The sequence below is a fragment of the Microtus oregoni genome, unplaced genomic scaffold (genome assembly GCF_018167655.1).
Source record: "Microtus oregoni isolate MIOR12 unplaced genomic scaffold, Mior012 000001F_ref0000356, whole genome shotgun sequence".
NCBI classification, from domain to species: Eukaryota; Metazoa; Chordata; class Mammalia; order Rodentia; family Cricetidae; genus Microtus; species Microtus oregoni.
The window spans coordinates 75,433,979-76,587,411 of NW_024543060.1; the positions used below are offsets into that span (position 1 = coordinate 75,433,979).

Sequence of the window (1,153,433 nt, forward strand, 5' to 3'; positions counted from 1 at the left end):
AATGTGTTCTCTACTATTTACTTGAGATACAACAGCATTTGAATATCATAAGATATAAACAGCTTTTAGTTTGCTTTGCCAGTTTACAAAGAATGATGTGATGACTTACTATTAATTATGAAAGCTTGGCTTTAGCTTAGGCTTGTCTCACTAGCTCTTATAATTTAAATTAACCCATTTTCATTAATCCACATTCTGTTACATGCTGTCCATCCTGCTTCTTCTGTGTCTCCTCTTAGTGTCTTTTGACGACTCTGACTTTCTTATTTCCAGAGTCTTATTTGTCTCCGTAAGTCCCACCGAACCTTTTCTTGCCTAGCTATCTGACATTCAGCTCTTTATTAAACAAGTCAGAAAGTGCCCTGGTAAGGACACATCACAGTCTAAACAAATATTCCACAACAATAAGACCATCGCTGAGCTAAGATAAAAAAAAGCCTTTATCACCCCCTGGAAATGAGGTATGTGGCTTAGCCCACTTTTAGAAGATTTAAAGTTTTGTGCTCTTATGTTGGAGAAGGGACGCTTGTTGGTTCCTGGCCACCTGGCTAGCTTAGACTCAAAGTAATCATACAAAAACTGTATTAATTAAATCACTGCTAGGCCCATTAGTTTTAGCTTCTTATTGGCTAACTCTTACATTAATTTAACCCATTTCTATTCATCTATATATCGCCACATGGCTGAGGATTACCAGATAAGTTCCCAGCGTCTGTCTCCAGTGGCTCCATGGCTTCTCTATGACTCTGCCCAGCCTGGTCTACAAAACAAGCTCCAGGAGAGCCAGGAATGTTACACAGAGAAACGCTGTCTTGCAACCCAGCCCTCCCCAGCAAAAAAGAAAATGCCACAATGGAATGCATCACTTTGTGTGCTTTAAAAATAATTTTTAAAATTTCCTGAAACTAAATCGTAGACTACAGAGCATGCAGTGTGATATTGCTTATTTATGTATGTCTCAGTGTTGATGTAAGTTTTTCAGAATAATAATTTTGTAATGTAATGGTTTTTATGTTCAGTGTAGGAGCCATATAATTGCAAACTACTTTCTTCAATTTGCATATTTTTGACCTATTCAACTGTGCAACCAATTAAGAAAGTGACACACGGAGTGGGAGGTTGGGATGGGTGATGCACTTTGCAAATCATCATATTAATGAGTTACAAAAATAGTTACTCAAGTAACTTCAGAAATCAGGAATGTAAAGAGGATCACTGCCTCTTTTGAGGGGGGGCTGTGGGGTGGGAAAGCAATAAAAAGGGGAATCGCATGGTACTAATGATCTCGTGGAAGAATTGGAATAATAAAAGGGTTCTAATTTAGTGGGGAGAGAGAGAGAAAAGCACAAAATGGCAAAGTAGCAATAAGAATGTTTGAAAAAAATCTTAAGAAATCTTACTACAAACTTTTAAGCTAAAAAAAAAAAAACAACCTGTCTCTCTTACAGACAAATCTGTGTATAAATATACATATATACTTTAAATAAAAATTTCCCCGTCTAGGTTGGTGATTCTTCCTTCAACAATCAAAGGCCACCTAACAAAAATCCCATTACCAGGCAAGAGAATACTCTTTTTTTGTTGTTGTTGTTGTTGGTCAGGTTGACCAAGATATTCCGCAAACACTACAGATTAATGCTATTGCCCTTGATTATCCCTCAAGAGATATTCCTGAGGGTTATCCCTCAGTCACTTTTGCTGAAGACACTATGTATTTCAGAAACAGGGCCAGAGACCTCTAATCCATAACAGATTTGAAAGCCTCCTCCTTGGGGATTAGCTTTCATGGTACCAGAAGACACCACACAAGTTCCAAAGGAGAGAACAAGCAAGCTAAGCCTACGAGCCATAATAAATTACAGCCTGGAATGATAGCACTAAAAGTACAATAGTGGCTTGCATACATTGGCAGTGACCAACAGATCTCTAATTAGAATTAAGACCCACTCAATAAGAGAAAAATCATGTCTGGTACTGGAAAACTAGTCAACAACTCTGGTCTAGTGAAACCATGAGTCCTGGAGGAGAATCTACAACCTACATGCTTTTGAACCAAAATAATCCCTAACTACTAATTCTAAACACATGTCTTTAAATCCACAGATAAATGTAGTTCCCAATCCCCATCAAGGAAAATCTCTTTTCAACCGATAGAGAGCATTGTAGAAAACTGAAATCAATTAAAATGCAGAGCTGTGGAGCCCTCCAATGAAAGAGAGGAGGTCTAGGCAGTATGCACAAATCTCTTTGCTAAGGAGAAATAGAATAGATTTTATTTTTCTATACACTTCAGATCTCATGCTGAAGGAATCTTCCTACCTACCATCATAGCCTGTCTTCCCACAATAACTAACATCATTATGATAATACCTCCAGACATTCTGAAAGGCTCCCTTTAATTTGGATAAATTTTCACAGGTGCATCCAGGGACTTGTTTTCTACGTGTCTAGATTCTATCACGTTGGCAATTACCACTAATCAAAGCATATGGTATCTTACAAAAGCAGATATCAAGAGTGGAATAGTTCCAAAAGAGATTATTGGAGCATAGAGTTAAAGAGAAGATTAGCAGAGAATTCAGACTTGTGGTGATTGGAATGAGAATTATAGAGGGAAGGTTCTGCTCCACCTGGTCCCACAGTCATTCTGTCCCAAATAAACACACAGAGGCTTTTATTAATTATAAACTGGTTGGCCTATTGCTCAGACTCATTACTAACTAGCTCTTATGACATGACTTATATTAACTCATAATTCTTGTCTATGTTTAACCACATGGCTTGTTACCTTTACTCCGTGAGGCATTCTCATCTTGCTTCCTCTGTGTCTTGGTGGCAACTGACTCTGTCTTTCCTCTTCCCAGAATTCTCTTAGTCTGGCTGCCCTGCCTAAAATTCCTGCCTGGCTACTGACCAATCAGCATTTTATGAAACCAATATGAGTGGCAAATCTCTACAGTGTCCAAGAATATTATCCCATGGCAGAGAATGTCCCCATAAGCTTATATATATGAATGATTTTCCTCTTGGCAGAGACATTTGGGAAGCTTTAGGATGTGTGGCCTTATGGGAGGAGGCATGACACCAAAGGCTGGCTTTGAGGTTTCAGTAGACAACGGACAACACCATCCCAAAGTGTCTCTATACCTTTCTGTCTCCTATTCAAAACAAATTATGAGTTCTCAGCTATTGCTCCAACACCATGCATGCCTGCTATGATGGTCAAGGGCATTAGCCCTCTGCAAGCATAAGCCTCAAATTAAATGTTTTTTTTTATCATTCCTTGTTCATGGTAGTTTATCACAGCAATAGAAAATTAAGACACCCCAACTCCCCAAAGATTGAGCTTAATATCTACTGAAGAGGAGGGAAGAGAATTTGGTTAAAAGCTCCAAATTATAACACAATTCCAAGAAAGGTTTGTTCTGGTTGATGAAGTAAGTACTTGTCTTTAAGCCAAAGCTATCAGAAAGAAGAAGCAGGTCCCTGATTCTCACTGGGATGAGTCACCATACCCATAATTAGCTACAAACAACCAAAAGGGAGGTCTGAAAGGTTCACATTCATGGCTGATGTACCACAAAGATTGATATTATTGGTTTATACTTGAAAAGGTTTGAATGGACAAATTAGAAATTCATTAGAGTTCTCATTGATTGCTTGACATTACATTTTCATATTATTTTGATTATTCCTTTGAGACATTGATTTTCATTTTAATACTCCTCTACCTTTTCATTACCACATATGTCAGCAACAATTGAAAATTTACATGATTCTCAATCATCAGGTAGAGTTTCAGGTTTGTGATTCTCTAATTATGGAATTGGCACTATCATTTATATTCATAAACATATCCTAAAGGTGTAAATTATAAACTCATATAAACTCATAACCCTCACATCTTGGATTTATTTAATCTAATATCATTCCACATGCAGATAAGGAATAGGAATTTGTGGCTTGTCTGTCATAAATTACATCTCTCCATAGCAGCACACTAAGGAGCCTGATATCCAGTCTAGTACTACAATTATATCAATTCATGGATTATTCAAATCTTAAAACTCAAGATGAATATTCTTTAAACAGTTAACTATGTCACAGCCAATTCTATATTCTCCTGGAATTTATATATATTTGCTAAAATCTTAGTACATTTGTGTTTAACTGCCTAGAGGATATTTCAAAATATACCATTATAAAGAATAAAAACATTTTTTAAAAAAAGCTTATTTTTAAGATCTAAGTGGTGACTTAGGTCTTAATTTTGTCACATTAGATTAGAATACTTTCATATTATGAAGATAAGGAAAACCTCAATGTAACATTTTTTGGGAAAAATGTATACATCATAACAGATGAATGAATGATGGCAGAGATGATGAAAAGGTCAATTAGGGAGAGAACTGCTCTGATGTCATGGAGACAGTAGCTTGAGAAAAGACTATCTCACACATATAAATATTTTCTAAATCTGAATGGTAGTGCAGGAGACTTTACTAGTGAAATGTGTAGAAACAAAAGTGTTTTTGAAAAATGAATTAGGACTGGGACATGTGTTAGTGGTATACTGCTCACTAAGCATACAAAGGTTTCTCAATTCTATCTCCAATGGTAGCACACGGAACACAAATGAAAACTTAAATTATTTGATCATTGATTATGTCTAATTAGTTATAACAAGGAAGTCTGTGTAAATAACTAGTTAACTGTTTGTAATTGGAGGTGGTGGGACTTTGAGAAGTCTTTATTAATTTGATTCGATTCTATTAGTTGGAGACAGTGAAGAGATTTGCACTTAATGAAGACTGGAACATGCACTAGAAAAATTCCTTAAAAGAGTAAACTTAAGCAGAGTGGTAGTGGTGCATAGCTTAATCCCAGCACTTGGGACACAGATGCAGGTGGATCTCTTTGAGTTCAAGGTCAACTTGGTCTACAGAGCGAGTACAAGGACAGCCAAGGCTCTACTGAAAAAGTCTTCCTCAAAAACCAAAAACCAAAATAAAACTAAAACCAACCAACAAATAAACAAACAAAAACAAAGAAAAGAATGTGAATTTATCAAATGTAGTACAGATAGAGTCTAAAAGTCCTTTATCTGTTAAAGAATTTGAATTTTTAACATTAAAGCTTCAATGTTAAGAGATTAGTTCTTATTCTAAGTATTCTAACTATAAAAGAGAAACACATACTTATATACAAGAATCCGAAGCAATTTGTGGCAGTGATTGCTATGTCTATAACATTGATTGTAGTATGATTACACAGTATAGGACTATACCGAGTGTAAAAATCTGAATACAGGAATATGCATGATTCATTACCTATAAAATTTAGTCTAACAAAACTGCTTGAAATAAACACAGTATTTACAGAAATAAACTCCAGACTTTTATTGACGAACTCTTTTAAACACACAAGAAAAATAATATCAAGATTAAAATAAACACATTTTCTAGGCAGTTAGTACTTTGTATTGCATTTTATGAACTTGAAATAGAATTGGCACTAAAGCTTGACAGGAACCATAAAGAAAAATTGCAGGCCACTATTTCCCTTGACACGAAGGAAAAAAATACTACCATGTCAATAAGGTAATATATGAAATAAACAATGTGCTGTGTAACAAGGAAGGATTTATTCACTAAGGAAGTATTTACTCTCAGAAAATTTATCATCATGACTATCCATATAAGAGAATGGTGAATAAAAATTACATGATAAACTCTATTTGACTCATTAATGACAAAATTACTTTCCAAATTGAAGGAAGAAACCTTCCAAAGTCTGATAAAGCATATTCATTAAAACAAAAAGCAAAAAAATCTACCCTCAAAGGTGCCGGGAAAAGTTCAGTGGTAGAGCAATTGCCTAGCATAGACAATGTCCTAGGTTTTTTTTTTTTTCAATCCATCTGAGCTCCCTCTAGAAACCTCAATATTAGCATAATATTTAATGCTATTAATATTGAGTGCTCTCCACTAAGACTAGGAACATGGCAGGGATGCTGCTCTGGCACTTCTATTATGCCTTAAACTCTAGGTTATATACGGTGGGAAAGTCCATAGATAAGACAAGGTGAAGAAGTAAAGTGAAGCAGATACCATGATTTTCATACATACAGAAACTTCTAATTTCCACTGCTAAGCTATTACAATTTATTTAGCAACATTGCTATGCTCCTGGTTCATATATATTTGTCTCTCCGTGTTAAAGAGGACATTATAATGTCACTTATTGTAGCTTTAAAAATTCAAATTTCTAGGAAGAAATATTTCAAGAGATTCAGGAATCTGATATAAAGGTAACTGCAAGATAAGCAGAGAGAAGTTTAAAGTAGTGTATGTACAGTGTGGTGTTTCTCCATCGGGAGACTACTGCGTTATAGTAGGAAGAATTTAAAAATAAGTTGAATGATTCCTTGCTCTTTAATATGGACAGTGTGTTTGAATTGACCTTACTTGTCAGAATATGGCAAAGATGAGGGCTATATGAGAAATGGTTAAGTTATGTTATATAGTAATAGTGTAGGCACCCTGCAGACATAATAAAGGCTTTAAGGAGATTAAGCACAACAGAGAGTTAGTCTAGATATGAGTTCTTCCAGGACTACTTTGATGGCATAGAACAAAGTCAGAAAGTTTTGACTCCTCATCCTGAAGCTGCTGTGAGTTCCATACACACAAAGTACAAATGCTGACAATAGATTCTGAATGTTCGCAGTCATTCAAACCCTGCTAATAGTCTCAATGCCGTGCATGAACTATGGGCACAGAAGCCAGACAACCCGTGCCTAGAATTCTGAGTGCAGAAAATGTAAGAAAACAAATGAATATTGTTTTAATATTTTACTTGTTGTCATTTGTTTTTACTGTATTAGAAAATTAAAACACTAAATATTAAAAACCCTTCCCCAAATAATTCATAAACTATATGCAATACAAATCAAAACCCAAGCAAAATTAGTTTTTAAAATTATTAACAGTTTAATTCTAAAATTTGTAAGAAAAGACAAGGGATCTAAGGAACCCAGAGAAACTTTGAACAACGAAGTTGAACTATTTATAGCACCAAACATGAAAGCATCACAAAACTACTTTAATTGTATGTGATATCAGCCTGAACACAGGCTGGAATTGATGATATAGAAGATGTAGATTAATCCAACACATGTGTTCATCTGTTTTGCGACACACTACAAAACTGTCTTATGAAAGCATTATCTTTTCGATAAATGATGCAAGTTCAAATAGATAAAGAAAATATGGATATCCATTATAACACATAAATAGGAATTTTCTCAGATCATTGCCCTACATATAAGAGAATAAATTTCAAGAATAAAAATATGGACAGGTTCCATGTGTTTTGAGGTTATATACATACACATAAATACACACAAACATATATACGTATATGCATATTTATATATCTGAAACAATTAAATAAAACATTATATAAGAGAAAGGATTGATAGATCCTCTTTGAGATTAAGAATATATCCTCTATAAAGGAGAATTAATGAGAGTATAAATAAATATAAGCCTTTGGCAAGGAGATAATGACTTCACAAAATGAAACACAGAACTCATCTACAGAATACAACGGATAATGAGTTTAAGACTATCAACAAACAAAAAGATAAATATCAAGTATAGAAGACAATGGGTCAACAAATTGTAAGATTTGGGTGGTCAAATGCCATGAAAACCTGTTCAGCATCACGAGTTCTGAGGGAAATGCAATTTGAAACTGTAATGAGATCTCAGTGCACAGATGCTGCAACTGTTGACTAATGATACCAATTCAATATTCTTACACATATTTTCTTTGCCTTTTTCACTGTGTATGTGTGTGCGTGTGTGTGTTGGGGGGAGAGTCAGAGAGGTAGGGAAAGACAGGGGAAGAGAGAAAGAGATTGTATGTTCACAGGACATAGGACATTCTCAGGTGTTATCCCAAGACACACCATCCACCTTTTCCAGACAAGGGCTTACTTTGTCTGGATCTCACCAATTCGGCTGAACTGGCTACTTAGTGAGACTCCCCTTTGCTGAGATTACAATGGGGTACCCCATGCCTCCATTTTTATGTGGGTTTTATGGCTCAAACTTAGGTCCTTATTTTTGAGAGTCAAAAACTATCCATTAATCTATCCCCCCTGTCCATTAACACCCCTTTCAAAGAAACTGTATATTAGGGATGATTTAGGTCCTTGATTTTAGATTGAGTTTGAACTGGTAATAAAGATTTAGTATTCACAGATCAGATAGTACAGTTGGCTCCCTGAAAGAAACTCAGCCATTCTTCACCTTAACAAGAGACACCGTGGCACTCTTCAGAGTAATAAAGAATAGCCAAGAATAGCAGGTACATCTGGGCAGGCACAGGTCACAGAAAAGCCACCCACAGTCTAAGTTATCTTTTATGAAAGAACTTTTGTGAATATTTTGTCCTAGGAACTGACTAAAATACTTCTGAGTAAAATTCAAAGCATTATGGTTGCTGTTTATTTTTATTCTCTTTCGTGTGTTTATGTGTTTTAAATTAATGAGTATAACAGTAATGTTTCCATGCTTCTACAATACTCCATCTCTCTGTAGTTGTGTGTGAATGTGGCCACTTACATGATCTTCACTCTGCTGAGCAGAAGAATCTGAACTCTTGCCCATAAAAGTCCCCATCCTGATATAATGCAATAATCACGGAAAGATTCCTTTGATTCAAAGGATAAGCAGCTGAATGAGAATGATTCAATTGATTCCGAAGCAAAATTAATTAATGAACCATAAGTAATTTATAGATTTCTTATGCTCATTACTGAAGCATTTGCTGAGGTCTCCAGACATTAGCTAAAAAACTGTCTGTAAAAGAACTTGCTTCCTTTGTGTCTGACATCTAATCTCGGCATGTCCCCTTTATCTCCAAACTTCTTAAGCTCTGATGTGATATCCCTTCTTTTTATCAGAGACCTTGTACCAGCAAAATAACACCCTGTAATATGCTTTATTCTTTAGTTATAAAGTATAAGATTCATCTTCTTGAACATAGATTAGTGAATCACTCATGAACACTTAACCTCATCTAAAGTAATCAAATTTTCTTTTCTTGGAATTTGAAACTATGATTCATGGAGGTTGGCAGTCTGTGTATAATTGAGTCTCAAATTCTAAGCCCTGGAGATGTGGGGTCTCTATATATGGACAATCATAGACGCGCTAATTGAAGAACTCCAGATCTCCAAATGTAGAATATAGTGGGAATGTGCGTGTTGTGTGTGTGTGTGTGTGTGTGCATGCATTCTTTTGTGGCAAATATTTAAACTGAAAAAAAGTAATTATGAAAAATGCCTTGCTGTAAATGATGGAATTGTTCAGTGTTGCACAATGATTGGTGTACATTGTTGTGCACTTCAAAAAGACAATAAATGTCACTATCAGGATGAAAAGAATTAATGCATATGAGAGACTTCAGACAGTCCTTGACAAATAACAGATGTTATAGAAACTGGAGTTGGATGAAGGGAAACAGAAACCCTGGCAATGAAAATAAGAAGAGAAGGAAGAAATAAAGGGGGGGGGGAATATAAATGACGTTCATCAGAACGTTCTTGAGAATGTTCTCAGAACAGAAAACAGAACCCCAAGGTAGCCCAGGCCTTAAGTGGATGATTGAGTCGTCACAGTCCAGTAAGGAGTTTTCTTCCTCTCAATTGTCTGAAATATGCTTTTTAAGTTGTTGAGAAGTGCCCATTTTCTTTTAAGAATGCGTCTCAAAATTGTTGCAGTGAAGGCAGCTGTGAGCTACACCACTTGAGAGTGAAGGCAGAAGCTTAGGCAATGTCTGGAGTTGCAACTGACAAGCCAAGTGCTGCTGAGTGATTAGATTTCATCTTTCATGGAAATGGAATGATTGTGCTGTAAGAAACCACTTGAACTGATATTCATAACTTTTTATTGTAAACCATATTCTGGACATAAAGCAACACCATTTAATTTAGTTTTCTTGAGAAAATATTCCACAAACATTATTTTTCACATGGAGCATAATGTATTGCTTTGCTGTCACTATTAAAACAAATCCAAAGTGAACTATCAGAAGCCTATTTAATGTTTATGAAGATTCATTGTGTCATAGAATCTCATCTAGATGTCAGACACAGTGTTTTTGTTTGCTTGTTTCATTGTAACCGTCCTCTGAGGTGGCTTTCAGAGGACATTGATTTCTGCAGGTGCCATGCCATTCCTGTCTCTTCCACGGTCATTAAGGCAATATGCAGTTCAAAATTAAGCTTACATGACCAACAATAGTCCAAGCTGATAAGAATACTCTCTCATTTCCATTCTGCCATTAAAATGTTTTTACGGGCACCTGCCTCTAGACCAGTGCTTCTCAACCTTCTTCATGATGCAATCCTTTAATGCAGCTCCTCATGTTATAGTGACCACCAACCACAGAATTATTTCATTGCTACTTCATAACTGTAACTTTGCTACTGTTATGGATAGTAATGTACATATCTGATATGCAGAATATCTGATAGGAGACCTCAAAGGGGCCATGACCCACAGGTTGAGAATCACTGCACTAGACAATTCTATCTCTATGCTTTTATTTGACAGTTGAGCAAAAATCAATTTTTCTTATTCTACAGAGAGTACCATAAGATGAAAGCCTCAACACAATTACTACCGTTGGACTGCTTTGATGACAGTGAGGAATCAGAGAGAAATCTAAGAAAGTAGAAGCAGATAAAGAAAGTAGAACCTGATAATCTAAAAAAAAAATAGTTAAAACTCCTGAAATTTTTATTTACATGGTCAAATGTATTTTGGTTAAGGTTGATTTGAGTTGGATTTTGTGATATAATTAAGTATCACAGATTACATATTATCCTTAGTATGCAGACAAGGAAATGAAAATTCAGAAGTGTTAGGTGATCATCTGAGAAATTAGTCATAATCCCTAGATTTAATATTTTTATTCTGGAAAACAGTTGAGCTGTGGTATCTGATTAGAAAGATGACATGTCTAGGCCATTAGACACATTGTACTCTCAACGTATTTAAAGAACTCTTTTCCATTTTTCAATATACTTGAAATAAATTTTATTTGTTCTTAAGGTAACATACAAAATAATAGATTCCATTATGATATTTTATACATAGATAGTAGTGTCCATTGTCACCATTTTCTGTATTTATGTTTAGTGTGTATGCTTTAATCTCGAGTCTAAAGATAGATGGAATGTGATATACATCTTGTTTTTGTCCCCTAGTACACTCTGTTTTCCTCCTTGTTAGCCTTTTCCAATAACTATAGTCCCCGGATAGTACGCCTTCTATTCCTGTGTCTTATATATGCACATATTTTATATTTACATGTAAACACACCTGTATATGTGTGTTCTGTATATTCTAAATTACTCATATGAGAATAGACATTTATATATGATATTCTGCATTTGAAAAGAAATGTTAATTTTTTTCTGAAACTGACTTATTTTGTTTGAGATTGTCATCCCTAGTTCTATCAATTATCCTATAAATGTCATAATTTGTTCTCCTTTGTGATTGAACTAAATTCTAAGGTGTTTATTTGCCAGTTTGTTAGTAAGGCAAGTTTTAATTTGTTGGAAAGTGAAAGAAATGGATATTGGATATTTTGAAATTCAAACACATGGTTGAGTCTGTTTTTTAAAAATACAATTTATGTAAAACATGAATAATTTTTCAATTTCTCTAACTGGAAATCACTGGTATGCTCTAAGTGTCCTCCACCATACATGCGTCAGGCAGACAGTTTTATTTTTTTATTTTTTTAAATTTATTTATTTATTAAAGATTTCTGTCTCTTCCCCACCACCGCCTCCCATTTCCCTCCCCCTCCCCCAATCAAGTCCTCCTCCCTCGTCAGCCCAAAGAGCAATCAGGGTTCCCTGACCTGTGGGAAGTCCAATGACCACCCACCTCCATCCAGGTCTAGTAAGGTGAGCATCTAAACAAGCAGTCTGTTTTAAAAAATTGGAAGATGTGAGTTCAGTTTTTATGAAGTTTGGAGACCTCTATGTGGATGAACAGTCCCTGAAGGGTTCCATGGTACCAATAGGCTTTGAACTTCAGAATCTCCCTCTGTTATAATTAGTTAATAATATTCAGTTGCTTGTTGAACCACTGAGACATGATAATACAACTCCAAGTAGGAAAAAAATAATACTTCAACAAATAGGATCTAAATTATAAAATATTTTATAAAAATTTTGTAATAAGGCCCTACTGAGAGCAGTATTTTTAAGTCCCTAGGCAATAATTTTTATAAGTATAAACATTTATGTAAATATCGTATTTTATAAATATTTAGATAAACATTGCTGACAGTGTAAGTGTGATTTCTCAGCAAAATAGAAGAACACACAGAGCAAACTTACTTTGGACATATATGCACATTTTTGCCTATCTCTCTGTTGCATGGTGTATGCGAAAGGATTTTGCCTGTGTAGACACTCTCTACAGAGTTCCATCCTTAACTCTGGTAGCTATTGAGTGCACAAGTTGCTGTTCTCTCGCGCGTCATTTGCCAAAAACAGAAAGTATGATTTTGTGGAATAAATGCAAGGATTAGAAAGAGATAACAGGTAACTTTAAGTGCTACTGTGGCATAAGGAGAATATGCAAAGAGCCTTGCATACATCAAGAATTGCTTTGAAGTCTGTTCAGTTCTCTCTTCTTGCCTGGCTCTCTCTGTCATCCCTGCAGCATCACACCTGAATGTTTTTTTTTTTTTTATCTGTAGAAAAGCAGCATGCATTTAGTGACTGAAATTTATTTGGTTTAAAATTTGAGAAATGTCAGGAAACAGAAACATCCATCTGGAAACCTAGTTCAAAGAGAAGTTTAAAATGAAATCAAGAACTAGGTCTCTTGTGCTTCTGATACACTAATGAACTTCTGGATAGTACCAGAAATTGGTGGTTCAAAAACTTCACCTAACCTATAAATTTAGGGCTGTTTGTAAGCCTCTGCAGAATTTTTTTTCCTGAACATTTAAAGTCAAATGTTCTAAGCAGTAAACTGCATGCATAATCATTTCATGCGGTTTCACCTCATGTGCATGTTTGCATGCAACCACACACAGAGACATTCCATAAATTAACAAAACTAAATCACACAGATCTTAAATATCTTTTCACACACATACATTTTAATATATATATATACTGGAATATTTCATCTTAATAACATAAATAATTGCTTTAGGTTTCCATTTTTCATGTGCTTCAGTCAACCTTTGATTTCACTCTTTTAAATTAACTTTGTTGGTTCTCCCTGCAGATTATGATGCAGCATATATTAATATGTAAAAATGATACTTTATAATACATTTTCTGCGTCAGAGTAAATTAAAAACCTCTCAAATAGACAGAAGGTATGTACAGAATGCTAAGAAGTCACATGTTTTGTTTTCAGAACTTTGAATTTCTATTACCAACAATACTGATTTTTTTTTTAAAAGCAATAAAGAAAAAGATAGGCAGAACAAAGCAGTAGCTGAAAAGAACATGTGAGCAGGTGCAGAGCACCACAGTATTCAGGGCAGAGTTATGGCAAGCTTTTCCTGTGGGCATTTGTGGTTTACATATTTAACATTAGCAAAGTGTCTGTGGAAAACTGACTTGAAAGATAACCAAGCTGGAGGTACAAGCTCCTGCAAAACAGAGGAACAGCGTGTGGTGACTATCATTTGGCACGTCCAAGATCAGCTCTCACAAGGGGCCGAATTAGAATGCAGGCTCTTATGTTTTCTTTTTCCAGTTTTTGTTCTTGGAATGAGGTATCCCCATGAAGCTCATTAAGTCTCCTGTCTCTGCAGCTGACACGCCACTCAAGCATGAATAATCAAAGGGGTAAACAGAATGTTGATATAAATATGCAAGCATTTTTGATGAAACATGATATAATAGGTAGCTTGGGCAATAAAAAAAATACAGGAACAAAATGAACATTGTGCTATGATTACATGTAATTTGGGGAAAATGCATTCGGTGGCTGAAATGCTTGTTGAATTGCATGTTAGGACTCATGATCTGTCAGGCATCATAGAGGTGCCAGGTATTAATCCCGTGAATATTTACAGCAGAGAACTGAGAAGATTCAAATGAATAGATGTAAGTTTCATTTCCTTTATTAGTGTCTGTCTCAGTCCTAGCAAGATATTTGGATGCTCTCATGAAAGAAATGGTCTTGAGTTCACAAATTTGTGTACACTCTGAGCAGCAACTATTCATTCTGACAAACAATTTTGTTATTTCTATCTTTTTTTTTTTTTTTTTTCGAGACAGGGTTTCTCCGTAGCTTTTGGTTCCTGTCCTGGAACTAGCTCTTGTAGACCAGGCTGGCCTCGAACTCACAGAGATCCGCCTGCCTCTGCCTCCCGAGTGCTGGGATTAAAGGCGTGCGCCACCACCGCCCGGCTTGTTATTTCTATCTTAAGGAAACAAAATAAAGAATGACTTCATACAATTGATACATATTTAATATTTGATAACAATTGTTGTTGAGTAGAATTCAGAGTCTATACATAAAAATATCAATCGGAGATTTTCCTCAGAACTACTGGACAGTTGTTAACGGATTTGAATGTAAGTATGGCCTGTACTCCCACAGATACTTTCATAGGTGAAACCAAAAAAAATTTGTTCTTGTGTATATAAGGATGTCAGCTATTTTTTTGTGCGTGTATGTGTGTGTGTGTGTGTGTGTGTGTGTGTGTGCATTTGTTTGTTTTTTTGAGACAGTGTTTCTCTATAGCTATGGAGCCTGTCCTGGAACTAGCTCTTGTAGACTAGGCTGACCTCGAACTTACAAGGATCTACCTGCCTTTGCCTCCCAAGTGTTGGGATTAAAGGCATGCGCCACCATCATCCAGCTAAGGATGCCAGTTGTAGAGTTGCTTGTATTAGTAAAGATTTTCGTACAATGTATGTAGTATTTCAAAAAAAAAACCAGATTGACTCATTACTCACATTGTTTAAAATCTGTTCCTCATGAAGGTTCGTTTGTAGAAGCATTCATTGATAAGTTGCTACATGATAGATATACACATACATTTTTTTTATCAGGCAGCAAAGAAAGTGTACAGAACACCGCAAATATTAAAACTTGTCAAAACATACATCATTGATTTTAAAGGGTTTTGTTTTTGAAAGAAACAGTGAAAGAAAAACTACACCCTACACGAAGGGCTGGAAACATCATAGAAGAACCAATATAAGAACCAGCGGGTGTGGAGGTTGCTCTACAGGATATGACATGACATAACATGACAGGGCTCTTGAACTCAGAGCAGCTGTAATTACTTGGACTATACCTGCATAATATCAAGCTAGTCAATTTTGGAGCACACGCATCTGTTTATTTGGGTGTGGTTGGCTTAATTCTGAACTTTTCTAAACCAAGTCTTATGTAGTCATTTATATCTTTATTGCTTGATGTTAGCTTGTTTCAAAATAATAGGTACAGTTTGGGGATTTGTTCTTGGCAAATGTGTGTATAAATGTGAACATGTATGTATCTGTCCAAAGGACATCTTCCTTGAGTCCCTTCATTGTATGGACAGTACATTGTGTGGATAGTTCCTTAGAGTTGTCATTTATATTTTTATGTGAAATTACCTTTCTCAAAACCTTGTCTGTTTGCAACTTATGTTTTTCTCATTTTGCAGAGCTCCCTCTGCTGTTTCCTGTAGGAGCTTGCTTCCTAGGATTCCTGCCTCTAAGACTTGCTGAATTTTACCTGAACATCCTCTTTCCTCCCTTTCTTTGATCTAAGTGGTGCATTACTTCCTGGGCCCCTGTCCTGGAATTCTCAGCAGATCATTGTCAAACCATAGGGCGGACTACTGCTCAGATCACTGTGGACTTCCTTACTACAAGCTCCTGTATTTACCTCCACTGGGCCATAGCAAACTCCTTCCAGAGTAATTTCTGATGGTTGCTTGTCTCTCAGTACTTTCAAGTGAAAACCTATTGGTCTCAAGGTTGTTTTCCTTACCTTAATCCTATCCGTGAACTTATTGCTTTATTCTCTTTCTTTCTCCCAGTGCTCATCTTTTCATCCTACCTGAAAACACAATAACACCGAAATTGTATGCATCCGGCTTTTTATAACCTTCCCCGGTAAATATTTGAAAGACATACCACAGAAATATTTGTATATACATGTTTATTACTTTACCATAAAGCCAATAGTCAAGATATGGAACCAACCTATATGTCCATCAACAGATGGATGGTTAAAGAAAACTTGGTATATACACACAATGGAATTTTATGGGGTTTTAAAGCAGAATTAAATTATGACACATGTTGGAAATGGGTGAAAATATAGATCCTTGTGGTAAGCAAAGTAAATTATACTTACATAGACAAATGCATATTTGTCATATATAGAATCCAGATTTAAATGTGTGGACATGAAATTAGAAATAGGAGGAAGCAAGGAATTTAATGTAAGGTTGAAGGATGAGCCAGAGAGGATTTTTGAATATAAGTAACATGAAAGCACAAGACAGAGGACCATCAAAGAGCAGAGAAATTGGATGGAGGAGAACAGTGGAGGAATGAATTAGAACAACGTATAATGATTACATGTATGAAAATGTCACAGTGAAACTCATTACTTTGCATGCGAACTTTAAAAGGTAATGAAAGCATATATACACAGATCTTTCAACCCCATCTCGTCTCTCTCCTATTCATTTGTATTGGGAGTATTGCATACATCTCGTCAGAGTTTATTTTTATTTCAAAAGTTGCCTTTAGTTTCCCAACATACACTTTTCCTGGTTTTCCTGCTAAGAATTTGAGAAGACTGATAAACAAAGCCAGCATTGCAATTACTAACTCCTCACATATGTTTTAAATAATGCAACTTTAAAACGATGGAAACCTTCAGTAAAGAGAAGGCTGGGTTAACAGGTTACAATATGCAGAGACTATTGCAACAGTTTAAAAGAATGGATTAACTAAAGTATTCTTAAATCAACACAGAGACCTCATTTTTAAAGGTTGATCTTTTAATATCAATATGCCTGAGTGAATCATCATCGTTTTCATCCGTTCCAAGGATGATTTAAAAGAAAAAAAAAAGAGAAATTTGAACTAATGTGCATCTTTTATGTCCATGGCAACACAGAACTCAGTGGCTTAAACTGGCAATCAGTTATGATTGCGCCCATACCTGCCTGCTACCCAGGCTCTTCTGGGTAAGTCTGCTTCCTCCTCTGTGGCTGTGACAGCTGTGCTTCACACTGCAGGTGCCACACGACCTTTATCTGCTCTATCTGACCTTTATCATTTTCTTAAATATCTATCATTCTTAAATAGCTCTCAAGCCAGGATGTAGCAGCGACTGGCTTAAACAGTAGAGTGTGGGATGCAAAGAATGTGAAGATCTCAGTTTGGAGCTAGCCGACCATGCCTTTTGATCTGACACAGTTAATGAAATCAAGCACCATAGCTGAACTCCGGGTCAATGATGCAGTAATAATAATGAGAGGATGAATGTGGGAAGAGGAGAATAAGTGAAACCAGATACAAAATGTACCAAAGACATACTCTATTTTTGGTAAATCTGTGATATAAAAATAACCCATTTATTCTGCATTTCCTGTAAATCTTCCCTCAGCAACTGGGCTCACATAATAAAATTAGGAAATGAACTGGATAAAAAGCAGTATTAGAGAATACAGTAGGTCTCGTGTTACTAGATCCTAGAGTTCATATATATATATATATATATATATATATATATATATAATCTAAAATGAGATTTATTCACAGCTTTAACAGTCAGATCCTTTATTTCCCACCATACGTGCAAACAGATGTCTCTATAATTTTAAGAAGTTGAAGCATAGCTTCAAAACAAATTCCCCAAAGTACCAACAACCGGATCAAGATTGCTGTGGTTGTACCACTGGGAGTGAACCATTCTGCCACTGTAGACACTAGAGAGCCTACGACTAAAGATTGGCAGACATTTTATCCCAAGATGAAAGTTTACTACAAAAATGTTAATATAGGTCACCTGAAGTCACAAGTTAACCACTCATTCCTTATTCAAAAATGAAAGAGCGTGACTAATGTTAGCATTACAAAAATATACATTGGGAAACATTAATATAATATATTATTAATATATATTACATTAACATAATATAGAAATGACAAATGACATATCATAACTGTAAATCAAAGTAGATAAAAGATGAGAAAATATCAAGAGAATAAAAGCAAACTAAGAGGACAAAAGGAAAGATAGAAATCCTGGTCAACTTGGGGAAGAATAGAAGCGAGAAACATAAATATGACAGACACTGGGAGACACAAAGGACTAAGGAACAAAACATAGGGCAGGACTTTGTATCAGGTTGAAACAATGTTCAGTTTGAGAGACATCTCTGATGATCCTAGATAGCAAAACAATGAGTAGAACAAATACAAGAATGTAAAACTCAATGGAGTATTATTTAACCATGAAGGAGAACAAAATCTCATTATTTGAAGGAAATCTATGAAACAGTACTTGTCAACCAAAGTAAAAATAAAACTAGACCTCATTAAAATAAAAAGAGTAGCAAAACAAAAATAAACACATTTTATGGAACATATTATATTACCTGATTATTCTCATCTGTTAAGAAATGCTCAAACATTCAATATTGCCTTTTTATTGATATTATATGTCGATAGAAATCAGTCTGAAATTTTAATTGTACAATATAAGAAGAACCTATAAATGCTAGTGAGAAATATACACAAGACAGAGATACTAGTTCAATATATTAATTAGTCCTATTATGACATGAACTTCTAGTGATATATTTTATGTACACAAGACAGAGATACTAGTTCGATATATTAATTAGTCCTATGATGACATGTACTTCTAGTGGTATTTTTCTTTGAAATTTTTATGAAAAGGTGAACATGTTGTCTGATTAATTTTTCCGGTAATAACTGAGATGTGAACAGACATGTGCTCACCCCACACTGCGCACCCAGAACAGAGAGAAAGGAAAACTGAGTACAGCTAGCTGTGCTAGTGAAGGAAAGACTATTTAGAGGTGAGCAGACAATGTGTAGACAGCTGCACCATCGAAGAAAATTAGTTCTCTCTTTTAGTAACAATTATCTTTAAACTCTTGGGGAGCAGTGTGGTTTCACAAACCTTTTTTTCTTTTTAATTCTTGATTACCTGGTAAGAGTTAACCATTTATAAATCCTTGGTGGGAGATCAAAATTAACAGAGGTGTTTATTGTAATAGGCAAGATATGAAGTCCATGAAAAACAATGTATTATTCAGGAACTGTTATAGCTAAAAACTAGCATTGGGTGTTCTCTTTCCCTTCATGTTCCAAGTAAGTGAAAGATGAAGCGCCATAAAAGGAAATGATAAAAAGCAAGAGATGATTTTTATATGTGACATTTTTATTAGGATCATAATAAACACTTTGATGTTTTAAAATATTGAAAATAAAATCCTCAAAGTAGAAAAACAAGCAAGTGAAGCTGAAGGGCAGATGATAAAGTGAGAAAACTTTTTGTAGCGCTCACAATATTCACGACCTAATAAATATAAAAACCCTTTATTGTAATATGCCAAAAAAGTGATAGTTCAAAATAATACAGGACAGTGTTGATAGGAAAAATACAAATGGGTGTTTAAAATATAAAAATACACAATCAAGGTTGTGCTAAAATAGGGTGAATACCTGAAGTTCAATAATGGATCAAATGCTCATGTAGAAATGAACACTTTCTTATGTTCTTTTTGAGAATGTAACTTGCTATACCCTGAGTTAAGAAACTTAGTGATATAACTTGAATGTGAAATTGAACAATTGTCAGTCTAAGGACTTTTATCCTGCAGATACAGCCATACTTCAGTTACAAAGATTCCAGGGCTCCTGCTCTGAATAGGCCCTATGTAATCAAAGCACTGCAACGAAGATGAATTCTCTGACTTCTCACAAGTCACAAGGGGTGAGAAAGTGATGACATAGAAATTCAAACCTAAAAATCCTCTCTCTCCCTCGTTTCCTCACTCTTTTATCTATCAGTGTATTATCTATCTATCTATCTATTATCTATATTCTATCTATCATCTATTTATCTGTCTGTCTATCACCTATCTATTTATCTATCTATCTATCATTTATCAATCTATCTATCATCTCTATCATATATCTCTCTCTATTTATCTATCATCTCTATCATTTATCTATCTATCATCTATTTTTGCTCTCTCTAGCATACTTATTTTTGTTCTGTAAATTCTTTCAACAAACATAATTAATTCAACAACAGATTTTTGCCTTGGTCAAAACTTTAGATTAAAACACAGGCCTAGTCAATCTCAAATTACAACCAGATAGGTGTTACTAAAATAGAAAGAGTCTAGTCATACTTTCCTGGATTCTCAGCTAACAGAATTATTATATCACAGAAGGTTATTAGTACACATAGGTAAAAAAGTATGTGTTTATACCATCTGCATTTTTTAATAAATTATATTTTCTTCTAAAGAAAATGAAAAGAACCTAACATTCAGTCAAAGGAAATTGAATTAAATATTGTATGGCCCATTTATCAAGAAAGTAGGAGGATTGTGTAGAATAAAGAAAGGGAATTTGCTTTATGTACTGAAATGAAAAGATAACACACTAAGTATTAAAAGCCATGTGTTGAACAGAACACATGCCATGCTGCCATTTGTTCACATGTTAAAATGGCTTCAGAAGAACACACAAGACATTAGTAGAAATGGGTACCTATTTGGGAGGATGAAATAGGTAGTTGAGATACAGTGGTCAGAGGACTTTTTTCTCTGACATTTCTTGCTTATTTATTTCAGAATCATATGAATGGTTTAGGTGTTCCACAAACTGTTGAAATGTTTAGACAAGGAAAGAAATACCTGGAAGGCATTTGCTGTTTTGAAAACAGAAGTAAACTTTGACTAAGAAAAAAGCAGCTGAATGTTGTGTGGTACATATACATTTACTGGTAAGCAAATTGGAAAGAAAGGTGAGTGGGTTGGAGGAGAGCCCAGGTGGCTTCAATTACATATTTTTATATTTTTAATTTCAAATTGGGTCAGATAGAGAAAGACCTGGTGCATGAGTGAAAATATTGATGATTTGAGGTGGAGGAATTAATTTAGCCTAGTCATTCAAACGTCTTTAAATTTTTATTCAATTTGTTTACCTATCCACCATGATCAAGTACGTGTGTGTGTGTGTGTATGTGTGTGTGTGTGTACGTACATGTTTCCTCCCATGGTTTCCATGTGTAGAGGTCAGAGGAAAACTTTGTAGAATCTGTTCTTCTTTTCACTATGTAGATCACAGGGATTGGCCTCAAGTTGTCAGGTTAGTGACAAGCATCGTTTACCCCCTGAGTGACATTACCATTCTCATTCGAGTATATTTTCTGACTCAATAACTTTAATATTAATGTGGTTGCTTTAAAAAATCCATATGAAATTTAAAGTAGCCGATAAACTAAAGTCATTTTACTGATTTCGAAAGAATCATACAGAGAAACATGGACGGTCATGGAAGGGTCTTCAGTCTTGGCAACTGTGAGAGTAAAAATGTTATCATCATTAGGACCCATTAGTTACAAATTACACTAACAAGAGAGTCACCTTTCATGTTTATAATAAGCACATCAATTTCAAAGATAATTAGAGTTGACTTGGTAAAAATGAAACATTGTCAGCTCACTATAGAGGGAAGGAAAATGAACAAAGATTGTAATTTCCAAACATAAAAGAGCTAACAACACACACAGATTCACTTCCACCAACTGGATAAGCTGCCTGGTATCAGGGGCTTTGCTGTGCAACGTACTAACCCCAAAAGAGAGCACCTAGGACATTGCTGAATGATGTTTTTCCAGCTCTTATTTCTTCTTAGTTGATTCTAATTATGCCTTCCAGAACCATGCAGAGCAAATTCCGTTTTTCTTCCAGCAGTCCTTTAAACATTCTGGACTCCTTAAAGTGTCTTCTAAATATTCTATTTAGATAATGGTTCGCATCATTCTTAAATTGTTCTTTTTATGATAAGTGCCCCAGCCTTTGGTAAATTGCTTTTGAGAGGCCTAATTTTCTTATAAAATTGTCACGAAGAACATAACTGCCATTGAGGCATGATTTCAGAGTAAAGTATCTCGTTTTTGTTAACTGAAAACAGATTCTTCTCTCATACAATATATCCCAACCACACTTTCCCTTCCCTCCACTCTTCCCAGCTCCCCCTACTACCTCCACTGTCCCTCAGATCTCCCCCCCCCCCCAGTTTTCCTTTAGAAAAGAGCAGGCCTCTAACAGGCAAATGGATGGAAATAGAAAACACTATCCTGAGTGATTTAACCCAGACCCAAAAAGATGAACATGGGATGTACTAACTCATAATTGGGTTCTAGCCATAAATAAAGGTCAGTGAGTCTATAATTTGATATCCTAAAGAAGCTAAATAAGAAGGTGAGCCCAAAGAAAAACATATAGCTATCCTCCTGGTTATGGGAAGTAGACAAGATTGCCGGGCAAAAAAATGAGATCTTGGGGGTGGGGTGGGAGGGGGGTAAGGGGAGATGGTGAGAGAAAAGTGAGAAGGGTAGGATGGGGAGAACTTGGGGCAATGGGATGATTGGGATAAAGGAAGGTTGGATAGGGGAGCAGGGAAGCACATATCTTAATTAAGGGAGCCATCTTAGGGTTGGCAAGAGACTTGGACCTAGAGGGGCTCCCAGGTGCTCACGGCAAGGTCCCCAGTTAATTCCTGGGGCAGCTGAGGATATGGAACCTGAAATGACCCTATCCTATAGCCATACTGATGAATATTTTGCATATCACCATAGAACCTTCATCTGGCAATGGATGGAGATAAAAACAGAGACCCACACTGGAGCACCAGACTGAGCTCCCAATGTCCCAATGAGGAGCAGAAGGAGGGAGAACATGAGCAAAGAAGTCAGGACCACGAGGGGTGCACCCACCCACGGAGACAGTGGGGCTGATCTATTGGGAGCTCACCAAGGCCAGCTGGACTGTGACTGAAGGAGCATGGGATAAAAGCGGACTCTCTGAATATAGCGGACAATGAGGGCTGCTGAGAAGCCAAGGACAATGGCACTGGGTTTTGATCCTACTTCATGTTCTGGCTTTGTGGGAGCCTAGCCTGTTTAGACGCTCACCTTCCTAGACCAGGATGGAGGGGGGAGGACTTTGGACTTTCCACAGGGCAGGGAACCCTGACTGCTCTTCAGACTGGAGAGGGAGGAGGAGAGGAGTGGGGGGAGGGAGAGAGGAGTGGGGGGAGGAAGAGAGGAGTAGGGGGAGGGGGAGAGGAGTGGGAGGCTGGGAGGAGGTGGAAATACTTTTTTCAATAAAAAAAATAAAAAATTAATAAAAAAAACTGAGAAAAAAAAGAAGGCGCACTTTGGGTTGTTGAGAGAGAAAAGGCATCAATGGTATTACTCAGCTGTAGATCCTTGGCATACAAAATTGAATTGTCGGGTGATTTGTGTATACTGGTACAATAGTACTTGAATATTATGACTGTATCATATTTTTTAATTGAATTTGAGGCCTATTACACAGGAGAGCATTGTTGCTTGGTACTATGAACCTGGACAAAAGTCTTGAAATATAACCTACTACTATTGCTATGCTAAACAACTGTGTTGTGCTCAGGAAACTGCCTTATAAATATTTTTGGTTTTGCTCATAGACTAGTGATATACTCAGCCTTGGTCAGAGAACCAAAGAATATGTGTCTAAGTTTCCAGCACAGAACAGGACGTCTATATTTCCTTGCCTAAGGCTCAGGGAACATCACGGAAGAAGGCTCAGAAAGTAGGTAAGAGCAAAGAGGTGAAGAGTGCTTCAGAAACATGTCTTCCAGACATGACACGGCTTTTGAAAACAGTAACTTCTGATAGCTATGGCTATCACCATAAAGCTTCCACTCAGATGTGCTTGGCAACACTTTATCACGGATGGGGATCGTGAACGTAAGACCCCACTCCACCATGAAGTATTATATGTAAGTAGCTGTTGATTGCTGAATTAGTGGGAGATATTTTCTTCAGCTGTATTGCTACTGATAATTTGCCCGGACCCCGGCAATAACCCTTCACCTCATAGACGCGGAAGCAAACCTAATTAAACTGAATGGGTCACAGTCAATAAAACCGAAACTACATGAAAGTAGATGGAATCTAGTTGAGAGAAGAAGGGGTTTTGCCGGAGAAGGGGGTGGATAGGAGAAGGCAAGGCAGTGAGCATGACAAATTACGTTATGCGCACATATGGCATCGTAAACATGAATCAATAAAAGACATTTAAAATGAAAAGAAAACTTAAGTATGCCCACACAGTCAGTGGAAGAGTAGTTAACAAAAGGATGGGCAGGAAGCTACAGTAACTTTAAAGATCTTCCCTAACTAGTTCCCTGCGGCTATAGGCTGCTAATTATTTCTCAATCACCATTCACCTCATTTTCAACTTTAGCTAGATATATGGCTATGATTACCTTTCCAGTCAATCACCTGGTGGAATCCTAGCTATTAATAATAAATGGAAGAACAAGGTATTCAACATCCAGGGCATTCAGACATTTTAACCTCTGTTCTTGCTAGCTAGAATGGGCAATTAAACCTAGAACTTGAGCAGTTACCAAGGGTTATGGATACAGCATTAAACCCAGAACCCTGACAGCTATCCCCATAAAGCTAAAAAGCTTGGAGCAGAAACCCGTGATCCCTCGAATGGGAGAGGTATTGCCTACTGATTATTCCGTAGCTATTCTTTTTATTGTTTTCTCTTCTTAAACTCTGAATAAATTACTCTAATTCCTTCCACCAGAGAAATGAAGGCAGGTTTCTATATTATCTAAAAGATGTTTTTGAACTTTATTATTCTGTAGCAATCAGCAGAAAAATAATTGAAAATCTGTTTGAATAATTGTATTATGTCATAGTTGTTATAAAGACCTTATGTAAAAATATGATAATTCATCCACTTACTCGAGTATTTTTTAAAGATATTTCACTCTAAAAAATATGATATTCATCAATCTTAAAATGGAATATATTTCAATAGGAACGGAAGTGCAAAATTCTCCCAGTTTTATTCACTGAATGTCACACTTAAAATCCAAAAGTAAACTTTTTATAACAATACAGAAACTTTAAAATAGGTGACTGACATTAGCTCCCACTATGCTAGTATTTCCCATAGTGTATTCCTTTAAATTCAAGCCTTAGATGCAAGTGAACAAAATACACACACCAAGATAAAAGAATCTGTGTATGTCTATGGCGTATTCTGTGATGTTGATTTGTGGTTCTGCTTCTTCCTCAGGATTTTTGGCTGCCTTGGCCACTATGCTGGAGGGAGCGGAAGTAGGGACCAGGGTTCCGATGGCTGTAGGTATGACATCTAATGTCTGTGGGTATGACAGAAACATCCTTCCAGGAGAGAAACTTGGGTGAATTGGCCCAACTTTATTTTGGAGTATAAGGAATATATAGGATTGGGGAGCTTGGGTACCAAACCTATTTTGCACTAAGTGGTCGGTCCTATTACAAAGGCGCCTCGTACAAGTCTTAGTTATCCTATTTGCAGCAAGGAAGGCTTCTAGCAGGAATCTGTGCCAAGGGTCAAGGTAAAGATAAATCAGGCCTCTGGTTTAAAGACAGATTTCAGATAAGGTCAGTCCTCCAGGCTCAGGGATATTCTCCAGAAAAGGACAGGTAGAGAGCAGGAAATTTTTCTGGGGAGGGAGGGAGTCTCCACTTTACCATGCTTTTGGAAAAAAGGTGTCAGGCCATGATAGACTGCAACCTCTGACCAGAAAGCAACAGCTTCCAAGATTGGATGTGAGTATACAGGGCAGAATAATTAAGCTTTTGCTCACATTTTCTTCAGACAGATACACAAAATGCATCGGTGGAGGAATAGCCTTGAGACATCTCAAAAAGCATTTTCCCATTGCCTAGTCAGATTATTTCTACAGCTCATTTATCCACCACAATATTTTTCTTAGAAGAAGACTTGGGAAACGATGTTATATAGCAAGCTTTCCCAGAACCTTCTTTTAAATCTTTTCTGCTTCTCCACTTGGGGAAGTAAACAAAGCCCCAAGGTATTAGCTACGTTTAAATCGGTTTGTGATTTCACAGCACATTCTGCAAGAAAACTGTTTGTAAACCACAGCTTGAGGCTGTCAGAGGAGAACAAAGATAATGAGCAGGCTCCCTTCAGGCATCACATGCTCTTTTGCCTTTGGGGCTGGGCTTCTTCTTGGCGATGCTCTCCCATTGTTACTCAGAAGTCTCATCATCATTTTATGAACCATGGTCATCATTGGACACACACAGTTTGTGTCTTTATGTGTATGGATAGATGTTTTAAGAAGGAATTTTAGTAATTGTCTTGGGCCTTTCCTTGGCCATACGTTCTTACATGAACAATAAATTTTTTGGTTTTCTTTGCATCTGTAAAAAAACAAAAGGAGCAAGAGTCTAACTCAAATGAATAAAGAGAAGCACAGTTCCAACATAGACTCAGTGCTTGTAAGCGTGTTGTTTTTGGTATGGTACCATGATTTTTGTTCTCTTAAATGTTTTGTCTACCAAGAAAACAGAAGTTTTCAACAGAGACTAGGAGATACGATCTGGTAATTTAGTACTATATTACTATAAGAAAAAAAAGGTCTCTTTTTCTCAATTGTTAATGTGTTTAAAGACTCATTCTTCTGAGTTTTCAGATATTATGTCCATGAAACCAGGTTTTTCTCTTTTCTGGTTTTGTCTGTTTGTTTTGGTGTTTTAGACAATAGGCTAAACCACCAGGAAGCTAGGACATATTTGTAATTCAAAGTAAAGAATGAACAGAAACTAAGACACATACCCAGAATCATAAACTCATAGAGTTGCTCATAGTCCAACACCTTTGAAGAACTGTTGTAAAAATGATGATAAACAATTTTTTTCTTTGGAATTTATGCTACTAAAGATCATTCTACCGACACATGTATTTTGAACAGATGGGAGGGTTTCATCTCATCTCATTGAATTGTTTTACAAATCAGCGAATCAAACATCTAGTAAAATTTTTATTTTACTCTAACTTGCACTTATAACTACAGTGGAGTGTTAAGAACAGTTAGCAGAGCACCTTATAGAAACAACAACGAGAATGTAGGATTATTAATTCAAAGATATTATTACTAGGAAGACTCAGAATTCAGTCAATCATAAGAATATAAATTTTTTTTCTCAGAAATAATTGGTCAACTTCATGTTTTAAAATACCTGGGATGAGTTATAGATATGTTTGTTATTGTAGACATTGATAAAATCTGACAGTTAAAATATTGAATGTAGAAAACAAAGGAGAGAAAAATACCTGTAAGAAATCACATAGCAGGCCGCCCCCTATATTTTTAGTCAAATTGAATTCCATAATAACTTGAGAGCGATGGGACACTTTGTATTATTTCTGACACTTCCACATTTTACACAAGTACAAAACGAGATGATGCATATATAACCCAGAGTGGAAAATACATTCTGCCCTGGACCACAGGGCTACAATTTCAGACTGAATTCGAATATTACCTTGCCAATAGCAATACTTTGTGAAGCCCTTGAATTTAGGAACCCATCAGTCTACTTGGATGATTTAGCATGCACAAGATTTGATTGTTGTCCTGAATAACTGCTTATGTTAAGGCATGTATACACTTCAGAATATTCTATTTTGGAGACTAGTATAATATTTCATGTCAATATTTATTCTTAGCTCTCTAGGAAAGATAGAGATCATTACAGTTTCAAAGCTTCTTACTGTCTTTACTATATCTGGTAGAAATAACCAACTGAAAATTCCCTCTTCATGTATCATCAGGGGGTATAGCTGTATGCTATTCTATACTGTCCACTTTCTGAGAAATTATACAATCACAATTAATCTTAGTTAGGCTTTAATACCTCTGTAGTAGCCTTTGCAAACTATCGTTTTAAAGATATAAGAACCTAAAGGATTCTAAAGATGCAATTGAACTCCTCTTACGCTCATGTGCCTGATGCTGTAAAATACATTGCTTTCACTAAGTATAATTTCATACATAACAAGTTATTGATGCAAATGTCAAATATAATATTTAATTGTATCTATGCTACATACAAATCCCAATGAATAAAAACAAAATAAATAAAATAAAATCCCTACAAGGATAGATACCTATTGTCTTGCTTTCATAAATCGAAGAAATATCAATTGTAAGAATTCAGTATACTGACTGGTATGCCTTTAGTGACAACTCAGTGGACAGAAAGGTTGAGTGTCCTGATTAGGAGATAAGAGAGGACAACAGATGAATGTGTAGCTTTCTTCCTATCTTGCCTGTATCATAACTTGCATGAAACTATCCCCAGATCTCTGTGCCTTAAAAGTAGACACTGTTTCTCATTCATATTACATAAGACATGGCGGCTGTTATGACTGTGCTCTCCATGGAAATGCAGTCACCCAGCTCTTGCATAGAAGAGTTTCTCATTAAATTCTCTACAGCTAGAGAAAAGGCAGGAAACAGAGGATAAATATGGTCTTCAAATCTTATTCAAGCTTTAGGGAACAGTCTCAGAGATGGCACACAACTCAGGTGCACATTAGATTGACTGCAACTTTATGAATCAGCATTTTGCATAGCTAGAAAAAATACTTTATTGGCAAACATAGAAAAGAAGAGAACATGGATATTTGGGGGGAAATTTTAGGCCCTTATTCATCTCTATAGAAATTTAGGAGACTTGGTTCAAATTCTTGGATTTTTCTGATAAAGAAATAAGAAGATATTATTCTTTGTGAATGTTTTGACTGTATTCACTCTTTATATTTAATCACACTTGATATGAAATTATTTCTTGTTAGCTACATGACAACTTTTACAATCTTGTGTACATATTGTTCTAATACTATTATGATAAAGAACTTGATTTAATTTTAGTAAAATCAGTTAAATAATTGGAATTGTATTTAAATCCTGTTTCTGAAGAAAAAAGAAAAAATATCTCATGTGATTGATAAGATGTCAATCATTTGGTAACAAATTTAACAAGATAGGGCTTCACCCAAGCCTTGCTGGTACTGAATCTGACTTATAAACATATTTTTAGCCTTCTATTCTGTTACATAGCAAAATAAAATGCCTAGATGGTTCTAAATTTTCAACATGGCACTTATGTTAATCAAGATCTGCATGGAAAATCTAATTTCTTAAATTTTATATTGTAATAATTCATTCTTGGCATTTTTCTTTATATTTATACCTTGTAGTAATTAATTTACTAATTATACCTTTACTTTGACTGATCTGGTCTTTTTTGAAATACATCAAAAAATAGCATATCAATGAGAGGTTCACACCATTAAAAACAGTCTTCTTTCTTTTCTTTTATAAAATTAACTTCACATACCCATTATGAGTATTTATACCTTTTTGACAGTCATATTTTCATGACTATTTGGATTAATAACTAATTATAAAAGATAAGAAAGTCTATTGTGTACACCCAGAACAGTAAAGCTGTAATCATGGGACTGTTGGAAACCTTGGGTCTTCTCAGACATCCTCAGAAACAGAAAAGCCAATCTGAGGAAAAGACAAGCTTCAAGTCTCTATAGAGAGAGGATAGAATCTCTCTCTCTCTCTCTCTCTCTCTCTCTCTCTCTCTCTTTCTCCCCACCCTGTGTGTGTGTGTGTGTGTGTGTGTGTGTGTGTGTGTGTGTGTGTGGTCAATCTTGACTGTCAACTTGACTGATTTTGGGATCACCCAGGAGACACACTTTTGGGTGTGTATGTAAGGTGTGTTCCCATAGTCCTTTAATTGAGGAGGAAAGATTGCACTGAACATTGGTGGTACCATTTCATAGGCTAGGGGTCAAGACTGAGTAAAAAAGAGGAAGAGAGCTGAGCTCCAGCAGTATTTTCCTCTGCTTTCTGATTCTGGATGCACTGTGAGCAGCTGCCTCCCACCGCCGCTGCCATTTCCCCACTAAGATGAACTGTGTTCTCAAACTGTGAGTCAAATAAACATTTTTTGTCAGTAACAAGAAATGTCAGTAGCACAATATATCTCTGTCATTTGTTGACATGCATTTGTGTGTTCATGTTGTGTTTTGAAGCATAAATGTTCCCTATAGGCTCATGCATTTGAACATTTGTTTCCCTGTTGATAATGCTGTTTGGGGAGGTGATGGAGCCTTTACGGAGGCAGACACCCCTGCTGGAGGAAGCACATCACTGGGGCAGGCTTTGATCATTTTTAACATTTCCCAAAATTGTGTTCTCGCTTTTTCCTTCCTGAGTGAGGGTGAAATATGGTCTCTCTACATCCTGTTCCTACTGTCATGCCATCCTTGCCATGATAGACTTTCTCCCCCTGGAATGCTAAGCTAAACTAAACCCATTCTAAAAAAAAAGCCCTATATAAATGTGAATAATTTTGATTATTAATTTGAAATCCATTACACATCAAAATGCCTAGAAAGGTTTAATACTATTACTGCAAAAGTTACTATTTAGAATTTCATAGGAATTGAAAGAGTTGATAATAAATTTACAATTATGTAATTGCAAGTTACTTAGAGCAATCATTACTTCCTTTTAATCAGCATGAATGCATGTACATTGTTGAGCATCAATATAGTTTTTCCTGTATAGAATCTTGAACTGTCATCATAGGCAACATTGTTAAAATTACTGGGGAGTTCCTGTAACATATACTGCACACAACTACGTAATAAGTCTTAGTTGATTTTCTATTGTCTTGTGTAATTTTCAAAAGGGAAACATTTTATGTTAATAAAACATTCTTTTAATATTAATATTTTATTCTCTTATTAGTGTGTTTCATATGGCATTCATATCCTCATTGCTCTAAGACCAAAGTAAGGGCTTTTTTCTATTCCTATTCATTTAGTCCTAAGAAGATATACTGTAAAGGAGGTGAACCTTTAGCTAACTTTCTGCCTCTTTTTTACTTATGGCTTCCTGTTTATACTCAATATTATCCCATTACAGGGGATTCATATTGATAAACCATTGACTTTCTAATAGTAAGGGAAATAGATATTGGGGTGGATGGAGAAGGAAAGGACATCTTTAACTGGTATTTTTATCTAAGATTAAGATCTTTCATAAGTAGGCTGAATGTACCAAACCTAGAATGTTCATTAAGGGTACTTCAGATTGCAAAACAATTAACAGTATGACAGTCAATGAACTCAGTCATTAAGCACAATTTGGCCGCTGTTCTGGTTTTTACCAAACCCAATACATCTAATCTTGAAACTTCAAAAGGTCCCAAATTGGGTCTGAGGTATTAAAAGATCTTCTGTGGATGATCGTTTCCTGTTAGCTCCCTATTGTAGGCATGAAAAGGAAATTATCAAAGATTAAGAATGTTTGAAGTATTAAGTGCTTGTCTAGCCAGTGGGTCAAAAGACAAGTCAGGGAATAGAAGAAAGGTTTCCTGTTCTTCAGTTAAAGTCAAGTGGGAAAGCAAGTTTGAACTTCTATGATATCAGAACAGATTAAAAAGAAAGAACACAGCATGATTAAAAAAAATGTAATTTGAGAAATAGGAACAGCTGAATCATGAAAAGTATTAGGTAATGGAAAATATTTCACCTTCTATATTACCTGTAATTAAGAGTGGATGTGTAAACTTTAGCCTGGCTATTATACAGTACTTTATTTATGTTTGTAGAGCTTTGGGATTGTGACAGACTTCATTCTGGCCCTTACCATATGCATTTGTTACTAATTTTAATATGTATGATCTATCCATTCAACCTAAAGATAATTTGAATCTGCTAGCAATATTGTCCTTTTAATCTATATTTTAATTTTGTAGAAGCTCAGAACTGGTCCTAACCTGACTTTGCCTAACATTCAGAAACCACTCTCAGAATTCATTAGCCTGCCTACTAATCATGTGAATGGCTGAACATGTATTTGAGGACAGAGTTCTAATCTCTTAAATCTAATCCTTGTCTTTTGGTATCTCATTTTAGAGATTAAATTTCAGTGAGTTTTAGAGGTGAATACTGTATTCAAACAATAGCAGAAGATAAATTTAGACTTCAGTAGGAAAAAGGAGACACACACAGAGACTCTTCTGGGTGATGGACAGTTTGGACTGAAGTGTATTAAGTCAATCCCTATTTCTTCTTCCTCTTCTTCTTTACAATATATTTTGAAATTCACTTTTCTATGACAAGAGTCTTATATAAGTACATTGTGATGGATTGAATGATAATATTTGAATGCTTGGGCACCAGAAACTGGAATTGTTTAAAGGATTAGTAGGATTAGGAAGTGAGGCCTTGTTGAAGTAGATGTGGCCTTGTTGGAGGAAGTGTGTCACTGGGGGTGATATTTGAAGTTTCCAAAGCCCATGCTGGGTGCAGTCTTTCTGTCTCTGTCACTGGAAAAGTGACAAAGAGATGAACTTTAGACATGTTAATGAAAAAGAAAATTATCATAAATTAACCGTTATATATATATATACTTTATTATATATTTTATGAATATTGTGTATACTATATACATTTTATTATGATATAATATATACACTATTTATAAACTTTTACAGTTAGTTTTGAAGGTACAACAGTTTTCTTTCAAAAAATCTTCACATTACATCATGTTACTATAATAGAGAGAAAAAGAGGTGATTCCAACATCTGGAACATTCTGTCAGAGTCTAACGACATTTCTTGAAATTCAGAGTTTAAAAAAAAGAAGAAGGAAACATAAGATTGTTTGTTTACTGGTAAGGTATAATTAATTGGTTTTTAATAGGTGTATATAGCTAGTTTATAGCCAGCTTCAATGTAAATCATAGTACAATTCTGTAGTCAATTTCTATGCACACATAACTCTTGAGAAAGAAATCTCATACTCATGCCAGCATATGCTACTAGACGAATTAAGAAGACAAGTGAAAGCACCATCAAAGGAAAAAGATGTGATATTCTGCTTTAAATGGAAGGAATTTACTGGAAATTTGAAAGTACCCTGTACCTGTTGATGAACTTCACCAACATCTCCTATTGAAACAACAGTCTTTAGTAAGCTACTAGTGGTTAGCTGCTCAATTCTCAGACAAGCAGGCAGTTATATAAGCAAGAAAATAATAGAGGTATCTCAAGAGCCATCTATGATAGCCACTCTTCAAGTGATTGATGGGCAAAGGCACCCACAGTTCTCTACACTTCAAGTTTTTCCAGCAAGCTACTTTCTTGGGATCCAAGATGTGGTAGAATAGTAATTGTTGAGATACGCAAACCCCAAGGATGCAGGGGTGGCACTAAAGCCTTGGCAGTAACCAACAACTCTTTCCATGGACTTACGACCCACTCAACAAGAGAGAAATCATGTGTGGTACCAGAAATCTAGACAACTACTTATGGATCCTGGAGGAGAACCTACAACTGACTCTACCAAACTAGAATAATCCATTATTATATTTTAAATCTCTATACTCATAGATGATGTTGTTCTCAGCCCTCACCAAGATAGCTTATTTCAAACAGGCAGAGACTATTCCAGAAGCCTACGGCTGGACAAAATGACTGATTGTGGAGTGTAGTCACAACTGAGACATCTAAAATGCAACTCCTGCACCTAAGGATCAGGATCCCTGGAAGCAAGAACAGAAAGATGGTAAAAAGCTAGAGGAACAGGAAATTTGCTGTGAGATTGCGTTGCCTAGAAATATTTGAAGCTGCACATCTGAAATCTCCCCCACATGGCCACCTCAGCCTGATCTGAACAATAGTGACAGGAATAGAGAAACTAACAAGGAATGAGGAAAGCTTAGGGGTCTCAACCTCAGACAAAACACCAGCGGCAATCCAGGAGTGCTGAAAGCAGAAGCAATAGTCTTCACCAGGGAAGAACTGTTGGCTGTCTAATACCAAATGATCATCCTGAAAGCACACACATATAAGTAATATTCTTTAGACTGAGCAGCTTGTATTTGTACATTAAGAATACATACATACACACACCTCCACAACAGCAACAACAATGACAAATTTTAAAAGGCCATGAATTTGAATGAGAGCAGGGTGAGGTATACCTGGGAGGGTTGGAGGAAGAAAAGAGAAGAACAAAAGGATGTAATTATAATTTCAAATATATTATTTTTAAAAAGAACAATAACGGGGAGGAACATATAAATCTTGGCCGGGTTTCATATCATCCCAATACCAAATATTTACTCATTTAATTTTCCTTTTCTTTTCCACAGTATTTCCAGTAAACGATGCATCTACTTCCATTTACAGCATAAACTAAACTTCATTCTCCCTACACTTCCTCAGATTTGAACTACATTCAGCTCAGTTCTTTGTGTTGTCTCTGAAATACCCACACTCTTGCCCAATTTCTTGTTACAGCTCTTGTTTTGGGAGACTGGTCTCAACCTTCAATTTATCTTTTAACTTCATGCATATCCACCTGACCATTCAAACACATGGACACACACACTCATGCTCACACACACATATGTAATATGTATGTATACAAATTACTGCTCAGCTATGATTATACTTTACAAAAAATTATATTAAAGGATGCTCATTTTCTTCTTAATTATTTGCTACCAGGACTGTCAGATCATTTCTTAGGATTACAAGCAGTTTAATGTCACACAGAAATTTTTCTTTGGAAATATGCAACAGAAATAGTCTAATTCTTCAGGAATTATCCTTACAGAAGGATTTAAAGGGACCCTTGATGATTTCAGTGGTTTGATTAAAAATTTATAACTATTATTGGCCTTAACAGCTTCATGAATGAGAATTCTTTTTGCAGTAGCAAATTGCTGAGCACAGGGAAAAGAAAACAAACAGAAAACATGGATGCTAAAAATGGTTGGAAATGATACCCAGATGACGCTCGGCTCCTCACGTTTTTCTCAAATGGAAACATCCCTATATATTTCTTTTTTTAATATGTATTTATTATGTATACGATATACTGTCTGCAGGCCAGAAGAGGGCACCAGACATCATTACAGATGGTTGTGAGCGACCATGAGGTTGCTGGGAATTGAACTCAGGACCTTTGGAAAAGCAGGCAATGCTCTTAACCACTGAGCCATCTCTTTAGCCCCCCTATATATTTCTTATGCACAAATGTTTTTATTGGATACTTTACAGAAATCTAAATAAGGATGGTAAGTATCCTGGGTCTTACTGTTAGGAATGTTTCGCAACCGAGCCACTCGGCCAACACAAAATAATTCCCATAAAACCAAATCAGACCAAATTAAAAGATATACAGTTTAATTAGACACCTGAGCTCCGGGTATCCCCGAGGGAAACTGGGAAGCCACTAAATGGGACCACCAGAGAGGAAGAGGGAAAACCACGTGTTTATTTACTGGGGAGCAGTTTAAATAGCCTGTGGGAGTGGTGGTCTTGACGATTCCTGGGGAAGGGTCAAGGTTTGGAGGGCTACCATGACCCTCCTGGGGAGGGGTCAAGGTTCAAGGGGCACCGGGGACTGGCCTCTAAAGATGGAGGTCGAAGGCCCGGATTACACTTAGTTTATTTGACTGAACGATGAGTTGGGGTTTCAGAGTGTCTTCCCTTGCCTTGGAAGCTTTCTTGTGAAGTAATTCGTATTTACTTCAATGTCTTTAAAAAATAAGGCTTTTATTAATTCTTTGGGAATTTCATACAAGATATTCTTACCATATTCACCTTCCCTTCAGCAGCTCCGAGATTTACCTTCTCCCTACCTATCCACCAAACTTATGTTCATGCTCTCTCTCTCTTTCTCTCTCTCTCTCTCTCTCTCTCTCTCTCTCTCTCTCTCTCTCAACCCCATCCTGTCCAGCTTGTTTTGGCAGACCACTGTTGGGTATGGAGCCTCCCTCCTATACCAAGGTCCCAGCATTGAAAAAAGCTGGATCTCCATTTTCTGGCAGTTATCAGGTGCTAATAGCTCCTCAGCTAAAGGCAGGAATTCGTGCCCACAACCAACCCACTCTGCTAGGTGCAGTGGTTAATATTTTGTCAACTTGACACAGGCTCATGACCTCAGTTGAGGTTCATGACCTCAATTGAGAAAATGTGCCTCCATGAGCTTTATCTGTTGTTAAGTCTATGGGGAAGTTTTCTTTATTAATGATTGAGGAAAGCCCAGGCCACTGTGGAGGGAGCCATTACTGGGTTTTATAGTCTTGGGTTTTATAGAAAATCTGCCTGAGCAAGCCATGGGGAGGCAACAAGTTAGTAAGAGTTATTCCTCTTTGCTTAAGTTCCTCTCTCTAGGTTTCTGTCCTGTTTGAGTTACTGGACCTTTAACTGTGAGTTCTCTCTCTCTATGCCCTCCACTACCTTACCCTTCCATTCCCCACCCTAGAAAATCCAGCCTGTTTTATTTTCTTTAATGTCATTGCTACGGTGGAGAACAGAAGAAACATTCAAAACTTAAAGTTTAAAATTTCATTATATACTCTGTTTCATTTTAGACATTTGAAAGCTGCTTTAGTTCACAAATATCAGCATTATTTCCTAAAGATGCTTTGGCGAGTCGCGATAAGCCTTCAGTGTCCCTCCAAGTTTTGATTGCAGCTCAGCTTGTCCCTACTTCACAGATAAGTGCTTTCAAGAAACGCTTCCACTCACTGAGTTTTCAGTCTCTCCAGGAAAGTAGGCATGTAAGAATCACAGGATGAATGTTTTCTAGCTCTGATGCTTGCTCTAGTCACACATTTTGTTTCTGGCAAAATTGGGCAAAGGTGATTCGTGTGGTCTAGAGATAACGTGTGGGGTATGGAATGATAAAACTGCAATCTGGATTGTCCTTTCCCCTCCCCATTGGGTTGTGAGTAATCCATGTCTGAGCTGTCTGAGGCCTAAGTATGCTGTTTCTTGGCTCTTTTCTTTTCTTGTTTCCTTCTGTGTTTTCTTGTTGAAGATTTCTTTCTTTCTTTCTCTCTCTCTCTCTCTCTCTCTCTCTCTGTGTGTGTATATATATATATATATATATATATATATATATATATATGATGGAGGAAGGTCATTGGCTAATAAAGGCACTGCCCTCGCCCATTTTATTGGTTAGAGGATAGGTGGGAGGAGTAAACAGAACAAAATGCTGGGAGGAAGAGGAAGTGAGCTCAGAGAGACTCCACAGCTCGCTCGGGAGCAGACGCCTCAGAGAGAGAGACGCCATGCCCCGCTGCTCCCAGGATGAAGCTCTGACCCAGGATGAACTAGGCTAGAATCTCCCCGGTAAGCGCACCTTGGGGTGCTACACACAGATGATTAGAAATGGGCTAAATTAATATGTGAGAATTAGCCTAGAAGAGAATGGGCCAAGCAGTGCTTAAAAGAATACAGTGTCCTTGTAATTATTTCGGGGCATAAGCTAGCCAAGCAGGCGGCCGGGGTGCTGGGAACGCAGCACCGCCACCGCTCTTATTACTACATATATATATATATATATATATATATACACAAATATATATGTTTTTCAAGACAGGGTATCTCTGTAGCTTTGGAGGCTATCCTGGAATTAACTCTTGTAGATTAGCCCAGCCTCGAACTCACAGAGATCCACCTGCCTCTGCCTCCCGAGTGCTGGGATTAAAGGTGTGTGCCACCACCGCCCAGTCCTGTTTATATTTTCATTTAGTTATTTTTATATTTTAGAGTATTTATGAGTGTATGAGTGTTTTGCATGCAAGGATATTTGTGTACCACATAAGTGCTTGGTGCCCAAGGAGATGGTGCCTCTCCATGTGGGTGACCATGGGACTTAACCAGTGAGTTTACTCTCCAGTCAGTGTCCTGGCTCTCAAGCTCAGGGTCTTCTCAGGGTTTGAGTTTTCACTGCTCTTCTTGAAGGCCTTGAGTCCAGTACTGAGTTCTCCTATTGCCAAGCTTCTTTGGGAAACATGAGGATGATAGACACCACTTCTTACAGTCTTAAAACTCTCAGTACCTTACAGTTCTCAAAAATGGTAAGCCCAAGGTATACATGCAAGGTGTGCCAGCAACAGTCAATTCCTCCCTTCATAGCGCTTCCTTCAAGCCATCTATATACATAATGTAGGCACTCACACACCTGTTACGTGTTTGGAACATGGGGATAATTGGGGATTTACCTAATCTGTATGTCAGAAAGCAGCATTGAGTAGAAAGGAGGGGCAAAGAGGTAAAATGGCCTTTGAGGTAAGTGACCTACAGTCTTCTGCTACCAGATACCGCTTGATCTAAGAACTTTGAGAGGATGGAAACTACGGTGGCTATGTAGGAAAAGTGTCGTTTTTTGCTTCTCAGTTAAAGAAAATAGCTGAGGTGAGCACTTAACGTCATTTTTTTTTTCCTGTCTTGCATTAGATGAATGCCTGCTCTGTCTAGCCTTTGTCTCCACATCATATTCTGCCTTCAGGATCATTTGTTTTACAGCGTTAATTTATTATCCTTTCCAGGGTCAAGGGCCTCCCGCCATTTCTCACCTAAGACTTGGGAATACATTATCTTTACATCTGAAGCTTCGAACAGTGTGGCAGGAGGTCAGAACGTGTTTGGCATGACATTAAAGCAAAAGATTGTGAATTTCACGGAAGTGGGCATGATGACAGATAGAGCCTGAAGAAAGTTAAAGCCCAGCAAGGAATTCCTGCCACCTGTGTGTCTTGGATTTTCTCAACTTCCTCCTTCTTTGGATTCAGTTCACCTTTTGATTTGATTTAGAACAGCTACCTGAGGCACAACCCACACACTGCACAATTCATTCACTTGAGGCGTGCGCTTCAGTGGCTCCTAGTTTCTTCAGAGTGAAGGAGTGGTTGTCACATTCTGTTTTAAAATAGTTTAATGAACTCAAAGAAATTTCACAACCGTGCGTTCTCTGAGAGAATGTCATCAAAACTCAAAATGGGGCAAATTAGAAGGGAAGAAATAATCCCAAGTCCTGTGTGCTCCTGCCTCTGGATCCAGAGGTGTGGACTCGCAGGTGCCTCCAGATCCCAGCTGGGCTACCTTCCCCAGTGGCCTGGCTGTCAATCACTCTTGGAAGCACTCCCCCAACCCTGCCGAGTAACCCTCCTTCCACCCCTCCTCTCGGCTGCCAGGAAATCCTGGAACCAACGTGGCCCCGGAGCTGCTTGTGGTTTTTATTAACTAGGGTTTGAGTTGAATTTTAAGCAAAGAAATAAATGAGTAAAGGAAAATAACACCCCAGGGATCCAGTGTAAATGCCAGGGTTATGTGATTCTGCTGTGGGCCGGAGGCACACATTTTGTTTAAAATAAGCCATTTGGCCCTTTGGCCTTGTTCTACTCCTGCTCGGGCACCTAAATCCGGAGACGCTCTGCTAAATGGCAAGTGACCCTCTGTCATGGGTTGAAAATTCGCACTAGATTGGAATTTAAGGGGTGACGGAACTCAACTTCTGTAGCGTCCTGCCCCTTTTTCCCCAGGTCTCCGCTCCAGCCTGTTGCTTTCCTGGTGGATCCAGGTCGGTTTTTATCGCGGACTTCAGTTTGACTTCCAAACTTCAGGGCTAGGGGTTCACTTCGGACTTAAGCCCCGCCTCCAGCAGGCTCCCCTAAGGGGCTGAGTCTCAGCCTTAGTGACAGCCAGTTCCCGGGCCTGCAGCTGTGGACAGAGAGGAAGAATGAAGCCATCCTGGCTGCAATGTCGCAAAGTAACAGGCGCCGGGACGCTTGGGGCGCCCCTGCCAGGTTCCCCTTCAGCAAGAGGAGCCAGTGCTGCCCGAAGGGCTTTGGTGGCCGGTCTTGGGGCCCGGGGCTGCAGGGCCCTGGCCACCTGCAATGGTGGCGAGTACAAGACCCATTTCGCAGCCTCTGTGGCTGACCCTGAGAGATTCTGGGGTAAAGCTGCTGAGCAGATCAGTTGGTACAAGCCCTGGACCAAAACGCTAGACAGCAGATATCCGCCTTCCACTAGTTGGTGAGTGACTATTTAGTCAATTCCAAAATCTCCTAACTTCTTGGATGCCAAGGTCTTGGATCAGGACTGACTGGAGTTCTACCAGGAAAGAAAATCAAAATTTATGATGCCTTCGGCTTAAATTGTTCGTTGGTTTCACTCTTTTAGCTGTCCTACATTCTCCTTTTGAAGTACTTGGTTATCTAGAACAATCCCAATTTTGCAGGGGCATTAACTTGCGGTAGCTCTGCTTGGCCGCAGTGGGGATGTTGGGAGACCAAAACAAAGGTTTTCCAAAACAAAGACTTGCTGCAGGACTGCGCATTCTGGAAGTGACACCGTGTAAACAAATAGAGAGCTCGGACTAGGCTAGGGGATTAGGGACCTGCCTCTGGCGGGGAGGAAGAGAGCTGAAGAAAGTCTTCAGGAAAACATAACTGAGCGGGGGTTTGGAATGATGGGATGTTACCTTCTTAAAGCTGACATGATCTAATTATCAAAGTCCAAGGGTTTAGGAAAACAGCTGGAAGTAGCTGACACTGTAATCCTGTTAGCTGGAGAAGTGAGTGAAAGAGGCTCTTGGGTACGAAAAGACTTAAATAGTGGGCCAAATAGATGGTAGTAAGTCAGAAGCATAGGCCTGTTTTGTTTAAGACACTCAAGCAAGGATAGCCCAGGGACAAGGTTTTGTTAGGAGTCTTGATGGGAAGAAAGGCTTCCCCTTGAAGTTTCAGTTATGAAAACTCACAAACCTTATTTGTTTTATATTACAATACATCAATACACCATAAGAGACATTGTTAGGCTATAAGGAGCAAGGCCCACAGTTTGTGGGAAATCAAGTGGGAATTTCTAGGTATCTGGCCCTTTAAGGATATGGTTGGCTGCCATCTGCTAACCATTAGAAAAGGATAGTATCTGGGAAATCTGGAAAAGCACTACTTGGCAGACAAGGGCAATGCCCTGGTCCTGCTGACATTTGGCCTTTTGGAGGATGTCTTTCTTCTCAGAGCAGAGAAGCTGTAGGAAATTGGGTGGAGGAGTCTGTTCTGTATCCTCATCTTGCCTCCTCTCCTCCTGCTTTTGTTTTATGGGGGTGTTTCCATGATGTTTCTTTCTGATGTGAGTACCTTGCCCCTCCAGTTCAACTTCGTTTTCCAGTAGTATTTGATTGACCCACATTTAATGATCGACCTGACATCCAGTACGCAGCAATGGGTAAAAAACAGTGATTGCTCTCGGGAACAGTCTGCCTGGTTTCGAGTTCTTCCCCTCTCAGTTCCTGGACTCTTGGTCAAGCGACGACACCTCTTTGGTGCATCATTTTCTTTTTACTCCTCAAGATCAATCATTAGTTTGAGGGTTGGCTTATTAAAAGACCAAGGCCGAGGGATCTAGTGGATTAGGCCCTATAATTGTTATTAGAGGAAACACTATCTTTTTATTTTCATATTATAATCATTTTGGGAACAGGAAGCGTTTCTAGTGTCCTTCATATCACAATAGAGATTATCATCTGAGGTTGTTATGAAAGCTCAATGTTCATATATCTGTCGTAAATACTGTTCTCTAATAATCTTATGTGGCTACCTTTACCACAAAACCAATATGCAGAGATTTCAGTTAAGAAGTCACTGGGGGCTGGTGAGATGGCTCAGTGGGGAAAGGCTCTTGATTCCTATACTGATGGTTTAGGCTCAGTCCTGGGGACTCTTATGGTAGAAGGGGAAATCTGACTGCCAAAAGCTTCCTCTGATATCTGTACCCATGCTATGACACTCACACACACTACACACACACAAAGAGAAGCACACAATGTACATGCACATACACACACAGAAACACACAGAGAGACACATACACACAGACATTCACATTCAGATATACATACACACAGACACACATACCACACAAATACACAGACACAATAATTCAGGAAACACAGTTAAATAATTTTACGAAGAGACCACTGGGATACTGTAACTAAAAACTGAAGATAAGCAATGAAGTCTAGGGCAATAACAATGAGGGAAGAGACATTCCTGAGGGCTCATGTGGGTCAGCGAAGGCAGAAGAGAAAAGAAAGAAAAAGTGCTTGCGTATGACCCAAGGTCACTTAAGATGTCAGCTCTTCTCTTAAGTAAATATTTTTCTTATTTTAAACTCCAGGTTTTAGCCTAACTTTTAAAAAAGTTGTGCATAGAATATACTGGTTGTTCCTCATTTTTATTAAAAATTTTACTTTTCTTTTCATTTTACCTACCAACCCCTGTTCCACCTCCCTCCCCTTCTCATGCCCCCTCCCCCACATCCCCTTCTCCTTATTAACTCCTCAGAGTGGGTAAGGTCTTTCTTGGGGAGTCAACAAGGGTTCATATACCAACTTGAGGTAGGACCAACCGCCCTCCCACTCCCACACCAATTTCAAGGCTGAGAAACATATCCCACCATAGGGAATGGGCTCCAAAAAGCCAGTTTATGCATCTGGGGTAGGTCCAGCCAACCGCCACCCCCAACAACAGCTCAAGGTACATGATCTCTCACCCACATTCAGAGGGTCTAGTTTGGTCCAATGAAGGTTCCCCAGCTATCCGTCCATAGTCTGTGAGCTCCTACTAGCTTGGTTCAGTTGTCTCTGTGGATTTCCCCATCATGCACTTGACCCCGCCCGTTGATTCATCTGCTTTTAATGAGAACCTTGACAAAGGTCCTTGTATGTAAATAATTTCTATACACTGAAGGCACCAGCATTTGCTAATGCTGCTCCTGAATTATTCATCTCTGTAATCTTAGAGTCACGCTTTCTTACCTTTTTCATGGCATTCTACAAGATCAATATGAATAATAAAATTTTTATGCCGAGTAAGCTCGAAGATCTGATTCAGTCTTATGAAGACATTTGGTGATCAGAGCAGACTCAAGGTAAAGACAGTGGTGGGATGCCAAAATTCATTTCATTCAATAGATGGTTTGTGCTTGAGTTACTATCACTATCCCATATTGTTGTAGCACACAATCCTGTTGGACTAGTGATTTCCAAGAATGCCAATCACAAGGAAAGGTGAATTTCTATGCCCTCCTATATATCTCTGTGCTCTAGGGCACAGCCAGTATAGACCTTTAAAGATGATAGTCAAATGGCAGCCTTCTTGGGCGAGAAGAGTTCTATTGATGTCTTGGAATGGCAAATGAATTGATGTGAGGCACTTTCAGCTAAGTTCTTCAGCAGGACCGAGAGGGGTTGCTACAGGAATCTGCATTTCCCCAGTGGGAGTTGGCGAGATGGGCAGAACGCTCTCTGGTTCTTGTTGACTTCCTACAAAGCAGGTGCATTCTCTTTCACTGCAAGGCCATCTTTTCATTATTCTAATATGCAGGCTTTCCCAAAAATCTGCAGGCTTATCAAAGCCCCAACACATGTGGCATTTCAGACTGGTTTCTAAGATGGCATAATGTCTCCAATATCTTACATGCACAGGACTATAAACGTGGGACTGAGGTCTTAAGGATCGCATGTAGACTTTGCAACCTAAGGGAGTGGCCAGATCACTTCTCTAGCCTGGTACTCTGAGGTCTCTGAACAGAAAAGGCCGATATTACATTCTCGCTTTAAGCTTGCAAAGCACCAACTCTCCTCAGGGTTTGGTCATCACTTCTTATTGACTCCCCACTTTCTGGGGAGTAAAATCTCTATTTGAAATACTCATGGGAGAATTGCAGTGACAACTGGAACAAGTAGAAGGTCAGTCATTTCTTTAATCTTGGAACACAGCAGTGGATATTCTTGGTTATTATGTTTTTTTTTCCCAATGAAGAGACTTTTTTTTTTTTTTTTTTTTTTGCTTATCCTGAAATTGAAATTCAACTGTCTCTCTCTCTCTGAAGAATTAGGAAACTCACTTTTCTCATTTTGAATTGTACTCTACTTCCTGGGCCGTCAATCAATTCCTTTCTATAGAAGCACCCGCGACATACAGTCTTATATAAACAACAATCAGTATGAAGATTCTCAGTATCTGGGAGCTGATGATGGTGGCTCAGTAGGTAAGAGCACCTGTCACCAAATGTGACAATCCGAGTTCAATCTCCAGGACCCATTTGGTGGGACCCTGCAACGTCGTCCTCTGGTCTCCACAGATACATCTCAGCATGTTCTAAACTCAGAAAATAATTATAAAGATTCTTGGAATTTGAAACAAAATCCATTATGTTTTATTATAAACTGAAAATGAAAAGGCTAAATCTGTATTACTAGAAAAGTACTTAATCTAGATTAACATTCCTGTAGTGGAAATAGTGAGGATTGAAAAGGTACAAGATCTATTTCTTGCTCAATTCACAACTGTTGAGTCCTGCCATGCCTTGAGCAGGCCCCGAAGAATTATAGACTATCAATCTCACACTCATTATATCTACACCCTGTAGGCAATGATGGAGAGATGGTGAAAGTATTCCAGATAAGGCATGAAGTATGTCATTACAAAACTGTACTGGCAAGCGCTGGGTATGATAACATTCAGAGTGCAGGGGCGCTAGTATGTGCCAAGAAGGGCTTAAGGGGAATGATAGCCCTGGGCCTCTAAATCTAGGAGAATTCTGATTTGCAGTAAGACACTTTCGTGCTGCTAGCAAAATCCACAGAGAGAAGAAAGTCCCGAGGTCCTCAGAGGATAGTTATCAGTGCGCCAGTCGCTGACAGAGGGTTTTTTTTTTTTTTTTTTTTTTTTAAGTTGACAGTGTCTGAGTGGAGAAGATAGCCATATGATGCCTTTGGAAGGTCTGGAGTAGGTAGCCAGCAAAGACATTTGCAGCTTCCTAAGTTTTCGGTCCTAATCACAGCGAAGTCTATAGACAAGTGTGACTTGCTCAGGTGATATGTTTTTTATGTGTTTGTGGGCATGTTTGTTAATTTATCCTTTGGCAATTTTGTATATGTGTGTTATAAATCCTGATCATGATCATCTCTCCATCATCTCTTATCCTTTCCTCACCTCCGTGAATCCCTGTTTCTTCCCAAGCCTCTCCATTCTACTTTCATAAGTTCATTTTTAAATTTTATTCTATAACACTTGCTTTGTGACCTACTACATTTAGCCAGGGCGTGGGTTATGAAGCTATATCCTGGAGCATCAGTGACACCAGTGTCTACCTCACTGAAAGCAGTGACTTCTCCTCCTCCTACGGTACTCATGGCATTAGCTCCCCCAGGTGGATCAGTCCCTTCCTTACCTATGATGGATTGTTTGTGTACTGGCTCAGTCTTGTCCTGACGCTGTACACACAGTCAGGGCATCTGTGAGTTCATGAGTGTGTGGCCATGTCCCATTCACAAGACAGTGCACCATCACACTCCTCCCTACCATCTGGCTTTTACTGTCCTCTGGTACTATGTTCACTGATAGTTGCCAAGCCTTCAAGGTGGCAGTGGTTGTGTGGATGGTGGTGCCAGTGGTGTGTTTAAAGTTAGTTTACAACACTAATATATTTTGCTCTTTTATCTGAAGTTAAACATTTGGAAACAGGTCAATGTCTGAGCCTTTCCTATAAGCACCCTCAAACTCTGCCCCTAAGAGACAAAAAGAGACAAAGAACGAACAGGGGTAGAAGGATGGGTAGGAGGAGGGGAAAAGGAAGAAGGGGGGAGAAAGGAGGGAAGAGAGAGAGGAATAGGAGGAAAAGATGGAGGGAGACACACACACACACACACAGAGAGAGAGAGAGAGAGAGAGAGAGAGAGAGAGAGAGAGAGAGAGCATTTGGCTGACCTTTTTGCCTATTGTCCCCAACACTGTTGCATCCCTAACACTATTGCAACATGCTCTGCCTGTTCTGGTCATTCACTTTGATCATGGTGAGCATTTTTATTTACATTGCCTGCTAGAATGGAGATTATCTGTGCCAGTGGGATAAAATCATTCTAGGTCAAGTTTGACTTCATAGTTCAGTAGTTCTTGTGTGGATGATGACTATAAGAGTTAGAGCAATCAAAGGAACCTTGACACAAAATGGTCTACCTAGTGAACTCGAGAAAAAAAAAAAACAGGAGGAATGAAAATAGGAACTTCAGTAAGGTTAAAGAGAAAAGAACCCCAGGAATGGGAACAAGTTATGGTAGCATGAGAAATTGAGTAAAGGATCAAAATGATTTGGTAATAAAAGGTAATCACCTGAAACTATGAAATAATCTAGAATTTTAAATTTGATAATAAATTGCAAAGAGGTGATATTCAAACCATTTAAAGAGGTAGAGAGAAGAAAGGGCGGCGAGGGAGAGATCAAGAGATAGACAGAGGAAGAAGGAAGCAGGATGGAAAGGAAGGAGAAGAGCAGGGTGGAGAGGAAGGAGGAGAGCAGGGTGGAGAGGAAGGAGGAGAGCAGGGTGGAGAGGAAGGAAGAGAGCAGGATGGAGAGGAAGGAAGAGAGCAGGATGGAGAGGAAGGAGGAGAGCAGGGTGGAGAGGAAGGAGGAGAGCGGGGTGGAGAGGAAGGAGGATGTCAGAATGGAGAGGTAGGAGGACAGCAGGGTGGAGAGGAAGGAGAAGAGCAGGATGGAGAGGTTGGAGGACAGCAGGATTGAGAGGAAGGAGAAGAACAGCACACAAGGTTAAACTTTGTGGAGAAGTACAAGAAAGAAATCCTGTCTATGCAAATGGATGAGGCCTGTTCAAGAAAGTCTTAGAAAAACAGACATGCATTTTAATTTAATGATGTATAAAGAAGGGAAGAAACTTTAAAAAGTGGGAAAGTTAGTGGTGGTCAAATGCTCTAGAGATGTTTTAAGGATATTAAATTTTAAAATTAATTATTACTCCAAGAAACACTCTGTGAATTTTCATCAGGTGATGCCCGTGGAGAGACTGCTGCCGAGGGTAGAATAATACATTATTCCTGCTAGCAGGAATAAACATTCTGTGGACTTCTTAGACAGTGACAGGAAAGAGAGAGAGAAAGAGAGAGAGAGAGAGAGAGAGAGAGAGAGAGAGAGAGAACTCTTAGAAGTTCCTGTCTCAAAGGAACATTAGTTTCTTCACTTGGTAGTCTTTCCCCTCTCTTCTCTTGTAAGAGAAATGAGTTTTTCAAGGCTGAAGTGAAGAAACCAAGAATGAAGAGAATTTTGTTTATTTTGAAACCCATTGCTTCAGAACTCACTGATTTTGCAAGCTGAACTTTTTGTGGTTTGTTTTTGTTCTTTTCGGTGCTACATGTTCCTGGAACAAATAGGACAGAAAAATCTACAACGTGGAATACAGAACTTCTTAGAGGATTCATAAGTTTATTACTACTACTCCTGCTGTTGCTGTTGTTATACCCTGTAATACTGATGAGCTACATAGCTAAACATTCCATGATAATCTTGACAGAAGTTAAGAAATAGAAATAAGAGGAAATGAATTTTTATATTGCTCTCCAAGTCACGAACCTTGCAAGACAATTCTTGTTTTTTAATTATTGCTTCCCTGAATGCTGCAGGGTTAGTGATGCCCATGTGCTTTTTACATATGAAGGGAAGAAGCCTGTCTTCCTAGGAGAGCATGAAGCCAGTTAATGGAACTTCAGTGGTCCTAATTTAGAGTCCAGAATCTTTCTGTACAAGTTCTTAGGCAACCGCTGTCAAGCCCAGTGCCAAATCTTGAATCATTTAAAGGAGACATTACACAGAGAAGTTATTCTAAATTAAATCAGAGTAAAGAGACCTGAACTTCTTGCAATAGGTCATCGAGAATTGAATACCTTTTGTTATAATTAACACTTTTTAGGATAATTAAAGAACCTAAATGGGAGTTGAGGATTATGGGATTGTCATACTTCAGTGTGAGTTTCCTGAAATTGCTGGTCATATTGTGGCTCTCAAGAGGCATATCTTTGTTTGTACTAATGAGGCAATAAATTATTCTGGAGTTATTTGGCATTGTGTGTGAAAGTCATTGGGTGGGAAGCAAGTTCTCTTGTGCTTGCAACATTCCTGTGAGTCAGAGTCTATTGCACAGCAAAGCAGAGTATACTTCTTCAGGAGGTGATCTGTTCTTGCTAATGAACTTTGGTTGTTAAAACAATTCTGATTGCCATTAGTGTATTTGGGAAATTCGGTCATTTATTTTATGTTTTAAATTTAGCCTCATATTAAAGTCCCTCCTATTTATCAAATTTATCTCCCTTTTATATAATATGTCTTTATCGTGTGCACAATTTTCTGAATAATATACAGATTGCTGAGTGACTAAATTTAATTAACATAAATGTTGTTTGGGTTTTATTTGACTGTGCTAGGTCTACATGATATCCACTCTCAACATTTTTTTTCAAGAAAATAATATTTTCCATTATTGTCAAAATCATTTTCAATTATATCTCGAAGTGAGAGTTTTATCTAAAGATGAGACATGTGCCCCCTTTTGACAAGCTTTAAATGAAGTGGATTCCTCCATAACAGTACAGGTGCACTCAAATTTGAAAATGACCTGTCTTTAGAGATATAAATATAAGTTCCGAAGGCACATGGTCAGCATGAAAAATCACCTGTTAGAAATAATGTCCCTCCAAATAACCTCATCAAGAAAGACCAATTTTAAAAGATGGGCCTTATTTGGTATTCTGAAGGTCAGCAGCTCGGAATGTGTGGTATCTAATTTTCTCGGCCTGTCACACTCCCCAACCTCCAGGACAGAACGGGGCGAACTCCAGGAGCGCTGCAATTACATAAGCAAGGATGGATTGCCTGGCAAATGGCACAATCAATGAACAATGGAAATTCAATCAACTGTGACGGATCAACTCCCAGGTGTTGGGAGAAAATCCAGGCTTTAGTGCCTCCTGCTTATTTTCCTTTGTTCTGCCTCTGTATTGTTCGCTGGAGAAAATAAAAAAGAAAAGTGTAGTGGTTGGAGTAACTTGTTTGGTTTAAACAACAAATTCACTTTCATAAACAATGCGGAGCCTTTTGATAGAGGAGATCATTGCTTTCCACTGGGATGAGTCATTGTAAGAGAACGTGGGGGAGGCTAATGGATCTTGGCAATAAATATATATGAGCACAATAAACTCTAGAAATTAGAGTGGTAAGAAGAACATGTGTGTGTAGGACTCAAATCCTTTATCTAAACTGTATAGCACAATTGCTATACTAAGAGTGCTAATTATGTTTGCTTTCTCTGGTATTGATACTGAATGAGGTAAGTGATGGCGTATAAAAAGAAGTTGCTGTTCTTATAATACACGGGAAAATTAAGTGCAAGAGCTCTGGGTGTGGAGTCCAGTTGAAGACAATAAAGAAACAAAAAACCCGATCAAAAACATCAGGACTTTCACACACTAAGCTTGAGAGGGACGGAGTTTAATTGTATGACTTTTAATTAAGTAACCAAACTTTACTAATGGAATAATTAAGTTAAATAAGTAATTAACAGTACTAAATAAATAAATAAACCAAGCAGCTACAAAACAACTAAAATTGTAAGTTTTGGACAATAGAAATACCTTCTCTTAATAATTGGTTGTTAGAGCAATAAAACTTTCCTAGTATAATCTTTTAAGATATATCTTATAAGTGTATTTAATTCACTGATGAATTAATTCAATTCATCAGTGAATTAAATATATATACACACACATATATATATACATACATATATACATATGCATGTATATGCTTGATAACGCTAAAAAGGATATTCAAAAGTGAAAGAAAAGGACTTTGCAGTCTCTATGTAGATCAATATAGAAACTTGTAAAAATTTACTAGGATGGAATGATAACACTATTCATTGTTGAAGAGACATAAAATCTGTTTCATTGATCATTTGCCAAATAACTTTGTGCTAATGAATGCATGAGCACTGAGGATTAAGTCAACATTTTGTCCAATGTCACTTTATGTTCTCCCCGTCCTCTTTCTTATTTGATTTTCAGTTGAGAGCTAAGTACTATTCTAAACTAAATGCTCTGACTCTTCATTCAATCAATGCAAGATAGAGTGAGCTCATCATACCAATGGGGGTTTCCCAGATACCCTAATTTACGTGGATAGCAGAAATTGGAAGTGAGGGCCATTAAGTGGTTTAGAATTTGTGATAGAGAACCCTGGATCAATTCTTTCAACATTAATTTGTCCCAAATAATTATGAAATGGGAAAATGGTAAATTGCATATGCGATGCACCTCCTTGTTTGATATCTTTCTTTCTCATGTGTTCTTTACCTTAGACTACACTGAATGTGGGCAAAAGATTGGGTTCTATGGACAAGTGTGGTTGTGTGATAAACTTTGGCCCATGTAATAAGTGGAGCAAGATTTGTCACTCCAGTGCAAAATATTTCACGGTGACATGTTCAAGCCATATGCCCAGTCAAGCCAGGTTTGCTGCGGAAGCATATGTAGGACTGCATAGATGTGGCGACCTAGCAGAAATGAATAGAATGTATTACATTGGAGAATGTACCCAGAACTACAGTAGGTAGCATGAATAGCAAACAAATATCTTGTAAGCCACTGGGATTTTGCAATTGTTACTATGATATAACCTATCTAATTCTTGTTGATTGAGTAGAAATAATTTATAGGACTGTTGCCACTATTAAATGTCTTAATGAACACAATTTTACACTCACATTACGACAGTCCACCTTTGGAGTCACCCACGAGCCGGGCATAATACAGAGTGATTCAACATGTTCAATGTTATTAAAACCATATGATGTAAGAAGTACTTTTGTTCTCTTAAATGCATGTAGAAAAGGAGGTACAAAGATTGCCAGAAGTCTGACTGAATGTAATAAGCTATTAAGTAAATCACAAATCTAGGATTTGAATCCAGACTGGTTTTTGTTCCAAATATACTATATTGTTTCTGTGATAATTTTAATTAATTTTAGGGTTTATTTCTTATTGTGCCTATTTTCTACTGAAATGGGATAGTACTAATTTATTTATGTACATAAAATATATTTGTGTATATAAAAATGAGTGGTATAGGAAGAATAAAAAATCTGGATTTGTAGCTCAAAAAACCTTGATAAACATCATATTAGTTGTACAATAATATGTACATTCTGATAAAAAAAAACTGTACTGAGCAAAACATACCCAAAGGCAGGGAGGGAACTTTAAATCAGCTGACAATTACTGTTTCTTGAGCAGGCGAAAGCAATATTAATCTTCTTCCTAAGAATTCCCCATTAGTTTCTGGCTTAAGGAAAATCTATAATGACCACATTATTCATCATGTGCAGTGTGCTTTAATGTTGTTTTTATGAGAAGATGGTGATAAATAGCTTAATTAATTCATCTACTTATGAATATTTGAAAATTTTTCTTTCTTCTAAAATCTCATTAAAATGCTAGGACCGGTAGCACGTTTGTAGTTCTGAAAGTTGTTGGTTTGGTTTAATTTTAAATACACTTATATGTGTCCTTCTTGCCACCCACCCCCATAACTCTTTATCTTGATCCAAGCTTTTTTTATGCACATACAAGAAGAAAGGATTTAAGCAAGACAGATCTTGATAAATGACATGCTTAGTTAAGTGCAGAAAGACATTTCTCATGGATCTCATTACATTCAGTTCTTTTAGCTACAGGAATCTCTATCATCTCTCTGTCTATCTATCTACATCTATCATCTATCAATCAATCTATCTATTATCTATCTATCTATCTATCATCTGTCTGTCTGTCTATTCTATCTATCTATCATCTATCTATTATCTATTTTCTATCAATCTACTTTCTATCTATATATGTATCTTTCTATGTACCTATGTAGCTATCATCTATCAATATTCTATCAATCATCTATCTATCTATCATCTATCTATCTATCTATCTATCTATCTATCTATCTATCTAGGTAGCTGCCTCTCAGAAAAAAATTGTAGCCTCTATCAATTTCATATGTTATTCAATCAAAATTGTGGCAGTTCTGGGGAAACGAATAATCTAAAAATGGTTAAATGCTCCATTTCAGGGTGTTAGGGATGAGCCCACATGAGAAGTAGGTTAGTAGAGTCCATAATCAATTGAAAAGGATAACTCATATGCAATTATTGTCTGTTTTATGCTGAGTCTGCTGAATCACTCCTCTGTGCTGATGTGTTACCTCTCAATCATGACACTCATCACCCCATAATTACAACAACAGACAATAGCAAAAGTAGCAATTATGGAGCACATGTTTTGATCAGCTCCTCGCTAGGTCTGTGCTTTTGTTTTCTTAGAGCTGACTCCCATGTTCTCTTCCTTTCACTTCCTTCTCGTGTGACTAACGATTTTAGCCTGAGATCTCCAGCAGCTATTTCCTAAAAAGCACACAACCTTGTTACCCTTTGAGCTAGTTAGGCAAAAAATGCTTATTATATTTATCTTTATTTAGCCAGTAGACATCTGCTGTGTAAGCTCATGCCTCTTGATGCTCTTCTCACATAAATAATTTAACAAATTAATACCAGGAAATAGGTGGCAGATTCAGATTCAGGTCTAATCATTTATATATAGATGCTATTTTTTTTTTTAAATCCACACTGCAAAATGTTCAGGGTACATCAGTCGAAATGATCTTAAAATATCTTATGTGTATATTTACCTCCTTTATCATCTCGGTCACTTGAGCTCCAGTATAAATTTCATGCTGACAGTGTTTGCATTTTCCATTCAACCGGATTTTTCAAATGGTTTATATACCCTCTTGAAAGGTATCGAAGTCTGAAAGTTATGTCTTCTTCATGGGTTTAATCTTTATTCTGACTCTATCGGCTCACTTTGCTCACTACCCAGCTGGGTTTTAATGGAGAGGGTATTTTACAATCAACATGTATTTACATTCATCAAGACCAAAACATACCTACCACCTCTCATTTATGACATACAGATGTGGTAAAAAAAAAAAAAAAAGGCTTTGCTATAGCGATTCTCTGCCTGTAGCTCACGACTCCCTCTTACTCTACAAGTCAGATATTTACATTATGATTCAAAACAGTAGCAAAATCACAGTTATGAACAACAATGAAAATAGTTTTATTTTAGGGGGTTACCCCAACATGACACACTTTTTTAAAGTGTCCCAGCATTAGAAAGGTAGAGAACCACTGGTCTAGTATGATAGAGCAAAAGGGTTTCAGCTAAGAGATTAGTTGATATTATGTTATTAGATCATTCTAATATAGAAAATAAATGATTAAAACATATTCAATCTTACTTTGTTTATAAAATGATTATTAAAAAAAATCTTTGCTAGGTGATGGTGGTGCACGCCTTTAATTCCAGCACTCAGGAGGCAGAGGCAGGCAAATCTCTGTGAGTTTGAGGCCAGCCTGGTCTATAAGAGCTAGTTCCAGGACAGCCAGAATCGTTACGCAGAGAAACCCTGTCTCTAAAAACCACAAAAGGGTTAAAAACTTTAATAAGGGATAGTACATTTTTTTTATTAGATAACCAATTATTCCAAGGTCCATAGTCTAGGGAAATAATAGCATTGCTCAGCTAAACTAGGTCAGGCATGATGGTGCACAACTTTAATCCCAATACTGAGGGTACAGGGGCAGGAGGATCTTTGTGAGTTTGAAGCAGGCCTCGTTTAGGATAGCCAGGGCTGCTACACAAAAAAAAAAAAAACAACCCTATCTTGAAAACCAAAAGACAAAGAAAAATCTCTTAAGCCAGCAGACTTCAATCTTGCTAATGCTTCAACCCTTTAATAAGTTCCTCATGTTGTGGTGATCTCCAACCATAAAATTATTTTTATTGCTACTTTATAACTGAAATTTTGCTACTGTTGTGCACTGTAATGCAAATATCTCAGTTTTCTGATGTTCTTAGGTGACCCCTGTGAAAGGGTTGTTGATCCCCAGAGGAGTTGCCATGCACAGATTGAGAAGCACTTTCTTAAACCATAAAAGGGAATTTTCTATATCCTTATGTATTTATGTGTGGGCTTGTGTAAGCCCATATGCGTGTTTGTGAGTGTACATTAAAGTCTATGGGATTCAAAGCAAATGCTAGGAAAACAGCAATGTGTCTATAGTTCTTTAATTTCTCAAAACCATACTACGTTAAAAAAATAAATCAGGCCTTTTAGCTAGCTTGCTAGTGATTTCAGCACACAGACAGCAGATCTAGTCTGCATACTCACGTTTGTTAGGTTCCAAGGTGCATCAGGTTTACTTTGTGTCAGACTTGACCTGGGGTAATCCTATTTTAGCCTTATAATAACAATATCATGATTTGTAAAGTCATGTGCACACATGTGTGTATACATACACGTGTGCTTATATTTGTGTAATATTTATGGACATATTTATGACACTATTTTCCTTGGCTCTGTAATTTACTTATGCCTTAATTCATCTCTTCTTTTGTTTGTACTCTTCCTTTCTTAAGCTGCTCACTCATCAAATATTTATCAAGCCCTTTTATGAGTCAGGTAGTATCCCGGGTGCTGGATCAAAGTCCAAATAGAGTATAAATTTAAAGAAACAATCTCATATATCTAGGAAAAGTGGTTTGTTTATAATAAGGCAGCTTAACAGATAAGCCGTTTAATAAGAGAAGTATATCATGGTTTATAGGGGCTATCTAGCCATTAGTTTGTGAAATTATGGGTAATGAAGTCCGTTTTGTTTTATAAACAGCTCTTCTATAAATTACCTTTGACTGTTGAAGTGTGGATAATGTACACAGATTTCGTTCTGTTGAGCAGTAGCTGTTTCTGGACTAATGAGTCCTTCAGTAGAAACAGAATCAAGTCGTTTTAGTCTTATCCTTCTGGGGAGCCTCTCCTTTTTAGGTAGAGGTACTAACAAAAAGTAGGAGGTGAGAAAGGAAAGTAACAAAATGGAGACTAGAAGAAATAATGGCCTTGGTTAGCACCAGCTGGATAATGACTTCTTGGATGATTATGTGGGCTGCACTGTATCTAAGCTTCAGGTTATTGACATGTTAATGGAAAGTCTTTCCTTTAGGAACCTAGTGTGTGAACAGTTAGCAAACATGTAGCAGAGTCCTGCCTAGAGTTATTCTCTGATGATTTCGAGGATGAAACTAGTAAAAACGGCATGATACAGAATTTATCTATTTTGCTTAGCAATTTAACTTACAAACAGTAATTAATCCGGTTGTCGTTGTAATTTGGTTATGTTTTTAATCCGTGTAGAAGGACAGTTCTGTGAGAGGTAGCAGCTGAATGGAAATGTCATGGGGTTTAATTAAAAGAGAGGAGGTTTTATAAACATAATCTCTTAGGTTTTATTGCTTAGATTTGACTTAATTCTTATTGACATTTCTTCACTTAGAAGTAATCCTGGTTTAAATTTATATCCTTGACTTTTATTCAAGTTTAACTTTAGTATTATTTTAAAATCTATGCAGACAATCACGAGAAATAAAAAAGTGTTGGGAAAATCCATGATGCTTTAATATAAAAAATACTATATATAGTGTGTATTTATTATAATCCTACTCAGTCTTTTTGTTTGACTTGTGACTTTTTATCTTGAAGTAGCTATAGACTCTCAAGAAATTTCAAAAATAGTTCAGATAAGATAATTGTAGCGCCACTCAATTTCCTTCATTAGTAATTACAGTATATTATTCAAACCCAGTGTGATTTTGGGAGGAACCCAGTCGGTTTTCTACATGTTATGTAGTTTCGCCCATTTTTCCACTCATTCGTCTTTTCACATGTATATGTTTAAGATATATTTTTTATGTGTGGTTGCAGTGTTTGCTTCTTTCTCTTTCTGTTGATCCCAGAATTATTGGAACGATATAGTTCTTATCATCTGACAGCTAAACTTTCTACCTCTAATTAGTTTTTCTATCCCATGAGTTGAGTAAGTTTCTACTCCAAAGGTTTTGTAAGATGCTGATCTATGAGTATAGCAATATGTCATTAAAAGTCATTTTTTTTGGTTATGTTCCTTTAGCAGAAAAATAGTATTAGATTTTCTCCTAGGCCCATGGCCTATCTAGTTGTTTGCATCCATCACCTCTGGCTCTTATAATCTTTCTGCCTCTTTTTCTGCATAGCATCCTGAACCCTAAAGGGAAGGGTTTGATGAAAATATCCTATTTAGGACTGAATGCTACAAAGTCACTCTCTGCAAATTGCCAAATTATAGGTCTCTGTGTTAATCCCCAATTACTGCAGACATAAGCTTCTCTGAGGAGAGTTGAGAGTCGAGTTCTTACTGATTGATGGGTATAGCAGTAAGTCAATAAGAGTCTTGTTGTTACATTCCTTTAGCAGGATTTTGCTTAGGCTATGCATGACCTATCCTCAATGTCTTGAACCCTATTGCAGTGTCAGGTATGGGTTCTAGCTCATTCAGTAAATTGCAGGGTTGGTAGATAGAGATATTGATGATTATCGTTAGCCATCTGGTAGTGTACAAAGAGCCTTCTGATACAGTGAATGCTAGTCTTAGGGGTGAAGCTTCTAGTTAGGCATAAGCTTGATTTCTGTGTTTGATGACAAGAAAGTGTTGCCTTGCACAGTAAGAGTCTTCCCATCAAGTTTTTGAGAGCAGTCAATGGCTTTGTCAATAGCCTGGGATGTATAGGGGTTCCATTGACCAATGCTTCAACAGATTATAATTCCTTCCTGACACTGGAGGTCTTATTTTGTGGTTTAAAAAATGTGTAGTTGGGATATTGTCTGTCCTTATATTTGGCGACTCTATTTAAATTCTTAAAATATTTCAGAAAGCTTCTACAGTAATAGGTTTCCATATGGCTTTTGATATGACCATTATTGCCCTTCTCCATATTCCGGCCTTTACCCTTCCCTTCCATCCCCATTCCTATTTCATCTTTCCATTTCAGTTTTTCCTTTATTTCTCAATTTCATCATTCTATTTGGCTTTTCTTGAGAAATTGTCTCCTACTCATAATACCGCACTAAGCACCTAACCTCTAAGGTTATTCAGATTGTAGTACTCATATCAAAAACTTAGAAGCTAACATCCATATATAAGAGAAAACATAATACTTCTTGGGAATATATAGGTTCCCTCACTCAAGATGATTTTTTTTTTCTAGCTCTATCCATTTACCCTAAAATTTCATTTTCTTTTTTAATGATTTATTTTTATTTTATTTACATTGGTTATTTGCCTGTATGAGTGCCTGTGTAAGGTTGTTAGATACCCTGGAACTAGAGCTATTGACAGTGTGAGCTGTCTTGCAGGTGCTGGGAATTGAACCCAGGTCCTCTGGAAGAGCAGCCAGTGCTCATAACCATTAAGCCACCTCTCCAGTCTGAAAATTTCATTTTGTTTAACAGCTAAATAGTTTTCTATTGTGTAAAAGTCCCACATTTACATTATGAATTTGTCAGATATTAATATGCAAGATAAGCTCTCACCATCTTTTATAAAGTATTTAGCTATTACAAAAGCAAGAAATCCTGAATGAACAGCATGGAAAATCTTCATTCTGTCATGTTTGCCTGGATCTTTTTACTGCAGACAATGAAACAGTGTAGCAGCAAAACTCTTTGTGAATCTTTTCTAATTCTCCATTTTTTTTTTTGGACCAATCACAGAATAAAGTATAAGGCTCAAGGGAAAGAGCCATCCCGAGGCATTTGAAATTGATGGGTCACATTCTTCTTCCTTAATAACATCTTGCACTCAGCATCTCTCTGGATTTCTCTAAGTAGTGAGCAGGATGAGTTAATGAATAGGGTTTGCCTCTGGGAGCTTTGGGTGTAGAAGACAGCTTCATCAGAATATTGCACTGTTTCCAGGAGCATCCTGACCAGAACCATGGCATCTAAAGGAACACTGTGCCCTCTCTTTGAATATCACACTGTGCAAACAATGTATCTTCCATATTAGAATTTCTTTGTGAATCTTACCCTGGGAGAAGGACAAACCTGGAGACTGGATCCAGTTATAGGGGGAGTGCACTCTCTGAAAGGGAGTTAACATAATTTTGAGTGTGTATGAGATCAGTTTTACAAGAGACTAGAGCTGACCTGATCATGAATCAGCCCATGAGAAAGACCCCGTCTTGATTGAGACCATCTTTTACTTATTTGTTCATTTGTTTGTTTTGCTTATTTTTATAATTTATTTTACATACCAACCATAGTTTCTCCCCCTTTCTCTCCTCCAGTTTCCTCCTTCTACTTCCTTTTTACCCACTTTCCCCACCAACCACTACTCCTCTGTCTCCACTCAAATAGGGTATGGCCTCCTATGGGACTCAACAAAGCAAGACATATCAAGTTGAGGCAACAATAAGCTCCTCCCCCTTGAATCAAGCCTGAACAAGACATCCCACCATAGGGAATCGTTTACAAAGAGTCAGCCCATCCATCAGGGACAGGTCTTGGTCCCACTGCTAGGGGCCCCACATAAAAACCAGGCTATAAACTGTCACTCAGATGCAGAGGGCCTAGGTCAGTCCCATACTAACTCCTTGACAGTTCTTCCTGAGTCCGTGCACTCCCACAAGTTCAGGTCAGCTGTCTCTGTGGGTTTTCCCGTCATGGTTCTGACCCCAGCTTGTTCATATAGTCCCTCCACTGTCTCTTCAACTGTACTCCAAGATCTCAGTCCAGTGCTTAGACTGTTTTGTATTCAAAATGCAGCCATATGTCATGATCTAAAAGATAGATTTCTGGCAGATATACTCTAGATCTCTCTTTTCTCTTCCTAGTGTGGATATATTGAATAAATTTCTTGTTTCTACTTTTCTCTGTTACTTCTCTGCTCAATTGACCTTAATTTCCAGGGTCCCTACTTACCATAACAACTGTGGGTCCCAGTTTTTCATGAGTTAAAACCTTCGAGAACAAACAATGGTAGGAAAACTGTACATTCCTTAGTAGAACATTTATTTCCATCTCTATATATCTGCCCCTTCTCACTCCCACGTCTTAAGTAGAATATTATAACAACCTGTAAATACACTGTGCTCCTCTTTGGTGCCATTGTTATTGTTTTTTTCATTTTTTTCCTTTCCCTCTTTCCTTCTTCTTCCCTCATTGTTTGACGATTCTTACTGGCACTGGAATTAAATGCAGGATGGCATCTTCCTCCAGCAAATGCTAGTCAATATTGATCAACTAATCTTACCTTCAGACCACTTTCCATTTCTCTAGATTATTCTGCAGTTTCTTGTACTCCCACCTTGGAACCTCTGTGGTATCCTGAGTTATTGCTCTGGTTATCTAATAACTTCTTGTTTGCCCATCGTCAGCTCCTTGTGTCTTTTTTTCTGAGTTAGTAGGCAGAAGACCCTTGTTCCTCACACATCATACATGCTATCATGGAAAAGCTGACTAAAGGAAAAAAATTGCTTGCCCTTAAGAAAACTACTATGTTCATTTAGCTTATATTCATTTTAATAAACAAGCAATTTAATATTTAATTGTATTTGGTCTTATTTACTTCTGACCCTTAATATCAAAGTAACTATAATTTCTTTTTTTCACATTGAACTTAATCTTCTTTCTCTTCAATTCTCAGTCTGATCCTGCATTTATCTGTAGAATGCAAATAAAACATGAGAAATTTGTGCCCTCCCCTCGTCTCTGAATTTACTGTCAGGTGTGACTCACAGCCTGAGAATCTTGAAGATCATCCATTCATGCCTTTTCTCTCCATTGGCAGTGGCTTCAGGTCAGATAGCAGGTATTGATTTCCTGAAAGCCTTTCTTTCTTTTCTTTTTACTTCTGGATGCAGAGCTCACCATTGGCAGTTCATTCTGCTTTAATCTGATATGATCTGGCTGGGGTGCGGATGTGCGCGATTTCCTTTCATGCTGAAGCAGTCCAGTCCACGCTCAGAACTTAGGTGATGGAGCCTGAGGAGAGAGACTCATGCGCAAGGGATCGGAATAAAAAATATCACTCTATTTGCACTGGTTTCTTTGTTAAAATAATTATCTGCCTTTCAAAGGGAAGCACTTTCCAAACAATTTCCCACAAACAATATCCCTAGTGGTTAAATTAACATAGAGTTATTACTCTGCTCCAAGTAAGCAATTACCCAATTTGGAGAGTTTCCTGGAACAGCCAGTTGATACTGCCCAAAGCCAAGAGTCTGCCATTTGGATGGGATGTCACCGTGTGAATAGAGCCCTCTCAAATCTGCTTCAAACGCTCTCTGTTTGTGTGTGATTGTAGTCTTTTGAGCTGGCCATTGTTTCCCCTCAACATCAAACTTTACCTTGTGGGACTCTTTTCTTACTTGTGTTAATGTGTCAGACTACTACTCGATTCACACTTGTAGGGCTTACTTAAAAATAAGTGTGGAACATGTAATTCGTGCCCTGGATGGGCCATCACAGGTCTCTGCTTGTAGGAAGCTAAGGATCTAGCAGGATACCACGATTACCCAAATCAATACCCAGAGACTTAAAACAGATAAACAACCATAACATTGCCTTGAAGTCAGAAAACGTATTTCCTGTTCTAGAAATTTATTTGATGTCTTTGAGCTCCTTCCTCTCAATGGTAAATTGGGGAGACCATTGTCTATTTCAAGGGGTGTTATGTACGTGAGATAACATAGTATGCATATAAATGGTAGAAGTCAGAACCTATCACATCAACAACATTAATAAAATACTTGTTTCGCCTCTACTTCTAAACGGTTGCTTTGTATCCTTGTTTCTGGTCCGAAAAAAGCATATCAGCTTGTCATTTGCAGGCCATAAAACCTCTCTGTCTTTCACAGTCGCCTTCCTTATACTTACATTTCCTTTTGATTTGCCTCCCTCACACCCAGGCTTTTATTTCTCAGTATGACTTTCCATGCTGGTCAATAGATCCTTCCAGATCTCATTTCCTTATGGAGCTCCCGAGTCTTACGTCCACACAGCTCTCCAGGAGTTGGCCCTCAAATCCATTTCTGAACAGCTTTTGCTCCCTGCAGAAAGTCCTTTGGTGGCTTTCTGTTTATTAACAGAGTGCTTGGGCTTTGGAGAGGAAGCTCACATATATCTATCTTGTCCCAGCATGAGGACACCAGTCTCAAACAAGAGCCTCTGCTTCAGAGCCAACTTCCCATCCAGAAGCGGTTCTTTGCCCTATTTATACTGTTGTCTCACTAGATGTCGCCACGAAAAGCAGCCCATCCTGTTAATTTTCAGGCCCTAGCAAGGACATCGTTTCAGTTCCCAGCACCCACGTGGCTCCTCACAGCTGCCTGTAACTCAGTTCCAGGGGTCTGATTCCCTTTCCTGGCATCCACAGGCACCAGACACACACATAGCATTCATGCATATATGCCGGAAAACACTCATGCAAATTTTAAAAAATATTTTAAAAAAAGAAAACTACAGAAAGAATTTCAAGGGCTTTCTCTTTTGCCCTCTAGACACAGGGCAACACAGGTTTCTGCAGTGACCGCAGGCTTGCCTGGCCTGAGATTTCACTTTCGTGTTTGATGATTTCCTCTTAAAGTATAAAGTATTGCAAATGAAAGCTTCTTTCAATTTGGCAAACGGATACACTTTAAGAGTTCTGTACTTTGACTAGAGAAGGCGTCACTGCGAGAAATGAAGCAGCCTCCGGATCTTCCTTGTTTAGAATCGCTAAGGCATGGTTCATTTATCCTCAAGTTTATCTCTGGCTATGGAGAGCTCTATGCCTGTCATTTATCCTAACTGGAAAACTGGTTGATGACACAGATGCTCTCTCTTTACTCGCACAACATTGACATCTCATTATTTTAATGTTCACCTACCCGATTGACGCTAAAATAGGAAAATCGTATTTTGTACTCATTGTTAGTATTTTTTCAAGAAATATTGTTTAGACGTTCCATTTTTTTTCTTTTTTAGTTTTTTGTGGGTTTTTTTTTTTTTGAGAAAATTTTTCTCTGTGAAACAATTCTGGCTGTCCTGGAACTTACTTTGTAGACCAGAATGACTTTGAACGCTCAGAGATTCACCTGCCTCCGCCTCCTGAGTTCTGGGATTAAAGGCACGTGCCACCACTGCCCAGTGGAGGTTCTAATTTTTAATTAATTAATGTATACAGATGCTGTAAATCTTAGTGAAATTACAAATATATCTTTTCTCATGCAATTTATTTTGAAAATGTTTTCCTCAAACCCAGTCTTTATTTATGTGTGTATGTATGTATATTTTATTTATGGATCTATCATCTGTCTGTCGATCTATCATCTACCTGTCTGTCTAATTTATCTATTTCTCTAATATTTTAATTATCTATGGACATCTATGCATATATTCATATGCGTGTCAAAATGCACACTTCAATATATTTCAGGATCTTAGTGAAGTTTGGACTTAATGACTATACTCTGTTCCTGTGATTGTTTGAGAGAAGATTTTAGATGGCCATCTTGCTTGTATTACTGTTATATTTTATTTATATATGTTAAGTTATTTTATAGCTTTTCGAATTCAGAAATTCCTGTATTTCATAAATAAAGCCCTGCTCCATGCCAGAAAACATTTATGTGATATGATATGATGTGTGTGTGTTCACGTGTGTGTGTGTGTGTGTGTGTGTGTGTGCGTGCGTGTGTGCGCACATTGGAGAAGGAGTCAATTATCCTTAAATATTTATCCAATATCCATCTGTCTGATTTTGGAGTTGTTTTGAGAGGGTTATTGAGATGCAGTTCTTTTTTGTAGCATTTTAGATCTTTTTCTGTTTTAAAGAAATAACCCATACATTTCCACGTGGAATTGTTCTGCAGTATGAGATACTGTTTCTGTTACATATGTCACGAATTTTGGATTTAACAATGTTTTTCTCCCATTTAAATCAGATATCAAAAAGCTACCTCTGACCTGAACTAGTGCTGCCAGCATTACTAATTATACCACTGTTGTTAGCAATCTCACATATCCCTTCTTGCTACAGAAAAACCCAGGACACTGGACATTTGAAGTAAACCCGGCAACACCAAACTAAACTTTCTAATCAATATTAATTTAGTGTCAGTTCTATACTTTTTTTTTGACTCTTCAGTTTTACTACGACGCACATTCAGATTTCTGTCAACTTTCTCTGCAAGGAATTTGGGGTCAGTAATTATGTATCATAAGGATATGGAAGCCTTCTTCCTTTCCTCAACAGAACTGAAAAGCTGAATCAGTGTAAAACAGAGATCAATTCCAAAATCCCTACTGAGAGAACATTCCAGTAGTTGGGTTAGAAAATTTATGTAAGTAAAAAGACTGATGCATGGGAAGAGAAGGGGACCAAGAAAGAGTACTTAAGGATTATTTAAAAAGTGATGCTTGGAAAACAGTTATTGACACGTAAAATAATGGTTTCCACATGTATGTAAGGCTATGCAGTATGTGTACATATATATACAATAAATAATATAATGCATAGGTGGCATGTAACATATATTGGCTATCATGTACAAATTGCATCTTTTCCATATTAATAAATACTGGGCAATTTGGATTTATATCATATATTAAATAAGAAGCATAGTGTATGAATCATCTTAGCGAAATGTCACAGACGATATGACAAAATTATTTATTTTATATATACAAGTATAAAATGCTTTTGTGTTAGAAAACATCACATATTAAAATTAATCAATGTGCTGAAAAAATCATCTAGAGCAATGTCAAATGGAAGTTGAATATTCTATAGAAAGTACTTTCAAAAATCACTATGTTGATCTGCTTAAGTCTAGCAACAAATAAATAATTAAAATTATTTTTAAATTTTTGTATGAGCAGGCAGTGGTGGCGCACACCTTTAATCCCAGCTCTTGGGAGGCAGAAGCAGGTGGATCTTTGTGAGTTAGAAGACAGCCTGGTCTACAAGAGCTAGTTCCAGGACAGGTTCCAAAGATACAGAGAAACCTCGTCTCAAAAAACAAAACAAAACAAAATTGTATTAAAAGAAATTGAGAATAAGCTGTATTTGCAGGGATTTGATGAAGTGAAAATGCAGGTAATGTTGGTGATGTAAACCGATTTGTCATTTCCAGAAACCAATTGGATTATCTGACTTTTATGTACGTATACACACGCTGTATTATAGGACTCCAACCAGAAACTATAATTTGAAATAAACAGCATGACTAATATGTCTCTACAGGATACTTCATCCTAAGATAATTTACAATAATGATGATTTTGTGCAAGGCAATTTTCAGGCTCACAGTTTTAGCTTTATCATGGAGTAGTGATTGAATAGATTATGCCATTATTCAACATGTTTTAAAAAATTTCATATCTTTGGGAGGCTCATGGTGCAATGCTAAATACTAAGTTGTAGTAACCCATTATCTGTACAGTGAGCCATATTTACACACTGAAAGAGAAAAAAATACTCTAAAGTGTAATTTTTTGAGCATTAGTAATCTGGAGAGACTCTCATTTAAAATCTCCCCAGGGACTTAGAAGTGACAGTAGAGAAACAGCACATAAGTTTTCAATTGACCTTTACTGAAATGATTTGATTTAAAGAGAAATAAGCATCTTGTCATAGTAGGCTAATCAAATCTTCGAGCTGAAAAGCCTCTCGCAGTTCACTTGGTCCAGTCATTCACAGTCTATCTCTGTGTCTGGCCAGTTTGTGTTGAAGGACTCAGTAGCTGTAACTCCTAAGAGTCATGGGCTTCTTTCACCTCTGCAGCTCAGTCCTTCCTCATTTTTGGATTTCCTCCCTAACTGCCCCAAAGGACCTTATTCTTCCCTAAATTTCTTTAAGCATATTCTTCAAAGAGCAGGGTTAATAATGCAAATATCAAGCTATTCATAAGTTGTGAACAATAGGCAAAAATCCAAATTCTGTGAACATTATATAAAAGTCAGGCGATGTTGAAGGGCTTGGTTTTCTTCAAGCTGCTACCAGTTCCCTTTTATGTAAAATGTGATTAATAATGATGGTGCCTTCTTCATAGGGACTTTTATAATTTTTATTATTAGTGTGTTTGTGTGTATGTATATGTGTGTGTCTAAGTTTGCACATGTGTGAGCACACATGGTAATTTTTAGCAGCTGGTTCTCTTTTTCTACCTTACTTATGTTTATGAGACAGGAGTATCTCATATAGCCCAGAATGGCTTGAACTCAGTACGCAGCCGAGGATGAACTTAACTTTCTATTCCTCTTGTTTCCGCCTCCAGAGTGATGAAATGACATGAACATGTCACCATGCCATGTTGGAGATCTAATCAAGGACCTTTTGCCTGTTAGACAACCATGCTACCAAAGGAGCTATACCTCAAGTCCCTCTGCCTTGTCGATGAGGCAGGATTTGTCTTATATTTGCTTTTCCCAGGCTTGCTGGCCCAAAAGTTTCTGGACAGTCCTACAGTCTCCACTTTGAATCTCCCCTTAGGAGTACCATGATTGCAGATACACGACTGTCTTGTCCGTGTGTGTTGGGGACTAATAGGTTATGAGGCTTTTATTTCCCGAGCCATTTCACCAACATTTAGATGTTTTAATGAGTTTGTGCATGTGAAGAATTGGCCCGAAGATAAAGATTAAATAAAACTAGGGCCTTCTGGTTTTGATTCCAGGTAGAAAATATACTCCTTTTCTTTATGTTAAACACAATGCCAAACATAGAATTTTATATTTCAAGTGCAGATAAGAAGAACGCTGACAGATGAGGGCAGCCAACTAAGAATTCAGGGAACATGAGAAATGACATAGAAATGAGGTCTCTGGGTTTTCTTAGTTCTTCTATAACCCAGTCCGGATGCTGGAGAAGCTGACAATCTGGAAAAACTATGGAACACACACTTAAAAATGAGCTACAACCAAAGATTTTCTCTTGGGAAAAAGCAGCAGGAAAAGGAAAGCCTGCCTGTACAGAACATGCTAAATGACAAGTGTCCTAATCCTTCCCAACAACATAGAAAACACTGGTTCTAACGCAGTTCTCACCAGGAAAAGCAGAGCACGGCAGGCATCAATTGGTCATTTTTGGGGGTGGGGAGGGCAGGCGATAAGGTAACTACCCAACAGGCCTGACTTCCCAGCTGATGTCTGATAAGTTTTGAGCTAGTTAGAATGTTCATTCTTGTTCAACTAAGGAGGTCAAAAGATGAAAAGTACTGTGGAAACTCCCATCTGTTCACTGTGGATGGAGAATGAGAACATGGTTGAAGCTTGACCTTTTACCCCAGCTCATCTCCCAGGGGTATCAAGAAACCCTAGTATTAATCAGAATTTAGACTTAAGATGGGAATGAAGTGTCTGCCTTTCCACCCACACTGTGTCAGCAAAACCCAGAATATTGAAAATTATATTTAAATAGGCTACAGAGAGATATAATATATACAATGACACCAGTCTAGATGTCTTAATATTTTGATTTCAAATGTGACTTCCTGACATTCCTAAATAAATGCCCTTGGTGTCCCCAAGTCACTGTTCACTTGATTTTTAAAAGGGGGTAGTTAACCTGGATCTGTAATGTGAAGAGTTACTGGTATTTTAATTCACTCTTTTGTCAGCTGTTCACTGAGCCCATAGTGAATTGAAAACACACAGGAGATCATTGGGTTATGAGGATGCCATCGTCTCAGCTCTCAGGTAGTTTATAGTGTAACAAAGGAAAGATACAGCAGATCACTGTTAATATAATGTGGCAAGTACCATTATAGAAGAACAGATGTAGAGCTATGGAAATCCTTGCTGTTGGTTGGTACTAAACGAAGTGCAGACATGGAATTAATTGATGACTGGTTTTAAGGAGCTACCTATTTTTAAATCAATTTAATTTGATTGCATAAAATCAGTTGAAGAAAAATGAAGCAGGGTAGACAAGTCAGTTATTATGTCATCTAAAACACACGATTTTATCCCAAAACTTGAGGAATGATATTTAATTACTTTAAATATTACTGCATATACAACTATGGGTGGACTGGCCCGTTTGAAAATACTTTTAATGCCTTCTATATAAATTCAACCTTGAAACATATCAAACTTTTCATACACAACACCAATACTGTTCAGTGTTTTCAAAATGTTTGCCAAGTCCACATTTTGCTCACTTGGACACTGAAGTTTCCGCCTTGTGTCTGCTGACATTGTGATAGGCTAAGCACACAATCCTATGAATGACAAAACAGTCCCTGCTAATTTCCTGCTTTTAAGTAGCCTGTTTCCCCAGTGGCACTTTTTTGGAGAAAGCCAAATATTCATTTTCAAGCGACTATCCACTTGGAGATGGTTCTGGGTTAGTGATCAGAGCATGTGTCCACTTCTTTCAGCTAAGGACCCCTTCTGGTGCAGACTTTCCTTTTAGAACCACCTTTACTGTATCCCATTAGTTCGGGTATGTTTTGTATTCATTTCTAGAAAGTATTTACTTTCCTTTTTTATATCTGTTTTGTCTCATTTTTTTGTTCAGTAGTGACTTGTCCAATTTTATGAGTTTGTAATTTTTCGGTTCTTTATCCAGCCATAATCCATGTTCATCATATAGAATGCAGGGTATTATTTCAATTTTTTAGTGAGACTTTCTTGGTGTCTGATATGTGGTTAATTTTGGCGAAAGTTCCATAAAGTACAGAGAAGAAGGTATACTCTATTGGGTTTGGGTAAAATGTTCTATAAATATCTCTTTGGTCCAGTTGGCTTATAATGTCGGTTAGGTCCTGCATTTCTCTATTTAGTTTCTCTCAGGATGACCTGTGTCTTGGCAAGAGTGGAGTATTGAGGTCTCCCACTATCAGTGTGTGAGAGTTAATATGTGATTTAAGCTGTAGTAGTTTCTCTATGAACTGGAGTACCCTTTAGTTTGCTGCATAGATTTTCAGAATTGCAATGTCCTTTTGGCGGGTTTTCTTTTTTTTTTTTTTTTTTTTTTTTTTTTTTTTTTTTTTTTTGATTTTTCGAGACAGGGTTTCTCCGTAGCTTTTGGTTCCTGTCCTGGAACTAGCTCTTGTAGACCAGGCTGGCCTCGAACTCATAGAGATCCGCCTGCCTCTGCCTCCCGAGTGCTGGGATTAAAGGCGTGCGCCACCACCGCCCGGCTTGGCGGGTTTTCTTTTGGTGAGGACGCAACATCCTTTTATATATCTTCTGATTAGTTTGGGTCGAAGCCTATTTTGTTGGATATTAAAATGGCTACACTAGCTTCCTTCTTAGGCTCATTTTCTTGGCATATTATTTCCATCCTTCCATTCAACAGAGGTGACGTCTGTTGAAATTCCTGTTTTATTTTTTCACTTTCAGCTTTCTCCCAGTTTAAGTTTTCTTAATTGATTCTATTTTTACATGCAAGTCTTGAGCTGTTTTCATTTCATCCTGCTGTTTGTCTGTGTTTTCGTGAACTTCTTTAAGGAATTAATCCATTTTCTCTTTAAGAGCCTTTAACATGTTTTATTTATTTATTTATTTATTTATTTATTTATTTATTTATTTTTGGTTTTTTGAGACAGGGTTTCTCTGTGGTTTTTTTTTTATTTTGATAATTTTATTTATTTATTTATTTTATTGAGATCTTAAAGGCTACTGGGAAAACCTTGCCTTGTGTTTCGTCTGTGCTGTATTTCCCATGGCCTGCAGCAGTAGGGATGTTGGGCTTTCCTGGGGGACATTCTGTCCTAGCTGTTATGCTTTTATGCAGCTTCTACGCATCTGGGTTTTTATTGGTTGAAAACTAGGTGCTGATATCTGGTCTTGTTTTGGTTGGTTTGGTATCACATTTCTTTGTTACTCTTTCCTTCTCTGGATCTAAGTAGCGTGTGGTGACTGTGGATTGCCAGGTAGAGAATGATTCTGAGATTCCGGCAGGTGTGACCACTAGAGTTTTAGTTAGAATGTTTCTTTGAGTTGGGAGCTGACGCTTAAGTGGGGAGATCGGCTAGAAGGGGGTTCCTGAGGGGGTCCACAGGAGGGAGGAAAGCCAGTTGTGACACCTGGATCTGTTTAGTCCCCTGGGAATGAAGGCAGAGAACAGGAAAAGGCCACAGCTAACAGCCTTCCACAGAGCTGAGCATGAGACTGGGGGATTGGGTTTAGAAGAGATGAAAAGGAGTGAAGGGTCTGAAGATCAACTACCTGCCTCACTGGCCATGTGGCCTCTGGAAAGGCTTGGATTGATATAGGTTAGAGTCCATCATGTAGAGAGCCAAGGCAGGAACTTGCAGCTAAGAATTATAGCAAAGACTGCAGAAGAATTCTACTTATTTGCTTGTTTCCCCTTGCTTATTTTTGTATACAGTCCAGGCCCATGTGACCAAGAATGGTACAGTCCACAGTGGGATAGAAACACTCCTGCTAATTAATAATTTATAAATGTCTCAAAGACATGTAAATAAGACAATCCAATGGAAACAATGCTTCAGTGAATTCTCTCTCTTTCAAGTTGTGTCAAGCTGACATACGAAGCTAACTATGACAATATATTTCAAAGAACTAGCTTTTTAAGTGTTCGTCCATTTGTCACAGCTAGCAGAATGTCCACCAGACATCTTCCAGCTCCCTTTTCATAATCTCTATTGCCTCAACACTCCACTTACATAGGATTCATTTTACCTCTATAAATATGTTCCTCAGGTACTGTAGACTCCCCTTTCATCTTGGGCAATAATATCCACAGAGCTGTCAGTTGAAAGTGCAAAGTGTGTTTTTTCCATTATACATGACTATAAATCCATATTTATTAAAGTACAAATGTTCTCTGGGTGTCATTTTAAATATGTTCTCTACTGTCATCCTTTTCCAGCATGAAGGGCTGTAGGAAGCACTGTACCAAGGACATCTACAGCAGCTAGGTACAGAGCAAAGTAGTTGACAAAAAAATATCTTGTGAAAAGAGTCACTCATTTTTCTTTCCAATGTGTTTCAGGTTTGTGGAAGGGATGCTCAATATTTGTTACAATGCTATTGATCGACACATTGAAAATGGCCAAGGGGATAAGATTGCAATCATCTATGACAGCCCTGTCACAAACACTAAAGCAACTATCACCTATAAGGAAGTCTTGGAGCAGGTAATGTCACAAACTTTCTCGCCATGTTGGTTAGTGTATAGAAGTTATACAGCTACCATATGTTCTCATTATATAGCCATTTTAAATATCTTGGCATGCACTAATGATTCTTTATAATCTTAGAATTAAACACATATTTGTATGTGAGCAAATTTTGATTATTTTTATCCTTTAATTCATATTTTATAGTACTGAAAGGGACTCATTTTACTTGGGAAAGCAAGCAAATGTGCAGAATACTTTTAAATGCTCTTCTGTCTTTTGCTGTCTCTTGTTATTGTCACCACGAGAACTAAAGAGGCCACTTCTCACGGTTCTGTGATAGATGGTCCTGCTACACGCACTCCTTCTCACTTAGCTCTGTCCATTTTAGATCATCATCCAAATTTTCTTCTTTCTCCTTTCCCTTAAAACTTCAAGTTAGTTTTAATTTTCATTTCTCTAACTGCTAAGGTTGTTGAAGTCTTTTAAATTTATTTCGTAGCCATTTTTATGTTTTCCTTTGAGAACTCTCTGTTGAGTTTGGTAGCCTATTTTTAATTGGCTCATTTGTTTTCTTGCCTCCTTGTTTTTGAGTTCTTTGAATATTATGAATATTGATCTCCCATCAGATGTATAAACTGACAAAGATGCTCAACATGGGTTTCTTCTTTAATTGGTTGATTTGGAGAGGCTGAGGGACGAATGGGAAGGGAAGAAGTGATGTAATTATATTTTAATTAAAATATATTTATAAAATATTGTCATTTGGTGAGTAAAACCCTGATTCCTATGGCATACAAGACACTTTGAAATCAAGCCACAGCATCATGTCAAACTTTTATTTTCTAATATTCTTAGCCATTTGTACAATGTTTTCTTTTTTTCACCTTACTCTTTCGTCTTGTATGTGGTGTATAGATGTGTATGCACATGGGTTGTAGGTACACATGCATGTGTGGAACCCTGAGGTTTCTTTTGGTGTTTTCCTCTGTTCTTCACCTTATTTTTTGAGAGGGGAATCTCGGGATGTTCCTGAAGATCACTGTTTTGGCTAGAATTGATAGTCACGGAGCTTCTGGGATCTGCTTATCTCCTTTCTTCTGGTGGTATGTCCTAGACATGACATATGCCAACATACCTGACTTTTAAGTAGTTGCTGGGGACATGAACTCAAATCATCATTCTTGTGTTGCTAATATTTTATATGCTGAGCCATCACCATTTGTGCCTTTGAAGCTCTTTGCAAATCTTCTTTCCTTTCTCCCACTTACTCTTTTTTTGTGTGGTTCTACTTCGATGTGTGGTTCTTAGGTGGACCATAATGTTGACAAATGGATGGTAATACATTTTTATGTTATCATCAAAGTAGACATAAAGTCCCAGAAATAATTACAAAGATATTTGAGTGGTGCTAAACTTGCCTAAAGTGAGATGGTCTTTAGGGGTTCCTGCTTCATGAAAGAGTCTGCCAGACATCCTGCAGAAGAAAGTGACTGGCAAACTGCCAATATAGGCAGAACTGTCTTTGAAATTTCCTGCTTCTTGGAAAAGTCTGTCAGATACTATGGGCCTGCAGGCTGAAGATGGATGCTATAATGGTACAGAAGAACTTTGGATGACAGTTCAGGCAGCGAGATGTCTCTGTCAATTCTAAAGTTTTGGAAGTTTCTTACAATGTACTTCCTGTTTACTTAGGTAATAATATATCCTTCTGGAGTCTTTGATGGAGTTGAAGAATAGTTATAATTATAGTTTTTCTTAGTTATAATAAAAGATAAAGCAGATATAAATATTATAACTGTAATTCTTGCTTGATACCTGTTTTGTTCCATGTAATTTTTCTGTGTTAAAGTTAAAACCTTCCTTTTTATTTAAACAGAAAAGGGGAAATGGTGTGGTAAGTCCTTCTGTATATTAATAAATAAAGAAGCTTCTTTCAGCCAATAGCTTAACAGAATATCGTCAGGCTGGAAAAGATTTATACAGAGAGTAGGCAGAGTCAAGGAGACTCCATGTAGCTACCACAGAGAAAAGACATGGGCTGCCAGCTAAAAACTTGCTGGTAGACCACAAGCCTTGTGGTAAAATATAAAATAATGGAAATTGGTTAGTTCTAGATGTCAGACCTAGCTAGAAATATGCTTAATCTATTGGCCAAACAATATTGCAAATAATATAGTTTCTGTGTGATTATTTCGGGTCTAAGTGGCTGGGAACAGATGAGCAGCCGCTCCCAACATTTGAGTAAGTTAGGTCAGTGGAAAATTACTATAGCTTTGTAGGCATTTCACTGTATATGATCCTTTAAGGGGAAATATAACTGAAGGACATATTTTTTTATGTCACTATTGGCATTTTGCATCAGAAAATTCTTCAATGGCGGGGGCTTCATCATCACAGTGGAATATGTTTAGGGATGTCCTGACCACTACTTACAAGTAGCAATCCTATCTGGGCTGTGATGAATAAACATAGACCCAAACATTGCTGTGTTGGCAAAATTTCCCTAGATTGTACAGTGCTGGATGAGCCCTCCAATTGGCCAAATTTAGGTTTCATTAATGGAATATCAGGAAACGGGAACAAAACATTTCATACTCTTGGTTTTATATTATCAATTAAGAGTCTGCTTCATAATAGTACAATGGTTCTCAACCTTCCTGATTCTGCAACCCTTTAATATAGTTCCTCGTTATGTGGTGACCCCAAACCATAGAACTGTTTTGTTGCTACTTCATAATTTTGATTTTGCTGTGATTATAAATTGTGATGTAAATATCTGATATCCAGGATATTTGATAAGCAGCCTATGTGAGGGGTTGTGACTCACAGGTTGAGAACTACTACTCTAGAACTTAAAGGAATTTCAGTCTAGCTAAAAAGACATTTCAGGCTGAGTAGCCCAAGACATGGCCAAAATTAAAACCAAAAAGGAGTGCTGTGCTATATGGTTTGGTGTATTGGTTGTTGTTCTGAAAGTAGAAAAATCTGTATTTGTGAAATGAAATTCCATGCAGGGTTGACACTGGAGTCGATGTGTGCATAATTTATGAGTCACGGTGCTAATGTAAGAGGAAATAGAAAGTGTCTGAAGTACTGCACTTTTTATTATAGGTTTGCATTTCCACATTTTGGAAGAGGCATTATCTGTGGCTGAAAAAGTACTCCTGAGATTCTGGCACACTGCCACACGCTCAAATTTGCAAATTTGAAAGCCTACGATAATTGCACATTTTAATTGATGTTAGATTGTGCAGAATACAATGTGTATTCATGCATTGTTAAAGCATTATCTCTGTTAGCATATTCAATTTAATGAGCATATAAACATTAGAGTCAAAGAAATATCTTTAAGGAAATCTTAAGCAATAAGCGTGGTTTCTGTTTCTGCTGCTTTCTCTTTAAATTACGTAAACTGTATAAGATCGTCACGTGCACATGTTTTTCTCAGAATCTTTCTGCTAACTCATCTCATTTCCACATATCGAGTCTGGACTCTGAGACTCTTTTGACTTCTGTGCTAGTTCACGGGTTTCAGTTCAGCCTGACATGAAAGTACTTAAGAGGGCTGTTCCTCTCAGCTGCTGTCGGCCTCTGATTCTCTGGGCTTTCTTCTCCAAAGTATTAAAGGAAGAACTGTTCCACCGAGACAGAGAGGCATTGTTCTCTTGCTTTGATTACCTGCTCCCAGCTCCCTGCAGTCTCTATTTTACTGAGAAAGACAGAGAAAGGTTTAATGAGCAATGCCATTGAGAACAAACAGAAGGAACAATCACACCAGGACTCATTTCATCTACCTTGATTCATTTTCACTTGGCATTTTGAATAGGTAAAACTTGATTCAAGTGTCTTAATGTTTTATTTATTTAATTAATAAACTGTAAATTTTAGGCTGACGCTCCTCAGTGATAAGAAAGATTGATAGTTTTAAAGGTAGGGTCAGAGCCTTTCCAAATGGCTGTTATCTGAACGTCTGATTAATTTCAACAGCCCTTTGCTAAAGTATTTGTCCAGGGATGAGAGCCCTGTTTAAGGTCAGGCCTCCATTCAGTAAATGTTTACCTTCGTATTGTCAAATTTTGTTTGGAATAAAGGATAACATAACTGGACAAATGTCTTACTGCCCAGTGCTGGGAAAACATACAAATTAAAATTCAACTGTTATACAAGAGTCGGAGTTGGCCTAGGTTCTGTTCTCTGTGGGGAAAATGTGGAGAAGCATTGGTGTTTACTATTGATTTCTCAGTAGTATCAATTACCTGTGCTAACTAATTTATTATTTTTTATTTTTATCAAGCATATGGGGGTGCACATATATGCCTTCTGAGGCTATAAGAAGGCATATCCAGTCCTCTTGAACTGGAATTGGCAGGCCATTGTGAGCTACCATTCTTGTAGTAGGAGTTGATCCTGAGGTGTCTAGAAGCTTGGCCAGGGCTCTTAACCACTGAGCCATCTCTCCAGGTAGACACTGTGATAACTAATTCATAAAGACAAAAGGTTTATTTTGGGCTACCATTTAAGATCACGTGGGCCTATTTCTTTGGGCCTGTGTGGCAATGACAGTGGTGGAGACTGTGGTGTGGTGAAGCAAAGTGCTCACCTCATGGCTGGAAAGCAGAAAAAAGGGGAAAAGCCAAAGTGCAGTCACCTCTTCTGTAGACGCAAACCTTAGTGACCCAAGGAAGCCCTGCCTCCTATGAGTTCAGTTGCTTCTATCAGCACTGTTCCAGAGGCTCAGTCTTGATGCGGATATCTTTGACAGACACTTTTCAAAACCACAGTATTACCTAATGTGGTCAGGAGTAAATAGGGTCTAGTAAAAGTTCCTGGTTAGTTCAGGTGCTTCTTTTATACTTGAAATGAGTTTTACCCTCTCCGGTGTCTTTTTTTTTTTTTTTTTTTTTTGATTTTCGAGACAGGGTTTCTCCGTAACTTTTGGTTCCTGTCCTGGAACTAGCTCTTGTAGACCAGGCTGGCCTCAAACTCACAGAGATCCGCCTGCCTCTGCCTCCCGAGTGCTGGGATTAAAGGCGTGCGCCACTACCGCCTGGCTTCCTCTCCAGTGTCTTAAGTCTCACGTTATGTCTGTTCTATTTTATCATCTTTAAGATCTTCCCTGACCATATTAACTGTGCGTGTTCTTGTCCACACTGCTTAATAGCCCCCTCTTGATTTCATTTTTATTACTCAATATTGCTCCTTGGGTTTTATTTATATGCTTTTGAATGATGCTACTACGTGTAATATGTAAGGTTTATAAGGAGAGACATGTTTGTTTTATATGTAGAATGTTGCCAGGCACATAGGGAATATTTATTGAACTATGAATGAATCAATGAATGAACGAATGAATGAATGTACTACCATTTGAAATCTTCATGTCTACTATATCTATTTGAATGGAATTCTTTAGTGTACATTACTGGTGGAATTTGGATTTCCTAACTTAATTATGTTTGCTTGATTCTCCAAGATGTGTAGATTCTTTTTGGGTTCTTCAAAATAAGCATCTGAAAAATTTGCATGCCACCAAACATGCATATGTTTATTGTACTCTTTTCATTTTAACTATGTTCAAGTTAACAGAGTATCATATTAAGCCTCAGTGAAATCAAATGCATGTGTGTTTGTATGAGCACACATATATTATGCAGAATGTCACCAATTTAACGTCGAATTCATCTCTGTGTGTGGATTTTACTTTTTGCTATGCTAGCAATTATGAATTTTTATGTGTATTCACTGTGTTAAAAAGGTGACCTTCCATGAAGGGCACCTGAGAATCTTTTCATGAACACTGGTATATGAGGGAAATTGATAAAAATAGAATGTGTGTTAAATTTTCCAGATCTAATCCACCTCAAAGTGCCTATTATCTTTATTAAAGGTAATTTTTGCAGTAATTATAGCAGTAGTTGTAATTATGAAGGCTTAATAATTTAGCAGAAAAAATTACTCTGTAATCATGGGCTGTGTTTCATGAAAAGTCCACTTCCAATCTGTGCTCTTCAGAACACTCTCTTCAAAGTATGAAATCCATCTTCTCAGAAATAAGTCAGGGGAAAGCAGTCTGATGTTCCCTCATCATTGACACCAATATTATTCTTATGCAGACACCCTAAAGTAAAGGCACAATATCATACGTTCACATCTCTCCCTGCTGGTGATGGTCTTGTTCAGGAGGCAGTATTTCATCTCTTTTCTATCTCAAGGTACCCAAGTAAACACTAAAAATCAAATCTATACTAAAACGACACAAAAAAGTATATGTCTAAAAGAGAAATGATTGTTTCCATCCTTGATAGGTAGATAAGTAAAGCTAATTTACGTAGAAATTGTAGTCACTCATGTATTTCCTCCCATTGTGCAGTGCATTCAGTTTTAGGTAATGACATATATAGATTCAAATAAAATAAGATGGTATCCATATACACCATTACATTTTTTATAAGTAGTATTTGTATATAACTAGATCAGGAAGCCCAATATTCCCAAACTACCAGAAGACCTCATTATTTCTCCTTCAGTTATTTCTCATCCAGTTCCTATATGAGTTATGAGTTCATCTCTGATGCATGCAGACCATTCATGAAATAAGCCCATGCTTAAACTTTATACAAATTGAATGATGTAATATTTTACATATAGAATTTTTCTTTCCCAACTTTCAGTTCATCTCATCCCCAGAGGTCATGATTTGGTTATTTGAGAAGTTCGTGTTTGAGAGCATTGCCAATTTTGATGATGATATGTATTCGTTTTGATTGGGATACATTTAGGAATGAGGTGTTTGTTTCAATTCTGTCTCAAGCAAAGGGTGATTTGTTGTTTTACAGTGGTTGTAGCTATTTCTCTGCCTCTATGCTGTGTGAGAATATAATTTTCCAACACTGTTGACAGTTGCATGCCTATGTGATTTTGTCCTTTTGGTGAAGGTTGTGTGTGTGTGGCAATTGCACGTTGTGGTCTTAGGTTATTTTTTCCAAAAGTTGATGATGCTAAGCCTGCTCGTCCAAGATGACCCACCCTTGACATCCTCTTTTCAAGAGATTTCCCTCATAGTTTTAACCTATTCACATTTGTACACTATTGTTGGACTGCCATGTTTTCAGATCGGGGGAACAAATATTTTCAGAATTAAGGGAAAGATTCATTAATTTTTTAAGCTCTTAGAACAAAAGATAAAAATATTTAAAACAAGTTTTATAACTGACATGATTTTATGAATCTGAAGCTGAGAATCTATTTTTCTCTATTTTTAAAGTAAGTAATGAAAAAAACTACACAATGATAGTTTTTTCAATTTGAAAAAAAGTTGAAATAATTTTGACATGAATACTTTCCAACAGACTATCTTAAGAGAGGAAGCAAGGGTTCCAGTGTTTAAGGTAGAGAAAAACAAAAATAAAGAACCCACAATGGTAATTCTGTGTTGATCCTTTCATTAATATTAAAGGGCAGCAGATAATTAATTTTGAGTGATCAAATCCAAAAATTTTTCATGTCCTTTTTGTCTTTGTGTGTTTATGATGTAGTGTTTTACACACACACACACACACACACACACACACACACACACACACAAAATTACTTTTAGCAGAAGCACTTGTATTTAAATTAAGACAAGTTATAGCAAGCTAAATACTAACTTGAATTTCTCCAAAACGCATTAAAACTAAGAAAAATTGTTAGATTTGGAAATTATTCAAAAATAAAGGAAACAATTATAAGTACAATTTTACTAGACAACACAGGAAACAACTAATAAAAGGAATAAAAATGGTTTAATATTTGCCAGTTTTCCATTTTCAATATTTAGAATCACTTTTCAAAATGAAAGCTGCCTGTTATTTTTACATCAATCTAAAATAGCAGCAATACAACAAACCCCTTTGATTTTCTCAGCTTGGTTTTTGAAGATGACATTATCTGTGAAATCAAGATTACTGTTTGGAATAAAAATCATCTTCTTTGCACTTACTGCTGCATCAGATGCTATTTTAGCAGTGCAAGACCAAAAGCACCTTCCTCATAATTTTCTCCAAAGAATATTGCATAATTATAATTCCATAATATTCCATAATATTCTCCGATTTTTACTCCACTTGTTAATGTCCCAGTGTGATCTCTTGAATGGAGAAAAGAATTCTGTAGGTCTGGGAGTTCGAGACCAGCCTGATCTACAAGAGCTAGTTCCAGGATAGGCACCAAAGCTACAGAGAAACCCTGTCTCGAAAAACCAAAAAAAAAAAAAAAAAAAAAAAAAAAAAAAAAAAAAAAAAAAAAAAGAATCCTGTAGGTAAGAGCAGTATTTTATTATTTTATTCATCTTTTAACCTACACAGTAGCTGGAATAGCCCTCCCACAAGGAAGGATCATATCACACACTGAGAGAGTTCAGGAATAGAGCATTAAATAATGTTCATTAAAAACTAAAGACAAATCTAGTCTGTGACTAAGAGAATTAATTATTTCTAAAAATATCGTGTTCCTCCCACATTTTAATTTCCACATGAGGGTTTTTATTTTTAATGGGGTGAACACAGTCCCTGTTCCCTAACTTTGAAGATCTATAATATCCTGCCCTATTTAAAGCTCTGCTTATGACATTTCCTTCGTGTTAGCATCTTCGAAACCTGGAAAACTAGTACCTAAGTCTCTATTCTTACATTTTCTTAGTGAATTTATCCTATTCATTGGTAGACCTTACTACATGACTTATCTACAGGATGGCTCACCTCTGAGCTACAGACAACTCAATTCAACAAAATCAGGGGGAACTTTCCTTTGGATTTATTACTCTGGACTAAAATGGTGAACTAAATGTATTTATGCAAAGCACACATGAGGTATCCCGTATAGTGGCAGTTTGGATACATGACGAGTTCCAATAGTGAATGGATACTGCCTTTGTACACAAGGTAAACACATTATGGTTGGGAAAATACATTATGAAGTAAAAAGATAAGTCACTGTAACAAAATAAAAGAAAAACAAAGGCTAGGAGGGACTTGGGCTGCTCCTTTAGAGAGTTATTTCCAAAGTAGAGGCTTGTCAGCGGCCAGATAAACCCTGAGCCAAGTCATGAATAAAATGTAGTGAATAACATTTGAATATTTACATGAACATTTTGTTATGCAGAGACCCTGAAACTAAAGTAGACCTGGCCTATTGGGAAATCTAGAGGAGAGTGGTAGAAGGTCATGATTGGAAAGCAGACTATATAGAAATGTACAGACCAGGATTAAAGCTGTGCTTATTCCCAGGAGAATGAAAAATTTCAGATTGCTTAAAGGACTCATTTTATCTTCTCTGTAGAAGTATGCAAGAAAAATGGGATAGGAAGAGATTACAGTGGTTCAGAAGCATACCTTAAATAACCCCAGAACAGTAGCATTAATAGACCTAATGGGGAAATGTCTGCGACATGACTTTCTGGTCTGATAATGCAGAGACAGCCTGTGTCGTGGCTTTCTGGTGACTCTTCCACACTTATATATCAGCTTGGATTTCTGACAATATCTGCTACATTTGCAAATATCTCTGATTTATCAGTTACTTGTATGTGCCCCCATTGCTCCCATATGTGAGTTCTTATTTTCCACTCTAAAGGGTTGATTGTTTTTAGGTAATTTTTCGTGTAGAACCATTGGAATAATGACTTATTAATCATTTGTTCTTTTTCTGTCATATGTATCTATATCTATGATAGATTCATCATCATAGACATATAATATGCCTAGTTACAATACTTTAAAATTTTTCTGAGCATTTATGCAATCCTTTGGCAAAAAAAAATCTCTTGAATGTTGCTGTATGAAGGCCAAGCTTTCAAAATTTTAGTACTCAGTTTTCCGTTGTATTTGATCCTGAACTCAAACTCATGCTTACCCTGCCGGGAGACAATCTTGCAGCCATGCTTTCCCTACCATGCTCTCAAACAGTGAGGCAGAAGCAATCTTTTCTCCCTCATAAAAATGAAACACTCTTAATAGAGTGGTTGAGTTTCTTTTAATTTAACCCACCACCATTACAATAAATCCTATTGTACCTTCATCCTGTTCTTGATGACTGCCATTTGCATCATTGAAGCTGGAGTGAAAGAACATATGCCCCAGCTCTAAAAAAAAGTGAGAAAAGATATAAACTGTTGGGAGCAGTGAGACCCCCAGATCCTGAATTTCTTGTAATCCCGTGATCTGAGTGCCTACAGCTGCTCTGAGCACAAGACCTTCAGGAGTTCCTGATGGCAGGAGAGTGGTTTCTGGTGGGTTTGGCTGGGGCGTGGCTATCTCTATATAATCTGCCCCTTAACACAATAAAGGGTTCATTCTTGGGGAATTCAAGCATGACCCGTGTCACTGTCTCTCTGTCTGTATGAGTCTGTGTATTTTAACCTCCAGCCCGCTTGCCCGAAGCTCGCGAACTGGGTGCCAGCGCACAGAGCACAGACACAGGGCGTGGTGCACGGCAATAAACAGACATAGAAATATTACAGATGGCCTTCCTAGATCTACCATTTGACAATTATCTATAAAGAAAGATGGGAAATAGATTACAGTCAGGTGGTTTAGATAAACAATTATATGTATCAACTTCAGGGAATATTTCATTAATAAACTAAATATCTCACATTTAAATAATTATATTCTATTAACATCAATAAATAATGAGTCTAAAATTAGGGGGTTCTGAATATAGTTTATTATTTGATGGCTAGTTACAAATAAGCAATACATTCTTTGGTGCAATAGTACTCTGAGTTATAGTGCAAATTGATTTTATATCATAAATTATTGTAGACAAAGAGATTATAAAAATGGTTACATTATAACTCCTTAACCAAATTATTTTATTGTTTTGCTGGTGAGAATTACACAGAAACAGTTGAATATATTGTGATACTCCTTAACAAAGCCATATATAGTAAAGCATGAATACATTATTACCATGAAGAAAGAGCCAACTGAGGTTAGCAGCCCCCCCCCCACAATGATACATATACTATTTGAATAAAGAAAGGTAGATAGAAATATGTGCTTCATCCCTAAAAGTCTCCTCTGCAACATTGTGTTCAGAGGTTGTGAAGATCCTGCCAAGACATGCCTTTGTCATGTTTAACAATGATTTGCTACATACACTGAGGTATAAAAAAAACTGCCCTTGCTGGCCATGGATCTAGGTCTACGAGTACAAGAAGTTTAATGGAGGAGGAAGATGTATGTGTGGTTGCTAGAGAATAAAGGAAGAAGATAGGCTGATGTTCATGTTAAAAATGAGCAAAAAAAAAGAAAAATACTTTTATTAGCAGAATTAGAGAGAGTTAGGGATAATTATTCCTTTTTCTGTTGAATAGCACATGTATCTGCTCCACACTCAGCAACAGTACAGCTGAACACCTCAATAACTCAGCATCTGACCTTTAATAATTAACATGGGAAATTAGAGAATCATTTTGCCTGACATAAATGTCATAAGAAGTACAGGATAAAGCTCATTATCATATATTCAGCAACACTGAATGGCTAAACTTAAGAAAATAATGGTGCCTTTTGAGGATATGAATCAAAGAATTTTTCATGAGCCTTTTTTAATTAGATAAAATAATAACACAGTGGAGATGATGTTCTTAAAATTATTTGAATTAATCACACTAAATTATGTATCACTTTTTATGTTCATATTTATGCACTTTGTAGAGATGTAGCATAAAGTAAAATAAATTTGACTAAAGTAATGTAAAGTCACAGTAAATTGAGTTATTGTCAAGATTATAGATCAGGGGAAATTGATGGCTTATTTTTCATGTCATACATGATATTACAAAACTATATAATCATATGTGTTTTATATGGGAAATTTAGTATATAAAATATTTATGGTAAGTTCTTACTATATCTACTTTATTAGTTGCTATTTTGTGTTTTATACCTGTACTTTTGTCTTTTAATTCTACACAGAGTCTTTGCTTGGGTGATGAAATGTTATTGAAATCATTTGATTACTTAAGTGATACCCTTCACAGTTCCATTCCTTATTCCTTATTTTTTTTCTGATAATTTTCTATGAATACTTCACATGTGTTGATTGACTTTTTGGACTTACCAAGCAACAAAATCCTAGGTTAATGGGAGCTAAGTCTAGTGCTGCAAAATGTAATTTATGTGCACAAAGAAATTGCCTTGTTGTGGAAGTGCTGGTGTTTGTTTAAATAAATAGTCAGAGCAACATTGACCTAAACGAGAATAGTTTCTGATGATGTCATTTGTTTGTTTTATGCCAACCTTTTTAAAAAAAAAACACAAGAAAAAAATAAGGGAATGAATCTTTTAATTGGCAACCTTATCAATCTTTTTCCTTCAAAACTGTGAGACACACAATTTTTTAAATAAAATTTGTACATTCTTTTCTATCAGATTCAGTGTGGTTGTATTTATATTGAGGTCTTTTATCCATTTTGACTTGAGTTTTGTGCATGGTGATAGATATGGATCTATTTTTTATTCTTCTACATGTTGATATCCAGTTATGCCAGCACCAATTGTTGAAGATGCTTTCTTTTTTTCACTGTATAATTTTAGCTTCTTTGTCAAAATTCAAGTGTTAATATGTATGTGGATTAATATCCTGGTCCTTGATTCAATTCTATTGGTCAACATCTCTGTTTTTTTGACAGTTCCAAGCTGTTTTCCTTACTGTAGCTCTGTAACAGAGCTTGATGTCAGGGATGGTGATGCCTCCGGAAGTTTCTTTATTGTACAACATTGTAATGGCTAGCCTAGGTTTTTGTTTTTCCATATGAAGTTGATTATTGTTCTTTCCAGGTCTGTGAAGAATTGTGTTGGGATTTTGATGGGGGTTTCATTGAATCTATAGATTGCTTTTGGAAGGATTGCCATTTTTATTATGTTGATTCTACCTATCTAAGAGCATGGGATATCTTTCCACTTTCTGGTATCTTCTTCGCTTTCTTTCTTTAAAGACTTAAAGTTCTTTTCAAACAGGTCTTTCACTTCTTTGGTTAGTGCTATTCCAAGATATTTTATGTTACTTGTGGCTATTGTGAAAGGCGATGTTTCTCTGATTTCTTTCTTGCTTTCTTATCATTTCTAGGAGGGCTACAGAGTTTTTTCAGTTGATCATGTGTCCTGCCATATTAAAGAAGGTATTTATTAGCTGTAGGAGTTCCACGGTAGAGTTTTTGGGATCACTTATATGGTGGGAATTAACCTTCAATGCATGGGCCATAGACCACTTTCTAAATAGAATTCCAGTAGCATAGACACTGAGAACAACAATAAATAAATGGGACCTCCTGAAATTGAGAATAAGACAAAAAGGCAGCCTACTGAATGGGAAAAGATCTTCACCAACCCTACATTAGACAAAGGACTGATATCCAAAATATATAAAGAATTCAAGAAATTAGACATGAAAATTATAAATAATCCAATTAAAAAATGGGGTACAGAACTAAACAGAGAATTCTCAACAGAAGAATCTCAAATAGCCGAAAGACACTTAAAGAAATGTTTAACATCCTTAGAAATCAGGGAAATGCAAATCAAAATAACTCTGAGATACCATCTTACACTAGTCAGAATGGCTAAGAGCAAAACTACCAGTGATAGCTTATGCTGGAAAGAATGTTGAGTAAGGGAAACACTCATCCATTGCTGGTAGGAATGCAAACTTGTACAACCACTTTGCAAATCAGTATGGTGGTTTCTCAAAAAATTGGGAATCAACCTATCTCAGGATCCAAAAATACCACTCTTGGGCATATACCCAAAAGATGCTCAATCATACTACAAACACATTTGTTCAGCTATGTTCATAGTAGCATTATTTGTAATAGCCAGAACCTGGAAACAACCTACATGTCCCTCAACTGAAGAATGGATAAAGAAAATTTGGCACATTTACACATTAGAGTATTACTCAGCAGTAAAAAACAACATCCTGGATTTTGCATGCAAATGGGTGGAACTAGAAAACACTATTCTTAGTGAGGTAACCCAGACCCAAAAAGATGAATATGGTATGTACTCACTCAGAAGTGGATAATAGCTATAAACAAAGGATGTTGAGCCTATAATTAATGATCCTAGAGAAGCTAAGTAATAAGGTGAACCCTAAGAAAAACATATATAGATCAACCTGACTCTAGAGAAATTCCCAGGAATCCACAAGGATGACTCCAGCTAAGACCAAAAGAATTAGAGGAGACAGGTCCCAAACTTGCCATGCCCTGAGGTCATACTGATGAATACCTTAAATATCACCATAGAACTTTCATCCATCAGCTGATGGAAATAGATGCAGAGACTCACATCAGAGCACTGAACTGAGCTGCCAAAGTCCAGTAGAAGAGTGGAAAGAATGAAAATATGAGCAAAGAGGTCAAGATCATTATGGATTCACCCACTGAAAAACAGTCTACCTGAGCTAACGAGAGTTCACTAATACCAGCCAGTCTGTGAAGGAACAAGAATAGGACCAAAGTAGTCCCTTTGTATGTGGTTGACAGTTGCATGGCTGGGGGCAGACAGAGGAGGCACTGGAACTGGCACCAGGATTTATCTCTACTGCTTGTTCTGGCTTTTTTGGAGTGTATTCTCTTTGGATGGATACCTTCGTCAGCCTAGATATAGTAGGGACCTTCCTTGGGCCTTCCCCAAAGCAATGTGCCTCACCTTCTCTGATGAGTGTATAGGGGTGGGGTGGGGGCATACGTGGATGGAATAGGAGGAGGGAAGTTAGTAGGAACTTGGATTGGTATGTATAATGAGAAGAGATTGGTTTTTTTTCTCTTTTGTTTTTTTTTTAAGAAGTTGTCCATGACAAAAAAATGTACTTTCTTTTGGTATTGCCTGGCTTGTTTAAATATACAGTTAAATCTCTGTCTCTTTTTTCTCTTTCTACACACACACACACACACACACACACACACACACACAAATCAAGCTGATAAATACGATAAAAAATAAGAACTATAAACCATTGAACTACTTGCTATATTAATATATTAATTTACCATCGTGAATAATGTCTTCCTACAACTACACAACTGAAAAAAAGAAAGCAGTGAGCTTTGATTTCCTGACATGCTCTCTTTAAAGTTTCACTTCCTGAATCACATATTGGAGACTTAACATCAATAAAACTTTTGATGATGCAATGTTTCATGACATCATCATTGTCCTAATTTACATGATACAATAGAAGTAGCACACAGTTAATTTAAATAATTTTCCAGATAATACATTCATTTTTAAAAAGCTTCAATGTGGATGAAAAATGAAAAAAATTAATATTCTTCTAGAAAACTGAACCTACATTGCTATAGATCCCAGTTAGAGAAACTCTCAATTGAATATTTCATAAGCTCAAGAGAAGAGGGATTTGGCCTCAACTGACAGCATAGGTTACTGGTTTTATTGGTCTGCATTAGTTAATGAAAGCAGGGTATGCAGAGATAGAATGTGTTAGGACAATAACTCACAGAGGGTGTGAAGATGATTCAGTAGATAATGTGGTGTTTATATTAGAATGAGAACTTGGGGTGACAGCCTGGGCTTTATAACCCTAGAATTAGGGAGTAGAGGAAGAAACAAGAAACTTAGGGATTGCTGGCCAGCCAGCCTAATAAATTAGGCAAAATATTTAGCAAGCTACTCATTCAGTGAGCCACTTTGTCTCAAAGAAGTAAGGTGGAGAGTGATAGAGGAGCCATATGTCCTTGATGCTCATACACATGACCATTATATGTGCACATGCCTGTGAAGAACACACAGAAATAAAGTAGATAAAACTCTTTACCACGTTGGTCATATAAAGTAACCCTCCACAACCACAAGGCCCTGATTAAATGTTTTATTTTATAAGTTGCCTTGGAGTGACTATATATCATGAGAACCACTTAAAAAGTTATTTTAAGAGTACTGTGTCTAAGAATGCAAATTGTTTGAAAATATGATATGGTTTTATTACTTAAGAACCACAGAGTTTTAAAATCAGCATATTAAAAGCTTTGAATGCCAGTTTTAAATTTTCTTCATGCATTTTCTAATTTCAATTTGTCTGCTCCAAAAACAAATTCTGGGATTCTGCTATGCCTCAGGCTACAGAGTATATTCATATGCTCAAGCCACACTAGTGTCTTAGTTCACTTCCTGTTGTCTTTGTCTCAGATGTAGCATTTTCAGCTCCTCCAGCACCATGTCTGCCTGCATGCTGCTCTGTCCCGCCATGATGATAACGGACTGGACCATTATAAGCCACCCCATTAAATGTTTGCCTCTATTAGTGTTGCAGTGGTCATGTTCTCTCTTCATAGCAATAGAATACTAAGACACACTGCCTGGCAAAACTATAGACTTGGATCAGGCCTATTATTTTCCATCTTCGTCCAATGTGTTTAATACTTTGGAGGAAAAATAAAAAAGTTTCAGAAGTCATTTCTCTATACATTTAGGCTCCAAAAGCTCCAGGACCTTGTTGCTTGTCTTTTAATATTTTTTAAACCCCCCTCTAATAAATTTTACTTCTTCCTTCAAAAATCATTTAAAATTTCTGACCTTCTACCTCAGGCCCTCAAGCGTAATAGGGAAAACAACTTCAAACCTGGGAGCTGTGATTGAAACTTTTTATTATCAAACCTGAAGATGTTCTACCTTCCGACTTTCCTATGCCCACATGACTCTTCTAATACTTTCTCTTCACCATTAGTCCGTCCTTGAAACCAGGAGAGCAGTCTTTGAGATCTCTCTCCTCTGCTGTTCTGTTGGACCCTTGTAACCTCAATCAGTGCTGACTCTTTTAAAACCAGACTTAATACACAGGGGGTTGTGCCACGGGCACCTACCATATAGTGTGCAGCTCTCAAAGTGAAGAGATGATGGATTTTTTTTTTCACCAGAAAGAAACAGTAAGTGTTTGAGTATTTAGAGGCATAACCTGTCTTTATCAGTACACAATCTCCGCATGATTGAAATATCATATGAAATGTAGTTAGGAAGCACAATGTGTATGTTTTTCTATATCAGTTAAAATTCAAATTTTAAAAATAACGAAACAAAAATATCTTTCTGCTACTCCTTTAATTACTATTTAATTTTGAAATGATAGACAGCTTTCTTTTTCCTATTTTAATCACATACTTCCCTAAAACTCTCTAAAATATGCTCCTTCAGATAAAGTAATCACCATTCTATTATTATTAATGCCAGTATATTGTCAATATTTTCCATCTTTTCTTCATACTATCTTACAGTCTTGGAAACTCAGCTCTCACTTCTACGTCCTCCCCTTGTTGACTGGACATACTTTTCCCTCTGGCCCCTCTTTCCCCCTCTTCTCGGTGTTCTTCTTTTGGCTTTACACATTCTACCTCGGTGTTTACTCCTGCTTCCATGACATTTGTTGACACCATGTGATGTGTGAAAGTTGTTGTGTCCAGCTCTTTCACACTTCCCTGTCCCTTTCTCCAAATGCTGAGATAATTTACATGATGCTGAGAAAATATCCATGCTCAGTAATTCATCTTCACTCAGACTTAAACATGCCAAGCCCATGTTCTCCCTTTGCATCCAAACTTTGGGATTGTTTCAATTTGCATGACGTAATTAAAAGTGAAATCTTTCCTTCTACTTCCCTGAATTCATCAATTCCCTTTTCGCATACTCTGTCATGGACATTTCTCATTAATTTTTAATCACAAATCACACTAATATAATTTATGAAATAATAATTACATTTTAAGGATTTGAAATTATTTTTTCTACAGAGTTAGTAATTTGCAATTATTTTACCCTTGTGTGGTTTGAATATACAGTATGTAAAAGCTTGGAGCCCAGAATGGCATATTGGAAGATTATGTATATATTGAGATTGTAAGGCTTAATGGGAGACAATTGGGCTTTTGAAAATATGCCCTTTAAAAAGTTATTAAACCTTAATATCTTCCTGTTTCTCTGTAGCTTTCTCTACCTCATCTTCCCAACATGATATACTATCCTGGCTAGATACCCAAAGCAAAGTGTCTGCATATTCTTGGACTTTAAGTTCCAGAATTCTGAACTGAAATGAACTTATTTATTTATTTAATTCCTCAGTTATTTAGTTTTAGTAGTTGAAGCTGACTAACACTGTGTTGTTCTTAGGACAAGTCGAAACTCAAGGGTGCTTTAACAAGTTGCATATTTGGTATATTCTCTGAGCATTTTGGCCCTCTCATATCTTCGTGATGAAGAATTGTCGTACCCATTGAGAACTGCTTTGACTTTCTCATTCAGATGATGCGTACAAGGACAATGCTTTGGCAGGAGTTGTCATGTGAGCAAAGGTGCGAGAAGGTCATAGTTCTTCAATTACTGACACCTAGAATTCATAGATGCCAAAATGGTTAAAAAGACAGGGGAAACAGATGACCTGAATCTGTCCGTACCTTTCCTTTCATTTTTGTTACACACACTGTAGTCACGCTGTGTACATGACAGGCATCAATGACCCTTCCCAATCTTTAGACTTGGACTTCTCTTTGGTGTAGCATTATTTTCTCTGTCAATGATGCCCTGCTATGTAAGAGCATTGTTTGAAAATTAACAAGGTCTTGTTTTCAGGAAGTGCTACGTTCTCATGCTGTGAGTGTAGGTTTAAACATGTGACTATTAAAGAAATGGGAAAATATTACTTTCCAAGATTGTGAGCATGTAAGCCACAGAAATATGAGATTGAACTAATTTTCTGTGAAATATAGTATGGAATTCACATTAGTGTTGAAAGTACACAGATTATTAAAATTGTAGTTATTTCAAGCTTGAATAAAATGAATTAAATAGTTCTTCATTACACTTTACTTCCAAACACATAGTATTAAAATGACTAAATATTGATAGAAACTCTCATATGAGAAAAGTAGAAATGAGCAAAATTGTTATTATCAATAATGATATTTACTTCTTCACTGGGGAAAATTACTCTACAAGAGGAAACCTCACAGTAAATGTTTCTATCAGTCAGGTAACTATTTTAAATGTAGGAACATATTTTATAATTTTTTTCTTTCAAAATTGAACAGTAATATTCTTAAATATAAAATATTTATTATTTATGCTTTAGAAAAGTAACAATAGCCGGGCGGTGGTGGCGCACATCTTTAATCCCAGCACTCAGGAGGCAGAGGCAGAGGCAGGCGGATCTCTGTGAGTTCGAGGCCAGCCAGGACAGGAACCAAAAGTTACGGAGAAACCCTGTCTCGAAAATCCAAAAGAAAAAAGAAAAGAAAAAGAAAAGTAACAATAAACTTCACTCTTGAACATATGTGGTATGATATTATCAGTTAGAAAATTGTTATTTTTCTTTATTTAATAACATGGTATTATTTCATGTTTGTTTGAAAATTATTTCGCTGTTGAATATAGTAAATTCCCACTATATTCAAAAACTACTTTTCTAGAAACTTATAAGAATAGATGTACATGTCTGAAGAATATGTTAAATAGTTTTGGTGTAATTCTAATTTGAGATAGTTTTCCAATAATGATTTTTATAGATATTTATATGTATACTCAGTTGCCACATGGTCAAATGGAAATTATTTGTTAAAACTTAATGCTTATGAATGTGCCCCCTTGTGTGTAGTAATGCAGGAGCCATGGTCAATGGAATGTACAAATGGAAAATGTGCAGAGAGTAAGAGACTTTGGAGTCCTCACTGTTCAATGGGATCTCTTTGTTATACCCATAACTTTAAGGCTCAGAGATTTGTGCGGAAGAGGGAGGCAGAATCATTGTACGTACTAGAGATGGTGTAAGACACCAAGAAACAGCACTCATCAAATACAACAGGGCCGATACCCACAAGAACTCACAGAAACTGTGGCAGCATGCAGGAGACTTACCCTATCTCAAATAAGACATATTCCCAACACCAAGAATGGGAAATGAGAACCCAGGTCCCATCCTTATCCAAGAAGCTATTTTAATTCTTAGCTGCTAGAAGAGGGAAAAATCAATTTCTTTTCAATGGTGTATATTGACACTGGGTATATTAACCACACTCTAGGATATGCCTCATTCTCAAGAATCGTTGACCAACACAAAATATATTCACTTGATGTGTTTTGTCTGCTTGGTTTTTTTTTTTTTTGACTTTTAAGAGAGAGAAAGACATGAAGTTGGTCAGGAGGGAGGAAAGAAGTGTAAAGAGTTAGAGGGAGGGGAAAGAACATGATCAAAATATATTGTATGAAAATTTAAAAAATAACTACAGATAGAATAAATAAATAGGCTTGGCCAATTCATATCACCACAAGGGGACAAAATTCCTTTAAAGGGTACACTAACTCACACTCAAACAAAAACATATATGAAGTCTAACACATTTAATAGTTGCCTACTTGTTAATACCTGACCAACTTAAACTCATTTTGATGTCGTATTTGGCCAATGACTTATCTCTATGAGATCTTAGTTTTAAAAGGAAGGCCTTGGGTCTCCTGATTTCATTGCTCTCCATGGACAGAAGCACTGTGGGCTGCTTCCAGTCATCTGTGAGTGAGACTAGAACATACAACTCATGGCATTGTTCCTAGATTAGTGTTCGTTTAAAGAGTATTTTAATTCAGTAACAAGTGTTATTCAAAATTTTAATGTTAAAGTTGTAAACAGGTGATTTTACTCAGAACTCTCCACTAAATGGTTTATTGGGCAGTGTAATGACATGGCACAGTGATTTCTGTAGGGATTACATGCTGAAATGTTTGCCTATAACTCCCTAGTATTTACTTCCATTTCTGAGCTGTGTATGGAATTTAAGTTTGTGATATATATATTTCCTATATTTCCTTTGTGTATTTTTTCTTATGACTTTCTTCTGGGCAACACTCCACTATACAGTTTGTAGTATTCAGAAAAATAAAACACAAAGATTTTTTTCTTTTCTTTTCTATTTCTTTTACCAGAGACCTTAACCTTAGAGAAAAATGGTCAGAATTCAGAATTGTTTGAACTCATCAGAAACGAGAGGTAGAAAGACGTGAAGAAACCACTAATAGCCTCCTGCTCCCTCTGTTCATTTTCTTGAACAATCAGTTTCAAAAGGCCAGTCACAATTCTTGTGGTTGCCCACTGGGCCCTGGTGCCTTGACAATGACCACTCTAATTTTCTGTCTTAAATAGCATATTCACAGATATCTACTTATTCTTAACCTTCTACAGGTCTCTGCTAAAATGTGACTTCCTTAGAGATGGCTCTCCTGAGTATCATTGGCAATTACATCTATCTCTCTCTAAGATTGATAGTATTTAAATAAAACCCTTGTACTTATCTTTGAATTACAGGTACACCTGCTGCTAAAATAAAATTAAAATCTAATAGGGTAGAGATTTTTGTCTGTCTTATTCGTCTTATTTTATTTACAGATCTGATCAATCACATAATGGAGAGGGATAGAGACACAGAATATATGTGTGTGTGTGTGTGTGTGTGTGTGTGCGCGCGCGCGCGCGCGCACGCACATAGATACTGCTCCTGTTTTGGGAGAAATAATATTTTGTGTGAAAGAACAGTTTTAAAGTGATAGAATATTGAAGTTTTGTGAAGTCTGGGCACACAGCCTGCTGTAATTGGGTGTCGAAAGGTTTCTTGTAGCAAATTATCTTATGTGTGTGCTTGAGATCTGCTTTGCTATATTTTCACTAGAAATTGCAAAAACATGTGTTAAGAGGAAAGACATTTTTATATTTGATCCCAAAATGTATGATAAAAGTGAAAAGAGGCTTGTATCCTTGGTCCAAAAGGATATCACTCTGTAATTATTTCATATAAATATTTAGTTTAAGAAGTATAATGAAAAAATTGGCTTGAGGTATTAAAAAGAACAAAGAAGATGAGGCCAGTAAACGTGACAGTTTTCTTGCTATTTCATTTACTAGTCGTGTGATGTCTGATTAGCTGTTTCTTACCGCTGAGCCTCATTCACCTAGCCTATGAAAGGGAGAAACAGCATAGTAAACTCTGCTTCATTTGATTTTACACATATAGCCATGCTTTCCCTCTCAATGTATTCATTTTCATAGTTAATCCACCATATAGCTTAATTTATAGGTCTTTCATTTTCCCTTTGGTTGCTTAACAGAGTATTAGAATATAAGCTCTGTATGGCAAAAATCTAGTTTTCCTTTGTATTATGCATCACCAATTACACAGAGCAAGTCAGACATGGTAAGTTGCTGAGTCAATGTGCTGTGTATGAATGGGTAAGCAATATAAGCCATGGAGTTTATCTGATTACTTGGTGGTAAATTTTCATGTGCAATCATTTAATGTGGAGAGACACCCTTGTAATCATGTCTAAACCGTTATCTACGTTGTTAAGTACATTCTCCATGCTTCTTTAATTTACCCCAATGTAGATGGAGGCCTTCTAGGTTTACTATCTCCACTTCAAATTTAGTGAACTAATACAGAGTTCTGATGATCTCCATAACAGGTCTCTAGGCTGGCTGGTGTCTTGGTCAAGCAGGGTGTCAAGAAAGGTGACACTGTGGTCATCTATATGCCCATGATCCCACAAGCAATATATACCATGCTGGCGTGTGCAAGGATAGGAGCCATCCACAGCCTCATCTTTGGAGGGTTTGCTTCCAAAGAACTAAGTACCCGCATTGATCATGCAAAGGTAAGTGCGGTCTTAATGGTCAAGTCTTACAGCTGCCTATAGCACACCACTTAACAGTGGGGGATCCATGAACTATTTAAGCATTACTTTATGATTTGGTCTTCCTTTCACATGGAATACTCAGATTTAATCAATCCTTCCTTCCTTCCCTTCCTTCCACCCTTCCTTCCTCCCTCCTTTCTTCTATTTCTCTTTACTCCTTCCTTCCTTTCTTTTTTGCATGCATCTCTTCACCACACATTAATTTTGAAGCTTTTGCCATACCAAACATCCTGCTAGGTATTTAGAGGAATACAAAATAGGAGATGAAATGTGTGCTTTCTATTTTATCTTGTATGTATGGACGTGGATAAGACACCCAAGAAAAACAAGTGATAAATAATGTACTCCTCAGACATCTCTGCATCTCTGAAACTTTCCTTGAATCTGGGTAACAAATATCCCTTTATGCGTATTCCTTGGAACTGGGTAATAAGTTATTATTCCCCAGATTCTTCCCCAGAGAGATGGACACAAAGGTACAGGGTTAAGAGTGAATGCTTGGAACATTGCTCTCATATGTTTGAATTGGGTACTATGATAACAAGTTCCATAAAACTATTGTGAGAGACTCTTGAGGTATGACCTTAAATCATCTAGTACATGATTTATGGCTTTCTATGATACACTTCAAAATGTTGGCCATTGTCATTTCATGAGTTCAGCACATAGGAGATACATGCTCTCATAAACAAAAAGATCTTTGTGTATGTGTGTGTGTGCACATGTGTGTGTGCATGCATGCGCATGTAGGTGCATTTGGTTCTGTAAGTATGTGTATGACTGTAACAGAGGCTAGCATTTCTCTGGATCAAGAGAGCTTTACTTAGTTTAATGAATTCTTTGGAAGGTATTTTAAATAGCTCTACTTATGAGCCCTTAGCATCATTAAGGCTATGATTTTGAATAGGTAAGTGAGATTTTATGTGTTAGCGTTTTAAAAAGAGGGCTTGCTGGTTTTCAGATCGTTGTTTAATAGTGAACACAAACCATTCGAACATTTCTTTCAAAATATTAAACTGACCATCTAGACTGAAGTTTTGTGATGGCTTTAGCTAGGATTTTTAAAACCTTTCTTTTCTTTCACTTCTTCCCATTTTAGCCCAAGTTGGTTGTGACGGCATCATTTGGCATTGAACCTGGAAGAAAGGTAGAATACATCCCGCTTATAGAAGAAGCCTTGAGAATGGGACAGCACAGACCAGACAGGGTTCTCATTTACAATCGTCCAAATATGGTAATTTGAAACTTTAACTTTCTTCTTGCAGAGAGTATTGTGCCAAAAATAATTTTAGCCATTTGAAAACTATAGTTGTAAACTACTAAGTATGCTGAAAATGATTGTAATTAAAGAAGCAAAACAAAAATATGCAGATGATAGTGTCTATGGAAAACTAGTTGAGAAAAACAAGTAATAAGGTATACAAAATGCTGTGTTTATGACTTTAGGTTTTGTGATAATATTAGCAAATACAAACTACCTGCTTACTGCTTGGTTTTCAAGATACTATGGATATCTTCTCCAAGATTCAAGCATAATTAAAAACAATCTTCTAAGAATTGTATGAGTTAGAGGGTACTGTTACTTCTCTTTGAGGAAAAGGAATCATTGTGTATTAAGTTAAGTAACCTGCCTCATTAATGACAGACCTGATATGGCCTCCATCACTTGTGCTTTGAATGTGTACGTCATCATCACCTATTGGCAAGGTCTGATTAGTCATATGAAAAGTATCTTTCAAAAATTAAGGAAAGTGTTTTTTTTTTCTTATCCAGAGATAGACTATGTTCGGAAAAACCAAACTTGACTATTCTATACAGATGAATTGTTCTATCATCCACGAAGGATGAAAGATTATAGCAATGAAAATATTTTATACTTTTTCTTGTAACCTTGACCTGATAGCCACCTTGCTTCTATACTCATAAATTCTGCAACTGCATACAGTAGGACCAAGTCAAGTTTTCAGTAGATCATCTTTCTTTTTGCAAGAGATAAATTACAAAATCGCAGACACTGGTGTGTTGCCTTTTAGACCTCTTGTGAGGATCTCATCAGAAAATACTTAATTGACAAGTTTGGGGACTAGAGTCTTAAGACTGTCATTTTGATGAGCATATAACAAGAATCATTGCCACAATAAATTCCCTTGTGTAGCTTCAGAGCTATGGTTCATGAACTGTTGCACTCAGTGAATTTAATGCTCCTACTGTCTCAGAGAAGAAGGCCAAGATTCTTTCCAGCACATTTTTCTTAAAGAGACATGACTGCCACATAAGTCAAGGAACACAAAGTCAGCATCTGAGCAGAGTGTAGGTGAGGAGAGGGATAGGACAAGCAGAAATGCTCACTCAGAAACGTTCATTTGATTCTACTGTTTATACATAGATAAATGCTCACTTAGGAGTTGTGGAGGCCTTGTGTTAGCCTGGGAACAATGTGAGTTGGTTTCCAGTGCCTTTACTTCTTTAGTTCTCGCAGATCAGTGAGTTGGATCTTTTTCCTGGCTCCATTTTGCTGCTGGAGACACTGAGCCATGAACCTCAAAGTGAATACTCAAAGTCTAGCAAATGGATATAGCAAGGTTCGAACTGTGGTTGAATAATTTTTAAACAACAAGATATATGCTATCTATTCTGCTCCATAAACACATGCTGTTTAAATATTCAGCCTCTTTATCCACATTTTAGTGTTTTTCTCTTTTCTTGATAGAATTGTTTTATCTCTTTACCCCACCTAACTGGCTCCCTTTTTCCCTTCTGACCTTTCCCCAACTTGCCTCTCCAGTGATACGGATGAAGGCTTTTAATACATCTTGTCTTTTTACGAGCCCTAATATTTAGATAGTAATTAAACCTGGTGGTTGGGTTTGCTTCGAATTTAGAGAGAAACAAATGGTGAGGACAGGTATTGTGTCTGATTAACTAGTTGCACTTTTGCCCAGTGAGGTAAGTTTGGCTGCTCCTCCTAAGGCTCAAGCAAACTATGACAGAACCAAAGGAATATCACTTGTTTTCATGGTGTTCTCTCAATGCTGTCTGTTAAGAATTTTAGTATCTAGGGAGGACTTGCCTACACACACACACACACACACACACACACACCTCACAACACACTCACACCACGCACACATATACCATATTCATACAGACAACACCACACCACACACACAACATACACATACACCATATTCACACATACACTCACACACACATACCATAGTCACACATACACACACCACACACACACAAACAACACACACACACATATATATGCACACCACACACACGCTAACATATCACACACATATCCACCCTCACATACACCCTCACACACACATACACACACACACACACACACACACACTCAAATACACTTTACACAGTAAATGCCAATATTGATAATTCCTCTTCATTCCCTTGGAATCTTTTACACATCCATTTCTTCTTAGCCTAAAGAATAACCATTTTTTCCTAGTCCCCATTTCATTAGGTGCTTGTAAAAATCAAAGATGTTTGCAATCACAATTCAGTTTTCGTTTTGCAATGTGATGATTTTTACAGTTCTACAGTTATGATGGTAAAGCTTTGATAATTCGGAATTGCTTATTTTTATCTCAGGCATAAAACAAAATGGAAACACAATTTGCTTACAGTTCTCTGTTCTGTTTATTTAAATGGTATCAGCTGCTGCCCTATCCGAGGGCGGCAAGAGATGTCAGCTGTGCTTAAAACACACAAATGGCGCTCAGTTCAGATGTTTATCTACAAATGAATTTACTCAGACATATTGTATTCATGCTTTTGCCTCGATGTATAATTTGTAAATGTGCATATGTAAATGAATTAAGAGTGTTTATAGACCTGGATAATAGTGGAGATTCTGGAAAGTTTGGAAGTGATCTTTCTTTTGGGAGTGCCCTGAAGCCTGGGAGCTTAACCCTGACATTGTCTTGATAAAGTCAGTGGCCACAGACATGTCTGGCTGTGTTGGTCATTTACTCCACTAAACTCTGCATAATTAGGTTCTGCCTGTGTTTATGTATTTCTTCACTATAAACTTCCTGATACACCACGTGTCAGAGTGCATGCCTTTAACCTTAGAACTCTGGAGGTCGAGGCAGGCAGATTGCTGTGATTTTGATACCTGCCCAATCTACATAATGGGTTCCATGCCAGTCAGTGATATAGACTATCAAAGCAAACAAAGGACTCTTCCTAATAAGGATTCTTGATTTACGGTTGTGAGAAACAGTCAACATGATGTCTTACCTACATGACCGTAGTTTCTCATTAAACTGATTTTTGCCCAATCCTACTCCCTATTTATTATATTTCCTCCCACTTAATGCCCCCCTTTTTTTTGTTTTTCAAGACAGGGTTTTTCTGTGTAGCTTTGGTGCCTGTCCTATAACTGCTTAATTTACGTAAGGTTGTATCATTTTGATGACATGGATGTTATCACAAAATTTACAAAACAAAAACCTTGCTCTTGAGGGAGAAAAACAAGTTTTTTTTTGATCATATTAATGACTGAGGAAGAGGAAAACATTTTTGGTGTGTCACCTGTTCTCTTAGATTTTGAAAATAGGTTTCTCTCATGAACAAACACACATGGAACTCACTCTTATCCCTGAAGTGACTTGAGGTGGCCCACTAGAAAGGCAGCTGTAGTGTGACTCCCAAATGTCTCTGGATGAAAAATATTTGAAGCATTACGTGATATTTCCTGGTGAGGACAGACCTTCTAAGTTAAAGGTCAATTAGGACTTAGTTTTTAGCTACTTGTACACATTCATGTTTGGAAACCTGTATGTCTGAGTTAGTTAAGCTCAGGGACTCAGGAAAACACGACAGCATCACATTGAATTCTTTAGGGTAGCCTTCGAATGCAAGAAAAACGTGGTTTTTATCCATGAGACGGAAAGTAACATCAAACCACTGGATTGTGTAAAGATAGCTTATTAAAGAATCTACCTTAAGTTGTAAGTTTGAGATTTATTCATAAATTGAGTGCTAGTGTCATGAAGACACAGGTTTCTAATGGATGCTCACACTTACAGATGTATACGCTCCTTGGCTGTCCTGTAACTCAATGTCCTATATTCACTGTGCACATTTTTACATTTTTGCTGCTTAGGAGAAAGTTCCTTTGAAGCCAGATCGTGATCTTGATTGGGAAGAAGAAATGGCCAAAGCCCAGTCACATGACTGTGTGCCTGTCCTCTCGGAACACCCTCTGTACATTCTCTACACCTCTGGGACAACAGGGCTGCCTAAGGTATTGGCTTCTTTTCAGATATCCACCACGGCGACAGATTTCTATTGCAGCGAATCTATGTGATTATGGAACGAAAATTTTGCAGATTGTAGCTTGATGATTAGTCACAGTTCCTTTGTTCCCTCAATAAATTCTGTCCAAATATTCTTTAAAGGGAAACACTTTGACCCTCTTTGTTCAAATTTTTCACTGTCAACAGTAAATAGCTGGTTTGGTGAACTGATAATTTCAGTATGTTGTTAGTTGAATATTGGTCTAAAGATATTTTGTTATACACACACACACACACACACACACACACACACACATATATATATATATATATATATTCACTTACTATGTTTAACTTTGTGGCACTGTGGTTGAGCCCAAAGCAAAAGATATGTTTGAAAAGATAAGTTTATCTTTGAATATGTGTGTGTATGTATGTAAGGGGTGGCCCTGTGTGCCATAGCATACATGTAAAAGATAAAGGATAAGACCCAAGAGTTGGTTCTTTCCTTCTGTCATGTGGGTCCTAGTGATCAAACTCAGGACTTCTCACTGGGTAAGAAACACTTTGACCAACTGATCCAGCTTCACAGCCCTAAAGTAGACAGTAAACTGAAAATAATTTAATATGTTACTAGAAATTTGAGGTTGAAGTCTAGATAGTTTGAGTCAGAGACTTTTTATCCAAATTATTCAACTATTTGATTTATAAAAAGGAGGTACTTGACATCCTTTCATTCATCTGTCATGAAAAGTATTTTTGCAAAGCAAACAATAAAAGCATCAATATTCACAAATGTATCTGGTATCAACAAATGACCGATTAGGATGATGTCTTCAAGGAGACATCCTCCAAATAACCTCACATTTTCTTTGTGTGTGTCTTAATTAGCTGGCTCACTATTCATTAAATCAGCATTTCATAGGGAGATCGATGTTTCAAAATCCTCTTCATCTCTTAGTAGCATTTCTTCGTTATATTTAGGTGTGTGGAAAATGTAATCTCAAGTATATTAAGATAATGACTCCATTAGCTTTACTTTTAAAAGGAAACTTGAGGTAGTCCATGGAAAAGTTGTGTGTGAAATAGAAAATATCTGGTATGAGAATATATCCATAGATATGGCATGTTTTGTTGTATTGTTTTCTTTCATTGTATACTACATGCAGTTGATGCTCAGTAATCTTTTGTTCCTTGTTCATTGTCAAACTAGATATGTGCATGTGCAAAATGATATTTTTATTGAATTAGAATCTAGTACTTTTGTTACAACTCTAGTCATTTGAAAAGTTAATATTTCTTCATTATTGACGACTAAGATTTTTTGGTTGTTTTTTAAGCAGTCCATGTGATTTATCCTCACTTCATTTTTTTTATTCACAAGCTCCATGCAGTTCAAATGGACATTTCTCCACAAAATTAGACTGGGTTCAGCAAAGCTATAATTTTATATAGAAGTCTTAATATAACAGAAAAACCCTAAGACTGAAAATGGCATAACCTTATTAAACTCATGACAGATGATGACAAATATCCCACCTTAGTTTGTCAAAAACATCTAATACACACACACACACACACACAGACTTCAGATCACCCTGCAATTCTCTGTTACCTGGATCCCGACTGATCAGTGGAACAGAAGAGCTGTTTCCAACAGCCCAGCCAATATAAAAGAAAGGCAGTAAACTTAGTACATAGGGCACTAAGTTTGAAAAGCACAGTTTGTAGCTGCCTCATGTTTTCTCTGGGTTATAGACTTCCCTTCTTGATTCCTCTCATGCCTAAGATGAAAATAATCCTTGGATATTTCTTCTATATTCTCTCTTTTCCTACCTCATAGACTATCCTCAAAGCAATTTATTTCAGTATGTTGGAAGAAGCTTTGATTATTAGATTTTTGCGCAGTTGAGTGCAATACGTGCATTGAGTGTTCATTCTATGAAAAACAGATAAAATATAAGTAATTCATAGTCCTAATCTAGGAGGGTGGAAATATGCATGGATATGAGCAATACGATACAGACAGTAATCAATTTGTGGCAGAGATATACGACAAAGACAAGATTGTTTTTCAGGCTCTATGGCTTAGCATTTTACTTAGGACAGTACTGTGGAATAATCCTCTGTATACTGTAAAGATTTCTCACTCAAATTCATATGATAGAATGCTGATTGACTAGTAGTCAGAGAGGAAGTATAGGCAGGGCATGAAATTAAGGATGATAGGAAGGAGAAGGTCAGAGTCTGGTATTGCCAGCCAGCTGCCAAGCAAGTAGGACATGTTAAAAAATGAGGTACCAAGTTATGAAACATGTGGCAAAGCAAACCTAGAAATATGGGTTAATTTAAATATAAGTGTTAGCTAGTAAAAAGCCTGAGCTATCCGCCTAGCATTTATAATTAACTTAAGTCCCTGAGTGTTTATTTGGGACCAGGTGGTCAGAACAAGAAACACCCGTTTACAGGACAGCACAATTAATTGGCACGAATCAAACTTGATTCAGAGTTAGGAGTGAGACAAAAGAAACCACGAGTTTAAATTTGAGTACAGATGCAAAGGAAAATGATCTTGATCTGGTTTCTGGGGTTGGTGTTGAACATATTGTGTATGGTGTATGTTTGGGATATTAATACTAGTACAGTCAGTAATTGGAAAAGAGCCTGATTCCAAGAGCTACCCTGGGTGCTGGATATAGGCCTTTGTGAATCACCAGTGTGTAGGTCTGGCTTGCAAATCACAGAGTGGGTGGATTTGCAAAATATGCTGTTGTGTTGTTTTTTTTTTTTCTGGATAGAGGTGAATAAACATCGATTTGCCCCACCTGGGGCACTGAGACAGACACAGAAATTACTCCAGTAAATCTAGAGATTGTACTGACATTACTTCCAGGAACAAGGGATTATAAGAAAGGGATTGCTTCAAGGAACATGATGACTCACAGGTAGTTACATCTCCAAAATTCTCATATCTCACCCTCTTCGTAGGAACTCCTCTGGAAACTTCCCACTTCTCTAGCAATTGATGACTGTTTTTCTATCACCTGAAAGAGACACCTTGCTAATTATATAGCATTCCAATAACTCTAAGCTTTGTAAGTTTCATCATTCGATGAGCCTCTTTCTACAACAGGGAATATTTCAGTTTGGAGGAAATAACAACATAGCACATTGGTCCTTACTGATGCTCTGGCACTTTTGCTATCCACTCTTCCATCATGTATGCTAAGCCTTGGATGGGCTGATATGCTGCTCTGTACTAGCCTGGCTATTTTATTTCATTTATGCTTGAGAATCGGGCCACTATGTCGTGACAACAATCACTTATTTTCTAGAGCATGACTTGCTATGAAATTGCACAATCACCATCTACTGGGGAAATAAAGAATTTTCCCTTCATACCCAACAAATGTGTATAACAATCTGTGAATAAAAGCCAAATATTTATAAGGCAATTAACAGACACCTCACATCCGTTTAACAAAATAGTGATCAATCACTTTCATGCTCCGGAGACATAGTTATTTGTCTTGGAATGCAATTTTAAGAACAAATTATTCTGTAGAAGGATCCCAAAATTGAATTAGAAAACACTTCATTGAACTTATAACACTCAGGTCAATAAACACATAATGGTTTGTATATTGATAGTTTCATATGCATGGTCCACACCAAACAGAACAATAGGGGACAATAGGTGACAAAAGCCACCCAATGAGGAAGGAACTTGCACCGCAATCTCATTGATTTCTCCAAGTCTTATAACCAAAACATGTAATATGTTTAGCTTTAGAGAAGTACTTTCTAATTCTAACATAAAATCACACCAGAAAAAGCCCTTCTTTAGCACTGGTCTTTAAAAAAAAACCCAGAGAGCAGGGCATTGGTGGCGCACGCCTTTAATCCCAGCACTCGGGAGGCAGAGGCAGGCGGATTTCTGTGAGTTTGAGGCCATCCTGGTCTACAAGAGCTAGTTCCAGGACAGGAACCAAAAGCTACGGAGAAACCCTGTCTTGAAAAATCAAAAAAAAAAAAAAAAAAAAAAACCAAAAACAAAAAAAAAAACCCAGAAACACTGTAGAATTTTGGTATAGCTTCACCACCTACATAGGAAGGATTCTTTCTTTTTTTTCTTTCTTTTCTTTTTTTTCTTTTCGTCTTTCTTTCTTTCTTTCTTTCTTTCGGCAAGTTTCTCTGTAGCTTTTAAGACTGCCTTGTCCTGGAACTAGTTCTTATGGACCAGGCTGGCCTTGAACACACAGAAATCCACTGCCTCTGCTTCCTGAGTTCTGGGATTAAAAGTATGTACTGTCACCACCCAGAAAATACTTTTTTATAAAATTCTTGACAGCTCTTTATCCTGTCATTGCAAATATTTCCCCAACACTCAAGAATTAAAATAAAATAGTGAAACTATTTTTCCATGTGTTGGGCAGGATTTCTGAGGGCCAAAAGCCGTCTCTTTATGCCACTGTCCATCAGTCTTAGATGGCTAAGGAGACAAAACACACAAACACATACACACACACACACACACACACAGAGAGAGAGAGAGAGAGAGAGAGAGAGAGAGAGAGAGAGAGAGAGGAAGAAATTCCCTGCATTTGCATCATTTGTTTCATCAAGAGTGAAATTTGTCATTGATGGATGACATCGGCCCATCCAGCCTTCCATAATCTACACATAAGTGTCATCTGGCATTCAAATCTTGAGTTATTGCTATACTGCTTCCACTGAGTGTATTCCCAATCCAGATGATCTTGATGGGGTCAGTTTGTACCTTTGGGTCTCTTCTTCTTTGCAGAGAGAGAGAGAGAGGGAGAGAGCTGGCTTCCAATTCTTATCAATCAATACATTTTGGAGAAGCACTATAGTTCTTGCCTTTCAATTATCTACACCTGGCTATTGAAAGGGCCCTGGGCAGAGGGGGAATCTCTATAGCCCCAGTACAAGCAAGAATTGTACAGCACATGCTGTAATTACCCACACCTAGAACAAGTTTATTCTCTCCAAATCTTTTTTACTTACACAATTTTATCACCTTGGTCTCCCATGAATCATTGCTAAAGATTTAAAGCCTTCCTGATGCTCATTACCATGGCACCTAGCTTTCTGTTATTATCTTCTCTAGGACTGGCTGGACACAGAATTGCCACATCTTTTTCGCTGGCCTGGGCTGAGCTCGTTTGTTTTGCCTTTTGATCATTTTTCTCTTTCTCGGTTGCTTCAGCACTTTGGGAACCTGGTTTGCATGCCAGCCTAAATCATTTAGATCTGTTAGAGCCTTCTTACGTCATGAAGCTCAAGTCCCAACATGAGACTCAGCAAATCCACTTAAAGCACCACATTAGTTTGTCTTATTGGTACTACAAAATCCCTGACCACTCTTCCTCCCTCCCCCCCCCCAAAAAAATAAATTCTAAGCAAACCAAACCAAAATAGAACATAAAATATAAAGAAGAATAGGTTCTGAAAAGCCAGGCAAAGCATTAGGGGCAGGCCTTGCTCCCACTGCTAGGAGTCCCAGAAGTAGACAAAGATACACAGCTATCCCACATATGTAGGAGGCCTAGGTTGGTCTGCTATAGGCTCCCTAACTATTGGTCCAGACTCTATGAGCTCCTATGAGCAGGCTTGCCCAGCCTTAATACAGGGGAGGATCTTAGTCCCACCTCATCTTGGTATGCAGTGCACTGTCGACACCATGGGAAGCCTGTCCTTTTCTGAACAGAAACAGAGGAGGAATGAATTGGAGAGGCGGGGGGGGGGGGGGCGCAAAGAAGAGGTGAGGGAAGAGAATGGGAGGAAAGGATGGAAGGGAAACTGCAGTTTGGATATAAAATAAGTGAATAAACTTAATAAAAATAAAGAAAAAAAGTTTGATTTTGGCTCACACTTCAAAGCTACCATTCATCATGATAAAAACGAAGCAGAATTTTGAGGCATCTGGTTACGTTGCATTCATAGAATGTACATGCCATTGGACGTTTGTGCTCGAAGGACAACCTAAGGTATTAGTTCTTGTCTTCTCACTATTTTTTTTGAGACAGGGTCTCTGGGAATCCCTCTATCTCTACCTTCCATTTCTGTGGGACACTGTGATTACAGACACGTGCTTTTTAGTGGAGAGTTCTGTGAATTCTACCTATCGCAAGTTAGGTCTTTGCTTGCATGACAAATACTTTACCTACTGAGCCATCACTAATAGATAACTTTTAAGCCTTTAACCTTTACCTCTTGTCCCCTTAGAGCTTTAGTCATTGTCGTGGTGGAAAATAAATTTAGTCCAACATCAAAAGGCCATATAGTCTTTAGCAATCCTAATGGTGTTTAAGAGTCTGAAGTCTAAGTCTTTTCTGGGAATCAGAGCAATTGCTTGACTTTGAGCCTCTATCAAATTAAAAACAACAAAAAAAAATGTAGCATTGTTTCTATTTACAATGTCACAGACTAAGTATTCCCAGTCTCACAGAGAGTAATGGGGGCAGAACAAGGAAAAGGGAAACAAGAAGACTGAACCTTTGTGGGGCAAACTCCATATCCTGCAGTACCATGCCAGGTACCAGAGATTGTCATGGAATCACTGGGAGGCCTTGGCTAGCTTCACTCCTCTAAATCTGCCACCTGCTCCACACATAGCCTCTCTCTTGGGCCCGCTCCACTCGGTGTAACCAGTTTTTCTTGGCAGGCTCTCCATGGTCTTGGCATCCCTAACATCCCGATATCTCCATTTCAACTTGGACGTCACCATCATTGCTTTGTACAATGACCTCAGGAATTTGCACAGGATACATCCCTGGTTCACATGGCTTGGTTGCCATGACCTTATAGAAACTTGGCACATGTTCTATGATTTCATATTGCCTTCTTGCATCTTTTATGCCTGTACACAAATACCCTGTATGTAGCACTGTCTAGATTTGGTGACATTTGGGGGTTGAGTCCATCCCCATGGAAGCATTTTCTTTGACAGTTGTTTTGAGCATGGAAACCTTTGTATGGTGGTCTCAGTCTAGGCTGTCTCTTTTTAAATCCATTTCTATTTTCCATAGCGGGAGCCTTGCAAATATAGGATCTTGTCCACAGGAAACCTATTCTGTTGCATCAGTGCAGAGCAGCAGATTTCGCTTTAACAACACTGAATACAAGCAAGTGCTTTAGAACATGATTTGTTTGTAACTTTGAATTCAGTAATACATATTTCCTTGACCAACCACACATTTTAAGTATCTTCTTGTTTTATCTCCCCCCTTCCCCATTTCCTACATGTTTCTGTCTTTGTTTCTTTCTTTTTCTGCCTCTCTTCCTCTTTTTCGTTAGTGTGGATAAGAGCAATGATCAGTACATATAACATAACCCAAATGATATCCTGTCTTGAGATTTCTTGTTCAAGACATTTACTTAACTTTTGAATTTAGTCTTGGTAGAGTTCTCATGGAACTGGCAGAATGCAACCAGATTGTCTCCCAGAGCATAACACTGGTCATCTCTAGCCCAATTTCTGATAGCTTCTGGAACCTCATGAATGAGGCCACCACTAACTGAATTTAGCATGACTTTCTGTCCTTTGAGACTCCCACAAGACAGCTTATTAAGCTATGTCTGTGGTCTTCAAAACCTCTTCTAGCCAATGTTTCAGACTCTCCAACATCTCTCCGAAGGCCAAAGAACTGTGTTAGGTTCATCACATTCAACAGCTCCAACCTCAGGGCAGATTTTCTGTTAGACACCTTTCCTGTTGCAGTGATAAAATATCCTATTTTTAGAAGCAAATGCTTTTTATCTTTTTCTATTTTTTTCCTCAGAGTTTAAGGCTACACTGACCTTAATCCCTCTTTATTATGCAGTCCAGGACCCTCATCCATGGAATGGTAAAAGACACATTTAGATTCTTCCCATTTTAATTAACCTAGTCTAGAAACTCCTTCACAGGCCTATGCTGAAGTTTGTGTTTTAGACAATTATGAATACTGACTAGTTGTCAATCAACGTTAGCCAGTTCAAAGCCCATGCCAGCAGTCTGGTATCTGGTGAATCAACCTCTTCCTTAACTCTGCTGATGAACATGATCCTATCCAGCCCAGTGACCATCAAATATATCACCTCTTTCATAATTAGTTCCATTAGTAATAACTGTCTTCCTCTCTCGTCTTCTTGCCTGTGATATTTATGGAGAGATCAGTCAGCGATAACCAAGGGTCTCTAATAGCTTAGTCCAAATGTGTCAGTTCACCAGAGACTGATTTCTTCTGTCTTGCCTCTGGTTATGCATTCTTTTTTTCTCTAGGAGTGAAGAAAAGTTATATCACTTCATTTCTCTACTGCCACAGCAATGAGACCAATCCCATTAACCCACATGCCCCAGAGCCTATAAACCAGGCTATAAGAGGTGCTTTCATTCTTTCTTTGAAATTCTTCACTAATTCAAACTGTTCCAAGACAGAATAGTCCCTGATTCTAATAGTTTCCTGTCCTGGACCATTATCAAAGTCCTCATCTACATATGGAAAGGTGGAGTTTTCACTTCCTTGTGCGCAAAGGGCACACAACAGGCACTATAGCCTGCTTACTGTCCAGGTAGAGATATGATACTTTCAGGGATTGCAATGTCTTTCATAGTCCACCAGGTGTTATAAGGGCATCTCCATGCTCCTGAGGGGGACTTCACTCATGAAGGAGGCATGTTACCTCACAACATATAGAGAAAGCTGGCTGTTGTGCGATCCCCTCATTGAGACTCCTTTTGAAGAACTGACTAATTGGCTTTGATTGCAAGATCTATCATTTATCGCAGAGATCATGCAGATTTTAGTTCAGCAAGAAGGCACACCATTCTTTTTTTTTTATTTTATTTTTTATTATTGAGAAAAGGAAAAAAAAGTTTCCCCCTCCTCCCAGCCTCCCATTTCCCTCCCCCTCCTCCCACCCTTCTCCTCCTCCCCCACTCTTCCACCCCTCCCTCTCCAGTAAAAGAGCAGTCAAGGTTCCCTGCCATTCTTTATAACAAACGGAAGTGCAGCTATACAAAAATTGCCTTCGCAAATATCTACCCACAGATGAATCAGCTTGCATAGCATGTGCAACGGACCATGCGAGGACCATACAACTTCTCCTCAACAGCTGACCTTTGGTTCTGTCAATAACTGTCCAGGTACCAATTCCATGATGTAACTCTTGGGAAGAAGATGTAAACAAAGGCTTATTTCCTGAGACAGGGCACCGATGACGAAGCAAAGAGTTCCGGCCAAGCCTACGCTGTATAACTTATGAGTTTGTTGGAGCTTGCTTATTGGAGCATAATTGATGCAAAGACAGCTAGCTATATCCTCACAAGCCCACTGCCACGTGAGTCAGTGACAAACCCTGAACTCTGCAACCCTAGAGTTCACTGCACAACTTGTAGGCAGCTCTACTAGAGAGTATCCTTTTCCCTAGAAGTTGCTTACTGCTTATCACTTTAGGGAAAGCCTTGTGACAATTATAAATTCCTAAGCTCTAGGACCCTTTAAGTTTTATTAGTTTTTCTAATGTTATGATCCCTCCCTTCCCCATGGGAGAAATTGTTGCAATTAGGAGGTAACTAATCTACAACAAATAGCAAGATATTTATCTCTCAGCTCCTCAAACATATTTTCTTCCCTTAGGAAGACTGAAGATTTGCAAATGTCCAATGCCCAATCTCCAAGTTTACCCAAGATACTTCTTCTATTTTTTCCTTCCCAGGGAGATATATGTGACCTCCCTTGGGACTTGAATGTTATCTAGCCTCTCTGGGTCTGTGGATTGTGATATGGTTATTCTTTACTTCACAGCTAATATCTACTTATGAGTGAGAACACACCATGTTTGTTTTTCTGGATCCAGATTACTTCACACAGGATGATGTGAATTTGAGGGTCCAGGCTCGGGGTGTGCAGAGGAGAGAAGGCTGAGAGTGATTACTGAAAAGGGATGCTTTACTGAAATGGGTAGAAACCTGATGCAAGGAAAACTACCAAGAGAGCCTACAAGCTCTAGCTAAGTCTCCTGGCAGCAGTGAATGCATAGCTTAAACTGGCCATCCCCTGTGATTGGACTGGTGACTACCTGGGTTGTCATTGGAGAGCTTGCATACAGTCACTGAGTGTTCACACAGGTTTCTGTCCTGCCCAGTCCCTAGGTCATTTAGTCCCAAAGAAACACACAGAGGTCTACATTAATTATAAGCTGGTTGGCCTATTAGATCAGGATTCTTATTAACTCTTACATCTTACATTAACCCATAATTCTTGTCTATGTTAGCCATGCAGCTTAGTACCTTTTATCAGTGAAGCATTCTCATCTTGCTTCTTCTGTGTCTGGGTGATGACTGCAGACTGACCCTTTCCTCTTCCAAGAATTCTCCTAGTCTGGTTTCCCCACCTATAGTTCCTGCCTGGCTACTGGCCAATCAGCATTGAATTAAACCCATACAAGTGACAAATCTTTACAGAGTATAAGACCATTGTCCCACAACCGATGGAGGCAGCTTCAGAGACATATGGCCAAACCTTGGGCCAACCTCATAGAGTCATGCTGTGGAGGAAGATGAGGAATTTTAGGAGCCAGAGAGGTCAGGGACATCTAAAGAAAATTCACAGAAATAGCTAGCCTGATTCATGGGAACTCAGAGTCTGAACTAACAACTAGGGAACCTGTTAGGGAATAACCTAGGACCTTTGCCTGTATGTGACAGTTGTATAGCTTGGTCTATTTGTGGGACACCAGGCAACAGGAGTAGGAGGTGTCCCTGGTGCTTTGACAGGCTCTTGGGAACATATTTCTCATACTTTATTGCCTTGCTCAGCCTGAATACAGGGGGAGGTGCTTGGTCTTCGGATAGCTTGAAATGCCATGCTTTGCTGATGCCCACAGGAGGCTTGCTCCTTTCTGAGAGAATGCAAAGGATGGATAGATTGAAGGGGGAGGAAAGGGGAGGTGGGGGAAGGGAATGGGAGAAGAGGAGGAAGGGAGGGGATGTAAAATAAATTTATTACATTAAAAAAGATTTGCAATTGTTTGGTACGCATTGACATCAGACTTTTATGCCATTTACATTAATGTTCTTTTTGTATATTAGTGCACATTTTAAAACATATCTCAACTGCTGTCATTGCACTCTGGCACTAATCTTAGAATCTGACCAAGGCAGGCCTTCAGATTATTTGTTGAACAAATTTTCTGTAGTTGGTGTCTTCCCCAGATTCCATTTTCATTCCTGTAATCATTATTTCATTTTAAAAGGTATTGGAATTAATTGTTTTAAAAACATTGAACACAAGGAAGATTTTGTAACATGTATATGAAACATGGATATATTATTTATTTATTTATTTATTTATTTATTTATTTAAGATTTCTGTCTCCTCCCCGCCACTTCCCATTTCCCTCCCCCTCCTAAATTTTTATGGCACCACGCAGTTTTGTTACTTAGAAAACCGATACTTCAAAGTACTTGAAGTGTTTTTAAACCATTCTTTCTTGAATTGGGGGAAGGACTCAGTGGGTGAGTCACTTATCAAATAAGTTTGAGGACTTGAGTTCAATCTCCAGAATACACATAGCAAAGATACCAGGAGAGCACTTGGGTTTGAAATCTTGGGGTTGCTTTTATCTGTAGGTGTGATGCAGACAGAGTTTACAGAAAACATCAATGAACAATAGAGTTGTGTATCAAATGAGGCAGAAGGCAAGAACCAACACCAGAGACTTTCCTCTAACTTCTACACGTTCTGCATCTCATCCATGTCTACAGCCACATGCACGGGCACACACATCATACCCTCCCCCATATTGTTTCCTATATGCATATGTAAGGTATAAATGAATTTGTCTGTTCCTTGGTCAAATTTCCAGCTATGTGTAAGGGGTATTTGCATCAACTATTACTGTTGGGGGTGGCTGGGAGCTGCATGAGAGGCAAATCTGTTTGCCGTTGCCAACATTCAAGCATCTATGCCTGAACTACTTCACATACAAGTTAGTTTGGTTGTGGACTTCATATTCTGTCTGCTGTGCCTGACTATATTCAATAGTGTTTAATAATGATCATTTCTATTCTCATTCACTTTTACTACCTCAAAAGGAATCTGGTCATCAGAGAAGTATGAAAACATGTTCCAGTGCCATAAAAATAAAAATAAAAGTGTACAATAGAAGAAAAAGCAGAAGGAAAGGCTGAAATAAAGGTGGGGAAGGAAGGCCACAGATAAAGGGTTTCATGTATTTAGAACACTTTTGTACCTTTTGCTCCTATTGTGTAGACTTAGTTTTCTTCCTGGCCCAAAGGGAACAAGAGAGAAGGAACAAGAGTAATACACACAAGTGAGCATTTATTTTTCCATCTCTGGTACAATTCTTGCTGGTAAAATGCTGAACTTGCTACATCTTAGCCTCTTCTCTCAAAGTTGTACAGATCAATAGGATATTACATAGCTTCTAAAGAATCTTTTGCAGAGGTAGTCCCTATGTCCTCAAGAAGCTGTAGAAAGAGATTTTGATGAAATATCTCAAATGTAAACATTTCATCTTCTCTATGGTGCTCCACTAAGTTCTACAATTTTGAAGGCATTCTCCTGAAAAGGAAAAAAAAAAAAGCCCTTTTTTTCAAACCATTGTCTCTTTGATACAAGTGCTTTCTCACTCCCTTTTTATTTTCTTATTCAGTCAGCAATGAACTAAATGTTCCCTCTATGGTATACACAAAGCACTATCCTTCCTGCACTCACTGTGGAAGAGGAACCACACAGAAGGTGATGTCAGACCCTCACCCCAGCAGGAAACTGACTCTTCCTCCCTCAGCAACCATCAAGTGCCAATAGCTCCTCCAGTGGGCATTGGGCCTCATGAACCCAGCCTCCATCCAGTCTAGAAGGTTGAATAGCTTGATGTGTGCAAGTCTTGTTCAGGCAACCACAACTCTTGTGAGTTTGTAAAAGCAAAGGCTAGATGGCACTGTTTCATATCAATCCTGATAAATCTGTCTCTTACCAAACTCCGCTTTCTTCCTCTAAGTTCCCTAAGCCTTAAGGGAATGAAAGTTGATATAGGTGTCCTATTTTGAGGTGAGCACAGCACCACCACTGCATTTGAATAGTTGTTGAGTCTCTTACTCATTGATGTTGACTGAAGAGAGAAACGTTTCTATTGAGGATTGAAAGACACTAATCTCTTGTAAACCAAGTATCAGTACTTAGAAGACAGTTCTACACTTTGTCCATTTAGCAAAATAATAGAAGTAGATACTTCTTTTGAGCTCATGACTGCAGCAGTCATGGGTTCTTGGCTAGGTTTCTGGTGCCAGACACAAGTTTGATCCTATGTAGCAGCTTTAAATCCAATCAGAACTTGGTTGTTTACCCTACAACATCCATGCTGTTGTTGAACCAATGGGTGTATCTTGCTAGGATTGTTGTTGTTGTGACTCCTGAGGTACACAGGTGGATAAAATAATGATGGTACAGAATTTTTAAGTTAACCAGAGCTATTTCTTTGGCTTATTAATTCTCCATCTTCCTTCACCATTTGCAGTTGTATTTCTTTTAAATACAACATGTGTTTCCCAGTGCTTTCTTGTCTTAGGTCAGTACTTAGCTGTGTTTGTGGGCAGGCATGCTTGCGCATGCAGAGGCCGAACAAAAGTGTCAGATCTATTAGAGATGGGTTTACAGGGATTTATAAGCTCCCTGAAATGAATTCTGGCAATTGAACTCTGGCCCTCTGGATTAACACTAAGTGGTCCCAATCACTGTTCCACCTCTTCAGCTTCAGGCCTTCAGATATTTATAGGACAACCTTGTACCCCCACAACAGACACAGTATATGGGATGAATATCCTATACACTTGGTCTTCCTACACGTCTCAGACTTCCTTCTTCTCGCCCTTCAACACCCTTGTTCCATGTGCATGTTTCTTTATCCAGCTGTAGAAAGAGAACTGATGGACATTTCCTACAGTCTCATTTTCTGTCTCCATTTAATGTTACGGTTTAGACTCTGTGGCTTTTCGTATGATAAAAAGCATCCCATTAAGTTGTAATTATGAAGGTACTTTCTGTGATGACTCTTGTCTCATTTCTGGGAGATAAGTAACCGCCCTTGACTTTTATGGAGATTGAGTTTGAATGTTTTCAGTTCTTCATGGATTTCTATGTGGTCAAAAGTACCTGTAATTTTAGACTTCCCATTCTGAAACAGAATTCCTTCCTTGTTTTCTTTCTGGGCACCAAGCACTGTAATCACATAAAGATTTTTCAGCTTCTCCATATCTCAAGGATTATGTCTGATCCTGTAGAGCCCAGAATGTTGGTACTATGTGGGGCTATTCTGAGATTTCGTTAGATCACTAAACCTTTTAAACTTAAGGTAGAGTATAAGCACAAGTGGGAAGTGGTAATAGACGCCAAAAAGACTGAAATACCTTAAACTTGCATTTTAAAGGGGAAATGTTATTTTTGAATAAGTACTTTTAGCTTAACCACAATATTAAATATATACTTTAAAATTATTCTCTTTAGAACCAGGTTTGGGAGACACATCTGTAGTTAAAATTACTTGAGGCTGAAGGCAGAGGAGAATTGCTTGGGTCCAAGTGTTTGAGGCCAACCTAGGCTATAGAGCAAGAATCAGTTTTTTAGAAATAACTATTTTTAATTTCTGATTAATTTTCCTTACATAGAATGTAATTCGACACTTGGTTATTTGAGAATGATTTCTGTGTTCTGAGACTGAATGAGCTTTCTCCTTCACAGTCCATTATCCTTACCTGCAAACCATAGTTAACAAGCAAGGAAATAAATACTTCTTCTCCTGTTTTATTAGCAAATTAATATTTATAATAATGTCTTTTAAGACCTAATATTTCTTGCTTCTTTTACTTCTGAACTTCTCATAAAATATCCACATGGAGAATATGAGTCTGTATAGTTCCATATTTTTACATCATTTAAAATGCTCAGATGCTTAAAGCCTATGATCTGAATATTTTAGCAGGCCTGGCCAAATTGCACAACTATGGTTGATTAATGAACTGGTGTTGAATACATTTTTAAGGCCCATTTTTAAGGGGAGGACTGAAGAACAATTAAAGCAAAACGTACGGCCATTGACTCGTGTTCAGATCCATTTCTGTTGTTTGTAATAAGAATATCTGATGATAGTCTCTAATTATTTGGCATTTCCAGCCATGTGAATTAAACCAGCGTAGGTTAAAATAAAAAAAAAATGTCAATTTCTAGAATGAAGGATATAATATTTAAAATTAAATTGAGGCTGGGAGTGTAGCTCAGTGGTAGAGTCCATGTTTACATATGCAAGCCTCTTTACACACACAAAATAACCAAGTCCATAAACATTAGCCATTACAATGTAAATGCAATTTTATGTATGATTTGATTAAATGGATCAGATTCATAACTTTTTTCTTTTTTGGTAGTATAGGCTTAAGTATTGAGTAATTATAAAATAAATTCATAAGCATCATGTCAAGAAGTAATCATTTGATAATTAGAAACTTTAAATAATTCATAGTTTAAATCTGCCTTCCTTCTAGACCAATACTTAGTTGTGAATCCCAAGTCTTTTTTTCTTCATGATTTCTAATCAGTACTTTTGACCATCGAAAATTTTACTTTATTATGATAACAAATAATTCCTTGCTACAATGCAGCAACACTCAGATGATAACCCTTATGTCTCCACACATGGAGAATTCTTGTTGGTTTGTAACTACAAGCTTCACTGTTGTGTGTTGTTTTTTGTTCTTTTACCTTTTTGAGGGGCCCACCACCGAGCTCCCAAACAAATCACATACAGAGGCTTATTCTTAGTTATGAATGCCCAGCCTTACTTGGCTTGTTTCTTGCCAGCTTTCCTTAAATTATCCTGACTACTTTTTGCCTCTGGGCTTTTACCTTTCTCTATTTCTATATACCTTTCTTTTCTTCTTACTCCATGACTGACTGGGTGGCCCTCTGATATCCTCCTCTCCTTGTTCTCTTCTTTGCTCTCCTCATTCTCAGTTCATATATATATCACATACATACTCTCTGCCTGCCAGACCCTCCTATACTTGCTCTTACCTTGCTATTGCTCATTCAGGTCTTTATTAGAACCATCAGGTATTTTAGGCAGTCAATGTAACACAGCTTCACAGAGTTAAACAAATGCAGCGCGAACAAAAGTCACACACCTGAAAATAATATTAATATTCCTCAACACTTCACACCTTCCGACCAGTGTGAATGATGCCGAAGGTACTCTGAATGCTACCACAGGAGAAAGGAAATCATTGGTATCAACAGCTATAAACTCTGTGACCTATAGCAGTGATCTAACTGCAAGTTTTACTGATGCAGTATCAGAATAAGGGTTAGGGGAGTAAGCATCGAGTTTTCTGTTTGGAGATAAGGTCTATTCCACAAGATGGATCCCGTAACTGACAGTGCTAACGTGGTTAAGAACCTGGGACTAGATATATCATGAACCTAGGAAAAAAAACCAATATGTTATTCTGCTAAAAAAAAATACAGCAATATAACAAAATGTTACTAATGGCATTCTGCTATATCGTAAAACAGTGCTCTCTCAACCCACATCACAGGAGCTTCTCCTGCACTAGGTGGCAATTAACATAGAGACCCACAATTGGGCCATATGCAGAGAAAGAGTGAAGAAATTTGGGCTACGTAGTTCTAAATAGGATAGCACCATCAAAGCCCTCCTCTCACAGATGGACGATCTATGCTGGAGATGGAAAGACTGTGAGAGCTAGAGGTAGTGGATCACTACAAGTAAACAGCATCTCCCAGACACAACAGGACTGCTACACATAGGAACTCACAGAGACTGTGTCAGAATACATAGGACCTGCACAGGCTCGAGCTGAACAGGGCTCCAGCACTGAGAGGGGGAATGGACACAGGGTCACACAATAAGCTATTTGCGATCGATACCTACTGGCAAAGGAAAAATACGTTTTCTCCAATAAGTCTCACTTGGTATTAATTACCAACCACACTCCAGAACAGGGCCCATGCCTACATGAGATTGAGCAACACAAAATGAACTCAGTTTAATTTTGCAGATGTTTTGATTTATTTTTCTTTGTTTTGACTCTTTTTTAAATTTTATTAGTCTTTTGCTTCTTTTCTTTGATGTTTGTTTTCATGTGTGTTTTTCTTATTTTTCTTGTTTTTTTTTATGCACTATCTGAATGGGAGAGCGAGAGAGAAAACAAAAATTGGGTGGGTAAGTGGGTGGGAAGCATCTGGGAGGAGATGGGGAAAAATATGATCTAAATAAATTGTCTTCATGGAATTCAATAAGATAAAAAAGATTTCCAAGACTAAGCAGGCAAAGTACTAGGTTCCACATATGGATGCTTCTTCAGATAGAGGAAGAAGAAAAATAAAAGACATTTTATGAACCTACTGTGTTCAAGAATCGCAGAGTACCAACACCGCTCTCATAAAGCATTTCTTTCCTAGTAAATAAAATGCTGCAAGAAGTGTTGTGAAAAGCAACCTTTAACACATCATAACTGAAGTTGTTGCTGACTGAAATAGTGCTCTCTGCTATGATATATGAAAACACACAGGATCCAAAAGAAACTGTATAGGTGTTTGCATTCCCACAGACTGAAAGATTTTTAGGAAACAGTGTTTGAAAAACTATTAATACCAAATACAGTGAGTTCCTGGACCAGATTAAAACACGTTTTAATTAGCAAAGGGAACTAATGAGCAAAGGAAGATAGGATGGAATTCATCTAGAGTATTTGAATTTGGTGACTAAGTGTATATAGAAAGCTTGCTGGAAAGAGGCTTATAATAGCTAAGATTTCCAAGGTGAACAAGAGAGCCACTTCTTGTTAACCGTATCACAGAACATAGAAAACAGCTCACATGTGCCAGTAAAATTGCTCCTGATGCTGGCCAAGAGACCAGGTGTTGGTGCAGGATGCAATATGTTCTCCAATTTGATGCTTATGTTTCATTGGAGGAACCCGAGGAGAGCAGCCGTGGGAGCAGCTATTGCAAAGTCAGTGATTCGCCCCCCACCTCCCATTCTCCTGAATCACGCACTTGTGATAAAACTACAGAGTGGTACAAAAATGTGCAGCTAAGAGAACACCCATTAATTAGGGCATGCTTACCCTTCTGAGTAGAATACTCTTTTGAAGAGAACAGTTCTAATGGTGTGCTCAGAGAGGCTGCAAAGGGCGTGCAAATTTCATATTACTGTTATTACTCAGTAGGCATTTGATGGCTCCATTCAAAAGCCATGTCTTATTGGCACTAATAACCACTGATATTGATAATAGTGTAATAAACAGACCTAATTATTGTATTTATCATCCTTTCTTATCTTGGTGACTCACATGCCCAGTGTTCAAATATTAATTTTCCATTGAGTTTGGATAAGTTTCCAGTGTAACGGGAAGGTACTGGAAACAGATTTGTGTAATCTATGCATAATGATGTAGTAGTGCCTTGATTTGCCCCAAATGCAACATAAAACACATCTGTTAGCCTGAAGGCTAGCTCATCAGGATTCATTGTTCAGACTTCTAGAAATCATCTTTAGAGAATTGTTCAATTCCCATATCGTGCCATGTGATTCCCAGTTAGCAGTGTAATCAGGCCTTAATTAGAGCATAACTTTCTTTCTTCTAAGCAGCCTATTGTTATCACCTTTAGGAATAATGTTCTTTAGGATTCTCTATTTTAGGCCAACTTCATTTAACTTTCGGTAAAATTTAATATGGGTACTCTCCATTTTTGTTCTGTTAATGCATTTGTAGCTGCAACATTGATACTCTGTGCGACCATTAAAATTGCATTGTAACCTGGCGGAGGTGGCACACGCCTTAAATCCCAGCACTTGTTAGGCCGAGGCAAGTGGATCTGTGTGAGTTCAAGGCCAGTCTGGTCTATAAGAGTTAGTTTCAAGACAGACTCCAAAGCTTCAATGAAATCCTGTCTTGAAAAAGCAAACAAACAAACAAAACACTTCATTGTATATTACTTCATGAAGTTGTATGTTTTCATATATTGTTAAGGAAGTTATATAACAATGGTTTTCTATAAATGGAAACAATGAACACAGCCTCTCTGGTTTTTCTATTAGAGAATTCAAAGAAACGAAACTTCAAATACAATTATATGTAAGACTACATATGTATGAGTCAGTGTAATTTGCTGTTTACAGAATAGTGGATGATCTAAATCTGTAAATTTTATAGTAGAGTGAAGACAGTGAATCCTTTAGCATATTTTGTAAATGTTAACTTAAGTTTTTCCCCTCTCTTTCAGGGTGTGGTTAGACCCACTGGGGGTTATGCTGTGATGCTGAACTGGACAATGTCTTCCATATACGGCCTCAAACCTGGAGAGGTAATTAGAATTTTACACTTCTGCCTTCTGGCCTTTCTCGACGAAGACATGCAATTTATTATCCTTTTATTTATTTATTTTTTTTAGGTGTGGTGGGCAGCCTCTGATTTAGGCTGGGTTGTTGGACATTCCTATATTTGCTATGGGCCTCTTCTCCATGGAAACACAACGGTTTTATATGAGGTAACAAAATACAAGTGTTACTCTGTATGGAGGTCGTTGATTTTAGTGGGGTCCAGTTCTTGACCGGTAGTCCCAGGTAGCAATAGTGAAGTTTGCATGGTAGCAGAAAACATTGTTACAGCTTCTTTTGTTTTAAAAGTTATTTCAAATAGAAAAGGATATAAGAGAAATAACAGTTAACTGTCTTAATTGTGTTGAAGAAACAGGTCATTAAAAACAAAATTCCGGAGAAAATAAAATAACAAGCTTTAAATCTATCCTAGGAGATTTCTAGGTGGTGATATCACAGGGATATGAGTTTTAGAACCGTACAAAGCATTATCATAAAACAATCAACAGAGAATCACATTTTGTTATTTTGCAGAATTAGTGAATTTACAACACTCTTTCTCTTATTTTAAATAAATGTTTTCTATGGCTTCTAATATCAAGTATGAATATAAAAAGAGACAGAAACCTGGAGCTCCTAGATGAAAAGCTGAATCGTTAACCACTTAAAGACTCTGATGTATTAATAAACATCACCCTGAAATAAGGTTTCTATATGTGTATTAGAGAATGCCCTTGTATGTCTGTTTTCTATAATCCTACTAGCAACTTAACACAAAGACATGGCAACAAACTCAGTTTTACTGTGGTTCTCAACCTGTGGGTCACGACCCCTAAAAAGCATTGGAAAACACAAATATTTACACACTACAATTCATAACAGTAGCAAAATTACAGTTATGAAGTAGCAGTGATTCATGGTTGGGGGTCACCGCAACAATGTGAGAAGCTGTATTACAGGGACAATGGTTAGAAAGTTGAAAACCACTGGATTTTAAAATGGCTCTTGTATACATGTATGGAGTACTACACAGCAGAAAAAGTAATGGTATTTTGAGAATTGCAAATGGATGGATCTAGAAAACATCATATTAAATGAGGTAACTCAGACCCAGAAAGACAATTATCATAGGTACTCACTCATAAGTAGCTTTTAGCATAAAGCAAAGAAAACCAGCCTACAATTTACAATCCCAGAGAACCTAGACAACAAGGAGGACCCTAAGAGAGACATACGTGGATCTAATCTCCATGGGAAGTAGAAAAAGACAAGATCTCCTGAGTAAATTGAGAGCATGGGGACCAGGGGAGTGGGGAGAAGGGGAGGGGAGAGGAGGAAACAGAAGCAATGAAAAAAATGTATAACTCAAGAAAATCAATTAAAAAATTTAAAAAAGAAGATGGCTCTTAGGGAAGGTTGCTTATCACTCTGTCTGATGACCAGAGTACAGCCCATAGAACCCTCCTGATAGAAGTAGAGAAGCCCATAGAACCCTCCTGATAGAAGTAGAGAAGCCCATAGAACCCTCCTGATAGAAGTAGAGAAGCCCATAGAACCCTCCTGATAGAAATAGAGAAGCCCATAGAACCCTCCTGATAGAATTAGAGAAGCCCATTGAACCCTCCTGATAGAAGTAGAGAAGCCCATAGAACCCTCCTGATAGGAGTAGAGAAGCCCATAGAACCCTCCTGATAGGAGTAGAGAAGCCCATAGAACCCTCCTGATAGAAGTAGAGAAGCCCATAGAACCCTCCTGATAGAAGTAGAGAAGCCCATAGAACCCTCCTGATAGAAGTAGAGAAGCCCATAGAACCCTCCTGATAGAAGTAGAGAAGCCCATAGAACCCTCCTGATAGAAGTAGAGAAGCCCATAGAACCCTCCTGATAGGAGTAAAGAAGCCCATAGAACCCTCTGATAGAAGTAGAGAAGCCCATAGAACCCTCCTGATAGAAGTAGAGAAGCCCATAGAACCCTCCTGATAGAAGTAGAGAAGCCCATAGAACCCTCCTGATAGAAGTAGAGAAGCCCATAGAATCCTCCTGATAGGAGTAGAGAAGCCCATAGAACCCTCCTGATAGAAGTAGAGAAGCCCATAGAACCCTCCTGATAGAAGTAGAGAACTGACCCCTACTGTAAGTGGCCCTCTGAGCACATGCACAGCACAAGATAGGCATAAGCAACACTTGTATATGTGCTCTTGGGGAAAATGTAGTTTTTAATAGTTTTTAAACATCTGGGTGTGATAACAAGCATGATTTGTTCCTAAATTATCACTTAATATGATATTCAGTTTTTTGGCAAAATCTAGTAAGATGAAAAATATAGAAATCTTTACATACTCCTATTTAAGTGGAAGCATAATGAAGTAAGTGGGCCTACAGAAATGACTCAGCAGTCAAGAGACTTTAATGCTCTTGCGGAAAATTAGAATTTGCTTTCCCAGCAACCATGGCAAGCAAGTTACTACAGCTTATAGCTCCAGTTCTAAGGTGTCTCTCAGACCCTCTGGTCTCTATAGGTACCTGCACTGCAAAAATACACTTGAATATGCTTTCCTTTCTCCCTACCCCCACATAAGTAAAAAGTAAAAAAAAAAAAGATTAAAATGCTTTCAAAATTTATGATAGAGATAAAACAGGATGATCATTAGTTGTGTATAGCTTTTGCCTCACTTCTTGCCATATAACCTCCTATCACTTGAGCAAGCTATTGATACATTGCTTCCAACGTATTCCCTGTATGAGGTGGCACAATCTTACTTTTTGAATTTTTTTCCAGTTCACATAAGAGAGACAAAGTAATTAATTAACTTCCAGAAAAGAAATGGAGGATTTTCAAGCAGTTCTTTCAAACAACATGCTGAATTTTTGCATATCTTAAAAGCATCTTTTGATGTTTGAAGAGCTGCTGCATTTTTATAGTACTACATATATACTATGAAATCCTCATGATACAATGATGGGATGTATATTTTAGGAATAATTAGACATAAATTTTAATATCTGACAGTGTAGTAGAATGGACAGTTTCTCAATCTGAGGCTGCCTTCCATGCTGCCTGTGTCTCACTATGGAATGAGCAATATCCAACTGAAAAATGGGGCATGTAGAAAAAGGTATCAGATTTTCTCGTCTAGATATGTTGTTACTTTAAGAGCGGCCCATTCAACAATTGTAAAACAAACAAACAAACAAACATGTGAGGCCATTCTCTACTCTCATGAGATTCTCCTGCACACCACATCATTTTAAGACTCTCATCATTTTTGGTTGGTTAGTTTACTATCTCTGAAAAATCAAATAGACTTTGAGAGAAGTGTTAAAACATCTCACACTCTTCCACTTTCCTTACAAGTGTTTTCATATCCTGCAGACTTGAGAGACATTCCAATGTTTGTAATATAACACATGAAATAATCTTGACACATCTGCTCCATACTAAAGTCCTTGCAATATTAAAAAGTTTTTTTATCAAGATCATCATTCCTCTTGAAGAAAACAAAATAAATCCTAACAACAAATGTTTGCAATGAAATGTGACATTGCCTATTCAAATGTGACAAAACAGAATTTGTTAAGTTTCTGTGACTTTCAAGCTGACCTTAGACTTGAAACACTTAGAATAAGCAGATCTGATTTTTCTATCAGCTTTCCATTATTTTTCTGATTTATTTACAACATGTGCTAACTCTGTCAAGAGTGCTTGTCTGTTTATCTTGGAATGATGTTTTCTAAAACAGGACAGAGGATCAATAAACTTCTGTATGACTGACCAGAAATATTTAAATTCATTTTTGGAAATTCTGAATTTTTCTACTCCTTTCTTATATGGTCTCATGTTTTTCTGACCTCAAAATAAAACCTCTTTTGGCTTTTACCACTTTTAACTCTTGGATCTTCTTTTTCTTCTGTACAAGCAAGACTCTTTGAGAAATGGCCCTCTCCACACCAACTCTGCTTTATGCTCCTTGACCCAGGCTTCAACTTACTGTACTCTGGTTTCAGTCTGTGATACTTCATGGAAGCTTCTGTCATCAGAGTCACTGTTGACTTCATAAGTGGCAAAGTCAAAGAAAAATGCCATTCTGGTTTCATCATTCTTCTCAGCAGCCTGCAGCCATCACGACCAATATCTTTCTTCATTCTTATTTATTTTCCCCTTCACTACTTGTGCAATTTCTTTTGCCTTGTGTGATTCTTCCTTTGTTGCTTCTTCCATGCAAAATATTTTGTGTTGTGTGTGTGTGTGAACCAATGCATTTATTAAAGTTACTAACCAGATTATGTGTGAGAAGTTAATAGTATAAGCAAAGGCGATCCAAAGGCAGCTGCATCACAAAAAAATGCCCATCCCAGCATGGTTGACAAGGTAAAAAACCGCAGCCTTCCAGTTCCTTGTGTGATTTTCATCCAAGTCAGCTGGTCAGAAATCTCTTCCATCAGCGTATTTTTAACTGCTTTACTTTCTTTTTCTCTTTTCATATATATATATATATATATATATATATATATATATATATATATATTTATTTAAAATAGATTTTTTATACACTTTATTATGGTTTCCCCCATCAACTTTCTTTAAACCGTCCCTTCTTTCCCACCCCTTCAAACACATACTCAGCTGGAATGGTGTCATCTCTTGAAAACTGTCTCTATCTTCCTCTGTGCCTTGTATGTGGTGTAGCTGCCTACTGAGCTGTATTGATTGCAGAGTTGGCCACACTGCACTCCAATATTCTGATTACATTTAGAATGGTGTAAAGGCATTACAAAGTAGTCTTGGCACAGTGCACATTGTGTATTAAAGATTTGTTTATACTTTGAAAATTAAATTGAATTCTATTTCTCATTTACATCTTTTTTTTTCTCTAAAAACTGTTATCATTTTCCAGTCCTGGTTTCTCTCCCTTTGACCTAAAATTGGAACTATTAATATTATTTGATAAATATTATGTTTTCATTCTATTTTTTTTTTTTTTTTTGGTTTTTCGAGACAGGGTTTCTCTGTGGTTTTGGAGCCTGTCCTGGAACTAGCTCTTGTAGACCAGGCTGGTCTCGAACTCACAGAGATCCGCCTGCCTCTGCCTCCCGAGTGCTGGGATTAAAGGTTCATTCTATTTATATTTCTTAGACAATCTCCTTGCAGATTGGTTTAAGGATTACTATTTTAACTAAGTTTCCCAAATCACTTTTATTCTTTCAGACTAACCTTTGTATTTTCAATTTCTTGTCAGACAACTGTAGATGATCCATAGTACATTATGCTCATACAATATAACTATTAATTAAATTCTCTTAAGTTCCATGCTTCCTGACAAAGCATGTTGCCTTCAATATCTGCAGTAGTTCTGATAAGGTTACCTTTGTCTCTGCATTATTCTTTCTCCTCATAGTCTATTTAATTGATTCTACTCTTTGTGTCTTTCATTTCTTGGAAGTGTTTTCTCTTGCCCATGTCTTTTGTAATATATCTAAAATTTCTTTTCATCTGTGGTGAGCAAGTATGTTATCTTGGCTCATACTATGTTTGGGATTCTAATAAAATTTGTACCTGGGAATTTAGTTGCATATTTTAAATAATCACTCTTCTGGTGATGGTTCAGTAAGATGGCTCAACTCATCACTATACTCTAGGCTGTTTCTACCCTAGTTTCTCTCTTCTTCGCTTTCTATCAAACCCTTACCAATAATAATTAAGATAAAGAAATTAAATCAGCAACAATGTACAAGTAAACATTCCCAAGTAAGAAATGAGCAATATTTACTAACTACCTAACCCAAATACATTTTACATATTTTAAGTTTCCAACAGAACAAGATGTTCATTGTCTTGTGACACATAAACACGTGCATTCACATGGGCATATACCTTCACTATTTTTTAGCTAATTTAAAGTTGTTGAAATTATATAGAAAAGCTTTTCTTTTATCATGTTGGACAATACAAAATCAGTAACAAGATAAGTTGAAAATAAAACCATTGAATACTAATAAATGTACTTTGTGAATAATCCATAGATTGCATAAATGTGCTTAAGGAAAATAAAATAAATGTACAACTGAATGAAAAAGATGATATAGCTATACCATGCCACTATTTGTAGGACACAAAGCAGTGCTGAGAGGAAGTTCATCATACTAATAAGATATATTAGGAAATAGAATAACTCTCAAATGAAAACCCTAAGCCCCTATCTCAAGAAATAGGAAACAAAATAAACCAAAAGAAATAGAAGAAAGGAAATCATAGAGATAAGAGCAGACAATAATGAAATTGTAAAGAGGAAGCCTGGAGAAAAAAACCCACTGAATCACAGAGTGTTTTTTGAAATCAAATCGACGGACCAATACAAGTCTAAATGAGAAAAAGAAGACACAAACTAGCAATACAAAAGAAAAATATATCACTAATGATACAAAAGTTACAAAAAGGATCATAAACTCTACGGCCAACTTAAAATATAAATTTCATGACTCAGATGAAAAGAGCCAGGTTTTTCCACACAATTTACCTACCAAACATGAAATCAATCCTTGTAACATCATTATTATTAAGAAAATAAAATTTGCAACTGAAAAATACTTGTAAGAAATCTTCAGTCACAAATGGCTTTCCTGAAAACTGTACCAAATGTTTAAATAATTAATAATTCTTTAAAACCCTATCCAGGATTTAGTAAGAATGCACAAGATGACTAAGTTGAATTTGTTCCAAGGTACAAGTCTCTTTTAATTCTTGAAAATCAATCAAATATGATTTATTGTATATGGCTATTAGAATCATTAGCTAAAGGGTAAGACTCATACAGTCATGCCTAATACTATAGAATCATTTGACAAACTCAATATCCATTTATAGTTGAGAATCCCAAGGGATAGCAATTGCATCCTTAACCCGAAAAGAGTCATTTAAAATACATAACAATTTTTCTAATTAAAAAGAGATTGGAAGATTTTCCCCATAGTTTTGGAAAAAGCAATCTCCATGGTCTAGTTGACATAATTATTGAATTTATAGCTAGTTGAGTACAACAATATGAAGAAATACAGGGAATATATATCAGAGAGGAATGACAAAAATCTGCATTTACAATCTGTATGATTATGTAAGTGAAAAGTTACACACTGAATAAAAATTCCCTCAGCTAATGAATTCAACCCAAACTTGGAAAACATGTAACACTACAAATACTTGCTGGGCTGCTACCTTCTAGCAGTGAGTATTTGTGACTGAAAGGGGACAACACAGATCCCAGGGGAGGTAACTTTGATCTTCACTTCACCACTATTCTGATTAGATGCGGCAATGTAGTTTTTATAAGAACTTCATTACAAGAGACAATGGAAGAAAGGGTCATTGTTTATGTAATATTTTCTGTAATTGCTGGCGACTCTACTGTTTTATGAATCGTTGATCTATAAGCTAAAATATAAACCCACAGCTTCAAAGCATCCCTATCCCTTTAAGAACATAAGTCATTTATATAATATAAATGATCCATCAGCACTTTCTCACCTACGTTTCCAGTCTTTTCTTAGGTTCCGGGCATCCTACTTTCCTCCTCCAACACCCCATAAAGCCATGACGTAAATGGGCAGAAATCTGCGAGTAGTTGAATGTTTCCCTCTGCTAAGGCTCCACGTTGATCGTGCTCTGAAAGCCCAATTGCCCTTTTCTGGAGGGACTGGCTCTTAAGTATTCTGTATTAAATGCCACAGCTTCTCAGTATCACATCTGCTCGGAGATTTCAATTTTTGCTTTTCTCGGCCTGACTGAAGTTATTTTTACTTTATACTTCCATTAAATCATCCGCATCCCTTCAGCTTTGCAAAGGCAGTACTGTCATTCTGTAAATTCTGTGGGCAAGGGACATTTGTCATCTCTGCCTGGCACAGTGCTTTCTGGGAGGTAGAAAAAAAATGAAACATTAAAAATGGTTAACTGGCTCCACGGACAAGAAAAATGCAGGGATAGTTTTTAACTAATTGAGTAATTTAAACTAAAGTTATTAAAGTAAAAGGAATTGTGATGTGTCTTTAGGACAGCAAATGAAAACACAAAGATTTGAACAACTTGTGCCGCTCTTTTTAAATTCTAATTACCAGTTTTATAACATATAGTCTCATGGTGCCTGTGGTAGAGTGGTTCCAGGATCCCTTGCGCATAATAAAACCCACAGATTCTCAGGTTTCTATAAATAATGGTGACATGTATGTGTGAAATAATCCTATCCTTCCATATATTTCAAATCACATTTATATTTTACACAGTAAATAATATAGTATAAATTGTGCGTAAATAGCTATTATTGTATTATCTAGAGAATAGTGATAAGAAGATATCAGTATATACAGTATAGATATTATTTCTAACATTTTTGATCCATGGTTATTTGAATTAATAAATGCAGAATCCATGGAGATGAAAAGAGAATTGTATTTAGTATTAGTTTCTTTTTGTATTATAAGAAGTATTTTGCTTAGGAGCCCATACTCCTATGTTTCAGTACTAAAACTATAGTCTTTATGCAGAAAGCATAATTTATTAGATCACTGTCATAGTTTTCAGAGTGCTAACTTTTCTTCAAAATATGGATCTATCAGCATGATCAAAATTTCACTTTTATGCCTAGTAAGCCATAATATTTCAAAGGCGTATTGTTACAGTGAATTAGGGTCCTGGTATATTGTTCTCCCTTAGGGATGAATGCTGATTTAGCAAAAGTGATGTTCCAAAGTACTAGGAGATTTGCAGTTCATTATATGGCAAATCATCTGGCGGACAAGATTCAATTCACAAACAAAACCTCTTTTCTAATGCAAATAGCACATGGCATTTTACAAATGAATAAAATGAATAATCAATGAGCTCTTTTATTTCAAAAAAGATAATCTACCATGCTCTAGAATTTAATTAAAATCTGTAAGTACATTAGCTGATGAAATTTTTAAGAAAGAAATAGTTAAAGCTACATTGGTCCTTTAACATCTAGATACAAGACTATGATCATCTAGAAAGAAGCCTGTTTCAACAATGACAAATGCAATAGACATTAAATAAGATTTTTTTTTTAATTCAGTAAGTGGACTTATCATTCTATAGCGGCAGGGTGAAAACATAACTGGAAATTTCAGCATCCTGTTGATATCTACATTCAAAATGCATTAATAAATCCCTCATTAAAATGAACAAATCCCTATCAATTTCCCAAATAGAATTCTAGGAGTAGCAGTGGGTACTACTGCTTTCTGCTCTCTGTTCATCTCTCAAGGACTGTCTACACTCACTTGCTCGTTTTCACATCCTCCCCCTTGTAGTTTGACTTTTCCCACCGTTGCTCCACAATGACTGTCTCTTTTTTGGTATCTCATCGTCTTCATTTTCCACAAGCTTGTGGGTATTTCCAATCACCACCACTTTTGGTAACGATATAATTTCAAAATGTCATCCTCATCCCCTCTCTTTAAAAGGTATTTTTACTTTATTTTTAATTATATGTATGGGGAAGTCACAAGAGGGCCCTGGATCCTTTGGAGCTGGAGTTTATAGATGGCTGTGAGCTGCATGACATAGGCATTGGGAGCTGAACTCTTTTTTTTGTTTGTTTGTTTGTTTGTTTGTTTTTGTTTTTGTTTTTTTTCGAGACAGGGTTTCTCTGTGGCTTTGGAGCCTGTCCTGGAACTAGCTCTGTAGACCAGGCTGGTCTCGAACTCACAGAGATCCGCCTGTCTCTGCCTCCAGAGTGCTGGGATTAAAGGCGTGCGCCACCACCGCCTGGCCTTGGGAGCTGAACTCTTATCTTCTGCAAGAGTAGTTGGTGCTTTTAACTGTTGAGCCATCTTTCGAGGCCCCAACCATCTCCTCTTGGTTTCTCTTTTCCTTTCTAAGGCCTGACTCCATATCTCTTGTTATCCTTATGTTCATTCATGTCACAGAAACTCACGAATCTGTCCTTTTTTCCCTCAAAATATTTTCCTCTTATACGGCAGATTACATTTCATGTACACTTCCTCTTTGATTTCTTGAATGAGATCAATCCCAATGTGTAGTAGTCCAGTAAATGTATCATGCTGACTTGTTTCTTTGTTGCAGCCCCATTCATGTGTATGTTCTTTTAGAGCGTTTGCTTGTTCCTTTCTGTTCTCATGGGGGCTGGGAGCAGAATCATTTGTATTTTGCATAGCATCAGTTCAAACTTCAAAGCTAGTTCTTCAAGTCCGTTTGTTTTCCAATAGATAGTTGTTAATAACATTACTGAGAAAAGATATAAAAAAATTGACTTAAAAGTTTTTTATTTCCCTGTAAGAGAAATGTATAATTTTAACATTTTTTGTCTAAGCACTTCATGAATAACTTATTCAGATAGATTGCATTTTTATAGAAAAGATTTGCTCTTATTAGTTCATCTGAATATATTTAGAATACTCACTTTTGCATCAAATAGTTAAATCAGTTCTTTACAATCCATTTTCATATTCTTGAGAGTAAATAAATAATTTCATATTCTTGAGAGTGAATAAGTAACTTCTTCAGATTTCTAGTTTATTAATGGAATGTTGATTGAAACAGGCTTAACTCCAGCATCAAATGAATGAAGACAGATTATTTTTTTATGGTTGCTCAATAACTGGCCTTCTGTCTCTGTGACAAATTATCTAAGGTAATCTACCTAAAAACAAGCAAAGAAATGTTATTTTTGGCTCATGATTTCAGAGGTCCCAGTCCATCATTGTGTGGTTCGTTGCTTTGTGCCTTTGGCAACACAATACAAGATGGCAGTGTTGTTTCTATCAGTTCCTATGACAAACATCAGGAGGCAAATGAACCTTTCTCAAACACCAGACCAAACCATAATAACTTAGTATTTTCATATAAGAACTTCCATACCTAAGTCACTCTAATAAAAAGTAGCAGGCATAAATATATGTATTGGCACATGTTGATTATATACGGACATATGTTTTGGTCTGTGTTCGATTTATTGTTTGCCTACTTTTCCAGGCTGCCATCTGCAGAATCAAACCCAAGATGATTTATCAAAGACAAACAGTCCTTGTAGACCTTCATCTTGGCTATGCATCAGTTGCAAATGTGTGTCTTATACACACATTTCCATTGCAGAATACAGGGCACCCATGGATCGTCTGTGGCAGCAGCAGTTTTGAGGAGAAAGTCAGTTGACAATTCACTGCCTAAATTATTAGTTAGGTTTAGTGGATAGTACTAGTTACTGTTTATGTTAAATCCATCTTGAGGTTAAGCCATAAACTTGTTAGTATACTTGCTTTTGACAGAATAATTATTATTTCTGTATAATTAAAAATCTTTTTTTGGAGACCTTGAAACAGCTGGAGATATAGTTTATTTGATATTATATTTATATAGCATGAAAAAAAGCTTGGGTTTGGATCCTCAGAACCACATAAAGCCATTATCCTTAGATAAAGGAAGACAATAATATCAATGTTATTCTCAGCTTCATAGTGTGTCTGAGGCCATCCTGGGCTAGCTGAATCTGTTGTGTAAGCAAATGAACGAAAAAAAACCTGAAAACAGAACGGCAATTCGCAAAACCCAGTTTTCTCTTGCTTTGCATCTGCTTACATTCCACAGATTAGAGATCTGCAAATAGCAAGCCATCCTTATAAATTTCTTCAAAATTCCCTTCAGGCTCACTTGAGTGGAAGGCTATTATTGTTAATAATTCAATAATTAACTTTAAAGGAATGCACTGTACTCTGCCTTGTTGGACAAAAAATTGCTTGCAAAAGGTAAAGGACTTAATATTCTGAATTATTATTTATTATTATTATTATTTCTTGTCTGGAAATTTTAATATTTGCCTTTATTTATCAGTATGAACCTGGTTAAATTCACCATCTTTAAGAATCCATTTCTCATATATGACATGAAAAAGTTGGTACACACTCTCCAATTTCCATTTCTGCAACTCTTTTTTTTTAAATCATTGTGTTTTTTTTTTTTCAGAATGAAATATATTATTTGGTAACATGTTTCAACCTTTATGTCTGCCATTCACTCTAGTTACTTTTCTGAAGTCACTGATACTGATATTTGAGAAACAGCTTTTGCTCGTTACAGCCGGATGGTGTGACTCCTGAAATTCCGTGTTTGTTTGGCTTCAGGCAAAAGGCTTACCTGCTGCGACTCGGGGGTTTCTCATTTATAAGGATTAAGAGTAGCAAGCACTTTGATCACTTAACTGATGAATCCGTGCAAAGCATGTAGAATAACTGGGAAATCGTAATAATAAAATTAAAATTCAGGTGGGTCTTGTAAGTCATTACTCAAAAATACCAAGTGCTTTTCTCTATGACAGAATACTAAAATTAAAACATGAGCCATTTATTCTTCTGCATTCCAGCCATTATAAAATGTGGAGTTTTTAAATATTCCACATATCTTCCTTCGAAGCCTGTTTGTCCTCACAGAGTCGTACTGGTCCCCGGAGTACTGGAGGCAACTCCCTTTGGATCCCATTAATTCTCCTCTAAGCCAACCTAAAGGAGCAGCATACCAGGCAATGCAAGTTCTTGTGCTACCACCAACTTTGAAGAAAGGGGAGCAGGTGTGGAAAACATCCCAGTGGTCGCCCTGCTCAAGGATCTGTTCTTTACGGGTAGAACTTTTGAGGGAAATAAGCATATCTTTGAAGCTTTTCATCTAAGAATAACAGCCCTTTGCATGGCTCACTACTACCCACATTTTTATAGCCTCCCACTTCCAGCTTTATTTCTAGTTTGGAGGACTTCGGAACGCTCTTGTTAGCCTTTTTATTGTATGCTCTTTTCTAAACTCACAGAAGGAATTGAGAATTGTGGGGACCCTGTATCCTCTTTTTATAGACAGACTAGCATGAAAATGAACTCTGCATTTTCCCATATTGCATAGGACACCCCTGGGATAGTGTATGTGAAAGCAATTTAAAACTTCAAAGAGCCGGGCGATGGTGGCTCACGCCTTTAATATCAGCACTTGGGAGGCAGAGGCCTGCGGATCTCTGTGAGTTTGAGACCAGCCTGGTCTACAAGCGCTAGTTCCAGGACAGGCTCCAAAGCCACAGAGAAACCCTGTCTCGAAAAAAAAAACAAAAAAAAATTCAAAGAAATATCATTTATACATGAATATGATAGCATATACATGGACAGGTAATTTGTGAATAAATAATGAATAATTCTAATCATTTTGTAGACAATGACTTCAGGTTATTTTCAAGCATAAAAATTTCATATTTAAGAGTATTCAAGATGAGAACTACTGGACAGAAATTTTAGTAGATGATAAACTTAGTAGCTCTCTCTAAAGTCTCTTAGAAGACATTCTCTGGGATATCTGTGCTGTCCCGGATTTATAATTTCCATGAAGTTATGCTATGTGGTATTTTGCAAAATACTAGTGGTATTTCTTAATCCATCATCCCATCCTGGCCCTTAAAAATACAATTGTTATCTGCTTGTGTAGTTATATTTCTTACCCATAATATGAATTTTCACATATATTCTCATTTTTAAGTTTTTCTCAAAGATAGAGCATGTTACTTCGCTTTAACACGAGTAGCTGTTATTTAACTAACTAACACACTTAGTAAGAAACATACAGGCTTCTTTTCCACTCATGTAATGGAAAATTCCTTTTTTTAAATGTAGCATGTCAGTATTCTGTTTTTCTGAGTGTGAAGTAATGAAAACGACTCAGTCGTTACTGTGACTGGGTTTGTATAAGATCTTCTCAAATGAAAAAAAATATACATATAAATCTGATGCCAGCATCTTTTAGAGTCTTCAAATGGCAATTGGAATAAAGATGTTTGTTTTTGCATTTATTTTTTTATATATACCTGTGTGGCATGTATGATGAAGCAAGCGAAACATTGTTATAACTCAACGGGCAATATTTATAGAAGCATATCAACACTGTTCTAGAGGCTGAAGGGGAGACAGAATAGGTATCAGATATGGTTTTTGAATTATAGGAGCTGACAATATAGCCAAGGAATTAAAATCAATCTAAAGAACTTTATGACAAGAATTATGGACAATTGAGGGATTGGTGGGTTGATTTTACTTATGAATATGGGGAGATATAAGCACATTGGAGGTTGTCTGGGCAATGTTGGATACAGTGAAAGAATGTGGCATTGTACAACCTCAGGTATTTTATACATTGTGCTGCACTGCTCCGATAGAAGTCAGAAAGCATGATTAGTAAGGAACTATTAAACTTCTTTGTTAATTGCATAGACTCGCTGATCACTGTGAATACAGAAAAATATTTCAATGTTTCCCTCTAGTCCATGATAGCGGAGTGATTGAAAATCAATTAGCACAGATGAACACAGAGGTTTAAAAAAAAAGTCCTAGTAGAAGCTGTGAACGACTAGCTGTGCCAAGGATAAATGCTCTCTGTGAATATTGAGCATGCTAAATATGTCAGCCCTCTAATTAGTTTAGCACTGGGGTTACAGAGTTGCCAACTGCATGCTCCGTATCATTTACTTCATGCTAACACTTCCAGAAGTAAGATTCTATTTCTGGAGATTTGTAGATGCTAATCACCTAGATGGAAGCAATGGCTTCTTTCCTGGGGATTAGTCTCATTTTAAGACTCAATGTGCTTAATTCCAAGAGCTGAGAAAGGCAGGTAAAGAGGCAAATCGTAAAGATTAACAGTGGACAGCTACAGCTATAGAGGGTACGTTTACTTAGGGTTGCTTTAACAGTATTCCACAGACTGGATAATATGAAGAAAGCAGATTTCTCTTTCTCACTGTTTTGAAGGCTGAAGAATATGATCAACTTCCTGGAAGGCTTGCTGTTTATTTCCAACATAGCACCTTATTGTTATACCATAAAGGGCAGAGAAATACTGTCCTCAAGTGGCAAAAAACAGATAGGTAAGGGAACAAATCCACTCCTCCAAGCTCTTTGGGTAGCAACATTAATCTATTCATGAAGGTGAATAGAGCTTCTACCGCCTAAAATCTCTTCAAAGGTCCCTTCTGCCACAGTCTAAATTAGGTATTACATTTCTAATATCCGGCTATTATTCAGATCACACAATACCCCATGTATTTAACATACATGAATGTCTCTCTCATTCTCTCTCTCTCTCTCTCTCTCTCTCTCTCTCTCTCCCTCTCTCTCTCTCTCATACACACACACACACACACACACATGCATGCACGTACCCCGCACGCACTCAACTACTTCTACATAGAGATTTATTCCAAAGCCCTCAGTGTATGCCTGAAGCCCTCAGTGTAAGTTCTGAACCCTGTGTGTACAATTTTTTTCCTATAAATAAACATCTATAATAAATTTAAATGTATTAGTTAAATAAAACAAGAAATCATCAATAACTAGAAGACAGAAGTTCACTCAGAAATAGTGACATAAACAAGATCCAAAACATGACAATATATCAATAGACATCCTGATGTGGAAATGGGAAAATTTGATGGGGTTCTAACTCTAGACAAAGAACAAAAGGCAACTAATGACAGCTGGGAGAGGAAGAAATAGCCTCTCACAGGGATAAATCCTGCCATGTTATTCAATAAAATATGGTCAGCTCTGAAGCTACAGAATGATATCCCCAGTCATTAAAGCTCTTTATTTTGCTTGTTTCATGTTTCAAAACATAGAAGACAAAGAAAAAATTATCACTTTACCATTTCCATATTTTCAAATAATTCTTCTGTCTTGAAGGAAATTTTAGTGTGTGTGTGTGTGTGTGTGTGTATACAAAAGTTAATTAATGCATTAGCAATATCTTTTCTATTTTATACACACAGCATTGTAAAAATTAGATAACCTATTCTACATTCTGACGTTTCCCATTAAATAATAGATCTTGGAGATTTGTTTATGTGGTAGAAAATCTCAAGCTTAAATGTTGCAGGCTCAAATCCTCATGCTTTGGTAATGGCATAGGACATGAAGTAGAAACTTAACAAATGCTGTTGCCAGCTCCATCACTGTTCCAGAATAAACAAGGCAATACTCTGCAGCACCTGTCTGCCGAAATGAAATTCACACTGGCTGGTGAAGAATGCCACTCTCTTCCCAAAACACGCCTTGGGTGACATTCTCAAAAATAGTGTTCAGAAAGAAACTAGACATATTTCTCATTCTGCAAAAACAGAGACAAGCACTGGGCTCAAAAATATTTATGTCAAAGCCAGAAAACCACAAGTAGCAATGATCTCCACCAGCGAAATCACAGGATTTGTAATAAAGGGCTTCATTTTGTTTAGGGTTCAAAGATTTGACTTGGATATTTATCTTTATTTGGAAGAGGGTTAATACTTTCTCACATCCCTGTTTAAAGACTTAATATCAATAGTAAACATGTCTGCACTTGTATGGTTGCTTGGTTTTCAAACCAGAGCATCCTTATGTGTAGTACATTAATAACAGACTGAGTCCCAAAGTAGTAAACAAAATTATACACGGAAGTTAATTTCAAGGCTTTTTTTATATAACTGTCTTGGTTATTGGACTGTGAAATGTTACTAACCACATTATAAGTCTAGCTAATAATAGTAATTGCTGCTTTGTAAAACTCATGTTAAACTTTATGCTGTCTGGGCTGGCAAGATGAATCAGTTGGTAAAGGTGCATGTGTGGATTCCTGAGGATCTGAGTTGGACCCTGAGACCCCACAAGGTAGAGGGAGAGAAATGACTCTTAAGGATAGTTTTCTGATTTTCACATGTCCTCAAGCACCCCTCTCTCTCTCTCTCTGACAACCTAAATCAATCAATCCAATCAATAATATATACATGTAACAAATGAAGCTGTAGAATCTCTTCCTTAAACAAGTGTCAATAACAGTATTGTTTGTCTTAAGCCATTTAGGCAGAACCCATAATGCAAACTTTATTTTGGGGTCATTTAAAAGCAAACAATTAAGGAGTATTGACATTGATTTGAGCATAGGCAGGTTTTACATTGTGGCCTTCTGCTGCATTTTTGCTTGTTTGCTTTTTCAACAGGCCAATCTTAGAATTGCATTTTTAAATTGAGTGCTTGGGTATTGCTAGTCACTTAAATATAACCTGTGGAAGTGGGGTCCTTTTGTACTGTCAGATCAAATTGGGTACATTCGAAAGCCAGATGATAGATTGCTTATGTGCACTTGCTTCTCTATGTGTGTGCATGTGCAGAAGGATGTGAGGAAAGCATGCTCAATAAAATCAATAAGGTACTGAGGTCAGTTTTATTTAATGTTTATAAAGAAAAATGCTCCTGGGTTTTGCTTCAGTGTTTTGAACCTACTAGCAGTGATGGTCCTGGCAACATGACACTTCTGAACTCCACCCATTTATTGTGAACACAGCCTGAAGCATCTTCTATACAATTATTTATGATATATATACATTCTTCCATGTCCTTTTTGTCAGATTACAACTTATATTAAAGCAGGACCTTCAGTGGCTTGTAACCATACTAACTAACCCATAGTACCTGCTCAATAAATATTTATTAAACTATGATTAATCTAACACTATTTACCTAGAAAACATACAGCTGTGTTAGGTTTCCCAATGAAATGTCTAGTCAGGTCCTGTCTGATATTCACAGAGATATTTACTTAATTAAACTCTTAGTATAATAATTTGAGTCAAGCTATGTACATGTGTGGCTTGTTTGTAATAGGTAGCTTTCTGTTCTATTTGAATTTACTGACTTATATATAGTATTGATATAAATGGAGGTTGACTTCTATAGGATAGCTGGGGTTATTACAAAGAATTTCAAGTCATAATGGGTGACATTTAAAGTATGAGATTAAAAGCACTTGAATTCTATAAGTGGTCTAAAAGGTTACTTTTATTAAAGAAAAGAAATATAGTTACATAAAAGAACAGTAATGATGATTGTTTAAAAATAAAAACTAAACCGTAATTGTGTCATGTCAAATACTCATTGTGTAGTAAGAACTGAATCTAAATTATTGTCCAGCTATGATCTCCCTCGATATGGTTGTTTATGTTACTGTTTTCATGATAATACATCATGATCCAGACAAGTCATGGAAGAAAGAGTTTATTTGGGGCTTATAGTTTCATAGTGTTAGAGTCCATGACCATCATGGTGGGAGCATGGTTTAGGGTTGGTAGGCATGATGATAAAGCAGTACTTGTTAGCTCATATCTTGAGGTATGACCTCAAAACAGAGAAAGTAAATTTGGAATACTGTGGGTTTTTGAAACCTTAATGCCTTCCCCCCTTTGACTCATCTCCTCCAGCAAGGCCACACCTTTTGATTCTTCCCAAACAGTTCCACCAACTGAGGACCAAGCATTCAATCAATGAGCCCATGGCATTCATTATCATTCAAACCACCACATTGACAGTTCTTTTTTCATTGTCTGTTTAGAAAAAAATTTTGAGTTGGCGGTAAATAAATTCTTTCCTCTACCTGCCTAAATTTAGAGCTTGCCATGTGAGTTTTCGAGAACTATGGGAAGCTACAATGAGATTTAATCGGTAGAGTTTCCATATGCCAAGAATGGTCCATCTTTTGGGAATCTCTGATACACTTCAGCATATTCAAAGCATCAAAAAATAAATTAAGGCAGCTTCCGTCTTTTATTTATTTCAATCTCTACTCCTTTTGCTTTACCCTGGGACATGTTTACACTTTTATTTAGCATAAACTAATATTTCCAGCACCTTTCTCTAAGCATAGAGCATTTTAACCACGATGAGAAGAGATGGACAAAGGAAGGCATAGTTTAAAAATGACTGTTTTAAACTTATGATAAATTGTTCTTTATTCTTGCAAAAGTCTCTATTAAAGTGTTTTGTGCTTCTGAGCTTTAAAATTTCCAGCATTGTTATGATTTATGCATTATTCTTCAATTGATGTGTATAGTATCATTTTAAGATATATTGGTTCCTAGTCTGTGTGATTTTTTTGTTTAATTTATAGAGGTTTCTGTCAGATATTTAACTGAAAAGATCATTGCTCAGGAATCATTGTGATTTCAACTTTTAATTTTTCTCAAACATTTGAGAATTGCACTCATTACTTTTAATATTTTAATTAAAACATGCTAATGCCAATAACAGAGCTATATTTGTTTAATCTTTTACAAAAAAATCTCTCTAAATAATATAATATATTATGTAACATAAATTTATATTACATATTCACATATATATTATACATACATAGTTAATACATAATATATATGTAATTTCTTGACATGAAATATTCTATTATGCTTCTAATTTCAATGGATATATATTTCCAGTTCTTAATCTTTCAACATTTTGAAAAAGACTTAACTGCAATTTAAAAGCTTCCAAGATCGATCCTAATTGGGAGAAAATAGCCTGGATCTTTTTCTTTTATAGTTTTAAATCATAACAGAACAAGGTACAGTTTTGAAATTAAGATTTGTTGCGAAGCTATCCTTGTTAATATTGCTGTGTTAAATATGTAGGCACTGAACTGTCGATGAAATGCGGGACATTTAGCCAGTGACATTTTAAATGAATCTCATCATAGGGAAAGCCTGTGGGAACACCAGATGCCGGAGCTTATTTCCGCGTGCTTGCAGAGCATGGAGTGGCTGCCTTGTTCACAGCACCAACTGCAATTAGAGCCATCCGTCAACAGGACCCTGGGGCAGCCTTGGGGAAGCAGTACTCTTTGACAAGGTGAAGTAGAGACGCACAGGGCAAATTACATCAGAGCCTGCAGTCCAAATATAGCTGAGCATTAGGTTTAGGTTTTGTAATGCCTTCATAGAAAGATGAAAATATTAAAATGTTATTAAGAATGGATCTGTATTTGTAACTCAGCTGAATTAGGAGCCGCAATACACATATTTTTAAGCATGATAATCTTGTTTGTTTTAATTTAACTTAAACCATAGGACTTCTCTTTTTTTCCTTCTCCTTCCTTCCTTCCTTCCTTTCTTCCTTCCTTCCTTCTTCCTTTCCTTCCTTTATTCCTTCCTCCCTCCCTCCCTTTCTTTATCCCTTCTTTCTTCTTTCCTTCCTTCGTTCTTTCCTCCCTCTCTCCTTCTTCCCTCCCTCTTTCCCTCCTTTCTTCCTCCCTCCCTCCTTCCCTCCCCCCCTACCTTCCTTCCTTCTTTATCCCTCCTGTTATTCCTCTTATTATCCCAGTTACATTTGTTTGTAGTGGGAGCAATTATTCCATTTTGGTTTGTAAGAACATGCTGTGGATACCTAAGATGTTTCTGTGTTATTTTGTTGATTTCCTTAGTTTAATGATAGGTATCTCCAGAAGTAATTATAACAATTTTTACCCTCAATGTTCTTCCCCACACGAGTTCTTACAGAACTTGCTGCTATAGGTCTCTGCTGTCATACGCTAAAAGAAGAGGTTTTGATTTTTCTTCAATTAAAAGGATGAGCTTGATTAAGAGAGTGAATATTTGATGTCAAATGGTGTGGTATTTGAATTTTATGTTTCTGTGGTCTCAAGTAATTAAAATAGGTATCATACACTTAGATGATTAGATAAACAAGAAGGTTTCTGTTTGGGCAGGTTCTTTAGCTTTGTGTATTCATTTTTAAAATACTTTTTTTATTACGAGACAATAGATCTAGATTTACTAAAAATAGATAATGTATATAATATGGTTTCCTTTTTAGAAGTTGCATAATATGACTATTGCACCACGATATTCTGTGTCTTCATTTTGTGCCTTCATTTATCATACTTCAGTTGTCCCTAGATCAATACAGAAAATAGAAAATTGATTTTGGCAAAAAAATACTCAGTTAGTTATATAGTATATCTTATCTTAAGACAACCCTCGAGGCTTTGAGAAAGTGTTAATTCAGTTTCTTAAATATCTTTTTACTGACATAAATATACTGTACTAAGTGTAAGTGTAGGTCGTGGAGTTTGTCAGTAAGCTGCAATGTTTTTTGTTTTCCCAGAGTACTACTACTTACACATGGATTTTTTTATATGTCATCTTTCACACCATAGTGATCACTAAAATCAGCACTTTTTTTTTGAAATGAGTAATTATTCATAGAATATGAGAATTTATCATAAGCCTAGTGAACAATCTTTCTCCTCTTCATCTCTGTCTTTAGGAACCTAAGGCATCCATGATGGCAATTTATCTGTTTTGAGTTGATACGTAGGAATGATTAAATGCTTAGTATACTTTATAAACTCCCTGATCTTCAAAATGTTTGTATTGGTGAGTGAACACACTGTACAAGACACAAGTGGTTTATCATCTCATTTAGCAGTAGCATCATCACAGGTAGAATCTGCACACATTATCCTTATTTTAAAATTGAGTAAACTTGGGACCCAAGGGCTTAAATATCTCTTCGGGAAGAAACTTATTTGGGCAGTCACAAAAGGGCTCATACACTTATATTATCCACACAGGTATAGTGTTACTATTTAGAAAAAGTATCACCTCTCACAAGGGGTTTTGACATTCATGTAATAAAAGGATCTTTTGCTTTTCGTATTTATATGTTACACAAATAATGCCACTATTGAAGCATTTTAATAGATTATCACATGTCAACTGAGAGTCCAGTGAAACCAGACAAGTTTAAGAAATTCCAACTGTTTATTGCAAACAAAGATTTTATTTGAGGTCCACAAAGGTTAAGTTTTAGTTAAAGACTGAATGTAGAAAACTCCTTAAATATTCTCATACAACCAAATATGTGACATTAACACCATGTTAAAGACATTTAATACATACTGAGTAGGTTAAAGGTAAAATAGAATACTCTTGGGGAACACTAACAGAGCTTTTAAAGACTTTCATCAGGGAAAATTATGCATATAGGATGATGGCTAGGGAACCCAAAGCAAGCAGTGTCACAGTGAGAAGAAACATTAGTGAAGTTTTGGAACCATATGTGATTCTGTGTTTGAGGGGAAGTCAACATTAAATAAGTAAACATTAAAAATAAATAATGGTTAAGAGTTATTTTCAAATGCAATGATCATCTTTGTTGATACTGAGAAATCACAAGAGGCTCTCTTTCACTGTGGGGATGGGTTTATGACCTATGAGATATTGCATTCACATTAAATCCCTTCAAACTTAAGAAAAAAAGTATTGTGCTGATAATATGTTACGTTCCTACATTATTAAGACAACTTATTCACTTGACAGACAAGTGAAATAGCAGTTAGATGAATGTCATAGTGTTAACTTTTTTTTATTGATTTTATTGAGCTCTACATTTTTCTCTGCTTCCCTCCCTGCCTCTACCCTCCCCTTCAACCCTGTCCCAAGGTCCCCATGCTCCCAATTTACTCAGGAGATCTTGTCTCTTTCTACTTATACAACAATGAGGACACTAAGAGAGACATACATAGATCTAATCTACATGGGAAGTGTTAACTTTCTTAAGTACAAAAGGTAGTTTATCCCATATAGCAAACAAAAAATACATTTAAATTAGTTTAATACATCAAAGTAATAACAGGAATAAGCTTTTGATGCCTTTCACATGTAATAATTTTTAAAAAATAAATCATAAACCATTAAGGAAAATTTTAATAAAATTTGACAATAATTTGAGCAATTGTCCATCAAAAGAATAAAGATTTATAGACTAGCAGATTTTTATGACATATATAACTGTTAAATATATAATTTATAAACCCTCTCACTAAGGAATAGGCAACTCAATAAAGAAGTGGGTGGGTAATAAAATGAGTTCATGAAGAAGGATGCTGGAGCATGACAAGATTTTCACTTTCATAAATACTTATGAAAATCCAAAATTAAATGAAATTGTATTTTATTCCTGTCATAAATTGAAAAGCTAAATTATATATCAGTGGCCTTTTTGACAAGGGTCTTATACATCAAAGCTGCTCTTGCGTTGCTGGTGAGCGTTTAAACAAGGATCACTAGTAATATGTTTATACCCTGTGGTCAAACCTTTGCTAGTATGGAGGGATGACTGTGAGAGAAACAGAACGCTGTTTCCTGCCTCAGAGAATAGGCTGTTGCCAAGGGATGCTATTCCAGGGCCCAGAGTCAACGCCATATGTTTGCTCATCTCCCCAGAGTCTAAGCTGCCACTGTGTCTTGTTAGTATTTATACCTGCTTTGTAGCTATGCCAGACTCTGCATGACACAGGCTTTGAATCATTTTCTTTCTTTCCTGTGCCATCCCAGGGCTGTGCTTTAGAACACCCCCTAACACCATTATCAGAACCACAATTCCATGCTGTCTCCCAGAGTCTATACTACTGAGGTATGCCACAGACCTACACTGTAGTGAGTGTGCTGTAGTCAGTTGCACAAGAAGAGGCAACTTGTGCCTCCTTCAAACGTGCTACTGCAATTTACAATATTCTGATTCAAGGAATCTGGCTTCACAGCCTCTTTGTGTGTTTGGATCCCAGTGCTGTTAGGAATGGCTGTAAGCCAAGTCAGATTCATCAACAAAGCGACAAGAGACCACTAAATCCTTTTGCCTAATTACCTATGCAGCCAACATCACTGCTAACAACTACAGTGTAAATCATCAAAACATTCACAACCATTGCTAACATAATTCTGACCAACCAACCAACTTCCTCAGGCTGCAAGGAGCATTCTCTCTGGAAGCCACCCTGTAATGTTTATGCAAGGTAATTGCAGTTCTTTTTTTTTTTTTTTTAAAAAAAGATTTATTTAGTATGCATTCAGTGTTCTGCCAGCAGGTATTCTTACATGCCAGAAGAGAACACCAAAGCTCATTTATAGATGGTTATGAGACACCACATGGTTGCTGGGAATTTGAACTCAGGTCCTTTGGAAGAGCAGCCGGTGCTCTTTACCTCTGAGCTGTCTCACCAGCCTCATTGACGGCAGTCTTAAACACAGACGTAATGAGCAGACACAAAGAACATGAAAATCAGATACATGACAGTACCTATAGAATACAAGATTCTCCAGCAGGTGACCTCAGAGAAACAGAAATGCATGAACTGCTACAGAAGGAGTTTAAAATGAGTCCTGTAAAAGAAACTCAACAAAAATTAAAAAAAAAGAATAGACAGTTCAATAAAAGTAGGAAACAGTTCATGACGTATGGCGTGTAATGGAAAGGTAGATTGCAAAACAGAGAAACAATTCTTGAGGCTGAGTAATTCAATTAGATAGAACAAACAATTGAGAGTTTTAGCCATGAATTAGACAGAACAAAAGAAAACTTGAAACTGAAGCTGTGTTTTCTTTAGTGACTTGGAAACTAAAAAGAAAATAAGAATCAAGAAGAATAAGGGTTAGTAGATGGGCACGGAGAACAGAGTGTTATGTGTTAGCCAATTTTAAATATTTGCCATTCTTATCATCTTATGGTAACAGCATATTAATCCCTCAATTTGCATCTCAGAATGTTAATAATTTTTATTGGCCATTTGAAAAAAGCTTCCATTGTGATGGAGGAAGGTCATTGGTTAAAAAAAATAAGGAAACTGCTTGGCTGGCCCTCATAGGTTAGAACACAGGTGGGTGGAGAAAACGGAACAGAATGCTGGGAGGAAGAGGAAGTGAACTCAGATTCTACAGCTCCCCTCTCGGGAGCAGACGCCTCAGAGAGACGCCATGCCCCGCTCCCGGGCAGACACACGCAATGAAGCTCCGACCCAGGATGGAATAGGCTAGAATCTTCCCGGTAAGACCAGTGCTCACAGATTATTAGAGATGGGTTGATTGGGATATCAGAATTAGCCAGTAAGGGCTAGAGCTAAAGGGCCAAGCAGTGTTTAAATGAATACAATTTGTGTGTTGTTATTTCAAGGCATAAGCTAGCCAGGTGACTGGGGTGCTGGGGACGCAGCCCCGCCGCTCCTATTACTACACCATTGTTAAGTAATAAAGAATTTTCAAAGTCTTTCAATGAATTTCTTTATCTATCTATCTATCTATCATCTATCTATGTATTAATCATCTAAGTATCATCTATATCTATCTATCATATCTATCTATCTATCTATCATCTATCTATCATCTATCTATCTATCTATCTATCTACTATCAATCTATATATCCTCTATCTACCTATCATCTATCTATTCCTACTATCTATCTATCTATCTACCGATATCTATCTATCCTATTTATTTTCTTTTTTAATTTGTAGTTGAGTTCCCCTTCAATATCTTACTGATAGTTTTGAGTCCATGTATATATTTCCCCAAGCTTTCCTTTCTGTTTAGTGTTTTCTTGGACAATTTCATACATTTTATACAACCTGATGCCAGGAGGCATTTTTCAATGTAGCTGCTCTAGGCACTTCTGATTTCACTTTACCAATTTACATTAGAATCTTTCTTTCCTCAGTTGACTTTTGTAGATGGCATGAAGAGGAAACATCATATTTTCCCTTCTGTTCAGTTAAACCACTTATTTCAGTGATTATTCTTTGCCTCCAGCTCTGCGTTCTAATGCTGGTTGTGCTAGTGCCCACTTATTCATAAATAATTGGCTTTTAAGTATTTTGTTCTGACTTACTTAACAGCATTTTGACATATTCACATTGTCGTGTCTGTAACTGCAGATTTGTAACAGAATGGTTATCCTTCAACTCTGTCTTTCAAATTTGATGTTAATATTCTTGGCCCATTTTATCTGTATTGAGATTTTAGTTTAATCATTGAGAGAGGAGTGAGCGACAAAAAAAAAAAACAAACAAACAAACAAACAAACAAAAAAACCAGAGACATTGACAAAGACACCCACAAAGACACACAGAGAAACAGAGATGAGAAAGGTTTCCTACTGAGAATTTGCTTGGATTCACATCAAATTTATACATGGATATAGTGAAAAAATTTCATACTAACACATTTCTAAGTCATGATTCTAGTGTAACTACTCATTTTGCACATCTTTTCTTAATTGTATCTAAGAAGCTTATTTTGCTTTTTTGGTCAGTGGTAATTGCTTTGTATTCTCACTTTGTTTAATACTGAATTAAAATTGGTTTTCTAAATTATCTAGGTTCTGATGGCCTTTTTCTAGTTGCTTATTAATTTTAATCATTCATCTATATTTGAATTTTTACAATAGAATTATGTGCAAAATACCTTTGAATCTTGAATGACATTGCAATTTTATTAAATGCTACACTTTCTAAATTTAGCTGAATCCAGTTTTTGTGGCACTTGGAAAGTCAATCATTACCATTTATTAACACAGAGAAGAATGATGGTCATCAAAAGTTAAAGAAAAATATCTGATGAAATCTCAAATCTCAGTATAGAGAGGAACTTCGTTATTAAATAGATAACTCTATACAAAGAATACTCATAATAAAACACTAAAATTTTGAAGGTTACTAGTATATTTTCCCCTCCTCAGCAATATCATCCTATGTTTAGAAAAGGTCGCTTTGTCAATCCTGGATCATATAAAACCTTGAATTCACAGTGATCTGCTTTGCTTGTGTTGGAACTAAAGATGCATCGTTACCATTAGACCTTTTAATACCGATGATACATTATGGCAAGGTACTGTTCCTATATGTCTCTGTCTCCGCATGCGTTGTATGCATCCTTCACCAACAACACATCACACCAAACTGCTAAAAGCTGACAAGCAAATCTCCATTGATTCATAGCCACCATCATAAGTTTATATTGAGGCTTATTTTTGGTAAATATTCTATCTATTTTATACATGTCTACCATTTTTTAGTTTGTCCTTCATTGAAAACCTTCTTTGTCTTCTATTTTATTTTATGTCTCTAAAATCTGGGAGATTTTTATTTTTAAGTGAATTATTAACTTTGACCTTTAGATATCTTAAACGATCATAGGTTTAGGTTTCATCGACATGTCGGCTTTATAGAGGAATTGGAAAGTAATCTTTTCTCTCTCCCATCTATAGATTTTATGAAACGACAATTTTGTTTAAATGTTTATGAAACGACAATTTTGTTTAAATGTGGGTTTTGAAATAATGACAAATATACTATTCGGGCTTGTGGCATACATTAGGAAAAATTTTTAAATTATGAATTCAGAATTTGTGTGGCTCAAATTACTTTGTCAATCTGCAGCTTCTTTAATCTGCTACTGTAGTTAAATGTCCACAATTTCTCTGTTACTGTCCTCTAAACACTGTCCCTACTTTATGCTTTCTTCTAATCACTGGCACACTAATGACATATGTTTGAATTTTCAAATTATCTGTTATCTCATCAGTTATGGTTTTTTTCTGCTTTTTTCTTTCCTATTACAGTTGGATGATTTGGGTTATCAAATCCTCTTTTCAGTTATGTCTAAGCTTCCATAGAGTTTTAATGTTTTATATTCTTTCGATTTCAGGAATTTAATTTTTTTTAATTTCCAGCTGTATACTAATATTATGCATACATTTTAGGAATGTATTATTCATCAAAATTATTTTGAATATATATTCAAAATAACATCTGCATCTGATAATCAGAGGTAAATTTTCGTGTCCTTTCCTCTGTTCCCTTTCTCCTATGTTGGTTTGGTTCTAGGATTGTTTCCCTGATACAATAAAAAGTAATCAGCTACAGCTGAAAATGTGAATTAGGCTGTCCCCCACCTCCAGAAGAATCCTTACTTGGCAGGCAACTATCCAAAGGAGAAACACTTGTATCTATTCAGACATTAAGTGGTTGGAAGCAGGGCTAGAGCCTCCCAGGGAGGGTTTTCTTTGCAGTTTAACTTTCTTCTTAGGGAATACCTCATCATGTGCTCAAGCGGCACACCCGGATGTCTTACAGCACCCATTTCCACTAGAGGCTTGGAAGTATCATTCCATTTTTCCAAGACAGTGTGATATTTGGAAGTGTATGAAAATTCTGAGTCTGAGCCTCACGGTTCTCTTACAGTTTCTGAACTTTTGAACAACCGTTTCCTAATCGCCAAAAGTTGAGCAAAGAAAATCACAAAGTCAGTAACTGTTTAGTCTTTCTTACCCTCTACCCCCACTTTTCCTTTCCATTTCTAATGTCACCACTGTTCATTGCCCTTTATTTGGGGATCCAAAAGGCATTTCTAAAAATAACCTCCTTTTCCAGTTGGGATTCAGAGAAATTGTTAGTTAGGCGGAATACTAGTTGGTCACTGAGAGAACTTGCAAAATGATGAGGGAAATCAACAGGGTGTCTGCATTGCAAATGTGAACTCTAGTGTTAAGCGAAGAAAAGGGAAGGCAGATGTATGAATACAATTAGTAATTGTGAGTACAATAAATGTAAGATTAATTAATACAACTATAGTGGTGATCTGACAGGAAATGTGGAAGCTGATATGATGGCACTGAGATAATCTATTTTTATTTAGTTTCTCTTGGCACAGAAGACCAATAGTTTGCACTTATTTGGTAGTTGGCAGATCTTGAAAGAAATAAAAAATATACATTGTTTTCTTTTGCTTTTACTAGTTACTTAAGGATTCTTCACCATAACTTTTTAGTATCCATTTCTACTAGGCTATTTACTCTCTATTGCAACTACACTTTATTTGGCAACACGCCTTTCCTTTTATTATGGTTCAAGGATCAAACCCAGGACTTCATTTATACTAGGCAAGGTCTTTACACATGGATGGTAAGGTCAAAGCCCACATCTTATAGTTTGTATCTGTCATTTTTTAAAGGAACTCATTGACTGCTTGTATGATTATATGAATATAATTTTAGATAAAATTTATGCACACAGTCTATGAATTCATATATATATATATACATATACATATATGTACTCTCGCATATTATTGGTCCCTGTAGCTCAACAATGGCAGTGTTATTATAAAGGTGGAGAATGCAGTAATTACTCAGTCCTTAAAGCTAGATATCTCAGCAGTTCCAAACTGCTGCTTAGATCCTGAGGACTCCTGGAGAACTAACTTCTGGTCTTTAGTTTGCGTTAATAGCCAGATGAAGCTGGTTCTAGTGTTAGCGAGGAGACATACAAGCAACAAGATAGATGAACTTGCCAGAAATAATTAAGGAAAGCAAGCAAAATCCAGTTTTCTTTTCCATTTTCTTTCATCTGGGCTACCACCAGAAGGTGCTGCCCACCCTTAAGGTAGGTTTCCCCTAAAAGCAATCCGACAAAGAAAATTCTTCACTGAGGTGCTCAGTGTTAGTTGATTCCAGATCCACCAAACAGATAACCAAGATCAGCCCTTGCTTGTTTCTGAATACATCACTCAAAAGTAAAATATCGTGGAGAGATAATCTTATTCAATTAATATCTTTACTTCAGTGGATAAGGAACTTTTAATTTCTCAAAGGGCATCAGGAGCAATGAGAGTATAAGGAGCCTTTTATACAATTTAACTCAACTCTCCTTACCCTTCATGTATAGATGGACTGATTTGGAGATAGAGTTAGCATGCAGATACAGAGGGGACTCCTTCAGGTCTAGACATCATGTATAAGATATTCAAATTGCTTAGGTGTTGATTAGCATGCATTTTCAGTAACATATCTCCAACTAATAGTTTCTTCTTGAACATTTACTATTTTGCTTCCTGTGAAGGCCAAGCTACAGTTTTGGGGTCAAGATCAGCTATAAATGTTAAGGAGGATAGTATAACATGAACATTCTGTTTAATAATCTAGTTTTAATTAATTTCATCTCATTTATTTGGTTTTCCCCCTTTTCCCCAATCACCCGTTCCCCCCAGCCCCCTTCTCCTTTCATTCAGGGACTTCAGTCAGCAACAGTTTTACTCTATAGTTATACTTCAAAGACAATTTTTAGTATTTACCAACACTTTCTTCAATCAGCCTACCTTCTATCAACACTACCATATTTCCATCAGTGTTTTTTCATATTAAAGTTTCTTCAGCTTCCTAAACACTATATCTCTTCATTATAGACATACCAATAAAATTTCGATATTTAGCTGTGATCTGTCTCACAACCCTACCCCGTTTGACTTACTTTGCCTTCATTTACACCAACATTTAATTTTTTCTCCGATTTCCATGTTTCTCTCCTAATATTTCTTCTTAAACTTCTTTCCTTGGATCGTCCATCATCTCATCACACTATTCTCTTATCCTGCTTTAATTCTTCAGATAACCTTGACCTAGAACTTCTATTCCTTTATCTTCTGTCTCATACCCAGCTGTGCTCTTCCTTCATGCAAACCAGGTTTACTCATTAAGTCTGAAAACTATGTAGCTGGTCTAAATCCTGTATGCTATCGTATGCACAACACATTCCTAAAATAATCACCCTAGATTTTATTCTCCTCATATCACTGTACAGTTATCCATCAATTGTGATCCCAAAGCCCAACCCAACATTCTTTACTAAGAGTCAGTCAAACCAACATCATTTTCACTCATACCCACCTTCATTCCTCAAGTTTTTTTTGAGGGGGAGCCTTTGAATCTAGAAATCCAACCGATCTTGATGGGTATCAAGGTCATAGAGATGAATGTTCAGGAGAAGGAATAAATGTATTGAAGGAGACATATGTGTAGAACAAAGAGGAAGAGAATGTTCTGAATACAGCAGAAGGCTTATTTAATACTGTAGGAAGTGTTTAGTCAATTCAGAGGGCAGTGAGACACTATCAGGAGCAGACTTCATTGTTCGAGAGGAGCAGGCAGGTTTTTTTTGTTTGTTGAATATTTTTCCTTTGATGATAATGAACTACCTGCTCATCCACACATTCTTCCTTCTGACAGACTGGCCGTGAGAGCAATGACCATGAAAGAAAAACAGCCTTTCTTTCAATGAATCACTAACAGGGTCAGACTAGGTGCATTTTTCTCTTTTGTTCTTTGTCCTCCAGGGCACAGTTTTCTCTGTCAGTGATGTTAATTCTCCTTTATCCTCCAGTAACCCAGATTCCTTGCAATAGTTGTCTGTTTGACCCCAAAGGCTACAATAATACTTCTTTATTAGCCATTTTTTTCCTGTGTGTGCTTCTCAGACTAGAGAAAATATGTTTTTTAGATCATAGTAATTTCTCCTAAAGGAACTCATGAGAAAGAATCATGTATGTTATCAAATCTGTTTCCTTTGTGGATATTTGTGAGCATATTTCTGGGTATATTCTTCATAAGAATAAAGAAGGAAATCAGGAGTTAAAATTAGCAAAGTTAATATCAAGGGGAAAAGCCTTTTCAAGTTTGATCATTAGAGGAATGTGATAAGTACATTATAAAATCCACTCAATTGCCGTTGTCAAGTCTGTGCACCCATCTGTAGCTCTGAGACATGCTTTTAAAGGACCTCAGTGTTGTAAACTGCATGTGGTTATATTTGAGTAAAACCCAAGTAATTGACTTTATTGTCTTACTGCATACTATACTTCTAAAAGGCCATCCTCACTGATGTAACTGATGTGGTTAAATTCCAACAGTTTATTTAAAAAAAAACATAAATGAAACTATTTGGTTTAACTTTCAGAGAATACTTGGAATTCACTGTCTCTCTTCCACTTAGGTTCAAGACACTGTTTGTGGCGGGGGAAAGGTGTGATGTGGAGACCCTAGAATGGTCCAAAAAGGTCTTCAGAGTCCCTGTTCTAGACCACTGGTGGCAAACAGGTAACTCTTCCCTAACCTTGCCTAAAAACGGCTGAAATCCCACAGAGCCCTTAGTGGACTGGAGGAGATTCTTAGACATGTCAATCAGGATCCACAGTTCTGGTTTTTGTAGAAATAAATGCTTCGATGTCACACAGTTAATAATGTTTTCATTAGTCATGACCATCCTCTTAGACATCGACGTACACTACAAAGGACATTTTTACTATCTCAGCTTTGATTCTTTTATGCAGAGAGTTGCTAAATCTCAGATTTTCCTTCCTCAGATCATCTTTTGATTTGGCTTTTGAGTTATGAGAGAGGAGGCAGTATCTGCCCTGCTTTGACTTGCCCTTACCTCTCATCTCTTTTCTCTGTATGCTTTAATTTGCTGTGTACACTGCTTCCAAAGTATTTGTTTAAGCACAGTTCCTGTCATAGGAGACTCTGTCATTCATGTCTCATAAACGTCTACCCTGTTTCTATTCTTTGCATATTAGATACATTAATTTTTCTCCAAGGCAATACTAATATATGGGTATCATTCATTTTAAGTTTGGTTATTATATACTTAACTTACAATAGTGGTCATTAAGAATGGAGTCTTATATTGGGTAAGTAAAATGTAAGCTTTGGAAACAGAGAACAAGAAAAATAAAACCTTATTCTTTCCTTTCATTCTTTTTTATATGGATGACTTGAATATATCTGAGAATGAGTCTGTGATATGGAAGAAGATTTACTCTTCATAGTTTGCATATATTCTTATGCAACCCTCTAAACATAGCTCTGGGACATGGGGTAGCCTAGTAGCCTCCAAATGTTAGTACCCCTCAGTTCAGCAACTTATGTTAAACCACACACACACACACACACACATTAAAGTCAATACCCCTAACATTTTTTCTTAGTATATGGTATAGAGTATCAAAATTTGCATAAAAATTATCAAAGTTTCATGGTGAAAATCAGTAGTACCCTTAACGAGAATTTAAACTTAGATATGAACATCTCTAGTCACTGCTACCTTCACTTGCCCTTGGCTACATAGCCCCAGGATTGCTGTATATGTAGCCAACTACATTTGTAGATGGCATTGTTTTAAAATGTTGGTTCTCCTCATTGAAGAACAAGTGGAAAACTGAAGCTAATATTCAATATTTGGTAGTTTAGATATTTTTGATTTTATACATTAATTTTATTGTCTTCTTGGATATTGATTTTTGGAAAAACATTATTTTCTATATGTTTTTGTAATATGCAATTTAAAATAGCTGACCAGAGAAGACGACCTGCTCCCTATACAAAGGAAAACAATGGGATTTATATTTTCTGTAGGTTTATTTACTAAAGGAAAATTGGTTACCGCTGTGCTTAAGAACTCAAATGACAGAACTTCACTTGGAGATATAATAAGACAATATGTTAAAATATACTAAACATTATTACAACAACTACAAGAAACAGTGCTAATAGTATTGCATGCTCCCAGTTATCCCCTTAAAGTTGTATCATTCTAAGATACAGTGAAATTTTAAATAAGTTTTCCTTGCCTGGAAAAAAATGTAGATATATGTAAGTAATGTTTTCAGAAATATGAAAAAAAAACACACGACAAAGCCCATAAAATATATATATATATTCCTGAAAGTACTAATGGCATATATCAATGTAATGTCTTTACAATATGTTGGCATTTTTTTATAGCAAGGTATAGGCAGTCATATTTAAGAACACAAGCTTAAAAGAAAGATTGCTTGAAGTTGGGAAAATTCTCCATTTTCCAAGGCAAGAATTTAATGTAAGAATGAAGTTTTTTTTCCTCCTCTGGAATAGAGGTGAATGCTAGATGATGCAGGTATCAACAGATAGTTAGATTGATAAATGTAAGTGCCAGCTCATTCTTACTGGACCATGGTTACCTAATGTGGCCAGTGAGAAATTAAACCAGGCTGGCCAACAAGCCCGAGGCTGTGACAGTTTTATTGAGAGCAATCAGACTTTTTATACCCTTTTCAGAAACAGAAGATACTGGTGATTTTCAGGATCAATATGGCGGTAGTTGCTAGGATACAATGATGTGTGCAAGCTATACAGGGTGCACAAGATTAATGTCTAAGACCAACTGTCCTGTCAAGCACCCAGGCCTCCATGACTTCTAAGGAAATATACAGAGAAACAAAAAGTGGCCTGGATGCTTCACTGCCTGTGGGAGTGCCTTGGTTTCTCAGGAACTGAAAGGCTTACAGTGACCCAAACTGAGCCATGGCCTCTATCTGAAAAATGTATGATGCATGCCTTTCAAGGAGGCTAGGTCAGGCCAGCTCCGTGGTTCCCTGTACATACATAGTCACAATCCTTAGCATTAGCATACAAAGGTATTCTTTCCCTTTCAAAATTGTATGTTGCAGTAAAGTATAAAGCAGCACAGAATTTTGTAATTTGCCAGCTCTCACTCTTTTAAAAATATTTATTCTAATTTTAGTGTTGTGTTTAAGTATTTGGAATGTGGGAGCCCATGTGTGCACATACTAAACTGTTACGAGTTATGAATTATACTGTATAGGTGATGGGGATCCAACTCTAGTCCACTTAAAATAGAAGGAAAGGCCACCTCTCCAGAACCTACATCTCTTCCTTAAGGTGGTATAATAGAAATACTAATTCTACAGGAGAAAAAGACAAATGAATGGGTGATTATTAATTCACCAAGATAGAAAAGGTCTTGATATTTTTAGCACATTGATAAATATCCTTATGTTTTACTCATCAAATAGATGTTTGCTTGTCTTCCTGAGAAACCTCCTAGAAAACACCAGATAATATTCCTAAGAAGGTTAAGCTTTGACCAAAAGGTGCCTTTCTTTGTTGTAAATCTCCAGTGTTCTAAATAAATTGATATTTTATATACTTATAAGCTTTGATAAGGCTTCCATATAAATATATGTGTGAAGGACTCATGAATTTGCTGTTTGATTATACTAATATAGGTATGCAAATGAGTTGTTAGGAAATTGTGGCATGTAATTTTAAATTAGGAAGGACTGACTGTGTTAAGTTACCTAAAAATCGATGCATAAAATACATTGGGTCCTGTGATTTCAGCTATTGATATGGGATGCCCCTCTGAATGCTGTGGATAAGTTTTTATTACCATTTATTAATAAAGAAGTAGCTTTGGCCTATGACAGGACAGAATATAGCTCATTGGGAGGTCCATGCAAGGATACAGTGAGAAAGAGGAGCAGAGTGGGAGAGATGCCAGGGGCTGCCAGGGAAGCAAGATATGAGATAACAAACTATGAACCTCATGGTAAAATATAAAATAATAAAAAATTGGTTAATTTAAGTTATAAGAGCTAATTAATAATAGGCATCAGCTAATAGGCCAAACAGTTTGTAATTAATATTAAGCCTCAAATTCAGGAACTTGTGGATAGGAGAGAAACATCTAGTTACAAACTGTAGTAAATCTATTTATATATCCATGTTTTCCAATTACTTGTTGTTATTTATGTATGTTTGTGTGTGTCCATGCATGCAATGTATGAAGTATTTGTGTATGTGTGTGCACACAGGCATTGCTGCAGTGTCCAAAAGAGGGCTTCTTATACTTTGGGCTTGGAAGTTACAGTCGGTTGTAAGCCATCTAACTAGGGTGCTGGGAGCTGAAGTCCATCTTCTGCAGAAGAGCAGGGAACACTCTTAACAACTGGGCTATCTCTCAACCCTATTATATTAACCCTTGTCAGTAAAGTAGATTTTAAGTTAGTGCTAACAAACCTTCAGTCATGAATATTCTCTTTTGACCTATTAATAGCAGTATTATTTGGTGTTTGATTAAATATCTACAATTAGCTAGTCTCTGAAGTATCTGAGTATAGACACGGTTCCTCCTCCCCTCACAGGAGAACTTCAATGGAGACTTTTGCTGCTCAAAACCAATGAAGCATTAAGCATCTGCTTTAAATTATAATAATGTGAACATTTAATGTTATCACAAAGAAATCAGTTTTGCTAAGTCTACAAGGTTGCATTCATTAGACTCAATAAAAACTGAATCGCCATTCACTTAAATGTTGTATCTACACTGTAACTTATCTGTAAGATGATTGAAAACAGCTGGATTGTCAAATATTTCATTTCATTTTGAATAGAAATATGGAGGCTGTTAAATTTAAAAAGAATTAGTCCTCTATAATATAACATTTAATGTACAATGAAGCAGTCTGAAGTTCATTATCCTTGGTTGTATAATCTCCAAATAAAATATTGTATTGTTCGGGGTAGTTGTTAGTACAGAAAAGAGTTTTTCCAGACATCAGGCAGGTAACATGGTTTTCACAATCTAGGACTGTCCAGGTAGCAAATGATGCTCTTTGTTAGAATTGCTTTTTCTGACTCTAGATGAGTTGAGGACGTTCTTAAGAATAAATGGCCTAACAAAATTTCTCTTACACTTTGGACTAACTCAGAGTAGACCCTTCCTGTTTGTAAGGCTTACTTTTCTCTCATCCTTCCAATTTTATTTCCCAAGTGTAATAAAACATGGTATTGCATTAAAAATGACTACAACAAAACATCTCAGTCTCTTATTTCTGACTATTATTTATATTTTTCCTATCGTTGTCATTTTAAAAACAATGACCATTGGAGTAGAGAGATGGCTCAGTGTTTGAGAGGACTTGCTGAATTTCCAGAGGATGCTTAGCATCCACGTAGTGGCTCACAACCACTTATAATTCAGGTACCAGGGGATTTGATGCAAAAATCTTCATACACATGAACTAAAAATTAAATAAATGTCAAAATGAAAGAATCAATGACCACAACTTGTAACATTCAAGTTCTATAACAACTTTGAAAAGGGCACTTTTGTGAAGGGCTTAGATCAAGAATTCATAACTCTTTCTAGTTGCTTGTATCTCTCTTGTTCTGTTCTCATCAGGAGATATGATGTTTATAAGAAAAATGCTTTAATTGTTTTGATGTCTAGAGAGTTATGATGTAACTGAAATGTGCTAATCACCACCTCCTTGAGCCTTCTTTCCTAGATGATTTTATTATTTATTTCATTTTCATGACATCAATGAAGGAATAAAATTCTTCCTAGCACTTGACAATGGCTAAGAATTAATTTCAGTGAGAAAATGGCAGTCATCTAATAGACACTGGTAGTAATTAAAATTATTGATTTTGCTCTATGTGCCTTGAGCCATCTTTGTTGAGTTCTTATATCTTGAGTAATTATAGTACTTCTCATTCTTTTTGATTGTGCTTCTACAGTTTAAATTGCAGTTGGAGCTCTAAAGTCACTACAGTTTATATACAGCCTAAATATTTCTCCTCTGAGAAAGAATTTGATCACTGGATTTTATTAAACTAGAGGTTAAGATGCTCCAGCAAACTTCAGACATGCCAGCACAAAGCTTACAACCATTTCTCTAAATGGTTCCCATACACTGATAACATGATTTTAAAGGCTGTAAAAAGTAATTAAAATGACAAATTTATTTTTGCTCAGTTCAGTACTGTGGTGGTTTAAGTGAAAAGCGCGTATGTTTGAATATCTGGTCACCAGGTGATGGAAATGTTAAGGAATGGTAAGGTTATATGACTTTGTTGAAGGAAATGCATCACTGTGACTCTGAGGTTTCAAAGGACTTGAACAAATTCCAGTATGTCTCCTCTGTTTCTTACTCATGGTTTTGAAATGGGAGCTCTCAGATGTTCCTAGCATCTTGCCTTCCCTCTGCCATTATGGTCTCTAAACCTCATAACCCATAAACCTAATCTAATGCTTTCTCTCCTGCTGCCTTACTCATGATGTTTTGTCACAGCAGGAGAAAAGTAACTCGGACAAGTAGAATATTCTTCCTGAGAACAGACTATGACAACAAGTGTTTGGCTACAGTTGGAAAGGCTTTCCAAATCACCCCCTTAGCCTTAAGAAAATGTACAGAAGATCCATTCAGCCAGGAATTTGTTTTCTATTTTAAGAAATCAATGCCTTTTACTTAAAAGAAGCAAACCCACACATTTAATAACTAATTGCCCCTTGTTAACAAATATGCTAAACAAAGATCTCTGTGGGAAATGTTGCTGAGAAACTCTTGAACTGACTTACTTATCTTATATATTTATTATATATTATTATTTGTTATATATTTATTGAATTACTTAGCTAATCATGCATCAACATACAGGCCACTTGTTTTTTCTGAATTATTCTTATCTCTTTATCCTCATATTGTAGATGTTGTGTCTACACATACAGGTTGGTCTACTTATTGACAAGGGACATCAGCTTGCTAGTCTAACATTTTAAGTTTAATCTATTAGAAGAGATGTCCTTCATTCCAGGAGTTAAGCTTTGAAAGATTTACAGTTCCTCTTTTTGTTTTTTGTTTTTTTTTCTTTTTTTTTTTATTGAGAAAAGAAGACAAAAAAAACCATAAACAAAAAAACAAGTTTCCACCTCCTCCCAGCCTCCCATTTCCCTCCCCCTCCTCCCACCCTTCTCTCCCTCCTCCCACCCTTCTCCCACTCCCCCCACTCCTCTCCCCCTCCCTCTCCAGTTCACAGAGCAGTCCAGGTTCCCTGCCTGTGGTAAGTCCTAGGTCCTCTCCGTCCATATCTAGGAAGGTGAACATCCAAACTGGCTAGGCTCCCACAAAGCCAGCACATTAAGTAGGATCAAAACCCCGTGCCATTGTCCTTGGTGTCTCATCAGCCCTCATTGTTCGCCATGTTCAGAGAGTCCGGTTTTATCCCATGCTTTTTCGGTCACAGTCCTGCTGGCCTTGGTGAGCTCCGCGTAGATCAGCTCCACTGTCTCAGTGGGTGGATGCACGCCTCGTGGTCCCGACTTCTTTGCTCATGTTCTCCCTCCTTCTGCTCCTCATTGGGACCTTGGGAGCTCAGTCCAGTGCTCCTGTGTGGGTCTCTGTCTCTATCTCTATCCATCACCAGATGAAGATTCTATGATGATATGCAAGATATTCGTCAGTATTGCTCTAGGATAGGGTCATTTCAGGTTCCCAATCCTCAGCTGCCCAAGGAACTAACTGGGAACCTCATCTTGGGCACTTGGGAGCCCCTCTAGGGTCAAGTCTCTTGCCCACCCTAAAGTGGCTCCCTTAACTAAGAATTGTGGTTCCGTGCTCCCCTATCCACCTTATTCCCTATATCCATCCACTCTGACCCTTTGCTGTATGAATGGCTGTCTCTCAGTTTAAACCTACTTATGTGTGGTTGTAGCTTGTGCCCCTGAGAGATCTTGTAACTTTTACTATACCATCCCATCTCAGAGTTAAAGCATCAGAGGCTCCTTTGAGCAGATTTCTCAATGAGTGAAGTGCCCATTTGGTGACTTTGCCTCGAGGAGTTTATTTACAAATCTATTCTCTGGATATTGAATATCCGGTGCCACTAGCACATGTTTTGGTAGCTGTAGATCATGGTATAAAATGTAGCTGCAAATGATGAGGCTGCTTTGTAAACTCGTCTTATTAACTCTTTGCTACTTTCTGTATCTGGGTTTTGCCCTATTCTTACTATTATATCAGATTTTTGCTAAGGTGGCAATTTCTTCAGGGTAGATATCTGTAAATATAAGAACAGTATATGCACAGGTGAGTGCATAATGTGTAACTCAAAGGCTGGATTGGACCAATATTACCATTACCTGTGAATTGGATTATCAAGAAGATTCTGTTGTATTTTCAAATAGTAGACTGCAAAAAGCCTTGGGAAAATATGAATGAATTCCTAATGGATGATTCAACTTTGTCTTTCACATTTTCAAGTTCAAAATAGATTTGTTTCACTTTCCTTCAGAGAAAAGATCTTTCAGATATTATAGCATGATATGTTGTGGTTGTGGAAAAGCAGTTATCCAGATGAACTGTCACCTCAGTAATGTGTCACCTCAGAGACGGTGACAGTATCCATCTGGTAAGAGAGAGACAAAATCTTGATGTCATCACTGTTGCCTGGGAACAGGTTTTTTTTCTCTCATTTGCTGCTGTCTCCATTAGTTTAGAGTAGGTGATTTTTAGTGATATTTTGAAACACCGGAACTTGGAGGTGAGTTACATGAATTTTGTTTTGGAACCAATAATCTTTTGTGAAATATAGGATGTTTTTGATAAGACTCTTGTTTTGAAAGTGAATAAATATTTCCAGATTGTCAATCCTCCTGAAAATGAATGCCCAAACCAAGCAGTAGTTATACATTTTTATCTTTATAACATTTTAATGTAAAAAGGGCATCATGTTTTAAAAAGTATTATTACAGGAATTACTTTTGGGATGTATAATTGTTTCTTAAAATCTCTTTTTGTGACATTATTGTATTAGTGATAAAGTATTGGAAAGAGCCAAAACATTAGGAAACTGATCATTCCTATTGCTACTTGGTTTTTGAAATATCATGTACTCCTATTCTCATGCCTTCGTCAAGGATCTGTTATAACCTAACCTACAAAGATATGTATCATATCATGTTTATAAAGATCATCACAATAACAAAGGTTTCTAAATCTTTCCTTGAGAAGTATTCCTCTGGAAATTTGTTTTCTTCCATGTCACACAACCTTTTGCTTTAGCCCCTTGGCCCAACAGAATCCCTATGGGTTCTCTTTACTGTCTATCTTCATTTAGAGAACAGCAGATGATGATACTCCTTGGAAAGGCAAGGTGTACAGTAGAAGGTGTAGTTGAATCTTAATAGGGCAGTGTTGAAATCCCAGTTCCAGCCACGTACTCTATAGCAACAGACTAGCCCTTGATCTTCTGCTCAGTCGTTTCCCATTGGGCTTCCTAGAAAGCTGCTCATGAAATGAAACGTGTATAGAAATCATAACGATTCCCAGTTTACTATTGAAATGCAATAAATATTATTTCGCTTTTCTTTTCTTGCTATGAATAGCCTTCCATAGCTGCAAGAATCACCTTTGCCCTTCTCGCCGTAGGTACTCCAGATTCAAGCACACAGGATGTAAGAGCTCTATTAGTTCACAGACAATATGTCTTATTTATGCTTTCTGCCTTTTTTTCTGAATAATCTTACATGAAAGAAAAGGCCATCTTTAGTATCCTGGCCTGTAGATACTTCAAAATCATGAAAATTTAGAATGTAAGAGCTGCACTTAACCAAACAGAATTTAATTCTGTAAAGTCCTTGTGGTTTGACCCAGAGCTCCTATTGTTCACTGTGAACTGGGATGCTTCCTTTCTGGGCTTTATCTCATGCTTCCATTAATCAACATTTCTCATCGAATTGAGCTGCTGATTACATGTGGGATTCTCCCACAGTGTACTGAGAAGACCAGTCTCACGCCTCCAACAAATGTTCTGCATCCTATACAAAAGTTAGAGTGCTTTGATTTAAGTATTGCCAACCATAACTCTAGTCTCTTGAACACAGAGATCAAATTGATTTTCTTTCACCAGGATCCAGCTCACTGTTTCTGCATTCTCTCTGCTACCACCCATTCAAGTTATTTATAGCTCACTGTAAAGGTTCAGAAGTGAGGAGAACGATTTCTTTACAAATTGCCTCTTTTCCCACCGTGATGCTCTGACGACTCTGACTCAGTCGTCGTCAGCCTGCTGAATTGATTTAGCCCCAGAACATCAGCTTTGAATGTCGTCGACTACCAGGTTCTCAATACGCATTGCCTAACCCAGTGTCTCCAGAGCTATGGTAGGGGTGGAAGAGCAGTTTATGGGATACAGCTGGGACTCTGAGACACACAAATGGACTTGTGCTCTTGCCATCTTGCCCATTCTCTTGACTGTCACTCACGTTTATTGCTGATCGGTGATTTTGTGAAATAAATCCTTGGAGTTTAACAGACATCTCCTCTTGCTTCTTAATGTCAGCAATTACTAAGGCCTTTCCATTCTGAATATAGCTTAAGTTGGTCTCCTTTTCACGGCTGCTCACCTTTGCCTGATTACCATCATACACCTGATTTATTTCTAAATATTGAGATCAGTAATTTAGTGCTTTAGTTTACAAGTGAATTAAGAATTCTCTAAAGTAATTTAGCAATGATTGTCTCCATTAATCTCTGAGGATCCTACTGTCCACAGACAAATGTCCAGATTTATAATCTTGGCACAGACAGTCCTTTGTGATTTACCTCTCTCACTTTGCTTTCATCTCCTTTAATCCACCCTTTCTCTCTGGACTTATGCTCGGCTGAACAATTAAAGTTCCAGATAGACTCTTTTCAGAGCCTTCACATACGCTGCTATTTCCATTTGGTATGTAATCACACCATAGCATTCCTTTACTCAAAGAAGGAATTCTTCTTGATGAGGAGACAATATAAAAACATCATTAAGTAATAGACTTTTAAATATCATTATTTGAAATAAAATTATGCAATAGAAATACATACAGTCCTTCTATTTTTGAAAACTTCAATATCTCTTTCTCTATCATTCATTTGGGGACTAAAATCTGTGATTTTCTATTTAGTTTTAAGATGCTCTGAATTCAATAGTGGAATCTAAATCCTAAAACATCAGGAGTGTGCTTTTGCTTGTCTGAAAATCTTTCTTTGGAACAATATGAAAAGGGCTTGACCGTTCTATTCCTTATGATGCAAGTGACATAAAAGAAAAGTACAAAGAAGAAAAAGAGTTTGGTTCTGGTCAAAAAAGGGAAATGTCTACATCTAACTCATACAGTTGTTTTCAGAAGATAACAAGTCCTCTGCATATATATTATAGCTATTACCTTTTTATATTTCTGAGACTCCTGTGATAATGAACAGGTCTCTGACTCTTTTCCTGCCCTTGGGACTCTATTTTTCCTGTTGGGTTGCCATGTCCACCATCAACTTGATTTTTTTTTTTGCTTCAACTTATTATATTTTATTTTGTCAAAAACCTTTTGTAATATTTTCAATGATGTGTTCCACTTTTATGTGCAGTTACATTAAAGCTGCACCCATGGATAGTCCTTACATTCCTCAGTCTCTCTGGCCTCCTGCTTTCTAAATGGGTCTCATTACAGAAATTAATCTAGTAACATGCGGAGCATTTCACTTCTTACTCTCCATATCTTTGTAGTAATTCCTTGAAATGTCGTTTCCAATTCTCTTGCTTAAAAAATAATGTTCTGGTTTATTTAATATGGCTATTTCCTAATCAGAATGTGACATCTGGATTTCCTGCTTCCCCAGATAACAACTAGGGAGTTAATTATAGCATCAGTAGCATGAAGCAGATGCTGTCAGATCTTCAGAGGGGAGCTTAGGGGTTGCATTTAAGGACTGGAACCTGGAGGGTGGGAGGTGGGACTTTCTCCAGCTAGAAATCAGCTTTGCATTGGGACAGCTTGATCTACAGTGGGTTCATGAGGATGGGTTTACATCTGTGAGCTTGATGTTATGGCAGAAGGATAAGTTGTTGCATCTCAAGATATTCATAGTTACAAGAACAGAAAACTATTAGCGAATAAATAGTGTGTTTTGAACCCCTTGCTCCTGTCTAAGACTCCTTATTACCCTGACAGTCCTAATCACTGCCTTTTGCTGGATCCTATCCTATGCCTGTCATTAGCCGCAGTTCTTTTAATAATCCTCTAATTGAATATAAAGTTTCTCTAAATAGGATATTTGAATCACTAATGTTCAAAACATAAACTTTCTCTAATTTAAGTGATCAAATGGATTATCTTTTTCAGCATCCTTACTATTCTGAGTAAAATTAGTTATATAGAAAAATGTGCTTTCTATAGTATAATAGTGATAATAATAATAATAATAATTATAACAGGAACACCATACCAAGACAGCTGAAAGTTGAAAGAGTATGAATAGAAAATAACGTAAGCATCTTAGAAGCGTATGCTATCTTCTCATGCAGAGCAGGGTGATGATTTCTTACTAATCCTTTTCTAAATTTTCATTTAAGGAAAGTTATCTTCTTCCATCTTTCAACACCCCTTTTCCACGTGAAATGGGAAGACCAGAGTGCTGACATTGCTAGTGAGATTCCACAGTAAGGCAGGCTCCCTGTTACATACCTTTAGTGCAAAGGGCCAAGTAGGCAAAGACAGTAGGACATCTGTGAGTTCTAGGCCAGCCTGGTTTTCATCGACATACATAGAAAGTTCCAGGCCAGCTAAGACAGCATACTGAAGCTATCTTTAAAAAAATCCTATATAATTATGGTACCAATTACACTTTATTTGTTTTGCTATTTGTTATGGGATTGTTTGTTAGTATTTTAGGAAGCAAGTACTAGACTTTGGTAGGCACTGGAGACAGCTGGCCCTTTTTTGGATTCCAAACGTGTCTGTTAACAAGCTACACAGGTCTTACCTTGCTGAAACCTCTAGAGAGTTTGAACTCCAGTTGATTAGAGTGGCCATCTTGACAAAATTTGACAGCAAATACTTTTTCAATTAGATTCATTGGAGCAGCTGAAGTGCTGGTGGAGGCACAGAAGTCCCTAGGAAGGTCTGTTCCCTTCTCTACCGTGTCCCAGTGTCCCGGTAGGTTGTATTTGTGTACAGCACAGGACACTGTTTCACATGCTCCCTTCTTTAAGCATGTAAGCCTGCAAGGGTATTCTATCTCTCCCATCAGTTATGAACAGTAATTGAGGTGACTATGTTTTTAAAACTACGAGGGAGAAAACACTTTTGTCTATCCAATCATGTACATTTCTTTCTTTGCATTGATTGTATGGTTGGGGAAATAAAAATAAGATGATTATTTCATGGATACAAAATGCCATTTTTTGAAAAAAAAATGAGATTATAAATGCTACAAAGATATCCACGAATACTCTCAAGCCTCAGAAACATCTAGTCCTTGTTACTGACTATCAATAGAAGGGACACATGCTTAGTATGTTAAACCTTAGACCCGTGGTTATCAACTTTCCTAATGCTTTGACCCTTTAATACATTTCCTCAGCTTAAGATGCAGGTTCTTGAGACAACAAGCTAAGCCTGCTAGAAATACAACACACAAATAAGCTTTATATTGAACAACATAATAACTTTAGATGACTCTAGGAGGAATATCATTCCAGTGCTCTTTTATCTTTTAGCCTTTGTTGCAAAGTTCAAGCTTATGTACTTTTCCATTCTTCTATCTCCTGTCCTATTACTAACCCCACAACCATCTTCCTTTTCTTAGAAGAAATGCACCATATGAATTACTCTAAATATATCATCTAGTTTTAAAACTGAATGCACCAAATATTGTTGCTTTCCTTTCTTAATAATGTATTTGGTAGTTCTCTGATTTTTATTGTTGGTATAAGGATATGTGAACAGGTCCAGTATTAAAGAAACTTCACAAGTATTAAAGAAATGTAACTCAATGCTGAAGTGACGTAATAAGCCATACCTTTCCCCTCAGAGACTGGATCCCCAATAACAGCATCATGTATTGGATTGGGTAACTCCAAAACACCTCCACCAGGGCAAGCAGGAAAGTGTGTTCCAGGATACAATGGTAAGTCATGATGGTAAGTTTAAAATGTACACTGTGAATTTGATTTTTTTTGCCTAGTATATAGAGTACTTGATTTTAAGAATATCATATATTACAAATGAATACCTCAGTTTTTGCTATGACAAAGAATGCTATGTTCTTCTAATGGCTTCCTTTGAATAACTAAAACAGTCAACTAAATATCATTTGAAGAGTCTTTTATGGATATAGGTTTGAAATTATGGCATGTGGAGTGCCCAGTATTTACATTTATCATTTCATTTTTTGATGATGCATATTATTTCATCTGTAGATTAATAAGTATTTAAAGATGAATAACTTGAAGAAAACAGAAATACTTCACATCTTTGCTATAGTAATATAGCGCTTTAGTTTTTCAAAGAACATTGAAATCGCTGTGGTTTTCTTTGTTCCATGTTTTGTTAACAAAACATCAATAGCTTCTTCCATGACGCTTTTGAAGAATGTTGAAAAGGTTCTTGAATCTTGTTGCCTAAAACTTATTGGAGAGTAAATGATTTTAAAGAAATATTTTTTTACTATGGTATTTATACAGCAATAATATATCCTTCTAATATTGATCTTTTATATTTATAGTAGTGGCCATTATAGCCAAATAAATTCTAAGTAACTACCCTCCTTAGTTGCATTTTTTTAACTTTTCAACATTCAATTTTTATTTTTCTAAATGCCTATTATAATTGTATGACTTTCTAAGGCTGGTGAATTTTGATGTCATACAACCAAGCAGTTACACAAGAACTACAACACAAAATTAAAAATGAAATCTCAGCTGTTAGTGCTGCAAACACTTCAGAGATGCCAGGGAGACCAACTTGATACATATTCAGACATTCAGTGTAGAAAAAGGGAAATGAGACATCAGGGTTGTATGACTATATATATATATATATATATATTATATATATATATATATATTTGTGTGTGTGTGTTTGTGTGTGTAGGTAACATATAAAGGTTTATATATAATTTACATATGGTACACAATTTTGTGTACTACATTTATGTGAAAAACCCAGTTTTCAGGGACAATCTGATTAATGTCATGTACTGGCTAGTTTTATTTCAACGTGTCACAAGCTAGAGTCATCAGAAAGGAGAGAGCCTCTATTGAGGAAATGCTACCATAAAATCCATGCGTAGAATGTTTTCTTTGTGATAAATAGGGAAGAGCCCAGCTCATTTTGAGTGGTGCTATCCATGGTGGTAGTCTTGAGTTCTATAGAAAACAGGCTCAGCAAGCCATGGGGAACAAGCCAGTAAGCAGCACCCTTCCATGGCCTCTGGATCATCAGCTCTGGCCACCAGGCTTCTAACCTTCCTGAGTCGCTCACCTCAGTCCCTTTTAGAATGAATTGCTATAGAATTGTAGCAAAATAAACCCTTTACTTCCCAAGTTGATTTTTGGTCATGGTGTTTCATCAACACAATAGAAAGCCTGACTAAGACAGGTTACATTTATGTATATTTTCAGGGCAGATGATTTGGCATTGGGAAACCAGTTTATGTGCTTTTCTTTGGGGAAGACTATTTCTCAACTCACAGCTTGCTTAGTTATCTATAGTTTCTTACATAGCATTGAAGCCTTATGAGTGTTCTCTGTCCACTTTAGCTTGCCTATTGCTGTTGCCCTTATTACGGTCATGTTTAGACAGTCATGTTTGACTTTTAACTGAGGGCAGATATCTGTTTTATTATTCTGTAAAGTCTAGACTTCTTTTGCCATGGGAATGTGAAGTCCTGTCTACTGAATCCCTCTAATGAACAGTTGTCACCCTCTTTTTTTTTTTTTTTTTTTTTGATCAGAGAACTGGCTTTGTGTTAAGACAGTTTTAGGGGCTGCCAATTGTGGAAGATGTTGAACACATTTTCCCCTTAGTATTTCTGGTCCATTTTTATACCCAGTAGTAATAAAGAGTTAAGCTTTGATGCTTGACTTTAATACAGGAACTCGTCATTGACTGAAAGCCAGTGGTTTCCAGAGGATGGTTTCAACTGCTCTAGTTGAGGAAGCAGGGCTGACATATTTTAGGTTCTTTTTATGGTGATACAGAACTTTGAAAGCATAATATAACACATAGAATTATGATAAAGAAGCAAGCTACTTTGGGAAAGGAAAGGAAGTCTTTTTTAGGAAAAAGATCCAGGTGATTAATTTAATCATGTGTAAGTGTATTCTTGTAGGTGTATAAGGATGACTGCAGCTAAGAGAGCAGCGTAAAAACTCTACAAAAAGAAGCTAGATTATTATAATTCATGTTTATGTTTGATATACTATAATGTGGACACATGATTTGCTAATAAAACACTTTCCATATTTTATGAGTACATCACAGAAACTATTGGAATGATATTTAGAAATGTAGATTTTTCTAATTTACATCTCACAAATGCATATTTGTTTTTATCGTTTGTGTATTTGGCTGTATTTTTGATCTGCATCGTTTAGTTTATTAAAGATAAACATATGTTTAATATTCTTATGTGGACATAACTATAAAAAGAAGTTTGTGGGGTTCTTATATATATGTATTTATTTTAGGAAGGTCCTGAGGAAATTTATTGTCTTGCTACATGTGAAATACATGGCCATTTGTACTTTTATAAAACATATTTTAGCTTACCAATATATCTTCATGGTCTTACAGGAATACAAATAATATTTTGAGCTAGAAACTTTAGGATTGAATTTAGAAAATATGGGAAAATATTTGACGTTTGAGAGTTAGTGTTGTGTTCACAATCATGTTCAGACTTGTGTTCACATTTTTCTTACAGTTATGATTTTGGATGACAACATGCAAAAACTGAAGGCTCGGAGCTTAGGAAATATTGTGGTAAAGTAAGCAAAATTTTTGACCTGCCCACGTAAAAGAAAAACAAACCGGTTATATTTAGGTCAAAATGATTGACTGCATTCGTTTTAAAAGTGGTGGAATGTGTTCGGCTTTTGCATGATTCCAGATCAATTGTAGTCTCAAATGGAAGCCCCATAACATACAACATACTCAAATTAAAATTTAAAATGGCAATTGGCAATTCTTGTTCTTTAAAATAACCCTCTTTTCAACTGACCAGTAATTTATAGATGATAAAATTATCTTGTCTATAGAAAATAGAAAATTAAATCATTGGCCAGTACTGGAAACATGCATACAAGTAACATTATACAAACTGAGCAGGTTATATTTAGGTTATATTGTGTGTATGTATGTATATATATATATATATATATATATATATATATATATATGCAAGCACATATACATAAAATAACAATGGTTGAAAAATAAGACATGAATTTGAAAGAGAGCAAAGTGACTTATATGGAAGGTTTTGGAAGGAAGAAAGGGAAGGGAGAAATGATGTAATTATATTATAATCTCCAAAGGAAAACACAAAACAGTAAGTAGTTTCTGTGCCCACTTCTCTCAGCAATGTCACACTAGTTGTGCAGTGTCCAGTCCTGGTGACATACCTACCATCTAGACATCATCTAGACACACCAGATGAGATGGTGCTCCTGTAGGATTTTGATGTAAACTCCTTCCACCTGCTATTGTCTCTCTAGTGAGTGCAGCACACGGGGACTTGGGTCATGCTGATGCAAGCAACTACTGGTTTTCTGCTAGTATTTTAAAGTGGATCATTTCCCACTATGGATAGATTTTTATATGTGTTATTGTTAAGAGCATCTATGTTGCCAGCTTCTGTATTCCATAACTGTATCATTCATTCACGACTTCAGTGTTTACTCATATCTATAAAGAAAATATTACTGAAAAACAGTTCACTGTTTTGTAGTGACAGTAGATTGTAAATGTCATGTTTTATTCTATTAAAAAGATATATCCAATATTTTGTCTGTATCATTACATTTGTGGCAATGAGCTCTATGATGCTCACAAATCACCGAACGGTGTATATATTTTTAATTATGTTGCATCATTAACCAGTTTGTGATTGAATACAACTGTTCATTTTTTGACAAGTTTATATTGTTGACTCAGTAAAAAGTTTTATGGGCTACAGTTTGCTATTAATCCTGTCTTAAAAGCAGTTTTATTTTTTCCCCTGACCTATAATTTTTTTATCTCTATTATGTAACTCAGGTTGTTTTATGCTTTTATGATTACACATAATGCTGTATCTGTATTTCTTTGGTTTTATCTTTTCTCTTTTTCAGATCATCTTTGTTGTATTGAATATTTAAGCGTATGGAAAATCATTGAATTGAAGTGTAACATATTATTAAATCCCTGACAACAGTAAATAAACAGTTTTTCAAACATTTTTGCTAATTATCCACTTAACTGGCAAAAATACTGATATTTGAAGTAAAAAGATTTCAAGTTCCATTTACTATAAAATACTGTAAAGCATCATGATATAGAATATGAAATTTAACTGATTAAATTGGTAGCGACATGACCTGTGACATTTAAATAATTGATATAGGCTTTCTTGTGCCTCTAACATAATTTTCACATTCTTATTGATATGTCTAAAAAAGCAGACCTCAATGGGATGAGTTATTATGAGTAAAGAATATCACATGTCAGAGCTAAAATAATATTTGTCTTAAAATTGATATCTACTGAATGAACTCTATTACTTGCATTTACCAGATGGTGCATAGTTCCCCTTCTTCCATAAAATACATAAATGCTATGAATTTACTTGAAAGAGTTATGCAATAATATTTCTTCATGTAGAATTATTTTAATACCATGAAATATAATACATTTCTATAAAAGTTTAAAAAATATAGTTTGTTAAAACAAGTCCTTTCTCATTAGACTAGATAAAAGTATATTTCTTCACCTGTTATTACAGTAACTACATAAGGATTATGGAACCTTTATAGAAGTAGTACATCCAAAAAGGTGGAACATTTTATTATTGAATATTCTGGTTGTATTCACATTTCTATAAATCATATTAAAAACTAAAAATAGGACTACCATATGCCCCAACTATTTCATCCCTTGGCACATGCCCAGAGAACTCTATACCCTATCCTAGAGATAATCGCACACCCATGTTTATTATTTATTATTTCTCTATTTATTGTAACAAAGAACTATAATTAACCTAGACATCTGTCAACAGATGAATGGATAATGAAAGTTTTGTATATGTAGATATATGTATATAAAGTTCTATACATATGTGTGCATGAATACTATATTTCTAAATAAAAACATCATATTTCTTGAAATCAGGTTGAAATTAATAACTTATTATATAACAATACTTATTATTATATAAAAACCTCTTGAGAGAAAATAGGGAAAGAATAGGGTTTGCTAGAGAAAACGTGAGCCTATTTGTGGCTGAATGCTCTCCAAATTTCTGGAAATACATTTTTTAACCTTAAAACTCTCTATCAGCATACACCTTTATATAACCAAACTTTAAATGAATCATCTCTATCAAGGGGATTTTTCAGGATTTCAGTGATAACATTTGAGGCCCTCATAGTTTTAAACCATTTAAATGCCCCTCATTCTAATTATGAGTTGCTTTGCCATGCACGAATTGGTAGGTGCACAAATATAGTAGTATTGCTCATGGAGTATAACTTTTGCTTATGACTTCTAGTATTATTTAAGTCCTTGAATGTAAGAGAGCCTTTGCATAAAACCATTCCATGCTTAAACTGGCACCAGTGAGGAATGGTGTCTTCCATTTGCATCAAACAGAAATTTTAATACATAGATTTTGAGTACTAGGTTCCATTATAAATTATAAAGATGTAATGTAGCAAGATGTGGTAGAAATTGATTCCTCCTTTAGTTGGTGGTGAAACTGTGTGTTTGAAAATAAAATATTATAATAAATAAGGTAGAATAAATGAGAAAATGGGCACAAGGATGTCTCATTTTTCTCATGAACAAAATAGTTTTGGAAGTTTTTTGTTAATAAACTTACTTTCAGACTCATTTTTCACTAGTTGTACCAATCAATTAATCAACTGGAAATTTTTTGTGCACCTTAGTGCTTGCTTAACTTGTATGTGTAGGGTGATTCTTGATTAGAAGCAGTGACATGCAGAAAAATCAAACAAATGGAGTTCATACCTTCTGCTCATCTTAGATTCTGCTGTTTGTTGTGTACCGGTTATAGCATTATGGGAGTCATTTCTGTATGAGTGACTTCATCAGAAAGCATTCAAGTGATGTTCAAACTACTGTGGGTAGTAAGACTGAATAAGCAATATTCCTGTGTCTTTACTGTTTGGTGTCAATTAATGTCATTTATAGAATTTACAGTTTTCTTAGAAGAGGAAATCCATGTCCACGTGGCTGTTAGAAATTTTTTGATTTTGAAGCATACTGCAGCCATTTAATTTAGTGTGACAGTTATGGTGTGTGAGTTGCTATGAATACAAAATGCTCATGAATTTTAGAAGGTGCTCCTGTAATTGCATCCAGAAATCTAATGTGCAGAAATAAAACTGTGAGTCAGTAATTTTCAGACAACATGGAACAGCACATTTAAAAGATTTTAACTGCAATTGCCTTCCTTCAAAACATGGTGCTCACAGTTATTAAAACCATTGGTCTCTGACTCTTCCTCTCTCAGGGGTATACATTTTTTTTTCTGACCAGGTTCATTGCTGCTACGGGAAGCATGGCTTCTCTACTTCCTGCTGTGTTCCTCTGACCTTGTCTTGGGGCTGTGATAGCATGGCAGAGATTGTGTGGAATTGTCCAAATGGCATTTACTTCACCGCCAGTCAATTTCTCATTCTGTAGATACTGAGCTCTTGGCTTTAATGTTTGTTCATATGGTGACAGATTCACAACAGTTATTCATGTAGCATGCTCCCATCCTGGGAAACCACCAGGAGAGCCTCCTTTGGGGTGTATCCTTTGACTAAAAACAGATATGACACAGGGTTATCATCCTGCTCTCTTCTAAATCGTTGGTCGTGGTTTTAGTGTGATCTTTTCTTGGCCCTGTGATAATGCTGCCAGGGAGATGAAGAGATCAGCATCTTCTTTAATTTTGACATGAAACAAAAACGTAGCATTAGTAATAACACAGCAAGGACCCACTCAGTCTTGGTTAATAAGGAGAGAAGGGAATATTTTAGGCTTTCCCTTCTAGGAATAAGGAGTAATCTCATATTCAAATCCCAAGAAACTCCTCACTCTGGATCCTGTAGGCACTACCAAGAGGACAAAGATAGTGTTTTATTTCAGAATTCTGCAGGAAAACAGAAAAAAAAATGCTTCATTTCTGAAGCCCAGGGTTTCTGAGTAGAACAGAGAATAAAGTTTAGGTTTCAAGATGATAAGGAAGCATCATGCCAAGGAGAGCTTTGAATTTCAGATAACTCGGGGCTTGGTTGCCATCTTCAGCAAGTGACATCATGGTCTTGCTTTTTAATGATCTCATACCTCCTCACACAGAAATTGCTGCTGTCTTGGCTATTTCTTTCCCAATACACTATGGCCTCTTTGGAAAGGGTGTTACCTAAACTGAATCACTATTTTGTAATTAGAGAAATTAAAAATAAGAATTTAATTCGTTCTGCTTGCAAGAGTTAGGGAAAACATCACACAGTATTGGGAGGAAGAAAATAGACAACAAGAAGAATGTTAGAATATTTTCTCACCTCTCTTTCTAGTGAATTCTTTTTATTTTAACTATATAACGTATTCACTTTGTAAGACATTTTGTAAGTCAGGAAAATACTCCTTTATACCATTATTACAGAGGGAGGAATAGCAATTTTTATAATATCTAAGATAATATTTAAGATATCAATAAGGTCAAACATATGTTTGATTGGAATACTGCCTTCAAAAAAGTTGTCTCTGTCTTGTCTGCATATAATCATATAACTAACTTCTGTTTGGATCTTTTGTCTCGTCTATTATCTATCTATCTATCTATCTATCTATCTTAATGTATGTATTTATCACAAATATTTTCAGTTTGAAACTTTTCTGCTTTTCTCTAATGTTAGAATGAGACTTGCCTCAGAGATCTCTGTTTAGACACAATTTCGATATTCAAAAAAAGCATCTGAATTTATTGAGATATCACATCTTGTCAGTGAGGATCAGAGAGCATTCCCTTCCTTCATCTTAAAATAGTGTTGGACTTATGAACAATTAAGCTGTTTTCTTCAAGTATTTAATTGACTTGAGCCAACCATTCTTGTCATTTCTAGTCATATACATCTTATCTTAAGTAGGGATATAAAATTTCAAAGGTCCTGAGTTCAATTCCCAGCAACCACATGGTGGTTCACAATCATCTTTAATGGGGTCTTGTCCCCTCTTCTGGCCTGCAGGGATACACACAGAACAGAACATTGTACAAATAAATAAATAAATAAATAAATAAATAAAATTTCATGTTGGAAGCTTCTGGAAATGTAGAGTTTAATTTACTGCTGTAAAATATTTTCCCAAAGTATCGTGGGGATTTTCACTTTACATTATTTAACTCACTTGAAGAAGTGATATAACATAATAACCTATGATTATAATGTAACATATTTTATAAATGGAGAAAGCATTGTTAATTATAGACTTCCTCCTATTTATATTACTAAACTACTACATTTTGACATTTCACTTTACACTAGGATCTCCATGCATCAGAGATCATAGTTTATATTATTGTATTATTAATGCAGGACAGGCAGAGTTAGGGAGAGCAAGCACTCAGGAAATAGCAAGTGGAGTACATGAATGAAGGAAATGAAGGTGTGATTTAACACAAGTGTGAATTTGTGAACGGATGTAACAGGTGAATAATTCCCCCGATGCGCTTTCATTTTTCACACCTCATCTTCTCTCCACAAACTGCTTGCTGCATTAAGTCATGAAGCAGCATCTCTCTTGATTAAACACAGTACCAACATTTGCATCCAGTATAAGTGGGATGTGGTGGCACATGCTTTAACCCCGGCAGAAGCAGAGGTAGGTGGATATCTTAAATTTGTGGTCAGTACCACAAATTTGGTCTGTACATGGAGTTGCAGGCCAGGCAGAGCCACGCAGTGAGACTCTGTCTCATGAAAACATTCACGCTTTTTCTCCAGACCCTCCTTTTGTTATCTTGCCTCCATGGCCAGAAATGACAATATTAAGATTATTCAAAACATTTCAGTTAAACACTAAGTTTCGTTACTGAACTTCGACCCATTTTAAAGCAACGTTTGTTCTTCTATTGAGCTTGTGGGATACTTGGACAGTATTAGTATCCTCAGACTTCCTACCATAGATACTGTGATCTCCTGGTTCTAAATCATTCTGCTTGTTATTGTCTCTCCCCAGTTATCCTCTTCCTTGTTCGTAACTCTACCTTCATCATCCCACTCATCTCCAGGCTTTTTATATTTACTCAGACACTTGTTTCCCTGTGGACTTATCTTCAAATGTTTAGACATAGGATTATTATTTGTTTCTTTGTTTTTTCTGCGGGGTGTGTGTACGTGTGTGTTTGCTCGTGTGTGTGTGATAAGAACTACTGTTTTTCCTGCCTTTATCTTATAAGTGTTTGGACGAAAGACAATAGCCACACTACCTTACCAGACATGGTTTTAATCAACACCATAAATGACGGCTCTGCTTCTGAAGATACAAGATGAGTGGGAAACTCACACTCCTTATCTCTTTACATCTCAGGTTAAATAAAATATGAGAAAACAGCAATTGTTGGTCCAAAAGGGAGGCTGATACCTAATTTATTGTTTTCTTCAAGAATGAGGTTTATTGGAGAAGAAGGGCATCAAGGCCATAAATCAGACTTCAAGATGAGAAGGAGAGTGTTAGATCAAAACAGTGGGATATATGTGAAGATATAAAATGATGGAGTCTTAAAAGGAAGAGGGGATAATATTTTGAAACCTGAACAGGAGCTTCATTAGAATAAGAGAGATGGGTGATGTGGGTGTGGGGATAATGGGAACGTTGTACAGATGCTTATGAAACAGAATTTCTGCTTTCGTGTAGATGCAATAAGAGAAATGGTTGTTTAACAATATGTTCCTCAGTATGCACAGCTCTCATTATGGGGAATATGTGTGTGGAGAGCTGAATACACATTCTTCTGGAACAACATGCTTTAAGTCTCTAATATCCTTACACCAGTATGGATGCCAATCATCATTTATTATTCCAGCCTTATTTTCCTTTTTTTCTCATGATGTAATAAAGAGGATGTTTTAAAACTATTTGCCTGTCCAAAAAGAACACTAGGAGTGTTAGAAGAGGCTGCCTACCTTGAGACATTTTGTTGGAGAAATTGACAGTGACCTCTTCAATGTGAATCTGCTCAGGTTTATTCTCCTTTATTTAACAGATAATCTGCTTCACCCATTATTGCTGATCCCCTGGCCCTTTGTGGAATCTGATTTTCTACATAATGTCTATTTTACGTCTGTACTTTTGGCATCTCAATGATGTCCTTAACTTGATTATTGGACGTTGTTATATTAGTGTTATATTTCAGTTTCTAAAATTGACTTTTATTCCTTTTTGCACATCATTAGCATGCTGATTTAAAACAAACCGATAAAGCAAGATTATTTGCATGGCTATTTAGAAAGATCCGTGTAGTAAAGTCATTTGAAAGAGCCGAAGGGGCTTATCGCCTTGGCCTGCTGCCTTTAAACAGAATAAATGCTGAGCACTAATGGTCGGGGCTGCCACCATAAGCAGTGAGTCAGCATTCTGCAGCTTTTGCTGTTGCCTTGCATTTTGGGAGTACTAAGTGCTTTTCCATGCATTTTCTGCAATTACATAATGTCTTGAAATATTAGCATATTCCTTTTTTTTTTAAAAAAAAGATAGAAAATGGAGGGGGGAGGACCTTGGACTTACCACAAGGCAGGGAATCAGGACTGCTCTTCAGACTTGAGAAGAAGGGGAAATGGAGTGGGGGGAAGGGGAGAGGAGTTGGGGGAGGGGGAGGGAAATGGGAGGTGTGGCGGAGGCGGAAATCTTTTCAACAAATAAATTAATTAATTAATTAATTAATTAATAATAATAAAAAAGACAGAAAATTAAAATTCCTTGTATGAGCAAAGTAGAGCTAACCGTGGGGTGACTGAATGTGGTGGAAAAGGCGGAGTACCAGCAGGGATGCCAACAGAGGTAAAAACAGCTGCTCCCACTCCTATTAACATTTTCTGATACATGTGGGAATAAAATTCGGTGTCATGTATGCCTGATGTTGGGACGACCTTCTGACCCCATCATTCCCGTCTCATCAGTTTGGCACTGAAAACAGTGTATGGACCGTCTCTTTTCAAATAACAGTAGTTTGATGGTATAGAGGAAAGAATGCAGTATGGGATTGGTCATATACAAAAGACACAGAACCTTGAATTTTGTATGCTCCATGCTTTCAGGCGTTCAGTGGAGTTATAAAATATACAGGGCTCAATGGTTGTGAAAAGAAAGAAGAGCATTCATTGGAAGGCAGCTTCAAAGAGGGAGAGGAATAAAAATGATAAAGATAAGGTCATATACTAAGTACCTAAATGAAAATATTCCATCATGCAGACAAAGGTGAAAACTAATATATTGATACTTTGCAAAAAATATTTTTTTCTTTTTTTTTTTATTGTGAAAAGAAGAAAAAAAAACATAAACAAAAAACAAGTTTCCACCTCCTCCCAGCCTCCCATTTCCCTTCCCCTCCTCCCACCCTTCTCCCCCTCCTCCCACCCTTCTCCCTCTCCTCCCACCCTTCTCCCCCTCCCCCCACTCCTCTCCCCCTCCCTCTCCAGTCCACAGAGCAGTCCGGGTTCCCTGCCCTGTGTTAAGTCCTAGGTCCTCTCCATCCATATCTAGGAAAGTGAACATCCAAACTGGCTAGGCTCCCACAAAGCCAGCACATAAAGTAGGATCAAAACCCCCTGCCATTGTCCTTGGTGTCTCATCAGCCCTCATTGTTCGCCATGTTCAGAGAGTCCGGTTTTATCCCATGCTTTTTCGGTCACAGTCCAGCTGGCCTTGGTGAGCTCCCCGTAGATCAGCTCCTCTGTCTCAGTGGGTGGATGCACGCCTCGTGGTCCCGAATTCTTTGCTCATGTTCTCCCTCCTTCTGCTCCTCATTGGGACCTTGGGAGCTCAGTCCAGTGCTCCTGTGTGGGTCACTGTCTCGATCTCTATCCATCACCAGATGAAGATTCTATGATGATATGCAAGATATTCGTCAGTATTGCTCTAGGATAGGGTCATTTCAGGTTCCCAATCCTCAGCTGCCCAAGGAACTAACTGGGAACCTCATCTTGGGCACTAGGGAGCCCCTCTAGGGTACAAGAAACACACCTCAACCACAAAGACAGGCACCTACTCAGAGTAAAGGGCTGGGAAAAGGCTTATCAAGCAAATGGACCTAAGAAACAAGCAGGTGTGGCCATACTAATTTCTAACAAAGTTGACTTCAAACTTAAATCAATCAGAAGAGATGGAGAGGGACATTTTATACTCATAACAGGAACAATTCATCAGGAAGAAGTAATCCTGAATATCTATGCCCCTAATATAAAAGCACCCACGTACGTAAAAGAAACATTACTAAAACTCAAGGCAGCCATCAAACCGCACACACTAATAGTAGGAGACTTCAACACTCCTCTCTCACCAATGGACAGGCCAATCAGACAGAAACCTAACAGAGAAATAAGAGAATTAATGGAGGTAATGAATCAAATGGACTTAACAGACATCTATAGAACATTCCACCCAAATAGGAAAGAATATACCTTCTTCTGTGCAGCTCATGGAACCTTCTCGAAAATCGACCACGTAGTCGGTAACAAAGCAAACATCCACAGTTACAAAAAAATATTAGTAACCACCTGTGTCTTATCAGATCACCATGGATTAAAGTTAGAATTCAACAACAATGCAAAAAGTATTTTTTACAATAGAAGTGTTTTTCTTAAATAATTCACTTTTCCACTGATATAGTATGCTTATTAGTATTTTGATATTGTGTGAGTGCTAAAAAATTATAATAATTCTTAAATAATTGTATTATTTTATGGTACTCTACTTGATTAAACATGATCTTCCCAGCAAATTAATGGTCTGCATTTGAATGAGAAAATTTATTATTTTAGTACAATGTAAAATATTAATATCTATTATTGATAGTTTTTACCATTTTATTCATAGTAATTTCATCTTTCCTGTGTTTGTTTAAGGTTACCATTACCACCTGGGGCTTTTTCGGGACTCTGGAAGAATCAGGAAGCTTTCAAACATTTATACTTTGAGAAATTTCCTGTGAGAACTTTAATATACTTAAATTTTTTGTGCTTTCTATTTTTTTTGGGGGGGGCTGGTAATTTAAGCAACATGCTTCTAGGATCATAGATCAAAAAGAACTCTTCAAGTTTATACAAACCAGCTTCCAGGTACAAAGATAACAGTGACCAAGTCAGAATTATCCAGACCAGTCATTTGGATAATTACTGCCATCTCTACACATAGAAAGGTTTCATTCACTTTTACTAACTATAACTATCAGAGTATTTCAAAATTAAATCCAGTAATATTGGGCTCCAATAATTTTGGACATTTTACTGGACTCCTCTCTCCTGACTAAGAGCAAGCTCCCGCTCAGAGCTGGAAAGTCATTAGGACACCCCACTAGACTTAGTTAATGAATAAAATCTAATGTATTTTCCCTACCCTTATCTAGTTTTGACAGGCTTTCTTAATCTTTTATTTTAAAATACCATTTAAAAATAAATAAATTTACACAGTAGAGACCGTATCCATAAAGCCCAGTTTCTCACCCCTGTGACCCAGATGACAAAGCTTGGCTTCCCGGGTGTCAGTTTGCCACTCATCTATGTACTGTGCTCATGGCAACATGTTGAGACTACACAGCAGCATCCTGCCCTCACCGTCCTTATTATGTGCCAAGGTACAGCAAAAGGAATGGTGAGAATTTCATAAAAGCCATGAGTGCGAGTATTTAGCATTCTGACTTTATTGTCTGTGAGTGAAAGATGGATACTCTACTCAACCAGACGAATGACAAGGATTAAATAGCTTTCTTTAAGAAAGACATCTCAGAGACAGGTGACCTCATCAGCCAAGATTAAACTTTCTCCTGAAAGAGTGTGGCAGAGATATTTGTCATTTGACTTGACTCCAGTCAGCCAATTCAGTCTATGTGATGGGCCACAGGTAAATTCATCAGAGTACAGATACAAGTCATTATCACCTAATGATGGCAAGCCATATGGACATGTGGTTTTAGCGTGACTGCCTTTAAGATCAGAAGTTTCCTCTGAGCCCCAGTGTATGGTTAAACTGCATGAGGTACCTTGACACTTGCCTTATTTCCGGGCCTCACCCCTTTCGTTATCCACAGGCTTAATAAAAGCATGGGCCAAACAACTTAATCAGCTCATGCAAGTCAGAAGAGAAAGGGTTGAGCCTAGAACCAATGTAGTCTGCCCTTCCCTGTTTTTCTAAGTGGCCTCTCATAAATACTGTACGCAGAAAGAATTGCAATTCCTGAGGGTGTGTGTCTGGACTCGCCCTCCACCATACATCCCATTTTGTCAAGTTTGTTGAAGTCTGGTAAAAAAGACTGCATTTACTCATTTCAGAGAGAACCACAGCAAGTATTAGAAAGGCTAACAGATACAGAGTCATTTATTTAGATTTTTTTTTAGAAATTAGGCTTACATACAAGCATCAAATAAATTAGACATATTAAAGACAATAATATGTAATTTTCTTTGTACTTTTTTCTCGATTCTTTTTTTCCATTGTGATTTCTAAACAAAGGTCTATTACTTTGAAATTGGTGAAATATTATATGTCATAATGATCATTAAATTTCACTGAGGCCTGAGTTCAGTCCTAATCAAAGTCAGTAAACAAGTGATTTTTTCTATAATTTTTATAGAAAGTTTTTGAAATAGATACAACTTGAAATCTTTATTAAAGATTTTATTCCCTTGGTATACCAAAATGTACCAGAAATATTTAGCCATCACTTCTCCATTACAGAAAGTATTTGGGTTCACAAATTTTATAGTTCCAAGTTCCCATACGTGACTTGAACATATATAAGGACAGTTTAAATTATTCCTGCTTGTTAACAGAGCAAAAATATCTAGTTAAAATTCAAAACCAAAAGCAATTTAACCTCAAAGCTTGTGGAAATAGCCAAGTGCTCATAATAAATCAATTTATGTCCTCTTTTATACTTTAACAAGCATTGAAAAATGATCATGCTGTTGCCTACCACTGCACGCTAACTGAATAGATGCATTCTTGCTTTCAGGGTTACTATGACACTATGGATGCCGGCTACATGGATGAGGAAGGTTACCTATATGTTATGTCTCGGGTGGATGATGTAATAAATGTTGCAGGCCACAGGATTTCTGCAGGTGCTATTGAAGAGGTATTGACGAATACTGATCTTCTGTACCAAGTAGTGTCAATGAGCCGTGATGAACTGATGAAATACTGAGGTTCCGTCATCTGGAAACTGACCACACATTCATTTATGAGAAAAGCTGGGCTCTTCTCTCTCCAACCCCTACCTCTCTGGGTCTTTCCGCCTCTTCTGCTTGTGTGGATTTTCATTTTATCCGCACTTAACTCTTTCCTTCCTATATGTTTGGTGAGACGTTATAAGCATTTGTACATACTTGGTCCCTGTGCAAATGCCTGTGTACAGTTGCTGCTTGCTACCAGATGCTTACCCATCTTTAGCATCATGGTATAGAACTCCTTCATCATCAGGCTTGCTTTTAGTCCTCAAGTTATTTTTGTTTGTTTGTTTTGCTCTCAATTCCTGGAATTTTTTTCAGTGTAATTTATACAAGCATCTACAATTGTTTTTCTTTACTTAGACTTTTAATGAAATCAGGTAACTCTATTTCATTGTACAAACTCTGTGTTTTTATATTTATATAGATTCTTGTATACATCATCAGAAGGAAGAATATAAAGTATTTCAACATTCAATAATTCAAATGAATTATTTAATATCACCTTTATATTCTCACCCTCATAAATCTTGGCAACCCTGAATTTTTCTTTGCTACTAAGACTGCATAACACAAAATTTTATATAAGTAACATAAACACAGTATTGCAACATTTTGGGACTAGAGTCTTTATTCTAATCTAATAGATTGGTGATTTATTGGAGTTTCTTTGAACATCCATGATTTTGGCCCTTTAGCATTCTAATGTAGAATTACACTGTTAGATGCCCTGATGCATTTATGTATCTATTCCTCCATTGGAGAAATTGGTTGTTCTAATTTTGGACAATTTTCTGAAATAGCATTTTATTGCATGCATTCAATTTCAGGTTTTTTTATATATAGTTACAAAACATAGCACAGTGCTTAAAATTTTAGAAAAGTCAAAATATTTACATTTACTAGCAGCTACTATTTGTAAACTACTTAAAGAATATACCCTACCTTCAATACAGCTTAGAGCAATGAAATGGCTATTTCAGACCTTGGTATTGTTACTAATCTTTAAACCATTAAAATAGATGGATAATGATACTTCATTATTTTATATTTTTGATTGAGGTAACTATTAACAATGTTGAACAGATTTATGTGCTTATTTGTTATACATATGTATTTTTGATGGAATGTCTAAAAATATCCCTTTTTTGTTTTAAATGTCTTGATCAGTGTTTCAGTAATATTGTTTTTCCAGTATGAATTTTTCTTTTCCCGCTGAATAATCTTAGCTTATCTGCTACAAATCAGCCGATGCTATCTGAGCTGTCTGTATTTAGCTCAGCTGTTTCACTAGTCTGCCTTTTCCCCAGGACCAGGCTGGATTGGTATTGTAGCCCTGAGGAGGATTTTTAAGGTCAAGTACTATGTTCCCTGCGTTTGCTACTCTTTCTCAATATCATCTTAGCTTCTCTGGCTATTCTACTTTTATAGACATGATGAGTTTTTCTGTGGCTACAATGAATCCATTCACCAATGTTGATTGCTATAGTAAAACCCATATATATTACATTACAGATTGCCTTGGGAAAGTTTATATCTGAATGACTTTGACCTTCTAATCCATAAGCATTGTGTCCTTCCTCATTGCTATAGATATTCTTTGATCTTTTTTTTTTTCATAATGTATTTTGTGAACACATTTTGGCAGATCCATTGTCAAGCATTTAATGTTTAGCTGTTGAAGGTAGGGTATATTCTTTAAGTAGTTTACAAATACTAGTTGCTAGTAAACGTAAATATTTTGACTTTTCAAAAAATTTTAAGTATCAAGCTATTTTTGCTAACTTTCTGTAACTAATTCTAAATACTTTTTTTAACCTTTAGGTATCTTGATATACTCTATGTACAAGCATACTATTTGAATGTAGTTTCTTTTCTCTTTTTTAATCTGAAGGTAATGCTAATTTTTCTGACCTTTTTGAACTTTCTTATGTGATGAAATTTCTTATGTGATACCATTGAGAGTGGTGAAAGTCAACAGGATGGATAGAAGGGTTCTAGAATTAATTATTTCCATTTCTGCAATAGATATGATGTAAATCCACAAAGTTAGGCTATGTCAAGGCAGTATTTTGGTGTTTGTTGATGTGGGAGTGTCATATATCAATCTGTTGATTTCATTGGTTAAGGAATAAAGAAACTGCTTGGCCCTGATAGGTTAAAACATAGGTGGGAGGAGTAAACAGAACAGAATGCTGGGAGGAAGAGGAAGTGAGCTCAGAGACACCATGCTCCCCTCTCCCGAGCAGATGCGATAGCTCTGCTCTCTGAAGCAGATCCACGCCATGAAGCCTCCAGGTCAGACATGCTGAATCTTTCCCGGTAAGACTGGTGCTACACAGTTTATTAGAGATGGGTTGATCGGGATATCAGAATTAGCCAGTAAGGGGTAAAGCTAATGGGCCAAGCAGTGTTTAAATGAATACAGTTTGTGTGTTGTTATTTTTGGTGTAAAGCTAGCCGTGCGGGAGCCGGGTGGGATGAAAAGCAGTCCCACAGCTAACACAACAGTTTGTTTTTGCTTTTTTTTTATAATGTGGAGCTTACATAGAAGAACCTGCAAACTGTCCTAAAGCCTTCCAATGTAGTGCTTTTCCTCATTTCATACCTAAAATGTGAGATTTTTGTCTCTGGCATTCACCTTCACTCTCAGCTATGTAGCAGAGAAGTTCTGAGGGGAGGGCTCGTGGTAAAATTTTCAGTTCTCAGACCCGTCCAGTTGATTTCATGTCTTCCGACATTTGCACTTGGTCCAGCAGAACTTGTTCCAGGAAGGTGTGATTGCCTGTGTCCCCTTCTTTCTTTTCCTTTTCCCCCAGTGACTTATTCTTGGACCTCACTCTTCAAAGTATCCAAAAAAATTATTGAATTTTTTGCTTTGTCTCATGACTGGTTGCCAGGATAGAGCACTGCCTTTAAAGTGAATATGGAATCCAAATATCAAGCCTTTATTTGCTGTTGCTTGCGTTTGACTTTAACTGGTCTGTATGTGATAAACTGACATTTCGCTTGGTCGTTCTATGACCTGGGTACATTCCACAGTATCCTCATGTATGATATTTACAGGGAGAGAACAGGTAAGGGTCTGTATAAATCCTGGCATGTCCTGAGGTAGAACAGGTTGAGTCAGCAAAGATCCATTCTTGGTCTTCATGGGTCCTGATGGGGAAAGCAATGAACAGTGAATCTTTTTGTGTTTTTAGTGTGGAGTGAGGAGACTCCTGTTCTCCCTCCCACAGGGTATGTTGTTTCTCATGAGAAGAAAAATGTTTAGCTTACTTGATGTTCAATTGGTAGGCCAGGAACTAGTCCTGCTTTTTTTTTTTTTTTGTAGTATTGATCTGGTGTGGGGAAGACAAGGCCAGCTTCAAGGCTCCCTCCTCTGTTCCTTCATCTGGGCCTCTGCCAAGGCTTAGCAGGTTTTTCTTGGATATTTTTCTGTATATACTTATTGAAAGTGCCACATTTGATAATATATATTTATGTGGACATATAATATTTATTTCCATATATATGGGAAAATATATGTATATATATACATGTATGTATATATTTGAGAAAAATAGGAAATAGAAGGTGCAAGGAGTGGAGATAAGGGTAATGGAAAGGTATAGGGATGTGAACGTAAGCAAAGTATAAATGATTACTGTTGAAAATGTCCCTATATGCCTCTCTCTGCATATAATGAATAATAGCAATAAAAATTAAAAATTGAAAAAAACTGATAGCTCTGAAAAACTGATAAGTTACTTAATTTTGCCATTTTTACACAAGAGTCTATGACTGGTAAAGGTGTTATGAAACTTCTGATAGGTATTTTAGCTGGTAAAATGTCACTGTAATAGTCTAATTAGAAAAGATAAAGTAGATCTAGTTATTGAATTTTTTTATTCCTATAGGAGAACTCCAGAATGGTTCCTATACTGCATAGAATAAACAAAGAAAAATTCAATGAAGGAAAAACTAAAGCTAACATGATTAACAATTCAATGTATCAGGATCAAAAGATTCCAAAGTCCCATTTTTCTCCTTTTAATTGGCAGGTTTATCTTCTTTAATGGCTATGCCTGACTTCAGGTCAAAGAAAACAACTTAATTTTTCTTGTAATGATGACCTTATTTTTTTTATCTTTCTTAATGACATCTTTAGTGTTAGTCAATGTGATGTTTTTGAATAAAAAAATCATAAAATGTCCTAGAACGCGTGTCCACCATGCGCTATTATAATATCTTGTTATTAAATTACAACAATTTGTCCTAACTTGAAATGGAAATTTTTTGCTTCATATATTTCAAAGACCTGTCAAATGCTGGTTCTGCTTGTATGAACTTTTAATTTCTTGCCTCTAGAAGATTAACGCCAAAATTCATATGCTTTTCTTGTAGCCTAGCTAATCAAACTGTGAAGGTGATGTTCGCAGAGCCCTTATCAGTCAGAGTTCTTAGTTCCCTTACTTTTAGGATGGAAATTGTCATAGTCAATTATATGGTTATGTGTTGTGTATTTTTACGCTTCTACTGACATCCTCCTCACTGTGTAACAGCAGAATTCAGGCAAGCTCAAATGAGCAGATAAAGAAGAAAAATGAAGAAAGCAGACCTGAGTTGTTGATTTTCAACAGAAATATTGTTACAGGGTCTTAGAATATTTTTTAGCCCTTGACTATAACATATCTCTTAATATAAATAAATGATTAATTATTATTGAATATTTATGCTTAATAAGAATCTTTATTTCACATTTGGCCTCTTTTCCTTTTATTTGGAAAATCTGTGTAATCACTTGCTTATTGGCATGTTCCTGTTTCTCATTAAATAGCTTAGAAAATTAATTACAACACGTGCCTTCAATTTTCTCTCTTATATTTTTACTCTCTCTTATTGATATGCCCAACCTTCTGAGCAAGGCTAGAATGTTGATACTTCTAGAAGAAGACTATGATATGTTTTAGTAAGAGGTGATTTATAATATACTCTATACCACATGACTTTTAATCCTATTTTACAATTATCTTGTTTTTATATGGCTATAATTTGTGATAACCAGAAACTTATATTTTAGTGTATTTCAAAAGAATGTAAGGTTCTGAATCTACTAAAAAAATCCATTTCCATAAATGTAACAGTTAATTGCTTATTTTAAGTATGATAAAAATGCTTACCTATTTCTAGTTTTACTACTTAATACTTCTTAAATTTTTTACAGTTTATCTTTTTAAATTAAAGTATAATTACATCGGTTCCTCTTTCCTTTTAATCTAATTAAACTTTCCCACATGTTTCTCTTCAAATCATAGCCTATTTTCATATATATGATTATCTTTCTATATATTCATGAATATATTAATATTCATATATATCTTATAGACTCTGTTTATTATTGTTTATGTATATATGATTTCAGTGCTTACCACTTGATATTGGATAATCAAAGGGCTAAATAAAATTTTAAAATGGTATTAAATTAGTGAACATAAAAGCACCTGATAATCTATGAAAATTACTGCCAGAAATACTTGCAAATACTCTGATCTTTCTATTCTTTGTATGAGAAAATGGAGCTGTCAGATACTTTTTATAAATTTAAAAGGACATTTATTTTTGCAGACCTCAGTGCATGAAATAGCCTCCTGTGCCTACTTAGCAATAAGATCTATTTTGAACTTTGATTAATCTTTGAAAGCCTCGCAAGGAGCTGGCGAGCTGAGAAACTTGGACAAAGTTCAAAGTGTCCTCAAGAAAAATGAGACTGAAAACTTCTAGTTCGGGGTTGGGGAGACACCTCGAACAGCAACTAGCATGTTCTCTCTTCCTCAGCTCTCTCTTATCGCTGTAGACAGAGACAATGGGAAAAAATACTGGACTCTCTGCCTTCATTATTCATTTGTAGCAAAAGTTTAAGTTTGTTAAGTAATCTTATAATATCCCTGGGAGTATGGGAATCTGCTCTGAAAATGCTGCCTGGTAAGTCTGGGGCAGGGTCTTTTAGATTCCTCCCAGGGAAGTTATTCTGATCAAGCACAATGTTCTCCAAGTGAGATATTTTGTTTGTTATTTTAAGAATGATGCCAGGATAATTGGGTCTATTTCCATGCATGTACATTTCCACTCTCTAAAAACCCCTGGAAATTTCAGTAGACACAGAGCGTCTGTAACCATGTGCTTGAGTACTTCAGTGGCAGAGGAGCTGAAAAAGCATGCTCCTTTTTCTGACCATGGAGACCAACAGTTCTCATGAAATGACATGCAGGATGACTGATTTGAAATATTTTTTTAAATTAAAATAATTTTTAAATAATTTGGTCAAAATTATATCATTTCCCTTTTATTTCTTCTAACTTTTCCTGCATACTTCCCTTCTTATTCCCTTCATGTCCCTCTCTTGAAGTCTCAAATTCATAGCAACCTTTTCTATGATTATTATTGTTATACACACACATGCGTGTGCACACACATATACACTTCACTATACAAATACAACCTATTAAGTCTTTAATATTGCTTATATGTAAAATTCTAAAAAAAACATAAATTCAAAACTGGAGTGTGTTGCCTTGGAGACTCAATAAGAGCCCATAAATTCATTAAAACATATAGAAAAATGGCCATATTTGGAACAATAGCAGATATTTATCAAGGTAGTCATGTTTTAAGCTGTTCTTCTGTCTTTCATCCTAATGCAAGTTTATTATGAATAGTTCATTGATGTAACGTGGAGGTGATGTGCAGATAGGGCTTTCATTGTCTTCTCCATAAAATTTTAATTGGCTTCTTTTTCTCAGATATCGTCAATGTGTGTTATGATGTTACTCTTTTAAATTGTGCATTTGAAACCATCATCTACCATACGAATATTATGAGTAGAAAAACCAAGGAATCCCTCTCTATTACTTTATAGTGCCTATTAAATGGTTGAAAAGCATAATATTCATTGTTATAATGAGCTTTATTTATTTATTTATTTTGGGTTTTTCGAGACAGGGTTTCTCTGTGGTTTTGGAGCCTGTCCTGGAACTAGCTCTTGTAGACCAGGCTGGTCTCGAACTCACAGAGATCCGCCTGCTTCTGCCTCCCGAGTGCTGGGATTAAAGGCATGTGCCACCACCGCCCGGCTAATGAGTTTTATTTAGAAGTAACACCTGTTTCTGGAAAATGGCTTTATATTCTTACAAACTAAAAATTTACCTGAGCAGATTAAATGGAACACTTTGATATTATATTCCAGGGAATTATGTGGTTTATTTATAAATTATCCTTTCAACTTTAAAACACAATTAATTTCCTAACTATTTTAAAATGTGCCACCATTAAAGAAAGAAAAGTGAAGCAATTAAATGTTAAATGGAAAAATGTACAGTGTGGAAGTTTTGATATTTATTTTTAGTTAGTAGTATTGCCATACTGGCTAGGCAACAAAATATCTAAATAATATTTTAAATAAAAATAACTTGAAGAGCCGGGCGGTGGTGGCGCAAGCCTTTAATCCCAGCACTCGGGAGGCAGAGGCAGGCGGATCTCTGTGAGTTCAAGACCAGCCTGGTCTACAGAGCTAGTTCCAGGACAGGCTCCAAAGCCACAGAGAAACCCTGTCTCGAAAAACCAAAAAATAAATAAATAAATAAATAAATAAATAACTTGAAGAGATTCCATCAGCATGTTACAAAAATAGGTTACAGAGGCTTGGGGCTCCAAGGGACACTTTGTTGATGACTTTAGCTAGCCAAATAAAAGAGCCATTTTCATTCATCAAAAAAAAAAAATACGCTATTTTGCCTACCAAATCCATGTGTCACTTGCTCTGAGTAAGTTATTTTATCATAACTGGCAACTGACTATAGTAACTACCAAAAAAATAAAATCAGACAGTGAGTTATCTCTGCATTTTCAACATATGGACTTTAAAAGTAAAGTAGGTTATAAAAACGGAACATTTTGAGACAAGAAACTGAAGTCGTGGCAGAATATGTTGGTTTACAGACTGCCCAGTGTCTGCAGCAGAACGTTTTGATTTTGGAGACAAAGATGGAATGAGTGTCTCAAGCCCTTCTTTAGCATGCCACACTCTCTGTATTTGTAGGAGTTAACAGCTGTTTGCACAGAAACACAACCCAGGCATTCAGAGAAGGGATATTGTAATGATTTGTATTACCATTTCCAGTTGGGGCTGTGTGAGGTCTCACATTGGATTTGTGCCAGATATCCTGTGTTTATTGAGGATCCCAAGAGTTTTCAAAAGAGAAGGCACAGTTTCAATATGGTTTCATAAAGGAAAACAATAGCAAGTAACAATGAACACTTGGTTCTTATGTGAGCACCTTCCTAATCCTGTTATGTTTTGTTTTACACACATTCCCTCCATCTTTTGGGATTTTTCTACCTTGCCAGTTGCTTCTTTCATGGGTGTCCATTAGCTGTTACTGTTCCTTATGTTCTTCAAACTTTCTTTTTCTACTTTCTCCTTCAATAATATGATCTATGTCTACAGCTTTCATTGCTATCTTTGCATGAATGACATCTACATGTGATATTCAGATCATGAGTCTCCTGGATACAACTTCTCTACTTAGGAGTCTTCAATGTATCTGAAGGGACCATCTCCGAGGCAAGACACAATGTTTTTCCTAAGTCTGGCAATTTTTAGCTTTAAAAAGGAAAACCCAATTAACAAAAACCTAAATCTCTTCCAACCAACTATTCAGGTTCAAACTTTTCAGGATTTTTCTTATTATCTTTACATAATCTCTCTAGATTATTCACACACAGACCCAAAATATTGTCACATATTATTATCTGTTTTGCTTCTTAAGGTGATATTTTTACATCTGCTACCCCAACATGAGTACACTATAAGACCCTTAGTATGTTACCCTGTCTAAACAGACACCTCCCTCCCTCAATAGTTTGCTATTTTCCATACTGATATAAAAGTCCATCTTTCTCAAAATCTCTTTTTATACTTAAGTATAAAAAGTCAATCTGAAAATGGAGACAATATGGTTATAATTTGTATGGTCCCATGAGAAGGAATTGGGGCAGAGCAAAAGGATTAATGCCAATAAGGCTTCATGGAAATGGAGGATCAATGGTGAGACAGGACTTATTTGGAAATAAGTCAAGCTATTCTGTGTATTTTACACTCGCTTATTTCCTGATCCGAATTGATCTTGGGTAGTTTATTGAGATTTTTCTTGTCCCATCTCCCTTACCTGGGAAATGTCTACCCATATTTTCTTATTGTCTTATGCTAAGGGAAGCCATCTCTGAGGTCCATATTTTTGAGTGATGTTAACAGCTTTTTAGTGTTATCTTTCATTTAGATAATCCATTTTTGCAGATAACTTATCCCTTTTTATAGCTACATGACCATAAAAATTAAACATTTATGATGACTTTTTTTTTCTTTTTTCTACACAGCGTTTCTCTGTAGCTTTTGGAGTCTGTCCTGGAACTAGCTCTTGTAGTCTAGCCTGGCCCCGAACTCACGGAGATCTGCTTGCCTCTGCCTACTGAGTGCTGGGATTAAAGGCGTGTGCCACCATCGCCTGGCTTTATGATGACTTTATGATGAAAGTTTTATAATAACTTTCTTCTCTGATAGAGTAAACTCCATGTCTTAGTTAGGGTTTCTATTACTGGGACAAAGTACCAAGACTAAAAGGCAAATTGGGAAGGCAAGGGTTAATTTGGCTTCCCCTTTAGCATTGTTGTTCACCACTGAAGGAAGTCAGGAAACAGGTCAGGTTCCCAGAGACAGGAGCTGATGCAGAGGTCATGGAGGGGAGCTGCCTACTGGCTTGCTTCCCTTGCTTGCTGACCCCACTTTCTTGTAGAACCCAGGACTAACTGCTTAGAGATGACACCAACCACCATGGACTGGCTCCTCCCTCATTGATCAGTAAATAAGAAAATGCCTTATAGCTAGATCAGCAGGAGACTTTTCCTCACTGAGACTCCTTCTTCTGGTGACGCTAGCTTGTGTCATGTTGACTAAACTACCCAGTACAACTGACTCCTTATTAACCCGACACACAAACAAATCACTCTTCAGCCACAACCCTCCCTTTCTTATTCATCCCCAAGATCTTAAATAACTTTAAAAGTCCTAAGTTTTTATAAATTCAAACATATTAAAATTCCATCTCCTTTAAAATAGCCAATCTTTTTTTTTTTAAAGTTCAAGTCTTTCAACTATTGGCTCCTTTAAAAATCAAAATTAAATACTTTCTTCAAGAGGGAAGAACAGGACACTGTCACAATCGCAACCAAGCACAACCAAGCTCCGCCAGAATAAAGAACTCAAAGTCCATTTACCTGGGATTCACTCAGGATCTTCTGGAATCCTCCAAGGGCTTGGGTCGCTTCTCCCGCTCTGCCCTCTGCAGCACACACAGTTTGTCTTCTAGGCTCTGGCTGGCTCCACTCCACTGCTGCTGCTGTTCTTGATGGTCTTCCCATGACACTGGCATCTCCAGAATGTTGGGGTCCTTGTTGTAACTGGTCTTCTCTTTCTCCAATAGCCTCTCATAGGCTATTTTCATAGTGCCAAGCTTCAACTTCTTTACATTACCTCTTTAGTCCTGGGTCTTCAATGGCCACTGTGGCTTCCCCTTCACCAATGACATCTCCTGTGCCATCAGTGCTATAATTCAAGTGCTCTCTATAAGCCTTCCATGCCTTCTAAAGGGTTACACATACACATTCCCAATCTGGCTACCAGCACGAGGTACAAACTTGGCCACCTCTGGAACAGAGCTTCTCTGTGCTCTCAGGAAACACTTTCCTGATTTCACCTCAGTGACTCTGGTCTCTCTTAATCACCATGAATTTCTTAGCTTCAGCTGACTAGCTTCATGTATCCCAGCAAAGCAAAATTTTGCTTTAGTAGTTCTGATCTCTTGTTAATTTTTCAGCCCCAGATAACCGGAACCACAGGCAATTTGAATCCACAATGCCCAATGGCCCTGATAGAGTCTTTACACTTCCCTCTGAAACTTCACAAGCCAGGCCTCCATCCTCTGCAGTGTTCTCAACATTCTTGCCTTCCAAGCTCCTAAAGAACATCTCGCTGAGCTCTTACCACTCAATGGTTCTTCTAGCTCAAAGTTCCAAAGTCCTTCCACGATCCTCGCCCAAACATAGTCATGTCTATCAGCAATACCACATTATGCTGGCACCAATTTGTCTTAGGGGTTCTGTTTCTGAGATGAAATACCATGACCTGACTTACACTTCAGCATTGCTATTCATTACTGAAGGAAGTCAGGAAAGGAACCTAAACTGAGCAGGATCTCAGAGGCAGGAGCTGATGGAGGAGCCATGGAGGGGAGGTGTTTACTGGCTTGCTTCCCATAGCTTGTTAAGCCCATCCCCTTATAGAATCCAGGACCAGCAGCCCAAACCTGGGCCCTCTGGCAATGATGACTAAACGAGAAAATGCCTTCCAGCTGGATGCCAGGAAGGACTTTCCTCAGCTGAGGCTCCTTCTTCTGAAGACTGTAGCTTGCATCAAGTTGACACACAAAAACATCCAGTACAATCCTTTGTGCATATTTGCTCTTCACTCAGCCTACTGCAGTAGTCTTGTAGTTTTGAGAGCATCAAGTATTTGTTGAATGAATGAATAGCGGACAGAATCAGCTCCAGGGAATGAGCTGTGTATCAAGACTATTGACTGTTCCCTCTTGTTATACATTTGAAAAGACAAATGTGCATCAGTCTCAGAGAACTTTTGCTCATACATTTGTGTATGCTACACCTAAGTAGATAATTTAACCACAGGCATCTATATTTCTTGTAGTAAATAAATCTGTGACTGAAGAGATAAAGTTGAATTGCCCTTAATGACCTACTGACCTTTGGGTGAGCACAACAGACATTTTTCTCCATAGTGGTGATATCTGATACCAGGGATTCTCTTCATGGAAAATCTCCCCTATATTTGGAGAAGTCTCTGTAGGTGGTAGGATCCACCTATGGAATAAAATGTTCCATTATTCCTCCGAAATAAATTCACTTTTTTGGGGGGTGGGGCATCCTTGGATCTATTGAAAAGCACACTTATTAAGTAGACAGCTCTGATATCGAATCAAATACTCCTAAAGCTTCCTGTTAGAGAAGGCCTGTGTGCTCTTTTTACGTACAATGTCCATGACGCATTTTCTTTGACATCATCAACAAGCAATTAAGATGAAGAAACAATCGTTTTGCTTTCCAGGGAAGCCAAGCAATTTATCTTTGTTACTGTCGGCCAGCAGTAACTACCATGGGGATCCTAACTGTTTGCCTCAGTTGAAATGATGCGAACCTGTAGGAAATTGCAGGAAAGCGGCTATGGATCTCACGATTCCGTTTTCTAAAGATATTGAGATTATAAGCATATATATTCTAAAGTATGGCCTTTTTTTATTGCAGTCAGTCCTTTCACATGGCACTGTTGCTGACTGTGCTGTGGTTGGCAAAGAAGACCCTTTGAAAGGTCATGTTCCTTTAGCCCTCTGCGTGTTGAAGAAAGGTGAGCTGTCTCTGTCATCCCTCGCTACTTGGGATGGAATGATTGCCATTAGTTTTTCACTTACCAGCTCACTTTTTTTCTCACTAGATATAAATGCAACAGAAGAACAAGTCTTGGAAGAAATCGTGAAACATGTTAGGCAGAGCATTGGCCCCGTGGCTGCTTTTCGGAATGCAGTTTTTGTCAAGCAGTTACCCAAAACGAGGTCTGGCAAAATTCCACGGTCTACACTGTCTGCCTTGGTCAATGGCAAGCCTTATAAGGTAAATAATTCCGATTTTATAATGCTGAGTCCTGAAATGATTTGGATCATGTGTTGGCACAAGCAAAATTCTATTAAATTCATATTTTCAAGCATGAATTCTATCCCCAGCAAACCTTCATACTCTGTAAGTATGAGAGTTTGAGAAAGAAATATTGGTTAAATCATATGCTTTACTTATAGAAACTGATGGGTGAACTGAGTTTATCAATTTTGTACATTTCAAATACACTTGAAGAAATTCATCTCTTTGAACTAAATGTATATTTTGCTTCATTATAATCACTAAAGACCATCCTTTAGGAGAAATTGAAGTTTTTGAGAAGTCTAAAATGTTCTAGGATATCAGTGCTAACTGATTCTACTATGAAGAGAGACAATTGTCTTAGGAAACTTTAGACATTCAAGTACATACGTGTTTCAATGTCAATGCATGTGATTGTCATGAACATCTATAAATTCATCAATAATTTTAATAGAATTGTAAGAAACATTTGTCTGAGGGAATTTCTGAATAAACAAACACAAAATCTGGAGACTCCGTTGACATGCCAACAATTTTGCTAAACCCACTATTTCCTTGACTATTCCTAAAGATTAAACTTTAAGTATTGTACTTGAAGATCCCTACTTCACCCATTTTATCTGTTTCTTTTCCTTTTGTGAAATAATTGGGGGCATAAATCACATGGCCTGTAACCCTAGCATTTGGGAAGTAAAGTCAGGGAAATCAAGAGCTCAAGACTGACCATTGCTAGGTAAGGTGTTTGAAGCTAGCCTATACTACAGGAGTCACTGTGTCAAAAAGAAAAACCTCAAAAGAAAGTTAAAAGCATAACAAAACAAAAATAAGAGTGCTAAAACAAAGTATATCACTATTTGTTGTACAAAAAGTCCTATAGAAGTTAAAGGGGATGTGAGCATCTGACGTTGTTCATTTCTTTTCAGGTAACGCCTACTATTGAGGACCCCAGCATTTTTGGTCACATAGAAGAAGTGCTGAGGCAGAACTTGTGATTTTTATTTACTATATCCAGTCAGTCTGTCTTCATCTTCTAGCTGGATTTAAGTTGTTTATTTTCTATAAGTAAATGCTTAAAATTTCATTTTTAACTCAAATGTGAGCCTTAGAATTAAATCGGTCTAATAACCCATGAAAGGGCTGTATTCTATGTGATGTTATTTTATGTTATGTTATGTGAGACAGTTCATATTGTTACCTCTTTCCTGTAACGTGGATCATTATATGCTATCTTGCATATTAAGGAACATGTCTTTGGTGTATACATTTTTATAAATTCATGTGCCTTACAAACACATTTCAATTGAAAGCATCTATATCTTCCAGGAGATAAGAATCAGCCACACTTTGATCAAAATCTAAATTCAAATCAAGGTAAAATATAATTTACAATGTTATTATGGAACCTCAAGTGTTTAATGTTTTTAAGATGACTAACTTGTTTAGAGATGATTGTGTAAGCAACACAGGGCCGAGGATGGAGCAGTGTTGCTAGGTTCTCTAGCAACACAGGACCCCAGAATGGAGTACCATTTCTAGGTTGTCTGTGACTGGGTAAAGGAAGGCATATATCTGCAGAGAAACTAGACAGTTTTCCACCAAACCTTTTGTAGAATGAAGGCTCCTCAAATCCCATGCCCGAGTTGATTGTGTCTGTCTTGATGCCTGCATCTACCAATAGCCTCAAGGAAATGGCATAGAAATGGAATGGAGTGGCAAAGGAATATATAAAAAAAATAGGGAAGTTTTAGTCTTATTCTAAAAATCAAGAGACTTTCTAGATCATATCAATGAGTTCCCCCATTCTGTTTTGTTTTTTTCTTTTCCTTTTATTTTATTTTTTTGACAAGGTGACATGTCTCTTAGGTTGGCCTCACATCTACTATATGAGTGTGGCTTTCTTGGAAACCCTGGTCCTCTAACTCCTGGTTGCTTGGATACTATCGTACTGAGTTCCAAATTAGCATTTTTTACTCTTATGGGATCGAACCCAGAGACTTCTGCATGTTAGACAAACACTCTTCCACTGCACTATACTCTAGGATATCAATGAATTTATGGTGGGGCCTTGAGCCATATACCCCAACAAGGGATTTTTAAGAAGAATGTGAAGCCTTAAGTACTGGAAATCATGTGTTCTATTGAGGAGACAGTCATATCAGCCCCCAGATAAATATGGCTCAGGAAAGAGACTGCACGCACGAACCTCTGGGTTTCATGAGAAACCCAAACGTCTGCTTTTATTGCAAGTTTTCACTTTGAATAAATGTTAACTCATTTACAAATTATGCTCTAACATTTATTTCCATCTACACTTCTATAAAATGACTGAGCCTTTTCAAAAACATTAAAAATGAGCCTTTAATAAGGTTATAGAAGTATATCCATTAACTAGAGTAGAAAGAAATAATTAACTAGATTAGAGCTCTACATGTATTATTCATCAGAGCATACATTTAAATCCAAGGAGTATACTGTGATCATTGAAACAGAGTTTTCAGAATAATTTCTCAATTCTTCGCTTTCTGGGAAATATTATTATAAAGAGCCCAATGTTCTAACAGAACCATTCAAATACACGAAATGCAGGTGGAAAGCAGCAAATTAGAATTTACTATCATAAAATAATGTGTATTTTATATAAAAGCTCTCCTTTTAGGCCTCTTTGGACTGCTGAGTAGATGATAAGTGACTTCTCAAAGGAAACTTACTGATTAAGCCACCTTCTTCATTGATAAATCTGAAAAAATAACTTTATTATCTTTAATTGTTTTGGTACCATGAGTTAAGCCAACTGGATATACATATTATTACTGGAACCTGTTCAGTTCCTTGAGTTTCCCATTGCATGTGTAAATTCTATACATTATCAAGACTATAGGGTTAAAAATCATTATTATTTTTAATATGTTAGCATTATGACACAGTTCATTATTTTCCCCCACTTGAGTCAGATATTTTAACTGAATTCATCAATTTTTGTTTGCAAGTGACAAACTCAGGCAAATCTAAGGACTGAAGAAGAATTTTATCTTCAGATCATTTGTAGATATTCCTCTATTCCTCTTTAACAGATCTGAAGGGCCACCTCAGCATACAGGCCTGCATTGTTTTCCAGTTGTGGGAATCTAAGAACAAAAAACAAATAAGCAAACAAAAAGCCAAGTGCACTACACTTTGGATGGAGCTGTTTCTTATATTTCAGTGAGGAACTTCTCTGCTTCAGTCCAGAGACAATGGTCACATTCTTGTGGCTGAAATGGAGAAATGAAATATATAACATACACATCAGACACTTTACAATTTGGGGAGAAAATTAAATGACTTCTCATTTTAAATCTCACTATAATACTTTTTTTTTGCCAAATTTCAGGAGAAGTTTTTGAATTGGGTGTGTCTTTGATAGCAATAATGCAATCTAAACAAATGTGACCATACTTCTATTTACCTAAATTGGTTCTGTGTGATCTTGTATTTTATGAAAATTTTAAATTTGTAAACATTTGCAAATAAAAATAAAAGTACTTTTAGTAACTGAAGTGTGTGCCAATTTATTTTTCCCCATAAAATACATTCAACAGATATAAATGAAACTTGTTTTACATGTCAAAAGGTAGGTTTATTTACATAAAATTGTATTTGAAAGGGCTTGATCGATATTCTAAAATATTTGAATTCCTAATCTTGTTGGTCATATGGGAAAAATAAAAAATAAACAAACTACCCAGAAATTTAAACTCAATCCATGAAACTGGTTTTTAAATCTGACTAAATATCCTTATACATTAAAACATATTTTGCATTTTCTTGAGGAAAGTAGTTGTACATTGTGTATCACACTGTTAGTACTTAGTACATACATATCACCAGTAATTTTTTAAATGTATTTTCTCAAAAGCAGAAACTGATTTCGGTGACTGAGTGAGTGGCTGCTAGTCTTAACTATGGAATGTTCCCCAAAGCTTCTGTGCCGAGTGCCCTACTGGGCGATAATGATGGGAAATGCTTGGGTCACTGAAGTGGACTTCTCCCAAGGGGACTGTGGCTCCAATCCCATCAACGGTTCTCCATTATCCGTGGCGTTGGGCAAGCAGTTTTCTCTAGTACATGCTTTCTGCCGTGCCGTCCCACACCACTTGATTTCTCAAAGCATGCAGATCTGCCAATTCTTAAGCTAGATCATCCAAAAATATCAGCCAAAATAATCTTTCTCTTCTTCATATGTTACTTATTACATGTCTTCCACTAGGGCTCTGCAAACTTGGTTGTTCTACTGGTGTATAAATATGAATATAATGTTTTCTAGAGTATGAGTATCTTAGTTTCTCTTATATTTCATTTAGGTGACTTCATTGAGCTGCTCTTGCTCCTTTAACACTGGTTTTACTTGAGCAACATTTTCTTTTTAAATTCAGAACACTTCCATCAGCTGGTTTAGACCTCCCTCTAGTGGCAGATCTGATTTCGAGGAAAACTGAATTGAAAATCACTGAGTGATTGTCTTTGTGATTCGAATAACTTGTTAAATTTTATGCACTAGAAAACAGAGCTTAAACAGAAAACTGGAAGCATTATTATTTTTTTATTGACAATGGAGAGAGCTTCTGTAACCATTACCTTTTGATTGAATCTGTTCAACAAAAATAGACATCAAAACAAATGTACATGCAAATATAACAAATTAAAATACAAAAGAAAAAAAAAAGAAGTTACTAATGACAGATCTTGCACTTAATAAGACCAAGCAGCAGGTAAACAGCAGTTCGATCCATGGTATTGTTAGATAGGTTTCACTTTGAAATCTCCCATATAAACTAGGAATAAACAACAGTGACATCACCAAATAAAGCCACAAGAAAGAGATGACTCTTCTCTACTTTTTTATACACTATATATTTTCATCATTCTGTCTTTTGTCCTTGGATGAAAATGAATTCAGGGAAGTCACAAAAAAAATTCATTTCCGCTAAAGGCATAGACTTGAGTAACATTAGACTTGAGTCTGGCTAACGCCCTGTTAACAGTGATTTTCAAAAGGGTGGGGTGCTAAAGGGTTCAGTTTGTTTGTGTTTTTGTTCCTGGTGGAGATGGGCCTCCGACTCCATGGTGTTTGACACTCACTGTCCAGGGTTAGCTGGCAGTTCAGGGTATTTGAATGAACATGTGGGTTCTTAATAAAGAAGGTCTCTGTGTGTGTGTGTCTGGGTTGTATGTATGTGTGGCTATGTTGTGTGTGTGTGTTTCTTGGTCCACAGGCAACAGGATTAGACAATGTTTTTTTAATATAAATTTTTTAAAGCATTGCATATAATGCTTGTAAACAGAGTTTGGCTTTTTTTTTTTGTTGTTGTTGTTGAAAAGGAGATTGAGCCATCACAGTGCTATTTCTACAGAGAGAGGACATCACATCCCTGATTGCCTTGAAAGGTAAGTTTTGGCTCCAGGTCCAAGTTAAATCATTCTCTCTCTATTTTTTTTAATTTTTTTTTTACATGATCAGAGGCAGGTGTTCAGCTGTAAGGTTTGACAGACTTACAGAAGAAGCAGGTTGAAGCATGAAGCATGCTTCTAGGAAACATACGGATTGACTGTAAAAATTGTGAAATGGTAAGATACAAACAGGACTTGTAATTGTTCAATGTTTTCACTCAAGACTCCATGAACCATATATTTTATTTTTTAAAAAATCATATTTATATCCATTTACAGAAGACTTACACATTTAAAAAGAAATAATACACAGTAATACATAAATGCCTATTATATTACAACATGAAAAAACAAGTAATTCCATCTCATAAAAGCATCGGATGTACAGAATTTATGATGTGGGTGATGTTCGTATTTCAGATGACTTAAGCGTTTTATTACAATCATAGGAAACTAACCAAACTTATTATCTGACTCCCCCCAAAATCACGTGTTTAATGTTTGGTAAACTGTTACTTATATTATTTCCTTAGAATTCAGTCTTCGTAAAGGCTTTCTCCCTTCGTCTTTGTAGGCAGTAGTGCACTTTAGGTCGGGTATACTGAAAAGATGACATCTGTGAAAGGAAACGGAGGGCATGAGTTCATTGGTAGCACCGAGCCAGTGGCTCCCACTGTTCTTCTGGGGTGCATAGGTCTGGTCTAAAACCTCAGTGCAAAGAAAGCTATCTAGCATGGACCTAACAGTGGATCGGTGACATTTGCTAGTCTCCACTTACTGTATTTCTGGGGTGTTAAGTGGGATATGTTTAACTTTGGCAAAAGTATGGCTATAGTAGAAACAGAGATAGTCACATAAAATGTCAGCATGCCTTCTGAATTTTTTATAGGTTGCTAATTATTAAGTAGGGTTGGAATGACCTATTCTGTAGAATAGATTTAGATTCTAGTTCATATATTGTAGAATTCTTAAAATGATGCTTTACTTTAATCAAGACAGACCATAGACTATAGCACATTCTAAAGTTTCTGTTTCAGCTGTATGTATTTTACCACCGATTACAGCCATGATGTAACCTAGGAAAATCCCCCAATGATGCTTACTGACACAAAAGATCAATAAGAAGTCTGTTTTGACTTTGTTGGTCACAACAGTCATTTTAATTTCTCGCCAAAATAAAAGTAAAGACTGCCTTTGATGATCCTTTTCATATTTTTATTCCCTTTAAAGTTTAATAACTAGGAAATATGAACTAGAATGACATGCACGGAAAAATTGCAAAGAGCTCAAGATTAATTCTACGCATCAGCCTAGAGCTAAGCAGCAAGCACTACTGAAAATATTAGTCATTTATAAGCTCGTGAATTATTAAATTTCTGAGAAATTTACTATGTTATATGTTGAATCTGTTATAAACAGTATTTTGGAAAGTCTCATGCTTAGCAATATGATTATATATTCTAAGCCATGCCTTATGAGACTAAAGAGTATATCACAATAAAAAATTGTATTAGCATAGCATTTTGTGAAATTAAAAAATTTGTCTTAATTTTTTTTCTGTTTTATCTGTTAAGTGATCCATGTAAGGCAACATGTCATCTCTTATGTTAGTCCTAAAGACAACACTACGTTGTACAGATATCCTGATTGAAGGCAATGGAAAAAAAAAACAAAACAGCACAAGGCAGATTGATGCTCTCTCTTTCTGCATTTTTATCCCATCCCTGGGTACGCATACTGCTGCAAAACTCTTCTTTTCCAAATATCAGCTCATTGGAAATCATAGAGCAGTTTGGTACGCCCAAATTTTAGGTTAAAGGAATTTTCAAAAATTAAAATTTCTAAATCTAGGAAAGCAGTTTTACTCATAAAAAAGTTTTAAAGGAAAATTCCATGTTATGTAGATGAAATAATATTTTTCACTAATTGGTAATTCCTTATAAATGACTTATATCTTATGTATAGAACAAAGTTTTACACAATTTCGGTTCCCAATTCTTCTAAATTTTGTTTCTATGTGTACTACCCAGAGTCTTAAAATTAATACTTATATAAATTTTGTTTTTATGTGTACTACCCAGAGTCTTAAAATTGATATATATATATATATATATATATATATATATATATATATATATATATATATAAATCATAATGGTAGAGACAAGACATTGGAAATTTAACACTTTTATTTTCAACTTTTTTTGTTATTATTACTCCACATCTAATTTCCTGCCTCTTATACTATTTGGCTGCAAACTTGCACAAATTCCTATCGTTCTATTTTGGCTACCTTCTACGACAGACACTTGATGTTTGAGATTCAAATGCCAGACTCATACTACTAAAACTATGTAGGTGTCAACATAATATGCCACCGAAAATAATATGCTTAGCAACTCATTAATATGGAATGACTGTGTGGCAGAACTTCACCAGGCAGACCACAAAACACAGAAGACCGGTAACTATAAGAAATGCTAGATGAAGGATCAGGACTTATAGATTCCTAGAGTGGCTGATCACACCTCTGTGCCACTAGGGCCATACCAAAGGGTATGGGGCATGTTGCCTAGTCTCTGTGAACCCCATCTTTCTGTCGGTTCCTTGTTTTTCAGCCAAGAGACACTACTCACAGCAGGTTAGCGCTGTCTCCTTTGAGTGGCTTGTCAACATGAGTATGTGCGAACCGTGGAGTTGTCTAACCTCTGCAGTCTTGATGACGGAACTGCGAAGGAGAAAAGGGCTTTAGAGGTTCGCACACGAGAGATGAGAGAGAATGGTTTTCTCTGCAGAAAGGGATCCTGACCGTATTCGTAGACTATCTTTTCTCAGACACTAGCCACTCACGGTACTCTTCTCTAGCCCCAGTGACTAATGAAAATCTACTGGAGTGCGATTGAGCTGAGCTCTTCAGGTGCAATATAGTCCTCCTTAGATGAAATCTGTAACAAAGCGACTCCCCAGGGTGAGCCTGCTTTTGCTGTGAAGATTACTCTCAGAGAACTTGATATTGTGGATTGTGGTATTGCATTTTTCTCTCTTCTCTATGTAGAGACAAACTTCCATACTAATTTTAATCACGTTAAATTATTCATGAACCTTGCTAACAAGTTCCAAAATATTAACGTGCTAAAGAAATGTGGATCAAAGACACTTTATGCACAGATGATTTTTAATTGCCATAACAGGTTGAAAAGAAATGAAGAGTCTAGATTATTATCTGAAAAACAAGAGAAAGACTGCTTTTCCTTGATGTCTCCAAAACAGAAATTTGAGCCGACTCTCCAGAATGCCTGTTTCTCTTGTGAAGGACGTAGCCTTAGTCTAGTGTCCACAGAGAGATGCAATTGGGAAATCACTGTTGGTTTTGTGCATGTTAATTCTCTTTTCATGTTTGTGATTATTTATTTAAGGCTTTCTGCCTGGTCAGAGACAAAACATATCTGATGAAACTTAATTTGAAGGATAAAACATAAAATTTGTATTTCAATGTATAAAAGTGCCAATACAGTGAATTCCCATATTGAGTCGGATTTGATTTCAAATCAAACCCACATTATATGTGGATTATTTATTTTGGCAATAGAAGAGTAAAGAAACACAAATCATGCATACGTTTTTCCTAGACATTAGTGGAACTGTTTTTTGGAGGGCTGTAAATTATTTTTCAAATGTGTATAAAGTCTCATGGATGTATGCATCGCCAGTTTACACATTGTCTTTCTTTTGATAAAAAAGCAAAATGAATTTCAAGCAGAGCAAACCAACTCAAGAAAAGAATCAATTACGAAAGGCTATGCAAAGTTGAAGAATTATTTATCTTTGGCTAAACAAGCTTTTTATGCTATAGGGAGAAGTGTAAAACTACTGTACCATCCGTCGTCATTTTTCTTGACTGCCCAGATGTTGTAGTTAACCTGAACCCAGCTGGTAATGTCTCTGAGGACCCAGGCATCATGCTGATTCCGTGGACTTCACGGGGAGGGAACTGCCTTCGCCAGGTTGAGCCGCGTCTGAAATTCTTGTCATCGTTCTGCCAGGACAGAGTTAGAGTTTGATGGCATGAAAACAAAGAAGCTACAGTCTATACATCTGTGTGCTCAGGGGCAAGTGATAGAGTTTATTTAAATTTAGCCTGTCTAGTACACAGGGGAATGCTATGCTTCAGTTTGAACTCCTTTGTTGGTTCCAGAAGGAGGGAGTAAATATGATAGAAATGTATTTAGATAAAATTTTAATATGATTTCAAATCTAAAGATTGTTACCTTTAAACATCCTTGAAATCACCAAATACTAAAGGTATTTTTAAATCTAAATAGAACATTGGATTTATTTGGTTCCATTTTGCGCTAAAGGATTTTTTAGTATGAGCCAATACTTAATTGCATCAGTTAAGTAGACTGCATTTGAGTCAAATAATCAACAAATATCACTTTTCTGCACACAAAAGCTAGATAGCATACAAAAATCTGTATTTGAGACACACTGGTTAGCATGTGATACAATTAGCTATAATCTTAATAAGAAACGCTAAACACGTGATTTGTTAGATTTTAGGTGATGAGGAATTAACTGGATTTTTTTTTTTTTTTGAAAAATCTTTGCAGCCCGGGCTCCATCCTTTCGATTAGCACACTTGATTTTAAGGTAATACTAAAAGCAAAGGCTAACTCTGGTGGATCAATATTACATGGTAATGCTGCTGTTCCTAGCTATACTCCAGAAGTTGCTGATAAGACCCTATTGCTGAAAGCACCCGATACATGAGCTCTAAAGCATGGTGAGACTAAGCTGGGATTCTTCTAGAAACCTACTGCCAAGTGGCTGGCTTTTATAGTTCTAAAATGTACTGTGTTGATACTGGAAGAGGAAACAATCACCAATCCGTCTTATGCAGTTGTAATCCTTCTGAGTGGCAATGATCACTGGCCTGACAAAACATGCCCCTTGGTTCAATGGTGACACAAACATTATATGAATAACCAACCACTCTCAGGTTGAGTGTAAGGCTGCTCCACAAGATAGGACTAATACCAAGCATCACTGTCAGGGCCAGGAACAGGTGGATATACAGGATATGAGGAACCCACTGATCTTACTCTTCTAAATGGACATAGCATTTAACTGATTCCTAATGACTTGTCCTTCTGCCTATAGATTTACATAACTCTAAAACCTTCTCAGAGATGCCTCTTTGTACAGTAAATAGAGGTTAACCTAGAGACTCCCAACTGGTCATTGTACAGAGAATAAGAAACTATGGGAATGTTAAGCCTTATATGGGACATCCACATCACACCATTTCTTCCAAAGCTCGGGGATCATTGTGGAAGAAAGAGTAGAATGATTCCAAGAGCCAGAGGCGGTGGATGACTACAACAAAGCTCTGCTCTAGGCACATCAGGGAAACCATGAACATGAGTTCACAGTGGGTGCGGTAGTAGGCCAGAGACCTATGCAAGCTCGAGGCAGACCAAATTCCAGCACGGAGAAAGAGGTGATCCTAACATCTCACTCATGGCTTAGGAGCTATTGATAGTCAATAGTTTCTGGGGAAGTGGGAGAGTTAGTGTTCTCTAAGTGTATTGTCTCTGAGAGGTTGAAGGCCAAAATATATGGGTATCACTTATTGGATTATATGTGTTTATAAAAACGAATGAGAACCCAAAATTGGGTATATGACTTGGAGGGGATATTTGGGAAGATTTGGGGGAGGGGTGAATATAATCAAAATAGAGTGTATAAAATTTTCAAAAGAGAAAAAAATGATGTAATTCTAGTCACCAATTTTGGTATGTCTCAACGAAATAATCACTCTCTCTGTATATACAAAGTACCTGTTCAAAAGGCAATGATTTTATTTGAAATAGTAATCAGAAATATAGAATTCAACATTATATGTGTGTATGTGTTTATTTCTAAAAAATGTATAAATCATCCCACATAGGTCTCATTTTCTAAGATCACCATGACTGAAGCTACATAATCACGCATGTAATAAACTGAGTATCTACTCACTGAGGTAGCAGGGAAGAGGGAGGGGGGAATAAATTCATCATTTAGACCAGAATAGGAAGAAGAGTTGATGGTGCATACTGAGAGAGCAGTAGATTGACCAATAAGTAAAATGCTACCAAAAGACAGGGCAATTTGCTGCAGAGGTCTCCACTTTGAGAGGAGTCTTTTTGCTGTTAAGGTGTCTTTGTGTTCAGTCACCTGGCACATGATTTGTACTGTGCAAAGTTTTGAGAGGGCTGTGTAGTCCCAGAAGGTTATCATGAGCTTTTCTGTGTGTAATTTCCAGTTCTGTACTATGCCATGCATATTGGAACCATGCAAGTCAGGGCATTCCTGGTTGATTATAAACAGGTAATGGTCAGAGGGGCAGGGCACAGGGCACTGGGCTGTATCTATGTTGTGTCAGAGATCTGTTCCATGTTCTTCTGGTCTAACTAGTCCCATTCCTTCCACAACACATATGTAATTTACTTCACTATCTCATTTATTTTATTCTGACATATAGAGAAATAAATGACACTACTCATTACAAATTGTTGTGGCTCTATTGGAACAATATAACATATATCCTTTAGCGACAGTCAATTTAACTCCCACTGAAGGTCTATTTGGGAGATAATTTAGATAATTTGCATATTATAAAGGGTTAAAATTCCTATTGTCAATATCTAAATTTTATTTTTATTTGATATTTTTTAGGCTAAGTGATATATACTATATCAAAATGATTTTGTTTTACATTTCCTCAGATATTCAGTGTTCACAGGTGGATGAAGGAAACAATATATTTCAATATAGTATGGGTCTCTGACTTGTATATATTTGGAGAAGCATTATTTAAATTAAATATTGATCAATAACATAAAACCTTATCTTACATTTTAAGGCTGTATGACACCCTTAATTATTATACAACTTAAGGTGTTGCTTTTTTAATTTTTTCTACAATCCTTCCCATGCTCTAACCCTCAAGTTTATGGCCTCTTCTTTATTTTTGACATTACAATATAATTATATTTCTTTCCTTACTACCTCCCAAACTTCCCAAATTGTTATTGTATGTTTCTACATATAATTTGCTCCATCTGTATAATGGTACTTGTTTCTATGTTTTTAGGATTGACCATTTAGAATTGCACAACTGATTGGTGTGCCTTTCTTGGTGGAAGGCTATTGCCAGTTATAAGGGACTTCTGAAAGTGAGGTGACAACTCACTTCATCCAGTCGCCGCTCCGTTCCCAGGGCCAACAGGTTATTGTACTCGCGTTCAAGAATCTGCCTGGCCTGTTGATATCAAATCAAAGTTACTGTCATCAAAGTTAAATTTTATTCAAACAACATAAAGGTTTTATTTATCTGATGATACATTACAAAAAACATTTTAGTAGAGAGATACCCTGGCTTAAATGGCTGCAGTCAAAGAACTCTTTTCAAATACTTATTTTATTCTAATTCAGCATTTTGTGTAAAATTTAAAATGTTAAAAACAAAATCAAGTTGTATTGCACTGGATTTTATCAAGCTTACAATAGGTAATATACAAACTTTATACTTTAGTTTTTTTTCTGTTTTTCATTTTGTTTGTTTTTAACAAAGTCTTATTATGAATAAAAAGGCTAGAAAGACACTATCCCAGGTTGGCTTTGAACCAGTGATCCCTGTGCCTCAATCACCAAAGCGTTGGAATTACAAGCGTGCAGCACATTGCCCAGTTTAAACTTCAAATATGTAAGGATTCTTGTGTTCTAGCTCTTCAAATACTCTTTTTATGGGCTGGGCAGTAGAGGCATTTTAATTTGCGTGGAACTCTGCTAAAACATAGAACTCTCCTTATTTAGGGATCACCAGAACACTCAGTTAAATGTAAGTATGATTAAATAGATAAATAAAAGGGACTGCTTATCAGAGGTCAAATGTCATCAGGACATAGGCATGATATGCAGGCAGAGGGGCTATATCACAGAAATTCCAATTCTCTGCCTTTCCAGTTTTTGAAAAATAATATTTTTATGTTCATTGGTATTTTGTCTATATGTATGTCCATGGGAGGGTGTCAGAAGCCCTGGAATTTGAGTTACAGACATGTGTGAGCCAAAATGTGGGTGCTGGGAATTGACCCTAGGTCAGCTGAAGAACAGCCAGTGCTCTTAACTACCGAGCCATCTCTCCAGCACCTGCTTTTCTAATTTTAAGGTTGTGTTTGGCTTGCAACATTATCTTAAAACTAAAATTTCTGCGAAAGAAATCGTGAATATATTAAAGGAATAAGCCAGGGACACAGAGAGATGTACACACATGTCAGGCACAAGTGGAACTTGAGCTTCTGGACATTGAGTTGGGATTGTGGTTAATGGAGCAGAGAGAACAAGGGCTATGAGAAAGGCTGCTCGGTGGACACCAAGTTAAAGGGTTGCAAGTCATCCATATAACTGGAAGGAAGTATAATATATTTTGAACTAGTAAAGGTAGAAGAAATATCCTAATATCTTTGTGACTGCTTTTATCTCTAGCCCTTGCTGGCTTGGAACTCATTGCATAGACCAGGTTTGCCTCAAGGTGAAGATCTGCCTGGCCATTTTAAAAGTTTTTATCACAACAAAATGAAAATGTCTAAGGAAATATATATTTCTAGCCTAAACAACACTCTGTTCTCTCTCTCTCTCTCTCTCTCTCTCTCTCTCTCTCTCTCTCTCTCTCTCTCTCTCTCTCTCTCTCTCTCTCTCCTCTATCCTCTCCATATATATACATATATATACAAATATATATATATGCACATATATATACATATATATATATACATACACACACATTATACCATTTTTATGTATTTTAATTACTATGAATACAAAGATTAGGAAGACACTATCCCAGGCTGACTTTGAACTAGTGATCCCTATGCCTCAGTCACCAAAGCGTTGGAATTATAAGCATGTAGCACGTTGCCCAGTTTAAACTTCACATATGTAAGGATTCTTGTGTGCTAATTAAGATCGTTTTAGTAAAAACAAAAATAAATTCACAGCCCTATGTTTTCCCAAGAGAAATACTTGTTATTCTATTAATCAAGACCCAGTGAAGTGCGGCACAAAAGGGCTTGCTTGCCTGGGTGTTCTGTGTTGGAATCTGCAACAATAAAGCCAAGCTGCTGTAGTCAAAGTTCTCATCGAGGGCTATAAGTGAGCCATGCACTCCACTCTCCAGAATATTATTTGCATATTCTCGAAGTCCAATCGCTTGTATCCAGCGAATAACTCGATCATTGCTCCACACTAAAACATCTAGGAAAAGAAATGTATCATGTCAAGATACAACCATTTGCATGATGACTCAAGTCCTGGCTGAAAGGAGCAACAGGTATCTGGCAAGTGACATTTGTGCTGATCTCTTTGATCCTGAGAGTTGTTCACTCCTTTCTGTTACATGAAGATGCTGTTCTAATCATCAACCTTTGCTTAACTGAATCTCACAATAATGATATTTCCAGAAGCTTATTATTACTGAAAGGACAACATTCCTATCGCACTGAACGCTGTCTGAAAGTGTTTATTGCTACTTTTATGTCAGGACTCTGGGATCTAGCTGAAGTTGGGTGCTTTTGCCACCAGATGGGGATAGTTATCCGGCCCTCCTTCTTCATACTCCTAGTACCCCCCTTTTTCTTCCCTCTTTCTCTTTTTTTCTCTCTCTTTATCTATATGGACAAATATATCCACACATATACACACACATAATGTGTATATATACATATATACACATACATACATGTATGCATACAAACATGTATACATATAGCAATATACACATATATACATATACACACATATAAAATTATACATGTTGTATTATAGGCACATATGAACATATATCTATATCAACATTCTGGTTCTGGTGCAGTTCTTTATTTGCAGTGTTTTTAACCACCACTTCAATATTGCATATTGCATAATTAGAAGATCCTCATTTTTCTCCTGATGCTATCTGTAAAAGAGAATTATCAGAACTAAAAGAGAGAACCTTGATACTTTGCTATTTTATTATTATTTTGAGTTTTTTTTTTTGAGACAGGCTTTATCTGTGCATCTTTGACTGTCCTGGAACTCATTCTGTAGACCAGGGTGGCTTCGAACTCATTGAGATTCGTCTGCCTCTGCCTTCTTGAGTGCTGTGATTAAGCACTCCGGCCACCCTTGGGTATTAAGTCATTATTTTTCCAGTTATTTACTAATGAAGAACTCAAGCACACATAGACATCATAAGCTGATTTTTCTTTGTTTAAAGCTGGTATCTCAAGAAAGTAAAAAACATTTAACATTAAACCTTCAGAGGAAATGCCATGTGTGCCTGTTTGAGACAAAACTCAGAAAAAAATGTGTCTTATTCATCAATTCTATCATGTCTTTCTGGTGTGGGAGGTCCTTCTGTCTCTGTGTTGCTTTTATTGGTTAATGAATAAAGAATTGCTGTATTCTGGGAGAAAGAGGGCTGAGTCAGACAGAGAGCATGGAGCTGCTGGAGACATGTGCTGCTTGGAACTTTAGCCGGTAAGCCACAGCAATGTGGCCATACACAGATTAATAGAAATAGGTTAAATTAATATGTAAGAGCTAACCTATAAGAAGCTTGAGCTAATGGGCCAAGCAGTGATTTAAATAAAACAGTTTCTGTGTGGTTATTTTGGGTATAAGCTAGCTGGGAGGCCCAGAACCAATGAACAGCCCCTTCCTCCTACATTTTTCCTTTATGAATCAATAGAATGATGCATAGAAACTATAAAATTATATGTAGATCATAATAATTTGTACGAAAAATTAAGGAATTCAAGATTAAATAAGAGAAAAAGGTTTTCTCTACTTGTAGAAAAGAAATCAAAGTATTTGGAGTGCCAAACTAAAAGCAGCGTTTCTGTGAATATTCTTCTTTCTGATAAAATTTATACTTATATATATATGTATATATTTAATATATGTATGCATGTGTAAATATATATGTACCTATATGTATACATAGCTAAAGTTTTGTTTGAAAAACTGCTATTAACATGTTCTACTTTGCTCATTTGCCTTCAGCATGGGTGTCCTCATGCATGGCATTTAAAGAAAACAATGTCATTGTGCCAAGCAGGCACACTACCCCTTCCGTATTGGCTCTTACTAGTACTTATCTGTATACCTACATTACTTCTGATTTTCACTGTTCTTATGTTGTGGTGAGTCCTCCATATACACCATGCCAATGCTATTATTTTTTTCTCTTTTTTCCATTTTTTATTTATTTATTAAAAATTTCCACCTCCTCCCAATTCCCTCCCACTCCCCCCACTCCTTTCCCCCTCCCTCTCCAGTCCTAAGAGCAGTCAGGGTTTCCTGCCCTGTGGGAAGTCCAGGGTCCTTCCCCCTCCTTCCAGGTCTAGGATGGTGAGCATCCAAACAGACTAGGCTCCCACAAGGCCAGTCCATGAAGTAGAATCAAAACTCAGTGCCATTATTCTATACTCCTTAATGTATTTCACATAATAGAAACAGAAGAGTCATTGCCAAACACTTTTTATGAAGCTATAGTTACCCTGATACCAAAACCACACAAGGACTCAACCAAGAAAGAGAATTACAGGCCAATATCACTCATGAACATCGACGCAAAAATTCTCAATAAAATACTGGCAAACCTATTGTAGACTCCGTGACCCACACTGGAGCACTGGACTGAGCTCCCAAGGTCCCAATGAGGAGCAGAAGGAGGGAGAACATGAGCAAAGAAGTTGGGACCACGAGGGATGCACCCACCCACTGAGACAGTGGAGCTGATCTATTGAGAGCTCACCAAGACCACCTGGACTGTGACTGAAAAAGCATGGGATAAAACTGGACCCTCTGAACATGGCGAACAATGAGGGCTGATGAGACGCAAAGGACAATGGCACGGGGGTTTGATCCTACGTAATGTTCTGGCTTTGTGGGAGCCTAGCCAGTTTGGATGTTCACCTTCCTAGATATGGACGGAGGGGGAGGTCCTAGGTCTTACCATAGGGCAGAAAACCCTGACTGCTCTTTGGACTGGAGAGGGAGGGGGAAAGAGTGGGGGAGAGGGAGAAGGGTGGGAGGAGGGGGCGTAGGGTGGGAGGAGGGGGAGGGAAATAGGAGGCTGGGAGGAGGTGGAAACTTGTTTTTTTTTTTCTCCTTTTCTCAATTAAAAAAAAAAGAATTCTAGCAATAAAAAAAAAAATACTGGCAAACCGAATCCAAGAACACATTAGAAAAATTATCCATTATGATCAAGTAGGCTTCATTCCAGAGATGTAGGGCTGGTTCAACATACACAAATTTATTTTATTTCTGTTTGAAATTCATTAGTTACCATATCTCTATTCCATATTTTTATTCAGAATATTCAACTTAAATCTACCATCTTTATGCCTGTTTTAGCTTTCATTTTTCCTTACCTTTTTAACATTACATATTTTTTTATAATTTTATACTAATTTCCTATTACAGTTCTATTTTATATTATTCTTCCACAAGTCATACTTAAAACTTAAACTATACAATTTGACTCCTGAAAGACTTCTGTATCTTGGCCCTTTTATTATTTTATTGATAACACAAAGATCTTCAAATCATTTAATTTACTTAGCCCCACCAAAGTCATTGTAGCATTTCAGTTTTTATTTGTTGCATTCTGTGAAAATCTAAGCTCCCTAGACATTATTACCGCAGGAGTAATAATAATTGTACAAATATATTCTTTGGGTATGTATGCACACTGCAATTTATCTTCTCCTCATAGTTTTTCTTCTATCTAAATTTGTGATTCTATTATTTATTTCCCATTTCAACTTGTTCTCAGTTTCTGTTTTCCTGAAAATGTATTAATTCTGCCTGTTCTATTAGTGGACCTGTAGATTCCTAACTATTGATTATCTCTACTGGGTAGGTGTGGGCAGGTCACACCCTCAGTTTGCTAACTTTTACTAAATGCATGATTTTTTAGACCATTTTTCAAAATGATAAGAAATATCCATTTTTCAACTTCACAATGTGTAGATGCAAATATGTACATAAACATGCTTTTTCATGCTTGGTCGTCTAAGATATATTAATTTGTTTCTGTAAATATATATCAGGCAAAATCTCCATCATGCATGCAGTTAAGAATAAGTAAATAAAACAATGCATTTATGGCATTGAGACCAATAAACTCTTAACTGTAACTTTTCCATTTAGGGACAGCCTCATAGAAACTGTAATATTATAAATATCTTTCATAGCAAAACTATACCCTGGCATTTATGCTTAATAAGAATTCTCTAGATCCAAACAGCAAATGGCTGACGATCAACGTCAGCTGTTTCTTGGCAACAAGTTAAAAGTTAGTACATTCTTGTCAGAAACATGCTTTCTAAGGTCAAGGTTAATTAGTACTTCTAGTTAATTAACACTTCCCATAATAACAGAGGCGTCTAGTCCGAGTTGAGAGCTGGGCCTCTAAATGCCATCAGATCAATTGTGGGAAGCAGGGGCTACTTATGATCTCACTGGCAGGCACTCATATGTGATTGTTTGTAATCACAGTGAATCAGAGCAGCTTCCTCTCAAGGCTACAGTCTAAGCAACAACTGCCAAATAATAATAGAGCATTTGCTACTAGGCCAAATGTGCAATTCTCCTCCTTTAGATCAATCTAAGTGGGGCCAGCCATAATGCAATCTAGTTGGAAAACATACTTCAGAGAGAACATGAGAAAGTGGTATCCCACGGACAAAATCTACTCACGAAACAAGCATCTTTTGTTAGGTCATACCCACATTCACTTCTGGCATCTGCCCTTGGTCCATTAGTTCCCAAATTTTAATTCAGCTGTAGAATGATACACTTAAAACAACCTACAATTTCTTGGAGTCCAAAACTAAAGAAAAAGCATCAGAGAACTTGGTTTTTTTTTCTTTTTCTTTTTCTTTTCTTTTTTTTTTTTTTTTTTGGTTTTTCGAGACAGGGTTTCTCTGTAGCTTTAGTGCCTGTCCTGGAACTAGCTCTTGTAGACCAGGCTGGCCTCGAACTCACAGAGATCTGCCTGTCCCTGACTCCCAAGTGCTGGGATTAAAGGCGTGCGCCACCACCGCCCGGCTAGAGAACTTGTTTTTGACAAAGAAAGAAAAATACACTCTTGCTTCTTGGTAGCAAGCTAAATGAAGTGGTGGAAAAAAAACCCATTGTGTATACAAACTGATGAACTGATGATGTATTGAAAAAACTTTCAAATATTCATCTTCACAAGCATTCAAGTGGAGCTTTCTAGAAGTTATTTAGCATTCAGAATTGCTCGAGATAAATGTTCTGAAGTGGAGACAAATGAATAAGGGAAGCCTGACCCAGGGAATATCAAATAACAGCATCAGAGTTAAATTTTAATAGGAGATGAGAGGGGTATGTAAAACATGCCATTTTCTTATGTAAAATAAGCCACAAAGGAAGTGAAGATGAAACAGAGTTGTACCAGTTCTGAACAGGTAATGTGGCCTAGACCCAAACAATCCCACTCAATGTTTTGAAACGCTTGCCAGTGTCAGGCCATGGGTCATGAGAAATGGGACTATAACTGATAAATAATTTCTTCTCTGTGCTGAATAGCTTTGTGTCAATTTGACAAAACCTAATGTCATCTGGGAGGAAGTAACCCAAATTAAGAAATTGCCTCCACCCTAGTATATGAGCTAGCTTGTTGGAGCCCATTTCCTAAGGTGGGATGCCATGATCAGTCTTAATGCAGGTGGGAGGGACTTGATCCTGTCCCAACTTAACAGGACAGCCTTTGTTGACTCCCTATGGAAACCCTTACCTGGTAGGAGGAGTAGATGGGAGGTGGACTGGGGGGTGAGAGGTGGTGGGAGGAGGGGTGGTGGGAGAACTGTAGTTGGAATGTAAAAGGAAATTAAAGAAATAAGTGGTTAAAAATACCTCCATAAGATCAGGTTATAGGCAGACCTGTAAGGCATTTTCTTTATTAATGATTGATGTAGGAGGTCCCACACTATGGCAGGTGGGGCTACCCCTGGGCTGGTGGTCCTGGGTTCTTTAAGAAAGCAGACTTAGCAAAACAAGGGAAGCAAGCCAGTGAGTAGTACCCTCCATGGCCTTGACATCAGCACCTGCTGCAATGTTCCTGCCCTGTTTGAGTTCCTGTCCTGACTTCTTTCAATGATGAACAGTGTGATATGGATGTTATATGACAAATAACTCTTTCCTCCCCAACTTCCTGTTTGGGCATGGTGTTTCATCACTGCAATAGAAACCCCAACGAAGATAATATTTAAAAATTTCCTCAAAAACATTTAAACACATTTTAAAAGGATTTTCCTACTTTAAAAAATATAAGAGATTAAGAAAATTTACAAAGACAAAACAAACAAACAAACAGAAAAACCTGAGGCTTCTGGATGCTTGTATTTGTATACAGAGACTACACTTTCTTTCATTTCCCGGTGACCCCAACCAGAATAATCACACAAAAACTATATTATTACTACACTGTTTTGGCAAAGGCTCAGGAATATTCCTAACTAGTTCTTACATCTTAAATTAACACATTTTTTATTAATCTATGTATTATCATGAGGCTGTGGCCTACTGGTAATATTCTGGCATCTTTCTCTTTCAGCATTTACATGGCATCTCTTTGATTCTGCTTACTCTCTATATATATTCCTCTCTTTAGATTTCCCATCCGGATTTACTCTGCTAAGACATTTGAAACAACTTTATTCATCAACAAATAGAAACAACTTCTATACAGAAGAACATCCCACATCATATATTTTATGTCCAAATTGATTTTATTTAATCAATTAAAAAGATCTAATGGTCTCTAACAAGGGAAAGCATAGTGTATTTGCTTTTGAAATTATGTTTTCTCCTCTATATTAAGGTGAACAGGTATTTTGCTTTTTTTTCTGTTCTCGATGCTTGTGATGTCATATAGGATATGATATATGCTAATGAGATAGTATAGTGAAGTTAACATAGAAATCTTAAGAGGAAATTTTTGAGGGGTCCTTAGGTTAGCAGTGGTTACTTTCTTTGGAAGGGGGTAGAGTGGACTTCTTGCTCATTCTCATAAGGGAGTTGTTGTAGCACAAATAATAAAAACCCAGAGACAGATATTGGGGTTCACCCTGAAGATCAGAAAAGCAAAGCAGTCGGTCACTAGAGAGATTTTTACCTCTACCAAGGCTCAGAGAAAGAAAGGGGTAAACCTATCCTCAGAGTGACTGCAGACTGCAATGTTGTCCACCAAACCTCAGACTGTAGACTGAGAACCTGAGCTCCTGTCTCCTTCCATCTTATAGTACTCTCTTATGCTGGGATTAAACGTGTGCACCACTACTGCCTGACCTCTATGGCTAGCTAGTGTGATTGCTTTGAACTCTTATCTCCAGGCAAACTTTATTTATTAAAACACAAAATGTCATTATAGGTTGTTATAAATGACTAAATCGGCTAAGAACTAGAATCTTATCTGGCAAGGTAATTGTTTATAACCCCTGTTGCTTCCTGAATTGTTAGCCACTGTGAGGTTATGAGGGCAAGAAAGATTCGCACAAAAGTCTGTGCCATGCTGTGTGGATTTTTAGCCTCACAAACTTGGAGATACATCTCTTCTTTAGAAACTTATGTTGATATTTTGTTATAATAACTCAAAACTGAAAATAGCATGGTTAATTATTAAGTATATTCCGTTTCAGATATATTTGCAGCACAGATGGTCTTTGTGCACAGAATGATTACAACAGCTAGTCTCGTATCATAACAACATCCTGAATTAAAATTATTAATGGACTGGTAACTTTCAGAGAGAAAATATTTTATAGAACTTCCACACAAATTCCCATATAATTTTTATATTTATATAAATTTTCTGAAAACCAAGATGAAATCTACTTCCAACCACTTTTCTTTAACAATTGGAAAGAGCTAATGGTCTTGAACAAATGAAAATCTATTATACTTGTTTTTAAAATCATGTTTTCTCCTGTGTATTAAGGTAAACAGGTAAATTGTTATGGATTTAGTGTCCCACAGATTTTCTTATGTTGAGTTCTTTTTTCTTAATGAAATAATATATGCTGTATAAAAAACATACCAATTTTTTGTGTTATAGTGACAACATTCTTCTAAAAGTTTAACAAAAAGTTCTACAGAGCCCCTTTTTTGTTTGTTTGATTTTTAGTTGTTGTTGTTTTATTGGATTTTTTTTTTGTTTTGATTTTTTTTGACACAGGGTTTCAAGACAGCTTTGGAGCCTGTCTTGGCACTTGCTCTGTAGACCAGGAGGCCTCAAATTCACAGAGATCTCCCTGCCCCTGCCTCCCGAGTGCTGGGATTAAAGGCATGTGCCACCCCCACCTGGCCCAGAGTGCTACTTTTAACGTGGGCAGAGAACATATATTTAGAGAGATAAATCTACTTCTAGGAAGACAAGAGTGTATCCTCAAAATGATTTGGCAATTTCTTTTTCCATGTTATAATTAGGGACGAGACAATAATGACACTTGGGACAAAAAGTGTAATACAGTCTGATAATGGATGTATTATATACATTATTTTAGGTTTAAGATTAGAGGTATAAATGTCCATAGGAAAGACATTTGTTACTAAATGAGGATGTGTTTACCTTTTATTTCATGTTGGCTTGCTTCTCGTCTTCTCTCTAATTCTTTTCTATCATAATTCAATCTTTTCAAGCACATAATTCCATATTGTAAACTTGTTCTATTTTAGAAAAGAGAAAACACATTAAATTGCATCAGCAGATGAAGAATATTCTGTTAATGATCTACATTACTGGTTAGAAGAGCCCATTTATCAGTTACATACACAATAGCACCCTTAAATTGGGTAGAATTAAATTTTTAATTATATCAAGAATAAACTGTTTCTAAAACACAGAAAATATTTAAAGAATAAGATATTCATAATTTTGAAATTAATTAGACATAGTTATCCATAGTTCCATACATATCCATATGTATACACACATAATTATATAGATAGTTGTGCACCTGTCTTCAATTTAACATTTTCTATAGTACATTTTAACAAATTAGTCTTCTAGTCCTTCAGGAAAAAAACTAATGTCTCTCTTTAGAGACAGAAACAACTTTATAGACAACCAATGATTCCTTGGCTGATAAAAAAAAAAAATGAGTGAATTAAGGCAGAGTACAGGATATGGACAAATCGCAAAGCGCACTAGGAAAGACCAGCGAGTCAAAAAAGAACAAGCCTACTGAGTCTACTGAGACTGCACAGAAGCTGCTGTGGAAGAGAAGCATCACGGCACTATACAGAGTAGGATGCAGGAAAGGTTGGGCTACTAGGGAAACAGACCATCATATATTATACTGCAGTACTGTGGAAGAAATTTCAAAGATGTGTTGATATGGAGGCACACTAGGTAGACCTATAGGAAATCTGGATATGTCAAAGCAAGATTTTCATTCCATGGATGAGATGCATTCTGGGGTAAGTTTCACAGGGGGAAAGGATGATAATATAAGGATTTCTTGCCATTTTTGTTTTGTTTAGGGAACAATGATCTCATAATATGTATGATATAAGGAAATGATCCTAAGATATTAAAATTAAGGCCTTAGAGCAGTAAGTATGAAAAGGAAACCTCACAGATACCCAGGGAGAAGAAATAATAAAAATAGACATAATAATAATAGTTTGAATAATATGAGAAATAAGAGTATGAATGAAAATAAAAGAATTTTAGGCTTAATGTAATAATTATTGACTATCATTACTTTCTTAAATATTTAGCAGTATATTCAGACATATACAGCAGTCTATACATTCATACATACATACATACACATATATGCATGTATATATTTCTGTTATATATTTTAATAACAATATGACATAAACTTCTGAAATCCTAGAAAAAAGAACATGAATGTATAAGTCCCTACATGCATATAGTGAAATATTTACCTCCATTATCAAGAATTTGACTATATTTGGAGACGGCCTTTAAAAGGTAACCAGTTTAAACAATGTAACCAAGCAGACCCTAATCTATTGTTATAAGAATAAATAATACAGGAGAAGTGTATGCTTATAGAGGAAAGACGAAATGTGGAAAGACAATGAGGATGCAAGGTCGCCAAATAAACAGATCTGTCTATTCCTTGATCTTTTCCTCCACAGCCTAGAGTAGAGGCTATCAGACTACAACACAGAATTTAAAAAAAGAATGTCATTCAGCATTAGCCCCTGTAAGCCTGATAGAAGATAAATGATCTAAATCAAATATTTGTCCCTTATTCTCATGTTCTGATGGATTTTAATTAAACCATTCAGTAGTTTTTTAAAAAAAACTAATGTGCTAATAACCCAAAATGTGAACATTTATGTAAGACCAAAAAGCATAATTATGTCCTTCATAGAAGAGTCTCTTTCCTGTTTTTCTCTAGTATGTCTTTAAGTTACATGGTTTATAACCACATGGATTTTTAAAGGGTGAAACTACAAATATTCAGGTACCATTCATAGAATTTTTCTTTTGTTCTTAGATTTTTTTCATTTCCTTTTATGTGTGTTTTGCTAGCATGCATATGGGTGCACCATGTACGTGCTTGATGCCCATGAAGGCCAGAAGAGGGCATCAGATCAGTTGGAACTGGACTTAATGATGGTTGTGACCCACCATATGGATGCTGGGACCCGAATCTGGGTCTTTTGCAAGAGCACCTAGTGATCGTAACCACGGAAACATCTCTTTCCTCCATAGGTGATTCTCTAACATAAACTGAAAAAATAATTTTAAAAAATCCAAGCAAGAAAAAAAAGTACATACTATGAACATAACTCATATATGTGCCTTTGCATAAACTCCAGGCATATAACATAAACATGGCTCTCCACAAGTACACCCTTCAGTTTGTTGCTCGAGTACATGTTCCAAGTAGATGACACAGACCTTTTGAATGAGAAACACTGCCTTTCTACTGTCCTTCTATTTTGTGTTAGTTCGCTGCAGATTGTTTATGGTTTCACTTTCATCACTCTTTTTCTGAAAACCTACCGATGGAAACTATCCACCATTTTTAAATGGACACGAAGATCTTTCTTGGTGAGGTGGTCTAACATTCTTGCATCAACCAAGCATTCCATAAAGTAACTTCTGTACTGAGGCAACCCCAGGCTGGGAAGCCACTCGTTTCCAATCCACTCGTGATTCATATCTCCATAAGCCAGGGTCTGTAGAAAGACCGGACACTGGAATTGTTTTATAGCAGTCAAGTTTCTTAACCAATAAAATGAGATGGTAAATGGAGGATAATAGCAAGTAGTATGACTCAAACTTCATGACTATGATACATGTGTCAACAAAAAGAGAGATAATATTTGACCTGAATGCATTTTGTTTACTTTAACACAATGCAAACTCTGCACAATTTTATAGAACATTTGCCTGTAGAAATAATTAACCTCATGGTGTATTTTAAAACAGTAAATTTTGTTCATATATGTGTCTTGTTAATGATAAAGGCGAGCATATAGTTAGAAATAGGGTAAAAACATACAGCTAGAGGTATGGTATGCGTTTTAAGACGAAAGATTCCATTGCTATACCAGGAGAATTCTTTTCTTTCTTTTATGTTTGAAGTACTGCTCATTTCCCTCTATTAATGATCCTATTGCTATTGTCCCTGTGTCATAGCAAACCTTGAAGTGAAACAGAAACCTTAGTAAACAACTAAGAAAAACAGCAAGAGTGAAAGACAGCATGCTGAAACTTGGCATTATGCTTTGGAGAAGATAGTATATTGAGCATCCATTAGGTCCCTGGAAGAATCCTTCATCAGAAGTCAGTCAGTTTAGACTGTGTGTATATCAGGCTTGATCACAAACTAAGACAGACAAGCTAATCCTCTTTTGTAATGTAAGGACTGGTCTTGCTACATAGTGTTCAAACAGGTAAAATAAAATGTGAGGTTGACTACCATCATTAAATTTTTGAGGATATTAAAGGATGAATATTATTAATTATTTAAAGGATACTAATTTTAAAGAGTTGTCTACTTAGTGAATAATTATGCCATGAATTCACAGTTATAATTAAACTATATAAATATAGTAAAAATCAGGATATTCTTTTTGTGAAGAATTCTGAAATTTGCTTCAGTTTCAAAATTGATTGCAATTCTATGCTATAGCATGCCGAAATCCAGATCCTTATAAAGGTGCCAAATTTTATTTACTTTCTCAATTTATTCTGTCAGTTTTTGACTTTTAGAAATGCCAAAAAGTACACTTTTTTGCACACACTGAATAATTCAATATAAACTTCTGTCTCTTATGATCAGTTTAATAATCGGGACTATCGTCATTTTACACCTGCTATGCTAATACCTGTCCCCAAATACTACCCATGGCACCTGAAAGCATATAGGACTCCAAAAAGTCTTTTTAAGGTGTCCTCAGAGATACAAATTTTATGATTATATATCTTGGTTATAGACATTACAGAGTAAGTTCAGAGAAATTAAGTTATAGATTCATATTTGGGGGAAGAAAGAGAAATTACCCAGTTATATATACCAATTATGAAGTGACATTCATCTTAGTGGCAAAATCTGGTGTAGAGCAATGCACCTATAATATATTAGATATAATACTGACACTTAGGTATATGTAGCAGTATAATTACTAAGATAAGTGATGTTTTCAAATATCACCTTCAGTAGTTTTCAAATTTATATTGCATATTTTACTATGTCTTAAAGTGTATGAGTTTCCTACCTGGGCCCAGCTTCCTTCCTCAGATTCTTTCTGGGTTAGCAGCAGGAAGTGATTAATAAAGCAGGTAAACATAAATTAATTTTGAGTGAATATTGAAAAAATTCTATCAGAAGCATGATAGCAAGACAGTACGTTTTAAGAATGATGACAAAAGCAGACACGCGTGTACTTACATCCATTCAACTTCTCAAATGCAGAGCACACAACAGAGTTTGAATTAACTCTAATTTAAATACACATGAGCATACTGGAGTTTATGAGTTTTGTGAAAACTTGATCTGACTATCTTTGGTTATGTTTAAAATTTCATATTTAGCACAAACATAATTATATGTACCTATACATAATGCAGAAAGGTTACAGACTAGAGATTAACGAAGTGAATAACTGTATCTTTCTGTCAAAGCTTAGGACAAACATACCCTCAAACAGCCAACCAAGAAGACCAAAGAAAGGATGCAACCAAATATCCAGTGATGCATGTATCATTCCTTTGTGACCTTTACACCGTTACATTCCAGATAACCAAATTTTTAAAGGAGAATTACAGTGAAAGAACTTAAAAATTAAGTTGTTGAGGTAAAATACATGGTTTGTCCAACTTTGATCCTTTCATGAAATATGACTCTATAAAACATCACATTTTTAAAGCTGGCAATTAGAATGCTTGAAGTCATTTCAAATGTACTTTTAAAAACCAAATGCATGGGGCTGGAGAGATGGCTCAGAGGTTAAGAGCATTGCTTCTTCTTCCAAAGGTCCTGAGTTCAATTCCCAGCAACCACATGGTGGCTCACAACCATCTGTAATGGGGTCTGGTGCCCTCTTCTGGCCTTCAGGCATACACACAGACAGAATACTGTATACATAATAAATAAATATTTAAAAAAAAACCAAATGCATATAACACTTCAATATTTTTTTCCTAGGAAGTCTACTTGTGAAATATTATAGCCCAAGACATTATATAATTACATTAAAAGTGATGATCCCATAGAAGCTTTTCTACAACTGATTAAGTTTGAATTAGTAACATTTATTCCTGTTACCACATTCAGTGCTAGGAGATACTGACTATCAAAATGTCCAATGTTTCTAAATTTACTAAATTATTTATTACAGTTTCATATTTTAAGAGCAGTCCATAGATGCTCAGGATAAAAAGCACATGACAATCTAACATGACTTCATTTTCAATCGCCAAACAAGCATATTAAAGGAAATCTATAACCAAAATATCAGTTATCTTTGTATGTCTCTACATAAATACACCCCATTCCTTTGCTTTATAGTATACCAATTCCTGTCTTTTTCTACATACAATTACTTTTGTTTGGGTTCAACAAGGCTTTGAAGACTAACCGTTTTTGCTGGAGCTGCAAGGTTTTCCATTTCTTCGTGGGTCACCCAGACATTGCCTGAAGGCTAGGGAGGAGCCCAAGGGAAGCAGAGCCAACCATGGAGGGAAAACAGGGTAGAGAAAAAGGAGGCACTTCTGTCAGTCAACAGCATTGCACATACTACATCTCTCCTGCTCTAGGCATGCATCATGAGTAAACCGCCTAAGGCCCCTTTTTAACTTTCTCAAGGGACTGATTAGAGAGTCATGCTGGAAAGCTTGTATTTGTAACTATTCTTGGGCTGTTAAACAAAAACTGCTTTGGTAAAACTTCACGTTCCAAATGACGGTGATCATTAGGTTCAATACTGTAAAATAGCAAGCTAAGTATAAAATAATGTAGTTTTGCTCTTTTTCTTCTAACGTTATGACCCAAAAGTGCTTATCAAGGGAAATTTCATTCACGTGCTTTTATTAATCAGTGTCCTGGGAAACAACTGTTGCAGAGAAGCCATAAACCCCATAGTCTGGAAAATAGCAACAGATTAGCCAGGTGTGTTTCTTGTTGTTGGTGGGTTTTTTTTTTTTTGTTTGTGTTTTTAATTCAATAAATGTGTTTTCCCCTGCATTCTTGGAGAGGAAATAGACCTGAAACATTATCTTATAATACTTTTGATTTAGAAAAAAGATAAGTCTCATCTTCACCAATACTGTCAAATACCCAAATATTCATTTCCTTATTATTCAACTATATTTTATAAGCATCTATTGTGGTTTGAATTGTTTCCATAGGCTCATGTGTTTGAACACTTAGTCTCAAAATGGTAGAAACTTGAGGAAGGCTGTGGAAGCTTTACGTGGTAGAACCTAACTGATAAACCGAGTCACAGTGGCCAGGCCTCGAAGTCCACTTCAGCCTACATGTGCTTCCTGAGTACGGTCTGCTGCTTGTTTCTGCCAGGATGCTTCCCAGCATGCTGCAATGTCTTCCTTACCACAACGAACTGTATCCCACTGAAACCATTAACAAAATAAATCCTTTCTCTTTAAACTTGCTTTGTTAGCACCAGGAGGGTAACTAAATTACCATTGTAATAAGCTTTTCTTGGGTATGCGAGGTAAGTGCTTTACCCAAAAGTCAAACACAGAATAAACTGAAATTTTCTCTACAATGACCTAGCATTTTGGGAAGTGTCTCCTTTCTTTTCTAGGCAAAGAATCTGGTATGAGCTCTGTATAGCACATAATCAATAATGAATGTAAAATCATTTACTAACATAATATTATTTAAGGTTCCTCCCATTGGATACTGTTTCATATCAAATTTCACATTTTCCCCAGGAAATCTATATGCAAAGTTTTCCAGGTTATGAAACTTTTTAGTTCCTTGTTTTGAAAGGAGCATCGAAGGCAATGTCCAAATATCACAAGCTACTCCGGGAACTTTCTACACTTCACCTAAAACCATGTTTAATTTTCCTTATGAAAAATGAATAAGGTATGTTGATATAATTTTAGAAATAATTATATGAAAAATAAAACAATGAATATTAATTGATATGAAAGAAATCTCACATAAATTACATATTAGTGAATCATACATGTTATTCTCATATGTATATAATAATATGCACAAAGGGACTGGAGAGATGGCTCAGCAGTTAAGAACAATGGCTGTTCTTCCAGAGTATATGAGTTCAATTTTCAGCAACCACATCTTAGCTCACCATCATCTATAATGAATGAGATCTGATGCCCTCTTCTGGCATGCAGGCATACCTGCAGATAGAGCACTTATACAAGATAAAATAATATGCGCAAATACATTTTTATAACAAAGGTTTATATAGTGAAGGTCCATAATTATAAATAAATAAATATTAGAATGGCTAAGTGTTATATGTATGCACAGGATCCTCACCCTTAACTGCTTCAGATTTTCATTGTAGCCAAGTTTTCTTATAGAGTAAAGTATGCACTTATGAAACAGATTTACAATAGCAGAGTCACTCAGCTCATTGATGTTTGCAGCTTCCCATTGACTCTGTCACCAGATAAGGATGATCTTACTCTTTCCATAGGGGCCTTTACCAGTATCATCTCTTAACAGAGCAGAGCTTTCCCACAGGTTTTCTGAAATTCTGTCCTGGGAGTTATGCGAAGAGTTCTGGGATGAGTAAGATTCTAGAAGCTATGGTTGTATAATTATCTTCACTTACAAAATGAGCATAATCCCCGGGCAATTTGTGAAAACGTGATCGCCACACTTTTGCAAGTTGCATGCTAAGAACCTACATTTCGTGTAAAGGTTTATTTTCCTAAAATGTGCTTTTCTCTGTTTTCTCTTGTGTGCATGAAACAGTGTGTGTGTGTGTGTGTGTGTGTGTGTGTGTGTGTATGTGTGTTGTGTGTGTGTGTGTGTGTGTGTGTATGCACGGTGTAGGCACAAGTTTTCAGTGTTTGAGCAGGCACATAGGTCAGATGTAAGTTCTGGGTATCTTCCTCTATGTCCTTCTGCCCTGTCCCTATTAAAAATTTAATGAAAAATTATACTAATTTTTAGTAATATTTATCTTTTTTTAAACTCTGCTTCCATCTCACACATAGGAACTAAACAATTTCAGCCATACTGAAGTTCATATTCAACATGCCTTACTTATTATATTTTGGGGGGCACGATGACTCAGAGCCATGTGTAGATTATATCCTCTGTATAGCTTGGGGAGCAAGTCCTACGCAATGACTATATTTGGGTTTGTGTATGTGTGTGCGTGTGTGTGTGCACTCAAATACATGCATATTACAAACTTACATGTATATGGTGTGTATATGTATATATCTAAGTATATAAATAGAAGTCAGAATTTGAGCTTAGGTGTCTTTTTTGAAGAAGTACTACTTTATTGTTGCAGGGTTTCTTGATGAATATGAACTTAGACGTTCATCTGGTCTCTTCCCTGTTTCCTATCTTTGCCTCCCATACAGGGCTTACAGATATGCCGAAAAACTCACCCAGGTTTTTTTTTTTTATTTTTATAAAATCTGGGTCTGAGGATCTAAATTTCTCTCCTTAAGCTCACATGGCAAGAACATAATCCACTGAAACACTGTTCAACCCTGCAATGGTTATGTTTTAGGTGAATATTTAGAATAATTACAGTATACCTGATGATCATTGTAAGACCTGGGGCAAACATTGGTACTTTTCTTGTTTCGTCAATGATGAGTCAAAAAAGAGACCATTTTAAAGAATCCTTTTAAGTGTACATAAAATGTTAATGCCTGGTAGGAAAGAAACTCAAATTTTAGGGTGTTTAGCAGGAAGTTTTTCAGATATTAATAAATGAAAGACATGTAGGGGAGGTCTTGTGACTCTGAAGTTGGAAGAATGTTCTAGAGACAGCAACAATAATAACAACAACAAAATAATCTTTTGAGGACAAATGCAGCTAAATTCTGAATATCTCAAGAATTCCTCATTTTTGTCTGCTTTTGCAACAAATCAATATAGTTTTATCTTTAATCTGCAATTTAACTTGCTTCAGGGTAAACATCTTAGGGGAAAACGTGATTTTTACAAAACATTTTCTAAGAAAGGGATTTGCTTTTGCAACTTAAAGAAATGATATAGTATGTCCCATTCTTTAAATGTGGAAGTTGGAAGTTTGACTGTTGTGATTTTTCAGGATTTGAATATATAGTGTTTCTTGTTGCATTTACTTTTGGAAGAAGAAAGCTCTCTATAAACCAGTTACATTGTTATTTGGTCAGTTGAAAATACTCATAAAGGCCTTCAGTTCTGAATTTGACTTACGGTAATAACTATTTTAATGGACTTCAATTATTACTATAAGAATATTTTAAATTACCTTTATCTGGAATATATTAGCAGAGTACATTCTTATCTATTTGAAATAATATTGTAAGTAGAAATTACATATATATATTTCTTACACAGTATTGAGGAAGTAACTAAAATATAAGTATACAAGAAGTACACACATCTCTGAAATCTTACCGTACATCTCTGCCTTTAAATTCTTGAATATTGGGGAGGGGTTGTATGTATGATAGACTCAATAAAAAAATTTTTAAGGTTATCTAAGTCCTTCTTAGAAGCACATTGAAGTCAGTTTGGTGTCTGAAAGCTGCAATAAAGAAATACCACTTTTCTCTACCAATTTAATTTTGTTCTTTCATAGTTTCCTATGTTGTTTAAGATGGTGGGCTAGAGATATCTAGTTAACACAAGCGATTACACATTTATCAGCAAAAACTTACTAACCCGTGAAATAAAATACCATTTCAGACTATTTCTTGATGAATATACTGATCATTAGCAATGCCTTTTTCAGTTTATTATTTTTTAGTACTAGGTTATAAAAGGGATTATAAATGGGCCCAAAGTTTGAAGTGGATAATTCCAATTTGTGTTTAAAAACGTCAAATCATATACAATTTTTATCATGAAGTTTTTTATGAGTAATAAGTTAAACTGTGCATCTTCAGAAACCTGTAATGCTTGTGAATAATCCCAAGATGCCATATTTCATTAAACAGAAGAGGAGATTCCGAAAAAAAAAAAAAACAAAAAAAACCCAATAAACTTTGGGATTTTTCTGCCTCAAGAAAAATCTAAACTCCCATCTAAACTCCGAAGTTCGTTTTGTTTGAAGCTCTCAAGATTTTTTTGGAATTAGACCTGCTCAATTAGACCTATTCAAAGTACAGCGGGGATTAATGAAGACCAAGCCATATCTCTTTAAAATAACTCATGGTGACGCCGAAATGTGAGCTGTCACGCTTTGCTCTGTGGGGTTAGACCGCTATGATGTCAGCTTCAAAGGAAGGAGGGGTGCACATTGACTCACAGTGCGCGAGGTCGGAGGAGCTGAAGGGCTCGTGAGGGAAACCATCTCCTGAATGGCTAGTCTGAGCTTTAAGCGATGCAGAGGGTTGCTGATTCCAATCTCTCTTTGGATTTCCGTGTCCGACAAAGCCGACATGATGGCTCCACTTTTCACATTGGCTCTGCAGGCTGCCACGTACCAAGCAGGCATTCCCAACCAGAGCTGTCGTGTTTGGAGAAAAAATAATCTTAGTTATTATCTGTGAAGGTAAGATCTTCATTACAACTTGACTGGATTTTAGAATTGCCTGTGAAACACATTGCTGGGCATGTCTATGAAGAAATTTCCAGAAAGGTAAAACAAAGCAAGAAAGACACCCTGAATATGAGAAGAATAACCAGTGGGAGGCAGTTTCAGAATGAATAAAAACCAATAAGAAAGTTGTACATTTGTATGTTCTTTTTCTGCTTCCTGATTAATGGTGCATTGGACAAGCTGCTCTGTGGTCTTGCTATCATACTTATATCCATTCTAGCCTCCCTGCCTTCCTTTCTATTATTGATGCTGTGAATACAATTGGTTTACAGTAAAGAAACTGTCTTAGGCCTGCGCAAGGCAGAACTTGGGTAGGTGGTAAAACCTAAACTGAATGCTGGGAGAAAAAAGGCGGAGTCAGGGAGAAGCCATGTACTCCTACCAGAGACAGATGGTAGAACTTTATCTGGTAAGCCACAGCCTTGTGGCAATATACAGACTAGCAGAAATTGTTAAATTAATATGTTAGAGTTAGCCAATAAGAAGCTAGAGCTAATGGGCCAAGCAGTGATTTAGTTAATAAAGTTTCTTTTTTTCCCCTAGGGAAATTGTTTCATTATTTCATTTTCCCTTTCTTTTTGATTTAATACAGTTTCTATGTGGTTATTTTGGGGCTGAGCAGCCTGGAACAAACAATCCGTCTCCTACAACACAACTCCATGAGATAAATCCTATGATTCTTGACTAGAGAGATAGGTAATATAAATACACTGAATATATGGAGCAGACAACAATCAGGAAGTAATTAATTTGAATTGAGATATTACGGCTTTCGAGCTACACTGATACCAATTTTTAGGGAGAGGCAGAATTTTCTACTTGTTTATAATGACAAGAACTTATCTTCAAGTTCCAATGGGTCAGTGGCTTGAATGGTTTTTATTGAATGAGTACATATAATTCTCCTTTTGAGTTCTAAATGCTGAGACAGCGTGCCTGTCATGGATTAAGACAAATGTACTATTATTAGCATTGTGATTTTCACCAAAGCACGAACCTTAGCCAAACCAAACATTCCACTCAAGTAGTTACATATAACCTATAAAACTAGTGAGATAATACATCCTTGTTGGTATAACTTGTTATTCAGGAGTAGCTAACTGATACAGACATATTTATTTCTGTATATCCTACAACATAATAAGTCTATAATGTGAAAGACTCAAGGAAAAGAATGGTAACTCTGAATCAGTGTGACTTGGGATGTGGTTGAAATCCAACACAGGATATAACGATATAATAATGCTCTTGTATGGTCCCCACTGAGTTCCGGAAGGGGAAGAACATTAAGATTAGCCTTATGTTGATGAGGACACTAGAGGGTACAGATGATTGGCCATCTCACTTGGTGCATAAACTGAAACACTGCAAGATAAATAAACATCTATAAACCTTCACTCATCCCTAATGATTTCCTAGCCATCATCTAAGATGTTTGAAATTGCACTCTGGTTAACATTACACAAACATTGCCAATCCATTGTTACAAATGTCATCAATAATTAGACACTGAAGAGTTTTTGATGTGGATAAATGATGGGGAAAGGGGTAGACTTCCTCCCACACGACATTCTTTATAGACTGTGCACACCAGGAAGAAGGAAAAGAGGTAAAAGTTAAGGGCTCCCATTTATGGTCTCAGCATGCTTGTTCATCTTGTTTGTTCCATTTTGTGATTTGAGGCGCATTAGGAAACGCATTAGGAGCAATTTCAGTACCCTGGATAGGTTTAATTAGCTCTGGCTTCACTGGCTGTCATTTTCCAGCACTTGAGTGTCAGGAAATCTGCTTTGTTTCTTCATCTGAAGAATTTGTTCATCCTTTGCCAAAATAGCAACTCACTCTCTGTCAAACCCTAGCTCATTTTCTTGGAATGACATCTGAACAAAGAATCCCTGTCCTTGTTGTGGCGTGAATTCTTAAACCTTTCCTCTAGTGGTCCAGTATTTTTGTTCTTTGTTATGATTTTTTTTTTGCATAGAAACTTAAAGATAAGCTTGAAGAGGTAACTTTGTAATTAATTACTTTGAAAGGATATAACAAAAGCAGAACTCAGGTTTATTTCAGTTAGCCCAAGAAAAAAGAAACTTAAAAAAAATGTGTTTTTCTATCTACCTGTCTAACTGAACATTTTTAAAGTACAATAAGATTTAGCTTTCTTTTTTTAACTTGGTCTTTACTTAGCCCTATATATGATGCAATGATAATGTTAAGTTACTTTATAATTCAGAATTATTTCAATGTATGCCATTGTCTTAGCCAGACAAGAAAATCCTCATTGCTTTCTCCTGACAAAAGCTATCCTATTGGCTACCATTGGGCCACCTAGGAAAGGTGAATGTGAAGATCAGTCCATGCTCCTGGTGTGCAACACGGGGCCAACCTGGGGTCAAATATGCAATTCACTCACTGCCAGGGTGCTCTCTTCTACCTTGGTCAAATATTGCTTTATTTTCGACAGCATTTATCTTAGAGGAAACATAGAATGCTGTTCTTGTTATATCAAACAACATTTAATTATCACCTGATCAATTAATTAATTAACTTAGTAATCATAAAGTAATATGAATGCTTATGTGACTTAGACAAAGGAGGAAACATAGGTCTCAGCCTCCTGTTTATTCACAACTCTCTAAACTTAGCCAGTCCGTAGCCATTTTAGAAATTTAAGTATAAACAAGGGTAGAACATTCTAGATGCTTCATCAGCATTTACTTCAGTGTGAAATGAATTTGTTTTTAACTTTTTTCTTTCTTACTGATGACGATTGGTAGATAGGAGCTGATACTTCCTCCAAACCTCCAAACCACGGCAGTAATAATTTATTCTCCTATTCTAGTACCCATGGAGAGGACAGAACATGGGGACACATCTGTTTACACATCATTGCATATTTTGCTCTGTCCCAACACAAGAAAGAATCCATGACATCTCAGTGGTCACAAATTCATAGGCATGAATGTGTTTCCTTTACGAAAAGTTATATGATACAGGGAAGTTGTGATTTCAAATCGGTCTTTATCTGTCTTCAAATAAACAAATTAGCAATGATTGACTTAAGTCAAGTTTTTGATTTGCTTTTCTTACCTCCAGCCAAGCAACCACAGTGGGTCCATCCCACTGGGCAAAAGGTAATCCTTTTCTACGAGCTTCTTCAAGAAGTTCATGCCTGAAGTACAGCAAAGACCACTAGTAAGGTAACAAGGAAGAAGGTGCCTGTGATCGTTTTTAATCCACCAGTAAGCCCTTGCAAGCATTTAATGAGAGGTGATGTAGAATGACCAAATTCCTTCTACCTTTAAGTCATATGTAAAAATTTCTCTTTGATTTCACTGAGTGAAACATTAATATTTAAAAATAACTTTCTCAGGGATTTATTCATCAAGATTTGAATATTTGTTTAGCAACTAAACTGATCTGTGTTATCAACCAATATTATTTCCTTTAGCAAGGAAACAGCGCACATGTTCATATGTAGTCATGCAATCTGAGACCTAAATCTGACTTTTGCATCTGCCCTTCTTCAACCCCTTTATCTCGGAGTGGCAGAGGCAAAGCTTGTATATTGAGACACAAGACATATTTGGTGGTCCTAGCCCTGTTGTCATGATGATTACTTTTGAGTCTGACCTCAGAACCAATATTCTATTTTAGAAGTTAGTTCCTTGTCTTGGGTCTCAATTGTTTTGAAGGTTGGAACAATAACTAAGGAATTTGATTCTTTGACTACACAAAAACCCTCACCTTGAACTTTTGCTTGGAATACAACATGCACTGTTTTACAGAGAACGTATTAAGATACAAGTGAAGAGCAGTGAAGGGTACGGCAAGCCATAAAGGAAGCTGGTTGCTATGAGGGTTGTGGCACACAGGAGATAATGCATGACCTTAAGTCAAGAACAAAACACTGTAAGGCAAAGACCCTGCCATCTACAGTCTATAGTTTAGTCTTCTAAATGACTGAACTATTCTGAAATCTTCCAAGCACACACTCTTGCAACTATTCTATCTCTTATCTCCCCTTTGATCTTTTGACTTTTCAAAGATAGCTGACAACCATGTCATATTTGAGTACTACACAAACATGTTGGTTTCCTTCACTGGGAAGCAGTGTATAAGTGTATAATTCAACAGAGATTTTAATTCATAATCACTACTATTTATTAATGAAAGGGTAATAACATCAGTGATAGTCATTGCTGCTTTCTGACAGCAACATTTTTTGCACATATATGTATGACTACATTTCCTCCTAAGAATTTAGAATTGACATCTGTTAAGTTTCAAACTCCGGACAAACAGCTAAGGTGCTTATTTAAAATAGCAATGCTGGACCTAGCCAAGAAGTTCCCCCAGCATCCCTAAGTCCCTACCTGTTACCAGGTAGGGATCACAGCATAACTGCTCCCTCTACCCTGAACTCTCTATCCCAGAGGCTGGGCTGCCCTTCCGCAAGTGGTTCTTCCCTATATAATCTAGACATTTTGGTCATCGACTCCTTTCTTGTACCTTTGGTCTCTTGGCTGCTGCACCTGGTTCCCCGCTCTCTCTTCTCCCTTCTTCTCTCTGTCTCCCTCACCACACAAGGCCCAACTCAGACTGGTCATGTCCACTCTGGACTTTCTCATATGCCTCTGCCTATTCTCTCCTGTATATCTATGATAAAATTTCTCTTCCATCATACCTAGGAGTAGTCATGTCCTTTCCTTTCTTTTTTATTTCTTTCCATCATTAAGCATCCATGTTCAAACAATTTTTTATTACTGAAAGAGTGGAATCTATGTGTATGCAATCTCAAAATATTATATAATCCTTCAGGGATTTAGTGAGGAATATATTTCTGTACCTCTGCATAATCTTATATGCACATAAGAAGAACAAAGACTAATAATTGCTTTATTTCTAAAATATGTCTTTCATGTTAGCAAATATATCATAGATATCATACTGAACTCTCAAACAAAACATGTGGTATTTCCCATTATGAATGAATTGCTTGCTTATTATTGTAGATTCATATATTAAAATATGTAAGAGAATGCCTTTGAAGACAAGAGCTTTTGTATTTTATATCAGACACTATAAAAATACATGAAAAACTAGCACGAAGCAAAGAAAAATCGTAAGTTATTGTAACTTAAAAGGCCTGTAAGTTACCTGCTGTTTGAGTTGAGGAGACAGCAAAGTTAAGTTCTGAATATAAAATTCAGCAGCAGGGAAATTGTGCAGAGACACATTTGGATGTTCCAAATCCACAATGGAAAGCACAAACATTCTCAAATGTAACTTTCTATCCCGTCACCCAATTTCCTTGGGCTTCCCAGTGACACTCCACTGCAAGTCTGTCTCCAGTAACTTATTCTCACTCTGACAGATGTATTTATAGAAGTGGGATGAGGTATCAAGTGTCCAACGATTATGTTTAGGGTACATACTACAAGCCGAGACTTATGCTCAGTGACTTAAGCAGACGTATGAATGTGGTTTCCAAGATTCCCTGTTAGACACTGCAAATGCATGAAATCGTCCAAATGTATTTGACACAGGAGTAGATTCTTCAACCCAATAATAGGTTTGCTAATTAATTCCTGTTTTGCTTGACAACAGTGGAGAGAATGATGATGGCTTTGTAGCAGTTGAGGAGGCTTTGAATAGCAAGTAGGAAATGCAAGAGGAAAGCATGCTAAGAGGATGCTCAGTGACAGATGAATAGCAAGCAGGAAATGCAAGAGGAAAACATGCTAAGAGGATGCTCAGTAACAGATGAATAGCAAGCAGGAAATACAAGAGGAAAACATGCTAAGAGGATGCTCAGTGACAGATGAATAGCAAGCAGGAAATGCAAGAGGAAAACATGCTAAGAGGATATGCAGTGATGAATAGCAAGCAGGAAATGCAAGAGGAAAGCATGCTAAGAGGATATGCAGTGATAGAATTAGCATCAAGTGTGTGTGAGGAAATTTAGAGGACTCCTCAAGAGAAATAAATGATTAAAATGATTATTGTTGGCACATCCTATCCACTATTGAGAGGAATACACGCAGGTAGACAATCTGAGTGACATTACATAAGGAGAAAATCACATATTTGTGTCAATGCCTTTATTCATTTAGTAAATGAGGAAGGAATGACAACAGCCTAAATGATTCTGTTATTTTTGGAAGTGAAAAATATGAGTAATAGAAAATATTTTTAAAAATTGGAGTGCTTTGCCGGGCAGTGGTGGCACATGCCTTTATTCTCAGCACTTGGGAAGCAGAGGCAGGTGGATCTCTATGAGTTCGAGGTCAGCCTGGTCTATAAGAACTAGATTTTTAAGACAGGATCCAAAGCTATAGAGAAACCCTATTTTGAAAAACAACAGCAACAACAACAACTCCTAACTAATTCCCCAATAACCAATGCAATTTGAATTGAGAGGATCCTATTACAACTTAGGTTTGATCATGTCAATTCTCTTCTGTCACTGCCTGTACAGCTATGTGGATCTAACTCTCTGACCTAATTCTTACTCTCTTCACACACCTCCCCTTGCAATATTCCTTCCCATCTCCTCCCCTCTCTCTTCCCGTCTCTTAGACGTATAAGCCTACTGTTTTCTGTTGTTCTCCTTCCCGGCACTGAAGTCTGTGATCTGCCGAGGGCTCTAAGTCAAGAGGACCAGTATTTCCACACACTCTGTGATTTACAGATGTTTTTCAGATTTCAAGAAAGCCATCCATTGACAAGTATACTCTTAAAATAGTTGTGAACATTGTATGTGCATGGGTGCATGTGTATGCTTGTGTGTATATTTATGCATATCCATGTATCACACTTACACATGCGTTTTGGTGCTAGGGATAAAACACAGATCCTTATGTATGCTACATAGTGTTCTTCTAACTCGGTCACATCCCAAGTCTCCCTCAACCCTTTTTTGCTTTTATTTTGTTTTGTTTTGCTTTGAGACAGAGAGTTCACTCTCTAGACCAGGCTGGCCTATAACTAACTCACCTTGAAATTCAGGCTAGCCTCAGACTTGTGGCCATCCCCCTGATTCCACATCCCAGGGGCTTTGATTATGAGTGAGCTGGCAAACTATTGGAGGCATTTTTTTTCTTATTTTACATATTTATTTTTGTTGTGTTATTGTTCTGCGTTTTGTTTTGTCTTGTTGGAAATAAGCTTTCCTTTTGTCATCATGACTACCTGGAATTTGCTATGAATCTAGGCTAGTTTTTTTTTTTAAGATTTATTTATTTATTTATTTACACAGTGTTCAGCCTCCTTGTATGCCAGAAGAGGGCACCAGACCTCATTACAGATGGTTGTGAGCCACCATGTGGTTGCCGGGAATTGAACTCAGGACCTTTGGAAGAGCAGGCAATGCTCTTAACCACTGAGCCATCTCTCCAGCCCTAGGCTAGTTTTTAATTGGTAGCAATCGTCTATCTTCCTCTACAGTACTAGGATTAAAAGTCTATGCCAGCATGCCTTGCTGTAAATGTTGAACCTCATGGCAGACACCAGTTGATTTAATAAGTCTTCAGTAAATTGTGTACTGTGTTTTAATTGTACTTATGTGTTTTTTTTAGTCAAAGGACCATGTTTAAATTACTATGTCTGAAATAGTACAAAAATATGTTGTGTCTTGTCCCTCATAATACTATTGGTTCTAACTGAGTCTAAGAACTTGGTCTAGTTTGCGGTCACTGATGAAAATGTAGTTATGATGTCAGGGAGTGTGCTGAGTAGTTCTATTCTCTTTGTGAATAGAAATAATGACATGATTGTGTGGGAACTTGTGGAGCAATCTGGTTCCCAAATCACGATTCTCCTAACATAATAGCTTCAGTAAGATAACTCAAGGAATGGGACAAAGGAACTTGATTCTGCCCCTGACAAATTATTGCTAGGGCTGATTCTAAGAATGACCTTAATATCATGAATCTGAGAGTGTAGAGGTGACTGACTGGGTCTATACATGGATTTTTGTACGTGAGAGTAATGCCAGACTTCCTTAATCATAACCCAAGGGATGTGTCAGTTGTGTGCAAACTAATTTCTGTACATGATGACTTGTAAGGAAATCAATTTTGGAAAGGTTATATGGGCAGTGTTGTTATAGAAATAAGTGGATTTAATATGTGATGATCTGTTGGCAAATATGATGGTGCTCACTGAATGGGAGGAGGATGATTGTCCTTGTGAGAATTTTTTATTTTATTAATGCATTATTATTATTATTATTATTATTATTTCGGGTGCATAGCTCTGGCTATCTTTGAACTACCTCTGTCAATCAGACTGGCCTTGAACTCAAAGTTTTGCCTTTCTCTGCCTCCCAAGTGCTGTGATTCAAGGCATGTGTCACCATATCTGAGAAATTTTCAATGGCAGGAAAATAGTGATCTGAGATGTTAAGAAACACAAGGGAGCCAAATCAGTTGCAAAAAAGCAATGTTTGTATATGCCTGTTTAAACAAAGAAAGCACTTGAGAGTCAGATCAAGAAAGGAAGCTCATGAAATTATGATCCCTGCCACCCTTCCATGATACTTAATGAGATTGTTTCAAGAAATCAAGGCTCGGGTCATACTTCAGTGGTAGGGTATGTGCCTTGCATGTACAAAGCCTTGGTTTCAACATCCAGAGCCTAAGTAAACCAATCAAGTAAAACAAAACAAAAGTGGATAAGAAGCAAGAAACATTGACACTGTCTGATGAGCTCATGTTTGAGGGGGATATATTCCGGAGTGCTTTCTCTCCTTCATTGGATCTCAGACTTTAAAATGAATGCATGACCATTTCATCCAGAACAACCTGGCCTTGAAAACTACTGCCTTTCTATTCAGGACTAAGAATCATAGTTTTTTTTTTCTTTTTATCCCTAGAATTTAATACTTAATCATCCATTCCCCAAGGATTCCAAGCACATTATTGTCGGCATGAGCATGAATTTTAGCTCCCAGACTTAGAGAAGACTTTCAAGGCCATTGGCTTAACTTTCTTCACAAGGAGGTAACAGACACAAGCTTGTTACAAGTGTGAGAAGTAAAAATAGAAATGGACTAATTAGAGAGGGAGCTTGTTTGGAATACTTAAAATTCCTAGTCTTTCTGTATTTTTAAGAGCTGTGTTCTCCTCCGCTGTAAGTAATTACTTAAATACTTATATCCTTTAAGGACCAGGGATCTTATCATCAGTGACAGATTTCTGTAATGGCATGTGACTTGTTAATAAGACCGGACCTGTGGTGAACATCCAGAAATGTCTAATATGCATGTCCACATACAGAGAAGCACAAGGAAGCCTATAACAGTTAACTAAGTTGGCAGCATTCCATTTTTAAGATTCAGAAAGGTATCTCTAAACAGATAAATTATTGCCTGAGTTTTTGCTTAGGTTTTTATTATTCCTGGAGGATAGCAATGGACGTCTAAGTCCACCTCACTTGTGTCTTGTTCTTCTTTTACCAACATGAATTTCTTGATCATAGATTTTTGTAAGTTAAGCCAAACATCTCCAATGCTCTCATAATAACAAAGGATAATTAGTTTCTCAAGGGATCAACATCTTATGGAGCTTTTTATAATTATATATTTAGGACACACACACACACCAATAACAATTATAAAAAAAAAAAAGATACCATAAGCCGGGCAGTGGTGGTGCACGCCTTTAATCCCAGCACTCGGGAGGCAGAGGCAGGCGGATCGCTGTGAGTTCGAGGCCAGGCCAGCCTGGTCTACAAGAGCTAGTTCCAGGACAGGCTCCAAAACCACAGAGAAACCCTGTCTCGAAAAAAAAAAAAAAAAAAGATACCATAGATCTGAATGAGAACAAAGGGAATGGGATACATTGGAACAGTTGAAGGGGAAGGAGGGGCAAATTATGTGATTATATTATAACTTTAAATATATACATACATATTAGTATATTTTTAAAAGACTACTATTTGTCAGGCTCCTATTTTCTTTCCTTGTTATTCTCCTCAATGAATGCTCAAATACTGTTCAAACACCTCAGTATAATTCACCTGCCCATGAACAGTATTTTTACCTTGCTAAGGAACTTACTTCTTTATACCACTGTCATTCATAACTCAAACTCCATCAGCAACAACACATTGTTTATTCTTCCCATTAGGATGACAAGGACCCCTCCAGATGAACTCATTATTTTATATATTAACACAATGTTAATAAACTAGCTATTTTACTTTGTTTAAGATGTCAATTGATTTGTGTACGTAAAAATATATTATTTGTGATAGAGGTTTGTCTAGCATCTTAACTTACTATGAGCCTGCAACTTTATATTCTTGCATGACATGCAATAGTAGTTTGAAAGGACAAAAGATTTTGTTGTAGATAAATGAAGCACCATGTCTCATAAAATAAGAGATATCAATCATCATTTACTGTCTGAAGCTTTTTCTAGCCTAAGTGCAAACGAGTATATATATATATATATATATATATATATATTTAATCACTTGGATGTGTATTGACACACACAGAGATATGAACACTAATGAACAGAGGCTGTTTGTAATTAGAGTAATTGAGGAGAAAAACTAAAAACCTCGACAACTTGGTCACACAACTTGAAACTTTTAGTAACTAAAGAAGAATGTTAACTGTGTTTTCCTCATTGTCAATCACACTGAAAAGATATTATCCAAGTTTTCTTTTCATGTGGCTCATGTATTTTATGTCGCTAAGTGGCCTTTCCATCCTTACTCTCATACATAGTGGTTCTTATCTTTATACAGTACTGAAGGAAGCATGCTTTACTTTTATAATTCTGACCAGGTTCTGTATCTTGGTCATGGATGATGGACAGAGGTTATAGACAGAAATGGAATTGATAAACTTGCTGCTACAGTTGCAGTGACTGTGTACCTGTGTCACTGTAATCTTAGAGTCAAAAACCTTGTCTTGAGAGTTCATTTAGCCCATTGTAAGTACTTAGTTAAAACAAGAAGAAATAAACAGCTGGCTGTAGAAAATGTTCACACAATTTGACAATGTAATCATTAGCTCTTAACGTTGTATCAGAGACAGTGTCTTCATTAGAACAGGTTAGTAGGGAGTGTCCATCAATTTCCTGGCATTGTTCTTTCTAAATGCCTTCATCTGTTAAAACCCAGCAGCCTACAGAGTATGATGTAATCTCCTCAGAGTTCAACTGAAGAATGAACATACTGTGTATAAACATGGCAGCTCAGAACTCTAACTTACACATGTGGGAGGCAGAAGTAGGATTATCTATTCTATGCCAGCCTGGACTTTCTAGAAAGTGAGGGTGGGATTTAGAACTCTATTATTAAGCAATTTGTATTTGTTGATAAATTCTGTAAATATCATACTAAGAGGAGGAGCAAGTTGGAATTCTTGTATGGAAATTTGAATGATGCATGGTGCTACCTAATTTGTGAAATATCTGCAAGCTGATAATATATATATATATATATATATATATATATATATATATATATATCTTCATTAACATAATTATTCTGAACAGGAAGAGATCAAAAATCCCAATCAAATGCTTCAGAACACTGATTACTTAAATATATAGCTAGTGTCATGAATTTAAGCTCCAAAACAACATTAACAATTTTGATTGACTTTTAAAGCACAGGATATTATGAGTGTGAAAGAAATTATTGGGCATTTTCATACTCAGTGAAATCTACGACATTTAAGTAGAATTTAGGTAGACTCCAATAACATGTATATGGCAGTTTTTCCGAAATAAATAGATTATATTAAGTTCTGAAATTATTAAATTTATACTCTCTCTTTTTCTTTTAGAAGCTATGCAATACAGGAACCAGTCTCAGTGAAGGAATCTGATGTATTTGTGAGTTTCAGCTGGGATTTACATGATTTATTCTCTTAATTTATTTTGAATTTAATAATTTTCAAAACAAGTAAAAAGGAGTAAACACACAGAGAGACTGTGATTAAGGAGTACAATTACCAATGCTGATTTTGAGAACTAGAGGGATTTGTATTACTGCCCATTAAGAGATTTCATTTTTTACTTGACACCATGGTCTGAACTCCCCACTCACTCCCTGGTTGTAATTGAGGATTTACTGGAAAGCTTTGCTAATGCTCCAACTTGTATGGCTACCACTTAGATTCTGTTGCTTCCCTGCTTCATCCGATTTTGAGGCCTCTTTTGGTCAGCTTGGAAGTATTCAGTTTTCACATTCCTGTGTTTGTATGTATTCACTAATTCCCTTACTGGGTGCAGAGAGCTGTGTTAGTAAGCAGAGGGAACAATCAGGCCACCAAGGGTGCACAGCAAGCAAGTGGGACTCTGTTCTGATTTTCAAATCCCAACCCTTAGCCTCTTCTCTCCTTTGTCATCCTTGCTGACTCTCTGCTCCTCTTGATTGTACCTTCTTCTGCTCTTGATTTAGTGGTTATACTGAGGAAGTAGTTTGATGTTTTGCAATACACAAGCCCTAAAACATTTGAGACAATTCAGTTTGAGATTAAGAGCCAGTATGCCAATCCATTACAATAACGGCAGTGAGTCATTCTTTTTTCGTTGCTATTGCTTTTTAATATGTCATTTCTTTTAGTTATTTTCCTTCAGAAATGTAGAAATAATGGGATAGCCGCAGGCAAAAATGTGTATGATGGTATTAAACATTGCTAGAGAGAGTGATGTTGAGAAGAGCTTACAGCAACCATCAGGCTACATGCCTGTCAAGGGTGGACCTTAGCTTGCGATGCAGCTTTGAATATTTTACTAACATTTTCATTAATATCATACAATATACAAACTAAAACAAGTAAAATACTGTGAAATAATTTTGTCTAGCAACGAGAGCATATCAATAAGTAAAGAAAAAATAAACAGCAGTAAATAACACTGCTATACTATTAACTAGAAAAGTATTGGGTGTTCTTTCTCACTCTCTGCCTATTGCTTTAAGGCAAGTTCTCCCTCTGAAACTGGACTTGTTTTAGGTAGGGAGTCTAGAAACTCTAGGAAGTCACAAGTCCCCATCACCCTCCTCCCTCACTCTCCATTTGAGTTTGTGTTATAGGCATCTACAGGACATCCAGCCACACATTCTAGGGTCAGGATTCTTCTCGTGACGATGTAGCAAGTCTACTGAGGTTTCTCTCTAGTCTGTCATTATATTTATGGGAAAAAATTATGTTAAGAATAGTAATACATCACAACTAACAAAATGCCTTAGTGAACTGATCATGTGGCCTATATTATAAGAGCCTACACCGATGTAAATGCTTCATAAATGTTGTACATATTCTGTCTGACTTTTACTTTAAAGCCCTATTTTATGAATGGACAACATACCCTAATTCTATTTCTAAGAAGAGGATTTTTTGTTCATTTGTCATTTTTATTAATAATTTTAAAAACTTTTTGAAATGAAAATATAATTCCACCAGTTTACCTCTTCCTTTTTCTTCTATCATAACCTCTCTTGTACCTCTCCTTGGCTGTCTCTCAAGGATGTGGTTTTCTTTTCTTTAATAGTTGTTATACAAAACCTGATTCACCACACAGCAATGCCCCATTCCTCTACATATGTTTTTATATCCTAAATATATGCATGCAATTTATTCAACATATATATCTGATTATATATATATATATATATATATATATATATATATATATAATCACACACACATACATATACATAGTATTTCAGGGCTGATCACTTGGTATTAGATAACCAACTGAAGGGTTCTTCCTTAGAGAAGACTATTTCTCCTTTTCTTATCATTCATTAGTTGCCTATAGTTCTTTGCCTAGTTTTGGGGATTTGTGTGATTTCCCCTACCTGTGAGAGAAGGATTTTAAATTTGAAACTCTTACTTGAGAACTATGTATTTGGAACCATTAAAAAATAATCACCTATATAAGAAACAATGGGAAAAGGCATACATTTGGCTAAAAGCTAGGTCACCTTGACCATTATCAATGCCTTACTGAGGAGATTCATCACTTAGCCCTTCCCATCGAAATGAGTTCTGAAAACTGACAAAGGAGTTTGTCTCCTGAATGTAATTTGAAGAACTGAACCGCGGGCCCTAGTTAAGCACATTTTCAGCCAAGCAGCACAAAGAGTTGAAGCTCATCTTGAAAGCAGGACTTGAGCCTTAAGGAGCTCTCATTAACTCTTGAAGAAAGACTTGAGAGTTAGGACAGTAAGGCCTGCAAGGTAAATTTGCATGCATCTCATAGAACCAACCAATACTAGTTTTCAAAAAGCCAATGTAATTCAAATATAAATATTTCTCTGAACCAATGATTCCTTTTTCTGTGTAGAAACGAGTGGACATTGTGAATTTCATTTTAAGTCAGAGGCAGTGCAGTTGGTGTTATAACTGAAAAGAGAAGTGCTAAAGAGAAAACAAAACAAACCAACAAAAAAGATGGTGCTGAAAACCAACGTGTTCAGCAGCCGTTGTGAGTCAACTTACCCCGGTGTGCTTTTCATGAGATGGAGAAGGATGGATGGAAAAGAAAAGCACACAAATGTTAATGGATACATTTCAATCCAAAGAAAGGCATGGAATCAAACAATAGCATCATTTCAGAGGTGAGAAATCTCATGGCAGCACAACATGGTGTCTTAACAACCATTTCAGTAGTGGCAGAACTGTGTTTATTCCACCACGATACACACTACGTCCACAAGTCTGCTCAGGTTGCAGGCACATCTGATGGTTGACCAATAAGTCTGTATTTAGTATGAGTCACTCTGAAACATGCAGGACCAAATTTTCTTAGCCTCTAGTACACCCCAGGAAGAAAGCAAAGGATATTCTTTACTTGGGACCACAAATGTGTCATTTTATAAATAGGAAAAATTCCCTACAGAACAGCCTACCACCAATCAAGGCCACCATTTAAACTCAAGAAAAATCGTAAAGCAGAAAGGCACACCTTAAGTGGAGAAGGCATTTAGTGGAGGGCCAGGAAAACTGGGCTCCAATTTCATACATATTTTGTCAAAATGTTAACAGGTGCTTTATTCATCATTACCTATTGTATGAAAAAATTGTGAAGTCCATTACAGCTGCAGAATTTTTATTCTAACAAGATTTACAATAATTCTTGCTTTAAGAAGACATGTGCACCTGTATTAACATCTGAAGGATGTGTAAAACAACTTGATTAAGCTTCCCCTGTCTTATTATATTTTCTTGTATATGTGCAATAAAATATTAAACCTGCACCAATTACTTAGTTACTTGAGACTTAGTTACTTGAACAGATATTTGCAAATGCTGCTTATAAAATATTAATTGGGTGGTTTATCTATATCTGGATCATCACAAAACCAAACTCGTTCAAACTTAGCTTTGAACTTAACTACTTGCTTCCTGGATGTAGTAGAGGCATTTAGAAAATATGGAAGTTAAATAATCCAACAAAAAGCAATGAGAATAATATTTTAAAATTTCTATGCAAACAATAAACAAGAAAACCCTTAGAAAAGAAACCCTTGCTACAACCCATAAACTATATTCAGTTTAAGAAAATATGAGGCAGAAATTCTTAGTTCAAAAATTAAGCAAAATAAAGCATTTCCTTCTACATTGCAAAACTATCATAAAGAAAAGCTTGATGTGTCGTAAACACTCTGCACATGCCTCCTCCAATAACATTCATTCAGAGAAACAAGGGGGGCTTTGAGAAAATGCATGTTCATTGGCCTCAGTTCCAGAACAGCTACAACAATTTCCTTAAGTTTTCCTATAACCCAAAACATAAATGTCTAAAAGTTGGTAAAACAATTTTCAAAGTTACTGAACTCACAGATCTTTCACATCACATACAGAAAAGAAATAAGATATGACCTAAAAGAGATACTTCATACATTTTAACTGGATTTCTTACCAGCACACCTGTGTGTTGAACTTGGAAAATAGACAGAGCACAAACTCTGAGCCTTCCAGGAAAACTGACCACTTCATCTGTGATGGATTGTGACCATGAGCAAAGTAATCACCCTCATCCTGACTGTGAATGATTCATCATTTTCCAATACATTTGTTGATTAAATTTGGGCACAGTGAAACATTATTTGTCATCATATTTCATTTGTAATGCTTTAAATAATTAGGAATTATAGTAATATAAAAACCTTTGAAATATAAGATAAAAAATTATTACAATAAGCATGAAACAAATCTCAAAGTCAAGTTCATAGTTCAAATTTTTTGTCCTAACAATATATTTTGTTTATTTTATATTTTTCATCTAAAATACCTTTATTTGAACAAAGGAATGCTAAGAAGTTATATTGAAATCTGTTCTGTGAAGTTATCTTTATTGCTTGACTTATCATCAATATCATGAATTTTCTTCACTTCCACAGTTAATGAGTTCTGAGTTGCTATATTATTTCAGAATATCAAATATTTAAACTCAGAAATTTATTATGAAAAGCATGAAAACGGATAGACCAAAATGACAAATGACACAGAGATAGTATGATAATAGTTTAATTGGGAGATAATATGTATTAATAGAGAAGTTCCTCTTCTACAGAAGATGTTTATTTTTCTTTATAAAACTCATTTCACTCTTTCCTACACTTGTTTGTTAAAATGAAATTATAAATATTATTATTTTAATATCTATTCTACTGTGTCTGAGTTATGAAAATAGCAAAAGAAATTTTTATTAGGAATATGCTTTCTTAAGTTATGGATCATGGGATGTAATAGTCAATGAAGAAACAAAACAAATCTAATTATTCATATGTTTTTGAAAACTTCAGTTTACATTAAGTCCCAACATTTACCACGTGTGTGTGTGTGTGTGTGTGTGTGTGCACAAGTGTGCACATGTATTATTTCAAGGGTGAATCTAATCATTTCAGTTGTCCCATTTGTGACTACACAATCTGCTAGCAAATTCTGACCATTACTTTTCTTTAAAACAGTCCAATTGAGATTAGAATATTCAAAGAAAAGCAGCTCACTCAACAAGTCTCTTATTTCTTGGTTCAAGTTAGGGAGTCATGGATATTTTAAATCACTTATTAAGCACAGATTCAGAAACTAGTGGAGAGCAGTTTAAATAGATGAGTGCAATAAAGATTGCACTTTTGATTGATTCATTCATGTACTCAAACTCACTGTTGGTGCATTTTTAAGGATCTTTTATATTCTATCTTTTATATTTGTAAGAGTTAGATGTTTCCATATAGTTAAAGATGAGATAAGAATTGAAGGAATTAATCAAAAATGGCCTCGTATAATGGTAGAATTGTTTTGGATTTGTAGAGTATCCTAGTTTCCTGGTGCTATTTTCTCTCTGTGTCACTGTTTCTTTTATTGACTCACTGATCAGCAGAAGATGCATATTGCAGGACTGGAACAGAATGGACTCACCAACAAGAATTGAAGAAAGAGGAAAGACTATCAGGGAGAGAAAAATATTATCCTAGGAGGCAGGGCAGACTCCACTAATGAATGTATTACATTTTCCCTACAGAGACTTTCTCAGCAGCTCAGACAGTCCTAGCTACATAGTTGAAAATGCAGATTCATTGATGGCTGCAGACATTACTCATAAATACGACCAAATGAAAGTGGAGAAAGAAATTTAAGGTACTTTTTTCTCATGTTACTGAAATTGTGTATATTCAGTAATAGGGAAAATGGAAAAAAGGAACAAAGAGTACTGATTATGGAAAGAAAGACATTTTTAAAAGATCATTGCTCTAAATTGTAATAAGACTGTGGTTAGTAGAAAATGATATGCTTGAATGGTTGAGATCAGAACAATAATAAGATCTAGTTGCTAGTGAGCCTTACTAATGAAAAACAAAAGGTCTAGAAGTTACAGATATTCATCATCACAACATTATTTTAAATAACTTTTGTTTGTTAATAAAGGCTTCAAGTGAATACAGTTCTTTAAGAGTTCTTTTAAAAGGTTATGAAATCTTTATTTGTACTAAAATTTAGCTTATTTCTTTGCAAAGAAACTGAAGGCAATCAATCCACAAATTAAAGTTTAGAATATGTAAAATTTACAGGACACACCATTGTATGTTTGCACATGTATGTGTTTACACAGTATGTAAAATTTTAAGGGAGAATCCTTTGAGTATAAAGCTATGATTCCACTGAGAAGCCATTGATGAAGGCACTGGGAGTTGTTTCTACTGCATGTACTGTCTTTTTGGGACCCTAGTCTATTTGGATGCAAAGCTTCCTAGTCCTGGATGTAGGGGAGAGGTCCTTGGACTTCCCACAGGGCAGGGGTCCCTGTCCTCTCTTAAGGAGGGAGGGAGAGCGGGGGAGCGGGAGGAGGACGGGAGGAGGACAGGAGGAGGGGAGGAAGTATAATATTTTAATGGAAAAAATAAAAAAAACTATGATTTCATAAAATGATGGCATGCCAGTCAGTAAACTGTGAAAAATCTAGCTCTCCAAAGACTTACTGAACGGTAGCTATTGGGGATTAACTTGTAGGAACAGAGGGAGAAAAAAATCATAATAAGGATATATTATGTGAAGAAAAAAATCTATTTTCAATAAAAGGCAAAAAGAAACATAGTTACTATTGTATAGGTGTTTCCTTCATACCTGCAAGTACCTGTTAGTGATAGCAGGGAAACTCAAGACACTGGAAGCTCACAGAACTTATGAAGCCCTGAGCTCACAAATCTTAAAAGGCCCCGCTGAAACTCTATAATAGTGGTTCTCAACGTGTGAGTCGCAACCTCATTGGAGTTCAAGTAACCATTTCACAGAGGTTGACTAAAAAACACAAGAGATTTACATTATGATTCATAGTGGTAGCAAAATTGCAGTTGTGATGTAACAGTGAAAATAATGTTGAGGTTGGGCTCATCACAAGATGAGGGGCTGCGTTAAAGGTTGAGAAGCCCTGGTCTACAAGCTGCATAGGGAGCATCTTCAGTGATCAAAATTTCCTGAGTCCCCACTCATCTTGTGTTAGACTTTTTAGTAGGTGGTAGCTATGTTTGAGTTACCTACACCTCTTTAGGTAACCCAATAAACTTGGCTCTCCAAGCTAGACTTTTGCTTCTTGTCAACATATAGTTCAATATCTCAATGAACAATGAATAGTTAATTCACCTATTGAAATCGTACCAAAAACACATGATTGCTTAGTCTGGGTTGAATATAATTAAGGGTCCGTACTCCCTTCCAGGTGGTCAGTACTTTCTTCTCTGGTCTGTAATGACCAGAGGCAGTCTTAGAGTTGGCTCAACTTCATCAGCTTAATAACCTCTGACTTTGGCTCAAGTTCTAATCAAAACACCAGAATAGGACTTCTTTGGTTAGTATTGCCCTTGACAGCACCTGGGTTCTCATTCTACACATTGAACATATCCCAATCCTTTCTACTGGGGTTTAAAAACATGCCTTGATGTCTTCCAACTATTCTCAGTGATGTTCCTCTGAGTACACATGATATTCAATTCAATTATGTTTCCGAGACCTTGCACAAGGTCCAGTTAATATCTAGTTAGTACATAGTTTTGACCCTTCACCACCTGTGTTGAATGGAAAATTCTTTACTGGGTATTGTTCATTTTCTTGTTTTACAAAAAATCATACTCCCATCTCTGAGAAGCTGTGAATATATATGCACATACATACATTTATAGTAGTCCTGCAGTTGATAGCAGGATTAAATAAAGATCCCTACTGAAATTTATAAATGTTGAATAACTACAAAACTCACTAAAGTACCTTATGGAAAATCTTGGGTGCATCTTCTCATACATAGTTTGACAAAATCTGTTCTTATTTTAGCCGCTAATCACAGTGCCTTGCGCTCACTTTGCATCTTGGTCAGTCATCATCAGACCATTTGTTCCGCTCCAATTGTCACACAGGTCAATGGTTTTAATCTTGAAGAATAAGTTTAGAACAAGAGCAATTGATGATTTTCAGGCTGGACAACTTTTGTTATTCTCTCCCAAAGCTTGTGACTTAAATAAGTGTCACAGAACCAGAAGAATTTACGCGCAGTCATTTGTATCCACGTCTGTCCCTTCAGATATTTTTTTTTGTTGTAAATTGGGAATGTCAATAGTCTATATGACAGCTATTGGGATATAACATCAATCACTAAATGAATAAATGAAGTGTTACTATTTGCCAAAATTATCCAGCACTCGTTTTATTTATGGCTTATTTAGTCAAATTATTAATAATCGTTTTAGCAAAATTAATGATAGGACTTATTTAGAAAATAAGGTTATTCTAGCATTTGTAAAAACTTGGAGTTTAATTTCTAATTAGTCTTTATTATTTTTAACCTTTTCTAGAACTAAATACTTCTTGAAAGCAACAGTATGTTTGATCATATAATATAAAATATGGATATAAAATATATAATTTAAAACTTGGATGATGCTTACTCTGTAATGTATTGTTACTTTACTGTTGGCTCTAACTAGCTTTTTCTTTTCTCGTTTTTTTGTCATTTTTCAAAGAGATCAGATATGTCTAACTACATAAAAGAAATCACTACCAGTTTTCATGAAAGAACACTGCATTGTATTTCACTGTTAGTCTTTGTATCATATTATTTAGGCTTAGGAAAGACTTCTTTGATATTCCTTGGTTGGAGCACAACAGATCTCTAAAATGATAGCTTGCTCTCAATACAGGCACAAAGCCACCCTCTGTGCTCTGAAGAAGAAAACTGGAACATATTTTCCCAAAGAAATATTGGGTTTAGGTTCCTAAAAGTTATACTATAATAGATTATTTGAGTTGGCTGTCCAGCAGCACACCCTTAGTGGCTGCATGAACCCTCAGCAGTAGCATATCCTTGCCCTGTGTAATTTAGTTGGATTTCAAGACTCCAATGGAGTGAGGAGGAATGGATGTGCTTCTGAAAGCACAGTGCAGAAATATAATCTCTTATTGTCATCTGGAAGGACTTTGGCTCTGATGTCTCAGGGATCCATGAAAGGCTCAATTTCTGCCCAGTTACTCCTTCTTTATGCTTTATGTAGCTAAAGTCCATTTCTATAGTATAGCTAGAAAATGGATGTGTGTGAGTGAAGAGAAGATGTTTACCTTCCATGAACACAATACCACCTAGAGAGGAAAATATGTTCACATATTTGAACACAAGGTCTTGACTACAACTCATTTAGAAGTTAAAATTGGCACATAGTCACTTGATAAATATTTATTGAATAAAAATATTATGGACTTTTGTGGTATCTTAGAGTATAAATAGTTTAAGTGACATTTACTTTGCTTAGAGATATGCTTACTCTGAACCTCTGAAATGCCAAGGATTAGAAGTTTAGCATCTCCAAACATAATAAAAATTATGTATGGAAGTGGGGCCTCAGGACTGTAATGAGAATAAATTAATCAAATTTTTAGAGCTTCCCTTTGAGCTCTTTGAAGTTCTAATATAAAGATTCATTGGTGGTGATTAAATTTGATTGCCATGCTCCAAGGAAAATGATAGTTCTCTGGAGAGGATGCTCTTGGTAGCTGAACTGGAGCGTTGATTTCATTTTAATGATGATAAAAATTGATCCAAATATAAAATCAATGTTCATTTAGTAGTGTTAACAATTCACGAGGATGTACAAAACTATACTATGTAATAATAAAGTATCGGTGATGCTATAACTGAAGAAAATAATTACTATCTTAGCGTGTCAAACCTCATCAATACTTTTCAATTATGTATTAAGATATAGGAGACTTTAAACAAGTACATATATTTCACTAAAAAGGTTAGAATTTTGACAGTCTGGGGAAAAATTAAAGATTAAGCAATAATCTCAATGACTCACGTTTTTGTAGATAAAATTTTGTAGATAAAATAAATATTTCTGTTGGTTTTTAAAAGTGTCCTGCTTACTCACTTTGTCTTCAGAGTTAGGTATATTTGATTATTCATGAAGCCATCTTTAGCTTTAGTCCAGTCAATAATATAATACGTTTCTTGGGGTCAAAAAAGACACCACAAATGTGAACTCCTTGGGTCAATATGTTGAATGATCTAATCTGACAACATCACAGAAGGAAAATGTAAAGAAGAATGTAAAATATACATAAAATGAATAATGGGTGGGTAAATAGGTCATTGCTAGAATACCTTTCTAGCACACATATTGTTTTTTTGCCATTACAATAAATAAATAAATAAATAGACATATACTAAAAGAATTTTAGATCCTCAAACATTAAGACCCATCCAAAAGGTCTAAAAAAACCACCAAATAATAAATTGGAAAATAAATTTTATATACAATATGCAAAGAATTACCATCATTAACATTAAATATGACTGGAAGAAGAGCACTTAGCTAAAAATTATTGAGAATATTTTTAAAACAATAATTCTGAACCTTTGATGATTATTTGTTAGTTTTTAATTATAAAGTCTCTTTTAAAATCTCCAGTACCTCAGGGAATTAGGTCCTCCCTTATCATTTCTAAGGATGGACAGAAGAGAAACTAATAGCTACATATATTAGGGGGGGAGAATGTAGAGATTAAAAATCTGATAAAATATTTGTAAAATATAATATTTTTTCCAAAATACTTTTGCATGCAAGAATTCTGATGACACAAAAATGTTATTGTCTTCAGTGTATTATATTATCACATGACAAAATTGTAAACTTTACCGTTAAGATGGCATAGGGTTTATACCTGAGACTTTGGAAGACGGTGCCTAGCAGCTCTTTAACTGGTATGCACACTTGCCAGATGTGCAAGCCCCATTTTAACAGTATTATGTTGACATCTGATCTAAACTGTCTATTTTTGTTTATAATGAGACAAACTATGAATTTAAGAAAGAACGATGGTTTCTCTTCATTGGCAATGGGATGGTGAAATTTAACAGTCAACTTGATGGAACCTAGACTCAAACATGAGGACGGACCTCTGGGTGTGCATCGGTTAGATTTTCTAGAGTAGGAATGGAAAGACCCAACCTAGAGGTGGGTGGTACTTTTGACAGGTCTGAAATCATCTTCTGAATAAAAAGAACAAAGTACTTTGAGCACTTTGAGTATTGATTACTTTCTAACCGTAGATGTGATTAGACCATCTTCCTCTTGCTCCTCCCAATACACATTTCCTATAATTAAGGACTGTTAAGCAGAAACTGCCAACCAAAATGACCTTTTCCTTTCTTAAATGACTCATGTTAAGTGTTTTGTTACAGCAATGAGAAAAGCAACTAAAATAGAAGTACTAGCCAAACAGACTTTCCCTAAAATTTGGATGAATTGAACCTTGTTTAGAAATTGAGGTTGTTTTGTTTTGTGTTTTTGTCTAATCTATTCAGCATTTGGCTGATCCATATTCTATGTTGTTGTGTTTAATATTGCTATGATTAATATTAACTTTTAAATTCTCCTAAGCAAATAGCATAAGGTCTTAAATAACTGGCTGGATGGCTGAGAAAAGGAAATGAGTGCTTACTGATCAGGATCACAGACACAAAAGTGAAAGTGTAAAATTCTTATTTCTATCTGCTCTTAATGTCAGTTTTGGAAGAGATCTTCATTTTCATCAGACAGAAAAATGCACCTATAATGCAGTAAAATAAGAAAGAGGATGATGGGTGAGGTCTAAGCATCACAACAAATGCAAAGATGAACTCACATGACAAACATCACAACATTGCATGAACACTAAATTTTATGAATAAATTTCCCAGCCTTTAAAGACTAAGAGAATGAAGGCAGGAAACCAATGAAAAGTCACGAATTTAAATGAGGACCACCAGGACTATAAATGTGTAAAATTTGCAAATAGTTGAGTTTCAGCTTGAGGACGAGCTACTAATATATGATGAGAATAACTACTTGGAAATACAGTGATGTGGAGATAATTGATATGTAATGAAACACCCTTTATAATAATGCTGTAATACAAAAAATAACTCTTTCAAGCAAGTACCGAGTAAATATAAGCATTTCGCCACATCAGATCTCACTGCACTGGCTATATATAATGCCACTGGGTCCTTGTTATGGAGTAGTCAATATAAAATAAAATGTTTTCCATATTTTAATTAAGTCTATCCATTAGTCAGACTTGTTTTAAAATTTCATGTTTCTTTTCTATTTGTAGTAAACTAACCAGAATATAAACAAAGAAAATAATAAATTTTTCTTAGAAGAATGCTCACCACAGATAGTTATGAAATCAGAAATTGCATTCCTTAAGGATGACACAAATGAAGATATTGGGAGCAATTTATGGAAAATACTAATATTTTTAAGTTACCAGCACCTAAATAAGAAACGTTTCATGACAGACCATTTAATCCTATTCAAGATACAATATTCTCAATGAATTTCTTCTACATTGCATTTCTATTGGGTCTGGGTAGTTTCAGTAAATTGCCAGCGAATAAATTAGCATGTTCATGATGTCTTGTGCATTTTCCCGTTATTGGCAAATGCCTGGAATGCAAGACAAAAGACAAAACGTGAAGTACCTGGACAAACCTGTGCTTTGTCACAACAGAAATTTATGGACCACAAATTGATAGCTAGAGAAATGACGATACTTTGGCAGGAGAAAGAGAAATACAAAAACCATTGAAACAACGCAAGGAACCTTTAGAAAGCAGAGACGGAGCAGCTCTCAAGGAGATTTGATAATAAAGGGAAATTATTATGCTTTTAAAGACTTTGCTTTTAGGATGATGACTTTTTGTCACTGAAATGTTGCTATGCTGCTAAAAATATGTTATTCATGGAATCCCTCTCTAACAGCTGTTGAAATTAAATTCTTACCAATTTTACAAGTCATTTCAATGTTCCATATTACATGTGAATGAAAAGATACACTATCGTTTCCTGGCAGATGCAAAACAATCTGTTCCCGCCTATATTAAGCTTATTTTCAGTCAGAGGAATATATATTTATTTTTTACTTTTAAATCTTTCTTTATTAAGACTAAACACATAATTGTCCTGAGAAAAAACAAAATGTCTCTCTCATTTTGTCATACTAAATCAGAACTTCATTTAACTTCAATAGTGCCCTATATGGTTGCCAGTACTACATGTAAGCATGTTATATGTAACTCAGTTTTGAAATCAATGCTTTAGTCACTAGTTTAAATTGTGTGGTTTATCTTGTGGGAGAGTTTACACTCATTTCTAACTTTAATTCATTATTATTTGAAACATGAACTCTGAGTTGCTTGAGCTAATACCAGGAAAGCTGTTAAGTAGGTTTGTTTCCCATATATTTTCTTCTGGAAGTCCTTGCAAAAGAAAAAGGTAAAGGCTAGTGAAGCATTAGAAAAATGAGGAAAACGATCTCCAAACCTACTTTTTCTTCAATCGTCTGTCCTTTTCGGCTTGAGTTCCAAGTTTGCCTAAGCCCAGGGACTCCTGCGCTGCAGCTTCAGTCTCCATGAAGCCCCCTGTGAAAAAACGACTTGAGATCAAGATACAGGTATTTGTCTGTCCTGAAGTTAAAGTCTCCAAGACTTCTTGGAGCAACTACTCAGAAACACTCTTTCTTTTATGTTTGCCCTTGGATCACTGTCTCAACAGACATCAAAGGAGAGAATTACACATACAAAATCTCTGAAAAAAAATCAATACAAAAAGAAGTGCCTACTGTTGTCCATTCATTTTCACAAGCATCAGTGTGGAAGACAATATATATATATATATGTATGTCTACCAACAGAGGGCTGTACAGTAGCCAATGTTCAAGGTCATTCTGTTAGACTTTTTCAGTGGAAAGTAAGAGTGAATGCTTGATTAGTGTGCTTGTCATGTCTCATTTACTGTCAGAAATATTCTGCTAAACAGAAACCTAGACATATGCTTCTGTCCCAAGTTTAAAGAACATAGAGGCCCTTGTTGGCTTTTAAAAGTTCTGCATCTGCTCTTCCTGGAACTCAGTGTGTTCAGTCTGCTAAGTCTTGTACCCTTAATCAGAAGTCTTTTGCATTCAGGGATGGCCTTTACTTTGATTTTTTTATGTGTTTGAAAAAAAAATTAGGTCTTTCTAAAATACCTTAATAAGATTATTTTTTACCTAATATATTATTTGAATAATAGAGTCCGAAAAATAGTATATGTAATCTTGGTGTGAACAAGAGAAGTTTTATATGTGTCATTTATGGATAGACATATCTTACAAACTATTTATTTCACTCCAAAATCCTGAATTCACATTGATTCATAAATTTTTAATTATATTGAAAAATGAGGGCTTAATACTATATCCTATATTCTCTTTGTATTTAGTGTATGTAAAAAATATAAAGTCACATTCAAAAAACTTATTCACATTTTTCAAGTAGAAGATAAATATATTATAGGTATATATATATATACACATACATTTGTACATATATATATATAAACTTTAAATAGAAGGGATTTAAGTTATATTTAAGCATAAAACTGCAAATCTTCAAATAATACTAATCTAATACTAACAATAATTTAATTTTTAGAAAATGTCATCCTCCAAATTTAACCAACATATCAGAAGACAGTCATTGAAGACAATTGTTACATATCTTTTGCATATCTTATTGCTTGCAGTTTGAGGACTTGATTATGATATGGCTTCTCTCACTCACAGAATGAACTAGGAAATTAGTTACTACTGTTTTTCATAATTTATTTTTACATTTAATTTGTAAAGCTGGATATTAACACAGAATCTTGATATAAATTAGCTCTTAGCCTGATAATCTTATTACTGAACTGAATAATTGTTAGAAGGATCTTTAATCAAAACGCATCAGTTACTGTTCGAATTCAATTTAGCATTGTGAAGATACAAGACCAAATTTATTTTATTCATTATATTCATGTGCAATTAATGCAGTGGAAAGAGTTTTATGATGGAGACTCACTGTGTCTCTTATTTGGAAAGTCATCCAGTGGCTAACTGAAATTCTCCTAGGAATCATTTTCAAACCTGAAAATTTCAATTATGCATAGTGACAGAATATTTTACCTTATTTCCAATGTGCCATCCATAAATTATCATTTATAATCAGAGTACAACAATAAAAGTGTTCTCTTAAAGTAGAGATGAAGTGAACGATTGATTTAAAACTCATAAAATTCTTTATTGGTCCACATGGTTCCACCACATTTGATGCAGCAAACCTACTCAATGCTGATGAAACACTTTAAATTTTCAGGTTGTTGAATGGATCACACATTTCTTTGAGTAATAAAAGAACAATTAACTTGTGATTTAAAGTTTTTCAGGAACTCAACTTTTTAAATATAACATGATCATTTTTTACGCAATGGAAATTTTGGAAGAAAACAAATTCTATAATGAGACTGCATAAATAGGTTTTCTTGCTTCCTGACTTTGGAGGAGTTGATATATTTGTTACTATAATTAAACATAACTTCATATATTCTGTTCTAAAAATTCAGAGTTTCTTAAAGTATAAAACAAAGCTTAGGTTTGTAGGAGAGTGTATTTTCTAGGTTTTAAATTATATCTTAGATATCCTGATAAAATGTAATTTTGATGAAAAAAATCTTTAATGCTTTAGTATTTTATTATCAAATTCAACTGAAAATAAGTATAAAAATTTTTATGTATAAAGGACAATCAAAAATATTTTAAAGGGAAAAAGTAAATTACATAACCTCAGATAAGCATATACACTAAAATGTTAATAAAGATCTCTATTTTAGCAAACATTTTAATGATACAATTGTGAGTTATACAATATATTAAAAATAACAAATAATGTGGTAAAGACCATGATAGGTCAGCAAATTAAAAGAAATAAACATTTTGAGTGGTATGTAGACATACTTAAAAATAGATTTTCATTTCTGTATATCAATGTGTAGAAGAATGAAAATAGATCCTTATCTATCACCATGCACAAAACTCAAGTTCAAATGGGTCAAAAACCTCAACATAAAGTCAACCACACTGAACCTCATAGAAGAGAAAGTGGGAAGTACACTTGAACGCATTAACACAGAAGACCACTTCCATAAACCCAGTAGCACAGACATGAAAGAAACAATTAATAAATGGGACCTCCTGAAACTGAAAAGCTTCTGTAAAGCAACGAACACAGTAAACAATACAAATGACAGCCTACAGAATGGGAAAAGATCTTCACTAACCCCACATCAGATAGAGGTCTGATCTCCAAAATATGCAAAGAACTGAAGAAATTGGTCATCACTTGCTATGTTATATTTCTTATTCCCTAAGGATCCTTTATGGGAAATCAGAATCCACAGGTTCCATTTCAACAGCTCCATTCAGTTAAGCTTGTCACACAGTCATATGCATACATGCATATCAGCTATCATAGGTTAGGCTGCTTTGTGTCTTCGAACAGCCTGGATGCCAGGGAAGTGATTGTGAATAATTTGAATAAACTTCATAACTTTAAGATCATAAGTAGAAATACTTTGGTGCTATAGCAGAAAATTAAGCCCAGGTGATGGAGCATTTACTTGTAAATAATAGTTTCTCTAAAAGAGTGAGCCCAGAACATATTTGAAAATTGTATAACTTTAACATTTACCATTAGAAGCAGCTCAATCTCTTCCTAACAATTTAACTCTAAAGAGATATATACAGGAAGATCTACTCCCTTCCCTGGATCCTGGTCAGGATGGAGGATGTAAAGTTCTCTGCTATTGCTCCTGCTTCATGCTTTCTGTTTCCCACCGTGATGTTCATGTTCTAACCTTCTAAAGCTCCTTTGCATAAGAGGTGCTTTGGTCATGGCGTCTCTTTACACCAATAAAACATCCACTAAGAAGATATTCCATTATACCAAAGTGCCAGTGGTTTATATTTTATTTCAGAAATTTCAATTGCTAAATTTATAATTTCTATATGAATGAATGTATGAATGTGCATGTGTCTTTTTCATAATCATATACTTACCTAGTGTCATTTAGTTCATGTATTCATATTATCAGAAACTGATAATAACTTATCCTAGCCAAACTTCTAAGGCTTTATTGCTTCCTGCTAATCTCATCTTTATTTCTGAGAGGTATTAACAAGATACTGTGATAGCATTTACGTGTCTTTTGTATTTTATCCCCTTGTTATTTTGTCTGAGATTATAGTTCCTTTTGGTGTATGTAGACTTTATCTCTTTTCTGCAAAAAAATATTTTAAGTTCACATAATTAAGATTTGATATTTATAGATGCTCTAAGTGGAAGCATATTTTTCTATTTCTTTTTGCCTGGTAAATTTGGGTATTTGTTTGATGCTTATACATATTCTTGTGAGTCCACAAAAGCATATAGGTGTGCGTGAACATGTGTGTAAGTGTGTGTATGTTTGTGTACACGTGCATGTGCTTGCAGTTGTCTTCCTTAATCATTCTCCATCTTATCTTCTTGTTCGTGTGCCACGCAATGAAGCTTATGCATTTAATTAGGGGACCTGTCAAGTGAGCTCCATGGGGACACCTATCACTAACCTTACCAGCAATGGCCTCACAAACATCTCCCACCATGTTGACTTTTACGTGTGCTCCAGGGATCTGAAATCAGGTCCTCATAACTACTTGTTTTCCATTTGATCAGCTGAGCTCCCTCTCTCTCTAGCTCCTTTTATGGTGATCACTTGTCCTGAAAATTACTAAAACTTTGTTTACTCATCAATAAAATATGGATGTCAATAATAATGCTTGATTAACTGTGTTAATGCAACTTCATCATATTAGTTTTTTTAAATAGTCCAGCTATCGCTGTTAACAAAGAAACCAAAGAGTTGATTGTCTTACAGTATTGTTTCACTGTAACTTTTATTTAGCATGAGTCAGCTACATTGGATTTATGAAGCGGCTTAAATTGAAAACTCACTAGGTATGAAAAGGAACTTAGAGCTGAGAAATGAAACACAAGGACACTCAGAAGTGGCAAATCCCAGTGAAAATAGAAAGTGAAAACCCTGTACTTACGAAGCTGCCCGAGTCGGGCCTTTTCTTTTTTACCAAACAAGCGCCCTATTGAAGACTTGATTCCTTTCTTCTTAGGGGCTTTGTGAAGAGAGTCTTGGCTGCTATTGGCACTGCCAAGCCCAAGGCTTTCTGGCTCGAGAGAGGCAGATAAACTGCTGCAAAACACAAAAGAGGAAGAACTGCTCATTCTGTTGCACTATCCACAAATCACACAAGGCATCTTTCCTTTAGAAGTGACAAAAAGGAGGAACAAGGAAATTTAGAATGTGATTCTTCCCCTTTCCCCCTCATTTTTCTCCAAGTTATTGAAATGCATCTTTCTTGGTTCCATGGGTCTCCAAATTTTCAGTAGAAAAAAATTACATTATTTTGTTCCAGACATCTTTTTTTCCCTCTATGTCCTATATACCATCAAATTAATCTTCCACCTTAGCCTAATTCAACATCTTTATATTTAGTATCTGCTTATTGAGCATTTGGTCCATTATTATTTCCACACAGTTTTTTTTTTAACTTTAAAGTGAATGACACATGGCATTCTTTTAATTGTGAAATTGAGGCTACTAACTTTTGTCTTGATGGGGGTTGCTTTATCCATCCTTCTTTATTGCTCGTGAGAAACAAATTCATTTATTATAAATGCCATCTTACTGAGATCTAGAAGCAACACATTACAAATGCTCATCACTGTCCTCCTGGTCTATGGCTATCAATAAAATACTATTTTGAGCCGGGCGGTGGTGGCGCACGCCTTTAATCCCAGCACTCGGGAGGCAGAGGCAAGCGGATCTCTGTGAGTTCGAGACCAGCCTGGTCTACAAGAGCTAGTTCCAGGACAGGCTCCAAACCACAGAGAAACCCTGTCTCGAAAAACCAAAAAAAAAAAAAAAATACTATTTTGATGCACAATAAACTGAAATGACTTCCAAATGGTTGATCAATTCTCGATTCTGATAAGTATGTCTGACACTGTCTTAGAAAGAGGAGTTCACCAGCTATTGCTATAGCATTGTACACTTTGCTGCTCTATGCAGTCCTTAAACTTTACTTATACACCCAATATAATTTGATTTTCAATACTCTACCCTCCATAAATAAAAGCTTCTCATATAATGATATATAATCCTCTGCTCTTGAAGAATAAAGAAGTACAAATTTTGAAAGTAGTAATTGAAACCGGTCATATAGATAGAAATGCCTGTCAGCACAGAAATCCCACTTTTCAAAACCATTTGTCCTGAAGCTACTAATGAGAGGATGTGATGATTTTTTAAGTCATGCTGCTTGTGTTTAGAAATGTTGCCGCCATTGACAACCAGGAAGAGGTCTGGGGTGTGAGATATAAACAAAATGCTGAGGTATATTGGTGCTCTTGATTAGAGAGACCAATCTGAAAGTTTTAGCCATTTGGATAGGACACTTTGATGAAGCTTATGGCATATGAAATGCTTCCTCAACATTTAAAAACTATTTTGGCTTGCGTTCATTTTAATGCTAAGGATTTTGACCTGAGGACTTAGAATCAGAGCAGTAGCATAGATATGCGACAAAAGAAGTCCAGGAATAGATTTTTCAGATCTCACTTTCTCTTACAATACCTACACATGTATATTCTTGTCCCAGAAATCCTATAATTTCTATCACTAGTCATAAATATAATAGGAAATCTTTTTTAAATATAGAAAAGTAATTTACATATGGACTTGTCACAAAGATATAAAAATGTTATCTTGCAAATTTTAAAAGCTGAAGTTAGGTATATGATTGGAAATTTTCATATGTCACAGAGATATGGAGAAAGGGAGAGCAGGAAAAGGGCATGATAGAGAAATATAATTCAAGTCAAATTATGTGCACATTAATTATACACACACACACACACACACACACATATATATATATAAATATATATATATATATATATATATATATATATATATATATATAAATGTCTGTGTGTGAGTCTTGTGTACATGAGTGCAGAGTGCTTGTAGAAGCCAGAAGAAGATGTTGGATCTCTTATAGCTGGAGTTATAGGCATTGATGAGCTGCCTAAAGTAGGGGCTAAGAAGCAGTCTCTGGTCCTCTGCAAAAGCAGTAAACACTCTTAACAATTGAGACATCTCTTGAGTCTTATTATTTTATGAATAATACAGAAGATTATTTGACAACAGTGATGGAAGAGGAAGAATTTGGGGAAGAGAATATTTCATGTGCACCCTGCTTGAGTCTTACCTCCGGGCATCGTTGTGGTAGGAAGAAGGGAGTGTGTGAGTCATTCTGAGGGCTCTGGGCGTTGGGGGAGGAGAAGTTTCACATTTAATTGTTGCTTTATCCTCCCGTCCATCTTCTTCCACCACTGCAATCTAGAAACAGGGGTAGCGTATCCAATGAGCTAATTATAATTTCAACTGAACTTGCCTCAAAGCAAGAATCATTAATGGAAGGGTACTAGAGTAACTCTAACACAAACAAGTATGTATTACACAGACAAATTGATATTATTAATGATGTGATTTTCAAATCTTCTTAAGAGTAAAGATAATATATCCTTAAGCTAATTAATTATATAAAATATGGTTTAAGAGTAAAAAGTTTCATATATCAATAAAGAGCTGTTCTTGCCATACATGGATATACACATTTTTATTTTCAGGACTGCAAACTGAATCCATCATCTCTCACATTAAACAAGCATGCATTTGAGTCACCCTCGCAATCCCTGAATATATGTTCCTTACAAAAGTCTCTAAACACATATCAAAAAATGTACTGAAAGAAAAAGTGTTATGCCTAGTAAGGATCTCATGAGGAATACATCCTTAAGCAAGAGTGTGGAAAAGGAGAAGGCAGTTGATAAAATATGATTTGTCAGATAAAGTGGTTTAAATTAGTCAATAAATAAAAAATATACCAAGCATGCTTAATATATGCAGTGGGTTATAAGAAAGATAAATATTATTCTGGGGAGGAAAATGAAAGGTAGAAACATAATTCCTGAAAATTGTTTGATTTCATTATGGGTCATGGGGAATTTTGAAAATAAACACAAAACAAAACAAAAAAACAGAAAAGATGAGAAGCATGTTAGTAAAGAATAATGTTGCTCAGAACATATAAAACTACTTGAAAATCAGAGAGGGAAATAACAAAATGAGGACTTTAAACAACTTGGCAAAAATCAGTGTTACCATTGCATAACACAGTTTATTTAGAAAAATGAAGTTATGGAAAAACTACTATGAATGCATGATTCTGGAAATACACATGAGAGGTTCTTATGTGACCACAGCATAACTTAGAACGGCATTCTGCAGAAATGCCTTGCTTGTGTCTACAATGAGTATACTAGATACAGAGGTTGTTATATACAATGAAGACCACATGCATTCCTGGAACTTAATGCTGTTTTTTCCCAGTCATTTTTCTCCTTGGATTATAATTCTCTTACAGTTCAGGGAGAGTCCTGAATATAATTCCTTCCCTCAATTCAACCCCAGAGTCCTATCGGAAGGGGCTTTTCGGTAACTGTTTCCGGAGTGACTCCACCGTGATGAGAAAATCAGATTTGTAAACCTGCATTTATTCTAAACTCTTTGAGCAGAGTTCAGGGACTAACTAATTAGCAATTTCACAGTTTCATGATCTAACCATAGTTCTTCTCTACAATTGTTCTTGGTAAGAGTACTCATTTCTACTTCCCGTGTTTTCCTAAAACATCTTCATATAAAATACACCTCCATGCACCATCAGACTACATCCTTCCCAGTTTCACTTCTTTAAAACACCCAACTCAAATAAATGGATCCTAGGCTTTGCTGTAGAAAGACTTTGCAATTAACAATTAGTTAATAAAATTGATGTAATAATGCTTATCCTTAATTCATTCTTCGGACATCTAAAGGAGATCAAATATATAATTATTTAACTGGCCACACAGCAGTCCTTGGTCAGTGGTCCTCTTTTTGTGACTTCTGTTGCTCAACATTTTTCTATGCAAAATTTTTCACCCTAACTTTTTATCTTTTTATAAGACCAAAGTTTTAAAACACTATTATCTTTTATTTTTTTCTAAATTTATGTTTGTCCTAGACCTTTTACAACAGGTAGAGAAAGTCGAAATCTGATGAACTATGTAAGGATAAATTTTATTGTTTAGAGCCAACTTAGAGTGTTGTTAACCTTATAGTCATATATACATTATATATACATGTGTACTCTGTAGCTATATATAGATATTTATTCCTATAGATAGGCCATAACTAAAAAAAACACAGAAATATCTACCAATTTAATTTGTGCAGTTATAACATAGCTTTCTTTAAGGAAATAATTAATGATATTTTCTGGATTCAGATATGCTTTAGCATATTCCAACAGCCAAATCTTCTTTTAAAAAAATTAAAGGTTTATTTATTTTTGTGTCACATGTATGAACATTTTCTCTGCGTATATGAATGTACGGAGGCCAGAAGAGGTTATTGGACCCTATGGAGATGGAATTAAGGATGTTGTGAGTCATCCCGTAAGTGCTGGAAACCAAATTCCAGTCTTCTTTGAGAGTAGTAGGTGTTCTCAATGGTTGAGTCATCTCCACGGCCCCCAAGCTCCTCATCTGGAAGATGCTGTAAGGCAGAGGACCTGCTGTACCTCTGAAATCTGTCCCATCTGAGATCCTTTGGCAGAAAGCTTTGCTATTCATATTTATCAGAATAGATTGATTTGGTGACTCTGAGTCAAGTTCATTGCCTCTCATATTGCATTCATGTTGTACTTTAGTGTCTTGATTTCTATCTCTATTTTCTCTGTTTCCTATCTGGCTACTAACCAATCAGCACTTATTTAAAACGTGATTGACAGAATACAGAATTGTCCTACACCATCACCCTGAACTAGTTCTATCAATCATAAACTTGCTTAACCTGCTTTTTCTTCATTTTCTGAAAGAGATCTCAAAACAACTCCAAGCAGCTATGTTTTCATCTTACTCATGCCTCTTGGCTACCTTTCGTGATTTCTCAGGGCATGTCCCCTCTTCTTTTGATACTGGTAAAGAATTGTTATATTTTGCTGCATAGGTCTACCAAGATCTGCTGGCTCATCATCACCAAGTAATAATAAATCCAACATTAGAAACAATACACAGTTAAAAAAAAACTGAAAACAACCAGTGCTGCTCTAATATTGACCTTATGATATTCCCACTCTGCCATGGGTGACTCATCTGAGTTAAAGCTCATAACTGAATCTTTGCCTAGAAACCAGAAACAATGTGATTTTAAAATATTTGCTCTTTGGATCATATTTAAAACTAAGTAACACATAAATACATCAATATTTATATTTTATGCTAATAAAATAATTTTGAAAATAGTATTTTAAATGCTTTATAGAAAAAAAAAGATACTCAAGTAATAAACATAGAAGTTATTAACAGTACCTTTCTCCGATGTTTTCTTAGATCACTTGGCTGCAACAGGCAGTAATAAAAAGAAGCATAAAAAAGGACTAATTAATGATTACCATCTGATAATATTAGAGCTTGTTTAGTATCTATAACCTAGCTGTCATTTTTATTTTTATTCATTCTGTGCTTTCCTGAATTTATACCTTTTAATCATCCTAATATTGATTATATAAATTTTGAACTTGAACTTTTTCCAAAAAGGTTATTTTTCCCCAACATTTTTTTGTAGATTAAAGACCATCTTACTATAGATCTTTATAAAAACACTGAAGTTAGAAACAGAGTTTTATTGAGTGATAAAGACTTCCTGGATTACATACATTGATTTCCTGGCACAAATATTTCCATAACTATTTTTCTTTCAAGAGTTATCTTAAGCACTAAAATGCCACTCATAAGTTATCATGATTAGTTATTATTATGAGGTTAACAGATGATGTTTAAGAATATAAGGGGATGTAGAAGGTCATTGTGGAAAGATGGCAGAAGAAGGGGTGTCAGAGGGATAAATAACAAAATGATGTTTTAAAACATCATGTCAAAACATAGAATTTCATATTTTTCTTTAATATGTATATGTATTCCTATAAATAGTTTAATTAGAATTTCAAAGTTGGGATAATACTCTTCCTTAAAGCCATATGTTATCAAGTAAAACTCAGTGCCAGGTGTAGAATACCTCCCTTTGAGTTGTTGGTTGGTGATGTTCTGGAGACATCCAAAAGTATGCAGATTACTGCTATTGTTGTGAGTTGTAAACCAGAACTCGATGATAAGAATCTATTGCTCAAAACAACACACATTTTGGTCACACAACTTAGAGTAATGAGGTTGGTACTAGCAGGAAGTTTCCTCCTATTGTTAGCATTTAAAGTAGTAAAGGTGCTATTTGTCATGTTGTAAGAAGAGTGCATCAGCAGTCTTACCCATTTGTGAGCACTGTGAGCTACAATAATGATGGGATGGCAGGGTATGTCTAATTGTGCAATAGTGATACAAGTGTTATGGAGGTAACCGACTACTTTTGGATTGTGTTCAGGAGTGCTGAACAGGAGGAAATGCATGCCTGGTACTGTAATACTGGCCAAGAACCTATGGCTGGGCCCTGGGGTACACCCACTACTATTATTCTGATAGGTAAATATAGTATCATACTTCTTTCTATTCTGTATCTCTGAATCCAGAGATTGGTGCAACTCACAAACATAATAGGGATTTTTCTGTGTTCACCGAATGCTTCTGAATGCAGAAACTCAACAAATGGTCCATATAGAGAGAGCAAGTGTAAGTGGAGTGCTCAGCCACAAAGGAGACATCTATATCACTTCTCCCACAAGACTCGGGTACTATTGAGGAAGAGGTAGCAGAAATATCGAAAGAACCTGGCTTGAGGAGAGCTGTAGCAAAACTGTCTTCTGGCTATGCTAAGATTGTTGTATTCATGAGCTTCTTTTCCTGTAAAAGTCTTGCACAAGGTCAAGCCAATCAGTACTCTAGTATGGGAGAAGAAGTGGATCCAGAGGAGCAATGGACAGTTGATGACTTTGGGGGAGTGAGAATTAGTTTTTTTTTTTTTTTTTTTTTGATATTGTGTAGGTCAAACAAAATCCAATGGAAGGCACCATTTCTGAGAATATTTGGGCATCACAAATAGGACTCAGCAGGTTTTTAAAGAGAAAGATCAGGGTTTTCAGGAGCTTTTGGAGGGGGTGTATGGATGTAGGAGTAGTAGGCAGGGTAAAGGGGAGAAGTCAAATGATCAAAATAAATATCCAAATAATCAGTGTATGAAATTCTCAATGATTGATAATGTACTGACAATTATAATATCAGTATTATACTGATATTAAGAATATATTTTAAAGACAAAAAGAAAATACTTCATCATAAAAGCATAAGTAAATAGGTTCTACTGTTTCCTCACTCCTAATGTGGTTGATGGATGGCAGGAACTACTACAAAAGGCTGTGGTGGCAAAGAAATTTACACATTGTTTTCATGTGTAAAGAGACAATAAAATGTATAGAAAGCCAGCTGAGAGGACATATCCTGTGGTTAAGCACAAATAACAACAGATCAAGCTTGTCTCGAAGCATCCTCATTACCAGGGTCATGACTCCCATGCGGTCCATTTCTCTGGCAGGGCTTCTTGGTGTGAGCTTTGGCGTTGAGTGTCCACTCGGGGGAGATGAACTGGCCAGCGAGGAGGCTGTAACAGAGGCAGTGATGGAAGTACCGGGATGGACCCTTGCCAAATTCAGACCTTCCAAGCTTACGCTAGCCACTCTGTTCTCAATTTCTTCGGCACGCAATTCTGTAGATTCCTTTTCTTCTTGAATTAGCCTAGAAGATAGAAGCATTTTTTTTCCATTATGAGCATTATGAGATTGCTAGTGGCAATTGGATTTCACCCAATACACTACTCAGTTAACTACTGTGAAATTTTATTTCAAAACTAGCATTTCTGTTTCCTTCTGAGGTTATACAACTTTAAACTGCATGGAATTACTGGCTATGGCTAAAAACATCTGTTCTTTTTTCTTTATGGCATATAGTAATTAGAATTTCAAGTTTGACAGCTTTAGTTGCACAATGGAAACTTTCACTTCGACTATCTCTTCTGTATGTAATGTGTAATTATAAAGCATTTTCATACCTACTATAAAATAATTTATAATTAAAACACAACTTCTATATGTTTCATTATCTCTGAATTAAAACACAAAATGATGAAGACAGGCATGGTGGTATATGGTATATGCCTATAACCCCACTTCTTGGAAGACAAGAGAAATGTAGTATAATAATGATGTCAAAGTCAACTTGGGCATCAAAAAGAGTTTCAGGAAAGCCCAAATGTAGATATTCTCTCTCTCTCTCTCTCTCTCTCTCTCTCTCTCTCTCTCTCTCTCTCACACACACACACACACACACACATACACACATACACACACATACACACACATACAAATACAGAACACAAAAAGATGGATAGACTATTCAAGTTATGGCATTAACTTATTAAAATAAATCTTCCACATATCTTAAGCCTTTCATATTTAAGGAATGTACATAAATTAGAAAAGTTGTCCATGTATTTCATGAATACAGGAAGAAATTTTATTGATCAACCTGATTGGCCAAGAACTTAAGTAAATATATGTGAAAATTTTAACTTAAAGATATAAGTAATAGTAATTAATTTTAATGGCAAACCCTCATAATACCTATGTCTAATTTTGAAACATATTGGAGTGAAATCAAACAATTTATTGTATTCAAATTCTATCTTTTATGATCTGAAATACATATTTGTGGAAACTTAACCTTCAAATAAAAGGAATATGAACCACTTTTTGAGACTTATTTTTATTTTACGTGTATGCATATCTGTGCACAATGTCCAAGATCAGTGCCTGTGAAAGTAAGAAGAGGGCATCAGATCCCCTGAAACTGTAATTTCCATTAGCTTTGCATCATAAGGTAGGTGTTGAGAATCAAACCCCGGGCCACTGGAAGAACAGCAGGTGATCTTAATCCCTGAGTCATTTATCAGGTACCTAATCAATCTTCAAAAGAAATCTATATTAAACCAGGTTTCACTTTGAAATAAGGAAGGGCCAAGTTGAAAGGCAAGTCTCAGGCACTGTTGAATATAGCAGATCATTCATAAGTGAGAAAGACGGGGAGTGAGGAAGGAGAAATTGAATGGAAGAAGCGAAGAGAGGAAATGATGTAAATACAGTACTAATATATGAAATTCTCCAAAGCATAAAAATTATTCCTTTATATCATCATTAGTATTATTACTCTGTATGTATCATGTGTACTCTTTAAAAGAGGGTGACCTACCTTGATGCATCTTATAATAAGGCACATTTTCAAACTGCAGGCCTGGGGGAGACTGATATTCTGCAGGTCTAGCAAGGCACCAGGAGATGCCAATCCCAATAGCTAGGGAAACGTATGTTAACTATTAAGGTTTTTTAAGCTTTTGAAACCATCGTATTGATACCTTATTTCTTTATTGATTGCATCCAATTGTTCCTGAAGCATCATAGCTAGAGTCTGAGCATCGGAATGACCACTTGGAGAGAGAAGATCCATTGAGCTAAAAATTGTTTCTCTGTCATCATCATCGATATCGGACATTTCAGTGTCGCTTTCAAATGGGTGGCTGCCTAGGACTCCAATTTGCTGAGTTCTGTTCCATTCGTGATCCCCAAGAGATTTCACCTGAATGGTAAGGGAACATATTAAAAGAACAAATCTGAAAACTGACAACCACCGCAGCAACATCAAAACCAGCATGTATGCTTTGACAGACGCTCAGTCAAATGCAGACCAAGTAGTAATATTTTAATTTAATCGCCCAATAGAATATTTTCTGACATCTTAGGAGATGGGTTTATCCACTGTTCCCCCTTAAATCAACATTTTAGAAGGAGAAGGGATTATATATTTCCATATGATTTATATTCAACTTGCTTTCAAGGTAGTGATTATTTTTAAGCTGTTACATTTGCAACATTTCCCCTCCAGATTTCCAAATATAATATCAATCCCCACAAATTCAAGCCCTGCCATTTCTTATAGCAAGTAGTCATACTCACACTTTGCTTATGAAAAGATGAGCACATAAGTATTAGCAGGTAGCATATTGCATATTAATTTTTCTCTCAAAATTCACTCGATAGATTTGAACAAAGTATTTCTTCCAATATCGAAAAACAACATAATTTTATGTCTATTACATGTTCACTTGTACTCTCTCTAAACTTTTGACACAAGCATGGTTTATGCTTTTTAAGTAACATAAGTATTCTTCTGAGAGTTTTGAGTAACCAGTAGATTAATTATTTTGCCAACTGTGATCTCAATAGAGTGACCCTAGAAATTTATGCTCTTTATGTAATTAACTTCACTGCTACATCATTCAAAATGAGTTATGTGGGAGATAAATTTACAATTTGTGGCATATTAAATTAATGATTAAAGATCTAAAGCAACATTTGTGTTACTAATGAGTTTGGTACCAAAGACATGGATTTATTTCTGTTAAAGTAAGAAGAAAAGAACTGAGAATATCTTGTCTTTATTTGTTCGTTTATATTTTTCATGTTTTCCACAAATGTTACATGTGAACTATTAATGATATCTACCAACCAAAATAATTAAATAAAATTGTTAATGAAAAAAAGAAAACAGTATTTTGTATACATAGAAATGGTTGCATGAACAAAATATACTTTGGATACAGAGGAGCTGTGTTACTTCTATAAGCAGCTGCATTGATTATATAAAAAAACTGACTTAAATTTATTACACTACTGAATATCAGAAACATGTTTGCTCAAGAAGATCTACACATTGATAGCACCGGCTGGAATGCCCACATGGGTAGAGGATCCCACAAAGTCCCACCCCTTGATGGAGAGCTACATGCAAATAATAGCTGATGAGAAAGAATCAGTCTTTCTTGGGACAAGCCTTCTACTAATTTATCCAATCCCAGGGGATCTCTCCTAAATATATACACACAACTCAGCAGGTTATAGCTGTAACTATGTATGTATATGAGCATATTAATAATATTTAAGAGAGCATGAATTTGAGAATCACTGGGATTGGTGCAGAAGGAGAGGGAAAATTGTGTATATATAGTACTCATACTTGAAATGATCAAAAATTATTCTTCTATACTATCCTTAGCATCTTTAGTTTATATGTTTAATGTATGTTCTGTTATGAGGGTGATCTATCTTAATAAAAGAGATACTCTTGTATTCTAGATCTCTTGTAATAATGGCATGATGAACGCCAGCAGGCTGTTTTGTATATATGTATTCGTATAAATATAATAAAAGAAGTCATACATTTGAGAAGGTTTAGGGGATATGAGAGGAATTGGATCAGAGAGAGGTTGTGAGCATTATATAAACATAGTATGCATATAAGACCTTTAAAAATTAAATAAAAAAAATTAAAAGGCTACAGTAGAGTTTATCTTGAATGGGACTGTTAACAGAGGTTTCTATCCCTGTAGCTGTTAAGTGCCAAAGAAACAGACAGAGGTCTACATTAATCATAAATTGATTGGCCTAGTAGCTCAGATTTCTTATTAACTCTTATATTAGCCCACAATTCTTGTCTGTGTTAGCCACATGGCTTGGTACCTTTTATGGTGAGACAGTCACATCTTGCTATCTTGCTTCCTTTGTGGCTGGATCATGACTGCAGAATTAAACTTCCCTCTTTCCAGAATTCTCATTGGCCCACCTCTACTTCCTGCCTGGTCTCCCTCTCCCCGCCCCCCCATACTTACTTCCTGGCTTTTAGCCAATCAGCAATTATTTAAAATACAAATGACAGGGTACGGATCATTGTCATGCAGCACAGACTTCACAGGTATTTTTAAAAGTCTGGATACTCTTTTTAAAATGTTTTAAAATAGTGATTTTAACAAAGTTTTTCTTTAGTTTAGTTAAAATATAAATGTCAGTACTCAAGAATCTAAGCCTACCAAATGTCCATTTGCTTGGCAATGTAATATAATGATTAAAACATGGTATCTCTCATTATCTACATCTATCTCCAATTTTGAATCAATTAGTGTGCTAGCTCTGTACTGTGGAACACTTAATCTTTCTTTGCCTAAACCTTAAAATTCCTGAAATAAGGATAAAAACTGCACATTATTAATAATGACAAATAAATATGTGGAAAGCTCTTGTACTTATTAAATGTTTTTACACTAGTTAATTTTAAAATATGACATTTTCCATCCTCAAAACTAACATAAAATAATGCTGGAATTTGGGAGTCTCTTCAAGTAGAAACTTATCTAGACTAGTATCATGTATATGTAGCTAAAATGACTAATGCCAGCAAAAAATCACCTTCGGCTCATCTCTTCGCACACCCATACGGCCTCTCCTGGGTCTCCGGATTACTTTCGTAGTCCTGTAATCAGACTGGCTATCCACGAGGGACCCAACTGAATACCGCAACTCAGCTGAGGTGTCTAGATGCGTTCTGGAAAACAAAACAAAACAAAAAAATATACTGAGTCTCACAAATTAAATTTGCTACTACCTGCTTCTAAATTGTCATTAAGGCAGAATCTCTCAAGCAAATGAACCTCCAGAGTGAACAGTGCTATTCTTGCTATGCTCTTGGACATGTGTGTCATATGATAGGGTGGATTTTCATTCTTGAAGGTGTGGTACATTTTCTCATTTTAGACTACACTTATAACCTTGTTGTACATGTGGTCTTCAATGTTGTACTACAATGAAACATGTTAACATTAATAGTTAAGATCCATTGATTTAAATTCTAGACATTCTGTATGTTTTTTCATTTGTATCTTAATATCTACCATTTATTGCTGTATTTTTAAATGATTCATGCTGTGTTTACTGAAAATGTCTGAACTTATGAGTTCAGTAATTTTAAGTTTTAAAAATTATAGAGAAATTTACTAACATTTTCTGTCCTGCAGTGTTTTGTTGTCCAATTTAGAGAAACAGAAAAATGCTTGCTTTACAGTTAATAATCTAATTTTGGTAAATAGCTAGGATTTAAGCTTTGGGTAAATCATTGTTACAAGATGAAGACAAATCTTGGTAATCACACTTGATGCTGCAATTTGCTTAGAGATGAAATAGGTGGAAAATTGCAATTGAAAAAAAATATCACTACATTGGTTTTCAATAAACATGATAATAAACTACACTGTAACCACAACATAGTCAGGCACATTGTCTGTATAAAGATTTACAGCAAATTCAATTTGCTCCAATAATAGTGATGCTGATGACAAAAGCAACTCATCCTGTCCTATAAAATGAAATCAAATATCTGTCATCACTGGGTACTTGTTCTACAACTTTGTGCTTCTACTGATTGATGATAACACCTTTCTTTATTCACTTTGAGATTAGTGATAAACTTTTATTTTATATTGGTCAAGATTTAAAAAGCTTAGATGTATTCCAGCTGTTTGCCTTAGTGGATGATGATAACCCAACTTAAGGAAGACCTTGTTTTACCAGATGATTAATTAGATCAAATGAAACAAGGAATCCTCTTCAAATAGCTGACACTTAATATTTTTATAGCAATGAACATGGACTTATCTAATAATGAATGGGTGATATATAAAAATAAACTAACCAAGTCATAATCAGAAATGATATAACTCTTAAACTTAGTCTTTTGGACAGACATTTTATTTTATGAACAAAAAGATTAAATTTAGTCACCATCACCTGTCAGAATGGCTAAAGTCAAAAACACCAAGGATAACCTTTGCTGGAGAGGCTGTGGAGGAACGGGTACCCTCATCCATTGCTGGTGGGAATGCAATCTTGTGCAACCACTGTGGAAGTCAGTGTTTCGGTTTCTCAGGAAATTCGGGATCAACTTACCCCTGGACCCAGCAATACCACTCTTGGGAATATACCCAAGAGATGCTTTATCAAATGACAAAAGCATTTGTTCAACTATGTTCATAGCAGTATTATTTGTAATAGCCAGAACCTGGAAACAACCTAGATGCCCTTCAATGGAAGAATGGATGAAGAAAGTATGGAATATATACACGCTAGAGTACTACGCTGCGGTAAAAAACAATGACTTCTCGAATTTTGCATGCAAATGGATGGAAATAGAAAACACTATCCTGAGTGAGGTGTCCCAGACCCAAAAAAGATGAATATGGGATGTACTCACTCATAATTGGTTTCTAGCCATAAATAAGGACCACGGAGTCTACAAGAGGTGAACCTAAAGAAGCTAAGTAAGAAGGTGAAACCAAGGAAAAACATATAGTTGTCCTCTTGGCTAAGGGAAGTAGACCAAATTTCCGGGGAGAAAATGGGATCTTGGGGATGGGGTGGGATGGGGGTAAAGGGAGATGGGGAGAGAAAAGGTAGAAGGGAAGGAGAGGGGACCTGGGAAACAGGAGAATTGGGATAAAGGAAAGGTGGATAGGGGAGCACGGAACCACAATTCTTAGTTAAGGGAGCCAGTTTAGGGTGGGCAAGAGACTTGACCCTAGAGGGGCTCCCTAGTGCCCAAGATGAGGTTCCCAGTTAGTTCCTTGGGCAGCTGAGGATTGGGAACCTGAAATGACCCTATCCTAGAGCAATACTGACGAATATCTTGCATATCATCATAGAATCTTCATCTGGTGATGGATAGAGATAGAGACAGAGACCCACACAGGAGCACTGGACTGAGCTCCCAAGGTCCCAAGGAGGAGCAGAAGGAGGGAGAACATGAGCAAAGAATTCGGGACCACGAGGCGTGCATCCACCCACTGAGACAGTGGAGCTGATCTACGGGGAGCTCACCAAGGCCAGCTGGACTGTGACCGAAAAAGCATGGGATAAAACCGGACTCTCTGAACATGGCGAACAATGAGGGCTGATGAGACACCAAGGACAATGGCAGGGGGTTTTGATCCTACTTAATGTGCTGGCTTTGTGGGAGCCTAGCCAGTTTGGATGTTCACCTTCCTAGATATGGACGGAGGGGGGAGGACCTAGGACTTTCCACAGGGCAGGGAACCCGGACTGCTCTGTGGACTGGAGAGGGAGGGGGGGAGAGGAGTGGGGGGAGGGGGAGAAGGGTGGGAGGAGGGGGAGAAGGGTGGGAGGAGGGGAAGGGAAATGGGAGGCTGGGAGGTGGTGGAAACTTGTTTTTTTGTTTATGTTTTTTTTTCTTCTTTTCGCAATAAAAAAAAATTAAAAAAATAAAATAAAATAAATTTCGTCACCATTATGTATCCAGAAAGATATGCCTCTAGACTGTGAACACTTTACTAATTCTAGTGTACCAATGAGTGAGTGAAAGGAGAGAATTATAGTCTTCAAGGAACCTACATTATATTATCCTGAATCTGTATCACTCTTGACTGCTCAGGTAAATGTTTGGCATCACAGTGGAGTGTCCAACATTACAACTTGTCATTCTTGAAAACGGCATTCTTGTTTTGTTTCCTATGAATTCTGTATCATTTTAAAGTTATGGAACAAAGTAAAACTCATGTTACCAATATTCGGCATACAACACCTTGCTGTGGCATCGAGGCCTCTATAATTTGGGACTTCCTACTTTATAGATTCACAGTAACTATTTACTCTTTACCATCCTTCTCCATCCCGCTTACCTGACATGAAAGTTCTTCAATACCTTATACTTTATTTAATTTCTGTGCCCCTGAACCTCATATTATTTCTGCTGAAATGCCCTCTTAAGATGTTTATATGTCTAGCATTCTTGCAGTTTCAAATTAAATGTCTAATTGCCACATGCTATTCTAGTTAATTTTTTTCTTTTTGGGATTTCATGGTTGTAACAGTCTACAAGGTAGCATTTAACTGTTTCCTCACAACAACATCTATTTTCACCACCACTGGAGCCCTAGTTCATCCCTGTCTGGCAAATAAACATCCCACCCCTACCCAATCCTCTAAGAGGGTAAGGCACATTGCTTTGTGGAAGGTTCGAGGGCCTCCCCCTACCTATCTAGGCTGAACAACGTATCCATCCAAAGAGAACAGATTCACAAAAATTTTATTGTCTCTTAATATGTATAGGGAAACAACTAAATTGCACATAAATTATTGTCAAATGTAGTTATCTATCATCATGTATATTTATCTACCCACTAACTGATTATTCCATGTCTTCTTTCTTTAATAATAGTACGACAGAACAGTGAGCATGGCTAAACTCTACTAAATGGTTCTTGTTCATATGTAATTCCAGTTCCCATATTAATTTTCAATTGATTAAAAGAAAATGTGATGCATTCACACAATGGAACATTACTAAGCTGATTAAAAAATATGAAACTTCCAGGTGAAAGGATAAAACTTGAAAAAAAAGTCATCCTGAGTGAGGTAAACGAGGTCCAGAAAGTCAAACATTCTATGTATTCATTTAAATGTGGATAATAGCTTATAAGGCAATGATAACTAAGCTATAGTCCATAGTTCCACAAAGGATAGGTATAGAGTAAGGGACTAAGGGCACAGATATATCTCCATAGGAAAGGGAAATACAATAGATAGTTATGGATGGATGGGAAGGACATACTAGATCAAGAGAGGAGGGATAGGAAAGATGGGGGTGAGGAAAGGAATATGGTGAGAGACAGCTGTAATTAAGAGCCACTTGCTGAATAGTATGAAAATATAATACAGTAGAATCTTCATATACATAAATATGAATATGTACATGCATACATATATCTTCAGAATTGATACATAAAAGAATTCAGAAAGACTAAATTAGCATGCATGGGGCCTGCACTGGTCCTTATATATTATTGCTTCCAGTCTAGTGTTTTATAGGAGTCCTGACTTTGTGAATAAATGGTAATTCTGTATGTCTATTTATATTTCTTGTACCTTTTCTTAGGTTTCATTCTTTTTTGCTTTGCCCTATTCTGATGTGTTAATTTTAGATTTAAATTATTAAATTTTATTATATATTTTTTAACTCTTAGAGGTCCTTTTATTTTCTAATTAGAAAAAGAGAGGGGGTGGATTCAGATAGGAGTTTAGAGGAACTGGGAGGAGTCAAAAGAGGGGGACCATAACAAAACGGGGATATTTTATGTGAGAAAAACACATTTTCAATGAAAGGAAAAAAATAGTTTAATGAAAACAAAAAATGTTCATATCTCCTCTTGGAACAGAGTACAATTACTCTACATGCTCTTATTTTTAATTAAGAATTCTTTATGCACTTATAGCTACATACTTGTACAGAGAACACAGATTTTTTCAGTTATATTTTGAACACATGTCTTCAAAGATGGTTTACAAATTAGAAATTATCTCTGAATTTGGAAACTAATTTTATAGATGAAACATGACAATGTCTACTGAGAAATATGAGACTCTTATGTTACTTGAGATTGAAGGAAAATGTGAGAACATTTATTTGATGCTGGCTAAACCACAAATAAACATTTAACTTAGTATTACCTTGATATAGTGGGTTCAATTAGCGAGCCAGTTCTCATTTTCATTTGGTCAAGTTCAGATCTTAACTTCTCAATTTCCTCTGCTAACCGTTCCTAAAAATCAAAAAGCAGTTACTCACGTGAAGGTCACATCCAAAGTATCAGCATTCAACTGTGATAAATTATTGTGTAAATAAATTTTGATTCTACTGCATGGACTGACCTTGTGGGAGTCTAGTCTGTTTGGATGCTCACCTTCCTAGACATGGATGAAGGGGAGAGGACCTTGGACTTCCCACAGGGCAGGGAACCCTGACTGCTCTTAGGACTGGAGAGGGAGGGGAAGGGGGAGTGGGGGGAGTGGGAGGGAATTGGGAGAAGGGGAGGAGGTGGAAATTTTTAATAAATAAAAATAAATAAATAAATATTTAAAAGGGAAAATTATTATAATTTATTAAAGTACACAGGATATAATCAGAAACTATACTTGTGTTTACCTTTCATAATGAATATACCAATAACAGAAGTCAACATAATCCCCTCTATTCCCTGGTACCTACTAATCCTAAATTTTTACAAATTTGTGAGATTATAATAATCATTAATAAGATAGGTTACTTCAAATGCAAAACACAAACCACATTCTCTTTCAAATTAAATAAAAGTTCTCTACATATAGTGAGTGTGATATTTACCCTTTAGGTTGTCACTTGACTACATCTGGAATTAACGAAAACCCAAGGGCTGGGTTCGCCTCTGAAGAAGTATTATTTTATTGTTGTTGTTCTTTAGTGAATTCATTTCTGTTGGGAAGATATACTTTTAATCCAGATTTTTTGAGGCGGCAAGCTATATCTTTAATCTGGGCCACCTCTTCTCACAGCAGCCTAATTAAAGGACATTTAAGAGGTAGGCTTGCTCTTTGCAGGCTGTCTCTCACTCTCTCTGGCAAGTCTGTTCCTTCACTGGCATGAGAGCCTACTTCTTCAGGAATTTGGTGTGTACTGAAGACCAACTGAGACTTTCAACTTTGTGGACTGAAAACCTCTTAGATTCCTGAACCTTCCATTGATAGGCTGACATACACTGTGAAAATACGTGGACCATAGACTTTAAAACCTATCTAATAAATTCCCTTTCCATATATATACATATATATGTGTATATATATGGGATATATACATATATATATATATAATATATATTCATTTTATCAGTTATATTCCACTAGAAAACCCTGACAAATAAAAAGAAAACTTTTTCATGTTTTTCATCAAGGTTGAAGGGCACACCAGTAAAGAAAAAGGATCTAAGGAAGCAGAATTTCATCTTATTTTTTTAATATTTTTTTTTTCTAGACAGGTTTCTCCATAGCTTTTTGGTTCCTGTCCTGGAACTAGCTCTTGTAGACCAGGCTGGCCTCGAACTCACAGAGATCCTCCTGCCTCTGCCTCCTGAGTGCTGGGATTAAAGGCATGCGCCACCACCGCCTGGCCAGAATTTCATCTTAAAATGCAAACCAAAACTTTTGACTTTTAAAATTTCTTGAGATGTGAATGAATGAATAAATGAAGTATAAATAAGATTGGAAAAACTCAGCATGAAAGAATGGCTGTCAATAACCTAACTACAGGTTTGATTTTGTTTGTCTATAATTTTTTTCAGACTAGTATTAAATACCTCAGTGGAGACTGGGTTGTCACACAGCTATTAGCTAAGTGCTTATGAAATTATTTCATAATGCTTTAATACTTGATTCTGATATGTGTGTTAGTGAGTCCTTAGTTTCGACAGTTTCTCACTAGCCGACTCTTTCATTTTATTTGATTCATATTCCTTTTTTCACCATACAATGACTGGTTTTGATGAAAATGATCCCCATAGGTTCATATATTTGAATACTTACTTCCCAGTTTGTAGAACTGTCAGGGAAGAGTTAGGAGGTGTAGCATTTCGGAAGATGTTATGTCATTGGGGATGGGTTCTGTGGTATCAAAACCCACAATATCCCATGTATTTGTCTGTTCTTTTCTTATTTGTGGATCAGATTTGAACTCTCAGGCACTGCTCTAATGTCATGCCTGTGCTTGCTTCTATTCAGTTTGCTATGATAGTCATAGACTCACCCTCTAGTTGGAAGCCCTAACAAGCTCTGTCTTTTATGGGTTGACTTAGGCATGATGTCTCTTTACAGCAATAGAAAATTAACACTATGATATTATAGCCTCTGTGACATTTCCATTACATGTTAGGGATCTCAGAACTAATTATCCAAAATTCTTTTGACAAATTTGTAAATTATTTATTACATCTATATTCTTGGCACACCTCTTATGATAGAGCATGACTTCAAAATGTATGATATTCAAATAAATAATTTGCTTGAAATAATTTCTTCTTCAACTTCATTATTTTCAGAAAAATATTCATTGAGTTTCTTTTCTCAACACTGAGTATAAAAGAATTGTGTTGCTTTTTTCTAAATGTACATTAATAAAAAAGACAACTTATAAGTAAAATGCACAGGTAAATTACATTGTTAGAAAGATAATAGAAGAATTATTAAAATATGATATATAACATGACATTTGAATGATGTCCTGATTAAAATAAAAGAACATATTAAGTAAGAACACTGTAGATGAAAGTATATTTGGAGAGACAGGATATAACCCCCGGGTTGGTGGTTTAGAGACATCAAAGCAAAATATAGGTAGGGTGTAGATTAAGTAAAATTACCGCAGAATGAAGGGAAAAGCACTAATGCTTCTTAAATCTCTCTGGCTTATTACTGTGAGAAGGAAAGCAAACCAAAGTGGAAAATCTGAGCAGAGAGGCATCTCTGCACCATCCCTGCATAGACTCTGAATAAAGGATCACGTGAATTTTGGAGGCAGGGAAGAAATACAACTGTCTAGAGCTCTCCAAGATTATAAACAGAATCATGGGATAGATATGAATGTTACTGGGACAAAGTGGATAGCTTTTTATCATATTTTAAATAGAGGTAACAGAATTTACCTACTGGTTTGAGAGAGGAAAATTATATAAACACAAGAGTTTGCCATTGTTTCAAGTTTGATTTTGTAACTTGAGTAATGGGGGAAATGAGGTTACATGTGATTTACCCAGAATATTGCTGGTAATGTTGGCCTGGTTACCTGGTAGTGGTGCTTGAATGTACATTTGAACAATTATACATGTACTAAGTTCAGTGAGTTTGCTTAGCTGTACAGAAAGACAGTCCCAAAGTGAAGTTTGTTCTAGGAATACCTTTTCTGGAGATTGGCATTAGCAAGGATATAATGCATAATATGACTTGGAATGTTGGTTGCTTGGGCAGATTGCTACAGCTACAGGCTGGAGTAGGTGTTGGGGGAGTAGGTTTTGAGGATCTTGCCAGGAACCCATGGAACTTTAAATAACTTCACGTTGCATAACAAGATCAAGTCCAAAAATCACAATCTGGTCAGAACTAGTTCACAGCACATGTGCATCTTCAAACAAAATTCTGATGATTCATCTAGTCACCCATCCTTGGCTCCTCTGTGCTGTCCATAAAGTCCAAACTCCCCTGGACCACCACTGCCCTTTAAGAGCTTACTAAAATAAAGCCTTTTTTTCTGTAGACTTTGCTAGTCATTCAGAAATAATTCCACGCCATCCTTTAGCTACATCTGCTATAATGCTGAATTAAACAGCATATCCTAAGAGCATAGACATTCCAACTCTGTAACTGAATGACTATTATCTTCAAATTATCACAGACTATACTAATAACATCCCATGAAATTGTTAAGTATCCCATTACTGTCATATTTTACACATCTTATGTATTATTGTACATATGATAAACCTTTAATTCATTTCTTCCTGCCTATCTTTTACCTTCTTTCTACTTGTTACTCTCTCCTTTATTCTTTGGTCCCTTTTCCCCTTATCTTTCACTCTTCCTTTTTGTGTGTGTTTCCAATGCACAACTAGAGGATGTATATTAAGCTGGTATTTTAAATGACAATTTAAGGAAACAAGACAAATCAAGTAGGATGCTACATATTACTAGTATTAGTATCTCAAATTTTAAGAAATTTACAGTCCATATTTTGTCAGCCTCTTAAGTCACATCTCCTACAATATAAATGCTTGGTTCTCACCAAACCCCTCTCCTATTTTAAAGTATCACACTTATGCATAGCCTTCAAAACTAACAAGTACCTATACTCAGGCTGTGTCTGTAGCTCTGTGCCATTGCCTAATTTTTTTAGTTGCATCCTGCATCCCCAAAGTTGTTTTTTTATATCATCAGTGTACTGTGATCTTTACTAACTGTGCTCACCCTACCCTATTTGTCCTTTGTTTCTGCTATTCTGAATCCCTGTTTGTAAGGTAAGAAGCTTCTTCCACTAGATTTTCAATTGCCTTAGAAGAAAGACGATGCTAGAAGTATTTAATGACACCATTTTGCTATATAATAGACACATTGTTTTTTTCAGAAATAATTTCTCAGACTACACAAAACCTAGTGAATATATTTTTATTTTATTTATATAAGTTATTTATGTAAAGGTTGAGATAGTGATTAATGGCGATTTTTAATTAACACTAGTTGAGTTTGCAGAATACTGGCTTTCAGTGGGTTCAATGCCAAAAATTGTCCAATTTCTATATAAATTTATGCTCTGCTATAAGCATACAAAGTTAAAATAATTTAAGAGTATAACCAAAAATTATTTTCATCGCATTTACTTTATGATGTATTCATCAATGTGAATAAGATAACTGGCAAAATGTTTCCAAATACCTTATCATGTAAAGATTCTTCAAGATTTTTTCTGAAGGTCTCTGATTCTTGAATCAAAACATTCTATGGAAAAGAAAAAAGAAAGAAGCAATATGCTGAATATATTTAAATCTGTATATGCATACTTGAGCACTCCAGAACCTCTTATGATTCCTCCCTTAGTAAATCTATTTCCTGGTTTCTATGGAAACTTGGTTTCATTGAAATCTTTAAAAGTGACATTCAACACTTTGCAAAATAAATTATTTATATAAGAAATACTAATTTGCTTCACTTGGCTTCCAGTGAAGCCTAAACAGCCTAAATGTTACCCTCTGAGCTTCTCAGACTGTTTTTCATGGGAAATAATTAAGCTATCCTTCAAATGGTAAGTGGTGATTACCAGGTCAACTTTTAGAAACATGCTTTTACTTTTTAATGTGTCAATAAATCAAAATTTGCTAACATTTTGTTAAAACATGTTCGTTTCCTGATTAGATGTCAATGTAAAATGCTTGAAGAAGATAGTAACTGAAATTCTATTGAGATTCTTGAAATAATTTGTCTTCCTTAGGTTTTGGTGATTACCCTCTGGTGTAGGTCAGGGTTTGGCCACCTGCTCAACATTTGGTTGGTGTGATATTTTCCAGTTATCCAGTGACAGGCATGATTGTGTATCAAGTTTCAGGCTGAACATAAAAACAGGTTTCTTGAAACCGATGTAGTCGGGATTAGGGGTTCCTAAACGCTATTCTGCCAAGAGCAGTAATCCTCTTACTGACATAGCCTCCCATGCATTGACTTTCAGTCCAGGTAATTAGCAGATTAAACACTCAACAGTTTCAAGTAGACCCATGCTCAGTATTTGTCTTTGTCTTCCTAGTATGCTTTTACAAATAGTGACAAGATAAATGAAACATTTTTTATCACAAATCACAGCATATTATAATATATTTGGTTCTAACAAACATACTAATATCTAATATTTATCATGTGTCATATAGTTATTTATTCAAAACATGATGTTATAATATTTTATTCAAATTTTTGGCTTACTTCCTAAAACTATATCGACTCATTTTATGCTAAGGAAAGTCAGCTGAATGCCGGACAAAAACCATGATTACCGTAGGATAGAAAAACATCACAAAGTAGACAATAGGGGTAAGCATGCATGTGCTTCTCGCCCTGTCTGTAACCATACCTTTTCTTCCAACGCGGCCATTCTTTCCTTCAAGTGCAGTTGCAGGCGCTCATTGGATTCTGTCAGAAGCCTGTCCACGGTATCAGATAACCTTTTATTATGTTCTTCATTCATTTTCTCTCTTTGCCTAGCCTTATATTTCAGAAAAAGAGCAAAACATGTATAAAAAAGAAAACACTCACTGCTGTTCAAGGTTAATTTTATGGTTTTGCTGGTTTTGAACTGAATATAATTCTAAGCATGGTTTTGATTAAATTTGAAGAAACTATTTTTTTCAAATGCTCAGAACATAACTTCAGAATATTTTTATTGATTTTTATTGAGCTCTACATTTTTCTTCACCTCCCTCCCTTTCTCTTTCCACCCCTTCAACCTTCTCCCAAGGTCCCCTTGCTCCCAATTTACTCAGGAGATCTTGCCTTTTTCTACTTCCCACATCGATTAGATCCATGTATGGCTTCCTTAGGATTCTCATTGTTATCTAGGTTCTCTGGGATTGTGATTTGTGAGCTGGTTTTCTTTGCTTTATGTATACAAACCTCTTATGAGTGAGTAATAATTGTCTTTCTGTGTCTGGGTAACATCACTCAAAGTAAATATTTTCTAGCTCCATGGTTTTTGAACACATATTCTAATTAAAAATATTTCCTCCAGTGTGCAGCTTGTGGTTTCAAAATCTAAGGAGAGAAGGAAAAGCTTCATACATACTCTTTGAAGTTCCTGATTCTTCTCTTCCAGTTGACCCTCGAGGTGTCTCATACGTTCTTCAATATTTCCATGCCTTTCTTCAGCCTGTTAAGAAATACAGAAAGTGGACCTCGGATGTAAGATGAGTTCATTCCTCCCTTCTAAGTAAACTGAAATAAAATGTAAAGCAAGCTACTACCAACCGCAAACATAGTTTCCGAAAATAAACTTTCTTTAAACAGGCAGCTGAACAGCATTGCTTGAAATGTGTCAGCTACAAAGGCCTGTTCCATTCAAGCATCAGCAAAACACTCAAGTTGTTTATGAGCAGTGAAATCAGCCAAATGTGACATGCAGACGGTGCATGGTTTGAACACAAACCTGCCATTGTCCAATCTTAAGCTCCTGAAGCACTGAACTGCACAGATGGTCGATTATCAATAAAGAAAAGTAAAGTAATTTTTATAAATGAAAAGAAAAAAAAACTTAGATGGATTCTATTTAGCGATAGAAAGTAAAGTCCAGTAGGACTACCTTCCTACGTATGGAGATCATTTCTTGGAGTTTAGCTTCCATAACATATTGATAATCATCGGATGAGGTAGAGGAGGTTGGGTCAGACTAACAGGTCAAGGAAAAGGAGAGGGACAAAGTTGAAAAAATCAGAACTAAAGACACTGACACCAAACAGAACATAGTACAGAAAGCTTAAAATAAAGGTGACAACAGATTCAATACTTTAATAGACAAAATTTCATGTAGAAGGAACTATTCTGATATCAAGTGATGATAATGCCATGGATGGTTACACATGGAAGACAATGATATGCTCAAATAAAAAGCTGTGGACCTGAGGTATGAAAGGTTAGTGACAGCTGGCAATGAGCGACTTTTACAAGGTGAGTTAAAGCAACTCTGGAAATGACATGTAATAACTGGAATTATGAGAAACCAAACACTAGAATGTCTCTGATAGATGCTGAAACATCTTTATCTTTTGTTTTTTTTCTCATTAATAAGAAAAAATATGACGTAAACCTTGCATCTCAAGGAGAATTCTCTTGGCTATGACTTGGGGTATCATATTTGGACATAATAGAAGGCCTCAAATGTAGAAATCAGAAGTAAGACTAAGGCCCAGGATACGTTATTATGAATAAACTCAAACAGGGTTGAGCTTCCTTGGCCACAGTGAGTGGTCCATGAAAAAATGACTCCAGGACACAATGGCCTTATCCAGCAGTGTAATTTAAATATTTAAATGAAAACGATTAAAAGTTCTCAACTTATCAGGCAATAATAATGTCATAAGGACAAAAATCTTTGTGAATGCTCAAAAATGATATGAAGGACCACATCAAAAGAATGTCTGCACTAATTTGTTACAACAAAACAGAATAATACCATAGAGTAAATGGAAGCACAGAGCCTCCGTGAGCTAGTGATTGCCTAAGTGCTGAGGCTAGTTACATATCTTGCTGTTAGGACACCACAGGTGTAGAGTGTTAATACATGGGACGCTGCTGATTGCTGAATTGTATTAGTATGTTATGCATAAAGTACTTCTAGCATTACGTCAACATTTTAATTATTATTGCAAGTTAAATAATTACAACACCAAAACAATCTTATATCAGTAACACAATTTTAACTCTAGAACATATCCTTTGACATATTATTGTCTCATTTGGAAACAGAGAACCTTATTTTAAACTAATATAGGACTTTATGTAAACATATCATGCATTAAATTAAAAAGAATAGTAACCAGTTAATTTGCAGTTATGATACATTACACAATAAATTCTAACTTACTTTAAGGAGTAACATTTAACATTTGTGTAAATTATAGCTCATCATTTAGATTTTCTATCTTGTGCATTTATTTTATAAACATAGATTATCACAATTTGCTCCCAAGGGTCTTACACAAGTTTCCAAATAGAAGCAGCAGTAAAAGCTACCATGATCCTCAAATGCAAGCAAACAAGGTTTTATTATTTAAATTTTAATTCATAGGTTTTAAGTCTAATTAGTTATATTTGTATGGGTGCTTCTATGTGTGCCTTAGTGTATGCGACTACAGTGCCTCGGAAGGCAGGAAGAGGTTGGCCAGTCAATAGAACTGGAATTACAGGTGACAGTGAGAGCCACCCATCATGGGTGCTGGGAACTGATCTCAGGTTTTCCATAAGCAATCTCTCCACTCCTCTGTTTTTATACCATTTAAAACTTGCAAGTCCTATTAAGAAAAGAAATACAGAAAAGAGGTTGTTGAAATTGTGTATCTTAAATTCGTAAATAAACCTTTGTATTTTATAGTAATTTAAGTTATTAAATTCAATAAGTGACTGATTAAGAAGAGTGATACAGATATTTGATCTTCTAGAAGTCTCTCTTTATAAAAGTATTATTTTTACATCTTCAAACCTTATCACGTTTCTTCCTTCACGGAAGAAAATGAGAAAACTTTGAGAAAATTCACTTCATACACAAAAACAAGAATTGTCATTTCTAAATTATGTTATTACTGAAACTTTTATTAGTACTAAAACTAATGAAATACCTCATAAAATTCCAGATGAGTTATGTCCTACTTGAGGATATATGGATTTTAATTAAAGAAATAAATATAACAAATCATAACACTGGAAGTATAGAATGGACTTTGATTCTTAATTATATATAACCATCAAATTTAGTTTTTATTTATGGGCATTAATTGAGAATTCTTTCTAAAAGTTTTACATGAGCTTTGCCTACTTTGCATATCTCTCTAACTAGATGATTAAAAAAACAGTCAGAATAAATTCAGCTATCATCTCTAAGCAATACAGGGAAGAGATTTTGGCCAAGAGTACCAAAATTTATTGCCTTTAGACTTGGGGATAGCACAGTTGTAGCGGCTGGCACAATTGCAGTGCTGTAGGATCAGTCTGCTTTTATTTGTCCTTGAAGAGTTTATTTTGGCTATTCTCTTTAATATGATATAGGGAAATTTCAAATGAGTTAAGGCTTGAGACAAATAATGAAAGAAATCCTTGTGAGAAGAATATGAATATAAAATCTGAATGATGAAAAAAAAAGGCTGTACAAGAAAATCTTGAAGAGAAAGTTATGGTAGAGATTGGTAAAAATAAAACACACGTGTATATATGCATATGTCAAATTAAATACTTGATTAGTTTAAATACTTGATTTGTGGAATATCATTTAAAAACGCAAGAGGAAAATTCTGAGACATAAACCAAGCTATTTGCATTTAGAATAGTAGAAAGTTTCATGAGGAGTAGATAAAAGGCCACTGATGATCATAAATAATCGTATACTGACAGCGAATTTAAATTGAACAAAATAAAACAAATTAATTATATCATCTCTGAGGGTATCGAGTAAATACATGGATGAGTGCAAGATGGTTGATGTGAGATTGCTCAGAGGAACTGTCATACTCAAGTTATAGACATGGTATACGCGAAAGAGATAACAAAATAAAACTGTGTCCATAATATAAAAACCGTCATATACACCTGAAATATGCTGTCATTCTAGAAGCTGCTAAAAGCAAAAGTGATAGGAGTCAATGAATAAATTATGCACTTTTAGAAGAATTTTGAAGAAAGTTAAGGTTTTCTAAAATATTGAATAATCAGAGTATGGATAAAAAGGAAGATTATCCACCATGGTAATTAATTCCTATCTATATTATGTACTATGTCTTAACAAAGGTATTTAGCATTACCAGATGGTAGTAATAAAAGAGAAAATTTGGGGGGGGTTGTATCATAAAATAATTATTTAAGACTATTTAATTTAAAGTTATGTAAGTCAATAGCTATATTTTAAATTATATTTACATTTTGGATAATGATTTAATGAATTTTAAGGTGTATTTCTTTAGAAAATGTTTTAAATTTTTATATTTTGTTCAGTGAAATAAATACTGATGGCTACTCTATCCAAAGTCTTACCAGATATTCCTTATTGAATTACACAATAGCAAAATTTAACAAGGCAACTTTTTAGGCAAGTTATATTTTAGATTAAAACAAAACAACCATGTGTGTGTCTTAATCTATATTATAGCAATTTAAAATATGTCTTTACAAAAGAAAATATAAAACTTTTGGTATGCTTGGATAGCCTTATATAATTTCGGAAATATCTTGAAGCTACATAATATATATGCTATATTTTGAGTCTCTATATTTTCTAAAGTCCAGGTGTTATTTACTGGTGTAGTCTATGAATATAGAAGGATTTAAATTTAATAACCTTTCCCTAACAGACTAATGTTTCATCAGGTAATATCCTAATACTCAAAAATTCACCAGGTAATTTGATGATCTCCAGTCCTGCTCATCTTTGTCCAATTTTTGCTCTCTCATGTGAATATTTCATCTTAACACACAAGAACACTGTCAAACACTTCACCTTATTCTTTGCTTTTCCCGCAAAGATAGTGAGACTGTGTCCCTTTCTCAAACACTGCACCAACTTCCTGCACCAGTTTTGAATGGTCTATTATTAAAGTGTACAACTTCACATGTTTTGAGTACCTATTCTTTGTGTAGCCTAGACCACTTAGAGAACTGCAATGTTTTTATGAATGTTCAGAATATGTGTGTACCTTTCAACTGACATAAAAGTAAAACATGATCTAGTGACAAAACCAGGACTTTCTGGGTGAAATGGATGTGATTTCTATTGGTCTATTAGAATTAAAATGTTTCTATTAGAATGGCTTTATGATATATAATATAGAACACTTTTAGAACGTAGAATACATACTATGCAACAACGATACAATACATTATACCCAATTTCATTTTTTTCAGAAGAAAACACAATTATAAAAGTAGTTTCATATAACTTAATGACTTTTATCTGTAACTTTTAGACTTCCTTCAGTGTTCACCATATTACAATATAACCTTATTCAACAGTTAATATATTTTATTGTTCCAACAGCAAACCACTCATACAAAGCAGGTTAAATTGTAGTATTTAATAAACATAGTTTTACAATTTAAATTACATAGTTATTATGTGCAGAAACTACCATCAAAAATTTACTATAGCAACGATGTGAAATTTTGCTTTCCTTGTTAAAGTTTAAATAGAGAAGAAAGTTGTCACACTCATGTAACAATTGTTCAATTCACCGTAAGAAAGATATATGCCACAAAGAAACAAAGTGATGATGAACAAAGAAAAGAAAGAGCTGACTATTATAAGGTTCACATAGCTTGAAGAGAGTTATTACTGATCCCACTTTGCTAGTCGGTTATTTTTGCAAACACATCGAGGCTGAGCGCGTGTGTTTGCTGCAGTACCTTTGTTAGGGCTGCAATTCTCTGAGCCAGTTCAGCCTCCACTTCCGGCAGAGTTTCGGCCTTTCTCATGGTCTGCTGTAGCCTCTGCTCAGCCAGTTCTAAACGCTCTTGTAATTGCCTGTTCTTTTCTTCCATCTGAAACAGGGGTGATGAGGGCACCATTTAAACAGACAAGAGTTAGGTTAGCTAGAAGGAGTCATATGGACTTGGAACTTGACAATTTCTCTATATTTGAAATCAGTTATTACCATACTTAACTACGCTAGGTGATGACTGTTGTCATGATTTCATGATTTATTTGTCAATTTTAATTACTGAAATTCAATACAATAAAATAGTAATAATTTTACCATTGGCAGCAAACAGTAAAGAAATTTCTAATGAGAAAGCACTTGGACAAATGGAATATAGCTCAGTATTAATGCTCCATAATACCATTAGAACAAAAAAAACCTATTTAAAACCATAGTTTTAGACTGGTGTAAGCTAAGGAGTAGAGTACACAGGAGGCCACGCTCTAGAGATTAGACAAACAACTCTTCTGTATTGGACAAATAGTATTTTAGGATTGTGTATCATAATCTCTGGTTCAGTTCCTCTAGTATGCTGATGTAACATGAGAACAACCGCAAACAATGTTTAAATTATTAGGTGTGTATATTCCATTAAAACTTCATTTTCAGAAGCAGGGAGAAAGCCACGGTTGTTTTATAGACTGATGCTCTTTCTTTTGCAGTGGGTCTTCCACTAGGTAGGCCTTCCAGCACTGACATTTATGATGTGTGTGACCTTGAGACATAGTCTTGTCTTTTGTTCTCAGAGTATGCAGTAGAATAATTACAGCTAATCAGAAGGTGGAGGCTAGAATTAATGAAGTAATTGCAAACAAACTCCTTAGCTTCTACTTCACCTCAAGATCAAAAGCCAGTATTTGCAGCATTATTGTTTTCATATGAGTGATTTCTAGTTTTGTTAAAAATAAACTATAAAATAAAAATTGCTTCATTAATACTATTCTAAGTTTTAAAACATAATCTGCTAAAACAAAACCTATTTTATTCTATGCTTTTTGAAAATGTTGGGAACACACACATAGAAAAAGGAAATCCAAAACAGTGGTACTGAACCTGTCGCAAGATGGCTTCCTTGTTTGCCAATTCATTTTCTAGCTTATCATTCATGTCATGAATAGAGGTAGATTCTCTCTGAGCACTGAGGTAACGTTTCTCCAAGGTTGTGATTCTTTCTTCCATATCTTCCTTTTGAGCCATTGCCTGTAAATAACACTGTAAAAGTCATGGGCAAGTCTTTGATTTCATTCCCCTCAGTGCAAAACACACACACACACACACACACACACACACACACACACACACACACAAACTGTTCTACAGAGTCTCAGACAGATGTCGTTTCCTTATTTAAGTAAAATGATAAGATATCAGAAAGTAGCCTTTTCCGAGTAAAGATACATTCTTCAAGAGCATTTTGAAGATTCTGTGTATGCCAGGGTTGGTACTTATACCTTAAAATCCAGTACTTTGAAAGCAGGGGTAGGGGAATCTCTGAGTTTGAGGCTAACCTGGTCTACAGATTGAGTGCTAGGACAGTCAGAGCTACAGAAAGAAAGAAACCCCGTCCCATGTCTTAAAAAACAAACTAAAACTAAAAGACCCCATGCGTCTCTGAGTCTCTTGATAATGTTTTGGTTTTTATTCTTTATAATAAATTCAGAAGGGGCTTTCAAATATCTAAGAGTAGAAAACACATATTTTCAAGCTTCCTGCTGTAGAATTAAATGGCAGGTGAATTTGCTCATTAAAAGGTAGAAACAAATACAACTATGAGCAGAACGGAAAGCCAGGAGAGGTTGTTACACTGCTGGCATAGTTTGAAAGCTATCTTCAAATAAGGCATCGATACTACCAGAGAGCTTGATAGAAGACTCAGTGACTAAGAACATTTGCTGCTTTTGCGGAGGGCCAGGTTTGGTTCCCAGTACGCATGTGGCAGCCATGTGCCTTCTGTAACTCCAGTTCAGTATAATCTGACACACTATTCAGGCCACTAGACATGCACAGACAAAGTACACAGATATACATGCAGGTATATCATCATCACACACACATATAAAATATAAATAACACATATTTATAACTAAGGTCACAGTTATTAGAAGAACATCCAAAGCCAATGATTTCCTCATCTAACATAACTTTAAATAATATATAAACATTTGTTCATATAACCACATGTAACTGTAGTCTTCACCCCTCATCAAGGAAACATCTCCTTACAACAGACACAGATTACTACAGAAAACCTCAGCAGGTCAAAATCCAGAGTTTTGAAACCCAGTCCCAATAGAAATATCTACAGAATGATCCTGCAGCTACGGCTCAGGGAACAATGCAAGAGAAGGAGCAGAAAGATTGTAATAACCAGAGCATCAGGGTGTTCGCTCCTGAGATTTTTGTCTCTTACAAATGCCATAAACTGCACATGTAAACTCGTAAAGATGACTGACCAGATGTGAGCTAAAGAAAGAAGATGCCAATGGACATGCCACAGTCATTGGAGAAAAGCACATGAGGGCTTCACCTTAGAGAAAGAATTGTAGGTAGCTGAGATTATTTAGGAATAGGAGAGACAGCCTTTCCCAGGGAAAAGAACATCAGATTTTTTCCTGAATCAAATGACCAACTCTGAAAATAATCATACAAGTAACATTATATAAACAGAGGAGGATATATTTAGGAATATATATATATATATATGTAATATGTAAGGGATAATAGATATGTGTCTATTAGATACATATATGTAGGCAATAATAAATTAAAAGATGTCAGAAATTTTTTAAAAGGTGGGAAGAAATGTTTGGGAGAGTTTGAAGTAAGGAAAGGGAACGGAGAAATGTTGTAATTATGATATTAACATTTTAAAAAGGAGAAAACCATCAGAAATCTGTCTTCCACACAAAGGAAAACTTGAGTGTTTTAAAATGCAGGTGGGAGCTGGGGACACAACGGGGATATAAAAGTTGCCTAGGATGCAGGAGACCCTTGGTTTGTTATTCATAAAAAATAATCCAAACTATTATTAATAATAGTTAACATATTTATTATAAAAGAGGGTTTACTGTATATATTTGATCATACCAAATGATTTACAAACTAAGGAAAGGCACGCCAGAGAACCCAAGGTGTGTGCCTACAATCCACATGAGGTGGAAGGGGACACCTAGCGATATGAAGCTGTCCACTGACCTCCACATGTGTGCTGTCGTGTTTGATCCCACATCCACATCATATGCCCACACAATATTTTCTATATGAGAGTCATTATGAGACAATCACTTTGTATCAATTTGTTGTGGCAAGGGTAAGAATCTATAATACTCTCTGACTTCATTTTCACCTGGAAAATGTTTTTTATTCCTTCTCTTTTGTGTCAAATATTCCTGACCTTCAGGAGCTAGTAAAATAATAGTTATTTATATAATATTAAAATTTAAACACATTAAATTTAGGTCATCTGTCATTTTGGCAGAATAATTCAGATTATTATGTAAAACATCAGTATTCCAGGTTTTAGAAAGCCCCCCAAACAATAATCATAGTTCTTAGTGGATAAAAAGATGTTGATTCTCAATCTTTATTTCTATTAATTTATGTTTTTATTTAGTAAGTATTATTCATGTTAATTTTTACATAGACTTCTAGGAATATTTTCCAATTTCATTGAATAAAAGAAAATTATGAATCTAGCATGCACATATAAATTTCTCTCTAAATTCTGATGGCAATATCTTCAGGAATAAGGGACAATTTTTTTTTCTGGAAAGTGAAAGTTTGTATAGTATATCCCATGAGTAAGAGTTTCTGTTCCTTGATTTACTTTCATAATCTTTTTTTGTTGGATGATTAATAAATACTATATAATTAGAAAGATTTAGGTGATGTAATAGTTCAGCTACTTTATATAGTACCCAGAGTAAAATATACATTCATTAAATAGCTACTTTGTAATTACTGATTACAAACCAGTCCGTATTTAACCTGTCCACACAGTGCACTTAGAGCCAGTGGATGGAGATTTGCAATAGCATTTTTGACTTAGTGATTCATGGGAATGATTCAATTTTTAACTGCAGGCTGTGTTACCAGAAATAAATTTTGAATTTACAAGTCATAGAAATAGCTTTTCCCCTGCGTTATTTGGAGAGTCTAAAGAAGAAAGCTTTTTTCCTGGTTCCTAAACACTGTTACATAAAAAGAAAAATAGTGTAAAAATACAATGACCCCCTAACCCAAAATATATATAACTGGATTTTATTATATCAGATATAGTTCTATGGTAATGTAATTCATGTCTCAACTAATGTAAATGAGAACTTATATATTAATTTATTTGATTACTTTGCAAATGTGAAAAGAGCTTTAAGTGTGGCGTCAGAAAGATACGCTAGCTTCATTCACAAAATAAATTTAGCTCAAACACTTCACAGAAAAGTTAAGCTCTCTGCACACATATGAAGAGAGTGAAGTGTTATCTATGTATGTCTAATATCCTCTTGATTAAAAAGTAGAGGGCAAATGTACAAATTACAATTACTTTTTCAATAATTACATAATGTTTAGTTCCATCTACTTTTAGATTTGTATTAATGCAAAGAGCAGCTAAAATGAAACGTCATATTTTTTTAATAAAGCAGTTAAAACTATGCTCAGAAACCGTTGACTGCACATTATTATATAACTCAGTTCAGATTTATTAGATTGTCCTTATATACAATGTGAAACACATTTCAATTTTTAATTAAATGGTTGGTTGTTACCCTGTTATCCGAGTTTTTCCTTCATTTATTCAGAGTGTTTTTTTATTCATGCCATATTGACATGCTACTGTGATGTAATTCTGAGAGGGTATAAAGGTGAATTATCTTCCTCTTTCTTAAGAAATCCACAATACATCAGACTTTATAAGATCAAAATCCAGGGAAATATTACTAGGCAGCAGAGTCTGGACTTGGAGTTTAAGTGATAGGAATTTCACATCCTTTTAACTTTTGAAAAGAATGACAAAAATACTGGTTATTTAAGTGGCCGAAATAATGTATGAAAGCTGCCATTGAGTTATGCAAAACATAACTCTCAACTGAAAGAGAATAAAAGAATTTATTCTGAAGCCAAATATAAGTGACCATGATCCAGGATTACAGAATTAGATTACTCAAATTTCCATGCAAATTTGGTAATAGTCTGATGCTATTTTTTTTTTATGAAACAAAATACTTTTCACATATGTCACTGGGACATTAGAGAGGAGAGTCAGAACATAGTAGGAGCTTTATAGAGACAGGCAGGATGAGTGCACTGAGTGCAGGCGCTTCACAGGTCTTTTCAAGAGTGTCACTTCCTACTATCTCACACCTAGTATTCACACATCCATTGGCTGCCAGACTCCAAAAACATCTTCTTCCAAACTCCCTTCGAAGGGGATAATGGGATATGCTTCCTTTTCCTAAGTCTCAACTGAAATATGGCCACATAGGGAATTAGAAACCTCAAAAGTACAATTATATATTACATAAAAATTACTTACCCAGGGGAAGACCTAAGCCATCAAAATAGATTCCTACTGAATCAATCTCTGGCAATACAGTTGATGCCTACTGTTTGACCTGATTTTTGGTCACCTTTATCTAAGCACAATTTATATTAAGGGGTTATTTTAAAATGTACAATAAGGAAGGGTGAACAGGAGATACAGTAGCCTCTCTGTGATACCTAGCCGAACATAAATTATATGACTGCTTAAAATGTAAATAAAGGAACTAGATCTCTGGAACTACGAACAAGAACTAGAGAATGAGCAAAAATTCAAGTAATAGTGAAAGGTAGACTTAAAAAGGCTGAGGTCCTAATATTCCTTAAATTACACTATTTATTATGAATTTGAGCTATAGGAAGCAACAAAGAAGCAAGCTATATCTATGAGCTCTGAGATTATATGAAATTGTTTCATTATCAGAATTTCAGTGGAACTGTGACTTCATTCTTCTTTCTCCTTCATGCTGAGTGATATGTCAATGAATGTTCTAACTTTACATTTTAATAAAGGATGATAAGTATCCATTTAGTTAAAAAAAAGCTTTTTTGATATTATGTGCTCAGCAGTTGTGTAAGGAGGGTAAAAAAGTGAAACAAATAGGACTCAATGAAGGACATGTTTAGGATAAGGGAGAATGTATATTGGGGGATTAAAATATGGAATGAAATATGAAGGAAAGTCGGCACCTATATAAAACAAGGCCAGGGAACACGTGTTCAAGAGGGGAGCATTTGAGTGAATGACAGAGGATGAGAAAATAAAATCAAACAAGTCCTACTAGCTTAAGAGTCTACTTTAATTGAGTAGAGTGGGCTAGAATGACATGGTCATATTTTTCAAGCTACTTACATGGATTTATTGTTACTAAAAGTAGAATATAAAGCAATTAAGAAATTATAAGAATAAAAGTAGTGTGAAGCAATTCATCAGAAGACATAAGCCATGGAGAGAATACTAAGTAGAGTATTGTAATATCATCTTCAAAGATAATGATTTCATAAAAAGAGAGAAAGCAGTTGAAGACTGCTTTATTGATTTATAGATTATAGGATTTACCATGTAAACAAATGCAGCATGAAATTGAAAGAAAATTTCATGGAACCATTAAGATTTTGGCCTAAGCAATAATACTGGATGCATGAAATTCTGAAAACAAACTTTTACCAGAAGAATGAGAAGAAATGAATGCCAAGTTAGTATTGCTGAGATGTCATTTGGAGTTTTAGGTACAACACTGGGAAAGTGAGAGGGGAAAAAAAGGGAGGTAGAGAATGAAACTGAGAGTCTATGGTTGATTTGTGTGTGCGTCATTAACCTTTACTAGCTTAAGCAAAGCAATGGAAGACTGAAAGGAAAAGACATAATGAGGAAGGGGAAGGAAAGCCAACCACTGTAACAGCAGAGATGGTAACGGGAAGAGTAAAGCGGAGGACATCCAGGAGAGATTGGCATGCGACTAGCCCAGAGAAAAACACATTCTCCAAGGACAGAAGAGTGGACATGAACTAGCGCTTCTAAGGACTGAGAATTGATCCATTCATTCAGTAACGTAATTAATAAGATACTTTATTACAAATACTCTTACTGGGGCTAGGGAAGCAAGTGTGATAATATAGCCTCAAGAAAAAAGAAATACAAATTTCGAGATAACTAATAGAGACAGATATATTAACTACCTAGCCACAAAGAAACACACTTGAAGATACTAAGATATACTTCAAAAGATACTGTACAAGTAGAAAAGGTAAAATGTGAAAAACAAAATTTAAGAAATGGAAAAAGGCTGTATTTTTGAAAGCAAGAAAAATAAAAAGAAGAATTTTCAACATTTATCTTAGTAGGTATTTATATATTAAGACATTATAAATAAAATATGTTTCTCGATAATTTAATAAATTTAAATCCTTCCTTTCTTTCCTTTTCTTTTTTTTTGTCGACAAAGCAATACTAAGCCTAGCAAGAGAGGAATATACACAAAAAGAAATGTTATATTATACATATGCATAGAATATTCATGAACAGGCATTCAGAGACACAAATAACAGACAAGTGAAAATAATGTTTTGAGCACTCCTATATAACACAGAAAAGCATGATTCATTCCCACAAGCACAGTTATTCAAATTTAAAACCTTGAGGCCTTGAGATGTCATTAAATCTTTACAAAGACTTTAGAGTAGCTGAGACTTGGATAGCAAAGCTTTCCATTCATACATATTTAAAGGGTCAGTAAGTAAACTCTTGCTATCTTACTGAAAGAGTATAACTAAAATAACATTCCTAATTATGGTCTTCAAGAAGTTACCAGTCGCTAGGGAAAGAGATGGAGACAGATTTTTGGAACAACCTTGGAAAGTCATTCAAGAAGTAAAGACAGAGAACGCGATTAACCAACCACCTACCTCGCGGATGTCCCTCTGATACTTTGTGTTCATTTCTTCCGTTTTTATGAGGTCCTTCCTTGCTGTTTCTGCTTCCTGTTCCACTTCTCCCACTCGGGAAGAAAGAGCTGTTAAGCGTTCCTTCATTTGGGCCATTTCATAGTTTTGCTTTTCAAGCAACTCTTGTAGCTCGACTATCTGGCTGGTGTCATCTGTTGAGTCTATGGAACCATTGGATAGACGCTGGAGGAAGACAAAAGCAGGCCACTTAGGACCCTCTTTATCCTTAACCCAAATGCATGTGAGAAAAAAAAAAAAGAGAAACCAAACAGTTTCACAATGAGAAACAAGAATTCTGAAACAAGCTAGTGCTGGAGAAAAACTATTTTCTGAGAAATCCGGTAGTAATATAGAAATAACAATGTATAAGAGCTGGAGAGGTGACTAAGCAGTTAAGGACACTGTCTTAGTGGATTCTCTTCCAGAAGACCTGGAAGGGTTCTACTCACAACCCCGTGTGACTCTAGTTCCATCTTATGCTCTCTTCTGGACTGCATGGGTACCTGCACACACATGTTCATAATATATCTCACATATGCACATCACACACAGAAATACACACACAGAGAAAAATAATGATATATATATAATTTTAAAATATGTCCTATGAAGGGTGTGAAAACAAATGGGTAATTTTCAAACAGGATAACAGAAGCATCTGCACACCAAGTTTATATGTATAGATGAGAAAGCAATATTATATATGTAATTTAGCATAGATACATATATCTGCATATAAACATATATGATAAGCATAGCACACTATTTTAGTCAATAGAAAGAGATATAAACATTGTGATATTTTTATTTTTTATTCAGATTCTTTTGAACTTTGCAAGCTTTTTTCCATTTTATTTTTCCATTCAAGGATTTTATACACTTTTTTCGGATTGCATTCTTTCCAGTACCCCAAATCCCCCCAGATTCTCCTGCCTCCCTAACTATCTAATTTCTGAAAACATGGAATTCTTTTGAGTTATCCAATGACTCCTATGAGTAGGGCCTGCCATAGAGTGTGGTTCATATACCCAGTGACACTGAGTTGGATAAAATTGATTTTTCCCTTCCTCAGAAGGTGTCAGAGGCAAATACCTTCCTATAGGACTTGGTGTGCATCTCCTATTCTCAGTGCTGTGCTTTTTGGTCTGGTTTGATTTGTGCATCTTGCATGTGATGCAAGTCTCTCTGAGTTCATATGTGTAAAAATCCTTTTGTGTAAGGAAGATGTGGCTTTCCCCTGCCTTCTCTTCCACCTAGATTCCCCAGCATGGGAAAGAGGGTGCAGCTGATAAAGACAGCACATTTAAGGCTGTGTGCCATTCTATATACTGTCCACTTGTGGTTCTCTGTATGAATTACGATATACTATAAGAAGAAGTTTCTTTGATGAGGGCTGTATGATGCAATGATCTATTCACATAGGCATAAGTCATTAGGAATCACTTTATCAATATGTTTCTTTAGTGGATTAATAATGTTAGATTTTCCCTTAGGGCCAATGATCTATTTAGTATCTGATTCTTGGCAACTATTAATGTTAGGTGTTTCTATTTATAGAGTAAGCTTTAAATAAAGAAGTGGCTGGTTATTGCCACAACATCTGTGCCATTATTGCACCAGTATATCTTGCAGGCAGATCTCTCTTGTAGGTCTTAGGGCTTTTAATTGTGTGATATTGATGATTACATTTATCCTCCTGTGTGTGCAAAGTACATTCCAGTATTGTGAATGCAAGTCAGTCAAGGTTAAGCTTCTAGCTGGGGACTAGCGTTATTCCTCCATGTTCAATGACGTAAATATTGGGTGTTTTCTGCAATGGGGACATACTATCAGTCTGTGTAGGGTCGTCAAAAGTCTTGACAATAGCCTGTGGTGTTTGAGCAATTTAGAGGGCCCTTTGGCCAACTGCTGAACAATATGTAATTTGTTACTGGCCCCACAAGTTCTGCTTACTTACTGGCTTACAGTGACTAGTTAGAGCATTGTCTCCCCCATCATGTAATGTCTTCATTTAAATTACTTTCATATATTTACATATTTTAGGAATCTTCTACAATGCTAGATTTCCATATGACTTTTCAAAGAGCTTTTAGTGTTAGTTGCCTCTCCCCCATATTCCCTTCTTTAGTTAGGTCTTCCGTACTGCTCCAATATAGTTCTTAAAGTGATAAATAGGTATCTAAAATTACAGTGTTTAGTCTTAATGACACTCATACAAATAAAATTTATGATTTTGTTAAAAGAACAGAATTTATATGATGATCCTGGTATCTTTGGAAGAGATATAACTCAAAAATGTTGATTTCTAGATTCTAAGGATTTAAAACTTTATATATGCTAAAGTGGAGTTAGTTGAAAGAAGTTAAATATTTTGAAATAATTATTTTCACTTTTTGAAAAGAATGCCTAGAAAGTAGGAGAATCTATGTTTCTAAAGTATCTTACAACCAATACTCAAAACATTTAAAAATTGTTAGATTAAAGAACTCAAAAACAAGAAAACAACACAAAAGAAAAACATATTAAGGAAATCTACAAGGACCTAGAAAGGCATTTTTCAAAATAAGACTTATGTATGACCAGATTAATGAAAATTTTCTTTTTGGTTAGAAGTCATCAGGGAGGCACAAAATAAAGTCAAAGTGAAATATCATCTCGTGGTTATTCTAATGCCTGATTTACAAAACTTAGAAGGCAGCAAGTGATAGCAAGAATTTACACTATGTTTGTTTGTTTCAAATCTGGGATAAATGGCTGTGGTGTCTTTATGACTTATCAAAGCAAGTGTTGGCCACAAGATTTTCCATGCAATCCTTCTGTCCGTACCTGTTTCAGGGCACTGTTGGCTGGCATATCCAACCCCGTACCCTAAACTCTACAACTCAGGGAGCTGGGTTGTCCTTCCCAGTATAATCCAACCATTTTGGTAGCCTACTTTCCTGTCCCTTTGGACCTCCTGACTGGTGCATCTGGTTCCCCTCTCTCCTTTCTCCCTTACCTGTCCCCCTCTCACACATGGCTCAGCTCAATTTAGTCATGTCCACTCTGGACTCTCCCAGATGTCCCTGTTTTTCCTTCTGACTATTCTCTCCCATGTATCTACAATAAATCTTTTCTACCACCATACCTCGGAGCAGTCATATCCATTCCTTCTCTTTTTATTTCTTTTTTTTAATTCAGTTTTTTATTTTATTTTTATTTTGGAAATGTTCAGAAAAATTGTAGGCCTTCTGAGGGTAACAAAGCCCACGCCAGTGTATATTTTCAGTGAGGCTATTTTGTGAATGGAATTCTCAAGCCACTGATATAAAACATCCCATTAAGGCTAATAATCTACCCTGGTTATATAATTCAAGTAATTTTACTATCCTGAAGAAGGGGTGGTACTTGTGACTAGGATTATGCATTACCTTCTATTACTTCTATTGTTAGCTAACAACAATGTAGATTATTTTCTTCTGAACAATAATTTGGCAATTTAAGCATTGATACCACACGAAATCCTTTACTGATAAACTTCATTACATAAATATTTACCTCAATTAAGAAAATAATAACTCAGATTTATCTATTTTTCTGTATCTGATTGACACTTATAAAAAACAGAGAAATTTGCTCTAATATGTAGCAATTATTTAATCATGAGAAACTGATCACATCTTTAATCATATAAAATGGATCATAGTTTATTTATTTTATGGAGATAGAGACAGAGACCCACACTGGAGCACCGGACTGAGCTCCCAATGTCCCAATGAGGAGCAGAAGGAGGAAGAACATGAGCAAAGAAGTCAGGACCACAAGGGGTGCACCCACCCACTGAGACAGTGGAGCTGATCTACTGGGAGCTCACCAAGGCCAGCTGGACTGTGACTGAAAAAGCATGGGATAAAACTGGACTCTCTGAACATGGCGAACAATGAGGGCTGATGAGAACCCAAGGACAATGGCACGGGGTTTTGAACCTACGTAATGTGCTGGCTTTTTGGGAGCCTAGCCAGTTTGGATGTTCACCTTCCTAGATATGGACGGAGGGGGGAGGACCTAGGACTTACCACAGGGCAGGGAACCCTGACTGCTGTTCAGACTGGAGAGGAAGGGGGAGAGGAGTGGGAGGAGGGGGAGGGAAATGGGAGGTTGGGAGGAGGCGGAAATTTTTTTTCTTCAATAAAAACAAATTAAAAATAAATAAATAAAAAATAAAGTACAAATTATATGTTGTAGGCATGCCCTAGTTAGGGCTATCATTACTGTGATGAAATATCATGACCAAAGCAATCTGGGAAGAAAAGGGTTTATTTGACTTAAATTTACAAATTCCTGTTCATCACAGAAGGAAGTCAGGACAGGAACTCAAACACGACAGAAACCTTGAGGAGTGCTTCTTGTTGACTTGTCCAGACTGCTTTCTTACAGATTACAGGGCCACTAACCCAGGGTGGTGCTACCCACAAGGAGCTGAGCCCTCCTTCAGCAAGCACTAATTAAGAAAATGACCTACAGTCTTGCCTACAGCCGGCTCTTATGAAGGTATTTTCTTAATTGAGATTCTTTCTTCTCAGATGACTTTAGCTTGTGTCAAGGTGATATAAAACTAGCTAGCACATTTGATGCCTTGTCAAATTAGCACACAAACATCACTCTAAAGCCACAACCTTTTCTTTATTGTTCTTTATTGTGTGATCCCTAAGATCACACATTCATATAAACACCACAATATAGAAAAATTACAAACTTAAAAAGGTCTGTAACTTTACAAATTCAAACACTTTCAAAATTCAGTTTCTAAACAAAATCCAAAGCCCCTGTTAAAGTCCAAAGTCTCCTTTCAAACTGAAAGTATCTCAACTGTCTGCTGCTATAAAATAAAAAATAAGTTATCTCAAGAGGAAAGAAAGAGTACACAGTCCTGATCAGATCAAGGTAAAACCCAAATTCAACATTATAAATTAGTCAGGGTCCAATATCTGAGATTTACTCATAATTTTCTGGGTTCCACCAAGAGGCCTGAGTCCCTTCTCCTGCTCTGCCCTTTGTAATACACACAGGTTGTTTTCTAGGCTGCTGTTCTTAGTGGTCATTCGTATCTACTCCATACCTGTTGTTATTCTTGGGGGTCACCATAGGGTACTGGCATCTCCAAAATGCTAAGGTCTCTGCAGTAATTGTGTTGCTCTTCCACCAATAGCCTCCCCTGGACCTTCTTTAAGGTACAATGCTTCAACTCTCTCCATGACCCCTTCATTGCTTGCTTCCACCAGTACTTCTGCTCCCCCTTCACCTGCTGCCTCTCCTGGCCTATAACAGTGCCAAGCCTCAGTTGCCCCTTCAAGCCTTCAAAGCAACTACTTCCCAGGAGACTGTGCTGACTCTAAGTAAACACTACCAAGAATACTTCACCTTAGGAATGCTGGTCTTTTCTTAATCACCACCAATTTCTTGGCTCATTGTCTCAGAAAAGCAAAGGTTGTACTTGAGTGGTTCTGGTCTCCTGATAATCACAGTTTATTATTTTCTGCTCCAGCTGACCAGACGCTACCGATTCTTCACACTAAAGGCCCTGTGAAGTCTCTGCTTCCCTCTTAAACTCCACAGCCAAGGCTCTGTTGTCCATGTTTCTCTCAACTTTCTCATCTTCCAAGTTCGCACCGAACAGCTTGCCAAGCTCTGAATGGCTTTTCCTGCCCAAAGTTCCAAGTACTTCCATAATCCATCCAAAAAATACACAGTCAGGTCTGTCCCAGCAATATCCCACTATTCTGGTATTGATTTCTGTTTTAGTTAAGGTTTTATTGCTGTGATGAAACACCATGAACAAATGAAAGCTGAGGGGACAAGGATTTATTTGGCTTCCACATGCAAAGTGTAGTCAGTCAATGGAGAAGTCAGGATAGGAAGTCAAGCGGGGATGAATCCAATAGGCAGGAGCTAATTTAGAGGCCATTGGGGAGAAGTGCTGTCTACTGGCTTTCTAATAGAGCTCAGTACCATTAACCTACGGATTAGCATCACCAATAGTGGACTGGGCCTTCCCTCATATATCACTAATAAAGAAAATGCCCTCCAGGTTTGTCTACAACCTAATCTTCTGGAGATGTTTTTAAAATTGAAGTTATTTTTTCCCAGATGACTTTAGCTTGTTTCAAATTGACATAAAACTATCCATCCAGCACGAAGCACATTCTGAAGGCTGTGTGTGTGGTATTTTAAACAATAATAATATACTGTCAATCCCAAGCTTGTCAGAAATTTAAGAAAAAAAAAGGCTATCCATGACCACAATGTTTAAGTTTTGTTTATGTTCTTGTCAAAAGAATGAACAAAACTGCAAAAGTTTTCAAGTCATCAGTATCTCAGAATCCTTCATATGTATACCTGCAGGTATGAGGTCTATTCAAGACCAAAACAAGCTGTACAGAATTGCCGATTATCCTAGTTCTGTAGCTGTAACTTGTAAATTAATCTGATAGAAACTATCTTAAAATCTTCCAATGACTGTTCATCTTAGAAGCAATATTTTGAGTAGAAAGAGTATGGAGCCGCGTGTTACATAAAATGAGAAGGTCTCCCAAATTATGAATAATTCATCAGGAAGCAATATTGTCACCTTGGAATCACAGATTAGTTACACACTAGATGATATGCTTACTACATGTGATAGCTGGCATATATATTGTTTGTGCCACATGTCCATAAATGAAACATCATTTGTTGGTGCATAACTGTAGAAGAATGCAGATATATATGTATTTGCATATATGTGTGTTAAAAAAGACAAATATGTGAGTGTCTTACACCTAAAAGCATATATGAAATATTTCTTTCATCTTGTATTACACGTACACAAATGTTATTTTATATATTTTCTATTAGATGCCAGAGTAAAAAAATTGTAATATATATATTTAATCTTCATAACCAAATTTGTGCTTTCATAGTTTGAGGAAAATCTATTACTGATGAAATCATTTAAATGATGTCAATGGCAAAATTTATGTCCCTTTCCTCAATGTTTTCCTGATGCACATACGCTGCCCTAAAGAGGTTGATGGCACACTGATTGATTTAGGGGAGAGAAAAATGTGTTTTTTTCACTCTAATGTCACACACAGCTTATAAAACCATCATAATTGATGTATTATTAACATTCAGCTTAATATTTCAATAAAATATGAGAAGTCTAAAATGATGGGTTCTGTATGAAGATTTGTCCAGTTGTTGGAAGTCAGGCCTGAAGGTGATCCCTGGAAACTTATCCGGGCTACTGGGCTCCCTTAGCACTGAAGGAAGAAGACTGATATGCCCCGCTGTCTGTTTCAACAGCTTCAGCCATGAAGCACTCGCTTTACACTTCATCAGGAATCTAATGCGACTTGCTCTGTCATTGCATCACGTCTTAATCTCCGGGTTTTAGAGCCTCATGGCACTTCCAATTACAACAGTTTAGCTACTTAGCTCATGTGCTCTTAATACCTAAGGAGATTTGGTGTCCCAAAATATAAAGTGTTACAGGCAAACAAGTAGATTCTCTTGAGTTTTAAGCACAGTTTATGCAAATATTTCAGGAATTTTCATCTAGTTTAAGAGCCTCTTACAATTTATGCTTCTCATCTTACATTTGAAACACAGTAACTGTCTTCTGATAGTGGCTACACAGACCACTTATATACCTTTCCTGTGTCTAAACTGCATTGCAAAGAAAAATGGCTTCTTACTAAAGGTGAATGAATAAATGAACCAGTGAATGACTGAAAGTGGTAAAAATGGCTTCATCTATTGACTCCCATAGTGTTTTATTATCAGAAGTAAGACTGGGATCTGTGAGAAAAGATAAAGAATTTAAGTGCTAAATAAAAAAAGAAAAATAGTTATTATTAAGGACATTTTTTCTTTAATACACTGTGTGCCAAAATACCTGTAAATTGAGAAACCTATGAATAGTATTTCCAAGACAGTACCATACAAACACTCTATATGGAGTTTAAATTGTATATTTTATATATCTTTAATATATAGATTAAATTGTATATAATCGAATTGACAGCAATTAATAAACATGTCACATATATATGCGTAACTATATACCTACAAGGCAAACACATTAATCTTTAAAATTAATGAATTGAAAGTACTAAGGAAAAAACCAGTGTGAACTTATGATGAAAAAAACTCAACATATGATTTTATTTTTTTTATATTCCTATCAAATGAATTGGCAAGCAAACATTTCCACTTAAATCAGGTCGTGTGTATCATACCTTTTCATGAACTTTCTGGCCAGGTTCCATCCCTTCCAGGTGCTCTGACTCTCTGGATCCCTCGCTTGATGCCATTTTTCTCTGGATATGAACATTTTGCTCACGCAAGGCGACAATCTGAAAAATAAAAGGGTAATTTCTTTAAAAGGTAAATTTACATTACTGTGGCTAATCGCTAATGGGGATGGACAAAGGATTGAAACACAAAATTATCTCTTTTATTTATTTCAAAAAAATGTATGTAAGGGCAATGTTTTGAATAATGCCAATGCAAATTGACAAAATTTCTCTTTAAAAATGGAAAACACTGCAAAAAAGTTTACCTAAGAATGTACTTTCCATTAGGAAATACAATGGCTAATTGCAAAATTAGCTTTTAAGTTGCTGCCATAAAAACTCCTGCTGTGCGCATTTTCAACGTATACAAGATATATGCATAAGAAGAATACAGGTGGGAAAATAATTTATCGTTCCAATTGCTTAACCTACAGGAATAGCCTATAGAAAATTACTGATTTTAGCTTGGACAATCAAGCTAAAAACTGAGATGAAGGGCAGAGCAGGGTAACAAGAAGCTAGGGGACAGATAAAGACATGAGCCATGTGGCAATATATGGATTAATAAAAGTAGGTTAATGTAAATGTAATAGCTAGTTAGTAATAAGCTGAGTTATGGGCCAAGCATTCTATAATTAATTAATGAGAACTTTGGTTTGTTTATTTGGGACTAGGCAGTCGGGACAGAAAAACTCCACCTCTATTTATAGGCTGGAATCATCTTGGCATGAATGTGTGCACATGTAAATACCTGTGTTATTGTTGTATATGTATATGTTCATTGAGTGGGTGCATATGGGCACATATGCATCCATGTTTGAGTTTGAGAATGTGGAGGCCAGATGTTGATTCTGGGTATCATACTTGATTTCCCTCACATTTTTTTTTTTATTGAAATAAAGTCTCTCATTGAACATACAACCCATATGCTTGCCTCTGTAGGTTGGCTCATATGCTCCAGGGACCATTTGTCTCTGTCTATCCAAACTAAAAGTACAGCTAAGCACTGTAGTTACAGGTGCAGGGTATAACACTTGGGACATTTGCTTGGATGCTGGGAACCAAAAGGCAAGTCCTCAGGCCAATAAAGCAGGGAGTTCACCCACTGAGCCCTTTCCTCAGGTCTAGATAAAAGTTTCGAATGTGTTATTTTATTGTGTTACTCAGTTTTTTTCAAGATAAATATTACATTGTGTTTCCAACTGGTTTTTCATTCATTTAGCCTTTTTGCAAGATACTGTGAATATTATTTTTGTTTATTTTTGATATTACATTAAGTATGTAACTAAAAGTGATCATATACATTCCCTAACACGCCCCAAGTTTTCACCCAAATGGTCCATTCCTGGCTTCTATTTCTTTTCTCCTCTTTTCTCTTCTTCTCTCCCCTGCTCTACTCTCTTCTCCCCTCCTCTACTCTCTTCTCCCCTCCTCTCCTCTCTTCTCTTCTCTTCTCTTCTCTTCTCTTCTCTTCTCTTCTTTTCTCTTCTCTCCCCTCCTCTCCTCTCAATCCCTCTCCTCCCCTCCTTTCCCCACTCTTCTCTTCTCTTCTCTTCTCTTCTCTTCTCTTCTCTTCTCTTCTCTTCTCTTCTTGTTTCATTTTGTTTTATTTCTTGAGAGCGCTTTCCATCAACTAGTGCGGCTCCCATAAGTTTATGGGTATACAGCAATCCACTAGAGCTATAGACAATGTACCATAGGCCAGACATTTAAAGGAATAATTCTCTCAGCAACTTTACTACCAACAGTTCCTTGTCTCCTACTTGATCCTTTAGATTAAGCCGCATTGACCTTTCTGTTGCTCAGACATTCTTGGATTTTGTTTCCCCAGAACTGATGTATTTCATTGTCTTTCTAATGAAGACATTTCCTCTAATTCCATCAACTGACAATACCCAGTTTTCAAAACACAGCAGAAATAACTCTCCTTAGAGAGACGTAATCTCACCTTCAAAAGTTTCTATATTTCTGTTCAGTTTTGAGTGACTCACATAAACTCTACTTAGTTTCTTCATTTATTTACTTATTTGCCTGACTGAGATTTTAATATCTCATAGGAAAAACAATTTCAAAAAAGGTGCTATCTTGAAAAGAGCAATTTCATATGAAATAGCACAACAAATTGTTATGTGCAGAATATTGAATAAAATGATTATTATTTATTTAAAAAGGAATGGGTATGGAATTTTGAAAGGTGTAAACCCAGTTAAATCAGGTACAAAAAAATTGGTGCTCACAGGGAGCTTTGGAAGTTTTGGATCAGCTTTATCCTATTAGCAATGGAATGGATGACACCATATGAAAGACAAGAATGAAACAGTTTGTGGAAGTGCTTTATCATGTTCTTAGTTCCAGGATATTTGAACCACTTCTAGCCCCTGTAGATAATTATTGTTACACACACATGAATGAAGACTCTCAAAACTCCAATTTCACTATTAAGTCCCAGCATTCAGGCTAATTTCCATTTATTTAGTAAGTCATATGAATTTCAAATATATCATATTACTTAAAAAGAAGATTATTTGAACAGGTTAATGAATGAGTCACTGGATTGGTAAATTAATTTTCTTGGAAAGACATATTAGTTTTTTTTATTTGAAAATTGCCACGCAAGTGAGTGTCATTCTACTTTCATATCTTAAAAATCTCAAGTCTTCTTAAGGATGTATGTGACTTTGTTCCATGTAAGACATTATTTCAGTTACTAATATGAAAACCCCAATTTTAAATAAATAGCATCTAGACCTTTATGACCAGACAAGGATATGATATCCTCAATCAGTGTTATATAATTTTATTCTTTTCTGTTTCTAAAAATAAAAAATTACAATGGGTGGCTATAGTCCTGAGCTTGCATCTTCTGGTTTTATTATTAGTGTTAATAAGATGACTCTTCTTTTGGATTAGAGAAAGCAAGACATTCTCTCCCAGCACTGCAAGTTTGCAGGTTATACTCTCTCTAACGTGTACCAACAAGAAGTCAGATTATATAAGGATTATATATGTCCGCTGATTGAGTATTCTAACCTTCTGAGAAAATTTCCCCCACTGCCTGAGAATTGGGCTTAAGGGATGACTACAGAATTGACTGGAGACACACAGCAGAAAGAATGTCAGTTGATGCATTCAAAACACTTTCTTAGTCCTCTCACTCATTGGGAGATGGTTAGAAGGAAAAAAGGCTGGAGGTACTACTTTAGAAAAACACCAAAGAATGTATATGCCATTCACTACTGAATAGCATCACCCCTTCCAAAAGAATGAATCCAATAGGAAGAAGCGTTTCTAGAGAAACCTCACTCCTTATGCAGTTCTTAACAACTTGAGATCATGCTGAAAACATACTGGGTGCAAACACTATCTTAAATTATTTTATAGGGATAATGGTATTAAAATTTTCAATAAATGATTAACAGTTTACTTAATGAAAACTGATACAGTTGGATAAATATACATGTAAATATAAATCATCCACACATTCATATGTTAGAACCTAATGGCTAATGTGATAAGTAGTTGAAATTAGGTTATGAAAATTCTGTCCTTCTGAATGAGATTGATCCTTTTTTTTATTGACTTTTATTGAGTACTTCATTTTTCTCTGCTCCCTTCCTTGCCTTGCCCTTCCTCTTTAACCCCTCCCCAAGGTCCCCATGCTCCCGATTTACTCACGAGATTTTGTCTTTTTCTACTTCCCATGTAGATAAGATCTATGTATGTCTCTCTTAGAGCTATCATTGTTGTCTAAATTTTCTGGGGTTGTGATTTGTGGGCTGGTTTTCTTTGCTTTATGTTTAAAAACCACCTATGAGAGAGTACACCTGATATTTGCCTTTCTGTATTTGGGTTACCTCACTCAAAATGATGTTTTCTAGCTCAATCCATTTTCCTGCAAAATTCAAGATGTCGGGTTTTTTTTTTTTTAGATCCTTCTTAGGAGGGATCTTTGGGTAAGTAGGCCAAGTTCATCTTTGACATTTCCATTCTTCTGGGCAAGAATGCAATGCTCACCACACCATCTTGGAGGACGAGAGAACCGTGAAACATACAATCTGGGGATGCTTGATCTTGGACCTCCTAGTTTCCAGAAATACATTCTACTATTTAGAAAATGTCCAATTTTACAGTAGAGCAGGACAAAGAAAAAAGAATAAATAGTGGTTCCAGGAATAGGATGTGATTATAGTGTGATATAGATGTGATATCCTCCCACATAAAGAAGTGGGAGTATTTTGTGTCTGGGTAGGAGATGGATAAAGGAGAAAAGCTTCAGTGAAGTTTAGAATAATCTTGTAATTGTTGCAAGTGAAATATAATGAGAAATTCTGGGGGCATCCAAAGAAGGGCGCTGTAAAGAATTTCAATCTTAGCAATCACTTGAGTCATCTATATCAAAATGCTGGTGGCAATAAAAATGGTAAGGCAGCTTTGATAATAAACTATGTGAAAATGGGGAACTTGCCGGGCGATGGTGGCGCAAGCCTTTAATCCCAGCACTCTGGAGGCAGAGGCAGGCGAATCTCTGTGAGTTCGAGACCAGCCTGGTCTACAAGAGCTAGTTCCAGGACAGGCTCCAAAGTCACAGAGAAACCCTGTCTCGAAAAAAACCAAAAAAAAAAAAAAAAAAAGAAAGAAAGAAAATGGGGAACTAGATTTCGGAAGTGCAGGAAAGACTATGCTTATTATAAAACAGCTAAGACCCTGATTGGAATAAATTATTCAATACTTTATGTAAAGCAGAGGTAAGAGCTTTGAATGGATATACAGTGAAAGAAATACCATGAAAAGTATTTGGTGTATGGTATGGGTTTTCTTGACTGACCAGAGTAAAAAAAAAAAAAAAAAAAGTCAGAAGATGGAGATGAATTCTAGAATAACTCATAACCAAACTGTGAGAATTAGACTTAGAAAATCCTTAATATGGGCATGTGAGGAACTGATAATCATTTTAGAGGGAAAATTCCAAGTATGTGGCAAAAACTGTTTGTAAATATTATATTGAAAACAGTGAGACTAAGAAACTACTCAATCATAACATAGCATAGAGAAATGATCATGATAACTTTGTGGAGGTTTTAAAACACACTCTCCCATCTGTTATTAGTAAAGCATCCATGAAATTCTAACCTTATACATGAACAGAATGCAAAGCCTTAGAGATAGTTACTTCTACCTAACCATCAAAAGAAGGTCTCAAACAGCCTCAAATCCCTAGGCAAAGAACCTGCTTGGTTAGAGACACTGCAGAGAGATCTTAATAGAGAAGAGTGCCCATGCTCCTGGATAGGGAGGATCAACATAATTAAAACAGCAACCCTGCCAGGTGGTGATGACTCATGCCTTTAATCCCAGCACTGGGGAGGCAGAGGCAGGAGGATCTCTGTGAGTTCAAGGACAGCATCGTCTACAAGAGCTACAGAGAACCCCTGTCTTGAAAATCCAAAAAGGACAATCCTACCAAAAGCAATTTACAGATTCAAAGCAATCCCTCTCATTATTCAAACACAATTTTTCACAAACCTTAAAAGAACAATACTCAACTTCATATGGAAAAACAAAGAGTCCATAATAGCCAAAAACAATCTGGTATAATAAGGGGACTTCCAGAGGCATCACCATCCCAGACATCACGCTCTATATAGAGCTACAGTAATGAAAACAACTTGGTATTGGAATAAGAACAGACAGGCAGAACAATGCATTCAAATCAAAGACCCGGATATTAATCCACACACCTACGAACCCCTGATTTTTGATAAAAGAGTGAAAAGTATATAATAAAAAAAAGAAAGCATCTTAACCAAATGGTGTTGGCATAACTGGCTGTTAGCATATAGAAGAATGGAAATAGATCCATATCTATCCCCATGCACAAAACTCAAGTCCAAGTGGATCTAGGACCTCATATAAATCCAACCACACAGAACCTCATAGAAGAGAAAATAAGAAATAGCCTTTAACACATGGATACAGAAGAACACTTTCTAAATATAAAACCAGTAGCACAGACACTGAGTCCAATAATAAATAAATCAGACCTTCTGAGACTGAGAAGCTTCTGGATAGGAAAGGACACAGTCAATAAGACAAAAAAAGCATCCTACTGAATGGGAAAAGATGGTTGAGACAGGGAAGGACAGAGATGGAGAGCAAAAAAAAAAGAGAGAGATGTTTTGATTGAGTGAGTCACTATGGGGCTAGCAAGAAACCTGACACTAGAGAAATTACCAGGAATCCACAAAGATCCTAAGCAGTTGTGGAGAGGGTGCCTGATCTGGCCATGACCTGTAATCAGACTGATGACAGTCTTAAATGTCATCATAGAACTTTCATCCAGCAATGGACAGAAGCAGATGCAGAGATCCACATGGGAGCACTACCTGACCTCTCCAAGTCCAGTAGATGAAAGGGAGGAGGTATAATATGAGCCAAGGGATCAAGGCCATGATGGGGATACCCATGGAAACAGCTTACTTGAGCTAATGGGAGCTTACCAACTCCAGCCGGACAGGGAAGGAACCAGCATAGGACCAAACTAGACCCTCTGAATATAGGCGACAGTTGCATGGCTGGCAGAGAGTCTAGGGACACTGGTAGTGAGACCAAGATTTATCCCTACTGCTTGCACTGGCATTTAGAAATCATTCTCTTTGGAGGGATACCTTGCACAGACTACATATAGTGGGGAGGAACATGGCCCTGCCTCATGGCAATGTGCTAGACTTTGTTGATATTCCATAGGAAGCCTTACCATCTCTGAGGAGTGGATGGTGGGTTGGGTGGGGAGGAAGTTGGAGGGATTGGGAGAAGGGGAGGAATTGGGAACATGGATTGGTATGTAAAATGAGAGAAGGTAGACGTTTGTTTTTAAAAAGTAAATTAATTAATTTAAAGAAAACCAAAAGAACTTATAGTAGCCAAGGCATCATGAAAATCCTGGATTTTGCACTCCATAAAGTCATTTGTGAACAAATCCAGTATGGGAGAGCGGTCATGCACTATAGACTATACCTGGTAAAAGTAGATATGGAATGCCCTATGCCCTGATCAGATATCCTCTACAGCACTGTGGCAGGACATGCATCCAAGGTAACTTCCCCGCATTAGAACTAATGTTTTCCATTTGGGGTTTAGATTTACACAGAGTCTGTTACTCTCTTAGTTTGGAGTGGCAAATTCTCTGATCACCATGAAATGGTGGGTACAACATTACATGTTTAATTTCATAGGCTCACTGGTAGAGGAAAAATTAGCCTTAGTATAAAACACACATTCATGTCTCACATTTCCCATCATTCATTTATTTATTTATTTATTTATTTATTTATTTTAATTCAGGGTTGTGCTGTATAGTTTTATGCCAGGTCGACATAGGCTAGAGTCATCTGAGAGGGAAGAACCTCATTAAGGAAATCCCTACATAAGATCAGCCTGTAAGGCATTTTCTTAATTAGTAATTTCTTAATTGACAGTGAGAGTTCAGCTCACTGTGGGTGGTACCACCCTTGGACTGGTCATCCTGGGTTCTATCAGAAAGCAAGGTGAACAATCCATGAGGAGAAAATCAGTTAGCAGCATCTTCATGGACTCTTCATCAGCTCCTGCCTCCAGGTTCCTGTCCTGTTTGAATTCCTGTCCTGACTTCCTTTGATGATGAACAGCAATGTTGAAGTGTAAGTCAAATAAATCCTTTTCTCCCTAACTTGCAGATGGGGCTGGCAGGGAGAGAGAATAAATAGAACTCTAGGGAAGAGAGAGAAGAGTGAGAAGCAAGAAAAGAAGAAGGAGTGGAGGATGCCAGGGGCCAGCCACCCAGACACACAGTCTGCCATGGAGTAGGAAGGAAAGAAAGATATAGAAAATAAAAAGTCCAGAGGCAAAATGTAGCCAAAGAGAAATGGGATATTTTAAGTTAGAAAAGCTGACTAGAAATGAGCTAAGCTAAGGCCAGGCATTTGTAATTAAAAATAAGTCTCTATGTATTTATTCGGGAGCTGGGTGGCTGGGCCCTAAAGAGAGAAAAAAATAAAAACCACTACACACTGAAATCTGCTTCTACAGGAAGCAATTTATCACAGACAGTTTTCTAACATACATATGATCCATTTAGTGCTCGATATTTTTATGTATTATGTTTCAGCATCTTTGAATAACTACTGAAATGCTTTCCTGGAAATATAATCTTGTCGGAGCCCACAAGACTCTACAGTAAATGTACAGCTGGCAGATCATAAAGGCAGACCCGCAGTGTATAACTTATGGGGCACTTGTTTTTCAGGACTACAGGAACACTTGCCTTTTGGAAAAGTCGCTGTAATATCTATAAAAACCTTGTGATGCCATGATTCTTCCCTTCAAAATGGAATTCATTACCAAAACACCTCAGCAGTGTAATCTCTACACAGGCAGTGGAAAGATCTTCCTTCCTACCCCTCCAACATGAAGCCCTTAGAGCAATAACACCCACTCTTTGTTCTAACAGTCAAATTTGCATGTAGCCAGTCCCACAAAATTACCCGCTAACAGACCACATAGAAATGTCTATAGAAGACAGGCCCAGAGTAGGATGGTACCATGCCCCATCTCTACCAACAAACACATCTCGGTACCCTCAAAGCTGGTTCCCACAAAAGAGATTGGATGAGGAGAATTGGTGAATCTAGGATTCAGGGACCTCTAGAAACTTTATGGAATGGTTTGAAATGTCAGGTAATTCCCTTTGCATGTTGGCCTTTTCTAAGTCCTGCCACCTGTTTTGGAGTACTGTTTTGTCAGGTTCTACCTGTCCTTTTTGCGATTTTGTCATGTATATTATCCTTGTCCATGCCTATGGAATTTCCCAACTATGTCTGAAAAAAAACTAGAAACAGGGAGATCAGCCCATCTTCTTTTTCATCCTTCTCCTCCTGCTCATTCCTCCTCCTCTTCTCCTTGCTACTTCTTCTACCCCTTAGTCTCCTTCTTACTTCCCCTTCTCCTCCTCCTCATCTTCTAGCTACTTCTTCTCCTACTTCTTCCCCTTACTTTCCTTCTTCTTTCTTCTTCTTATTCTTCCCCCTTTTCTTCTCTGTGCCCTTTCACCCCACTTTCTCCCCTTGCACAAAAATTAAAGAACGTGCAGAAGCAATGTATTTGAGTTATTTATTTATTTTTTTTTACCCTCAGATCCTTGTCTGCCATAGACATTCAGTTCAGAGCCTGAGTGGGTATTGAGGCTGTACTCAAGGCCCTAAGTCAGGACAATAGCTCTAGGTTCTAATAGAAATACTTTTTAACTTTTGGCTAACAATTTGGAATATGTCTTTAAAAACTAGCTTGAAGATGTCTGGAGTTCTCATAGTTAAAAAAATCATGATATTTAAATTATTCTGCATTTTAATTTTATTTTATTTTAATTTAAATTTATAAATTTTAGATGGCCTCTAAGCACTTAAACTAATCTTGAAAATTTCCAAACTCCTTTTTTTTTTTTAAATCAAGCTCCATCCACATGAAACCCCACTGCTTATTCTACAGGGACCTTCACGCTAAGAGTTTAAATTCATATTTTCCTTTACTGATTTCACAGCAATTTTCAGGATGTATACCCATGTGATTATCAGTGATTCATTTCATCTATTTTTATTTCAAATTCTAGGAGTGAGACATAAGATGTATCACCATACCAACACATAATTAGCTTCTACATAGATATATATTCTAATGCTAGCTGAATTCCAAGTTTATATAACACTGAGAGCACAATAAACAAAAGCAAAATATAATAGAAACAGTTAGCAGGAGAGTTTTAATGAAGCAATTAGTGTTTAGGTCTGGGTTGTTATATACACTTGGAAAATCCTAAATATTGAGATATATTCAAACAGAATTTGGAGTCCTAACCAGTCACCATTTCACTTTGAATCTTTGGTTTTGAAGGAAAAAGAGAAATAAAAAAAAAACACAGAGACATATTAAGATTGTGTAAACACTTTCATGCAATCTATGTAAATTAATCAGTTTCACCTATATTTCACCGGTACCAGTTTATTTCACCCATATTTCAGGAATTGTGGGTAGATTGTGAAAGTCAGCTGTTCCAGTGAGTGACTTGAGATGAGAATATAAAGTTTAACAATGAGAATGTCTTTCCTATCAAGTCAAAAAAGTCTTTTTTTTATGAATGGTATACTTATTTAAACATTCCATATAACTTAATGAGAGATCAGACAATTTATATTTGAGAACAGGTTCACTTCTTGGTTGCCTTGATGTTTTACTACTTACCTTACCTCTCCTAGAAATACTTATTTAAAATTTCTCTCACATTTGGCTTTGGCTGACCAGGCCCTATACTTTTTATACACATAAAATCTAGTGCTAACCTTCAGAAGTACATTATCTGACTGTTTCTGGGGCTCAATGAGTGGGACATATCTTGCCTGCAAAGAGTGTGAGATTACCTATTGCCACATTTACAACTGAACAGGTTTCATTTAGAGGAAAAGACACAGAATTGCTTTTCCTAAAACCGGATTCTAATAGTCATAATAAACAAACAAACTAACTAACAATAATAAATAAATTTCCTTTAACAATTAAAAATGTATCTATGTATCTCGTGTGTTGATATTTGTGGGTGCAGACACTTGGTACCCTACCAGTGTGGAAGTCAGAGGTCAGCTTGTGGGACTCAGTAATCACCTTCTACCATGTGGATCTCAGGGATAGGATCAAACTTAGGCCATGGGGCTGGTGGGAAGTGCATTTACTCTCCCACCATTTTGTCAGGCCTAAAAAGCCATTTAAAATAATATTGTTCAAGCACTGAGTTGTGAAATTCTAAATTTGTTCCTTTTTAATATTTTAGGTGGAATTATTTCAGGATCAATAAAATATCAATTATGCACTTATTTTAGTGGATACATGTGAGAATCACTTTCAGTAATAGTCATTTTAAGAACAACTGGGCTTTTAACATGTAAGTATAGAATTTCACATTAAATTGAAGTTTTCTGCCATACTATTTTGTTCACCTAATCACTACTTTAATGATATTTTCTCACACCCAGTTACCATTTTTCTGCTATTGAAATAATTACTCTTTATTTATAGTATAAGTAAAATTAAAAACTGGAGATTTTGCCAGTAGTTTGTAAAGGGCTATATTAAACATAATGGAACTAAGGTTGAAGAGATGGCTCAGTGGTTAAAAAAAAAACAAAAAAGCACATACTACTCTTAGAGAGGACCTAGGGTCAGTTCCTGACACCTTCGTGGTGGTTCACAATTCCAGATAACTTTATCATGGGATCTGACACCCTCTTCTGACATTTGTGGATACCAGACACAGAGGCAGGCAAAACATGCCTACATAATACACATAAAATAAAAGTAAATAAATCTAATGAAAGAAAACAAAACATAATTAAAATTGGCTAGAATAATTAATAGGAGATTTTAAGGCACAGGAAAGAATTTATAGTGAGTTCTGGACTAAGAGTGGTGTAAAATGGAAGATTAGTAGTAGAAAATGAATAGAATGGTAATGGATTTAAGTGCAAAGATTAATTTGGAGAGTGAAAGAGAAAATAAAGCTTTAAGTAGTTTTCCAAATGCAGCAGAGGTATGAAAACACACGTTTTTATTTTACTTTTTGATGTTTTGTAACAAGGTCTCACTATGTAGACCAGGCTAGGCTTAAATTTGTCATGATCTTCCTTCCCCTGCTTGGCCATGCTGGTATTGCAGGAATATGCTATCACATACAGCTAGGAAACACTCTTAATAGTATCTATGTTATACTCTATCAAGAGAAAGCTCACTTTAAAATTTAAATAAGCAAGTAAAAAATGAGGAAGGGTAGATGATCCATGAAGGTACTAAGAGGCAGGGAAGTTCTACACCAAATGTTTAATGAATGGATGAACAGTGTAGACACTTCAATGCTGAATACTGAGAAGGTGGGGAGCTATATAGCTACAGATGTTTAACTACATAGGGCTTTGTTCTTCATTCTGCAAGAGGGCACTTTGGCTAGTAATTCATCACCTTCATGAAGAATACAACAGATTCTTATTTTAAAAAAGTGAACTTGTTGTTTACCAGTGAAACTGAAAAAAAATGGAACTTATTAGATACCTTTATTATTATAAAGTACTTCTTAGAAAATATAATAGAAAGAAATGGCATCTTTACACAGCTACGCTCCTTGAGAACACCAATGGATCCTTTTATATCCTGAATCTACAGAGAATAAACTTTGTTGTGGTGGTTTTGCTTTTAGCTAAGGACAAGAAGACTACTGATTATACATGAAACTTTCTCCTGCAAAATAAAAAACAAAGCAAAAAACTGTGGAGAGCAGGTTATGCTTAGAGACACGAAACAGTCTAAAGAGGTCAAGGCTGACCACTGTGCAAGCACGAGGCATATTCTTTGAATAAGATTCCCGGCTTTAAGAGTCTCAGAAAATATTTATTTTTAAATGATATGAGCAAGAGTTCTTTCATAGTTTGCTTTTCGTGTGTTATGAACTATAAAATACTTGGAGCAAATATTAATTATTAAACTTAAAAGAACTAAGTCTACAATAGCCTAATCCTGTCTTCTCTTTATTCAACTATGATTGGTTTACTATAAGAAACTTCGATGGTTTAGAATGAACCTTCTATTTTATAACTGACTGCACTACAGTCCCATGAACAAATAGTGGCACCATATAAAATGTCACATTCATGACAACCTCTGCGAACAAAAGTTTGCTGATCACGGTCTTTTCCCTTTCAGTGTCCTACAGAATGACCTCCTCAGCCAGACGTAGTAAATGCTGTAAAATGGCATTTGGGTTATTCTTTGGTTTTGTTTCCCAATCAAGGCAGAAGTGATAGAGTAACAGGCTGTGTTTTAGCACTATTCTTTTCAATCCTATTCAGCGAACATAAGTATCTTAAAGGAAAGAAATCATTTAGTGGGTTTGAAAACTACTGGAGAAAATCACTGGGAGCAGAAACAACATCCATTAGTCTTTGCTGCGTGTAAGAAGCAACTCGGGGTGATGAAAAGGATTTATTCATTTATTTCTTTCCTTAGAAATAACAAAAGCATGCTAGGCCCATTATTCTGAACAATTCCTTTTAAAAGTAATTCGTTTGCTTTGGTTCCAGTGATAATTATTATGTGCTATGTTCATTTGAATGCATTTTAATTCTACCTTCATGTCATTTTTAAAATGTATTTATGTGACAAAATGTCACTAGGGGAAGAGAGCAGAGAGTGGTGTTAATGACCTTATTTCATGGTTAAAATATAAAATAAAATTCAAAGACAATGAGCAATAAACCCGTTTCCTGTTCCCAAGAAATTGCTAGTTAGACAATCCCATTTTGGCAGAGGTTCTTTTGTTCTTTATTTTTGGAAACAGCCTAAACAATATTCAAAATATTGTCCGGGATAACAGTGACATTACCAATATAATTATCAACAGTGATATTTATTGAAAGGTTCTTTTTTTCTGAGAATCATTTCAACATTACAGCCTTATAAGGTGATTTCTATTATTATATCTGGGGTAACTAAGGCCAGAGAAATAAGGAAGTGAGAGAATCATTGTGGGAAGGAAGACCGAGACTCTGAGTGGGGACTACCTTCTTCTTTGGCTTGTATTTGTGACTTTCTCTCTGTTTAGCCTTCTCTTTTCAAGATAGCATATACTCACAAAAACATCAAATCAGACATATTGCACATGATGCCCGATTATATTAATCACTTTCTTCTAATATGCTCATATGAAGTGTTGACTAGCCCTAACTATTCATCTTTCTTTTTCACATTTTGTGTATGTATTCTACACTATATTTCTATTTTGACATTGTGAACAAGCTAAAAAAAATGACCTTTTATTTTTGAACAGTTAAAAGATAAAATGATGATAATATTTTCTGGCATAAAAATGATAATCAATTATTTCAAATGAGCTACTTTTGGAAAAGGACTACAACTCTTTAGTGTGCATGTTCACAGTTGCTTTCATTACACAGGTGGAATAATTGTGCTAGACTGTGCTAGAACATGGTACCTAATACATTGATTAGTAACAGAAAATGTTTATGGTCACTTGATCTAATGATCCATAAAACCTTACAAAATAAAACAAACAAACAATAAGTCAAATGGTTTCTGACTTACTAGGACTTAACAGTATACTTGGCATTTTGATCATAATGATTATATGTTTAGTATAAATGCCATATTGGAAATCTTCTGAGAATGGAAACTTTGTAATAGTCTCTTGTAATATTCTCTACATAAGAGATAATCATTCTTCGATTTTAATATTATTAATTTGTTATGAGTTCATTGGAACATACTTCTACCACAAATCGAGGGCTGTGATGATTACTTATAATTGTCAATTTGATACAATGTTGAATCAAATATAAAGAGAATCTCAAGGACAGGTTGTCTTGATTAGTTTAGACTGTGGGCATATCACGGGTGATTCTATTAATTGAGTTAATTGGGTTGGGAAAGTCCCCCATGAGCATGGATGGTATCATCTCATGGACTGAGTCCTGAATGATGTAGGTGTCGAGCCAAGGAAGTTGAATAGTTTTAAGCAATTCTGCTTTAGCTTCCCTTTACTCTTGACCCCAGATATCACACAGTAGCTATTTCAAATTCCTGTCATCCTGATTTCCTGCAGTGATGGATTGCAAACTCAAATTGTGAGCTAAAATCAACCTTTGCTCCCCAAGCCAAGTTTGGTCAGTCTCTTTTACCACAGAAACAGAAACGATTCTTGCAGAAATAGTATCTAAAACGTTGATTGAACTATAATATTTTTGGCTACCAGGAACTTTCACAGTTTAATCACTAATTAAATATTAGTTAAAAATAAAGCAATCGATACACTTTTTCTTTCTATGGAAAGAGAAATGATAATGGTGAAAAAATACATAATTTACTCATTAAAGTTTCCCAAATTGTTTCATAATATGTATGCCTTGATCGGGAGAGGGGGAAGGAAATGGGAAGCGGTTGCGGGAACGAGGCAGAAATCCTTAATAAATAAATAAATTTAAAAAATAAAAAAAATTTAAAAAAATATGTATGCCTTAATGGATGTTTTAAAGACTTTCTTTTTTTTATACAATATTGGACAATTTTTACAAACAGGCTAAATTGCATAATTTAATATCTGAATTATTACTAAAATTAATACAACTATATGGCTTTTATTAAAAAGAATTTCTGAACCTTGAAATAATTCATAGAAAATAAGTAGGAAGGTGTTACGATGGATTTAAAGAACTTAGTATAAATGAAGTTATACTTTATAAAGTCATGCCTATTTTATATGTATGTCTATTGTTAGACTTTAACTTTCAATCACTATTGATAACTAATGTTACTCTGAATATTTTACTTTGTTTCTGAAAGCTAATTGTCCTACTTCTCATAATGCTAGTAATTACTTGATTTTGCTTGTAGGCTAATTGTGTTGATGAAAAATGTATGTATTTAGGGAAATGTAGAATTCATAGCACAATTCTCAGAACACAATAATCTCCCCCAATAACTTTTTACCAAATTCATGAATAATTGAATTTCAAGATCATCCATAAAGCATATATAGTTCCATGGAATCCTTCTAACTAGAGAAGAACCCATTTTATCTAATAAAAAGTCTTCTAAACTTGAATACTTTTTAATCAATGTTATTTTATATTTGTGCTGAAATAAAGGGGGATAGAAAACGTATTCCTATTGTCTTCATTAATATTTAATATTGGCCATTGAGAGCAATCATAGCAATATAACTTTAGTATATTAATTTATTCATCATATATCATCTTATCCAGAATCATGATAAAATACTAGGTAGACCTGTATTTATTAATATTTCTTTTATAAGGAATGAGAAAACAGAACAAAAGATTTTAATAAATTATCAAGTGTGACATAGTTTGGACATGCTGGATCTAGAACACGAAATTGAATCCTCTGAGTTCAGTGTAGTATTTCATCTCATTATACTTTGTTTGGCTTTGTACCTTTTCTCTTATTAAATTTCATCATTTCATTTAAAATGTTTAGAAGAAATTTAATATTTTCCAAAATTATCTCCAGAGCAAAACTGTGCTCTTTGTTACTATCCAACCTGATGCTTTCTTTATATTCTACTGAAGAATTAAGCTTGTTTTATTTTAAAAATAATATTTTTATAAACATATAGGTAAAATTTAATAGCTTGTGACTTGTATATTCAAATTGAATATTAAATGTAATCTTACTAAAAATAGAAAAGGAAATAAAAGCTATTAAATATATCACATGCAAAGATAAAACAAAAATGACTATGACTATGAGTACAGGCACTTTTACGATTTCATAACAGAGTATCTTTGAAATAGGGTAAATGCCAAAAAGTGTTTGAAATGGATTTTTCCATAGGTCTTACACATCACTAAACAACTTGAAATTCCCTCTTAGTTTAATTACACAGATACTGTAAATGATCAAAAGAATAAACGTAGGAAAAGTCAGTTTTCAATTCTCTTTTCTATGTTAAATTTAAACACATAGTGTTTGAAGATAGACATTATATGATTTTATTTGGAAAAGATTATTTTACTGACATGTGTACTTAGCAGCAGTAAAGGAAAGGATTATCTACCAATGATAATAACTTGGGTATTTTACAGTTTCTACATTGATCTTTATAATATAATATCATCACAAATAATAACCTAGAAGCATAGTAAAATGTTACAGAACTTTCAACTGCTGGCTTAACAAAGCTGAAGTTTTACGTTGGCCAATAAGAAAAAATGATATATTCAATTACTATTCATTTTTTTTATGAAATAGACAAGTTAATAACTATTCATTTTTAAAAAAACAAAATAGAGGCAATTCCAACAGGAAAACCACATTCCTGATATGTTTGCAAGGCAACATAACTTTAGCCTCTAAGTTTTACATTGTCTTTAAGCAGTTAAGTTTCAGTGTGACTGGGTGCTATTGTCACATACAAACTCTGTGTTCACTAAATAAACAGTGTATCTTGTCACATTTACATATATGCAAACTACAGTATTTCACTTCCTGCTAGAATATTAACTTAGAGTTTGTAAGGGATTCACCAATATGATTTTTTAATGATGAATAAGCTAATCAACCAGAAAAGGTTTAGCAAAACATGAAGGAAATTTGAAAGCCTTTATGAGAATAATCATTTCTGCTGAGAGATGGTAGACATACAGAATTCAATCAAGTTTTATCGCACAGAAATCAAAAGTAATTAGAATGAAAAGATCCAAAGTGAGGTTTGAAAAAGGTCAGCCAGGGGAAGTGGTTTTGTTGAAAAGCCCAGTCATTGAGCTTTTCTGTGGCTTTTCTAGACTCAGAGACTTCCCTTACAGGTATGGAAATTTTAATTTAGAGAGAAAATGGGCTTAAACATTGCTTAAATTTTGCAGATAAGAGAGTTTGGAATGAAAAACGCCTTAGGAAACCTAAGTAAGTGTTCATCAAAAATTACAGTTTTCCTCTTTACCCACAATTTTCTGGGTCATTTTCTGCTACTTAACTTTCATTTAAACAATTTAAATTTCAAACATGTGTGAATGTAATAAGTTTATAAGATTTTAAAGTTATAATTTTTTTTTTGACACAGGGTTTCTCTGTAGTTTTGGAGCCTGTCCTGGAACTAGCTCTTGTAGACCAGGCCGGCCTCAAACTCACAGAGATTGCCTGCCTCTGCCTCCTGAGTGCTGAGATTGATTAAAGGCGTGTGCCACCACCACCTGGCTAAAGTTATGAATTTTTGGAGAAATATTTCCCTTCTTCCTTTACTCTAGTTGACTAACATCAAAGAAAACACATTGTATTCATATCTGTATCTTTTACTTTAATTATTAAATAACTTCATAGACATGAATAAGGAAACAAGATGGGACAATTCCATGCTGTTTTTGACTAAAGTACTGTAGCTTTCACTTGGTCTGCTGCAGAAAATTTATGAGAACTCCATATGAGTCTGCAATCATGTACTGAAATGCCCTTGCATGGCATAGATGACTCATTGCCTTATCATTTAATACATACTCTCTTCATGTTGTTCCTGCCTCTCCTAGGAGACAAAGTTGGTCTCTTCAGGTAGAATGACTCTTATGAAATCCTTTCATCTTCCTTATTCTTCAAACAATGCCTTGCTCACCATCAGTGGAACGACCTCCTTACTTGTGTCTTTAACAAAGCCAAGGTTCTATTCTACTGACTTTTCTATCAGTACTGCCCCCTACTTTGTTCTGTTTTTCTTCCCTCTGCCATTGATCAGAAATATTTTCTTTCAACTCTGAAATCATATTTCTCAATGCTTCAACTTCGGTCTTAATTCCTCTTTTAAAAAAATTATTTTAAACAATGAATTTTCCAAATCTCCACTTTATAAACTTATAATTGAGTCATAAAAACTTGTAATTAATTTATATAAACTTTTAATTGATTCATAAGTCATATTCCCAGCTGTTCTCTTTTTGGTCATCACTATTGGAAGCGGTCTTTTCAAGCATATACTGTGATTGGTCGTAACCATGTCACAATAATCACGCAGTAGACAGTCCTCCCTGCTATGACGAAATGTTTGATGTATAGACAAAGTATAACCCAATCCTCCATTATCACTTACAGCACTTACTTCCTCTTCTCTTCCTCTCCTGTCTCTGTTTGATTTCTGTTTTTTTTTTCTGTTTTTGTTTTTTGTTTTTTTGGTGGAGGTTGGTGAGGTTGAGACAGATTTTCTCTAGGCAACCCTAACAGCCCTGGAGCCTGCTCTTGAGGGTGGTCTCAAACTTGCAGAGATTTGCATGCCTCTGCCTCCAAGTGTTGGGTTTAAAGGGATGTGCTACCACCATCTGGCTCTGCTTGATTCTTTTTAGAGTTCTCTGACTCATTCCAGGTTCTCCCTTAAGTTCTAAGTTGTGTTACTGCCTGAGCTAGCAATCATCCACCTTTTTACTTTTTGAAAATACATATCTAGGCATTCCTTAGAGTATTGGGTTTTAATCCAGCTCACGGGATCGATTTTATCAAATGATGGGCGTAAAGCAATGGCTCTATCTAATCAATAGACTGAACGCTTCTCACTTGAAAATGAATTTGATCCCTTTCACTCCTCTCTCCCTTTGGATTCCATGCTTCTGAATGATGATGGAAGTTAATTCACAAGTCCTTTCCCTTCTCTTTGGGGAAATATAAGTCAAATAAGACAGCAGAAAAGGCTAACGGAATGTTTATTTTCTTAAGAAAAATTTACTTGAAAGTTGGTAATTAAGTGACTAGAATGGGCATGTAGAGGGTAAAATGTACATTAAAAACACAGTCAGTTTGCAGCTAAACAGGCTAAGTATTTTTATGTTTAATGCAGTTATGTGGAAAGCTTTTTAAAATCAATATGCCTGTTTCTGTATTCCCTGCAAATTAACCTGTCAATGCAAGTTTTACAGGTACTTCTGAATGATCCATTTTGTCTGGCTCAATCAAATAATTAATAAGTATATGGGTTTCCATTAAAGCAAACACATTTTTAAGGATGTAATCTATTTTTCTTTGTACTTGCTTTGTAAGTTTTGTGCGGCTTTCTGATTTTAAGCTACAACAAAAATTACCATACAAGAAAGACTTTAAAAGAAAAAGAAAGAAAGACTTTATTGCACTTATTTGATCCACGTAATCTAGAGGCAAGTTTTAAAGATGACAACCTGGAGAACACATTCAGTGTTAACTAAGAACACAATTCCCCTATATAGAGAGGTTTTATAATTCAACAGATTTCCATTTTGTGCATATGTATTCATAATATTTTGTGACAATCGCTGTCCTTCCCCACTTCTACTTGTAAAATTAGTTTCTTTTTCTTTTTTTAACATTGCTACATTCTGAACATACTTTAACTTTCATATTTGTCATATTTTATTTTCATTGTATTTCTCATAGTATACTATAATTGACATCACATTTGCAATTTTAAAGGGTATCTCAGCTACATATATTGCCATTGATACCCCCAGCACATATCTCCAGAACTTTGTCTTCCTGAATATATTTTCACTACATTAAATGCTTCATCATTATAACTGCATTGTAAGGAATCTATTTCCAACACTAGATTATAGTCTTAATGAATCGATTGAAGTGCTAATTCCTTGTTTTAGTCATGTCCAGTATTTAATACAATCTTTGAAAAATATACAATTGTCCTTTGTTTGAACGGGACGACATTCCTACAGTAATCAATAGGACACAATATTTAGGTAACTGTATCACATTATATGAACTCTCCGGTCTTACTCTACTTGATCTCCTATTTTAACAGAAAAGTGTATAAAGTGCATACCATAAAGAGTTTTGCAATTAAAAATTGGACACATACAAGATGTGCTTTTAGTATTATTTCAAGACTTCTACAGAACCTGATTTCTCTCAACCTTGCCACCCCCATCTTCTTCATCCTCTCACATACCGACTGTTCCCAATGCAGGATCATCTGTTATTCTAAACTTGCTTGTATTTCCGTAATCATAGATTTGCTCTCATTGAAATGGTTTTCATAACTTAGCACTGTATATAAATTACATTATATAATAATAAAATATCACAATAAAGGATTTTGAAGTTAAATCTTAGTCTTTCTGCACAGGTTTGCTCAACTATTTTCTGTAGGGTGAAGATAAAGAATTGACAAACATATCATCACAGGGTTCATGTGAATATATTGAGTGAAATAAATATCAATGCAGAAGGTATATTTTTCTTGTCTGGGAAACAGTGACCTAGGCTCAGGCAGTTATAATGCTAGCTCTCATGCTGAATGTTTAAAACACATGTTGAACTAGTGAGCCTAAGAGATTTAAACTAGGGATCAATGACTGGTTGTTGGCCAGGAATCCTAACGGGCTTCTTTAGTGAGGTGAGCTTCCATGGGGAAGTGTGATTTCAGAGGGTTTGTCAGATTAGTGGGAGGATTCTGGGAGATACATAATCATAAGTAAGATGTAGTATATGAATATAACAATATGAATTGATATAGAGAGTGGGCAACCTTGTATTCCTGATTTTAGTAGGATTGATTTGCATTTCTCTCCATTTAATTTTATGTTGGCTATAGGACTGCTGTAAATTGTTCTTATTATGTTTAGGTACATGTATTCTATCCCTAGTCTCTGCAGTATTTTTATGATGAAGAGTATTGCATGTTCTCAAAGCCCCTTTCTACAACTAATTTAAAGATCATGTGTTTTTTGACTTTCAGTTTGAACATTGATTGGTTTCTGTATATTGAACCATCCCTGCATCCCTGGGTTGAAGTATTCTTGGCCATTGTAGATGGTTTTAATGTGTACCTGGATTTGATTTGCAAGTATCTTATTGAGTTTTTTTTTTTCCTGAAAGGGCAAAGTAATTCAGAGATCACATTTATAAGTACACTAATCCTATGCCCCACCTCCTTGCAACATCACTGGGAGTTAAGTTTCAAGACATTAATTTTCAGGAGGAAAAAAACATATCAGGGTAACTGTGGCTTCATAAAACGAATTGGACAATGTCCCTTCTGTTCTTATATTGTGAAATAATTTGATGAATGGTGGCATTAATGGTCCTTTGAAAGTCTGGTAAAATTCTGTGCTAAAACCATCAGGTCCTGGGCTACTTTTGGCAGGGGCACTTTTAATGACTGCTTCTATTTAAATTGATTACAAATATTAACTTTGGTAAGTGATATATATATATATATATATATATATATATATATATATATATATATACATTTCTTTTAGATTTTCCAGTTTGGTCTAGTATTTGTTTTTTATAGCATATTATTATGATTCTCTGGATTTTCTTGATGTCTGTTGTTAAGTTTTCCTTTTTGTTTCTAGTTTTGTTAATTTGATTATTCTCTCTGCCTTTTGTTAAATTGGATAGACTTTCATTAATCTTATCGATTTTTCCCAAAGAACGAAATTCAAACACAAATTGACAATATTCATAAAGAGGTCAGAAATACACACTGGAAAAAGGATATCCTTCTCAACAAATGGTGCTGGTCAAGTCAGATGGCTGCACATAGGAAAATGCAATTAATTTGGGCTCCGGGGTCTCTTAATGTCTGCATAACACTTCACAATCCCAGAGAACCTAGACTACAATAAGGACCATAAAAGAGACATACATAGATCTAATCTACATGAAGAAAAAAAAAAAAAAAACAAGATCTTCTCAGTAACTTGGAGCATAGGGACCTTGGGAGAGGGTTGAAGGGGAGAGGAGAGGCAGGTAAGGGAGCAGAGAATAATGTAGAACTCAATGAAAATCAATAAATAAAAACATAAAAAAGAATGCAATTAGATCCGTACACAAAACTCAAGTCCAAATGGATCAAAGACAACTTAATACCAGATGCACTAGGCTTGATAGAAGAGAAAATGACGAATAATCTTGAAATCATTAGAACAGGAAAAGAATTTCTGAGCAAAACACCATTAGCCCAGGCACAAGATCAACAAATAAAAAGACAGACCTCATGGAACTGAGAAGTTTCTGCACAACAAAGAACACTTCTTCCAGACAAATTTGCAGCCTACATAAGAGGAAATATTTTTTAGAAACTATACATCTGATAAAGGGCTAATATTTAAAATATATGAATAATTTAAAATCTAGATAAAGAAAATAAGTAACATAATTTATAAATTATATAGGACATAAATTATAAATTTAAAATATGAATTAAATTGTTTTAAATATAAATTAGATCTGTCAAACAGATCTAGACAGAATTCTCAAAAGAGGAAACTCAAATGGCTGAGAAACACAAAATATTCAATATCCTAATCCATTTGGGAAATGGAAATCAAAACTGTTATGAGATTCTATCTTATACCTGTCAAAATGGCTAATATCAATAAAACAAGTGACAACTAATGCTGGCAAGGACATAGAGTAAGGGCACTACTCCTTCATTGCTAGTAGGAGTGAAAAGTTGTATAGACACTGTGGAAAACAATGTGGTGGTTCCTGAAGAAGACAGAATGAGATCTATCCCAATATCCAGATATATCACTTTTGTGTATATGGATATATACACAAAGAATGCCTGTTCCTACCAATAAATATTTATTTAACTATGTTCATCACTGCTGTGTTTATTCTATTCAGAAATTGGAAACAGCCTATTTTTCTCTCAAAAGATGAACAGATAAAGAAATTAGAACACTTATACTAGGGAATATTACACTGCTATTAAAAACAAAATCATGTATTTCCCATGTAAATGGCTGGGACTAGAAAAAAATATCATCCTGACTAAGATATCCCAGATCCAGAAAGACAAATATTATATGTTTTTACTTACGTGTGGACATTAACTGTTAAGTCAGTGATGACCAAGTACAGTCAATCTGTAGAAACACTGAGCTTAGGTATAGAGTACAGGACTAAAGGGAAATTAGAATAGATAGCTATGGATGAAGGGAGAGGTGGAAATGGGAGGACAGTAGCAAAGTGAAAGTGGTGATAGGGATGGGGGAGGGGAATACAGGAAGTTACTGCTACTATTAAAGAAAATTGAAGGGTACTATAAAAACCAAATAGAGTAGAGCTTCTTAAAATATATACATATGAAACTGATATCTGAAGGACATTGCCAAATAATGAGGGAGAGAGAGTCCCAGCTGGTCATCTCTTGTCATCAAATGAAGTTTCCTGTACTGGGAAGTGGTTATATCTAATTGAGTTGTTGGCCAAACAGGCCTATAGGAACCTCCAAAAAGTCAAGGCTATTTCTAAGACTATCCAAAAACTGCTGGCAAGGCCCCATTGCTGAACACAACAGGTCTATAACTAATTGAACACAGAGAAGTCCAGATAGTGCATATATAAAGCCTTCACACCCATGTTCTTCCTCTTTGGTACAAAAAGGTACTGTGCATACAAAAGAGAAATGTAAAGTGCAAGCCAGATGCAAAACCTGTGATCTACCATGGTGTACTAACTGCAAAATGTTAGGGCAGCCATGACACACAGCTTGTGTGAGTAACCAACCAATATCTGTTTTGACTTAAGGTGATATGGAACCCATAACTGACATTGACTAAGTTACCAAGAACCGTTCACTGGATTGCCCAGAGATCTAGGGTAAAACCAAATTCTACTGTTAAAAAAAAAGTAACAATAAAATTATGCCTCACAACATTCTGGTTTATACTTATACATTAGTGTTTATTTCAGTCATCGTCAGAGAAGCTTCCTCCTGCAACAGATGGGAAAATACAGAGACCTACAGCCAGACAATAACTAGAGAGAGTAAGAGACCTTGGAACAGCCAAGCCTAAATGGAATGTCTATAAAAACCTCTCCCCTAAGTATTCAGGGACTCCTGGAGGAGTCAGAAAGGGCAAGAGCCAGAGGGAATAGAGGATGCTAAGAAATCAAGACCCTCTAAGTCAACAAGACTAATTCATGTGAGGAAAAGAAGACAAGATGAAAGAAAATGAGAGCTATCAAACAAGAGACACAGAGAAAATAGGGCTGAATGAGTCATATAAAATGATATAGAAGGAACTATTTGTTTGTATATACTGATAAGTACACTTAGGTGTGAATATGTCAAGATATATCTCACAATCTGAACTCTCTCTGACTTCTCATTTCTTCTAATCTCAGGGATTGAGTAAATCCCATATTTCTTGAACAGTACTATTGCCATCTGAAACTCAGGAAATAAAAGTGATGTCTCTCCCGTTACAATGTGTTGTCAGAGAATGGTCCCTCTGAAGGGACTCTTGAACTGTGTAAGAGCAGGGAATGTGACCTGACAAATCCATCCACTTGTTGACTTCTGCTCTTGACTGTGATGGAAGTCAACTACATACTTATACTTGTGCTGGTTGGACTTTCCCACATGGATGGACACGAACCTGGAATTGTGAACTAGAATAACCCTTTTCTCCTTCAAACTGCTTTGGTCTGGGAAGGTTATCACAGCAACAGCTAAGAAACCAAGGTATTTCACACTATTCCTGTGTGGCAAGAACTTCCTGCATGCTGACGCTTTTCTAGCTAAAGTCCACTATTTTCAAGGCTTTAATTATTAAACCTGGAGCCAAGAAAAGCATAAACAAATGAGTTTGTTTAAATTAAGTTATTTTAAAGAATCAATATCAAGTGAAGTAAATAGAATTTATTCTGTTTTTTAAATGTGTGGAAATATTCTATTAATACTAGAAAAACATCAACAAATAAAGAATTTAGTTAAATGTGTGTGAACACATCATTTTGTTAGAAATTCTTAATACTTAGTATTAAGAGTATCACATTTAAAATTAATGAAACTTCAGGAAGATATGCTTATCTATTTTGTTATATTCACTACCAGTTATAAAATTATGAGGATCAACTTCAACAAGTGCACTTGCAAATAAACATAAATTTAGATGTAGACACTATTGTTTGATTTTCTAATAAGGACCCAAATTTGTATTTGCATGACTATATTCTAATTATTCAATTTTACTAATACAAAAAATAATAATTGAATACTTGTAAAGAAAAAACATTTTAAATCTTTTATCCTTTTGTTGTTGAAAGTAGATTTTTTTCATAAAACATACTCTACTGTGGTTGCCCCTCCCCAACGCCTTCCAAATACTGCCCACCTCCCCACAAACTTAAATTTTCATTCTTTTTGACTTTCTCTTCAACAAACAAACAAACAACAAAAAAAGGCATCTAAAAAGAAAATGGAAAAATAAAAAGGAAATTAAAGAAAATGTACAAAAAGAACAAAACAAATGTACAGAAAAGCAAAGGGGCAAGAGAAAACACAAGAAATACGTAAAGACTAAGAGACACACACATAGGAATCTCATAAAGACACAAAATGGTAAATAATAGTATGTAAGCAAAAGGCTTGTAGGGTAAGAAAAGTAAAAGAAAAAAAAATGCCCATCAAGCACATTATGAGACAAAAAAAATTCTCCCAGAATGTCATTTAGCTCATCTTATGTTGGGCATCTACTGTTGGGCATGGGTCTTTAAGAGTTGTTTGTATACTCAGTGAGATTGCATTAGAGAAAACTAATGTTTTCATTTGCAAGCAGTTATCAATTGGCAATAGCTTCTGGGAGAACTCCAGGGCAACAAGGCCTTCTAAACAGCACAGCTGAAGCACACAGGAACTCACAGGAGCTGTGGCATACACGTACAAGGGCTGAGCAGGTCTGGGTCTGTTGGGGTCCTAGCTCTTTAAATCTTAAGCTGTGATTTTAAATGATGTCTTTGAATCTTCACAGGGATGCTAATCCAGTGGTGCCTTTAGGCTTGAGCACAATGCTTCCTGAAAACAGGGAGAGTCTGAGGGGAATTGGATGCATGTGTCTATCTGAGTTATTTACTTCATTTCTAGCATTTCAAAGTTTAAGAGGAACTGGACACAAATTCCAGTTTTAGGGTTGTTGTTTTACTTATTTTTAGGACTGGTTTTCTAAATAGCCATCTCCCTAGACATTGGTGGTTTTTCTTTGGTCTCCTGGTGACAGATCTGAACAGCCAGAAACCAGAAACCAGGCCTCTGGCAACTCATTTCAATGGGTGGCATTCAGCAACATAGACAGAATGTGGTCGATTTCGTGACAGAATTAATGAAAGCAAACGTGTAACACAAGGGGCAGCATGTTAGCAATAGTGCACCTCCGAAGAGGGAAGTTTGGTGTGTTACCTCCTGATTAGCTGAAGCTAGTTCCTCTTCCAAGGCAGAGATTCTTTCTAAAGAAACTCTCAGTCGCTCCCTTACCTAGAAGAAAAAAAAATCAAAATACGTGCCGAAATGTATATCCAAAACATAGGAACCTGTGGTGAAGCCATCTTTAACATAAGAGACAAATGGTCACATTCTTCAAGCAATTGTAGCCCTAAGATAACAGACTCTCAAATGTGGTATGAACAACATGAAAAGATTGTCACCTCAGAGGCATCGTTGGATCAAGGGGATGTCCTTATAGTAAATTCTTTTGTAGATGAACTGATAATCTTCCAATGGGGTTGGAAATTGACTGGCCTTTCTCCAATTTCTGATTCATAGCAAGTAGATGCAAAGTTCAAAAAGCATAACCATGATAGCATTGCAAAATTATTGGTGTTAAAACAAGTAAAATAGGCAAAATACATCTTTAAAATAAGTGAATTTTGTTGCTGGTTTCCGGTGCCTAACTTCAAAGTGATTTGTTTAAAAGCAAAGAGTTCTTGAAAACTGAAAATCGATTTGAAATTTTAAGTGACTGCAAAGTGTTAATGATTTGGCAACACCCACCTTGTATCCATATATCCTGGGGACAGGCATTGTGATTTGTAGAATTAAGTATTTTTTAGTTTGAAAGCGGGGCTGACTTAAAATTGTTTTCTTATATAGTAGAACTTCGCAGAACTGTTTCCTTGACCCTTGCTTTCTGACTTCTAAAACGGAAACCGTGAGTGTTGGCACGTGCCAGTCAATCTCCAACATTTAGGAGACCGAAGAGGAAGACTAAGGTGAAGGAAAGACTGAGACGTATAACAGGATAAAGGCCAGCTCAGTCTACTTAGGAAAGCCTGGGTCAAAATGAAACAAAAACCAAGCCAAATCAAAATAAAAAAAAAATCCCAAATCATTGTATTCTTATACAATTATATAAACTTTCTATTACTTTTACCAAAGGTAAACTACCATGCGTCAATATTTACTTAATGACCTTGGTGGTTTAATTTGCCTAAGTCAATAAACTATAGATTTAAGACACAATTAATCACAAGTTTTTGATTTTTTATAAATTAACATATTTTCTACATGAATGTTACAAAAATGTCTCAATAAATTTTCATTTTAATACTATAGTTATATCCCTGAAAAACTAACTTTGTTATTTAATTGACTGTGTATTTTATCATACAACATTTTTCTTAATTAATAAGGTTTAAATAGGACTATAAGCAAATATATAAATATATAAACTATATAAAATTTTAATGCTGAATAATTGCCTGGTTAATTACCTAAGAAATAGAGCAAGTTATGCTTTTTAACTTTCAGGCAAAATATGAATTTTAGAGGTTTCAAACATTCATCTTTAAATTCTGTTTTGGTATTGGGTATAATCAGGTGACTGAGTGTACTCAACTGCTGAAGCAAGCCCAAATATAGTGCTACATTCAAATATTGAGTGTGTGAGTATCACAAAATAGAATAACATTTAGCCTTAAAAATCTTCTGCACAGAATCTCTATTTAGCTCTGCCAGATTGATTGCCATGCTTCAGTGATTTAGACAAATTTCAAATTATAAGAGCAACACAGAATTAAATTCTGAATTTGACGTGGAAGTCTGTAGACTGTGGATCTTTATAAGGGGGTCAGGTGTCCCAGGTTGAGAGAACAGCCTGAAGACATTTAGTACAATCCTTGATTTTCCTGTGTATAGTGCTGATTAGGACACTTTTAGAATGTCACTGAGAGGAGAGGTTAAGGTAGCACCTTTTCACTTAAGTGCTGATTCATCAAAATGTTTCTAAAGTAGTGATGGTATTGAATCAATATTCCTTGAGTACAAGCTATAGGTTAAAATATCTTCTTAGTTATTTCTCTTAGCCCAAAATTCTTAGCTACTGATTTCTTTTACCACACGTTAAGCACTAAAAGAAATAAGTCGTGAAGTCTATCAAGAAATATGAATAAAGAATTAACTTTCCATAAATTTACAGTTTTGACAAATAAGGATATGTTAACCATAAATTAATGAATCTAAAACCATCTTATTTGAAAATAAACTTTTTTAAAATACAGTTTTAATTAAAACTATGTATGAAAATTTTTGCTGCCATTATCAATAATGAATACCATAATAATGTTGAATTGTTTATTCACTTTGTTACTCTGTTTTAGACAAAAATTTCGGTTAATGTTATGTTAGCTTTGTTTATCAAACTTTAATAGGAAAGAAAAGGAAATGCAAATATGTAATCTTCCCAGGGTTAAGAACTTGATAACTTTACCATATCTGGTTTGCTGTAGTTATAATCACAGGAAAAATCGTATGTATCACGAAATTTTCAACTTCTGCCTCTGCCTTGATCATTGCACTGGCAGAATATCATAATATTTTAACAATCATGTTTCTTGTTGGATTATGTATGTTTAGGCAGATCGATTTGCTATATTGTGCAAACTAATAATTGTTTAAATTTTTGCTCAAAGAAGTACACAGCTGTAGTTGGTAGTTGTCACTATCGCTAACAATTCTCTTTTCACTGGATTGCACTATAGCTGTCATGATGTTTTGCCTTACATGTATTGCTTTTTACACAGGTAAATGATAAATTATCAATGTCCAATTGTAATATTTGTATTCATCAAATATTTCTAAATTAATCTATTATTTCAGTATTCTTTAAAATGGAAGGAAAATGCCTAGTGAAACCTTTCATTCAAGAAATATTTAAAGGGTATGGTAATTTTCTCATGGAAGATTAAAAGAAAACTATTATTACAATCATATGTATTACAATCATATTGCCCAAGGAAGAAGTTAATGGAAGGAGTGAACTTCCAAATTAAAAAGTAAGGTATTGCTGGGTTTCACCGTGGCAGCTGTTGATTTTATCAAAGAAAAAAAACTGTGAGAAAACCTTCTTACACTAAAAGTTCAAGAATAGTTTGTTCTGTGATAGTTTACCATGAAAATATCAATGGTAAACAAGGCTTTACATAAACATATTTGATGTTCTTTGAGTTGCGTTTGCCCTACTGGAGAAACAGTGGAGGCTCATGCCAAAATTACTATTGGTTGTACTTAAGCTTCAAAAGTCTACCCATGTCAGTGGTTATGTAAATGAACATCAGTATTTAAAACTGCAAGCCATTATAATAGTCAATATTCATGCTCAATTTTTTTCATAACTTAACTATATTCTATGGTAAAAATGAAAACATCTTTTTTTACCTGAGTAATAATTAATTGCATTTTCCTATATTTTTTCTTTACTTTTATAGCCTCATCCTTTAGGTTAAAATGGTTATTAGTTATTCATACACCTGTGTCTTTACTCCCCCCCTTCTCATAAGAACAAACTAATTCCTCAATAAACAAATGAAATGTTATTTTAAATGAGCATTTGAACCAAGAGGGCGGTAACTTAGTTTCAAACTTTTAACAAACATTGACATTTTCAAATGCTAAGTAAAATATTAATGTACTGAAAGAAATTTGCTTATATTAAGAAGTGGTTCAAAGGTTTGCTCTATTATAGATGATCATTACAGCGGCTGTAGGTAGATATTGTTATTATCTTCACCTGAAAAAGGAGTTGTGATCTAGAGCAACTAAGCCAGTTATGCAGACCAATCTATCTACTCCAGAGGGGAATCTCAGAATTTTACAAGGAGAGCTTCATAGGCACCAGTTTAGTTGCTCATGAACTTGCCAAGGTCTATGAAACTTGTAGAAAGTTTTTAAGAGCTGTAATTATCCATATAACTATATTAAAGTGTGCTTCATTGATCTATACTCAGCTGATGGAGCTTCTATATGATAATTGTCCTATATTTTTCTAAAGGTATTCACAGAACAAAGTTCGGTGTGAAAAGTATTGGTTAATTTTTACTCTGATTAAAACCACTGACTCACTTAAGTCACGTCAAAGTTCTTACAGGTAACATAAAAAAAAATCCCACATTCTCTAATATATTTATTTAACTCTTTCAATAGAGTTGTTTTCTTGGGAATACCATGCTGTTCTCACAGATCCAAGTCGTTTTGGACACTGATCCTACTGATTAGGGCATCTGATCTATGGCTTCAACTCATTCTTTAGTATTTAGGTAAAATATGATTCGTTTCTAACTCATTTGCTGTTCCTCTAAAACCAGACTGCACTTTTGTGATGGCATGTGTTTGTCACCACATGTCACTGATGTGTGAATGCCTGGGACCCTGAACTCTTTGCTCACAAGGGGAAAGTCATGCTTTGTGTGACAAACCTCACACAAGGCAAATATTCTATAAATTCTCATAGGATTTTATCATTGTATTTTCATGAATGGAAATATGAAAAAAACTAAATAAGTATAATTATTTGATATTAAACTTAACATGGCTAGTTAAATGACCTGTAGTTTTAATCTTCGAAATTTTCATAGTTTTTGCCTCTCATAACCAAAATTAAAATGGAATACAACTTCTTCTTTCACTCTAGAAGACAGAATTGATGTTATTCTTGTACAGGAATTTCACATAACCCTCTGTTCAAAGAACTAGCTGAAAGACTGATGGTAATAATATATAAGAATATAAATATTAAGTGGAACTAAACTCTATGTACTAAAAACATAGATATAAACCTGCAATAATTCCATGTTTGAATTTTAATGCTCAGAACTTGTCATGCATATTACAATGAAGTGCCCTAATTCTTGATATGCTAAATCCTAAGACTTTTGAAATTTTGAAATCACTTCTTTGAACTTTTTAAAAAATAGAAAATTGTGTCATAAATCTTGCCTAATCGCTAAAGGATATTACCTTACATTTGTCAGTTGATCTTATTTTAACTGCAGCTAAGAGAGATTTACAACTTACTTTTGGAAAGGCAGAAAGATGAGTTTTCCTTCTAATACGTTATATTGTTACCAGTAGAAACCACTGTGTGCTTAAACTAAGATGTTAGCAACATCCCCCCAAGGGAGGCTTCAAATATAGATGTCCAAAAGTTAAAGCCTGCCCAAATTCCACTTCAAAATACATGTGGTTTTTAGTTACTTTTTTTTTTTTTGAGTCTATGACATCTATGGACCTGTACTTCAAAAAAGGGGAAAGGAGAGATGGCAAAAACAGAGGTAAAGAGATTAAATACTCATAGGCAGTACCAGAGTTCAAAAACCCTCTGGTGTAAGTATGTAATAGGATCTAATTCTGACAATTTGTACATTCAGTGATATAAATAAAAGAACATGGTCCATCCACACGTTTAATATTTAGTGAGTGTTTGTGGACCGTCCACCCACCATCACTAAATTTTAAAGTTTTTTCATAGCTCAAAAGTGTTCTTTTGACCTAAGCTACTTATTCATTTGTGTGAAAATAAGGAACTTCTGTCTAGTAACAGAAGAATAGTTTGAGGTGAAAATAATAACAGTACTGTACCTTTTCATCCAAGGCCTTGTGGTGCTCAAACAAAGATTTCAGAGCCTTGAGAACCTCCACCTCACTGGACACTCCGGAGGGAGACTGGGCCTGTCGTTTCACCACCGTCATCCTTAGTGACCTTTCATGGCGTGACACAAGGCATTCCAAGTGCTCCAGTAATAGCTGTGGGGGGGACAGAAAACACGGTTATCCTGTGAGGACAACCAATCAGCCTGTTTTCATGAGCTCTAGCTTAAAATGTTAAGTTTTCACAGAACCCGTGATAACCCAAGGGAATGCAACAGGGAAGAGGAAAGGAGCACCACTTGGTTAACTCAAGGTTTTTAAAACACATGAAAGTCAAACAGCCTCTAGTCATGTAACAAATCATGGAGTAATAAGTGATGTCGCACATTTTCCAACACGGTGGTTCTCATCCTAACACTGTGGCCCTTTAATTCAGTTCCTCATGTTGTAGTAATCGCCAACCATAACATTATTTTCATTGCTACTTCATAACTCTAATGTTACTACTGTTATAAATCATAAGGTTAATATTTGTGTTTTCTGGTGGTCTTAAGTGATTTTTTGTGAAAGGGTCATTTGAACTCCAAATGACGTCATGACCCACAGGTTGAGAATGTCTGTTCTAATGAGTCTTAGTCATGAAATCAAGACTTGAAAAACTGTGTATGGGCCAAGAAGATAGCTATGAGATAGCATTTGTTCCTTAAATAAATAAGTACAATTGCATAATCCTTTTAATGTAATATTTTATGAATCCTTTAAGAATTGTTTTCAGAATATGTCCTAATGCTGGTTCTATTTGCTTGTTGCAATATAAACTGCATAGAAATGAGATCCTTTTGTGTATTTATGTAGCAGTCTTTTGAGTCTGTACTTGGTGAGCAACTCAGCCACCAACACAAACAAGTGGAAATACACAACTCATCTCTCAAGTGAAGTCATTTTCCCTGTGTGTGTATTGATCTGTGTGAATGTTAAACACAGACGCTGGGTCCTTTGTTAATTCTTAAAGGCTCAGCTCATCAATAGGCTTATAAGAAGATGCACAAGTGTTTCAGCTATATGATGGTTGTGAGAAACTGAATTTTATGATGAAATGTTTCCCTAATGTAAATGGGGTTATACAGATTCAATTGATATTTGTGAATCTTACATTGCCTGGTGCTAGTGTAGGACGAGAACCATATGGTATTATGTTAACTTGATTATTCTACCACTAAAGACAGCTGTTTCTATAGCCATCTTAAATTTCATCACTCTGTATTCTTTAAGAAAGTTCTTCACACTGCAGTTTCACTTTCCCAACATAGAGTGCACACACACACACACACACATACATACACATACACATATGCACACACACACCAAACAAATAAACAATCAAAAATTACAGTTTCAATTTTCCATTCTTTTTTCTTTTTATCTATGCAGATTTTTACTTGTAAGATAGATTTTTACATCCTTGTAAGATAGAAGCCATCAGAAAGGGTAATAGCATTTTTTTTTTGATCCAGGAGTACAGCAAAGAAATCCCAAGTCTCTAATGACCTGGAGAAAGAAAAATCAGTTTCATCAGCTTTTGTAGTGAGTTTCTGAACTTTAGTTTTGAAAAGTCAGGCTATACACATTATTTTTCTTAGCAATTTTTCCAAAGAACTAAGAATTTTTATTACTTGTAAAAGGTAACTGTCTGTTTAAGATAACTGCAATGAATTCTGTTTGCTACAACCAAGACCACATGAACACTCAAGTTATTTGATTCTACTTACAGTTTGAATGTTCTTCTAACTGTCATAAGCAATGGTCTATTCACTTCCCTGTTAAATATGTTAGCTTTCTGGTTATGTCAGTTTCCTCCAAATGATACCCGATTCATAATTCATGATGTTTATTATTCATTTAGGTGATATTTCCAATATCTTACCCTCTAAATTTATTAATTTTATATATTCTAACCATCTAGATTTCTAATTTTACCTAATTTTACTAATTCAGGCCTGATGATTTCACTATAGACTCTGCCATTATCAGTAAGTGCAACTCTTTCATAGCTGGGGTTCTATTCTTCAGGCCAAGGTTGCTATATTTCTAGTTTGCCTATTTATATGTTCAATCTCAAAACCACATTCACTCGAGACCTTGTACTATGCGGATTTGTTATGTCATGCCCACACTCTGTACACAACACCGGACATCTTACACCCCCCTTTCCATGATCATTCTTCTTGTGTGTGTCAACATCCAGAATTCAGACACCTGCCAATATATCCACTAACGCCATGGGGGCTCAGGATTCAGTGTTTCCTCCTGACTTAGTGCAACTTACATTTGTATCCTTTCATTCATCAAACTTCTACAATTTAAAATATAATCTCGGTCACTCATGCCTTTGCTCAAGTCCTTAATCTTTTCTCATTTGACCAAAAGAAAGTCAGACTCCTTATATTTCCGAAGTGAAATCTACGTTATCTGAGCTCCTCTCTTTTGCTTACTTACTTATCCGTGCACTGACTTTGTTGCAGCATTTGTGTGTGGAGTTTTGCTTAGCTTTGTAAAATAGCAGGTATTTGTTTAGCTACATTGGGTTATTGTGCAAAGTTCTTTACTCCTTTAACCAAAAATACTCCCCTTTAGTTACCTGCTTGCCCTTAGGACTCCACAATCTCTTATGTATTTTCAGTCATGTCTCTTCTCTACAGGCTTCTCCAAGTCCTTACGCTGCTGCTTTCTTTTCCCAGGTGGAATCAGTCCCCATCTGCCATTTCCCTCCAGGTTGACGCTAGTCATTCATTACCTCACAACTATTAGTATAGGGTCTATAAGGAAAGGAAGATTTTCTCTTCTCCACTCACTTCTGAATGTTGATCACAACATTATCTCCAGGTCAAGATCATATTTGTTGAATGAAGAGAAAGCAGTTTATTAAAGTTGCAATTTATAGATTTAAAAGAAATAGGTATTTGAGAGATGTGTACTGAATAGATTTTTTTTTCTAAAGCAGCTGATTAAAGACATTAAAAAGTAAAACATCTTCCATGGTGTGTGGAGGAAAGATAGCTACATAAAGAATCACCTATGATTTGTCTGAGTGATGGTCTGGGAAAGCAAGACCATGTTGACTTGAGTCATTATTGTGATGAGATATGTTGAAAAGCATGAAGAATACAAGCACAATGAGGCAAACTTGATGCTTTAAACTAAACTTAACAAATTTAAAAAAAAATAGGAGAGATTAACTTTCCAAATTTTAGAGTTGAGGCCAGAGAGTCCCATTGTTATTTAAAAGACAATACTTCGATATAAGAGAGCTTACTAAATTTCAGCACATTATAAATACATACCTGCAACAGGTGTCTTGCATGGAAAAGCTCCCATGATAATCCAAAACGGCAGTAGAAACTGGCAAAGGGGCATTTGAATATTTTCAGGTGGGCTAGCCATATATCTCTGTGATTCTACCTGCCTCTCTGATGAAGGCAGTCCCATTCATTTTAGTAAATCTATAAAAAATTTCACTGAGAGTGTATGTCTTATCAATGAAATCTCTGCTTATCATATCCTAATATAAAAACTCTTCTTGGCTACAAATTTTTAACCAGAATGTGTGGTGATATATATCAAACTTTAAGAAGAGAAGGCTTCCAAGTTATTTTTTAAGTGTAATTTTTCCAACTTGTAATCTCAGAATTCTGAGAATATATGTGTAAAGAAGTCAATTGAAATCATTAGGAAACTTGGAATTAGATGTTTGACTATTTCCTCTTTTATTACATTATTACATTTAGCTAGCATCTAGGCACACATAGGCTAGCATTTTTAGTAGCTGAGACTGCTATATATACTATCTGGGTTATATAGGACACTTCTGCACTATTTGCTGGGTTCACATGCCATCTTCTAAGACCATCAGCATGTTAAAAATCAAGGCAATTAAAAAGCAGGGGGACCCAAGATGTCTTGTTCTCTGAATGAGGCAGATTACTTTCTGATTTGTTGATTTTGATGATAGATCAACTTCATCATCGAATCACTTTAGTTCACTTTATGCATTGACTTTTTGTATTATTTATTTCAATTCGTAAGTAGAATTGCTAATTTATTAATATGGAAAGGTTTATCAGAACCCTAGAAATTATCAGAACCCTAGAAATTAGAAGAACCTTTTCCAATTAAACTCACAACTCACAACTGTACACAGTCAGGTACTCTTTAATTTGAGAAGGATCTTGGTGCTGTCTTTCTGCTCTCTTTCCAGTGGCAATGTGTAGGTGTTCATAGTAAGACAGCAAATAGTAAAAAAGAAATAATATAAAACACACACATACACACACACACATATATAAAGCATAACAGCATATAGTAATATACTATATAAAATAAGTCATATGTAACTATATCAATGAATATTTGATACAGCATTTTGGGAGAAGGAAGACAATATGTTTGGATCTTACACCTGTAGCTTTTATTTTGGTTTTAGATGGTATCAAGAATGTCTGAAGTGTTCATGTAATCTAAGAAGTCATTATATTATCAGGATTTTATATTCCATAGGATTCAGAATCCTATTTTCCTTGATGTAATGTACAACAAAAACTTCGCATATTACCTTTTTAAGAAATATAGATTTTTTTTGTTCACACTTTCTAAGTATTAGTAGCTATTAATCTGGCTTCTAATCAACAACTTCTTTTTTTCTTATTGTCATACAGAAAGCTTTGTTTGCTTCTCTTTCTATTCTTATTAAGTATTTCAGGATAGCTCCCCATACCCTTGGGTCCTTTTCAAGTAAATAGCCAAATATGCCTGTGCATTCAGAGGGTTTAATATGTTGAAAGTCATATGGCTATTGAAATAAATCCCAATTCAAATCAGTCACAATTAAAACAAATGACATATGCCACACAGTGGGGTGTTGACTTTGGGGCAATGTTTCATCTAAGCCACCATAAATCTTTTGAAATCCTGTGTGGGTATAATGTGGGTAGCTCTCCAAGTGGCCCCGTGGATCTGAGCCAATGGCACAGGCATAGCATACATTGTAATACCTTTCTAATCCTCTGGTATTTTACTCATTGACCTTTGATGCATTTGACTTGCTTTATCTTTACAGTGGGGATAAGCACAGGATATTCTGCACATGGTTGTAAAATGTTGGGAGCAGCGAGACCCCAGATTCCGAATTTCTTGTTAACAACTTGTTTTCCCCTGATCTGAGTGCCTACAGCTGCTCTGAGCAGGGGACCTTCAGGAATTCCTGATGGCAGGACAGTGGTTTCTGGAGGGTTTGGCTGGGGCGTGGCTATCTCTACATAATCTGCCCCTGAACACAATAAAGGGGCATTCTTGGAGAATTCAAGGATGACCCATGTCGCTGTCTCTCTGTCTGTGTTTGTCTGTGTATTTTAACCTCCAGTCCCCTTGTCTGAAGCTCTCAAACTGGATAATAGCGCACCGAGCACAGACACGGGGGCGCGGTGGGCGGCAATTGGAGGTCCCCACCGAGATATCGGTAGTAAAATGTAATAAAGGAATGTAGAATGGACAGACATAAATGTACAAATGTAGGTAACAAAGTAATCTCATGCATTTTTACTGTGAGGATTCTTGAAAATCAAACCAAAGGTGTGCATTTCCCTGTAATACTCACTTTCCTTCTCCCACTTCCACGTTTGAGTGCACTGTTATATCAGAGAAAGCCGATTTATCTATTAAAATTCAAAATAGCAGGAGAGGGCAGAGCAAATAATATGGCAGAAATGCTGAAATCTGCTTGGCAAAGCAGTACTATTTTTAAAATTAAGAATGACCAAAATACACGAAAAGAGCAGCCATAATTTTCAGCCCATGATCTAAACTGCCCTTGCAACGCCTAAAAGAGGTAACCTGTGTGACTGGGTCATCAAAGCCCTGATGAAAACCAATTCACATGCATGGTGCACATGTGTGAATTGTTTTCACCGTGCAATTAGAACTTGATGAATAAAGGCAGAAAAGATTAGATGGTTTAACCTTCATGCACGCAAGTTCACCTCTCACTGAAGTGGAGCTGCATTTGAATAACACTGTAAGGCTAAGCAAAAAATAAGTTAACTTCTAATCACACTTTGTCTGCAGAAGGTTAACCCAGGAGAACTATGGCACTTAATATAATTTCACCTTCTTAATAATAAAATGACATGTATGACCATATAGAAATGGTTTCTACGTCCATCTAGCTATGAGACTACAATAATTTAAGAGAAATAAAATTTGCGATACATTCTGTGAAAATTAGTAAAATTTTATTCTGATCTACAAAAAAAAATACCTTTGATCTAATTCTGAAACTTATTCTTACATGGCACATCATCTGACTGACAATGTACAGGAATTCCAAGACGCATAAAGTAGAAAGTCTGCGTAATAGACATACAATACAATGTCTATTAGAACTATCAACCTCTAAGACATCTAATGAAATAAATGTGGTGAGCCTCTTCTAATTGGTAGAGGTTGATCCAATAGCTTTCTAATAATCTTTACCTGTATTTTTTTTTTTGATTTTTCGAGACAGGGTTTCTCTGTAGCTTTTGGTTCCTGTCCTGGAACTAGCTCTTGTAGACCAGGCTGGTCTCGAACTCACAGAAATCCGCCTGCTTCTGCCTCCTGAGTGCTGGGATTAAAGGCGTGCGCCACCACCGCCCGGCCTTTACCTGTATTTTTAAACAAGTTCTTTGCTAGAGTAAAATGTGGATCAATTGCAGAGCACTACAATATAAGCAGCTCATACCTTTGCTCTTTAAAAAAACAAAAAAACAAACAAACAAACAAACAAACAAAAAAAAAAAAAAACAATGAAGTAAAGGCCAGAAGAAATGGGGACATTTTTTTCAGGGCAACATAGTGATTTAGCAGAGGCTATAATTTTGGTTTCTTTTCTTTTTATTTTGGGTATCATACCATGTCTCCTTCTTTGCAAAGGAACTGACAGTGCATTGAAATCTGCTCAAAGTACCCTGAAAGGTTTGGAAAGTTCTCAGCTGTGTGTGCTGCGATGTGACCGTAGACTATTTACAGATAGCAAATGAACAGCTAATCCTTACTCTTGTGTTGTTTCTTTCAGCTTTCAGCTCTGAGATCTCTTCTTCCTTTTCTAGAAGTTGTTCCCGGCAAGCATTCAGTTCTTTAGTCAGTGCAGCAAATTCCTAGAAGGGAAATAAAAAATATTTGAAGATGTATTTGTAAAAAAAAAAAAAAAAATCTCAAGCAGGAACCGCATAATATACACCATGAAATTTGAATTCTAAAAACATAAGAAAGTTCATATAGTTGACTGGTCAAGGCATCCTGCTCTTTTTTAAATATCTTGATTTATGGTTCCAAAATACTAACCCACAACATTTATGACTGTGTAATATGTTGCTTCTATTTGTTTATAAAATATATTTTAAAGTATCACATTGCATTGAACTTAAGGCTAGTCTAAATTATTGCTAGAATATTTTGACTAAATTTATTTTTGCATGATTTCCATCTTTCTCAAGGACTCAGGACTCACTGCCAAAGGGTTACCCCAATAATAATATTTATTAATTCCACTGGATACTGCAAAAGTACAAATGATACTGAAGCCCTCACCTCAAAAGAGTTACAGGTTATACCTACTTACTATTGAATATTTCGCTTTCCTAAATCTTTTACTATCCATTTTCAAAAGTGTACTTCAAACACTATCTTCCAATTACATACTCATATTTTAGCATCACCTTGTCTTGTTAATGTTCTGTAGTATTTCACTATAGTAACATAATTTGACCATTTAAGACAAGGTTGTTTTCATAGCCTTCGAGCTTAGTATAATTTCTAGATAATTGAGCAAAAAGTAAACAAAAAATAAATTTCTTATCATAAGAATGAAACATTGGATAGCTTTTCTTATAAATTTGACTTTTGAATGAGGTAATATTTAATACATTAGTTAGCTAATCTTCATTTTCTGATTAGAACATTATAATTTCCTTAATAAAACAGAAACAAGAACACTTTCTCATGTTTGCTGTTGTCCTTTACTTGTTAACTGACATTTATCCTATATAGAAGTGGTATTATTACCAGCTATATCTTATTCCGCATGTTTAAGTGATGTAGTGATCGTCTGGAAAATTTAAAAATTCAAGAGAGTATGCAGTGAATCTTCCCTGGTCCTGATATCTTCTACAAGTAAGTCCAGAGCACGCCTAAAATTTAGTGAAATGCCGGCACTAGTGTAGAAGCTATTTATCATGAAAATAAAGTATCGTGCTTGTGCTAAACCTGAGGAACATGAACATAAATGAGAACCTGTGTGCTTAAAGAGTGAAGAAAGGAGAAACCATGATAAAAAAAAAATATGTTCTCATATTTAACGCTTTGAGCCTACTTCCCTGGATAATTTCTTCACTCAGATTTAGTAACTCCACATTGATCCTACTCAAGAAGCATGCATATAGCCAATGCATTGTTTCTCTGTTCTAGCGTGTCTAAAACTATATTATTTAAAAATATTTATATGTGATTCTAGGAACAAATCCATAGCCAAATGTTTTTGAGAGATAATATATGTTTTAGAGTTTGACATTTCTAGATCCCTATCTATAAATAGCAGTGAAAATGTTAATGAATGTGAGTCAAATTTTGTGACCAAGAACTTTCAACAGTGCACAGTTATAGCTACAGGAAATTAATAAACTAATATAGTAACTTCACATGTTGGAATCTCATACCAGGAGCACATTCATAGGTCAAATCTTCACTTAGCAAAAGAAGAGTTCAAAATTATAACATGTGACGGATTATTATTAGAAAGTGGTGAAGGCAATGAAAAATAAATGCTAAAACATTGTTCATGTATTTTAAAGTCTAATCAAAGCAATATGTAGGAGAAGCTGAACTTTCTCTAGGAGACTGGATACAAGAAATAGGTCCCTTGCCAAGTGGTGGCGGGGCACACTTTTAATCCCAGCACTCGGGAGGTAGAGGCAAGCGGATCTCTGTGAGCTTGAGGCCAGCCTGGTCTACAAGCGCTAGTTCCAGCACAGACTCCAAAGCTACACAGAAACCCTGTCTTGAAAAACGAAAAAATAACATTCTTCAAACTATGCATTTTGTTCTCCAACCAAAATTTAGCAATTTTTACTTTTCCAACAAACAGAATTATTTTTGTTCAGACTATGTTTCTATTCGAATTTTAAAGATTAGCCAGAATCTACAAAAATCAGTGTCATGAAACAGCTGCAGACTGAAGAGAGTGGTACCCTCTCTGTCTAGGCATCACTCATGAGCATGATACACATCCCTTTGAACATTCAGTTCGCTGTGCCCTGTTTTAGGTGCTACAAAGCATCAGTTAAGGCAAAGTAGCTAGGTGATGTGTTTATATTCAGCCATTCACCTCTGTAATATTTTTTATCGGATTTAAAATTTTTAGCCACATTCATATGCTTTGCACACAAAATTGACTCATGATATAGTATCAGTTCTTTTAAAAACAAAAAAAGTAACTTCTTTCCCATTACTGACTTTAAAAAATTGAGGGTGACATTTCCTATATGCCACTACAAGTCATGTCATTTCTGTGTATTCCCAGTTTGAAGATACATGTCTCTGAAAACATACAAAATATAAAAGGCTCCAAGTCAATTAATTTCTCTAATTTGCCATCACTCTGTCCAAGCCTCTATATTTCTCTTAAGCTATTGTTTTATGGTAACTTCATTTTTAAACTAGAAAAAACTCTTAAAATTTAATATTATAATATTTTTCATTATGAAAGCCTTGTTTTTCTGAAAACACAAATGAGAAGACTTGTACAAAATTAATTGGAGTAAGTAACTATGGGTGTGGTGTGGAAGTAACTGCAAGTATCAGCAATAGCATCAATCTTCCCAAGTCTGTTAAATACCAGAGAAAAGCTCTCCTGCTCTGGGGCCATATTGTGCTACCATCTAATACATTTGCATCTGAACTAAGGTGATGCTGAGGAATTCATAGAGTGGGTTAGACAATCATATCTCAAAAGATAACTGTTACTCCATGAGTTCCATTCACTTAGGTTTTCTTCTGTTGTCTGTTCTGTTTGTTTTATATGTCTTTATCAATATTGAGATGGGGTTTTGAAACGTAGGAGAGACTGGCCTCTAGCATATATCTTCCTTCCTCAGCTTCTTCAGTTTTGAAATTACTGGCATTCCCTTTCTTGCTCAGTTCCATAATCAGTTTAGTAGATTGAATCAGTTTTTGTTTTGGTCCCTTCAGACCTAGGAAAGTAGACATTCATTCAGTTCTTGTGCCATTTACAGTCGCTAAGTAACCTGGGTAGAAGAAGGGAGGATACATAGATGAAGAAGCCTATATTCCTTTCTACTCTTCAACTCAGCCCTCTTTCCACTCTGTCACCATCAGCAGCTGTTAGGTTTCCTGCAAGAAATGCAGCAACTCTACATTATGTTCACCTTGTACTATAGGAATTCCTACTGCCAGTAGCCTTTAAGTTACCTGCCCTCTTGGGCGTGGCCTCTTACACCATTTATACAGATGTACAGCACGCAGTCTGTCACTTTTCTGGTTGTGGGATTCAGATGCAGTTCTCAGTTCCAGCAGAGGATTGTGATTTGTGAGTCTACCCCTCAATAAATAACCCTCCATTATTCTCCATTCTGAACTAGTGTGGGATTTCTTATAAGCATCCTTCTTCACCTTGAATCTTATTTTGATTCCTAATACTAAATGTAGACGACTACCTGATGCTGCTACCTTCCTGACTCAATTTCATATGCCCTGTTTAGTTGAGGTTTAATTATGGAAGATGAGAATTTACACTCACACAAGCACACACACACATATGTTCTCCTTTACTACATTTTTCAAAGCTCTTATTGAATAGGTAAGTTCTTGCTTAAATAGAAAATCAGAAAACTATATGCCAAGAAGGGAATTTAACCTTTCTGTTTGCAGTCCATGGCACCAAACAGTCTCCAGAGAAATTTCTGGAAATTTCCTCACTCATCTTGATGACAATTTTAGCACTCTACTTTTCAATTAGACCTTCATTCTCTCTTCGTGTGAGTCACTTAATTAGCAAGGCCACATGGTCTCATTTTGTCAGCTATACATCGGAATAAATGCCAGTTAAAGACTCATGAGTGTCAATCAGACTGCGAAGGAAGAGGAAAAATAAAGGGTGAGTTGAAAATCAGGTTCACTAAACACTGTCAACACCCACCCCAACCACAAATAAGCATGCTTGTGTTTTATTCACCAAACATTGGTGCCAATCAAAAACTAGTGCTCAGGAAACAACATATCCCACAGAATCATGCTTATATGACCACTTAGAAGTGGATTAGATATCAACCGTGTTAACTGTAGTCATTTTTTTATTTTTTGCGTTTATACAATAATAACATCATTTCCCCTTCCTTCTCTCCAAACCCTCCCACATACCCATCTTTGTTCTTCTATTCGAATTCAAGTCCACTTTTTTTCTCATTGATTGTTGTTACATGTATGAGTATGTTTGTGTGTGTGTCAGCATGTGCACATTAGTGAGTATATTTTATGTGTAGTCGTGGAGCACAGTCCCAATGGTTTTATCTACAATAAAAACCCAGCACTTAGTGCTCAAGGATCATTACAAAAGGAAGGAGAGAGATATTGTAAGAGCCAGAGGAAGAAGACATATTCCTGTGAGAGTGTGTCTACCAGAAATGTGAGAAGAAACACACCAATCATTTAAAAGTATTTAAAAATGATCTCCTTCAGACGATGCCATCCCATTTACTATATTTTGGTGTTTCTTCTTGAAAAATTGGCTCTTCGAATGTTTAGTTCTGTCTAGAATATTAAGTAGAAGGTTCTCATTTATAATCTGCGTTACTTTGGGTATTATAGTGCATAAATTTGCAGGCATAAAAGTAAGTATATCTCTGTACAAACCAGAGGATGTATTTTCTAAAACAAATTGATAATAGAATCATTGTATTAAAAAATGATAGCAATGCAGCAGAATAACTATGTCCTTAAAACTGTTAAAAATTTAAAAGTCTTCAAATATTTAGATATAAATGTTTTATGGCAAAGATTTTCCCTCATAGAAATTAATGCCTTGATATTAAACCATTATATGTAATGTATACATATATGGATATTTGCATTGCTGTTATATAATAAAATGTGCTACTAATGACCTCTGTTTCTATAATTGCCTCCTAGACCCAGATAAGCCCAGGGAAACTGTCATCCAAAATTACAGTGTAAAACAGCTATGTCTCATGGTCTGCTTCAGGCAAGATAGCTCGAAGGAAAAGTCACTTGCATAAATAATGCAATTTGACAGGTACAATCAGACTAGGGAGTTTTACTGAGCTCTACAAACAAGGCTTCCCAAATTAAAAGGAAAGATACTGCAATTCTCTGCAAATTCTATTTTGTGCCTTTTGATTATTTCTACATATGCTACCTACAGAAGTTTTCCCCTTCTTCCTAAAACTGCCGAATGGATTATTCAACACACCACAGTACTCTGGGGGCTGTCACAGACGTCTATGCCTAACATAGCAAGCTGCTAAGGCCTTTCATTTTTTTTTTTTAATGGCAACTATGTTCATGAGTACTTGCTAAACTTCTGTTTTCAAAACCTTCCAATCAAGGCAGCTAGACTCTTGTAAAATATGGATATTTGTTGAAATCAAACCCTGTTGCTGTCAGGCAGCCTCTGGCTGTTTAATCATCTAGCCCTGCTTCTCCCATGAGTCATTCACTGTCCTCCTACTGAAATTCGTCTTGCATCCTATTTGCACTCAGCTCTGTAAGTGGTAATTTGTCAATCAGTACTTTTTACATACAAACACATGCGCAGACGCCCCAGGTGGCGAATGTTCTGTAACTGTTGAATCCCGAATCAAGAGAGTAGATAATTAATGTAGATTGGTTGGAAACAAACTTATAAGAAAAATAGTTTTTTTTGATTTGGGGGATTTTTTTTTTTGGCTTTTATTTTATAAGTCAAATCATCTCCCTTGCTGTCACTTTAGTATGCTTTCTGAGGGTCCTCCCTTTTTCGCCTTCATGAGTTTGTTTGGAATTATCCTGCATCTGTGAACCATGGCACTCTCTGAAGACTTGGGTGTTCCTGCCCTAATGGTTATTTTTTACGCTGACAGAAGTTGAAGTGCAGGTTGCTGGGGAGAAAATGCATCAATGGTATTATCCAATTATCTGTATGCTACAAGATAGACCTACTAGCCAAGATGTCCCCACTAGTCCAGGAGCGGCATCGCTGTTATGGGGTGAGATAACAAACACACTCTGACGGAGTTTAACTCTTACTTCAGAGGAGAGAATTTTGTGTTTAACCCTACAACTGGTTAAGCTTATCCTAAAGAGATTGCAGGCCCTTGCAATTCTACTTTGCTACCTGGTTACGTTGTCACATTTGCTTTTCAAATATTTATGTTTCTAGCTGGGCAGTGGTGGCCCATACCTTTAATCTGAGGACTCAGGAGACAGAGGCAGGCAAATCTCTGTGAGGTCAAAGCCAGCCTGGTCTACAAGAGCTAGTTCCAGGACAGAATTCAAAGCTACAGAAAAACCCTGTCTCAAAACAAATGCCCAAACAAACAAAATTTAATATTTCTCTTCATAGACCTAGGACGCTCCCAGACTTGGCCAGTGTGAAGTAGGCAATGTCAAAATGCAAAGACTAGGAGACTTAGTGTTCAGCCCTAGGTGGGTTGTATCTCGCACCATAACCCCAGATCACTTACCATCAAAGATCAAGAAAGGTTTCAGAAGACAGGACACAAAAAAAGGTAAGGGCTTGAGGATGAGAAATAGTGCTGCAAAATACAGACATCTGGTCCTGATGCAGCTATAAAATTCCTGAACTCAAACCAAGGTCAGTTCATCCACAGTCCTCCACAGACGAGGGAGCTGCTCACCTCCCTTACTAGAGAGACACTGATAACTATTAACTGCTGGGACAAGGAAAATCATTCCTATAGTTTAAAAAAGTAATGACAGTACTGAGATTGGGAAGTGGACAGAGTCCCACCACTAACCTTGAGTTATTTACAAACGATACCCACCAGGAAAGAAAAAATTAGTTACCTTCCCTGGAGTGGTACTGGGTATATCAACCACACTCCAGGACAGGCAGAATGTCCAGGAGGAGCTTTCCAACACAAAATAGAATTTTTATTTTTTGAGGATAAGAGGGCATTGCTTTTGTCTTATTGGTTTTTTTTTGTTTGTTTTGACTTCAGTTTTTGTGTTTTCTTTTTTTTAAAGATAGAAGGGGGAGGGGAGAAAGAACACAGATTTGGGTCAGTAGGTAGATAGGGTTGTTTTGAGAGAAGTTGGTGGAGGAGAAACGTGATCAAAATACATTATATGAAAAGAATTTTTTAAAAATAAAAGTATATATGAAAGAATAAGGAAATACCTCTCTACTTTTTACTTAGCATGTTTATCCCAATTAAAAAAAATATATTATAGACTAAACTATCAAATAGTGTTCAACAAGATTAATGCCCACAAAGATATAAAGCTATGAAACATTTTTTTGGATATTGCAAAAAATCTTTTATTTTATTTACATTTATTGTTTTATAGATAGGATCTCACTATGCAGCTCTGGCTTGCTTGAAACTTGCTATGTAGACCAGGGTATTTTTGAACTTAAAGAGATCTTCCTGTCTCTGTCTCCCTAATGCTGGGGTTAGAAGTCTATATTCCCACATACAACACAAAATTGCTTTTTAATGGAAAACTTTTTCCATTTGTCCTGTCTACATTCCTCTTCAAGAGATAATACAGGTCCTCAATTAGTACGTAGTTATTAAATGTAACAATAGCATAAAGCACATTTGAGGCATTTTCAGTGAAGCCAGGTGTTTGTTCCCAGAACTGTTGCTTAAGGTATCCCACCTATCAACTAGTCTGGCAAGTTTCAGGGATTCTTGACACAGTCAGCAGAATTCAGCTAGATGAAGGAAATGCAGTCCTTAGCCTCAGGCTCTAAGTTTGAGAACTTCCCTATTCCCTAACTCTGTCGTGATGCACATAGAAAGACACAGACACAGGGCCCTTAGAATCATGTTGGAGTTACTAATTTCAAGTTTACTGTCCATTTGACCTACTTCACTTATCCTTCCATTTTTGTTACATCCACCTAGGTATGTTCTGATTATGTCAAGCATATAAACGAGGAGAGAGGAAGAGCCTCAGAGACAATTTCTCAGAGGAACCAAGGTTTCAGCTTTAGAATAAAATTATTGTTATGTCTTTGATCCTGACTCGTCTATATGGAAGGGAAAAGAAACAATCTTTCACCTATGACAATGGGCAGATGGCATCTTTCGTTATTATATGCTTGAATTATTTGGAAGTTTATTAAAAATATAACCTTTCAGATGCGTTAGCAAAAGTTGCCAGGCCCAGTAAGCATTGCTGCTAACTCGTATTAAGGCTGAATCCTTGCCAGCTAGTCTTTTGGCAGGAAAAGCCAGGTTTCCATAGCTCTGACAGTGTGAAGCAGGAGACATGCTTAACAAGATGCTGTGTATTAATTTGGAAGGCTTTAGCATCTGGTTAGATAATACCTGCTGTGGAAGACACACAAAATAGTATTCAAGATGACTATTTTAAAAATCCCAGCAAAGCTCTAACTAAGCAAAACAAAATCAAGCCATGTCTCTCTTGCAATCAAGAGAATTACAATTACATAACCCACAATGTTTGAACTAGCATCCTGTTGACTCTTCACTAAGCTAAAATGTTGGAGTGGGTCCTATTGAAGCTGTAGTGCCATGAAAATATTTTTCTGCCATTGAGAATTTTACTGAGTGCATTTAGGATGCTTGGAACTTAATACTTGGTACCTGTACTTTGCATGTCGTAATAATGTATAGAATTCTCCAAAGAAGAGGAAGAGGTAATAGCATTAAATAACAGAGAAAAACCAAGCTGAGAAAAGGAAGCTGAATTGTTTCTACTAGACAAGCATTCTTTTCTGAAAAAGTGTCCTGGTGCAAGGAGTGTAACTGTCTAGGACCAGAAGCATACACAGTGTATGAGTGTTCTGGAATTATTATAGAGTCACCTCAGAGTCACAAAACACACAAAGCATTATGGTTTACTCGCATGTGCACCAAAAGTAATCTCAACATAGTTTAATTGTCCGTGAATTTGAGGGATTTGTCTTTCCCACAACACTTTAAATAAAATTTCTGTTTGGCGATTCTATTCCTTGCATCAAAGCAATAGATTGACATTTTATTATCTTTATTGTCTCTACAAAATGGACTGAATGCTTAAAATAACACAATGCCATAAGTTATTACTGACAGTGTAATATGTCAGGGTAAAACTATGATAAATAAAAAGAAATACAATGCTGTGTGATAATTAAAGTGATCGGGCTACACGCAAAACGCTTTGAGTCTATAGGCACTATCAAAATGTGCCCTGTAGGCTGGATGCTTGTAAAGAGAGTGGCTAAGAAGAAATGATGCACAGTTTTCTGAGAAAAAAAATATCCCTAATGTAATAAAAGTATAATACCCCTGTGATAAAAGATATGGATACATTTTAATTCATAATGGTTCATAAGTATGATATTAAAAGTACATATAACTTAAGAGAAAATATAAGAGCTGATCATCACCAGCAATGTGCTGAACAGAATTTATTCTGAATCCCCAGCTCTTACATGCTGAGTATTTAGAGACAAGACTTATGAAAATTGATGTATTTAGATGAGTTTGTGAGGATGGATCTCTGATAATGAAGTTAGTTTTCACATAAGAAAATACACCATATTTTTTTCTTTTCTATGAAAGGAAGGAGATTCTCACCAGAACCTGATAATTATGGTATGTGATACTGACTTGTAGGCTCAAGACCTATCAGAACTAAACCTTTGTTGTGTAAGATAACTAATATATAATATTGTATGTGACATTTTTATCATGACAGTTCAAGATGATATCCCGTTAAAAACCTATACTTGAAGTTAAATCAAGGAAGTAGAAGACAAGCCATAGAATAGGAACAATTATTTGAATAATCAAACCTCTGATAAGGATTATGATTCTAGAAAATCAAAAGATCACTGCAATCTCAATTAAAAAATTCCTAACTTCTAAACAAATGATCTATCTATAAAATGTCCAAATACAACCAATATGACTTGGGGGAACATCAATGGAAAGCTCAATAAGATACAACTTCATAACTATGATGTCGGCTATGAAAAAAAAACATGGATAATAAGTATTAACGAGGCATGAAAACATTAACAGCAAAAATATGAACTGGTCGTCTGTTTTGAAAGCAATCTGGCACTTTTGCAAATAGGCAGTCATAGAACTATCATGTGAACCAGCAATTACACTTCTAGGGACACAGCTAAAAAGCAAACAGAAAATGCCTGCACAGAAGCGCATCCATAAAAACATGCTCATTGTGGCTCTGGCTGTTTACTTTATTTGTTGTATTCAAAAAGAGTCTCAATATACTTTCAAGATGCTCTTCAATTCATTATGTAGCCCTGATTGACCCCATGGTCTTCAAAGCTACTCCTTTCTAGTTTGAGGATTACTGGTATAAACTACAACTACCAACCCCAGTTAAACAGCTGAATCAATTCCAGTGCCCAACAAAAAACAAGAGTGGATTTAAATGATACTACAGAACTTTTTCGGAACTTATTTGCCATAATAACAGTAACCCGAGGTCTAAAAACTTAAAACCTAAATACCCGATAACTATTGTATGTAGCAATCATATTGTACAGATGATCTATGGAATTGATTTCCTTGAATAATAGTGATTTGCTTCTTGGAATGAGCTTATAAATCCAACATGATCATGAGAGTGAATAAATTTCTGCAAAATTTTGTTTTAGATCGTTTTGGATACTTACTGGAAAGTGGGATTGCTAGATATTATGGCCTTTCTAGCTCTAACACTTTAACTATTGTCAAACTGGTTTCCATCAAAGTAGCACCACTTTACAGTCCCAGCAACTTCACCTCAGCACCCCCTTAGTATTTTTTTTTTTTTTCGAGATAGGGTTTCTCTGTGGTTTTGGAGCCTGTCCTGGAACTAGCTCTTGTAGACGAGGCTGGTCTCGAACTCACCGAGATCCGCCTGCCTCTGCCTCCCGAGTGCTGGGATTAAAGGCGTGCGCCACCATCGCCCAGCCCTCCCCTTAGTATTCTTTTGTCAAATGATTATTATTATTATGTGAGAGAGGGATTATCATTATTTAATGTATGTGTACAAGAAAGAGAGAGAGGAAGACACACAGACACAAACACATTCAGGGAAAGAGAGAGAGAGAGAGAGAGAGAGAGAGAGAGAGAGCAGAAAGAGCATACAAGTGCCATGCTGTGCATGTGTAGGTTAAAGGATATGAGCTCAAAAAAAAAAATCTTCTAATTATGCTATGCAAATTGTAATGCTAATATTAAAAACCTTGAAAATATATATTTTTTAAAATTTACATCATGAAAGAACTCATTTCTTCTGATTTAAATTGAATTGTAAGTCAATATTTAATTATGGCATCCCTGAGAATCCTACAATTCCACAAGAAGAAAATTCCTCAGAAAGAATGTGCCTTTTTCCTATTGTAGGAGATGGGGAGAGAAAAGGTAGAAGGGAAGGAGGGGGGACTTGGGGAATCAGGAGAATTGGGATAAAGAAAAGGTGGATAGGGGAGCATGGAACCACAATTCTTAGTTAAGGGAACCACTTTAGGGTGAGCAAGAGATGTGACCCTAGAGGGGCTCCCAAGTGCCCAACATGAGGTTCCCAGTTAGTTCCTTGGGCAGCTGAGGATTGGGAACCTGAAATGACCCTATCCTAGAGCAATACTGACGAATATCTTGCATATCATCATAGAACCTTCATCTGGTGATGGATAGAGATAGAGACAGAGACCCACACGTGAGCACTGCACTGAACTCCCAAGGTCCCAATGAGGAGCAGAAGGAGGGAGAACATGAGCAAAGAAGTCGGGACCACGAGGCGTGCACCCACCCACTGAGACAGTGGAGCTGATCTACTGGGAGCTCACCAAGGCCAGCTGGACTGTAACCGAAAAAGCATGGGATAAAACCGGACTCTCTGAACATGGCGAACATTGAGGGCTAATGAGACGCCAAGGACAATGGCACGGGGTTTTGATCCTACTTAATGTGCTGGCTTTGTGGAAGCCTAGCCAGTTTGGATGTTCACCTTCCTAGATATGGACGGAGGGGGGAGGACCTAGGACTTACCACAGGGCAGGGAACCCTGACTGCTCTGTGGACTGGAGAGGGAGGGGGGGAGGAGTGGGGGAAGGGGGAGAAGGGTGGGAGGAGGGGGAGGGAAATGGGAGGCTGGGAGGAGGTGGAAACTTGTTTCTTGTTTATGTTTTTTTTTCTTCTTTTCTTAATAAAAAAAAATAATAATAAAAAAAAAAGAATGTGCCTTTTTAATCATGCCCTGTGAGTCAAAGACCACCTTAAGTTTAAATACCTGTTATAACTTCGTACACCAGGAGCATAATGGTCCATATTCATTCTGTTAGTATCTTTTTTTTTTTTTTTTTTTTCGAGACAGGGTTTCTCCATAGCTTTTTGGTTCCTGTCCTGGAACTAGCTCTTGTAGACCAGGCTGGCCTCGAACTCCCAGAGATCCGCCTGCCTCTGCCTCCCGAGTGCTGGGAGGATTAAAGGCGTGCACCACCACCGCCTGGCTTGTGTTAGTATCTTAATTTACTTAAGACATGTATTACTGGTGTCCCAAATGTATTTCTGATGACAGGGAATCCCTTCAAGTTGTTCCATTGTTGAGACTGAACCACCTTAGTGATTGTAAATTTTTCATTCCTTCCTAGTTTGAAGGTCTGTCAATTGTTGACGATGGGCTGGCAACTCCAACTTTCTAGTTGACAAAAATCAACAAATATCTCCAGGGTGGTCCAACATTCAAAATATACTGTGATTTTTATCTAATAGTGCGTTATATTTTATTTGCTAATTTATTTTTGTGAATAACAATATATATTTAAAAGCAATTACATTACATTTTATTTGAGTTTCCTCAATGAATAATTTTTTTTTTTGCCAAACAGACAAAAGCAGAAGTAATTAATCCAGAAGGCATTGCGATTCTAAATACATATTCATCAAACTCTGGCACCTCTGAAATCATATTAGTGGACTTAGCCAAAGATGAACGCTAACTTAGCAGTGGTTGGTGATTTCAGCACCCTACTTTTCCCAAATTACTCCCTGTATCCTAACTGAACAGAGTGCCCTCAATCTTAAAATGACCAGCAAATGAATCTCTAGAATATATCCTAAAATTAGATAGTAGAAGTAGAAAACTCTAGGAATGTGGTAAAAGTATTGACATACATTTTACTTACAAAACCTGAAAATCTGTACAAAATGTCGTAAAATGGAAAAGTTTAAGAGAAGGAAGTTCTGCTCCATTTCCAAAGTTTAATATTTTAGATTATATACAATGTACACTTAAATTTTACTAAATACCCTCACACCATTATGAACATAGTAATTTCAAAGCTCTTCCCAGAATAACTTCTAGCATTACGTTTCATTCCTTTTGTCGAGACTGACACCCTGCTACCTGTTGAGCTGCCTGCAGGCTGTGCAGCACACTCTAGGCTTTGAGCTTCATGAGCTGTAGTGTACGCTTGGGTCGGCGTTGGTGATGCAGCTGTCTTTGAGACATTTCTACTTCTTAAAGTAACCCCTCACCCATATTCCTATCAGTAACTCCTATAAAACTCAAGTGTACGTTGCACTTTTGTGGTTTACTTGTCTCTTCCAGGATCTTTTCTCAAGTGCTAAAACACAAGAGAGTACCTTACCTAAAGGGCAAATATGCACTCTCAGCCAAGTCTTATGACCTGCTTTGTCAATAAAAAGATATTTTTTTAAAGTTTAGGTTTGAAAATTCTCCTGACTAGATCTAAACAACACTTAGAAAACAAATAAATCATAGTCCCATAAACTAAAAATGAAGATATTTTCTTTTGTGCCATGATGTATAACACAAATTTTAAAAGTATTGAACAAGTCATTACTCACAATGGCACCGTAAATTATAAATGTAAGATTTTATATACTAATATAAAACTATGAAATATAGAGATTACAAAAACATTAGACATCCTTAATCATGGGTGCACTGGTCACAGTATATAAATTATCAAAGCTCCCATATAGATTTGGGGATAAATGATTTGCTAACTTTAGTTAAAACAAATCATTTCAATCTATATTTACATTTATTAAATTACAATATAAACATTGGCATAATTTAGGACATTTTAAAAGAATATTGATGTTGGATTAAATTATCTTTAGATGCAATATAACAGAGTTCATTTATGTGATATATAAAACTTTCAGCAAATATCAGTATTACACAGTTTATTTACCTAAATTTATTGAATAGTCAGAGCAACTATGTTAGCCTTTGAGCCAAGACATCTAGTGCTGAGATTTCAGCTTTGTAGTAATAATGTAATCCAAAGTCAATTAAGTAATTTGAGCAAAACAGTATAAACTGATATACAAAGGAGGAATATTTAAGAATATAAGCTTACTGAAAAGATAAATGAGAAAGTATTACTAGACATATTGTAACAGCATTTTCTAGACTAAGCTGCAACAGGGAAATTTTTATTTACAGTGAACATATATAGTATTCTAAGCTATAGATAGTTAGTGATAATTCTATTCAGTATATTGCACTTATATTTTTAACATTATATTCCGGGTCCCTTTCATATACCCCTCCCTGCTCTCTCAAATTTGTGGTCCCGTTTTTTATACTAATTGTGAGATATGGATAGATATATAAAAGCTTCGTGTCATCCCTGGCTTTAGGGAGCCTTTTTGATTAAAGGAAATAAAATATGCAAACAACAAAACAGTCTGCTGAGCTTTGGAGTCTCTGGTTTCTCAACTGGACATGCCTGGGATGGCTTATAGTGTCCACTGTTTACCATTAGTCTGTTTACATGAGCAATAAAAGTGACTTTTGATATTGTAGAGGTTTGAATGAGAATGGCCCCCACAGACACTTACATTTGAATATGACGTCCCCATTTTTCCCCCAAACTTGCCCATGTAGAATCTTCCTGCTCTCCTTTAATCTCCTTTTATCTTTTTAGGAAGGATTAGGAGATGCAACCCTGTTGGAGGAGGTGTGGCTCTGTTGGAAAAGGTGTGGGTGTGGTCCAGATGGAGGAGATGTGGCCTTGTTGGAGGAGGTGTGGCCCTGTTGGAGGAGGTGTGGCTCTCTTGGAGGAGGTGTGGCCCAGATGGAGGAGGTGTGGCCCTGTTGGAGGAGGTGTGGCTCTCTTGGAGGAGGTGTGGCCCAGATGGAGGAGGTATGGCCTTGCTGGAGGAGGTGTGGCCCTGTTGCAGGAGGTGTGGCCCTGTTGGAGGAGGTGTGGCCCTGTTGGAAAAGGTGTGGGTGTGGCCCAGATGGAGGAGGTGTGGCCCTGTTGGAGGAGGTGTGGCCCTGTTGGAGGAGGTGTGGCTCTCTTGGAGGAGGTGTGGCCCAGATGGAGGAGGTGTGGCTCTCATGGAAGAGAAGTGGCCCTAGGGACAAGTTTGCAGGTTTATGTTCTCTGCCTCCTGCTTTCAGAAGTCTCCGTTTTTCCTACTATCACAGACACAAACTACCTGGAATTGTAAACTCAGTTTAGCACTTCCCCATTTTAATCTCCCTTGGTCAAGGTGTTAAGTCACAGGAATAGGAAAGTGACTAATACAGAAAGGCCCAATCAGGATACTTGCAAAAGCCTTCAGCTCTGATGTTCTGCTTCTGCTCCATTTGAACCAATGCCTCTTCCTTTGTAGATGTGAGTCCCTGAGGAATTCGCTATGCAGTGAGTATCCACTCAGAAAGTGGGCATTTCAGGGTCTACACTACAGTTTGGTCTCTTTACTATGTCATGCCACAGGACAAGTAAAAAAGGCACACATGATAGGTATTAAAATGTTTTTAGACCTGCTGAAGTCCTATATATCTAGAGCAATGACTTACACAATTTTATTAAGCCAATTATTAGTAATAAAAGTTGGTTGTAGTGAAAATTCACAAACCAAAAAGGTCAAAATATTTGTCCTGACCGATGCTTGGTTTCTCATGCATGCAAGCAGCTTGGCAACATTCCCAGCTCCCTAGAGACAAGCAAATGTTTTAGCCACCAATGACAGTTGTGACTATAGAAAAGGTTCTCTCCCAGAGCGTTCTGTTTGATAAAAGAAAATCAGAAAAGAAGCAATTGCACCGTGAATATATTTTCAAATAATTTTGTTGTTATATTTGATTTATCAATATTAAAAATTAAGAATTAATTGAAAAGAAATGAATTTCTAAATGAAGTTGGATAATTCATTCTTTTCTTTCACATCTTATTACTTTTATCTTATGGCACACATTTTCTTGGCATATCAGTTTTATAAGAAAAACAACAGGAATGAACTATTAAAAGGGTTACATCTGTCCCTTGTGTTTTTCAGTAACTAAATAGGTGCCCATAATTCTTTTATACACTCTAGAAAACAATTAAAGCTTTAATTTTAGAGTTAAACTTTTAGAGTAAGGCTGAATATCCTTTTCCATGTTGGTTTCTTCCTCTGATTAAATTGAGTTTAAAGGTAGCAACACACACACATGTGCTTGCACACACAGACACACACACACAACATTCAGAATCACATAGCTGACTAAATATATTAAAGAAAGCAATACTTGTGTAGAACACCTGACTACACATCATCTTTACATTATTCAAAATTTTAAGTACTTTATGAAAAAAAAACTGCAAATATTTTCACATGGGAAACTGAAACTTAGAAGTATTAGGTGAGATGTTCAAGGTTTCAAAACAAGCATATAACATAGCTGCTCTTTCAGCCTCTGTTCCATACTAGGTTTCATAACTAACCAACATCTTATCACGGCCATTATTACTATCCTATGGACTTCTGCACCTGACTAGCTAATGCTCTCTGTAGAACATAACTTGATGTAATATAAGGACAGCAGTGTATCAAATAATTTCTGTGAGCACATGCAAATTTGCTGTCTTTTGTACTTCCCAAATTCTAAAGAGTCCAGTTTAGACAGTGCCTAGAACAAAAAGTACAAATTCCATGCACAATATTTCTGTAACTACACAATCTCCAACATGTTGTCAATCTAGCAATATGTTCCATTGTTTTGCAATAGAAGTTAGAAGTTTCTATTTCTAAACACATGGCATTTTTTCTTAAATATAATTTAAATGGACACACTAAAGGTCTTTCTTTGTTAGTATTTCACATAGAAATTACATTAAATGACTATATTAGAAAGAACTTATCTCAGACAAAAGGTTTTAGTGTCTAACACTATTCATTTATTTGCATTAATCACGTGCCAATCGCTCATCACCCCATGGATTGGAAAAGTGATTTCTTTGAAACTTGACTGTTTTATTGCTGTTGCTTCTGTTTATAAACTGACCTGGCAGTTTGGCTTCTTACTATTGCTCTTCAAAATCAGATTAATTCAGACAAAGCTGCCTCAGAGAAGCAGTCAAAAGCATTGCCAATAATTGTCATTGCCCTACTTTTGTCTATTCTCAACAGTTGCCAGTGTATTATCCTGTTCACATAGCAGCCAGATTAGCCCCACTGATGTCTCTGCTCGCAATATCATCATGTCTCCAACAGACTGTGATACTACTTGTTGGAACTGCCAAGGAAAATGTTACTACCTACAATGTTTTATGCTATTTCCATTGTCAGTATTTTAATTTTAACACCTTTAAACATAGCAGGAATGTTTCCATCTCAGGAACTGTGTACTTGCTTTTTCCTTCACTTTCCCCCAGATAGTTTCTTGCTTACATTAGTAAAGTCATTATTCAAACCCTGTAGTCAAGGAACTGTTTAATCCCATTATTTAAATTGCCAGGAGTTCTTATTGACTTTATGTTTAGCCAGAATTTTATCATTTACATGTCTACTACGTCGTTCCCAGGGCAATGCGTCCCATGATCTCTGTGTATTTGTCTGAAAACGTTGAAACATTTGGGATACTTCCCAAGATTGAAGATGTAGTATCAATTGCTGAGGAAGAGGATGCTGTCTCTAGAGGGAGCTGTCTTCAGGTTACATAAAGTGTGCTGGAAAGGTGGTTTTCGTGTGCCATCACCCTTCCTACATCAGGACTCTTAAGAATACAGCTGCTCAGGTGTTATCTATGCTCCTCTAACACTTTACCTGTGCTCTGAAAGTAACCCCACTGGTTCAGTGAGCAGGCCTGGGTTAGGTCATTCTTTCTCTCTTGAAGGTCCTATCTGGAAAGAGCAGGCAAGTGCTCAACTTTCCCCAGGCAAAGCGATACAACAATCCACTTCCCTGTGTTCTAGTAGAACGGTATGTTTTATTTTCGTGGGACACTTGTTTTGCTCTGGTTCATCATTTGAATGAATTAGATTACTTGATCTTATTATTTGATCAAACCTTTGCAACCACATGCAATGCAAATACTAAGAATAGAGTATTTATCGCCCTACAGCTACTCTGCAGGCTTAAAGAAAAATTGATGTTTCTGACTCTATATTTAAGTATGAACAAATCTGTGCCCTAGAATAAATGAGAGCAAATTACAACTAGTAATGCATAAAACACCAGTGCAAAGGAAAAATGGTTCTCTCCATCCTCTCTAGGTGTCACTCTCTCTTGGGTGCTTTTGAAAAATGTGTTTCTGGTTTGCTAAGTCCATGCTTCTTGCACACACAGAGAAATGTGTCCTAGCGAATCTCAGGCATCTGTCCTTTTGATAGTTTTTCCAAACAACTTCATGTACAACTCGTTTCCTGAGAGATACATAGGGGAAGAATTGTGCCCTGAGGCCTTTCTGTCTAGTGGGCTTCCCTGAATCATCTGCCTTGAGTTACACCAAGGATTTACTACGCATTCAGAACGAGTTCACTCATTTCATGCATTAGTTGATAAAATATTTATCCGAAAAGCAGAGAACATTACTGAAAAAAATACATACAAGCCACTGCTCTATCCATCACAACTAAGTAAAAGCCACATCATTTATTTCATTTTAATCTTTACACTTAGAAATTCTGGAATTAAGTTAATAGTACATTTTATTATTTACCTAAGGCATGTTTTAGACATGATAAAGTGGGACCACTGCCTGGAGCCTTTCACAATTGTCACTATGGCTCAACATCCTCTACATAGATAGTTTCCTTCATTAGAAGCCCTGTTTCTGACGAAATCTAAAGAGGAAGAGAGGAAGAATTCACTGCAGGACCAGGAAAAGTCTCCCCAGTTGTTTTGGAATCCTGTGCATACTGCAGGATCTCAGCATAAGCATCCCCTCCCATGCCCCATAACCACGTGTCTCTCTGATTAGTCATCCATTTTCTTTCCCTCCTCCCGTGTTACTGCCCTGGTCCAGGGGTTTTCTCAGGTTAACAGCTTCCCAAGCCATAAACCTTCTTTCCAAGGAGTCACCTTTCAAACAGAACTTTAAATTTATAGGAGATATCTCTGATACCCAGATGTGTTCATTGTCACAATCATACCAAGGAGAAAAGAAAAAACACTTAAAAATAAAAAGATAATATCCATTACTAGTGTTTACGCAATAACCAAGTGCTTGAGCCGGATGCACACAGTTTTCTACAAGCTGGTCCAGTTAAGAAGGATAGAACCACCAATCTCTCTGTGTCTCTTCCTCCCTCTGTCTTTCTTTCTGTGTCTCTGTCTTTGTCTTTCCCTCTGTGTCTCTGTCTCTATCTCTCTTTACTATTTAGAGGCAATGTTAGGAATAAAACTCCAGTGCTTATACATGTTAGGTAAACAGTCTACCACTGAGCTGTGTACTCAACTGTCCTTTGCTGATTTTGAAACAAGAATACATTTTATTAAACAAAAAAACACAAATATTGGAGAAATTTCAGTCATTCATACAATTTTCATAACCTTAGAACTGAAGTACAAATTTAAATTCAAAGTGTTTGTATGGGATTTACACTTTTCTGTCTCCAGAGCAAAATGTGTAGATGATTAATTATTTCCCTACTCTAATCCTCACAGCTTTTAAACTGACCCTGAAGCCTAAATAATCATGTGACTGTCCCTGTATAAACAAGAACACATTATTTTGTGCAGAATTTATAATGCATGGAAATCCAGGGAAGACTAGAAAGTAATACTTAGTCCCCTAGCTCATTAAAAATAAAATAGTTTAGGGTGCGTAAACTTGGAAAAACAGAAGTGAATCCTTCTGAATAAATAATATGCATAAAATAAGGTATTTAAATTTTGCATTGTAACTTGGGGTGGTTAATTTTTTGTTATGAGGTTCACTTATGTGCAGTTAATTAGAATAATTTAATCATAACCTAAGTATAAATAAATTTGGTATTTTCCTAGTATTTAAAAGTCCTATCAATGCATAAGCCTCTTTTTTTTTTCAGAAAAAAGAAAGAAAGAAAATAGAAAAAAGAGCCTAACTACCCAAAATAGGGACCAAATAGCTAATGTTTGTGTGTGGGTCAGTAAAATATCTTTTGCCTAAACCATACAGAGTAAATAATTTTGGCAGACTCTAGAATCTGCATTCTGTTTCCATCGGTGGAGTATTCATTCACCCAGAGCACTTTTTGTCAATGTGTTCACAGAGCTCTTGTTCCCGTACAAATAGATTCAAATATGTTCAGAGCTACAGAGGTACCACTCTTGAGATTATATTCTGTTTTACTACAGACACATCCCCAAAGCAGATAGAGCCCAGAAGTACAAATGGAAGTTCATTAACGTCTACCTTTTCTTCCACTGCAGTCAACTTTGTTCCATGTAGCGAAGGACCTCAGATACACATGCACCTGTACTCGTCCTGGCTCCTAAACAAAACATCCTCCACCACAAACATCCTGCTCTCTATGCTGTGGTCCTACTGATGCGCATGCCTGTGGCAAAGCTTGAAGAGGTCCAGTTAAGCTTGTCAGCAGGCTTAAAACAATGGGGGACAGGATTACCAGGTTCCTAGACCACGGTATTGGTCTACAGTGAGTAATAGGATCCTAATTGGATGTAGCTTCTGACCATAGAAACATTTACACTGTTGTGGAGAATTGAGGTCAAAGAAAGACCACATGGTTTACCAACGACACACAGTGCCCCAAATGAGGCTGCCTTTGGTTTCTGAGATCCCTGGTGAAGTCGGAGGGCAGGCTGCCAGGGAGTGAAGGCAGTTGCTTTTATCATGAATGTGCGGCTGTAATTTAGAAGGTGGCAAGAGCAGGAAGCCAAGGGTTGCCAGGCAGGGTCATACTGGTTATAGAGTACACTTGTATGCACTTTTCAACACAGTTCTATCTTTCATTTTGGGTCCTTCTCATCCAACATTAGAAAAGAGTTTTCATTTCTTACACAAAATGTCCCAAAGTTTCCTAAAAACCCAAGTTTGACAACCTACATTAAACCATGTCTTATCCATCATAACCAGAAATAAGTTTAGATATCACTTGTCATATCATACTAATGCAATGCTCCCACACAATTATGATAATTATTATGTAGTTTCTCTATTACAATATAACTTTATGAGGTTTTTGAAACATAGTTCATTCATTCTTTGCCTCAAACCAAGGACAGAACTAATGACTGATGAATTGGAAATGCATCTTGTTTTTTTTATTACTATGCTATTAATTTTTAAAAAGTCTTATCAATTTCATTAAGGGAAACATAACATATTATTCTAAGTGTTACATTAATGAGTGTCCTACAGCCTGTAATATGACTTCCCAGACCCAAATCGTTACTTCACTACTTTTAACTTTTATGTAAATTCTCACCTTGCAAATAATACACAGCTTTTGATGCGGCAGGCTCTTTCCCACTACATAACATTTCCAAGGTGCCACCAAAGCAGCCAAGATCATGTAGAAACAAATGTGTGTGGCCCTGTCCCAATAGAACTCCACTTATGAGAACAGATTGCTGGCAGATGTAGCCCAGATCTGAACCAGCCTTTTAACTTGGTTTAAAGGGAGAGTGAATCCAATGCCTGAAGGTACTCATTTATGTACTGGATGGCTTTCTATGTTATACATCCAGAGTACTGAAGGCTACTACTGTACCATCCAAGGGAAGCTGAGAAAATCACAACTTTCTATTTCTGTGCTTCAGATGACTAGCCCTTGTTGACACAAATATGTGTCTGGAGATAATACTGCATTTGTGAATGATCCAAAGACCATATCACATTTTATCATATATTATTATTATTATTAATTGGTTTTTCAAGACAGGCTTTTTCTGTGTATTTCTGGCTGTCCTGGAACTCACTAAAATGAAGTAATAAGGGTGGCGGCGGGGCTTCATTCCGGGAGCGGGGCATGGCATCTCTCTCTGAGGCGTCTGCTCCCGAGAGAGCTGTGGAGTCTCTGAGCTCACTTCCTCTTCCTCCCAGCGTTCTGTTCTGTTTACTCCTCCCACCTATCCTCTAACCAATAAAATGGGCCAGGGCAATGCCTTTATTAGCCAATGACCTTCCTCCATCACTAAAACTCTCTCTGTAGACCAGGCTGGTCTCAAACCCACAGGCATCCACCTACCTTCCTTTGTTTTCTGAGTGTAGGGAATAAAAGCATTCACCATCACTGCCTGGCCATTATCATTATTTTTATACTGATGTTTGCTTCAAGAAATTCTCCTTAGATTCTTCTGCATTTGAGTTATTTTATTGAATGTAATTGAAATTGCATACTTATCATTAGTAATTATTTTCTAGACCTGTTATCAAGTAGAAACAGTTTTGTGTGCAAGTTATACCAACATTTACTTATGTATGCTTGCATACATAAAAATCTTAAACATATGTATATGAACAATTTGGTTTAAGTATTGCGTATCAAAAAGTTACATGGGTTAGCTCAAACTTCTAGTTAAAGCTTTACTAGACATAGGATATTAACAGTATGTTTTCTTTCTCTTCTTTTAATATTGGGTTAGAGCTGTTTGTCTTGCTTCCAATTCAAAAGATAAAGATTAAGGAAAACACTACTTTGGTATAAGTTGAAATTTTTTCTTGATAATATGTCTAGAAAATAATTACGAATGATAAATATTCAACTTCAAGTTATATAATAAAACAGCTCAAGTAAGTAAGAAAGATCTATAGTGAATTGTGTGGAACCAAATCTCTATATATGAATATAGGTTGAGTCTTCATGGCATGTGTCTGTAAATTCAGTGCTGTTGAGGAATACTAATTGGAGTCAGATCGATCTAGGAGGTTCATTGACCTGAAGCCTTAGATAAAACCTAAAGCTCCAGGATCAACACAAGACTAAATTTTTAAAAATAATGAACAAAGCAATAGACAAAAATTCTTAAAGTCTATCTCTTCAAACACATACATTTAAGGTTCTTACACATCATATACAACACACACACACACACACACACACACACACACACACACACACACACATAAGACCATATGTGATCCTTTGCTTTAAACCCAAACTGTGAATATCTCTAGAGGATAGGAGCTGGGGAGGGAAGCTAGGCTCACATAGACTGTGTTAGTCTGTTCTGGTACGGAGAAAAACAACATGGTAGGTAAGGCCTAATTAAAGGGAAGAAAAGTGAGAAATCTCCATGGAAGCCTATCATCTTGTAACCCAAATGAAAATACTAAAATGGGAACATTTATAATACACATAGTGTGAAAGGATGTCTGGAATACTGGGAACAAAATGTTTAAGTGGGGTTGGGTGGAGAACTATGAGGGAAAGGAAGAATCAGGTTCATTAATTAAACTAAGTTTGTATACATAAGCCTTATGAAACAACACTTGTTTATAAACTAATGAAAAATAAAGACACGCACAGTTTTTAAGGAGTTTGAAAAGAAGTAGTCCACCTGGGTGGTCAGTGCTGCTCTCGGAAAACATCGGTTCTTAAGTGAAAGACTCGGTGCATGGTCTAAATTTTTTTTTTTTTTTTGGTATTTCGAAACAGGGTTTCTCTGTAGCTTTGGTGCCTGTCCCAGAACTAGCTCTTGCAGACCAGGCTGGCCTCGAACTTTCAGAGATCCGCCTGCCTCTGCCTCCCGAGTGCTAGGATTAAAGGCGTGCGCCACCACCGCCCGGCCTAAAATTTTTAAAGTATTACGAAAGGAATAAGAACATGCTTTCAAAGATGAGAAATGGGCATGTTACTAGGACTGAAACCAAAAGAGAAATTCTGCATTAAATCTCAATTAAACATTAGAGTGTGTTAATGGTGCATAACCAGCCCAACCTTGACTTATGAACTTCAGATTTCAGATACGACATAGAAAATATAAAATTTAAAGTATGGTGATTAGTCTCAACTTTCAACTTGATGAGACATAAAACCATCTAGGATATGGGCATCTGTGTGTATGTATGCAAAGTACTATATTGAATAGGATTAATAGAAGGTTGGGAGATCCACCTCTAGACAGTGGAACTATTGTGTGAGGTGGGACTCTGAACTATGTAAAAATAATCTGAGCACAGAGAATCATTACTCTGCTTCTCAACTGTGGAAGCAATTGGATCAGCTGCCTCAAACTCCTGTGCCTATGACACGCCACTGTGGTATACTATAAACTCAAAGAGTGAGGAAAAATTAATTTTCCCTTTTTATCATGGAAACTGGTTAATTAACTTGGCCAAAAAAGAAAAGGTTTTGTTTCCTGAAATTGTGAATAAGGAAACACTATTGAAGGGAATGTTTGCCATCTTTCCCTTCTGCATGCTGTTCTAGGATTCTGTGAACCTATCTCAATGCCAGTATTAAGTATAGGATTCCAACAGACAGGATTTCAACTTCAGGGACTTGTTGTGTAATGCCTTCCTTCCATTGCAGGTCTTTCAGGGGCTCTTGGTAGTTACTCTTCTTCAACAAAGCCATCATTTATCAGGGAGCACTTTTAGGCTTTCCTACTGAAAGAAGTCACGCTACCTAAATATCCTTTCAGTGTTAGCTCTTAGTGTGACATTCTTCATGCAGTTGAAATTATTTTAAAACTTTCTTTTGAGACTCATCATTTAGTATTTCTCTGAACACTAAACTTCAAACTGTGGGTACCTCTTCTCAGTCCTACACCTTGTCATAGACTCTGCAGGCATAGAACAGTTGTAATTTCTAGCCCAAACAAATAAGAAAGTCAGATATTAGATATAAAACATTCTTTCTCTGCCTTGACTATAAATACTAACACTGTTTCTATGAAAACACAATTTGTTTCTTTTCTTCATCAGATTTAAAATGAGAGCATGCTTCAGCCCGTGATGAAAACATACTATCCATCAGACACCGAGGAAAGCAAGAATATAGAAGAGGAGTAAAGGAAACCATATCGACGATTGATAAATGTAACTAAGTCACTTGAGTGGTTTAGTTACTATATATTATAAGTTATTTTTTTCTTCCTGACTGGTTTAAAATTTTTCTTCAATGCACATTCTGTACATAAATTATATTTTAGAATCCTATTAATTTTAACACATTCAAATTACTCTTCTGTATGTTCCCTTAACAGATTGACAATGAACATACACAGTAGGTATGTAGAAAACTGTGTATGGACACATATATTTCTATATAGTGGGTAGGCACATGTTTGTATGTAGGATTTGTGCTTGCTTGTGTGTATTTGTGTGTGTGTATGTGTGTGTATTCCAATAACAATTCCCATCAAGACCTATTCTCCCTATCCTTATATTAGTTTTTTTTTAATTATCACTTATAAATTCAAATTTTTTACATTTGTACTTGATTTCCTTGTGTGACTTCTTTTGTTTTTATTAATTCAGCAGTGTGCTACATTATCACTGACTGTTCTTCCTCTTAATTCCTTACCCATGCCTTCCACCCTTCACTATCTCCACGCGTCTCAAACTTTTTCAGGAACATGGCTTATGGTTTGGTTTTGTTACCCATTACAATAAAAAGGACCATTAGTCTGACCATAATGTTTTGAGCTTATCTGTTGAAGGCTGGCAATTTCTGAAGAGTACACCAATGAAGACAATGACATTTATTCTTCCAGACTCTATTTCTTACATACAGTTATAGATGGAGATTGAACCCAGAAGTTCATCTCTTCCTTGATGGATTGAATTTGGCATACTGCAGTCAACTATGGTTGAGAGCAACTGTTTGCATGGTTGTGTAGAGTCTAGATAACTGCATTTCAAAGCCTTCTCTGAGTCTTATTTGATTTCCATCCTTTATTTGGTGATATTCCCTGAGCTGTAGAGAGGGTAATAAAAGTTATTTGTTTTGGATGCCCCACAACCATCACTTAAGTTCTGAATCTTAGGTAGGCAGCTCCCATTCTCTGCAGTATGTGTAAATAGCAAATGGCTCTCTGAATGGGTTCAAATGCCGTGAGCATAAAGGTGATATGTTATACTCTGAATCTGGCTAAAAATCCAGGCCTGAGAAGAAAGTATGCCCACAAAGAGAATGTTTTTCTGATAGTTAGCTAAACTGAGAGAGAAGCAAACAACCTTCTCAATACCTGAGCTGATAAAATTGGTTCTGCGACTTAACTGGAGAGGCCTTCTCTTGTAATAAACAGAGGTCACTGCAAAATCATGGCCACCTTGGTTTAATTTTGAAGTAGCAACTCGGTAACAGTGGGAACAAGGTGTGAATCATTCCTCTAGGTGCCATGCACACACCCTATGCTGCTGGCATCTTGCTTACTTAGTAACTAGCTGATTCACTAGATGAAGCAGATAGCTAAACAATTTCTAATACTTAACAATTGCTTTTTACTTTTAGATGTCACACACTATTCAGAAGTGTTTACCAATTCCGTTCCTTTAAACTCAAAGAAAACATGGTAGGTCTTAAGATTATACCAATTTTTAAAAACAAAAGTAGGTACAGAATGTTATAAGTGTGTGAGACAGAGAAAATATTTAAACACAAAAATAACTCAAGAGCCAATACTTATAACTATGTCTTTTTTAAAGATCCGTATTTTGATGAACTAATCTTGTACAGTTGTCAGAAAGCACTTCAAAGAAAATTCGCTTGTAAACAAATTATTCATGACTAGAAAGCATGAAAAGAAGTCCAATTCTGAAAACATGTCCGCCCACACAAAGCATCAAACACAAACCCAGCCCGGGAAGCTGATGTGCTCATTAAACTATTATTATTCACCGTCTTTTATTATTTTCCTGGCTGTTCATCATCATCCTTCCCTTAGTCTTCAAATGACACTTTAAGAGATGATTGCTGTCACATCTGCGACAATGGTTTACTAAGTTAAGGAAAGCCTGTCTTCCGTAGTGTTTCTATTACAGAGGGTATTCTGATGTTCTAATGTTGTCTATATTCACAATGAAAAGTAATTATTCTTTTAATATATTGATCCATAATTAAATATTTTGGGGCCATAGTACATTGAAAAAATGGTGGGTAAATATTCTGACCATTTTTGTCTCAAGATTGAATATTTTCCAATAATAAGTAAATAAATAATATTACATTTGAAATGTGCAAAAGCTATTCATATTGTTATGAGATGTTTTGCTGATGGGAGATTTAAGTGTATAATATATGGTAAGGAAAATGGCTTCGGAGAAATGATAGAATATTTAGAGTGCACAACTGCTGCCAGCTGAGCTATTCCAGTTCAAAAACTATCTTACTAGTAAACTGAATGGAAATATAACACAGTAATGAATGTGAAACATTCAACTGGCCATTTGTAATGAAATATGAACATATTTAAGTAGAATAAATACATTTGCAATGGCTTTTGATTTGCTATAACAATTCATGATTCAACTATGCATCATGAAAATGTTGCTTTATAATATTTATAAAACTGGTAGTGTCAGAGAAACCATGATTCCTTATAAACTAAAGAATAAGTTAATTAACTTCATAGTGAAGCTCAGTATCAGACAGAGTATGAATCTCAAATCATTGAAAGTTTTCTTTTTTGCTCTTAATTATTTTCGCTTTGGTAAAGAGTTTCATTTTGACTGACTTTAAAAAACATAGCACAAGCTTACATTAAACAACCCACATTTAAAATTTAATCTATAATTCACTATTACCTTGCACATGCTTACACCATTTCATGCACTTCCTTGTTGAGGACTTGGATATACCTAGTCATGATTTCCTGCATGAGGTCAAATACAATTTCTGTTTTGGACTATTATATTTATTATTAGTACATAAAATGCTAGTTATATTTATTTAATGTATAAATATTGATGATCTTAGAGATAAATATATACATGTAAAATGTCCCCACCATTATCAAGGTCACGAATATATTCAATGCTGCCCAAATTTTCATGCTTAGTTATTAGTAGGAGGAGGAGGAGGAGGAAAAGGAGGAAGAGGAGGAGAAGCATTGCATTCAAATTCTGAGGAATTAATAAGATACTGGTAATGTGAAAAAAAACAAGGAACAGAACAACAACTGGGAAGGAAACAGGGGATAAGACAGTAAAGAATTATACACAAAACTAAGGTTGTTAGATAAAACCTTAAGAAATCTTCTATTTTTTTTTAAATTCATAAACAGTTGTCAGGCACTGGGGCTGACAATGCTCCCCACAAGAACTATAGAGTAACAGAACCTCAGAGCCACACATAACAAATCTTCATTAGATTGGTTTGTCAAGGTAGTCTAATTACTCCCCAAACAGTATAGACTATGGTCATTGTCCTCAGTTACCACTTGGGGATTGTGGATGGGTTCCTATTATAAAGACATCAAATATTTTGGACATAGAACTTAGATTATTCTGGCTGGATCTATTACAAAAGCTTCTTGCATATAACTTTCTTTCCATGTTACCCAAGAAGATTATGCAATATGGCAAAGGTAGGGAGAAATAAGTAGTTCTACCCAGGTGCAATACTTACGAACAACAATGACAAACATGACAAAGAACGATGACATAAGTAGCCATCACATATTGATGGTAGCCAACACCTGTCTGACTGAACTTAGCAAAGCTCCAAACAAACTTCTGAATCTCATCCTCATACTCAGTAATATCTGTAATAAATTACACCTCACCAAAGAACCCTCTCTTTATAGCAAATGTAGAGAACTCCAGAAACAAAAGCAGGACTACAAAGCTAGACAAATGCAGAGATCAACAGATCGCAGGGTCCCCACTCCAATGAATAAATCTGTGTCATAGATCTTGTGTCTATGGCTCAGGGAACATCACAGAAGATGAGAAGTCTCTAAGAGTCAAATTATCAGTAGCTATCCTGTGTAACATTCTCTCATAGATATGGTTGCATAAAAAAGACCTGAACATGCACAACATCAACAGATGGACTAGCTTGAGCAGAGTAAAATCCTAAGGGATCCAAACTCTTTACTGCAGGAAACTGCTAACAACTGAGAAAGGAAGATTTAGTGTACTCCAGAGATGGGATCCCTAAATGGGGGTCCAATATAAAGTGGTCAGCCCTAAAACCATATACATACAAACTAGAGAAATGGACTCAATGGGGTCTATGTATACCTTAGTGAATACGATAACAATCAGGGAGGAGGCTACCAGGTTGAGGAGGGTCAGTGAAGGATGGAGGGATGGGAAGAGGCGAAGGAAGAAAGGGATGTAATTACAAAAGCATAACCTTTATTATGAAACATTTCATGGCTATCTCTGACATATTTGAGGTACCAGCATCACGGATGCATTCCTTCAGGTGATTATTGAGTAAGACAATGACTACTTAGTACCAGTTCATTTGTCTGATAGCTAGTGATCTGATAATGAATACAATGGCAGTGTATTATGGGATAAAGGATGATTGAACCCTACATGGGGCAAAGAAGGAATTATGAGATATCACCTTGCTACTCAGAACACTGAATGGTTTAAACTTTATGAACTGTTTATTGCTGGAATTTTCCACTTACTAGTTTCTGCTTTCTCACAGTTGACCTTGAGTTGATGTTAGAAAGTAATAAGAATTACTTTAAACATACAGCAATAAAAGAATGTGACCCATAGTAAACACAATCCCTCAGAAAACATTGAAATATAATTTATATTTTTTCCCAGTTTTGGATTCTTGTTTCTCAAGTATCCATTAATGTCAACATATTAGATACCAAAATGTCTAATTCTCAGACAGGGTCTCATTATCCCTCACTCAAAACCACTTAACAGTTCCTTGATGTCTCCATGGCAAGATGTAAACATCTCACACAAATACAAAAAAGACTTGATGGATTAGTTATTTTCCCAACACTCAGCTGCTCTTTTATATACTTTCAGCCCAACCAAAATTGTATATACCAACTCTCTTTTGTTACTTTGTAGTGTTTGGTTCCAAGCTAAGAATACAATTTTCTCTTGTAAATTCTGATTTGTTGACTCTTAAATTTACAATTTTTACAGAAAACATTCACTGGCCTTTCTCTTGGTGTCAAGTTCTTTAATACACTCAAGTCTCATTGGTCACAGTTCTTGTGAAGACTTTCCCTGGTATACTCTATTCTAGACTCCTGTTAGCTCAAGGCCTAGTTCTGTGTATTGTTTTCATCTTTTCAGAAGTGTTAATTACAATGCTCAATCCAAAGTAAAGATGAAACAATAAGTATGAAATCAGCAGACTGCCTACTTAACTGGTTTCATACCAATTGATGAGACCAATAGAGTTTGTGAAAGGCATTTATTAAAGTGCTATATTAAATTAGTTAGAATTTACAAAAAGTGACAGTGTTCATTATTTAGTTATGTGGGACAACTCAGCCAAAGAATCCAACTGAACATAAAACACAGCACGTGAACCAGATTTTACAAGGTGGCTTACAAATTAGAAATTTATTGTACATAGCCATAAATAAGACTCATCTCTTTCGAACGAGTTCTTAATTGTTATGAGCTTGGATAGCCTACATTTTCATCATTTTTAATATATTGGACCTTTATGTTTTAGAAAAGCATCTATCATAATCTAAAAAGATCAAAGTCCATTATAAAAACAAGGGAAAAAGAAACAAATATGAGACTTTAAAGTCTATTACATATACTACAATTTACTCTTTGTCATGGAGGAACCACTGCTATTAAATTATTATCTATTACTTTAAAAGTCAAAATATTGTTTACTTACATATAAGTAAATTACTTTTTTGTAACAGTGAAATTACAGAAAAAATTAAAAGATAACTTTAAATAATATATTTTTTGATAAAATTTAATATATTCCTAACAAACATTAAAATTCAAAATAATTTGTTTTGTAAAGTGATAAAATTGATGTTTCTTTTCAAACAAATATGCCAAATTATCAGGGACTCTTTATTCTTATTCTTTTCTTTAACTCACTGTAAATTCTTTGATACCATATTGACAGGAATAAATTACTTGTTACTCAAGATTTTATCACCTACATCATGCATTAACTTTTTATTCAAATCCCTGAATTCCTTGAATTCTTTCATCTTGTTGCCTTTTGCCTTAAAGACAAGATGTATAGATGCTAAAAGGTATTAAACAAGGCAGTATTAAATGGTTCTGTAGCTGGCATTACTACCCAACTTAACAGCATGTGCTTACATTGAATAAGGAAAATATAGAAAAAAATCAAAATATACCTAAATGTGTGGGAGTTATATATGTTCATATGTGTATGAGAGGAGGTGTGTGCGCATGGGTAGGGCAAATGAGGCAATGTGTAGCCAAGTAAGAACATTGTCTGAAACCAAGGTGACCAAACAGCAATAAAATCATTTTTGAAGTTGTCAAAAAGAAGCAATCATACAAATATTTTAATTTAAGACTTCCTCTACCCAAAACTGTGAGAAGTACTGTTCTCTTATTAAAATCATCTTCCTCTAGTTATTTGTTATAACAGTTAATTAATGCAACAGATGGACTTGTTATATGCATTACATTTGCCATGATAAAAGATTAGTAAAACAAAAATACGAACAAAAGTTATTGATAAGCCATTCAGTGAATCTCATCAAACTCAAAGGAAATACAAAATGATTTTTTCTTGTTTTTTAGAAAATCCAGACGACATCATTATCCAAAAGTAAGTTAAATAAACTGCTCACGTTTTGATTCTCCTTTAACACTTTCTCCAAATATATCATGAAAGTCTACAGGTTTTTACAGGGTACCATTTTACACTATCTGAATTCTAGAAGAGGGGGCAAAATCCACTCCACCTAGTGATCTGTCTCAGTGCGTTAAATCTCTTATAAAGAGACTCTAGCTGCTGAAGAGATGTAAAGGGAAAAGATCCAAGTGAGACGATCTCTGATTTCCAATCAGGAACTCACAAACTCCTGACAGCCATGCCTCTGGCCCATGGACTGGTAACATGGCATCAGTGACAGGTCTGGATTCCTGAAACACATGCCACAGTCTTTCAGCAACACCTGTGCCATGGGCTCTAGCTTTCAGCATCGACAATGGTTACAAAAATGCTGATGCCACTGCCGCTGTTCCCCAGGAACCTTTCAAAGCTCCTGTGTTCATTGATAGATGTAGCAAAAACCCAGAAAGAAACCCGGGGAAGGCATGGGATCAACCCTAAATCACACACATGCAACTGAGTACAAGAGAATTAAGAAAGCATTAGTTGCTGCTTTCTCTGCTCTGTTATTTGTCAAGGTCCTAGAAAGAGAATAGGACAAATCTATTTCTACATTCTAATGGTAACGACAACCAGACCTCCAAAATCTTGATCTCAATTCTAATATCTCATTTTCTATAACTATATGCTATCACTCCTGCAAAGAGCTGGATTTCACTAATAACCCAAATTTAGAATTTGTACTATAATCATCTGTCCCTCTTTGTTTCACAACCTTCTGTCTTTATATCCATCTCTTACAATCTGATTTCCCTAACTGTCCTTTATATTCTAAGACCCACATTTATAATCACTCGGATGTAGAAATATTCACATTTCTGAGAATTCTCTCTTCCCAAGAACTCTTTGGACCACTTTGCCTTCCCTTGTAATATTTCATAACTTCCTCTCACCTATCATCTATTTCAACAATATTGTATTGAACAAAACTTCTTCTGCTTATGGGCTTGTAACTGTTTCTGTTGTGCAGTAAGAGCCCAATAAATATTTACCGAGTAAACAAATGGAAAAATTATCTTATATAAATCTTCTTAATTATAATTCATTTTGTTGTCATCATTTTATAAAATAGAAGAATTACTCAGAATGAAATGTCCTAAATTAAAGCAAACCCCTAAAGCTCTGTTCATTTTTCCAATTAAGAAACCAACTTTGTAAATCAATGATATGGAAGACATACAAGTATTATCAACTTTGTAGAATCAATGATATCAATTTATTCTAATATTTGTGCCATGGTTTAAACCTGGAACATTTCCTAACAAATTTTCCACAATATAGTGGAACCTGCTTCAATTAAGGTAACATACATATTGGTGATTCAAAATATGTAGATAAATCATTGGATCATATTTTAAAATGGCCAATTAAAACACATACAAGTGAAGTTGTATTGAGCCTCTGATAATCTTCACATGAGTCTGTTCTCTTCAATCAGCTGTTAAGGAAGAAAATTAAATGGCTTGAACATTTTTAAAGATTCATTTTAATTATGTGATTGAGCAGTCACAGAGTAGCTCCAAAGTGATTAATTATATCAGCTAAAGCACCCATGGAAATCTATTAGTAAGAGATTGAGAATTAAAATTAAGTTAGTAAAAAACTATTTAAAGTGATTATCTTCTTATGGAAACACGCATTACATTATCATGCACTAGGAGAGGTTCTATAAAGGCATTTGAGCAGGACTTGTTGATAGTTTACAGTGATGTTTCTTTCATTACTATAATGAGTCATCTACAGGTCAACAATATATTGAGCGGCATAAAGCTGTGTACTTACTTATCTCCAGTCATTGTGTAGCTGACAAGAAATCAATCCCAGCACAATGCATATTACATAAAACGGCCCCTCGAGCTTGGCATAATGCAGTTGATGATGGTTTAATATGGCAATGCAACTTGGTGAGTGAGTATATTCATCACTCTAGAGAGTAAAAAATAAATCACGCAAAAGACAATGACTTATTTTGTCCTCTTTAAGTGTTGGCCATTTACCATGTGCTAAGGACTTTGACAGAGTTGACAGAAAAATGCACAAGAAGACAGAGAAGCTGAGTGAAATGCAAAGAACAGGAAGTGGCCACTCACACTGCGAAGAGAGAGGAGATAGCTGGGAATGTTCGCCCAGATTTCTTCTGGCGGAAATGTGTGGTGACTTTTAGAGTTAGGTTGCTAAAATAAAAACAGGTAGCAATACAAACAGCAAAGAAAGAAAGACTGTAATGAAAATCATACCCAGATTACACAATTCCTGAAAGGTGAGGTAAGTGTGTGTGTGTGTGTGTGTGTGTGTGTGTGTATGTATGTGGTAGGGGAGGTGGATTATATGTGAAGTTAAAATTCTGATTGAATTGACGCAAATTTAGCATTCCAAAAGAATTGGTTTAGTGAGATGAATGAGTACAATCAGGGACAGGGGGAGGGAAAGCAGAGGATATAGAAAAGAGAAGAAAAAGGAGAAATAGAAGGCATGGAGACAGGGAGTTGAGTCAAAGAGAGAGACAAAAAGGAAAGAGGAAGAGAGGAGAAAGAAGAGAACAGAGTGAGATGAGGGAAGACAGGTGAAACTGTAGATGCTATATGTGTTCATTATCCTTGCAGTTAGAATCTCCACCTCTCACTAATACTGAGATCATTTATGAAAGCAATGAATCATCAAACAAGTAAAGACATGTAATAAAAAAGCAAAAACACAAGCCTGACAAGTAGAAAAAAAATGAAGAGGTTAAAGGATTTTTTCATAGACTTCTCAATTAATACTGGAAAGACTTGGACTGACAAGATGACTTAGTGGTCAGTTATTTGTTCTATGTAAGAATGAGGACCATAGTTCATATCCCCAATATCCACATAAAATCCAGGTATCTTGGTCAACCTGCAATAACATAGCTGGACAATAAAAACTCAGTATCACATGTTAGTTGGATAGCTGGATTAGGTGATATACTATGCACCAGATTCAACATGTGACCCTGCCCCACTAACCAATGCCGGGGACTATGGAGAAATTCTCTACTTCAATCTTAGGTATCCACATGGATCTATATTATATGCACATGTGTGCCCATGCACGTAAACATTAATACACACCCCACACTCAAAATAGTTATACACATACAAAAATAATTATTTCAAGAATTGTGCTTATATTACCCTACAGTAACTTTATAAATGTGATTTAATCCATAAGCATAGCAAACAACGACAATCTACACAATGATGGCTGCATTCTGTACAATTCGCCTAAGGGCTAGAATTGAAGGAGCTCTCAAATGTGAGTATGCTTTGTCAAATCAGTAAATAAGAAAATATTATGTAATTAATAAAATAGAAAAAGAGATTTTAGGACTGGAAGAATTCATTTTTTACTTTAAATAAATGTAGGTATTAAATAAGGATTTTGAAAACAGTGTAAATGCAAGCTTTTAAATGAGCCACTAAATGATAATCATACCATGCATTCAAAGCAAAATTCACATAAGTAATTATTTATATTCATAGCATTACATTATAATTATAAAGCATAAATTGACACACATGTGTGACTAAAGTGTGTTTTGAAGATTTTATCACAGTATTATATTTACATTTCAAATCTGCCATAGACACAATGTGTCACAAACCTGCGTTTATCATTTTTAGCCCCAAGAATACCCACTGTCTGGGTGTATTTTCCTCACGAGAATCCTTGTACATCCCATGCATAAGCACACACTTCTTGGCAGCGCACAGTATTGTGCTGGTTTGAAATGTATAGAAGCTCCCCCTTTCACTTACCATTGAGCCTTTGAAGCTTATCAGTGCTGATACGTGTTGCTAAGCAGTCTTCTGTTATAAGAATAGAATCGTTTATTTATATCCTTACACAGACTGTTGGGCTATTTCCACTTTCATTTTCTCCTATTACAAGCAGAACATTGGCAGGAACTTTCTTTTCACTTTTTTTTTTTTAAAAATGAGTCCTATTCAAATGAATTCAGCTGTAGGAAATTGTCCGTGACACACTCAAATTTGAGAGTCCTGTCCATGAGCACCTCCTCAACACCTGCCCATACCAAAGAGAGAGTTTTATATACAGTTAATATTTCCATGAGATAATCCCATGAAAGAACCTGTCTTACATATTGGGTAATCTAATGTCCGTGAAAAGTCAAAGATGCCAATAAAAATATGAAATAAAATAAATACATTTTGGTGGCTCCCCCATGTGATGTTTGTGGTGCCTACAATAATCAGGGAATGGTGCATTTAAATTTTGTAGAAAAATAAAATTTTTACTGCTGGACAAATGGTTCCCCATTTTACATTCATCTATAATATACATAAAGCAATTAATAAGAAAAACTATAATAGTAATTTAAATATTAAGCATGGTGTGATAGGAATAAAACTCCCCCCAATATAGTGAAATTGAACAATGAACAAAGTACTGGATGCTACTAGAAGCCCAGTTTTTAAATGAGTAGTTATGATCATGTTGGCAAGTTGATAGCAAAGGCTGGGACAGCCAATACAGCATTGTGGTAAAATGTGTTGGTGTACATTCCATTTACTTTAACACTCAATGATGCTTGGGTGGGGTGATGGACCACCTCCTAAAGGTTGTGTCTGTTTCAATCCCTGAAACATTACATATCAACAATTAGGTTTTTTTAAACATTAATCAATAAGTCTATAATCTTTAGTGTTTTTGATATACTTGAATAAACCTTAAAGCAATCACAGCTTTCCTTTTTATCTGCTTGTTTGTTTATTTGTTTTTTAAACATAGAATACAGGGGATATTGAGGCAGATGAATAAAGTATATAAACACATAAACAGAAATGTTGTGGAGAGAAGGAGAAGCAATAACTGGAGTTACCAGTGATTTGGAGAAGTACTTGTTACACTCTAAGGTAGACCTTTGGATGGTAAGAGGTTCTATTATCACCTGAATATAGAATTTCTGGTCTTATAGCACCAGGTTGGGAAAACATATTTTGAATGCTTCAATCTAAGAAGTCTGCAGTCATATCTTTAAAAAAATACACCAAACAAATATAATGATAAGTTTGTGGGTAAATAGATGATAGACAGATGATAGATTATACACAGAAGACAGAAAAATAGATAAATACATTTTATCTATTAAAATGTGAATACATTTGCTTGCTTTGGCAGCTGAGGAAGGTATAACGTAAGCTTTCCCGCAGGCAGAGAGAATTAAACCACCTTGGCCCTTGATCCACTTTCAGATGACTCAAACTTTAGAATGATTTTTTTTTTCTTAGTGTAGAGTTTTCCAGAAAACTTTTACTTTTAGAGAACGTGTTCTCTCTCTGTTCCTTTGAGATATGCCTTTTGGAAAACCTCTGAAGTATGTAATAACATAGTAACATCTTTCTTGAGAATCTGAATGGCATACTTTTAAAACACAGTCCTCAGGAAAACAGAGCCATATTCCCAGGTTGGAGCTGGGAGGGTGGTGGAGTCAGGAGTCTGGGAGGTAAGCCTTTAAATTTGTGTAGCACTTCACCTCAACTTATAAACAAAACACTCCCAATGAACATGAGCAAACTTTTTCATTGTATAAAGACAAGTAGCATCTATGGTGGCTTAATATCCACTCACCTCAGCTTCTAAAACCTCCCAACCCTTTGTTTTGGGGAAGTGGAGCTAAGCTTGAATTCTGGTTACTCATTCCCACTGCAATTGTTTTCATTGTTTAGTTTTGCCAGGTACAGTTTGTATCTCAACACCTAGAGACTAGATTTTGCTCTCTAATGCTATTCTCCAACAAAAGGAATCAAGATTCTACTGAGAAACAGCTTATTCTAGGAAAGAGGTGGAAAATTATGTTTGTGGGGGATAAATATCTTGTAGTGTCAGGAAGAAGATGGTGGAAGAAAAACAGAAAACAAGAATAATAAACAGATATGAATACACACATGCACACACACATTCATAAACACATAATAGTTAACTAATAGATCAATTAGTGACCAAATTAGGAATACTTTGAGTAAAAAAAGGAATAAAGTATTATTTGATTGTGACTCATGGTGTAAAATAAATGCCTATAAGTTTATACTGATGTAAATTACCAATTGTGTAAACAAATATGGAGAACATACAAGTCTCTGAACATTTGTAGATTTTGAAACAATTTGTAGAGATAGTCTTGCATAAGGAGTTAAAGACAAAGTCCCTACTACTTAAAGTTAAGTGATACTTGCTAAACATAGAGACAGTCTTCTCAGAATAAGTGTGGAAGATGGGGACAGAAACTTATGGAGAAACTCAACAGAAACCCTCTTAGATGGGCAGTCAAAGTGAGCACTAGTGGTATGATGTGCCCTAAGAACAAACAAGCAGCCTTCCTACGACAAACTGGCACACCAATGTGGTCACTAAATATACATAAAACCTTAGAGGACTTGGAAAGGAATTCTAAATATTAAAAAACAAAATTTAGCTGCATTTTTTTTCTGGATTGGCTCTGCTTGCTGCTGGCATGCTGCAGCTTCTAAAAGCTGCCCAGTTTTGAAAGGTGATTTCCAGGACTGTGTTGTCAGCACAAACTCTAACTCTTTCTGGAGGTCCAGCTATGGAGCATTTAAATGGGTTTGGGAATAGACTGGCACCACTTGCTTAATGGCAACTTAGATGCACTGTATGTCTGAAAATGAGGCTGTGAGCATGGCTCATGCTAAGAGACCTCTGTCCCACCATGTTGGACTGGGCAGAGCCAAATGACAAAGTAGCCTTACTCGCTGCTTAGCATTTAAAAAATGCTCCTTGATTAAAAAATGCATTACAGATATACAACAGGACAGAGTCAGACATAAAAGATCTCTAGTGAGTCACAGTGTTGTATAAATGTATGTAGGCTTAGAAGAGAGAAGAAAATGAGTATGGAGAGATATAAAAGGAAAGAGACAGAATACAGACAGTCATAGATTAAAGGAGTAAAGATAATAAAATAAATATTTAACTCATAGAAAAAGTCATAGAGTAATAAAAATAAGCCACATAAAGATGGACTATAAACAGAGAGTCTGGATTATCTATGTGATTCTGTTCTCTTTGAATATTTTGACTCTGAAGGGGCTAAGTAACCAGCATATATACTTTAAGGTATTTTGATTTCAAAATTTTGGTGTAAGGATATGTTGTTTAGGAAAACAGGTTCTTCTTTTGTGTTCAAGGAGGATGAGAACCTCTGGAATCCTTTCAGACTAATGTGGTTTGATGGACTAAGAGCCCCTGAAAGATTGCCATTAACACCCCCCAAAAATTACTTCACCCAACAAAGAGCAGGAAGCAGTTTGGAGAGAACAACACCCAAATTCCCAAGTATTGTTTATAAAAGGTGGATATGCTATAGAGATTTGCATTGGTATGGATCTTGGTTATTGATAAAAATTTTAGGTCAATTTTGTAATATGTATATTTATGCTCTTGATTAAGGTATCGTGATTGTGCAGCTCCTGGCTTACTGGTTGGTACAAATATTGTGAGCCATTGGATGATGCTAATAATGAGGCAACTGTGTATGAAACATATGCAGACTTTATAGTTTATCTTTGCATTTTTCTCAATTAACATATATTCTAAATAAAGAAGTTTTGTTTTTAAGAAAGTCCTTCAACCTAGAGTTGATTTTATGGGGCATCAAAAGTAAACCATAAGTTTCCTCCAAGAATGGTTAAGATTTTCATCAGCATAAATGGTAAAACATAGACAATTACAAAGCTGTCTATTATAATAATGAATCAATTGTTACTGTTCATTTTTGAATACTGTGAAGTAATGGTACTGATTATGGATTAATTTCTTTATATTATTGTACTGTTTGATTACAGCACCACATTGAAGACTGTATTATATATGCAAATGGACTATGTTTGCTTGAATTAATTTAGAAAGAAAAGGAGTTTTATACTGAAAGGCACATTGTTTATTGTTTCAGGATTCCTGGATCAGGAAAACTGTTATAGAGAATTTTTGATTTGCTGATTGTTTTCTTCTCTAAAGTGAAAGAGTTATAAGGTTGTGACTTTCCAACTCCTAATCATGCCCTGTGTCTGGCAGAGAGAAATGTGGCAGATGCTGGGGTGGGTGTGCTGGAAGGGAAAGCGAACTAACATGTTCCAGCACCTAGAGTTTGGTGTTGGCATGGGGATTATTTGTCCATGACAAAGTGAATTTCTCTTTTGTAGAAATTGGGCAGGAACTGGTGCATTGTTCCATTGTACTAACGATAACTGGGGATCAGAACTGAGTAAATTTTATTTTATTTTGCTACTCAAAATAAAAGAATACCCTGTAGATGTATTAAATGTTGAAGAAGCAGAGAAAAACTAGGAGAACAAAGAAAATTGGAAATTTGAGTTTGATCCTGCTGTGATTTGCTCTGCAGTTCTTAATCATCCATGAAGATTCCATGAGACTAATATTTCAGACAGGAATAAAAACAATTTTCTAAGTATATCAAGAATAACTACTAGCTAGACAGAATAGAACATACATAAATAAATATCTTACATATTTTTCTATCAAGGGAACAAAATCAATTAGCACAGTTGCTAAGACTAACAGTTAATAAATTAAACCTCACAAAACTGAGATGCTTCTGCACAACAAAGGATACTGCCTTTCAAATAAAGCAGCAACCTGGAGAATAAAAAAGGGTTTTGACCAGAATGAATATGCAAAATATATAGAGTCCAAAATCCATATCAATAATCAAATAACCTAATTTTAAAATTGATTTACAAGATCTAAACAGAGAATTCTCAAAATAGAATACTCAAATTGTTGTGAAACCCTTAAAGAAACCTTCAACATTCTTATCAATCAGGTAAATGAAGACCAGAACTACTTTAGGTTTTATCTTATACTTATCAGAATGGCTAATAACAATAAAATAACTAATATCTCCTGGAGTGCAAATTTATACAGCACTATGAAAATCAGTGTGGTGGTTCCTCAAGAAGATAAGAATAGATCTACCTCAAGATCTTTGACATAAACCCCCAAAACTATGTTCACTGAAACACTCGCTCAATCACATTCATTGTTACTTCCTTCATGAATGCCAGAAACTATAAACAACATGAATGTTCTTCAAGGGAAGAATGGGTTAAGAAAATACGATAAATTTAAACAATGGACTGCTATTTTGCTATTAAGCAACATGAAGTCATGAAATTTGCAGGTAAATAGATGGAACTAGAAAAAAATCTAAATAAAACTGCCAAAAATGGGGAAGAAAGAATCACAACTGGCCACTTCTCACTAAATGAAGCTTCAAGTACAAGGACTGTTATATTTAATTGAGTTGTTGGCCAAAGGGATCCCATGGGAATCCCCAAATAACCCAGGCTGTTGCCAAAACGATAGCTTTTTCTCCACAAACTAACAGCAAGGTCCCATTACTGAAGAAAAGACCTACACAACTCATTGAACATGGAGATAGCAAGCTGGTGCCTACATCGTGACATCTCACCTACATTCTAGTGCCCTTAGTACAGGAAGGTATTCCACAAAATTACCAAAAGAGAAACATAAGACTAAACCAGACACAAACTCTTTGATCAAAAATGGTGTTCTGCCTCTAAGATGTGCTAGTTCAGAGATAACAGAAAGCTTGTGGAAATAACCAAACAAATAACTGATTTGACTTAAGGCTCCCTCCTGAGATAGAATCCATACAGAACACCGCTTGAGTGACCAAGAACCTGAGAGTAGGTAGCTCAGTAACCTAGCATATAATCAAATTATTTCTTTTCAAAAAACAAAATAACATAGAAATAAAATGACTCCTAATTGTGTTCTGCTATTCCTAGTTTGGTGCCTTGTTCAGTCATAGTCAGAGAAACTTCTTCCTACTATGTATGGGAAAAAATAGAGAGACTCACAGACAGAAAATGTACAGAGAGTGAGAAATCTTAAAACACTCCGTCCTAAGACTGATATATCTCTATCAAATCCCTCCCTCAGAACTCAGGCAATTATGTAGAAGAGGAAGCAGGAGCCAGAGGGGATGGAGGAAATCAAGAAAACAAGATGTTCTATATCAACATGATTAAACTCATATGAACTCATAAGGATTGGGAGAGCATGCTCAGGGCCCTCATGGGTCTGCCGAGGACTGCCTATTGCCTTCTGCATATATATCATGGCTGCCAGTTTAGTGTTTTGTTGGAGTCTTGGGTTGGGCAAATCATAGGATCTCTGATTATTGTGCCATCTCTTGAGCTTTTTCCCTTCATTGCTGGTCTTGTCAATCTCTGATGTGCTGGATTCCATTTTGTCATTTTGCATTATATTACATTAATCATATTATACAATATATTATTTTAGTATACTCCTTTAAAGTCTTTTTATTTTCAAATGAGAGACAGAAAGAAGATGGATCTGGATGGGAGAAGAAATGGGAAGGAGCTGGGAGGAGTAGATGGAGGGAAAGCCATAAGGATATATTATATAAAAGAAACTATTTTTAATAAAGGAAAAAGTATCTAAAATGTTTTTTAAAAAGAAAGCAATAGGTTGAGGGTTGCTGGAGTAATGTCTCTATATTTAAGAGCATTGAGTACTCTTCCAGAAAATTCAGGTTTGGTTCCCAGCAGTCATATGGCAGCTCACAACTTTATGTATCTCTATTTCCAGGCGTTCTGACACTGTTTCTGCTCTCTGTGAAAACCACACATATATATGGCACACAGACATAAACACACACAGGAAAAATATCCACACACATACATTAATAATTTCTTAAAAGGTCTTAAGGAAATAGTTTTAAAACAATATAGAACTATATTTGACAAAGTTGGATAATATATGGTTCTATGATATATTTTGCTTTCTTTTTCATTATTACTATTATTATTAATTATCTATTCCAGTTCCCTTTCCTTTTCTCTTCATAGAACCCACACACACCTCCCTCTTCCCCACACCATATACTCATCCTGTATTTCTGTTCAGAAAAAGGCAGGCCTCCCATGGATATTAACAAAACATGGCAACATGGCATATCAAGTTACAGTAAGACTGACAACCTCCGCTTGTAATAAACCTGAGCACGGCTACCCAGTATGAGGGATAGGGCCCCAAAGTCAGTAAAAGCATCAGAGAAAACAGCAAGCAAAGCTTTATAATTCAAATTACTAATAATAGCGATGATGATAATGATGATGATTATGAATAATGTGAAGAAACTTGCCTGCTTGAATGTCTTTGTTTCTCACAGACAGATATAGATTTTGCAAATTCGTTCAAAAGATGGAGAATAAACTGCGATGCATTGGTATTAGTCAATGATTCATCTGTAAGTATTTCTAAAGACTCTTTGTAACATTTAAAAATTATAAGTGAAACATTTAAAATCTGACACATTTCCAAAATTAAATGTAAAGCCAGATGTAGAATTAAAAGCAAGACTGAAAGAAGATAATTGAATTGGTTATAAAAAGAAAATATTTTTTTATTCATTTGAATGGGTACTCTGATTTCAAACATAAAAAATACAAGTATTTGTTTTGAAACTATATTAAAAAATTAAAAGGAGATTTTATGGGTTATCCCCAAGTGTCGATTAGTAAGAATCTTTATAGAAAAATTTAAAAGGGAACTTTTTTTTTTCTCACTAGAGAAATAATTTCATTGAGTTGAAGCTGGACTCCATAAAAGCAGTGAATAATATTCCATCTGTTTCCAACCCAAATCGAACCTTTAGAGCTATGCACTTCTCATGGAACAACGTTGGAAAATATATGCATCATTATTTCTCATTTATGTATAGTTCTAACTTTGTCTTTATCTTCCTACGGCCATCTGTCTCTATGATATTTAGACAGGGTTATATAGTTTATTGGAAAGGTAACTGTCACTCATTCATAAATGAAACAAATTCTTTGACTCATGGAGAAATCAATACATATTCTAAAGCTATCTAATGGTGCATACCACACCCACTATACGAGTTGACAAATGTGTCTGTATAAATAGGACATACATGTCAGTTGGCTATCATTGCTGGCAGCATCCTCTTTGAAAGTCCTCCTGAAGATTCTGAGACAGCATCATCACCTGTTTCTTCCCCCCCCCCTTTTTTTGTGAGAGTATCTATTATCTAAGAGCCACTGCTTTTATAACCAATAAAAATATCCTTCCTGGGGTAGCAGTCCTTAGTTAACTGATCTTTTATCTTTCATGTGCTTTCTGGTTTGGTTTTTTGTTTGTTTGTTTTTTTTTTCCTCAGTCAGTCCCACAGCCTTAGAGATGGAAACCCTTTATTCCAGATCACATATTTGACATGGAGTGATACATGACCTCAGAATATTAGTTTTCAAAAATGTATGTTTTGAAGTAACTTCTTTAATTCCCAGATAACTCGAGAGACTTTTTCTTGGCTCTTTTCCTTTATTTGGTTTTCTCCATAACTTTTATTTTTAATGAAATAAAACATGTTTGTTTGGTTTTTGTTTTCAAGACAATGTTTCTCTATGTAGCTTTGGAGCCTCTTTTGGAACTTGCTCTGTAGATCAGGCTGGCCTTGAGCTCACAGAGACTCGCCTGCCTTTGCATCCTAAGTGCTAGGATTGAAGGTGTTCTTCACCACCGTCTGGTTCATCTGCTTCTTTGTGTGTTTACTGGTATATTTCTTATCACTCTCTCTCTCTCTCTCACCTTAATACAGAAGCAAAGGTAGCATAGCAATTATCATTACTAAATAAATAATCTTCATTCCATGTCTACATCAGTATCACAACACTCAAGCACTAACTTCAAAGATTTTATGAGCATTGCTTTTTTCAAAGGTGACAGTGTAAGAAGAACACAAACCTCATATAACTGTGTTTGAGCAAATTATAGGAAATATATTATTTCTAGCATAGCATCCTCTATAGAGTATCCCATAGAGAAAGCATTATGGTCTAATAAATTCTAGAAACACTATAGAGCATGTCTGCTTGCTAGGTTTTGACAGATATGTATCTAAAACTCAAATATTTATAGATACTTCTAAAGCTAGAATTTTATGTTTTGACAATAATTTAAAACTTTCTCCTAATTTCCTATATTTATGTGATGGGGAATCCAAATAACATTAATTTTCATATGTATTTTTTAAGATTACAAATTTAGATATACTGTGGCAAAGCCAATTTATAATAGAGGTATAAAACAGCAGAAGATTAAAATTATACATCATAAACCATAACATATATTATTAAAATTCAATTTAAATCTGTTTTGTCTGGTAATGTAATCCAAGGGTTGCACTGGACTGAATTATTTTTCTAGCTTTCTCGGTGTAATAATGTTTCATTCAACAGATTCCTTTGAATTTATAAACTATAAATCTGAGTGTAATTTTCATAAAGTGACAGAATTTTCACTATTATAAAATAAAGCTTTAATCATGAATTTCACTCATCTCTTATACCAATTTATGTGATAAACAGAATAAAACTATTAGTATTTACTGCACAGGAACAGGTTAGAATACTAATTGACAAACATATACTTTGTGAAAACTGAGATGTTTCCCCATAATTATGATTATTTTTTTTTTAGTTTTTCAAGACAGGGTTTCCCTGTGGCTTTGGAGCCTGTCCTGGAACTAGCTCTGTAGACCAGGCTGGTCTTGAACTCACAGAGATCCGCCTGCCTCTGCCTCCCGAGTGCCGGAATTAAAGGCATGCACCACCTTCGCCTGGCTCACAGAAACTGTATTAATTAAGTCACTGCTTGTGCCATTAGCTCTAGCTTCTTATTGGCTAACTCTTATTTATTAATATAAACCATTTATATTAATCTGTATATCACCACAAGGTCGTGGCCTACCAGCAAAGTTTCAGCATGTCTATCTCCAGCAGTGGCTCTATGGCATCTTTCTGACTCTGCCTTCCTCCTCCCATGGTATAGGTCAAGCAAGTTCTTTATTCATTAACCAAAAAGCAGGACATAGACATAAGGACCTCCCACACCAGTAACCTATACATATTCACCATGAGATCCACTCCTCTGGCATGGCGGTTTTCAAACCTTAGCCTGAATCAAACTCATCATAGAGCTTGCCAGTCAGCACAACCTGGGATAAGAAGCCAAGAGAGCACACACGAATGAGCTTCTGAGTAATGTAGGTGCTTTCTTCAGACTTGGAGATGAGACTCTGTAGACCAGGCTGGTCTTGAACTCACAGAGATCCACCTACCTCTGCCTCCCGAGTGCTGGGATTAAAGGAGTGTGCCACCATCGCTCGGCTCCCCATAATTATTTTAATTAATAGTGAGGTAGAGAAATATCCAAAATTCAAACTCCTACCTACAAGTCAATAAAAGCCATACACTTGTCCTTATGTTATAGTTATGTATTCATTTAGGTGTGTCTCACAAAATCTAATGCCATTGATATAAAAAAGAGGAATGCAATAATGAGTAATTTTTCACATCTGTTTGATTATAAAACTTGAACATATACTGATACATTCACAAATGCTTGAAAATATAATGGGCAATATTTCAGCAGTAAGAATTATCTCTCCACTCCAATTTAAACATGGCCAAGTACTCATGGAATCTTAGTTAATGTGACTGACAAATAACCACCTAATTATCATTTAAAACTGAGTAATTAGTAATGTTGACTCAGTTTTCCACTAAATCTTATTTATACAGAGAGGTGCCGAATTGTGGTAAACAGGAAATTACATTGGCGAAATATTAAGTTTTTCCATTGATAGATGTCTTCTTACCCTTCCTCTCAGTTGATGTTGTCCTTTTCAGCTAGAGTTCTAGTATTTATCTGCACAATCGACCAAACTGCCTTAGCAGAAAGAGCCTATTCCCATTATCATGATATTCTGAGAATATTGTAAGCTTCTGGTGCTGTATGGTTATCTCCAAGTTCCTAACATTGGAAGGATATTCTAATACAGATATACAATACTCCACTCATGTTGGTTAGAATCCCCACATGCTTTTTTTTTTCATTTTAGCATAATGTAGAAGGAACTTTAAATTGATCAATATTAAGAAGCTATGTAATTTTATTAGTCTCTGCATTTTTGTGTGACTGTTTCATTATGGTGGGTATAAGCATTACCCTTCATCAATTTATATTATTATAATCATTAAACACTAGTTTTAAAACTGATAAATAGGTAAATTCCTTTCTGGGATTTATGCTAATTTATAAAACTATACTAAGTTAAAGGTCATTACTCAGTGTTACATATTTTCAGATGATAGTGAGACCTTCTCAAATTTCATGATAGTTGACTCACTAAATCTGCGATTTATTTTAAACTGTTAATGACTTTAAAAGAATAAATGCTTATGATAACCTATTATTATAAATTCTCTGGTCATAAATTATTCCTCTAATATCCTCTGAGACTTGCAGAAGACAATTTAGGGAATTGTGTGGCCTACTTTATATGAACTTTCTCATGAACAATTTATAAATTCTCTAAGCCTTGTTGAGAGTTGCCTCAAGTATTATGTTTCTCAAGAGTCAAATGAATTATTAGTGAAATGAATGAACAAGACCTTGAAGAGGTGGGCTAAAACTTACCAGTCACATGACTGGGAATTAGTGGCTCCAGGCCATTTTAAAATTATATCACAGCTTCTTTTAGCTTTCCTGTATTGCTTGTTGGAATTTATTTTGGTATTCAATATATTTTATTTTAGCAGAAAATAAATAGTTTGTGATACTCTTTAAAAGTATATTCAAATGTTTCTTAATTGTTTTTTAAGAATTCTATGTAGCCGGGCGGTGGTGGCGCACGCCTTTAATCCCAGCACTTGGGAGGCAGAGGCAGGAGGATCTCTGTGAGTTCGAGACCAGCCTGGTCTACAAGAACTAGTTCCAGGACAGGCTCCAAAACCACAGAGAAACCCTGTCTCGAAAAACCAAAAAAAAAAAAAAAGAATTCTATGTAGGGCCAATGAAAATGAAATTTAACATTTGACATGTTTAGCTTTCCTGTTATCTAAAATGTACCATGAAGTATTGTTGATTCTCATCTCTAAAATTTGAAATATCTGGATATATACTTGTGTATCAACTGACTTCAGAAATGAGAATCCAGAACAGAAGAATATGGGAACAGGGACTGAAACATTTGTTTACAAAGCCTTCTAGGACATCTCTTGGTTCTTTTAGTCTTTTTGTTTGTTTGTTTTTCAAGACAGGGTTTCTCTGTAGCTTTGGAGCCTGTCCTGGAACTAGCTCTTGTAGACCAGGTTGGCCTCGAACTCACAGAGATCTGCCTACCTCTGCCTTTCTAGTGTTGGGATTAAAGGCATGCGCAAGGTATCCCTCCATAGGGAATGGGCTCCAAAATGCCAGCTCATGCACTAGGGGTAAATCCTGGTCCCAGGCTCTCTTAGTTCTAATTTCTAAATCTAGATCAAATCTTAACAGTATTTTTTTTTTAGATTTTATTTATTTATTTTGTATACAACATTCTGCCTCCATGTATGCCAGAATGCCAGAAGAGGGCGCCAGATCTCATTACAGATGGTTGTGAGCCATCATGTGGTTGCTGGGAATGGAACTCAGGACCTCTGGTAGAGCAGCCTGGGCTCTTAACCACTGAGCCATCTCTCCAGCCCCCTCTTAACAGTATTTTTATAAATATGTTGTATTGCAGTTTTGATTTGTGTGTTTTGTACTCAATAGCTTTCCTGTTTACTTACTTATCTACCTATGCGTCACTTTCAGGAAAATATGCTAATAAAAATTCTGACTCAATTTTCCGTTAATTTTAACAAATATTTCATTTTCACATATCTTGCTAGTGAAAGGGAATGCAGATATCATAAAAGATAAAAATCATTTATTAAGTTAACATTGACAAGACTTCTTCTATTCTGAATCTTTACAATCTCTTAGAGGATAACTCTCCATATTATGCAGAATTCTGCTGCAGATTCTTTGTTGCTAAGCATTGTGAAAAAAAAATAACCTGGGAAAACCAAAAGCAAATTATATGAGCTCAATGAAATAACTGTAAAGCTTAACTAACTAAAAAGTGGCAAGTTTCAAGAAAGAATATGATATTGTAAATCCAAGGGTCAATCATAGAATGTTTTATAATAAAATATATTATTTTTTTCGCAGACTGAGTCTCATTATGTACCTCTGGTTGTTCTAGAACTCATTATGTATACCAGGCTGGCCTTGAACTCACAAGAGATCTTTCTGCCTTTGCCTTCCAAGTGTTGTGATAAAAGTGTATACCACTATGCTTGCTATAAAATATTTTAAGTAAAAACCAACTAAATTAAAATAACTAAGAGAATCCTTTGTTTTGATTCTAGGCACTAATTTGTTTTATAAATGTAGGAAATATTAAACTTAAGAGTATGCACTATTTAATGATACTTCTGTATATATATGTGTGTGCGTATACTAGAACTAATCATTAATTTACATACTGAACATAATTTACATACATTAATTATGCATCATTGTCTATACTATAGTTTAAGAAAAATGTCATCTTTGAATTTTAAAATCTCACACATTTTATTAAGACTTTGAAATGTAATACAATATCAAAAAGTAATGCCTCTGTTCAAGTATATTTTCATCACAAAATTATTACATACAAAGGGTTTTATTTGAATGATAACAAAGTATAATCATTTTAAAATAATTGTGTAAACAATAAAATACTACACTGCCATTAAGGGAAATAGTAAAAAAAATGATCCTTGAATAATTTTGGTTATTTTGACAATCTGATGAACAGTATAAATAGATATCACTAAACTTCACTGAATACTTATGGGATTGATCATGCCAATGACACTCTCCAGGCAGTATATTTGGTGCAAGAAAGCTTAAAAGAGTGCACAACTAAAAGGGAAAGTTCCTTGGGGATCATGTAGCCTAAACATCATTTCATAAAGACTGAACAATTGTTCAGAAAGGTGCCTGCTCCCTTATATACTATTTTTGTTTCCGTGTGGTAACCTTTTTCTAACACACAAACTTTGCACATCTGTACACATCCTTTTCTGAAAGTACTTAAAATGGTCTACAGTAAAATATTTTAAAGAGAAGAATGCTTTCTGATCCTATATAAACAGAGTAAAAACCAATGCTTAGGGACGCTGTAGGCCTTATTTGAGAATCCAATGATGTTTTGTTAAGTGGTTATGTTGTCAAATTGCCATATAATAGTTATATTTATTGCTTACCAGTTTTTGCTACTCTCAACGTTGTTCAGAGAAGCATTATATTGCAAAGGGTACTGTTAAAAATGCTGAGTAGAAACAACTAGAACTGCTTTTCCAAAGATGAAATATCTTTATGGATCACCTTTCCCACAGACTCAGGATACATTGTGGAAGAGGCATAGAAAGGATGTAGTAGCCTGGGGATGAGAAGGATGCTATAAAAGTCTTCTCAGAGCAGAAGATGGCTGTTATACAGGAGGACTCATAGCAGCTGTGAAGATCAGTATATAACCTTCAAAAGCTCAGTAGTTAAAACGTCCATCATGGTGTGGGAAAAATGATGTCAGATTAGTACTGCAGGATTAATGGTACCTTATGGCTGCTGAGGAAGAGAGATTCATGTTTCTTTAGAGGGCTCGGCATTCGGTAGGATTCCCATGCCTCAGTTGGTTTGGCTGGCACTATGGTCTAAGTGAGCTATGTATAAAATTATGTTTGGAGGCAACATGTGATATGTTTTGGGTGAGAATTCAAGATACACATTATCAAGGTACATTGAATATGTGTATGAACCTTGAAAAGATGATGAATTTGGACTGAAAATGGCAATGACAGACATTTCAAAGTGGACAAGACAAAGCCTTTGAGACTTACTCCTTCACAAGAAACTATAGGCAACTGAGGAAATCTAGGTATGGGAAAGGTGCTATTCCCTGGGTAAGAGCACACTAACTTGTTGTCTGGTGATAAAAATTTAACCATGTGAAAACATACAAGTAACATTACCCACGCTGAATAAGTTATATTTAGGAATAAACATGTATATACATATATGTATGTAATAACAATTAATGAAAAAGAGGCCATGGGTTTGTAAAAGAATGGGTCAGGCATGGGAGTGTTTAGAAGGTAAAAAGGAAAGGGAGAAATATTTTGATTATATAATAATCTTAAAATCTTTTTTAAAGATTGAATATTAGTATACAAAAAATTAGGCTAAAAGTCATACAATAGATACCTTATCAAAAATATCAGCAGTTCTAATAGCTCATATACCATCTCCTTCATATATGTTTTCATAATTCAGTAACACAGCTGTTTACTCATTCACATTGATGATATGTGAAGAGAAAAAAAGGGTTTTTAAAATTAGTATAAAACTTGGCCTCTTGGCATGGCTACAGTAACCAGGGAACCCCCACCCCACCCTGAGTTGATCACTGCTACCCCTTTCAGTCATAATTCAAGCCCATTTCCATTCCTTTGTGACTTCTGGGGTGACCTGCAGAACCACTCCCTCCCAGGGACATACAGCTGATACTTCCCACTGAGGCTTAGAGTAATGTGTCACTCAGAGCTCATCACAGGAACTTCTTCTTGCAATGGATGTTAATTACCATGGAGACAAGTGCAAAAATGGAGAGACTTGGAGCATTCTTACTTTACTATAAGAATCTGAGCAGTCTTTACAAAACCCTTTTCCTCAATGCCCAGTAGTCAACATAGAAGAGGAGGAGAAAGACTGAAACCAGGGATCGTGGATGACTCCCAGGAAACAGCATTTTCCAGACACAACAGTACTGACTAACATAGTAACTCAGAGTCTGTAAAACACACACAAAAAACACACATAGGTTCAAACCAGACAAAACCCCAGCAAAAAGAATGGAAATAGACACAAGTCCTACCTCTAATCAAGAAGCTATTTCTGGTTGATACTTTCTGGGAAAGGGAAAAATCCGTTTTCTTTAATGGCATGTGCCTGGGTATTTATGTCAATTACCAAAATAAATTATTATATAAAATATAATTTTAATTAGTGATGGGAAAACTGCTCAGGAGGGAATGCACAATCTTTGTGTGTATATTTATATATACAGTACTTATAAAATAGACCAAATTCATTACTTATTTTATATTCTTGAAAAATTTATATCTATTGAATAACTATTCATTCACTTATTAAAATATTTACAATATAAAACACTACATGTATTTTTCACTGGGCACAGAGAATTTTGTCAAAGGCAACATTTATTAAATTATAAGTGGTATAATAAGCTTTTCCTATGTTATCCCTATACCCCTATTAAACTCCATTTGAAAGCCCTAAATCTAAAAATTAGAAAAGTGAATTTTTTTAATTAAAGAATCAGGGATGCAGAAATTAGTTATCTGTACATGTTCTCTCATCCAAGTGGTTAAATGAATTTTGGAAAATATGTGCCCAACTACACAGTAACATTGTATATTTGCACCTGTAAGTGTGTGTGTGTGTGTGTGTGTGTGTGTGTGTGTTACATCTACGTCCATGTGTGTGGCTGTTTCTATGTCTTTGTTTGTGTGTCTGTGTGTGCTTGTTCATCCATTGAGTGCTTTGCAGCCACTGAGGAAACAGACAAACCAGGAACCTCTGTACTTAGATAAGAATCTGTCAAGTGTCACTTGATTTTAAGGTTTATTTAGTTGAGTAACAACTCATTTCATCAAGGGTATTTCTGGAAAGTACATTTTCTGTTGTAACAGAGGAGAGATTAATATTTAGCCATGCATAAACTCTTTTTTGATAAAAATCATGCTGGCCCTTGATGATACAACATAGTAACAACTATCAAGAAACTTAACATCAAATGACAAAAAAGGAATTCCTATTATGATTGGCAAACCAGGGCAAGTGCAATATTATACTTTGACAAGGCAGGAGTTGGGCTAAGAGGAATATATCTAAAATAAGATAGCACAAATGTTTACTAGATTAAGTATTGTCTCAAATATAAACTGAGAAGTAGGAGTCAGGGAAAGAGGAGATATGCATTCTAAACTGGCAATAATCAGAGTTAAAGTCACAGAAGCTAATCATAGAAGTAATGGAGACCGCAGAGGGGAAGGTAAGAAAAGAGGGAGAACAGTTGAAATTTAGAGTTCCGGGTAGCCTTGCCCAATGATATGGCTGGGGTTTGGATATATTTCCAAACAGCAGTAGGACTTGACTGAAAGATGCACATATTAGACTTTACATACTTTTCCATTGACTTTAGGACCAAATTATATCCCTTTACTTGAGCCAATGGTACTTGGAGCATAGCACCAGGAGCCAGAGGGGCAAACTAGAAAAGCCTGAAGTTCAAAGATAGAAAGAGAAAAATGGAAAACAAAGCCTCCAGTTTAAGAGCATGGTCAATAAGTCTAACTTTACACTAAGCTTAAGTTCTCCTGACAACGGTCCTTTAACTCCACCAGAGAATATAGAGTCAGTATGAGTTGCAATCTACATTATACAAGATTCAGTTATAATGAATAAAAGGATATAAAAGACAAAAGACAGATATCGGAAGAAATATGATCTCAAATCAAATAGGAATTTCTAAGCGATGGAATGACTTTGTGACTGGATGATGGTGTGAATGCATAAATCTACATGTATTCAAATTTCACAGAACTTACCCCCAATATCATGCATGTTTTTTTTTGAAATCTAATGAAGAAAATATAATGCTAGACATCTAATTATAGTTACATGGAAAACGACAGCGCTTACTTAATGAAGTTCCTTCTTCAGAAAAGTTTATTTCCCGTCAAATAGCTTGGATGAATCATGAATATGTCATATGTTTAAGGGGAAACCAGTACAAATTTATAGTCTAAATTTAGAAGTAATTATATAACACACAGTGGGAACAAATGTAGCTTGACTTGGATCATAAAAACACAATGCATTCATTTAATTAGTTCATTAATTTAACAATGCACCCCCAGTATAAGCGTGACTATTTTTAGATATTCAGATTGCACTGTGGAATGCTGGGAAAACGACATCTCATTTCTGCTTGTTGCAAGTTACCAAGCTATAAGACAACATCCAGAGGACTCTCAAAACATCTCTCACAGATCTTACCATTGTGTTTCCCTTGTTTATTCCCCCCTCCCCTTGCTCATGGATAGTTCAATCAGTGTGTACATACTGCCATTATTTTTCATTTACAGCATTAGAAAAACAGCCAAGCTCTGGATGTTAACACACAGGTGTTTTTAGGGAGAACGTATTTTGCCATTGTAGCCTGTGAACAACCTGTGAAGAACCATTTAAAGCACATTTACAGGCATCCATTTTTCTGCTTCTTGAACCATTATTTTGGTAACTGTAAGATTATGTTCACACAAAGGGCCCTGCGGAATGAGCATCCAGGCTCCCCAGCTTATCTCTTGTCTAGATTCTTTCTGCTAAGTGTGAACCCCCATGCTCATTTCACTTGTTTCACCCGGAGATTCCAGTGCACTGTTCTTAAACCACACTGATCATGAAGCAGCCTTTATCTTCCCAGTTAATGCAAATACGCAGAGAGAGCAGCACTCGTTCACACCAATGCCAAGTTCTAGTATAGCTCATTGCAATGCATGTCAATACCTAGGGTTTACTCTGCACATCTGAAGTATCTGGTAGACTGAGGTGTTAGGATCATGAGTTCAAACCCAGTCTGGGTTGCAAAGCAAGAGATTGTCTGAAGAAACCATCAAAACATAAATCACCCATGAAAGGACAATTAATTGTATTCCTTAAATGTATAAGGTAAAAATGGTGGTAAAACATGTATTGCTAAACTGGTGTTTACTATCCAGGTCGGGATGTTTTTTTCTAACATAAAACAGCTAAATACTATCACAGAAAGAGGAAAAGAAATCCTCTCTGTAAACCATTCTAGGCTGGTGATGCTGTCAGCGAGAACAGTGCCACGCATAACCATTTTTGGAGCTGTAGTTTATATGTCAGATCTGAGGTCATCATTTGCCTTGCATCTAGACAGATGGTATTCAATTGCACATTTAATGTTACGTTTTCTAATATCACAATGCAAAAAATAGCTATTATCAGCTGTGTATCCACTTTCTGTAGATACTCAAGAAAATTAACTTTCACATTTCCTTTTATATCATCGACTTCTGTGTAGCCAGAAGGTTGTATGCCACGCCTCACCATCTGCTGGAGTAATGCTTGTTAATATATTTTTGTCATATTCAGGGAATTGGTAAAGAAGTCTGGATATTGATAGCATAAGATAATATGATCTTAAAGAGCTAGATATCTCTAAAGAATAAAAGTATACAATGTATTACTGACTCGATGGTTTTTCAGAACAACTATCAATACACTTAGTATCTTGGCATTAAAAACAAGCTTATAAAATCATATTAGAAAATGATCATAGTTGGAGGAAAATTGGTTGCTACTATATTTATCATCTCAGGTATAAAACATCACAGCCTTCCTGCAAAAATTAATAAAGTCTATGCATTGCATAACCCACCAACTGCACTTTTAGAAACATAGTCTCTGGACAACACCTGATTCTCTAGTCCTTGTGAATAAAATGTATTCAAATGAGCTTTTATCTCTAGTTCTCAATGCGTTTTCACAGACATTTTGATTGTCTTGGTAAAAGTCCACTCTTTTGACGGACTCTGCTTTCCTTGAGACTCTTGCCCTTTATTAGAAAGAGATACATAAGTTAAATGATTTTATTGCAATTTAACTGATCTTACAGCTGTCAAACCTGCTTATTGCTACATGCTCTTATGTTAGCTACATGCTCTTATCAGGTAAGATGGCTTGGAAATATTTTGATGTCACCCCTCCCTTCTTTCATAAGATTGCATTAAAATGAATTTTAATGGCAACTTGGCATGTCCTTTTGTTCTGAAACCTGGCAAAACACTGAGAAGTGAAAAACATATATTTAAATTATGTTGGACATTGCAGAATAATGACCTGAAAGGATGCCATCTAAAATTAAAAATGCAGTATTTCTTGGCATCAAAATTTTTAAATCACCCAAGATCATGACATTTCCATCTTACTAGCAAATTTATGAACACAAAGCTAGTCATTATTTTAATATGCCCCTTCTCACGAGAGAAATAGTTTCTGAAAGTGAATATAAATGTAATAAAGATGTTTGAAAATTGTATACATAGAATTTCATCTGACTCAGCTCAGAGAGTGTTTCTCACACCATTTGTGATTATGTAGAAAATGGAAACATTTGCTCCCAAGCCTGGACAGCTATGTACTGCAAGAGCAGTAATAGCTATGCCTTCCTTCAATTGTTCACAAGAAATAAAAAAATGCCACTTAATCTATAAGTCACTACATACACACATGTTCACATACCTCTCCTTAGGGACCAGGTATCTGTGAGGAATTAACATATTCATATTCAATACCATGATAGGCTCATGATACCAGAGTAAGACAGCACACACATAGATCCTTTGATATAGAAGTTCCAGTCAAAAGTGAAAGGAAAATGTAGTGTGTGTGTTTTATAATGTTTATTTGCATGTAAAAATGTCACAAATTAAGTACCATGATAAAGAACTACCATTTTTCTATCTTATGAAAGATGGGCAGACATAAAATGTTGTCCACTATTGTCTACTCCATTTGGACATATTTCAACCTCATATTCAACATGGCAGCTGAAACTTCAGCAGTCAGGTTTGCAATCCATTTATGAATAATGAAAATGAAGAATTGATTTTTGCCATTCTGTTTGCAGAAGTGCTCTTGTGTTTTGTGTAAACTCTCCTCTTACACTACAAGGAAGCCTGGAGAGACTAAACTAGGAACTTCCTTTTTGAAGAACAGTTACATCAAGTAAATAGGTATTCATATTTGAGGATAAGTGTCAGTATCTACTAGAGCCGTCTTGAGAAAATAGGCTTGCGTCTGAGGTTCTTACCCAGAAAGAAAGGGGTAAGGAAGGACGAAGTGTACAATGTACAGAAGTATACAAGCTTTGTGGAGCTGGACAAGGAAGGTTTATATCCATCAGCCTTTGATGGATGACAGAAATTAATCTCTCACACAAACGATACCTCTTTGTGGGATTTATATGTAATATAAGAAAAGATTGTTTTAAAAAATAAAATAAAATTCATGGTGGAAAATGCCTTTAATCCCAGCACTCAGGAAGCAGAGGCAGGAGGATCTCTGTGAGTTCGAGGTCAACCTGGGTCTACAAGAGCTAGTTTCAGGACAGGCTCCAAAGCCAAAAACCTGTCTTAAAAAAACAAAAGCCAACCAAAACAAACCAAAAACAAATTAGACACTTAGCTATGATAATTCATTTCTTAACTGTCTAAAAGCATTTCTTTTGGTATTTTTTTTAGTGGAAGGGTTGACATTTTATCATAAGAAATTTTAAAGACTTTCAAATCAATCATTCATTTCTGACATTGCCTTAGCAGGATAGTCTTAAACCAGGTGTCGATAGTAAAGTCTCAAACACATATCTTAATACTTCAAATATTAGCCAATAAAGAACTAGAAAAGGGAAATGCATGTATACTCAATGGTGTTGCTCAGAATAATAAAAGCCATACTATTTGAACTCAGAGGGACTATAGTGTCACTTTAACAAGAATTGAAGCTCTCTACACCATGGTATCTTACCCAAAGAAGAGAAACGTTAGTTTGTCTCTCATAACTTCATTATTTCAATTAACAGGCTGACTACAATTCAAGTTTTTCTTGTAAGGAAGGAAAATTCATATTCTACAAAAAGAAAATATTCAAATTTTAAAAATATTCAGTCACTGCCTCCATTCATCTTTGTGGATCCTCTTTTTAGCCTGATTACCTCCAGCAGGAAGAATCATCTCTGAGACATAGTACTATGCAGCAGTATCACCAGTCAGTATCACCAGCTGTGTGTGGTTTCTACCAGGAAAAGCTACTGCAGATGGCATGTACCATGAATTCTCATTTACTCTCTGTACAAACAGATTTAGATCATGCAAATGTCACAGGAGCTCAAAAGAGGAAACATTCAATAACCTCACTCACAATATACATGTTTATTGTGTGAAGTCAAATGCATGCAATGACAATTAATGAATAAAAAAGCAGCTATAAATTTGAAGGACAGGGACAGGTATATGAGAAGGTTTGGAGGGAGGGAAAGGAAGGTAAAACAGTGTAATTAAACTATAATCTCATAAATAGACAGCATGAGAGGTAATCTTGGGAACAGAAGCTGATGGGAGTTAGAAAATGTAAAAGATACTAGAGTTCTAAAATCAAAGCCTTTGTAAGGGAAAAATGTTTTTGGTAATTTGAGGAGCAAAGATAAATTGGATAGGGAGAGATTTAAATTTTTCCTATGGAAGTTGAATTAAGGAAAATAAAACACATACAGGGGACAAATAGGTTACCTTATGGAATGCTAAATACAGTTGCTCTGTCCATCTTAGCACTTGTATCAGTTAGCTATGTTTCCACAACATATCTTCCCAAAGTGTTTTTTTTTTCAACCCTCACTCATCAGGACTGTAGGTATTGGATATTGCAAGCAGTCAAGTGATTCTGCCTATAGACCTCTCATGAGCTAGCAGAGGTCAGCTTTGGGGGGTCTAGCGAAGGTTTGGTTTGTGGGTTGCATTTCCATGGTGCTTCATTCACTTGACCGGAAGTTGGTGCTGGCAATGCTTGGGAGCCTGGGTACTTCCCTACGTGAGCACTGCCACAGTGCTGCCTGAGAATCTTGACAGTGTGGCCATCCGTTTAAGAGAAATACTAAGGAGACTAGGCAGAAGGTAGAGCTGTGAAAGGCTCAGTCTACCACTCGCATCTTATAATAAGATTCACACAGAATCAGTTCTAATTTACTGACAGGCTCTAAACAAAGTCACAGACTTTAGGAGATAAAGATCACTAGTGAATTATCCCAAAGGGTAGTTACCATGTCAGTTATTTTAATATTATTATTGCATTACTGTCATCTACATGATGATCATGAGATAATTATTTTTAATACACAATTACTCTAGGGCTGAGGTGTAATTCAATGATAAAGTGTTTTTAATATATATGAAACCATCAGCTTGATCCTAAACACTACACACAAAAGGTTATTATTATATTGTTATAAGTGATAAATTCATTTCATTTAAAATTTTAACTATATTTCTACACTTCTACATTTTTTGTGGGGGTAGTGAGACTGGGTCTCTTGAGTAGTTCTGGCTATCCCAGAATTTGTTCTGTAGATTAGGCTGCTCTCAAACACACAGAGATCTGCCTGCCGCTCCCTCCCGAGGGCTGAGATTAAAGGTATGTGCCAACACCGTCTGGCTATTGTACAGTTGTTGATATTGTAAAACAAATAATGCTCAAAGCAAACAGTTTGCCCAAAATCACAGAGAAGGGACCAAATTAAAGGAAATTATGATTTCAATATGAACTTTTTTAATCAAACCATATAGTCACTTAACAAATACTTTTGCTCTGTGCGTACCTCAAGGATATCATTCAAAGCCAGAAGAGTAACTATTACATGTTTTAACATAGCAAAAATAAATAAATAAATATGAAGCCGGGCGGTGGTGGCACACGCCTTTAATCCCAGCACTTGGGAGGCAGAGGCAGGCAGATCCCTGTGAGTTCGAGGCCAGCCTGGTCTACAAGAGCTAGTTCCAGGACAGCAACCAAAAAGCTACGGAGAAACCCTGTCTCAAAAAATCAAAAAAATCAAAAAAATAAATATGAATAAACATAATCAAAGCAAGAGATGGAGACTTTTCTCAAGAGCAATCATTCAGGAATTCAGAGTACACTTGTATATACTAGGTTGAATATTTTTTAAAGTGTCATTTATTTTACCTCATAATAAGATCCCTAATTTTTTCTACTCATTTAATTTAATTTCAAAATCAAGACACTGAGATAAGTTCCAAGTGACTGTTTTCCAAGTCAAGAAATGAACTAATGTTTCCTCCATGACTATTTTAAAATCTCAGTTTTCTCATGAGATTGTAGTGACTGTTACTAATTTTTTTAAATCAATTGTGAACATCCAGGCAACAACCCAGTGCATTAGAGATGATGGGTCAGGGTATTTGTGCATTGTGCAGAAGTAGCAGCCACACAACTCCTTTCTTCTCAGAAACAGTTGCTGTTTTCTTTGCCCCCTTGCTTGCTTTTTTTTTTTTGGATGTTCAGGAGACTGAAAACATAGAAAATATTTTGACACTAAGTTACATCTCCAGACCCACTTACTATGCTCCGGATTCCCAAAGTCTGTTGTAAGAGCTTGGGTAGCCTGCTTGTGGTGCTACTGAAATTGGTAGTTAAGAGGTGCATCCTTGAGAGAGCATCACTGGATATACGCCCTTGAAAGGGATGCTGAGACTGAATCCTTTTACTTATCACTTTTAATGCTCCTTGGGCACCATGATGTGAGTAGCTTACTGTGTCACCTTTCCACCACGTTGGTTTGATGGTTCACAGGCCCCAAAGCCATGAGGATGATAAACCATAAGCCAAAAACTTCGAAACTTTGAGCAAAATAAAATTTCCATTCTTTTTAGAGTATATATATTGTTCCAGGAAATGCAGAGCAAAACACATTTGTCGTTTTAATCATGTTAGAATTAGAAGTTGCAAGTCTAATAGGGAAATTGTCACACTTCTGGTAGGGGCTAATCTCGTGCACTTCTTCCATTTTGCACAGTTTCTGAGTGACAGATGCATCATTAATTAACAACAGATGAATATCAGTCTTGACATGGCAATCTATTCTCTCAATTTGGAAACATTTTGGCAAACATATGCTTTAAAGGAAGCACTACCTAAGGGTTCTAATTACTGAGGGCTGACCCCCCAATTTAACTAGTTTATTTTTTGACTCCTCAAAATGCATATATTGATTAAAGTTAAAAATTGGCCGATGACAGACATTTCTAAATGACATCGTCACAACAAATCAAAGCATATTTTTCGGCATCAATGTAATTCTACATGAAGGGAGGCTTGGTAGATAGTTAATCTACTCATCTCTTATCTGTTGTCCTTCACACAGAGGGCACTCTTTATAGTTCTTTAAGCACTTGCTATACTGTCCAACATTTCCATTTTGTATCATTTCTGCATATGTATCTTCACCTGATACGTATTCAAGAATTTCAACTCTGTGGTCCCTACATATTTTTGAGTCATCTCTGTAGGTAGCAGTTGGTGGGCTGCATTTGTTGAGATGATTTTGCATATGGGGGTTTGAGAATTCATATAACTCTTACAAGGATCTTTTTTCTTCCACTTATGAAGTGTAAGAGATATAAAAAATTCACTTAGTAACATAAAAGTTACGTTATAAATTTTGTCTACAGTTAACAGCAATTAAATTTCAGAGGAATGAGACATTGTACTAAAATGTTTATATTTTAATATTAAAATTAAAACTGACTGTTCATTTGGTTTCTAGTTGTGTGTCGTGATTCAGTGATAATCACGTGCATGTAGACCCTCTTTACCTTAATGACTACCCCTTGAGGTTGGGATTGTTGTAATCATCCCCATACTACAGATGAGAAAACTGAAGTCACAGAGAGAGATGGCCATCTTTCCAGCACACAGTGGAGACTGAGAAGTAGTTAGGTGTTACAGAACTCAAATTAAATTATTTCACTTAATAAGGACCTGCTGCTATTGAACATATAATTTGTCATAGAGTAAGAAATAATAAAATAAAACTAAAGCTGATTTGAAAACACGATAGTGCACAGATACAATAGAAATGGAACATTCAAAATCGCAAGTGAAGGAGAGTTCACATGAAGCACATAGATTTTGATAGCATTTTGTGAATTCTAAATGAATTCTGAGAAAGGTACCCTCAGTCTCACCCACCTATGAACTCTGGGAGATGAAACTATGACTGATGTAACAGGACATGTTCGCTAGTGCAATAGTGGCAAGAATATCATAGAGTAAACATCTTTCTCATTGAATTTAAGTCCTGGTCTACAATAAGAAACCCTTTCTGACATCATTATTGAGCCAAAATCCCATAGATACATATAAGTCACTGGCACCAATAGAGAATCTATTTCTACTATGTTTTTATTAATATTATAATTTTAAAATAATCTGTTCACATTTTACATAACAATTTCAGTTCCCACTCCTTCCCCTCCTTTTGCTTCCCCCACATACCTCTTGAACTTCTCAGAGAGGGTAAAGCTTCCCATGGGGAATCAACAAAGTCTGGCATATCTCTCTGAGGCAGGACCAAGGCTTTCCTCCTATGTCTAGGCTGAGGAAGATATTCCTCCAAAAAGAACTGGCTTCAAAAAGCCAGTTCAAGCACTAGAGATAAGTCCTGGTCCCACTGTCAGTGACTCCACAGACTTCCCCGGTCACACAACTGTCACCCACATTCAGAGGGCCTAGTTTGGTCCTATGTAGGTTCATCCATTGTCATTCCACTAGCTCCTATCAGGTGTATCTATTGGTATCCTCATCAAGGTCTAGATCCTTTTGCTCCTCCCTCTTCTTGACTAGACTCTGGGAGCTTGGTCCAGTGTTTGGTTGTGTGTCTCTGCATCTGTTTCCATCAGTTACTGGATAAAGGCTCAATAATGACAATTAATACAGTCATCATCTGATAACATGGGAAGGCCAGTTCAGTTACCCTCTCAACTATTGCTTAGGGTCTTATCTGGGATCATCCTTGTAGATTCTTGAGAATTTTCTTAATGTGGTATATTTACACAATAGAATACTATTCAGTTGTTAAAAAAAAAACAATGTCATCTTAAAATTTATAGGCAAATGGATCGAACTAGAAAAACCATCCTGAATAAAGTAGCCCAGACTCAGAAAGACAAACATGGTATGTACTCACTACATCTTTTGTTCTAATACATGGCTGTTTTGAAATGACTTATCATTATACACATATATTAATGTGTCTCTCAACTCCATCAGAGATCTTACTGGAGTAGATGGTGACTAACACAGGCTCACAGCTGTCTACAATGCAAAGAATAAAATACTGCAGAATTCTCAACTCTATATTTCAACCCCTCTTCCCAATGCTCAGGGTTCGTTCTGCAGAACTGGTGAAATGATCCAGAAGGGATGAATGACTACAAGAAGACAGTGTTTTCTGGATCCTACGTGGCAGCTACATATAAGTTGGCAGCAAGCCCCAGTACCTGTCTGCAGCCAAGATAAGCCAAATGCCAGCACTGAGAGGGATGTGAGCATGGAGTTTTATCCGTTAGCTGATAAGCTGTTTGGAATAGATGCTTATGAGAGTGGAAGAGTCATGGACTCAAGTGGAAGTTCATGTACTTGAGAATTATATGAGTAGTTCAAATTAGACTTCATAGCCAGAATCAGTGTAAATAAACATGGTCAGAATCATTGTGAATTCAGCATTAAAACCCAAGTAACTCAGAACTGCTTATTTTTAAGTAAGGTGGATACTGTACTTTTATTGTGAAATTTTTCTCCCATAGGCACTCTTGATTGAACGCTTTAGGGTCCAGCTGGCAGGATTTTTGAGATGATTTTGGCTCCTTGGGGAGGTGCAGACTTGCTGAAAGAAGGGAGCTGCTGCTGGACAAGTCTAGCGATTTTTTGTACATCAGCTCCTACTTCTGATTCACTTCCTTCTTCCTGTGACCATCCGGTCTTTTTCTCCTTTCCTGTCTGCTGCCCATGTATTCCTTACAAGGATAAACTGCATCCCCATGAAAATAGACCTTTTTACCATGAGAGTGCTTTTGCCAGCATGTTGGGGATATTAAAGCAAACCAGTCATTTCCATTTCTAGCATACCAGATTATTTCAGGGAACAGCTTGTCCATCAAACCTTCTAATGAAAAGAGAATCATGCCAACATCCGTGACCATCTTAAGTGACAGATTCCATTGAGTGTGTAAACATATGTATGATCAAACATGAGAATAAAGGACAATATGAAGGAGCCATATCATGTGTTGCAGCTGAAGAAGAAAAAGACAGAAAACATCTAGAGAAAGCCCCAAAAAGGGAATGACTAACACAACTTCTTAGATTGGTATCTAGACCAGCCAGCCAGTGTGAATCAAATCCATGGTTCAAAATATTTTCTGCTTATTTGTTTGAGGTATTTTGAAATCAATTGATGAATAAAAATCTAATACTCATAATGAATAAAAATTCAACATACTTAAAATCAAAAATTGTAGTTAACTCAATCTTTTTGCATTATGCCACACTGCTTCAATTTGACCTAATATGTACTAGATTATTTATTCCTTAAAATACAAATCAAATGTAAAGCAAATTCTTAGTATTTCCTCAATAAGTACACAAGTATGAAAACATTTAAATTCCATTGCATCATTGTTAAAATGTGATTCTTTGTACATGGTATGCTGTCCAAATACAAAAATTGTATTAAGCAACCTAGTTAAATGATGAGATAGAACACATCAAAGATAATAAATTTATGACATTTTTTATGAAGGTTTTTCTTTTAAATTTTCCAAAAATGTGATAAATGAGATAAATGAAAACATGAGATGGAAAGAAACAATACGTTTGACATGTGTCACTCTGGGGATTTGAATGAGAAGAGCACATGTGTGTGACTATCTAGTCCCCAGTTGGTAGAACTATTTGGGAATGATTAGAAGGCATTCTTTTGTTGTTGTTGTTGGACGAAGTGTGACCCTGGGGTGATTTTTGAGGTTTGAAAAAACTTGCATCATTTCCAATGTTTCTCTCTGTTTTTTAGCTTCTCTTATTTTACTATTTTTCTTTAGATACTTGTGTTTTCTCTCTAAGGAGAGACTGAAGGGTGTGGATCCAGATGGGAGGAGAAGTAGGGAGGAACTGAGAAGAATAGGGGAAAAGGAGACCATACTTTATGAAAAAAAATCTATATTCAATGAAATTGTTTTTTAAAAGGAGAGTGAGAGGCACGAGCAGAGAACATTCTGTTGAATGATGAGTTTTGAGGCTAAATTTCATGATTTGTAATATGATGGCATTATATAGTCTGTGCTTTTATGGCCATTTAGGGTAATTTCAGGAAAACACATAGCAATTTTTTGTTTCATCATCAGTTCTTATGAAATTAGAATTACTCATGGATTTTTTTATAGTTTGTAAAAATATGTCTGTGGTGTTTTTGTCAATAAATATTCTGTAATCTTGTGTGCGCTATTTTTAATCTAATAAACTGCCCATTTAAATATTGTGATTAATGGGAGGGGTGTGAGCTCTCACCTGCTGCTCAAGTGCAACTCCTGTGTGCCTGATGTCATGCTTCCAGCCATGGCGGTCATGAACTCATCCTGAAGTCATGCTTCCAGCCATGGCGGTCATGAACTCATCCTCCAAACCTCTAAGCTTTAATAAGCTTTTTCTTCTATAAGTTGTCTTGATCATGGAGTCTTATCACAACACAATAAAGTAATTAAGACAGTCACTGTTCATAATGATGTCACCCAAAGTCTTGCTATGACACTAATTTTTTTCACAGAAATCAGCCAAATTATATGGTTGCTTTCTATGAATCTTGTTTCCTTCAGCAACATAATTAAAGTCGCAAATACCCACTCTAAGAATTAGCTAATGTTCATTGCTTCTTAGTGACATTATCTAGTTTACCACTTCATTTTACCAACTGCTGCCTTAGGATGAAATTTAAATTATGAATTAAGATGTTTTTAAGCGCTAATAACATTGTCATTTGACACTCATTAATACAAACTTTCTCAGTTTTTTCCATATTGTGTTCTTCTAATCTGTAAATATTTTAAAGTTCTCCATTAATTTTACAAATTGCATTTTTAATGTAAAACTGTACAAGGCAAAATAATAATGAGAATACAAGAGACCACAGAGTGAATTTAAAAAAAACTAATTTTAAAAAGGCCATAAATGTAAAAGAAAACAAGAAGGGGTACATTGAAAGGATGTAAGGAGGAAAGAGAGGGGGACATTATGTAATCATATTGTAATTTCTAATATAAAGGAAAAAATTCAAAAGAATATATTAGTAAATAATATCTAAGAATGCTTTCAAAATGTCCTTAGTATTAATTTCAGAAAAACAAATAATTTATAAGCAAAAGAGTTCATGGAATTAAGGATATTAGAGAATAAATATATTTTAATAAGCCAACACATCTTTTGTATTAAATACTTTATATTATGCTAGTGCCCATTTAGCATTTCTTTTATAGAAAGAAGAAAACACGATTGTGAAGTATAGTATGTTTATAATTTAAAAAAGATCCCATCCATTAAAACAGGGTGAGGGTAATATTACAGATTTTGCTGTTGTTGACTCTCACTTACTCTCTTGTTTCTACCTCTGTTTTCCATTAAAATCTCTTCTTCTCTTAATCTTCTAATTTCATTATGTATGTATGTTAAATATATGCATATATAAACCAAAATGTTACATGTGAATGAAAAGAGATGAATTATTTTTCTGAGTCTGGCTAATATCACATAAATGTTTTGTATGATTATATGCAGCTTCATGCACTTTATAAAACAATGCTATAATTACATTCTTCAAAAATAAGGTAGTTTTAATTGCATGTAAATATTTATAAATTTTCTATAGAATTTCCAGATATTATGTGTTCCATTGAATCATGAAGACCCCATGACTAAGCAATGTAGTTTCCCGAAATGTAATAAGTGCACTCTAAGAACAGTTCCCTTGCTAATATCCATACATACTTATTGCTGTGACCTCCTTATAGAGCACTGACTCATTTCCAAAGACATGACCTTACATATGATTCTATTTAAATTTGGGCAAATCTTCTTAATATAAATATAATACACTGAAGATACATAAGGGAAAGCATGGAACATACTGGGAATGTTTACCATGAAAAAATAGAAAAAGTTTATAATGTATTTGGAAAATGAATTGTGTATCTTAATCAATACACAATGGTAATTTACATGTATCCTAAAGTTAAAACCTTTTGTACTTGTGTACTTAACAGAACAATATGCTACCGAGACTTCAGAGTTAGTAAAAACAAAATATGTTTTACTAAACATTACTATAATCTTTTTTTAAACTGGGAATTCAGTCAGGTATTTTGTGAGATTAATGAATAGAAGACTCATTCATCCATTTACTCAAAGAGTAGAAGCAGCCTCTCTAGACATGCCTTAGTCTATGCTTCAGTAAACAAATCTAAAGTTATATAATAGTGAAGACATGTGAAGAAAAAACCAAAATAAGGCAGGCACTGTAACATTAGTATTCTCATGGTATAGAAGGAAGAGAAGGGAGAGTTCTGGTGGAAGGCTGATGACAGCCTCCGCAGATTTTTGTCTTAGAAGGATCATACTAAAGTGAACAAAAAACCTAAATGTGGTATAGAATGGTATTAGTACTTGGACATAAATATCAAATGGAAGATTAGAAGAAGAGGACCAGCAAGATGACTTTGTAAGGAAAAATATACACTTGTTGCCAAGTCCCACTCTGATCCCACACACACACACTGGACAATGTGAGAACCAAAGTCTGGAAGTCAACTTCTGACCTTGTCACACATGTGGTAGCACACACAGACTATACACACACACACACACACACACACACACACACACACACAAATCAATAAACATAATTAAAAACTGAAAATAATAACAAGAGCTTATAGTTTGAATCAGATTCAGAGATAAAATTCTTGAATGCAGTGAGGACAATGTACGATTCATTGTGTGTCTGAGAAAAAACACACAATTATATATGCTCAAGTTCTTCAGAATTTAGGGGAGCACATAACCTGAGACACAGCACGATATTCAAGAAGTTGGGTGGAAGAATAAGGAGAAACATGAAAACAAACAAGTATAGAGCCTCCAAGAGTGACAGTCTGCCTATCTGTTCTAAGGGTCCCATTCATTCAACCCACTTTATAATGGTTCAGCCACTCTATAAGCGGACACCACTTAGACAGAGCCCTCTCCTGAGAGCCAAAGATGTCTTTCTAATCGTCAGTCAGTCAACAACTTAATTTCCTACATTGGTTTCTAAACCTACCCTCCATAACTCTCTCGTTCACTGGAAATGTTGGATTCTACAGTGTTGCCTTGAACTCTCCAGTCTCCTGCATTCAGAAGCTCATAAAATTTCATAGAACCTATTTCAGAGACACACTACCCGGGTAACATCTGCTATGGTCTAGAACTTACACATCTTCATTGTCTAGTCTCTGGCCCCCATACAGAGTCTATGAACTGCTTTAATTTAAACACCATCTATACCATTCACTGATTTCTGTGTTTAGTCCCAGTGACATGGAGCATTGTTAAATATTGAGTTAAGTATTTTATGTGCTAAATATTCCATAGTTACGTACTTCATACGTCTTTACGTGCAATTCTAAGACATAAGTATACTAGCAACTTGATAATGAGGAAAACAAACAAAAAAACACAAACGTTTTTCCAACTGGGAAACTATTCTTAAATATGATATGAGGAGATGCCGTGTAACTAAATCAAGGAGGCAGTTAAGGGGGAACTGTGTGAACCATTGGAGATGAGGTTGGAAGAGGGGGTGGGGTACACATCACGTGTCCTGCTGCAGAATTGGAGATGAGATTAGGGGACTGGATTTGGAGGAGCCCAGGGAGCAGTAAAAAGCTGTGGTTAGGTTATCTGCTTCCCTAGCTGGAGTGAACCAAGTATTTTTAATTTTTATTTTATATCATCTAGCATTATAATAATTCCCTCCCCCTTGTTCATTGCTTTGTCACTGTCACCAACTCGAGCAACCACTCCCTGATAACCTGCAGTTCATTCCAGCCAACAAAGCAGATAGGCTAACTATATATCTTCACCTCTCCCTCTTTCCATTCTCAAGTCCAAACCCACAGTCTCATGCCCAGCTCTTTAGCAAACCACGTGGTTCAGCTCCTCCTCACCTGCTGCTCCCAGGGACTAAGCAGTTCCTGGTGGGGCAGCTTGCTTTCTTCCTTCTTGTGTAATCACTCAGCCACTACATAATAGCCCATCCCTATTTCTATCAGTTCCCAATAACAACCACATTTTATCTGGAACTCCCAGTGGCCACACCTAACAAGGTCCCAGAAGAACTTTTGACTGGCCAATACACAGCAACCATACTCTCCTAAGAAACAGAGAGGGCAACAGAAACCAAGGAACAGAACACACTCCAAAAAAGACAAGACTGTATGTATGTTACAAATGATGGTAGATGTATTAGAATTTCACCTGCCTTCTCAATGGAGAATCTAAATACCAGAAGGGCCTGGACAGATGTTCTTCAAGCTCTACATACCACTTATCAAAGTTAAATCAAGATTTCCTACGGAATTTAAACAAACCTATAACACCCCCCCCCCCCCGCTGAAATAGAAGCAGTAGTTAAAAGTCTATCAACCAAAACAAAGTCCAGATGGTTTTGCTTAGAATTCTATCAGACTTTCAAAAAAGAATTGATGTTAATACTCATTAAGCTATTCCACAAAAGAGAAACAGGAAGATCATTGCCCAAATTGTTTTAAGAAGCCACAGTTACCCTGATTATCACACTGCATATAGGCCCAACAATAAAAAGAGAATTACAGATTAATTTAGCTGAATTTTAGCCAGTGTTACTACATAACCCGGGAGACATGGAGTGTCTTTTTCTCAGGACTGTAGTAAGGTTTGGTTGGCTTCACATTTTGTCGTTGTGGTTAATCACACTTGTGCAAAGCCTTTTCACAAGTATCTACAGATACATCTCAAGTTATCAATGAAATGTCTGTGAGCCCAAACACAAATATAAAGTTGGATTATCGGGTAACAACAAAATGATAAGAAAAAATACAAGATCTGGCACTTTTCTAAAAGCTCAGAATTACCCTGTCAAAAGTTTGATTATAAAGATATATTCTACACATCAATTACCAATGACATCTCCAGAGTGAGAGCTCTGAAGGCAATTGAGACTTCAAGACTACTCATTTTACCTCTTACAGATTTCAAATGCAAATCTCATCTCTTAAATATGAAAATACAGTTCAATCAATTTTAAATACTCTATCTTGATGAAGGATGCTCTCTACACTTATCTTTGGGAATAGTGTAGGTTTTTAGAATGAAGTTAGAAATGACAGTGTTTTAAGAAAGTAGCAATAGTGGGATTTCCTCTTAGGGTCCATGACCTAACCAGCCATGAGCAGTTGGCTAGGCTTATGGTAGAAGGCGCTGATTCACTCCTATTGAGTAATAATTAGACATCTGTGGGTTACCCCAAAGTAAAAGTGCTACCATTATACTGTTGGGACTATCTTGGTGTGGTCACTGTTGTGGTTTGTGGGTTTTACAGCTCAGTGTGGCTATTGGTTGCTATTATCCCTTTGAAACTTGCTTTCTACTTGCAGGTACTATGAGAGCTAGTTTCCAAAAGGGCAAGTTTTTAGTAAGTCCTTGGTCAGTTTCTCCACATTCTGTGCCCTAACTGTGATAGCTTTAATAATAGGGTCTTATCTTTAACTCTTATTAGGCAACCAAATTCAAGTACCCCTCACCTGTTGTCAAAGAAATTTCTTTGTATAACAGGGGGAGATTATGAAAATCCACAAACTGCTCTAAATCTGGAGAACAACTGACTATGGAGTGCCCAACCCCAAGGGATGCTTCTATAAGGCCACTATTATTCTGAGGGCTTAGTGGAAGCAGAGAAAGAAGAGAATGAATGACAGACAGTGAGAACTACAAGACCATGGTGCCTGCTGCTCCACAATTCTTTCTGGACATGACAAGAAGGATGCACCCATGAAATCCTAGGAATATAATTTCTCAAACAAGACCATAATAATGATAATACAAATTGTCCTGCGGATGTGGCAACTTTCTGAAGGCTCTGCTACTGCATGAAAGGTGTAAGCAATCAGTGGCTGTGGGGAGAGGGAAAATTTGCCTTTTCCAGGGCTAATTCTCTAATATATTATACAATCCAAAGTGGTCAGCCATAAACACTTATACATATATTCAACATTAAATGGAGTCAGCAGGCTGTATTTATACATACACATATATATGTACATATATATATATATATACACACACACACACACACACACACACATAATGCATGCCTGCATACAGATGAATGGTAACAACAATAATTAAAGCATAAGCTGCCATGAATTTGAGATGAAGTTCAAAGGTAACACAGGAGAGTTAGAGGGCAGAGAGGGAGGGTTGGAAATATAGGAGTCATGACTAAAGTTTGCAAAAATAAAAAAATTAAATTAAAAATGACTCTAGATTAAACTTAAGAAAAAGCTCAGTAAAGAATAATAAAGAATATAAAGGAAACTGTCCAAATGGTACTGGCTAACTACAATATAATTACAAGTACAGTTTAATAAGATAGAAGATTTTCTTTGGTCATTCATGTAACTATTACATGTTTAAATAATCTGTGTTGATCTTGTATAGAAAGACTTAGTATCAAACACATTTTCGTGTATGTAAATGAACTATCCTGACCTATTTTCCCTACTAACATATAGTCATGCTTCATTACCTACCTAAGCATTCAAATGCACGAATTATTGCTTCTTTAACAAATCATCACTGCTTACTAAGCGGAGATATTGTTGACATCCATGTGTTAGAGGCAAGTTAATAAAATGGCCCCACAGATGACATAAAAACAGATTAGCTTCTTCAGTCGTGGTATGAACAGGAGACGTGATCCAAGGAAGCACATTTAACAAAGCGTGGAGGAATTCATAAAAGCTTTATGGAAAATGACAGCCTTTGAGACGAGTTTTTAAGAAAACATCTTTCCAATGTGCAAAAGCAAGAAGAAGACAAGGAAGCACAAGACATGCAATTTTCTGGTAAGGAGAGCTGTGATCTAAGTGACAAAGGCCATTTGAGGACAGCATAGCAAGACGGACTTCATCCCCTAAGAAGGGATATGTGAATTCATTTAGCCACAGAAATGAGAGGTTACTCTTTTCATACTGAGAGGGATGTGAATTGTTCTGGTTTTTCTTGTGTATTAGCAGAAAGACACTCCCACACGGGCTTGACACACAGTCAGAAATGAAAGACACAAATCGTTTCTCTGAAGGAGAAATGAGTAAAGCCCATCTCCTGAGGTTAAATTCTTTTGATATGGGAAGTCTGTGGCAAATTTTATTGTGTTTTTTTACAATATCACACTGTTTTTATTTACAATAAACTATTACAAATAACCTTGATAAATAAAATATAGGAATGGAGAAGAAAGAACAGTTACTGGTTGAAAGTTGTTAAAGTCGAAGAAATGGGGATATTCATATTGGACACAAGTATTTTGAAATGAATAACCTATTTTGTGCCAAGCCCATCTGAAAGTTTTAAGAGTACATAGATGTAATTTACAAAGAGTAAATTACAGAGTTGGAAGGGACATAATAAAATTATGCTAAAACATTGTTTGTGTATGTGTAAGCACAAAATTAGAAAAATTAAGTGGGTTTTCATATGTATATCTAAAGAAAGTATATATATATATATATATATAACTTTTATTAAAACATATTTTCCATGTATGTACATTTGAATATCATAAAGTATTTTACAATGGTGTGTATAAATATAATAATACCACTTTGGTTACATTTGTTTGTTAATTTTGGACCTTCTGGGGGCAATACAAGAAACTACACTCTAAGACTTCAATTTTGACATAATAAATAAAATTTACAAACTGTGTGTTGGCATCCTACAAGTTCCAAAACCTCTGAACAGAAAAATGTAGATAGTTGTATATTCATAGTAACACAAGTGAGAATTGACACATAAAAAAAATAATTTAAATTGTGTTAGCTATTTCGCACAAAATGTGTTTGCATGGATATGCATAAAAGCATGAATACATTTTACTAAATTAAAATGCAATGAAAATAAAATCTTGATCCTAGAATGTAGTTACACTTCTCATTGGTCACTCTTTTACCCTTGAAATTATTGAATAAAAATATTTTAAATGGTACCCAAAATTTGATAACATAAACTTCCAAAAATAATCAGAATGGTTTTGATTCTTAATGAAGAGATGAGACTAAACTTCTATGTTATTCTTGCTGGAGTGTACAAATGCCCCTGCATTTGTTACTTTGTGGTGGCATAATTTTAAGTACGTCATCTCTGAAATCCCAATTCCTTGCTTCCTCTCTGAAGCATAAGGCACACTTCAATAATACTTAAATTTTGAGAGTTTAACTAATCTCTTCACATTGTACTTTTTTACATATGGTGGGTTTTTTTTTTTACAGAATTTTATTTTATTTCAATTTTTACACTCCTCGGACCAAAGGAAAGATAATGTCTTAAATAGAGGTTGTCACACAAGTAAAAATAAAGATTCAATTCTTCCCTTTGAAACTAAAAATAAAGGTTCACTATGAAACCTTTATCTCATGCTTTAAGAATTATTTTATCTACCACAAAAATCCTAAATCACAGCCAAAAGAGAAGCATCCAAACTTAACACATTTCCTGTTACTGCAAACTTCTAGACCAGATAACATTTTATGCAATTGGAAAATGTCGGAAAAGTGAATTTGTATTTGGCCTCATTTATGCTTTATGTGAATATGAAAGTTTCTACCTGCCTATGCTATCACATTAAGGAAACATTTCCTCTGCATTTTCAGAGAAAATCACCTGCCGAGGAAGGTGTCAGCAAGATTTCTACTGAAGGAATTCTAAGTAGCCTGTGTCACGACTGAGCATGTGAGACTCACTGACCCTTCAACCCTGAGACATAGAGGTAGAATTCCAAATGTCAGAAGTCGCCTCCACAGTCAGCTTCAGGTTATTGTAAAGAGCGTTTATAGCTCTGTGCACAGAGAAGAGGGAGTAATGCTTCTGCACACAGCCTCAGGGCAGTGGCATTTTGAACACCCACCACAGTAAACAGATCATTAATAAGGAAAGAATCTATTCGGGAACAACACAGACACACGCTATCAGTAGACTTCAGAGCAAAACAGGAGAGGTGACACGATTCAAAAAAGAGGTAGAAAGGGAAGAGGAGGGAGCAATTGTATCTACTGATTACAGTTTGCAAGAGCAGGAAACTTCTAGAAATCTAGTGTTCATTTATACAGAGGTCCCCTCTAACATCTCAATTAGCCTTACTAGATTTTCCCTGGATGTCTTTGTATTGACTCCAGAACAAAAAAACAATAATTAAATAGAAGTCTTTTATAGTTTCATCATGTGAGTCACGCCATGAGAGGAGGCTCATTGTCTCGGTGACTATAACACAGAATTATAAAGTCGACCTTCATACTGAAAGATACACCTTTGAGCCTTAAAATGAAGAAAGATCTTATTTGGCTTAGAGTTAAGCATTTTCTACACTGAGAACTGATTTATTCCTGGGCAACTGAGGCATATTTGGCAGGCAACTCCTATAAATCATTGTGACTCTTTGATAACATAGAAAATCTTTCCTAATTAGTTTCTACTTTACCCCCAAATTGAAAAGCATAGTAAACATGGCACTTAAGCCTCCCGTAAGAGTGATTGCTTTTTGCATCGCCTATACCAAAATTAGATAACAGGCATTATCTAAGGCTATGTTTATAAAAGATAGCATTCTTTTTTTAGCCGAGGACTTAGGTTTTAAAGTTCCATTAATGTCTTTAAATTTTACTCTGTGATACACAAGGAACAGAACTGCCCAGCATTCTTCCATAAAAGCGTTGCAGTCATGAAAGCACAGGCGCAACACAGCTCCACAACTTCAAGTGACAGTACTTAAAAATCCTCAGGAAATACAGCATTCACTGTTATTCAGCTTGAATTCACAAAGCTGCCTCCCCCTTTCCACATTTAAAAACAGATTAAGGTGCATGCAGGTTATCCACTCAATAGATAGAACCACTGCATACTTCCCCACGTTCCACTCTGCCTTTCAGTATTTCTCGTTATTTAAAGTTTGATTATGTATTAACTTTCTAAGTAGTGAAACCATTTAAAGCACACTTACTTGGAAAGTGTAAAACCGGGTCCCATTAGGAAGGTGCACTTTAGGAGAGCCAGAAACAGTGTTCATATCCGAGAAAATCATTTCTGATCACGGAGACAATATAATCCACAAGGAGTTACAGAAGCCGAGTCGAGAGCTTAGTGTGCAGATAAATCCGTGCATGCATTGAGGGAGACTACCCGGTAAAAAGCAATCTGCCCCATCCTTCTTGGATACACAGGAATAGCTTTCGAAAGCTTTCGTCCACGTTTGAAATCTAAGCTGAAAGGGTATCAGCTACCGACCTTTCGTGCAGCTAAGTTCTTTAGAACGTAAAGTGTTTTAAAAAAAAAATTAAAAACACAGAGGGAAAGAAGGAAGAACCAACGATAAACGGAGCTTGTGCAGAATCTGGCAGTGCCGTGGACTTGCCCATCTGTTCCCGGTGATAATCACCTCCCTCCACCACAGTCTAGCAGAGTGATTATGCTAAATATCCTGGTTAACCAATAACACACAGTTTCATTTCAGGGAGGCATGCACAGTGCTATTCAGAGGACCTCTCCTGACGAACACGGAGCTTGACTCACTCTGTGCTGAAAGCTGCGTTTAGTAACTGAAGACTGTGTTTGTAGCACTCTTGCTATTTTATAATCCTCAGTCTCTCTGGTACTCCCAGTCTTTTCAGCGGTGTTCGGGTTTTTGTTGTTGTTGTTGTTGTTTCTGTCTTTTTAGAGCCTTTATAAAGTGAGAATTCTTTCATATAGATCAAAGTATGATACAACCAGCTACGACGCTGGGAAGCAACAGATAAAATCCTTTCAATCTCTGTAATGCTAGGAATATTTACCAAGAAAATTCAAATGCTTTCTCTTTCCTGAACTATAAAAAAATTACAGATGTAATATGTTTATTATCCAGTAGTTTATACCTTAGTTAAACCATATAATATTGATAATGCTTAAAATGTCCCACATTTCTTTTAATTAAGCTTATTTCTTATATGAAGCAGTTAGCAAAGGTATTTGTATAAATAGACTTCTTAATGAAAGATTCAAAAGTGTTTGTAAGCCCTGACATTATTTGTTAAACGTGTTTATTGTTCTACATCTGTAACCAATTATTCAGTCCATATAAAAGATCAGATCTGGGTGACTTGCCAACTTCTTGATGTAAAAATAAATGTTCCATTTACACGTGGTTCAAAGGTGGAGATGTCAGGGATAAAACGGAATGAGGCAAGAGTCTGTCTGAGCAAAAATATCTAAGTTCAAATGGTTATATACCATCAAGGACTAGGAACCACCTACGCTGAAGCGACAGGGGATAAAAGACACTGTAGGATCAAAAACTACTACCACTGGGTACACACTTAATAGAAGTACTGGATTGGGAGGTTGAGGCAAGAGGGTGTCCATGAATACAAGAGGGTATAAATTAAGACCCTTACTATAAAAATAAAAATAAAACCAAGAAAGGCATCTTTTTATAATTTACTTACACTCTCAGCACTGGGGAAGGCAATTTTGAGAAACGGAGTTGTTTTTTTCTCTAGGATGAAAGAGTATTCATGTTATATTGAAAGGAATTCATAAGAGGTTTGCCAGGACTGAGAGGATAGCTCACTGGTTAAGGCAAATGTTGGGGAGCACGGTAACAAGCTAGTAATTCCAGAGGCAGATGGTGGAAAGGATCTCCAGAGCAAGCTAGTCAGAGGACTAACCATATTAGGGTGCTCTAGGTTGTATTGGGAACTCTTGTCTCAATGACAATGATTGCCAATATCAACCTCAGGCCTCCATATGCAGGGACAAATACACATGCATGTGCACACAAACACACACACACATACAAACACACACTATACACATACAAACGTTTGCACATACATACCAAGTGTGAAAATATGGGAAGAAAGATCTACCTAGTCTGTACCATTTTTAATCATTTGTTTATATTTATATATTCTCCTATTTCTTTTCTCCTTCACAATGTTATCTCTCTCTTTTTCTGTTTACAGTATCTTAGCTTAAGTAACATTTTAAATATTTTAACTCATATCAATAACTTGCTGTCTGTATTATTGCAGGTAATAATTTTCAATAATTATTTAAGTATTCATCGTATCCTGTTATTTTTGGTTGTTGTTCAATTAATAGTTTCCCTATTCTTTTTAATCCCTGATGGGATTCTCTCAAATGGGTTTAATGTTCAAATGTGATTGTATAGGCTTAATGTTGTGATGATCAGGCTACATGTAAAGATGTGGATTCTTTATTCTCTGAGACTCCATGTACACAAGGTACTTCCCAAACAGTCACTTTGTGCTTGACAATCCCCACTCCCTGACACACAAAACGTGATCTGAACTCACTTCTCAAACACAAACCTGAAACTTCTTGGCGATTTCAGTTTCATGGGAAAAAAAATGTTCACCAACTAGAGCATTACACAATATGTCTTTACAATACACCACTACATTCCACCAGCATTACACAGTATGTCTTTACATTACACAAAATACATAGTCTCATGCAATTCACATATTTGATATAGTCTCGTGTATATGCTAAATTTGAAGCATCAGTAAGCTATTTTACTACAACTATGAATTTCTGAAGACTCTCAGTCAATAAAAAGCCTTTTTTCATTCATATTTGTTTATAGGGAGGGAATAAAATAGGTTATATTTTTCTTTTCAAAGAGGCAGAAGGAAGACCCAATAATGATGCACACACTTTGTACATTTTGGTGCCTTCTTCTAAACATAACAGGAGTCAACGTATACAATCCTTCCTCGATGTCCTTTTCTATACAGATAGTAATGTTATTTTTAATTGAAAATAAAGACAACCCAATGACAGTTTCCCTTCCCCCAACTCCTCTCAGCTCCCCTCAATATCCCTTCTCCACCAGTCCTCTCCCCCTCCATTTCCTCTTCAGAAAAGAGTAGGACTCCAAGTGACAACAACTAAACACATCAAAAAAAAAAAAAAAGATACAGCAGGACAATGCAAAAGCCCTCATAGAGAGGCTGAAAAGAGTCAGACACACACTCCGGCTGTTAGGAGTACCACAAAAACACCAAGCTAACAATTATAACATAGGCAGACGACCTGGTATAGATAGTCCCATGCCGGCTCATTAATTATCTTATCAGTCTCCGTGAGCCCATAGGATCCCTGCTTAATTAATTCAGTGGCTGATATTCTCCTGGTGTCCTCCATCCTTTCTAACTCCTCCAATCTTCTCTTCTACTAGGTTCCCTGATCTCCAAGGTGAGGGACACAACAGAGACCTCCAATTTAATGTCTCTCTCTTCATAATGTTAATAAAATTACCTTGTTATTCTGAAATTGATTTGGAAATAAATCATTTTTGTTCTCTGCCTGATAAAAACAGGGAAGGTGGTGTTCTGGTCTAGATATTTTCAAGCACGTGTAACTTGCTACAGTCACAGACGTTGTCAAGGCCAAGGTTTCGCCTCCCATCATTATATAAGTCAGGAGCATCGTAGAAATTAAATAATTGGTCAGCGACAGTCTTGTTCACTGAGAAATGCACCTACTTTGCTTGTACACAGCATAAGGCAAACAATGAGAAGGAAATTTAATCCACCACGTTTATACAGTTTCCTCACAGTGATCATCTTTGAGTCAGACCTAAAAAGCCATGATATTCCTGGACAGAAGAGCCTTGAGAAGTCTCAGCTCTGCTCTGAGTTCTGGGTCAGACACTCTGTCTAATGATGTGGTTTTCAAACTAGTCAGTTTATGCTCTTCTATCAATAATGTTTTAAAAAACTAGGTGCGACTTGTTCATCATTTAAAATAATGTGCACTAAGGTTTACGTTAACAATGGATGTATTCATTTTTAGAAGTCCATCTGTTACGATATTCTAAAATTAAATTCAGCAGAGGAAATAAAAGCATCACTTCAATTTAATTGGCATAATATACTTTTTAGAAAGCAAACAAAAGACAAAAGCTTTAAAACTTGAAGTCTTTCCATTTTATTTTTTATTCTATTCTCCTTCAATCCCCTACACATTTGTGTTGTGTTCACCAGAGATTCATGAGTAGAGTTCACTTCTCAAGCACAAACCAATGGACAATTGGTTTTAAAAAAAACATTATGGTACTACTCAAAAATTCAAGCACGCAATCCTATGAGTGTTGGCTTTCATTAATTCACAAAGAACATGGTTGAATTTTGATATTTTTAGTGATAAAATAGTTCTGTTATATGGCAGAGTATAGATTTGTTCGTGAAAATAATATAATTAGTATCTGAATAATGATCATATACGTAATTTATAACTGAGCTAAAAATTAACTTTGAATTATTATACTAAAAGCTACATATTAAAAAAAGTACCACTGATAAGCTTGACTGGGACTTTCCTGCTCATGGTAAATACAAGATTATGTCTATATTTGAAAACCTTTTCAATCACTTAGAAAGAGAACACACTTGTAAATACGTTCTTGAAGAAAATTGGGTAAGTCTTAAAGAATTTTTCATGGGAGAAAATTCATATAAGATGGATGGTTGGAACTGACTTCATAAAGGCAAATGATATGAAAATATGAGAAGGAGTGAATTACTCTCACTGAGATCTTTAGTTCACTGTGTGGTGGTGACTCATAGCCTTAACCCAGAACTTGGGAGGCAGGGACAGGCAGATATCTGAGTTCGAGGCCAACCTGGTTTACAAAGCAAGTGTCAGCACAGCCAGGAATACACAAAGAAACCCTGTCATGAACAACCCCCCCAAATTTAGACCTCCATACTATATTAATATTATAAGTGTATCTTTCTCAAGGAAAAAGTTATGATTCTAACCTAATAGAAGACTATGAAATATTATATCTTCCTCCCCCTCTATTTCTTTTCTCCTGGAATCATACATTCACTTGTACATAAATTAATGGCAAATAACCAAATGTCTCCAGCAATTGGTATTGTTCCCAGACTCAGAAGAATTACTGCAAAATATTGACTATGATCCTTAAAGAACTTTATATCTCACAGGTCCAATAGCGATTAATAATAGACAGTTAAGCCACCAAAGAGTGCAGTGCAGTGTGGCAAGTATTAATCACTGATATAACCTAAGGGATTCTAAGTGATTTGGCCCAAACAGTACCTTTGAAGAAGGCTGTATCAGAGTGGCCCCAGCAAAAGCAGATAGACGGCAGCTTCCCAAAGGATCAACAATCAGAGGCATTGATAACATGGTGTAACTAAGAAATATAGCTGGTAATATTTTAAGGTTATATAAGAAGTACCTGAATTAGATATATTTTTGTGCACAAATTCCCAAGTGAGATTGGGCAAAACTTTAATTGAATCAATACTTTATTTCTCTTCAACGAAGGAGAATCAGACAATCCTTGTTTGATAAGAAATATGAATTTAGTGTTTCATGTTCATAGATTCATGAGTATATTTGGACATCATTACTCAGCTTGAGAAATAAATTTCCAATGTTATTTGAGAATACTAAAAATTTAATATGTCCGCTTGCTTTCAGTTTATCATACGATGATTAGGGCATTAACTTGAACATAATAAAACATATATCACAGATACTGAGAAGATATCTCAATGGGTAAGAGCTCTTGTTCTGCAAACGCTAGAGACCTGTTCATATGCATGAATATATGCATATACCTGCACACTCACTCGTGTGCACGTACCATGCATACATTTAGTAAGAACATGCTATGTGTAAAATAACTGGTAAGGTGTTTATAGTAACAATGCTTTTGAGCCAGCACCTATATAAGAGTAAAATAAAGGATTCATTACAATTGCTATAGACAGACAATTGCAAAACACATTCTGAAATGTACAAGGAGAAGAAAAAGAGAAACTTGAGGTTTTGCATAAATCAAATTTTAAAAAAGGAAATATTTAAAATTTGATAGGTAAAACCTTGAATTTCAACACTGTTTTTAATTGACTCCCAGAAGTCATCTATCGTGTCATTCTGCTTCTGAGAACAGTCCATAAGCTTCCAACACACATTACAGGCTTTCACCTAGAGTAATCCTAAAATGCTTCATGAGTTGTCGTTATACAGCCTTTGATATCAAGTTTCAGCTTGAAGGTGGTAAAGATAATTTTGTTATAAGTCAATGCTTCTCTATCTAAGGGTTGTATCCCCTTTGAGGGACAAAAGACCCTTTCACAGGGGTCACCTAAGACCACTGGAAAACACAGATCTTTACCTTATGATTCACAATAGTAGAAAAATGAAATTTATGAAGTAGTGACAAGATTAATTTTATGGATGGAGGTCATCACAATGTGGGGAACTGTATTAAAAGAGTGCAGCATTAGGAAAGTTGAGTACCACTCTTCTAACTAGTAGCGAGAGGTTGGAGAGATAGATAAGCAGTTAAAAGTGTGTGCTGCTCAATGATGAGGTACAGAATTCAGCTCCCAGCATCCACATTGGGTAGTTTACTAAACTTTAGCTCCAGCTCCAATGCCCAGCCTCTTTTGGCCTCTGCATGTACCACATATGTGAATATACACAAACATACATGAATTAAATAAACATTTAAAAATGTGGTTGTCAGACATATTTTGCTTCATGTAAGTAATTTGCTCTTATTTCATTCATTTATGCACATGGATAAGAAGCTCAGAAGTTTGCTATGGTGATGAGGGGTTTTTAAATTTAAACAACATATTATACAGACTGTTCATTTTCTGTTAGTTTATGATAAACTCTGGGTTGAAAAGAGGACATAGTAAAAGAAGAATGTGAAGCAAGAAAACCAGAGAGAGAAGGGGGGAGGAAAGATAAGATAGGCATACCGCTATAATTTACACTATATCGCTATAGGATAACAAATAATCTTGTCAGTAAGCATTCAGTTTTAAGTCGTACCAGATGGAGTGAAGTTGGGGTCCAGATGGACATTGCTTATGAGCTATTCCATGTGGACTATGATAGCTCAGCAAGTTATTGCTAGCTAAGTAGTCAGTCTCCTTTGCCTCTGAGATAGTTAGCCAGTTCCAGGTCTAACAGTATATATCCTTTTGCTCCAATAGCAATTGTAAAATAAGCAAAAATGTTGACCTTATGACAAGACTAACAGCCCTGAATATTCCTCTTGATTATCTACTAGCCAAAAATCACATTGCCTGCATTCTGTATGAAGGACTCATTCATTAACTAATTTCTCTACCAAATAATTATTGAGGTGCTATGAAATACTTAACAGTTATAGTTAAAATAGAAGTGAATGAAGAATAAGGACATAAGCTCTTCATTATATAACATAAGAATTAGATATGTCACTAGCATGCATGTTCATGGATTGGAGGGATCCAAGAATTAGATACCTCTGTTACATAAAAATGTCCTTCCAATTTCATTGTGTCTTCTTTATAATTCATTGTAATCATCAAGATTTGTAATAAAGGAAAAAATAAATATTATAGTATACTGAGACAACTTGATCTTCCTATTGAGACAAAAATAGTGCAAGTGATATGATAAGGCCTGCTCAATGGCATATGAATCTAACTTAAAATACTATACATTAAACACACACATATATATATACATATATATGCACACCATGTGCTTTTTTCTACAGTATAGCTTATTTATTTATTCTCATATTTTGAGTGGAATCAGTTATTCATATGATAGGCAAGCATTGTACCACCACTGACATATGTGTGTGTGTGTGTGTGTGTGTATGTGTGTGTGTGTATCCCTACACTGATTTTGCTTTTGAACTGTTTCCAGGTGGGCTGGACTCACTGCTGTAGCTCAAGAAGAACTTATATTTGAAATCCTCCTTCCCCAACTTCTCTGTTGTTAGATTCTAGGTTTTTACAATGAGCATTGCCTTTGATGGTAAATTTCTGACACTTTATAAATAATTGAGCATTTTTGACCAAAAAAAAAAAAACCTCACTTCTTCACTGGGTAAATTAATGCACCCACATCACTCACTGAATATGTGCACCACACTGTTAGTGGAAATTACTATATTGGAGTACAGTACCCAGTCTATCACTTAATGTGGAACTTTTGATAACTGTAAATATTGTTTCTAGCTAAAATTTGAAACATAATAAGGTACCTCAGACAGCAGAATGTTGGATCCTGTTTTCTTATCCAATCTCTTAGCCTGTGCCTTTTTATAGGTGAGTTGAGCCCATTGATATTAAGTGATATTAATGACCAGTGGTTGTTAACTCCGGTCACTTTTTTAGTAGTAGGGTTTGTGTGTTTTCCTTCTTTGATTTGTGCTGGTGAAGAGTCTCTAGATGTCTGAGTTATTGTGGTCATTGTTGGACTACTTGGTTAGTGATTTTCCTTCTATTATTTTCTGTAAGGCTGGATTTGTGGCTACGTATTGTTTAAATTTGTTTTTATCCTGGAAAATTTTGTTTTCTCCATTTATAGTGAATGAAAGTTTGGCTGGATATAGTAGTCTGGGCTTGCATCCGTGGTCTCTTAGTTTTTGGAGAACATCTATCCAGGACCTTCTGGCTTTCATGGTTTCCATAGAGAAGTCAGGTGTAAGTCTGATAGGTTTACCTTTATAAACATATAGTTGTCCTCTTGGCTAAGGGAAGTAGACAAAATTTCCGGGGAGAAAATGGGATCTTGGGGGTGGGGTGGGATGGGGGTAAGGGGAGATGGGGAGAGAAAAGGTAGAAGGGAAGGAGTGGGGACCTGGGGAAACAGGAGAATTGGGATAAAGGAAAGGTGGATAAGGGGAGCACGGAACCACAATTCTTAGTTAAGGGAGCCACTTTAGGGTGGGCAAGAGACTTGACCCTAGAGGGGCTCCCTAGTGCCCAAGATGAGGTTCCCAGTTAGTTCCTTGGGCAGCTGAGGATTGGGAACCTGAAATGACCCTATCCTAGAGCAATACTGATGAATATCTTGCATATCATCATAGAATCTTCATCTGGTGATGGATAGAGATAGAGACAGAGACCCACACAGGAGCACTGGACTGAGCTCCCAAGGTCCCAAGGAGGAGCAGAAGGAGGGAGAACATGAGCAAAGAATTCGGGACCACGAGGCGTGCATCCACCCACTGAGACAGTGGAGCTGATCTACGGGGAGCTCACCAAGGCCAGCTGGACTGTGACCGAAAAAGCATGGGATAAAACTGGACTCTCTGAACATGGCGAACAATGAGGGCTGATGAGACACCAAGGACAATGGCAGGGGGTTTTGATCCTACTTAATGTGCTGGCTTTGTGGGAGCCTAGCCAGTTTGGATGTTCACCTTCCTATATATGGACGGAGGGGGGAGGACCTAGGACTTACCACAGGGCAGGGAACCTGGACTGCTCTGTGGACTGGAGAGGGAGGGGGAGAGGAGTGGGGGGAGGGGGAGAAGGGTGGGAGGAGGGGGAGAAGGGTGGGAGGAGGGGAAGGGAAATGGGAGGCTGGGAGGAGGTGGAAACTTGTTTTTTGTTTATGTTTTTTTTTCTTCTTTTCGCAATAAAAAAAAATGAAAAAAAAAAGGTACCTCAGTGTTGAAAAGTTATGAATTCCATGGAATTCTGAGTGTCACTAAGGAGAAACATTCTATCTATGGCTTAGAGTTGTCATGCAATAAGCGTGTGGGAAAGGTTTGAAAATCTCCCCCTGTCTATTTTCTTACTCTTTTTGTTGATTATATTAAAAATGAATTCTCTTATTTGACTCATTCAATATTCCTCATAATCAAAACATATTTACTACCTTAAGATTCTTTTTTTTTTTTTTTTTTTGGTTTTTCGAGACAGGGTTTATCTGTGGTTTTGGAGCCTGTCCTGGAACTAGCTCTTGTAGACCAGGCTGGTCTGGTCTCGAACTCACAGAGATCCGCCTACCTCTGCCTCCCAAGTGCTGGGATTAAAGGCATGCGCCACCACTGCCCGGCTCCTTAAGATTCTTATAGCCATTAGATATTAGACCAGACATTTAAATTTTGGGTAAATATATTCTTTGGTACAAAATAGGCAAGATTTGGTGAATTAATGAAGACAAGAATAAGTAAATTAGATATAGAGTAAATATCAGTTCTTATTATGATGAAAGAATGCTTTAGTGCAAAATTTCTTTAAGGTATTTAATAGTTTGTGCTATATAGAGAGAGACAACCATTTGCTAATCTACATGCATCAGCTTCTCTACCTGTGCATTAATACAAGTTCATTTCTCTGTAGAACCACAAAGCATTGGGGGAAATGTCTCACTGAATAGGAGAAATGAATGTCATATCAAGTGTAGAGATTCTTGACTTCTATACATGAAAACATTTGATTTATGCCATCTCATAAGAAAGAGATGTAAGTGATGAGAGAAAGAAAACAGTCACCAGATCCATAGAAAGGGTTTTGCATCACGTTGTGATTGGTATGAAATAATAAATCTCTGTTCATAAAAACAGCCATTGAAGTAGATAAACATTATGTTCAGCATCTTATTCATAAAAAGGATCAGAATAATATGATGCAAGGACAATCTTGGCACCACTGTGAACTAAATTAATGCCACCCTCGTGCCATTTTCTTTATTAATTTTCAGGATCTCAATGGTCACAGTTGCCATGGTAGCAAGTACATTATTTCCTGTTTAATTGTACTTTTCCCAAGAATTTTGTTCAGAAGATAAAGCCAGTCACTACCATGTTCTATTGCAGATGAAGAATAATGAAAATAAATCAATAGCTGCACTTATCAAAGGACATTGTATGCCATTGTGTTGACTTCAAAGAAATCCTCATGGAGAAATGTTTCTTCCTTTATAGTGTATATGAAAAGTTGTTTGATTGCAATCATGCAACTTGTTTAATATCACATGGATGAAATGTTGTAAAGCTTCATCCATTAAAACCCAGTGTAGTCGATTTCAAAGTATCCTGTACATTAAAATAATTTCTTGGCAGTCCTTTTCTGAGAAAAAAAATTGATTTGGTTTGTAACATGGGAAAAATTCGTAAGTTCCTGATTAATGAATGCATATCATATATAAAATAATTACTAAATGTCATTGTATCTGATTAAATACTTATTTTTATTTTATGGAATTATTCAAACTTTCATAACTCATTAGATGCGGATTTCTATGAAAGGAAAGAAGAATCAGAGACTTTTGTCCTTAATAGATTCACATTTTAAGACTATGCTGTGGAAGGATAAAATAAACTGCGTTCATAGGAGACAAGGATTGCTTTAGGAGAACAGGGGCCAAATCTGAGTGCTCTGCTTTCTGAATGTTGTATTAGAGATTACTAATTGTCAGTAAGTAACAATGTCACAGAGGTAGATGAAAATACAAGTTTGAAACTGGGATTGAAAACAAAAGACTGAAATGTGATCAGTATGGAAGTGGATACTCATAGAAGAGTCATTCTGAAGGAGAAGAAATGAAGAATAAAGCAGCAAATAATGGTATGGAAGTAGACAAGGAGATGGATGCGTACTCAAAGCCCTGTCAATTCAGGAGATGGTATAGAGAATCAAATGCTCCTGGAGGGCAGATTATATGGGGACTGAGAATTAGCAATAGACTATTGAAATGTACAAGTTACTCTGGAGAAGCAACATAGAGAAAATGAACCTGATTTATGTTAATATAATAGTAAATAGGGAGAACAAAGTAGAAGCAATATTTATAAAGCATATATATATGTGTATATATATATATATGGGTTAGGCACACACACACACACATACACACACATATAGGACCTATGCAAATGTAAGCCCATGTGTGTGTATAAAGTTGCATGTGCCCATCTGTGTGCCTGATGAGAACACAGCATACCATGCTTGATCAGTCTCCACATTATTCGTTGAGGCAATGTGGCAAGGTATCTCACTAAGCACAGAGCTTGTCAATTTGGCTAGCTTAGCTGTTCAGCTCTGGGGATCCTTATATTCTCTGAAAGGCACTGGGATACCTGTGGCCATTCTGCCCTCTCAGAATTTCCACGGATCCTAGGGATCCAAACTCAGTTCCCCACACCTTCAAGGCAAATGCATTAACTCGTGGGTTAAGTTCCCAGTCACATGAAACCTTTCTTTAGCACAGGATGATGATAAAGGATGCAAAGAAGCAAATGTCTAGAGTAAGATCACTGAGGTGGTGAGAGAAAGAACTGCAGGTGGAGATACATAGATATTTTGATGCCTTGACTTTGAAATTTGGATCTAAGGACATGATGCTTTGGAAAGGAGTTTCTTATTTTGTTTTCACAGAGGATGAGACCCTGTTCATTTCTTCTATTCCGATTTGGTATGATGGACCACGCCCTCCTGAAGGGTTGCAGTGAACATCTTCAGAAAATTGCTTCGCTCAGCTGCCAACTGAGATGAAACTAGCACACAGGTTATACCATGAAAGACCTAATTAACGACGCCCCCATTCAGCAAGAAGCAGTTTGGAGAGAAATAACTGTGCCCATATTCCCAAATAATGTTTATAAATGTTCTTTTACATTTAAAGGGGGATATGATATAGGTATGAATAATTTGCATTAGTATAGATTTTGCTTTATTGATAGAGATTTACGGTCAATTTTGTAATATGTATATGTATTTCTGATATTGATTAAGGTATTGTGATTGTGTTGTTCATTATTAAAATGTAATGTACAATTAGGAAATATAGGTTGTTGATGGATAATCATAAATAATAGTCAAGTTTGTAGTCATGTTAGTTAATATTTTCTAGATGTGCGTAGATATATTTTAGATAGGCATTCTTCATATTTTTCAAAGATTATAGAATATGGCATTTTAAATGTTTTAATAACTTAGGACTTTTCATAACAATGAGACACTCTGCTCCTGGCAGCACCAATCTACTTCAAGAGGAAGATGGGCATCGAAGAGGCTCGTTATGGAGTTTGATAGCCATTTGGGCAAGAAACTGCTCTTGCCTGGACTATTGCATAAACTGGAAACAGAGAGCGCACAGAGAGAGGACTACTGAACTTGCCTAAAGGTGAGATGATCTTTCGGGGTTCCTGATTCGTGAAGAAGTCTGCAAGACATTCTGCAGGACACAACAGATAGTGACTGAACAGACTTTGAATTTTCCTGTTTCATGGAAATGTCTGCTGGATACTATGGGCCTGAAGGCTGAAGATTGATGCCCCAACGGTACAAAAGAACTTTGGGTGACTGTACAGGCAGCGAGATGTCTCTGTCATTTCTAGAATTTTGGACTTCTTGTTTACTTAGGTAATATTATATCTTTCTGGAGTCTTTGATGGAGTTCAGAATAGTTAGTTATAGTTATAGTTTTCCTTAGTTATGATAAAGATTATTGTAACTTTTACTTGATAACTGTTTTGTTATATGTAATTTTGCTATGTTAAAGTTAAAACCTTCTTTTTTTTGTTTAAACAGAAAAAGGGGAAGTGATGTGGGAGTGTCATATATCAATCTGTTGATTTCATTGGTTAAGCAATAAAGAAACTGCTTGGCCCTGTGGGTGGTGTAAACAGAACAAAATGCTGGGAGGAAGAAGAAGTGAGGTCAGACTCCACAGCTCTCCTCTCGGGAGCAGACGCCTCAGAGAGACGCCATGCTCCTGGCTCCTGGGCAGACACACGCAATGAAGCTCCGACCCAGGATGGACGTGGGCTAGAATCTTCCTGGTAAGACCGGTGCTCACAGATTATTAGAGATGGGTTGATCGGGATATCAGAATTAGCCAGTAAGGGCTAGAGCTAAAGGGCAAGCAGTGTCTAAAAGAATACAGTTTGTGTGTCGTTATTTCGGGGCATAAGCTAGCCGAGCAGGCGGACGGGGTGCTGGGAACGCAGCCCCACTGCCCCTATTACTACACTAAATGAATAAAACAGTGACTTAGCCTCCTTGAGCTTAAGTTTCCTTCCCTTAAGAGTGGTTTAAAATAAGTTTTAACTCACCTTAATGCTGTGAAAACCAAGTGAGATGATGCTCGTAAAACATTGAATGTCACTGTCACCCCCCACCCTTGACAACTTAGAACCAAAACTTTCCAGTTTCTTTTCCTGATAAGAATGTGTTTGATGTGTGCATTTTTACAATGACATTTTAATTTCCTATGTTCTCTTTTCACTTGTATTTAAGATGCAGTGTCAGCGTCCTTTTTTGATGGTCTCGCAACCAGTGTTAGGAATCACCCCTCCTTAAAATGTGTAGTGGTTTATTCTTAGCCATTCCCTATTCCTGTTACTCAGCAGATATCTGTGGAACCTTGCCAGTCTCTCTTGTTTTTCTGATTTTGCTCAACCTAGGAGCCTATGGTGTTTGTGCACCTGCAATACCTGTAAACCAAACTGTTCTATTTCTGTATTCTCTACTCCAATAATCTCATATAACAGCTTGGATAAAAACCAAAGTCTTCCTCATAATGACTTGTACTCCTTTTTCTTGGGCCTTTACCTGGCCAGAGCCAAACTCAGTCATCTTCAAACCCTTACGGCCTAGCTCCAGGCATGCAAGTTGCACACTGGTTTTGCTGGTAAACTCCCCAGACCCTTGCCTACCAACTCCATACCCAAGCTCTCATTACACAGTCCCAAGTCCAGTTTCCTGGTGAGTTTTCCTAAACCCGAGCCAACCCTCACAATCTTCACACTCTTGATACTAGCTCCAGAGATACAGCTGTGTACCAGTTTACCTAAAGAAAACACCCTGAACCAAGCCCACACAGCTTTCTCTACAGGCCCAGGCTTAGTTCTTATGCAGCTCCTCCACTGACCCAACCTGAGGGAGGCTAAAATCTCACATCAGACACACAAACAAACTTCACAGACAAAAGAGACATCACAAAAATACAAATAAAATTTGAAAGGCCAAGACACTAGTTTGTATCCAATCCCACTAATATTCTAGAAATATTTTCTGGTAAGTATCAGCTAAATAAAACCCAGGAGAGAATTTAAAACAGCAATAATAAACTTCATCAAGGAACAAGGAGGGTAAAGAAGACATGAACAGAAATAACAAGGAACTTAAAGAGAATGAAAACAAACACCTGAGTCATGTCCAAGAAAACACAAACACAGGCTAAATCAAATGATGAAGGCAATATATAATTTTAAATTCTAATTCAGTAAAGAAATTGAAATATTGAAGTAAACTCGGGCTTCAATGAAAATGAAATCAAAAGAAACACAAAAACATACCCAGTTAACAAAATCAGAGGAAGCCTAACCACTAGAAAACGTCAAGGAGAAGACAAAACAAAACATCAGAACCTGGGAGACAGAATGGAGGAACTGGACTTCCCCAGCACAACTACAAAGAAATATTAAATCACACAAAATGAACATGCAGAAACTTTGAGACACCATGGAAAGATGAATTATTTTAACTATAAGGCTTAGAAGGAGAAGAATCCCTGGGCAAAGGTATAGGTCTGATCTTCAATGTGTTCACAGAAGAAAACTTCCTGCAAATTAAGGAAATACATACCCATACTGGTACAAGAAACACACAGAGCGCCGGGCGATGGTGGCGCACGCCTTTAATCCCAGCACTCGGGAGGCAGATGTAGGCAGATCTTTGTGAGTTCGAGACCAACCTGGTCTAGAGAGCTAGTTCCTGGACAGGCTCCAAAGCCACAGAGAAACCCTGTCTCGAAAAACCAAAAAAAAAAAAAAAGAAAAAAAAAGAAAAAAAACACACAGAGCACCAGACAGACAGGACCAGTAAAGAAACTCCCCATACTGTAGCTAAAATATTAAATATACAACACAAAGGAAGGTTAATTAATGACACCATCAAGAGCACACTCTAGTTATCATATTAACAGTAGATGATTAAGTCAAGTCTATGTGGGAGAAGGTAAAAAACCAAGGGTCAATTAAAGCATATTTTGGCTTAGCTAAGGTTTTAAGTCTGAAGGTGATGAGATAAAGCTGGACTCGGAAAATACTTGGAGAGATTCAAACGAATAACTCCAAGTTCTCTAATCAAATGATAGTATGAAGCCGCCCTAGGCTATGATGGAGTAGATAACGGGTATGTCACCTTTAGAGACAAATCCCAGAGCTGAGCTTTTGCAATGTCACTTTTAAGATATCGATCACATAGCTGTACTTAGTGTATTTGAGTAGAGTCTCCCACTCTGAGCATTATTTAGTGACGTGTAATTTTTGTGTAATATTGATGCCTCGTGTTCGTTAACCCTAGACACTTTGGCAAGTTTCCTAGTATCATCCTTGTCCAGCTCATATTCAGACAGTCATTTTGGTGAGACGTTATAGGTGTGGTTTCTGATATCACTAGGAGACAAGTAACGTCTCTTCCAAAATATGACATCAGTTGAGCTGAGAAGTTTGGTTAGGTTTCCAGTACCAGACATGGGTTTCCTCTTGTTGTATGGGTTTTTAGAGCAATGAGAGAACTGTTGGTAGCCACCAAGGTAAGTGTGTCTCTACTGCAGCTTTAGAGCTATGGTGTCATGCTGGTCATGTTTGTGGTTCACTGGACCCATGGCTGGGTAGGACTTTTAGTCCCTTCCCTCTTATGGAAGCTTTTATATCAGCTTCTTTTATATCATGAAAGCTAGTCCTTAAGGGAGGCAGCTTTCCAGGCATGGAAAATTTATTTTTATTTAAATACAGGGGGGAAATTTATAGCATAACATAAAACTGGAACATTTGAATTAAAACAAAGTAAGTACACAATAAAGTTTACCCACCTCCCCCCCAAAAAAAGTTGATATAAAGCAAAGCAGATATGCATTTAAAATAATTTTTTGAGAAAAGAAAGCAAAATAATGACAATCCTTTTTCCTAAAACTCATAGGGGAGAGTAGTTTCAACAAGCAGCAAATGTAATAATGAACCTAAGATTGCATCCTCTATCTGTCTGTTTTAATCTAGTCGATTATTGTTACCCTTGAAGACAGCATGAAGTAGAAATGTGAACATAAAACAGTTTTACGGAACCCTCAAGAGAAGTACTGCAGTTTATTTAAAGTGAGAATTTTAGAAGGCATTCAGGACAGGAAAGAAATAGAGAGGCTAAAAATGTGTGGAACATATATAACACTGGACAAAAGAAATAAATGTCATGAGAAATACAAACTGTTGTTAATAGATGCTCATTAAAATAATGGATATCTTCGCCATATTAAACGACCTTAACTGATGTATTTTTAGCCTCATATATCTATTATATAGAATCACGTCATTTCTTTTATCTTTCAAAGGAAAAGATGTACTACCAGTTTATAAATATAAAATAGCCAAATGGTGTTTTAAGGATGACAATGACGAGACACTGAGTGAAAGGCTCAAAGTACATTCTGTTTTCAGGATGTGCATCTAATACAGCCAGAGTGATGTCTTATGGGTGTACATCCAGAACACAGATATAAATAAGTCACTGGGAATCTTACTCAAATGAAATATAATAAATAAATATATCCTGTAATTGGGTGGAATGAACTCAGTGATTCCTCATGTGGAGTTCCTGAATGTAGGAGCATTTTGTCTGCTCCTTGTTATAGCCTCATTTCTTCTGGGACTTCCCAACAAAGAATAACAACCAAGTGTAATATTTCCTGAACGGCTGAACCACTTAGCAGACACAAGCCAGAGAGCATTAACATAGAGTGTGTTTTCAAAATGGCCACTTTAAACAAGCTATTAGCCTCACTAAATTATAGACTTGCATGGAAAGGAGACATGAAAGATATATTTACTTTCTAAGAAAAAGCATTAGCTATCTCCCAATTATAGATATCACACTGTAGTTTCAGTGAAAATAGAAACCATAAGTATGGTAATAAGAACTAAATATGAGAACTAAAGGATTGATTCTCTTTTATTTGAGCTGAACATGTTCAGCAACAACAGACACACTGAATTTGACAGGAGACAGATCATGAGGTCTCAGTCCTACACAAAAATTTGATTTTTTTTAAAAAACGAAATTCACCTAGACAATATCTGTCACTATTCAAAGAAACTCAAAACCATTAAACGTGATGAGGCAATGTTAGAGTTTTGGAAAGAACATGAACAGCAAAGTTGAGACTGATGTTCACCCCTCCCCAGAAGAGACATGGAGACTCAATACTGAACCCTTTATTTTCCAGGGTGCATATATGCACATGTCTGTGAGTGGAGATCAAAAGACATTGTGGGTATCATGCCAGAAACAACTCTTACCTGCTTTTAGGTAGGATCAATCATTGGGCTGTGCCTCAACATACCCAAGAGATCTTCCTGTCTCTACCTTGCCAACATCGAGGCTAAAACACACTACCAGTCTTGGCACTGTGGTGTGTGTGTGTGTGTGTGTGTGTGTGTGTGTGTGTGTGTTTGTGTGTGTGTTGAGTGTCCATGTGGTGTGTGTGTTCAGTATATGTTGAGGATGTGTGTGTGTGTTGAATGTGTCTGTGTCTTGAGTGTGGGTGTGGGTTGTATATGTAGTGTGTGTGTTTGTTTGTTGTGTGTTTTGTGTGGATGCAAGAGTGTTAGTACATGTATATGGAGACCTAAGGCCTAGGATATCAGTCCTTATTTTCTACCTCATCTATGATAGGGTATCATTTGTTATTTCCTGCTGAATAGTAATTGGGCTATGAGCTCTCAGTGAGCCTTGGTGAGTTCCAGTCTGCAGTAGGATCACAGTAGATCTACAGACACTTGTAGCCCTGCATTCAGCTTTATGTGTGTTCTGAGGATGTGAGTTCAGTTAGTCAGGCTTGCATCACATGCTATGACCTCTAGGCCATCCCTTATCCTTGTACTTGGCATTTTTTATGTAGATTCTGAGATCAAACGTGGATCCTCACACTTGCATGGCAAGGGCTTGGTGAACTAAGCAATCCCATCAGCTTTTTGAACATTTTGATGTAAAAACTACAACTTCAAATTTTGGAAAAGATCTTGTAAGTAAGAAAAGATTGATGTGTGATTTTCAACATATGGCACAGTAAAAGCCTTCATTCTTAATAACTTGGATTACCTTGGCAACAGTCAATTCCTGTGTGACTACAATGTTGTGATTTTTCTATAATGCTTAAATATTCAAAAATGATTTCTAATTTTTGTGGTGAAACATCCAGCCATAATGGGATAATATACTCCTAGGTCATTCTGCTTATAATGTTGGTAAAATTTATATTAAAAATATTGGTGTATCTAATCCTTAATCCATTGTCAGTACTCTTCAGGAAACCAGTAATGACTTGGCAACGAGACTCTAGCTCAACTTCCTTATTTCTAAGTGGAGACTACAAGCCTCATGAGAATAAAAGTCCTTACTCATGAATATATCTTTTATGAATAACTGGAGATAAACATTAAAATAATGGGTATCAGTCAGCAAATGGTGAGTTCAATTGTGTCATGTTCTTAGGAGAACTATAGACATTGGGACATAGAATATGATGTAGCTAAGTTCATTAGCTTAAAAACAGTTTTACCCGGATACTTAATCGTCCTCTTAGAGGGCTTAGGGCATATGGAATGTTTTAAGTAGGAATGTGTTAGCTAGGGATGCCACGCTTTGAAGGCAGAAACCCTATTTTGGATAGTGAAGCGTTAATCACACCATTTCCCACCTAAGATGTGATGAACGAAAGACTGTGATATTTGGGTTCTGAAGAAAAGGTAAATTTACTCAGTACGTTTATCTTCTATAAACAAGAAAGCCACAATTGGCACACTTCTTAAATACCCGTCGAACCCTCCCACAAAGATTCATTAATTTTATTACCGGATCTCATTTGTTGGGCATCAGATCCAAACCTGTTTTTTTTATATGAGAACTGTCGTACGTGCTGACTGGTGACTGCAATCTGTCTTTCGCTTGCTGAGGGAAATTATTCAGTGTGAGACAGAGAGCAGTAAGGTGCAGGTGCAGCAGAAAGCCAGGTGGCTGGAAGACAGGTATTCACGTCTACAAGCTCTGAATGTCAAGATGCGTTCTCCTTGTAGCAGCTGATGGATATATATATATATATATATATATATATATATATATATAGTGCTTTTTATACATTACTCATGTGCCAATGTGCAAACCCAGAAAAGCAGTCATTAGCTACATAGCTACATGCCTATTAATAGCCGTTAGCTTTATTCCCTAAGGATTATTTTCTTATGCTCCATGCCTGGTCAATACTGTAGTCTGTGGACTACATTAGCAATTACTGTATGACAATGATGTGTATAAATGAAGGGTTTCTGATAGACAAGCGACACAGAGATTATGAGGAAATACCATAAAGATCTACCATCAGTGTTTTATAAGACAGAAAATTTAGGGGCTCATCTGTTCTTTTATTGTTTTTTTTCCCAGAATTCTGGTAAGAGAGGTAACCTGCAAAGGTGTAGATTACATAAATAAAAATATTTCCATATTCCCAATATGACTATTAATGGACAAAAGGGGAGGCTAAGTCCCCATATTGCTTTAAATTATAGAATATCTTAACTTGTTAACTATGAATTAGTGGACACATATCACTCATAATGTAATTAATTTAGTGAAAACATAGAGTTTATTATGTTGATATTTCTGACAGCCTTTCCTCATCTTATTATCTTCATTGGTACTGAGTTTTGGTCCATATTCATCAGTTTTTAAAAAAGCCATAGGGAAACTTCAACAGTATGTTTTTTTTTCAATGGAATTGTATGGAAGTATGAGAAATACTGTTTCAATCACTGAAATAAAATAAAATTGATTCATTTTAAACAATATTTATGGGTACGTTTACACAAATAATAGTGTTCATATGGATTTAAATATGTGAGCATGTAAAACATGATGACCACGTATATAGACCACATATATAGATCAGGGGCATCTATAATATCTGAGATCTATCTTCTGCTTATGAGAATTGTGTAAAATCTATAAGGAGGAATATGTCAGTCCATGACCTAGACTTGAATCTATCAGTCTTGAAAACTATTTCCCAAGGCCATGGCAATACATACAATCTGCATGTGCATATTTTAAGTACTTGGAGAGAGAGATATGAATGAGAATCTTAAAACCTATATATAAGTAACTTGACACAGGAAAACTGAACTCACAAACATCATGTTTAACTTTGGACACAGTGTTCTCAATTATTCAACTTCTGACTGTCCTTGGATGGCACCCCAGGAAGACAGGAAAATTCACGGTGACAGAAAAAGCTAAAGCTATGTAACAAAACCAAAGACATCAAGTTAAAATACAGAAGGGGCATCAGGAGTATATAAGCACACACATACACACATGTATACACAAACATACACATATCTCAAGTATTTTAGAAGTTTGCAGCAGCAGGGCTCATGATGCCTAGTGAGGAAGAGAGAACCTGATGGAGGAAGGTCATTGGCTAATAAAGGAACTGCCCTGGCCCATTATATTGGTTAGAGGATAGGTGGGAGGAGAAAACAGAACAGGATACTGGGAGGAAGAGGAAGTGAGCTCAGAGTCTCGACAGCTCTCCTCTCGGGGCAGACGCCTGAGAGAGACGCCATGCCCCACTCCTGGCATGAAGCTCCGACCCAGGATGGACTAGGCTAGAATCTTCCCGGTAAGACCGGTTCTCACAGATTATTAGAGATGGGTTGATCGGGATGTGAGAATTAGCCTGTAAGTGCTAGAGCTAAAGGGCCAAGCAGTGCTTAAAAGAATACAGTGTCTGTGTAATTATTTCGGGGCATAAGCTAGCCGAGCAGGCGGCCGGGGTGCTGGGAACACAGCCCTGCCGCCCCCATTACTACAAGAACCTGTTATGTCTTATTAATGAATATGATGTGACCATCGAACTGACTTCAGTATTTACAACCCTAGATCAGCACTGCTTTCAGATTTGGTAAAAGAAACTTCTTTTATTAGTGAGCAATGCTTAATTCAGGTGGTCAAAACTGGTCAAAGTATTGAGAATAAGTGGCTGGGGGCTGCTTAGACCTAAACAGGACATCTATGACACCACGTCCAAGACTCAGGGAACATTGTAGAAGGAAGCAAGAAAGGCTATGAGAGCAGGAGGGAGAGATGGGGAACTGTGAGATGCATGTTGTGGTCCATGACCTCCCGAACTGTCAGCAGTTGAAATTATGCATGTGAAGTCTGCTCTAAATAGGGCCACTAACATTTTATCACGGAGGGAAGACGGGATTATAAGGCTTGTCCCTCCATGGAGAGTTATAGGCAGCTAATGGTTAATTGTCACCAGGAGAGGGGAGTGTAATGTAGCCATTGGTAATTTATACATGTACCTGTAAATAATCCCGTACCCAACTTCCTGTAAAAAATCCTAGTTAAGCTTATTAGGGGACACACACACACACACACACACACACACACACACGGGAAAGCATGAAAATTGAAATAGAGTAGACTGGTTGGGCAGAGGGACAAGAAAGTGTAATGGGAAGTGAATAGTCTCAAAATGCACTATAAGCATGAGTTGTCATGATGAAACTCATGATGATATGTAATTAATCTATGCTAATAAAATAAAGCTTTTAAAGAATGGTAGAAATTTACCCAGACTTGATTATCATGTCTTGTGCCAACCAAGAAGCGTCAATTACATCTGGTCACAGAACAGAGCACAACACAGAAGAGCATGGTCAAGTACGGAATGGAGTAGTTGAGTTGTCCCTTTAGCAATGACAGACGGTATTGAATATTTAACAATGATAGCATAGAGGAGACTTCTGTTCTTGATTGTTCCTTGGAGCATCTCAATAGAGATTTAAATTTCCTTACCCACCACGTGCTAACAGTTTCTCTTATTGCCTGTGTTGTTCCTTTGCAGAACTACAGCTCCCAGCGTTCCCCTGGACCACGGACACATTTCCCAGAAGCCTTTGCATTCCTCGTTAAAAGGCGAGGGTCGCTATGACCCTTCCCCCTTTTCCCCCTTTTTCCCCTCCTTTCCTGTTGTGTCAGCACACCTGCATCTGCCGGCTGTTACCCCTCCCCCATTAAAAGTGCACCCATGTGGGACCTCCGCGTGTCTGTGTTTTCTTCCCCGTGTAATGTCTTTACCCTCTAACCCCCAGACAAGAAAGCCAGTCAGAAATTAGGAACAACAGCCTGCACTGGTTCTCCTCCTTTTATCTCCTTGCTCTTCTACTTTGCCCTTCTGTTTGGCAAAAGGACTGCCTCAGTTGATCCCAAGCATCTAATGGTTGAGTGAGCTCCAGCAGAAACTTCCACAGCCGGACATGCCCACACACAACCCGGAGCGAAAACAACCTATCTGTAATTACCTAATTTGAAGTAGGACAGCAGGGGTTGGGTCCTCTTCTGCTACATTGTGTGTTTACCCTAACTCTCAAACTTAGAAGTCACAATTGTGAGGTTGTTAATTAGATTAGCAATTTACCCAAGAGGATCTTTTACTGTTGTTTTTGTTTTTTGAAAAAAAACTTTCTTGTGGCCCAGGCTACCCTCAAAGATGATCTTATATTCTGCATCCTTCTTCCTCCAACTCCTAAGAGCGAAGATTATACTCCTTCAGTAACACACCCAGTCTGAAAGGGTCCTGGGATACTTACAGATGAAAAAGTTGAGCATATATTACTTAATAGGTAGTTAAATAAAGAGACTTCGGTTATATTTACATTGTTACATTTCTTGCATTTACTGTGTGTTGTTATCATAATTTCCTGTGTTTCTTTTCACCCCCTGTAACTGCTTTGTGTGTTATTCCATAGGTTACTGTGATGAAGAGAAAAATACGTAAATGTTTCAAAAAAAGAGAGAAAAGCAGTTATCAAAAGCAATCATTATCCTATTTAATTTAAAATTCCAAGGTCTGGCCTTACCACACCAATAACAAAACCCAGTTTTCTCATCCAGATAAACAGGGCTGGTGTCTATTACTTCTGTAAGTGTGATCTATAGGTCTTCAGATAATCACTTCATGCTGTTATCATTACCAATAGGTTTGCTCATTGACTTTACACATCCTTCTAATTACAGGAACATTAAACAAGGTAAACAAGATATAAGACTCCAGGCTAAAGGACAATAAATAAATAAATAAATAAATAAATAAATAATTCGAAGCTAACAGAATTCTCTACTAATTGAAAAACAAAGTATTTTACAAATTTGGGTGTTATACAACAAGGAACTACTTTATGTTAATGTAGCCCGTGTCACCTTATAAAAATCTGAAAACATGAAGTCATTTTTATAATACTAGAGCTATATTTATAATTAAAGTTTGTTTATATTTATAAACATTTGATCCAAAATTATTATTGCAGTCAAAATTTACAATGCCAAATCTTGATTAACATATCTTGTGATAGAATAAATAAAAACATGTTAAGGAGTAAATAGGCTCTCTTTCTCTCTGTGTCTCTTTCTCTGTATGTCTCGGTTTCCCTGTCTCTCTATAACACACATACACACACACACACACACACACACACGCACGCATGCATGCGTGCATGATTTGAGTCACGCTGCCATATATCTGGCTGGCCTGGAAAGCACTGCAAACAATAATGAAATTAATAAAAGCGTAATTTGGAGCTGAACATGAGGTTCTTGGCAAGGCTAACAGATGCTATCATGAACGACACCTGCTTTCAAAAATTCAATTAGAGGCCTTGGCTGCATCATTTTTCTAAGAGCAAAAATGAGGTGCATTTTCTGTGATGAATACTATGATATAATTGGATTGTTAAGAGGGGAGGGGAGGGAGCAAGTGATTTTTGAAGTTTTCGTGTAAATCAGTCTCAATCCTGTAAATGTTTTTCACCTCATTGATGTAAAACAGTTATTTTATGATCTATTATTATTAGTGTTGGGAATCTCTCAAGTTCATAATCAGTCTACCCTTTCCTTTCAAACGTGTTTTAATCCATAATGGATCCTCCTTTTTATGCCTTAGTTATTATGAGGTGTGTCTGAAAGTAGGTAATGGTATTTTAAGTATGGGGACCTAGGATGTATAAGCACGGACAGAAAGCAAAGATGCTGTCTCAGAAAGCTGCTTCCTTTGTCAAGAGACAAGCAGTGCTGAGAAAAGCCTGTTCAGGAACAAACACCAAACATCTGGGGAGCCCACAGGGAGAATGGGAGGACCCAGGGATCTTATTGAATGCCTAACCCAGAGCCCGTCCCCCACTTACTACTGACTCCCCATTCCGGATCTTCCCTCCCACCCAGAGGGGAGAGATCAGCTTTAACAAAGGTGTTTTGTTGTTGTTGTTGTTGTTGTTGTTGTTGTTTTTATTTTGTTTTGGTCCCTTTTACCCTTTCTGTATTTGATGTTTTGTCTTTTTCAAGTTTCAGTATGTCTTCCCTGAACACCACCTACTATGGTCCTCTCCCAAGAAACACACAGGGTTAACACTAGAATACCCCTTAGAAGTGGTGGCAAATGGGTGAACAAAATCCACGGCAATTGTTATTAAACGAGAGTCACTTTAATCACAATGAGGACACCTATTCTCAGAGAGCAATACTGATAGCACATTGCTGTTGTTAGCCAAGACAGCTTAGCTAGAAACAACTATCGGCAGTCAGTCTCATCCATCCTTCGTGTCTGTTGCTCGCTGTCAATTAATATCACACAACCCATGAAAGTATATAGAGCTTACGTTCCCTCTGTGGATTTTCCTACTTTAAATAAAACATTAAATTCTAATAAATTGAAACAAACCTTTTTTATATGTCCTCGAAGAAATACAGCTATTTTATAGGTTGATAAGCATTGCTAAATTTGGTATCAAAGCTGTCTTCACAATACTTGTGTAAAAGAACAAGCCCTGAGAATGTCTACAATTTAAAATGCTTTCATCGGTTGCCCTCTTGTGGCCACATGTGATATTACTACAGAAAAGAAACATTAGACGATGCCCAAGACCAAATACCATAAATACTGAAAACAGCCATCATCCATACAGACTGCATTCAGAACTAGTAGGTTGTATTTGCGTATTTAAAAATGTATATGTATATAATATATGTATATGTGCATGCAACAACAATAATTAATGGAAAAACAGGCCATGATTTTGAAAGAGAGCAGGGAGGGGTATATTATAAAGCAGGGAGGATAAGAGAAAATATGTAACTGAATTATAGTCTCAAAAAAAATAATATCTTGTGGAAGAAGTGTTCCGTGGCATTATTTTATTTTTAATAATAAATTTTGTGGATTTATTAAAAATCAACTTTATAGAATATCAAGGTGAAATTTATATTGGATCATAAGAAAAACCATATTTTTAAAAGTTGATACATGATAATATGCAATTATCAAATACAAATAATTGTAAGTGTGGGAGAGTTGCTAGGATTATTATCTTCAAACAATGAACATTTATGGACACAAAATGATAGAATAATTCATTGATTTTTACAAATGAAAATTAGAAAGTTGTCCCAGTGATCTAGGACAATATAAAAGAAAAACTAAAGTTGGTGTATAAAATTATTGGATAAACATATTTTAGTTATCCATCATACCTAACCAACTGAGAATTTCTGTTCTTTTCTCAGAAAACTTAAATTATTTATTTATTATTAATGCATGTTGCACACCCACACATATGTGCGTGTGCAGGTGTACACAGACCACAGCACGTATCAAGGTCAAAGGATAAATTTCAGGTGTTGGTGTCTACATTCCGCTGTGTGCTCCAAGACTCAAGGTCAGGTGGACAGGCTTACACAGAAAGTAATCTGAACCATCTCGTGGGATCATGTTTCTGCTCTCAAGGAAGGCATGATGAATAATAACACCAATACTAGTCTCCAGAGCTATTGAAAATTAGTTGACTCTGAGCTACCTCTTTTGGTCTCCTCAGACTTAGAGTCTTCATTTGTAAAGTGAGAGTTTGGGGCCATATGATCTTGTATGATAGATACCGTATTTGATGACCCCTATTTCCAACTGACAAGAAGTTTCCAATGATTCCTTTTATTTAACCCTTTACCTGAATTCTGTATTGTGTCCTTGGGTTGTATTCTTTCCTTGTCTTTGCTTTTTAAGCCTCTGCCTCCTGATCATACTTCTAGGCCTCTAAAACAGTCTGCTCCATTTTAAAGCAAAGGTCTCTTGGGGCACAGGAGTTTTACGGTCACCTGCCATATTCAGTCATAATAATCCTGAGGGCTCATGGTCCAAAGGAGAAGGTTCCCGGGTAGAGAAGCTGAGCGAGCACCCCTTGTCTCAGTACTGCACCAGCAGCCTTTCTGCCTCTTCCAGGGAGGAAGTGATGCAAACAAGAAAACAGACAACACATCTCTGCTGTCAACTTCATGTTAGAAAATGGAAGGAAACAGATCGTGCCAGGTTATGGAGAGTAGAAGTGAGGACTTACATATGACTATAGAGGTATGAACTTACTTGTCTAACTTTACGCACAATCCATTTAGTAACCCTAAAATGACTTTAAGGGAATTTAAGTTAAGATCTAGAAACCATTTAAAATATTTTTCAGATAAAAATCCATTAAAACTGAAACTAAAGGTCGGTGGTATCAGTATGATGTCTGGCAAGAAAGCCTAGGCCACCAGGTTCAATTCTCAAAATCTCAAAGAAAACATTAAAACTAACTTATTAATCACTGCTACATTTATTCAATAAATCCACAACTACTCTTTTTAGAACTAGAAGTTTTTTTTTTTTTTTTTTTTTTTTTTTTTTTTTTTTAGTTTGATGGGTGTTTGGATTTCCCACTACTGGTGCTATTTATTTTTTATTTTTAATTCTCATGAGAAATCATCGTTTTTGTCAGAATTTTACATATAACTTGTTTTTGTTTACTTTCTTCACCCATGTTTCTCCCTTGCCACGCTTTGGTGTAAACTTCCGCCTCTGGAAGTCCTGTTTCTTTTTTCATGCCATGCAAGTTCTCTTCCTGTTCACCACCTTCCTCATGACCGCCTTGGTCCTCCTATGGTTTCTTTTCAGGTTTAGTGATCCACATACCCAAGCTCATGCCCACAGATACATGCCTATATATGTATAAAAATCTAAGAGAATCCCTAGGTGAGGGAAAACTTCTAGTTTTTGAGTTGTCTCACCTGATAGGATTTTTGATTTATTCACTTCTTGGATATTTTCATAATTTCATTTTCTTTGTGTCTGGATAAAATTTCATTGTGAATATGTGCCACCTTCTAACAATGCGCTCTTAGATATCTAGAGAGATTTCATCATGAATAGGCCAGAGGAAACACATAGATCTGCACAATAGAGAGCCAGTAAGACTTCGAGTCCTTTGGGTGTGTCCCCAGGAGTGGTAGAGCTGCCTCTTATGGGAGACTTATGTGTAGTTTTTTGGAGACACCGCCCTACAGTTTCCATAGTGACTGCAGGAGTTTGCACCCCTGCTCACAGTGAATAAGGGCTTCTCTTCCTCTAGTAATAGCTATTTGTATCTCTGCCAGCTTTCACTGTCATTTCTGTTTTTCTGATAAGAGTCATTTTGACTGGGATGAAGTGAATATTTCTAACCTTTCAATATCTTTTCTCTCTCATCTATTACTTCCTCAGTTCTATAGCATCCCTTTTATTGGTTAGTATGCTGGATAATTTAAGAACTAAATTACAGGAAGAGTGTTCAATAAGGAAAACATCCCATACAATCAAGAAACCTAACTTCTCCCCTCCCCCAAAATTAAAAAAAAATAAATAAATAAAGAGAACACTAGGAGACGTAGATGTAACAGATCGCATCCACACTAAACTTACACTTCAGCAGCCAGCAAGTGAGGGCACACATTACAGAAACTGAATGCCACGGTATTTCCAGCTTTGCTTGACCTTGCTTGAGCTGTGCCCATCAGACTCCACATCACTACATCCCGTGGTAAATCAATGCAGCTGCTACCGAAGAGCCAGCGGAAAGAATTCCTGTCTCCGGCAAGATAACGAGCCCTCAAAGGGAGTTCGCGTCCTAATCTCTGATATTTGTAGATGTTTTATTTTACTTTGCATGGCACATGAAGTTAGATATGTAAATAAGGGTCTTGGATAGAATTTTTTTTTTCCTGAAATTTTCAGTGACCTCGATTGGATCACCAGGGAGGGCTCTTGTTAAAGGAAGACAGGAGGACACGTTGCTAGTCCGGTCCTAAACATGGGTGCCAGGAGGGATGAACAAAGGTAAGCATAGGGAGGCAACGTCTTCTCAGGAAGAGCTCCCCTGGACCAGTCAGGCTGACGATACGACTTTAGCACAGTAAGGCTACTGCCCGGTTTCTGTTCTTTGGAAGAATAGGACGGTGATGGAGGAAGGTCATTGGCTAATAAAGGCACTGCCCTGGCCCATTTTATTGGTTAGAGGATAGGTGGGAGGAGTAAACAGAACAAAATGCTGGGAGGAAGAGGAAGTGAGCTCGGAGACTCGACCGCTTTCCTCGCGGGAGCAGACGCCTGAGAGAGACGCCATGCCCTGCTCCCGGGATGAAGCTCGGACCCAGGATGGACTAGGCTAGAATCTCCCCGGTAAGCGCACCTTGGGGTGCTACACACAGATGATTAGGAATGGGCTAAATTAATATGTGAGAATTAGCCTAGAAGAGAATGGGCCAAGCAGTGATTAAAAGAATACAGTTTGTGTGTTGTTATTTCGGAGCATAAGCTAGCCATGTGGGCGGCCGGGTGTGGGGGACGCAGCCCTGCCGCCCCATATTACTACATTTGGCGCCCACGTGGACAACTGCTTTCACATAAAGCCTGAGACAGCTTGGGAAGTAATTCTAGAACAAAATGAAAGCATTGTGCCTGGTTTCTTGGTAGCAGCAATTTCTCGGTTCTACTCTGCTTGCTAGAGGCAAGCATGCGCTTTCATCTAAGAGAGGCTTCCTGACTCAGCTTTAGCTACAAAGCCTGCGGCTCATTAAGAGGTCCTGCCACGAAACACTTAAACGGTGTTGACAAAAAGCTGAACACATCCTTTTCGGTTTTCAGCCGTAGCAGGAAAAAAGCTGCGCCGTTTAAAAATGCCGGCTTTCTGGGCCATCCTGCCAGGGCAAACTCTGACTGTTTGAGGCAGGAGGGCCGGCTAAGGAGAGAGGACTTGTGTGTTGTCTGTTGTAGCTCACTTGCTGGTAGGGACCTTGAAATGCCATACAGTTGTTGCAGTAAACATGGCTACAGCCTGTATATCTGCCATGAGGCTGGGAAGCTAAGGAATGGACTGGATCTAGCTGGCAAAGCCACGCCTTTAATCCTACTGATATTGCTTGGTAAATTAAAGACTCATGTGGTCAGAAAAAGAGAGATGTACAGTAAAGAGCGATTCAAAGACAAAGAAAATTTTTAAATGGTTTACAATGTGTTAAAAATATATACAGACTAAAATTTGAAGTTCTTAAAGTAAAAAACATAAAAAAAGGAAGAGAGTTGTTGTGTGTGGTAGCACACGCCTTTAATCCCAGTGCCTAGAAGGCAGAGACAAACAGATCTCTGTGAGTTCAAGGTGTAGTAGTATACACCTTTAATCCCGAATGCCTGGGAGGCAGAGACAGGCAGATCTCTGAGAGTTCAAAGACAGCCTGGTCTACAGAGTTACTTCAGGTCAAAGATACAGAGAACCTTCCTCAAAAAGCAAAGAGTTAAAAGTAAAAATAAACAAAATAGAGGTTAAAACAAAGCTGCACAAAGATGGAAAATATACAGAGAATTTTGATACTGTATGCTATTATGCTCTCTTTGAATCGTTTGAATGCTGAGGAAGGACCAACAGCTGCTAAAAGATATTTGTTTATAAATGCTGCTGAGCTAATCCAACATAGATATTTTGGTGCCTTGAATTTGAAATTTGGACCTAAGGACATGATGCTTTGGAAAGGAGTTTCTTATTTTGTTTTCCCAGAGGATGAGACGCTGTTCATTTCTTCTATTCCGATTTGGTATGATGGACCACGCCCTCCTGAAGGGTTGCAGTGAACATCTTCAGAAAATTGCTTCGCTCAACTGCCAACTGAGATGAAACTAGCACACAGGTTATACCATGAAAGACCTAATTAACGACGCCCCCATTCAGCAGGAAGCAGTTTGGAGAGAAAAAACTGCGCCCATGTTCCCAAATATGGTTTATAAACGTTCTTTTACATTTAAAGGGGGATATGATATAGATATGAATAATTTACATTAGTATAGATTTTGCTTTATTGATAGACATTTAAGGTCAATTTTGTTATATGTATAAGTGTTTCTGATTTTGATTAAGGTATTGTGATTGTGTAGTTCATTTAAATATGTACTGTATAATTGAGATATATAGGTTGTTAATGGATAATCATCGATAATAGTAAAGCTTGTAGTCATGTTAGTTAGATTTTCTAGATATATAGAGATATATTTTAGATAGACATTCTTCATGTCTTTCTAAGAATAGGACTTTTCATGACAATGAGACACTCTGCTCCTGGCAGCACCAATCTACTTCAAGAGGAAGATGGGCATCGAAGAGGATGCTTATGGAGTTTGATAGCCATTTGGGCAAGAAACTGTTCTTACCTGGACTATTGCATAAACTGGACACAGAGAACCCACAGAGAAAGGACTACTGAACTTGCCTAAGGTGAGATGATCTTTTGGGGTTCCTGATTCATTTTGAAAGAGTCTGCGAGACATTCTGCAGGACACAACAGATAGTGACTGAACTGACTTTGAATTTTCCTGCTTTATGGAAATGTCTGCTGGATACCATGGGCCTGAAGGCTGAAGATGGATGCCCCAACGGTACAAAAGAACTTTGGGTGACTGTCCAGGCAGCGAGATGTCTTTGTCATTTCTAGAGTTTGAAATTTCTTAGTTCTTGTTTACTTAGGTAATATATATTTCTGGAGTCTTTGATGGAGTTAAGAATAGTTAGTTATAGTTATAGTTTTCCTTAGTTATGATAAAGATTATTGTAACTTTTACTTGATAACTGTTTTGTTATAGGTAATTTTGCTATGTTAAAGTTAAAGCCTTTTTTTTTTTTTTGTTTAAACCGAAAAAGGGGAAATGATGGAGGAAGGTCATTGGCTAATAAAGGCACTGCCCTGGCCCATTTTATTGGTTAGAGGATAGGTGGGAGGAGTAAACAGAACAAAATGCTGGGAGGAAGAGGAAGTGAGCTCGGAGACTCGACCGCTTTCCTCGCGGGAGCAGACGCCTGAGAGAGACGCCATGCCCTGCTCCCGGGATGAAGCTCGGACCCAGGATGGACTAGGCTAGAATCTCCCCGGTAAGCGCACCTTGGGGTGCTACACACAGATGATTAGGAATGGGCTAAATTAATATGTGAGAATTAGCCTAGAAGAGAATGGGCCAAGCAGTGATTAAAAGAATACAGTTTGTGTGTTGTTATTTCGGAGCATAAGCTAGCCATGTGGGCGGCCGGGTGTGGGGGACGCAGCCCTGCCGCCCCATATTACTACAGGACGGTAAAGCGGTAGTGTTTTCGGCTACGAGTGTATAGTCAATTGTACTTGGAGAAGGGATCTAATACTTCATTGATCATTTGCTTTCAGTTCTAGTCCTGGGTGGCTGCATCAGCATTGCCTGCTCCGGGGTGCACCTGCTCCTAGCTGCAATGTTTGTGTGCCTTCAGCAGGGCATGTTGGCTCGGGCTCCCTCTGGCGTGCACATGCTGAATAGCTCTTCAAAAACTAGTGAGGGTTTCCCATGCTGAGAGGCCCAAACAGCAAACAGTATCTGGTTATTATCATACTTTACTACTTTTCTTTACAGCCATCAAATCAGCTTTTGGGACACTGCTTGAAAAGTTCAAAACAAAATTATAAGATTTCAAAAGATAGGATCAAAGCAAATTCCTCAATCTGGAACTATATACACAAATTTCAAAAAGAAGGATGCTGTTTTACATAATTATGCAATCCTTTATGTTAAAATTCGTATTGCTGTCACATTCTCATAAGAGTATATCTGTGATCAAGTGGTTGACTTTTTAACTCAGTTCCTATGACGAAGACCCCTTGGAAGTTGTTAGACATCCCATAGATTATGAGCAATGTAGTGAACTCTAAGGCAACAACCAGAGCTTTGCTCAATAACAGCATGAAGTCCTCAGACCACGCAGTCCTCAGGGCTTTGCCGCTCCAAGGCTCACTCAGGTGTGGCTTTGCCAACCGCCCAATTGCGTTTCATTAGTTCCAATACTACCTGTTGATCCACTCTCACGGCCACTGACAAGGATTGAACTAAAATAAAATAGGTCAGAGTGATAACTAACCAGAGTGCTTCTTTGAAACTCTGTTTGTTGGGAAAGGAGGCATTGACCTTGAACACAGGTCTAGGCTGTTTAAATCTTTTGGACCTGTTATAAAGCAGCATGATTGTATGATCATGAAATTGGGAACATTGAGTTCATTTTGCATTAAACGTTAGTTCATGAGTCTAACGTGTCAGCCACCATGAAAGCCTCTTAACACAAGGAAATATGTTTTGAATTTTTCTTTTTCCAACCCATTTCCACTGGTATTCTTGAGGTAATATGTTCTTGGAATCAAGATGTCTGTGTTGTTTTTACCAAATAACAGCATATGAAATCTTTGATCTTCACTATGTCCTCAAAGTCATTATTAGGTCCAGGAGACATTAGTTTAAGACATATTCCTTTTCCTCTCAGAATATAATACATTTTTATTTTTATTGAGATTGTCTGATTCCATAAATGGAGCAATTATAAAAATTTTAAATAAAAAAATAAAAATCACCCCCTATATTCTAGCAACACTACCTTCATCTTTTAAATATGAGCCATGATGTGTACACTTTAGGTTGAAAAACCTCGAGATGTCCCTGACTTTAAAATTATAGACAATAGAATAAATAAGTTGATTGAAAAAGTAATAAGGATGTGCACTCACTAACATTCAATTTATTCTACAAGAGAATACGATGTCTTTTTTCTAGAGGATACTGTATGAAAAATTCTCATACGAAAGGGATGATTTTTATTTTTTGTGTATATTCAGTGGGTTGAGGATTTTGAAAGATTACAATAAGGCTTTCCCGGCTTTTTTCAGTGATGTCTCCTGCCTCAATCAGGAATAGATGCAGTGACCTACAACTGAAGGGTGAAGTCATCTGGAAGTGCTTTGTTCACGCTTGCTGGATGTGCTGGCTGTCAGCTGAGCCTCCAGCTGTGCTGTTAGCGGAAAACCATGCCTGGCTTGCTCATGCAGCCTCTTTAAGTGCACCACTTCGAGTTCCCTTTCTGAGAAGAGCCAAATAGAAGCTCTATTGCTTTCTGTGGCCTAGGAATAGAAGCCACGTGCCGTGATTTCTAGTCACAATCACTCTCAGACACAGAGACAGGAAAAAAAGAGCCATCTCTTGGGGTTTTATGAAAGTCTCACTTTAAGAAGAACATGTGAAATAAAAGAAATCACTGTGGCTATTTTTATGAAGCACTATCCAGCATACAATACACATTTCCTATTTTTGGATTTAGGAATGAAGACATTTTGCATTAACAGTTATTCTTATAGTTCACTATACAGCTACTCAAATCTCTGCTCCTTTCCTCTTCAGTCTTGTTTCTGCCAAACATGATGGTTCTTTTTAAATGTGAGCAGTATCTGCAAATGTGTACGATGGCGCGTATCTGGTCGGCTTTCAGAGTGTCAAAACTCTTCAGTGTTCCGGAAATTAATCTCTATGTTGCGACCAGTGCATTACGCTCAACACAAACTTGACTGAATCAGTTGTCAGTGTGAATTAAAGAAATATCAGTAAAGACATGGCTTTCATGGTGATGTTCAAAATCCCTACAGGGAGATTTGATAACTGTTCAGACTTGCCCTCCAATTTCTGCTTTTATGCATTATCTCCGTCTAGACTTTTACACTCAAATAACTTATTGCCTAAATACCCTTTAATATAAGTCCCATGTGTCCATATTAGGATGCTTCCTTTCCTTAACTTCACCTCCCTTTAACTATATGAAAAATATCTGGTGTCTTCTTGATCTAGCTCAAGGTATGACATTCTCTAGTTCCAGTCCCCATGGTGTGGAATCACTTTATGCAACTCTGGCTTTTAACAGCTATCACATTTTGACTATTCATTTGAGAAACTTGTTCCTTCTGTTGGACTTTGAACTTTCTAAGCCTAGCCAAATATTAAATGATAACATCCATTCATCAATTAATAGTGAGAATGAGAATTTTAGATGTGCAAAGGAAGACTTTAAAATGATAGCATCCAACTTGCTTTCAGTTGCCTCTAAACTTAAATTATAATAATGAGACAAGACAATAATAGACATTTTTACTTTTGTCAAGAATTCGTGGGCCATTTTTTTCTCATATATGAAGAGGTACCAACAGTTCCAAACTATCTAGCATCGGTGATATACAAAAGAAAAAGATATGCATCTTATTTGAAGATACAAACAAAACCTGAATGATAATATAATTCGGTGGTGTCTCAGTTCAAACGTGGAGCATCTATGACCCCTGTGGCTCTGTAAGAGGTCAATCGGTATTGAGATGTATTAAAAATTACTTTGCATGTGAATGCCTTTGTGTTGTTGTTCACTTTTGATTTTATAGTTATTTTAAATATCAATTCCTATGGACACTTGACTTTTCTAAAAGACACTGAGTATATCAATCACATTTCAAGGCAAGACTCATACTCAGGTGTGGTTGGCCAACGGAGCACAGATTTCATGGTTTCTGTGCTACTGTTTGTTTTGGTTTTGTTTGGCATTCTCGTTGGTTTTGTGTGTTTGTTTTTTGAAAGACAGAGAAAGGAAACAAAATTGGAGGAGTAGAGAGCAAGGAGCATCTGGGATGAGAAAAAATACTGCAAAAGTATCCTGCATAAAATGGAGAATATCAAAAAACAAAAATTTAGTTTTGGAAGTACTCCTGCTGTTAAATTTTCCTGTAAGGAAACAACATGGATGATGGTAAAACTGGAGTCTCTAATTACCAAATGTTTTTTTCTTGCTTCCTTGCATCTCTGAGCAAAGGGACTGTAATCAATAGCAAACAACTAGCCAGACTGCTCTTAGAGAAATACTAGTCATCTTGAACTCCACAGAAGCTTCGAGAAAATAAAATTAAAGGCTCAGTGAGAGCTGTCTGAAACCATACATACCAGACTTTCAGCTACCACAAGCACTGAAGAACTCTATGCATCACTACCATGAGGCCTGGTAGCTAGAAAAGGGACTCTATGATACATGATAAGACCTATACACAGCATCAAAGACAGTGAACACTGCTGAAAGACAAGGAAGTGGTTGCTCCAAAGGCCCCAAACATGCCTGATTGCTCACAGAGTTCACGGGCTCGCTTAGTGCTAGCATCCCTGGTGTTGAAGTTCCCTCTGCTCAAGTGTTCTTTTCCAGGTCTCTTTCTGTAGTGTGGGCTGAGAGGGTAACACAGAGAAAAGAATCAGAAGCAACAGAAGAGTTGCAGAGTGAATAGAATGGCATCGGTGGCAACAGCTGACTGGTTGAACTGTAGAAGGAAGCAAGGTGACCAGCTCTCTGACATTTGAAGAAGCAGCAGTGTTGGGGTCCGTGGCCTAAATAGAAACTACTTTTCCCTAACTTGACCGGGATGGAGGCACGAGAAATAATGAGACACAATTCACAGAGTCATATCGGAAGGGCTTCTCAGGCTTCCTCCATTCCTGAAGATCTACCCGCGTTTATTATCCAAAACAGCTTTTATCCCCCAGGTAAACCAAGGTGGATACTCATTAATATTCTCTTTCCAGGGGACTCCGGACTACTCAAAACACCTGCAATTTAAGTCACAAGCTTTGGAATTAACACCTCTCCCCAGGCGATCTACATAATAACACAAGAGAAGGAGTCATACAGCCTGAGTCTTTGTCAGGTGGCTAACTTGTTTGGCAGGATTGCAGCTGCCTTGGAAATTGAGCATGGCCAGAGAGCCCAGCTGTAAATGTTTTGTATGAAATATCGGTCCACACAGCAGATGAATGATTTGAAAGTGTCCAAGGCAGGAAGAAGGGCAGCTACAGGAAAAAGAGCAGCAGGAGTAGAAAGGGGGTGGGAAGGAGGCAGTGAAGACTCCAAGACAAACATTCCAGGATTATAAGTAACAATAACAGGGAAATTGTAGACCTGGTCCCTGGATGAATCCTATAAAACTGTCAAGTTCTTAAGGCCAGTGGCTTAGACTTTGGACTGGGAGCTATAATCCTGGCTGATGTTAAGGTCCAAAGAATCATAACCTCTTGAGTTGACGCAAAGGTGGTGCCCCTGACACTGACTGCAGCCAAGAGGGAAGCCATCCCAAGGTATATCTTTACTAGTCTGGGAGTTATACCACCAACTACAACCAAGAATCAAAGACTCCTGGCTTCCTAAGGCCACACAGGAGCTGTGGCACCTGTAGGGATAAGGTCTCAATACCCCAGACCTGTAGCAAGGGATAATGCCACCTGCTGTCACTCTTAAGTACTTTGAGCAGCTTCTCGATGTTGTCAACTTGCAAGGGAAATAGAAACAAGGGTGCTGATGGACTCTAACAGGCACAAGCATAGCAAACATATTCAGATGCTACCCTCTCCTTTTCCTCTCCTTTGCTAAATAATCCATTAGATTACATTCCTAAAGCTAATCACAAAGGCCAGTTCCTTATTTGGCAACTTTCTGATGCCTGACCCATTCCTGAGGCTGCTCAGCATGGTCCACCTAACAAAACATCAACGTCGTCCGTCAGTCAAAAAAAAAAAAAAATCCCCATTTGGCTACCCTAATTAACAAACCCAAACCATTATTCTAACACAGGCATCTCTTTTTTCTCTTGAAATTACACCTGCACATCTATGCTGTTTCTGCCAGATTCAGATTCAGCCACCTTGTCCATTTGCCTTGGTTAATTAAGGAAACCTTTGTATTGGAAATTATTATTTGGGTCTGTATTACTACTACTACGACGACTACTACTACTACTAATCGAATTATTATTATTAGGTTTGCACCTAATCTGAATCCAGAAGGGAGCACTGTGTGGTGTGCCATCCCTTTAGTCTGTCTTTTGAAGAGTTTTTTCTTGCCCACTAGTGGTTTTTACCTAAGTAGAGCAAAAGGATCCCCAGTCCAACTGCTTGATTGCAAAGCTGTAGTATTTATTTTTCAGTCACTACTTTTTCTTTTTATTGTTATGTAATCCTCCTGCCATGTACCTGTTCCCCAAAGTCACTTATTTTTATTTATTACATTTTAACTCCTATATATCTTGTATTCTTTTCTACCTGAACACCTATTGTTCTTTATGGCTTGAAACTGACTCAGAAAACTTAGTTCACATCATTCTTTTCCAGGTGTGTGGTCTATTCATATGCATTAAACCATCGTTTATGCCACCATCCACAGCCATGTCCTGATACTGCCACCACCAGGTAGAGCTTCATCCCCTAAATCTGGCTTCAGGAAGGCAAATCATTTACTGTCGTCTATACTGTTAATGCATTTTGTTTCAAATGCACAGGAACCAGATATATCTATGAGAAGACACTTGATAAAGAGTTTACAGACTGAACTGACATATGACATTGTGAGGATTCTACTGATGAGGCTAATGCAGAGGTACACTTAAGGGGCATCAGGAATAGACCCCAGCACAGTGGTATTGAAAACAAGAGTGTTGCCGGGCAGTGGTGGTGCACGCCTTTAATCCCAGCACTCGGGAGGCAGAGGCAGGCAGATCTCTGTCAGTTCGAGGCCAGCCTGATCTACAAGAGCTAGTACCTGGACAGGCACCAAAAGCTACAGAGAAACCCTGTCTCGAAAAACCAAAAAAAAAAAAAAAAAGAAAACAAAACAAAACAAAATAAAAGTGTTTAGATTTGAGAGGTCTTTCAACAGTTGTACTAATGCAAGATGATAATAGGAGGATAGTTCAAATAAATGGATGACATAGAATAAATAAAGATTGACATAGAATATTTGAACTGGACTCTCTTCCTGTAGAATATTACTTACTTAGATAAAGAACATATGAGAAAAAAAAGGGTGATAGTAATCATGGGGTTTAGAGTGTGAGATTTGACATGACACTCAAAGTAGATCCTGAGCTCAAGAAAAAAGAAAAAATAAGCAAACAAACAAATAGCAAGTAACACAAATATCTATAGGCAAATATTTATATATATATTTATAGTATATCATTCCCACAGCTATACTAAGAGCCTTAAGTTTGAAAGGTCCTTTCTAAAGACACAGAGATAAAGGCAGAGCCCTAAAAAACAATTGCTGAACGTATTTCACTACTATGAGAACTAGGCAAGATGCTAATCATTATATGAATCTGGATTCTCTGTGCAAGGACTTCTTAGAGCATCACAATTACTATGGAAAATGAATAGAGTGATTTCTGTTGTATTTTTCTGTTCTTGTCCTTAATTTCTCTCTCTCATGAATTTCTTTTGGAATTGCTTTCTTAGAATTTTTCTTTAGTGTTTTTCCCCAGTTTCTTCTTCATTTGAAGGAAGTACTTGTTACCGAGAATAGGAAGAGTCAAAGCCCTGAGTGGGTCCAAGATTAATTTGGGAATGCCTTTTATCCCTCAGCACCTTTTCCTTGTAGAGAAACAAAACGAGACCAGGGAACAGTCACAGCTACCAGCTGAGCAGTGTTAGAGCATGTGCGACTAGTAGCAATTTCTCCCACAACTTTTTCCACTTAAACCTGTTCCTCTGGATCGTATTTCCAAATACCATTTGCAAGAAAAACAGAATAACAGATCTCTGAGCTTAGAAAATAGAAACGACAATAGAACTTTCACTCCCAAACCTGGAAATATCCCCAACACATCAAAATACCACCCACAGCCTAGAAAAATAAAATAAACCACCTACATTGCTTTCAACCCCCAGCGTGACTCACGCATACACATTCCCTTTATCCACACTTAACAAAAAGATCTACTTACTAAATAATTTCAGTCTCTCCAGTATTAGCAAAATATAATATATAAAATAAAATATAATATAATGCACCATGCAGCCGCCACAGGCTCTGCCAGTGCTGAAATTGGCATTGGATTTAAATCAAGAACCTTCATATATGGGTTTCCAATAAAGTTAGAAATGTACTAACTGATACACAAGAGCTTCGTTCATATAATTTATTTCAGTCCGAGTGAAGGATTGAAAAAGAACAGACTATTTCACTCTAGTTGGCACTGGTATAATAATCACAGATTCTACACATTGGGCCATCACCACTCTGTCGTGAATAACTTGGGAGAGTCTTTCCTTTTAAAAAGCAGGATATGTCACCTAAATAACATAAATGTGTCTTCTCTTGAAAGAATCACACGACAGCACACATCAATTGCAAGAGCTATTGTGATTTTTGTCGGATAGCATTAATTACGCTCACCTAAGGAAAACATTGGTGTTTTGCAATTTTGCTCAACAGAAACTTTGCTATATTAGATGATTCAATATATGTGTATACAGAAATACCCTAATGTCACAATTAAGAAATATTTCAATAGGTTATCTAAATTTTCTGATTCATTTATAATACGAATGCTACATCTTATTCAGTTGTGATATTTGCAAGCTGTGATTTACCTACACTAAGGAGTGAGCAAAGGACACATGAACGAAATCCTTGCTAAAGGGTTTGATCATAAGAATTGGTGCTGATTGTAATCACTGGGAGTGGCTTGAGCCTAGTTCCCAAGACAACCTAGACTGGGAAATAGTGGGATGAACCTGGTTCTCCAGACAACCAAAGCCTCACCCCATATGTTTGATTGAACTTCTCAAGTCAATAATAATTATATTTTCTGAAGTCTTGCATGTGTTTCAATCGTGTCTGCTTTGCCATCTTTCTAAGGGAGTTCTTTCTTTGATTTTTTTTTTTTTTAAATCTGGTTACAGTGTCAGGTCACCATTCCATCCACACCTCAGTCAAAACTGGTATGGGGTGGTTGTAGAGTGTTGTTGGTGTTGGTGGGTTGGTGGGCATGAATGTGAGCTCGATATTGTATTCATTTGTACACAAAGAATGCTGGATGGCCTCTTCTGTTGCTGAATGCTTTATTCCTTTTAGAAAGGGCTCTCCCTGAACCCAGAGCTCACACTTTTTTGGGTTTCTGCTTGGCTGATGGCCAGTCAGCTCCAGCTCTCCTCCTGTCTCTACCTCCCCCGACTGTCCCTTTCCCCACACAGCGCTGGAGTTATAGGCATCAGCTACCAAGTCTGACTGTTTATGTGGGTGCTGGAAATCTGAACTCAGGTACTGAAGCCATCTGTCACTGCTTCCTGCCAAACATAGCATTCTAAGCTGCTAAAGGATGACAACCAATGCAAGATGTGTCATCCCAATGAGCCATCAGTGTAGCCAACTTCCCTGACCCAATGGCTGATGGAGGTCTCATGAACAAGGCCAGCTAAATTCAACTAAGAAAAGTCCACATAGAAGAACTACCCTGCAGATTCCTTTGTAAACTTTAGTAGAATAAAATCAGAGCCTAAATACATGGATTGTGTTTTGAAACACACATACACACATATATAGAAATATATATATATTTCTAACAGATATTATGACAATTGTGACACATGATGAAAACATACACACATACATACACAGTCACACATGCATACTCTGACACTATGATATACACACTGACACAACACAACATACACACACACACACACACACACACACATACATGCTCAGCTTGCATAACAAGAAATTAAGAAACACAAGAAGCAGCAGAAGGAAGAGAGAAAGAGCAGAATAGCCCAATAGCAACAGTCTCTAAAAAAGTATATACATGTCTTTGTCTTGAGGCCAAAGGGTTTCCATGTATAAAATACTTAGTTTTCCTCTGGTGTTTCTACTTCTGCTCCTTCTGATAATATTATTTTAGAGATCTCACAATAGTCATGCTAATAAAAACCTTTAATATATTCAGCTCCTCTCACATGCCATCACCATTGTAATAAGGTATTTTTATTCCAAATGCAGTACATTGAAAATGCTTCTCTCAGATGTAACACATTACCAACTAGTTATTATTTTATTACCAACTAATTATTATTTTTATCTTAAAAAAGATTATTTGAAATTTATTCAAGATAAATCATGGTTATATATCATCTCTCTGAAGAAAAGATTCCCAATAAACAATAAAAATTAAAAACAAGTACCTAAGATTCCTTACATACAAATAACTTGCATAGCATCCAGCGTTGAAACTCAATATATTTTGCTGAACATGGATTCCTAGAAACTATACAATCCTAAGTATAGTTTCACAATTCCTAGTTTTTCACTATTGGGATGTTTTTATTAGATGCAGTAAATTTTTGAGGAAAACATCTAGAAGTAGAAGAACTGTTTGAAATTTCTTTACTAATAAGAATAAACAGATAGCATCCAACAACCATGGCAATAAAACATTTACCCCTTCACTGCTCTTACAAGAAGCATTCAGTGTGGAGTATAAGACAATCAGGGGACATCTTACTCCATTAAGTTGATCTGTAGTTATCTGAAATTAGTTGACCCAAAACAAAAATCAGATTATAATTGAAAAAGCTCACTTTTATTACATCATATAAAAACACAAAAGAATAGTTAGAAATTACATGTATTCAAGGTTAGAAAAAAAGGAATAAAGAAAAGAATTCAAATTAACAAAGATTCTAATCCCAAAGTGCTCATAACTACACATTCCTCAGCAACCATCTGAATGTGGTTGGGCAATGTCCACCAAAAACATTTGACAGCTTCCATTTCTGTGAATCCTCCCCCTCCCTGAATCTGGTGGTTTCAGCTTTCTGTCTCAAACCACCACCTAAGTATTGAGCAGCTGCCTGCAGCCAGCTCAGGAGGCACCAGCAGCCCTTAGACCCCACACAGAGTGAGCCGATATGCCATAGTAAGCACATTTCTGTCTGAGCATGACTTCCTGGGTGATGTGCTTGCTTGCTTTCATGGAATCAGATAAAAATAAAATTCCTAACAAGGACTCTAGATGATATTCTGGAAAAACACTCTCCTAAGCTTAGTCTCTCTCTCTCTCTCTCTCTCTCTCTCTCTCTCTCTCTGTCTCCCTCTCTCTTCTCTCTCTCTCCTGCTCCCTGTCATTCTCTCCTCTCTCTCTCTCTCTCTCTCTCTCTCTCTCTCTCTCTCTCTCTCTCTCTCCATGTGTATGTCATTGTGTATGTCAGTAAAAACGCTAAATGCATCCACTCACCATTGGAGACTTTTGTTTCTTTATTTTTGAATGCAAAGTTTTTGGCGTTTATGTCACATAACAGTTCCTTATAATTCTATTCATTACTTTTTTCTACTAGATAGAAGATGGCAGGAATTTACACAGAGCTAATCATTAGTAATTACTATTTTACACATGATTTTTAATGACTTACAAAGTATTAAAATTTGAGCTTATTCATATTATTTTCATCCTTTTAGGAAAGGGAAATAAATCTTCCTTTCCTATCAATAATTGAATATGGCATACATTAGAAATATTCTAAATAAATCATTATACCACCAGCATCCCTCTAATTTCCACTTCATGGAACTGGGCAGAGCACATACCTCCACAAGGTGGTGCTGTTCCTTCATAAATGCCAAGGAGAACCAGCTTAGGTTTGTGTTTGCATAGTGCCCTCGGATAAGGGATAAGATGATGCAGGCCTTGGAATACTAGAAGTTTCCCCAAAGGAAGTGAGATGCATTTCTTATTTATGATTTATTATGATTGGCTGCTGTTCATTTTCTAAAGATGGTAATGCTGTAGCAGGTTTCTTTGGCAACTTAAGTTATTGAAAAATCTATATTCATTTTTAAATGCTTAGAGTTAAAATCTGAAGCTGAAATTGTGTCACGGACCTCATCAGGGAACAGAGAGGATGTAGTCAGGAGATAAGTTTAATCAGAAGCCCCTGCACAGAAATACACAGAAACTAAACGGTGGGATGCAAAATGGTTGTGAATACCTAAATCTTTACGTACGGAGCTAAACAAAAGAGTCATACATTTAGTTAATTTGATTAACTGGAATTCAGAAAAAATGTAGGCAGAAAATCAATGGATGAAGAGTGAGAGGAGAAAATAACAAAGAACAGAAAGAACAGGTATTTCCTATTTCTGCCACCATTTCCTCAGAGATCCTATTTCAGGTGGAGGGGGAAGAAACTGCCGGTGCTCTTTAAATCCTCAGTTCCCCCAGCTCCCTGGTATGTAGCATCTAGCCCTGCTGAGGCCTGATCTAGCGTTGAGAATTTTATATGCTTATGTCGTCTCTCAGCAGAGGCCCAACTGTTTTTTTGGCAACAAACCAAATGTCAAATAACGTTCTAATACTGAAAACCAAAATGAATAAGCTTTGTGTCCACTTCAGGCATAAAAAAATGTGAAGGGAACATTGCTATTATACTAACAATATCCCTGCTACGTTAAAAAAAGGGGGGGGGAGACATTATATTTTATTTAAAAATAAGAAAGTTGAGTACTCTGAGCACAAAATGAAACAAATTACATCTGAGAGATTTTTTTTTTTTCCCTAAAGGAGGAGAGAGCCTGCGGGATCATGTAGCCCAAGCCAACCTGTTCAACAGCCTGGACTTAAAGAGCTCTCTTTTGTCCCAGGGCCCACTCAAAACTAAGAGCTTTGCTGGCCACTTGGCATAGGAGCTAGGGTATTATGCTCACATAAAGAATGTGCTATCTCCAAACTCCACATAGGCTCAGCGAGTTTCATGGTTTTTACTTAGTGGCAAAAGGGCCCAGGGGCTGCAAATTCTTTACAGCGGTTCTCAAGCCGTAGGCTGCAACCACCAGTAAAGTATCTTTGGTTGTCTTAGGAACCCACAACCATTAATTCACTTACGTTGTTCCTTCATAATGATAAGTTTGCTACAGAGTGGTGTCTCAGTTCCTACAACCACCAGAAATATGACGGTTGAGACCCACAGGTTAAAGGCTGATGCTAGGACTGTCTTAAATGCCCCCATACCACTGCAGTGTTGGATGTTTAGCTAAGATAAAGCTAAACTTCCCCAAGCCTGATGTGCATATGCTTTATCAAATCCCAGGTGGTTCCTGCCTCCTGCTCACCTGGTCCAACCAGCAAAAATGTCAAGAGAGTGGATCGGTGTGATACTTTGAAACTAACAGGTTTGCTGCCAAGTAAAATTTTACACAGGGCTGAAGAATTAATATACCCTTGAGGTGGAAAGCTCAAGGTTTGCTTCTGACCTTGACAGCTGAAAGCAAACAGCTTCTGATGGTCCCTATGGATACATAGAGATATAAAGGCATTTGCTAGATTCATAGCTGCAGAGAAGGTACCTAGAGAGGTGTTCATCTGCTCAAATAAGAAAACTACATCTGGAAGAACAGCTGCAGTTGGGAATACCACTTGATTAAGTTTTCTTAATCAGTTGTCAATCTCCATGATCTACATGGGCCCTGCACAGGAGAGTTCGAGGGAAATGGGATGGGAGTCACCACCCTTGCGTGTTTCAAGTCACTGATTATGGCACTAAGTTCGAGTCCTCCAGGGAGTCAGTACTGTTTTGGGTTCAGTGTTTCTTTGCAAAAAGAAGGGATCCTTGTTTCTGTTTGAACGTCCCAAGCATAATAGCCTTCACTCCACAGGTCAGGAAATTAATGTAGAATAGTGTCAACTTCTAAGTATGCCTCTCCCTATTAAGCATTTCAGAACCACTCTTTTTTAATATAGTATTTAACAACGCAACAATTAATACTGAGGAAAGAAATAGCATGAGCACCAGAAGATTAAAAAACCACCCAAATACATGGAACGCTGTAATTAATAGTGTTAAAATAGTCAATTACCAGTAACCACCAATATAGACTCAGTGTAATTTAATCTAATCACACTCCTCATAGAAGTATGTCTTTAAAAAAAATACCAAAAATTGATATGGAAGTACCAAACTCTCCAAATGGCCAAAGTAATTCTGAGTGAAAAGGAAATAGCTATAAGTACCAAATTACCTGACCTCAGTTTATACCACAGACCAATCATAACAAAAACAGTACAGCACACACACACACACACACACACACACATACACACACACACACACACACACACCAGACAAATAAAACCAGTGGAATATATAACCCAGAAATAAATCCATAGAGCTATAACCATTGATTTTTCTTTTTATTTATTTATTTATTTATTTATTATGTATACAATATTCTGTCTGTACGTATGTCTGCAGGCCAGAAGAAGGCACCAGACCTCATTCCAGATGGTTGTGAACCACCATGTGGTTGCCGGGAATTGAACTCAGGACCTTTGGAAGAGCAGGCAATGCTCTTAACCACAGAGCCATCTCTCCAGCCCCCACCATTGATTTTTCTTAACAAATTACCAAAAACATTCTTTGTTTTTTTTTTGTTTTTGTTTTTGTTTTTTGGTTTTTTTTTTGGTGAGCTCGCTTTATTTTTTTTATCTTTTTTTAAATTTATTTATTTATTAAGGATTTCTGCCTCCTCCCCGCCACCGCCTCCCATTTCCCTCCCCCTCCCCCGATCAAGTCCCCCTCCCTCATCAGCTCGAAGAGCAATCAGGGTTCCCTGACCTGTGGGAAGTCCAAGGACTGCCCACCTCTATCCAGGTCTAGTAAGGTGAGCATCCAAACTGCCTAGGCTCCCCCTTGAAGCACTGAAGAGAAGGCTCGACCTTATGTATAACTTTGAAAACTTCTCAGCTGAAAGTTTCAGTAACTGAAACTTTGAAATTGGGAAAAACTTAGGGAGAACACTTTCTGTATGAGCAAAGGCCACCGATTACTGAAGGTGACACACATACACACACACACACACACACACACACACACACACACAGTAGCAGGGCGGTGGTGGCGCACGCCTTTAATCCCAGCACTCGGGAGGCAGAGGCAGGCGGATCTCTGTGAGTTCGAGGCCAGCCTGGTCTACAAGAGCTAGTTTCAGGACAGGAACCAAAAAGCTACGGAGAAACCCTGTTTCGAAAAATCAAAAACAAAACAAAACAAACAAACAAACAAAAAAAAACCACCCACAGTATTAATATGCCAATTAGAAGGTCAAACTAAAAGAGATGAGATTTATTCTTGAAGCACTCTGAAACATTGGAAAAGGTTTTAAAATTTTCTCTGAGATCTTGAGGATAAAAATTTTACTCTTGGACTATGTGACTAAATGTTAAAAAATACTGGTTTCTTCTTTTCCTCTTACTCATTATGCCCACTTCCAGCTACTCAATTCTTCTTTCCAAGGTGAGTTTCAGAGATGATGCCTTTCCCTGCATTACATTTATGCTTTTATGACTGAATCAGCAAGAGGCTCAGTCTAAATTTTAGTCACCAAGAATGATCACAAACAGTCTCACAGCAGACAAATGCAGCTTTAATTTTATGTATGAGATATCGATGCTCTGGGAGTATGAGTAGCTTTGTCTAAAATCAAAAAGCTGGTAAGAAAATAATAAAATTAATAAAACATAAGTAGGTTTATTACCATTACTCAGACTTCATTCCAAGCTCACATAACTTACAGTACTTAACAAATATACTGCTTCTGTCTCCCTCTATGAAATTAGAGACTATTATTACATTTTGAGGGTAGCAATCTCTTTCGACTAATTCCACAGAGGACTGGACGTTTTAATCAACCGAAAGGTCAGAATCACTGCTCTTGGTACCACTTCTTCCAGTCACAGCAAGTGACCACAGGTTTGAATACTCAAACTGAACATTGGATGGAGGAGAAAATGCAGGTGTGTCCCAGTGGCCAGCCTATCCAGCATCCTTCGCTTCTAAATAAGAAGCATGGCACACCATGTTCCTGAGTACTCTCAGAAGTCAGAACACTGAATTCTGAAGTAGCTGGCCTGTGAATGAGTCTGCACTTTCCACAGATTCTTTATGTGCTTTTCCACACAGAGCCCCTGGTGGTATGAGCTGCCCAGTCTGAGGTAACATGCTAACTAGTCACACTGAATAGGTTTCCCCTCTATCAATAGTAGTGCGCATGCAAGAAATCAGACACTGTTCCTTGAAACCATCTCCAGGGGTTCATTCCCACGCCCTTTCCCAACCCATGGGCATAGCAGTCTTTCTGGGGGATGTCCCAATAACAAGGGCACTAGAGCTTACCAAATGGATAGACTGGAAAACCAGTGAGTCCCTAGTATCTACTGAGCCATTCAGAATCTACTTCCTAGCACTGGGATTATAGGTGTGTGCAACCACACCCAGATTTTCACTTGTGTGCCAAGGATCCAAAACTCTGGCACTTCTGCTTGCACAACATGTGCTCTATCTAATGAACCATTTACCCATCCCTATAATATTTTAATTTATAAATCTTGTACAATTTCCTTACATAAAAGAGGCTAACAAAGTACTTGAGAGAATAAGTTCTTCCATGACTCAGCATGATCTAACTGTTGCCTCTCATGACTCAGCATATTCTAGTATTGACTCTCTTCATGTTTAATGTCACTTTGTCCTTCATTAACTCAGTTTCTGTCACATTTAGGTTCTATCACCTTAGGGACATTTGTACCCAGCTCTCAAGGACCTGAGAGCTTAAAGCAACAGATACAACTTCTGTCACTGTCCTGGGCAGAAACTGTACACAACTTAAATTTCAGTAGGTTTGACCCTTGCTGTCCATTCCAGTAGATATGATACTTTCCATGTGTCCCTTCCACTTTTCTCCTATTACTATCCTCTCTGTGTCTTTCTCTGTCTCCTCCCCTTCTCACAAGGATAACAACCAGAAAATTTAGAATCCTACATCCAAAATAACTACACCATAAAATACTTAAACTCTTATAGCTACAAAGAAGCTGTTACTAAGTAATATCACACTCTGAAACTCTGAGTGAGTGTGAATTTTGTGAAAACATATTTTCCCTGTCATATATTTTAATGTTATTACATTTGTTCTGATAACCAGCCAAAAAATAATTTCAGTGAGACAGTTTGTATGTAATATATATATGTGTGAGTATTACAATTACATATGAGTATATATATTTGTTTTTCATATATATATATATATATATACACACACACACCAAATACAAGTATAAAGGTAATATATACAAGTATGTATATATACACTAAATACAATTATAAAATTAAATCTATACACATATGTATATATGCACTAAATACAATTATAAAGTTAGAGCTATAAAGGTAGTACTGTGTGATTGTGGGTGTGCGTGTTTCCATACTGTGTGATTAGTTAGAAACATGAGAATATTAACATAACTTAGTTTAGGTCATATACTCAAAAGAGGGTGGTATGGAACTACTGGAGTATTTAAAATATAAAGAAAAACAATTTTAGCTAAACAATGATAAATACTATCGAGAAAGAAAAGAAAATGAACAAAGCATTTGAAAATATAAAAAGGCGCTAATGGTGACATGATAAAAAGTTAGGTACAATGATCAGATTTTAAGAACTACACATGGGTTTCTTCTGGTAAAGAGGTTCTCAAATCCGATTAGAGAGCAGTTGGTTCCTCCTGTGACATGCAGCGTTGCCATAATTGCACAAGTAAAAACGTTGCGCTATGCAGGTCTCTCTCGATTTAGAATTACAGCTGTCTAAGACCATTGGTGTGTTTTCTCCTTCAGTAGCCTACATAGTACCTTTTAGGCACTTTGTTTTTGGAATAGGGATGAAAGCAGTGAAGATGTTAAGCAACAAAGCTATCAAAGTTCTAATACATTTAAATAAGAGCTTTCTGGGCCACCAATCTCAGGAAGAACTATTGAGTCCTTTAAACTGATAGAAAAAGAAGATTTTTTTTTTCTACACAGACTGAATCCAGAGTGTCATGAATGCTCTTCCAGCAATCTACTAACCAACGAGCTACATTCAATCCCTCTTTTTACTTTTATCAATTTTTATTTTTAAGATAAAGTCTTACTAAGTGGTCCAGGTCTGGTTTTGTAACCTAGGATAGTTTTGCAATCCTCCTGCCTCATACTTCCTCCTCTTAGAGTTCTAGGCCTATGTCATCAGGCAAGACAGTCTTGTTGGCTGATTGGTTGATTCATTGATTTTTCACCCTTTTACAAAATGATCTCCACTGCCAAGAGCAATCATACCCTAAGGAGGGAAAGAGGAGCACAGCTTTCTTAGATGTTCCTATTAAATGTAACCTTGAAAGGACACAGGCAAGTTAGATGTGGGTCTATGAATACTGATTGATGGGATTTAGATGGATCTGAGCATGAAGCCTTCCCACACTTTAGGAAAGCTTCCACTTTCATAATTACATTATGGAAATAAATACACTTGAATTCTTGGCACTTCTCCAACATTAATTCAAATGAAATTTCATTTTCCATATCTACAGATATTTACTTGCAATGCTACCTTAAAAACAAAATTATTTTGTCTTTAAATAAATGTGTTTAAATGTTTGAAAAGAATTAAAATATGTGGGGTTACTTTAATATGTTGGGGATTGTAGAATTCTGCTTCTTACAGGTTAGTACATAGAATTCTTATCTGTGTGTGGATTATTATCCTTAGGATCACACAATTTAAATTAGCAAAACACTATCCTGTAATCTACTACAAATAGTAGCTTAGAGCCCATACAAACTGATCCATAAGTAAGAGCTTTTAAAGCTGTGGGAGGGAAGAAGGGGTGGGGTGAAGGAAGAAGGACATAAGTTTTTCTACACAGAATTGATTGAAGTCTTAATACTAGAAATACTGAACCAAATCCAATTTGCGCTAAAAATAATTTCCTTGGAGAGAGAAATAAAATTCCCAATATTGATATATTTAAAATGAATAAAATATAATTACTAATTACAAGTTCCAATCTTCTAACCATGACATGGCTCTCTAAAGTATGTATCCATGGCAATTCAGCTGACCTACAAAAGCCTGCATGAATCAAGTCAGCGAAAATTCCAACATAGATGTGAATAAAGGTCCTCAGGACCCATCTAGTGTTGAAGAGTTTCTGACTGTAGGTAGTTTCTGAGGAAGAAGAATCATTCTTTCTTAAAAGGTTTGGCCACTACATAAGTGTCTCATGCTCTGGTAGATGGCTTCACACCCATTCATATATGGGCTGCACTAACAGGGACTTTATACATAGTAAAAGAGACTGGGGAGTGGGCATGTTGAGGATGCATGAAGGGAGTTAGGGGGAAAAAGAGGGTGAACATCATATTTCATTGTATGCATATATGACAGTACGGACAATATGGAAATTTTAAAAGAAACAAAAAAAATACTTTCCAGTATCTTAAATTTTATAGCATGCTAATATAAAGGTCAAGCTTTCATTAACAATCCTGGCATTTTGCTTTTCAAGAGAATTAGAGTTTTATACATAGTAGCAAGGCAAAAAGAATGAAGTATTGCTTTTCAAATGAGCACTGTGTATTTTGGTCTCTGCAATGAGTATACAGGTACTACATTTTAGGTCCTGGTGTAATACATCCTAACCCACTTCTCCATTTAATTAACTAAACATTTATTACTTAAAAGTTGGGCTTCTGCAACTTCCTGTGTGGAAAATGGACTTGTATTTGATTTTGTTGGGTTCATATCTTATCAGCAGCCAAAATGTAATAAATATTGGTGTTTGAAAAGAGACAGAACCCTGAGAATGCCAGCTCTTTTCTCCACTGACTAAGGCCACACAGCATCCCATCCTTGGATTCTAGGAGAAGCAGCTGCAACTGAGATTGATCTGTGGGCAGTTGTCTCAAGCAGTCCTTGAGTTGGCATCCACACGCTTCTCTGGGCACTATCGTGATATCTTTTTAGAATAGTCAAGTAAACATCAGCTTTATTGTCTTCTTGACTAAAAAATCTAGCCTCATTGGCTCTGTAGAAGTCTGTGGCTGTTGGGTTCATGGACGGTGTATAGGGTTTTCTGATTATGTCTCCCATGAATAATATTGAAAAGATATCTGCAAACCAGTCTTGAGTTTACACTCATTCTACATTCATTTTTAACTACATTTAAGCTGATTTATCACTTAAAGCTTGTAGAAACATTCTCTATCAGTTATTGAAATCCAAAACTTTTAAACATTTTGGGTACCAAAAAAAGTAAATTTCTTGATTTATTCTTACCCAGAAGAAAGATTGCAATTTAGTGCAAATTATCCCTTTAAGAACTGATCCAACACTTATCTCCAAAAAAGACATCTTCCCATAAAACAGAACTGTTCCAAATGTATAATAATTTTTCTATAACTAGGCATCTATCTATATGCTCTCATTTATATTTATTTCATCATTAAGAGGAAAATTCGGTAACAAATTACAGTGTGAAATTCTGTAACCGACTTGTTACTTTGCACACTTATTTTCTAAAATGCCTAAAATAGTAGCAAATACACAGTAGACATTCCAAGATGCTTTCTTAGTAAGCATTTATTTTTACTTCATATTTTCACATTTTAATGAGTAATTATACATATATATAGCTGTATTCAACTCTGTTCTTCACATAAACACCCTAAATTATAGCATCTTTGATAAAAAATAAAAATAGCTCCACTTTATTGTGTTAGATAAGAACGTTCTAATTAGCGAATGTCCTCTACTTAGCCAAGAATTCAAAATACTTAAAGATATGTTCTGTTTTATATAGTTTGGAATATATAAATATGAATAATATATTTATACACATGCAATAAACTTTATATTTATGTATGTTATATAAACACATATAATCTATAGAACAAGCAGCTGTGTAAAGATAAGTCACACAAAGGCATAGACACAAAAGAAGAAAAACAAAAAATAAATAAAATATTGATCATATAATTATTATAAATGTATTTATAATAATCAATCATATTTGTCAAAATTATGGTATTTATTTTGAGGAGCTAATAGAGTTATATTAAGATTATTCATAGTTGATATTATATAACAATAGGTGATAAATACGTATTTCAATCAATTATAATTTTATACATATATTACATTATAATTTAGTACTTTGTTTTTATGTGTGTGTGTATGTATAGGCAAGTTACAAGCAGATGTGGAAGTAAGAGCAAAATCTGAATTAGCTGATTCTCTCACTATGTGAGCCTCAGGAATTGAGCTCTGATCAAAAGGCTTGGTAGCAAGTATATTTTCCAACTAAGTCATCTTGCTGACCCTCAATTGTTTTTCTAAATCCACAACGAAAAAAGTATCCATGCCAAGTACAAGTCTCTAGCTCATTTTTATTATCATATCTTATTTCATTTCTTTATTGATTTAATTTTAAAACACTTTCTTTAGGGATGGAGATATAGCTGAATGGTGGAATACTTGTCTATTATGTATGAGGGTTCAGAATTAATCCCCAGTATCCATTTTCTTACTTCAAGTATATTTTAACAGATTATTAAAAATCAAGAGATAATTAAGCAAAGGTTATCTCTAATGATTGGGTTTCTACAACATTCTAACATCTCAAGTAATTTGCTGGGTAATAGAAAAATACTAATTCTCTATTATTTCCTGTCATATCAACCACCAACCAAACAAAATGTTAATCAATATCTAAAATTGCTTTTCTCCCTTAGGAATTACATTAAAATAATTTCTAGATCTTAGAACATGCTTTATATTTCATATGAATTAACTCCATGTTTATAATTAACTTATACATGTGCCATAATTTAAAGTCGTTTTGTGGTGCTAGAGATCATACTTAAAGGCTTGCAGATACTTGTCAGGTGCTCTGCTGTAGAGTCACAATCCTTAACATGTAATTTAAATTTGTGTTTGCTCATTCTAAGACATACTTTGAGTGATTTTTAACAAAATTATAGATATCGCAATATCCCTGAATAACAACCATTACAAAGGTGAACACAAACATGGGCTAGGCACCGTACAAACCATTCTATGTTCACTCATTGAATACGATGTACCTTGTAGTCCTCATCATGAAGTTTAAGACACTGAGTCACAAGAAAAGCAAAGATCACTCACAGTTGAGCATAGCTAGCAAAAGACAGAATTTAAAACAAATTTGAAACAGATATTCCAGAGGTCACAGATTTGCATAAATTACAAGCTGTATACAATATTGGATGTGTTCTTAACCTTTTAGCATTGGGAAGGATGAAAGGATCATTTCATATAGTCCTGTCAAGCCTACTAAATCATCTTAGCTCAGATATGCCTTGACATTACAGTGCAGCTTTGCCTGAGTTTCCCACATGCTGGGACTACAAGCATGCTTGATTGTAAGTCATCATGATTTTACTCTATAGTGAAAATATCTTCCTTTTTGGTCCATCATTAGTAATTAAAATTGTGGAGTGGGATTGCTCAGTGAGTGGCTTAAGGCATCTTTTTCTCTTCCAGAGAACCTGAGTTTAGTTCCCGGTGCCCATATTAGGCGGCACACAACTGCCTGTTTATGCTCGTCAATGCCGCTGGCCATCAGTGGCACTTCAATCATGTGCACATACCCACATCCAGACATGCATGACTGTATGCATATTTCTAAAAAATTATATATTTTTAACATAATTAGAGTGGCATGGGAATTTTTTAAATGCCAGAGAAATTATTAAGTGAGATGAATTAAATTCAAAGAATTAATTATACAAGTTAAATAGATCTGAAATAAGCAGTACTCTGTTCTCATTTATTTTTAAATACGCTTTGTCATGGTCCTAATCTTGAGTTGGCTGATAAGTTTTGTCAATTTAGAGCTTTAAGAATGAATGTTATTGGGGCGTTAAGACTTTCTTCATATTGAGAAGGTTCAGCATTTGCTCAGATGAAAGCTTCGATCACATTTCAGCTTTGGACTATTCAGAGAAAGCTAAATCAGAACTGAGACAAATCCATCAAGGAAGAGGGAAGTGACCCATTCTCTTTTTGTCTTCATATATGTTTATCCTAGATCCTGGACAGGAATAATAATCCTAGATGCTGACAGCTATGTGTCAGGCACTTAAATTCTAGATTTGTAATGTGAGATTAATTATAGGCAAGCCTTTGGAAGTCTTCCCCATGAGAACACCAGGCGTCTTTCCTGTATTTGCCACCAGAGTGGCAAAATGTGTGAAGAGAACTACTTAAATGAGGGCATTTTACTTGAACTTAGTTTTAGAGGTTTCTTCCCGGTATCATTTGTCTACATCCTAGTACGTCTGAGGTAAAGCAAAAGAGCATAGCAGACGGGTGTGCTGGCCCTCAGGGTCAGGAAAAGAGAGGAGAGAGTGAGAGGAAGGAGAAGGGATGGAGAAGAGGGAGGGGGAAGAAAGGGAGACGCAAGGAAGAGGAAGGAGAGAGTAGAAAATAGAGGCAGAGAGGGACAGAGAGAAGAGAGACTAGCTAGAGGCTTTGGACAAGAAGTAATATCCTCTAGAAGAAGCATGCCCTGTGACCTACTTTCTCCACGAGGCTCCAACTACTGCTTGCTACCCATTGATAATGTTAACATGCTTGTGATCCAATCACCATTCAATAGTTCATCATGAGCTGGCACCAAACCTTTAATGTATGATCCAAAAGGAATATTTCATTCAATGAAATTCATAGATGTAGCCACTAATTTAGTTTACTTCTTACCTTTAGTCTATCAAATTGAGTCACCTACTGTTTTCTGATCCTTTAATCATGAATATACATTGCCTGATCTGAGATGCTGTTTAGGTGAAGTCTCATTTTGCATAGGTGACACCTCTTCCCTGTGTTACAGAGAATAAAACTTCTAGAGCTCTGCTTACCAGGAGAAAACTGTGTTAATGGTACTTTCTTGATGTCTTTTGGATTGTTGATAACTCACGGTGACAAACCTGGCATGATTACCAGTCACTAAACTTGTTCTAAATACACCTAAGCTTTCACCATACACATATGGTTGAAATATACATTCAACAATACAACATATTGTTGTCAGTATTACAGTTTCAGTCTTGTTATGGTTTGGATAATGTTTGTTCCCTGCAAGCTCATGGGCTCAAAGATTAAACCTTAGATGCTAACGTTATTTAAGGAGGTGGTAGCAGTTTCAGAAGGTAGAATCTAGCTGAAGCAAGAAGATCCCTGTGGCGAGCACCCCGGCTAAACTGCTTCCTGTTCACCATGACGTCAAGAAATTCCACTAGCACACTCTCCTGCCATCATGATGCTCTTCCCAAGTTTATGGTCCCAAGCAACCACTTGCAGAATACTTTTAAACTGTGAAAAGATTAACATTTTCTACTTTAAATATTTTGTCAGGTATCTGGCTCTAGCTATGCAGAAGTTCTAACACAGAGCTTTCAGCGAAATAATGGAAATTCTACTCTACATTTTTGAGCTTCATATTCCTTGATGTGTTCATAAACTCAATCAAAGACTCGCCATCTGAAGACCTACTATTACCAGCCTTGTATTGTGACTTATTTCTTCATCAAATATTCCTCAGTAGCTTGTAATAGTCTAGGCATTCTTGAGAATGTTAGGCTTCTGAGAGTAAAGCCAACATAACACGGAAACCACTGCACTAAAGAGGCACAGATAAATTGCCCTCGTTCTGCTGAGTAACTCCCCACCCACGCACAGGCAGAGAGCTCTAATTATCAGTGGGCCACACATAAAAAGACAGGAATGTAGGAGGGAATGCCTTGGAAGGAAAGATGCCATTGGGGGAGTGAGTGGGCTATTGGGGGAAAGTACAGAGTGAAAATGACTAAAATTCATTAAATAAGTGTATGAAACTGTCAAACAATTAAAAATTCAATTAAAAACAGGCAAAAAAGATTCTCATATCCAAGAGATGCTAAGCAATATAGAGACAAAGGAAGTGGTTCAGCGTATAAAGAGAACACTTGGCAAGATGAAGGTCCGAGTTTATATTTCCATCATCAACCCCCCACCCCCAAAAAAAGACAAGTAAGAAAAATCAACAACAGCAAACAATGACAACAAAATCCTCCGCTTGACAGTGTGTATCTCTAATTCCAGTCCTTCTTATATGGAGATACAATCCAGAGACAGCATACAGAGTCCAGTAAGTCTCAGAGGTTTAGTCTGTACTGCGATCTTCAGATACAAGTGATTATCTCATAATAATGCCAAGTAATTGAGGAAAACTCCTATGTTTATCTCAGGTGAACTTGCCTACACCTACATCCTTGTGTGAACATATGGGTATATTCTGCACTTGCACAAAACATCATAGTACAATGTACGATAGTCTATTTTTCATTTGATTTTATTTGCTGCTATTTCCCCTAATAGACTGCATTTTAAGTTTTCTTGGGGTCCCATTTCTTTCCCCCAGCTAAAATTTCACTGTAGAGGTTTTCCTACTTACAACCTTACAACATCGAAGCCTGAAATCTACTTTTACCATCATTGAACTCGGGAAAGTTCATGTGAGTGGAAATCCAACAAAGACTTAAGCAGAAATGTGCCATGACCTTACTTATATACAAAAATATCAATCCTGGTGCTTTTACTAAAGTCAGATGTTAAGAAAGATTGTGGGTGTGACCACTGAGCTAGCCTAAGAGAAGTAATGAGAGAGTCTGGTGTATTCCAGAATAACTGTGAAGACATATCTTGCCATACAGCTCTGTAGCTATTGCTTCCAGTCAGAATAGGTATGAAGTAGCTAACTGCCGATATGGGTAAAATTGTAGTAGCCTTGTGAAGAGGGGTACATAAGGTCAGCTATATGAGTTTAACTTGCAGTGGTTTAAATTACACTAAATATCGCAGAGGATTTGTTAAATATTTAGTTGAACACACAAATCTGAAATTTATCAACATAGTTGCTATGTTTTCAGTTACCTATTCAGTTGTTAAGATTAAAGATTATTTACTATTAATTGATAAAATAGTTCAGAATCAAGAAAGTAAATGGGGAAAGGTGGAGGAAGCAGGAGGAGGGGAAAAGGTGGGCACGGGAAGAGCATTGTAAATGGGAAAAGAATGTATTAGAAAAATTCTTAATAAAAAGAAAAACATCAAGAAAGAAAATAAATGTTGGTAGAAAAGAATACAAGGTCTGTACAATAAGCATCCAATGACATATCAGTTTCTCAGTTTCAAAGTTAATAATATACAATTACCTGCATTTGTGGAGCGTGGTATGTTATTTCAGCATGTTCTGGTCGAATCTGTGAGGATTTATGTTTCTATCTTATTAACATTATGCTGTGTTTGGATTTTTTGAAGCTCCTCTCTTCCAGTTCATTTTAAAAAGTCAGACTAATGCACTGAGCTATAGTTCCTCCTTTGTGCTACAGAACATTGGGATACATGGTTTCTACCTAAGCTCTTTGGAACCCTATTATAGATATTATTCTTCTAGCCCCTCCCACTTCTACTAGCCTTTCATGATTACTATCACACTTATATTTATCTATGGTAAAGATCACTTCTGGATGACTGCAAGAAACTTTTCATGGATCTTCTTGTTTGTTCTCCTCTGATATATTCTCCAGTGTAGCCAAGAAGATAATATAAAGAAAATTCCAATAAGGTTGTCCTCACTTTTGAAAACTCCTAGAGTTCCTTAATTTCCTCAGTACCGAATACAAACTCCTCCCATGTCCTTCTCCAATCTAACAGTTCTAGCATTCGGTATTACCATAACTCTCATCTAGAGATTATTCCTTGCTCTGTCCACACACAGGTATTTTACTTTTGGTCTATATAGATGCAGTTTCTTACATGCCACATCTCCTCACCCGGAATTGTTTTATTCACCCTGCAACCGTAAAGTGGTACCTTACTTTGCTGTCTCTGTGTGTTTGTTCATCAATTGGATTTGTGGCCTTTTCGCTTGGCTTACACCTGACCCTTCACCTACATGATGCTTTAATTAGTTTTTACCAAGCTGTCTGCCCATTATATTGCAAAACTCTAAAACTTAATCAAATATATTGTACAGGATTTATACCCAAACATTCACCAAATTTGAAGTAAATAGAATGAAAAATGCTAGATGTGAGATTTGTGATGTCAAAATGTTAAATTAGATCAAAAATAAGATTTATTTTACCTTATATCTTATTATGAGTAAACTGAGAAAACTCAAACTTAGAATGAGTTTGGGAGGTTTTAAATTGTTAAGTCCATTTATAATTAGAAAAACCTATAACCTTCTCTAAGCAACAGCCTCAGGAAATTGAATTTTAAGAAAAAAATTCTGCAGTGTGTGTACCCAAATTGCAAGAACTATCGAGAAGCTATAAAATCCGAACAGAAAGTACAAAAACACAGACTGTGCAATTTTTGCTCCTCGGTGGAGGAAATTAATAGAGCTAAAGAGTGTTCAGGACATTTTGTGCATCACGCCTGGGACAAACCGAATGGGGAGTTCGTTTATCCATCGCTCTCCAGAACTGAAGAACACCATTGGCATTTAACAAAAAGAATCTTAGAAGAATTAAAAATAGACCCAGTCCAAAATTCAGCAAACAAAAATAATTTATTGCTTATGGTGGGAAAACAAAACCCAAGGAACCACATTCCCACTGGCGTTCTCACTGTAATTTCTGGGTGAGGCAATGAGACAGATTTAAACCCCAATTATACCCTGGAGCAGAATGAAATGTGTTCCCATTTGCTTGATATGTGTTACAATGTAGTCAGGAACATGCTTCATGTTGTTTAAGTTTGGCCCACATCACTCCTTATTAGATTTCATTCACATGACCTTAAGTAGCATCAGTTTTTCCAGAATATGAATGCTAGCTAACAAACAGAATGTATTCCTAATTGTACTCCAGAATATAACCAAATATAAAAATAAATCCATAAATCCTTTGGTACATGTTCTGATGAAATATGTGTCATTATATTTTTCTTTTTACCAACCTGATTTTCTAAGCTCAATGCATACACTTGGATTTAGTTTGCAGCTTAGGAAGAATTGCCATGCCAATCCAAGGGCTAGTCAACACCTGTATGCTTCACGGGAGTAATGCTTCATACTGTGGGTGCCACAAGGATGTGCAACCCAGTTTCCTGCTTTCCAGATGCCTAGGTACGCAGTCATCCCTCACTGCAAAGGGGTGCTTGGTTTTAGGGTTCCCAGCAAAACCTGTAGGCACTCAGTTCCTTTACAATGAATCACATTGCTATTTGAATGTAACCTATGTACAACTTCTTTTGTAAATACAGGTCATCTGTAATACATGTTACATAGTATATTCTGTACAGTCATTTTAAAAATTCTATTTTTTAGCTAATATTTGCAAGAAAAAGTCTGCGACTATGAAATATGAATTCAAATCATTTTATAAATATTTTAGTTTACATTTGCTTAAATATACAGATGTAGAAAACATACATTTTGAGGAAGGAATATATTTTATATATTTTCAAATTATGATTTGGGGTTAAAAATTTAGCTTGGTGGTAAAGACAAGCTTAGCATATGCAAGCAAGACTGTGTTTTTTTTTCCTCCCAACACTGCAAAACAAACATATGAGCACTATTTAGCTATTATATATTGCTCTTTGGTTAGCAATTATCTAGTTTGCCTTATTAATTTTTCTATCTGAACATATACTAACTTTTTATGCTGCCTATTAATCTGTGCTCTAATTTTTATGAGTTGGACACATATGTTGAATGTAGAACATTCTTTCAGAAAATTTTGAAGACAAATTTAAGTTATTATTTCACAGACAACACTTTTCTCGGTAAGAGAAGAGTTATTATTCTAGGATAAATATACAATGTAGAGCTGAAGCACTATTCTCAACAGCAGCATTGTTTGATTTTCTATTTTAAAATATCCTTAAAATGTGGCATATTTACACAATGGAGTATTACTCAGCTGTTTAAAACAGTGACATCAGGAAATTCGAAGGGGAATGATGGAACTAGAAAAATCATCATCCTGAGTGAGTAACCCAGATCATGAAAGGCAAACATAGTATGTACTCTCTTATAAATGGATATTATCTGTAAAGTAAAGGATAGCTATGCTACAATCCACAGCCCCAGAGAGACTAGGAAACCTGGAAATCTGATGCACAAGGCAAACTCCCATGAACCTACAAGGATGACCTCAGCTAAGATTCCAACCAGTAGTGGATAGGTAGCCTAAGCTGGACATCTTTAATCAGATTTGAAACCTACTCCAATTGTTATCAGATCCTTACTGCAGTAACTGCTGGAAACAAATTTAGACATCTCCAGTCAAGCACTTGGACAGGAAATCCTTTTGAGGAGAAGAGAGAAGGATTATATGAACCTAGTAAGGATGAAGATGTAGGGGTGGGGTGAGTGTGGTGGGTGAAGAATGGGGGGGGGGTGTTAGGGTCATCATAAGGGAACTCACAGAAGTGACTGCTCCGCTCATAGATTATGGACTGTGGACCACAGCTATGGACCAGCCTAGGCCTTCTGCTTATGGGTGACAATTCTGTCACTTGGTCTGCTCATCCATCTCCTGGCCATGGAGGAACAGGACTGGTCCCTAATGCTTTGGCTGGGTTTTAAATATCTGTTCCTAATGCTGGGTTGCCTTACCCAGCCTTAACACAAGCAGAGGAGCTCAGTCCAACCTCAATTTGATATGCCAGGCTTTGTTGACACCCATGGGAGGATTTTGCCTTTCTGAGCAAAGATGGAGGAGGGGTCGATTGGGGCGGGGGAGGGGAGAGGAGGGTTTACTGTGGTCAGAATGCAAATTAATGAATACATTTAATTAACAAAGTTTTTCCTTATTAACATACTCTTAAAAAATAAAGCTATTCTAATATCTTCTTGAGTTACCTCAGAAAAATAGCATTTTTTTCTCTTTCTGACGAAACAGAGACTTACTGAGTTTTCAAAATATGTACTTAACCTAGTATCAAACGTTTCCAGAGTCCTGCAAATTTAATCTTACCTGACTTGCCATTTATTAATAATATCATAGGGTGCACTAATTAAACACATCCTACTCTTTGTCATAAAACAAGTTCTACAATTTTATTCTTCTTCCAAATTAATTTGTATGTGCACCTAAAGCAAAATTTTCATTTTAGTATTCCATTTATACTTTAAAATGTCTCAGTATCAGATTAAACTATAAAATAAATCACTCGCTCATATGAAACCATTCAGTAATTCACAGCTTCCGCTCACTGCATTTTACTTTTTAAGAGACTGAAATTCGTACCAATGAAAATTTCATGAGCAAAATTGGTAGAATGGTTTTATAAATATATTGGAAATACATGTACCAAAGACAATGTATGAAATGAAAATGAGTATTTGATTATCTATTATGACATATTTTAAATTAAAAAATAAACTTCAACAAAATTTTAAATATGTGTAATTAAATCCAAATTCTGATTTTGTAACTTTTTTTCCTTTTAATTGTAATTTTACAGTTCTGGGGATCAAACTTTGAGACTCAAGCACGAACTCTACAACTAGACTAAAAGGCGACTTTTAAATGAAGAAGAAACCCTAGCTACCATTACCAATTCATCTCCATACCAAGATCTCTTTATATATAATTTAGAAAGTGCTAAATGAAATTCCCCATTATAAAGTTTATGACATTATGCTTCTGCGAACTCTTCAATCATGTGAGACAGTAGACTATTGCCTGTTAATGAATGCCTAGATCACCTGTACATTTACAAACCCTTACAGCTCAATTGTTTCAAATTTGCCAAAGTTACAAGACAAATACATTCAAATAAGTTCAAAATAGATAAGCATAACCACAAAATACTTGTTATCCCAGTAAAATAAATAGCATAAACAACCTGTGTCTTTAAAGAATACACTTAAAGGAAAACCAATTTAAAAAGTTGCAAACAGAAGCCAGGTACGTGTGTTTTTCTATGTGTGTCTGTGTGTGCATATGTATTATATATGTGTATTTTTCTACCCATTATCCAAAGTTTCATATTCAACACTTCTTCCTTTTTGCTTTAAAGTAATATATAAAAGTTGCCTTTAGAACACATCTTCTCCCATGACCCTTTCCCACTAAGAGTGGTTTCTTTTTTTATTTTATTGATTTTTATTGAGCGCTACATTTTTCTTTTAATAGCTAGTCACTCAAAATTTTATACTGGGAAGCTAGTTTTCTTAAATGATACAAAGAAGTCATTCATTTCTGATTTGTGTGTTACTATGTACATGCAGTGTAGAAAGCAGAAGGTGGCATATGTCACCCGAGCAGTCACCTGTAACATTTAAGTATAACACCTTCTGTCAATCATGTCACTGGACTTTTAAGTTCACTTATAGTTCATATGTCCATCCATTACAATGCTGGAAGTTCTGTGGATAGCATAAGTACCTATGTGAATCCAAACATGTTTCCTGTAAGAATGTAAAAGATGATTACAGAAAGGAAATGGGAAATGCTGGTGAGCTCTTCCTAGATGTCAGTTAGTCAGGATGATAGTGTATCACACAGCACATCAGTGTTAGACAGGAAGCAGCTGCAATGAACGTTATCATTTTAGCATTCACTGAGACTTTAAGGGAGCTAAATCTGATAAACTTAGGCCCTGTGTTGTTCGTGTTATGGTATTTCTATGATGAAACATCATGTCCAAAAGCAAGTTGGGGAGGGGAGGGATTTATTTGGCTTACACTTCCACACTATAGTCCATCAATGAAGGAAGTAAGGACAGAAATGCAAGTGTTGGAGTCTAAATTCAGGGGCGAAGGCAGAGGCTGTAGGGGACTGTTGTTACTCATGACTTTCTCAGTCTGCTTTTTTTATTAAATCCAAAACTACCAGCCCAGGGACAGCACCAGCCACAATGAGCTGGGCCTTTCTCATCAGTCACTAAATAAAAATATACCCTAGAGCCCAACCTTATAGAGACACTTTCTCAATTTATTTTCCCTTCTTTCAAATGACTCTAGCTTGTATGATGTTGACCTCAAATTAGCCAGCACATGCATGCTTCTCATAAAATCTCACCACATTTAGATAAATCAAAGAGTGACAAAAATCCACCAACGGACCATTTGCTAACATAAATTGAATATTACTTATTATTTAATTTATATACTTTGAATTTTGTTTCTCAATCCTGAAGTGACAAGGAAACCATCTGGAGTCAGTTGCTCCATAAAAACTTTGATGTTCCAATACATCAAGCCCCTCTTATCACTTAAACTTTATCCTTTCAATCTTAGGAAATTGTTCAGTGGTTAAGCACTTGCCCCTCAAACATTCAGAACACAGTTTAGGTCCCTAGAACCTACAAAAATATCTGTCAGACACTGTGCTCGCCTGTAATTCTATATTTAAAAGAAGGACACAGGGACCAGAGCAAGCTAGCTAATAAGAATGGTTAGAGAAATGATTTTTGGCTTTTCATAAGAGACCAGACCCTACCTCATGGAAAAGGTCAAAGAGCAGTTGAGGGTTGCTCCTAAAATTCATTGTGGGCCTCTACAGACACATACATGCTACACACCACTAAAATGGAAAAATAAAAATTATAGCTCTAATGACTTGAGAACTTGTTCCTTAGCAGTCCAAAACACTTTCGAGTTGAGTAGGAAAGAAACGTTATAGAGAATAAGTACAAAACATAGCATGCTGTAGTTTTCCTGTGTAAAAATCAAATACTATAAAACTCAAATCCAATACTCAGCTTTAGAATTATTAATTCTCAGTCGCAGACTATTATTAGAATAGAAATTATTCATGATTTCAAAAAATTACTGTTTTTCATCTTTTGCAAAGTGAATTGAACCTAGGGTACCGTGTATGCTAGGCAGGTGTTAACCAGTAAGCCACACCCTAATTCTTTATTTCTGTGTCACCAGTTTGAACATAGATTAATTATTTGAGAAATTACCATTTCAAGCCACCTGATCATTCCGAATATCAACGTTACACTGTTTCAACAAGCCTCAATATATGACATGTAGCAAACAGTAACTCTTTATGAAATGAAATTCTTACATCTAATGATGGTCTAACTTACCGGTGGATCCGCCCCTTTAGAACCAGCCAGCCCTCCTGTTAGTGATTCGATGTCCTGAAAAAGAGAAAAGGGATTATTTTAAATACTCAAAATAGCAATATCCAGGCTCACAGTGTATTGTCATTGGCAGAAAATCTTGGATGCTACAGTTATTTTTTTTTCCTGATGATAGTGGATTACACAAAATTATTAAATAGACTACATATAAATAGTTAATTATTTTCTCTAACTTTTCATAATGTGTAAAAGGAAAAATAAAGGTAAGCGGGTGAATGCTGTAGGAATAGGAAAAGAAAATGGCTGTAGACAGGAAGACAGATGCTTTATCTTAAAGAGCAAAAGGGTATCCAACGCAGAGAAGGAAATAACCTCAATCAATGTATTATTCTTCAGAACATTACTTCGCCATGGTACTGTATCCACAAAACTTTTAAATTGTCTATGGTTCACTCTGTAATGCATGCATAAAATGCTAGGCGATGTGGGTAGCTTTGGTGTTCTTGCAAGAAGATTAATTCTTAATGTTGAATTAACATTAACAGAAGATAACGCATCGGAAATGATTCTACTTGTCAGAGTTATTATGAGTGCAGAAATGAAAGATGCTATCATGAATTTCAGAGGCAGCGATTTATAGAAATGAGTTCTAAGGCTTGATGTAATTGATACCAATCTCATAACTTTTCAGAATAAACTGGAGTGGCAGATTTTAAAATAAAATCTCGCATGATTGTAATCTTTCTTTCTCTCTCTTTCTCTCTCTCTCTCTTTCTCTTACACACACACACACACACACACACACACACACACACACACACGTCTGCTCAAAGGTATCCTGCTACTAGCCATACTTGACACCGGCACCCTAACAAACAGATGAAATCTTTGAAATATATTGACTTAATTGGACCTTAGGTTTGAGTTACTGTCATATAACATCAAAGGCAGACCCTGTCCCCGATCTTGCTGTAACCTGATTATCTGATGTTTCCGCCAATGTTTTACACATTGTCTTTACAATGTTTTACAAATGTCTTGATTTATGACTTTATTTTTTCTGTTATGTTAAAAACTCCATGGAATTGTTTCCACATTGCAACATATAACCCAGGCAACACAGAATTTGGGGATTAGTCCAGCCTCAAAGTGATCAAAGTCCTACTAGACTTTGTTGACTCCCCATGAGAAGCCTTAATGTCTCAAGCAGTAGATGGGGAGGTAGAGTGGGGGAATGGTGGGGGAAGCCAGAGAAAGAGAGGGAGTAGGAACTGGGATTGATACGAAAAATGAGAAAATGTTGTTTAAAAAAATAAAAATAAATAAAAAGAAAATATATCTGGAAATATTCAATCATAGGAAAGAGATACATAATTAAAAATAATCTCATACTAAAGGCAATTCAAAGGAAGAAATTAAAATTATGAATAATGTCTTAATTAGGTCTGTTAATGTTATGATTAAATGCCATGACCAAAGTAACTTAGGGAGGAAAGGGTTTATTTGGCTTAAATCTGGTATTACTGTTAATCATTGAAGGAAATCAAGATAGGAATTCAAACAGGAGAAACCTGCAGGCAGGCACTGATACAAGAGACCATAGAGAGGTGTTGCTTACTGGCTTGCCTCGCCCATGGTTTGCTGAGCCTGCTTTATTAAGGAAACCAAGGAAACCAGCCCAGGGATGGCAACACCCACAATGGGTCGGGCTCTCCTCTATCAATCACTAATTAAGCAATTGCCTAAAACCCAGCATTTTGGAGGCAATTTATTACCTGTAATTCCCTCCTCTTAGGTGAATTTAGCTGACGTCAAGTTCACACAAAACTATCCAGCACAAATAACCTATCGAATTTATTTTCACCCAAATCACATAACCCAGATTACCTTCATAAATGGTAGCAGTTTTTAATTGAACATAAAATGTTACTTTCTCAGAAGTCACGTCATATAACATAAAAATACTTAAAGCATGGTAATAAATATTTCCATTAATAAACAGTGTAAATAATCAGATTTAGGGGTGTGATAAGATAATATTTTATAACTATTTATTTTATTTAAAAACAATCTTTTCTCATTTTACATACCAATCTCAGTTCCTACTCTCCCCTCTCCTCCCATTCCTTCTACTTTCCTCCCACCCCACCCACAACCCAATCTTCAGAGAGGGAAAGACTTCCCATGAGAAGTCAACAAATTTTTAATCCTAAAATTATATGCTGAAATCACCAATCCCTACTGCCTAAATATCTAAAAATAATTGCACATAAATTTTTCATATAGTGATTCAAGAGAATAATCTGATATCCTCATAAACGAGAAAGAGATGAGGATAGAGGCATACTGGAAGTGGTCTACAGAAAGGCACCGAACAGTGTCTACTTGAAAGCTAAGGGGTGAGGCCGCAGAGGAAACCTACGCTGGTATCACACTGATGTCAGAGATCTAGCTCCCAACACTGTCTGAAAAAGTATTCTGTTTGAGCCATGTTATGCAAGATGTTGTATATTGTTGTGGAAAATAGTAAACTAATGTAGGCATATTTATAATTTGGTACCATAGCATACCATATATAGTTTTATAGCATATTATACTACATAGCAGGGATTCTTTGGGAAATGGCATCATATTTTAATATGGAGTATATTAGAGAGCTTTAAGCATCCCTTCTAAAACCTATTGACAGCAGTGGAGTTTACCTAAGTAGTAATAACTGTGTCTTATCACATACTTACTCTTGAATATTACTTCATAATAATACTTAAGGCAATATCACAATTGAATATTTCTTGTTTTTTAAAGAATTCTTTCAAATTTCACCTCTGTCCCATTTCCTGTTGACAGCATTTGCAGTACATTATTCGACACCTTCCATCAAAGTTCCCAATGACATATTATTTTTTAAATTAAATGGTCAACATTCTTTCAACCATCTTCTTGATCATTAAGTTATATTGGCATGATTAAATGCTCCATCCTTGAAATTCTTATATTTTCCCTGTTGAATTTCATTGTCTTTAATTCTTTATATAATTTTATTTAGTAGTATGATTCTAAATGTTACTCATGCTAATGAGATACTTTTTAAAGTTTATTATCGTATTTATTTTATTATTACTGTGTGTATGTGTGGGTCTCTCTGTGTGTTTGCATATATGCAGATGACCACTGATGCCAAAAGAGCACTTCAACTCTCTTGGACCTGGTGTTAGAGATGATCGTGAGCCTTTCAACATGAGCAGGTGCTGGGAACTGAACTCTGTCCCTCCTTTAAGAGCAACAATCACTCTTAATTCCTGAGTCATCTCTCCAGTCCCAAGACATTCCGAATTCTACTTTCACTCTCTGCTTATCCTCTGATGTTCATACAATCTGATCAATTTATATTTGAATATCTCTGTGGTTAGATATTCAAGCTCTATTAAGTTGATGAAACATCCAATCAAGTTTTCACCCCCACTTCTCCAAACTGGTGTACCTGATTCAATGACTAGAGACACCACTAGCTGCTTAGGTTCAAATCTATCATCCAATCCTACCACAAACGTCTTAACAGAAGAAGTTTAACTTAGCTACCTCTCACTACCCCTAGTATCCTAATCTCTTGGGATAATTGAACAAACAGTATCTAAGTAAGCACCAATTCAATTGTTACTTACAAATCTGTTCTTATCTTCCATTTCATCTTACATTCTCTATTTTGAGTTCAAATTTGATTAACTAAATTTTTACCCCAAACCAACATAAGGTTTTTCAAAAATCTTAGAATAAAACTCAGCTTTTTTAGTATGCTCTGCCTTTCTCTACGTAGTTTCAATTCAGACACTTTCTCTAGTATCATCTTTTGTGATGCTCCCTGCCTCTTGTGCTATTCAAATCATGTTAGTTTTCACTAGTGTACTAATAAATAACCAATACAAACATTACTTCTAAACCAGAACCTTTGCATATATTTCTTATTCTGTTCAAAGTGCACAATCCTCAAGCATCTTTTTAGTTCATTAAATGACTCACTTTATTTAACCAAAGTAACAAGATTAACTACCAAACTACCAAAATGAATTTGTTTAAATCAGCCAAGGTTTCACTTAGGGTAAGAAACATGAAACTCAAAGAAGTTACAGAAACGTGTATAATGAAGGGGCAATTAATAGAGGCCTGAATAATTTGGCAGATCCAGGAGAAAGGGAAATAACTGGGACTGAGAGTAGCAGAAAGTTATGTAACGCTTCAATATAAAAGAATAAAATACAAGAATAGTGCTGTTTGTCAATGTCCAGCAAACGATGAATGCCACCCTGAAGCCTCCAGCGAGATTACCACACAGTAGAGCTCAGTAAGCATTTAGTGAATGCAGAACGACTGAGCAAATGAATAAAGCCTGTGATATCATTCTGATAAAATCTCTGAAGCTTGCCGTATGTGTGGTAAAACATTTCTTATTTTTATAAAAATGCATTACTTGGAAATCATAGCACGGGGCAATAGTGTTTGCCCAATGTGTCTTCATAAAATTCAGAAATGAACAAAATAATGAATTACGTACCCAAGATCCCACAGCTGGCGAATGTAGGAAAAAGCTGTTGAAAGCAGTGTTATAACCTCAAGCTTAGTTGCCTTTGGATTCTATCATATATCACTAATGAGACACCCACTTAAGGGATTAGCCCTCAGCTGTGGGATGTCATATTGAGGCATTATATTTCTATACATACTAAGGTTTTTAGCTCATATGAAGGGATGAAATGAAAACAAAACAAAAACCTAGATAACACACATGCAATACATTTTCTCCAGATGAAAACATTGGCTATGGACATGATACCTATAACATTTTACAATGAATGAATCAATGTTTGGGGCATTAGTAAAGGTGCCTAGCATAAGGAAATACTTCAGAGTTGTTAAACATCAATAATGTTTACTTTTCTGTAATATTTTTTGTAAGTTCACAGTAGAAGGAATGGGTAAGAGAGGACAATTTTTTTTTCTTTTAGGGAATTCTTCAGTTTTCACATGTTTAATGGAAACAATCTTTCACTAAAAAGAAATGTATAGGCTCCTTTAAGGCAAACATCCAATTAATAAAGTTGAATTTCTTAATGAGGCTTAAGCTGTTAGTGTTTTTTTTTTTTGGCAAAATTACAGGGTAAATTTTCTGAGGTAGAGGGCAGAGAAATGGAAAACGCACAAACCAATTTTATAAATATCACCTGGGGAGGCAAAATAATGTTGCCCAAAGTTCTAAAAAAATAAGAATTTTTTTCTCTTACTTCGATCATGGTTCATCTCAAATCTGCATTTTATTCCAGTTCTATAGTTAACTCCTTCCATAAGGAATTACTGAGTATAAAATGTGGTTGAGGTGGTATGCTGTTCATAGGAGAAAGATAACGGTAAATAAAGTAAGTCAAAGCTTTTATAGCATTCAGAGTGTTGTGGGAGCTCACAATATCAAAGAAAAGTCAGTCACCAAACATACTTTACTTAACCAGCATAACGAACCACACCACAACCACACCTGAAGTATGAAATTCAGTCTGTGATATACTTCTGACTTAAAGTTTTGTTTTTTAAATCTAAGGTAGAGCCTATGAACAGAGCAACAGATGAAGGAATTCTGAGAAGTGAAAAGTTAAAACACAGCAGTAGTAGTAGTAAATTGTATAGGGTGACAGTAATTCAGAGTTGTATTTTGTCTTGGAATGCATATAAGGTTCCCACAGAAACTATTGGGCAGCAGTAATTAGCATTGATGGGGCACTTACTATGCTCAGACTCCTCCTGGCACTGTCCACTGTTTCATTAAACAGCAACCAGGTAAGCCTGGTCTCAGTTCACTTTCCAAGATGGTCAGTCTGGGACTTTTAGTGTTGAATGACTCAAGAAGGATCATGTAGCTAACTAATAAGTGAACAGATTTAAATGCTGAATCCAGAGACAGTGCATGTCAATGGCTATGGGCTCTTGCATCAGCTCAAGGGTGTGTGAGTAAAGAATTAGAAGGGCTTGTTGGAATGCTGCATAGTGACTTGGGAAACAATGCTAATATGTGCTAAGCATCTGAAGAACTGAAACTGGGTGAAGAAGATTTGAGGCAATGAAGGTCTCAGCGGGGAGAAAGAAGAGTCTTTACAAATAGGTGTATTTAACATTAAATTTAGCATATATATATATATATATATACATATATATATAAAATCTCACAACTTTTCATCTCTTCCATTGTATATCTAGCCTGCTAAAAAACATCTTTAACAAATGACTGGCTCTGTCTCATCTCTTTTTCAACATTTGCAGGTGGATGCACCTCCTGGCAGCCACAGACAAAATATACCCAACTTAAGATAGCTTTCTTCACTTCCTTGGCCATTTCTGCCACAAATTTACTACCATCTAGTTTATCATTCTGTTGATATTTCTAATAAGCAATCTTTCAATCTGGGCTTCTGACAATCAATTGTATTCTCTCAAAACTAGTCCAGTGTTCCTTCTCAATATTTAATCCATCCAGTTACTTCATTTCCTATGTTTTTTTCCTAACCTGTATTTACTACTTTAGTTCACAGCTTTGATTCATTTCCTCTTACCCAACTTTCTCAAAAACTTGTGTTCCTTGAGCTTTCTTTTCCATTCTTGATCTTGTATGATCTCATCTCCAAGTCTGAAGAAAGCACCTGTATTACTCAGAAGCTTATTCGTGTGTGCTCTCTTGGCTTCTTCCCCAGGTGTGCTGACTGGCAAGCTCTATGATGAGTTTGATTCAGGCAAAAACTTGAGAACTGCCATGCCAGAGGAATGGATCTCAGGGCAAATATGTATAAGTTACTGGTGTGGGAGGTCCTTCTGTCTATGTCCTGCTTTTATTGGTTAAAGAATAAAGAACTGGCTTGGCCTATACCAGAGGAGGAAGAAGGCAGAGTCAGAAAGACGCTATGGAGCCACCACTAGAGATAGACATGCTGGTAGGCCATGACCTCATGGTGATACACAGATTATTAGAAGTTGGTTAAATTAATATGTAAGAGCCAATAAGAAGCTAGAGCTAATGGGACAAGCAGTGATTTAATTAATACAGTTTCTGTGTAATTATTTTGGCTCTAAGCTGGCCAGACAGCAGGGAAGAACAAGCAGCCCCTCCTCCAACAGGTTACTTCAGTTCTGAACATTGAACGTTCCTACCTGCCCCTCTTCTCTTTGTGTGTGCACAAATGAACATTTTAAGTTTTTCTTTTACTACGCATTGTATTACACATCTAGAAATATATGTTATTTTACTCACGATTACCCTCTTCTCCTATGCTCTTATCCACTAAACCCCTTCTTCCAAATGCCTCCTTTGTCACCTTCTACATTTGTCCTTTTTGTTTACTGACAGGCCACTTTGTTTGTATAAGCCTGAATGCAGGAGTATGTACTTACTTCAAATAGGGCAACTCAGCAGTGGTCACGATACTTTAGAATATGACTGCTGCCCTTTTCAGAAACAATTAATTGCCTAAGTTCCTCAGAGAGCAATGAAGCCTCATAAGCCCCCCTCATTACATGATAAAATGCCGATGGGCCATCAATTGTATAGATAATTTACAGGTGGCCACTGCTATTCTGAACTCATGGTGTCATGTCCAAAAGAAAACTCTTGTAAGTATGGAAGTCCATGCTAGCTCTACTGCAGGCATAGAAACAAACCACAAGAGGCAAGAAGGAAACCCCACTCAGCAAAACTTAGGCAGGCTGGTTCAACTTTTCAGAGTCCGACCCCCAGCAGTTCAGTGTAAGCATATTTAAGCACAGTACAATCTGGAATAAAAGTTTCCTGGTGTAATAAAAAATCCCCCCTGCACAAGAAGGCATAATTGCATCAAAACTCCACTCAAAGTACAAGCCACTTCTTCCAAGAAGATGAGTTCTAGACTTAGGCCATCTGTGTTATCTTAAGGACAGAGGGAAGAACCTGGCATGGTTTTAGCCATAAAAATAGCATAGAAGGGCCGGGCGGTGGTGGCACATGCCTTTAATTCCAGCACTTGGGAGGCAGAGGCAGGTGGATCTCTGTGAGTTCGAGACCAGCCTGGTCTACAAGAGCTAGTTCCAGGACAGGCTCCAAAACCACAGAGAAACCCCGTCTCAAAAACAACAACAACAACAACAACAAAATAGCATAGAAGCATTTGGTTTTTAACTACCTCTAATTGTGGCCATGGAGCTTGTGGAAACACCTGATTAAACAGACAATACAAGGGACATCTACACTTTTAAATATTTCTCATCCTGGCCGTGGCAGCTTAGGGGAGTTCCTGGACATACAGATAATGCAAATGTCTCATAGAATATTAGACACTTCTGGCCCTGCTTGATAAAGCCGTCCCCTTCATATAATGCAGATAACTGGGCTGTTAATCACCTTCTATTTGCAGGCTTCTGGATGAAGCCTGCATTATAGATCTTTTTCTTTGAAAAGTCAACATAGATTGCTTAACATTCCAGGTTTCCCAAGTGTTCTGTGGATGGTAGGACCTTGGTGCTCCCAACAAGCAATAGCTCCACTCTGGAAAATAGTACCCCCTCCAACTTCTTACTAATTTTTTCTTTCTTTTCATGAATTTAATATATCTATACAAAATATTATTATTTTATTCTTCATTTCTTCAGTTCATCTTCCCCTAATATGTCTCCTAATAAAAGCCCTCTTTCAAACTTAAAGTCCTTATATCCTTTTCATAATCCAAAAAGTTTGATCAGTTCTGGTTATATGTGAAAGGCAATGATACCTTTAATGAAAACTTCCTTGTGGTCATATCCTCAGTATAGAGTGACTATTACTCCTACAGCAGCTATCTACTGTCAATAGTAAGGAGTGGGGACTAGAAACAAGCTACTCCATCTATTCCAGCATTTTTGTAATATTGATCTTGTATAGGTCTTGTGCAAGTAACATTTGCCATTATTAGATCGTAGTTCTGATTGCCATGTTGTGTCCACCAGACAGCATGCCACAGCACCCTCAGTCTCCTCTTCCCTCTGGCCATAAATGGTAAATGAGTCAGTATAGATGTCCAAGTAATGAGTAAGCACTGAGTTTCTTTTCTCAGCACTTTGACCAATTGTGAATCTCTCCATTAACTGCTGCCCATGGTAAAAGGAGCTTCACCAACCACTGAGAACAGTCCAGTTGTATCATCCATTTTTAGAGGGTAATTTGACAGTATAACTATTTTAAAAAATAGAATATGTCCTATACTAAGACTTATGACCTCCATAGCCATGATTTTTTTTAACAGAATTATATTACAAGACATGACATTACTTTCAGTAGAGAAGACTTCAAATTCAATTAGAAAACAGTAGTTAAATGACTTGCCAGTTATTAGGGTTAGATTAGGTTAGGGCAGAATTGCAGTACATAGGTTCCAGCACTGGATAAGAACATCCTGTCTTTGATTCCCAAAAGCCTGCAGAGAACCTTCCCAAAACATAGAAGCCAGTCAGTGGGGAGGAAATTCCCCTTTGCCTTCAGATTGAATTCTCTATGTACTGTATCAAAGAGTGTGATGTCTTCAGCACTGTATCAAAGAGTGTGATGTCTTCAGCAATGGGTTCATGTTTTGTAGTTATGATAGGCAACCGAGGAAAATGATGACATCTTGTGCTGTTTTGCAGACCTTTGGGCCCTCTGTTATGCAGACCTGAAAGAGAGAAGTCTATGCCTTGTACTATGATTTTTCATTTAGTAACCATGTCATCCGGAAGTGATACTGTATGCCAAATATGTTGACTCTCTCTCTCTCTCCCTCTCCCTCCGTTTCCGGGTGGCCATTGTGACTCCAAGAAGACATGAGTTATTAAATGAAAATTACAGTACAAGGTATATGATACCACCCTATGACCTACTGGTCAAGGAGGCCCAAGGTCAGTACCTTCTTTGTCCATAGGCTTTGCGAGATTCTGTTCTCAATTTACATTGACTACTCTTTCTGAAATATTGTTCATTCTATCACAGTGGACTTTGTATTGCATCATCAAGATAAATGCTTTCTTTGCTTCTGAGTTTCTGTACCACAGAATCTCTCTCTCAAAAATAATTAAATAAATAAAACAAAAAACAAAACATCAAAAAAAACCCACTCCTGCTTCTTGGGTAACTATATCTCTTATGAAGACTCAATTGGGCATCATTTTCTCTCAGGAGTGTCGCCTGAATCCCCCTGCCTTGAGAATGGTTGGGTTGTGGCTTCCCCAGAGCCCACTTTTTACTGTATCATTTATAATTATCATTTTATTCATTTGTCTTTGCCATTCGTGTGAAGACTAAATAATATGAGTGTCCTTCATTCTTATATTTGTATCTTCAGCACTTTTATCATACAGCAAAGCAAATACATGCTAATATTGATAACTTAATTTTCAATGTGACTTTTCATGAAGTTCTACAGTTATGGGAAGAGCTGCTTGGCTGATACTAGTACTTGGAAACAATTCAAAATATGCATGCTCCCCATATCGGTGGGTTTTTACTTTGGTTGTGTATAGTTTCTACAGATAATCCATGAAGAGTATCATTATCTTTGAATTTATCAAAGAAACTGAACGTTTAAGGAAATACCTGACAGCAAGGTATTTTGGGTAACACAACAGATATATATCAAAAGGGAAAATGGCAAAGAGTCTTCAATTCTATATCAACTGCAGATTCTGCATGTGTGAGAACAGAAAATTCGATGACTAAAGAACAGGTTTAGTACTTAGTTTCATTACTTCTGAAGTTTATCACCATGGATACATGGAACAATAGTTCTTATATAGAGTAAATTCTGTCCTAGTTCCTAACTTAGGAAGTTTTTAGTTATTGATTCTAATAATCAATACAATTAAAATTATTTTATTAATCAAAAATTAAATAACTTCTACCCACATATTTATCTTGGAAAGTTCCGAGCTTATTGTAGTAATTAATAATGCTTAATATCCATATAACAGTTTATCGATAACCCATTGATAATTTGTTGAAAATTATCAAATAACAGTAAGTCCTAATATTAGTAAAATTAGGGACAAGATAGATTGCATGAGTGGAAAGCCACAATGGGCTCTGTACATAGATTACATAAACTGTAATACATTGAAGTAAACAAGCAGTATAATGTACACAGATAAAATCCAGACATAGTATCACTTTGGACTCAAATTTTTCTAAGATTTCTGAAATCTGACTTTTCTGAAAGGACAAAAATTCGTAAATTGTTTTATTTCTCCTAGTAATTCTTGTCATTGTCTATAAATTCTTGATCCATTTTGCTTTTGAATATATAGTGCATATTCTTCCGGGTAAAGAATAGCAATGATCTTTCAATAAAGTAGTGATTTATCTAATGGTTATTGCATTCATGAAAGTAGACATACTTTTGTTTCTATTTTTTCAGCAACAATCTGCTACCATATGTTTAGATGCCAGTGCAGGCAGAAGTGTGTTAAAATGTGCAATATATACAAAAAAAGAGATGTAAAATATTTGGAAAACAGTACCTGGGGTGATTGGTTTCACTTGACAATTAGATACAACCTAAAATCTCATGGAAATGTAGGGTTAAGACAGCCCTTTTAGGGGACGGGGTTTGCCTCGGGCGAATGCCTGCCAATAAATGGGCGCGCGGAGAGGCAGCTCGGTCCTTTTTCCTTCCTACCTCCTGTGCCATGTGGGAACTTCGGTTCTGTAAGTTTATCATTAAAAGGTAAATATTGTTTAGTATCTGCATTACATTTATTTACGCCGATACATTTGGCGTCCAACGTGGGGCTTTGCCGAGAACCGGCCCAAATCGGAGTCTCTTGCACCCCGGGCCACTGCAGCAGACTCTCTGGGTGCACGCGGAAGCAGCTGAGATTCTGAGCAACTCGATTTTCCCTGCTGCTTGCTAGAGAATCAAGTGGGGCGGGAGAGCTAGCACTCCCCGGGTTTGAAATCTACAGCACCTCTGTAACAGCGTGATCACTCTCTGTTCCCCTCCCACCTCCACCGATGCTTGGGTCACATGACAGCGGCCCTGCGCACAAAAACGCCGGCATCCCTTTGATTTGTTTACTTTGCTGGCTTTTCTTTATTCCCTTTCTGGCCCAATTGCTATTTATCAGTCTGGTGTCTGTTTCAATTTTGTTTCTGAGTCATTCATTTCAGATTTAGGCCACGTGGACTCAACTGGACTCTTTCGCCACCACTGGCAGGAACCAGTCATTACAGGTAAAAGAATTTTTCTTTTTCTTTTATAAATAATGTCTGAGAATGTGACAATTTCAGATTTCAACAGCTTTTTTTTTTTTTTTTTTTTTTTTTGGTTTTTCGAGACAGGGAACAGCTTTTTTGAATGCACCATTTGGGAGATCTTACAAGAGGTGTCTATCACCCCCACATCTATGGATATTTCTGGGATTCTTAATTTTCCTTAGCACTATTTGGTTTGATAATAGGAAAATGATCAAATCTCTTAAGGCAGAAGTTGAACGTTTAAAAACTATTGAGAATGATAACAATCTTCTCAAAAATCGGTTTGAAGTTCTCCAGGAAGAAAACGGATCTTTGTTTAACATGACTCGGTTAACTAACCAAAATCTAGAAAAGGTACAAGCTGATGTTAAGGAGAAATTCATTACTATAGTAGAAGGAACAGCTAAATTAGATCGTAAGTTCCAGCAGTCCCTTTCTGTAGGAACTAAAACATTAACTAAAAAAATCAAAACTGCTAAATACACAAGGATGACCGGCATTCAGATGGCAAGGATTACAGATAGGATGGGGGCAGGGTTCTTTTCTTATCTCCACAGGAAAATATTCATCTCCAAAGAATTTAAGGGACCCTAAATATTTAATTACTGATGGATGGAAAATAGTTACGACCCACTAAACATCAACAATAAAATTCTATACATATTGTAAGTATTGATTTTTTATATATATTTGTATGTTTTATTGAACACTACTTTATAAATGTGTAGAGCTGGTTTTGGAGTTGGACTATGGCTCAGTCCCTCTTCAATTCCAAGCCTGTTGATAAGAGATATTTCAGAGTCTGTCTCAGGTCAGGAGCCATGAAATGGGACAGAATAAGAATAATTTTATATTTGATAAACTTTCTTTGCCTTTCCTCATATCTGTGTCTTTCTTTATATGTCAGTATATGTCCTTGTTGTTAATGTTTAAATTTCCCATAACAAGCAACATATTTTCCTATAGTAATCTTTGAAATTTCCAGGATGAAGATGGGGCCCCACAACATCAACTCAATCTGGCTTTTATGATGTCATGAATTTTTCTTTTTTTTTAAGCGCTAATATTAGACCTGTTTTTTGGTACCAACTGCAAGAGACAATTTTGAATGATGTACATTTTTGACCTTCTCAAAACACTCAGAGACTAGTTATAATTTTCTTAACTCAAAGGCTAATTTGGGAATTTTACCATCATTTGCTTTCACAGGGGCCCCTAAGAAGAACGTCGCCCCCATGTCAGCTAGAAGCAATCTAAGAGGACAACGTCCCCTCTCCCAACAGAGTTTGCCCACAGGGTTAGGAACATCTTTTAATGGTTGGTTTAGGGTTGAAGGGATGGGGAGATATTGTATGGAATTAGGGGTATATTCAAAAAAAAAGAGGGGAATTAACTGGTTTGATGGGATGATTGGTATTTGTGACTTACTGTTTTTAGAAAATTATGTTGGTACTGTTTCTTGTATATTGATATATTGAATATTGAATGTGAGTGTTCCTACCTCTATTTTTGTATAAGAGTATGCTTATATTGTATGGATACATCTATCATATCACAATGTACATTTCTACCTCTAGTACTATTTATGTAATAACATTGTTTACATTTTGATATGTAATGACATTGTTTACAGGTGAAGATCATTGTCTTCATATATTGCACAGTTGTTTATTCTCTTAGTTTTCAAATTAGATAGGTATTGAGAATTATATGTTTGTCATATTATTTTTAGGTTAATCAGGTCTTTTAGATACATAGAGATTATTTTTAGTATAGATAGTATAATCTTCAGCCTCTTTGAAGAGCTGTAGAAAATGGCCTTTAATCTAACCTAGAATTCTATGCCATCGAGACACAATTACTCCTGGCAACACCATTCTACTCCCAAAAGAACGTTGAGCACCAAAGACACTCCACTGGGAACTTGTCTTCTTGGCAAAATTGGCCTTTGGGTTAAGAAAAACCCATACCTCAACTACTGACTAAGATATGAAACAGGATTATCTTATCTTGCCAAGACAGGGTAGGATAATTCTAAGAAAGTTCCTTACATTTGATAATGGTATGTCAGTTATGTTAGGCCTTAGCCAAAGTTGGTTGACTCAACATTGCAAATGAGATTTTGGGTGATTGCCCAGGTAGTCAGTTGTCTCTGTCATTTGTTGCACATTTTGGATATCTCTCATTTGTTAAGTAATATTTACTCCCTTCTCAGATCTTTGATGGAGTTGAAGATTATTTAATTGTAGTTACTCTCTAACAAAACTTTTGTTCTCAATATTGTTTGTTATATTTATCATTTGTTATTATTGTTTATAGTTATATTTGGTTTAGTTCTGTCTTAGTTAGACAAAAGGGGGATATATAGGGTTGAGACAGCCCCTTTAGGGGGCAGGGTTTGCCTCGGGCGAATGCCTGCCAATAAATGGGCAAGTGTAGAGGCGGCTCGGCCCTTTTTCCTTTCTACCTCCTGTGCCACGCGGGAACTTCGGTTCTGTAAGTTTATCATTAAAATGTGAATATTGTTTAGTATCTGCATTACATTTATTTACGCCGATACATGGAAGAGTCTCAATGAGGGATGGTCTAGATCAGATGAGCCTGTGGAGAATCGTGTTAATTAACTAAATTGCTGTGGGAAGAGTAAGCAGACTGTGGGTGGCACCACTTCCTAGGCTGGGATTCTGGATGATACAAGAGTGGAAAAGCAAGCTGAGTGTTGGCATGGCCAGATTCATCAGTCTCTCTTAGCTTTTCAACACAGATGGGAATAATATATTTCCATCATTTCTAGCTGCAAATGACTTTTTTTCCTGGGTGGTATGTAAATAAATTATAATCTTAATTCATATGTGACTAAAGAGCAGACTTTCTTATGAGCTTCCAACAAAACAAGGCAAATGATATGGGAAATCTATATGTACATATTTACTACAAATAAAATATGCTCCTAATTATAATCATTTTAATACTTAATAAGGCTATAACTCTTTTCTCCTGCATTTATATATCAATCCAACTAAGAACAACAGTTTTTATCATGAGAACATGGCAAGAGTTAGAAAATAAAACACTTATTTTATTTTCTAACATATGAAATTCACACTTCTAGAGAAGTTAGTAAAGAGATGTGTTTTAGTGAAATATTAAGATATACTCAGGTTGATTTTGGAAATTATAATCACAGGAGAGTTGTGTAGAGCTAAATGGTGAGACAGAAGTAGTTGGGGCAATATCCTAAAGTATATGCCAATTTTTTTGAAGAAGTTGAATTTGAATCTAAGGTACGTGGGGATAAAAAGCTTAATTCTATTGCTATTTTCTTATGAAAAACTAATCAAAGTCCAAGTCACGAGATGTGAATTTATATTCCTATTTCTTATTTCAGATTTAGCAGTGATTGCAATAAGTAACAGCAGGGTATTTGGTATCTCTACTTCTTTTGGGGAGAGCTGTTATAAGTTATGCTATTAATGACTGCAATATCAATAACACAATTTTAAAAGCTATAAAATAAATGAGAGTTTCTATTCTACACTATTAAGTTAACTGGGGCAGTAGCATAGTGCAAGGACCTTAGCATGCCGAATAATATGGAGATTTAGCATCAATGACAGTGTTCTGAAGTAATGGTATGTTCTACAGAAGTCTTGTTTACTTCTATTCATCCAAATAAATAAGAAATTAATCCTTAAAGTCCAGCTATTCTGTAGCTTGTGGAGAATAATTTTAAACATTTTCTATTCTAGATCACCTCTATCATTAATATTTTTCAAACATATTTTTAATTATCTATTTCTCAAATGTAATCATTAGTATCATCAGTAGTTTATAAGAAAGAGTTGGTATAGCGTCTTTCAAAGTGTAATTGACAATGTTTAATGGAACCACACACGCAATACGACTTCCTAACTGCAGGCTTACTGCTTGGGATAGTGCTATGGCAAGGAAGTTGGAATCCCATTGCTTCAAATAAGCCAGACAGAAAAACAGATGGTTCTCACTTGTAAATACAACATTAGCAGAAACTAGAGAATGGGCAAGGTGTCTTCATTTTACATGTCACTTAGATAAAAATTTCCATGGAGAGTGAAGATATGGTTTATAGTTTTGGATGGTAGAAGACTGAAAATTTAGGGTTTTTTTTTCCTTTTTAAGAATTCAGACCAGAATAATTTCCTTATCATTCCCTACTCCTGGAAATCACCAGCATCTCTCCTTGACTTATCTCTCCATCTTCAATATTGAAAAGGTACCCTATTTCTAACTCTAACTTTTTTGGCTTTCTTCTTTTAAGAACCCTATAATAACAATGGACTCACCCAAGCAATAATGAGTGAGTTATCTCTACAGATCAAAGTTCTTAATTTCGCCTATTAGGTCCCTTTTACTATGAAAGGTAGATGGTGAGCAGACTTGTGAAATATGATATAGAAATAAAGGGAACTAAAATTTAAGGCACAATTTCCTTGTCCTGAACTCAAGACGTTTGAAAGAATATCTCAGATTCTTGGCACATGAATTTGAGGCAGGACCAAGCCCCTCCCCTCTGCACCAAGGCTGAGCAAGGCAGCCCACCATAAGGAATGGGCTCCAAAAGAACAGCTTGTGCACAAGGGTCACATCCATGGGAGGCTGTGCCCTTTCTGAGATGTTGGTGGGGGTAGGGAGAGGTGGGGGTGGGAGGGGGAGCTGTGGTTGGTATGTAAGATGAATAAAAACTTGAAAAATTAAAAAAAAGAATTTCTCAGATTCCAAATAAAGTGACACTTCCTAAAACCACCTGGCAGGAAAGATCACCTTTTCTAGTGAATTTCCATGTTTGTATTACCTTATATCAGCATCAGCATATGTGTTCCCTTTCATGCATATTCCTACTCCTGCAAAAGATAGTTTTCCAGAATTCTTTGAATGTTACAGGTTCTTAATAAATATCTTTTGCTTACAAATTAAAAAAAATTTCTTGGCTGGGGATGAATGAAATGTTCTGCTTTGAATAGGCAGTCTTGGCATATCAAGATTTCCCTTTGAAAAGGATTTATTTTAAATTCTTCACATGTGTGTATGGGAAAAGTATATATATATATATATATATGTATATATATAAGAGTGTAGGTGTTCATGAAGGAGACAGAAGATCATTAGATCACCTGGACCTGATGTTATTGGTGGGTTTGAATGTCCTTATGTGGGTTATGGAAACTGAACCCATGTGCTCTGTAAGAGCCCTAATGTTCTCAACTTCTGAGCTATCGCTCTAGCCACAAGTGTGGGCTTTTCTAGAGAACTCTGTGAAACTGTGTTTGGGGGCAGGAATAATTCTCTCCTGATACATCATCTTTTGTGTTCTAAGGGCTGTGAACCCTTAGCAACAATTGCATGATTTCATTTGAATTAGTCAGCAGCCTTAAATGAATCATACCAACAGATTCTCCCCAAAGTTGAACACCTCCACTCTGAACTCATTAGAAGGATGTAGATAACTTTGCTTTATTATTCAGACTACACTGACAGGGCCTTTGTACATAATTAAAAGTGAGTATATTGATAATAATACATTGCTGGATGAAAGCTAAAAACAAAGTTTAATCACAGCATGACAGAATTTAGGAAAAATTCCATAAGAAAAAGAAGAGAAAGAAGGAGGGAGGTAAGGAGGAAGCTGGGAACATTTAATTGACTCTCTCTCCTGGCATATGAAGCTTCTTTTTTTAAAAAAATATTTATTTATTTATTATGTATACAATATTCTGTCTGTGTGTATGTCTGCAGGCCAGAAGAGGGCACCAGACCTCATTACAGATGGTTGTGAGCCACCATGTGGTTGCTGGGAATTGAACTCAGGACCTTTGGAAGAGCAGGCAATGCTCTTAACCACTGAGCCATCTCTCCAGCCCCATATGAAGCTTCTTTGATGAAAGATAAAAGTTGCACTTTTGGGGGTAATAAGGGTAAGTCTTAGGAATGCAATTAGGAAATACAATGGTTTATGAAGGTTTCTACAGAAGGTTCTCCTCTAGAATCCATTACAGAAATACGCATCTGGTCAAACACAGAGAAAAACTTATCATGAGGTTCCCAACATCAGCTGATATATCTACAACACAACACTATACCTAAGGTTCAAGGAGCACCATGGGAGAAAGAACAGAAGAATGAAAGATTACAGTAACAGCAGAGAATGTCTGCTAAGAGATGGTGTATTCAATTTAAGACAGGGAAACTGTCCAAAATAGGCTAGCTAAACAAGACCTGCACGATGGCACCACCAGTTGGCACGCTAGTATGGATTTGGAGACTCTCACAAGACCCTATCCCTTACCCCTAGATGAAAAGCTACAGGCCATTAATGGCTGCTGAAATCCAGAATACAGACTTTTCCAGGGACAATACCCTGGTAGGTTATCAAATTCCAAGGAGTGATCCCTAAACACACACACACACACACACACACACACACACACACACACACACACACAGAGAGAGAGAGAGAGAGAGAGAGAGAGAGAGAGAGAGAGAACACCAACTGTACTCAGCAGGCAGGTACTTGTATGCCTGCGTGCATGCATTTCTGAGTGTGTGTGTAAAACAATAATAACTGAAGATATGTCATGATTTTGTGAATGAGTTGGGGAACAAAGGAGGAGCTTGGGGGAAGTGATAAAGTGGTGGTAATGATAAAGAACTCTTGTAGAACAATTTCAAAAAAGTAATTTTTTGTTTGGAAACTGTGAAAGGAATATTTTTTAAAAATTCAAATGGTTCCCTTTGGGTATTTATGCTCTTGTTTAATCTCCTTTCCTTGATTGAAACTCAGACAAATTTGTCAAAAGTCATAGGATTGATTGCTTTTCTGAGGTAGATCCAAAAACCTTTCTCCCTCTCATCTCTCCTGTCTCCCCTTCTTTCATGATTCCTTGAGGCCAGAAACTAATGTCTCACATCAATGAACAGCCCTAAACCAAAACACACCACAGTCAAGCTAATTAAACACAGCATCCTCTTTGTAGCCTCAAAACTTCTGAAGACTAAGATGACATCTACCCCATCTTGTTTTTTGATTGCACTCTTGTGTGAAATCCTGATACAGAGGGCCAGCCTAAACTACATTAAACTCCTAGCTATCCATTTTCTTAAATAATAGCTATTGGAAGCCAATAAGTGTTCCTACTTACATAGGAATTCACTAACACAAAATAGATATTCATGCATGCCTGTCACTCATTTTTGTGTTCTTATCACATAAGTATCGGTTAAAAATAAAATGATTTAGACTATAAATATTTTATATCAATGAACCAATAAAAGAAATAAAGTCCAGAACAAGATAATGTTTATGTTCCTATAACTAATTATAACTCATTGTGTCTATTGTTAAAATTATCAACATATCTCATAAAAATAGTTTGGACAATTTACAACATTCTTGTTCGATATTTCTTTGATATTTCTATTTGCTTGACCAGTTTTAAATGTGTAAGGATCATTCACTTTTTGGCAATCAGTTTGTGGTCATAACTGTTAGGTTGACTTGTGGTACTCAAAAGCTATATCAAAGAAGATTTAGAATCTCCTGAAGAAATTGTTTCTCTCAGTGATGTATGAATAGCCAGGTCAAACTGACAAGATTTTTTTTAAAGTGCTAAAAATTTTATCAATAAATTTTAACAGTCAGGGCAGGTGGTTCATGCATTCATTTTAAAACTTGAGATACTTTATTTAATTGATATAACTCACACTTTGATCAATGATATAACCACATAATGAAAGTATCTATTCAATGATCATATGGTATATGGTACATAGTGTGGTCTATATATATGTATATATATATCATCTTGAGGATTTTCCTTTATGACAAATGATTCATTTTTATTTTTATTCATATTCATTTTTATTTTGTATAGAACGCCATCAGTCAAAATTAAATATCTATTCCCTTTAGCAAACTTACTTTCTGCTCAGATTACAGGCAGCACATAGCTGTTCATTTCTGCTGCTTATAATTGGATTTTTATTTCATATTTTCCAGTTCTAGTTCCTTAGGCAATTTTGTGACCTCATTCTACAATTCCCACTGCTATGTTATATAATTGTTTGAGCGAGCACAGTCCCCAAAAACGAGAATTAAAGTTTGCAGCCAGAAAAATCAGCTGAAAACATAATCCAACATCAATTGGCTATGATTTCAGGTCGTGTAATTTAGTGTTATTAGTGCATGTGACGTAGTTCCAAACATGTACTTTCAAGCCAATATACCAGTGTTTTAATGTGAACTCCAACAAAAATCTAGATATAAGATCGTCAGCTGGTTCCATTACTTAACTCCTCATTAAAAAAAATCATATAAAATAGTGTTAGTCTCAAACTGTTGTTGGGAAGGAAAATGTGTATGCACCACAAATGGAAGCAATTTAGCAGTAGCTTCGTTAAAATGAATTCAGCTTTAGTTATATTTTAATTTCCATAAGAAGAATCTGGGCTTGTTCGTGTCTCTCCCAGATCTGTGGCTGTGGTCTTTCCAATGTCATCTCTGAACTGGGAATGATGCAGCAGCAGAGCTTCCAGAAGAGACACTGTGACTGAGGGAGCCATGAGAAAAGGACTCATACGTTAATAGACACAAGTTTGCACATCACTCACATCTGACTTCCAACCCCAGAAAGTTGCCAAAACGGGGCCTCAGTATTGCCACAGATTTTATTGGAACATAATTAAACAAGGTCTTTTGAAGGCTTCCTGTATGTAATGCCTTCAGCAAAACATTCTTGTTTCTACAGAACAGATAGTTCTATGTTCTTATTTGATTTGCTTGATTTAGCTCAAGCAGGTTTATGAGCCAGGTCATGAATTCTTCTCTGAGTAATGAACTAAAGATTATCTTGGACACTTATTTGGAGATATGCAGAAAATAATTTAACTTATTAAAGTGGGATCCAGTTATCCCTCTCCTAAGTGATTTCCTGCTAACATGAAAAGATACTTGAGAGGAATCAGTGTTCTACCTTTTGACCTTGACCTCTCTAGCAGTACACATTGTTTTATATGAACACTTAAATCGTGATCTTAAGTTCACATCTATTATTAATATGGAATGTTTTTTTATTATTGAAATGACCTATAACCATGTAATGCTTAAAAAAGAAGTACTTGGCTTACTGGAAAAAATAAGGAATATCTTAAGAGTTTAAGTTTTAATTAAAGGATGTATTTTATTTGTGTAAGATGTCAACTTAAAAATAAATGTCCCTCTCTCTTTAAATGACTCTTTCTCATGAAGAAATAAGTTCAAATGACATATTGTGGGAAATATTTCTTAAGACCTTAATGTGTTTCCAATTTATTAAATGGTACATTGTATGACGTTACAGAAAATTATTCTGAAATATTGAAAAACTAATTAATAAAAAAAACACGTGTTATATTTATGCCTCACTTCCAAATGACTCTCAGTTCTGACTAAACACATATTGAATTACTCTAAGGAAGGGAATGTCTAATCAGGTAAAATAGATATTTGAAATTAGCAAAGAGTTTTATAGAACATTTAAGGCACTAGTAGAAAAGTTTCCTGATTGTGATAGGTGGTCTCCTGGTGTTACTCCTCAGTGGTTTTCCAAAGGATGAGACTGTCTCTTCATGGAGCTATTTCCTGGCACCTACCTGATCAGTGTGTTCATTAACTATGCACTCAAACAGAACTGGGGCTGGAGGAGGCTCAGTGGTTTGGAACACTGACTCCTTGTTCGAAGGACCCAAGTTTGGTTCTCAGTACCCACATGGCAGCTCTTGTCTCTCAGTAGATCTTCTTTAGAAAATCTAAAGCATTGTTTTACTTCCATGGGTATCAGGCACCAATGTGATGAAATTGTACATGTGAAGTTAGCAAAACAATCCTACATATAAATAAATCTAAAAAATTAAAGAAATATGAGTTAATGTTTTGGTGAATATATCCCTTCGCTTAAAATAAAACTAGAATGATCAAACAAGGGAAGGTCTAACAATAACCTTTAAACAAGTTAGAAATGGTGTGTCGACCCTGAATACATATGAATACTGTAATACTTTTTGGGTGAATACTGGAGCAAATGTGGTAAGAATAAAGAGACATTTGTTACGAAAAATAACTTCTTTGCTGATGTAACTGAAAACTAACGTTTTCTATTCTGAACAATGCAAAAAGAAGTTCCATTGCATGTATCTTCCACACTTGTATGTGAATGCTAGTGGATTTTACTTTATCCTCCGAGTAATATTTGGAATCTAAGATTCTAAAGCTTTATCTGAGATTTACTGCCTTTGTAATCAGAGATTGTAAACCTTGTTATCTAATAAAGATTTATGTTCTTCAGTGGCTATAGAGTTAGAGGAAGAAATCTCATTAACTGGGGCCTACCAGACAAAAACACTTTAATTATGGTTTGTTCCAAGCCCCTTCTGAAAGTTTGTTTATCTAATTTTTGCTGTTATGATACCTATGGAGGGAAGAAGGGAAAAGTAGAAGATGTGTCCTTTATTAGTTTGTTTATATAATTTCTTTCTATTCTTCTAACTATGGAGGGAAAATGGGACAAGGAAATGTGTATTTTAAATGTGCTAATTACTTTTAACCTATTTAGTCTGTGTGTGCAGGGGGGTATGATGTTTATGTCCTTGTACTGTGGATATTTCTTAGAATGTGTGTATGGCTGCCTCTGAACATGTGTACGTGTGCACATGCCCATGTTCAACACCAATTATCTATCTTACTCTATTGCCTTTTGCTATTTTTATAAGGTAAACCAGGGGCTCAGAGTCGGTGAACTTCAAGGATTGTCCTGTCTCCCCAGCACTGGAGTTATGAGTATGCTCATCCATCAACAGCTTTTTATGTGTGTTCTCTGGATACTAACACACATTGTCAAGCTTGTGCAACAAACATTTTACTGACAATTATCTCCCAGCCCCCCAAAAGACTCTAGAAAGAGAACATAGCTCATGAAATTGGAACAAGCTACTATTGATTAAATAGATAATACAACTCTTTTTTAGTGAGTTATCTGTTTCTTTCACTTGATCACATATAACAAAGCTACATTTCTTTCTAGCAGTTGAAGAAGACATTAACTTTTATGGCAGAATACATAGGATGCTTTTATAAGTTTGCAGGTCATAGAGAAGATTTTACAATATGACTCTCATGAATAATGCAATTTAACTACTACACAGTTTGGCTACATAAAATTTTTATGTTGATGTTAAAAAGTCCTTACAATCAAGAAAATATTTCCACATGTTATGTTATGCTTTCATAACATTAAGTCACTAAAAACTTAAGATATTTTTTGTATAAGAACATATTCATTAAAATATTTCTAAAAAGATAGTCTAAAATCTTCACAGAGATTTTGGATTAATATAAAATTAAAAATCTTCCTAGCCATTGCTAAAATCTTCCCTTTAGATCTATGGCCCATGTTTGTGAAGATGAGTAGATCATGTGAGTCAAATAATGCCATCTCTTACTTATTTCAATATTATTTAGCTATCAAATGTATTGTTAACTATTATTGTGTACGTGCATGATGAGTATGCAAGAGTTGGAAATATGTGTGTATTCATTCATGTGTTTGCATGTGTGCATTTGTGTGTGTGTGTGTGTGTGTGTGTGTGTGATGTCATGGTAAATTGTGCTTATATAGTGGAATTTCATGCCTCACATTGCGTTCTGATTCCTAAGCAGGTAAAACTTGAAGGCTAGAACTCAAGCATTTTAAAGATGACTTGGATTTAAGTCTTGCCTTGGAAGTTACTTAAATGTATCCTCTTAATTGAGTTATTTAGCTACATTGTCTATGAAAATAAGAATAAAAGCCAACTAAACAGATTTTTGTAAGATTTAGATGACACATACCACATAAAACCTCAAGAAATGTTCATGAAATATAATAAGATGTCCATAAATGTCAATAACTATCTGTAGTATGCCATTCTCTCCAGTATATGAAAACTTGGGGCACAGTTCTCCACCCAGACCAAGCAGGGTCTTTTGCATCAGAGTCATTTTATCAGTCCCATGACTGTCCTGATAAATCACAAGTTGATCCTTTTGGTCCATTTTAATTAACCACACAAAAAGAAGTTGAATGTTTTTGATAGGTAAAAAGAGCAAAGAAGAAAATAGCTGGAAAGCTTGATCTTTTAGAAGTGTATAAATGAGAAAAGAGGCAATCAAAGGAGACCAGACATTGGAAAATGTTAGGGGATTGATTTTTGAACATCCTCTCTAACTTGTTTCGGGACAGGAATGAGAAAAATCGAGGCAGCTGGCAAAACACCTAAGAAACCCCAATGACATCATCTGTTCTAGGAGTCGCATGTTGGCTCAGTTTTCGTGCTGGTGTAGGTCTGCACACACCCCTGCCATCGAGACATGCACTGACCAATTTCATTAGCTAAGTGTTTTTGGTTTTTTCATATTCTTCTCCCTTTCCTCGCCCATTACTTTCCTTTACTGTAGCCACTAACAACTGCGTTGTAAAGGTTAATTAAATTTGTTCTTTGTCATTTTCACACATGCATATTACTTTTACTCCCTGCTCTCTCTTTACGTCCCACATCTGTCAACTACCCCTCCTCCCTAAAAGTCTCATTGCCATGTTATCTTTGTTTTGTGACCCAGTGGTTTTAGTCAGGACCAGGGGCATGATCATGGGCCTTTAACCATCCAATGGAGTCTGACAGGCTCACTAACAGAAACACAACTAAAGACAATAAATCCAAATCCATAGGAAGCCAATAGCTTAGCAGAGAGGGGTAAGGACCTCAGAGTCCCTCCCTTATACAACTGGCTCTAGGAAAACTCAATGCAGGCAATTGTTGCTATTGTGATCTCATCAATGCTATTGCCATAGCTGGCCAGAAGATAGCAATTTGCAGCCCTTCCCTCCATTTTCCTATTTTCTTTCTTTCCACTCCCTCATTTGCAATATTCCCTGAGCTCTGAGAAGGCAGAGTATATAGATATCCTGTTTAGAACAGAGCAAGCCATTCTCCCTTATTCTCCGCACTTTGAACAGCCACAGTTCCACATTCGTCACAGTTCATTGTAACGAGAAGTTTCTCTGAAGAAAGCTGACAGTGGCCTTTGTCTTTGTTCATAAACATCAATATATAGCAACCAGTTTGGGGCCTTGACAATCCGGTTCAACAATAGTACTAAGATGAACCCTCAGGGACAATGAACTCCTCAACCCATGAGTTTTTGACAAGATTTACACAGAGTACCAAGCCTGTATTCTCTTCTGTGAGGTGGCGCTATACACAGGCAGAGAGTGGCTGATCTTCCCCCCCTAGTTTTCCCTCTCCACTAGATTATCCACTCTATGGCAAACTTGTCTTAAATATTGCCACCCCAGGGCAAACAGTCTGTTTACATCTCCAAACTATTTAAATATATTTTATTACTTTTAAAACTTTTATGTATAGCAATAAAATTTACAAATCAAATAATACTGTAAGAGAATGATTTTATGTAGTTTAACCAAAAGAAAAAAAATATTGAAGTAACAAAATCCCTCCCCCAAGAACAATTTTTTAAATCACTTTTTATAAGTGGGTCAGTGAGAAGAAGAGAGTTAGTGGCTAGTCATTTCTTATTCTGTTGCACTAGAGACAAATTTGGGTCTTCTAGTTCTTCTGAGAGTTATTGCAGTAGAAATCTGATGTTGTTAGCCATAAACCCACTTTTCTAAATGTCAGTGATGCCTCCTAGAGTTTTCCATATCTTCTTTTGCAAACCTTGGGTTCTGAACATCACACTAACCCTTCTGGGGTTTGTTGTATGCACTATGGGTAGCTCTGAGAAGAAGAGTCAAATAGCCATTTACTCTTCTCTGGATTTAATCCTTTGGGTGCTTTTCCTCCAATGAATTCTGTGTCAACTGTTATAAATTGAGTGCTTCTTTCCCCCTGAAGCCAGATTAAGTCCTGAACTTCAATGCCATTCTATTAGGCTGTGTGGGCATCTGCAAGTAATTAGAATTCAATGAGGTTTTAAAGGTGTACTCTGATGGGATATTTAGTGCCCGTGTGGGACCAGGCTGCTTCTATTGCCAATTTAGTACACACACACACACACACACACACACACACACACACACAGTCTCACGGTCCAGTCTTCACACCAATAAGTAGTTTCTTGACAAAACTGAACCTTCACTTTCACTTAATCTTCAACTTTCCAAACTTTGAGACTGTTAGAAATGTGTCTGCTGTGTGAGCCAACGTCCATGGCAATTTGTTACTACAGAAGAGCAGTAAAACACAACACCCTGTTTGTTGAAATATAGCGGGTCGAGAAATACCAGGCTAGCTAGAAAATAGACCAAAGGTATTTTTCTTTATTATAAGGGACAAAATCCTGAAACAGGAACGAGAAGTTCAAGCTCAGCTATATAGCGCAGGAACCACAGAGAGAGCAAACCCTGGGGCCCCTCTCATTTTTCTTCATGTACCCAAAAGGTCATGCTCCTAACCTGGTCTTATCTTTTAAGAGATTCCCCACCACCTTTTAACTCCAGTTATCTCATCTCTTTTATCTGTACAGGGATTTTATACAAATTAAGAGATATTTGCATCACGACTTTCAAAATTGTACACTTAAAATTTTCTTCTCATCTCCAGATATCCATAAAAGTACATTCTCTGGCATTTCACTGGGCCCCTCATAAAATCCTTGAACTTTTTAACTTCAAATTTTCTCTTCCTCTTTCTTATTTTTATAGCCTCCCATAGTCTTTCTTCATTAACAGCTTCTGTCATCGGACAAGTTCAAATTCATCAAAAGTGCCAGTCGCTCCTCAGATTCCACCCATCCTACTCATCAGCATCCTCCATATCCTGCTCCATCAACATGTCTTCCTCAAAGCAACCGAGAATGGCAGCTTCTCTCCAAGACCCAACTAAAGGTCTATTCCTAGTTAGTATCTCTGTCAAAGACCTGCTAACTCACTGTGCAGCTGTTTCCTTCAAATGGAAACATTTTATCCTGGAAATAAGAAGGATACACATAAGACTCAGGAAGCTGCTGAAACTTAAGAAACTCCGGAATCTGTCATCGGTTCCATCTGAGCCATTCCTATAAAGTTAAGTACTCGGTTAGAGAAAATCCTCCTTAGTAGATGAAAATATTTACTAAGAACATTTCTAATGTATGTCTTTTACTTAGTGACAGGGTGTCGAACAAATCAAACAAAGAATTCAGAATTTCTCTAGGCCATCAGGGGAAGACTTCCATTTCTGTTTGTTACTGCTGGTCCAAAAGTTGATGAAACAAGTTAGTATTCTTTTCAAGACCAGGGTCAACATCAGTTTAGGTTTTAGGGATTCTTTAACACTGAATCCATAAAACACCCCTTGAACGAAAGTATACGTTAAGGACACGTGTGCAAGTTTCACAATGAATAAAACCTAAGTATTTCCCTAAACCCTGAGGTATTAGAAAAAATGTGTTTTTGTCTAAGAATATAGTATTTCACTGTATTAATTAACTGTGAAGTTTTTCAGAAATTCTGTACTAACCTAGAGGAGAATTAAAAACATCTACTATGACTATCTTTACTTTTTAATTTAGAAAGTAATTAAAATCTAAAAGTTAATAACTTAAAAAAGTCAAATGATATAAAATGTTCATCCTTCATTTAGAAACACTGAACCAGACACTTTTTATTCCCTTTATCAGCTGCTTTAAAAATTAACTAAAACCCAGTGAGAATTTACTTGTAAGTCAGCAAATCACATTCAAAACTCTTGTAATCTTGACAAAATCACCATGTCTAAAAATATTATGACTAAAATTTACTTAATAGAGTTAGTAAAAAGAGACTGCAACAGGAAGAACATAGAATTAATGATAAAATTAATGATAAAACAACATTTATTTCTGTGAACTCCTTTAAAATTGCTTGCTACCATCTATTATGTTTAGGGATTCTCTGCTAATAGATTCAATACACAGTCTTCCTCAAACGCTTGGGCATAACACAGCTGTTAAAATGCATGAGATTACATGGTGATAACATTCTTTACAGAGGCACAAATCAGACCTCAAATACTAATAAACGTAATCACTAAGACTTAATGGAAGATTTCCACTGAAAAAGCTTGATGATTATCTGTGATTCAATGGGCCTGTGAATCTCTGTTAAATTAAATTCTTGGGGAAGCCAAATTGGGTCTCTTGTTTTCCAAAGACAAAGCAGACAGTTGTATAGCTGAAATTTTATTTTTAAAGCAAGGTATTGTCTAAGATAAATTTTGTTTTTATTTTTTTTTTCTTTTGTCGTACTTATAAAATTAAATCCTTCTTCATTCATACATTGTACCAGGACTAAAACTCCATTTCTTTTTTGTCTGTTTGTTTGCTTCATGCTCAAGGATTTCAAGACATTTTGACTGTCGGTATCCCAGAATTCCCCTCCCTCTCCTCACTGATACCTCTGTTCCACTGGGCTGGAATTCTCACCCTTGCTGTCTGTCCCCTCTCCTTTTAAAAGAGTAGTTTCCAGATCTCTTAAAACACCTTCTTATGGTTATTTATATCTTTGTCCAATATGTGATGCAAAACTCCCTTTAAAATGCTCATCATTTTCTCTGACCCAGGAATTAGTAGTGTGTGTGTGTGTGTGTGTGTGTGTGTGTGTGTTGCCAACAATGTATTTCAGGAGTTTTTATTGTTTAACTTTGATTGTAGGTTGTATGTTCTGTGAGTAGAAAGTTATTTGAGTCATCCATTATCACTACCTAATCACTATTAATAAACTAATCTTATACACAGCATACCTATGCATTCACACCACACAAATACATGAAATACATGTACTTACATATTTATATATTTATCAAACACAAAAATATCCTATTTTTGTTGCTGTTTGCAGCAATTTTCCTTCTAGCAAGAATCTATTATGATAGGTTTAAAAATGTATAGCCGTCATGTGGTTCCACACTGGATAATCAGATTTCCTACCAATGAATGTTTAGGCTAGTATCATATTTTTAACTTTTATGAGCAATAGTTTAGATTTTCCCTTGTACAATGGTATTTCATCACTTTGCCGATGAATTCCTACTAATAAAATTGCTGAGAAATGAAATGGCAGTTCGTGTTGCTCATTGAACTCCAAACATATTTACCAGAATCTTCTTACATCCATGCTGTATTGAAGTGAGTCATCATACATTTAACAGCACTAAAATTATCCCTACTCACAAATCCCACAATAAATGACGTAGTGTTCATTTTTTCCTGAGTTATATACAACCTTTGCATTCTTATCTATTTGAATATTTACAGTTCAGCGTAAACGTCTCATTAATATGCTAAAGCTATGCAATAGTAAAAAGTTCACTGAGTTATTAATGTTATTTCCAATTTCTCACATGTGCTTTTTCACTTTTGGGTGTATATATTTGGCTGTTTTCCAATTAAAATATTTTTCCAACAAGATTTCTAAGTTAACACTTTTTTTTTTTAGGACGTCTGCTGTTTCCCAAAACTATGAGAATTGCACACAAATTCACAATGCTCATACCCACCTAAATTGTCTTTAGTCTTTCTTACAGTTTTATTTATTTATTTATTAAGAGGCTATAAGTTCAAAACTCCTTAACTTTTTGTGGAACTGTTAAATAAATACAAATGCCCCCCAGAATATGTACAGATTAGTAAAATCACACATGGAAACACATACACTAAGCCTTATTCTAAGAAACACAATACAAACTTTCTAATTTAACATAATCCTCCATATGTTTACTTACTGATATAATATATATATTTACTTATTGATATAAATAAATATCTATTTTTCTATATATAGTAAATATATTTACTGTTTTTTGATATTTCTATTATTATTACTGTTATTTGTATTATTCTCATTGTTTGCTCTGTTTATTCTGGTATGATTTTTGTGATCTTGTCATAAAGCTGTTCCAAAATGGTTATAGTTTGTCGATTAAACTCCCATCTCTACATATTTTTCCCCTAATTAAATTTAAGAGCAATTTTCCACTTAAAGATTTTATTAGTACACAACACTAATTTGCCATAATCTAATATGTACTATGCGTTTATTCTTTGTGTGCTGGAATCTACTTTTTAAAAAGGATAAGCATTTTCAAATCTTCTTCAGCAAACATATAGAATATTATTATCTTATTGAAACATTCTAACTGAACCAAAGGAAAATATAAATATTTAAAGTAACATTTCTTGCACCTCTACTATGAAAAATTAGTCGTTATAAATGCTCATTTACATGAAAGAAGTAATAACCAAATACTTAGTAACAAAGGGGTAATTTATCATTGTATTTTACTAAATTATTCTTTTTTATCAATTTGTTAGAACTATAGTCTAAATACTAACTCATAAGTTTTTAGAACGCATAAAATTGTCTTGACAATAACCTTTTTTGATGGAGGAAGGTCATTGGTTAATTATAATAAAGAAACTGCTTGGCCCTCATAGGTTAAAACATAGGTGGGAGGAGTAAACAGAACAGAATGCTGGGAGGAAGAGAAAGTGAGCTCAGAGGCCATGCTCCCCTCTCCCGGGCAGATGCCATGAAGCAAGCTATCAGGTCAGACATGCTGAATCTTTCCCGGTAAGACTGATGCTACACAGATTATTAGGTATGGGTTGATCGGGATATGAGAATTAGCCTGTAAGGGCTAGAGTTAATGGGCCAAGCAGTGTTTAAAAGAATACAGTTTGTGTGTTGTTATTTTGGGCAAAGCTAGCAGGGCTGCAGGAATGCAGCCCGCAGCTTCTACAACACTTTTTAAATTTAAACTAACTTCTTTAACATGTCACACGTGTATTGCATGCACACTGACTGCTCTCCGTCCTTCATCTGCCTACTACCATCATCTATTCTTCTCTCTTGTCATCAGTCTTTCTCCATTTGTTCTTACTGCTTTTTGACCTACTGGGGTTAACCAGCAACCATTTGTGTTACCATGGGTTTGGAAATATGTGTTGGAGCCTGATGGTCTCTTCAGGGATTACGCAATTTAAAGAATATAATTTCTCCCAGATTCTATCAAAAGCCAATAGCTCAGATGCTAAAGGGACTGTGGATAGATGTTAGATGTCTTTATCACTGCCCACCTTATTCTATGAGACAGGTTTTCTTGCTGAACCTGGTCCTCAGTGATTGCCCTAAGACAGCTTTAAATCCACATATCTGCTTTTCTCTGCCTCTGCTGGGCTTGTAAACACAAGCTGCCTTACGGAGATTTTTTATATACTTTATGTAAAACTAAAACTAATCCGTCTCCTTAGATTCTTGAAATTATATTTCCAACCTAAAATGTCTTCAACTAAATGTTGAACTACCTCTTAAGTGGAAACTGCGCATGGACACAGAATTTTCTGACCATGATGTCTGTTGAAGAAATAAAAATAAAAACTCCTTCTAAAAAGAAAAATAAAAGAATTCACACAATTGAGAAGTCTTTCTATGAATACTGTTTGGAATAGAGGATTGTAGGACTTGTATCTGAACTTGATGAAGATATTTCAAAAGAAGTTGTCATATATGAGGAGTTTCCTGGGAGTGTGTGTGTGTGTGTGTGTGTGTGTGTGTGTGTGTGTTTAGGACAGTTTTTAACCCTAATACTCACTATATAAGACAGGCCAGTTTATACATAGTGATCTCCCTGCCTCTGCCTCCCAAGTACTGTGATTAAAAGTATGCACCACCAAGTATATTGCATATGGGAACTTTCTATGCTTTAATGTTTTTCGCATTTTGATATTGCTTATGTTTTTAGACTCCTACACATAATATTTTTAGAGGTCAGACAAAAAACATTCTTAGGATTGAGCAAGTTTGGCCTAAGCCAAACTTTTTGCAGATGGACAATAATCAGTTGGTAACCAGGACAAAGACAATGAAAGCTCCACCAGGGAAGAATGAGGTTTGTCATGAACATCCTGAACAGAACAGGTTGATAACATGTAAGACAATAGTGTCATAGGCCTTCTTTCAATTAACTTTTTATCATCAGAACTGATGGCATTTTTAAGAAGCTAAGGGACATTGGGACAGCATCAGAGTCGCAATATGGAATCAGAAATGACATTCTGTAGTGACCCAGATAATTATTTTAGGCAGTGTGGGCCACAGGGTCTCAGTTGCAATGACTCAGCTCCACTTGCGTAGCATAAAAGCAGCCAGAGGCCACGCCTAAGAGGTTGAGCATGTACACTTCGTATGATTTTCATAGAGTCTGAGAGTATTGATGTTTTCATCTTTCACAATCATGTTAAAACGTGAAGAAAATATATCACAGGTGATTCAAAGTAGCACCCCACTGGCTTAGATATTAGTTTGCTAATTTTATATATGTGTAAGTTGGGAATTTTCCTGGCTATTGGGATTATACTAATGATGGAGGGAGACACAATACCTAAATTGGGGTAATTTTTATTTCAAAGTAGTAACTTCCATTGGGTTCCAAAGAAACAAAGGTTGGTTTGTCCACTTGTAGAAACAGTTTTATTGGAAAATGTCTTTTAAGAGGCAAGAAAGGAGCTAAGCAAGAGAATAATCTTAGCTGAACATTGGCTTGAAACTGACCCACAGTGAGAATTTTCAGGTCTTGAATGTTCATAGTTTCAAAAATATGGTGGCTCATTTTTTACCTGCACATCATTCTCCAGAGACAAAGAGAAAGGAACATCTATGAGTGATCAGCAGAGAAATCTGGACAAGAAATTAACATCTCCTTAACAGCAAGAGAAACGACAGACACATTTTTAAGATAAATGATGCTATGAAGGTCGTGAAATAGTATAATAGTATGTAGAGAGAGAAGACATAAAAAAATATGATCGATTGCTTTTATTTAGGATGGTCAAGAAAAAGCCTCTGAGTTTGTGTGCATCGTGAAGAGATGCAAGGAAATTGCGTTCAAGGTGTGCAGTTGTCCGAAGGGAGAATATTTAAATCAAGACAGAACTGGTCGAGAAACCTTACACACATGGGCTGGGGGGAGGGTAACTGGGACAATTGAGAATGGAGAGGAAAGGGGTGGTGACAGTTTGTATGAGGGTCACACGTCATTATAGAGCACTCAGCTGTTGTGCTAACGAGACAAAAATCACCAAGTTCCACAAGATCTCTGCATCATAATTTTAGAACCAGAAGGGCTCTGAAAAGACATCTGGTCTGCCTTCAGATGTCTAGAGCACTTGTGCTGTGGGAAGTCTCGCTGAAACTAAAAGGCAAGGAGAGAGGTTCTAAATGTGTGGAGAGTGACTTCCCACTCAGTACATTTGGAGGAAAGTCTGCTCTAAATGTTTGAACAGTTTCCACACATCACATCTCATTTGTTTAAGTCCTGAGTCTTAATGCCATCCCGTCAACGGCGAAGCTGTGAGCTGAGGGGAGCTAGCTGCTGTGCTCAGCGTTCACGCTCACAGGCTGCCCCTAGTTTAGCGTTTACTCGAGCTAGAATTCCAGCACCTTGCAGAAGCATAGAGTGATGATATTCTCAAGCGCGGAAGCCCGAGTTTCCTTACAGATAGTGGTCAGCCACTGCCAAGATGTGTATGGCCCACAAAGTGTGTCTACTAAATTCAGTGGCAAATATTCATTATTTTTCATTTGAAGAATGTAGAAGAGCGAACTATCTTTAAAGCACAATTTGAAAATGGCAGTGCACATTGCCCAGGAGCAGTTGAGACATTGTAATTTTCTTCTTTTATTTATTTATTTATTTATCTATTTAGGTTTTTCCAGACAGGGTTTCTCTGTAGCTTTGGAGCCTGTCTTGGAACTAGCTTTCATAAACCAGGCAAGCCTCGAACTCACAGAGATCTGCCTGCCTCTGCCTCCCAAGTGCTGGGATTAAAGGTGTGTGCCACCACTGCCCAGTAATTGTATGAATTTTAAAGAAATAATTTAATTTGTATTAACACTTGGTTAATATAAATATGTATGACTATCTTCAGGTCTATTGTTAAGTAACTTTACTGGGTGCTTAGATTGCTTTGCACTTATTTCCTGCCCTCTCATGCAAAAACCTACAACTTACTTGTTTCCGTGGGAGAGAACTTCCCAAATTTCCAGATTTCCTGTAAATAATCCTTTCTTTAATCTAATGGTACTTCTTTCCCCATGTAAGCTTTGGATTCAAATTCTTCCTCCTGATTAGTTGACATTAATACCTTTTCTTGTTATGATCATCCCTTACTAAGATTTTCTTTAAACTGATGAGTAAATTTTATGTCTGTGTTGCAATCCCCTTTTATAATGTTAGGTTTGTAATATCTTATGAGATATATGCAAGACATATACAATTATAGGAATCAAACATTTCAAATGAATGTGCTTATGTACATTAATTGCATTTGTGTTTGAAACAGAAATTTAATCATACATCTTAAGGGGAACACAGACTAATATTTGATATTTAATTTAAATGTAATAGATATGTACTTATCACTCTGTGGAGAATGTCATTTTACAGCAGGGTTATAGCTCACTAACAATTGAAATGTCTTATTTTCACAAAAAATGGCACAGAAAATGTAACTTAACTTACTAAAATATTCCTACTTCAAACATATACCTCCCTGTGCTATGACAGAGCACTATGGGATTTAATAAATGATGCTTTTTCTGTGAATATTCTAATTTTTAGAATTAGTTCTAATGTTTAGAACTAGCACATTTCAAAAATTCAGTGTCATTTTGAGTCTGGCAGTCACTACGTTAAGAGATCAATCCTGATTCTTATGAAATTATAAAGTATCTGGTGAGAAGGAAGAGCCTCCATGTGCCTTGAGTACAATTTCAAATGACACCAAATCTCTGTGACCATATTCTGTACAGAAACACGTGCTTGCAACATGATTCTTTAATTAGGAGATGAAATGGTTTGAATAAAAGGATCCTTATAAAATGTGTTTTGGGGAAAACAGCCTAAAATTACTTGCATGAAAATGCAATTGCATCTGCACACGAAATGCATAGGCAGATGAGTATCGCTCATTGTAATGATTGGATCTTCTTTTTTTCTTTTGCATATATTATCATGAGGCATCTTAGGCCAAGATTCAAATCAAAATGAGATACAATGGGGATGGCACCAATTATATGATTTATCAAGGAAACAAACCAAAATCTAAACAATGAATTTTATTGTTTCACAGAGAACTAATACATACAACCAGAATGTGATTTTATATGTTATTATAGACATTTGTACATGAAAGACAATTACATTTGTAGAATTTTCCATTTGTGCTATCATGTTGGTGCTTCAAACATTCCAGCAGAAGCATTTTAAAATGGGGGTTTTCAAATTAGAGATGAATGATTTTTGTATTTCTCATATATATATATAAACCTAAGCTAGAAATAAGGAAATTCCAGCAGGAGTGTCATGTCCCTGCTTTCCCTGCTTTACTTTCCACAATTTCTAAGTAAATCTCTACATTTTCACCATATTCTAAATGAAAATCAGGGAGCACCTTACAAATAGAATATACCAAGTAGAATGATGAATATCAAGGCTTAAAGTGGAGGAACTAAACCATACCAGCAAATAATGTGAAAAAAAATTAGCAAAACTCACAAAAGGAATATGCAGGAATTGTGGGACACCAGGCAAAAACCAACTTCATTATAGACATAGATTATGGAGAAGAAGCTCGGGTCAATGGCATAGATCAGCTCTTCAGCAAAATGATAAAAGAAAACTTCCCCAAACCAAGGAAAGACACACCCGTACAGACACAAGAAGCACACAGAACTCCAAATAGTTGGACCAGAAAAGAAAGCCCCCGTGGCATATCACAGTTAAAGCACTAAACAGACTCTCACAAGGATCATCATTGTCCTCTGATGGCCAAGTGTGAAGGTGCCACACACACTAGTTTGTTCTATTTTTCTGACCTGTCACGGTGCTTCATCACAGTAATAGAAAAGTAAATAAAGTCCAAAGAATAAGTCACAACAGTCTTTAACAGCCTTGAATTCAGAGTTCCAATTAAAGTTCACCAATTTGTTCAATTCACTCTTACATGGCCAAGAACTAATATATATATATCGATCATATATAAATCGATCTAAAACAATAATACAATAATAAAAAGAACTCTAGCAGGAGTGTTGGGAGCAGTGAGACCCCAGATCCTGAATTTCTTGTAATCCCCTGATCTGAGTGTCTACAGCTGCTCTGAGCAGGAGACCTTCAGGAGTTCCTGATGGCAGGAGAGTGGTTTCTGGTAGGTTTGGCTGGGGCGTGGCTATCTCTATATAATCTGCCCCTGAACACAATAAATGGGGGATTCTTAAGAATTCAAGGATGACTCGGGAGGCTGTCTCTCTGTCTATGTGTGCCTGTGTATTTTAACCTCCAGCCCCCTAGACCGAAGCTCGCGAACTGGGTGCCATCGTACAGAGCGCAGACACGGGGGCGCGGTGCACGGCACAGGGGTGTCATACATTTCTTTCCCTGAACAACCTTTTTCTCCCCTCCTGCCTAAGAGACCTCCACAGCTCCATTACACATACTCTCAGTTTGGCCAAAGGAGATGAAATTTTCTATGACAAAATTCATGTTTATTTAAAATCTAATGTCTTTACATAAAGACATCATACTACTTGGCTTTGACATTCAACCAACAAACATCTTCTAGCTATCTTGGATAAAACAATACCAGAAAGAAAACATAAAATGACATTATAGATGTGATTTGCATAGTACTAACAGTAGCAAAGAGGATTGTGAGTCGATTAGTCAACAAAGTATTAAAAAAAATAAGAAAAACAGTCAATTTTGTCTTTCAGGATTCCAACTTTGAACTCAAACACTTCAGACCACTTCCCTGTAATGTATTTGTAGGGCCAAGTGCTACCCAGCACAAACTCATCTGTTCAAAAATAAATGTAAATCCTAGATATTAGGTTCTCCAAACTGAAGAGTAATAAAAATCGCAGATTTCCAATGATATCACCCCAGTGATTAAAGTAATTAGGTATAAGGTTAGCCTGCCTGAACTGATATTTTAGCTTCATTGTTCATATCATCTGTAAGTGTTCTCTTTACTCCTCATTTGAAAACATGAGATAGTACCAACATTAGCATTTTGAGGGATTCATGAGGATTTAAGTGGGATATAATGTGAGAGTTCATAAATTATAAGCATTTAATAAATTAACTATTATTAACTATATATAACTATTATTGCTATATATAAAGAATAGTGAAAAAAATCAAATGTATCTTCTGTGGTATTCATAGGCCACTGTGTTAGAGTTCTAATTTTTTTTTACTGTCTAGAAGTTAAAAAACGACACAAAACAAAACAAAACAAAAAACCCATAATCTTTTCAAGGAAAACTTTCAATAGTGTTCATCTCAAAAACATTAATTTTTCTTGTAGGCTATCTATTGTCAGTACAATATATAAAGCAGGTCTAGCAGGAACTGGATTCTGCAGTGCAGCTCACCCCTCACTCTCCATTGCAAGACCCACATTTCAAAAACCCAAGGTTGATTAACTTAACAAAACCAAGTGGTCTCAAATATTTCTGTAATATTACAAGGCAATGTACAACAGACTATATTAAGAATTGGTTGCCACATATATCAACTTGTCTCTGATATCGATTTTTCTGTGAACAAGAATCACTGCCCATGAAGCCAGGTGTTTAAGAGAATTCTCTGAGGGAACAGTCTCTGTATCACACCTTTAAATCTAAATTGACGACATCTTACATTGACCTTTCTGAAATATTATTAAAATAAAAAAAGAGTTAAACCCCTGAAGTTTCCTTGTAAAAGTGGAAACAAAATTTCCCATCAATCAAAAAGGATTTCCCTTACATGACAGACCCCAGGAGAAATCGGAAACCTATCTCACTTCTATTTTAAGCTCAACTTTCCCAGAAACATCCCTCGAGAAGTGTTATCTTTATTTCCTTCCTTTTGCCTTCAAAAATGCAAATAAGACACTGCTGCAGGCAGGTTTCACTCCCACAAAGAAAGGTGTTTGTATATTTATTGTTCTAGATCACCTCATTTCAACCCTGACAAGGAAGATCCATAGTCTGAAAAAAAAATGATGTTTTTCTAAGACTATTTGATTTGATGTTGCACTTAAATGGTGTACTGTCTGACCCATTTATGATTTATTTTCGAAATTTCCCTTAATAGAGTTTCAATGGGTACAGGAAGGATACAAATTACCCTCGATGTGGCAAGCTCACCATGGGAATTCCTAATCAGCTTGCACAATTCAACACCAAATTGTAGGGACCACCTTGAAGATGTAACATTTTATTCCATGTTATTGTCAAATAAAAGTCTAGATGCACATGTGTACATGTTAAAGCACACAGGAAAACATGTAAGAAAGCTGTTGTTATGAGCTGAGCAGACTATGCTTTATACCATTGTTTCATATTTCATTGTCCTACTAACTCCATGCAACCCCCTAAGCCCTCTTGTCAACTTGTCAAACACTGACCTATTCACTGCATGCTTGTGGCCTTCATCTGAGTCTAAAACCTACAAGGGCAGGCTGCACTACACAGACAGTGCATAGCCCAGACTTTGCAAATTATTCCAGAGTTGAAGACTGAAGAGTAAATTAAATGATCCAGGACACACACGCAGCTATTTCAAGTGCATTAAGGGCATTATTGAATAAATAATAAAGAGAAATAAATAACCCAATAAAAATTTAAAGATTAATAGCCAGTAAATAGAATGATAATTAGCCAATAAATAGATGAATATCACTATATGGAAAGCTAATATACTTTTAGTGTTTTCTAAACATTGCAAATGTATTGCTCCATAGGAAATTAGCCATATAGAATTATCTGGAGGAATCAATGATATACAATCTCATAATCACAATTGCCATTATAGCCAACTGCTCTGTCATTACAATTTGAATTTCAACAAACTGCTCCATGTAGCCACAAAAATAAACAAAACAAACCCCAAAACAATATTCTTCTGTTAAAAGACAAAAAAAAATTCATGGCACCGCTTTAAGATCTACAGCTCTCTATGCACACAGAAATGTTCCTTGTTGAGCTTGTGAAATCCTTGCACATATGTGTATTGCAATGTAGATTACAAACCATAAAGATGCTCCACAATTTCTATCTATAAAGCAAGATCATTCAGAAAATTCTGTGTTTAATAATGATATAATTCCCCCGCTTACGGGGCTTTATTTATGTAACCATAAATTGGAGAACAAAATTGAGATATCTCTCTTTCAGGATTATAGTTGAAATATATAGTAAATGATATTTCCTCTTAATCCCATCTAAATTAGCAATTAAAATAGCTCAGATTGAAGTTTATTTGGTGATGTTTCATATAATTAACAACCTATCTCTTTTGAAAAAAAAAATAAAAAGCAGTGGCGTTATCTTCAAAGAAAAGAAGAAAATAAAAACAGCAGTTCTGGTGTCATTAAAACACTGACCAAAACCAGTTTAGGAAGGAAAAGATCCATTTTAACTTTCAGGATACAATCCATTGAGGGAAGCCAAGGCAGGAACTAAAGGCAGAAGCTTGAAGCAGAATCCATTGAGGAACGCTCATCTGCAATGCTTGACTTGCTCAGCTTGCTTTTCTAAACAGCTCAGGCCCACCAAATAAGGAATAACACTGTCTTCAGTGGACTTGGAACTTTTGCATCATTAGCAATCAAGAAATGACACAGGCCAATGTAAACTAGGCAGCTTTTCTGTGGACACCCCTTCTTTCCAGGTGACTCTAAATCTGTATAAAGTTGAAGGCTAAAAGTAACTATGACACAAGGAAAATAACACTTTTGTAGGACAGTATTCTCAATCATCCCTTGCCCTAGGAACAAATTTAAATAATCTTAAAGTCATTTCAAAATACGTCTTTTCAAATTTGTACTTGACACTATTAATAATTTTTGTTAACTGCTCTAATATTTTAAATAAATTTTAAAGTAGCAAATGTGTTATGTCTGGCCAATTATTTGAAAGCTTTATAAAGATAAGCAATAGTAAATGTTATTCAATTGTTGTGGAACTATAGATTTTCATTAGTTCAAGCCAAATCAAGGAACCAAAAATGAAATAAGAATTTAGAAAAACCTAACAATGAACTTATTATTTTCAGGCCAGATGATCTACTTTTTACATAATATTCCCCCAAAATTATGTACTATAAATAGCTTTGTATCTAAACTCTCTTAGAAAATTCATGTATTTTCAGCATATTAAAAGACATAAACATGCAATAATTAAAACTAGGATTATTAGACACCACTATTTCTGATCAGGGTATAATAAAAATGAAAACAGTATAAGGATAGTTTAAAGGTCTCCTTTATCACTAGCCACAGTGACACATACCTTTACTCCCAGTACTAAGAAGTGTCACAGGCAAAAAGCCAGCTTGGTCTGCAGAGCAAATTCCAGGACAGTCAGGGCTACAAAGAGAATACCCTACCTCAAAAAATAAAAACGAACAAAGAAAACAAAACAACAAATCTTCCACTATCTGAAACTACATTTCTTTTTAAACTACAGGTCATAACTTACTGGAAAGAAATCAAGAATGTCAGAAAAAAAATCCTAGGCCTTTAATAATTTCTTAATAGTCATATTAATAAAAAAGAAAATAATTTAAAAATAGAGTAGAAAAAGAACAGAAACAACTTGCACAAGAAAGATAAGCCCTGAAAATAAAAAGGATAAAAATATAAAAGATGCTGGCATGGTGAGAGAAAGCGATTCTTGCTTTGAATAGTCTAATCAAGAAAAGAGCAGTGTGAGTAAGGATGGAAGCTGAATTTTAACGTGATAAAAATCCACACTGATTTCCAGAGGTCACTGTCTGCACATAGTGCGTTTTGAAGCCTCCCTTCTCTGAGCAGTATGTCATACCTTCTCGTCCCCATCTCACAAAGTTGTTCTAAACGGATGCCCTGCTGCCCACTTCACTGGGAAAACCTTGCTACTCTTTCTGTGAAAAGACAACTTTTCTCTTGAATTCGCTCCATCCACCAGCTAGGACGTGTTTGCCTCTTTATATGCTCTATTTTATGGATTTTCCTAGATGCTTCTTTGAAGTACCTGTTTCTAGTAGGCACATTTTGTCTTAAGCTTTTGAACCTGTATTTTGTCCACCCCAATATACTGTAAATAGGAAGGAAACCTTTAGTGTGTCATAAGCTACAAATGCTGGAAATACTCTTAAGTTGAATTGAGCACAATCTTGGGAGTTTCTGATGTCAAACAGTCAAAACTTTGACCAAGATCATCAATTTGTACTATCTACTGGAACCAAATATGTATAAACCACCCACCAATGCCCATAATTGAGGATCACATATACTACTACCAATTGTGTGGGTGTCTGTTTAGCACAGAGTGAACTTCCCATAATATTCTGAGTTGGGCCTTGGCAAATTGCATGTTAGGAAAAGTACTGCAGACATCCAGCAGATTCACTGAAAGTTAGTGCACAATTGGCCATTATCCCTTCTCTTTCCCTGATGTTCCCTATCTCGTGACAGGATCTATAGTTTTAGCTAGATCTTAGCTTGTGTAGGACCATGGAACAAACCACAGATAAGATAAATAGCATGGCGTACAAATGGGAAGCAGTGATTATTTTACAAACTATTAAGATTGGCCTGTTGGTGTTTCATGCCACTTGAATCTATCAAAATGCAGTGGGCACAGCCCTCGTTAAGGGGGCCTAAACTAGTAAGTCAAAGGTTAATAGGCTTTCAATGCTTGTTTCACACAACTGAATGTCACGTCAAATCAAGAATAACACTATTTTTCATGTCACAACTTTCCTTATATAATTACAATTCATGGACATCTTTATTTAACAATTACTGTGCTTCACTCTCCTCTTCATCACTATTTCAAAACTTAATTTATAAAAGACCATTTCACTAAGGACCAAGAAGGAAAATTTTATTACGTTCAGTTTGATGAGACATTCCGTTAACAAAGCAGCAGAAGTCAGTTTAGCACAGAAGCAGAAATTCAGGTGGGTAAAACTAAGCAGAGAGCATCAAAGAAATCTGACTGGGCTGTCCCGTGGCAGGAGCAAAAAACAAAACAAAACAAACAAACAAAAAAAGAATGAAAATAAAAGTCATCTAATTCTCCCAATTTCACTGCAATTTATTTTCGCAAAATGAAGTTAAGGGGATTATTTTATTGTTGTTGCTGGTGTTTCCTTGACTATCTCTACATTTGCTATTGAAAGAACAGCACAAGGAATGGTGAGGTGGCTCAGCGGGTAAAGGTGCCCTCTACCAAGCCTTTTCCACAGATATTTTGCTTCACTGAGCTGGGATAGTGGAGCCAAGAATATTATTTTTCCTTTCTATCTGTCTTTGTCTCTGTCTCTCTCTGTCTCAAAATTCTTAAATTCTTTCAGAGACGTTGCATATCAAAAGTGAAATGGACATACTTTTTTTTTATCATGTTGCAGAGATCCTACTGTGCATGCTGGAGCACATAATTAAAATTGCATTCTGTGCTCAGAATTTGTTCAGATGCCATGATACGTATGTTTACAACAATGAAATCACACTTAGTAAAACCCTCTGAGACCGATAGTATAAGAATGAAAAGCATGTTTTTTTCTGAGATTTTCATCTTGCTGGGTGTGAAATTAAATGAGGTAGTTTAATCTCACAAGTCAATGGAGATGAAACATTTGAAAATGGCAACTAATAGGTTGATCGACAGATGCTTCTTTTCATTGCAGTACACTGAGTTCTGTGCTCTTACTCATTATCTGTCCCTCTTCTGTCACTGCTGTTTTTCCACTCTCTTTTAAGTGTAAATATTGGCTTAATCATCAGTCACCTCAAATAAACTGAGCATTCTTCAAAGGGGACGTATTTTTCATTTGTACTATGCCCATCTTTGTTCCTGTACATGAGCTAACTCCCTATCACATATGTAGTTAGTCCCCAAATCAGAAATATGAAATATGAAAACATATAAAATCATTGAGGGCAGGAAGGCACTATCTTCCTTAGTGAAGATGAAGCCCTGGAGGTATTTCACCGCTGTTCCATTTTTAGTCAGCTGAGCCTAACCTTTTGATGCTGTGACCACATGGGAGAGGTTCTTCCTGTTCCCATGGAGTGGTGTTGGGACAGTGGCAGGGGTTCTCCTTGTGCATATGAAGGGTGCAATGACTATCCCTGGGCTTTCCCTGTGCCTATGCAATGGTACCAGTGGGAAACTAACAGAGGCTTTCCCTGCTCTTGTGGAATGGTGGAGTGACCAGGGGAGGTTCTCTCCCTTTGTGTTTATTGCTCACAGCTTGATTTTCTCTTTACCAAGACAAACTTTTCAGAGCTCTTGCAGTGGTTAACTGAAGATAAAGTCAGCCTCAGCACTGTGACTGGTTTGGGAGGATATGGACCTAAAGATAGAATCTCTTATAGTGTAAGAAATGATATTGCATTTAAACATAAACAGACCCATAATTGATATTGAACATGACAGTGTTAAGAAGTTCAATACTGTATTTTAAGTTAGAAAGCGGGGGGTGGGGGGGAATCTATGTAAATGGGAAAGAGAAAGGAGCCAGAACAGAAATCTGACCTTAAGACATATTATAATTAATCGCTTATTTTCCAGATTGGTATTGTGTAAACCCAATCTGTGAATTAGCAAAGGTAATTGACAAAAACACAGCCAAAAAAAAAAAAAAATTCCAGACTAAACTATGTCATTCTCAACAAGTACTATGAATGATTCTCATTTTCAGATGTATCTGGAAAAAAACTTTCCTAGCTTACAGAAATCTATAGAAAATTATTTTAAAAACAAAGAAATCATTTACAGAAGACGAAGTTGATCATGTTTATATGGCCAATGTCATGTTTTTATGTGTTGGAAATCTGTGGAATCCTCACTCCAATCCACTTGGAAGCAACCATCGTGCCCATTTGGAACGACTTCATTTGCGCTCTGACCGCAATTTAATCTCATTTGCCTTTTTTTTTCTAGATATCTCATGAATGTAGATGTATTCCACATGAAGCTTGTTGCTTAATCTCTACTGTAATTCCAGTAGTTTGTTAATCCTGGTTGCCAAGGCGATGTCTGTTACACATAAATATAGTGTTTTAAAATCTGATTACTATTTAAAGTCTATTTGTACTTTTCCTGCTAATGGTATGTTATAAACAAAGCTGTTGTGAACATCTGTGAACAGACTATATATGAACATATGTTTTCTATCTCTTCGCTGGAGTTCCTGGAATGGAATGCACGCATGCTTGATTATTATTTAAAGTAATTGCCAAATTGTTTTTGATAATAGTCATGCTATAGTATATGCCTATTAGCACACTTTTAAAGGTCTAAAATCTACTCTAATGCGTGCAATGTCTTTTTAATTATAAATTTCTTAGGGAATATGATGTATGATCTCATTGTGTTTTTTATATGAAATACCTAATAACTGTAGAGGTTTGACCTGTTTTTCTGTGTATATTGAAATCTAGATACAAAAATTAATGAAAAATCTATTTCTGTTGGTTTGAATGAGAATGGTGTCCACAGGCTCATGTAGCTGAGGTTCAGAGATGTGTCCTTGTTACAGCAAGTGTGGTTTTATTGGAGGAGGTACTGGGGTTATGCTCGAAGGTTTTAAAACCTATACTAGGCACAGTCTCTCTGGTGCCCTCTCTCTCTCTCTCTCTCTCTCTCTCTTTCTCTCTCTCTCTCTTTCTCTCTCTCTCTCTCTCTCTCTCTCTCTCTCTCTCTCTCTCTCTCTCTTGCTCTGACTATAAAGCTCTCAGTTAATATACTAGTACCATGCCTGTCTCATTCCCACCATCATAATAATGGACTAACCCTCTGAAACTAAAAGCAAGCCTGAGCTAAATGCTTTCTTTAACAAAAGCTGCTTTGGTTGTAATGTCTCTTCACAGAAATAGTAACTTAGGCACTATTCAAATAATTTATGCATTAAAATGAATGGGATTTTTTTAAATAATGAATTTTGGGAAGTCTTTATTTGGAATATGAGTTTTTAGCTGATAAAATATTTAGAATCATTTTTCCTTTTTATTCTTCAGTTTTCTCGTATCTTAAAAATCATCCTGGTCTAATCTAAAGTGTCAAAGACTTTTTCATAGGGCAGACACGTTGTCACATATCTGTGATCTCAGGGGATCACGAGTGCAAGGCCAGCCTGAACTATACAGGGAGACCTTGTCTGAAAAAAAATACAGAAAAAAAATTCAGTTATATATAGTTTTGTTTTTGAATATATAGTTTTGTTTCAGTTAATTATTTGAATAGTGTGTATCATTAAAGGAACTAGCAAATATGCAAATATCCAATAATTTTGGTATAATGTTTTGTAAAACCACACTGAGTTGTGTTGTGATATTTGTTGAATTGAATTGGCGTGAGTCTATGTAAGGGAGTGATCTTCCACTGTTTTGTGTTCTCCATTGACCTTTATGTCCAATTCAACCTGATGCAATTCCTGCATTACTATTGGTGAGATCAATAAGCTTAGCTTTGCTGCTTCATCATGATTGTTTGTCTTTCTATTCTATTCTTAAAACCAAAGCATCTTTTACTACCAAAACAAAACCCTCCTGATGCTTTCAAGGATCTGTGCAAAGCTTACTAGACAATGTTATCATCTACGACATGAGCGGGACAAAGGCCGGGGATGTGGCAGCATTAGAACTCTAATCTGGCATGCCTGACGTTGCTTCAAATCATAGCACTTCAAAAGCCAAACAGTAGAGCCAACAATAACAATTTATAACAATCTTAAATGACCTTTGTAAGTGTTTTGTAGAATTATCCGTTTAAATCTTTTGTTAAAATTAATGTTAATAATAGGATATTCTTCTTTATGCTAGATGTTCACCAGTGATCAAGCCTAAAAATGGGGTTGTTTTATTATATTTATTTGTGAACATCTTTTCACACATCTTTTTATACACAATAGAATTAAACCCAACTTCTATATACCCATCTTTTATCCTATGATCTGACAGAATTTGCTAATTGGTCGTAGCGAATACTCTAGCAGACTTGGAAATATTTTGACAAAGAGAGTAACATAGCCAGATTTCAATTTCAAATGGATTATGGTGCAGCCGTGAGGATGCATTCGAAGGAGGAAATGCTGGAGGAAAGACGATCATTTCCCAAGAATATTAGGACAGTTTCTGGTATCCAGAATCTTAAATACAACTAAAATATGCCAGGGCAAGGACAATAGCCAGAAAGTGAATAATGCAAAATAAATGCTTATTTTTTCAGAAAAGAAAATGTTTAATCCCTTTTCAATTACTTACACACATTGTGCTTATGGAAGTTCAGAGACTTCTCCAGCAGCAGAAGGTTGGGCAATATGGACCATTATAGGGATAGCTATAAAAGCTGGGTGCTTTTTAGCTTGGTTTGTTTTTGAACCAAGTAAAAAGAAAATAAAGCTTTCAGAGTTTTGGAAATATGGAAAAATGAGAACTCAGTTCTAGAGGCCTGTATTCTCCCAAGTGTTGGGTGTTTGTTAAGTTTTAGATTTGTTTATTTTATGTTGATGAACATTTTGCCTCCATATGTGTATGAACTACATTTTTCGAGGTTCACAGAGGTCAGAAGATATTAGATTCCATGGAACTACAGCTGGAGATGTTTGTGAGCCACCTTGTGGGTGTTGGGAACAAAACCCAGGGTCTCTGAAAAAATATAAGAGATGCTTCTCCAGCGTCATCCATCCAGTTTTAAAGGTGCTGGCTCAGCACCATTGACAGTTTTCGTCACTGATAGAATTAGAATGGGGACCAAGTCCTGACCAGATGCAGCAGTCTCAGAGGATCCTCCCCATTTGTAGTGAGATGCACAAAGAGAGCAGCCTGAGAGTTACTGGGTGTGGCTAAGCATCACACTCTTCCAGGCATCTGGCCAATCAAATAAATAATCCCTCTGGAGGAAAATAAGAGTGCCCTAGAATTGAAATGACTTCCACTAGGATTTTTGCAAATGAAATGACTTCCCCAAAGTCCAAACTGAACACGGGCAAGTGATGAAAAGACAGGATGAACTACAAACCACAGATGAAACCCATTATTAGAGCTTCCAGCACTGAAAGACTTAATAGCTGCTGGTCGTGTTCAGGGTGATAAAAATAAAACTGGAAAGACAAAATAAATGGTGATGGTGAACTATAAAGGAAAAGACAGGGATCTGATCAAAGAGCCAGATAAATACATTTGTAACAAATCGGTTGCATTTAGAGAAAATAGTGAACAACAACAAAAAAATGCAAGCATACTCATAGAATTCCAAATGAAACAGAGAGAAAGATACTGAAGAAGATATAAGAGGAACCAAAGATCAAGTAAGATGGAGATAAGGGAAGAATCATTACAAAATGAGAAGAAATAACATCACAGAAACAACACTTTTTAAAAGTAATGTTTACCCAGAATAGTAGAAAGCATTAACTCACAACCACAATAATACTTAAGATTATAAATAAAAATAAGTATGCACATCAACTGCATCAAAACTTCCTTAAAAGTTGTCTAAATGACAAAAGCGAAACAATAGGAATAACAGATCTTACTTTCAGAGTCAGAAAGCTGATGACTACCCTCCCCAATATAAAAAATTAAAATACAGGAAATTATCAGAATTAGTGACCAAAGTGATTGTTAACATAAACTTCTACATCACTGTATGTTTTACAGATGGGGTCAAAAAAGTAGTCAAATATTATTATTGATAAAATAAAGATAAAATAGAGACATTTTCTGAAAATCCTAAGAAAAAAATTACTCATGCAAAAGCTTACACAGAGAAAACACCAAAAGTTATTTTCTTAAAAATGGTCACAGATGAAAGATTTGAGATCCAGAATAAACAATTAGTGGTGTAACTATGGAAATAAACCTAAACGGATGTGACACTATAACACAATAATATCCATATATTATGTAGGAAGCACAGTAAAGAGAAAGGCATATTGATGAACCCATTGTGTTGGAGGTGCACATTTTAAATTAGAAGCAAAATATTAAGCAATCTAAAGTGTAAACTTTCCAGAAAAGAGAGGAACATTTAATAAAGAAAATATATTCAATCAATCCATGAAAATAGGAGAAAATTAATAAAAGGAACACTGAAGAGATAAGAAAGTAGAAATTCTATGGCTTGTAGGTTTAACACAAGTATATAGGTAATTATAGTAAAATATAAAGAGAGCAAATAACTTGAGAAAGTTTGGCAGATTAAGTGGAGTGGAACTGAATGAGCATGTGATCAAACTGGACTCTCTGAATGTGGCTGATAATGGGGGCTGACTGAGAAGCCGATGATAATGGCACAGGGAATTGATTCTACTGCATGTGCTGGTGTTTTGGGATCCTAACCTGTTTGGATGCACACCTTCCTAGACCTGGATGGAGGGGGGAGGGCCTTGGACTTCCCACAAGGCAGGGTACCCTGAATTGTCTTAGGACTGGAGAGGGAGGGGGAGGGAGAGTAGGGGAAGTGGAAGGGAAATGGGAGGAGAGGTAGAGGTGGAAATTTTTAATAAATAAATAAAAACTTAAAAAAATAAATAAAAGGGAAACATTTAACTGATAACTTGTCTACAGTTATGGCAGAAAGCAAACGGGCAAGGTGCTGGAACAGTAGCTGAGAGCTTTACCTCCATGGGAAGCAGACAGAGGGAGAGAAAGAGACACAGGGCCTGGCACGGGCTTTTGAAATCTCAAAGCCTACCACACTCACTTCAACAAGGCAACACCTCCAAATCCTTCCTCACAATATACCAACTGGGAACCAAACATTAAAATATTTGAGGCTATGGGGGCCATTCTCATTGAAACCACCATACTAATTGATAATAAAATAAGCAAGATAAAATTGAAAAGAAAATATATATCTGTAAATGAACATAGACACTGTGATAATAAAATTGAACTATTAGGCAATAACTCTGATATAGCTTAGTGAAACTAATAGCCCCAAGCTATAAAAACAAAGAATAAAAGGAATGAAAATTAAAAGAGCAAGTCTGTTATTGTTACAGACACTAAAACTTGTGCTTCTGTCTACAAAGAATTTCAGATAGGAAATTTCAGATAAAATTATCTTATAAAACATTAAAATTTAGTATAGTCATTAAAATTTGTGATTTCAGGGGGCACCTGTTTTCTAGCCAGATTATTAATTTGATTAGCTTCTTTTAAACCAATCAACATTGACTGCTACAGAGATGAGTTGCTCTAGTAAATGAAATCAAAACCAACTGGAAACAATCAATAAGCGGGTGTTTTAGAGCTAATTGAATACTTTGATAATCCATCAAAGACTGGACAGTCCAAACTCAGATTAGCCAAATTCCACAAAGCAGAGTCTTTAATTCTGCTGAAACTTGTAATGAATGTTATAAATCCTCACAAGAACAGAACAAAAAAAAAAAGGAAAAGCAACAGAAAGGGAGAAATAAGGAAGGAAGGATAGATAGATAGATAGATAGATAGATAGATAGATAGATAGATACAGAAAGAAAGTAAGAAAGAGAAAAAGAAAGAGAGAGAGAGACTTGGAGCCTAATAATAAATGTTTTAACTGAATCAATCTTCAAACCAGTCATTTGTCAAAAAGGAAAGATAGGTGGATTAGTGGTTGAATGCAATGGGTTATAACAGATTTTATTTTGCTTTTATTTGAAAAATCCACGAGAACACACTTTAGCAATGGTGTTTATAATCTATTAGTGATGGAAATAATAGTGATGTGGCAAAGTTTGTCTTGAGACAAGAAAAAGATGACATATAGCTCCTGGGGATACTTTTAATTCATCACAGACTGGGGATGAACAATGAAATCAGAAAACAAAAGAAAACAAAAAAACCTGTTATTTTCAAATAATAACCAATCGCTGTGCTATGCAGTAGAAGTTATGTAATATGACGCCTTAGAGCAGAAGCTGACACAAAAGGACCCTTGGGATATTTAGAGAATAAAAAAATTATTTATTGGACAGTCATGGTTAAATTTACACACTGAAATGAATATCCTTAATAATCAGCTAAAACTTGCCAAATAAATGTAGAATTTTGGGAGCACAATAGAATATCCCTGTGCCCACATAGCTCCAGAGAAACTAGGAATGTTAAGCAGGCAGGATTATTTTTCCAATGGGAAAGCTGTAAAACCTGTTCTTCTATCCAGAAATCTGGGAATTGGAAGTGATTAACAGCCTAGCAATCTGCTGTGCCAGGCCATATCAAGCTCCTGAAACCAAGATCCTGGATGGCTAGTAATTTAAATGACCCTCCCATTATCTATATAGCCAGAGGCTTCCTTGAGCTCCCACAACCAGGACCAGAGGTGGATAACACCAACCCAAATGATTTCCATGCTATCTCTGTGATCAAGCCCGGGATAGACCCTTCCTTAGGTCTTTAAGCTAGTACAGGTAGCCTGTCTCTAGAACTCATTTTCTTAGAAGAAATGACATGTATCTTGAGCTGAGTTTTAATGTAATTACACTCCATTGTACACCAGGGATTGAATTATACCAGGAAACTTTTCCCATATTGTATTGTGCTTAAAATATGCTGACAATAACCACCTGGTATTAGACTCCCTAAAGTCTTGAACCAGGTGGACAAAGTAAATCTGAACAAAGTTTTCATTTTCACCTCTTTGAGATTTGCTTCCATGCCTAACTTGACCACCACTGGGATCCTCCTCAGTAGAAAATATTAGAAAGGACTGAAGTTTCTGCTTTCATATGCCAGTTATGAGATATATCAGTTCAACGGTTGTCCAGCGTCGTGAAATTTAGTAAAACAGAAAGTAGCAATCAAGTATTAAACTGATTTGAATATTTTTCAAATAATCCTTGCTCTCTTGCTTTATATAAAAATTACCTAATAGACCATAAAGGATGCCAATACATAAAGAAATTCAAATTCACTTTATCATAAATATCAGGATGTAGAATCCTTGCACAATTATATTAAGTAGCTATGTGAACTCTGACCATCATTTACCATCACATTAATGATGGCAAAAAGTTTTCCCATTAGGAACTTAGGAACAGTCATGGAGATTCTTTTGATGGCCGATGTCCCAAACGTTCTTTTGTGTTCAATGATATTTAATATTTCTTTTACTCCGGACATATTACAATGAAATTAAGGAGGTGGCTGAGAGTGAAAACAAATGTATGCTGTTCATGGACTCCCCACAAACATTCACCGCTGTGCAATCTTCCACTCTCAGGCATCTCCTAGTGCACCCAGGAGTGCAGCTACACCTGCAGGTCCAAAAAAGACACTGGCTAACCTGTAGTTGGAGTTACAAGCAGTTGTGAGTGACCTGATGCAGGCACTGGGAGCTAAACTTGAGTCCTTTACCTGGCAGCACAAAGTGTGTCTGCTGAGCCATTTCTCAGCCCTTAAGAATATTTCTAATAGTAAAAATTAGAGATCAGAGATACCCAAAACTTAATTAAGATTGAGAAAAGTGAACGTTTCTAGTATTTGGAAAATGGTTATAATCACTGACTCAAACGACACTGCTAAGGTTGACTAAAGATGATGTAATCGTGACGGTGATGATGCTGGAACTATACCTTCATGTAGCATTTATTGAGCACATAGTACTCGTTAGTACTTAATGTGAGCATTAAGTGAGCATAAGTGAGCATGCTACAGCTCACTTATTTCTCATAATGATCCAATGTAGCACTTTCTATCATTGGAATTTAGTACTTGGATCAAGTTAACTGAGCTAGATGTCCCAAAGCAAAAAGATTCAAGATAGCTAGTTTCCAGAATAGCAGTATCTTTAGAGCAAATCTGTCCATCTGTAAATTTCCCCTGAATATTTTTCATTTTACAATATTAAAGGAAAACCACTCTTTACCTCCATAAGCAGCCTCCTTCTAACTTAATTCCTCATCGAGTTGTTCACTAGTTGTGTGTCACCTTGAAAATTACAGCTGGCATTTTTTAACATTTTCAGAAATACATTTATGTACCTCCTTGAAATTCTTCTCTCTCATGAATGAAAGGTTGGTGGATAATTAAAATAAACCAATTAAAAACCTTTTAGCAAGATATACACAAGTCTCAATTCAAAATCTCTAACCTCTTGCTAGGGTCCACAGTCTTGGCCATTCAGTGAGTTACTAGTTATAATCATTCTTTCTCTTTGATGTCCTTCTATTTACACTGCCTTTTGTAGTTTGGTGGCTTCACAATCCTATTTCAAGTCTTTGATGTCCAACAGTAGATATATTTCATAATAATTTCCCCTAACCTAACAATGTCCTGGATGATTCCTGGTTATATTTGTGGTAGATCAATTACACTGATTTTCTAATGTGTCATCCCTCCCTTTCTTTGTACATGCCATATGCTATTTTATCCAGTGAATATCTGGCCCTGAATCAAAGACAACACATAAATAGAGTCAGAAGCAGAATCTTAAAAGGCACTTTCTGCTCTGTCCTCCCTCCTGAGCTATGAGCATGAGGACCTGTGGCACCAGCCTGTCCTAGGATTTGACAAGCCCAGAGATGAGTTTCTCCTGTATGCACAGTCAAAGCCAAATAGAAACCACCAATAAGAAGTGGTATCCAGCTAACTAAATACTTTTGTAGCACGGGTTAATCCATCTGACACTGGCCAATAGAAGTTCAGATCAGCGGACTTCCACAAACTCATAGATTTGAATTTTATTGAAATACTGTATGTAGTGCTTGTTTCCAATAAGAAATAGATAATTAATACATCAGTTCTTTGATATTCTAGGAAGGTGGTAAGGATTAAGACATGAAGCAATAATATGAGCAAAGGAATCAAGACCATAATGGGGAAACCCACAGAAACAGCTGATCCCAGGTAGTGGGAGTTCACTGACTCCAGACTGGCATCTGGGGAACCTGCAGAGGACCTAATTAGACCCTCTGAATGCGGATGACAGTTGTGTGGCTTAGATGATTTGTGGAACCACTAACAGTGGGACCAGGATTTATTCCTAGTGGATGAATTGGCTTTTTGGAGTCTATCCCCAATGGAGGGATACGTTGCTCAGCCTAGAAGGGGGAAGGGTCCTGCTTCAATGGTCCAGCCTAAAGTGATGTGACAGACTTTGTTGATTCCCCATGGGAGGGCTCACCCTCTCTGAGGAGTGGATGGGAATGGAGTGGGGAGAAGATGGGGGGAATGGGTGAAGGGGAGGAAGAGGCAACTGGAATTGGTATGTAAAATTAAAAAAAATGTTTTAATTCTGATGTCGTAAAGCTTAGCTTAGAAAGCAGGGACACAAAGAAAACTTTTTTTTCGTATGGAAAATGACAAAAGAAAGTAAACTGGGAAATTACTTAGGTTTCAGAATGAATTCCTGTAAGAGACAAAGGTTTAGTTAGACGTCACTCCTTTTGATGATGAACTATTATTACATGGAACTATGAACAAAACAAACCCTTTGTTCTACATATTGTTTTTGGTCAGGTGTTTCATTAAAGCAAGTAACACCAACTAAGACAGCAAATTTTAAAAAATCCCTAGAAAGACAAGGAGTTTGTTGCTGACATACAGATAGGTCAGGATTTTTTTCAAGGATATGCTATGACACTTTTATCAAATGGGAAATCTTAGGAGACATGGCTTAGAAATTTAGAGCCAGGTGTAGAAAAGAAACGAGAGATCTGAGTCTTAGTCAAGCATCAAAACACTATGTCTGCGCTGATGAAGAGGATCAGGGATGAGGAAGCAAGAATCCTCTATAAGGATGCTTAGGTTTTGTATAGGAAGCTAGAGCATAATTGTGTGGTGATACTTTGTGTGTGCTGTAACAAATAAAACTTATCTGAGGATCAAAATGTGGAGTGAGCCATAGAGGCCAGGCAGTGGCCTTTAATCCTAGCACTCAGGGGACAGAGGCAGACAATTCTATTTGAGTTCGAGGCCGCCCTGGATTAAACTAGATTGATTCAGTCTCAAAGGGGGAACAGACCAGGTGTTGGTGGCTCACACCTTCAATCCCGGTTCTTAAGAGTCACATGCCTTTAATCCCAACCCTTGGGAGGTGGAAAGAGGAAGGGATGTGTCTGAGTGGAGAGAAGAATATAAGGCAGGAGGAGACAGGAGCTCAAGGCAATCTGCCTGAGGACTTGTAGAGATGGGATACCCCATGTGGTCTGAGGATTTCGTAGAGGTAAGAACTAGTGGCTGGCAGCTCTGCTTCTCTGGTCTTCCAGCCTTTACCCCCTAATATCTGACCCTGGGTTTTTAGTATTATTATTAAGAACATTTAGAATTCCTGCTACACCACTGAATGGAGAGTAGGAGGCAGAGGATGATTGAGAGTGGAGGGCTTTTCTGAGAATTTCTATTGAACGGTAAAATGGATCTGTGCATTAGTAGGGCAGGTGCGTGGGTATATAGCTAGGAACGCCAGGGTGGGATGTGGAACGAAGTGAAACTATCAGCTGTCTTTAAACACTGATACACTCCAAAGCGCAATGGCATATACTACAAGGTGGATATTTGCATAGTTAAGATTGTTGAAATATGGCTGCATTTCTCCCTTGAGATACCAGAGGAGCCGGAGTAACTAAAACTGAGCCGCAATGCCTACAGTGCCCCAAACCCTTGTGCAGTCACGGTACAATACCTGTATCGTAAAGTTTGCGTCAATTTCCAGTTCTGCTTGCTGAAATGATTTCATTTTTATGTTACTATAGCAGTTTTCAGTTTTATAGGCTTTATTTATTTCTGCCTCAAACCCCATATTTATGGTAGCCACTTTCTCCTTTCATTTCCCTGTAAAATGTAAATGTCACCAACAATACACTGCTTTCAAATAGCCACAAAAACTAAAACATACCAATTAAGGAGAAGCAATTTACTACTTGCATAAAATATACACTCCTAATAGTACATATTACGAGAATTCTAGAATATTCATACTAGAAAACTGAGAGTACAATCAGTATGTCCAAGTACTGTGGTTACAGATCAATTTATTTAATGTTAAGTATTATAAAATATGGCTATAACACACAATAGTTCACGATCACGATCCCTACCCACAATTCCTAACAAATATATCCTGAAAATGGGTATTTTATTGAATGTATGTAGCAAAACTAGATCTTTTAATGATGAGTCCATAGAGATCAATTTTCATGAAGTGGGATTATTTATAGTGTTCTCCTCAGAAATGTGTGTGTGTGTGCTTAAATATTCACATTAAATACAAGCAGAAAATTCTAACCTCCACAAGACAGCAAGCCTAGGACCGAGGAGGCTGTTCATCAGTTAATGTTTGGCAGAGAAGCAGCAAGCATGAGGATTGAACATATGAGTTTTATGTCGTTTGGCATCATGTCTGTACCTCCAGTGCTTAGAAAGGAAAAACAGCGTTGCTCGAGGCTATCCAGCAAGCCAGACTAGCCACATATGCTAACCCTAAGTTCAAGTGAAAGAGACTATATCTCGATAAGTAAGACGAAAAGCTGTAGAACGAGGCTCCCGAAGACAATCTTGGGCTTGCACACTCACAGTTACACAAACACACACACACACACACACACACACACACACGTACACATAGGGGAAAAAAGTAAAACTAGACTAAAAATGGTGTAATAACAAATTGAACATGGTATAATGTAAAATAAAATATAAATTAATTGATATTATAATCTCAATGTTTTAGTTATCTAGAATCGCTAAAAGTGTTTGTTTACTCTTATTCCCAGTATAAGCAGAAAGGGCAATGGACCTCTTTAATGAAACAATATCATGAAAACAAAATCATCATCTTAGGTGACACAGGTAAGGAAGACATGATTTGATGTAGGACATTGATTGACAAACACTGTGACCAACTGAGACAGTCTTCTCCAAGAGTAAGAAAGGGGATAGTTTGAGAAATCACTTTATGGCGAACAGCTGTCAATACTGAAATCTCTTTCAGAAAAAAAAAATCAATCATTCCAGGTGAAGAATGGGTAGCTGCTTTCGGGAATTTGCCACCGTATTCCAGGTGCTGAAATAAACCAGTGTTTTCAACACATGAGAGCCACTTAAAAGCTTAGTTCTCTTTACAGACTGAACTTGTGTACGTTTAGGACAGGAATCATTTATAGGGGTCTGGGATTACCTTGTGGGATCAGACAACGTGTGATCCGACCCATTCTGAGAGAGACAGATACCTCAGCGTGACACAGAAAGTCACAATACCATGGGAGTGGGGGCGTCAAAGTTTTCTTCACCTCATGTAGCAGAAGGATACATGTGACAAGATAGCACTTTTTGGAGAAAATCAACCCCTCCCCCCGAAAAAAAAATGCTATCTTATTTTTCCAAATTTAAAAACTTAAAAGTAATATTTAAAGCAAACTTTTAATTCAATTGCAGCAGATTATGTAAAATGTTAGGTGATGGTGTATCTGGGGAAAGAGAGGCAGGCTGATCTCTGAGAGTTCCAGGTCATCCTGATCTACAACAGAGTGAGTTCTACAACAGCCAAGGCTACACAGAGTAATCCCATCTTGAAAAAACAAAGTATACAAGAAAAGTCATTCATATTATGTGCATTTTTTCCTACCAAATGCAGTATAATCGTGAAACTCCTCAATAGGTGAATGACCCTTACCGTTAACGCCGCAAACAAATAAATATCTTTGGATTTTTTTATTTCTATAATATTAAAAATTGACAGGAACAGATGTAAAAATGACTGACAACATTAATTTGAAAGAGCTGTCTGCAACTTGACCTTTTCTAACTTCTGTCTTTATTTATTCTTTTTTTAATTTCTGAAAGAGTTTTGTTACGGAGACTGTATGTAACACAGCTGGCCTTGAACACTCGGTCCTCTTTCTTCAAGTACTGGAATTACAGGTGTGAACGACTAAGGTTAGCAATTTCCAAAATATTTTGAAACTAAATAGAAACTGCTTTGAAAACTTTTCAGAAAAGATACTATATAAATTTAATTTAGTCAAGTGCTGTGTATTTTTGAATATAGGTAAATTAAACATATTTTAGAGTGAATTCCCAGACTGCCTCCCTTTCTAAAGACAGACAGATAGACCACAAGATGAAAACTGAAAATAAATATTTTAAAGGTCATGAGGTGTTTAAAGGTTATACATTTGAGGATGAGATTATCTATTACCCTTATATTATAGCTGACAACGAAGTGGTTTTCTATCCCATCAAAACATAGAAATAAATTTTCAATGAACAAAAGTCCAGGCAGTGACTAATTCTTTCATTCTTTGCATACACACACACACACACACACACAAACATACACACACACGTGCATGTTCACACACACCAGTATACTGTAACTTTTTGTAAGGCAAATTTGGATATACACTAATACTTTATTATGAGTTTTAATCCAAAACACATATGATATATCCCATAGAAAACTAGCGATAAGAATGAAGAAGAAGTAAACATTATTAAGAGCTTCTCTTTTTCAGTTTGACAGGAAAACCCTTGTCACTGAAGCATACCTGAGGTAGGGCTGAATTCAGCTGCCTCTGCAGGGAATCTCTGTCATAGATGACATCCTGGAGTCTTTGCTGGGCAAGTGAGAGGCTTTCCTGGGTCTCTCGAAGTGTGTCTAATAGACGGTCCCTTTCATCCAGCATATTGACCATCAATTGCTCAAAATGGGAGTCTGAATCGGAGCCACTGCTCTGGGACCCCCGCTGGCTCATTGGGGTGTCCTCATTGATCGTGGGCATCACTTCGCACATCATTGCTTGAAGGACATAAAGGGAAATTTTTAGTAAACAAATTGTTTTCAATAATGCTTTCATCTCACTAAAGCCTTCACAGGTCATTAACCTCTTTCCCCTATCTCCTGACTCCAGTCAAATCCAGAGGAGGGTGTGGATGTCAGTGGAATACAACCTATTTACTGTCTGCAACCTCCATGGTTTCACCCGTCATGACAATCAATAGATTTCTCATGTACAATCCTTAACCTGTTTTCAATGCTTTCCATTTTCTTTTGCATGATTTATCACTCATAATTTGATTTACAGAAACACATCATTTGAATAACCACTCATCCCATTCCTCTCCACCTCTGTAAGTTAAAAATATCTTACAATAAACATAACTGTACCTTTCTTGTCAAAAGACAATACATCCTTGTGCTCCAAAGAGTAGAAATTATACATTTTTTTCAATGAAGGATAGATAAGTGACCTAATATTCACCATTTACATCAGAAAATTCCAAACAATGGGCTACTATAGGTAATAAACTGTTATTTTCTGGCTTCTCAACAGTTTTCCTCACAACTAATCCTTCTGATGTGATATTTTTATTTATCTTCATCTTCTCTTTTTCAGAATTGTGTACAGACTGATAAATGACTCAGATTGAATTAGACATAAACTCTAGAGTTAGTCTGAGATACATGAATTTGTCTTGATTATTATACTGCTAATTACACTTAGCATTCCTCTTATAATCATTGTCTGGTTTCCATCCAGACAATTACAAACTAACACTCCTTCAAATATTCCACGAAACAGATCGCAGTGAATCACATTACCAAATGCAGACACTTCACATCACAGCTGCTAATCACAAACTCTCAGTCATGGAATAAAGGGACTGAATTCTCTTCGAAATTGTTCATAATTAATCAATTTATGATTTAAAGCAGATGACACTGACGTTAGCATGTGACATTGTCCTGTCACATGTGGCATCTTTAAAAATCAGAAACTATCTCATTTCCCTTTTCATTCTCTCTCTCTCTCTCTCTCTCTCTCTCTCTGTATCTGTCTGTCTGTCTCTCTGTCTCTGTCTCTCTGTCTCTGTCTCTCTCTCTCCCTCTCTGAGTCTGTATGTGTGTGAATGTCTAACTCAACTCAATTACCATTGCTGAGTGATGGCCAGAAGCTACTAGAGAGCCTGATTTTGCTGAAAGCATGGTGTGAGGAAACCCCAGTTTGGTTGCATGTCCCAAAGCCTTCGCATGAAAGGTCAATTCATTTTTCTGTCCACATATATATCCTTAGGGAAACTATTTATGATGATATTTTGAAATAAAATGTCAAGATTTAATGGTTCAATATTTAATTACTTTTTGTGTGAGTCTTCCTGTAAATTTCATCGTTATGGAGCAAAACTTAATTATTTGTGAACTATTTGGTCATGGCTCACTGGAAATGGATGGAAACTTTAAGAACAATGAAAGGAAGTCATTTTATGATAAGTTATCTAGATTTTTTAAAAAAAAGGAAAAATTGGAAATTTCTAAAATAACTAAAAATGCTTTGAAACTGAGTCCATCACCTAAAAGGCTGAGTTATTATTTTCTGAAGACAGAAACTTGACTCATTTACTTCATTTTTAACCCCAAAACAAGTTGCAGAGCAGATATATAGATTGTCACTACATGGACACCCGCATAGACTTAAGCATTTGCCACTACCATTTGCTCTTTACTGTACACTTTCTGCTTTTATCATTTTGATTTTCATCCATGACCTATCCCAAAAGTCAAAAATATACCCCTCCTCCTTGAAATGCTACAAATTCTCTTTACGCTAATTGAAAACCAAGCAAAAACTTTTCAACACATTGGCTCACTGAAAAGGGTTAGTTCACCTGCTATGCATGTCATTCACACACGCAACCATGGTGACGTCCTGAGAGACTCGACTGCGAGCCTATGTGCTTCTTTTTATCATACCATTGTAAGAGAAAAGTTAGTACTAACAACTTTAATTTCCAAGGAGGCTATAACTGTCTTCGTAACTCTAAGCATATACATTACTCAAATAAAGCATACTTCATATCCTCAAACTCTTAAATTACCGGGAGACATTGGACAGTCACAAGCTTGGGATTTTCAGATCAGAGGAAAAGGTGGTCATGGATTTAATCATCCAAAAGACACTCTCATGAGAAGCTTTAGTCTATCTATTCTACACTTTGAACAACTCAGTTTCTTCCAACTCCTGAAGCATGTGAAGTGGAGCAAGTTGGGTTCCCTTTCAAAACTTCATCTTCCCTTCCACAGAGTAAGGATGATAATCAGTTTATAAATTTTCTTTATAAAATAAATACAATAAAAACTTGCCTATAAAATGTATAAAGTTCCCATTATGTACTCTGACAAAAAACACATAAAATATATAAAAGATTATTACAAAAATCCAAACATGTTCTCTATCGCAAACTGATCACCATTTATCCTTACAGAAATTATATTGTACATTAAAACTCTTGCTACTAGGCCTATAGCTGTAATTCTAGCAGACACTTCTGAACTCTCCAAATCTAATTCATAAAATTCAAAGTCTTCAAAATTACTTAGAAAATACGATGAATGCATGCTACCTTTTCCCTAAGTCAGTCTAAATAAGCAAATCTCCTCCAAATCCAATGAAAAAAAAAGTCTACATATTCCAAAACTACTTTCATTGGCCAGGTTAGTTATTACGTTAGACCTCAAATTCTGATATAAGCTCAAAATATAGCGTAACAGTTTTTTAAATGCACAGCCACACAGCTTGAGTGTACTGGGAATAATCAAAAACCTATGAAGAAAATTTAGTAAAATGAATATCTGGAACATGGTGCAGAAAGATATGGTCATCCAGCATCTAGTGTATTACACCCATATATATATATATACATATATATACATATATACATATGTATATATATATGTATATATATATATCACATTTTGTTTTTACAGTCATTTCTTTGGAACTAAAATTGCAAACATTACACCATCCCTAAGAAATGAGTCAGAACACACAGTTTGTTGAGGTATTTTCATCAGCCCTCCCTTAAGTCAATGTGAAATACAATTTTATTAGCCTCATCTAGATATAGATGACTAGATCACTAAACTTCTGAAGGTTCCAGGACCCAGTTTCAGGCAATGCAAATTTTATTTTTAAGAGAGTTAGAAAAAAATAATAACCCTGATTGGTTTAATTATCTCGGTGCTTAAATTTAGCACGAATAATTTTATACCACGAAAAACAACTCCCATTCTGTCAGCCTATAACCTTGACTGTCTTCTAAATCTCTCAGATTCCAAAATAAAAGTTTTGAATGCCCAGTGTAGTCATTCAGCAAGGCTTTTGAAATCTTATGTGTTCCTTAGTAATATATGTTCTTATTAGCTATACCTATTCAGACAAGAATATTCCAAAAGACTTTTATTTCTGTAGGTCAATGACTTCATTTAATTGTATCGCTATAATTTATACATGACCGCAGGCAAAGAAGTAGTCATCCTCTGTAGTAAGTTTCTTCGGCAAAGGTTCAGTCTTCAAAACCCTCTCAGCTCCATCTCTGTTAACCCGCAAGGAGTAATTTAGTAAGAGAGAGCCTAGCCATTGTCTGATTACATTACACGAATATTCCTCCTCCTCTTTAACTCTTTGAAATCCCCTGTCCTCGGGAAAAATTCCTACCACCTCCAATGGAAGCGTTTTCACTTGCCTTACCCTAGTGCCTGTTCAGATGGCCAAAGAGCGAGCTCACCCCACACTGCTGGACAAGTTACTCTTCAGCCACACCCCCACCACCCCGAAAGAAGTTGACTTCATAATTTCCACACTAAAATTGTTCATCTATCTGCCCCAGGAGAGAGGCGGCTAGGCAGGAGGCAGAGAAATCGGGGATGGAGAAGATAGGTAGAAAGCAAAGGTAACTAACAGTAACCCATAAGGAAGACTTTGTATCTCCTCTTCCCTGGGGGCGGGGTGGGGCTGGAGAGGTGATCAAAAAAGGGGGAAAAATGAAGCGGAAGAGAAACCATGCAACTCGAATACAGTTTCTGTACCTAATGTCTCTTATATCAGGTCCTGTTTCTTCAATGGATCACTGACAACCGCAGTCTCGGCTGGAGGAGAGGTGAGGCTCACACCCAGCAGTCCTGGACCATTTCCCTAGCAACGGGAAGAGAAAGGCTGCTTAGACACTCGCGAGCCCCAGCGTTCTCCTGGAACGTGCCCCGACTCCGTAGCCTGGCAGCCACTCGGCATCTTCCCGTGGCTCCGTCAGCAGCCAAAAGGAAAAGGGTCCATCGGAAAAATGGCATATTACAAATTTTGCTTTGGGAAGCAGAGCTCGGTTCAGACCATTGTCAAAGGGAAGAGAGGGGGAGGCGGTTCTTAAAGCAGCCGCGGCCCCTTTGCCGCCCAGCAGTAGCAGCAGCCTGAGCTTGCAGCAGGAGCCCCGGGGCGGAGAGCTGGTAATCCGGGACTGGATCTGACTTTCAGAAACTTAACCTAGCACAGCTGCTCCCCTTGGTCTCCCGGGCCACCCAGCGGGTGAAGAAGCATCCATTCAAACACGAACTTCGGGGTGAAGTATGGGAAGTACCCTTCTGGGAAGGAAATTCTCCACCCAATACCCCACGGGGAGTCACTAAGGAGTTTATAGTAATTGCTGGGAGTTTGATGGTTAAAAGGAAGTGAGTCCCCAGGGATGCTAGAAGCAGGACAGGTCTTCTTTGGGCACCCAGCCTACTTCTGTCCTAGGGTGTATCCTGTCACTTTGAGACGCTTATTTTCTGGGAAAGGAAGCACACACACACACACACACACACACACACACACACACACACACACACCGCCTCACCCCCGGACCGCCTTCCACCCCCACCCCCCGGCACCAGTGTTCTCCTCCCAGCTCCTCTGCAACTCCTCTGCTTGCATCAGTTGGCCGACAGAACCAACCTGCTGGGAATGGGTGAGGATGCTAGAGCATCCTTGTCTCATGCAAGCGGTTGCTACTCCTCCTTTTTGTGTCTCCTCCCCTCCTCCTCCTTGGCAGCCTCCACCTCCTCTTCCTTTGGAACAAGGGCTTCCCCTGGAAGCTGCTGCAGTGGTTTCCACCGGCCCTTAAATAAATTCTGAAGTAATCACGTCTTTGCTCTCCTCCTCACGCACACGCACTCGTGGATACACTCGTCTCCCCCAAAGCTTCTCCAGGGCTGCCGAGGATCAAACTGATCCCAGTGCTCTCGATGATGACGAGGGCCACGGATGGGCCAAAGTGTAAAGGGAGTCCGCTTTGCCCAGCCTGTGCTTCTGCCACACAATCATCTTTAGAGCAAAGCCGGTGTTGGCATGTGCTCTTGGGAACCGGGAACCTTCCTGTTCTGTGGCTTTAGATAGTTGTGGGTTTTGGCAGCTTTCTTCCCTTAAACCGGAGGAAGTAGGCATGATTGTAGGAACCTGAGTCAGTCTAGGGTGCGGCTGCGTCTGTCACTTTACATTACCTCTTCGGGTCTCCTCCATTCACTGCCTTAGTGATGAGGATCCCTTGTTAAATGCTCCCTGCCTGAACGACTAAGACTAAATTTCAGCTTTCAACGCTCTGGCCACGCTAAGAACGTGTTCCAGTCCCTGTAAACCTCTCTCTCTCTCTCTCTCTCTCTCTCTGTCTCTCTCTCTCTGTCTCTCTGTCTCTCTCTCTGAGTCTCTCTCTCTCTCTCTCTCTCTTAGTTTCTCTCTCTTTCTGTGTGTGTGTGTGGGGGGGGTGCTTATTCTAATAGACCAGGAATAAGGAAGCAACAGTAGACAATATCAACACATACTTTAAGGACATGTCTGAGTGTCGAAGATACTGATGCACTAAGGGAATGAAAAATAGAATGAAGCATCAAACACACAGTGGAAGTTCTGGCCAGTGTCCACAGTAAGCCGGGATGCTTTACTTGCACTTAAAACAAGGTCCAAAATTGACAAAGAATTGGTACCCAATGACTGAGTCACTGAACTGTGATCACCATGCGGAGTTCTGTCTTGGGAAAGAACTTAAATTAGTTGATACTTCTACAATGAAGCTGAAGCTGCACCTTATAAATTCTACTCCTTTCTCTTCTAGATTGTTATTCAAGCTCTGAAACTCAATGTATTAAGGATTACAGGTGCATGTCACTGGTGCCCAGGCTCTCAATTTACCATTGGATATAGCTTAAATGCACACAATCACAGGACACTGAGAGGCACCTGAGTTTATCGTCAAACAAACCTAACATTGCAATAGTCACATTATATTATGCACATGTCAGTGCCCAGAACTTTCATTCTCTAGAATGGCTCACAAGGGTTAAGTTGTCCGTTAATGTTTACGTTTTTAAAGACAGCTGCTATGTGTGTCTGTGTGACAATTGCTACCTTATTAATCATGCCAATCAACAGCTGCCAGTTAGAAGTTGAAAATTCTCTTGCCATTTTCAAGAATTTTTATTTGCTTGATTCTCGTGTATCAGACACATATTCTAAGTATCACATTTACACTGATCTTACACTGATTATTTTTAAAAGGCCACCTCATAGTAGATAACACTAAAAATTGCTGAGGAAAGACAGGAAATATAATAATCTACACTTCTGCAAATGGTCAAACTACCTCAGCTAGTAGTTTTAACCATCTTTGCTATTACTCATTCTGTTTTTCTTCCACCCTTAGGAAATACCTCAGCAGGTCTTGGTTTTTACCTAGAGCAGTGACTCTTACCTTCATTAAGAATCTGGGCCTTCCCAACCCCATCCCAGGCAGGGAGGGGAGCAGAGATAAATGTAGAGCTCAATAATAATGATAATAAAAAGAATGTAAAAAACAAACAAAAATAATCTGGGCCTTTTGTTATCTTGCCTGGATTGGGTTGTTGTAGTTTCCTGTTGACTTTAAACACAGTACATGATAACACCAAGAGATAGTCTTAAGAATCTGGAGCACTCCTGACATGATCTTCCTTATCTCCATGTGAGAGAAGCAATCCAACTTCCCCCTGTAGCATTTGATTCATATAATAGATTTTTTCACACTATCCAGCTGTGCAAACTGTGTTTTGATAGAACTTTGTTGACTCCCCTGGGAGTAATGTGTCTGTCAGCCAAAGGAATGGCACTGGCAAGATATTTCTCTCCCAGCCTTAGCAATATAGTTTAATATTTGAAGTATGCTCGCCAATCAGCCCCCAGTCGCCATGAGACCTTCAGTCTCCTGAGCAGATCTGGCAATAGTGATAAAAAATGTTCTGTAACTTTTGCAGAGTTTCTTTGTTCCTCTTGTGTACTCTGAGATATATAAATTTAAAACTCCATTGAATATTAGTAAATGTTATGCAGCATAGATAGCCTTGAGCCCCTTGTATCGAATCTTGAATTCCTCTTCAGTTCCTCTGCACAAACCATTGGTTCAATCTCAGTATTTGGTAATCTGGATCAATATCCTAACCCTGTTACTCTTTGCTTACCCAATTGACTTCAGAATATCAGAAACTCAAAGAGACCCATGGGAAATCTGAACATCCAGGTCAATGGAATGTTTGCTTTGTCTCCTCCCAGAAGGACTCCCCTGTTCAGAACCAAAACTTCTAGGTCAGTAGAACTTGAGGACACAGGAACAGGAAAGAAAAATTTTCCTAAAGAATCACTACCAGTGTTGTGATAGTTAGTGGAGCAATTCCCAATTAGTGACACAAATATCATGATGTATATTTTATTTTAACAATAGCCAAGGAACTAACTGGGGATCTCAGCTTGGGCACCTGGGAGCCCCTCTAGGGTCAGGTCTCTTGCCAACCCTAAAGTGGCTCCCTTAACTAAGAATTGTGGTTCCGTGCTCCCCTGTCCAACCTTCCTTTATCCCAATCCTCCTGTTTTCCCAAGGCCTGACCTCCTTCCCTTCTAACTTTTCTCTCCCCATCTCCCCTTACCCCCATCCCACCCCACCCCCAAGATCCCAATTTTCTCCCCGGCAATTTTGTCTACTTCCCTTAGCCAAGAGGATAACTATATGTTTTTCCTTGGGTTCACCTTCTTACTTAGCTTCTTTAGATTCACCTATTGTAGACTCCGTGACCCTTATTTATGGCTAGAAACCAATTATGAGTGAGTACATCCCATGTTCATCTTTTTGGGTCTGGGATACCTCACTCAGGATAGTGTTTTCTATTTCCATCCATTTGCATGCAAAATTCGAGAAGTCATTGTTTTTTACCGCAGCGTAGTACTCTAATGTGTAGATATTCCATACTTTCTTCATCCATTCTTCCATTGAAGGGCATCTAGGTTGTTCTGGCTATTACAAATAATACTGCTATGAACATAGTTGAACAAATGCTTTTGTCATATGATAGGGCATCTCTTGGACTGTGTCTGAAAAAGCATGGGATAAAACTGGACTCTCTGAACATGGCAAACAATGAGGGCTGATGAGACGCAAAGGACAATGGCACGGGGGTTTGATCCTACCTAATGTGATGGCTTTGTGGGAACCTAGCCAGTTTCGATGTTCACCTTCCTAGATATGGACGGAGGTGGGAGGTCCTAGGTCTTACCACAGGGCAGAAAACCCTGACTGCTCTTTGGACTGGAGAGGGAGGGGGAAAGGAGTGGGGGGAGGGGGAGAAAGGTGGGAGGAGGGGGCGTAGGGTGGGAGGAGGGAGAGGGAAATGGGAGGCTGGGAGGAGGTGAAAACTTGTTTTTTTTTTCTCCTTTTCTCAATAAAAAAAATATATATAAAATAAACAATAGCCAAGATGAATTTGAATGTACAAGACAGTTTATTAAGATAGCACATCAAAATAAGGAATCTAGCATAAGTTATGAAAATAATAGATTTAGTAAATAACAAGTTATTTTTCCAACATGAGAATGTTTTAATACAAATAGAAGACGCTATCTATTAGAACAGAGATATCTGATTAGATATTAGAATAGGTATTAGGACAGTATCTTCTGATTTTAACTATATAGGTAACCATTTTGGCAAGTAGTTAATCATATTTTGCCTTCATTGAAGGTCATTAATATTATTAGTAAAATCATTGAATCTAATTTATATGCTTATGGATTGGTCTGTAAGCAAACCTGTGGGGTGTTTTCTTGATTAATGATTGATGGGAGAGGGCTCATCCCTTTGTGGGCAGTGTAATTCATAGACAAGCGGTCTTGGATGGTACAAAAAAATAGGCCAAGCAAGCTACGGAGAGTAAACCAAGGAGCAGTGAACACTGGTTCTTGGCCTCTGCTTCAGTTCCTGCTTCTAGGTTCCTGCCTTGAGTTTCTGCCCTGACTTCCTTCAGTTATGGAGTAAGATGTAAGATTTATAGATGAAATAAATTTTGTAAGCTTACTATTGAATTTCAATATGAATTTATGTGTACATAATTAAAATGACTAAAACATATACTTTATTAAATTATTGTGAGAATATACATTTTATTTTTTAGAACTTTAATTTTATTTCGTAAGAATTTCATACGTAAGTGTTACATTAACATAATTTCTATCTCCCCTTATCTACCCAATACCTCTCCTGCTTCCACTCCCCCTCAAATTTATGACTTGTTCTTTAGATTGTTACATATATATGTTCATATATACAAATATATGTATATACATACAGCCTGTGGATTTCATTTAGTGGTGCTCATACGTATCTATATTTAGGGCTTACATAACTTACCAGGGGCTCATCCATGGAGAAAGCTAATTAATCCTCTTAGCAGCCATTAATTGCCTGCAGCTCCTCATTTTATGACATTGAAATGCCAACTAGTGCCATTGTGTAGAACAGTGACTAAATTGTTACAATTTCATGTGTGTAAGCCCCTTTCACATATAGAAGACATATCTTCTAATAAACTTTCTGGTCCTCTGTCTTTTACAATAGTTCCTCCCCCTTTTTCATGATGTGCCCTGAGTCTTAGGTGTAGCAGTTGAATTGTTGATGTACCAACTGGGGATGGGCACCCCAAATCCAGTGGTCATCTGTATTTTAATGTGTAGTGTGGAAGGACGATGTCAGAAATAGAGTAGGACCAATGTGTGTGGATGACTCAGGACTCAGGCTTGGTGTGTCTCCACTAACTGAATACAGTCCTATGTATGATGACCTACTCCATTTTCTTTCCTTTGCTTATTAAGGATTACTCCCTAATTTCACTTTTTCCTTATGGGTTTCCATAAGTGCTTTGCCTTGGTTGATTCATCTCATCCTGCTCTCTACTCCTCTCACTGATATCTCTTCCCCCATTGCATTTTTGCCTCTGGATTCCCTCTTTCTTTTATGCTTCACTGTATTTCTCATACACTCCCCTTGCACACACTATTGCTTCAGTCACATGGGCCTTTTTACAGTTCCCAGGCCATGTCTCCTTCTCATGCTTACCCACACCTGAATACACATTTACTAGGCTAAGATCTGTACATGAGATGGAGCATACAACATCCATATGTACTTCCTTGTTCAAAATAGTAGTGCTTGTTCCTGAATATACATTTACTAGGCTAGGATCTATACATGAGATAGAACAAACAACATTCATATGTATTTCCTTGTTCAAAATAACGTGTATTTCCCTTTCCAAAATAGTAGTCTAGTTGCACCCATTTTCCTGCAAATTTTACAATGTTATTTTTTTTTACAACTAAATAAAATTCCATGTTGCATACATGCCACATTTTCATTATTAATTCATCTGTTGATGGATACATAGGCTGACTTCATTTCCTTGCTATTGTGAAAGCAGTCACAGCAAATATAGGTGTACAAGGGTCTCTGGAGTGGATATAGGCTTCTTTAAAAGTGGTTTAAATACTATCCTGAAAACCAGAGTCCTAGTAAAATTCAATGTTACAGAAAGTGCCTGATGTGAATACTGAACCAATTTTCAAAGGCGCATGGAAAAATGAAGAGAATATGGGGCCCAAACCAAGACGGATCCAGTTTTGAATGTGTTCCATTTTATTGTCTGACTGTGAGCTATCAAAGTAGAGATATTTAAAAGGAATTTAGAAAATGCCTCTGTATCAAAGAGAAACCTTGGCTTATGATAAATGCTTGTAAAACATTATGAAACCGTGTTTGAAATCATGGAACTGAATAAAATTGATGATGAAGAAAGTGTAAATTAAGTGAGACAAGGGAAGAATGATAGATTCTGTGGTTATTTCTAGTGAGATAATCACTCCAAAAAGAAATAGGAGACAAGGTTAGTAAAAAGTACAGGAGGCAAATGCTGTAAAAAAAAAATAGGAGGAGACCCAGATCACCCTAGGAAACCAGATAGGTAAAAATTGGACCAAGTTCTTTGGATTGAGCATCAGCAATTTATTTATTCAAGTGGTTAAGGAAAATTCAGAAAAATGATGATTGCAGACAAGAAGTCGTAATGACTCGAGGAGATTATAGAAGAGGCTTAAGTGGAAATACCGACTTTCCAATAAATATGACTGCTAATAGCATCAGAGGAAGAGGCAAGCTGCGGAGAGATAATAGCAGTTTTTGTCTTGATAGCCAATACAGCTCTAAGGAGCTAGTCCCTGATTCTTCTGAAATATGAGGCAAAGTTTCTGCCTATGTGCATAAGTGCACTGCTTTGGGATGTATAGTACTGTTACTATGTGATATGTTAACACAATAAAAAAATAACTACAGCTGTGTATATATAATATTGATTAGTGTTATACACTGTGTGTACATTGATAAAACATGCAAGGACCTGAGTCTATACACAACAAATGCATATTATTATAAGATTATTGTAATTACATATTATTGTTATAAGGATGACAAATATTTTTCTTTATCATAATATATATTTTGTCATGTATTACTATTACTTATTGGTATTTAATCCACCCTGAAGAACACAAAAATAACAATCTAATTCCACATTCGCTGTACACCCTGCTGTGTGTAGAGTAGTCTTCTGTTCTGTATTGGCCTAAGCCCGTTCATATTTGTTGCTCATGAAGTGTAAACAGAAGTTGTCGTGTTCTGTCCTCCAAGAAATATGAAACATTTTTTTATAATTTGCCAGGTTCTTTTCTCCCTGCCACATATTCAAAAGAGATGACAGCTTGAAGACAGAACGGGACATGCTACATATTCCTTACATCCACAACTTATCAAGTAGTTGTGCACAATGATAGCTTTGAAACTGGCAGCATTTTCAGGATTTTGTAGCTTAGCTATTGTACAGAAAGCACTACACTGAGAATTTTAGTGGAAAAGGTAAATACAGGATGAAAGAAAAACAAACCATATATGCATATATATGTAAACATTAGATGATAGATAAATAGACAGACAGACAGATAGATAGATGATAGATAGACAACAGATAGATAGATAGATAGATAGATAGATAGATAGATAGATGATAGACAGATGATAGATAGATAGATAGATAGATAGATAGATAGATAGATAGATATTGTGTGAAAAGATAGATAAAGATGTAATGTAAGATAGATAAAGCTTCAGGTCTTAGCCTATAAGGAGGAAACAAAGGGATGCCACAAAGTCATTTAAGCTTAAAAAATCTAAAAATATGATTGAGTGAAATTTTGTGCCAACCAAGTGAATAATGATTGTAAAAGAAACACACATGAATTTGAATTTAAGTGTAACAAAATGTTGAATATACAAACTGATAGCATGTATTTGGGACTTTGTAGAAATGGAGAAATAATTAGCATCCAAAAAGGTCATGTGCTAAGAATGATGATTAAATATCTATGGAGAGGGAGAGGCCTTGGAACTCAGTCCTGTATGAGAAGTTGTGGTGATTTGAATAGATATGGCCCCCATAGTTGCCTGCCTTCAAATGCTTGCTCGATAGGGCGTGGCACAATTAGGAGTGAGGCCTCATTGCAGTAGGCGTGGCTTTGTTGAGCGAAAACAATAATAGATGATCGAAGGTTCAGATTCCATATCCTCCATTTCTGAGAGTCCTAGCTAGGGTCACATTTGTAGAGGTCTGGGAGTTTTCATTGCCCTAGGTTTCTACCTCCCAAAGTGCCTCCATATTCCAATTTTTTTCTCCTTATACATTCTCCCTCCACCTGTCCCCATCCCCGCCAGCCCACAGTCCACCTACAGCATTTTTTTTTCAATTAAAAAATAGGAAGGATGTTCTAGGTACTAACACAAAACACCGGTAAAAAGATTATCAGCTTTCAGATTATTAAATTTTTCTAAGAGGGAACAAATTTTAGTGAGAGAACAAAGTTGAAAGATATTTGCAACCAACCACCCAAACTCACCATTTATTAAATTGCATACTAAAATAAGGAGCAAGGAAAGGAAATAGAGATTCAAGATGACGTCTGATGGCTAAGAATTGGACATGTAGCCCAATAATCATTTTTCTGACTAGATCACTTCCTCCTTACTCAGGTTTTATTCATGAATATTTTTTATCTTTTCCTAGATACTACGTTAAAAATTCATAACATGATAACCCTTTCCTTTAATGCTGATGGCAACAGCAATAAACAAAAGACAAGATTATTATTGTCATAGATCTTAAATTCTTTGTTCATTGATTCCAAAATATATGTTACTGATTTCCTTTCGTGACAGTCCATCAATGCACTGGGAGCCTGCATACACATATGAATCTCTATTCAACAGTGCAGTAGTCTGAGGACAGTGAGCTTTGTGGTGTGTGTGTGTGTGTGTGTGTGTGTGTGTGTGTGTGTGTCTATGTAGATGTATAGAAATGAGAGAGAGAGAGAGAGAGAGAGAGAGAGAGAGAGAGAGAGAGAGAAGCAGTTAACAAGGTGGAAAGACACACTGGAGAAGACCCTAAATTTGATCTCTGATAGTCAAATGTACATATAACACATGTGTATCCATATCCTCAAGTACATTTACATACACATACAAATATCCATACTTGTGGCACACACATACATATACAAATTGTAATTTAAAAATAGTTTTAAAAATATTTCAGGTCTTATTTCTAGTTTCATTATGAAGTATGATGGACAAAGATTAAAATTGTGAGTATTTTTAATTTTTGGCCTGAGTCTCTTGATATTAATTAAATATGTCTACAAAGCTGTTGTTCCTCTCTAACATCAGTGGATACATTTTTTAGCAACTGTTTAATAGCTTTCTTTCAATTTTAAGTGAACTGTCTTTGGAATTAGCAAAATTAAATATCAGTCAATCAATGCCATAGTTTGATCATTAAAATTCAATTAGAATGAACTTCTTGAGCACATAATATTTACCTTTTAACACAATTTACTGGCTGTCTCTCAACATAAAATACTTTCAAAAATTACAATTATGTCATGCGAATGAACAAGCAAGTTTGTAGACATACTGATATTCCTATATCTCTGTTTAAATGTCTTTCTTTTGCCTCAAAGCCAATGTAGCTAAAATAAAATTTATGCCTTTCCTTCCATGGATGACTCTCCAAAGATGATCCTTCTGTATGAACTCTCCATCATCTCAATTACTAAGATTTGTCATTAAGATCCCCACTTAATTCTAAATTTCCCTTATAAATAGTGTAATGCAGTACTTGGTGAATTTTAACTGCAAGATACCATTGTTTTTGTCTCTTTTATTCTACTAAAACTTGGTGTTTCATATCTTATTGCTGTAAGAGTCATTTATTTGGTGCTGAGGGGATTCTTCTGCTAAGGGATCTTGCAGCGCAAGCCCAGAAACCTGATTTTGGATCTCCATAACCCAGGCAAAACCCAGGAGTAGCAGTGTTGTAGGTAGAGAGGCAGGGGCGGGGAGGGGGGGGTCACAGGTAAATCCACTGTAGTCTTGGTGGTCACCAGTGTGGCCAAACTGGAAAACTTCACTTTCAGTGGGAGACCATGTCTCATAAAACAAAATGGAGGACAATTGAGGAAGAAACGTTTATTACTGTTTGCCGTATATATGCAAACATGTATGTGTGTGTGCCCTTGCATGCATATACTAAATACATTTAAACATACTTGGACTAAACAATATTGTTAAACAATAAACAACTAAACTAATGCTGTTTATTGACTGTGAAGGCAAAGAAAAGGTACACCATTGTGGTACATTGCTGCAATTCACAATAACTTTAGCATAGAAAGTGTTTGAAAATTCAGCCAGTACCTAAGATATGTGACTCAAACAAGCAGATAAGAGCAAAGACAGCTTGTGAGGTTTACACAGAGAGAGACAACACAGAACTCCAGATAGAGAATGCACAAGAGCTAGGCATAAGGTGCTAACCTATCTCAATGTGTCTTAGGATGAATATTCAGTGAACTAAACACAACCCTGGAAGAATGATTTAAACACACTGCCTGGGTAAATCTAGCCTGCTGCTTGCCAGCAGGTGTAAGGCAAAATATTTAATCTTTTGTATTTCTCATCTTGTTATGTAGAAAACAGGGATAAGATAGTGTCTACATTGTAGAATTAAAGAAGGGCATTCACAGGGAAGGCTCAGTAAGTGAGGCGCAACTTAAACATCAGTAATTCCTCACCTGAGAAACCTGGCAAAACTTTGTGATTGTAGTTGAGATAAAAATGTATAAGTCATAATAAAATTGATGTGTATACGCAGATGAAAGTCATGGCTGACCTTAACAGATAAATGTACCTTTTTCAGCCTCTCAATATTGTAATGTTTTTTTTAACTTTTTTTTTATTGAGAAAAGAGAAAAAAAAAACAAAAAAAAAAAACAAATTTCCTCCTCCTCCCAGCCTCCCATTTCCCTCCCCCTTCTCCCACCCTTCTAACCCTCCCCCCACTCCTCTCCCCCTCCCTCTCCAGCCCAAAGAGCAGTCAGATTTCCCTGCCCTGTGGTAAGTCCTAGGTCCTCCCCCTTCCATGCATTTCTAGGAAGGTGAACATCCAAACTGGCTAGGCTCCCACAAAGTCAGCACATTACGTAGGTAGCAGTATTATTTGTAATAGCCAGAACCTGGAAACAACCTAGATGCCCTTCAATGGAAGAATGGATGAAGAAAGTGTGGAATATCTACACATTAGAGTACTATGCTGCGTTAAAAAACAATGATTTCTCAAATTTTGCATGCAAATGGATGGAAATAGAAAACACTATCCTGAGTGAGGTATCCCAGAGCCAAAAAGATGAACATGGGATGTACTCACTCATAATTGGTTTCTAGCCATAAACAAGGGTCACGGAGTCTACACTTGGTGATCCCAAAGAAGCTAAGTAAGAAGGTGAACCAAAGGAAAAGCATATAGTTGTCCTCTTGGCTATGGGAAGTAGACAAAATTGCCGGGGAGAAAATTGAGATCTTGGGGGTGGGGTGGGATGGGGGTAAGGGGAAATATTGTAATGTTTTATCAAGAAAGAACACAACTAACTGGACTGTGGTGGTGCATACCTTTAATCCCAGAACTCAGGGAAGCAGAGGTAGGTGGATCTCTGTGATTACAAGGTCATCCTGGTCTGTAGAATGAGTTCTAGGACAGCCAGAGCTACATAGACAAACCCTGTCTTGAAAGAAAAAAAAAAAACAGCAAAGAAAAGAAAGTTTTCAAATGAACTATATATAGTTCATATTGTCATTAAAAACTGATACCATATCATCTAGCTTAGCAAAGAATATATATAATTATTTTAATATCTTTGTTAATTCTTTATCAAGATATTAAAATATGAGAGCAATTATTTTTTAATTAAAATTTTAATTAAATTAAAATTACATTGCTTCCCTGTTGGAACACAGTGGACTGTAGTCATGAGAAGAGAATTCTGAAAGATTGTAAGAAAAGAAGACAAGAATCTTGTGACTTCAGTTTTTTTAAAAACATAACATTATTCTTGGAATATGTCTTTATGCTCTTCCCAGGTGTAGCAGATAGAAGTGAGTTGACTTCAAATTCATTACAACTAGCTATAGCTACTTGTTTATTCTATGGAAAAATATATTTTTATAACATGCGGCTTGTCCACCTCATGTGGCTTGTCCTTGGGATTGAACACTTTACCACATGACTCTTCTTAATCCTTAAACTAGAAATTGTCTGATGCTCTGAATAAATTTGGCTATTACATGAGACTTTAGTTTGCCTCTCTTTTTATTAATTAAAAAAATACCAATCCAAATTCCCACTCTATCCCCCTCCTCCCACTCCCTCCACACACTCTCTCACCCCACTCCCTTCCAATGCTAAGAGAGGGCAACACACCCTGCCCAGTGGAAACTCCAAGGCCCTCCCTACTACATCTAGGCAGAGCAAGGTATACATCCAAAGAGAATAGTATGCCAAAAAAGCCGGTACATGCAGTAGAGACAAATCCCAGTGCCATTGTCAGCGGCCCCTCAGTCTGCCCCAAATGTCAACCATATTCAGAGGGACTAGTCTGTTCCCATGCTTGTTCACTTCCAGTCCAATTGGAGTCGGTGAGCTCCCATTAGTTCAGGCACATTGTCTCTCAGTGGGTGAACCCCTCTTGGTCTTGACCTCCTTGCTCACCCTCTTCCTCCTTCCACCCTTCAGTGGTGATATTTAAGGTAATTATCAGTCTGACTACAGGGTGAGGCCACATGTTCACCTTCCTTAGCTATCAGGGAAATGCAAATCAAAAGAACATCTTACACCTGTCAGAATGGATAAGATCAAAAACACTAATGATAGCTTATGCTGGAGAGGATATGGAATAAGGGGAAAACTCATCCATTGCTGGTGGGAATCCAAATTTGTACAACCACTTTGGAAATGAGTATGGTGGTTTCTCAGAAAATTGGGAATCAACCTACTTCAGGATCCAGCAATGCCACTCTTGGGAATATACCCAAAAGATGTTCAATCATTCTACAAAAGCATTTGTTCAACTATGCTCATAGCAGCCTGAACCTGTAAACAATCTAGATGCCCCTTAACTGAAGAATAGATTTAAGAAAGTGAGGCATATTTACACATTAGAGTACAACTCAGTGGGAAAAAATGACATCTTGAATTTTGCATGCAAATGGATGTAATTATAAGACACTATCCTGAGTGAAGTAACCCAGACCCCCAAAAAAATGTCTATGGTATCTATTCACTCATAAGTGGATACTTGCCATAAACAAAGGACATTATAGTTCATGTTCCAGAAAAGCTAAGTAACAAGGTGAATCCAGAGAAAAACATATATAGACCCACAAGGAAATTGGAAATAGATAAGATCACCTGACAAAATTGGTAGCATGGGGCAGGGAGTAGAAGAAAAGGGAGACGGGGAGGGTTGAGGAGAACTTGAGGGAATGGTATAGTCAAGATGAAGGAAAGACAAATATGAGAGCAAGGAAAGAGGTAACTTGATTGAGGGAGCCATTATGGGGTTAGCAAGAACCTGGCTCTAGAAAAATTTCCCAGGAATCCACAAAGATGACCCCAGCTAGGACCCTAAGCAATAAAGGAGATAGTTTACCTCTTTTATCAGCTCCATCCTCTCAATTCCCATTGCCTCTAGAGCAGCGACATTTCTCCCTCCCTCTTACCCCTAAAAACCCAATGCCCCCTTTCATTCTCTCTTAAATATGTAGTCCCTTGTTATATTATTATTTTATTATTGTGGTTGTTGTGACTGTAATATTCTGACTCTTTAAGAGACAAGCCACGCCCACTCCCTTCCTCCTTGCACCCTCTGCCCCACTCTCTCTTCTTGTCCCCTCTCTGGGAGAGGCAGCCTCTGCCTCTTTCCCCACTTCTCTGCTTCCCCCACCCCTGTCTCTCTCTTCTCTCTCTTTCTTTCTCTGAATAACCAATCAGTTGCCTCTTCCCTTGAGGGATCCTAAATTGCCCCCCCCGCCCCCGCCCCCGCCCCCACCCCCGCCCCCGCCCCCGCCCCCGTTTTAGCAATCATACTTGCCAGTAGCTTTTTCTGCTGGTGGGATATTGTGAAATCTTCTCTTTCAGAGTAAACATGTTTACTGACATTGGCATTGTTCAAACCTTGTTAGGCAGCCATGCTGTTGAGGTATCATAGGTGTAGCTTCCCTACCATTTCTTGGAGACATATTCTCACAACAAACTTCCTTGTCCTCTGGCTTTTACAATCTTTCTGTATTCATTAGGGGAAAGCAAATCAGAATTGTCCTTTTTAGAATTCAAAGTGTATTCCTAAATCACAAGACTGTGTCCTACATCAACTTTTGAGACAAGACCAACTGAAATATTTCCTCAGATAACATGGATTTTATTACACAGTGTATGAAGCCTTTACAAAAAAGAATAAGACACATGGAAAAATACTAATATTAATATAATTCTTCTAGTGCATTATATGTGTGTGTATTAGATAATTAGAACCATTTAATTAAAGCAATCAATGATCCATTAAACACATATTTACAGTGACAGATACAACATTTTTAAATATTATCATGACCTTTAGCAATAACCTCAATAAGTATGTAATTTCAATAATTTACCAAAATAAATATTTAATCAAATTCTTCTAAGATGTTACTTTTATTTGATGATTTAAGAGGTGTATGATAAAGTAGCCCTCTTGTAATTTAATAATCTTGATAATAGATGGAGCATAGGAAAGAAAAGGTGAGTGAAATATATTCTGTATTTATGCAAACATAATTTATTCACTTGAATAGCCTTAACATCTGCATTTCTATACATTGAACGAAGCTTTAATTGTTTGCCCCTCTACCTCACCAAGTTTTCTTTTATGTGAATGAATATTATAACCATCATAGGCTAACTTCCCAGATCAAGAAAAGCAGATGTGAGAAAATATTCCCATCTGCCAGTGTTACAATATTGTATTTCCTTAGAAGGAATTGTTTTCATAATCTTAAATAAAATTTTAGCTAATAAAATCAGTGACATTGCAAGAAAATATTTTCATGATAAAATTTTCCCACAGAAATTACATCACATAATGATAAGCTGTGTCCCAAAAAGTTTATATAATCACCACCAAATATATATTAAAACTGCATTAGTATTAAAAGTAGAAACTTTTTCCAACAATGTGAAAATGTACCTATTAAAAATTTTACATGATAATATATTCAACACTTGTATCAGTATACATTTAGGAATATCATCACATTGGATATCAAAGAGTTATATATTTTATTTTAAGAACTTAAAATTTAATTTATGATTCTGTTCATCTCAGAAAAGGTATTGTATTTACATCAAATGATCTAATGTTATGTTATGAATGGATAATGAATATAAGCTAAACATATATTTAAAGTGTATATGAGAGACAATGCATATTTTTAAAAATTGACAAAATAATTGAAAATTTGACTGACAAGATCATTGTCCTTTAGTATAAAGTTGGTATGCAGTTCTTGACTTTTCATATATTAATTTCTCATTCCATAAGATGTTCAATACCCATTCACTGCATGTTATCCCAATTTCTTTCCATATCATTTTATATATTGTTTCCATTTCTCCTATTTGTTTAAATGGGGACTATTATTTCCTAACTGCATATTTATGGTTGATATGCAAATGTAAATCTTGCTAGATATTACATTACAAAGCCATATTAATTGACAAGTTTTCCAGGTAGCATTTGCGCTTACTTATTTACTTTTTAAATGTATTTTTATTGTACTTTCCTGTCCCTAAAGGCATTCAATTAATTGCAAGAAAACACATTTAAGTTATTCAAGTTGGGAAAGTATTCAGGCTTCCAGAATTGCGTCAATGTTACCTGTTTGAAATGTTTCAGTTATAAACCTTTGCTTAGAGAAGGAAAGGCATTTTTCAGAAGCACATTGCCACATCTGGAGAAGATGATCGAAATTCCAATTCATCAAGAGACTGCAAAAGTGTGTGGATGGGCTCCAGGTGGAGATATATATATATATATATATATATATATATATATATATATATATATCATATATATATATATCATATATATATATATCAACAAATCTCATAGAATGCATTTTTATTAGTCACTTGCCTATCAAAGAACAGAAGAGCTCTAAAGATGGACAAGCTGGCTCAGTCTAGACGAATTTACAATTATCTTGTAATGATTAGCGACTATGTAGTTCGTCCTCTAGAGAGTAGATCAGAATGTTGAGGTTAATTTTCAGATGGTGACCTTTGTTCCCTGTCAGGCTCGGCTATTTATAGGTCTTGGTTTCAAGGTTAATGATATCATATCCATTATGTTGTCAGTTTTCTAAGATAAATCAATTCTTAAATGATATCACTGCAAGTACAATTTCTTTAACATCAAGAGTCATTCCGATCACGCATTCCACAATGCAATCGTTGAGAAAGGCAACTGAATTCAAATGCCAACATATTAAATGACACCTTTAAGCTGAGTGCCACCATGCTTATGTATTTCAATTTTTCATTGTTAAAAGTGAAGCTACTTTTAAAGAATTAAAAGATAAGAAACCATACAAATTAAAAAAAAAACAGCATGAGAAAGCAGGTTTTTTGTATATTTTTAGAATATGTATTTAAAAGAAAATACAATGACATTTACTTCTTTCTAATGATTTTGTGTATGATCAGATAAGTGATGAGAGATACTAAAATGGGTTGAAAATATATGAGAATTTTCCAGTTTCTTTGGAGACAAATTCTCATATGAAAGGAACTTGGGAATAAGTGACTGTCATTGTGAGGACCTTTCCTATTATAATATATGCCATAACTCCATGAAGCCATTGTGAATTTTTAAAAATCAATAATCATTATAAAAAAGCTGTAAGTATGAAATGACTTTTAAAATTTTATACTGACTTAAGATACCGATGAAGTATTTGCTCTTGTGATCTACATCTCTGGTATTTTAAGAACATTTATCAAAAGCAGAAATTATTTAAAAAGTAGCCATGGAAATATCATTGTATCTTGAATGTGTTGTAAAAGTTTTAAATCTCATTCTGGAATCTATATTTGCTTACGTAGCTGATCACTAAAATAGGTGTGCACTAAAATATTCTTCCATGTAGAATGCATACACATTTTTGAAAATCTAATGAAAGGAGCTAACTGGATTCCTCATTAGCATTCTAAAGCTCCAAAAGTATTCTTTGTTTATTTGACCATATTTATAAGGACAAGGGAAATTATTGACAAAATATTCTCAGTACATATTACTATTTGACTGATAGATCAAATAAAGATTCATTTATAATCTTTGAAAGTTTAGTCTGTGAGTTTTTGAATTTCTACTTCACATTTCAGTAATTAATGTAATAAATTATTATTTCACCTCTCTTGCACAACCACAATTGACAATAAATATCAATACAATTTAGCTTCATCATCATCATATAATATTGTCCTGTGTTGCTTACAAACAATAATTGATGTTTCTTATTTCATGTGTTTTTTTAAATAACATGAACTTTTTCCAATCAAAAAAAAAAGGCAAATGGTGTCAATGTTGAAATTTCTCTGCCATTGAGTGAATTAAGGTTATATTTTGTCAATTTCATCTAGGTCTTTCTGCCACAGACTGGCATTCTTTATTTTTACTAATGTAGCAATTGGACAATGGAAGTATCTAAATGAAAGTATCAATATTTATTGTAAATAAATATAGGTCTGCTAATTAATCTGTTTGATACCATATTTTCAGGCAGAATTCAAGAAAAAAGTGTAGCTTCCTCTGAGTAACAATTGTAATTACAGTTATTTTACCATCAATTCCGACAGTTAGCCTTGGTATTTCATCAGCCCTTCATTCTCCACAGTCAAATTTAGTTTATGAATTAGAGCCACAGCTTGACATAAGAATGCATAAAACCTTTAGAAATCTAAAATGTGTCCAGACGTACACAAAGTTCAGCTATCTTCCTTTTGTATTGTACATCCATTTCATCCTGATACAAAAAATCCCTGCTGTTTGCCGTTCTCCAACACAATAGCTAACTAACAATAGAAATGTTCAATGATGAAACCATGGTTACATTTGAAGAAGTTCTTTACACATTAGTCAGAGATTCTATTAATTTGTGTGTGTGTCCTTCATTGGACACCTGGTCTCGTACTTTAAACAAAATTCTGCCCTTCAGGGAAATAAAATAGATGATTACAGAAATGCAACTACTCTTATTAGACAATATTAAACACTCATAAATCAGATAGAAAAAAGCAAAATGTGCCCTTTAGTTTGGCACAGGTAAAATACCATCTTGTTAGAGGCACCATTTGTTCCACTACAGTTTAGTGTGTGGAGTGAGCATTGTGGATCCTGGCAATAGCCTGATGAACACATGTTTTGCCATGTTCTTGCTCCGAGAAGATCCTTATACATAAGTGCTCTTTGTACATCATACCAACCATGGCATCATTCTCTTAGAAGAACATAGCTGGGAAGCGTCTATGCTAGTTTGCTGGTGGTCTGCTTTTCAGAATTGGAATTCTTCCCTAAGTCTGTCCACACAGCTGATGCACACAGAAAAGAATAACCAAGCCGGGCGGTGGTGGCGCACGCCTTTAATCCCAGCACTCGGGAGGCAGAGGCAGGTGGATCTCTGTGAGTTCGAGGCCAGCCTGGTCTACAAGAGCTAGTTCCAGGACAGGAACCAAAAGCTACGGAGAAACCCTGTCTCGAAAAATAAAAAAAAAAAAAAGAAAAGAAAAGAATAACCAAAAACCAGGAAGACGCACACACACACACACATATGCACGCACGCACACACAACTCACAAAAACACAAAAATGAAAACCATAACAAACACACCAAAGATCAGGATCTCATCAAAATTTTGCCTTCTTAGTGCTGGTATCCTATGCTCACCTTGTGCATACTGCTGCAGTCTTTGTGAGTTCGTGTGTATCAGTCCAGTTTGTGTCTGTAAAATCCTTCCCTTGGAGTCATTTTTCACTTCTAGCTCTTATTCTATTCAACTTTTTTAATCACATAAATACCTAAGCCACCAGGGAAGGACTTTGATAAAGACATCCCATTAGGAACTGAGTCTGAACCACATCATGTCCATTCTTTTTTCATACCCAGGAAAAATAGTTTCACAACCTTCAAGCCTAAAAAAGAAAGAAAAGTTGCTTGCCAAACCTAACTCACTTCCAAGTTTTCTTATTCAGCCACTATAAAAATTATCATAAATTATTTTTGTTCCTACAAGATCATTTCATTCTATTTCATAATGATTTGGGTTGATAAATGAAAGGTTATTATTTTATACCACGGCTGTGTTTATCTGAAGACTTTAATAATATCCTGGGTTTCATTTCTGCGACTATTTTGCATTTCCAAAGATGATCACTCAATTTCCACTTGAAATTTCTGACCTAATTATCCCAGCATTTCATACAATTTAAAATCCATTACTGCCGTGATCAACCTCCTTAATATCTTCTCATTTATTTAATTCACTTTATAATGAAATTCTTTTCAAACTACTGAAAAACTCCCTTTGTAAATTATTATTGTATTCCTTCTTAATAAGTGTGGGTTATCCCTCCGCTGTTTCTTCTAGTTCTCATCTGATCTAGTTTACTGCACACATACTCAGATGGTGCTCCGAAAACTCAAGGTTTTCCCTTGATCGTTCATTAGCTTTTTGTTTTACCTTTTCTCTTCTTACTGGAAGTCAGGAACCAGCACATGGTATGGGTTTGTTTTCCAACTGTCCCTCAGCCCTCACTCCCCATTTTGTTCTAGTGACCCTCTTTCCTCTCTCGCTCCCTTCCCCCTTCTCTACCTTTCTCTCTCCCCGTACCTCCTTCACTCCCTGTTCCCTCTACCTCTTCTCTAATTATTATCAATATTATTATCCATCTCTCCACTTTGAGTCATTGCTACAAGCACGTAAAGCTACTCAAAAAGGATGCTCTCCAATTTCATTTAGCCTTATTCATTCTGCAACAGCAGCCACCATTTTCTGTGAGTCATGTCACCTGTGAATGTCCATGTTTCTAAGCCTCTTCAGCTTCTGCTCAATGTGTTTACAGCTTATAACAATGATTTCCTATATCAGAATGGGTGATTCATCTATTCCAGGCACATACTTAAAAAAAATACTCACTTCCTTTTAGGACCACTGGTACATAGATTGTTTCTCATATGACTCAGCCTTAAAAGAGATGATGAGTAATTCAAGTTTGTCGACTTGGTCATCTATCCCTGAGTACATTGTGTACAAACCGATTTACATACTCATAGAATGCTGCCTATTTTTTTTGGCATGTTAATTTAGTGTTCCGGAAATGCCAATATCTTTCTTGACAGCCTTCTATAAACATATTAGATCTAAGTGGGCGAATTGTAGAGGTCAGGTTGAAACAGAGGAAATTTACTACATTTTTTTTCTGTCACTGGTAATCTTCAAGGCCTAGTCCCAAACACTTTATTTCAGCTTCTTAAACAAAATCCAGATTCTCAAGATTTAGACTTTCTTTTCTACCAAAGATATAATTATTCTAGCCAAGCTTCTTGCATTTCTGCTCACCTAATACTGCTAACGTGATTTGACAATGGGTGAATTTTTTGCTTCGGCCTTTAATGTCACATACTCAGACATCTCAGAAATGTGACTATGTCCTTAAAATACATATTCAAGAATTCAGGATAGTCAAGCTTAAATTATTGAAAGTAGATATGATTATGGCCTGGCATCTCTAAATCACGAAAAAAAATGTGAATTAATAGACATAGTATTTAATGGACCCTTTTATTTGTTCCTTCTGCCTCTGGGACAGGAGTAGGGGAAAAATGAAGAGAGGATTCTGGATGTGGAAGCAAGTAATCCTGAGGGGTTTCCTGTGAATATCACATATGGTTGTAGAACAGCTTGGAGAAAGCCCTGCTTGACCCCTCTCTGCTCCGCAGCTAAGCTACGTGTTTCAGTTGACAAAGCTTCTTTGGCCTTGTTTTATTAAATTCAACACTAGTACCAGGGTGTGAAGTTGCTAAAGAAATCATTGGTAAACTACTTATTCTTAGACACAATTGGTTTTCTTTGGATTAATAAGTAGTTGCATACAATGTAATTTATTTCAAACCAATGATGTTATCAATCCATTTGTGCAGAAAAATATACTTATCTCTATTTAATATTTGGTGAGCAGATTTCCTGTTTGTGCTCCCTACTCACTTTAGTCAGACCTTAAGTGCATTTAATTCCAATGTAAATAGCATTTTCTGTGCGTGTAATTCTAGCCTGAACGTGTCATGCAATTTCCGCAATGGGTTTTTAAAACTCTAATAGCCACTGCTAGCATACTGCCTGAACAGCCATCAAGAGGATGCTCCAAATTGTATTTAATCAGGAGTGTGTGTGTGTGTGTGTGTGTGTGTGTGAGAGAGAGAGAGAGAGAGAGAGAGAGAGAGAGAGAGAGAGAGAGAATGAATAAAAAAGACATCATGAATTTGAAAGAGAATGAGGAGAATTAGATGGAAGGGTTTGGAGGAAGAAATAGGGAAGTAAATGATGTAATAATATATAATCTAACAAATGAAAAGAAACACTTAAAAAAAATGAGAACCTGACAAAGATAAATACATCATGGTGCTTTGGCTAAGAAAAGGTCACTAGCTTATGAATGCCTGGTTTCATTTTTTTTTTTTATTTTAGAAAGTTCAAGTTGTCAAGTTATTCCCTGGAAGAAGGCTTGGGAAAAGACACAGACAGTACTTATAAGGATGAAGAAAGGATACTCTGATCAAATCCAGAAAGACTTATAATTGTCCTTAAGGAGACTGTGTTGCTTAAATAGAGAGTTGTTTATTGAAAGAAAAGAAAATTCACATGGCCAAACTCTAAGATAATTATTGTGGTAGCAAATGTTAAATTTGTCTGAACAAGGAAAATCTAGCAATTTCTAAAATATGTATTTTACAGGCAGAGCAAAAGATACTGTCGCACCCACTCCCAAGAATCACCTTAGACTAGAAAAGATTTACCATACTATTTTCAAAATAAACTCACCTGTTGATAAAAGTTTATATCTAGAAGCAATAATTTTACTGCATAGCAATTAGACTAATATTTCTTCTCCATCATTACAGCATCTGGAAGCCCAAAAATTCACATTCTAAAATTTGATAAGACCCTAAAAAGAATTTGCAGAGCTCTTAAGATAAGATGAGGCCTTAACATTGCATGTCAACAGAGGGTGTTCAGGCTTATTTGGCAGCTTCAAAATGCCTCGTCCCTATAAGATGCCTCAAAAGCAATAGGTATTACACAATGGCTGTGATATATTTTGATATCTTGAAGAATTCTAAATTGTCTAGGTCTTCTATGACAAGAAAAATTTTGATCATAGTGAAGTACCTAATATGTAACTACTTAACCAAAAATCTCCTAACAGAAGAAGATTTAGTGTTGCAAATCCTGTGGCAGTATATAGTAAAGTGGCCAGGCTAACACTTTCTTTTGATATTATGTTTTAGCCACAATTTAATTATATTTTCATGTTTTGTGGCACACATAGAATCTGGCCTCATTTAAGGTACACATTGAAGTTTTAAATTGCTCAAAAGTCATTTACTGCATATTCAAAAGTCATATTTTAATTTGCTTAGATTTAAATAAGCAGGTAGCACAAGACTTTGTAAGAACAATTATAATATTGGCCAACAGACATTTGAGACTCTCCTTACAATGGAACAAAATAATTTAAGTATTGGAGAAAGATTCATTATCACAGGTAACCTCCCACCCACTGACTGAGAAAAATCTACTACTGAATGTAGTCAAGTTTTTGCACTTTTTTTTTGAAGCAGCTCAACCAACAAAGTAGTACGTCAGGGTGCATGTTACTGGAAAGTTCAGCATTTTGTTACCAAGGAAAACTGGGGCTCTGCTTCCCCTAAGGGATATGTCACATCCCACATGTTATGCTTCTTTGATTTGTCTGACTCTTATTCAACATGCTGAATCTTCTAGTATAACTTTTTTCTATTGTCGGTCACAAGAGAGTAAGTAGATAGTGGTGAATATTATATATTTTATATTTTCTGTTGGTTCCTATCATTTACCTGAACTATGGGAGGAACTTTGACTTATTTGGCTATCATCGAGAATGAGGAAAAAAAATAACTAGCTTAGCACCACTGAGAGAAATGGGTCCAGATACTATCCTGTGATGAACCGAGTGAAAAATTTTCATCTTCAAAGACTGTGAAATAAAAAAGATCCATCACTATCTAAGAATCAAGACTTTAATCACGGGGTTCTGTGAACTCCAAGGATGGAAGCTTGCTCGGGAAGAATCAATTTAACCCTGAACAATAGAAAGAGAAAGAATACTGGAGGGATATGAATGAACACAGGAGATGTAATTGTGCATCTGTAATGTCTAGTCTTCATTGTCAATTTGATGCCATTTAAATCATCTGGGAGACACACCTCTGAGCATGACTGTGGAGATCACAAGACTTTACCAAAGCATACTAAGAAGTTTAGACATTGTAATGATTTCTTCATTCAAAATCTTTCTTAGCTACAAACTGAATAGTAGCTTACTTGGTCTCTTTCAACCCCATAAATAATGATCATGAATTCTAAATGAGTTCTGATGTTATGCCAGATAAGATGGTGTCCACTTCATATCTATTGTCTCTTTTGTTCCTCTTAAATTAATTATTATGAAAGGGCATATTATTACAATGACATTTTTACCTATATGAAGGATTTATGCAATGTCCTAGTTAATCAAAAATGTACTTCATATTAGCTGAAAATCTTGTCTGTAATAAAATTTAACCTCTTAACAAGACAATTAACTTATCATTTAGAGATTTAAACTGTCAACCCATAAGATAAGCATCCTATATTCATTTGGGGATGCAATTGCTTTGGGCATGTCTTTTTGGACAAACTTTTGAAATTACTCTAAACAAGGTTTCCTCAAGCATTGAAAAATTTTCTCAAGAAATAGATAAATAATTTCAGAATGGAAGCAGGGAGAAATAAATTAGAACATATACAGAGGAAAAACAAAGTGTTCATATAATAAGAGGAAATGGACTCCACCATGAATCATGAATGCTTCTTAAAGCATAACAGAAAGAAGGCAAAAGGACCAAAATGTTTCTAGACCCAGTGTAGCTTATATCTCAACTCTCATAAGGAAAATAATCGGCATAAAGTAGGAGCCCTTCAACATTTCAGGGCAAAACTGTGAGAAGATGAAACCTCCTTATAATCAAATGAATTTTGATTATATATGTCTTAGAATTTTTTCCACAGCATTGAATTCTACAAAGGGAAAACAGATTAAAACTGGAACAAGAGTTTGATGGTGAAGAAAAATGTTTCATGTGAGCATGTCTGGAGGCATCCTCAGGAAGATGAGCATGTATGATGTGCCATAAGAGTGTAAGTATTTATAGCCATTTGGATTCTCTCCCTCTCTCCCTTTTCTTCCTTCCTTCCCTTTTTCTTTCTTTCTTTCTTTCTTTCTTCTTTTCTTCCTTCCATTTTTCTTCTTTTTTGGTGGGTATGTGTTTCTAGACAAGTTTTCTCTGTGTAACAGAGTCCTGTCTGTCATGGAACTTGCTTTGTAGACAAGGTTGGCCTCGAACTCACAGAGATCTGCTGGCCTCTGCCTACTGAGTGTTGTTATTAAACACATTCCACCACACATGGCTCAGGATTCTATTTTTAAAAGTATGTTTTGACTACATTCATCCATGCGTGAGTGAGAGTGTCTGCCGAGAATGCACATTTGCTCACATGTGTTATGGTTTTCTTACAGAGGTCAGAGGACAACTTGCAGGTTTTTCTTCTTCTACCATCTGGATCCTGGGCAGCAAACCCAGGGCTTCGGGCCAAGAGACAAGTGCCTTTACTACTAAATCATCTTCTGCCCTATAGCTGTTAGCATTCTTAAACACTATGCCAGATTTTTTTTTCTTACACTGATAATGCTCACACTTTCCAGTTATAGACTCATTTTCCTCTGCCTATTTCTCTTCAAACTGTGGAATTAAAAGGGTTCAGATCTCCAGAACTGTGGGAGGCATGATGGTTGCTTTGCGACACTCTGGGAATAACTTTCTCTGCTTCATGGCAGTTCACCATATTCCACAAATATTCAAATATGCTCCATGTTTGTGATGAGTAGAACAAAAAAGGCACAAATGAAAATCTTGGGTAGAGAGGCTATGGACATGCTCACTCTAAATCTTGTGTATGGGACTCATGCACAGCAGGAGAATGACCTCCAACAGACCGGATCTGTGCCATGTATCGGTGAATCAACTTTCTTCAGCTTCATCCTGAATCTCTGTACTTTCAGTACGCTCTGTTGCATCTAAGTACCCACTGTGAGCACATTTCCAGGAAGCCGATAAGTAAACATGAACTTCACGATAACTTGAGGGGATTATTCTGAGGCTGGCAAAAGAACTGCAAATAGTCTTAATAGTCTTAGTCCCCAACATGAAAGAATTCCATCCTTAAGGGTTGGAAGAATAAACAAAATGATAACCAAATTATTTCCTAATCTTACAGAAACAGGCTTAGTAAAGCCTGCAAGACAGTAGGAATTTGGCAAAGGCTTTGTACATCAAACTGTTCTCAGGATAAATATTGGGGTGAGAAAATGTTTTGGAGGATTGTAACACCATAGGAGATTCCAAAGAAAAAATAAGCATCTTATCAGTCCTGAACAGTTAAATATTGGTATATAGAGTTCTGTTTTCAATAATTAAAAAAATAAGCTCTTTGGAATTAGGCAGAGTGGAAATGGATTTGCATTAATGAAATACCATAAGTATAATTAGAATATTGTCTTAACTGGGTAGAACACTTGCTCTTGCAGTGTGGAACCTCTAGACAGGATGAGGCTCATAGAATTTACTCTGCCATGATCACCAATATAGTAAAAGTGTATCATGGTAAACAGAGCGAAGAAATAAATTGGGGAAAGACCAGCATGTTATAACTATGACAGTTATACCTAGGGAGCTCATGTAATATCTAGATATATTAACTCTATTTCATCTAATTGTTTAACATTGTACAAAGGCCAGTCTACTATTAGATGACATAGATCAAATAAGGACAATGATGAAGGAATTACAAAATTCCAAAAAAGAAAAGAAAAACATAATATATATACCATAGGCTTAAAAGTTCTATTAAGAGATAGAATATAAGATAGATACACGGAATAGCTACAAATTTTAGCCTAGTTGAAAAAAATATAATATGCTCCCTTTATAGCTACCTGTAAAAGAACAAAAAGGGAATAGAAGTGTGTGTGGCAGGGGCTGAATGTGAACGACAAAGAGGTAGAGATTTCCAGGAAATACAGATAAACTCAAAGAACTCATAATGAAAAAATACATGTAAAATAATATTATTAAACATAATTTCAATTATAAATAATTAAACCTCAATTCTATCCCACTATCCATGTGCCTTTATGTTTGTCAGTGCCATATTCATATGATTACTCTAGCTCTGTAATATAATTTGAAATCAGGGATGGTGCTACCAATGTTGGTAATTTCACTTACAGGTTTGTTTATCTATCTTTTTATTCTTTTATATCTTTTGAGTTTCCATATGAATTTCATGGCTTTTGTTCAAATTCTTTGAACAATAATGTTGGAATTTTGATGAGGATTACATTTATTTTGTTCATTGTTTTGACAGAATGGCCATTTTCATTTTAATTTTTCTAGTATTTGATGATGTAGATTCAAACTTAAAGTCTACAGCCACACGATTTTTTTTTATAAAGATGCCAGTCATATGCACTGGAGAAAAGACAGTATCTTCAAACAAATGTTGCTGGTGAAATTGGATACTATATGAAGGATGAAGCTAGATTCTCATGCCACTTTTCATAAACCTCAACTCTAAATGGGTCCAGGATTTCAATGTAAGATCCAATACTTTAAAAGTCTTAGAAAAGAAAGTAGAGAAAACTCTTCAAATAATAGGCACAGGATAATACTTTATGAACTCTGATATCACAATAATAGAAATACAACTAATGAACAGGACCACATGAAATTAAAAAAAAAATCTGCACAGCAAAGGACAGCATCACTGGAGTAGAGAACAAGCCTATAGAATTGGAATTCATTCTACAGAAGATTCTATATTTCCTTACGATTCTACAGGGGGTGCCCATAATCTCAGGGAGAGGAATGTCATCAGGTAAGCTGAAGTAAGGAGGTGAGAGATCACATCTTCAATCACAAATCCAAAACCTTAAAAACTAGAAGTGGACGAAGCTATACACTCTCAAAACATACTCCCAGGGACATATTTCTTCCACCAGAGAAGAACTGGGAAAAGATTTACCAGCTATATGCCTGACAGAGAAATAGAGTCTAGAATATTCAAAAAAAAAAGTTAGTTGCACATCAAGAAAACAAACAACCCAGTTTTTAGAAAAAATAGGTATGCAACAAACAGAGAGCTCTCAAGAAATACAAAATACTAAAAATTATTTTTGAAATGTTTAAGATCCTTATTCGTCTTGGATATACAAATTAAAACTACTATAGGATTCCATCAGAATGGTCAGAATGGCTAATTCTGGTCATTATTTTAAACACGACAAGAAATGTTGGCACCGAAGTAAGGAAAAAACATTTAGTTAGAGCTGTTGGGAAAGCACTGCTGTTGAAGCCACTGAGCAAAGTAATGGGTTCTCCAAAAGCTGTGAGACATACTATGTGATTAAGCTCTGTCATTCGTGGACATACACCAAAACAATCCTATGTCTTACTATAGAAACACTTGTTCATCCACATTATTAGTGCTCCATCCACAGCAGAACAAGAAATGGAAACAACATAGAGAGTTTGGACATTAATAAACAGCTAAGACATTGGACCTCATGATTAAAAAGGTTCTGCCCAGTAAAAGGCCCCATTGCTTGAATGAAGAGGCATCTGAGAGCACATGAAAAGCTTAACTAACTACACATCTAACAGAGGGTTAGTTTTTAGATTATACGTCGAACTTAAATAAGAAAAGCTAAACAGCAAGAAAACAAAGAACCCAGATAAAACTGGAACTTGAATGTAAACAGAGTTTTCCAAAAAGAAAATATAGATAGCTAAAAGACTTAAGTTGAAATTTAAATGAGAACAATTAAAAATGGTCAGCACCTCATGTCATAAGGAAAATGAAAATTAAAACTACTTTGAGGGTTCGTTCCCCCCCTAGTCAGAATAGCAAAGCCCTAAGAAACCAATCACAACAGATGTGGGCATGGACATGGGGGAAGGGGAGCAGTTAGTCACTGCAGGTGGGGGTGTAAACTGGTATAGCCACTATGGAAATCAGTGTGACTGCTCCTCACAACACTGAAAATAGACTTACCATATGATCCAGCTCTCCTCTCTTGAGCACGAACAAAGGCTTTTATATCCTACGTCAGAGGCACTTGCTCACCCACGTTCAAATCTGCTCTATTCACAATAGCCTAGAGTTTGAAACTGCCTTGATGTCCATTAACTGATGAATAGATAATGATTATGTAGCAAATATAGAGAAAGAAATTTCACTCAGGTGAAAAATTTAAAATTATGAAATGTGATGATGAATGCATAAGTTGGAAAGAATCATTCTGAGTGAGCTAACTCACACCCAGAAATGTGGCGTGTTTTCTCTCATATGTGTATTTGAAATTTCTCTCATATGTGCTTTGACTCTTTAGATACGTGCATTTGAACCAGAGTACCCACAGAAGACAAGACACTAATAAGAGACCATCCCAAGCTGGGCATCAAATATAAGTGGAACGAAGGTCAGGAAATACCAGAACAGGAAGGTTAAGTGTGGGGGGTACTGTAGAAAAAGCTGTGTAAAGAGATGTTGCTAACACTAAAAATCTTTAAAAGAGTTATATAAAAACTTGCTATTATAGAAGTTTCCTAAATCATATATGTATTAGCATAAAAATGAGTTCAACTGAAGTATCCCCAAAGAGGGATAGTACATTTCCATGACATCATCAGCTTTTATACTAAAATGTCCAGTTCCAGGTGTGGTCTACTTTTTTCAAGCTCATTCAGTCCACTCCCATAGATGTCCTCAAAGACTCCTTTCATTGACCTATTATCCCCAGTTCTTGATAATAAGATCTCAGTATTACTGAACATAGCATATACTTGAGTCACAAGATGTGAAGAAATCAGGTTGGGACTGGTCTGGAAGCTTCAAAGCTAATAAACATCGTTCATAGTGCTGGAAGAAACTAAGTGTATTACGAGGGCAGAATAATTTTCAACAATCTTATCTTAACCTCTGCAAAATACAATAATACCTGCTCTGATAAGATATGCCAACTGGTGCTATGGTGGCCCAAATGTTATAGTAGTAACCAAGTACTTTCTGGCTGAATGTAAGGTTTACTTCACAAGATAGGACTTACACTTGGTGCCATGCATTGGGTCAAGAACCCATTGCTGAATAGGTCAGAGGCCTGAGGGAGGAGCCAAATACTCAAATTCTGCTAAATAAACATGGTATTAAACAGTCACCTAAACATTTATCCTTATATTCATAGGTCAGTACATTTTTCAACCTTCATCGGAGAAATTTTTTTTTTAAGTCAATGATGGTTTATTGAGAAACACTCTACTGTTCAACAGGCAAACAGTACAAGACTCAGAGGGTGGAGTGCTCAGCCCTAAATAGAGTATCAATACCACTTTCCCTTCCCCCAAGGCTCAGAGATCATCACAGAAGAGGGGAGAGGAGTATTATAAGAGCCAGTACTATGGATGGTTGCAACAAAATGTGTTTTCCTTGCAGAACAGCATTGTTACACACATGAAGCCAGTGTACCTTTGGCTTCATTCATGGAATGTATAGAATAGAACTTCAAGCTAGAAAAAAAAAACTAAGTACACATAGAAGAGGGACTTACAAAGTCCCCCCCCCCCAACTGGGGGGGAATTGGCAACTTATGGCTGCTTGGGCAGGGGGATAGATTTTCTTCAAGGATGCAGTCATTGATAGTTTACCTAAATGCCTGCAGATGGTGTTACTCTCATGCACATACTGACAACACTAAGTGGATTTCAAAGTCTTAGGACATTTTTAAAAAGCACACAAAAAGTTGGAACAGAAAGTGGTAGAAAAAGAGAATATCTTGAAGGGAGAGAACGGATAAGAATTTGAGCAAAACTTTACATGTATGAATAAAGGTAAATCAAGTTAAAGGTGAAATTTACTCAAGGGAAATATTACATCAGAGGAAAAGGATGTTGGAATGTATGAAGGGCTCTCATGAAGCAATTTCTAAAATCGCACCTCCTATTTTAAAAAGAAGATAATAATTCATAAAATAAATATTTATATCCAGCAAATATAGAAAACACAAAGATTAGAGAATAAATGTGTGGTGGAAATGCTAGGGTTTGGCATTCATTCCTGCTAGGACCTGATCCAAGCACCTTCTTTCTGGGAAGCAATTTCATTGTTTTAAGGAGGCTGCTTGTTAGTTCCCAGCAGCTCAGCCCCGAAATAATCACACAGAAACTGTATTAATTAAATCACTGCTTGGCCCATAAGCTCTAGCTTCTTATTGACTAACTCTTACATATTAATTTAACCGATTTCCAATAACCTGTGTTCTTGCCTGGTAAAGTTCCAACTAGCTCCAGTGGGGCTCCATGGCTTCTCTCTGACTCTGCCTTTCTTTCTCCCACCATACAGTTTAGTTTTCCCCGCCTACCTATGTTCTGCCCTATCAATAGGCCAAAGAAGTTTTCTTTATTCATTAATGCAATCGTAGCATAAAGAGAGGGATCCCACATTGTTTTATCTCAGCTAATAAAAATAATCTTTAGCAGTATTACATATCCTTTAATCTACTGTGGTCTATCCTACTGAAGACAACAAAAAGTTTGACAAAGATTAATGATGTGCCATTGCATTTAATATGAAGATATTGAAAATTACTTATACCCTTAATGTTAGAAAAGTGATGAAATGTATATCAACACATCCATTTTCTGTTTGGGTATCTCGATTATGAATAGTTGTAAATCCTGATTCTCTAGTCTGTGTTTGGATTTTAGTATTTCTTTCTTCAAGTATAAAATGAAGCTGATTGTGTCACTTTAGGGCATTTTGTAGTGATACTTTTGCACTGCTTTGAATAGATATGAAATTGAAATGCTAGTTTAAGACATGTTAAAGATAAAGTTTGAAGCAAATTGCATGATGTCCATTCATACAGAAAATGACGTACATGATTTCATTTCTTCTTTTCTCTCTATCCAGTTCTGAGGGCTTTATCACATGCTGTATGTACTCCTGTTTCTGACCTGGATTTGGAGCTAGCATTCTGATAACTGAGCTCTCTCGCGTGTTTACTTGGGAGATGTCATCAGAAACAAAGCTGGTTTCTGTCAGCATAGGAATTGTCATGCACACGAAAGGTATTCTTAGGATCTGCCCTGAGGGCAGCGTGCGGATTACAGAAGTCTTTATGATCACACTCTGCTTCAGTGGGCTGAATAAACGGAGCAAGTAGTCGGGTTTTTTCTTACTTTGTGGGAGCCAGGTGTTGTTGTATGTTTTTAAGAAAAGAGTTTTGAAAAGAAGAAATATGACAGGCTGGTAGATGGTATCAGTTTATACAGGTTCCCTGTGTCCTCAGATAACAAAAATGCACCCCCCCCAAATTGAGAGATTGTAACTCAGATAAGGTAAAAAAAAAATCTAATGCAATTCTCCTTTCAATACTATGAGGTATTTATATTACCGAGTCCCTGTGTTTATGCATGACCTGTTGAGCTTGCTTTAATGCATTCATTGTGTAATACCAATGTATGAAAAGGGGAAAAGAATCACAGAAATGAGTAATGACTTCTCCAGAGCCAGAAGCCTCACAGCTATGTGTACAAGGATCCAGATCCACACAGACTTCATAGTCTGAGCTCTTGGCAGTATATAGATATTGTTAAGACTCCTTGACTGCAAAGTTGTTAGCAGAAACTATTAACCAGCTCTGGATGAAGACAATCGTCTTTGATTCCCTTGTGCTCTGATGTGGATCTATTTTGCTTGCTAGCGTACTTTGATGACTTTCTGATGTTAACATCTAAATTTAGAAACTAATAGACAATATACACTCCAGATGGCAATAAAGGAAGATCAAAAGCATGCTTCCTGAGATTGAAGAATGTTTGCTGAGAAAACACTAGACAATAAATAAGCATCCTTACCTACACACTAAGTTGGTGAAAAAAAAAATCTATCTTCCTTTAGTGTAGAATTGTTAGGACCCCAAAACAAGAATTGTGATGTGGGATTTCCCTCTGTATGTTGTGATTACCATTAATAAATAAAGAAACTGCTTTTAGCCTATAGCAAAGCAAGGCAGGGTGGAGCAGAGCTAGGTGGGGAGAACTGGACTGAATGTTGGGATAAAGACGGCTGGAGTCATAGAGAAGCCATGTAGCCCCACTGGAGCCAGGTGGAACTTTAGCTGGTAAGCCACAGCCACGTGGTGATACACAGATTAATAGAAATGGTTTAAATTAAGATGTAAAAGTTAGCCAATAAGAAGCTAGAGCTAATGGGCTAAACAATGATTTAACTAATATGGTTTCTGTGTGATTATTTCAGTACTGGGTGGCAGGGACAAACAAGTGGCCTCCCTCCTACAGAACTGTACTTGATATTTCCTAATGTTCAGAAACTATAGGACACATGTGTTTGATTAGGATAACTAATTTTAACTATTTACATGAAAATAAGAGATTAAGATTATAGTAGGTTTTCAGTACAATATGATGTTTTTCTGTGAGTAAATGTATGTATATATGAATATATATTTGCCGTTATATATGAATATAAAATATTTTAAAGTATTGATATATAGCTGTATATTTAATTGTTCAGAGATGTGGGGGAACCTTCATTAATTGTTCTCTGTTTTGACTTCACTTTAATCACAAGAGATAGCAAGCATTATTTTTTACTTCTCTGGCCTCTTTAAATATTTCTGTTGTTTTAAATATGAATATATTGAATAAATTCATAAAAATATAAAAAAAAAAAAAAATCTATCTTCCATCCCTTAGAATCCTGAACATCATTTCTTTAGAATCTAAAGTTCTTGTTGTACTTTAACCTACTTGGGCAGCAGATGCACATGTAGTACACAAATATACATGCAGAAAAAACACATAATAAAACAAAATTCATATAAAGGAAATAAATAAAAGTAATTATTCTCCTAGGAAATCAATTTACATAAAAATGTGCTGTCTCAAACAGTAGTTTCCTTACCTGCTGCAAAAATAGCCACAAATTTGGTGGCTTAAAACTGCAGCCTTTTATTCTCTTGTAGTACTTGGGGTCGAAGCATAAATTAGTTGCACTTTGCAATAACCATGGTGTTTGTCTTCTAGTTGTTAGGGAACTATCTTTTATTTTTTCCTACCATTATCCTACAAAGAATTATTCCTGCTATTACCTTGTCCACTGTCCCTTTCTCTAGTTTCAAAGCCAGGAGGGTATCTTCTTGCTTCAGAACCCACATTGCCTTCTTCTGTCTCAGATTTGTATTCAAGGCCCATCAGAATTATCTAGGGTGTTTTTTTTATCACAAGATTCTTAATTTAATCATATCGGAAAGTCTACATTGCTACATAAATTCTAAGACACAGGGATTAGGTCTGGGTTATCTTGGGAAACAATTACTCCATCTGCCACATTTCAAAATTTGATTACTTTCAGCAATAGCGAACCATGAAATTGTAACTTAGGCAGATGGAAGACAATGAGCGAGTACACAGTATTTCTAGATGCAATGGAAGATTCGTTGCTTGGTTTATCTCAAGGACCCATAATGAAGTGGGAGCTGAGATTACTAAAATACAAACTCAGGGAACATAAACCAATATTCTATCCTCAAAATTATCTTTTACTTTTAAATTTCAATGTTAAAAGCTTGCCTTGTAGAATATTGAATTCTCTTTGCTAGTCAGCTTTGTATTACCATGACAAACTATCTGAAATGAGCAACTTAGGAAAAGAAAATGTCTATTTTGACTCATGGTTTCAAAAGTTTAAAGTCATGGCTATCTGACTCACTAACTTTAGGAGGATGACAAGACAGGATGTTACATTGGGTTATATATGATGATTCAATGATGCCCATTATATTGCAACTGGAAAGCAACATAAAAAAATTCCTCTAAACCAACTGTGATAAGTAATCTGTCTGTGAAATCAAAGTCTTCATGTTTGAGGAACTTGCCAAACATCTCATCGCTGAAACTACTACAGACAGGAATATGAACATTAGCTGCAAAAGTGTTAAGGTTCAAATATAAAACCCTAGACACTATTTCAGAACAAAGGCTGTTTCATCATCTTTGAAAAACTGTCCTGTAGTTCAACAAAAGACAAGACACAGAGATATAATGTGACTCAGTGATTTTATTCCTTGATACATGCCCAGAAGAAACAAGCCTTTGCCGATGAGAAAAATGCATACACGGATGCCTATAGCAACATCTGATTCAGAGTAGACAAAAGCTGAAATAGCTAACGGTCAATCACCCAAGGGATAAGTGCATTGTGCATGGTCTATCCATATAGCAGAATATTGTGTGCAAGGAAATAAAGTGCCGTGAAATGTTACAAAAGGAAGAATCTTGAGAGTTTAATGCTAAAATGAGACAAGACACAGCAAAGGTTCTAAGATAGAATCCACTTTTAACAAATGTCTAGAGTAGATAATCCATATGGAAGGTTAATCAGCATTGCTTGGCGCTAGAAAAGAACAAGTTAAAGATGGATATAGCAGGAGAATGCTAATAGTTAAGTGACTTCCTTCAAGGGCAACCATTATAGGGACAGTCATACTACTTGGTAAATATACTAATATGTTTCAACTGTACATCTATAAATGATGTAAGTTATAATTTTAATACGTTAATTTTGCTTCATAAAAATACCTTTACAGAACTGCTTCCACTTACAAACAGTGGCATCAAAATCTACAAGGTCAGTTAAAGTGACCACTGTCTCTCCCTGGGTTACATAAGATGATGTAATTCTTTGGGAGCTCATGCTGTTTGTTTCCTTTTGTGACACAGTCATTTTTCAAGGCTAGCAGGTTCTTAGTTTCCTCAAATTGGTTTATGTGTACTTTAAGATGAAGACTCTTCCACATCCTGATACTCAACAAAAACCCTTCCTGCATCTACATTTTTGCTTATTTGCTTTAACTTATTTCAACATACTTTATTCAGATCTTGGGTCAATCGCGATATTTTCAGGGGGCATTTCTGGAGTATACAACAATGCAAATTTGTTTAAAGTATTGTTTACTTGTGTGCTATTTATTTTCCAAGAAGGTAAGTTCCACAGGGCAGGAGATGGTTTAGTAACAATCTGGCCCAGTTTAGTCATGCACAAATTTCAGTCATTTAGATTTTATTTTTATATGTGCTGATTATAGCAGTTGTCAAAAATGCCTTAGATAGCATGCTGCTCCCCCACAGTCCTGCTTCATCTTCACAGTTTTGCTGCTATATCAGAACTGAGAATTGTTTAAGACCCATGTTGTTACATGCCAGATACTATTAAATACATGGTCATTAGTAGGTACAAAATAGTTCACACACACCATTCTGTACATCAAGACATTGTGACCCCGTCTCTTCAAGACCTCCAAGCATATTTTGCACAAAGAACAGAAAAAACAATATCCTTTTTATACATAGTCATCTTCCAGCAATTGTAATCACCCTACTGGAGGTTAGCTGTAAAATAAAAAGATACCAGATTCATTTGATTTTGGATTTCTTTGTATAAAGATGGAGATTATTGCCAAAATATTTTAACTAGTAGATACTTTTGACAATCATTAAATTCTCCAGTGACAGTCCAAATTTTTAAGTTATCATAGTCTTCAAGTGTCACTACTTTCCATTAATATATGTTCCATCTTCCACAACGCCAATTCACAATTCATCCGCTGATCAAAACACCTACTTATAACAATCACTCTACATCGACCTTCTGCACATAAAGACTGACTTTCACAGCTTTTCTTACCTATTATATCTTGAGCTAATCTCTAAAAGAAAATATCACCCTTTCTAAGCTGCCATATCTAAAGTAGGGTAAGCATCCTTTCCCTGTTGTTTAGTACTTCATTCTCAGTATCTACAGCCATAAACAATGTAGATGCAATACAGGTATTTCTAGAATGAGTTATTGGTAAGTTGATGTAAAACATTGTCTGGACATTCAAGGATTAGTTGAGTATCCAAGTCTTCATGGTGTGATTGTTTCATGTCTGAAGTTCTGGAAATTTCCTACTTTTTCTAATTCCCATAATGTCTCAGTGGGTGGTCCACAGATCCAGGTTTTTGGGATTCTGATGTTGGTGTTTTGCCACTGTTTCAGTAAAAGAGGCCAATGAAGTGCAGGCTTAATCCCAAAACACTGTTGTATTTTTCTGAAAGAATCAAGGAAGTACCTCAAATGTGTATCTATTATTCCCATATAAAATAATAATAATAATAATAATAATAATAATAATAATAATAAAATTCCCATATAACTATCTCTGGGTAGGCTCAGATCCACACCAGTAGTTACTAGACTATGATCTGGCATAGTGTGCTTTTTCTCAGTGCCAGAGAAGTTACAATGGATGCAGGAGCTTCTCTGCTATGCATCACACTTGTGGCCAAAAGTACAATCAAGTTGTGTCATGCCCTGAGCCCATAGTAGAGCAAGACCAGCACAAAATCAGAGTTTAATAATTCCCAAATTACTCTGAGCTATCTATTGTTGAAGTAGGTCAGTGGGCTAAAACTGCCACAATCAACCTTCCATGCTGGTCTAGAAGTCCTGGGTAGTGTGGCCCATGATGACTAAGTTTTCCCAGAGTCTCTGTACACAACAAATAGGCCTGCGGCACTGAGAATGGAAGTCATTAGGAACCATCAAATACTATGTTTTATCAGCTCAAAACCAAGTTTTCACTCAAAATAACATTTATTATGCTGTTTAATGCTGAGAAATTGCAATCTTATGCCAGATTATTCTGTCTGAGGTTAAAGTGGAGCTGCATGCATTTCCTATGGCTGACACTATTTCCTGATTCTCAAGACCCTCACCTCATCTCTATATAAAAGACAAAACCAGCTTTTACTCTTGGCAGACTCCAGATTTCCCACAGAAGAGAGGCTGCCCTTCACTATGTGTACAAACAGTCCCATCTTTTGAGATCACATCCGGATCTCTTTCTGCCTTCCATCTCTTTACTATGTCTGAAACCTGTCAGGTCTCTTACCCGATTTCCTTAGCTCTGGTAGGTGAAAAGCTACTGAAATTGTTTCATCTCCTCTTTCTCTATCCCTTTAGGTGTTGCTGGCAAAATATTTTTTAAGAAGTGCCAAGCAATACAATTTTGTCTTAAAATAGATTTTATTTACTTGAAAAGTTAGTAATGCATATGATACTTTTTCCTCTATATTTTGTATTTATTATCTGTTTCCCATAGTTTTGTCAAAAAACAAAACAAAACAAAAAAACCGTCCCATTGTCTGAACATGGAGAAACTCTATCATTTTATATTCAGAATTAATACTTTTAATTGGTGCTCCATGATATATTAATACGCTACAAGTGTCTTTTTAATACAGGGTATAGTTAATAACAATGAAAGCGTTTATTCTAACGGAAGAATTGTGTTCACACTGAAGAAATCTTGTGTGAGTGTGAACTTTGGTGACTGATTTTAGTCTTACGTATCTGTAAATCTCTGTCTTCTTCTACTCTTAAGTACAGGAAGCCAACTACTAATTATTCATCTTTCCGCAACTCCTTTAGACTGCTTGGCTCCGGTGTTTGTCAGTTTCATGTTATTGCAACAAGACAAGAGAGAAAAGGTTCCTTGACCAAGTCCAAGATGCTCAAGGAGCCCAATGTTCGGAGCATTTCTTAGGATGGCATGTCAAGCCAGAAATGCTTCTAAGAACAGTTACTTCTTGCGTGAGGAAGCAGAGGAATAGACCGTTTTCAATAACCTAAAGTCTGCTCACTGGGCTCAGTGTCCTGAAGGTCCAGTATACCATCCCAATAACACCATTTTGAGGACCAAATCTTTGGTTTGGGCTTTAGGAGAAAATTATCAACATCAAACCACTATACCAGGATACAGTTTGACCTGGAGAATATGAAATATTATATAGGAAGCTTTAGAATAAGCTGATCTTCTGAAGGAAAAAGGTTTTTGTCTTTCACCAACTTCTTGTCTATGTCAATAACATGATAATCAAAAAAAATAGGAGGGGAAGTGGAGGTATACACAGCAAAGAAGATGGAAGAATAAAAGCAGCCCGGAAGGTCTGTCTAATGATGACATCTTTAAGAAACTTAGCTGTGCTCCCTCCCTTCAGTTATTTGGCTGAAAAAAAAAAAGAAACCATTATTTCTGCCTTGAAAACTATACGAAGATGTGAAAAGGGTAAAAATTAAAACAGCTGCAGTGATGAAAAATCTTAGTTTTTTTTAAATTTTCTATCAAGGGAAAAATGTAAATGAAAAATTTATTATCATTTTACTTTTAGATGCCCAAATAACCAGAGTTGTTCTATGGGAGAAATGAAGATTGTGTAAACTTGCTATCATGTATGTGATGTGATCTTTAAGTTTGGACAAAATAATTCTTTTACCACAAGTACTCAAGTGTCTTATTGTCCTAATAGAGGCTGACAAAGAACTTTTTAATATTTAACTTTTCAAAACATGGGACATAAATATCCTCATCTAAGTTTTCTTCTGTAAGAAAGGTTGACAAAAAGGGGTATGAATAAAAAACACTTGTGAAAATATGTTTATATATTGTGGTTACTATTTTGCAAATTGCAGTTCTAAATACCACGATTTAACTATCTCTACTTTCAAATTGCTATTTTCAGAGCCTAGCTAGGAGGTTTATCATTCATGGGTAGGGAGGAGTAGAATCTGGGGTCTAAAAAACCAGCTCTATGAAGAACATATCAGGCTGCTTCACTTCCAGTTTGATCTGGTAACAAAGGAAACAAGTCAATTCCCTCTGAGATGGCTATGCTTTATCTCTTTTAATTCTTAATAGAAAACAGCTTAGAGATAAAACAGTTTGTGTCTGTCCAGGGCAATTATGGGAACAGTGGAGAGAGAGGAAGTGAAATTAAATTTGGTTGGGTTTTCTTCTGTAAATTTTGGCAGGGAATGAAGATCCCACTTAGATTGTAGATTTAAACTTAGAAAATAAAGCTAAAATTCAAGAAAACCAAAGTCCTTGCGAGATAAAAAGGGACCCTGAGGGTATCAGGGAACAACTAGGAATATATCATCTGAACTTTTCTGCTCAGTAAATATGGCCAATCAAATTGGGGAATCATTTATGGGGAGAGCCATGAAATGCTCAGTTATTGAAAGTAAGCAGCTTAGGAACTATACAGGTCAATGATTTCAAATTTAATGCTCACTAGTATTGACATATTGGCAAAGAAAAAAATGAAACTCATCAATTTTCAGCAAAGCCATCTCTGTCTTTCTTTCTGCCTGCTGGATCAGTCTTTCTACCTATGATATTTTTGTCTGTCCCTAGATATGACTGAAATGTTACACACTCTTGCGGTTAAACTTGTGATTTCATAGATTACTTCTAGCTCTATGGCCTTCAGATCTTTTTTTAAAAAAACATAATTTTCCCAGTCACTGTTTAAGGCGTACTTCTGTTTTCTGATGCAATAAAACATGCCCAATTTATAATAAATTCTCTTGCCCCAAACTCCATCTTTTAAGTTGGTAAACTGTAATCTGGAACAGTAGAAGAAACCATGTCTACAAAGTGGCAGACAGCAGCCACAGAACAGGGCAAGGGAGTAAGACTGGCCTTCACAAATGTGTCTTTATGTTTTTTTATTTTTTTTTTATTGAGAAAATGAGAAAAAAAAAACAAGTTTCCACCTCCTCCCAGCCTCCCATTTCCCTCCCCCTCCTCCCACTCTTCTCCCCCTCCCCCCACTCCTTTCCCCCTCCCTCTCCAGTCCAAAGAGCAGTCAGGGTTCCCTGCCCTGTGGTAAGTCCTAGGTCCTCTCCCCTCCGTCCATATCTAGGAAGGTGAATATCCAAACTGGCTAGGCTCCCACAAAGCCAGCACATTGCATAGGATCAAAACCCCTTGCCATTGTCTTTGGCATCTCATCAGCTCTCATTGTTCGCCATGTTCAGAGAGTCCAGTTTTATCCCATGCCTTTTCAGTCACAGTCCAGCTGGCCTTGGTGAGCTCCCATTAGATCAGCCCCACTGTCTCAGTGGGTGGGTGCACCCCTCGTGGTCCCGACTTCTTTGCTCATGTTCTCCCTCCTTCTGAGTGAGGTAACCCAGACCCAAAAAGATGAATATGGGATGTACTCACTCATAATTGGTTTCTAGCCATAAATAAGGGACACGGAGCCTACAATTGGTGATCCCAAAGAAGCTAAATAAGAAAGTGAACCCAAGGAAAAACATATAGTTATCCTCTTGGCTATGGGAAGTAGACAAAGTTGCCGGGGAGAAAATTGAGATCTTGGGGGTGGGGTGGGATGGAGGTAAGGGGAGATGGGGAGAGAAAAGGGAGAAGGGGAGGAAGGGGAAACTTGGGGAAAAATGAGGATTGGGATAAAGGAAGGTTGGATAGGGGAGCATGGAAGCACAGTTCTTAGTTAAGGGAACCACCTTAGGGTTGGCAAGAGACTTGAACCTAGAGTGGCTCCCAGGTGCCCAAGCCGAGGCCCCCAGTTAATTCCTTGGGCAGCTGGGGATAGGGAACCTGAAATGACCCTAGCCTATAGCAATACTGACGAATATCTTGCATATCATCATAGAACCTTCATCTGGTGATGGATGGAGATAAAGACAGGAATCCACACTGGAGCACTGGACTGAGCTCCCAAGGTCCTAATGAGGAGCAGAAGGAGGGAGAACATGAACAAATGTGTCTTTTAATCCAAACCAAACACATGCCAAACATAACCATTCCTTTCCTGAAACTCACAATGCCAGCACCCCCTTATATTTTACCTAAGAGAGAATAAAATTATTGGTCAATTAACATAGTCATTTTAACAGATTACAGTTAAATATTATTTTTTAATTAAAATTAATAAAACAGATATAAATTCATACTGACCTGAGGTAAAGGAAGGATTGTTACTTTTTATTTCTTCTAATGGAGTGAATGCTACTGAGGCATTTAGCTTATGTGTTTGATTCTTGTTTAAGATACATATTAAATGAAAATAAAAGCAGATAATTGCATTATTTGTTAATTTTAGTAGTTTTCCTTTATTTGATTTTCTAATAGCTCATCTTTCTGATATATAAGTAATAACAAAAAAACCTAGAAATAATTTATACAAAAAAAGAAATCCATTAGTTCTGTGAATGAACAGGAATCACTCAATGCTTGAGTTAAAACTTGTAAACACACACTCATGTAATTAAGTTATATAGACATATATCAATATGATCAAAATCATTCTGCATCCTCAGACACTTCTCCTTTATAAAGCTGGTGGTTTACATAATGTGCTTGAAACTTTTAGACTTCAAAATGTAGCAACCCAAGAAAATTTATGAGAAAGAGGGAAGATTGATCAGTATGTTCTAGAATATTGTGATCATTAATTTCAGTAGCCGAAGCATTAATCATTTTTTTATCTATAGTTACACAAGAATATTTACTTACATTTGGCATTATAGTGATCGTAAAATAAATGTCAATATTGTCAACATGGGCCAGGAAGATAGAACGAAGGGAAACGACTTTGCTGCTAAATCAAAAACCGCACATCCCACAGCCTACAGGGATGAAGGAGTGAACTGACTGTCACTAGTTACTGCCAGGTTTGCCTACGGAGGTGTACACACACACACACACACACACACACACACACAGAGGTGTACAAAACACACACATACAAAGGTGTACACACACACATATGCAATAAAATTGAAATAGAAAATAGTCAAACCCCCATCGAAAGTATTTTCTCACCCATTGAAATTCAGTTTAGATTTTGCAAAATTACAAAGTCTTGTATTTCCTATGTGAGCTATCAAGTATGTTTTAGCCTAGATTTCACGTAATCAATAAGTATTGTTGGTCTATGTTTATTCAAGAGAATAAAGTCATTTGCTCTTCTTCAAATCATTTACAAAACAATAAAAATGATATACTCAAACTCAAATGGAATATCATGTATTAGTAGAATTAGAATTTGGTTCTGATTTTATATTTGAGAATATGTAACATATAAAGAGATGATAGCATATTTAGTCTATGAGTAAAGACATACTAGTTATGTACAGAATTTTTATCTGTACATTATCAGAACAGGGAAAATAGAAGAATTTATTATCTGTTGTTCGAATAGTGTTTAAAACACAGACCTCTGAAACTAAACTCTGTTTTCATAGAAATGAAGTTGCCTTGTGTTGAGGCAGACTTCATTTAGGTCAGAATGTATTCCTTTTTTCTCAAGTTAGCAATAAATTCTGAGGGTTTTAAGCAGCAGATTACATTTTATGAATAGAAATATTTTTGTATGGTTCCATTTTAAACAGTATGGGAGAAGTCTTATGAGAAACATAGATAAATCGGTTTGAAATTAAGCATATGGAAGAAAACACATCAAAGGTAATATATAGCTCAGGGAACTTGAAAGAAATAGGTCTAACAGTCAAATTCAACCAAGAATTGTTTATTAAAGAAACCAATTGAAAAAAAAATGAGAAGGTCACAACTTTCACTGGAAGAATTCCATATGGGAAAAAAAAAAACTTGTGCAGTAAGCAGCTCCTTTTTTTCCAACACATTGGCAATGGGGGAGTGGGGAAGCTTTTGTCCCAAATCAGCTAGATGTCAGAGAACAGAATAGCTTGCTAAACTGGTCAGTACAGTCTTTTCCCAGAAGTTCAAATGCAATGAACCCAAAGAGACACACAGCCACACAAACTGCCACAAATTTCACACTTTGATTTTGCAGTACACTCTCTTGTGGCCCAAGTAACAGGTGTATTGCCTTTCAAATACCCAGACAGTCCCACTACATGTCAGTTCAGACTAGAAAATATCTATCGCAACCATTGTTCTTACAATGAAGTAAAAAAGATTAGCTAAGTATCTTATGGTTGCTAAGCCTCTATTTTTGTAGTTCATTGGAAGCCCTAGGATGAGAAAAAAAAAACTTCTACAATTTACAATATGCTTACTTCATATAATTCTTTCTGTCTGCCACTGACCAAGTCTCTCCCCATAGAATTGGAAAGCCTGCTTTCCCAGAATCCCGTTGATCCGGACTAGGAAGCTCCTAGTAAATGAAGTGACTTCTTGTTATAGGCTCATTGTGCAGTTGCCTTTTTAGTAAGGAGACCAATAATCCCAGTAAAACCTCTTTCTGTTGATTTAGAAGGAGAGGCTCAAAGGATGTAGTAGACTTAGCTTCCAACTGCTTGGAATTGTGACTGTTTTAATTGAGAAAACATTCTTGGTTCCTGGGACTGCTGTCTATTTCTATGTCTATGACGTGAAATTGCTCTACACTGCTGAACAAGAAGGAAAAGTCCTCAAAGAAAGAGTACCTTCACAGTTAACATTTGGTTCCAATGACTGAGTGTGCAAGTGGAAATCATGTTGCTTAGTTTCCCCTGAGATTCTCATTATATGAGCAGACAATGCTTAAATCCCATTAGCCCGTTTTTGTTGCCAAAAATGTCACACATCCTCAAAAAAGGCAACATCGCCCCCAAGTGGGGGATATTGGGTTTGGGGTATGTACGTTTCAGCTTGTTAAAAAGTGGATAGACAAGTAGGTAGGGAAATAACTCTTAAACTCCTTAATGAAACAAGATGATGAACATCCACCTCCTTCATCAGTCGAAGTCCAAGGATCACAGTTAAAAGACTATTTAAAAGTTATGAGTATGCACCACCGAGGTAATGCAATACCCTCAAGCTGTTGCCGAGGGCTATTTTCATTTGTAGGCTAAAAACAAAAATATCAGAAGAGAGGATAGATGTTGGAACCCAAAGGCCAGCAGTCATGTGTTAACAGCTGATTTGAGAAACTAAAAGCTCCAGTTTTGAGAGTATGTAAACACGTGGTTGCAATCGAGACCCTTTGAAGGAAAGCGACCTGAAAATATCAAGTCTCCCAATGTGAGTGACTTCCAGAATTAATGTGGGGATAGAGGGAAAATTCCTTTTTTATATATTCCAGGAGAAATCCATTCCCCGATACCAGAATAATAAGCCTTTAGAAGGCTGTTTTAGTATCCTATAAAGTCAATGATTTCTCAGTGGTACCTTTCATGGAATCATCAACAGATCACATAATCGTGTGATTCTGATTTACTTTTTCAATGACTTATAAAACTGAGCAAGTTTTCAAGCATTTGCATTTTTTAAAGAAATATGTATTCAAATTTGTTATAGGAATTAAAATGATCTGTCTTACTTTTTCGAGTTTGGAGAAGATATTCAATGTTATATAAATTATAATTCACTTCTTATTTTTTGAAAAGCAAAAAGATAGTTTGAGTCATAAAACAGAAACAATTTTCATTATTAATTTTGTTATTTATTTTTAGATTGCAACTGGTATTGATTCATATAAAATTTTAAATGGTAAACTACATCTTTGGAACTTCGAACGTGTTCCTTAAAATGTGCAAATTTAAAATGCAAATATTTGATTTGTTAAGTATTTGAAATTATGTTTAATTGTACTTATTATATTTTTACTGATGCTTCATGACAAATATTCAGACTGAATTATTGTGTGTGTCTCACAATACAGATAAATCAAAGAATTCTGATATACATTTTAAAGCCTTCTTTTCTTTTGCCTAAAGTGTATAGAAATGATCATTGTAATTCTTTACCTATGAACTGGGTTTAATCATTTGAGTAATTAACTTGAAGTTTTATAAAATAGTTATGCTAAAGAACTTCAAAGGAGACAAGTTCTGTGTCTGGTTCTCAAAGATCAAGTGACCTCACATATTCCAATACAGTCAGGTTTCTCCTGCAGGAATAAATCCATCTGACTAAGACTGTATTCCTAGTCTCTCCATGTTGGGCTGAAAACGGCATTAGAAATAAAGTCAGAACAATTGCCTTTATGATTCTGGATATACTACACATTAGTTCCAAAAACCTGAGTAAGTGCTGGATTTTGATAAATAGAAAATACTAATAGTTCTAACACTGCAAGGAACATGATGAGAGAGACATAAAATTCAACCAAAACTTGAATGGAAAGGTACTCGATGATTGATAGAAAAGATGACAGACTACAGAGAGATGGATATATAGGTAGAGGATTGATAAATGGCAGATACTTAATTTGGACTTGATAAAAAGAAAATGAGTTTTTAAAATAATGAATAGTTAGAAGAGACCTACACTGCAATTAGAAAACAGCAAATTGGTCTAATCAAAAATATCTCAGACAAATTGCCCAACAATAATAGAGGTGAAATTAGATATTCATTAAGTGTGCAATTTACATTAAGCTCAAGGACAGATGATAGGGACTAAGTCAATTATATACATATTATATATGTAATATATATGTGTGTATACATATATGAATATTGATTGTCTCTGGAAGAAGGTACTGGTGATGATGGAATAAAGTACCAGAGAACTTTTGGGAGTTTGATATCTCTGTTCTGATATCTCTCTTCATGTAGTGGCTACACAGACATATTAATATGCAGATATTCATATGTTAAAGCCATTCCAACCACTTAAAATTATTTTAATGCCGAACCATAATAACTGAATACTGCTTGGCATTCAATTGGTATAATTAATTATAAGTACATCCCAATTTAAAAAACAAAAGACAATCAACATACATGAAAGAAAAATGCAATAGATGTGAACAAAACGCTGTCTAAATGGGGAGGAGAAAGCCATTCCGTTCCTGGGATAAGAAATATGAAGAAAAGCTAAACCCTCATTCTTACCGGATGTTTCATATATTTGGCTAAGGACATGCAAACTCAATAAACACCAAATTATGCTACATGTTTACATTAATGCATAATGACTTCTAGTTTCTTCAGGCTTTGGGGGGTTTGCTGACAAGACCAAGAATCTTTTTAAGTGAATAAACTGACATGAGAAATTACTTTGGAGACTATGCTTTTTTTAAAATATTGCACTTCTTTTTAAGCAATTAATAAATTTTTATCCAACAACACTGATGTTTTTAAATTCCTCCCTTTTTCTTCACAAAATGAAGCACATAGTTGTTAACATAACTTGAGCAATTCTTACAGTAGTTTGTTTCATTGCTTGCTTAATGTTGTATTGTAAATTGGCCTCTAGTTAAATCATGAGCGAATGAATTTAAAATAGTGGATATAACAATTGAACTTGCCATCTTCTGGATAGCTAAACATATGAACTCAAAGCAGATGTGACAGCATGCACAGGGAAGATGGGCACAAGTTTCATCTCTAGTGTAGTAGTTTTTGATTATTTGTAGTTGCTGAGGAAAAATAAGACTCAATCTTCTTTATTGGTGTAGCCTTTGATAATTCAAACATGCTTCAGTGAAAGGTTACATATTCAGCAATATTTAGGCACCACAAATTGGTTTTGATGGCAAACAAACAAACAAAAAGGATCCATAGTTGTGTTGGAAGAGAAAAGGGAATAGAACTGGGAAGAGCTGGGAGAAAAGGGATCACCATGATCCAAATATACATGAAATCCCCAAGGAACTAATGCAAATATTTTAAAAATTAAAATTCACGAGTCAAAACAGAATTGAAAGATAAATTTAAAGCATACAGAATTCATTTTCTATGAATGATAAAGAAGAAACTATTTTAATATCATAATGACAGTTATCAAGGAAAATGTGTTGAACTTTTAGATTTTATTTAAAATATGTATTCTAATGTAGTTATTTCACTCAGAGTATTATCTTTCTTTTTAACAATGTTATCAAAATCTAATTGTTATTTAAATGCATATATTTAATATACACAACTAGGTAAACATCTATATGTATTCAGTTTAAAAGATGATTTTTTTTTCTTTTCAAATGTTAGAACTATTTAGCCTCAGTGTGCATGGAGTGAAGAGAAGAGTAAGCAATAAAGTCATTTATAATATGGAACTGACTTCAAATGTGATAATTTACATTTGAATAGTAAAAGAAACCTGATTTAATTTAGCAAAAATAATATCTGGAATATATTTAACCTTCAGTTCTGTGAACCAAAGGAAAATTCTGTGCGTCTAAAATAAGTATGACCATTTAAAACCTATTTCCTTGTTATCTGTCTTGTCTCTTTTTCTCTTCAAACGTGTTTTCTCTTCAAGTTGAACATTTAAGATATGATGATAATACAGTATCAGTTGATGATATCTATCATACCTGTGTATTTTGTGTCCAAGGTCTTGCCAACATGTCTGAACTGAGTGCAGTTGATGCGAGTTCAGCATCTACATTGGGAACTGCACTATTGCCATTTGTGTGCCTGGCTCTTGCTGTTGGTCTCTATCTACAAGCTTCTCCTTTTTAATGCAGAGTCAGGATTTTTCTTCTCTGATCTCTCCTCTACCACCCGGCATTGATATGCCTATGCTTCTCTGATTTGCTTAGAAGTAAAGTCATTACACTGTTGAGTAAAGAGGTGAGGACAGAGAGACACAGAGCTCTGCCATGAAGTTGAGGACAGACTGAACTTTTCAACTTCATTCCAGGGCAGGTGAGAGGGTCCAGTGGATAAAGGCGCCCACTGCTGAACCAGACAACCTTAGCTTAATCCAAAGGGTTGAAAGAGAAAACAAACTCAACAAGTTTTCTTCTGGCATTCACATGTATGCCTTGGTATAGACATACCCACACAAATACACATTACATACACACACCATTAAAACTTAAACCACACTACACTCCAATTCCCTGTTTTTCCATTAGATATTCTCACCAAGAAAAAAAGGATTTTCAAATAAAAATAGAACAGGTCATTTTACTTAAAGGTTTTCTTTCATATGTTTTTATGTAGGTCCTCATGTGTGTCTGTGTGTTGGATCACCTGGAACTGGAGTTAGACAGTTGTGAGCTGCCATGTGGGCACTGGGAATTGAACTGATGTCCTCTAGAAGAGCAGCCAGTGTTCTTACATGCTGAGCCATCTCTCCAGCCCATACTTAAAGGTTTTCAATGAATGACTTTACTTTGGTCATAAGATCAATGCCAAACCCTTAACTATTGTTTTGATCGTTGGGCCACCATCTAAGAAAGGTGTATAGTTTTCAGGAATAAAGGATCAAAGTGTCTGGAATAAAATAATACATACCTTACTTACATATTCTGAATAATGCTAAATAAAGAATTTTACAACAAGGTGTTGGCCTGGCCTATTCTTCCCATCTTATCATTCAAGTTTTAGTGGTATCTCTCTGTGCTAGTCTCCTGGAATGATAGTGCATTTTATAAAGTAAGCTTATTATGACTATGCAAACAATGTATTTTATATGCAAAAACTCTATTTCAAATATCTTTTACAATATGTTTAAAGGAATTAACAAATCTTCAGCCTATGCCATATATACTTTCAACTAAGAATTTGCTTGAATATCAAAACCTATGCAAAGCTGAGGATCTTCAGATGAAGACTTGCTGCTGCTTCAGCATACCAGGTGAACTGCTGTGGTCCCAAAAGTAAAAATGCATTTTCTCTAAAAGCTTCATGAGTGTGAAGGTCAATTGTCTGTGATGAATTTAAAAAGAATCATTCCCTTGACCATCATTTTGCTAGTATTTATAAAAATACACAAAGGGTGAAAAACACACTTGAAATCTCATATTTGTTCTTGTCAATCATCAGCAAATATCAACAATGTAATTCAAATTACTTTTAAAAATTCACTTACTTATGCACCATTTATTTCTTTTTTCTCATTCTGGGTACAGACTTAAAAAATGTTTTTGACTGTTCTACTGTGACTAACAATTTCAAATCCTTTTTCAGTATTGGGTAGTTTGACATGTTTTCCAAGATGCTCCAAAATATGTCTCAAGAAGAGTTTTATTCCAGCTTCAATGGATATTTCATTAAAACAAAACCATTTTTTCTTTTATCAAATACACTTAGAAAATTCCAAGAAGAACAAAATCACAATTTTTAAAAGTCTAGGTTTTTTTTTAAGGAGGGTTTGTTTGTTTGGTTAGCTTTTAGTTAGCAAGTCAATGTTTCTCTGTATAGCTCTGACTGTCTTGCAACTTATTCTTTAGACCAGACAGGCCTCAAACTCACAGACCTGCCTGCCTCTGCCTGCAAAGTGTTGGAGTAAAGGTGTGTAACACTACTACCTGGCTTAATGTTCTTTAATAATCTAGTGTTCATAAAGAGTCTTAAATGTAAGAGAAACTATGTTTTAGAATTATTAAAATTCTTTAATTCAGTGTCTAGTATATAACAAAAAAGCTATATCATAGAACTTTGAAAGGATCGAAGAAGCACATTGATAGACTAAATTATCCATAATGTTTCAATTTTCACTACTAAATCCAACACAGTTTGCTCTAACCTCTAACATGGATTTACCTAGCATCTACATGAAATGATTATAGGTCATTGTTTCTCTTTTCCTTGCTGTAACTAACTAAAGAAATTTAAGCCATCTTTGTAAACTTAACTCTTACCATATCATAACATAAATCTGTTCTTCCTTACAATCACACTTTACAGCCATCATATATTAAGTCCGTTTCCTTCAGTCTTTTCTTTTTAGATTGTCTCTTGTTATAATCTACCCAATACACACAATGCCTTGGGAAAGCATGTGTTTGGTTATTATTAGTGAAATAAATGAAAACAGTCATTAAGGAGTTCTGACTTTAAGATATTTAAGTGAAAGACAAAAATCTAACAGTAAGATATAAAAAAAGGAAGCTAAATCAGGGTTAAAAACTATTCTTGATTAAGGAACAATATATTGTTTTCTCCTTAGTGCTATCATTTTCTTATTAAATAAAATGATTTGCAAGGTACTCATTTTAGCGCTTAAATTATGTTTCATTTTTTCCTGTGAATTTCCCAGAAACTTAATAAGGTCACAATTTTAAAAAGTTTAATAAATTAAATGGATATTACATTTTGCTTAGACCCTTCTTGACCTGCATTCAACTTGAATTAACTTATAAGAAAATTGGAGACAAATTTTATTTATATAATTGCTTAAATTTTGTTCTTTTATTTTTGTAAAAAAAGATAGACAATCTAATGGAAACTTTTAGCATTTGTATGAGGAAGTTTTTTTTATGTTTCTTTTAGTTCAAACTGGAACAATTTTAAATAAATAAATATCCAACAGGTTAAGTCACACAACAAATACTATGATGTACAAAATAATTTACAAAATAGGCATAATAAAATTAAATTGTTTCAAAATATGTCACTAAAACTCTCTAGTTCAGTTTTATTAGTGTCCTGACCACAGACAATATATACAAACAAAACAACATTGTTTTCATAAACCTAAAGAAGAAGATAACCAACAAAAAGAAAATGGGAAAGTGAAACGACATATTCACACAATAGAATTCTAAAAAGTAATGAGAATTAATTAACTATATTCATAGATATGACAAGAAATAAGGCTGTAATAAGAAGCTACATATAAGCCAGGTGGTGGTGGTGCACGCCTTTAATCCCAGCACTTGGGAGGCAGAGGCAGGCGGATCTCTGTGAGTTCGAGACCAGCCTGGTCTACAGAGCTAGGTCCAGGACAGGCTCCAAAGCCACAGAGAAACCCTGTCTCGAAAATTCAAAAAAAAAAAAAATCTACATATAGGCAAAAGTGGCAGAATGAATCAATGAAAGAGTAAGTTACAGGAATATGGGAAGATTATTTAATTCCTACATCCCTCAGTTTTCTGATCTTGTTTCAATTAGCAAAATTTATTAAGCCCTAACAATGTTATGTACCATGTACTGTTACATATATTCTCAAACTAATATTTTAATTGCTAGCAAATTTCACAACCAAATAATTATTCTGGGCAAATATTCACAAATTTTTGTGAACTGTATGGATATTTATTCTTTTCTTTTTCTATTTTTCTGTGGGGGGGCATGCATGTGTGTTATGCATTGTGTGCACATGTGTGTATGTGAGTGCAAATCACACATTTGTGTGAATGTAGAAGTCAAGGCATTTGTCAAGTATCATTCACAATTTCTCCTTTACCTTCATCACTGAGGCAGGGTCACACAATCAAAACAAGAACTAGCAGACATGATCAATCACAGTAGTTGGCTTCCTCTGGGGATCTGGCTGTGGTGGGAATTGCAGGTGAACAACTACACCTATTCTGCATTAGGTGGAACAAAGGAGTTCATCAAATGGTAAAAGACATGAATTGATAATAGACAGTACAGAAAGGAATCAGAAGCTAAGTGGTGGAGAGCTGTAGCTACAGCTTAGGAGGCAAAAACAGGCAGAAAATCAACAGACAAAATCATCTCAATTGATATCCCAATTATAACAATTTTGGCCTGGTGATATAGAAAGTATGAGGTCCTTAGCTCAATTTCCAGAACTCCAAAGGTTGACTGACAGACAGACAGATGCATTACATATGTCTGCATACATATTCATGTACATACATACATACATACATACATGCATACATACATAATTACTGTCTGATCGTTACCAAGTTTCTTAATTATGCAGAGTTTAATTATTAGCTAAATGTACATAAAATTAACACCTACCTAACAGGCTGTTTTCTTTTTTTTAAATATTAATTTGTTTATTTTACATCTAGACCAAAGTTTTCCATTCCGCCTCTCCTTCCAATCCTCCCCCCACCTCCCCACCCTTCAATACACTCCTCATCTGTTTCTGTTCAGAAAAGGATAGGCTTCCCTTTGTTATCAACAAAGCATGGCATATCAAGTTGGGTAGGACTAAGCACCTCCCCTTATATTTAGGCTAGTCAAGGAAAACAAGTATGAGGAATAGGTTTCCAAGTGCCAGCCAATGCCTTAAGGACAGCCCCTGCTCCCGTAGTTAGAAGTCCTAAAAATCGACCAAGCTACCCCAACTGTCATCAGAGAGCCTTCTTCCAGTAACTGATGGAAACAGATGTAGAGACCCACAGACAAACATTAGGCCGAATTCAGGGAATCCTTTTTAAGAGAGAGAGGAAGTGTTGCATGAGCCAAACAGGTCAAGGACATAACAAGAAAACCCACAGAAACAAATTACCTGGGCTCATGGGGAACTCTCTAAGTCTGAAGCAACCACCAGGGAGCCTGCAAAGGCACTGACTGAGTCCCTCTACATACACGTGACAGTTGTGTAGCAGAGTGTTTTCTATTTAACAAACACTGACTGGCCTACCCCTTTCTGAGTTAAGCAAGTTTTTCTAATAAATACTAATCCGTTGGTGGATCTGACTCTTGGTTCCTATTGCAGGCAAGTGTAGCCCTTTTTTCCAGTTCACGGTAATGAAAGCAGAATGGATAGCAGAATGGATCTTCAGAGCCAAGATTCGTTTTCCGTTTCTCAGCACACCACCAGGAAAGCAGCTGAATTGCTAACCTTAAGGACGGATGCCCGCCTGTGACAGGGTCACTTCTGCTGCAGACAAACCTCTGACAGGAAAAGCCTCAGGGAGAATGATAGATCTTGTTCAAGGTTCCAGAGATTTCAGTCCATCCCACCTTTGAAGATGTGGCGGAAGAGCTTGCACCGTTTTGAAGAGAAAATTGAATGAAAATAGTAACGAGAAGAGGCCAGAACCTGATCAAGTCTCCTAGAACATGCCCCTGGTGACTTGCTCCCTAAATCAGGCCACACCTCCCACAGTTTTACCCCATCCTTATAGTGCAGTAGCATGTTTAACCGATCAGTACATTAAGCCATTTATCATGTTTGAGCGCTCATGTTCTATTCATCTCTGAAAAGTCCTTGCTGGCCTGTGTAGAGGCATGATTTACTAGTCTGTTAGGCATTTCTCAACCCAATGAAGCCTACAAACAAAATTAGCCATCCTACCATGTGTCAGAGCTATCCTGTTTTAACCATTAACTGCTTTTGCCATTCTATGAAGTATGCATGCTCCGCTGATACAGTCAGCCTGCCTTTGTCAGAAATATGCTTTATCTCTGTTAGCCATGTTTGACAGTATTGTAAACTATATCTTGATGTTTATTGCTTATTTTTAAACAATTTTTCAGTTTTGGTAAGATAACCAAAAGAAATGTCAGTCAGCCCTAAAGAAAGAGAATTTTCATTCTCTTTTCATTTAAAACCCAGCTTTTAAAATCTGCATGCCACAATATTCAAAAGGCATTTTCTTTCTATATAAAAAATAAATTCTGCCAGCAACAAATGCCTGCCTGTTTTGTTCTTCTTACAGTGTTTTTCTGATAAATCAATATTTCAAAATTGTGCTCACCCTGAAAATCAACCAGTGTCACTGTATGATGCCCTGAGATGTTGAAAAGAAAATAACTTATCAGAAGTTTAGCAATTATTTTCCAGCCTTGTTTAATGTTGAAGACAGCCAGTATTTAAAATATCTAATTGTGAATTTGATAACATAGTAAAATCAAATTATTTTCTGGTTGCCTTTTTGTTAGGGTTGGACCTAACCTTTAGTAATCCATTCAGTCATCTACAGACTGCCAATATTATCGGATACATTCTCTTCTAGAATTTGCAATTAACAGAGTGGATAAGATGTCCTGTTTCTGAGAAATTTCTTTGGCGATCCTCCCAAACACCCATACTCATATTTAAATCCAATTTATTCCCAATATGAAAAGGAACTTTTATTCCCAACCAACCAAATGATGCCTGCATCTGGTTCTGTGTTTCAACACAGTATGACCTTTATTTTAGCGAGTTCAAATGCTCAACATACCATATGCATAAAATAATAATAAAAACTTTTTAAAAATATTAGTTATTAACTTTTTTTCCTAGTTTGCTTTGTTTGCTGCTGTGAAATTGACAGAGACCAACACAGAGAGATAAGGGCTTATGTTCCTTACACTTCTGTCATTGGGAAAAGTCATAAGAGAAATTCCAGGCAGGAACTATGGAGGAAGGACACTACCCAGATTTCTCCAAGGCTCTTTTACATAGACCAGTCTCCCTGACCTACAGATAATACTGGGCTACAGTGTCCTAAATCAATCAGCGGTCAAGAAAATTTTCCACTAAAGTATGCACAGGCCAAAATGGTCAAGGTAATCCCTCAGCTGAGAATCACTCATATAATTCTGAAGGGTGTCAAGTTGACAGCTTAATTTAGTCAAAAGTATTCCCACTTACAGAAGAAAATGAGGGAACAGAAAAATATTGTGTAAAAAGAAAATAAATAAGGAAAATCCCTACCATGAAATAATGCTTGTAGATCTTGTTCTTACACAAAACTATGTTTCTTTTTTAACTAGGCCATCCTTTAAATATGAAGTAGATGAAGTTAATTAACATTTATATATATATGTACATATTTGTACATATACATATACAATACATATGTATATATTATACATTCTGTGTAATAAATTTTAAATCTGTTCCCAGTATAGAACAATACCTCATCATATGTGATATACTGAAATTGAAGGTATGTATTATTTCTATTTTAAAGTTTTCCAACAATAGAAAATGATAAGAAGAAATCTGATATGTGGTAGGTACATAGAAAAACAAGTAGTTGTAAAAGATGCAGGTTTTAGAGGAGAAACACAATTCAGACGAGTATTTAAAATCTATGACAGTATCCCACTGATTTATATCATATGTAAGAAAAGTCTATAAATTGATACCATGAGACTTATATTTAATTCATTATTTTCAAGAAATGAATAAATGAGTCAGACAGTGGTGACTGCTCTTATACTCCTTTACTATCAGCACTAGGGAGGCAGAGGCAGGCAGATCTCTGTGAGTTTGAGGCCAGCCTGGTCTGCGGAGTTAGTTCTAGAACAGGTAGGGCTGTGGCACAGAGAAAGCCTATCTCGATAAAGCAGACATAAACAAACAAATAAACAGAATCATCCGAGGATTAGTTAACTTTCTGTTGTATCTACGTATTTGTGACTTTATGTGGCAGTGACAAAATACTTGACAAGTATCAATTTAAGGGAAGAAAGAGAGGTTTTTGAGATTATAGTTTGTGTATAATAAAATAAAATCCAATAGAGTTAGAAAGCACACGGCTGGAGGTTCCATATTGTACAGCTAGAATTTTCTATCTCTTCTCATCCTGAAAGAACAGGAAGCGAAGAGAAGACAGGAAATTCAACAAGGCTATAAAACTTCAAGTCTGTCCTCCAGGGACACTCTTCCTCCTGAGAGATTCCACCTCATAAAGGAACCATAGTCCTCTGAAACAGTGCCATCAGCTCCGTGCCAAGTATGTAAACATACAAAATACTATCTGTGGGAGATATCTCACAGTCCAACCACAAGAGACTACCACTGGGGATTTCCCAATACTACTTTCCAGTTAGTAAGTATAAATTTATTTCACACAATGTTCATTGAGTGTTTAAAATTTTAAAAATCCTTTTGCATATTTTAAAGACCAGATGCATTAAAATAAATAAATTATTCAATAAATATCAAAATAAAACTTTATTTATGGCTAGAAACCAAATATGAGTGAGTACATCCCATGTTCCTCTTTTTGGGTCTGGCTTACCTCACTCAGGATGGTGTTTTCTATTTCCATCCATTTGTATGCAAAATTCAAGAAGTCCTTGTTTTTTATTGCTGAGTAATACTCTAATATGTATATATTCCATACTTTCTTCATCCATTCTTCCGTTGAAGGGCATCTAGGTTGTTTCCAGGTTCTGGCTATTACAAACAATGCTGCCATGAACATAGTTGAGCATATACTTTTGTTGTATGATAGGGCCTCTCTTGGGTATATTCCCAAGAGTGGTATTGCTGGATCCAGGGGTAGGTTGATCCCAAATTTCCTGAGAAACCGAAACACTGCTTTCCAGAGTGGTTGCACAAGTTTGCATTCCCACCAGCAATGGGTGAGTGTACCCCTTTCTCCACAACCTCTCCAGCAAAGGCTATCATTGGTGTTTTTTATTTTAGCCATTCTGACAGGTGTAAGATGGTATCTTAAAGTTGTCTTGATTTGCATTTCCCTGATCGCTAAGGAAGTTGAGCATGACCTTAAGTGTCTTTTGGCCATTTGAAGTTCTTCTGTTGAGAATTCTCTGTTCAGCTCAGTGCTCCATTTTATAATTGGGTTGATTAGCCTTTTGCGGTCTGGGTTTTTGATCCTACTGCACGTACTGGCTTTGTGGGAGCCTAGGCAGTTTGGATGCTCACCTTACGAGACCTGGATAGAGGTGGGCAGTCCTTGGGCTTCCCACAGGTCAGGGAACCCTGATTGCTCTTCGAGCAGATGAGGGAGGGGGACTTGATCGGGGGAGGGGGAGGGAAATGGGAAGCGGTTGCGGGGACGAGGCAGAAATCCTTAATAAATAAATAAATTAAAAAAAAATACTCACCCCATACCCCGACACCCCACCTCATCGGTCCCCCTTGTTCTCCCGGATAGTGTGACTTCTGCTTTCATGTAATCTGTATTCATATGGTTTTATGTCTCTGTAAAGTTTGGAAGCCACAAATGAGAGAAAAGCATGTGTATCTGTCTTTCTAAGACTGACCTGCTTTGCTTACAAAAATAAAAAAATAAAAAATAAAACTTTAGTGAAAGAGGCTTTATGGTTTTTTTTTTTCTAACACAAAACAGAAATGAAACAGATACACCTCAATTATTTTATCAGTGGAAGATTTTGTCTTGTCAGTGAAAATGATGAACACTATTTTCCTTTCTACCTTGTTTGGTTTGTCTGAGACTGTCTTTCTTTTATTGGTTTCAAATCAGTGGTTAGCATTCTGTCATGAGGAAGTGATACAACAGGGCTCTGGCCAAGGCTGAAGTGAATGCGATCGCCCACATAGTCAACCCTCCAACCTTAAACAGACCCAACAGCAATAAGAGTTTCTAAAGGCAGGGCCAACTTTGATCTGTCATCTGGTTGGTTCTTCCTAGTGATATATGTTTTCCATAGTTCCATCCCATCACTAGCATAGCCAACATCTTCCAATTTCTTGACTTGTTCTCTTAGGACTTTTTTCCAACCAGGATGTTCTTCCAGCTTAGTCAGATGATACATCATGTGGTGCTTTTGCTCTCTTTGAGTGTCTGAACCTCTTCCAGAATGTAGCACTATACAGCCTTCTTGACTCCAAGTACTAACACACTGTGTTTCTCTCTAAAGACATCCCAGAACCCTCTGAGACATTTGCCAGGAATCAGGTGGTAGACCAGTGCATGGGCTTAAATATCTTTTTAAAGCACTATAAATTACAATATTATGTAGTACAAAATTATGCTGGCTAGTTTTATGTCAACTTAACACAAACTAGAGTCTTCTGAAAGGAGGATACCTTACTTGAGAAAATGCCTCCATAAGGAAAGGATATTGAATATTTCTTAATTAGAGTTTTATGGGAGAGGGCATTTTCTCAATGACTCATTTTAGCAATAGTAATCCTAAATAGGACAAAAATATAGAAAGATAAGAAAAACAGTGCATGTGACCAATTTAATAATTAGCATTGTGATAAACTTCATTCTAGATCTAATCTTTTACAAAATTGAAGTCTCTATTCCCTTTTCTAAAAGTTGGAAGGATTTTCCTTTGTGTTACCAATTGCTGATGCAGAGACTGGAGAGATAGCTCAGAGGTTCAGAGCACTGGCTGTTCTTCCACAGTTGTGAGTTCAATTCCCAGCAATCACATGGTGGCTCACAACCATCGTTAGTGGTGGGAGGAGGCTGAATTTTTTTTTCCTTTTCTCAATAAAAAAAAGAAAAAAAAAGAACAAAATGGATTAAAATATATAAAGGATACAGAACTAAAAAAAAATAAATAAAAAGATCTGGTGCACTATTTTGGCCTTCAGGCACACATGCAGACAGAACAATGTGTACCTAATAAGTAGATAAATCTAAAATAATAAATAAATAAATAAATAAATGATCATTAAAAATGACAAAAAATATTTCTGATATAGTTTAGTTTTAGGCATGTGAGATTCTTACATAGTCGATTATAGTTTATATGAGAATCTCCGCATTGGAGCCTTTTGGCATTTGTTCAGGTGTTAGATTCAGTTCATTAACTAAGATGCACAGTATTGATGTTGGTGGACAAAACATCAGTCTTAATGCACATTACCTAGTATATTATAAATATCGTTACAGAATCAGAAAATCATCCTCGGTCAAATATAAAGCTGCTTCTCATACTCTACACTATAAATATTTGTTATATCGTATTAAGTGAAAATACAAACCAAATTTGGGAATGACTACAGTAGGATTTAAAAAAATACACAGGTATTTCCTCTTCTAATTATATTTCCTCTTTTCTTGGTTTATCTCCATTTCCTTCACATTTTATTGTTCTTTCTTCTCATTAGGCTGTATTATGTATAAAATGGACTATTGGTTCTGTCATATTTGCAATAATGTTTCAAAGCTAGTTATCATATATTAAATACAACTATCATTATGTGCCACAAGTTCTGCACTAAGGGGTCCCTCACTAACTTTTCAAAAGGAATCAGAGATAAGTATTTATATCAGTTACCCTCCCTTTATAGGCAAAGCTCGGAGTGTGCACTGGAAGCATATGCTCCTTTCACTTTGAGAGCCCTTAGTTAGAAGAGGACCAATAGTCATAAATTATACTTTGCTTCACCATCGAATACAAATACAGATAGCAAATACACACACTCTGCTGCCGGCCTTTGACTCTCAAGCGCTCTGTCCACTTTCGGAAGCGTGTACACTGAAGTTATTTACGTACACTTAACAGTACAGTGTGTGACTAGCATAGACTTCCATATTCATAGTCCACATTTGTGTGCTGTGCACTGATATTCAACTACAAATTGATATAATCAGAAAAATAGATACAGCACCTTACCTATGAGGTACTTTTAATGATATCTTTGATTGTGAGTACAAATGATACTTTGCGGCGAGCTCCCTGACCAGCAGGAAGGAACAGCCACCAGACGAGGATTCTTCTCAAATCACGCTTTATTGGAGCCTCTTGGTTGTAGGGAGACCAGAAAGCAAGGGGCAAGGGGCTCTGAACTATAGCTGCTTATATAGGGAGTCTGCCTAGCAACTTTTGATACTTTGATACTTTAACTACTTTTCTGGAGACCCACCGGCAGGAAAGAAAGCAGGGGAACATCCTTGTCAATTACAGACCAGGATGTTCCCATGCCAGTCAGGGGAAGTATGGGCAGCTAGGTCACAACAACTCACCCTGTTTTCCGGTGGAAGAACTGCAACCCTAATATGGAGTTATCTATCAAGCGAGGCTGAGGCCAAATGCCATCTTGTAATGGCAGCTATTCAAATCGGCTCCCAGCAATACTTGGTGTGGCTGCTATGCTATATGCATAATAAACAATTCATTTGTTTGATAGTATCCCACCTCGTTTTGAAACAGTCTCACTATATCATAGTGGCTTTCCCACCATTTGCTATGTGGACCGAACAAGCCTCAAACTCACAGGAATCTGCCTGCACAATATTTCTGAAACCAATATCAGTGGAAATATTAATTGCCCTATGTCAATAGCAAATTTTAAAGTAATCCCATGTGAAAATAATGTTGTAGGAATAACAAATTTATTTCTGATTCAAAAGGACTACAGAAGTCCAAGACTTGCCATTAATTATGTAAGACAATATATGTCAGTTTCCTTACGCTTGTGGGGATAATGGTAGCATCAGTCTTCATGCTGATATTTTATGTACTATTGGGAACATTCAATGCATTGATAGAGCGAACTGGAGATTAACTGTTTAATAAAGATTTTATATATCAAGAAATTAGGCCACTTGACAAATGCACCCTTGACCTGGTTGTCAGAGGACTTTGGTTTGCTTCAGTTGGGAGAATGCTTGTTTCCTCCCATTAACTGTTTTTCAGTTAAATCAAAACCGAAAACATAATTGTTCCAGTATATTTTCTAGACTTCTGAAAGTGATGGCTTCATTTATTATTGAACAGCAGCTGGTAACCTCACAAAGCATGCCAATCAGCTGGGCCTCTGTTTTCACTTGCCTTCTCTCCTTTCAGCTCGGCTGCAACCTTCCCGCTGATTGGAAATGGAGTTCTGGTTCCTTGAAAGCAGAATCAGCACGGTGGGTATGAGTATCAGCTGGACTGCGCCTGTGAAATATTTTTTTTCTAAATATATTCCTGTATATCTAACAATTACGTTTATGAGTTTGGAGAGATGTATCAGTGTCAGAATATTTGATTTTCTTCCAGAGGACCCAAGTTCAGATCCCAGTACCCTTATTAGGTGATTCCCAACTCCCTGAAACTTCAGCTCCAGGTTACCCAACATCTTTTTCTGGCCTTCATGGGAACACACACATACACACCTCCATATAAAATAAAATAATCTTTAAAACAAGTAATTTTATGTCTTTCAGTCAGTCTAGGAATTATAGGCTTATAGTTATATTTCTTTTCTCAAAACAAAATAAATTTACAGAGGACAAATGGTTTTTACTTAGCATTGATTAAACATTGCTGCTTGATTAGATTAAATTGATTGAAGGACAGATTCCTGTTGGTCCATCTTGGAGGACATATTATATGCATCTATGTACAGAGTTAATACTCTTGGACACAGAACCTGCTGTAAGCCCTCCAAGTCTCGAATTTCATCTTACATGGTGCTATTGCTAGCATGTTTTAGCATGCTGACTGTCAAACTTTGTTTAATATACTTTTGGTACTGGATGCTACGGTCCTTCATCACATATTCTTAAACCTATTCAGGGAATCTGCCAAGTGACATTAAGTTATAAGGCTTAGGTTTCCAAGGCTAGTCTTTGGTGATAAAATAAATGATTATTTTCATATCAATTTTCTCATTAAAGACAAATTTCTGTCCAAAAATATTTGCTGGTATCTCTTTCTTAAAAAAGGATTGTACTAAAATCAAGAATTAATAAACTTACAAGATAAAAATATGGTAAGAATTTTATTAAATATAATTCACATGAGAATTTCTATCTTGTTTTAGACCACTAATTTATATGTGTGTGTGTATCATATAAATGGAAAGGCCAGTTTTTTAGTTCCATTTTGCACAGAAGCCACTGTCAAGAATACAATCTTTGTTGGTCTTTCCTAGAGATATGAAATAAAATTAGATTTTATCTTTAGAGTAATATACTGAGCTTAGATGACAAATGTTAGGCCAAGTAATATTAAAGCAATCTATCACATTAAAAAAGTATTATGTCAAGTTACAGACAATACTCATATTTCTATAATAAATAAGCTCCGAATTCTTCTTCTTACACCTTAGATTCCTGTCTTTTTTCACTTGATAAATGAATTAAGACTGGCCTAACATCTGAAAAAAACATGGTAAATATTTTATAAAATTGTTTTCTCTGATTTATTATTAATCTTTTTCTCAATAAGTTATGAATGTGTTAGTACTTCCTCTGATATATTAAAGCCATATAAGTACATAGAAGAAAGTGATTATTATGTAAATGTACAGACGAAGCATCTAATTATTCATGCCCATTGGTTCAGAGTTTAATTACTAATTATATGGTGCTAGAGATACCTTTATTATATTGTAAAATTGCCTTTGATATGTTTTGATTTTAATATTAGTTATTTTATTCTTTAGGGCATGTATGGCATAATATTTAGTACATTGTCTTAAACATAGAATGGCTCAGATTGTACCAATATAACTACAATGGTGTTACTAAAAAAAAATTATTTGCTAGGCCCCTTCCTCTAACTTAAATATGTAGCAAATGTTTATATTTTAGTACACTAAAATATTTCTTGGAAAAAGCATGAATACACACATTATTTTCTACTCTATAGAAAACATACATTCTTATTTTAAAAGATGTAGCAATGAAAATAAAATTTTATGTGGTTTTTTTTTGTAGCTTTACCCATTGCCCAAGGATAAAAGTGACCAAGCCATCCACACAAAAGAAGTATGTAGAGTAAATTATATCCTTAATCACAATGCATGTAACACTACACAAAAAGAAAATGATTATAAATAAAATAATATTCACTGAGTAGGTGCCATTAGCATCACACAATGTTCACTGAACTTACATGGCACATTATTTCATTAACTCTTTACAGTAGATTTTTAGTTTATTCATGATTGAAGAAACCGCGTACATAGATATTATGTGATGCACTTGCTAGAATTGCAATAGATATGGTATTAAAACTCACTTTTTTTCTAAAAATCAACACAACTTTTAAGCCACATCTTTCATCACCTCACATCTCAGTAGTGTGTATTGTGTTTGTGTGTGTGTGTGTGTGTGTGTGTCTGGGTATGTATATAGTGTGCACAGGTGCATATACATGTGTGCACATGTGTGTGTATGATAGAGGCTAATATTTTGTCTTATTCCTCAGGAGCTGCCTGCCTTGTTTTTTGGTAGGTTTGTTTTTGTTTTTCGGGAAACCTTCCATTAACTTCCTGTGTATGTATGTTGGGATGGTTGCACATATGCCACCGTATGCATGTGGAGGTTACCGTTATTACTCCCCTACCATGTGTCTATGAGGAATCTATCTGATGTTAACAAGTTAAGTCTTAAGTGTTATCTCATGATCGCGGCTTTCTTTCCCTGGAACCTGGAACTTAGCAATTACATTAGGCAGTGTCTTGGTTCCTGTTCTTTTGCTTTGAGGGGGACACAAAGATCAAGACCAATTGCAAAAGGAATCATTTAGTTCGTGGTTTGTTTTCAGTTAAGAGGTAGACATAATAATCATCACAGCAAGAAGAGAACAGGCATGACCCAAAAAAGCAGTAGAAAACTTGACCACAACCTTCTGGCTGATTTCTGGTGGTTTTTATTATTGTTGGGCATTACTGATTGCTGGTGGTTTTTATTGTTGTTGGGCATTATCAGTCATACATTTCTATAATAAATGTTTTAGTTGCTTTTACTCCAGGTCCAACTCTTCCAGTCCCCTCTTTTTCTTACTGAAATCCTCTTCCCATCCTACTATCATACCTTTCTCTTGTTTAAACCCCACTGAATTTAATTAGCATTTCTTGCTCATATATAGATAGGAATTTACGTACTGGTGCATGGGTTAGTTTTCAGTGGGTACACCTATGAAGCAAATGACCCCCTTTTCTCCTAAAAACGTTAACTCTCCTCATAGAACCTTAAAGAGGGTGGGGTCTCATGGTTCCCTCTTCTAACCAGGATGATCCTCTCGGCATGATTTCTCTTACTATTACAGGGCTTATGAACCACCATATAAGTAGGAACATGATAATATATTGTTCATCTTTAATGTGTTTTGTTTCAAAAAGCTAGCAGAAAGCCTTTGACAAGATTTTATGTATTAATTACATTTAAAATATGTTTAAATACTTTTAAATTTACTATTTTGTTTCTAGTGACACATGTATGCCTCAGACAATTCTTACAGGGATTCCTAACTTCCCGAAAGCCACAGAGATTTTTCTGTTTCTGTCTCTGAACTACACTTGCATGTCAGCGTCTTACAAACTTCCATAGAAACAAAGAAAAAGATCATCTACTGTGATAAAATGATTTCAACCTAACAGGTGATCTGATCATGGAAAAGACACTCATTTACGAAAGGAGGATTACACATTTTTCTCCAGCTAACCCATTAAGCTTTGTAAAGACGTTTTTCATTTTATCCCCTTTCCTCTTCATTTTCTACAAATTCTCTCACACGAAACAATCTCCTAATTGTTAATATATTTCAATTTAATGTCAGTAACTAATAACCAGGCGATAGTGGTAGTGATTTACCATCTTTTAGAGATGCTTTTAATGTTATTTAGAATAAGTAATGACAGTTTATTAGTTACCATAGCAACCTGAAATTCTATTTAAAAAGGTGACATTCCATTTTCTCAGAAGACATTTTAATTAAAGCACACTCGTGTTTACTGAAATGAATATCTACTATCACCGTTATAGAAGAAAGGCATACGATGTAGCTGTGTTTAATAGTATAAGGAGTACATATTACTGAAAGAAAAGTGAATTTAATCTGGAACACATCTTTTTCATGAGTTTAAATGTTTCACTAATTGGGCTAACTTCAGCTTAGTTCTGCCGTCATTATCAATAATTCACCACACTTTTACATCTTTTCACTAGATCTCCTGGACAAATTATCATTTGAATATCACAGACTATTTCTTTTTTCACACCTTGAGTCTTCCAAATACACCCGACAAATATCTTTATTTAACACACATATCTCAGCTCACGTTCTTTAAGAATGTTTTCTAATGTTTTACCCTAGAAGGCACTGTATTTTCCTCTCTGGTGGTTTCTATATGTGCTGCTAGTATGTTAAATTTGTTTTCCTCTTCTTTGGGTTGATAATTCCAAATGACAGGCTACATTTATTTCCATTATCTGGTTCTAATCCACACAATGTACCTTCCATAGTAGAATTAGTGTTGAAATTTTAATATATGTGAGAATGAATGAAAAGAAATCAAATGGACTTTTTAAATGCTTTTACCTATACTTCCAAAATATCTAACCTATTATCTTCATATTTATTTTTATTATAACTTAATGAAGCTATTATCAAAACGGTCTATATGTATTCTAAAACATAATGTTGAATGGAAAGCTTAGTAAAGTAATGATCCATACCGTGTGTACTACATAGGAAGTGTGTATGTATGTACCTCTGTATTGGGCGTCTTCAAATGGATTCCTCAAAATATTAGAACGGTTATTATATAATGCTATTAATTTGTTATATTTTCTTTATTCCATTTATAAACATCATTCGATCTTTAATATTTGTTAAATAATTTAAAATATGCTTCAAGTATTAAAGTATGCTATGAAGTATTTACATAAAAAGAAAATATATTGGTCGAATATAAATATAAATACTAACATTTAGTATTTTAAAATGTGAGTATTTTCCTAGGAAATGCAGTAGATTGTAAATTATTTTATTTTTCATATAACAACAAATTATTATTCACAAATGACAATTTTGCACAGGGAGAAAACTATAATCTCTAAAATGTATATAATGCCTTTGAAATGTAATTTCTTTTCATATTTAAAAAGCTTGTGACTGGGAACTTCCATTTTTTTTCACATGCAATTGCCAACTTTATTCAGAGCATCAGACAATTTATACTCTGAAGTTTAAGAGGAGTTACCTGAGTAAAGTGTATAATCACGAGGCCAACCCAAACATGTTAGACAAGCTGCACATGGCAAAAATATGTTTTTCCCTAGGGGCATTTAAACAACAATAGCCAGTCATATTGAATAATGTGAAGTAAAATCACTTCTATCCATTATACCTGGGAGTATCATGAAAGCATAATCCAAGAATAATTTTGTGTTTTTGAAGAAACTATGATTACAAGACTCTTGTCTTGGTTTCTTGGAGGAGTTTTCTCACAAGCACTCTGTATGCTCCTCACAAGACTTCATTCTTGGACCCTGCTTGACAGCATCTGCATTGGGAGAGTTAAGAATTTGTTCCCAATATTGCTTTTGAACATCCACATGGGAGTTCTAATGTAGGAACTCTGCTCAGAAGTGAGTGTCGACCCAGCCAACTCCACAGCTCTAAACATGACAATCTAAGCACACACCAGGGTACACAGAAATGACACTTCTAATCAAAGACTCAAAGAGGGAACTTCCAATTTTTAAAAGGCAAGGAATAATGGTTATATAATCAAGAAGCGTAACACATGAGTGTTCCAGATGATTTTGAAGAGTCGAACAAAGATTTTGGTAGAAAATACATAAATATAGTTATTGTGGTCTTCCATTTCCTAAATTATACATGTATTGATAGAGCATGTCTGCTTTTGATCAGCTGACACCTTGTATAATTTTCCCATGAATTATGCATTTTTAAGAGATATTAAAATTATTCTCATTATCAATACAATAATTTTTTTCTCCAATAGTATGTTGACTTGAGCGAGTGGTTTCATAATGATCTCAGTGCTGAGTTTTAGTAGGTTAAAGTACAAGCTTGAAAATTCCCACTGCCTAAAACCACAGGAACTAAAATGACTCAGTGGAGAATCCAGCAAAGGCAGGAAAGAACGCTTTCTAAGAAGACATTTTCTGAGAGTGTACACAATGGCTCAGATGTGTAATCTACTCACATGCTTAGGGTTGTCTCAGTGGTAACTATATTGGGGGTTGGGGGCTATAAACCTTTAGGAAGTACAGCCTAGCAGTAGGTTCTAGATCATTAAAGGCCTGATATCCTTTACCAGGGATTGTGGGACCAATGACACTTCCTTTGTTTGATGAGGAAGCAAAAGAGTTTGTCCTGCCTTACACGTAATGTGTAACTTGCCATTTTGCTATGTGCACAGTGGGGCTAAAGGATCATAGACTGGAATCCCCACAATTATGAGACACGGGAAAGCCTTTTCTTTTCTAAGTTAACTATCTTAGGTGTTTCATCATGGTGATAACTCTGATATTCTAAGCTCCCAGCTGACAAGATGAAATAAAGTCAACTGGAGAGCAAATTGAGGTAATGAATTTTGTAAGAAAAAAAAAAAAGAATTTGATTACTCAGATTCTGGAAATTAAATCACGTCCTCGCTTCCTTAAGTGAGGACCCTGGCTTTTAATTTGAAGATTTCTATATTAAGAGTGGAGTGTGTGTGAGTCGGTAAAAGCCAGGGAATAAAGAAAAGATTATGGGGGCTGAGGAGGAAGGAACACAGAGAAGCACAGAGAACAGGAGAGTGGGTGGAAACTCAGCTTGTAAAGGTTTAAATAGGGTTTGAGATTAGGGAAATAGGGAGGGCAGGGAAGAAAAATTACAAAACCAGGAAACACAAGGATACAAGAAAAAACACAGAAACATAATACTTTATTCAAACTGAGATATGCTTCATCACTGGATAGTCCTGTGCTAGACATCATGAGATTTTACGTAACAACACAGTACTTTATTCAGGCTATCGATGAACGTAGTAATGTCCAGAGAAGCACCAGAGAACCCCTCTAAAATAACAGTGACTATTGCCATGGCTCTTCATTGATCATCAGAAGGATATGTCAAGACCCTTTTGCTGAAGACATCCCACGGGGTTATAGGACACGAAGAAATCAGATGGGAAGCAAACTGGAAAATCCCTTCCTGCTGATCAGCATCCATTGTGCCAGAAGATGCAATGTAAGCTGCCAAGGGAGAAAACTCATTAACGGTCTCACCCACCTGAGGGCTGTGCTTGCTACAACACCCACCTACTGGGCAAGAAACACAGACCTGTGCAATCGTGGCACCACTAAACTGGGAGTAATCAACTGTGGTTGGATTGGCAGCCTGCTGTACAGAAAGGAATACACATGTGGTACTGTAAATGCGTACGAACGCTTGTAGCTGAGAAAGGCATAAACCAAGAGGGGCACACAATACCATTGTTTTCCTAAATGGACATGTTTGCTAAACTTCCCTTTTCATTTTTATGTTCCTATGCATAGACTAGTGTCACTCTCTTTCCGGAGCAGAGAGACACCTTCTTGGAAATGGTGACAATTAATGCAGACTACAAATGATCAAAACTCTGGAAATAATTCTTTCTTGGTTGCCCATTTCTTAAGGGGACATCTATATCATCATATACATTCTTAATAAGGCCCCTGGAAATATCACAGAAGAGGATATAGAAATCAAGTAAGAGCTGGAGGAGGGACGTGGTGCTGTGAAATGCCTTTCTCCAGACATGATACAGCTGTTGCAATCATGAACACAAAGCAGGACTTTGTATTTGCACAAGGCTGGGGTCTTCAACATTCCCCCATGAACAGAGAAGATGCTCTTGAGGCCCCTCCCATTCCTGAGGAGCTGTGGAGTGTTATTGATTCCTGCTGGAGGGGTGCCATGTTCTTCAGTGGCACACTCATAGGAAGACTAGTTGGCAAGAAGGAATTTATGAAAAGAAGGGATACATATGAGGATAACGAGGGGCAAATGTAACCACAATAAATTGCACACACCTACCCTCCCACATACACATACACTCCCCAACCCACCCAACATCATTTTCTTAGTTATATAGCTAATATTATTGCAAAGTGATTTATGACTACTAAGCAACAAATGTTGGTATGTCTTAAGTCAATTTTGTTACTTATCAAGAAATTGAATTCCAGGCTGTGGCGACAAATCCACCCTTTACTCTATTTCTAATTATTTCCGAAGGTCACCAATGTTTACTTTCTATGATCTCAAACATATCTTCTAAAATTTTCATACTTGCACCATAGAGATTTGCACATAAATTGTGTTTCCTCTCTGCCTCCCTTTACTCATTGACTCCAGACACTTTTCACAGGTTCTCCTCCCTGTGTCCTCTATTAATAGTGCCTGCATCCTAACCCAACATTTTCTGAAAATGTTGAACTGCAGGATCATTTTCAAGGATTTTACTTAATTAATCTTCCTGCCATTTAACAGAAAAATCCGACTGCACTAGTTAAAGGCAACAACTACTGGCCCAGAATTCTGAAACATGAACACAGGCCTATGGCTATTCAAAGTGAGGAGCTACTATATTCCCAGAATAAGGAGGTATTTGGAAACTAACTAACTACAATGCATAAAAACAAATGTCATAGACTAATTGATGCGGAGGAATTTGACTTAGAGTGGGTCATGAAATATGGACGTTTCTTTACCTTTCTGTCACAGTAGGCATAAATGAGAGAAAACCAAACTCCACAGAGATTGCTCACATAGCATTCAAAAGAACATTTGCCCTTTAACCTTTATTAGGTATCATGGATTTTATACTGTTGAAAAAGTAACTTTTGTCATTACTAGGATGTAATTGCTTGTTATTTAGTTTTAAAATTGTGATTATTATATATTAGGGAGCAAATTATGTGTATATAGAATATACAGAAATAAATCTTAATATTCTTCTTAACTTTGTAGCCCCGCCAAAGGTTCTTTTGCCATTTTTCTTTTTGGCAACTCCCGGAGCTCTGGCATAATCACTCTTTTCTTGGTAACCCTGCCTCAGCTCATTAAGAATCTTCTGGGAACATGAGGGGCCATTATAGAGATTACATCATGCCCAGGTGTGAGCACAACAGTACCCTGGAAGAGAATGCAGCAAGACAGGTTTCAGTCCTGGTGGAGAATTTTTCTAATGTCATTGATAACATTTACCCTTCAAAAATACACCCACAGAGAGTCACTTACCAGCTCAGAAATCAGAGCTCATCCTTACACTAATTGTTGAACACCCCACAGATTTAGATTGGGTCATTTGTATTCTGTGGCTGCGTGTTATTTCCTTTTGATAAAGCCAGGGAGCTGGCAGGTAATCACAGGCTATTTTTAGATTCCTAGCTCTATGATTTATCTTCTTGTTTGCATCATATATTGAGCTGTGTTTGAACTGTATCGTTGTACACAGAGGACTGTGCCCAGCTGACACAAAACAAAGCAAATGTATTTCTGCTTCTACCGCAGCTTTGGAAAGTGCACTTGAATTTTTATAAAATAACAATAAATTAATCATGAAGATCTAGCTCTTAACAAACTTATTACAAGACGACTCTCTGATTATTGTTAAAATTTAGTAAAATGTTATACTTATGTACCATGGTAATTATTATGATAGTATGTTATATGCAGGATTCCATGAAATTTTGTTTATATGTCAGCATTATCAATACATATTGACTAAATATTAATAACAAGAACAAGGCAAGGAGAACTTACAGTAATCTCAAAAAAATCCTTTGTTTAATATTTATATGCCTGCTTTTCCTACAATATAGTTTATTAATTGTGTTATATTTCCTTGGCATATTACTGAATGCCTACTGTATCTGCTAGGATCCCAGGAAGAAATAGACTCATATCCAAACGGAAAACTGAGAATGCATTCACAGAGGGGCACAGTTCTCCCTCCTGATCCATTTGACATTTGCTCTGAGGCAGATCCCTACTACTCGAGAGCAAGGCATGCAGGTGAGTCTTCCCCTTATAAAAATGGGTGGTATTTTCACATCAGCAGCAATGGACATATTCTGCCGTTGCTTTATGTTGTTTAGTGTATAATGCCATGAAAACACGTGCATGCTCCTTCTGCAACTAGCTTAATATGACAAGGGAACCTATGAATGAGGGAGGACAATTGTGCAAGGTTTAAGAATGGTAAATAGAGTAAAAAAAAAAAAAAGGCTGGTGCATATGAGGAAAAGGAGGGATGGGATCCAACCAAACCAAGCCAGTAGTTTTGTTTTTAACAATGAAATGCCTAAATTCCTTTTCTCACAAAAATGGCTGTTAAGCCTTAGTTTCTCACAATTTATACTCTCGCACAATGACCCATAAAGGTCTTCAAGATCATCGATGGCCTTTCTAGTTAGCAATTGGGCAGATTATTTGGCCCTCTTTGTCTTTGACGGCAGATTAACGGCTTTTTCTCCCCAGAACAGTTTGCAAAAACTTTTTAAAGTTATCTAGCGACCTTTACTTGATGGAAACAAGATGTTTTAGAGAAAACTAAAGTAAAAAGTAAGCTAATAAGCAGATATATTTGAGACAGTAAACTGTTACTTATTACCCAATATATTTAATGTAAAAAGTATAATATACATAAGTTTGTAAAATATTTGTTTCTGGAACAATAATAAGACTATTAATGTGGTTTAAAAGTTGCTGATATAATTAATCATCTTCACATTCCCCTCAAGTTAACTCAAATTTAGGCAGAAGTCTCTCCTTCTGTGGAACCCTGAACACCCCTTCTTAGAATATTTTATTTAGAACATTAACATTTATAAATTATTTCTTTGCTATTGAGATGGACAACTTGAACAATACAGGAATATATTTCTTAGTACTTATCAGTCACCCTTTATTTTTTAACTTTAAATAATTTTTAATTTAATGTCTACTCTAGGACTCTAAAAATGTTACAAATTGTACAAGTTATATTCAGTGAAAAACCCTTTCATTGCTTTAAGATGCATGTGTGTCATAAAGGTCATCATAAAAAGAGAAGAAAATTTTATATAAATATAACTTCAAAAATAAAAAAGTGATTAAAATGAAAAAGGATGAGAATATTGAAAATATTAAAACATTAATAGACCTTTATGGTCATTTAGGAAAATGGCAAAAACTGAAGTTTTATGAACAAGTAAATAGTCCTTCAATGAATTATTTTAATCTACTATATGATGATATTAACAGTCACCCTTTTAAAATGAAATCATCTTGAAATTTCGAGCCTCTTTGTCTCCCCTAGAGCAAAAGAGCCAAATTGCTGTAAATGCCAATAAAATAAAACTAGCATATTTAAATTGTCTAAATCACATCCTCCCTATTGACCTAGTTCTTAGATATTTTTCTTCTCTTTTCTGTCCTTTCTTTCAGTGAAATTTGCTTGTCTTTTCCCAATTTTGAAATTATTTCTCTCTCTTATTGTAATAAGCTCAAATTAAGTTCATCTTCACTATTCAGATCTAATGCAATTTCATTTTAACACAGTGGAAACTATGTGAATATCTGAGTCAGATGGGAAAAGATTCACTGCTGGTTATAATGTAACTTTTATTCAATTAAGAAGTGCACATACAAAATTGAAAAGGACTGTGATGTCCAAAGGTTCTTAACCATATTCATTATTCTCTTATTAGAGATTTGAAAGAAAAAGAAGGGCCATGAAGTCACTCCAAATGCAATTGACACAGCAGCAGTTAAGGGACAAAACTCCTTAAGGGAAAATAGGTTTTGTTTTTGTTTTTTTTATTTTTCTGGCTAAGAGAATAAAATATTCTGTTTTAGGTGGAGACTTACCCTTGTTTTGTAGGATAAAAGACCTAGCTAAGGGATCAACTCCCTTGAAAAAGTAAGGACTATACTTACAAAGATGGTTTCGCTTTAATTTATGACAAAATTTAAGAGGAATATTCAGTCCTTCAGTGAGATTCTGTCCCTTCAGTCCTGGAATTCCTACTCCCTAACTCAGTTCCTACAAGCTACCATAAATTTCTGTTGTCTTCCCAACTTTCTCAGGAAGATGTATTTTTTTTTCCTTTTACTCTTCTTCCTGTCTCCTTGTTTCAAATGCTGCCCAAACCACCATGGTTTTTTGGCTTCTTTACTTTTGTTGAAGACTCCCTCCTCACAAAGTGACTCTCTGAAGCCATGTGGTTGACTTCCCTCCTGGCTTAACTCAAATTTCATCAGTTTTATTTTTCTCTTTGTGACGGGGCAAGACCAGTGCAGAGGTTCCTCCATTTTGCATTCTTGCTGAGGTCATTTTAATGATGACTAGAATTTTGACCTCCTTCATGGAAATTCCCATGGATATTGTCCAACTCTATTCTAGGCACCAGAGGTCAAGATGCCCCAGCTGATTTATCTTGGCTTCCATTAAACTACCTGATTGTGTAATCCTCCCCCTCCAGCTAACTCCTTATGATAGCTTCTGTGAAACTGCTTGCTTATATAAAATCTTCCCTGAAACTGCCGAGCAAGATAACAGGACATGTGTTTTGCCTTTGAAAGTCCCTTACTCAATAAAGGTTAGCACGTTGCTTTGAGGCAGGACCAAGGCCCTCTCCACTATTGCTAGGCTGAGCAAAGTATCCCTCCAAAGAGAAAGGGCTCCAAAAATCCGGAACAAGCAGTAGAGATAAATCCTGGTCCCACTGTCAGTGGCCCCACGGTCTGCCTCAGTCATACAACTGACACCCTCATTCAGGGGGCCTAGTTTGACCCTATGCTGGCTCCCTCGCTGTCAGGCCAAGTGGGTGGGCTCCCATTAGCTCAGGTAAGCTATTTCAGTAGGTGTCCCCATCATGGTCTTGAGTTCTTTGCTCCTGCCATTCTTCGACTGGAATGTGGGAGCTCAACCCAGGGCTCTGCTGTAGATCTCTGCATCTGCGTCCATCAGTTGCTGGTTAAAGGTCGTGTGAGGAGTGGATAGGAGTGGGGTTAGAGAGGAACATGTAGGAAGCAGAAGTAGGGGAAGGAGTAGGAACTGGATTTGGCATGTAAAAGGAGAAAAGATAGCTTTTTGAACCCTGACTGCTCTTTGGACTGGAGAGGGAGGGGGAGAGGGGACGGGAGGGAAACGGCAGGAGGGGAGGAGGTGAAAATTTGTAATAATAATAATAATAATAAAGATAAAAATTAGTTAAATAAATAATTTTAAAAAGACAAATTCAGACCAAAAAAAAAAAAAAAAACCCTGTATGGGTCACAGTTTGGGATGAATGTACATGGTTTTAGAAAACAGAGGAAATAAAGAATACAGATGGTCATATATTAATGGAGTAAAGATAATGAAATAAATATTAAATCTAATAAGTAAGAAAATAAGCCACATAAAAATGGAATATATACAAAGGAAAAAAATAGTCTCTCCCTTTAAACACTGGAGCCTGCACTTGGGTCCCAAATATTTGAATATGGTCCCAAGTGCCTGAAATAAAACATTTCAATTGGCTGTAGGCTATGTCTAAGTGGTTTTCTCTGGTGGGCTCCCCATAAAACCTTTTTTTCTTCTTTCTCTTCCAGGAAGCTGCTGAGATTTACGGCTTCTCACAGCTGGTGTTTGTATTTTGAACTCTAATAAAATTGTCTGCTAGTCTCCATTTAAGTCATTTCATAAATTCATTCATAAGTGAGACTGAGAAACTCAAGAGTAAATTTTAGTTTCCCTGGTTTCATCTGGCAACCATGAAGGTCCCAAATGTCCTCGAATTTCTAGTAACACAGCGTTTCTTTAAATTTTCACATGCAAAATCTTACAACATTTATGATGTTATTTTAAAATAGTTCAGTTCCATTTTGCTGAAAACTTCATTATAAATTATAAATTCAACTTTAAAAGAATGGGAGCCAGGAATACTGATGGCAAGCAGCTATAATTCTAGTTTTTAGGAAGCTCAGGGTAAAAAGATCTAAAGTTCAAGGCTAGGTTATCAAAAAAAAGTGACACTTTCTCCTCAAGAAAAAGTTATTTCAACTTCAAGTACCTTGTTTTTCAAATGACTACACCTTTTAAAATAGAAATTAGAATGTTTTTATTTATTGACACATAAATTTATTTATACATAAGACATTATGTATTAGATAACAAGTCTTAAAATACAGAGGCCAGATCTTGTATCCTGCCACACTACTAAAGGTGTTTATCAGCTGTAGGAGTTCTTTGGTGGAGTTTTTGGGGTCGCTCATGTACACTATCATATCATCTGCAAATAATGAAGCAAAGTAGAAGTATTTTTATGTGGTTTATAAATCTCTTAAATCTTCCATACATGAATAGCATTTAATCTTAACATGATAACATTACAAAGTTCAGAAAGGTTTATTATATCATGTACTTGAGGAAAGGTCAAAATAATAATACCCAACTCACACAGTTTGGTATGTCTAATAGATTTATTAGTAAATGACCCTACATTCTAAATAAATGTCATGAGTCACAAGTGACTTTCATGAAGATATTAAAGAATTACATAGATTTTTTTTTTGTAGTTTAGATTACTTTCTAACACCCAGCTTTTTATTTATTTTCTTTTTGTTGAAAAATTATAAAGTTTTTTTTGGTGATTAAGAGGAAAATGCTAATTCCTTAAGAATGTCCAGAATGTAGGCTACATTCTATAAATACTGCCATCCATGCAGTTTTCTTATGCTCCACTCTTTTACAAAATTGTTCAAAATTCAGACATCTTAAGAATTTTGGGAGAATAAAATAACCTCAGCTGTCATTACAGTTCCCTCAGTATGATAAAATCTGAGGACCACACTTTTATCTTTTGCTTCACTGCCCTTCATAATACAAGTTCTGTTCTCTCCCAGATATTTATCTCTATCACATTTGCTTTTTCATATTCTAGACTTTTGCTGTGACAATTTTCAAGGAAGGTATTTCTTTCATCTAAAATTATATTTCTTGATACACAGCATTGCTGTGTTTTCTTCTATCTTTAAAAAAAACCAAGATAAATTTCTCATGTCCATGCTATCTTTCCTCATTAATTTTGTTTTTTTTTTTCTGGTAGAGGAAGAGAACAAAAGTTTTCTATGTTTATAGTCTATGGTTATTATATATGTTTCTATTTGCAAACTTCAAATAATGCAGAAATCTTTTATATGCCAGATATAAAAGATTTCATATATCTAGCCATCAAATCACTACTCACTGTGATAGTTAGTTGAAATGCTGGGTGACAGGTTACCAGCCAGACATGGTAGGCAGTATATGGAATCTACCCTTGGAATCTACCCTTGGAAGGCTGTTGTATGAGGATTTCCGTGGGTCCAAAGCCAACACAGCTACACAGTGAGAGTGCTTTCCAGGACAGCATGGACAACAGAATGAGACCTCGCCTCCAAACAATGATAAAACTGAAAAAAAGTATTTGATAAAGTAACCATAGAACCATAAATTTAGTGACCAATCAATGTAAGTATAAGACAGCATGGCACTCTAGGTACAATAGAAAATTTCTGAGGAGTCATATTAATTTTATAGTTTCTCTTGGTGTTAAAGCCTTTGTAGGTACTGCTGAATTCACTCTGGAAACTCTGCTCTCTGTCATTTCTTCCACAGAGATGGAGCTCATTCTCAGCAATCTCAATGCAATGACATACAATATGTGAGTCAGACAGAGTGGCACATATTTATAATTCCAGAACTCAGGAGGCTGAGGAAAGAGAATTGTTACAAGTCTGAAGAAAGTTTAGGCTACGGTTTTCAATCCTCTACCCAAAATCTAACTTAAGAAATGTACAAAATTCCACAAACAAATTGCTCACCAGAATCTCCCTCTAGGAGATTCTGAGGCATGTTCCAGCACTCTCTTTGCCTTTCTAAATGCGTGTCTACAATGTTCCATGTGTTTTCACTTAATAACCTTATGAAATCTCAATACAATAATTTCTCAGGATATTCTAACAATAATGTCTTAGGCATGTGTCTTAAATCTATCACAAATATTAGCAAACCACCTAAAATATGTATCGAACATATATACATAAATAATATAAACAGTTAGTGAAAAATTCTCTGCTCAAAAGTAAAGTCAAGTGTTTGTTATAATGAACATCTAGAGGTATTGTATTTTCCTCTTATGTTGCAAACCCGCATAATGGCACTTGACTGAGCTCCCAAGGTCCAGCTGAGGCATGGGAAGAGTGAGAGTATGACCAAAGAGGTCAGAACCATGATGGGTATACCAGCTGAAACAGTTTACCTGAGCTAATGGGAGCTCACCAATACCAGCTGGACTGGGAAGGAACAAGCATAAAATCAAACTATTCTCTTTGAATGTGGTTGACAGATGCATGGCTGGAGTAGACTGAGGGGCCACTGGCAGTGACACCAAGATTTGTCCCTACTGCTTGTACTGGCTTTTTGGGAACCTATTCTCTTTGGATGGATATCTTGCTCAGTCTAGATATAGTAGGGAGGGACTTGGACCATCCCCAGAGCAGTGCAACTTGCCCTCTTTGGAGAGTGGATGCGGTGTGGGGGGTAGTAAGTGGAGGGAGTAGGATCTGGGATTGGTGTACATAATGAAGGGAAATAGTTTGTTTTCTTTTTTAAAAAAATAAAAAACATAAAGCAAAATATTCACTTTAAAATGGGGGGGAGTTTATTGAATAAATTTTGATGACATTAGAAATGTCCAATATGTTACATCAAGAATCCCCAAATCAGCTTGTGATTCTTAATTTTAGTCAATTTAGATCCTGGTCTGCTAGAGTGGAAACTATTCTGAATTTAATGATCCCATTTCAGTCAATTTTCTTAGTGCCTTCATTATGAATATAATAGCTTTAATATTGTATTTCTATTACTCTACTTGAATGGAGAAGAAAGAGAATCCCTATAAAAATTAAACATAAGGCTAAGCTTCCCACTTCATTCAAAGGAAAAGGAGTATGAATATTTTTGAATGATAGTGATGGCACACATACTTGTATTTTCCTTAAGTTATGTTGGTGAAGTTGGCAAGTAATAGACATCCTGTCTATCTGAGTTCAATTCCTAGCATCCATGTAGAGATGGAAGGGGAACTTCAGCTCCACAGAGTTCCCATGTGACGCCCACACATGTGCTGTGCATGCGCATGCTCACATATATACTACACTCTCACACACAAACAAATAAATTAAAATATTATGTGAAAATTTTAATTCTGACTACCTGACAATTGTTTAATGTATATACTTACTTCTAGTCATGATCACTGTTAGATTTAGCAAAATAAACGCAACAATTTGCCAAAAAGTGTGCTGAAAGGAAAAAAATAGGCAAATACACTTTTCTAAGAACTCATTTGTCCATATATACACAGACCATTATGTTTTCTTTCTCTTCCTTGTCCAATTTTAGTGAAATACTAAGCAGTGTAAAAATTAATATTGGAGGAAGATTAAGTTTGCCAAGTTTATATTAGTCTGCTCAAGGTAATAAAATACTGTTAGAGCATGTGAGTATTATGGAACCAAAATCAGTGCATATATTCAATCATTAGCAATGCAAACTCAGGGTACAGGAAAATGTTTCTGCTCAGAGCTTGCTGTTTTTTTCCCCCTGAGGAGCTTGTTACTTATGGGAAGTGCATAGTATTCCATTATTTGAAGCATTAAGAGCAGAAGAGGTGACCCAATTTGTGTTCCTGTGTTAGCTCTGAAGAACAAAGTGTTCAGTGTGTTGACGATAATGGTACATGGTATGCATACAATTCATATTGGCAGCAGATCTTACAGTCAGTTCAAGTTGGATGTAAGCACAGTCTACACCACTGTGTTCAAAACCCTTAAATGGTTTCAATTCCAGGAAATGCACAGATCCTCACAATGGCCAGGAAAGCCACATCAGTGCAGCCTCTAGGGATCGCCTTTACTTTGCTCACTCTACTGAGCCAGCTCAGAAAATGTCTTGGAACACATTGCACACTCACTGATTTGGTACATTCCCCATGGTTTGGTGTGGAAAGGTGTGAGTCCCTTACTATTTTCATTTTTAGGGGAAGGCGTGCTTTGCCGATATCATCCCCCAAATAATCACAGTTGCATAATATCATCAAGAGTCTTGAAGCATGTGTTGCCTACATCACTGAAAAAAAAAAAGGTTCCATGCCTTCATGATAGCTGGGTTCTTATGCCGTCCAACCAGTAGTGTGTAATCACCATATGGATCATATGTACAGAGTTTTCATTTAGCCTTAGTCTTTGCTGTTAGCACGTTGGGAATGTAAGTAACTGTATAACAGATTGTAACTATTCATTCACAAATAGCACCATACTGCTTCCTAAGTAGCTCCGAGAGCAAGGAGTCACAAACTAGCCCTGTTCTTTATGATATTGCTGCTATTAATTTCACGTGCTCATAGTTATGATCCCCCAGACTGGTGATATTATTATTGTGAACAAATGACAAGTTGCTAGATGAATTAATAAACAGTTGTGTTATTTTGTATTCATTTATTTCTTCGCTAATTCTCCTTTGTGTATGCATCAGTTTCTCTTTTAAGTATTTTTTTTTTCTTTTCTCTGAGGAATGTCTGTACTATTTCTCGAATTTTGGCGGTAAATTAATCAATATTTGCTTGTCATAGAAACTATTTCTCTGTTGCGGGAGGTCCTCCTGCTCCTCCAGCCTATAGCTGCTGAGATACCAGCCCATTGGGGCGTGGTCTCTCTCCCTTTAAAAAAGCAGCCACTTCCCTATCCTCTCTCTCTTCACTTCCTGCTCCACCAGCGACTAGACTCCCTTCCTGGTTGCTTAGAGGGCTGTTGCCTGGGACAGTGATCTGTAAGTTTTTTCCCCTTTAAATAAATACCACCCTATTAATCATAATTCCAAACTGGTGTGGCGTTGTTTGTTACTTACGCCTTCATTTCTCTTCATTGGTGAAGATAAATTATTTCGCTTCTAGTTATAGAAGTGGAGGCTGATGGTGGCTTTTTCAGTCTAATACAATTTTTACTTGCATTCCTCTTAAGTTATGTTCCTTCTCTGTTTGCCTCTAAACACATTTGTTGTTTATAATTTTTATGCAATTTGAATACAATGTATCTGCATATAGATTCTTAACTGTCCGTCTTTGAATTCTTTAAACTTTCCATATCTGTGGTTTGGATTGCGTTATGATTGTGGGAAAGTCTCAGCCATTTCTATTTTAAATATGTCTTTTCTTTCTTCCTGTCTCTACGGTTTTCCCATTGCCCCACGCCATCTCTCACAGTCGTGAGGCACGGTCAACAAGACAAAATGGCAACCTATAGAATGGGTTATCCATTCTTCGGTTTGAGGGGCATCTGGGTTGTTTTCAGGTTCTGGCTTTTATGAATAATGCTGCTATGAACATAGTCAAGCAAATGTCCTTGTAATATGACATGTTTTATGTTTATCTCTCAGCCACATTATCTATCAATTCTTACATATTTCCCATGATAATGTATTTTTAGAATTCCTGCTCCAAAAGTCCAAAGCTTTGTACCATATGTTAGTCTGTTTATAATTCAGCCTTCATATTTTCAGACTGGGTTGATGACTCCTGCCATTTCTCACATTTTTGTGATTGCGAGTTGAAAGGGCACTGAGGTATTCAATTCTGATTTACCTGACTAAGAATTAGGATATATTTACCATTTTATGTGACTTCAGTGCCACAGGCTAAAATTCCTTTGAGAGTTCTTGTATTTGTCTATTCCATTGCTTTGTGTTACTTACTATAGAGAATCTTTCTGAAACAGGACCTAAGGCTTACAATGTTCTGGTTGTAATATCGTTTTATTATGCTGAACACAGTTGGTGAAATAGTAAAGTAGAGAAGTAGGGAGACATTTGCTAATTCTCTGGCTGTCTTGATTTTCACTGAACCTTTGTCTGTGGAGTGTAGCTTTTATTTGTACTGCTCAGATAGTTTCAAACCCTGAACATGTGAGGGAACTAAGCGGGGCTGTAACTGGGTAAGTCTGTGCCTACCACACTGCACTACCCTTCAGTTGCGCTATGGTAGAACCCGATTTGATGAAGTTCTTAAAAATTGGCTCCCTTTGGAATAAGGTCTTTGGCAAAGAGCACACAGAGCTCTCAGTATATTCTAGAATTATGCCTTTCTCTCCCCAATATGCACAGAAGGTGATGATTTCTTGAGAACTTGTTAGAGTAAAATACATGAAAGGGTAGTTTCTCCAGAGGAACTTTTAATTCTGTAAGTAGCCCATACCTCATACTCAGCATCCAGTTACCCTTCAAGTCTGATCTTCTGTTCTCAGCACACGGTGGCTATTCTGTGCTCAAGTGTCTCTACAGTTCTGGTGCAGAGGTTTGTCCTAGAAACTATTCGCTCTGCAGTTCTAAGAAAAATAGCAGTTCCCACTTCTGTGTTATCCTCCCTGTGGGGCTGTGAATGAAGATTTCCAAGTTACGCGCATACCAAACCAGAAACCTACTCTGAAAAAGAAAAGATAAACTAAAAGGAATCTATCTGATAGCCTTGGTATCTCATATACATGCCTTATTGTCATTAATTTATGGTTTTATCAACTCTCCTTCAAACAAGACTGAAGAATACATACTTTCATCATTAATGGCTCATGATCTCTTTCATGGACCGTGCTCAAATAAAGATGCTAATTGAGCTAATATTTTTGGAAAAGAGATTAAATTGGCAATTTCATAATTTTGCGATAGGAAGGAGAGAAACTAATACGTCAATCCTAACAACAATCTAGAAATGGTGGACAAGTTCGGTTAAGAGGATGCAGCAGGGGGTCATGGCTATCTCAATTCATGACTTTCTGTTGACAGTTAATGCCCATCTGCCCCCAAGTATGCATCTCTTTACTTGTAGGAAATAGTTTTAAAGAGAGTATTGAATATTCTTCTAATTTTAGCAAATGGGTCATTTCCTTTACCTAATTTTGAAATATCACCATTGTATATTTTGTTAGTTTTCAGATAATAGAAATGGTATCTTAAACTCAGACCATCAAGGATAGTATCTAAGAATTTTAATTATTTGGGATTTATAGAATTTGTCTAGCTTTTACAAATCGCACATTTCTATACTTTATTCTTTCTGGGACATAATATTAAATTTGGTTTTGATCAGTCTCCATTTGTTTTTAAATGTTATGGTCTCCTGGGCTACATTTTTTAGAACAGTTTTATTTGGATAACTTTTAATACCTAGTCCAAGTATAATGTAATCAAAAAAACCCTCCAACTTCTGAGTGTCATTAAAAAAAAAAAAACCTCTATATCTATTCTTAACTCTTCCTTAAATGCAAGATCATTATCTTCAAATCACACATCTGTGGGAGAATTACGTTCTCCTTTGTGCTTATATATTAATATATGCAGTGTATAATTTTGTGCTTTTCACTTTAAATACCAACAGACAGTAAATATTGTTACTCATTCAAAATTCTACTACATATGACAAGAGACAGTTGGCCAACTGCTAGGAAAACCTAATAATAAACAGATATGTTTTAACTACAAACTTAAACCACAAAATAATAGTCTCACATAAAATACAATATGCTAAGCTGCTTAAGGAAAAAATCCACTGATTATCTTAACAAATTTTATGTGTGCCCTGCATATGTCACAGAGTATCTTGTTGAAAATTAATTTGACTGCTGTTAAAACATTTCTTCTGGAGGATAAAAAATGATTTCCCACAGTCTTTTTATTTGACACTTTAGTAGATAATATTAAGTTACTATGAAGAAACAAACAGCTGTACATGAAATTGATAATGAATGTCTCTCCTGATGCAGAACATCAGGGTTGATTTTCTCAATTTATTTATAATTACTTTAAAAAGCTTTCTAGAGAATATAGAAATGGAAGCCATACATGATGAGTTTGAGTACTGCAATAGTAAAATATGATTCTCAAAACTGACCTTGATAATATTCTAATAAATATTTAATGGTCAAAACAGAAATGTCTCATTATTAATTATTTTTGTGTCAACTGATTTATTTGTATATAACATGTCATATAATAATAAAATGGTATATGATAAATGCCAACTAGCATTTGAGACACTCAGAAAAAATCTCATAACCCAAACAAATTTAAATTTATGAAAATGAAGAATACCATATTTTTCAAGAAAGCAATATAGTCAATCCAAACATCTATACATCCACTGGAAAAAAAATAAGCCAATTGCTGAATTTCCACCTTCTTCAATGCTGCACAAATAGCAATAGAAAATTCCAGTCAGAACTTGAAACCACTTTTTACACACTGCTCAAAAATCCTAATACGTTGTGTGGCATGCTTTTAGTGTGTGTGTGTGTGTGTGTGTGTGTGTGTGTGTGTGTGTGTGTGTGTAGGGGGTTGCTTCCTGAACCCCAGGACAACCACAAGATGTTATGAAATTTTTCATAAAGCCTTCCATGCATTGATAGTACTTCCTCTTATCAACGAGTAATATTTGAAATGAAGGATAAACCTGACTTTATTTAACTAGTCATTTCATCAAGTATGTTTTTGCCGCTTTCCATCTTTGAAAGTCATGTATGGTTTTGCAATGTTCTATCTTTGCAAGTCTGAGTAAAGCCACCATAAACATGGATGAGTCGAGGTGAATATACATTTTCATCCAGTTGGAAAATACAAGCAGAGGAGAATTGCTGAGTCATAGAGAACTTTAAACTCATTAGTCTATGAAAATGTTTTCCAAGGTGGCTTTTCCTGGAGCGATGAATTCCTGTTGTTATCATTCACATTTGGTGTTTTCCATGTTTTCTTCTTCAAAACTTTGATAGTTATATAGGGAAAGAGTGAGGTAATTGAGCATTGCTCACTCCAATGTTTAAAAATATCTCTTAATAATATCCCTGTTAAGATCTGAAAATCAGTTGACACTACCAATGTTTCCTTGCCCTGAATTTCAAGCATACCTACTTACATACATTCTTCTCTATAAACCTAAGAAAGTTCTTTGTCTCACTGCAATATTCAACTTCTAGAACAAGTCAAACAATGGCAGACAGTGTAAGCATTGGCACTCTTCTCCCAATTTCTTTCTGTACTGCTAAAAAGTCACTGGGTGTAATGTTTACCTCCTATTTTACCTCAGAAGACAGGTTCACTAAATATTTTGCTACAGTGTAGTATAGATCACTATTTCATAATACAGACTGGTATATGTTGAGCTACCTGCCAAGCGAATATCATACTCATATAACATGGGTCTGTGAGTGTGTGTGCGTAAGCGTATGCATGAGCATGTGTGTATGTGTGTATGTGTTACAGAACTTTTAACTTAGTTTTCTAATTTAGGAATTTATAAAAAAAAATGACATATTTTATGAAGTCCCAAATCAGAGATATTTAGAACAACAGCTTACATTTCAGTCTGTCTCATGTTTATGCTAGGTCAACATGACATTTTGTCTACTCTTGGGTTTTAGACTCTAGAAATTCTACCTCTTGAAATGTGACTTGCCACAAGAGGCAAAAAAGAACAGAATGAATGAGGCATCATTCTCAAGGGCTCTGACTTCTCCAGGACTCCTACTATTATAACTTGCCACTGTTTATTCAGCACAAAGCTATGTCTAGCTTCCAAGATGCCAAATGACACAGTCTTGCACTATGACCAGGAAAAGAGAAGCAAGGTATCAGTAAATGGCTCTGAGTACAACCACAAGAGCAATCTCGTTTTAAGAAAGCAAAGCATCCTCCAAACCCTATTAAATGCTACTTTTTTAAACAGCGAGCTTGTTTTATCATTTCCTCTAAGAAAGATTAAAGTATTGCTAAATGGTGGCAGATGAAAAGTACGTTAAGCAGAATGACTTTGCCTAGGCACCGATTATTGACATCAAGGGGATAATTAAAATGAAACACAATGCCTACACCTTTAAAACTAACTTTACCACATACTAACACTTCCACAAACTTTATCATCTTTAGTGAAAGATCAAAGCCATTTACATTCTCATTTCACTCAGTATAAAGGAACTAACAAATAGAAAATATAAGCTACTGTGCATCTTTTAAAACAATAGGAGACAAAAAAACAGGTAACCTTACCATATGTAGAATCAAAGAAATTCACACATACAATGAGCAAGCCCATTGTAGAGGAGTGGCTCAGAAGAGGAGAATAAGAATTATTCTTTGTCTACATTAGGAAAGAAAGGAGAAAGAATTAAGCATAATAAAAACAGTGTTTTTAAAGCAAGTATCACATATTTTTTCCCCAAAATTCCCAAATGTTTGATCAAACTAAGATACATTTTAATAACAATGAAGACAAAGCACTCTATTTGGAAGTTCGAGACACATGAATTTAATGGTCTAAAAGTTGCAGCAGTTCAGTCAATGATAGCTTACTTTGATTATTCTGGTTGCTCCAAAATAAGAAAATTTCATGAAAATGCTTCTATTAATTCATACATAAATGAACCATTGAAGTAATCATCCGAACATATTTCTTCAAATCACTGTTATTTATTTATTTATGAGGATATCATCTAAGAGTTAGAAAACATACCAATGGTAACAAATACATCCTTCTCTTAAGAGATGCTATTCCTGATAGAGAAACAAAGCTGTGAGGTCCAAGAGTAGATGTAAAAATCTCTGGCTCTTCTCATCAATATTTCCATGAACCTAAAACAACTGCAGGAAACAACTTTCAACTGATGTTCTCTTTTCTTTGCAGTGTGAAGATGTTATGGTTCATATGAATTCATAGTGAGCCTTTCCGTACATTAAATAGGAATCTTAAAAGGAAAAAATTCTTCTTTTGTCTAAACATTACCTTTCTTCTCTGGATTATCCTTTCATGCATCTGTGCAAATTATTCATCTGTCAATGGATCTGTCCATCCACTCTCCTAGTCTCAAATGTTGTATTGAGTTTCTGTTATTTGTGGCACATTACACTAGTCATCGAGGCTACAATACTCCCCGAGAACAATTTGAGTAAACAGAAAAAGTTAACTTTGGCCTGAGATTTAAATATAAAGATCAAATGCATTTTAAGGAAAACACACTTTAAATGCAATCATCACCAACCCTTCACATTCTGCAGAAAAAATTTTCAGGGGATTTACACTTTATTTCATTCATCATAAATGGGTCAAAATATTGATTCACAGTGTAGCCTGGCAGGTTGCCATTCTCCATTCCAACTCTCATTCTCAAACTAGAGAATACACGTTTTATTTTGAGAAAGAAAAGAAGTAAAAAGAAGATAATGGAGTCATAAAAATAAAAGATGCACCCTTAGGTATCTTATCAATACTTTCCAGCTATAATATTTCTTTTCTTTGTTTGTTTGGAATTTTTGTTTTTATTATATTTTTAATTTTTTTAAACTATCGTTTTTCATTTTACATACTAATCTCAGTTCCCACTTCCTCCCCTCCTCCCATTCCCTCCACCTACCCCACTTATCCTACCCCATCCACTCCTCAGATAGGGTAAGGCACAATGCTTTGGGGGAAGGCCCAAGGCCCTCCCTACTATATCTAGGCTGAGCAAGGTATCCATTCAAAGAGAACAGGTTCCCTAGTAGGGATAAATCCTGGTGCCACTGCCAGTGGCCCTGCAGTCTTCCCCAGCTTGAAACTGTCAACCACACTCAGAGGAACTAATTTGGTCCTAAGCTTGTTCCTTGCCAGTCTGGATGGTGTTGGTGAGCTTCCATTAGCTCAGGTAGACTGTTTCAGTGGGTGTTTCCATCATGGTCTTGACCTTTTTGCTCATATTCTCATTCCTTCCTCCCACTCTTCAAGTGGACTTTGGGAACTCAGCCAAGCACTCTGATACATGTCTCTGCCTCTGTTTCCATCAGTTGCTAGATGACGGATCTATGGTGATATTTAAGATATTCATCAATCTGACTACAGGGTAAGGCCATTTCGGGCATCCTCTTCTCTATTGCTTAGGGTCTTAGTTGGGGTCATCCTTGTAGATTCGTGGGGATTTCCCTAGAGCTAGGTTCCCTCCATCAAGATATCTCTTTACAGCCGGGCGGTGGTGGCGCACGCCTTTAATCCCAGCACTCGGGAGGCAGAGGCAGGCGGATCTGTGTGAGTTCGAGACCAGCCTGGTCTACAAGAGCTAGTTCCAGGACAGGCTCCAAAACCACAGAGAAACCCTGTCTCGAAAAACCAAAAAAAAAAAAAAAAAAAAAAAAAAAAAAAAAAAAAAAAAAAAAAAAGATATCTCTTTACTTGCTTTCATCTCTGTCCTTCCTCCATCTCTACTATCCTATTCCCTCAAGTTCTCCTTGACCCTCCCCCTCTCCCCTCCACTCTCTCTCCTCTTTGCCTTCTACTCTCCCTTCTCCCCCAACCACTATGTTCCCAATTTTGTCAGGTGTAGTAGATCTATATATATGTTTTTCTTAGGGTTCACTTTGTTACTTAACTTCTCTAGGATCATGAACTATAGTCTCAATATTTTTTGTTTATAGTTAGTATCCACTTATGAGTGAGTACATACCATATTCATATTTCTTGGCCTGGGTCACATCACTAAGGATGGTGTTTTCTAGTTACATCCATTTGCATGCAAATTTCAAGAGTCATTTTTTGTTGTTGTTGTTGTTGTTATTGTTTCAACGCTGAGTAGTATTCTAATGTGTAAATACGGCATTTTTTTACTTTCTTTATACATTCTTTGGTTGAGGGGCATCTAGGTTGTTTCTAGGTTCTGGCTATTACAAATAATGTGCTATGAACATAGTTGAACAAATGTCTTTATAGTATGATTAAGCATCATTTGGGTATTTGCTCAAGAGTGGTATTACTGAATCCTTAAGTATGTTCATTTTCATTTTTCTGAGATACTGCCATACTGATTTCCAAAGTGGTTGTACAAGTTTTCATTCCCACCAGCAAGGGATGAGTGTTATCCTTACTCCCACATTCTCTCCAGCATAAGCTATCACTGGTGTTTTTTATCTTAGCCATTCTGACAGGTGTAAGATGGTATCTCAGAGTTGTTTTTATTTGCATTTCCCTGATGGTTAAGGATGTTGAACATTTCCTTAAGTGTCTTTCAGTCATTTGAGAATTTTCTGTTGAGAATTCTCTTTAGTTCTATACCCAATTTTTAATTGGGTTATTCGGGATTTTGACGTCTAATTTCTTGAGTTCGTTATGTATTTTGTAGATCAGTCCTCTGTCAAATGTGAGGTCAGTGAAGATCTTTTCCCATTTAGTAGGCTGCCTTTTTGTCTTATTGACTGTGTCCTTTGCTTTACAGAAGCTTATCAGTTACCTGAGGTTCTGTTTATTTATTGTTGCTCTCAGTGTCTGTGCTACTGGGGTTATATTTAGGAAGTGATCTCCTGTGCCCATGCAATGAAGGCAACTTCCTGCTTTCTCTTTTATGAGGTTTAGTGTAGTTGGATTTATATTGGGGTCTTTAATCAGTTTGGACCTGAGTTTTGTGCATGGGGATAGATAGAGATCTACTTTCATTTTTCTACATGTTGACATTCAGTTATGCCAGCACCATTTGTTGATGATGCTTTATGTTTTCCATTGTATAATTCTAGATTCTTTGTAAAAAAATATAATCAGGTGTTCATAGGTGTGTGGATTAGTATCTGGGTTTTCAATTCGATTCCATTGGTCAACCTTTCTGTTTTTATGCCAGTACAAATCTGTTTTCATTACTGCAGCTTCAAATCCCCTTGACTTCCTTTTGTTGTCTTATTGCTATAACTAGAACTTCAAAAACTTCCTTATCTTGTTTCTGATTTTAGTGAAGTCACTTTGAGTTTCTCTACATTTAATTTGATGTCGGTTTGCTGTATATTGATTTTACTATGTTTAGATATATTCCTTGTATCCATGATCTCTCTTAGACCTTTATGATAAAGGGGGGTTGGATTTTGTCAAATGCTTTTTCATCATCTAATGAGATGATCATATGTTTTTGTTTCTTTCATTTTATTTACATGATGGATTACATTGATAGATTTTCATATGTTGAACACTTAGGAAATCAGAGAATTATTATGTCATATTACAAAAACTTGTACTCCACAAAATTGAAAAACATAAAAGAAATGGAAAATTTTCTAGATAGATACCATATACCAAAATTAAATCAAGACCAGGTGAACAATTTAAATAGACTTATAAACTGTAAGGAAATTGAAACTGTCATCAAAAGCCTCTCCCCGAAAAAAAAAAAAGCCCAGAGCTAGATGGTTTTAGTGCAGAATTCTACCAGAACTTCCAATAAGAGATAATACCCATACTCCTCAAAGTGTTCCACATAATAGAAACAGAAGGAACATTGCCAAACTCCTTTTATGAGGCTACAGTTATGCTGATACTAAAACCACACAAAGACTCAAACAAGAAAGAGAATTACAGACAAATCTCACTCATGAACATTAGATGCAAAAATATTCAATAAAATACTGGCAATCTGAATCCAAGAACACATCTAAAAAATCATCCACCGTGATCAAGTTGGCTTCATCACAGTAATGCTGCTGTAATATTTCTGGGGCAAAATAGGAAGGCTCTAGAATGACAACTAGTGATCTAGAAGTTACTGTCAGGATTGTATTTTGAAGTCACCTCTACTCTAGTGTCTAAATTAGGTGCATGATCTCTATCATATAATGCCAAACGGCCTGTAGCAAAGGTTGGATTTAGATTAGACCCTTCAGGCAGATTCTGGAAATCTGGATAGCTAGGCAAGTTCAGATAACCTTTGACTATTATGTAATAAAATAATCACACTGTTTTGGGATCAGATTTGTAAGCACCTCTTTTCATCTTTACATAGTACAAAAAACAAGGAGTTAGTACAAATGCTGATGTTTTGACTCTTTGGTGATAAGGAACTGTCTCTACTTCCAGACAGGTCCATGGTTCTCTTCTTGTTTAATTTGCTTGGTCGCTTTAAGTAAGCCTTTAGGGTATTGTTTCAATCTCTTTCCATTCTAAAATGCAGTTTCTTAGAAGTAAGTATCTGGTGGGGATTAGCTTAGCTCAATTAGAGCCACCTGAAACAGTTGGCTGTCACCCAAAATCATCATTATAAGGTACAGATGGCCAGCTGTAAGGGAAAAGTCATTTATGGAAAGTGAAGAATTGTTATAAATACGATAACCAATCAAAGATTTCCGAGACAAGCAGCCTGTCTTGCCTTTATACTCTTGATACCTTTCATTTCTAGGTTGCTCCTTCTTGGTTGTAGTTGGCTCCCTTCCCACATTTTATGCCTACACTTATCCAGTCTTTTCAAGGTCCTTCTCATACTCCTAGACCACCCTCCAGAAATTTTCTTTTCACCCCAAGTATACATTTCATGGTTATCTGAATCTATATCACCTTCTCAGGCTTGATGATGCCAAAAGACGCAAAGAACTGGATTTAGGAGGCCTGAACCACATCTGCTCTGGGAGGCTCTCTAACAAGAATTCCTCTGTGTCGAAGAGATCAAGCTGCGATTTTGTGCTCTGCAAGTACAGAATGTTCAAGAAGGTTAAAGTATGTTTCCTAGTTTCCCTTGTTTTATGAAGTGGGTTCTGCCTACATGTTTTCTCTCTCCATTCACTCACAGCACATTTTTTGTTCTCTTTTCTTTCTTTCTCTCTAATATCACTCCACAAATCATTTTTAGTCTTCTCCAGAAATAGTTTCGTGATATTCACACTATCACCCCACTTTCTCAAACCACACACACCCTGAAAACTGAATTCAGAGTGTTATCATTAGACAATTAACAGCTCACCTGAGTGCACAGAGATCAGAATTAACCCCAAGAGTCGTCTGGTTTCTGGAGAGAGACTCCGGATTATAACGTGAAATATTGGGAAACAAATCAAACAAGATGAGTGCAAGCCCTGCAACAAAATTAGCCTGGGAAAGCACATTCTTAAAAGTTCTAATTATGTATAACCTTTATAAAAAGTTAATATCTACTTCCGCTGCCATTACTTCTAAATCTTATTAGTAAAAGCTTTTGTTGTGAGTTATCTACTAAAGAGGGCCACTCAGACACAGGTTCAAACCAACTGAAAGTCATCATGAGCTGGTTGGCAATGACGCTGGGTGTATGGGAAATAAGGGCAATCTCAGGGCTTTCTGAAGGTGAGCTTTTCAGCACAAAGCCCACATCCTGGGTTGACATACTTGAGCAATTAAGAAGAGCTAGCCAGAAGAGGACCTGCAGAAGCCAAAAATCAATGTTAGTACACTTAAGGACTTTCCCAGAACGATAGACTTTGATGGACTAGGTCTTTGTTCTCCTTTTTCAGATGTTGCTGCCTACATGCTGGGTTCCAAGACCTGAATAGCATTCCCTGTATGGCACCAGTTGTGCTGAGGTCTGGGGCCCTAGGTAGGTCTGGCAACCTCTTACACTTTGAAATGATTTGAAATATAGAAACTGATCCCTGAAAATACTATCATCAAAGATGTAGATAATTAGTACCAAGTCAAGATATTTAAATAAGATAATATTAAGTGAACAAGATCTTTAATTAAATGCATGTTAAGCATTTGTGTATGGACCATGTTTATCTGGCAGACATAATATGTCAGCATCTTTGTTTCTACAGCCCAGTGGTTTGTAATATGATTTTACAAGCTTTTTTCAGGTTGACATGCCTAACAAAGTACATGGCACAACTCATAGTCTAGCACCTTGAATATATATATATATATATATATATATATATATATATATACAAATGATGTAATTTTAAAAAAATAACATGGACAGTGTTCAATACTATTCAGACATATTTGTGTCTTGAGTGCAGGAGTATTGATCGAGCAGGAATGGAAAATTAAAGTGTTCATAAACATGCAGCTCTTGTATGTTGATTTATAATGAAGACTATGTACAACTTAATAATATGTTGTCATCAGGCACAGAAGAGTGTTTTAGAATATGCCTCAGCAATTCAATTCAATTTTTAAAAATTGAAATTCAATTTTTAAATAGGATTTACATATTGATAATATTTTTCAACTTTAACACGGGTCGTTCTTCCTCCACCTTGTCGGCGAGCATTGGTCATGTTCTCCAGAGGATCTTGCAACATGTATTCCAACATATTTGGAAAAAAATTGTATATTTTAAGTAAAAAGAGGGATTTGAAATTTCAATCAGACAATTGCCATGCAAACGTAGACAAATCTTTACAGAATTTATTTCATTGAGGTAAAAAAGTACTCAGTGCTTTTTGGATGTACAGAAAATTTTAAAGCAATAAGTTACAAATGAGCAAATAATTGGGCTTGAGAAATGGTAGGGCAGGTAAGATTGCTAACTGCTCTTCCAAGAGATCCATGTTCAGTCCTCAGCACCTTCATAAGGAAACTCCCAACAACCTTTAGCTCTAGCTACAGGGAATCTGATGCCACCTTCTAGATTCTGAGAGCACCTACACACATATGTAAAACATACACAAACATACTAACACACATAATTTAAAAAATAATAATTATAGATCTTTAAAAATAAGAAAAAGCAATGGACAATGCAGAAAAGGACAAATTTTAAATTAAAACTATATAAGCAAAGTACAAAATATTATAAAGGGGAGAGAATGAAATGTTTGACCCTATATTCATGGTTTCTTTTAAATTATTGTTCTTTGATGGCATATGATCTTGAACTGGCTACATTGTTTCCCTGACCTTCTGTTGTTCATTCATCGGACTACAGAGTGGATTAGCTTTTCCCAAATTGATGATTCCATATCTTAGGGTTCACTTTTAGTCAACAATTTACTTTTAGTAAGGAGAGGAATGAACTCATTCATTATCAAAAGCATACACCCAACTTCAAACAACATCACAGTAAAAGCAAAGTTTCAATAATTTCAACAGAAAGCCCACTCACCCTTTAAGGTTATCAAATTTATCTACAAAAAGATTATCTTCCATTTGCTTTAAAAAGTAACATACTTTAATTACCCAAAGACTATATTTTGCCATTTTCTGCTGTATTTTCTTAAGTAGGTCATATATTTATGTTATTGTTGCACTAAAGAGTTAAGAATTTACAAATTGAGATTTAGCTGGAAAATACAAGAAGGCAGTAGGTGACCTAAAATTATTTAGAATGCATTTGTGTTCCATTTTAAGAAAGATAGTAAGTCAGAGAATAGTAACTAATAGCTTGCCTAGGGACACTTTAATTTAGGCACCAGTGGCCTTACAAGACTCACATGACATTTGGTGTAGTTATTATTTTTCTATTTCTATCCAAAAGCAAATGTAGCAGGATCCACCCAAAACTTAGTCTTGTCAAATCAATGCTTGATTTCTCTTTACTCCTAAAGGCTATTATACTAACACAATATTATCTTTATTATGGGAAAAGCTGAGGCCAATCCTGTGCTCAAAGATGCCAAAATAATGTTGTTAATACCAAACAAATCATTTAGCATTTCATAAGCATAACCTTACTTTGATGAGCCTGTACTTGAAAGTGTTCAAGAATAAAATGCAAGCTACCTGCTCAATCAACAAGAGCAATTAGAGAGAGAGAGAGAGAGAGAGAGAGAGAGAGAGAGAGAGAGAGGAAGTCAAGCTTCACTGCAAAGAAATGTTAGGGCAATAGTCATCTGGGGATCAAGGAGCACCACGCTCACTCTTCAGAAAGATTTTTGAGAACAAGGAAAATAATTTAGCTTTTTAGAGGAAGAATTCTCTAATAAGATTTTAATAATGGAAGAAATGAATGTCTCCAGGCTTAAGGGAGGTACCCCATCAAACTTCTGTCAGTGAATGTTAAAACTACCATGTTTTCAATACTACTATACTGACGCAACTCGCATAATATTTGCAAAGCATCTACCACATGGCAGGACCTCCTGGACACAGAAAACGGAACATGTTCTGTAGGTTAGGAATTGTGACATAAGTTACACACACATGCTAAGAAAATGAAGAGTGGCAGTTGACAAGTTCTAGAAACATCAATGACATGTGTTGAAGAGTTTAGTGAGAAAAGTTTTAAGAGATCAAGTCTTTCTTAAAATAAAATGTTTTTAATTTAGGCAAGAAAATTCAACAAGGCAAAACAGGGAGCTCAAGTTACAGAGGCAAGCATTAGATTTTTGAAATTGGTATTTGATACCAAGTAGTATTGGTATTTGATTGCTACTAGAAGGAAAGCCAGTTGTCTTTGATAATATGAAACCTGATACACTGATCACACTTCAAGGTGGGTTCTGTTTCAGAAACCTTCAAATGCAGCCTGATCAAAGTGTGGGAAGGCCCCTGTGTAGTGTGTGGCTTTCTACAAGCACAGTTGATTGGAAAAGACACGAATATATATTTCCTGGCAACATAATATCATATATGTCCTGTAAATTTGTTTTATGATCAAGAGACTAAGCTCAATGTTGGTGTTGGGTTTTAAAGGGATAACATACTTCTATCATGTGAAAGTACCTGTCACAGAAAGCTGTAGTTATAGCGACTCACAGAGAGACCCAAAGATAGTCTTTTATGAAGAAAGAGCAAATGATGTTAAATATGCACTGTAGAGCTCTAAAGAATGAACAAAAGCAATAAAAAACTAGAATGCGCAGAATGTGCAAATGAATGCATGAGGATTGGCAACTCTTCCGTGTGTATGAACCACATCTATTTACAATTTGTAGTTCCTGTGATTCATGAATGTTTCACAGAGATATATCTGTTGACAGTATACATGACTAGTAAAGGAGGCCCTTCTTTTGGGATCTACTGAAAGGCACGTTGGGAAGCACAGCAGATATCAATTGTCAGCTTTAGTGAGTGACCAATGCTCAATGGAGAAAGGCAAGCGGGAAACAACTCACTGGAAATGTGGCAACTTTACCTGCACCATCACAAGCCAGGGCACCTCTGCTTCCAGGCAAATTTCTAGAGAGAGCGAAATGGAATTTAACGTGCTACCCTCATCAGGGTATTCTCCCCATTACAAAAGAACCCATGCCTTCTACTCTCAGAGGCCAAGCCCCACCCTAGATATTCTTTTTTGTTGTTGTTGTTTTTGTTTTTCGAGACAGGGTTTCTCTGTGCACCCTAGATATTCTTAAACCACTTCTGTGCTCCACTGGCATGGGGACTGTAGAAAACCACCTGCTGTATTTCAATGTGTAACCAATAATAGGATTCCACAATGCAGGCCCTTGCTAGGGAAGGAAGAGTCACAGTCAACCCACACCCTTTGCAGCCTCACCTGTCGGTCTGAGATATTTGACCTAAGGTAATTCTAAGTTATGATTACTCAGGTGAGCTGGTCAGCACTGTTGCCAGCAAAGTTTTATTTCTACACTAAAGTTGTTATGAAGAAAATGCCATTTATTTTTTTCTGGAGTCCAGCATGACTGGTATTTATTTAGCTCTTTCTTGCCCTATAAGAATGACTTTTCCTAAATTCCCCAAAAGGTTTTAAATAGACTAAGTTTTTGCAGCAGTTTTAAAGTTTATACAAGTGAATAGAATAAAGCATTCAAGTGTTCTTCCATAATTTTCTCCTCCCGCAATAGATCTCTGTTGCATTAATGTGATTCATTGGATAAAATGTTGACACAACTCTTATTTCATATCTATAGCTTATGATGCAGTTGATTTATTCTTTGTGCTCTATATCACATGAATTTTGTCCAATGCATTCATCATTATGGTGTCATATGGAATGGCTTTATTGACCTGGGCTACATCTCTTCATCCATCTCTTCACATGAAGCCTAGTCCATCAGTGACTTTTCTTCTGTCTCATGCTTTATTCAGAAGATTTCGCTAGTTAGATTTAGACAAGACGGAGCCTTTTAAGATTGACTTCTTTGGGGAATCACGATTCATTGCAGATTCTTCTATGTCATTTGTGGTTTGAAAACATACTCGTTTTTGTTACTAACATTTCTTTGTATGGCTACATCAGTCTGTTTATTCATTGACTTAGTAAGAGACATCTGGGTCCGGGATATTTACATGTCTATCTAGAATCAGAAATATATGTCAAAGACCATAACAAAAGCACAATAAAATTTTAAAGAAGGGGGTGAGACATCTCTGTAAGCCATAGTGACCAGACATGCCCTCAGTGACAGTGTATATTTTCATACACAGGTATGAAATGCAGTTGGGAGAAAATTCTCATTGAGAAGTGAGTAAATTTCAATAAACCTTTCTTTTTATTGTTTTAGAAAGGAAAACAGCTGTTCGTGCTCTTGTCTCAGACCAGCAGCTGAGCGAGTGCTGCCTTCTTGGGAAGCTTAAGAATTCAAACTGCTAACAGCTCTACTCACCATATGCTGTCTTACTCCCTCTATACATAGATTCTAAATTTGATTTAAGCTTTGCTAATTCCATTTATCTTTCGGCTCTGTGATTTCACACCTTCCTGTGTAGAAGCAGTTTAGTGCTGTGTTTCTGATCAGTCATTTAATAAAGGTTACCTTTAAGATTTTTGTTCCTTATGTGGCATAGGAAACTTTGTCTCCTGGGTATTTCATTTGTTTCAGCTGGAAAATACCCCGTTGGCGTATTTCTAAAACAGAACTACTCTGTCTTTTTTCTATGATTTTTCACCCTGTTGGCCTAAGATTGACTTATTTCTGCTGTTTTTTTCCTCAAATAGTTCATCTTGCTTTGATTTGGAAGTCTCTTGTGTAACATTTCCTAATCTCTTGTCTTTGTTTACAGGGTTTATTGAGATAGAATTTACCTACCATAAAACCCACCGATTAAAAGTGTGAACTTGAAAACATTTTAAATATATTCATGGATTTGTACAGTTTGTACACAACCAAATGTTAGAATGTTTTGACCCCGTAGAATATTTGTTCTTATTAGCTAGCAATTCTCTGCCCATCTTTCTCTATCCCTGGGCATCTGCTGTGTACATTCTGTTTTTACATGTTTTCTTTCTTATCCTTATCACTGCATACAAATGGAACTGTCCCAAACTCTTTTTGCCACTTTTCTGTTTAACACCAATGACTTCGATGCTCTCAAAGGTCATGAGTCTCTAAGTATAAGGTAGTCCTTCATTATTTCTAATGTGAAATAATTCTACATTGGTGAAAGTGTGCTAAATATTATTCAGATACTCATCAGATGGACCCAGGTTTCCACTCTTGACCTACTATGAACATTCATCCACACTTTTTTGTGTTGAATATATTCACATTTTATTTGTATGTATGTTGGGGTGAAATTAAGGGTAATATGGTAACCTTATGCTTACATTTAGAGCACTGGTCTCAATCTATGGGTCATGACCACTTTGGGGTTCCTAACCATCAGAAAACACAGGCATTTACATTACAATTCATAACAGTAGCAAGACTGCAGTTATGAAGTAACAACAAAAATAATTTTATCCTTGGGGATCACCACAACATGAGGAACTGTATTAAAGGGTTGCAGCATTAGGAAGGTTGAGAACCACTGATTTAGAGGTACTACGAAATTGTTTCTCAAAGCAAGTGCACCATTTTCTGTTCCCATTGGCAATGCCTGTGGACCAGTTTCTCCACATCTTTGCCAAACTTGCTGTTACCTATCTGATAGTTATCTCAGTCAGTGTATAGTAACAGGCATAAGGCTTCAAACTGTGTTTTAATAATGATTAATTGTATTTTGGTGTGCTTATTGGCCACAAGCATGTGCTCTCAGGGAAAATGTCTATTAACCCTTCTTATTTTAATGGCATTATTAACATTTTATTATCAAATGACAAAAAATTTTTTCTACATTTCTTGGCAGAATTCAGATGCAAGAAATAATTTGCAAATATGCTGTCTCATTCTGCTGTTTTGTTTTCCTTTGACTCTCAAAAGATTTTAAAGAATGCAGTCCAGTTGCTTGTTTTTTTTCCCTTTTGTTCTCTGTTTTCGGTGTGTTCCCAAGACGCTGTTATCTACCTTAGAGTCATAAATGTTTTGTGCATGCTTCCTTCCAAAAATTGTAACGACTCAGTACTTGTATTTAAGTCTATGACCCATTCCAACATTAATGGGGTTTTATCTTGCTTTTTATTTATATTTGTTTGAATTCTGTGTTGTGTGTGATCTGAGGTGAGGCTCTAACTGCACCCATTTGCCTACAGTCGTTCAGTTTCCCCAGCATCGTTTGTTGAAATGACTATTCTTCACGATTCAATTTTCTTGGCACTTTTTTTGAAAATAAATTGACCATATGTTTGTAATTATGCCAGCACCGCCATATTTTGATGACTGAAGCTTTGCAGCAAGGGTGGAAATCAGAGACTAGTAGGCAAGATTGTTCGGCTATTCTGGGTCATTTGCAGTTCCGCTTCAGATTCTTCCTAAACTCCAGCAGAGATTTTGATAGAATTTACACTGAATCCTTAGATCACTTTGTAATCGTGCTACGTCAACAGTGTTGAGCCTTCCCATTCCTAGACATCCAATATCTAGTTTTAAAGTTCTTTTCCTCTCTTCTTCCTTCCCTTCATTTTCCATAGTACTAGTCTCACTACTGTTTTTAAATGTATACTTAAGCATTTTATTCTTATAATTGTTCCTATAAGTATAACTGTCTTAGGAATGTAATACAAGTAATTGATTTTTTTTTGTTTATGATTTTAAGTATTGCAGACTTACTAATCTTGGTTTTCAGTTCTAAGGGTGAGTGTGTCTGTGTATGTTTGGGGTTCTTTAGATACAGTCGTATAATCCCAAAATAGAATTCAATTTATTTAGTTTGTACCAATTTTCATACATTTTATTCCTTTTTTCTTGATAAAATAATAGTATTTTCATAAATTTTTTTAATTTCTATACAGTCAACAGCAATGCCTCCTCACTCCAGTAAAATAAATTCATTTTTTTCTGCACTCATTGCAGATATGAGCTTGTCGATATAATTATCATTTTCAAGGAAGCCCACATTCACTCTAGGTTTTATTCATTACTAACTTCCCGGGTACATCTTTCTCTTTCCCATTACTTGAGACGTGTTTATTATCTATGAATCCAACCTGAGATTTCAGTTTTATGAGATTGTGTAAACCTTTTGTAGATCATTCTGTTATTGACATAGTATACTTAAACCTGGTATTTTGACTTTGGATTTCTATGCCTTGTTCAATTTATATTTTTTATTAAGTTAAGTGGAGCGGATTATATATAGTACAATACTTAATACCTTTAATGTATTTGATTTGTATTAGTGGATGTTCTAAAAGATATAATGCACATAACAACTTAGAATCTACATTAACCCCATTCAGACTTAAATTCCATGAATGATAGTAAAGTGGTTTTATCGTGGTTACATTTTCCCCTATACTTTTCTATTAGTTCTTATTATGCATACAACCTGAATTCTACAGGGTGAAATAATAAGCTGTCATAAACACAACTTCATGTAATTGTACTGTTTCAAAGACTAAAAAAATAAGCACATTTACGTGTGTGTGTGTGTGTGTGTGTGTGTATAATTTGTTACATGAGCATCCATGGTTATTCACTCTAATTATACGTTTTTTTTTCTACTGAATTTAAAATATGTAGTGGTTTCCTTGATTCAGTACGACTCTATTCATAATGACTTACTTTTGCTCCTATTGTCAAAGATATTACACTTCTGCTTGATATATTCCCACTTGGTGCTTCCTAAAATTAACTGTGCAGTCATTCAATGTAGAGTACATAGTTATTCTGAGACTGTACATTATTATTTTACAGGTACCCATTTTTCTCATGATTCTGAACTATTGTTTAGTGCTACTTAATTTTAATCTGAAGAACTTTTAATAACTATTTTAAATTTGATCTTCCAGACACTTTTTTTACAGTTTATACTTGGTAAATCTTAGTTCAATTTTATTTTTAAAACACACTATTCCTACACATAATTTTTTGACATTTTTCCCCTTAATGCTTTGGATATGGCATCCTGATGCCTTTTGGGGTTTTTAGTTATGCTGACCAGTCACTTTGATAGAATGATTGCTTTAACAGTTGACTTTTCCAAGACTTTTCTCTTTGTCTTTATTTAGTATTTAACTGTGTCATATCTGGAGGGTGCTTGTGTGTGGGGGGGGTACTTATTTAAGATTACTTTTGTTGAAGCTTTTGATTGTGTATGTGAATACCATTATAGATTGGAATATGAAGTGTCCTTTAAAGGGACATTAACCTCTGTGTTAAATGGTTAGGTGACAACCCATAAGTGGATCAGTGAACACTTTAGTAGCTGATGCGAGAATTTTGAGGACACACTCTTAAAGATGGTGTTGGAAACTCTATGCTTTCCCTCTGCCTGTTCTCTTTGTTTCCTGGATGCTATAAAGTGGAAAGCCTTTCAATACCACACACTCCCTGACATGATATTCTTCCTTGGCACAGGCTCCAAAGAAGCAGCACCATGAACTGAAACTTCAGAAACTCTGAGCCACACTAAGATTTTTGTCCTGTAAGTGGTTTGTCACAGTAGCAGAAGGTCAGTAAAAATGAATGATAGTCTCAGCTTTTGCTTGATTGTTTGTTTAGTCTCTATTTTTTCCATTCCTTTGGTACTGCCACTAAATACATGCTGACATATTTAATGTTGCTCCACATTTTCATGTGGCTTGGTTGATGTCCATTCATGATCATATCTCAGATTAAATAATTTCAGCTCTTCTATTTCACATTCTCCAAATCTGATTCCCCCTCCCCCGTGAGCTCATATTTGCTGAACTATTCTCCTGATGTTTTCAAAAATACCTGTTTTACTTTTCAACTATAGCATATTTATTTTATTCTTTTAAACAAATTCTATTGGTGCGATGTAAACTTGATGGTGTATTGTCATCATTACCTTCTTGAATGACGGTTAATTTTCTTTAGTTCTTTGGAAATATTTTCAAAAGCTGCTTTAAGTCTTTGTTAAATCCACCTTCTGGCTCACATCAAAACTGAGTCTGTCTATCTATCTATCTATCTATCTATCCATCCATCTATCTATCTATCTATCTCTGTCTCTCTCTCTGTGTCCCCCTCTCTCTCTTTTCTTCCCTTCTTTCCTCCCTCTCTCTCTGTCTCTTTCTCCTCTCTGTGTGTACGTGTCTGTCTGTCTGTCTGTCTGTGTGTCTGTGTTTGTGAGAGTGAGAGAAACTATTTTTTTTATTTGTATGAGTATTTTTTTATTTTTATTATTTTATTTATTTATTAAGGATTTCTGCCTCCTCCCCGCAACCGAAGCTATTAAATTTAAAAGCCTCATTATTTTTATGATAGCTGTGTATATCATAGTTCCTAAAAAGTATTAACTTCTCGATATTGATTACTGGAGGTAACTTTATCAGTTGTGATTTATAAATTCAATTCCTTTAATGACTTACTTAAACTCATTCCATGATATGTATTTTATCTTCTGTAGAAATCCTTTGATGTTACTGTTTAATTTTTCTTTAAGCTCCATTGCTATTGGTCAATGTATGCTATTTGTTTATCAAAAAAATTATTCTCCTTAGCTTTTCTTTCTAATTTTTCCTGCTATTTTTTTAGTTGGTTTTGAGATGAATGCCCATTATGTGGCCCTGATAAACTTCCAACTTGCAGGGGCTCTCTTCCGCTCCCCCATTTCTGGGATTGCAGATGTGAAACACCATGCTCAAATCAGCAATTAGATTTATACCCTAGGCACGTGTTGTTTGGAGACTCCTGCCAACATTCTTTGACTATTAGACTACTCTAGACTACTTCCTTCCTGTCATACCTAGCACAGAAAGGTGCAGCCAATTAGACTTTCCCTCACTGAACCATCTAAGAGAGAAAACCCGTATCAGCTACAGGGTGATCTCAACTTCTCAGGATGGATGTAATATTCCTTTAACCTGGGCTCCCCAGGAGTCACCCAGAATGGAGCAGCTTACATTTTGCTTGATTCAGTCAAAAGTTATAGTGAAGCCTATTTCATAGTAAAACTTCAGGAATGAACAAATTGGCAGGAGGTTTGGGAAAGGTTTTCTTGCCCACCCCTTCTCTTAACAATGAATGTTCCTTACAAGGATCATTCTTCCCTCTAAGTACATGGCCATAGATTTCCCAAACACTGCATTTGTCTGGGATCCAAAGAAGGTTGTTTCTAGCTGTTTCCATATTTCCATTAAATTTCTGTCAACTTTGACCTCTTTGGTATGTCAGTACACCACACATCTTCTCTGTAGTACTTAAAATAGCATGTTTATGACTTTTTTCCTTTGAGAACCCCCAGAGATAATTATTTTTCTATAAGAAGAGCGTCCTTGTTTTTATTGTACAATAATATGTACGCTTCCTTTGAGAATGGAGTGGCATAGTAAAACACAGATATTTAAAGCAACATTCAGAGTTGGCTGGTTAAAAAAGTTAAACATAGTTAAATAGACATAATTCCTCAACTGAAGGAAACGGTTTACTTAGAGGCAGTCTGTCTAGCTGGATATTTGACATGAATTGTTTTAATAACGTGGATTATTTGGCAACAGCTGAACCTCAGCTTTCTCTGCTGACAGGATCCTAAACTTCAGCCTGTAGATCCAGCTGAAGAAAAACAATTTACACAGTTGAAAAGTAATTTCTTGTCTAAATGTTTAAGGAAGACTCCCTAGAAAAGGAAGATGCTTTGATGCACACACTTTCTTTGAGTTAGAAAACACTAAAATGGGTATTACTCTAGAAGTTTTTGGAGGTATAATTTGAATTTTTAATCAATAACTAGCAATCTAGGTCCATATATATATATATGTATATATATGAAAATTCTTTTTAAAATGAAATGTAAGAATTTACCTTTTCTCTAAGAATGAGTATCATCTCATCATAAGTATATATTATATTTTCTTTATGCATCCTTCAATAGGTAATTAGACTATTTCTGCATCATAAATACTACAAAGGACCAAATTGAACATAATTTTTAAATTTTTAATCAACATTTAATAGATTGTTGAGTGGCATGTAATATAAGAATTCAATTTCATTATTTTTATGTGGCTATCTAGCTTTCTCAATGCTGCGAGACGGTACGGATAATGCTGGAGATGACTAAGATGAGTAAAATACTGTGAGATGTCACTTATTTTTACAGACTCTAAAATTATCAAAATCAGAAATCCTGGGGCTTCAGAGAGACATAGACTGGGGGAGTCATTTACTTACTGTTCAATGGGTAGATATGAAGAATAAGGTATATTGAAATGAAAATGTTACTGAGATCTGCTATCAACATCATGAAAAGTTGACCATGTGGTAAGTTGTATGTTAAGTTTTCATAGCAAAAATAAAAATACGTTTTAATAACTATGTAAACAAATCAATGAATAGCAAGCAAAAGGATGAAGTATGATGCCATCTGGCCCAGAAAAACCTCCTTTCATCAATTTCTGATCTGCAGATCTGTGAATTTTGCCAACTCTGAATGAGATTGGAAAATGTTCTCCAGACTGAGACGAGAATGTAGACCCAGCTGACACACTGAAGTTATTTGATACCCAGTCAGAACATTTGTCCAGTCCTTGCCAGAACCACTCACCCATGGCAAGGGTGAGAATGCATACTTTATTACTTTAAGCTGCTAGGGTTATAGAAGTCTGATATATGGCAGAAAACTAATGCATCATTTCTTTATATAACAAAATACCACATTGCTAAGGGCAGTACTGTTCATGTGCATTTTCCAGGATTTCTTGTGTAGTCTTATACATAAAAAAATAGTCATTTGCTTGCATAAGAGTCACTTATAAAGAAAATTGCTAGAAGCCTATGAGTAAAGTTTTTATAAAATATGACAACTTGTTATTGTCATGTAGAAAGCCCTTATTAAAGGTCATGTGTAATATTATCTTCCCAGGCTATACAAAACAGACAGAGTAGAATCAACCTAAAACTTCAAATAAGCAAAGAAAACAATCAATGATGATGAGACTGCCTGTAGAGTAGGAGAAAAATTTTGCAAATCTTAGACAGCATAGCACATACCCCCTGCATCTCATGCTTGCATAGACACAATAGAATAATTAATTTTTAAATATACTATAATTTTTTAACAACATAGTCTCATATTGAGGACAGAAGTATAACATTCTCACTCTAAAAGTACAGTAATATATTCATAGCATCACAAATATAGAAAATTATCTAAATATAAAGTCTCTTAATTTATGTCAAAAGAAACTAGGGGGTTCACACCACTATTTTTTACAAGTCTCAGAGATGAATTTTTATGCTGTTAAAGACTGAAAACATGATCCAACATCAAAAAAATTCACTTTCTCACTGTTCCCATCTGTATTACAGACTTATATATCACAGTTTCACATGATAAGGCCGAAATTTATTTAATAATAGTAACAAAAGGAAGACTTAGTAGAATACTATTCTAAATTAGAGCACAAAGTTTACATAAGAACTCCAATACCTTACCTTCAATCTGTTTCCTCTACTTTTTGTATGCAGTTGATAAGCAGTCTCTCAGATTCATGATACTGTCACCACGACTGGCATTTAATGCCATGCTTCCCAGCTATGATGGACTCTTTCTTGCCCACTTGTGACTCCATTTTACCTGAGAAGTTTTACATTACCCTAAGTATATAGATATGTGAAGTAAGTATACAAATTAAGCATTTATTGGTAATGAATCATAAAAAAATTATTTTTCATTCTCTCTACTGGGTATAAATATAGCTGTGCTTGGTCAGAAGGATGATTTTTACTATCTATATAATTCTTTTCAGGGGGTATTGTTTTTATTGAGCTATACATTTTCTTCATTCCCTTCCCTACCTCCCCTTCTATCCACTCCCATGACCCCCACGATCCAAGTTTACTCAAGAGATCTTGTTTTTTTCTCCTTCTTATGTAGATTCATGTGTATTTCTCTTAGGTTCCCCTTTGTTGTCGAGTTGTTTGGGGTTGTGGACTATAGGCTGGTTTTCCTTTGCTTTATGTTTAGAGGCACTTATGAGTGAGTACATATTATATTTGTCTTTCTGGTTCTGGGTTACTTCTCTCAATATGATGTTTTCTAAATCCATCCACTTGTCTGAAAATTTCAAGATGTCATTAATTTTTACCACTGTGTAGTATTCCATTGTGTAAATGTACTACATTATCTTTATCCATTCTTCAGTTGAGGGGCATCTATGCTGTTTCTAGTTTCTGGTTATGAAAAATAATGCTTCTATGAACATAGATGAACATGTGGTATGATTGATCATCCTTTATGTATATACCCAACAGCAGAATTTATGGGTCTTGAAGCAGATGGTTTCATAATTTTCTGAGAAATCACCATACTGACTTACAAAGTAGCTGTACAAATTTACACTCCCACCAGCAATGGATGAGTGTTTCCCTTACCCCATATCCTCTCCAGCATAAGCTGTCATCAGTGTCTTTGATCTGGACATTCTGACAAGTGTAAGATGAAATCTCTGAGTCATTTTGATTTGCATTTCTCTGATGGCTAAGGATGTTGAGCTTTTCCTTCACCCTCTGATATCATAAGCCAAAATTAACTCTTCCTCCTATAAATTACCTTGGCCATGGTATCTTGTCAAAGCAATGGAAGATTTAATAATTGACTATTACAGTAACAACCCTTTTCTTATTAGATTTAAGGCCCACCTATCAGGAAAAAAAATACATGCCTGGCACTACAAATCTAGTCAAAACCCCATTTTCCTATGGACATAGTATCAAACGAATCTCTAAACTCATTTCTCCTATATTCATCTAGTATAGCTCACAGATATCATCAGGGAATTTTTTGTGCAGTGATCATCAGTTAATGCAGAAGCTCACAATTTATCAAAGTTCAAAGAGTATCAGTGGAGTTCCCAGGCACATACAGCAAGTCTATATACTTTCCTTTCCTACAAAGATTAAAAACCATCATGGAAAAGGAGGCAGAAAGATTGTGACACCCAGATGGTAAAGAAAACTGGAGCAAAACTTGTCTTCCAGGTGTGACAAGATCACTGCACTCAGGACCTCATGACAACTGTGGTTGCCTGCACAAGCCTACACAGGACTATCCCAGTTCATCGTCTTGCACAACTGTGGTTGTCTGCATAAACGTACACAAGACTAACCCAGTTCATCGTCTTGCACAACTGTGGTTGTCTGCACAAACGTACACAAGACTAACCCAGTTCATCTTCTTGCACAACTGTGATAATCTGTGCAAGACTACATTGGATTATCCCAGTTCATCGTCTTGCACAACTGTGGTTGTCTGCACAAACGTATACAAGACTAACCCAGTTCATCTCCTTACACAATTGTGATTATCTGCACAAGCCCACAGAGGACTAACACAGTTCATCTTTCATCAAGAGAAGACAAATGGAGATCATCCCCAACCAGATAGCTCTTGAAATCTTATGTCTTGTAGAGGGTGAGGATTTATATTTCTTTAAGGTGGAACATCTGATAGGCCAACCGTGCTTCACTGATGACCCCATGCCCACAATTATATGAGAATTACAATTTGGAGAAGGAAAATTATTTAAAAAATAAAAGATGATATGAAGTTGGGATGTGTTTGAGAGGTTGGAGGCAGATCTGGGAGGAGTCAGGTGAAGGAGTGGGGATGAAAATGATCAAGATGTATAATGAAATTTTCAGATAATTGATAAACACATCACAATAAAAGGAAAATGATATATCAACACATATATCCACATGGGCGCCATTCTGTAACATGAAGGGGCCAGGCTTGTTTGTTTGTTTGTTTGACACCACGGAGCCAGCCATCAGGTCAGACATGCTGAATCTTTCCCGGTAAGCCACCACTTCATGGTGTTACACAGATTATTAGAAATGGGTTAAGCAAGATATGAGAATTAGCCAATAAGAGGCTGAAACTAATGGGCCAGGCAGTGTTTAAAAGAATACAATTTGTGTGTTGTTATAAGCTAGCAGGCAGCTGGAAGCCAGGTGGCGGGAATGCAGCCTGCTGCTCCTTCTAAACTACATGGCATATTATTGAAATTTAATAATATTTAATAAAAGGCAAAATTGGAAAGAGTAATAAAAACTGAGTTGCCACTAGTTAATACTGAGGGAATAATGAGTAGAGAGAAATAAAGGAATAAGTAGTCAGGATGACAATGTAATGGTAAATGCATGCCATTATAACTTGTCTCAGTCCATACCATGTCAAGCATCAAGAGTGAACATTAAACAACGGAGTGTGGGTAATGAGGACATGGTACTGTAGACAAATCTGGTGTAATGATGGCCTCACTCTGGGAGTAGATGTTAATAGCAGGTGAAAATATGTATATGTCAGACGAAAATGACACAGAAAGCCTCTGTATACTTTGCTCAGTGTTGTTTTGAACCTTAAATAAGTCTAAAGAAAAAGTCTAATTTTAAAGTAATAAATTTCCACCCCCAAGAAAATTATTCATATAAAAATAATTACGGAGTATAAAACCAAACCATTTATATCACGCTCTTGGTCCCTCATTTTGTCTGTTTATAATTCCAGTCAATTAAAATAATCACTATTGATTATATAAAAATTATGATCTTTAGTTGCCTGTGGGTCATTAAGAGAAAGTCAATAGAGTGGATAAAGTTTTCATTATCTTGTTTGTGCTAAATCTTACATAAATGCAGGAAATTTAATATTTTAAATATGTACAGTTTATTGTATAGTCATAGTATCTGAAAAATATTAAATAAAACATACACAAAAGCAGATCAGAATTGTCACTCGGATTTTAATGTGACAGATGGAAGGGAAAGTTAGCATTTGGTTCCATGGAGACCAAACAGTAACTTCATATCATGCACAGAACCAAATTGATGACTATGTACCATGAAGAACTGTAAGTTTGCATTGGAAGTATGCATGATGTCTGCCAATTGTATCTCTGGAGGAAAGATCAGAACCTCTGCCACACATTATCTTTTCTGTTAAAATGGTAGCAAAGATATGACATGGTCTCTGTGCTCCAAAACCCTTACAGAAATTCGCAGATATGAAACACTTTGTTCATTCACCAAAACTAAACTGGAGATTCAAAAGGAAATCATATTCTAGGGTCTAGAATCTAGACTATTATAATATAGAAATAAAGGCAGTTTGCAGTATGAATTAATATACCCATATCTAAAGAGTTTCAGTATAAGGAAGATAATATAAATATGAACTCAGAAATATATTGACTGGGGGAGACAAAGGATAACCTCCCCTTTCTCCATGCCCAGGTTCTTTCCAGTGTCTACATCATTTCCCCCTAACTGAACTCTGAACTAAGTGCAGCTAGTGACTAACAAATCTAAGTAGTTTGGAATAGTGGCTCATACCATACAGCAATTGGGAGGCAGAGATGTTTGGACCTCTGTGAGATCAAGCCTAGCCTGGTCTATATCATGAGTTCCAGGACAGTCAACGGGCAGAGCAATACAGGGAGACAATTCTTTAAAAAATAAATAACAATAAGGCCACCAGAACCTTTCAAATTGCATCCTGCTCAGAGTGCTGGTTGACACATATGGTAGACACATTAGATTAAAAATTTGGGAATGACTACGAAGGTCAATTAACAAATTAGTAGACATTAAATCATCTGATGAAGAAGCAAGGGGAGACACTTGAGACGAGTCACGCTATTTATAGCAAAGGCCTGAAGCTCTGTTGTTCTATCCTATTAAGTAACAGCATTACTACTCCAGAAGCACTTTGTAGGATCTATGGTACTTGGCAAGAAGAGGGAATTGATTTCAAGCCAAGAAGCCGACAGCACAGCAGAGTTGCTGCTGAAGTGAAGAAAGAAGATTCACAAAGTCCTTGTTTTTTACTGCTGAGTAGTACTCTAATATGTATATATTCCATACTTTCTTCATCCATTCTTCCATTGAAGGGCATCTAGGTTGTTTCCAGGTTCTGGCTATTACAAACAATGCTGCTACGAACATAGTAGAGCATATACTTTTGGTGTATGATAAGGCCTCTCTTGGGTATATTCCCAAGAGTGATATTGCTGGGTCCAGGGGTAGGTTGATCCCGAATTTCCTGAGAAACCGCCACACTGCTTTCCAAAGTGGTTGCACAAGTTTGCATTCTCACCAGCAATGAATGAATGTACCCCTTTCTCCACAACCTCTCCAGCAAAGGCTATCCTTGGTGTTTTTTTATTTTAGCCATTCTGACAGGTGTAAGATGGTATCTTAAAGTTGTCTTGATTTGCAATTCCCTGATCGCTAAGGAAGTTGAGCATGACCTTAAGTGTCTTTTGGCCATTTGAACTTCTTCTGTTGAGAATTCTCTGTTCAGCTCAGTGCCCCATTTTATAACTGGGTTGATTAGCCTTATAGAAAACACTATCCTGAGTGAGGTAAGCCAGACCCAAAAAGAGGAAAATGGGATGTACTCATTCATATTTGGTTTCTAGCCATAAACCAAGGACATTGAGCCTATAATTAGTGATCCTAGAGAAGCTAAATAAGGAGAACCCAAAGAAAAACATATAGGCATCCTCCTGAATATTAACCCTCATCAGGCGATGAAAGGAGACAGAGACCCACATTGGAGCACCAGACAGAAATCTCATGGTCCAAATCAGGAGCAGAAGGAGAGAGAGCATGAGCAAAGAACTCAGGACCGCAAGGGGTGCACCCACACACTGAGACAATGGGGATGTTCTATCAGGAACTTTCCAAGGCCAGCTGGCCGGGGTCTGAAAAAGCCTGGGATAAAACCGGACTAGCTGAACATAGTGGACAATGAGGACTACTGAGAACTCAAGATCAATGGCAATGGGTTTTTGATCCTACTGCACGTACTGGCTTTGTGGGAGCCTAGGCAGTTTGGATGCTCACCTTACTAGACCTGGATGGAGGTGGGTGGTCCTTGGACTTCCCACAGGGCAGGGAACCCTGATTGCTCTTTGGGCTGACGAGGGAGGGGGACTTGTTTGGGGGAGGGGGAGGGAAATGGGAGGCGGTGGCGGGAAAGAGACAGAAATCTTTAATAAATAAATAAATAAATAGATAGCTAAAAATGATGGGGTAATAATAAATAATAATAAATGCACCAGGGAAGAAAGGAAAATTGTGATGAGCTCAGTCTAATTGCAAGTCCAAACCTGTGCCAGGGACAAGTTCCAAGGATGACTGAAAGGCGAGACTGGAACATTTGCATAGATATACACATAAATACATACATACATACATACATACATACATATATACATACATATATACATACATACATACATACATACATGCATACATAAAATGTAAGTTAAAAACAGCCATTCTTAATAGAATCACCTAATCACCTATAGCTCCACAAGGGCAAAGCTCAGTGAATTAATTCCTATCACACACAGCCCAAACTTATGGGCACAAAGAAGCAAAATCACTAAATATGGGCCAAATGCGTATCAAACAATCCTTGTACTTTAGTTAAAAGACCAGGACTCAGGTTTATGTGTTATGGTTTCAATAAAACTGTTCTTCTCAGCAGTTACAGAGCAGTACATCCTAAAGGAGAAGGGCTGATATATGAAACTAAGAACAAAATAGTATGCAAAGCCACATAAGATAAAATTAATTTTCCCCTTTGTTATTAATAAATTATATAGAGACGCTCTAAGACTACACCAACACCCGTTTTTTTTTTCTTTAACCTTTCACCCAATATGATTAACATCAACCGGTGGATGTTGCTTAGAATACTTATTTTGGGTGTTTAGTTGACATTGTTTCTTTGACATTACCTACACTCTCAGAAAGACATTGCTTAAAAAATAACGGCCACAGCAATTGTAGATTTAAGTCAAAAGTTCAGAAATGCTGATGCAAAGAACCAGCTGTGGCAAAAGTCCTACAGCTACCATTTGTGTCTTCACTTGAGTCATGTGTTACTCAACTGATGACCTTCTGTGATGGGAAGAAGGCCATTGCCAAAAAGAAGAGTTGACAGAGAAGAGATTTCTGAAAGGAAAAACTTACCAGAAGAGAGAACAGACATAACACAGAGGCATTGCCATCTTAGGTGTAACTATCTCTACCTGATGTGCTCTGAAAACTACATTTCATAAAAACAACTCCTAACCCTGTCAATTCTTTAAAATAATTATTTAATTTATTTATCACTGTCCAAAAAATATCTTACCACCCATTTCTGTTCCTGATCTAAGCTGCTACAATTTAAGACTTCTACCCAGTCCTCGAAAAACCATTAATAGAAATTTTTTTTTTACAATTAGAAAACAATACTTGAGAAATGTATTACACATAGATAAATACCCCAAGTATTATTATTATTATTACTAATATTAATATATTTAACTTGGCACATATTTCTGAATTGTCTGTCATATTAAATTTATTCCTAGATACAAGGAACTCAAAGATAAATAAAACGCATGTTATAGTTTAAGGACAACACACAGCAATGCAATTTATGAAATATATACAAATCCTGACACCAAACAGAATGTATTGAGTGCTTATGAAAGATGCATAGGCACCATGTTTACTCTACTTGTTTGTGTAACTTAAATATTAAGCCCTTACTTAATCTTCTTTTATTGAGTCATTATAAAAACCAAGGACTGCATTTTAATCAGGCTATTCTTAAAAGATTAGCCCCCATAGGGACTAAAGGTTTGGGATGTAAATTGGGTATTACCTTAAACCATCAAATAACCAGTACAAATAACAATTGACTTCATTGTTATTAATGTCTTAAAAGAAATTAATCACCACAGTGAACAATGTAATTTCCACGAGATGAAATTTATGATGTCTTTACAGGAAACAGAAGACTGTTGCATTTTCTGTGAGAAACGAAAGCCAGAGTATATGAATACTGTTTCCCTAAAAGATTATTTTTTAGAGAGAAAAGAAGTAGTTTATAAATAGCTTTTGAATTAGATGGCCAGATTGTTACTAAGCAACATTGTAAAGAAATTTTTAAATATGAATATATCCCCACAGCAGGAGCTTGCAAGGTCCATGGCAGTGCATTTGACTTTTTCAAAGGCAAGTCCATGCCTTTGCAAAACAGTTATTTTTTAATGCTTTTTGAATGATTATGCAAACAGGTGAATGTGTATATTCAGATAAAGTAGAGGGTTGAATATAAAATAATAAGTGAACCTCAATTATAATTGGATTATTACTAATTAAAATTTCAGCTATGTCTCATCTGTGTTAGTGTGCCAGTGTATAAAACTTTTTAACTAGTTTATACGTCTTGCAGTTTTCTAAAGAAAAAGTCATCCATATGTTCTGTCTCAATGAAATTGCTATGGAAACAGAATATTTTACAAATACTTCTGGAAAAATAAATAAATAGAAAGTATCAATTAGACTTCGTTCCATAATAAATGTAGTTTTCACTAGAATATTAATGAACAAAACTAATCTTGGCATTTAACTCAAAGAGACTTAATTTTCATATTATTGGTTATAAACATAGTCCTTTGTGGGCACAGAAAAAGATTTAAATGTTTGTTTTTGAAATCTCTGGTCATCTATTTCTTCAGAACTAACCTGACAAACCAGTTGAACCTGGCAAACAGTGCAGCAATCACTGTGAGGACTAGGGTCTAAAATACCACCCACTTCCCGACACACTGTAAATTCCTAGCATGGAATAGTGAACTTGGCTATTGCATGGAACTTTTTCCGTGCAAAAGTTAGAAAGACAAAATAAGAATTTGTCTTGGAAATCTCTTCCACGGATAGTGACATAAGAAACTTGGGCTCAAAGTAGGAAAAGTCAAAAAAGAGACAGGAAATATCCTGAAAATGTCTACCTCTTTGCTATAATATAGACTATGTTGTTTTTGAGGTTATTTTGTCTGTTGAATTCATTGGACTGACATTTGGATTAATTATTTAGGAAAACAGTAAGTAGTCATATACTGCGTAAGTGTAACGCTCAGGTGAGAATGCTTGAAGCCAATGGACTTCTTAAAGGCTGGTATTTGACACCTCCTGATTATACCTCTACCTATGGGCCAAACATTCAAACACAAGAATCTATGGTGACCATACCTATTTCACCACCAAAAGAGGGTTAGCGTTCATGATGGAAAAGTTGAGATGGCAGGTGGTAGGTAGCTAAGGCAGCAAGCAGCTGAGAGCTCACATCTCAAACCACACACAGGAAACAGAAAGGGCTTACTCAAAATGGTGCAGACTTTCAAAGCCTTAAAGCACACCTGATAGTTTTTGCAGCAATGCCACACCTCCTAATCCTCGCCAAATTATCACAAACTGATGTTCAAGTATTCAAATGGTCAAAATTTATGGGAATACCTCGCTCACACCACTGTAGACATGGTCTTTTATCACAGAAATAGAAAACTAGTAGTATAACTGATAGAGAATTTAGAAAAATACTACAATATGAGAGAAATCTTTTTTATAATTTTTATTGTTTTAATTGTGCTATACATTTTTCCCTGATCTCTTCCCTTCTTCCCCTATCCTCTACTACCCATTCTCATGATCCACTTGCTCACAATTTGATCAGGAGATTTTGGATTTTTCTCCTTCCTATATATATCCATGTATGTCTCTCTTATTGTCCTCTTTGTTGGCTAGTTGTCTGGTGTTTTGGACTATAGGTCGGTTTTTCTTTACTTTATATATAAAAGCCACATATGAGTGAGTACATATTATATTTGTCTTTTTGTGTCTGGGTTACCTCACTCAATATGTTTTTTTTTCTAGATCCTTCCGTTTGTCTGCAAATTTCAAAATGTCATTATTTTTTTACTGCTGAGTAGTGCTCCATTATGTAAATGTACCACCTTTTCTTTATCCATTCTCCAGTTGAGGGGCATCTAGGTTGTTTTTAGGTTTTGGCTATTATAAATAATGATACTATGAACATAGTTGAGCACATGTCCTTGTGGTATGATTAAGCATCTTTGAGCACATACCCAAAAGTGGTATTACTGGATCCTGAGGTAGATTGTTTCCTAATTTTCTGAGAAATTACCATACTGATTTCAAAATTAGCTATACAAGTTTGCACTCCCATCAGCAATAGAAGAGTGTTCCCCTAACCCCACATCCTCTCCAGCAAAAGCTTTCATCACTGTTTTTGATCTTGGCTATTCTAACAGGTATAAGATAGAATCCCAGAGTTGTTTTGATTTGCATTTCTCTGATAGCTAAGGATGTTGAGCATTTCCTTAAGTGCCTTTCAGAGAAATTTTAAAATCAATAAGACACACAAAGATTACTTAGTACCTAAAATCATCTATATAAAAGCAACAATAAATAAACTCAACCTGTTTATATTATATCATTATATCTTTAAGAATAAAACAATAACAATTTTTAAGAGAGGACATGAATTTGAGAGCAAATGATGTGGGACATGTGAGGGATAGAAAGGACATACAGGAAAAAGTAAAAACACAATGTAACCATATTTTAATTTTTAAAATTAAAATATTTTTAGGTATAGCTTGGTCTGGAAAGATCCCTCCGTGAGTAAAGGCCCTTGCCACCATGTCTAATGACCTAAATTTAATCTCTAGGATTCAAATGACCTCACGAGCAAACAAACTCACTCAGGTTGTCCTTTGAACTTCACAAGTGCACCAACATGCATGTATATTTGTGTATTGACACACATATGTGCACACAAATCAACATATAAATATAAAAAGTAATAAAATTTAGCTTAAAAATGAGTGCTGGTTTTAGATTACAGAAAAATATTAAAATATGTTAAAAGAAAAAAAGCTTTGTCCTACATTGACGAAAGTTGCCCATATTTAAAACAGTCAATGGCTATATGGTCTTTCATTAATTTTAAAATAAATTTTAGTAGAAGCATATACCAATACAGTAATCTAAAAATAATCACCACAAAGAAAATCATATATTCTAAGTCCTGTAAAGAAACAATGTATGGAAATATAGGTAATGATATATATCCAAGAATACAATGAGTTGTATTTTCAAATTAGCAGCTCCAGTCCATTGAAATGCTTTCTGACTCATGAAGGATAATTGAGAACCAGGTATAAAATGTCATTGAAAAGTTTCCTATACCAGCATGAGGCAGCAGCACAGTTTCAGCTGCTTAAGAAGCATTCAAATTTCAAGGACAGTTGCTCTATTTCCTAAATGAAAAGCAGGCAAGATCTCTACAGAGAGGTAGCAAATCATAGAACCGCAGCAGCGAAGGCACTTATGTCAAGGATGAAAGACAGCAGAGAATGCATGAATTGGATAGAGAGCTTTCTCAGTTACCATGAAAATATTTTCAAAATGTTCCAATGGATTTGGTGTCTTTATCCATGTTTTCCATTTGCCTAAAGAAAATCTCACCACTTAAATTGTGCATATTAGAACTTTCATTTTACATATAATTATTAGTTTGTATTTCCACTAGTACACATACTCACAAACAACATTCATTAGCTGAAAATCTTTTGATGGATTAGTATTGTTAAATTTTAAAAGAGAGTAAGTTTTCAAGGGCTTGAACATCAAGTATTTGAAACATGGGGCTGGATGATGCAATGTAATATGGAAAATGTTATGGGTGTCGATAGAAGCAGAGTTTTGAACAATCAATGCTGGGTTTAAAGAAATGATTTATAGTTATGTGAGTTTTGATTAAGGGTAGTAGATGATAAATGTTAGTCTTGGAATATCTTGAGGCAAAAATTGAAGTGAACCAGAGATTAAAGGATAAGACAAGCAGAGTATTTGTACAGAATAACAAAAAGAAAACAAAACATATTTCACTCCTTCTGCTCCTGATTTGGACTTAGGGATTTCAGTCCGGTGCTCCAATGTGGGTCTCTGTCTCTGTTTCCTTTCATCGCCTGATGAAGGTTAATATCCAGGAGGATGACTATATGTTTTTCTTTGGGTTCACCTTCTTATTTAGCTTCTCTAGGATCATGAATTATAGGCTCAATGTCCTTTATTTATGGCTAGAAACCAATTATGAGTGAGTACATCCCATGTTCCTCTCTTTGGGTCTGGCTTACTTCACTCAGGATAGTGTTTTTTATTTCTGTCCATTTGCATGCAAAATCCGGGGTGCACCCACACACTGAGACAATGGGGATGTTCTATCGGGAACTCACCAAGGCCAGGTGGACTGGGTCTGAAAATGCATGGGATAAAACCAGACTCGCTGAACATAGCGGACAAAGAAAACTTCTGAGAACTCAAGAACAATGGCACTGGGTTTTGATCCTACTGCACGTACTGGCTTTGTGGGAGCCTAGGCTGTTTGGATGCTCACCTTACTAGAGCTGGAAGGAGGTGGGAGGTCCTTGGACTTCCCACAAAGCAGGGAACCCTGACTGCTCTTCGGGCTGATGAGGGAGGGAGAGTTGGCTGGGGGAGGTGGAGGGAAATGGGAGGCCATGGCGGGGAGGAGGCAGAAATCTTTAATAAATAAATAAATATATTTATTTATTGGAAAATGATGCAATCAGTCAGGATTTGGATATAGAAGGCTATACTTCAGACAACAGATTAGAAAGAGTCTGCTTTAAACCAAATTATGAAAATTAGTTTGATCTAAGATATACCCTGTACTGGGTTGTAAAAACATGATATAATAATAATTAATCCTTTTTTGTCTAAGTCAGATTTTCAAACAACAGAATGTTACTGATGCTTATCATTGATGAACATACTAAGACTCTGGTTTTGATACGAGTATTTTAGTAATACTCAAATTATAAGTGAATGATTATGAGACTGCTTTAAAGTATAAGGATTTTAATAGATACTGCTAATCACAGCCTTACTTATAGAGATTACCACTATTTCATTAATATTTATCCATATAATTTGTGGGTTTTTATATAGATGTCTTTTGATCCTACATAAACTATTTGGCATTAAAGATGTAATCCACATAGTCAAGGAAACAACTATTAGAAAAAGTAGAGAAAGTTACATCTCAATCAATGAGGCAATTTCATTTCAGGCAGTAAAATCCAAAAGGGGGAAATTAGTTGACTTGAAGAAAGCAATGGGAAGCCTGCTGCAAGCTTATTTTATGATTACTTTGTCCTTCACAGTGAGAGAGTTGAGAACTGTGGGGGCAATCATTAAACACACAAAATTCCTCTCATATTGATTTTGATAGGAAAATTTCACAGTGTTTTTTGAAACCAGAATATCTCCCAAATAGCTTATTCTACCAATTCAAGACAACATGAAATGAAACAAATGCAGAAATTCTCTGTGTGATCTGCAAACTGACAAATCAATTACCCAGTTATAGTCTGCTGTGAGATTTTCCACTAATGTTGAAAATAAAAGGACTTTGGATTTTCTTTCATTTCATTTCAGGCATCTTTTATTTCTGATCTGACATTGGGCAAAAAGAGGGTCTAAACTTTTATTGTTATTACTCTTAACAAGTATTTGAATAGTATTGATAAGGGAGAATTAAAATGTAAAGGAAAGATGTGTATCTTTTCACCAAACATAAACATAATGAAAATAATACTTAAAACTAAGTTAGGTTGCCAATTATATACATTATTTGTTAGGTGATAATATCTCAGGACAAATGGAGTAGGAAACTCATGAATTCCCTAAACCAGCAGAGGAGCATTTGACCGCTAACAGTTTTGGCAGGAGAGACTCTACTATGCTCTAATCTAGAATGTCAAAGCCTTTAGATGTAAACAGATAAAAATACATTCCCGTTGCTTATAAACCACAAAGTTATACTTTGTTTTTAAATCTGAGAAGACTGGGACAAAAGTTTATATTAGCGGATTCTAGGCAGAGATATCTAGTTGCTCCTTGATATCCTTGAGGGCTTACTTCTAAAACCTTGTGAATACCAAACTCTGCAATTGCTCAAGTTCTTATTTAAAATGAGTTTCACATGTAATCTTCATATATGCTCTAGTGTACTTTAAATCATCCCTAGATACCCTATAAAATAACATGGAATAAAAACTACATTTGTTTTGATAGGCAAGACTGACTGGATGATAATGACATGGCAGTATAATCTTCACATTTCAAAGGACAGCACAGTTAAGGTATAATTTTCTTGACTCAAGATGGTGAACTTAAGTTAGCAGAGTATTTGCACATCAAGGACATTCAAGGACCAGGAATGTGAGAGACTCCATTGATGGAGGAAGGTCATTGGCTAATAAAGGCACTGCCCTGGCCCATTTTATTGGTTAGAGGATAGGTGGGAGGAGTAAACAGAACAGGATACTGGGAGGAAGAGGAAGTGAGCTCAGAGTTTCGACAGCTCTCCTCGTGGGAGCAGACGCCAGAGAGAGACGCCATGCCCCGCTCCCGGGCAGACACACGCCATGAAGCTCCGACCCAGGATGGACTAGGCTAGAATCTTCCCGGTAAGACCGGTTCTCACAGATTATTAGAGATGGGTTGATCGGGATATCAGAATTAGCCTGTAAGTGCTAGAGCTAAAGGGCCAAGCAGTGATTAAAAGAATACAGTGTCTGTGTAATTATTTTGGACATAAGCTAGCCGGGCAGGCAGCCAGGGTGCTGAGAACGCAGCCCTGCCGCCCCCTATTACTACAGTTGGCACCCAGACATGTGGACAGCCGAAACCCACTTAAAAAACCTGAGAAGGCTTAAACATAAGGGAGAGAGAGTTTAACACAGATTTTTGCTGTTTGTTGGTGTCGTGCTGTAGAGAGATTTCCTGATTCGGCAAAAGTAGCAGAAAAAACGCTGTGTCATTTTAAAGCGCGACTTCCTGGGGCTGTGCCGCCATTGCGATCTCTGTCTGGCTCCTGCGGGAGACAGAGCTTTTGAATAGAGCATTTGGAGTAAAGTGCTACGATTTGTTTGATGGCAACTAGACTTGCTGTGTTCTCGGGTCTGCTCTGCTTGCTAGAGGCAAGCGAGCGCGTCATCTAAGAGAGGCTTCCTGACTCAGCTTTAGCTGCAAAAGCCTGCACCTCATTAAGAGGTCCTGCAACGCAACACTTAAACGGTTAAAGCTGAAGGCATGCTTTTTGGTTTTCAGCCATAGCAGGAAAAAAGCTGCGCCGTTTAAAAATGCCGGCTTTCTGGGCTGTCCTGCCAGGACAAACTCTGACTCTTTTACGCAGGCGGTTTGTGCGGTTTGCAAGCACAGGCTGCTGAAGCTCGCTTGCTGGCTACAGCAGGGTACCTCAGCCATGAGGCTGGAAAGCTAAGGAATGGACTGGATCTAGCTGACAAAGCCACGCCTTTAGTCCTACTGATATTGCTTGGTAAATTAAAGACTTGTGTGGTCAGAAAAAGAGAGATATACAGTAAAGAGAGATTCAAAGACAAAGAAAATTTCTAAAAGGTTTAAAGTGTGTTAAAAATATATGCAGACTAAAATTTAAAGTTCTTAAAGAAAAAAAAAAAGGAAGAGAGTTGTTGTGTGTGGTAGCACACGCCTTTAATCCCAGTGCCTAGAAGGCAGAGACAAACAGATCTCTGTGAGTTCAAGGTGTAGTAGTGTGTGTACACCTTTAATCCCGAATGCCTGGGAGGCAGAGACAGGCGAATCTCTGAGAGTTCAAAGACAGCCTGGTCTACAGAGTCACTTCAGGTCAAAGATACAGAGAACCTGTCTCAAAAAGCAAAGAGTTAAAAGTAAAAATAAACAAAATAGAGGTTAAAACAAAGCTGCACAAAGATGGAAAATACACAGAGACTTTTGATACTGTATGCTATTATGCTCTCTTTGAATTGTTTAAATGCTGAGGAAGGAGGAACAGATGCTAAAAGATATTTATTTATAAATGTTGCTGAGCTAATCCAACATAGATATTTTGATGCCTTGAATTTGAAATTTGGATCTAAGGACATGATGCTTTGGAAAGGAGTTTCTTATTTTGTTTTCACAGAGGATGAGACACTGTTCATTTCTTCTATTCCGATTTGGTATGATGGACCACGCCCTCCTGAAGGGTTGGTGTAAACATCTTCAGAAAATTACTTCGCTCAACTGCCAATTGAGAAGAAACTAGCACACAGGTTATACCATGAAAGACCTAATTAATGACACCCCCATTCAGCAGGAAGCAGTTTGGAGAGAAAAAACTGCGCCCATGTTCCCAAATATGGTTTATAAACGTTCTTTTACATTTAGCGGGGATATGATATAGGTATGAATAATTTGCATTAGTATAGATTTTGCTTTTAGTATAGATTGAGATTTACGGTCAATTTTGTTATATGTATATGTATTTCTGATATTGATTAAGGTGTTGTGATTGTGTAGTTCATTATAAATATGTACTGTATAATTAAGAAATATAGGTTGTTAATGGATAATCATCGATAATAGTAAAGCTTGTAGTCATGTTAGATTTTCTAGATATATAGAGATATATTTTAGATAGACATTCTTCATGTCTTTCAAAGATTACAGAATAGGACATTTAATGTTTTAATATCTGAGGACTTTTCATGACAATGAGACACTCTGCTCCTGGAAGCACCAATCTACTTCAAGAGGAAGATGGGCATCGAAGAGGCTCGTTATGGAGTTTTGATAGCCATTTGGGCAAGAAACTGCTCTTGCCTGGACTATTGCATAAACTGGACACAGAGAACCCGCAGAGAGAGGACTACTGAACTTGCCTAAGGTGAGATGATCTTTCGGGGTTCCTGATTCATTTTGAAAGAGTCTGCGAGACATTCTGCAGGACACAACAGATAGTGACTGAACTGACTTTGAATTTTCCTGCTTTATGGAAATGTCTGCTGGATACCATGGGCCTGAAGGCTGAAGTTGGATGCCCCAACGGTACAAAAGAACTTTGGGTGACTGTCCAGGCAGCGAGATGTCTTTGTCATTTCTAGAGTTTGAAGTTTCTTAGTTCTTGTTTACTTCGGTAATATATCTTTCTGGAGTCTTTAATGGAGTTAAGAATAGTTAGTTATAGTTATAGTTTTCCTTAGTTGTGATAAAGATTATTGTAACTTTTACTTGATAACTGTTTTGTTATATGTAATTTTGCTATGTTAAAGCCTTTTTTTTGTTTAAACCGAAAAAGGGGAAATGATGGAGGAAGGTCATTGGCTAATAAAGGCACTGCCCTGGCCCATTTTATTGGTTAGAGGATAGGTGGGAGGAGTAAACAGAACAGGATACTGGGAGGAAGAGGAAGTGAGCTCAGAGTCTCGACAGCTCTCCTCGTGGGAGCAGACGCCAGAGAGAGACGCCATGCCCCGCTCCCGGGCAGACACACGCCATGAAGCTCCGACCCAGGATGGACTAGGCTAGAATCTTCCCGGTAAGACTGGTTCTCACAGATTATTAGAGATGGGTTGATCGGGATATCAGAATTAGCCTGTAAGTGCTAGAGCTAAAGGGCCAAGCAGTGATTAAAAGAATACAGTGTCTGTGTAATTATTTTGGGCATAAGCTAGCCGGGCAGGCGGCCGGGGTGCTGAGAACGCAGCCCTGCCGCCCCCTATTACTACACTCCATCCTATACTGACATCATTATCTCAAGGAGTTAAGCATCACTTCACAAAATTTCTGCCATATAGATGAAGACAAATGGAAGACAAATAATTATGATGATGAAGACGATAGATGGATAGATAGATAGATGATAGATAGATAGATAGATAGATAGATAGATAGATAGATAATGCATAGATAGATTATGTATAGATAGATGATAGATAGATAGATAATGGATAGATAGATAGATAGATAGATGATAGATAGATAGATAGATAGATAGATAGATAGATAATGCATAGATAGATTATGCATAGATAGGTAGGTAGGTAGATAGATAGATAGATAGATAGATAGATAGATAGATGATATTAGATAGAAGACAGAATATGACAGGAAGAAATCAGATATGTGGTGGATAGAGAGATGATGAGTAGTTTTAAAGATATGCACCTTTTAGAAGAGATAGACAATTCAGGTGGGTTATTAAAATCTACAACAGTATTCTAAGAATTTGCACCATATATAAAAAATGATCTATAATTGGTCCCATGAGAATTATTCCTTATCATTATTTTCAAGACATGAATACTGAGCTGGTCGGTGGTGGCACAAACCTTAATCCCAGTACTCAGGAGGCAGAGGCAGGAAGATCTCTGTGAGTTTAAGGCTAACTTGATCTATGAAGGGAGTTTCAGAACAACCTGGGCTGTTACACTGAGAAACCTGGTCTTGAAAAACAAAAAATAGACAAACAAACAAAACAAAACAAACAGACAAAATATAACAAAAAGAAAGTAAGTATTTTATTCTATTTTATTTTTTCGGTTTTTCGGAACAAAGTTTCTCTGTGTAAGTTTGGTACCTGTCCTGGAACTAGCTCTTGTATACCAAGCTGGCCTCAAACTCAAAGAGATCCACCTGCCTTTGTCTCCTGAGTGCTGGGATTAAAGGCATGTGCTACCACCATCTGGCAAAAAAAAAAGTAATTTTGAAAAGTCAAATGTAAAAATGCAAGATATTTCCAATCAAATAAGGACTAACTTGATCCACAAGGCTAATATTTAATGAGAAAAATCAAAAACATTCTCCTTCAACCTGTACCTGTTTTTCTCTTTTTCTCTCTATTTTTGCTGTGCATACTTAAACCTCATAGGTTGCCGCACAGACCCTAAACCAGCGCATATAAATAAATGTATGTAGGCATGAGTTCAGAAAGAAGTTAAAAGCTTCCCCAACCTAAAGCCGGGCGATGGTGGCGCACGCCTTTAATCCCAGCACTCGGGAGGCAGAGGCAGGCAGATCTCTGTGAGTTCGAGACCAGCCTGGTCTACAGGAGCTAGTTCCAGGACAGGCTCCAAAGCCACAGAGAAACCCTGTCTCGAAAAACCAAAAAAAAAAAAAAAAAAAGCTTCCCCCACCTATAAAAATCAAAACTATTTTTTCCTTTGCAGAATTGTACAGCTTTGTCTATAGAAGGACAGGCCATAAACCATAAACGGCAGTATTTTGGCCAACCATGTTAGCTTTCAGACAAGATTAGCATCAAATTGTTGTGGAGGAAGATGATGTGAGCTGATGCTTTCATAGCATTTTTGAAAACTATTTTCAAAACCATTGATTTCTCCTTTTGCTGTTTGGTTTTTGAGATTGTATTTAATTACGTTTCTACCTTTCTCTTTCTCCCCCTAAACCTTCCCATAAAAACCTCCCAGGTCTTGTTCAATATCATGGCCTCTTTTTACATCAATTGTATAAGTATTAGTCTATACATATATGTTCCTAAATTTAACTTAATACTACTTTAATATGTTTCCAAACCTGATGACTTGGCACAGGAAGGCTGATTGGTGTGTGCTTCCCTGGGGAAGATCACATCTCTTGGTTACTCCTTTTAACGGAGTTTTGATCTCAGAAGAGCTAACATAACACTAAAGAATATTTGTTCTGCTGGGAGTGACAGGCAGGTTAGGAGAAAGGCCAGCAAGAAGAACATAATCACTAACCAAGTGTCTCATAGCTGAGGCTTGTAATAGCAAGAGAGGCAGAAATTCAATTTCAGATGGATGTACACGAAGCAGGAAAATTTGGTGCCATAACTCAAAGATATAAGTCCGGCACTCTGTGTGGTTGACAAGATAGCCCTCGCAGAAACTGAGAAGTCTATTGGAGAGTTAGAAATGTCAGCAATATGAATTGTGGAGACTGTGCCAGGAGAAAGAATCTCTCTTTTTTGTTGTTGAAAAGAAAAACAAAGTTAAAAAGGAGGGGAGGATGGGGGAACTTGGGGAAACAGGATGATTGGGATAAAGGAAGGTTGGATAGGGGAGCATGGAAGCACAATTCTTAGTTAAGGGAGCCACCTTAGGGTTGGCAAGAGACTTGAACCTAAAGTGGCTCCCGGGAGCCCAAGGCGATGTTCCCAGTTAGTTCCTTGGGCAGCTGAGGATAGGGAACCTGAAATGACCCTAGCCTATAGCAATACTGACGAATATCTTGCATATCATCATAGAACCTTCATCTGGTGATGGATGGAGATAGAGACAGAGACCCACACTGGAGCACTGGACTGAGTTCCCAAGGTCCCAATGAGGAGCAGAAGGAGGGAGAACATGAGCAAGGAAGTCAGGACCACGAGGGGTGCACCCACCCACCGAGACAATGGGGCTGATCTATTGGGAGCTCACCAAGGCCAGCTGGACTGTGATTGAAAAAGCATGGGATAAAACCGGACTCTCTGAACATGGCGAACAATGAGGGCTGATGAGAAGCCAAGGACAATGGCACAGGGTTTTGATCCTACTTAATGTGCTGGCTTTGTGGGAGCCTAGCCAGTTTGGATGTTCACCTTCCTAGACCTGGACGGAGGGGGGAGGACCTTGGACTTTCACAGGGCAGGGAACCCTGACTGCTCTTTGGACTGGAGAGGGAGGGGGAGAGAAGTGGGGGGAGGAGGAGAAGGGTGGGAGGAGGGGGAGGGAAATGGGAGGCTGGGAGGAGGCAGAAACTTTTTTTTCCTTTTCTCAATAAAAAAAAATTAAAAAAAGGAAGATAGATTGTCATAATATGAACTTCATATATTCACATTGTGAACTTCCTTTAAAATCAGTGTATTTGAAGATACTACTTTCAGATTAATAGCACAAATGGGTTCCTTATCAGAAACTGATAGCCAAGACATTAAAATTTGGGAATATGATCTCCAGAGTCATAGTAACTGTAATCAAACACACTCTCCACTCTTCAAACACTGTGCCAACTTTAACAAATAACAAGTTTCTGGGGTCAACATATTTACATATAAAATAGGATAAGTTAAACTTATAAGCTAATTAGTTACATAATAATCACTTAGAAGGGGGTATGAAATGCAATTAGCACAAAATAACTCTATCCATTATTGTCATATTCGCATGAATAGTACACTAATAAGATATGTCAATGTATTAAAGCAAATTGCAGGTAATTTTTAGTTAGTCTCAGTAAATTGACTATAGATAAAAAGTAGCTAATAACAATCAAATATTTTAAATAAACCCATTGAAATACATCAACTAGTATTATTTAAATAATAACTATTTGTTATATGACATTCTTAGAATATTTTTCAAGTTATATAAATAGAATTATTTGAAAGCACATATACACACACTTACAGATACATAGAACATTTCAGAGTAAATACAAAAGTCTTTCTATCATTAACACCTCTGAGGAAAGAGACATTAGTATATATGTACTAAAAAAAATTAATTTTCTTAAAATGTGTTACAATTTCTATTGGCATTTTAAATAGCATTTTAATTAAATAATACACAAATATATTTGTTTCCCTGTATATCTATGTTTATCTTAATGCATAACATAGATTTTTGTTTGAATATTGTTTGTTATACTAGACACAATCTTCAGAAGTCAAAGATGTGTACCGAATTATGTATGACCATTACGTACATGTTTAATTCTGTCACTGACAGCAGTGTTCTGAGGTAGGGCAGGAAAACACCCTGTCGATTGATGGCCCATCAGACAAAGGTTCAGACAGTGTTTCTTGCCAAGGGGGGTATTCTCTGTTCCAGATTATTTTAAAATATATAGCTTTTCTATACAGAAATCTATATTGGGATCTTAGGACCACTGTTATCTCTGACATCGGTGACTCAAAGTATGTTTGGAACAAATAAAAGTAATGGATCACCAGTTCATAATGGATGTTTTTCAATCAAGGGACCAGGATCCCACAAAACAAAGAATACGATACTATTCAGAAAGGAGACAACAGATAGCTGAGGGCTTCTGTCTTTTACAATTTCTAAAACAGTTGTAGAAGGCATCTTTATTATAAAGTGCTCACACTGTTGCCTGTATATATTGAGGGACAGACACGTCCATTTCTTATCCTTCTTTGTATCAATCAAAAAGTTCTAATTTTGAACTTGTGATGTAAAAGCACTTCAAGCAGAGTTATTTTAAGACATTAAAGTTAGAACTAACTTCGGGGAATAGTTGGACTACTTTGTCCTATAAAAGGGAGTTTAAGAAATATAAATCAGAATTTCACTTATTAACATAAACATTTTATAAAAACTGTATGTAGTTATTTGGTCTTTCCTAGAATATTTGAGTTAATTATGTTCATAAAAACAATGAAATGAGTTGATAAGATTAATAACTATAAAAGAAAAGTGATTTTGTCTTATTGTAAAGTTTAATAATCTAATCAACTTTTTCTGTACTTGCAGAAATAAATTTTCTGCAAAATAAACTAGTTTTGCTAGGTTGAACAAATTGGCCCCACTGAAATATCTTATATGAAAATCTTGGTTATTAGTAATTTTTGTCTAACAAAGCTATTTGAGATATAACTTATAAATTTTTCATTATTTGAATATATCATCCTCATCCACCAGAGAAATGATAAAAACAAGTGCTAACAACAGAAACTAAAACTGTTCCTATCTTTTTAGTTTGTTAGCTTTATAATGAAGTCTCTACAAGTACTCAAAGGAATAAAATTGGCAATGGTTCTTTTCAGTTTAGTGGGGGATTGAGAAGTCAAAACCCCTCAAATAAAAGCACTTGTGGCAACAGCAGGATTTTTCTTCCCCATTAACAGGCACGCTGTTATTCATAATGCAGATCACCATCTCCACACACAGCCTACATTACAACCAGTTATGAACATGGCTTTCTAAATAAAAGAATCTAAGACTCTTTTAACTTTAGTTATTCCAACTTTTTCTCATATACTTTTCTCTCTTTGTGATCTTAAAGATGATACTTGAAACGTTTTAATTTTCACGTTGTTTATTTGAAACATCTTCACTGCCTCTTTTGAGGTTATCATAACTACACTCTTCTGGAATGGTGGGCAATTGTTTTAAGCAGTTCAACGATATACTCCTACTGTCATTTTGCCCTCTATACTGCCTTGGAGAAATGATCCAAATTTCTGTTCCTCATTTCAAAACATTCTTTTTATGACTCTTTTCAGATATTTTGTTTTGGTTTGTTTTTTGTCATTATGTGCTTACCTTGGCTTCTTTTTATGCACTATGCTTCAAATCCCTTGTTTTGTTACCTTTCATCAGTTCAAGAACATTTTTAGCAGTTTCCTTTTTAAATGCTTTATCAGTTCTCCTTCTTTCTCTTTTTTGTTTTTGTTTTTGTTTGTTTTTGTTTTGCTTTACAAAATTTAATATATCAAAAGGCCTGCTTTAGTGACATGCTAGTCCCACCGAGAAATAATCCCCACCCCCCCCCACCTCCCCAAGTTCTCCCCATTCTCCCCCTCCACTTCTCTCTCCCCATTTCCCCCTACCCCCGTCCCATCTCTTTTCATTGTCAATCCAACTTCAATGATTTTATGATGTTTATCCAGTGAATAGCTTATAGTCCCTTTCATAGTTCTGATTTTGTGTGTAGGCTTAGTCTGGTCATTTTCCTTCTTTAACTCACTTTCCTCTTTGTCTACAATTATTTTAAAAACTATACTTTAGTTTCATATTCAATCCTTATTGATTCATATCTACAAATTTATATACTTACCTTCCTTAATGTAATAAAATAGTCATATATCTTAAACTACATATCAGCTAACTTTGGTATCTAGTTACATATATCCTTAAAATATTCTTCTCTATTTACTTTCACTCAAAATATGTCTTGTGTAAGTTACATTTGACTAAATATTAATGTTATATCTGAAAAAAAATGTAGGGCTACATTGAAATCCCTGATAATGTTACATTCTCTTATCAAGGCTTTACCTATGAGTATATCCAGTTACTTGTTGGAGTTCTTTCAGACACATTTCCTTGAGCTAGCACAGCTGAAATATAAAATGGTATACATCCTTCCAGCAAGAAGATAAACTAAATATTGCAACGCCACCATGCTCATGTACCTCTACCCAAAACATTTTCCAATGCCAGAAAATCCTGTTCCAAAACAATCCAGAGAATGTCTTAAAACTGCAAGAAAGCAACTCCTTTTTGGAGAATTTTACTATCTGGTACTGTTATAAGAATCTTAACTAAGATGTAAAAATTAATTACACATCAACAACCAATATTTTTGTTTGCCTACAATAAAAATGAATTATGCTTTATGTTTCAAATGTACAAAAATAGGTGTGATAACATTATTAAAAAAGCACATGGTTATAAAATGAATTAAGTAATTAGAAATGTATTTTTATATGAAAACAGACAACCTATAAATTTGCTCATATCTCAGAAAAAAATGAATAATTATATGTAAAATAATAAAGCTATAAGGTAGCTATATTTTCTTTTCTTTTTGTTATAGAACTTAATATGAGCATTTTTTTCATCAAGTCCATCTGCCATTCCCTCCCATCCCTTCCCCATCTACCTTCATTACTTTTCCCTCCTAAAGTAATGCGTTTTCCATGACCACACCTTGAATTCCACTTGGAACTGCCTGTGTGTGTTGGGGTGTAGGACTATCTACTGGCACACAGGTAGCTTGCCAGTGCCCATATCATTTACTTAAACTAATGCAATCCTCTTGAACACCCTTAATTGCCAGTAGCCTCTCTGGTAAGACTATGATTTCATGAGCCCCTCTCCTATATGTGTGGGAGATTTAACTGATTTGATTTTGTACAGGTGTTATGCATACACTCATAGTCATTGTGAGTTCCTGTGTGCAATGACCCTGCCATGTTCAGCAAATACTATTCTCTGAAGATCCCCTCTATTTCTGGTTCTAATGACCTTTTTGCTCCCTCTTCCATGATGATTGCTGAGCCTAGGAGGGGAGATTGTGATATATATGTCCTATTTAGAGCTCAGTATTTCATAGTTTCTTATTTTCTGCATTTAGCTCAGATATTCTCTGTATTAATCACCATTTATTTGAAAAAGCAGTCTCTCTGACAAAGGTTGGGAGATGCACTGATCTATGGTTACAAAGAACTTAGGGGAACAGTTTATTATGATGTCTATTTAGTAAAGTAATAGTATTATGTTAACCGTAGGACCCAAGACCTTATTATTAATAGGATCGAAAGCCTCTTTTAAAGCATCAGACATGAGTTCCATCTTATCATACAGTGATTGGTTATTCTCATAACATTTGTGCCACTAATGCACTAGTAAGTCTATCTTGCCTAGACATTTGTTGTTGTAGTTTGCAATATTTAGACCTGGGCCAAATTATTGAATTCTTTCTGGTAGTTTAAATAGAACTTTCCCGCACTATGAAAGCTACCCAGTAGGAATGAGGCTTTCGGGTCACTATCTGTTGGATTTCTCTGTTTCCTGTGACTTAAGTAGATGGTGTCTTCAGAAACGTGATCTTACTGTCAAGTTCTGGAGATCAATAAAGAATAATAACAATAGACTGTCATGAGGGCCCTATGAGACCCTATTGAACAAGAACGTCAAAAGAGGTAACCTATACCTGACACTGGGCTTTTTATTTGATAGCCTATGGTGTCTAGGAGAGGCAATATCCCCTTGTTGTAGGTTAACTTCATTTAAACATATATACTAAATATATGTTATTTATATATATGCTATATATTATATATGTAATATGTACACCTTCAGCAAAATTTCTATATGACAATTTCAAAGGTTTTAGTACTAATATCATTTCCAGTCCTCCATTCTGTAACTGGCCCGCCCATTCCTTATCCCATTTAACCCTTCCTGTTCCATTATCCTACTTTCTATCTTCAATCCACATATGACCTATCTGCTTCATCAAGCCCCCACCTTAGCAGTTCCATCCTTATATGTCAACTCCAATTTAAAGACACATATCCAAAACTTTCAAATTAATCAGGGACATATGAGAGCAAATGGGTCAGGATGACTTTGCTAAGAATGACCCTTTCCAGGTCCAACTTTTATCCTTATAGCTGAATAAGATTTTATTCATTATTCATTTATCTGTTGGTGGATATCCACTGACATTTGCCTATTTTTTGTGAATAGAGCAGCAATGAACATGGATGAGCATGTATCTAAGTAATAGGTTATAAAGTCCTGAAAATAATACATTTGATATAACACACTAACAAATCTAGATGTAAATAATAAAAATGCATACTTAAAATGTATTTTTTAGTTATGAATAAGCTCCTTAAAATACACAGACATATGTGATGATCTAAATGAAATCACCAAGCAATGTGGGAGTCAGAGTTCTAATTGGGCATTCCTTATCACCAAATGACATTGCTAGTATCAACAGTTGTTGGCCAAAGGGGTCCTGTGGGGATCCCCAAATAACCAAGGCTGTTGCCAAGACTATAGGTTACTCTCTATGAACTAACAGCAAGGACCCATTGCTAAAGATAACATCTACACAACACACTGAACATGGAGAAGTAGAGTTGGCACTTTCTTAGAAACTTTATGCCTATGTTCTAGCATCTTTGGTACAGAAGAGTACTCTGCATGCTACCAGAAGAGAAGCATAAACTCCAAGAAAGCCACAAACCTTTGATCTACAATGGTGCCCTGCCTACAAGATATGCCAGGGCAAGGGTGGCACAAAGCTTTTGGGAGTAATCAACCAACATCTGATTTAACTTAAGGCCCACTCCAAGATGAAATCCAAACCTAACCATGTGTGTATGGCCAAGAACCTGAAATTAGATAGCACAGGGACCTAAGATAAAACAATGTAGAAAATATGGAAAAAATCTAGTAATGAAATGAGTGCTAATGATATTCTGTTGTGCTCATAGATCAGACCCTTGCTCAGTCATGATCAGAGAAGCTTCCTTCTGCAGCAGATAAGAACAAATACAAAGACCCATAGCCAGGCATTATTCAGAGAGTGAGAGACCTTGGCTACTAAGCCATTACTTTTTTTCCACGGATTTTTCTATAAAAATCTCAACTACTGTCAAAATTATCATATGTCGAAATGTAGAGGCTAAGATATAATTTAGTTAGTAGACTGCTTACATAGGTAAGTTAAAGTCTAAGTTTCTATCTCCAGATCTACATAAAAATGAGTCTAATGAAGCACACCTATAAACTCAGTACTCAGGTGGTAGATATAATAGAGTCAGAAATTCAAGGTCATTCTCAGTTACATAGAAAGTTTAAGGCCAGTCCTATGCTACACGATATACTATCCCAAGAGGGAAGGATAGAAGTCCAGCAGTATTTTTTAAATTGTAATTTTATCCTCTATAACATATAAGGCTTAATGATAAAGTATCTGGACAGTCACTTCTAGATGGGAATCGCTGGTTTTTCCTAAGTCCTCGGGCACTAGAGAGTGAAATTTCAGCCGGGCGATGGTGGCGCACGCCTTTAATCCCAGCACTCGGGAGGCAGAGGCAGGCGGATCTCTGTGAGTTCGAGACCAGCCTGGTCTACAGAGCTAGTTCCAGAACAGGCTCCAAAGCCACAGAGAAACCCTGTCTCGAAAAACAAAACCAAAAAAAAAAAAAAAGAAAAAAAGAAATTTCATACCTAGCTCTAGCAGATATGAAATTGTTATTCACAGCAAATTGTTTTCCTCTTTTCAAAACGGATGCAATTTGAATTATCAGTGTCTTAATAGTTGCTGACTATTGGTGAGAAAATAATTGTGTCAGAAGGGATATTTGCTTTCATAAGAAAGATGCTGATCCGCTATACAGCCGTTTGAGATAACAAGCAAATCAACGGCTGTTTTTGCATAGGCTGCAGACTTGTCGCATATCTGCAGATGATACTCACCCGAAGCGTTTGCTGCCGTAAAAACGCAGAAGGAATTATCTGTAAGCTACGCTGGTTACTGTGTACATTGTCTGCAGATGAAGGCCTGAATTGGAGATTCTTTGAATCTTGGCAGAATGTCCTGAGATAATCCTGCAAGACAGGAGGATGTGAGCTCCACAGGCAGCTATTACAAGGCCATGTACGCATCTGTCTCTTTCAGGAGGCCAGCCGCAGACGGTTTGTCATTTCTGGGTTTTGATGAGGCATGGAGCTGTCTGTCTCAACCTCCTGGTAATTGTGTCTGAATATAAAGTATGTAGTCTCTTTTCTGCTTTTGGGTTCTACAGATCTCACTGCAGCTTTCTGACTTTCGTTGTTTAATGGCTTCCTTTTCAATATGTGTGACAAGAAACTGATGTGTTTGGCTAAACTGCTTTTCACTGACTGTCCAAGTTTTTGTTTAAATTTTATCTTTACCTAAAAAAATCAGGCTTACCAATGGGATTTTCATTTCTTATGTGCTTACATGACAGTAAAATAATCTATAAATTAGACATAAACATGAGATATCGTGTAGAAGACAGTATGAGTAACAGGAGAATTGAAATATTCAGGTAGTTTGTAGGAGAGATCAATTATTAGTCGTGCAATCCATTTTGTTCCCTCTTATTATAAACATCACTTGACAAATACTTACCAAAGCTCAGTAGCATACACAGTAAGTTTTTAATCAACTCATGATGGCGTGTTAGGCTAGCATTTGTTAACCTGATTTCGACTGAGATGAGCTACAAGACTCTACCTGTGTTGATCTCTGCGAGGCTCACTTACTGGACAGAGGGATGGCTGATTTGGAGGCAACCTGGTTTGGTTGGCTCTATTCCACATATCATTATTTGCCTTCCTCTGGGACCACCATGTCATCTCAAAACAATGATGAAAACGGAGGAGGGTCCAATCACATAGAAATGCTTTTAATCATTTTTTATATTATACTTGTTATTATACAGACAAAGCATGCTTTTTCCAAGGTATGATTTTCTCAGTAGTGGAAGAACAGGCCAAAGGCATGTAGCAAGTACCATGGATGTCTAATCCTATTACTTTGGAGGCAGGAAAGAGATGTCACAATAATACAGCCTGCCAAATTCACCCTGGCTGTGGAAAAGGTGTGCTTCAATTGAGCACAGTCTTATGTACTCAAAAGTCTGTAACCAAATAAAAATTCATAACAATCAATGTGTGTGTATGCATGTGTATGGCCGGCTGACCGACTGGCTGTGTGTACACATGCATGCACAAGCATATTTATGTTGTTTGGGAGTCTTGAAATGAAATGGGGAATAATTTATTTGTCATCAGAGATCTTTAATCATACACTCCAAACATTCAAATTTATTGTACATTAGGGCTATTATCCCCACACATTATTAAGCAAAACATAACTTCAAAGCAGGACAGAAAGCTTTGTGGATACTAGTTGAACTTAACAGTACTAGGAAAAGTTTATGTGTTGGAAGAAAAGTTAGAATTATAAACTCTATTGATGACAATATCACACAAAAGTTGTAAGATGAGACATGCAAATGTGCAAGAAAACTGTTTTAATTGTGAGTAACTGCCTAATTCTGGAAACCTTTATCATGTTGTCAAAGTACATTGTAAATTTTTAAGGTAACTGAACTGAAGAATATTTTTATAATGGATGGATGATTCCAATCAGCAAAGAATGGCACTTATCATAATCTGAATGTACTAGAAATACCCAAAAGTCTGTGAGCAAAAGAAAAATGGAGTAGAAGAAGGAGTTGATAAAGCTATTGGATTTCAAAGGAAACATAAAATGGATCAAAAGGCCTAAGTACATGGCTCGAATATTATCAATGGTGTCTTTCATGAATAGGGAGACAGGATCAGTTTTTCTTCCTTTAGAACAGCAACAAATATACATGAAATAAAGCCAATTTGAAAGCTTTTTACCAAGGCAGGTTGTCATGCTAATTTTGACCATCGAACTAAAGAAGAAGATTAAGAGATACTTGATAACAAACCTTAAAGTAGTATTAATGGGCCAGAATCCATTGGCTAGGGCAGACATAGGTCCTAGGGAGAAACACAGTAGTGTGACTATGCTAAATAAAGATAGTTAGAAACAGCCCTCTTGTTTATAATCTTTATATTTTCTTAACCATCATAGAAAAAGCTTTTGTTTATGTATGTTAGATGGTGTTTAATGGAGAGATACACAACTGGTTATCATGGAAAGAATACAAGACTTGTGTGTAGAGGCAGACTAAACTCTAAACAGGACATCTACAGCACATCCTCTCTCTCTCTCTCTCTCTCTCTCTCTCTCTCTCTCTCTCTCTCTCTCGGATCATTGAAGAAGAAAGTATAGAAAGATTACTAAATCCAGTAGAAATATGCACCAAAGCATAGTTGTCAGATATGACAGTTTTGTTGCCACATAAACTCATGGTGGCTGTGCCCATATGTCCAAGACTTGTACAGATCAAGTCAGCCAAAATCCCAGCATTGGTGGGGGTGGGCCCATAAATTCCAATACTTAAAGTTGAGAAGCTCTTGACAGTGATGTCTACCAAAGGAAGCAGAATCAGTTTTCCTCAGGGATGCTGGTTCTGAGTGGCCACTCATGCGCCGGTAAGTGGGACCATAGTCTTGCAAAACACTAAGCAGACTAAATGGCTACTAAAGCAAGAAGAAAAAGAAAGCACATAAAATTGAAAGGAACAGGTGATGTGGGTGAGAGTGAAGGTTGAGGGAGGAATGGTAGGGGCTAAACGGAGAATAAATTTTATCCCAACATGAAATATGGATGTGAGAATATTAACTGAAGTATTTTTAAACTGAATTATAAATATATCCTAATTTTCAAAATCTTCACTAAGTGAACAAAGAAGCTCGAAAAAGAAATTTATTTTAATTATTCCTCAGGGTGTTGTAATGTTGGAAGCTCAAAAGGATCCAGGGTTCACAAGCAGTCTCTGTATAGGTGCCGGGAGGAAAATTCTGAACGGCAGCTGAATTCAGACACAGATGAACCACAGGGGTTTGCTATCTCACTTGAACTTAGATGAGCTCATCTTGCTTATGACTCAACAGCCATGGTGCCCATCCTATGAAACTCATCCTTCTATCACCAAATGCTACCTGATGTCAGGAGATAAGTACGTGTAACATAGACACCTTAAAATGTCTTATTCAGTTAAGTGAATTTGTCTATACTATGGATTTCAGAATATCCCCTTAACTCTTTGTTTCATAGATTACATAAAATGGAAGGGGTAATTAAATTTGTACCATTGAATTTCCCCCAAATAGCTTTATAAACAATATTAAGTGAAGCTAAATGCAAAATTCAAAATCATGGAGACAAATGAAATGAAAACAGCGTATTACAACTTACAGAGAGAAGCTTACCTGAAAGAAGGAGGAAAGATCTAAAGTGAGAAACTTAACTTTGTATCTCAAGGAGCAGGGAAAAAAACCTCCACATTGTTAAAAAGAAAAAAAAGAAGAAGAAGCAAACACTTAAATAGAATCAAAATTAGAAAAAAAGAATAGATAAATGAAATAGGTTGCTTTTAGAAATGGTAAGGAAAATTGACCAATTTGGGGAAAATGAAAAATGGAGACTAAAATACAGAAAATTAGAGTGATACATATATGTCAAGGCTAATAAGAGAGCAAGAGGAACACAAACGTGTGAATGCCTAGAATAACATGGAAATGTGTGAAGATCATCTTTTTAAATCCAATCATGAATAAACAGAAAATATAACTGAAGAATAGAAAATAAAGAGAATGAATCTCTAATTGAAAATCTTCCAGCTGAGAAAACCTAACACCAAATAGTTGTGGAGGTGAATTATTTAAGCAAGCATTTAAGCATCAATTAGTGCCAATTCTCTTTAAAATATTTTCACATGCTATGTGTCAGAAACTTAAATTACAGACTGACCTCAAATGAAAGACACACACAAAAAATTGGAGAACAAAAAGTAATTTTTATTTTTAGTTCAAGAATATTTCACACCCAAACTATTTAGAAACCAGACTATTTAGATATCCATTATCTACTTCTCTTACTTCTCTTTGATTGCAAAATGTAACTTGTTTTTCTTCTCTTGGGTTTCTTAAAATGGTATTTTGGCTTCATTTGAAGAATTGCACCTGCCTTAATGAATTTTAAGTTTGCTGACTATATGGTAATGAGAACTGCTATGTTTGTTCGGCAGAATATAACTGGTTAAAATCAGGCCAGTGGCCAGGCTGCACTAGAACATTGACACTTTAGATGCATTGACTCTTTCGTCGCGAAGGAGTGAGAACAGTAACAAAAGGGACGAAGGCTAAGTAAGTTTGATGCCTACATAGACTAGTAACCAACTGGTGTGGGAGTGTCATATATCAATCTGTTGATTTCATTGGTTAAGCAATAAAAAGAAACTGCTTGGCCCTCATAGGTTAAAACATAGGTGGGTGGAGTAAACAGAACAGAAGGCTGGGAGAAAGAAGCTGAGTCAGTGAGTCGCCATGATTCTCCCACTCCAGGCAGATGCAGGTTAAGATCATTCCTGGTTGGTAAGCCAGCTCGTGGGCTACAGCAGATTATAAGAAATGGGCTAGTCCAGGTGCGAGAGCTAGCCTAGAAGAGGCTAGATAGAAATGGGCCAAGTGGTGTTTAAAAGAATACAGTTTCCGTGTAATTATTTCGGGTAAAGCTAGTCGTGGGGGTGGCCGGGTGCTGGGGATGCAGCCTGCCACTCCTAATTCAACAACCAACAAAGATTCACCTGCATATGCCCTAGAGGGTCATTGTGAAACATTTTGAACCAACATTCAATTCACACTTATCACATCAGATGACATCATCTGCATTCCCAAACTTAATAAAAACAGGAAATTCTTTGCTAAAAGATATTGCAACTTAATAGAAAGTGTATGAGATAGCATATTTCCTTCCGTGTTGAAGTTATTCTTATCAGTGACAAGATCTTGTTCACCTCAGCATCCACACAATGCTGCACATGACAAAGGATCTTAATGATATAAAGACTCTTGTACTGGGAAGATTCTCATCACGCTATAGTTTTTTTTAAAAAGAATCATGATATAGGATAATGGGTAGAATTTATAATGTAAAATTTTCAAAGAAACCAATTATCATCCCTGCCCTCAATTTTCCCTTAAAGAATGTGACCTCTTACAACATCATAAAGTTAATCAAACTATACAAAGAATAATGAATGACTGAATGTTGTGCCTTAGCCTCCCTGTTAACACACAAACTATGAGTACTCAGTAAACAATAGGATCCAAATACTAATGAAAACTATGTACAAAATATAAAGACAAAGAGAGCCCATTACTGTGATAGGTTTTAGCTAATGTTACAATATCATTAAAATTTACCTTTGGTTGTATCCTGGCATAAATATTCCTCCAAATACCAATAACACTAAATTACTGAGGGCAATTCAGTTAAACAACATGGAAATATTCCAAGATTAATATTTTAGCTTGTCTTTGTAGCTAGTTCATTTATGTCCCCTGCCATGTTGGCAATTATTCTGTGTAACTAGCTTCAATTCTTGGGATGTTGGTGTATAACAAGGCAAAAGACTTCCATTCATCATGGCTGTGTTCTGAATCATAACGAAATAGAGTTTTGATTTTTGCAGAGTTTAACTTTAGTGTTGATTTTGTATATTTTACTTGAAGGGTGCTGCAGAATATGCAACAAAAAATAAAACATTATTGCAACTGTTTGAAAAGACTTGGAAGAAATGAAGGAATAAATAACAAACTAGAAAATAGGACTATGGTGGGTTTATTACAGCAAAAGGAACAATTCATAATGGGACTGAGTTCCACTGTATTAACAATTAGCATCACAATTTGTCTTTCAGGTAATCCTTAATATAAGTAGTTCATTACTTTTGCCACATGTAGGAAATGAAGGGTTGTTGTTTGCTCAAGAACCTTCTGCAGAGTAAATATTGTTCATGTCCAAAGCCAGGAAAGGAGAAAATTGTAGCATGCCAAAAATTCTAACCACCTCTTTTTATGTTGATCATATATGGGGGCTACTTTAATGTTTGTTGAATTTTCTAGATAGTATCCTTAAATACTGTTTATAAAACATTTTATTTCCACTATATAACTTACGAGGAAATGACACCTATAATTATAATCATCTTTGCATTTATTAGGCTTCAATATTTTCTTTCAAAAATTATAGCTTTGGATCCCATGTGGCTGGTCCTCTGTTTCTGTCTGCTGAGCTCTCAATCCTCTACACTCATTTAATAACAAGGTTTTCCCAGTTCCTCCTCCACAGTGTGTCACCATCCACAAAACTGAGCTCTGTACTTCTAATTTTACCCCTAGTCTCAACCCAGAGCATCCTCCAACACACTGCTAAAGGGAACTGAAACATCCCACTCGCTCCAGCATTCCCTAGCTCCTGAATATAGACTTTAGACCGAATCCAGGAATCCTTTATGCTAAAGCTGCATAACTGCTCCATTTTGTTCACTCCATTTTCCTATCATATTCCTCCCCACGCCCACACAGACCAACATTTGCCTTCTCTCCTTCCATAATGTTCTTCCAAACCCCAAGTTCTCTACACATATTCTTTTCAGCTGGCAAAGTGTTCTGTTTATCTCATTGATCCCTCATTCATTGGATCTCAGCTCTGTGTCACACTCCAGGAGCGTTGAGAACTGGACTGGGTTTCTGCCTCTGCGCTGTCATCTCTCCTCTCCTTACACTTTCTTACATTAGCTCTACCCAAGCAGAGAAACAGCTCATTAGTCTGTTAGCAAATATACATTGATTGCAGTACTCAAGGGCAGAGGCAGGAGGATCTCTGTGAGTCTGAGGCCAGCCTGGTCTATATAAGGAGTTCCAGGTCAGCTAAGGTATAAATGTATTGAGTGATAGTTACAGTGCAGAATTGATTATAGACAATATTATTATGAATTATTATACTAGAAGGATCTTATTCAATAGTTCAAGAGGCTTTTAAAGTGGGTAAACCTTGGGAAAATCACAAGACAAATCAGTCAGGCTGGGGTTATGCTCTTTAATACAGCACTTCCTTCAGAATGCCTTGTCTATTTTCTTTGTAAGTAACAAGAGTCAAGGATTTTCAAATTTCTAGGAGACGAAACCCTACTCTGCTAATACTTGGCAACTAGAAGATAGTAGGTTTATAGTACTTTCTTGCTAGCAGATTTAAATATCTGTATGGGTGGTTATCTGAAAGGAGACTGATAATTATGGGGAAAACTAATTTGCGTAAGGCTCAGTTATGCAGAGCTCTCAAAACCAGGCAAGGCATGTATGCCCAATTTTATTAACTATTTTAAAGCAAACTCAAGTAACTGATGACTGTAATAAAAATTATCAAATCTGTAGAAGGTATCCTATTTAGAACTCTATACAATTCCTGTGGAGATAGGATAATAATTTGAAAGATCACTCCAAAGAAGAAATAAATAAGATTGACATTTTTAAAACATACTGAGGAAATATACATAAAAGCAGATAATAAAATTTAATACAATCAAGGCCATTACACAGATAAAAATGGAATAAATTTCAAACATAAATTGGAAAGTGACCATGCTAGCCCAGTTCTAGGGGACTACGAAGGTCGGATACTAAAGGAAACTGTTTCAGGGAACAGAATGTGAACTATGTAGGTCATCAAGCCTTTTGTCTGAAAAGAGAGATTCCACAAGTTAAGGAAACTTTGTACTATTGATCATGGACTTGAAAGAAATAAGGTTACATGCCAGCCTGGCCTACAGAGAACATTAGTGAAGAAGTACTCATTGAAGCTCTTCCACGATGGAGTTTATTCTTTATAAACTAGTGTATAGAATCAGCTGCTCTGGACATTAACTATCCTCCTTTTCCGCATAAAATACTTTCCCAGTACATTTAGAATCAGTACGTGTGGTCATAATGCAATGGACATAGACTATACAAAGATACTATATATAGAATTGCCTTCAATTCTGCCAGTGTTTTGGATACATGACTACTTCAAGTTCCTCAGCATGATTTCATGCTTCCTGCTCGATAATGGCAGACTGTTCTTTCCATAGTAAAGAAGACAGACTCTGGTAAAACAGTGTCATAGACACAGATACTCCCTTTCTTAACTCCAATTTCTTTGCTTATTTTGCTTCTACAATAAACACAATCCATGAGCTTGCTACATGTATAAGGCATCAACATATTATTCCATGAAAAAAACACTTCTATCAGACAAATGAGAAAGTACATGGGCAAAGGACTAATAGTCATAGATTTATAGGTGCTATGACCCATAAGACGGTGGAATGGCTGGGTGAATGCTCAATTATGTTCCCAACAGAAAGGCAATATGTCAAGAGATCTCTATTCTTACCATTCTTAGTGACTATTCGTTCATTCTATTATTTACAATATATATATATATATATCTGTATGTATATATATACATATATAATATATGTTTAAGCTTATCTTAGAGACAAAAACTGCATTTGTTAATATATTCTCAACCTTAATAATGATGGAGATAGAAGAAAGTAACATTTGTAAGTATATGATATGATGCATAGAATGAAGTCATTTTTATACATGATGAAACAGGCTCACCGGTGTTAAACAACAGTGATGGTGTATGGTTAAATGAATTCATGTTTTTTTATCCCAGAGATGGAGATTTTCTAGTGTGCTGGTTAAAAGAAGGTTAAACAATTCCTTTAATAGAGACATTTCTGCAAACATTTAAAGAATAATAAAGGGTAACAGAATTTGTACATGCTTCAAAGAACACGTAGTACCTCACAGACTTGGAAAATTACATTGCAGAATGGCATTGAGAATGAATGATTTCAAGTAAACGTATTTCTAGAGTTCCTTTGTCGGCTTATTCTCCATATCTTCTTTTAATATAAACTTCATGGGAAGAGCAGCATTATCTATCTTGTACACAGATAGCTAGAGTTTCTCAATCAGTAAATGACACTCAGAAAATGCTCTATAAATATCTATTATGCAAATGAATGACTTCATTAAACACACTCTGAATGATGTATGCTGATCCTCCACTAGCCTTCCACGAATCCACATTTCTACAACTGACAGTCTGAGCGTACTCTCTAAAGGGCTTTGTGGTGATTAATAAGCCATGTTTATATATCTGGAGCTAGATGCTATTGAAGGACTTCTTGTTTGAGCAACGACTGTATCTATATGTTTGGGGATCCAAACAAGACAAGGGATATTAGAATATTGTAACCCTAGTACTGATTTTTCCTAGGAAGCTGTGAGGTCTTGAGAAGAAACGCAAGGAGCTGTTTTCTTCATTTGCAAAATGAGGTTTAGAAACTAGTCTTTCGGTTCAGATCACCTTAATAATCAAAGCTACCTCTTCTATTATTGACCCTTTTGTTGTGATCGTTGCTGTTGTAAGAGTGGTATTCTACTTTCATTCAGCCTATAATTCAACAAAAGAACAGTCCGATGGGCTGTGTTTACATTCATTTTACTTAGTTAGAACGTGCAACAATAAAACACATTACTTGTAAATGTAAATTATAGAAGTAGAAAATACAGTAATAAAAAACAGAACAGAGCAAGCTGGCTTTCATCAAACAAAATAACTTTCACTTTTTCTGGTCGTGTATTTTAGATGCAGACTGTGTGTAGCTTCATTCCAAAATGTACTCCATGACAAAACTGCTGATGTTATTCGACTCTAGAGATGTATCGTGCATTGTAAAACAACACCAATCAAAATCTTTTAAAATACTTGGCAAATAAATTGATATCGTCTAAAGGTCCATGGTATTCAATTTTCTTAAACGAATTAAAAATATATAGAAGGTATTTGGTTTCACTGACGGTTTCAAGCTCCCTGATTAACATGCCAGATGCCACAACTCTTCAAGCTTGATGAAGGCTCCCTGGAGTTAATGTCCTCTAGGCAGTTGTTGCCAGACAACTGAAACAGATTGTGCAAGGCTGCATAATCATATGATTTCCCTCACACTGGAGAGTCGCTGCTACAAGAATAAACCACTATCTTGATGAAAATAAGCTTAGCATATTAAAGTATAACACATTGCAAATTCAGGCTATTGTTATGACACCCCCTTGACATTTCATTTCTGAAGCCTCTATTTGAGTTTTTCCTTATATATTTTGCCACTAGTGTACAGTTTTAAAAACATCAAAATGGAAAATGCTGTATTGCAGCCAGACTAGATACTGAGGGAGAAACTTTGATAGTGCTGGCTAATTGTTTATATTACTAAATAAAGGTATGTGATAAAGAAAGTTAAATGGCTTGATCCATTACGTTTATACATAGATTTAAACAACATATTCACTAGGCCAGATTGTCATTAAAGATCATGAACACGAATCATCTAATAAACCTGAACACTCAGACATATATTCACACATATATATGATATGTTAGGACACCTTTTATAACTGTTCCACCTCAACTAATATGGCCAGTTATAAAAATGCTGCTCATCCCATACAGTATCCATTTTCTTCTCTTTTATTACAGGATCTTATGTTAGTTAATGGAACAATATGGCAACTATCTGTGGTTATTTTCTGCGTTTCTGGTACTTTAAATGTCTGTCAAAAGAAACCTAAGAAAGAAAGCAATGGGTATTTAGAGTTGGAGTTCAAGGGTACAGTGCCACATGGTGGGAATTTCTGGCAGGAATATTCTGAGACACCACATTCATAGTCTGAAAACAGAGATAGTTTAACTATAATGCTCAGTTAGCATCCTACTTTTTATCCAGTCCAGAACTAAAGTCAAGGGACCAGAGCTGCCCAACGTCAGGCTGTTCCTCCTACCCCAGTGGGCCTAGTTAAGATAATTCCACACAGGCTTGGCTAAAGGCTAACCTAATCAAGATACTCCCTCATAGTTTTGCCTGAAGGCTTGTCTTCTAGATGACTCTTGATCTTATGAAGTTGACAACCAGTATTAACTACTATAACGTCCTAGGGATGGATACTGATAATCAATTATTGTCCCAATTTTATTTCTCCCATTCTTTTTTAGTCAGGACTAGATAAAGAGCCTTCCCTCAAGAAAAAAAAAATAAGAAGAAAATTGCTGAAGGGTTTTTAGAAAAGTGTTTATTTTATGACAGAGGACTAATGACTTATGTCATATCATTATTCCTGTTGTTCAATAGGAAGTAAAAGAGATTTCCCAAAGAATCACAAAGATATTTATCAAAACAACCTCTAGAGTCTTAGAACCAATTGTCGCCATCAGTTACTTCCAAGACTGATGGTGTATAAAAATAAAGAGTCGGTGTTGACTACTTCAACTTGTGTCCTCTGATATTTGCAGGCAAATATCTCCTAATTATTTGCCTCATTAGAATTCATCTTACTTTAACCATTTTTACTAGAAAATCAACATCTATCACTTGAATGGTGAGCTAATCAATCTTATCACCTGTAATTTAATCCACTTACCACCAGAAGATTCTCTACAATTCTAAATTTATCAGTTCAAGTCTGAGGGGGTTAATATCATCTTCACAAGGCCTAGAACATTTTAGCATATACATCTCTGGATTGTCTACAAGGGGCTTTCCGAGATTAATTAATTAAATTGGGAAGATACACGCTAAATGTGGCCAGCAACGTCTTCTGGGCTCTCTTAGACTAAATACAAATGATAAAGCGAGTTGACCACGAGGTTTTATCTCATCTGCTTCTTGACGGGGACATAACATGACCAGCTTCCCTACCCTCCTGGACAGAACAAACTGCATCTCCTTTAACTGTATGTAAACAAAGACAAAGTTTTCCTCTGTTCAACTACTTTTATCAAGCATTTTACCTACAGCAAGAAAAAAGTAATCACACAGAAAATCAGTGCCAAGTAGTGATGCCATTGATGTGATGAACTTGAGTAAGTGGTTTGTAGGGTTTGGGAACTGATTTGTGGGAGGAAAGTAAAAGCAATTGGAGCTGGGGGCTAGAAAAGCCAAAGAATGTTGTAAGCTGAGGATAATGGGTCTTTCTGAGGAGATGCTGCAAAGCAAAGATCCAAAAGAAAAGCAAAAAATTGAAAATACAGCACATAAGCTTTCAGAGTGATAAAAATCTGGCTGCTTGATGCCAATGCCTTAAGAACTTGAACGAGGCAAAATTCAAAAGCAATGGGCTAGTTAGTTTGGCAAAAGATATTTGAAGACAAGACAGCATCCGGTCTATGTCATGAGTAGGGCATATCTCTTATGCAGGCAAACAATGATATAGTGTAAGAATATCAGGAGTCACAGGAAGATATAAGCACGTAATTTGAGGGAGAAAGTCTAAGGTTTAAAGCTGTAGACAAGGTGAACAGGAACAAAGCATTCGTAATTGTTAAACGAAAGCACTGAGGACAGTGGTAGTCAGACAATAGAGTCAGACAAAAAGAGAGGCTATGCATGATATAGACAGAGGTGGAGGAATAGGAATACCCATACTCTTTGGTGCCCAGATGATGTCGTTATGAGACACACATGAAAGACATGGGGCGCTACAATTTACAGACTGCCCTGATGAAGTTCTGTAGTAATAAGTGTGGCGGGGCTGCATCCCCAGCACCCCCGCTGCCTGGCTAGCTTATGCCCGAAATAACAACACACAAACTGTATTCATTTAATCACTGCTTGGCCCATTTCTATCTAGCCTCTTCTAGGCTAATTCTCACATTTTAATTTAGCCCATTTCTAATCATCTGTGTAGCGCCCCTAGGTGCGCTTACCGGGAAGATTCTAGCCTATGTCCATCCTGGGTCGAAGTTTCATAGCGTGCGTCTGCCTGGGAGCTGGGAGTGTGGCGTCTCTCTGAGGCATCTGCTCCTGAGAGGAGAGCTGTGGAGTATGAGCTCACTTCCTCTTCCTCCCAGCGTTCTGTTCTGTTTACTCCTCCCACCTATCTTCTAACCAATGAGGGCCAAGCAGTTTCTTTTTATTTAACCAATGACTTCCTCCATCAAAGTTCTATCTCACTTTGGTATTATCTTTTCTTGCGTTGTCCCATGCCTTCCTTAGAAGTGTGCAACTTGGTTTTTTATACAGGCTCATAGTTAATATATTGCCTCAAGCCTCAGAAGACACTTTGGACCTTTGATTGTGTTGAAAGATTATGGGATGTATCGAATGAATTTCACATTGTGAGCTGACCATGAGCCTATGAGTAAAAGAAGTAGAATATTGTGACTTAAAAGTGATATTTTGGGATGTTTAAGATGACAAGGAGTAGACTTGTAATAATAAATATTGATTATCAAAGGATCTAGAATTGCCAAGGAGACAAACCTCCCAGTATGTTTGTGAAGGATTTTCTAGACTGCTTTAATTGAGTTTGGAAAGACTCCCTCCCCATTGTGGCAAGCCGCATTCCATGGGCAAGGTTCATAGGCTGAATAAAAAGGTAGAAACCCATCCACCAGCTTTCTCCACTCTCTGATTCCTGGCTACAGACCTACTTTGAGCATCTCCCCCATATTTACTGCTCTGGAGAACTGTGTCTCCTACATAGTAACTCCAAAGAGCGCTATCCTTTAGATGGATTTGTCAGATTCTTTCTCACAGTAATATGAAAAAAAAATAATAACACAAAGCCCTTCCTTGTGAAGCTTTTCTGTGGCTCCTCAGTTGTGTTAGAATGAAGTTTAAGTGTCTTACCTTAATTTGAATAACAGGTACAGTTTCTGTACAGCTCATTTCATTTATTCATTTGTTAATTTAAATGTCATCGGTTAGCCATTCATTTCTTAAGGATATGGTTAGTATGTGACCAACACAACCCTGACCTACATAATTTCCATTTTATTAAAGTTTGGAAATGTTGAATAGCCAAAAGTATGAACCTACTCTTGACCCCATTTTACAAGACTTAACCAGCCAGCTGTTTTGTATTTATTTTTGTATCATTCTGTTCAGAAAAGAACATAAAATAAATTTCTGGTCCTCAGAATATGTAACTGAAAATATTTTCAGCAAGAATTATTCTTATTGTTAAAGTACTTATGTCATATAAAAGAGTGCTGAAATAAAAATGTGGCCCCATTAAATTATATAGACAAGTACAAGATCTAGTCTTCAACTTTCTTAATCAATTTTTCACTTCTCTGTGAAAAAATCAATAGACTGTGTATGGAATTATTCAACTGTTCACTCATTTAACTACAAACTTTTTAAACAACTACCACCGTAAATGCAGCAGCTTGTAAACCTGCCATTAGTAAAATAGTAGCAGGGGGGGGGAGGGAGAGGGAGAGAATCATAGAACACAGTCAAGAGGAATAAATGCAAACATATTTTGGTATTAATCAAAACAAGTTTGATATTAAATGAAGCAAATAATACACAGAAATACACTTTGGTAATGCCTCAGCAAAGATTAAGCAATCTAAAAATTACATACATATTTATACAACAATTTGTCATATAAGATAAACAAATATAACCCAAAATAACATTAACACATATATTTTCAACAGTTTAAAATAACTATGTCTACATCCTCACACTTCAAATAAAGTCACCGTGGTAACACTGTGGCTTGAAAATCAACTTTCTCTCAGGAAGTTTATATAAAAATATTTTTTAAAATAGATACTCAATGTAAAAAGTAAAAATATGTCAGGGTTTAAGTAGCTAACAGATATATTGTAGACCAACTGACTTAAACAGAAAACTTTACTTCTCATATTTTCAGAACATTGGAAGTCAAGGTCATTGTGTCGGCAAGCACATTGTGTAAACTCTTCCTGTTAAGTGCCTTTCAAAGCAGATGTAGTTGGTTATGTTTCTCTACTCCTGAGGACACAACCTCACCATGCCCTCCTCATTTATCACCTCATTGTCTCCCAATGGTCCTGCCTCCTCACACTAGCTCACTGGAGCTTAATATTTTAAGAGATTAACTGTGGGGAAGAGGCAGCAGATAAGCCTAAAATTCAAAGTATCTTGTGAAAACATACAAACGATTAAGCAGATGGGTACTAAAACTCATTTTGCATGAAGATCAATAAACACCTTAATCTTTTAGAAAATATGTACTAAGTGTCAGCCATATATGTATAAATGAAATAGTAGTTCTTGTTTTAATTTTATCTCAAGTCATATCTATAAATTGTGATATTTAATTGATTTAAATTGTATTCTGCAATGAAACAGACTCTGATGACACCAGAACAAATTTACTACCTATCTCATGACCTTAGATCTGATTCACTTAGTTAGCATATTCTCTGTTATAAAGTTGAAGTCATGAAACACAACACTTGCATGTTTCATTTCTGGCTATAAAGTGTTTTAGTAACACAGTCCAAGTTTCATTTTCTTACCTTTATCTTTCTCTAAGACATATTTATGGGTTTAGGAAAATTAAGTCTTAGAGAATTTGGGATAATTATTCTCCATCTCATGGAAGAATGGCAAGACAAAGTATTCCTGAGCTCACCCTAAGAATAAGCTTCAGTTATTAAAAATATAATTATTCTGATCCCTTGCAGTGTGTTTTGAAAACCAAAAGAAAAACTTAAGTAATTTACAGGTATTTTAAGTTATCATTGCTACATGAAAAAATATGCAAAACATAGTATGTTAAATTGATAAGGTGTATTATCTCACAATTTTCAAAGGGTCATAAATTCAGGGTGGGTTAGGTATGGATTTCAGTCTTTTGATTTCCCCTGACATTGAAGTTGAGTTATAGTAATTGCAAGAATATGGAAAATGCTGAGAAACTCACTTCCAAGTATTCTGAGGAACATTCTCACAGAAGATTCCTATTTTTCCCCACACAGACTCCTCCAAGAGCCACACAGGCAACAAGGAAAATTTCCCTCACAATAACTGATTCAAGGGTGACCCCAACAAAAGCTGACATTTGGTATTGGGTAATCAATTGATGTGTTCTTACCTGGGTAAGACTATTTCTTTGATTCTTAATAGTCCTCCTTTGTCCATAGTTCTTTGTGCAGCACTTAGGCCTCATAGACTTTTCCTTCTACAGTTTGAAATGCCCATAGATACTCAACTCACATTTGAGCATTCATGTTGGTGAGACTTTACAGGCATAGCCTGACATTACTAGGAGGCACAATCTCACAGCAAATCCCTGATTCTCTGGACTTTACAATTTTTCTGCACCCTTCTTTTTCAATGCTCCCTGAACCTTGGGAGTGGGAGTGCTTCGTAGGTATATACACTGAGATTAACCTACAAAATACAACTCTGTATTTTGATTGGTTGTAATTTTCTGTAGTGGTCCCTGTAATGTTTTACAAGCTACTCCTGGATATAATGTATATATGAGTGTGTAAACATTAACATATATATATATATGTGTGTGTGTGTGTGTGTGTGTATGATATAATATAAGCATCAGTTCTGCCTTTTTCTGTTCATCATACAGAAAACCCAGTACACATAGAAGGAGATCATACAAATGCGTAGATATGACTGAACAAATTACCCAGCATTTAGCAGAAATGAAACATGTTATGTTTCCTTTGTTACTATGTTTAGAAACATTGGTAAACAGGAGCTAAACTAATATTTATGGTATTTTAGTTTCAATGTCATGGCAATGAAGCTTTTAGAGCTCTGTTCTTATTTGTGTATTGCAATCTGAGTTAAGCATAAAATCCATATCTCTGTAAATTCCTTTCTGTTCAGCACTTTCAGCCACTGAAATATGCAGATCCCACTTTCACGGGAATTATCATGCCTGTGATATTTAAACTCCAAGACAGCAGATAATACTCTGAAATATTTAAGCAAACATCTTATTCGGGATCAAGTGTGTTTAAATCTTGGTTCTCTCAGTGCATCCTAGTTTCTTCATATTGGTGTGCTTGAAGAACTGTCCTTTTCTTCCATCACAGTTTCGGTCACTCCCTGAGCTGAGCTTCAGAATCCATCTCAACATCAGAAACAGAGACACATTTTCAACGCAACTCATGGAATTTCCATTCAGGAGTTGCACTGAGCAGCCACAGCTATTGAGAGTAATGTAACTAAAAGGTGTTTTATTAGATTTGCTTGCACAACTGGAAGCTGCAGTCCGAGAAAATTCATCTACACACTGAAGATCCAGGCTTTCCAGCAGCTTCTCTGTTCAAGAAGGTGGAAGCCTCAAAGAAAGAGGGAACAATAGTTTAAATATTCACCGTCCAAGACTGAAGACCTGGAGAATCACTGGTGTGAGTCCACACGGCAAATGAAGAACACGAAGTCGGGCATCATTGAGCCCTAATTCAGGAAGAGTAGAGCTTCAAGAGGCTGAAATAATTCCATCCTTTCTACTTGTATTCAGTCAGATACTTAGACTCTTGGCTAGTATAGCCCCCACTCATGGCAAGTCTTTATCCCTCATTTCCCCCCACATGCTCATTATCTTAGTTAGGGTTTCTCTTGCTGCATCAAACCATCATGACCAAAGAGCAAGTTAGGGAGGAAAGGGTTTCTTTGGCTTACACTTCCAGATCATAATACATCATTGGAGGAAGTCAAAACAGGAACTAAAGAAGGGCTGGAACCTGAAGGCAGAAGCTGATGCAGAGGCCATGGAGGAAAGCTGCCTATTGGCTTACTTCCACTGGTTTGTCAGTCTGTTTTTTTTTATAGAACTCAGGACCACCAGGCCAGGTATGGCACCACCTACCATGGGCTTGTCCGTCCTCCATTGAAAATCCATTGGGAAAATGCCTTACCGCTGGGTCTCATGGAGGCATTTATTTCCTCAACAGATTTTCCTTCCTCTCTGATGACTTTAGCTTGTGTCAAGTTGACACACAAAACCAGCAGTACACCTATTCTTTCTAGACAAATATTTAGAGATGTGCTTTACTAATAACCTGGACATCTCTCAATTCAATCAAGTTCAAAATCAAGCTTAACCATCACAGACATATGCTAATTTAATTATGTTGCAAGGAGGGCTTGTGTGTTCATCCCAGCTGCCCAGCTAGGTTAGCCCTGTAATAACCACACACCGAAACTCTATTAATTAGATCACTGCTTGGCCCATTAGCTCTAACTTCTTATTGGCTAACTCTTACATCTTAGTTTAACCCATTTCTATTAATCTGTGTGTCACCATGTGGCAGTGGCTTATCAGCTAAATTTCAGCAGCATGTCTTAGTCTGGTGGCGGATCCATGGCATCTCCCTGACTCTGCTTTCTTCCTCCCAGAATTCAGTTCTGTCTTCCACGCCTACCTAAGTTCTGCCCTATCAACAGGCCAGGACAGTTTCTTTATTCATTAACCAATGAAAGCTGCACATGGACAGAAGGACATCCCACACCATTATTATGCTACTTCTTACAAAAAAAAAAGGCCAAGATAAAATACTGTGATACACTAGATATTCATGTTAACATTGACAAGGTAATAGGATGATAAAAAAAGCAAAAATATATAAATCTATACATAATTTTCAAAGGAGCATATTCAAGAGAAACGAAGTGTTTTGCCAAAGTAGAAATTTGAATTTCTGATTAACTATAATTCAAAAAAGAAATAGTTAGGATATTTTTAAGGTCAACAGTCATAACAACAACATAACCTCTTCCTTTGTTAGAATATATTTATCTAGAAAAGTTAACTCAGGCCAATCCAAAGAGTGCAAAGTCCGTCAGCTCATTTTCCAGCCCTTGTCTTTAGTAAGGTTACTGATAAAGCAAAGGCATAAAAATAAAAACAAGGAGCGGCAGAGATGGCTCAGTGGTTAAGAGCACCAGAAGTCCAGGGTTCAATTCCCAGCACCCACATGGCAGTTCACAACTATCTGTGACTCCAGTTCCAGGGAATCTGACACCCATAGCAAAACACCCACGCACATAAAATAAAAATAAACATGTTGCATAAAGGCTGCTTGTTCTTCCCGGTCGCCCAGCTATCTTAGACCCAAAATAACCACACAGAAACTGTATTAATTAAATTACTGTTTGTCCCATAAGATCTAGCTTCTTATTGGCTAACTCTTCCATTAATCTGTGCATCACCATGAGGTTGTGGCCTACCAGCCAAGTTTCAGTATGTCTATCTCTGGTGGCAGCTCATGGCATTTCCCTGACTCTGCCTCCTTTTTTCCAGCATGCCATTTAGTTTTCTCTGCCTATCTAAGTTCTGCCCTATCAACAGACAAAGGCAGTTTCTTTGTTCTTTAACCAATAAAAGCAACACATAGACAGAAGGACCTCCCACACAATAGCTGGGCTATGGTAGTACACACCATTAATGCAAGTGGATCTCATTGAGTTTGAGGACAGCCTGGTCTACAGAGTGAGTTCCCTGTTTCAAAAATACCAAAATAATAAATAATAAATAAATAAGAAAATAATAAGCTAGTTCCAGGGGAGAAATCCTGTCTCAAAAAAAAAATAAATAAATAATTTTTAAAAAATAATATATTTATCTAGATTCTACAAAGGTTTCAATGCTGGAGACTGGTGTAATGAAAACCACTGCAAACATGCCATGGACTGCCACTTTTTCAGCCTTGTCTCTGAGATTCTTTTATACTATCGTTTATTACTAATGATTCTGGCATGAAAAGGTGAAAGTAATTTTGGGAAATCATTTTAAAGGCAATTTTCAGCTGACAAATTCTTTTAAGGATGTTACTGAAGGATTTAAATATTCATGCTTTTCTCTATATATTATTTAATAACTTTTAATAACTTTAATAACAATCTGAACCATTCCAATATAGTAAATAAAATTCTACAAGACAATATTACTTGACTGGGAGCTTGAAACTAATACTTATAGCCGGTTGTCGTGTCATACAACTTCAATCCCAGATCTAGAGAGGTAAAGGTGAATGGATGTTGTGTGATCCTATAACAATTGTGTAAAATTTGATAGAACATTTGATATTAACTTAATATTAATTAGCAGAAGACCCATTTCCTTTATAGATAGAATTTTGTTCCATAGCTGTTAAATCCTAATGTGTTTTTCTCAGGCAAAGGTTAGGAGGAAAGATGAAAATATTAGGAGTATATGATCAACCATCTGTGTGTTCTCTAATAAATAATATAAAATTATACTAAATAATACATGTGTTGATGTATGGATATAGAGTAGAATATACAAATTAAATATACCCAAATTTAGTTAATAAAATGTATGTACCCAAATGAAATATATCAAGGTCAGATAATGAGACAGAGAAAGAGAGATGAGAACAAGATCAAAATGAATAAATATTACTCCTACACATACATTCTAATGTGCACACAGAAAAAAAGCATTTCTTGCAGAGGGCTGTGCCCATATGATCACGAAAGACAGTTAGGCACCAATATCAGCAGCTGCAGTATGCAACTGATTCAGCAGCAGATGTGAGACAACACGCCCTGTTGCCAAATTTGCTAGAAGGATAAAACCTTGTTAAAAAGGAAGCTGAATCTGGGTTATTCAGTAATGAGATAAACAAAAGACAGCAAAAATTTACTACAGAATAAATCAGGATTTCACTGTAGAAAAGAGTAGAGGAAAAAGGAGGTCAAGGGACAGGAAGTGAAGTAGAAATAAGAATCCTAAGCACAGAAAGGAATATTTCTATAAATAGACAAAATTTAGAGGGTCAGTGTCAACATCTACCAGTATTGTGTGTGTGTGTGTGTGTGTGTGTGTGTGTTTAAGCCCAGTTTTAATAATATTTTTGTTGTTGTTGTTATTGTTTTTGAGACAGGGTTTCTCTGTAGCTTTCAGGTAAAATGAACACAAGATGCAGAGAACCAGAAAGAGTGCTGCAAAATGCTGTCTTCTGAACACGACATAGCTGCCGCAACTCTTGAACTAACAACAGCACTGGTTACCTTCATAAGACTGAACAGAACCATTCCAGTCACTAATCCCACCAATGATGAGGGATGGATTATGAGACCTCATCTAGGTGAGAAACTATTGACAATTGATGGCTGTTAGGGGAAAAGGTGACATATTATTCCAGAAGTGTGGCCCCTGGTGGCTTCTGCAGACTGCATTGACTGGAGTATGTACGTAATTAAGAAGATAAAAGAGGACATGAAATTAGAAACAACAACAACAACACTTGTTTCTGGAGATCTGAGGGAGAGGGGAGTCGGGAATGGGTATGATCAAGATACATTTACACATTATATATGTATAAGATTATTAAAGAATAAGATTCAAAGATAATTTATAAACGATCTGGTTTGTAGAGATGTTTCAAACACAACACATTCTTCCTGTCAATAAAATTATAAAAAGATCTGAACACCCAAATATTTAAAGATACTTTTACGAAAATGACAGAGATATAGAAAGTACTCAAACATGAAATTCTAAATAAAGAAATTAAAAATTAAAAGAAATCTAGGAAGAATGGAAGGGGCTGCTCTAGTTGATCATAGTATCTTTGCAAACTGGAATAATAATAATGCATGATATTAAGTAAAATAGTGTTTGTACAGTACTTGACATATATAATTGTTTTAGCAAATCATTTTACTCAACACCCCCGTAACACATCTAAACGTACTAAACACATATACAAGAAAATGAAGTAGATACCAAAGACCTAATAAATGATGGAGTTGATATTCTCACCATCAATGAATATTTCTCACCAGAGAAAGTAGGTTTAACTATAATATATAAAACGTTTTTACATTTGTTACAAACACAGATATAATCTATGTAAATTATAGTGAGGATTTATTCACACATCCTTTTGGATCAGTCAATGAAAGACAGTGCAGCCTGTTAAGACATATTTTACTGAGTAACAAGTTACTAGATATATCACTCCAATGAACAAGGGTGATGATCTAAGACTCTTGGCACCAGAAGGCAAATCTTAAAGCTACATGTCTTATTTCAGGTATGAGATGTAGACACTTAGAAAACGAAACAAGGAAACAAATTAGGCATTTCCAGTGAAGCAGGGCAAAGCTATTACAAGCAGCAGTTAGAAGCACAGTTGGGTTGGGATAGAATTCAAAGAGTAACAGCTATGTGGCCATTCAGGTAGGTGATCCCAACATAGGCAGGAATTACAGATGTCCTCAATGGCAAGCATAGAAACAAAGGAAGCCCGGTGGCAGGAAAGATTAAATAGTGATGAGATAAATTATAAAGAACTCAGTGTAATTCCACTAAAATAACATGAATGCATTTAAAAATAAAGAATCTTGTCTTTGGAGCGTGAAGTTAATGAAATAACAAAGTAAGAGTGGGAAAGATGTTTGCTTACTGTCAATCACATTTCATAGAAGCTTGCCTTACTGCACGATACATAATTTCCGTGCCTCACTCTACTGACCACAGACATTACAAAACACTCTTTTCCTTGGGATGACTCCTCTTATCGGCATCAGCAGTTCTGTGGGCAATTCTTTTATTCCCAGATGCACAAGTACAAAGTTGGTTTTAATTTTTGAAGATCAAATAAGCTATTAAGGGATAGCCAGAATAAAGACCAACACTCTGTATTTCTGGAGTCCAGCTTTACAGCCAGTAGAAAGAAATAGGGTTGGAATTTTTTATTGTCCCTCAAATTCAGGCGGAAATTCTCAGAGCATCCGTTAACAGGTAAGAGCTTTGAGGAATGAGATCCGGAAGGCTTTATCCTGATGAGTAAGGTTAGAACTCTTAGCAAAAGAAAAAAACGAGGCTACATATGATTACCAAGCCCCTGTTTTATAATTCTACCAAGTAAAAGCACAGCACACATTCTTGTTCTGTGAGAATGCAAGGTACTATCATTACAACGGACTGGACTCTCAGCAAATCTTAAACCTACTGACACCCTGGTCTTGCCTCGCAGCCTGACAAACTGTTAAATAAAATTCTGCTTTGTGTATCTTGCCATCTCAAGTCTTTGACTCTAGGAACAGGAATGGCTGGATATCAATCTTGCGTTGGAATCAATCTTGCACAGAGAATGTGATAGTAAATATCACAATCTAAGTCACAAGATGCAGAATTTTATGAGTGGAGACAGAGTTCTGGTCTTTAGCAAAATGGGTATGAACTACAGAGCACATAATAATAATGTTTTGATAATAAATATCATCTAGGAAAGTAACAAATATTATAGGCTGAAACACCTCACCCTTAAGTTAATATGAAGTCTTAGTACCTAAGAATATGAATCTATTCAAGACAGGATCTTTATGGAAAATTTAAGTCAGGAGGAAATTATAAATGGCTACTCTGCCACATGCCTCAGTCTCAGTCTTCTTTTCTTTACTAATGTACTCTTTTCTGTACCATTGTCATTAGTGCTTGGTGATGAGAACCCTAGAAAACTAACATAGGGATCAAGATGTAGAAAATAACTGGATGAGCAAATACTTGATGATAAATTTGACCCAAAAGCGATTATGTCCAAAAATGAGCCATGGACCAATGCAACCAAGATTAGATTGCATTAAATATCAAAATTAGTGTGTCTGAGACAAAAAGGACAAATAATTAATATTAAGAGCAGCTGAATTTTAAGATATAGCTCTGCAGCTTCTTATAATAATAGGACTAAAATCTAAGGAAAGGGAAGAGACACTAGCAGGTACCTGTTCAGCAGAGACATCATTAAGCGGGTACAACAGGAGTAAAATATTCTATGCTTATGGCACATGCCAATACCAAGTATGTGAAAGCAATCTTACTGTTTACATCCTTCTAAATGAAACCACAATAGATGTCAGAACCAAACTCGATCACCACAGCTGCATATATCTTGCTACTTCCCCTGACGAATGCCTCAAAACTAATGGTGAAAATTCCCTACAAATAATGTAATCCAGAAGTCTGTAAGTCATGCAGAACACCAAGTCTTGCTTCGTTCTTCATTTCCACTCACGAACTTCCTTTAAACAAACACCACCTTTTCTGCTATTCACTCAAGATTTTATTTTCAAGCATTTATGTGTCTTTAACAGCATCTATATCCACAGGTGAAGAACATGTGCTAGTTTGGATCTATAGAATTAATCCAGGAGGATAAAACCTAAAGTCCTGGTTTTTATTACTGTTATGATCATCATCCCTGCCTACAAAATCTAAAACAAAGACGTGTAGCAGCAGGATCTGAGGGTGAAATCCCTGCTCTACTTCCTCTTTCTGTAATATACATAGGCATATCTCCTTTCATCAACATGCACAGTATTACATGACTAAACTTAGTTGATTTATTTTTATAAAAAAAAAAGCAAGCCAAAGTCAAGATAGGCAAAGACCTATGCCTACTGCACCATGGATAGCCAAGGAATGGCTACAAAAGAAATGAATTTGGGGATTTCCTCGTGAGTACAAAAACAGTAAGAAAATTGTGCTCTACTGTCTCTGATTTGGAGTTAGTGTTCCAGAAATGCTATTCACTCAAACCATAGCCTAATAAAAATCAAGTCTGCATTCTTCTTAGGTCTATGAAGGTGAGAGAAGTAAAGAAATTGCAAGAGACCAGGAGTGGTTATTGCATGGGGTTTGAAAATAAAGCCATTTGAATGCCATAAAAGTGCAAGATATTGAGACAGAAACCACAGCAAGCTTCCTAGCCAAGACAAGTGATGAAGATGGACATATTTTTAAAAATGTTACTCTCAAATGCAACAGCCTCCTATTAAAAAAAAAACATGATATCTCAGATTTATTTTTGTAGAAAAGACAAAAAGCTTGGCATTGGGGAGTAGAGAATAGGGTGATTTATGTTAGAGACTGATGGAGCTGACTGTATGATGAAGCTAATACTTATTTCCCATTCTGGAAGCTCTGGTGTCCTTTAAAATGACCCTACAGCTATACATTCTGTGAACACAAAAGGAATCGTGAAGACTGAGTGACAGAACATCTGTTTAAAACATGTTTAGGGGGCAGGGAGTAAAAAAAAAAACATGTTTAGGTTTTTTTTAACCAAATATCTAAGCACATTATTAAGACCTATTGCACAGGGGAGAAATAGATCCTTTTCAAACTATTACTGCATTGTCAATGTCACTCAAAGAAAAATTTGGATGGAGATGGCTTGATGCCTATTACTATATTTCCCCTTCCATTGCTTATGGATCAAGAAATAATTTTTGATTTCCAGTACTATTATTCAAGAAATACATTTTATATGGCTATATCTGACATAATGATTCTTTTAGTGGGCATAAGGAAAGTATCTTTAAGATGCTCTAGGGAAAAGTCATTATTCTAGATGCTATTAAGAGCATTTGTGAGTCAGACAAGGAGGACCACATCTCAAGGTGAAGAAGGACTTGGGAGAAGCTGACTCAGCACTTAAGGATGACTCCGAGGGGCCCACACTCCAGGGACTGTTGCAGCTTCTGAGTTCTACATCCAGAACACCCTCAAGACGGCTGACTGACATGATCCAGCCTTATAGAATACTCCTGTCAGGACTTGATCATAATCCTCAGTTTTCTTTGGGTCGCCATAAGATTATCAGCACCTCCAATCAGCAGGAAGTAGCCAAGAAAACTACGCAGACATTCCCAAAAGATGGATTATGGATGTTTGTCCTAAAGCCAAAAGAAGTGGATACATGCCCTCATCCCTAACCCAGAAGTTATCTCCAACCGGTAAACACCTACAAATGAAATTTTAGTTTTCTCCAAAGAGTCTCACTGGGAAACAAACTACTCCTTCCTCAAGGTAGGCTGCACGCCCAGTGGTAGATGGCCCACAACAATGAACTCAATGGTATCTTCGGAGGGTCCTTTGGAGGCCTCAGAATTGTATTACCAGGCTGTTGGGTTTTTTGCTGTTCTTTTTGTTGTTGTTATTTTAATTTTTACTTTTTTAATTTTGTTTTGTTTGTATATTTTTTCTTCTCTGTTTTTAGCCTATGGCTTTATATTATGACTTCTAGTTTAGTATTTTATGGGATTCTTGAGTGTGCAAACAAGCTTGTCTCTGGATTCACACCTGTTTCTTGTGCCTTTTTCAGGCTCTCTCTCTTCTGTTTGTTTTGCCTTATTCTGATGTGTTGCTTTTGTTTTATCGTATTTAGCATATAATGTTATGTTTTAATTATCCCTTAGAAACCTGTTTGTTTCTAATGAGAGACAAAAAGGGAATAGATCCAGATAGGAGGGGAATTGGGCAGGAACTGGGAGGAACAGAGGGAGGGGAAACAGCAATCAAGATACATTATCTAAGAAAATTTCTATTTTCCATAAAATGAAAAATAAGTAACAAATCAATAAAAGAGAAAATTATAAACATATCTTTTATGCAAAGCATGAAAATCCTTGGCTCATTCCATTTTGATAATATTTTTATGGCCGTGTTATGGAACTGAACCCACATATGTGAAGACACTTACATTATACGTACACATCTTTCTATAAGTTCCTATAGTTCACATCTTTCTATAATGAACGCAAGTGCATTAAAGACAATACATGGGATTAGAGCTTCCAGATATAACTAGGAGCATATACTACAGATTGATTCATAGGGGAAGCTGTTTAGAAAATGGGCCTTCCAACCATTCTATTTTACCTTCCATAAGAAAAAAGTAGCCTCGATATGAAAACAAACAAAAATCCTCTCATAACTTTTAGACATAATGTACCTTTCCAGATAATTCAGTAAATATTTTATTTTACAAATGTAATAGTGAGAGTCAGTCAAAAATTCATATGCCAAATGATGCCATCATTCAAGTGTAATGAAACCTAAAATTGGTTCACATCAAAACAACCCAAAATATAAGGGGCATTGACACTATGCCGGCATTTTAACTAAAGAAATATTTAGAGACTTCTCTTACTTTTTAGAACTTTACTGTTTAAGTGATGATTTTGAAATTTGTATGGTGTATTTGTTTATTGTCAGTAATTGAGGAAACTATAACATTATACAGCTACACATCCTTCATGATACCACACATCTATTTCTTCATCCTTTTCCTCCACAGAATAAAAGAAAGTAGCTGCTCTAAAAGCTACTACACAATTATCATGCTAATTTTCAAAATGAATCACAGAAATCCAGTAGAGAAAATTTTGTCATCCGCTATAAAGTGAACTCAGCAGAAAGGAGTTTTACCACATTGGAGCTGCCACCTGTCTTTATCTATGTTCTGCTGCTACAACAGAATACATGGATAATGTGTACGCTAATAGTTGTTTGGGCTCATCTTACTGGATTTTATTAAATCCATCACCATCTGGCAAGGCCTTCATATGATATCACCCCATGGTAGAAGGAGGAAGAGATTGACACACGTTTATCTGTATCTGAAGTTTTAGGAAACCAACCTACAGCACCATTAATTCAGGCAGTATACAGAAATAGCATGGCATAAACCTTCCTTAAAGCTCTCACCAGCCAATGTTCTTATATTATGCTTTAATTTATAACACCTGAACTTTAAGGCACATGTTAAAACCATAGTTGTGCCACTGGGAAACTGGGGCACTAGTAGTGAGGAACTGACTTTCTGACAGCTTTCCCCCTACCAATGTACAAGGAAGATAAAGAACAACCATGGGCTTCTTAGATTCCAGTCATGTACATTTATATTAAAATGACATTAGTTAATCCAAATACGAAAATTAATGAATAAACACAGAGAATATATTTTGATCATTTTAAAGCTCACATTCAAATAAGATTCTGCAGGCTTCCTTTGATCTTTTTCTGAATATTCCAAACCTCTATAGACATACCACTGACTTTTAGGTTCCACAGAATTATACATTTTTCTCAAATAGTGGTTGTTATTTTAAGAAAAGACTTGCTGGAGACTGAGGATTATGTGTATACATAAAAGAACAATCTTACCCTCAAAGATTTTAAAAAGAATCTACAATATGAAAAACAGCCTCAGCATATTTTTATTAATATGAATTAGAATCCTCCAAACACAATAAATATTCAACATTTTTCTTTGCTTTACAGTGTGTATAATTTGAGGAAAAATAGGAAAGAGACTATCTCTGCATGTTTTGATTTATTTAAGGTACACTTACTTTAATCTCTGAGTCTTAGAAAGTAGTCTTTTATGAGTAGATAAAAGAAATGGAAATGGCAAAGAAATTATCCCATCTATTCACTGTAGATATTCCTTGTCAGAATTCAAGCCTTTTACACAGAGGGTGGAGCGAAATCCCAGGAACTCCCAACCAGTGCATCTTTGGTATAACCATTTTTTTTGACTATTTCAGTAAAATCAACCAATTTTTACCTATTTTTAAACTTGACTGTGTGTAGTTAAGAGATAGATACTGCTACCTGGAACCTGAAAGTTCTTCCTTGTTCTTCCAGAACTGAAGTCAACTCAGTTCTTCAGTGACTTACAGGCCTAGATTCATGCACCAAGATCCACCTATCTCTTCTCTGCATATCTTTGTTTTAGGCTCTTCCCAAATTTAAGATCTATGAATAAAATCTCCTGATGGTACCAGAGCTCCAAGACTCTTGTCGGTCATTCCAAGGGTGTGGTCTGGGCCCTACTTTATAGAAAAAAGAACCCATGAAAAAAAGCTTCTGTTGTGGGAAGGCCACTTGTTGAAATATTTAAAATATCAAATAATCATGCTTTAATCACATTTTGGTTGCTGATCTATAGCATCCATGGGTAAGACTAACTTTCCTTAATTGCCTACCCAGTAATGGCACCCTGAGGATAAGATAACCCCAGTACCCTCAATCCACCCGAAGAAGATGGTATAGGATGGGTGTACCCATCTCAGCCAAAATATTGAGACTGTTCCCTCTGTATGTTCACCTCTCTCTCTCTCTCTCTCTCTCTCTCTCTCTCTCTCTCTCTCTCTCTTGCTACCCATAGATATGGTGATAGATGCCATAATCTCAGATGAAGCCTAACCAACCATATTATCCCAGAGGCAGCAGTTCTTGACTAAATAGAGCTACTTTTCTAGTTCTATCCATGGCCCTTCAATTCTTTTTATAGTAAGTAAAGACACTTTGGGATCTAGAGAGAGGGCTTGATAGTTAAGAGCACTGGTTCTTTTTCAGGGGACTTCGGTCCAATACCTATCATCCACGTGGTGGTCAACAAGCCGCATGTAACCACAGTCCCATGGGATCTGTTGCCCTCCTCTGGCTTCTGCAGGGACTGCACCCACATTAACGGGGAGAGGGGGGATCTAAACATATAAAAGGAAACAAATACTTTTTTAAAAAAAGACTTTGTATAGAGTCCCTAGCAAGCTGTAGAAGGGGAAAAGATTTTGTTCTTGAGAACACAATCATCTCTAAGAACATTTGCTCTGCATAAAACTTTGTTAGTTTGCTGAAGAAGAGCATTAATTCTGTGTTAGGGGCTTGTGTGAAGAAATCCACGATAGTTTATTTTTCTTGAAATGAGCGTTTTACCAGGATAAGGATGTTCATCCACTTAATTGACAACTGATAAACTGTCCCTATTTTTTTTCCACTCAGGTTAGTGGAAATCAAGGTTTCTTCTTTGAGAAACTGCCTCATTTGGGGCCCTTGAAGACATCTCATAATGCTTCCAGGCAGCTACAATATTTTTTTTGCCTGACAACTTCTGAAACCCCACTACAATCATTCCAAACGTTCCTTACCTCTCCTGCACATGCTAACAAGGAAGCCATAAAGAAAGGGACTCTCTATCACAATGCAGAAACAGGCTATCCCAGTCCCCCAAGCACTGGTGTGACAGAGAAAAATGTTTGCAGACAGAAGGTTAGCTAACAGCAGGCTTGCACACCTATTTCTGGTTTTATAAGCAGCACTCCTTCTCATTTCCCTTGGGTCAGTCTGGGAGACCTCCTTTCTGCCCTCTGCAGGACTGCACTTTAGGTGCCAATAAGACTTCTTCTGAAGACTTTTATTGTCCACTTGAGTTTTTTTTTTTTTTAATTGCATTTAGAGTAGGCTGACCTGGTAACACTAAGTAAGAACAAGCAATCCCTAGGACCATTAGTCCTGTAACATCCAACGACTAAAAAGCAATTAAAGAATTCAAGAAAATATCCAGGAGCAGAGATTTCAATAAAACTGAGCATGCAAGGAACTGTCCAGGTGCTGAAAGATAAGGGACTGAAATTCTGCCAGCAGATTGTGAAGACTTCAAAACTACGGGACGTGAAGAGCTACAAGTCAGAACAGCAGAAGAATCATAGAGCTGCTGCCACAGCCACTGAAGGAGCTCCCGCATGTCACCACTGCCCATCAGTGGTCAACGGTTGCTAACAGAGCTGTTGACATTATGAGCCAGGGGACTAGTCCACCAACACTCAAAGCTCAGGGCTGTAACTCTGGGATACGAGGGTCACTGCTGTTGACTCTAAATGATCTGCCTTTAACTATTCATGATTCCCATAACAGAGAAAAGAGAACTCTGCCGGTTTGAAAGAAAGGCACAGATGCCCAGAAACAAGACCCCAAGTAGACAGCTCTAACACCACCTCACTGTGTGAATTTAGGCTGTGGCATTTACTGATGCTCTCGTACTCATTTCCTGCACGTTTGTAAACATCTGCTCCCAGTTACCCCCTTCTTCCTGTCTGGCTTTATATCATTCTCTTATCTTTAAGCTTAAGTCACCCACCAGCTTCTATTCCCTTTCTCTGCTTCATGCATGCTCTTCATCAATTGTGACTATAATACTATGCATCTAACTTGTTTATTTGATCCCCTTTATACCGAAATGGCAGCATCACAATGGGAAGGAATTTATCTGCTTTATTAACTTCTACACCTTGAGCACCTAAAATAGCGGCAGATGCAAAAGAAGTGCTGAGTAAATATTTGTTGAATGAGCTAACGGCATCTACTTTGCAATGCCTTAAAAAATGTATTTTCACTCCTGTCCATTCATACTGAATGATAAAATCTCTAAAATCAAACTCCTCTGGGAAATAGTTCCCTGAATAATCAGTGTTGGTTTGCAGCAAAAACAACCTCCTCCACTTAATTGCATTCATATTTTAAGAAGCAACTTAAATTTTAATGTTTTCAACATCTCTTGGACTTACACTTATAACCTTCCCTATTTTTCCTTTTTTTTCTCCATCACTTTGAACATGCTTCTAAAAAAGCATATCAAATAGTTGATAAAACTAATAGGTTAAAATGTGTATTTCCCCCAACGGTTTTTGAAATGTCTAAGCACAAGACCTCTGTCTTACATGAAGATATGTCATTTGGTGCAATTTGATTAATCTGCAAGTCAGACCTACAGGAGTTTGGAGTTACATAAGGTCACTGACCATTTAATAAATCTAACTATATCCAGTGTAAACTGTTAAATAATGAGCTCATAATCTTCACCTGGAAACTTGAAAACCTTGCAGTACTCATATATCGACAATCACAATTATAGCAGTCTTGTTCTTTCTGAGATATTATTTCATATAACACAGTCTGGACTCAAACACACTTTGTACCTAAGGTTGATCTTGTGTTTCTGTACCTTGTGTTGCTGTACAAAAGAGTTCTACACTAGCCATAAAAGGAATATAACAAAGGTTTATTTGTGAGGGAATAAACTCACAGAAAGAGGAGTGATCTTCAGTACTTAGCAGGCACAGGGAACCAGAACCAAATCCAGAAGCCAAGGGGCCAATACACACTTTTATATCTGCATTTACAGTACATGAAACCATGCCCAACTTTATGGATATTGGCTGAAGGAATTCCCACAGCAATCCCCTTTTTGTCTAAATAAAAGAGTTTAAGCCTAATACAAAACTATCTATAATAAGAGCAAATAACATGTATAAAAATTAGAATTCCACTCAGCATGAATAACACCAAGCACAAAATATATGCTAAATGTTTTAATAGCTATCTTCTCCTAAGGAGTCTAGTCTTATATTAGAATGCTTTGGCTAAATCATGAAAAGAAAGAAACTACAACTATTTAGTCTTTAACCCCATCAAAGACCTGAAAAGGGAAGTAATATTATTTGCATAAACCAGAAGTTCAATCAAGCAACTTTCAAAACGTACAAGAAATGACAGCGATAGCTGGCTACCTGGGCAATCATCTGACATCTCACTTGTAATGATGGGACAACCAACTTTGGCTAAGGCCTAGAATAACTGACAGACCATTTTTAGATGCAGAAAATTTTAAAAACCATCTTACCCTGTCTTGGTAAGGTTTGGCGGTCTTTTTGTTTGTATGCTGTTTGTTCAATCTGGACGCTGGGCATTTTGTCAGTGGTTGAGGCAGGGGCAGTTTTTTGCCCAAAGATCAGTTTTGTCTTTGTTAAAAGTCAGGTGTTCATAGGTCTATGCATTGATAACCAAGTCTTCAATTCGATTCCATTTGTCCTCTGGTCAATTTTTATACCAATACCAGGCTGTGTTCATCACTGTAGCTCTATAGTAGAGTTAGATTATGGATCTCTAGCAGAGTTGAAGACAATTAGGCTAGAATCTTGAAATAATAACTCATAAATAGCTCCCTTAAAAATTCCCAAAGCACTAACACCACATAATTGAGAATAAATTTCTACCATTAATAACATTAAAATAATAACAGGTACCAGACATATGTGAATCAATTTAATTGAGCCTCCAAAAGGTTCCCACACTCTGGTGAAAAACATCAATATTCATGTTTACACAAATTTTGTGAATAAGAGAGAGAGAGAATAACCAAACATGGTAATTTTATTTTTGGAGACTTTCAGCCCCTGAAATTATTAACTAAATGTTTGCATATGTGTGTTTTAAATAATTATACACCTGTAATTAAATATTAAATACTGACATCAAGAAATACATGTATACACACACACACACACACAATTTAGGAAAAATTAAACAATGCTTAATCTGCACATTCACATGTCAGGAGAAACAACCAATTAGAAGAGAAAGATTTCATAGAATAAAAGGATGACAGATGACATATGTCTTATTAGTAGTAAAAACATGAAAGATGGAGAAATCATGTATTAAGGAAAATAACAACGGAGAATTTTACACAAAGAAAAATTATCATGGTAAGGGTGAGAATGAAATAGAGTCATTGTCGAAAACATGAGAACTTGAAGATTCAGATCAATAACATGTTCATGAGTTCTCACAGTTAGTAGAGATTAATAAGCACTCCTACCTGAAATCTGGGAAAACACAGTTTGTTTTTACTCTCTCCTGATTAGTAACAAGATAGTTTTAAGAAACCTATTGGACATCTTTGCCAAAGTCATTGTCAAAACTGCTAAATAGACTACAATAAAGTCAATGCCTTATATTTTGTGCAGGCCTCATATTCGGCATGATTCCTCAGAGGTCATACTTGATTCCTTGCTTTATACATTACCTCCTAGCCCTGCTATAGCTAGGATCAGCTAGGGCAGGTCTATTCTTTTCAGCACCAGAAACAATGAGCTATCACATCTCTTGGTGGGTTGTTTTCCCAGGCCAGACACCCTTGGTTATTATTAGACAAAATTTCCGTTGCCACTGAGATTTCCATCAATTTTCCTTTCTTAGCTTTCAGTTTAATATTCTCATTTTCTTATGACAAGCATGGGCGTAATAATACTTTCAGAGTCTCTTGACATTTTTGAGGAAAAAAAAATGACTGATGCCAGGTGCTAGCCTCCCTGATGGTTCTTAAATTCTGTTTAAAAACATAAATACTTTCTTCTAAACTTTAAACTTGCTAAATTTTGTTCATCCGCTTATAAATTTCTTGCTCTCTCTCCGTTCTCTCTCTCTCCATTCTCGCTCTCTCCCTCTCCCCCTCCCTCCCTCTTCCCCCTCCCCCCCCTCTCTCTCGTGTGTTTGTAGCTGTTCACATGCATAAGTACCTATGTGTGCAGGCCAGAATTTGTCCTCAGATGTCATGCCCAGTCTCTCTCCACATGAGTTTTTGAGACAGGATTTCTCAATGAACCTGAAACTCACAAGCCAGCCTAGCTGCTCAATGAGCTTTGGGAATCCATCTGTCTCTGCCCCTCCCTTCACCACAAGAGTTACAGATACAGGATACGGCCTCCTGCTCTGTATATCAGTTCTGTGAATCAACTCACATCCTCGGGCTTGGACAGCACACCCTTTACTAAGTGGGGTTTCTCCTCAGCCTGTCTTGGACCTCTTGCATAGTTTAAATCTTATGAAGAACAGCATCATGGGTTGTCGGGATGGCTCATTCATAAAATGCTTGCAATGCAAGGATAAAGGCCTGAATTTGGATCCTGAGCACCCGCATAAAGAGCCTATGCCAGATGCATTCCGGTAGTCCAAGTACTAAGGAGACAGAGACATTAGGTCACTGGTAAGCTAGTCTTGCCTTATGGGTCTTGCTATATCATGAGCTCCAGGTTCAATGAGAGCCCCTATCCAAAAGCAAGGTGGAGAGAGAGAGAGGAGGAGGAAACCTAACACTGACCATTGATCTCTGGTCTTCACACATACACACACATATGGACATATGGACACAGACACACAAACATGTACAACTATGTATAAGCATAGAGCACACATACACACACGAGAGAGAGAGAGAGAGAGAGAGAGAGAGAGAGAGAGAGAGAGAATACTGTGGTACGCATAATGCTTCCCCAATTTGTTCACATGACCATCTTTGCCCTTTGACATGGAAAAGAGAGTTTATATTGACCCCACTGATAACCAAAAGGGAAATGTGTATCCTAGTCTCTCAACCTTAAGTAGATAAATTTAGTCAACCTGAACAAAATCTCTGGGTTTGCCTTTCTGAAGAGAAATCCAGCTATCCACATGTTTGATCCCTAAGCCAGTGAGCTGATGAATGAGTGTATTTAAGTCACTTTTTATGTAGTAATTTGTTGTTGCATCAGTAGAAACTTAACTCCCTTCAGTTGTGAGCACTGTATCATGGGACTAGCCTGCATTTTTCCTTATACAGCAGCCTTCACAGTCGTCAGATGCACAAGCATGGCTTTCTAGTCTGGCAGTTTGAACCTTCAAAATAGCACTGTTTGCTTCTCTCTGGCTGTCCATGTCTTCTGTTACGCCAGTTCTTTGGGAGAGCAGTCAGAATCAGAAGAACAGTTTCTGCTTTTGTCCCCTGCCTGTGGGGGAGATGAAGTCACCAGCAAGACCAATCCATAACATGCTGGATACGGTGACTTTAGCCAACAGACGTCCAGCAGATGTCCAGAAAGCCCCTCACTTTGCCTCTGTGCCAGCTCCTTAATTTGTGTCAGGAACACTTCATCCATCGCTCCATCTGGTAGTCTGTCACCTTCAAATGTAAGACTCGTGAAGAAGACGCATCTATGTATTTAGCTCTTGGATGGTAATAATGGGACTCGGTCGCCTCTCCTTTCACGGTCTCCCCAGCGCTTCCCAAATTGAGGTCGTTTTCAATGTTTTGATGTATGTGTGAATTCTGGAATGACTAAATCAAGTTAATTAGCATATGCTTGGCCTCGCATGTTTATCCTTTTCAGTGGTGAGAATGCTTACATCTATCCTCTTAGCAAATTTCAAGCAAAGAAGACATTATTGTGAAACGGGGTCATCATGACCTAGAATTGATAGTTTTTCTTATCATTAAAACTTGATGCCCTTGGACCTACATCTCTCCAATGACTCTCCTTCCAATCACCATAAGCTTCCTGCTAACCAGCATCTGACCTTCCTATGAGTTCAACATGCTTAGATTCTATATCATCACATAATATTTTTTTTTCTACCTGGTTTATTTTACTTAGCGTAAGTTTCTCAATGCTCATCCACATTGTCACCAATGGCAGGATTTTTTCCTTTTTAAGGGATAATAATATTCTACTATGGTTGTATATATTTACAACTTTCTAGCCAGTCATTCATTGCTGAGCATTTATGGTGATTCCACATCTTGGCTATGGTGAATGATGCTGCTTTGAACAAATACGAATGAAGGTTCATCTTTCAGACAATTCACTTCCTTGGCTGCATCCTCAGAAGTGTGTTGTCTAGAACAGATGCTAGCTTTGATTTCAAGTTTTTAGTTTCCATAGTATTTTCCATAATGTCTGTGCTAATTAACATCACCTCTCATTGTGTACAAGGATCCCTTCTCCGTGTTCATTCCAGTACTGCTATCTTTCATTTTTTTAAAAAATAATAGTAATAACCATTTTAACAGGTGATAGTTCATTTGGTTTAAGTTTTCATTTCCTAGTGATTGCTGAGGTTGAATTTATTTCCATGCCTCTTTTGTCCATTTACTTGCCTTTTCTTGATGAATACATTTTGAACCCTCTGCTCACCTTAAAACATGTTTTGCTTTCTTGCTCCTAAGTTTCTTGTGTATTTCAGTAATTTACTATATCTTTTGGGGAAGGTTCGAGACAGGGTTTCTCTGTGTAGCTTTGGTGCCTGTCCTGGGTCTCTGCCTCTCAGTATTTGGATTACAGGCATGTGCCACCACTGCCCGTCTAGTTGACTATACCTAAATCTATTTTCTGTTACTATAATAGACTGTAACAGAATACCTGAGGTGAGGTAATTTGTTTTTTTTTTTTAATCCCAGACATTGATTTGTTTCACACAGTTAATAAGACCTGGAAGTGCGATAAATTAAGAAAAGTCTTTCTTAAAGCCATTCTCTATGCATCATAACATGGCAGGAGGTCACATGGCAAGGCTAAGGGTACACGTATACTCAGATATCTTCTGCACTTCTGAAAGAGCCTCCAATCATACCTTGAAGCTTCCATCCCCATTCGCATCCAAAACTAGTTAAGTCAAAAAGGCCCTGTCTTAAATGCCATCAACATATTAGCTTGGGAAGTAAATCTCTGACACATGAGGTATGTACTTTAAATCATAGAAAAATTCCCCTTTCAGATATATGGTTTAAAAATATCCCTTGCATTCTGTAAATTATCTTAACACTCTTAATTGCTTTCTTTCTGAAGTGTTTCAGTTTGATATAATCCCATGTATCTATTTTTTGCTTTTCTGCTTACTTTTGGGGCCACTACACCCCATAAAATATTCTCCATGGCCAATGTCTTAAAAGATTTTCTTTATACTATTATTTTTCCAACTATTTAATGTTTAAGTATTTATACCATCTTTATTTGTGTGTATGTGTTTGGGTATGCGTCTTGAGGTGGGGTGTACTTCGTGTGGAATGATCAGAGGGCAACTTATGGGAGTCAGTTCTCTCCTTCATTCATGGGGTCCTGGGACTGAATTCAAACCATTAGGTGTTAGGGCAAGTACCTTCATCAACTAAGCCATCTCACTGGCCCCATAAGTAATACTTTTACTAGGACATGGAAATTTACTTTTGCAGATGATGTGAGATTACGTTCTAATATCATTCCTCCATAAGGGGCTATCCAGGTCAAGTAACCAACAGTCATTTAGCACAACCCAATAGGCAATGAAAGTCTAGATATATTTCTGAGTTCCCTGCTCTGTTTCATTGGTAAATGTTGTGCTGTTATAATTGCATCATACTGTTTTTATGATTTTGTTTTTGTCGAGTAGATTTTGAAACCAAATACAATAACTACTCATTTTATTCTTTTTAAAGATTTATTTATGTATTTGTTTTTATAATTTATTTTTATTTCATTTGCATTGGTATTTTGCTACATGTATGTCCTTGTGAGGATGTCAGATCTTGGAGTTACAGACAGTTATGGGCTGCCATGTTGGTGCTAGGACTTGAACTCAGGTCCTCTTAACCACTGAGCCATCTCTCCATCCCCTCATTTTATTCTTTTGATCATGATTTCTTTATCCAGATAGCGTCTTCTGTAGTGTCTAATGAATTTTAGAATATTTTTTATTTTATTTTATTTAAAAGTTGATTGGAATAGTGACTATGATACCACTGAATCTGCAGATCTCTAAGTTTTGCAAGTCTTTTAAGAATATCAGTTATGCCGGGCGGTGGTGGCGCACGCCTTTAATCCCAGCACTTGGGAGGCAGAGACAGGCAGATCTCTGTGAGTTCGAGGCCAGCCTGGTCTACAAGAGCTAGTTCCAAGACAGGCTCCAAAGCTACAGAGAAACCCTGTCTCGAAAAACAAAAAACAAAAACAAAAAAAAAGATATCAGTTATTAAAGTCCATAAACACAAATTGTCTTCACATTTATTGGGGTATCCTTATATTCACTTTATCCGTGTTTTATGGTTTTCAGTGTACAAAGCTTTTATCTGGTTCATTAAAATTACTTCTAGACTTGCTTAGGGAATATCTAGCATAAATGGGATTTATTTACTTGGCTTTTCCAGGTTCTTTAAGTACTACTAATATATAAGAATGTATCCTTCCTGTTCTTTAACCCATTAAAGTGATTTTTTAAATGAACCATATTTATCAGACTCTATTTTATAAGAGAAAAATATAGGGAATTAATTTATCTGAGATCTAATTTAGGAGGGATGAATTACATTGTGTAGTTGAAACTACTGTTCTAAAAGAGAGTTGTGCCTGGGTTTGTAACAACACTCCTTCACCTCAGAAGGAAGAGTAGGATGGAAGAGCTGAATTATTCTTGCCATCCCAGATTTTTCAATTTGTTCACCCTTTTCCCAAATGAGAATCTAGGCTCTATTTATTTAAAAATGCTTGATTTGCTCGAGTAAACTAACGAAAATAGACTTTAAGATATTGACCCAAACCCACAAAAGACATTCTGCTACAGGGGGTAATTTAGTTACTGCCAGGAAGGCATTTTGCAGAAATAATTAAGAACTCAAATCTTAAAAGAAACAGATTAAGGCTGACCTAATTGCATGAAACTATTAAAGGCAGAGAATTTCTTTCTGTTCACTGGAGATGGGAAAGCTGGGGGCGGGGAGATTTGAGAGGGAGGATTTCAATATGAAGGAATTTCTGCTGCAGGTAAGTCCACTTGTCAAGGTCACAGTTCCTACAACAGCCAGAAGTAGCTTCGGATTCAGAAGAAACAGGTCACCCAGTTCTTTAAACAGAAAATTGAAACCACAATAAACTTGATAGGAGATTTTGTTGTCATTGTTTTGTTTTTTTGCTTGTTTGTTTTTGCAGAGAATCTAAATAAGAACCTAGCTTGGCTGACAACCAATTTCAGCACGGGAACCCTGATTCACACTTTACCACCAACTCACAAAAGATACAATTGAGGCCAAATCAAGCTCTGAGCTACCTGGTCCATCAGATTCACCTTCCTGAAGTCACTCAATTGCATTTTGCGCTAGAAAAGCCTGTATCACTACTCCATCCATTGCAGGGGAGCTCCTTGCTTGATGTTACTTTTGGTGTTATAATCTGCCTGTGACTAACTTCTCTTCTATGGTATAAATTGTCACAAATGCAAAAGAATTATAGATTCACTTATAAATATTTACAGTGCACACACTCAGGTCACAAAACATAGAGAAATAAAGCTGATCGCTAACCCAGAAGTCTTTTTTTTTTTTCTTACTAGCTGTCTGTCATTGTGCTGGAAGATTCTATACAAATTGGAAGAGGAAAGACTTCATCTACAACATTACCTAGATGCAAACACTGCAATCTAAAATAATACCTCATCAGTGGAATAGTGGCTTGAATGTCATGGGTGTAACCAACGACTTTTGGGTTGGATTTAAAGCCTATTCCACAGGAGGGAATTCATGCCTTACATTATAAACCAAGCACAAATCCCATAACTGAGGGGTAGTATTGCAGCATCTGCTACTTTCGTTTTGTTAAATGTTCATACTATAAAACTGCCTTCCATATATTTAACCTCATATACATAGGTACATGCAGTGCTCAACCCTCATCACAAAAGCTTCTCTTTGCAGGCAGTGAACATCAAACTCACAGTTATTCAATGTGCAGAGAATACGTGCATGTAGAGTGCATAGCCCTAAATGGAGCACATATTTCTTCTCTCAGCCAAGACTTAGGGAACATCTCAAAAGAGGTAATAGTGTTGGTGGAATGGCACAATTTAGATGCTCTTTCTATCTGGGTAGGTGAGTTTACTTGAAAATGCCACTATTCTTATGCACAATTTTAGTGTTCATTTGAAACCTATATTGAAACCTAAGAGATCATCTTAGAGATCTCTCCTATAGAAACAAACCTTATAGTTTTATAATGTAACAATAAATATTCTGTATCAAGAAAAAACAGGATAGGAGCAATTATCTGCTACAGTCTCTATCACAGAAGTAATGTCCTGGTGTATCATATCACGTGCACAACCTCTAGGAAGAAGACAGTATTCCTTGGAGCTGAGCTGATAACTCAAGATAAGGTGCTTCTTAACCAAGCACATGAACTTCACGTATATCTCTAGCACTCATAAAAATGTCCGGTGTGAGCCGGGCAGTGGTGGCGCATGCCTTTAATCCCAGCACTTGGGAGGCAGAGGCAGGCGGATCTCTGTGAGTTCGAAACCAGCCTGGTCTACAGAGCTAGTTCCAGGACAGGCTCCAAAACCACAGAGAAACCCTGTCTCGAAAAACCAAAAAAAAAAAAAAAAAAAAAATGTCCGGTGTGGTTGGATGTTCCATTTGTTGGCCCAAGCACCGGAGGAGGACAAAGACAGGTAGATCCCAGGAGCCCAGTGGCCAACCAGTCTAGCTGAAGCAGGGAGTTACAGATGTAGGCGGAGACTCTTCCACATAAAATAAGGTGGACAACAGTGGAGGAAGACACTCACTGATGTAAGATCTCCTTCTTATGTCTCACTCTTTAGATGATGAACAAAGCTGTTTCGGCCAGTGGCCAGACAGAATGGAGCCAGGAGGGAAATCTAAATAAAAATACAGAGAGAAAGAAGCCAGAGTCAGGGAGACGCCATGTAGCCACTGAAGGAGTAACATACCAGGGCATCACCAGTAAGCCACAGCCTTGGAGCGATACACAGATTAGTGGAAATGACTTAATTTATAAATGAGAGCTTGTCAATAATATGCCTAAACAATAGCAAGCAGCTATGGGGACCAGCAGGCAGAGAGAAACCAGTCCATTGGGACTAGGTGAGACAGAGAAAAGTCTTCATTTAAAACTCACTCATTAAAAACTGTCGAACTTTGACCATCACATTAGCACAAGTAGGACTCGGCATACACACACACTTCTGAACACATGCATGCAAACACCACACATGTACGTCCGCACACACAAAGAAAGACAAGTCGTCAGTTGACTTTAGGATCCAAATTAGTTCTTTGGAAGGATTCCGTGTCACTGATTTGCTCTAAAATCTGTATTTCCTGTAGTAGTTTCGCAGCAAGGCAGTCTCTGCCTCTACTTCGTGAGTTCACCTTTCTGACCTTTTCATCTTAGCCTCTGTTATTTCCAAAGATGTTTTCCACCCTCGTTTCATTGAGCATTTTGTCTTCTCTATCATTCCTCATGGATTAAGCCTAAAATGTATTATAAAGCTACATTTCTCTGTTCTTAAGTCCTAACACTATCTCAATCCTTGCAATACTTTACAGTATGTATGTATATATATGAACATATAGTTCCCTTAGGTACACATACTATTTCTCTATTTCTGCTTTGCTAATGGTTGCTCAATTATGTGAAGCAGTCATGTTTGGCAGGAAGAACAAATACCTAAACACTCGAACCACACAGACTTGATGTTTTCTACGTAGCCTTGAGCAAATCCTAGTGGTTTTGAACATATATTTTCCTCTATAAATAATAATAGAGATTTCTGAAATAGTAGAGATACAGCCCTATATTTTAATTTTCAAACTCACTGGAGTTTACAATATAATAACTCTAAATTCTCCCATCTACCCCTCACGTTGTATTCAAGCCAATATATGAAATTCTAAATAATTTTCTTTTTACTATATTCTGACCATGTATTTGAGACCTTAATACTTCCTGGTGATTAATTTTTGCTTACCAAAACTGAAAGGACTAGAAAATAGCATCTTCTATGAAAACCATTATATGCAAAGAGCTTGGGAACTAAAGGAGTTGTGTCCTCAAACTTGAAAATCAAACGTCAAAGGTGAATCTCTCCCTATATATTTAAGGTACTAGACTGGGGTGGCTTCTCCTATGCCTGTGATGAACTTCTAGAATCAGAAAGGAATTTCAACTTTTAAGAGGAAATTTAAGCAAGAGGAGCCCCTATGGCTAACCAGTAATCATTGTGACTTAAATCAGCACTTACAAGTGACAAAGCCTGGGTGTTGCATCTGACTATGAAAATTGATGCATAGCAATAAGCAGTCCTGCTAATAAGTGATGCTCAGTTTATCAACAATGGATACCGGCTGCTATAAGGATTCTCACTTCTACAAACAGCCTGGAAGGAAATAAGTCACATTTCTTATGCCTATCTTAATATAATGCAGCCCTGTGGGACACTGGAAGCAGAGAAGGCAGACCTTCATCAGATACTAAACCCAAATGCACACTTAACATGGACATTCAACTTCCAGAAATAAGAGAAATAATCTTTCTTTATACATAAATGACCCAGTCTTTTTTCTTATTATTTATTAAGGATTTCTGCCTCCTCCCCGCCACCACCTCCCATTTCCCTCCCCCTCCCCCAATCAAGTCCCCCTCACTCATCAGCCCAAAGAGCAATCAGGGTTCCCTGCCCTGTGGGAAGTCCAAGGACCACCCACCTCCATCCAGGTCTAGTAAGGTGAGCATCCAAACTACCTAGGCTCCCACAAAGCCAGTACAGTGCAGTGGGATCAAAAACCCATTGCCATTGTTCTTGAGTTCTCAGTAGTCCTCATTGTCCGCTATGTTCAGAGAGTCCGGTTTTATCCCAGGCTTTTTCAGACCCAGGCCAGCTGGCCTTGGTGAGTTCCCGATAGAACATCCCCATTGTCTCAGTGTGTGGGTGCACCCCTTGCGGTCCTGAGTTCTTTGCTCATGCTCTCTCTCCTTCTGCTCCTGATTTGGACCATGAGATTTCTGTCCGGTGCTCCAATGTGGATTTCTGTCTCTGTCTCCTTTCATCGCCTGATGAAGGTTAATATTCAGGAGGATGCCTATATGTTTTTCTTTGGGTTCTCCTTATTTAGCTTCTCTAGGATCACTAATTATAGGCTCAATGTCCTTTGTTTATGGCTAGAAACCAAATATGAGTGAGTACATCCCATGTTCCTGTTTTTGGGTCTGGCTTACCTCACTCAGGATAGTATTTTCTATTTCCATCCATTTGCATGCAAAATTCATAAATGACCCAATCTTAAGTGCCTGGTTGTAGCAGCACAATGGAGCATGACAAAGAATGGGTGATACAACTAAAATTCACTTAAATTGAGCAAATAATTTCTCCAACTAGAAGGATTATGCTTAAAGCATCACATTCTGATTTGCCTTTTTTTATATAATTTTGAAGGGTTTAGCAACAAGTGTTTACCACTTTATTATAAAATAGAAACAATGAGCACTGCCCTTCTGACAACTCCTCCCAGTTCTCTCTCTAGTTGTCAAGGAACAATTGCTTGCCAAACACCAGGAAATTAACAGCAATTATCACCAGCTGGCTAGCTGCTAGGAATAGTCACCGGACTATAATCTACCCAGCAGGAGATAGAAAACCTTGAAGGGATAAGGCTGATGATTAATCAAAGTTGAAATATGAACATCTAGGGATCACATCTATGAAGCTGACCAGCTGAGCACAGAATTACCAATCCTGCGGTCGCAGTGGGTGATTTCATCAGGATCAGAACTCTGCACGAGCCTGTTCACAGTCCACCTTGGGGACCAGGAATTTATGTCACTTATTTGAATCATCTCTGGAAATTTAACGAAAGTAAAATAGCTTCTTGGGAGAAGTGACGGCAAATCTATGTACTCGCTATTTTTCCATGCATTGGGCTCTAGTGCACAAAAGGCCATGCTGGACAGTGTGAAAATGGGCTTTTCACTGATACAGAGACAGAATTTAATATATTCCCTGCAACCTAGGCACACATTCAAGCCTCTCCGAGTTGACTGACATGTATGTTGGCCACATGAAAGCATAGTAACCTTAATTTTCAACTTTTAAGGCAGCGTTATGAATAGTGCCCTACTTTCCTGCTCAAATTCTGATCTAGTTTAAGCATACATGAAGCTGAAGGCAGTCAGAAAACTAAAGTCAGGCAAAGCACCTGTTCTGTGATATCTTTACTGCCCTCCAATACTATCTTACTAATATTAGAGTCAGCCATAGTTTTCATCCTAGAACAAGGACAGAAGTTTCCACTTTCAAACTGCTAGATGGGGAAAAACAAGACAAACTTGAACTGTCGTAAGGAAGAACTGTAGAGCATCATCAGCTCTCAAGGTGTGCTTCCTGAACCAGCAACCTCAATATCACCTGAGAAATTGTGAAGAACAGAAGTTTACATGCCTATCCTAGGAAGAATATACCAAATCTCCGAGAAACAAAGTCACAGCCTGTACTTTTTGAAAGAGTGTCTCTAGTTAGCTAATGGAACACGTAAGGCTGTCGTCCACAATAATTCATTTTTTGTTTCCAAACAATTAGAAAAAAAAGGCTTAAATTCTCTGGGATTAACAATGAGGACACTAAGAGAGACTTACATAGATCTAATCTACATGGGCAGTAAAAAAAGACAAGAGCTCCTGAGTAAATTGGGAGCATGGGGACCTTGGAAGAAGGTTGAAGGGGAGAGGAAAGGCAGGGAGGAGCAGAGAAAAATGTAGAGCTCAATAAATCAATAAAAATAGAAAAAAAGAAAAAGGCTTAAAGTTCTAACATGCAGAAATGCTAAATGTTTACAGGAATTGAAATGCTATTTATCCTGTTTATCCTGATTTGCTCAAACACATGTGTGTGCGTGTATGTGTGTTATATTTTTATTTCCATGATAAAATTTTCATGGTGTACCTATGAATGTATCATGTTTCAAAAAGTTTAAATATATCATTTCTTGGGGACTATGATGCATAATTCAGCTTTAAAATCACCTGAAAAATAAAGGATGAGAAGGAAGCAAAATTCCATGTGTTCATTTTCTCTTGTGGAGTTTTGCAGTGAGGTTATCTGCTGCACACTTGTGGAAAGTGAGCGTGGGAGTGTCAGGAATAGGCTAAGTGTTTGCTCCATTTGAACATCTCCCAGTTACCTACAAACTCCCCCCATTCATGGAATTTTAACATCACACCTATGCATCCTGGGGCTGGAGAGATGGCTCAGCCTTTATGAGCACTGGCTGCTGTTATCAGAGGACCTGGGTTTAATTCCCAAAACCCACATGATAGCTCATAGCTGTAACTCCAGTTCCAGTGTCTCTGACACTCACATACAGATATACATGCAGGCAAAACACCAATGCACATAAATTTCTAAAAATATGGCTTCCTTGCATGCATTCTCTGATGGAAATTACGAAAGAACCATGTTGTTGTAGGTTTCTCTTTCATGGAGCAAGTTCATCCCTTGCCTGCTGTTCTTTGTAATCATTCATATCATCCTGAAATCACTGACAGACAGTATGGATTTTATTTCTTGGCTTTTCTAAAATGATTTAAAATAACACCTAATTAAATTGGTTAAGGGTTTTTTTTTTTAATTCTAACTGGCCCTTCCAAAATGAAAAGTTAGAGGCTAATTCTCAATGCTATCAGTTATACAGGGTTAAACGCGTACATACTTCTTTTTTTTTTTTAAGACAAGTGAAGGAAAATCCTCGTTTTTAACTCTATGGCTTTGTGAAATTTAACTTAGAAGATTTATCTGAAAGTATCCCAGACAAACATTAAGATCAAGTTCAAAGAACATACTAGTGCAATGATAGCAATGTTAGCTAATGAAATACTTAGCAGGAAGTTATTCCTTTTTCTTAACAAGAGAAATGATCTACGGCAAAAAAAAAAAAAAAAGATATCAAACGGTATAATCATCCATGTCATGATTGATACTATAAAATGTAGAATTGTTTACACAACTGTATAAAACAGTGCGCTGTCCAAACCTAAAGCACAGAATCACCACAAACTAAACACAATGATTTTCTTCTTATGTCAACACACATTGCTAGGCAGGGCTGGTCGCTTCCTATTCCGCTAGGAATTAATTCCAAAGGCATGCTGTGCCCAAAGCCAATAGTGTGGTTTCACTTCTATTTCTCATGTCAAATTATTTCTGCTCATCTTGTCCAATATAAACTATGGTTCTGCATATAAGACTAAATACAAAATAAAAACCATCAAAGAATCCTGAATTCTGAAATTATTTTTACTTTATATATTCTTAGGAAGGAATTAAAATGCAAAAACTAAATCTTGGTATAAATTAAAGACCTCAAAATCCAAGTAAACTAAAGCTTCAAATTAAACCTTCTTGTGCTTACTTTTTTTTAAGTAAAAAGTTTTAAAAGGTATGATTCTACCTGATTTATGCTAGGACCTTGAAAGGGTTCTTGTTGATTCCATTTTAAAGAGCTGAGAATTCTGCATAGGCTCACAATGAGAATCTGTGAAATACATGATACAGTCACACTAAGACCTCAGCGTGAATTGATCTCATATGACCCACTTTCAAATTTCAGGATAAATAACAGGAAATTGCACAGCACAGCCGATAGATATCTGAAAGATCTACCAAAAAGAAAACACTTCTAGATAAGATTTCCTTTTAAGAGATTATTAAAGAAGCTTATTATTTATTGGAACTCAAAAAATCTGAATCATCATTTCTCTGTCCAAAATAAGAAAAATAATAACCTATGATTTGCACCCTGAGCACAATAAAGCTAATAACAAGGGTAGAGAAAATATAGAGTTACTTATGATATTGATCCAAAACAAGTCTCCAAATTTGGTATCTCTGATGGGAAACTGAAATAAAAGATCCCTTTGTAAGTCTAGAACATGTTTATTCTAATGGGCATGTTCAACATTGTGACAAGATGTTATCATTTATGAAGTTAACACTTGAGAACTACACAGTCAAGTCAAGAAAAATTACAAATCCAATTAACAACAAAGACCCCCCAACCCTCATAATGTTTTCAAGAAAATTTTCTGTTTGAGGTTGAACTATATTCATGGATTCCTTGGGCTGCAACTGGCCCAGGGGCTATGGGTTGGACATGAATCACTCTACTACCTCTGGGGACAGAGAACAAAATGCAATTCCCTTTTCTTTCAAAATGAATAGCCTCAATATTTTGGAAACTGAGATCCTCGAATTTTCAATTCTATCCAAGGCAGGCTCATAAACAAAGGAAATCAAAACCATAAGAAATTATCAAGAATGACATAAAGAAATCACAACACAGATTGGAACCTACTAAGATACCATTTTTGCTAGTTTGTCAAACACAGCTATGTTTTAATTATCAGTCACCAGTCACAAAGTCACCTGTCAATTTTGTGGCTTCTGCCCTTTAATTTCTCCAGCAAGTTTTGTGGTTTAGGAATGTGGGAAAGTCTCAGCTGCCTGTTTCACATCAAATCCACTCGAGAGCGGATCCACTCACTACCACTGGGGTGGGAGGTTCCACTTCCAAATAACTTTCTTTAGTCACATGACTGGGATCTTGATTTTTTTTTCTTTCTCACTCCACATGGTGTTTTATCCTCTTAGGTCTTTCCAGTGAATGTGGCCTTCTGACTGCACAAAGTTTCAATGTAATTACAACATTCCTGCAAAGTCAGGGGGTTTTCAAGTAGGTTGCCAGATTCAGCCAACAAAAATAAAGGACCCATGTGTTCTGAATATCAGATAATCAAGGAGCTTTTAGTATAAATATCCTGAATACTAATTATTAGTACATTATTTATAAAATGCAAAATCTACACTCCCAAGTCCTTATACAATTTTATTTGAAATTGAAATGACGTCCCAGCCAAAAGTAGCAGTCTAGATTTAAGATGTGGAAAGATGGGCAAGTGACAAATCCACACACATCTTTGTTTACAGATGTACTATTCAAAATATCCAGGAAATGAAGCCATCCTAGATGCATATCAATGTATTAATGGATAAAGGGGGGAAAGTACATATAAAGAATGAAATTTTATGTGTCTATAAAGTAAAATAAAGCCAGTTCATTTCCAGGAAAAAAAAATGGTTGGAACTGGGAATCGTTGCATTAACTAGTTCAGCTCATGGTGGGCAGTCAGTCAAATCAGATATTACTTGGTTACTCCCACAAGCTTTCTGACGTTATTGCATTAGCATATTCTGCAGGCAGGATATCATTTTCAATTAAGGGTTTGTGACTGGGGTGGTGTTTACCTTTCTCTGTTGGCAGCATGCAGAGTACTTCCTATACCAGAGACACTAGAATATGAGAGCTCTTAGTAGGCACCAGAGCAGCTCCTTGGCCAATGACTTATGTAAACATTGTCTTCAGCAAATAGCCTTGCCATCAGTTTGTGGTGGGCAACCTGTATTGTCTTGGAAACAGCCCAGGACCGCTTTGGCCAACCACTCAATCAGATGTAACTTGTTCTAGGTACCGGATGCTTCATTTGATAAGAAGGAATAGCCAGTCGGGGCTCTGTCTCCCCAAATATTTGATGATTTCATTTAGGTCACCTTCATATATGAATATATTTTATAAAGCATCTCCTGTACTAGGTCTTTATACTACCCCCCAAATGGCCCTTAATTTTAACTGTCCCTCCCTTGTCCTTCTCTTCCATTCCTTTCCCCTCTTTATGCTCCTGTTCCAGTACCCTTATGGATTGATGGTTCACATAGGACCCCTTTGACTAACAACTCAGTTGGATATAACCCCATCCATCCAAAACTAACTAATTTCACTTTCCTAAAATGAGGCACCCCTCCCCTGCCAGTCCCTTACTCGCTACTTATCCTCTGTGATTCTTCAGATAATAGCCTGGTTATCATTTGTATAAAAGCTAATATCCATGTATAGGTGTATCACACCCTATCTGTATTTCTGAGTCTGGGATATCCTAGAGGGTGTAAGTCTTAGTCACTGTTATAGTGCTGTAAAGAGACATCAGGATGAACATGACTGTTGTAGAAGAAAGCATTTAAAAGGGGGCTTGCCTGCAGTTTCAAAGGTCTAGTCCATTATCATCATGACAGGGAAGATAGCGGCATGCAGTCAGGCTCCAGAGCAGAAGCTGAGAATGGCATCATGAAGTGTAGGAAGAGACTCTGGACTTCACATGGGATTTTGAAACCTCAAAGTCCACCCACAGTGATACACTTTTGCCACCAAGGCCACACCTCTTAATCAATTCAAATAGTACCACTCCCTGGTGACTAAGCATTCAAATATAGGAATCTATGGGGGGGGGCATTATTTTTCAAACCACCATAGTATGTATTTTATATGTGTGTTGTAATAGGAGCGGTGGGACTGCGTCCCCAGCATCCCGGCCGCCTGCTAGCTTATGCCCGAAATAACAAAACGCAAACTGTATTCGTTTAAACACTGCTTGGCCCATTTCAATCTAGCCTCTTCTAGGCTAATTCTCACATATTAATTTAGCCCATTTCTAATCATCTGTGTAGCACCACTAGGTGCGCTTACCGGGAAGATTCTAGCCTACGTCCATCCTGGGTCGGAGCTTCATCACGTGTGTCTGCCCCGGAGAGGGGAGCATGGCGTCTCTCTGAGCTCACTTCCTCTTCCTCCCAGCATTCTGTTCTGTTTACTCCTCCCACCTATGTTTTAACCTATCAGGGCCAAGCAGTTTCTTTATGGCTTAACCAATGAAATCAACACATTGATATATGACACTCCCACATCAATATGTGTGTTATAGAACTTCAAAGGTGATTACAGCGGTGGTTGGAGATCTTAAAGGAAGCCGGAAACAGAAATTTTAAAGAATTTTCCAGGTTCAGCTTGTTGAGCTCTCAGAAGGAGCTGCAGTTGCATTAGAAGAAGACAAAAGCACATCATGAACTGGCAACAGAATTTGTCATTGTCTGTGTGATGCTGGATTTTTTTTGACATAAAAATTTCAGTGTTATAAGGTTATTGTAGATTGTACCAAGGTACAGATGCATACACATAAACACAGAGGAGGAAGAGACCTGCATACACATACATGTAATTAAAACAAACTGAAATCTTTTTTAAAAAAAGAAAAGGCTTATAGAACAGAGTCATTAGTGATCTTCGGTGACCAACAGCTCTTTAAATTTTTTCAACCTGCCAGGTAGTGGTAGCATGTGCCTTTAATCCCAGCACTCAGGAGGCAGAGGCAGGTGGAGCTCTGTGAGTTTGAGACCAGCCTGGTTTACATGAGCTAGTTCTATGACAGACTTCAAAGCTTCGGAGAAACCCTGCCTCAGAAAAGAAAAAATTCAACCCCTGAGATGGGTAGTTTGATGTCCACAGACAGTATCTGATGTATCCCTCATCATATGCACCTAAGAAACATGAGCATATTTCCCTGAGTTATTATTGTCATGGTTTGATATCAAAATGTATCATACAATATGATGATTCTTATTGGATTTAGATTTCATACCACTGGCATATATAAAAATAAAATTCTGATATTCTAATAAGACTAAAGCCCATTAGAAGATTTTTTTTCCATCATATTACCTTAACTCCAATACATGAGTCTTACATTATGGAGCGAGTGCCAAAGTTTCCAAACTCAATGCATCTTGAAAAAGATTTATACTCAACCAAATTCCACAAGACAGTAGTCATATTAAAGGTTTTGCATTCAATATCTCAGCTTCTGATTTCCTCCATAGTGTAGGCATGCAATAAGTACTAAATTACCCTGAACAGAGAAATCCTAGCAGCTCATATTCAAAAGAGAAAATTTTAATAAAATCTGGGGTTTGATTATTTTGAAATTTAATAACTGGGATATGAGTATATGATATCTGACAATAATTTTTTTGCATTTTTATGCTATTTGCCTTAACTTGCAATAGGGTTTAATGTCTGTAAACGTCAATTACTCTTAAATGATTGATTAAATATAAGGAATATATTTTAAAATGTAGGACCTTTTATTGTTTACATATCTTAGTGTGGATTTGGATATTTTATAAAATCTTGATAGACTTTGTTAAAACAACATGTCTGGAAACAATTCAGAAGAGAAATAGACACATAAATGAATTTTGAGTTTATCCAAGTGTGACTCAAAAGTTAATTTAAAATTGGGCTTTCTACTCAATTTCTTAGTCTTGTAGCAGCAAATGCTACTGACCATTTGTAAGAAACTCTCAAAAGTAGGAGACAGAAAAGGGCTAAGTAAGCTTTGCTCCCCCAGGAAAAGCAACTGTAACTAGTAATCCATGAACTCATTAGTTAAACTCAGTGGGCTGTGAGAACAGCTGCTAAACTCTGAAAGTAGCAGAGTTACTTCTGCTCTCGTGGAGTTTACTGATGACAGGAACTCCCCAGTTATCTCTTTTTATTTTTCACTCTATTCCCAACAATTGATCTATGAATTTCTATAAAGCAATTTGATACATTTAACCAGGCATTTATTCTCTTTCATGATGGGGATTATGTGCTTTATTCTGATGCTCTGTATCATAAATGGTGTCCAGGAGGAGGCTCCTTTTGCCAAAGGACCAGGTTTAAAGTAAAATATGCTTTCAAATGGTGAACTAGAAAAGGCTGTAGAAGCTAACCCAAGTCAACAAAGACAGCTTGAAATCAGCAGCTTCGCAGATCTGCTCACTTCCAAGCAGTGACTTGAAGGTACAGTTGGCTTTCGTATTGCTATTGTACATTTGAACATGTGGCTTCCTCTGGATGTTGTAAAGGTGAAGGAAAAGTACTACAGTGTTTGAATGTTTTGGCATTAAAAGGGCAAAATCAACTGCAAAATTTAGATGGTTCATCTCAAAATAGAGAAGTATAGGAGGCATTGAAGAGCAGAGGGAGACTTGCTGAGATGTTGGTAGCTTTGTCACCAAATATTTGTAATATCTTTAGGAATTCCTTTAGCCTGTAAGACTAAATGCAAGTCACATTTTAACAATATCACCTTTGTCAATAATGAGATTATTTTTTCTCTTGTCTTGATCATTTGTTTCCTAATTGCTTCAAAATTTTAGGCTTAATTTATACTGCCAACCTAATTAATACCATCATAGCGTGCTAAAAGGTTAATGAATAGGGAACTAAATGACATATATATCAAAGATAGATTACTACAAGGTAGACAAGACTTAACCAAATAATAGTAAGTATCCAGTAAGACTTAACCCAGAATTAGGAAGGCCAATAAAATAACTTTTAAACAGAGTATATTCATATTTCTTAGCCTCTTTTTGTTTCCATAAGTGTAATTCAAAAATTATTTTGTAAACCTATTAATTTTAGTTGGATAGCAACTAGAGAGAAATGGAAACATCAATAAACTAATCCAGACATTGTCAGAGTCTTGAAATGTAAATGCAAATTACTTCACTTCTACATGGTACAAAACCATTATTTCTACAAGGGCTCGGTGGGATTATGTTTAATAAGTGACAGACCCATGCAAATTTATCCAAGTTCCACTGCAAATTTCAACTTAAGGAGATCTTAAATAAAATCAAACGTGTCCGATTTGCTAACAGAACTCAGAAACATTCTATTTGATCCATACATGTTATTTATTTTCCCTAACACTATATCAAAATAAATGACAAATTCAACTTTAAGAAAGTAAAGGTTTATTTTGTCTAATGGTATCATAGGACATAGTCCATGATGACAGGGAAAAAATAGTTTCAGGATCATGAGGCAGCTGGTCAATCAGGAAGGAAACAAAATATAAAGTTCTGTGTGAAGCTTGTGTTTTCTTTTTTATTCAGTGAAAGACTGACTAACGTAGGTTACTCCAACATTCATGTTGAATCTTCCTCCTTGGCTAGCCTAATCCCATGCTCAGAGGTTGGGTTCCACAGCTATTATTAATACCACCACATTGACAATCAAGATTGCCCATTAGAGCACTTCCGTTCTTCCTTTCAATATACTGTCTTTTCCTGGAACTTAACAAATAAAAGCAAGATTTTCAGTTACCTTACATTGATAGCCATGGTAGTGATCCCAACAGAAGACTTTCTATGGAACATTATAAACAAACACTAATGTCCAAGAGCATGACAAAATGCCTGTCCCAACTAAGACAGGAAGAATTGATCCTTCCTAAGACATTGTCTTTTATTTGGTTCCTCAACAGTTTGGGTTACGCCTGCCCATATTGGAGACAATCTGTTCTATTCTGTGTGTGAGTTTAAATGCTAATCTACCTGTAAAAACACTTGCAGACACAGACCAAAATAATGTTTACCAGATGTTTATGCATCACCTCATCTATTCAAGTTCATATATAAAATTGGTCAACACATCTGAATTGAACTCTCAATTTCACTCTCCTCTCTCTCTTTCTATCCCTCTCTGTGTCTTGCTCTCTCAAAATAATTGTATACAATGATACAATGTTAACTTTATCAAATCCACCCACTACTCTGTCCCTCAAACTCCCTCCAAATCCTTTTGTACATCTGTCCTCCATCCCCATTTTTAAAAAAATCAACTCTGGGATTCCCTGACCATTAATTCCTAGGGAGGTAACCCAGGCCTGACACTTAGATTTTTATTTAATAGCCTATATCTTCTGGGAGCAACAATGACCACCCATGGGAGGCTCTCTGCTCACATTCCTTTATGTTGTGGTTGTTAGTTGTAGGTTTAATTAGCCTACAAATTAATGAGGTCTTAAAGAAAACCCATATGTTTATTTCCCATTCCCTGGTATGCATTTCTGTTAGCACCAAGTCCAAAGTGGTTTCTACCTCCTGTTCATTTGATCCAATTAGCATAGTAACAATATAGTAACCAATGTGATATTTTGTGGGAGAGAAAGATGATCAAGATTCCTTCAAGCTGAATTATGGCACAGTGCTGGAGAGGTAATATATCCTTGATGTAAAACTATAAAGGGACATTGCTGGCATTGACAACTGAAAGCAAATTGCTTCTGGTGGACCTTGTGGAAAAAGTACTTAGAAAAATGCATTTGTGTCCCAGGAGATGTGTTAATCTTGCTCAAGTAAAGACATCGCATCTGGTACAGCAGCTGCAATTGGAGTCACTACTTGATTGAGTTTTAAATAGTCAACTGTCATTCTCCATGATCCACCTGTCTTCTGCATTGTCAGAAAGAAGATTAAAGAGAGATGTGGTTGGAACCATCCCTGTATCTTTCAAGGCCTTGAGGGTGACACTAATTTCTGCAGTTCCTCCAGCGATGAGACAGTGTTTGGGAATCACTGTTTTTCATGGCAAGGGCTCCCCTGAAGACTTCCGTTCAACCTTATCAGCCGTAACAACTCTCACTTCACAGATCAGGGGACCAACGTGAGAATTCTGCTAACACTTAAATATATCTATCCTAATTGTACATTCTGGAACTAGATAAATAATCACAGGATGAGTTTTGAGAACCACTGCACCTGTTGAGCCTCATGAGGCCTGGGTGTGAGGCCCAGTGTAATTTCTTGAGCCTAACTTGATTTGGTATGAGGCCTAATGTAACTTTCTGAGCCTAGCTAGCATTTGGAGATCTGTCTCTGGCTACTTGACTAAGGCCCATCTCTGCCCAGCCATCTCTAGTGTGGCAGAATATTTATTGGCCCTTGTTCCTTGCTCCGCCTTGACCCATCTCAAGATTATCCACTCCTATTACAACCCTATATAAGTCCCTGCTTGATACCAGTAAATGAGTCCTGCTTTAAAAGACTCCTGACTCAGTGGGTGTGTTTCTCCCGGTGCCCAGAAGGAAGGGCTGAGTTGCAACACTCACCATCCCAGTCAGTCCCAGGGAGAGTCCAGTGGGTCTGGCTCCGCCCCCGCTCTTTCTACCAGAGAACCCAGCAGCACTACTCTGACCTAGACTTCAGCTGAAACCCCATTGATCACCTGACCTCCATAAGGCCCCTACTTTAACTGGAGAACCACGGTATTTCTTGGAGTTTCCAAGAATCAGTGACAGTTCAGAACCCAGTACCTAGTAGACCCCAGGAAGTCGAATTGTTTCCTTTCCTCCAATGTACTCTTGTAAAAGTCCATAAGTCTCTCTGGGAAGAGACTAGAGTTTACTTAGTAGCAAAGCTCTTAGGCATAAAAATCCTTCCTCAGGGGTAACTGATCCTCCCTTCATTCAAAGGGTTCTGGGTCTGCAAACTGATACAAGTCTGGAAATTCATTCGTGGGCCAAGATTCCCTTTTGCCATAACCTAATGGAGACTTTCTTTCATTTGTTTGAGAATTTTACCATCTATACAGATCAAACAAAATGCAGTAAGCCTCTTACCTATTCCATACCTGCAAACAACATGATGGATTAGCCAAAAGTTCCTACAAGTCATGCCCCCAGAAGAACAGCTTTGCCTGTGTTGTTTATTATGAATGAGACCACTATAGACATTGCTTTTCCTATACAGGGAAATAGTTATCCAGCGTGCCCATACTGGACCTAGCAATCGCTATAAAACAGACTTCCTCTCTAAGTGGTTTGTTGTCTTTCCTGGCTTTTCTTATGACAATGTCTCTGCCGTCTGTATCTATAACTGTAAGTCCTGGGTCAGGGAGTGCACCAAGTACCACGAGCAACCATTTCCCTCAAAACTGATGACTTTCTACTCTCCCTCTTTTAAAATTAAAGATAAAAAAAAATATGCCACCCCATCAAAAACTTTCATCCCCCAGGCCATGATAGCCTTTACAGATGTCAACAGCACTAATTTTGGGTTAATAATAATAGGAGTTAATCATAAGGAAAGGGCCTAAATCCAACCATATTCTGGATCAGTACAACTAAGAAAGTGGAGTGGATATGTGTAGTAATAAGAGCGGTGGGGCTGCGTCCCCAGCACCCCGGCCGCCTGGCTAGCTTATGCCCTGAAATAACAACACACAAACTGTATTCATTTAATCACTGCTTGGCCAATTAGCTTTAGCCCTTACTGGCTAATTCTGATATCCCGATCAACCCATCTCTAATAATCTGTGTAGCTCTGGTCTTACCGGGAAAGATTCAGCATGTCTGACCTGGCAGCTTGCTTCATCGTGTGCGTCTGACCGGGAGAGAGGAGCATGGCGTCTCTCTGAGCTCACTTCCTCTTCCTCCCAGCATTCTGTTCTGTTTACTCCTCCCACCTATGTTTTAACCTATCAGGGCCAAGTAGTTTCCTTATTGCTTAACCAATGAAATCAACAGATTGATATATGATACTCCCACATCAGATATGGGGATGGGGGGAAGGACAAGAACAGGAGGATCAGATGGAAAGTGTTAGGGGAGATGAGATTGAGGAAAGGAACAAGGAGCTAATGGCTAGAACTGTAGAGTATTTGAGTGGCAATATGGAAAACTAGTGCAGAGGAAACTTCCTATAATACATGAAGGAGGTCCTAATGAAGTCTCCAGATAATGAGAGAGGGGGAATCTTTATTGGTCATCTCTTATCACCAAAGGAAGCTTCCAGTGCTGTGACTAGATTTCATGCAACTGAGTTGTTGACCACAAGGATTCCACAGAAATCCACAAGCAACCCAGGCTGTTGCCAAGAAAATAGGTTTCTCTCCACAAACTGACAATAAGTGCCCTTTGCTAAAGACAACACCCACATAACTCATTGAATGTGGAAAGGTTTCACTGGTACCTATATAGAACCTTAACCCACATGTTCTAGTGTCTATGGAATGGAAAGGTACTCCACATGTTACCAAAAGAGAAACATAAATACCAAGTCAACCACAAAATCTTTGACTTATACTCTGTCCTGACTGCAAAAAGGAAATGGAGGCATAAACCTTGTGGAAGTAAACAAACAATGTCTGATTTCAGTTAAGACCCACTCCATGAGCAGGACTCATACCTGACACTGTTTAGGTGGCCAAAACCCAGAGATCTTAGAGGAAAATCAAACACTACCGGAAAAAAAGAAATAGCTATAAAATTATTACTAATGATATTCTGTTATACTCATAGATCAATGTCTTATTCAGCTATAATCGGAAAGGTTTCCTCCTGAAGCAGATGGGAACAAAGACAGAGGCCCTCAGTAAAACATGAGAGAGAGAGAGAGAGAGAGAGAGAGAGAGAGAAAGAGAGAGAGAGAGATCTTGCAACACATAGCTCTAAATGAGATGTCTCCATCAAATCTCTCCCCTCAAACCTCAGAAAACCCTAGAGAGGGGAGACATCAGGAGTTGGGGAGACAGAAGGGATGGAGGACAACAGGATAACAAGACCCTCTAACACAACTGAGCCAAGATCATATGAACTCATGTAGCAGCATTTACAAGGCCTACACAGGTCTGCATCAGGTTCTCTGCATTACAGTTTTCAGTTTAGTGCTTTTATAGGATTCCGAATGTGTGAATGAGTGGGTCTCTGATTCTTGTGCCTTCTCTTGGGAGTCCTTTATTTTTCTGTTGGCCTGTCTTGTCCAATTTTGATATTATAGTCTTGGTTTTATTGTATTATATTTTATTTTGCTGTGTTTTATTGTTATCTCTTAGAAGCCTGTTCTTTTCTAATGAGAGACAGAAAGGGAGAAGATCCAAAGAGGAGCAGAAGTGGGGAGGAACTGGGAGGAGTAGAGGGAGGGCAAACTGTATTAAGATTATATTGTATGAGAAAAGAATCTCTTTAATAAAAGATTGAAAAAATTTCTAAAAATTTTATGCTTAGCTATGTTGCTTAAATTGAATCTCTTCCATATCATTCCATATATAATACTAATAAAAGGAGTAAATGTTGATTTAACACATCCAAATATTCCTTGTTCCATCTGAAATTAGTTATAGTCATACTTTTATTTAAATTTCATAACAATTTCAATAAAGACTGCTGGGTAATCATCATGTTTTAAGTAACTACTGATACCTTTGCACTAATATATAGTTGATCCTGGTACAGATGTAACAGATAATTTTATGATTATGATGATAAGAGAAACACGTAGCAGGGACAAGTGCAAATAACCTGTCTATCCATCAAAGTGAATTTCAATTCTAAAAGAAATACATAGCACAAGCAGAGGAAGGGGAAAATATATCTGTACCACTTTTAAATCTGTCATGGATGTCATCTTGCAAATGAATTCAAAACTGTAAAATTGGTGATTAAATCTTTAAAAACTGTAATTTGAGAGTTGACTTTTAAAGTCTGTTTTACTAGTCTACTACCAGCCTTCTTCACTGCTTTACCAAGCAACGTCTTGGAACTGTTATAAGTAACTGTCTTCTTTCTCAACACAAATACAGTGCTGAATATTAACTCAGTGGAAAACATTATCTTTCAAAATTCCACAGCTTCCATTTTTTTAAAATGGAAGAAGATTCCTTCTGAATGGTGTTAAATTGAGAACAAATTTCTTGGCATTTCATTTTTTATTTTTACTCAAAGAACATATGCTTAAGATGTCTGAGTTCTTTTTTATCTCATGTCTAAAGAAATTATATTTATTATTTGAAAGAACCCTCTGTAGTGACTTTCTCTACTTCCAACATACATACACACACACACACACACACACATGCATCTCTCATCTACACACTATTATAAGATAATTTACAAGGGAAAATATATTTAACATAGAAGTATAAAGAAAGTATAATATTTAATACAATGTGTCATATACGAAATTTTCAAAAATAGTAACCACATAAATCTCAAGTGCTTATGGTAACAGTGGCGAAACTGTTTATTCAACTAATGCTGGGCACACTTTATGTATCTCAGTAACCTGAGGTTCTTTTTTACTTTGTATTGATTCTTTATGGATTTCACATTATGCACCGCAATGCCACTCATGTCCCTGTCCCTTTATATCTGCCCTCTGCCCTTGCAACACCCACTAACTAGAAAGGAGAAAAATCTCATCAGGAAAGCTGTAATAGGTCACAGTTAGTCGTACAATATACCCTTCAGTCGGTACATCTTTACTTGCAAATGTTCCTTGCGGTGAGTCATTGGTCTCTTCTGAGGCCTCTGGCTTCTGCTACACTGTCAACGAAGGGCTGTCACTGGGACTCCTCTTCTATATCCTGTTGCTGTGCTGGGTTGTGGAGATCCTTCACCTTGGGTCTACAGGACCAACCCCTTCACATATTCCAGTAGTGCAGAGATGGAGTGGATGTCACGGTAGGGCCAACCCATAATCCTACATTTGGGCCTTGGTGGTAGCTGAGTTGGTCAATTCACCAGCTGTCCCACATTCTCACCATCAGGATGAATTCTCCGATACTGCTGCCAGGCTACCACACCCAGTGACGCAGGCAGCAAGGGGTAGGGCCAGTTCTCTTGTGCTCCTGTCCAAATATTCGTACCTTCCTATCATAGATCATATTGCTGTGTTTTGCTATTTTATTTTTCCATTTTTTTCTCCTAATTTGGGTTTGGGTACTGGAATTAACTAAAATTACAAGCAGCTGGGGATCCCTGGATCATTTAAGGTGGGAAGATCCACCTTAAATCCAGATCATTTGAAGTCAGAAGACTCACTGTAAATATGGGTCGTTCCTACTTGTAGTAACCTATATAAAAGACAAAGAAGAAAAAGGCTTTTGTTTTTGCCTGCCTGCCCTCATTATCACAGACAAATTCATATATCCCGCTGCTGAGGTATTCCTCCTGGATGTAACGGCCTACTTCTTCAGGAAACAGGAGAAAGCCATTGCTGAACCATCATCTGGAAAGCACTCTAATAAATTCCTCCTTTTACATATTTAGACTAATTCTAAAGAGAAATCCTCATGAACACAAGAGGACAATGCTCTTACTTTAAGAAATAAAGACAATTCAAGTAAATCTGCAGTTTCTGTCAGCTTTTTTGTCATTCTTTCTCCAGTGCAGCTATGGAGTGTCTCCAATGTGCGTGGGTAGGTTCAGAATTCGACATTTGCTCTCTGGAAAGCCACTAAAACTCCACTAATCTCCCCATGTGTAGTATATCCTCAAAAAAATTGTTAAATGGATGGATATGTGAGTGACTGAAAAATAGACACATTAGTACTATTAATAATAACTATAATTTGTAAGTACTTGGATTGGCATATAGGTAATATGAAAGCCTCTTTAACTATGAAGCACAAACACACAGATTACTAAGACACCTTCATTATGATAAGACATAAGTGATACTCACTGTCATACATATAAAATGTGTATATTAATAAACTACAGAGTTATAAATAATCTTACAGGTGCAAATACAACAAAATTTAACATGACATATATTTATCTCTGAGTAGCAAATGATTGCAGGTATACTTCAAATTGTAACTCAGGTTTACTAATATTAGCACCTTATAAGTCACTGTCATTTAATTTTAGTAATGAAATATAAGAACCACAGCAAGTGTCTGTGTTACCACGCAAGAGTAGAAGTAGAAATTAATCAAGCTAATAAAGCCATCAATCTTCAATAACACACTGTTCTAAGATAAGTTAGGGTTTCCTATATGGTGCTGCTTGTGACCTTTGTATATTCTACACATGACGAAATGTAAATCGCGCATAACCTTGATCATGTCTCAGGTCTACAACGCCTTGAAATTAATGCTTTGAAATGTTCTCACATTGCTTCCTCATTGTGCTGGCTGCAAAATTAAGACAGCTGTCACATTTGTCATTAAAATTATGTATGGCTGACAGTTCCATCCAGTTATAGATGGAGCCCCATCATAGCATATTTGACAAACTATGATCCTCTGGCTGCCTAAAATATATGTAAACGTAATTGAATCACTTCATTTCCCCGGGTCTCAAATTTCTTAAATAAATGTAGACTCTAGATTAGCAGCTCCCGAAGGTCCACAGACAGGCCTGTTACTGCCATGCTGTAAAAACACTCAACTGGAAATTTGATTAAAGACTGAGACTCGCCGGGCGATGGTGGCACACGCCTTTAATCCCAGCACTCGGGAGGCAGAGGCAGGCGGATCTCTGGGAGTTCGAGGCCAGCCTGGTCTACAATAGCTAGTTCCAGGACAGGCACCAAAGCTACAGAGAAACCCTGTCTCGAAAAACCAAAATAAAAAAAAGACTGAGACTCTAAGATGAACCCCAGGCACAGACTCAGAGCCTCAAAGCCTGTGATTTAAGGGGTGCTCTGGTTTATTAAGCTCCAAAATCAAGAGTGGAATCACTGGCATGGACAGGATGTAGACCTCTCTCAGAGGTCTAACTCTGGGATATTCTGGATCTAAGCCTTTGATGGAGACTATTAGGTGCAAATCAAATTTTACATTTTCTGCAAGACAAGAAACTTAGTCTTTCTCTATGTGTACCATGTGTTGTGACTAAGTTCAATTATGTTAGAAAATATTGAGGTCATGAGAGCAATGAGTTTAAAAGAAGTTTAAGGAAGACTAAATCTGGTGTGTTCTCTCTCTCTCCCTTCTTGTCCCTTCTCCAGTTTCCCCTCATAAATATCAATACTGACCGTCATGATTAATACACATTTTGATTGATAGTGATTCAAAAGCCCAAGCCTGTTTCCCCATTCACCTCTCTTCCACCTTTCTCCCTCCCTCCACAGGTAATAATTAGCATGAAGACAACACTCTAGTTAATGAAATCTCTCAATAAATATTGCTAATGCTACAATTAGCCTGTAGGAAAATTCCATGTAGAGTGCAAACATAATTTAACCTGAGTATAAAGCCTATTGTTTCATAACGTATGGACCTGCCAATAAATTGAAAGCAGTCGGAAGACTCGGAGCTTCTAAATTTCTAGTGGCTTCTAGTGGGAAGATCTACTCTTAAACTATCTTTGGCCCTTTCACTGCCCTTAAATTGAAATCCAGATGAGATCTAAAGGAAAGATGGGATCCAATCCTCGATATATCCCCTGCTTATTGGACTTTAGGTCAAGGTGAATAATCTCCATCTCTAAGACTCCCATTAGTAAGATGGTGTAGCTGCACACCATCCCTGAATTCTGTGGTCATTAAATGCAATGATACATCCTAAATTTTCATAGTAACGTCTCTCACAGAAGAAGGACTCTCGGTACCTGTTTTATACTCTACTCACTAATTTTAATGAAGATAAAATAAAGTTGTACATGAAAATCCCTTTAAACTATATAATTTGTGATTTCATTTGCTTATAATATTATTTTTATTCAGTTTTTTTTACTGTAAAAGTATGAAAGACTGTATGTATAATTTCAAGCTATTATCTTGATTTGTTCTACTAGACATAAGATGATGTGGAAGTCTTCATCATTCTTGTCTGCCATGCACCAAAATAGTCTTCTTATTTTGGAAAATTGTAAAGTAGAAGAAGACAGGCAATATAACTGAGATAGTGAAAATGCTGAGTGGTAGCAGGTACCTACCTGCTTCTGGCCTAGAGAGGTAGGAATGGTCTATTTTTTAACATCCTGAACCTATATTTCATCACTGGGCACCCAAACTATGCCCACTGGTTGTCTTTGTTAGGTTTACTATTGCTGTGATGAAACACCATGATCAAAGTTAATTTGGGAAGGTTTATTTTATTCACAGTTCCATATAACAGTTCATCATTAAAAGCAGTAAAGGCAGGAAATCAAACAGGGTAGGAACCTGGAGGGAGGCGCTGATGCAGAGACCTTGAAGAAGTGCTTAATGCTTACTGGCAGGTGATACATCCATTCTTAAACATACAGTCATTCAATTTAACCAGGACCATTTGTTGAAGCTGATGTCATTTTTTTCCATTGTGCATTTCTGGCTTCTATATCAAGAATCAGGTATTCATAGGTGTGTGGATTTAAATATTTAATTTGATTCCTTGATCAACATGTCTGTTTTTATGACAATAACATGCTATTTTTATTACTCTGATAGAGTGTATCTCTGAGTCCCCATCAAGTGTGGTCACTGGGTATCTGGTAGAATGTGCTTCTAGGTATTGGGAGCTGTCAGGAAGGAATGAGGATGGCCTAGAAAGAGAATGGCTATGAGAATTCACAGGAGGGATGAAAGCTTTGTCTGCCATGAGGATCTGTGGAGTGTACAGGGAATGGAGGCAGAGATCGTGGATGGGTTCCTACAAGTGAACTGCTAAAGGACTGGAAATGAGACTGAGTAATTGGAAATGGAGAAAAGGAAGGAAAATGAAAGTTGCCTACCTTACTCCTAGACTGGTGTGGCCATTGGCTTCCCAGATAGAGAGTATCTCTTGGAATTGGAGGCTGAAACAAAGGGATAGGGTGAGGAAGGAAGACTAGATCCAGCGAGGATCTGCAGAAGTCCAAGCCAATGCAGGCAGAGAGGAAAAGCACGCCCCTCCAAGTGGTCATCTACTGAGCTAGGGATGAGACTTAGAAATTGGGAATGGAGGGTAGGAAGAAAAGTGAATATTCTCTGATTCCCAGGCCAATGTTGGCAATGGGCTCCCTGGAAGACAGTGAAAGGTGACTTTCAATTATCATTTTCAAAATAAAATGATTCCTAGTCCATGGAGGCAAGGCTTGAATTTCAGCACCTATTTCTCTGCTCCAAGAAGCAACAAGTAACTAAAATTTTTTATGCAGTGGTCCTTCATGGAAAATTAATTTTCTTCTTACACTATTTATAATTTAATCCCAATATCAAGTAGGCTATTTTATCTGACAAAGCCTCTTAACATCATAGAGATATTAATGGCAAAAATAAGAAACTTTTCTAATATATAAAATAAACATTGTTAAATGTCTACTCTGTAAAAGCATACCAAATCCAGGTAAGATAAGCATGTGATGGAATTTTGAACAGATAATAGTGTTCTTTCATATCAAGGAATAAACCATTAAAATACACCTGCCAAGAAGTTATTGCGTGTAATGAGTTTAAATTTGATTAGTTGTAGGAATAACTTTAGTATGGTCCAGATTCTTACTATGCTGTTGGAGACTCAATCACTTTACATTCTAGAATTAAGTTTTTAAATCTCTAAAGCTAGAATGTTTGCTAGATTACCTCCTACATCCCTTCTAGTTTGCGGTTCCTTTGATTCTGGTCAGAGAATGGATTGAAATCATGAGGTTCTCTAATGGGAAATTAATGAAATGTCAACATTTACATCCTTCTAACTATTTACAGAGCTAGCTGTGTCTCACTCTATTCAAGCAGCTTGGGGAGATTTTCCATAAAATATTCATTCTGCCTCTTCTATGTGCTATAATTCCCTCCCTTTATCCTGGTTACAAAGAATTCTATATAACAGAATGAAGAGACTGTGTGTAAGCTACAGGGGAAACAAAAGGAACACTTTAATTTGGCTCTGGCTACATTGTATCCAGGACAAATGGGGCAAATAATAACATACTCCTTGTGTTTGCAGACAACACATAATTGTGCTTGAACGTCACTATTATTTATATTATTTTAATTTCCTAAATTAAATTCCATCAAACAAAACCAAGAACATATTATCACAGAATATGTCATAATCTTCAACATAATTTACTTTCCCAAATAAATACAAAGGTATCACTAATTTTTTACAACAATATAAATAGGATTAAAAATTCTTCATTTCCTTCTCTTGGACACATAACTGTGCTCCATCTCCCAGATTCTCTCGTGTTTAGATTCTAATGTGTTTGCATTTTAAGAAAGTCCTATGAATAGAATGTGGGCAGAGGTAACATCCCACAAACTAGAAGATTAATACCTAAGATATTTTCCAGCTCAAGGGCCACACACACACACAGGTGAATCGGCAGATGTAATGAAACAAGACCCTCAACTCTTGAGGTATATGCTTTCTGACTAACCATAAAGAATGTCACGCCGGGCGATGGTGGCACACGCCTTTTATCCCAGCACTCGGGAGGCAGAGGCAGGTGGATCTCTGTGAGTTCGAGACCAGCCTGGTCTACAGAGCTAGTTCCAGGACAGGCTCCAAAGCCACAGCGAAACCCTGTCTCGAAAAACCAAAAAAAAAAAAAATGTCACATGAGCAGATATACTAACTGTGGTCTGATATTTAAATGAGATACGCAAGTTTAGTGTGTAAGATACAGGTATCATGGTTTTCTTGCTATGACAGTAGATAATTATCTAACTAAATTATCACCCTACCTCTAGCCGTGGAGACATTTTGAGTTCTAAGGAAAGACAAATATGAGAAAACTTATTTATTCTTTCAAAGCTCATTTGATATGAATTTGAGAAACAGAATGCTTTTCTGTCATCATCTGTCTTAACATCATCCCTAACTCTTCTTCTAGCCCCCACTTGTTTAACTAGTTGCCCAAGCGCCAGTTCACAATTCATAATGAATCACTCCCTTCTTTAAGAAACATTTCTGAGCATCTGCTCTGGAAGTGAGTGGGGTAACTTGCTGTCTCCTTTACCAACATTAAGTCATGTGTTTCTTTCTCAAATTAAAACAGCCTTTTGAAGTATTTCCCAGGGTTCACATGCTGAATGAAAGTTTTAACCTCATGATATAGCCAGCTATCTTTTTTTGATATGCTGAAATCAGTATGCTGGCTTAGATTGTAATAATATGATAATAATCACCATCCTTGGGAAACTTATTATGTAGTGGGAGCCACAGACACAGCTGCTTAAGTAATTATTTCTCCATTAGAGTTATGTAAAAATTCTTATAAAATTACAGATGCGCAAGCAATTAATTTCCCTGGAGCACTCTGTTAAATGCATGTAAGAAAATGAATCCTGAGGAAGGAAGTATTGTGTATACAGAAGAAATTGCGTGTACAATGACAAATAGCCACCCGAATCGAAGTGCTCAAGGACAACTCAAACAAGTTGGTTCGAAAAGAGAAATAAAAGCAGAGGAACAAAGGTATCACTTTTGCAAACACAATCTGCAACACCGAGAATGTAAGTCAGAAAGGAAGCCAATGCTAAGTATTCTTACCTGGCACAGCCTTGGCAATAAGCAAGCTGCATCCAATACCATGTCAATAACAGCATCCAATAACCATGACTTCTCAACCACATCATTTTAATCACCCTGTCTAATTTATGACCATCTCTCTCCAACTAGCCCCCCTTCTGCTTTTCAATCAATTATCCACACTTGCAGAAAATTCGCTTTAATGAGCTAAAATGCATAATGCCATGTTCATTGAGACGTACAAATACCCTTATTGTACATTAAGGAGTATCTTGAAGTGAGTTGTAAGGCTCCATTCTCTCTGAAGTTTGTTTATTTGCTAAGCATTGACCTCAATTGTGATGCAATTTTTCTCTCATCACCATGCTAAGTTATAACCAAGAATGTCATCTGTCTCATCTACCCCATGCCCTTCCCTATGCTGTTCCCTCAGCTTTGAGCAATCTATTTCTACCCAACTATATTTTATCTGACATTTTTAAAAATCGATTTTATTAAGCTACACATTTTTTTTCTGCTCCCTTATGTTCTTCTCTGCTCTCCTTCAACCCTCTCCCATGATCCCCATGCTCCCAGTTTACTCAGGAGATCTTGTCTTTTTCTACTTCCCATGTAGATTAGATCCATGTATGTTCCTCTTAGGGTCCTCCTTGTTGTCTAGATTCTCTGGGATTGTGATTTTGTAGGCTTGTTTTCTTTGCTTTATGTTTAAAAACCACTTATGAGTGAGTACATATAATAATTGTCTTTCTGGGTCTGGGTTGGTGTAATAGGTGGCCACTCATTTGCTTCCAGCTGTTCAAACCTGAAATAATCACTCAGAAACTGTATTAATTAAATAACTGGCCTAGTAGCTCTAGCTTCTTATTGGCTAACTCTTACAACTTAATTTAACCTACTTCTATTAATCTATGTATTGCCATTAGGCCGTGGCTTACTGGGTAAGAAGTTCTCGCATCTATCTCTGGTGGAGCTACTATATGGCTTCTTTTCTCCTCACTCCACCTTCTTTTTCCCAGAATTCTGTATAATTTTCACTACCTAGCTTTGCTCTATCATATCACAGGCCCAAAACATCTTCTTTATTAACCAATAGTATTCACAGCATACAGAGAGGAAGTCCACATCACCTTTCTTTTTCTGTTTAAATAAAAGTGAAGGTTTTAACTTTAACATTGTAAAATTACATATAACAAGACAGTTATCAGGCACGATTTGCAGTTACAATATTTACATCTACTTTAGCTTTCATCATAACTAAGAAAAACTATAACTATATATTCTTCAACTCCATAAAAGAGTCCAGATGGATATAATATTACCTAAGTAAACAGGAAGTGCGTTGTAAACAACTTCCAAAACTTTAGAATTGACAGAGACATCTCACTGCCTAGACAGTCACCCAAAGTTCTTCTGTATTGTTGGAGTATCCATCTTCAGCCTACAGGTCCATAGTATCCAGTAGACTTTTCCACAAAGCAAGAAATTTGAAGATCTGTTCTGCTTTGTAAAGGCAAAGTTGCTTTCTTCTGTTTCCTACAGAATGTCTAGCAAATTTGTTTCCTGAAGCAGGAAACCCGAAGGACCATCTCACTTTTGGGCCACGTTAACAGTCATTTCTCTGTGGGTTCTGCGTTTCTGTACCAGCTTGCACTCCTGCAGCAATGCAGAAGTGTTCCCTTTATCCCACTTCCTCTCTGGCACAAGTTGTCATCAGTGTTTTTGATCTTGACCATTCTTTCAGGTGTAAAATGGAATTTCAGAGTTGTTTCAGTTTGTATTTTTCTGATGACTAAGGATGTTGAGCATTTACTTAAGTGTCTTTCAGCCATTTTAGATTCCTCTGTTGAGAGTTCTTTGTTTAGGTCTGTACTTCATTTTTTATTGGATTATTTGTTCTTTTGATGACCAATTTATTGAGTTCTTTGTATATTTTGGAGATCAGACCTCTGTCTGATGTGGGGTTGGTGAAGATTCTTTCCCATTCTGTACACTGTTGTTTTGTCTTGTTGACTGTGTCCTATGCTTTACAGAAGCTTTTCAGTTTCAGGAGGTCCCATTTATTGTTTCTCTCAGTGTCTTTGCTACTGCTACCCTATATTCTTTAATTAGTTCTTATATTTCTTTTACTTGCAATGCACAAAATTAGAAGTAGATGTTACTGAAACAGATTGTTACCCAAGATACAGGCATTAAAGCAAGTACTAGCTATAACCTTTTTTCTGTAGTTAGATTGATTTATTTTAAAATGGATTTGAGAGCAAAATCCACCTTTATAGAGAAAACAATGTGTCCCATTGTAGGGACAATGTGACAATTCTAAATTCAAATATAAATATTCCCAATAATACAGCTTCAAAATATATAAAGCAATTTTTTAATCATTTGAAATTGATGTGTTGTTTAATAAAACACCCTTCTGAGAATCACAAACAGCATAAGTCCTAAGAATTAATAATACATAATAAAACTCCTCAAATCAAATCATAGCATATGTAGTTTGCTCTTAGATTTTCATAACACATGCCTTTGTTTAACAAAGGCATTCATAGTTCTATAGAGCAGCTCCTCTGATATGTCCCTTTTCCCACTAGAACTTTCTAAATAGTACAAATGTTCTACATATACTGTCTAATTGGAGTTGTTGCTAGCCACACGTGGCTCTTAAGGGGTTGAAATGGGTCCAGTACAACTGCTCAGTTTTTAATGGTATTTCATTCTGATTAATTTCAGAATAGAGAACTAGCTTTAGTTAGAGGTCAAAAGCACTTTAAATTAACTCAAAGAGCATTGTTAAATGCTCCATTACACCTTTTTATTCTCCTTTGAAAAGACTCATTAAATTTACACTCAGTTTTCAAAGAATATATCTACTGTTGCCTGATCTCTTTCAAACATTCCCATCAAGCCTAGATCCACAGGTTTTTATCATCTGTATTACTTTCTCTTTAAAAGGCTAATTCTGAGCCGGGCGATGGTGGTGCATGCCTTTAATCCCAGCACTTGGGAGGCAGAGGCAGGCGGATCTCTGTGAGTTCGAGACCAGCCTGGTCTAGAAGAGCTAGTTCCAGGACAGGCTCCAAAAACCACAGAGAAACCCTGTCTCGAAAACAAAAAAAAAAAAAAAAAAAAAAAAAGGCTAATTCTGTGGCTGGGGATATGGTTTCATGGATGAAGTCTTTGCTGTTCAAGCATGAAGACCAGAGTGTGAATCCCTACCATCCACACCAAAGCTGTGGCAGACATGGCAGCCCACAAGTAACTATGTGATTAGTAGGAAGGGATTAGGGAACCCCAGAGCAAGCTGTTTAGTTAACTAGCTGAGTCAGTAAGGTCCAGGTTCAATGAGTGACCTTACCTAAACAAAGAAAGTGGAGTGTGATCAAGAAAGACACCTGACACCAACCCTACGCACACATGCATACGCACACATTCACACACAAACACAGACATGTAAAAGCAAGCAAATACCTTCTTAGTGTTTTGTCTCTTATTTCCAAGATACTTTGTTATCTAAATTAAAACGGTAAGTGACAGAAACTCCATAATTACCAATTACCTGATTTATTATTTGGTTGCTTCCATAGACCATAGGATGCACTAGAAATATTGGAAAATAAATAATTTTTTTAAAAAAAAATCTCCGGCTCCATTCTACTGGGAGAACATGTGAAGGCTTTTCTTCCACGGGCAACTCTAGGAGTTTGAAAGAAGAACACTTGATCAGATCTGTGCTTTCAAAACATGACTCTGGCAGGACAGCAAGTTCGCTAAGCTCCAGACTTTTTTAGTTTTTCTCTAACTAAAACAAGACTTAAAGACATGTTTGGTTTTAAGAGTTAATTTTGTTTAGTATTCTTATAGCTGTTAAATTTGTTGATGGAAGTTACATGTTTTCTAAGTCACAAACAGACCTATGACACTCTTTTCCTCTCAGCTTTCCAATGGTTTCTCTGGATTTTTAGTGTCAAATCAAAATTCAGTGGATTAGTGCTCTATGAGGTTCTACAAAATCTACAAGATTCCTCGTGCTCAGTTCCCGCCTCGTGCCTGACATCATTACTTGCATCACAACCTCTTGTTCAGTGTGGTGAAGCCAGCCAGAACTCCGTTCACAGCTTTTCCATAAGTCACCAAGGATACTGCTTTCCCAGAGCCTTGCAACTCTGGGTTTTTATTTCCTAGGAATGTCTCTCATTGGCATGCTTTTAGGGTGAAGTCCTAACGACTCCAATTAAGACCCACTGCTAATCATGTGACATAACTATTCCCTCCAGTTAAGTTCTATGAGCTCATGATAGCCATCCTATTTCCACTGTCAACAGAGACTCGGGTGCTTTCTATTGTGAAATCCTTCCTTCCCTAGAGAGTCCATTTTCCTAACTAACGTGATGCACTAGTTCACACTGTCACACCAGAAGTGCTTCCGTCCGCATTTACCCAAGGATGGTAGGAAATGCTCGTTTCTATTTCAGAAGATGACACAATGACTAGATATTATTTCCACTCATATCCCTTGGACACGTCTTTTGTCACATACTATTATTCCTAGCAACAATGACACTGGTAAAAATATCTTTGTCCGTCTTGGTGAAGGATTTCTAAAACTACTAATGGCAAGTTCTAAAATTCCACTACCATGGCTGTTGGGTGATGAAAGATTATGAGCACATAATTACTAACTTCTTCCACAGTTTAGTTGATAATCCCCAAACCAAAATATACCCTGCTTTCAGCACATAAAATGTGTCCCCACTGCAAATAAGGCACTTCCTAAAATTTAAGACATTTAGCACATCTATTAAATTCCCCAAGCATTCTGCTATGTTCTCGTAGCTTCAGCACATCTGATTGTAGTTATATAATTAATACACGTCTTTAAAAGCCTCCCCAGGTAACCGATATAAAGAGAAATTGGATGGGGATAAAGATGTAAGCTCTCATGTGGAAAAGAGTAAGTGGAAAATACTAGTAGCCATTCCTTGGTCCATAGCAATAACCAATTCCCACTCTTGAAAACTTGCAAATTTGACACCCAGTTATAAAGCAGTTCCTTGGGAAAGTGAACTGTCATCACTTAAGTTTATTCTTAGAGAGTCATTTTTTTAGTTTGCCCTCCATGGTCCTAAGTTTGAATCCAGGAAGTTTCTTTTATTTTAATATCTTCAATGGGTACCAGAAGGGAGTTTGCGAAACTATATAGGCCTTAGTGAATTATGAAGAATAAAAATTCAATATTCATTTTGAAAAAAAAAAATGAAGGAAATTCAAAGAAAGTATGACAAGGATAAACACCGATATTAAAGGCACAGAGAATAAAAATACAGGTATCCCTAGTTAGGGTTACTATTGCTGTGATGAAACATTGTGACTAAAAACAACTTGAAAAGGACAGATTTTATTATACTTTCATATCATACTTTAGCCTTGAAGGAACTCAGGTCAGGAACTCAAACAGCAGGATCCTGGAAGTAGGAGCTGATGCAGGACTTGTGGGAGTGGCCAACGAATGACTGGTCCAACTTGAGGCCCATGCCACAAGAGGAAGCCTACACCTGGATTGCCAGGAAATAGAGGTAGGATAATCCAGAGATCCAGGGTAGAAACAAACACATCCAAAAAAAGTGAAGGAAATGGCTCTTCATGGTATTCTGATATTCTGCTATACTTATAGATCAGTGCCAAATTCATATATTGCCAGAAGGGTGGCATGCAGTGATTGATGGGAGCAGATGCTGAGACACAGAGTGAAGCCCTAAGTGGAACAAAGGGAACCCTGCAGACGAAGGGAAAGAGGAATTGAAGTAATTTGAGGGGTTGGGGACACCAAGAGAACATGACCCACAGAATCAACTCAGCAGGGTTCATAGGGGCTCACAGAAACTGTAGCAACAACCATGAACCCTGTATAGGTATGAGCTAAGTCCTCTTCATATACCTTATCATTGTGTAGCTTGGTGGTTTTTTAATTTTAATTTTTCCATTCCAACCACAGTTCTCCCTCCCAACCCTCCCCATCTTCTATCTTCCCCAGCCCACCATACAGTCACTCTACCTAAAGGTTAAATTAGGGCTCCCATGGGGAGTCCACAAAGCCTGGTCCATTAAGTTGAGACAGAACCAAAGCTTGGTGTTCCTCTGGAACTCTAAAAGTGGAAGTGGTGGAGAGGGTGTGTGGTACTCTTTTGCCTACACTTGGATTCCTTTCATCTTACTGGGTTGCCTAATGCAGCCTTTATATGAGTTTGTGTCTAGTCTTAAAGAACCTTGTTAGCTAATCTTAGGTGGATATTCCTGGGAGGCATGCCTTTCTTCTCTTCTCTTCTCTTCTCTTCTCTTCTCTTCTCTTCTCTTCTCTCTCCCTCTCCCTCTCTCTCTCTTTTAAGTGAGGAGTAGTGAATTCGGGGGCATACGGAAGGAAGGATTATGTTAGCCCTCCTTGTCATCTGGCAAGATGAACCCAGACAATTGGATGCCCCTTTAACAGACAAGCTCCGCCCACTTCCAATCTCTCTCTTGTCTAGGAAAGCTCCTCCTGGCCCTTTCTACTCTCCACTTCTGAAGAGGCAGCTCTCTATCTCTTTCTGTCCCCTTCTGTCTTCTCTCCTCTCCCCTCTCTGTCTTCCTACCTCTCTTTCGCTCTTTTTATCTCCCACTCCCAATACACTTTAAGTAAATTCTTCATACCCAAGCTCTTTCTGCATGACATATTCTGTTTCTTGCCCCCTTTCCTCACCTGCCATGGTACCCACTGCATCTTTCAGGGGGACCTAGGGGAGTAGACAAAGAGGAAAAAAGGGAAACTGCAGTTGGGGTGTAATTTATGAGAGAAGGATTTTTTTAAAAATTGTCTGTCCTCTTGCCTGCCCAGTTCCTCAATACTTCTTCCCTAATTTAAAAGCCTTGATTCTGTAGTGATAAGGAGCGGCGGGGCTGCGTCCCCAGCACCCCAGCTGCCTGGCTAGCTTATGCCCCGAAATAACGACACACAAACTGTATTCTTTTAAACACTGCTTGGCCCATTTTTATCTAGCCTCTTCTAGGCTAATTCTTGCACCTGGACTAGCCCATTTCTAATCATCTGTGAGCACCGGTCTTACCGGGAAGATTCTAGCCTACGTCCATCCTGGGTCGGAGCTTCATCGCGTGTGTCTGCCCAGGAGTGGGGCATGGCGTCTTTGCCTGAGGCGTCTTACCTCACTTCCTCTTCCTCCCAGCATTCTGTTCTGTTTACTCCACCCACCTACGTTCTAAGCTATGAGCCCAAGCAGTTTGTTTATTACTTAACCAATGAAATCAACAGATTGATATATAATACTCCCACATCAGACTATATTCAAAATATGGCATAGTAGCAAAACAGGAATAGATTTCTTCAATTTCCAAAGAAAGACTTAAATTAAATCTTACTCTACGTTTTCTTCTCACATATAATGGGAGGGCACCTTTGCACGTAGACTAAAGCAAGCTATTCCCAACCCAAAGTTAGAAATTTTCAGGTTATACAGGGAAAGAAATCTTATTAAAGGAGAAAATTAGTATTGTAAGGATCATTTCTTTCCAGATAAAAATAGAACCACTATTAAAGTCTCATAGAAAGCATACTCCTAATAAGAATTCTACCAACAGAGCCTTCAAAATGAATTCAAGGAAACTACTGCACATCACTTCATTATAAATAACCATTAATGTCCACCACTCCGCATTCTAATGAGTTGTCTGAAAATCCCTCTTCAAAAATTCATAGCACTTAACTTCCTGAAAAGAGGACATTACTTGAAAATAAGCTGATCCCCCCTCATATTACACCATGTGAAATTTCTTTTTGTTCAGAACATAGGAAAATAAGACAAGTAGACAACATAAGAGAAATGATTCACCGCCACCCACTTACACAAAGACAATGACAATAATCACTGCCTTTCTCTTATGTTTAATTTGCATTTATTACATTGAATATCACAGCTCCACCTAGAATTCCTTAAACAGCTATAGAGCGCTTACATTAACATACAGTGGGCAGAGTCATCTAACATAAAGCCCCTTTTATTTCACATATTTTAGATTGTCATTATATTTTACTGTATTTAATTTTTAGATTTTGTGTCTTTCACATCATACATCCTGATCCTACTCATCTTCCATCTCCTCACACCTACCCTCTGACCCTGCAACCTCCAACCCCCTCAAAAGAAAGCAAAATATGATTTAAGATTTAAAAAGACCAAGAAAAGAAACCTTTAATCTTTTTCTTTTAACTTTTCTTTTCACATACAAATCCCAGTATCCCCTCCCTCCTGTCCTCCTGCTCCTCTCCCACCTTCCCCCACCCCACTCCACCCCAAGTTGTCCTTCATGAATGGTAAGGCCACCCCTGGGTTGTCAACTAAGTCTGTTCCATCACCCCATTGAGGCAGGACCAAGGCCTTCCCCTCCATTCCCCATCCTCACCGCCATCCCTACCTGTGATATAGCAGATCACAGAGAGAATGGATGGATGTTGGAGTGGGCCAATACATACCCCTGATTCTGGGCCTGGGCACTAGCAAGGTTGGTCAGCCCACCAGCTCTTCCCTTCCCTCACAGTCTTTTCCAGATGAAAGCTAAGATGGCAGATCCGGTCTTTGCAGGCCTGGTCTACTACTGTGACGTCACTCAGTGGTGTGGGTTGTGTGTAGACTGGCTTAGCCGAGCAAATCGCTGCAATTGGAAATACGAAAGAGAAAGACAGTGTTGATGAACGCAAAGGTGATACTATCAGAAAACTCAGCTGAGAATAAACCAAAGCTAGAGTTGAACTAAAGACTGGCTTACAAAGGTTTTTCCAAGTCAGGAAATAGCAAATGCTAAAAACGGACAATGAGTAATTAAACAGAAAGAGTAAAGACTATTGGGCCGAGAAGTTTCTCAAGTGATTATAAGGGCTTACCAGATGGTAAATACAATCAGTCTGGAATTTCAGAGGTTAAGGAGGAGGATGGATATGTTCAAGACCAGTCTGGGTTAAGTAGTGAGACCCTGGTGTATATACAAACCCAAACTATGGAGTTGAGACTGGTGATTCACAACTGTAATCCCAGCACTCTATAAATTGAGAAGATTGTATGTATAAGGCCAGCGTAGGCTACAAAACCAGACCCTATGAAAAAGTGAAACCATAATAATAATAATAACAACATAAAACCAGTGTGTCATAATTGAAAATCAAGCAGTGAAACAGAACAGAGATGCTCAGAGCCCCCTCCAATACCTCCCTGCCTGAAATCAGTAAGAGAAATATCTACCCTCTGCTACAGCAGAGTTGGATTTTTTTTCTGTTTGCACCTCAAATCACAGCACTTAAAAGGTAAAAATTTTTAAACTAAAATGGATTAAGGATTTGATTATATAAAAGCATAAAGTATTGAAAGCGGAATCAATGTCTGCATTTAAACTCAGGTATTTGAAAAAAAAATGTCACAAAGATAGGAAACGATTTTTTTTCTTTAGCTCGACACCACAAAATTGAAAAGGGAAAAGGTGAGAAAGCACTTGATTCAAGCAGAGTCTCAAGATCAGCACTGTGAGCATGGGGTTCGGAGACTGCTTTGTTATGGGATCCAACTGTACAGTGTAGAATTATAAGTGACATTCTTGGCCTCCTCCATTAGACTCCATTTGAGAAATCTACCCTCCCTCCCACCAATAAAAATAATGCTTGCAAACATTGCCAAATGTGTATTATATTTTAATCCATTTAAGAATATTATTCCATTCCAAAAAGAATCCATTACCTTATCTGATTTTTTTTTTTTTTGCTGGCTTTGGTTATTCCAGTGGAAGGGTACTGTATCACAAGAAAGGAAAGAGAAAAAAAATATATGTAATCAAGTCTCATATTTGCATCAGAAAGGAAAAATTATTGTGTGCACCAGTGAGTTTGCTGTTTTTCCATCTTTATGTTTTAAAGTACATGGTAATTATTGGTTTTAAAGCACAGCATGAGATGCCAGGTTGACGTATTTTTCTTTTTTTCTGGAAGTTCAGCCAAACCAGATTCTTCTAGAGCTTTTTGAGGTTCAATTAAGAATACATAAATGAAGTAAGTGTAATGGTAAAGTAAAAACCACATTCTTTAATCAGTTCTACTAATGAACTACCTTCTATATTTGACAATGTATTTTGTTTAATTTCTAAGATGTCCACAATAAACTTAAATATCTCATTGTGATGACAATGTACATAATAAAACCAACTTAAAGAGGGAAGGGAATGGGGGCACAGTTTGAGGTTATAATTTGTCATGGTAAGGAAGTAATAGCAGCAGAACCTTGAGACAGTAGGGTCAATAAATACCACAGACTGTATTCAGTCTGGGCCCTGAACCCATGGCATAACACCACCCATATTTACGTTTGTTTGTAGTTTATTCCCCATTAAAGGCCTATGACCTTCCTAGCCACAGACTTTAGACCATATTTACAGTAACAAATATTTTCCCTTCCATGCAGTAGGATTTATATCCAATCCGACCATTTGATTAGCCATAGAACAGTAATGCCAGTATTATAACTGTAGGCATGTTTGGGTTGGTAGAACAGTGTACTTAGCAGGGTCCAAAGCTTGCAGTATGAACACTAGTCAGCAAAGAGGAAGCTTCCAGCTCAATTTAAATGTGATTTCTCTGTGTTCTCTATCCAAAGTGTGTGTTAGCATCAGCAAAAGGGGTTTTATCACCTAGGTCTGTTCTAACTCTATCTCAGTGAAACATTCCTCCTCTGGAGTCACACTTTATTCTTACATATTATCCCAGAAACTTCCTCTTACTTTCATGTTCACTCATCTACTAGCTTATGCTATCAAGAATCTCTTTTATAGTAACTGAATTTCATACACTTTGGTAGAAGTACTTGAAAAAAGAAGAGTTATATATACAAGTTTACTAAGACTTTAGAAGGAAGCCTGAATCTTATGTAATGCTCCATTGATTCTCGGATATATATATATATATATATATATATATATATATATATATATATATTTGATTTTCTGAGACAGGGTTTCTCCGTAGCTTTTGGTTCCTGTCCTGGAACTAGATCTTGTAGACCAGGCTAGCCTCGAACTCATAGAGATCTGCCTGCCTCTGCCTCCTAAGTGCTGGGATTAAAGGCGTGCACCACCACTGCCCGGCTTCGAGTCTATATTTTAAGAAATATTTTATTCATAAATTTTAGGCTATACATAAAGAGGCTCTTTTGAGATATCTGAAATATCATATTTCGGGAAATGGATATATATAAAGAAACATGCACATGTTATATATTTTATGTAGTATTTTATATTGTGTATGTATATATCTATATACAAAAACATACATATATACATACACAATATAAAATAAATAATAATATATGTATGCCTTGTGTGTTTGTTGAGAAATCCAACAAATAACATGAGGACCTCAGCAAAAAAGAGAGGTAGTAATCAACACAGAGAGATAGAGACAGTAGAAAGGGAAATGTGGCAAGAGCTACGGCCTTAGGATGAGAAACATAGAAAGAACACACATCAGACCCCACATCTAGAGCTGTCTTATCCTGGTGTTCCTATGACAGATCCCACAGGAAAGATCGATCCGTGGCCAGATCCAACGGGAAACCAAGGAGTAAGTCAACCAGCTAGGTTTAAGTAAAGTGCAAAATGATCAGCAGAGCAGAGGGAAGGACAGGGGAAATGGTACTGATAAATAGCTCATGGTTATACGAGAAGAGTTAAAAATGAATGGGTGTCAAATATAAGGGCAAATCATTGATGACCTTAGCATTGATTATGAAAACTGATTCTAGTTGTGATACAAAATTTATGTCGTTTAATAAGATGTGCACTTGGTTACATTAAACACAGAGCGTATCTGTGAGGTAAAACCACTACACTGAAAGAGAAAAGGTGATGACAAACTGACCAAGGTGGGCAGCATGTAAGTGCCAAAAAAAGGCAAAAGGAAACACTTGAAAATCCATCATGAAAATAGAAAACTTGACAAGCTATAAGAATGTATAGTTCAGTTAAAAAGGCTTATAATTCACTCTTACGCATATGAAAATACAGTCAACCTTATTCTGAATGAGAAACATGTTTCATTCTCACAAACATGACTTCTATTTACAGACTGACAAATATTTAAGAAATTGGATACTGCATCTTCTTGATGATCATTATGACGAATATATAAAACTCATATGGAGAAAACCTGAAAAGTATCTAAAATTTACAATTACATACTTTTATCACTTAAGTTGTCCATTTTTCTTTAATTTTTTGAGTACAAAAGTCACCTTCCAACGATTTCATAAGCCTCCAAGAAATATTGTATTCTTTTCTTTCTGTCATTAAGGTAAAAAAACCAAAAAACTAACTTATTTTACCTGTGATATCAATGAGACATGACTCCTAAGGCACAATAATGGTATAATCATTAAAGAAGTTGGTTCAGAAATAGTTCCCAGGGATTATCTCTTCCTTTGAGCTTTAACCAATATATTTCCTACTATCCACTACCAATGTGTAGTATTTTCAGTTAAATTATCTTGGGATGTTTGACCAAAGCTATGAAACTATTTTTGATTACAATATTGCCTTAAATGGCAAACTTCTCTCCTCCAAATCCCGTCATTCAGTTCTGTTCCCAAGGCAGCCCCGCCTCCTTTCTGCCACTTCTCCAGAATCATACAGATTTTCTTCTCCCCATTTCCTACCCTAACTAATCACTTTATCCAGCCCCCATCTGTACCTTCAGGCCAACTCACCAGGGAAACAGAAAGGTTAGTTTTCTGCTGTTTCTGTCATTGCTGGTCTCTAGCTTTAATCCATGGTGGTCTGACAGAATTCAGGAAGTTATATCAATTTTCTTGCATCTGTTGAAACTTGCTTTGTGTCTGTGGTCAGTTTTGGAGAAAGTTCCATGAGGTGCAGAGTAGAAGGAATACTCTTTTGTGTTTGGGTGAGATGTTCTGTAAAGATCTTTTATGTCCATTTGTTTTATAATGTCTGTTAACTCTAGTATTTCACTGTTTAGATTTTGTCTGGATGACTGGTCCATTGTTTGAGAGTGGGGTATTGTAGTCTCTCACTCTCATTGTATGAGGGTCTATAAGTCACAGGGATGAACTTTGCGAACTGGATCTGGAGGAGCAGAATAGAGATATGTGTCCACCTTCAGCCTACTTGATACTCTATCAGGAACAGTCCTTGGGAAAGCAGGGGGTGCCTGCTGGAGTTGGGACTGGGACAAAGCAAAGAGTTAGGGGAGGTATTAGAAGGGGAATCTCTGCTGGGATTCCCAGGAAGTGGGGACAATCAGGTAAGAAAGCCTGTCACAGGTGTTATGCAGCAGAACTGGGGTGAGACTCAGAACTGGAACTGGGGAAACAGCATGCTGGCTTGATTTCTAATGACAGTCAGAAAGAAGGAAGACTGGCATTGGAGGGGAAGTGCAGAGGAACTTGCAGGAGTAGAGAGGGGGAAAGCATTATCAGAATCATGTATTCAAAAATCTACTCTCAACAAAAGAAAAAATTTAAATGTCAGAATTCTTTATTTTCTTTCTTTGCTATTAGATCAGAAAACATTAATCAAATATCATTTAAAAGACTCTGTGCCAAATTTTGGAGTCATAAGTGAGTAAGGAAGGATGACAATTTCAAGTAGCGGGGTGTTCTACCTACCTAAAGCTACATAAAATACCAACCCACCCACACCAAATTTAAAAGATGTAAAAGCCAGTCTTTGCTTGACTCATGAATGTGCATCTTTTTTTGGATTTGGCAAAAGTCTGGCTCCGTTTGGCAACAAATGGATCAGCTCCAGCAGCAGCTAAAATCTGTGCCAATACCATCATCTAGTTGGGGCTACTGACACTGACTGATGTCTCCTAGAAACCCGAAGTTTGCCATGGCACAAGTACAGGAACCAGCAAACTCAGGAAAACAAGGGTACTTATTAGTTTATTTATTCATGAGCTTGTTGTTAAACATTTAAGCACACCACTGCAGCGCTGGCACCAAGTAACTAGAGTTTGCGACTAAAAATTCCCACGTGCAAAACTATGAATGGTGTTTCTGAATGTTGCAGATGAGATCTGGAATTGAGCAAAACCAACTGTGCTGGCTCTTCATGCTGCTTTCCTAAACGCTCTTGAACACATCTGGTATAGTGTGTGCCTCCTCGTAACTGTGCAGTAAATCTGTACATGAACTATTTAGGTCCACTTGTTTATTTAGAATATATTTTATTCTCTTTTCCCTTTCACATAGATATGTCAAGAATGAAATAAAACTTCCCAGTAACTATTGCCCGAGCCATACTACCATAAAACTTGCCCAACAATTTGCCATGTTTCGTTGGTAATTTTTTCCGAAGCAGCTTTCTTTATTTGGTGTAGTAATAAGGGCAGCGGGGCTGCGTCCCCAACACCCCAGCCGCCTGCCCGGCTAGCTTATGCCCGAAATAACAACACACAAACTGTATTCATTTAAACACTGCTTGGCCCATTCTCTTCTAGGCTAATTCTCACATATTAATTTAGCCCATTTCTAATCATCGGTGTATGGCACCCCAAGGTGCGCTTACCAGGAAGATTCGAGCCTATGTCCATCCTGGGTCGGAGCTTCATCCTGGGAGCGGGGCATGGCATCTCTCTCAGGCGTCTGCTCCAGAGAGGAGAGCTGTCGAGTCTCTGAGCTCACTTCCTCTTCCTCCCAGCATTTTGTTCTGTTTACTCCTCCCACCTATCCTCTAACCAATAAAATGGGCCAAGGCAGTTCCTTTATTAGCCAATGACCTTCCTCCATCATTTCCCCTTTTTCGGTTTAAAAAAAAAAAGGCTTTAACTTTAACATAGCAAAATTACATATAACAAAACAGTTATCAAGTAAAAGTTACAATAATCTTTATCATAACTAAGGAAAACTATAACTATAACTAACTATTCTTAACTCCATCAAAGACTCCAGAAAGATATAATATTACCTAAGTAAACAAGAACTAAGAAACTTCAAACTCTAGAAATGACAAAGACATCTCGCTGCCTGGACAGTCACCCAAAGTTCTTTTGTACCATTGGGGCATCCATCTTCAGCCTTCAGGCCCATGGTATCCAGCAGACATTTCCATAAAGCAGGAAAATTCAAAGTCAGTTCAGTCACTATCTGTTGTGTCCTGCAGAATGTCTCACAGACTCTTTCATAAATCAGGAACCCCGAAAGATCATCTCACCTTAGGCAAGTTCAGTAGTCCTCTCTCTGCGGGTTCTCTGTGTCCAGTTTATGCAGTAGTCCAGGCAAGAGCAGTTTCTTGCCCAAATGGCTATCAAACTCCATAAGGTGCCTCTTCGATGCCCATCTTCCTCTTGAAGTACATTGATGCTGCCAGGAGCAGTGTCTCATTGTCATGAAAAGTCCTCAGTTATTAAAACATTAAATGTCCTATTCTGTAATCTTTGAAAGACATGAAGAATGTCTATCTAAAATATATCTCTATATATCTAGAAAATCTAACTAACATGACTACAAGCTTTACTATTATCGATGATTATCCATTAACAACCTATATTTCTTAATTATACAGTACATATTTAAATGAACTACACAATCACAATACCTTAATCAAAATCAGAAACACACACACATATATATATATATATATATATATATATATATATAACAAAATTGACCTTAAATCTCTATCAATAAAGCAAAATCTATACTAATGCAAATTATTCATACCTATATCATATCCCCCTTTAAATGTAAAAGAACATTTATAAACATTTTTTGGGAATATGGGCGCAGTTATTTCTCTCCAAACTGCTTCCTGCTGAATGGGGGCGTCATTAATTAGGTCTTTCATGGTATAACCTGTGTGCTAGTTTCATCTCAGTTGGCAGTTGAGCGAAGCAATTTTTTGAAGGCGTTCACACCAACCCTTCAGGAGGGCGTGGTCCATCATACCAAATCGGAATAGAAGAAATGAACAGTGTCTCATCCTCTGTGAAAACAAAATAGGAAACTCCTTTCCAAAGTATCATATCCTTAGATCCAAATTCATAATATCTATGTTGGATTAGTTCAGCAGTATTTATAAATAAATATCTTTTAGCATCTGTTTCTCCTTCCTCAGCATTCAAACAATTTAAAGAGAGCATAATAGCATACAGTATCAAAAGTCTCTGTGTATTTTCCATCTTTGTACGCTTTGTTTTAACCTCTATTTTGTTTATTTTTACTTTCAACTCTTTGCTTTTTGAGACAGGTTCTCTGTATCTTTGACCTGAAGTAACTCTGTAGACCAGGCTGTCTTTGAACTCTCAGAGATCCGCCTGTCTCTGCCTCCCAGGCATTGGGATTAAAGGCGTGTGCTACCACACCTTGAAGTCACAGAGGTCTATCTCCCTCTGCCTACCAAGTGTTGGGATTAAAGGTGTGTACCACACACAACAACTCTCTTCCTTTTTTTTTGTTACTTTAAGGACTTTAGATTTTAGTCTGCATATATTTTTAACACACTTCAAACCATTTAGAAATTTTCTTTGTCTTTGAATCTCTCTTTACTGTATATCTCTCTTTTTCTGACCACACGAGTCTTTTATTTACCAAGCAATATCAGTAGGATTAAAGGCGTGGCTTTGCTGGCTGGATCCAGCCCATTCCTTAGCTTTCCAGCCTCATGGCTGAGGTACTGGCTGTAGCCAGCAAGCGAGCTTCAGCAGCCTGTGCTTGCAAACCGCACAAACCGCCTGCGTAAAAGAGTCAGAGCTTGCCCTGGCAGGACAGCCCAGAAAGCCGGCATTTTTAAACGGCGCAGCTTTTTTCCTCCTATGGCTGAAAACTGAAAAGCTTTCAGCTTTTCGTCAACACCGTTTAAGTGTTTCGTGGCAGGACCTCTTAAGAGCTGCAGGGTTTTGCAGCTGAAGCTGAGTCAGGAAGCCTCTCTTAGATGAGGCGCTTGCTTGCCTCTAGCAAGCAGAGCAGACCCGAGAACACAGCCAGTCTAGTTGCCATCAAACAAATTGTAGCACTTTACTCCAAATGCTCTATTCAAAAGCTCTGTCTCCCGCAGGAGCCAGACAAAGATCGCAATGGCGGCACAGCCCCAGGAAGTCATGTTTTAAAATGACATAGCGTTTTTTCTGCTACTGTTGCCGAATCAGGAAATCTCTCTATAGCATGCCATCAACAAACAGCAAAAATCTGTGTTAAACTCTCTTTCCCTTATTTTTAAGTCTTCTCAGGTTTTTTAAGTGGGTTTAGTCCATCACGTGGGGCACCAACTGTAGTAATTAGGGAGGCGGCGGGGCTGCGTTCCCAGCACCACAGCCGCCCGCACGGCTAGCTTTAGCCCCAAAATAACAACACACAAACTGTATTCATTTAAACACTGCTTGGCCCTTTAGCTCTAGCACTTACAGGCTAATTCTCACATCCCGATCAACCCATCTCTAATAATCTGTGAGAACCGGTCTTACCGGGAAGATTCTAGCCTAGTCCATCCTGGGTTGGAGCTTCATGGCGTGTATCTGCCCGGGAGCGGGGCATGGCGTCTCTCTCAGACGTCTGCTCCCGAGAGGAGAGCTGTTGAGTCTCTGAGCTCACTTCCTCTTTCTCCCAGCATTTTGTTCTGTTTACTCCTCTCACCTATCCTCTAACCAATAAAATGGGCCAAGGCAGTTCCTTTATTAGCCAATGACCTTCCTCCATCAATTTGGGCTATATAAAAACTATTGTGTTGCTCCACCTTTTCATTGCCAAAACAAATAACTGAATGGAATAAGGAAGGTGTATATTTATTTCCTCTGGGGTTTCATAATTTGACATAAGATACAAGTCTCTCGAGGCAAGACCATAGTAAAGCAAAGTCATTCATCTGGTGATGCTGAGGAGTAGAAAGACACCAAGGTGCCCAGACAGGATAGGCCCTTCAAATACATTTCCCAAGCAAACCTTCCTCCTCTGAGAAGGCCCCACCTTCTAGTAGTCTATGAATTTATCCATGAGTTAGCTCAAAGGTGAAGTTAGATCCTACATCATCTAATAATCTTCAACAACTCAATCCACCAGTCAGGGACCAAAACCTTCAACACGTGAGACATTGAGGAGCTACTTCATATACAAACTGTAACTATTGTCATTTGGCTGTGCTTCTTTTTTTATTTTAGATTTATTTATTTATTGTGTACACAGTGTTCAGCCTCCTTGTATGCCCGCAGGCCAGAAGAGGGCACAAAATCTCATTACGGATGGTTGTGAGCCACCATGTGGTTGCTGGGAATTGAACTCAGGACCTCCGGAAGATCAGCCAGTGATCTTAACCTCTGAGCCATCTCTCCAGCCCTTGGCTGTGCTTCTTATTTTCACTCCGTTTCACTTTTTATTTCTATCTTTTCATATTGAGAAGTTGCATTGTGGCTCCTAATAAGATTCTATTTCAGACGTCATACGAATAGAAAGGTCTGCAGTTCTTGTAAATCTGAGGAAAGTTTTTAATAAGGTAAGCATATCAAACTTCTTTAATGTGGCATTTGGAGTAAGTGAGTCTGTGGGATCAGAATAATTTAGAGTCAGTGTATTGTATCATGAATGTTTTGAGGAAAAATTAAGAATTCGGCTCTGAAATTTCTTTACCTGCCAAAGGAGAGTGTTTGAGTGACCCTACTGTGCAGTGTTATAGATTATTAGTATTATGAACTATTAACCAGCAACCAAAGTTATAGCATCTATATATGGGAATATCATTTCAGCCTGTAGGAGTCAGCACTGACTTATTCACCTCTGTCCGTTGTTCCTACTTCTAGCCTTTCAACAGACGTCTAGCAGGTGGTGCTTGCCCATGTTTTACAGGCACTGGCTTTTGGAGGGAGGTGCTGTTATCAGAAAGTTAAAACCAAGAAATTAGGAGAGATTTGCTCAAGAACACAGAGCTATAAGATGGTAGAACCGAAAGTGGGTCTTAGGTAGTCTCTCCCTCCTGTTAATTCCACCATCCTTCTGCTCCTCTGCCGAAACAAATAAGATAGATCAAACAGGGGGAAGGGAGCTTAGTTCCACCTGTTTTGGATTTCCAATATGGCTGATGCCTTCATCTTTAGTGAACAAGATTGCTAAAAATTGTGTGTAATTCATAATATAGGTTAGTGTTGTGGAAGCAAAGACTGACATTCTAATCTCTTTTTGTCCTCGCAATTAAATTTGAGCTCTGACAGGTTTATATTATTCAGGAATTCTTCGACTTTGTTACTTGAGTTTTCCTCCCCAAATAACCTATAACCTATGGAGCACAGCAATGCATTTGACAAACTCAGGGTATAATTATTCTGAGAGCTGGCCTCACCAGTTTGCTTTCCCCTAGTTCATGAATCATTAAATCCTTATATAAATACCGAGAAATTATGTCCTAATTCCTGAGATCTACAACAGTCAAATTGTTGGATCTGGCAGGATGACATGGGGAAGGAAACCTAAAAGGCATGGGTGGTAATGTTTAAATATAAAATCTATTTCCACACTTCCTCTCTCCCTACTTTAAAGGTTAGGAGTTTCCTTCTTTTGGATAACCTATTTAGTAGTTATAATAAGCTAAGTGTATACTGATTTTTCTTTCTACAGTGATGTTCTGTGGCATACTTCCCAGGGTTTGCACATTTAATTCACAATCATCTATTTCATAAATTCAGACTTAGAGGAGATTCTAACATGACAGCAGTTGTAAAGTTGCATGCATCTAATTCTCCACAGGGAGGTCTGGTAGTGCCCTTTCCATATTCACACCTTCTGTTTTCCCTATAAAATAACACTTCATGTTACTCAGTAACCAATTACTAAAAGCACAGAGACAAGAGCTTGAGGGGAAGAGGTACCTGCTTCCAAAGACTTCATCTCACAGAGAAGACAAGTAAATCGTTAAAGAGCCAATCACGGTAGACACAATAATGGCTCCTTAGAAGCGTCTCTGTTTTCACTTGGGGAGCCTCTGAAGAAATGAGCAAGGAGACTCTTAAGTTTTCAAATGGGAATAATGTTGGTTAATAAATTTAGTTTAAAATTGAGAAAAAAAAAATAGGACCAGTGAGGTGGATGACCACATGCCGCCAAGCTCAATGACATGATCTAAATCCCTGAGACATACATGGTGGAAAAAAAAAAACCTGATTCTCACAGGTATACCTCTGACCTCTAGGCATGCGCCATGGTATGCATGTGCAAACAAGCACACGTGCCACGCACTCACACACACACATACACACAAAACAATAATTAAGCCGAAGAAGGAGCCTGAGATGCCAGTCATTTGGAGGAAGACGTGGCTGGATAAGGAAGACAGACAGGAAAGTGAGAGAACAAGGCTTTAATGCAATGATTATGGGTGATCTCTCGATGCTGAAAGGAGTTAAGAACTAATTTTTCCCTAGAGTCTCCAAATTGAAACTCTGCCTTCTTGATGTCTTAATTTTAGCCAAATAAAAACAACACTAGACTTCTGTAAGGTATTTATAGTATAATACCTTTGTGTTGTTTGAACCACATTTGTGGTGGTTTGTTATAGCAGAGATACGAAACATACATCAAGGGGAAATGCTATATCAAAGAAACCCCTGGAAAGGCTGAAGAAGCCCAGAAAGATGCCCTTAGCCTTAGTGAAGTATTGCTCGCTGAGTCCCAGGATAGCAACTTAATGAGGACCAGTTTTCAAACATTCCTTCCTAGTTCTCAAAATACTGAGACAATCTTACAAGATCCCTGTTCAGCTGTGACATATTTAAAAACATACAGCTGGTACAAACCAATAAGGCTGATTACATCACATTCTTAGCAGATCCTTATTTTATACATAATGGCAAAATTTATCAAGATATTAGAGTTGCAAGATAGAAAATGGCTTCATTAGTTTAAAAAATGTGAAAAATGTTTCTCCTCCCACCAAATATGAACAACTAAGGTCCGACTCACATACAGGTACATAGGAAATAAATCTAGCACAAAGAAGTTCTCAAAAATAAAATAAAATAAAAACAGAAGCCACAATACAGCAGCATGGCCTCAGCCAAGTAGCCCGTGCAGAAGTACAATGCATAGAACGAAATTGTTAGTGAATGTTTCAGAGAAAGTAGAAAGAAACCATGTTTATTAGTGGCACACATTTTAGTGATGGCAGTGAGTGTGTGTGTCAGTGTTTGGCTATATGTTCATGCGTGGAGAGCGTGGTACGTGTGTGGAGGCTAGAGATCAAAATCATGTGTCTTTTTCAGTGATTCTTCACTTTAGTTCCTGTGACACTTTCTTACTTAATCTGGAGCTTGCCAATTCAGCTAGACTGACTATCCAGCAAGTTTTGCAGATCTTTGATCTCAGATTTCCTAGCACTGGAATTACAGGTGAATGCAACCATGCCTAACCTTTAAATAGGTAATCTATCCCATAATTGATCTGATCCAAGTTCTTAACATGTGACCTACAGAAATCAGCTGACTCCCTATCTGCTCTGCTTCCAGACAATCCCGTGTAAATCTACCCTTTACTATGTTTCCTGGTAGTTTAAGTCAATACAACTATGCATTAAGTAGCACATTATAGGAAAATTATGACCTTGAGTGTCAGAGAAACCTAGGCTGGTGGCTAATGTCTATTACTATATTTAGATCATTTGTGTTATCTTTGGAGTCTGCCATCCCTGCTCTTTAGGTCCTGCTCCCTAACACCTGTGAGTGCTTCCTGTGACTGCTATAGAAATTATCACAAACTTGCTGCTTAAATTACACAGTTTTATTTTTAGTCAGATCTAGGGGTCAAGTATCCAAATCAGTTTCAAGACTAGCAGGTTCTCTCTCTCTCTCTTTCTCCTTCATCTCTGACTGCATGATCACACTGACTTCTCTGTTTAAACCCTTCCTCTGACTCCTTTTGAACAAGGACGTGAAACATCCAACCTTTCACTGATGAATGAGCCAAGACAAATGACCTCCCCACCTCCCCATCCCAAAATAGGTAACTACATTAAACATTCACGATACTTAACATATTTTGTATATAAAAGTATAGTGACCTGGGCTGAGGAATAAGGCATGAACATTTGATGGGGAAGAGATATTCCTCAGTACACCAGAAAAATTGCCTCACAATAAAATTCTATTGAATATCCTATTGAATATTAATTATTTTTATTAGTTTACCCTGAGAGACTTGATTTTCATAAGTATCTTTGTTAATAGAAGCATAATGTCATAATAAGATCCATCCCATTATCCAATGATGTGAAGTATTACAACAGTTAGTTGAAAATATATATTCATTTTATCTTCTTAAAAAGTTTTAGGTTTTTACTTCATTGCTAGTTGGATTTTTATTTTGGTTCTAAGAGCACAAGTTGGCTTCAAATCTGAGCACCTCAAATCGTAACCTCATGGGCAGCAGGACTATATTATATCCAGCTTTTTAAGCATCATTAAACTCTGCTGCTGATGGAATGGAACCATCGAATACTTACTAAGTTTAAATTTGTATAGACATATTGGAAAATGAAACAAAAATATAACATTATCTGCAAACGTCAACTGTTCCACTCTGAGGAATGCACATAACTGTATATAAACATACAAACATCCTCTCTCTCTATCTCTCCTCTCTCTCTCACACACACACACAGATGCTAAATCCAATGCTGTTTAAAAATAACTCAAACAACAGAAATGCCCATGCATTTGTGCTTTCTGTCCCTCTCTGGCACATGCCAGTTTCCCCTCTGCTGTTGAATACTATTTATTTTTAAGTTCTAGCTTCAGTTGCATGTTGCTTCTTTGACATGAAACACATCAGATTGTACATGAATCCTTTATACATTGCATCACCCTCATTATTGCTTCACAATGAGATAAGTAATTAACCCTCCTCAGGATTCAAAGCCCCCTGAGGGTTTTCCTATCAGAATCCGTAGGTGTTACATTCTAGTCATTTATTTATGTCTCTGCCTTTCCTCATGGTTTATAGGATGTTTGGTGGACAGAGACCTTTAATTCACCCAATCAATACATTTTCATTAAACTAATTCGTCTGCTACATTATGGGATACTGAGAAAAGGAATTTGATGATTTATTAATTTATTAATTATCAAACATCTGGTATCTTCTCTAGTACTTGCTTTGCTTAAAATCTCAACAGATATTATTTTTTGATAAAGTATCTATTATTTTAAATCTTTAGTTAAGATGTTCCTTAATAAGTCCTGGTGACTGTCCAATTTATTGCATATGAATTTGCATCTTACTTTGCAGCGTTTCCTCTCTGAAAACTCAAGAAAGGGTGATGAGAAATATCCTGATAAAATGTAGCACTTAAGGACAACCTGTTGTGAAAAGCTACAAAGGTGGTCCATTAGACAATTGCTTTTTCTTGGTGTTTACCAAAGCAGCCTATTCAAAGTATTTCTGCAGGCACAGTACTGCTACAATAGTTACATCAGCTACTCTACATGCTTCTAAGAATTCACTGCCCTGTAAGACATAGGTGAGCCAGCCTCTATACTTCACCAAGTAGCTTGTAAAAGAAAATGTCTTGCGTTATTTGTTACAGGAGGGAGAAATACTTATGTGAAGATTATTCCTTGAATCATTTTTCAACGAATGTGTATTCGTTGTTAATACATGTATCAAAGGTTTCATGTTTACAATGTAGTATTTTATAATTTTTAATGTTTACAATGTAGTATTTTATAAATTTTTAAATACAAAAGCTATTGATACATAGGGATGGAAGGGAAAGAAGAAAAGCCTAAAATGGAAAAGATACCTGGGCTTTATTCTGCACCAAATTGTAAAGATGAACTATTGAGGCTGAGAGATCAGTTCAGAAAATGCTTTCATCTCATATATGAGAACTCAGTGGATCCTCAGAGACATGTAAGACAACCAAGTTGACAGTATATTCTCACAATGCCTTAGCTATGGAAGTGGAGACAAAAGCATCCCTGGGGCTCACTGGTTTTCCAGACTAGCTTAACTGGTAAAATCTAGGTTTCATTGAGAGACTCTATCTCAAGAACCAATGTGGACTGAAGGCGTAAGTCATAAACAATGCCACACCAGTTTGGAATTATGATTAATAGAGTGGTATTTATTTAAAGGGGAAAAAACTTACAGATCACCGTCAGCCCTCTGCGCAACCAGGAAGGGAGTCTAGTCGCCAGCGGAGCAGGAAGTGAAGAGAGAGAGAGGAGAGGGAAGTGGCCGCTTTTTTAAAGGGAGAGAGACCACGCCCCAATGGGCTGGTATCTCAGCAGCGATGGGCTGGTATCTCAGCAGCGATAGGCTGGAGGAGCGGGAGGACCTCCTGCAACAGTGGACAGTCTGTCTTTAGAAACAACACCCAGGTTTCCTTTAGCTTGTCTATGCAGGCACAGGGACGTACCTGTGTCCACACATACACATGCAGAAGCACACACACACACACACACACACACACACACACACATATATATATATATATATATATATATATATATATATATACTCGTACACATATAAACAATGAACACCAAATTCTGAAAACTGTTTTATAGAAATCCAATTTTATGTCAATACATTATAGATTGAAATGGGAACATTACATATGGAGAGACAACTGAGGAATATGTTGCAGTAATTTGTCAAGAGATGATGAAAATGAATGAGAAGACACTTTAAACTCTTACAAAGTTAGAATAATTGGCAGTTTGACAGGGCATGGTACTATGCAATGAAAAAGAAAGAAATAGAAAGATGTGAAATGAAGATGACTCAGGTCTTTTTCCTGATATTATTTCTTCAAGAATCTCTTATGATGTGATTATATCTAATTTTACTAAAGAAGGAAAATGATTATAGACTAGGAATCCATACATCATCCATTGCTAATGTATGTGACAAATAAAGTTTTAGGAAGATGGGCTTTCTCTAAATAAAGATGCAGAATATCACAATTCTGGCCCAGAAAACATCTAACTCAAGCATAAGAGTATGAATAACACTGCCCGGTGTCACTTGTGATTAGATGATTTTCAAGATATGGTGAAGTGTTATGGGATAACTCTTTTGAGTGCTGTAGGTATATTGTAGCTCCGTCGCTTAATTTCAAAAAGCTGCTTTGGCCTATAGAAAGGGAGAATAATGCTAGGTGGGGAAAATAAACCAAAAATACAGAGAAGAAGGGAAGTGTCTGGGAGATACAAACCAGCCTCTGGAGCAGCAAGATGCACTAGACCCCAGGTAAAGCCATGAACCATGGTGGCAATACATAGATGAATAGAAATGGGTTCATTTAAATGTAAGAGCTAGTTAAAAATAAGCCTGAACTATAAGCCAAACATTCTTTAATATTAAGCCTCTGGATGATTATTTAAAAGCAGCTGCAGGGCAGCCTACACTTAGAGGGAAGCACCCAAGGGTGAACACTCTCACAAAAGCTTCCAGATATTTAAAATGCTTTAGGTCAGCTGTGTAAATGGTGTGACAACAGCTTATTCATCTAATGGTTAGGCTAACCAAAGCCAATGTTAACAATATATTGTCAAATGCCAAAATAAAAAATTATTCTCACCAGATCCTGTCCTATGTATATGTGACAATCAATAGTCAGCTCTCAGCACAGACTTCATTACAATGTGCAAAAAAAAAAAATCTATGGAAAAAATGCACAGAAATGTGATGACTGAGATCCTTGAAAATACATCAGCTCTTGCCAAAAGGTCAGCACCTCTACCTGTGAGATACTGGACACTAAGAAAGAAATATACCTCATCTCTTCTAAACTAATTTGGGAAGGACGATAAATCTATTTAATTATGATCTCCACAAAGAAAGGCACGTCACCCTGGGGTGAAAACAAAACTAGTTACAATAACAGACACAAAGAACCATAGGAGTTGTCTGCACACACAAACCCATCCTTCTGGAATAATAAGAACTTGCCCATCATTACTGCCACAGCCACAGGCACCACGTCAGGGTGCTTCCCAAACTGCTCTTGAAAACCTTAGAATATTTCCCTTTGCTTTTAGCAAGCCTGGGGCATTGTATGTTTTGCTCCTTTTTCCCCGATTTATGTCACTTTTTTGTTTTGGTTTGGTTTTTCTCACTGTGAAAACCACAGGAATTGCAAGCTGCTGCCTGCCAACGTCTCTACAGTCGCTATCTTGGCCCCATATCTAAAAGAAAAACTGAGCTGTAAAATAATACCACAGGCAAAGCAATGCTGGTCTATACTAAGAATACATAGTGCCCTTCTTTTCTTTAGTTTCGTAATCCCCCAAATACCAATGGCTTGGCCTAGGCCAACCTCTACAGCAGTCTGACACTTAGGGGCTTGAGCCAAGTGGCAAGCAAATCAACAGACTCTGCACTTAACTTTTAGAGCCTCCTGTCTTCCAGTACTCAACACATTGATGCTTCTCCAGTGGACCTTACTGCTATCTATGATTCGGTGGAGACATCCTATTTTTAACCCTTGTCACAATTTTGTCAACTAATCATTATCTCGTCCAAAACTGAGGATGACACCATTGAGAGTTGACATCTTTGGCTCAGGTTAATACTAGTCTTGACCAGTGACCTCATGTCTGAGGCTACAATATACTGATCTGTTTCTTTCTCTATGACAGACTGGTCTGTCCTCTACTTCGGCAAAATAATGGCTGTACAGGTGAAGGGTCTAAAATGGGTCCTACTTTCCTCTATGGGGAAATATGAAGAAAATGATGACATTTCTGGTCATTTACATGGTCTTTGGAAGGACTTAAATAGCAAATTCTCTTTTCTAAAAAAAAAAAATAGCAAAACTTGTTGGCATTTCTTCCCAGTTTTTTTTTTAAAAAAAAAAAATACCAGGTCCATTTTTAGCATGTCTTTCTCTCATGAAGAATTCTTGCATGAAATCATGTTTGTGAGAGGCAAATTGCTGACCCTAAAGCTACAGAGGATAAAAACATGATTGCAGTGTCCTTTGAAAGCCAACAACCAACAGTGTGATATCCCTATGGTCATAGGGACGCTTTCTGAAAACAGTGAAGTGTGGCATGTGTTGCCACATCAAGAAGAAGATATTGTGTTCCATCTGTGTTTTAAAGAGAACTCTCCTAAGTAGTCGAATGGCTCAATATACACTATATTAATGTCAAATTACTCAAAATACTTTTTCTTCTTCATCTTAAACTAAGTTATTATGCATACATTATTTAGAGTGATATAAAAGAAAATGAAACAAAATAAAAATATCAAAGAAGAGCCTGGTGAGATGGCTCATCCAGTAAACACATCTATGAAACAAACCTGACTATTTGAGTTTCATCCCTTAACCCATGTCAAGAAAAAAAAAAAACTGGATAAGGAGCTTCTTGTCTGTAATACCAATCACGGCACTCCTGGGCAACGAGAAAGCATCGTGTTCTTTAGCATCCAAACACTAGGAGACAGGAAAATCATCTGGAAGCTGATGTGAGCAGCCTAATAGCAGGAATAACAAGACTCTCTCTAAACAAAAGCGTAAGTAGAGAACCGACTCCCAGAAAATTGTCTTTGGACCTCTGCATATGAACTGGGGCATGTGTGTGTATGCTTTTGTGTACATGTACAGAGAAACAGACCGACAGACAGACAGACAGACAGATAGACAGACAGACGGGGAAAGAGGAAATACAATAATATAGAAAGGGAAGAAGGAAGGCTGGAAGAAGAAATATTCGGAGAGAGAATAGAAAATGGCAGGTTCTTAAAGAAATTGCTATAATATAAGGACAAATATAAGGACACAAACATATTAAGAACAAATATAAGGACACAAACTTATTAAGCAAATAATCCCATACATGTAGTCAAGTGTGTGTATCAGCAATGTTTTAAAAGGTAGAATGAAAATCGGAGCAAAAGTCAAGCTTAGAAAATTAAAGGCTCAGAAGTAATTTGACATCTTACAAGTGGATCATAGAAAATGAACCAGGAAAATGAAAAATTATTAAAACTCAGCGTTTTAGAGATTCCTCCTAAACTGCAGAACTAGAGTGTCTTAATTAAAGAGGACTCAGAACTCACTGGAGAGAAAGAAAATTATAATAATTTATTATAAAAATATGTCAACATACCTAATCTCAGAACACCAGACATTTAAAATAAAGAAGACAAATATGCTTTTCAAATAAAACAATATATTAAAAAAAAACAAGCAAATAGCACAAATCAGGTTCCCGAACGACTCTGACAACAGCAACACTCAGCCAAGTTAAATACAAGCTAACTTGGGACTTACCACTGTTCCAATGCTGAAACCAGCTATTTCAGCACAAATTGAGCAGCTGGACCTGAAAATCCAAAATAGGAATGTTCCAGAAAATGGAACTTTTTGATGCCTTTATGCAAATATATAAAGTTTCAGATCTGGGAGCATTTATCTCGAATTTTCAAAGTAGTGATGCTCACCTCTGCTGTCAGGCATGGCTCAGGCTCAGGGATTACAGGTATAATGGACAATATTTCTCTCTGACAGATCTTACAGAACACAAAGCTGTCCTTACTTTGGATCACACTGTCACTACAAGCTTTTCCTCTGGTCTTTTGTTCGTTTTTTGTTTCTTTTTACTTTTAATCTCTAATACTTTGCTTTCTTTTTTCCTGATCCTCTCTATTTTTTTCACTGTCCTCTTCATGTCTGAAAGTCTTACCTCTTGAATCCTAAATGAATTGTGGCCATGAAAATCTCCTCATGCTCGTGCTCCCTCTCCTTCTGCTCCTGATTTGGACCTTGAGATTTCTGTCCGGTGCTCCAATGTGGGTCTCTGTCTCTGTCTCCTTTCATCGCCTGATGAAGGTTAATATTCAGGAGGATGCCTATATGTTTGTCTTTGGAATCACCTTCTTATTTAGCTTCTCTAGGATCGCGAATTATAAGCTCAATGTCCTTTATTTATGGCTAGAAACCAAATATGAGTGAGTACATCCCATGTTCCTCTTTTTGGGTCTGGCTTACCTCACTCAGGATAGTGTTTTCAGCCTAAGCAGTTTGGATGCTCACCTTACTAGACCTGGATGGAGGTGAGCGGTCCTTGGACTTCCCACAGGTCAGGGAACCCTGATTGCTCTTTGGGCTGACAAGGGAGGGGGACTTGATCGGAGGAGGGGGAGGGAAATGGGAGGCGGTGGCGGGGAGGAGGCAGAAATCCTTAATAAATAAATAAATTTAAAAAAAGAGAAAAAGAAAGTGAATTCTAAAAAAAAAAAAAAAAATCTCCTCATAGCTTTCCTTTAGGAACCAATCTCACTAACTAAGCTGCTTTTGCTAGCCCAGACTCAGTCCACCATGCACGAATAGTGTGATTTGTCACCATTTACTTAATGGACAGAAACATAAAAAAAAAAAAATTTTCTTCTCACCTCATTTGACTTACAAGCAAATTTTTATTTTCAACTTTCACATGTTTTTAGTTCCTTCTTTTTTCTTACTTGTAAAAATATGAGGGTTGTTAGAATCGCTGGTGTGTCAAATCCTAGTAAGAAAATAAGCCATGCTATCTCATATGCTTCAGACAGGAAGGCAATAAGGAACATTTACCAGTGCTATGTACTACTGTTTAGTGTTAAATGTTTGATAAATAAAATCTAGCGTCGACAAAAGAGTACTGTTACAAATTGTTTGAAAAACCACTTAAAAGTATAACAAATGTTATGTCAAAAATCAGTTCATCACATTGTCTGATATATATACACAGCAGCATGCAGAGAATATAATCCTGAGGAAGCTGAATGAGGCTGCGTAGGATGTAGCAGCCACTCGATACCCACGTAGAACATCTATGCACATGATCAAATCCCAAATTGCTTTTTGGCAACAAAGTCAACTTTGAGACCAGTCATCGAGGAGAAGGTTGTAATAAAATACAAGCCTCACTAACCCCTGTACTGAAAAACAGACAACATCATGAACCGAATGAACCAGGGATCAGTTGAGGAGAAGAGATGGCACTGAAGAGGCAAAGTAGTTGAACTGGCCATTAGGTGGACACTAGGAAGCTGGCCTTCAGATAGTGTGCCAAGGAAAGGGCCAAGGCAAAATCAGGAAATCATTATTCTGACCTCATTGAAAAAGCTGCTTTTGTTTTACCTGTAGTGACTCAGAGGAAGAAGCACTGTACACGATAATTTGGGTTTACGTTGTCAAGGCTCCAGTCATGGGAGACCACAGGAAATCTGTGAGATGAAGAACACCTAAGATCGAGCCCTAGGAGCCACAAGCAGTAGAAAAGTAAATCTAATAAGAATAAGAGGCTTTATTTCATTTTCAAGAGATAAAGTAGGTGCAAGGTGATTTTTTTTCCACTGTGAAGACATTCATTTTTAGAGCAGCCTACAGCATCTAATAACCTTTCTCCTTTAGTATTCTCTTGCAGAAAATTGGGATAATATATTTTATTGCTTTGAGTTCATACCTAGAGTAATGAGATGATTAATTTATACATAGAAATTAAACATATTTTGTAACAGCCTTCCAGAAACTGCCAATAAATAAGCATTCCATTTTTTGATAACAGTTGTTCCCTACATGGTGGTTATTATTCTTATATATCTTGTCTTCTTTTCATTGCTAACACAAAAAAAGGGGAAATCTTATATGCAACTGCTATACTAATTTTAATTTTTATTACAATATTGTATAAATTTTAAGAAATTCAAATTCAGCATTTCAGAAACAAGGACCAGTAGATTTGGGGTTATCCCTCTGCATGTTTCTTACAGAAGAATGATTTTTTTCCCCCTGCTGTCTCGCACAGCTGAAATGAATGTGCAGTCTTCTGAGGATTTCCCAGTGGAGCAATGCATGTTACATAGCAACCACTGCTGAAGAGAGAACCACAAAGCAGCTTGAGATGGTTCCCACGTGGAAAGATGATGTTATGCACCCACAGGAAATGTGTGCAACACCAATATCATGTTAAATACATTCTACTATACAAGCTCATGGCTTTTTATTTGGTTAAGTGACCATTAACAGGCAGCATTTTGCATGTGCAAAGAATTTTTGCAAATGCTTAGTAATATTGTTAGAGCAGGTTTTATTATCCATATATATGTGTATATATATATGTATATATATATATGATATTTATAGGACAATATTGTCTTGGTCTAAGGTTGGTCTTACACAGAAAACCGAGGCAAGATTCAAACTTACTGTTCACTTTTCACGCACTAGTTCATGCACATGTGTACAAAGTAAGAAATACTAAGCTGTGCACTAACATGGTATTTCATAGTTGACGGGGTCGAATGTGTTATGATGTCTTTTGATCGCTTTAATTTCTATGAATTCATAGCGTAGTTCACTTTTTGTCTTGTAAATAATGGTGGTTTGGAACAGCTGCAAATTGCCTCTGCTCCTGGGCATATTTGGCAGCAGCCATGTAGCAAGCAAACCCACAACAAGTAAATCAATCCCTCATAGCTTGTCTCCAGGAATTCACAACATGAAAAATAAAAGTGGTTGCGAATGCAAAATACTTTGAATAGAAATGGAAGCGGTTGAATTTATGGAAAGGAAGACAAGCAGGTTACAGCAACTGCTGCAAAGACAAGCAAGGAGGAAAGAGGACCTCTTGGTCTAGCTGAAGGAACATGAATCTCTAAATCAAAACACCTGAACTCAAGCAATTTCCAATCCAGTTTCAGAACACTTGATTTGTTTCAGAACACTTGAGGAAATAAAGTATCTTCTGAACTGGGTTAAATTTTGACTCTGTGCAAAGAATTGGTATCGTTAAACGGCAACCAAAACCTGACTTAAATCGGGCAAAGAATTTTAATATCCATTTCTACAAGATACACAAATGGCTAACAAGCACATAAAAGCATGTGACATCATGAAGGCTGAAGCTTGGTCACCATGCCAGGAGACCATTCCAGACAGAGAACGAAGAGTGAGAACAAAATCTGAGGCAGTTTGGCATGGAAGACTTGAGGAGTTTGCATCAATATTTTGCCGTCTTGCTAAAAGGACCTAAAATAATATCCTTACTGGGTTTCTCCCCAGGGCTTGTTCAGCTTGCTTTATTTATACAACCCTGGACCACCTACCTGGGGGCAGTCCTGCCCACTGTGGGCAGGACTCTGCAACATCAATCATTGGTCAAGAAAAAAAATTCCCCCACAGAATTGCCTATTGGCCAATCTGATGGAGTCAATATTTTTAAAAAAATGAAGTTTCTTTTCCCTAAATGACCCTAGTTTGTGTCAAGTTCAAAAAAAATCTAACCAGTACAGTAGGTTATTTTTAAAAAGGTTTCACAAAGTTGAGATGCTAAAGAATATAGGGGCAGATCTTAGAGAAGCTAGGGCAAGAGCAGGAAATAAGTATGATCAAAATATGTCATATGAAGTTCTCAAAAAATTAGTAAAAAAAACACATATTTTAAAACTTTTTTATTAATATACTTTTACCTACTTTAATATTGTTCAAGGGAGCCTTTCATGAGCATTTGAAACTAATTAATAAAACCCTAAACTTACTTTCATCATTACCATTCCTGAATTTTAAGCAAATAGTCATTTATAATTGCAAAGAAAGCACATAATAGTTCAATTTTTGATAACTATTACCCATAGTTCAATTACATTTCTAAGTTTTTCTACACTAAGAATCATGGGAGCAATAATAAATTGCTCCACCATATTCCAGTACCTTTCAGGGACTGCATCAAGAAATGAAGTTCCCTTTACCCAAATGGCAGTAAGTTTTCTCTAGAAAACTCCCATGCATTTTATATGTTTTCTGACTCTTGTCATTTTTTGCCTTCTTAAATTTATCAAAGTTGTAGTCTGTTATTTAAAACTATGCAAATGAGCGAAAGGTGCAAAGGAATTTCTCGTAGAGGAGCGAATTTGTGTGGCCGTATCAGTATGGAAAGTGTGAAGGACAAGATGAGCGAGGTGGTCAAAGGCCTGGCATTCAGAACCAATGCCAGGATTTCTTTGCTTGTTTCTCAGAACAGTGAGAAGTCATTAAAGGCTTTTCAGAAGACAGGATACATGATAAAATTTGCATTTTAAAGGTTATTCAACAATTATAAACTTTAATTGTTAGAGTTTAGTCTAAAAGAGAAAGGCTAGACAAGAAAGATGCCTGTGGAAATGCAGAGGAAATGCTGGACTTGGGGAATACTGAGAAATATAATAAATAGATTTTGGCAAAAGGTCAGATGCATCAGAGTAGGGTATTTGACTTACAGAACAACATGCGGCATGTTCAGCAGAAGCAGATGACAGATGGAGTAACTCCAGCATACGTGCTTTCTGTTGCTCATCTGATTTGCACATATTCTCCTATGCCAAGTACAGAGTGGAATGAGGAACAGAACACGCAGTCGGCACACAATCTGATATTTATACTATTTTCTTAATGAAAAATGGATACATTTAATTGGAGGCATTCAATGTTATTGCTCTTTGCTATTTTAGTTTGCGATAGTTTTCTATTTTTTTTTTTGAAATATCACTTTCATCCTTTTCTCCACGCACTTAGAAAAGAATGTCAAACATTGATTTATCCTGGAAATCTACTGGAAATTATTCAGAAACTAAAAGGTGGAGAATCAATTTGACTGAGAACTGATCATCTCTAAATAATAAAACTAAATTATTAATAACGTAAGACTGAGAACTCTTTATTCATTCTCTCAAGTAAAATTCAGTAGAATACCCATAGGTGTCAGTTATTAAGTGTCTTCCAGTGCTGCAGAATGCAGCCCAGCCTGACTCATTTGGTTTTTGTAACTCTCAATGGAGTCCAGTGTTTCATTGTATCCTGTCAGAGATCTACTCTATAGATGCACTCTTTGTGGCCCTCTAGTTCCACAATAAGACCCTCAGATATGCTTGTATCTGATAGCATTGGCTTAGGTTAGGTGTTTCTTGAGAGTTGGAATCACGGATTCTATCAGATAAGATGTAGATTCTTAAAACACAAGTGATCAACAACTTATATCCCTGAATCAAAGTGTCATGTTTTGTATTCCAGGTTCACTTTTTAAACTTTCTAGCATCTACCTTTATTTGACAGAAGTATTTTGTCATTGAACCTGATTCCTCATCTACCATCTCCAAGCCTGAAAGATATCCTTCATGCATCCCACCTAATGTCATGCGTTTTAACCCTTACCTTTTCCAGGACCAAGATGAATCTGTGAAATAACTTTATAGTATTTGTTTATGACATTTCCATGCCATAATTATTAGATCCTTGGGAATTAAAAGTTCAATTACTATTTTAATAGAATTGCCTATAAAACATTTTGAATGAACCAAAATGATGTATGATTTTTTAAAAAAAGTAATTTTCTATTTGAGTACTAGAAGAGGAACACGAACAGATGGTACATGGGGAATATTTGGAGAAGCCAACTATTTTGTGTGCTACTATACTTATAGATATATGTCATATGTACAGAAAAGCCCATAGAATATATAACATAAAGAGTGAACCCTACTGTGTGTGTGTGTATATATATATATATATATATATATATATATATATATATATACACACACACTTCACTCAGCCAGCAACAATATACTAGCCTTAATTTATTAATGGCTGCAAATGTACCACTCTAATGTCAGATGTTAATGATATGGGGACCCTAGTGTAGATAGAGAGCAAGGATTGTTATCTTAGTAAAAAGTAGAATCTTTTGTAAAACTAGAACCATTGCAAGGAATGACATTTATTCATTAAATTATAATGTTTCCTCTCAATTCATACCCTAACAACTTTTTTCTATAGGCAATGCATTTATAGACTTTTTTATAATTTATAACACTATCTGAAAATTACCTTGTGCTAGTAATGTTTTGTTTTGAGAAAGGGTCATACTATATAGGTATAGCTGTCTTGGAACCCATTGTATAGACCATGATAACTTTGAGGATCTGCCTGCCTCTTGCCTGCCTCTTGAGTGCTGTTGCTAAAACTGCGTATCACCATACCAAACTAGCTGCTGGCTTTTAAGTTAGAATCACAGCTCACTATAGAATAACAAAAGTGCCTTTTGCCATTATTTTTTAGTTCAAACACAGCTCTGAGTTATCTGATCCAGGAGGTTTGCTTCTTCCTGATTAAGATTTTCCATGGTAGGTGAAAATCTATTCATTACTTTCACTTTTTACAATGATTTTCCTAGTAAGGCCAATCAAAATTATTTACAGATTATTTTTCATAAACTTACTATTTTGTATCTGTCTATCATCCAAGGCAAAAAGTCTAACAAACTGGTCATTGATAGAAAAATTTGCTTAGCCATATTTTGAAAGTCAAGCCCTCAAAAAAAAAACAAATACATTATTATTCAAAAAAGAGATACTTAGCATATATTGCACAATAACCAATCTGTTTTCTCTGTGGGCTATTGCTGGGTGGCCTCTATACATTTGATTTGTGACATCTGGACTTCATTGATAGCTCAGAGAGAGTTATGAAGAACAACATCTGAATCCTTCTGTGTTGTGTCTACTTTTGAGCACTTTGTATCATTTTTCTTGAGCAATTGCCAGGGGATCCCATTCACCTCCCAACAACGGGTACAACTTGTACTAACAGGATTCAGTCCCTGGAATAGCCTTCCCTAGGTATCTATTAAATGAAAGAAGAATATGACCATTAAATAAATAGCGAAAAATTATTAACTTTGTGTTTGCCTTGAAAACTTGCTGCTTTAGGGTACTGGAAACAACATTATTTCTGTTCAGTTAGTATCGTATTGTGGTTTATTGAATCACTCTTCTTCATTCCTCAGTCCCACCCTGTTTGAAAACTCATCCACTCGCTTTGGAAGGTAGCTTTATAACTCCTTCCATAGGAAGCACATTGTTCTCACACTTCTGAAGTTTAGTTTAGTTTTTTACTTCTCTGGGGGAGGTTGGGGTTATGCTGTAAAGGGATTGAAAGGTCACTATGTACTTTGACTAAGCCTCCTAGAATTCTCAGACTCTGCCCTGAATGAAATGGACCCTATGTAACCATTTCTCTTTCAGTTTGCAGGCAAGGATGGAACATGTGAGGTCTGTAGACCCGAATCAAAGCCAAAGCTTCTTTAGTGCACACAGGCTATGCCCAGGCCTAAGGCAGTCTAGTAGTGATTAACTAAACAGTACCAGACCAGGAAAGCCAGGAAGAGGAAAAGAAACATATTGTAAGAATATATGGAGAATTTTTTGACTGCTTGTTATAAAATTTACTTCTATGAAGAAAAGGAAATGAATAATGGAAATATATACTTCAAAAGTATTAAAAATAAAAAAGCTCCCACTTCTTAGCAATTCTGACAGTCACATTATGTAGCTAATCACCTATCTTTAATTTTGGCGCAATATTAATTTGGAATAATTTCCTTATAAAAGCAGATCAATAACCCCTTTGCAACTCTTCTTTTGTTCCATCTTTGATTAATGTGGTGATTTGAGTGAGAATGCCTCTCATAGGCCCACAGGGAGTGACACTCTTAGGAGGTATTCCCTTATTGGGGTAGGGGTAGCCTCATTGGAGGAAATGTGTCACTGGCTTTGAGGTTTCAGATGCTCAAGTCAGCCCTAGTGGCACTCTTTCTTCCTTCAGCCTGCCAATCCGGATGTAGAACTCTCAGTTCCTTTCCAGCACCATGTCTGCCTGTTCACTGCCATGTTTCTGGCTAAGATAATAGTAGACTAAACCTTTGAACATATCAGTTAGACTCAACTAAAAGTTTTCCTTATAACACTTGCTGCATCATGGGTGTCTCTTCACAGCAATAGAAACTCAGGATGAGGCAATTAAGAAAGAAGATACATATACATTACAAATCATATCCATTTGAAGGCTAAGAGATACACCCTGAAAGATTGCAGACCGTATGTATTTTATAAGATGCTTCATTTTATATGAATAAAACCTAGGGGAAAACAAGTGTTACACCAATGTCCAACTTAATAAAAGGAGCACTTTAGACATGGTGCTCAGTCTACATCAAATGTGCTTGTTCAATATATGCAGTAAAAATAATAAAAATCTGAAAGTTGTTTATCACTGAAGCACTTTGTCAGGCTTTGTGTCTGGAAGGAATTGAACGTCACAAAACCGTTGGTTTCCATTTCCGATAATGGGCAGCACCACAAGGCCAAGGCCTTGTATGTGTGTCTGATGTTCCTAATTGTAGTAATAAGGGCAGCGGCGGGGCTGCGTCCCCAACACCCCAGCCGCCTGCCCGGCTAGCTTATGCCCCGAAATAATTACACGGACACTGTATTCTTTTAATCACTGCTTGGCCCATTCTCTTCTAGGCTAATTCTCACATATTAATTTAGCCCATTTCCAATCATCTGTGTGTAGCACCCCAAGGTGCGCTTACCGGGGATATTCTAGCCTATGTCCATCCTGGGTCGGAGCTTCATGCTGGGAGCGGGGCATGGCGTCTCTGCTGAGGCGTCTGCTCCCACGAGGAGAGCTGTCGAGACTCTGAGCTCACTTCCTCTTCCTCCCAGCATTTTGTTCTGTTTACTCCTCCCACCTATCCTCTAACCAATAAAATGGGCCAGGGCAGTGCCTTTATTAGCCAATGACCTTCCTCCATCACCTAATGCTCTTAAAAGTAGCAGTAGTGCCTCCATTTTACAGGTGAAGGTACAGAAGCTTAGAAACGTGAAATGAGCCATGTGAGAAGACACCACCAGCCAGCCAGGCCTCTGGTCAATGCTTGCTGTCTGACACATCAACAACGCTGTCTCTTCACGCGCTATCCCAAGACCAAGTCCTCTTTTTAACGTCTTCAATGCCTATACAATCATGACAATGCTTGCTGAGTGGACCTGAAAGTGTAGAATTAGCTAATAGATAAGGTAGCCAAAGCAGTCGGTTGCCCTCTTTTACTGCCCTGCCCCCTCCCTGAATTAAAAATACAACTATTCTCTGCAAACAGTTGTATTGTCAAGGCGAAGAATTTCTTTTTGCTTTTGTGTTAAATACGTTCAGTTATTTCTTGAGGAAAATAAAAGAACTTACCAAGCCTTCATCAAGAATGCCTTAGTGTATCCTATCAGGCAATTTTTTTAACTCAGGCTTTCTATACAGTCTGAATTGTTCTGACACTCGGCATCAAATTCCAGCACACTAGAAGTCTGATTTCCCGAGAGCTCTTCCTTCCCACAATGAGAAGCGTCTTGTGCCTGATTTCTTTGTCTTCTGTTATATGCTTCCATATGGCAACAAGAGTCTACCCAGACTAGCATATGGAAAACTTGCCATGCATGGGGAAACATCCGGGAAAAATTACAGAAACAAGGAACCCTGCCACTGCTCATACCACTGCAGAAGGAAGCTGCTCGTCACGGATGCCAAAACATAACTAGTTTAACATTATCTCTCAGTGTGATTTCTATCTTATGATTAAGCCTGGCTTACCGAGCAATACTCCGTCAGTCGTGGTACCTCTTTGAGCGTCAGCTGAATAAAAACGTTTTGCTATCTAACTAGTGACTTAACATGACCTACAATGTTCTGTCCTTCATACCTTGACACTTTCCTACTCCTATTCCTTCATCTTCATCATCATTAATTGTTGGGAGCAGTGAGACCCCAGATCCTGAATTTCTTGTAATCCCCTGATCTGAGTGCCTACAGCTGCTCTGAGCACGAGACTTTCAGGAGTTCCTGATGGCAGGAGAGTGGTTTCTCGTGGGTTTGGCTGGGGCGTGGCTATTTCTATATAATCTGCCCCTGAACACAATGAAAGGGGCATTCATGGGGAATTCAAGGATGACCCGTGTCGCTGTCTCTCTGTCTGTGTGTGTCTGTGTATTTTAACTTCCAGCCCCCTTGCCTGAAGCTCGTGAACTGGGTGCCAGGGAACAGAGTGCAGACACGGGGGGGGGGGGGGGGAGGGTGAGCGGCAATTTATTTCTCAGTGTAATCATTTTAAAAATAGAAGGCTTGTATTCTCAATAACATCTTCTCAATTAATAGCCCATATTCAACCAGACACCCTCACCATGAAAAATAAATACACCATTTGAGTTTATGAAATACCTTTGAAGCAGTCTTCTCTTTTTAAAAGGCCCATTCCCTTTCATTCACAAAAGAACATAGTTATTTTTTTGGGAAACTGTAGTAATTGCTTGCTTTTTATTGTCTAGGAGTTATCTTTCTTTGCAACAATCTACCTTTCAATTTTTGCTGGAGTTTATATTAATAAGCATGATTCAGGATCAGAGAGACTTTCCAGAATATCTGTAGATTGAACAGGTGGACTATAAAATTAAACCATATTTTCTGAGTGTAACTAAAGGTCTTCATTTGACACCAAGTCATGAATCCCATTTTTCATGAATGCTATAACTCTTATACCATTTTTCTCTGTTTCTTCTTTTTTTTTTTTTTTGGTTTTTTTTTCAGGGTTTTTCTGTGGCTTTGGAGCCTGTCCTGGAACTCGCTCTGTAGACCAGGCTGGTCTCGAACTCACAGAGATCCGCCTGCCTCTGCCTCCTGAGTGCTGGGATTAAAGGCATGCGCCACCATCGACTGGCTCTGTTTTTTTTTGTTTTTTTTTTTTTTTTGATTTTTCGAGACAGGGTTTCTCCATAGCTTTTGGTTCCTGTCCTGGAACTAGCTCTTGTAGACCAGGCTGGCCTCGAACTCACAGAGATCCGCCTGCCTCTGCCTCCCGAGTGCTGGGATTAAAAAAAAAAATTTCCGCCTCCTCCCAGCCTCCCATTTCCCTCCCCTTCCTCCCACTCCTCTCCCCCTCCCCCCACTCCTCTCCACCTCTCTCTCCAGTCTGAAGAGCAGTCAGGGTTCCCTGCCCTGTGGGAAGTCCAAGGTCCGCCCCCCTCCATCCATGTCTAGGAAGGTGAACATCCAAACTGGCTACGCTCCCACAAAGCCAGAACATGAAGTAGGGTCAAAACCCAGTGCCATTCTCTGTTTCTTAAAAAACATCAGGCTTCTTCACATCTCCATAATGTCGCTAATGTACTAATACTTCTGTGTATAAGAAGGTCCTTCCTCATCATCTTTAACTTGTGATAATACTCAGACTTATCAGTGGAGGGTCTCCTACAGGAGTGGTCAGTTGATTTTTCTTCCATGTTCAGTATAGCCCTTAAGTTATCTTGGTCCTAATTTTCTGTAATTGTATGGTAGGGAGCATCTAAGAGGAGTTGGAGAAGTAGAAAGCATAATAAAAAATATATTGTATTGAAAAAATTAAGAAGATGGAGGCATTTTCTTAGTTGAGGTTCTCTCTTCCCAAATAGTTCTAATTGGTGTGCCAAGCTGACATAAAACTAGATGTCACAGATAGTTATTGGGCATTTAACAAATTACTGATAATTAAATAAATGGACCTATTGGTTTGGTGTATCTGTCTTAGGATTCTAGTTTCCACCACATAGAGTTATTCAAAGAGAACTCTGAAGCTGAGAGCAATTACAGAAGCAAAATCACCAGAAATATGCTTTCTTATATTTAAATGCAATATTATAAAATGAATTATTTGTCATAAAAATTTCCCTAAGTTCTTAAGAGGATGCCCCAAACAAAACATAATATTAAGTCATTCTGGAAATATCCTAGGTTTTCTAAGAATTGAATTGAAATAAATAATAAGTCTTTATTGATCAGTTAAAATTATTACTATTCTATAGAGCAAGTTCCAGGACAGCTAGGACTTCACAGAAAACCTTGTCTCAAAAAAAAACCCTAAAAATAAATAAATAAAATTATTATTATCATCATTATTTAGACAGGGTCTTACTATGTAGTTCTGGCTGACCTGGAACTCACTATACAGACCAGGCTGGCCTCGAACTCACAGAGATCTGCCTACCTCTGCCTCCAGAGTGCTGGGATTAAAGGCGTATGCCACTACACTCACCTTTCATGTAAAGTTAGAATGCATGTCCTCCTGTCCTTTGAGTGCATGGCAATTCCTGCAAGGCAGCTGTTACAGATGGCTGCAATCTCCAAACCCCAGAGTCAACTTTATAATTACTTCATGAAATGTTAGTACTGTGCTTGCTACTTTTATTTGCACATTATTGAAACATTCTTTTCATTAGTAATACTAACTAGCCGTTTTTGTCTCTCTTTTCACACTTTTGATGTTCACTGTTATAATTGCTTTGCACCTCTTCCTCATCTCCATAATTCCACACTCACTCAGGACATGATGTTATATAGAATATAGTTTCTCTCAGTCCCACATGTTGGTCTCTGTAAACATCCTGCACACTAAGTCCTTTCTCTCTGAGCTTCCTGACACAGGACATTAGACTTCATTCTCACCGTCTTATAGAAGCATGTGCTTGACCCCATCACCTGGTCATGGTGTTGGCCATTTAATTCTCTCTGATTATGATGGTGAATGTTCATTGTCAACTTGCCTATATTTGTAATCATTTAGAAGATGCACCTCATATCTTTAAATGTTTAACTATATTAAATATCTACAAATGTTTAACTGAGGATGGATGACACACCTTGAATGTGAATGTCACCATCCCATGGACCAGGGTCACAGAATAAATCTGATGGAAAGTAGAGGAAGCCAGATGACTACCTAAATATTATCACTCCTCTCCCTCTCTCTCTCTCTCTCTCTCTCTCTCTCTCTCTCTCTCTCTCTTTCTGTGTGTGTGTGTGTCTGTTTCTCTCTGTCTCTGTGTGTCTCTATCTCTCTGTCTCTCTGTTTCTCTGTCTCTCTGTGTGTGTCTCTATCATCTATCTTTCTGTCTCTCTCTGTTTATCTGTCTCTCTCGGTTCTCTCTCTCTCTCTCTCTCTCTCTCTCTCTCTCTCTGTGTGTGTGTGTGTGTGTGTGTCTGTTTCTCTCTGTCTCTGTGTGTCTCTATCATCTATCTCTCTGTCTCTCTCTGTTTATCTGTCTCTCTCGGTTCTCTCTCTCTCTCTCTCTCTCTCTCTCTCTCTCTCTCTCTCTCTTCCTCTCTCTGCATTGTTCTGTAAAGCAATGGAATCGACCACCTCACATTCCAACGGCATGTCTTCCCTGCTATAAGAGGCTATATCCACTCAATCTGAGAGCCAAAAGAAACCTATTTCTTCCTCAAATTGGTTTTGTTAGGTCCTTAGTCACAACAATAAGAAAAAAAAACTAATACGCTAGCCTTGTTCACACATTTGCAGTAGCTCAAAATTCAGCCTGCCATTTGCCAACAGTTCAACTCACAACACTGCTGATATATTCTGGTCTGTTCTCAGAGCATCCCCATCTGAAGCATCAAAGGCTTTATTGCAATTACAGATAAGCCTCGAGGGTCTTTTAAAAATACTTTAACTTCCTCTTTAATTTATACTAATCTCCCTCACCAGAGAAATTGCCTATGTATCTACCAAGTTTCTAATTTATTAGTCTATTTTCAGATAATCAGCATTTATTATCAGATTTTAATAATTGATGAAAATAACTGTCCTAAAGGAAAAAAGTAGAAACTTCTCCTACATACATTATTCATCCTTACAATTCTGTATGTGCCTCAAGATAAAAGAACCATATTGAGTCATACAGAGAGAATTCTGCTACATCAACCTTGAGGCTGCTAAAGCAAATACCACAATAAATAAATGTCTTGCTTTCTTTACCTTTTGAATGTCAGTGCTCCAGAGCAGATAGAAGATGCTCATGGCTTATATCAATATCTCCCTGTTGTGTAGGTCCATGTTTTATCCTAAGAAAATGCCATGGAAGCAAATTTATCAGAGCATATTTTCTTGACAAATATTTGTAGTCCAACAATTTATGACTATATTTTCCAGAAGTTTGTTTATGGATTGTTTATTTAGAATTTCATTTTCCCAAAGAAGTAATGTTTTCAGTTAGCATACACTTGACAAAAGTCAATTTACCACAGTGTGGCTAAAAATAAAACTAATAACATATTTCAACTACAACAAAGTCTCCATTCAATTCTCATAGCAGTAGAAATTTCACATTAAGATTTGGGTGACAGAAATATTTCTATCTGCCTATACCAAAGGTACCAGATTATTTTATGTCATATGAGACTACATAGAAATGATAAATAGATATAATAAATACATGGATAGATGGTTGATGGTAGGTATGATACCTATGCTCATGCACACATAGATAGATGGTCAATGGTCAATGATATAGACAGACAGACAGAAAAATAGGGAGATAAACATGAAGGGCAAGTATCTTTCCTTTGTCTTTATCTTTCTGAATCCCACTTCATTTTCAAAATGATTCAATTGCTAACTCACCTCAAAATGTATTATATGTCCTGTAGTGTGTGCTTGGTAGTTAATACCGAAATTCCATCATAGAAATCTCATCTAACATCTAAATTCTAAAAGCTCTATATTGACATGGTGTTTTATCTATTTTTTATGACTATGTGACTTAAAACTAGACAATTGCTGGTTTTGTCTTCTATTTATGAGCATAATCTATGGTCCTTCAGTGTAATTCTCAAGCCATAGAGTTTGTATATGATTAATTTTCTTATACAACAACAAAGTAAATTGTTCAAACAAATAATTCTCGAGAAAAATCCCATATCAGGTGGTTTTGTTTCTACTTGTTAGTGCAGCACAGAAGCAAAGTGGAAAGGATAATCCTCACCATACAGCTCTTTTTAGAGCACAGGCAGTAAGTAGTCTGTGCAGCTCTCTCCAGAACACAGGCCCATTCTGTATGGAGAGATACCTTTCTCAGCCTAGGTGTGGGGATGGGGGCAAGTCTTGGTCCTCCCTCAATGAGGTGATGGACCAGACTGGGTTGACTTCCACAGGAGAGGCCTTACCCTACTTTTGAGTAGATGGGGGAAGAGATATGCAGAAGATAGAGGCATTTGGAGGAGAGGAGGGAGGGGGAACTGGAATTGGTATGTAAAACAATGAACTTTTTTAAAAGATATTTTTGTATATTGCTAAAATTTTGAGATGATTTCCTTATGCTGTACACATGTTTGAAGATTATTTTCATAATGTGAAACATTAGTCTTTAAGCTATATAGGTTATTAAGAATTATAGGTTAATAGTCACCCATGTTTGTCATACTTACATTATAGTCTCTACTTGCACAGAGATGCACTTCATATAGATGCATAATCTTCAAATACTTCAAAGACCTAGACAAGGTGTCATTTAAATGTTTTAATAATTTAGCATTCTGTTGGTGTGAGAAATGACTACTCCTGGCACCATCCCATATGGAGCTTGTTTTCTTCTTGGCAAAACTGGCCTAATGGGCAAAGAAATGCCCTTGTCTCAACTGCTGACAACAAGCATGTTTTCCAAACTTCACAAGCAGGATACACGAAAAAGCAACTTCTGAACCTTGTCAAGACAAAGCAGGACAGTCTTTTGAATTCTCCTGCTTCTGAAATGGTCTGTCAGATATTCTAGGTCTATAGCCAAAGTTAGTTGTCCTATTGTTGCAGAGAGACATTGGGTGACTGCCTAAGTAGCCAGATGTTTCTATCATGTTTTGCACCTTTTGGAAGTTGCTTGCACTTCCGCTTACTCAGGTAATATTATTTTTCTTCTCGGGTCTTTGATGAGGTTGAATACTAGATAGTCACAATTACTGTCCTCTCATATCTTAGCTGAGGTGTATTAGATACAAGACTCAGGCTCTCAGGATAGGACAGCTATTGAAATAATTTCTGTTATTTGCCATTTACCTATAACCTGGACATTTAGCATGTGCTTGTTGCTTGATGTTATTCTTGTTGGTTTTCATTCTATGTTTATTTATGTTCTTACAATTTCTTTCTCCTGGACAATACTTGATAATTATTTGTACTGTACATAGTTTTGTATTGGGTTTAGAACCTTCGTATTCAGATAAAAAGGGAAATGTTCTGGGAATTCATTCTGCTAATAGCTTTGGGGTACCAGCCTTGAAGTGTGCCTTCTTGCCCGCGGATATGATCTCTTAAAAGGAGAGAGACATATGTCACGTGTTCTTTTGGGTTGTGAAGATCAGGTCAGGTGGGGTGAAACAGCATGTGGCCTTTTTCAGCTCCCTTTGTTCCAACCTCATGAGTATGTTTTCCCCATTGCACCCTTTAATAAATTTATATATGTGTGTGTGTGTGTGTGTGTGTGTGTGTGTGTGTGTGTGCATATATATACATATAGAGAGAGATCTTTGTGGTTCACTTTACAACTTTACTTTGTAATTATAGATACGATACATGTAGAAATGGTAATAAATCTTTTGATGTATTTTAAAGAATCAAAGACAGGAATTTTCTCAGCCAGAGTGGTTCTTTGATATCTATGATGGCTATTCTTGGTTCTCAACTTGACCACACCTGGAATTAACTAAAACCAAGTGGCTGGGTACACCTGTGAGAAATTCTTTTCTTAATGAAATCATTTTAAGTGAGAAGACCCACTCTTAATCCAGACCTTTTGAGGTCGGAATACCCACCTTTTCTGAGCCACACCTTCTGCTGTCAGCCTGAATAACATATATGGAAGAAGGACTCTTACTCTATTTGCCAGCCTGCTCTAATTTACACTGACAAGTCCATTCCTTCACTAGCATTAGAGCATACATCTTTGGAATGCTGGCATATACCGAAGACCTCATGAACTGAATAACTATAGGATTTTTGGAATGTCTGTTGGTATACAACCATTAGACTAGCTGGATCACAGCCTGCAAGCCATTCTAAATATATATATATATATATATATATATATATATATATATATTCTGAAATATATATATATTCTGAAAGTTCTGTTCCTCTTGAGAGTCCTGACTAATACAATATCACTACCATCAAACATAAAGTTAGAAAAAATGAACTCAATATTAGTCCTTCAAGTCACAAAGAAACCAGATTATAATTATTAGATAATGGTACGCGAAATCACCAAAACATCGTAGTAAAGTTCGATAATAGAAGAATGTCAAGAATATGTCATCCAAATAAAACATTAAGAGCAGAGAAATGTCATCAGTGGCAGACTATCAAGAGTCACAATGCTCTGCCATACTGTGCTCTGATTAACATCAGCTGCCTATTTATACGCATGCCCATATCAACTACCCAGCCTAAAGTGATGAGAACAAAATGTATAATACAAAGAACAATGATTTGGATGGGAAACAATTATAATAAATTACTCTGTGATACATATTTTTGGTATGGAAGTTTTATGTGACTTAACTTGTTCTCAATTGAGGCTTTTCTGAAGTTGATTATCCAATCTAGGAAAATACCCAGAAAATGAGAAGCATCTCTCTACTAGTTTATTTTGGCATTTTTGCCAGAAAGAAAGACTGCCAGAGAGACTGAGAGACAGACAGACAGAGAGAGAGACAGAGAAAGAGAGAGAGAGAGAGAGAGAGAGAGAGAGAGAGACTAGTTTAATTTCTTTACAGACAATTTGTTAAATAAATATTTCTGAAGAGGAAATTAAAACTTGTAATTAAATTACTGTTTTTGATTACCAGTAGATTTAATTTTTTTTCTTGCTTTGAACTCAATTATCACAGATAATTGAGATCTGTCTTTGTGAAATTAACAAAATGCTGCAAGTCAGACACAGTGAACTTGGAGGAAGGGTGAAATTGAAGGAAGTCAAGCCAGGCATCAACCTGCCCACAGCCCTATACCGTTTATTGTTAAGAGGCTTTAGGGAGCATATTTTTGCACCCACAGTGAGATGTAGAGCATGAAAAATACCACCTATGCACTTCAGAATTGTGGGTTACCATAGCAGCAAAGCAAGCACTTCAGGTGCATGATATAAAATACAGTGTGTTTGGAATGGGAATATTAACCTGGAGAACCTAACACTCCCTCAAACCTAGAAGGGAATTAAAAAACTTATCAACAAATACCTGCAAGGTTTGTGATAGAGATCTTTAGAGTTTCTGCCACAGAAACAATTGAGAGAAAGCCTGTGCACTCACAATAACTCTGCCCAGTTAGTCTAGGAAAACGCAACACCATGAAGAAAACAAGCTTGTGACTATAAGCCCTATCTTTCTGAGAAAGCTTGTAATGTTTTTTATCAAGGACATCATACTTTTCTCAGATGTTCTATGAACCATCCCATTGTGGTAACTACTTGATGCTGAGTATTTTTTTTTCATTTTATTTAAGGATATCCCCCATAAAACTCATCCAGTTTGGCTAAAATAGTCTAAAGTTCTCAACAGTGAATGCTGAAAGTAATATTTTAGAAATTCTCTTTACCCCATAAAGGATTTTTCTAATCTTGTGACTACTAATGATTTCAGCATTTTGACCATCAAGTGACATTTGTAGAATACCCACTTTATCCAAAATAAATAGAGTTTTATTTAGATAGGTATTCTCTCAAGTTGGTAACATTATCCTCAAAGATTTATAAAATGATAATATGATTCACTTCAAGATTTGCAGGCATTTTTTATTACAAAAAATATTAAATTGTCCTAACTAATCTTACACTCTAGCACTTTAAAAGTTATGAAACATCATAAGTTCTATAATCTATCTAAAGAAAATTGGCTAAATTAGTTTATTTCAAATCGTGTTAGAAAACACAAGTGATTACAGGTGACTGAAAATACTTCTCTAGATTAGTCATTGGTAAGTTGACAATAGCTAAATTCATAGGCATCATGACTCAAATCTACTTGAGGAACTTCTTAAATTCCACTATATGTTTCCATAAAGAGACAGAAACTTTTATATTCTGAACTGAGTGTGGAATTCAACATCTGATTAATTGACTTTTGGGGGGTATTATATTCATTCCTTCCTTCCTCCTTCTCCTTACCTTTTCTCTCCCTCTCTCCTTAATCTCTTTGTAAATATTTATCTTTTTAATTTGTTAAAGTGGTGTGTGTGTGTGTGTGTGTGTGTGTGTGTGTGTGTGTATGTGTAAATACAAGTGCCTTCCCAGTCCAGAAGAGGGAGGGTGTCAAATACACCTGTCATATAAACCAAACCCAGGTCCTCTGCAAGAGCTGTGTGTGACCTTAACTGTTGAACAGTATTTCCAGCCCCTTGTGGGCTTGTACATACAAATAAAGCTTGCCTGAAGATCAGAGGGCAGAGCTAGTCACTACCCAACAACAGATGTTTGGGGGTCTGTATAGACAGACAGGAAGTGATATGACTGGGTAGTGGGAGGAAGAGATAAGGTGGGAGGAGACAGGAACTCAGGCTCTTTTCTGCTGGGAAGCTGAGTAGTGGTGGCTGTGGTTTTGCTCCTTCATCTCTCTGGTCTCTCAGCATTTTTCTCAATATCTGATTCTGGGCTTTTATTATTAAGACCTCATAGAACTCATGCTACGTCTCCTCATTTATTTTTTTCTTTTTCTTTTTCACCTTTCATGTGTTTAATTTTAAATGTAACTAAGAATCTAGTAGTCCATCTCCTGTGCCCTCAGAGGAACTCTAAAGAACAGGCTGTGGCTGCACAGAGTGGACCAAAAGTTGCTGGGCATCCCACTCTCTAGCCCCTGGGTACCAGAGTAAAACCCCAGGCCACTGCTCCACCTACTTCAGATTCACTAGCCAGCCAGCTAGTGAGCTTCCTACAAGTAGGCTGCTTCAACAATGCCCAATCAATTGGACCCTGTAAACTACAAGACCCGCTCTGCCCTCAAACATCAGAGGAACTCTAAAGCAGATTCTGCAACTAGACAGAGCAGACCAAGAGACTGTGATGGCAGAGTGGACCAAGAGAGAAACTCTAAAGCACAGCCTATGACTAAACAGAATGAACCAAAAGATGAGACCAACAGAGACCTCAGCTGCTCGGTGAGATTCAGAGCAAAACAAGAGCAGCTCCATAAGTCACAGACAGCAACTGGCTGTGAGACCAGGATTTACCCCAACTGCTTGTTCTGGCTTTTTGGAACCCATTCTCTTTGGACGGATACCTTACTCAGCCTAAATACCATGGGGAGGGTCTTGGTCCTGTCTCAAAGCAATGTTCTGGAATTTGTTTACTCCCCATGGGAAGCCTTACCTTTATGAGGAGTGGATGGGGATGTGATGGGGGAAGGTGAGGGGAACAGGAAGAGGGGAGGGAATGGGAATTGGATCTGACATGTAAAATCAGAAAAGATAGTTTTGTTTTTTAAAATAAAATTAAAAAAGAATCTATTTTTGAGTCCTGTCAAATATTAAGAATGCCCAGAAAATGAGATCTATTTGTAAATATAGATGTCCTCATGCCCTCATCTCTATAACCTAAACATGAATGTTTCCTTACATGGTAAGTTAACCATTATAAACCTGAAATGGGAAGATTACACTGATTTTATCCCTTGGAGTCCAAACTAATTTCAGGTGATGAGAATATTTCATTTCATCTAGGGGGAAACAGGATGACAGTAGATGAGAGACGAGCAATGTGAGAACACACTGCTCTCTGATTCCCTCTGCAAGGCAGGCGACCTCTAAGAGCAGAGGTCATCCTGAACCTTGTGAGTACATGCCTGAAAGGAATGAGGACATTTTTTTTTTTTTACTGACACCTATGTTCCTCCCTCTGGCCATCTAGACTATTGAAACAAGGCACCTCATCAAACTGGAACCAGAATTTCCCCCAGAGATCCCATACAGAGAGAACTAAAAGATACATGCCTACAGCCAGCCAGAGGAACAATTTGTCTCCTGGAAAGAAGAGATTTCACACAATGCCAATGACTTGTCAGACAATCTTCCATGCGGGAGAACAGAGCTGAGGCAGTGATGTATCAATTATGGACAAGACTGCACCTTGACTATGACTACTTAATTATGCATATTTCATATTTTCTACTTAAAATTTACCCTCATGCTAAGACCCTGAAGATGAACCTGGTGGGTAGGGGGATAGTGTGGTTAGATTGCTTTGTGCCTCTTCCTAGTGGGGTCACAATAAATGAATCTTCTTTTTCTGCTTATCACTATTAATTCAATTCCTTTAATTTTTTTACCAAAGGTGGGTGGCCGGATTGTTAGGGCTCTGAACCTAATTCTATGTAACAAATTGACAACCAGAAAAGAGCCTTTGGTCCTATAGCCACATAGAACTGACTTCTGCCAACATCTAATGGTACGAGCAGTAGATTCCACCTTAGAGGCTCCAGAAATGTACCAATGTGTTCATTTAAGCTCATAGAGAGCAGTACCAGATTTCTGGTCTATAGAAAATGGATAAAATAATGTTGTTATTATGGCAAATGGTTCATTACCATAAAAGCTAGACCAACAAGGTTACAACACTGTGGCTAGTAAGAATCATAAATGCATTGAAGTGGGATATGATAAATACATTCAAAGTAGATGAACAAAAAAAACCTGTGAACCAATTGTTTTGCTTGCATTACTCTAACAAAACAATGCAACTGGATGTCTTAAATAACAGAAGTGTATTGTGCCTATCAGTCCAAGGTTATAGTGTTAATAGATTGAGTTTCTTCTGAGGTCTGCTGTTGCCTTGGAGATTTTACCTATTCAATATGTCCTGACCTGCATGCTCATGTCCATGACCTATCCTTCTCTTCTTATGAATAAACCAGTCATATTTAACATATAACATTAACTTTTATATGTAAGGTCTATCTATAAAATAGTAACTTATCATGATTGATGAGGAAGACTTTAAATCTCAATTAGGAATACGCAGTTCAAAATAGTGAAGCTACTGAATGAGTAAGAACTTGTAGGATGATTCATAAAGGAGACAACATGCTTACATTCTTAGATAAACTGCCATTTTCAAAAAAAATTTGGGGAAGCATCATGCTTGGATGGACCAAAGCAATGCTTCTCAACCTTTGCATCACAACCCCTTTGGAGGTTGAACAACTCTTGTCACAGGTGTTGCCTGAGATAATCAGGAAACACAGTTATTTACATTATTATTCATAACAGTAGCAAAAATATAGTTATGAAGTAGCAATGAAAATTATTTTATGGTTGGGGGTCACCACAACATGAGGAACTGTATTAAAGGGTCACAGTATTACAAAGCTTTGGAACCACCAGACTACAGTATGAAAAAGCATAGAATTTTTAAAACCACTTTACTTCTTTTGATGCATATATTAAATAATATACTTAGAAAAATATAAATTTCAAAGTCAAACTGCCTCTACATCCTCATTGATATCTGACTTCTTACCAAGACTATTAACCAGTTAAAAATTATCAACCAAATATTGTTTATAAGGGATCATTTGTTCTACACATGAAGCTGCACTTAGCATTATAATGCATATCACTCTGCTGTGGGACAATATTCTTACCCTGTAGAGATTTGTCACCTGTATTGGTTTAATAAAACACTAATTGGCCAATAGCCAGGCGGGAAGTAGAGGTGGGGTGACCGGACTAGGAGAATTCTGGGAAGAGGAAAGGCTCAGTCTGCAGTCACCAGCCAGAAGCAGAGGAAGCAGAAGTGCCCAAGCTTTTGGCAAGAATTTCCACCTAAAGCTTGAGAACACTTTAAAGAAAAGAAAAAGGATTCTAGACAGACAAAAGAACAAAGTCAATCTTGGCTTCTTGGTAGCAGCACTGTGTCAGGTAGGTTCTGTTCACTAGAGGTGACCAGAGATGTGGATCCTTCAAGAGAGGCTTCCCGACTCAGTGTTAGGAGTAATAACCTGATAGCTCTTTTAAGAGGCCCTGCCACCAAACCCTTATTTTTTTTTTTTTTTGTGGTTTTTCGAGACAGGGTTTCTCTGTGGTTTTGGAGCCTGTCCTGGAACTAGCTCTTGTAGACCAGGCTGGTCTCAAACTCACAGAGATCCGCCTGCCTCTGCCTCCCGAGTGCTGGGATTAAAGGCGTGCGCCACCACCGCCCGGCCAAACCCTTATTTTTTTATGAGCGGCTGCTGGCTTCCTTCTTGGTGGTGACATGAACCCAGAAACTCCATTGAGTCGTGGTAAAAAGGTGACTCCCACCAGTACCTCTGCCATGAAGCTAGACTCTCACAAAGCCAAAGAGTGGGGTGGATCCAGCTACCAAAGCTGCGGCTTTAATCCTAGCCATAGCACTTAGCAAATTAAAAACTCATGTGGTCAGAAAAAGCAAAATAAACAGTAAAAGCAGATTCAGACAAAGAAATCCTCTAAACAGTTTACAGTGTGTTTAAAAATATACATAGGCTTGGGAGAATAAAAGAAAAAAAGACAAAGTTCTTATAAAGAAAAGAAAGAGAATTCAGGAACTCCTTTCTCTTAATCTTATCCAAATAGAAAAATGTGTAGGTGGGTCTGAGGTGCAGCACAGCTGTTGCTGCCGAGATTTGAAGACTCTACATATTAAACATGAAGTTTTTCTTAAAGATAAAACCTTTCATCTAGTAGAATATAAGGGAAGGAGTTTGTTTTCTTGTTTGTTCTGAGAATCCTTTATCTCACTTCCATTCATTAAATTGAGCCAACAATACATTTTAAAATTCATTTTTGGTTGGGGCAGAGATGGTTCAGTGGTTCAGAATACTGGCTATTTTTTTCAGAAGTCCTGGGTTCAATTCCCTTCACCTATGTGGTAGTTTACAAACATTTGTAATTCCAGTTCCAGGGGATCTGATTCCTTCTGTTCTCCATGGGTTCCAGGCACACACATGGTGGAAAGAAATACATGCAGCCAAAGCACCCATATATATAAATTAAATTGCATTAAATCTTAAAAGAAACATTGCATATATTTTAAAAATATCCTTTTGTTTTATATGACTATAAATGAAGTTTTCATACAATTTCATACAAATTCAACTTACACTATTCAAAACACTGCTCAAAAATATGCAGCTACATAAATCTGCTTTCTGAGATACTCAACAAATATGCAATTATCTATTAGAAATATTTACTACTGTTTTCTTGGAATTTTGTATTCTCTTGCATTAGCAAAGTGTTACATTTAGCATTTGAATATGATTATTTTGAGTGTCTGATAAAATTTTCTTAGTATTGTCATAATTGTCACAATCAGTGCCTTATCCAACTGATTATAATAAGTATGCAATCAGTAACAATAATGTAGAAATTGCTTGCTGTACCAACAAATATTGAGCATAGTTCGTAGTGGTAGATATTTCATGATGTCTCTTTGAAGAAGAGAGCCCTTTTATATTGTCCTTTTTCTTGCAGATCTCACCCAGGATAATTGGTATCTTCAGCAAGGAAAACCCTCGGTGATATCTCAGATATAAATAGTATATAAATATGTCCCTTCTTTCTCTCAGTCATATTTCTTAGGGATTAGCTCAATCTATCCCAATTTTTTTCTACTTTAACTTTAAAAATACATATTGTTTGATGGGTTCTTTTCAAACATATTATGTCTCCCAAACCTCCATAATATGCTTTATAAATGTTTCCTTAGAGTTGTGTCATTCAGAGTATTAGGATCTTCATGTTTCCTTAAAGTATCTAAGTCGGATGGTTTCTATTTAAAGCGTGTGTGTGTGTGTGTGTGTGTGTGTATAAAAAATCACATACATAATCATCTCTTCTACTGGGATTACTGATTCTGTACTATTTAGTCCTTTTATTGATTTCCTCTTCCATTTTATCATGGCCATTCTTAATAACCAATAAAAACAATAAAATCAAGGAGTATCTGGGCTCAAATACGGATGTGTACACAACTATTTCTGCTCAAGAAAATTCTTTCAGTAGTTCATAACATTTTTATTTGTATATCATTTTTAAAAGGCTTGTTCAGCCTGCTTTCTCACAGAGTCCAGGGCCAACGAAGTTCAGGAATGGCATCACCCACCATGGGCTGGGCTTCCCCTGTTGATGACTAAATGAGCAAATGTGATACAGCTGGATCTCGTCGAGGTATTTTCTCAGCTGAAGATCCTTCCCTTCTCTGAAGACTCTAACTTATGTCAAGTTGGCACACAAAACCAGCCAGCACATTAACAGTCTGATTTTCTATCAGATATCTTCATAATATACTTAATATTGTTTCTGGGTTATGTCTTTTGGCTGATGCTATTTCTGAACAATAATAAAAAAAATACAATGAGTAGAGAATTTGAGGTACCCTGTAGGGATATATTAACTAACCAGATCATTAGATCTAAATGAAGGCTCTTGATTGTCCTGAAGAATAACCATGGTCATGAGCACATTTGACAGAATCTTATCATTTCAAATGCCAGTCCTCAGGATGGCATTTGTCATTCAAAATTGACTTCTGTTTCATTCCATATGCCTCCTTTTTGCTTTTTTTAAAGGTGATTATTTTATAACTTTATTCAAGATGGGGAAAAATGGGCCTCAGTTTGGGATTCTATTTTAGACAACTCTTCAAGACACTTGACATGATGTGTTAAAAGAGAGACAAAACAAGAAAACTCCTACCTGATACTGTTCAATGACTGACAGAAAAGCTAATAAAACTTAGTTAAGTTATATACATCTGATGTTCTGGTAGGTTCAAGAGACTGGAATACGTTAATTTAAAATAGAATAGCCCTGGACAGAATATTTACTTTTCGTGGTAGTACATGGGCCACTTTAGAGGAAGTACTGCTGCGTTTTATAGTATCTTTACTGACTTTTATGAAAATTTTGATGCCATTAAGAAACCCTGACAAATCTCTGTGTCAAAAAGAACATTCCATGACCAGTAGATTAATAACCATTTGAAATCTGTCAATTTATAAGACAATTAGTTTCCACCAATCCAAAGGTAAGAAAGTCACCAGATAGCATCTGAGGCTGATTGGAGAGAGTCCCCCATCTTGCTGTATTTTCCACCATCTCATTTTCCACATGCTTTGTTTGATATCTCCTAGTTCTGTTACTTTAAACTTCATGAAACTACCTCCACATGGGAACATGGAACATGGAGTAACATAGCTCTAGAACAAGTGGTTTCTTACTACCTTTGAGGTGAGAGCTGTGTTTTTTGTGTGGGCAGATCCTATACTGATTGTATCATGAACCAGAAATTTAAAAACAAATTAATAGAAAATCAATAGAAGTTCGTGAATTAGATAATGACATTGTATTATGTTGCTGATTGTTACAAAAGTTCTTTAGTGCTGTCAAAGAATGTCCTTAGGAACCACATTTCCATTACTTGTTATACATTAGCATAAAAACAAAGGGGAACAAATGCTAAGGAAATGAAGCAAATGTTAAAAATTCAGTACAATAAAATTACTTTGACATTTTTTTCTGTAAGAAAAAAAGAAAAAAAAAGAAACCCTGACAAGCAAAGGGAGAACGTATAAAAAAATTAATTTGCTAATGCTCTCATATCTAGTCTGCAAGTTTCTTCAAATGAGGTGTGAGGCTGGTTCCCTTAGCTTAGTTTAGGCCCTAGCAAATCGGTAAGGATTTGTTCTTTCTGTACTTATCCAAGTGCCACAGCTCAAATGTGCAGTCTGCAGGGATTGAAAGGCTGTTGTGTGAGCACCGTTACACTGAAAGGTCCTCCTCAAGATGATCACCTGACAGGGATGGGGAACCCCTGTGCGGCAGAGGAAATGATTGCTTGTATCAGCTTGCTCTGTGATCATGACTTACCAATTAGTAACCCACACAGTCTCTGAGCTAAAATGTGGGAACTACATAGGTAGGGTGGAAGGTGCTAACGTCACCTTCATCAGCATATCTTGGTTGTTTGTTTTAGCAAATTTTATCAAGAAAGTAGAAAGTTCCAAACAGACAACTTTGGTGCTTATTCCTAAAATATCCCGTAGTTCAATTTCCTAGAAAAAATAGAATAGTCTCCTCAAAGAAATAGCAAAGCTATCAGCCACCATGTTTTATTTACAAGACTCTACTCATGAACCCTGTTTTCTTCGTCCACCAGTCCTTAGCTATTGCATTATCAATTTTTGATAAACTTGAGTTTTCCAGTATTCCATGACCTTTCATGTTTAACTTCAGCTAACTCATGTCTGTTCTGCTTTCCTCCTCTCTGAGACACCACCAAGTCCCTGTTGAGGTGGTAGGCTTCCTTACTGGAGAAAATTCAGCTAAATGTATCTCTTTATTGGTGGGCAGAACTCAGGAAATGCTGCTTTATTCCTTAGCCCACCACTCTTCCATGCTCTAGGGACATTTTATTACTTTGGAACGCTCGATTTCTGCTCCCCTCTACTATTTTTTGCTAATAACTGCCCAATTGCTATGCTTTGTAAAACTACGATCAATCAAAATATAGCTTTTCCAGTCTCTTCTTTACGAACTGTCAGTCTTCCTGAATTTTAACCCAAACATTGCAATTTGTCTGCTTTTTCTTTACGAGCCCCCATTGAGGAGATATTCTTCATGCTCCTCCCAGGACAGTGCTAACACGTGTGCCTGGAGCTCATTTTGTGAAATAAGAAACTTTATTATGCCTGCTATTGTTTGCCTCTTCTGCCTCATTTATCATACACCTTGCACCCCCTTTGCTGCCTAGCATAGCAATGCAATGGAAGTAATGTTTAAAACAATTGCTTGAGTCCCAGTTTCCACAGAGGTGAGTGTTGAAAACCTGTTAATGCCCATGTATCTCATGGGTTCCAATAAAAAAGAAACCTGGAGAGCCTTCCACAGAGGCTTCATAATGAAGTCTTCATAATTGGTAGTGAATCTGCCTGACAGTTCCCCAGAGGGAGACATTATCATATCCAACCTGCCCTTTGCTCCAGAGGAAAACACTATCTCCATCATGCTATGCTACTCACTATGCGTACATTCTCGAACAGACAGTCTAGAACAAAGGTAATTAATGCAACGGCTCATAAAATATGTAGAAGTGTGACAGGCCCATGAAAATGTGTCTCTTCGCAGGCAGCTTAGACATTAATTAGAAACACATATGGAAATAAGATTCTGAATGCACCTTGAGAGTGCTTCACCAGAAAACTCTTTTTCTGCCCACTTTCCAACTTGTCTTCACCAACAGTGTGTTTCCTGTAGTTACACTTTAGAACCCAATTTATAAATGACCATCTTAGAGAAAAGTCTAAGATAGCATGATATTGAGATAGGTGTCTCACAGTACTATTGTAATCCAGAGTTATGAATATCTACTAACCACCATACTACAGATTTTTTTTTATTATTGAAAGCCAATTTCTACAGACAATATATTTTGATCATGCTTTCTCCTGCCCCAGTTGCTCCCAGTGAACAATTGCCAAAGCAATCTGCAATTGGTACCCACTGGGTAAAGGAAAAACCCCAAATATCTTAATGCCCTATTTAGTCATCTTCCTTATTTCCTTCTATTCAACCCTGTGTATGTGTGTGCGTGTGTATGTGTGTGCATGTGTGTGCATGTGCATATTTGTGTGTTTGTGTGTGTTGTTCTTTGGAATTTAACCATTTTAATTGCCTTTATTCTAGGTTTATAGAATTCTCAATTTCTTTTTTTTTTGGTTTGGAAATATTAATTTCTTTTTTTTTCTCTATTGTAATTGTGTTTCCCATTTTTTTTATTGAGAAAAAAAAAATTTCCGCCTCCTCCCAGCCTCCCACTCCTCTCCCCCTCCCCCCACTCCTCTCCCCCTCTCCCTCTCCAGTCTGAAGAGCAGTCAGGGTTCCCTGCCCTGTGGAAAGTCCAAAGTCCTCCCCCCTCCATCCTGCTCTAGGAAGGAGAACATCCAAACTGGCTAGGCTCCCACAAAGCCAGGACATGAAGTAGGATCAAAACCCAGTGCCATTGTCCTTGGCTTCTCATCAGCCCTCATTGTCCACCATATTCAGAGAGTCCGGTTTTATCCCATGCTTTTTCAGTCACAGTCCAGCTGGCCTTGGTGAGCTCCAATAGATCAGCCCCACTGTCTCCGTGGGTGGGTGCACCCCTTGTGGTCCTGACTTCTTTGCTCATGTTCTCCCTCCTTCTGTTCCTCATTGGGACTTTGGGAGCTCAGTCCAGTGCTCCAGTGTGAGTCTCTGTCTCTATCTCCATCCATCGCCAGATGAAGGTTCTATGGTGATATGCAAAATATTCATCAGTATGGCTATAGGATAGGGTCATTTCGCGTTCCCTATCCTCAGCTGCCCCAGGAACTAACTGGGGACCTCGCCGTGGGCACCAGGAAGCCCCTCTAGGTCCAAGTCTCTTGCCATAGTCGGTGTAAAAGACATTGATTTGATAGACAAAGAATTTAAGGAATCAGAAGCAAAAACAAAAGATAGGTGATTTGTTTTCAATTATTTACACAGCAAAGAGGATAACAAAAAAATAATGATGTCTTTATCAGGTGGTTTCAGAGTCACAATTTGTGAAAAGATTAACTCAAAGGGCTTTGTTATCATCCAGTTGGAACTGGCCTTTTGGGAAGATTTGACTGTTATTTCTCTAATCCCTACTTCTGTGAAGGTCAGATAAACTCCTTAGCTTTACTTTGGGACTGGAACTTCAGCACAACTCTGTGTTGACCTTTAGCTGGGTTTGTTTCTTTCCTCCACACACTCAGACCAAGATACCTGACCACCGAGGAACCGTTTTCCCTTTTCATTTTTATTTTTAAAAGGATATCCCTTTTTCACCTAACTGGATCATATTGCGATTAGAATTTCATCATCAGTTCCTTCAAGACACTTGACAGACTGTTGAAGTTGTCACACTGAATCTAGAGCCTCAGTCACCATAACCTGCCTTTTAGTAAGCCATGCCCTTCTATAATCATAAGTTGTGTGCCAGAAAACATAACATCATGTTTGACCCCTTGTTGATTGTCAATAATTACTTCATCTTCAGAGTTTGAAATAATTAAGTCATTTCATTACATTACACATTTTAATAATATGTTCTTGTTAGACACTGTGCAGAACATTCCCACTAATGGTTGGCTATGTTAGTTAATTTACAACATTTTAAATTTCCTTAAAGGGGCTTAAAGAAACATGAGGATAATTCAATCTCACCAAAACTAAGCATCTTTTAAAAGTTCTGTGAAATTTTATTTGTGATACAGGAAAGAAAAATGTAGTTAATGACTACCAGACTTAAAGGTATTTTGTTCAGCAGTCAACATCTTAATTGGTCTATAATTTATACAGCATATATGGAAAATAAAATTTATTTGGTTCAAGCATGCCTCATGTTTCAGGCAAACTGAGGCAGATATTTATTCTTTATTGCTTTTCTTCCTTTGTTTTCCTTTGTTTTCTGTTTCATTGCAAAAAGGAATCTCATGAATGTGTTTACAAGAAATAGCAGAGAATTAAATCCTACATTTAGACAAGTACATTGTATTCCAAATTGTTATGGAAGATAAAATATCAATAATGAAAGAAAACTCAAAAACCACAACACATCATTTTTTTGTTACTTTAAAAGACTTGTTTCCATGACAACAAAGTAACCTGAAAAGTCTAAAACCAATCTCTTCAATTATTTTTTTCTCCTAAGTAAACAAATGATTTTGTTCTTTTTTTAAGAATTTATTATTCCTTGGGCAAAATCTGCTGTAAAATTGCTAAAATAAAAATATTTAATTAGGCCAGGTAATGGTGGTGCAAGCTTTTAATCCCAGCACTCGGGAGGCAGAGGCAGGTGGATCTCTGTGAGTTCAAGACCAGCCTGGTCTACAAGAGCTAGTTCCAAGACAGGCTCCAAAGCTACAGAGAAACCCTGTCTCAAAAAACAAAACAAACAAACAAAATATCCAAATAGAACAATATATTGTGTAGAAATAACATCTGTCAGCACATTAGTAGCCTACTGAGTCTTGAAATTAGTAATTTCTCTACTTAATCCACCCACATGCACCTTGAATTGTAGTGTTTTTAAATAATTTCTATGACAATACACAAAAGAACTAAAACTAAAATGATAGTTACCACTTTGAATGATAATGTAAAAAACCAACATTATTTGGAAAAAAGCCAATGATAAAGAAGTGACATTCTTTCCCTACTAACTAAGTTATAAAATGTACACTACTTTAGGAATCAAAATAATTATTTATTAATACCATTAAAATAGCCACTGCTTTCTGACAATTATTTTTAACAGATGATGTTTCATTAGGAAGATTATTCTTCAATCCTACAATGTAATAACACTAGTTTAAAATAAAAAAAATTGTTGCCAATTGCTATTATCTCTACCCTCAACCAAAAAAAAATAGAAAAAAAAAGAAAAATCTCAAAAGGAATTTTATGTAAAATGATTTTAAAATGTTAGTATAATTCCTACTTATCTGGTTAAATCTATTAGCCTTTATATTACTTTTTCTCAGACAGTTTCTCTGTGTAGCCCTTACTGTCCTGAAAGTCCTTCTGTTGATCTGATGACCTCAGAGATCCACCTGTATCTGCCTCCAAAGTGCTGGAAGTGCAGATGTGTGTCGCCACTGCTCAGACAGTCTTTACATCACTTCAGCTGCCTAAAGTTGTTCAGTGCTCAGGGTTTAAAAATTTGAGTTCCCTTAGAATTTATAAGAGATTGTATAGTTTCAAGAACAATGAATGTCTGTAGGAAGAAATAGGTTTAGCTAAAATTAGCATCATTTAGAAACAATGAGTTTCTTGTCAAATTAGTAGCTAGCGGACTACTAAAGAAACCATTAAGATACAGATATAAGTAATTAATAGTGATGATTCTATTGACTTACTGTATTTCCTTTATTCTTAAATACAGCTGTATGATTATCCATTCATTTATTTATACATAATGGAATCACTAAACACATACATTATCATTTACATCTGAGAGAAAACAAAGGCAATAACCAATCCATATACATGTGCCTTAAAATCTGGTTACTATGCAGAAACATATTGTACATGCAACACCAAAATTAATTGTCTAAGATGGAGAAGATACTGTTTTGATCTGTCTCACAATGAGTTTACATCAAGTTGTTGCTTCAAAGTAGTCATCGGGTTACATTCAAAGATATGTAGTGTGCCAAATATTGTCCTAGGCATTTAGTATACATTACTATATTTAATCCTTATCCAAAAATAAAAGTGACTATAATAATTCCCATTCATTATATGAAGAGAGTGAATGTCAGAATGGCAGGAACATTGGTGGATACATAGCTATATTCTGAGCAGAGATTCTCATGTGGGTCTAAGCTGAACCTCCCTCCACCACATAAGGAGACACTTAGGGTTAATCTCCTGCGTGGGACTGTTCTCTTGCAGGCAGTTCAGTGACAAGTAAGGCTAGTCCTAAAATGGCCATAAAGTCTGGGAATTCATAGAACTGAGTATCCTAGGATACAGATTAGTCTCATGTTCTGAAACGGCTCTGTGATCACAGAGGGAAGACGCGTCGTTAGCAGTTCTTCCCATTTAGGGTTGTCAGAGCTAGCAAATGAAGGAGCAGACATCTAACATCATTTGAATTTCAGATGAAATCTGCATTTTAAATATTGCCTGGAACAAGCATCCACAGGAAATCATTTATCTGAAATTCAAATTTAAGTGGGTGTCATGTATGAAGTCTCAGAAACACCCCCACTTGTCCTCCACACATTTCTGAATACTAATCTGTGTATGCACCTTACACAGAAAAGCACGTGAGACCTTTCAAAATAGTTTAGCAATGGTTTCTTGTGTTGTGGGTCGTGTTTGTTTGTTCCTGACGGGGTCTCACAATGTAGCCCAAATTGTCCTGAAAGTCACTGTATAACCTCAGTTGACTTCCACCTCAGGGCACTCTGCCTACCTCCACCTTCAAAGTACTGGGATTTCAGGAATGGCCACCCACGTCCAGTTAAAATTCTGATAACCATAATATGGGAGATCATTGCTGAGTGTACTTAGGATAAAGACTATAAAGGAGAAAAGTCATCTGTAAACTTAGACATGAACTCATTTTGCATTAACTTTTTTAATGTGCAAAAAATAAAGAAAATTTCAGTGGTATGTTAAATATTATGAATATTATAAATAATATAAATTATTTTCCATTCATCTTGGAATAGATGAGAAGATCATTTTTGTAATATTGAAAGGAGAGTTAAAGAGGAAAAAACATAAATTAGGATATAAAAGTCCATTTTTGTTTTGAGGATTTAGTCAGCTTCTAAATATTGGCATTGCAAACTTTATCTATAATGGTTTATGTTATTCTGTACTCTGCTCTCTTTTCCAGACGAATCTATTTTTGAGAAAACATGAAGTCTGAGATAAACAGTTTTTCTGAAGATGTTTTTATTCTTCTTTGTAAAATTCTAGCAAAACAGCCCATCTCCTTGGTAATCTTGCCCTTAAAATATGATTACGCACATACGCACTCCTATTGCAAGCTTTCAGTTAAGTTTGAGATCTTGCTACCATATTTGTGCAGGTTAATTTTAGCCGTCAATTTTGACAGGATTTGGACTCACCACGGAAATAAATCCATAGTGTGTATGTTAGGGAGTTTCTAGATTGGGTTAGGTGAGGTAGGAAGACCCACGCTAAGTGTGGGCAGCATTATTGTTGGGTGGACAGGGGTCCTGGACTGAAAAGAAACAAGAGGGGGTACTGAAGAAGCATTCATATATTTGTTTCCTGACAGTGGATACATTGTGACCTGCTCCTTCCTGTTCTCTCCATCTTGCCTTCCCTGCCAGGATGGACTGTATCACCTAGAACTCTAAACGAAAATAAAGACTTCCTTAAATTGCCTTAGTTAGGTAGTTTGTCATAGCAATAAGACAAACAGCTCACATATTATCATCCCATCCACTCCTCAGAAAGGATAAGGCTTCCTATGGGGAGTCAACAAAGTCTGACACTTCACTTCGAGGCAAGACCAAGGCCCTCCCCCTATAGCTAGGCTGAGCAAGATTTCCCTCCAAAGAGAATGTGCTCCTAGACAGTCTAAGCACTAGGGATAAATCCTAATCCTACTGGCAGTGGCCGCACAAGCTGCCCAAGACTTACAACTGTCCCCCACATTCAGTGGGCCTAGTTTGATCCGATGCAGGTTCCCCCGCTATCAGTCCAAAATCAGTGAGCTCTCACTAGCTCAGATTCGTTGTTTCTGTGGGTATCGCCATCATGGTCTTGCCCCCCGTGCTCATGTTATCCCTCCTCCCTTTCTTGGACTGGACTCTCATAGCTTGGTCCAGTGTTTCACAGATCTCTGTATTTGCTTCCATCAGTTGCTGTTTGAAGGTTCTGTAGAGCTATTTGTAGTAATACGACGGCGGGGCTGCGTCCCCAGCACCCCGGCTGTCTGGCTAGCTCATGCCCGAAATAATTACAAGGACACTGTATTCTTTTAATCACTGCTTGGCCCATTTCTGTCTAGCCTCTTCTAGGCTAATTCTCACATATTAATTTAGCCCATTTCTAATCATCTGTGTAGCGCCCCTAGGTGTACTTACAGGGAAGATTCTAGCCTATGTCCATCCTGGGTCAGAGCTTCATCACGTGACTCTGCCTGGGAGCTGGGAGCATGGCATCTCTCTGAGGCATCTGCTCCCGAGAGGAGAGTTGTGGAGTCTAAGCTCACTTCCTCTTCCTCCCAGTGTTCTGTTCTGTTTACTCCTCCCACCTATCTTCTAACCAATGAGGGCCAAGCAGTTTCTTTTCATTTAACCAATGACCTTCCTCCATCAGCTATTCTTGATGGTGACGTTCTCTGTGTGGGTTCTTCTGGAAGCTGAACTCCCTCTGCCTTGTATACCATTTGGAAATGGAACAGATATTTAGATAAGACAGCTATGTTTGATATGTCACAATTTTATGCCCAAGCAAGCACTGCCTGGCCTGATGTCTCTTCCTGTCTAAACTATTAACATAATCCCCCTGATAGCAGCAGTTCCATTTATTAATATTCTCATACCTAACAGGACACAAACTATATGCGCAGACATGACTTTTACATTAAAATCTTCAATTTAGTCACTGCAATTCAGTGACCTATTGGCTCATTCTCTTTTCTTTCCTTACTAAACTTATATTTTCTGTACCATAATCAAAATTTCTCCTTGCAAATGCCCAATATTCCCTGTTTTTCTCCTTTTATTCTAAACTGACTCACATAAAATGAAACTCAAATCTGGTTTAGCCTGGTGCCCAGATAACTAACTGTCTTACCCAAGTTTGCAAGTGACCAGCAGAATAGTGCTTGCATCACAGGTGCATAGGCTGATTTGTCTCTGAAAATATGATCGTTAGCCTCCAAGACACTTTCAGTCTTGTCCAGCTCTATTGTCCTATTTTATCTAGTCAGTTTATTTTCTGCATTTCTCTCCTCAGATAGTCTACTTTGTAGGTTTTAGGATAGTTTGTTTCTTCAGCCAAGTATGCCAGTGAACCACAGTTGCCGCCGCTCCTCACTCCTTTACTGATGCATGCTGCACTAACAAATTTCCTGTATTCTCTTTCAAGAAACAACAACAAAAATCCATTCAGGCATGAATTCCTCTGCTTTCTCACCACTTAGTCTACATGCCTAACCGCATCAATAATTTCTGATTATTGGTTCCTATGTTAGACAAGCTTCTCGTCAAAGTCACAAAGGCAAAAGCAAATCAACATGAGAAAAAATTATTTGGGGGTAAATGTTACAGTATATGATCAGCTGGCTCTCTTGTTTCTTGCCCAGTCGGTGGCAGAATATTATGGTGAGTGGCCAGGAGGTAGAGGAATTGGCAGGAAGGGGGCATAGAAAAGATTCCCTTCAAGGACAAGCTAAAACCAATCATTAAAACGTTGCACTCCCTTATAAAATGCTTCCATTTCTAGTGGCCATGACCTCAATACATTATTAGCCTGAGAGTCCATGTATATTCAAACTATTACAGTTGCTCTTCATATAAATAAACACATTAATTAATTGATTAATTAATTAAGTAAGTAGTCATCCTAGCCTCTCTTCTTTGGATTATTCTCTGTCCCTCTCCTATATTGTCACCTCCTTTCTACAGTAACAATATTTTCTAAGATCCATGCTGTATTATTTGTCTCTTTAAAACAAAATCCTTTAACGTATATCTACCTCCAGCTACCAGAGTTCCTACAACATCTCTGGGCTCCCATCATTCTTTCAGTTCCTCCTTTTCCTTTTTTGCTTCCTCTTCTGTCTTTTAAATAATGTTGAATGATTACTAAGACTATTTCCATAAAGCAGTTTTGTTTGTTTATATACTTTCTCCCTACTTTTTCCACCACTCCAATGATATTTGAGCAGACTCCACTAGACAGCCCATCTGTACATTTCACCCTTAATCTATGGCATCAATAACATCCTCAATGCAAAACTCTTGGATCAGACCACACACATGGTAATACTTGTCTGTACTTGGTTCTGCCTCTTCCTAAGTACTTCCAGTTGTCTACACCAAAACCAGAATCTATCATGGTTTCTTTCTCTCATTTGCTGCATTTGATCTATTGAAAGTTTCCAAAATTTTGTCTATGATACATCTTCAAAACTGTAGTACTTCATCCCTACTCTCTCAACCCTAAAAGAAGAGTGAATGATGGGAGGTTGGGAAGCTGTGTCAACAATTAAAAACTGTCCATGTCCATCAAAGTTCACAATGCAAGGAAGGTTGTGGAACACAAAAATATAATGATCATGAGGTACATGTCACACTTTAGCGCTGAGAAATACATATCAGAAATAAGTTAAACATTGTTTTTAGAATCAGAAAAAAATGGACTATGAGAAATTATCTCTTTATATAGAATATAATCAAGTTTTGCTGAGAATGGGGAATTCTGAGGATGAATGCACATTTACCAGTTGGAAAAATTTTAAGTAATGAAAAAAAAGACCAAAAATAAGTTAAGAAATTCTGAGAACCTCAGTTTGGGGACAGAATTTGAAAATGAGCAGATAGAAATTGCAGGTATAAGGTTCCTTCTTTCACAGAACTACGTGTTCGTTGTGAAAGAGATATTTTTTCACCAAGATCTGACAAGAGAGAAATCCCTCAACACGTTTATAAATATATCTTGGAGGCTCAATGTGCGCTGAAACCATGCAATGTATTTCAATTGTCTCTATTATTATCTACAACACTCAAGAATAGTGAGACATGAAAGCCAAAATAAAACAACCAGAAAGAAACGGGCTGTTGCTATGCTATAATTACTGTGTGTCCTGCTCTCACTTTTAGAAATGTACCAAATGCTTCAAAATTAGAGAAGTAGCCTTATCTTAGGCTTTAAAATGCTTAACTGTGCTTCATGTAAAACCAATGAAAGCATTGTTAGTCTAGTTTCTCAGTATCAGACATCTTCACCTAAACTATAAATCTAAAACTTATTATAACAGTCATATCAGACCAGAACAAAGGTCTTTAGAGGAATCTAAAAATAAAATTTAAGATAGACAGTCATCCAAGATATAACTAATTCAGACAATTATATTTTTAGTGTCAGCACTGATGCTGAAACTCTATTTTATGTTGGATTTGTCTTGAATGTACTTAAGAATCAAGAATGGAGGGACAGATACCATCAGTTACAACATGACTTTGATCTTTAAAATGTCCTGTGAGGTTCCAGAAAGCCTGTGAGGTTTCGTAGAAAGAGTATAATGTGATTGATAAATACAGAAGTTTCCACATTGCCTTGTGACAGTTCACTAAGCATACACATTGATGGTCCCAGGGGACAGAGAGATGTGAAATATTCATACACACTTGAAAGTTTCCATTTGCCATCAATTGTCTATACCCCATACCCAAAGGACAGGTTCTGCCTCTACAATAAGGGCAGCATCATGCTGAAATAAAATATAAGTAAATATTTTATAAGAAATATAAGCAGGTCTCCTGATTAACTCATTTTCTTCTCTAGATCTCTGTTGGATTTCTAACATTTTGCTTAAATTATCTTCATTATCACTAGTGGAGCTTATGTATTCTTGTCTAGCATTTTTAAGGAACTTGTTTCGAGCCTTCATTACCTGCTAGACACTACGCTAAAGGAGCTTGGTACCATTATTAACTCTCTATAACTGATAAATTTAAAGTTTAAGCAAGCTCAGAGTCAGAAAGAGTAGTAAAAACATGTTTTTTTTTTAGAATAGTTCTGAAAAACAAATATTTTCCCATTGAAATTTAAGGATAACTCATCTTTCAAGGAAACAGATAAGTGAACAGAGCCAGTGAGAATATTTTTTTCATATTTGGACCAGAAGACAACTGATATATATTTTTTCGATGGAAATAAATCACTATTCTGTGAAACTGTGAGCTTATGTTTTTAATTTGAAAAGGATGACTGATCAAGATAAAATTTCACAAACATCATATTCTCATTTCATAATTTATTAACTGTTTACCTAGCATCTTATGTAACAGGAAACTAGCAAGTTAAAAGAATACTAGAAGACCATCTATGCCAACCACATACTTCTTACTTAAACTTTCATTGATTCCTTGCCCTATTAAGCATCTTGACTGAAAGTGTGACAGAATCAGAAGGCTCCATTTTAAGTAATTCATTTCCCTTTAGAGTGACAAATGTTTCATGTACCTTCTATTCAAATTTAACCTTATTTTGTTTTTCTAACAGCTCTGCTGCATTCCATGAAACACATAATACATGCATGTCAAGTGTACAGTTTCAACTTTAAAGTATGTAAACAGAGTTGTTAAACTATTATCACAATCCATATTAGAACATTTTCACTGTCTCAAAAGAAAAACCCTTATATTTAACAATTTCACATCTTGACCCAAAATTTTTAAAATCACAAAGTATTTAATCTACTTTCTCTAGTTATAAATTTCCCTAGTATAATTATTGCTCGTGTATCTTGATTTCTGCACTTACCATAATGTCCACAGGTGCATGATCATTGTCACAAATAGGAAGACAGGATTCCCTTCATACATGTGTGTACATGGATGAACACATGCTACATTTTTGTTAGGCATTTATTTGGCATTGAAGGCTTAGTTTACATCCAATCTTGGCTTTTCTGCACAGGGCTACACTGACAAGTTGATATGAAGGCATATGCTTCAGCTACTTCGGGTATATTCTCAAACATGCTGAGAAGTACTAAGGCACAATCTCAAATATACTACTGAAGCACAAACTCACTAAGAAAACGCAGTAAGGAGAGCTGTAGTAATAGGAGCGGCGCGGCTGTGTCCCCAGCACCCCGGCTGCCTGCTCATCTAGCTTATTCCCCAAAATAACAACACACAAACTGTATTCTTTTAGACGCTGCTTGGCCCTTTAGCTCTAGCCCTTACTGGCTAATTCTGATATCCCGATCAACCCATCTCTAATAATCTGAGAGCACCGGTCTTACCGGGAAGATTCTAGCCCTCGTCCATCCTGGCTCAGAGCTTCATTGCGTGTGTCTGCCCAGGAGCCGGGAGCATGGTGTCTTTCTCTCTGAGGCATCTGCTCCCGAGAGGAGAGCTGTGGAGTCTGAGCTCACTTCCTCTTCCTCCCAGCGTTCTGTTCGGTTTACTCCTCCCACCTATCTTCTAACCAATGAGGGCCAAGCAGTTTCTTTTTATTTAACCAATGACCTTCCTCCATCATTTCCCCTTTTTCGTTTTAAACAAAAAAAAAGGCTTTAACTTTATTTATTTTTATGACGTTATATGACTTTTGCTAATCTTTTTTTTTAATAATTTTTTTATTAAGAAAAGAAGAAAAAAAACATAAACAAAAAACAAGTTTCCACCTCCTCCCAGCCTCCCATTTCCCTCCCCCTCCTCCCACCCTTCTCCCCCTCCTCCCACCCTTCTACCCCTCCCCCCACTCCTCTCCCCCTCCCTCTCCAGTCCACAGAGCAGTCCAGGTTCCCTGCCCTGTGGTAAGTCCTAGGTCCTCCCCCCTCCGTCCATATCTAGGAAGGTGAACATCCAAACTGGCTAGGCTTCCACAAAGCCAGCACATTAAGTAGGATCAAAACCCCGTGCCATTGTCCTTGGCGTCTCATCAGCCCTCATTGTTCGCCATGTTCAGAGAGTCCGGTTTTATCCCATGCTTTTTCGGTCACAGTCCAGCTGGCCTTGGTGAGCTCCCAGTAGATCAGCTCCACTGTCTCAGTGGGTGGGTGCACGCCTCGTGGTCCCGACTTCTTTGCTCATGTTCTCCCTCCTTCTGCTCCTCATTGGGACCTTGGGAGCTCAGTCCAGTGCTCCAGTGTGGGTCTCTGTCTCTGTCTCCATCCATCACCAGATGAAGGTTCTATGATGATATGCAAGATATTCGTCAGTATTGCTCTCGGATAGGGTCATTTCAGGTTCCCAATCCTCAGCTACCCAAGGAACTAACTGGGAACCTCATGTTGGGCACTTGGGAGCCCCTCTAGGGTCAAATCTCTTGCTCACCCTAAAGTGGTTCCCTTAACTAAGAACTGTGGTTCCGTGCTCCCCTATCCACCTTTCCTTTATCCCAATTCTCCTGATTCCCCAAATCCCCCCTCCTTCCCTTCTACCTTTTCTCTCCCCATCTCCCCTTACCCCCATCCCACCCCACCCCCAAGATCCTAATTTTCTCCCCGGCAATTGGGTCTACTTCCCTTAGCCAAGAGGATAACTATATGTTTTTCCTTGGGTTCACCTTCTTACTTAGCTTCTTTAGGTTCACCTATTGTAGACTCCGTGGCCCTAATTTATGGCTAGAAACCAATTATGAGCGAGTACATCCCATGTTCATCTTTTTGGGTCTGGGACACCTCACTCAGGATAGTGTTTTCTATTTCCATCCATTTGCCTGCAAAATTCGAGAAGTCATTGTTTTTTACCGCAGCGTAGTACTCTAGCGTGTATGTATTCCATACTTTCTTCATCCATTCTTCCATTGAAGGGCATCTAGGTTGTTTCCAGGTTCTGGCTATTACAAATAATACTGCTATGAACGGGTACCCTCATCCATTGCTGGTGGGAATGCCATCTTGTGCAACCACTGTGGAAGTCAGTGTTTCGGTTTCTCAGGAAATTCGGGATCAACTTACCCCTGGACCCAGCAATACCACTCCTGGGAATATACCCAAGAGATGCTCTATCATATGACAAAAGCATTTGTTCAACTAAGGCTTTAACTTTAACATAGCAAAATTACATATAACAAAACAGTTATCAAGTAAAAGTTACAATAATCTTTATCATAACTAAGGAAAACTATAACTATAACTAACTATTCTTAACTCCATCAAAGACTCCAGAAAGATACAATACTACCTAAGCAAACAAGAAAAAAGCAACTTTTAAAACTCAAGAAATGACAGAGACATCTTGCTGCCTGGACAGTCACCCAAAGTTCCTCTGTACCGTTGGGGCATCCATCTTTGGCCTACAGGCCCATAGTTTCCAGCAGACATTTCTACAATGCAGGAAATTTCAAAGGCAGTAACTATCTGCTTATCCTGAAGAATGTCTTGCAGACTCTTTCATGAATCAGGAACCCCGAAAGATCATCTCACCTTTAGGCAAGTTCAGTAGTCCTCTCTCTGTGGGTTCTCTGTGTCCAGTTTATGCAATAGTCCAGGCAAGAGCAGTTTCTTGCCCAAATGGCTATCAAACTCCATAAGGATCCTCTTCGATGCCCATCTTCTTCTTGAAGTACATTGGTGCTGCCAGGAGCAGACATGTCTCATTGTCATGAAAAGTCCTAAGTTATTAAAATATTTTAAATGCCATATTCTGCAGCCTTTGAGAGATATGAAGAATGCCTATCTGAAATATATCTCTATATATCTAGAAAATCTAAGTGACATAACTACAAAATTGACTATTATTTATGATTATCCATCAACAACCTATATTTCCTAATTATACATTTCATTTTAAAAATGAACTACACAATCACAATACCTTAATCAAGATCAGAAATACATATACATATAACAAAATTGACCTTAAATCTCTATCAATAAAGCAAAATCTATACTAATACAAATTATTCATATCTATATCATATCCCCCTTTAAATGTTAAAGAACGTTTGTAAACCATATTTGGGAACATGAGCGCAGTTTTTTCTCTCCAAACTGCTTCCTGCTGAATGAGGGCGTCGTTAATTAGGTCTTTCATGGTATAACCTGTGTGCTAGTTTCATCTCAGTTGGCAGTTGAGCGAAGCAATTTTCTGAAGGTGTTCACACCAACCCTTCAGGAGGGTGTGGTCCATCATACCAAATCGGAATAGAAGAAATGAACAGGGTCTCATCCTCTGTGAAAACAAAATAAGAAACTTCTTTCCAAAGCATCATGTCCTTAGATCCAAATTTCAAAGTCAAGGCATTTTCAAAATATCTGTGTTGGATTAGTTCAGCAGCATTTATAAACAAATATCTTTTAGCATGTTGCTCCTTCCTCAGCATTCAAACAATTCAAACAGAGCATAATAGCATACAGTATCAAAATTATCTGTGTATTTTCCATCTTTGTGTGCTTTATTTTAACCTCTATTTTGTTTATTTTTACTTTTATTTTTTATTCTCTGTGTATCTTTGTTCTGAACGAGCTCTTGTAGACCAGGCTGGTCTTGAACTCACAGAGATCCGCCTGCCTTTGCCTCCCGAGTGCTAGGATTAAAGGCGTGCACCACCACACACAAGAACTCTCTTCCTTTTTTTTTTTTTACTTTAAGAACTTCAACTTTTAGCTTGCATATATTTTTAACACACTGTAAATCATTTAGAAATTTTCTTTGTCTTTAAGTCTCTCTTTACTGTATATCTCTCTTTTTCTGACCACATGAGTCTTTAATGTACCAAGCAATATCAGTAGGATTAAAGCCGTGGCTTTGCCGGCTAGATGTAGCCCATTCCTTAGCTTTCTGCCATTCCAACCTTGTGGTTGAGGTACCGCTGTAGTCACGTTTATTGCCACAAGTCTCTGGCGTTTCAAGGTCCCTGCCAGCAAGTAAGCTGCAGTATTATGTCCACAGACAACACACAAGTCCTCTCTCTGTAGCCGGCCCTCCTGCCTCAAACAGTCAGAGTTTGCCCTGGCAGGACGGCCCAGAAAGCCAGCATTTTCAAATGGCGCAGCATTTTTAAACGGCGCAGCTTTTTTCCTGCTATGGCTGAAAACCAAAAAGCATGCGTTCAGCTTTTTGTCAACACCATTTAAGTGTTTCGTGGCAGGACCTCTTAATGAGCTGCAGGGTTTTGCAGCTAAAGCTGAGTCAGGAAGCCTCTCTTAGATGAGAGCGCTTGCTTGCCTCTAGCAAGCAGAGCAGACCTGAGAAATCGCTGCTATCAAGAAAACATGCTTTACTCTTTTCCAAGCTTTTTCAGGCTTTCTGTGGATTCAGTTGCCCCATGTTGGGCATAAGAGCGGTCGCAGGGCTGTGTCCCCAGCACCCCGGCTGCCTGCTCGGCTAGCTTATGCCCCAAAATAACAACACACAAACTGTATTCTTTTAGACACTGCTTGGCCCTTTAGCTCTAGCCCTTACTGGCTAATTCTGATATCCCGATCAACCCATCTCTAATAATCTGTGAGCACCGGTCTTACCGGCAAGATTCTAGCCCACGTCCATCCTGGGTCGGAGCTTCATTGCATGTGTCTGCCCAGGAGCCGGGAGCATGGCGTCTCTCTCTCTCTGAGGCGTCTGCTCCCAAGAGGAGAGCTGTGGAGTCTGAGCTCACTTCCTCTTCCTCCCAGCGTTCTGTTCTGTTTACTCCTCCCACCTATCTTCTAACAAATGAGGGCCAAGCAGTTTCTTTTTATTTAACCAATGACCTTCCTCCATCAGAGAGCCTCATCCCACCCCCAAACTCGCCCTTCCTCCTGCGACCTCGGTAGAACTCTGAAACACAGCTTGCTACAATACTGAGAGGAGAGTTTCCTACTGAGAGGACCAAAAGAGGAACTCTAAAGTACAAGCTGTGAGTGCACAGAGTGTATGAAGAGTGCAAACCAGAAAAGGATAACCAAGAGAGCAGGCTAAAAGAGACCTCAGTGGTCCCCTGAGACACAGATATTGATAGTACAGAGAAGACCAAGATCAATTCCCTTGCCACTCTTAGTTCCTCTCTCTTTCTCTCCCATCTGGATCCACCCCTTCCTGTCTCTCAATAGAAAACAAGCAGGAATCTAAGGGATAATAATAACATTTAAAAACATAATGGAATAGGACAAAACAAATAAAAAGGAAGTGTCCAAGTGCAAGAGACAGATATAGATGCAGAGACCCACTTGTTCTCACACTCAGGAATTCCACAAAAACTCAAACCCAAATTTCATGATATATACACAATGAACCTATAGAGTAAAAAGAGAGAAAGAGAGGGAAATAAGGAAAGAGATAGATAAAGTATATATATATATATATATATGTGTGTGTGTGTGTGTGTGTGTGTGTATGTAAATTGATAATTAAAAAGAAAAAAGTGAGGAAGAGAGAAAGGAAGACCAAGTCCTCATACGACATTATGAGATGAGGAACCTCTGAAAATGCCATTGAGTTCTTCTGCTAGCCTTCTAGGATATAGCTCAGAGTAAGAATCCTTGCCTATCATGCAGAAAGCTCCAAGTGTAATCTCCAGAAACACAGAAAAAGAAAAAGAAAAAATCAGAAAAATAAACCACTTTCGAAAAAATCACTTAATTTTTTTAAAAGAAGAAAAGGGCAAATAACCTGAACATATATTCTCAAAAGACAAACAAATAACCCATAGAAATATCAAAACTTACTTAGGATGATTAAGCAACAACGAAACACATTGCAATTTATAAGCAATTTATAACAATTATCCCTTGCTCGAAACAATACTTTCTCATTTTTGGCATTAGCTAATTACAAGTATTTGGCATATGTTATTTAATTGACTCTTATTTTTCATCTTTATTATATGTGTTAAATTCATCTACTCTGAAAAACATTCCATTACATGATTACACCAGAGCTTCTTATTAATTTTCTTGATAAAGAATATTTGTGTAGCTTTATACTTAGGATTATTTTTTAAAAACCTGATATAACAAAATTTATTGTAGCTGTCTCTTTATTTGCACATGCAAATGGTTCTCCAGGAAATAAATTAGGAAGGCAGTAACTGTTTTGCCTATCGTCAGCTGAACTCGATAATGCTATGTTGTTTCCTAGCTAGCTGTATTTTTTATTCTTGCTACATAGCTTTCATTTTTTAATTTTATATACCCTGACGAGATAGGACACTTAACTGTGTCTCTACTTGAATTTCTTTAAATAATAAGTGAGGCCAATTTGCTTTCTCTTTGCTCACAGATTGTTGGACTTACCATTCTGTTAAGAATCTAGATTAACCTTTGGCTTATTTCCATTTAAACATTTTCATTTCCATTGATTTGTGAGAATTTCTTAGTTACCTGCATGTTTATTATGTACAACTTCCTTATAACTACATTTCCAGTAGAGAAAATAAGCTCTTAATGGATTCAAATAATTCATTGTTTAAATGCCAAATAAAGATAAATCAAACTTTTACTTTAAGGATTCTCATGCTATTTTTGTTTGAAATTTTATACATGCATTTGATGCAGTTTGATTTTTAAAAAGCCACTTTCTTTTTGCTGCCCTCCAGTTTCCCATCTATGCTCCCTACCACAATTCTCTCTCAACTCCATATGCTTCTCACTTCCACTAGACTACTTTATGTTGTCTGTATATGTATGGGTATAGAATCATCTTCTGGAGCGTGGGTATCCTCTCAAGGCTGCATCGCTGAAGAAAACTGAAGCCATCAGTTGTCATTGCACCTCCATTACTGGTGGGATCTCATGAGCCCTTTCTTCAGTTCACACTAGGATTTTAGCTGGATTGATGTTCTGTAGATCTTGTGCAAGCAATCCTAGCTGCTGTGATTTCATGTATGCAATGGTCCCATTGTGTCCAGCAATTACTGCTTCACTGCAGATCTCTGCTACCTCTGACTCATATAATCTTGCAGCCCCACCTTCCATGGTGATCCCTAAGGCTTGTGGGTAGAAGACTCAAAACTCTCCTACATTGATTTATGTGTTGTTTTTATATACATCAATATCCTAAATTTTTATTTTTTTCTTGTTACCTTACACAACATCAGACATTTATCTACTAAGGTGTATTGGTGTCACTAGACCTTCAGTGAAGTCCCTGAATAATTTTTACAACTTATGTATGTGATGCTGGATACAATCAATAGCAGGTATCCAGGAAAGGCTTTTAATTTTCCCTGAAACTTAGGCATTTTCTCAGTCCTTTACCGGCATTAAATAATTGTATTACCAAATGTATGGACATATACTTGCTATTATTACATTTACTGTTTGTAACTCCTATGGTTAACCTTGATTTTCATTCTTTAGAAGAATTACATGCTTGCTGCATCTGCAGTCAAACTCAGCAGATTTTTATCAGCTCTCTTAATCTTTTTGATGCTTTATTTTTTATGCTTTTTTTCTAGCTTAGTAGGACTTATTTCTTAAATTTACATATTCTCTCTCATAGTGTTTTTAGTCTATGCTGCGGCACTTCGTTAGCTAGTATAGATAGACAGTTGACATTAATTTTTAGCCTTATTTTCTAAAATAAATCTTTAAAAGCCTGGGTTTCTACATGTTGTTTTAGCTAAACACTTCTAAAAATCCAGTTTCAAATTTTTCCCTACCATTAAGCTAAAAATGTTTTCTAATTTGTATTTACTTATAAATATTGATTATATAAACTGCATTTTGAGGTTCTGTTTTAGAAAGGTCTTCCTGTTGACATTTTTAATCATGCCACTTCACTGAGTAAACCGAAACTAGAGCCCAAAGTACACAGTGAGACATTCTTCTGTCTTCATTAGCTCATTTTTAGAATGTCTATTTAACAGGAACTATTCAATCATTCATCCTAAACAAGGTCTTTATTTTGCTGCTTTTAAAAAAACGCTTATCAACAAATAACATTTTCTGTTACATTTATGCATGTTTTGTTTGTTGTTTGGGGGCTTAGATTATTTTAAGGATATATAAATATATCTCTAGAAAATTAAAAATTATATTTTTTTCTAAAATTTTGAATGAACTCAAATTAAAACAATAAATCTCTGGTATCTGAATGGGAAATAAATGATGATCTAAAATTCTGATTGGGATATGACTAACATATTTGTAGTACCATTTTCTAATTCACCATTTTTATAATTCATTGTTTGTTTAAAGATTTAATGACTGTTAATGTGTCATGATATTATGCAAGGTATCTACATTTTGTTAAAACTCTCCTACATTGATCTATATGTTGTTATTATATCATCAATATCATCACTTTTATTTTTTTCTTGTTACTTGACACGACATTAGATGTTCATCTACTAAGGGATATTGGTGTAACTAGAGCTTCACTGAAGTCATACCTACTATATAGTACCACTGTAGTGCCCTCTCAGTACAGCTTTGGGTTGTGGTGAAATGGTACTCCATGGGCTACATCACATGTCCAACTCATCACTAGTATTATCATCCGTAGCTTTTTCTCAGCCTGTGAACCTGTTTCTATTTCAGCCCTGATGTCAATACAGAGCTGTCCTTACTGCTTATTTTCTTGGTTTATATAACTGCTTCTTGGTTCATCCTACTAAAAATAGACTATATTAATATCCAAATACAGAAATTTTAGCAAACACAGACTAAGTTCTCATATTTCATAGGCAGCAAGGAAAGGAATTTCTGAGGCGATATCTGACATACTCTCTACTCTTGTGTAGTTCTAATTATCATCTCTTCTTGTTTTTCTGGATTACCTTAATTTTCTGTTTTTCACTATTTCGTTAACACTTTGTCAGTTTCTTTATAGAAACCGCAGGTTGATTATAAAAGGTGTAAATGTTCTTGAGTTTCTGGTTTATTCTGCTCCACCTCTCTTGAAAACTGACTATATATGTATTTGTCTACCTAAACACATACACACAGAGATGAGAGAGAGAGGAGAGAGAAAGAAAGAGAGAGAGGAGAGAGAGGAGAGAGAGAGGGGAGAGAGAGGGGGGGAGGAGGAGGAAAGACAAATGGAGAGAGAGATGAAAAGAGATGGAGAGAGAGGGAGAGAGGGAGGAGGGAAAGAGAGAGAGGAAACCTAAATGAAAAATATCACCTATATTTTACAAATTCATAACCTTCACCGTTTTTATCTTCCAATGAGGAGTGTGGATTGATGGCCTCCACTTCAGCAATGCTCTGGAAGAAAAACATTTGCTTTTCATTACCTAAGGTTCTCACACTCAGGTGTGGACGTTAGGAAATTTTGTGGGAAAGTAAGAATTTTCCTCTGAGGTAATGACTGATTGCCCAAATAATTAAACTACAATACTTTATTTTTCTCTATTTTTACTAACTAAGGCACAATTTTTATGGTTGTCATTATTACCTCCACAGAGGCTTTATTATTAAGCCAAGAAAAATACTGAATAGTAATTATGGAAAAAATTGTTTCTTCTACATCAATTCTGTTTTAAGACATAATCTCACTCCCCAACCCAGGAGGAATTCATATCTATAATCCTCCTGCTTGGATTACAGACACATACCACCATGTTGTTTGTATAACAATCTTCTTTACCTTCATTTAAAATAGGTCGGTTATATTAAGTTTCACATGAAATACAATGTCACATAAACAATCCACAGTGTGGTTGTAATCTGTCAGCTCCTTTTGTTTAGAACAGTGGTTCTTAACATCCTAACACTGCGACCCTTTAATATAGTTCCTCATGTTGTGGTGACCTCCAACCATAAAGTTATTTCATTGATACTTTATAACTTTAATTTTGCTACAGTTATGAATTGTGATGTTAATATCTGATACGCGGGGTATCTGATAATGGGACTCGCAAATGGGTTGTGACCCACAGGCTAGGAATCACAGGTTTAGAGACTGCTCTTCCCCTAAGTACACTTCATTGTCCTCTGATAAATTGTACTAAGTTTATGAAGGACTGCAACTTACTGCATTCCTTTCAAACACTTCCTCAGTTTTCTTAGCAGTACCTTGAATGTCAGGTTCTGATAAGCAGGAAAGTACCTATAACTGGTACCAAAGTCAATATCCAAACTCCCAGCAGGATGGACTGGTTCAGTTGCTATGGAGATGGTTTGTCTATATTCATATCCTTGCACTAGTCACTCTCAACTGGCAAGGCCCCCTTAGTGGTTCCTTGCTCAAGAATTTATTAAATGAAGTCACATTTTCTCTTTGCTGCAATCTCCCAGGATCTTTCTGACACTTGCTTCATTATTTGATTTAACTATAAGAAAGAGGCCTGCAAGATGACTCGCCATGTAAGGGTGCTTGTTTCCAATCCTAAAAACCTATATTCAATTTATGAAACCCTTATGGTTAAAGAAGAAAGCTACTTCTCATAAGTTGTTCTTTTCCCTCCACACTTTGCCTTCTTGGTATGCTTGAGATCCACCCTCCAATATACACACACAATGTAAATATTTTTAATTTAAATCCCTTTGTCCCACCCAATGGACAAACAATTGGTTATATTTTATATCTCTATTGTTTTTTGAGATATGTTTCAATATATAAATATTAGACATGTTTAAATATAACCATATTTCTCTAATACATTAGATCAGTGGTTCTCAAACTGTGGGTCACAGCCCCTTTGGGGGTATCATATCAGATATTCTGCATATTAGACATTTACATCCAAATTCGTAACCATAACAAAATTATATTTATGAAAAATCACTGAAATAATTTTATGATTGGGGTCACCACAACATGAGGAGCCGTACTGAAGTGTCACAGGGTTGGAAAAGTTGAGAACCACAGCACTAGATAGATGTCAGTATTTGCGTAAGGCAACATCCAAAACCCATATTTCAAGTTTTTAATATGAGCATTATACAGTTCGTAATTCTTCTGAGCTCCCTCATCTCATTAATCCATCATCACTTTCTCACACGTCTTGATAAAGGAAAGTAATTTTTTAATTTATGTGACTAAAAAATGAATAAATAAGCCAAAGAAGTGTGTCTTCAAAACACAGTGGATCCTACAGCAAATTTTCCACCAGTCTTCCTGAAGAAGAATACATTTAAAGTAAGCCACAAGCTGTCATATCTAGACAATTCTTGCCAATCTATCTCATCTCCTCCCCTGATGCCTCTCAGATTATAGAAGTTCTAAAAATACAAAAAGACTTTCCAAGGATAGCAGCAGTGGAAGGGCAGTGCTATTTTTAAAGTGTTGTTTTCTATTTCTCTTTTGATGGAAATAGACTATTCTTCCACTCTGTGGGGTTTCTTAACAAAAGGGTTAAAGGAAGAAAAGGAATGAAAGAATTGGGAAGAAATTGGAAAGAGCAGTGGGAAAGGAAGGAAAAAGGAAGCAAGAAGAAGAACTAGATAAAGAAAAGGTGGGTTTTTTTGTTTCTTTATATATGTGGGGGTGACCTGATATAGCAAATGTGCAGAGGTAACAGGACAACATGAAGGAGTCAGTTTTCTCTTTTGGACATGTGGGTTCTAGGGCTTGAACTCAAGTCTTTGGGCTACAAGCTGCAAAGGTCCTCCCCACCAATCTCTCTTGCCAGCCCAGGGAAGACTTCTCTTTTAAAAATCCCTTGGGTGCAGAAAACACTATCCTGAGTGAGGTAACCCAGACCCAAAAAGATGAACATGGGATGTACTCACTCATAATTGGTTTCTAGCCATAAATAAAGGACATTGAACCTATACTTCGTGATCCTAGAGATGCTAAATAAGAAGGTAAACCCAAAGAAAAACATATAATTATCGTCCTGGATATTGGAAGGAGACAAGATTGCCGGGCAAAAATTGGGAACTTGGGGGTGGGATGGGATTGGGAGAAAGGAGAAATGGGAGAGAAAAGCGAGATGGGGAGGATGGGGAGAGAGTGGGGGAATGGGATGGTTGGGATAAAGAAAGGGTGGATATGGGAGCAGGGAAGTATATATCTTAATTAAGGGAGCCATCTTAGGGTTGGCAAGAGACTTGACTCTAGAGGGGCTCCCAGGGGTCCAGGGAGATGTCCCCAGCTAGTTCCTTGTGCAACTGAGGAGAGGAAACCTGAAATGGCCCTATCCTATAACCATACTGATGAATATCTTGCATATCACCATAGAAACTTCATCTGGCGATGGATGGAGATAGAGACAGAGACCCACATTGGACCACCGAACTGAGCTCCCAAGGTGCAAATGAGGAGCAGAAGGAGGGAAAAGATGAGCAAGGAAGTCAGGACCACAAGGGGTGCACCCACCCACTGAGACAGTAGGGCTGATCTATAGGGAGCTCACCAAGGCCAGCTGGACTGGGAATGAAAAAACATGGGATAAAACCGGACTCTCTGAACATGGCGGACAATAAGGGCTGATGAGAAAGTCAAGAACAATGGCACGGGGTTTTGATCCTACTGCAAGTACTGGCTGTGTGGGAGCCTAGTCTGTTTGGATGCTCACCTTCCTAGACCTGGATGGAGGGGGGAGGACCTTGAACTTCCCACAGGGCAGTGAACCCTGACTGCTCTATGGACTGGAGAGGGAGGAGTGGGGGGAGGGGGAGAGGAGTGGGGAAAGGGGGGGAAATGGGAGGCGGGAAGGAGGCAGAAATTTTCTTCAATAAAAAAAAAAACACTCAATCGGGTAACAGTTACTAATTGTAACTGTTCCTGATTATAATTGTTACTGATTGTAACTTTTCCTGATTGTAACTTTCCCTGATTGTAACTTTTCCTGATTGTAACTGTTACTGGTTGTAACTTTTCCTGATTGTATCTTTTCCTGATTGTAACTGTTACTGATTGTAACTTTTCCTGATTGTAACTTTTCCTGATTGTAACTGTTCCTGATTGTAACTTTTCCTGATTGTAACTGTTACTGATTGTAACTTTTCCTGATTGTAACTTTTCCTGATTGTAACTTTTCCTGATTGTAACTTTTCCTGATTGTAACTGTTCCTGATTGTAACTGTTCCTGATTGTAACTTTTCCTGATAGTAATTGTAGGCCAATGACATTTTCTATACTGCCTTTCTCAGTGGGGTCTAGTTCATCCTGCCTGTTCTGTGCATAAAAGATTTGCCCGATTTTAAAGCTACTGACCAACCTCCTCCTCATTTAATTCAGGCTCCTTTTGGGAGGGTCTTCATTGTTTAGGTTCTCCAGCTGTGGCTGAGTCTTCTGCACTAACCCTGTTCAGAGGTTGACCAATTTCTGGCTTTTCACCAAGAGATACCTCTTTTTTGTTTTTGGTTTTTGGTTTTTTTTTTTTTTTCAATTTAGACCAACTGATGAAACTTGAATGTTAGTTGAGTTTTATTAATGAGCAGCTTGGATACAGATTATGAAGTCACACCCATTTCCTGATCAGGCAATACAGAACACTTGCAACTCATTGCTCTGAGTGAGAGTGTGGACAGACATTTGAAAGCATAGACTTTTTGATAATTTTGGTAGAGTGTTTTTTATTGGCCTGGCTACTAGAGAATTTTACTTGCTTTCAAAATAATTAACGTCAATATTCTGGAAATTTAAATGCTTTTAAATATCTAAAATCACTATGTCTTAATTAGGGTTAATGGCTTAATAATCATACTGAATATTCTAAATCAAAAAAGAAAATCCCTTGGTTGGAGAGGGAACTAACTAAATATGGACTCCAATTCTACTTTTCTAAGGACACCTCATGCTGTGTAATTCTTAAAAGCATTAAGTCTAATGAATGTGATCTTTCTATTGGCATGATATCCAGAAGTATTAATATGCAACTGACAATATTAATCCCATGTTGCTTTTGACAATATTTCATTCTAATTTCGCAATCTAGGAAAAATCCCTTAGAATTTCAATTCAATTTTGTTTAAAATATGCTTAAAATTGGGCCATGGTAGTGTCCTAATAATTTCAGGATTGCTTTAAAAAGACACAACTGTCTTTTTATATAGAAAACACAAAAAATGATTTGTGTAATTTACTCACAAGAAAACAACTGGAATAAATTTGTATGATGATATAATTTTAAATACCATTAATGTATTCACTCAGCAAATATTTGGCTGTATATAACATATTGAGAATGGAATACAAAAAGATGATTTTTAAAAAGTTCTTTCACAGTTTTGTTTTATGAAGCCAAGACAATCATATCTACAAATAAACATAGACTACAATTCCTCACAAAGGAAAAGACCACTGAAGTAGACTCAAGCATGTTACAATTAAACTAGTTAGGAAATAATTGTCTAAAGAGGTGACACTTAAAAAATAAACAAATGACATGGAAGAATAAGATCTTGTTGAGAAACAACCCAGAATGATGGAAAGGCATAGGAAGAGGTCTGAGGTAAGCAACTGCTGTCTGACATACTTCTCCTGGAGAGAGACAACATTCATACATCTTTTCAGACCATAGAGAAAACCCATGGACAAATGAATAATTACACTAAGGTCCAATTTGGTGAACCAATGCATGTTTATTGGGGTTACTAATGGAAGTGCGATGGGGGATAGGATGACTCAGAAGTAGAAGCATTGCTAAAAATACCACCATGTCAAGGATGAAGACTCAGGAAAACTGAGACCCCGGGGCTCTCTTAATAGCTTATAGGCAGGTGGAGAGTCTGAATATCTCTTCTATCTGAAATCCAGCTGCTTATATAATCCCCTCCCCATAAGTTGCTTGTTCCTTTTCCTAGTGCTAAAGAGAGGTTCAGGAGTCTTCCAAGTGTCGGCTCTTCCAGACATATTATCATGTATTGGGACCAATTAAGTCCTGGCCTTCCGCTGCTCTTCCCTGCCTAGAGCCTTCTAATTGAAGTTACTAAAAGCTATGCCTTACCTAGAGGATCAGAGGATGGGATTTTCACCTGTTGACCATTGCCGGCTGTGTATTTAAGCCTCCATGGTGCTATTAAAGAGGGCTTTTTTGTACCAGAGATTGGAGGTCCATGTGTCGGTCTGTCTCTGCGTGTGTTTCCTCAACCACCAGCCCGAAGCTCGCGAACTGGATTCTAGTGCATAGAGCCCAGACGGGGGCCCGCAGTGCACGGCAATCATGTGCTTGAGGAGGCACACTGGGTGGGGGTTGGGGTGGGGGCTGGAAGTTGCAGTTTCAGGTCTTCAGTTCGGAGGAAAATGCTCTACAATATCATATATTTAAATAACAACATGACAGTTAAGTTTGCTAATTAAAAATAAGAAAGTTGAAATCTTGCTGACTATTTCTGATATTTTTTTATGTGCTTTAACAAATCAGAGCTCATGACAGGCCACCAAAATAACACACTGTGTAAAAATAGGTTAGAACTCTAAGCCTGAGGATGTCTATTGGTAAAGTTTATAAAATGTATCCACAATTTCTAAGGGTTGTCGTCCATCAACACATGTGTTCATAAATGCATTTTCATACCAAGGAATTTTAGGGTTCCTCACCGTTTGACATAGAAGCATAGTCCCAGGTGAAAGACCATTTTTTTCCTGTTTATTCTGAGCAATTTCTGTCAGTACCATTTGAACAAAATACTTGAGCAGGATAAATTGCATTACCATGTGTTAAGCATCGTACTGGATCCATTAAGAAACCCAAAGTGGTCCTAAAACACTACTGTGATAATAATAAACTACCAAGGACATCCATACTGACTTCATCCAGTCTTTCTCTAGATTTCCTAGAGGAGAATCAATTATTTTAGTGACTCCTATTGGGTTAATATATTCTCCAAATTCTGTAACATAAATTCACTTTGAAATTTTTCAGATTTTTATTTTGTGAAGATACATGACTATGGCTGCTGCTGATGTCAAGAAGCTACGCTTATCATTCTTTAAAAAAAAAATTCAGTCCATTAAACAATGACTCACTACAGGTGGATAAGGAGTCCCGAGAATGGCATTTAAGCTGGGATCAGGTATATTTGTTGTGTCGCAACTGTTTGTTCTGTGGTCATACAATTGGACAGAATCAACTAAAATGAGGAAAGATTTCCTTTGACCCACCGTTTCAAAAAGGTTTTTGTATATCATGATGGGGGAGGTATGGCAAGTCAGCTCAGTCCGCAATGGCAGGAACGTGAACATACTCTTCATCCCATAGAGCACCAGGAAGCAGAGAGCAGGCTGTAACCTGTAGAGAGGTAGAGTTAACATTCAAAGGCCCTCCCCTCGTGGACTCCTTTCATCTGTCACCCCATGACTCCCCACATAGACCTACAAGTCCACAAACAAAAACTCAAAGCACAAACCCATGACAGATATTTCCGACTCAGACTGTGACAGCAACCAACTGCCATGGTTCATAATTGGGAAGCTGAGTGCTGACAAGAATAGTGACTGATGGTCATTGCGTGGTCAACTCTAAAATAATAAATAATCCTGAATCTATGACTTTGGGTGCTACAATCCATTCAAGTGATCTCTGCTGTATTTTGGAATAATACATTTCCTGCCTCTCGTCCTATTTTGAAACTCCTCACTTGGTAGCGACATACATGTGTCTATGTGACCAACTGATTTGCTGGTATTTACATGCGTTTCTGTTTGTTCTCAAACACTCTGGTATTGGAATGCATGTGTACTTCAGTCTATATTTCTTTGCCAGGAAGATATATGGAAATCCACATCTGTTGTAGCAAGCCTTACCTAAGACCATAAAGTATTCTACAATATCTGAACAGACTTATCTCTACTTGGGTTTGATATCAGGTGGCTCAATATAATTTAAATGTGATGTCTGGTTTTGGAAGAAAACCTACACCGCAAATACTAAGGAATTTTTTTCTACTCTACACATTAACGTACAGGACACAACATTATTGATGTCCCCATTCGTCTCTATGCCAATCTTATCATCAGATACCCTCTCAAATAAATGGGCCATCCCATGTTCTATTTGTAAACAATCACCACATTCAAAAACTTCTCCATTTTCTCTGTAGTTATAAACACTCAGACTTGTAGAATAAAAAACTAGAATTACAAAACATAGGACATTTTCCATTTTTTAAATGCTCTGATAAATAAGGCCTCATTGAATTTTCCTTAAACTAACACAGTGCCAGTAACTTCCATACAGTACTGGCTACAAAATGAAAACTATTCACAATAATGATAACCATAATAATTTTAAGTTAAAATATAAATTTCATGCAACATAAAATCACACTAAAAAGTACATGATCACAAATGAAATTATATTACTGTCTTGTTATCATATACTTTGAATACTTAAAACAATTTCCAATAAATCAACCTTAGAAATAGTGACATAGTGGAAGAAACAGCAAGAATAAGATGTTGTAGCAACATACAACTGAGATGGATGGCTGAGTAAGGGGAGGGATGTCCAAAGATATCTCTAGAACTGGTATTTCAAAATAAGTTCAAAAAAATAAATAATAATCAAGGGATGTAGAGGGGTAGATAAGAGGCAGGGGGAGGAATGGGAGGGAAAGAAGGAGGAGAAACTGTGGTCAGTATATAAAATAATTAAAAATGTTAATTAAATAAAAAATTTTTAATTAATTTTAAAAAATTAAATAAAAAATTTTAAAGAAAGAAGTTACGGTGAATGTGAGAGGCAAAAAGCAGTTATGTTCCAAGCATATTAAAAGGTCCAAGATGAAGACAAAGTGAGAGACTTGGCAAACCTAAGGTATCCATCCTCTTTAACAACACACAAAGCGACAAAAAAGCCAGGGCGGGGAAGAAGGTCAGGAAAGACATGCTGTGGTTGTTAGATTTAGCCCAGGAGCATGAGAAATCACTGACAGGCCTTACACCATGTTGTAATTGGATTTGTGACTTAGAGAGAATTACACAGACACGGTGTGGAAAATGTGCTGTAAGATCGCAGTGCCTCTCTTAGCAGCAATATAGCAGGGGCAACAGCTTCTTGAACCCACTAGGTATCGTTGTGAATATAGATGTATTTCTTACAATATGGAGAACCAGAAAGACCCAATTCCTTAAAGTTCTAAAATCTCCAAACACACAGAATAAATATACAAAATGGTTTTAAAATACACAGAATGTCAGAAGAAAATGACAAAATTTGGGGAAGTAAAGTAAAAAGTAGAGTAAAATCTAGAAAAATCAAACACCACACTGTGCCTGGACAAGGTGGACAGTTGCTCTAACAAAGAGCCACATACATTAACTGCCTCAAAGTCCTTCACCATTCCTCCCAATTTCTATAAAACTGGGACTCTCAAAGTGGGCAGAATCGTGGAAAATGCTGCACTGTCAACATACTTCTATTTCCTAGAATAGAGAAATAAAAGGCTGCAATTGATACCTGGTATTCTGCCTCTCCAATGGAGGGAGAGTGATCTCTGGCAAGAATTTGTGACCAGATGCTTAGTCATAGTCATATTATGCATTTAAATCCCCACCTCTTACTTGACCCAAATTTTTAACGCTTAGAAATTAATGTGAAATGATAATGCCTTCAGGCCAGTAAGTGTTTGAGACTCTTGAACTAAATATGGCAATCGTTCTTAAGAAATGCAGCTGAAGTAATTGTTGACTAAATATTTGGGGAAAGACTTTTTTACCTTTCAGGGACAGTTTGTTTTATTGTGTTTTGTTAGAGCAATATAGCCAGTAAAGAGGCACTCGTCTGTGATTATTGGAAATAAGAGCCGGGCAGTGGTGGCGCACGCCTTTAATCCCCGGTCTCGGGAGGCAGAGGCAGGCAGATCTCTGTGAGTTCGAAACCAGCCTGGTCTACAAGAGCTAGTTCCAGGACAGGAACCAAAAGCTACGGAGAAACCCTGTCTCAAAATATAAAAAAATAAAAAAAAAAAAGGAAATAAGTCACAGGACTAGACAGGTAGGAGGACAGATATATAAGCCAGAACTTTTGGCTAGTGATTTAGGTTTTGCTATAAATATATCAATATTTCTTACATGAAAATTATGTACAACATGTCTATTCATGCATGTTGCTTTTATTTTCTTCCATGAGTAAAATTGTCAACGATTATCTATATCTCAAGCACATGAATCACAACTTCCTACACATAGTGCTCAACCAATATTCATTTGTATTGATGTTAAATGATTTTGGAACACACGAGCATATTTTAGTCTTATCCCTGAAATGAATATATTTGGTTATCAGTGTTTTACTTATATTAACTGGCAAACACAAACTTTAATTTATTTTAAGATCAGAACCTAAAACTGAAATTATTATTATTATATAAATATTAATACCACAAATTTCTGATTTAATAATCCTCAATCATCATTCATGCACTCATTTCCACAAACCCATAAACTAGGCAGTTTTTTCAGGGTAGAGTGTATAGAAGCCACTTAGACACAAAATTCAATATACCCAGAATGGCCCATGTAATAAGTTGAGATGTTGAATCAAAAGGGACTAATTATACAATTGAAAGCACAATTAATGACAAAATCAGGAAACTGTTAATTTTGTTTCAATTTTTAGTGTTTTTTTCTTAAATTACTGTAAAGGGTATCAGCTATCATTATGGCTGTTTCCAACAACATGTGGAGTTTTTTTTTTTTTCCTAAACGAAGAGTGACTTAGTAGATTCTTTTCCCTCCTCATCTCCCGATCTCCCTGCAGTAGGAAATTATCACCTGTTTCTTGGATCTCAATCCTCAACTGGCCTGAGACAAGCAAAGAAGTCCTTTTCTCAGCTCCTATTGCACACCTTCTGCTCTTCCTCTGGTATTTTAATGTTGCCTCAGACAATGATTTTCCTTAAACACATTAACAAAGTTTGTCAGTTCAAAAGTCATGGCTCAGAATTCTCTAGTCACAACACCTGATAGAATATACGTATCTTCTGTCCATTGTCTGATAAATGGCACTCAGTGCATTCTGAACCACAGAGAGGGGCAGCAGGAAAGAATTTAGAGATCAAAAGATGGATCTGAATAACTTCTCTGCTACTTCTGCCCTGTGACTTGGATTGATAGTCTTGGTTTGAGAGTTGGTTATTGTCTCCGAAAATTTATATAATTCTACTTGATTGTTGCATGCAATAAATGAGAAAAATGTGTGTATAGTGAAGAATACTAAATACTCCATAAATAGTAGTTCTGCTTCCCTTTCATTAGATAATTGATTTATAAGATTGTGAGTCTAGAGTTTGTAACAGACAACAGATCAAGAAGCAGGAAAACTAATACTTTTTAGTCTGTCTCTACATGAAATCCAATATGTTGATCCTATCAATAAGCATAGTCTCAGAGCATAATTAGAAGTCCATTAACACTGAAACATTTTCTGATAGACAGGATCTAATTTGGAAAGGGGCCAGTACCTTTGGGCAATATGAAGCTCCCTAGACAGACAATAAAAAGTATCTCAGACAGAAAACAAATGCTTTGAAACCATTGTAGGAATCAGGCATTACAAGGCACAGTTCAATGCAATCAAATGAAAAGCATAGCCAAGAAAAGGCTCCCTGGAGTGCTACCTCAGAAAGAATCGTCTCTGAGTTCATATGTTTTAATAAGAAGCATTAGCCAAACAAAGGATATAAAAGGTGATATTTTCAACACTGCAAATTCTAAAAACATCAACCTTCTTGGGTAAAAAGACAAACATGTACAATAATTTTCATCATGAGTTCTTCCCAGCTCCAGCTTCCTCTCACAAGATTTGTTCTTAAAGCATAAGGAGACTTGGGGTTCTGGGGCACTTGACCTCTGTACTCTCAAGCAGATTAGAAGCCAAACTCAAAAACCAAGGAAAGTTATTGGTTGTCATGAAAAATAGAAGTCAAAAATTTTATAAGATTGCTTTGTAATGCTGTTTGTATTGGATATATTCCCACCTTTAAATCCTGACTTCATATACAGTAAGCACATTCCTTAATGTAGTAGGGAAGCTATCTATTTTAAAACTTAACCTTGTCAGACAGTGGTGGCACACACCTTTAGTCCCAGCATTTAGAAGGCAGAAGCAGGTGGATCTCTGCGAGTTCGAAGCCAGCCTGGTCTACAGAGTGAGTTCCAGGACACCCAGGTCTACCCAGACAAACCATGTCTCAAAAAATAAACAAAACAAAATTACAAAACTTAACCTCTACATTTACATGATGTGAAAGGCAAGTCAAATATTGAAATTCACACTTCGACAAAGGATGAAAGTTGCTTATGGAGTCAGTGGATTTATCAAGTTGTGTGAACATGTGTCTTTACTGTTGGATAATTTTGGTTTTCTCTCAGTATTCACATGCACCAATGCACCACTTTAAACACACTTCCATAGAGCACACGTGACAAACATTTACCAGCGGAACCACAGGCTTGGTGATGCTCACTGAACACTCAATAACAAGTACATTCTGTTGTTTACAAGTTGCAGAGGTTGCTATGCAACCATATGGAGAAAGGCGGAAATTTCTAGCCACAGACTATGAGCACATGAATTAAGGTGTTAAAAAAAAGATTAGGTGAATTTGTACATGCGTGTAGGCAAATGCTGCATAAATTATTACACAGTAATAAGCTGTAAGCATAAAGCAGTTTTTTTTTCTGTGAGGAAATAAAATGAGCCATAAGAGGTAGATTTTTTCCAGTTAGAGGCTTGAAAAGTTCTTAGAGTTAATTAGGTCCATCATTTAACTTGATCGTTCAAATTGCTGCATTGGTATAAAGCACAAAGAAAAATCAGTAGGTGGACAGTTAGCATCTAAATTGGGTAGGCAGTTCACACCACTGTAGACCTCATTATTTTCTCTCCATTGTGGGCAGAAAGAATGGAAGAATGCATAGAACTGGAGCTTTGGGAGGAATCGTGTGTGACATTATTGGTGACCAGATAGAATATGTGCTATTCAAAGTGGCTTGGCTTTCCATCAATACAATAAATACCTCGGGTGATCAACTTGTAAGTTCTTCTGAGCTCGTTTGGTTCAAAGCATGGGAAGTTCTGGTCCAGGATCGTCAGCAGTTTGCTTTTAGATCTCTGGGATTGAGTGCAGCACACAACAGCAAGAGCGTGGGATGGAGCCAGGTGATGGTGGCACACACACGCCTTTAATCCCAACACCAGGGCTACACAGAGAAACCTGGTCCTGAAAAACTAAAACTAAAGGTGTGATCATGATCAAGAAGAGAGAGGAAAAAGATGGACACAAAGACGGGCACAGGGTCCCACTATGTCCTTCAGGGGCATGCTCCCTGGTGATCTAAAAAATCTTTTGCTAGGCTCCACCTTCTAAATGTCTCTACATCTGATAGCATAAAGCTAGAGCTCAAATCATTAGCATACTGACCACTCTGGAATAGTTAACATTCAAAATGTAGAATAGAAACACCTGCTTTTACACATTTAAAAAATTGTGACCTGGCAAATTATTTCATCCTATATGACCTAAATATTAAAAGCAAAATTGATGTTTAAATGGAAGGAATTTCTATTTTGCTAATGAAAGAATTTCAATCTTGGGTAGTTCTCAAAGAAAAAAAATTATCTCAGGAAATTTTAGTTAAGATTTTAATATTGGAAGGCCCTGAAAGAGTGTTAGTGGGTGGTGAGAGACATCTTACCTGGGTTTCCTAGGAGCAGTCTGGCATCTGGTAAAGTTAGTTTAGCAAAATCATGGCCAGCTGCAAGCTAAGGAGAACAGCCCCTCAAGTGACCAAACCTGAGGAAACCTTGATCCTGAGCTCGAAAAACAGGAAATACAACTCTGTTGTTTAAACCAAACTAAGCACAGCAGTTTGAGTGAAAAAAAATATGCCCCCTATAATCTAAGGCATTTTGAATACTTGGTCCCCATTGGTTGTACTGTTTGGGGACACTTTAACAGATACAGTGCTACAGAATGTCACTGGGAAAGGTGGGGTAGCAGGGGTGAAATTAGAAGCCATGTGCCATTTCTAGTTCATTTTCTCTACTTCTTGCTGTGCTTCAAGATGTTAGCACTCAGGTTCCTGTTTCTGTCACCATGCTTGCCACCTAGTCCTGTGTTGTGCCTCTTATCACAGCAACATAAATGCAGCTAATATATCAAGTCTGGTACTTTGATGTGGTAGGCACAGTGAAGGAACATGGAAGCTAATACAATCAAAAGCACTTGGACTTTAATTGAGAACTTTTTGAAGATCCTAAGAAACCAGAGACAGTTCTACACTTGGGTATCTCAATAAATTGCAATCCACACTGAAGACAGACTACTGTAGTTGGAGGCTCTTTGTTCATTCCTGGTTGCCCAGACCTGAAATAATCACACAGAAACTATATTATTTGCAATACTGTTTTGACCAATAGCTTAAGCATATTGCTAGCTCTGTAACTTAAATTAATCCATTTCTATTCATTTGTGTATCGCCACATGGTTGTGGCCTACCATTTAGGTTCCATCAGGTGTCTGTCTCCTGCTTCTGTCTCCTGTGGTGGCTCCATGGCTTCTCTTTGACTCTGCCTACTCTCTCCTCCTCTATCTGCTTGGAATTCCCACCTTGCCCTTTTCTGCTAAGCCATTGGCTAAAACAGCTTTATTCATTAACCAATAAAAGCCACACATATACAGACAGACTTCCCATACCAGACTACAGTGAAGCTAACATTGTAATGAGTAAGTAGCTGTCCCACCTGTTATTCAGAGAAGAGATCTCTGTGCTGTTATTCTTTAATGAAACAGTGAACTTGCTTTTGCCTGTGTTTGTAAATATGATGGGGTGTCTTCTTGTGTCTTACTTTATCGGTTTCTGAGCTTCCTTAACTGATGCGAGTGTTTGATGATTATTTATATCTAACAAGAGAACAGATCGTGATAAATTCCACCCCAAATCCAAACAATACTAAAGCCTAGAGTTGTATCACCCAGTTCGATAATGTCAAAGACTAAATTATTCCTGCTCACTTGGGTGAATTTTGGAACAAGGACTTCCATTCGGGTGCGAAGGTAGAGCACATATAAGCTTGAGACAATTTGGTACTGTGTTAGATTTGCTGCAGAAGCTGGAAAGGTTTATCTGCCACCCACAGTTTCACCATGTTTTTTTTTTTTTTTTTTGTCATTCTGTCATGGGTCTATTTTCCCCACATAGCCCTGTCTCAGCTGAGTAGCTAGGCTGCTCATAAATATACGTGACAAACATACTCCTACTGATTAAATTACCACAACGGTTGACATTTATTCAGTCCTTATTTGCAAAAGAGCTTTGCATCATCTTGTCAATTATTCCACGGAAGAAGAGGGATGCAGATGACCAGAAGAGATCAGATGGCTTTCCGAAAGCCATACAGCAAAGCAGCCAAAACATGATGTCATCTTCTCAACTGAAAGTTCACACGTAATACATTCACCTTTTAATTGTTTGGCTGAGAAAGCAGATGTGGGACCAGGTTCTTTATGCACCTGCCATACTCTACCACTTGCTAGGTTGAAAATGTTTAGAAATTTGTTCAGCTGCTCCATGCCTCAATTTTCACATCTACAGAATGGAATTTATATGAATTGTTATCTCAGTGGCGATTTTGCACAGGTAAATCAGTACCAGAAAAGGATCTAGAATAGCACAGGCGTACAGCTACCATCTTTTAAATGTTAGGACATTTTAAAACTGTTGCTTTTCAAAATTCACATGGTGGTGTCTTGATACTCTGACCCTCAACATGTCCCCCTATTTAGAGAGGAGCACTGTTATGAGCTGATCTGCAAAATGTCCCATTGGCTCATTTGCTACCCATCTTATGGTTTCTTGAGAACATTAGACCCTTAGACATGGCTGGGAGAAGTGGGGTACTAGGGACAGAAGCTGAGAAGCATCTTGTCTCTGGGCTCTTTCTCTCTCAATCTTAGTTTTCTACTCCTATGGCGATGAACACCTCCATCATATGCTCACACTATAATGTTCTTTCCAACCATGTGAGATCAAAAAAGCCTTTGAAACCACCTTGAAGTATGAGCCAGAATAAATGCCCAAGGGATAAAAGAATCATGAATTGGAGGTGGAACTACATGATGAAACCCTAAGAGAAAGCTGAGAAACCTTGCGTCTTTAAGCCTGGTGCCATTATGGGATGGATATGGCCATAGATAGGTAAATTTATTGAAACTATGAACTTGTGAAAACGTGGGGGTTATTTATTGGTTTTCTCACTAAACCACATTCAATCAGTGACTATTATTTAGATTTCACTACTATCATAAAGAGAATTATCACTAATTAAGTGGAGGTTAAAAATATAAAAAAAATATGTTTCTCTTTCATCTAAAATGATGATTCTAAGACAATATCTACTGTGCTCCATGTCACCATTCTTGACTATCCTATGGTTTTCTACATGATAGAAATTGGATATTTTCTCAAGAAACTCTCTGGCTAGCTAAAATGGAAAGACTGCTAAAGCACCCAGGACTGTGTCCAGCATAGCACACAGCTCCTCACTTATATATTTTTAAAGACAATATAACCACGTGACAACACCCACACTAGAACACTTACACATTTCTAGCTGGGGCCAGGAAAGAAGGATGGAGCTGGCCTAATGTCACTCGATACACTCATGCTAAAATAACTTATAAGAAAGACACACAGGAAAGAAAATGTTATTCTACAACTTATACTTATTGAAAATTTTCCATGCTTTCATTTTCAGTGAATAAATGTCAGCATAACAAAATAACTCTCAATCACTACTTTACACAAACATTCTCAGAATAGTCTAAGAACAATATTAAAGTGCATTCAATCATACTGCAATAATGTAAAATGAAGAATTAATCACCATTGCGTATTCCATGAGATAGTTAATCAAAATAAATACTTCAATTATGTTGTCTTTTTTAATTAATCAAAAACAAAATTTCAAACCAATTATATACAATTCCATGTTCTTTAATATTGTTTTCTCGTTTTACACATAGCAATTGCAAACATCCAAAAGAAAATTTTTATCTAATAAAGATTATATATTTTGTCGTTACCTAGGTAATAGCCGCTGTAATTCTTGAATACATAATTGGTTTGACATTATATTCATAATTGGCACACACTATAGGTTCAGATCTCTATTTAAATATAGTCATAACTTAATGTGTTAGTCTTCAAATTATTTATCCATCAAAACCAAAGAGGCATATTTATTTAATTACTCTATAGACTTTGTTAATCTTTCTAAGTTCAGAAATTTTATAATTGTCTAAAAATGAATGTGTGTGTGTGTTTGCTTGTGTGTGCTTGCGTATGTGTGCATAAGAATTGTTAACAGCTATGTTAACAGTTCTGTTAGAAAACAAATGTCAAGTACAATTATATGTTAAAACTACATAAAGAAAATGAAGGCTGGAGAGACAGTGCAACAGTTAAAACCATTGACTTTTCTCTCTGAGGACCCATATTCGATCCTCAGTACCTACATGGTAGCTCACAATGGTCTGTAGCTACATTTCCAGTGAACCCAATTCCCTCTTCTGACTTCCACAGACATACAGCATGCATAGGACACACACACATGCAAACAAAAAGCATCCATACACATAAAAATATGTAAATCTATAAAAAGGAGGAAAGCTAGGTTTAATAGCACCACATATCTTTTCTAACACAGAGAAGTCAGGATTAGCACAAGTTCAAAGTCAGCTTGGAAATCAAAAAGTGTTTGAGGCCAGTCAAGACTACATAACAGTACCTTGACAAGAACTTTAAGTCATTGAAGAAAGAAATTGAAGAGGATACCAGAAAATGGAAGGATCTCCCTTGCTCTTGGATTGGGAGGATCAACATAGTAAAAATGGCAATTCTACCAAATGCCTAGCACTTTTTAATTAAAAATTTTAATTTCTAGACAAAGATGTTTAAAAATATTACAAATGGACCTCTTCTCCTTCACTGTACAAGAGCCACGCGATGTTTTACTTTGCTCTTAGACTATCATCACCTGTGTTTGCAATGTTCTCTACCTAAAATCTCTCAAATTTGTTGCAGGACTAGAACCTTCTTACTCTTCAAAACGCAACTCCAATCCTCTCATCATGGAAGTCTTTTTTCATTATTTATTTATCCTGGATTTTGTTCATTGTGGTAACTGAAATCCAAAAACTAAAGCTGTCTAACTCCCAAGGTATAGCACAGGGCTTCCCATACAGTAGATCTATCTCATGAGTGTTTTTTGTTTCCCAAATTTATCTCTCCAAGGTTGTAACCATTTTTCTCACTAATTTTGAGAATAAATTGTAGGAAAAGGTAATTTTGTAGGAACTGAATCTTAAACAAGATTTTTTTCTAAGAACAAAAGACCTTATGTTTCTTGTTTAGCACAATTTGTCTAAAAAACAAGACACATTTTTGAAGTCCATGTATGTGCAGTGGAGGAACTAAAGAATCATTAATGCTATATTGAGAGATCATATACCTCTTTATCAAAAACTGTGCTAGGAGTTTGGGATTTTTTGTTTGTTTGTTTGATTTAGTTTTAAGTTTTATTTGTTGGTGTTTATTTTTTTTTTGATGAGGGTATGTTTCATCTTACAGCTTGTAGGTCCATCATGAAGAAAAGTCAGGGTGGGACTCAAGGCAGGAAACTGGAGGTAGAAGATGAAGCTCAAGCCATGAAAGAATGCCTCTTACCGACGCTAGAATTTAATCAGTTAATCACTAATAAATAATAATTCGAGTGTAGAATAAGAAAATGCATTATAGGAACTAGACCTTAAACTATTTAAGGAAGTAAATAGAACTTTAGAATTATTAAAGAGATATTAGATGTTCAGAAGGGTCTTCAACAGCTAGTATGGAGAAGGAAGATGGATACCAAAGGAGGACCATGGAACGGGAGCAGTTGGGAAAACATACTACAAGCTGTTACCTCTGCTAGTTCATACCCAAGTAACTTGTGATGGACACAGAGCTAGGGGGAACCATTCAGAAGCTAATCCCACTGCAGCAAAGCCAAGCTGGAAGCCACAGCATCTACATATATTTTATTTGGATTTGAAAACAGTGCTGGTCAGAAAAGACCACAGCAAGTGCCAAAACTGGGGTAGGGAAAGAGGAGGACACAAAGGGGCCCAACAGGTACCTCTATGTCTTTGACTTCAGATAACCATGACAGCCTTCAGGAAAATGAAGTCTTCTGGATTCTTATTCTAGCCAACTCTAACCTGAAATCACACATGAAAAGGTTTGGGAGAACATAATTAAATTGCCATTGCAGAAACCACAAATGTATACTTAATGTTTTTATTACTCAATGGATGTTGGATATCTTTCAAGGTTTATCCATGTAGTCCTTCTTCAGTTTTTACTTAAAATATTTAGAATTGACTAGATATCAACTTTCTACCTGATATCTTCTCATGGGTGTCAAATAAATATTTCATATGTAACACCAAGAAATCTAAGTTCTTGCCCTAATCCTACCCCAAGTACAGCTGAACCCAACCCCACCTCTTAACCTGGTACAGCTCTCTAAACTGGAAGACACCCTTTACCACAATTTACAAAGGATGTTGCGTGCTACACAGTCTAGCCTTTTCTCCATCTTTGCCATTAACTGATAACAACTACATTCCTTGACCCTGGATGCTCCACGAAAAGTGACCTTCTTTGTATGTTCATGCCAAGTATATTCAAGTGGTTGCTTGCAGATGTTGCTTCTGCTTCTTATGTTCCTGCCTCCTCATGATCTGACTCTTCTCATACAAGAAGTGCTGGCACCTCTTAGACAGGCCAGTTCTAAAGTACCTACACAGTCTGTATTATGAGCTTCTGTATTCATTGAAATTGTATATCATTTGCTAAAATACTTGGAAACTTGTCTCCATTAATTTAAGTTTCATGAAATCAGGAATGATGTCACCTATGTTCTTATCTTACATAATGGAGATTTGCCTATTAAGCATCTATCAAATATATATGCACATCAACCCTCTTGAACAAAGAACTAGAACGAAAAAAAAATACTAGTGAAAAACATTTCTGGGAGTGTGATAATGAGATGAATAACCATCATTTTCCCTGAAGCATCCTATGTTGCTATATATTCAGTCAATTAATGTCTATTAAATTGCTAAGGACTGTCTAGAAACATGCAAAACATTTGGCATGATCCTGACATCAAATGGCTTTACATTTAGACATGTAGACAACTGTACACACAGGAAGCTAAGTGGGTGTCAGGTGGAAAGTTGTACATGCCGGAGAATGGCCGAGACACATGACAGTAATATCTGTTGAAAAGTTCAAATGGATCTATTTCTTAGGACAATTACTGAAAACATATTTTTTGTTTCTATCATCATAACAATGTCATCGCATTTTTAAAAATATCAATGCTAATTTGAATGTATAATCAAGAAAAAAAATTGAGAAACTCTTTTACAAAACCATGTCAGTCAATTCAAAAAGAACAAAGTTTTAAAAAATGGAAGTGACGTCCTCAAAGAAAAAAAATATTTTGGACAGAGAATGAAACTAGTGTTTTGAGCAGAAATGGGCTTTTCTATTTGTTACAATATACACATTTGGGGGATTATTTGAAAGCTACTCATGTTTTATAGCTGTAATTTTAGAATAAAGGAGTTCACTGCCTATTTCTAGTTACAGAGATTTGTACCACCAGTGCATTTTTTAAAGCTATTAAAATTCTTCTTCTAATGTAACTCTCTGTAGTCAGAAATTCTGAGTTGAGCCTACACAATGCAATACAAATATAGTGATTTGAATTTTTTAAAGCACTGTGTGAATGGGATTCACAAAATCATTTATTCTTGTTAGAAGCCTTGTAAGACCAGCAGCCATGAAAAAAAAATCTGTACTAGGGAAAAGGCCACAGAAAAGGAAAGAGTAAAAGAGACAAAAGTTGACTACTTTTGCAAATAACCAGCCTACTTATCAACCAATAGAAATATTTTTTTTAATTATGTTTAAAAGAAGTGGCAGGGAGTGACCTGCAAAAGACAATTCTCTATTCGTTCTTCACTCCCTCCTCCACCCACAGTCCCTTACTCCCTCCACACACACAAAACCTCTGCAAGATATAGTCTTGAAGTCATTCTGTACGGTCGGATCACCATGGTAACCTACAACCCAAGCTATATTATATCTCCAGAGCAGTAAGGACATTCCTTTACAGAGAAAAGAATGCATGTAGGTCACACGCAGTGGGAGAGAATATGATTCAAAAAGAAAAGATTCATTTCCCGAGATGTGTAAGGTGGATGTTGTAGGCATGAAAACACTCGAACAGCAAAACCTTGTTGCGCCTTTCATTATAAGGAAACATACACAATTTTAACGCCAGCTACTGCAACTGGAAGTTCTTCTGATGTGATAGGAAGGAAAAAAAAAACAAAATAAAAACTTAGTGATAGAGTTTAGAGATATGTTTCGCTACGTAACACAGAATGTTGTTTGTCTCTTTTAAAACCAAGTGGAAGATGTATTTCACTTGCCTTCCAATAGAAGTACAAAACCTTTTGTATGGCATGTGTGTGTGTGAGGGAGAGGGGGGGTTGTGACAGTTTAGTGTGCACGTATGTGTTCATGTGTATGGAGGTCAGAGGTCAGCCTTGAGTATGGTTCTTTAGGGACCACCAATCTTGCTTGTGAGACAAGATCTCTCCCTTTGCCTTGGGATTGCTGCTTAGGCTAGGCTGACCAGCCAGACTAGTCCAATCCCACCTGACTCTGCCTTCCCAGCCCTGGGATTAGAAGCATGCACCACCATGTCCTTCTTATTGCATGGGTGCTGAGCAACAAAGTCAGGTGTTCATGCTTACACAGCAAGCACTCAAAATATAAACCATGCCTGGATTCTCATGGAACATGGCCATGAGTATCCATTGCTAAAATGATTTCCATTCTAGTTCCTTAGAAGCATGATGTTGTTTTAACTTCAGCACAATGGCTGGTCCCTTTTTCCCAACCCAACGCAACATTTTCTTAGAGACCACAGACATCTTTTCTTCATGCGTGATGTAGAAGGCATTGGTAAAATTTGCACTCACATAAGGAGAGCTGTACTTCACTCAACATTAAAAACCATACATCTGTATGAGAAACAGACATGAAAAAGATTAAGTAGAATAATACTGTGAAAAACCTACAAAGTGTTCATTTGATAGACATTTTGTATGTGTTTGCTTTCTTAATCCTTTCATACACCTTGACATATACATACGAGTTCCTCATTTTTTTTCAATGAAGAAACTAAAACACAGAATTGCTCACCAAATTTCTCCAGAGCACACCACTATTGCATGGCTCACACAGAATTTGAAGAGACAAATTGGCTCCAGAGTTTGTGCTCATATCTCCCATACTGAGATAAACCTGTATTATCTGCACATATGATAAAAATATTTCAAATCTGCTGCTACCTATCATTCTGTAACAAAAGGCTTACAATAATAACCATTTATCATTTCATGTAGGTTTTTAAAATTAATTAGTATAAATTTATCACCAAATACAACATACCACTTTGAATGCTAACCAGAGATGATGGAACACCACCAGTCTTGCTATTTTAATTCTTCTTTAAAATATCATTTATACTATTTTAAGCTATTCTTTAATTCTAAGAAAAATGGAATCTATTTGGAAGCTATCCAATATCTCACTATGAATTAATCTCTCTCACTCTACAATCATGCTATTTAATCAAAAATTAATTTCCTTCCAGAGTGACTTGCTAAGGATTTACTAATTTTGATTTACTTTTCTGAAATTTAATTGAACTCAGCAGTCAATCGCTCCTCTCTTCAAGCCTGAGATAACAAAGTACATTTTTTACTCACCCACCCCCAGATTTATCATCCTTCAAACCTGCACTGTTTTTCTTTAAAAATTGTTTTTCTTTTTCTACAGTGATTAAAGCAATTAAAAAGGATAAACAGCTCACCATTGGGTGATTATTCATGAAGTTTTGCTACTTTTAAATGTTAGGATAATTTTCCATCTCTTCTAATAGGCTTCTGTGCCAGTTAAAAATATAATAATGTATGTCAGTTTGAAAATGAAATGTCAACTGCGAGTTTATGTCTTGAAGGCTTAGTCAAGAACTGGTAGTCATAGGCCTGGAGGTGGCAGAAGCCCTAATAATTGGGTACTACTACCTAGAGGAAGTCACAGGAAGTGCATTTTCTATGGGTATCTTTTCCGGGGGCCCCTCCTTGTCTTTCACTCATTTTACCTCCTGGAAACCATGAGCTGACTCTCCTCCTCCAGAGTCTTCTCTCTCCATGCCAATCTGTTCACTCCAGGTCTAAAGAGAAGGAAAGAGTCAACCATGGTCTCAAACTCTAGAGCAATGACCCAAAACAAACTTTTCTTCCAATAACTCGCTTTCTTTAGCTATTTTGCCTCAGTGGAAAGATAAAACACTCAGCATGAAAATCTTTAACACAGTCTAGTGTCTTGGACAATTCAGAGCTATCTGCCATCTCTTTTCCCTGTTGTTAGCTACAATCCATTGGAAATATATGATAATATTGATGCTACCTAATGCTAAAGCAGAAATGTGGTGTGAGGCAGTTGTGGAATTGTGAAAAGCTGTTAGAAAAATTAGAGTAAACTACTTAAGCCTGCTGCTTAATGAGGTATAGAGAGACCAATCCTACATTAACAAAAGAGTTTCTGTTTCAGGGACTGATGGGAAGATATTGATTACAATGAAAGTTAGGTGGTGACTACAGGAAGCTTACTATGTCATTCTCCCAATAGTTGCATATGATTGAAATATTATAAAATGAAAATAAAAGATGAGATAGGAAATAAAACATAAAATAATTATGTACCCTGGTGTATACAGAGATATTTAGGATGCAAATGAATGCCAAGTATGCTTGCACATGATTTATTGAAACTAAATAACAACTTGAACAAACTTTGTTTGTAAAAAAGTAACATGCTAGACAAGGGATCATCCTTCCATACCTTCCATATTTTACTGTCTTTATTTGGTGTTATCACTTATATAAAAAATACAATCCAGTTAAACCAATACATCCTGGTCATCATTCTGAGTGCCAAGCAACAGTTAGCAAGGGCACCACCCACTTCCAAATAAATACACAGAGACTTTTTCTTATTTATGAATTCCCGGCCTTTTTCTCTTTAACTACATTTTCCTCCTGGTTTTTTACTTTATTCTGTATATCTTTATTCTGTATATCTTTCCTTCTTATTCCATGACTGGCAGTGTGGCTGGGGGGCTGCCCCTGGCATCCTCCTCTCCTTCTCCTTTTCACACTCCTTGCCTTTCTCACTCAAGCCTAGATTTCTTTTTCTACTTATTCTCTCTGTGTGCCAATCATGCTAGGCTTTCTCTAACCTAGCTATTATCCATTCAGCTCATGCACATGAAGTAAATGAAAAGACAGTGTAACATAATTCTAATGGAATGAAATGAGGACATGACCACTCCAAGGTATGGCTGAGGAAAAGGTGTTTTGTTGTTGTTGTTGTTTTTTATTGTACGTATGAGAGAAAGTACAGACAGAGGCATCTCGATGAATCCAGAGCAGGAAGAGGATGTAGTAAACTAAAAAGGAACAGCAGGGAGGGTGGGAAGGCCAAATATTCAGGATCATGTAGGAACGAGAAGCTGGGGAAAGGGGGACAGGACTGCAGAAGTTTGGGGAGGGCGTGAAAATAGCTGAGAGATGCTACTGGCATTGAGTGAGCCAGGCCAGCAGACACTTTAATATGCTAACAGGCACCACGGTTAGCCATTTGTCCCCAGTTTCTTTTGGACCTGACACTAACTGCATGGTATCCTGTAAAGGGCAATAACACAAGAACAATAAAGTATCAGAGGTTTCCCAGGAGTTATGGGAAAAAGATGAGTACACAAGATATGGAAGACTGGAAGACAGTGAAATTATCCTGTGTGGTGTGATAGTAGCCATGGGTCATGTTACAGAGGCTCAAATCTATAGACTATACAACGTGAAGAATGAGATGCTAATATAAACTGTGAACTCCATGTTAATTAGGGCATGACAATGTAGAGTCATTACTTGTAAGTTATATACCACACTGGAGTGTTGATAATGAAAGAAACTGTGAGTGACAGAAGTCAGAGAATAGAGAATCTCTGAAATTCATAAATTCTTCCATGAGCCAAAGACTGCTCTATCTATGAAAATCTATTAACTTATAAATAAAGAACACTGGATCAAGTGTCAAATGACTTCAATTTATTCTCTAAGTGCCTATGCATTTGAGTGACAAAATATGTAAAGACCAAAAGGACTGAACTATGTTGAAATATGATAATAAAACTTTGTTCTAAAATAAGAATAACCTGTAGTGTATATAGTGAGTATGTATAATAATGATTTCCAAGGTAGATCTGTCAAATTTCCATTTAAAATAACAAAAATTTAATTCTCTAGGGTATAAAATGTCTGACATAACTAAGCATAACTGATTCAAATAAGGTATAAAAGACATGTATGTCACTGTGTAGGGATATAGTAATATGTGAGTATGATATTACCCCAACAGGCTTTATTCCCAAGAATGAAAAAATATAAACACCACAAATTATTCTAATAGCTTTTCTTTTAAGTCCATATAAAAATCCTCAATGTATATTATACTGTAAATGGAATTAATATTCTCCATTTGAGATGCAAATGATTGTGACTCACCCATATCATTTGAAACATTTAGAGACAAGGAGTATTTTATCGTACAGTCTAAGTAGGAAATGAAAACACTCTAGATCAATGATTCTCTAAGTATGCTCCTTGGATCAGTGCTCTGATAACTTCTAGTGTTTCTAATCCTGTGTCTAATTCATCAAATATTTTGGGAATACAGTCAGATAATCTGCTTCTTAAAGCCCTCCAGTTCTTTCTGAGCCCTACTAAAGTCTGAGAAGTCATACTTTAAATATTTTATATGGCAATACACTTAAGAGGCTGGGGAGATGATCAGTGGTTAAGAATGTTTGCTGATCTTTCAGAGAACCTGAGTTTGGTTTTCAGCACCCTCATTGGTCACCTAACAACTACCTGTGACTCCAGGTCCATGGAACCTGATACCCTCATCTAGCCTCTACAAGTACCTTTACACATACGACAGATACACATGCACATACATAAAAATTAAATATAAAAAGATACATTCAACACATTGTAGATTCTTATGACAAATACTTAGAAGGCTGCAAAAGAAAGCACAGAACAACAGTTCCAGAAATAAACTTGTACAATAACTGTGGAGTGCCTGGATGCTGAAATCAAAGCACTGTGTGATGGCTATTCTTGATTGTCAAATTGACTGCATCTGGAATTAACTAAATCCCCAAAAGTAGAGGGTATACCTGTAAGGAATTTTGCTTTATATAAAGTTGGAAGATTCACTTCTAATCTGGATCTTTAAGACAGGAATACATCCCTTTAATCCAGATCCTTCAAGCTGGAAAAACCCACCTCCCATCTGAGCCATGCCTCCTGCTAGAAACCTATATAAGGACATGGTAGAAGGAAAATTTTACCCTTTGCCTACCAGCAAGTTCATTTCTTCACTGACATCAGAGCCTACTTCTTTAGAAATCCAGGACACATTCAAGACAAGATGAGACATCCAGCTTCATTGATTAGAACAACTACTGGATTCTTGGACTTTTGTTTGTAACTAGATAACTAGTCATTGTTAGATTAGCTAGACTACGTACAATCTGTAAGTCATTCAAATAAATCCCCTTTCTTCTCTCTCTCTCTCTCTCTCTCTCTCTTTCTCTTTCCCTCTCTCTCTCTCTCATGCATGCATGCATGCAAGTACGCACATGCACACACACACACACACACACACACAGATTCATTCTCTAAGTTCAGTCTCTCTAGAGAACCCTGACTAATACACACCATTACTGTCTAAAAATATGTATATCTCAATATCAAAACCAGAGAGGAAGCCTAAAAATCAACAGCAATCAAACCTTACGTTTTCATGCAATTTCTCAAAGAATTTAACAAAGAGCGCAGACACAAAGGCTGAGCCTATTCCACAAGTCTCACTGCCTTTGGTTGATAAATAATAGAATGAAACCAGAAATACAGATCCTATCTGTTGACATTCAATGAACAGCATAGCTAAATCAACACCTGGACATGGGCCATTCTACTTTGACGTAGCCGTAATTGTTATTTGGATCCAAATTTATAGTCAAAGCTATATTCTTATAGCTAAGAATGTATAAGAAAATAGAGCATTTAGAAGTTATTTGCAATTTTTAAAAGTAAATTATTACCAACATTGTAAACTGCCACATGGTCACATGGCCAATAAATGAGTCAAAGAGTTTGCATCTTCTAACTCCTGGGTCAATGCTTATTCCAATACACTTTAATTCCCCGTATATATGTCTTCTGAGGATACTAACAGCAACACAGCATGATTGAACAAAATGATTCCACACTGGAGACAGGAGAGTAACGTGAACGTGTGGCAAACAGGGACAAGCAATGGCCAAGAGAGAGGTTTTAAATAACCATCACAGTCAACTGAAGACTTTGTGAGGCTAACACAGTTCCATGGATAAGTTAGTGGGAACAGGCTTGACTACGCTAAGATAAACGGTACCAGAATGCTGATGACTCAAACAATAATGCCTGATCTCTTGCTCCTTGGAGAGATGGATGGGCGCCTCCATTTGCCTCCTCGTCACTCCAGAACCAGAGCTAATGAAGCAGCTATTAGCTGTAACATCACTGATCATGACAGCAGAGGAAAATCACACTCTGGAGAGTCTCTTACTGCTCTGTAAGTGATACACATCACTACTGTTCATACCTCATTGACCTGGATAAGTCACATAGTCTCACAGAGCCATAATGAGGTTTGGAAGTGCTGGCCTATGATACACATATATGGTGGAAAGCAAATCAAAGTGTTCAGGGTGAGGGGTGACACTACTCATGATTACAAAAGCATCCAACTTAAATTAATAAAAATGTTTTGGGGTTTGGGGTTTTTTTGTTGGTTTTTTTATTAAAAGCTTAGAATTAAAAGTCAAAAACAACCAGGTGGGATAGTCTGAGCAATGCTGGTGTAAGTTTAGTATCTGCAAATAAACAGGGATATGAAAAAAAAAAAACAGAAGTGACCAACCTTTCAGCAAAAAGTGAGGTAGACATTAGAGCGTGAGACAGAGAAAGGGACCAATTGACCTTGACTATATTGAAGAGCAACCTCCCTGACCTGTAACACCATTGGAAAACTCAACATCTATCATTTACCCTTTTTGACTATACTCTTTGAGGTCAGTTCCTGTTATGTACAATTAACAGTCTTAATTAATATGATGGCACTATATCCTTAATATCTCTTTATCAAGTGAGCTGCACTATAGGTTCTAACATTGTATGTTAAATCGGTGCTTCCTAAAATGGGGGGGTTAGGGAGAGACTGGGTATGGTAGTGCATAGCTTTAATCCCAACATAATCCCAGCACTAAGGAGGCAGGGGCAGGCAGATCTCTGAATTCAAGGCCAGCCTGGTTTACATAATGAGTTCCAGAACAGCCAGGACTTCAGCCCTTGTTTTGGGATAAATAAATAAATAACCTCATGGATTTCATTTTATTATTTCCGATAGAAATTATTTTGAGCTTTAAATAAGGGTCACAATATGGGAAATAATATAAAACTTTATCTTAAAAGTTAAAAACTTGAATACTGTTAATATAAGAGAATATTAGTAAAGATAGAATAGTTTCTGTTAAATTTGTTTTCTTGGGGAAAGCAAGCAAACAAGCAAAAACTGGACGGATGATTGTTTAAAAATAGACAAAATGTCAATTGACCCATCAACTGACTTCTAAAGCTTAAAATATTACCTTAAAATGTATATGTGAGAGAATTTTTATTAACTTATGTACATTGGTGTTTTTTTCTACATGAGAATGTAAGGTACCCTAAGACTGAGTTACAGTTATGAGCTGCCATGTGGGTTCTGGGAATTGAACCTGGGTCCTCTTGAAGAACAGCCATTGTTCTTAACTGGTGAAACATCTCTCCAGCCCTGAGATGTTTTTTCATGTTTCATGATATTTAAACAGAAAATGAAAAAAGTAGAAATCATTGAGCATTCAAATTACTTAAACAAAATAAATAAGTAAATAAAACTTTCACTTTTAGAATGGAATTTCTACTACTATGAAACAAAATAAAATACAAAAATAATTCCTTAAAATCCTTAACATAATCCTTGAAGGAGTATTTCAGGTTAATAATACATGTCTTTGGATTCATTACAAAACAAGAATTGTGGGGAATAGCTCTTATTGCTAAGCTCATATGTTAGAAAATCATCTGGTTTACACTATAAAAAAAAAAATCAGACAACCATTGATGAAGGCTTTCAGACAAGTCAAATTGTTAGTATGGCCTGAACATTTCCCAAAGGAGGAAGTAACTTGACCAGAACTGCCAAAAATATGCCAACCACTTCAGCGACTGCTTGAATAAACATGAAATAATATTTATATGTACTAATTAAACATAAGATTTTGTGATAGATTATAAGGTTCCATCCAATGTTATTTTACATTAGTCAGATGGGCAGTAATGTTTTTCAACACAAATACGAAAATCTGCTTTTTAAAGAGTGTAGCAAGAAAATATGGAATTAATTTCCTAAAGGGAATATTTAATGATCTAAAGAAAAGCATGTGCTGCCTGCCATATGACTATGCTTTGATAATTTGTGTCCCTCTGTAATCTTTTACTTTTCAGTAGCAAAACATCTCTCTCTAGACAAAGAATTTAAGTCTTTTCCTTTTGTAATTATATATTATTAAAATATGATGTTCCTATTCTCCAGTTCAAGTATGTCCACGCAAACATACAAGCCATAAACATAAGCAAACTGATTTCCTGTGGTGTGTGGTTCTCGGCAATGAGGGGGTATTGATTCACTTTAAAAATAGTTGAGTGTCTCCTTGGTTCTCTACTCTATTTTAAACATTTAAAATTCAGCTGGGGACATGGGAGACAAGTCCTCTGCTTCAGTTAATACTATTAACTAGCAGGAAAATGTTTTTAAGTAGACAAGTAAGTCTTGTCTTATGCAACATAGGGGCTCTAAAGAACCATTAAATAAGATACTATGGGGATAAAACAATGCAACTCCACCTATCAGGAATCAGATTCCAACAGCCTCTTTTCACATTCCTTCCTCACTTCAACAAAACACCTTTCATTGATATCATCTATTTCCTTTTTCTCTCATTTATTAACAGTTTTAATTCCACAAGGGAAGCCTCTGCCTGGTGCCATTATTGGGGCTAAGTAAGAACTTGATGGTAGAGAGGTCATAGGTCCTAGGGAAGAACCTACCCTGCTAAGTGGGCATAAAATTAAGCTTTTTTAAATGTAGTTTTATTGTTATGCCCATTGACTAATACACCTCTCAGCCCTCCCAGAAAAAAGAAGTTTCTTTTACCAGTAGGTGGCAATTAACACAGAGACCCATAACTAGTATATGAGCAGTAGATAAGAAACAGAGAAGTCTGAGCACTAAAAGGGACATCTATGCCACACCTGTCTTCCTAAGGTTCAGGGATCATCACAGAAGAGGAATAAGTAAGAGTCAAAGGCAGTGTTTGACTACAGCAACACAGTCTTTTCCAGGCATAGCATATGAGCCCATATACTTGTCATAGCCAAGACCCAGATGAAACAAAACTCCAGCATAGAAGAATGAGGTGGTTGTGAAGCCCTTCATGTAGCTGAAGAACTATTGGCAATTGATGATTGCTGGCGAAAAAGTTTTTTTTTTTTTAAGGTTGTCGGCTCCAAGAGGTTACCCATGCTTCAGGAGATGGTCCTATATCCAGACACATGCAGGCAACAGTAAGTGCATGCAGCTGAGAAAACAAGAAACAAATATGAAATTGGGAAGTGGTGGGGAGGATAAAGGAGACATGAATAAAACAACATGGGAAATGGACTTTCCCGAAACATGCCATATACACATGTATACATGCACAAAATTATCAAATAATTAAAAAACAATTTTTTAAAGAGTAGGTTTAATTGCATTGGTGATCTTAGCAGCAGCAATGGTGCTACTTTGAAAAGTAACAAAGAAAAACTTTAAACATGAAAAACACAGAGAGATGCCTGGAAATGTGTTGGAGACATGGGCATTACATTAGACTAGACTACTGACTGGGCATTACGTTAGACTAGACTACTGACTGGGTGATTCCTTCACTTCCTAAGATCATCAGAGGTAGACTTAAATAATCTTCAGTTTTCATAGTTTATGATTATGCTGTCTTTAATGGTTGCCCTTGATTGTCACCCTGATGGGATGAAAATCACCATGGAAAAACATTTGCAGATATATTTATGAGATTGCAAAGAAGAAAGAATCTCTGAGAATGTGGGCAATACCATTCCATTGGCTTGGATAATGGTCTAAATATGAAGGACAAAGCGAGCTGAACACCAGCCTTCAGCACTCTCTGCCTTCTGACTGTTAACATGTGTAATCAATTGCCTCACACCCTAGTACTGTGGCTTCCCTACCATGATTGACTACACTTTCAAACTGTAAGCCAAAATAAACTCTTCCTTCCTTAAGTTGCCTGGTCAAGCCGTTATTAAACTCGGGGATCATATCCTATACCCCAAGTCAAGTTTGGCCATCTTTCTTGTGTTTTCACCTACTAATTTGGCTCTTATAATTTACTTACTGAAGAAGTGTGGCCAAATTAACAGAGAAAAACATAAGAAGAGTTATTCAATGAGACCACATCAGGAAGATGGAAAAGAGACATGGAACTCCACCACATCCATCTTTAGTGGAGGTTTGAATGTGAGTTTAAAGTTTAAATAAAGGGGACTGAGTGATGGCTCAGTCATTAAGAGGACTTGATGCTCTTTCAGAGAATCTTGGTCCAGTTTTCAGTATCCACTTGGTGTCTTATAACCATCCATTACTCCAGTTCCAGGGGACCTGATGTCCTTTTATCAACTCTGCAGCCACCAGGAATGCACAGGATGCACACACATACATGCAGGCAAAACTTTCATTCACAGAAAGGAAGATTAATAAATCTAAAGCTTGAATAGAGAGTCACGGATGTGTAGACCTAAGCAGTTGAGACCAAGGTGTGGTATTTCCCACCACTGATTCATCACCCCAAGTTTTAGCCTCATCTTTTAAAGTGATCTGGTTAGTGATTAGAGCTATAATAATTCTCTCTCCAGGAGACAAGTTCTCCCTCTGGCCAGGGCCTTTTTATCCTCTTAACATGTGATTCCTGTGGACATTTCCATTTCTCTGCAGCCCACTGTTTCAGTAGTCTGATGGAATGTGAACAGTGTCTCTAACATATCTTCATTTCTGCCAGGCAAGCTCCAAGCGTTGAATAAAGTAACATGCTATGCAAGATGAACATCTGAACTTAACAATAAGGGGACGAGAGAAAATTGGCAAGGACTTCCTTGTTTCACTCGTGTATGACCTACATAGTCATATCTGAAATCTCAAAAGTGGTGCTAGATGCCCTACAATTCCTGTTGTCCTCAATGGTTGTACTGAATACTGAATGCAAGATAGGGGAGAGACTTTTTTCCACCAGCTTAAGTGGGACTTATAAAAGTAGATTCTTGAGACCACTGAAGTGTTGCTAAAAGGCTTTCTGAGAATTGAACTCAACTAATTGAAAGACAACCTAAGATATTTCCCTAGAGGTACACCAGATAGATTTGAAATGTAAAGGGTTGCTGAATTCCTAGAGGTATCGTCTTTTGAATGAACTTCAAAATGGAAGTGCTCACATTAGTGCTAAAATGTCTAATACTAGTTAATGTCCACAGCAGAAGAGAACAATTGGGAAATTGTTTTTAAGTACACTTCTAAGACTAAAGGGAATATTTACATAGCAAGCTATTTATTGTTTAAGTATACAGATGACTATTAATAAATATAATTTGTAAAGAATAATGTGTTGTATGTTATGCTGCAGGGAGATCTCTTACATGTGTATCACTCATATTATAAATTGCTCACAACAATGTTCAATCATCAAACATAAAATATTAAATGGGAAACCATTCACTAATTTTTCAATTCTACTCCATAGCTCTACCACCTTGCCAGAAATATCTAACAGATATGGCCAACAACTTTGAAGAATATACCAAATATTTTCCTGTGCTTTTCTTTGCATATGGTCAACAAGGTTTAAGAAAATAGGGTCAAAAGCGCAGGAATTTCTGGGACACATATATTCACAATTGCCCCCAATGCTTTCATGAAGTCAATTCTGATGCAGGCCAGATACCATCTGCAGCTTACTATGCTCAGAGGAAACAGCCAAAATTCTCTGTCAAGTTAGTGCAGAGGGGAGATGAACTAACTTCAGAGTAACTATAAGCCCCCTCCACAATCTTGTGCAAGAACCTGTCCCTACACTTACTACTACAGGTCCAAGGCTTAAATACAAGCTTTCCAATTAAGACAAGAAAGGAAATGATAAAGAAGAGAGGGAAAGAGAAAGAGAACACTAAAGGGTGTGAACTATTAAATTAATTAGGAGAAAAGAAAGTGGAAGAATGAGAAAATGGATTATGGTGGTGTCATGGTTAAGCAGAAGGGAAAAGAGTCAACTGAAGATGACCTCACAGCAGCAAATCCCAAAGAAGGGAAAAACACATACAATAACATCACCAAAAACTAAAAGAACAGGAACTAGCAATCACTGGTCATTAATATGATTTACTATAAATGGATTCAACTCACCTATAAAAAGACACAGGCTAACAGATTGGATATGAAAACAGAATCCGGCCAGCACAGCTGTGCCAGAGCTGCAATGAGACCGGCCTACCGAGTTCCCCACTTGGCTGGGCTGTCAGGTCCTCGGATTTGTTCCAACAATCTGTTAAAACATGGTGGATTACTACAAAGTTCTGGGCATGCAGAGACATGCTCACCTGAGGACATTAAAAAGGCATATCAGAAATAGGCACGTACATGGCATCCAAACAAAAATTCTGAAAATAAAGAAGCAGCAGAGCGGAAATTCAAGCAAGTAGCTGAGGCATATTAAGTCTTATCGGATGCCAAAAAAGCAGGACATTTATGACAAATACAGCAAAGAAGGATTAAATGGTGGTGGAGGAGGAGGAGGTGGAAGTCATTTCAACAGTCGGTTTGAGTTTGGTTTCACATTCAAGAATCCAGATGATGTCTTCAGGGATTTTTTTTTGGTGGAAGGGACCCATTTTCATTTGACTTCTTTGAAGATCCATTTGATGACTTTTGGGGGAGCCAAAGGGCCTCCTGAGGAAATAGAAGCCGAGGTGCAGGCTCGTTTTTCTCTGTCTTCAGTGGATTTCCTTCTTTTGGTGGTGGATTTCCTGCTTTTGATACAGGATTCAGTCCGTTCAGGTCACTAGGACACGGGGATCTCACTTCATTCTCTTCAGCATCATTTGGTGGCAGCGGAATGGGCAACTTCAAATAAATGTCAACTTCTACTAAGATAATTAATGGCAAAAATAAATTACTACAAAGAGAATTGTGGAGAATGGTCAAGAAAGTAGAAGTTGAAGAAGACAGACAGTTAAAATCCTTGACGATAAATGGTGAGGAGCACCTTGGAAAACAAGTAATTCAATCCATGCATTTAACAGAAATGTTAAACCATAACAAACACGATTTGAGGAATAATAGAAATTTTTTTGAAGATTTCAAATGAACTCAACTTTCTGTATAATGGTACCTAATCTAAAATAATTTTAAAAAATTTTAAATTTATAAGACAGCTCATCGGATCCCCTAATTGTCATAGACTTTTGAGTTTGTTGCCGGGACCACAAAATAGGACCATTTTTTTTTTGTCTTTAAAATTGTTGTAATCTCTGTATGCACTTTGCTTTAAACAAAACAAAACAAACCGTAATCCGAGGTGAGCCCTGTGACTCTTGAGTAGTAAATGCTAGGACAAGATTGTTCTTGGACACCAGCAGGGATCTGCTTCCCAGTGTGTTGAACTGTGAGTGAGGGGTGGCAGCCTGCTGTGAAGTCAGCATTGCCAGATAAACCTTCTGCGGAAATATTTCAATTTTAATTCCAGGATTTAGTAATGAGAGCTATTACTGCATCAATGGTAATACATTTCCGGTTTAGTGCAAATTAAGGATGTTTTCTAGTTGTGCATGGATGTTGGCAAATTCATCCGTTCTGAAAATTGTTTAAATATGTAATGTTAAGCTTAGGTTTTTTTAAAAAAGCTGGTAACTTGAATCTTTGTCATTTGCTTTAAAAAAGGGAAAATAAACGTGAATGTGTTTGGTGCATTCTTTCATGAAGAAAGAAAGGAAGAAAGAAAGAGAATCCATTCTTCTGCTGCATACCAGAAACACACCTTAACCTCAAAGACAGACATCACCTCAGAGTAACAGGTTGAGAAAAAAAAATTCCAATCAAATGGACCTAAGAAAAAAGCTGTTGTAGCTATTCTAATATCAAACAAAATAGATTTCAAACTAAAATCAATCAAAAGAAATAAAGGACATTTTATATTAGTCACAGGAAAAATCCATCAAGAGGAAATCTCAATACTGAACATCTATGCCCCAAATACAAGAACACCCTCATATGTAAAAGAAACGTTTCTAAAGCTTAAATCTCACATTAAACCCTACATACTAATAGTGGGAGACTAACCCTCCACTCTCAGCACTGGACAGTTCTGTCAGACAGAAAATTAACAGAGAAATAAGGGAATTAGCAGATGTTATGACTCAAATGGACTTAACAGACATCTATAGAACACTCCATACAAACATAAAAGAATATACCTTCTTCTCAGCACCTCATGGAACCTTCTTAAAAACTGACCACATACCTGGTCACAAAGCAAATATCAACAGATACCAAAAATTAGAATAATCACATGTATCTTATTGGATCATCAAGGCTTAAAATTAGAATTCAAGAGCAACACTAACTACAGAAAACCCACAAACACATGGAAATAAACAATGTTCACCTGAATCATCAACAGGATAAGGAAGGAATAAAGAAATTAAAGACTTCCTAAAATTCAATTAAAATGACCACACAACATACCCAATTTATGTGACACAATGAAAGCAGTGTTAAGAGGCAAGTTCATAGAACTAAATTCCTAATAAAGAAGTTGCAAAAATCCCACACTAATGAGCTAACAGAATACCTGAAAACTCTAGAACGAAAAAAACCAAACTCACCCAGGAGGACTAGACAGCAGGAATAATCAAATTGAGAGCTGAGATCAACAAAATAGAGTCAAAGAAAACAGTAGAAAGAATCAATGAGACAGAATTGGTTCTTTGAGACAACCAACAAAATAGACAAACCTTTACACAAACTAACCAAAAAGCAGAAAGGATATGCAAATTAACAAAATCAGAAATGAAAAGGGGGACATAACAACAGACATGGAAGAAATCCAGAGAATCATCAGGCCATATTTTAAAAACATGTACTCCACAAAATTGGAAAATTTAAAGGAAATGAACAATATTTTGGATAATTATCACTTACCAATTTTAAATTGACACCAGATAGGCAAATTAAATAAAACTATAGCTGCTAAAAAAAATAGAAACAGTTTCCCAACCAAAAAAAAATAAAAATAAAAAAATAAAAAAGTCCAGGACTGAATGGTTTCAGTGCAGAATTCTACAAGATTTTCAAAAAAGAACTAATACCAATACTCCTCAAATTGTTCCACACAACAGAAAAAGAAGGAACATTGCCAAACTCTTTATGAGGCTACAATTACCCTGATACCCAAACCACACAAAGATATTACTAAGAAAGAGAACTACAGACCAATCTCCTGCATGAACATTGATGCAAAAATACTCAATGAAATACTGGCAAACCAAATCCAAGAACACATCAGAAAAATCATCCACCATGACCATCCCAGAGATGCAGGCCTGGTTCAACATACGATAATCTGTCAATGTAATTCACCATATAAACAAACTGAAAGAAAAAAAAAAGAAACCACATGATCATCTCATTAGATGCTGAAAAAGCCTTCAAGAAAATACAACATCCCTTCATGATAAAGGTCTTTGAGAGAGCAGGGATACAAGGACATACCTAAAACTAATAAAGGCTGCAAGCCAACAGCCAACATAAAACTAAATGGAGAGAAATTTTAGATTCAGAGTAAATTTCTAAATCACTCTAAATACATTACTGTCCCCTATTTAATTTTATTTATATTGTCATTTGTAAAGTATATTCACACATCACAATACTATTTATTAAAATATGTGTACATAATTATATAGCAGATCTATATATTGATAGCCAACAGAAGCAAATATAGGACAAAAATGAGATAGATTCAGCAAATTCAGAGTAACGAAGTTGGCCGGATAGAGCATTAACATAACACTAGGCTTCCTGACTTAAAAACACTGATATAACAAAACCAGATCTATCTGTGTTGTCACAAAACAAATAAATGACCCTCGGGGCTTTTGTAATCGTTGCTTAATTGAATTACTGTCCCTGAGAGGTTCAGTGGAGCATTTCCTACTTCGTAACAGTCTCCATGATTCTAATATTTATAAACAGCAAAAGCAGCAGGCCACAAATAGAAACAACATCGGAATTACGATGGTTTAAAAACTACCAATAGCCCATTTATAAATTCTCATTCCTTTAACCCCATTTTAGCTTGTTGTGTTCACAGTGTTGTCAAGTTTCCTACAATGGATGTAAAAGAACAAGTACTTTAAATTTATTTACAGCTGTTATCTACAAAAGACTGCTTAATATGTCTGTTCTCACATTACAACACCATTCATCTTATGAAATGTATGGTAAAAAATGTAATTATTATTCTACAATCATTTGCAATTTTCCCTAGCTTTGATCCTTAAAAAAATAAGTAGGAGTCACATCTAATATACTCCATATTATTTCAATTCCATTTTACTTGTGTTGTATGCATAAACTAAATTTATGCCCCAAATTCTTCTTCCCTTTCAAAAGATCTAGATTCATCCCTAAATTCAGTAATATATGGGAAAGCATAAAATATTTAGGTTTTGGTTGTGTAGGAGTAACTTTGATCAGTAAAAATACTAGATGAGTAAATATTTTTAATTCTTTAAATTTATTCCATAAATCAATAAGATAATACATTTAAAAATGATTCTCAATTTCTCACCAGCAAAACAGTTCCTTGTCCACCCTCTGCTGGTCTTATGAGGGTAGTTCAGCTTGACAAAGAGTCATGTATTTAGCATGGAGAAGAAGAAACATTTGCAAACACTTTAAGCATTACACAATTACTTAAACTACAATTAAAATCCAAGTTAAAATTTATACATTTTTCATGCTTAAAGCACATTTTAGATTCATGGTATCCGGAAACTGAAAGAATATCAATATGAAATTAAATTAATTTGAAATGTTTAAGCAGGCAGAGAGGAAGAATAAAAGATCCCAAAGAAGAGTGCATCCTTTAATAATTACAAATAATATGAACTAAACAAAAGAGTGAAATGCTTGTTAATCATTCATGATGATTTAATTGTTCATATCTGTAGAAGAAACCGGAGTCCTCATCTATACACCCACACAAAACTAAAATTTAGGTGGAAGTTTAAAACTTTCAGTATAAAAAACTAAATCAATATAAAGACTAGTAACCATTTGAAGAATTGCATATCTCTAAATAGGAACTGTCACAAATAAGACACCTAGAAAGTCACAGAAGAAATGACAGTCACATTTAACTGCAAATGCAGTTGACACGAGAAACCTCACTAAAGGCAGAGACATAATTGGTGTCAAAAACTGCAAGAGATATAATGCATAGAGGCACAACACCCTGGTGTGCACAGAGCATCTATAAATTGGAGAGAGAATAAAAATAACTCAATGGAAAAATAAAGATTTATCTTTAAAATCTAATCTCAGCATGGGGATATTCATCAGTAACACCAACACCCTATAGGCTGGAGTAGGAGCATCACAGCTTCAAGGCTAGCCTGAGCTAATCAGGTCCCACCTTTCTTTAGAGGAAACAGAAATGCATCAGGGGAAGAGAAGAGGTAGAAAGAAAATTCTGAATAGTCAATAAGTGTGGAAACGTTTTCTCAGCTTCTTTAGTAATCAAGGCAAATGAAAATAAAATGTAATGTATAGTAAAGGTTATAAATCACTGATAGGCCAGTTCACTCAAGCCTGTGCCGACCAAAAATTAAATTAATAACAACATGCAAGTTGCTGCAAAAGTTATATTTTGGCATTAACTATAAATCAAACACACACACACACACACACACAACCTTTGGTGAAGTAATTCTTTTTAGAATTTATCCAATAAAATTTCAAACGGTCAATACCAAAGAATATACATATAGCAGCACATGACATGATATGTTTGGAGTAGCAAAAAATAGAGAAATTCAAATACCCAAGGAAAAAATATGAATTAAATTTTGATAGCATCATTCTTTTACACATTGATTTAGAAGAAGAACCTAACTGGATGCTTACACACTTATTATAAATAACTACATTTTTATCATGATGAGTCATTCAGATGACTCATAATAAATCACTAAGGAAAGCATAAATAATATGTCATTTATATGTGATTTCTGGTGTGCGTGTGTGTGTGTATGAGAAGTTGCAGAAAATGACTAGGACTTCTATTTTGACTAACAAAGAGATACTCATGGGTAGTCTGGAAGTAATTTTCAACTATATTATTTATAAATCATTCATTCTTTGTAACATTTTATTTTTCCAGTTACAAATGTATTAATACATGAATAACATAACAGCTTAATGAAGGAAATGAAGTGCACAGAGTCGATAGAAAGTACTCATATATTACATCTCTCTTAGTTTTTATTTCTATTTCTGCAACAAAACACTGTGACTGAAAAGCAAGTTAGGAAGGAAAAGGTTTATTTGATTCACATTTTCACATTGCTGTTCATCACCAAAGGAAGTCAGGACAGAAATGCAAACAGGGAAGGAACCTGAACCTGGAGACAAGAGCCAGTGCAGAGGACGTAGTGATATTTCATTTTAATAAATACAGCTTGCCTGAAGTAAAACAGTCACACTGATCAGCCTTACAGACCAGGCAGTGGTTACACACACCTTTATTCCCAGTAGTCACACTAGTTTGCCATAGAAACTGGGCAGTGCACGCCTTTAATCCCCGCCCCCCCCCCCCCAAAAAAAAAAACCAGGAGACAGCTCTCATGTAGTCTCATTCTGAGATTCCTGAGGAGGGATCACCATTTTGGACTGAAGAAGGAGGTAAGAGACAGTAGCTGTTTTGTTTTTCTGACCTCCAGGTCGAAACCCAATTTCTATCTGGGCTGGGCCCTCCCGCTTTGATCACTAATTTAGAAAATGCCTTAGTTGGATCTCCTGGAGGCATTTCCTCAATGGAGACTCCTTCCTCTCTGATGACTCTAACTGACACCCAAATCCAGCCATTACAACAACTTTGAAGATACATTTGCTTGGACAGTTTTCTTAATTCCTCTTTTTACCTCCAAAGGTAATAAAATTAATCACCCAGCAATGTGTATCCATCAACTCCAGGGAGAGAAGAATGCCAACCGAGCCCCCAAGCACACCCTTATGTAGGAGAACTCCATTTTAAATTCTGCCTTTTAGCCTAGCCCCTATATTATATATATTCTGATCTTTAGAGAACCAAGGTTTAGAATTATTCATACACTATCACTTCTAAATCTCAACACATGCATTTGTAATCCATCCCAGTACCTAAGTGATGGGACTCTACCCAGCTCAAGCACAAAAAACATGGCTATAGCAGGTTTTGCTCTTCTCCCCCATTCCCTCTGCCTTGCTCAAAACCATTAGATTACATCCCTAAAGCTAGCCAGACCTCTTCTTTTTCTCTTCTTAAAAATTACACCTGCAAGGTCGTTTGCTGCTGTTTTTTTTTTTTTTGCCTGAGTCAGAAAGCAACTACTTGAACTTTTCTTCCCTGCTTAATAAAGGTTCAGTCTGCGAGAACAGGTGTTTGGGTGTGGTTTGCAACCAATCCTTAGTACAGTCACTGATTTTCTTACTGTCTATGGTTTTCACTCTTTTAAACCATAAGTCTCTTGCTTCCTTCTCCCTCCACCTAGCTCAATATATTTCAGAGCTATCAATTCTGTTGTATATAACTGTGGGTTTCTTACTGTTGCTAAGCAGTATGCCGCCTTTTCCTTTCTCTCAGTCAACAATTATTTGAACTTTTTGCAGTCAGAGAGATGTTATTGACATCAGTTCTGTAAGAATGCACATGCAAATTTATAGGTGGGTATTTCCTTCATTACTTCATAATTTAGAAGTAGATTCATATAACTGTATCAAAAGTATAAGATAAACTTGTTAAGATACTGTCAAAATTACATTTCCCAGTCTCTCCAGTGGTATGGGTGGGTGCAAGGAGCCTTTCTAACTTTATTATTTCTTTATTGTCTTTATTATTTTGCAAAGATTCAACTGCTCTTTTGTTTCAGGCTATCGTTGTTGATATTGTGCAATGAATGTTCTTGGAAAGCAGATTTGGTTACTGCATACCTTAATGACTCTCTCTCTTTCTCTCTCTTCCCCTCCCTCCCTCTCTCTCTCCCTCCTTTTCTCCCTCCCTCCCTGAGGTAAGGGCAGGCATATTTTCTTCCGGTGCATTTAAAACGATTCAGATTCAGGCTGAAAGTGACGCTCAGTGGTAGGGATCACACCTGGCGTTTGGAAGGACCTGGGTTCAATGGTCCTGCATCACAGCACAATTCTAGGACTCTACAGCCTGGAAGATTGTTTCATGTACTACAAGGTACTACATGTAGTACAAGTACTTCATGTACTACTTCATGTATACCCAGGGAGCTCTTGGTGCAGCCGTCATCCCTGGGAATCAGAGCTCAGAGAACTGGTGCAGAATGTTAATAGTCTGACCAGTGTCAGTATCTGAAGGAATACACTTTGTGTTACAGTAAAGAATAACATGCCTTCTATCAATATCCATTAGAGTAAAAAGTGAAATCGCCATCAATAAGTAAAACCCTGATGCTTTACCATCTTTAACAGAGGATTCTAATGTCTTCACATCTTCAGCAATGTTGATATAATACAGTTTGGATTTTCATCGTTGGAGGAAGTGTGAGCTTTAATTTACATTTTCAGAATGATGAGTGATAATGGACGAGTTCTTGTTACCAATCTGGGGGCCTTTGCATCTACCCAGATAGCATTCCTGGGTAGGCAAGAAGAAGCTCTCCAAGTTCTGGCTAGCAGCTAGATTCACAGACCAAAGATTTGCCGTTCCAGACCTGAAGTGCCAGAATCTTTCACTCCGGATTGTAGACGGCAGAGAGTTATAGCTGTAGGCACTCAAGTTGTAAGCTTACTGCTCTGTATTTAATCAGGATCACATTCTGGTAGCATACCTAAGTAACCTTTTCCTAAATTCAAATAATGAAGAATCTCATATGTTTTCCTCCGGAAGTTTATGAATGCTTCATGTTTTATACAAAGCAATATTTATTACTTTACGTTCTGCTTAATTTTTGAATGCACCACTAAATAAATAACCACGTTGAAACAATAATGATTTCCACATCGAATATCTTTGTCAAAACAGGAAAACTGATCAATATGTATGAATAGATCTTATTTCTAAACTTAATAGTGTTCCATTCATCTTTAGGTCTATTCTGTGCCTGTAGTATAACTTGTTGGATTACCATCACTTAGGGGGAAGCTTCAAAATCAAACTGCTAAATTCTCTAAAATATTTTGTTCTTTTTCAAAATTGTTTTGCCTTCTCCAAACATTTTGGTATTGAAACAGATACACACTAAATTAATAAATGTACTTTTAAAAATTGAAGCAAAGAAATGTCATTTCTTAGAAGGCCAGTGTTCTGGATTCTTGTCATGATTTTGATGAGAGAATAATTTGCTCACATTTAAAGAGAATACCAAGAAATCTTTTAAAAAGAGATTTTTGTCTTTGCTTTTCTAAACTTGAGCACCATCTATTGTGGCATGTCAGTATGTAGCGGCAGTTTCAACATTTGGAGTCCAAAGAAAAAAGGATCCCTTGAACTCTGGACAAGACTGGCAACATAGCAAGATGAGATAGAACGGGAGTGGGAAGCCCCTACCCAACACAGCATCAGGGTTTCATACTTAAAGTCAAATAAATTTTAGTAGACTATATATTGTTAGTAAAAAGGCAAGACGAGATGACGTTGGAGTAACAGAAGGGACATCATGACGCAGCCCCTTCATGATAGGACTCCTATGTTGTAATAAAAGCTTAATTTCCTTTCATTTTACAGCAAAAGATAAAACAGTGATACCACAGAAATTTATGTCTCTTCTGTAGTCTTGTTTTGGCAATAAATGCTCATCTTGAGAAGATGTATTAATGCAATAAAAACCCAAAGTTGTGACTTTTAATATGTAGCAATCCAGTTAAAATACCACAAAGAAAATTAGGAGAAAGTAGTCATAAACATCGAACTGCAATTTAAGCAGCCTCATGCTGTGACTTGAGAGAATGCAAATTTTATTTTTTTTTTAGCTCATTTTAGAAACTAAAAGTGTGTGTTAAATCTCAATCTAGCTTGTGACCTAGGAATTATACACTTGAACCCAATTTAGGGATCACATATTTTTGATTCTTTTTAAATATAATGTATACATATTTAATTTGTCTATGTATAAATTATTAGTTCTTTAAGATTTCTGAAATTTTAATCATTGTCATTTCTTCTCCAACTCTTCCAGACCCACTGCCCTTCCCTACATACTCAAATTTATGTCCTTGTTTTTATTTTTAACCCGTCAAAACTAATTTATGCTGCCCAAGTGTTCTTCAATAGATGGTCTTTTATTGGTGTGTGGTTGACTTGCTCAGTGTTACATCCCAAGAGAGAACTCTCCTTCCAGCAGCTAGAAACAGCCAATAGCTTCTCCATAGAATTCCATGCACATTTTCCATCTCCATGCTGGAATTTAATCTAAGTTTTCTCTGGTCTTGTGCATGCTGTCACAGCTACTATAAATTCCTATGTGCAGCTCCCTTGCTGTGTCTAGAAGACACTGTCCCCATCTGGTCATCCATCTCCTCTGGCTCTTACACTGTTTCTGCCCCCTCCACGATGACCAACAATGATCACTTAGCCTTGAGAAGAAGGGGCACCTATAATATATATTCTATTAGGGCTTAGCATTATGTAACCTCTTATTCTCTGCACCTTGGCTAATTGTGGGTCCCTACTCATCACCATGTACTGCAAATAGAAGCTCCTTTGATGAGAGTTAAAAGATGCTTTGGTATATGGGTATAATAAGTCACTGGAAATCAGTTCAGTACTATGTCCATTTAACAAAGAGTAGTAGTACATTTTTCTCTAGAGCCGGTAACCTGTCCAGGCAAAAAGATTATCCACCAGATAATGGTGCCGGGTAAAGGTTTTATCTTGTAGAGAGGGACCTTACCCAATCAGAAGATGAGTGATTACTCTCAGAAGGGATCTGAGGGCAACAAAGTACAGGTGAAACTATGTTTAAATAAATAAGTAAATAAATTAATGAGTGGAAGGAAACAAAGGAAAAGAAGATATACCTGTTAGGTACCTTCCGGGATTTCCTCACACCCTTCTTTTTCTTCTCCCTCCCTTTGTTATTTCTTTTTTCTATACTGGGAATGGGGCCCAGGGATACATGCTGGTAACCAGTGATTTTTAAAAAGTTATCAACTGTTACATTGGGAAGATTGTAGCGATGTATTAAAATTTCATACTGATCCCCAAATCATTTTTTGTACTTCATGGAAAAGGACAGAACTTGAGATCTCCCCATTAAGCAAAATAATCTAGACACATAATTCAATTCACCACATCTGTGTTTTTTCCTTCCTTTTTTCTTTCTTTCCTTCCTTTTTTCCTTCCTTCCTCCCTCCATCCCTTTCTTTCATTTTTATGCCTTTGCTATTTGTGTTATTTAGTTTTTTCCTCAGGACACAAGTTTTGACTGTAATCCAAGCAAATTCATCCAAGACATATTTGTCGTATAATAGCTAATGTATGCTATATCCTTTTAATCAAAATGTTTAAAACAAGAATAACATTTCAAAAATTAAAATGAGATTCACAATGTTTTTTTTTTTGTTTTTTGTTTTTTTGTTTTTTTGTTTTTTTTTGTTTTTTTTTTTTTGGTTTTTCGAGACAGGGTTTCTCTGTGGTTTTGGAGCCTGTCCTGGAACTAGCTCTTGTAGACCAGGCTGGTCTCGAACTCACAGAGATCCGCCTGCCTCTGCCTCCTGAGTGCTGGGATTAAAGGCGTGCGCCACCACCGCCCGGCTCACAATGTTATAATAATAATGGATAACATACAAGACACAGTTCTAGAAAGCTTGTATAATCCATTTTCTCATTTAAGTTGCTCTGTGATGCTCATGTGATTCCAGAACTAGAGTCACCACCCAAAGGTTTTGAAAGTCCCTCTTGGTATCCTTATTTTCCCACATGGACAGAAATCTAATCTGACTTGATTAACACCCCCATCTCTCTCCAACTACTATAATAATGTATTCTAAAGCAAGAAGAGTTTGAATTCACTTTCTAAATCACAAATGTTCTGAATTCTGAGTGCCCCGCACTTACCCAAAAGATTTAGAAGTTATGAACCATTTTCTTCTTCATGTCATCAGTAAGTAAATGGGGCAGAGATAAAGTAGGAAATTATACAAAATCACACAGCTTGAAAGCAGTTGAAACATGAATCGTTTCCATTACTCCAGTAAATATTTACTGTGAATCTAAATGTTCCTCCCCTCCTCTCTCTTTCTCCATGACTCTAATATCTTGAGTGTGGGATGCTAGATACTGTCATTTAAAATGTTAGATAAAAATTACTGTTCCTCATGTTGCTAGGTAAGAAATAATCACATCTTCCAGATAGGAGGTCATACTGGTTACCCAGAGGACTCAATGCAGAACTATGAACTTATTTAAGTGTGTGTCTTGTTTGTTCTATTAGGGTGCAAATGCTGTGCCAGCATGGACAGTTGCAAAACCTGCTGTGAATTACTGTATAATAGTCAGCCTAAGATATGGAATTACAGAGCAAGCAAAACTTTTCAAGCTTTAAATATATCTGTCTTGATTGATTATAATTTCACAGATGCAGTTTTCTAGAGATATCATCCAGCAGCTTGGGATAGATGTTAGGAAACTGAGTTTCTGTTTCTGACTCAGAAACTAAAACGTTGTGTGACCTTGAATCAGTAACTAAGGATTTTTCCCTCACATATTTTCACTCTTAAAAAATCTAAATCATATTTAAAATCCTGTTTTCATGAATCATAAATGGAATAAGTGGACATGAGTGCAGTTAATTGGGCCATTTTAAGGAAGGCCCACAAGTAGCATTGATTATTTCAGTGTCTAATCCTGAAAATGGTGGGTCCTAGTTTCGCAGCAGTGAGTATTTGTCATCTGCAGGATGCCCCCAAGATAGAGCACTTAAATCCGTTCTCAGAGACCTTAATAGCTCTTAAAGTGGAAAGTGGGTAATTTCATAATCACACTCTAAATCAGATGCCAGAAGTAGTCAGATTGTAAATGTGTAAGGTAATAATCACCCATGTGCTTACGTCCCCATCACACCCCATAGAAACCATCAAGGATGTCTCAGATTTCCAGTAATTGTTGGGATAGCACAATGCTACAAAGAGACAAATAATTTCAATCAACAACAAAGACTAATTGTCACCTTTTAAACTGGATTAACAGCTTCTGATTTCTATAATGGACTATATTCCATGCCGCAAGAGGTTCTGTGTACTCAGAAGGATTTGCACATCACTCATGTGGAGGCTCCACCACTCATGTGGAAGCTCCACTTATTTGACCACCAAATAAAGCCAGTCTTATGAAAGCAAAGAATTTAGATAAGTCCTTTCAGTTATAGGAAAAATATACATACACTCTGTAGAGAGTACATTAATGTCAATCATAATTATTTGTATCACACAATATTTTTAAATGACAAGTCATCTATTGCTATAGTTTAGGAGTGAAATATAATAGATCAGCAGTAGTTTACTGATCTCTTCCCGCTTCCTACAGCTCAGGCTGTAAAACTTTCAGCTCCTTCTCCAACACCATGCTGGTTTGTAAGCTGTCATATTCCTTGCCATGATGATGACCATCTGAAACTGTAAACAAGTCTCCAATTAAATACTTCCCCTTTTAAGAGTTACCTTGGTCATGGTAATAGAACAGTGACATGCTTGGATTAAAAAAAAAAGGTCACTATCAAGGGATTGCTGAGGAGGAGTACTTATTTACTCATTTTCTTCTTTCAATACAGGTGCACATGTGGTCTGCGGTGGTCCCAGGTCTCCAAAAGGTTGCTAGTTGTATCGTTTGCCAAGGAGTATATGTGCATAGTACACACAAATAGGAGTCCCAGGCTTTGAAGAATATTAGTAGAAGAGGATGTGTGCATAGCCCTAAGCCAGTAGAGCCCCAGGATGCTAAGCTGTTCACTGTGCTATATTTGTGCAAAGCTCATCTGAGATCTTGCAGAAGACTGAACCTTGGTTCACCCTTACATTTGCCTGGTTTACATTAGTTTTTCACCACCACTCTTGACAAAACAACTAATCAGTTTCATACTCTCGAACAATCAAAACAATTTGATTTGACTCAAAACACTGGCACCCAAAACCTATCTATTGGGAAAACGGATCCCTATGGTGGTCAGGTTCGTATTCAGAATTTGAATTTGTCAATGTTAGTCAAAGAGCCTAAGTCAACTGGGTCTATTTCTCTTCTGAAGATTTGGCAGTTTTACATATTCATTTGGAAACAACTCAGTAATTTTTAAATGGCTGTGCTGCTCATCTTACAAATAATAACATAAGAGTATTGACCTTGGATTTGGTTTGACACATGTTCTTTTAAAATTTTTACTTTTTAAATTCCTGACAATAAAAAGGTTTTCAGGTGACATTTACACGCATATTTCCTAATCCTCATCTCTAGCCCCACTCCCCCTTCATCTCCTTGTTCCTGCTTTCCCATTTATCTCTCTCTCCTTAAGTATCTTTTCTATCCTCAGAGACGTTGAAGTTTCAATAGCTTCTACTATTGATGTTTTCTACTGGTGGTCAAAAAGGATGATGGAGTCTTAAATCCTTTCAGTTTTCAGAATATACCAAAATCACGAACAATTCCTCCAGCATATCCACTCTTCCATCTTTTATCTTTTGCTCCAATACAGGTTTGAATCGGGGCTATTCATTCAGCCACCCGGGAGGACTGAACACAATAGAATGGAGCTGTCGGGACAGCTGCGTTTTCGGTGAATACAACAAAAGAAGATATTGTTTCTTTTAAGAGTACAATTCACCGAATGCATACCTGTATGATCTTACTTGCGAGTGTTAAACTTGTGAGCTATTGCTGCAGTCATGTGTTTTCATTATAAAAAGGAAACCTCAGTTCCGGGAGTGAAATTTGAACAATGCTAAACAGTGACATTTGACGAATAATACAACTCACTCTATATAGACAGGTCTTTGGTGTGCAATCCTGCTGCCTCAGCTACCTGAGTAGCTGGGATTGCAGGCCCAGGACACCAAGTCCTTGTTACAAATACCGTATTAACAGAAGATTCAAACAGTTTAGCTGTGGCCGCCTTTTGCAACCATAATATGTGGGCCTTCTTCTTTGTGAAGGAATATAATGCTGTAAGAAGCAGCAGAGAGCTTCTGCCGGGTTATTACCCACAATGCACCTTCTTCCTTGTCTTTCTTATTTTTAAATAAAAGAGACACTTCAAGTTGGAAGTTTCTGCAGAGGAAAGAAAGGAGAAAAAGGGTTCTTTCAAATCTGGGTCTATGGGGAGGCATAGGAAGTGACATCTTAGAAAGCTCCAGAGGCGAGTGACTATGCTTTAAATGAGTGTATTTATTTGTATTTATTTATATTTTCAATTACCAGTCAGTCTTTCTAATATTTTTTTTTACCATCTTTCAGATGTGTAGTCTGTTCTTTGCATGGCAGAAAATGTCCACATGTTTACAGTGATCCCAAAGACTTTCCTCAGATTTGGACAACATTAAGACTTTTCTCTAAACCCAGACACTAAAGAGGACCTTAAGAGAGACATACATGGATCAACATAGGAAGGAGAAAAAGACAAGGTCTCCTGAGTAAATTGGGAGTGTGGGGATTACGGTGGAGGGTAGAAAAGGAGCCAGGAGGAAGGGAGGAGAAGAGACAAAAATGTATAGCTCAACAAAAATGATTAAAAGAAACTAAAAAAAGAGAATCAAATGTAGAATAAATACCATTCTTAAAAATGTCTACAAAAAAGATGTTTCGCTATAGTTTTTATGTCCCTGTTCAGCTAATTTTGAAAAGAGATATGTAGAGCTCCTTGTGTCTTATCTAGATCAAGTAAGCACAGCAATGCATCAGCTACACATTATAGGAACCAGCTCCTCACATAATACTCAAATGAAATAATACTTTGAATTCTTATATTTAAGTGATTTATAATTGAAAGAAATATGAGGGGATTCTGTAAATTCACAAATGATATAACCATCCATGCATACTACTAATTTTCACTTAAAATAAAAAAAATATCCTTTGTGCATAAGAGGGTGACTGATTTTTTGGAGTTGATCTTGTATCCTGCCACATTACTAAAGGTGTTTATCAGCTGTAAAAGTTCTTTGGTGGAGTTTGGAGGTCGCTTATGCTTATGTACACTATAATATCATCTGCAAATAGCGAAAGTTTCACTTCTTCCTTTCCAATTCGAATCCCCTTGATCCCCCTATGTTGTCTTATTGCTATTGCTAGAACTTCAAGCACTATATTGAAGAGGTATGGCGAGAGTAGACAGCCTTGTCGTGTTCCTGAGTTTAGTGGGATGACTTTGAGTTTCTCTCCGTTTAATTTTATGTTAGCTGTCGGCTTGCTGTATATAGCTTTTATTATATTTAGGTATGACCCTTGTATCCCTAATCTCTCCAATACTTGTATCATAAAGGGATGTTGAATTTTGTCAAATGCTTTTCCAGCATCTAATGAAATGATCATATGGTTTTTTTTCTTTCAGTTTATTTATATGATGGATTACATTGATAGATTTTTGTATGTTGAACCAGCCCTGCATCTCTGGGATGAAGCCTACTTGATCATAATGGATAATTTTTCTAATGTGTTCTTGGATTTGGTTTGCCAGTATTTTGTTGAGGATTTTTGCATTGATGTTCATGAGTGAGACTGGCCTATAATTCTCTTTCTTGGTTGAGTCTTTGTGCGGTTTTGGTATCAGAGTAACTGTAGCTTCATAAAAGGAATTTGGCAATGCCTCTTCTGTTTCTATATTGTGAAATACATTAAGGAGTATAGGTATAAGGTCTTCTTGGAAGTTCTGGTGGGAATGCAATCTTGTGCAACCACTTTGGAAATCAGTGTTTCGGTTTCTCAGGAAATTCGGGATCAACCTACCCCTGGACCCAGCAATACCACTCCTGGGAATATACCCAAGAGATGCCCTATCATATGACAAGAGCATTTGTTCAACTATGTTCATAGCAGTATTATTTGTTATAGCCAGAACCTGGAAACAACATAGATGCCCTTCAATGGAAGAATGGATGAAGAAAGTGTGGAATATATACACATTAGAGTACTATGCTGCGGTAAAAAAAAAACAATGACTTCTCGAATTTTGCATGCAAATGGATGGAAATAGAAAACACTATACTGGGTGAGGTAACCCAGAGCCAAAAAGATGAACATGGGATGTACTCACTCATAATTGGTTTCTAGCCATAAATAAGGGTCACGGAGTCTACAATTGGTGAACCTAAAGAAGCTAAGTAAGAAGGTGAACCCAAGGAAAAACATATAGTTATCCTCTTGGCTATGGGAAGTAGACAAAATTGCCGGGGAGAAAATTGGGATCTTGGGGGTGGGGTGGGATGGGGGTAAGGGGAGATGGGGAGAGAAAAGGGAGAAGGGGAGGATGGGGGGAACTTGGGGAAAAAGGATGATTGGGATAAAGAAAGGTTGGAGAGGGGAGCACAGAAGCACAATTCTTAGTTAAGGGAGCCACCTTAGGGTTGGCAAGAGACTTGAACCTAGAGTGGCTCCCAGGAGCCCAAGGCGATGTCCCCAGTTAGTTCCTTGGGCAGCAGAGGATAGGGAACCTGAAATGACCCTATCCTATAGCAATACTGACGAATATCTTGCATATCACCAGAGAACCTTCATCTGGTGATGGATGGAGATAGAGACAGAGACCCACACTGGAGCACTGGACTGAGCTCCCAAGGTCCCGATGAGGAGCAGAAGGAGGGAGAACATGAGCAAAGAAGTCGGGACCACGAGGGGTGCACCCACCCACTGAGACAGTGGGGCTGATCTATTGGATGCTGGACTGTGACTGAAAAAGCATGGGATAAAACCGGACTCTCTGAACATGGCGAACAATGAGGGCTGATGAGAAGCCAAGGACAATGGCACGGGTTTTGATCCTACTTAATGTGCTGGCTTTGTGGGAGCCTAGCCAATTTGGATGTTCACCTTCCTAGATATGGACGGAGGGGGGGAGGACCTTGGACTTTCCACAGGGCAGGGAACCCTGACTGCTCTTTGGACTGGAGAGGGAGGGGGAGAGGAGTAGGAGGAGAGAGAGAAGGGTGGGAGGAGGGGGAGAAGGGTGGGAGGAGGGGGAGGGAAATGGGAGGCTGGGAGGAGTCGGAAACTTGTTTTTTTTCCTTTTCTCAATAAAAAAAAATAAAAATAAAATAAAAAAATGTCAACTACTTTTGTGCACATATTTGCTGAAGTAAAATGCATTATCTAGTTCTTCGGGAAATTGTCAGAACACCTTGTCATTTGGAGCTACCACACTCTAGGAACCATACATAGTTCCATTGCTTACTCTGAGTTCTTGAATGTGAGTATCCTTTTCTGATAGGCAACTTTCCTGAACATTTAAGAGTATTGCAATGTCTGAGATATGTACTGTTGTGGAATATGCGTTGAAGATGTTACATTAGTTTATATTGTGGAATATTTGTTTAATGATGCAAAGATGTGTTGCTTACTTTTATGTTACATTTGTTTTACTCTGAAGCCATGTGACTTTGCCTGATTGGTAATAAAGATCTGAATGTTGTTTAGCTAGGCAGGAGAGGGATAGGCAGGGCTTTAAGGCAGAGAAAATAAATAGAGAGAAAGAAAGAGAACCAGTGGAGGGAAGAAGCAAAGGAGAACTGAGAAAAGGAGAAGTTAACAATGCAAAGGGCCAGCTACCCAACAACACAGCCAGATAAGGAAAAGGAGAGAAAAAGATAAAAGCCCAAAGGCAAAAAGTAGACAGGATATAGAAACAAGCCAAGACAAAGCCAGGCATTTATAAGCCTCTGTGTGTTTGTTTGGGAGCTGGGTGGTGATTTCCCAAGCAAAGGGGGGGGGGGGGGGGGACGGGACGACCCACAGCTTCTTGACAGCCACTTTTTTTTTTTTTGGTTAGGCTTTGTTTGCTGGAAGTGAGTGTCTCCTTTAAAAGAAGGCTTCCGACTCATTATTAGCAAAAATACTGGCCTCGAACTCACAGACATCCACCTACTTCTTCCACCTAAGCACTGGGATTAAAGGCGTGCACCACCACCACCTGGCAGGACCCTCGTTGTAATGTCTTTTTTAAATGCAGACTGTATTGTAACAAAAAGCTAACGAGGTATGGCTGTGGATCAGCGTGCGGGCTACTGGGGAGGAACAATTACATAGGGCCAAGGAGAGATTTTGGAAGGTGATGCTAATTACTGGGGGCCTGAAGAGAGGAGAGGCTTCACGTACATGTGTGTAATGTGTAAATTCATCAAGTTTTACATTTACATATTTAATACCATGCCTCAGTGAAACTGGCAGCTCTAGGCATGATTTAATAGTGCTCTTAATAGAAATTATTGAAACATAAATCACAGAAAAAAAATGAAAGGAAAATATTCATGCTTTCTTTTCAGTTATGTTTTCCCTAATCAGGCTCCTGAAATAAAACAAAGTTTTCTTATGAAACCATCATGCAGGTTAAAGTTCAAAGACATAAAAAAAAAAAATCAAACCCTAGATACACACCTTCTTACTGTTAAAACTTGAAAAAATAAAAAGTTTGAAGTGCTTCCCAGTTTCCCATCTCACTCACATTACATATAGCCAACAGCGTGCCTGATCTTGGGTGGAGTTTTCAGAGAGTGGAGATCGGTTGTCTGTTTTAAGAATGAACATTAGTCATCTCTTCAAAAGTTAAAGTAATTCAACATTAAGTCTAGAGTGTCTCTTGGTTTTCAAAAGGCCTGACAAATTAATAAAACACCAAAGATAATCACACTTGTCCCCTACCCACATTTAGAAGGCAGTTATCCTGCATGTAATTTAACTCCCAGAACCCTGTAGTTGTTATTGCCAAATACAGTATGTACCAGAACCTCTGAGGTAGAAAGTCATGGATATACAGAAAGATAGCCGATGGAGTCTTTATGCTCTTTACCAGAGTGCTATTCCCATCAGCTGCATGCTTACTAAACTGTCAACAAGAAGTTAAATTTATTGTTGTGCCTTCAACATGGCAAACCACTTCTCTTCCCTCATCCAGTGCGTATTTGAGACACTGGTACAACCTTGAAAAGCAAAGCATTTTTAATGCTGGGCTCCTTTAACTGCTTTTGCTATTTCCTACTTACAATGGTCAAATTCTTGCTATGTACACACAATTCCTTGACTTGTACAAACAAGCTAGACCCGGAAATTGTACAGAGCTCTGTAACTGCATGTAGGCATCCGTCCTGAAGTTATAAAAGCATCAAACACTGATTAATCAATGTCTAGCAGCTCCAATTATCATCTTTTTCTGTCATTAAATCCTTGTGTAAATAGGGTTGTAGTCTAGTTTTGGAAACCTCTGATGAGCCCCTGCTGCTCATATTTCATTTAAGTCAAGGTCAAGGTCAAACCACAGCTGTCTGCATAGGAGGCCAAGTACTCCACTAGCACCTTTTTGGACATCAGCGCACTTGCCAAGCCTTACTTTGGCTGCCATCTGCTGTGGCCATTCAGCACACCAGCTTTGAATGAGAAACACTCCCAAGCAGAATTAATTTATCCATACAGGATAATTTGCCTTTTAGGTTTGGCGAGAACAAGGAGACTGAGACTCTTTGTTTTAAAGCTCTGTGTCCAGAACCTTCATGTCACATCTCACATCTTTTCTAAGGCCTCCCAATTCTCTTTTGAAGACCCAGTATTAATCTCTCTCTGCAGAATCACTTCTGGTAGACAGCGCTGCTCTAAATTCAGGTCAAACCCTCATCATCATACTTTAAGAATAATGCACAAAGCTGTGGGTAGTGGCGCACACCTTTAATCCCAGCCCTTGGAAGGCAGAGGCAAGCAGATCTCTGTGAGTTCAAAGCCAGCCTGGTCTACACAGTGAGTTGCAGGACAGCCAAAGGCTATGTAGAAACCTTGTCTCAAAAAAACAAAACAAGATTAAGAAAATACAAAATGGAACAATTAAAAGCCTACTGTACTTCTACAAATTAAAACTATGATCCAATATAAATCTGAACAAACTGCCAAGATCAAATTTTCTGTGTATAAGCTTAAAGCCTGAGACCATTTCTGATCACCTAAAGCGTGTGTATACATGGTTATCCTTTCATGTGTACATAGTCATCACATGTACATGGTGATCACATATACATGGTTATCCTTTTGTGTGCACATGGCCATTCTTTTTCATTTTTGTCTTAGCAAATTGGATATATGCGGCATACTTTTTAATTATTTTGTTTTGCAGTATTGGGACTTTAACCCAGGACCTTGACATGTTAGGCAAGCATTCTATCACCAAGCTGTAACCTCAGCCTATAGACCAAATTCTCCAGTAGTTCATTGCTTAGAACACAGGCCTTTCCCTTTCTGTGTCTATGGCCTTTTTATCCTTTCTCAACAGAACTTGTTTTTATAATTTATGAGAATGGCAATCCTGGTCTAGTATGACGGCATGGACCTGTACTACTAGCTCCTTGGGATACTAAAGATCAAAAGTTCAGGAATTGAGGCTGCCTTAGGCAAAACAGCACGAGAACCCATCTCAAGAGAAGACGGGTCCAGCGGTAAAATAACTGCTGGACTGGCCAAACATATGGACCTGAGTTGGACTCCCCAAAGGCCAGAATGCTGTTCTTGTAAGCCCAGTGCCGGGGAGACAGAGACTGAAGACCTCAGCGTAGTAAGAAGCTCTAACTCAATGAGATTAAGTCATTGGAAGTCCTCAACTACTGACCTCAGACAGATGCCCACACGCGTGCATGCACAGATAAACACATATACAGGTAGAGTGGGGTGGGAGGATAGGGAAATCACATGGACACTAAACTGGCCTATGTGTTTTCAAACTTAAAAGTTACCATATTGCCCCGGGGTTAAAACAAGTCAGCCAACAAGGAGACGTTTTCCCTGTATGGGAGGAACCATTAGAAATAGAGGGAAAACATTATCCCACTGCTAGTAACTATTTTTATATACTTTACTATATCGCAAACCTTTGTCCCTTGTAATTTTCCCCCTGCTCCACTTGCCTTTAGCTTTTGAAGCCTTGAAGCCTTTTCTTAAGTACTTTACCCATAAAATTCTTCCTTCCCTACAAAGCTTAGACAGAGACAGCTAACCCCTTTGGCCCTAGCTTTTCTCTGCATGCACATCCAGATCCCACCACCTTTTCACATTAAATCTCCCCCTTGAAGCTTCAGTAAGCGTGGCAGAGGAACCAGCAGCCACTACTGAGCCAATCTCTAATATCCAAGCCTGACTGAGGGTAGAGCTTTCAGATGAACTGTATGGTTTTTGCATCTCACCTGTAGTCTGAACCTTTGGTTTTGATGGAGATGCTAAATGCCTTCTGCCCTAAAACGTCCTTGGATGTAAACAAACAGAAACGAAGCCCTCAACACAGACCTCGTGAGGAATCTAAAATGCACATGTGAGTAAAGGAAACCAGTGAAACTGTTTACTGTGCATGCTTCCTTAATCAGATTGTGGCTCTGACCTCCAACAGCAATAGCATATATCACAAGCATCTAAGCATTAGTCTACGCAGAGTAAGTTTAGTATCTCCTAAGTACCTGTCACTGCACTTTTAAACCAGGGTGGAGGCTGCAGTACGAAAGGCTTCTCTAAAACCTTAACACAGCTTCAGAATGTATTTGCCACCACACAAAGTTTTACAACCATTATTGTGCAATCTCTTTTGCTTACTATGTCAAGGCTTTCTTGCTTTGCTGCAAATGAAGGCAAAAAGGTTCTCAGCTCACAGAGGTACCAACAATGTTATATGGTGACAATACTCTAATTCTAGAAGGCTTCTGTGAAATTGAATTCATGAATCATATTTAGTAGACCTATCTTATTATGGTGTTGCAACCAATTTAATGCCTAGATATCCTACTTTTAGGGAGCCTAGAAAGTCTACTTTCCTGAAACATATACTAAAAATTAATAAATAAAAACCTCAAGGAAAGCTATTCCTTCATCATTAAAATTAATTTAAACACTATACAGTCTATTAGGCATGGTGGTGCAGGCCTGAAATCCCAGCCCTCCTGGAAGTGTTAAGAGGATCACAGGTTTAAGACAAGCCCTAGAAATGTAAGCAGCTCAAAAACCCTATCTGAAAACTCCCAGGGGACACAATGTACTTTAGTGGTAGTAAAACTGCCAAACAAGTGCAAACACCTAATTCCCAGTAACCAACCCCCAATACTATTGCTGATGCGTACACTAAAACATGTTTACATCACTGAAATGCTCACTGGGAGTCTCCTATTTCAAAACAGTTTATTTCAAATTCCACTGAGGGTTTTTAAAGTTCTTCAGGATAAAGTCATTCTTTGTGGAAAAAATATATGATTTTTTTTTCTATTACAAAAACAAAAATGTAATTCACCAGTCCATTGATGTCAACAAATTTAGTTCACTGTTAGGTGCTCCCAATACACATACAAAAAGCTGCAACTGTCAGTCAAAATGAATCCATAAAGACAGTTTGTCTAATCTAACTCTTTTCTTGTATTTTCTGAAGAAGATACTCCATTTGCAAATTCAAGTTTGGCTGGCCCTTTTTAGTCTTTCTGCTCAGAACTTTGAAAGCTTCCATTTTTTTCTTTTTGTAAAGTCGTTGAGCTTCTTCTCTTTCTTGCTTTCGCATTTCAAATTCCTGCAGTTATAAACAATTATAACGTTCATTAGTCACAAACAGAAAGTACAGGTCTGACTTGTTCTGAAATTGCTATAACAATGCAACCCCATTGACCTTCGTCTTTTACATTGTGTAAAATGTGAACAGTTTTCCAAAACTGCAGCTGTGTCCTCTTTCTTTCGTACTCTACTGATATAAGGAATACAAAAGAGTATCAGTCATGGCAGCATCTCATGCATTGATACCTAAGTTTTAAAAAAAGGCAAATATTTATGTAACAATTTCACTGTTTAAACTCACTAAAGAATTAGGGATCTTTACAAAAGATGTCTAATATTCCATTTAACAGTAAAAAGTTCATTTCTAGAAAACTGTATCTTATATTTATTTATTGTTCTTGTCATTTAGCTAATTTATAAAGTTAATTAATTTAGAAAATGGTGGCTACCTACTTACTCTGAGTGCAAATCACTCCATTATACATCATGAGTTTCACCATGTAAGGATGATCATGGTCATTTGTTGCTATGACAGAAACTCAAATCTAAGTGTAGAGGACTATAATTCCCAATGATAAATCCATTATCAAACAAGCACTGTGACATTCTCTCTAATTTAAATGTAACAGCTGAAGAACTTGTAGGTGGTGTGCTCTTCATGTCCAGTCCCAGGAGCCTCAAAATGATATATGGGATTAGCATGGACCACTGCCCACTACTTAGCCAATTCTTAACAATTTTGATCTCATAGGTAATGTCACTAGATTTTGTATTAACATTAAAGATCATCTCTTCATGTCATCAGTTGAAGAATAGTCAGAAGCATTTTATATATTAAACTGTGAATTTAAAATATGAACTACTTATATTCTAATGTGTATAAACCGCAATTATATCAGTACTGCCTATGGGGATACTTTGATGAGACACTGGCATGTTACTTAAACTTTAGTACAAAACAAACCAACAAAAACCTAAAAGCCTGAACTTTCAGACTAACCATTACTACCCCACACAGACGCAGTTTATCAAGGGTGAAGGGAGATCTTGAGGAAATGTTTAAGCATGGAAGACAGCTTTGCTTCTGAGTACTTTATTCCAGTATTTACTTCCCCTCTGGCTTTTATAGCAGTGTAAAATTAAGAAAATAATCAATATTTCTTTTAGGTCTTGGGTCCTCAAACATCAGATTATTTCAAGGAACTTGTTAAAGATCTAAGGTCCTAGGCTGTAGTCTGAGGATCATTATCACAGATGCAAGATGCTCATATTATTAACTGACAAGCATTTTTTTGAATCGAATATTATCACTTACCTACTAGCATTGTCTGAGCCAATCAAAGACTTACAACATCATATAATTCCACAAGTCTGCTGGATAATCTATAAAGCATTTACGCAGACAATATTATGTGCCCAATACTAAGAAGCATAGCTTGTACATGTTAAAGATAAATAAAAATAAACCTAAATAATTAAAAAGTAGAACTTACAAATTTCTTAGCAGCACGCTTTGCTTGTACCCGCTCATACTCTTCTTGTGCCTTTTGGTTTGAAGTCTTCTTTTTCTTTTTCTTTGGACTAGTAACAGAACTTACAAGAGAAATTAAGACATGCAAGGTAAATTACAAATGATTTAGAGAAAATCATGCAACTGTGTCAAATACAGTATTTATGTACAAAAACATCACTAACACAAACTGAGGGAAGCATGAAGGGAAAGAATGACAAAAAATAGGAAAATGCCCATATAATACATTAAAACCATAGTTACAATTACAGATTAAAATATGGTAAATGGATATTTTTGGAGAAGTATATATTAACCAGGGAAAGCACAGTAGGTTTTGTTGGATATTAAAATGGTAAAAAACAGATGGAAAAGGAATTGACCAATGTAACAAGTTGTGCTGTAAATATCTTTAATCTGAGTTCTTTGTTCACCTTTTCTCTGTCGACCTCTTACCACTAACCATCAGTCCTCAGACAGGGTCTTCATTTACAAGTCTCCTACCTTGAAGCATTCTGAGATCTTTGAAATGTAACAGTTATGATGCAGCTTATTATCTGGCTTAATAACCTTCCTGTCCGCTATGCTTCAACTCTCATGTCATAACTACAATGCATTTCAGCAGCACCCTAGTTAAAAACACATATACTGTCCATTACCAAAGTCTATGTGCTCTTCAGCTAGTCTTGTTTCTTAACTTTCCATATCAAATTTCTACACAAAGAATAAACCAGCCATCTACTTCCCATTCATTCCTTAATTCTCAGAGATGATTTCTGTTCCACCACTCCAACCTGTTGTTACAAAGACAGTACTGATATCCTAGCCCAACTATTATAGGTTTTTCGCTTTCTTCTATTCTCTACTTCTGAAAATATCAGTCAGAACTGGGAGTATCTGCATGCATGTGAGTGTTCTTGCGGGTTTGGGCATGCGTGTACAGACATGTGTGGAGACTAGGGGATTGCTCACTACCTTACTTGAGACAAGATCTCTCAATGAACTAAGGGGCTGGCCAACGAGTTCCAAGGATCCAACTGTCTCATCTACTAAAAGCCCACTGAAACAAAACACAACAAACCCCCAAGACTCTTACTGTCTTTATCCCCAAATATATACTTTGCTGTTATTTACAACACAAACAATGCTCAATTTTATTATTTTTAAAATTTGAGAATTATATACCATCATATAATGTATTTTTGAACAAATCTACCCAATATTTTTTCTTCTCCAATTCCTTCCTTATCCTCTACACGTTTCCTTCCTAACTTTTACATGCTTCTTTTGTTATTTTTATTAAACTCACTGAGTCCACTTATTGCTGCCAGTAAGTGCATACACATCGGGTATGGGGCCATCTACTGGAGTATGGGTACGTCTCAGACCTGCATCCCCAAAGACTGACTCTCCTCAACTCCCCATCAGTCATCAGTTGCTGAGATCTCCTAAGCTAGGACTTTGTGACGCCCTCCCCAGTCCATGATGGAATTCTGTCTGGTTTAATCTTGCATTATGTCTTATGCATGCAATCATTGTCCCAGTTTTGAAAGACAAAATTTTAATTAAAAAAAAAAAAAAAACGTTAGCCAGGTGGTGGTGGCGCACGCCTTTAATCCCAGCACTCGGGAGGCAGAGGCAGGCGGATCTCTGTGAGTTCGAGACCAGCCTGGTCTACAAGAGCTAGTTCCAGGACAGGCTCCAAAACCACAGAGAAACCCTGTCTCGAAAAACCAAAAAAAAAAAAAAAAAAAAGTTAAGATCCAAAGTGACTTCTGGCTTCTTTGCTAGTTTACATGTTAATGGTTTTTTTTTTTTTGTTTGTTTGTTTTTTATTTAGTTTTTCGAGACAAGGTTTCTCTGTAGCTTTGGTGCCTGTCCTGGAACCAGGCTGGCCTTGAACTCCCAGAGATCCGCCTGCCTCTGCCTTTGGAGTGCTGGGATTAAAGGTGTGCGCCACCCTGTTAATGTATCTTTGACTAAATTATATGATGACAAATTTTCCCAAGCTAGCTCTTATTTAAAAAAAAAAAAGCAATAGAGAGGGCTTTGTTCTAAGACAGGATCTTATACAGTAGTGTAATCTGGTCTGAAACTATTGTCCAGCTTAGCATCAAACTGTGGCAAACTGTGGTTAGGACTCCTTAGTACAGAGAATAACAGGGATGAGACCACACAGCCACGAAACCATGTATGTGTTCAGCACATTTCAACATTTTTGTAGTTTTATGAGACAGACTCTCACTATGTAGTCCAGGCTAGCGTTGAATTAATAACAATCCTCCCACTTCAGCCTTCTGAGAGGATTACAGGCATGTAGAACTACGCCTTGCTTGATTTTTGTTTACTACAACCTATTTCCTGTACCCTTTACAGAAAATATGGATAATATCAGTAAGCACTCATAAACACCAAGTATCCCACGTTTTAAAAGCTTGATATAAATTCAGTCATCAAAATGTCATTAAACTGAGATGGCAATCCACTTTGAGGCTGTGCAACATGGTATACATGGTGGCTCAAGTACTTTGACTTTGTCCTTCCCATAACAGAGGACACTGGTGTACCAGCGTGCAAAGTCTGGCTCCATAACATAAAGTGTCACCAACTACACATGCATTCTCTCTCTAGAAAGTCATTACTGTCACCCATGCTGGCCTGTAGGTGGAATCCTGCCTCAGCTTCGCAAATGTTGGCCTTACAGACATATAACACCAAGCCTGGCCTAAAAAAATTTAAAACACACACACAAATATATTTATTAAAAACTGGGCTTAATTACTGTCCAATGAAGTTACTTGTTCTTCAGAGGCAGGAGTTCAAAACTCAGATGTCTTAATACTGACTTCACATTCTTGCACCTACATTCAACTACCCTGTTTCAGTCATTTTACACTAAAAAAATGTGAAAATATTAGAACGTGACTTGGAAAATATGTTAGAAAAACTTCTAATTCTTACCCAAATTGCTCTATATCTTCTATAAAACATAATTTAAAGAGTACATACTTTAGTGCAGACAGCTGTTCCGGCTGCGGAGGGCAGTCACTAGACTGCTCTTCAGACACAGGCCCCTCGGGGTTGGTGTTGCAGTCCCTGTCCTCAGGCACGGGCTCCTCAGCCTGTTCTTCTGACCTGGGCAGGCCAGCCTTTCTCTGCTGTTTCCTGAGTCTTTCTTCTTCGGCTAAGTAGAGGTGTTTCAGATGCTCTGGGTAACGATCGACGAACTGCGAGTCCTGGGACGCTGGCGCCTTCTTTACCTTCCAGAGCAACTTCTTGTAACTCTGCTGGATCTTCAGTTTCCTCCGGAATGCGAAACCTTGTCCTAACATTGGAGGATTTCAGTTACCATCACTTTCGCAGAAAGTGAAAAATAACGTTACTAGAAATGAAGGTTTTTGGGGTTGTTTTCACATTATATCCACATGATAGAATTAGTTTTGCTTTAAAGATTGGGTTACTCAACACATTTAATGTTGCACTTGTACTGAGGAGCAAGTTAGTCCTCTGCCTAAATATAAGGCTAATAATTGTCAAATACCACACTCACACAAACGTCAAAATAAAATTAAAGAGTAAACTAAACTCTACAGCTCAACTTGAATTTATATCCACAAATCAAAATTTCTTTAATTCATCTAAAACATCACCTGGGGGTCGTCAGGTGGGGGAAATCTTAATTTTCCACTGGAGAAACTAATCTATTTTCCAAAATAAGACACGACACCACAAAAGGGGATAAGGTACAACTTTCGAAGCACCTGCCAGTTTTTATTAGCTCGCACAAAATATTTAACCATTTGAAATGAGGGTTACTGCGGTGTTTTGTAATTACCAAGGCTTTGGGAGGGTGTATCTTTAACCCCATCATCTTCCCCTCCTTCCTTTGCTGTAAAACAGTTGCAAAACTGTTTTTTAGAGTAAATCCACAAGCGGACCCCTAGACGCTCCGGATCGACGACATATGACTTAAACTGACAGCGCCGTCCCGTCCTCCCATGCTAAGGACAGAGACGCTAAGGGGCTCGGCGGGCTTAGGAATGGCCTCCCGGGTCTCAACACAGACCCCGTCTCCATCCTAAAGCCTTTCTGCAGGCTGAGCCGCCCCACGCACCCTCGGCTTCCCCCCACCGCTGTCTTCTCCACATACCCTCGCGGATACTCCCGGGGAAGGCTTGCTGGTGGCTGGGCCGCCTGGTCCTGCGTTTCCCAGTCTGGCTCTTGAATCCGAGCGGACGCGTTTCCTCCCCGCGCGCCGCCGACCCTCCCGTCCGCCACCTCGAAGACGGCGGCCTCCCCGGCGCCATCTCGCACCACCCGGGTTGTGCCGGCAGAGCCACCACGGACGCCGGCATAACACGTCACCAGGCCGAAGCAATCGACCGCGCGACGAGCTCACGCTCGGAGCTCCACCGCTTCGGCCTGGGGGCGGCTTCGGGAAGAGAGGCGCCGCGCGGCCCTGTTGGCGCCACCTACAGCCCTGGAGGGCGCGCGTCATGGCGGCGCTCGGCTCGCTCCCCGCGACCCCGGATTTGCCCACGCTGCACGCCAGGTTACAGGACTTGCTGCGCTTCCTACGGGGCGCCCTGGCCATTTCCAGCGCGCACACGGTGGATTTCTACACCGAGTCCGTGTGGCGGGAGCTGGTCGACCTGCCCCCGGAGAGCGTGCTGGCGGCGCTGAGGGGCCCGGCGGCCGAGCCCGAGCCCGAGCCCGAGCCGCGGGAGGAGGAGGCGGGACCAGGTGACTTGCGGGGCGGCGGCGGGGCGGGAGGGGACGGGGCGGGGCGGATGGACTGCGCGCCCCTCCTTGCGCCCCCTGGTGGTGGAACTCGGCGGAAGTGGCAGGGACTTGTGTGGCGTCCGTGAGACCCGAATGGAGGGGATCTGAATAGTGAGGGTTTGTGAGGTGCCCTCGTTTCATCTTTGGGTGTTGGTATATTTCCCCAATTTAAGGAAACCAAGGAGCAGGGAAGAGGCATTCGTTCCCGGAATAATTCAACATTTGGGAACTATAAGAAGGTTATTTGAGGGCAAGTACAGTATCGACGAATAGAGAGTCGAGAGGCTGTTTCTCAGTCAGTCCCAGGAAGATTGTAGCTTGGATTTGGACGGTGATAGTGAAGTCTTGAATACTCTCTAGTCCGTTTTGAAAGCATGTATTTTCAGTATGCTGTGTGCCTTGAGGTTTTTCTAGGCTCTGGAGTTTCCAAACTTCAGGAATCTTAGATTCTATGAAGTGTCTCTTTTGAAATAACAGCAGCTACTGGAACATCTGCTGCTTGCTTCCGAGTTTCCAGTCGTGGAGTGTCCTTAGTGAACTTCGTCCCTGAAGCATCCTGAAAATGCAGCGTGCACGGGGGTGGGAGAATATAATGAAACTTAGTAAATTTTGGTTTTTTTCAAGTCGTCCGTGAACCGTTGTGGAGAGCAGGGACCATATTTGTCTTAAGCATGGATGGGCTCCAACACGCGGAAAGTTTCTTGCTGTGCATCAAGGGCTCCGTAAATATTGGTGAACGAATGAATCATGTTGGCTTTCAGAAGAAAATGCAAAGAAAAATGATGATGACCAAGTGCAGAGCGAAGCTTTAATGTGTGGTTAACTGGGTCTTCCCTCGATGAGATTACATTATTTTGCATATACTAATAACTGGATTCATTGGTGTGTGTTGTATGTCCTGCAGTTTGCTTTTGCTAGGTGGAAATATATATATATATATATATATATATATATATATATATATATATATATATATTTCTTCTTTCTTTCTCTTAGCTCTCTCTCTCTCTCTGTGTGTGTGTGTGTGTGTGTCTAGTTGTTTTCATTTCTCAGATACGTTTTCAACATTATTAATCCTTTTTAACACATTAAGGAGGTTTTTGTTATGATTTTGACAGTTTTATGCCTGTAGGTAATGTATTTTAATCCTATTCTCCCATCATTACCTTATCTTATTCCCCCCTCCTGCTTTAACTCTTCACTTTCTTCTTTGTAATTAGCCTCCTCTCTAATGTCTGTGTATGCATGTGTGTGTGCATGTCAGTGAGTGGCCCACTGAGTTCAATTAGGGTTGCTTGTATGAGTATGGCTGTGGACTTATTTACTAGAGCGTGGACAATTTGCCAGTGGCTGTACCACTGAAGAAAATGTGTCCTCCTCTCCCAGCACCATCAACTAGCAATAGCTACTTGGGGGAATTTTATTTTTACAACATAAAAGTTGTTATATTGTTCTCCAGTTAATTTCCAAATTCTATAAAATACAATTCTTATTCTTTATTCTAACATTCAAGCTGTTCCTCACTGCAAAAAAAATTATAGCATGTGTTTTGCATGCTTATGTGGTATATGGGCATGTGTGTATGTACATTTTTGTGAGGGTTGCACCTGCATGTTTTTGCACATGTGTGTTATGACCTGAGACTGAAGTCCAGTGTCTTCCCTGTTACTCCACACATAATACAGTGAGATAGGATCTCATGTTGAACTTGGAGCTTGTCATTTTGGCTATTCTAACCAGCTAGCTTCTCCATGGAGTCTCTGTTCTCTCCCTCCCACCAACTGGAATAAGAGGGAGGTGCTGACTAAGTTTTGTCAACTAGATACAAGCTAGAATGACTTGAGAGGAGGAAACCTTAATTGAGAAGGTGCTCCCATCAGACTGGCCCGTAGACAAGTCTGTGTGTGCGCCGGGGGGGGGGGGGGGGGGGGGGGTTCTTTATTTAATAATGGGAGAGCCCAGCCCATTGTGGTAATGCTACCCTTGGCCAGGTAGGTGGCCCTGGGTTGTATAAAAAGCAGGCTGAGAGAGCCGTGGAGAAGCAGCCAGTAAGCTGTGTTTCTCTATCTTTGGTCTCGGCTTCAGGTTTTGCCCCAGGGACCTGCCCTGCTAGAGTTCCTGCCTTGGTTTCCCTCAGTATTAGACTGTAATTGGGATATGTAAGCCAAATAAACTCTTTCTTCCCAAGATGCTCTTGGTTGTGGTCTTTATCCCAGCAGCAGAGCATAAGCTAGGACAGGAGGCTGCTGGACTTTTGCCTTCACATGAGTTTTGGGCAGTGGTTCTCAACCTGTGGGTTACAACCCTTTCAGAAGTCAAACAAGCATTTCACAGGGGTTGCTTAAGACCATCAGAAAATACAGATATTTACGTTACAATTTATAACAATAGCTAAATTACAGTTATGAGGTAGCAAAAAAAAATAAGTTTTTGGTTGGGGGTCACTACAATGTGAAAAACGGCATTAAAGAGTCACAGCATTAGGAAGGTTGAGATCCACTGGTTTGGGGGATCCTAACTTTAATATTTATGGTTATGTGGCAAGCTTCTTACCTGTTGAACCTGCTCTCCAGCCCTGTTCTTTGTAGTACGCTGTGTTTCTTGGGATGTTTTATGCCATTTTAGTGGGAACTGGTACAATCTTCTGAGACTAGTATTTCATATAGTATTAAGCATCCCTGGTTTACTTGGCTTCTTATCTTTTTTATTTAGCAAATGTGTTTCTAAATATGTGTCATTGTATAATTTTATTTGCCAACAAATACTATGTAAAGAATCTTAAAATATTATGGTAAATTTTTCTAGTTTTACATTTAATTTAATTTTCACAAATACTATAGTTCAATGTGAAAATGCTTTTGGAATGATTGGCTATATTTATGCATCCATTATGGTGTTAATATTGGTATGGTATGTTAATATGTATTATTTCATCCAAAAACATGGGTTGCCTGTTTAAGTAACATATTTTTTTCATTTTATGTACAACTATAAATTAAGCTAGAGTTGCTTAGGCAAGAAAAAAAATCCTACCACAAATTGGATCATACAATTGACTCATTTTAAAAGCAACAATATGTATTATATGTGTTCTCTTAGTACATTATAGTATGCTCGTAGATGCAAAGTTCATAGAATTTAACACAACCCATCTTTAGTTTTGAAAGTTTAGTAAGGCAGACTTAACTTTTGGCTATTAAACAATTAACGAAGATATAAGCCAACAGTCAACTATTGCAAAAAGCAAAGCCTTAAAAACTTTTATTAAATTTACATTAAATAAAAGTTTATTAATTTCCTTTTTAGAGAAAACGCCCTCAACTCATCCAATACTTGGGAAATACTGTGTTTTTTATCCAAAGGCAAATAACATGAGGCTTTGCTGTAGTGCTGGAATTAATGGAGTTGGAGCCACAGTAGTGGTGGGGAGAGTTCCGAGTGAAAGGAAATTGCACACCTGGATGGACAGCTAGTTGAACATAGGAACTGAAGGCACACAGTATGTGAAAAATACTATAACGATTTAACTTTAGCAGTGGTTGGAAATGCTATTTATCAACATGGGAAATAGGAAAAGGAAAGATGTGTCAGGAAAAAAGAATATTTGTAGGAATGAATACAACAAAATATTTTTATATCCTTGTGAAGGTAATTATCAGGAAGGTACTGCTGGCAATACCTTCCTGAAATTCTGGTCCATTGGCTATGTGAGTAACTATTTCTCCATTCTATAACACAGTTGTATCTGTAAGTTTAGTACATATTTGTATCTTGTATTGTATTCTGTATGATCTAAGTCACTCTCGTCTCACCCTAAGATTGTAAGTATTCGGGCTGAAATGAGGTTTTATGCTTCCCTAACAGGCTCAGTGGTGCTATTGAAGTCCTCGTAGTGGCCTCAGTGATTACAACCACTACAGAGTCTTAGGAGAATTCCGTAGTTGATGATGCTACAATAGTAAGTGCATTGAAATATGCTGTCGTTCATGCATGCATGCATCCATCCATCATCCATCATTCATGTTGTGTGCAAAGTACTTTTGCTTTACAACTGAGCATAGAGCAGTTTTTATGTTTACTATGATTCTAGAGGCATAGAGCAGTTTTTATGTTTACTATGATTCTAGAGGCATAGAGCAGTTTTTATGTTTACTATGATTCTAGAGGGAGATGCCGCAGAAACCCTTACACGAATATTTCGCTTTCTTTTCAGAGATATTCATTATTTCAGATATCCTAATTATGTTTGCATTTCTGGAAGCAGGATCACTTTTAGTGAAGAGGGAGGGGTTCAGAGGAGTGATGAAATGGTTACAGAGAGAAGCAAGTGTGTATTATCCTAACTTGCCACTCTAGGCTGATCTCTGCCAAAGAAGTTGCCAGAAGTTGCCTGATTTTGATAGTCAGGTCTATCATTGCCCACTGTTATTTTGCTTGCTGTGGCATGCTGATGTAATTTGAGATCAAGAGCAGAGTGTAAGGTCAGAGTGCCACAATTTGTTTACCCTGACCCTTAGTGTGTGCCCATTTGAATCAGTTGCAGTCTTGTCAAGTCTTAGGTATTTCCTCTGCAAATGAGATAAAAGCCACAGTTAACATGCTCACCTAACAGATGAAGTGTCCAACACCATGTTTGGTGTGTAGTCTTAAACGTGCAATACCTGTTAGCAATGGGACAGTGAGTTATTATGAAAACCGATGGAACTCATCTTCCTTAGAGTTCTATTGGACATCAAGTACAAAACAGGTAAGTAGTTTTAAATTTTACTTGTTAATTATGAATATACATTCATCGGTTTTATTTCTGGTTTTAAAACTTCATGCATTTTTTTCTTGAAGATTCTTACAGTCTGTGTATTTTGCTCTTTTGTTTTCATGTGTATATTGATATCTGGTAGAAAAAAAATCAAAGCAGATTAGAGGTATCTTGGTATCCTGTTTATCAAAAATAACCTCTCCTGCTTCTTTTCCATCTTATTTCCTATTTTGTTATTATTTCTGAATTCTATATTTATTTATTGCTGTGTGTTTGATGTATGATGTGTTAGTGTAGATGCATGGGCAGTGTACTTTGATGAGTCTGTGGAGGTCAGAGAGCAGCTGGCAGGAGTCAGTTCTAGCCTTCCACCGTGAGGATAGACTCTGGTGGTCAGAATGCACAGCAAGCGCCTTTACCCATTGAGCCAACCCACCGGCTCTCCAGCTAATGCTCTCTCCCAGCCCTTCTTACAAGAAACTGACCTGGTATAGCAATGTAGGTCATGCAGACAAGTCAAGTGAAGCAGACACTGGAGGAAGATCGGGAACTTCCAGTAGAGGGAAGTGTAGGCAAAACAATCAAGCCACAGAACATGCAGATGGAGCAGGCAGCAGATTTTAAAAGTGCATCTTTCCCTGTGGGAAGAATATATGCACACAACTAAGAAGTAACTAAAACTCAACAGCACTGTGGCTTCTGTGATACCTATTACACAGACACGGGGCTGTGAGGACCTGGACATTGGCATTGCCCCATGGTCTTCTCACGTGCTGGACCACAGAAGAGAGTAAGCACAAGATCATCGGCCTTTTTCGTTCTCTTTGAATCTCAAAAAGCAGTGAACCGTGGCTGTTACAGACTGAATCACTCGGGAAAAAAAAATAACCTCAGCTGTGTTTCTGGGATGAAAAAACAATTAGTTGTGGAACTCTAGACTGAATAAACTGAGAATGAATCAAAGTATGTAATCCTTTAAAAAGTGACTGTTGTTGAAATGTGCTGCCATATTAACAGCTATTATATTATTATAATATAATAATTATTATTATTATATTATTATTATATTAGCTCCAATACCCCAAATTTCTGGGGTGCTTGTAATGAAAAAAAGCAAATTATTAGTTGAGGTCAAAGTGAAATATTTTCAAGAATTTTCAATAGGATAACTAACTCTTCTAACAGAAACATTACATTTCTTTCTGTTGGCATCGTTGCCCAATAACTGACGGATATAACGGCCCCTCTGCTCACTGTGAATTAATACTTTTATTCTATCACACTCTAAGAAACTGCTCCCCTGGAACCTTCGGATGTTGAGACTGCTCTTAAACCTAAAAGTCTCACTTAATAGCTGACTGAGTTTTCCCTTCTGCAGCATGTCTAAATATTTTGATGTAGATTTTAGTACTTTTGGCTGTATCAGTAAATTCAGCTTGTAAAATTTCCTAAAATCTTTATTAAATAAATTTACCATGGTAACTTTGTGGTTTTATTTTCTATGTAATTGATTCAAAAGTTGAAGTTACACATCTCTGCAATTTTCTATTTAATAAATTTATCACACATTATACCTCCAACTTAAGGGATGCTGGTTTTAAAAGGATAGGAGCAGAAGCATATAATTTTATTTAGAATTTGAAGACATTCATTAGTTACATTGTTTTTAGTTTTGTCAGAGAGCAACAGTTTTCATTGAGACTAAGTGGACATTGTAAAAAGTAGATGTGAGCATCAACTACGCTAGACAAGATGTCATGGCATGGTATTATGGATGTCTGTTTGGTCTTGGTAAAATCAGTGTTGTTCTCTAGATTTTATGCTGCCCCTACGTAAGTGCTTTACATACGTGGTTTAACAACTGAATTTGTTGGTTTTGTGAGATTGCTTTTATTTTGTTACATGTTGATTTCATTTTTAAAAATACTTTTTAATGAATTGGCTCACTTGGACTGCTCTGTCCATTGAGGTTTATGAACCACTTTGGACAAATTGGAGTGAAAACCTTAGAAATAAATTGTTGTCCCTTAACAATGGCATGGAAGAGTAAGACTGTGCAGTACCATTCCACAGGAATATGGAATAACAGTGTTGCCAAGACCAGCACCTTGAGATGCACAACTGAAGGTCCGAAGAGACAGCTCATGAGTTAAACAACTACATTACTCTTCAGACTGGAAACTGCTGCTGTGTTTGCTCCTGGAAAACATAAAGACCAAATTTTAATTTGATCCTTAATGACATGATTGGAGAAAATGCTAAACCCAGGTTTGCAGAGGTCAATAATTTAAATAACAAATGCTAGGGAGCTATTAGAGATACTGACAAAATCTAAAGTTAAGATCTTGTAAGTTGCTGTAAAATCCCCAGGGTTCAATTCATTTGCTGTTTTAAGATCTCAAACAGTTTAGATATCTTCCTTTTCTGTCCGATTTTCAGGTTTTGTTGATCTCCCCAAAGTATTTTGTGAAACATCTCGGAAGCTGTTGAGCGTGGAAGCCTTTGCTCGGGCCGTCAAACACTACTCTGTGCAAAGCTTGGGGCTGTGCACTCCTTTCGAGCAGCTGCTTACAGCCCTGCGAGTAAATAAAGAACAGAGAACTGGTATGTGTGATTGTGATGTAGGCTTAAGCCTTAGAGGTACTTAAGGGTAGTACATGGCTCATGTGTACATCTATCCGTTACAGTCTTTGCTTGCTGCTGGATATTACGAGCACTGGTAAGTCAGCTCATATTGAGAAGGACAGGTTTTCTTATCCTGTATTAAGAGCACATACGGACGGTTCTCTATGCTTTCTGCTACATTAGTCCCTGGATGTCTTTACCACAGTTAGTTCCAAACTCTCTAACATGTATGAATTCTGCTACTACAGATGTCAAAATCCTTGCATTAGTTTTTATTGCACTTAGATAATGGTCTCTCTGGCTGGTTCTTTGGGAAGAATATGAGGAATGTGGATGGTGGTTGCTGGGAAACCAAGATCCTTACTGTCTGTTATCTTGTTTGATTCTCTTTGTTTCACCAACTCTCTCTTTTCTTTCTTTTTGTTTTTTTAGAAAGCTGTAAACTTACAGAAACATTGCTTCAATACTACAGTGACGCTGGATACTTTTGATCTAAATTTGCCATGTTAAAATCCTACCTTTTTGCTGTAAGCACCTCCACAAATACATTTTTAAAAACCTGGATCCTTTGACCATCAGTCACAGATACCATATTACCTGCAAGTGTTTTAACACATGTCCCTAAGAACCAGGATATACTCCTACTTATCCTGTAGCGTGCTGGTTCATCCAGGACTTTACCTTGGCCTTACAAACATTATCTACTAGCACACTGTATCCAAATTTGTTTTAGTGTTGCAGAAATTATTTATAGCTCCTTTTTTTTAAAAAAAAAGTTTTTAGATTCATTTTATGTGTATGAGTGTTTTGCTTGCACACATGCTGGTGTACAGGTGTGTGCCTGTTGCACACAGAGGTCAGAAAAGGACCTCTGGAGCTAGTTTTGAGCTGTGGTGAGCTGCCATGTGGGTGTCGGACAATCGACATAGATTTGTTTCTTTTTTCTTTTTTCATCTTATTGTTTCTGCTGATGCTGATGAGTTGATGCATGTGGGGAGGTTTGCTTGATTATTTCCCCATGATTACATTCAGCTTTTAACCGATATGCTAATTAAAGGATTTCTTTTGCGTGCACCTCACTAAGAGGCATGTGCATAGTGTTTGCTGGCAAAAGTGGATCCTCAGAACCCTTCATTGTAGAGGGAGCTTATTATGGTTGTTTCCTTTATATCTAACTATTTTAATGAAAATTATTTTATTATATTCCTCCTGGAGCAAAACAAAGGATTTTGGGAAATCGTGGCTCTGGGAAGGGCATTCTGGCTGTAATTGAGTTTTTCAGCAACGTTGCTACTGGCATTGTATTCAGTGCCAGCTGTTTCTAACTGGCCTCAGCTGAGTGAATCCTGGCCTTCTATCCGCCTTCTAAAATTCAAGGACTGTACATTGGGTATCAAAGAGAAAGAACAGCATATGCAAACATGAAGCCATCACCAAGTCTGGATGGATGTTGTCTTTGCCAGTCCAAGGCAGAGTAGAGATACAAGCTAGTGACAGCTGTGTGTGGAGGGAAGCTCCTCCCCATCCTGGAGTCTCTCACTTTTCTTTTCTGGGCAGGTATCTGTCAACAAAATGCCATTGTATAATAACCATATACTCCTGGGAAGACTTTATTAGTAAGGTTTTCACATTTTCCTATTGAAGAGGAAAGAAGCTTGGCCTACAAGCAAGCATGTCACAAGTGAATACTGCCATGCCATAGTAGATTTATTTATTTCTAACCCAGCCCTAAATTTCAGCTTGCCACTATCCAATTCCCACATGTCTGATTATGTTGAATACCTTGTTAGATGTGCTTTTTATACTATAAAATATAGTGTATACTCTAAAGTGCTGTGTTGTAGAATGTTCTCTGTTGCTATACACTATATAGTAGAAAATAGTCACATGTGGCTGTTAACCTCTTGAAGTGTGCCTAGTGTAGCTTGGAAGTTTAATTTGTATTTTGACTTTGATAATTTTAAGTGTAAATAATCATGTGGTTGGTGGCCACTGCTTTGGACAGTGCAGGTGGTAAAGTGGCTCATTCATCTGCTCTGGATTAGGCAGTGTTTTTCTTACTGGTGTATAGGAGTTGGTTTTATCTTCATGCATGTATTCTTCAGGGTTGTCTATTTCCACGTTGTTACTTCTCACTCCATTAAAGCTGTTCTTTGATGAAACAGGTTTTTGTAGTACAGTTTTCTCACTTATAATTAACTACTTGTTATATCAAGGAAAGATTTTAATTATCTGCGGATTTTCTATTTTATTCTATCTGAATCATAGCTGTTAAACTAATAGAAATCACACAGATATCATAATAGAATTTATGCTATTTTAATACTGATTTAAAAACCTGTGAATATCAGGTGACAACTCATTAAAATTCTCTTTAGTAACAATATTTTAATTTTCTCTGTTTTCATTCAGGTGAAAATGTGAAGGCAATTCAGTTTATGAACACAAAAAAATCTCATGAGGTTCAGGCAATGGCAGAGCTAATCTGCAGTATTGCTGATTACTGTGGTTTAAAACAGGTGAGACGATTTCCTTGCGAGTATTGTCCACTTTTGGTATCTCTCTGATTTCATTTTCTACTTGTACTTCTATTGGACTGCTGTTCTCCACCCCATGCCCTTCTTTCAACTTTCCTCCTAGTGTTTATTTTACTTGCCAAAGAGATCACATTCAGTACTCAAATCTTCACTGAGAGATCTGCCACTAAACTGTACCAAACTAGAATAAGATGAAGCTGTTTACTCTATTATTGCCCTTCATAACATTATGCATTTGTATTTATATGAAACACTATGTAAACCAGCGTGGTTTGAATGGGAGATGCCACCCACAGGCTCCTGTATCTGAACACTTGGTCCTCAGTTGGCGGTGCTGAAAGTGGAGGTTAGGGCAACTTTGGGAGGTGGAGCCTAGTTGGAGCCTTGCTGGAGGAACTATGTACTGGGGATGAGTTTGAGGTTTGTAGTCTGGCCCCACTTTACGTTCAAAATGTCCATTGCTGTGGCGTTGTCTGTGCGTTCAGAAAGTGGGGACAGCCCAAACAAAGAAAATCAAGTGCAGATTAAAACTCATATCCATAGTTATGTTAAATACCAATAGACACCCCAGTTAGACAGGAGCAATGAGGAGGCTGGGGTTGTAAAAACTGACCGAGTTCAATGCTGAGGAACCAGCTTTAATAGTAAAGCCAATGGGTCGAATAATTACATTAATGATAAAATAGGGAATACATGACCTAATTTATTGTTTACCAAGACCCTTACTGTCTCTTATCTTGTTTTAAAACTTTTCTTTCAAATGTCCATTGCTGTGGTGTTGTCTGTGCGCGTTTCTCTTTACTTTTTGCCCTGCTACATTGCTTAGTCCGTCTGCTATCTTTGGTGACTTTAAGTATATTCTTTAGGATTTACCCTGCACACAGTCATGTCATATATGATAAAAGCATGTTTTCGTCCTCACTTTCAAATACTATGTTTGTTACTTACTTGTTACTCTGATTTACTATGCTATCTGGAACTGCAAAATGTTTAATAAAAGTGATCGGTGATTCGTTTTTAATAGAAATCAAACATTGAAAAAGCAAACATAGGAAATTATGTAAGTTATATATTGCATTTGTTTATTCATCTTAATAAAATATCTGGAATGTTTCTACTACCAACTGACTGAAATCCTGAATTCATTCTTTCTTGTTTTCCTCAGATAATTGATGTGGGTTCTGGTAAAGGCTACCTAAGCTCCTTTTTGTCCTTAAAGTATGGTTTAAATGTCTATGGCATCGATTCCTCAAATACTAATACTCACGGAGCTAAGGAGAGAAACAGGAAGTTGAAGAAACATTGGCACCTGTATCATGGTCAGACAAGAGAAGATGCCAACGGACTGGCATTGAAACTGCAGAAAGGAATAAAAGCGGAAAAGGAAGCAAAGCGTAAGGAAAACTGTGAGAGGGCACTGAAGAACAGCCTTGGGAATCAAGACATGTCTGCTGGTGCTGCGCCAGAGTGCTCAGAGACGGCAGTTTCAGTTCTCAGAAAACAGCAAGGAAATCTACATGCTCAGCCACTTGAAGAAGGGAATTTGTGTTTTGAAAATGCCTTTTCTTTCATGGATTTTCTGCCTATTGATGCCGTTGAACCTACTTCATCACAGGTGCACAATGCAGAAATGTATGAAGTGAGGAAACAGAAAAGAAATATGACATCTAAACCAAGCGACCCAAGTATTTATTCACCACTGACCTCTTTTATCACTGCTGATTCAGAGTTACATGACATTATTAAAGATCTGGAGGTGAGTCTACTTCTGAATCCTCTAGTTTGCAAGAATGCTGTCAACATAGACTACAGCATGAATAGCTTGTTATTCTACTAATGGGGATAGCAGTCCTAAAGATCAAGAGTAAAATGCTAAGCTGACTTTCTTTGTATGACAACAGTCCAGATTTAATGAGGACATACTATGGAATGCAAATCCCTTTCTTCATTTTACTTTGAAATAAAAGAGCTAGCACAAATACTTGTCTATAAGCCAAATTATCTTATCCACAATTCAGAGATTGTTAAAATTCTAGTTCAAGAAGTGTTTCTATAATTTTTATTGTTCTGAATTGACACTTATAGTAATTGTAGGTGTTCCTGGACTGCAGCATGTTTTCATGCATCCACACTTGATCCAATCAAGGCAGTGAGAACACATAAAGAGGTAATTAGCATACATTTATTGACAGGCGTGCACTATCCTAGAGCAAGAATAGCCTATGAGAATTCTTTAAGGCTTTAATGTTTTCTAAGTTGTGAAATTACATAGTTGAAAGACAGTACATCTGAAATATGCTATTATATGTTAAATCAGTATTTACCAAAGCTCCTACAGATTACCTTGCTTAACTCTTTTATAAGACACAGTATCTTTTGAAGTTTATATTATTCTTTGTTAATTTTTAAAAATCTTCCTAAAAGAAATGGCTAAACAAAGTACTAGAATTCTTTGTACATTAAATCTTGTTTTATATGGCTTTTACAAAGAGGGGCTTCCCCCACAGAGATTTTTTTTATGATTTTATTCTTATTTTTTAATCTATGTGTATATGTATGTGTCTCTGTGTGGCATTGTGCATGTTAGTGTAGCAGCTACGTCGGCCAGAATAGAGGGTAGATGTCATGGATCTAAAGGTATAATTGGGCAAGGCACCCAACCTGCATCAAGAGTGGTATATGCTCTTTAACCAATGAGCCATCTCTCCAGAGCCTCCCTCCTGCCAGATACATATAGAAGGTACCAGTTAAAGGAAACGTTAGTCCTCATTAACGTAGAAAGAGTAATTAGGTTATCCAGTTAAAATATAAAATTTTAGTTTATTTTATCACTTCAGTTTTTCAAAATAGTCTTGGGTTTATATTATTATTAGAAGTGCACCTTTCAAGCTAATTCTAACTGGTGCTATAAAAATTAAGCTGTTGGCTGAATAGTTCTTTACATAGCATTTGGAGGATATGATGACTTTTTTATGTTGTGAAAATAAACCTGAGAAATTGGTATGACTTTATTTATATGATAAATCTAATAATAATGTGATCCATAGAATGTCTGTATTTAAGGGTATTTAAGGGCATCTCCTTAAAACCTCGATAGATAATGCAACTTCTCTAATACCAAATGACAAAAGTATGTGGACATTGCATACAAAGTGATATGTAATACCTTTTGTGTAGAATTGACCACTTAAAAGTTCACATATTTGAAAAGACACTTGAAACCTTCCCTTGTATAGTTTTAAACTCTCCTTTTAAAAAAGGGCCCCTCCCCGTTTTGCCTTGTCTCTAAAGGACTGTCTAATGGTGGGTCTGCATACTTGTGGTGATCTTGCACCAAACACTCTGCGGATATTTGCATCCAAGTCTGAAGTCAAAGGAGTTTGCAGTGTGGGCTGTTGCTACCATCTTTTATCTGAAGAATTTGAAAACCAAGATAAAGGTAGTAAATATTCTCTGTGTCATAATTCTTATTTATTTCAACTATTATGGCTACCTTTTATTTCTTTTTTGGCCATTATTGTGTCTTAATTGATGTATCTTGTTTTGTTTGGGGGAAATGATTTCACTGTGTAGTCTTGAATGTCATATGACTCCTTATAAAGGCCAGGCTGCCCGTCAGAGATCCCTCTACCTCTGCCTCTGCCTCTGCCTCTGCCTTCTGCCTGCTGGCATTAGAGGCATGTGCCACCATGCCCATCCATTATTGTGATTTGAATTAGCATTTAGAATAACAAATTTTTTTCTTGGCAAATCTAGCACTAATAGTATTAGATACAATATCGCTTTTATATTTTATTGTCATTTCTTTGTCTATAAAATGTACTTACTGAACACTAAAAATTTTGCAACTACTTGAAATCTCACTAATATCTGATGTATATCCTGTAGGACTTATGTTTATAAATATTTATAAGTTTTGCTTTGATTGTGATTATAATCTCCATTTGACTGTGATAGTTTTATCCCTTTCTAAAGAATTAGTATTTTTTAAAAGAAAAATCAGCATACTTAGATTTTATACTTAGATTTCTATGAGCTTAGAAAGCTTTAGTACTGTTATTTTACTAGAATAGTAATATTCAGTCTGTGCTCTCTGGACTCTGCCTGCAGAGAAAAATGGTAAATGTGTTGGCAGCTTCTTATATAGCATTTGGTTGGTACATTTTATGACAAATCTGTCTGTAAGATAGAGCTTCAAAACTGTTTTAAATTTGTTTCAAAATAGTTTTTAGGCTATTAGTAGTAGCAGTTGTCTTATATATTAGTTAGTATTTTAATAAAATTAAGTTTGAATAGGAAATTGTGATGGTTTGAAAAAGAATGATCTCCATAGGCTCATAAATTTGAATGCTTGACCACTAGGGGAATGGCATAGGTTTTCGAAACCTCAGTGCCCACTTCCAGTCGCACCCTTCCTCCAGTAATATAACCCAGAGTCCACCAGCGGGGGCTGAGCAGGCTAGTTAGTGACTCTGTGGGGACCATTCTCACCCTAACCCCCACCTCCCAAAGAAAAACATGGTAATGAGCCACTAGACAGTGTGCATGGCTTCTTGTGTGCAGAATTAACCATAGCAGCTTAAATATATTGATAAGGATGAAAACTGTATTGAGTTTAAGGGAGTATTTCAAAGAAGTCATCACGTATTGAAGCAACTGTCAAATAGGTAGTAATAAGCTTTGGTTGGGTCAAACAAATATGTTCACCTTAGTGTTATCTGTTTTTCTCATACGTACCTGCAATGAACAGAGTGTTGGGAGTTGCGGTTGTCAGGAAAGCACAGTACAAATGGAAGGACAGCGGTCTAACTCATGTTTGAAGTGGGTGGACCTATATGCAGCATGAGTGACTACGAAAACCTAGACATCAGAAAAACAGTTGCACAGCCAGGAAAAAAAAAGTGTACAAATCCAAGTAGAAAGCATAGTAACACATTGGTTTCTGTTCTAGTTTTGCCTGCACTGTTCTTTATGTCCTGTGCAAAGCCAGGTAGGTTTGGGAGCCAGGTAGACACTTTCACCTTCTGCCACAGTGCACTTTGATTTTCTTACCATATCCTCAGTGTAATAAAATGAAATGGATAGCCATTCCTGCAGTCTTTATAACAGTGCTTCTTAGCTCAGATTGCACCACTGAATCAAATTGGTCACTCTAGGATACTGGAGAACTGTCTGTGACCACCTGAGTTTTAGCCTCCAGGTACAGAACTTGAATATATGTTATTTTAAGAAGTTCCGCAAGTAGTTCTAATGACTACTACTTTGAAAACAAGGAATTTATTATGATTATTTTAAGAGATAGAATTTGAGAAAATGCTTTGTAGAAATATGTTTCAGAAAATACACCCAACATTTATTTTAACTTTTCCTATGCATAGAGTTAGGTGGGCTTTATATTCAGATGCCCTTTGCAGATCAGAACCTAAAGTTGAGCTGCAAGACCACAGGAAGACATATCAAAGTGAACGTGCAGAAAGCCATACTCATCATTGTTCCTAGAAGAGCCCTCAGAACAGGCCTCTAGCCTTCTAGCAGACACACGTTCAAGAACAGGAAATTGGGTTGTAAATCTGGAGTGATAGGTTTGAAATTAGACGGACTGATGGAGGAAAGCCTGAAACCAGCAAGGAGTATCTGTGACAGTTAATTTTTATTGTCAATCCCATGAGATTTAGACTCACCCTGGAGACAAATCCCTGGGTGCAGCTGTAAGAGATTATCTAGATTGGGTGATGGGAATAATTAAATGGGAAGACTTCCCCTAAATGTGGATGGTACCATTTCATGCCCTGGGATTCTTGACTGGATAAAAAGGAGAACGCAAGAGAAGCACAAGCATTTCTTGCTTTCTGCTTCCTGGCTGTGGATGCAGAGTGGCAGGTGCCTTAAGACCCTGCTGCCAAGATTCCCATGTTGTGATGGACTGTGCCATTGAATGGGAGCCAAAATAAGCAGCTTTGTTACAAGGAAACCAGCAACTAAGAGAGTATCCAAGGTGCTTATGGTACCACTAGAATTTTGATAGCTTACATTTCTTTATTGGTAAACATATGGATATGTGTGTCTGTGTGTGTGTGTGTTTAACAACCAATGGAATATAAATGTATCCTTACTTTGTATATGTAATGTACACCTTATGGTCCTGATATTCTTTTTAAATTGTTTTAGTATTTTGTTTTTAATGTATGTGTTTTACTTCCATGCATGTGTGTGCACCATGTGCCTACAGTGGTCAGAAGAGGGCATCAGATCCCCTGAGACTTTAGTTAGAGATGATTCTGAGCAACCATGTGGATGCTGGGAATTAAACCTGGGTCCTCTGCAAGAGCTACAAGGTTCTTAACAACTCGGCTAGCTCTCCAGTCCTGGCACTAGAGTTATTTACAAAACTAGAAATATATCACTTATATTGTTTAGTAATTATATTAAAACTGTTGACTTTGCAGGGCAAGGGATTTGTGTGGAAAGGTTATCACAATTCCTGTCTGATGTCAAGCTCTAGATTCCATAGATCCCTGTCCCAGAATGGACAAATATGTTATGTGTCCCTTGCCTCATATCTTAGCCATCTGACACTTTGTCCTCACTTTATTTGAAGAGCTGTTTTTAAGTTGACTTGGGATATAAACTTGAGTTGTTAATGGTCTTACCCAGTTTAGTAGATGATTCTGGTATGTACACTGCAACGTTTTAAGATTTTATTGACTATGTAAACAATATGTGTCTTGCATGAATATATTTACCCAATAACACTGTGGTAGACCATAGAGGTGGTCTGTCATGAATATGAGTTTTCAGAAAAAAAAAATGTTCTGTAAGTCATTATAATACTAAATTTATACCATATGTTTTTCAAAGTGCTTTTAGATATTTTACGTTATGAGCCAGTAGCCCCCAAGTGAATGCTAAGTACCAGAAACAGTTTTATTGCAGTGCATTATGGAATATTTTTTCCAAAGCTTAACTTAACTAATGTTTTAATATTTTTTGATATAGATTATTACCATAACTAATTGAAGCAGTCATATTATTTCTTCTCCTAAAAGGAGTAAGTTGTTTTATTTTTGTTTCTTTTTTTTTAAACATTTCAATACAGCCCGGTTTTTTCCTGTATAAGTGGAAATAGAATGCAGTGAAACAGACCTGAACTGACCCAGATCCATGCAACTCTTCCTGATAAGGGAACCTTAATCTTGTCCAGGTATCAGGGAGATCAGGGAGATAAAAATAACATTAGAACCAAGTGAATCTCATTTATTCTAAATTATGCTGATTCAGTTGAGGTGGGAGTAGACATATGACATAATTGATGGTGTCGAAGCGTGAGAACACAGCCCCAAGGGAGAGTTTCTGGCTCTTTTTGTTTTGAGAGTTTTTGTTGCACCTATTGTTTTTTTTTTTTTTTTTTTTTTTTTTTTTTTTTTTTTTTTTTTTTTTTTAAAGATTTATTTATTTTGTTTACAGTCTTCTGTCTGCATCTGTCTGCATGTGTGCCTGCAGGCCAGAAGAGGGCACCAGATTTCTTTACAGATGGTTGTGAGCCATTATGTGGTTGCTGGGAATTGAACTCAGGACCTCTGTTAGAACAATCAGTGTTCTTACCATCTGAGCCATCTCTCCAGCCCTGCACCTATTGTTTTTAAATTCATTATTAGTGTAGGGGGCAGCAAGAGGATGCTGTAGCTTGTGTGCAGATGTCAGAGCATGACTTGTGGATTCCATTCTGATTTTCTACCTTCCCATGGGTTCTCAGCATGAGCTCCAGTTTCAAGTTCAGCAGCAGTTTACCTGCTAGGCCATCTCACTGACCCTCTTTTTGCTCCAAAGCACAGGACATATGCCATGGTTGGCTTTTGTCTTGTATATGTGTTTGTTCAGCCTAACAGAATGACCCGCATCTGCCTACTGTCACATTAAAATGACTCATTAGACATTTTCAATGCTCTGAATGAGCATTGCAATCAGTCTGAGGGAGAGATGGAAGGTGACTTCCTTACTCTAAGTTTATGTGGCGATTTCAATAACTAGAGAGTACTTTAGGAGTAGAGAAAGGGCAGGGATACTGGAGTACTGTAGGAGTAGAGAAAGGGAAGTATACTGGAGTACTGTAGGAGTAGAGAAAGGGAAGTATACTGGAGTACTGTAGGAGTAGAGAAAGGTCAGGGATACTGGAGTACTGTGGGAGTAGAGAAAGGGCAGGGATACTGGAGTACTGTAGGAGTAGAGAAAGGGAAGTATACTGGAGTACTGTAGGAGTAGAGAAAGGGCAGGGATACTGAGTACTGTAGGAGTAGAGAAAGGGAAGTATACTGGAGTACTGTAGGAGTAGAGAAAGGGAAGTATACTGGAGTACTGTAGGAGTAGAGAAAGGGCAGGGATACTGAGTACTGTAGGAGTGGGGGAAGGGCAGGGATACTGGAGTACTGTAGGAGTAGGGGAAGGGCAGTATACTGAGTACTGTAGGAGTAGGGGAAGGGCAGTATACTGAGTACTGTAGGAGTAGGGGAAGGGCAGTATACTGAGTACTGTAGGAGTAGGGGAAGGGCTGGTATGCTAGAGAGTCCGATAGTTTCAGAGCTCTTCCCTGACTTTACTAGGAATAGCCCTGGCCATAGATGACAGAACTGATCTCTGCATGGTCCAGTCCTTCCCCATCTACTCCACCTGGCCTGCCATTTGGAAGTCTGCTGCAGTCATCATCAGTCCAACAGCCTGATGAGGGTACTTGCCCTCAGTCTTTAATGTGTTACATGGTTCCTCACTGTCATAGTCTTCACTTTGCTAATCTGTCTGGATATTTGATTGTTCATTTATTAGGCTGGGAAGTGTGGCAGACACCTTTTGAGAGCATCTTTTTCACTGATACATTTCCTTTCAGACAAAAGTCGCCAAAGGTTAATGAAAACTAGATATTTAGTCTGATTCACTGTTTGGTTTTAAGAGTAGGTTTCATTGCTTTAAAGTTAGAGCTACTTCATTTAAATCATCAACCTTTCTAATGCTGTGACCATTTAATATATTTCACGTGTTGTGGTGACCCCCCAACCATAAGATTATTTCATTGCTACTTCATAACTGTAATCTTGCTACTACTAAGCATCGAAACTTAAATATCTGATACATGGGATATCTAATATGTGACCCCCAAGATATCAGGACCCACAGGTTGAGAATCGCTAATCTGGAGGTTGAATAAAAGTATGCCGAGCATATCATTTGAAAATCTAACATAGCTGTATAAAACGAACTTTTCTTACGTTTCTTCACAGCTCTAGTTGTGCCGACGTTGTATAAAGCATTGTTATGTGCATTATATGTAATTCCCAGCTCTCTTGTTGAAGCAGCTAAGTCACCTCACTCTGCTAAACATTCCAGCCACTGACATATGTGAGTGCGCTTGTCTTCATGAAACTCAGTTTTTTTCCAGATTTTAAATTTCTATGATGAAGAGAAAATATTTTTATTAGCCGATCTACCATTATGCCTATGACATTACTAGACTTGTAAGAGAATGCTAATGCAATATTTGAGAAAATAAAATTTCAAAACAAATTATTGATGAATTACATTTCAACTAATTAATTTTCATTGAATTATTATTGGTCCTTCTAAATGTCATCAATATTTAAAATGAAAATGTTTAACAACTTGTACTTTAAAACTATTTTGAAATTAAAATGAGAATTATAAAAGTATGAGAAGATAGGACATATTTACTAAACCCAGTGCATAGCAGTTAGGAAGTCACTAACACTAGTTCAATATAGAATCATGCTTTGTGGAATATTCCTTTACACTGTATGAATACATATCTGTGATTGGTTTAGGAGGAAAGTTAAATGACCAGTAGCCGGGCAGAGAGAATGCTGGGGAGAAGAAGGGCAAAGTAAGGAGGGGACACCATGAGATTCAGAGCAAGCAGGATGGGAAGGATGCACATGAGGTAAACAATCCTTGGGGCAGCACACAGATTAATAGAAATGGGTTAATTTAACTCATAAGAACTAGCTAAAAAAGAATCCTAAGCTATCAGTGAATCATTCATAATTAATATTAAGTCACTGTGTGGGTATTTCAGAGTTGGCTGACTTGACAGAGCTTGCCAGTGGTCACAATGAAAAACTTCCTACAGTGCTCAGGGCTAAGGATCATTCAACAAACTGAGCGTTCTCCCATAGCCATTTCTGCTAGGTATGAGGTGTATCCATGTAAAGTTAGCTAAATAAGCTGACAACATGGTAGAATTTGTTATAGGCAAGAAAAAACTAGTGCCAGGTGCTCTAGTATCTCAGGGTAACTGATGTGTGAGGGTTATGGTCATTATACACACTATCTTCATTCTTTCTTTTTTCCATACTGCTGTGATAAAATACCCTGGCAAAGGCATAAAGGGAGAAAGGGCTTATCTGACTATGGTTGCAAAGGAATACAATCCATCATACAGCAGGCAGTGGAGGCTTGGCAGCAAGAACAGGAAGCTGACTGGCTGGTCACATTGCACTCACACTTGCGAAATAGGGAGTGAACAGCAGGTGAAGCCAGGTTTTAAAGCCTCAAGTTCCACTCAAGTGGCCCACTTCTTTCATCAATGCTCTCCTTTTAAAAGGCTCCACAGTGTCCCGAGACAGTGCTACTAGCTGGGGAGCAGGTGTTCAGAGAGGTGAGCCTACATGGACCATTACACACCCCTACCCTCCACACTGTGCGGTCTTAGAGCTAGGAAACAATCTGTATTAGAAGCATAGAGATGATAGTTTCTAAATTTCCAAAGGAGTGCAGAAACACTGTTCAGGAGAGACAAGTTGACTTCTCATTTTCTGTGCTGTCCTTGAATAAATCAGCTTGCCATTGTAGCGCTTCTGTAAATTAGTGTAGGAAGACGAAATTACCTGGGACGATCTCTTGTGGCTGAAATGATATTGGTATTTTATTTAAATACAGCTTTCCAAAGCAGCTTTGTTATTTAAACTTAGCTTATTTTATCTAACATTTTGACTTAGTTTTGTCTCATTTTTCTAATTATACTGGCTTTCCATAACCAGATATTCTGATTTCCTGCTGGGATTTTTTCATTTGGTTCATTCTGTGAAGTTTAAAAATACCAATGTTATAGTGCCCATAAATTAACTGTTCATCAAAGTTTTTATGTCTGATTTCTAATCACAGCAGATAAGTACCTAAACTGTCATCGTCTAAATCATCAATATTAAGTTTAATAGTTAGCTGACCAATTCAAAAGTGTCAGGACCTGTCTTAGGTTGAGAAAATATCAGGGCCGATTAATCTTGGTATTGTTCTTTGAGAGCTAAAGCAGGTAGATAAATTGTCTCCAACTTGAGCAACACTTAATTATATAGCTTTTCTTTCGTAGCATATTACTTTTCTTTTTAACGCTGGACCTATGTCACAGAAGTCCTTTTGGCAGTTGGCATGGGTGCATGCCGATATTTGTAGGTGTGTTTGGCATTCTCTGGGCAGTTCCTTCACACTAACAGCTGCAGCTGATCTCAGTCAGCTGTGTGTTTCCCAGATCGTTAGCACGGATTTATTTTTTGCTCTGGGGCATCTTTTAAAAATGGATCTTTAATGCAGTGTCCTCCTTTTTTTTTTTTTACTTTAGCTTGCCCCTCATTATTTTCTCTAATTACTGTAAAATGTTTTTGAAGCTTATGTAGGTTGGGTATATTGAGCACAAAAATGTCTGCCTTATGCTCGTTTGTGGTAAATAAAGGAAACCAAGAGTATAAATGAATAAATCTAAAACAAAAAAAATCAGCTGAGAATTAGTAAAGAGAGGCCTGAGGAGATGGCTTAGTTGGTAAAGCTCTTTGCATGAGGATGTGAATTTGGTCCCAGTGTATGCACACTTGGGTGGTGGCAGCACTTGTAATCTCACCTAGGAGGCAGGGCACCAGGATTCCTCTGGCTCACTGGGCAGCTCCTAGCCTGATCAGTGAGCTCTAGTCTCAGTGATGGATCCTGTCTCAAAAAGAAGGCAAAGTAATGGGCTCCTAAGGGGTACCAAACTTGGTCTCTGCCCTCCATATGTGTGTACCTGAACAGCCATATGCACCTCTACACAGACAGGCACCCACATCACACAAAAGTAGTAGTAAAGAGAAATGATTTCAACTGTATACATAAACAAATATTAAAGTTAATAGAGTTGGCAAATAGCCCTTAACAAAAACTAGTTTACACTAAATTGCATTTATATGCAGATCTGGATTTGATTACCTTAGAGAAAATATCTTGAAATATATTTGCTAAAAATACTTTGCATTTGTTTTTTTCTGAGGAAATCATACACTAATTGTCTAAATTTTATCCTTTTTTCTAAAGCAACGAAAATTAAGATATAGCCTAATCTTTAATATTAGTATAAAGGTTATTCAAAAGTTCCACTTATATCTTAATATGGTTTGTTTGTTTGTTTAGTCAAAATCAGATTCTTGCAACAGAGGGAACTCCTGTCATACAAAGTGATATAGCCCATTAGGGAGCTGTTACAGTGTATGCTAGAATAATGCTGTTTTCCCTTAGTGCCTGAGTTGTGCCAATGAGTAGTCATGACTGAAAATGTAAACCAGTAGTACCTGGCCTGGAATCCACCCAGACATTTTTAATCTAGATAGAACTCTTAGTATGTGTGCTTTTTCCCTGGTTCCTCCTCACACAAGAGTGGGAAGTTTGAGTCACTCATTCTATCAGTTTAAATTTCAGTCCCTCACCAGAGCTCCATCATAGACATATCCAAAAATATGTGCATCTTGTAGCACAGACAAAACAGTGTCTAAAGAGAGAGAAATCAGAAACTGTAAGATATTCTTACCGTTATCCTGATGTCCATTATCAAAATGTTTCAAAATGACCATTTTGCCATTGGAGTTATCGCCTTTAAAATATTCTTTGAAGCAAAATCATATTTTTGGAATCCATGTCTTAGGGAATCAAAGTCAGGAAAAATGAAAGGTGCTTAATTCATATTTACAGAATGAACCCATAATGTTGAGCATGTGCCCATTGTGTTGAGTTCTAGAACCCTTGTCTAGTAACTCCTTTCCAATGTGAATCAGTTAGCATTTCCATGTAAAGTATCTTTGTAAGATACCAAATTTTTATACTCATTTTCACTAGCTAAGAGGACTTGTTTAAAAACTTACTTTTTAATTTGTATTTTTCATCTTACTGTAAGGTTATGTAAAGTTTATTGTTACACTTTATTATATTCTTTATTTGCTATGAGTATGATACGTTCTGTGGTTTAATTACAACTTTCCTTTTAGCTTTAACATATTTGAGAAAGCAGTAACTTATTATTATTTTAGAAACCTTAGCAATCTAATTAAGTTTATTTTTAGGTAATATTTCCAGTGCCATTTGAAACAGCCTTATTTATAAGCTGAAATGATTTAATGCAGGTGGAAAAAATTAAAGAACCTTCAAAAACTTACCATATAGTTGTATGGATTCTAATGCTAATTTAAATCCCAAGGTAGATTTATAAATGAGCAGTTCAGAGATGCCCTCTTTACATGTTAGTCCATGTGCGATGCATGATCAAATGTATTGTTTACATCTATGAAATTGACAAACAATAAATAAAAATGTTTTTTAAAAATTAAAAAACAATTAAATAAGTTTACTTAAGAATGATTAAATGGACAAATATCCAAACTCTGAGTAGAATAATTTTAGAGTAGGCTCATGACATTGCTAAGAGTAATGGTTTGATGGTGTCACGAGTATGTGTACTAACAGCTATGTGCCAGGGGGATATAGTAAATATATACTAATTTTATATGCATACATGCCTCAATAAGATATTATCAAGAAAAAAGTATTGTAAAATTATATATTAGACATGATTCAGTAAAATGTAAGAATATTCATTCGCTAGTTCAGGTTCTGGTATGTAGAGAGCAGTAAATAAATTTCTTTGATTATATTTGTTACACATATATGTTTATATATTCATAAATATATGAAAATAGAACTTGTTGAGTCCATTATTTGTTGTTTGTGTATATATGGTTACAGAAAAGAATAAGTTTACATACATTATTTAAGAATTATAGATTTAGTAATATGCACCAAAGTTATATTCATTCAAAATCATAAAGTGTGAACCTGTCAGAAATTGGGTCTTTGCAAATGTCCTGAGTTTAATGAGTGCCCCAGATCTAATGACTGTCCTTGAGGCGGTTTCAACACCATGGAAAAATACATAGGAGAAAGCCTGTCATACAAGCTAAAGCCAAAATGTTGCCGCCACAAACTAAGGAATGACAACGATTTCCAGCAGTCAGAAGAAACTTGACTAAGGACAATGCTTTATACTGTGTGGCTTGTGAGAACTACTGACGCCAGAGACTAATGGGGGGTAATGTCATTGCATACTGAAGTACAGGTAAGAAGACCATAGGAAAGATCATAAACAGATTGTGGGCTTCATGCCCACTTCATACAAAGTACTTACAGAGTAAGCTTGGATTATTTGCCTGACGTTATGCTTGTGAAGGTATGTGTGCAAATAAGGTTCCCAACAAAAGGTTTACTACCAACTACACACTGCCTACATACTTCACATTTGCATAAAACTATAAGCATTTGAGTTCATACGTTTATGATACTTCAGTTTAAAATATAAATGGTTTATTTGCTTTCCCAAAAACACAGTGGACACAATATTTCTATGTAAGTTGTTTGAGCCTTAGCAAGTTCTATTAAGTCTGAATTAGTTGACAGTAGAAATGTTGATTCTTTGTTGTCATTATTTGAGTCATAAGTGCAGTTGAGCAAAATGGAAAAACATTACAACTTCTTAAAACAATGAAAAACTGAAGAGTCCGTACAGCTGTTCGCTTTTAGAAAAATGATCCTAGTGAGAAGAAAGATGGTCTTCTGCACTGTTAGGAATGAATTCATACTTTCTTTAATAAATTGCTAGCTGTTGTGTATTCCTTTTCATTTTAGAAAGTTAGGTCAGCAATAAATGCCAAGAATGTTGTTAGTTGTCGCCTGTGATTACACTAAGCAGGAAGGCTGTTTGATTTTAAATTTCTTTTGCTAAATCTTACAAAAATAGGTTTTGGCAAATTAGCTAATATCAGATCTGGAGATTAAACACAGGGTAGCTGTTGTAGAGGAAATATATTTGATAACATTAACAAACTATCAGTTAGCAAACTGGAATGCGCTATTATTAAACATCTTGTCACTGCTTCATTTTTATCACTGTTTGACTTCCTCACTGGCTGATTTGCTTTCTCAATAGATTATTTATTGTAACTGGAAAAAGAAGAATTTTGTTTAACTAATCCTTTTTTGCCATCTGCAGAATATGCTCAAGAAAACTGGGGATTTCCAATGTGCCGCTATCTGAAAGAGGAGAGATGGTGCTGTGGCCGCAATGCAAGAATGTCAGCCTGCTTGGTACGGCTATGTTTCCTAGAAAGATGAGAATCTTACCCAGATGTTATACAGTATTTTTAGCTAGATTGTGTTAAATGTCAGATTTTAACAAAGCATACCATTAATGTTTTTAACATTGTGATTTGTGAAAAAAAAAAGTGATAAAGGTATTCAACCATTCATTTTACATACTGCATCATAGAAAAGTTCAGATGTGGTTACTTATTTATAATATGAAATATATCAACTACCAGGTCTTAAACACAGAATCAGTTCAGTACTTTATACATAGTTTAGTAGTGTTTTTGTGTATTTGTAAAAGTCATTTTGCCTTCTGATTTTCTTATAGAATAGGAAACTGTTAAACTATGGGAGACATGAAATAACTAGTCAAAAGCATTATTTTGTTTGACTTGACTGTTGTTCCTAAATGTAAAACACTTTAGGCCTTGGCATTCTTTGTTTATGATACCATGTTAGCCTGCGAAAGAGCAGGCTAAATATTACAGGTGAATAATTATCATTAGGAAGCTTAAATCTTATAATTAGTTTGGTAGAATGAATCTAGAAAACCAAATTGTAGAACAAAGACCATAATTAATATTGTACTATGTATTTAAATATTTTGAGGATAGTGCTCCTACCCCATATACCTAAAAAGAAAATGATAATGGAGATATGAAATTGCTACCTGTATCAATCATTTCATTATGTATATGCAGACATCACAACATGTTGGTTTATTTAAACATACAGTAACTTTTTAAAAATAAAATATAGTTCATTCAATAATTTGTTTAATGTCCAATCATTAGATAAATGAATTCTTTCGATGCCCATTGTTTCTAAGGTACTGGTCCAGTATTATGTGCTTATATGTAGCTGCAGAAATTTTGGATCCTAGGAAGAGCTTAGAAATCTATTTATTCTCAAATAACCATTCACTCTTGATGTACTTCTCTGGAGATTTCTCCTCTTCCTTCATTTTATGTGGGAATGAAACATGCTGAGAATATTGTGAGAGTGAAGAGTCATTCTTAGAATGTCGTGATCATGGAATGCTGCTAGCTAGCCAGGCTTATACCCGGAGGGCAAGAAATGGAAATAGACTTTTTTTAGGGGAGTTAACTTGATGTGCATTTGTTCTGTAATATTTACCGGAGCACATTTTCATACAATGAGCACCCCCTCAGGCCCCACCCCAACTGTGTGACATGAGGAGAACATATGTAAATAAAGTTTCAAAGAACAAGATTTAGCTGATCAGTTTCTGCCTAGCCACACACAATTTCAGGTAAGCTACCAATCATGAGAATGATCTTATAGGTGTGTAGAAATTGTGCTTAAAGAAGATAGTCTGTAGATTACATTTTAATTTAAAAAGTGTTTGTTTCAGTTATAGCTAAAGGACCTGTTTCTGGAAACCTAGAAGCCTGAAGCAAAACACAGATATTTAAAATCTCAGTGATAAGCTTATGCAAATCAATTATGCTTTATTTGGCTTGTGTTTGAAATGTTCCTAATTAAAATTTAAAAGAATTTTAGTTAAATACTTAGCATCCAATGAATAGAAATATATGTCTAAGAAGCGAAGAGTTTTGTAAATGTCTATTCCATATATAAATCATATGGTAAATGTCATGTATGTTCAATATGATTGTTAGGAATGTTAGGAAATCCTACATAAAAATGTTTGTGTTCTTAAGTATAAATGTAAATACCATAAAGCTGTCCATGTGTGCTACAGTGGTTCTGTTAGTTACGTTTGTGTAGCTGTGGCTATAATACCTAACAGGAACAGCATAAGAAAGCTTTACAGTGACTCGCAGTCCCCAGGATCCAAATTCATTGTGACAAGGAAGGCAGGGTGAGGCAGCCCAGATCATGGCAGTGAGAGCATAGAGTTCACACCCATTGCACATCAGGAAGCAAAAATGACCATGACACCACCAGTAACCAGTTCCCACCATCTAGAATGTCTTTTAAATGTTCTATAGCCTCCCAAAATAGCGCCAGCACCAAACAAGCATTCAAACACGTGGGGACACTGTGTGCTTCAACAGGATCCATTTCTTCTGGCGCTACAGCAGATGAGAATACACTCTGAATTCATGCATCACACAGATTACTCTTCCACCTACAGTCTCTTCATATTTGCTTGCTAAAAGACGAAAGTAGAGATCGGGAGGTTGCTTACTGATAAGAGCGCCTGCATAGTTAAGTACAAGAACCCGAGCTTAACTCCCAACTCTGGAGTAAAACTGAAAGGATGGAATTCCACATCCCATAAATCATAAAACGTTAAAAGAACTTTATAAACACATCTGTGTCTGTATTGTACATGAGAGCAGCTTTGGATGTGATTGTTAACCGCACTGAACGTGAGTCACGCTTGGCCGTTTTTATTTCTTGCTGCTTTCTGATTCCTTCTACAATTCATAGAGTGTATAATCAGAATGTGATCATGTTTGTGTATGACACTTTCCATTATAAATTAGTCCTAATTTATACAAGCATATGAGCTAACATTCTTTAATAATATTGATACTTTTAACTATGTAAACTTACATGTTATCACTTAATTAATCTTTTTGATTGTCAGTATTGCAAATTCTTATAGAGTAGATTTATAAATCTCATAAGACTAAATATGTCAGCAATCTTTGTCTTTTTTTCTTTCTCCTCGAAGGCATTGGAGCGGGTTGCAGTTGGCCAAGGGGTAAGTGAGAGTGTTTAATGTAGCTAATGAACAGGATCGTTTTCTCTCAAGCCCTCTTCAGACTTGACCTGCTGTTGAACTTGAAACCCGATGGATTTTAGTAAATATCACCTCTGCTTGTCACCGCTGCTCATTCAAGTGTATACATGCTCTGTGTGTTTAAAGTGAACTTTCCGAGCGATAGATGGAGGTTTGAAGAAAGTATCCACATTATGCCGTTCTCCAACCTCTCATTTCTTCATCCTGTATTAACAATTTGTAAATATGTCCAGCAAATGTTGTAGCTGACCATCAGGCTTTTACGGGATTCTTTCAAGGAAAGAAAATGGTATAACGTGCAATGTATTATTTAAGAGTAATCTAAAACATGTTTCATTTGGTTATATGATACCTTTTTCAATTTAATTAGTTTTTAGCTGAAATAGCCAAACAGGCTTGCAAGGATAAATAAAAGTTTGAGATATTCTAAATATTCATACAGTATACTATCATCTGCTGTGTATTCATGAATTTTAAATTTGGAATTTTAAAAAGCAGTTTTGAACATTTTCATAAAATTATTCTATTGTTTAGAAATTTGAAAAGATCTATTGTTTCTTTTTCAAGGAACATTAATGTTAATTGTATTTTAAAAATAATAGTTGCAATGACAAGTTTACTTATCTAGACCAGTAACATTGATAAGTCATTTGATAAGTCCTTTAATAAGTACTTTCGTGGTGGTGGCAGTTGCTTTTTTTCCCCACTGTATTAATTTGCCTGTCTATGGTCTCATGGTGAATGAAGTGAGGGAAACAGGCGAAATGTTTAAAATCAGTAACAAGTGCTCAGTAAATGTCAGGTGTCATCACCAATAATAATTATTATCTTGAGAAGAATAGTTAAATCTATTACAGACCTTTCCAAAGAAGTGTACAAACTTCTTGTCAATTGTGGTAATGAATACATAGGACTGTGAGTTATGTGTCATTATTATGCCCTGATATGCAGGAGGCAACTGTAAGGTAAGAAATTCTAGGATTTCAATATCTCCCACCAGACACCCTTAGCTTCTATAATGCGCACTACCTTAGTGGTTCCCTAGGGCCCTGGGAAAGAAAGGAGCCTTTTGTGTTGTTGTCCACTAGTGGGATTGCTTTTTAAGTTTTCTAAGATTTTGCTCATTCGGTCTGAGGAGTTGGATGTTATTTTAACCTTATATAACAACATGATCTGCAACAGGAGGTTTATGCTATAGCCTAGCTCCCTAAATTAATTGCAGAACTGTGACTTGTAGTTTTTACCCTTTGCTGAAGTCCTGTGCATCACATGCATAATGCATGCCTCAGGGTACACATTCTGTTCTTTCCTGGTTTTAAAATGCACTAAGAGTGTTAAGTGACTTTATTCCTTGTGAAGGAAGAGAAGTCAATTCTAAGCCACACCCAGTTTAACCCTTGAACAGTCAGACACAGGCTGCTTGGGAAGTGACGGTTCTCTTCTCCTTTCCCTCTGTATTCACCAGGATGATCAGCCTAGTTATTCCAAGAGCGAACGTTTGGAGGCACTTCATAAGCCCCTCTTTTTCTCTTAGGAGACAGCTGTAAATCTTTTATTTGCTCAGGGTAACTGGGGAAAGCTAATTGATTTTGTTCCATTCTTGTAGGTAGTAGGTTTTCTGCCTTAAAACATATACAAAATTTTATTTAGTGTTTGACTTCTGCTGAATTAAATATTAAACATATTTATTCTGGTTAAACATAGAGTAAAAAACAGCTGGGAAGAGAACTCAGTTTATAAAGTGCTTGCCTTACAAGCCAGATAACGTGAAGTCAAACACCATGTTACAAAGCAGTATGGCAGCCTGCACTTGTAATCCCAACCCTGGTGAGGCAGAGACAGCCAGCCCTGTCTACTTGGTAGCTCTAAACCAGCAAGGGACCCCATTCTGACAAGAAAGGTAGACATGGGCCATTCCTGTGGAAAAGCACCTGAACTTGTCCTCTGCACATGCGCATACGCATCCACCTAAGAACAAACATGCATCTGTAGAAAATAAGTTAAAATTCCAACTTGTCACTGCAAAGGAGAACAGAGTCTGAAAAGATTGGGTCAGTGAAATATTTGCCCCACTGAAGTCTATTCTTAAAACTTAACCAGGTATTTGGCAGTTAATTTCATCTTATTTGACATCTCAAAACATCTATTATTGTTGGTCTTCTTAATCTTTGTTCATATTTCATATTCTCTCTCTTTCTTCCTCTCCTCTCCCCTTTCTCTCTCTCTCTCTCTCTCTCTCTCTCTCTCTCTCTCTCTCTCTGTTTTTTCGAGACATGGTTTCTCTGTAGTTTTGGTGCCTGTCCTGGAACTAGCTCTTGTAGACCAAGCTGGCCTCAAACTCACAGAGATCCGCCTGCCTCTGCCTCCCGAGTGCTGGAAGTAAAGGTGTGCACCACCACCGCCTGGCTTTTTTCTCTTTCTAAAATAGTAATTTTGCATGAATGCTAGCTTGTTGCTATTATTAATTTTTCTTTATCCCTATACTGTCAGTCTAAGAAGTCTCTTGAGGTAAAGTGGCATTTTGGTGACTTTTGTAATTTTTTAAGTTCAATTCCCAAAGCCCATATTAGACAGCTCAAAACCTCCTGTAACTCTAGCTTCATGGTGCTCAGCATCTCTGGGCCTCTGTGGGCACGTGTACACATGCCTGAATTCAGACACACACATGCATATAATTGAAGAAGTAAAATAAAACTTGAAAAAGAAACTTGCACCATTCATGAGGCACCTCTCCGTTGTTTTCCTAAAAGCAGGGTCTTCAGTTTCCTTTGTCCTTTTTCACTCTCCTCTTTAAGTCTCTGGTGCCATGGGCTTTCATTCTTCAGACATAGTTTTAAAACATTTCCTATAGGATGCTGTCTTTCCCAGTGTGAAGCCTAGATCGTGTCCACATCAATTAGGAGAGGCTCATGATGATCTCCTTCACACATGTCCTTCCCAACTCTGCTGGACTTCCGAGATGATGGGGATGGACTTTAAAGTTGATTTCTTCCCATTAGCTGATCCCTAAGCTATTTGGAGGCAATAGCTTATTTTTTTAATCAATTATAACTTTTCTTCCCCATTTACTGACATTCCTTTTACAGTTTTTTGTTTTGTTTCAAAATTACTTCCTCAACAAGAGTTAGTCTCAGGGTAATCCTTTAATTTACAGTGGAAAAACTGTAAAAAATTCTACTCTTTGCTTAACAACAAAGTCGTGTTTGTAACATTTATGAGTTCCCAAGTCTCTAGTACTAATTTTGTTTCTAGGTTTTATTTATTTATTTATTATTCTTACACATTTATCTGCATTTTTTCCAGCTGCCTACCGAATCACTCTTCTATCGTGCCGTTCTTCAGAATATTATTAAAGACTATTATGGCATCACCAAATGGTATGAGAATTTTGCGTTGTAATTCTGCTGGGGTCCAGAGGTAGACAGTTTTCCTAGGAGATGAAATACCTCTAGTTCAATACCAAGCAACCAAACGATGAGTAAATAAATATCTGTGTTATATTGTTAGCTAAGTGAATTTTTAATATTTGAGTACATTTATGAAGGATAAATTATAATTAGTTTTTGCTCGTGTGATTTTAGAAAAAACCTTTTTGTGTGAGAGAGTACATTGAGTTTATTAATAATTACTCAAGGACAAGCAGTGTGGCCCAGAATTGACCAAAGCAAAGAGGAACAGGGATGTCCCTAACTTCAGTGCATTTCCCCATCTGTAGCAGCGAATTAATAGTGCAGCCTCAGGGGGTTTCTGGAAGCAGAAAATGTGACCTTAAGACTAAAGCGAGTAGTACGTTGTTTGGCGGTCAGTTGGAAGTGAATAAATGGTGGCACCACCATCATTAAAGCACCTTACTAATACATCATTTGTTCTTCATATTGAAGAGATTGGATAAAGCAGAATGAAATATTGATATATACAACAACTTGGCTGAGTCTCTGGAGACATACATTGGATGAATGTAACTATAAATTATAAAAGGATATAGATTGTGTGATTCTGTTATTATATGTCCTGAGGGATGGAAATGTAGCTCAGGGGAAGAGCATTTTTCTAGTATATACAAGTCTTAGCACCACAAGGGGTCAGGGTGCTGGGGACAACAAGGTAGACAGGGCAGTGTGTTCATGACAGAGTTGTAGAGTAGCAAGATTCTGCTGATTTCCGGAGAAAGTAGGAGGAGAAAGGCATGTGGCGTAAGACAGCAAAACAAGTGATCCTCAGGGGAAATACTCTCTTACTGATAGACTCTGTATCCGCTTTGCCAGCCTGAGGCCTGGTGGGAAGATACAAAGGGTATACTACGCCTACTCCTTCTTACAGCTTTGTGTGATCTTTTGCATTAAAGTAAAGCATTGAATAAAAACAATGGAAAACAGCGTGTATATAATAGAACCTATAAAACATTTTAGAGTCAAGTTATAAAATAATAATAAGTGACCACCATTTTTAAAGAAGTGGGTGGTTTTAAGTATAATGGAAAGAATTGACGAAGTTAGAAGTATAGGTCAGCAGTTCAGCCCTTGTCTAGCATGTGTTGGGCTGTGATTTTGATCTCCACTACAAAATGAAAAAAAAGGAAAGAAGGGGATAGGAGTCAAAGAGGGAGAAGAAGGCACAGCACGTCAGGAAGCAGCAGTCTGCTGGGGAAGATGGTGTCTGGAAGGAATGTCAGCAAACAGAAAGATGAAGAGTGCCAGAGGAAGGCTAGGGGTGCACAGAAAGTAGGGAGGAGGGTTTATTGCTGCTGAGGAAGATGGTGAATAAGGGTATAGAGATACTGAACAAAGGACAGGAGTCAGTAGATGCAAAAAGTGCACAAATCTCAACAATATTTGGAAACAACCTATAGACACATAATGAGAAGAATTGTGAGAATAAACACAGGATTGGGAGGGAGGGGAGAAGCCTTCAAGGGAACTATGGTCTAGACTAGAGACTACTGAGGGGAGAAAAGTGTTGTTGTTAAACCTGAGGACCTGAGCTCCATCCCTTGGACTGCATGGTCACTCAAGTTACACACACACACACACACACACACACACACACACACACACACTTACAACATGTATAAATAAATGAGATGAAAATTTAAGGAATTTCTATTAAATAGGAAAACTTAGAAGTCAAATCATGCTCAATGTGCTGGATGAAAAATTGTCTACAGCATGAGATATTTAAAAACCTGGATGAAATAAAGATATTTTCATATACAGATAGCAAGTATGCATCCCACTAAAAGGAATGCTAAATGATTTAAATGACTGTGATTTTTCTGTAGTTGGTCTCCATCTGTTTCAAGAGAAGCAATTGTAAACAAAGAACTATAAGCAACTGAGGGAAGCTGGGAGCAGGAAAGGTGGTCCTCCCTAGGGAAGAACACACTAATTGGTTGTCCAGTACCAAACTGTCAGCCCCAAAAACATTCATACAAATAATATTGCCCAGACTGAACAGGTTATATTTAGGAATGAATATGTATATACATATACATACATGTCTGCGTAACAGTGAAAAGAAACGGCCATGGCCTTGAAGGAAAGAGGGACAGAGTATATATTGGGAGGGTTTGGAGAAAAGAAAGGGAAGGGATAAATGATGTAACTAAATTATAATCTCAAAACAAAATAACGTAGGGTAAATTATTGTAAAGGCCAGGAGGTCCTCAGAAAAACTTCCAAGCAAATTTTGCTATTACATAACCAAAATAGCATGGTATCTGATATATTTTTCTTCTTTCTCTTTTTAAATAAAATATATGCAGCAGAAAGAAATCTAAAATCTATAAATTATTAAACATAAGATCTTAGGATGATCGTCAGATATTCAGAAATAGGATTCTTTACCCAGACATCATTAAAAAACTTATTTGTTGCATGCCTCTGCAATCTTAACTAAAAATCAGCCCTAGCTAGACCTATGCATGATCCAACACACCACCCAGCTAATCAGGAGGCCGAGGCAAGAAGACCAAAATTCTAGACCATATGGAGAATTTCTGTCCAAATGCCCCAAAGAGAGGATGAAAAACAAATAGTATGACTAACAGTATACCTAGCAAAAGTAATTTAAGACACTCATGAGGAATTTAGTAAAATATAAACATACCGAAGAACTCAAAATTTTGAAAAAACTGAAATTAAATCCTCCAAATGATTGCAAAATTACTGTGACTCAGTGATGGATATCCCATAATAATGATGTGTTAGTACAGAATATACCTGTAGCATGAATAATAAAAACCTAGAGACAGAAGTTGGGATTCAACCCAAAAACCAGAAAAGCAAAGCAGACAAGCCACTAGAGAAGTCTTACCTCTACCAAGGCTGGGTGTCCATAAATTAAGCAGACTAAGTCTCCCTCTCCTTCCATTTTGCATTCTCTCTAGTGCTGGGATTAAAGGTGTTACTCCCTAGGACTATGATTAAAGGTGTGAGCCACCACCACCTGGATCTCTTTTCTGCATTGATCTTGTGTTGCCCAGGCTGGCCTTGAACTCACAGAGATCCATCTGCCTCTGTCTCCCAAATCCTAGGATTAAATGTATGTCTCACCTGACTCTCGTGGCTTTAACTTTGTCTCTGGTTTTCAGGAACGTTTTATTTATCAAAATACAAATAATATACCACTACATTTTCCAGTTCTGGAATGTATATGAGAGAGATGAATACCAAATAAAGCTAAGACAGTCATGAAGGGGAAGGAAGCAGACTCTGTCCTAGTGGTGGAAAGTTTGCACAAGGGAGAGAATCGGGTGGTACAAGAGTGTAGGAAGGAGTCTCATTTTTCTAATTCTTTGACAGTTTTATGCATTCCTATAATCATGTATTTCAGCAGTTATGCATATTCACTCACTCCTCAGTGGCCTCACATATCCCTATCCATTGCCCCTTCTACCTGTTCTTGCCAACAAGTTCCCCTCCTACTCAGTAGTCCTTTTGTATGTGTATGACTCCTAAGTTTAGTTGGGGTTGCTTGCATGAGCATGGATGTGGGGCTCTATCATGGAGCATGGCTAACTTTCCAGTGGCTGTACCCCTAAAGAAAATGGCTTCCACTGCCCCACAGCCCCGACTGCCAGTGTCTCCTGCTCTAGTAGTAGGGTCTCATGAGCTCTTCCTGGAAAGGAGCCTTGAAACAACTCATTCTTGTGAAAACTGAAGGTCTCATTGTACCTATCTTAATCCCTTGCAAAGACAACTGCCCAAGTGTCTAAAATCTCCCTTGATGCTTCATCTCTTAAGGTCCCACTGCCTCCCACACCATCATGAAGACACCGAACTTCTAATACCTGTACTTTAGTGTCTGAACCATCCAGACTATAGCATGGGCTTTACTTGTTTGAAATGTTATATATGTTTTTGGAGTGCAAAAGACAGAAAATTCTTTTATATTTTGTTTAGTTTTCTGTGTTGATTCAGTTAAGTTGTCCTCAGGTGAAAACCTGTTATACAATACCTGTAACATTATCCTGTAAATCTCGCTGTGTAATTGCTTATACCATCTAAGTATAACATTTTTATTATAGTTTGATTTAGCATTCAATACACTTAAAAGTCAATGTTTTATATAATTGTTTAATTTCATATTTAGTCCTTATATGGGAATTTCCTAAGGGAATAAAGCACCAGAAAAAGAATCTCACAAGGTAAAAATCTCTTACAGCACTTGTAAAGGAGGCAAGAAAATGCAGTGCACACAGCTCATTCATGTATTTCCTTATTTTTTGCTGTATTCGGGATGAACCCAAGCATACTAGGCAAATATTTTACTACTGAACTGTATCATTACTGCCTTACTCGTTTTATTCTATTCTGTAATGAGAACTATAACCAATTATATAAGAAACAGGTACTTTTTTCTGTTGTAATTATGAATTGCCGAGTTTAATCTTAATTTTTTTAGTCTGACCAAATAGTAAAATGATATTGCAGATCTTTAAAGCTTTCTAACAGAATTATAGCAGATCTTTTAGTCTGTAATGTGTGATCAAGCAAAAATTAAAAGCACTGTTTTTTAATCTGAAATGAACTTAAAGATTTTACAAAGTAGGCCTCTTAAATATTGTTCAAAGTCAAACAAACGAAACAAAAAAACAAAAACAAACAAACAAACAAAAAAAGAATCAAAGTCTTAATGTGTATTAGCATGTAAAAAGATCATGGCTTTTTTATGATGTTGGAGAAACTGAGATTCTGCACGTCTGTTCTTTTCGTGTTTGTTTTATGTATTTAGTGTACATCTGCTTCATCGTGTCCTAGAAATCCATGCAACTGTTGGTTGGAGAGTTCTGTGTGCTGCCAGCCTCTCGTGGTTGTAGTTTTGGAAACGCATGTGGGTGGTATTGGATTGTGTTGAGTAGAATTTTAATTAGATCTACTGTGTTCTCTTTTATTAAAAGACAGAATACAATTCCTCTTTAGCATGCTGACCATGCTTTATTTTCACTGAGGGCCCTCTTTTAATCTGCCCTTAATTTCCTATCATCTTTCCTTTAGACAGTCATTGTATTTTTCTAACTTGTTGAAAATGTTTAATAATTCTTCACCTTTATATACCCAAACAAAAAATATTCTTTGTCACCTTCAAGGCCACTTTTAATCTTTTACAAATATTCTTTCCACTAAAATCACTCTTGCCCATGCACCCTGGCTGCACTAGTTTATTGCATTCCCACGTATCTATTTTTGTGCCTCCGATGCTTTTTTGGAACTCTTTTCTCTACCTGGTATATTCTCTCCCCCATTACTGCCACCACTTCCCCCTAGAGCATGTAGTAGTTGAAAACCTTAGTGTCCTTTAAACTCCTCACCTCTTTGTTCCTTCCCTAGTACTTAAACTGTGGTCAGTAGTAGCTTTTAATGATATTCATAGTAAAATGATGTTTCCTTCATGAATTCCTTAATGGCCATACCCGGTTGAATGAAAAGTCCTCTTGGGCCACATTTCTCCCGTGTTGATTATCTCCTAGCTTGACTGTGGTCTTATCTGTTTCAGTTCCCTTAAAAAAAATAATAATAACATACTGCTCTCACTTTTCTCTTTCCCTTGACTATGTTCTGCTCTCTTTAGCTTACCCCACTTGAACAGAAGCGAGAAGTGTCCCCGTGTTGCTAAATAGCAGTCACTCCAGCCGTATTCTTCTTCGCCTGTCATCGGTGTTTCCGTGCTTTATTGTTCTGTGTGGAAGCATATGTATGCCCTATTCTAGTGAAACACTGATTTCCTGAGTGTTCCTGGAAAGTGCCAGGTACACGTAGGGCTTTGCGTTTGCTAGTTCTTGGCTGGAATTCTCTCCCATAAACACTTTCCTAGCTCTCAGCCCTTCCTTCAGTTCTGTACTCGGGGTCATCATTTGCAGAATGTCTTCCAGTCACCCTCACTCATTTCTCGCTACCTCTCGGTTCTGCTTCCTCTCTCCAGTTTCTCCTTGGTATTTCCTGTTGCACTAATGCTGATGATCATCTCGTAAATCCTACTATGCTTTTTCTTGATTTTCTTTTGTATAAACGATGGGACCTGATAACCTTCCCCAACAGTATTTATTTTTTAAACTTTGTATTTGTTCCTCATGTCTTTCACCATCATGCATCTCAATCCCATTCATTTCCCCATCCCTTCATATTCACCCTCTCTCTGCCCTGGCAACCTTCCCGCCAACAAACAAACAAACAAACAAATAAATAAATAAATGAAATTTAAAAGGGAAAAAGGAAAATCTCATCTTAGAAGCTGTCGTGTGACACAATGAGTCACACAGTAAACCCTTATGTCAATATATCTTTACTTGTAAATGTTCATTGTAAAGAGTCATTGGTCTATTTCGAGGCCTCTGGTTTCTGCTATACTAACAATGCTGGGCCCTCCCTGGGACTCTTCTTAGATATCCTATTGTTGCTCTGTGTCATGGAGATCCTGCATCTTTAGGTCTGCAGGACCAACCTCTTCACATGCCCCAGCAGTCCATGGATGGGGTGGATGTTGGGGTGAGCCACCTTATAATCCAGGTTCTTGCAACCCTAGGTTGTTGTCAGCCCATCAGCTTTTCCTCATCCTCACCACCATGGTGAGCTCTTGAGCACTGCCCAGCTAGCTCAGTCTTTGTAGTGATGACCAACAGGTGGGGCCAGTTCTCCTGCTTTCATGCCCTCAGGGTCGGTACTTCCACACCAGTGGGCCATCAGGGCTACCTCTGTTGTGTTGCCCAGGCCTGTAGGATCCACTTTCCTAAGTGGGGCAGCTGCTAAGGGAGGGTCAGCTCCCTCACCCTCACCATCACATGGCAGAGGAGTGGGGTGTGGCCAGCTATCCCACTCACACCCTCAGACCAAACTCATGCATGCCTCCACCAGCAGGGTCAGCTCTACTGTGCTGCCCAGCCGAGGAGCAGGGCCCACTTTCCTGAGGGCTGCAACTGGTAAGGGAGAGGATAGGCTCCTTCATTTGTCACAGACGGCCAGGGGTGAGGCCTAAGGGGGGAACATCTCTTCCCTGCCCACACGGCTGAATGACAGATGAGTAGTGGGGACAGCTCTCCCATGCTCACAACTTTAAGGCTGGCTTACCCATACCTCTGCAAACAGGATCAACTTTGCTGTGTTGCCCAGATGAGGTGCAGGGCCTGTTTCCATGCTCCCCGGGTGTTAGCGCTGGCAAAGTGGAGGGGGAGATCATCTTTCCCTAACTCTCACAACCACACCACAGATGAGGGAGGTGGTACTAGCTATGTCCCTCTCGCTCCCTTAGGACTGTCTCACCCAAGCCCCGGTCTACAGGGTCAGCTCTTCTGTGTTCCACTAGTGAGGTGCAGGGCCCATTCTCCTGCATCAAGTCCCCCACCTGCGGCAGGTGGTGGAAGGAGGACATCCCTCACCATCACACAGCATATGAGAATGGTGTGACCTCCTCTCCCATGATCATGCCCTCAGGACTAGCTCACCCATGCCCCAGCGCACAGGGTCAGCTCTGATATGCTGCCCAGGTGAGGTATGGCACCCTCTCTCATGCTTGCATGCTTCCGCGGGTGAGGGGCAGGACCAGTTCCCCCTAGTGTTACAGCCAGTGAGGGGCGGGGCCAATTCTTTATAGCATTATTCTCTCTGCCTTTGGTGCCAGCAGGAGCCATAGACATCAACAGAAACCATGGCTGCATCAGGGCCATGGACCCAGAAATGGGCCCCAACAGGAGCCCAAGTCAAGACATGACCCTGGGTGGCAATGCAGCCACCCACCTCATCCCGTTCCTCACTTCTTTCGCCTCTTCAGATACTCCTGTTCACAGGACAGGAACGATTTTGTCTTCCATAGCACACCATACATTTGCTCACCCTAGTAATGTCTATCTGCCTGGTGCTGCAAGGTGCCAGGTGGGCCAGTGATTTCTCCTCGGAGCCCGGGCCCGTATGGGTCTCCTTGTACCGCTTAGACCATCATGGCTCTGGGAAGGGCCATACTTCCTCATCACAAAGAGATCAAATAGTGCTCAACCGCTGCGCTGGATGCCAGGCGGGCTTGTGGTTGGTGCGGAGATGTTGCTGGAGTCCTTTCAAGGGCATGGGCTAGAAAGTTTTGGCGGCAATCAGTTGAGTTCCACCTGCCCCAGCTGCGTGGCGTGGGGCATCGCTGGCCTGGGCTAGAAACCCATGAGTGTTTTTAAAAGCTTTTGGAAAAGGACAAATGAGACTTTGATCAACGCGTATTGATGTTCTCCAGATAGTTGTTCCAAAGTGGTGCTGTAAAAGCATTTTGATAGCAAGGGTTCTCAGTATAAGTGAGTGCTGCTTCTGCTGTTGCCCTGCCCCGATTCCTACTGCACACTCATATTTTAAAGACTGGATAAACTACTGACTGAGAGACAGCAGAGTCACCATTACAAGTAAAAGCATTGTGAGGTGACGGATGCAAGAAGATGGCCATTTCATAACTAATTTGGGCAACTCTGTAGGACTCTGTCTCAAAAATATGATGATGAAGAAAAAACCATAAGCTCTTGAGCTGTCTGCCTCAGGCACTACCCCTGTTCTCAGTGTTATGACAGTGAGGTCTTGAGTGCTTCTGAGCCGCTCCCCCTCCCCAACCCCATTTTCCTGTTTGTAAATTGAGATGGATGATAATTACCTTAAATGTATACTTTGAAAGGTTCAGTCCTGCTCAAAACAATGCATGAAACGTAGTGTTTATTAGTTTTCTAATACGTTCTAATATGGTTGATTGAAACCATCTCTCAAAATATATACACTCATATTCTTGGTGTTTTGTGAAACAAACTCTGAAAAACACATACAATAACATTCAAGAAAGGAATTATTCTGACCCTCTGAGAGCATCCATTGGTATTTAAGTCAGTATTTGCCTATCAAAAAGCCAAAGAAATTAACAACAGAAAAATAAAGTTCTTGTAATTTTTTAATGTTGTATACACTTGTGAACAACTGTAAGGTACTAAGATTCTTATTAAATGGACTGTTCACATTAGTAAATACAGGCATGTTTTCAATCTTGCAAGTTTTGTTCAACACCTTTCATTGGTTTGACTGGTCCTTGCTGTCCTTTATAGTTTTACCATATGTCTAGAAGCCTGTATTTTTGACAGGTTCTTTTGAATATTGTCTGTATATTACAAAATACTTCTGTAAAATATTTTGTATTACTTTAAATGCTATACCATGGTATATGTAATATACCATACAAGTATTACTTTCATTCATATAATTTAAATACACATTGGAAATCAACTCTTCTCTGTTTTTATGTTCTTATGCCATATACCATATTGTAAATAATTTTGGAATTGTGGGTCAGAGGAGAGGGTTGTATTTTTGTTATTGCTGTTTACTTGCTTTTGTTTTTCTTTTTCAGAGGTAAAAATTGAACGTGTGTGTGTGTGTGTGTGTGTGTGTGTGTGTGTGTTTGACGTATATGCCTGCTTTGTGAGCACAAGTGCATACAGGCACACACAAAGGCCAGGGGTTAATATCTGGTCTTCCCTTGATCACTTTTGAGACAGGTTCTTTCACTTAACCTGAAATTCATGATTTGTCTAGTCTGGTTGGCCAAGCTTCAGGGTTCAGCCTATCTATATCACCTCTCCAACTCTACAGAGTTGGGTTTAAAGGTATCAGCCTAGGTAGTTACCTCAGGTCTAGGGATCCGAACGCAGATCCTCATCCTTGAACAGCAAGTACTTTACCAGCTGAGGTATCGACACAATTCCTTTAACATTTTGGGTTTTACAGCATGAATTTTAAAAAGGGAAACTGTTACATTTATATTTTTACTTATTTGACTCAAAGTTTGAGGTACTCTATGCGTGTGCCATGGCACCTGTTTGGGGGTCAGGGGAAGCGGTGTCTGGGGTAGGATCTGAAAGGGGTTTGGGCTTCCAAGGACAAGGCTTGAAAATGGAATAAATGTTCTAAGACGAGTGTTTATAGTTAAAAGAAAGTGTGCTCAAAAAAGCTGTTAAAGTGCCAGTGTTGCCGAGGAGACTGTCATAACACAGTGTTGGAGAGCTCAGTGAGGGCCGAACAGCACTCTCATTCACTCAGTGAAGCAGGAGCGACCCAACCACTCACCTTGCTTGTTCTCTTTGTCTTATGGTTTCTTCCTGTTATTGCTAAAGATAAATAATAAGACAGATAAATAAAAGATCTCAAATGTCTTATGCAATAATTATTATATAACATCCTAAAAGTAGTGTGCTGTTAGAATAAGAAGAAGTATGCTGTTAGATTTGGGAACATTTAAAAGTATACTCTAAAAAGGGAAAGGAAGACATGAACAGATCAAAATTGAAAACGTTTCTCTTATTTTTAAGCCACCTCAAATATAAAACCCAGGGCTGAAAACAGTGTGCCAGTACTTATGTCCCGACTGCAACCTGCACTGGCATCTAATTCCGCTTCTTAGATGTGACTTAGCCAACTCCTAGCAGAGCAGCTCTTGGGAGCTGATCGCTACTAGCAGAGATTTAGTTTTCTTTAAGATGCTAGCCCCTGGAAAGCTGACCTCATACTAGTGGGACCCACATATCCGAGAATAATTGAACTTAATGGGTGAAAAGAAAATTGGGTGGGTGGGGAAGGCAGATGAATCTAGGAAGAGTTAGTGAGGAGGTGATTATGATTGAAACATGCATGAAATTCTCAAAGAGAGAAAATAAAATGTAAAAATTTAAAAGAATAACTAGCAGACGTAAATAGTGAATATAAAAGTTAATAAAATGTTTCCATAAAATGCAGAAACAATCCATCAGCTTAGGATATGACTCAGTGGATAAAATGCTTCCTGCACAAGCTTCAGGACCGGAGTTCGGATCTCAGGCACTCAAATACAACCACACCTCTAATAAAAACCAGCACAGGCCTAGAGCACAGCGGCAAAGCAAGAGCCCTGAACTTGCTGTTCAGCCAGGCTCACCAAAACGTTGAGCTCTAGGTTAGCAAGAGACCCTGTCTGAAAAAATAAAGTGGGAAGGAAAAGAGTTATAGGTTAAGGGAAAAAAAAAAGCCCTCTATGTCTTGCAACACATACCCACAAACATAAATGCACATATGCACACATACTTAAATAAACCACATACACAAATCCAAACTATGAATTCAGGAGTGGCTTTTCTTCTTAATGAAGCCAGAGAGATAGAGTATTCACAACTTTCAGGGAAGAGAAGTGACAAATTGGTTCTAAAAACATATAAACAGAAATGAAAAAACATTTCAAGCCTAGGTGGTAGAACATTGGTGGTATGAGGGGGAAAGAGGAATAATGGGACGGGAAGGGCCAGTTGGGGTGGGAGATGGACGAGAAGGGAGTATGGGGAGGGATGACTGACATGGAAGACCTTTGAAAATGCCTTATAAACCCTACAGTAGAAGCTTCCAAAAGTGCATTTATATATAAAAGTTTAAATGGTGTTACCCTGAAACACGGGCTTATCTCTCGCCCAGATACCATAATCTATTAAATAAGACCACTGTCAGATGTGGGTTGCCTCTTTTTGAGTTATTGGCCAAAGGGTTACTATAGGCTGTAGGGCCTTCCCGCCAAAAACAAAACAAAGCAAAACCACCTTACAAGCTATTACCATTTGTTTTGCTTACCTTCCAGACCTTGGTAGAAATGTTCTATTTTTTAAAGTTACCACATAACCTGAGTCGTAGGATATGAAAAAATCAAGCTGATACTCAGCTGGGAGCTCTTTCCTTGCTGGCGAATTTCCATGGTTCTGTGTGAACTACGGACAAAGAAAACTCACTAAAAGTCTCGTGGCTACCCTGGCAGCTACCCTGGCAGCTACCCTGGCAGCTACCCTGGCAGCTGTGATAACAAAGCTGTTCTGGCCAATTATGTCCACTGATCAATAGTGGCACAGATGCTACGGCTCTAATCAACAACATCCCGACTGAATTTAAAGCCAATGCCACACTCAGAATGATTTTTTTTTCTAGTGTCATCCATTTACCTGCAAATTTCATGAGGACATTATTTTTTTTACAGCTGAGTAATACTCCATTGTGCAAACATGTCACACTTTCCTCATCCATTCTTCAGTTGAGGGACATCTAGGTTGTTTGTAGATTCTGGCTATTATGAATAATACTGTTATGAACCTAGGCAAGAAAGTATCCTTGTGGTATGATTGAGCATCCTTTGGGTATATGCCCAAGATTGGTATTGCTGGGTCTTCAGAAAATTGAGTAGGTTGATTCCCAATTTTCTGAGAAACCACCATACCGATTTCTAAAGTGACTGTACAAGTTTGCACTCCCACCAGCAGTGAATGAGTGTTCCCCTTACTCCACATCCTCTCAAATGAGTGTTCCCCTTACTCCACAACCTCTCCAACTTCATCTGTTTTCAGTGGTTTTGATCTTAGCCATTCTGACAGGTGTAAGAGGATCTCTCAGAATTGTTTTGATTTGCATTTCCCTGATGACTATAAGAGCAAACTGGAGGCAGAGAAGTGGGGAAGGAGGGATGGAAACTTGAGGTAGCAAGCAGAGGAAGCCAGAGGTGGGTTGGGGGCTGAACATGGAGGGGGAACAGTAATAAAAGAGATGTCTTGATGGGAGGGAGGCATTTTGGAGTTAGGGAGAAACCTGGCTCCATGGAAACCTCCAAGAATCCACAAGGTTAACCTCAGCTAAGACTCCCCTAATTGTCATCAGAGATTCTCTATCCAGTAACTGATGAAAACAGAGGCAGAGATCCACAGACAAGCACTGTGCTGAGCTCGAGAGTCTTGCTGAATATAGGGAGGAGGGATTCTAAGAGCCAGGGAGTTCATGATGGGAAAATTCATACAGACATCTGACCTGAGCTCATGGGAGCTCATGGACTCTGGACCAACAGATAGGGAGCCTTCATGGAACGGACCTAGGCCCTCTGTGTTTGATAGTTGTGTAGCTTGGTCTCTTTCTAAGGCTCCTAGCAGTGAGATCAGGACCTGTAACTGACTTTGGGGAACCTGTTCTTCATGCCGGGTTACCTTGCCCAGCCTTGTGGCAAGAAGTGGAGCTAGTTCCTGCCTCAACTTGATGCACCATGCTTTGTTCAAGCCCATGGAAGGAGGCCTGCCTTTTCTGAATGGAGACAAAGGAGGAATGGAAGGGGATTAGGGATGGAAAAAGGAGGCCTGGGAGGAGAGGAGGGAGGGAGGGGAGACTGTGGTTAGTATGTAAAATAAATGAAAAAATGTTATTTAAATAAATTTTAAAAACCAATGCCACAAGGTAGAATACATTGTTTAGTATTGTTAGCTGAGCAAACATCCCATAACTGGCTAGGTCATGGCCCTAGGGTATGACCTAATACTATTATTCTGCTAAGTGGACATAGGAATACACTGCCTCCTATGTTCTTATCTTTATACCCATAGATTAGAACATCCCTCAAGCCTTATCAGAGAAGCCGCTTTTTGCAGTAGATGCCGAGAATAAGAGACTGTGGGGTGCTTAGCTGTAAATGAGACTTCTGTATCATTCCTCCTCACCCTAAGGCTCAGAAAGCATTTCAGAAGAGAGGGTGAAAAAAATTGTAAAAGCCAGGGGTAGTAGACTTCTGTAGTAAAGTCATTTTTGCCAGACATTAGAGGGTCATTGAAGACATAAGGCTGTGACTGTGTGCATAATACATCAAGGTAGCCAAATTATGAGTATGAATGAGGTGAGGGGGGAAGGTCGTGGAATCTCACTCCTGCCTGGCTCAGGAATTCTTATCAATTGATGGAGACCAGGGGGAAAGGTGATGGGGGTGGCTAGAGGGGGGAAGGGAGTAAGTAATTAGGAAGAAATAGGGGTGGATTTAGCCAAAGCATCATATGCATGGATACTTCTATAAAATTCTCAAACAGTAATAAAAAAAGACTTCAGAAAATATTTGGGACTACAGTAATATGACATAGTAAATAGAATTGAAGCTGCTGTGTTGCGAAGTGTAATTGAAGGATCCATTGCACTGGTAGAAGGGTAGAGTATAATGTCTAATCACAAGCGTGATGTTCTTGTACAGCCACTTTGGAAATTGGTATGGTGGGTTTCTCAGAAAATTGGGAATCAACCTGCTCAATTTTCTGAAGACCCAGCTATACCAATCTTGGGCCTAATTTATCACTTTCAATAACACATAGGTACTGATTTTCTCATGCCTCTGATTTTTACATTATGCTTAAGTTGTGACCCAAATCAAGAGATGTGATAATCTAGCATAGTATTATCTAAATTGGAAACTATTTCATGATACTTTGTTTAAATTATAATGAAAATCTGCAAGGCATAAATGATTGTCAGACTCCAGTTGGCTGTTAGTGCTTGGTAGTTCTCTTTGAGTGACCGCTGAAATATTGCCCCTGTTAAAACATGTTGCAATAAACTCTGCAGTATAATATAACAGCAATAAAAGGAAAATGTTTTTTGAGCACAGTGGAAACTTTTGAGGACCTATTCCTTGTTAAACTTGAGATTTTTAATAGTATAAATTTGAAATGTCTCTTACATGGCATTGTGTTCAGAGTATTGCCTTCCGCTGCTGTGTATCTGACGAATTCTCAGGAGCAGATCCTAAATATAATGCCACGTACAAACATCACAAAAGTATTTCTTCATTTTTATCACATCTGGAGTTTGTGCCATATATATATGTGTGTGTGTGTGTGTGTGTGTGTGTGTGTGTGTGTGTATGATATTTTAAAATACTGCATGTTGAAATTGAAAACCATCTATACTTTAAATTGGAAAAACTCAAAAGAGATTCGCTTTTGTTTTGCAGTGATCGACACGTTGGCAAAATTTATTCCAAATGCTCTTCCTTTCTGGATTACGTCAGAATGTCGCTAAAGAAGCTTGGCTTTGACGAATCCCAGGTCAGTGTGGACCTTTGCCTTTCAGTTTCACAAAATACAAGAACTCTTGGTAGGGTGGTAAACTGAAGCAATACAAAATCATGTGCTTTCTACTTCCCTCTCCCATAAAAACTCTAAATTATATTAAAATTAAGCCCCCGTTACCTTTTTTGCAATTTACCTTTGCTGTCAAATGTATAGAAAGTTTATTATTGTGTATTACCAAAGCAACTCCTTTTTAAGGATTTTTTTTTAGTTAAAAGAATGTTTAATTCCACTAAATAGAATATGGTTAAAAAGCAGAACATTGTAAATGGAAATTAGAATTAACCAAAGAAGAAATGATTAATTTTTAAATATTGATTTGCAATGTTATGACTAATTATAACTTAGAATATTAGATTTAGGATGACTAAGTGTGAGTATTCTGCTATGTTGGAGCATCACAGTAGCTGAACAGTGGAGAAAAAGACCTTCATTCTTGCTGCAAAGGAAGTGAAAGAATAACTATTTTTAAGTAAGTCAGTAAACCTATTCATACCAAAACCTACTTCTAATGAGACCATATTTAATCAGAACCTGGCTGCTAGAGTTTTATCCACACCTAACTGAAGAGAGGAAGGGGAGTATCCAACATTAGTCAATTCTGTAAATCCTGTCTCACCCAAGAGGGCGTGAAAATACTAAGAAGGACTGGAGAAGTTCATAGTCAAGAGACGGGTTCAGTGACAGAGATCCAGGCTTTAGAATACAAAATCCTTCTTACCATGACACTGTTGATAACATATTCATTCATAGGAGTACTTTTAATACAGTATATCACTTTTGAATACCAAAAATTTATGAGGCATACTAAAGACAATAAACACAGCTTGAAGAGATGGAACGCATCACAACCACATTGAGATATGACAAAGCCCCTGGAAATGTTAATCTGTAATTGTAAATAGAGTAATATGCCAAAGGTTTGAATTAATAAACTGGACAGCAGACACAGATGGCTAGTGTAAGCAGAGAGATTATGGACAGTATAAGACAAAGTTTTAAGAAGATTTTAGAAGTAGTTCAAAATATTGTATCCAGTTAGAAAGATGATAAGAGCCAGAGGTGGTGGATAACTTCAAGGAAGCAGTGCTTTGCAGACACAACAGAACTAATGCACATATGAACTCACACAGACTGTGATAGCACCTACAAGACCTGCACAGGTTCAATCTTTAAAAAGCCCGGCACTTCAGTTTGGCACATGAACTACAGAAAATCTAAACTCTGCTGAAGTTCTAGTCACAGGAAATTACAGTAAACATGAAAGGAGACCAAAAATCTCCAGACGCCTCTTTCAGAAACTAAGGCTGCAGACGCTTGATTCACAGTGGGCTCACACAACGTGAAGGGTTTCTCTGTAAGCCTGTAGTCAGTTGTGAAAGTCAGCAGCGGACTTTGCTTGGTGAGCTGTTTTCAAACAGCATCATTGCCATGTGGACCATTATTTGTAGTGAGAGGCTAGTCTATGCATTTTCAGCAGCATCGCTGGACTCTGTCCACTAGATGGCAGCAGCAGCACAATGATTAAAACTGGCAATTGCCAAGATTGACCCCTATTAAGAACCACTAATTTTGAGCGTTTTTTTTTTCCTTTATAAAATCCCAGCACTCGGGAGGCAGAGGCAGGCGGATCTCTGTGAGTTCGAGACCAGCCTGGTCTACAGAGCTAATTCCAGGACAGGCTCCAAAACCACAGAGAAACCCTGTCTCGAAAAACCAAAATAAATAAATAAATAAATAAATAAATAAATTCATCAGTAGTCACCTAACATTCCCATTATGTATCTATGTTTTAAACTGCCATTTCCATCAATGAATTTGGGAAAGCAAAGGGCACTATGCAATGGTTGTAGTATATTGTCTTTATGTTTGAAGACTTTCTTGTTCACAGTGATCCCTTCTTTGATCTTTCATTTTAGTCGTAATTACCTTCAAGTAATGTTCATTGGCCCCATTCACAAAGTATAGATTATTTTAAAAACATATCTATCTTTCTCCAGGGAAATTAAGTCTGTGTATATACCTCTGAAAATAATGGACTGTGGTGCACAGTCAAGTACCTTGTGGCAAATAGCAGGATTTTCTTCTTTTTGGAGGCTGAATAATACCCTCCCTTCTCTTTGGGTGTGTATACATATATATTCATACATATACATATATATTTATATACTTGTCACACATACATAGATACCACAGTGGTTTTAACCATTTCTCTGTCAGTGAAACAATAGGTTATTAACATATCTTGACTCTTCAGTATATAATACTGCAGTGAACATGGAAGTGTAGTGATTTCATTTCATTTGGATATTGGCCCAGAAGGAATGTGAAGTCTCATATATTAATAATTTAATTGCAAATGAGGATAGGGAGGATGAACAGCCCCTCATAATTTACCTATTTTTTTTCCAGTTTTTCCAGACAGGGTTTCTCTGTAGCTTTGGAGCCTGGAACTAGCTCTTGTAGACCAGGCTGGCCCCAAACTCACAGAGATCCACCTGCCTCTGCCTCCTGAGGCCTGGGATTAAAGGCGTGCACCATGACCATCCTGCTAATTTACTTTATTATTAAATAATAAAAAAATAAAATAAAAAATTAAAATAAAAAATATCTATTTTACTTCCTTTAAAATTCAAGTTCCCAAAGATTAGTTGCATATATAACTTCATGATTTCTAAAAGTAATATGTATATAAGTTCAATTCTCTCTGTTTCTTCATAGAAACATAGTGTCGATAATCTTTTGAGGAATACTGTGGTGAGTTTCTCAATCACCTGAAGAATACTATGGCCATTGAGCCTCCTTGCCAATGCTTGGTTGGCAGGATTTAATTTTTAAGAAATTAAATTAAATTAACTTTACCTTCAGAATGACTTCATTTAATGCTTTTAGGGTTTTTTTGATAATTTATACAAAGAATGCTTTTTTTAAATTTTATTAGAATATATTTGTTGAACAAGCTGGTTTTACTAACAGCATTTTTTATTCATTATGGTTTTCACTTTTTGTCAGTACCTCCTCTGTATGTCCTACTGTTAGACTCCTTTCTCTTCTCAAATAGCTCTCCTTAATTTTCATGTCTCGTCTCATCTGTGTTATGTGTGTACATGTGCGGTACCTGTATGTCTTTTAACTAAGTTTAACATCTGAGAAAATGATGTGCTATTTGTCTTTATGAATAGTCTGTCTTATTTCATTTATGGTGACCAGTTCTGTTCATTTTCCCAAGAATGACATAATTCATTCTACTTTATATCTGAATAAAATTCCATTTTTTATGCATGCTGCATTTTTTACCTGTTTATGTATTGATGAACACTTCAGCTTATTCTATAACTTGGTTATTGTGAATTGTGCTCCGGTCGTCCCAGTAGAACATGTTTCTCTTTAGTATAATAGCTTATCTTCCCAGGAGTGGTATAGCTGGATCACATGGTAGTTCTGTTTTTACTTTCCGACACTATTTTTAGAACCGTACTATTTTCAGACACTGTTTGCCATCTGTACCCTTTATTACTTGAAATATATCCCTCCTGCTGCTAACTACTTTAGTCTGTGTGATATATTACACCTATTGTTGGTATATGTTGAATCATGCTTGCCTTCCGCAAATGAAACAAACGTGATTATAGTCTATAATTTGTATAATGTATTGTTGAATTGAGTTTGCAAGTATTTTATTAAGAGTTTTATGTCTATATTTTTTTTCATTTTTATTAAATTCTAAGAAGATTTCAATTTCCTCCCTGATTTCTTCAGTGAACCCCACCCTTGTCATTTAGGAGAATATTGTATTTCCATATGTTTATAGAATTTCTAGAGTTTCTCCTATTATTTACTTCTATTTTTACTCAATATTATCTGATAACTTATGCAAATTAATTTAATTCTTTTGTAATTTCCTGACTTGACTGTAGTTTGTTTTAGAGGAAGTTCCATGGACTTCTACGTGGCTGGTATATTCTGTAACTGTTGGTAACAAGATCTCTTAGATGCCTACAGTGTTCATTTGATCTATGGCATTTTAAGTCTGATTTTCTCTGCTGAACTCCCATATAAGTGACGTTCTGTTGCTGAGATTGGAGGATTGAGGCCACTTACTCATGTTGTATATAAGCCTTACTGTTGTTTATGCCCCATAGTTGGTTTCATCAAACTAAGTTCTCCAACAATTGGTGAATATGTATTTAATAGTTATTTCTTAATGAACTGTACTCTTTAGAAAAATGTAGTGACCTTCTTTATCTCTTTAGACTGTGTTTGGCTTTTGTTTTCTTTGTGAGATATCATGCCTCTTTCCTACTCTCTTTCTCTTGATACACACTACTGTGTCCTTTGGTTTCCTGTGTGAATTGTGTCTTTACCATAAGTTGTGTCTTTTAAAACAAATAATTGGATCTTCTGGTTTGATCCAGGCAGCTAGTCTACATTCTTTAATTGGAATATTGAGACCATTAACATCTATCAAGGTTATTAAGATATGTGCTGATTCCTGTTACTACATTTCTAGTTGGTTCTGATACTGCTTTGGTGTTTTGTTTTGCTTTCTTTTTCCATTCTTTATCTCAGAGGTGTATTGATTACTGAATTGGAAATGTTTCATTCTGTTATAGCTCTGATTAAATAAAATGATTTGTGTGTGTGTGTGTGTGTGTGTGTGTGTGTGTGTGTGTGCCCGCACACGTGTACGCATTTGCACAGTTGCCTATGGAAACCAGAAAAAAATATTGACTGCCCTGGATCTAAGTTACAGTCAGTTGAGATGCCCAGCATAGGTGCTGGGAGCTGGAATCCAGTTCTTTGCAAGAACAGCAAGTGTTCTTAACCACTGAGCCATCTCCAGCCCCATAATTCTCATTTCTTAATATGTTCCTCATGAGATGTATTCTTCCATGTGTTCTTGTGTTGTGACTTTCTTCCTCCTGTGTGGGTGTGGAATTTATTTAAGTATCTTCTGTAATGCTTGTTTAGTGCTGGTGGATTGCTTTCATTTGTGCTTATCTTGGAAAATATTTTCCATCAATTTTAAGCAATATTTGTTAGGTAAAATATAATCTATTTTGACAGTTATTTGCTTTCATGACCTGAAATAAATCATTGCATGTGTTTCTGCTTGTTAAGCTTGTTTAAGTTTTATTTATTATTGTTGTGTGCGTGTACATAGTGGGAGGGTGCATTTCTTGGTGCACATGTGGAGATCAGAGACTGCTCTGTAGAGTCGGGTCTTTCCTTCCACATTTGTGTGAGTTCCAAGGATTAAACTCAGGTCACCCGCCAGCACCTTTACCCACTGAGTCACTTCACTTAGTTTTTAAGCTTTCTGTTAAGAGGTATAATATTCTTCTGATGTGTTTGACATAGTAGGTAATGAGATTTTTCTCTGGCTGCTTTTGTTTCTTTTTTCCTAGCTCCAAATCATATGTCTCAGACAGGTTCTTTTCTGGCCATATCTATTAGGGGTTCTAAATTGCTCTTGTAGTTATTCATCCCTATCTTTCCCTGCGTTTGGAAATTCTCCTGTTATAATTGCATTAACTGAGTAGTTTTCCTTTTACTTTAGTTCTTCTGTGTTGACCAGTGGTATCTCAGCAGCTTTTAGTCTCACTATCTAGTGATGAGAAAGGTCAGTTCTCAAGTCATCCGAGCAGGTGTGAAGTAGAAAGAACCTGTAACCAAACTGCATTATAGCCTACTTATGGTACTCTGTAAGTTTTTTTTATAGATCTTAATTTTTTTTTAAAAAAAGTGAATAGATTAAAAGAGATGTAAATATCCCTTGAAAACTAATTTATGTAGATTTTTGTATTAGTTACTTTGCTATTTCTGTGATGAAACGCCATGGCAAAGTATAAAAGGAAATCTTCATTTGGCTTGTGATTCCAGATTCTAAATGGCAGGAAACTGTGGTTGCAGCAGTCATGGTGACAGGACAGTTGAATGCTCATTTCTTGAACCTGAAGCAGGAAATACAGAGAGTAGTGTGAGACTTTGAAATCTCAAAGCCTGTCCCAGTGATATAGTTCCTCCAGAAAGGCTGCATCTACTAAACCTTCCCAATAGTTCCATCGATTAAGTACCAAGTATTCAAACATCTGAGTCTATGGGGGGGGGGGAGGACATTCTCACTAAAACCACCACAATATTCTATACTCAATTACTGGCAATATAACTGTTAACTAATTAAGTGTGGACAGTACATGGATTTAGAAACAAAACAGAACAAAAGGACTCTCCAGTGAGGAAACCTGGTAGATGCTGTCTCCACCAGACAGTCAAGGTCAACATCAACAAGGACAGGTGATGTGAGCACTGTAGACCCTGAGGTGGGGGCATGTAAGCAGTGCTGTGCTCCTGTATTCCCCTCACAAGCCAAAACCCTTTGTTTATTTTTGAGAAAAAAAAATCTAAAACATACTAGAAGAACATTCTGGAAAATAGATGATGAGTATTTCTCAAAACTGTTAAGGTCATCAAAAACAAGTCTGATAAAGTGTCAAAGCTAATACAGCCAAATGTTATGTGACATCCTGTGTTTGCTTCTGAAACTGAAAGAGTACATTGTGTAAAAGCGAAGGAAATCTGAGTGTAGTATGGGCTTTAATTAATAATGGGTCAACATTAGTTCATTAACTAAAACAATATATCATTGTGTTAGGTGGAGAAATAGGAATGGGAAGAACCTGGGAGGAGCTGAGGAGAAGGGAAAAGCATGATCAGAGTAAATTGTCTGATTTTTTTTTCCAAAGATAAAATGCACTATAGAAATTATCTATACTGTTATCAAAACCCTACTGAAACATAATTATTTTAAAAAATCAAAATAAGGACTGGAGAGGTGACTCGGTGCTTAGGAGCACTTGCTGATCTGTGACGAGCCAGCATTTGTTTCTCACTATGTACATAGGGGGGCTTGAGTTCCATGGGATCTGTCACCCACTTGTGGCCTCTGAACATCTGCACACACACAGTGCACATACATATACTGAGGCCATCATGCATGTATACAGAATGAAAAATCAATCAAAATATTTAAAAATAGCACAAGAAAGTGTTCATGAACTTCTGTTCATGCTAATATTGAAGTATTTTTTCATGTTAAATATTGATGATTATAAAATAATTGATATGGTTTTCATCGTATAGGTGAAAGTTGAGATGTAAGTAAGGTGAATTTTATTTATTTATTTTGGAGGCTTTGATGTATTTTATTTTAAATACCTAATAAAGGCAGTGGAGTTCTGGGTACATAAGTTATATTGTTCTAACTGCAGGCACAAGTGGATAGAACAACCCAAAACTTTCAAGGCCACAGACTTGGTCACCCATTTCTATGCAAGACTCTTAAAGCCCTTCTAATTTTACCTTTCCTAAATTCTCACTCAGCTACCTATCTTCGGTATTCATTTTTCACTTTCATTTGAGACATTTTTAAATTTGTAGATCCCTTTCTAATACAATATATCTTGAGTATAGTTTCCCCTCCCTCTACTCCTTCCAGTTCCTTCCCACCTTGACTCTTCTCCAGATCCACTCCCTTTTTGTCTCTCGTTGAAGAACAGACTTCTAAAAGATAACAACCAAAGATGACAAAATAAAATAAAAGATGAAGCAAGAACAATTGTATCTAAGTTGGAGTTAAGTGGATTTCTAAATCAAAACCTAGGTCATTGGGGAAGAAGTATTCTAATTTAAAACAGCTAACTCCATCACCGATGGAGCAGATTCATACTTATATAGCATATTAACAGGCTTTGTTCGCATGAAGAACGTTTGGTGGGCATGTTTCCAAAGCCGGCAGTTAGTGAGCAAACAGGCTGGAATGGGATAAAGAGGAAATTCATGCTTGCCAACAGATAAATGTATTTCTAAAGCAGACTAAATATTACGGTTTGAAATAAAGGCCGAAGAAATTCACCAAGTTCTGTTAGTGAACTGTTAACCGATGCTGCTCTCCCAGCCTTCACTCTTGAAATCCTTCCAGACAAGGTGAATATAACCAGCTGCTCAAAATCCACTTGGCAGTAACACACATGCTATCTAATATATAAACGCTGTTAAGAGCCAGAATAATTCAGTAAATTACAAGGAGGGTAGGAGATTGAATAAAGTGCCTGAGATGATCGTTTGGTTTCACCCTACTCTCTCTTTAGCATTGACCATTTCTTTGTCCAAAACCTGTAATTCTCACAGCCATCTCAACTCCTAGAAGGGACTGTTCCTAGAACGTGGAGATTGGGAACCAGGAAACAATAGAATTATTTTCAGTGCTTCAATCTGCCATTCAGTGTACATTCAATGTTCTATAGCCACGAGGACAAGAACACCACAGTTTACTTTTAAAATAATTTTCTGATACAACAGCTATTAGTTCCTTTTTTTTTCCTCCTCTAAATAATGTCCTCGTACTATCTTTAGTTCTCACACTTAGGAGTCACTTTGTAGGCCATGTCCACGTCTGTATTCAGCAGTTGAGTAGTGTGCCAGTGTTCACATTTTTCAGCTTTTTAATATCAGCTATATTATCAGAATAACAACATAAATCATACATATGATGAAATTGCATAATCAAGAAATATATGCAAAGAAAATTTGTAAAGTACTATTTAAAGCAGAGTTTCCAGATGAAACTGCTGTCAAAATACATGTTAGAACTAGGCAACAGTGTACCCTGGTTCTCCTTCAAGGGCCTCCTGAGTGCCAGGTTTCTAGGAGGTGTGACCCTGTTGGAGGGGATGTGTCCCGCGAGGATGGACTTTGACGTTTCAAATACCCATGCCATTCCCAGTTAGCTCTCTGGCTCTTCCATGTTTCCATGGAAGCTCTTCCATGTTTCACAGTGTGAGTCTCAGCTACCACTCCAGAGCACATCTGCATGCCGGCCTGCCTGTCACCATGTTCCCCAGTGTGACAGACATGGGCTCAACCTCTGAAACTGTCAGCCTCCAATAAACCCTTTCTTCTATGAGTTGCCTTCGTTCTGGTGTCTCCTGATAGCAGTGGAAAAATAACTAAGACAACATGTCAAAGCAACTGAAAGGGAATAAAGAGTTAGCAACATGAAAATGATGTCACATTTTCTCATACATGTCTAAATGTATTTTTTTTAATTATTCTATTGCACCAATCTACGAAACTTGAAAAGTACGGAAGGCTATAACGGCAGTCAGAGGCAGCAGAGGACCTCGTCTCACAAGCGTGTGTCAGAATCAGGGCCGTAGCATATTTCAGCAGTTGAAGGACATTGTGAATTCATGGTCTCTATCGTGTTGTTTTCTACAAGCATGAGTTTTCTGTGTGGCTCTGTATTTATTCTCCATGTTGCTTTCTCTTGATGCCAATTGAGAACAGCTAGTGGCTGTGATGTTGATGTTCTTGTTGTTGTTGATTTTGCTGCTCAGGAAGCATAATGTTGGAGATCTCTGTTCTGCTGCTTCGTTGGGGACCTGTGACGCGGGGCATGTCTTTGGCCCTTCTCTATGTCACTCATCACAGTTGTTGAGACACCTAATTTAAGATTTTAAATGCCACTTACTATTGGCCAAAGAAGTATGTGGTTTTTGTTTCTTTCTATATTTGCTTACTTAAAATGTTCTAGAGAGAAAAGAACAGAAAACCATGTTTATACTCTTATTTAAAAATAAGATTATTGCTTTATTTCAACTAAGGCTAGTCACTTAATATTATGCATCTCAAGTATGTTTGATATAGAAAGACAATATAAAAAAGACAAGTTACACCCTCAGATGGTGAAATTGTTTTGGAAACCTAGCAATAAGTGAAATATTTTACCACTATATTTTGAATTTGGAAAACTCAAGACGTGTTATTTATGAAATGGTGAGTAGCATCCATTCAGTAGATTTGAATGCCAGATTTTGTTATAGTCACTTGCTTAAAGACAGTTCACATGTCAGATATACCATAAATCGATGGAGTACTTGTTTCACTTTAGGTTATGTTATAGGAACTTTTTACATTATTTAACTGTAACCATTGGTAAATCTATTGTTACTGTTTTTATTCAAAGATCTCAGAAGAAATTATAATGGACTGCTATGAGAAATATAGGCCTAGAATGAATGAGCTGGAGGCATTTAATATGGTAAGTCATGTACATATATACAGTAGTATCTTATTAATTATTATTTTGGGCCAATTAATCTGTTGTTGTTGCTGTTGTATGTATAAGAAAGAGAGTGTGTATCTGCGTGTATGCCTGCGTGCGTGTGTGTGTTTGTAGGAAAACTATTTGGTATGATTTCCTATTTCTGAACTATATTAGGTGTTAGTAATGTCATAAAAAGAGCACATGGTAGATTTCCCTTAAAGTGCATCATAAATGCACAGAGCGGGGCTTCAGAGCCTTTGAACACATGTTGATCTCCAGAGTGGTTATTTCACAAGCTTTCCATGTAATGAATTGCATTCTTAGGACTCTTTGAAAAGCTTTCCATCACATGATTGCTTCCTGAATTCCACCTCGTGTCTCTTAGATGGCTTGCTTTCCCTGTTACTAGTAAAGAAAAGCTTTTGATCTGTAGTATTCATTTTCTGAAGGTGGACAGTAGGTATTGGGTATCTGACATGTGAAGTTTTGTAGATACCGTTTCTCAAACATAAACATTAAAGCAAATAAGCCATTAAATTGCCACTACCTCTTGTTTCCTTACAGTTGAAAGTTGTCCTGGCTCCTTGCATAGAAACACTGATTCTTCTTGATCGACTTTGTTACCTGAAGGAACAGGTATTATGTAATTTTTCAGTGCATAATAAATATCTTTATTAGGTGAAATAAAATAAATAAAATCATATAGTTGGGATAAAGTTATTTCACACAAAGTAGTAAGATAATGACTCTCATACTCCGTTACTTTTAATGTCCATTCTATTTCCTGATTAATATATAAACATATATACAGCAGATATCTTCAAAAAATTGCTGTAACAAGTGTGATATTTTTAATTGTGTGATAGTGTTTATAGACAGTGAATAAAGGTAATCATATATGATTTTTAGAGCCAAAATTAATTATGGCATAAAAGAGACTGTGTACACATTTCACTTTGTAAGACCTGATCTTTTAATGTGCTTGAATATGCATATTCTATAATATAGAAATGTCTTTCTACTCAGTGAAGAGTATTTCATCTCTCCCACAACGTTATCATTCTGTCTGTATTACATTGTCTGCTGAGCTATGATCAATAAGTTGTTCTGAATTGTTTAATCCCCTTTCTAGAATCAACTCTTTGTCCACCATTAATCCCTTATTGTAAGAAATTTATTTAGTCGTCTAGTGCTTTTTCTTTTCAAAAGGCTTCTTTAAACAAATGAGTTTTAATAAATGTCTTTATATTAATTAATGATGTTACAGATTAAGGCAATTTTTTAAGTATTTAAATAATATGCATTCTTTAGCCACCATTTAATTCCAAATCCCTACAAAGCCTTGATCCTCAAATTGGGTGGTGATACACTACCTATTTGAATAGGTACTCATTTCCCCTCACAAAAAAAAAAATTCATTGGCCTAAGCAGTTCAGTAAAATAGCATGCATCAAAATGAATAGGTCCAAAAGAAATTATCCAAGCTTATGATTATTCATTTTAAGTATTGGACTCTCTTAGGAAAGTAGTCATATTTGTTAAAAATAAAAGACACATACCAGGTGGTGATGGCGTACACATTTAATCCCAGCACTCAGGATGTGAGTTCAAGGCTAGTCTGGACTACAGAGCAAGTTCTAGGACTGTTATACAAAGAAAGCCTGTCTCAAGAAAAACAAACAAAAGATATATAATATAAAATAGAAAATTAAAAGAAATAATAATTCCACCTTTCAGACTGGGTACATCTTATAATAATGTCACACATGATTATAGATTGTGCATGTGTGTGCATATTATTTTTACTTTAAAACTATAATAAAATTTACAGTGTAATTTTATTTATATATCATTTTCACCCTCTTTGTACAAGGTGAATAATGTTTTGTCATAAAATTGTTTAAAATACAGTATTTGTCATTGGCCTTGTCCAGCTTTTCTATACTGGAACCAGGACTCCTTTGGCAGTCAGTCGCTAAAGGTGTATATTTTTTTCAACATGGCTTCTTGAAAATAAAATTGTAAGTGTTAATTTTCATTCAATAAAAAATGATAGCCTTTGGTTTCTACTAATATTTTCTACTGCAATTTGTGGTCCAATTCATCTATGCAGTCAGACTCATCTTTTGTTTGCTCTAAAATGATTGCATATGTAAATTGTTTATCAATTTTCAGGAAGATGTAGCATGGTCTGCTCTTGTGAAGTTGTTCGACCCTGTGCAGTCCCCCAGATGCTACGCTGTCATTGCTCTGAAGAAGCAGCGGTAATTGTAGCTGAAGCTGGTTGCTTGGCAGTTCTTTGGGGACTTACCATGAAGATTGCTTTTCTAAACGTTTATATCTCGTTATATAAACATTTTAAAATAATTGCTATATTTTAAGTAATAAAATAATGACTAAAAACATAAGATCATAGTTAATTTTTCTATTCTCAAAGCATTAATAAAATAAGAACTTACGAAAATATTCTGATCAACATTCCCGGGTGTGTCAATAGCAGGTGGTAATCTGACTTTAATTCCTGTGCAGTATTTGGGACCCTTGGCATTTACCACACCTCACATTTTGACCTTTCTTTGCTTAAGAGGTCAAGTGCAGGTGTTGTCAAATGCTGAGTGTTATATGTATTTTTCAGAGCATTTTGGGATAGTTTCCACTTTGCCATAATGGGGAGATATACATTTAAAAAGACTCAGGAGAAGGTTGGTTATAAAATATGCCTGATATAGAGCATATTTTACACTGTTTTAACATAAAGTACATTTGGTGATATTCTATTTCCATATGAAAATATGCAGCTTATGAGTAAGTATTCACTTTAAGGATTCTTGAGGCTATTTATCCTACTAAAATGAAGTGATAGGGTGAAGCTTAGGGGAATTACATTGTGCTTTATAAAAAGCCACCTTGAGTGAAGCCAGACTGAATGGGAGATGCCTCCCTGCCAAGCAGAATTTATTTCTGTGAGTTCAGAATATAAGTGTGTGCCTCATATTCTGAACACTTGGGACCTGACATGTTCCATGTTCTCTTCTCTCATATTTTTGGATTGTTGGTGTATGCATCTGCAATATCTTTTGGATAGGACCCAAGTATAAACTTGAAACTCATTTGTGATTCATATACATTTTTGCACAGCCTGAGAATAAGTTTCCCTTTCTTTAGCAAAACGCAAAGTTTCTCATGCACACTAAAGGCTGGAAGCTGGGGTAAAGCTTCCTCGATGCTCAGCTGGAGAGGTCTTGCAGACTCTAGAGAAGAAAAGTAACTGCTTTTCTAAATGCTTGAGCTTTTCCCCAGATGAGAAGGGTTCTGTTTCTTTGGGGTTTCATGTGGCGTTTGCAGCTGATACTAATGATCAGAAACTATACACAGCTAGTACCTTCCTAGTGAGCTGCTTTACACTACTTTTTGATAAGAATTCAGATGTGTGGAAGTGTCAGGTCAATTTTGAGGAATCCCTTGTACTAGTCTCATACTTTAATGATTAATGATCAGTATTTTATCCATTTTACTTCACCTTTGTGAATGTACAAATACACATACCTCCACTAAAACGTGCCCTGCTAAAGAATTGTAAATAAAATCCTAGAGAGATTATGGTTTTTCATATTTAATTTATTTAATTAATTATACTTCTATATATTTAGTATATTTCTAGAACCTAGGAATCTTTCTATAATAACATGTGTAGGTGTTCTCATTCACATATCTTTGATTTGTTAAGGAAGCCTTTATATCAGTTCAATTTAACCTTGATTAAGTTCAGATTACTGTTTGCAGGTTTGAGATTTTTGTTTTTATTATATCTTTTTTATGTACTTGTGTTCAGGGAATGGGAGTTGGTAAGGCATGTCTGCCACAGCAACATGTGGAGTTCACAGGACAACTTGTGAGAATCAGTTCTGTCCTCCCCCATGTGAATTCCAAGAATCAATCAAGCCATTAGTCCACAGTGAGCGCCTGTACCCTCCGAAGCATCCCACTGGCTTTTGTTTATTCGCTTGCTTGTTTTGTTTTTTTAATAGTCTTTAGGGACATGATTTTTAGGGCCCGCACCTTCTTTGGCTGTCTCCATGTTAGTGCTAATAGGATCGATGAGCTCCTGGCAGCTGTGGGCCTAATTAACCGGTACAAACTTCTTCCTTCCACCTTCCTCTTAGAGGGGTGGTGCCATATGGTCGTCCCTGAAAGCAGACGTACAAGTAATACATAGGCTGAATAGGTTATATTTAGGGATGTGTGTGTGTATATGCATATGCATGCCTGCAATAACAATCAACAACAACAACAAAAAGAAGCCATGAATTTGAAAGAATGGAGCAAGTATATGAGAAGGTTTGGAGAAAAGAAAGGAAATAGAGAAATGCTTTAATTATGTTCTCAAAAACAAAAATAACTAATAAAGAGAAATGCATGTGTGCAGACAGTGAATTCATTTGCCATATTTAAATTGGCTGCGTGAGAATACTCCTGGTTTTAATTTAACAGCTTATTTCGTTGTGCTAAAGTATCTTTTAGTACAACTACTGTCTTTTTATTTCCTGATATTGTCTGCAATATGTAACTATCTCAGAAGGAATAGAAAATCCAGCTAGCCTTTTCTCTTTCCTTTTGTAATTTTACTTCTATAAAAATTTAACAACCTTCTTTGGCAACCGAATATTCAGTTAACATTCATTTCTCACTATAATACAAAGACCTCCTGTGGGAAAAGCACTGTTTGCATAAAAACACGAAGTACATCTATTTCCCTAGCATTTGAAGTGTGCAGGAACTCACCTACATGTGAAGGAAGATCTTAGCAGAACTCGCATCTGTCAGCTTGGACATGGAGTGACATGAGACAGTATACGCGATCACATTATATTGAGATAAATCCCCGATACTGCAGCTTTACATCCACCAGTCCACATTACAGCGATGCAGATGCCCCCACATAGAAACTGTCCCTTCAGAGTGAGTTTACAGTTCACTGAAGAACACAATGCCTTGCTCTGAGCACCATTCTCATGATCACCTCCTGGATGATCTAAAACAAAAGCCCGAAGAGCTCCAGCCTCATTTATATTAAATGTGGTCTCATTTCATGCCCACTTTGCAAATCCTTAGTGAATGTCTAATCCTTAGTGAATGTTACAGTGATAGACTCTTTGAGTTATTTTCAAGAGAATAGACAAGACTCTGAAAGGGACTCAAAAATATTACCAATTGAGACCTGACATGTTCCATGTTCTCTTCTCTCAGATTTTTGGATTATTGGTATATATATCTGCAATATCTTTGGATAGGATCCAAGTATAAACTTAAAACTCATTTGTGATTCATAGGCCTTTTTACACAGCTTGAGAATAAACTTTTCTCAATTTTTAATAATTTTGTGCATAATATACTTATTTGGGATGGAATTTTCTATGTATGACCAGTATGACATTTCTCTGTATGACTGAAAATATTTTAAATTTTGGGTTATTTCAGTTTTAGACTTTTCTAGTTAGGAATGCTTAACCAAAAGCACCATAATTTAGAATCAGATAAGTTCAATTATGTAAGTCAAAATGATTTAAATTGTGTAAGTACCTCATTGCTTCAGTGTACTTTAGTGTTCTCATCTCTTAATTCTTTTCTCATAATGTGGTTGATAAGATTTTTTATTATTTGTCCTGTCAAAAAGCCGTGTTAGTGCTCCGTCTCCTTCTGCTCCTGATTTGGACCTTGAGATTTCTGTCCGGTGCTCCCGTGTGGGTCTCTGTCTCTGTCTCCTTTCATCGCCTGATGAAGGTTAATATTCCTGAGGATGCCTATGTGTTTGTCTTTGGATTCACCTTCTTATTTAGCTTCTCTAGGAACATGAATTATAAGCTCAATGTCCTTTATTTATGGCTAGAAACCAAATATGAGTGAGTACATCCCATGTTCCTCTTTTTGGGTCTGGCTTACCTCACTCAGGATAGTGTTTTCTATTTCCATCCATTTGTATGCAAAATTCAAGAAGTCCTTGTTTTTTACTGCTGAGTAATACTCTAATATGTATATATTCCATACTTTCTTCATCCATTCTTCCGTTGAAGGGCATCTAGGTTGTTTCCAGGTTCTGGCTATTACAAACAATGCTGCCATGAACATAGTTGAGCATATACTTTTGTTGTATGATAGGGCCTCTCTTGGGTATATTCCCAAGAGTGGTATTGCTGGATCCAGGGGTAGGTTGATCCCGAATTTCCTGAGAAACCGAAACACTGCTTTCCAGAGTGGTTGCACAAGTTTGCATTCCCACCAGCAATGGGTGAGTGTACCCCTTTCTCCACAACCTCTCCAGCAAAGGCTATCATTGGTGTTTTTTATTTTCGCCATTCTGACAGGTGTAAGGTGGTATCTTAAAGTTGTCTTGATTTGCATTTCCCTGATCGCTAAGGAAGTTGAGCATGACCTTAAGTGTCTTTTGGCCATTTGAAGTTCTTCTGTTGAGAATTCTCTGTTCAGATCAGTGCCCCACTTTATAATTGGGTTGATTAGCCTTTTACGGTCTAGTTTCTTGAGTTCTTTATATATTTTGGAGATCAAACCTTTGTCAGTAGCAGGGTTGGTACAATAAAACTAAAAAAGAAAAAAAGGCAACCGCAGCCAAGTGCAGTGGGCACACACCTGCAGAGGCAAGGAAATCACTACAAGTTCTGAGGCCAGCTGGTCTACACAGAGTTTCTATCAGACAACAATGAAAAGAACTCAGGACCACGAGGGGTGCACCCACACACTAAGACAATGGGGATGTTCTATTGGGATCTCACCAAGGCCAGCTGGCCTAGGTCTGAAAAAACATGGGATAAATCCGGACTAGCTGAACATAGCGGACAATGAGGAATACTGAGAATTCAAGAACAATTGCAGTGGGTTTTTGATCCTACTGCACGTACTGGCTTTGTGGGAGCCTAGGCAGTTTGGATGCTCACCTTACGAGACCTGGATAGAGGTGGGCAGTCCTTGGGCTTCCCACAGGTCAGGGAACCCTGATTGCTCTTCGAGCAGATGAGGGAGGGGGAATTGATCGGGGGAGGGGGAGGGAAATGGGAAGCGGTTGTGGGGACGAGGCAGAAATCCTTAATAAATAAATAAATTAAAAAAAAAAAAAAAACAAAAAGCCGTGTTAGAAACTTCAACCCCAAGAAGGCAAATGGAGCCTTTGGAAAGCATTTAGGTCCCGAACGCTCCACTGTTAGAATGAGCTTATGGGGTGTGCTCAGTCTTTGCCTTTCTGGTTCTCACCCCGCAAGGCACACTGAAGAGACCCATACCAGCATCCAGCATCGTGATGGACTGTCCAGCTTCCACAACTGTAGAAGAATGAATTTGTATTGTTTATGAGTAACCCAGTCTCAGGTATATCTATTACAACATCTAACAAGTGAAAACAGATGTTATGAGAATCGTACTAATACGTGTTCCTGAACTCCAAGACAGCATTGCTGCAACAGAAGTGGTAGGCTTGACAGTCTTGTTAGTGTTGTTGAAGGGGAATATCAGGAGGATATTTATGGTATCTAAGTGTCTGTGCTCCATTGTGAAGAAAACACCAGACTTTGTAAAGGTCTGGACATCATTGTCCAAGATAAATAGATATTGCCCTGCAAGGGACTTGAAAAAAGTCTTGATAAGTAAGCTTGCTTGATAAGTGAGCGCTTTACCAAGGTAAGACGATTGCTTCTCTGAGATAAGTTAACAGATTGGAATTTCCTGAAACAAACAATGAGGTTATTTATTGCTTTCCAGCCTTATCTTTCCCAGGCAAAGTTTTCCTCTAACAAACAAATAAATCATGGTGACGCAGGTGGTTTCAGTTCTTAGACCCAAGAGTTCCATCACATTGATGCAGGTGGTGCAATTCCAAGTGTAAAGCACTTATTTCCTGGCCCTGACTGCATGGTATTTAATACTTGTGTTAGTTAAGTGTCCTAGAGGGACAGAAATGGGAACTTACTCATGTTTATAACATTGATTTAATGGGGAAAAGTGTGTTCTAAATTCTAGTCAAACAACCTGCAAATAAAATTATCTACATTAAAAGGTGGAATATTATCAAATGAAAGACAAAGTTTTATAGCATTTTTGCTGGCTGAGATAATTGTCTTTTAATTAATAATCATTTGGAGGAGGTCTAGGGAATTAAACTCAGGGCCTTAAATGTACTATACCAGGTGCTGTATCATTGAGCTATATCCCCCAGGTTAATATTCATTTTATGTTAATTTCTGCCCTTTATGATCTGTAATTTCTGTCTTAGAATTTATATATAGGCATAAATAGAGGCTTAGCACAAAAAAAGTTAGTTCCATATTGTACGTATAGATAGATTGTTCTTTGGTTCATAGTTCTCGCCTGAGCACAGATGGTGGTGGTGATGTGCTTATACCCTTTTAAGCCTGCATATTAGCCCATCATATCTTTCATGAGGCGTGAAGTTTCATGTTTTCCTAAATGGCTGTGAGTTAAATTGATTATTCTTGGGGTTTTCTTTTTCTCAAATTTTTGTTATTCTCTTTTTTTTTTTTTTAGTTTCTTACATTGTATAAATTCTTCCCAACTTTAGCTCATTGCTTTAAAATTATCTGAGAATATTGGAGACAGAGAAGAGTGGGAGGGGAGGGAGTAGATGGGAAGCGAGAGGGTGCCTCAGGAAAGGAGGGAGAGGGAACTGCGGTCAGTATGTAAAATAAATGAAAAAAAAATTATTTAAATAAAATTCAAAATGGGAAGATAACTGAAAAAGAAATTGTTGCCATATATTATTTTACAAATGTCTATGGCCAAGAGATGTGCTCTTCCAAAAACCCAAGCCAGTGTCTAAACTAAGTTCACGACAGCGGATTCTGTCTCTAGTATTGGAGGAGATTGGAATAGATAAGAACACGTGTGAGATGCCTAAACTATGTCTAAGTATAACATCTAAAAATAAACTCTGGCACCAGTCTGTCATGCTGTCACATTGGATTACATTACCCAAAAGTCAATAGTTTTTATTACCCAGAAACAAGTACAAGGCCTAAAGCACAACCTGTTCACAATGACAGTTTGCCAAACGAATGTATCATCTGCTTCAATCACTTCCTAAATATGCTATAGGAAGTAGTGTTTGATGGTGTCACAATACCAGCAAATGAGCTTTGTTTAGACATTGCCAGAACATTATATATATATATATATTAGCTCTGATTCCCTGGAAAATTCATGAGATAGGTATGTCATTATGACTGTGTATAGATGAGAATGGATAGAATTAGATCTCATCAAATACACCATTCTGGTTTACATTCAACCTATAAACAATTTTGCAAATAACCATCTGCCAGCCAGCAAAAGAAACAACATATAGACAGACTAAACAATTAAAATGTGGAACACAAACAGACCATGTGGCTTCCATTAAAAATCATTAGCAATCAATAAACAACATTAATTCTTAAGTGCAGTCTGATGCTCTTTTTGTTGATTTTCCGTATATGTAGTGTTTCAACTATGGTATGCCGTTGGAGAGTTTCTTTCCTGGTCTTGTTTATTTGATGTTCTGTATGTTTCTATCTTTGCAGAGTTGGAGGAAGCTTTCATATATGATCTTGGTGAAAATCTGCTCTATGCCATTGATCTGGGATTCCTCTCCCTTATCAAAGATTTCCTCTGCTCCTGGTGCTCCAAAGTTCTGCATATTCATAGGAAACTATGAATTCTTTTTCCTATTCTTTGCTTGTGTTGTTTAATTCCTCTATTTTGCCTTTGAGACCTGGTATTAGAAAAGAAATACTCTGCAAATGAAAACATTAGCAATTAATAAAAACATCCTCATAAATTATTAACACATCCCAATGTTAGTTATTAAACAACTAAGAAAATTGATGCAACTTTCATGAAACTAGTAGTAAAATGATGTTCAAGTAGAGTATCACTAATGAAAAAATGTGTTGTAGATCCTACATGAATCAGAAAAACATATTAGTAATAACTTTTCCCTGAGAAATTTAAACATTATATAATTTTTTGAAAATGTTTCTTTTTTGTTTTGTTTTGTTTTTTATTTTTTATTTTTTTTAAATTTATTTATTTATTAAGGATTTCTGCCTCCTCCCCGCCACCGCCTCCCATTTCCCTCCCCCTTCCCCGATCAAGTCCCCCTCCCTCATCAGCTCAAAGAGCAATCAGGGTTCCCTGACCAGTGGGAAGTCCAATGACCGCCCACCTCTATCCAGGTCTAGTAAGGTGAGCATCCAAACTGCCTAGGCTCCCCCAAAGCCAGTTCATGCAGTAGGATCAAAAACCCAGTGCCATTGTTCTTGAGTTCTCAGTAGACCTCATTGTTCGCTATGTTCAGCTAGTTCAACATACGCATATCTATCAATGTAATCCACCATATAAATAAACTGAAAGAAAACATATGATCATCTCATTAGATGCTGAAAAAGCATTCGACAAAATTCAACTCCCCTTTGTGATAAAGGTCGTGGAGAGAATAGGGATACAAGGGTCCTACCTAAATATAATAAAAGCTATTTACAGCAAGCCGACAGCTAACATTAAATTAAACGGAGAAAAACTCAAAGCCATCCCACTAAAATCAGGAACACGACAAGGCTGTCCACTCTTTCCTTACCGCTTCAATATAGTGCTTGAAGCAATAGCAATAAGACAACATAAGGAGATCAAGGGGATTTGTATTGGAAAGGAAGAAGTTAAGCTTTCGTTATTTGCAGATGATATGATAGTGTACATAAGCGAATCCAAAAATTCTACCAAAGAACTCCTACAGCTGATAAACACCTTTAGTAATGTGGCAGGATACAAGATCAACTCCAAAAATCAGTGGCCTTCCTATACACTAAGGATAAGGAAATGTTTCTTAAGAACAGACTGCTTCAAGAAGAGCGAGTTGTTAATGATCACATAGCCATTTATTTGTAGTCACAATCCTTTATTGACTCTCCACTCATCAGTAAAAATATTGTGCAAAAGTTGCGTAATTTTTAACCACTGTTTATTTTATTGGCGAGGGAGGGATCTAATATTGCTGTTTAGCTAAATTGGCATAGCAACAAATTACATTCTAAATTCCTATGCTTATTCACACAGACAAAAGATATTTTCAGCCTTAATCAGAGAAGCTTCTTGCAGTGAATAGAGGTGAATGCAGAAATCCATAGCCATAAAAGATGTTGAGAATAAAAGATGATTAAGTGCCCAGCCCTAAACAAGACATTTATAACACCCCTGAAGGATCAATAAACATGGTAGAAAAAGGGAGAAGAAAGAATGTAAGACCCAGAAGATAGGAGAGGACTGGCCATCATGAAGTCATCCAGCTGTTCCTACTGATACTGGTACAAATTGAGCCCTCCTAACAGTAGCTGTGGATGAAGAAGGGACTCACAAGGCCCTGCCACTTACAGCTGTTGATCTGTTGTCAACAATTCTCAGTGAAAGGTAGAGAAATAGAGTCCACTTTTGTACCTACTCATGAGTCCACCAAGCTCTGATGGTTAATTCTAAACACTGGGTCACACAGATGGCCCTAGCCTTTATGGATTCTGAAACAAAATAAAAGTGATGAGTATAAGAAAGAAATGAGTAAAGAAAAAGGGACTGTCAGGAGTGAGGGGAAATAAAAAAGTTTAGGAGGACCAGAATTCATTATAAATATGTGTGAAATTGTCAAAGAATAAAGTTTATTTAGTAGAAAAGACAAAGCTTAACACTAATGATTGTGGAAGAGATTTGAAATCTGATACTTTCCAGTCTTCAAGAATTAGCAATCCAATCATTGGCACACATAGAGAAAGTACACAGGAAAGCTAAGATAATGGCCTAATCATTAGATAATCACCTTGGGGAGTCAAGTGAGAAACATGCTTTATAAGCACTTAATATTTTGCCATGAGCCGTACTCTAGAATATTTTGCTTTACCTTGTGCTGGCTGTTTTTTCCTCTCCCTGAGTTGTTTTTAAAATGTGCTCCATAGAGTAACTTGTCTTTATGAGGACTTTTAACAAATAATTTGCTGTGTGAACTGCTTACTACCCCAGCTAACTAGTGACTGAGTCCTTAAGCCTCCACAGATGGATGGTACTTGGCCAGTGGAGCTGCTGTCTGTGTGTAGGAATTTATTAATTGATGCATTTATCTCAGTGGGTTCCCTCATTAAACTTGCAGCTGTTCTGTCAATGGAAGAACTTTGTCAAATTTTTAGTATTTTTACTAGAATTTTCCAAAGTACAATCCAGCCTAAGAGTATTAACAGATTTCAGCATAGAACAAAGCACCATGGATTCAAATCTCGTGGGAGGAAACGCCTTTAACTCATACTAAGGCAGTTAGGATTGAACATGCTGACTTGTAGAAGAGCAGAGAATGCCGCAAGTTCCCCCTTCCTTATACCACACCGCTTTACATTTGGCTAGCATGGGATTCTGTATACCCCAGTTCGTCTGACTGAACTAAAAGTGCTCATGTACTCAGAGTTGGCTGCCCTTTCCAGAAAAAAAAAAAAAAAAAAAAAAAAAAAAAAAAAAAAAAAAAAAAAAAAAAACCTTTAGACTTCTAATATTGCTGTTTCACTTAGAAAGAGTTGGTTATTTCTTGCTCTTCATCACATTTGGTGTAGGAGGTCCTTTTGTATTTGTGTTGCTTTCATTGATTAACAAAGAAACTGCCTTGGTCTTTTGATAGGAAAGAGCTTAGATAGGCATGAAAAAGAGAATTCTGGGAGGAAGAACTCAGGGTGGCAGCCGCCATGAAGCTCTTGCCTGAGACAGACGCTGGTTAGCATCTTTCCGGTAAGTCACGACCTCATGGTGACATACAGATTATTAGAAATAGGGTGAATCTAGAAGTGAGAGTTAACCAATAAGAGGCTAGATCTTATGGGCCAAACAATAATTTAATTAATACAACTTCTGTGTGGTTATTTCGGGGGTTAAGCTAGTTGGGCGGCCAGGAGCCAGGCTGGGGGATGTGGCCCACTCCTCCTACTACAACTTTTCCTTGTGATTTCTGCTTCTTGTTGTTCTAGAGCTTTCAGGTGGGCTGTTAAGTTGCTACTGTGAGATTTATCTCTCTGTTTCCTCTCTCTCTCTCTCTCTCTCTCTCTCTGCCCTTAGTGCTATGAACTTGCCTCTTAAAACAGCCTTCATTGTGTTCCATAAATTTGAGTATTGTGTGCATTCATTTTCATTCAATTCTTGAAAGTCTTTAATATATTTCTTAATTTCTATCTTGACCTATTTTTCATTCAGTAGAGAGTTGTTCAGTTTCCATGAGTTTTTAAGGTTTGTATTGTTTCTGTTGTTATCTAGCTTTTAACCCATGGTTGTCTAATAGAATGCCGATTTATTTCAATTTTCTTATGTCTGTTCATATTTGTTTTGTACCCAACTTTGTGGTCAGTTTTGGATGGTTCCATGAGGTGCAAAAAAAAGAAGTTGTATTCTTTTGCGTTTAGGTGGAATGTTCTGTAAATATCTGTTAGGTCTATTTGGTTTGTAACATCTGTTAACACCAGCATTTCTCTGTTTAGATTTCATTTGGATGGGTCTGGCCATTGCTGAGAGTGGAGTATTAAAGTCTCCCACTATCAGTGTACAAGGGTCAATATGTGATTTAGCTGTAGTAGCGTTTCTTTTGCACATTTCAATACCCTTGTGTTTTGGGCAGTGATGTTAAGAATTGAAATGACATCTTTATAGGTTTTCCTTTTGATGAGTATGTAGTGTCCTTCCCTATCTCTTATTAGTTGTAATTTGAAATCTATTTAGTTAGATATTTAAATGACTACACCGGCTTGCTTCTTTGGTCCATTTGCTTGGGATATCTTTTTCCAACACTTTACCCTGAGGTAATTAATGTCTATCCTTGATGATGAAGTGTGTTTCCTGAATGCAGCAGAAGAATGGATTCTCTTTTCACATCTGTTCTGTTTGTCTGTGTCTTTTTATTGATAAAATGAGATCATTAATGTTAGGAGATATCAGTGAACAATGATGTTGATTCCTGATATGGGGGTAGTGGTGGGAGTGCTGCTGCATTCCTATTGTGGTAGTGGTGCTGGTGGTAGTGGTACTGTTTGCGTGTATGCACACACGTGCAAATGTATCTCCCTTCTTGATTTTACTGTTCTGAGACTACTTATTCTATGTATTTTCATGGTTGTACTTAACATCCTTGGCTGTTGTTTTCCTTCTAGAACCTTTTTTTAGGGCTAGCTTTGTAGATGAGTATTGCTTAAATTTGACTTTATCATGGAATGCCCTCTTTGGTTCTGTGGTTCTGCATAAAGAACCAACGTTTCTTTTTTATTGTAGGACCATTTTAGTTAATGAATCCTTTTGTTGACAACTCTGGGCCTATTTTTCTGGTATATCAATGGGCACTATAAGTAGTAATTTTGTCAGGGAGTTCTCCCTTGTCTCAGCATTTCAACCTGTTCTGGGCATGGAGCATGGCACGGCGTTTCTTTCTGTGACTACTTCAAACTGACATTTGGGGCCTTGTCATCAGGGCCCAAGAAGGCTGAAAGGCTAGCCAAAGATGAGGGAATTTAGACAATGGGGCACTCATCAGAAGCATCTGCTGTGCAGACTCTGTTGGAAAGAAGGGAACATTAACATCAGCTGGACTGGTCCGCATTAGCTTTTAGCAAGTCCAGAGCTTGCAGTCATTCAGAACAGGTTGTGGTCAGCACTGATGCTTAGACATATCTGCCAGTCAAGTGGAAACCTATTGAGATAAGTTTAAACTAAGAAAAGAAGTTAAAATTTATGTACTTAAAGGAAAATAATACATTTGAAACTTTCAGTTCCATATTGAAATCCATATTATAGATAAAAGCAGATAATAGATCTCTGTAAACAGCAGGCATGGACTCATGCCTTTGAGTCCTAGCAAATACTACAGATTTTGGTTAGAAGCATGTATATTTTTCTTCTGTCCAGAGAGCCAGGTATGGATTGGACAGAGATGTCTTTGGCCTGATGAGAAACACCTTTAATTCATATTTACATGGCAACCAGAATAAATCTAAAATCTTGAGCTTGTAAACCACCAAACAGTAAGTAATCATTGCTCTATCAGCTTATCAGAACTATACCATAGAAGGGGGAAGAAATCAGAAACATTTTCCATATTTTAACCTGTATTTACATCTTAAATCATTTTTAGACCCTCAAAGCTTATGAGCTTTTATTTCCTCAGACCTTTATATATCTTAAAACATTTTTTAATCAAGAGACTAGTAGCTTTAGAAAAAGCAAATATCTATAAAGTGAGCTATCAAGCTGGCTTTAGCTTTGTGGAAGGGTCTGGATGCCTGATGCTGCTAAACTGACAACATTATAGCTGGCCTAGCCATTAATATTATCAGAGATCCCAGAAGGATAATAAATTATACCTGAGTACAGACCAAGAAGCTTCCAAATCTATTAAAAGTGACAGGGACCAGAGTCCAGTTAGTCATACCTAGGTCTCCATAGCACTGGAGGCAGAAGTATCCAGAACAGCAGTCTTACAGTCTTAGCCAGGCCCATAAGGTGATTTTTTTTTCCTGTGGACATGGAAAAGACTGACCCTATTTTGTCTAGGCAAAAGTGGTACAATCATTTGTCCAATGTTCTGCTGTTTGTCCACAGTCTGGACCGGGTCCTGGCAGCAGGTGTTGCACTGGGGCATCTGGCCCAGTGGTCAGCATCATCATACTCCAGGTGGAGACATCATGGTGTCCCATAATCTTCTTCGGAGGCCTTGGATCACTGCTAGGATCTCAGAGTCTCTGTCTAATATAAACCTTTCAATCATTATTTTAAATGCCATATTCTGCAGATCTCTGAAGTATGAGGGTTGCCTAGGTATATATGATTGGACAAACTTTGTTTCTAGTTACTTGTTTTAAGTTTGACTTTGAAAACATATACAGAGACCTAAATAAAGATTATCTAGTAATTAATTATATCAGTACTTTAAGGATGACTGACTAACTTGTATTTCCTAACAGTCTATAATAAGTTAGCAGCTTTTATAAGACTAGAACTTCACATTCTGTCAGGTTTAGCCTTAAAAAAAAATAATGATTTTGAATTGAAGCTAATAAAGAGTCATTCCTATGGTAAAAACTGAACAAGTTTGTATCCAGCTGTTAATGCTGTCTCCTGGGAAAGAAAGGAAAAGGTCCCAGGGTGAAATGGGAACAGGAGGGAGCCTAGGGGCTAGCATTGCCTTTGACAAGTTCTAAGGCACTACAGCCAGTCTGTTAGGGAAGAGCCACCAAGTTCCTTTTGCCAGAGATAAGGAGGGCAACATCCTTTTTAGGGAGTAGGAATTTTCTTCAAGTAACCTGAGAGAATGGAAGCTTTATCTGAATGCCTGACATATGAGCAATATAAAACAACAAACTTTTAATTGAAGTTTCTCTTAGTGTGAGTACAAAAAATTTATATGATTCAGTTTATCCAAGAAGTTTAAGCTTAACAGAATTAACAAAGACAAGGAGGCTAGACATCTATCCTTATGTCTGCAGAGACCTTGAGTAAAGACAGACATTTTGAAGCCACTGATTCTCAACTTTTTAATGTTATTTTACAACTGCAGTTTTGTCATTGTTATGAATCTTAATGCAAACATATGATCCTAGGATAGCCCTCTAAAAAGTTTTTGTTGTTTTTTTTTTTTGTTGTTGTTGTTGTTGTTGTTGTTTTAACCACCAAAGGATCAAGACTTATGGGCTGAGAAACTGTTTCAGTCCTTTGACAGACTGCTTAGGTCATTGTCTTGCTACATTACAAGAAATGAACATCCCAGTTTCCGTTTAGCATTTGGTGCTTATGGCTCTGACCCTAATTTTTAGCCTTTTATTAAATCCAAATATTAACAATATAAAACATTTTGTAGGCACAAATGTCCTATAGTTTTAACTCTTCTTAACAAATTAAAATCTCTTAAATGACTTCCTGCAATATCAAAAATAAAGTACCTCTTGTAACGGTCTGTCCTGTCCCTTTAAGAGACAAGTCACACCCACTCCCTCCCCTGTCCACTGAGGCAAGCAGATCTCCCTTCCACTTCCAGCCTGAGTTCCTTCCTTTCCATCTCTCTCCCTAAGAGGCAGCTTCTGCCTCACTCCCTTCTCCCCACTTCTCCCCGTCACCCCCCCACTTCTCCCCGTCACCCCCCCCCCCGTTTTTTCTCTCTCTTTGCCTCTCTCTGTTCTTTTCCCTTCTCCCCTTCCCCTCTTTCCCTTTCCCCTTCATAACCCACTAAATAAATACCCACTCTCTGCTTGGTGAATCTCTGTCTCTGTCTCTCACCTGCCAGGTGGCTCTTACCCACCACATAGCTTTCTCCCTGGGACCAGCTGCCTTCGTGGCCCGCCATGGTTTTGTGCCCACTGCCTACTGCCACCACTTGGCAAATGGCACCATTTTATTTTTACCATAACACCTTTTTCACTCCATCTTTGACAGCATATATACATAGCCTGCCTTTTAGATCTCAGCCTACTCTGTTTCACTGTAGCTGGTACTTCTGGTGACTATCACCTGGTGCTGGCATTTCTAAAACTAGTAAGGTCCATTCTTGCAACTGCACATTCTTGGGACTCCATTCCTGCCGGGCATTTGTAAACCTCAACTGTTTTCTATGATCCCTTTATGTCTTTATAACCACTATCACTTGGGTGCTCTTAAATTAACAAAGTCTAGCTAGCAGAGCAAGATACATTTTTGAGTATGAAAGCCTTGAAGTGTAGCATTAATACTTTAAAGTATTAAATATATATTTTAAACCTTGTTTTTAGAACAGGACATGAGTCATCTTACAAAAATTTATCCTAATCCAAACTATCTTAGAGATCTGTTGATGCCTCCTACTTAGGCCTACTCCACGTGGTCACCTTTAATCAAGAAGGTGGTGAAATCAGGTGGCATCCTTTTCTTTAACTCTAGCAAAATGGAAATCCAAAATTTAAAATGGAATCATGTCTTATAGTTTCTTTAAAATTACTTATGCATAGGTTTAAGTTATCGATTCCCCATGTTACTAATTAACTTTTAGCTAGTTTTATTTTAATTTTAACAGATTTTTTAAACCATATCTAACAAAACAACTTATAAATCTGAAGCTACAGAATGTGACTGTTCTGCTTTGTTTTCTTCCCCTTGTCATTCCAAAATGGATGCCAGGGAACTGGGCTGAAGCCCCCAACTAAACAATGAGAAGACCAAATTACTCTTATAACCAATGGATTATAACCAAAACAATAGACAAGCAATCTTATCAATAAAAGTAAATGTTGTGGTAAACATCTACAAAATGAAGCATATTTTAAAAAGAATTTTGAATCTGTTTATCAGCAAGATATACATCATGTGCTATTAGTGAGAACAACATTTACCTAATAATTTCTTGCAGGAGTTTTTAGTTTCCTTTTCAAAATTCTGACCGCGAAAATATATTTGAAAAAAAAATCTTGAACTTGAAATATTAAAATTTATTCTTCAGGCTAGTCGTGGTAGTGAACTAGTCATCCCGGCACCAGAGGCTGAGGCAAGAGGATCAGGAGTTCAAGGTCATCCTCAATAACATAGCAAGTTTGAGGGCAGTTCTGTCCCAACAATAAATGAATAAAATAAAGTCCTCCAGTGTAGCATAAGCTACTCCCAGCAAATAGCTTCTTGAACTTTCTGACCTTAGTAGCAGTTGATCATATGAAAGCAGGCATGGCTTCTTTGGAGGCCTGTTTTGTTTATTTATAATGTTCAACATTATTCTATATAATTAAAAAAAGTCCCAAGTTTCCTCTGAGTTCTGTCTTTCTGAGGTAAAATGGAATAGAACACTGATAACTTCTATGCTATAAAATCTCTTCCCTGGACTCCTGCCAGGACATAAGGTTATTACAGACCTTTAATCCGGCCCCCAACTCCAACAGGCACTCTTTACTGACACACAGGCAATTAGGCTGACTGCAGATCTTCTCCTCTCCCTCTGTTCCTCTAGGCCAGCAGTTCTCAACCCGTGGGTCAAGACCCCTTTAGGGTTTGCATAGCAGATACCCAGATATCAGATATTTGCAATAAGATTTACAACAGTCGCAACAGTACAATTGTGAAGTAGCAATGAAATAATTTTTAGGGTTATCACCGCAGCACGAAGGACTGTTTTGAAAGGTCACTACATTAGGACAGTTGGGAACCACTGCTTTAGACCCAGTGCCCCCAGTCTCACCCTCTACAACACAAGAGTTGCTGCAGCTTTCCTTTCCCTGCCCCTTGCCCCCAGCTCCTGTATAAACCCCAGATCTTCCACTCATTGCCTCCCTCCTCCCACTTACTGCTTTAGCCCAGCCCCCAACCCCAGCAGCTGTCGCTGCTAAGCTGCTAACCCTAAGTCCGCTCCTGCCAGGGAAGCAGGTAGGCTGAAGGCAGACCCACACCTCTCCTTTAATTCTCCAAATCCAACCCACCAGTCCCATTCTCAGCTCTGTAGCAGAACACCTGCTGCAGCCTCCCTTTCCTCTCTAACTACACAGATCAGGAAGACCTCCCTCAAAGATTCCTTTCCCCAGCTCATCCCATCATCCTAGACTCCATTCCCCGAAGGCATTTCTGGGAGAATAACAGTTGAGCCAGCCAGGGAAACAGGCATGCTAACTCAAGAGAATCACCCTTCCTCCTCTTCTCCAAACCTAACTGTAATAGTTTAAGTAAAATGCTGCATGTCCCCGAGTAACAGCAGTGGGCAGCGGGTGATGAAACCACACCGCAGGTCCCCAAGCGGTGGCAGGCAGGTCCCAGACATGAAGCCATGTGGCAGGTGAGAGACCAAGAAGGATAGGCATACCATGTAGAGTGAAGTTGGATTGAAGGTCTATAAAAAGTTATAGAGGGTCAGAAGGGGAAGTAAACTATATTTGCTGTGCTATCTCATACCTGCAAATACTGAACATGCTTGTTTTGTTGAAAAGTTTGTCTATGTAAGTTCCCTGGCAAACATGGAACTGAGACAGAATGGTTTGGATATTTTTGCTGTCTCTGCTACCCATTACTACTGTGGCCATTTTTATGGGCCTGACCTCAGAATTTATCACTGAGCTCTGGTTACTGGATTTGAGTTAGCAGAAATTCAGATGACTTTCTGATATGGATAATGTTCAAACTGTTTTATGCTGTTCTTTATTGAGAAGAGTTCTAAGAGTTGGATTATGACTCTTTCTTCACTAGACCTGCGCTTATTTAAAAGTTTCTCTTGTCACTCTGTCGGTCTGAGCTGGTAAGCCTCTCTGTAGATGGAATAATCCAAACCAAACCAGATCAGACCAAATTAGAAAAGGCCCAGGTTTAATGGATGCCAGTGCTCCTGGGTGGCCCCTGGGAAAAAAAAACGGAGAGGGGGAAAGGAGAACCGTCAAGACTACCAGAGAGGGAAAGAGGAGACCACATGTTTGTTCTCTGGGGGGCAGTTTAAATAGCCTGTGGGAATGGTCTTGACCTTCCCTGGGGAGTGGTCACTTTTTGGAGGGCTTTCTTGGAGATGGAGTTTGTATTGAGGCAACTCCCAAGGGAGGTGACTTGAAATGGAGTTTTCCATCCAACATTCCGATGCCAGGGGGCTGAGGTGATGCTTCCAACCAAACACTTACTAGGTTAGCTCTTACTTTAAAGGTGATGAAACAGGAAAATCCCCTTATCTTTCTTTTATTACAAAAACTAAAGCTCATTCTTACGGGGCTTTGTTCAGTTAAGAAAGCAAAGTAGCGGCACAAAGTTTAGGAGTCATAGGAACCTCGCGGAATTACAACATGCACATCTAGTGTATGCCCTCATTTTAAGATCCTAACTTCCCTGCAAAATGCTCTCATGAAAGGAAGAGGGAAAGGTTGTAAGAACCAAAACAAAGTTGCCACTATAGAAAGATAGGAGACAGGAAGTCAGGTCACTACAGCCTTTCAAAGATCACGTGACAAATATTAAACTCCAGCAGACTGTTTCCCATCTCTGAGCTGGGCACTGTGATAGCTGCTTCCATACTTATCTCCATTTGCCAGCCCCCAGAACAAATTGAGTTTTATAATGTGTACTCAGGATGTGGATTCTTAACATCGAGTCACTGGTTTCCATCCAGGAAGGATGCAATAATATTTTAAATATTTTAAAATGTTTCATCGATTCCCCATTCACTCTAAGGATTTTATTTATCTGGAAAGTATGATTTGAATGTCCAATAGCTATCTGTATGTGGTAGACTTCTCTTTTGTTTTCTTCCCTTTTTAAAAAAATTTTCCTAGAGCTTTCAGGTGTGTTGTTAAGTCCCCAATGTATGCATTCTCCGTTTTCTTTAAGTGGGCACTTAGTGCTATGAACTTTCCTCTTAGCACTGCTTTCATTGTGTCCCATAGGTTTGAGTATGTCGTCCCTTTATTTTCATTAAATTCAAGAAAGACTTTAATTTCTTTCTTGATTTCTTCCTTGACCCAGGTGTGGTTCAGTAGTTGACTGTTCAGTTTCCATGAGTTTGTCAGTTTTTGGGGGGTAGCGTGGTTGTTGCCTTCTAACTTTAATCCGTGGTGATCTGATAAGACACAGGTGGGCGGTCCTTGGGCTTCCCACAGGTCAGGGAACCCTGATTGCTCTTCGAGCAGATGAGGGAGGGGGACTTGATCGGGGGAGGGGGAGGGAAATGGGAAGCGGTTGCAGGGAGGAGGCAGAAATCCTTAATAAATAAATAAATTAAAAACAAAAAAAAAATTTCCTAATGTCTAAACCTTGCTAGGCCAAGTAAGTAAAGAATATAGTTTTCCAAAACAGGGAGACAAAAATCATAGAAATGTGTTTTCCATATAAATTGGTTAATATAAGAAATACACTTTTAATCTTTTAGGTTAGTGTTTATGATCTTAAAAATATGATTTGGGGATATAAATCCCATTGATTCCAAATACAGCATTTTAATTTTACAGTGAGTAACACATTCCATGTTTGGCTTTTATTAACTCAAAGTATATAAGTTATTATTAGAACTTTACAACTTAAAGATAAAAGTTTTAGCCCGAGGCTACTTTTGAATGAGTTGACTACTAACAACTGTGTTAATTATACCTCACTGTGGAAGATTATGAAAACAAAGACTTCTTGTCCAAATTAACATTAATTTTAAAAGAATTCTTAAAATAATTACTAAAATTAAACCTAACAGTATTGGTAATTATTAAAAACTAAATGCTTTCAGGCTTTACATATATACTCAAGTGTCATCAAAAGACTGAGAGATTTTGTGAAGAGATCTATTTGTAGATGAAATTTGAAAAGCCCAAGGCAGTTTTCAAAACAGAACTCAGTATGACCTCAAATTCAGTGTTCCATGCTGTGACCTCAAATTCAGTGTTCCATGCTATGACCTCAAATTCAGTGCCACATGCTATGACCTCACCTTCAGTGTTACATGCTATGACCTCACCTTTAGTGCTACATGCTATGACCTCGACTCCAGTGTTACATATTACAACCTCAACTTCAGTGTTCCATGCTATGACCTCACCTTTAGTGCTGCATGTTATGACCTCAGCTTCAATGTTCCATGCTATGACCTCAACTTTAGTGTTCCATGCTATGACCTCAACTTTAGTGTTACATGCTATGACCTCAACTTCATTGTTCCATGCTATGACCTCGCCTTTAGTGCTACATGCTATGACCTCAGTTTCACCCAGTGTTCCATGCTATGTCCTCAACTTCACTCAGTGTTCTATGCAGTGGCCTCAACTTCAGTGTTCTGTGCTATGACCTCAATTTCACTGTTTAATGCTGTGACCTCAACTTGAGTGTTGCATGCTATAACCTCAACTTCAACGTTACATACTCTGACCTCGACTTTGGAGTTAAATGCTGTGTTCCCTAGATATCATTACTAATCTGTATTGCCTTATTGAAAATGTGGAATCAGAAGCCTTACCTCAGAGTCTACTCAATCAGAATCATCATTTAAAGGAGACCCCCCCCATTGTGTTCAATCTCTGAGAAACACAGACTTAAAGTAGTTCTCTGAGAAAGCTTTATGCTCAACACAAAGAGTTCTACCTGAATTCATAACATCTGTGTGTTCCAAATCTAGATAGCTTGCTAACCTCATGGGCTCAACACTCATCCTTCCCTCTTGTTAGGCACTATCAGAGAACAGGTACAAAAATGGCCAGAATTAGCTAGATACCATCTACCTTCAACGGATACGCTTAGCAAACATTGCTCAACATAGTTAATGAATTTTGGATTCAGAACTGTATTTTATAACCACTGCCCCTCATTGACTGTGGCTATATCTTTTTACTATAAAGGAACTAAGATTTGGGAATGAATCATGATAATGGTGTGTAGTTACTGTCTAATTTCTAAAAAGTAAGTACTGCAACTTGAAAAACATAATTTATTATTAAGTGTTTATATCTTTGCTGAACACATCACCTGCTGGGCTTTTCCTGTTTGTCTTTTCATACTCATCACTGTAGCCAACAGTTGCCATTGAAATTGTTACAGAATTTATTAAGAAAATTGAGAGACAAAGATCAAAGTACCTTGACATATGAGGTGGCATTTTTACAAGTCTATGAAAAACTAACAAGGAAATTAGCTCTTCACTAAAATGGTTATGGCATTTAAAACTGCGTATTTCTCTCTTCATTTAAAAAAAGGCAAAAATTACTTACTGTTCTTACTATGGAGCAAATACTTGTATTTGTTCTTAGGTATGCATTATTTATATTTGCCTTAGCACTGAGCATATTGTTTTGTTTGTATTCTTAATCTTTAAATGTCTCTATTATCTGGGGGTGTCCGGGCAGTGTGCTGCTATTCACATGAGGTGAAGGGACAACATTTTTGAGTTGGTGTTCCAGAAATCAAGCTCAAGTCGACAGACTTGCATCTTCTGGGTGTGTGGCAAGTACCTTTACCCACTGAGCCATTCCATTGCCCATTTTCTGAGTCTTTCATTTAACATGTGTAGCAAGCATTTACTTGGCTTTATACTGCTGCTGTGATTACAGTTTTAATGACTTCATAAGGTTCATCATAATGAAATATATTCTCCTTAGCCAATGTTTTATTTTTAGACTTGAAGTAGGTTGCTTTAAACTTCTTGTCACTATCTAAGACTGTTGTGAGTAACTTTTAACCTAAAGCATTATTCTTTTTCTGCCATTTGGACTTCCAGCAGATCTATTCCCATGAGTTACATTTTGTATATTATTAAGTAGGAGCTCCTCTCTCCCCCTCCAAAAATCGCCTTTGAAATTGAAACTTTTTTATTGGTTCTGCTCATCTTATGAAGGTGATTGAAAACAAGATCCACAAACATCTTATGACAATGAACTTCAAACCTTTCTAGCATTCTATCTAGATATTTGTGCATAAAGTATCAGGACATATAAAGAACTGATCTGTTAATGGTTTGAGAAGCAATCAGTTTACATACTAAAGTCTTCTACATAAATGTGCCCAGAAAATTATTTCAGATACCTTCCCTACTGTACACTAATGGCCACTCGCCAGACATATGTATGTTGCTTCCTATGTGCTCAATATAGCTAAAAGAAAGCCTATAACTTAGGATACTGAGAACTGTTTTCTCCATCCCCAAGAAACTACTTCTAAACTAGAATATGCAAAGGGTATAGAGTTCAAGTGAAATTATGAAAGATTCAGAAGCCTAATTTAAACAGCATAATAAAAAAATTGCCTTGCTCACTTGTATAAACTAATAGATGTCAAAAATGGCCACCAGGACAGCAATAGAAAAATGTGGCTACTTTGGTTACAGGTTTCACAGAGCCTCTCTGAATTTTCATTCTATTGGCCTCATATGCAGCCCTACGGTGTTATATAAGCTCTTCCTGGCAAGCAGGCACATGCCATTTTTATTGACAGATTTGAAGGTCTTATTCTAACTGATGCTACCCATTCCAATCACCACAAAAGTGTATTATATGTTAGCATGATTCCATGAACCATTCTCTCTGAAGAATCTTCTCAAATGACCCAAGCTGTTTAGACAATTTCAGAGGTGACTCCAATGGTAGATTTCTGTTGCATACATGCATCCCGTCCCTGCAATGTCCCTGGCAACAGCTCAATATATAAAAGCTTTTAAATGTTCCAGTGGCATGGTGAACTATGAGAATAGTGCCAGCTAGATATTTATTGGGTGCCTCCTCTGTGGTAGGCACTACTCTAAACACTCTACATTTTTTAACTTTTATGATCCTTCAAGCAATCCTAAGAGGAAGGGTCTATATTATTTCTATTGCTTTGCTCAGGAGGAGGTTGAAGCGCACAGATGTCAAGCTACTTGCTCCAAATAAATATAGGTAGAGAAAGATAGAAAATTAAGAAATAAGTGTCAAAGTCAAAGCTTCGGACCTAAAAATCTAACCATTTGCCTATTAAAGATGCTGTCTTATTCCTTAGTTATTTGAATGTTTTCTGTGCTGTTCTTCTGACCTTTTCAGTTTTACCATGAGAAACATAAGGATTCCCTGGACATGTGATGCTAGAGAACATAACCAATTGATGATGCTCTGTGTCCTGCCTCTAAATAAATACAACTCATGAGTTTCCAATGAGACAGAGCTGCTTTTGTAGATGAGTAGGATATTGCACTTTATTTTTAATGCAAACCATTAAAATATCTTATTAAAGTGAAGGAAAAGGTATGCGCAACTGAAATCACTTGTAAGTCAATTTTAAATTTCCATGTGACATAATAGACATTTGCTTTAAATCTTGTGTTAGAAAACTGAGAGTTAAAATCATTTTATTCCAAAATTACTTAGATTAAACTTCAAGATTCTACAGCTGGGAGGTGGTGATGTGTGCCTTTGATCCTAGCACTTGGGAGGCAGAGACAATCAGATTTTTGAGTTCAAAGCCAGCCTGGTCTACAGAGCATGCTCCAGGACAGCCAAGATTACACAAAGAAATCTCAATCCCATCAGAGAGAGAGAGACAGAGAGAGAGAGAGAAATAATTACATAATAAACTGTTCGGAAAGTCCACGATCTAATTGGTGCACTGGAAATCTAATTGGTGCACTGGAAATCTGTTCTCATTCCCTCTTTTTATCAGCAGGAGTGACTGCTCCTTCTGATCTGTCCTCCCTCTCACCTCACTGCACATCCTCTTGGTGATCAGACTTAAAGACTATGATTAGCCTTTGAACCTTCTCCTATTCCTGATAGCATCCTCTCCAGAAGAGGACTCCATGACTTTGAATCTTCCTACCACCGTGTACAAGCCCAAATCCTGTGAGAAGTTCCCAAGAATTCCCCTTCATAGGATCAACTTTTAGTTTCTCTGGAGCATATTTTTTCAGCCTCCGGAAGGTAAGTAAATCTACTATAAACTACTACTGTGCTCTGTTGCTCTTAGTTTGATGAACTGCATATGTGTATAGCTTATTCGTGTAAATAGTCCTAAAGCTCTCCTCCGCATACTAATTTGGATATGCTGAATTGAGCAAACTGTTTAGGTATTCAAATTTACTAGTCAGTAAGGATCATAGCACACGAATGGTGATTACTTACAAATTTAAAAACTATTAATATGGAAATCGAAATTGAAGCTAGTGGAAGACGAGCATGCATCATAAAAGGTATGAAAATGGAGAATGAAAGAATGAGTTCTGACTGCTGAAGAACCCCAGCAGGAAGAACTGATGGAGAAGGACAGATAACAAGAAGGCTGAGAAACACAGATGTGAAGCAGGAAGACCAAGGCGTGTCATCACTAGGAAGACTTCCCCAAGTCCTCAGGAGTGACCAACTGGTGGAAGATGAGATACCAAAACCAACTGGAAAATCTCCTTCGAAATTCATCGCTGATCCTTCTCATATTTTAGTAGAAGCCACATTAAGTACATGAAGAGTTAAGTAGGAAATCACCTGCTTCCAAAAGGAGATAGAATCATCTAGAAGAGAAGTGAAGGTTCTAATGGTTACAAGTGAGAGTTTCAAGAAGAATGAAACTGATATATCTTGAATTTTAATGTTGTCTCTTATTAGATGTGTAATATTAGTCAGACTTCCTAACTTCTTTATACCTATTTCATTCCTATTAACTAGGGGGAAACAGAGCTAGGAAAGGGAGAAATCTGTTATTAAGAATTCTTGGAGCCGGGCGGTGGTGGCGCACGCCTTTAACCCCAGTACTCAGGAGGCAGAGGCAGGCGGATCTCTGTGAGTTCTAAGTCAGCCTGGTCTACAAGAACTAGTTCCATGATAGGCTCTAAGGCTACAGAGAAACCCTGTCTTGAAAAACCAAAGGGAGAAAAAGAGAGAATTCTTGCATATAGACATCTCAAAATATTAAGTAGATAAATACTATACACAGTCATCACATAAACATGAAACAGCATGGCAGCAACACCGGTTTGGAAGTCTACTAATCCAGTTGGTGTGGAGATAACCAGAGACGTTAATGATTTTGAGAATAAGGATCTTTAGTGTCCTTACTAAAGAAGTAGATTTCTTTCTAACCCATGAGGATTCATTCAGGAAGTACTAATAGTCCTACAATCGGGCATGTTTAAAATGGAATGTTCCTATCAACGCTACCTTCTCTCTCTTCATTTCAATGAAAGGACATTTCCACCTAAATCCAAAAACCATTTTAGAATTCTTCCATTAAACATTAAATCTGGTTCATTCTGCTTGCTCCATGTCTTTTGACTTGCCACTCCTTTCTAAGCCTAAATCCAGGGCATCCCAACGACTCTTTTGTGTTCTTTGGCATCTGGCTCCTAATCTTACCTTTTGACTGACATCCCATGTCTTAGAAGGGGGCCGAGTAGTGCTTTTAATATTTTACCTTACACAATCATTAGTTGAATTATGACATTTTCATTCTTAGATAATCATTATGCTGATTATCTAAGAGTCCAATGATTCCATTCCTTCCCTGTAATAGGAAAGCTACCCCCAATGTGCCTTTGCATCATGCATTGTGGGTGTTTGCATGTGTATGTGTGTCTGTCTAGATTACACAAGGGAAAACATGATATATTTTTCTAACCTCTCCTGTTAACATGTCTTTTTCCTCCCTCTTCCATCCCTTCAGAGTCTTCAGATCCCTTCGTTCCCCAACAAAGTACTTCTTCTGTGTTCATATCATACAGACGGATAAATGGATGGATGAACAGATAGATGATAGACACCTGGCAGATGTTTTAAATCAAGATTCCTCATATGGCAAAGATGTGCGAAAGTCTTGAGGGCGACATTCAAATCCCTAACGATGCTTCCCCTGGCTACTGCACCCTATCTGACAAGATATTTTCAAATTACCCAGAAAATTTTAATCATTGTTACCGCCATCTGGATTCTGTTCTCTGAATCCTGTTCCAAAAAAGGCTAACGTCCCTTTCTCTTGCTGTCAACACTTTCCTACACTGTCCTCAATATTTATTATCCTTCCTCCACATTTGGATCACTTTGTTTTTATTATGTCTCCACAATACTCTGCGCAGTGCACTTTAGTGCACTTAATTTGAAAACCTGTGTGTTGGACCTGGAAAGGCATAAAATATGCGATGTTATTTGTTTCGTCCTCTGCCTGGTAGTGAAGGCATTCAGAAGATCCTCATGAGAAAGGAAAGACATGAGGATACTTGATCCTTTGTGGAAATGAAAACTTAGCCCATTCCCCGAAAAAGCAGAATGTCAGGTAAATCGTGTCATGACATTGTGTAAGTTTCCATTTTATTCACAGTTGAATCCCCCCCCCCCAAGCCTTCTCACTGGCTATAGGAGAGGTAGCATGCTCCTCCTCAGAAGCTGTCATGTTCTGTCAGCAATTAGAAGCAGAAACACAAATGCAAGCCCCTGGTTTCCCTCATGATCCCTAAACAATGGCTACAATTCCTGGACTAAATAGAGACATCCCTCAGCCCCAAAGACTTCCTGGCACTCTCGCATAGTTCACAAGACAATGAGAAATGGGCAGCTGGACTTTGTTCCACGCGGATAAAGGAAAGTGACCCTGTCACAGAGGTCTGGTCCAGGGTACGCCAGCAGACAGGAGGCAGAGAAGGCTGTCATAGCTTTTAGCAGAGGCAAGGAGTCAGTCACAGATTGGCTGAGAGGACACTGATACCGCTGGGCTTGCGAAAGCACTGTAATGACGCTGTTAGCAGAAATGTATCTCACTAATCATCTCTGCTTGGATAGAACTCAGGACTTATTTAATCAGGAGCGGGAAAGGACACCTCTGCTCTAGCTGGACTCTTCTCAAGTGGGTGAGTGATGGAGAAATTGGGCCTGCGTGTAATCACCCAGGTTTTCCAACCACTTGTACCTGTGAGTGTACAATCGTACACCACCCTTAGTATGGCAGTGAGGGCAATGAATTCAAGCCACAGGCTGAGGAAGGAAGGGCCTTGCAAATAAAGGCTTCTCTGACTTAGGGCTCTTCAACTCTACACAGTTTTTTGGGGGAAAGAGCTGAGAACAAATTTCTGCATGCCTGATTAGACTGGTAAATGGAAAAGAGGGCGGTACTCCAATCAAGCAGGACTGTGCTTTGGCGTCTACATCTTGAGGCTTTGAATTGTTTTTCTCCAGAGAACTCTAGAAGAGGTCTGGAAAGCAGTGCAAAATTCCTCCTTTGGTCTTTCTATGCCCAGTGCTTCAGGCAGAGTTAATCGATGCTTGCATGTTTCCTCTGTGTGACTCAGTCTCTCCCAATTCTACTTAAATACCTTCCCAGTCTCTGGGCTAATGGACCTCGAGTTCTGTGCAAAGCATTTCCTGGGGTTCTGCTGTCACATCATCCACTGTGGATGACGAGGAGTAAGGACATCATCTGCCATGTTCCATGGTAGTTTGCAGGCTGACTGTTCCTCGCAGGCCTATGTTGTTAGCAGGGACCCACTATGATTCTGTCAGCACGTGGTTGAACTTGTAAGAGGTATAGCTAAGCATAAACTCTCTGGATGCCTGATAGTGTGCCCTTGGAGGATCATGAACCCCTGGCTTCTTGCTTTGCAGCCGTGAGCTGAATGCTTTTGTTTACCAAAAGCTCAAAGCCATTTAAATCATGCCCACTGACTCCAAAACCGTGAGCCAAAATAAACCTTTTATCTGTATAAGGAACTTTCTTCAGGTAGTTCATCATAGCAATGAGAGCTAGTACCGCTCTACCTCTAGGAGAACTCATTGGCTCACATAAATAATGACCTGTCAAGGTTCACTTGCGTATCATGTTTACACCTGCAGATTCTGACAGGAACTCTTGTTCAGTCTCACATAGTTGTTTACTAAATGTATTAAAATAAAAAAAGCAAAACCACCTTGATTATTAAAATCATTTTTATGTACTTCCCAGAGTGTACAACAAACAAAGCAGTTAACCCGGAAGATAGGCATGCTGATGCTCAAACTGCTTCTGCGCCATGGACTTTGTAACCATCCATGGATACCTCTGTATTTCTCCTCAGGCAATGTTTTACACAATTAAGCTATAGCCAACGGAAACTAAACTGGATCTAGAAGAAAGTGCAAGAGAAAATCTTTTGTGTCTTTTGATTTTAAGAATACTTATTAGATGACAAAAAATCATAATAAAAAACTGAAAACGGCTGGACGGTTTGGTACATACCTTTTATCTCAGCACGGAGAGGCAGAGGCAGGTAGTTCTCTGTGAGCTCAGGCCAAACTGGTCTACATAGAGAGTCCCAGGCCAACCAGGGCAATATAGTGAAACACATTTTTTAGAAAAAATAAAGATGTCGGCTCTTTAACAGGCCCTAAGACAAGGAAAAAACTAGGCCACAGATTATTTTTAAAAAATATTTCCAAGTGGGTCTGGCAAGATGGCTCAGTGGTTAAGAGCATTTGTTGCTCTTATAGAAAATCCAGTTCAGTTCCTATCATCCACATGCTGGTTCATAACCATCCTCTACTCCAGTTTCTGGGGATCTAACACCCTCTTCTGTCTTCTGTCAGCACCTAGCATGCATATGGTGAACATACATATGTACAGGCAAAGCGTTAATACACAAAATAAATAAATAAATTTAAATATTGCAAAGCACACACAAAAAATTATAAGTAATATTTTGTCACTAGGGCTAAATTACCTTACTCAAGAATTCAACCTCAGAATTGGCTTCCCCAGCCCCAAATAAAAGATTTCATATACAGTCTAAATACAGAAGGAGCAGATGCATTGGCTCACTGTCTTACAGGATTTGTGTGCTATTTAGAAATTGGATTGCTTTGACGAATTACTTGTTAGCCAGGAAAAGCATTAAGGGATTATTTGTCTGCCGTGATTTTTAAACTTTTCCCTAATGATAAACTCATTCTGAAAGAAGAAGGCAGCCAGAGTCGCTTTACTTGGAAAGATACAATTTCATCCATGTCAGAAACACCAAAAGCATGAAAAGAGAGTACACTTCAGTTTTCAATTTTGTCATTTAAGTCTTATGAATAACAGAACCAAACAATTTTAATCCGAAATAGTCCATATTTCAGAATTCCCTCAAAATGCCTGTCATTTTAAAGACTTGCAGCCTCCTATGGGTGGGGTGGCTGTAAAGCTCACTCTGCATTTTGAATCTTCACTTCCCAGTCCGCTCTGATACCTACTCCGGGGCTGTTTGAGGGTGTTGCCAATGGTGCTTGCCCTAGTTAATTGCTCGTGTGTCCCACATTTTAGTTCCCTACTGCACCGTATCATGCTTTGCTCTAAGGGGCCGCTAGATTATTTCAAGAAGTTCTTTGCAAATAACTAGCATTTTCTCCAAAAAAAAAAAAATACAGAAAAGGACTTAAATTTCCACGTAAATTTTTTTTATATGTCAATGGAACTAATGCTTATTTTCAATGAGTTTCTCTGAATCTATCAAATTGAATGAATTATCGCTTGCCTTTATGTATTTTCCAAGTATTGGCATTGTGATAGTTTTTTTTGTGAACTGAGGAATTTAATTCACCCATATAAGCATGTTTTATGTATATATTTAAATATGTCATAAATATATTTATCACCATAAAGATCAATAACTGAGTGTATGTTTTAACACCTATTTTTCCATTTTTCTTGGATATTGTATAGTTAGTTACTATTTCCACATGCGAGCTATTCAGTTGTTTGATTTGAACTCCTGAAGTACAACACACTCATTGCTGCCCATACGAGAGTATTTAAATTTCCTATAGATTGCTATAGTTTCCTATAGATTGCTTAAATCAAACTCTAAATTCAGATCTTCACTAAGCAAAATATTGTGAATCCAAATACAACTACCTTATGTTGACATCTTATTTTCTGAAGCCATGACTTCCTACTAATTCTCAGTAGACATAATCAACAAGGCAAAGCAAAATAAAAATGTGTCTTGGTTTTCTCGTATATTGGCAATGTGCCTCAAGATTCTATTTTCTTTGTATTTTTATTTTTATGTGCATTGGTGTTTGGCCTGCATGTCTGTGTGAAGAAATTGTATCCCTTGGAACTTGAGTTACCAACAGTTGTGAGCTGCCAGGTGGGTGCTGGGAATTGAACCCAGGTCTTCTGGAAGAGAACCAATGCTCTTCACCACGGAGTCATCTCTCTAATTTATTCTGAAGCCTTTCTTGCATTTTTATTTTATTTTGCAGGTTTTTCTTAATTTTTGTTGGTAACAAAATTAACGTAAATCTAAATTTTTGAACCCTGATCTTGTTAGAGCCCACATCAAGTTACAAATCACCAGCCTGTAGTGTTTAGTGACTCTCTCATGAGTCATACATTGGCCTATTTTAGTAAACCCAAACTGCTTAATATCACTGATCATACATTGGATTGAAGATGGGATAGAGGGGATAAACTATTCCCCAAGGTCTTGACATTGGGTTTTGATTACTTAGTTTCACTAAATTTGCTCCTGCAGACTCAGGTTTACTTTGTTCTTTACGGTGACAAATTAGGGGTATCAAGACATTAGAATCTGATGTGCCTTTCATGGCTTCTCAGAACAATGAAGGCTGGAACAATGCCAAGAATACTGAAGGCTAAAATCCAAAGGAAAAAAATTAATGACTGAATCCATCAAGGAAAGTGTATCCCACATCTAAATCCCTGGACACAGCCCTGTTTTTCTTTCTACCATCGGAAGAATTTGCAGCCCGCAGCTGGTACTATTCATGAGCGCAACTCTTTGTGTATACATCAAAATTTCTGGAACCTTCAAAGCAAATGCCCCCTGTTCCTTTTAATTAAGAAGGGAAAAAAGTTACACTTGCTAATTCTCAGACTTCCTCCATAGTTAAGAAGTTCTCAACATCTTGGAAGTGGAGTCATATAGAATATTGGTCCCTGGCATTCACTTTCCAAGTGATCAAAACCACGTAGACACCCAGTGGAGATCTGTGGATGAACTCACCTCAGGTTTCCTGTACTGCAGGATCTGTTCCATGCCCAGGAAGGAGTTTGGTTCTGCTATGTTCACACAAAGCCATCATCAGCTTTTTAAAGCGTTCCATTAGTGAGAACTTGGACTTAAGGATTCATGCTGGTGTTGAGGTAGAAGGGGCACATATCTGTTTCTGGGAATGAGGCATAGGTGATCTTAAAAGACACACCTCAGGGGCATAAAAGCACATAAGAACAAAAGTTCTAAATTTTCCTCTTCTAACTAAGGAAAGACTTGTATCTTTTTAAATATAGTGTAAAGGAGAAGAATGTGCATATGTGTATATACACATAGACACACATATGTGTAATATATTATAATTATATGATATATATATATATTTCTAGTTTGTGTTTAGTTTTGTTTGTAACAGTTTCTTATGGAGCCCAGGATATCTTGGATTTGTTATGTAACTAAGGCTAGCCTTTATCTTATCATATTGTCTCAGGTTCCCAGTTCTAGGATCATGGGTAAATGTTACTATGTTGACTGAATTTCTTAATATTTTAAACAAAATGTTTAAATACTTGAAAAATGTTAAAGACAGTTCTGCCACGATACAGTATAGACTGGCCTCAAACTCACTTACCTCTTGTTCATCTTGAGTGCTAAGGGTCACAGGCATAGACCTATTGTTTTTAACAAAATCTCAATCATTCAATTTGATTTTACCAATAAAGACTCGGGGGTCAGATGCTGGGGTGAAAGTCTGCTAGCTTTCAGAGAGGCAGAGAAAGGACTCAGCTTTCTTCCTCCTTCTTAGATGATGTCTCAGAAAACCCCTTCTCCAATGCCATCTCAAACAAGATTCCTCAGACTCAATGTCTGTGCATCTCTCTCTGCATCCTCCTGAATCCCTCCTACTCTGTCTCTCTGTTTTTTTTTTGGGGGGGGGGGAAGGTAATGGTTTATTTTACTCATATTTCCATATAACACTTCATCATCAAGAGCAGTGAGGGTAGGGACTCATTCAGAACAGGATCCTAGAAAAAGGAGCTGATGCAGAGGCCATGGGCAGTTGCTGCTTACTGGCTTGTTCCCATGACTTGCTCAGCATGCTGTCTTATAGATTCCAAGACCACTAGCCTGGGGATGTTTTCGTCCACAAAAGGCTTGCCACCTCTGCCATCAATAATTAAGAATATTGCAAACCACCAAATAAAAAGATTTTTTTGCTTTAAAAATTTCATTCATTTTACATGCCAACCACAGTCCCTCCTTCTTCCTCTCCTCCTGATCCCCCACACCTCCCTCAGCCTATGTTTACTTCCTGTCAACTGGTTGCTTTCTCTGCCTCTTGACCTATGGTTGACTTTATTTATTCCTGCTCACAATATTCAAATAGAAAGCTCTTGGATTAAGAGTGTGTGCTAAGGCTGTGCCACATCACAACTAGAAACAGGTTTTTCCAGTAAATAATGCAATCTCAGGGCTCACAGTGTGATCAGATATCCTACAACATAACACCAGTATGTCTGACTTTAAACATCAACAGCATGTTTGCAAACTTACATTCCACGCTTTGTCCTTTTAAAGTCTGATTGTGGGGTTATCAATTGAAGAAAAGTAAATAAGTAAACCATGTTCATATATCCTTACATGAGCAAAAACAATGGCAAGTTGATTTTATTAGCTCACCCTACTGTGTTGGATGCTTTAAAGGCACAAAGTATGTTAAAAATATACCTTCAAATTGGGGATGATCTTAGAGTTACAGAAAAGTAGTAAAAGGAGAATTCCCACACATGTCTTATCTCAGCGTCCTCCTCTTTCTTCTCACATTCCTTGGATGCCTTTGTGAGTGCTAAGAACGCCTTGTTGGAATATTAATGTTAGCTCAAGCCCCGAGTCTTCCTAGTTTCCCAATAATGTCTTCTCCTGTGTAACAATCTAATTGAGAATCCCACATTGCACACAGTTTTGCAATGCTTTTAAAAGGGATCTACAATTCTTAATTCACAATCTTGTTTTTGCTTCTATCTCCACATTTAATGCAGCTGTGTCCTTTGGAGAATTGCTTCTAAGTGCCAGCGTGCCACGCTTTTCACAGTCTCGACTCCCAGGCAGATCTCTAAAGACAACTTCTTCCTTATTTATGACACTATATATTAAAGAACCAAAAATATTCAGTATAGTGCCTACTCTGTGCAGAGTCCATGAACTCCAACCAGAACACATAAATGTCAAATTTGAGTAATAAATTGTGATTGATTTAAAATTTCCATCCAAAGTCCTGTTTTTCTAAATTGATGTTCATGGAAAATATAAAATATTGCTTATTAAAAAATGCTTCCTATGGGATCTGAAGATTCTTTAGTTGGATTTTCAGGAGAATACCTGAATAACTTAAATACTTTTTCAGATTGTCAGGATGATTAATTTTTCAAAAATATTTTGTTTCAGTGATTTATCATTCAGAATTGCGGCACTCCAAACATTGTGTTTTACACTTCATATAAACAAGTGGCATTTTTGTTTGTTTGTTTTCTGGTTTTTTTTGGGGGGGGGGTATTTTGCTCCAAGTTGTTTTCAGTTTTTAAAAAGATATTTTATTCTGGGACCACTAGTAAATGTGCGTGAACCATTATATTCAATAAGAAAGCCTTGTATGATTGGAGATTAAATAAGGAAATAGATTATAGTTCCAAAAAAAACCCATCAAGATATTCCTGGAAAAGTGACAAAAAATATGCTTTTAAGTTAAGAGAAAGCACTTCTCAGTGTTGTGGGTCCCAGCAAGGTTGTCTGCAATAATAGGAAGCAGGCATGTTTTCTAACAAACACGAGGGGGTTATTAGCCTTGTTGATGTCCTAACTGTCTACCAGGGGAGACAGCTTCTGAAAGAAATTTTAGAGCACTCATCAGTCAAAGATGATTGCAAAGGTTGCCGTACGCTTACAGGATACCCAAGATTCTCATTCTAGTGAGCCACTGTAAAGGTCTTGGAATTGAGTTGCCTTAGAAATAAAAATTCTACAGCACAGATTAACCCTAGTAGCCTGTAGTCTTTAGTTGTCCTGCCAAGAAAGGAAGTTTTTCTTTTTAATATTTGAATTAACTTCTGAGTTCATAAATATTTGGGGATCAAACTGCAGAGATCAAAAAGTATATTCACTTATACAATGTCAGTCAAAGTAGAGATGAGTCCCTGGCACATCCAGGGGACCCTGGCAGCCCAACTACACATGATCAACACTCATTATACAACTGCTTTCTCAAAAAAAGAAGCTCAGTGTCCATCGTGCCATCAAGAGTGGGAAGAGGGGAGGCTGGAAAGATGGCTCAGTGATTCCAGGTGTTGGTTGAAAAACCTCACCTGGGACTCACACGGGGGAAGAAGAAAACTGACACCTTCAGGTTGTCTCCTCTCTCTCTCTCTCTCTCCCTCTCTCTCTCTCTCTCTCTCTCTCTCTCTCTCTCTCTCTCACACACACACACACACACACACACACACACACACACACGTGCATGCACTCTGTTCCTGAAATGTTGAAACCCTGAAACTAGGTGTCACAAATGGGCACAGCTGTGTCACAGTACCGTGGAATGTGAATTTCATAAAATATCACAGAGACACACTCTCCTTTTCACTGATTGTACTCGGCGGAAAACTGCTCTTTGTTTTTGGGGATTTTTTTTGGGGGGGGGTGTTGTTTGTTTTGTTTCCTTTTCACAACTATTCATCTCTGGGACCTAAATGACAGGTGGAGGATTTTACTCAGGGAATTTTATCATCTGGGATTTTTTGCTGAAGAATAAATTGATCTGGGCCCCACTGAGTATACTGAATGAAAATCTGTTGGGTGGTGGGTGGATGGAATCTGGACAGTAAAAACAACCAAACAAACATGGGCCCTCCTGGTGTGTTTCTAGGGACTACACTTTGAGAAACACCCTGTCTTAGTTAGGGTTTCTATAGCTGCATTGGGACACCAAAAAGCAGGTTGGGGAGGAAAGAGGTTGATTTGGCTTACAGTTTGCTGTCCATCACTGAAGGAAATCTGGACAGGAACTCAAACAGGGCAGGATCTTGGAGACGGGAGCTGAAGCAGGAGCCCATGGAGGGGGCTGCTTACTGGTTTGCTCCCCTGGCTTGCTCAGTCTGCTTTCTTGTAGAACTCAGGACCCCCAGCCCAGGGATGGCACCACCCACAATAGACTGGGCCCTCCTTCATTGTTCACGAATTGAGAAAATGCCTTAGAGCTGGAACTCATGGAGGCATTTCCTCAACTGAGGCTCCTTCCTCTCTAATAACTCTAGCTGTGTCAAGTTGACACACAAACAGGTCAGTCCACACCCCCAAAGCCTTCAGATGAGTATGGACACTTTCTGTCTCCTTTGACATGTCTAGAAAAGATTTATGAAGGTTATATAGAGTAAGCCACATACTGCAGAAGTGAATTGGAACGCTTTTTGACATAAACGACTTATCTTTGATTTATACATTCTTTTATTGTTATCACCAAAGTTTCCTGTCCATACGGGTCATTCATTTCTCCTAATCTCTTTGAGTTATGTGGTAGCAGTCTGAAATCACCCCACGTTGGGCGCCAGGTGAAGGCGTAAGTCACAAACAATGCCACACCAGTTTGGAATTATGATTAATAAGGTGGTATTTATTTAAAGGGGAAAAACTTACAGATCACCATCCCAGACAACAGCCCTCTGCACAACCAGGAAGGGAGTCTAGTCGCCAGCGGAGAGGAAAGTGGCCGCTTTTTTTAAAGGGAGAGAGACCACGCCCCAATGGGCTGGTATCTCAGCAGCTATAGGCTGGAGGAGCGAAAGGACCTCCCGCAACAAACACTGAAGAAATCTCATTTTAACATTTTGGAAATGTAGTAACATGAGCTTACTTATTGGTATCTTCTTTATGATAACCAAACAAACATAATAAAAGCCAGAAGTGGCCTCCATGTCCCAGGGAACAATTCTGCTGTGCCGTTACTTACAAAATGATGCTTCTTTTGAAATGTGGTACCTGTGAGTTACAGTTCTTAGGTGAAGGGGAGATGAGAGCTAAGAGATACTGACAACAAATACAGCAAAAGCAAAATGCACGTGAGAGGTAAAATATTTAAAAATAAAAATAAAAAACGCAGGCTTGAGAAATGGCTCAGCACTTAAGAGCACTGACTACTCTTCCAGAGGGCCGAGGTTCAACTCTCAGCACCCACATGGCAGCTTTTGATTGTCTGTTAAATTCTGTTGAATACCAGTCCCAGGGAGCTGACCTCCTCCTCTGACCCTCTCCAGCAGTAGGCACACACATGGCTGTACACAGATATATATGCAGGTAAAACTACCTCCCACACACAAGTGAATATGTTGATAAATAACACATTTAAAAAAACACACTGGTAGTATTCATTGTTTCAGAAAACTAAGACTAAAGATGGGAGAAAAGATTATTTAACTTTCTCTTTAAATGTATCCTCTCTCTCTCTCTCTCTCTCTCTCTCTCTCTCTCTCTCTGTGTGTGTGTGTGTGTGTGTGTGTGTATGTGTGTGTGTGTGTTTCTCTGTCTTAGCTTCCAAAGCTTACAGACCCAAGCAAAGGAGATTTGATATCTTAGAGATTATTCTTTAAGATTTAATTTATACTTTTAATCTGGCCGCAAAGCATCATGGTTCTTTCCCAACCCAAGCCAGCAGTTCAAGAAGTGGAATTACATTTATATAAATTTCACCTAAAGCTAGGAAGAACCTTGACTCTATCATTCTCTGCTTTGGCAACACAAGCCAGCAAGCACTCCTTTATACTGTCTGGCCCTAATTTTCAACATGAAGTGTGTAATTTTAACAAGCAGGCTACTGTTTGTTCCATTACCGAAAGTTTCTTGGAAACGTAATCCATTTAAATAATTGCTAATTACACAGTTTCTGTTAGACTTCCACTTTGGCCTGCTATTTTTTCAGCAACAGATTTTAAAAAAGAATTATGGAGAATACTATTATCAACTCTTGTCTAAATCATTCTCCCTCATTTGGGCGCAACTGTCCTTCCCATGTAATTACATTTGAGCACTGGAGAGCTAATGCTTCCTTAAGAGAGAAAAACAGACAAATCTAACAAATGCGGAAAATCATCCAAAATTAGATATACTCAAGTACAAAGTGAACATTTCAAGAAAGAAAAAGAGGGACTGCGTTCTCTAATTGCAATTTATCCCTTTGTTCACATATTATTTATTGTTTACTCTATCAGGACCCATTCTAGGTAATTAATATGTGCCATTCTCTATAGCAATTGTCCTCTTTTTACTCATTACAAATAAACAAGTTTGGAGAAGTCAGCTAAAATGTATGTAGTTACATCTTTATAATCATATGAGCAATAAGCTTAGGTCTATTCAACATACGCAGTAACACAGTTGCCAGGAGCCAGTCTAGGCCATTGACAAATACTAATTTATCCAAGCTGCATAATGGCAGACTGGACTCTTGCATGTAACCTTGTCCAGGTGAGTGCATTCAGAGAGAAGGTTAAGCGAATGGTCAGCCTAGCAGCCAGAATACAGAACATTCCGTTTGAACCTATCAGTAAATCATCTTATCCATCTCTTTGTGTATATATGTTCATGCATGTATAGGAACATGTAGAAGGTCAAGCCTAGAGTGCTGGTACACAGGAGCCATCCATCTTGGGTGTTGATACAGGGTATCTCATTGGCCAAGATCTCACAGTTTAGGCTTAAGCTAATTGCTTTAGGGTCCCACCTATGCCATGAGTCTTAAGTATTTGCTACAGCACCAAGCTTTTCTGTATGCATTCTTAGGGTTGAACTCAGAGTAAAGGGACTTAAAATGCAGCCCAGTGCTTTCAGGGGAACTAATGAAGGCCATCATAATTAAAAAATTGAGTTACATCTCTCCCAAATTCATGTGTTAGATCCCTATTCTCAAATGTAGCTGCCTTTGGAGAGAGAATTTATAAGATAATTATGACAAAATGAGGTCATGTGGGTGGGGCCCTAATACTGGACTTTGCAGGCTTGCAGGCTATGAGAGAGAGAGAGAGAGAGAGAGAGAGAGAGAGAGAGAGAGAGATGAGGAGTAGTCCTGGGAGGAGTTAGGGCAGAGCATGAGGAAAATCTATTGTATGCATGTATGTACACAAAAGTAATCAAAATGTTGTATTTATAAAAACGAGATCAAAAAAGAGATCACTTCTTTGTTCTCTTTCACCCCTCTTCAAATGCTGTGAGACCACGTGAGTACAGAGTGGGTGAGATGGTAGCTCTCTCTCTGCAAGCCTCAGCATGAAATCTCATGTCCTGTTGTAAATACATGTACTGACCTCATCGAGGTCAGGCACTTAGCCCTAAACTAATCACCGTAGCCAGTGCTCATCTACCCCAGGGCACAGCCTCGCACCAGTCCCGGTTGAACTGTAGGCTGTGAGTTGGGGCAGAAGTTGTCCACCACAAGAAAGGCAGAACAGCACCAGAAGAAAGGAGAAAGCACATCAGGCCAAGTCCAGTGAGAGATTCTGCTGCGCTTCGTTTGCCTGTCTCATCTAAGCACACCATCCACTCCAGGTGTGAGCTACAATAGAGGAATTTGTAAATACCACAAATGGCAGGCGTGTACCCTCAGATGTGTGCATTGGTGAGTTTTCATAGGACTGTAGGATATAGGAACCGGGAACCCTGGTTTTAGGTACATTTTGTATTAGTTAACTTAATACTGGCATTCAGTCTTTATAGGAATAGGTTACTGGAAGTAGTAAGAGATTCCTAGCTCAACTTCTTTCGAAAACTTGCATTTATTTCCTCACTTATGGGAGGCAGGTGTGGCACAGTGATCGAGTAGAGAGATAAGAGGACAACTTGGAGAGGTTGATTCTCTTCTTCCACCACGTGGGATCCCAACCAGCTCCTAACGCCTGGGAGTAGGTGATTTTACCCACTGTCAGTTCACCTATCTTCAGATCAACTACTTTTCTATATTGATAAAATACCCTAGTAAGATACACATCCGTACAAAACATTACACAATTCCTTTCTTAAAAAGTCTTGTTAAAAGAGGTAAGAGATTTTTTTTCCCAAAAAGTAGACGCTAAACCCTGCAGACAATGGATTAGAGTCAGAACTTGCAAAGAAAATAAAAGGAACTGAACTGTTGCTCAAGGTCCTTTGGACACAACCTGTAATATTTACTTATTGATCTATTTTTTTGAGTGACTGTGTATACATAAACATTCTGATGAAAATAATGAACACTTCCACTAGGAAAAGATTGTGTGTTTTACATAAACTTGAAGATTTCCTCCAAGTCCTGATCACTGCTAGACATTCAAAGAAAAGAGAATTGAATGGCTCTCCCATGGGACAACAGTCATCAGCTTGCAGAAATGCAGAAATGTCTATGAATATAGGTGTTAACAGGGTTGTGAAGTCTTGCTCTAAAAGTGTTAGGACAGAAAATAGAAATTGCAAGTTAAACAGCACTAGGAAAATAGTTAGGACATTCCCTGTAAGCAATGGGGATGTGTGGGCGTGGGGCTTTGGGTTTGAGCAGAAATGGAATTGGTTCAAAGAACACAAGTTAACATGTGAAGTGCCATGACCAGGACAAGTGAATTTAGAATGTGGGTAGGAAGAAGTTCAAAACAAAATCCAAATCCTACCAGAAGCCAGACTAATGACACTATTGCTGCTACCATGGGAATATGGACCCGAGATTTGTCCCTCAACCCTAGACACTGTGCCTCATTCTACATGGCCCTCTTAGATATATATACTCCTCATAAATGACTTTGAGAATAGCAACACCTTGTTCTTAATTGCCATCAGAGTGCTTATCTTTAGCTTGTCTTAGACTTGTGCCTGGACCTGCAGAGGACTCTGGTTCTGGCCCAGTCCCTCAGCAGTTGCTCCCTTGTACCTGCTTCTGTGGAATTCGCTGTCTCAGGCCTGCTCTGGCCTAGGTTGCTGGCTCACATCTGTTTCTGTAAATGTCCCTAGTCTGGGCCCACTCCTGTGCAGGTCCCTGACTTGGGCCCTAAATGTTCATCTTGCTATTCTCTAGTACTAATGGGCCTGTTCCTGACATCCTCAGTGATTCCATATTGGGATGCATTACCCTAGAGCTGCCTTGGGATACCGAAGGATCTACATATTTAGGTATGGCCACTGAAAAACTTTCCTATTCAATTCTTTTACCTGTGGATGAAGCAAAGACTATAGATAAACAGAAGATGATAGATAGATAGATAGATAGATAGATAGATAGATAGATAGATGATAGATAGACAGACAGATAGATAGATAGATAAAGAAGCCACCAAAGGCCAAAGTTGTAATACAAGAAAAGGTAGTTTCCAAACATCAGTCTTTCTGAACAAGAGAGACTCCAAGTTGAAGCATTAATCTAATTAATCTTATCAATAAAACCAGGAGCCAGATATCAGGGTAAAACCTGGAAGATCAGAGAACTGGGAGCAGCCGCCAGTCTATCTGTCTCCTATCTGTCCTTCTGTCTACTTCCTCTGTCCAAAAGGCTGATATCCTTTCTACACCACAACTTATCACTCCCTGTCTCTATCTGCTGAGTGCTGGGATTAAAGGCATGTGCCACCACTGCCCAGCTTCTATGGCTAACTAGTGGTTAGCTTTGCCCTCTGATCTCCAGGCAGGCTTTATTTGTCAGAACACAAACAAAACATCACACACCACCAAGTACGTGCAAACGTCTTGAACACTGGAGCAAAATGAACAGAACAGAGTCTAACGTGATATTTTTTTTTCAGTTTTTGTGGGCACCCACATACAAGTACAGGATGGAAGAGAGTTGGCTGCTCTGTGTATTTCCTACGAAAATCACAGGAGGGTTCGAACTGACCACAAAGCTAATATGCATGTTCCATGACAGCAGGATGAACTCCGCTCTTGGGTTACATCAGGGCCTGGTGTTCAGCGAAAGGAAGACGTAACTGTCTTCTACCATTAAGTGAAGAGGGGAAATCTAAAAAGCATGGAATTCCAGCTAAGCATGAGCTGTATTCCTCTAGGAAATAAAACATGAGCAAATGGCTAGAATCCCCATGAATATGGATTTTGTTTAAGTTTGAGAAAGAGCTTTCTGACATCTGTAGGTTTCCAATAGTTTAATGGGATCGTGAGTCACTGCTGGAAGTGACCAAGAAGAGATTGACAGCTTTCTTGTCTTCGCTATTGAGAGAGATTTTTAAAAGGCTTAAAGTTTCTTGACGTTCTTTTGCATTTTAAATTCTTCTTTCTGTAATAAGAAAATAGACCTGCAGACTGCAGAAAGATTATTAATAGCATTGAGAGCGTAATATATTCAAGGTTCTTTAACTGACCTTAGTCGGAAGCCATGGGAAATACGGAACAGAATAGCCCCACTGAGCAGTACGAAGGGGAAAAGGGAGAGACAAAGACAGGTTATTTTAAAATTATATTCCTTCCTGTGTAAGTACACAACGAGGCAGAGCTGACACGGGAGGCTATTTCCTATGAAAATAACTTGAGGGCTTCAGTTAATGACAAACCCAATCTGCCTGTTCTAGAATAGCACGCATTATCCAAAATTATTACAAAAATTACCCTATTTCTGCCTCTTCTTCCAGTACTGCTCAGTGGGGTTATCCCTTTCCTTTTTGGATGGAACTTAGCCCAGCGTGTGACTTCACTCTGTGTACTAGCATGGTAGTCTATAGCCGCTTTGAATTGCAGCAGCTATCTAATTCATTACAGAAACATCCATTATTGTCTTACAGTCAAAAGTCTGAGCCTGATTGAAAGGGAAAATGCTTCCTCCTTTCTGTTGCCTGGATCCTGGCTTTGGACTTGCAAGGACAAATGGTGACAGAAAATCCCAAGGAAAAGCAGTAGGTGCAAGACAAGGTTTCCTCCCGAGCACACTACTTGAAGGTGGCAGCAGGTTCTGTGAAGGAAAAACGCAGGAGTGGAGTGGGCGACTCTGATCATCCTCCCATGGGAACCTCCTGATTATTGGAAACTCCTGGTCATTGGCAAGGCCTCAGATTTGGCCACCCTCTTTCTGAGTTGACAATACATCTTTTCTCCTATTAAGTCAGCTCTGGAGATTGAAACCAGAACCTCACACATGCTAGGGAACTACACTACCATAGACCCACAACCCCCATTCAGCGCCTGCAAAGCTTGTGTTTTCTTTTTCTTTTTTTTTTTCTCTGTCAGGCCAAGTACTTGCACAAAATCTCTTTTGCAAACAACCCCAACTTTCCAACTTGGAAGACTGAGGCAGGAAGTTCAGAACATATAATTCAACTTTCGCTATATAGAAAGTTCAAAGCCAGCCAGGGCTACATAAGATCCTGCTGGGGGTAGGGGTGGGGGTAGAGGTGGGGGTGGGGTTGACCATGCAATGACAATCAAAACAGGTTGATGACATGACAGTAAGAATTCATGTGTAGCCTCAGGGTCTAGGAACATTTAATGTGCCAGTGGGCAAAACTGTGTTGGTACCTCTCCAGAGATAGACACACTCTTCTGTCGGTAGCTCTCTTTACTTTCCCTGAAATGTTTAGACCAGTCACCCGAACCTAGGAACATCCACCCCGCTCTTAATGGTCTCGATCTAGTCCCCTCAATCACCTTACCTGTCATGGGAAGCAGCACCATATCCCACATCAAAGGATGGTACGGGCACGGCTGTCACCTGAGTGTCATCATAAAGCTTCCCCAAATTGCGACCCCATTAGGTTTCTGTACCCATTCGCTGGGCCCGCTAAAATGTCTTTGATTTGTATTTGGGGCCAGACAAGGTGTAGTGGAACACATCTACAGTCCCAAAACTTGGAAGGTTGAAGCAGAAGGATTGCTCAAGTCATCTTGAGCTACAGAGTGAGACCCAATCTCCAAAAACAAGGGGCTGTGAGGACCTGACTTTGCAAGCTTTGTTTTAAAGGAGGGGTTTCATCTTAAGCCATATAATGGGTGGTGGCTTGATCTCAGCTCCAGAAATGTGCTGTGATAGCAGAATTTGACTGGATACCTTAAAAATGGCCAATTAAGGAGCTAGGGAATGGGGTCATAAAATTTAACGAGGTCCAGATGTTCCTAGGAGGCATCTTCTCCTTGAAGATACCTTGTCAGTTATTAATGGCTCTTTGTTGGGGTTTTGCACCCAAAACCGAACCAATGGTTTCACAAACTAACTTATCTTATAACAGGAAATGAACTCCCCTGGTTATGATGTTTCCCCTTTAAATTTTTCCCTTCCCCGGACTTGCTGCCACACACTGGAAAGGGGTGGTCCAAATTTGGGTTTGTATATTAAAATCCTCTTGTAATTTGCATCGGAAACCAGGCTTCATGAATTCATTTGGAGATAAGCAACTTGGGCATGAGAGGGCAAGACTAGAACAATTTCTCAACAGTCAAGAGCACTTATTGATCTTATAGAGAAAACCAGTTTGGCTCCCAGCACCCAAGTAGGAGGCAGTTCAAAACTGCCTGTAACTCCAGTTCAAGGAAAATGGACTTGCTTTTCTGGCCATGAGTACCTGCACTCTTTGAATGTATCCTCACACAAATATATAATTAAAATTATTCATCTTCAAACCATCAAACAAAAGTATGCTTTATAGTATACTACATCTTATATTTATTATATCTTAATGTATTGGTCAAAAATTCCAACTTAATCAGACAATGAGGGCTGACTGAGAAGCCAAGGACAATGGCACTGGGTTTTGATCCTGCAGCATGTACTGGCTTTGTGAGTGCCTAGTCTGTTTGGATGTGCACCTTCCTAGACCTGGATGGAGGGTGTAGGACCTTGGACTTCCAACAGGGCAGGGAACCCTGACTGCTCTTTGGACTGGAAAGGGAGGGGAAGGGGAGTGAAGGGAGGGGGAGGGAAATGGGAGGCGGGGAGGAGGCAGAAATTTTTAATAAATAAATAAATAAATAATAAATAAATAAATTCCAACTTAAACATCTCTATTGTACTCATTTAACAACACCCCCCTTCCCAAATCTCCAGCATGGTAGTCCGTAGTAGCCACATTTTATAGATGTCAAAGCAGAGCCATAGATAATTAAATAAGTTGCCTGAATTCATGTGATGGGTAATCTTGGTTGTCAATTTGATACATCTGGAAGAAGAAACCTCAACTGAGGAATTGCCTCCCTCATATTGGCCTGTGGGCATTTTCTCCATTTCTAATTGATGTGGGAGGGCCCAGCCTACTGTGGGTGGTACCATTCCTAGGCCAAGTGGGTCTGGGCTCTTTTAGAAAGTAGCTGAATGTGAACCTGGAAGGAAGCCAATGAGCAGACATGGTTCCGTCATGGTTCCTGTGTCAGCTCCATCTTGAGTTCCTGCCCTGACTTTCCTCAAGAATGGCCTGAGATCAGAATATGTAAGTCAAGTAAACCCTTTCCTTCTCAAGTTGCTGTTGGTCATAGTGTTTGATCACAAAAATTGGAAGCAAACTAGAACCATGTTCTTACAGCTTGTAACTCATGAGTAAGGATATGACTCCCGAATCTGCTCTGTGTGCTGTTTGGCTTAGCTGACTTCAACATAGAGCAGAATCAAATGATGGGTGTGATTTCCGCTGGAAGCCAGTGGTGGATGAGTGGGTAGCATTGCTGCTGTGCAGCGGGAACTGTGCATGAAGTTCCCAACATTGCATTTTAGTCAATGACAACTTTGTAGGCTGTCATATCACATGTGTGCAGAAATACAATTGCAGTGTTTGTATGTTAGTCTGCCCCCTTCTGTCACAACATAGACGGTCGCAATTAACATGTGTTGAGCACGTACTAAGTTCCATACACTATTCTGAGTGCTTTACATAAATTATATTTTGGTGGCCATTTTCCTCCTTTACGGATAAAGAAAAGGAAGCCTAGGCAAAAACATTGGGAGAAAAAAAAAAAACTAACCAAACAAAAAACCAAATGGACAGACTTGGTCTGCCCTTTGCTGTAGAAGGAAACTGTTCTGTCATTTCCCAGCCACCCAGACCCAAATAATCACACAGAAACTATATTAATTACAACACTGTTTGGCCTAGTAGCTCAGGCTTCTTATTCACTACCTCTTACATCTTAGATTAACCCAATTCTGTTAACTTGTATATCAGCACGAGGCTGTGGCTTACTGGTAAGGGTCCAGTATCTGTCTCCTTTGGCAGATACATGGCATCTCCCTGACTTTCTCTCCTTATCTCTTCCAGCCTGGCTATATTCTGCCGTACTATAGGCTGAAGTAGCTTCTTTACTAACTGATGTTAATAAAACATATACATAGCATACAGAGAGGAATCCCACATCACTCTGCTACTACCCAAGGTGATAAGCCAGTCACATTATTCCTTAGAGCCATGCTGTGTCTCATCCATAAAATGCTAAGAGTAGCAATACTATCAGCTTTGCAAGATCTTTGTGAAAATCAAATAAGACAACAGAAGGGTAAGAACTTTAAAAGTTTACAAAGTCCTCTAGAGATTCAAATAATTATGGTGTCTATGCTATTTCCAAAATGACCATTCCAGTAAAGATGTCTGTAATTCACACAGCTGTGAGTTTATGCTTAGCTGAAGAAGAGGACTGGGATTCCAAACATTCTGTATAGTAGAGAATTGCTGACATGCTCTACGAAGAAAGACAGTTCCTGAAAATGGTTTGAAAGAAGAAGAAGGCATACACACACACACACACACACACACACACAGAGAGAGAGAGAGAGAGAGAGAGAGAGAGAGAGAGAGAGAGAGAACTTAAAAACAGTTTGTATTGCTGAGATGGATGAAGTTCGGAGACCGTGGGGAAAGTTTGTTGCTCTCGAGAACTATTAGCCTTGAAAATGAGAGTCAGGTGGACAGAAAAGTTGAAGTCCACAAAAGGGAAGCTCAGACAGTGAAGAGGCACAAGTAAATATTCGGGGAAAGCAAGCATAATGACAGAAAAATATTTTAAAATCTATCCCAAACTGACCAGAGATTCTTAAGATTCTACATGCTTGCAAAACATAACTACTTCATTCCACAGTCCAGGAGAGAAAGATGGAAATGGCCTTCTCTCTAACGAGACAACAAAAGCAGAACTGATGTCATAAATGAAAAAAAAAAAGATGGTCATTTGAGACAGTGAAGGTTCGGAACAACAGAATGGTAATGAAGTTTGCGTTTAGAGACAACTCATTTATCTGTTGTACTTTCTGTGAGTACCATGCTCTGCTAATATTTCCTTCTCCGGGGAGAATATCAAACTAGTTGGTAAGGAATACAAGCAAAAACAGTATGATATAAGCATGGAGCTCATAGAGTCATCCCTTGAATATCAATTAGCATAGCCCAGGCAACATGAAGACTGTTACAATTGAATACTTCAACTTAATGGATCTGTTTTCAAATTCCCTTTAATGGCCCTTCTGTGACCATAAGATCTACTTTTCCAGACGTCCTAAGTAGAAACCATTATGGACAATGTATATAGAATCCCCTAAGGATGGCATATGGAGGAGAGAATGGGGTTTGCCAAATTTAGCAGCTTGGGAGAGAGTGTTTCTGAATTAAAGTTGAGATCTTCGGGGACTACAGCCCATTTATGACTGGCAAAACACATCTTCCCAATTCTGAAAAATAAATCCTGCCGGTAGACTTGCGGATTCCACAAGGTTTTTCTCAAAAACAACGAGGAAAAAAATCAGCAAAATGCCAGGTTCTGTAACATTTTGAAGTCATGTGAAGTATTATTTTGGCTTTTACTAGGAGATGGGAAATTTTCTAAGACCTGTACCAGCTCAGGCTTGAGGAAACTCAGACCCAAAGCATCATCCCTGAGACATTTGGATAATTCTTTGAAGGGTTGGAGAAAGTAGAGCTCAGGAAGGGCGTGCTTACAGGCTCTGAGATTCTAGAAATGGACAAGTTTTCAAACCATAGAGGAGACTGGTTCTTGAATAGCATCAAGTCCTTCTTTGACTAAATAACAGTGGTTAAATTCTAACTTTAAAAGCAACTTTAATTGTACTCTATTTTCATTTTAAAAGGTTTATTTGGCTGCCTATCCCCACGTGTGTGTAGTATACATGTTTGTGTACGTGTGTGATGTGCATCATGTGTGTGACTACATGTACATGTGGAAGTCCGAGGAGACCACCAGTGGAAATCAATTCTTTTTTACCTCTTGCCAATGTAGCTTTTGCCAGTAGCATCTCTTACTGAACCAAAAGGTTAGCATGGATTAGACCTGCTGGCCAGTGAACTTTAGGTGTCATCTTGCTACATCTCCATCTCGCAACCATCAGAGCTATAAGGGTGCACCGCCATGCCCAGCGAGGCGTTATAAAAGTGCATCACCATGTCCGGCATTTGTATGAGCGCTGCAGATCCTAATTCAAGTTTTCATGCTTGTAGGAGCAACCGTCTTTACAACTGTGCCGTCTCCCCTGCCCCTGTAATTGACAGTCCAAACAGTATAAATTACCAGTTCTAAAATTTAATATGCTTAGCTTCATGAAACATTATCTCCATTTATCTTACTATTCTAATTGCACAGTGGAATAGTAAAAATACTATGGAACTGGTGCTCGTCTGTAGAAATCACTAGTTTGACTTGCTCTGTTACCGCGGACTGTTTCTTCTCCTGGACGAACTATGAAGGTTAATTTAAAACCTTTCCCTCTCTAAATAAAAGGCAACGGTGTAACCCATGACAAGATAAATTTTAGTGAACATTTACTGCAGAGTGAAAGGATTCTGGCTGGCACAAGAGTTATTCGGATGGTTCTGGAAGGCCTTGCCCTTCTCTGCCACTCCCTCCGCCTTGCTAAAAACCTAAAGCTAGCCACCAAAGTCCTTTGGCCACTTGCTCCTCCTGGAGCTGACTAGCAAGATCCAGCAATCAAAGCATTAAAGCCCAGTAATCAAAAGTGCCCTTTAGATCACCTAATTAACATGGCCCAATTGAAATATACCACCCTCTCCTAGCCCATTCTAACACAGAACTCCCTATTTTTCTGTTCTTAGGAATTACACTTGCAAGGTCATTTGCTGCTGTTTTTCTGTCTGAGTCAGAAAGCAGCCACTTTTCTTTATTCCCTGCTTAAAGGATCCCTCTGGGGTATCACTTGTGCCTAATGAGGAGTGGGGAGTGGGGAGGGGCAGGTGTTTTCCTTCTCAGAGTGTTGTTTTATTCTATAGTAAGCCAATAAATTGCTTGGAATAAATTAACTTTTTCACCTTTCCTTCAAGGCCTTAGGATTTTATCTGTCTTTAAACAATTTGATCATAAGCATCTCAAGACATAAGTCAAGCTTCTAGATTACACATACAGCATTCCAGCTACCCAACGCCCCCACCCCATACACTTACACTCCCACGCCCAGCCCCCAGTCTTGAAATTTTCATCAGATGGTTCCTCTAAGACAGCGGTGCACTTTGGAAAGTTAAATCAAACAATAAACTCCATTGGCGTTCTAGGACTCCTTGTTTTGACTGGCACCACCTTCTGATAAATATCTAGTAATCAGAGAGCTGTGAGTAGAGGCTGAAACGGCTTTGTAAATGAGGAATTTTAATATTTTCTTAAAGGCACATACCTTTGGTAGAAAAAGAACTTATTTATGATAGAATGGTTTCGCGATGAAAGACGGATAAAAAGTCACATTTTTCCCATCTGATAATTTGAAAACCCATCTTTGGGATACCTGCATTCAGCTACCCTCTATCCATTTGGAGGTTAACATTCGTTGTTACCAATTTGGATGATAGCCTTAGCTGCTCTGCCACTTTAAAGAAAAAACTGTCTACGCTGGGCACACTAACTCATGCCAGTAATCTCAGCACTCAGAAAGGTGAGGCAGGAGGATTGCCATTAGTTCAAGGTCATCCTGGGCCGCAGTGTCAGGCCTTGTCCAACAAAGCAAAGCAAAACGGACCAATTAAGTGTTCTTGGCAAGAGTGGTAGACAACCTTCTGGGACATTCAATCCTTTAAAGGCATGGAAAGAGCGAGTCTTTATTTATTTAAGGAATATTTTTGGTCCTTATCTTGTTACCCGGAAAGTTATTATGTGCTTAAATTCCATCTACCTGAACTCAGTCTAAAATCTCAAACCAAATAATCAACACATCAAAGAAGTATATTTTCTCACAACCAGGCCTGTTAGCACACGCCCATATTCCCCGCTATTCTGCACACTGTGGCAGGAAAATTGAAGTTTAAGGCCTGGGCTTGAGGGACGACTCAGGTAGTAAAACACAAGCCCAGCAGGTTTGAGGACCTTGCTTCAATGCCTAGAACACATGCAACACAAATTCCAGGATATGATGGTGCCCATGTGTGGTAGATGGGCCTCTACACCACACACACACACACACACACACACACACACACACACACACACACCTAGGCTATAGAACAAGTTCAATGCCAGCTTGGGCAACTTAGCAAGGTTCTATCTCAAAATACAAATTAATGAAGAGTGATTGAGTTTGTTACTCAGTGGACTACTTGCTCAGCATATACAGGAGACTTGGTTGATGGCCCAAAACTGGAAAAAAAAATCTCATGATTAATCAGTCCAAATCCTGGAAAACTAGAGTAGAGAAAATGACGGGGAGACTCACTCTTCCTGCTCGCGTGCTTTCGATCACAAGCCATAGCTTTTGCCATAAGTAAACATTTAGCGAGCGTGTCTTCTGAAGGTAAACATACCTGTTACGAGATCTCCCCTCATTGAGATTTAAAGGGCAGAGTATCATCCTGTCAAACCTAGGCATGTGCCGTGCAGGTGAGTGCAAGAGCTCATTCATCTTGAAAAACTGCAACTCCACGTATTGCTTTTGAAATTTGAAATAACACGTTCTATGAGCTCTATAGCAAATAGGCATTTTATCCTCAACAAAACTAAACGCAGGTGAGAGTAAGACCCCCAAATCCGTTTCTTGAACTAAAGGAATAATTGCATGTAGATATTAGAACTTCATTAAAACCAGCGAGGACTGTTGCTACTCTTCGCCATTTACTTCCCAGTTCTTCCTATGTAGTGTGGGTTGGAAACTGTTTCTCCAATTGCCTTGGCTATACCTCTTCTAGCCAGTAGAGGTCGTCAGCTACCACGCTCTAGAATTTCATAGGCGCAGAAACCCAAAAAGACCCCTTATGTTTGATTGGTTAATAAAAGGCACAAAGGGGTCAGAAGTTTTCAATATGAAGTTTTCCTCTTGGAAACTTTGCATAATTGAACCAATATTCAAGTCATAGAAAAAAGCATAAATAAAAATAATGAATACAAGATGTTGGTGTTACAGAACTTCAAAAACCAGAATTTCTTAGAAACTGCATAAAAATTCTTCTACTTGACTCTAGTTAATACAAATCCTTCTTTATGTCAAAATGTTGGAGAGAAAAACCTCAAAGTCTTATCAAACACCCAAACGGTAACATTTGTGTATTTTCAAAACGGCTTTGTGGTCTCTTACTACTGCTATGTATTTGGAGCTATTGGAAAAAAAGTCTCAAACGTTTGTTTTTACCCTGATTTATTCTGAGATTTTTGCTCTGTATTTTAGGTTTCTTTTTCCTTTCTTCTACCATTAGCTTTTTAAGCTACACAGGGAGAATTAAGCCAGCATAACGCTAATGTGGTTTATGGCTATGCCAGTTTAATAAAGCACAGCTTTGATACATAATGATTGCTGTCCAGTTCCCCCAGGGGAAGCTTAAAGTTTCATTTATTTTCTCTAAAGCATGATTGAATTGAGAAGAAAAGGCATAATTATATTTGGGAGGTAGAATCTGTACATTTTTTGAAATAACGAAAGATGTGTCCTTTGCAAGAGGGGACAAGATTAAGCATATCTAAAAAGACAACTTTTAATTCTTAGGTTTTACGTTTTTAAATAGATGATATTGCTGTTATCAACACTGTATTTAATTAGTGAGGTGCAATCTAATATGATAAATCTAAAAATAAAGGAAAACTTGGGGAGGAGGGGGCAGGGTCTTCCTGTGTAGCCCAGGCTGGCGTCAAACTCTTGTTTTTCCTGCCTAAGCCTTCTGACTGCTGAGATTGTAGGTATGTATGTGCCTTGCCTCGTTAACGCTTTCAGTGTTTTCACAAAACCAATAATCGATAACAAGTATTATCCTAGGCACTTTCAGAAATGCAGCTTCTCTTTAACTTATGGCGTTATCGTCTCCTATGCTTGATATTCTTTGTTGTACCCAATAGAAGAAAGACAGAAAAAAGAACACACAAAAAGCACACACCCCCTTGAAATGCCTTTTCCTGGAGATAGGACATTTACCTATGCTTACATCCACTGGGAAAAACAGCCATGGAATCGCAAACATTCTGTGAAAAAGAGGGAAATAAAACTTGGAAGCATCATTAACTGTCGTTTGTACTGTCCTGACAACAAAATGTTTGTCTATATCGTATAACTGTATATAAAATGAACACATTATTTCCAGAAGGGCATAACCTTAGAGTGGCCAACAATAAACTCCTTCAACTCTAACTCCAGAATCTCTTGATGATGTCCAATTCTGGTCTTTCCTCTGACCCACATCATCATCCCCCATCTTCACCATGTCTTCTCACATCTTTTTCTGGGTAAAGTTATAGTACTCAATTACTATGAAAATAAAAATGCTGCCCTCCCAGCCTTTGACCCCGGGCTTAGCCATGGAGCTTGCTTTCAGCACTGATAAAGCTACCACGTACGGTATAAACGGAAACTCACTCTGTATCCTCAACATGAGTGCATGCTCGTGGGGCATCTACAGGAAGATAGAAGATACGAACCAGAGCCAGTGATTTCAGCCAAGGCATGTTTCACTGGTTGACAACTAGTCAGCCTCAAGATATATGAGTAAACTAAGCCAAGATCTAGTCTCCTGGCTAGCCCTCCGCTGATTATAGACACATGAGCAATAAAATATGTAATGTCCTGTGACGCTCTGGTTTTGTAATTGTTTCTTACGCAGCCTTATCGGGGTCACGGACAACTGAAACTGTCACCAAACGAAACCAGGGACTCTTAGCAGGATCTTCCTTGGTTTTGTTTTGTCTGCAGTCGGAATGCTATCTAATTCTTTACATTCCCAAATTGAAATTCAAAGTTTTGTTAACATATACAAAATGTAGCTAGAAGAAAGTGCTTTAAATATTGTGTAATATAAACATGACTTTTGGTGCGGAGAAGATGTTTCAGTGGTTTAGAGCACTTGGTTGTTCCTCCAGAAGACCTGGGTTCAAGTCCCAGCACCCACCTGCACGGGTTTATAACCTCCTGTAACAAGCATGCATGTGGTATGCATACATATGTGCAGGCAAAACACTCACAGAAACAAAATACATTTTTAAAAAAGATTTATTTACTTATTTTATGTATATGGTGCTCTATCTGCATGTACAACGTCATGCCAGAAGAGGGCATCAGATCCCACTAGATCGTTGTAATGTAGTTGCTGGGAATTGAACGCAGGACATCTGGAAGAGCAACCAGTGTTCTTAACTGCTGCGGCATCTCTCCAGCCCCTTATAAAACACACTCTAAAGATAAAAAAGAAGGAGATTTTTGTTTTGTTTTATTTTTGTTTTTGTTATGACGGCGTCTTTCCCTTCCAGATCACTTCAGATCTAATTACGTTTGATTTGATCTAATTTGCTCCATAGTGAACAGTATAAATATAAGAGATTAAGTCTTCCTGATTACCAAGTTGTTTTTTTTTTTTTTTTTTTTATTTTTCGAGACAGGGTTTCTCCATAGCTTTTGGTTCCTGTCCTGGAACTAGCTCTTGTAGACCAGGCTGGCCTCGAACTCACAGAGATCCGCCTGCCTCTGCCTCCCGAGTGCTGGGATTAAAGGCGTGCGCCACCACCGCCCGGCACCAAGTCTTAATAATTGAATGATTTACTGCAATTGTACATAGCTCATAACAGAAGATCAAGCATACTATAATCAACATATACCCAGGATGTATTTCCATTGCTGAAGAGGCCCCAAGAAAGCTGAGAACACAGAGATGGCCCCATACATAGTTGGACAACTATGACAATGAGGATCTTCTCATTACTGGCTATTTCCAAGCACACACTTCAGCAGAAATCCTCAATCCAAGCTTTTGTCATTTCAGATTTATTTATTTTATGTGTATGATTATTGTGTCTGCATGTACATATATGTGCACATGTGTGGCTGGTGCCTGTGACATCCAAAGAGGCTGTTAGATTTATTTCCCTCTTGAAATTCATTAATTCCAGTAGCTATTGGTGGTTGTGAGCTGATCCACGGGGGCTCTGACTCAGACCCAGCTCCTCTACAAGAATATGAATAATGGCATCTTTCGAGAGTTCTTGTCTCATAAAATGCTGTCAGGGCTTTTTCTTTCCTTTTCTTTCTTTTAACTTTAATTTTATTTTAATATATATTCATATATCTATATCTATATATATTCTCTCATTTACAGGACCTTTGAATATATATTATCACTCTCGGTTTAGTGAGGTTTTTTAAAGCAATCTTTTCTTATTTTACAAACCAATCCCAGTTCCCACTCCCTCCCTCCCTCTGGCTCCCTCTCCCTTGCATCCCACCCCACCCTCCATCCACACCTCACAGAGGGTAAAGTCTCCCATGGGGAGTCAACAAAGTCTAGCATAGAACCTTCATCCAGTTTAGTGTTTTTATAAGACTACTGAGTGTATGAACAAGCGGATTTCTGCATCGACATCTCGTTCTTGTGCCTTTTCTTGAACTGTTTTCTTCCATTTGTTTTGTTCTATTCTGATGTATTAGTTTTTGTTTTATATTATCATTATTTTATTTATTAACTTATTATAGTTCATTATTAACCCTGAGAAGGCTGTTTGTTTTCTAATGAGAGGAAGGAAAAGGGTGGATCCGGATGGGAGGGAAGGTGGGAAGAAACTGGGAGAAATAAAAGGAGAGAAAATTGGGATATATCATGTGAGAAAAATATATTTTCAATAAAATAGAAAAAAAGCACAAGTGATCTTTACCACTGAGCCATCCTTCCCCCACCACGCAGAGGTTTTTTTTTTTTTTAGTTTTTCAAGACAGTTTCTTCATGTAACAGCCCTAATGGTCCTGGAACCAGCTCTGATCTCAAACTCACAGAGATCTGCCTGCCTCTGCCTCCCATTACAGGTGCAAGTATAGAATTTGGGATAGTACACGTAACCTGAATTCCTATTCTGCATCCAAGAAATGACTTACCAGCCTGAACTCTCTGTGACTACAAAACCCCGATCCTGCCTAGATAATGTCATAGACATTTTCCCCACTGGCTTCTCTTCCTGCCTTCTGTAACTTATCCACAAAAACTGCCTATGTTTTCTACTATCCCCTCAGTCAGACCCAGTGACAAACCTTTTCTCTTTAATCTGTCGGCTTTATGCATTTAAGTTCAGTTTTCAGTTGGTACCAAGACTGATTTCTTTGACTTAGTCTAGGTATTATCTTCTCCTTGTTCTTTCCTTGTTTTAAACCTTTAAGGCGTGCTTTGCCAGCTCACAGTTCTAATGCGTTAAATCTCCATCATCCGGAAGCAACAATGCAAGAACTCCTTTTTAAATCCCAACATGTGTATCTCCTTATCCTTCTGACCCAGATGCCCGTATTCAGGCATTCATGAGTCATATTTACACTTTAGAAAACAGTTTTTCCTTGAGAATTTCCATACAGCTTTGAAAGTAAGTAGATAAGTGCTCTATTTCAGCACTCTGACCTCCTCCCTACTCCCCCCTCCAGTTCCACGGAGGTTTAGTACTGCAAGGTTTATCTTGTGACCACTAGCCCGCTTTGAAATGTGTAAATGTACAAAAGAAAATAGTCACTATCAAAACATCTAGTTAATAATGTCAGTCTTTTGGGGATGCTATTTTATGAATCTAAAAGAAAATAATTATTTAATAAGAATGCTAAGATACAATGAGAAGCCCATAATTAAAAAGCTTTCTATCATTGTGTTCAAAGAGAAAAATGTCACCTATTTGTGTTCAAGACATTGACTTCTTTCCTTTTGTCCTATAGCAAGAATATTGTTTTAAAATGATCACGTATTAACTTATTATAAAAATATAATATACTTTGGAGTAAAGAGAGTAAGGAGAAAATACCAGAAACCCATGGTATACTAAAAATTGGTGGGTCTTTTTTGTATTCTTTTTATTTTCTTAAAGAGTAGTTATCCAATTGCTTTTTAAATTACTTTCTTTAGTTCAGTGCAAGTCCACTTACCTAACGTGTTGAGAGCCCTAGGTTTGAGCCCAAGCACAGTACAAAAAATTACTTTGATTTATTTAGAAAAAAAAATGGAAGTAGAAAGATTTGGGAAAAGACTCAAAATCTCTGTTGATGCAAATAAAACCAGCAAAGCACAACAAAGGGAATACAATTTGATCTTGTCATGCCTACAGGTGTTGTCCAACTTCTCTGTAGACCTACAGAAGATCTATAAAATTATGCTGGACATATAGCACATACTTGTAATCTCAGCACTCGGGATACCGAGTCAAAAGGATCACCACACACAAGTTCAAGACCAACTTGGTCTAAGCAGCAAGTTCTAGGCCAGAAAGAAAAAAAGAAAATACAAATGAGGACATCTAATCCCTTACAATAATATATAGCTATATGAAAAAAAATGTGAGACAAAGTGGCCCATTTTTATCCAATATAATTATTACGAATCACCTGGAGCAATTAAAGTATGAATTCTAAGCTCTGATTTCGTGGTTACTAATTCTGGTAATTTACAAGACTGAGAAAATATAAGGGGAGATCCTGCCTAATGACAGAGACCTGGCAAGACTTGAATTTGGGTCAGCTAGTGCTTCTGTTTCCTTAAAACGTTGTTGTTATGGAAGGACAAGGTCCTCTGAGAAAAACAGCTACTATCTTCATCCGATCAGCTGTGTCCACTTACAAGAGTATGTCATGACCAGGCTTGTGGGATGTTGGACATTCATTTATAAAAGGGTGGAGTAATAAGGACCATTGGAACCTCACCTGAGTCCTCGATCACTCCTTCCATGCGTTTGTCTGCAGTTTTTCTTGAACTGCATGGGGATCTCGGGGATCTCTTAGAAGAGCAGCACACAAAAACAGGAGGAATCCGTTTAGGTAAGTCGGTCTCTATATAGCTGTAGGGATGACATCATCCATGCTCAATGAAGATTTATCAGCTTTATCGTCATCTTTACTCCTACCAGTTAACCCCCACTCATGTTCTATAAGTAAATTCAAAATACTGACTGGTTTCCCAGAGTAACTTTGGTCGGATTGTTACTTTGTTTTCTTGTTGGAATCTGGTGATGACGGGGTAGTTGTTTATACGTTCTGTATTTATGTACACAGTTCTAGAAGGTATCATTGGGATATATATGCTTAGAAGTCGGCAGGTTTCCTACATTGGTTTCCTGACCTGTGACGTGTAGGCCACTGTGGATGGAAAGGATAAATGGAAGTCAATGGGGTTACCTCTACCAGAAGAAATAATGAACCAAAAGCAAGATCAAATCCCTAAAGGAAGTGCAGAAATTAGTGCTCCCACCAAAGACTTGAAAGATACAGAAGTGGTGCCCCCACTTCTCCTTTTTAACTATCCAATTTGGCCTATTCAGAAGACAGATGGATCACAGAGAATGACAGTTGACTATCACAAGCATGATAAAGTATTAACTCTGATGGCTACTGTGCCAGATGTGCTATCCTTATATGAGTATATGAACACATATCCTGTTACATGGTATGCGGCTGTTAATCTAGCAAATGCTTTTTTCTCAGTACCTGCCCATAAGGACCATCGGAGGCAATTAACTTTTAGTTGTCAAGGCCAGCAGCACACCTTTACAGTTTTGCCCCAAGGGTCTATTAACTCTCCAGCCCTGTGTCATAACTTAACTTCTAAAGAATCTTGATTATCTCTACCACAAAATACACACAGGCTCACTATATATATTCTTTTGGGTTTTTTTTATGCACAATTTTTCTGTGTCATCCTGGCTGTCCTGGAATTCACTCTGTAGACTTGGCAAACCTTGAAATCAAATATCTGCCTGCTCCAGCCTCCTGAGTGCTGGAATTAAAGATGTGGGTCAGCACACCAGGTTTGGTCCACAATATTCATGGTCTTAGGGACCCAGTGGTTAGGAGGTAAGTAGCAAGTGCTTTGGATCATTCCCTGACGTGACCAGACAGTGGCTTGCTAGCAGGTTAACTACATTGGACCACTTTCTTCCTGGAAAGAACAATGCTTTGTCCTTAATGGAATAGATGTCGATTTGGGTTATGGATTTGCCTTTTCTGCATGTAATGTTTCTGCCAAAACAATCATCTGTGGGTTTACTGAATTCCTTAACCATCATCACAGTATTCCACACAGCATGCTTCTGGCTGAGGAATTCAGTTCACAACCAGGGAAGTGTGGCAGTGAGCCTGTCTCATGTAATCCACTTACCATGTTTCCCAACATCCAGATAGAATGATGCAGTGACCTTTTGCAGACACAGTTACAGTGTTAATTATAAGGCAGTAGCCTGGAGGGATGGAGCAGGGCAGTATACCCTTTGAATCAACATCCAGTATATGGCCCATTTTCTCTCAAAGCTGGGATTTACAAGCCCAGGAATCAAGGACCAGACATGGGAATGGTTCCACTCACAATCACTCCTAATGACCCACTAGGGAAGTTTTTGTTTTCTGTTTCTGCAATCTTAAGTTCTGCTGGCCGAGAAATTTTGGTTCCAAATGGGAGAGTGCTTCTCTCAGGAGACCCAGCAAACATCACATTGAACTGGAAGCTGAGAATTCCTCCTGGTCGCTTTGGGCTCCCGATACTGTGAAAACAACAGGGTAAAAACAATAGCAGTATCAGGAAGGATAATTTATCCCTATTACTAAGGGGAAATTTAATTACTTCTCCACAGTGGCGGCAAGGAAGATTATGTCTGGAGTCTAGAAGATCCAATAGGGGATCGCCTGATGTTACCATGTCCTATGATTAAAATCAAGGGGAAAACACAACAACCATATCCAAGCAGGGTGTCAAAGGGTCCAGACCCTCCAGAACTGAAGGTATAGGTCACTCCTCCAGGAAAAGAACCAAGTCCTGCTTAGGTAGTTGCTGGGAGTGGAGGAAATGCAGAATGAGTAGGAGATAAAATTAGGTACAATATCAGCTAAGGCCACATAACCAGTTACAGAGATACAGATTATAGTTGACATTAGGTCTTCTCTCTTGTTTTATTAATAATGTGTTTATGTATATATCACCATACCTTAAGTCATATTTGTTTTTCACCCTCTACCTGTTTATCTTGCAATATAACATCAATTGAAGTAATATCAGCATTTGTCATATTTAAGTTATAAGACACTAAAAGATTGTCCCTCAAGGGACATTCCATCTATTCTGAAATCTATGATGCATTTGTGATTATACTTATAGGGTAGTTATATCATATTAGGCATATTTTTGACCTGATTATTGTTTTAATTTGGAAATTAAATATAGCACGAGGAGATGTGGCTATTGTCAAATTGACAGTGGCTGGGCATGTGATAGCTATTGCTGGTTGTCAACTTCATTTACTACATCAACTAAACCCAAGTAGGCAGACGTACCTGTGAAAGATTTTCTTGATTAGCTCATTTGAGCTGGGAAGACCCACCCTAAATCTCCACCACACTTTCTGATGGCAGCCTACACGTAAAACAAAGAAGAAGTAGGAGGAGGAAGAGGAGGAGGAGGAGGAGGAGGAGGAGGAGGAGGAGGAGGAGGAGGAAGAGGAGGAGGAGGAAGGGGAAGAAGAAGAAGAAGAAGAAGAAGAAGAAGAAGAAGAAGAAGGAGAAGGAGAAGGAGAAGGAGAAGGAGAAGAAGAAGAAGAAGAAGAAGAAGAAGAAGAAGAAGAAGAAGAAAGAAAGAAACTTTTTTGCTTTTTACCTGCTTGCTATCATTCTAAGTTACAAGTTCATCTCTTGTGGCAGAGGCATTTCTTTGCTGGTGTTAGAATCTACTTCTTTGGGATCCCGATTTAGACCAATGCTGAAGAACATTAACTATATAAGCATGTGTTACATTTGTTTATAGTGCGTTTGTTTAACAATCTAAAGATGTGTTGCTTTGCCTGCCTAAGGCACCTGATTGGTCTAATCAAAAACTGAATAGCAAGACAGTAGAGGGATAGGTGGAACTGGCGAGCAGACGGATTAAATGGGAAGAGGAGTCCAGGTTCAAAAAGGGAGAGGAGGAGAAAATGGGAGAGAAAGAAAGGGAGACGCATGGGGCCAGCCAGGCAGGCAGCCACCAGCCAATGGACACAGAGTAGGACATACAGAATGAAAGAAAGGTAAAAGCCCCAAGGTAAAACATAAATGAAGAGAGACAGATTAACTTAAGTTAAAGAAAAAAAAGCTAGTCAGAAACAAGCCTAAGCTAGACCGAGCATTCACAACTAATAAGAAATTTCTGTGTCGTGGTTTGGGGTCTGACAGTCTGTGAAAGCCTGCCACAGACCAAAAATCTGCAACTCTCTAGGACTTCCCTGGGACTCCAGCAGCACCGGAAAGAGATGGCTAGGATGTGCAGGGTCTTGAAATAGACAACTCTCAGATCCTTGGCGTCGGTGTATGAGGCATCCACCGTTGGACTGGTCAGACCACAGCATGTAATTCACATCACTCTTACAAATCTCCCTCTCTCTCTCCATATGTGTGTGTGTGTGATATGTGTATGCCATATATATGTGTTCTTTTAACTCCCACCAGCATATTAGCATAAACTTTGGTGGAACTGTACTCCAGTTTGTCATTGGGATGTGATGACGAGGGGGTAGATGTTGTTTAAACCTCCCCAGAAAAGCGATTCTCACCACTAGGGTTGGTTTTCAACATTTTCATACATGTTTAATGGGAATTCTGATTATTATAGCCCCCCCGTCACATCCCACGTCTATTAGACTCCCCATAAATGTCCTCTTCCCACATCCATGACTTTCTTGTTGATTTCATTGTTTGAGACCCATTGAGTTTCACCAAGATCATCTGTGTGACCATGGGTTTAGATTTGCTGGAACCTGGCCATTTTCTCCATGGGTACACAATGAGACAATATTGAAGACAATAACTGCCCCTTCCCAGAATCTTTCAGGAGCCAATGTGTATGCAGGGAGGAATAGAGTCCAATAAGCTCATCCATGATCTAAGTTTTCCTGTTGATAGGACCAGTCATGTGTCGGCCCATTGCAGAAAGCACAGCTAATTGTGAAGTCATGGCTTCATTGGCTGTTGCCTATGAAATGCCATGCGATGTCATGGCTGCATCGGGTGTGCCTATGAAATATCATGTGTCATCCTGGTTGCATTGTCTGTGCCTAAAAATCGCCATAAGACGTCATGGGTGCATCAGCTATGCCTATGAAACAGCCATGTGACCGCCTGTCTGCATTGTCTGTGCCTACTAAATGCCATGAACTGAAGCCACCAATTCGCAGCCCTTACCCATGTCTTCTGTCCTTACATTCTTTCTGCCCGCTCTTCTGCAATAATGTCATATTGAGATCTGAACATTCAATCATCACTTCTTCTCAGCACCAGGGGCAGTCATGCATTGCATTCCCTACTGCTCATTTGTCAAGGGGCTTCTCTGATTAAAGCAGAGGGTAACATTTGTCCATGAGTGTAAACACCAGTATTTAGAAAGCAGTTTGGCACCATGACAACCGAACTAAAGCAAGAGAATTCAGTTTGCCTCTAGGGCCTACAACGTCCTCAGCCATGAGTTTATGGCTGGGTTTACAGTGTATGAATCCCTTCCTGTGGAGGAGAATCAGTTACCCCAATAACAAGAGTTCCGTGGTTGTATCAGTGGATGCTTCTTGCCAGGAAGATTAGATGGTAGGGCTCAGAAATGGATAAGACCGCTGATGTTTTTCTCCTGAAGAAGCCTGGGTAGCATTATGAATGATAATAATAGCCAGCAGGGAGAATCTTCCAGTTCAGTTCCAGCTTGCTCTGTCTACACCTTGCAGACATCGTCTATTGTGTCTTCAGCAGAATGGTTCTATCCTCTAGCTCTGGTTGATAAACAAGTAGAGTAACAAGACCCTGTATTTTTTCTGGGGATTATGGAGCCTCCATGACCAGCAATTCATAAGGAAGGATCCCGCATCTGCCACTGGGATTTTCTTCACTAAGCCTTGACTTTCAGGAATACCCTTATCTAGACAAGAATATTTTTGTTTATGGTTTAGACATTTTTAAAGAAATCCAGTGAGTTTTTATTATTCTCTATGGAAGAAAACAGTCAGGAGCAACAAATTTAAAGCATATACGGAACATTTAATTTCATTTTTAAATATAATGTTACCATATCTGAAAAATATATGGGACCAGCAAGTCATCTCTTGTGCAAGTGTAATTATCACCAAATTTGACAACTGGAGTTTAATTCCCAGAACCCACATTGAAGCAGCAGAGAATGAACTCTCACAAGTTATGCTCTGACCTCCATATATACGCCATAACACACACAGCAATATAATACATATAAATATTAAAATACTTACTGGATCTACATACGATTCAAATGCCTGTATCATGTAGTAATCAAGTCTTACGCGTGATTCAGTTTTAAAGAGACCTGTAATCTGTATAATGCTTCTCCTTACAGTCAGTTAGTATGCACTGGGGCTCCATTTACAACATGACTTCCCAGGACAGAATTTAGACTCTTGCTATAGGAAGTGTCCTATCTGCCTTGACTTAGGAAGGCAAAATGATCGACCCTGGATTGACACTGGCCCTGAACTGATTTCGTTGTCTTTCTCAGAAGACCTGATAACACCTTGCTGTTCCATTTGTTTGTTAGTGCAGCCTTGTACAGAGTATTAAAGTGTGCCACTGAGTGTCTCCCAGGCTCAGTCAGGCTAGATTTATATAGGGGACATTCTTTGGAGATAAGAACAGAGTAACAACATTAGATCCTTTTTCTTTTTTAATTTAAAGAGTTTTATGCTCATGAAAGGAACATTCAATTATGACATGGGGTTTTAGGCACCTATGATGGCTCAAATTATACAGAAGAGAAGTTTAACCCTTCTTATTTTAACTGCCTCTGAAGTTCACAGTTTTGGAGGAAATTATTACTATTATTTGTTGTTGTTGTTTTTAAGTTATCTGTGGAAGCATGGTGTGGCGACACCCCTCTGACTACAGAACACTTGGGAGGTGGAGACAGGAAGACCGAGAAGGCAGCCCATCCTAAGCTACTTGAGACCCTGAGTCCTACAAAACAGCAAGAACTCCTTGTGGGAATGACAACTGACTGCTTAGATTGAGAGCTTAGATTCAACTAGCAAAGAAATCCTCAGGGGTTCATTGTTTTATTGTTCTACATGGAAATGAATCTAGAAATTATTTTCTTTGTTCCTGGTGGTTGCCTGTCAGGAGCAGGATTCCAAATGCTCAGTGTGGCCACATAAGAAAACAGACACAGGTTGTGTGCACACATATGAGGCAGTGGTGGAGATACAGAATACTGAAGCTGGTCTGACTAGTTTCATGTACCAGTGATTCGTTCTGGCCAATTGTTGGCATTGTGAGCCCATTTTAACAAATATGCATACTTATGGAAACCCTTTTAAATGTCAAGTGTTAGCAAGTAATTTAAAAGATGTATTCTGTAGGTCTTTCCTGGCATGGGCCACAAACAAAAATAAAATAGCAACAGTGAGCCAAATCAGGCTGTAGTCTCTCCAGGTATACCCCGACATAGAGAGCAGTGAAGTCAGAAGACAGAACTGTTAGAAACACGAAAAAGAATAGGAAAAGGTGTCAAACGTTGTTTGTTGCTGAGGAATAGAAAACCCAATTCAAAATGTCTCCTTAACAGGGGAGAGAACTACTGTTTTGTGTAAGGAAAGATCCAGACACATTAAGGCTTAGACAGGGCTGGAGCCACAGGTCATATGCCACCAGCATCATCTCTCTCCATTCCTCGCCCTCAGCCTTCCAAGGTATCTTCATCTCAGCCTACACATGGAGAGTTAGGATTTTCTATTGTCAGTCAAAGAGTAGCAATTAACGCTGTACCTACCAGGAGAAAAAAAGTACCTTAAACCCCACAGGAATAAGTTTCTTTTGTCAAAAATAAAAGACTGTATTTTCTTTTAGTAACTATTTCCTATGAGAATGTAGACCCAGTCTTCAGGCACTATAGCCAGATGATGGAATTAGCATTTAGTTTAAACCATTCAGTTTGAGGATATCCTGGAAAATTTCTGTCTAATAATATATTAAAGTGAACAAAAGTGCGTTCTTCCCCCTCTCCCCAGGGAATTCTGCAGCAGAGGAAGGGAATTAAATTCATAGATGTAAACAGTTGTCGACACAATTATGTGCAGGCCACCGAGGCAACCGAAAGGAAAGAAGTGGGAGATGGAAGGGAAGCCAATGTGAAGATTACATAAAGCGGAGGAATGGAATCTACCCACTGTAGACAAAAGAACGAAAACAAAATGAGGGAATTGTTTGAGCTTGTTGTTTTAAACTAAGATCTTTCTGGTTAAGATACAAAGTGTGGAAATTGTAAATGAAAAGCTGTGTGAATTTGAAAAGATGAAACTTAACCATTCTACACATCTACAGCAATGTAATGGTATTAGAATTAGGAATTGTAGCATATTTGGAAATATTACCACACAGGAAATAAGTATTTGAAAAACTTACTGCAAATCAAAAGGAAAGATAAACCCATTAGGAAGTCGCATGTAAATTTTTAACAGGAAGAAATGGCTAAAATATGGAAAGAAAATGCTTGGCTTTAGTAGTAAGTTAAATTGCACATCAAAAGAAGCAGACTGCTTTTCACAAACCCGCTTTCCATAGATCAAGCAATATGAAATTGCACAGCGGTGGCAAGGTTGTGAGAAAACGGGCATTTTCATGTACCACTGATGGAAGGAGAAATCAATGCAAGGTCTTAAGAGGAAAATTGATGACAACGCCATAGAAAATGTTACTTCTTGTGACGATAAATTCTACTCAGGTCTCGACAGAGCACCTAAGTGCATCACCTGCACTTTAACTACTTGGGATTGTCATTTGTTGTAGCAGAGGGAACTAGAAATAAATTATGATGTCTCCATCAGAAGATGCCTTTACATACCTCCTGATATGGGATATGTATGTATGTGTGTATGTATATTGGATTGGATGGCATGGAGTACAGTCCAAAGTGGTATATCTTTTTTTCTAGATTGGGTACAATCTTATAGTGAAGTGTCTCAATGCTATCTAGGAAAACAACAGATTAGAAAGAGCCTAAAGGTAGAAGAGAAGGAACAGTAGCCAGTCTATCAAGGGAGAGGAAAGAATGTTTGGCAATTTTCAGTGGTTTGCACATTGGCCTTGTTTCCTGTTTGTTCTTGAATAAATTATGAAGCAGTACTGTTCAAACTAATTTGACCATGGTCTCAGAATGAACTTATGTAATGTTAGTGTTGTGGCGATTACTTAAGGCCATCTACAGAACCACAGAGACTTCCCTGGGAGCACAAGGCAAGCTTCAAGTAACAGTGGAATCAATTTATAACTGATGCCAGGGGCTTCTTTTCTCTTTTTCATATCTTAGATATAGAGTATCATAGAAAAATACTTATACACAAAGATATATATCAATATTAGACTAGATTTTATAAATCAGCAGTTTTCATCTTGTGGGTTGTGATTCCTTTAGGGGGGTTGCATATCAGATACCCTGAATATAAAATATTTAAATTATGACTCATTGCAGTTGCCAAATTACAGATGGGAAGTAGCAATGAAATAATCTTATAGCTGGATGTCAACACAACATGAGGAACTGTGTTAGTGAGTCGAAGCATTAGGAAGGCTGAGAACCACTGTTCTAACTGTTCACCAATGAAGAAGGCTAAAAAGATTATGATATAGCTAAATGGTGGGTTAATATAATTCAATGAAAAAGTTATACAAATGCATGTGATATGAAAAATTGTAAGATAATATAGGGGGACAAAATAAATATATAAAATAGTATTTGTTTCTATTTTATTTGAGGTCATTACTGGTTTTTGTTTTTGTTTTTTTCTTTGTTTTTTTTTTTTGTAAGGACTTCAGTTATATAGCCCTTCCAGATCTGTGGCAGAAAAATTTTCTTCACCTTTTCGTTCATATTTGGCTAATTTATTAGTTCTCTAATAAAATTATTAGCAAGAAATGAGTTATTTCCAAATCTTGAAAGATAACTGTTGGCCTAAATTCATATATATTTCTATTTTCCTTTGCTAGGCTACAGATAATGACCCAGATGGCAGTCTGGATCACAGAATGCAAAAATAAAGCCTTACCTCCAGCCAAACTACAATAGATACCCACATGAGAAAAAGCTATTTGAGTGACTGAAGCTTGGGGACTACTATTAGCCTTAGTATAACGAGGATATCCTGCTGACACAGACAGATTTGGGTTGCTGCAATGATTTTAAAAATAAGTAATTGTGTGGTATTGATTTAGGAGTAGGCTGCTAGCCAGTAAAGAAGCATTTGTGTAAGCCACGAGGATGCAGATTCACATAACACAGTAGCAAACTAAATGTTAGTATGGTCCAGAAAGCAACTGGGAGGCACCCCATTTACCTTTAGGGGACATGTGAAAGGCAGGATGTGCATAGGAAGTGCAGACTCTGTGCCCTGTGTTTAATAAAACAAAGTATTGCAAGAAAGAAGCTCGAGCAGAATTAGCTCTTTGACAAGCAAGAATACAGTGTGCTCCTCCAACATGGAGTCCCTGCCAGCTCTCACTTAGAGGCATTCTTGTTCTGTGTGCTGTAGTTTTGTTCTAGTCTGCTACTTTAGATTTTGCCCTTAGGATGACTTTATGCCAACGTTGAGTCTTGGCTTAATAGGGAAAGCAGACCCAGTGGCTTTATAAGTTTTAATACTTACATTTTTTTTCTTAAATCTCTCTTAAGGCTTTCACCACTCCACATGTTCATTAACTCCCTCTTCTATCCTCTTCTGAAATTATTTTTATGAACAATTGTCTGTGTTTTGTGAGCTCAGATTTCAAATCTTCCTATTATTTTCTTTCTCCTTTAATTGTGTAGTCTGTTTGTGATTATCATCCATGTTGTTAAACCATTTTCTCTCCTTTGTTTCTTTTATTTTTGTGGTTTACTTACAATATTCCCTTCCCTTTCCTCCTTCCAGACCTTCCCACGTTCTCCTCCCCATTTATGTTCAAATTCATGACATCTTTTTCCATTGTAATTAAATGCATATATGTATTTATATATACATATAAATATAACCAGTTGACTCCGTATGTTTCTTGTATATAAGTTTTTGAGGATAACGATTTGGTGTGCTCTCCCTGAGGAAACCACCCCTCCTGCTCCCAGCTTTTCTCAGGGGCCTATAGTTTTTTATGTAGGATTGAAGCCTCTTGGCTTCTCCCTGTGTAGTTTGGCATGTAGGTGAGTATCAGCTTGTGTTAAGGCTGCACAGTATCTTACTTGGTGAGCAAGCCTTAAGTCCAATTAGAGAGCTCTTGGTGATCATCAAACTATATGTGCCATGGCTGCAGCCAAAGGGTTATTGTGCCATGCTGGTTGTTGATATGGCATAATAATTGGGTGGGAACGTTCTTTGCCTACCTTCTCTACCTTCTTTGGAAGCCTGCATGGCACCTTCTGGTACCATGAAATCTATATGCACTCAGGGATTGAGTAAAATGTTTTCAATTACTTATTTTTATCTAAGGACACTTCTTTAGAAAGTGAGACTACCAGGTAGTGTTAAATAGGCTGATGAGATAAAGACGTAGGGCAAAAGGTCAAAGATTAGAGGATTATCATTCACTAGGAATGTTGTGACTTCTTGTTTCTACAAATAAATCTTGCCTGAATATCAGAGGGTGAAGCTAGCCACTAGCTAACCATAGAAGTCTGGAGGTCTCTACAGACAGACAGGAAGTGGCATGACTGGGTAGAGAGAGGAAGTGATAAGGTGGGAAGAGACAGGAACTCAATCTCTTTTCTGCTGGGAAGCTGAGTAGTGGTGGCTGTGGTTTTGCTCCTTTGTCTCCCTGATCTCTCAGTACTTCCTCTATATCTGACTCTGGGCTTTTACTATTCCTATTTGAACTCATACTAAATAGGAACGCGGGAGAAAGGGTTCCTCAAATATCAGAGATTACACAAACAATGCGGGCAGCTGGTTGTTATGTCTAATCCTAAGATTTAGCGACAAAAATATATGATCATTTTCTACCATGAGGTGCCTAAAACCATGGTGCCTGTAAACAACAAAAACTTAAGTCAGAATTTGACATAATTTTAATATGCAGATCTCTCTGTGTGTGTATGATGTATATGTAGACATGCTTTTGTGTTTGTGCATACATATGTGAGTTCATACGCTCGTGTGTATGCATATGACGACCACAAGTTGAAATCAGGTATCTCCCTCACCCTTATTTTTTGAGACAGAGTCTCAGACTGAACCTGGAGCTCTCTTATTCTTCTAGACTTGCTGGCTAGTGAGCTCCAGAAATTTACTTATCCATCCCCCCAGCACTGGAAATGCAGGTTCATGCTGAAGCACCCTAATTTAAAGCAGATGATGGGATTCCAAATTAAGCTTCTAATGCTTGCTTGACAAGCACTTCACAGGATCAACCATCTCCCAAACCCAGAACATTCCAAATCTTGAATGAGTAAAAACCTATTGCTGAGGTTGTTGGGCATATATATACAGCATCCTACTTTAAGAAAAGCACCAGTTCCTCTTTGTGCTCCACCTGCCAGCTTTGAACATCCTCTTGAATTTATCTGGGGTACCAGCTGGTGAGGGGAGTATTTGTCAACACTTAGGAACATCAGCATTTTCTTTTATTCACATTATTGCTAGTCCTGTGCGATTTTTTTTCCCACTGGTGGCAGTGATTTGTCCACATCTACTTATATAGTGGATTTGTAATTACACTCGCATTAGTTAAGTAGTATATATTACCTGCGTGTTTTGGACTTTACTCTTCTCATTCCTGCCACAATTTGCCTGGAGTTCTCCATCCACAGCTGAACATTTTATGGTCTGCTTCTTTGATTTGTTGCTTTCACATTTTAGTCTGATGTACACTGTTTTTCATACATGATTATATATTCATATAAGCATGTGGATGTTGAAACAGGTATATGGCATGCTCAATGGGAGGAAATTTAGATTTAAATTTAATTTATGAAACATTAAATTCACAACATGAATCCTAACTTTACAAATGCTTTACGTGACTAAAATCTCATTAAAAGTTTTAGTACCCATGTTTTCATCTCTAATACATGCAGAGAAACATACCCACAAATACAAAATCATGTGTAGATTACCCCCCCTATATAAGAGGAATATACACATACAATGAGTGCTTGCTGAATGGTAGGTGAATTTCAGTTTTATGGAAGAGAAGGTCAGTATGGAATCGGATGTCTGTTTGCTACTACTTCCATTGCAGATGAAGTGGAAGAAAAACCTGTAGCTAAGCACAAAAATGCTTTTACAAAGTGCCTGCTAGGTATAATTTTAATGAAAATTACTGAGGCATGTATTATGTGTATATATATATATATGTAACACATGAGCCCTAAATACATGCTAATTAATGTGACATGGACACTACTTAGGTTACACATTGGTTGAAACTAAAAAAACTTTCACCTTCTTAATTAGTTTCAAACAAGAAAAGTTTATGTGTTTTTTCAATGAAGAACATATATAAAGAGTGTGTCTAACATTTTATTGATTTGGATATGTAAGAAATGGTTTTAAAAATCTTAATTAAATATCTTTCCATAAAGTTTAGGTTTGCCCCCTTTCTTAGTCCCTGCAGTGCATCTACTGGACCTGGATGGAGGTGGGCGGTCCTTGGACTTCCCACAGGGCAGGGAACCCTGATTGCTCTTTGGGCTGACAAGGGAGGGGGACTTGATTGGGGGAGGGGGAGGGAAATGGGAGGCGGTGGTGGGGAAGAGACAGAAATCTTTAATAAATAAATAAATTTATAAAAAAAAAAAGCTGGAAAAAAAAAGAAGACCATTATCCCAGCACAAGTTCAACTCTGTGGCAAAAGAGGAAGGTCTAATTAGGACATCTAATTAATCAGATTCCAAGGGCATCTCCAGCTCATCCGCTTCACTGATCCTACACACTGCCCAAGGAAAAAGAGCGTTCACAGCCTGTCCGACAATGACAAATGAACCAAATCCTACAAAGGACTGGAGTGGACTATGCAGACACCATCCCTCTTCTCCTAGGAGCTGACAATTCTTGATGGTTCATCTAATTATTATAAAATACTAATGAGAAATATATAAGATTTTAATAGTGTCAACAAACCGCACTAATACATCAAAATGACATGGCAATGGTGGGTAAAACTGAAAGGAATCCTTCACACCTTGGAAAGCTTCCAAGGCTCAACAAATTAAAACCTTTTTAAAGAACAGACTTAAAAGTTCCATTATGGAAATGATTAGAATTTTAATATCAAAAGTAATTTAGTAGTCTGGAAATTATTTTAGAGTGCTCAGTCAGGATCTTGTCCCAACAAAGGATTTAACTCTTCATAACCCATATTCCAAGTCTAGGTTAGTCTGAAATGATGCTCAAGTCTCAACGACTGAAGATTATTAAAGCCCCAGGCAAAGATTTTAGTGAAAATCTAAAAGGACAAACAGAGATAAAAAGAAATAATAAAAATGGTATAAGGCACTCATTCCTGGTTTTGCAGGTTAAATGCATTCATCAATTTTATAATCTTTATAATAGTTAATGTGTTGTCTTATCTTAAATGTGTTTAAGCACCACACCAGGAATAACCTGAAGCACTTATATTGAAGGTTTTATTTTTCTGTAAACAGTATTCAAATGTTTTGGAGAAATTTACTTTGCTTGATTCATAAAATCTTATATAAATGATATTAAGATCAACTTTTAAAACTTACTGTTTAGTAAAATATAAGGGCAATGAATCAGACCCCAATAAAGTCAAATTGTAGTATTATCTCCTTGATAAGAGCTAGCCACACACTGAAAAGCTATTAATAAAATCTAATATGATATTTTTATATATGATATGGTATATTATATATGGAAAATGGTATATTAAAAATGGACAAATAAGTAAGGGAATTTCATGGAGTGTGTGTAAGATGAAGCTGTGCACTAGAGCTTTAGAGATATATTCATTTAGGTTGGGTTCAGGCACAGCCTTGATGTTTGGAGTGTGACTGAAATATCAAGAAACCCATGGTCATGTGACATAGGGACAGAGAGCTCTGGTCAGAAAAGACAAAAACAAAGCTACCTCAGACAGCCTTTGCTGGAGTCTAGGAAAATAACTGAATAAGATAAGACATGTCAGGTGCGGCTGTATAAGCCACAGTAAGCGTAGGGCTTTTATCCCAGATACAGGAAACAATCCAAGAGCTGGAATCCAAGGAGGCATGGACATTATCCCGTGTTAGTAGTCGCTGTACCTATTTGGGGAACAAACGTGTAGGAATCAAAAGTGGAAGGTGGAGAGCAGGTCTCTGCCTGTGCTCTGGCTCAAATACTTGTTGGTCTCATTGAAGCCTTCTCTTCTTCACATGACTGGAAAGGATTTCCCTTATCTACACAGTACAGTGAAATACCGCTGTGCTGTTTTCTTGTGATAGTTATTGCATTCAGTCTTACACTTTAGAGACTTACTGTGTCTCATTGGCTTTTAGAAGTCTTAGATTTTAGGATCCTACAGAATGGGAATTGTGATCTATGTGATAGTAATGTACATTTATTTTTTAACCTAGCTTAATTCAGTGGCTCACACAAATGAGCATCATCTGAAGACATGGAGCGAAGAGCTTATTTTTCGCAGCAGCAATAGGTACAGGTGATTCAGCTTCAGCTCACATGAATATTGAATGAACTTAAAAATAATTGGGTAGTTATTATTTCATTAAATGGGATCAAAGGGGAAATAGAGGGAATCTTGAATTTTCTAAGGACCAATTGGAAGTCTGTTTGGATAGAATAGACAAAAGAACAATTACCAAAAGGCTTAATGGTGTTAATTAACTTTGGCTGGAAAGGGTGCTGTTAGTTTGACTATCAAAGTTCCTTAGTAAAAACACAACTAGAAGAAAGAAGCCATCAGGTTGGACCTATTTTGAACATATGCTTATCTGTGTGTGTGTGTGTGTGTGTGTGTGTGTGTGTGTCTGTCTGTCTGTCTGTCTTCCTGTCTTCCTCTGCCTCTCCTCCCCCCACACATTCTATATATTTTGTGCATATGTGTATCTCTGTCTGTGCATCTCTCTGTCTCTGTCTCTCTCTCCCTCTTTGCCCCCCCTTCTTATTTATTCTCTGTGATGTCTCTGTGTGTATGTATGTGCGTGTTGAGACCAGAGGTCGACATTGAGTGTCTTCCATAATTGCTCCCCACCATGCTTGTGAAGACAAAGTCTTCCAGGAATCTAGAACTCACTTTTTAGAATGGCATGCTAGCAAGTCTCAGGGATCCATGGGTCTTCATCTTTTTAACTCCAGTGTTACAGATGGCTTCTATCTGCGACCACGGAGGAAACTCTGGTCCAGCCTGTGCAACAAGCATTTAAAAGGAGAAAGAAAGAAAGAGAGAGAGAGAAAGAAAGAAAGAAAGAGAGAAAGGGAAGGAGGAGGAGAGAGGGAGGGAGGGAGGGAGGGAGGGAGAAGAAGAAAGAATTAAGAAAGCTCATCCCAGACAGAATGTCTATTAAACTGTCAGTGGGAGAAAAAGGAAATGACCCTATTTAGAAGAGAATGAACCGAATAAAGGAAGGCTATATAAATTAGAATCGTCAGAGAATGGTGAACAGGCATGAGAAAGTAGACCATAGCAGAGATGACCAATACCAGGCCTGCTACTACATCAAAAATGCTTCTAAAAATAATAAGAAATCATCATCATCTGTAAAATCATTAAGGTGTACATTTGTTGCTTTGGAATCTAGCTAGCAAGAGTTTTCTAAAATTGGAGAAAAAAACATTTTGTGCAAGGAACAGACACAGAGAAAGATGGGGAAGGGAGGGAAGAAAAAAAGAGGGTAGAGGAGGGAAGGAGAGAAAGAGACAGAGAAAGATTACCTTTCTCTCCAAGCTTCTAAATTTTTGAGTGAGGAAGTTGCGGTACAAGAACTAAGAAAGCCCATGCTGGGGTCACACAGCTACAGAACAAAATAACTGAAATTTGAACCTAGCTTCTTAATTCCAATGCATCATTCTTGCCAATATTCCCCGAAAATAGGATGATTATGATCCATTTCCCCTTATTTCTGACATAGCGCTCTACACGCTCGGGAAGGATTTCATTCTTGCTAGTTGTCTGCAGCCTTGGGGGACCACAGGTCAGGGTTTCCCCAGGGAGAGTTTGAGGATATGACAAATGAGATTCAAATGCCAGACAAATCAGATTCGCTCTCTGGGACTCTGAATCCCCAGCGCATTGATTCTGGGACAGGAAAAGGACTGGAATGGAATCACCAGAGTGACAGCTTGCTGACAAGCCTGTCAGTTAAACTCTGCTCCTTGGATCCCTGGAGCCATCTCCTTCGTGTTGCCGGTGAATCCTCTTCCTTCACGTTTCCTTCTGTTCTGGAGGGATGCCACACTCTGCACATCTAATCCTTCAAAGTTTTTCTTAGCATAGCAAAATTTAGTTCATATCATTTACAGTAAGTCAACCAAATTGCTGTTACGCTTCCAGGAACACAAATAAAAGGACACAAGATGGTAAGGCTTTGTTAACAAGTAAAAAGGGGGTAGAAACAACTGAAGTTATAGGGACAGTATTGGAGGGAATTCCAGATTAGGCCTATCCATCTATCATGGATTGCTTTAATATATGTTCACTAGGTGGTGGTGGCATACACCTTCAATCCCAGCACTCTGGAGGCAGAGGAAGACAGAACTCTCTGAGTTCAAGGCCAGCCTGGTCTATAAACAAAGTTCCTGGACAAGCAAGGGCTACACACACACACACACACACACACACACACACACACACAAAAAAAAAAAGGTAAAATTTTTTTTCACTACATAGCTCCTTTATGGGAGATAGCAATCAATGGGACTAACTAGATGAAAATGTAGAGATCTGAGAAGGACATATCAGGCCACTCAAAGGTTGGAGAGTCACAAGCAGAGAAAGTGGGACCCAAGAGTGAAGAATTGAAGTAGGAAGCTACCGACTATGGCTGTCCTTGGACCTACCTCATTCTGGCTTGGGTCTTTGACTCTTCCCTCAATTCTGAAAATTCTGAAACTGTTTTCCTGAAGTAGGGCACAGCTGAGTTTTTAGGAGGAGCTAAGGATGGAAAGGCACAAGGAGATAGCTCTGCTGTCCTGTCTCTCTCTGTGACGACGGCTTTGGGTGACTGGGATTCCTGCTTTGATTTTGCATTTAGTACCCTGAGCTAGCAAAGTCAGTCTCCCTGTGCCTCTGTTTCCTGCTCAGTACAATGAAGAAACAATTCATGCAGCTCACCTCTGGAGTCTTGAGAGACACGGGAGACAAAGATCGCAATAGCAGAGTAAATTGAGAAAAAAGATCAAGAAGAAAATTCGACTATCCCCTTGGCATCATTTCTAGGCTCTGTTATGAACACGAATTCTTCAGTCATAGCTGACAGAGAGTTTGGGGTTTTGCCTTTTGTTTTGATAAACACACTAACAAAAAGAGCTTGTGGCAGCTTTTATGTTAGGCAGTTCCCAGAAATAAGAACAAAACGGAGGTTCTGGGAAGAATTTTGACAAAAATTATAACTCAAGAAGCATCTACTCTGAGAATTTATCAGAGTATGACTGACTACTGGGCATATTTTCTTTAGCTGATATTTTTTAGCTCTTCTGAATTCCATGATTCCAGCATAGGTTTGTCATGAGGATATGTCTTAGTTAGGGCTATAATCGCTGTGATGAAACACCATGACCAAAGGCAACTTGGGGAGGAAAGGTTTATTTCACTCACAGTCCCATTTAACACTAAGGGCACTGAGGACAGGAACACAAACAGGGCCGGAACCTGGAGGCGAGAGCTGATGCAGAGGCCCTGGAGGGTGCTGCTTACTGGCTTGTTCCCCATGACTTGTTCAGCCTGCCCTTTTCTATATTATTATTATTATTATTAACTTTATTAAAAGCCTTGAATTAATTTTACCTTCTTTTTCCTTCTTTTACGGAAAATGGGTTTTTTTAACCTCCTTCACATAGTATATCCTGATTATGGTTTCCTTTTTACACCTCCCAGTTCATCTCCATGTCCCCTCCCATCCAGATCCATCCCCTTTCTGCCTCTCATTAGAAAGCTAACAGGCTTCTCAGGGATAATAATGAAATAAAATAATGTAAAGCACAGCTAACACGTTGGAATCGAACCAAACAAGCAAACAGAAGGAAAAGCCCCCACTAAAGGCACATAAAACAGGCAGAGATGCAGGAACCCACTCGTTCCCACACTAAAGAATCCCATTAAAACACTAATCTGGAAGCCATAATATACATATATATGTATAAACACGTATATACATATATATGCAAAGGACCTAGAGGATAAAATAGAGAAAAATATAATAAAATGAAATAAAAAATAAGATAAAAGTTTTTTGTTTGTTTTTTAAAAAGCCGTATACAACATCCAACATTATGGAACCACCGAAGATGTTGTTGAGCTGGTTTTTTGTTGGCCATCTCCTGCTGGGCATACAGCCTACACTTAAGAGCAATTTGGTTTTTTGGGGTTTTTTTATTTATTTATTAAAGATTTCTGCCTCCTCCCCGCAACCGCCTCCCATTTCCCTCTTCCTCCCCCGATCAAGTCCCCCTCCCTCATCAGCTCAAAGAGCAATCAAGGTTCCCTGACCTGTGGGAAGTCCAACGACCACCCACCTCCATCCAGGTCTAGTAAGGTGAGCATCCAAACTGCCTAGGCTCCCCCAAAGCCAGTACGTGCATTAGGATCAAAACCCATTGCCATTGTTCAGGAGCAGAAGGAGAGAGAGCACGAGCAAGGAACTCAGGACCGCGAGGGGTGCACCCACACACTGAGACAATGGGGATGTTCTATCGGGAACCCACTAAGGCCAGCTGGCCTGGGTCTGAAAAAGCATGGGATAAAAACGGACTTGCTGAAAATAGCGGACAATGAAGAGCAATTTGTTTCCTCCGTGAGACTCCCTTGCAGAAAACTTAATTTTCATTTGCAAGTGGTAATGCGTTGGGGATTGCTTCTGGGTTAGGTTAGGAATGTGTGTGTGTGTGTGTGTGTGTGTGTGTGTCCACAGTTCCTTTCAGCTCTAGAATCCCATGTGATGCAGAACTGTGTAGGTTCTGTGCATGCAGCCACAATCTCTATGAGTTCATGAGTGTATTCATCCTGTTGATTTAGAGGACATTGCTTCCTTGGTGTCCTCCATCCAATCTGACCCTTACATTCTTGGTGTCTTCCATCCAATCCGACCCTTACATTCTTGGTGTCCTCCATCCAATCTGACCCTTACATTCTTTCAGTCTCCTCTTCTGAAGTGTTCTATGAACCTTAAGGGGGATCAAACTGTTTTCTTACAGAACCTGGGACCACCTTCCCAGGGGTGGTCCCATCCACAATGGTCTGGACCATCCCACATCAGTCACTGATTAAGAGAATGCACTACAGGCTTGCCTACAGTCCAGTCTTTTTTTTTTTTTTTGAGAAAAGGAGAAAAAAAAAAACAAGTTTCCACCTCCTCCCAGCCTCCCATTTCCCTCCCCCTCCTCCCCCCTTACGCCCCCTCCTCCCACCCTTCTCCCCCTCCCCCCACTCCTTTCCCCCTCCCTCTCCAGTCCAAAGAGCAGTCAGGGTTTTCTGCCCTGTGGTAAGACCTAGGACCTCCCACCTCCGTCCATATCTAGGAAGGTGAACATCCAAACTGGCTGGGCTCCCACAAAGCCATCACATTACGTAGGATCAAACCCCCGTGCCATTGTCCTTTGCGTCTCATCAGCCCTCATAGTTCGCCATGTTCAGAGACTCCAGTTTTATTCCATGCTTTTTCAGTCACAGTCCAGCTGGTCTTGGAGAGCTCTCAATAGATCAGCTCCACTGTCTCAGTGGGTGGGTGCATCCCTCGTGGTCCCGACTTCTTTGCTCATGTTCTCCCTCCTTCTGCTCCTCATTGGGACTTTGGGAGCTCAGTCCAGTGCTCCAGTGTGGGTCTCTGTCTCTATCTCCATCCATCACCAGATGAAGGTTCTATGATGATATGCAAGATATTCGTCAGTATTGCTCAAGGATAGGGTCATTTCAGGTTCCCTATTCTCAACTGCCCAAGGAACTAACTGGGGACCTCAGCTTGGGCACCTGGGAGCCCCTCTAGGGTCAGGTCTCTTGCCAACCCTAAAGTGGTTCCCTTAACTAAGAATTGTGGTTCCGTGCTCCCCTGTCCAACCTTCCTTTATCCCAACAGAAGAAGTTCAAATGGCCAAAAGACACTTAAGGTCATGCTCAACTTCCTTAGCAATCAGGGAAATGCAAATCAAAACAACTTTGAGATATCATCTTACACCTGTGAGAATGGCTAAAGTCAAAAACACCAACGATAACCTTTGCTGGAGAGGTTGTGGAGGAAGGGGTACCCTCATCCATTGCTGGTGGGAATGCAATCTTGTGCAACCACTATGGAAGTCAGTGTTTCGGTTTCTTAGGAAATTCGGGATCAACCTACCCCTGGACCCAGCAATACCACTCTTGGGAATATACCCAAGAAATGCCCTATCATATGACAAAAGCATTTGTTCAACTATGTTCATAGCAGTATTATTTGTAATAGCCAGAACCTGGAAACAACCTAGATGCCCTTCAATGGAAGAATGGATGAAGAAAGTATGGAATATCTACACATTAGAGTACTACTCAGCGGTAAAAAACAATGACTTCTCGAATTTTGCATGCAAATGGATGGAAATAGAAAACACTATCCTGAGTGAGGTATCCCAGACCCAAAAAGATGAACATGGGATGTACTTACTCATAATTGGTTTCTAGCCATAAATAAGGGTCACGGAGTCTACAATAGGTGAATCTAAAGAAGCTAAGTAAGAAGGGGAACCCAAGGAAAAACATATAGTTATCCTCTTGGCTAAGGGAAGTAGACAAAATTGCCGGGGAGAAAATTGGGATCTTGGGGTGGGGTGGGTTGGGGGTAAGGGGAGATGGGGAGAGAAAAGTTAGAAGGGAAGGAGGCCTACAGTCCAGTCTTAACAGAGGCATTTTTCTCAACCGAGGCTCCCTCCTCTCCAGTGACTCTACCTTGTGTCAAGTTGACATAAAACTAACCATCACAATGCACATTTCCTGAATAAATGAAGAAATAAGAACTATTCTTACATGGCCCAATAGTACATACCTGTGTACTTGCCGTCATTAAATATGGTACTCGCTACGTATTTCTAGTTGGCCTGGGTTAATATGTATGTAGTGTATGTTTATGTAGTTCATTCTGATCTCAAACACCTCTGGTTTCTACTCCCTAGTTGCTAACATGAAGGTTTGACGCTCTCTGATATATACTTGTTTTAAGGCTTGTGTAGGGTGATGCTTATTTCTTTGAAAGAAGTAACATTGACTTTCTGCTTAGAATGGCCAGCTAGTTGGAGACGTTTGTCTATGATCTATTTATACTCCTATATTTAGAATCCTTGCATTGTAGAAGTAAAATTATAGAAATAAATCTATTTCTTTATATTCCCCGGCAATAAACCAGGGAAATCGAGGCACAAAGGGAAGCAGGAGTCATTGCATAGATCTGCAGTACTTAACCTGTAGAAAGTGTCCCACCAAAACCTTGTTTAGGAAACGAAGAAGATAAATGTGAGACAAAGGGAACAGAAGAATAAATTAAGGATCAGCAAAAGGAAGAATGACAGCTAAGCATGTGGAGAGTAAGTTATATATAATAGAGTGGATCAATGGGACTTCTACATAGGAAGTTTTCATAGAAGCATAAATACATTGACACATTTGAAAACAGTTTAAGATATGATTAAGTCACTCAAGAAAGAAAACAAAGACAATTCAAACTCTAGAAAACAAATTACTTGAAATAAACAATGAGAGAGTTAAGGCAACATATAAACAAATTAATTATGAAATAATCTTAAGTGATGTGTAGGTTATATAACAGGATAAGTTCAATTTTTAATGTTATAGTTTTCTAATTTGATCAGCTCAGGGAAAGTCATGGTATTCATGCTACAAATTGAACCCAATTAAAATACATGTATGCAGCTAGTATAAATGTATTTTGCATAGTGATTTTGTGACTTCTCATATATTTATAGTGAACCTGTGAATAAAGAAAATATCTGAATTGTAGATCCAATTATACATGCAAATAATGTGAAAAATCTGAAAACAAAACTGCTTGAAATCAGAACAGGGTAAAGTTTTAAAGAGTTAAAAGGAAAGCTAGGCACATCAATATCTTGAGATAATGGAGATAAAAAAAATAATAAGGCAAGTATACATTGAGAATAAAGTAAGTACTTCAAATGATTGAAAATATAATAAATTTATATTCCTAGCAATATTCATCCTAAAAACAAAGGGAAAACATTAATATCACAAATCCCAGTTAATAATGGTATTTTATAATATTAATATTGTTTCATTGAAGAGTATAAATATATGATATGGTAGAATAAATCAAATAAATAATAATAAATAATAAAATAATAAATAAATAATAATAAATCAAATAAATCATTATTCTTAGTCTTTGAGAACTAAGAATAATGAAAGGTAAATATAAAATACATGAAATTGAGTGAATGGCATGTAATTTCTTTGGAATATCAACATAGTTTATAAATTTAAATTGTTTACTGTCATCAGCTACCAAGCCGACCACCCACATTATGGCTTTTAATATTTATTATTCTAACTAAACCCCTCTAATACTGATTTTTAGACCTTAGAAGGCAAATATACCATGGGATCCTGGGGCACCTCCTTGGCTAAGAGTAAGGAAGCTATCCAAACTACTAAGGCTATGCCAAAATGCCTCATGAGCGAACTTTCAAAAAGTTCACGTAAATGGAAAATTTGGGACTCAAGGAGCAAGACTGCCCTGCACAGAGCATATCAAATATGAAGAAGTCCATAAACCCTTCCTGAAAGTTACAAAAAAGAAAGGGATAGTTTTATTGGTTTGCCAAGGTACAGTTTTTGCTCTGAAAATTGATAAGGGAAATAAATAGAACATTCACCCTATCACTCTCCCTCCAGCTGTGACTGGTTAATAAGTAGCTGGACCACTCAAGTCCTTGAAGTGTAATAGATCATTCCAAGACATGGTTGCATTGGGAAAGTCAGCATTTTGCAATCTTCAGCAAAATGATTGATCTGGCCAATGATCGTGAATGACGTCTCAACGTGTTAGGTAAAATACTGGTTAGAATCCTTCTAAGAGACAGATTGGGTGAGACTTACTGATTAATCTTCGTATGGCAAACAGAGAAATTCTATCAGTGTCCTTCCCTAAACTGACGCGATAGTAAGTACACTACTCTATTTCATGACGTATTTATGCACCAAAAAATTCTAGACGTTCTAGCCAGAATTTAATTAGGCCTCTCAAACTAAGTACTTTGTTTTTAAAAAGGAAACATTTAAAGAATCACATGCGACAATCCAAATTCAGCTATTCTAAAGCTGTATTTTCCCTTTCTGTGTGTGAAGAAAACCGTATGTTTAAACTGCCATTAAAACAGTTATCCCAAAGATGACACAGTTGATCTTTGAAGTCCAAAATGACATCAGTGTCTGGCATTCGTTTGTTTACTCAAATACTCCACCAAGGGTTTCAGCCCTCCGTTGTAGATGGGACACTTCCTTAAGTTTTCCATAAGCTCTCTGGGTCTGGAAATTAGATATTAGGGAATCTGTTCTGGAATTGATTATTGTTCTTATGAAATGACACTCTGATCTTTTAGCTATATTAAATGTAGACACTTTGGGAAGTAGAATAGTTACCAGAATAGCTCAGAGTAGATGAGTAGCTATTGGATGTGACCTAGAACCATTTTAACACAAACATAAGAGGGTCATTGCTGAATTGTATCACAGCATGACCTGTTTTCAGCTTATTCATTGTTGCAAGGGGGCTGCTTGTTCTTCCCAGCTGCCCGGCTAGCTTAGCCCCAAACTAATCACACAGACACTGTATTAATTAAAACACTGCTTGGTCCATTAGCTCTAGCCTCCTATTGGCTAACTCTTACAAATCAATTTAACCCACCTCCATTAATCTGTGCATCACCACAAGGTCGTGGTCTACCAGCAAAGTTTCAACACATCTGTCTCTACCCATTTTTCTTCCAGCATTCAGTCCAGTCCTCCCCACCTAGCTCTGCTCTACCCCGCCATGCTCTGCTCTAGGCTCAAAGCAGTTCTTTATTAATTAACCAATAAAGCAACACATGGACAGAAGGACCTCCTACACCAATTCATGCGTCCTCTGATCTGAAAATAAAGTCTTGTTTAACTAGTAAGAAAAGTCAGAAAACTTCATGTTCAAAGATGAAGTTTCATGAAATGGGAGAAATATCAGTACATAGATCTATTTAAATTTTTTTTTTTGATGAAGAATCAAGCAGAGATGCAACATAGATTGTGTGATTATTCATGCATAGCCTACTGGGAAAGCCAGCCAATCCTCAAAATGTAAAATTTTCTTTTTAAGAAGAAAGGGAGTGAAATCTCTGGCTCTTCATTTTTCTGTGGCAGAACCCAATGGGAAACCTAGCAAAGGCTGCTTCATTCTTATCAACTACACACACATACAGCCAGGTTTGTCACGTAATTGGAGTAATGCATCACCTTTGTCAAAGGAATTGAGCTGCATCATCCCATACTGTGAGCATTTTTCTATCATTTTTCCTGGGGAGAAAGCTCAAGGGAGTCCTTAGTTTTCATAAAAATTTTGAAAAGGACCATTTCCTATTTTATAAAATGCATTTCTCAAAAAATTAACAGGAGTTATGAGAATTTGAGCAAATAGTTCCATTAAACTTCTTGGGGTAAGCAAGAGTTTCATTCGCCTTGTAGAAATACCTCTTTTAAAATATTATCTTTCCATTTTTCTGGTTCTCTCTGGACAGCAAGAAAGAGTACTTCTACACTGAAATCCCATTTTCAGAGGGAGAGACTGAGCTAGCCATATAAGCCTAGTAAACAAAACTCCTTGACTTCAACTGTAGATAGTAGCTCTAAGAGTGAATAAACGCAGCACAAAGTTCACTCAGGAAGAAACCAATTGTGATATCCCACACCTCTGCTGGGTATATTCTTTCCTGGGAAGTTCTGGGGAGTGGTGATTATAGTAAGATATTAGGTACTGTTGCGATGAGACTTCCATGTGCTGGAAAAATCCCTGCTACATCAGTCTACCACATCTGCCATCATGAAAGTTAACTCCCAAATACTGCATTTGAGTGCCTTGATTAGAAATTGTGATTCTTAAAATTATCTATGTCGGTGTCTTGTGCTACACTTCATTTTTTCCCTTTCATTAAAAATATTTTTTTCTTGGGGCTGGAGAGATGGTTTAGCAGCTTAGAACATGGATTGCTCTTCCAGAGTTCAATTCCTAGCACCCACCTGGTGATTTACAACCATTCATGATGAGATCTGGTGTCCTCTTCTGGCCTGCAGGCATACATGCATACAGAACACCAATTATATAAATAAATCTTCAAAAAAAATATTTTTTCCTGACATAATACCTCCGGATTTGGGTTTTCCCTCCTTCTACTTCTTGAAGTTCCTTCCTGCCCCCTTCAATCTGGATCCACCCCCTTTCTGTCTCTCAATAGAAAATAAACATTTCTAAAGGATAATAATAAAATTAATATGATAAGGTAAATCAAAACTAACACAGGAAAATAGGTTTAAAAGAAAAAGACGCCAGGAAGGAAGGAAGGTCTGGAGAGATGGTTCAGCAGTTAAGAGCACTGGCTGCTCCACCAGAGGACCCAGATTCAATTCCCAGCACCCACATGGCAGCCCACAGCTGTCTGTAACTCCATTTCCAGGAGATCTGGCATCCTTACACAGACATGCATGCAGGCAGAACACCAAGGCACATAAAATAAAAAAAAGAAATTAAAAAAAAAAAAGAAACCAGAAAGGAAAGAGCCTAAGCAAAAGTAGCAAGAAACAAATATAGACTGAGAGACCCTCTGGTTTGCACAGTCAGGAATCCCATAAAAACACTACACTGGGAACTACACACACACACACACACACACACACACACACACACACACCAGTAGTGGTAAAAGAAAGAAGAAAAAAATATAAATAAAATAAAATGTAAAAGTATAAATAAAACAGAACAAAAACAAACAGAAAAGTTCTGACACAACACACACACACACACACACACACGCACACACACACACACACACACACACACCAGTAGTGGTAAAAGAAAGAAGAAAAAAAATATAAATAAAATAAAATGTAAAAGTATAAATAAAACGGAACAAAAACAAACAGAAAAGTTCCGACACAACATTATGAGCTGATCTACTGGGCTTGCAGCCTACCCTTGAGAGCAGTTTGGTTTCCCAGTGAGACTCCCTTGGAGGCAACTAAGTTTTCATTTGCATGTAGATATCAGCTGGAGATGACTTCAGGAAAGAGGCAGGTGTCCACTTTGCTCAGCTCTAGGACTCCAACTGGTGCAGAACCATGTGGGCCTCCTGCATGCTGCCTCGCTCTCTGAGAGTTCGTTTGTGCACTGATCCACTCCATTCTAGGGCGCTGTTTTCCTGATGACTTCCATCTCCTCTTTCCATCCCACTCTTTCCACTGCCTCCACCACTGGTTCTGTAAGCCCTAAAGGGAGGGATTTCATGGAGAAATCCAATTTAGGAATGAGCATTCCATAGCCTCTCAAAGCACAATGTCTGGCTGTAGGTCGCTGTATTTTTTCTCATCTGCGGCAGGAGGAAGCTCCTCTGATAATGGCTGAGCAAGGCATTGATCTGCATAAAACACAAGGTCTTGGTAACAGCTGGGGCTGTTTTGGGGGTTCCTATGGGACCCCTTTGACCAACAGCTCAATTAGATGTAACTGACTCCCAATACTGGAAGCTTCATTTGGTGACAAGAGATGTCCAGTTGAGGCCCTGTCTCCCCTATTATTTGACAATTTCACTTAAATAGCTTTCATATGTGTGTATGTGTTTTAGGAAGCTTCTACTGTATTAGGTTTCCATACTACTCCTCAGATAGCCCTCAATTTTAGTGGTTTCTCCCTGTTTTCCCTCCCCCATTCCCCCTTTTACATCCCTTTCAACTTGTTTTTCCCAATCCAGACCCCCATGCTCCCCATCCATTCATAACTATCTCTTCTCTTTCCTTTTCCTAGGGAGATTTATGTATCCTCACCTAGTCCCTTTCTCTATACTTAATCTCTGTGATCCTACAGGTTGTACCTTGGTTGTCATTGACTTAACAGCTAATGTTCACATATAAGCAAATACATACCATATTTTTTCTTTCTAGATCTGGGTTACCTCACTTGGGGTATTTTTTTTTCTAGTTCCATCCATTTGCCTGCAAATTTCATGATTTTATTATTTTTAACAGCTGGGTAATACTCCATCATAGATTCAGTAATTATCAGTGAACGTTCTTCAGGATTAAAGAGAAGATGGACCAGCGGCAGGTAATAGAGGGCAGCCCTGAACCCCAAGGAGAAGAGAAAAGACTAGTCATAGAGAAACAGATAGCTATAACCCTACTAGGCGAAGTCTATTCAGGTGCTGTAAACAAGTAAGAACAACAGTTGAGGACAACTCTGTTTCCAGACTCACCAATAGATTGTGCAGGAGACCCCAAGGCTGTCCACATGACCAGGTTCTTTCTCGAACTACTCTTTGTGTCTCCCAGAGAGGCCTGAAAGAAAGATGAGCGAGGCAGGAGTTTATTCCATTCTGAGAGATGCTCGGATAGGCTGCCAGACTTGGGTGGGGAAGGGGGAAATGAAGCTGAGGAGGGTATGGGTGGGGAGGGGAGGGGGAGGAAGATAGAGGTGGAAGGGTGGGAGGACAGGGCAAGGCATTCTGGGATTAGATGCTCTGGCTCTTTCTGTGTCCAAATGGCTGAGATGTGCAAAGTCATGAGCACACAGATTATTAACCCAGCTCTGACCTTGTTAAGAAATGAGATAAGGAACTGACAGGGAAAATGAATGGCCCTTTCGTTCAGAGTGATACTGAAAATATTCGAATAGTTTCAATGATAATATAAATCAACATTTAAAACAGAGCCCCTTCTATTTTCCAAATCAATGCTACCTCATAAAATGGTAAATAATGGGAGCCTATAACACAAACCATTCTCCAGGTAATTCAAACAGTTTTCCGTTTTTATTTTATAAGCTGCTGATAAAGTCACAGAGCTGTAAATAGATACAAAACACTCATTTCTAGAGCGTGATCTTAGAGTTTCATTGATCTCTTTGACCTCTCTACTAAAAGGACCTTCCTTTATGTGACACGTAATAAACAGAAAATAATCCCTGCATATCTATAGTACTAACCCCACTACTGTTCATTCAGAAACGCTTTTGTTGAAACGATAAGCAAGGTTTTGTTTTGCCCTCAGCTTTCCAGGTGCTTTTTAACAAGACAAAGTCTCCCTCTATAGCCCAGGCTGCCCTGCAGTTTACTACATAACCCAAGCTGGCCTTGAATCTTCAAGTATTTCCCACTGCAGTTTCTCAAGGGTTTGGCTCACAAATTATCAAACTTCACTAATTTTAGGGCTTTAAATACTATCAAAAAATGTAAACCACCCATGTGAAAATATAAATTAATACATACATTAATATTAAAATGTAATTCCTGTATTTTGTAAATTTTGCATGAAACTTTTATATTTAATATTTCTATTGTCAAGTCATAAGTTTGTGTCTGTGTGCATATATGTGTGTTCATGTGCATGTGTGTGTGCTCGGTGTACCGCAGCCGTCCTACTTGCTATTTTAAAGATGCACATATTTTATTTTATAGTGTATTTTCCCTCCATATATACAGGTGTGTACTGTGTGGTGCTTGCTGCCCTTGAAGGCATGACGAAAGCCCTGCCGTGATAAGTGAGCAGGGTGAACAATAGCACTGAGGCCCCAGAATTGAAGGTAGAAGCAGGGCTGTAGGGAATGGTGGGCTAAACTGAGCAACATAGGACAAAGCTCTACACTAGCTGGCCTACATAGAGAGAACCTGTTTCAAAAAGGGGGTGGGGAAAATGAGATGGAAAGAAGGAAGAAAGGAAGGAAGGAAGGAAGGAAGGAAGGAAGGAAAGAAGGAAGGAAGGAAGGAAATGCTAAAAGTCTAGAAAATTTTCTGAAACCTGACGATATTTTCATGTACCTTTTCTCTTCAAAACTATTTTTCTCAGGGATAGCACTATGATTGGAAGTGTCGCTCAGCTTGCATTCTTCCTAGAGCTACAGGATCAACAGATGCACTAAACTCTGCCTTCAATCATAAACCCCATAATTTAAGTCAACTACTGAGACACGTTATGTGAAATAGCGTGAAGCTTCATTAACAATTTCAAATGGCTGAAATTTTATTATCCTGAGATGTGTTCCCTGAAAAGAGTTATCTCATTTTGGCAGATAAATGTCTCGCACCCAGAAGGACCATAAATCTAGATTATAAACTCTGCTCAGTTGAAAAGTATTTGTTTCTTGAAGTTCTGTCAAGTAATTTATATTGGGAAACTCTTGTCTGTGTTTGAATGCCACAGTTGACTGTGCTGTAGTATTTCCTGAGGGCAACTGTAGCCGGCAGAATATCCTTTGCAAAAGATTACATACATTTTCAATTTTTTTTTTTTTTTTTTTTTTTTTTTGGTTTTTCAAGACAGGGTTTCTCTGTGGTTTTGGAGCCTGTCCTGGAACTAGCTCTTGTAGACCAGGCTGGTCTCAAACTCACAGAGATCTGCCTGCTTCTGCCTCCAGAGTGCTGGGATTAAAGGCGTGCGCCACCAACACCCTGCTACATTTTCAATTTTTATGTTATTTTTTATTTATGGAGTTGTTTTAAATCTCAAAGTTACATCATCAGTGTTAACAAGTATCTTGTGTTTTAATCAGCCAGGAATGCTAATTTTGGAGAAATGAAGCAAGGAACATTTTAGCTACAATAGTGTGACTTTTGGCACCATTTTCAAAAGCATGCATATCCCTAACAATCAGTCAAACATGACTTTTTTTTTCAATCAGACATATACAGTTTCATTTAAACCTTATACCATTTCTTATCTTGACATTTCAAGATGATCTGAATTTGGTGACTTTAGATTCTGATTTAGAATTAAAACTCTTCCCAATTTTCTTCATATTTTAGGGAATTTACCTTATAAGAACTTAGCTGTTGTAATATGAGCGGCAGGGCTGCGTCCCCGGCACCCGGCCGCCCGCATGGCTAGCTTTACCCAAAATAATTACACGGAAACTGTATTCTTTTAAACACTGCCTGGCCTCTTATTGGCTAGCTCTTACATATTAATCTAACCCATTTCTAATAATCTGTGTAGCCCACGAGCTGGCTTACCAGGAATGATCTTAACCTGCGTCTGTCTGGAGTGGGAGAATCATGGCGACTCTTTGACTCAGCTTCTTTCTCCCAGCATTCTGTTCTGTTTACTCCTCCCACCGATGTTTTAACCTATGAGACCAAGCAGTTTCTTTATTACTTAACCAATGAAATTGACACAAAACAGAAGACTCTTCCCCCCATCACTTAGCCAGAGAAATGTGGTGTTATGTCATATTCCTGTAGTCAGAGATCAGCCTGGACAACATAGTGATGCACTGTCTCAGAGGAGGAGAGGGAGGAGGCGGGGAGAGGAGGAGGAAGAGGAGGAAAAAGCCATGTTAAAATCCCCTTAAGAATTTTAAACATGCAGTGGGATCAGAGACCTGTCCCTGGCACTTGAACTGGTTTTTGGGTGCCTGTTCTCTATGCTGGTTTGCTTCTCCCAACTGGGATGCCAGGGGAGGAACTGCCTCAACTTTGTGTATCATTTTTTTTTTTTGATACCCATGGGAGGCCTGCCCCTTTCTGAATGGAGACAGAGGAGGAGGGAGGAGGATTTGATGGGGACAGGCAAGAAGGAGGTGTAGGGGAGGGAAGGGAAGAAGACGAGGGAGGGAAAACTATGATCGAGATGTGAAATAAATGAAAAAAATAATTTAAAAAGTATTTTAAACATTAGGTTCTCTTAAATATTTACTTATGCTTACTTAAACTATTTTTTGTTGTGAATTCTTCAGGTGCTTTCTGTCTTGTGACAGTGTTACTTCCGATTTGTGACAGTATTACTTCCTAGTAAACATATCCTAAGTTACAAATGCCCTTCGTATACCAAACACCAAAGCTTTGACCAAAATTCTGCATTTGAGATACAATCTTTATAGATATCTATTGTTTTTGTAGCAAATAAAATTCAAAAAGTTGCAATAATGTCCCTTCTCCCCCTGAACACCACACTTAGACAAACTTAGCTGCCCAGTCACTGGCATCACCGAACATCAGGGACTACTCATGGACTACATGCTGGAGCTAGCTTCAAGTCACTTAACACCTCAGAAAACATCTGGAAAGGAACTAGCTGCGGGTACTTATTCCAGACTACTCCACTCATCAGTTACCACTGAGCGACAAAGTGGGGCGTTTCCACATGGACCATACTAATAGATGTCCCTCCTCTTAGATGAGCACATGAGGACAATAAACATTTTCCTTACACGGTTGCTCAGAATTCTATCCCTTTAACACATTTGGCTCAAGCCTGTGGCTGACCAAGGGTGTGACCGTTTCTCTGAGGGAAAGAACTGATTCTGAATTACATTTTCTCCAGCTCAAATGACCACTGCTTCAATACCACCACTGCCTGGCAATGCTGGTGGCTAGGGTTGGTTTAGCCGTTTAATGTCCTCATTTGTCTGAAAGATGAATTTAATTACTGGCCTCAAGATTCCCCCAGGTGGAAATTCTTTTTTAACTCGATAGTCTTTTCCAAATTATGTAAAACTGCGTTTTCTAACAAACTAATCAAAGATTTGACAATGAAATAAAAACACAGCATAAAATATAACTGCTAATAATAGACATCACCTGAATTTCAATATAAAGCTCTCCTATTATGAGTTTTTATGGGAGAAAAATTAAATTTTAAATATTAAATCATGTTGAAAGTTATATTCTAAAAAAATAAATTCAGAAATCAAATTGTCTGTCCCCTTATTAGCTAAATCACCAAAGAATTGAAGTTATAAAATCTACAATTTGAAGTCCAAAGGAATTAAAATTTAAAATCAAATTTACTTGTCTTCATAAATTAAATTACAAATAGAACCCAGAATTTATCATCCCCAACTAGTCTTTTTTTCCTGAGCCAGTTATAGAGTTAACTGGTGGTCCCAGGCACCAGCTTAACACCAGGAAGTTCTTTCAGGTTTCTGGCAAGGGTCTGGGAGAGATGTCCAAAAAAGTCAACAGGACACAAAATATTCAAATAATTTCACACAGTCCTGCACAATTTAGAAATTGAGCCTAATGTTGTTTCTAAAAGTTCTATGACCCCAGTCTTAAGTGTTACAAAAAATAATAATAGAAACCCACTCACTTCCAAACAAAAGACGAGAGATGAACACCTGGATGCTAAACAGCACCTGCCAATCATAGGCATCTGGCCAAGGTCTGTGACCTAGATTTTTTAATTTTATTTGGGGAAAATTCTTAACAAGAGGTTGTTTTCGGCACTATGGTTGACCATAGCATAACTGGCAGGCAGATTCACTGGAGTGCATGAATCTCTCTAACAGTGCCTTTTTTTTCCATCTCTGTCCTTTGTGGCAATAAAAATAAAATGTCTGGTGATGGTAGTCTGGGTCATCACACTGTGACTCAAGGCATTATTTCTATTTATTAAGTACATCACACTCTGCATTTCAGTGTTGGTCACGGTGTTCTGGTCTTCCAATGTTGCACTAGGCATAGCTGTACCTGATGTTATGTGTTCTATTATAAGTTATATCGCCATGTTTTCAGTTGCCACAGGTGCCTACAATGATGTCTCTCCATTGGAATTTTGTTCTGCTTTGTTTTTTGTTTGTTTGTTTTCCAAGATGAACTTTCTCTGTGTTACAGTCCAAGCTGTCCTGGAACTCCTTTTGTAGACCAGGCTGGCTTTGAACTCACTGAGATCTGCCTGTTTCTGCCTCTCAAGCGCTGGGATTAAAGGCATGCACCACTACCACCTGGCTGGAACTCTTGAATTCGAAGAATCTGTCTTCATTTTTACACATCTCTCAGCTGAAAAGTCACCCACAATACTGTTAATTCCACAGTTTGTACCTGAGGGGACAGAATTGGAAAGTCAAGTCTCACTATATCATCTGATGACAGAATTTTCTTCCATTTTCATTGTCCAAGCCCAAATCACCAACCCTTTCATTATATCTTTCAGACACAACCATCTCTGAGTTCTTTCCAGAAAGTCAAGTCTTAATTGGAACCAATGTAAATCCAGTGACACTTTACAGGGTCTTAAAATTTCACTCTACTGTTAATTTTACTTCAAAGTCAAATATCTATCTACCTAACTTTAAAAAAAAAAATATCTAGCTAAGATGATTTCATAGATCACCTCCAAAGTGATCTCTGGCCTGAAAGAGCAACTTTTTTTTTCCCCTCTCATAAACCCTGTCTGCCTCCATGGTTATAAATTGGATGTTTTTATCGGGGAAGAATTTTCCCACAAAGCCAACATCAGACTAAGACTAAATGTTGGCCTATTGTTCTCCTGCCCAGTTTCTCTTTAGTTAATTGATTGCAACTCTTCTTGGAATCTAAGTTCTCTGGATTTTGCAATCAGGGTTCAGGACGTAAGCAACTTCATTTTCTTCTCCACACAATAAGAGCTTCATCTCATTCTGATCCTCAGCAAGGCTGCGCATATTTTGTGATGACTCCTCGGTTTCCTCTTGGAGACTGATCCAATTTATTCAAAGTACTTCGAGCAGCATCGTGATCATTAAGGGGTGATTTGCAGAACATTCTTACATGCATACTACTCCGGCAATTTCCATCTGTAATGTATTTTTCTGAGATACCTGTATCTCTCCTTTCAAGGTTTATTCCAGGAAGCAATCTGAGATTTACCTTTTATTTCTTTGATAAATTCCACTAGCAGCTGTCAGGGTTGTTATTCCGACAACAAGTGAAACATTTCTAACGTATTTCCAGAGCACTGAGAGCTGAATCTGTCTCCAGGACAGCGTTATCTCCCTCTCTCAAGCCTTGATGATTTCATTTTTTCATCCATCTTTCCAGTCTCTTCCACCTCGGTTTATTGTTCTTATTCTTCTGATGACCCTCTGTCAATTATACTAAAAGACAGCTGTGAAGCAAATTGGCTTTTCCTTGACTTTCACCTGAGGAAAATAAATGCCTAGAACCAGAAAAGGCTGGGACCAAGCCTGGTCTTAGTCATTTCATTGAACTACCTTTGCGTTTTCGTAAGAAGACAGTATGACTGTAAGAGATGTCTCTGTCCCTCTCTCTCTCTCTCTCTCTCTCTCTCTCTCTCTCTCATCTATCTGTCTGTCTCTCTATCTATCTATCTATCTATCTATCTATCTATCTATCTATCTTCTATCTTTTTAGAGACTATGAGTATGCCCACATACATATGATGTATGAATTAAACCTTTGGATCATCAAAATCCAAAGACACAGGCAGAACAAACTGAGTCTACTGGTCTAAGCCATGGTGACACCATGTAAGTGATGAAATACCTAAGAGATTATGTGAAGAAAAAATATTAAGTTTTTAATATAAGGAAATATCCTCAGTTAATCTGGGAACATATGAAAATTTTTTACTTTAGAACTTTCTTAACCTTTTAGGGAACTTTTTAAAGAAGAATGGTCTAAACTTTTGCTACAAAATGAAAGAAACATGTAGTTACTTAGAACGAGAAAATAACTACTAAATTTAGACTGAAATCTGGAAAATATTGTGAAATTGTGAAAAAGAATGAATTTTATTAACTAATTATTTGAAATATCTCTGTAAGATTATATGATGTTGCCCATATATAATCCTCCCACTTGGGAGGCTGAGGAATGAGTATTGCCGTGGGAATGAGGGCACCATAGTGAGTTCCTGGATAACAGAGGCAACAAAGTAAGACTTTATCTCAAAATGTCATAAACAAAATCTCAACGTGACTAATTTTCCCAGCATGCCTTAGCCTTCAATATAATCTTCATAGAGTAGTAATGATCTAACAGAATTTTCTATATATAATACAATTGGATTTTCATATTTCAATGCCAAGTGAGTTTTGACATTGCTAGGACCCTCATGGCATGGGATTGTTTTTGTATGTAAAGATCTGATTATCATCCTGTCATAGCATTTACATTCTAAAAATAAAACTTTCTTCCCAATAAATCATACAGGAAATTCTGAGTCTTCAATATAAACAGAGAGCAGACAGATGCACACAAATAGCACTTTCAAATGTTTAATATCCCCCGATGATAGCAATATTACTTTATACAATTCATTTTTAGCTTATTAATAGGATTAAAAAATAAGAAAGATAATGGATACAAGATACTTTAGACTTTATTTGTTTGTTATTTATTCATGTTCCATGAGTGTACACATGCCACAGTATGCATAAAAAAAACAGCAAAAAATTTCAGGAGTCAGTTCTAGTTTCCCACCAAGTGGATCCCAACCAGGAATCAAACTCAGGTTATGAGCCTTTTTGGCAAGCGTCTTCACCCATTAAGCAGCCTTGCTGGCCCAAGGTACTGTTGTAGGATATTAATCACACTGTGAAGCCCATGTTTGTGTTTGTGTTAATTAAATAAAATCAACCTTGGGTCAGGCAGTAAATTCAGCATCTAGTTGACAGGAGTAAACATAGAGAGTCAGAGAGAGTCTGGAAGATGGATAGGGACACACAGGAAGTAGTAAGGAGGGACTTTGAGGTGACCTCTGTTTGTTTTGGCCCTAGTGGAAGGACGCTTTCTTTCTGAGACACTGATGAAAAGGGAAGGTCAGTTAGCTGCTCCTCAACCTCTCTGAGCTAGCAGGTTTTCACCCCAGCCTTTGACTCCCAAGTCTTATGGCTAAATAGAATGGCAGGAGGCTGATCTGGAGGGACATAAAAGTCCCACTGGGCTGCTGCCTGAGAAGCAGGCCAGTAACTGCAGAGCCACAATTACTGGCTGAAACAGCAGTAGATTCAGATGCAGCCATTGTGATGGTGGAAAATCACCAAGATAGATTTTGGAAATTATGTTTTTTTTTATGTTAAGAATTATTTAAAATTTAATGGCATGATACTATTTTATACATTTCTTGCAATGGAAAGAAAATAAAAATCGAAGTTTTAGAGTAACTTAACTGTCTCTAGCAAGGGTGTAGGTTTGTTTGCCCCAAAATTTCCATCCTCAAGATGTTGGCCAATTGATGTTATGAAATAAAAGCAATTACATTTGAGGATTTTAAAAGTTAAAGTGAATTAACTTTATTTTTTTTTAAGAAAAAGGATCTTTTTAATTTATATTCTCAGAAAAGACCCAAGAAGGCAAATTAATAAGGGAAAGCCCTAAGGAAAAATATGCCCTGGGAATAATTTTTTTAAGTAAGTCAAAAAGAAATCTAAACTTAAAATGGAAATTCAGTTTGTCCCAATGAAAAGAGCAAAGCCAGAGTGTACCCAATTCCACATCCCCAGTTTCACCACTCTGACATGAGAACACGAGTCACACAATTCCCCATAGGCAAATGGTAGTAAACTAAGATGCGGCCAAAGCTACTGATCTTTTAGTCCTTTCCAGAATGCCCATTTTAGTTTTCTTCTCCTGTATACATAAGCCATTGGCTAGTGGCAGAGACCATCTAAGACCATGAAGGCCCTGGTCATGCCTACACGTTCTGGTCCCATCCTGCATTATATTGAGGGTTAAACTATACCCACATCCTATAAAGCTGACCAGTAGCTGTTCGCTTTTTGGATTTTAACTTGACAGGCATAATCAGAATGTTCCCTACTTATGTAATTGTCATTACCACCTTCTGAGTGAGCACTATTGTAAAACTCTAGGATAACTCTAAAGACTCTAAGGCCATTTTTCAGCATTTCGTGCCCCCTCCTCAGGAACCAAGGACCTAACAAATACACATGCACGTACTGAAATGTTGGGAATTTTCCATCTCGCTGAGTCATTGTGAGTCATCTTCAAATAGAGCTCTGTTCCTGAAATTGGGACAAGATAACCCACAGATGTCCACAGATGTTTTGACTCAGTCCCTGGGAAAGGGGCAAAGTAACCCTTAAAATGTTTCCTCTTGTAGCCGGGCGGTGGTGGCACACGCCTTTAATCCCAGCACTCCGGAGGCAGAGGCAGGCGGATCTCTGTGAGTTCGAGGCCAGCCTGGTCTACAAGAGCTAGTTCCGGGACAGGCACCACAGCTACAGAGAAACCTGTCTCAAAAAACCAAAAAAAATAAAAAAGTTTCCTCTTACCTCATCTGAACTGGCAACTGCTCTCCAGCCAATTATTGGTAATAGCCCTTTAAATAAGCCAATCATAATAGTTAAAGAACAACCCCCAGACTCTCCCCTTGCTTTTGTGGCTTTTTTCTTTAAGAGTAGCCTGTACCAGCCATTCAGGGTCTTTCTGGCTTCTTGAATGCTGAAAGACCCTGTCATGACAGAATTAACAAAATCCTTATGCTTTTACATGAACTATTCTGTGAGAGATGGTCTCTTGGGGTGACTCCTCCTGGTAGCTGGACTTCAGGGTCCAACACTATGATTATTCACATTTCAATAATAAATGAAAAACTATTGCTAAACTGGTAAATAACAAAACCAGGAATAATAGCAGTATTATTAGAATACTGCTATTATTCTAATAGCAGTAGTAATAGAATACTGCTATTTACAGAATAGCAGTATTCTGTAAACACCATGAACTTGGCACTATGCTATATGGAAAACAATGTTTTCTGTAGACATTTAATACCCATATCTCAGCTCCAAAAATGACTACCAAGTGTACTGTCATAGCTTCTGCAGTGACTGTGATCACTGTTGAAATTTACTGGTTAACTTTGTAGTTCACTTTTGTATTTTGGAGCCAAAACACTTTTTCCAAGCACCAAAACATTTCATTTCACAGACCCTTTTGTAAAGTATATTGTCCCTTTGCTCTGCTCCCACAGTGCCTAACAACTACTTCTCCTATCCCATTTTGCTAATCTTACTGTTTTCCCCTTTTAGCTGTCAGACCCAGTGCCTTAAGCATTTTCCCAACAAACTAAGTAATCCCATGCCATATATAGAAAGACACTGTAATATTTGGCAGTCAGTATGAAGCATAGTAACAGAAGGGAGGAAAACATTATTTACTAAGGCCAATGGTGCTATTTACTTGATATTACCATGCCAGGGTCTGCTGTTTGAAGGAGAGTACACCAGGGAAATGGCCAGTTAGCTAATAATTCAAGGGAAGGAGTGCAGTTACAGAGGTGATGAGAAGAACATCGTTCTTCAAAATCAGACGTGCAAATCAAATCAAAGAAAGTTGGTGTTTCATATTTCCCTATGTAAAATGAATAAAGAGTTCTGGTATTCTCAAAGGATTACCAATAAGAAGCTGGCTATAATGTATCTTTTAAAGGATCATTTCTCTTTAATGTATTATTGTCATATGCTTTGAAATTCATAGTATTTATGAATTTAAGTCTCCAATTTTATTATCTCAACTTTAGATTTTGCTAAACCCACAGAATTTAATAATAGCAGGTTATTGTCTCTCATTCACTTCTAGCCATTTCCTATATCCTGTAAACTCAAGGTAATGCTGAAAATAATTTGATTTCTTTGACTCAATAAGCAGGTCAATGCAATATGCTTACTAAGCCTTGACTGTGTGGTTATCATTCACATCGAGATGGGAAAATTATCTCTTATTGTTTTCACTTAGTGAAAATATATTTATACCACTTAGTAAAATAACAATGTTAGAAATGATCTGTTACTTCTTGTGTGGATGATACTGTAAACACACATCATAATGAGTAAAGGTCAATGTAGCCTAAAAGAAGCTCTTCCTTGATGGAACATTAGAAAGTTTAAAAAAAATAAGTGTAAACTTTTAAACACCAAGACTTGAATTCACATCAATTACTGTCACTTACTTTGTTATATAATTTAAGAGTTTATTTACCATCTTATGTCGTAATGTCTTTACCCCTGAAACAGAAACAGTGTCTCTAATTGAGATGTGGTAAAGACTCCAAGAAGTCAATTATTGCAAAGTGCACAATACAGGGTGAGGGTCTCTCTAGCATGTCTACTTGTCAACAGTGTTTGTTTGCTGATGGAAGAGTGGAACTCACAGTTGTGGGTGTGATCACAGCCTCCACAGTAGCAGAAATGATATTCTTGGCAGTCATCTTCTGAACTGACGTATGGGTACCAGCAAATAAGGGAGAAGACTGTAGTAACATGATACACAGAGACCAGGGTGAGGAGTACTCTACATTTGGGGCAGCGAGGTTACTTAGTTAAAATGGGAGAAGACAGGAGAGTAATGGGAAGTAAGGCTGCACAAATGCATACATTGCAGATTATCAAAGCCAGTAATGTTTTCCTTTGTTGGTGATAAGAGCAGCTGAAAAGTCAGTAAATTACCCAATTAATTTTCCATTTTCATCGTAACCTTTCTCCATGAGCCAGAGAGTAAGCTGTTATCTTGAACTGAAGAAAGAAGACATTTGGGTATATTTTTGTTCTCTGTCATTTATAGTCACAGGAAGAAGAAATAATCTACAATAATTCAGGATGAAAGGACACTCTCAACCATTTGGAAAGGTATTAGCAGGTATTCCTTATTCATTGTGTTTATCTTCCAGCCCCTTTAATCATAAAATTCCTGAAGAAAAAAATCAATACATAGGAAAGCCAGGTTTTTAGGGCAGACTAACAAGGACTTTTATTTTTACAAATATTCATATTAATGTTAAGTTTCAAAATCAGTCAGCACTGTTTGACAAGATTTAAAAAAGTATACCTCATGGGATATATTTTATCATTTTTATTGTGTCCCAGTGAAGCTAATCATAGTGACGGGATCATTGCCCAAGGGAATAGAACCTATTGAGACAAAATTCACAGGTCTTTCCTCTATGAAATGAATAGTGGCTAGGGAAAGCCCAGGTGGGATAAATGCTGTTGGTATAGAAGGGAATGTAAAAGAGGCTGATGTCTTAGTAAGGGTTTCTATTTCTGTGCAAAGACACCATGACCATGGCAACTCAAAGGAAAGCATCGAATTGGAGCTGGATTACAGTTTGACATTTAACCTATTTCTGTCATGGTGGGAAACATGGCAGCATGCAGACAGACATGATGCTAGAGTGGTAGATGAGTGTTCTCCATCCAGATCAGTAGGCAGCAGGAAGAGAGTGTGACACACTGGGCCTGGCTTGAGCAACTGAAATATCAAAGCCCACCCCAGTGACACACTCCTTCCAGCAAGGCTATACTTAGTCTAACAAGGTCACACCTCCTAATAGTGCCACTCCCTATGATCCTATGGGAGCCATTTTTATTTAAACCACCACAGCTGATAAGAGGACAAGATAGGAGGGGAATCACCATCACTATTTGTCTGGGACCAATGGGTTTCCTGGGATTGCTACTTTCCATTTTAAAATAGTAACAATAGCAAGCAGACTGAAGGAACTGGTGCCATTAAAAAGCCCAGCCTTATTTATGTAGACCATATGTGGTGCTGAACATAGGGGGACCAACATAGCACACTTACAATTGATGTACTAATGTGATGTTTAAACTGTGGTGCCATCAATGTGTGAGATCATCAATAGTTTATCATACATCCTCTATTGCTTTTTTCAAATGACTAGAGAGATATGTTATATATTAGAATATGTATTAAAATTATATACATATATTAGAATTATATATATATATATATGTTAGAATTATAAATACTGGAGTATAATAATGAATCAAGAACCTTTTTAAAACAACTTATTTCTTGATTTTGACAGAATCGCCTACATTCACAGCCTCCCTGGTTACTGGGGATGTTTTCCTTTTTTGATCAGAAAAGTGAACTTCATTTCTTTAGGATAATAAAGGCAACATACTGTCTGTCAAATTGTTAAACTCCCTTCCATCAATCTGTTTAGTCCAGAACAAGCCACCACAAACATGGTCCATTCTGACAAAGTGCCCTACTCTTGCCTTCTTCTCCCCAGTCACAATGCAGCTCTAGTCCCAAGTCTTGCATGGAAGCATTTAGTTGGTATCAGGAACTCTGACTGCCAAGAAATCTAAGAAATGTGTGTGCCTCTGCAGCTCTTTGGAGCCTCAAAGTGTTTCTATTAAGGAAACCACCCTCATCCACCAATACACTTATTTCTGTTTTCAATAGATGCCCACACATGGCAAGACTGTCTATAATCACATGGAATGTGCTGATGGAGGCCACTTGTTCATCTTCTGACCACCCTGACTTGAAATATTCACACAGAAACTATATTATTTAAATCACTGCTTGGCAAATTGCTTAAGCATATTGCTAGCTAGCTCTTATATCTTTGGTTAAAGAGAAAAGGAGAAATGGTGTGGGAAATCTTTCTGTATATGTGTTGCTTTTGTTGGTTGATGAATAAAGAAGTTTCTTTGGCCTCTGATAGGGAATATAGAGCTAGGCAGGAAAACTAAACTGAATGCTGGGAGAAAGAGGGTGGAGTTATGAGAAGCCATGTAGCCCCACCAGAGAGAGGCTGGAGAGAACTTTACCTGGTAAGCCACAGCCACGTGGTGATACACAGTTTAATAGAAATGGGTTAGTTTAATATAATTTCTGTGTGGTTATTTTAGTCTTGGAAGCTGGTAATGAACAAGCGACCTTCCACCTATACTCTTCTCTAGATAGTGCAGTTCTCAGGCCACTTCAGCTCTTACTCTAAAACTTGGAGGAAATTAAATTTTTTTGCTCTATGCCAATGTGTTCCCATGACATACAAGTGATTGTAGGATTTGAAATTCTTCAATTTTGTGGGGTTTGGTGATTTCAATTATGACTTTTTTGCCCTCTACTTTGTTTGCTCTTTATGTGCAATTTCAGTGAAGGAACGGGTTATGCATTCTGTGAAAAGTTATACATAATCAATAACCATTTATCAAAAGTAACTGAAAAAAAAAGGCTCAGGAAAAAGAACACAATTATCTGCGGTTGTGTTACTAAAATGCCCAGAAAACTTTGCGAGTCTTTGACCAGATAGAGATGACTGCTTCTGTATTAGTGATTTCTACCACTGATACAGGAGAATTCCAGCCACTTAGGGAAGGAAGTATTTATTGTGGTTCTTAATTTCAGAGTGTATCAGTCTATCATAGTGAGAGCTAGGGAAGCATTCCAGGAAAGTATGAAACCTGGGGCAGCTTCATCTGTGCACTAGGAGTCTGTGGCATGGCTTGTTCACATGTTGGTGGATCTTGAAGAACTAAATTGGAAACAGACTTGGGCAACAACCTCAAGACCCATCTTATGAGTCCTTTATGTACTAACAAGGCCTTATGTTATAAATATCCCATAATGTTCTTTGTCCCTTGCAGTGCTTTCAACTAGAAACTAAGTGTTCTACCATATGAACCCATGGTGCATATTTCAGATTTAAACCTCAATACCCTATAGAACATGATAACAGAGCAGAGGTATCTCCTTTTTCTGCAAAAAAATAAAATAAAATTAGCATGAGGAAAAGTAAATTGTGGTTGACAGTTTTCAGCCTGAACAGAGGCATATATTTGAATGACATCCTAAATCATGGGTGGCCACAATAATGAATAAGGTTAATTAAGTATCACCAATCAAAGTATACAGAATTAGAGAATATTTTAAAGTTACACATATCTTAGAGTTCCTAGTTCTAAATGTAGTGTTATCTATTTAACTGTGTACTCAAGCATTTTCTTTCTAAAGTTCAAAGGACTGTAGCACTTGGAATAATGATTTACGTTACAAGGGCTCTTGGCTACATGTAAACGATATATAATTACTACATAAAACCTCATACCAGGTGCAAATAACAGACACAGCCAGCATGATGACAGAGAGATTTTATAAATAGTAAGGGGTGGGGGTTAATTTATTAAGAGTGTCGGCATCCACAGCTGTCTCCCTTCAGTTGATGTGGCTCAACTGCTTTGTTAAAAGATATCATAATACCTTCTCCATTGTGTTACTTTGCTTCTCTGTAGCATTTTTGAGAATCAGGTTGCTACAGCACTGAAAGAGGACCTTAAAAGGCTCTGATGAAACCCAGAAAGATATCAAATTCAATGGCATTTGCAAGAACCCTGTTTTTCGCTTATGGTTGCCCAATGAACACAGACGTTTTTCAAGTATTCTTTCTTTTTCCCTATGGAGCAGATGCATTTTTTAAAAATTCAAAACCTACAAAGCATAGCTCTCGATTGAATTTATCAGTGGTAGAGCCTTTGTTCAGGGACTCGAGCCAAATCATTTTTATCAGACTGGCTGATTTTATGACTGAAATTATTTGGTCTGATCCTGTTTTGATTCTGTGCAGGCAGATGTGTTCACCGGGAGGGTGATTCTATAGCCATAAACCTAGGTCAACACTAACAATAGCAGACCTCTCTGTGGATGACTAATAGTACAGATTCCCCACAAGTTGATACAGGCTCTGCAGAGAACTAGGGCAACATTCAACATGGTACAAAATGAAGCAACAACTTGAGAGTTTAAAAGAAGCATGTATTAGTAATAAAAAGACCTAACACAACAAAGTAGACCAAAGCAAGTTACAGAGAGACCTGCTGCATCCCAGTGATTTGAGAGAACTCCCTATTGACTGGTGATGGGCTCTTTCTTCACTCGGTCCATGATGCAGTCAGTAGAGCCCGCTATAATTAAGAATCTGTGAAAGTCACAAAAAGGAAAAATGCTCATATTTTCTGAGTATTTTATTAATTGAGATAGATAACTATCAGGAAAGGATAGATATCAAGAATATGTCCTTTCTTGATAGTTATCTATCTCAATTAATAAAATAATAAAATTAAAAAATACTCAGAAGTAAAACTTGGAACATTGGACTTCTGAAGACTGACAATATTTCTCTATAGCTCTCTTCTATTGTCAGAAGGTTGACCCAGGTCTGCTCAGATCTATTCTAATGGTGCTTCTGAAATACATGATGTGTGGCAAATGCATGGGGATATATTTTAATTCTATCATCTTAGTAGCTGAAATCATGTTGACTGAAACTAAGCTTATATTATTATGTTCCATTTTGCATTAAATATTTCAAGAATTATGAGAGAGTTTGAACCACTTGCTTGCTCTAAGGTCAAGAAAAATCAACTCAGAATTAGTGATATGAATTTAAAAACTATTTGACTCTAGAAAGCATGGATTCTTTATAGCTATTTTCTTTCAGTAATCTGTGGTGGTCTGAAAGAAAAAGCCCCCAAAGGTAGCAGAACTATTAGGAGGTGTGGCTTGGTTGGAGAAAGTGTGCCACTGTGGGGGTGAGCTTTGGTCCTTTTCTCAGACTTCACTCAGTGTGACAGTCAGTCAACTTTCTGCTGCCTTCTGTTCAAGATGTAGATAGCACCAGATCTGCCTGCCGCCTGCTGCGCTCCCATCATGATAACGGATGGATGGAAACATCATGATGATAATGAACTGAACTGTGAGCCACCACCACAATTAAATGCTTTCTTTGTAAAAGTTGTTGTGGTCATGGTGTCTCTTCACAGCAATTAAAAAAAAAACCTAACTAAGACAAAATCTATAAGTTTCTTTATGACTTGCAGAGCCCAGATCTGTTTTACCTGTTTCATGAGCTCAATCTGTTTGAAAAAAAAAAAAAACCGAATTTTTTGTCCTTCTCTCAGAAAAGCATTCACATTCTGAGTTTTCTGGCCTAGTGAAAGTAATTTGGAAATCTGAATGCTGTCTCTAATTTGTTTCTCAAATTCTTCCCCATCTACTACTCATCACAAAATTTGCAAATTTTAATGAGATTATTTTTCAGTGAATCCATGTCTCTTCTTTATTCTTCAAAACCCTAATCCTCTAAGTCTATGCTGTCTCCATAGACTGCTGGGCCTGAACCATGACCACTTAATGGCTCTCTCCTTCCACCATTATTTTAGCCATTTGAATTTTCATAACAACAACTAAGGATATTTAAAAATTAACATGTACTGCTACTCTCCTTAAACCTCTTCGCCAGTTTCTTATCTCTTCATGAAGGACTCAGATTATTGTGAAATTAAAGACGTCCAGCACACACTGTTCTACCATGCCTTCCACCTGCATGATGAAGGTGAACTTTCACCTCCAGGTTTCTCTTCAGAGTTTCTTCTATGCAGAGAAATCTTCTCCTTTCTTAATGTAGCTTCCCACTGTTCTCTCAGGGCCCTGAGGCATCTTTTTGTGATGTTCCCCTGAATTTATTCCTCCAGTCCCAAGGCCAGGTCATGCTGCTTTCCATCACTCTATATATGCAACACTCTATGCTCCTAAGACACTTCTCACACCGCACAATGACCATGCATTTTATCAGCGTTTGGCCGTTTGGAATCTCTACAAGCAGAGAAACCTTATTCCTTTCTTTGTGGAACTTCAAGCCATACACCGAATGGTACATTTGTGCATATAAGATGTTTAACCAACATTTATGGAATGAATAATAGTTTGGAAATTGAGTCAAAGAAAATTGTGTCCATATGATGATTTAAGCATTCTTTAATATGCTCTGTCTGTATACAACAGTACATACTAGTATATGTCCTTTGTACAATGGACTGAGTCAGATTATTATCTGAGTGTAAAAGCTAAAGTGAGATGAATTTCTGTGCATTGCAAAATTAGTAACAAGAGCATCCATGAAAGACAAATATACAAAATGGGATTACCTTTGTTCATATTGCAAGAATATGTAGTATGAGCTGCGGGCTGCGTTCTGCCACCCAGCTCCCGCCACTGGCTAGCTTTACCCAAAATAACAACACACAAATTGTATTCTTTTAAACACTGCTTGGCCCATTATATCTAGCCTCTTCTCAGCTAACTCTCGCACCTGGACTAGCCCATTTCTAATAAAGTATGTAACACCAAGGTGTGCTTACCGGGAAGATTCTAGCCTACGTCCATCCTGGGCTGGAGCTTCATTGCGTCTGCCCGGGAGAGGAGAGCATGGCGTCTCTGCTCCAGAGAGCAGAGCTCACTTCCTCTTCCTCCCAGCATTCTGTTCTGTTTACTCCACCCACCTATGTTCTAACCTATGAGGGCCAGCCAAGCAGTTTCTTTTTTAACCAATGACCTTCCTCCATCAAGAATACTTACAAAATATACTGCAACTAACCATAAAAAATCTTATAAAAGCAATTTTCAGATATACCTACCCAATTCATATTATGCATAAACTTCTGTGACACAAATAGAAATCTACATTTGTTAATCGATAACCAATTCCGGAAGCTCCAGATATCACATGGATTGAAGTTCTGTTTTCGTGTCTGGTCTGCCTTTTGCCCAAGATCTGATGAGACTACATCAGTGGTAAAAACAAAAATGTAGTCTGTTACCTAGCGAAGAAAAAAAAAACTCAAAATAATATTAGAACCTTCAGAAAGCTAACCACCTCACAAATGATTAAAATGACAATAATACAAGTAAAATGGGATTAACTCCTGAGTAGGGTTGGTTACATTAAGCATATAATAGGAGATGATTTGACTGTGGTATTGACCATGGCAAAGGACGGGACCAGAGGATGGCAGCCCAAAGCCAGAAAGCCCTAAAAAGGCATCCTAGGAGCCCTGTGTGGGCATTATCCTGAAGGAAACAGACAGCGATGAAATAGTTCATGCAAAGAGGGAAAACTGGAGATGTGTACATCTTACAGACATGTGCTTTCTCTACCACATGCAGAGAAAACAATGTTTCCCTTTCTTCCCTCCATGAGAATTAATCTATAATTCTTTTACTGGATCAAAATGCTCTGAGATTCTGGGCTTCTGTATTTCCTTACATCAGTGATTCTTACACCTGAGTATAGGTCAGAATTGCCCAAAAGGATTGTTCCACTAGAAGGTATCAGGCAGGCCTAAGAATTTGTGTTTCTGACATGCTCTTGGCTGGGGATAACAGTTTTGTCCTGGTTATCCTTAGAAAACCAACTCTTTAGACTATGATTCCTTCTGAATATTTATCTCTGTTTCCCAAATACCTTGTCCAAGATTTTGTATTCAACATGTAAATTATTTTAAAATTTAAAGGAATGAAAAATTCAGAGTATAGAAAGAACTAAATATATTGAGCAAACAATGATTTTTCTCACCTTTTATAACATACGACATAATATAATGAAGGTAAATATCTTAATAGAAATTACATTAGTCAAAACACGAATTCAATGACAATGGTGGAGATGAGAGCTTGGGTAGGAATCTTAAGATTTCATTAGCTTCGTGGTTCTTATGTGAACACGGTAGCCTTGATTGGGCCATTTTGCTCTCTACGGAGATTTATCTATGCCTTAGTTAGATGATAAAGAGACCATTAGAAACACTCCATTAAATAAACCTTTTGAAAACTGTCTCTGAAAAAGATTACTCATACGAAACCTATTGAATATAACTTTAGAATAATGAATGCCGCAAATAGAAAAAGGATTCCAATGCTTGACAGGAAGAGTTCCCCTGCATTGTGTCTCTAAATTCTTTTCTATTTGATAAATTATGTTACAAAGAGAGTCCACAGTCTTTGTAGATTGACTTACGCTGTACCTACTCCATGAATGTTTTAGACTATCCGTCACTTGAATGGATTCTGTTTGGACACAAAAGGTGAAGGACTCATGATTAGAGGTTCTTTATCTAGGATGATTGAGTTTGTATCAAAGATCTTCATTCTCTTAATTGATACAGAGTGAATAAATGTTCAGGAAAAAAAGGACTACTTCTTTGTTGCTAGAAATAGCATCTGTGACCCAGGAGAAGATGAATTTTTGACTTCTAATAGGATATTCCAACATTCTATAGTGAAAACAGAGACACAGTACAATCTCTAAATCAAATACTTACAGCACAATTCAATGGTCCAAATACCTCATTATGATGCAATTTTGCCCTCACCATCATAATTATAAGGGAGGAATCACATCTCCAAAATTTTATTGGCTCGAGATCTACCCAACCAGAAAGTGGATAGCCCAACTCTTTCTTTTCCAAATGGTACTTCCTGTTCTCTCATTAAAAAGCACAGAGGTTTCTAAAGTCTAAAAGGAAGGCTTTTAGTCTTTTCTCCTTGCCATAGTTACATACTTATGTCCTCTTGCAAGTCCCTGTTGAAACTTCATCTCTAAGGTGATAGGTTAAGAAAGGGTTCAGGGTTGCTTTAAGAATTGACTGAGTCGCTTTCCGGTGGTGACGACCTCCCTACGAGAACATGCCTCTCTCCAAAGGATCTCCTTCATCCCTCTCCAGAGGAGGAAAAGAGGAAACACAAGAAAAAGTGCCTGGTGCAGAGCCCCAATTCCTACTTTATGGATGTGAAGTGCCCAGGATGCTATAAAATCACCACGGTCTTTAGCCATGCACAGACAGTAGTCCTGTGTGTCGACTGCTCCCCTGTCCTCTGTCAGCCTACAGGCAGGAAAGCAAGGCTGACAGAAGCAGCACTGAAAAGCACCGGATTTGAGATCAGTGGGAACCATCCCAATAAACACATTTTGGATATATATATAAAAAAAATTTGACTGAGTCATTAGCTCGGCAGTGGTGGCGCACGCTTTTAATCCCAACTCTCAGGTGGCAGAGGCAGGCAGATCTCTGTGAGTTCGAGGCCAGCCTGGTCTACAAGAGCTAGTTCCAGGAAAGGCTCCAAAGCTACAGAGAAAACCTGTCTCAACCCCCCCCCACCAAATTGAATAAAACAAAACAAAAAACAAGGAATTGTCTGACTCATGATCCTCACTTCCTCTTAAATGCAATTAAGGCTTTAAGAGTAAAAAAAAAAAGCTTCATACAGCATTAGACTTTGCCCTTCCACCTCCTGTGTGAGAACAGTGTTCAAGGCACCATGTTGGAAGAAGAGACCTAGTCCTTACCTAGTACTGATCCTGCTGCCCGCTTGATCGCAGACTTGCCAAAAGTAAATTTCCACTATCAATAAACTGTGTAAGCTGGGGTATTTTGTTACAGGAGCACAGACAAAACTGATGATCCATCCTGGACCTGGCCCCACTGTGGTGACGCTTCTCTAAACTGGGAAAGAAATGTTGACTTGAAAGCTGTTTCCCCAAGATGTCCTCCTATTTTCCACCTTGAAACTCTGCTGCCTTCTGTGTTGTCAATGAAGAGCTGATTTGCAAATGCTTCTGTAGCCTCAAACCCCAGGTTACACATTCTAACTACTCAGTCTTTGTTCCTTCTTCCCCTGCCTCAGGGAGGGAGGGAGGGGGAGAGAGAGAGAGAGAGAGAGAGAGAGAGAGAGAGAGAGAGAGAGAGAATAGCTTCTTTTTTCACATAATATATCTGGACTACAGTTTCCCATCCCTCTACTTTTCCCACTTCCTCCCCACCTCCCCATTCATCTGGATCCATCCCCTTTCTGACCCTCATTAGAAAACAGTCTTCTAAGGGGTAGCAATAAAATAAAGACAAATACAGTAATGTAAACTAAAAACTAATGCATTGGAATAGGACAAAACAAACAGCAAGGAGGAAAAGAGTCTAAGAAAAGGCACATGAAACATACACAGACAAAGAGACCCACTAGTTTGCACACTCAGGAATCCCATGAAAACACTAAACTGAAATAAAAATACATATATGGAAGACCTGCGGGGGAAAAAGATTGTAACATGTACTTAAAAATTAAAATATGATAAAATTTAAATAAAAGAGAGAGAAGTTATGAGCATACAGCCTACCCTTAAGAGTACTTTGTTTCCCTGGTGAGACTCTCTTGGAGAAAACTAAATTTTCATTTGCAAATTGTTATCAGTTGGAGATGCCTTCTGCATTAAGGATGGAGGCCTGTGTCTTTTCACTTTTCTTTTCAACTCTAGGACCCTATCTGGTGCAGCCCTGTGCGGTCCCAGTGTGCGCTGCCGCCTCAACCTCTGTAGGTTCTTATGTAAATGTTCTCCATTCCAAGAAATCCAGTATGGACAAATTCAACAGAACCACTATATACAGGCTGCCCATGTATGCTTCAGCATTGGCAGGGCATAAATCTCATTCATTCATTTATTCATTTCATTCATGGATATAAATATTTTAGGAAGTTTCTACTGTATTGGGTTTTCATACTACCCTTCAAATGACCCTTCATTTTAGTTGTCTCCTGCTGTACTCTCCTAATCCCTATCCTCCCTCTCCCTCCCCACTTGGTCTTCCCATTATAGCCCTACATCATATTTCCTTGTGAGCCTAACCTTGAAAGGCTGAGCCATCTCTCCATCCCCTCACATCCATTCATAACTATCTCTTCTCTTTCCCTTTTCTATGAAGATTTATCTGCTTCCCCTTCCTATACTTGCAGAAGTTTTCTATTCCTTTTCTGTAATGAATCTGATTCAGCCTCACTTAAATTGTCTCTTACCTGGTCTCCTCTCTCTTTTTATTTGGATTCTTTGGTGAACCTTCCAAATGCACAGAACTAACTGCTTTAGAACCTAATTCACAGTTATATGTCAAGATACACAGGAAAAACATGAATGTGTTTCTTTGTTTCTTCTTTCCATCACTCTTATGATAAGGATGGTTTTCTATTTGATTGACTAGAAAGATTGAAGAATATGCAATGATGCCTAGGGATGTTGTTCAGTTTTACACTGCTCCACAGCATATATAAGGACTTGTGTTCAACTTCTAGCACAAGAAAATAAATTTAAAAATAAATTGTGACATCTAAGAGACATGTCAAATTCAATTTTGAAGAACCATAGCATTTATTGAGATCTGGAATGCTTGTTTGCATGTGTGTGATCTTTGGTTATTTTTGTACTTCAAGGAGAGAGTTGAGGAGCATATGGCTGGCAACGCATGCTATATTTACTATCTGGCTTTCTAAAGAAAATATTATAAAATACTACCAGAAAAACTCATCCTAGATTGCTACTAGAAAAATATCACCCCATCATAGATATGCTCCAAAGTCATGGGCTTCTCCGTAATAACCTGGCCTTATTATTAATATCTACTTAAAGTCCGCACACATAGTTAAAATTTACATTAATAATAGATTTTAGTGATCTCATAAAATTAAATAACTTGTCCTACTGTTAAAATTATTGAAGAAACTCTATTTCCATCTCTAGATTTTCTAGATATTTTGACTTAACTTCTTTAAAACTGTCCAGTTTTTTCACTGTTACTACAGCTATATCTTTTCTTATTTTTCCCAGTGACTTCCATGTTTCCATTTACCTCTAAGAACCACCTTTTGTTTCATGCACGTGTTTTATTATTTCACTTTGTTGTTGCCTACAGGCCATTCTCTTCTTGTGACATTAGTTTTGGTTTATCCAATCTCCTGCTCTGTGACTCACGTCAGACCATCAGCTTCAGGCCTACCTGTCTGTGTTCTGTCTCTTCACCCAATAACTGTTCCATGCAGTTCTTCAGTATAATCAGCCAGGCAAGCAAAGTCAATAAAAGTCATTTCTAGAATGCTGCCCTTCTATGCCATTAAACTACTTCTCTGAGTCTTTCTTATTTAAGATAAAATAAAAACAAATATAAGGCTGAAAATTCAAAAAGATGGAGGTAATTGATTGTCCTGTAATATTGTCATCTAAGCCCCAAATCAAGTCATGCCAGAAACCAGTGGCCTTTGAACAGCTCAGTCATTTCAAATAAGATTTGAATCACATCTCTTTTTATGAAGCGGCCTCGGTCAGGTTGTCCATCACTTGTCACAGTTAGTATCTGAGATGACAACTGTCTATCCCTACAATATTCTATACTGCATCCTTGAATATGCCTCTCTTCTGGCTTGTGTGATGTTCTCAATGACTGTTCTGGAAATAAATTATTTCTTCTTATGTTCCTCACCAGTTACAAGCCAGATATAAATGTCCTATCCCTTGACTTTCTCTCTCTCTATGTCTCTCCTTGCATATTTGATTTTGCCTGGATTTGAGTAACTGTCAACTCCTGGTGCTGGTTTTCAAGAATTAACTTAAACTAAACCACATAAGCATAAGACTATATAGGCTTTTAAAATTTCCAACATGGTTCTTCATTTATGACCTCGATGCTATCTATATTCACATCCAAGCTACCTGATATCTTATGTTAGTGCATGGATTTTGGAATTTGAGGGCCTAAGACTGCAACTTGATATTCACAAGACCCCCCCCCTCCAATTCCTCCTTGTAAGCAAAATAAACTCTATCTCAGAATATACAAGGAAGCAAATGTTGGTGTAGAAATATTATAATTACTGGTACCCAAGAAGAACTCAATGCATTGTAGTATCTTACCAAAGAGGTAAAGCCTTTCTTCTTCATATTTTGGATGTAAAAACTTTATATCATGCTTTTAAGCTTTATTAAAAATTGAGGCTGTGAAAAGGAAGTCAGCATTTCAATTATTAAGAATGATTCTGAAAAGTAAAATATAACCTATGTCAATTTGTTCATATCCATTAATTCTGGGTCATTTTGACATGGAAACTGATTGGTATGCCTATTAATGTAGCTTGATTTTCTAGATTTTAATGAATTTGCAGAATCTCAGATTAAAAGTGCACTAGCCAAGTCTAAATACCTTACACTGAACTCAAATTATACAGATCTATATATAGCCAATATTTATGAAAATTCCGAGAAAGTTTATTGCATCAGACACAACCACACTCTTCCTTTGCTTACCCCTCATCCTCTCCTTCTTCCTTCTTTTCTAGTGAAGATTTGAAAACTCATTCCCAAACAAAGAAGATGGGGAAATACTAGTTAATTCACCTTTAAAGTATAACAAAAGGCAAGTAGGTTTATAAAAATTTAAGAAAGATTTTGCAGGCCAGATTCCAACAAGAGGTGATTGCCAGAAATAATTGCCCAGTTGCAAGCTTAGTACTAATATACTTTTGACATTAAACATGTCTTTTTCTGTTGGAATTTAGAAAAACCTAACCAGTAACCCAACTGTTTCTAACTAGAAATTACCAAGGCAGATAGAGTTAGTGGTATCTTACCATATCCATAACCAGATAGATGTAAAAGACTAACATAAATAATTCCAGAGCAGATAATGTTTTTCATAGGCATTCTATTTTAATTTCACACCTATTTATTTATTGTGTATGTGTGTATACATGTATGTGTGGGTACATGCATGTGATGAGAGGGTTAGACAACAGGGTATGAAAATTGGTTCTCTCCTTCCACTCTACAGGTCCCAGGGATTAAACTCAGGTTTTCAGGCTTGACATTATGTAAATTTGTCTGCTGAGTTATCTCGTCTGCCTATAGAAACTCCATTTTAAAAGGAGAATATGAATATTTACTTTTGGGAGAAGCAAATCTTTTAGCTCATCAACCTCTTAACATGTATCAGTGGCAGATTCATTTAGTCTTTATGTAATACTCCTGCAATGTCTTTATTTGAAACTGGGTTTCTACCAATCATTTTAAGAAAGACACTTGTGTGTGGCATCTTTTGGTAATGGGACAAAGAACTGTGTGGGGAGATGGTGGCAGGGTTTAAAGAAAGGGCTGGAATGCTCTGTTGTCAGAAAGAGATCTGTAGCTATTCACAAGAATTCCTTCTAAACCAGTGGAAACGAAAAGAGAGGAAAGGTTTAGGATTTGAGTGATCGATAATCACCCTGCAGTATAGAAACACGGATGCTGACTAAAATCAAAGCTAAATGCACTGCTCCGCAAGACTAGCTGAGAGGATGATTTAGGAAATTGTTCAAATTACAGTTTGTACCCTTCATTTATCTGCATTACTATTTGTATAGCATTTCAAGACCAAATTACATTTCTTCTCACATTGGCTTGTTGATGTCTAGACTCTCAAATAAGCACTGGCTCTAAAACCCCAAATTTTAACTTTTCAAGCTAAATGCAAAGAGATCACAGAATGCCTTCACTATCAAGCATCCTTGAGATTCCCTGTGATTTTTTCTTTAATCTTCCTTTATCTTACTGATGGAATGACCTTTTCCATTAAAATATTTAAGAAATATATATGGGTTTTTAGATGAGTCCATGTAAATGTTATTCTCCACATTCAAGTGTTTCAACCCCTATTTATATTAAATGTGTCCAGATTATAAGGAATTAGCAAATAAAGGAAATAGGAAGCTTAGGAAAAATTGACTCTGAATGCCCAGAATGTTTCTGGTTTGTCTATTTTTACTTTGGATGATATTACAGAAATTAGAGTCAGAATAACATAAAGGTTAAAATCCTGATAACCTTCATAAAAGCTGACCTCACATCCTTCAGTCTATTAAAAAAAAACTTATAGTCCATTTCTTAAAAGCTCAGACAATGCAAGAAAGATATTCATCAAGAAACCAGAGTGTACAGGCTTTGGGAAAGCATGGGTTCTGAGGGCCTGACCATGTTCCTGTCCCAAATTTTCCTTTGACACACAAATTCATATTTTCTTCTTATTCCATGCACTTTCTCTAATGCACTCCTTTCCATCTTTATTTCAGATTTTTTTCCCCCAAAGGTCATGAAAGTAAAAGTGTTACACAGACAACCTACTTCCTGAGCTGTTGTATTCCTTTTTAAAATTAAATTGTGTGTGTCTGCATGCACGCGTAAATGCACACTAAAACACGTGTGTAGAAGTTAACATACATCTTCCATTTGGTTCTCTCCTTCCTGCCTAGGTTGTGGGGATCAAACACAGGTTGTATGGGTTGCATGACAAATGTGTTTCTTAGTTGAATCATCTCTCCAGCCCAAGCTGTAGGACCCGAACCTATGATACACTGAAGCAAGGAAAAGGCTTGTGTGACAGGGAGTGCTGAAAGACAAAAAAAAAAGAACAAGACTAAGAGTGTAGGTCATGTCTGGAGAAAGCAAGACCTCACAGTGGAAGGGTCACAGAGCATCCCCAGAGAAGTCTATTCATGTGATCAAGGTACAAACATAAGCATGACTCATACATGTCTAAGTTTGGCACTCAGACTCAGAGCTGTCTGGCCTCAATAGTACAACTAGGACTGAAAAGGGATGTCTAACTCACTGATGGGTATCTCCAACTCCTGATATGGGATTCCCCTCTGTATGTTGCGAATACCATTGGTGAATAAAGAAACTGGTTTGGCCTGATAGGGCAGAATTTAGATAGGTGGGGAAAACTAAACTGAATGCTGGGAGAAAAAAGGGCAGAGTCAGTGAAAAGCCATGCCACCCTGCCTGATACAGACCTCGGAACTTTACCCGACGTGACAATACACAGATTACTAGAAATGGGTTAAAATCTATGTGGTTATTTTGGGTCTGGGGGGCTGTGAATATACTAGCCGCCCTTTTACAACAAACTCCTAAAAAAAATTGTCCATTAGGAAACACTCAATAGTAGTTGAATAAATAAGTAAAATCAATATACAATTCCCTATTCATTCATTTTCTAGACCCTGGACATGTTTCTTGAAGTTTCGTGGACTCCTAAATTACCAGTACTAATTCTGTTCTTCTGACATTCCTAACAGAAAACTTTCAGAGTCAAACTTAATTTTTTTTATAACTGTGGGGAGTGAGATCATCACCATATGAATATACTCATTCCCAGTGTCAGGTGTGGTGGCACACACCTGTAATCCTATCTCTCAAGAGGGAGAGGCAGGACGATGGTGTAGGTTCAAGCTACCACCTACATAGCAAGACCCTGTCTTACAAGGGCTTTCGTGTAGTTCAGTGGTGGAGTGCTGGCTTTGCATGCACAAAGACATTCTGTCTCTAGCAATGCAAAACAAAATGTATCTATGAGATACTAAGTCCCGTCTGGCGTCCAGATTTAAGAGAATCAACTGTCTTGTGCCAAAAAAGTCTCCAAAGGTACATGATCTTTCTATTGAATGTAGCGGCAGCAATTTTACCGACAGCATTCTTTACAGCCCCAGAGTAAGCAGAGAACTTTGCCTCATGAACAGAATAATAAATGAAGGATGCAGTCAGAAAGCTATGAGCGAGATATGCCCATCACCCACCACTCTCCCATGATACACATTCCACAAATATTCACTGAGAAACATGTTTCTGCATATTTTCATTCATGTTACAAAACCATGCACTGGAACACAAGCACTCTGGTTAACTCGAGAATCCCTAAAGTCCCCAGAAGAATTAATTTGATATGGGGGCTCTTAGGTAATCCTCTTGAAAATTAGAATTTCAAAACAAAATAGGTCAGTACCAGATAGAGAAGGAAGGACTGCTGTTGATCTCTGGCTCTCCCTTGTCATACTGAGTAATAATCACAGGATAATTTGCTTGTGTGCATGTGGGCAAACAATGGAGGTATATTATGAACACTGTGCTTCGAAGCTAGCGGAAACTCAGAGCTAGGACCTGACACTGATATTTATTATCAACCATAACAAAAATTTCAATGGTAATTGTTTAAACTATATATTCACATGAAGATATTCCCTAGTACATGACAGCTTTATTTATTTATGTATTTATTTATTTATTGTATGGGTTACTGATTTCATAAGGGAAAATTTGTTAAAAATGTGAGGAAAGACTAGAAAACAGAGATGTTTCTCATTCTTCTTAAACACATCCAAACTACATGACAGTTCCCCACTGTCTGTAACTCCATTTCCAAAGGATCCAATGACTTTTGAATTCCATAGGCACCAGACACCCACATGATACAATGACATACATTCACACAAGATCCTCATACATAAAAAATAAAATAAATATTAAAATTTTTAATTATAAAAAATGGTATTAGAAACTAATATTCAATTATAATAATATCTAAGATCCTATAGCTCTCACAGAACTATGGCTTCTGACTTGATAACATGCAATATTTTTCCCATAGTTGTAAATGTATGTAAGTTGTTTAAGTTTATTGTTCTTATCTAGCTATCTTTTGCAATTTTTATTAATGTAGTTTAACGACACAAAATAATGAGTTTTATTGTGACATTTTCATAAATTTATATGAAGTATCAAAGATCTTATTCATCCCTACTCTCTCTTCCTGCCTCAATAGACACTTTCCTCTTCATCTAGAGTCAGCATTGGAGAGAAAACAAGTTGTGTTTGGGAGTTTGGCTTATTTCACTTCTCATAGTGATCTCTTGGACCACCCATTTCCTGCAACTGCCACAATCTCAGGTATTATAGTCGAAAAATACTCTGCTATTTATATTTACCAGGTTTCCATATCTTTTTGTCCATCATGGGGTCTCTGGCTGACTTGCCTTGCCTTTCATGAATGCAGTCTCCATAGATGTGTATGGGCTATCTTCTACTCGAGGCTGACTTAGATTCCTTTGCATGCTAACTCATAAGTGGTATAGATAGGGCGTATAATAGTTTGATTTTTAGTTTTTTTGAGGAATCTTCATACTTATTCCTTAGTAGATTCAGTAATTTAAATTCTCACCATCAGGTATAAGTATCCTTTTCCCTCTTATCAGTATTTGCTTTGGTGTTCTCTCTCTCTCTTCCCCCTTCTGTCTTTACATATCTACATTTGTATTCATCTCTCTCTCTCTCTCTCTATATATATATATATATATATATATATCCACCTATAGAAATACACACACACACACACACATATATATATATATATATATATATATATATATATATATATATACACACACACAAACACACACAATCTCACTACATAGCCTTGGTTCATCTAGAAGTCACTAGATCGACTGACCTTCTGACCTTAAACACATATAGGTCCACCTATCTCTGCCTCTGCTGGGGTTAAAGATATGTGCTACCAAGCTCAGTCTTATTTCTTTGTTTACTTGCTTGCTTTGTGCCCTTCTAACAGGGTGAGATGGATTCACAATGTAGTCTTCATATTTTCTTTAAATAAAATTTGAAAAGGATGTCGACTTTTGTTTTGTTGCACTTGTTGGCCGTTTTCACTTCTTTAACTGTCTGTTTGACTCATTTGCTAACTTATTGAGTGGATGACATTTATTCTTCCATGTTTAGATTTTGGAGTTTATTTTCTGCACCTTGTCAGGTTGTAGCTGGCGAACATTTTCTCTGACTCTGCCATCTGTCCCTTCACTTTGTCGATGCCTCCTTTCCAGATGCTTTTCAAGTCATCACGATCCCATTTGTCACTTCTAACCAGTATTTCCTGAATTTTTTTTCAGAATGTCCTGGTTTTATGTCTATATCATGAAATGTTTTTCTATTTCTTTGTCTACTGAGTATAGAGTTCTAGGTCTCAGATGGAAGTTTTTTTTGATTCATTCTGAGTTTATTTTTATACAGGGTTAAAGAGAGATCTGGTTGGAGTCTTCTTTATGTGGACATCCAGGAAAAACTTCAAATTTAATAGGTTAAAATAGCGCATTATTACCTTGAGTATAAGTTATTGTCTGCTCATTATGGACCTTGCACTTTAGAATGTTGTCTCCCTTGGTCAATTCATTCTAACTCAATTATCTTACTAATTTTAATATTTTGACACTTTTATTTATCCATAGTTTTAATATACTTTTTTGATAGTTTTCAAGAATACTTTCATATTTTGCCTTTAACTTTGATCTATTTACTTGTAAACAAATTATTAGCTTATTTCATCATTTCATGTATTAGCTTATTGTTTTCTTCATTGCCTCTTTTATTCTTTATAGTTTAGGAAAACCTTGCATTCCACAGCAAGACTTGTATATACATCAGTTTAAAAATAGTGAAGGGCAAGCCTCTTGCAGGCAGGATGCTCCAACACCCTGCTTTGTACCCTGAAATCTATGTCCCCAAACCCACCTATTCCCCAGGACCTCATGGCTCTCTGGGACACAGACAGTGACTAAAGAGAGCAGATCAAGAGTGGATCGCCGAGGCACACACAACAACTGCAGCCATTGGTCTAAGAGAGGATCCCCTGAGACACAGACACTGACTGCAAAGTTTGCACCATATATAAGGACATTGCCTGCACCAATTGGAGGAGGTGTTGGGTGGGTGCCAAAACACGAATACCTTCCACAACCTAAAGATCAATGTGGCAACACCAGAACTTAGTGTCACCACAACAGGAAGACATGAACATCCTAATGCAGAAGAAACAGAAGAAAATGTGGCCCCATAGTCTTCCCCAGCCATGCAACTGTCACCCCCATTCAGGGGGTCTAATTTGGTTCTCTGTTGGTTCTTGCTCTGTCTGTCTGGAGTTGGTGAACTCCCATTAGCTTAGGTAAACTGTTTCGGTGCGTGTCCCCACCACGGTCTTGACCTTTTGAGCACAAAGTTCTTATACATTGTTGTTGCCAAAAGCTGACTGTAGATAAGGTACACTATATTTCAAAAAGTTGAACCAAAAAAATTTAAAAAGTATTTACTATAATAAATTATAACATTTTCATATGTGCACTTAGGGCAATTGTAAAACTTTATATTGTACATATGTTGTACATATTAAAGTATTATGTATTAAAGTATTATGTTGTGCCGTTAACACATATAATTGCATTTTAAAATCTGCTAGAAATGAATAGAAATTTTAGAGTGAGTCAGTGCCCGTCTCTTCCCTTTCCACCTGCCTGACGTCTGCCTTCCACCACGACCTCACAGAGGAGGGTGTGCAGCCCTCTCTTGAGTGCTGAGCTCCACAGCTACGCTGTCAAAGCTCCTTGAGCCTGGCTACATTTCACCCAGAGACATTGGACAGATGACGGCGTAACTCTTCCAAGTTTATAACAAACGGCTCATTCATCACAGCTGCAGCTTTCCTCTTGGATTGTTAAATCATAACTGAGTGTTCCAGCTTCATGCTCTAAGCATCACATACATCATATGCTCTTATGTGTAAAAACGTGCCATTATCTCCATTCTTACTTTAGCGCATCTAAGAAATTATTATAGGGAAATTTGGGCATTATTTCAAGATGGGCTTTCTTATTACATTGTGGTTATAAAATGTAATCAGTTAGCAGAGGCCTCCTGTCATCTGGCCATTTAAGTGTGATGCCTGGGGCTTTTAGCTTTGCTGATTGGCATCTTTTGATTCTTTTATAAGTACAGCACGCCTTCGGGACTGCCTTGATAATTACTCAGGACCATATCCTATTTCTACAGACTAAGTATATAAAACTTCAGCAGCATTGTAGGGAAGTTTTTGACCCTTCAGCATCAGGATTAAAATTACTGGAGAAGATGGTCTGCAAGGTCAGGTCCCACGTAGGGAACGTAGAGAATGGCAGTGTTAAGTGTGATTGTGGTCTGTGTCTCCAGTCCAAGTTCAGAACCGTAAGATGCTACCAATAACAAAAATACAAGGGTAAACAAACATAACCTCATGAGTCAAAATCTTTCAGGTCAAAGTTTGCTGATGTGCATTTTAAAAATATTCTAGTGCCATTTACGAACCCAAAAGTTGAAAACAATTACTGGTAATCGATTATGAATTAAGCATTCTCTAAATTTTTCTTAATAAGTTTTTAATTTGTGTAAAAAAGTTTGCATGTGAGGATATTTTTATACTCAGCTCATCATTGACTTACAGATTATTTTGTTGATCGAAAAGGCAAGATATAAGGCTCCTCAATGGAGATTTAGATGAATAAAAGTTAGCAAATACTTAAAATATCTTTGTATGCCAAAAGGAGAAAAACTATACTACATTCCCTTCTCTGTCATGCTTCCATGGATGGGACCTCATCTGAGATCTAATGGCATCTCGGTGATCTATTTATTTATTAGGAAGATGCCTTGCATGGTTTCCACAGTTGCTTTGGCAAACCGTTCCTACATTTTTCCGGCATCTTTCTTGAACCCCTGGCTGTCTACAAAGTCTCCAGCTGTGCTCCATTAGTGTTTCCACTTTCTCTCCCACTTACATTAATATTTCTCCCAATTTTTTGTCACCTCCATACTTTATGTATGTGAAAAGGAGCCATCTTCTATTTTGTTCTAAAGCATTTTTGCTTGGAGTCTAAACCATGGACTTTTCTGACTTAAGACTAAGGAAAAATTAATAGATTCCAAAAGGAAGAACAGTTCTTGCCCCCAAGATGAGGAGGGCAGGGGAGGAATGGTGAGGAATCTGGGGAATAACTATGGGACCGATATACTGTAATGGGGTAAGCCAAAGGATCAATGTGAGTGTCATATAACCTAGAGGAAGAAGAAACCAAGGATCTAATGAATTTTTTGATTGTTTTTATTGTTTATTTTGTTTTATTAGGTATTTTATTGCTATACATTTTTCTCCACTCCCCTTCCTTCCTCTTCGCTTCCTTTCTACCCTCTCCTGCTACCCCTATGCTACCAATTTATTCAAGACATTTTTTTTCTTTTTCTCCTTCCTATTTAGATCCACGTATGTCCCTCTTTGTTGTCTAGGTTCTCTGGGGTTATGGACTGTAGACTGCTTTTTCATGGATTTATGTCTAAAAGCCACTTATGAGTGAATACATATTGTATTTGTCTTTCTGGGTTTGGGTTACCTCACTCAATATGGTTTTTTTTTTCTAGATTCATGTATTTGCCAGCAAATTTCAAGATGTCATTTTTTTCTGCTGAGTAGTACTCCCTTGTGTAAATGTACCACATTTTCTTCATCAGTTCTTCGCTTGAGGGCATCTGGGTTGCTTCTATGTCCTGACTATTACAAATAATGTTATAATGAACATAGTTGAGCACATGTCCTAATGGTATGAATGAGCCTCCTTTGCATATATACCCATATATATTCCTGGGTCTTGAGTTATATTGTTTTCTAATTTTATGGGAAATCTCCATACTGATCTCCAAAGAAGCTGTAAAAGTTTTCATTCCCACCAGCAATAAATTCATGTTGAAAGACACCAATTCTAAATTTGTGGGATGATAAGAAAACTGACAAGACAATTTATTGAAAAAGAGAAAAAAATTGAAAGTCAAGGATATGAACTGTTGAAAGCTTTTTCTTAATCACTGTCACTTCAATGGTATTTCTCTATTGTTCTGGTGTGGATTCTATAGCTCTTGTTTTTCAGGGGATAAAGAGTTATCAAACAAAAGAGCTCTGTCTAAATATGCTGATTATCTCTGTCATGTCCAGGATGCTACTATGGACAAGTACCCTGCTATAGGGCCTCCTCCCTTTCTTTTGTGAAGTTTCAAAGCCTTGTTGAATGATCTGAACAAAGCTGACTTCACTTCCCAGCTCTCAAGAGGAGAATGTTATTCAAGTCTAGGCAAAGTACTACATGTCCTGAAATTAGGGCAAAGATGCTGCCTTACTCATGTTTTGTTTGTCAGAGGTCATAAGAATCTGTTTCAGGAACTGGTTGAAATTAATACAATGAAAGTAAAGCTGAGTTACAGAGGAAAGGAGGGGGGAGGGAGGGAGGGAGGGAGGGAGGGAGGGAGGGACAGAGAGAGAGAGAGAGAGAGAGAGAGAGAGAGAGAGAGAGATCCACATGTCAAGGTTAATTCTGTTTGAAAAGTGATCCTAAATTTTCTATCACTTATATAAGCTAATAAATTTCCTCTGTTATTTAAGAATGTTTTAGTTAGTTCATTTAAGTTGCAAGGGACTCCAGTTTGACTAATATAAATAAAATTTAGCATATCAAACAATCAAGCTGTGTTTCAAGAATGAGGTGTCACAAGTACACCAGCTAATATGATGGCGCCATCATTTGGGAGTGGTATTGCCCCGCCCTCTGTCATATAATGGGCAATCTTTTGCTTTAGAATGTTTCTGTCTTCCTCCATCTCATATGTAGAATTTTTTAAATCTTGTTAGTGTTCTATGCCTCCTTGTTGAATCATTCTATCCTTATGTTTTTGTCAACTTTGAGTGGTATGCCTGTTCTCCCAAACTCTATCTTTGTGGATTATGAGATCCAGATTAGTGCAATCAGAAATTCACCTGGGACTTTTGCTAGATGTTTCTTATTGTTTTATTTTATTTTGATAGGAGATCATTCTATCTTCTGGGAGTTTTAATTATAGTCAAATCTGCCATTGGTGCTTATTACTCTTTGACTTCCTGGGGTGCCCACATCCCAACTCCCAAATAATCACACATGGAATCTTATTATTATTTCTGAATGCCCAGCCTGAGCTTAGCTTGCTTCTAGCCAACTTTTCTTAAATTATCCCATCTACCTTTTTCCTCTGGGCTTTTATGTTTCTCTATTCTATATGCCATTTTTTTTCTTAGTCCATGGCTGACTGCATAGCTGCATGACTGATTCCTGACATCCTTCTCTCCTTTTCTTATATGTATTCTGCTCTTTTTCTCCATTTACTTATTCCCTCTGCCTGCCAGTCCCTCCTATCTTTTTCTCTGCCCAGCTATTGACTGGACAGCTCTTTATAAGACCAGTCACGTGTTTTAGACAGGCAAAGTAACAGAGCTCCACAGAGTTAAACAAATGCAATGTAAAAGAACGCAACACCTCTTTGCATCATTAAAACAAATGCTCCACAGCATAAACGATTGTAATACGTCTTAAAATAATATGGCACAACACGAATCCAAGTCCAAAGTTGCTGGTAGACATTTGAAAGAGAGAGCTCAATATCTATATGAGATTGAAGTCATCAGAGAGAAAAGAAAGACTGAAAGACGAAACCATAATAGTCTTGTATAGATAGTAGCATGAGTTTACCCACAAAGCCATCATCATCTCTCAGATTGCACTGCCACTATAATTTTCCTCTTTGCTTTTAATTGGTGTATATTGGTTTTTTGACACATAAAGCTAAATTCAGCCTAAATATACATTGGCAAGAAGATGTATAGTGCTCATGGGTGGTGTCAGATGTCACTGCTTCTGAATTGTCATGTCTCAGAATTAGCAGAGAAGATGTTGGTGATTGGCTGGTTTCTCGGAAAACACTTTTGGTTGTCATGGCGATGAGAGGGGGCGGATACTAGATGAGGATTTTGAAGTGTTTCCATGTAAAATCTGACCAAGGCAGAAAACATATTTAACCCAGCTCTGAGAATGCTGCACTCACATAAACCACTGAGACGTTTGGAGACACACAGCCCTTAGATCTCCCATGATGTTCAAGGAATTCAAAGGGGAATCCTGTTTTAAAAAAAAGTTAAGTGTTGATACTACCTCAACTCTAAAACTCCAGTGCACTGTATCTCATCACACATATACTTCAGCATCCCCATTTATAACCCTTAAAGGAAACAATACATAAATAATAAGTTTAAACATAGCTTGGCCTGATAGTGCACCTCTGCAATCCCAGCATTCAAGAGGCTAAAGAAGAAGTATGCAAAGTTTAACACTAATCTAGGGTATGTAGCAAGGCCCTACTTAAAACTTCAATGACAGTAACAAAAATACTACTGGATGTTTTACACAGACATCTAACTTTCACAAAACTACTGACAGAATTAATGCAAATGATCAAACGATGAATTTAAAATTCTCAGTAGTTTTCTAAGAATTCCCAACAATAATTCTTGAAATGATTTATGAAGTGCCATTGGAAAATTTGGATTTCTATAGAGCTTAGATATTGCTAACCCTGTAGGTACCTACCAGGTCCTCTTTTGTGTCAGATCACATATAAAAGGTACTGGTTCTTTGGGACGCGCTATTCGTATCATGGCTGGAAATACTAACCATCAGCTCTAAAATGCCACCCATTCAGGCATAAGTCTTTCTTATAAGGTTAAGCTTTGTGGTACATTTTAACATTAACCTCTTTTAATGGGTGTTTTATATACCACTTTATAATGGATTGAATAAGAATGGCCCCCAGCCACTGGCAGCAGCACCAAGGTTTATTCCTACTGCGTGTATTGGCTTTTGGGGAACCCATTCTCTTTGTATGGATACTTTACTCAGCGTAGATATAATAGGGAGGGCCTTGGATAAGCAATGTGCCTTCTCCTCTCTGAGGAGTGGATGAGGGTGGGGTGGGGGCAGGTGGAAGGAATGGGAGGAGGGAAGGAAGTGGGAACTGGGATAAGAATGTAAAATGAGAAAAGAGAGTTTGTTTTCCTTTTTTTTAAAGAAAATAAAATAGATTATAAAAAAGAATGGCTCCCATAGGTTTATCTATTTAAATACTTGGTCACTAGTTGTGGAACTGTTTGGGAAGGATTGGGAGGTGTGGACTTCTTGGAGAAGGTATGTCACTAAGGGTAGGCTTTGAGTTTCTCAATCCCACCCCATTCACAGTTAGTTCTTTGCCTTGCAGTTTTTTCTCAAGATGTCAGGTACCAGTTACTGTTTCAACACCATGCCTGCCTGCCTACTTCCATGCTGCTTACAATAAAGGCCAGGGATCTAGCCCTCTGTAACCATAAGCCCCAGACAAACTCTTTCTTCCATAAGTTGTCTTGGACATGCTGTTTTATCACATAAATAGAAAAATAACCAAGAAACACTTCATGTTTTATGATATATGTTTATTATATATTATATACATATAATTAAATATATATGTATATATCAAGTATACTGGAATTAAGAGTCAGAGTCTCGCTCTTGTTCAGTCACAGGATTAGTGCAGAAGAATTTCTTTACCTTTGTGAGCGGATACTTTCATATATAAGATACAGAAAATGGACAAAAAGAGCTACTATTTTTTTCCAATTCTGAGTCCAGGTTTTCATGTAACATAAGCAATACTTGCAAATAGTAACTAGCAGATAATTTAAAATCCATCATATGCTAAACCAGCCAGAGGTGAATTTCTGAAACAAGGCTAACAAGTTACCAAAGAACTACTTTGAGTAGTAAAAAGATGATAGAATACGGCTGGCTAGCTCTGCTGTCCAAACATCACACAAGTTACTCTGGTAGATGTTTTAATTCCAGTATTGATTTGTGGCCATATTTCTTCAACACAGACACACACACACACACACACACACACACACACCTAACTGTCTTGGAGGTCCCAGCATCACTCATGAGCATGGAGATGAGCTGTTCCCTTCTCCATCCTTCTCCATGAAGTGACTGAAGACTCAGCTAAAGAATTATAGCCAGTAGCCCACTTGAGGCTGCTATTACTTTAAGCAGAGCCACAGGTTCATGGAGACTCCCTGCCACATCACAGGCTTTCTGTGGAAAGCTTCATCATGTCACCAAATGGGAGCATAAAGGCCCAGACAGTATCTTCCAAGCCAGTCCCACGGTGTCCTGACAAATTGGTCAGGGTTATTTTCTGTGTCTGAATCACAGTTTGCCATCTCCCTCTGCCCAGTGATCCTTCCTCCCTTGTCCTTACAAATGCATTCACTTTTTAAAAATATCTTCCATCCCAAACACCATCTTACCATATGTTTTCAGGGACTCTAGACTTGTGCATATGGAATTAATGTAGAAATAATAAATTCATCTATTCATCTCTCTGTGCCACACACAGAGATATAGTAACTAACGCACATTTCAATATTAAAATAGCTATTTCTGGACAGTAGAATCTTTTTTCAAATTTTGTTAAGGGTAAAAGATGAGGTTGTGTTAGAGGGCCTTGTGACTGGCACCCTCCGGGCCCTAGATCCAACTCTAAGAATTGCCAAACAAAGAGAAGACCTTTCCTAAAGTTTTTTTTTTTTGTGATGGTTTCAATGCGTCAAAATGTTTATGAAGTGCATCCTTTTAGTCAACAATCTCAGTAACAAGGAAAACAAATAAATAATAATAATGATAATACAATGAGGGCCAGAGGGTAACATGGGACAAAGATATCAGAGAAACAGCAGAAAGTTTTAAATCAGAATCAAGGTGTAATTTTAGAACTATTAATTTATTTCAGTTCATGTACGTGGGTGTTTGAGTTGCATGCATTTATGTGTACTATATGTGTTTGGTACCTGTCAAGGTCAGAAGAGGGCATCGGATTCCCTGGAACTGCAGTTACAGATAGTTGTAAGCGACACTATGAGAACGTGAACCAAGGTCCTCTTCAAGACCAACAAATGCTTTTAACTGCTGAACCGCGTCCCTAGCCCCAACATGTATTTTCTTCCAGACAATAACAATAACTAGAAGTTTTGTAGGACTGCCTTGGATTGTTTCCAACATTTGTGTGTGTGTGTGTGTGTGTGTGTGTGTGTGTGTGTGTATCTAATACTGAAGATACTTTGAAAAATTGAACGTTTTGGAGCAACTTTTAGAATATTTTATAATGTCACTGAGAATGAGGAGGTGGGGAGGGAGCTGCTACAGGTTTTCAAGTTTGACAAAGCACAATTGTTTTTTTCTCTCTATTCACAAAACAAATTTTGCCCAGGTTTTGAGAGGGCTCAATTGACAGGTAGGCACATCCTACCCTGCATGCCTATGTTTGTCCATTATTTTAAAGAGGAATGATTTGCACAAGACTGTTTTTATTCCCTTGTTTTGTAAGAATTGCTTAAAAAATGGGTATGATATTATATAAGAACACGTGACTGTTTTGCTCAGATGCTGACAGGTTTAGTTTTTATCATATATGAAAACTAATAGAGAGGGAACTGAGCTATAATCAAAAAGCCACAACATTCTTATGGCCTCGATGTGCAAATTCTTGCAGATTGCTCTGGCCTCCAGGACATCAAGACCCACGTTTAACATAACTTTTCTATGTATTTGTTAAGCCAAACTTTGTGATTAGCAAATAAAATCCCTTGGATAAAGAAGAATACGTACTTTAAAATGTCTCATCAATTCTCTCCCATTTTCTACCCATGGTCCCCATTGTTTCAGAGAAAAAAAAAATTTACTTGTTAGGAACAATTGTAGTGATTTAAATGAGAATGACCCCTGTAGGCTCAGGTGTTTGAACACTTGATCCATCCCCAGTTGGTGGTGCTGTTTGGGTAGGTTTAGGAGGAGTGGCCATTGAGATGTCAAAGCTATGTTCTAGTCCCAGTTCACTCTCTCTAATCTGAGGATTTTGGTTTAAGATGTAAACTCTCAGCTTGTTGCTCCAGCTGCCTTCCTGCTGCTGCCATGCCTCCCTGCTGTGGTGCTAAGGGACTCTTATCCCTCTGGAACTGTAACCCAGACCTTTCTCATCTTGCTCCTGGATTTTTATCACAGTAACAGAAGAGTAATTAATATAACTACAATATAGGACTTTAATAATAGTTCCACCAAACAACATTCAAATGTTTTCCTTCCTTCCTTCCTTCCCTCCTTCCTTCCTTTCCTTCAGGTACAATTATCAATGTAATCCTTTTGTCCCTTCTCTTTGCACAGAATGTAATCTAAAGATAAAGTTCTCTTACTATGATAACATCGTTTTTTGAAAAACAACAAGAGATTAAAATGGAGCAGCTGGAGATGAACGGGCATACTCCAGCTCAGAGAAAACGTGAGGTGCCAGGCTTCTGGGTACCGTTATGATGAGCAAATACATGGTGGGGTATAGGGGAGAGAGAGAGGCAGAGAGAGGTCCGTGCCTTATATAGAGAGACAGATCTGAAGAGTTGAAGATCTTGAAGAACAAGCTGATGCAGGAGCCCTGTTTGCCTCACGAGGACATGGTGCTATCCCGTCCTGGGCTGCTGCCAAGGACCCTGTCTGGGTCTGACAGCCTCGGTCAGGGATGATGTCCCTGGCCTCTGCTACTACAGAGCACCTAAGGATGTCTGGGATCAGGGATGCCACATGTAGCCACATAGGTGCCTGAGGGTTGTACCATCACAGGGACTATTCTGATCTGAATGGCCTGGGCTGCGTCCTGGGGCCGTGAAGTAGCCTGGGCTTGAGCTTCCTTCAGGGGCCATGTCTGTATCTGTGGCTCTAGCAGCCAGGGTCTGCATCAGTGTCAGTAGCTCCTATTACCACTGAGGGTTGTGCACATGCACAAGGGATCCCAATGGGGGTCATGTTGGGGTCCAACAAACGCCCTGCAGCTGGGGTGATGCCGATCTGAGTGGCCTACGCTGCCACCCAGGGCTTTAATGACATCTGAGCCTGGGCTACTTCTGATGACCATGTCTGGGACTGTGGTCCTATAGCAATTAGGGTCTGTGATGATGTCTATGGATGCCTGGGTTCTGGGTCACTGCCTTTGGCCATGTTGGAGACCAAGGGACGTGCCATGACTGGGGCCATGACGATGTGAGTCACCTGCACTGCCAACAGCAACCTTGGTGTCGATTGTGCCTGAGCTGCTGCCGGGAACCTTGTCTGGCCCTGTGCCCCTATTGCAGCCAGGATCTGCTTCAATGACAATGGATCAGGATACCACCAAAGGCAGTGCAGATGCTTGGTCCAGACTGCAAGAAAGCTGGCCCCAGCCCTGATAGGAAATCTGTTTCCTCCAGCCACGTGCACTTGGGAAAGTTAACTCCTGCACTCCCTATGGGCAAAAGAGAGGTGATACCATTCCTCACCTGAGAGGAGTGGTCCCAGAGGCCTGGACTGACCAACTCAGCTGCTACCCAGATATACAACCAAGACTTGAAGTTGGCACACCCCAACATCTACCCCATGTATGATCTGCTGTAGTGTTTGAAGTTACTAATCCTGAAGAATTTATAGTCTCAATATCTCCATGACTCATGGCAACAGCAGGATATTGGGGAGGAATTTTAGCAGGGGTCCAGTTTTGATGATGTATCAAAGCCAGAGAGGCCTTGAACAAGACCAACAACCCATCACAATGAACATTTGCTACTAATGCTGTTTGGACAAAAGGTTATATTGCATGATGCACAGCAACTCCCATTGCCACTAAGATGAATGAAGGGGAGATGGAGAGGCAAGAAAGATGGAGAAGCAAAGAATTTTACCTTTTTTTCATTATTGTTTATTTATATTCTTTTTTTTTTTTGCTTTCCTTGTGGGAGGGGGGTACTACAAGAGTGAGGAGCAGATACAGAGAGACAGGGAGATGACTGGGATGGGGGGCGTGATTATGAAATTCCCAAATTTAAAAAAAAACAATAAAGAAAAGAAAAGTGCTTTCTCTAAATAACATTTCCTAGCTGGCCATTCCCACTACAAATAAAGAATGTAAATCATTTTCAGGTTCATTTTTCTGGGCGATTTATTTCCGCATGAAAACAGACCCCGAAAGAAAGACAAAACGGAATCTGAGTTTCACTAATTGAAATGGATGGGCCCAGAGCAAGCATCCCCAGTCACAAACATGGTCAGAGTCTGTTCTCCCAAAGACACCATTTGTTAGTGTCCCACCGTAGCCGTGGTTACGCCGTGGCAGAGAGTATGGAATGGCCTCCCGGCCGTATAAGTCAGAGCAAAGTCGTGCCTGTGGGAAAGAGGAGCAGTAGCCTCCGAACGTGGCATTCCAGAGCCCTGGAGTGTAGTGGAGATTTCAATTAAAAGTCCCTACCCACAGGTGGACTCCTTCCAAGTGCTGCCCTTTGGGGTCCTTACTCTTCTGTGAGCCAGGAAAACGACCAGCCATCTATGGGGCTTTGTTTTCTGGGTGTGCTAGGAGACAATGGGATAATGAAGAGTAACGTCAGCTGGTGCCAGCGCGCTGTCCCAGGGCCTGGCATCTGGGAATCCGGTCTATTTACTCAGAGCAGCTGGGTAGGTTTGGAACAACATTCCAGTTCGAAGATCCATTAACCCCTGCTAGGGGCTCCGTTTTAACATGGACATTTTTTTTTTTTTTTTACAGGCTAACCAAGTGTTGATTCCTACCCAGCCCGAGCCCCGACTGCCGAAAGATAAAGTTGCACTGAGAAATGCTCATAGTCTCACACACTCAACGTGCTTAGAAGTGTTCATATTTTGAGAGGTGTTGGCAGCTATTATGATAATGTGGTTGGAACGGTTCTGATTGTTGTGGCTCTCCTGTGAAATGTCTGGAGATGCTTAAATAATGCTCTTCATTTAGGAGGTGCCCGATGCCAATGTCAAGGCATGGGCACTTTTGTGGTTCCGGTGCCCTAGAACAGGAAGACTATATCTTCTTGACTATTGCAGAAACATATACTGAGCCCATGCTTTGCCAAGAGCATAAAGAGGCATGTCTGGCAGAGAAGTTAATATAGTCCCTGCTATTATATTGTAGCACATGTACCTGAAACCTTACTTTGAATTATGAGCCATAGGTGCATGGAAAATAGGAACTGGGACTGTAAAAATAGCACCCGAAACCCTCAGACTTTTGGACACAATTTACTCTTCTGGGTTTTTTATTCCACTAATTCCGTCAAACCAGAGATTTCTTCTAAAAAGTAAATTTCTCCCCTTCCCCCATGCCAAATATTCTCATCTCTCCTCTTTACTTTTGGAATATCATTACCCCATCTTTAAATTTTCAGGATCTCATAATCTGTCAAAGTTCTATTAAAAACCTCTTACTCTATGCAGACTCTGGGTCTCTGGGAGACTCTGGGTTGGAATGCCTTTTCTTCCTCGGAGACCTTACAGAAAATTGCTTAGCTATATCATAGGTAACTTAGATTCGTGTATATATGGTCTTTCAGCATCTCTAACATCTTTCTCAAACATATGTAAAATCTCACATATACATGATCAACCTTCCTAAAGGGTTGTTCCATTTTTCTTGACCAGTGTCTTTACACGTCACTTTAGATCTTACACTAACTAGTCCTCATATCAAATTTTAACTGGAGTAAACATTTGGTGCAATGTTTGAGTAGGAATTGTGTTCTTTATGGTTATCAGTCAGGTTGGATTAGAAAGTCTGGCAGATCCAATATTAAACAGTTTAATAGTAGGTGATGGAAGAGTAGACTTTCTATGGGAAGTGGTGAGACTCTTAGAAAACAGTAGGAGTGAGAAGCCCAACGGAAGAAACGTGATTCACAGGGATGAGGAGACAATACTTCCACGTGGGAACCACTACTGCAAAAAGGTTGCCCAATAGGAGCAAGAACTACAGAAGGAACAGCACTCATGGGGGCATACGCCTATAATTCCAGCCTCAGAAACCAGAGGCCAGTAGATCTCTGTGAGTTCAAGGTCAGCTTGGTCTATGTACTGAGACCCTTTCTCAAAAGAAACAGAAAGATGTAGCCATTATTGAGACTGGTAATTGAAATAATATATAAATGAACTTGGCTGTAGTATTATAAAACCATGATTCTAGCACTCAAGAAGGCTGTGATGAACTAATCTGGGTATACAGTGAAGCCCTGTCTCAGGAAAGGGAAAAAAAGAAGAGCAGAGAGGAGGGGTAAGCAGGGAGGGAAGAGAGAGAGAGAGAGAGAGAGAGAGAGAGTGAGAGAGAGAGAGAGGAAGAGGAGAGAAGAGAAGAGAAGAGAAGAGAAGAGAAGAGAAGAGAAGAGAAGAGGGGAAGAGAAGGACATTAGAGCTAGCCTGGCACACACTGTGATTCCCAGGTAGCTCCTAACTCACAATCCTCCCACATCAGCTTCACAATTACAGGATTACCGGGCATGTGTCACTTGGGCCAGCTCAACATCATAACTCTTCTTCCAATAATCTTGAACACGCAAGGTTTTTAAATTGATGTTATCTAACAGTTGGGAAAATTGGTATCCAAGCTTTAGTCCAGATGCTCAGTTTTTTCAGTTTATTAACAGCTCACTTTTGGTCCAAACCTATGACTTCCAGGCCAGTCTTTATTATAAACGGTGTGGATTTATTTTTACCCCTATAGTAAGATGTAAACTTAGCATTAGGACTTTGAGTTGTTGCTCCACACTGAGCATGCGTGTGCTGGGATGATACACATTTAAAGGGAAAGGAATGAAAGAAAGATATTGAAAACCCTGGTTTTCTCATTTTCCCCCACTATAGTACCCAATCAATACCTCTAACAAGTAGAAAGCCAGGGGCAGTAAGGCAGAGTCTGAGAAATATAGTTGGCAAGGGTTTCTTACCTAAAGCAATGGAAGGGTAGGTAGTGGACCTGCATGGTCTCTTAGTCAACAATTTATTCCACGTGCCATTCAACTTTGAGCTAATTGTTTAATTTAGAATTATATCATCTTCAATGAGAAGTCCAATTAACTGTGACATTCTCATACATAGACCACTTTTGAGCTATCTGTGGGCTGGACTATTCACCCTAAAATAATGTTCCTACAAGTGGGTATTTCTATCTGCTGCATTTTTCTTTGTATGGTTTCTATTGTTTTGTTTACCCTCTCCTCTGGGTATCTTCTCATCCTGGAATGGATCCACACTGCAGCAGTACATCCAGGTCTGTCCTATTTTGAGCAAATCTCCTAGAACTGCCTTCTCCTTTCTCTATGAAACTCCATTTAATATTTCTTTATCAGCTAATTTGTAGAAAATTGTAAGGAGTTTAGTGTGACAGCAAGTCTTCTAGATGAACACCAATGATTCTCACCTTTTAGAACTCATGCTTAGGTGCTGTCTTCTGTTTTGAATAAAGTCTCAAAGTCAAAGTGATGGTACATCGCCCACAAAGCTAAATTATAAATAACAACACAGGTTCACCATGGTCTCTTGGAGTGGCTATTATAGAGGATGCTCTTATTCTCCGGGGACAGCTAAGCAATCCCCCAGCCTACATATGAGTTCTGTCTCCTTGCCAACAGCCATCCCCAGCTTTCTAGTGTAGAGAATGAACTTCAAGGAGTGAGTAGCCCAAGTTAAGACTCAAGATTAATGATGCTCAAGAGAAACTTGATAGCAACCAGGCAAAATCACAGTGTTGATGGTGCTTTTGCCTACAATAGCTAACTTCTGACTTGGCCGCTATTCTCATGAAGCTTTTCAAAAGGGAGTTTGGAAGGTTAAAAACCATGGAAGAGATTGCTTGCTAGTTCATAGGCAGACAATGATGACAAGACACTCTATCTCATAGTACTCTGCAAATTGTGCAATAAGTTTCTCAAAAAACTCCAGGGCGGGTATAGTTCTAAGATCTGTCTGTTATGTAGTTCCAGGCTAGCCTAGAATTGACCTCCAACGACAGGCTGTCATCTAACTTAGAATTCTCCTTCAGCTTCATGACTACTTGCACGGCAAGCTTGTGACACCACCACCAATCCACCATTCTATTTCTTCTTCTGGTAAACTTGAAAAATGATGTGGCTGGATTTTTTAAAATTAATTTTATTTCCATTTAAGGAAATTGATGTTGATAGGTATCCAAGATGGCTAAGTTTCCTTACCTGATAAGCAGATCTTGGATCCAAACCCAGGTCTTCGATCCAGTCCCACCCTCCCCGCCATTGTAATTGCCGGGATGTTGTTTATCAACATAGAAGGCAAGGCTAGAAATGCAGTTTGAATTTTGCTCCCCAGCACTGAGCTGTATGTTTCTGAATGATATGCACTGATAAACAAAGGGTCCAATGGGACAATGTGACATACAGCTATGGAACTGACCTACTGTAGGTGTCTAAGGAGAGTGAGCTGTGCCTGTTCCGGGCAGAGTACTGCACACAGTTACTCTCGTTCACTCCCCTGTCTGCTAATACTTTCCAGATCTCTAATCTAAGCATCTTGAAAATCTAGCTGTAGTTTTTTTTCTTTCTTTCCAAGGACTTGCTCAAGATCATAGACACATGTGCTTGGAACATTCTCATTCACAATGTGTTTCTCATTTGTGATTTCACCGAAAACCTCTAGTATCTAGAACAGTCTGGCAGATTCCAAGACACAAAGTAACAAGTCATATTTGATAATGTGTACATTCCTTTTCTCTGACAGATGAAAATAAATGTATACATCAAAGATTTCTACTAACGCATTTACTATAAAATGACAATTTTCCAATCGCTACAATGTATGTATTTTCATGTCTTCTATTACTTTCTACTGTTACATAGATAGTGTTCTGATCTTTTTCCAAGCTGAGCATTTGGGTCAAAATCAGCTCTCGCACTGGGTTGTGAGGTCCAGGATAAATGCTATACATTCATATACTTACTAGGGAGTCAGAATCAATACTGGAAAGAATGAAGTTATGAAATGATCATTTCAAAGGATTGTTTTCTAAGCAGTGCTTTGTCTGGAAAAGTCCATCTCCTTTCTTTGTCTCCAAAGATGTTTAGCCACAAAACCTGCACACGAGACTCAGACATGGAAGCTTCCAAACTCCAACCAAGGCCCAGAACTCTAAGTCAGAGCAAGAACACTAGTTCAGAATTTATAAAGCAGACTTCCGTCTCCAACGTGTTCAGCACTTTGCCAGATAATTCCGAGGCAATGCCCCCCCCCCCCCACTTTTCTCACTTCTTTCCTCCTGCTGAGGTAAAATGCCCTGACCGAAAGCAACATAGAGCAAAGGTTCATTTTAGCTCACAGCTCTGTGTTACAGTCCAACATCGAGTGGAATCAAGGCAGCAATTCAAAGGCAGAACCCGACTGCTGAGATTTGCTCCAACCCAGGAACTCACCTCACAGCTAAAGAAGTGGAGTCAAGAGCCGCCGTGGAAGCGATTGCTTGCTAGCTCATAGATGGGCTACTGCTCAGCTAGCTTTTATTATCATTCAAGACCAGCCACTTGCCTGGGGAGTGGCGCCTCCCACAGGTGGCCGGACTGTCCTACATCAATTAACAATCAAGAACTTCCCCCAGTTGCCGGGCGGTGGTGGCGCATGCCTTTAATCCCAGCACTTGGGAGGCAGAGGCAGGCGGATCTCTGTGAGTTCGAGACCAGCCTGGTCTACAAGAGCTAGTTCCAGGACAGGCTCCAAAACCACAGAGAAACCCTGTCTCGAAAAACCAAAAAAAAAAAAAAAAAAAAAAAAAAAAAGGAAAAAGAACTTCCCCCAGACATGCTCGTAAGTCAACTTGATCCATGCAATGTCCCAACTGAGGCGCTCCTGTCTGATGACGCTGGACTATGTCAAACTGACACGGAAAACCAACCAGGACAGCTCTTATCTCGGGTGTGCTTTACGACTTGCTTGAAGACGACAGAGACTTTTCCCTTCCTCCTCCTAGCCTGCTTTTTAGTCATGATGTGCCTCCGGCAGAAAGGGGCGCCCTGGTGTGTCACAGAAGAGCCAGTTCCCAGCAAGACACTCTAGGGTTATGCTTTCCACATTGCCCAAGGAGGCTTTATCTTAACTATCAGAACCTTCAAGATTTACGGACTTTATTTGCCTTCCTTCACTTCGGCTCTTGCAGGTATAGTTATCCCAAGGCCACAGTATATCCTATTTAACAGGTTTAGGGCAATGATAACAGGCCTAGACTGTGTTACTTGTAGCCACATTTTAGAGTAATTGTGTTTAATGCTGCCCATATTTTAACAATAGGCAGGGCATCATTAAAAACCAAGTTCATTGTTGCTCTTAAATGGCTCCCATGTGCGTGTTCTTACCCTGTCCTGCTTGCTTAATTCTGCCAGACACTTATATGCCCATATAGATCACTTTCTCAAGAAACTCCATGTTCCCATAAAGTTTGTTCTTTGGTGAGAAAGGCTTTAGGGCCTTTTTCCTAAGCATCACATATGTCATCAAAGGGTTCACAGATATGTCATCATCCCCTTTGCATTTAAGCTCTGAAAATCGTGACCTGGTTTTCATAACTCTGTATTCAAGTGACTGTTACCATAATCTGCCCATAATGGAAGTTTTACAGGTACATAAAATGAATGCATGCAAATGTTTTCGGCCTGATGTCCTGCCATAGAAGGGTAGTTATTTTTTTTTTCTACACTGGAAAAGGTAAAGTCTAGTTATAGAATGTCAAGACTATGCGACAGACTCCTCTCTGCACTGTGTTGGTTCCAGAATTTAGAAGTAACGAATAGCATAAATCCTTTCACATTAAAATTACATAAGCTTCCATTTCTAAGTCATCCCCAAACCTGAGAATGACAGAACCTGAAATATGGCTGCCTGCGGAGCTCTCTGTGTCAATGGTGGGGAGAGGTAGTTAACCTCAGCTTGGATGCTAAAGTCCGTGGGTTAATTTAGGATCTTTTAGGGCCAGTTTGTTTTCCAACTCAGAAATACTACAGACAAAGTAAAATTAGAAATTCTAGTTCCAAATAAATATCTTAAAAGTGCTTGGTTTCTCTTATAACAATTACTCTTCATTCTTTCATCCATATTCCTAGTCACCTACAAGGCTTGAAATGTTCGGGATAAATAGAAATAGAGATCAGGTTGGTTTATCATCTTATTTGTAGCTTCTCTTCAATATGTTAATTGAACACCTCAGTAAACAATGCCAATTGCTCTGTTTACCATCCCCATGGCAATCTCACATTAACTATTTAACAAACATAATAGAAAATTGATTTCTTTTCCTTCTTATCAAAAAAAAATCCATAAAGATTAAACACAAGGTAAATAGTTTGAATAACAGGATGTGACTCGGGACCAACATGGAAAAAGAAGGAGGGCTGTATATGGAGTAGCATAACATGATTGTGGCGTCACCCTATTCCATTGTGCCATAGAATTAAGGATAGCATTATTTTATGTGTACAATCCGGACTACAGGAAAACAATGCAAGGAAAACATGCACGTTGTTTATGCCTTACAGTCAATGGATACTCTTCCGCCTGTTTATAAAAACGCTTTTTCATTCTGACAATTATCTTTTTGAATATTTTTTTGAACAAAAAAACACACATATTACGTATGTGGAACAGACGTCTGTGTTTCTCAAAAACTGAAAGAAAGCAAACATAGCCTTAAAATGCTTGGGATTGTACGAAATGTTAGGAGATGGAGAGATGACTCAGCTACAGAAAAACGCACTTGCTGCTCTTGCCAAGGGTCAGAGGTCAGCTCCGAGTGCCCATGCCAGGTAGATCACAGTTGCATGGAATTCCAGCTCTAGGGTTATCTGACACCCACTTATGATCTCCATGAGGACCTGTACTCTTATGTACACATACCCAAACATACTTGTGCACACATGCACATAATTAAAAATATAATAAAATATTAAAAATGATAGCCACTAGCTTTTCTTTTATTCCGGTTATAAAATCATAAGTTAACTTTGGTTTGAAAAAGATGACTCCTAATTGTCTTTCTCTTAGTCACAGGAATTTCTGAAGCCCTTACTGAGGGAGGGATTAGAAATTCTCAGAATAATTCAGGTCCTCCTTCTCATACATGTCTGCTCTATGTTCTATCGAAAGAAAACAGATAATGGATGATCAATTTATAAGTGAGATATTGTCATGCATCGGTAGGAGCTAGTGATAGCATAGCATGCCAGTCAAGGGCTCGCTGTTTCAGACGAATTGCAAAGGGCAAAGGCCCACAGAGGGGTCATGTGGACATGATCTAGAACACTGACAATGTGCTTGTCATGTAAAACCTGAAGCAAAAGAAACTTCCCGTGAGCAAAGGGACAGCTTATGCTGAGTTCCAGCAGGGAGCTGACCAGTTCACAGCACCAATCACTGCTTAGAATGTCTCTCTAAATTCCTCTTTGAATTAAAGAGAAAATTACCATTGTAAGCATCAAAGAATGACTTATGGATTGAGTCAGTCGGTACCTTGCCTGGTGACTGTGACAGTTTGCATTTATCTGGCCACTTTAATTTTCATCATTTTAATTCAGCAGACAATTTGCAAGCTTGTGTCTAGCAAAAAAAAAAATCTCCCTATCAAAGGCAGCATACAGATGAGGGTCACTTCTGATTTATCATTCAAGTCATTCAGGACCCAAATCACTATCTTTTATTTTTATTTTTTTACTTATTTCTTTGTTTCCCAATAAAATAATATGACCAATTCACCACACTGGCCAAGGGCTTTTCAGGACTCGGTCCATCTTATAATTGCCCATTTCGACGAGATTTGGCTGCCCACCATCTGCAGTACTAATTTTGTCATGAAAACAACGCCAATTCCGCAACATCAAACAAGACAACCGTGACAGCCACGGAAGGGAGACCAGACCCCAGCAGTCACTAACAGACCTTTTCTGCTGCTGCTAGAATTTTTCCGAAGAAGATCACTTTCTAACATTAGAGCTAGAGACCATAATTCATTAGCAAGAATAAAATCTCGTTTGGTTTTGGTTAAAAAATGAGAGGAGAGCAAGCTTTTGAAGAGATGAAAGTCTCAATTAGAAAGGGAGAAATACACGCAGCGGCTGAAACATGCCTTCAGAAGCACCAGGCAGGCTGTCTCTGCAGGGAAACAGAGAAGAAACAAAAATTTAAGAACTGCAATTTGAGCCCAGTTTTATATGTCATTAGCTTTCCACCATTTGGTTCATTTTTGATGGTACCGTGAGTGCAGTTTGGCTAAAATCTTGACCCTATAGGTCAAAGTCCTAAACTAAAATGTGGTTGCGGGAGTATTTACTGGGTTCTAAAATAAGGATTTATTTAGCTGTTGCGCGTACGCGTCTGTACACGTATGGAGGCCAGAGGACCACAGGGCCATTGGAATACTGCTCATTTCTTACATCCTAGCAATGTGGTGAGACAGAAATGATGTGTGACGAAATATGACTGGGACCCTTCCTAGAGCTGGAAAGCATCCTCATTTTTACCCCAACAATTCAGAGCAATGTTTCCAGTAATGAAAAATAATTAAAGACTATCCATACAGGTGTAGAATAATTTCTTTCCTAATATGTTTTCTCACTTAGTGTAATAAATGATAAAGTTCTCATCAGAGGCCATGGGGCAGTTTTATGATTTAAGAATGTTTGGAATGAAGATGAGGCTTCAGTGCAAAGCATGGCAGAACTTAAACATTTAGTTTTCTTAAAGGCATTCAATATATCCCAGACCATTCTTAGACAAATTTGATTTTGTATATGGAGACATTTATCATAGCGTATACTCACTCCTATACGAGAGTTAAACACCAATATGTAGAGAAACCGTATTTTCAGGATGAAAATTAGGACCAATCAAGTGTCATGGGTTTTAGAGCTTTGGGGAGAACTTTAAAAATGACTTTTAGGGAGAATAGTCCTGATCGTTAAGCAAGATTGTCTGTCAAATCCCAGTACACGGGCTGGAGTGATGGCTCAGTAGTTAAGAATAAGAACGCTTGCTGTGCAATTAGGAGGACTCGAGATGGGACTGGAGAACCCATATAATAAGTTGGTCATCTTGTAGACACCTGAAGCTCCAGTTTTGATGGCTGTGATGTCCTGTGGCCACCATGAATGCACAAACTCATGTTTGCACACACATTCACAAAAAAAAACCCACACAAATAAATCCTTCTTGTTGAGAAACCCATAGGCACAAAATGGACACAACCATAATTTTAGTTGCAGGGCTTTGACACGCATGTCAAGCTTTCAGCCACATTGACACACCTTTCATAAACTCATCTTTCTGTGCAAGCCTTGACCCTTATACCTAATCTGGTGAGTTTCCTTCACTTTTCTTCAAGTGTGTGTGTGTGTGTGTGTGTGTGTGTGTGTGTGTGTGTTTGCATACGCACGTGCGTGAGGAGAGCCTGCTCATGGAAGTCAACATGTATCCCTAGGTTTCTGTGCACATATGTAAATGTGGGGGGAGGGGTGCTGAGGACAGCCTCAGGTATGATTCCTCATATACTGTCTGCCTCTGGTTTGCAGACAAGGTTTTCACCGGCCTGCAGCTTGCCAAATAGGTTAGGTCGTCTGGGTAATGAGCCTGTCTCAGTCTGGGGTTAGAAGTGTTCACCATCACAGCCAGCTTTTGTTTATTTATTTTTCTAAATTCCCATAGATTTGAAGACTAGAACCCGGGTCCCCTCACTTGCAATGTCAGTATTTAATTGACGAAGCTATCTCCCCAGTTCATTTTCCTCCATTCTTTACTTCCCAATTAAATTCTGCAAACAGCATCCTATTTTTCAAATTGCTACTAGATGCCAGGTACTGAGCTAAGTATTTTCCAAAAATCTCTCATTTATTATTTACAACAAATTCTTGGCATTTTCCAGACAAAGAAACCCAATAGAGAAGTTAATGCGTATGTTATTTAACTATGATAAAAGACCAGTTGGTTTTTAGTTCATTATTTAGCAAAAAATTCCTGATCCACAGGCCCCGTGATGCCTTGTGGGTGAAAGACGCCCACCAGGCAGCCTGGGTCCTATCCAGGACTCTGCTTGGATGCTTGGCACTACCGCAGCCAGTGTCTGAGTAGATGTATGTGGCTCCTGATACCATTGAAGGCCAAGCCAATGCCAGGGGTCTGGGCTGCTAGCTGTGGCCATGCTGGTATCTGACGGCCTTGCTGCCATGGGGGCTATGCCAGTTTAAGTGGCCTGCACAGGCATACAGGGCTGGGCCCGGGATGCTGCCATGGGCCATGTCTAGGTCTGTGGCCTAGCAGCAACCAGGGCTGGCTGAGCTGAGGTCCATAGCCTGTGTTACCACGAGGGATCACAGGAACCATGCGTGTTGAAATCCAAGGGCTATGCTGAGCCAGTGAGCTAGCCCTGCCGCTCACTGGCCCCAGGATAGCTGATCCTGCCCTTTACTGGTCATTGCTGTAGAACTGGTGCCACGTATCACGGGAGAGCTTATGCCAGCACTGGGGAGAGATGGTTCCACCCATTACCACAGGCCTGGGAGACTTGGTCCTGGATGGTGGGGTTCTAGGAGAGCTAGTTCAGACCCTTGCCTAAGGGTTTGTTCTCAATTTCCCAGACCAACCAGTTCAGCTTCCTACCCAAGCCACATCCTAGACCTTAGGATGACCAACCCTGACATCTGCTCCATCTATTATCTGCGGGAGGGGAGAAAGGACTGACTGGTCCTGCAGAACATTTACCACAGAATTTCCATGACTGGGGCAGCAATCGGATATCCAAGAAGGGTTTCAATGAGGGCTCAGTGATGGTGCGCCAGAGTCACAATGAACATTTTGCAGGTGTGGCTGATTAGACCAAAGGAGTAGACTGTGTGACAGACTGCAGCTCCCGGTGCCACCAGGGTGAATGAAGAGGTGTTGGGAAGATGGAGGAACAAGGTGGGGGTTTTGTTTGTTTTTCTTTTAGTTAGTTTGGGGGGTGCATACTGCAGGAATGAGGGGTGGATACCGAGAGACTGGGAGGTGGGCGGGACTGGGATACAAAATGTGAACTCTCCAAAGAATGAATATATATATGAAGTTTTTATAAATTTATACACATATATAAACTTAAAGTATAAATTCATACTTATATGTATAAACTTTCTAAATTTTTATAAAACCAAAAACATAAGATGAGAAAAGAAAAAACTATCAAAAATGCAACCTTCGATTCATTTACCATTGGACATAAAATTAGCAATCCACTGAGGGTCCCAGGTCCGTGCTTCCCATCACTGACTCAGCACACGGTCACTGGGCCAGTTCTAATTGGCGGACTATGAGATCACCGTCCAGCAACTCCTTACTAAGCGGTCAATGGAGAGCTTTTCAATTGCTATGTTTTGTTCTGAACTCTTCAACGGAAAGCTATTCAGGCTCCAGGAAGCTAGACCGAATTGCCAAAAGGCCCCAGACAGAAATCCTTTTCTCTAATGTCGCTTCACACGGAGGTTTACCTCATTTCCTGTCCGCAGTCTAACCTTTCTCTGGATGACTGACAGTGGAAGCCCTAATTAAGAAGTTATTAGCAAAATTTTTCCCAGGAGACACGGTCCAGTACTCAACAGAACAAACTAGTCCAAGGTGCTTAAAGTCACGCTATCACATCTTAGATCATGGGACAATTGGTTCTTTTGGCTTTCAGGAGTGTCCCAAGAGTGATGCTTCTGCCCATCAGTGTTCCCAATAGTCCCCATATCACTTTTAGATTTCCTGTAGGCAGATGCCTGAAGGGAAGCTCCTACTTTGTGATCTGTAGCACTAGACCATTTCTTAAAATTAGCATTTCTCTCTGAGACACACAGATCCGCAGAGGCCAAGTTTTGCTGAAGTATGTTTCCAAGCAGATCATAGACCTGAAATATCTACAGATAAGCATTTCCCTATCTGTCTCCAGGATACTGTGGAGCGGATCTATCTTTCTAATTTTATCCCCCAAAGACTAATTGTGGTAGTGGGGGAACTGCAAGGGAAAAAAAAAATGGTTGGCTTGTCTGTACTAAAGTAAGTAGAATTCTCATAAATTTCAAGGCTCCAAAATGACACAATTTACTATTTTTTTTCCTAATCCAGAGTTACTAAGTATTTAATGTTTCTTAAAACTCTTGTTTCACTCAGTCACTATAATTCAGAATTTAGTAGTAGGTTTATTTCATAATTTCATAACACCTATAAATAGTAATGGCTCCCTTTCAGTGGAACAATCAAACCTAAGTAAACACTAGAATGTACATCGGATGCATTAAACAATTAAAATACTGGACGCCATCAAAGGAGAAAAGGTGACTGGATACACAAATACTCACCTGCACAATTGTGCCTATGAGCATGTGGGCCCACGTTCACACCAGCGAGCATCAGGGAGGGGGCTGCAACCTATCACCCAGCTCACAGCCCTGGTGCAAAGAGAAGCCAAAACAAAAGGCAAACTCCAAACCGCCTCACGCCGGTCACACATCATCACCGTGTTGGTGGTCCCTATGGGTAACATGTTTAATGTGGCAACATATTTACTCACAGAGGCCACCAACGAGAAAAAGTTTAGATGTTCTAGAACAATCTTCATTGTTGTTAGCTTAATTATATATTCTACTGCCTAATTATGGCCAAATGTTAGCACAAACTTCGGCTTTTCTTTCTTCCCTTCCAGCCTGCTGCCTTGGAAAACTTGAACAATCCTCTGTATTTGTAAGGGGTCATCCGGGATTGGCTTTCCAGCGCATAAATTTTCCATTCCTTTGAGTTTTCTAGCTTGTGTAGTCTCATTGACCATTTTAGTATTGTCTGCAGAAACCTAGCGAGAAGTGAGAGGGGCAGGACCTGAAATCTGCTCTTCTACCTGCCGAGAACTCTAAATTAAGATTGCTCTTTGGGATGTTTTCCATGACATGTCATGTTAACCTAGAGGAGCAAGAATTATCTCAGCACTAACAAGCAACTGGTAATGTCGGGTTGTCCTGAGACAATTGTCTGGTTCCTTTCTTTAGAAGTAACTCTCTCACTGAGTTTCTGTGTCATGATTTGGGGGCTGACGGTCTAAGAAAGCCTGTCTCAGAAATCAGAGAAATGGTTTCCCAGGATGGAAATGACTTAAACAGGGATGTCACAAAGGTCTCCTGGCACCTCCCTGGCTTTGCTTGTGTTCTGGAAACTGGATACTGCTCTTCCAGGCTTCCTCCCTAGAGAATGCTCATGCCTGAAGTAATTCTGTGTTCTGTCCTATGGCTGCACGACCAACAAGAAGAAACATTTCTACAAGGCTCATTTTCAAAACATTTGGAGCGTCAGCTTTCTAGTTTAAGCTGGTTTATGACCTTGATCTCGGTCCTTTACTAAGCACCTTCTATTGAATGAAGCAGTTTTCCCTCCTCATTATTGATTAGTTGGGCTTTATTCTCAAATATCTCTTCTAATCTTAAGCACCATTTTTTTTACCTTTCCCATCCCACATTAAATAAGGACTGTGTAAGTATTGAAACAATTTTAATATTATTTAACATAATATATAATTTTAATATTATAATAGAATAATGATATATTACAGTGTGGTATAAGCTGTGCCAAGCTCAATGACAACCACCAATATAGTGGCACTTTTAACTAGTGCACAGCTAAGGGGTAGGTACTCGAGTAAAGCTAGAAACAAATAGGTTTATATTTGCAATCCGCTGTCAAACAGTCACCTCACAGCCCTCACACTGTGAAGGATTCTAAACTAGTCCTTATTGAAAGATTCGTAGGGTTGACCCAAATCTAGACAGAAACAGATTTTCCAGTTATTTATGTTAGACAGTGCAAAAACTTTTAATGACCTCCAACTTTGTATTCTTTCCTTGTGGACTTGCAGGCAGCCAGACTGAGTTTTCAAGCATGTTTGTTTTGAGTAGCCCTTGAGTGATAGTGTTTTAATTTGTGATCAGCTATCCCTGTGTCTTCCAGACTTGCTCACATGCCTCCCCGTAAGTGGCTCCAAATACTTCCTGCTCTCACTGGTAAATTGCAGATAACCCATAGGAGCTAGGGGACCAATGGACACTGTTTCAGAATGATGATTCTATATGAGTAGTTATTGCTTAGTTGCTTCTAAGGGAGTCACTAAGACATACACGACACTGCTCTCTCTGTGTCTCTGTCTCTCACTCTCTTTCTTTCTGTGTGTGTGGGGGGGGGGATGTTAGACAAAAGGGTTACTTTATTGTTTATATTCAGGTTCATTGAAGCCACATCAACCAGTCTCTAGCATTAAGACTATTTTCCCAATTTGGCATAGAGATAAAAACCCTCCTACAGGAATCCTTATAGCCTAGTAGAGTAAGAAAAGACTGCATACTGCTTTTCAGGAACAATCATTCAAGTGACTAGTGCTTCCAGACAAATTAGAAAACACACCTGCAGAGGACTGAAGGACAATGCTCCCCCAAAAGGAGTGGTACTATCAGGAGTTGTGGCTTTGTTGGAGCAGGTATATGGCCTCGTGAAAGAAGTGCGTCACTGTGGAGGTGAACTTTGAGGTCTCATGTATGCTCAAACCATGCCCAGTGACTCAGACTATTTCCTGTTCCCGCCTGCCTATCAAGATGTAGGACTCTCAGTTCCAGCACCATGTCTGTCTGCACACCACCATTTTGCACCCTGATGACCAAGGATGAAATATCTGGAAATGTAAGCCACCCCAATTAAATGTTCCCTTATAACAGTTGCTGTGGTCATGGTGTCTCTTTATAGCAATAGAAACCCTAAATAAGACAACACTAAGCCAGCATACCTTGGCTATCGCATGTCTTTAGCCCTCTCTGTCACTATGAGGTCCACCCTGCCCTCACTAATAACCATGCTAGAGATTTAGTTTATATTTTTATACGAAATTTTATGAACAAGTGCTGGTTTTTATCTTCATCCCAAGCAACAACTAAATAATAATAAACTAATTCATTTCTGCCATAAGATTTGTCTAACTGGTGGGATTTCCAGAAAGTGTGTTCCATAAGCAGTGGAAAAAAATATTTTTAACTGACATCCCGATAATTCAGTTAGTTAGATTATTCAAGAAGTCTTTTGCACTAGATGTCTTCTGTCCAACAGGTGTATATTGGAGTGGCAAGAAGGCTCAGTGTATAAAAATGTGTGCCCCGATCCTAGTGACCTGAGTCCAATGTCTGGAACCCCTGCGGTGAGAGGAAAAAAACAAACTCTTACAAATTGTCCTCTGGCCTCTACATGCATGTATGCTCTCTCTCTCTCTCTCTCTTTCTCTCTCTCTCTCTCTCTCTCTCTCTGTCTCTCTCTCTCTCACACACACACATACACACACAGGGATTTTCTTTTTTAGAAAGAAAAACATCTAATAATTAATCTCCCTTGTCATAAGATGTATTCATACCATTAATGAGACTAGTTTTGGGGAACTCAATTATACTCTCAATTTCTTTTCAATGCTAGGATTGTTAACCCTCTCTTATTCATGAGGGAGCTGCATAAATTTTGTGTGGCTGGTGTAAAACTATTACCCCAGACTTAGTGACTTAGATAACAGGCACTTATGGTTTATAATCAGAAGAGTTCTATAAAAGATCAGAAATCTCTCCAGACCAAGTCTTGCTGCCCCCTGGTCTGAATTCATGTCCAGAGATTCTGGATCAGAATTTGTTACTTTTCCTTTCCAACTTCCTGACTGTGTCCATAATCCTTGATTCCTGACTTCCTTTTCTCCAGCCTGAAACCCAGTAAGAGCAGCTCTGAGGTCCTTTTGTAACCTGATTCTGACCTCTCTTCTGCACCCTGCCCTTTCTTCTTTCAAGAACCCTTATAATTAGATTAGATAATGTTTCTTTTTAAGTGCATTTGATTAATGAATCCAATCCATCTGCCAACTCAATTCCCTTTTGTTAAGTAGCCTAATCCACTCGTAGGTTCCAGCCGTTTGGATTCTGACACCTTTGGAGGATCATATTATTCTATCACTAATGATCACAGATGCCAATTTGCCATTACCCTTCTTGAGATTAATTCCACAACGTTGTGCTTTTGCTCTCCATCCTTGAGTTCTTCAGTATTTGCTAGATCAACCCATTTCCCTCTCCCCTAAGCACCTCCTCATTTAAAAAGAACTTGAAGCTACAGATGGGTGACTTAGCGGTCAAGCATTTGCTTAAAATGAGAATACTCTCAGGTTCTATCCTCAAGACAACACCATTTGAATTGCTGTCCATGTTTGGCCTATGTGACTAGCCCAGCTTTGAGAGAGTTTTGTTGTTCTTTTGTTTTGTTTTATTGAGGTTTTGGAGGGACAGGTTTCACTTTGCCCAGACTGGCCTAGAACTTGCTATCTAATTGAGGCTAGCCTTGAGGTCCTTGATCCTCCTGTCTCTACTTCCAAAGTGCTGGAATTACAAGAGTGCCATCACGCCTGGTTGTATCACTTCTTTGTGGCCAAGATTTACTTATATAAGGATATTATCAACTACATTTCTCTAGGACTTCAGAATTGTTGACATTTGAAATTCCTCTTTCAGCACTGAAGCAAAAACATCCATAAATGGTGATACTTTCTCTCGTGGAATAAATAGAAAATCCGTGACTGTCTTCCCTAGTCTACAGATTCATTCTCTGCCCTTGTCTGTCAGTTGGTGTTTGCACAGCTCACTCTTGTGCATTAGAAATTTCAGGCTTGTTTACCAGCTGGCTCTAATTGGCTTCCGCCAATGGGAGAAAAAAAATACACAGTAAGAGTAAGGAAGGAAAAACCCACACTGTCTGTGAGAGATCCTTTTTCCATAGTCAGTGTTACTAAGTGCTTCCCCCATCCCCCAGGACCTACAGAATCCCTTGTTCCTTTCATCCATTTGCACGTATGTCTATAGAAGATTTTCCACTCTCTCCATTTGTAATGAGTCTTTTTTTCTTGCTGGATTTCTGATATAATATCCCAAAAATTCTTCCAGATGGGCAGTTTGGGTTTTTTTTTTTTCCTTTGTTAATGGTGAGAGAAGAGAACTGGCGCTCAATGGAGCTCAGCTCGGTTTTGATGATACATAAAAATGACAGTAAATATCAGATGGGAGGTAGACAGTGGGGAGTCTTCTCTGTGTACTCTTGTCCCTTCCTTCCTTTCTTCGTTCCTTCCTTCATTCCTTCGTTCATTCCTTCCTTCTTTCCTTCCTTCGTTCTTCCTTCCTTCCTTCCTTTCTTCTTTCCTTCCTTCCCCCCATCCCCTCTCTCTCTTACTTGACCTCTCTCATGTTTTGCAGTTCCCTTATAGAGATTAGAACTAGCTGTTTATTTGTTCCTTGCTCAATGTCTTTGGAACGAAGTAGTGATTTTATATATGGCTATGCAAACAGAGAAGACTGGTATTTTAAGTGAAGAGAGGGTGGTAGGAGACATCACCCAATCATAACATATATATAAATATAAAAGACCATCAAAGTCGAGAGGACTGTGGCTGTGGAAAGGAGTGGCAAGTTCACTTGAAGGATAGGGACACAGAAAGTTTCCCCCGGGGGTTAGTAGAGGAACAGCAATTGATGGTGAGGTAGACACAGGGGAAGAAGAGTTCACAGTGCCCAGGCCCTGAGCCCATACAGAATTTAGCACATCTGAGCTATCTAGAAGCCATTGCAACTGTGTTGTAATCACACACCATGTAAACAAGCAGGTTGGTCGCCCTTTTGACAGCCATTGAATGGCTAAAAGTTTAATATGAGGCCAGCCTGGACCAAATATTGAAAGCCTATCTCATGAAATAAATGCATGCAAACAGTTCTAAACAGTCATTACAGAGAGAAAGAGCTGAGCATAAGGAAGAGGGGTGTATCAAGAGTAGAAAATAGGCCCTACGTTTTGGTACTCCCTCATATTGCTAGGATGGAAGAACTGAATGCAGGAGGACATAGACTTCAAAGCCAGCCCTGTTGTATTGGAAGGACTTGATTAAAAGCAGAAAATAAAAAGGAAAGAAATGAGAATAGATTTGCAGCATCTAGCCTGTGATTAGATGGGGCCTTCATTGTAACCACCCTGTCTGGTAGGAATGGGTGTTCCAGGAACACCTGTGTTCCATCTTTAGCTATCAGACTATTCAACAATGAACCTCAAGAAAGGAGAATTTTCCCAGGAATCTCCTGCTTTGAGAAGAGAATATGTATCTTCATGGCCAAACAGAGGAGACTCTTGTCTCCTGGAGAAAGATTCACAACTTGTCCTGTGACCTTAGAGGAGAAGATTGGAGCTGAGACAGGTGAGCAGAAGGTCACACTGTGACCAAACTGCTTATTTTTGTATATGCCTTGCCCTTATGTTAGAAACCAAAAGATGGGTTTGTGTTGGTATTGGTGTCTCTTTGTCTCTCTACCCAGTGGAGCCAAATGGGGGTAAGAAAAAATGTCTCCTTTCTCTGCTTTTCACTGTTAATTTGGTTCTTTTAATTGTCTCATTGGGGGCAAACAGTCAAATATGGCTTGTAGAGGCATATATGGGAGCCCCTAATTCAATAACATTTTAGGATATGGGTTACGGACAGTCTGGGTTTTGAAATCCACGTCACATGCCTGGTAAAAACATGCTGCCTCGCAATGGGCTTTAGACTAGATGCCTACGTAGATCTCACAGGAAGATGTAAAATGTTTCTGCCTGATATTAGACTAAGGAGGAAGGAGACTAGGATAATAGCAGACTGTTCTAAAGACGGTTAGTTATTAGCAGAAGTAGGCATTGTGGTGTGTCCAGAAGGTGTGGGTGTCGTATACCATGCCTTCCCAGTCATTCACTGATGCTCAAGGCCCTTTGGTTCTCTGCTTCCTTCTCCTTTATCTCAATAGCCGCATCGTCATTTTCTAAAAGCAAGTAGTCTTTCTTTCTGAAACAAATTAAGCTAAAACGTCTTGAATTTTTTTCTTAGATTTATAATAAAAATAAACGTTCCCATTTTCTAGTAACACCAATTTTGCCATAAAAGTACACATTTTTATTTTCTTTCTTTTTTTTTAAATTTATTTATTTATTAAGGATTTCTGCCTCGTCCCCACAACCGCTTCCCATTTCCCTCCCCCTCCCCCGATCAAGTCCCCCCCCCCATCTGCTCGAAGAGCAATCAGGGTTCCCTGACCTTTGTGGGAGCCTAGGCAGTTTGAATGCTCACATTTTTATTTTCAAGAATTTTGAAACCGAGGGGGAAGTTTCTGTGATGGGTCTAAAGCTTGGTATGTCTTGGGTCTTTGAGAATTCATGTCTTAGAAGAGAGTTCACATGCTAATGAAATTCATGAGGTTCAGAGACAGCACCCCCCCCCCAAGTAACACACGTTTATCATCTGTACCCGGATTCCCAAAAGATCCAACATTAAGTCCTCTTGATCAAAGGAGCACAGAAAGAGTGTTTTTGCCATCTTTCTCTCCAATTTAATGATATGACAGACTGCTTTGATTTGGACTACATTAGGTATTTTTTCAAGTCTTCAATTACTGATATTTTACACATGTTTTGCTTTAGAACTCGTGGCTTTTAATGGTTATATGTTTTTCCTAATGCTGAGCTTCTGCACACGTGCCACGAGGGCAGATCAAAGAAGTTCTGTAGCAGAAGGATGGAAACCTTAATTTCACCAGCACTGTCTCTCCGGAGAGTAACTTCCAAACTGATAAATTGTTCTTTTGGCCACCAAATTATTTTTCCTTGTGCACAAACATATTTATTTGATTTTTCCTTCTTTTTCACCCTGGGGGAGTTCAGTGACACTAAGCTGCATACAAAGTAGGAATAATCATTTTTAGACTTTTATCTAAAACATAACACATTGTAAACACAGTAATGTATGACATGCAAAATTAATGCCTATGCTTTTCCCATAATTTTTTAATGGCTATGAGTCTACCTTCTGACAGTCCCTTGTGGCGTCTACAAAGCCCCTCATTTTTATTGTGGGTTTTAGTTTTTGGCATCTCTTATAGCGGCACATGGAATATATGTTGACTTTCTAGCCAGAGTGTTGCTAGAGATATAAAAGATTCTTTAAGATACACATGCAGTCCAACTTGTTTTATTCAGAAAAAGTTCCCTGGTGGCTTTGGCCACTGGTCCTGTGTTCCCCAATAAGAAGAATCCGATTACCACAACCTACTTGCCAGACAGCAGGCTCTCCATAACTAATTGCTGCCACTACACAAGTGACCTACAACTCTGCGATGGAAGAAAAATCTAACTCAGATCACAGAAGCAACCTGACTTTCACCCAATGAGAAGGCAGCACTCTGAGAAGCATCCAGTTTGGAGAGACCGGCTTGTAAACATTTCCTTGGAGAAACAGTCGTGTGTTTGAAATGGAAATAAAGACAGCAATATTTCCATGGCTGCAGTTCAGAAAGGAGGGAGAGACCATGAGAGAATTGCCAAACAGAAAAAGGTAACTCCAGAGAGGTTGTGATTCAAGGCGTAAAAGGGAGGACACAGTAAACAAAGTGCAGTGCTCATAACTCATGCCACACCATGTACCATGTTTTATATTTTCAACCTAATATGATAACCCCCAGAAGGTTGTTACATAGGTCTGGGTTTCAGTTTCCTTAAAGTATATTCTTGGGAATAGTATAAAAGGAACACGATGTTGCCATGTTTTCAAAATGCCTCTGGACTAGTTCTCAAAACCCTGTGCTTTTACACAAATGTCTGTAGCAAGAATTACATGTAGATCCTGTGACATATCTCTTAGGGGTTAGTATTAAGGGGTAGTGCATGGTGGTCCCCGAGAAACTGGATACTGAGGAGTTCTTTAGAGGAGCACAAACCAGATCAAAACAAATATTCAAAGACACCTAAAGCAGACTGTTGCTCCAAACAGTGTAAATATGGGAGGAATGGGCTATGCCTAGTGGGGAAATTGACTTTAACTTGTAATAAGACTACAGAAAGACCGATAATCCACAGCCAATTAGCCTCTGAAGAGAAGATGGTGGGAGAGCATGGTACCCAAGAGAGATGCGATGTAAGGAGGCTGTGCCTGGAGGAGGTACCGGACATGAGAGTGACTGAAGCCCCAAGCAGTTGAAGCTTTTGGAAGGATATGGAGGAAGATGAAAATGGAGAGAGAGCCGCTTAGGCCATAGGAAACCTCCGATAGCATTTCTGAGTCCAGGATTGTTTTAACCTACCAATAGTGGGAAATTATAGCTGGTAGGGGCCAAGTGTAGTTTTGGTATGCCATCATGTTTAGTATATGAAGAAAAAAATGAGAAAATGGAAGGGTGGAGATGAAGTCGTGTAGTTGGGCAGATGAGAGATGCTGATCATTTGGTAGTCGGGTATGCAGGCCTTGTGAGTTTTTTTTTTAAGCTAAATTGGTGGAATTTGGAGAAATAATAAATGGGAAATGATAAGAGAGATGGTGTAGTAAAATAATAACTCTGGGATTCTGTCTTATTTGGCCAAATGAATGTGATACCATTGACTGACAAAGAGAACTAGGAGACATGGCTTTAAAGTAAAGATTGATGCATTGGTTTGGGTGGTATCTTCATCTTGAGATGCCTTTGCACCATTAAATTGAATTGTTGACTAAGCATGTAGATGCACTGTTTTAAGTTCAAAGAAGAAGATAATGGGGAACAAATTTGTAAATCATTTGCTTATATTCAATGATAAAATGTTTCAGTGAGAGAAAGGGGGCCACAGAGACCAGCAGGGAAAGATTCAACACCCTTCCTCCTCCTTTCTATTTCCTGTTTTCATGATGGCATTAGATGGTCCAGCATTAGATGGGTTGTCCAGACAGAAAAACAGAAAAGCATACATCCTGGGAGATCCTGTGTCTTTATCCTTAGGTCAGTTGTTTTACAACACAGATTCAAACATAAATTCAGACAACAGTATAGATGCTCATGCTTAGCTGTACATGAGGATGCATGTGCAGATTGTTTGAATGAGGCAATTGAATCATGGGTCACAAATGTCTACATTGGCATTCTATTGCTATCTTCTTTTATGAACATCCAATATGGTAAGTTGGTTTCTCTGAACCCCAGAATTAAGTCTCAAGCCCTTGTCATAGCCAAAGGACTAAATCTAGCCAATGACCTTCTACAAGGACGATCATGGACAGCCCCGGTACCAATCACTTGGCTTTATATTCTGACTTTCAAATTTTATGTAAGTGAGGTACTACTACCCAGGAACTCCAGAGATACTCAAACTTCAAAGAATATACACATGGTTTGCAATAGGCTTATGTGAGAGTCTAGGGAACCCACACTGTTTGAATCAGTGACTGAGTAGCAATAAAACCCAACTAAGACTGGAAATTCTGCATTTGTAGAAAACCTGGACTTCATGCACTTTCTTCTCAAAACCAGGCAGGCAAGCTTTGGCTTCTTATCATTTACTCTAGATGTTCTTTTGTTCAGAGAGAAGCATTTAATAAACATTTGACTGTGATTAGTGTTTATAGCAGGGAAACAGAGTGAGAGAACCTATTGTGTTTTGTTTTATGCTTTCATCATCAAAGGCCTTTTGTTTCAAAAGCTTCTTCTCCAATTTTGGGTGTTAGTAAATGAACGTGTGTTCCCATCTCCATAATTATGTTCACGTTTGACACATTTTTCCTTCTCAGACCTTTTGTTTTGCTGTCACATAATTAAATTATGTCTTACAAGTAAAAGTATAAATAGAAGGAAATTTAGACAACTTGCTTAGCCTCTTTGTAACACAATTTTCTCATCTCGCAAACAATTATACCTTCATAAGGGATAAACAACCTTCTCAAAATAACTCATTTCTGCCTCATAATAGAAATGGCTCCCTCTTACGAAATGGAATAAAGTACTGTATTCACTCTTTTTCTCTCCTTTTTTCCTCTCTTTCTTGTCTCCTAAATACCCTTCTCCCTGGCTTGTCCCCATAGAATAATGTCAATGTTTCTGTTCCTACCCAGTTCTCGTAGTCATTAAGTTTCAAAGAAATCACACAGAGATCTACATTAACTATAAACTGATTGGTCCATTTGCTCAGGCTTCTTATTAACTCTTATAACTTATATTAGCCCCTTATTCTTGTCTATGCTAGCCACATGACTTGGTACCTTGCTTCCTCTGCTGCTGGGTACCCTTTCCATAATTCTTCTGTTCTCCTTGACCTACCTCTATTTCCTGTCTGGTTGTCCCACCTATACTTCCTGCCTGGCTACTGGCCAATCAGTGTTTATTTAAAATATAAAATATTAAGAATACAGACCATTGTCCCACAACAGAATGAGTTGTTTTATGTACTTGGTGAAATGAAGAGGTCTGACATCAGCATTCATTTTAATCCAGACTTTAGTATTGGACCTTAACCTATTGGACAGATAGGTTAAGCTTAGCATCGCCAGAGAACATGCCCACCTTTCTTCCCTGTTTCTTCTGGAAAACACTAGGTGTAATTCATTCAATTATCTCTGACGTACATGATGGCTCAGCTACAGTCAGATTTACTTCATTGTTGTCGTTGTTGTTATATACTACTTCAAGGCAGGAATATCCATGGGGGGGGGGGGGTGTTTTCTCCACGTGGTGATCCAGAGGCAGAGACTACTGTCCTCTGTGGTGCTGAAGGTTCCTGTTCTTAGAAGTGCCTGCATCTCAATATCAGTACGTGGATGTGAAGGGACCAAACCCCTTCTCTAACTCCTGGTTCAGGAAGATGTATTTCAGAGATTACTAGGGAACAATTAATCATTTCTTAGGTGTTGAGCCTTCACGTTTGGTGGGATTTAATAAAAATAGTAATTTTCCATGATATGCTTTTCAGACCAAATTTATTTTTTGTGGGTCCAAAATCTTCATCTGGGCCATCATATTCAGAGGCCTCTTCTGACTTCAAGGCTAAATTAGTTCTCTGGTGCGGCTCAGAGTAGAGCTGGAACTCTTGAGCTGAATTAATGTTCTGTCACTTGCTATGTGGCTTTGTTTCATTCAATTATCATCTAATTGCCCCTCTTCTCTTCATCCATTAGTGAAATGAATATAGTAATAGAATTATTGGGATACTGGGATATGTCATCTCTGAAGAGTGCTCAGCAAATGGGCAATAAAAAGGAACATGCCTTATTACTAACTGAAAAATGGTCTTCTTTCAATGTCTCTTTGGGTGCTGTGTACAGTTTCTCTTTTGGACTGAAATGTAAAGAAAGTAGAGGCATATTTATGACTATCCGAGGACTCTAATCCTTTCTCTGTTCCTGGTATATGCTGGAAATATGATAAAACAGGAAATGCCATAGTTTACCTGATATTATCCTTAACTTAGAGCCTGTTTTACGGTTTGTATCCTGCTCTGTCTGTGGTCTTAGCACAGAGTGCCATACTGTTCTTATTGGCAGTCTATGACCAGATCCATCAAGATGCTTCGATTTTTAAGCATGAATTTAATGTGCATCGATTCTTTATGGATGACACTCTACTCGATCTCTGTGTGTTTCTAATTGATGTCCAGCCGTGCCTACAGATTTCCTTTTGTCTCTTTTGGTAGTCTGTGAGCTCAGGACATCATTTTTAGTGCTGCGTCCACTCTGTTAAGAGCCTCAGAATTCTTATCTATTCCAGGGGAAATCCATTCTTTCTTCCTTTGTCTCTACCATTCTGATGTTCTGAGCCACTTCTCCAATCTCGTTTTGACTTGGAACTAGATTCTCACTCTCCTAACTGGGGACTCTCTTGTGCTAATTTTCAAAGGTTAATCTAAGCATCTCATTTGCTTAAGCAATAACCAGCAAAGAATAACTATCTCATATATGGGAGTCGTGAAATCAAGCATAGAGAGACCAGCAGGCTTATTTACAAAGTGCTTTCTGTTTCACAGACTAGCTCAGCATCCATCATATCATTTAACATCTAAAATCCTCCATCAGCAAGTAGCTCCATTTCTGGACAAGCATAGTTAGAGGTTGTTCATCCTCATCAAGGTCTTTGCAGGAGCTAGGATGGTAACTCAGAAGCACTGATTCTATACAGAACAATCTTTTCCCCTAAACATTAGCTCCTTGGGAAATGTTAAGAGAAAGAACTTCAAGTCTGGGCTATGCTACCTTAATTTCCTTGTCGGCTCTCTCGTTTGCTCAAATCTCAGGTGAGATTAATGATATTGACCTTTCAGAATTTCTATGTGCTGACTCCAAGTGAGAACTAAATTATTATATTAATAGAAACAAAAAATAGACCAGAAAAAAAAAACAGTGGACTAAGTCGTCAGAGAGAAAAGAGGGAGATGTATGTAAATAATTATGAGATACTATCTTGTGTTTTCTTTTTGCTAATTTTCCATCTCCCCTCAGATCTAGCTGAGGAGCTATTGTGTCAGCTGGTCTTACAGGACACGTGAACACAATTTCCTCTTCCTGTCTAAACTTGGAGGTGAAAATGTGCTTGATATTTAAAAAAAATTTTAATATCAACTCATGGGATTGGTTTGTTCTGTTCTCAAATATTTTCAGCTAACTGTTTAATAGAATCTAAAAAAAAGTGATAAGATATCAGGAAAGACTTGACAGATTTTGGAAAGTTCAACACTTGGTTGGATAGTTTGGGCACTCATGAGGTTCTATGTCCCCAGAGAAATTGCAGAGGTATGGGAGAGCCTGTGCAGCGACTTGTCTACAGCAACCACGATGAGCACGATGCATGCCATTTCATTTTAGTGAGCATGACAGACACTTGAGTGAGTTTTCATTACTGCAGTACGGTAACTAGTGAAAGTGTGTGTGTGTGTGTGTGTGTGTGTGTGAGAGAGAGAGAGAGAGAGAGAGAGAGAGAGAGAGAGAATTTAGTGAAGCTCCCACATTTTGATGCTGAGTGTCCAAACAGCATGGTACAATCTCTGGAGGGGGCTCCCCTTCACTGCATCAGTCCCTGGTGGATTGTCGTGGCAGAAGCATAAGGAAAAGAAAAGAATTATAATAATAGGAAGGTAGAAAGAGAAGGAATGTGGGATTCAAACTTAGGGTTTTATAAAAATACTCACTCTCATAAAATTTTCAGGGTCCCATGAGAATAAGGCCATCTTTTTCAAAGGCATGTTCTTATCACATAAGGAGCTTCCATGAGGTCTCACCTCACAAAAATCCATGCCGCCCCCTCCCCACCACCATACAACCACACTGAGAATCAAGCCAATACTTGAAACCTGGGAGAAAAGCCATATCCACATCAAGGGAATACTATATATTCAAGCCAGTCTAGAGAAAGAGAAGAACTATTTGTCAACTGTTAAATTTTTGTCTCTAAATGTCCCCGTGTGAGGAAAACTCGGGCTAGATTTCTGTAAATTTCCTAAGAAGCTTCTCGTCCTCCATAGATTTCACTCTCTGATTCAGGTTCACATTCATCATAACAGTGTTGGAAAGCAAGGCACGGTAGAACGTGCCTATTATCCTAATCCTTGGGAAGTAGAAGTGGAGGATCACCTCACCTTGGGAGTTCGAATCCACCTGAGAAACATAACCATTTTAGCAGACACCATTTTAGAAGAAAGAAAAAAAAAGGAAATAAAAGAGAGGAAGATGAGACAGGGAGTGAGGAAGGACTCAGGAAAGGGTGATCATAACATTTAAGTCATTTAAAAAAAGGGGGGCTGGTGGGAGAAGTAGAAAATGCCACAATACTTTCTGAGGGTGGGAAGACCAAGTGTTTAAATGCCAAGGAGACTCCCTAGGAACCAAAGGCCACTACTGCTAGGGATACAAGCCATCTAACTGCAAATCTTCGCCTCTCCCTCGCCCAGTTTCAACCTGGTTCCACAGCTGACAGCCTGGTGCAGCCTTCCCCTCATCTCTGCCCCCATCTCCCGTGGCCCATGTCGATCTTCTCTGCCAAACTTCCTCCCCACTCATTCTGTGATTCCAGCCCCTGACTCCAAAAGGCCTTCCCTGAGGACTCACCAGTCAAAACTGCCAGAGAAGCAAAGAGGCCAGTGAAACAGGCAGGCGAGCTGCAGATCTTCACCCTCCCTCTTCGAACCACTTAGTCTCCTCCCCAGATCTGTAGCAGACTACCTGTGTGGCCTCTCTCCCATTCCCAGGGGACCAAGCAAACCCTGATTGAATATCCTGATTTTTTTTCCCCTCTGAATAACCTGGGAAGCCTCTCAAGTAGCCCATCCCCACTGACCACAGAAGAATTTTCTATCAGGCAACACACAGCCACCACACCACCTCAAGAATAAAAGAAGGCAGCAGAAACCACGGAGACAAACACCCACCCATGAAAGAAAATAACAGATACCAACACCTAGAATTACAGTCTCCCAAACCCAGATTTGCAAAAACAGTCTATAACAGTCAGGGCTAGTTGTCTCCGCTAGAGCCCAGCAACCCTAGCATAGTAAGCTCTGAGTATTGTAACATAGTTAAAGCACAAGAAAAAGACCTTTAAAAGCGCTTAGGAATGTGATAGAACTCCTTGAACAGGAAATGAATAGAGAAGACACTGATGAAGATACCAGAAGATGGAAAGATCTCCCATGCTCATGGATTGGCACATTTAATGAAGAAAAATGGCCATCTTACCAAAAGAAATCTACAGATTTGATGCAACCTCTATCAAAATTTCAATGCAATTTTTCAGAGATCTTGAAAGGACAACATCAAGCTTCATATGGAAACACAAAACCCAGGATGGCTAAACCAATCCATAGTAATAAAAGAACTGCTAGTGTAATCACTATCTCTGATTTCAAGCTGCACTACAGTGGAATAAATAATAAGTACAGCATGATATTGTCCCAAGAACAGGCATTGTAATCATGTAATCAATGGAAATGAATTGAAAATCCAGTCATAAATTCACACATGTAGGGAGACCTGATTTATTTTTATAAAGAAGCCAGAAATACACACTGAAAAAAAATACTGCATCTTCAGAAAATGGTACTGGTCAAATTGGTCAACTGAATGTAAAATATTGCGAATATATTTATATTTATCACCCTGCACAAAACTCAAGTCTGAATGGATCAAAGACCTCAACATGAAACTGGATACACTGAACCTTTAGCAGAGAATGCGGAAAATTATAATGAACTCATTGGCACAGGAAAGGACTTTGTGAACAGAACACCATTAGCACAGGCACTAAGATCAACAATTAATAAATGGGAAACTGAAAAGCTTTCAAAAGGCTAAGGACATTGTCATTCAGACTAAGCAACAGCCTAAGAATGGAAAAGGACTTTTACTAACTCCACATCTAATGATAAAAGACTAATAGTCAAAATATATAATAAAGAAACTAGATATCAACCCTCCCCCAAACAAATAATCTATTTAAAAAATATAGTACAAGGCTGTTCAAAAAAAAGGAAAAAAAAGGAAAGAAAAGAAATACACGAAGAAAGAAGAAAGAAAGAACAAAAGGAAAGACAGGAAGGAAAGAAGGAAGGAAGGAAAAAAGAAAGAAATGAAAAGAAAAAGGGAAAATGATGTATCAATAAAATGACTTAATGACATTTCGTTACACTCAGATTACTCAACCATCATAGAGAATAGAGAAGTATATTTCTAGACTTTTAGGAACAAATACAGAGATATACATCCAGACATTATGCAGAGAAGGAAAGACCTTGGAACACTCAGCCCTATAGTGGATGTCTCCATCAGATATATCCTTCAGGGCTTAAGAAACCCCAAGTTAAAGGAGGTGGAAAGAGTGTAAGATCCAGAGGGGATGGAGGACACCAAGAAAACAAGGACCTCCACATTGACAGAATGTTTGCACATATGAACTCACAGAACCTGAGGAACCATGCATAGGCCCTGAATGGGTCTGTACCAGATAGAGCCCCAAGTTTAAATGAGAAGCAGACACATGCACCCATAAGTAAATCAGGAGCAATCTTCAATTGAATTACTAATTCAACCGAATCTATCAATTGCAGTTGATAACCACTTGTAAGTGAAAACTGAGTTTCTTCCTAAGGAGTCTCACGGGAGAAACAAAGTCCTCTTAAATGTAGGGTTCATGCCCAGCAGAGAAAATTAACTTAACCACATCAATCAAGGTTCCTTGACTCATAACATCATCTCAGGTTTTTCCTTTTCTTTCTTTTCTAAAATTTTATCTTATGATTTTAATTACATATTGTTTTAATTATATATATATATAATCTATCCTATATGGCCTTTGTGTGTATATTATGGTTTTCATGTTAGTGTTTTTATGGGATTCTTGAGTGTGGGAACTAGTGGGTCTGTTTCTTGTGTCTTCTCTTGGGCTCTTTTCCATCTTTTCGTTTGTTTTTTCAGAATTCCAATGTGTTAGCTTTGTTTTATCTTGTTATATGTTATTACCTCTTAAAAGTCTGTTTGCTTTGAGTGAGAGACAAAAAGGGTGCAGATCCAGAAGGGAGGAGATGTGGAATGGGGAGGAACTGGATAGAGTAGAGAGAGAGGAAACCACAATCATGATATATCATATGGAGGGAAAAAATCTCTTTTCAAGAAAAGGAAACCATTAGGGAAAAGAATATTCCAAAGGACAAAATGATAAAGCTTAGTTAATCTTGTTGCTATGGACTGAATACTTTTATTCCTGGTCCATGTTGAAATCGACAACCGAAGTTGAGAGCATAAGGAAATGGAACTTTTTCAAATAATAATCAGGAAGACGTAACTGTGTCTTGAAAACGGAGCCCTAATGAATGTGGTTAGTGTCCTTACCAAAGAGCCCAGAGGAGAAGGAAGGCACTATCTGTGGAGCAGATGGAAATCCCTCAGGTGACAATGACTCTGCTGGAACCTTCCACTTGGACTTTCTAACTTCTAAAACTGGGACAGAAATTTCTGTTATTTATGAACTGCCCAATCAGCAGCATTCTTTAATCCCCCTGAAGAATATCATTGAATCTTCCTATGTAGTTAGTAGCCACCTATTGGCATACTATAGATCAAGGGTTATTTTTTCCTAAAATTCTTGTTTCAAGTTGTGCCAAATATGGCAAAATACCACAGGATCCTACGATGACCTCATTTCTATGTCCCTTAAGGATGAAGATGATGGCATTTCTTATTTACTTTCATACCCAATGTTAGTTACTTGTGGTACACAAAACACTGGACAAAAGCAAGCGAAAGGGAAAGTGGGGGTTATTCTGGCTTATTTGGGGAGTACAGTCCATCATGTCAGGAAGGTATGATGGTAGGACCAAAAGACCGCTGGCATATTGCATCCATTATCACGAAACAGACAATGATGAATTCTTGTGCTAACCTTGCTTTTCCATTTTTATTCATTCTGGGGTTCCAGCCCATGGTCAGGAACCATCCGTATGTAGCATGGGTCTTCCAACATCAGTTAACCTACTGTATGTAATTATTCCAACATCAGTTAACCTACTGTATGTAATTAATGCCTCATATACACTCCAAGAGATTGATTTCTATGTTAAGTCTAAATCTCACTGCATTGGTGATGGACATTAACCACCATGTACAACCACTAACATTATTCAGTACAGTTTCCTGAACACAAAGTAGAGTGAATATTTGAATTAATTTCACATTACACAATGACTCTGGGATGTCTATTATAGATATTTCCCTATGCACTCTGTTATGTTTCTTGTTTCCATGAAAATTTGTTTGCCAGCATTAAATGGGACCAATCTCCCAAAGTCATTTTATATCTATGAGAACCACGCTTCTCTGAAGCTGCATCTTATTCATTCTGAGCGATTGCTGTTTATTAACCAAAACATAAAGAAGCAGATGAACTTTTCCTTGCTTTAAAGCACTCAGCAGGACATGGAGCACATGGGCTCTTGCCATCTGCTTCTTAATCTCATATGAAATTCCAAGTGTCCTCCCTGTGAGCAGAGGGTTCCATTCCAGCATCTGGTGGTAGGGAAAAGGAATGCATCGCTCTCTGGTTTATGTTTCCATTTTAGTTACTAAAACCAAAAAAAAAAAAAAAGGAGGGAGATAAAAATAGGAAGAATGCGTGTATAAATAAGGAACTGGTATGTTTCTCTCCACTGTTGCTACTCATCACTTACTAATAGAGTCAACCATGTAACATATGCTACTAGGTTCAACTTTATCATAGAAGCCAAATTTTTCTTTTCATTTCTTTTTTTAAGTCAATGTTTAAATTGACACTTTGAGTTAAACCGCCTCCAATGGCAGTAAGTACCATTAGTCTGTCCAGCAAACACTCACGATGCACCTAGTATTTGCCAACACTATTTGTGGAATTAACCACGAGCGGAGAAAACCTGCTTTATTTTCCTTCAATCCATTTGAGTACTTCCAGACTCTTTGCACTCTAAACAATCCTGGTATTCAGGCTGGAGCTCCAGAAAACGTCCTGCGGTATGTGTAGCTCAACTCTGAGCAAAACAAGTGTTCTTGTTTCTTCTCTGTATGGCTATGCAAAAATATATCATCTTATTATCTAAAAAAATTACAAAAGGTCAAGATTCATCTGTGATCAGCATATACACTGGGAAGCAAGAGTTTTTGATATTCCTAAGCAAGAACTGTGTTTTAGGCAAAATAGCATTGAGCTAACAAAAAGTATTCAGTGTGTATTGTTCTTGTGCATATAAAAGAAGCAGGGAAAGCAACTGGTCTTTTGTGTTATCACTGAGCGGGTCTGGAATGTGTGAGAAATCCTAAACACTCAGCATCAGTGTAATCAGGTTGGCTCTTCCCCATTCTTTGCTGAGCTGTGGCAGGGTGATGGAGAATGTTAACATGGAGTCAGAGCAGGTGGCAATCCTTCAACGTGATGCCATTTATTTATTTGCTGTGCGCTGAGCTTCTCCATTGGTGATGGATAGAAAAGTCACCCTGCTCTTCTGATTGAAGCCTCTCAGGCATCAGAGGTAAGGGCTGCTTTAACTGCCTCATCAACACAATCATTCCTGACAGGAACTGTTAGGACAATGAATGTGATTGAAGCGGCAGGGTGAGGGAGGCAGGGTACCATCCTGAGACTTGGAATACAGCCAGAACCACTGCATCCCATACTTCCTTTTGGAGAACGAAATGTGTCACCCCAGAGTGATGCTTCATCTCACCTCAAGGCTGTTTCTCCTCACACTATTACCACATTTTTAGTTTAATTCAGAAATATACAGCGAGATATAAGAACGTCAAAGTTTATATATATATATGTATATATATATTATAAAAGAATTTTCATTGTTCATAAGACTTGATTTATATAGAGTGCATAGAGAAAGAGCAGAGCAGATGAGATAGCTGGGCTATTGGATGATAAGGGGATTAAAGGATTTTTATTTTACAACTTAAAGTTTTAAAGTGCACCACTCGAGAACCAGAGAGCCGAAATTCCGGCTTGAACAAGGCGGGTTTATAGAACAGGTGCTGCACAAAGGGCCAGTGCAGGAAATGAGTGAAGTTGTCTTTCAACGTTTTTATCTCAGCAGAATCTCAGGGAGCTAGATGCAGAGTGGATACTGAGCCAACAGATGACAAGAGGACTTGTTCCTTTCTCTGGAAAATATGATGATTTAAAACAGATATCAGCTGTCTTTTGAGTTTTTTCTCCACTGGACAATAAAGCTGCCAAGAAATGAGGATTCACAGATGGTGACAGAGAACACATCAGCCTCCCATCGCCATCCCATCCAGGCACAGCCCTTCTGCGACTCAACTGCAGCAGACCTAGCCTCCAAGAGAAACCTCTTTTCTTGTGAAATATTATATACTATGGAAGAACGAAGAAAAGAAAAGATTATTTCTATGACACTCTTTAGATACCCGGTCAAAAGACCTATTAACATCGGTTATCAGAAGCTCACATAAATATTAGCCCAGAAAACTAAATCTTGCCTTTAAATGAAACCACCACGAATGACCAAGATTAATAATGGCAGTTCAGACTAAGAGAAAAATAGGTGTTAACTTGTGGTTTTGAACATATCCCATTTTCAGCACTTGTATTATAAAATGGAGCATATAAACCTGCCCCTAACGTGTGGAGAACCCAAAGTAAGGGTTCAATGGAGAGCTACATGACATAGGTCTCTCAGTTCACAAACTCATCTTTCCTTCTATTGTGGCAAATACACTTTCTTAACACATCAAACCAAATTATAAAATTTCTATAAAATTATTTTCCTACATAATTTTCAGAAAACATATTAAATATGTTCTTGGAACCAAGGCATTTATTAATTGCGTGCTTGCAATACTAATGATTTAAATAACTAAATATGTATTTATATCTAAAATATAAATGCCAATTTCTTTAGTATTTTCCTTCCATCCATCTTTCCCTTTTCTTTTCTTTTCCTTTAATCTTTCTTCCTTCCTTTCCTCCCATTGCTCTCCCATTTCTTTCTTTCTTTTTCCCCTTTGGATCTCATGTAGCCCAGATTGGGTTGGAACTTATTATGGAATAGTGAAGGAGAACCTTGAAGTTCTGATCCTCTGGCATCTTTTGACTTATAGAATTACAGACTGACAGGTGTGTGTCACCATATCTGGTAGATGCAGTGCTGGGGATCAAATTCAAGATCTCATGTGTGCTAGATGACCATCATACCACTGAACTATATCTGCCTCCAATCCAAAATTTGAATTTATTTTCACACAAACTTACGTCAAAGCTTAAACACTTAAGTTACTGTATGTTTAAACGCGATTGTATTTCTTTATTTAGAAAATGTATTTAAGCAATAATAAATATAACTACCTAAATCAAAATTAAGTAATTATTACTAAATAACCTTAAGTATAAATCAATGAAAAGAATAAGAATCCTGCAGTTTATTACTAAACCTACAAGAGGATTTTTTTAAATACGTTTCAGCTGCTGTGTGCACCAGTTTAGGAGACTTTACTGAATTTGTGAGTACCAACAGACTCAGAAAAGGGAGCAGATAAAGGAGTAAGGCTCCAGGGGACTCCAGCAGCATAATATTGCTGAGGATGCTGAAAAAGCAGTTACCATGGAAGAAAAAGCTACCTCAGCTGCTGGGTGACTTCATGAAGAGAAGCTGTTGTAGTGAAACTTCCAGCATCCAAAGATTTGCAATGAACTTGGGCTTGTTTCCAGTAGTTACAGCAACCCAAGCAAATTCAATCTGCTGGATGGGAACAGAGCCAAAGACGTCCATAGGCACCGGGCCATGCTAAAGTCAAGAGACTGGGGGAACTACGGTTTGAGAAATTATATACAGCAGGGCCTCTTCAAGGAGTGAGATGCTCCAGGTAGCAGAGTTCATCCTCCATAGGCAACTCCGTCAAAAGTCCGCAGGCCGGGCTGTTGGGTCTCCAGCCAAGTGGGCTTGCGTGCACAGCAGAGCTCTACATCTAGATGACTATTAACGTAGGGAAAACAAAGCAGATGCCTGGATATATACATACACCCAACTAGTACAGCTATAGTGAGAGGAATGTCATGATTCAGCGGGCAATACAGGAGTGACAAGAAGCATGTGGACCCTGATGCTCCCCACTTGTAGATGGTCTAGCTATGTTACAGCATGGTAAAAAAGAGGATTAGAGGTTACAAGTAAGTAGCTGAACACTAGTATAAAGGTTCTGTGATAGGGCAAGTCCTTTAAATGCACATCTGGATTTCTCGGGAAATGACTTGTTCTTTTAATCCATAGATCAAAAATATGGATGAAGTTTAATTTGACCTTTACTATGATGACCTTTTGACCTGCTGCTCCTGGGAAGTTTTTGCATGAAATCATGATATAAGTTTTTGCTAATGCATTTCAAGTGGAGGGACATGGAAGGTTAATTTTTGGAAAAAAATGATACATCTCAAGATCCCTGAAACTGTAGTGGACAATGCTCCTTCCAAAAGACAAGATTATTAACCAGAAACCTCAGAACCAGGAGGGGGAAACCTCTCTATAACCTCTTGGTTAAGGAGGCTCTTATGACAATGCAGACCATTGCTCTTGCTTTTGGATGCCCACCTTAACTAGATGGTAAGATATAGTTTCTGAAGGTACCATGGTATTTGGACACAGGCTACCGAAAACTCAAGGTGATAATGACTGGAGAGATTCCATTGACTGGCCAGCGTTTATTGTGCCAAAAAGCCTACGTAGGTTGCTGGGAGAGAACTCATCATTAGTCGTGACACTGGTATGGGCCATATATGCTACAAAACCAAACTTCCATTGTGAGAGAGGAAATTAAAGGGTAATACTGTAAAAGTGGCAAAAAAAACAATGGCTGGGGCTGGAGAGATCGCTCACAGGTTAAGAGCACTGCCTGCTCTTCCAGAGGTTCTGAGTTCAAATCCCAGCAACCACTTGGTGGCTCACAACCATCTGTAATGAGGTCTGGTGCCCTCTTCTGGCCTGAAGGGATACATGCAGGAAGAACCCTGTATACATAAATAAATAAGTCAAGAAAGAAAGAAAGACAGAGAGAGAGAGAGAAAGAGAAAGAAAGAAAGAAAAGAAAGAGATGTTGGGTGTCTTCTTCTATCACTATCCACCTTGTCTTCCTTCCTTCCTTCCTTCCTTCCTTCCTTCCTTCCTTTCTCGAGACAAAGCCTCTTACCAATTCAGCAAGACTAGTTAGGGAGCAAGCTCCTGGGCCCACAACATCCCACCAGGCTTCTTATGTAGCAGTGGGGGATCCGAACACATGACCTCATGTGTGTACTGCGAATGTTTTAAAAGTCACTCACTGGCTTTTATGATCGTAAATCATCAGTGTTGTCTGAGGTTTTGTTTTATGTGTTTGCTCAGACTCCCCACTCCCCAGCTGCTGGCAATTCATTCTTCCAGCTCCTTCTTCTATGATGTTCTCCAAGCCTTAAAGGCCGTTGTCTTAATGACTGTTCTGTTGTTGTGAGGAGACACCCTGACCAAGACAACTTTTACATGAACAGATTTAACTCGGGTTTGCTTACAGTCTCAGAGGCTTAGGTCATGACAGTCATGGTGGGGAGTGTGATAGCAGGCAGACACTGTGCTGAAGAAGTGCAGTTTGCTCTGAGCTTCTTCATCGGGACCTCAGCCACTCTGTGATGGAGGAGGAAGCCAAAAAATCTAGTGAGCATGATCCCACCAGCTTGTGAGTGGGCATGGACAACTCTCTAAGTGTAACAACGCTACTTTATTGCGGGAAGGAAGGGAAATATCAAGGTTGGGGACAGTGTCAGGGGCATCAAATAATTTGCATTAAAAGGCATGCTTCTATCATAAGGCTCCGTATGTGCAGCAAGGGAGCCTTCTAGCAGGGATCTATGATTAGTGTTCAAACTAAAGATAAGTCAGGCATCTGGATTAGAGACAGCTTTCAGATAAGTTCAGACCTTCAGGTTCAGGTACATTCTCCAGAGAAGGCTAGGTAAAAAGCAGGGACCTTTATTAGGAAGGGAAGGAGTGTGCATATTGCCAAGCTTAGAAAGAAACCTGCTAGACTATTGCAGACTTTGACTTCTCTCAGCCACCAAAAATCTCCCAACAGAGAAATAGCTGAGAGTTCACATTTGAACAGGCAGAGAGAAAGAGACTGGACCTGCCCACCCAGTGACACCTTCCTCCAACAAGGCCACACCTCCTCCAACATGTTAGACCACATCCCTCCGACAAGACTACACCTAGCAATTCTCAGTTTCATCAACTTTAGACCCATAATGCAAATATATCAGTCTTTTTCAGGGCCACAGAGGTGATGTAAATGTTCTCTTTAAGACTGAACCTTCAATAGCCACTTATTCTCAACACCTGGACCAATTAAGAGTCTCCATATTAACACCTACCTTCTACAAAATGAACCTTTTCTGACCAAGCTAAATGGCGGGACTAATTTGTGGGTACAAACATAAATATTTAGAAAACAGCTCAACCACCTGTTAATTTAGCAAAAATGCCATTAGTAGATTACCACCAAGGCTTATGATCTCCACAGCCGTGACTTCTGACCAGATTTATGGCAGCACTCAAATCCAACCAAAAGAGATTTGTTACGCCCATAACAGTCACGCAATTATTGTACCAGTGAACACGTCTTGCATGGCAGTTGACATTGTGTGCCTCTGTTAATGACTTTTCTCTGAAGCAGCTTCTATAGCGTAGCTTTATGAAATTAAATCTATCTAGCAAGGATAAAGTTACCAGCTCAGTTCCAGTGTGATATCTCTATTTTCTGCTCCCATAGAATCCAGTGTCTTTAGCAATAGGGTCTTACCATCCAGTTCGGATAGACAATAGACAATCAAGAGTAATGCCAATAGCCCTGTATTTCCTTGCGGGTCTCTGGTCTTTTGAGACAAGGTCTCACTGTGTATGCTTGGCTGGTCTGTAAACCAGACAATCCTGTTTTCTAAAGTGCTAAGTTTGCAGGCATGAGCTACCATTCCTAACTACCGAGTCGACAGTGTTGTTTCTATGACCAGGGGAGCTGTGCAATCACTTAGATTTGAGGACTCTGTGCTCTGAAAATGAGTCATAATAAGTGAACCACAGGACGTTGAAATCATTTGTACTTCTTTCCTCAAAGATCATTTTAGCTCCAATGGCTGACGCAGGTTAGGATATGACTCCTTTTCAGAAAATGCTTTGTTGGAAGATGCGTTTTGATGATATTTGGGGAAACACTTTAACTTCATCTGCAGTTTCCTATTATTTTGTGACTGCATCCTTTAAAAGGAAGTACTCAATCTTCCTTCACAATCTACCATTCTCTAGAATGTATCTTTTGAGCAGTCGGCTTCTTGAAGTATGTGTTGGCCCTGAAGACTGTTGTGTGTGCTTTAAAAATATGTTTAGTATGGTAACTTAAAAATATACTTAGACATAGTAATTTTTAATTCTAGATATATCTGTCAACCTGAATAGCAAAATGACATAAAAAGAGGGCTATGTAAGCATTTTTTAGTGATTCCTTAAAATTCATTTCTCAGTGTGATTTTTTATTGTGGTAAAAAATTAATATAATATGAGAACACGTTTTAACAAAGTTTTAAGTGTAGACTACAGAATTGTTAACTATACAGATATCATTGTGGAACAGCTCTCTAGAATGTTTTTATCTTTCTTGACTAAACAGCTATCCCATTGGGCATCACCTTCCAGTTTCCCTTATTCTGAGTCTCTGGTAATGGCTTACAACATCACATTTAGTAATGACCCTTTATTTAATAGTATACATTTTTAGAATTCTTCAAAAATGTGTATTCATTCCTCAGTCTGGTGATGCAAGCCTGTAATCCCAGATACTTAGGATGCCGAGGCAGGAATAGCTCCAGATCAAGTTTTATCTGTGTTACAGAGTTCCAGGCCAATTTTAATGGTCAACTTGAAAGAATTTAGAATTGCTTGCGAGATGGGCTTCTCAGTACACCTGTAGGGGTTATCTTGATTATTTTAACTGAGGTAGAAAGATTTGCTCACTGTGGGTAACATCATTCCCTTGGTGGAATGACGTTATGGGAGTAGAGAAAAGCAGTTGAAGCAACAGCAAATAGTCACTGTTCTCTTCTTCTTAGCTGCAGATGTAACATGACCAATGACTTCAGGTCCCTGCTACCTTGGTTTCCTTCCATGGAAGACTGACTGTTGAACGAGATAAAATCCTGTTGTCACTTTATCATAGCAACAATGAGAGAGAGAGAGAGAGAGAGAGAGAGAGAGAGAGAGAGGAGAATGAGAAGAAGAAGAAGAAGAAGAAGAAGAAGAAGAAGAAGAAGAAGAAGAAACTGAGACACTGAGTAACTTACTCCCCAAAAGTAAAACAAACCAAAAAAAGCGTATTTGATAAGTACTGAAAACAATACATATCTGCAGGTATGAGAACAAGTGTTTAGAATGTAGTTATAAATTATACTGGCTTAGGGAAATGGAAGTAATATGCTCTCCTCTAAAGTCCATAAGCTCTTCAGCCAGGAGTAGTTTTCTAACTTTGCAGTATCACGCACGAATCCCATTCTATTGTGTGGACCTTAAGTCCAATTAGACAGCTACTGGTTACCCCTAAAATAAAAGTGCCACTATTGCACTCACCATAGATCATTTTTGTGGTTCATAGCTTTATATCTGATTAGGATTATTGATTGCTTTTCTTCCTTGGAAGCTTGCATAGCATCTTTGGATACTATGGAAACTTCTACTTCAGTTGCATCTCAATTTCTTTAAGCATTAGAGTTTTACCTTCCAAGTTTCAGGAGGCAAGAAAGTACAATGTCAATATTCTATATTATTCTATACTATTTTGGGAATCTCTTTGGCTCCTGTCACCAACAACTAAATGGGTGGTTTCACATGCCTGGGATTGGAGCTTTCATTTTGATAGTCTACAGACCGTGGGGGACAATTATCACCCCAAGTGACATACCTTTATTCAAATTCTGTACAAGCACCTATATAATATGCAATTCTAAATAAACTCTTAGGGTTTGTTTATACATCCTTAGTGTCATTATGTCTCCTTACTCTCTCACCTTCTGTATTGATTTGCATCTACCTTCCCTGTTAAAAATATCCTGGGAGTGAAAACTGGTACAGTTGCTTTGGATATCAGTACGGTGATTTCTCAGAAAATTAGGAAGCAACCTTCTTCAAGACCCAACAATGCCACTTTTGGGTATATACCCAAAGGATGCTCAATCATACCACAAGGACATATGCTCAACTATGTTCATAGCAGCATTATTTGTCATAGGCAGAACCTGGAAACAACTTAAATGCCCCTTGATTGAAGAACAGATAAGGAAACTGTGATACATTTACACTATGAGTACTGCACAGTGGAAAAACAATAACGACATCTTAAAATTTGTGCAAATGGATGAATCTAGAAAAGGTCATGTTGAGTGAGGTAACCCAGACTCAGAAAGACAAATAAAATATGTACTCACTAATGAGTAGCTTTTAGCCATAAAGCAAAGAAAAAACAGCCTACAACTCACAATCCCAGAGAACCTAGACAACAAAGAGGACGCTACAAGAGACATACATGGATCTAATCTACATGGGAAATAAAAAAAAGACAAGATCTCCTGAGTAAGTTGGGAGCATGGGAATTATGGGAGAAGGTTGAAAGGGAGATGGGAGGAGGGAACGAAAGTGGAGAAAAATATATAGCTCAATAAAAGCAATTAAAAAATATCTATCTCCCACTTTTCCTCCTTTCCTTGTGTCTGCCTATGCCCCATCTGCCACTCCAGTTCCTTCTTATTTTCCTGATTTTGCAGTTACTCCAGGTTTTATACTCACCTCTAAAAGTTAGAAACTAGGATCTGAAAATATTTTGCCTTTCTGAATCTTGGTTACCTCACTTGGCATATTTTCTAATTCCACCCATTTACCTATAAACATCATGATTTCATTATTTCTACCGTCAACTAGAATTCCAGTGTGTATATGTACCAAATTTTCATTATTCATTCACCAAGTGAAAGACCATTACAGAAACCCACAACTTGTTAAAAAAAATATTAAGAACAACTGACTATAGGGTATCCAAACTCAGTGGATACATCTGCAATGAAAACCCTACATCCAAAGCTGAGGGAACATTGGGTAACATGGAATAGAATTGTAGGAGCCAGAAGACCAAACATTTGCTGTAAGACATGAATCTTCTATATATGACAGGGAAGCTGTGCATTCATAAAGGTCTCAGAAATATGATGACTTAAACAAGACATATCCAGTGACAACCTAAGTTAACTTGTCAACAACAATGGGATAAATATCACAAGACCCTGCCCTTGATGAAGAACTATAGGCAAGTTATGGCTTCTCAGAAAGGGAGAATCAGTTTTTCCTAGAGACAAGCCCCCTGAGAGGGTATCCAGTTTCATGCAACCAGTCCTAAATGCACACACACACACACACACACACACACACACACACACCATTAAGTAGACTCAGCACAGTGTGTGTATGTGTGTGTGAATGCATGTGTGTGTGTGCACGTATAACCAAAGTTGAAGAAGAGGTCATGAATTTGAGAAGAGGGAGCACTGGAAGTGTTGGAAGGAGGAAGGGAAGGGATGGAAATGACGTAACTACAATACTTATGTATGGAATTCTCAAATACATATTTCAAGCAAACACACAAAGTAATAAAACAAGGACTGGAGATACAGGTCAGTGATGAAGCATTTCCCCTAGCATGCCCAAAGTCTGAGTTGAATACCTGGTACTGGCGGCAGCAGCAACAACAACAATTAAACTATCCAAGGTATTAAGACTGTTTTGTTAATGTTTTGAATTAATATTACTGACTAATTGTTTCCAGAACCTTGGCAAGCTTCCCAGGCATAGATAACCATTTTTCCTTTTTTTGTTATCTGGTGTTGCTGTTATAAAACATATTTTAAGAGACAACCTGAATCAGGCAAACAGATAAGAAATGTAAGTGCTATATCTTTATATATACATTATATTCTTTAATCTCTATATCTGGTCTGAAGCAATAAGGCTAATTTTTCTTAATTTAACTTGTTTCATAAGGTAGCCCATGATGGCTGTCAGTGGCTAATAGCACCATCCCTGCTTTTCTCTTAGTACTAGATTGGGATAAAAAACTTTCAACAGTGGTAGTTTATGTGCTGGCTGAATGAGGGAGTCTTTATTTGATCTGCACGAATTTATTACCACTTCTCTAGTATTTCTATCTTTTAAAAAGTTTTCCAGAGGTTTGGACACCTGTAAGTTAGCATGTCAATAATTTCTCAATTCAAAATGTTAAATTTTTTTGAAACTTTTATACATGAGTCCTGTACTTACACCATTTCCATCCTTCTGTCTCCCTCTTCTACTCCTCCTGTGTCTCCCCCAACTCCCTTTCAAATTTATAAAATTTCCCTAATTAGTATTGCTTTATACCCCACCACACACACCACACACACGCCCCTACACGTACAAATCCCTATATATAATCTATTGACTCCATTTAACATTGTTTGTATGTACTTGTCTTTAGGGTTGACCACTCTGAATTGAATAACCTATCAGGGAGTTCTTCCCTGCAGAGAACTGAATCTCCCCTTTTGACCTCAGCAGTCATTGATTGTAAATCTTCACAAGGGTGGAATCTTGTGAAATTCCCTTACCCACATTGGAATCTCAGATGATGGTGTAATTATGCAGATCCTGTCTTGGTAAGATTTTACGTGCTCAGTAGCCCTGTTGTGTCAAGAGGATACTGTCTAGCAGCAAGCTTGCTGGTCTTTTGGTTCTTACCAACATTTCACTGTCTCTTCTACCATGTTTCCTGAGCTTTAAGTGTAGGGTTTGCTATATATATATCAGCTGGAGCTGATAACTCATAGTCCCTTATTCTCTGCATTTTTATTTGTTGTAGATCTCTGTAATAGTCTCTTGTTACAGGAATAATTAATAATAATTAGAAATGAGAACCACACTTGTCTGTTGATATAAGAATAAACATTTTTACAGTTAGAAATTCTACTGGGTTAGGAACATGGCAGTAACAGGTTCTCATCTGGGGTTGATGACTTCATCAGCAATCATTTATACTTTCAAAAAATTTTAGACTCTTGATGTTATGTCAAAATTTAGTAGATGCCTATATTTTACTTCCATTCATTTATGGGGAATCTAAACATGACTGCACTTGCATGGTTCACAGGTCTAACTTTTTCCAGTCCATTATCTCATAAAAAAAAAAAAACTCACTAGAGTCAAGAAGCCAAGGAAAGGTTTCTCTTGGAGTTCTCATGCCCTGTTTTTTTTTTTTTTGTTTGTTTGTTTGTTTGTTTTGTGTTTTTTTGCCATATTACAATGACTGGGCTTAACGAAGGAGCAAGATGCCATTCAAATCTGAAAAAGAAATTGATTTCATTAGAAAATGGTCCCAACACTGCTAACAAGATGAAGATTGTGTAAGGATGTAGATTTCAGAAAAGGCATTTGAAATAAGGTATAGAAAAATTCTAACTTATTAGCTATATGATCTAGACAAAGTTCCATAATGTCTTTAACTTTTTTTGTAGAACAGAATATTACTATATTATTTCAGGCATGTACTTGAATATTTATAATGAAGCAGTAATTAAGACACTTTGATCTAGGCCTATGGCATAGATCTATAGTGCCAAAACTGTAGATTATAAGTTCAGTACCAGCCTCGGGTACATAGTGAGACTTTGTCTCAAAAACAATAACTAAAAACTATTTTGATATTAGTTTGGAAATAGTGAAGATGATCAACTGGCAAATTATATGCACATAAATGGGTGTGTGTGTGTGTGTGTGTGTGTGTGTGTGTGTGTGAATCAACAAAGATGCTAAGGCAAGGCAGTGGGGAAATAGACTATTAAGCAAATTGTGCTGTGATAATTAAACACCTATCTTTTAAATTGAATCACATCCCATGCTATTCACAAAAATGAAGTCAAAGCAGGTCAAGACCTAGCTACAAAGTTTTCCAGCTTCAAACTGTAAGACATGTAAAAGAAAATAAGTGAAAATCCTTTGTGAGCTTGGATTAGGTAAATTTTCTCCCATTTGATGCAAATAGCTTGCCCTAAACAAAACATAAGATCATTGGACTTGAGCAAAATTAATAATGTCTGATCTCTGGAAGACCCTGCTAACAGAGTAAAAGGAATCTATGGGATAAAAAAGTTTGTGGGTTGAGAAAAATATCTCCAACATATATAATAAAGACATATGTAGAATAAAGAAATCTCAAAATTCAATATTAAGAAATCACCCAGCCCTTGGAGATGGAGGCAGAATGATCAGATGTTTTAGAACCTCCTTGGCTAAATAAGAATTTTGAGACCAGCCTGGATTTCATGCAACCCTTCTTCAAAGATAACCAAAGTATCAAAACCAAAAACAAACAAACAAAAAAAAACCAAAAACTCCAACATTAAGGTCATCCAAGGCTATGTAGAGCGATGCAGAGAAGAAGAAGGAGGAGGAGGAGAAGGAGGAGATGGAGGAGGAGGAGGAGGAGGAGGAGGAGGAAGAGGAGGAGGAGGAGGAGGAGGAAGAGGAGGAGGAGGAGGAAGAGGAAGAGGAGGAGGAGGAGGAGGAGGAGGAGGAGAAGAAGAAGAAGAAGAAGAAGGAAAAAGAAGAAGAAGAAGAAGGAAAAAGAAGAAGAAGAAGAAGAAAAAAGAAGCATCCAGTCACTATCATATGACCAACAAATTAAACAAGGACTTTTTTTTTTTTGCAAGTAGAAGGAATCCCAGGTATCAGTATTCTCTTTTTGTTTTATAATTTATTCTTTTACAATTTTAAACATATATAATATCCTTTGAACATACTCTGTTTATCCTCTCTTATCACTCTCCCACTCTTGCAGTTAATTCATAATAGATTGGTTGGGCACATCTTAGGTACAAATTAAAATTTTTTATACGTAATGATAACACATAAAGCCTTTAGAAGTTGGGATGGACTATGGAATTATGTAAAATCTTTCCAAGTTTCTGTATTAGACTGGGGGGGGGGGAAATGATACAAAAGTGACTTTTAAAAAAGACATTCACAAAAAAAATATTCATGCCAGACCTGGGGGTGCATGCCCTTAGTCCCAGCACTTGGGAGGCAGACACAGGCAGATAGAGGCCAGCCTGGTCTACAAAGCAAGTTCCAGAACAGCTCAGACTATTACACAGAGAAATCTTGTCTCAAAAACACCAAACAACAACAACACAAAGATATTCATAATCCTTTACCCAAAATGAACTGAGGAAATGTAGACGAGGTAGAATATTAATGCACTTTGAGCATCTTGCCTGTCAAAAGTCCAAAATCCCAGCACTTGGGAGGCAGAGGCAGGCGGATCTCTGTGAGTTCGAGACCAGCCTGGTCTACAAGAGTTAGTTCCAGGACAGGCTCCAAAACCACAGAGAAAACCTGTCTCGAAAAACAAAACAAAACAAAACAAAACAAAAAGTCCCTTCCTTTGATGCATAAGAAAGGTGTGGCCACTGGAATAGGAGAATGAGCAGCCTGACTCTATTGTAGTGAAGAGTGATGAATACAGAGGCTTTGTAACTTACAAACGTTAGTGCCACTACTTAGAAGCTGCAAGGCTGTGGGCCGTTGACTAAATCCATGCGTGTCTCTATTTCCTTAGGCAGCTCTTTTGGATTAGCGAGATAATAAACATAAGGTGCTCAGGACAATGTCTAATAACAAAAAATACCCAGTAGTTGGATGGTATTTTATAAATAAAAGCAAGCTATGCAGAATCCCTGCAGGTCAGAGGAAATGACTCACGACGCAGCTTTGACCAATGAGAGAATGCTGGCAACCGGCTTTCATGTGAGACTCCAGGGAAGACACTTAGGAGGGAAGTCTGCAGCCTGGAGGCCTTCCCAGCCTAGGCTGTTCTGTCTAAAAGAGTGGCCATAAGTCACATCATTTCACCAAGAGGAGATATAAGAAAGCCATAAATGGTAGAAGAATGTATATAAATCTAGAACTGTGTAAGACCGCTTACAATTTTGAAAAGTAACCCAAACTAAAAGCTTAATTCCATAGGCTCCTCTATCCAGATCCCAACTGCTCACTCAATAGCTGCGTGTCGTTGAGATCTCGATGGTATCTCTCAATAGCTACCCTACTGAACAGCAGAACTGTAAATTCTTCTTTGGGGAAAGATGTCTGCAAAAATATTCCCTTAAAAGGTCCATGCTGGACTGAACCTCAAGGCAAAACTCACAGCTAACTTTAATCTAAACATTCTCATTCAAACAAATTTTCCCTGTAGCCTTTATTTTTTTGTTTTATTGAAACCAAGACTGATTGAAACTGTTAGCCGAGATTCTAAGCAATTTTCAAGTTGTTATTGTGCTATTTATCACTGTTTATACCCCTTAATGTGAATACATTTGTAGAGGTTCTGGGAAGGAGGCTGTCTGTCCTTGCTTTTCTTGATAGCGTCTGAATTCTATGAGTACCTTTAGCGTCTCTCTCATTTTTCTTAGCTGGTGATTAACAATGTAATTTATACTCTCCTCCTCTTCTTCCCCACCCCCATTTTCTCTGAACTGGAGGCGGGGAGAAGGGTGAAATTCTTAAAGTGATCATTATTTTGGTAGCAGCTGGTCCTTAGCAGCCTTGGTTTGGTGACAGAGGAGACAGGATCTGTTTCTGTGCTTGCATTGTCCTAATTATATTCCTAATGGATCACAAGTCTGAGGATAAAGCAGGGTTACATGCTGTCTCGTCTGCAGGGCGGTGCGTTAGGAGATGCTGGGAAGCATCTCATGGTACCACACGCAGCCAATGCTGTTACTGTCATTAGCTAAGCACGCAGCCCGGGTGCCTCTTTCTAGTCCCTGACCCACATTTCATCCATGCTCTGCTGTTTTTCTCCTGCAGTGTTATTTCCTGAGCAAAACTCAGAGCTTGCGAGTCCCCCAGCAGAGAGCTCTGTTCTCTCTTTCTTGAACAGGCAGGTTCACCTGCTGGGCTAGTGTTTTTCTGCTACCTAGTCAATCTGTTAAGATTTTTGCAGGATATCCCTGCATACCTTTACAGAAAACACGTGGCGGTGGGGGGGGGGGGGGGTTGTAATTACTTTAGCCTGCTGGAACTGTAGAAGAGGTGCAAATCTTCTGTTCATAAATAACCAACTCTGTGGGCATTTTACAAAGCATTCTGTGTAGTGCGAAAAGAATTTATGTGTCCCATTTCACCCTTGGCACACTTTTCCAAATGAATTGTTCAAAGAGAAGTTATATTAGGACAAATAGAAATGACGACTAGCACCAGATGTGGAGTTTTAGTTAATATTTATGCAACACCCAAAGGGAAGATGGGATTGCACAATAAACTAAAAATGTCTTAGGCAAATAAGGAAATCTTTACCCCGAGGAACTGGCACTGCAAAGGTATGAATTATACAACAAAGGACCGGGAATGCAGAACGAATGTAGGCTAGGTCTGGTCGACTATAAAATGGAATTCATTGAGGAAGTGGTGAGGTAGCAGATGTGTGGGACCTTCTCTGGAAAATAAGGGCTTAGCACTTTTTTGGCCAATCTTGTGGCTAAGGTAAAAAGCTTAAGCCAACCAGCCCAATTTCCTTCAACTGTAGAGAGAGAGAGAGAGAGAGAGAGAGAGAGAGAGAGAGAGAGAGAGAGGGAGGGAGCTACAGGCTTTAAATAAACGATATATAAATTCAGAATTGAGACGGCAGCAGCCTTGCTCACACTGGGTAAATGCATCTTAATAAGCTAAAAAGAGCTATGGGATCTTAAATGATCTTCAGGGATAGTGATGACATGTTTAATCCAATCCCCTACCCCGTAGTTGTTGGAGGATGTAGGAAATGCAAGCATTGGCTGCTTCTCAGCCCTTGGAGAGCAATCTGCAAGAGTCCATAGCTTAACGCACTGTAAGGACACAGAGACCCATGTTAAAGTCTTTTTCAAACACAGCAGGATGTCCAGTCTTCCATCTATTAAGAATCTGGAGATCTACCATTTTACGGCATAGCTCAGTTCCCTAGGTTTTCAATTCAGAGGAATTGGGTTGAGATCGGAGGAAGACACACATTTTTTTAACTATTGAAAAGGATAAATGCTCACAAGATTTTAGCACTCTGAACCCAAAGCTCTCTGCTATTTTTATACCAATACAATTTAGGAAAAAAATTGTCCTTTGATGACTTTCCACCATGGTTGTCGTGAAGAAGTCATGGACAATCCCTTCTTCCTTCCTCCCTTTGTTAAGTCTTTCTTATCTTTAACACAGACATCATATCAGTGTCTTCTTCCTCATGGATATTTGTGGATTTTCCATTTTTCTATAATTTCATTTAAATACTCTTACTTCTCATTTGCTATCAGCATTTGTTTTTAAGTTTCTTTTGCGTGTTCAGTTGCTATAGGCTCTGAGCACTATGTAGAGAAGTTTCCTAGCTACAAGAAACTTCCATTCAAGTGGTAATTTAAGCTATAAGTGTGTACTAAGAAGGAAGTAATACAGGGTGAGAGATAGAGGTGTGTGTACATGTGTGCTTTATAAAATACAAGAAGGAAAATTTGAAGTAATATCATTTGAAAAAAAGTTTACCTGGCAGTGGAAGGTAGCCAAAGAGTGTCTGGGGAGAAACCATTTCCCGAAGAGGAAAGAAGGTTCCAGAGAAGATGTATGTCTGCTAAACAGAAGGAGAGGGCCAAATGAACCAGAATAAGAAGTTATATTCTATGTGTAATCAGAAGTAATTATACATGCTTAAGTATTGGATTTAAAACTGCCTGACTGGTGCCTCAAGCCAATGCTTGGAGTAGGGACTGTAGGTGTAGAATGGAGACCGTTTACAAGACCATTAGATTAGTTCCTGCAGAAGATAACGATATCTTGGAGTAAGATTGGATCAGTGTTGGTGTTAAGAAATTTATTTTGGAAGTGAATGTCTAGGTTTTCTTTACGAAGAAAAAGAGAACGTTGGGAACCATAACAGCTAAGTTCATGTGGCTCTTTCCAGTCCCCTTCTAGGTGTTTTTTATGGTAATTCATCTAACCAAAAATAAATTGTAAAAAATGAGGTGCGAGGTGATAGGTCCCAGATTAACCAAATAATGAACAGCTGAGTTGATATTCAAACCCCCGTATCAGAATCAAGTATGTATTCCTCCTCCAAGGGCCCCAGAATCCAGTATCAGTATATAGTCCCAGGACAGAGACTGAGAGGACCCGAATGGATCAATCGATATGATTTAAAAACAAAAAGGACAGTATATAGGGACATATGCAAAATAGAAATCACCATCTTTAATATATTTGAGAATTTTCTATACGTGTATAATATTTTCGTCAAATCCCGATTTGCCTGCTGAAGGTAGAACACTTTTGTCAGTGTCTAAAAGATTTTCTTGCAAAGTCAGACATCTTCGTTCTGCAGGCATTGAGGTCGCTGCCACATACCCAGGGTCTCTATTTCTTCCAGTTCCTTTGAGGGACTCGCAGGTTAGGTGTGTCTCTTCCTGTGGGGACAAGACAGCCCTGCAAGGACTTGTTTTCCATGTTCTGTAGTTTCCCCGCAGCAGGGGGCGCTGCAGTAGTGTTCATTGTGGTCCAAGAGAGCCTCCAGTCCTAGAAGAAAGGGGACAAGGCAGGAAGGGGGTGTGGCAGACAGCCCTCGGACCTCTTTGGTTTTGCAGCTTTAGTTCCCAGAGCTTCTTCTGTCCAGACCATTTTTTCTACACCGTATTTCATCGTGTTGGATGCTTTCCATCCAGTCTTGCATCCGGGCGGAAAGCAAAGGGCATTAGCTTTCCTCTTCGCTGAATTTAAGGGTGGCGTTGTAGAAGGTTGCACTAGAGTGGGGGTCTCTTGCACGTTCTCGGAGCCAGCCTGACAGTCCTGATCCACGAAAGACACCCCAACCCCCTCAATCTCTGCGGAGCACACGCGTGCTTCTTACCTTCTAGCCTCTCCCCTTTCGTTTTATGGATCCCTTTTCATAATCTCGCCGAGGGACACGTGTCTTTCCGTTGACGTTAATGTCTACAGTGGTGGCGTGGCCTCACAGGGGAACGCTCTCCTTCCTAAACACTCCTCCAGCTCTTCAACGCCCTCCCATTCCAATTCAGCTCACGCACCGTGCACGCGGGCAATAGATCCTTAGTGACAACCGAGGCTGCCAGTGCTCTCCAAACTTGTTCTACCTCTCAGTGTCCCCAGAAGTCTATCCAGCTGACCAGATCTTTGCCTGACAGCTCTTGGCACGGAATGCTTGGCTAGCGATCTAGTGGGTGCAAGGCGCCTCCTGGCACCACTGGCCAAGCCATCGACTCCTCCTGTCGCCTTTCTCCTCCATTTCCCCTGCCCAGAGCGCACTCTAGCTATCGTTTTGGGCGATCTTCCAAAAAGTCGTCCTTTTCCCGGGGGGCTTTCCAGAGTAAAAAATGAAGGTGAAAGAGAAAGAATGGAGCGGGACTGGAGGAGGAGGCTTAGAGTAGCTGGGAGAGTGGGCGGAGCCTCCCGCCAGTGGGGGGTAGACAAGGAGGAGCCTGCGGGGAGGATCTGGGTGGAGAAAGGGGCAGGGCTAGCTTGGGCTGGAGGGCTGGCCACGCAGGCGCGTGGGGCCGCGGCGAGAACCCCACGCGGGAGCTTTTGGAGTCCTCAGTCGCCGCTTCTCACTTCACGGGAGAGGGGGCCGGGAGGGAACCAATAAAGAGTGAATGTTCAGCAGCCTCTGGTGGCGGCGGAGTTGGTGCGAACGACCCCGGAGTCGTGCGCCCGGGTTGCGGCGAGGGGAGGCGGTTCGCCTCGTCCCTCCCACCCGCCCCTTTCTCTGGATCTCTCTCTTCTTTGCTCCGCTGGTCCCAGATCCCGGCTCCGTCCGGCCCCTTCGCCCCCTCAACCCCCCATCTCACACTCTTCTACCTCCTCAGTCGTCTACCTAGGGCGTCCCAAAAGTGCCATGGGTTAGGGTGGGGACCGCGAGCCGCGGGAAAGGACTAGCCCGAATCCTCCGCCGGGGGGCGTGAAGCCTGATCGCCTCTTGCCTCTCGCGGGTGTCGGGCATGGGGAGCGCAGTGTGAGCCGCTAACCCCGGGAACACTCAGGAGCAGCGGAGCCAGGCGACCGGAGGAGCCGGCGGAGAGAAACCCGGGATCGGAAGAAGGAGCCGAGGGAGGGCGAGGAGGCGGGCGGGCAAGCCAGGCAAAAGTGCAGCCAGGAGGAGAAGGCGGCGGAAGGTGGGGATTGATGCTTCTGTTTTTTTGTTGCCGCTGCTGCGCTCGCACTGGGAGCCAAGCCCGAGGGAAGGCGGTGGAGAGATGATTGCAGAGTTGGTGAGCAGCGCTCTGGGGCTCGCCTTGTATCTCAACACCCTGAGTGCGGATTTCTGCTACGATGACAGGTAAGTGGGCGAGAGAAAAGGGCCATGACTGCGGCGCGAGGGGATGGGGTGGAATGGGGGAACCTCGGTGGCTCTAGAGCTGCTCGCTGTCAGGCTCAAGCGTGTCCTGGGGACACAGGTATCAGCACCTGAAGGTTTAGGCGACGTGGAAACCATAACTCCTAAAGCAAACAGCCGGGACGCCGGCGCGCTGGGCCGGTCAAGCGAGTTTCCGCTCTTACTTTGCAGCAGGTTCTCGCTTGCTTCTTGCCGGTTGGCAGGCGCTTAAGTTTTTTTGTAGCGGAAATCCCGGCAATTTGGTAAACTGTTTAATGAACCTATATCAAAAAAAAATTAAAGAAGACAATAACAGTCCTAGGTATGCTTAGTGCAAAAAAGCATATTAAGTGATTTTACTTGTGGACTGGAAGGAAGTCTCTGATCACCCCTTAGTAGATCTTCTCTGTGTCATTTCCTTTTATTGATAGGACACTTACTTCCCCGAAGTTAAATACACGTTTGACAGTTGCCAAGAGTGAAAAGAGCGCGCATACTCTGCGTCAACTTTCTGTTTGACGTGCATGGTAGTAAACTTTGAGCTAACATCATTGCTCACCCATCCTGGGGCAGTCCTTTATGAAAACATAGGCTTTTAGTTCTGTTCGGGAGGTTTGCGTTAGACAGTGATTTTTCTGATGCTAATTGGGGAAGAAGACGCCCCTAGAGACTGACTTTGTCTTCTCTGTTTGGGTTAGTTTGGGTGGCTAATGAGACCCGGACTGTGTTGTCAAAGAAACTGCCCCGATTCCTGGAAAACATCACCCTTGTGCTGGTGTCTCTACCTATTTTTTTTTTCTTTTTTGAAATGTTGTTAGTGTTTAGAGACTGGTGAAAAGCTCCAATAGCCATTAGGGAAAATTCCAATTTGTGCCTTTTCCGGTGACTTAGTCTGATTACAATTAAAACAGATGCATAATTAAAATATATTAGGGAGAACAACATGCCTGGCTAAACTTATTAACCGTCCTGGGGTGTTTCATGCTCCATTGAAGTTAAACCATCCAAGAAGCGACCACAGATTTACTTTGACAGCCTTTCGGCAGCCTCTCTGGGCTTAGGGGAGTGAATGGGTCCCCAGGGTTAGGGCCAGGCAGTGCGTGAACTTGAGCAAAGTGGTTGACTACAGAGAGGGAGGCAAGACTGTGCTCCTCTGCTAATCAGCCCTTTTCAACATTCGGATGTGTCCACTCTCCTGCTAAGGGCGTTCCTGGATGTATGTCTTAAATTATGGGATCTTGGCCCACACCCTCATGTCTGCTATGGAACTGTCTGATGATACTTGCAAAAAGACCCCCCCCACACACACACACCCCTGGGGTGCTTTATGTTGTGCCTAGCAGGCACTAGCTGATAGAAAGTCTCTGGCCAACTTTTACTGAACTTTTAAAACAGTGTCCCGATTTCAGCAGTGACCTCTGTTGCTCTAAGGAATGGGCTCACAGCAAGGGAAGCTGTCCTGCTTGCCTTTCTTCTTCCAGATTTCTGCGATGATGCACCTGCTATTTTAAGAGAGCCAATGGAGAGAGCTTTGGTTCCTCTAAAATTAATCAGTTTTCACTCCAATGAGTGCAGGGCTGTGTCGGGGCAGCGGCTGGCTTTTGGAGCCAGCTGAGGGAGCAAGCACTGGCCCCATGAGTAAGGAGCTTATGGAGAGAGGAAAGCCTGAAATACTTGCTTAGTATACAGAATTATGATCACAGTATACAGTATTAAACCAAGCATTCCTCTCGAATACTATTCATAACTGCAGCCCAGTACTCCAAAGAGGATATACAAAAAGAGGCCACCCTCTTTAAGAAATGGAGACTAAAACTTACGCATGTGGGCATGTACATTTTCTCACCCTGAAGTGTTTGGACTTTGGGAGTCTAGAAGATGTTTGTGATTGTGATGATAAATGACTTGTCCTTGATGACTGGAATTTGTTATAAACCCCTCATCTGCTCCAAGTCACACTGAGTGTTGGAATCCTTCTCTTCTGTTTCCTGCCTGCCTAGGTGCATGTAATGTGCTAATTTTCCCATATTATGATAGCGTGTTCAAGATGATATTTTGACATGTACTTATAGGATGTCGAGGGTCTAAAGTGTGAGCTAAGCTTTGCGGTGCACTAAAAAGTTCCTTTCTCTTGATTTCTCTCAAAACATCATATGCAACCACATACTCTTAAAAACGTGAAATCGTAAGAAGCGCGAACTTGGTTTCTGGGTTTCGTAGAAACCGTAAGGTGCATATTTATGCAGCCCTGGACTTAGTTGTCATGTGCACAGCATATGGAAGTGATTCACTGCCAAGGTGCACTGTAAACTGGCTTTGCAAATACACTCTCGACGTAAGTACTGCAGCTCACTGGTGTGTGAAGAGGGATGCGAGCAGGAGAGCCAAATAGAAACTTTGGGATGATGGGGATATGTTTGTTTCCACTGCCCCATTTCAGATGGCAAAGATTCATGTTCAAAACATCGCTTACATGACATCTGTGCATGGTGATGCCCTCCCATGAACTTGTGTGAAATACAATTCTGGAGCAGAGGCCACAGGAAGTAGAGAGAGCCATAGACAAGGAGAGAGATGGCTCTTATGCATGACTTACTTAGCTAAATTAGAACCTTGCAGTGTAGCCTGAAAAATCTTACCTTTAGGCGGGCTTTATATATGTAGTGTGAGCATTATTGCTGTGGTACTTCTCAATGTTACCATTCCTTTTAAATATAATGATCAAATTTATTTTACAAACTATACATCTATTTATATGATATTACTCTTTATGTCTTATGTAGCTTGTTAGAAATTAAGTGGTAACATGAAGCTTTCTTAAAGCAAAAAATCCATTTCCTATGGTAAAAACTTAATGTCTTGCAAGTGCTTCGGTGTTAAACTTAAGACTATGTCTACGATGTGTTGAAAAGAGCAATGCAAGGGCAGAATTCACAGAATCTGATGGGAAAACATTCTCTCCTTTCTCTCACCTTTAGTGGAACGGCTACGTTGTGTCTCAAGTATGCTTGCCAGATTTTAAGTTCCAGTGCATGTAACACCTTGAAGGACCCTCTTAAAAATTTTCAGGAGAAACTGGATGCTTACAAGAGGGCAAAATACAAACAAGCCCCTTTGGCGACTCCCAACGTCTTGGCTCTCTTAGGTACTCGCTGAGGGTGACCTGGAATCATTCATTGCACACTGTCCCAGTTAAAATACTACCGCAAGTTCCTCAGAGGTCACACTGAGGGGAGTCAGCTCAATGCAAAGTTAGACTGTCAGCAGAAAGGAGGCTGACTGGATTGTACATATGTCATGTAGTAGGTGACATACCCTTTGATGACATAGGGACAGGGGAGTAAGAATATTACAGCTTTGTAATCATCGCTTGAGTAAAATGCTTCATTACTTTGGGGGGAAAATTCAAACATGACAACATGAGATTTTGATATTGGAATATGAATGTGTCACTTGCAGATTCATATCCTTGATGGGCGTTCTGCATGTTCTCTCTCTCTCTCTCTCTCCCTCCCTCCCTCCCTCTGTCTTGTGTGTGCCTCTTTATCTGGTGTGTGTGTGTGTGTGTGCACTCACACTCATGCACAGAATGTGCTGAGCATGCATGTGGAGACCGGAAGTTGATGTCCGCTATCTTTCCTGTTCTTTCTCTACACTATATTTTGAGGCAGGGTCTCTCCCTAAACCTGAAGATAGCTGAATCCCACCGGATCCCTTGTCTCCACTTCTCTAGGGGTATTACAGGCATGGCCATACCTGTTTGGTTTTAATGTATGCTCTGGAGATTTGAACTCGGGTCCTGGTGTGGCCAATGCTTTATCCACTGAGCCATTGCTGCAGCCTTCACAGTTTGCTTTTTAAAGCCCCAAATGGTCCTTAACATTACTTATGCATCTCTTAATTATTTTATTGAGAACTTTGAAAAGCAACCTCTCCTTTCTTCTTCCTTCTGATTCTACCCACCTGTGAAACCTCAGGGTCTTGCTGCTTTGTAGTAGCTCAGGTTGGCCTTGAACTACTGATCTTCCTGCCTCAGCCGTGGGAGTGCTGGGATCACAAGTCTGTGCCACGACATCTGGCCATCATCTAACCAGAACTCTAATAACACATCCCTTGTTCTGTTTTTCTTAGAGTATAAATGTAAAACGCACCAGTGAAGAGTCAGGAGGTGATGGTGCATGCCTTAATCCCAGCACTTGGGAAGCAGAGGCAGGTGAATCTCTGTGAGTTGGAGGCCAGCCTGGTCTACAAAGCAAGTTACAGGACAGCTAGGACTGTTGCACAGAGAAACCCAGTCTTGGAAACAAAACAAAACAAAAAAACAAACAAACAACAGAAACAGTGAAGAATTTTGTTCATACTGATTTTGATTGACAGTATTCAAATGAAGGGAAAGGCAAGTTGTTGTTCGGTGACTAAAACACTTGTTTAAGATGCCTATGAGGGCAGAGCATCTGTTTATCATGGGCTGGATGGGCTATCTCTCAATTAGACATCTTCATAATGTTAAGAGAAGGCAGATTAACAATTTTCAGAAACCTGCCTTTTACACTTGGCAGAATTCATGTATTCCTTCTGTTTAATGTTTAAGGCTGTTAGTGTGATCTTTGATAGGATACACCAAGAATCCTTTGAGAGATGACTGATCACTCTGTTAACTTCTCTCTAGAGAATTATTTTAGTAGATTTGCCTTGGATCTGTCCAAAATGGTTATGTTTTAAATTCCAATATGTTGACCCTCTGAAGTCATGCCGGATATCGATGAGGTGGTGTATGCCTTTATTCCCAGAACTCAAAGGCAGAGGCAAGAAGGTTTCTGTGAGTTCCAGGCCAGCCTAATCTACATGTGAGTTCCAGATTAGACTGGACTACTTAGTGAGAACCTATCTCAAAGCTGAGCACAATGGTTCATGTGTTAAAAATGCCACAGTGAAACCCATCATTTTCTATGTTAGTAAAACAAAGAAATGCATGCATATGACAGAAACAAGGGGCATTTTTGCTTTCCCTTCAGGCCATTATTATCAGAAATCAAACACCAGAGTATTGTTTTATCTTTTATTTCTCTCCCCAGTATGACTATAATATTGATAAAAATGCAATTGGAAATAACTTATAGTTTATGAACTATTTTCTAGGACATTTTATTTTCTTGCTAAGCTGTGGTTGTTTCATCACATTTACGTGGAAATGGCTCATTTTGTTCGTTTGCACAAGTGTATTTCTTCTTGGCGAATTAGACTTCCAGCTAGGTAAAAGCTTTAGGTTGCTTTGCTTCGCCTCCTCTGAGCCTGTCACATGGCGTGTATCACAGCAGATGACCCCAATACAAGCCCTCAGAGGACACACACAGATGCCCAAGGGGAAACTGCCTGGCAGCCATCTGCCCCTTAGTTTTTTTCACACACACACATACAGATGTGCATGTACATACACCGGCACCGACACGATTATTAATTTACATAGTCCATTCCAAGAGCCATTGTCTTATCCATACTTAGATTTCAGAGTTCCTGCGCCTCTGTGGTAACAGTGAATTCCCTGCTGCTGCCGTTCTGAAACTGGTACAACCTTCAGATTCCAGCATGTGTCAAAAGCACGCTTGTCCTAATGTCTGCTGCTGCCCAGCGCACTAAAAGCACTTATTCAAGACCCAGCTGTTTATGCTATAGGTCAAGAGGGCATTGTCTCTAAATCAGACACTTTCATCCTGTTCGGAGAGGACACAGTTTACCCTGAATGCATTCTCAAAAATCTCTGGCTGACAAAGCCTACATTTCTATTATTGTTTTTGCACGAACTCCTTAGAATGTAATTATCACTCCTGTTTAAAACTTTCTGGGATCCTTTAGTAAGTAGCTGTACATATTGAATGGGTTTTCCAACGTGACATGTGTTGAAGCCTTGAAGACAAGGACACGTGGGTAATTGAGTGGATAGACCTCTCCTGTCTGGATAGTTGTGCTTGTTTGGAAGTAGCTATAGCAACAAACAACAAATAAACCTGAATGACGTCATCAGGATTGCTGCCCTGATAAAGACATAGTATTGGGGGGCTGTATAGATGCACTTAGGGTCAATGCTGATTGGCCACTTTGAAGAGTGGATTTGCCTGTGCTTCTAGGCATAGTCTGTGACAGTCAGTGAGTCACTCCTTACAAATACGTCTAGACAGCAGCTGCTTCTATTGGAGGTATGTATATAAAGCATCTACCACAGCTGCTCCTCTCAGCACGCATGCCATCTCTTGAGCAGGTAAAGTTCTTTGAATTAGGAAGGTCTAAGGACATGTGGATAGGTTGCCCTTTAGGAGATAGAATTTGACCCAAATTGATTTCTTTCTAAACATCTAATACCACATTAATGTTTATTTCCATCGTAATAGTATTAATTGATTTATTTACTTACTTATTTAGAGACAATGTTTTGCTTTGTTGTCCAAGATGTCCTCAAGCAGATTCTTGTGTGTTGGTAGTACAGACCACTGTGCCCAGCAAAATTTTACATTTTTTCCCAGCAAAAAAATTTAACCACCCCTATATTGGTGACGAAACACTTGGAGCTGTGTGGAGCTTTACATGTTAAGTAGATTCGTTGCATCCTGTCATTGGGCTTAAAAGACTTGCCTCAGAGAATTTAATCTTGATGTCTTTCCTGGGCTAGTAACGTTAATAAGAAAGACCACTGTGATACTCACGTTGATCGTGTTTCCTCCTTTCTCCTGGCTAACCTTCCAGTGACTTTTGTGCGTCTGTGCTATGTACTCAAGGTTTCTAAAATAAAAAGCTAAAACGTTTATTTTTGCCTTTTGGAGTTTTTTTTATTATGTCTTGTTTTGTTTTTAGAAATTTTAGAATTGCTTTTTAATGTTTATCACTATGATTTTTTTTTTGTCTTCTTATTTACAGATGAATGGGGAACAAGGGAACCTGGTAGCTGTAGTGTGCACTACTAAGACAGGAACATTGGAACGATTTCTGTAAATTAACCATAATGTTGCTGCCATGTTTTCAGAGAAACTTGCTTTATTTAAGAACATTTCATACCCAGGTGTTGTGGTGTACACCTTTAATCCCCACATTTGGGAGGCAGAGGCAGGTGGATCTCTGAGTTCGAGACCAGCCTGGTCTACAGAGTGAGTTCTAGGACAGCCTGGATTACACAAAGAATCCCTGTCTTGAAAAATCAAAACAAACAAACAAACAACAACAATAAGGGAATATTTTATAAATGTGACTCATTTGCACCACCAGAAATTATTACGTCCAAGATGAGATGTTCAGAAAATTAGTATGTGACCGAGACATGAACTGGAACGTCTAACTTGGACGTTAGCTTCCATTTTATTGTGGAATCAAATCTGAGTGTATCCATGTTTGCTTCTTTGATGGTTGCACAGGACCTCTTTGCTCGAGGACAGAGCTGCTCAGTTCTTGGCAGAGGAAATGCTATTCACTTGTAATTTGCTGTCAGCTTTTGTTTCTTGATTCCTCTGCAAGGCCACTTTGTGGTATCCATGTGAGACGGTGTGAGGCATGGTGTAGACTATTGTCAACAGTCATATTCTTTAGAAGCCTCAAGTTAAAAAAATGGGATCAATATAGGTGCTTGTCCCAGTTCATTTTCTGTTGCTGCCATAAAACATTCTGACCAAAAGCAGCTTGGAGACGAAAGGGTTTATTTGTCTTATATTTGCATGCCACAGTCCGTCGTTAAAGGTAGTCAGGCCAGGCCGGACTCTCAAGGCAGGAGCCTGGGCACAGGAACTTATGCAAAAGCCATGGAGGAGAGTTGATTAATGGCTTGTTCTGGATGGCTTGCTTTCTTATAGTACCCAGGACCGCCAGCCTAAGGGTGGTACCATCTACTGGTGATGGGTGTTCCCACATCAGTTTTTAATCAAGAAAAATGCCCTCATAGACTTACAGGCCAATCTGATGGGACATTTTCTTGACCGAAGTTCCCTCTTCTCACAGAATTCTGCCTTGTGGTTAGTTGACCCAAAGAAATAATCAGCATAGTGTTCAGTCTTGGTTTATGTAGTCGGGAAATATTAAAAATATTTCTTTGAAGGAGGTAGAGGAACGGCTCAGTGCAGAAAAGCAATTGGCGCCCAAGTCTGAGGACCTAAATTTGAATCTCCAGAACCACATAAAAACCAGATGTAGAACATGACTGTCTGCAGTCTTGTCGAGGACCCCTTCTCTGAGGAGGAAGTGGGAGGCAGAGATGGCAAAATCCTCAGGAGTTGTCACGCTAGCACGTCTAACAGAAAAACAACAGAGAGATCTATTTCAAACAAGGTGGGAAGACGGGGACTGCCATGTGACCAAGGTTGTCTTGTCACTTGCTATGACCCACTTGGTGCACACTCATGCACATATAGATGTACACACACACACACGCACAATGTGCACACATAGTCTTTGGATAGAGAAATGCTGGAGGTTGAAACTTCAAAATTCAGCAGTTGTGATGATAAAAGTACTTCTCTCTTAATTGTGATACCAGAGGTAAATTTCTGATTGATTTCTGTAGAAGTAGGTGAGTTTGCTTAAGGTAGGGCTTCTTTCTTGGTGTCTGTTGTGAGTATTTTCACTTCAAAGGATACCTTATTTGCTGAGGAGTGGCCACTGGGGCGCAATAGGGCTCTTGACATTTTGAACAGTGTTAAATGATGGGACTGTAGTATTTCAAATAGTCTTGTTTCCACAATGTTTAAAAATCCACTGGGAAGAGTGGCAGTCCATAGAACCCTGCGTAGTTGAAATTCTTCAGGTATTAATTTTAAATGCAGTTCACAAGTTTATTTCTGACATTTTTCTTTTCTTTAAGGACGAATCAGGCAAGGGAGACTCACCTCTTTGTCTTCAGAAGTGTTTTCTTCTTGCATTTGCTCCTCGGTATTTTATAAAGATGCCAAAGGAATAAAAAGCACAGCCCTGGTTTTGTTTTCACCCTATCGTGATCTATGTTTCCGTAAAGGACGTTGTTGTGAAGTCTGTTGTTACTACGGTTATAAATGCAGTGCTGGAGAGAGGCAGATGCACCCGGAGACTTGGAGAAAAGTCAGCGTCTTGCTTTGGTTAATTTCCAATTTGTTCCACAGCGGAGGCATGCCCACTCGGCTGGCTCTCTCTGCTGTCAGTGGCAGCTCCTGAGTTCAATCCACAGTCAAAGGCTTTAGGAAGGCTCTCCTGGAGGAGCAAGGGCTTGCTGATGGCAGTGCCCATTGAAGTGACAGCCCTTGAAAATTGCACTCTCTGCAGGGGGTGCCTTAGGTGGTGGTCATGGGGACTACTCTCATAGGCTACTCTCAGCCTGGGGAGGTCACAGTCACTAGAGAGCCATCTGGGAGAAAGGCTTCTTCAGGTAGTGGTGGCGGCTGCTGCAGGAGCCTATATTGACCCCTTTGGGGACATTTCTTATTGTTCTATAATCTGCTGGCTACTTGCATCTTTCCGTCCTTAGGCTTCCGCCCAGAAATACAGAGCCTGCTGCTTTTGATTGCAAAAGGGTATCTGACGGCACAATACGTGGGTCCAGATCTCTTCCCAAATCTATTTCTTTTGGCACTGGTTGCTCCTCCCTATCCCTTATAATTACCTGTAGGACCACACTCCCAAAGCTTTGGAAGAGCTCATTTTGATAGAGCAGGCTTTTAACGGCAAAATTTTTTCAGCTACAAATTTGCAGAAGAAAAGTTCTCCGATGATAAAGAAGTTTAATCAGGCAAAAAGACATTTTTATTTGCAGAAATAGGCCCTTTAGGGGGAAGCGATTCTTTATAGCTGATGTGAAAAACTGGTATACCTGAATTTATTTGGTAAACTGCATTTAGAATAGGAAGGCGTTCTTGTTACTCGATTGGAAGCAACAGTGCTACTGAGCTGTTGCTAAATTTATATTAAGGAAATAAGGTTTTACATACATTTTAACCCATTCTGTAAGGGATGTGTGTGTGTGTGTGTGTGTGTGTGTGTGTGTGTGCGCGTGCGCGCGCGCGTGTGTGTATTTAATGGAAATACCTGAATTTGAGATTTGACGACACGTGCTAAAATTTACTCTTCTATGTTTGAGAATTTTTTCTTTTAAAAACAACAGTCTTTATGGATTTTGCCATATGTTGAAGTAGGAACGTCACAGTGTTACAATGACTCATGTGTCATCAATGAAAATAATACCAGCTACTTCTATGAACCAATGTTTGGTGGTTCTCTTTAAATCCTTTTCAATGCGCCTGGGGTGTGATGTTGAAAATGCCGGTGGCAGGTTTTGGACCTGGTTCTGTTTTGCAGCTTGCCTCTCTGAATTTATGGAGGCAAATTGCCTGTGTTGTCATTGCTGTTTTTGAGATCGAGTCTCCTATGTAACCCAGTCAGGCATCGAATTTAAAATCCTCCTGTCTCAGACTCCTCAGTGCTGTGAATAACAGACTTGAGTCATTATCCCCAGCTAGTCAATTCACTTAAGAAAAAAAAAAATCTTCTTTAACTCAGCAAAAATCTTCAGTTGCTTGTATTTAGGTGGATCACTCTATGCATCTCCTATGGAGACACTGAGATGGGAAATTGCTGCATATCTTTATAAGTGTATATTTTTCTAGACCAGCATGTCTTAAAGGCCAGTCCACCTGGAATACATTGAGGTTGTTACAGTATAGATTGTGCCTGGAGAGAACCCGGGAATCTGCATTTCTTTGGTTTCAGCTATAGCAGGTACTGTAGGCTCTGGGACCACACATTGGGTAATAGGCTTTAAAAGAGTCTCATTTAAATATGATTACAGGGAGCTGGGGAGTTGGCTCAGTAGTTAAGAACACCAATTGTTCTTCCAGAGGACGCAGGTTCAATTCCTATCAACCACATGAAAGCCAACAACTGTCTATAACTCCAAGAACTGACATCCTCACACAGACATACATGCAGGCAAAACATTAGTACACATAAGATAAAGATAAATAATTAAAAATTATGATTACAGATGATGTTTGGGAAAACTGCTTAAATTCCTGGGTATAAAGGGACTGAAGGAATGTAGATATCCCTTGTGTCTGTAAGGTATTAGCTGATTGATTTAATTATGTTCTGCCTCCTTTCTGCTTCTTTGTTCAATCAAGACAGTTCTAATCTTTGAAGTTTGAAAAGTAGAGTCTGGTGAAGCTTAGGAGATGACCTCCATTGACACATCGGTCACTACCCACATAAAAAAAAACAACTTCTTTGTAATATAACTCTAGATTCAGATAGCAAATTCTAATTTTGAAAGGCTCACATGGTTGCCCTTGATGCGGTAGATCTGGTCCTGATGTTGCTCAGTGAGGCTAGGGACTGGAAACAAAGTTTTGAGGCAAGAAAGACCTTTGTTGGCTATAACCCGGCAAGTTAGAATCGTGGGATTTTCCTCCTAAAAACAAAATTTCTTTCTTAGGAGTTGCAGATAGAGACTTCTGTAAGGATTTGCAGAGGGCTGTTCTCAGTTTGAAACAGATGTGTGTGGATATCAGGGTGCTCATAGGTTTCCCAGGGGTGGGGGGAGCTCATTTTCTGACACACAGGCTACTGTTGTGTCTGAAAATCATCAAATGTTGTCAGTTCTGGAATACCAAAGAAAAGTCAAGAATAACTGAGCTCATACTGTCTAGACAGGGAAGGGCGGCAAAGGTAACTTTCACTAGAGAACAGTCTTCACCAGTCAGAAGTATTCATCTGAGCTGTCATAGATAGCCAAGCTAGTGGGAAACCATGATAGTCTGAATGTAACTGACCCCATAATCTCATAGGGAGTGGAAATATTAGGACGTGTGGCTTTGTTGGAGTGGGTATGGCCTTGTAGGAAGTGTGTCATTGGGTGGGGGGGGGGGCAGACTTTTAGGTTTCTTATGCTCAGGATGTTGCTCAGTGTCTGAGTCGACTTCCTCTTCCCTGCCATCTGCGATGTGACCAGTCCCACATCTACCATCAACTCCACCACGTCCTCGCCAGGATGATAATGGACTGAACCTCTGAAACTGGAAGGGAGACACCCCAGTGAAATGCTTTCCTTTCTAAGAGTTGCCGTGGTCATGGTGTCTCTTCACAGCAATAGAAATCCTAATTAAAATGGACACTAATAACACTGAGCCTCGTGGTCACCAAAACGAAGGCATTTTATAGGCAAATAAAGCAAGTGAGGCTGGAGACTTAATGCTTGTTCCTTCGGTTACATTGAGGGGTTCATGACTTGAGGTCTTGGTGCCCAAACTGGGCCTCTAGAGCCAAAATGCATTTTGAGAAAATGTAGCTCTTACTGCATAAAAACTTCATAGACTTTATGAGTGCAGCAGAATCCATAAGTAGCAGCCGAGAATATGAAAATAGAGCTTTGTTAGTGATACTTAGGCTTTAGGTAACGATGGGGGCGAGGGTACCTACCATGAGTATAAACCTTTCCTATCTGGGGTAAAGACAGGGCTCAGTGGTGTGGTCCTCATGTACTGTGCACCATGCAAATTAAAATAAATGAATTGAGACTTGGGTTTCAATGGTTATATTTAATTTAGTCCTCTTTAGCTTCCAAGCATCTTAAACCATCTTGGAGCGGGTCAAATAGACTCTTTTAAAAGCACCCATTCTAAAATGAGTTAGATTTTTTTTTCCTTTTAGTTTCATGTTATTTTATAGTATGGTACAGCGTGGGGAACAAATATTGGATCAAGGGAAAAAGAGAGATGCGAGTTTTAGATTTTCAAGTACCACTTTCCCACTTAAGTACTCGAGCGTCTCAGCTCTCATGAACTCAGGACTTTAATTGGTCAGGAAGTGAAAATAATAACTGTTCGCATAGAGTGGGGATCAAATGAAGTAGGATGAGGAATGTTCTCTGTGGTTTTTAAAAACGGCATCATTATGTACTTAGACGGAGAGTGTGTGGAAGCAGGGGTGGGATGACTCAATAGATGGCCGTCCGCAGAGCATCTTGGCTCTCTTCTCCCTGGAAGCTCAGCTATGGCTTTCCCTGCAGCTGCTGAGGTTTTTCACTTGCATCCTCCTGCTGCATGCTTGTTGTCCCGTCTCTGACGGTTTGTTCTCTATGCTCCCTTATCCCACTTCTTGTCTATTCACTCTTGAGACCTGAGTCCCGAGGCTCCTCACGACAGCGGTGCTCGCAACTTTCCAATTTCGGTTTCTTTTCTTTCCTTCTTTTTATATTTTGTTGTTAATTTTTAATTTTTTGTTGATTTATTTTACATCCTGACTGCAGTTTCCCTTCCCTCTTCTCCCCCCACCCTCTATTGCCTCTGTGCCCCTCCCCATCCACTCCTCTGCCATGTCTATTCAGAAAAGGGCAGGCCTCTAATGGATATTGACAAAACACAGCATGTCAAGTTGCAGTAAAACGAAGCACCTCCCCTGTATTAAGGCTAGACAAGGTGACCCAGTATGAGGAATAGGGTCCCCCAAACCAGCAGAAGAGTCAGAGACAACCCCTGCTCCCACTTTTAGGAGTCCCACAAGAGGACCAAGCTATGCGACTGTCACATACATGCAGAGGACCTTCGTTAGGCCTATGTAGGCTACCTGATTGTTGGTTCAGTCTCTGTGAACCCTATGAGCCCAGGCTAGTTGATTCTGTGGGTTTCCTTGTGGTGTCCTTGACCACCGTTTCTCCTACAATCCTTTCTCCCTCTCTCAACCAGATCCCCAGAGGTCAACCTAATGTTTGGCCAGGGATCCACACATCTGTTTCCATCAGCAGCTTCTGTTCCTTTTCACTGCCATGTTTCTGGTCTCTAAGAAGCAAAGGTGTTTTGAATAGACATCTGACCAGTCTATGTAATTCTTTGCTTCTTGAGGGTAATGTGATTCCTTACAGGGCCATAGATATAAAGCGCCTTTCACATTTTAGTTCTTCTTGTCAGAGATGAGTGTCCCTGGGTTCTAATGGGCTCCTCCTTGATTGACAGCCCTTTCCTTTTGGAGGACATAGGTGTTCACAGCACTTCTGGTGAGCTGGTGAAGAGAAAACCTGCACGGTTTGTGCATCGAGTAGGCTGGCATTTTCTACACTGATGTGTTTGTGTTCCTCAGTTGTGCAAAGGATTCCATGTGAGTATGTTGAACACATGTGGTGGATGGCACCTAGTTGTAGTCAAGCCAGGAAATGGAGGGTTAGTGTCCATGACGTTTCTTCCTCAGTTAGAGATCCTCAAACTTGGGACAGAAGGGCGATCACACAGCGAAACTTCAAACTCAAACTTATTTCTAGATGATATTTGATTTAATGTTTCCAATGCACATATAATTGACAAAGTCCAATGAAACGTAGTAAATAATACTTTGAAAATTTGCTTTCTGTAATTATTTTGAAAGACTTATTTCATTTTTGTTTATCTGTGTATAAGTATGAGGATTTGAGTGTGGGTGCCCATGGAGCTGAGGCCAGAGGTGTGAATGCCCCTATAGGTGGAGTTCTAGGCAGTTGTGATATGATAGATGTGGTCTCTGGGAGCAGAACTCAGGTTCTCTGCAAGGCCACTCTCTACCTTAACCAGTGAGGCATCTGTCTAAGTCCTTGACATTTAATTGTTATATACTCCTTGAAATGTAATGAAGTGATGGAGAAGCGACATCATTTGAGACGCTTGCGCCCATTTATGCGTGCACACTGTTGCAGACTGGGCCAGTGTGTGGTGAATAATTAATTAAAAATCAATGGGAAATCACTAGACACCTTTCATGTTCTTCAACACAAATGGCTTTCTCTCCCATTAGGTAACATGGTCCGTAAGAAGTTACCGAGAACTGTGATCGCCCTCTTTAGCAGCGTACGGGAATGTTGATGCTCTGTGATGTATAGCTTACACGATGAAATAATGGAAACACAGACATAGTTACAGTTTTATTGGAAAAGATGATGAACACAGGACTAGCCTGCGTCGCAATGATAGATTTCTCTCCCCTTTGGCATTTAGTGAGCAGAACTGAATATAAAGCTCTATCTAAAACTTTGCTTTTTCGTGAGTTTCCACCCTCATTGAGACTCACAGTTCTCATTAATTTGTTTTCAAATAGTTTCTATATCTAAGAATATTGATCTCTCTCCCAACTAAAGAACATCCTGTATCTGTTTACTTAGCGTTTTACTAAAAATACCCATTTGAAAGAGAGTAGCTTACTACCAAACATGAACACTTCTTGTGATTTTTCTCTCCTTCCTGCCTAAAGCGTCCACAGAAAAAGACATCCCTCCTAAGTTCAGGTACAGTAGGTGTGTTGCAGGGACAAGGTGACTCTGCCATATTGGTGTGGCTCTCATTGACTGGCTTCCATCTGAGCTTGAAATAAGTCATGTTTTGGCATCGTGGTTTTGAGTTCACTTGTCTAAGAAAAACACTGGTAACTTATTGGTAATTGCTTTGGGGCATTGAATGTTTTGAGTTCAAATCTTGGCCTTAATGCCCACATATCATGCTAAATAAGGTACTTTATTTTAATGTAATTTTTAATTAAAGTTACTTCTCTCTCCCCTCCACTCCCTCTGTTGGTGTGGTGTGCATTTGCGTGTGTCTACACTTGGATGATGGTACACGTGTTGAAGGCAGAGGATTGCTTGTGCGTATTGGTTCTCTCCACCATGTGGTTCCCAGGGATTGAACTCAGATCCTCTGGCATGGCAACGAGTGCCCCCACGCGCCAAGCAATCTTGAGAAGTCTAACTAGGCGCTTTCACGCAACAGTCCCCAGCAACAGTAGATGCTTTATCTCTGTCGTAATCTCATTCACATTTTGGGTGTTGCGCTACTCTCAGTTGGAATGTTTGCTTTGTTCCTGTTGATAGCTAAATTGTAACAGCAAGTGGCAAGCTTCTAGAAATGAGAGCTGTTCGGGTTCTTGCTGGCTAGCAGCCTAGTTCTCTCTAGCGCGCATCTGTTCTTTGGAGCGTTTTAAGAAAGTTCAGGTGAAAATTTATTTATTATTTTAATAAGCCAGCTTCTGACAGCTTAAAAATGAGCCGTACTGTTGTGAAGTTATGAAAGCCAAACATCAGTGGTTTGTAAAATGACTCTCAATTCTGTGGAATTAGTTTAAATTGATACATCAAACCAGCAATTCCCGACCTTAGTAAACATGTTCCTATGGTTAATTTTGAGAACCAAACAATAAGCAATGGTCGGATTTCTCCAGGCCTTGAGTAGGAAGGGAAGGGCTGGTTATTTGCAGGGATGGGAGGTCAAGAATGGCATTTCCATGAGTGAGCGTTGGCAGGACGGAGTTCAGTTGGCTGTGGACACTGCCACTTTCTTGCTCGGGGTATCGCCGCTTGCAGTTTATGATACAGAGACGGGGTGATTCTGGGTAATGGCAGTGAACTTTTTCCTTGTGGGAGGAAAAGATAGGCAGTGTGATGGAAGGCGGGGAGTTTGGGTTGATACCTTTGTGAATTGAAACCAGACGGCAAACGAGCGTCTCGAAGTGAAATCAAAATTCTTGGCTGGCATGGAAATGCTCTGAATTTGGCTCCTTGTGGAATCACCTCTCTGGTGTGTTAAAAAGGAATTTTGATGGATGTTGGGCACATGCTGGATTGCTGGATGGTAGCATTAGAAAAGTGATACTATTTGTTTTTCTCTCCCCCTGTGTATGTTATATATGTCTCAATTCAAACAAAGTGGCAGGTTTCCTGATGGCACTTTCATACATGTTGACTTGGTTGATTGACGCTGCTCCCACCTTCCTCTAGTCTCCATTGTTTTCTTTCCTGATCCTCTCTCTTATCTCCCTAGTACTCTCCTTTCTTATTGCATGCTTCTATTATCATCCATCCCTTGCCTCCTTATTTTAAGTAAAAAAAAAAAATAACTCAATTTTATTTCATGTGTATAGATGACCGTCTGCATAGGTGTATGTGTGCCATGCACAAGTCTGGCTCCTGAAAGTCCTCATGACCTGGAAATAGAGTTGCAGTTTGCTAAGAGCCTCCAGGTGGATGCTGGGAACCAAACCTGGATCCTCTACAAGAGCAGCAGCTATTCTTCCCTGTCCAGCCCTGTCTCAGATCCCCGCCTTGTTTCTTTAAAACCTTGCTTTTCTCTCCCGTGCACCCCTTTCTGGTTGGCATGCTTAATTGCTGTTTTACAGGCTAGCATCATGAACATCCTTTTGTTCACCCTTGTTTAACTGGAAACTGGGTTCTGGGAATGAATTAGTTCATTTCATATGTGAGGGAGGGGAGTTTACTTCTCGATTAGAAGTCCAAGACTCAACTGAATGTTAGAGGGTTTGCTCATACACAGCATGTCTTGGATGGCATTTAAAAGTTAAAAATATTTTAAAGAGTGTAATCTTAACTTTATATTTTTATTTCTATTTTTCTGTCGGTGTTCATCAAAAATTGGTTTAATCTCTTTGAACGTATAGAGTAAATACTTGGCATGCAGAAGCTTACCTACTGCTTTTAAGTTGTGTATCTGTGTGTTCCCAAGGTGTTTGTTAGAGAAAGTGGGTGTGGTGGCAAACATCCGCATTCCTGGCTTGCTGGAGCTGAAGACCCAAGTTTGCGGCCAGCCTTATCTCTGTAGTGAGTTTAAAACTTGAAAGCGTTTTGCAGCAGAACTATCTTGGAGATACGGAGCCAAGGAATACTGCAAAACTCACACCATGTGACGGATCTCATATAAGAGATTTATTGGATGCATGGGGGATGGGGATACAAAATGTCTGCCTCTGAGCAAGGACGAAGAAAAATGACAATTCAGGCCATGATGGCAAGGGGGTACGGAGCATGCTCATAGGGATAGTGAAAACCTGTCACCTTGGCCACTAGTGAAAGCTCTCTATTGGCTTCACTGAGACTTTGAAGGCCAGGAGGAACCTGGTTCCAGAATGTGGGTGATTCTTAGCTGACTAACAAGGCTGCTTTGGGCTACATAAGAGTGCCTGAAAACTTTAAAAAACATATTTTTTTTTTCCAGAGTAGAATGAAAGTGGTAGAAATGAGTAAGACTATCCCTATAATTTTTGTTGTTGTTGTTGAAAACAATAGCTATTGGAATGGTAGTTTGTTCAAATCTTTAGACACTGGAAATGAATCGACGTTTCTTTTGTAAAAGATTATTGGCTTCCATGACTTAAAGAAAACCATTTATTTCTTAAAGATTCTTAAGTCACAGAAAGTTATGTTAATTGTCGCTAGTTCAATGGGACTCCTCAACAGATGTCTGTCTTCTGTCAATACTGGTATCAGAGAAGGAAGAACAGGATTTAAAGGGGCAACAACATGGATAAGGAGATAGGCACCTGTGTATAAACATGGACTTACTGATTTGCTCTTTGAGTGTTTCGTTCTGTAGTGTGAGCACTTGGGTCAGGGCCAAGTTACTAGCAATTGCTGGAGCAGCAACGATGTGTTTATCATTTTAAGGAATGTGATTTTGCAGATAATTGTGTAAAAATACGATAATTCTATTCAAGGTTTGGAGAGAGAGAGCTTTGATTTTGAGTTGATTCAGAATCGAGGAAATCAGTTTAAACAGGCATCGGCCTTTGGTTTTTGTGGTAAATCATTCCTCTCTGCAGACATCCTGGTACCCAGAAGGCAGCGGTGTCAGGTGCTTTCCAGTTACGCCACTCATCTCTCAGAAATGTCCCGGCTTAGGCCATCATCCAGGAAACATGGTGGATGGTAGGAGTGTTCGATATGTTCTATCTAGATAGGCAATGTGCCTGTACCTATCTGTAGTCTGCCGTAAGAATGGAGAATTGGGATAAGTCGCCCCATCTGACACTATATTGAAAAAGTTTGCCACAGGAAGTACTAATCTTTCGAAGAAGGAAGGGCAGGCTACAGGTTCTTGGGACAATACCACAGAGGCTCATGAAAGCTAGGAAGTCTGCTCCATTCTGTTCTCATTATCCTCATCATTATTAGTAATATTTTTTGGAGCCAACTGGGACACCAGTGTCACCTTAAAATCATGTAGCCGTACTTAGCTGTGAGGTAGCTCCCCATCTAGAGTCTGCACATCGGTATGTAGGTGCGCACTTTACATTATGGTCTAAATTGGGGTGAACGCCTCATGAGCCTACCTTGCAGCCATTCCCCTCAAAAGAGTCTTTTGCGTTCTTCGTTTACGTTTGGCTCCATCTCCTTTCTGTAACGGTAGAGTTTAGTAGTTTGCAACAGAAGCTTTGGGGGGGTTGCGAAACGTAAAGTAAAATATTTATCGTCTGCCCCTGGGTGGGAAAAGTTTGGTAGCCCCTGCTTCTGATGGAATACTCAGTCTGAAAACTCTTCTGGCAGATGTTCAGAGCAGAGCACATCTGGTCCCTTTAATCGTCCCTGACTAGCTGAGAAAACAGGTCCGTGATAATTCCTAAGAGTTGAAGTTCAAGGTCAGACATATAGTATTTTACCAACTTTCCTTTTTTTTCACTATCCAGAAACTGTTGTTGAATTTATTGAACATGCTGTCTAAGAGACCAGGATAGCAAGGAGTGACTGACTGCAAGGTCCCCACACACGCTACCGTGGACACCGCAGGCTTTGTGCCTGTGAAGGATTTGATCTAGTGCGTCCATCAATATGGTTTCTGTGCAATTGCAGGACTTTGTGTATTGGTTTCCTGGGCTTGTCAGTGGTCCTGGCCCTTATTCCGGGCCTGCAGTAAATGCCCCCTGTTGACAGCACAGACTCTTAAGATGCTAGTATGACTCTCAATTTACTGCTCTTCCTTTCCCCCAGCAAGCCTGTGCTTCGCAGTTGTCTGCTGCTTTGTTAAATTGTTTTGGGTTGCTTTTCAGTGTGCTCTCCAAGTGTCCCGCTTGACCTCCCCATGGACGTCTCCTCGCCTTGCTTTGACTCTGCTCTAAGCGGCTCTTTAGGATTCTTCTGGCATCCATTGTCTCATGAGGTCACTCCACTGGCCCGATTATTCTGGGATTGAGGTTTTGACACCAACAGAGTGACTGACTCTACATCATGGCTCAGCTGTTGACAGCCATCTCTTGATGGTTTTTTGTTCTTTGGGTTACCTGAGAGGCACCCTTGAGAAAATGACATAGTGCTCTCTGGTGACAGTCCTTTCCCTCCCCTGTCCTCTGTTGGCAGGGGAAAAGGCCACATCTGATCAGGACTGAATCTTTCTTGCTGTCCGAGTGCCCCTTTGTCACATGGTTACAGCTTGCATATGCTTGTCCTCAAGTCAAAAAGTCAGTGTCAGGCAAGACTTATTTCTGACTCTTAGGTTTTTTTTCCCAAGAATATTGTTTACATACATTGCTAGAAATAGAAGTTTTCAGAAACAGCAACAGCTGGCCTTGTAAAATTCATAGCTCAAATGTAGGTTTGTAGATAATACATGGATTAACCCTTACTGACTGAAAAACACTGCTGGAGATAGGATTTTCAAGGGTGAGCTTCAAAAATAAGTGTATTTTAAATATATAGAATGAAAATAAAAGACCTGTTGAGTAAATGAAATGCATTTAGCTAACAACTACCTGAACAATAAAACTAAAAAAAAGAAACCTTGTTAGCTTAATTTTTAATAAGGGTTCATTAAAAATCTTAATTTATAAGACATAGCAAACAATTTGTATAATGGCATACAGTTAAGTGGCGAGCTTTTGATTTAGAGGTAGTGAATTCAATTTAAAATATTAAGCTGGGGGAAGCATATTGCAAAGTGGCCTATATCATGATACTTATTTAAACGGTACCATAATAGTCTCAGTTTGTGATAGTTCAACCCCAACATTAAATTTTATGAGTAGATACATAATATTTACTTGCATTTATAAGTAATTCTGTACATGCCACAGTGAAAGCAGAAAAGTCAAAGCAGGAATCCCACAGAGGCCATAAACTTGGTGTTTCGAGGCCTGTTGTAATTCTCTACTCACTCAGCTTGCCAGGGGTGAACTGCTGATGTTGCTAGAAGCCGACGATCTGAATGTCTCCAGGAAGCACTTCCATTATGGAAGGCTTGGAGGAACTTTGATATCAGCGGACTACTTTATGGGAGCAATAGGGAAGCATGCACTGTTGAAATCGTATCCATAAAACCAGTGTTTATGTTGAAGTCATGCTGCTGGTTTATAGGTTTTGCTTGGTACTCTTGGTTTTATGTGTTAAGTTGAGCTGGAGTTCTCCTCTAGAGGGGATTTGTGTCTGGACTCTAAAATCCTGCGGGGTTTCTAGTCACAGTGACCTCTCTGAGCCACCGTGAGAGAAGCGTGCAACCCAACACAGGTTCACATACCCCACGGTCCATGTTTTAGGTGCTCCTGTTTTGATCTTGCCTTTGCTGCATCTCTTCAGCGTTCAGGATCAGGGCAGTGCTCAGGTGTTGGCTGGGGTGGCTTCCTCTCCGAGGGCATTGGTTCCCTTTCCAGGGAGCTCAGTGCTTCCATTTGTGGTCATTTCCAGTCTATAGTTTATGTCTGAGTCAGGATCTGAATGAATTATAGAAACTATGAGCATGATACATAAAAAATGCATTAAAGAGGAAAAAGAGTTGTATGTCGTAATTGTCTAGAGAATAAGAAAACGAGGAAAAATAGGTCAAATGAAAATAAGGACAAAATGGATGGCATTTGTCTGCTGGCCACAGATATTTGAGGGTTATGAGTTTTCTAGGAATGAGTAGACTCAGACTTTGGGCATCACGGGAAGAGCAAATTTAGACTGACAGAGAAGTTGTAGAGATTGGTGAGGCTTTATGGAAATACAAGTGATACAATTGAAGAGTTCTGTAAAAATGTATACAAACTGGATTATTACAGTTTAGTATTGTGCAGGAAGCCACATGTTAAGTTCTTGTCCTATTTTATTTTCATTTCTTCTCTGCACCCAATAAGGTAATCATTATTCGTCTTTATGATTAAGAAAACAAAATTCCGCGAGGTTATACGTTTAGCCTAATGTCACTAGACCGATTAAGCTATGAATTGATTAATGATGAATTAATGATGTGAACTCAGTCCTGTCTGTCTCCAGAGCTAAGGCTTTGGCATCACCCTGTGACAGCCCGGGATGGAGGAACTGTTAGGGTATCTGGGTTGCGATGCTCGTTTCTTCCACTAAGTGACTACGCGAACTTGTCCATTTCCTCAAGCCGGTATCATTTACTGTTGCCCAGCTTGTTTTTGCAGGCTCTGCAGAAATCAATCTGAGTGGATTCCTGCTTTCCAAGCATCTTTTCTATGTGCATGTGTGTGTCACAGATCCCTTCGGCCTTCTGGTGAAATCCGAGCCCATGTTCTAGGAACAGTGTCTTAAATGCATGAAACAAAACATGCAGAACGAAATATATTGAAATGCATTGGCCAAATGATTGGAAGTCAAATCCACTCTCTAGTTCTCCATCTGCATTAAGCTGTGGTAGAGCAGAATTAAGTGGCAGGTTCATTAGCAGCCATCACAGTGAAGTATTTGTAAGCATAATTTATTTTTGGTAGCACTGTAGCACCTCCCAGTCTTGTGAGGGGAGCACATCTACGGTTTTTCACTGCAGGGGAAATTGTTGCCGTGCGTTGCTACCTTCCTTTGCTGGTGAAGACAAGAATGCATGTTGCTGGAGACATGTAAAAAAGATGAGACTGAGCTGGGCTGTAGGGGTGTGCGCCTTTAATCCCAGCACTTGGGAGGCAGAGGCAGGCGGATCTCTGGGAGTTCGAGGCCAGCCTGGTCTACAAGAGCTAGTTCCAGGACAGGCTCCAAAGCTACAGAGAAACCCTGTCTCAAAAAAAAAATGTATATATATATATATATATATATATATATATATATGATCTCCTTTCCCTTCTTATCCAAGTGGCCAGATCCCCTTTAATTCTAGTGGAAATCAGGATGAGGGCTCCTGGGAGCACCAAGAATGCATTTATTAAAAAGCAACACAAAACACTAAGCTATCCAATACATACAGATGGGTTTCTTGGGCTTCCACTGCTCTAACTTTGATACGTCTGATTGAGGTCAGTAAACATCAGAGAAAGGCACCGAAAGGTCAGCAACTCCTGTCAGCTTTATTAGAGTCCCAGCACTCAGAGTTACCCAGCTCAAGATGACCCAGGCTGACTGTTGGGGTTTCATTTGTTTTGTGTTGGGCTTTGGTAAATATTTATCTTAACCCTCAGGTCTTGGCATTTGAGTACGTTTCATAGATCAGAAAATATCACGGCTTGTCTTGACTTGGGTGAATGTGAAAAGCACTGTGTGTAAAATGTTTGTCCAGACAACTGTTTGAAAGTCCGGTGTTGATTTGAGTGGAGTTTAGGGGAAATATTCCTGTTGGGTTTGTCAACAGAAGGTTGGAAGCTGTTGTTGATTTGGATGACCTGTAATTTGGTTTTTCACCTTGATTCTTTCAACTAAGTAGCCTTAATATTTAGAGCACACTGGCATTAGTATAGTTTTCTATATGTTCTAGTGCGGTACACGAACAGAGTGAAGATGGATGGACGGCATGAAAAACAATACACGGCCGACTGTTAGGACATATGGAAAGTGTTCTAAATGATGCCTTCTCTCCAGCGGAGAGCAATGTGGAAATCATACTCCACTTTAGGTCTCGACTCACCGAGAGGTACTGCTCTGGGATCAGGAGAATAGAAGGGAATGTTTCAGAGGGCCAGGGATGGAGCTCAGTGGTAGAACACAGAGATGGCCTGCCCAGTGAGTGTCCTTGGTTTAATCCTTAACATTACGAAGCAAACCAAAGAAATAAATACCCTGTGCCTTTCCCCCACGAAGTAAAAGGAAACGTTCAGAATTTTATTAAAAACCTAATTTTAGAAGAAAGCTCCCTCACAAATATTTGAATCCTGCTCTTCCTCTCTGTCCTCAATCAGACCTCCGTTGCCCCCTCTTCCTTTTCCCATTCCTTGTCTTTCCCTTTTTGCTTAGCAGATGCCACAAGTTTGGGGCAATGCTTCTTCCTCTTTCTACTTAGATTGCCCTTGTCTTCTATAGCTAAGTACATTCAGAGTGGTTTCCTTTGGTCATGTACCTGAGTGAGAAGAGATGACTCCATGTCACGTAGCATGATGTCAAACTTCAGAGGGAAGCACAACTTTGACATAACCCCCTGTTCTGTAGCTGTCACTCATGGCCAGTACTACGTAATGGCAATACTGCTCCACACTTCTGCTAAAAGCCCAAGGGTCTTTGGCTTTGCCACAGAAAGAAATTTCAGGATCAGTCGGGGTGAAGCTGAGTTGGAGTCTATTGAAGTGCATTTTTGACATTCAGTCTAAGCACGGGAACTAGTGGAGAGCTACTCAAGAAAAGATTAAGATAGACCTATGTTCGGGCCTGCGCTTCTCCAGGGAGTGTCATAATTGTCGTTACAGTAGCCATATGTACTGTTTTCGTTGGCCTCTGCAGGTACATCTTTTTTTTTTTTTTTTTTTTTTTTTTTTTTTTTTTTTTTTTTTTTTGCAGGTACATCTTAAATGGTTGCTAAGCAACCTTTTATTTTTTCTGTAAATGAGATCATAGTGTGGTTCCTGGTGTGCTCTGAGTGGGATTGCTCTTGCTAAAGTAAAACCTTAGGTCACACGGGTTGTAAGGTGATTTCTTTAATTAATTAATTAATTTATATAAATGGAAGTTTAGTCTTGCTTCTGATATTCTCCAGTACTGTAAAGGAATGACTTTAGACAATGTTTGAAGGTAAATGAAAATGAGGGCATGACCATTCCTAGATATCGTTGAGGAGAAGAGAAGGTTTTATTGTAGGTATGAAGTAGAGAACAGCCAGTGGTATCTGGAAGGGTCTAGAATGAACCAGCCTATGATAGGAGAGAGGAGGGGGAGAGCAAAAGAGGACGAGAAGAAAAAAGGGAGTGTAGAGAGGACCACCTGGGAACCAGGAGACCAAAAGGATTCATCACAAAAAATGGCTGAGTTACATAAGGATCAGAGATGGGGGAGGGAAGTCCAGCCCCTGTGTGTAGGGGGTAGATGAGATGTGCTGGGAGGAGTCACAGGTAGTGTGAGACTTGTCAGGGATTGTTTGAGACCTAACAATATGTGCTTAGGCCATGAACACAGTTCATTGCAGTTCTAACATTCTTCTGTGTAGAGAACGGAGACTATTTTATGTCAGTAACTTTCGTAGCAAATGCTGATTGTGATGGAATTCTTTTGTTTCCTTAGATTTATTTTTACAGTAGTTTTAATGATATGTGCGTGTGTGAATCTGTGTTTTGGCATGTACACATGAGTATAAGTACCTAACATGTGCCCAGTGAGGCCAGAGATATATGTTCTCCCAGGAGCTGGAGTCACAAGTGTCTGTGAGCAGCTTGAAATGCATGCTGGGAATCAAACTTAGGTTCTCTGGAAGAGTAGCGAAGGATTTAGACTTCTTCCTCCTTCCTGTATCTCCTTAGCTTTCCTCTCTGTCCTCCTTCCCCTCTTCATTTTTATTCCGGCAGCACTGCCAGACCTGTGTGTAGACTTGCCTTTTGTGGCCTACTCGTTCAAATAGAAATATTTAATGGGTAGCCCTTCATGATTGGCTTCTTTCACATCAGAAAGTGTTTTCAAGGTTTAGTTGGAGAGTTTAGTTATAGAGCAAGCATCCATACTTCCTTTTTCCCTGTGATCAAATACTGTTCCTTTGTGTAGACTTTCCACATTTTGTTTCTCTGTGGTGAGTGATAGCCATTTAGACTGAGTTGTGTGGCTTAGGCTATTGTGAATACTACCTTGAGGGTAAATAATATATAATATTTCCGAGATATCTCTTTTCGACTTTTGGAGGGTATGTATAGTGGAATTTCTTACAGTGGAATTTCTGATCATTTGGTGACTCTGTTTAGCTAGTCTGTTGTTGTGGGAGCCCTCGGCCAGAGGACAGACTCTGGGACATTCCATCAGTTTGATTTCAGGGAAACTCATCTCCAAAACCAAAGGGAAAATGCAATGAATAAAAGCACAAGGTTTTAAATTTTGGTTTGTGTGTCACACCTAACACCTAGTGGCTAGGAAGAAGGGGAGAAGGCACCAAGATTGATTTGAGTGTAGAAAAGGCACAAGATGGTTAACAACATTCCTCACCTCTGCTGTGTTGTGGCTGTAAGTATATCCGGAAAGAATGCAAGAATAGAACTAATTGCTCCTCAGGAACCGAGGAACAAATATAAGTGGTTTGGATATGCATTTAAATTAGATTACATTGACTGAGCGGGTTTTCTAAATGGAGTTAATTTGAAAGGACACACAAGTCGTTGCGTTTAATCTTTGTACCCTCTCCTCAATAGCTATAATCCTTCCTCCTCTGGTAAACAAAAGTCACTTGGCAGAGGAACATTTTGCCTCCTTGTTCCTGGGATGGTCTGCTAGGAGGCTTGACAAGCGCTCCCAAGTAAGAGGAGAGAAACTTACCTTTTCCCTCCCCTGAGACAGTCTAGCCTAGGCTGTCCTAGGTCTAGGTAGCCAAGAATGACCTTGAAATTCGGTTGCCCCTGCTTTCATTTCTCAAGTGCTTGGTGTATATGCCCTTTGGGAGCAAACCTAGGACTTCATGCATGTTGGTAAGCACTCTACCACGTGAGGCATGTCCCCAGTCTGGACTGTTTTTTTTTTTTTTTTTTTTTTAATAGACCAGAAAACAGGGGCATTTGTACCAAGGAGCATGGAAATTTAAAAATATGCACATTTTCTCTTGCTTTCAGGAAAGTCTAAATTCTGCTTTTCAACATTTCAGTTGGTTCCTCCGAATTCATCAAGTTGTATTTTGATCAATTGCAGTATTAAAATTTATGAAGTCTTTTTTATTGTAGCTTCCTGCTGAATGCATTACAGGAATAAGTTTGGACTCCCTGTCAATATTTAGGAGGCAAGAGCTGTTAGGGAAGGAATCGGGTTTGGTAGTCGGGCGGTGGTGGCGCACGCCTTTAATCCCAGCACTTGGGAGGCAGAGGCAGGCGGGTTTGGTAAGGGGGCAAGAGCTTTAAAAAGCAGGGTTAAACCTGGTGTGGAGTACACCTTCATTTCCAGCACTCCAGAAGCTGAGACAGGTGAATCTCTGAGTTCGAGGCCAGCCTGGTCTTCAGAGTGAGTTTCTGGACAGCCAGAGTTATACAGAGAAATTCTGTCTTGAACCCCTCTCCTTCCCCACCCCCCCAAAAGAAGGCAGGGTTGAACCTGAAAGCTCTATGGGGTTCAAAAGGCTCTTTGAGTGAAGGAAAAGAAAGGAGAAAACTTGAGGTACTTTCTGTGTATCGTCTGTCATCCAGTCTGCTTCTCTTTTATCTGACTGGAACACAGAATGAACTTTGACTTCCAAAAGCTGGTTCCTGCTTTAAAGATTCATTTCTTGAGACAGGCTGTTCTTCATCCCACCCTGGCTAAGACCTCCCTAGATAGCCAAAAATGACTCTTGCCTCTTCCTCCCAGGTTCTGGGATTGCTGGGGTGCCCCTAAGGCCTACTCTCTGTACCTTCTTAAATTGCTTTTCTGTGAATAAACTTCACAGTAATGTCCAGAATTAATAATAAAGGAGGGGTTATACAAAGGTTGTATCAGATGTTCATGGTTCTGGGAACTTAAACAAAGATCGTTTGGTTGTCTGCCTGTTCATTTATTTTCCCTGTATAGACCAGGCTGGGTCAAAATTTGCAGTTCTTTTCTGTCACAGCCTCCAGAGGATTGGGATTTTTAAAGAGATATTATTTTGTCATTTTAGGTGTGGCTTCTTTAAAGGTAGGTAGCAGTGGCCTGTGACTGAGAGGGGCGGGGCCACCGTCATGAAATGGGACCATTGTCAGTAAAGATGTTTTGTATCGAAGTTCCTTGTGATGCAGTCCCCAAAGACAGTGGAGCAAGGGTCCAAGTGGGTGACTTAACAAGCTCCTTCACATACATTCCCAGTGGATTCTGGGAAACGAAGATGGAAATAAGTAGGCACACTGTTTACGATTGATGGAAAAACCCGTGCTTTCTCTACAACGAAATTTCTAAGACTTCTGTGTACCTATTTACGTGAGATGTCATGTTTCTTTCCAAGTTCTTTCCCCTCCATGCTTGGGCCTTGCCTCGTCGCAGCTACACGGTGTAAATAAATTGGGCTGCCCCCTCCTAGGAATGAGGAAATGAAAGTCCAGAGGCGGCAGTGACCCACCTAGATCTGCTCTTAGGTTATCGAAAGACAGAGACAAGAATGTGGATTCCTGACGTCCACAGTGCTTTTCCTCATTGTTTCTGTGGCTGCTCCACTTCTGCTGGGTTGCTTTGGGAGTGACTGGGTGGCTTTTTCCTTTGTGTATTTTCCAAATTGTTCAGCGGCTCCCCTGCCCCTGCCATTATGAAGCGTTATGAAGCCTCTCGCGATGAATTATGCAGCAGCATTTGACTTAAAACAGAAAAATCAAAGGACTTGGACTTAAAGTAGTGTTCTCACATGGAAACAGGCCGCTTCTTACATGCCTTTCCTCTCCCTTGAAAATGGTTTGCAAAGGCTGATTTAAATACCCACGTGAAAGCTCATGTAATTCTGTTGCTTCAAGAATACATGATTTACTAAGCTGTGGAATAGAGATAGCTTTAAAGAAAAGAAATGAGCTTCAAAGGGATCTAAAAAAAATGCCTGTCCCCACCACATTGCTGCCGAGTGTCAGTTAAACCCATCCCACAAAGCTGGTGGATTTTGACCAGGAGCCTGCTCATAAGTGACTGTCAATTGAGTATGTTCCACCTCAGCTCATCGTAAGGCTGTAGACTTTTTATTTTCTTTTTCTTTGCAAATGCTAACTCATGGTCTCTTCCTGTTGCCTCTCCACTAGTTCTTGGGTATCGTGAGAAAGAAGGCTGTTCTGGGCTTGCCGTTGGCTGGAAATGGCTCGCAGTTATTGGTATTGTGTGTTCATCAAGGATGAAAGCACAGGGACACTATGCTTCACTGATGAAGATGAGATGGTAATGAACTTGTGCTGCCTTTTTCTAGCAAAAGACCATCCATCCGTGATGTCTGTGTGTTTGCCAGGCTTTGACTGAGGGTCTTTGCATATATCCCTTCATGTCATAGACTGTCCAGTGACACTGGAAGGAATCTTCTCTTGTTATCCTTGTGTTTACCAATGAGAAAGCTGGAACATGGACTTGTTAGGTTGTTTGCCAAAAGTCTGACAGGTAAAAAGGGACGTGCAAGAATTATTGCTTGGGTGTGCATTTGGTACATGCACGTATGTGCATGTATGTGTGTCTGTGCACATGTGTGCAAATGTGCATACCATGACACATGTTTGGAGGTTAGAGGACAACTTACAGGCATGGGTTCCTTCCTTCCATCATGTAGTCATGATGGAACTCAGGTAGTCAGCCTTGGCAGCAAGTGTGTTTCTTGTTGTCATTGCACAGTCCCTGCCCCCCAATAGGATACTTTCCCCTGTGTTAAATGCTGCCTTTGAAAAACCTCTTTCCTAAGTCACAGTTGCTTGGCCTTTTAAATAAGGAAGACTAGACATTTGCCTTGTTCCTTCTTTACTTCAGATCTTTCATATTGACTTTTGAAACAACAGTTTAAGACTTGTACCTTCAATTCTTTCCTCCACTGTAATGCTCATATTGAACCATAAAAAAACAGAAGAATTAAGCAATAATTTTTCCACTTTAATATGTCAGTGGTCATAACTTTGTGTTATTTTTCTAATAATTGTTTTCCTAATAACGACTTATGGTTTCATTTTCGATGTATGTATTTGTGTAGTGTGTGCGTGTGTTTGCAGAAGCTGGAGGGTTATGTCTAGTGTCTTCCTCAGTCCTACTTTACCCTATAATTTGAGACAGCATCTCTTACTAAACCTGGAGCCTGTCATTTGGTTAGACTGACTGGCTGGCTAGCAAGCCCCAGGGATACTCCGTTCAGCGCCTCCTGGGTGCTAGTGTTATAGGTGTGCCTCTTTTATATGGGTCTAGGAATCAAACTGGCCTCAGACTTGCATAGCAAGCATTTCCCGGTTGAGCCACCACCCAACCCCTGATACGTATTTAACTAAAGTAGATGGAATTACTCCCAACTGTTTGCTTTCCTCTTCCTGGACTTTGGGTTTTCTATGTGACCTGTTATTAGTGTGACCGAGTCTTTACCAAATTTTTTTTTTGAATGGGGGGGAAGAGCTGGGACTGTTCCTAACACTGGGGAACTCATAATTAAATATAAAAGGGAACCTTTTTGTGAGTCATACCCTTACTTCAGAACTTTAGGAGTAGAAGCAGAGATGTCTGAAGTAGACAGTGCCACTTGGAATAGTAGCCCTAATGGGGTATTCAAGAAAGAGGTGGGGAGAGAGGTTGAGAAATCGCTGAAGTTTAAAGCCAAGTGCCTTCGTGTCAGAGCTATTTTCTCTCTCTTCCTTCTTTGCTTGTGTTCTGGAAGTATACATGTCTCTTTCACCCTCTCAAGATATAGTTTTGAGATGCTAAATCGAGGATGTGATGTCCCCCACACCATGGCAGAGCCATGATCTACGGTCCTGGCTTCTGCTTCTCCGTGACTTGTCTGGTGGCATTTGCACTGCACCCAGAGAACAGGTGGGAATATCAGATCCCACCCTGTTCCACTGTCTGTCCCCACCTTTTCTGGCTACATAGCTAGCTCTTCTCTGGCCCTCTTGTTGTGAGAACTTTGGTAACAGAGATAAGGTCTTGTTAGCAGCAGTGGATTGGGAGGCAGAGACATAGACTGTTACTGTCTACTGAAGCTTGAGTTTCTTTCAGAGACTTCTACTCAGGTGAAGCTGGGATTCTTGACTTCACCACAGAATTTCATGATGAGGCAGTAGGAAGTTGAACTGGATGGAGTTTATTAAAAAGAAATCTTAGCATAGATTTAAGCCCTGGGTTAATAGAAAGCGAATTCCTTAGGAAAAGGATATTATGCACCCAAGTGTCAAAAGTAGTAGAGATGGAAGCCAATTGACCTTGGTTCACCTCATCTTCCTTTAGGACTAATTTCATCTCCCTGGGCTTTTCCTCTGCTGTGGGCATATGTGTTGTAGTGTCAGAAGGTGGCCTGGGAGACACCTAACCTTCAGTCTCTGGCACTGTCAGTTAGACAAGAAAGGGAGGTGTACACCTGGTCTTCTACCTGTGCCTGCCTTGAGAAACACTGTCTTTAACGGGGATAGGTTTGGACATCTTGTGAATCGTAAGAATCCCGTATAACTGAAAACTTGAACATGTCGTTTTTTACAGTCAAACAGTCGATCCATATTCTTACTAAAGGCATTGGCTTGAGAGGGAAGTGGGCGAACCATCTCAGCAACACACAGGGTGATAAGAGAAGATAGGTTTGATGGCGCCATCTTGGACAGAAAATGGCTATGCATGGTACTTTTAGCCCATTTTTTGGCCCTACCTTCTTAGAATTCCTTTGCAGTTGTCAGAAGGAATCTCCTTAGAAAACCTGGGATAAAATTGCCTTAGGAGGTAAAAACCGAAGAAATGAGATATAGGTATCTAATACACCTCTTTGAGCATGTAAGTTGTCTTGATTAAATGTGTGTATACATCTAACATGATTGCTTGCATTCAGAGTGACCAGCAGCTGTTTCTAGTAGCTTCTGGAGAGGCAGACATCTTCAATAAGGTAATCACTTTAAGTGTATCTGGGGTTCTGTAATACACACATGTGTTTGTAATTACAGTTCGAGAATTTAGAATCAAGTGCCAGATTCATGGGTGTTTATACATTCAACCAATGAAAAAAAAAATCTCATATCGACTGCCACCCGCACAAAGGTACATTGTCTCCGTGGGCAAAGCCCTCTGTTGGATGGTTTTCACAACCTAACTTTGTTGTGTAGATGTCACATGCAACCATGTGTGTGAGGGGGAACTTCACCGGCTTATCACTGAACTCAGCAAATGTTGCCACGTAGGTTGCCAGCATGGGGCTCCAGAGTGTCTGGCTGTGTGGTGGTAAGATTTGGCATGTACGAGTTCAGGGTTTATTCTCAAGTTTTAAAGAAAGAAAATTATATGTTATTGAGTGCAACAATATTTTCAGCGCACAGAAATAACATGCTGTCATGATATAATTTATGAGAAGTATTTAGTAGGCCATGTACAAATTTGAGAACAGTGGGATTTTTTGGCTAGAATCTTGAGCAAAACTAAAGGGCTCCCATGCTTGCATCTAAGCCTGTACTGTTTCTTAATTTCTTTACTTATCAATTTATTCAAAGTTTTAGGTTTAAGTCTTTATTTTTGTCAAAGGGAAGAAAAGCAGCAAGCTTGTGCGTGCGTGCGTGTGTGTGTGTGTGTGTGTGTGTGTGTATAAAACAAGAACACTGCCTTAGATATTCCTCTGTGCTTGTGCTATGCAATTAAATGAGTGTTTAATTAGGAACTGGTAAACCAAGTCAGTGTGTAGCTGGCGGGGTTCTATTTTGCAAGGAATGGTCTGTGGAATGAATGACTGCCTTCAGTCCGTCGATCATGCTAATATATGCAAAAACTATGTACAGCCAATTTGGATTGCTAGGAAGTGTATTTAATTTGTAAGTTGCAATGGCTTTCCTTCCCCTTCCTGTTTATCAAGTCTTCTCCTAGCCCTGCTCATTGTCATGCTAACTGGAAGTGATGCTTTGAAGAGGTTTGAGGTTGGGAGAGAGATGGAAATTTATTGGGTTGATATTTTTGGAATTTAAAGACTGTTCAAACATTTTACTGGTGCTAAATTTCACAATTAGGTGTTTATAAAAAATTATTGAGTGATTACTGAGTGTTTTTTTTTTCCTTACTTTTTTTTTTAACTGAAAGTAATTTCAAATGGAGTCTAAGTTCTGAGAGATTTGCAATTCTAGGGTGTGCACCACTATCAGTTTTGTATAGATTCTTCTGAGAATATATGTCTTCATGGAATTACTTCCTCCACTATGGCTACTGTTTTGGTTTGGCTTTTTGAGACAGGGTTTTTCTTTAGCTTTGGAGCCTGTCCTGTCCCTTGCTCTGTAGACCAGACTGGCCTCAAATTCTCAGAGATCTGCCTGTCTCTCCCTCCCAAGAGCTGGGACTAAAGGTGTGCGCCACAACTGCCCAGTTTAGGGCTACTGTTTTATTGAGGGATAAGGTTAGCCTCTTTACATTTTAGTTCTCATCTTTAAGGCTCAAGGAATAACTAAATACAGTAGCTATGGGCAGACAGATAAAAATTCATTTAGATTTCCATTGTGCGAAAATAGGGTTTGGTCCAGATGTTTATAGGCCACATGCTTCTGTCTCGTTGTAGTTACAATTTGAAATAGTCTAGCATCTACCTTAAACCCTTGGAGTTGGAGCTCAGACTGTGATAGAACATCGATGTCTGTGGGCTGTCAGCCAGAGAAGTTTAATTGCTTTAAAGGGGCCTTGCTGTATGGAAGTTCCAAAGCATGAATACTAACACCAGACACCATTGTGGTGCCTTAGAGGGTTAAATCTGCATAATTACAACAATTATAGGCACTGACTAATATGTAAGCTATCTCTTGAAAAGGGTTTTGATTTTAATTGTTCTTCGAGACCATCTCTTTATTTTCTTCAAAATACATTTAATTTGTGCAGCACTCTCTCTAGTCAGTGTGTATTTGTAAATACAGACGAGAAGACAGGTTGAACAATAGGAATGGTGCAGTTAAGAACGGGTGAATTGGGGGGAAAATCAGGGACTTAAAACCTGGTGAACCGTAGATAATGAACTCATTGCTGCGAGGTCAGGTAGGGTATATGTTTAAAGAAAACAAAACTAGCTTCGTAGTTTGCTGTATAATAACATGTGTTGACTCCCTACTAAAGAACCAAGGTTTGGGATTGTTGTTTGGGATTCAGAGATTAATGTCGTTGCCTTCGTGCTTTTCATTTATAGAGTGAAGGGTTGTGGGCAAAGTCAATATTAAGCAACTAGAATCTATTCAGTGGTTTTTAACCTTCTCTCTCTGTATGTGTGTGTTTATGTCTGTGAGTGTCTGTGTATGTGTATATAAGTATATGTGTGTCTTTCTGTGTGTGAGTGCATATATATATATTTCAATTTCTATGTATATATGTCTCTATGTCTCTATCAGTGGGAGGGTCTGTGTGTGTCTCTGTGTATGAGTGCATATATGTGTATATATATGTTTCTATGTGTGTTCCCCCCATCTCTCTCTCTCTCTCTCTCTCTCTCTCTCTCTCTCTCTCTCTCTGTGTGTGTGTGTGTGTGTGTGTGTGTGTGTGTGTGTGTGTGCATGGTAACTGACATGCCCTGAAGTGAATGTGGTGTTTTTGGAAGATAGATTAGTTTTGATGTTAAGATAGGTTCGTTCTATGTAGCCATGCCTCGCACTTGCAGTCTTGTCTCAGAATCTTTGAGTGTTGGGATTCTGGTATGTTCCTCCACATCAGCTTCAATAGAAATGGTGCACTTCTGCTTTTGAGTAGAAGTTGTTTTATTTGTTTGTTTTAAGAAGCTATGATTGTAGTTGTTATACAGGGATGGAGATAGGAACTTGTTGATATTGGAGGTATTTTGTCTGTTCTCTTTGTGGAAGACATGGTAGAACCATTCTGTACTTAAGCTCCTGCCAGTCTTTTAAAAACAAGATTAAGTATATGCCTATTTATTTATTTAATTTTTATTTATTTTATGTATATGGGTGCTTTGCCTGTATATATACCTGCACACTAGAGGCGGGCATCAGATTCTGTTATAGACATTGTGAGCTGCCATGTGGGTGCTGGGAATGGAACTCAGGACCACTGGGAGAACAGGCAGTGCTCTAAACCTCTAAATCATCTCTCTAGCCTCTATGATTAACTATATATCTTTGTAAATGCTTTATTTACATAGTGCAGAACCAGTCTTTGAAAACGTGTTCCTTCACATGTATACTCAGAGAAAAACTTGCAGGGGCTTCAGAGATGGCTCAGTGGTTAAGAGCGCTTGTTGCTCTTCCAGAGGACCCGAGTTTGGTTCCCAGAACCCAAGTGACTTGGCTTACAGCTGCCTTTAATTCCAGCTCTGGAGGACCCAATACTGCCTTCTGGCCTCTGAGGGTACCCACATACATGTGACACCCTCTCACACCCACATAAAAATAAAATAAATCTATAATAAAAAATAAAAGATAAAAAGATCATGCAGGTCCACAGATAGAACCTGAGGCCCACGTTGGGTTCGAGCCACTTCTTTTTTTATCCCTGCTGCGATAGCTTAAGGCTTTACTCAAGAACTGATGTCTGAATTCATTCATACCAGGCTATGGAGGGAAACCCCAAGGCTGTGGCGACGAGATCTGATGGACAGGTATTTGTCATTTCATGGTATAATGAGGTTATGTTCAGATTACTGTATTCCCTTTCTGCCGCTATTTTAACGAGTCCTGTCTGTCACAGCATGCTTCTGGATTCTCTGCTGGGTGTAGTTGTTTCGTTTTGTTTTTTACTCTCTGGGGACCCATCACCCAGCTTCCAAGTAGATACACCGAGACTTATTCTTACTTATGAATGCCTGTCTTTAGCTGGGCTTGTATCTAGCCAGCTTCTTAACTTAAATTATCCCATTTTCTCTTTAGCTATGTTTTCCCTCTGGGCTTTTTACCTTTCTTTATTCTACATATCTTTCTTTCCTTCTTACTCTGGTTGGCTGTGTGACAGAGTGGCTGGACCCGGGGTCCTTTCCCCCTCCTTTTCTCATTCCTCTCTCCTCCTTTTATTTTGAGCCTAGATTTCTCCTCCTGTTTATTTTCTCTGCCTGGCAGCTCCGCCTATTTCTTTCTCTTCCTTAGCTGTTGGCTGTTCAGCTCTTTATTACACCAGTCTGGTATGTTAGGCAGGCAAAGTAACAGAGCTTTACAGAGTGGAAGAAATGTAACATAAAAGAGTGTAACACATCTTTCTGTCATTAAACAAGTATTCCATAGCATAAAGGAATATAACATATGTTAAACAAATATTCTGCAACAGCCAAGTGTCAAATAAGGCCAGAGTAAAGCTATTTGGTAGCTTCTTCACTGAGCAAACACTTTTAGGTTTTGGATGAGATGTAGTGACTTGAATTGATAGGTCTGAGGCTCTCTTCTCAAAGGGAGATGGGAATCCCTTTGCTAAAATCACGCAGGTAGTAGCAGAGGGTAAGGATCACACAGTAGTGTTAAAATTCTACCCACCAAGGGTACCAAAGGAGACAGAAGATATGCAGCAAAGTCAAGCTTCACACATTTAAAATTGGCTTCCCAGCCGGGCGGTGGTGGCGCACGCCTTTAATCCCAGCACTCGGGAGGCAGAGGCAGGCGTATCTCTGTGAGTTCGAGACCAGCCTGGTCTACAAGAGCTAGTTCCAGGACAGGCTCCAAAACCACAGAGAAACCCTGTCTCGAAAAACCAAAAAAAAAAAAAAAAAAAAAAAAAGTAAAATTGGCTTCCCAGAGGAGGCAACTCTGAGCAAATGGGATAAGACCTTGTAGTATGCTTACTGTCGCTAGTGTCCACCCAGTACCTTTTGAAGACAAGTTCGTGTCAAGATGAGGCGCCGTTAGAGACTCAGCTTCCTTTGTTATACAGCAGAGATAGTTCTGTCTTCTTTAAAGGACTCCTGCAAGATTTAGAGATATAGGAGAATTGATAGAGCCTCAGATAGCAGAGCCTTCCAGAGATAGCTTGTGTGTGGTATCCAGAGAGAAAACCTGACTTTAG

The 1,153,433-nt window shown here is 37.4% G+C and overlaps 5 protein-coding genes and 1 pseudogene across 37 annotated transcripts in view; 4 read left to right on the top strand and 2 right to left on the bottom strand.

Annotated features, from left to right (window-relative positions):
- Positions 1-39,713: 39,713 nt before the first annotated feature.
- On the top strand, positions 39,714-194,265 carry Acss3 (acyl-CoA synthetase short chain family member 3). The gene is made up of 16 exons (XM_041668440.1): positions 39,714-40,092; positions 69,836-69,980; positions 92,462-92,650; positions 93,792-93,926; positions 97,830-97,970; positions 117,294-117,374; positions 117,462-117,557; positions 136,933-137,084; positions 148,833-148,936; positions 162,310-162,405; positions 165,205-165,268; positions 175,613-175,694; positions 177,718-177,840; positions 190,343-190,442; positions 190,530-190,705; positions 191,653-194,265. Exons 1-16 carry the CDS (start codon positions 39,797-39,799, stop codon positions 191,719-191,721), a joined length of 2,049 nt encoding a protein of 682 aa, XP_041524374.1. The 5' UTR covers positions 39,714-39,796; the 3' UTR covers positions 191,722-194,265.
- A 2,116-nt stretch (positions 194,266-196,381) lies between these two features.
- On the bottom strand, positions 196,382-542,881 carry Ppfia2 (PTPRF interacting protein alpha 2). 25 transcript variants are annotated; one of them, XM_041668226.1, is made up of 35 exons: positions 542,675-542,881; positions 541,777-541,882; positions 537,458-537,708; positions 479,599-479,652; positions 339,571-339,672; positions 332,477-332,641; positions 327,026-327,100; positions 300,208-300,324; positions 291,911-292,132; positions 285,020-285,166; positions 283,893-284,027; positions 279,091-279,177; positions 278,578-278,661; positions 277,870-278,001; positions 276,687-276,749; positions 271,908-271,999; positions 266,802-266,937; positions 263,918-264,138; positions 262,008-262,245; positions 259,876-259,905; positions 256,671-256,801; positions 254,436-254,590; positions 249,819-249,912; positions 238,959-238,967; positions 227,576-227,657; positions 224,195-224,395; positions 219,347-219,409; positions 217,985-218,014; positions 216,264-216,457; positions 213,843-213,940; positions 205,281-205,456; positions 203,394-203,462; positions 200,033-200,192; positions 198,793-198,884; positions 196,382-196,772 (listed from the first exon to the last, which is right to left on the bottom strand). In XM_041668226.1, the coding sequence occupies exons 3-34, from the start codon at positions 537,704-537,706 to the stop codon at positions 198,826-198,828; spliced, it is 3,870 nt and encodes a 1,289-aa protein (XP_041524160.1). In that variant the 5' UTR covers positions 537,707-537,708; positions 541,777-541,882; positions 542,675-542,881; the 3' UTR covers positions 196,382-196,772; positions 198,793-198,825. The 25 variants fall into 25 exon arrangements, with proteins under 25 accessions (XP_041524160.1, XP_041524178.1, XP_041524228.1 ...); XM_041668244.1 differs by lacking the exon at positions 542,675-542,881 and having other exon boundaries at positions 216,264-216,439; positions 541,777-542,067; XM_041668294.1 differs by lacking the exons at positions 327,026-327,100; positions 542,675-542,881 and having other exon boundaries at positions 541,777-542,067.
- Positions 542,882-849,905: 307,024 nt separating this feature from the next.
- On the top strand, positions 849,906-850,717 carry LOC121463712 (annotated as a pseudogene).
- Positions 850,718-872,919: 22,202 nt separating this feature from the next.
- Positions 872,920-879,368, bottom strand: Ccdc59 (coiled-coil domain containing 59). Its single transcript, XM_041669662.1, has 4 exons — positions 878,986-879,368; positions 877,845-878,160; positions 874,819-874,918; positions 872,920-873,344 (listed from the first exon to the last, which is right to left on the bottom strand). Exons 1-4 carry the CDS (start codon positions 879,188-879,190, stop codon positions 873,183-873,185), a joined length of 783 nt encoding a protein of 260 aa, XP_041525596.1. The 5' UTR covers positions 879,191-879,368; the 3' UTR covers positions 872,920-873,182.
- Mettl25 (methyltransferase like 25) lies at positions 879,303-962,362 on the top strand. 9 transcript variants are annotated; one of them, XM_041669605.1, is made up of 15 exons: positions 879,477-879,578; positions 883,482-883,575; positions 886,813-886,977; positions 889,411-889,517; positions 890,701-891,291; positions 892,827-892,974; positions 904,876-904,970; positions 907,639-907,668; positions 911,011-911,084; positions 925,969-926,062; positions 936,114-936,188; positions 936,759-936,830; positions 938,370-938,458; positions 943,466-943,571; positions 945,776-945,799. In XM_041669605.1, the coding sequence occupies exons 4-14, from the start codon at positions 889,437-889,439 to the stop codon at positions 943,554-943,556; spliced, it is 1,440 nt and encodes a 479-aa protein (XP_041525539.1). In that variant the 5' UTR covers positions 879,477-879,578; positions 883,482-883,575; positions 886,813-886,977; positions 889,411-889,436; the 3' UTR covers positions 943,557-943,571; positions 945,776-945,799. The 9 variants fall into 9 exon arrangements, with proteins under 9 accessions (XP_041525512.1, XP_041525531.1, XP_041525522.1 ...); XM_041669620.1 differs by lacking the exon at positions 879,477-879,578 and adding an exon at positions 879,687-879,856; XM_041669629.1 differs by lacking the exon at positions 879,477-879,578 and adding an exon at positions 879,687-879,856 and having other exon boundaries at positions 886,834-886,977.
- A 153,815-nt stretch (positions 962,363-1,116,177) lies between these two features.
- The window catches only part of Tmtc2 (transmembrane O-mannosyltransferase targeting cadherins 2), a 375,422-nt gene continuing 338,166 nt past the window's right edge, over positions 1,116,178-1,153,433 (top strand). The window contains exon 1 of the mRNA XM_041670971.1: positions 1,116,178-1,116,754. Within this exon, the coding sequence (XP_041526905.1) occupies positions 1,116,672-1,116,754 (83 nt within the window). The 5' untranslated portion in view covers positions 1,116,178-1,116,671. The remainder of the gene's footprint in view (positions 1,116,755-1,153,433) is intronic.

What these genes read in the sequence shown, in the direction of transcription:
- Acss3 (XM_041668440.1), top strand. Translation starts at nt 39,797, where the DNA reads ATGAAGCCATCCTGGCTGCAATGTCGCAAAGTAACAGGCGCCGGGACG. An exon ending in GGACAACAGGGCTGCCTAAG is followed by an intron (nt 97,971 to 117,293) that starts GTATTGGCTTCT and finishes CCTCTCTTTCAG; the next exon opens with GGTGTGGTTAGACCCACTGG. An exon ending in GTGTGTTCCAGGATACAATG is followed by an intron (nt 162,406 to 165,204) that starts GTAAGTCATGAT and finishes TTTTTCTTACAG; the next exon opens with TTATGATTTTGGATGACAAC.
- Ppfia2 (XM_041668226.1), bottom strand. Translation starts at nt 537,706, where the DNA reads ATGATGTGCGAAGTGATGCCCACGATCAATGAGGACACCCCAATGAGC. An exon ending in ATGGTGGATAGTTTCCATCG is followed by an intron (nt 213,941 to 216,263) that starts GTAGGTTTTCAG and finishes TTTCTAAAATAG; the next exon opens with AACAAGTTTACAATATGGAA. An exon ending in AAGAAAAATGACGACGGATG is followed by an intron (nt 198,885 to 200,032) that starts GTACAGTAGTTT and finishes TCTCCTTCGCAG; the next exon opens with TTCCGTCATCAAGACTGCAG.
- Ccdc59 (XM_041669662.1), bottom strand. Translation starts at nt 879,190, where the DNA reads ATGCCGGCGTCCGTGGTGGCTCTGCCGGCACAACCCGGGTGGTGCGAG. An exon ending in GAACAGCTGTCTGCACTAAA is followed by an intron (nt 874,919 to 877,844) that starts GTATGTACTCTT and finishes TTCTCTTGTAAG; the next exon opens with TTCTGTTACTAGTCCAAAGA. An exon ending in AGCGTGCTGCTAAGAAATTT is followed by an intron (nt 873,345 to 874,818) that starts GTAAGTTCTACT and finishes TTATAACTGCAG; the next exon opens with GAATTTGAAATGCGAAAGCA.
- Mettl25 (XM_041669578.1), top strand. Translation starts at nt 879,332, where the DNA reads ATGGCGGCGCTCGGCTCGCTCCCCGCGACCCCGGATTTGCCCACGCTG. An exon ending in ATTTGAAAACCAAGATAAAG is followed by an intron (nt 892,975 to 904,875) that starts GTAGTAAATATT and finishes TGCCATCTGCAG; the next exon opens with AATATGCTCAAGAAAACTGG. An exon ending in TATTATGGCATCACCAAATG is followed by an intron (nt 911,085 to 925,968) that starts GTATGAGAATTT and finishes TTTGTTTTGCAG; the next exon opens with TGATCGACACGTTGGCAAAA.